Source organism: Rhipicephalus microplus, unplaced genomic scaffold (assembly GCF_043290135.1).
Source record: "Rhipicephalus microplus isolate Deutch F79 unplaced genomic scaffold, USDA_Rmic scaffold_14, whole genome shotgun sequence".
Taxonomy (NCBI): domain Eukaryota; kingdom Metazoa; phylum Arthropoda; class Arachnida; order Ixodida; family Ixodidae; genus Rhipicephalus; species Rhipicephalus microplus.
Genome location: NW_027464587.1, coordinates 24,372,403 through 25,525,835, shown reverse-complemented (window position 1 = coordinate 25,525,835; position 1,153,433 = coordinate 24,372,403). Strand labels below are relative to the sequence as shown.

The 1,153,433-nt window shown below is 46.9% G+C and overlaps 3 protein-coding genes and 2 long non-coding RNA genes across 13 annotated transcripts; 4 read left to right on the top strand and 1 right to left on the bottom strand.

Annotated features, from left to right (window-relative positions):
• Positions 1 to 405,359: 405,359 nt before the first annotated feature.
• Positions 405,360 to 416,868, top strand: LOC142784519 (uncharacterized). Of its 2 annotated transcripts, none has more exons than XM_075882937.1 (5): positions 405,360 to 405,821; positions 410,797 to 410,851; positions 413,007 to 413,095; positions 416,263 to 416,422; positions 416,520 to 416,868. In XM_075882937.1, the coding sequence occupies exons 1-5, from the start codon at positions 405,675 to 405,677 to the stop codon at positions 416,780 to 416,782; spliced, it is 714 nt and encodes a 237-aa protein (XP_075739052.1). In that variant the 5' UTR covers positions 405,360 to 405,674; the 3' UTR covers positions 416,783 to 416,868. The 2 variants fall into 2 exon arrangements, with proteins under 2 accessions (XP_075739052.1, XP_075739053.1); XM_075882938.1 differs by having other exon boundaries at positions 405,683 to 405,821; positions 410,789 to 410,851.
• Positions 416,869 to 589,085: 172,217 nt separating this feature from the next.
• LOC119170832 (uncharacterized) lies at positions 589,086 to 590,068 on the bottom strand. The gene is made up of 2 exons (XR_012888662.1): positions 589,929 to 590,068; positions 589,086 to 589,162 (listed from the first exon to the last, which is right to left on the bottom strand). It is a non-coding gene; the product is annotated as an uncharacterized LOC119170832 (long non-coding RNA).
• A 62,784-nt stretch (positions 590,069 to 652,852) lies between these two features.
• On the top strand, positions 652,853 to 1,143,703 carry LOC119180745 (latrophilin Cirl). 8 transcript variants are annotated; one of them, XM_037431878.2, is made up of 24 exons: positions 652,853 to 653,250; positions 739,144 to 739,197; positions 805,881 to 805,938; positions 828,795 to 828,908; positions 992,023 to 992,218; positions 1,015,214 to 1,015,320; positions 1,022,259 to 1,022,519; positions 1,023,571 to 1,023,747; positions 1,037,208 to 1,037,354; positions 1,042,949 to 1,043,055; positions 1,043,957 to 1,044,148; positions 1,074,172 to 1,074,355; positions 1,089,035 to 1,089,178; positions 1,089,968 to 1,090,149; positions 1,090,509 to 1,090,558; positions 1,091,228 to 1,091,339; positions 1,092,297 to 1,092,397; positions 1,093,536 to 1,093,778; positions 1,098,227 to 1,098,395; positions 1,099,187 to 1,099,290; positions 1,099,719 to 1,099,887; positions 1,101,151 to 1,101,300; positions 1,131,561 to 1,131,642; positions 1,139,367 to 1,143,703. In XM_037431878.2, exons 1-24 carry the CDS (start codon positions 653,248 to 653,250, stop codon positions 1,140,005 to 1,140,007), a joined length of 3,747 nt encoding a protein of 1,248 aa, XP_037287775.2. In that variant the 5' UTR covers positions 652,853 to 653,247; the 3' UTR covers positions 1,140,008 to 1,143,703. The 8 variants fall into 8 exon arrangements, with proteins under 8 accessions (XP_037287775.2, XP_037287776.2, XP_075739046.1 ...); XM_037431879.2 differs by having other exon boundaries at positions 1,101,151 to 1,101,334; positions 1,139,367 to 1,139,559; XM_075882931.1 differs by lacking the exon at positions 739,144 to 739,197.
• On the top strand, positions 707,932 to 711,391 carry LOC142784426 (uncharacterized). Its single transcript, XM_075882796.1, has 3 exons — positions 707,932 to 708,314; positions 710,458 to 710,642; positions 711,032 to 711,391. The coding sequence occupies exons 1-3, from the start codon at positions 707,999 to 708,001 to the stop codon at positions 711,353 to 711,355; spliced, it is 825 nt and encodes a 274-aa protein (XP_075738911.1). The 5' UTR covers positions 707,932 to 707,998; the 3' UTR covers positions 711,356 to 711,391.
• On the top strand, positions 750,647 to 752,524 carry LOC142784518 (uncharacterized). The gene is made up of 2 exons (XR_012888661.1): positions 750,647 to 752,083; positions 752,231 to 752,524. It is a non-coding gene; the product is annotated as an uncharacterized LOC142784518 (long non-coding RNA).
• Positions 1,143,704 to 1,153,433: the final 9,730 nt, after the last annotated feature.

Here is a 1,153,433-nt window from a genome sequence, read left to right as displayed (position 1 = left end):
GTTACTTCGCTGTGTCTGAAAAGTGCACCCTTTTGTGCGCCCTTTGTGCGCCCGGTAAATACCACAGAATCGTTCCGGCGAAACCCAAAGGCTAGCCAAGACGTACGGTTCTCCCCACTGCAAGATGAGGGCGCGTGATCGAGCGTACACCCCATTATTCTATACGTGGGCCAAAGTCAGAGATGAGAGCCGGCTCGTGCTCACTGCACCATCTTCCTGATAACGCTGAGAACACAATTATTTCCCCCTTCTGAGGTGCCCGCCAACAGCGGTAAGTGGTAGCTATGAATATATTGCCGTTTGAACGTTGAAGGATGTACCTCGGTGGCTTAGTGGCTAACGCCTTGCACTCACGACGCGGAGGTGCCAAGTTCAATTCCGTGCACCGGAATCTGTTTTTCTGAGATTTTGTTTCTTTCTTGCGTTTTCATATATACATATACGGTTCATGATATTGAAGCCGACGCTAACGCCGACGCCTGCGCCGCAATACAGCCGAGAGTGTCCATATAATTGCTATCGCAATAAGAACAGAAGGATGTCTGGAGTGCGACCCTACTGGTGACCACCTGCCACTAATGAATGCACCTCCTCACCAGAGCACCACTGGCGACCCTGATGCAGTACTTGGCCACTACCTCCCATGACTACAGCAACTAACCCTAGGCCCTCAGTCCCAAGCAGCTGCGAAGCAACTGTCCAAGGTGGCAGTCAGAACTGGGACGCAGCGGAGGGTGTTAGGAATGCCTGGGTCTGGTCAAGTCACCAATGAAATCTGAACTTGGCTACTTTCAGCACTAGAACGCTATCTGGTAAGGCCAGTGTAGCTGCTCTATTCGAGGAATTAGAGTGTGTTCACTGTGATGTAATAAGGCTCCGCGAAGTTCGGAGGACCTGCGAGGCTTATATTGTGCTGAAGAACGGACACGTCCTAAGCTACCGTGGATTAGTTGACAGAAAAGAACTATGGCTAGGGTTTTTATACGGAAAAGTATGGCTGGCAATGTAAAGGAATACTATTCGCGACTCCAGCAATTCATGCGGCACTTAGCGGCAGTATAGAAAATCTGCGTACTCAGGTCCAAGCAGCCCAAGCGCAAGTCGTATACGGTAGGAGTACGGTAGGATAACGCCGTCCGTAAAAAACTTGAACGGCCAAGCAGATTTCTTCTTTCTAGGTGAGGAACCAGTGTTAACTTGCTAACTCCCACCTAATAAATGTTTTTTGTATGCAGTAACTACATGTCACTGCGGCGCCCTAAGTATGTAACCGAATTCCGCAGAGACACGGCGCGCCATTTGCATTACACGCGCAACGCGACCACTTCAAGAACGCTGCTCGCGCTTGCGAGGTCACTGGTACCGACTAAAATGAGGTGCTCCACGTCAACAACCCGCTCTCCTACAAAGCAGCGTGAACTGCAACCACACTGCAGAAAACTCAATATTTGTGTTAGCGACAACATACGCGGTGACCTCCGTGAATCCGCTATGCTGCAACTCCGCAGCGTCCTCTCATGTTCATTTGAGTTGCGAATAGCATTACTGGGAGTGTGGTATGTATCATAACTATGTTTAACAAAAGGTACAACATGAAGGTGGCACAGGCCTACTTGCCTAAATTGAGCTATGACGATTATTTAGTTGAGAATATGTATGATCAGCCATTCATAAAGTCACAGTACACTATTCTGTTGGGCGACCTTAATGCCGAAGTAGGGAAGAAACAGGCAGGATACCATGCAGGCGGAAGATGGCATCGGCTCTAGAAATGCCAGAGGGGAGTTATTACTAGAGTTCGCAGAGTGTAATATTTCATGGATCTTGAACAGCTTCTTAAGAAAATGGGCTAGCCGTAAGTTGGCGTAGCGAAGTCCTGATGGCGAAACTAAAAATGAGATAGAGTTAATTCTTTGTGCACACCCAAGTGTTGTACGTGATATGGGAGTAGTTGGCAAGATCTGATGCAGGGACTATAGAATTGTAAAAGCTTGTACTCACCTATATTTAAAAAAGCCAAAACAAAAACTGATACGCAAAGAGCCAATTAATTATTTAGCGGTGAGAGCGAAAGAAGAGGAATCCAGAGTTTTGCTTTAAAATATATTCAAGGCACTAAACGTTGTAACTGACGATAGCGTTGACACAATAGGCGATAATCTTACTAGTATCATCAAAGAATGTGCACTGTGATGTGCCGGTTCGGTCACTGGACAGCACGCTACAAAACTATCTCAGGAGACGAAAAATCTTTTTGAATAACAACAAACCATGAAAGCCTCAACTGCAACCTAGAAAATAGAGCTGGTAGAGCTTTCGAAGTTAATCTATAGACTTAAGGTAGCCGACGTCAGAGGGTATAACATGAACAGAATTGAGCAGTCTGCAAAAGGCGGCAGAAGCCTAAAAGCTGTGAATGCGAACTTCTGTATAGACTGGTTCGGTGTTTGTAAACAAACTGGTTCGTGCCGATTGGCCTACCCCAGTAGACTTCCGGTGCGGCACTTCCAGAAAGGCTTTTTAAATGGTCCCGGTGGTGTTTTCCTGTTGTGTTTGAATTTGCTGCTCTATTATTTCTGACGCATCCCTTATGTTGTGTTTGGAGCAACGTCTAGCAGCTACATGGGGGGGGGGGAGCTTGAAGCAAACGGGAGGTACAGGCGCAGCCACTGCTTCAGGTAACACGGCTCGCGTGGCTGACGGGTGCCACGCAAAATATGCGTCCTGGCGTTCCGGTGAGCGTGGCCCCCTGCTCCGTATTACCTCTGAGAGTGGCCGCACCTATACAAACAGAAAATGCATAAACTGCAAGAGAAGTCTGTCAGCCAACCTAATTGGGCCAGTTGGTTCTGCATGTTGACGATTTAAATACGTTTCGAGGACGCTGACCGGGAATTGACAGCGCGCACCTGACTTTTCCCATGTTTGCGTATTGAACGCGCACCCACATCTTCAACATGGGCAAGAAGAGTTTCCCGATCCTCAGTAAGGTTTTTCAATTAAACTTTTCGACTATAACTGAAAGCCTAACTTCTGTCGAGCCGCGATCCTATATTTGTTTTCGTATAAGCACACAACCATGGTATTAAACCCTTTTTCCTGCGTCTGCGCCATACCGATCACTTTTTATGGAGATCAGCGACAATCGCAATCGCTCGCAATTCTAAATGTTCTTGTGACAGAGAAATTATATTGCCACAGAGACTGTTTACAATATATGACATTAGGAAGAATCAGCGTCCACAGTCTTGTGCGCACTCCTGCTTGTAGCCGCACAATTCATGCCTCTCGTTCGCGGGCACGAATCTGTGTGGGTTGGAGCTGCGAAGAAGAAGAAGACAGAGACTCGGCAACGGGTATGACACCGCCCTTTTCATGCGTGCCGCAAACGCATCCGGCTGTCCTGCTGCGCCTCCAGCAAATCACGGGACCACCGACGTCATCGTCGTATCACCGCTGTCATCAACCAGTTCAACGACAACAGCTGTAAATTGTTAGCAACCACCCGTCAAGCTTTGTGGGCTCTGTGACTGTGTCATCGCACAGTCCACTAACCCTTTCGTCTTCGCAATGCAGGCGCTCACCCCTATTATCGCCCAGTTGCTGGCTCCTGCTCCGCTGGCTGCCTCATCGGATGTTCCATCGTGTCGAGAGAGACTCGTCACTGGGTATGACACCGTCCTTCTCATGCGTACCGCAAATGCATCCGGCTGTCCTGCTGCGCCGCCAGCAAATCACGGGACCAGCGACGTCATCATCGTATCACCACCGTCATCAACAAGTTCAACGACAACAGCTATAAATTGTCAGCAACCACCCTTTAAGCTTTGTGGGCTCTGTGGCTGTGCCATCGCACGGTCCACTAACCCTTTCGTCTTCGCAATGCAGGCGCTCGCCCCTATCATCGCCCAGTTGCTGGCTCCTGCTCTGCTGGCTGCCTCATCGGAGGTTCCATCGTGTCGAGAGAGACTCGTCACTGGGTATGACACCGTCCTTCTCATGCGTGCCGCAAACGCATCCGGCTGTCCTGCTGCGCCGCCAGCAAATCACGGGACCACCTACGTCATCATCGTATCACCACCGTCATCAACCAGTTCAACGACAACAGCTATAAATTGTCAGCAATCACCCGTCAAGCTTTGTGGGCTCTGTGGTTGTCCCTTTCGTCTTCGCAACGCAGGCTAGTGTACCATATTGTTACGTGATTTCGTCTGACTGAAAGAGGGCATAGTGGGGCATACCCAAGTAAGGTGCCTCGGACTGAGAGTAAAGAAGTGGACGTTGTGAGTGAGCTGCGTTGTGGCTGCGGACCGACAACTGTTATTTTCCACGTAACATTTTTGTGGAAGTGCTGGGTGCTCTTCTGACAACGGAGCTACGCAGTGGACGCCTCCTTAAGTCTGCTACCATGGCTCCGGGTGAGGATACGGCTTCGCCACCTACCTTAGCAACGACAGCAACCCGGTACGTCGCCCTAACGCAACCCCGTGATCCCGGTACCTTTACTGGAGAGGACAACGTGAATGTGGACAAGTGGCTTAGCATGTACGAGCGCATCAGCAAGCAATATGGCTGGGACCCAACCGTTATGCTTGCGAATGTCATTTTCTATCTGGACAAGACCCCTCGCACCTGGTTTGAGACCCACGAGCACGAAATCACAAGCTGGGAAATGTTTAAACAACAGCTCCGCGACCTTTTTGGCAACCCGTTTGGTCAACAACTTGATGCCCGAAAGCAAATGGCTGTCCGTACACAGACGTCCACTGAGCCCTACTTGACTTATATTCAAGACGTCTTAGCGTTGTGTCAAAGGGCCGATCCCAACATGACTGAGGCCGACAAGATTTCGCACGTGTTAAAAGGAATCGCCGACGATGCGTTCAGTCTGCTTGTATTGACCAACGTAACGACCATGGACGCCATGATCAAAGAGTGCCGCCGTCTCGAGCAGGCGAAGAGTCGACGCATTTTGCAGCAGTTTCAGCGCCTACCCAACACCGCGGCAACGTCGTCTTGCGAAGCCACTCCTTGTCATCCGTCTACAACCGAAGACGTGACGCGCATCATCCGACGTGAACTCGAGGCCGCTTACCCGGCTGCCAACAAACCGATGTTGCCCGACGCCTCAACGCCAGCTGTCGCCTTGATCCAGGCTGTTGTCCGCCAGGAATTTGCTAACATTGGTATCCTGTCCACTGCATCCACACTGGATAATACTGGCCCCTCGATAGCTTCTGTGGACATGAGACGTCGCCGTCCGTACTCTATTCGAACCAGGAACCCGTCTGAATGGCGAACAGCTGATGATAAGCCAATTTGCTTCCGCTAAGGTCGCGCAGGACACATCGCTCGTTACTGCCGCAGCCAATGGCCATCTATGTCTTCTGGCTCGAACTCCGCTTACAGTAACTCATTCCGTTCACCAAACCACCGTTATCCGACCCGCACCGAGTCTACAGCATTTACTGCCCCTGAGGACTACGGCCACCGTGCCCCGTCGTCGCCACCGCCTCAAAGCCGCCCTTCTCGTTCAAACACGCGTCGCCGCTCTCCCTCGCCATCGTTCAACCACCGCGCGTCCCCGGAAAACTAAGCTGCGCAGCTTCTGGAGGTAAAGCTGCCCTGTCGACCTTACCCAAAAATCCTCTGTTGCCCTTACGTTTGAACCGGAACACCCTAGAAGTATATGTTGATGGTACACCTGTTGAAGCTTTGATAGATACGGGCGCTCACGTCTGTATTATGAGTTCGCGTTTTCGTCGTCGCATGAAGAAGGTCCTCACGCCCCCCTTGACCAGTGTCGTCCAAGTTGCAGATGGTGCAAAAGTCCCTGTCGTCGGTATGTGCACAGCTCAACTTACCATAGCCGGTCATCAAGTGGTCGTCCTTTTTACCGTGCTTGAAACATGTCCCCACGACCTCATACTAGGCCTCGATTTTCTTGCCGCCAATTCTGCTCTGATTCATTGCTCCGCTGGTGTGCTCCGCCTTGAACTGCCACAAATCGGTGCTGCCCCGTACCAACCTACATGCCGATTACAATGCAGCGATTTTGTTCGCCTGCCCTCGAAAACTGTGACGTACGTCGATTTTCTGTGCTCACCAGCTGTGCCCGACGGTGACTATTACGCTACGCCTCTCACCGACGTACTCCTTGCGCACAATGTTGCAGTGCCCTATACGGTGCTCAGCATCACAGATAACAAAACTTGTCTACCTCTTGTCAATTTCGGCTACATGAATCATGTGCTTCCACAAGGCATTTCTGTGGCCCACCTGTGTCCGTTGCTCGATTCACAAATTGAAGTGCTTGCCTTAGACACACTTGCTTCACCGCAGCGCACATCACTCGCAACACATTCGGGCAGCCGTCAAATTGTAGACATGATCGCCACTGATCTTCCGCCTCCGCAAGTTGAAGCCCTACAACATCTTCTCGAGGCCTACCAGGATATTTTCGATTTTGGTGACCGACCTCTTGGGCAGAAGTCCTTTGTCCAGCATCGCATACACACAGGTGATGCCAACCCTGTTCACCGCCGTCCCTACAGAGTGTCTGCTTTAGAGCGGAGCATAATTCAGAAGGAGGTGAACAAGATGCTAGCGAAGGACATTATTGAACCATCTTCCAGTCCCTGGGCATCCCCGGTGGTATTAGTTAAAAAGAAGGACGGATTGTGGCGATTTTGTGTGGACTATCGCCACCTTAACAACATCACCAAGAAAGACGCATACCCTCTGCCCCGCATTGATGACGCCCTTGATTGCCTCCATGGTGCCGCCTACTTTTCTTCCATCGATCTTCGTTCTGGTTATTGGCAGATTGCCGTGGACCCCATGGACCGAGAGAAGACGGCTTTTGTAACACCCGATGGCCTCTACCAATTCAAAGTCATGCCTTTCGGCTTATGTAATGCCCTCGCCACCTTTGAACGAATGATGGACTCCCTGCTCCATGGATTCAAGTGGTCTACGTGTCTTTGTTATCTGGATGACGTGATTGTGTTTGCTCCCACTTTTGAAGCGCACATTGAGAGACTGTCAAAAATTCTTGATGTATTCCGTCTCGCCGGCCTTCAGCTGACTTCACCTAAGTGCCGGTTTGGTCGCCGTCGCATTACAATACTTGGACATATTATTGACGCTTACGGTGTACAGCCTGACCCAGAAAAAGTTCGAGCTGTGAAGGACTTTCCTGTGCCGAAAACCGCCAAAGATGTCCGCAGCTTTGTGGGGCTCTGCTCCTATTTTCGGCGGTTCATCAAGAACTTCGCGGAAATCGCTCGACCCCTAACAGATTCACTGAAACCGGATGAGACGTTTACCTGGGGTCCCTCGCAAGCAGCAGCATTTTCCGACCTGACCACTTGGCTCACTTCTTCTCCTGTGCTGGCTCACTTCGACCCTACGGCACCGACGGAAGTGCGCACCGATGCCAGCGATTACGGAATAGGCGCTGTGTTGGCTCAGCGACAACGTGGGCAGCATCGCGTGATAGCTTATGCCAGCAGGCTGCTGTCCACCTCGGAGCGTAATTGTTCCATCACAGAGCGCGAATGCCAAGTGCTGGTGTGGGCAGTCGCGAAATTTCGCCCTTACTTATACGGCCGACCATTTATAGTTCTTACCTACCACCACGCTCTCTGCTGGCTCGCCTCCCTCAAAGATCCCACAGGTCGTCTCGCCCGCTGGGCACTCCGCCTCCAGGAGTATTCTTACACCGTAGTGTACAAATCAGGAAAACTGCACAAAGATGTGGATTGTCTGTCACGCTACCCTGTGGCCGACTGCGATCCTACGAGCACTGATTCTGTGGGCTGCGTCCTTTCCATCTCCCAGCTGCTTCATCTCGGGGACGAGCAGCGTCGCGATCTGGATATCAGCCGCCTTATACAACAGCTCGAATCTTCACCGCAAGACGCTTCCGTTCGCATGTTTACCTTATAGGACCACACCTTATATCGGCGTAATTTATCGCGCCATGGTGACGACCTACTTCTGGTCATACCAAAGCACCTGCGTTCTACAGTCCTACGCGAGCTCCATGACGCGCCAACCGCGGATCACCTTGGTGTCTCTCGCACATATGACCGTGTGCGCCGCCGCTTCTACTGGCCTGGCCTTTCACGTTCTGTACGTCGCTATGTCAACGCTTGTGAAATTTGCCAGCGTCGCAAAAAGCCGTCGAGACTACCTTCCGGATATCTTCAGCCCATCGACATCCCATCGGAGCCATTCTTCCGTGTTGGTTTGGACTTTCTCGGTCCCTTCCCAACATCCGCCTCCGGAAACAAGTGGGTCGTGGTGGCTACGGATTACGCGACCCGTTATGCAGTTACGCGAGCCATGCCAACAAGCTGCGCTACAGACGTCGCTGATTTTCTACTACGCGATCTCATTTTAGTGTATGGAGCCCCTCGTCAACTGCTGACAGACCGAGGCCGTACGTTCCTTTCGAAAGTGGTTGACGATATTCTGCGTTCCTGCTGTACCCAACATAAGCTCACGACATCGTACCACCCCCAGACAAACGGGCTTACAGAACGTTTAAACCGCACCTTGACAGACATGCTATCGAAATACGTCTCGGCCGACCATCGTGATTGGGACCTTGCACTACCCTACGTGACGTTCGCATACAATTCCTCCCGGCATGACACTGCCGGGTTTTCGCCATTTTACCTTCTGTTTGGACGCGAACCAACATTGCCGTTGGATACCTTCCTGCCAGCCGCTGCGCAGTATACTTCTGAATATGCACGCGACGCTATTACCCGAGCTAACCATGCTCGTCAGCTTGCCCGCAGTAGATTAATGGCGTCCCAAGACTCGCAGAAGCATCGTTACAATGAGCGGCATCGCAACGAACACTTTCCAACAGGCTCCCTCGTTCTTCTTTGGTCCCCTACGCGACATGCAGGCCTTTCAGAAAAACTTCTCTCTCGTTTCACGGGCCCATACCGCGTGCTTAGACGAGTGACCGACACTACATATGAAATTGTCCCTGATAGTCCATCAACCACTTCCGCTCTGCTGTCAAAGGACATCGTCCACGTATCAAGGCTCAAGCGTTACCACACTGCTCCTGCTGTGGCCCCGTAAACTCGCCGGGTCGGCGCTTTTGCCGCCGGGGGTCGTGTTACGTGATTTCGTCTGACTGAAAGAGGGCATAGTGGGGCATACCCAAGTAAGGTGCCTCGGACTGAGAGTAAAGAAGTGGACGTTGTGAGTGAGCTGCGTTGTGGCTGCGGACAGACAACTGTTATTTTCCACGTAACAATATGACCCGTTCACTAAACGAAATAGCAATTAGTTTTTGGTACAGCTACCGAGCCCACATTGCTGTTGTGCCCTTGCCATTCAATGCGTGAATGTCGCTCGTGCTCTCTTCTGTCTGGGGACGTGGAATCCAATCCTGGCCCAAACTCTCTCCCTAAGGACCGTTGACTTAAAGACCCCCTCCCAGCAAGCCCTATTCTTTCCGAGTTGCAAAAGTTATCTACGGGTCTCTACGAAATATCTAAACTGCTCGAAGAAGTCCAGGGAATTAAATCTGCGCTACTAACAACAAACAAAGCCATGGCTGATCTAACTAAACGTATTACGGAGCTTGAAGTTCACTACCAAGGTCTTGTGACAGTTAAGAAGGATGTCGAAACAAATAATGGTAACACCGCAATAATGGACCGTCAAATCTGCGACATGAAGGCGCGGGTTGATGACGCCGAAAATCGTTCGAGAAGAAATAACCTCATCTTTTACGGCCTCCCTGATCCAAACCCGCCCGTAAAATTTTCAGACTCCGAAGAAATACTTAATAACCACTGTCGCGACCACCTAAACTTAACTCTTGACCCTAAACTTAATGAACGTGCTCACCGCCTTGGTCGGCACCGGCATGATCACAAGCGGCCTATAATAGCCAAATTAACTTTTTTAAAACCAAAGAGAAAATTCTCTCGAATGGACGCAAACTAAAACGTAATTTTTACAGTATTGGGGAAGATTTCTCCAAATCCGTTCGAAAAGCCGAAAAGCATCTTGTTGAATCTGCCCGTACGAAATCTGAGCCCTTCTTTGTGCGGTACAATACTTTGTTTCTTGGTAAAAAGAGATACGTTTTCAACGAAAATTCCTAAACTGCAAACGAAATTTTCTAGCAATCGCCCCGTCGTCCAAAAAACAAACAAAACGGGTTAATGTTACAACACCTAAAACAAGCCTTTCCTTCTCTGTAATCTTCACTAATATACGCAGCTTCATTTCAAAATGCGACGCAGTATCAAACCTTGTATCAACATCGAACAGCAACATACTGGTTCTCACAGAAACATGGTTGAAGGATGACGTCACAGATAGTGAGGTTCTTGCCGAATTGCCAGAGTTTGTTGTTTTCCGGAAAGACAGGAAACAAACACGTGGCGGTGGCGTACTTATCGCTGTCAATAAGCACTTATCCTGTTCACTGATAAATGTCCCTTGCAAGCTGGAAATTCTGTGGTTATTCTGCCGCGCTGTACCGGAGACAATTCTGCTAGGTGTGTGCTATCGGCCACCAGACAATGACCTAAATTTCGCACAAGATTTAAACGATATACTCAACCAGCTAACTACTAAATATCCTACCGCGCATATCCTACTTTTTGGTGACTTTAACTTTCCTGACATCGATTGGGAAGACGCCAACCAATTAATAACAGGCCACTCTAGAACAAAAGAATTCATTAACGTCTGCTTAAATTTTAACCTAACACAGCTAACACAGCCTTGTGCTATGGAACCTCCTTCTGTATATACTACCTCATTGCGTGTATATTTTTTGCGACAAATAAAAATAAATAAATAAAATAAATAAATAAACAGAACCTACACGTATTGCTCGTGAAACTTCTAATATTCTGGATCTAATACTGACAACTAAACCCGAAAGCTTGTCACATATTACACATCTTCCTGAGATTAGCGACCACAAAGTTATTTATGCTGTTTTTGAATTCGTCCCTAAACTACGCAAATCATGCAGTAAAACTATACGTCTGTACGACAAGGGAGATTACAACGCAATAAACGCCGAACTCGGAGCCTTCCTACCTCATTTTGAAACAACATTAGGTGAACGATCAGTGAACGATAACTGGTTAATTTTCGAAGATAAAATTAAGGTGCTAACAAACAAGTTTATTCCCTGTACCACCTTGCTTTCTAATCAACAAAATACATGGTTTTATAAACATTTAAAGCGACTTGAAAATAAGAAAAAACGACTTTTTCATGCAGCTAAACACACAGCTACCGCCAGTGCATGGGATAGGTATAAAGAAGGTGAAACCTTTTATTATAATGCCATTCGAACCGCAAAAGGGAAATTTTTTCATACTGATCTTCCGAAGATCTTGGTAAATAACCCTAGGAATTTGTGGGAGGTAATTAATCCTAAAAGAATTCCAGGTATTATTTTGAATAATTCTTTAGGCGAAGAAGTTAGTGATTCTGAATGCGCAGAAGTATTTAACTCAATTAACTCAGCATTCGCTTCCGTGTTAACAAACGAAACTAACAGTCCCCTTCCAATTTTTCCGTCTAGCATCATCTCTGTAATGCTCAGTATTGATTTCGTCGCTTCCAGAATAATAGCGTTATTAGACAAACTCAATCTCTCTTCTTCAGCGGGATCGGACGATATCACCTCATTATTTCTGAAAAATACCAACCACATGTCTGCCATATACTTATCACTATTCTTCTGTCAGTCATTATCCACAGGTAACCTACTAATAAACTGGAAAAGAGGAATGGTCATTCCTGTCTTCAAATCCCACGATATATCATGTCCTGTCAATTATCGCCCCATTTCATTAACAAGCGTGCCTTGCAACCTCACGGAGCACGTCATTTACACCAAAATCATGCACTTCTTGGACTCTAATAACTTTTTTCATTCCGCACAGCATAGATTTCGAAAAAATTTTTCCTGTGAAACCCAACTTGCCCTTTTCGTTCATGATCTGCACACTAACCTGGACAATAACATACAGACTGACGCTATCTTTCTTGACTTTGCAAAGGCATTTGACAAAGTACCCCACAACCACCTGATGTTAAAACTTTCGAAATTGAACTTAGACCCTAAAATTATAACCTGGATTCTTGAATTTTCGACTAATCATTACCAATTCGTTACCGTTGATGGACATAACTGATACCCTCTTGCAGTAACATCAGGCGTCCCGCAAGGATCTGTTCTTGAACCCCTCTTATTCCTAATATACTATAATGATCTACCTTTCAATGTATCCAGCGATATTCGTATGTTTGCTGACGATTGCGTTATATACCGTACTATTACTAACACATCAGCCCAAGTTGCATTACAAGATGAAATTAACCATGTGCTTAACTAGTGCAATTGTTGGATAATGACACTAAACCCTAATAAATGCAAGTCCCTCTCGTTTCATCGTCGGTGCAGCCCCCTCACCTATTCTTATCAAATCGGTAAAGTTGCATTGGAAAATGTCATCACATACAAGTACTTGGGTGTCACCTTGAGTAACGATTCATCATGGCGCGTCCACATTACCAATATCATATCATCTAACAGATCGCTTGGGTTCTTGCAGCGGCACTTACGTCATGCTCCCCCTCCTGTAAAACTTCAAGCTTATAAATCTTTAATTCGCACAACTTGAATACGCGTCGCAAATAGGGAGCCCTCATCAAGCATACTTAACCGACGTACTAGAATCACTCCAGAATAGAGCAGCTAGATTCATTCAGCCCTCGTATTCATATAACGTGAGTGTTTCATCTCTAAAACAAGAATCTAATCTTTCAAACCTTAACATTCGTCACCGAGTTTCCAGCCTCATTTTGTTTCACAAGCTCTATCACAGTCAACTCGGCCACCCGCCCTATATCTTGCCTCCTGCCCGCACATCTCACCACACCACTCATTCCTTCCATGTCGGCCGGCCACGCGCCCATACCACGACATTTTTCGCCTCCTTCTTTTTTCATGCAGTTTCCGACTGGAATGGCCTTTTCACTGATCTCGCCACCATAATCTGCCACTCAACATTTACAGAAAATGCCACTCGTTTCTTTTCAATTTGAATACATTACATTGTTCCTTTTTGTGCCACTGGTTCTCACTTTATTTTATTTTTTTGGCAAAGTGTTACGCCTGTTAATATGTATACTGTTCCTGCACATGTATTATTTTACTTCTGTATTGGTTACCCCTGTTCATACTTGTACCCATCCTGCATATGCATTACATTTGCTGTTTGTTTCCAACCCTTTATGTAATACCCCCTCTAGGGAGTCTTTAAGGTAATAAGGTGAAGTGAAGTGAAGAAGGTGCGTTGGCAGATGAACAGTTTTTGTTTTGGTACGCTCTAGCGGACTTTTTCATCTTTTCGCGCAAAATTTTCAGGGCACAAGTTCGCCCATAATAAACTAGTTTTTGACGTTTCTTCTCTTGCACTCGTTACATTCTGGTGGACGGTGCTGGGTATGATTGGAATCCCCCTTGGCGTACGAGAGCGAAGCCTCGATCCTCAACGAGTGAAACCTGGCGAACTGACTCCGGTACACCAGCGTTCAAGCCACCGCCTCCGAGGAGAGCCACCTAAATTCGCACCGCTCCCCAGTGCTCCAGCAACACAAGCAGCGTCCACAGAAAACGGAACGATGGCTTACCAGATGACATCATCGGAACTTATTCTGTCCCCACCATGCTTGCCTGAGCCCTTCCACGGCGACACGTTCGAGGATGTGGAGGATTGGTTAGAACACTTCGAGCGGGTTGCGAAAATCAACGGATGGGATGAAGCAAGGAAACTGCGTCGCGTGTACTTTGCATTGGAAGATGCAGCGAGGACATGGTATAAAAACGACGAAGCATTCAGACCGACATGGGAAGAATTCCGACGACAAATAGTAGTTGCATATGCCAGCACCGATCATCGGGAGAAGGCGGAGAACGCTCTACAGTCCAGAAACCAGCGCACGAACGAAAGCGTTGGCATGTATATTGAGGATATGTCCCGCCTTTTCAAACGCGCTGACCCGAACATGAACAAAGAGAAAAAGCTGCGTCACTTGATGCGAGGTGTCAAACAGGACTTATTTGCCGGTTTGGTACGCAACCCACCTCGTACAGTTGCTGAATTCCGCAACGAAGCCACCTCCATAGAGCGGGCTTTGCAGCAGCGCTCCCGTCGCTACAATCATGACACGAGTAGTGTTCCTGCGGATGTCCTCTCAAAAAACCTGGGAAGCAACAGCGAAGCATTGAGGGAAATCGTGTGATCCCTTGTGAAGGAAGAGCTCCAGAAGCTGCTGCCCCGACAAGTCACAACGCCAGTTTCGTCTCTGACTACCCTGATCAGAGATGAAGTTCGCCACGCCATTCTTCAAGCTGAACCCGAGGCGCGACCTGTTCGACATGAACGGCGATTGCAGGAACACCCCGTACCGACTTACGCAGATGCCGTACGCCAGCCCGCCGTGCATACTGCCTCGTTTGCAGCTCCCAGTGGCTACCAACCGGCTTCGCGTGGCCCAAACTATCCAGCTAACTCGAGGCCACGAAAAAGCGACGTGTGGCACACACCCGACAGGACGCCTCTCTGCTTTCACTGCGGCGAAGCTGGGCACCTGTACAGAATGTGCCCATATCGACAAGTTGGTCTCCGTGGGGTTTCTATAAACGCGCCATGTCCCCGAAATGGCAAAAGACCCGTTGAAATTGAAGATTACTTGTCCGACCATCTGTTTCCCACTGCCGGTTTTCAGCATCAGCCTAGATCTCCAGTGCCTGCTCGCTATCGATTGCCAAGCCCTCGATGATTTAGTTCACCTTCTCCACCTTCAACCTCAACACACCGTCGTTCAAGCAGTCCCCATCAGGAAAACTGAAGCCAGTGACCTATGGGGGCAAGGCCGCTGATGTCCGACCAACTGAAGGTCCTCCGTCAAGGTCCCAGAGCAGCGACGACGAGCGGAACACTGCAACTAGGTTAGGTAACGACAAACTTTCTTCAGACTTACGCGTTACCGTAGACGTGTAGACGGGTGTGAATGTACAGTTTTAGTTGACACAGGTGCTGATTATTTGGTTGTCAGTCACGCTGCCGCCAAGGATTTAAAGAAAGTCCTGACGCCTTGGAGTGGACCCAAGATACGCACGGCTGGGGGTCATCTCATCACACCTCTGGGAAGGTGTACCGCACGAATCGGAATTCAAGGCGCTACTTACGTTGCTGACTTTGTCGTACTTCCGGAACGCTCTAGAGATTTATTACTCTGAATGGATTTCCTGCTAGCAAACGGAGCTATAATCGACCTGCAGAATTCTAGTGTCTCTTTTTCGACCAAACTGGCCATAGACACAAATGCGCCAGAATACACTGCATTACGTGTTTTTACGTGGACCTGGGTCCGTGATTGTGATGTTACCATGCCGCCATGATGCAGCGTAATAGTAGTTGTAAGAAATGAAGCATTCGTTGATTCTGAAGGTATAGCGGTTGCAAACATCAAACTACTGCTCAAGAAAGGCATTTGTGTAGCTCGAGGCATTAATCAATTACGTGGTGGATGTGCCGATGTACTGCTCACGAATTTCGGAAACGAAATTCAGCACGTTGCAAAGGACACTGCTATCGCTTTCCTGCGCGGGTTTCAAACAGTGACAGACTTATGTGGTCTGGTGTCAGGGCCACCTACTTCGAAACCTGCACCCGATGTCGTGGCAAGAGTTGCAATCAGCCAAACTCTATCCCCAGCCGAAAAGAAATTCATTCAAGACCCCTAAGAGACTTCACCGGATGTTTCTCTACCTCGTCAAAAGTACGGCGGACCCAGGTTGTTAAACAGCGGATAATAACAGATGAGGCTACAAGGCCGGTACACCAAAATCTGTACAGAGTATCACCGAAGGAACGTGAGATCATAAAGAGCCAAGTGAAAGAGATGCTAGAGGATGATGTCATACAACCATCCAATAGTCCTTGGACGTCGCCTGTAGTCCTTGTGAGGAAAAAGGACAACACGCTGAGATTCTGCGTTGATTACAGAAAGCTCAACAGCGTGACCAAGCGGAATGTCTACTCTTTGCCGCGTATTGATGATACGTTGGATTGGCTACAGCACGCAAGGTATTTCTCTTCATGTGATTTAAAAAGCGGTTATTGGCAAACTGAAGTGGACGAAAGGGACCGTGAAAAGACTGCTTTCGTAACCCCGGATGTCTATTTGAGTTTAAAGCACTCCCATTCGGCCTCTGTTGTGCGCCTGCAACATTCCAGAGCATGATGGACAGCGTCCTTTCAAACCTCAAATGACAGTCGTGCTTAGTCTACCTGGACGACGTTGTGGTGTTTTCAGCAACGTTTTAACAGCATCTAGAGCGACTACGTTTGGTACTTCAGGCTATCCAGTCAGCCAGCTTGACGAATAAACCGGAAAAATGCCAGTTTGGATTCGAGAAGCCTCGTTTCCTCGGTCATGTAGTCAGCGCTCAAGGTGTTGGCCTGGACCCGGAGAAGACTGTGGCCGTGGGGCTGTTTCCGAAGCCAAAAGACAAGAAGGAGGTACGCCGATTTTTGGGTTTATGGGCATATTATAGGCGGTTCGGGAAAAATTTCGCGAAAAGTGCCGAACCTCTAACAAGACTCACAAAAGAGGACGTGCCATTTATTTGGTGAACCGAACAAGACAGTGCATTCAACGAACTAAAGAAACATTTGCAAGCCCCACCTATTCTGGCCCACTTTGACGAAACCGCAGGTACGGAAGTTCATACAGATGGCAGCAATCTTGGCCTAGGTGCGGTCCTGGTGCAATGGCAAAATAGAGAAGAGAAAGTGATAGCATATGCTAGCCGCACCCTCTCAAAAGCGGAAAGTAACTACCCTGCAACCGAAAAAGAGTGCTTCGCAGTCATATGGGCGATCAGTAAGTTCAGGCAATACCTCTACGGCAGGCCGTTCCGTGCCGTCAGCGACCGCCACTCACTTTGTTGGCTGGCGAGCTTTAAAGACCCGGCAGGATGGCTTGCGACATGGAGTCTCAGGCTCCAAGAGTATGACATTACGGTCGTATATAGGTCTGGCAGAAAGCATGATGATGCTGACAGCTTATCACGTCCACCAGTTCACTCGTCTCTCTCAGAAGAAGAGGATTTACCACTCCTTTGTGTGATAAAAACCTCAGAAATCGCCGAACATCAACTGGCTGACATAGAACTGCTCCCATTAATAAAGCATCTCGAAGGGCATGACGAACAAGTTCCTCGCGTATTTAAGAGAGGGTTTTCCACATTCTGCCTCCGAGATAATGCACTTTACAAGAGGAATTTTGAACACAACAAGAAGAATTTCTTACTCGTTGTACCATTAGCCATGAGGAATGGAGTCTTAGAAGCCTGTCATGATAAACCGTCTGCGAATCACTTGGGCGCGAGTCGAACTTTCGCCAAATTTCATCAAAAATACTACTGGCCCAAGTTACTAGCGTCCGTGAAGCATTACGTCAAGACATGTGGCGAGTGTCGTAGGCGAAAAACACCATCCCTCAAGACGGCCGGTCTTCTCAAGCCTATAGAGTCACCTGCGACTCCATTTCAACATGTTGGAATGGACCTCCTCAGACTGTTTCCAATGTCAGCATCAGAAAAAGGTGGATAATAGTTGCGACTGACTATTTGACACGATACGCTGAAACCGGCTGCCTTGAGCGAGGAACGGCAACAGAAGTCGCGAAGTTTTTCTTTCAGAATATTGTTCTTCGCCATGGAGCCCCACTCGTCGTGATTACCGATCGAGGAGCAGCGTTCACGGCTGATTTGATGCAGTCCTTAATGACAATGACTAACACCAGCCATAGGAAGACCACTGCATACCATCCCAAAACCAACGGGTTGACAGAACACCTGAACCGCACCATCGCTGACATGCTGTCGATGTACGTTGACATTCAGCATAAATTGTGGGACGAAATCTCGCCATACGCAACTTTCGCCTATAATACGGCCGTGCAGGAGACCATCCGCGTCAAACCAATTCAGCTCGTTATGGTCGCACTGTCACTACGACACTCGATGCCATGTTGCCAGTAGACAATGACCATTACGAGCCATCTGAACTTGACGGCTTTCTGCAAAGGGCTGAAGAAGTATGCCAGTTGGCACTACATCGAATACATCAACAGCAAAACAAGGACGCAAGCCACTACAACCTGCGCCGCAGAAACCCAGGCGAGCGAGTGTGGGTATGGACACCACTCCGACGCCGCGGCCTATTAGAAAAGCTTCTTTGTTGATACTTTGGCTCTCCAACGAATTAGTGACCTAAACTACGAAGTCATCGCCGATGAACACATCTGTTAATAGCGGTAAAACAGCGCAAAAGTCGCACACGTCGTTCGTTTGAAGCCCTATTATGAGAGGGAATGAAAACGCTCCCTTTTTCTGTTTGCCTCCCTCCATCGCGCATCGAGACGATGCGTATTTTGAAGGGGAACTAGTGCCACAGAGACTATTTACAATATCCGACATTAAGAAGAATCAGCGTCTACAGTCTTGTGTGCACTCCTGCTTGTAGCTTCCCACGCTGACGTTCTGAAGACCTACACCCGCTTGCGTCAAAAGTATTATTGGCGCGGAATGTGTTCATTTGTGTGCAAGTATATCCGTGCTTGTATTGCCTGTCAGCGACAAACCCCCTCAACGAACGGCCGGCACACTTCAACCTCTACTGTGTCCGGCACGTACAATTGACCGCGTCGGCATTGATTTGTACGGTCCGCATCCCTCGACCACTTCTTGAAATAGATCGATCATCGTCAGCGTAGACCACCTTACGCGTTATGCAGTAACGGCAGCATTGCCCACAGCAACTGCCAGATAAGTTGCGTTGTACATTCTACGTAACTTCGTTCTACGCCACGGCGCACTCCGCGAACTTCTGAGCGACAGACGAGGTGTTTTTCTATCCGAAGCTGTCGAATCATTGCTCGTTCAGTGTAACATCGTTCACCGAAAGACAACCACATACCATCCGCAAACAAATGGCTCAACCGAATGATTTAACCACACTCTCGGTGATATATTGACGATATATACTGCATCCAACTAGGCAAACTAGAACGCCCTCCTTCCTTTTGTCGCATAAGCGTAAAAAACTGCAACGCAAGCGACCACGGGATTTTCACCGTTCTTCTTTCATACGGACTCAAGTCATTATGTATGCTAGACACCATGCTTCAATAAATCACGTCAAAGTAACATAGGTCATGTTAGACACCATGTATGCTAGACACCAGCGTCAATAAATCACGTCAAAGTAACATAAGTCAAGTAGTAGAGAAATGCATGGAATACAACCAACCCCTATACATAGGCTCCATAGATTACGAGAAGGCGTTTGACTCAAGAGCGAAATAAGCAGTAATGCAGGTACTACGGATTCAGGCCATCGAAAAACTCTACATAATCATGCAGGAAGAAATATACAGCTACAGTAGAACTACCGCCACCATAGTTCTTCATGAAGAAAGCACAGAATCACAACAAGGAAGGGTGTGAAGCAGGGAAACACCTTCTCTTCAGTGGTATTCATCGCGTGTTTACAGAGGTATTCCGAACCCTCGACTGAGAAGAGTTAGGGATAAGAGTAAATGGAGAGTACCTCAGTAACCTGCGATTCACTGATGACATTGCCTTGATGAGTAACTCAGGGGACGAGCTACAGCTCATGATTCCACAGCTGCACATGGAAAACAGTGAAGTAGGTCTAAAAATGAATACGCACAAAATTAGTGTTATGTGTAACAGTCTCGGCAGACAACATTGCTTTGCTATAGGTGAAAATACGCTGGAAGTTGTAAAGAAATATGTGTACTTAGGACAAATCGTAACCATGAACTATGAGAGTCAAATAACTAGAAAAATAAAGATGCGGTGGATCATACTGGGCAAGCATTCTCAAAAAATGAGTGATAATCTGCCACTAACCCGCGAGAGAAGGTATACCACAGCTGCATCTTGGAGGCTAACATCTCGAGGCTAACACCTGGAGGCTAACAAAACTGGTTCAGTTTATATTGAGGACGATGCAGAGAGTGATCGAAAGGAAATGAATGGGTTGAACCTTAAGAGACTAGAAGAGAACAGAGTGGGTCATGAAACGTACCGGGGTTAATAATAAAATAGTTGAAATCAAGAAGAAGAAATGGGCATGGGCCGGGCACGTAGCGCGTAGCCAGGATACCTGCTGGTCAATAAGTGTAATTGACAGGATTCCCAGAGAAGGCAAACGCACGAAGGGGACATAAAGGTAGATGCGCTGATGAGATTTAAAAGTTTGCAGATACAACGGGTTAACAGAAAGCACAGGACCGGATAGATTGGCGGAATATGTGAGAGGCCTTTGCCCTGCTGCAGGCGTAGCCAGGCTGATGATGATTGTAGGCATAAATGACGAATGGGAAAACAAGATCCCATTTAGAGTAATCAGGTATCACGTACATAGCAAGCATGTCACAGAGAGTTTTATTAAAGCAATCGGTAGAACCTTGTTTGGGGGTTGGTAAGTGCTGCATGTGCGATGTAAACTAAACTAGTACGTTCAGTGAGCAGTTCTTCAACGACCTCTGATAAGAACGCGTGGACCATAGTTCACGAGAACGAGCGTCTGCTGCACGCTCGATGCCGCTGCCGCTACGCTGGAGCACTTCTTCATTACAACATACATATATATATATATATATATATATATATATATATTGTAAAGGGGGTTTATTGAAGGACTGAGCAAGCGGGTGGTAGCTCTGAAAGGAACGCAGGCGAACCCAGATGACGGTGCTTGATCGCCGATCTCGTGCCTTCTTCTTGTGCTGATGATAGCTCACCTGATGGTATCAACGTCTTTCTTCTTCACTACAATTACCCCCGGCGAAAAAGTTGAAGCCATCCTGGCGATCTAACACGTGGGGACAAGCGGGTCAAAGTACGGCTTCAGACGGTTTACGTGAACGATATCACGTCCACGCCGACGACGGTCGCTCGGTGGCGTGAGGGGTTCAATGGCGTAGTTCACGGGTGAAGTACGCTCGACCACGCGGTAGGGACCATGATAATTGGAGAGTAGCTTGGGTGATACACCAGGGGCGCAGGGCGGTACATGAAGCCATACAAGTGCTCCAGGAACGAACGTTGGTGCAGAACGATGGTCGTCGTCACGGATCTCCTTCTGGCGCTGTTGGTCGGATGTAGTAAGCCGCTTGGCTAGCTTGCGGCACTCTTCTGCGTAACGAGCGGCTTCCGAGACAGGCTTGTATTCGGAGGGATCTGGCGAGTATGGTAGTAAAGTGTCGATGGTGTGTGATGGTTCGCGACCGTACAGGAGAAAAAATGGGGAAAACCCTGTAGTGACTTGCGTAGCGGTGTTATACGCGTATGTCACAAATGGGAGAACGAGGTCCCAGTTTGTTTGATCAGAAGCGACATGCGTAGCGAGCATGTCCCCCAGAGTACGATTAAACCGCTCAGTCAAGCCGTTCGTCTGTGGGTGGTAGGCTGTACTCTTCCGGTGAACCGTATGGCACTGTTGAAGAAGTGCTTGTATTACATCGGAGAGGAAAACACGCCCTCGGTCACTGAGGAGTTCTCGAGGAGGACCATGACGAAGCACAAAACGATTGAGTATGAAAGTTGCGACGTCTTGTGCTGCAGCTGTGGGGAGAGCAGCAGTTTCAGCGTACCGTGTTAGATGATCCACTGCCACGATAGCCCATCGGTTGCCTGCCGTTGTTAATGGGAGTGGTCCGTAGAGGTCAATTCCTACACGGTCGAATGGGCGGTCTGGGCATGGAAGTGGCTGCAATGAACCTGTTGCAGGATGTGGCGGGCTTTTCCGCCGCTGACATTCGTGGCAGCCGCGAATGAACTGGCGGACGAAGGTAAACATTCCGCGCCAGTAATACCTTTTTCGTAAGCGCTCGTAGGTCTTGAAAACACCGGCGTGAGCACATTGCGGGTCGGAATGAAACGACGCGCAGATGGTAGAGCGCAGCGTTCGGGGAATGACTAGTAGCCATTTCCTACCATCTGCTGAATAGTTGCGCCGGTACAAAAGGCCATCCCGAATACTGAAGTGCGGAGCCTGGCGGCGCAGGGTTCGAGTGGTTGGAAGTGTCGGTGCCTCGGATAACGCGTCAAGAAGCGAAGCGATCCATGGGTCATTGCGTTGTGCAGAAGAGATGGTGTCCTCGTCAAGCGCTGACAACGTGTTGTCCGAGGAAACAGATGCGATGTCTGGGGATAGGGGAGATCGTGACAGTGCATCAGCATCGGCATGCTTGTGGCCGGAACGATATACCACGCGAATGTCATATTCTTGAAGCCGAAGAGCCCAACGGGCAAGACGACCTGATGGGTCCTTAAGCGACGATAACCAGCATAATGCGTGGTGGTCCGTTACTACATCAAAAGCACGGCCATAAAGGTATGGGCGGAACTTGACAAGCGCCCAAACGATCGCCAAGCATTCCTTCTCGGTGACGCTGTAGTTTGATTCAGCCTTGGTAAGAGTTCTGCTGGCGTAGGCGACGACATACTCGGGGAATCCAGGCTTGCGTTGCGCGAGAACCGCACCGAGGCCGACACCACTGGCGTCGGTGTGGACCTCAGTTGCTGCCGTAGGATCGTAGTGGCGCAGTATTGGTGGCGAAGTGAGGAGACGACGAAGGGTACAGAAGGCTTGGTCACACTCAGAAGACCATGCCGAAATATCAGTGGTGCTGCCTATAAGTTTGGTCAAAGGCGCAATGATAGAGGCGAAGTTGCGCACGAACCGGCGAAAGTAGGAGCATAACCCCACGAAGCTCCGTAACTGCTTCATAGTCGTTGGTTTGGGGAAGTCGGCGACAGCACGTAACTTAGCCGGGTCTGGAAGTATACCGTCCTTTGATACGACGTGCCCGAGAATCGTAAGTTGGCGAGCAGCGAAGTGACACTTCTTGAGGTTGAGTTGGAGCTGAGCATTCTTCAGGCACGTGAGAACGTGTTTGAGGCGCTCGAGATGTGTTCTAAAGTCTGGCGCAAAGACGACTATATCGTCGAGATAGCAGAGACAGATGTGCCATTTCAAACCCCGAAGAACCGAGTCCATCATACGCTCGAAGGTGGCAGGCGCATTGCAGAGGCCGAAGGGCATGACATTAAACTCATACAGACCGTCCGGTGTCACGAAGGCTGTTTTTGGTCGATCGGCATCGGCAAGGGGGACCTGCCAATACCCTGAGCGCAAATCTAATGATGAAAAAAACTCGGCACCTTGTAAAGTATCAAGGGCATCGTCAATCCTGGGTAAAGGATACACGTCTCTTCGAGTGATCTTATTTAGGCGCCGGTAATCCACGCAGAAGCGAACGGAACCATCCTTTTTTTTAACGAGCACTACAGGTGAGGCCCATAGACTTTGGGAAGGTTGAATGACGCCACGTTGCAGCATATCGTTCACCTGTTCGGTAATAACTTGGCGTTCCGTCACGGAAACACGATATGGTCGCTGTCGTATTGGCGCATGGGAGCCGGTATCGATGTAATGTAGAGTGGTAGAAGTGCGGCCAAGTGAAGGTTGAACAACATCGAAAGATTCGCGGTACTGGTACAGCAGTTGGAGGAGTTCAGATCGTTCAGATGGTGACAGTCCGTCTGCGATCGCCGAATCGAACACTTTTGAAGCCTGTAGATGAGAGTGGTTAAGAGCACTGAGGGCGGCGAGGTCACTTTGGGATGATTCTTGCGGCACGGTAAAAATTTGTCCGTTATCAATGGGCTGTACGCATCCAAGAGACTCGCCTTTAAACAGTTTGATGGTATGCGGAAAGGGATTGGTAAGGCAGAGAGCACTGGCTCCATTAGAAATTGAGAGGGCTGAATAAGGGAGCAGAAGTGGTTTCCGACTTAGAAAGAGGCGTGATGGCTCGAAAAATGCTACTTCATCACGCATGCCGTCGGAGACCACAGGGAGCAAAACAGCTGTTGTCGGTGGAATGTCAGTGTCTTCTTTGACAACTAGCTTGTGCGCGGCTTGATTAGTGTGGTCGTAGGGCTGCTCGAAGAACGGAAGCAGTTCAAGTTCGGAACGGGCACAATCTATAACGGCACGATTACGGGATAGGAAATCCCAGCCAAGTATGATGTCATGAGAGCACGAGGAAAGGACGATAAACTCAACAATGTAGTGGTCCTCCGCAATTTTGAGTCGGGCAGTGCAGGCGGCTATAGGTCTAACAGGTTCTCCATTTGCTGCACGTAAGAACATATCAAGCGGCGTGGTCACCTTTCGGAGCTTGCGGCAAAGTTTGGCGTCTATAACAGACACAGCGGCACCGGTATCCACAAGAGCGTATGCATGGGCGCCGTCCACAAAAACTTCGACGATATTTGACGGCAAGGTGCGAGGACTTGAACATTTCGATAGCGCAGTTCTTGCCCCTTGAACTGCGACGGCTAGTTTCCCTCATTTTGAGGGGCTGGTCGTGGACGCATGGGTGACAAGGAGCGTCGATTGGGTGAAGGTGAGCGACGAGACGAAGTTGCCGGATAGTCACGGGAAGGCATGTTTGACTGACGATCCGAACTTTCATAGCCAAAAGGTGGTCGGTCCATGTAATTGCTTCGTGGTCGGACGTCTGTGTAGGCGGGCACGCGACGACGGCAGTATCGGGAGATATGGCCAGGTCCGCCGCACGCAAAACAAATCGGCCGGTTATCGCGCGTTCGCCAGGCATTTGCAGCAAGGGGCGCCGCCCACGCGGCATACGGCTGAGTCGAGACTGTGGTAGCGAGGGGAGGAGCCCATGCGACGGAAGACTGAGTAGGAGAGGTGACATGCGGCAGTCCGTTGAACGGCGAGGGCTGGTGTGGCTGCTGCCTCTTTACTGCGTCAGCATAAGTAAGGGGCGCGGCGACAACTTGCTGCTGAAAGGGCACTGGCATAGCCTCGGCAATCTGGTCCTGAAGTGCATGTCGGAGCATGGGAGCTAACGGTGTCGGTCGTTGCTCTTGCTGCTGCTGCGGGAGCTCTTGGCGCTGACAAAACGGCAGGAGGGAAAGCTGACGTGCGACCTCCTCACGCACAAAGTCTTTCATTTGTGCTAGAAGGCGGGAGTGGTCAGGTACGACGTCCAGGGCAGCGAGTGGTTGGTTAGGCTGAAATGGACGACGGGTGAGAGCTCGTTGCCGTCGCATTTCGTCGTAGTTCTGGCACAGAGTTACCACTTCAGACACCGTGCAAGGAGACTTCGCCAGGAGCATTTGAAAGACGTCGTCATCAACACCTTTCATAATGTGCTGGATCTTGGCACTTTCGCTCATTGCGGCATCGACGCGCTTGCAGAGATCGAGTATATCTTCAATATAGGCGGTAAACGTTTCGCCAGGTTCTTGTGCCCGTGAGCGCAGGCGTTGTTCGGCGCGCAACTTCCGCACGGCAGGGCGACCGAAAACCGAGGATATTGCCTGCTTGAAAGTGGCCCAGTTCTCGAACTCGGATTCGTGGTTTGTATACCACAGTTTCGCCACATTAGCCAAGTAAAAGTTGACGGTGCTCAACTTAGCAGCGTCATCCCACCTGTTTGGTCCACTGACTTTTTCGTAGGACGACAGCCAGTCCTCGACGTCCTGGTCTTCGGCGCCCGAAAAGATCGGGGGGTCTCGCTGGTGAACCGGGCCGGGGCAAGTAGGAGCCGCGAGAGGTGCTGTCTGTTGGGCAACGTCAACTTGCATGGTCGACGGCAGCGTGCGGGATCGGAGTTCCAGGGTGTAGGTGATGCAGTTACCCAGCACGATCCACCAAATGTAAAGGGGGTTTATTGAAGGACTGAGCAAGCGGGTGGTAGCTCTGAAAGGAACGCAGGCGAACCCAGATGACGGTGCTTGATCGCCGATCTCGTGCCTTCTTCTTGTGCTGATGATAGCTCACCTGATGGTATCAACGTCTTTCTTCTTCACTACAATATATATATATATATTTATATATATATTTATACATATATATATATGTGTGTGTGTGTGTGACGTATGCAGCCGTGGTAGTAGACACCAAGGAAGAAGAGGTGACAATTGAATAAACATGGCGTATGAGACAGGCCCCGTCTGCCGTTCATCATAGCGTCACACAAGTCGACAGGATGAAGAGCTGCCAGCCTCTTCATCAGTCACTCCTCCATGACTGAGTTCCCCATAAGACGCCCTTACCGTACATTGACTACAGAATCATCCCCTTGTAGTACACAGCGACCAGCACCATGACGGAACCATCAGCTGACCTTCACTTCCCCAAGTACACCGGATCAGCGGACGACAAAAAGGTACAGGACTGGTTCAACCTATTTAAGCTCCACGCTGCCACTGCATTCTGGTTGGAACAGGAGATGGTTACAATCTTCAGCGACTACGTGACTGTGAGGCATTCAAATTTTACCTTACCCACATATTCGATAACGATGAATCGTGGAGATAGATCAGAGGAGAGATAATTGCCCGTTTTAATGACTGCGACTAGGACTTTCTCATTACCCAACGTCTGGAGACAATCACACTCGGCCGACACAGTCCATTACCTTTACTCAAGGGACATAGCTTTTCATCAGGTTTCTCAATCCGAAAGCCGGTATTTTCAAAGTAGTCGCTCGAGCTTACGACACAAGACGTTTCTCACCCACCTGATGCCCTTCATTTTTTGTATGGCATACGTTGTCCACCACCCGGTTTTTCACGACGCTTCTCTTCAAGCGCTCCTTACGATCACGGGGTGCCTCATAAGAACGCCGTGTTTACAATGGACGAGCTGACGCATCGGGAAACTACCCTGTCGAGCCATGCTACTTGCACACGGTCTCATGCATCACCGTCCGGTGCATACACACTCGACAGTAGAAGCAAAACAGAAGGCTCAGACGCATCGAACATCGCACGCTGCTAGGCGCAAGAGCCCCTCGTAGTGAACAGCGTAGAAGAAGTTTCTGAAGAGCTTTCTGTCAACTGTCAAGCATTATCGGCATGGCAACTGCTTCTGCATTAACTGCATGACAACAGCCCACAGACTACCAGCTGCAGTTTGGACACTACATCAAGTTGTCATGAAAGCCAGCCTGGTGTTCAAGAAGGGCTCCCACCGCAGCACGTTGGACAGCAACATCAGCAATGCCAGCAAAAGTGCGTCGAAGACTATAATGAAGATTAAATTACAACCAGTCATATTGATGCATCCGAATACAGTAATCGCAGTCACAGGCAGCCTTCACACATTCGAGCACAGAGCCGAAGTCTACGTTCGCCATCAGGCGAAGTCAGCCATCTGCTCATGGAAAATGTTTCCCGGCCGTTTGTCTACGAGGCCCAACCTTCCACCTGGTTCCCATCAGCACAAATATCGCTATGGCTAACCTCTTTCATACAATACACAAATGAAGACATTATTCAAGAACCCAATGTACTTGACTCTTCGTCTTGTTTACGTAAGCCACCACCTGGCATTGCGTCAAGTGGCTCTTCTGGCGCTCATCACTCTCATCGAGCGCCTCAGAATATCGTTATAAATGCAACACGCCACCTGCATTAGCCGCTTAATACCTTGTTAAGACCATGCCATTCCGAAAGCGGTTGTACTACAGGAACGCTTAGCTCAATTCTTTCACAAAAAAAAACAAACATACCGAATCGGAACCACGTCATGTCATGTTTTGGCGCTGTCATCCTCGTTAACTGGACCAACCAAAAGTCGAAACAGTTCGGAGTCACAATTGAATCGTCTCACTGATCAAAAAACGGCAACGTATCCACGAAGTGAATGATGGAGAGTGGGGCGAAGCATTCGTCCGTCCGTTCGTCCTTGCGTCCATCCGTCAATGCGTCCGTCTGTGTGACCGTCCATGCGTCCATCCGCCCGTTCATGCATGCGTTCGTTCGTGCGTCTGTCCCTGTATTCGTCCATGCATCCACCCCTGCGTCCATTCATGCTTCCATCCATGCATCTGTCTGTGTGTCCGTTCGTCCAACTATTCAACACTCCAAGTACTACCATCTCGCATCTTTTCATCATATATTTCCCATACAGAAGCACAGCCATTCAGCAGACATTCCAAGGACTAAACGAGCGGTGGCACACGCACACTTTCTTGCGGCTTGCGCTTCGGGTGTACTTCCCGCCTTTAACCCCCACGAGTTCATGTTATATACTAGTTCACTGTATTGATGGCACTGCGGCCCGACGCTCACTAAACCTTTCTAAAACTAAGGAGGTTACATCCGGCGAGTATAACGTAGCAACCCTTTCTTTTAGGTAGTGCTCAATGTACATGACAATGGCTGCTAATGGAGATCACAGCGTGCGCGTTAATTAAAAGCCGAATGCTTCTGTCTCTCATTCCCCATTAGCAGCCATCGGCATGTACATTGAGCACTATTTTTATTGTTCAACAACGCACAGAAGAAATCTCTCACCAGCAACACCTTAGAGATCAAAATGTTATACTTGTTACATACTACAACGGCTCCGAGGACGAACGGGTGCCGCTATAAGGAGCTTCGCCCCTAAAACGAAAAGGTATCTACTGATTTCCTTGCCCCAATCATGCTTACATCCCACTCGTAAATAACACTGGAAATACCGACAGCGCCTGCTGATTCAAAGACAATGACCACCCGCAATTTTAACAGTGCCATCACCATACCGAAAAAAAGCATCGACGAACGCGAAATTAAATAGAAGCGCGTTCACTAATTGAAGAACTCCGAAATAATTATCTCCCATCCAAAGACCATTTCAAGACGTCCGACACTTTCGGACGAAGAAACGTCGCCAGAGACACTCCCTGCACCTGCTATAACACCGTCTGCCACACAACAAAAAACGGCGAGAAAGACGTGGAAGCACTGCTTGCAAACCGCAAGCACTCAAGCACTCCGTCACAGTCTGTAGAGAAGCACGCAACCAAGACGCATCAAGATTGCACCATTCACGGCGAAAAATACGACCCCGACGACATCCGAGCAGCCGATGCAACAAGGCGTTCTAACCTTGCTCAGCCCAAACAAGAGTTCTAGCAGTACTGTCAGTATTTACGTGTAGACCACTTAGTCCAGAACGTGACAGTCAGCCTCGTCCACCAGAGTGGTTACAGAATTCACCGGACTGCTCCCTCGGTCTTGAAGATTCAAAGGGACTGAACAACTTCGCCTGAACGTGAAACTGCGAATTCAGACAAGATTTTGTTTATAGCCTTCTTCAATTTGTTGTAGGTTATAATCTCTGCCATCTCCCGGGGGGAGGGCGAATCATGTACATATGAAGCCATGGTAGTAGATGAGTCGAGAAAGAAGAGGTCACACTGAAATAAACATGGCGTATGAACCAGGCCACGTCTTCTGGCATTCATCATAGCGTTATATATATATATGTATATATATAAAAAGGAGTAATTCACACACAACGAACGTTTCAGCACAGTGTGTGAATTACTCCTTTTTCTACATCAGAGCCTGCGTGATACTTCCTATAATCCCTTCTATGTATATATATATATATATAATGCGCTTCCTTCCTCGCAACGTCTATATATATATATATATATATATATATATATATATTTATATATATATATATATTTATATATATAAATATATATATATATATATATATTGTAGTGGGGAAGAGGGAGAGAGACAGTATTTAGTTGGAGCACCTGAAACACGACTACGAGGAAGAACTGAGCTTGTGACAGTGACTGACGCCTCTTGAACCAGGCAGTTGGTTTTATTCAATAAACCCCCTTATAATCTGGTGGAAGTGCTGAGTAGTCTTCGAAGCTGGAACTACGAAGTCGCACCTTACCTGCCGTGCCATCAAATCCGGAAGAACCCTCCACCCAAGGTACCTCGCAAGTTCCCGCCTCTACAGGTCCCGGCGTGTGGCCACTGCGTCATCCACCGATCTTCAGCGGCACTGACGGCCGAGACGTTGAGGAGTGGCTGGCTACTTACCACAAGGTGAGCGCAGCGAACAAGTGGGACGATGCGGCTAAGCTGACCTATGTAAGCTTTTACTTGTCCGGCGTCGCTAGTCTCTGGTTGCGCAATCACGAAGCCGACATTGCCAGCTGAGATTCATTCAAGGCCTCCTTTTCACAAGTCTTCGACCGCCCTGCTGTGCGAAAACTCCGCGCAGAACAACGGCTTCGTGAGCGCGCTCAACAGCCAGGAGAGACCTTTACCAGCTACATTGAAGACGTTGTTGACTTGTGCAAGCGGGTAAACCCAGCGATGCTCGACGCCGACAAAATCAAAGAAATCCTCAAAGGCATATGTGATGACGCATTTTAAATGTTGTTAGCCAAGGACCCACAAACCATTGCCGAACTCGTCAGCTTGTGCCAGAGCTTTGACGAATTGCGCAAGAACGCACCCAAACACGGCGCTCTCTGGAACAACGTGATTCGATCGCGGCCTTGACTCTCGGGGACCAGAACGACATGTTGGCTCGCATAAAGCAGTTCGTGCGTGAGAAGGTCGCTCGGCAGCTCTCCATTTTATTAAGCGCACCCGAGCCAGCACAAACGCATCCTTTGGCCTCTGATCATCTGGCCCCGGCCATAAGGCACGTCATACAAGATGAGGAAGCGGACGCTTTGCCTTTCGCTCGTTCACCACCTCTGGAGGCTGCACCCTTGACGTATGCGCAAGTCGATGCAGCCAGAGCCCCTCTACAGCCCACTTATGCTACCTCAGTGATCTCTATTCGGTCATTGCCAGTTCCGTTCAGTCGGCTGATTGCAGTGTTTCCGATTCCGTGGCACACCGCAGACAACCACCCGATTTGTTATTCTTGCGGTTACGCAGGACATGTGGCTCGCTTGTTCCGCCGCCGCCCTCTCGTTCCGAGCGACAACATGCAAAGATCGCCACACGACTCTCGGCGCTTTAACAACACGGCAGGTCAACAAGGATCCTCTTCACCCGACCGCCCTCCCTTAGTCGGTCACCAATCTCCATCTCCCCGACGTCGCTCCCTGTCACCTATGCGCCGTCGACCCTGCCCTTCAGACGCGGAAAACTAGATGCCGCAGTTCCGGAGGCACGAACTGCGCCGTCATCGAAAGGATCAAGTCCTCGCATTTCTCCGACAAACCTCATCGACGTTTTTGTGGATGGTTACCGTACCTTTGCGCTTGTGGACACTGGTGCTGCCGTTTCAGTGATTGATTGAAAACTTTGCCGCCTGCTTCGGAAGGTCACCACGACGCCCAAAGGGGTTGTCCCTACGTACTGCCAGTGCTCACCATATTCGAACATCAGCTGCCTGTACCGCCCGCGTCTCATCCAAGATGTTTTGTATACCGTTGAATTTCTTGTGCTACAGGCGTGTCCTCATGATGCGATCCTCGGCTAGGATTTTCTGTCTCGTAATCATGCGGTTATCGACTGTTCTCGTGCTGAAGTGGCCTTCTCTGCGTTGTGTGCCTCGTCTCCGGAATTTTCGTTGAATAAGCTGTTTGTCGCTGACGACATCGACATACCACCGACTAGCGCAGCCTTTGTTCCCGTATCTTGTGCTGAGGTGTCTAAGCCTGCAGTGTTGTTTACGCCTTCCCAAACATTCCAAAGTCCCAAGAGCCTCGCGTTGCCGTTTGCAGTTCTAGATATTTCGGTGGACGCTACCAATTGGTTTGTCACAAATCCCTTGCCGTCTCCCACAACCTTGCGTCGCGGAGAATGTATTGGAACATTCCAAGACTTAGACGTCTCCTCCATTTTCGACCTGGGCGGTGAAAGTGATTTGCAGCTTGATACATTGACGCCATCTGCCCATTCAATTGTCCACGAAAATAATTTATTTGGCCCCTAAATTGATGGCGAACTTGAAGAACCACACCACGACAAGCTTCTGGAACTTCTTCACCAGTTTCGCGGCTCATTTGATTGCAAGCAGACGTCCTTAGGCCGAACGCACACCATTGTGCTTCAGGTTAACACCGTCTCCCAAGCGCCTCTGCGACAGCGTCCCTACCGTGTATCTCCTGTGAAGCGTCGTGTAATCACCAAGCAAGTGGCCGACATGCTTAAACGTGGCGTCATTCGGCCGTCCAGCAGTCCCTTGTATTCACATGTGGTACTTGTGAGGAAAAAAGACGGCTCGATTCGCTTTTGCGTCGATTACCGCCGTTCAAACAAAGTCACGATAAAAGACGTATACCCTTTGCCGCGCATCGATGTTGCCCTGGACTGCTTGCAAGGCACTGAATTCTTCTCATCACTAGACCTACGGTCCGCTTATTGGCAGGTCCCCATGGCACCATCACATCGTCCAAAAACTGCTTTTGTGACGCCCGATGGGCTATACGAATTTAATGTAATGCCCTTCGGCCTTAGCAATGCGCCAGCCACATTCGAAAGGATGATGGATAGCGTCTTGCGTGGGCTAAAATGGAAGACATGGCTATGCTACTTGGATGATGTCGTTGTTTTCTCCCTTGATTTCGACAGCCATCTCCAACGTCTCAGAGAAGTCTTGAGCTGCCCCACGAGCGCAGGCCTTCAACTAAACATCAAGAAGTGCCACTTTAGAGCTCGAAAGCTCACAATACTTAGTCACGTCGTCTCAAAACAGGGCGTCCTCCCAGACCCAGAGAAGCTTCGCGCTGTCGCTGAGTTCCCGAAGCCTACGACTGTGAAAGCGCTTCACAGCTTTGTCGGACTATGCTCTTACTTTCGCCGCTTTGTGAAGAACTTTGCTTCGATAATCGCACCACTGACACAGCTGATCTCTGGCGATGGACACCTCTCTGATTGGTCGCCAGCATGCGATGATGCTTTTGCAACATTACGCCATCTCCTTACTTCACCACCTATTTTACGCCACTTCGACCTTACTGCTCCAACCGAGGTGCATATGGATAACAGTGGCATAGGACTTGGCGCTGTCCTTGCTTAACGCAAACCTGGCTTCTCGGAGTATGTAGTTTCGTATTCGAGTCGCACCCTAACCAAGGCAGAGCACGAATAATCGGTTTCCGAAAAGGAATGTTTGGCCATCGTTTGGGCATTACAAAAATTTCGTCCTTACTTACATGCACGCCCATTCGATGTAGTTACAGATCACCATTCACTCTGTTGGCTCGCTTCATTGAAGGATCCTTCGGGCCGGCTTGGACGTTGTGCGCTACGCTTACAGGAATTTGATATTCACGTCATTTACCGCTGAGGCCGCAAGCACACCAACGCAGATGCTCTTTCTGGTTCGCCCCTTCCTTCAGCCGTTGCACCTGTTTCCTTCGCCGAAGCTACCATCGGCAGCATCGATACCGCTGACATGCCTTCGGAACAACGCAAGGGCCCTTTGATAGCCTCGCTCATCAACGTTCTCTCCTCGTCTTCGGTGACACCACGCCAGCGTCTACCTCGTGCACTACGTCGGCAAATTCCCTATTATGCAATACGGGATGCCATGTTGTACCATCGCAAGTATCAGCTGGATGGTAGGAAATGGCTTTTTGTTATACCTCGCCATTTGTGCTCCAACATGTGCGCGTACTTCCACGCAGACCCTCAAAATGCGCAAGCTGGCGTTTTGAAAACATACGACCGGCTTCCTCAGCAATTTTTCTGGCGTGGAATGTACTCGTACGTTCGCAAGTACATACGCTCCTGCACTGAGTGTCAGCAACGGAAAACAACTTGTCATGCCTCTGGTGAACTACAACCATTGCCGTGTCCAGCTCGGCCGTTTGATAGAATCGGCATCGACCTCCACGGCCCACTACCTTGTACTCCTGCGGGAAATCGCTGGATTATTGTGGCCGTTGACCACCTAACCCGTTACGCTGAAACCACCGCTTTGCCAGCCGCTGCTGCTCGTGATGTCACCTTGTTCACTTGCGTAGCTTTGTCCTTCGCCATGGCGCGCCACGTGAGCTGCTTAGCGACCGTGGGCGTGCGTTTCTATCGCAAGTTTTCCAGGAGCTTCTCAGTGAGTGCAATATTATTCATCGCACCACTAGAAGCCATCACCCACAGACAAACAGTTTGACAGAGCGCTTTAACCGCACGCTCGGTGATATGCTTTCTATGTACATATCCTCCGACCATTCTAATTGGGACTTGGTGCTCCCTTTCGTGACGTATGCGTATAATACGGCATGCAAGCAACTATGGGTTTTCACCTTTTTTTCTACTGTACGGACGTGAGCCCTCTTCTACGCTTGACACGATACTTACTTACCGCCCAGATGCTTCAGAATACTGCCCAACCTCAGAACTTGTTCAGTGTGCCGAAGAGTGCCACCAATTAGCGCGTTCATTTACGTCCGTCGCACAAGGTCTCCAAAAAGAACGACTCTACCAAGACAAGCCTGCTCACAGCTTCCCCGTAGGCTCATTTGTATGGCTTTCGGTTCCATTCCAGTCCCCCGGCCTCTCCCGAAAGTTTGCACCCAAGTGCAATGGTCCGTACCGCATCGTTCAATGCACGTCACCGGTCAACTACGTCGTCGAACCAGTGACACCTGCCGAGGACAGACGATGCCGTGGTCGTGAGACAGTCAACATCAGCCGCTTAAAACCTTACTATGATCCCCTTGTGCTTGCTTTGCCGTGAGTCGCCAGGATGGCTCCTCTTCACCACCGGGGAAATGTAGTGGGGAAGAGGGAGAGAGACAGAATCTAGTTGGAGCACCTGAAATACGAATACGACGAAGAGCTGATCTCGTGACAGTTACTGACACCTCTTGAACCAGGACGTTGGTTTTATTCAATAAACCCCCTTATAATATGTTTAAAGAAGTGTAATTCACACAACGAACGTTTGAGCACACTTTAGCCCAACGTTACGGCCGTGGGACTGGCCTTCGTCTTGGAATACAGAGCATAGAAATTACGTACCTCTATATGTCAATAATAGGACCCCCCACACACACAAACAAAGAAACAAACCGAACGTCCTTTAGTATAACGAATAAGACTTTTCTGTATCAGCACAGAAACGTTTTTCAGTGATAAGAACTATATCTACATAGCACTGTGTGATGTCACCCTGTATCAGTCATTGGCAAGTTATACGGCTTTACGGGATACACGTGTAAATCGCGGCATTACAAATGACATAGTTTTCTTACAAAGATAGTTGGTATGTAAAATTTAGGCGTTGGAGATCACAAGTAACAACAGTATATATAAATAGATCGCTTTTTATTTGTATACATTCTGAGCAGAGTGCACTCTCGAAGGAAGAGAGTGTGCTATGCTGAGAAAGTTTACAAATAAAAAAAGCGATCTGTGTATATATATTGTTATTACTTGTCATCTGCAACGCGTATTTTTACATACCAACAATCTTTGTAAGAAAACTATGCCATTTGTAATGCCGCGATTTACACGTGTATCCCGTAAAACCGTATCACTTGCCTATGACTGACACAGGAAGACATCACACAGTCAGTCACAGTGCTATGTAGATATAGTTTTTATCACTGAAAACCGTTTGTGTGCTGATACAAAATAGCCTTGTTCGTTATACTAGAGGAAGTTCGTCTTTTTTTCTTTTTTTGTGGGGGGAGGTTAATATTGTCATATATAACGACGTGATTTCTATGCTCTGTATTCCCAGACGAAGGCCGGTCCCATGGCCGAAACGTTGATCTCAAGTGTACTGAAACGTTTGTTGTGGGAATTACGCTTCTTTTTACACTATCAGAGCCAGCGTGATACTTTTTATAGCTCATATATATATATATATATATATATATATATATATATATATATATATATATATATATATATATATATATATATATTGGTGAAGCCTTCAAGCCTTCGAACAGTGGGTCGTTCTCTCCAGCGCCTTCTAGTGGGTTGCCCTTTTTAGCAAAAAGAAGAGCAGCTTGTGCAGAGAGTCGGTACCCCCATTGACTGTCGCTGTCAAGCATCGTCGACAAGTGTCCGCCAATAAACGTCTCAACAATTTGGTGGAGAGTGCTGTGCCCTTCTAACACCTTCAGTTAGCATTTGATGCCCCTGGAGCTTCGATCCCGCACCGTGCCTTCTACCATGCACCAAGAGGCCGCACAGCAAACGCTTCTTCCTGCGCCGACGCCATGTTCCGGTGTTCCCTGCATCCGCGACCCTCCTGTCTTCACCGGCGCGGATGGCACCGACGTTGAGGACTGGCTTGCTATGTACGAACGCGTCAGCGTCCCCAATCATTGGGACGAGGCAGGTAAACTCGGCAACCTGGTTTTCTACCTCGCGGGTGTGGCCGGCATGTGGTACAACAACCACGCATTCGATTTCCCCACTTGGTCCACTTTTAAAACCGCCGTCGTCGACGTGTTCGGCCGTCCTGCCATTCGTAAGCTCCAAGCCGAACAGCGGTTACGTGAATGAGCACAGCAGACCGGTGAGTCCTTCACAAGCTACATAGAGGAAATCCTTGACTTGTGCAAGAAAGTGGACGCGAGCATCTCAGAGGCCGACAGAATTACCCATGTTCTAAAAGGCATCGCCGATGATGCCTTCACCATGCTCCTTGCCAAGAACCCTTGCACTGTGGCAGAGATCATTACACTTTGCTAAAGTTACGAGGAGCTACGACGGCAGCGCTCGATGACTCGTCGACCACCCTCACGTGACGCTGATCTCTCGGCCTTGTCTGTCAACACTTCCTGACCACACCGCCTTGCTTGCTGAAATCAAGTCATTCGTGCGTGAGGAAGTTGCCCACCAGGTCTCTTTACTGGCCTTTGCTTCCCCGCAACGTGCTGAATAGTCGTCAAGCACACTTCTGCCTCCCCTCCGCCGAGCCATTCAGCAGGAAATCGCGGAGGTCGTTCCAGAATATCACCAGCCGCCTTCAGTATCTACACCACTCAGTTACGCCCAAGTTGTCGCCAGGCAACCCCCACCGATTCCTGTGACTGGCCCCCTTGGTTACACCGAAACCATCGCCAGACCCCAGGCCTTCGGAGAAACTGTGCCGCCTACATAAACCGACGTCATCCACGTGCCCCGTGTGCCGCCCACTATGCAGTTATATTAGCAGCCGGCTCGCCCATCGCGTTTTTCGACATGGATGAGATCCGCGAACCGATGGCGCACTGCGGACAATCGCCCCATCTGCTTTGCTTGCGGTTGCGTCGGTCACGTAGCATGCTACTGCAATCGTGTGCAGCGACCGCAGGTCGCCTCCAATTTTCCCAGCCAATCGAGCCGCTTTTATGACCAACCGCCACCTACGTCACCGTCGTCCCGCCCCGCACCATCTACCCGCCGTTCACATTCTCCGCGACGTCGCTCACTGTCGCCGATGCGGCCACGTCCACTAGAGGGCGACCAGATAAACTAGTCGTCGCAGTCCACGAGGCAAGGGCTGCGACGCTGTCGAACTGCGGAAGCCCTCAGGAAAGACCATCGAACGTGATAGACGTGCTTGTGGATGGTGTTCGTGCATCTGCCCTTGTAGATACTGGAGCCACCGTATCCGTCATGGACGCAAAGCTTAGCCGATTACTGCACAAAGTGACCAGGCCACTTTCCGGGCTCTCCCTCCGTACAGCCAGCGCCCAAAGCATTCACCCTACAGTGATGTGTACAGCTCGCCTCATGATTCAGGACGTGATGTATGCCGTCGAATTCATCATAATTCCTTCATGCTTTCACGACGTCATCCTAGGATGGGATTTTCTCTCCCGCCACGACGCCGTCATTCATTGCACACCAGCAGAAATAGACTGACACCATTCTCTTCTTTGACGCCGGCCGACAGTCCATCTGCTGCAAGCAAGTTACCCGTCAGGGACGACACGCAAGTGCCTGCAAACTCGTCCGCGGCAGTGTCGGTCTAGTGTGCAAGTCTTTCCGACACCGCTGCACTCCTCTCACCATCTCATCAAGTTTTCACGAGAAAAGGTTTGCTGGTTCTTTTCGCGACCATGCAAGTAACTTGCGGCAGCACCACTATTTTTGTTCTGAACTCATCCCCGTACAGTGTTACGTTGGTGCGAGGGGAATGTCTCGGCAGCGTGGAACCCATCGAAGACGCACAATCATGGAACAACCTGATGACACGCACTGCTGAAGTTCCAATACGCATAGTGCTGTTTCTACATCTGTTTCATCATCCGCTGATGTATTCGGTCCTTCCATTGCCGACAACCTTACGCCGGTCCAGCGCTCCCAGCTTCTGGCCCTGTTGGAAGAATTCCGCTCTTCTTTCGATGTCGCTCAACCTTCTCTCGGCCGCACATGCACTGTTACGCATCGCAGTGACACAGGCGCACAACCACCACTACGGCAACGTCCATATCGCGTATCTCCCACAGAACGCCGTGTAATCAACGAGCAAGTGGACGACATGCTACGCCGCAATGTTAATGGACCCTCTAACAGCCCCTGGGCGTCTCCTGTCGTTCTCCTCGCGAAGAAGGACGGTTCTGTGCGGTTCTGTGTGGAATACCGACGTCTCAACAAGATCACTCGTAAGGACGTGTACCCACTACCGCGTGTGGACGACGCGATTGACAGCCTGCAAGGAGCCAAACTCTTTTCATCTCTTGATTTGCGCTCAGGGTACTGGCAAGTACCTATGGCTGAGGACGCTCGACCGAAGACCACTTTCGTCACTCCCGACGGCTTGTACGAAGTCAACGTCATGCCGTTTGGGCTGTGCTATGCGCCCGCCACCTTTGAGCGTATGATGGATACCGTTCTGCGTGACCTGAAATGGCAAACGTGCCTGTGCTACCTCGATGACGTCGTCGTTTTCGCTCCGGACTTCTCCACGCACCTTCAACACCTGCGGCATGTTTTAACGCGTCTGAGTGACGCCAGTCTGCAACTGAACCTAAAGAAGCGCCGATTTGCAGCTCGGCAGTTGACAATACTCGGCTACGTCGTGTCCAAGGACGGAATTCTCCCCGATCCAGCCAAGCTTCGGGCCGTGACCGAGTTCCCCAAGCCGACATCCGTCAAGGAACTGCGCAGTTTCATAGGACTGTGTTCCTACTTTAGGTGCTTCATCCTAAACTTTGCATCTATCGTATCGCCGCTGACAAAGCTTCTCGGTAGTAACGGGCCTCTCCATTCGTGGTCATCACAGTGTGACGACGCATTCACAACTTTCCGTCGTTTGTTGACGTCGCCTCCCATACTCCGCCACTACGACCCTACTGCCCCTACGAGGTACACACGGACGCCAGTGGTGTCGGTCTCGGCGCTGTCCTTGCGCAGCGCAAACCAGGGTTCCCGAAATATGTCGTGGCGTATGCAAGCCGTACGCTTACAAAAGCCGAGACTAATTACAACGTCACTGAGAAAGAATGTCTGGCAATCGTCTGGGCCCTTACCAAGTTCCGACCTTATTTATATGGTCGCCCATTTGATGTAGTCACCGACCATCACGCACTATGCTGGTTGTCATCATTGAAAGATCCCTCAGGCCGTCTCGCCCGGTGGGCACTTCGCCTGCAAGGCTACGACATCCGCGTGCTGTACCGCAACGGAAGGCAACATGCTGATGCCGACGCCCTGTCGCGCTCTCCCTTGCCTGACGACTATGCCCACGACTCGGCGTCTCACCTTGCCGTTTCTTCCATTAGCATTCATGCCGTTGCTACTGAACAGCACAAGGATCAATGGATTTCCTCACTGATAGACTTGCTGACTGATCCATTCACTCCATCCACTCGCGCGTTGCGTCGTCAAGCCCACCATTTTGCCGTTCGCGACGACCTTCTCCACCGACGCAATTACAACGATGACGGCCGCCAGTGGCTACTAGTCATACCCCACAGTCTGCGCTCTGACATATGCGAATTCTTTCATACTGATCCGTGATGTGCGCACTCCGGGGTATCGAAGACTTACCAGCGCATTCACCAACGGTACTTTTGGCGCGGCATGCACCGCTATGTGCCGAAATTCGTTCGCTTCTGCATAGAATGTCAGCGCCGCTAAACTTCAACGCACCTGTCGCCGGTAGGTCTGCAACCTCTACCTTGCCCTGCCAGGCCGTTTGGGCGCGTTGGCATCAATTTGTATGGGCCACTTCCACTAACGTCGGCTAGTAACCGCTGGGCCATTGTTGCTGTGGACCACCTCTGCAATACGCCGAAACTGCCGCTCTCCCCGCGGCTACAGCGAGCGATGTGGCCTCCTTCCTGCTCCAACGATTCATGCTGCGACACGGTCCACCTCAGGAACTGCTCAGTGATCGAGGCCGCGTCTTCCTGTCTGAAGTAGTCGAAGCCATTCTCAAAGAGTGCAACGTTGTTCACCACAAAACTGCTGCTTACCACCCGCAAACGAATGGCCTCACTGAACGCTTCAACCGTACGCTCGGCGACATGCTCTCCAAGTACGTCGCCGCCGATCACACAAATTGGGATTCTATTCTACCCTTCGTCACCTACGCATATAACACCGCCCCTCAGAGCACTACTGGCTTTTCACCTTTCTTTTTATTATATGGAAGGCACCCGTCGCACACCATCAACACTATACTTCCGTACAAGCCAGATCCGTCAGAGTGGGCGCCTATTTCTGCTACAGCCAAGCTTGCTGAAGAGTGTCGAGAGCTTGCAAGGACCTCTACAGCGCGTGATCAAGAGCGGAAAAAAGGCATTCGCGCTGACACCAGCACTACTGCGCCCACGTTCCTCCTGGAGCGCTCGTCTGGCTCTCGATCCCTACCACTTCAACTGGCCTATCTTCAAAACTATTGCCCAAATACGAAAGCCCCTACCGTGTCGTCGAACGCACTTCCCCTGTAAATTACTTGATCGAACCCATCGAGCCATCTTCGGACATGCGCCGTCGAGGGCGCGACATTGTAAACGTGGAGCGTCTCAAAGCTTACCACGACCCGCTCATAGTAACCAGCTCTTAGGTCGCCAGGCGGCTCGCTCTTCGTACCCGGGTTAGTTGTGGTGAAGCCTTCGAACAGTGGGTCGTTCTCTCCAGCGCCTTCTAGTGGGTTGCCCTTTTTAGCAAAAAGAAGAGCAGCTCGTGCAGAGAGTCGGTACCTGCATTGACTGTCGCTGTCAAGCATCGTCGACTAGTGTCCGCCAATAAACGTCTCAACAATATATATATATTGTTTCGGTGAGATGTTGAGATGTCTTTATTTACAGGACATTAGGAATGCGAGAACGCAGGGATCAGACGATTACCACCTGTGCCAACTTATTTCTTCTTTTCATTCACACACCCCTGTGATCCTGTGATGTGAATGTGCGCGTTTGAAAGTACGCGACGCCATCAACCTGAACCAAAAAGGACGACGAAGATGACGCAGGATTCCGAACCATGTTGACGTGAACATTTGAAGCATATAGCGTGCCTCCATAGAGATCTAGTACAGCCATGGGAAAAGAACAGCGAAGCCAGACAGACGTGGCTGAGTCCGGAACGAGTGAAGAAGGTGGCCAAGGCGCGGAGGTGGCGAGCAGCAAAGCTCCTGCATCAAGGTCGCTGCGGGCTCCCACCTGGACACAGAGTTTTTTCTCGTCATCTGGCGCGGGCCAGGCATGTTGTGGCATCCTGGTGTTGGCCATGAAACGTCTCCAGCTTTGTGTGCGAGCTGCAACTGCCGAACGCGGAAGGTCACTGGCCTCAACTAGCCTGACGCTTCTTTCCCTACCAGTCAGCGTTGTGGGCGTCTTAACTGCCTCACCACCATCCCAATTTGCGTGGGAGTGTCTATACCTCGGTAGAATAGCTTCCGCTGCAAGCAGCACATCCTGCTATGTGGGGACATGGGTTTTTTTCTTCTGAAGATCAATTACCTTGCACCGTTCGTGTGTTTAGCTATTTGTTATTCCTGCAAACCTGTTTCTAGTTTTGCACGCTCTGTTCTTTGCCTTTATTTGCTATCTTTTGGCAGTTTTGTAGATAGATTCAGTGTTGGCGATTTGTTGGGAACAAATGGTCTTATCGGCCCATTTCTCAATGACGATGATGTCGTCGGTTTTTTGTTTACACAATCCTACGCGACAGCTTGCCCAATAAATAGCTTCGTGGCAATTGGGGTTTGCGACTGATGAGATCATTTTACCACATACTCCTCTACACTCAAACAGGAACATGAGTAGGGCAGCCCTAGAAGTGTTAGCAAGAAGCATGTGTCTAGAAGGCGAAGAAGTTGGGGCTTGGTGTGAGGAACGCGCGACGCGCATACGCGAAGAGAGGGATACGAAAATCTAGCTTGAAAGGCTACTGAGAAAAAAGGGAATTAAAGTGAGAAGCTAAGGCAAAAGACGTTTCAGTTGCGGCTAAAACTGGCGGTGGCGGAAACGAGGGGACTAGAAGGTAAATGCTGGCAAGAGAAATTTTCGTATCTGAGCTGTAAACAGCGGATAATTGAAGTGTGCTGCGATGGTAGGGCCTTCGTGAGTAATGCAGTCTCTCTTTTTGGTGGCAGACTTGAGAACACCTGTAATGAAACTTTAGGTGAAAATTCTCTACAAGTGGACAGCAGAGTCAAAGGGAAGAGCGAGGGCGAGACCAGTCGAGCTTTCGTGACCGTAATCAATATGACTTAGCAGGAAGTTTCAGAAAAGGAATTGTCGAGTTCTTTGCATAGCCATGTGGCCATGCGAACTGATGCAATAAAATGTAAATTATTGCAAAGGTATGGAGTCCTCCAGACAGCCCTGACGAAAGGGTGATTGATGTTCAGATAATGTGAACATCCGAACACCAAGTGGCAGTCTCTAGAAAAGATGCCGAGTCTTCCGGTGTACGAAGTTAAACAAGTGGCATAGCAAGGAGCGTATGTCTTGTAGACGACTCTAAGGCGGTAGCCGTAGAGTCATCCTGCGTAACACCGGCAGATGTAAGCAGTGGCATAGGTATGGTCGAAGAACATGCAGTTAGCTCGCCTCAACGTGCCGCAATGATTACATCGTATCATTGTAGAAAGTGAAGCGTTCCGTGCGAAGGGCAGGAAACGACAACGAAATAATTCAGTTCAGAAACAAAAGTAATTACATTAAGGAGCATGTGAGTTGTGTTCAAGCCAAGTGGAAAACTCAGAGGGGGCTTCAACAGTGTCTGCGTGCAGCCAGCTGTAGTAAGAGATGCTGTTGACCTGGCTGATGACCTTGTGGATAATTACCTTGTGAACAGACAGAACTTCATATTTGGTACGGATAAAATTTATTTAATTGAACCAACAAATAAGGCAGGAACAACTGCCCAAGTGTGCATGGCAGTGTCACAAGTGCAGCCAGTCACAAATGATGAAGTTGAATGCCACGAAGACCTAAACATAAAGGTTGACTGTAATCATAGTAAAACGGCTATCCTTGTAGGAAGTGCACAAAGATACAGCAAGCACGTTTCACTGCAAATCTCTTTGAGCGATAAGGAAGCTCAGATACCTTTCGTGGAGTCAGCTGATCAGGAGGTCGTTTGCGTTACAATCTTTGATGTTTCAAAAACGTCGGGGTGTAGATGAGGCGATTACGGGACTAAAAAGGGCAGTGGAGCGGTGCAGACCGCTAGCACTTGTAGGTTACGACTACTCGTGTTGTCCAAGCTATGCCGCATAAAGACAGCCAACTTGTCGGACTGTCAGACTATCCTAATGCAGAACAACAGGCAGGTGTCTGATGGGCAACACTACAAGGCTTTCGTTTTACATCCAGGGGAAAGAAACAAATATGCTGTTCGTCTAGTGTGCAACGCTATAACCGGAGAGTCGAGTTCAAATTACTGGTCTCTGCATCTGAATTTAAACTATATGGACAAGGACTTACATCGTTTGCATATATACTCTAGGTAGAAAACTACATTTTTGCAGGAAGTGTGATTTTCTTAGTTTTGGGCAGAACGCTGCGGCTCAGCTGTAAAATATGTAATGGACTTTCAGCAGATTTTGTGTATACGTGCAAAGTACGATAGGTGGATTTATTGTGAGATTGTAGTGAATGTTGGGCAGGATGTGTGTTGTGTGTGGTGAAACGCACATCTATCTGTAGTTTTTTTTTTCATGGCAGAAAAAGACTTTCCTAAAGGAGGAAAGCATCCTTAGTATCGCCAGCGCCACCTAGTTTTTCTGAAAGGCTGTGGTATTGCAGAGTTGTAACGATTCTGTCTTTTCAGACGACGCCCACTGCAGGAGTCAGTCTTTGTTGCGATGATGCGAGCGTTCAAGACAGGCAACAAGGATGACGTTGGTATTGCTTGAGTGGCGGCCAGTTTGACGACAGCTGATATATCACGTACGTGACATCGCTGAGACGTTTCAGGACAACCAGCATACCAGTGTAGTTAGCCATAAACTTCTGGCAGAAGCCACGCTTCCAAAGCGGCATCCAAAGCCACACAATCCCCAATCTCGCACAATACGTGCCGGTGACCCGTGATAGCGGTTCTTCGAGTGTTTTTGTGAAACGAAAGTTTCAAGACAGGCGATGCGTCGGGCATGTTCCGTGGTTTCGAACGGGGTAAGTTGGTCGCTTTCAGAAAACGAAACTATTGTATCAAGAGCAGTGCGGGGTTCGCGTTTGTAGAGACGACAAATTGGGCTGTAATCAGCTGTTTTATCGCTGTGAAGCGCTGTAGGCAAATGTTTTTAATGGCGAGATGGTGTCTCAAGCTATGTGTTTGGAATCAACATACAAAAATGTCATGTCGACGAGGACTTATTCCCTCAGTCGGTTATACGTTTTTCCTAAAGGTGATGTAGGGCAGTGGGACAAAAATGACACGAAGCAACATGAAGCATGTCTTCCACTACATCGGCAACGAACTGCCTCCCGCGATCAGTGATGTTGACACGTGGAGAATCATGGCGGAGTATATTGCGCTATAGCGTGAACTGGGAAATTTGAGTGACTATTGTCGCAAGAATCACCGCCGTTTGGCGTGGCGTTTGGGGTGGCTAACGCCTACAATAGTGCAAAGGTTGCCATTTTTTTATCGCGGAGCAAGTCACCACCGACAACATGAAATGGTGAACCCTGGGTTCTTATGGGACGAAATAGACTGGCTGACGGGGTTGCCGAGCGCTTGTAGTGTTGACATTGCTCACAGCGTATGCTGTCAAATTGTTGCGCATTTTCGGCAAAAAGTACCAATCTTGTGTGGGATGAAATGTCCCTTAACAAGTCATATGTTCAGATCTGGAATTGGATTTTGCATTGCTCGAAGTACGTCGATATATATATATATATAAATATAAATATATATATATATATATATATATATATATATATATATATATATATATATATATATATATATATATATGAGATATAACAGACAATAACGCCAAGGAATGTATAGGGGAAGTTATTAGACCCAATTTAACATAAACTCCATAGGCTCTAATAACTTTGCCTATAGGTTCCTTGGCATTATTGTCTGTTAGATGTCATTAATATTGTGTCAAAACACGGAAACATGAGCCCTTAAGTATACACTTCTTCCCCCCTTTTTCATTGACGCGGGTCTTGTACTGGCAGACTTGGTGCCGTTAGGTTGTATACGAGGGACTATTGGTCAGAGGCCCGCTCTTAACGCGTTCACCTGCTACGTGACGCCACACAGGCTCATTAAAGGGTGTTCCACACTCGCCGCCATGGCTACAGACGGCGCTGACTGACACTGCCACGCTTATATTCACATATAAACGCAGTAAAGGGGCTGGGAGGATAGCCACCGTGGTAGCTCAGTGGTTACATCATCGAACGCATTATTCGAAGGGTGTAGGTTCGATTCCTGCTCACGGCAAGTTATTTTTTCACCCAGTTTTCTTTGTTCTTATCTATTTTACATTGGTTGTAATAACTTTCCCTATACAATCCTTGGCATTATTGTCTGCTGGATCTCATTATTATAATGTCAGAACACGGAAAACTGAGCCCTTAGGTATACACCTCTTTTTCTTATTCATTATTGAGGGTCTCGTACTGGCAGACTTGGGGCTTTGAGGTTGTATACGAGGAACTATTGGTCATCTGCCCGCTCGTAGTAAGTTCACCTGCTACGTGACGCCACACAGGCTCATTAAAGGGTGTTCCACACTCGCCGCCATGGCTACAGACGGCGCTGACTGACACTGCCACGCTTATATTCACATATAAACGCAGTAAAGGGGCTGGGAGGATAGCCACCATGGTACCTCAGTGGTTACATCATCGAACGCGTTATAAGAAGGGCGTAGGTTCGATTCCTGCTCACGGCAAGATATTTTTTCACCCAGTTTTCTTTGTTTCTATCTAAATTACATTGGTTGTAATAACTTTCCCTATACAATCCTTGGCATTATTGTCTGTTACATCTCATTATTATTGTGTCAAAACACGAAAAAACGAGCCCTTAGGTGTACAGTTCTTCCCCTTCTATGTATATATATATATATATATATATATATATAGGCAGGCATGGTGGTTGAGTGACCGTAGCGTTGCATATATATATATATATATATATATATATATATATATATATATATAATAGCTCTGTGTGTGTGTGTAACTCTTCATTACTCCTTCACGCGCTACCAGCCCGGCGTGGGTACTTTTATCTTGCCTTATTCGTATTAGATCTATTAAAAAGCTATTTGTGCGATAACTTTAATTAATCTCTCATACGCATTTATTCTTGCTTTCTTGCTTGTATTATAGCCTTATAATTGGAACTATTCATTGCAACATCAAAACTCGCAAATAATTTATCCCAGGACCTGTAAGAAATTCAGCCTCCTTTTGGTTAATGTTGTCGCAATCAAAGACAACTCAAGGTTTCCTTTACTCAAGCCAAACGTCATCACTTTGACATTCAACTAACTTGGAATTCAACTAACGATTTGGAGCCAGCACGCTCACCGACACGCCGCTAATTCCTATGTTGGTGTTACAGGTTCTTGCCACTCTCAGAGTAGCATTGGAATTTAGCGCGATCGATGAAGGGGTGATGATCCCTCCGTTTGCAAAGGCATTTCCGATACGCCATCATGTCTTTTGGCTGCAGGGGACCACTTAGACGAACCGCCAAGCATATTCAACGGCCAGAACGCCAGTGATAGCATCTGTCTCAAAACAGGTGAGGCAAAAACGTTCGAGTATGAGAGACCATGTGACCATGTGCAACCTCACTCAAACACATGTCAACATGCCTTTGTGGAATTCGGTACCGGCACGATAGCCGACATAGAGTTAATTTCTCTGTTCGTGTTACAGGTTCTTGCCGCTCTCCGAGTAGCGTTGGAATTCGACGCGATAGACGAAGGGAGGTGATGCTTTTGTTGCCCAAGTCATTTGTGGATACGCTATCGTGTCACTTGGCTGCAGAGGACCGCCTCGACGAACTGCCCCGCCAAGTGCATTCATCAGCAAGAACGCCCCTGATACCATCAGTCTCAAAACAGATATGGTAAAGACTTTCAAGTATGAGAGTCCACGTGACCATGTGCAACCTTACTTAAGCGCACGTTTACATGTCTTCGTGAGATTTTGGGCTGCCACGCTGACTGACATGGAGCTAATTCTTCGGTTAGTGTTTCAGGTCAATAGCGTTGGAATTGAACTCGAACGGTGAAGGGGCAGGGATCTCTCCATTTTCGAAGGCACTTGAGGAGACGCCATCCTGTCACTTGGGTGTAGGGGACTGCCTCAACGAACCTCCAAGCAGCTTCATTGGTAGGAAGGCCAGTGATAGCATCAGCCTGAAAACAGATATATCAAAAACTTTAGGGTATGAGGAGCCACGTGACCATGTGCAACCTCACTAAAGTGCACCTCTACAAGGAGCCGGCACGCTGCCCGCCATGCAGCTAATTCCTGTGTTGTGTGGCAGGTTACCGAATACTGCCCTTTACATGTACGCAGAAAATTTTATGCGTGGCCTGCTCCTCCCACGACGACATGCTCTGTTTGTTGTTGTTGTAGCAATTAAACGCGTGATGGTACAAGCTCACCATAAGATTGATTGATATGTGGGGTTTAACGTCCCAAAACCACTATATGATTATGAGAGACGCCGTAGTGGAGGGCTCCGGAAATTTAGACCACCTGGGGTTCTTTAACGTGCACCCAAATCTGAGCACACGGGCCTACAACATTTCCGCCTCCATCGGAAATGCAGCCGCCACAGCCGGGATTCGAACCCGCGCCCTGCGGGTCAGCAGCCGAGTACCTTAGCCACTAGACCACCGCGGCGGGGCAAGCTCACCATAAGAATCTTCGTTAATTTGCTGATCGGTTACTGTATTTGATCCTGCTACCGCTCCTATCCGGTGATGTGGACATGAATATACTGGTCCTCACGGTAAAAGTGAACTAGAATGACTAACGAATTTGCATGATGAAGATGATGAATGCTATCCAGGAAAAACTAACGTAACGTGAAGGAATTCTTTCTAAAACACACTATAAATTTGGTAAACTTGAAGGTCACATTGAAATCTTTCACAAGACAGTAGAACGACGTGTAACTGTGGTCGAACAGCTTGAAAAGGACGTTCAGAAACTGTAAATGCAGAATACCGATCTTGAAAATAGAAGTCAAAAAGTGAACTGGGTATTTTACGGGGTTACAGACGATAAGGCAAGAACGTGGGTTCTGCCTAAAGAACTTATTTAGAATACCTGTGTAACTCATTTTCCAATCCAGCAGGCATCAGTTCACAGAGAACACCGCATTTGTCAATGTAACAAACCATACAACTTGCCAATTCTCTTTAATTTTGCCTCCAACAAATAAAAAAATTGGATCTTTTCAAAAACACTGAAAAATTCGAAGGGTCTGATCACAGTGGGATGAGGACTACACACCACAAACATGGCAGATCTGAATACGACTGTGAACTTATAAAAACAGAACTAGCCGACCACAGCAGCAGTAAGAATAAGCTAGGTTTTTAGAAGCCTATTGTGGACGGTTAGGTTCGACAAGTGGGACAAAATCAAATAAAAGATAGTTTCGGCTCAAAATAAGTGGCACCCTACTTGTATGACTGTCTCATTTTCACGCAACCTAGCAACTGTTGTTGTAAATTGTAAGTGTCTTGAGAATGAAATCGATCAATTCACTGGCCTAATTAAATTGACGAAAGCGGATATAGTGTTTGGGAGCGGATAATAGCTTATACCGTCAATCAGTGATCGTGAGGTGTTTCCTGGCCACTATAACGTTTACTGAAATGATAGGGCAAGGACAGGTGGAGAGTGTTTCTGTTGGTTCACTTCGCTCACCCAAACTTGGTAAGGATCACAGTGTACGAGAGAGATTCTACATCATCATTGCTGATATCAACAATATAAAATTTATTGTCAAAAAATTTAGAGACCACCAAATTCTGACCCAGCCGTGTTGCAATAATTGTGCGACATATTTTTGAAAACATCGGTTCAGTTTATTCCTGCTGGTGATTCTATTCTTCCGACTTTTAAATGGTGTAAAGGAACCTGTATCGCCTTGACTTGTCGTGAAAAAATTAACCTGAAGGACATCGTTGACAGGTTCGGTCTAATTCATTATATAGGTGTGATCACAAGAAACAGTATCATTTATGATTTGCTTTCTTTCAGCTCCTCGAATATGGTGGACTCTGTTACTTGTAGTCCCAGTATTAGCGATCATCTCGCAGTTGTAGCAACAATAGAAAATGAGTTCAAAAGACCAAAGTCTCACAAATTTGCAAAGGTGTCTTTTTTTCACAAGGGTGATTACTCTGCCATTTCACAGGACCTATTTTCCCATTTATCTGTTTTTTTATTGTCGTTACGAGAACGTCAAGGTTTTACAGCTGTGGTCTCTATTTAAAGCAAACATTATGGAAGTAACGGAGAAGTAACTGCCAAGTACAAACACCGCCTAATTGAAAGAGTGCAAGAAGCTATGCGTGTCGTCTTTAGAATAATAAGAAAACGGCGAGTATACAAAGTATTTAAATGAAGCCAAAGTAAACATCAGTACAATAGGTTAGTGGAGGTAACTAATAAATACAAATTTAAAGTACGTAGTGCAAAGGATGAGCAAGTCAGTCGATTGAATGATCCCATAAAAAGTAACCCCAAGCTTTCTTAGAGATACTTAAGGAACTGTGGCGCTGATTCAACTGGAGTGGACGAAATTGTTTCCGACAATAATAACTTGTCCAGCGACATTCATAAGGCAACATGTCTCAATGAAACTTTGCACTTTGTATTTACCCGTGAATGATACTGTGAAATTATCCCCGCTGGTTGAGCCTCATTTTGCAACTAAATCATTATTGCCACCAGTTGAACTTTGTGTGAATGGTATCGAATCCCTGCTAAAGAAAGTAACAGCTTTTTCGCAAAGGCGAAGCAATGAATGCGAGACAACAAATTGGAAGATCACGTGCAGAATGACAAGCAGATCGAAACTTGTCCCGCATTTCTTACGCACCAATAACGCGCGCAACGTACTCACAGGTACAGATCAACGTGAGTAAGCGCATGAGTTGTTGTTTCGCTGTGTCTAAAAAGCACACTATTTTTGCAAACGAAGACTGCGGATCGATTGCCGTGACCTTTTGACACCGGTAACTACAACAGAATCGTTCCGGCGAAACTCAAAGGCTAGCCAAAACGTACAAACCTCCCCACTGATAGATAACGGCGCGCATGGAAGCACTGTTCCTGGCCGATTGCTTCATATTATTTCTAATATACGAAAACCTCTCGTTACTGGAACTCTGCTTGAGCACTGAAAAATCGCCTATGTGGCTCCTATTTATAAAGGCGGTTCCAAGAAAAAGGCAAACAATTATAGGCCCGTTTCTGTGTCATCGATTCCCTGCAAGATATTGGAGACCACATTGCCACGATACTGAGGAGACCCGTGGTAGAAAAGGAGAACGAAGTTGGCATGTGCGCTCACCTGCCAGATTCCTGGGCTCTCGCATTCATTATCTCCGGTAAATAACGGCATCTGACCGTAACAAAATGGGTGGAAGGCGCAGCGTACAGCGGAGCGATCCAAGGCGAACGATCACGGAAGCGCTACCTCAAGAACTACGCCGAAGTTGCAAGCTGGCCGGTCTACAAGCAATCTCTATGAATCTGATTGCTGCCGGCGACACCACGCACTCTTCTTCTGACGCTACGTGGCCCCGACACACAGTACGACGAAGCTTCTCTGGGAAGGTCGGAGAAGATGTCGACGAATGCCTGAAGAACTTCAATCGTCTGAGTAAATACGATTGTTGGGATGCGGCCTTCCGGTCGACCAACGTCGGGTTGTTTCTTCAAGAGACGGGGTTGGTGTGGTTTGAGAACAACGAAGAAACACTAATGACCTGGGAAGCGTTTGAGAGAGAAATGGCGAGCAGCTTCGGGGACCCATTGATTAAGAAGTGCGCTAAACAAACTTTGATGCAGTGTGCTCAAGTCCCCGGAAAACATGCACAACTTTTATTGAAGAGATTCTCAAATTGTGCAAGTCTGTAGACTCGACATGGAAGAAAATGATAAGGTTGGGCATAATCTTGAAGGGATTGCTGAGGACGTCTATAATTTCCTAATAGGCACGGACACCTTGGCATCTGTAGCGGGCGTAATCTAACACTTCCATATGTTTGAGGCACTGAAGGCGAGGCACATCACTCTAAAATTTGGTAGACTTGCCAACGTCACCACCGTTGCAAATGTCCACGTCGCTCGAACATCATTCTGTGATTTTGCCTCAGTAATCAGGCAAGTTGTACGCGAAGAACTTGGACGACGTGCTGCTGTGACCTCGCCGAGGGCACATGCTTGCGGTGCCTCCTCGCCATACGGCACAATGTGTGCTGCCGTTGCTGCCACGCTATATGATGTGCCCTTACCAAGAGCACCAGAGCCTCCAACCAACAACCTACATCTCCTTTGTTTTTATCAGACTATTCGCTGCTAAAGTTTCTTTGGAAGAACAAGTGGTGTTCATCAAGAAAGGAGGAAATAGGTAATACAACGCTGTGCTGTCGAGTTCCTTCACTGAACTTTTACCTTCACAGGTCGGATCTGGTACACTCGTCTTTATGCCTTCAATGTATTGAGAGTGAATCTTTGGAGCACTTCTTTTTGTCATGTAGAAGATTCAAAAGACAAAGGAAAAGACTACTAGAAGAACCCCTACGAAAGGTGGACTTAAACTCGTCACTTCCGGTGATTCTTTCATTTGGCGCAATCGCATTTGATTTTGGCCACTGGAGCGTTTTTATCACTTTTAAAATTTTTTTACGAGAGTCTAAATGAATGGAATGCTAAACATAGCTAAACTCTGTTGTTTTATGCATAGACGTATTTTTGTCTTTTTGTGTGTTTATTATGTCATTCTTTTCAAAATTGTTTTTGGTTTTGAAATCCTGCCATTTTAAATTATTGCCTCTTATACCTAATGAATTCAACCCTTTCCTTCAAGAAGTGAATTAGTTCAAAAAGCAAGGAACCGTCTGATTCATTCTCTATTCTCCTAGTTGGGTTACGCCAAATTGTTGAGGAATCAACGAACCAATCAACCGATGCACTTGGTAAGAGCCCTGTTGCTTAAGCCTCAATAGATCTTCTCTAGACCCCTGGAGCGACGTGATAAAATGTTGTCGCGTGGCAGATGCTGGATGTGTGTTCATCCTCGCGAAAAAACAGAGCAAACCTAAATAAGGTGGCGTAAATTCGCTCGGCATAAATATTGGCAATGCAGCCATCAAAAGGAAGCTTTTCCAATTGCTTGTCTGGCTCCAAGCCATTTGGCAGAGCATTTATGAATTATGTTCGCGCAAAACATAAAACCGAAAGTAAACAACGGCTAAGCTCACAAACTACATCAGCACCTCTGTTGAGTGACAAGTGTGCACTCAATTACTCGCCAGCAAGAAATATTTCTATACAAGATTATGGCAAATGCAGCATATATGCAACATGGATGGAATGAAACCAGCATATTCTTTAACGAAAATAGGGTCGTGTAGGCCGCCCATCTTGGTCAAAATGGTAGCCCGCCATTCTCGATCTTCACAAAGAGTGGAAGTCCAAGAGCATGATTGTATCATAAAGGCACCCAACCCTGTCCTCAGTGGCAACAACATTGGGAAACCGGATTCCGTGTGGGTCCAATGGAAAGGCATTTTTTGATCGCTCTTTCAAAACTTTGTAGAAATACACCCTCTACCAACAGTGCGAAAAAAACGTGATATAATGTTTCGGGAGACTTACAATTTATCGAGTGAATCAAATTATTCCTTCCATCAAAAGACAAAATTTGCATTGGAAATATGCTTGATTGCACATTAAATAAAGATGTCTCAGTCCCCGGCTGCAAGTGCATTTTTTTACCCTTTTTAAAACATTGCTGGCGCCACGCTCCTCCAGTGTATAAATCTCGAGGAGCCGCACTACAAGAAGACTGTCACACAATGCAACTTAAGTTTTTTTTTGTACTTTTGACATTACACAAGAGAATCTTTGAACACCTTAAAGAAAGAAACATTATGCTAGACACCATTTCTATACAAAACTCACAAATCACAAATCCCTCCTGCACACTGCAGTCCTTTGTAGTCACAACATATTCGGGGAGTCATCTGCCTAAGCACAATAGGCAACCGGTAATATGGGCAATCGCAGGAAACTGCGGGATACGACAGCTTCCTCTTCAATGCATCACGTGAGTTAGCAGTGGCACGCGCGCATTTTTGTACCGCTCCGTTGAAAAAAGCACCTCTGCGTGCAATGTCAGTGTTTTAGGAAATAGTTTCTTTTGTTTTTTGCTAACCGTGACTGTGACGAATACAAGCTACGAAAGCCATGAATGGTAAGGACACTTTTTTATCGCACTAAAATGATCTGCAATGTTTTCGTGTTGCTCGGTGGTATTGTCAGTTTCGCTAGCAGATCCAGTCGATACAGAAGACTTTTATTGAATGATACGTTACTGCAGAGGAAAATTCATCATTTTAAAGGTCTCAGGGGATGGAGCTGACTGTAGCAGAGTGCTAAGAGTTCATTTCGGGATCGCTTCTTCGGCCGACATCGTCTGTCGGCACGAAGTGCCGCAATTATTCGTGGCGTTGAGATATCATTTTTTTAGGGGCGAATCATCTTATAGTGGCACTCGTTCGTCCCTCGTAGTCGTAGTAGAAGTCGTAGTGTGTAACCAGTCTTACATTTCGACCTCCAAGGTAGTGCAGGAGAGAGATTTCTTTTCTGTGTTGTTGAACAATAAAAAGTTCGCAGCGTGCGCGTTGACGAAAAGCCGAATTCTGCTGTCTCTCCATCCCCCTTAGAAGCCATTGGCATGTACATTGAGCACTATGTGACAAGAAAGTGTTGCTACGTTATACTTGCTGGGCATAAACTCCTTGGTTTTAGAAAGGTTTAGCGAGCGTTTGGCCGCAGTGCATGAATACAGTGAACTAGTTTCTAATACGAACTCGAGGTTGTTAAAGGTGGTGTGAAGAGGTTTATTGGTCATTAACGACAACGACAAGACAGCGTGATGAACCGTCCAGCAGAGACCGGCACAGCAGCGAACTGAAGCACGAGCCAAGAGAGCCGGGTGTTGGCGATGCTGCTCGCTGCAGGCACATCTTCAAAATCACCCCCGCTTAAAAAGGAACCATCCTTGCGACTTAAGAAGTTTCAGGCAGACTCATGGTACGGTTTCAGTCGGGAAACAAGGTTGATGTCACGTGCACGCCGGCGCATGTCGTCCGATCGGGAAACTGGTTCAATTAAGAAATTAACCGGAGAGGTTTTCTCCAAAATGGTGTAAGGCCCCTCGTACCGGGAGACAAGTTTCCAGGAGAGTCTCGGAGTTTGGTATGGGATGGCAAGCCACAAAAGAGACCCTGGGGCATAGCTGGGATCCGGAAAAGAGATTCTACGTTTTTTTTTTTTTGGCGTTGTTGCTCTTCCGAAGTGAACGCACGGGCGAGCTGGCGGCACTCTTCGGCTTGTCGAGCCGCATCGGAGATAGGTGGACACTCGGAAGCATCAGGACGGTGGGGAAGTAGGTTATCAATTGTATGGGAAGGCTCACGTCCGTAAAGAAGAAAGGCGAGAATACCGTGGTGGTTTGTATTGCGGTGTTATAGGCGAACGTGACGTATAGAAGAACATGGTCCCAGTTGCTATGATCAGATGCCAAGTACATTGAGAGCATATTATCCAGCGTGCGGTTTAACCGTTCCATTAGCCCATTAGTCTGCGGATGGTATGCTGTCGTTTTCCGATGAAGACGTGGCATTCCGAAAGCAGAGCTTCGACAACCTCGGAGAGGAAAGCGCAGCCTCTATCACTAAGGAGCTCCCGAGGTGCACCATGTCGAAGGATGAAGCGTTGTAAAAAGAAAGTGGCGACATCTTCAGCTGTAGCGCTCGGCAAAGCGATTGTTTTTCCGTAGCGTGTCAGGTGGTCCACCGCCACTATAATCCACCGATAACCATCTGGTGTCAATGGAAGGGGGCCGTAGAGGTCAACGCCGACACGATCAAATGGCTTGGCAGGGCATGGAAGTGGCTGCAATGCACCAGTCGCACGTGGCGGTGATGATTTGCGTCGCTGGCAGTCAGGACACCACTGCACGAATTTGCGCACAAAATTGTACATGCTGGGCCAGTAATAGCGATGGCGAAGGCGTTCATATGTTTTGAACAGCCCGGCGTGGCCACATTGCGAATTGTCATGAATAGAGGCACATACTTGCGATTGTGAAGTGCGTGGAATAACCAGTAGCCACAGGCAGCCATCGGGAGCGTAGTTGCGTCGATGAGGAAGTTGATCGCGGATGGCGAAATGGAAAGCTTGACGTCGGAGGGATCGAGATACTTGAAGGTTGGGCGTGCCAGATAAATATTCGGTAAGACAGGCGATCCACGGGTCACGACGTTGTTTTGTGGCAATCGAGTCGAGATTTAGCGATGACAAGGCCTGGAGGCATGTGTTTCCGCACGTCGAATCTGGCGGTAAAGATGAGTGGGACAGGGCATCAGCGTCAGATTGATTGCGTCCGCAGCGGTATACGACGCGAATGTCGTACTCGTGGATGCGAAGTGCCCATCGCGCAAGGCAGCCAGAAGGCTCTTACAACGTGAAGAGCCAGCAAAGTGCGTGGTGATCAGTTACTAGATGGAACGGGCGGCCGTATAGATACGGCCGGAACTTTCCAAGCGCCCACTTTTTCGCTACAAAACTATGAAGTTCTTTCAAGGTCGTCGGCTTGGGAATTTCTGCGACTGCTCGAAGTTTTGCTCGCTCAGGTAAGACGGCATGATTGGACACGTCGTGGCCTAGGATTACGAGCTCGCGTGCAGCGAAGTGGCATTTTCTCAGGTTAAGCTTCAGGCCAGCGTTCGTCAGAGAAGTCTAAACGTCCCTGAGTCGAAGGAGGTGCGTAGGAAAGTCATGGGAAGAAACCACTACATCGTCGAAGTAACAGAGGCACATATTCTGTTTGAGGCCACGTAGCATATTATCCATAAGACGTTCAAACTTGGCAGGCGCGTTACAAAGCCCGAAGGGCATGACATTAAACTCGTATAGTCCGTCTGGTATAATAAATGCCGTTTTTCGGCGATCGGCTTCAGCCATTGGGACCTGCCAGTAGCCAGACCCCAAATCTAGTGACGAGAAGAAGTCCGCTCCGTGAAGGGTGTGAATGGCGTCATCAATTCGCAGCAAAGGGTAGACGTTCTTGTGGGTTATCTTATTCAAACAACGGTAGTCCACGCAAAATCAAACAGTTCCGTCTTTCTTACGAACCAGGACGACAGGAGACGCCCAGGGACTGTGAGATGGTCGAATGACGTCTCTTCAAAGCATATCTTCGACTTGATCGTTGATGACGTGGCGCTCTTCACTGGAGATAGGGTATGGTCTATGACGCAGTGGCTGGTGTAGGCCGGTGTCAACATGATGTTTGACTTGTGACGTGCGGCCCAATTGAGGTTGCGACACATCGAAAGAACTCCTGAACTCGTGCAAAAGATCCAGCAGGTCGGCATCTTTAGTGGGAGTGAGAGTGTTGGCGATGGCGCTGAAAAACCTATCATTGGACGACTCCCCGACGGCTGACAGTGCTTTTGGACGGTAGCAGTAGTCATCCGGGACATCAACCAAAGACGAAGGATCGAGATCTTGCACGCGGTCGAGACATTATCCCGAAAGCAAAGTGACAATTGTGGAAAGCGGATTGCTTACGAACATGTTGCTTCTTCCGGTGGCAAGGTCAATTATTGCGAAAGGCAGCGGCAAAGGTCAACGACATTTGAAGATATCACAAGACATAAAAAGAACTGTAGCGTCAGCGTAGGCGCTGCATGAAACGGTAAGAAGTGCGAAATTTCCAGGCGGAATATCGGTATCTTCATGAAGGACCAACTTCGGCGGCTGATGAAGAGCGTCCAGTAATGGGACATCACACAAGGGTGAAAACTCAACTTCGGCGCGTGCGCTGTCTATGACGGCATTATGGCGAGATAGGAAGTCCCACCCGAGGATGACGTCTTGCGAACAGACAGCAAAAACAATAAACTCCCCGATGTAAAGAATGCCTTCGATGGACACTCTTGCAGTGCAGGCTGCGAGAGGCGTTACTTGCTGTGCGCTTGCGGTGTGAAGCGACAGTCCCGAAAGCGGCGTTGTGACATTGCGCAATAAACGGCAGAGATTAGCGGCAATAACAGAAACAGCGGCACCGGTGTCCACAAGGGCGAAAATACAATAACCTTCAACAGTTACTGCGACCACGTTAGCAAGAGAGGACTGAGGGTTAGACAGTTCGTGAAGGAGGGGAGGAAGCAACCAGAGGGAGAAGGCAGGGAGGTTAACCAGAAAGACATCCGGTTGGCTACCCAACACTGGGAGATTAGGGAAGGGGATGAGAAAAAAGGAAGAGAGGGCAAAGAAAAAAAAAGGTGGGGGACAGACTCACAGTATTTTCACTGCAGCGCGTAGAACTCTACCACATGTCAGAGGCGTTCACACAAGCCTGTCTTTCTCAGGAAACACAGCAGGACTTTCACTGCTTTGTGGGCTGTCGAGGCATGTAGACGTTGCTGTAATAGCACCTGCACAGAAAGAGGCCGATCATCAAGTCGCCGCATTGCGTTGGCAAGTACTTGTCTATCTGAGGCAAAACCAGGACAATGGCACAACAGGCGTTCGACATTTTCGTCGGTGCCAGAAACATCGCACGCTGCACTGTCAGTAAGTCCAATTAACGTGGTATAAGCTTTCGTGAAAGCAACTCCCAGCCAAAGGCGATAGAGAAGCGAAGCTGCATGTCGATGTAGGCCGGGTGGAGGCCGTTGTTGTAGAGAAGGGTCGAGCTCGTGCAGTCTTGTACGTCGTATGCTTGGTGTTTTCCACTCAGTCAGTGTAATACTATGGGCTAGGTGACAAATTTGCCTCACCACATCCAATCTTGAAAGCGGAATCGGAACGCTGTTCGCTTTTTCTGTGACGTGCGAGCAGCTAGATCTGCAGAATCATTGCCGCCTACACCACAATGCCCAGGTAACCACTGAAAGATGATGTCGTGGCCTTTTTGTATTAAAAGGTGGTGAAGCTTCACGGTTTGGTAGGTCAACTGGTCATAGCATCTGCGTTGGAGAACTGATATCAGGCACTGTAACGCTGGTTTTGTGTCAGAAAACACAGCCCATTTACCTGGTCTTCATTCTGAATTGATGAGTTCCAGTGCATTGCCCCGCCGCAGTGGTCTAGTGGCTAAGGTACTCGGCTGCTGACCCGCCGGTCGCGGGATCGAATCAAGGCTGCGGCGGCTGCATTTCCGATGGAGGCGGAAGTGTTGTAGGCCCGGGTGCTCAGATTTGGGTGCACGTTAAAGAACCCCAGGTGGTCGAAATTTCCGGAGCCCTCCACTACGGCGTCTCTCATAATCATAGCGTGGTTTTGGGACGTTAAACACCACAAATCATCATCCAGTGCATTGCGCAGAGCTTTGAGTTCTGCCGTCGTTGACGTCCTCACATGTGAAGTCTTAAAACACCGAGTTACCCATTGTGATGGTTTAACCACTGCTCCTCCTGAACTAGACGGCGTAGTAGAGCCATCCGTGTAAATGTGCACGCGGTTACTGTAGTTTGGTTCAAGTAGAAATAGACTCAGTTGTTTCAGGGCATGTGTTGGTAAGTCCAGTTTTCTCCTCATTCCTGGAATCATTATGTGAACTCGCGGCCGGTTTAAGCTCCAAGGAGGAAGCAGTGGCTTTGATGCAGGTGCGTACGTCTCAGTGAACGATGAACAATATTTGTAGACAGTAGGGCCGTATGTCGTGCGGAGCCTTTCAGCAGCTAGGCTCGCCAGATGGTGAGAAGGGGTCCTGGCATAATGCCTGAGGTACATGCGCATTGTCTCAGTAATAATATGCGTCTTTATCGAGTGATTTTGAGCAATGGCAATGGTTTCAGCGGTTGAAGAACAGAGGGGTAATCCAAGGCATATCTTAAGTGCTTAGGCTTGAATGCTCTGAATTGCGGGAAGGTTGGTCTTGTCGGTGTTAGATATTGCAGGTAAGCTGTACCGTAATACTCCGATAAACAGCACTCTGTAAAGTTGCAGCATGGATGGTACGTGCACTCCCCAATAATTTCCTGCAAGGAATTTGAACATGTGGCATATTGCGATCAGCCGCTTCTTCACATAGTTCACGCGTGGAGTCCACAACAGGTTTCTGTCTATTATGACCCCCAAGAACCTGTGGCTTCTGCTCAACGATATGCATTCTTCATTAATCGATATGCTGTAAGCCGAAATTGGTTTTCGCGTTAACGCTACCACTGCACATTTTCCGCAGGACACCTCGAGGCCTTGTTTACGAAGGTAGCATGACGTCGTTTTAGCAGCCTTCTGAAGGCGGGCGCGAAGCTGAGGTCTTGTCACACCTGATGCCCAAATGCAGATGTCATCAGCGTTGACAGAAAGTTCTGCAGTGCTAGGTAGCTGCTCGACTAGACCATTGAGAGTTAGGTTGAAAAGCGTAGAGCTTAGCACTCCTCCCTGAGGAACTCCTCGGCTGCTGTAATATTCAGGTATTGGGTGATTCGCTGTCATCACGTAAAATGATCTCAGCTGTAAGTAGCTGTACACCCACATATATATCTTGCCACCAATACCTACTGTTTCCAAAGCACTAAAGATGGCTTCATGGGTGACTTTGTCGTAAGCCCCCTTAACGTAACCCTGGTGGGCACGGCGGACCCGGCGCGACCATGGTTTTTACGTCTATGTTCTGCCTCATGCAGGTTAGTTCCAACGTGGGTTCGTTTCGTAGTGATTATCGCTGTATTTTCGTCTTGCCGTGCTCTCGGCGTTGTCGGAATATAGCATATGAGTGTTTTCGTGCTTGTCGGTTGGTTTTATGCGAAGACGTGAAAACAAACCCTGGCCCCACCCAGAAAAAACTATATGAAGAAGTGCTCAACGGCCAAGCAAAAAATCACGATGATGTGCTTGAACTAAAGAAACAGTTGATTGAATTGAAAAGTATGGTACGTGGCTTCATTACGGCAAAAAAGAATTCCCAAGAACGTAGCATTGCCAGTGAAAAGGTGGTAAATACGTTACAATCACTGGAACGTATTGTATGCTTTGAAAACAAAAAGCTTACCGACCTCGAAGAACGTTCCAGACGGTCGAATTTGATTAATAAAGGTATTCCCGAGTGCCCTAATGAATCTGAACAACCCTGAGGGAAAAAGTGGTTCAAGAAATATTCACAGAAAAGCTTGCTGTGAATTGTGATTCCATCAGACGCATAGACCGACTAGGAAAACAAACTGGTAAAAGGCCTATCATCCTCCACGTTCAAAATTTTAATGAAAAGAAAGTAATATCAGAAAATGCCAAAATACTGAAAGAATCGAGGGTATCTATTCAAAATGATTATTCGCAGTTGACACTTAAGAAATGAGAAATGCTGTGGGACAGGGCTAAGAACAACAAACGACAAGGAAAAAAGTATTATTAGTACACGACAGGCTTATAGTAGATAAAGATACATTTTATTGGGATGAATTGCAAAACAGGCGAGTAAAAGCAGGAGACCGTCAATCTTCCAAGCCGCACTCGTGACCTATTCCAGTACTATGTAGCAAACAGTTAAGGCTACTAAATATTAATACCCCAAGCATTGTGAATAAAACTGAAGCGTTCGAAGCGCTTCTGCTGGAACATGATCCACATATTACGGTTGTTACCCAGACTTGGCTACACGAGCATTTGCTTAATGACTACGTGTTCCCCCCATCCTATAGAGTTTTTCGTAAAGACAAACGCACTAGGGGAGGAGAGGTGGCTATATTGGTAAAACAGTGTATCGTTGCTGTTTTGTTGGATGATCTTGTTGACATAGAATGCTTATGTATTAGGGCTATATGCTGGGGTCATTGTCTCGTTGTAATTGGGTTTTACAGGCCCCCAGACGTTACTCCGCAATACCTTAGCACACTGAAAAATTATATGACCCAATTTGAGAGTAAAAAGTTCTTACTGATTGGTGACCTGAACCTACCTGTTAACATAGTGTTTGACATTAAGGGTTTACATGACATATTGCAGGTAGTTCAGAACGTCCATACAGAAGGATTCGACGTAAATATTAGATGTTGTGTTTCTGAACCGCAATTTCTCTGAATATGCAGTAGAGGTAGGGCAAGGTCTTTGTGATCATAGCTATGTCTTCACTTCCTTTCCTCTTGTTACACTAACTGGCCATAAAAACCCGGCATTTCGCTGCTTTAAAGACTTTTCCAGGGCTAATGATGCAGATATAATTGAACACCTAAAAAAACGTCCTAAAAAGTTTGATGACGTCAATGTTAGCGTGCTTTGGACACGATTCAAACAAATGTGTCATTTTTGTTTAGATAATTTTGTGCCTTCAAAGCACAAAAATGTTAACAAACAAATACCATGGATAAATCGCAACGTCATTCATATGAAGCGCAAAGTTAAGTGACTAAAAAAAAAGCCGAGCAACGGCTGATTTGACATGACGCGCACAATAGTATCGCTCAAACTGTCCACAGCTCTGGGAAGTATTACTTTAAAACCTCAATACCTAACTTCATTGCAAATGACCCCAGTAATTTCTGGAGTTTTATCAGTGAAAAGAAAAGACCTGTATCCCAAATATCAATTGATGGAACCAACGTCATCGATCAGAAAGACATTCCCAGGCATTTTAATCAATATTTCCAGAGTGTGTTCAACACTTCTGATTTCAAGTGTATATCTAATGCTATAGCCTTTCCTTATGCTGAATCACTGTTTATTCCTTAACGAGGCGTGGTGTCTATGTTGCTAAACTTAAAAACTAATGCATCCTGTGGTCCACATAACATACCGAACGTATTTCTACGAGGTTATGCTTTATCTCTAGCGAAGTTTTTGGTTATTATTTTTTGCTGTTCTTTGTTGTCCTCACGGCTGCCTATTGACTGGAGGACAGCCCGCGTTGTACCCGTCTTTAAAAAGGGGGACCGCTTGGCACTAGGAAATTACCGTCCAATCTCACTAACTGCACAATGTTGTAAAATTATTGAACACATCATGGCTACTAGTATAAACAAGTATAATAAAGAACACTCTATATTAATCATTTATCAACATGGTTTTCGGAAACGATTATCTACCGTAACTCAACTCGTCACACTGTTTCACTCTCTTGCAATAAACATCGATAGACACGGTAGGACAAATTTGCTCTTCTTAGATTTGTGCAAAGACTTTGATAAAGTTCCCCATAGTAAACTCATTTCTAAACTTAGAACAATAGGTATACCCGAAATATTCATCTGTTAGATTTCTGCGTATTTAAACATTCGCGAACAGTATATTGATGTAGGGGGCCAATATTCGGACTGTCTTCCGGTCACATGGGGCGCACCACAGGGCAGTGTGTTAGGCCCTTTGCTTTTTCTATTGTATATCAATTATATTGTCGATGTTATTCACCCTAGTGTAGAAATAAGATTTTTTGCAGACGATTGTGTTTTGTTCAAAGAAATACGTTCCACAAACGATTTCAACAATGTGAGCACTAGTCTTTGCAATATACCTAAATGGTGCAACAAATGGGGATTGTTTCTCAACGCGAACAAATGTTTGTGCCTTCCAGTGACTCGCCAAAAGAATCCACGATCGTATACATACATATTAGGGTCTTCACCACTGCAACAAGTAAACTCCTACAAATACCCTGGTGTTACACTCACTTCCAACTTATCTTGGAATCTCCATATTGATATTCTTTGTTCATCTGCCTTTCGTAAACTATGTCTTTTTAAACATAAACTTCAAAGTGCTCCCACGAATGTTAATCTACTTTGTTACACAGCCCTCGTGCGGCCAGAACTAGAGTACGCTAGCATAGTATGGGATCCTTATACAAAACGTAATGTACACACTCTTGAGCGTATTCAAAAAGAGCTGTTAGATTCAAAGTTAACAAGTACTTTAAGTTAGACTCACCCTCATATTTAATGCTAGCCAACAACATTTCCTTACTGCAGATGCAAAGACAAAAACCTCGAGTAGAATTGTTTCATCAAACTTTGAACAAATAATAGCTCTAGACCCATCCCTGTATTTGACACCTCTTAGTAGCCGGCCCACTCGACACCACCACCCAAAGGCCTTGATCCCATATTTTGCTCGCACAGACCTACTGAAGTATTCGTACTTCCCAAGAACCATGTGTGAATGGAACTATCTTACTAATACATGTGATCAATGAACTAACCTAGCAAACAACCTTCTTTGCCCTTTATTGTTTCGTTTCGCAATTATTTTACTTGTTTGTGTATTACCACCCTGCTTGGACCTCGAGTCTGCAGTATGGAATAAATAAATAAATAAACGTCTAGAAACAGGGCAGCGCACAGTCTCTTACAGGCTTTCTGGTGTTGAACATATGTCACCAGATCAACAACGTTGTCGATTGACGAATGGCCGCACCTGAATCCGGTCGTGGTTACTGAATAGATTTCGTTGTGCTCTAAATACCACTTCATTCGTGTTAAAATCATTCGTTCCATCATTTATCTCACACAAATGGCAAGTGCGATAGGACGGCATGAGGCAATCTCCAAACGAGATTCACCAGCGTTTAGAAGTGGAATGAGGCAATTTGACTTCTATGCCTAGGGAACCGTACCAGTCTGCCAGGAGTCGTTGTATAGGCGTAAGGGTGCCTTCCGAGCTTCTTCTCCAAGATTACAAAGGGCATGATAGGTAATGACATCAGATCCGGGTGCTGAAGAACGTCTGCACAGGGCTAGTGCCGCCTCTAGCTCATCCAGAGAAAACTGGCATTCCATACGGGGATCCCGTGAAGGCGGTGGGTTGTCAAATATTCCCGTTATTGATACTGTGAAATCGGAATCACCGGCGATTCTTCGGCAGAAAAATTCTGCGACGTCAATCTCTCTGCATCGAAGGTGAAGTGCCAGAGATTCGAACGGGTGTCACTGACCCAAGGTTGTGCTAAGACTCCGGACAGTTCACCATATCAGTGATAAGAGCTTTCGTGGATCCAACGACTCGCAAAAGGCTATACAACGTCGCCTAGCCAGTTTATTCTTGTGCCGCAGCATTTTCTTTTGAATGCGTCTAGCCAGCTTCAAACATCCATGCACTTTGTCCGTTGGTACCTTCGTTCTGCACGACGGCGTATTGCGCGAACTTTCTGGAGCTCGAGGTCAAAACCGGTGTGCTTGTGACTAGTCAACAGTGAAAGCGTGGTATTCTGCAGGACATCCTTTATCGAGTCCACTAGGTTATATGATGAACCGTCGGTACAGCAGTCTTTCATTACCATTTTGAATTTCCGCCAATTGGTGTATTTGAGACCTCTTGAAGACTTGGAGCTAGTGAAACCTTCTATACACAGGTAAGTTGGTATATGGTCGCTGCGCCGCGTTTCCAGATCCGAAAACCAGATCACTTTCCTGGTAAGTGAGCGAGAAACCAGTGTAAGGTCCAGGCAGCTGCTATAGGCTAATCCGCGTAATTATGTAAGGCTTCCATCGTTACAAACGCACGCAGAGTTCGTACTTTGAGGCAAGGACACCAATTTTCTTCCTCTAGAGTTCACCCTAGAGTTTCTATATAAGAAATGGTGGGCATTGAAGTCGCCAGTGATCAGCCTTGGCCTTAGAGTCGATGTCAGAATACCGCGTAATCGCTCGCAGTCAAGGTGGCTTGATGGAGATAAGTAAGTTCCAATAATCGTGAAAGCAACCTTATCCTTCTTCACAGTAGGGCACACATACTGATTCCGTTCATCAGGCGAGACTCTGTGGTGAACGTAAGTGAAGTCATGGCGCATGAATACAATAACTTCGCTGCATTCTCTGTGAGTGGAGGAGATAAAGCACTCATATCCTGACAGCTATATTGAAGCAGATGGGTTGGGCTCACAAATCACGAAAATGGGGAAGCGGTTCACAAATACAAACTGTCTAAAATGAGACACTCGCGACTTCAGTCCTCTGGCGTTCCACTGAAGGACAGATGCATTCTTGACTTCCGCTCGAAACGACGGTGCCTCGCAGGCCATGGTTTTACCTAAGAGCTGCAAGCACCGGACTCAGGGTGTCCAGCACATGCAGTGCGGTCTGCGCAGCCGAAGTCTTCATATAACTCAGTAGGACACGCATGGTACTCATCAGCGATTGCAGCAAGCGAATCACTTGATCTTCATTCATCGCATCACTGGTTCGAGGGGTCGTCGAGGGCGGCAGGATTTGATGCAGCTCCGAAGTTGGTTGACTTCGTGGAAGTGAGCGCCACTGTTCGGAAGGTGCGACTGCTGTCCCTTTCTTTTTTTTGGCAGTATCTGTCTTCAGTGAGCTCGGTGTTATTGGGTCAGCGTCTTTGATAGAGGATGACATCGCTCTATCGGTAGAGCAGTTTTTACGAGATGGTCTTCGCCCACGACGCCGTCGTCGGCGTAGTGTAGCGGCAGCTTTTCTGTGCCTTGAATTTTACCGCACCATACGTCGGAGTACCGCGTGCTCGTTTCGCACCCACGGGCAATCTTTGAGTGAGGCCTCATGTGCGCCGGGGCAGTTTGGACATCGTAAAACGGCGGCACCGTAGGCATGTTTTCGGTGAGACTCAGTGCACCGTGGACTCACAACTTTGTTCACACAGAGACCTTTTACGTGTCCCATCTTGAAGCACTTGTAGCATTGCATTGGCTTCGGTATGCATGGACGCACTGAGTGGCGAACATGGCAAACTTTGACATACGAGGGAATGCTGTCTCCCTCGAACACCAGCCTCAAGCAGCGTGAGTTGCCGAGTCTTGTAATGTGCGTGATGCGGGTGCCTTCTGTTACTGGCTTTATTAGTATTGGCAGGTCATTAACTGGGATGGAATGATCCACATCATAAAAGACGCCTACAGTGCTATTACAACCTGTAGCGACCATTGGCCGAACTTTCACGTTGCCGATATCTGTTATGCGCCGAAGGCTTTGCAGTGCGCTACGGTGCATAACGTCTACAGCAAGGACAATCTTCCGTGGATTTATCCTCACGTCTTTGATCTCATTCAGCGCGGTTTTCTCGAGAAGCACAGAAAGAACTTGCCTGTTGAGGAGTCGCAAGTTAGAAGCAGGGTCTTCGGGCATAAACAGCATGGTGTACGGCCACCGCAGTGGTGCAGTCTTAACGGTGGAAACACTTGCCGACGATGCAGTCAGCAGCAGTCTTCGTTTTGTAGATCAATTCATGACGACCATGAAGTCACCATCCGATGACTCAAAGTCGTCCGAGTACAAATCGGTTGCCTCTCTGTCCGTGTCGCTCGACGCTTTGCTACGCTTCCTGGATGACGAAGCCCGGCGCGACGGTTACACACCTAGAACTTTCTCAGCTGTGTCCTGATGCACCACCGCAAAGGAGGGAGCCGCAGCTCAAAGGATTTCCAGGAAAACAAATTGAATATACTGAGACACGGGCACAAGCGTTCTGTGAGAGAATCACTTCGTCGTTATGTCCCTATACAGTTCGAAAATGGCACAGTTATTGCCTCTTGAACTAGGGTGCTTAGTTTTCCTGGTCTGAGGGTCCGGGCCGGCGACGCATGGGCGGTAGCGAGGTGACGAGACCGGCCCGTATTGGGCGAAGGGTTGGCTGCCGGGTTGCGACGACCAGGCATAGTTGCGGAACGTCTGAGGTCGACGGCGGCAGTAGCAGGCAACGTGGTCGGGAGTGAAGCAGGCGTAGCAAATCGGTCGGTTATCGGGCGTCCTCCAAGGATTGGCGACTGGTACTGCCGCCCAAGGTGCAGTGTAAGCAGCCGGCTGTGCGGGCTGTAAGCGCGTGGTATAGGGTGGTTGCGGAAGCCTACGTACAGTATCTGCATATGTGAGCGGTGCAGCTACGAGCTGCATCTCTTGCGAAATGGAGATAGGAGGAGCCACAGGTTGCGCTGCATAGGTTAGAGGCGCGGCCACCGGCTAAACGGCTGGCGGATAGGCGACAGGAGCGATTACCGGCTGTGCGACACCCGGGCAGTGAACACGGCTAGATAGAGGTGGCTCGTAGTGCGCAAGGGGAACAGCTTGTGCAACCTCTTCCGATATAGCAGTGCGAAGCGGAGCAGGTAGAGAGGTGGTGGTCTCGTGAGTAAACGGCACCGGCACCAGGGAAAGTTCTTGGGCGACTTCTTCACGGACGAAGGCTCGGACTTGCTGAAGCAACGGTGAATTTTCAGGCATGGTCTCGAAACTGGACAGCGACTCACCACCACACTGAGGCTGCTGAGTCAGAGTGCGTTGCTTCTATCAACTCGTCGTAGCTCTGACACAAGCTGACACCTTCAGAAACTGTGCTTGGATTCCTAGCCAAGAGCATTTGAAATGCGCCATCGTCGATGCCCTTGAGAATGTTTTTGACGGTGTCCGACTCGGGCATGGTGTCATTCGCGCGTCGACAAAGGTCGACGACATCCCCAATATTGCTGGTATAATTTTCTCCAGTCTGCTGAGAGCGGACGCGCAAGCGCTGTTCTGCCCGCTGCTTGCGGACAGCCGGCCGACCAAACACTTCGGCACATGACGTCTTGAAGACGCTCCAGGTAGGAATGTTGTGTTTGTGGTTTTTAAACCACAATTCTGCGATGCCAGTGAGATAAAAGATGACGTGGCCCAGCTTGTCGGCTTCATCCCACTTGTTATTGGCGCTAACCAGCTCGTAGTGCTCAAGCCAGTCCTCCACGTTGGCCCCAGCCACACCGCTGAAGACCTTATGTTCCCGTAGCCTAGGATGGCCGGGACAGTTGAACTGGGGCGACGAAGCCAATGGGTTGGCGTTTTCAGTCGTGACGGGTGGTAGTGTGCGGCTTTGCAGCTCCAGGGTGTAGCGACGGGGATAAACAGCACCCTCCACCAAATGTGAAGAGGTTTATTGGTAGTTAACGACAACGGCAAGACAGCGTGATGAACCGTCCAACAGAGACCGGCACAGCACCGAACCGAAGCACGAGCCAAAAGAGCCGGGCGTTGGCGATGATTCTCGCTGCAGGCTTATCTTCTTCACAGTGGGAAGTAGACCTGAAGCGCAGGTTGTAAGAAAGTGTGCGTGTGCCACCTCTCGTTTAGTTCTTGGAATGTCCGCTGGATTGCGGTGCTTCTATATGGGGAATATATGATGAAAAGATGCGAAATGGTGGTACTTGGAGTGTTGAATAGATGGACGAACGGACGCACTGACAGATGCATGGATGGACGCCTAAACGGACGCAGGGGCGGATGCATGGACGAACGCAGGGACGGACGCACGAACAGACACATGCATGTACGGGCGGATGGACGCATGGACGGTCACACGGATGGACGCATGGACGGACGAATGCTTCGCCCCACTCTCCATTATTCACTCAGTGGATATGCTGCCATTTTTTTAGTTGTGAGCAAGGGGGATCACAGCTGATAATGTAAGCGCGCAGGAAGCGTTCTTTGAAAGCGTGCTGAAAAGGGCACTGACACTTTAGCGTGTCACTGTGTTCAGAGAGCGTTTCATTTTCTTAGTATCCCTGGCGGTCGGTACCAACATTGCTGAGGCGGGCCAGAAAGCTTCGTGGCACCTTCCGGTGCACTGGCGGGTGCCTATGGCGTGAACTATATATCTTGACTCAAATGTAAGACTACTTTACTACCATTAGATATTACTGGGTTTCTTATGTGCTACTGAACTTTAAATTGATACCATCGTTGGCTGCCATTTTTAGGGTTCCTTAAGATCGAGGGTTTTTCGTTGGCGTTGTTGTGCGCCACAAGGCACCCACTCTACGCCATGACAGAAAATGTCACGAATCTCGCAGATGGTCGAGAGCCTGCTGGCGTTGGACACGTGGATTGACTGAGGCGTCCACAAAGAGAGATCCACGCGCACACAGACAAAATCGCGGAAGGAAGGCTGAGGGGAACAGACCTCGTATTTGCCTTGACTGGACTTGAAGACTTAGCGTAGAGTCAAGCAAGTACAGTCGGGCATGCTTGAAGTGTGGTTGATTCCATTGTGATATGGTTTGCTGGCGAGCAATCCTGCGGAGCTTTCGTGCAGCATGCGTCCTAGAAAGTGGAAGTCGTAGTTTATGATTTCTGTGTGGGCTGAACGGGCAGCTTGATCGGCCTGTTCATTGCCGATGATTTCGCAGTGACTGGGCAACCACTGAAATGTAATTTGGTGCCCTTTCTCAGTCAGGTGGTGTATAACCTCTGCTATCTCTAGTGCCAGCTGCTCGTGTGGTCCCCGGCGTAAGGCTGATAGTAGAGACTGCAGTGCCGCCTTAGAGTCGCAGAAAATAGTCCACTTGCGTGTCGGTTGATCAACTACAAATTGCGACGCGGCACGAAGTGCTGCCAATTCTTCTGCCGTTGATGTTGTTGCGTGAGATGTCTTAAATTTAATTGTCGTGGCCAACCTTGGTATCACTACTGCTCCTGTAGAGCTGTTCGGCTGAACCAATCCGTCAGTGTATATATATGTAGAGTCCTGGTATTTCTCATACAAGAGAAGTAGTGTGAGCTGTTTAAGAGTCGGTGACGACAAATTGGCCTTTTATGGACGCCAGGTATGTTACCATTATTCATTAATTGAGCGAGCCACCATGGCAGAGTCACAGCTAGGTCTAGCGGCAAGAGAGAATGAAGTTGGGATCGACTCACCATGTGCGGTCACTGTTTTGCAGTAAGATGTGCATGGTCGGACCACTGGTAGAGAGGCTAGGTGATATCGAGGAGTTCGAGCAAGGTGTCGTATACGTGTCCTCAGCACTTCAACATTATGTGGGTCCTGATGAGGTGGTCCCTTGTGATGGCGATAGTTGCCGCTGTTTATGCACTTTGGGGCAAGCCTAAACATATCCGGAGTGCCTGAGCCTGGACACTTTGAAGCATTCGTATGCTTGTTTTACTTGCGTTGGTTAACACAGGTAGGCTGTACCGAAGGAATCCAAAGAAAATAATCCTGTATTGTCGCAACATAGCAGCTGTGGACATTCCCCAGTTCTTTCCAGCGAAGAACTTGAACAAATGACAGATGCCTTTCAATCGCCTTTTCATGTATGATACATGTGGGCTCCATGAGAGGTCTCTGTCAATTATAACACCTAGGAACTTGTATGATCGGAGGTGACGTATCTTTTCGCTGTTATCGTAACGCTGCAGTTTTGCATTGGTTTGCGCGTAAATGCCACAAGTGCACATTTCACAGAGGACATTTCCAGACCTCATTGACGGAGGTAAATAGCAACTTGAGTGGCAGCTCTCTAAAATCGCGCTCGCAGCTGTAGACGTGTTGCTGCCAACGTCCAAACGCAAATGTCGTCCACGTACATTTACAATATGACAGTACTTGGCAGATGCTAACTGAGAGCTATTAATTGATTGATTTGTGGGGTCTAACGTCCCAAAATTACCATAGGATTATGAGAGACGCCGTAGTGGAAGACTCCGGACTTTTTGACCACCTGGGGTTCTTTAATTGAGAGCTATTAGCGTCAGTTTGAATATTATAGGGCTAAGTATGCCATCCTGTGGAACACCACAACGACTGTAATGTAGCAAAGTTTCACCATCCTCGGTTCTCACGAAAAAGGATCACTGAGAGAGATAACTGCGTAGCCACTGAAACATCCGACCACCCACTCGTACCTTCTTGAGAGCGGTGAGGACAGCTTCATGTGTGACGTTATCGTACGCCCCTTTAACATCAAGAAATAAAGAAGCGCCGAGACGCTTAAGGCCTTTTTCGTGTTTCACGTAGCTGACCAGGTCTATGACGCTATCAATTGATGACCGGCCACGGCGAAATCCTATCATAGCGTCCGGGTAGATGTTGTGATGCTCGAAGAACCATTCTAGCCGTCCTAGTACCATCTTCTTCATCACTTTGCACAAGCAACTAGCCAGTGCGATCGGGCGGTATGATGTGAACGCCAATGGTGACTTGCCAGGCTTCAGTAATGTAACCAAACGGCTGGTCTTCCAGTTAACTGGGAGGGTACGCTCTCGCCACGAATCATTGTATATCTCGAGGTGAGCACTCCTCGCCCACTCACCAAGGTGACACAGTGCTCTGTATGATATTCCATCAGGCCCGCGTACTGATGTCCGTCTACACAAAACCAGCGCTGCTTTGGGCTCACGAATAGAAAAAAATTGGTTCATGTGGTGATCGCGTGATGTCATGCCACCACGTGAAAGCGTGGAGATGTTGGGATCTGCAAGCTGACCACATACGTTGGCACAGAACTCTTCTGCCACGTCGAGCTCCGATCTCTGTTGAGAGAGAGCTCGAGCCTTGAGTGGAGACCGCTGAACGGGAGCTGTCCGGAGGCCTCTTAATGTCCTCCACATGTGTGATAAACACTTGCGGCGATCTAACGACGCGCAGAAGGCTGTCCAACGTTGTGACTCTAGCTTGTATATACGGCTTGTATCTTCTTCTGAAGACGTCTAGCGATTCGTAAATCGTCGATTGCTTCCGTGCATCGGTACTTTGGTTCCGCACGCCGTCGGAGAGCCCGAAGTCGTTCTAATTTCACATCATATTCGGTTACTCTCGGAGAGCATTCGAGGGTGCACAATGTGCCTTGCACTGTGGACTTGATCACCTCTTCTAAGTCAAATGAGGTGTTCTCTTGACAGCGTTCTTCCATGAGAGATTCAAACTTGGTACAGTCCACTCTTTGGATAGTTTCGCGTACCTTGCAAGGTGATAATCCTCTGATCTTGACATATGTAGGAATGTGGTCACTCTCATGTATTTCTATGTCCGCAAACCATCCGGCACATCTAACGAGACCTCGAGATACAAAAGCCAAGTCAAGGCAACTGCTGTATACAGGGCCACGTAAAAATGTTGGGCTGCCATCATTTAACAAGCAGAGCTTGTTGTCTGAAGCAAACGTTATCATAATTCTACCCTTTGCGCTGATCTTCGGGCTCCCCCATAGCGTATGGTGGGCGTTGAAGTCTCCGATGATCACCCATGGGCCAGGAGTGGATGATAGGATGTGTCTTGGTCTTCTTTGGTCAAATCTACTTGATGACGACAGGTATGCACCGACAACACTGACAATAAGACTCTTTTTCTTCACTGTTAAGCATATATATATTGGTCATCGTTGTCAGATGGTACAGACCGAAGAATGTAAGTCAGGTCACGGCAAATAAACAGCAGCACCTTGCTGTTTTCACTATAACAAGCCGACATAAATGATTCGTATCCGGGGAGCCTGATAGTGCTCGATAACTTTGGCTCGCAGATGACGATGATGGGAAACATATTGGTGGAAACGAACCAATGGAAATCTGCAATGCATGATTTCAGTCCCCGTGCATTCGACTGAAAAATTGTTGCTTTTTTACATCATCCCTGAAAGACAGTCGCTGGTGGGCCATTATCTACTCAAGAGCCGCCAGTAGTGGACTCAAATCGTCCAGTACTTGAAGTGCACTCCTGGCTGACGTTGTGCGCATGTTGTTTAACACCGTGCGAATAGCATTATTTTGGGTCATAGGAGAGCAATCACTTGCTTATCTAAGTTCTACTGCTCCTTTGTTGTCGCAGCTTGCTCTGATGAAGGCGGCTTCTGATGTGGTTCTTCCACAATTTGCGTGCGCGTAAGTGGCGGCCACTCTTCAGTAGAGAGAGATCTACTTGCTTTCTCTCTTTCGTCGTCTGCATTCGCCGCGGTGTACCCTGCAGTGGGCGCCATTCCCAGATACGGCGACTTACTTCTTGTAGTTAACTGCGTTCTTCGCGAAGATCTTCGACGGTGACGTCGTCATCTTCGCCGGAATTTTCCCGCGGCGTCTTTGTGGTTAGAGCTGTCTCGCACCATTTGTCTAAGAATAGTAAACTCCTTCTTTAGGCGTGGAAAGACTTTGGAAGATGCACTGTAGACACCTTGCAATTATGGCACTTTAGTATGGTTGCGCTGCATTTGTCCTCGGTGTGTTGTTCTTATCATAATCTTCATTACTTCATTAACGCTATCTTCATTTGCCGGTTTTATCAACACTGAGAGATACGAGTTTCGAATTTCAGTGGCGATGTCATAAATGACTCCTGTTGAAGTGCTGCTATCAGCTGGTATTATAGACTTGACATTGATGTTACCCAGTTGCGTTACTTTCTGAAGCGCGTTTAGTGCACGTGGGTTCAGCACATCGATTTCCAAGATGTTCCTTCTTGAATTTATACGTAATTCTTTGATCTGATTTGGCGTAATATTCTCGAGATACACAGAGAACGCTTGCCTGTTCAGCCCGCGTAGACTGTAGGTAGCCTTCAGCGGCACAAACAGGATAGAGTGAGGCCATCGCTGAGGGGCAGTTTTCACGGTGGTCGTGCTTGATGCCGAAGATTCATTGACGATCCGTCGTTTAGTCTTGCGGTACAGGACGGGTTGGAAGCTTTCGTGCGAGGACTCGTCGCTTGATGCGAAGTACAGCTCAGTGTCCTCACACTCACTGGACGCGTTTCCTCGCTTCCTCAAAGCAGTCCCCGCGGTCGAAGCGGACTCGGGTGGTGCCCCGTGAGGTTGAACATCCATCACCACGATGTATGGGGCGATAGACCCCACAACTGCAGTGAGAAACCCAGAAAAGCACACAGACGAGCAAGTTGTGTTCCGTAAACGAATCACTACGTCTTCCTCTGCTCGCGTATAAATTACTGTTTATTATTATGGGGTAACACCACAAACCCAAACAAAGAATGTGTTTATAAACCACAGAAAAGAATAGTTCGGATAATTGAAAGGGTTCAACCTAGAACACATTGCACTCCCCTTTTTAACAAACACGACGTATTAAAGTTTGAAAACATCCTAATTAAAAAAATACCCATGATCATATCGGATAAATGGAAATCTGACCAAGACGCTTTTACTAATGCATATTCGCAAAGACAACATACATACAGCTTTAGACGCATAACATACTGCAGCGAAAGAATGAGGACTAACTACGGCTCACAAAAGCTAGCTCATGTGATCCACAAACTAATAAATGCACAACCTGCCATTGCCACCATAGCGCAAGATAGCCGCTTAATAATTGCATTAAAAAAAAGATGCACACATATCTAGTAGGGCTCCAAGAATAATTATTCCTCTTTCTGCGGTATTACACAGGTTGTATTTAAAAATGAAGTGTATACACTAGTGAAATTTTCATTATTGAGTTCTAATAAACTGGTTTTTTATTCGATTAATTTGGGTTTCTGCACTTAGTCCTTGCTTTGTTTGGTAGAAACTCAGTCTTGCACACAGGTGTGTACTTAATAAAACGTTCATCTAACGTTTTTTTATAAGTTCTTTTAAAAACATTGTAAATGCGGCTGCTTCTTTGTTAAAACATTTAAATTATGTGCACAATACTGCTTTTTTGCGCTTTATAGTCTGGGATGGGTTACGGCACCTTGTCAGGCAATAATTTGTCTTTTTGCCAACCCTGCCCCTTACTTTGTCTGCTGTACTATGTGTACTGTACTTTGTATAATTGTACTATAATAATAAAGTTTGCAAGAGTGCTCAATTATTGATGGAAACTACATCAATGGGACCATTTTCATTGAGAGATTGTGTAAAATCATAGGTGGTTTCTACTAGCCTAGTATTTGTTGATCAATTCTGCCGAAAACAATGCTGGCTAGGGGCCAGAATATTTGAATCCTCAGGGTACTTGTACGGGCATTTTGACTTGACATGTTCGAGTATTTTATAGCATGTACATGTAATTAAGATTGGTCTGTAATTGTCAATGCTGCATTTTGCTCCAGACTTATGAACAGGGACTGCCTTGGCAGTTAACCAGTCACTTGGTAATGCATTTTGCTCTAGGAATGCTTTGAAAACAACCGATAGGTATTTCGCAACCCACTCTGCGTAACGATTCAAGAATTCAGTCGGCATACAATCAGGGCCAATAGCTTTTTGTATGGATCTTGAGAAGAATTGAACTCGAACGCGCATAGCGTTTTCAATGCGCATGCGCATACGCGATTCTGAATGCGCACGCGCATACTTGTTTTGGAAAGCGCACGCGCATACTCGTTTTCGAACGCGAACGCGCATACTCGTTTTTGAACGCGCACGTGCATACTCGTTTTTGAATGCGCACGCGCATACGCGTTTTGAAATATGACCGCACATACGCGTTTTGCAGTGCGCACGCGCATACGCGTTATGGAACGCGCACGCGCTTACGCGTTATCGAATGTTCACGCCCGTATTCGTTTTTAAATGTGCACGTGCATTCTCGTTTCTGAATGCGCACGCGCATAAGCGTTTTTGAATGCTCACGCGCATACTCGTCTTGGAATGCACACGTTCATGCGCATTTTTGCATGCGCACGCGTGTACTCGTTTTTGAATGCCCACGCGCATACGCGTTTTGAATGGGCACGTGGGTAGGCGTTTTTGAATGCGCACGCGCATACGCGTTTTGGAATGCGCACGCGCGTACTCGTTTTTGAATTGGCACGCGCATACTCGTTTTTGAATGCGAACGCGCATACTCATTTTTGAATGCGCACTCGCATACGCGCTTTGAAATTTATTTATTTATTTGTTTATTTATTTATTTATTTATTATTTATTTATTGATGCTGTTAGCCCAATCGGGGCCGTTACAGGGTGGAACACAAAAAAAGAAATAACACTAACAAAACTTCTCAGCCCGATACAAAGACGCAATTTTATAGACAAATCCAAGAGCGAATTTGAGCACAGATACCATTTGCACAAAGTTGAAAGCTATAGCGACTACAAAGACAAGCAGCACGTGTTCAACAACCGAGGTCTCATCGGCCATGCACAGGAAGTGCAAGTGCAGGAAATGCAAACGCAGGAAATGCAAGAACACACGAATAAAACATTACAGCAGCTAATAATCACTTATAGGTGAGTAATGACGAAGCAAGGACAACTCAAACTGAATAACTGCAACTGCGAAAATTGCGGCCTGTAGAAGGGCATTCCAGTCTTCTATTGTTTTCGGTAGGAAGGAATACTTAAAACTGTCTACCCTGGCATTAAATGCGAGAAACTGCCCGCATGGCTACCTCTGACGTTGCGAGTGCTCCTTGGTTTTAAATACGAACTAGTGTCTAAGTTTAGGGAATTGTTTTTAGCAAGAAAAGAAACTTCAACTTAGCTATTCTTTGTCGTTCTGAAAGGCGAGGTAGTTTAAGATGGCTTAGCATGTCACTAACCGAATCAGTGCTTCTAAATCACCACAGAATAAACCTTGATGTTCGAGTTTGTATTTTTTCAATCTTATCAATCGGGTATCTCCTTTACGGATCTTATATAATAGTCGCATATTCTAGCGTAGGCCGCACAAGCGTCAAATATGCTGTAAGCTTTGCTTTGGTTGATGCCAGTTTCAATTTTCTTCTAAAAACCACAGCTTGTTTTCTGCAACGCTGCACAAGTGCGTATTGTGAGTTTTCACACTAAAGTCTTGAGATAGGATGACACCCAAGTATTCAAAATGCGCTACTCACTCTAACTCATGCCCGTCTAATAGGTAGAAAAGTGCCAACACATTTTTTTACGTTTTCTTGTGACTGTCATATATGAGGTTTTGCTATAGTTAACTTTCATTTTTTTCTTTCTTGCACCAGTCGCCTATATTATCCAGTGCAGCGTTTAAAGCGAGTTGGTCGTTACGATGATTTATTCACGAATATATGAGGCAATTATCTGCGAACAGGCGAAACTTAATACTAGGTGAAACTTTTTCAGCAATGTCGTTGATTTAGCACAAGAAGAGCACCGGGCCGAGCACGGAGCCCTGGGGGACACCAGAAGTCACACCTGAAGTACGGGATTTCACACCATTAATTTCAACAAATTGTGTCCTGTCAGACATGTACGCTTTAAGCCGCTCTAACTTCTTATTTACGCCAAGACGTACCAATTTCTCTATCGGCAGCGCGTGGGGAACACGATCAAAAGCCTTTGACATTTTGTGCACTCTGCAGCAGTAGAGACAACATCGAGGCAACGCAGAGAACTTTTAAAGCGTACCTTGTGCTTGGCAGCTAACTGCGGTATCACAATCGACGCCTGTTGGAGCACGCGTCGAAGAACGGGAAAAGCGATTGGCAAAACGGAGGCCCAAAGATAGTCGCCTGGTGAACAAGCACTATTGCTTCCATAAAAAAAGTCTGCTGCACTGTTATACGGCATTTGCGCACTCGGAAGCAGTAGAGATATCATTGAGGCAACGCAGCGAACTTTAAAAGCGTACCTTGTGCATTGCAAGTTGGTTGCTTTTGCTCCTTCTAGCATCTTATACGAACCTATTAGTTATTGGTTGCTTCTGCTGCTGAGTGCGTAGAGTGCTTTTCACTTGAGTGTCAACATGGGTGACACGTGTAGCAATTGTATCGACAAGATAAGCGACAGTGATTTGTGGCTAATGTGCTCTGAATGCGGATGTTATTACAATGTAGGTGCATTCTCTGGGGTAACAGAAAATGCCTACAAAAAGAAATCGGCAGCGGGAAAAAAATCTTGGGCATGCGCGCTGTGCCAATCGATGGCTCATACAGAAAGTCGTTCAGAGGGTCAAATTTGTGAATCAAAAACGAGTTTTGCTACTGTGTTAGCTGAACTCCACCGCAAATAAATGAAGTGCTAACAATCAAATCAAAAGTTGATATTTTTCAAAAAATTTAAACAACTGTTGAGAACATCGAAGATTCGGTAAAGGTTATGTCGAATAAATATGATGAAGCAATGGCGAAACTGAAGCACCAGTCGAATGACCTCTCGGACCTCAAAAAACGAGTCGGAAAAATCGAGACTGAGGCTAAAGGAAAAAACTGGTTAACCTCAAACACGAAACCAACGAGTTAGATTAGTATAGCAGACGCCTTAACCTACAAGTGCACGGAGTGTCCCAACACACCAATGAAATTCTTCTAGAAAAGCTAAACAAATTAGCAAGTGATATTGAGCTTCCATCACTTACTCGGAGTCAAGTCGAAACTGTGCATCGTATGTCATCGAAAAAAGACAAAAAAGTTATAAACCTGATATTGTGATAGTCAGGTTCTCGTCTCACCTTATGAAAGAAAGATGGCTTATAAAAAAAGAGCGACTTAGAAGAAGCAAAGTTAAACATTTTTATTAATGAAAACCTCACAGTGTACAACTAAGCACTTTTCTGGAAAATGACATCGAGGGCAACTGAATTAGAATACCAGTTCACATGACACCGAAACGAAAAGCTTTTTGTGCGCCGCACCCAACGTGACCAATTAATTAGCATCGTATCAAAGCAAGATCTCAAAAAAATTCGCTAAACTAAAGATGTCAGCCCACACCAGTTCAGCTAATCACTACGGCGCATGAAAAGAGATGCCCTTACTACGACGCATATTCCTTTCAGCAACTAAACTTTTTCCTGATAAAGACCAGTTATCGTTACTTCATCTGAATTCACATAGCTTACGAAATAAAAAAGATGGCGTTGACATACTGCTCGACCTCTTATAGCATAAATTTCATTTCTTAGCTTTTACTGAGAGTTGGTTCACGAGCTGCGAAGACGCTGTATCCTTTACAGGCTACTTCTGCGTCGTATCCTGTAGAAAGAACAAGTGAGGTGGTGGTGTGGCAATTTATATCCACGATAGCCTTAAATTTTTGTCATCAAAGAATATACAGTTTCAGCTTGTGATTTCGAATCAGTGATGGTGAGGTCGGCATATTTGTTCCTAGTAGTAATATAAAGGCCTCCCTCCGGAACGGATGCTCTCACAGAACGCTTGTGCCCGTGTCTCAGTATTTTAAAGTTGTTTTCCTGGAAATCCTAGGAGTTTCCGCCCCCTCATTTGCGGTGATGCTTCAAGACTCGCCTGAGAATGTTCCAGGCGTGCAACCGTCGCGCCGGGCTTCGTCGTCCAGGAATCGTAGCAACGCGTCAAGCGACAAGGACAGCGAGGCAACCGAGTTGTACTCGAACGGCTATGAGTCTTGAGATGATGACTTCACGGTCATCAAGAATCAAACTACAAAACGAAGACTGCGGCGGACGGCATGGTCGGCCAGTGTTTCTACCGCTATAACGGCACCAGAGCGGTGGCCGCACACCATGCTGTTCATGCCTGAAGACCCTGCATCTAACAGGCGACTCCTCAACAGGCAAGTTCTTTCTGTGCTTCTCGAAGGAAGCGCGCCGACTGAGATCAAAGACGTGAGGATCAATGTACGGAAGAATGCCCTTGCTGTAGACGTTATGCACCGTAGCGCACTGCAAAGCCTTCGGCACATAACAGACATCGCCAACGTGAAAGTTCAGGCAATGGTCGCTACAGAATGTATTGGCACTGTAGGTGCCATTTATGATGTGAATCTTTCCATCCCAGCTAATGACCTGCCCATACTAATAAAGCCAGCGACAGAAGGCACCCATATTACGCACATTACCAGACTCAGCAACTCACACTGCTTGAGGCTTGTGTTCGAGATTGACAGCATTCCCTCTTATGTCAAAGTCGGCCATGCTCGCCACTCATTGCGTTCATTCGTACCGAAGCCACTGCAATCTACAAGTGCTTCAAGATGGGACACGTAAAAGGTGTCTGTAAGAACAAAGTGTCCATAGTGTGCTGAATCTCACTCAAAAGACGCCTGCGGTGCCACCGCGTTACGATGTCTAAACTGCCACGCTGATCATGAGGCCTCATCCAAAAATTGCCCGCGGGTGCGAAACGAGCACGCGGTACTCAGTCGTATGGTGCGGGACAATTTAACGCACAGGGAAGCTGCCGCTACACTACGCCGACGACGGCGTCGTGGGCGAAGTCCATCACGGAAAAACTGCTCTACCGATAGAGAGATGTCATCCTCTATGAAAGTGGCTGACCCACAAACACCGAGCTCACAGGAAATGAATACTGCCAAACAGAAGAAAGGGACAGCGATCGCACCTTCCGAACAGTGGTCCTGTGTTCCACGAAGTCAACCGATTTCAGAGCTGCATCAAATTCCGCCGCCCTCGACGACCCTTCAAACCAGTGATGCGATTAATGAAGTTCAAGTGATAAGCTTGCTGTGATTCCTGTCGAGTACCATGCGTGTCCTACTGAGTAATATGAAGCATTCGGCTGCGCAGACCACACTGCTTGTGCTGGACACCCTGAGTCCGGCGCTTGCAGTTCTAAGGTAAAACCATGGCCAGCGAGGCACCGTCGTTTCGAGCGGAAGTCAAGAATGCATCTGTCTTTCAGTGGAACGCCAGAGGACTGAAGTCGCGCATGTTTGACTTTAGACAGTTGGTATTTGTGAACCGCTTCCCCATTATAGTGATTTGTGAACCCAACCTGTCTGCTTCAATCAAACTGTCAGGATATGAGTGCTTTATGTCCTCCACTCACAAAGACTGCAGCAAAGTTAGTGTATTCATGCGCCATGCCCTCACTTACGTTCACCACGGAGTCTCACCTGATGAAGGAAATCAGTATGTGTGCCTTATTGTGAAGAAGGATAAAACTGCTTTCATGATTATCGGAGCTTACTTATCTCCATCAAGCCGTCTTGACTGCGAGCGCTTACGCGGTATTCTGACATCGACTCCAATGCCATGGGTTAACACTGGCGTTTTCAATGCCCACCACTTCTTATGAAGAAGCGCCATGGTCAACACTAGAGGAAAAAAATCGGTGTCCTTAGCCTCGGAATACGAACTCTGCATTTGTAACAATGGAAGCCCTACATATTTACGTGAATCAACCTATAGCAGCCGCCTGGACATTACATTGGTTTTTCGCTCACTTACCAGGAAAGTGCACTGGTTTTCGGATCTGGAGACGTGGGGCAGCGACCATATACCAACTTACCTGTGTAAAGAAGGTTTCACCAGCTCCAACTCCTCAAGGGGCCTCAAATACACCAATCGGCCGAAATTCAAATTGTTTATGAAAGACTGCTATACCGACGGCTGATCATATAACCTAAAGGACTCCATAAAGGATGTCCTGCAGAATACCACGCATTCACTGTTGACTAGTCACAAGCGCACCGGTTTCGACATCGAGCTTGAGAAACTTCACGCAATACGCCGTCGTGCAGAACGAAAGTACCGACGGACAAAGTGAGTGGATGATTTGAGGCTGGCTAGACGCATTCACAAGAAAATGCAGTGGCACATGAATAAACTGCCTAGACTAGGTTTGACATTCTTTTGCGAGTCGTTGGATCCACGAAAACCCCTATTACTGATATGGCGAACTGTCCTGGGTCTTAGCACAACCTTGTGTCAGCGACACCCGTTTACAACTCTGGCATTTCACCTTCAATGTAGAGAGATTTACGTCGCAGAATGTTTCTGTAGAAGAATCGCCGGTGACTGCGATTTCACAGTATCAAGAATAGGAAAATTTGACAACCTACCACCCTCACGTGATCCCCGTATGGAATGCCAGTTTTCTATGGATGAGCTAGAGGCGGCACTGGCACTGTGCAGACGTTCTTCAGCAACCGGACCTTATGGCATTACCTATCTTGCCCTTTGTAATCTTGGAGACGAAACTCGAAAGGCGCTCTTACGCTATACAACGACTCCTGTCAGACTGGTACGGTTCCCTAGGCATAGAAGTCAAATTGCCTCATTACACTTCTAAAGGCTGGTGAATCTCGTTTGAAGATTGCCTCATACCGTCCTATCGCACTTGCCAGTTGCGTGAGAAAAATGATGAAACGAATACTTCTAACACAACTGGAGTGGTATTTAGAGCACTACGAAATCTATCCAGTATCCATGACCGGATTCAGGTGCGGCCATTCGTCAATCGACAACGTTGTTGGTCTGGTGACATATGTTCAACACCAGAAAACCTGTAAGAGACTGTGCGCCACTCTGTTTCTAGACGATCAGCGGGCTTACGACAATGTCACCCATGAAGCCATCTTTAGTGCTTTGGAAACAGTAGGACTTGGTGGCAAAATATATATGTGGGTGTACAGCTACTTACAGCTGCACTCAACCCTCATAAGTCTTTATCGCAGATATGGAGGACGGTAAGAAGTTTGCGGTCATCTCCCATTCAGAAGTCACCATTCAAGGCCTTAGCCCTTCACTAAAATCGACCAGATGTTGACGTTGCTGAAGAGTTCTGTGCCGGATTATAAGGATAAACTACAGCACTTAGCAGCTCACCACTTTCAACAAGTTGTCCGCCACCACGTGATTCCTGTATGGAAATCCCGTTCATCATTCAGGAGCTCAAGGCAGCACTCGCTTCATGCAAACGTACGTCCGCACCAGGACCTGACGGAATCTCCTACAGAGCGCTGTGTCATCTGGATTAGCATGCGAGAATAGCTCTACTACAGCTATATAATGATTGTTGGCTAGAGGAAACTGCCCCCTTAAGTTGGAAAACTAGTCGTCTAGTACCACTGCTGAAACCTGGCAAATCACCATTGGAACTATCCTCCTATCACCGGATCGCACTGGCTAGTTGCGTGGGTAAAGTGATAGAGAGAATGATTCTCGGCCGACTGAAGTGGTACTTGGAGTATCATGAGATCTACCCAAATGTCATGGCTGGCTTTCGAGGTGGTCGATCATCGATCGATAGCGTCATCGACGTAATCACATACGTTGAACACGAGAAAGGCCAAAAGCATCTTTGCGCCTCTCTTTTCCTTGACGTCAAAGGAGCCTATGATATTGTTACACATGAAGTCGTCTTTACCGCACTAGAAGAGATTGGAGTGGGTTTGCCGAATTTTTTAGTGGATACGCAGTTATCTCCATATGCGATCCTAGTTTGTGAGTACAGAGACCGGGAACACGTTTGCACGTTTCAGTTGTCGTGGCGTCCCTCAGGGTGGTGTACTGAGCCCCGTGCTATTCAATATAACACTAATCGCTACACACCTACCAAACAATATTTAACTATCAACATACGCTGATGACATCTGCATCTAAACATCTGCGGTAAATCGCCAGCAGTTACGAGCGAGAATACAGAGAGCTGCTACTGCAACTGCTTTGTATCTACGCAATCGAGGCCTGAAAATTTCTTCCGGAAAGTGCGCAATTCTGGCATTTACGCAAAAACCCATGTCAAAATACATGGTGTCATTTAACGGTCAAAATATACCATATCGTCAATCTCACAAATTTCGGGGTGTCATAGTGGACAGAGACATATCATGGAGCCCTCATGTGTCGTAATTGAAGAAGTGATTGACAGACCTATGTCATCTTTTCATGTTTCTCGCTGAAAAGACTTGGGGAATGCAGCCTAATAATATGGTATGACGGTACAGGGTGCTTTTCCTTGGCTTTTTACAATACAGTCTGCTAGCATTATCAAACGCCAGAAACACAAGTCAACGCATGATACCAAGCATTCAGGCAAAGGCGCCTTTGAATATGTCGAGGTCTGCCTCAGGGTGCCTGAACAATGGTAGAGACTATAGCTATAGCCAAAGACCACCTAGTGCAGATTCGTATTGAAATGAAGCTTTGAGGTCACACATAAGGCACGTGGCCCGGACTCCCCATCACCACCTAGCCTATCTATCAGCGGATAGACATCATCCTCCCTTTCGTCGAAAAATAACTACACATGGTGGCTCCCTACCAACTGATCTTACGCCCGCGGCGAGACCTTCAACTCCTCCATGGTGCCTCAAACACCCAGTCATCAACCTGACAATACCAGGCATCCAGAAAAAACGAGATTTCTCAATACCAGCCCTCAAGCAGATCGCCTTCTGCTGTACGAGAAATACCAAGACTGCGGCCATGTGTTCACCGACGGCTCCATCTTGCCAAGCAGCTCAACTGCGGCGGTCGTTACTCCAACGCACGCCACAACCATCAAATTTAGGACAGCTCATGCAACCACAAGAACGGCAGCAGAGCTTGCAGCGCTTTGCGCTGCGCTGCGTTTCATTAACGACCAAAGCACACAACGGTGGACGATTTTCTGCGACTTCAAGGTGGCACTGCAGTCACTTCTGTCAAATCTGCGCCGTGGTCCGCACGAGCAGTTCCTATTTGAAACAGCAGAAATGCTACACCATATAACAGAAAAAGAGCATCACGTTATATTTCAGTGGTTGCGAAGCCACTGTAGAATTATCGGTAACGAACGAGCTGATCAAGCTGCCCGTTCAGCCCATACAGAAGACAACAACCAGTCAATACCTCTCTCAAGGACGGACGCTGCTAGAAGGCTCCGCATGCTTGCTCGCCAACGCTCCATGGCTCTTTCGAATGAGCCTTCCGTTACGCATGCAAGATTACAATCCCTTGATTCAACGTTAAGCATAGAGCTTCCAACAAAAATTCGACGAGGCGACGCTACTTCTCTTTGCAGACTATGGTTGGAAGTCGCGTTTAATTGTGCGTACGCGTTCCGCATAAGTATGGCCAAAACCGCCGACTGTGCACACTGCGGAGATCAAGAAACAATTTGACATATCCTTTGTGACTGCCCGAAATACAACCCAGAAAGACAACACCTTTCTAATAACCTTAACAGGTTAGATGACCAGCCGCTGTCAGAAGAAAGTATAGTGCGCCATCGTCAAGCCTCATCGTCCCAGAAGAAAGCCTTGCAAGCGCTACTGGGCTTCTTGCGAACTACTGGCCTGTCGGAACGCCTCTGAGTGCACTGACGTTGCGTGTGCGTGTGTGTCGGTGTTTTTCTCCTATTTCTTTTTTAACTCTCCCTTTCTCTTTCAACACCTTATTCCCCAACTCCAGTGTAGGGTCGCATACCGGATACTAGCATCTGGTCAACCTCCCTGCCTTCCATTTTTCTCGTTTCTCTCTTTCTCTAGTTACAGCTAAGATCATTTTACGTGATGACAGCGAATGACCCAACACCTGATTATTACAACAGCCCAGGAGTTCATCAGGAAGGAGTGTTAAGCCCTACACTTTTCAACCTAACTCTCATTGGTCTAGTCGAGCAGCCACCTAGCACTGTGGAACTTTCTGTCTAAGCTGATGGCATCTGCTTTTGGGCATCAGGTGTGACAAGACCTCGGCTTCGCGCCCGCCTTCAGAAGGCTGCTACAACGACGTCATGCTACCTTCGTAAACAAGGCCTCGAGGTGTCCTGCGGAAAATGTGCCGTGGTAGCGTTCACGCGGAAACCAATATCTACTCACAGCATATCGATCAATGAAGAATACATATCGTTCAGCAGAAGCTACAGGTTCTTGGGAGTCATAATAGACAGAAACCTGTCGTGGACCACACGTGAACTATGTGAAGAAACGGCTGATTGCAAGAAGCTACATATTCAAATTCCTTGGAGGAAAAAATTTGGGAGTGCCCATACCATCCATGCTTTAACTGTACAGAAAGCTGTTTGTCGGATTATTACGGTACACCTTACCTGCAATACTTAATACCGGCAAGACCAACCTGTGCGCAATTCAGAGCATTCAAGCCCAAGCACTTAAGATATGCCTTGAATTACCACGCAGTGCTTCAACGGCTGAAACCATTGGCATCGTTCAAGAACACTCGATAAAGACGCATATTACTACCGAGACAATGCGCATGCACCTCAGGCATTATGCCAAAACCCCTTCTCACCACCTGGCGAGCCTAGCTGCTGAAAGGCCCCGCACGACATACGGCACTACTGTCTACAAGCATCATCGTTTACTGAGGCGTACGCACCTGCATCAAAGCCAGTGCTTTCTCCTTGGAGCTTGAGCCGGCCGCGAGTTCACATAATGATTCCAGGAATGAAAAGAAAATCGGACTTACCGACACATGCCCTGAAACATTCGAGTCTATTCCTACTGAAACAAAACTACAGTAACCACGTGCACATTTACACGGATGGCTCTACTACGCCATCTAATTCAGGGGGAGCAGTGGTTATACCATCCCAAAGGGTAACTCGGTGCTTTCAGACTTCACTTAGGACAACGTCAACGGCAGCAGAACTCGAGGCTCTTCGCAATGCACTCCAACTGATCAAATCAAAAGAAGGACCAAGTATATTGGCTGTGTGTTCTGACTCAAAACCAGCGTTACGATGCTTGATATCCGTTCTCCGACGCGGATGCCACCACCAGTTGACCTACCAAACCGCGAAACTTGACCACGTTTTAGTACAAAAAGGCCACGACATCGTCTTTCAGTGGTTACCTGGACATTGTGGTATATGCTGCAATGATTTTGCAGATCATGCTGCTCGCACATCGCATGAAGAAGCGAACAGCGTAACGACTCCACTTTCAATAGCGGATGCGGCGAGGCAGATTCGTCAACTGGCCCGCAGTCTCACACTATCTGAGTGGAACACACCAAGCATACGACGTACAAGATTGCACGAGCTGAACCCTTATTTACAACTCCGGCCTCCACCCGGCCTACATCGACGTGCAGCTTCACTTCTCTAACGCCTTTGTCTTGGAGTTGCTTTCACGAAAGCCTATACCACGTTAGTCGGAATTACTGGTAGGGCGGCGTGCGATGTTTGCGGCACCGACGAAGGTATCGAACACCTGCTGTGCCATTGTCTTCGATATGACTCAGATAGACAAGTACTTGTCAACGCAATGCGGCGTCTAGATGATCGGCCTCTTTCTGTGCAGGTGCTGATACAGCAACGTTTACATGCCTCAACACCCCACAAGGCAGTGAAAGCCCTGCTGTGTTTCCTGAGAAAGACAGGCTTGTGTGCGCCTCTTACATGCGGTAAAATTCTACACGCTGCAGTGAAATGTCTGTCAGTCTCTCCCCCACCTTTTAGGGGCGAAGCTCCTTATAGCGGCGCCTGTTCGTCCCGTGTAGTATGTAACCAGTCTTACGCTTTGACCTGAAAAGTTTTTGACCTCCAAGGTGGTGACCGTGAGAGATTCCTTCTGTGCGTTGTTGAACAACAAAAATAGTGCTCAATGTAAATGCCAATAGTGGATAATGGGGCATGACAGACAGGAGCATTCGGCTTTTAGTTAACGTGCACGCTGCGATTCCCATTAAAAGCCATTGCATGTACATTGAGCACTATCTGAAGGAAAAGGGTTGCTACGTTATACCCGCTGGGTGTAACCACCTTAGTTTTAGGAAGGTTTAGCGAGCGTTGAGCCGCAGTGCCATGAATACAATGAACTAGTATATACCAAGAACAAACTCGAGGTAGTTAAAGGTGGGAAGTAGGTACGAAGTGCAAGCCGTAAGAAAGTAAAAGCCGAATTCTCGTGTCTCTCATTTCCCATGCAGCCATTGGCATGTACATTGAGCTCTATCTGCCAGGAAAAGGTTGCTACGTTATACTCGCTGGGCGTAACCTCCTTGGTTTTAGAAAGGTTTAGCGAGTGTTGGGCCGCAGTACCATGAATACAGTGAACTAGTATATACCATGAACTCGAGGTGGTTAAAGGTGGGAAGAAGACCCGAAGCGCAAGCTGTTAGAAAGTGTGTGTGTGCCTATTCTATTCTTCCGACTTTTAAATGGTGTAATAGAACCTGTATCGCCTTGACTTGTTGTCTTGAAAAAACTAACCTGAAGGACATCGTTGACACGTTCGGTCTAACTAAATATATAATTGTGATCACAAGAAACAATATCATTTATGATTTGCTTTCTTTCAACTCCCCAAATATAGTGGACTCTGTTACTTGTAGTCCAAGTATAAGCGATCATCTCGCAGTTGTAGCAACAATCAAAAATGAGTTCAAAAGACCAAAGTCTCACAAATTTGCAAAGGTGTCTTTTTTTCACAAGGTTGATTACTCTGCTATTTCACAGGACCTATTTTCCCATTTGTCTGTTTTTTTATTGTCGTACAAGAACGTCAAGGTTTTGCAGCTGTGGTCTCTATTTAAAGCAAACAATATGGAAGTAACGGAGAAGTAACTGCCAAGTACAAACGCTGCCTAATTGAAAGAGTGCAAGAAGCTATGCGTGTCGTCTTTAGAATAATAAGAAAACGGCGAGTATACAAAGCATTTAAATGAAGCCAAAGTAAATATCAGTACAATAGGTTAGTGGAGGTAACTAATAAATACAAATTTAAAGTACATAGTGCAAAGAATGAGCACGTCAGTCGACTGAATGATACCATAAAAACTAACCCAAGCTTTTTTAGAGATACTTAACGAACTGCGGCGCTTATTCAACTGGAGGGGACGAAATTGTTTCCGACAATAATAACTTGTCGAGCGACTTTCATAAGGCAACATGTCTTAATGAACTTTTGCACTTTGTATTTACCTGTGAATGATACTGTGAAATTATCCCCGCTGGTTGAGCCTCATTTTGCAACTGAATCAATAATGCCACCAGTTGAAGTTTGTGTGAATGGTATCGAATCCCTGCTAAAAAAAGTAACAGCTTTTCCGCAAAGGCGAAGCAATGAATGCGAGACAACAAATTGGAAGATCACGTGCAGAATGACACGCAGATCGAAACTTGTCCCGCATTTCTTACGCACCAATAACGCGCGCAACGTACTCACAGGTACAGATGAACGTGAGTAAGCGCATGAGTTGTTGCTTCGCTGTGTCTAAAAAGCACACCCTTTTTGCAAACGGAGACTGTGGATCAATTGCCGTGACCTTTTTCCACCGGTGACTACAACAGAATCGTTCCGGCGAAACTCAAACGCTAGCCAAAACGTACGAACCTCCCCAATGACAGATAACGGCGCGCATGGAAGCGCTGTTCCTGGCTGATTGCTTCATATTATTTCTAATATACGAAAACCTCTCGTTACTGGAACTATGCCTGAACACTGAAAAATTGCCCATGTGGCTCCCATTTATAAAGGCGGTTCCAAAAAAATGGCAAAAAATTATAGGCCCGTTTTTCTGTCATCGATTCCCTGCAAGATATTGGAGACCACATTGCTACAATACTGAGGAGACCCGTGGTAGAAAAGGAGAATGAAGTTGGCATGTGCGCTGACCTGCCAGATTCCTGGGTGTGATGAGTGAAGAAAACGACGATGGAAGTGCGGGGAAAGGCGCGTGTAATGTGCGCGTGAGTGTCAGCGAATCAGCTGATGACCAGTGGTGACTTATAGAGGTGGTGTGCCACGATTGGGCCACGTGTGACCATTACGTGGCAGTAAGCTTTGTGGCTGGGGACGAGCCGAAGCAGCGGCAGACGGGAGACAGCGGGCCGAAGCGTCGGACGCAGGCGATCCAGGTTCCGGCCAGGGAACGCGCCCGTCCACGCTGCTGCCGTCCAACCACCAGCTGGGGCGGCATTGCCGGCACGAGTACTGCATCTCGGGGCGCGGCCTGGCCTGCTGTTCTCTCCCTTGCCGAGGGCATCGCGGATCTCGCGAGGCGTCTCCACGGTCAGCCGTTCGACAATCGCAGGCAATCGCAGGAAACTGCGGGATACAACAGCTTCCTCTTCAATGCATCACGTGGGTTAGCAGTGGCACGCGCGCATTTTTGTACCGCTCCGTTGAAAAAAGCACTTCTGCGTGCAATGTCAGTGTTTTAGGATATAGTTTCTTTTGTTTTTTGCTAACCGTGACTGTGACGAATACAAGCTACGAAAGCCATGAATGGTAAGGACACTTTTTTATCGCACTAAAATGATCTGCAATGTTTTCGTGTTGCTCGGTGGTATTGTCAGTTTCGCTAGCAGATCCAGTCGATACAGAAGACTTTCATTGAATGATACGTTACTGCAGAGGAAAATTCACCATTTTAAAGGTCTCAGGGGTAAAGCTGACTGTAGCAGAGTGCTAAGAGTTCATTTCGGGATCGCTGCTTCGGCCAACATTGTCTGTCGGCACGAAGTGGCGCAATTATTCAGGGCGTTGACATGTCATTTCTTTAGGGGCGAAGCTTCTTATAGTGGCACTCGTTCGTCCCTCGTAGTCATAGTAGAAGTCGTAGTGTGTAACCAGTCTTACATTTCGACCTCCAAGGTAGTGCCGGTGAGAGATTTCTTCTCTGTGTTGTTAAACAATAAAGAGTTCGCAGCGTGCGCGTTTACTAAAAGCCGAATTCTGCTGTCTCTCAATCCCTTTTAGAAGCCATTGGCATGTACATTGAGCACTATGTGACAAGAAAGGGTTGCTACGTTATACTTGCTGGGCATAAGCTCCTTGGTTTTAGAAAGGTTTAGTGAGCGTTGGGCCGCAGTGCATGAATACAGTGAACTAGTTTCTAATACGAACTCGAGGTGGTTAAAGGTGGTGTGAAGAGGTTTATTGGTCGTTAACGACAACGACAAGACAGCGTGATGAACCGTCCAGCAGAGACCGGCACAGCAGCGAACTGAAGCACGTGCCAAGTTAGCCGGGCGTTGACGATGCTGCTCGCTGCAGGCACATCTTCTTGAAAATCGCCCCCGCTTAAAAAGGAACCATCCTTGCGGCTTAAAAAGTTTCAGGCAGGCTCATGGTACGGTTTCAGTCGGGAAACAAGGATGATGTCGAGTGCACGCCTGCGCATGTCGTCCGATCTAGAAACTTGTTCAATTAAGAAATTAACCGCAGAGGTTTTCTTCAAAACGGTGTAAGGCCCCTCGTACCGAGAGACAAGTTTCGAGGAGAGTCTCGGAGTTTGGTATGTGATGGCAAGCCACACGAAAGACCCTGGGGCGTAGCTGGGTTCCAAAAAAAAAGAGATTCTACGATTTTCTTTCAGGCGTTGTTGCTCTTCCGAGGTCAACGCACGTGCGAGCTGGCGGCACTCTTCGGCTTGTCGAGCAGCATCGGAGATAGGTGGACACTCGGAAGCATCAGGACGGTGGGGAAGTAGGTTATCAATTGTATGGGAAGGCTCACGTCCGTAAAGAAGAAAGGTGAGAATACCGTGGTGGTTTGTATTGCGGTGGTATATGCGAACGTGACGTATGGGAGAACATGGTCCCAGTTGCTATGATCAGATGCCACGAACATTGAGAGCATATCATCCAGCGTGCGGTTTAATCGTTCCATTAGCTCATTAGTCTGTGGATGGTATGCTGTCGTTTTCCGATGAAGACGTGGCATTCCGAAAGCAGAGCTTCGACAACCTCGGAGAGGAAAGCGCAGCCTCTGTCACTAAGGAGCTCCCGAGGAGCGCCATTTCGAAGGATGAAGCGTTGTAAAATGAAAGAGGCGACATCTTGAGCTGTATCGCTCGGCAAAGCGGTTGTTTTGGCGTAGCGTGTCAGGTGGTCCACCGCCACTATAATCCACCGATTACCATCTGGTGTCAATGGAAGGGGGCCGTAGAGGTCGACGCCGATGCGATCAAATGGCCTGGCAGGGCATGGAAGTGGCTGCAATGCACCAGTCGCACGTGGCGGTGATGATTTGCGTCGCTGGCAGTCAGGACAGCACTGCACGAATTTGCGCACAAAATTGTACATGCTGCGCCGGTAATAGCGATGGCGAAGGCGTTCATATGTTTTGAACAGCCTGGTGTGGCCGAATTGCGAATCGTCGTGAAGAGAGGCACATACTTGCGATTGTGAAGTGCGTGGAAACACCAGTAGCCACCGGCAGCCATCGGGAGCGTTGTTGCGTCGATGAAAAAGTTGATCGCGGATTGCGAAATGGAAAGCATGACGTCGGAGGGATCGATATACTTGAAGGTTGGGCGTGCCAGAAAAGTATTCGATAAGAGAGGCGATTCACGGGTCACTACGTTGTTTTGTGGCAATCGAGTCTAGATTTAGCGATGACAAGGTCTGGAGGCATGTGTTTCCGCACGTTGGATCTGGTGGTAAAGATGAGCGGGACAGGGCATCAGCGTCAGAGTGATTGCGTCCGCAGCGGTATACGACGCAAATGTTGTACTCGTGGATGCGAATTGCCCATCGTGCAAGGCAGCCAGAAAGGACAGTGCCTTAGCGAGGACAGTGCCTAGCCCGACGCCGCTGGCGTCGGTGTGCACTTTGGTAGGAGTCGTCGGGTTGAAGTGACAAATAATAGATGGGGAGTTGAGCAGATGGTGCAGAGTAGTGAAGGGCACATCACATGCAGGGGACCAAGAGGAGAGGTGCACGTCAGTGCGAGGAAGCTGGGTTAATGTTGACATGATAGTTGCAAAATTGCGAACAAAGCGCCGGAAATAGAAGCATAGGCCTACAAAACTATGAAGTTCTTTCATGGTCGTCGGCTTGGGAAATTCTGCGACTGCTCGGTGATTTGCTCGCTCATGTAATACGCCGTACACGGACACGACGTGGCCTAGGATGACAAGCTCGCGTGCAGCGAAGTGGCATTTTTTCAGGTTAAGCGTCCGGCCAGCGTTCGTCAGACAAGTCAAAACGTGCCTGAGTCGAAGGAGGTGCGTAGGAAAGTCTTGGGAGAAAACCACTACATCGTCGAGGTAACAGAGGAGCGTATTCCATTTGAGGCCACGTAGCATATTATCCATAAGACGTTCAAACTTGGCAGGCGCGTTACAAAGCTCGAAGGGCATGACGTTAAACTCGTATAGTCCGTCTGGTGTAATAAATGCCGTTTTTTGGCGATCGGCTTCAGCCATCGGGAACTGCCAGTAGCCAGACCGCAAATCTAGTGACGAGAAGAATTCCGCTCCGTGAAGGGTGTGAATGGCGTCATCAATTCGCAGCAAAGGGTAGACGTTCTTGCGGGTTATCTTATTCAAACGACGGTAGTCCACGCAAAATCAAACAGTTCCATCTTTCTTACGAACCGGGACGACAGGAGACGCCCAGGCACTGTGAGATGGTCGAATGACGTCTCTTCAAATCATATCTTAGACTTGATCGTTGATGGCGCGGCGCTCTTCACCGGAGATAGGGTATGGTCTATGACGCAATGGCTGGTGTAGGCCGGTGTCAACATGATGTTTGACTTGTGACGTGCGGCCCAATTGAGGTTGCGACACATCGAAAGAACTCCTGAACTCGTGCAAAAGATCCAGCAGGACGGCATCTTTGGTGGGAGTGAGAGTGTCGGCGATGGCGCTGGAAAACGTATCATTGGACGACTCCCCGACTACTGACAGTGCTTTTGGGTGGTCGCAGTAGTCATCCGGGACATCAACCAAAGACGACGGATCGAGATCCTGCACGCGGTCGAGGCATTATTCCGAAAGCAAAGTGACAAATATGGAAAGCGGATCGCTTACGAACATGTTGCTTCTTCCGGTGGCAAGGTCAATTATTGCAAAAGACAGCGGCAAATCTCGACGGCATTTGAAGATATCACAAGGCATAAAAAGGACTGTAGCGTCAGTGTAGGCGCTGCATGAAATGGTAAGAAGTGCGAAATTTCCAGGCGGAATATTGGTATCTTCATGAACGAGCAACTTCGGCGGCTGATGAAGAGCGTCCAGTAATGGGACATCACACAAGGGTGAAAACTCAACTTCGGCGCGTGCGCTGTCTATGACGGCATTATGGCGAGATAGGAAGTCCCACCCGAGGATGACGTCTTGCGAACAGACAGCAAAAACAATAAACTCCCCGATGTAAAGAATGCCTTCGATGGACACTCTTTCAGTGCAGGCTGCGAGAGGCGTTACTTGCTGTGCGCTTGCGGTGTGAAGCGACAGTCCCGAAAGCGGCGTTGTGACCTTGCGCAATGAACGGCAGAGATTAGAGGCAATAACAGAAACAGCGGTGCCGGTGTCCACAAGGGCGAAAATACAATAACCTTCAACAGTTACTGCGACCACGTTAGCAGAAGAGGACCGAGGGTTGGACAGTTCGAGGAGGAGGGGAGGAAGCAACAAAAGGGAGAAGGCAGGGCGGTTAACCAGAAAAACATCCGGTTGGCTACCCAACACTGGGAGATTAGGGAAGGAGACGAGAAAGAGGGAACAGAGGGCAAAGAAAAAAAAGGTGGGGAAGAGACTCACAGTATTTTCACTGCAGCGCATAGAACTCTACCACATGTCAGAGGCGTTCACACAAGCCTGACTTTCTCAGAAAACACGGCTGGGCTTTCACTGCCTTGTGGGCTGTCGAGGCATGTGGACGTTGCTGTAATGGCACCTGCACAGAAAGAGGCCGATCATCAAGTCGCCGCATCGCGTTGGCAAGTACTTGTCTATCTGAGGCAAAACCAGGACAATGGCACAACAGGCGTTCGACATTTTCGTCGGTGCCAGAAACATCGCACCCTGCACTGTCAGTAAGTCCAATTAACGTGGTATAAGCTTTCGTGAAAGCAACTCCCAGAGAAAGGCGTTAGAGAAGCGAAGCTACACGTCGATGTAGGCCGGGTGGAGGCCGGAGTTGTAGTGAAGGGTTGAGCTCGTGCAGTCTTGTACGTCGTATGCTTGGTGTGTTCCATTCGGATAGTGTGAGACTGTGGGCCAGTTGACGAATCTGCCTCGCCGCACCCGCTCTTGAAAGTGGAGTCGTTACGCTGTTCGCTTCTTCATGCGACGTGCGAGCAGCTTGATCTGCAGAATCATTGCCGCCTATACCACAATGTCCAGGTAACCACTGAAAGACGATGTCGTGGCCTTTTTGTATTAAAAGGTGGTGAAGCTTCACGGTTTGGTAGGCCAACTGGTCATAGAATCCGCGTCGGAGAACTGATATCAGGCACTGTAACGCTGGTTTCGAGTCAGAAAACACGGCCCATTTACCTGGACTTCATTCTGAATTGATGAGTTCCAGTGCATTGCGCAGAGCTTTGAGTTCTTCCGTCGTTGACGTCGTCACATGTGAAGTCTTAAAACACCGAGTTACCCATTGTGATGGTGTAACCACTGCTCCACCTGAACTAGACGGCGTAGTAGATCCATCCACGTAAATGTGCACGCGGTTACTGTAGTTTTCTTCAAGTAGAAATAGACTCAGTTGTTTCAGGGCATGTGTCGGTAAGTCCGATTTTCTCCTCATTCCTGGACTCATTAGGTGAACTCGCGGCCGGTTCAAGCTCCAAGGAGGAAGCAGTGGCTTTGATGCAGGTGCGTACGTCTCAATAAACGATGAACGATACTTGTAGACAGTAGTGCCGTATGTCGTGCTGAGCCTTTCAGCAGCTGGGCTCACCAGGTGGTGAGAAGGGGTCCTGGCATAATGCCTGAGGTACATGCGCATCATCTCGGTAATAATATGCGTCTTTATCGAGTGATCTTGAGCGATGGCAATGGTTTCAGCCGTTGAAGAACAGAGGGGTAATCCAAGGCATATCTTAAGTGCTTGGGCTTGAATGCTCTGAATTGCGCGCAGGTTTGTCTTGCCGGTGTTAGATATTGCAGGTAAGCTGTACCGTAATAATCCGATAAACAGCACTCTGTACAGTTGTAGCCTGGATGGTACGGGCACTCCCCAATACTTTCCTGCAAGGAATTTGAACATGTGGCATATTGCGATCAGCCGCTTCTTCACATAGTTCACGTGTGGATTCCACGACAGGTTTCTGTCTATTATGACTCCCAAGAACCTGTGGCTTCTGCTCAACGATATGCATTCTTCATTAATCGATACGCAGTGAGCAGACATTGGTTTTCGCGTGAACGCTACCACTGCACATTTTCCGCAGGACACCTCGAGGCCTTGTTTACGAAGGTAGCATGACGTCGTTGTAGCAGCCTTCTGAAGGCGGGCGCGAAGCTGAGGTCTTGTCACACCTGATGCCCAAAAGCAGATGTCATCAGCGTAGACAGAAAGCTCTACAGTGCTAGGTAGCTGCTCGACTAGACCATTGAGAGTTAGGTTGAAAAGCGTAAGGCTTAGCACTCCTCCCTTAGGAACTCCTCGGCTGCTGTAATATTCAGGTATTGGGTGATTCGCTGTCATCACGTAAAATGATCTCAGCTGTAAGTAGCTGTACACCCACATACATATCTTGCCACCAATACCTACTGTTTCCAAAGCACTAAGGATGGCTTCATGGGTGACATTGTCGTAAGCCCCCTTAACGTAACCCTCGTGGGCACGCTGGACCCGGCGCGACCATGGCACTTACGTCTATGTTCTGCCTCATGCAGGTTAGTTCAAACGTGGGTTCGTTTCGTAGTGATTATCGCTCTGTTTTCGTCTTGCCGTGCCCTCGGCGTTGTCGGAATATAGCATATGAGTGTTTTCGTGCTTGTAGGTTGGCTTTATGCGGTGACGTGGAAACAAATCCTGGCCCCACCCAGAAAGAACTATATGAAGAAGTGCTCAACGGCCAAGCAAAAATTCACGATGATGTGCTTGAACTAAAGAAACAGTTGATTGAATTGAAAAAATATGGTACATGATTTCTATACGGCACAAAAGAATTCCCAATAACGTGGCATTCCTAGTGAAAAGGTGGGAAATATGTTACAATCACTGGAACGTATTGTAAGCTTTCAAAACAAAAAGCTTACCGACCTCGAAGAACGTTCCAGACGGTCAAATTTGATTATTCACGGTATTCCCGAGCGCCCTAATGAAATTGATGCAACCCTCAGGGACAAAAGTGGTTCAGAAAATATTCACAGAAAAGCTTGCTGTGAACTGTGATTTTATCAGACGCATACACCGACTACGAAAACAAACTGGTAAAAGGCCTATCATCCTCCACGTTCAAAAATATAATGAAAAGAAAGTATTATTAGAAAATGCCAAAATTCTGAAAGGATCGAGGGTATCTATTCAGAATGATTATTCGCAGTTGACCCTTAAGAAACGAAAAATGCTGTGGGACAGTGCTAAGAACGACAAACGACAAGAAAAAAAGTATTCTTAGTACACGACAGGCTTATAGTAGAGAAAGATACATTTTATTGGGATGAATTGCAAAACACGCGAGTAAAAGCAGCAGACCGTCAATCTTCCAAGCTGCACTCGTGACCTATTCCATCACTATGTAGCAAACAGTTAAGGCTACTAAATAATAATACCCCAAGCATTGTGAATAAAACGCAAGCGTTCGAAGTGCTTCTGCTGCAACATGATCCACATATTACGGTTGTTACCGAGACTTGGTCACGAGCATTTGCCTAATGACGACCTGTTCCCCCCCATCCTATACAGTTTTTTGTAAAGACAAACGCAATAGGGGAGGAGGGGTGGCTATATTGGTCAAAAAGTGTATCGATGCTGTTTTGTTGGATGATCTTGTTAACATAGATTGCATATGTATTAGGGCTACATGCTGGTGTCATTGTTTCGTTGTAATTGGGTTGTACAGACCCCCAGACGTTACTCCGGAATACATTAGCACACTGAAAAATACTATTGCCCAATTTCAGAGTAAAAAGGTCTTACTGATTGGTGACCCGATCCTACCTGGAGTAGACTGGGAGCACCTTAACGCCGGCATCAACACTTCAAAACATGTTAACACAGTGTTTGACATCATGGTTATACATGACCTATTGCAGGTAGTTCAGGTACCTACGTCCGTACAGAAGGATTCGACCTCAATATTAGATCTTGTGTTTCTGAACCGCAATTTCTCCGAATATACAGTAGAGGTAGGGCAAGGTCTTTGTGATCATAGCTATGTCTTTACTTCCTTTCCTCTTGTTCCACTAACTGGCCATAAAAACCCGGTATTTCGCTGCTTTAAAGACTTTTCCAGGTCTAATGATGCAGATATATTTGAACACCTAGAAACACCTCTTACAAATTTCGATGACGTCAATGTTAGCGTGCTTTGGACACGATTCAAACAAATGTGTCATTTTTGTTTAGATAATTTTGTGCCTTCCAAGCACAAAAATGTTAACAAACAAAAACCATGGATAAATCGCAACATCATTCATATGAAGCGCAAAGTTAAGTGACTAAAAAAAAGGCGGGCATCGGCTGATTTGACATGATGCGCACAACAGTCTCGCTCAAACTGTCCGCAGCTCTGGGAAGTATTACTTTAACACCTCATTACCTAACTTTATTGCAAATGACCCTAGTAAATTCTTAAGTTTTATTAGTGAAAAGAAAAGACCTGTATCCCAAATATTAATTGATGGAACCGATGTCATCGATCAGAAAGACATTGCCAGGCATTTTAATCAATATTTCCAGAGTGTGTTCAACACTTCTGATTTCAAGTGTATATCTAATGCTATAGCCTTTCCTTATGCTGAATCACTGTTTATTTCTTATTGAGGCGTGGTGTCTATGTTGCTAAACTTAAAAACTAATGCATCCTGTGGTCCTCATAACATACTTAACGTATTTCTACGACAATATTCTTTATCTCACGCAAAGTTTTTGGTTATTATTTCTTGCTGTTCTTTGTTGTCTTCACGGCTGCCCACTGACTGGAGGACAGCCCACGTTGTACCCATAATTAAAAAGGGGGACCGCTTAGCACTAGGAAATTACTGTTCAATCTCACTAACTGCACAATGTTGTAAAATTATTGAACACATCATACCTACTAGTATATACAAGTATATTAACGAACACTCTATAATAACCATTTATCAACATGGTCTTCGGAAACGATTATCCACCGCAATTCAACTCGTCACAGCGTTCCACTCTCTTGCAATAAACATCGATAGACACGGTAGGACAAATTTGCTCTTCTTGAATTTCTGCTAAGCCTTCGATAAAGTTCCCCATAGTAAAATCATTCCCAAACATAGAACAATAGGTATACCCGAAATATTCATCTGTTAGATTTCTGCGTATTTAAATATTCGCGAACAGTATATTGATGTAGGGGGCCAATATTCGGACTGTCTTCCGGTCACATGGGGCGCACCACAGGGCAGTGTGTTAGGCCCTTTGCTTTTTCAATTTATATCAATTATATCGTTAATGTTATTCACCCTAGTGTAAAAATAAGATTGTTTGCAGACGATTGTGTTTTATTCAAAGAAATACGTTCCACTTACGATTTCAGCAATGTGAGCACTAGTCTTTGCAATATATATGAATGGTGCAACAAATGGGGAATGTGTCTCAACGTGAACAAATGTTTGTGCCTTCCAGTGACTCGCCAAAAAAATCCACGATCGTATACATACATATTAGGGTCTTCATCACTGCAACAAGTAAACTCCTACAAATACCTTGGTGTGACACTCACTTCCAACTTATCTTGGAATCTCCATATTGATATTCTTTGTTCATTTGCCTTTCGTAAACTATGCCTTCTTAATTATAAACTTCAAAGTGCTCCGACGAATGTTAATCTACAGCCCTCGTGGGGCCAAAACTAGAGTACGGTAGCATAGTATGGGATCCTTATACAAAACGTAATATACACACTCTTGAGCGTATTCAAAGAAAAGCTGTTAGATTCATATTCAATAAGTACTCCAAGTTAGACTCACCCTATTATTTATTGCTACCCAACAACATTCCCTTACTGCAGGTGCAAAGACAAAAAGCTCGTTTGAATTCCTTGATCAACTTTAGAACAAAAAATAGCTCTAGACCCATCCCCGTATTTGACACCCCTTAGTAGCCGGCCCACCCGACACCACTACCCAAAGGCCTTGATCCCATATTTTGCTTACACAGACCTACTGAAGTATTCATACTTTCCAAGAACCTTATGTGAATGGAACTGTCTTACTAATACAAGTGATGAATGAACTAACCTAGCAAACAACCTTCTTCGCCCTTTATTGTTTCGTTTCGCAATTATTTCATTTGTATGTGTATTACCATCCTGCTTGGACCTCGAGTCTGCAGTATGGAATTAATAAATATATAAATAAACGTCTAGAAATAGGGCAGCGCACCGTCTCTTACAGGCTTTCTGGTGTTGAACATATGTCACCAGATCAACAACGTTGTCGATTGACAAATGGCTGCACCTGAATCCGGTCGTGGATACTGGATAGATTTCGTTGTGCTCTAAATACCACTTCATTCGTGTTAAAATCATTCGTTCCATCATTTTTCTCACACAACTGGCAAGTGCAATAGAACGGTATGAGGCAATATCCAAAGGAGATGTACCAACCTTTAGAAGTGGAGTGAGGCGAATTGACTTCCATGCCTGGGGAACCGTACCAGTCAGCCAGGAGTCGTTGTATAGGCGTAAGGGTGCCTTCCGAGCTTCGTCTCCAAGATTACACAGGGCATGATAGGCAATGCCATCAGATCCGAGTGCTGAAGAACGTCTGCACAGCGCTAGTGCCGCCTCTAGCTGATCCATAGAAAACTGGCATTCCATATGGGGATAACGTGAGGGCGGTGGGTTGTCAAATATTCCCGTTCTTGATACTTTAAAATCGGAATCACTGGCAATTCTTCTGCAGAAAAATTTTGCGACGTCAATCTCTCTGCATCGAAGGTGAAGTGCCAGAGATGTCAAGAGGCGTCACTGACACAAGGTTGTGCTAAAACTCCGTACAGTTCACCATATCAGTGATAAGGGCTTTCATGGATCCAACAACTCGCAAAAGGCTGTTAAACGTCACCTAGCCAGTTTATTCATGTGCCGCAGCATTTCCTTTTGAATGCGTCTAGCCAGCTTCAAATCATCCATGCACTTTGTCCGTCGGTACCTTCGTTCTGCACGACGGCGTATTGCGCGAATTTTCTCAAGCTCGATGTCGAAACCGGTGTGCTTGTGACTAGTCAACAGTGAATGCGTGGTATTCTGCAGGACATCCTTTATCGAGTCCTCTAGGTTATATTGCCACATTAAATAAGCAGCGCCAAGAGAACAACGAAGAACACGCGCAGCGGGAGAAGAAGACGAGGTTCTCTTCCGATCAGTTTGCCAGTGTTCTGGTACAATTAAAGTCAGTTTCCTGGATTCTACTGCTGCTGTTTCTGCATTGTGACACCGGTGGAGGCGCTGGGTACATGTTCGGCACGCCTGACAACAGCCCCGCATCTGGTCAAGAAATACTTCCGCGCATCGACACCCCTGTTCACCGCAGCAGCCGGCGCCTGTTAGGCCTCAGCCCGGAGTTCGGTCCATTGCCGGAAAGCGTGACTGTGCCAGAAAGCATGACGGCGCCTGGAAGCACTGGCCCCAACATGTCCAGCCCCAGCACGACACAGGTGACTGTTTTGAACCCTCGACTTCCGGTTGACTTCCACGGAAACGCATATGAAGATGCACATGACTGGCTCGAGGAATTCGAGCACACAGCGAATGTTAACGGTTGGAACACCACACAGAAATTGGGCTACGTTTATTTTCTGCTTCAAGACGGAGCCCGAACGTGGTTCACGAATCGCGTGTGGTCGTCTTGGGACGAGTTCCGTCAGAAGTTTCTCGACACGTTCGCGAGCACTGAAAGACGAGAAATTGCACAGCGTCTCCTCGAGTCACAGATTTAGAAACCAAATGAATCTGTTACGATGTTTGTTGAGGACATGGCGCGGCTATTTCGTCGAGCAGATCCTAATATGCCCGAAGCCAAAAAGGTTAGGCACCTCATGCGGGGCATTAAGGAACAGCTGTTCGCTGGCCTCGTACGAAACCCGCCTACAAGTGTGGATGAACTCTCCAAGGAGGCGACATCTATCGAACGCGCACTGCATCTACGTTATCGCCAGTATGACCGCCCAACCCACAGTGCACCGATCAGCGTGGCAGCCACTACCACAGCAACAACACCCGACGAAGGTTCTTTGCGCCAACTAATACGAGAAATCGTACAAGAAGAGGTCAAGAAACTCGTCGCCAAACCGAACGACTGCGCGATCGCCTCAGTAACGGAAGTTGTACGCCAGGAGATCAGGCAAGCACTCTCGCTTCCTGAGCCGAAGACGAGCACTCCCAGGGCAAGCTATGCAGACGTAGTCCGCCGACAGCCAGCGAACGTGCCGACACCACATCAGTACCACCAGCAACATCCACCGACAACGCCTTGGTATTACAGAGAAACTTCGATGCCGAGGCGGCCACCACTTCGCAAAACAGACATCTGGCGTACCCCTGATCATAGGCCCCTGTGCTTTCACTGTGGGGAAGCAGGCCACATCGTTCGGTATTGCCCGTATCGCGTCGCAGGGTACCAAGGGTTTCCTTCTACGGTTCCTCGGCGCCATTTCAACGGAACACCTGACGTCGACACGAATGTCATGACCCCGCGGGATGTTCCTCCTGGGTTTCGGTCACGCTCACCCTCTCCTGGGCGTTATTCTCCATCTTCTAGACGGAGCACCACTGACATTCCAAGAGGGAGATCTCCTAGTCCACGCCGGGGAAACTAAAAGCAGCGACCTTGGGGGGGAAGGTTGCGAATCGTCGAAGTGCTGAAAATCCCCCATTACTGCCGAGCGAAGAGAGACACATTTTCAATGAATCAACGAAGGATGGGGTTGTTACTGCCGAAGTTGCAATTACGATTGACGGACATGACGTCATGGCATTGATCGACACTGGCGCGGACTTCTCAATAATGAGTGAGAGTCTGGCAGACACGCTCAGGAAGGTTAGAATGGAATGGACAGGACCGCAGATTAGAGGAGCTGGAGGGCAGCTACTCACACCTACCGGAAAGTGCACCGCAAGAATGAAGATAGGGGATGCATCCTTCGTCGCAACTTTTGTTATCCTTTCTGAGTGTTGCAAACAGGCAATCTTGGGGATGGATTTCTTGCGGGAATATGGTGCCATCATAAATATTCCGGACGGTGTACTGACCTTTTCAGCAGATCAAAGCGCAGCGCTACACTGAAAATCCCTACGAGTCATTGACGATGTGACCGTACCTCCGTTATTGTGCCGCCTTGTTTCAGTCACGTGCAGCGAGCAGAATACTGGAGAAGGAATCGCTGAACAAGTATTGACGCTCCTACTCTCTCGTGGTGTTGCAATTGCCAGAAGTATCGTCAATGTTGTGTGCGGTGAAGCAGAGGTTCTGTTGACGAATTTACCAGCGAGCGACGACACATTACACAAGGCACTACAGTTGCCTACTTCGACGAGATCACCGAAATCCGCGAGTGCTGTGTAGTACAACAGGACGAGCCGCAAGCCACGTCAGCCCCACCACCTATTGACGTAAGCTCGGATTTGTCACCAGCGCAGAGACAGCGTCTATTAGATCTTCTGCACCAGTTCAAAGACTGTTTTTCATCGACCTCGAGGGTCAGTCAAACGCCACTGACGAAACATCGGATAATAACGGAGGAGACGGCAAGGCCAATACGACAGAATCCATACCGCGTAGAACCGAAAGAGCGTGAAGCAATCCAAGAACAAGTGAAGAAAATGCTCGATGATGACGTCATCCAGCCGTCAAGAAGTCCTTGGGCGTCGCCGGTAGTGCTGGTTAAAAATAAAGACGGAAGCTTGCGATTTTGTGTCGACTACCGCAAGCTGAACCATGTGACAAAGAAAGACGTATACCCATTACCGCGCATCGATGATTCACTCGACAGGCTGAGGTAAGCACGCTACTTTTCGTCAATGGACCTCAAAAGTGGGTATTGGCAAATTGAGGTCGACGAGCGAGATAGAGAAAAAACGGCTTTTGTAACGCCTGACGGGCTTTATAAATTTAAAGTCTTGCCATTTGGATTGTGCTCAGCCCCCGCAACAATTCAGAGACTGATGAATACCGTTCTGTCAGGCCTTAAATGGCAGACATGTCTGGTCTATCTGGACGACGTCATTGTTTTTTCAAAAACATTTGAGGAACACCTGAGCAGGCTGCTATCGGTATTCAGGGCAATAAGATCTGCCGGCCTGACACTGAAACCCGAGAAGTGTCACTTCGGTTTCAAGGAGCTTCAATTTTTAGGTCATGTGGTGAGCCATGAAGGTGTTCGACCTGATCCCGATAAGATTGCGGCCGTCAGAAAATTTCCAGTACCAAAAGACAAGAAAGCAGTCAGGCGTTTCCTTGGCCTATGCGCATACTACCGAAGGTTTATTGCCAATTTCTCCCACATAGCCTCGCCGTTAACACGACTCACAAGAGAAGACGTTTCGTTCACATGGGGCGACGATCAACAGGTGGCATTTGACGATCTCCGACAACGCCTGCAGACTCTCCCTGTGCTTGCTCACTTTGATGAGGATGCTCCTACCATGGTCCATACAGATGCCAGCAACGTGGGTTTAGGCGCTGTACTCGTCCAGTGGCAAGACTCAGCCAAGCGTGTGATCGCATATGCTAGTAGGACGCTTTCCCGCGCCGAGTCCAACTACTCTACAACGAAAAAAGAGTGTCTTGCTGTCGTAGGGGCGGTTATGAAGTTTCGTCCGTACCTCTATGGTCGTTCCTTCCACGTAGTCAGCGACCATCATTCCCTCTGCTGGCTGACCAACTTGAAAGACCCGTCTGGTCGGCTCGCACGGTGGAGCTTACGCCTTCAAGAGTTTGATATGACGGTCGTGTATAAGTCCGGACGACAGCACGCCGACGCCGATTGCTTATCAAGGTCACCGATAAAGCGCGATGATGACACAGACGATGAGAGCATGGCGTTTGTAGGAGTCGTTGACACCACTACGATTTCGTGCAAGCAGAAAGAAGACAGTGAGTTGCTTCCTCTTATTGAATTTTTGAATGGCCGGACAACAACCGTCCCTAGAAGATTTGCAAGGAGCCTGCCGTCATTCTGCTTACGTAGTGGTGTTCTCTATAAGAACTTTTCCCCCAGAGGAAGCACCCACCCACTTGTCGTTCCGACGTCACTTCGTGAGGAGATACTTTGTGCTTGCCACGATGAGCCAACGTCTGGTCATCTCGGATACACACGCACATTGGCAAGAATCCAACAGAAATACTACTGGCCAAGACTTCCAGCTATTGTGAAGCATTACGTGCGCACGTGGCTTGATTGGCAACGACAAAAATCGCCACCGTTAAAACCAGCTGGACTATTCCAACCAATTCAAGTGTCCACGGTACCTTTTGCCCAAATTGGAATGGATCTCCTTGGACCATATCCGACTTCCCATGCTGGCAACAAGTGGGTAATAGTCGCCACTGATAATCTTACGCGCTATGCGGAAACAAAGGCTTTGTCAAGTGGCACCGCCGTTGAAACCGCACGATTCTTCGTAGAAAATATCGTCCTGAGGCACGGTGCTCCAACAATCATAATAACGGATCGAGGTGCCGCTTTCACGGCCGCGCTCCTGAAGACAGTGCTTGAGCTCAGTGGAACAGCCCATCGGAAAACCACTTCCTATCATCCACAAACCAACGGCTTAACAGAACGCCTCAACAAGACTCTTGCGGACATGTTGAGTATGTACGTGGACGTGGATCACAAGAACTGGGACGACATTCTACCGTACATCACGTTCGCCTATAATACAGCGCAGCAAGAAACTACACGAAGAACGCCGTTCAGTCTCCTTCATGGCCGTGAAGTGACGACGATGCTTGACGCCATGTTACTGCACGACTGCAATGACATCGATTTGGACGCTGCATCTTTTACCCAGCGAGCAGAAAAAGCGAGGCAGCTTGCGCGCGTCCGAATCACCCAGCAGCGAAATTATGACGCCTAACGTTATAATCTGCGACACCGACATGTCGTCTATCGGGCCGGCGACAAAGTCTGGGTATGGAGTCCTATCCGCCGCCGGGGACTGTCCGAAAAATTGCTGAAGAAGTATTTTGGCCCCTACAGAGTTTTACAACGCCTGAGCGACGTTAATTACGTGGTCGTTCCGGACAACCCCTCGACAACTCGCCAGCAAAAACCAGAAATCGTGCACGTTGTGCGAATGAAGCCCTACTTTTCGGACTGATTTACACCATGCATCTACTCCACCGTCTTTTGTAGAAGAGCATCGGGACGCTGCTCTCTGGAGGAGGAGCAAATGCCACATTAAATAAGCAGCGCCAAGAGAACAACGAAGAACACGCGCAGCGGGAGAAGAAGACGAGGTTCTCTTCCGATCAGTTTGCCAGTGTTCTGGTACAATTAAAGTGAGTTTTCTGGATTCGACTGCTGCTGTTTCTGCATTGTGACAATATGATGAACCGTCGGTACAGAAGTCTTTTATTAACATTTTGAATTTCCGCCAATCGGTGTATTTGAGACCTCTTGAAGAATTGGAGCTGGTGAAAACTTCTATACACAGGTAAGTTGGTATATGGTCGCTGCCCCGCGTTTCCAGATCCAAAAAAGTGAACGAGAAACCAATGTAAGGTCCAGGCAGCTGCTATAGACAAATCCGCGTAAATATGTAGGGCTTCCATTGTTACAAACCCACGCAAAGTTCGTACTCCGAGGCCAAGGACACCAATTTTCTTCCTCTAGAGTTCACCCTGAAGTTTCCCCATAAGAAATGGTGGGCATTGAAGTCGCCAGTGATCACCCTTGGCCTTGGAGTCGATGTCAGATTACCGGGTAAACGCTCGCAGTCAAGGTGGCTTGATGGAGATAAGTAAGTTCCAATAATCGTGAAAGCAACCTTATCCTTCTTCACAGTAAGGCACACATACTGATTGCCTTCATCAGGCGAGACTATGTGGTGAACCTAAGTGAGGTCATGGCGCATGAATACAATAACTTTGCTGCAGTCTCTGTGAGTGGAGGAGATAAAGCACTCATATCCTGACAGCTTGATTGAAGCAGACGGGTTGGGCTCACAAATCACGATAATGGGGAAGCGGTTCACAAATACAAACTGTCTAAAATGAGACATGCGCGACTTCAGTCCTCTGGCGTTCCACTGAAAGACAGATGCATTCTTGACTTCCGCTCGAAATGATGGTGCCTCGCAGACCATAGTTTTACCTAAGAGCTGCAAGCACCGGACTCAGGGTGTCCAGCACATGCAGTGCGGTCTGCGCAGCCGAAGTCTTCATATTACTCAGTAGGACACGCATGGTACTCATTAGCGATTGCAGCAAGCTAATCACTTGATTTTCATTCATCGCATCACTTGTTCGAGGGGTCGTCGAGGGCGGCAGGATTTGATGCAGCTCCGAAGTTGGATGACTTCGTGGAAGTGAGCGCCACTGTTCGGAAGGTGCGACTGCGGTCCCTTTCTTCTTTTTGGCAGTATCCGTCTTCAGTGAACTCGGTGTTATTGTGTCAGCGTCTTTGATAGATGATGACATCTCTCTATCGGTAGAGCAGTTTTTACGAGATGGGCTTCGTCCACGACGCCGTCGTCGGCGTACTGTAGCGGCAGCTTTCCTGTGCGTTGAATTTTACCGCACCATACGCCAGAGTATCGCGTGCTCGTTTCGTACCCACGGGCAATCTTTGGATGAGGCGTCATGTGCGCCGTGGCAGTTTGGACATCGTAAAACGGTGGCATCGTAGGCGTCTTTTCGGTGAGACTCAGCGCACCGCGGCCACACAGCTTTGTTCGCACAGAGACCTTTTACGTGTCCCATCTTGAAGCACTTGTAGCATTGCAGTGGCTTCGGTATGTATGGACGCACTGAGTGGCGAACATGGCTAACTTTGACATATGAGGGAATGCTGTCTCCCTCGAACACAAGCCTCAAGCAGCGTGAGTTGCCGAGCCTGGTAATGTGCGTGATGCGGCTACCTTCTGTTCCTGGCCTTATTAGTATCGGCAGGTCATTAGCTGGGATGGAAAGTTCCACATCATAAAAGTCGCCTACAGTGCTATTACAACCTGTAGCGACCATTGGCCGAACTTTCACGTTGCCGATATCTGTTATGTGCCGAAGGCTTTGCAGTGCGCTACGGTACATAATGTCTACTGCAAGGACAATCTTCCGTGGATTCATCCTCACGTCTTTGATCTCATTCGGCGCGGTTTCCTCGAGAAGCAGAGAAAGAACTTGCCTGTTGAGGAGTCGCAAGTTAGATGCAGGGTCTTCGGGCATAAACAGCATGGTGCACGGCCACCGCTGTGGTGCAGTCTTAACGGTGGAAACACTTGCCGACGATGCCGCCCGCAGCAGTCTTCGTTTTGTAGATCAATTCATGACGACCATGAAGTCATCATCCGATGACTTGAAGTCGTCCGAGTACAAATCAGTTGCCTCGCTGTCTGTGTCGCTCGACGCGTTGCTACGCTTCCTGGACGACGAAGCCGGCGCGACAGTTGCACGCCTGGAACCTTCTCAGGTGTGTCCTGAAGCACCATCGCGAAGGAGGGAGCGGCAGCTCACAGGATTTTCAGGAAAACAAATTGAAAATACTGAGACACGGGCACAAGCGTTCTGTGAGAGAATCACTTCGTTGTCGTGTCCCTATACAGTTCGAAAATGGCACAGTTATTGCCTCTTGAACTGGGGTGCTTAGTTTTCCTGGTCGAAGGGTTTGGGCCGGCGACGCTTGGCGGGGGCGAGGTGACGAGACCGGCCCGTATTGGGCGAAGGGTTGGCTGCCGGGTTGCGATGACCAGGCATAGTTGCGGAACGTCTGAGGTCGACGGCGGCAGTAGTGGGCAACGTGTTCGGGAGTGAAGCAGGCGTAGCAAATCAGTCGGTTATCAGGCGTCCTCCAAGGATTGGCGACTGGTACGGCCGCCCAAGGTGCAGTGTAAACAGCCGGGTGTGCGGGCTGTGAGCGCGTGGTATAGGGTGGTTGCGGAAGCCTACGTACAGCATCTGCATATGTGAGCGGTGCAGCTACGGGCTGCATCTCCTGCGAAATGGTGATAGGAGGAGCCACAGGCTGCGCTGCATAGGTTAGGGGCGCGGCCACAGGCTGAACGGCTGGCGGATAGGCGACAGGAGCGATTACCGGCTGTGCGACACCCGGGCAGTGAACACGGCTAGATAGAGGTGGCTCGAAGTTCGCAAGGGGAACAGCTTGTGCAACCTCTTCCGATATAGCAGTGCGAAGTGGGGCAGGTAGAGAGGTGGTGGTCTCGTGAGTAAACGGCACCAGGGAAAGTTCATGCGCGACTTCTTCACGGACGAAGGCTCAGACTTGCTGAAGCAACGGTGAATTTTCAGGCATGGTCTCGAAACTGGACAGCAACTCACCACCACGCTGAGGCTGCTGAGTCAGAGTGCGTTCTTTCCTGAATTCTTCGTAGCTCTGACACAAGCTGACGACTTCAGAAACTGTGCTTGGATTCCTAGCCAAGAGCATTTGAAATGCGCCATCGTCGATGCCCTTCAGGATGTGTTTGACGTTGTCCGACTCGGGCATGGTGTCATTCGCGCGTCGACAAAGGTCGACGACATCCTCAATATAGCTGGTAAAATTTTCTCCAGTCTGCTGAGAGCGGACGCGCAAGCACTGTTCTGCCCGCTGCTTGCGGACAGCCGGCCGTCCGAACACTTCGGCACATGACGTCTTGAAGACGCTCCAGGTGGGAATGTTGTGTTTGTGGTTTTTAAACCACAATTCTGCGATGCCAGTGAGATAAAAGTTGACGTGGCCCAGCTTGTCGGCTTCATCCCATTTGTTATTGGCGCTCACCAGCTCGTAGTGCTCAAGCCAGTATTCCACGTTGGCCGCAGCCACATCGCTTAAGACCTTCGGGTCCCGTAGCCTAGGATGGCCGGGACAGTTGAACTGGGGCGACGAAGCCGATTGGTTGGCGTTTTCAGTCATGACGGGTGGTAGCGTGCGGCTTCGCAGCTCCAGGGTGTAGCGATGGGGATCAACAGCACCCTCCACCAAATGTGAAGAGGTTTATTGGTAGTTAACGACAACGGCAAGACAGCGTGATGAACCGTTCAGCAGAGACCGGCACAGCAGCGAACCGAAGCACGAGCCAAAAGAGCCGGGCTTTGGCGATGATTCTCGCTGCAGGCACATCTTCTTCACAGTGGGAAGTAGACCCGAAGCACAGGTCGTAAGAAAGTGTGCGTGTGCCACCTCTCGTTTAGTTCTTGGAATGTCCGCTGGATTGCGGTGCTTATATATGGGGAATATATGATGAAAAGATGCGAAGTGTTGGTTCTTGGAGTGTTGAATAGATGGACGAACGGACACACTGACATGTGCATGGATGGACGCATGAACGGGCGCAGGGGCGGATGCATGGACGAACGCAGGGACGGACGCACGAACAGACGCATGCATGTACGGGCGGATGGACTCATGGATGGTCACACGGACGGACGCATGGACGGACGGAAGCGAGAACGAATGGACGGACGAATGCTTCGCCCCACTCTCCATTATTCACTCCGTGGATATGCTCCCATTTTTTTAGTTGTGAGCAAGGGCGATCACATCTGATAATGTAAGCGCGCAGGAAGCGTTCTTTGAAAACGTGCTAAAAAGGGCACTGACACTTCAGCTTGTCACTGTGTTCAGCGAGCGTTTTATTTTCTTAGTATCCCTGGCGGTTGGTACCAACATCTCTAAAGCGGCCCAGAAAGCTTCGTGGCACCATCTGGTGCACTGTCGGGTGCCTATGGCGTGAACTATATATCTTGACTCAAATGTAAGACTACTTGTTACCATTATATATTACTGGGTTTCTTATGTGCTACTGAATTTTATATTGATACCATCGTTGGCCGCCATTTTTAGGGTTCCTTAAGGTCGAGGGTTTTTTGTTGGCGTTGTTGTGCGCCGCAACCACCCATTCTACGCCATGACAGAAAATGCCACGGATCTCGCAGATGGTCGAGAGCCTGCTGGCGTTGGACACGCGGATCGACTGAGGCATCCGCAAACAAAGATCCACGCGCACACCGACAAAATCGCGGAAGGAAGGCTGAGGGGAATAGACCTCGTAATTGCCTCGACGGGACTTGAAGACTTAGCGTAGAGTCAAGCAAGCACAGTCGGGCATGCTTGAAGTGTGGCTGATTCCATTGTGATGTGGTTTGGTGGCGAGCAATCCTGCGGAGCTTACGTGCAGCATGCGTCCTAGAAAGTGGAAGTCGTAGTTTATGATCTTCTGTGTGGGCTGAGCGGGCAGCTTGATCAGCCTGTTCATTGCCGATGATTTCGCAGTGACTGGGCAACCACTGAAATATAATTTGGTGCCTTTTATTAGTAAGGTGGTGCATTACCTCTGCTATCTCTAGTACCAGCTGCTCGTGTAGTGCACGGCGTAAGGCTGATAGTAGAGACTGCAGTGCCGCCTTCGAGTCGCAGAAAATAGTCCACTTGCGTGTCGGTTGATCAACTACAAATTGCAACGTGGCACGAAGTGCTGCCAATTCTGCTGCCGTTGATGTAGTTGGGTGAGATGCCTTAAATTTAATTGTCGTGGCCAACCTTGGTATCACTACTGCTGCTGTAGAGCTGTCCGGCTGAACCGATCCGTCAGTGTATGTATATGTAGAGTACTGGTATTTCTCATACCAGAGAAGTAGTGTGAGCTGTTTAAGAGTCGGTGACGACAATTTGGCCTTTTTCTGGACGCCAGGTATGTTATCATTATTCATTGGTTGGACGAGACACCATTGCAGAGTCACAGCTAGGTCTAGCGGCAGGCGAGAACGAAGTTGGGATCGACTCACCATGTGCGGTCACTCTTTTGCAGTAAGATGTGCATGGTCGGACCACTGGTAGAGAGGCTAGGTGATGTCGAGGAGTTCGAGCAAGGTGTCGTATATGTGTCCTCAGCACTTCAACATTAATGTGGGTCTTGATGAGGTGGTCCCTTGTGATGGCGATAGTTGCCGCTGTTTATGCACTTTGGGGCAAGCCTAAACATATCCAAAGTGCCTGAGCCTGGACACTTTGAAGCATTCGTATGCTTCTTTTACTTGCGTTGGTTAACACAGGTAGGCTGTACCGAAGGAATCCAAGGAAAAGAATCCTGTATAGTCTCAACATAGCAGCTCTGGACATTCCCCAGTTCTTTCTAGCGAAGAACTTGAACAAATGACTCAATCGCCTTTTCATGTATGATACATGTGGGCTCCATGAGAAGTCTCTGTCAATCATAACACCTAGGAACTTGTATGATCGGAGGTGATGTATCTTTTCGCTGTTATCAGAACGCTGTAGTTTTGCATTGGTTTGCGCGTAAATGCCACAAGTGCACATCTCTCAGAGGACATTTCCAGACTTCGTTGACGGAGGTAAATAGCACCTTGAGTTGCAGCTCTCTAAAATCGCGCTCGCAGCTGTAGACGTGTTACTGCAGACGTCCAAATGCAAATGTCGTCCGCGTACATTGAAAATCTGACAGTACTTGGCAGATGCTAATTGAGACACGAGCGCTCGTGTCTTTCGTGTCCATCTTGTCTCTGTGTCGTCATTTTGTTCTCGCGCTATAACTATCGTCATCGTAGTGGAGGACTCCGGAAATTTTGACCACCTGGAGTTCTTAAATAGAGGGCTATTAGCGTCAGGTTGAATATTATAGGGCTAAGTATGCCACCCTGGGGAGCACCACAGTGACTGTAATGTAGCGAAGTGTCACCATCCTCGGTTCTCAAGAAAAAGGATCACTGAGAGAGATAACTGCGTAGCCACTGAAACATCTTACCGCCCACTCCTACCTCCTTGAGAGCGGTGAGGACAGCTCCATGTGTGACGTTATTGTACGCCCCTTTAACATCAAGAAATAAAGAAGCGCAGAGACTCTTAAGGCCTTTTTCGCGTTGCACATTGCTGACCAGGTTCATGACGCTATCAATTGATGTCCGGCCACGGCGAAATCCCGTCATAGCGTCCGGGTAGATGTTGTGATGCTCTAAAAACCATTCTAGCCGTCCTAGTGCCATCTTCTCCATAACTTTGCACAAGCAACTAGCAAGTGCAATCGGGCGGTATGATGTGAGCACCAACGGTGACTTGCCAGGCTTCAGTAATGGAACCAAACGGCTGGTCTTCCAGTTAACTTGGAGGGTGCCCTCTCGCCGCGACTCGTTGTATATCTCGAGGAGGGCACTCCTCACCCACTCACCAAGGTGACACAGTGCTCTGTATGATATTCCATCAGGCCCGCGTCCTGATGTCCGTCTACACAAAACCAGCGCTGCTTTAAGCTTATGAATAGAAAAAAAATTGGTTCATGTGGTGATCGCGTGATGTCATGCCACCACGTGAGAGCGTGGAGATTTTGGGATCTGCGAGTTGACCACATAAGTTGGCACAGAACTCTTCTGCCACGTCGAGCTCCGATCTCTGTTGAGAGAGAGCTAGAGCATTGAATGAATCCCGCTGAATGGGAGCTGTCCGGAGGCCTTTTATTGTCCTTAACAAGTGTGATAAAGACTTGCGGGGATCTAACGATGCGCAGAAGGCTGCCCAACGTTGTGACTCTAGCGTGTATATGCGGCGTTGTATCTTCTTCTGAAAACGTCTTGCGATTCGTAAATCGTCGATTGCTTCCATGCGTCGGTATTTTCGTTCCGCACGCCGTCGGAGCGCCCGAAGTCGTTCAAATTCTACATCGAATTCGGTTACTCTCGGAGAGCATGCGAGGGTGCAACTGTGTCTTGTATTGCGGACTTGATCACCGCTTCTAAGTCAAATGAGGTGTTCTCTTGACAGCGTTCTTCCATGAGAGATTCAAACTTGGTCCAGTTCACTCTTTGGATAGTTTCGCGTACCTTGCAAGGTGATAATCCTCTGATCTTGACGTATGTGGGAATGTGGTCCCTCTCATGTGTTTCTATGTCCGCAAACGATCCGGCACATCTGGCGAGACCTCGAGAAACAAAAGCCAAGTCAAGGCAACTGCTGTATCCAGGGCCACGTAAAAAAGTTGGGCTGCCATCACTTAACAAGCACAGCTTGTTGTCTGAAGCAAACGTTATCAGACTTCTACCCTTTTCGCTGATCTTCGGGCTTCCCCATAGCGTATGGTGGGCGTTGAAGTCTTCGATGATCACCCATGGGCCAGGAGTGGATGATAGGATGTGTCTTGGTCTTCTGTGGTCAAATCTACTTGATGACGACAGGTATGCACCGACAACACTGACAATAAGACTCTTTTTCTTCACTGTTAAGCATATATATATTGGTCATCGTTGACAGATGGTACAGACCGAAGAATGTAAGTCAGGTCACGGCAAATAAACAGCAGCACCTTGCTGTTTTCACTATAACAAGCCGACATAAATGATTCGTATCCGGGGAGCCTGATAGCGCTCGATAAATTTGGCTCGCAGATGACGATGATGGAAAACATATTGGTGGAAACGAACCGATGGAAATCTGCAATGCAATTTCAGTCCCCGTGCATTCGACTGCAAAATTATTGCTTTTTTACTTCTTCCCTGAAAGACAGTCGCTGGTGGGCCATTATCTACTCAGGCGCCGCCAGTACTGGACTCAGATCGTCCAGTACTTGAAGTGCACTTCTGGCTGACGTGGTGATGTGCACGCGCATTCTCGTTTCTGGCTGACGTTGTGCGCATGTTGTTTAACACCGTGCAAATGGCATTATTTTGGGTCGTAGAAGAGCAATCACGTGCTTATCCAAGTTCCGCTGCTCCTCTGTTGTCGCAGCTTGCTCTGATGAAGGCGGCTTCTGATGCGGTTCTTCCACAATTTGCGTGCGCGTAAGTGGCGGCCACTCTTCAGTAGAGAGAGATGTGCTTGCTTTCTCTCTTTCGTCGTCTGCATTCGCCGAAGGTGTACCCTGCAGTGGGCGCCATTCCCAGATGCGGCGACTTACTTCTTGTAGTTGACTGCGTTCTTCGCAAAGATCTTCAACGGTGACGTCAGCGTCTTCGCCAGAATTTTTCCGCGGCGTCTTTGTTGGTAGAGCTGTCTCGCACAATTTGTCTAAAAATAGTAAACTTCTTATTTAGTCGTGGAAAGTCTTTCGAAGCTGCACTGTGGGCACCTTGACAATTAGGGCACTTTAGTCTGGTTGCGCTGCATTTGTCCTCGGTGTGTGCTTCTTAGCATCGGGGGCACACTTCAGAGTTCCTGCACGCTCCCTGCACATGGCCGAACTTCTGGCACTTATGACATCGCATAGGTTTTGGAATAAAAGGTTGGACCTGGTGACGAAAGTGGCCAACCTTCACATGGGAGGGGAGACAGTCCCCTTTGAACGTAATTCTCACACAATGTGTGTTACCAAGGCGACTGACATTCACAATGACGTTGTCTTCATTTGCCTGTTTTATCAGCACTGACAGATACGAGTTTCGAATGTTAGTGGCGATGTCATAAATGACTCCTGTTTAAGTGCTGCTATCAGCTGGTAATATAGACTTGACATTGATGTTACCCAGTTGCGTTACTTTCTGAAGCACGTTTAACGCTCGTGGGTTCAGCACATCGATTTCCAAGATGTTCCTTCTTGAATTTATACGTACTTCTTTGATCTGATTTGGCGTAATATTCTCGAGATAAACAGAGAACGCTTGCCTGTTCAGCCCGCGTAGACTATCGGTAGCCTTCAGCGGCACAAACAGCATAGAGTGAGGCCATCGCTGAGGGGCAGTTATCATGGTGGTCGTGCTTGATGGCGAAGATGCATTGACGATCCATCGTTTAGCCTTGCGGTACAGGACGGGTTGGAAGCCTTCGTGCGAGAACTCGTCGCTTGATGCGGAGTACAGCTCAGTGTCCTCACTCTCACTAGACGCGTTTCCTCGCTTCCTCAAAGCAGTCCCCGCGGTGGAAGCGGACTCGGATTGTGCCCCGTGAGGTTGAACACCCATCACCGCGATGTATGGGGTGATAGACCCCACAACTGCAGTGAGAAATCCAGAAAAGCACACAGACGAGCAAGTTGTGTTCTGTAAACGAATCACTTCGTCTTCCTCTGCTCGCGTATAAATTACTGTTTATTATTAGGGGGTAACAGCACAAACCCATACAAAGAATGTGTTTATAAACCACAGAAAAGATTAGTTCGGATAATTGAAAGGGTTCAACCTAGAACACATTGCACTCCCCTTTTCAACAAACACGACATATTAAAGTTTGAAAACATCCTAACTAAAAAAATAGCAATGATCATATCGGATAAATGGAAATCTGACCAAGACGCTTTTACTGATGCATATTCGCAAAGACAACATACATACAGCTTTAGACGCATAACATACTGCAACGAAAGAATGAGGGCTAACTAGGGCTCGCAAAAGCTAGCTCATGTGATCCACAAACTAATAAATGCACAACCTGCAATTGCCGCCATAGTGCAAGAGAGCCGCTCATTAATTGCATTTAAAAAAAGATACACACATATCTAGTGGGGCTCCAAGAATAATTATTCCTCTTTCTGCGGTATCACACATGTTGTATTTAAAATTGAAGTGTATACACTCGTGAAATTTTCATTATTGAGTTCTAATAAACTGGCCTTTTATTCGATATATTTGGGTTTCTTCACCAAGTCTTTGCTTTGTTTGGTAAAAACTCAGTCTTGCAGACAGCTCTGTACTTAACAAAATGTTCATCTAAAGTTTTTTTATAATTTATTTTAAGAAAATTGTAAATGCGGCTGCTTCTTTGTTAAAACATTTAAATTATGTGTACAGTACTGCTTTTTTGCGCTTTATAGTCTGAGATGGGTTACGGCACCTTGCCAGGGAATAATTTGCCATTTTGCCAACCCTGCCCCTTACTTTGTCTACTGTATTTTGTGTACTGTACTTTGTATAATTGTACTATAATAATAAACTTGTAAAGAGTGCTCAATTATCGAGGCAAACTGCATCAAGTGGACCCTTTTCATTGAGAGATTGTGCGAAATTGTAGGTGGCTTCTACTAGCTCAGTAACAGTTTATAAATTCCGTCGAAAACCATGTTGGCTAGGGACCAGAATATTCAAGTCCTTGAGGTACTTGTACGGGCCTTTTGACACGCCATGTTCCAGTATTTTACAGCACGTACATGTAATTAAGATTGCTCTGTAATTGTCAATGCTGCATTTTGCTCCAGACTTATGAACAGGGACTGCCTTGGCATTTAACCAGTCACTTGGTAATGCATTTTGCTCTAGGGATGCTTTGAAAATAACCGATAGGTAGTTCGCACCCCAGTCTGCGTAACGATTCAAGAATTCACTCGGTATACAATCGGGGCCAATAGATTTTTTGTATCGATCTCGAGAAAAATTGAACTCGAACGCGCAAAGCGTTTTCATTGCGCATGCGCATACGCGATTCTGAATGCGCACGCGCATACGCGTTTTGGAAAGCGCACGCGCATACTCGTCTTCGAACGCGAACGCGCATACTCGTTTTTGAACGCGCACGTGCATACTCGTTTTTGAATGCGCACGCGCATACGCATTTTGAAATATGCCCGCGCATACGCGTTTCGTAGTGCGAACGCACACACGCGTTATGAAACTCGCACACGCTTACGCGTTGTAGAATGTGCACGCCCGTATTCGTTTTTAAATGTGTACGTGCATTCTCGTTTATGGATGCGCACGCGCATAAGCGTTCTCGTTCTCACGCGTATACTCGTCTTGGAATGCGCGCGGGCATGCGCATTTTTGCATGCGCACGCGTATACTCGTTTTTTATGCCCACGCGCATACGCGTTTTTAAATTCGAACGCACATACGCGTTTTGAATGGGCACGAGGGGTAGGCGTTTTTGAATGCGCACGTGGATACGCGTTTTGGAATACGCACGCGCGAACTCGTTTTTGAATGCGCACGCGCATACGTGTTTTGGAATTTATTTATTTATTTATTTATTTAATTATTTATTTATTTACTTATTTATTGATACTGTTAGTCCAAGTGGGGCCGTTAGAGGATGGTAGATAACGAAAGAAATAATACTAACAAAACTTCTCAGCCCGATACAAAGACGCATTTTAATAGACAAATCCAAGAGCAAATTTGAGCACCGATTCCATTTGTACAAAGTGGAAAGCTATAGTGACAACAAAGACAAGCAGCACGTGTTCAACAACCGACGTCTCATCGGCTATGCACAGGAAATGCAAATGCAAGAAATGCAAACGCAGGAAATGCAAGAACCCACGAATAAAACGTTAAAGCAGCTAATAATCACTTATAGGTGAGTAATGACGAAGCAAGGACAACTCAAACTGAATAACTGCAACTGCGAAAATTGCAGCCTGTGGAAGGGCATTCCAGTCTTCTATTGTTTTCGGTAGGAAGGAATACTTGAAACTGTCTACCCTGGCAATAAATGCGAGAAATTGCCCGCATGGCTACTTCTGACGTTGCGAGTGTTCGTTGGTTTTAAATACGAACTAGTGTCTAAGTTTAGGGAATTGTTTTTAGCAAGAAAAGAAACTTCAACTTAGCTATTCTCCGTCGTTCTGAAAGGCGAGGTAGTTTAAGATGGCTTAGCATGTCACTAACCGAATCAGTGCTTCTAAATCTCCACAAAATAAACCTAGATGTTCGCGTTTGCAGTTTTTTTGATCTTATCAATCTGGTATCTCCTTTACGGATCCCATATAATACTCGCATATTCTAGCGTAGGCCGCACAAGCGTCAAATATGCCGTAATCTTTGCTTTGGTTGACGCCAGTTTTAATTTTCTTCTTAAAAACCACAGCTTGTTTTCTGCAACGCTGCACAAGTGGGTAATGTGAGTTTTCACACAAAAGTCTTCACATAGGGTGACACCCAAGTATTTAAAATGCGTTACTCCCTCTAACTCATGCCCGTCTGATAGGTAGGAAAACGCCAACACATTTTTTACGATATTTGTGACTGTCATGTATGAGGTTTTGCTATAGTTAACTTTCATTTTCCCTTTCTTGCACCAGTCGCCTATATTATCCTGTGCAGCGTTTAAAGCGAGCTGGTCGTTACGGTGATTTATTCTCGAATATATGAGGCAATCATCTTCGAACAGGCGAAACTTAATACTAGGTGAAACTGTTTCTGCAATGTCGTTGATTTAGCACAAGAAGAGCACAGGGCCGAGCACGGAGCCCTGGGGGACACCAGAAGTCACACCTGAAGTACGGGATTTCACACCGTTAAATTCAACAAATTGTGTCCTGTCAGAAATGTACGCTTTAAGCCGCTCTAACTTCCTATTTAAGCCAAGACGTACCAGTTTCTCTATCGGCTGCGTGTGGGCACACGATGAAAAGCCTTTGACATTTTGCGCACTCAGCAGCAGTAGAGACATCATCGAGGCAACGCAGAGAACTTTAAAAGCGTACCTTGTACTTGGCAGCAAACTGCGGTATCACAATCGACGCCTGTTGGAGCACGCGTCGAAGAACGGGAACAAGTGATTGGCGAAACGGAGGCCCAAAGATAGTCGCCTGGTGAACAAGCACTATTGCTTCCATAAAAAAAGTCTGCTGCACTGTTATACGGCATTTGCGCACTTGGAAGCAGTAGAGACATAATTGAGGCAACGCAGCGAACTTTAAAAGCGTACCTTGTGCATTGCAAGTTGGTTGCTTTTGCTCCTTCTAGCATCTTATACGAACCTTATAGTTATTGGTTGCTTCTGCTGCTGAGTGCATAGAGTGCTTTTCGCTTGAGTGTCAACATGGGTGACACGTGTTGCAATTGTATCGACAAGATAAGCGACAGTGATTTGTGGCTAATGTGCTCTGAATGCGGATGTTATTACAATGTAGGTACATTCTCTGGGGTAACAAATGCCTACAAAAAGAAATCGGCAGCGGAAAAAAAAAATCTTGGGCATGCGCGCCGTGCCAATCGATGGCTCATACAGAAAGTCGTTCAGAGGGTCAAATTTGTGAATCAGAAACGAGTTCTGCTACTGTGTTAGCTGAACTCCACCGCAAATAAATGAAGTGCTAACAATCAAATCAAAAGTTGATGCTTTTCAAAAAATTTAAACAACTGTTGAGAACATCGAAGATTCGGTAAAGGTTATGTCGAATAAATATGATGAAGCAATGGCGAAACTGAAGCACCAGTCGAATGACCTCTCGGACCTCAAAAAAACGACTCGGGAAAATCGAGACTGAGGCTAAAGGAAAAAACTGGATAAGCTCAAACACGAAACCAACGAGTTAGATAAGTATAGCAGACGCCTTAACCTACAAGTGCACGGACTGTCCCAACACACCAATGAAATTCTTCTAGAAAAGCTAAACAAATTAGCAAGTGATATTGAGCCCAATCACTTACTTAGAGTCAAGTCGAAACTGTGCATCATATGCCATCGAAAAAAGACAAAAAATTTATAAACCTGATATTGTGATAGTCAGGTTCTCGTCTCACCTTATGGAAGAAAGATAGCTTATAAAAAAAGAGCGACTTAGAAGAAGCAAAGTTAAACATTTTTATTAATGAAAACCTCACAGTGTACAACTAAGCACTTTTCTGAAAAATGACATCGAGGGCAACTGAATTAGAATACCAGTTCTCATGACACCGAAACGGAAAGCTTTTTATGCGCCGCACCCAACGTGACCAATTAATTAGCATCGTATCAAAGCAAGATCTCAAAACAAATTCGCTAAACTAAATGATGTCAGCCCACACCAGTTCAGCTGATCACTACGGCGCATGGAAAGAAATGCCTTTACTACGACGCATATTCCTTTCAGCAACTAAACTTTTTCCTGATAAAGACCAGTTATCGTTACTTCATCTGAATTCACATCGCTTACGAAATAAAAAGATGACGTTGACATACTGCTCGACCTCTTATAGCATAAATTTCATTTCTTAGCTTTTACTGAGAGTTGGTTCACGAGCTGCGAAGACGCCGTATCCTTTACAGGCTACTTCTGCGTCGTATCCTGTAGAAATAACAAGCGAGGTGGTGGTGTGGCAATTTATATCCACGATAGCCTTAAATTTTTGTCATCAAAGAATATACATTTTCAACTTGTGATTTTGAATCAGTGATGGTGAGGTCGGCCAATTTGTTCCTAGTAGTAATATATAGGCCTCCCTCCGGAACGGATGCTCTCACAGAACGCTTGTGCCCGTGTCTCAGTATTTTAAAGTTGTTTTGCTGGAAATCCTGGGAGTTTCCGCCCCCTCATTTGCGGTGATGCTTCAAGACTCGCCTGAGAATGTTCCAGGCGTGCAACCGTCGCGCCGGGCTTCGTCGTCCAGGAATCGTAGCAACGCGTCAAGCGACAAGGACAGCGAGGCAACCGAGTTGTACTCGAACGGCTATGAGTCTTGAGATGATGACTTCACGGTCATCAAGAATCAAACTACAAAACGAAGACTGCGGCGGACGGCATGGTCGGCCAGTGTTTCTACCGCAATAACTGCACCAGAGCGGTGGCCGCACACCATGCTGTTCATGCCTGAAGACCCTGCATCTAACAGGCGACTCCTCAACAGGCAATTTCTTTCTGTGCTTCTCGAAGAAAGCGCGCCGACTGAGATCAAAGACGTGAGGATCAATGTACGGAAGAGTGCCCTTGCTGTAGACGTTATGCACCGTAGCGCACTGCAAAGCCTTCGGCACATAACAGACATCGCCAACGTGAAAGTTCAGGCAATGGTCGCTACAGAATGTAATGGCACTGTAGGTGCCATTCATGAGTTGAATCTTTCCATCCCAGCTAATGACCTGCCCATACTAATAAAGCCAGCGACAGAAGGCACCCATATCACGCACATTACCAGACTCAGCAACTCACACTGCTTGAGGCTTGTGTTCGAGATAGACAGCATTCCCTCTTATGTCAAAGTCGCCCATGCTCGCCACTCATTGCGTCCATTCGTACCGAAGCCACTGCAATCTACAAGTGCTTTAAGATGGGACACGTAAAAGGTGTCTGTGAGAACAAAGTGTCCATATTGCGCTGAATCTCACTCAAAAGACGCCTGCGGTGCCACCGCGTTACGATGTCTAAACTGGCACCGTGCTCATGAGGCCTCATCCAAAAATGGCCCGCGGGTGCGAAACGAGCACGCGGTACTCAGTCGTATGGTGGGGGACAATTTAACGCACAGGGAAGCTGCCGCTACACTACGCCGACGACGGCGTCGTGGGCGAAGTCCATCACGGAAAAACTGCTCTACCGATAGAGAGATGTCATCCTCTATGAAAGTGGCTGACCCACAAACACCAAGCTCACTGGAAATGAATACTGCCAAACAGAAGAAAGGGACAGCGGTCGCACCTTCCGAACAGTGGCCCTGTGTTCCACGAAGTCAACCTAATTCAGAGCTGCATCGAATTCCGCCGCCCTCGACGACCCTTCAAACCAGTGATGCGATTAATGAAGTTCAAGTGATAAGCTTGCTGTGATTCCTGTCGAGTACCATGCGTGTCCTACTGAGTAATATGAAGCATTCGGCTGCGCAGACTACACTGCATGTGCTGGACACCCTAATCCAGTGCTTGCAGCTCTAAGGTAAAACCATGGCCAGCGAAGTACCGCTGTTTTGAGCGGAAGTCAAGAATGCATCTGTTTTTCAGTGGAACGCGAGAGGACTGAAGTCTCGCATGTCTGACTTTAGACAGCTGGTATTTGTGAACAGCTTCCCCATTATCTTGATTTGTGAACCCAACTTGTCTGCTTCAATCAAGATGTCAGCATATGAGTGCTTTATGTCCTCTACTCACAGAGACTGCAGCAAAGTTAGTGTATTCATGCGCCATGACCTCACTTACGCTCACCACAGAGTCTCGCCTGATGAAGGAAATCAGTATGTGTACCTTACTGTGAAGAAGGGTAAGGTTGCTTTCATGATTATCGGAGCTTACTTATCTCCATCAAGCCGTCTTGACTACGAGCGCTTACGCGGTATTCTGACATCCACTCCAAGGCCATGGGTGAACACTGGCGACTTCAATGCCCACCACTTCCTATGAGGAAGTTCCATGGTCAACACTAGAGGAAGAAAATTGGTGTCCTTAGCCTCGGAATACGAACTGTGCATTTGTAACAATGGAAGCCCTACATATTTACGCGAATCAACCTATAGCAGCCGCCTGGACATAACATTGGTTTCTCGCTCACTTACCAAGAAAGTGCACTGGTTTTCGGATCTGGAGACGTGGGGCAGCGACCATAAACCAACTTACCTGTGTAAATAAGGTTTCACCAACTCCTCAAGGGGCCTCAAATACACCAATTGGCCGAAATTCAAATTGATAATGAAAGACTGCTATACCGACGGCTGATCATATAACCTAGATGACTCCATAAAGGATGTCCTGCAGAATACCACGCATTCACTGTTGACTAGTTACAAGCGCACCGGTTTCGACATCGAGCTTGAGAAACTTCACGCAATACGCCGTCGTGCAGAACGAAGGTACCGACGGACAAAGTGAGTGGATGATTTGAGGCTGGCTAGACCCATTCACAAGAAAATGCAGTAGCACATGAATAAACTGGCTAGACAAGGTTGGACATTCTTTTGCGAGTCGTTGGATCCACGAAAGCACTTATCACTGATATGGCGAACTGTCCGAGGTCTTAGCACTACCTTGGGTCAGCGACACCCGTTTACAACTCTTGCAATTCACCTTTAATGCAGAGAGATTTACGTCGCAGAATGTTTCTGTAGAAAAATCGCCGGTGATTCCAATTTCACAGTATCAAGAATGGGAACATTTGACAACCCACCACCCTCGCGTGATCCCCATATCGCATGCCAGTTTTCTATGGATGAGGAAGAGGCGGCACTGGCACTGTGCAGACGTTCTTCAGCAACTGGACCTTATGACATTACCTATCTTGCCCTTTGTAATCTTAGATACGAAGCTCGAAAGGCGCTCTTACGCCTATACAACGACTCCTGACAGACTGGTACGGTTCCCTAGGCATAGAAGTCCAATTGTCTCATTCCACTTCTAAAGGCTGGTGAATCTCGTTTGGAGATTGCCTCATATGGTCCTATCGCACTTGCCAGTTGTGTGAGAAAAATGATGAAACGAATAATTCTAACACAACTGGAGTGTTATTTAGAGCACTAGGAACTCTATCCAGTACCCATTACCGGATTCAGGTGTGGCCATTCGTCAATCGACAACGTTGTTGATCTGCTGACATATGTTCAACACCAGAAAGCCTGTGAGATACTGTGCGCCGCCCTGTTTCTAGACGTTAAGGGGGCTTACGACAATGTCACCCATGAAGCCATCCTTAGTGCTTCGGAAACAGTAGGTCTTGGTGGCAAGATATATATGTGGGTGTACAGCTACTTATAGCTGCACTCAACCCTCGTAAACCTTTATCGCAGATATGGAGGACGGTAAGAAGTTTGCGGTCATCTCCCATTAAGAAGTCACCATTCAAGGCCTTAGCCCTTCCCCAAAATTGACCAGATGTGGACGTTGCTGAAAAGCTCTGTGCCGGATTATCAGGGCAAACTACAGCACTTAGAAGCTCCCCACTTTCGACAAGTTGTCCGCCACCACGTAATTTCTGTATGGAATTCCCGTTCACCATTCAGGAGCTCAAGGCAGCAATCGCTTCATGCAAACGTACGTCCGCACAAGGACCTGACAGAATCTTCTACAGAGCACTGTGTCATCTTGGTTAGCATGCGAGAATAGCTCTACTACAGCTATATAATGAATGTTGGCTAGAGGACATTGCCCTCTTCAGTTGGAAAACTAGTCGTCTAGTACCACTGCTAAAACCTGGCAAATCACCTTTGGAACTCTCCTCCTATCGCCGGATCGCACTGGCTAGTTTCGTGGGTAAAGTGATAGAGAGAATGATTCTCGGCCGACTCAAGTGGTACTTGGATTATCATGAGATATACCCAAATTTCATGGCTGGCTTTCGATGTGGTCGATCGCCGATCGATAGCGTCATCGACCTAATCACATACGTTGAACACAAGAAAGGCCAAAAGCGTCTTTGCGCCTCTCTTTTCCTTGAAGTCAAAGGAACCTATGATATTGCCACACATGAAGTCGTCCTTACCACAATAGAAGAGATTGGAGTGGGTTTGCAGAATTTTTTAGTGGATACGCAGTTATCTCCAAATGCGATCCTATTTTGTTAGTACAGAGACCGGGAACACGTTTGCACGTTTCAGTTGTCGTGGCGTTCCTCAGAATGGTGTACTGAGCCCCGTGCTATTCAATATAACACTAATCACTTTCCTTACGCACCTACCAAACAGTATTTATCCATCAACATACGATGACATCTGCATCTAGACATCTGCGGTAACTCGCCAGCAGTTACGAGCGAAAATACAGAGAGCTGCTACTGCAACTGCTTTGTATGTACGCAATCGAGGCCTGGAAATTTCTTCCGGAAAGTGCACGATTCTGGCATTTACGCGCAAACCCATGTAGAAATACAGAGTGTCAATTAACGGTGAAAATATACCATATCGTCAATCTCACAAATTTCGGGGTGTCATAGTCGACAGAGACATATCATGGAGCCCTCATCTGTCGTAATTGAAGAAGTGATTGACAGGCATATGTCATCTTTTCAAGTTTCTCGATGGAAAGGCTAGGGAAATGCAGCGTAATGATCTGGCATGATGGTACAGGGTGCTTTTTTGGCTTTTTACGATACAGTCTGCAAGCACTATCAAACGCCAGAAACACAAGTCAACGCATGGTACCAAGCATTCAGGCAAAGGCGCTTCGAATATGTCTAGGTCTGCCTCAGGGTGCCTCAACAATGGCGATGGCGACTATATCTATAGCCAAAGACCACCTCGTGCAGATCCATATTGAAATTGAAGCTTTGAGGTCAAACATAAGGCATGTGGGCCGGACTCCCCATCACCACCTAGCCTATCTACCAGCGGATAGACCTCATACTCCGTTTTCTCGAACAATAACTACACATGGTGGCTCCCTACCAAGTGATCTTACGCCCGCGGCGAGACCTTCAGCTCCTCCAAGGTGCCTCAAACACCGAGTCATCAACCTGACAATACCAGGCATTCAGAAAAAACGAGATTTCTCAATACCAGCCCTCAAGCAGATCGCCTTCTGCTGTACGAGAATTACCAAGACTGCACCTATGTCGACACCAACGGCTCCGTCTTGCCAAGCAGCTCAACTGCGGCGGTCGTTATTCCAATGCACGCCCCAACCTACAAATTTAGGACAGCTCATGAAACCCCAACGACGGCAGCAGAGCTTGCAGCGCTTCGCGCTGCGCTGCGTTTCATTAACGACCAAAGCACACAACGGTGGTCGATTTTCTGCGACTACAAGGTGGCACTGCAGTCACGTCTGTTAAATCTGCGCCGTGGTCCACAAGAGCAGTTCCTATTTGAAACAACAGAAATGCTACCCCATATAACAGAAAAAGGGCATCACGTTATATTTCAGTGGTTGCCAAGCCACTGTGGAATTATCGGTAACGAATGAGCTTATCAAGCTGCCCGTTCAGCCCATACAGAAGACAACAACCATTCAATACCTCTCTCAAGGACGGACGCTGATAGGAGGCTCCGCATGCTTGCTCGCCAACGCTCCATGGCTCTTTCGATTGAGCCTCTCTTTACGCAAAAGGCTAGGACATCATCTTTCAGTGGTTACCTGGACATTGTGGTATATGCGGCAATGATTCTGCAGATCATGCTGCTCGCACGTCGCATGAAGAAGCGAACAGCGTAACGACTCCACTTTCAAGAGCGGATGCGGCGAGGCAGATTCGTCAACTGGCCCGCAGTCTCACACTATCTGAGTGGAACACACCAAGCCTACGACGTACAAGACTGCACGAGCTCAACCCTTCACTACACCTCCGGCCCCCACCCGGCCTACATCGACGTGCAGCTTCGCTTCTCTAACGCCTTTGTCTGGGAGTTGCTTTCACGAATGCTTATACCACGTTAATCGAAATTACTGACAGGGCGGCGTGCGATGTTTCCGGCACTCACGAAGGTATCGAACACCTGCTGTGCCATTGTCCTCGATATGACTCAGATAGACAAGTACTTGTCAACGCAATGCGGCGTCTAGATGATCGGCCTCTTTCTGTGCAGGTGCTAATACAGCAACGTCCACATGCCTCGACAGCCCACAAGGCAGTGAAAGCCCTGCTGTGTTTTCTGAGAAAGACAGGCTTGTGTGAACGCATCTGACATGCGGTGGAATTCTACACGCTGCAGTGAAATGACTGTCAGTCTCTCCCCCACCTTTTAGGGGCGAAGCTCCTTATAGCGGCACCTGTTCGTCCCGTGTGGTATGTAACCAGTCTTACGCTTTGACCTGGAACCATTTTACCTCCAAGGTGGTGCCCGTGAGAGATTCCTTCTGTGCGTTGTTAAACAACAAAAAATAGTGCTCAATGTACATGCCAATAGCTGATAATGGGCTATGAGAAACAGGAGCATTCGGCTTTTAATTAACGTGCACGCTGCGATCCCCATTAGAAGCCATGTCATGTACAATGAGCGCTATCTGAAGGGAAAGAGTTGCTACGCTATACCCGCTGGGTGTAACCACCTTAGTTTTAGAAAGGTTTAGCGAGCGATGAGCCGCAGGGCCATGGATACAATGAACTAGTATTTAACATGAATGAACTCGAGGTAGCTAAAGGTGGGAAGTAGGTACGAAGTGCAAGCCGAAAGAAAGTAAAAGCCGAATTCTCCTGTCTCTCATTTTCCATGCAGCCATTGGCATGTACATTGAGCTCTAGCTGCCAGGAAAAGGTTGCTACGTTATACTCACTGGGCGTAACCTCCTTGGTTTTAGAAAGGTTTAGCGAGTGTTGGGCCGCAATGTCATTCATGCAGTGAGTTAGTATATACCATGAACTCGAAGTGGTTAAAGGTGGGAAGTAGACGCGAAGCACAAGCTGTTAGAAAGTGTGCGTGTGCCACATCTCGTTTAGTTCTTGGAATGTCCGCTGGATGGCGGTCTTTCTTTATAGTGAATATATAATGAAAAGATGCGAGATGGTGATACTAGGAGTGTTGAATAGATAGACGAACGGACACACAGACAGATGCATGAATGGACGCATGAACGGACGCAGGGGCGGATGCATGGACGAACGCAAGAATGTACGCACGCATGGACGGGCGGATGGACGCATGGACGGTCGCACAGACGGAAGGAAGCAAGAACGAATGGACGAACGAATGCTTCGCCCCACTCTCCATCATTCACTCCGTGGATACGCTGCCAATTTTTTTTCTTTTCCCTCTCTTCCCTCTTTCTCGTCTTTCTTGTCCCCTTTCCTTATCCCCCCGTGTAGGGTAGCCCACCGGATGTCTTTCTGGTTAACCTCCCTGTCTTCTCAGTTTTGTTGCTTCCTCCTCCTCCTCCCTTCCGGAACTGTCTCAGCCTTTTTATACTTTGTTCGGGAGTTATTAAAGTTTTGTGAACGACAAAATGCACGAGCGATTGTAAAGGATGATTTCATCATTGAAATGTTGGCTACCTCTGCTAACAAGCCAAACCTTCTTGACACAATGCTCTGTTTTGGCTATGAGAACGAAATTCTTGTGCCTACTCGGATGACAGAAGTATCTTAAACCCTTCTTGGCTTGTGCTTCACCGACTTTAAAAATGAATATGTGCTGGAGTTCTTATATCTAGTGTTAGTGACCACTTTCCGATTTTTGCATTCATAAAGATGCATAAAACAAAGCGTAGGAAAATCAACCCTACCTAATACAGAAAAATTACCACAAAGAAAATTCAAACCTTTCAAAGATAAGTTGCTGCGACAGATTTCAGTGAAGTATTACAAATCACACAACCGGTACGAGCTTACGAAACACTTGAGTTGAAACTAACACAGCTCTATGAACAGGCATTTCCTGTATAACTGCTCAAAACGAACAAAAAAGCTAGGAAACCACGGATAGATGCGTCACTTCTGAAGAGAATAAAAGAAAAAGATAAACTATTTCAGACTTTCAATAAAACAATGCAAATCGACTACTTACGGCAGTTTAAACAGTTTAGAAATAAATTAGGGTCTGATATAAAGCGGGTACGCGTACAATATTAAGAACGTAAGCTTTCTGCTATTGCAAATTACCAGAAGGCAGTTTGGAATACCATGAATGGTATTTAATCTTCATCAAGTAAAAAAACCATCGCCGAGCTTATGATAGAAGGCAAGCCTTGTTCCGGTACATCACTCGCTGATAAGTTGAACCATCATTTTTTGAAATCGGGTGCTTGTGAAACCTCCGCTAATAACGAAGTGGGCTGTGAAACGAGAACGTACATTACACAATGTCTTACAAAATCACTTTCTTTGGCCACCACTGATGAACCTGGAGTACACTATTTCATTACGGGAGTTGTTGACGCTATAAAAGCAGGGTCATTATTAGCAGTCTCACAGTGTATTAGTCTGCTCCTCTCGCACATATGTAATTTGATTTTAAGCACCTGAATATTTCCTGATAAGCTAAATATAGCCAAAGTCAATTATTCACAAAGGTGGTAATGAAAATGATATAAATAATTTTAGACCCATATTTTCAAAAATTATAGAACAAGATTTATACTTTCAAATCTCAAATTTTTGTAACTCTGAAAACATAATAACTGGAGGAGGTAGCAACAAAAGGTAGAAGCAGGGAGATTAACCAAAAAGACATCCGGTTGGCTACCCTACACTTGGGGATTAGGGTAGGGGACTAGAAAGACGACAAAGAGGGAAGAAAGGGAAAAGAAAAAAAATGAGTGGGGGAGAGACTGACAGTAATTTCACTGCAGCGTGTAGAACTATACCGCATGTCAGAGGCGTTCACACAAGCGTTCACACATAATAACAAAACAGCAGTACGGTTTTCAGAAGAAAAAAAGTACAGAGGGGGCTTTGCTGTCTATCAAGGACAATATAATCGATAATTTTGAGCAGACATCTTATACTCTTGAAATATTTCTTGATTTCGAAAAGGCACACGGTTTGATCAAACATGAAATACTCCTGGTGAAATTAAACCAATACGGCATAATGGGTGTTTCACTCAAATCAATAGACAGTTACTTGAGAAATCGATTTCAGTAGTGTGATACGCATAATGCAGTAGATAAAATGAATAAAATTAAGTACGGCGTTCCTCAGGGATCTATATTAGGCCCACTGCTTTTCCTCTTATATATCAATGATATTGTTATATACCACTAACCCCGGACATAGTTCTATATGCAGATGACAAGAACGTTTTTTTCTTCTCTGGCAAAGACATAAACAGCTTAGAGCAGCAAGCAAACATATGGCTTAAGCACTTATCAATATGCTTGATAGCAAATAAGATTGAGCTAAACACCAAAAAAATATGATATTTTTCGCCTAAAAATAAAACTATACCCCGTGACATCCAAGTGAAGTTTCGAGGGGAATCAATTGAGCGAATCACATCCCAAGTATTTCTCGGTATCATATTTCATGAAACACACGACTGGACATATGACATAAACAAAGTTCGCACCGATCTTTTGGGCAAAATTGGTGTAATTGGGAAAATCATAAGTTTTTGCAAATTTGGATAACGAAGCAACTGTACTAGTCTTTAGTTTAGAATAGTACAGTTTAGAATAGTACAAGAGAGAGAGAGAAACGAGAAAAAAGGTAGGCAGGGAGGTTAACCAGATGCTAGTATCCAGTATACTACCCTACACTGGGGTTGGGAAATAGGGTTTGAAAGGGAAAGGGAAAGTTCAAAAATAAATAAGAGAAAAACACCGACACACACGCACACACAAAATCAGTCCACTCAGCGGCGTTCCGACAGGCCAGTAGTTTGCAAGTAACCCAGTAGCGCTTGCACGGCTTTCTTCTGTGACGATGAGTCAAGATGATGGCGCAGTATACTTTCTTCTGACAGCGGCTGGTCATCTAACCCGTTTAGTTGACTAGAAAAGTGTTGTCTGTCTAGGTTTTATAGACCACTAGACCACCCCGCCATGGTCTAGTGGCTAAGGTACTCGGCTGCAGACCCGCAGGTCGCGGGTTCGATTCCCGGCTGCGGCGGCGGCATTTCCGGTGGAGGTGGAAATGTTGTAGGCCCGTGTGCTCAGATTTGGGTGCACGTTAAAGAACCCCAGGTGGTCAAAATTTCCGGAGCCCTCCACTATGGCGTCTCTCATAATCATATGGTGGTTTTGGGAAGTTAAACCCCACAAATCAATCAATCAATCAATAAATCAATCTTCATCTCCGCAGTGTGCACAGTCGGCGGTGTCGGCCATCCCTATGCGGAACGCGTACGCACGGGTAAACGTGACTCCCAACCATAGTCTGCACAAAGCAGTAGCGTTGCCTCATCGAATTTTTGTTGGAAGCTGTAAGCTTAACGTTGGATCAAGGGATCGTAATCTTGCATGCGTAAAGAGAGGCTCATTCCAAAGAGCCATGGAGCGTTGGCGAGCAAGCATGCGGAGCCTCCTAGCAACGTCCGTCCTTAAGAGAGGCATTGACTGGTTGTTGTCTTCTATATGGGCTGAACGGGCAGCTTGATCAGCTCGTTCGTTACCGATAATTCGACGGTGGCTTGGCAACCACTGAAATATAACCTGGTGCCCTTTCTCTGTTTATGGTGTAGCATTTCTTCTTTTTCAAATACCAACTGCTCGTGTGAACCATGGCGTATATTTGACAGAAATTGCTGCAGAGCCGCCTTGCAGTCGCAGAAAATCGTCCGACGTTGCGTGCTTTGGTCCTTAATGAAACACAGCGCAGCGCGAAGCGCTGCAAGCTCTGCTGCCGCTGTTGTAGTTGCTTGAGCTGTCCTGAATTGATGGTTGTGGCGTGCGTTGGAATAATGACAGCCACAGTTGAGCTGTTTGACAGGAGGGAGCCGTCGGTGTAGACGTGGGTGTAGACGTGGGTGTAGACTTGGGTGTAGACGTGGGTGTAGACTTGGTACTTCTCGTACAGCAGAAGTAACGCGAGCTAGTTGAGGGCTAGTATCGAGCGATCTCGTTTTCTCTGGATGCCTGGTATTGTCAGGTTGATGACTGGCTGTTTGAGGCACCATGGAGGAATTGAAGGTCTCTCCGCGGGCGTAACACCAGTTGGTAGGGAGTCACCATGTGTAGTTATTGTTCGACAAAAGGAAGTATGAGGTCTATCCGCTGGTAGAAAGGCTAGGTGGTGATGGGGAGTCCGGCCCACATGCCTTATGTGTGTCCTCAAAGCTTCAATTTCAATATGGGTCTGCACGAGGTGGTCTTTGGCTATAGCTATAGTCTTCATTGTAGAAGCACCCTGAGGCAGACCCAGACATATTCGAAGCATCTGTGACTGAACGCTTTGTATCGAGCTTCGAGTTGTTTTGCTGGCGTTTGATAATTCAGGCAGACTGTATCGTAAAAAGCCGAAGAAAAGCCCCCTGTACAGTCATACCATATTATTAGGCTGTATTCTCCAAGTCTTTCCAGCGAGAAACTTGAAAAGATGACATATGCCTGTCAATCACTTTTTCAAATACGACACATGAGGGCTCCGTGATAAGTCTTTGTCAACTATGACACCCTGAAAGTTGTGAGATCAACGATATGGTATATTTTGACCATTATTTGACAATCTTTATTCCGACATACGTTTGCGCGTAATTGCCAGAAGAGCGCACTTTCCGGAGGGAATTCCCCGGCCTCAATTGCGTAGATAGAAAACAGTTGCAGTAGCAGCTCTCTGTATTCTCGCTCGTAACTGCAGGCGAGTTACCACAGATGTCCAGATGCAGATGTCATCAGCGTATGAGGATAGATGAATATTGTTTGGTAGGTGCGTACGGTGCACGATCAATGTTATATTGAATAGTACCGGGCTCAGTAAACCACCCTAAGAGACGCCACGACAACTGAAATGTGCAGACGTGTTCCCGGCCTCCAAACTCACAAAAAAGGATCGCATTTGGATATAACTGCACATACACTTAAACATTCGACCACCCACTCCAATCTCTTCTAGTGCGGTAAGGACGGCTTCATGTGTAACGTTATCATAGGCTCCTTTGACGTCAAGGAACAGAGAGGCGCGAAGACGCATATGGTCTTTCTCGTGTTCTACATACGTGATTAGGTCAATGACGCTATCAATCGATGATGGACCACGTCGAAAGCCAGCCATGGCATTTGGGTAGATCTCATGATACTCCTAGTAAAACTAGAGTCGGCCGAGAAGCATTCTCTCCATCACTTTACCCACACAACTAGCCAATGCGATCGGGCGATAAGAGGAGAGTTCCAATGGTGATTGGCCAGGTTTTAGCAGTGGTTCTAGAAGACTAGTTTTCCAACTTAAGGGTACAGTGCCCTCTAGCCAACAATCACTATATAGCTAAAATGGAGCTATTGTCGCGCACTCACCGAGATGACACAGGCCTATGTGGGAGATTCCGTCAGATCTTGGTGCGAAGCATTGGTTGCATGAAGCAAGTGCTGCCTTGAGCTCCTGAATGGTGAACGGGAAGTCCATACAGGAATCACGTGGTGGCGGACAACTGATTAAAAGTGGTGAGCTGCGAAGTGCTGTAGTTTGCCCTGATAATCCGGCAGAGAACTCTTCAGCAACGTCCACATCTGGTCAATTTTGGTAAATGGCTAAGGCTTTGAATGGTGACTTTTGAATGGATGATCGCAAACCTCTTACCGTCCTCAATATCTGCAATAATGGCTTTCGAGGGTCGAGTGACTCGCAGAAAGTAATCCAGCGTTGGAATTCCAGCTTGTGCAACCGAGGTTAATCTTCTTCTGCATACGTTCTGCATGTGTTCTTCCATACGAGACTGAAATTTTTTCGAATCCACTATTTTAACCTTGTCGCGCACTTTACGAGGCGATAATCCTCTGATCTTGACTTATGCTGGAATGTGATCACCCCCATGCGATTCTATATCCGTGAACCATTCAGTATGTTTCCCTAGGCTTCGTGAAACAAAAGCCAAGTCGAGACAGCTACTGTATGTGGAGCCACGAAAAAATGTAGGACTGCTATCGTTCAGTAACCAAAGTTTGTTGTCGGAGGCAGAAGACACCAAGTTTCTGCCCTTCATGTTGGTATTCTGAATTCCCCATAATGTATGATGAGCGGTAAAATCCCCAATGATAACACACGGGTCAGGAGTTAACGCTATGATGTCTCGTAGTCTTTTTTGATCGAACCGGCTTGATGATGATAGCTATGTGCCAACCACAGTGATCTTGAGCTTCCTCTTTCTCACTCTTAAGCATACGTATTGGTTTCAGTCATGAGGTGGTACAGGTTGAAGAATGTAAGTGAGGTCTCGGCGAATGAACACCGGAACCTTGCTGCTTTCAGTAGCAGTAGACGACATAAAAGGTTCGCATCCCGAAAGTCGTGTTGCACTCGACAAGTTCGGCTCACAGATGACGATTACGGGAAACATATTGACGTGCACAAATCGACGAAAGTCACCAATGCACGATCTCAGTCCCCTGGCATTCCACTGCAGTATTGCTGCTTTACGAACCTCATCCATGAAAGACAAAGGTGGGTTAGCCATGGTCTACTCTAGGGCTGATAGCACTGGACTAAGCGCGTCCAGTACTTGAAAACACTTTTGGCTGACGGCGTATTCATGTCGCTTGACAACACGTGAATGGTGTCCACTAATGATCTTAGCATCACCATCACGCGATGATCTGGCTTCCCGGCCGTTGCAGCATCTTGTGCCTGTTCTTGAGGCGGCTTCTGTCGAGGCTCAACAGGTCGTGTAGGCGGCTTATGTTGAGGCTCAACAGATCGTCTAGGCTGAAGGGGTGGCCATTCCTTTGGTGAGAGAGATCTCCCAGCACCTTCTCTTTCAGCGCAGATGTTTGCGATGCTAGGAGCCGCGCCTGTCGATTTCACTTGAGTTTCTGACTTTCTCGTCACTTTTTGCACTGTCCTTCGTGAGGACCATTGACGATTACGGCGCCTTCGCCTTACTTTTTGCGCAGCTTCTCTGTGAGTCGAGTTGTCTCGCCCAATTTGCCTCAGAATTTAAATCTCTTCCTTAAACTGAGGACAGTCTTTGGAGAAAGCACTGTGAGCTCCGTGGCAGTTGGGGCATTTTAAAGTAGTTGCACTACAGTCGTCTTCTGAGTGGTGTTCAGTGCATCAGGGGCACACTGCGGAATTCCTGCAAACGCGCTTCACGTGGCCAATCTTCTGGCACAGGAAACACTGCATACGTTTCGGAATAAATAAGCGAACCTGGTGACGGAAATGACCAACCTTCCCGTAAGAGGGCAGACAGTCACCCGTGAATGTTATGTGCACACAACGAGAGTTGCCTAGGCGACCAGCATGCACAAAAACGTTGTTTTCACTCATTCGTTTTATCAGTACAGGAAAATCTTCATTGGCAATTTCAGTGTCTATATCATTGATAACTCCTGTTACGGTGCCACCATTCGCTAGTATGATGGATCGGACTTTCATGTTTCCCAGCTCCGACACATGCTGTAGCGTGTTTAGTGCACTCGGGTTCTTCACGTCGATGGCCAAAATATTCTTCCTCGTGTTTATCCTGATGACCTTAATCTCTTTAGGCACAATGTTTTTAAGGTACAAGGACAGTCTTGCCTGTTGAGAATGCGTAGATTAGCAGTAGTAGTCTGCGGCACAAACAGAATGGAGTGAGGCCATTGCCGAGGCACTGTCTTCTCAGTGGCTGTACTTGATGCCGATGATGCGTTCATGATTCTTCGTTTGGCCTTGCGGTAGAGCACAGGTTCGAAGCCGTCTTCCGAGGACTCGTCGTCTAATGCAGAGTACAGCTCAGTGTCCTCGCTCTCACTAGATGCATTACCACGCTTTCTTGATGCAATGCCCGTGGGTGAACTGGTACTGGGCGGGATCTCCGGGGATCGTACATCCATCACCACGATGTAGGGGACTGGAGACCCCGCTGTTGCGCTGTGGAACGCAGAAAATACAGCACAGAACACAAGATGTGTTCCACAAGAGAACACTCGCGTATAAATTACTGTTTAATTTTATGGGGTAACACTACAAACAAAAACAAATAATGTGTTTATAAGCTACAGAAAAGAATGGTTCGGATAATTGAAGGGGTTCGACCTAGAACACATTGCACTCCAATTTTCAACAAACTCGACATATTAAAGTTTGAAAACATCCTAAATAACAAATAGCCATGATCATATGGGATAAATTGAAATCTGACCTAGTCGCTTTTCATGATGCATATTCACAAAGACAACATACATGCAGCTTTAGACGCATAACATACTGCAGCGAAAGAATAAGGACTAACTACGGCTCACAAAAGCTAGCGCATATAATCCCTAAACTAAGCAGGCACTGCGCCGTGCTTCTGACCGGGTTGCAGAAATTAGGTGCCTTTTCTCATCTTCTAACCACTACCATCACCACGACTATTAAATGCAGATCCCGCGATTGCCACCATAGTGCAAAAGAGCCGCTAAATAGTTCCATTTAAAACAGAGATACACACATATCTAGTAGGGCTCCAAGAATAAATATTCCTCTTTCTGCGGTGTCAAACAGGTTGTAATTATAATTGAAGTGTATACAATCGTGATATTTGCACTATTGACTTCTAAAAAATTGGTTTGTTATTCGATAAATTTGGGTTTCTTCACATACTCTTTGCTTTGTTTGCTATAAACTCAGTCTTTCAGACAGGTCTAAACCCAATAAAATGGTTATCTAACGTTTCTTTATCAGTTCTCATAACACATTTGTAACTGTGGTTGCTTCTTTGTTAAAACATTTGAATTTTGTGTACATTACTCCTTCTTTGCGCTTTATATTCGGGGATGGCTTACGGCACCTTGCCAGGCACTATTTGGCCTTTTTGCCAACCCTGCCTCTTACTTGTGTCTACTGTACTTTGTGTACTGTACTTTGTATACATGTATATTAATAATAAAGCTTCAAAGAGTGCTCAAACGTCGAAGCAAACTGGATCGATTTGACCCTTTTCATTTAGGGATTGTGCGAAATCGTAGGTGGTTTCTACTAGCTCAGTAACAGTTGATAAATTCCGTCGAAAACCATGTTGGCTAGGGACCAGAATATTCGAATCATCGAGGTACTTGTACAGGCATTTTGACACGACATGTTCCAGTATTTTACAGATATGCATGTAAATAACATTGGTCTGTAAATGTCAACGTTACATTTTGCTCCTGACATATGAACAGGAAATGCCTTGGCAGTCAACCAGTCACTTGGTAATGCATTTTGCTCAAGGGATGCTTTGAAAATAAGCGATAGGTATTTCGCAACCCACTCTGCATGACGATTCAAGAATTCACTCGGTATACAATCGGGGCGGTAGATTTTTTGTATCGATCTCGAGAAGAATCGATTGCGCACGCGCACACTCCTTTTCAATGCGCATGCGCATACGCGATTTCGAACGCGTCGTGCATACTCGTTTTTGAATGCGCACGTGCATACGCGCTCTGGAATGCGCCCGCGCATAGGCGTTCGGGAATGCGCACGCGCATACGCGTTTTGGAATGCGCACACGCATACTCGTTTTTGATTGCGCACGCCTATACACGCTTCCGATTGCGCACGCGCATACACGTTTACGAATGTGCACGGCCGTACGCGTTTTGGAATGCGCACGCGCATGCTCGTTTTAGAATGCGCACGCGCATACGCATTTTTGAATCCGCACTTGCATACGCATTTTCGAATGCGCACGCACGTACGCGTTTTGGAATGCGCACGCGCGTACTTGTTTTGGAATGCGCACGCGCATATGCGTTTCGAAATGCGCACGCGCGTACTTGTTCTAGAATGCGCACGTGCAAACTCGTTTTGGAATGCGCACGCGCAAACTCGTTTTGAAATACGCCCGCGTATACGTGTTTTCAAATGCGCCGAGCAGGCGTTTCGGAATGCACATGCGCATACTCGTTTTGGAATGCGCTCACGCATACTCGCTTTTGAATGCGCACGCCCATACACGTTTCCAATGGCGCACGCGCATACACGTTATCGAATGTGCACGCGCGTACGCGTTTTGGAATGCACACGTGCATAGGCGTTCTGAAATGCGCACGCGCATACTCATTTTGTAATGCGCACGCGCATACGCGTTTTAGAATGCGCACGCACATGCGCGTTTTGGTATGCGCACGCGCATACTCGTTTCCAAACCCTCCGGCTAGTGTCCAAACAGGTGCTGCAGGTGATGTAGAAACTGTGTGGTACGATGGTCCCCGAGCTCTTCATTGCAGATAAGTTGCTGAATGCGCCGATGCTTACGCAGAACCAGTCGGTGAAGAAGAGCCTGTTTGACTGTCGTATATATGGTGTCACCAGGCCGGCCCACGAGGATGTCGCGTGTTTCGGCCATTGCCTGCGGCGGCAACGCTTCAACGAGGAGCGCATGCTTGCGAACTTCTGACGTGATGCGATGAATGCGGAACTTGTTCTCGATTTGAATGAACCTTAAGGAGGGACCGGCAAGCCGCAGCTGTAGTAGCGTCATGGTTGTAGTACCTCCAAGAACAGCGGAAGAGGGTACATGGCCGGGTGCAGTGGCAGCGGTACCAGGGCTGAGGCTATCGAGATGCTCACGCTGCTCCATGGAAGGTCGCGTTAGCAATTCGGGTCACCAATAAATATAGCACTCTCAAACGTGGTCCCGAAAACACAGCGCGGTTTAATAATGCACATCCGCCATTGTTCCAACTACTTCTTCTTTTTCCTCAGCAGACTACCCACTACTAGCTTATGTCCCAAATGTGTCGTGCCAGAAGAAGAAGAAAAGTATGCCGCACGCGTTTTGAAATACGCACGCGTATACACGTTTTGAAATGCGCACGCGCATGCGCTTTTTTCAATGCGCATGCGCATAGGCGTTATGAAATACACACGCGCTTACGCGTTTTCGAATGTGCACGCGCATACTCGTTTTCAAATGCGCACGCGTATACTCGTTTTCGAATGCACGCACGCATACGCGTTTTGGAAGGTACACGCGCATACGCGTTTTGGAATGCGCACGTGCATACTCGTTTTCAACTGTGAACGTGCGTACTCGTTTTGAAATGCGCAGGCGCATACGCGTTTTGGAATGCACACGCGCAAACGCGTACTGGAATGCGCACGCGTATAAGCGTTTTCGAATGCACACACGCATACTAGATATGGAATGCGCACGCGCATACTCGTTTTGGAATGTGCACGGGCATACGTATTTTTGAATGCGCACGCGCACACTCGTTTTTGAATGCGCACGCGCATACGCGTTCTGAATGCGCACGCGGGTACGCGTTTTTGAATTCGCACGCGCATAGTTCTTTTGTAATGCGCACGCGCATGCGCGTTTTGGAAAGTGGACGCGCATACGCAATTCGGAATGCGCACGCGCATACTCGTTTTGAAATGCGCACGCGCATTGTCATTTCCGAATGTGCACACGTGTACTCGTTTTGGAATGCGCCGGCGTTTGGAATGCGCACGCGTTTGGAATACTCGTTTGGAATACGCAGGCATACGCGTTTTGGAATACACACGCGCATACTCGTTTTTGATGCGCATGCTCATACGCGTACTTGAATGCACACGCGGATAAGCTTTTTCGAATGCGCACGCGCATACGCGTTTTGACTGTGCATGCGGGTACGCGTTTTTGATTGCGCACGCGTATACTTCTTTTGTAAAGCGCACACGCATACGCGTTTTGGAATGCGCACGCGCATACTCGTCTTTGAATGGGCACGCGCATACTCATTTTTGAATGCGCACGCGCATGCTCGTTTTTGAATAGGCACGCGCATTTTTGTTTTTGAGTGTGCACTCGCATATTCGTTTTTGAATGCGCAAGCGCATACGCGGTTCGGAATTTATTTCTTTATTTATTTATCTATTGATACTGTTAGCCCAAGTGGGGCCATTAGATGGTGGTAGACAACAAAATAAATAACACTAACAAAACTTCTCAGCCTGATACAAAGACGCAATTTCGTAGACAAATCCAAGAGCAAATTTGAGCACAGATACCATTTGCAAAAAGTGGCAAGCTATAGCGACAACAAAGCCAAGCAGCACGTGTTCCACAACCGAGGTGTGATGTTACGTTGGGTTCAGGATTCGCTCCAGAAAGAATAACGCAGCACGCAGGTGAACAAACACGTGTAAGACACTTTTACAGACACGACAGGACTCAACGAATAGAAAAAAAATATTAAAATTTGACATGAGGGCTGTTACGCGAAATAGTCAAGCAGTAGCGTACAGTTTCTTGTCGGAGCCGACGAAGTTGCCGAGTTAAAGGCATCGTGCGTAGTTGCCGAGTTAAAGGCATCGTGCGTCCAAACACCGATGCCGTAGCTCGGTGTTTGGACTGGCCGCGTGAAGTCAAGGTCCACTGTGTGGTCGTTGATGCCGGGACTCTGCTCTCAAGAGACCCGCTCCACGGTGGACGCCCTCGACCTGTGCGTGCTCGTGGGCCGAACCCTGAGTGTGCCCGTCTGCCCACAGCGTGAACACCTTGGCCCGGCTTCACGCACGTTTCTTTCCCGATCTCCTCATAGCTGAACCGGCGGGAGTGCTCGAAGTCGATGTAGCAGGAGGTAGGGGTCCGGGTTCTCCCATGGACCGGACGCCCAGCGAAGGAGAGCCCAGTCTTGCAATTCCGACTGTCGTGCACGGCCGACGCTGTCTGGAGACACGCCGCTCAAACGATCACCGTCCTCTTCGCGACTGCACGGCGCGTACGCAATTCGCCCACGCACGGCGCACACAATCAAAAGGCCACACAATTCACCACCGCATGGCACATACGCGAATCGCTCCGCACGGCGCACATATTCAAAAGGCCACACAAGTCGCCACCGCATGAGGTCTCATCGGCAACGCACAACATCGCCGCATAGAAGTGGCGCAGCAAGTGTTCTGCAATGGAATGCGCAGGAACTGCACCAAGAAACACGTGTACAGCGCGTGCGCAAGACAGGAGCATAAGGAAATGCAAGAACACACGAATAAAACGTTACAGCAGCTATTAACCACTTATAAGTGAAGATAGACGAAGCAAGGACGACTCAAACTGATTAACCGTGACTGCGAAAATTGCAGCCTGTGGAAGGGCATTCCAGTCTTCTATTGTTTTCGTTATCAACAAATATTTGTAACTGTCTACCCTGGCATTCATTGCGAGAAACTGGCCCGCATGGCTCCCCTGACGGTGCGAGTGTTCCTTGGTATTAAATACGAACTAGTGTCAAAGTATAGGGAATTGTTTTTTTTTTGCATGAAAAGAAACTTCAACCTAGCTATTTTCCGTCGGTCTGAAAGGCGAGGTAGTTAAAGATGGCTTAGCACGTCACTAACCGAATCAGCGCTTCTAAATCTCGACAGAATAAACATAGCTGCTCGCCTTTGTAATTTATCGATCTTATGAATAGTATCTTCTATACGGATCCCATATAATACTCGCATAATCTAGCGTAGGCCACACAAGCGTCAAATATGCCGTAAACTTCGCTTTGGTTGATGCCAGTTTCAGTTTTCTTCTTAAAAACCACACCTTCTTTCTGCAACGCTGCACAAGTGGTCAATGTGAGTTTTCACACTAAAGTGTTCAGATAGGATGACACCCAAATATTTAAAATGTGTTGCTCGCTCTAACTCATGCTCGTCTATTAGGTAGGAAAACGCTAACACATTTTTTATGTTTTTTGTGACTATCATGTACGAGGTTTTGCTATAGTCAACTTTCATTTTCTATTTCCTGCACGAGTCACCTATATTTGTATACTCGTTTTGTAATGCGCATGTTCATGCGCGATTTGGAATGCACACACGCATACTAATTTTTGAATGGCCATACGCATACTCGTTTTGGAATATGCACGAACATACTTGTTTTTGAATGTGCACGCGCATACTCGTTTTGGAATGCGCACGCGCATACTCGTTTTTGAATAGGCACGCGCATACTCGTTTTTGAATAGGCACGCGCATACTCGTTTTTGATTGCGTACCCTATACTCGTTTTTGAATGCACACGCGCATACTCGTTTTCGAATAGGCACGCGCATACTTGTTTTTGAATGCGCACACGCATACTAGTTTTTGAATGCACATGCGCATACTCGTTTTGGAATAGGCACGCGCATACTCGTTTCGGAATGCGCACGCACATACTCGTTTTTGAAACTGCAAGTGCGTACTCGTTTTTTAATGCGCACGCGCATACTCGTTTTGGAATATGCACGAGCATACTTATTTTTGAATGCGCTCGCGCACACTCGTTTTGGATTGCGCACACGCATACTCGTTTTTGAATAGGCACACGCATACTCGTTTTTGATTGCGCACACGTATACTCGTTTTTGAATGCACACGCGCATACTCGTTTTCGAATAGGCACGCGCATACTTGTTTATGAATGCACACGCGCATACTCTTTTCGAAATAGGCACGCGCATACTCGTTTTGGAATGCGCACGCACATACTCGTTTTGGAATAGGCACGCGCGTACTCGTTTTTGAATGCGCACACGCTTACTTGTTTTTCAATTCACACGCGCATACTCGTTTTAGAATAGACACGTGCGTACTCGTTTTTGAGTGCGCACGCGCATACTCGTTTTGATTAGGCACGCACGTACTCGTTTTTGAATGCGCACGCGCATACTCGTTTTTGATTGCACACGCGCATACGCGTTTTTGAACAGGCACACGCGTACTCCTTTTTGAATGCGCACGCGTATACTCGTTTTGAATGCGCACACGCATACTCGTTTTTGAATGCGCACGCGCATACTCGTTTCGGAATACGCACGCGCATACTCGTTTTGGAATGCGCATTCGCATACTCGTTTTGGAATAGGCACGCGCATACTCGTTTTTGAATGCGCACACGCTTACTTGTTTTTCAATGCACAGGCGCATACTCGTTTTAGAATAGGCACGTGCGTACTCGTTTTTGAGTGCGCACGCGCATACTCGTTTTGATTAGGCACGCACGTACTCGTTTTTGAATGCGCACGCGCATACTCGTTTTTGATTGCACACGCGCGTTCTCGTTTTAGAATAGGCACGCGAATACTGGTTTTTGAAATACGCACACGCATACTCGTATTTGAATGCACACGCGCATACTCGTTTCGAAATAGGCACGCGCGTACTCGTTTTTGAATGCGCACACGCATACGCGTTTTTGAACATGCACACACGTACTCGTTTTGGAATAGGCACGTGCATACTCGTTTTGGAATGCGCACGCACATACTCGTTTTTGAAACTGCAAGTGCGTACTCGTTTTTTAATGCGCACGCGCATACTCGTTTTGGAATATGCACGAGCATACTTGTTTTTGAATGCGCACGCGCATACTCGTTTTTGAATAGGCACGAGCATACTCGTTTTTGATTGCACACGCGCATACTCGTTTTTGAATGCGCACACGCATACTCGTTTTTGAATGCACACGCGCATACTCGTTTTGGAATAGGCACGTGCGTACTCGTTTTCGAATGCGCACGCGCGTACTCGTTTTTGAATAGGCACGCGCGTACTCGTTTTTGAATGCGCACGCGCATACTCGTTTTTGAATGCACACGTGCGTACTCGTTTTGGAATGCGCACGCGCATACTCGTTTTTGAATCGGCGCGCGCGTACTCGTTTTTGAATGCGCACGCGCATACGCGTTTTTGAACATGCACACGCGCATACTCGTTTTTGAATAGGCACAAGCATGCTCGTTTTTGATTGCACACGTGTGTGCTCGTTTTTGAATGCACACGCGCATACTCGTTTTCGAATAGGTACGCGCATACTCGTTTTTAAATGCACACGCGCATACTCAATTCGAAATAGGCACGCGCATACTCGTTTTGGAATGCGCACGCGCATACTCGTTTTGGAATGCGCACGCGCATACTCGTTTTTGAATAGGCACGCGCGTACTCGTTTTTAAATGCGCACGCGCATACTCGTTTTTGAATGCACACGCACATACTCGTTTTGGAATAGGCACGTGCATACTCGTTTTTGAATGTGCACGCGCATACTCGTTTTTGAATGCACACGCGCATACTCGATTCGGAATACGCTCGTTTCGGAATATACTCGTACTTGATTGCACACGCGCATACTCGTTTTTGAATGCGCACGTGCATACTCGTTTTTGAATGCACACGAGCATACTCGTTTTGGAATAGGCACGCGCATACTCGTTTTTGAAGGCGCACACGCATACTCGTATTTGAATGCACACGCGCATACTAGTTTTGGAATAGGCACGTGCATACTTGTTTTTGAATGCGCACGCGCATACTCGTTTTTGAATGCGCACACGCGTACTCGTACCTGAATGCACATGCGCATACTCGTTTTCGGATAGGCACGTGCATACTCGTTTTTGAATGCGCACGCGCATACGCGTTTTTGAACAGGCACACGTGTACTCGTTTTTGAATGCGCACGCGTATACTCGTTTTGAATGCGCACGCGCATACTCGTTTTCGGAAGCACACGCGCATACTCGTTTTGGAATAGGCACGCGCATACTCGTTTTTGAATGCGCACGTGCATACTCGTTTTTGAATGCGCCCGCGCATACTCGTTTTGGAATAGGCACGTGCGTACTCGTTTTTGAATGCGCACGCGCATACTCGTTTTTGAATAGGCACGCGCGTACTCGTTTTTGAATGCGCACGCGCATACTCGTTTTCGAATGCACACGCGCTTACTCGTTTTTGAATAGGCACGCGCGTACTCGTTTTCGAATGCGCACGCGTATACGCGTTTTTGAACATGCACACGCGTACTCGTTTTTGAATGCGCACGCGTATACTCGTTTTGAATGCACACGCGCATACCCGTTTTCGAAAAGGCACGCGCGTACTCGTTTTTGAATGCGCACGCGCATACTCATTTTTGAATGCATACACGCGTACTCCTTTTGGAATAGGCACGCGCATACTCGTTTTTGAATGCGCACACGCATACTCGTATTTGAATGCACACGCGCATACTCGTTTTGGAATAGGCACGTGCGTACTCGTTTTTGAATCCGCTCGCGCATACGCGTTTTTGAACAGGCACACGCGTACTCATTTTTGATTGCGTACGCGTATGCTCGTTTTGAATGCACTCGCGCATACTCGTTTCGGAATACGCACGCGCATACTCGTTTTGGAATGCACACGCGCATTCTCGTTTTGGAATAGACACGTGCGTCCTCGTTTTTGAATTCGCACACGCATACGCGTTTTTGAACATGCACCCGCGTACTCGTTTTTGAATAGGCACGCGCATACTCGTTTTTGAATGCGCACACGCATACTCGTTTTTGAATGCACACGCGCATACTCGTTTCGGAATAGGCACGTGCATACTCCTTTTGGAATGCGCACGCACATACTCGTTTTTGAAACTGCAAGTGCGTACTCGTTTTTTAATGCGCACGCGCATACTCGTTTTGGAATATGCACGAGCATACTTGTTTTTGAATGCGCACGCGCATACTCGTTTTGGAATGCGCACGCGCATACTCGTTTTTGAATAGGCACGAGCATACTCGTTTTTGATTGCACACGTGCATACTCGTTTTTGAATGCGCCCGCGCATACTCGTTTTGGAATAGGCACGTGCGTACTCGTTTTTGAATGCGCACGCGCCTACTCGTTTTTGAATAGGCACGCGCGTACTCGTTTTTGAATGCGCACGCGCTTACTCGTTTTTGAATAGGCACGCGCGTACTCGTTTTTGAATGCGCACGCGTATACGCGTTTTTGAACATGCACACGCGTACTCGTTTTTGAATGCGCACGCGTATACTCGTTTTGAATGCACACGCGCATACCCGTTTTCGAAAAGGCACGCGCGTACTCGTTTTTGAATGCGCACGCGCATACTCATTTTTGAATGCATACACGCGTACTCCTTTTGGAATAGGCACGCGCATACTCGTTTTTGAATGCGCACACGCATACTCGTATTTGAATGCACACGCGCATACTCGTTTTGGAATAGGCACGTGCGTACTCGTTTTTGAATGCGCACGTGCATACGCGTTTTTGAACATGCACAGGCGTACTCGATTTTGAATGCACACGCACATACTCGTTTTAGAATAGGCACGTGCGTACTCGTTTTTGAATGCACACGCGCATACGCGTTTTTAGAATAGGCACGTGCGTACTCGTTTTTGAATGCACACGCGCATACGCGTTTTTGAACAGGCACACGCGTACTCCTTTTTGAATGCGCACGCGTATACTCGTTTTGAATGCGCACGCGCATACTCGTTTTTGAATGCGCACGCGCATACTCGTTTCGAAATACGCACGCGCATACTCGTTTTGGAATGCGCATGCGCATACTCGTTTTGGAATAGGCACGCGCATACTCGTTTTTGAATGCGCACACGCTTACTTGTTTTTCAATGCACACGCGCATACTCGTTTTAGAATAGGCACGTGCGTACTCGTTTTTGAGTGCGCACGCGCATACTCGTTTTGATTAGGCACGCACGTACTCGTTTTTGAATGCGCACGCGCATACTCGTTTTTGATTGCACACGCGCGTACTCGTTTTAGAATAGGCACGCGCATACTGGTTTTTGAAATGCGCACACGCCTACTCGTATTTGAATGCACACGCGCCTTCTCGTTTTGGAATAGACACGTGCGTACTCGTTTTTGAATGCGCACACGCATACGCGTTTTTGAACATGCACACGCGTACTCGTTTTTGAATAGGCACGCGCATACTCGTTTTTGAATGCGCACACGCATACTCGTTTTTGAATGCACACGCGCATACTCGTTTTAGAATAGGCGCGTGCATACTCGTTTTGCAATGCGCACGCACATACTCGTTTTTGAAACTGCAAGTGCGTACTCGTTTTTTAATGCGCACGCGCGTACTCGTTTTGGAATATGCACGAGCATACTTGTTTTTGAATGCGCACGCGCATACTCGTATTTGAATAGGCACGAGCATACTCGTTTTTGATTGCACACGCGCATACTCGTTTTTGAATGCACACGCGCATAGTCGTTTCGAAATAGGCACGCGCGTACTCGTTTTTGAATGCGCACGCGCATACTCGTTTTGGAATAGGCTCGTGCGTACTCGTTTTTGAATGCGCACGCGCATACTCGTTTTTGAATAGGCACGCGCGTACTCGTTTTTGAATGCGCATGCGCATACTCGTTTTTGAATGCACACGCGCGTACTCGTTTTTGAATAGGCACGCGCGTACTCGTTTTTGAATGCGCACGCGCATACGCGTTTTTGGACATGCACACGCGTATTCGTTTTTGAATGCGCACGCGTATACTCGTTTTGAATGCACACGCGCATACTCGTTTTCGAATATGCACGCGCATACTCGTTTTTGAATGCGCACACGCATACTCGTTTTTGAATGCACACGCGCATACTCGTTTTGGAATGCGCACGTGCGTACTCGTTTTCGAATGCGCACGCGCATACTCGTTTTTGAATAGGCACGCGCGTACTCGTTTTTGAATGCGCACAGGCATACTCGATTTTGAATGCACACGCGGATACTCGTTTTAGAATAGGCACGTGCGTACTCGTTTTTGAATGCACACGCGCATACGCGTTTTTGAACAGGCACACGCGTACTCCTTTTTGAATGCGCACGCGTATACTCGTTTTGAATGCGCACGCGCATACTCGTTTTTGAATGCGCACGCGCATACTCGTTTCGGAATACGCACGCGCATACTCGTCTTGGAATGCGCATGCGCATACTCGTTTTGGAATAGGCACGCGCATACTCGTTTTTGAATGCGCACACGCTTACTTGTTTTTCAATGCACACGCGCATACTCGTTTTAGAATAGGCACGTGCGTACTCGTTTTTGAGTGCGCACGCGCATACTCGTTTTGATTAGGCACGCGCGTACTCGTTTTTGAATGCGCACGCGCATACTCGTTTTTGATTGCACACGCGCGTACTCATTTTAGAGTAGGCACGCGCATACTGGTTTTTGAAATGCGCACACGCATACTCGTATTTGAATGCGCACGCGCCTTCTCGTTTTGGAATAGACACGTGCGTACTCGTTTTTGAATGCGCACACGCATACGTGTTTTTGAACATGCACACGCGTACTCGTTTTTAAATAGGCACGCGCATACTCGTTTTTGAATGCGCACACGCATACTCGTTTTTGAATGCACACGCGCACACTCGTTTTGGAATAGGCACGTGCATACTCGTTTTGGAATGCGCACGCACATACTCGTTTTTGAAACTGCAAGTGCGTACTCGTTTTTTAATGCACACGCGCATACTCGTTTTGGAATATGCACGAGCATACTTGTTTTTGAATGCGCACGCGCATACTCGTTTTTGAATAGGCACGAGCATACTCGTTTTTGATTGCACACGCGCATACTCGTTTTTGAATGCACACGCGCATACTCGTTTCGAAATAGGCACGCGCGTACTCGTTTTTGAATGCGCACGCGCATACTCGTTTTGGAATAGGCACGTGCGTACTCGTTTTTGAATGCGCACGCGCATACTCGTTTTTGAATAGGCACGCGCGTACTCGTTTTTGAATGCGCATGCGCATACTCGTTTTTGAATGCACACGCGCGTACTCGTTTTTGAATAGGCACGCGCGTACTCGTTTTTGAATGCGCACGCGCATACGTGTTTTTGAACATGCACACGCGTACTCTTTTTTGATTGCGCACGCGTATACTCGTTTTGAATGCCCACGCGCATACTCGTTTTTGAATAGGCACGCGCATACTCGTTTTTGAATGCGCACACGCATACTCGTATTTGAATGCACACGCGCATACTCGTTTTGGAATAGGCACGTGCGTACTCGTTTTTGAATGCGCACGTGCATACGCGTTTTTGAACATGCACAGGCGTACTCGATTTTGAATGCACACGCACATACTCGTTTTAGAATAGGCACGTGCGTACTCGTTTTTGAATGCACACGCGCATACGCGTTTTTAGAATAGGCACGTGCGTACTCGTTTTTGAATGCACACGCGCATACGCGTTTTTGAACAGGCACACGCGTACTCCTTTTTGAATGCGCACGCGTATACTCGTTTTGAATGCGCACGCGCATACTCGTTTTTGAATGCACACGCGCATACTCGTTTCGGAATACGCACGCGCATACTCGTTTTGTAATGCGCATGCGCATACTCGTTTTGGAATAGGCACGCGCATACTCGTTTTTGAATGCGCCCACGCTTACTTGTTTTTCAATGCACACGCGCATACTCGTTTTAGAATAGGCACGTGCGTACTCGTTTTTGAGTGCGCACGCGCATACTCGTTTTGAATAGGCACGCACGTACTCGTTTTTGAATGCGCACGCGCATACTCGTTTTTGATTGCACACGCGCGTACTCGTTTTAGAATAGGCACGCGCATACTGGTTTTTGAAATGCGCACACGCATACTCGTATTTGAATGCACACGCGCCTTCTCGTTTTGGAATAGACACGTGCGTACTCGTTTTTGAATGCGCACACGCATACGCGTTTTTGAACATGCACACGCGTACTCGTTTTCGAATAGGCACGCGCATACTCGTTTTTGAATGCGCACACGCATACTCGTTTTTGAATGCACACGCGCATACTCGTTTTAGAATAGGCGCGTGCATACTCGTTTTGCAATGCGCACGCACATACTCGTTTTTGAAACTGCAAGTGCGTACTCGTTTTTTAATGCGCACGCGCATACTCGTTTTGGAATATGCACGAGCATACTTGTTTTTGAATGCGCACGCGCATACTCGTTTTTGAATAGGCACGAGCATACTCGTTTTTGATTGCACACGCGCATACTCGTTTTTGAATGCACACGCGCATAGTCGTTTCGAAATAGGCACGCGCGTACTCGTTTTTGAATGCGCACGCGCATACTCGTTTTGGAATAGGCTCGTGCGTACTCGTTTTTGAATGCACACGCGCATACGCGTTTTTGAACAGGCACACGCGTACTCCTTTTTGAATGCGCACGCGTATACTCGTTTTGAATGCGCACGCGCATACTCGTTTTTGAATGCACACGCGCATACTCGTTTCGGAATACGCACGCGCATACTCGTTTTGTAATGCGCATGCGCATACTCGTTTTGGAATAGGCACGCGCATACTCGTTTTTGAATGCGCCCACGCTTACTTGTTTTTCAATGCACACGCGCATACTCGTTTTAGAATAGGCACGTGCGTACTCGTTTTTGAGTGCGCACGCGCATACTCGTTTTGAATAGGCACGCACGTACTCGTTTTTGAATGCGCACGCGCATACTCGTTTTTGATTGCACACGCGCGTACTCGTTTTAGAATAGGCACGCGCATACTGGTTTTTGAAATGCGCACACGCATACTCGTATTTGAATGCACACGCGCCTTCTCGTTTTGGAATAGACACGTGCGTACTCGTTTTTGAATGCGCACACGCATACGCGTTTTTGAACATGCACACGCGTACTCGTTTTCGAATAGGCACGCGCATACTCGTTTTTGAATGCGCACACGCATACTCGTTTTTGAATGCACACGCGCATACTCGTTTTAGAATAGGCGCGTGCATACTCGTTTTGCAATGCGCACGCACATACTCGTTTTTGAAACTGCAAGTGCGTACTCGTTTTTTAATGCGCACGCGCATACTCGTTTTGGAATATGCACGAGCATACTTGTTTTTGAATGCGCACGCGCATACTCGTTTTTGAATAGGCACGAGCATACTCGTTTTTGATTGCACACGCGCATACTCGTTTTTGAATGCACACGCGCATAGTCGTTTCGAAATAGGCACGCGCGTACTCGTTTTTGAATGCGCACGCGCATACTCGTTTTGGAATAGGCTCGTGCGTACTCGTTTTTGAATGCGCACGCGCATACTCGTTTTTGAATAGGCACGCGCGTACTCGTTTTTGAATGCGCATGCGCATACTCGTTTTTGAATGCACACGCGCGTACTCGTTTTTGAATAGGCACGCGCGTACTCGTTTTTGAATGCGCACGCGCATACGCGTTTTTGGACATGCACACGCGTACTCGTTTTTGAATGCGCACACGTATACTCGTTTTGAATGCACACGCGCATACTCGTTTTCGAATATGCACGCGCATACTCGTTTTTGAATGCGCACACGCATACTCGTTTTTGAATGCACACGCGCATACTCGTTTTGGAATGCGCACGTGCTACTCGTTTTCGAATGCGCACGCGCATACTCGTTTTTGAATAGGCACGCGCGTACTCGTTTTTGAATGCGCACAGGCATACTCGATTTTGAATGCACACGCGGATACTCGTTTTAGAATAGGCACGTGCGTACTCGTTTTTGAATGCACACGCGCATACGCGTTTTTGAACAGGCACACGCGTACTCCTTTTTGAATGCGCCCGCGTATACTCGTTTTGAATGCGCACGCGCATACTCGTTTTTGAATGCGCACGCGCATACTCGTTTCGGAATACGCACGCGCATACTCGTCTTGGAATGCGCATGCGCATACTCGTTTTGGAATAGGCACGCGCATACTCGTTTTTGAATGCGCACACGCTTACTTGTTTTTCAATGCACACGCGCATACTCGTTTTAGAATAGGCACGTGCGTACTCGTTTTTGAGTGCGCACGCGCATACTCGTTTTGATTAGGCACGCGCGTACTCGTTTTTGAATGCGCACGCGCATACTCGTTTTTGATTGCACACGCGCGTACTCATTTTAGAGTAGGCACGCGCATACTGGTTTTTTAAATGCGCACACGCATACTCGTATTTGAATGCACACGCGCCTTCTCGTTTTGGAATAGACACGTGCGTACTCGTTTTTGAATGCGCACACGCATACGCGTTTTTGAACATGCACACGCGTACTCGTTTTTAAATAGGCACGCGCATACTCGTTTTTGAATGCGCACACGCATACTCGTTTTTGAATGCACACGCGCACACTCGTTTTGGAATTGGCACGTGCATACTCGTTTTGGAATGCGCACGCACATACTACGTTTTTGAAACTGCAAGTGCGTACTCGTTTTTTAATGCACACGCGCATACTCGTTTTGGAATATGCACGAGCATACTTGTTTTTGAATGCGCACGCGCATACTCGTTTTTGAATAGGCACGAGCATACTCGTTTTTGATTGCACACGCGCATACTCGTTTTTGAATGCACACGCGCATACTCGTTTCGAAATAGGCACGCGCGTACTCGTTTTTGAATGCGCACGCGCATACTCGTTTTGGAATAGGCACGTGCGTACTCGTTTTTGAATGCGCACGCGCATACTCGTTTTTGAATAGGCACGCGCGTACTCGTTTTTGAATGCGCATGCGCATACTCGTTTTTGAATGCACACGCGCGTACTCGTTTTTGAATAGGCACGCGCGTACTCGTTTTTGAATGCGCACGCGCATACTCGTTTTTGAATGCACACGCGCGTACTCGTTTTCGAAAATGCACACGCGTACTCGTTTTTGAATGCGCACGCGTATAGTTGTTTTGGAATGCGCACGCGCATACTCGTTTTTGAATAGGCACAAGCATACTCGTTTTTGATTGCACACGTGTGTACTCGTTTTTGAATGCACACGCGCATACTCGTTTTCGAATAGGCACGCGCATACTCGTTTTTAAATGCACACGCGCATACTCAATTCGAAATAGGCACGCGCATACTCGTTTTGGAATGCGCACGCGCATACTCGTTTTTGAATAGGCACGCGCGTACTCGTTTTTAAATGCGCACGCGCATACTCGTTTTTGAATGCACACGCGCATACTCGTTTTGGAATAGGCACGCGCATACTCGTTTTTGAAGGCGCACACGCATACTCGTATTTGAATGCACACGCTCCTACTAGTTTTGGAATAGGCACGTGCATACTCGTTTTTGAATGCGCACGCACATACTCGTTTTTGAATGCGCGCACGCGTACTCGTACTTGAATGCACACGCGCATACTTGTTTTCGGATAGGCACGGGCATACTCGTTTTTGAATGCGCACGCGAATACGCGTTTTTGAACAGGCACGCGTGTACTCGTTTTTGAATGCGCACGCGTATACTCGTTTTGAATGCGCACGCGCATACTCGTTTTCGAAAGCACACGCGCATACTCGTTTTGGAATAGGCACGCGCATACTCGTTTTTGAATGCGCACACGCATACTCGTATTTGAATGCACACGCGCATACTCGCTTTGGAATAGGCACGTGCGTACTCGTTTTTGAATCCGCTCGCGCATACGCGTTTTTGAACAGGCACACGCGTACTCGTTTTTGAATGCGTACGCGTATACTCGTTTTGAATGCACACGCGCATACTCGTTTCGGAATACGCACGCGCATACTCGTTTTCGAATGCGCACACGCATACGCGTTTTTGAACATGCACACGCGTACTCGTTTTTGAATAGGCACGCGCATACTCGTTTTTCAATGCGCACACGCATACTCGTTTTTGAATGCACACGCGCATACTCGTTTCGGAATAGGCACGTGCATACTCGTTTTGGAATGCGCACGCACATACTCGTTTTTGAAACTGCAAGTGCTTACTCGTTTTTTAATGCGCACGCGCATACTCGTTTTGGAATATGCACGAGCATACTTGTTTTTGAATGCGCACGCGCATACTCGTTTTTGAATGCGCACGCGCATACTCGTTTTTGAATAGGCACGCGCGTACTCGTTTTTGAATGCGCACGCGCATACTCGTTTTTGAATGCACACGCGCGTACTTGTTTTTGAATAGGCACACGCGTACTCGTTTTTGAATGCGCACGCGCATACGCGTTTTTGAACATGCACACGCGTACTCGTTTTTGAATGCGCACGCGTATACTCGTTTTGAATGCACACGCGCATACTCGTTTTCGAATAGGCACGCGCATACTCGTTTTTGAATGCGCACACGCATACTCGTTTTTGAATGCACACGCGCATACTCGTTTTGGAATAGGCACGTGCGTACTCGTTTTGGAATGCGCACGCGCATACTCGTTTTTGAATAGGCACGCGCGTACTCGTTTTTGAATGCGCACGCGCATACTCGTTTTTTAATGCACACGCGCGTACTCGTTTTGGAATAGGCACGCGCATACTCGTTTTTGAATAGGCACGCGCGTATTCGTTTTTGAAAGCGCACGCGTATACTCGTTTTGGAATGCGCACGCGCATACTCGTTTTTGAGTAGGCACAAGCATACTCGTTTTTGATTGCACACGTGTGTACTCGTTTTTGAATGCACACGCGCATACTCGTTTTCGAATAGGCACGCGCATACTCGTTTTTAAAAGCACACGCGCATACTCGATTCGAAATAGGCACGCGCATACTAGTTTTGGAATGCGCACGCCCATACTCGTTTTTGATTAGGCACGCGCGTACTTGTTTTTGAATGCGCACGCGCATACTCGTTTTTGATTGCACACGCGCGTACTCGTTTTAGAATAGGCACGCGCATACTGGTTTTTGAAATGCGCACACGCATACTCGTATTTGAATGCACACGCACCTTCTCGTTTTGGAATAGACGCGTGCGTACTCGTTTTTGAATGCGCACACGCATACGCGTTTTTGAACATGCACACGCGTACTCGTTTTTAAATAGGCACGCGCATACTCGTTTTTGAATGCGCACACGCATACTCGTTTTTGAATGCACACGCGCACACTCGTTTTGGAATAGGCACGTGCATACTCGTTTTGGAATGCGCACGCACATACTCGTTTTTGAAACTGCAAGTGCGTACTCGTTTTTTAATGCACACGCGCATACTCGTTTTGGAATATGCACGAGCATACTTGTTTTTGAATGCGCACGCGCATACTCGTTTTTGAATAGGAACGAGCATACTCGTTTTTGATTGCACACGCGCATACTCGTTTTTGAATGCACACGCGCATACTCGTTTCGAAATAGGCACGCGCGTACTCGTTTTTGAATGCGCACGCGCATACTCGTTTTGGAATAGGCACGTGCGTACTCGTTTTTGAATGCGCACGCGCATACTCGTTTTTGAATAGGCACGCGCGTACTCGTTTTTGAATGCGCATGCGCATACTCGTTTTTGAATGCACACGCGCGTACTCGTTTTTGAATAGGCACGCGCGTACTCGTTTTTGAATGCGCACGCGCATACGTGTTTTTGAACATGCACACGCGTACTCGTTTTTGATTGTGCACGCGTATACTCGTTTTGAATGCACACGCGCATACTCGTTTTCAAATATGCACGCGCATACTCGTTTTTGAATGCGCACACGCATACTCGTTTTTGAATGCACACGCGTATACTCGTTTTGAAATAGGCACGTGCGTACTCGTTTTGGAATGCGCACGCGCATACTCGTTTTTGAATAGGCACGCCCGTACTCGTTTTTGAATGCACACGCGCGTACTCGTTTTGGAATAGGCACGGGTATACTCGTTTTTGAATAGGCACGCGCGTACTCGTTTTGGAATGCGCACGCGCATACTCGTTTTTGAATAGGCACAAGCATACTCGTTTTTGATTGCACACGTGTGTACTCGTTTTTGAATGCACACGCGCATACTCGTTTTCGAATAGGCACGCGCATACTCGTTTTTAAATGCACACGCGCATACTCAATTCGAAATAGGCACGCGCATACTCGTTTTGGAATGCGCACGCGCATACTCGTTTTTGAATAGGCACGCGCGTACTCATTTTTAAATGCGCACGCGCATACTCGTTTTTGAATGCACACGCGCATACTCGTTTTGGAATAGGCACGTGCATACTCGTTTTTGAATGTGCACGCGCATACTCGTTTTTGAATGCACACGCGCATACTCGTTTCGGAATACGCTCGTTTCGTAATATACTCGTATTTGAATGCACACGCGCATACTCGTTTTTGGATAGGCACGTGCATACTCGTTTCGGAATGCGCAAGCACATACTCGTTTTTGAATGCGCACGCGCGTACTCGTTTTTGAATGCGCACGCGCATACTCGTTTTTGAATGCACACGAGCATACTCGTTTTGGAATAGGCACGCGCATACTCGTTTTTGAAGGCGCACACGCATACTCGTATTTGAATGCACACGCGCATACTAAATTTGGAATAGGCACGTGCATACTCGTTTTTGAATGCGCACGCACATACTCGTTTTTGAATGCGCACACGCGTACTCGTAATTGAATGCACACGCGCATACTTGTTTTCGGATAGGCACGGGCATACTCGTTTTTGAATGCGCACGCGCATACGCGTTTTTGAACATGCACGCGTGTACTCGTTTTTGAATGCGCACGCGTATACTCGTTTTGAATGCGCACGCGCATACTCGTTTTCGAAAGCACACGCGCATACTCGTTTTGGAATAGGCACGAGCATACTCGTTTTTGAATGCGCACGCGCATACTCGTTTTGGAATAGGCACGTGCGTACTCGTTTTTGAATCCGCTCGCGCATACGCGTTTTGGAACAGGCACACGCGTACTCGTTTTTGAATGCGTACGCGTATACTCGTTTTGAATGCACACGCGCATACTCGTTTCGGAATACGCACGCGCATACTCGTTTTGGAATGCGCACACGCATACTCGTTTTGGAATGCACACGCGCATTCTCGTTTTGGAATAGACACGTGCGTACTCGTTTTTGAATGCGCACTCGCATACGCGTTTTTGAACATGCACACGCGTACTCGTTTTTGAATAGGCACGCGCATACTCGTTTTTCAATGCGCACACGCATACTCGTTTTTGAATGCACACGCGCATACTCGTTTCGGAATAGGCACGTGCATACTCGTTTTGGAATGCGCACGCACATACTCGTTTTTGAAACTGCAAGTGCGTACTCGTTTTTTAATGCGCACGCGCATACTCGTTTTGGAATATGCACGAGCATACTTGTTTTTGAATGCGCACGCGCATACTCGTTTTGGAATGCGCACGCGCATACTCGTTTTTGAATAGGCACGAGCATACTCGTTTTTGATTGCACACGTGCATACTCGTTTTTGAATGCACACGCGCATACTCGCTTCGAAATAGGCACGCGCGTACTCGTTTTTGAATGCGCCCGCGCATACTCGTTTTGGAATAGGCACGTGCGTACTCGTTTTTGAATGCGCACGCGCATACTCGTTTTTGAATAGGCACGCGCGTACTCGTTTTTGAATGCGCACGCGCATACTCGTTTTTGAATGCACACGCGCGTACTTGTTTTTGAATAGGCACGCGCGTACTCGTTTTTGAATGCGCACGCGCATACGCGTTTTTGAACATGCACACGTGTACTCGTTTTTGAATGCGCACGCATATACTCGTTTTGAATGCACACGCGCATACTCGTTTTCGAATAGGCACGCGCATACTCGTTTTTGAATGCGCACACGCATACTCGTTTTTGAATGCACACGCGCATACTCGTTTTGGAATAGGCACGTGCGTACTCGTTTTGGAATGCGCACGCGCATACTCGTTTTTGAATAGGCACGCGCGTACTCGTTTTTGAATGCGCACGCGCATACTCGTTTTTTAATGCACACGCGCGTACTCGTTTTGGAATAGGCACGCGCATACTCGTTTTTGAATAGGCACGCGCGTATTCGTTTTTGAATGCGCACGCGTATACTCGTTTTGGAATGCGCACGCGCATACTCGTTTTTGAGTAGGCACAAGCATACTCGTTTTTGATTGCACACGTGTGTACTCGTTTTTGAATGCACACGCGCATACTCGTTTTCGAATAGGCACGCGCATACTCGTTTTTAAATGCACACGCGCATACTCGATTCGAAATAGGCACGCGCATACTAGTTTTGGAATGCGCACGCGCATACTCGTTTTTGAATAGGCACGCGCGTACTCGTTTTTGAATGCGCACGCGCATACTCGTTTTTGAATGCGCACGCGCATACTCGTTTTTGAATGCACACGCGCATACTCGTTTCGGAATACGCTCGCGCATACTCGTTTCGGAATGCGCAAGCGCATACTCGTTTTTGAATGCGCACGCACGTACCCGTTTTTGAATGCGCACGCGCATACTCGTTTTTGAATGCGCACACGCATACTCGTTTTTGAATGCACACGCGTATACTCGTTTTGAAATAGGCACGTGCGTACTCGTTTTGGAATACGCACGCGCATACTCGTTTTTGAATAGGCACGCGCGTACTCGTTTTTGAATGCACACGCGCGTACTCGTTTTGGAATAGGCACGGGTATACTCGTTTTTGAATAGGCACGCGCGTACTCGTTTTTGAATGCGCACGCGCATACGCGTTTTTGAACATGCACACGCGTACTCGTTTTTGAATGCGCACGCGTATAGTCGTTTTGGAATGCGCACGCGCATACTCGTTTTTGAATAGGCACAAGCATACTCGTTTTTGATTGCACACGTGTGTACTCGTTTTTGAATGCACACGCGCATACTCGTTTTCGAATAGGCACGCGCATACTCGTTTTTAAATGCACACGCGCATACTCAATTCGAAATAGGCACGCGCATACTCGTTTTGGAATGCGCACGCGCATACTCGTTTTTGAATAGGCACGCGCGTACTCATTTTTAAATGCGCACGCGCATACTCGTTTTTGAATGCACACGCGCATACTCGTTTTGGAATAGGCACGTGCATACTCGTTTTTGAATGTGCACGCGCATACTCGTTTTTGAATGCACACGCGCATACTCGTTTCGGAATACGCTCGTTTCGTAATATACTCGTACTTGAATGCACACGCGCATACTCGTTTTTGGATAGGCACGTGCATACTCGTTTCGGAATGCGCAAGCACATACTCGTTTTTGAATGCGCACGCGCGTACTCGTTTTTGAATGCGCACGCGCATACTCGTTTTTGAATGCACACGAGCATACTCGTTTTGGAATAGGCACGCGCATACTCGTTTTTGAAGGCGCACACGCATACTCGTAATTGAATGCACACGCGCATACTAAATTTGGAATAGGCACGTGCATACTCGTTTTTGAATGCGCACGCACATACTCGTTTTTGAATGCGCACACGCGTACTCGTAATTGAATGCACACGCGCATACTTGTTTTCGGATAGGCACGGGCATACTCGTTTTTGAATGCGCACGCGCATACGCGTTTTTGAACAGGCACGCGTGTACTCGTTTTTGAATGCGCACGCGTATACTCGTTTTCAATGCGCACGCGCATACTCGTTTTCGAAAGCACACGCGCATACTCGTTTTGGAATAGGCACGAGCATACTCGTTTTTGAATGCGCACACGCATACTCGTATTTGAATGCACACGCGCATACTCGTTTTGGAATAGGCACGTGCGTACTCGTTTTTGAATCCGCTCGCGCATACGCGTTTTGGAACAGGCACACGCGTACTCGTTTTTGAATGCGTACGCGTATACTCGTTTTGAATGCACACGCGCATACTCGTTTCGGAATACGCACGCGCATACTCGTTTTGGAATGCGCACACGCATACTCGTTTTGGAATGCACACGCGCATTCTCGTTTTGGAATAGACACGTGCGTACTCGTTTTTGAATGCGCACGCGCATACTCGTTTTTGAATGCACACGTGCATACTCGTTTTTGAATAGGCACGCGCATACTCGTTTTTGAATAGGCACGCGCGTACTCGTTTCTGAATGCGCACGCGCATACGCATTTTTGAACATGCACACGCGTACTCGTTTTTGAATGCGCACGTGCATACTCGTTTTTGAATGCGCACGCGCATACTCGTATTTGAATGCACACGCGCATACTCGTTTTTGAACGCACACGCGCATACTCGTTTTCGAATTGGCACATGCGTACTCGTTTTTGAATGCGCACGCGCATACTCGTTTTTGAATAGGCACGCGCGTACTCGTTTTTGAATGCGCACGCGCATACTCGTTTTTGAATGCACACGCGCATACTCGTTTCGGAATAGGCACGTGCATACTCCTTTTGGAATGCGCACGCACATACTCGTTTTTGAAACTGCAAGTGCGTACTCGTTTTTTAATGCGCACGCGCATACTCGTTTTGGAATATGTACGAGCATACTTGTTTTTGAATGCGCACGCGCATACTCGTTTTGGAATGCGCACGCGCATACTCGTTTTTGAATAGGCACGAGCATACTCGTTTTTGATTGCACACGTGCATACTCGTTTTTGAATGCGCCCGCGCATACTCGTTTTGGAATAGGCACGTGCGTACTCGTTTTTGAATGCGCACGCGCATACTCGTTTTTGAATAGGCACGCGCGTACTCGTTTTTGAATGCGCACGCGCATACTCGTTTTTGAATGCACACGCGCGTACTCGTTTTTGAATACGCACGCGCGTACTCGTTTTTGAATGCGCACGGGCATACGCGTTTTTGAACATGCACACGCGCATACTCGTTTTAGAATAGGCACATGCGTACTCGTTTTTGAGTGCGCACGCGTATACTCGTTTTGGAATGCGCACGCTCATACTCGTTTTTGAGTAGGCACAAGCATACTCGTTTTTGATTGCACACGTGTGTACTCGTTTTTGAATGCACACGCGCATACTCGTTTTCGAATAGGCACGCGCATACTCGTTTTTAAATGCACACGCGCATACTCGATTCGAAATAGGCACGCGCATACTAGTTTTGGAATGCGCACGCGCATACTCGTTTTTGAATGCACACGCACATACTCGTTTTGGAATAGGCACGTGCATACTCGTTTTTGAATGCACACGCGCATACTTGTTTTCGAATGCACACGCGCATACTCGTTTCGGAATACGCTCGCGCATACTCGTTTCGGAATGCGCAAGCGCATACTCGTTTTTGAATGCGCACGCACGTACCCGTTTTTGAATGCGCACGCGCATACTCGTTTTTGAATGCACACGTGCATACTCGTTTTTGAATAGGCATGCGCATACTCGTTTTTGAATAGGCACGCGCGTACTCGTTTCTGAATGCGCACGCGCATACGCATTTTTGAACATGCACACGCGTACTCGTTTTTGAATGCGCACGTGCATACTCGTTTTTGAATGCGCACGCGCATACTCGTATTTGAATGCACACGCGCATACTCGTTTTTGAACGCACACGGGCATACTCGTTTTGGAATTGGCACATGCGTACTCGTTTTTGAATGCGCACGCGCATACTCGTTTTTGAATGCACACGTGCATACTCGTTTTTGAATAGGCACGCGCGTACTCGTTTCTGAATGCGCACGCGCATACGCATTTTTCAACATGCACACGCGTACTCGTTTTTGAATGCGCGCGTGCATACTCGTTTTTGAATGCGCACGCGCATACTCGTATTTGAATGCACACGCGCGCACTCGTTTCTGAATGCGCACGCGCATACGCATTTTTGAACATGCACACGCGTACTCGTTTTTGAATGCGCACGTGCATACTCGTTTATGAATGCGCACGCGCATACTCGTATTTGAATGCACACGCGCATACTCGTTTTTGAACGCACACGCGCATACTCGTTTTGGAATTGGCACACGCGTACTCGTTTTTGAATGCGCACGTGCATACTCGTTTTTGAATGCGCACGCGCGTACTCGTTTTTGAATGCGCACGCGCATACGCGTTTTTGAACATGCACACGCGCATACTCGTTTTAGAATAGGCACGTGCGTACTCGTTTTTGAGTGCGCATGCGCATACTCGTTTTGATTAGGCACGCACGTACTCGTTTTTGAATGCGCACGCGCATACTCGTTTTTGATTGCACACGCGCGTACTCGTTTTAGAATAGGCACGCGCATACTGGTTTTTGAAATGCGCACACGCATACTCGTATTTGAATGCACACGCGCCTTCTCGTTTTGGAATAGACACGTGCGAACTCGTTTTTGAATGCGCACACGCATACGCGTTTTTGAACATGCACACGCGAACTCGTTTTTGAATAGGCACGCGCATACTCGTTTTTGAATGCGCACACGCATACTCGTTTTTGAATGCACACGCGCATACTCGTTTTGGAATAGGCACGTGCATACTCGTTTTGGAATGCGCACGCACATACTCGTTTTTGAAACTGCAAGTGCGTACTCGTTTTTTAATGCGCACGCTCATACTCGTTTTGGAATATGCACGAGCATACTTGTTTTTGAATGCGCACGCGCATACTCATTTTTGAATAGGCACGAGCATACTCGTTTTTGATTGCACACGCGCATACTCGTTTTTGAATGCACACGCGCATACTCGTTTCGAAATAGGCACGCGCGTACTCGTTTTTGAATGCGCACGCGCATACTCGTTTTGGAATAGGCACGTGCGTACTCGTTTTTGAATGCGCACGCGCATACTCGTTTTTGAATAGGCACGCGCGTACTGGTTTTTGAATGCGCATGCGCATACTCGTTTTTGAATGCACACGCGCGTACTCGTTTTTGAATAGGCACGCGCGTACTCGTTTTTGAATGCGCACGCGCATACGCGTTTTTGAACATGCACACGCGTACTCGTTTTTGAATGCGCACGCGTATACTCGTTTTGAATGCACACGCGCATACTCGTTTTCGAATATGCACGCGCATACTCGTTTTTGAATGCGCACACGCATACTCGTTTTTGAATGCACACGCTCATACTCGTTTTGGAATAGGCACGTGCGTACTCGTTTTCGAATGCGCACGCGCATACTCGTTTTTGAATAGGCACGCGCGTACTCGTTTTTGAATGCCCACGCGCATACTTGTTTTTGAATGCACACGTGCGTACTCGTTTTGGAATGCGCACGCGCATACTCGTTTCGGAATATGCTCGTTTCGGAATATGCTCGTACTTGAATGCGCACGCGCATACTCGTTTTTGAATGCACACGAGCATACTCGTTTTGGAATAGGCACGCGCATACTCGTTTTTGAAGGCGTACACGCATACTCGTATTTGAATGCACACGCGCATACTAGTTTTTGAATACGCACGTGCATACTCGTTTTTGAATGCGCACGCGCATACTCGTTTTTGAATGCGCACACGCGTACTCGTACTTGAATGCACACGCGCATACTCGTTTTCAGATAGGCACGTGCATACTCGTTTTTGAATGCGCACGCGCATACGCGTTTTTGAACAGGCACACGTGTACTCGTTTTTGAATGCGCACGCGTATACTCGTTTTGAATGCGCACGCGCATACTCGTTTTCGAAAGCACACGCGCATACTCGTTTTGGAATAGGCACGCGAATACTCGTTTTTGAATGCGCACACGCATACTCGTATTTGAATGCACACGCGCATACTCGTTTTGGAATAGGCACGTGCGTACTCGTTTTTGAATCCGCTCGCGCATACGCGTTTTTGAACAGGCACACGCGTACTCGTTTTTGAATGCGTACGCGTATACTCGTTTTGAATGCACACGCGCATACTCGTTTCGGAATACGCACGCGCATACTCGTTTTGGAATGCGCACACGCATACTCGTTTTGGAATGCACACGCGCATTCTCGTTTTGGAATAGACACGTGCGTACTCGTTTTTGAATGCGCACACGCATACGCGTTTTTGAACATGCACACGCGTACTCGTTTTTGAATAGGCACGCGCATACTCGTTTTTGAATGCGCACACCCATACTCGTTTTTGAATGCACACGCGCATACTCGTTTCGGAATAGGCACGTGCATACTCCTTTTGGAATGCGCACGCACATACTCGTTTTTGAAACTGCAAGTGCGTACTCGTTTTTTAATGCGCACGCGCATACTGGTTTTGGAATATGCACGAGCATACTTGTTTTTGAATGCGCACGCGCATACTCGTTTTGGAATGCGCACGCGCATACTCGTTTTTGAATAGGCACGAGCATACTCGTTTTTGATTGCACACGTGCATACTCGTTTTTGAATGCACACGCGCATACTCGTTTCGAAATAGGCACGCGCGTACTCGTTTTTGAATGCGCCCGCGCATACTCGTTTTGGAATAGGCACGTGCGTACCCGTTTTTGAATGCGCACGCGCATACTCGTTTTTGAATAGGCACGCGCGTACTCGTTTTTGAATGCGCACGCGCATACTCGTTTTTGAATGCACACGCGCGTAGTCGTTTTTGAATAGGCACGCGCGTACTCGTTTTTGAATGCGCACGCGCATACGCGTTTTTGAACATGCACACGCGTACTCGTTTTTGAATCCGCACGCGTATACTCGTTTTGAATGCACACGCGCATACTCGTTTTCGAAAAGGCACGCGCGTACTCGTTTTTGAATGCGCACGCGCATACTCATTTTTGAATGCATACACGCGTACTCCTTTTGGAATAGGCACGCGCATACTCGTTTTTGAATGCCCACACGCATACTCGTATTTGAATGCACACGCGCATACTCGTTTTGGAATAGGCACGTGCGTACTCGTTTTTGAATGCGCACGCGCATACGCGTTTTTGAACATGCACACGCGTACTCGTTTTTGAATGCGCACGCGCATACTGGTTTTGGAATATGCACGAGCATACTTGTTTTTGAATGCGCACGCGCATACTCGTTTTGGAATGCGCACGCGCATACTCGTTTTTGAATAGGCACGAGCATACTCGTTTTTGATTGCACACGTGCATACTCGTTTTTGAATGCACACGCGCATACTCGTTTCGAAATAGGCACGCGCGTACTCGTTTTTGAATGCGCCCGCGCATACTCGTTTTGGAATAGGCACGTGCGTACTCGTTTTTGAATGCGCACGCGCATACTCGTTTTTGAATAGGCACGCGCGTACTCGTTTTTGAATGCGCACGCGCATACTCGTTTTTGAATGCACACGCGCGTAGTCGTTTTTGAATAGGCACGCGCGTACTCGTTTTTGAATGCGCACGCGCATACGCGTTTTTTAACATGCACACGCTTACTCGTTTTTGAATGCGCACATGCATACTCGTATTTGAATGCACACGCGCATACTCGTTTTGGAATAGGCACGTGCGTACTCGTTTTTGAATGCGCACGCGCATACGCGTTTTTGAACATGCACACGCGTACTCGTTTTTGAATGCGCACGCGTATACTTGTTTTGAAGACGCACGCGCATACTCGTTTTCGAATAGGCACGCGCGTACTCGTTTTTGAATGCGCACGCGCATAAACGTTTTTGAACATGCACAGGCGTACTCGTTTTTGAATGAGCACGCGTATACTCGTTTTGAATGCACACGCGCATACTCGTTTTTGAATAGGCACGCGCGTACTCGTTTTTGAATGCGCACGCGTATACTCGTTTCGGAATGCGCACGCGCATACTCGTTTTCGAATAGGCACGCGCACACTCGTTTTGGAATAGGCACGTGCATACTCGTTTTGGAATGCGCACGCACATACTCGTTTTTGAAACTGCAAGTGCGTACTCGTTTTTTAATGCACACGCGCATACTCGTTTTGGAATATGCACGAGCATACTTGTTTTTGAATGCGCACGCACATACTCGTTTTTGAATAGGCACGAGCACACTCGTTTTTGATTGCACACGCGCATACTCGTTTTTGAATGCACACGCGCATACTCGTTTCGAAATAGGCACGCGCGTACTCGTTTTTGAATGCGCACGCGCGTACTCGTTTTGGAATAGGCACGTGTGTACTCGTTTTTGAATGCACACGCGCATACTCGTTTTTGAATAGGCACGCGCGTACTCGTTTTTGAATGCGCATGCGCATACTCGTTTTTGAATGCACACGCGCGTACTCGTTTTTGAATAGGCACGCGCGTACTCGTTTTTGAATGCGCACGCGCATACGTGTTTTTGAACATGCACACGCGTACTCGTTTTTGATTGCGCACGCGTATACTCGTTTTGAATGCACACGCGCATACTCGTTTTCGAATATGCAGGCGCATACTCGTTTTTGCATGCGCACACGCATACTCGTTTTTGAATGCACACGCGCATACTCGTTTTGAAATAGGCACGTGCGTACTCGTTTTGGAATGCGCACGCGCATACTCGTTTTTGAATAGGCACGCGCGAACTCGTTTTTGAATGCGCACGCGCATACTCGTTTTTGAATGCACACGCGCGTACTCGTTTTGGAATAGGCACGCGTATACTCGTTTTTTAATAGGCACGCGCGTACTCGTTTCTGAATGCGCACGCGCATACGCGTTTTTGAACATGCACACGCGTACTCGTTTTTGAATGCGAACGCGTATAGTCGTTTTGGAATGCGCACGCGCATACTCGTTTTTGAATAGGCACAAGCATACTCGTTTTTGATTGCACAAGTGTGTACTCGTTTTTGAATGCACACGCGCATACTCGTTTTCGAATAGCCACGCGGATACTCGTTTTTAAATGCACACGCGCATACTCAATTTGAAATAGGCACGCGCATACTCGTTTTGGAATGCGCACGCGCATACTCGTTTTTGAATAGGCACGCGCGTACTCGTTTTTAAATGCGCACGCGCATACTCGTTTTTGAATGCACACGCGCATACTCGTTTTGGAATAGGCACGTGCATACTCGTTTTTGAATGTGCACGCGCATACTCGTTTTTGAATGCACACGCGCATACTCGTTTCGGAATACGCTCGTTTCGGAATATACTCGTACTTGAATGCACACGCGCATATTCGTTTTTGGATAGGCACGTGCATACTCGTTTCGGAATGCGCAAGCGCATACTCGTTTTTGAATGCGCACGCGCGTACTCGTTTTTGAATGCGCACGCGCATACTCGTTTTTGAATGCACACGAGCATACTCGTTTTGGAATAGGCACGCGCATACTCGTTTTTGAAGGCGCACACGCATACTCGTATTTGAATGCACACGCGCATACTAGTTTTGGAATAGGCACGTGCATACTCGTTTTTGAATGCGCACGCGCATACTCGTTTTTGAATGCGCACACGCGTACTCGTACTTGAATGCACACGCGCATACTTGTTTTCGGATAGGCACGGGCATACTCGTTTTTGAATGCGCACGCACATACGCGTTTTTGAACAGGCACCCATGTACTCGTTTTTGAATGCGCACGCGTATACTCGTTTTAAATGCGCACGCGCATACTCGTTTTCGAAAGCACACGCGCATACTCGTTTTGGAATAGGCACGCGCATACTCGTTTTTGAATGCGCACACGCATACTCGTATTTGAATGCACACGCGCATACTCGTTTTGGAATAGGCACGTGCGTACTCGTTTTTGAATCCGCTCGCGCATACGCGTTTTTGAACAGGCACACGCGTACTGGTTTTTGAATGCGTACGCGTATACTCGTTTTGAATGCACACGCGCATACTCGTTTCGGAATACGCACGCACATACTCGTTTTGGAATGCGCACACGCATACTCGTTTTGGAATGCACACGCGCATTCTCGTTTTGGAATAGACACGTGCGTACTCGTTTTTGAATGCGCACACGCATACGCGTTTTTGAACATGCACACGCGTACTCGTTTTTGAATAGGCACGCGCATACTCGTTTTTGAATGCGCACACGCATACTCGTTTTTGAATGCACACGCGCATACTCGTTTCGGACTAGGCACGTGCATACTCGTTTTGGAATGCGCACGCACATACTCGTTTTTGAAACTGCAAGTGCGTACTCGTTTTTTAATGCGCACGCGCATACTCGTTTTGGAATATGCACGAGCATACTTGTTTTTGAATGCGCACGCGCATACTCGTTTTGGAATGCGCACGCGCATACTCGTTTTTGAATAGGCACGAGCATACTCGTTTTTGATTGCACACGTGCATACTCGTTTTTGAATGCACACGCGCATACTCGTTTCGAAATAGGCACGCGCGTACTCGTTTTTGAATGCGCCCGCGCATACTCGTTTTGGAATAGGCACGTGCGTACTCGTTTTTGAATGCGCACGCGCATACTCGTTTTTGAATAGGCACGCGCGTACTCGTTTTTGAATGCGCACGCGCATACTCGTTTTTGAATGCACACGCGCGTACTCGTTTTTGAATAGGCACGCGCGTACTCGTTTTTGAATGCGCACGCGCATACGCGTTTTTGAACATGCACACGCGTACTCGTTTTTGAATGCGCACGCGTATACTCGTTTTGAATGCGCACGCGCATACTCGCTTTTGAATAGGCACGCGCGTACTCGTTTTTGAATGCGCACGCGCATACTCGTTTTTTAATGCACACGCGCGTACTCGTTTTGGAATAGGCACGCGCATACTCGTTTTTGAATAGGCACGCGCGTATTCGTTTTTGAATGCGCACGCGTATACTCGTTTTGGAATGCGCACGCGCATACTCGTTTTTGAGTAGGCACAAGCATACTCGTTTTTGATTGCACACGTGTGTACTCGTTTTTGAATGCACACGCGCATACTCGTTTTCGAATGGGCACGCGCATACTCGTTTTTAAATGCACACGCGCATACTAGATTCGAAATAGGCACGCGCATACTAGTTTTGGAATGCGCACGCACATACTCGTTTTTGAATAGGCACGCGCGTACTCGTTTTTGAATGCGCACGCGCATACTCGTTTTTGAATGCACACGCACATACTTGTTTTGGAATAGGCACGTGCATACTCGTTTTTGAATGCGCACGCGCATACTCGTTTTTGAATGCACACGCGCATACTCGTTTCGGAATACGCTCGCGCATACTCGTTTCGGAATGCGCAAGCGCATACTCGTTTTTGAATGCGCACGCACGTACTCGTTTTTGAATGCGCACGCGCATACTCGTTTTTGAATGCACACGCGCATACTCGTTTTGGAATAGGCACGCGCATACTCGTTTTTGAATAGGCACGCGCGTACTCGTTTCTGAATGCGCACGCGCATACGCATTTTTGAACATGCACACGCGTACTCGTTTTTGAATGCGCACGTGCATACTCGTTTTTGAATGCGCACGCGCATACTCGTATTCGAATGCACACGCGCATACTCGTTTTTGAACGCACACGCGCATACTCGTTTTGGAATTGGCACATGCGTCCTCGTTTTTGAATGCGCACGCGCATACTCGTTTTTGAATAGGCACGCGCGTACTCGTTTTTGAATGCGCACGCGCATACTCGTTTTTGAATGCACACGCGCATACTCGTTTCGGAATAGGCACGTGCATACTCCTTTTGGAATGCGCACGCACATACTCGTTTTTGAAACTGCAAGTGCGTACTCGTTTTTTAATGCGCACGCGCATACTCGTTTTGGAATATGCACGAGCATACTTGTTTTTGAATGCGCACGCGCATACTCGTTTTGGAATGCGCACGCGCATACTCGTTTTTGAATAGGAGCGAGCATACTCGTTTTTGATTGCACACGTGCATACTCGTTTTTGAATGCGCCCGCGCATACTCGTTTTGGAATAGGCACGTGCGTACTCGTTTTTGAATGCGCACGCGCATACTCGTTTTTGAATAGGCACGCGCGTACTCGTTTTTGAATGCGCACGCGCATACTCGTTTTTGAATGCACACGCGCGTACTCGTTTTTGAATAGGCAAGCGCGTACTCGTTTTTGAATGCGCACGCGCATACTCAATTCGAAATAGGCACGCGCATACTCGTTTTGGAATGCGCACGCGCATACTCGTTTTTGAATAGGCACGCGCGTACTCGTTTTTAAATGCGCACGCGCATACTCGTTTTTGAATGCACACGCGCATACTCGTTTTGGAATAGGCACGTTCATACTCGTTTTTGAATGTGCACGCGCATACTCGTTTTTGTATGCACACGCGCATACTCGTTTCGGAATACGCTCGTTTCGGAATATACTCGTACTTGAATGCACACGCGCATACTCGTTTTTGGATAGGCACGTGCATACTCGTTTCGGAATGCGCAAGCGCATACTCGTTTTTGAATGCGCACGCGTGTACTCGTTTTTGAATGCGCACGCGCATACTCGTTTTTGAATGCACACGAGCATACTCGTTTTGGAATAGGCACGCGCATACTCGTTTTTGAAGGCGCACACGCATACTCGTATTTGAATGCACACGCGCATACTAGTTTTGGAATAGGCACGTGCATACTCGTTTTTGAATGCGCACGCGCATACTCGTTTTTGAATGCGCACACGCGTACTCGTACTTGAATGCACACGCGCATACTCGTTTTCGGATAGGCACGTGCATACTCGTTTTTGAATGCGCACGCGCATACGCGTTTTTGAACAGGCACGCGTGTACTCGTTTTTGAATGCGCACGCGTATACTCGTTTTGAATGCGCACGCGCATACTCGTTTTCGAAAGCACACGCGCATACTCGTTTTGGAATAGGCACGCGCATACTCGTTTTTGAATGCGCGCACGCATACTCGTATTTGAATGCACACGCGCATACTCGTTTTGGAATAGGCACGTGCGTACTCGTTTTTGAATCCGCTCGCGCATACGCGTTTTTGAACAGGCACACGCGTACTCGTTTTTGAATGCGTACGCGTATACTCGTTTTGAATGCACACGCGCATACTCGTTTCGGAATACGCACGCGCATACTCGTTTTGGAATGCGCAAACGCATACTCGTTTTGGAATGCACACGCGCATTCTCGTTTTGGAATAGACACGTGCGTACTCGTTTTTGAATGCGCACACGCATACGCGTTTTTGAACATGAACACGCGTACTCGTTTTTGAATAGGCACGCGCATACTCGTTTTTGAATGCGCACACGCATACTCGTTTTTGAATGCACACGCGCATACTCGTTTCGGAATAGGCACGTGCATACTCGTTTTGGAATGCGCACGCACATACTCGTTTTTGAAACTGCTAGTGCGTACTCGTTTTTTAATGCGCACGCGCATACTCGTTTTGGAATGCGCACGCGCATACTCGTTTTTGAATAGGCACGAGCATACTCGTTTTTGATTGCACACGTGCATACTCGTTTTTGAATCCACACGCGCATACTCGTTTCGAAATAGGCACGTGCGTACTCGTTTTTGAATGCGCCCGCGCATACTCGTTTTGGAATAGGCACGTGCGTACTCGTTTTTGAATGCGCACGCGCATACTCGTTTTGGAATAGGCACGTGCGTACTCGTTTTTGAATGCGCACGCGCATACGCGTTTTTGAACATGCACACGCGTACTCGTTTTTGAATGCGCACGCGTATACTTGCTTTGAAGACGCACGCGCATACTCGTTTTCGAATAGGCACGCGCGTACTCGTTTTTGAATGCGCACGCGCATAAACGTTTTTGAACATGCACAGGCGTACTCGTTTTTGAATGAGCACGCGTATACTCGTTTTGAATGCACACGCGCATACTCGTTTTTGAATAGGCACGCGCGTCTTCGTTTTTGAATGCGCACGCATATACTCGTTTCGGAATGCGCACGCGCATACTCGTTTTCGAATAGGCACGCGCACACTCGTTTTGGAATAGGCACGTGCATACTCGTTTTGGAATGCGCACGCACATACACGTTTTTGAAACTGCAAGTGCGTACTCGTTTTTTAATGCACACGCGCATACTCGTTTTGGAATATGCACGAGCATACTTGTTTTTGAATGCGCACCGCATACTCGTTTTTGAATAGGCACGAGCATACTCGTTTTTGATTGCACACGCGCATACTCGTTTTTGAATGCACACGTGCATACTCGTTTCGAAATAGGCACGCGCGTACTCGTTTTTGAATGCGCACGCGCATACTCGTTTTGGAATAGGCACGTGCGTACTCGTTTTTGAATGCGCACGCACATACTCGTTTTTGAATAGGCACGCGCGTACTCGTTTTCGAATGCGCATGCGCATACTCGTTTTCGAATGCACACGCGCGTACTCGTTTTTAAATAGGCACGCGCGTACTCGTTTTTGAATGCGCACGCGCATTCGTGTTTTTGAACATGCACACGCGTACTCGTTTTTGATTGCGCACGCGTATACTCGTTTTTGAATAGGAACGAGCATACTCGTTTTTGATTGCACACGTGCATACTCGTTTTTGAATGCACACGCGCATACTCGTTTCGAAATAGGCACGCGCGTACTCGTTTTTGAATGCGCCCGCGCATACTCGTTTTGGAATAGGCACGTGCGTACTCGTTTTTGAATGCGCACGCGCATAGTCGTTTTGGAATAGGCACGTGCGTACTCGTTTTTGAATGCGCACGCGCATACGCGTTTTTGAACATGCACACGCGTACTCGTTTTTGAATGCGCACGCGTATACTTGTTTTGAAGACGCACGCGCATACTCGTTTTCGAATAGGCACGCGCGTACTCGTTTTTGAATGCGCACGCGCATAAACGTTTTTGAACATGCACAGGCGTACTCGTTTTTGAATGCGCACGCGCATACTCGTTTTCGAATAGGCACGCGCACACTCGTCTTGGAATAGGCACGTGCATACTCGTTTTGGAATGCGCACGCACATACACGTTTTTGAAACTGCAAGTGCGTACTCGTTTTTTAATGCACACGCGCATACTCGTTTTGGAATATGCACGAGCATACTTGTTTTTGAATGCGCACCGCATACTCGTTTTTGAATAGGCACGAGCATACTCGTTTTTGATTGCACACGCGCATACTCGTTTTTGAATGCACACGCGCATACTCGTTTTGAAATAGGCACGTGCGTACTCGTTTTGGAATGCGCACGTGCATACTCGTTTTTGAATAGGCACGCGCGTACTCGTTTTTGAATGCGCACGCGCATACTCGTTTTTGAATGCACACGTGCGTACTCGCTTTGGTATTGGCACGCGTATACTCATTTTTGAATACGCACGCGCGTACTCGTTTTTGAATGCGCACGCGCATACGCGTTTTTGAACATGCACACGCGTACTCGTTTTTGAATGCGCACGCGTATAGTCGTTTTGGAATGCGCACGCGCATACTCGTTTTTGAATAGGCACAAGCATACTCGTTTTTGATTGCACACGTGTGTACTCGTTTTTGAATGCACACGCGCATACTCGTTTTCGAATAGCCACGCGCATACTCGTTTTTAAATGCACACGCGCATACTCAATTCGAAATAGGCACGCGCATACTCGTTTTGGAATGCGCACGCGCATACTCGTTTTTGAATAGGCACGCGCGTACTCGTTTTTAAATGCGCACGCGCATACTCGTTTTTGAATGCACACGCACATACTCGTTTTGGAATAAGCACGTGCATACTCGTTTTTGAATGTGCACGCGCATACTCGTTTTTGAATGCACACGCGCATACTCGTTTCGGAATACGCTCGTTTCGGAATATACTCGTACTTGAATGCACACGCGCATACTCGTTTTTGGATAGGCACGTGCATACTCGTTTCGGAATGCGCAAGCGCATACTCGTTTTTGAATGCGCACGCGCGTATTCGTTTTTGAATGTGCACGCGCATACTCGTTTTTGAATGCACACGAGCATACTCGTTTTGGAATAGGCACGCGCATACTCGTTTTTGAAGGCGCACACGCATACTCGTATTTGAATGCACACGCGCATACTAGTTTTGGAATAGACACGTGCATGCTCGTTTTTGAATGCGCACGCGCATACTCGTTTTTGAATGCGCACACGCGTACTCGTACTTGAATGCACACGCGCATACTTTTTTCGGATAGGCACGGGCATACTCGTTTTTGAATGCGCACGCGTATACGCGTTTTTGAACAGGCACGCATGTACTCATTTTTGAATGGGCACGCGTATACTCGTTTTAAATGCGCACGCGCATACTCGTTTTCGAAAGCACACGCGCATACTCGTTTTCGAATAGGCACGCGCATACTCGTTTTTGAATGCGCACACGCATACTCGTATTTGAATGCACACGCGCATACTCGTTTTGGAATAGGCACGTGCGTACTCGTTTTTGAATCCGCTCGCGCATACGCGTTTTTGAACAGGCACACGCGTACTCGTTTTTGAATGCGTACGCGTATACTCGTTTTGAATGCACACGCGCATACTCGTTTCGGAATACGCACGCGCATACTCGTTTTGGAATGCGCACACGCATACTCGTTTTGGAATGCACACGCGCATTCTCGTTTTGGAATAGACACGTGCGTACTCGTTTTTGAATGCGCACGCACATACTCGTTTTTGAAACTGCAAGTGCGTACTCGTTTTTTAGAGCGCACGCGCATACTCGTTTTGGAATATGCACGAGCATACTTGTTTTTGAATGCGCACGCGCATACGCGTTTTTGAACAGGCACACGCGTACTCGTTTTTGAATGCGTACGCGTATACTCGTTTTGAATGCACACGCGCATACTCGTTTCGGAATACGCACGCGCATACTCGTTTTGGAATGCGCACACGCATACTCGTTTTGGAATGCACACGCGCATTCTCGTTTTGGAATAGACACGTGCGTACTCGTTTTTGAATGCGCACACGCATACCCGTTTTTGAACATGAACACGCGTACTCGTTTTTGAATAGGCACGCGCATACTCGTTTTTGAATGCGCACACGCATACTCGTTTTTGAATGCACACGCGCAGACTCGTTTCGGAATAGGCACGTGCATACTCGTTTTGGAATGCGCACGCACATACTCGTTTTTGAAACTGCAAGTGCGTACTCGTTTTTTAATGCGCACGCGCATACTCGTTTTGGAATATGCACGAGCATACTTGTTTTTGAATGCGCACGCGCATACTCGTTTTGGAATGCGCACGCGCATACTCGTTTTTGAATAGGCACGAGCATACTCGTTTTTGATTGCACACGTGCATACTCGTTTTTGAATGCACACGCGCGTACTCGTTTTTGAATAGGCACGCGCATACTCGTTTTGGAATAGGCACGTGCGTACTCGTTTTTGAATGCGCACGCGCATACTCGTTTTTGAATAGGCACGCGCGTACTCGTTTTTGAATGCGCACGCGCATACTCGTTTTTAAATGCACACGCGCGTACTCGTTTTTGAATGCACACGCGCATACTCGTTTCGGAATACGCTCGTTTCGGAATATACTCGTACTTGAATGCACACGCGCATACTCGTTTTTGGATAGGCACGTGCATACTCGTTTCGGAATGCGCAAGCGCATACTCGTTTTTGAATGCGCACGCGTGTACTCGTTTTTGAATGCGCACGCGCATACTCGTTTTTGAATGCACACGAGCATACTCGTTTTGGAATAGGCACGCGCATACTCGTTTTTGAAGGCGCACACGCATACTCGTATTTGAATGCACACGCGCATACTAGTTTTGGAATAGGCACGTGCATATTCGTTTTTGAATGCGCACGCGCATACTCGTTTTTGAATGCGCACACGCGTACTCGTACTTGAATGCACACGCGCATACTCGTTTTCGGATAGGCCCGTGCATACTCGTTTTTGAATGGCACGCGCATACGCGTTTTTGAACAGGCACGCGTCTACTTGTTTTTGAATGCGCACGCGTATACTCGTTTTGAATGCGCACGCGCATACTCGTTTTCGAAAGCACACGCGCATACTCGTTTTGGAATAGGCACGCGCATACTCGTTTTTGAATGCGCACACGCATACTCGTATTTGAATGCACACGCGCAATACGCGACATGCTTCGAATGGTAATTTCAATCTGCCCAAATGTTTTAATGTTTACGGAGAAAGACTGATACAGTTTAGTGGAACAAAAATATGGAACACGGTCCCCCTAGAGATTAAAACGGCACGTAATTTCAGCATGGCATGTAAATCATTTTTTCTGTGGAGTCAAGACATGTAAGCATGTGTGTGTGATTCGATTTTCATTGTATTTTTTAAATAAGTGCCTATGTATAGAAACTAGCTGCAAGCTAATAAGTATGCATATCTGCAAGAAAAAATGTATTACTGTGTTATCTGTATCACATGATTGTTTTTTTTATGTTGTTACCTCAGAGCTGACCTGTACACTTTTTTATGTTGCACATTGTATTGGACCGTCCACTAGCCACTTTAGGCTATCGGTCCAAATAATCCCTGTAATTGCATATATCTATTTATGAAAATAAAGCTTCATTGATTGATTGATTGATTGATACTCGTTTTGGAATAGGCACGTGCGTACTCGTTTTTGAATCCGCTCGCGCATACGCGTTTTTGAACAGGCACACGCGTACTCGTTTTTGAATGCGTACGCGTATACTCGTTTTGAATGCACACGCGCATACTCGTTTCGGAATACGCACGCGCATACTCGTTTTGGAATGCGCACACGCATACTCGTTTTGGAATGCACACGCGCATTCTCGTTTTGGAATAGACACGTGCGTACTCGTTTTTGAATGCGCACACGCATACCCGTTTTTGAACATGAACACGCGTACTCGTTTTTGAATAGGCACGCGCATGCTCGTTTTTGAATGCGCACACGCATACTCGTTTTTGAATGCACATGCGCAGACTCGTTTCGGAATAGGCACGTGCATACTCGTTTTGGAATGCGCACGCACATACTCGTTTTTTAAACTGCAAGTGCGTACTCGTTTTTTGATGCGCACGCGCATACTCGTTTTGGAATATGCACGAGCATACTTGTTTTTGAATGCGCACGCGCATACTCGTTTTGGAATGCGCACGCGCATACTCGTTTTTGAATAGGCACGAGCATACTCGTTTTTGATTGCACACGTGCATACTCGTTTTTGAATGCACACGCGCGTACTCGTTTTTGAATAGCACGCGCATACTCGTTTTGGAATAGGCACGTGCGTACTCGTTTTTGAATGCGCACGCGCATACTCGTTTTTGAATAGGCACGCGCGTACTCGTTTTTGAATGCGCACGCGCATACTCGTTTTTAAATGCACACGCGCGTACTCGTTTTTGAATGCACACGCGCATACTCGTTTCGGAATACGCTCGTTTCGGAATATACTCGTACTTGAATGCACACGCGCATACTCGTTTTTGGATAGGCGCGTGCATACTCGTTTCGGAATGCGCAAGCGCATACTCGTTTTTGAATGCGCACGCGTGTACTCGTTTTTGAATGCGCACGCGCATACTCGTTTTTGAATGCACACGAGCATACTCGTTTTGGAATAGGCACGCGCATACTCGTTTTTGAAGGCGCACACGCATACTCGTATTTGAATGCACACGCGCATACTAGTTTTGGAATAGGCACGTGCATATTCGTTTTTGAATGTGCACGCGCATACTCGTTTTTGAATGCGCACACGCGTACTCGTACTTGAATGCACACGCGCATACTCGTTTTCGGATAGGCACGTGCATACTCGTTTTTGAATGCGCACGCGCATACGCGTTTTTGAACAGGCACGCGTCTACTTGTTTTTGAATGCACACGCGTATACTCGTTTTGAATGCGCACGCGCATACTCGTTTTCGAAAGCACACGCGCATACTCGTTTTGGAATAGGCACGCGCATACTCGTTTTTGAATGCGCACACGCATACTCGTATTTGAATGCACACGCGCATACTCGTTTTGGAATAGGCACGTGCGTACTCATTTTTGAATCCGCTCGCGCATACGCGTTTTTGAACAGGCACACGCGTACTCGTTTTTGAATGCGTACGCGTATACTCGTTTTGAATGCACACGCGCATACTCGTTTCGGAATACGCACGCGCATACTCGTTTTGGAATGCGCACACGCATACTCGTTTTGGAATGCACACGCGCATTCTCGTTTTGGAATAGACACGTGCGTACTCGTTTTTGAATGCGCACACGCATACGCGTTTTTGAACATGAACACGCGTACTCGTTTTTGAATAGGCACGCGCATACTCGTTTTTGAATGCGCACACGCATACTCGTTTTTGAATGCACACGCGCAGACTCGTTTCGGAATAGGCACGTGCGTACTCGTTTTTTAATGCGCACGCGCATACTCGTTTTGGAATATGCACGAGCATACTTGTTTTTGAATGCGCACGCGCATACTCGTTTTGGAATGCGCACGCGCATACTCGTTTTTGAATAGGCACGAGCATACTCGTTTTTGATTGCACACGTGCATACTCGTTTTTGAATGCACACGCGCGTACTCGTTTTTGAATAGGCACGCGCATACTCGTTTTGGAATAGGCACGTGCGTACTCGTTTTTGAATGCGCACGCGCATACTCGTTTTTGAATAGGCACGCGCGTACTCGTTCTTGAATGCGCACGCGCATACTCGTTTTTAAATGCACACGCGCGTACTCGTTTTTGAATAGGCACGCGCGTACTCGTTTTTGAATGCGCACGCGCATACGCGTTTTTGAACATGCACACGCGTACTCGTTTTTGAATGCGCACGCGTATACTCGTTTTGAATGCACACGCGCATACTCGTTTTCGAATAGGCACGCGCATACTCGTTTTTGAATGCGCACACGCATACTCGTTTTTGAATGCACACGCGCATACTCGTTTTGGAATAGGCACGTGCGTACTCGTTTTGGAATGCGCACGCGCATACTCGTTTTTTAATAGGCACGCGCGTACTCGTTTTTGAATGCGCACGCGCATACTCGTTTTTTAATGCACACGCGCGTACTCGTTTTGGAATAGGCACGCGCATACTCGTTTTTGAAGGCGCACACGCATACTCATATTTGAATGCACACGTGCATACTCGTTTTGGAATAGGCACGCGCATACTCGTTTTTGAATAGGCCCGCCCGTACTCGTTTTTGAATGCGCACGCGCATACGCATTTTTGAACATGCACACGCGTACTCGTTTTTGAATGCGCACGTGCATACTCGTTTTTGAATGCGCACGCGCGTATTCGTTTTTGAATGCGCACGCGCATACTCGTTTTTGAATGCACACGCGCATACTCGTTTTGGAATAGGCACACGTATACTCGTTTTCGAATGCGCACACGCGTACTCGTATTTGAATGCACAGGCGCATACTCGTTTTCGAATAGGCACGTGCATACTCGTTTTTGAATGCGCACGCGCATACGCGTTTTTGAACAGGCACACGCGTACTCGTTTTTGAATGCGTACGCGTATACTCGTTTTGAATGCACACGCGCATACTCGTTTCGGAATACGCACGCGCATACTCATTTTGGAATGCGCACGCGCATACTCGTTTTTTAATGCGCACGCGCGTGCTCGTTTTTGAATAGGCACGCGCATACTCGTTTTTGAATGCGCACACGCATACTCGTTTTTGAATGCACACGCGTGTACTCGTTTTGGAATAGGCACGCGCATACTCGTTTTTGAATAGACACGCGCGTACTCGTTTTTGAATGCGTACGCGCATACGAGTTTTTGAACATGCACACGCGTACTCGTTTTTGAATGCGCACGCGTATACTCGTTTTGAATGCACACGCACATACTCGTTTTGGAATAGGCACGTGCGTACTCGTTTTGGAATGCGCACGCGCATACTCGTTTTTGAATAGTCACGCGCGTACTCGTTTTTGAATGCGCACGCGCATACTCTTTTTTGAATGCACACGCGCGTACTCGTTTTGGAATAGGCAGGCGCCTACTTGTTTTTGAATAGGCACGCGCGTACTCATTTTTGAATGCGCACGGCCATACGCGTTTTTGAACATGCACACGCGTACTCGTTTTTGAATGCGCACGCGCGTACTCGTTTTTGAATAGGCACAAGCATACTCGTTTTTTATTGCACACGTGTATACTCGTTTTTAAATGCACACGCGCATACTCGTTTCGAAATAGGCACGCGCATACTCGATTTGGAATGCGCACGCGCATACTCGTTTTTGTATAGGCACGCGCGTACTCGTTTTTGAATGCGCACGCGCATACTCGTTTTTGAATGCACACGCGCATACTCGTATTGGAATAGGCACGTGCATACTCGTTTTGGAATACGCACGCGCATACTCGTTTTTGAATGCACACGCGCATACTCGTTTCGGAATACGCTCGCGCATACTCGTTTCGGAATGCGCACGCGCATACTCGTTTTTGAATGCGCACGCGCGTACTAGTTTTTGAATGCGCACGCGCATACTCTTTATGGAATAGGCACGTGTGTACTCATTTTTGAATAGGCATGCGCGTACTCGTTTTTGAATGCGCACGCGCATACTTGTTTTTGAATGCACACGCGCCTACTCGTTTTGGATTAGGCACGCGCATACTCGTTTTTTAAGGCGCACACGCATACTCGTACTTGAATGCACACGCACATACTCGTTTTTGATTGCGCACGCGCATACTCGTTTTTCAATGCACACGCGCATACTCGTTTTGGAATAGGCACACGCATACTCGTTTTTGAATGCGCACACGCGTACTCGTATTTGAATGCACACGCGCCTTTTGCACACGCGCATTTTTGAATAGGCACGCGCGTACTCATTTTTGAATGCGCACGGTCATACGCGTTTTTGAACATGCACACGCGTACTCGTTTTTGAATACGCACGCGTATACTCGTTTTGGAATGTGCACGCGCATACTCGTTTTGGAATAGGCACAAGCATACTCGTTTTTATTGCACACGTGTATACTCGTTTTTGAATTCACACGCGCATACTCGTTTCGAAATAGGCATGCGCATACTCGTTTTGGAATGCGAACGCGCATACTCGTTTTTTAATAGGCACGCGCGTACTCGTTTTTGAATGCGAACGCGCATACTCGTTTTTTAATGCACACGCGCGTACTCGTTTTGGAATAGGCACGCGCATACTCGTTTTTGAAGGCGCACACGCATACTCGTATTTGAATGCACACGTGCATACTCGTTTTGGAATAGGCACGCGCATTCTCGTTTTTGAATAGGCCCGCCCGTACTCGTTTTTGAATGCGCACGCGCATACGCATTTTTGAACATGCACACGCGTACTCGTTTTTGAATGCGCACGTGCATACTCGTTTTTGAATGCGAACGCGCGTACTCGTTTTTGAATGCGCACGCGCATACTCGTTTTTGAATGCACACGCGCATACTCGTTTAGGAATAGGCACACGTATACTCGTTTTCGAATGCGCACACGCGTACTCGTATTTGAATGCACACGCGCATACTCGTTTTCGAATAGGCACGTGCATACTCGTTTTTGAATGCGCACGCGCATACGCGTTTTTGAACAGGCACACGCGTACTCGTTTTTGAATGCGTACGCGTATACTCGTTTTGAATGCACACGCGCATACTCGTTTCGGAATACGCACGCGCATACTCGTTTTGGAATGCGCACACGCATACTCGTTTTTGAATGCGCACGCGCGTACTCGTTTTTGAATAGGCACGCGCATACTCGTTTTTGAATGCGCACACGCATACTCGTTTTTGAATGCACACGCGTGTACTCGTTTTGGAATAGGCACGCGCATACTCGTTTTTGAATAGACACGCGCGTACTCGTTTTTGAATGCGCACGCGCATACGAGTTTTTGAACATGCACACGCGTACTCGTTTTTGAATGCGCACGCGTATACTCGTTTTGAATGCACACGCGCATACTCGTTTTTCAATAGGCGCGCGCGTACTCGTTTTTGAATGCGCACGCGTATACTCGTTTCGGAATGCGCACGCGCATACTCGTTTCGGAATGCGCACGCGCATACTCGTTTTCGAATAGGCACGCGCATACTCGTTTTTGAATGCGCACACGCATACTCGTTTTTGAATGCACACGCACATACTCGTTTTGGAATAGGCACGTGCGTACTCGTTTTGGAATGCGCACGCGCATACTCGTTTTTGAATAGTCACGCGCGTACTCGTTTTTGAATGCGCACGCGCCTACTCTTTTTTGAATGCACACGCGCGTACTCGTTTTGGAATAGGCAGGCGCCTACTTGTTTTTGAATAGGCACGCGCGTACTCATTTTTGAATGCGCACGGCCATACGCGTTTTTGAACATGCACACGCGTACTCGTTTTTGAATGCGCACGCGCGTACTCGTTTTTGAATAGGCACAAGCATACTCGTTTTTTATTGCACACGTGTATACTCGTTTTTACATGCACACGCGCATACTCGTTTCGAAATAGGCACGCGCATACTCGATTTGGAATGCGCACGCGCATACTCGTTTTTGAATAGGCACGCGCGTACTCGTTTTGAATGCGCACGCGCATACTCGTTTTTGAATGCACACGCGCATACTCGTTTTGGAATAGGCACGTGCATACTCGTTTTGAATGCACACGCGCATACTCGTTTTTCAATAGGCGCGCGCGTACTCGTTTTTGAATGCGCACGCGTATACTCGTTTCGGAATGCGCACGCGCATACTCGTTTCGGAATGCGCACGCGCATACTCGTTTTCGAATAGGCACGCGCATACTCGTTTTTGAATGCGCACGCGCGTACTCGTTTTTGAATGCGCACGCGCACACTCTTTATGGAATAGGCACGTGTGTACTCATTTTCGAATAGGCATGCGCGTACTCGTTTTTGAATGCGCACGCGCATACTCGTTTTTGAATGCACACGCGCATACTCGTTTTGGATTAGGCACGCGCATACTCGTTTTTTAAGGCGCACACGCATACTCGTACTTGAATGCACACGCACATACTCGTTTTTGATTGCGCACGCGCATACTCGTTTTTCAATGCACACGCGCATACTCGTTTTGGAATAGGCACACGCATACTCGTTTTGGAATGCGCACACGCGTACTCGTATTTGAATGCACACGCGCCTTTTGCACACGCGCATTTTTGAATAGGCACGCGCGTACTCATTTTTGAATGCGCACGGCCATACGCGTTTTTGAACATGCACACGCGTACTCGTTTTTGAATGCGCACGCGCGTACTCGTTTTTGAATAGGCACAAGCATACTCGTTTTTTATTGCACACGTGTATACTCGTTTTTAAATGCACACGCGCATACTCGTTTCGAAATAGGCACGCGCATACTCGATTTGGAATGCGCACGCGCATACTCGTTTTTGTATAGGCACGCGCGTACTCGTTTTTGATTGCGCACGCGCATACTCGTTTTTCAATGCACACGCGCATACTCGTTTTGGAATAGGCACACGCATACTCGTTTTTGAATGCGCACACGCGTACTCGTATTTGAATGCACACGCGCCTTTTGCACACGCGCATTTTTGAATAGGCACGCGCGTACTCATTTTTGAATGCGCACGGTCATACGCGTTTTTGAACATGCACACGCGTACTCGTTTTTGAATACGCACGCGTATACTCGTTTTGGAATGTGCACGCGCATACTCGTTTTGGAATAGGCACAAGCATACTCGTTTTTATTGCACACGTGTATACTCGTTTTTGAATTCACACGCGCATACTCGTTTCGAAATAGGCATGCGCATACTCGTTTTGGAATGCGAACGCGCATACTCGTTTTTTAATAGGCACGCGCGTACTCGTTTTTGAATGCGAACGCGCATACTCGTTTTTTAATGCACACGCGCGTACTCGTTTTGGAATAGGCACGCGCATACTCGTTTTTGAAGGCGCACACGCATACTCGTATTTGAATGCACACGTGCATACTCGTTTTGGAATAGGCACGCGCATTCTCGTTTTTGAATAGGCCCGCCCGTACTCGTTTTTGAATGCGCACGCGCATACGCATTTTTGAACATGCACACGCGTACTCGTTTTTGAATGCGCACGTGCATACTCGTTTTTGAATGCGAACGCGCGTACTCGTTTTTGAATGCGCACGCGCATACTCGTTTTTGAATGCACACGCGCATACTCGTTTAGGAATAGGCACACGTATACTCGTTTTCGAATGCGCACACGCGTACTCGTATTTGAATGCACACGCGCATACTCGTTTTCGAATAGGCACGTGCATACTCGTTTTTGAATGCGCACGCGCATACGCGTTTTTGAACAGGCACACGCGTACTCGTTTTTGAATGCGTACGCGTATACTCGTTTTGAATGCACACGCGCATACTCGTTTCGGAATACGCACGCGCATACTCGTTTTGGAATGCGCACACGCATACTCGTTTTTGAATGCGCACGCGCGTACTCGTTTTTGAATAGGCACGCGCATACTCGTTTTTGAATGCGCACACGCATACTCGTTTTTGAATGCACACGCGTGTACTCGTTTTGGAATAGGCACGCGCATACTCGTTTTTGAATAGACACGCGCGTACTCGTTTTTGAATGCGCACGCGCATACGAGTTTTTGAACATGCACACGCGTACTCGTTTTTGAATGCGCACGCGTATACTCGTTTTGAATGCACACGCGCATACTCGTTTTTCAATAGGCGCGCGCGTACTCGTTTTTGAATGCGCACGCGTATACTCGTTTCGGAATGCGCACGCGCATACTCGTTTCGGAATGCGCACGCGCATACTCGTTTTCGAATAGGCACGCGCATACTCGTTTTTGAATGCGCACACGCATACTCGTTTTTGAATGCACACGCACATACTCGTTTTGGAATAGGCACGTGCGTACTCGTTTTGGAATGCGCACGCGCATACTCGTTTTTGAATAGTCACGCGCGTACTCGTTTTTGAATGCGCACGCGCCTACTCTTTTTTGAATGCACACGCGCGTACTCGTTTTGGAATAGGCAGGCGCCTACTTGTTTTTGAATAGGCACGCGCGTACTCATTTTTGAATGCGCACGGCCATACGCGTTTTTGAACATGCACACGCGTACTCGTTTTTGAATGCGCACGCGCGTACTCGTTTTTGAATAGGCACAAGCATACTCGTTTTTTATTGCACACGTGTATACTCGTTTTTACATGCACACGCGCATACTCGTTTCGAAATAGGCACGCGCATACTCGATTTGGAATGCGCACGCGCATACTCGTTTTTGAATAGGCACGCGCGTACTCGTTTTGAATGCGCACGCGCATACTCGTTTTTGAATGCACACGCGCATACTCGTTTTGGAATAGGCACGTGCATACTCGTTTTGAATGCACACGCGCATACTCGTTTTTCAATAGGCGCGCGCGTACTCGTTTTTGAATGCGCACGCGTATACTCGTTTCGGAATGCGCACGCGCATACTCGTTTCGGAATGCGCACGCGCATACTCGTTTTCGAATAGGCACGCGCATACTCGTTTTTGAATGCGCACGCGCGTACTCGTTTTTGAATGCGCACGCGCACACTCTTTATGGAATAGGCACGTGTGTACTCATTTTCGAATAGGCATGCGCGTACTCGTTTTTGAATGCGCACGCGCATACTCGTTTTTGAATGCACACGCGCATACTCGTTTTGGATTAGGCACGCGCATACTCGTTTTTTAAGGCGCACACGCATACTCGTACTTGAATGCACACGCACATACTCGTTTTTGATTGCGCACGCGCATACTCGTTTTTCAATGCACACGCGCATACTCGTTTTGGAATAGGCACACGCATACTCGTTTTGGAATGCGCACACGCGTACTCGTATTTGAATGCACACGCGCCTTTTGCACACGCGCATTTTTGAATAGGCACGCGCGTACTCATTTTTGAATGCGCACGGTCATACGCGTTTTTGAACATGCACACGCGTACTCGTTTTTGAATACGCACGCGTATACTCGTTTTGGAATGCGCACGCGCATACTCGTTTTGGAATAGGCACAAGCATACTCGTTTTTATTGCACACGTGCATACTCGTTTTTGAATTCACACGCGCATACTCGTTTCGAAATAGGCATGCGCATACTCGTTTTGGAATTCGCACGCGCATACTCATTTTTGAATAGGCACGCGCGTACTCGTTTTTGAATGCGCACGCGCATACTCGTTTTTGAATGCACACGCGCATACTCGTTTTCGAATGCGCACGCGCATACGCGTTTTTGAACAGGCACACGCATACTCGTTTTTGAATGCGCACGCGTATACTCGTTTTGAATGCGCACGCGCATACTCGTTTTTGAATAAACACGCGCATACTCGTTTTGGAATAGGCACGCGCATACTCGTTTTGGAATAGGCACGTGCGTATTCGTTTTTGAATGCGCACGCGCATACTCGTTTTTGCATAGGCACGCGCGTACTTGTTTTTGAATGCGCACGCGCATACTCGTTTTTTAATGCACACGCGCGTACTCGTTTTGGAATAGGCACGCGCATACTCGTTTTTGAATAGGCACGCGTGTACTCGTTTTTGAATGCGCACGCGCATACGCGTTTTTGAACATGCACACGCGTAGTCGTTTTTGAATGCGCACGCGTATACTCGTTTTGAATGCACACGCGCGTACTCGTTTTGGAATAGGCACGCGCATACTCGTTTTTGAATAGGCACGCGCGTACTCGTTTTCGAATGCGCACGCGTATACTCGTTTCGGAATGCGCAAGCGCATAATCGTTTTGGAATTCGCACGCGCATACTAGTTTTTGAATGCGCACGCGCGTACTCGTTTTTGAATGCGCACGCGCATACTCGTTTTTGAATAGGCACGCGCGTACTCGTTTTTGAATGTGCACGCGCATACTCGTTTTTGAATGCACACGCGCGTACTCGTTTCGAAATAGGCACGCGAACTCGTTTTGGAATGCGCACGCGCATACTCGTTTTTGAATAGGCACGCGCGTACTCGTTTTTGAATGCGCACGCGCATACTCGTTTTTGAATGCACACGCGCATACTCGTTTTGGAATAGGCACGTGCATACTCGTTATTGAATGCGCACGCGCATACTCGTTTTTGAAAGCACACGCGCATACTCGTTTCGGAATACGCTCGCGCATACTCGTTTTGGAATGCGCACGCGCATACTCGTTTTTGAATGCGCACGCGCGTACTCGTTTTTGAATGCGCACGCGCATACTCGTTTAAGAATAGGCACGTGTGTACTCGTTTTTGAATAGGCACGCGCGTACTTGTTTTTGAATGCGCACGCGCATACTCGTTTTTGCATGCACACGCGCATACTCGTTTTGGAATAGTCACGCGCATACTCGTTTTTGAAGGCGCACACGCACACTCGTATTTGAATGCACACGCGCATACTCGTTTTGGAATAGGCACGTGCATACTCGTTTTTGAATGCGCACGCGCATATGCGTTTTTGAGCAGGCACACGCGTACTCGTTTTTGAATGCGCACGCGAATACTCGTTTTTGAACGCCCACACGCATACTCGTATTTGAATGCGCACGTGCATACTCGTTTTTGAATAGGCACGCGCGTACTCGTTTTTGAATGCGCACGCGCATACTCGTTTTTGAATGCACACCCGCATACTCGTTTTGGAATAGGCACGTGCATACTCGTTTTTGAATGCGCACGCGCGTGCTCGTTTTTGAATGCGCACGCATATACTCGTTTTGGAATGCGCACGCGCATACTCGTTTTTGAATAGGCACAAGCATACTCGTTTTTGATTGCACACGTGTATACTCGTTTTTGAATGCACACGCGCATACTCATTTTCGAATAGGCAAGTGCGTACTCGTTTTAGAATGCGCACGCGCATACTCGTTTTTGAATAGGCACGCGCGTACTCGTTTTTGAATGCGCACGCGCATACGCGTTTTTGAACATGCACACGCGTACTCGTTTTTGAATGCGCACGCGTATACTCGTTTTTGAATACGCACGCGCATACTTGTTTTTGAATGCACACGCGCATACTCGTTTCGGAATACGCACGCGCATACTCATTTTGGAATTCGCACGCGCATACTAGTTTTTGAATGCGCACGCGCGTACTCGTTTTTGAATGTGCACGCGCATACTCGTTTTTGAATAGGCACGCGCGTACTCGTTTTGAATGTGCACGCGCATACTCGTTTTTGAATGCACACGCGCGTACTCGTTTTGTAATAGGCACGCGCATACTCGTTTTTGAATAGGCACGCGCGTACTCATTTTTAAATGCGAACGTGCATACGCGTACTCGTTTTTGAATGCGCACGCGTATACTCGTTTTGAATGCACACGCGCATTCTCGTTTTTGAATAGGCGCGCGCGTACTCGTTTTTGAATGCGCACGCGTATACTCGTTTCGGAATGCGCACGCGCATACTCGTTTTAGAATAGGCCCGCGCATACTCGTTTTTGAATGCGCACACGCATACTCGTTTTTGAATGCACACGCGCACACTCGTTTTGGAATAGGCAAGTGCGTACTCGTTTTAGAATGCGCACGCGCATACTCGTTTTTGAATAGGCACGCGCGTACTCGTTTTTGAATGCGCACGCGCATACGCGTTTTTGAACATGCATACGCGTACTCGTTTTTGAATGCGCACGCGTATACTCGTTTTTGAATACGCACACGCATACTCGTTTTTGAATAGGCACAAGCATACTCGTTTTTGATTGCACACGTGTATACTCGTTTTTGAATGCACATGCACATACTCGTTTGCGAATAGGCACGTGCATACTCGTTTTTAAACGCACACGCGCATACTCGTTTCGAAATAGGCACGCGCATACTCGTTTTGGAATGCGCACGCGCATACTCGTTTTTGAATAGGCAAGCGCGTACTCGTTTTTGAATGCGCACGCGCATACTCGTTTTTGAATGCACACGCGCATACTCATTTCGGAATATGCTCGCGCATACTCGTTTTGGAATGCGCACGCGCATACTCGTTTTTGAATGCGCACGCACGTACTCGTTTTTGAATGCGCACGCGCATACTCGTTTAGGAAAAGGCACGTGTGTACTCGTTTTTGAATAGGCACGCGTGTACTCGTTTTTGAATGCGCACGCGCATACTCGTTTTTGAATGCACACGCGCGTACTCGTTTTGGAATAGTCACGCGCATACTCGTTTTTGAAGGCGCACACGCACACTCGTATTTGAATGCACTCGCGCATACTCGTTTTGGAATAGGCACGTGCATACTCGTTTTTGAATGCGCTCGCGCATATGCGTTTTTGAGCAGGCACACGTGTACTCGTTTTTGAATGCGCACGCGAATACTCGTTTTTGAACGCCCACACGCATACTCGTATTTGAATTGGCACATGCGTACTCGTTTTTGACTGCGCACGCGCATACTCGTTTTTGAATAGGCACGAGCGTACTCGTTTTTGAATGCGCACGCGCATGCTCGTTTTTGAATGCACACGCGCATACTCGTTTTGGAATAGGCACACGTATACTCGTTTTCGAATGCGCACACGCGTACTCGTATTTGAATGCACACGCGCATACTCGTTTTCGAATAGGCACGTGCATACTCGTTTTTGAATGCACACGCGCATACGCGTTTTTGAACAGGCACACGCGTACTCGTTTTTGAATGCGTACGCGTATACTCGTTTTGAATGCACACGCGCATACTCGTTTCGGAATACGCACGCGCATACTCGTTTTGGAATGCGCAAGCGCATACTCGTTTTTGAATGCGCACACGCGTACTCGTTTTTGAATAGGCACGCGCATACTCGTTTTTGAATGCGCACACGCATACTCGTTTTTGAATGCACACGCGTGTACTCGTTTTGGAATAGGCACGCACATACTCGTTTTTGAATAGACACGCGCGTACTGGTTTTTGAATGCGCACGCGCAAACGAGTTTTTGAACATGCACACGCGTACTCGTTTTTGAATGCGCACGCGTATACTCGTTTTGAATGCACACGCGCATACTCGTTTTTCAATAGGCGCGCGCGTACTCGTTTTTGAATGCGCACGCGTATACTCGTTTCGGAATGCGCACGCGCATACTCGTTTTCGAATAGGCACGCGCATACTCGTTTTTGAATGCGCACACGCATACTCGTTTTTGAATGCACACGCGCATACTCGTTTTGGAATAGTCACGCGCGTACTCGTTTTTGAATGCGCACGCGCATACTCGTTTTTGAATGCACACGCGCGTACTCGTTTTGGAATAGGCACGCGCCTACTTGTTTTTGAATAGGCACGCGCGTACTCATTTTTGAATGCGCACGGCCATACGCGTTTTTGAACATACACACGCGTACTCGTTTTTGAATGCGCACGCGCATACTCGTTTTTGAATAGGCACAGGCATACTCGTTTTTTATTGCACACGTGTATACTCGTTTTTAAATGCACACGCGCATACTCGTTTCGAAATAGGCACGCGCATACTCGATTTGGAATGCGCACGCGCATACTCGTTTTTGAATAGGCACGCGCGTACTCGTTTTTGAATGCGCACGCGCATACTCGTTTTTGAATGCACACGCGCATACTCATTTTGGAATAGGCACGTGCATACTCGTTTTGGAATACGCATGCGCATACTCGTTTCGGAATGCGCACGCGCATACTCGTTTTTGAATGCGCACGCGCGTACTCCTTTTTGAATGCGCACGCGCATACTCTTTATGGAATAGGCACGTGTGTACTCATTTTTGTATAGGCATGCGCGTACTCGTTTTTGAATGCGCACGCGCATACTCGTTTTTGAATGCACACGCGCATACTCGTTTTGGATTAGGCACGCGCATACTCGTTTTTTAAGGCGCACACGCATACTCGTATTTGAATGCACACGCGCATACTCGTTTTTGATTGCGCACGCGCATACTCGTTTTTCAATGCACACGCGCATACTCGTTTTGGAATAGGTACACGCATACTCGTTTTTGAATGCGCACACGCGTACTCGTATTTGAATGCACACGCGCCTACTTGTTTTTGAATAGGCACGCGCGTACTCATTTTTGAATGCGCATGGCCATACGCGTTTTTGAACATGCACACGCGTACTCGTTTTTGAATACGCAGGCGTATACTCGTTTTGGAATGCGCACGCGCTACTCGTTTTGGAATAGGCACAAGCATACTCGTTTTTATTGCACACGTGTATACTCGTTTTTGAATTCACACGCGCATACTCGTTTCGAAATAGGCACGCGCATACTCGTTTTGGAATGCGCACGCGCATACTCGTTTTTGAATAGGCACGCGCGTACTCGTTTTTGAATGCGCACGCGCATACTCGTTTTTGAATGCACACGCGCATACTCGTTTTTGAATGCGCACGCGCATACGCGTTTTTGAACAGGCACACGCATACTCGTTTTTGAATGCGCACGCGTATACTCGTTTTGAATGCGCACGCGCATACTCGTTTTTGAATAAACACGCGCATACTCGTTTTGGAATAGGCACGCGCATACTCGTTTTGGAATAGGCACGTGCGTATTCGTTTTTGAATGCGCACGCGCATACTCGTTTTTGAATGCGCACGCGCATACTCGTTTTGGAATAGGCACGTGCGTATTCGTTTTTGAATGCGCACGCGCATACTCGTTTTTGAATGCGCACGCGCATACTCGTTTTTGAATAGGCACGCGCGTACTCGTTTTTGAATGTGCACGCGCATACTCGTTTTTGAATGCACACGCGCGTACTCGTTTCGAAATAGGCACGCGCATACTCGTTTTGGAATGCGCACGCGCATACTCGTTTTTGAATAGGCACGCGCGTACTCGTTTTTGAATGCGCACGCGTATACTCGTTTTTGAATGCACACGCGCATACTCGTTTTGGAATAGGCACGTGCATACTCGTTTTTGAATGCGCACGCGCATACTCGTTTTTGAATGCACACGCGCATACTCGTTTCGGAATACGCTCGCGCATACTCGTTTTGGAATGCGCACGCGCATACTCGTTTTTGAATGCGCACGCGCGTACTCGTTTTTGAATGCGCACGCGCATACTCGTTTAAGAATAGGCACGTGTGTACTCGTTTTTGAATAGGCACGCGCGTACCCGTTTTTGAATGCGCACGCGCATACTCGTTTTTGCATGCACCCGCGCATACTCGTTTTGGAATAGTCACGCGCATACTCGTTTTTGAAGGCGCACACGCACACTCGTATTTGAATGCACACGCGCATACTCGTTTTGGAATAGGCACGTGCATACTCGTTTTTGAATGCGCACGCGCATATGCGTTTTTGAGCAGGCACACGCGTACTCGTTTTTGAATGCGCACGCGAATACTCGTTTTTGAACGCCCACACGCATACTCGTATTTGAATGCGCACGCGCATACTCGTTTTTGAATAGGCACGCGCGTACTCGTTTTTGAATGCGCACGCGCATACTCGTTTTTGAATGCACACCCGCATACTCGTTTTGGAATAGTCACGCGCATACTCGTTTTTGAATGCGCACACGCGTACTCGTATTTGAATGCACACGCGCCTACTTGTTTTTGAATAGGCACGCGCGTACTCATTTTTGAATGCGCACGGCCATACGCGTTTTTGAACATGCACACGCGTACTCGTTTTTGAATACGCACGCGTATACTCGTTTTGGAATGCGCACGCGCTACTCGTTTTGGAATAGGCACAAGCATACTCGTTTTTATTGCACACGTGTATACTCGTTTTTGAATTCACACGCGCATACTCGTTTCTAAATAGGCACGCGCATACTCGTTTTGGAATGCGCACGCGCATACTCGTTTTTGAATAGGCACGCGCGTACTCGTTTTTGAATGCGCACGCGCATACTCGTTTTTGAATGCACACGCGCATACTCGTTTTGGAATAGGCACGTGCATACTCGTTTTTGAATGCGCACGCGCATACTCGTTTTTGAATGCACACGCGCATACTCGTTTCGGAATACGCTCGCGCATACTCGTTTTGGAATGCGCACGCGCATACTCGTTTTTGAATGCGCACGCGCGTACTCGTTTTTGAATGCGCACGCGCATACTCGTTTAAGAATAGGCACGTGTGTACTCGTTTTTGAATAGGCACGCGCGTACCCGTTTTTGAATGCGCACGCGCATACTCGTTTTTGCATGCACCCGCGCATACTCGTTTTGGAATAGTCACGCGCATACTCGTTTTTGAAGGCGCACACGCACACTCGTATTTGAATGCACACGCCCATACTCGTTTTGGAATAGGCACGTGCATACTCGTTTTTGAATGCGCACGCGCATATGCGTTTTTGAGCAGGCACACGCGTACTCGTTTTTGAATGCGCACGCGAATACTCGTTTTTGAACGCCCACACGCATACTCGTATTTGAATGCGCACGCGCATACTCGTTTTTGAATAGGCACGCGCGTACTCGTTTTTGAATGCGCACGCGCATACTCGTTTTTGAATGCACACCCGCATACTCGTTTTGGAATAGGCACGTGCATACTCGTTTTTGAATGCGCACGCGCGTACTCGTTTTTGAATGCGCACGCGCATACTCGTTTTTGAATAGGCACGCGCGTACTCGTTTAGAATGTGCACGCGCATACTCGTTTTTGAATGCAAACGCGCGTACTCGTTTTGTAATGGGCACGCGCATACTCGTTTTTGAATAGGCACGCGCGTACTCATTTTTAAATGCGAACGTGCATACGCGTACTCGTTTTTGAATGCGCACGCGTATACTCGTTTTGAATGCACACGCGCATTCTCGTTTTTGAATAGGCGCGCGCGTACTCGTTTTTGAATGCGCACGCGTATACTCGTTTCGGAATGCGCACGCGCATACTCGTTTTAGAATAGGCACGCGCATACTCGTTTTTGAATGCGCACACGCATACTCGTTTTTTAATGCACACGCGCACACTCGTTTTGGAATAGGCAAGTGCGTACTCGTTTTAGAATGCGCACGCGCATATTCGTTTTTGAAGAGGCACGCGCGTACTCGTTTTTGAATGCGCACGCGCATACGCGTTTTTGAACATGCATACGCGTACTCGTTTTTGAATGCGCACGCGTATACTCGTTTTTGAATACGCACACGCATACTCGTTTTTGAATAGGCACAAGCATACTCGTTTTTGATTGCACACGTGTATACTCGTTTTTGAATGCACATGCACATACTCGTTTTCGAATAGGCACGTGCATACTCGCTTTTAAATGCACACGCGCATACTCGTTTCGAAATAGGCACGCGCATACTCGTTTTGGAATGCGCACGCGCATACTCGTTTTTGAATAGGCACGCGCGTACTCGTTTTTGAATGCGCACGCGCATACTCGTTTTTGAATGCACACGCGCATACTCATTTCGGAATATGCTCGCGCATACTCGTTTTGGAATGCGCACGCGCATACTCGTTTTTGAATGCGCACGCACGTACTCGTTTTTGAATGCGCACGCGCATACTCGTTTAGGAATAGGCACGTGTGTACTCGTTTTTGAATAGGCACGCGCGAACTCGTTTTTGAATGCGCACGCGCATACTCGTTTTTGAATGCACACGCGCATACTCGTTTTGGAATAGTCACGCGCATACTCGTTTTTGAAGGCGCACACGCACACTCGTATTTGAATGCACACGCGCATACTCGTTTTGGAATAGGCACGTGCATACTCGTTTTTGAATGCGCTCGCGCATATGCGTTTTTGAGCAGGCACACGTGTACTCGTTTTTGAATGCGCACGCGAATACTCGTTTTTGAACGCCCACACGCATACTCGTATTTGAATTGGCACATGGGTACTCGTTTTTGACTGCGCACGCGCATACTCGTTTTTGAATAGGCACGCGCGTACTCGTTTTTGAATGCGCACGCGCATGCTCGTTTTTGAATGCACACGCGCATACTCGTTTTGGAATAGGCACACGTATACTCGTTTTCGAATGCGCACACGCGTACTCGCATTTGAATGCACACACGCATACTCGTTTTCGAATAGGTACGTGCATACTCGTTTTTGAATGCGCACGCGCATACGCGTTTTTGAACAGGCACGCGCATACTCGTTTTTGAATGCGCACACGCATACTCGTTTTTGAATGCACACGCGTGTACTCGTTTTGGAATAGGCACGCGCATACTCGTTTTGGAATAGACACGCGCGTACTCGTTTTTGAATGCGCACGCGCATACGAGTTTTTGAACATGCACACGCGTACTCGTTTTTGAATGCGAACGCGTATACTCGTTTTGAATGCACACGCGCATACTCGTTTTTCAATAGGCGCGCGCGTACTCGTTTTTGAATGCGCACGCGTATACTCGTTTCGGAATGCGCACGTGCATACTCGTTTTCGAATAGGCACGCGCATACTCGTTTTTGAATGCGCACACGCATACTCGTTTTTGAATGCACACGCGCATACTCGTTTTGGAATAGGCACGTGCGTACTCGTTTTGGAATGCGCACGCGCATACTCGTTTTTGAATAGTCACGCGCGTACTCGTTTTTGAATGCGCACGCGCATACTCGTTTTTGAATGCACATGCGCGTACTCGTTTTGGAATAGGCACGCGCCTACTTGTTTTTGAATAGGCACGCGCGTACTCATTTTTGAATGCGCACGGCCATACGCGTTTTTGAACATGCACACGCGTACTCGTTTTTGAATGCGCACGCGCATACTCGTTTTTGAATAGGCACAGGCATACTCGTTTTTTATTGCACACGTGTATACTCGTTTTTAAATGCACATGCGCATACTCGTTTCGAAATAGGCACGCGCATACTCGATTTGGAATGCGCACGCGCATACTCGTTTTTGAATAGGCACGCGCGTACTCGTTTTTGAATGCGCACGCGCATACTCGTTTTTGAATGCACACGCGCATACTCGTTTTGGAATAGGCACGTGCATACTCGTTTTGGAATACGCACGCGCATACTCGTTTTTGAATGCACACGCGCATACTCGTTTCGGAATACGCTCGCGCATTCTCGTTTTGGAATGCGCACGCGCATACTCGTTTTTGAATGCGCACGCGCGTACTCGTTTTTGAATGCGCACGCGCATACTCTTTATGGAATAGGCACGTGTGTACTCATTTTTGAATAGGCATGCGCGTACTCGTTTTTGAATGCGCACGCGCATACTCGTTTTTGAATGCACACGCGCATACTCGTTTTGGATTAGGCACGCGCATACTCGTTTTTTAAGGCGCACACGCATACTCGTATTTGAATGCACACGCGCATACTCGTTTTTGATTGCGCACGCGCATACTCGTTTTTCAATGCACACGCGCATACTCGTTTTGGAATAGGCACACGCATACTCGTTTTTGAATGCGCACACGCGTACTCGTATTTGAATGGACACGCGCCTACTTGTTTTTGAATAGGCACGCGCGTACTCATTTTTGAATGCGCACGGCCATACGCGTTTTTGAACATGCACACGCGTACTCGTTTTTGAATACGCACGCGTATACTCGTTTTGGAATGCGCACGCGCTACTCGTTTTGGAATAGGCACAAGCATACTCGTTTTTATTGCACACGTGTATACTCGTTTTTGAATTCACACGCGCATACTCGTTTCGAAATAGGCACGCGCATACTCGTTTTGGAATGCGCATGCGCATACTCGTTTTTGAATAGGCACGCGCGTACTCGTTTTTGAATGCGCACGCGCATACTCGTTTTTGAATGCACACGCGCATACTCGTTTTTGAATGCGCACGCGCATACGCGTTTTTGAACAGGCACACGCATACTCGTTTTTGAATGCGCACGCGTATACTCGTTTTGAATGCGCACGTGCATACTCGTTTTTGAATAAACACGCGCATACTCGTTTTGGAATAGGCACGCGCATACTCGTTTTGGAATAGGCACGTGCGTATTCGTTTTTGAATGCGCACGCCCATACTCGTTTTTGAATGCACACGCGCGTACTCATTCTGGAATAGGCACGCGCATACTCGTTTTAGAATTGGCACATGTCGTTTTTGAATGCGCACGCGCATACTCGTTTTTGAATAGGCACGCGCGTACTCGTTTTTGAATGCGCACGCGCATACTCGTTTTTGAATGCACACGCGCATACTCGTTTTGGAATAGGCACACGCTTACTCGTTTTTCAATGCGCACACGCATACTCGTATTTGAATGCACACGCGCCTACTTGTTTTTGAATAGGCACGCGCGTACTCATTTTTGAATGCGCATGGCCATACGCGTTTTTGAACATGCACACGCGTACTCGTTTTTGAATGCGCACGCGTATACTCGTTTTGGAATGCGCACGCGCATACTCGTTTTTGAATATGCACAAGCATACTCGTTTTTTATTGCACACGTGTATACTCGTTTTTGAATGCACACGCGCATACTCGTTTCGAAATTGGCACGCGCATACTCGTTTTGGAATGCGCACGCACATACTCGTTTTTGAACAGGCACGCGCGTACTCGTTTTTGAATGCGCACGCGCATACTCGTTTTTGAATGCGCACGCGTATACTCGTTTTGAATGCGCACGCGCATACTCGTTTTCGAATAGGCACGTGCATACTCGCTTTTAAATGCACACGCGCATACTCGTTTCGAAATAGGCACGCGCATACTCGTTTTGGAATGCGCACGCGCATACTCGTTTTTGAATAGGCACGCGCGTACTCGTTTTTGAATGCGCACGCGCATACTCGTTTTTGAATGCACACGCGCATACTCATTTCGGAATATGCTCGCGCATACTCGTTTTGGAATGCGCACGCGCATACTCGTTTTTGAATGCGCACGCACGTACTCGTTTTTGAATGCGCACGCGCATACTCGTTTAGGAATAGGCACGTGTGTACTCGTTTTTGAATAGGCACGCGCGAACTCGTTTTTGAATGCGCACGCGCATACTCGTTTTTGAATGCACACGCGCATACTCGTTTTGGAATAGTCACGCGCATACTCGTTTTTGAAGGCGCACACGCACACTCGTATTTGAATGCACACGCGCATACTCGTTTTGGAATAGGCACGTGCATACTCGTTTTTGAATGCGCTCGCGCATATGCGTTTTTGAGCAGGCACACGTGTACTCGTTTTTGAATGCGCACGCGAATACTCGTTTTTGAACGCCCACACGCATACTCGTATTTGAATTGGCACATGGGTACTCGTTTTTGACTGCGCACGCGCATACTCGTTTTTGAATAGGCACGCGCGTACTCGTTTTTGAATGCGCACGCGCATGCTCGTTTTTGAATGCACACGCGCATACTCGTTTTGGAATAGGCACACGTATACTCGTTTTCGAATGCGCACACGCGTACTCGCATTTGAATGCACACGCGCATACTCGTTTTCGAATAGGTACGTGCATACTCGTTTTTGAATGCGCACGCGCATACGCGTTTTTGAACAGGCACGCGCATACTCGTTTTTGAATGCGCACACGCATACTCGTTTTTGAATGCACACGCGTGTACTCGTTTTGGAATAGGCACGCGCATACTCGTTTTGGAATAGACACGCGCGTACTCGTTTTTGAATGCGCACGCGCATACGAGTTTTTGAACATGCACACGCGTACTCGTTTTTGAATGCGAACGCGTATACTCGTTTTGAATGCACACGCGCATACTCGTTTTTCAATAGGCGCGCGCGTACTCGTTTTTGAATGCGCACGCGTATACTCGTTTCGGAATGCGCACGTGCATACTCGTTTTCGAATAGGCACGCGCATACTCGTTTTTGAATGCGCACACGCATACTCGTTTTTGAATGCACACGCGCATACTCGTTTTGGAATAGGCACGTGCGTACTCGTTTCGGAATGCGCACGCGCATACTCGTTTTTGAATAGTCACGCGCGTACTCGTTTTTGAATGCGCACGCGCATACTCATTTTTGAATGCCCATGCGCGTACTCGTTTTGGAATAGGCACGCGCCTACTTGTTTTTGAATAGGCACGCGCGTACTCATTTTTGAATGCGCACGGCCATACGCGTTTTTGAACATGCACACGCGTACTCGTTTTTGAATGCGCACGCGCATACTCATTTTTGAATAGGCACAGGCATACTCGTTTTTTATTGCACACGTGTATACTCGTTTTTAAATGCACATGCGCATACTCGTTTCGAAATAGGCACGCGCATACTCGATTTGGAATGCGCACGCGCATACTCGTTTTTGAATAGGCACGCGCGTACTCGTTTTTGAATGCGCACGCGCATACTCGTTTTTGAATGCACACGCGCATACTCGTTTTGGAATAGGCACGTGCATACTCGTTTTGGAATACGCACGCGCATACTCGTTTTTGAATGCACACGCGCATACTCGTTTCGGAATACGCTCGCGCATTCTCGTTTTGGAATGCGCACGCGCATACTCGTTTTTGAATGCGCACGCGCGTACTCGTTTTTGAATGCGCACGCGCATACTCTTTATGGAATAGGCACGTGTGTACTCATTTTTGAATAGGCATGCGCGTACTCGTTTTTGAATGCGCACGCGCATACTCGTTTTTGAATGCACACGCGCATACTCGTTTTGGATTAGGCACGCGCATACTCGTTTTTTAAGGCGCACACGCATACTCGTATTTGAATGCACACGCGCATACTCGTTTTTGATTGCGCACGCGCATACTCGTTTTTCAATGCACACGCGCATACTCGTTTTGGAATAGGCACACGCATACTCGTTTTTGAATGCGCACACGCGTACTCGTATTTGAATGCACACGCGCCTACTTGTTTTTGAATAGGCACGCGCGTACTCATTTTTGAATGCGCACGGCCATACGCGTTTTTGAACATGCACACGCGTACTCGTTTTTGAATACGCACGCGTATACTCGTTTTGGAATGCGCACGCGCTACTCGTTTTGGAATAGGCACAAGCATACTCGTTTTTATTGCACACGTGTATACTCGTTTTTGAATTCACACGCGCATACTCGTTTCGAAATAGGCACGCGCATACTCGTTTTGGAATGCGCACGCGCATACTCGTTTTTGAATAGGCACGCGCGTACTCGTTTTTGAATGCGCACGCGCATACTCGTTTTTGAATGCACCCGCGCATACTCGTTTTTGAATGCGCACGCGCATACGCGTTTTTGAACAGGCACACGCATACTCGTTTTTGAATGCGCACGCGTATACTCGTTTTGAATGCGCACGTGCATACTCGTTTTTGAATAAACACGCGCATACTCGTTTTGGAATAGGCACGCGCATACTCGTTTTGGAATAGGCACGTGCGTATTCGTTTTTGAATGCGCACGCGCATACTCGTTTTTGAATGCACACGCGCGTACTCATTCTGGAATAGGCACGCGCATACTCGTTTTAGAATTGGCACATGTCGTTTTTGAATGCGCACGCGCATACTCGTTTTGAATAGGCACGCGCGTACTCGTTTTTGAATGCGCACGCGCATACTCGTTTTTGAATGCACACGCGCATACTCGTTTTGGAATAGGCACACGCTTACTCGTTTTTCAATGCGCACACGCATACTCGTATTTGAATGCACACGCGCCTACTTGTTTTTGAATAGGCACGCGCGTACTCATTTTTGAATGCGCATGGCCATACGCGTTTTTGAACATGCACACGCGTACTCGTTTTTGAATGCGCACGCGTATACTCGTTTTGGAATGCGCACGCGCATACTCGTTTTTGAATATGCACAAGCATACTCGTTTTTTATTGCACACGTGTATACTCGTTTTTGAATGCACACGCGCATACTCGTTTTGAAATAGGCACGCGCATACTCGTTTTGGAATGCGCACGCACATACTCGTTTTTGAACAGGCACGCGCGTACTCGTTTTTGAATGCGCACGCGCATACTCGTTTTTGAATGCGCACGCGTATACTCGTTTTGAATGCGCACGCGCATACTCGTTCTTGAATGCACACGCGCATACTCGTTTTGAAATAGGCACGCGCATACTCGTTTTGGAATAGGCACGTGCGTATTCGTTTTTGATTGCGCACGCGCATACTCGTTTTTGAATAGGCACGCGCGTACTTGTTTTTGAATGCGCACGCGCATACTCGTTTTTGAATGCACACGCGCGTACTCATTTTGGAATAGGCACGCGCATACTCGTTTTTGAATAGGCACGCGCGTACTCTTTTTTGAATGCGCACGCGCATACTCGTTTTTGAATAGGTTAGCGCGTACTCGTTCTTGAATGCGCACGCGCATACGCGTTTTTGAACATGCACACGCGTACTCGTTTTTGAATGCGCACGCGTATACTCGTTTTGGAATACGCACGCGCATACTCGTTTTTGAATAGGCACAAACATACTCGTTTCTGATTGCACACGTGTATACTCGTTTTGGAATAGGCACGTGCATACTCGTTTTTAAATGCGCACGCGCATACTCGTTTTTGAATGCACACGCGCATACTCGTTTTTGAATGCGCACGCGCATACTCGTTTTTGAATGCACACGCGCATACTCGTTTTTGAATGCACACGCGCATACTCGTTTTTGAATGCGCACGCGCATACTCGTTTTTGAATGCACACGCGCATACTCGTTTTGGAATAGTCACGCGCATACTCTTTTTTGAGGGCGCACACGCACACTCGTATTTGAATGCACACGCGCATACTCGTTTTGGAATAGGGACGTGCATACTCGTTTTTGAATGCGCACGCGCATATGCGTTTTTGAGCAGGCACACGCGTACTCGTTTTTGAATGCGCACGCGAATACTCGTTTTTGAACGCCCACACGCATACTCGTATTTGAATGCACACAGGCATACTCGTTTTGGAATAGGCACCTGTGTACTCGTTTTTGAATAGGCACGCGCGTACTGGTTTTTGAATGCGCACGCGCATACTCGTTTTTGAATGCACACGCGCATACTCGTTTTGGATTAGGCACGCGCATACTCGTTTTTGAAGGCGCACACGCATACTCGTATTTGAATGCACACGCGCATACTCGTTTTGGAATAGGCACGTGCATACTCGTTTTTAAATGCGCACGCGCATACTCGTTTTTGAATGCACACGCGCATACTCGTTTCGAAGTACGCTCGCGCATACTCGTTTTGGAATGCGCACGCACATACTCGTTTTGGAATGCGCACGCGCATACTCGTTCTTGAATGCACACGCGCATACTCGTTTTTGAATGCGCACGCGCATACTCGTTTTTGAATGCACACGCGCATACTCGTTTTGGAATAGTCACGCGCATACTCGTTTTTGAAGGCGCACACGCACACTCGTATTTGAATGCACACGCGCATACTCGTTTTGGAATAGGCACGTGCATACTCGTTTTTGAATGCGCACGCGCATATGCGTTTTTGAGCAGGCACACGCGTACTCGTTTTTGAATGCGCACGTGTATACTCGTTTTGGAATGCGCACGCGCATACTCGTTTTTGAATATGCACAAGCATACTCGTTTTTTATTGCACAGGTGTATACTCGTTTTTGAATGCACACGCGCATACTCATTTCGAAATAGGCACGCGCATACTCGTTTTGGAATGTGCACGCGCATACTCGTTTTTGAATAGGCACGCGCGTACTCGTTTTTGAATGCGCACGCGCATACTCGTTTTTGAATGCGCACGCATATACTCGTTTTGAATGCGCACGCGCATACTCGTTTTTGAATGCACACGCGCATACTCGTTTTGGAATAGGCACGCGCATACTCGTTTTGGAATAGGCACGTGCGTATTCGTTTTTGATTGCGCACGTGCATACTCGTTTTTGAATAGGCACGCGCGTACTTGTTTTTTAATGCGCACGCGCATTCTCGTTTTTGAATGCACACGCGTGTACTCATTTTGGAATAGGCACGCGCATACTCGTTTTTCAATAGGCACGCGCGTACTCTTTTTTGAATGCACACGCGCATACTCGTTTTTGAATAGGCACGCGCGTACTCGTTTTTGAATGCGCATGCGCATACGCGTTTTTGAACATGCACACGCGTACTCGTTTTTGAATGCGCACGCGTATACTCGTTTTGGAATACGCACGCGCATACTCGTTTTTGAATAGGCACAAGCATACTCGTTTTTGATTGCACACGTGTATACTCGTTTTTGAATGCACACGCACATACTCGTTTTCGAATAGGCACGTGCATACTCGTTTTTAAATGCACACGCGCATACTCGTTTCGAAATAGGCACGCGCATACTCGTTTTGGAATGCGCACGCGCATACTCGTTTTTGAATAGGCACGCGCGTACTCGTTTTTGAATGCGCCCGCGCATACTCGTTTTTGAATGCACATGCGCATACTCGTTTTGGAATAGGCACGTGCATACTCGTTTTTAAATGCGCACGCGCATACTCGTTTTTGAATGCACACGCGCATACTCGTTTTTGAATGCGCACGCACATACTCGTTTTTGAATGCACACGCGCATACTCGTTTTGGAATAGTCACGCGCATACTCGTTTTTGAAGGCGCACACGCACACTCGTATTTGAATGCACACGCGCATACTCGTTTTGGAATAGGGACGTGCATACTCGTTTTTGAATGCGCACGCGCATATGCGTTTTTGAGCAGGCACACGCGTACTCGTTTTTGAATGCGCACGCCAATACTCGTTTTTGAACGCCCACACGCATACTCGTATTTGAATGCACACAGGCATACTCGTTTTGGAATAGGCACGTGCGTACTCGTTTTTGAATGCGCACGCGCATACGCGTTTTTGAACAGGCACACACGTACTCGTTTTTGACTGCGTACGCGTATACTCGTTTTGAATGCGCACGCGCGTACTTGTTTTTGAATGTACACGCGCATACTCGTTTCGGAATACGCACGCGCATACTCGTTTTGGAATTCGCACGCGCATACTAGTTTTTGAATGCGCAGGCGCATACTCGTTTTTGATTGCGCACGCGCATACTCGTTTTTGAATAGGCACGCGCGCACTCGTTTTTGAATGCGCACGCGTATACTCGTTTTGAATGCACACGCGCATACTCGTTTCGGAATGCGCACGCGCATACTCGTTTTCGAATAGGCACGCGCATACTCGTTTTTGAATGCGCACACGCATACTCGTTTTTGAATGCACACGCGCACACTCGTTTTGGAATATGCACATGCGTACTCGTTTTGGAATGCGCACGCGCATACTCGTTTTTGAATAGGCACGCGCGTACTCGTTTTTGAATGTGCACGCGCATACTCGTTTTTGAATGCACACGCGCGTACTCGTTTTGGAATTGGCACGCGCATACTCGTTTCGGAATACGCTCGCGCATACTCGTTTCGAAATGCGCACGCGCATATCGTTTTTGAATGCGCACGCGCGTACTCGTTTTTGAATGCGCACGCGCATACTCGTTTTGGAATAGGCACGTGTGTACTCGTTTTTGAATAGGCACGTGCGTACTCGTTTTGGAATGCGCACGCGCATACTCGTTTTTGAATAGGCACGCGCGTACTCGTTTTTGAATGTGCACGCGCATACTCGTTTTGGAATTGGCACGCGCATACTCGTTTCGGAATACGCTCGCGCATACTCGTTTCGGAATGCGCACGCGCATACTCGATTTGAATGCGCACGCGCGTACTCGTTTTTGAATGCGCACGCACATACTCGTTTTGGAATAGGCACGTGTGTACTCGTTTTTGAATAGGCACGCGCGTACTCGTTTTTGAATGCGCACGCGCATACTCGTTTTTGAATGCACACGCGCATACTCGTTTTGGAATAGGCACACGCTTACTCGTTTTTCAATGCGCACACGCTTACTCGTATTTGAATGCACACGCGCCTACTTGTTTTTGAATAGGCACGCGCGTACTCATTTTTGAATGCGCACGGCCATACGCGTTTTTGAACATGCACACGCGTACTCGTTTTTGAATGCGCACGCGTATACTCGTTTTGGAATGCGCACGCGCATACTCTTTTTTGAATATGCACAAGCATACTCGTTTTTTATTGCACACGTGTATACTCGTTTTTGAATGCACACGCGCATACTCGTTTCGAAATAGGCACGCGCATACTCGTTTTGGAATGCGCACGCGCATACTCGTTTTTGAATAGGCACGCGCGTACTCGTTTTTGAATGCGCACGCGCATACTCGTTTTTGAATGCGCACGCATATACTCGTTTTGAATGCACACGCGCATAATCGTTTTTGAATGCACACGCGCATACTCGTTTTGGAATAGGCACGCGCATACTCGTTTTGGAATAGGTACGTGCGTATTCGTTTTTGATTGCGCACGTGCATACTCGTTTTTGAATAGGCACGCGCGTACTTTTTTTGAATGCGCACGCGCATACTCGTTTTTGAATGCACACGCGCGTACTCATTTTGGAATAGGCACGCGCATACTCGTTTTTGAATAGGCACGCGCGTACTCTTTTTTGAATGCGCACGCGCATACTCGTTTTTGAATAGGCACGCGCGTACTCGTTTTTGAATGCGCACGCGCATACGCGTTTTTGAACATGCACACGCGTACTCGTTTTTGAATGCGCACGCGTATACTCGTTTTGGAATACGCACGCGCATACTCGTTTTTGAATAGGCACAAGCATACTCGTTTTTGATTGCACACGTGTATACCCGTTTTTGAATGCACACGCTCATACTCGTTTTCGAATAGGCACGTGCATACTCGTTTTTAAATGCACACGCGCATACTCGTTTCGAAATAGGCACGCGCATACTCGTTTTGGAATGCGCACGCGCATACTCGTTTTTGAATAGGCACGCGCGTACTCGTTTTTGAATGCGCCCGCGCATACTCGTTTTTGAATGCACACGCGCATACTCGTTTTGGAATAGGCACGTGCATACTCGTTTTTAAATGCGCATGCGCATACTCGTTTTTGAATGCACACGCGCATACTCGTTTCGAAATACGCTCGCGCATACTCGTTTTGGAATGCGCACGCACATACTCGTTTTTGAATGCGCACGCGCATACTCGTTTTTGAATGCACACGCGCATACTCGTTTTTGAATGCGCACGCGCATACTCGTTATTGAATGCAGACGCGCATACTCGTTTTGGAATAGTCACGCGCATACTCGTTTTTGAAGGCGCACACGCACACTCGTATTTCAATGCACACGCGCATACTCGTTTTGGAATAGGCACGTGCATACTCGTTTTTGAATGCGCACGCGCATATGCGTTTTTCAGCAGGCACACGCGTACTCGTTTTTGAATGCGCACGCGTATACTCGTTTTGGAATGCGCACGCGCATACTCGTTTTTGAATATGCACAAGCATACTCGTTTTTTATTGCACACGTGTATACTCGTTTTTGAATGCACACGCTCATACTCGTTTCGAAATAGGCACGCGCATACTCGTTTTGGAATGCGCACGCGCATACTCGTTTTTGAATAGGCACGCGCGTACTCGTTTTTGAATGCGCACGCGCATACTCGTTTTTGAATGCGCACGCATATACTCGTTTTGAATGCGCACGCGCATACTCGTTTTTGAATGCACACGCGCATACTCGTTATGGAATAGGCACGCGCATACTCGTTTTGGAATAGGCACGTGCGTATTCGTTTTTGATTGCGCACGTGTATACTCGTTTTTGAATAGGCACGCGCGTACTTGTTTTTTAATGCGCACGCGCATTCTCGTTTTTGAATGCACACGCGCGTACTCATTTTGGAATAGGCACGCGCATACTCGTTTTTCAATAGGCACGCGCGTACTCTTTTTTGAATGCGCACGCGCATACTCGTTTTTGAATGGGCACGCGCGTACTCGTTTTTGAATGCGCACGCGCATACGCGTTTTTGATTATGCACACGCGTACTCGTTTTTGAATGCGCACGCGTATACTCGTTTTGGAATACGCACGCGCATACTCGTTTTTGAATAGGCACAAGCATACTCGTTTTTGATTGCACACGTGTATACTCGTTTTTGAATGCACACGCACATACTCGTTTTTGAACAGGCACACGCGTACTCGTTTTTGACTGCGTACGCGTATACTCGTTTTGAATGCGCACGCGCGTACTTGTTTTTGAATGCACACGGGCATACTCGTTTCGGAATACGCACGCGCATACTCGTTTTGGAATTCGCACGCGCATACTAGTTTTTGAATGCGCAGGCGCGTACTCGTTTTTGAATGCGCACGCGCATACTCGTTTTTGAATGCACACGCGCGTACTCGTTTTGGAATTGGCACGCGCATACTCGTTTCGGAATACGCTCGCGCATACTCGTTTCGGAATGCGCACGCGCATATCGTTTTTGAATGCGCACGCGCGTACTCGTTTTTGAATGCGCACGCGCATACTCGTTTTGGAATAGGCACGTGTGTACTCGTTTTTGAATAGACACGTGCGTACTCGTTTTGGAATGCGCACGCGCATACTCGTTTTTGAATAGGCACGCGCGTACTCGTTTTTGAATGTGCACGCGCATACTCGTTTTGGAATTGGCACGCGCATACTCGTTTCGGAATACGCTCGCGCATACTCGTTTCGGAATGCGCACGCGCATACTCGATTTGAATGCGCACGCGCGTACTCGTTTTTGAATGCGCACGCGCATACTCGTTTTGGAATAGGCACGTGTGTACTCGTTTTTGAATAGGCACGCGCGTACTCGTTTTTGAATGCGCACGCGCATACTCGTTTTTGAATGCACACGCGCAAACTCGTTTTGGAATAGCCACACGCTTACTCGTTTTTCAATGCGCACACGCGTACTCGTATTTGAATGCACACGCGCCTACTTGTTTTTGAATAGGCACGCGCGTACTCATTTTTGAATGCGCACGGCCATACGCGTTTTTGAACATGCACACGCGTACTCGTTTTTGAATGCGCACGCGTATACTCGTTTTGGAATGCGCACGCGCATACTCGTTTTTGAATATGCACAAGCATACTCGTTTTTTATTGCACACGTGTATACTCGTTTTTGAATGCACACGCGCATACTCGTTTCGAAATAGGCACGCGCATACTCGTTTTGGAATGCGCACGCGCATACTCGTTTTTGAATAGGCACGCGCGTACTCGTTTTTGAATGCGCACGCGCATACTCGTTTTTAAATGCGCACGCATATACTTGTTTTGAATGCACACGCGCATAATCGTTTTTGAATGCACACGCGCATATCGTTTTGGAATAGGCACGCGCATACTCGTTTTGGAATAGGTACGTGCGTATTCGTTTTTGATTGCGCACGTGCATACTCGTTTTTGAATAGGCACGCGCGTACTTTTTTTGAATGCGCACGCGCATACTCGTTTTTGAATGCACACGCGCGTACTCATTTTGGAATAGGCACGCGCATACTCGTTTTTGAATAGGCACGCGCGTACTCTTTTTTGAATGCGCACGCGCAAATTCGTTTTTGAATAGGCACGCGCGTACTCGTTTTTGAATGCGCACGCGCATACGCGTTTTTGAACATGCACACGCGTACTCGTTTTTGAATGCGCACGCGTATACTCGTTTTGGAATACGCACACGCATACTCGTTTTTGAATAGGCACAAGCATACTCGTTTTTGATTGCACACGTGTATACTCGTTTTTGAATGCACACGCACATACTCGTTTTCGAATAGGCACGTGCATACTCGTTTTTAAATGCACACGCGCATACTCGTTTCGAAATAGGCACGCGCATACTCGTTTTAGAATGCGCACGCGCATACTCGTTTTTGAATAGGCACGCGCGTACTCGTTTTTGAATGCGCCCGCGCATACTCGTTTTTGAATGCACACGCGCATACTCGTTTTGGAATCGGCACGTGTGTACTCGTTTTTGAATAGGCACGTGCGTACTCGTTTTGGAATGCGCACGCGCATACTCGTTTTTGAATAGGCACGCGCGTACTCGTTTTTGAATGTGCACGCGCATACTCGTTTTGGAATTGGCACGCGCATACTCGTTTTTGAAGGCGCACACGCACACTCGTATTTGAATGCACACGCACATACTCGTTTTGGAATAGGGACGTGCATACTCGTTTTTGAATGCGCACGCGCATATGCGTTTTTGAGCAGGCACACGCGTACTCGTTTTTGAATGCGCACGCGAATACTCGTTTTTGAACGCCCACACGCATACTCGTATTTGAATGCACACAGGCATACTCGTTTTCGAATAGGCACGTGCGCACTCGTTTTTGAATGCGCACGCGCATACGCGTTTTTGAACAGGCACACGCGTACTCGTTTTTGACTGCGTACGCGTATACTCGTTTTGAATGCGCACGCGCGTACTTGTTTTTGAATGCACACGCGCATACTCGTTTCGGAATACGCACGCGCATACTCGTTTTGGAATTCGCACGCGCATACTAGTTTTTGAATGCGCAGGCGCATACTCGTTTTTGATTGCGCACGCGCATACTCGTTTTTGAATAGGCACGCGCGCACTCGTTTTTGAATGCGCACGCGTATACTCGTTTTGAATGCACACGCGCATACTCGTTTCGGAATGCGCACGCGCATACTCGTTTTCGAATAGGCACGCGCATACTCGTTTTTGAATGCGCACACGCATACTCGTTTTTGAATGCACACGCGCACACTCGTTTTGGAATAGGCACGTGCGTACTCGTTTTGGAATGCGCACGCGCATACTCGTTTTTCAATAGGCACGCGCGTACTCGTTTTTGAATGTGCACGCGCATACTCGTTTTTGAATGCACACGCGCGTACTCGTTTTGGAATTGGCACGCGCATACTCGTTTCGGAATACGCTCGCGCATACTCGTTTCGGAATGCGCACACGCATATCGTTTTTGAATGCGCACGCGCGTACTCGTTTTTGAATGCACACGCGTATACTCGTTTTTGAATAGGCACGCGCGTACTCGTTTTTGAATGTGCACGCGCATACTCGTTTTTGAATGCACACGCGCGTACTCGTTTTGGAATTGGCACGCGCATACTCGTTTTTGAATAGGCACGCGCGTACTCATTTTTGAATGCGCACGGCCATACGTGTTTTTGAACATGCACACGCGTACTCGTTTTTTATTGCACACGTGTATACTAGTTTTTTAATGCACACGCGCATACTCGTTTCGAAATAGGCACGCGCATACTCGTTTTGGAATGCGCGCGCGCATACTCGTTTTTGAATTGGCACGCGCGTACTCGTTTTTGAATGCGCACGCGCATACTCGTTTTTGAATGCACACGCGCATACTCGTTTTGGAATAGGGACATGCATACTCGTTTTTGAATGCGCACGCGCATACTCGTTTTTGAATGCACACGCGCATACTCGTTTCATAATACGCTCGCGCATACTCGTTTCGGAATGCGCACGCGCATACTCGTTTTTGATTGCGCACGCGCGTACTCGTTTTTGAATGCGCACGCGCATACTCGTTTTTCAATGCACACGCGCATACTCGTTTTGGATTAGGCACGCGCATACTCGTTTTTGAAGGCGCACACGCATACTCGTATTTGAATGCACACGCGCATACTCGTTTTGGAATAGGCACGTGCATTCTCGTTTTTGAATGCGCACGCGCATATGCGTTTTTGAACAGGCACACGCGTACTCGTTTTTGAATGCGCACGCGCATACTCGTTTTAGAATTGGCACATGTCGTTTTTGAATGCGCACGCGCATACTCGTTTTTGAATAGGCACGCGCGTACTCGTTTTTGAATGCGCACGCGCATACTCGTTTTTGAATGCACACGCGCATACTCGTTTTGGAATAGGCACACGCTTACTCGTTTTTGAATGCGCACACGCGTACTCATATTTGAATGCACACGCGCCTACTTGTTTTTGAATAGGCACGCGCGTACTCATTTTTGAATGGGCACGGCCATACGCGTTTTTGAACATGCACACGCGTACTCGTTTTTGAATGCGCACGCGTATACTCGTTTTGGAATGCGCACGCGCATACTAGTTTTATAATAGTCACAAGCATACTCGTTTTTTATTGCACACGTGTATACTCGTTTTTGAATGCACACGCGCATACTCGTTTCGAAATAGGCACGCGCATACTCGTTTTGGAATGCGCACGCGCATACTCGTTTTTGAATAGGCACGCGCGTACTCGTTTTTGAATGCGCACGTGCATACTCGTTTTTGAATGCACACGCGCATACTCGTTTTTCAATGCGCACGCGCATACGCGTTTTTGAACAGGCACACGCATACTCGTTTTTGAATGCGCACGCGTATACTCGTTTTGAATGCGCACGCGCATACTCGTTTTTTGAATGCACACGCGCATACTCGTTTTGGAATAGGCACGCGCATACTCGTTTTGGAATAGGCACGCGCGTACTTGTTTTTGAATGCGCACGCGCATATTCGTTTTTGAATGCACACACGCGTACTCGTTTTGGAATAGGCACGCGCATACTCGTTTTTGAATAGGCACGCGCGTACTCTTTTTTGAATGCGCACGCGCATACGCGTTTTTGAACCTGCACGCGGGTACTCGTTTTTGAATGCGCACGCGTATACTCTTTTTGAATGCAAACGCGCATACTCGTTTTGGAATAGGCACGCGCGTACTCGTTTTTGAATGCGCACACGCATACTCATTTTTGAATGCACACGCGCATACTCGTTTTGGAATAGGCACGTACGTACTCGTTTTGGAATGCGCACGCGCATACTCGTTTTTGAATAGGCACGCACGTACTCGTTTTTGAATGCGCACGCGCATAGTCGTTTTTGAATGCACACGCGCGTACTCGTTTTCGAATAGGCACGCGCATACTCGTTTTTGAAATGCGCACACGCATACTCGTTTTGAATGCACACGCGCATACTCGTTTTGGAATAGGCACGTTCGTACTCATTTTGGAATGCGCACGCGCATACTCGTTTTTCAATAGGCACGCGCGTACTCGTTTTTGAATGCGCACGCGTATACGCGTTTTTGAACATGCACACGCGTACTCGTTTTTGAATGCGCACGCGTATACTCGTTTTGGAATACGCACGCGCATACTCGTTTTTGAATAGGCACAAGCATACTCGTTTTTGATTGCACACGTGTATACTCGTTTTTGAATGCACACGCACATACTCGTTTTCGAATAGGCACGCGCATACTCGTTTTTAAATGCACACGCGCATACTTGTTTTTGAATGGGCACGCGCGTACTCGTTTTTGAATGCGCACGCGCATACTCGTTTTTGAATGCACACGCGCATACTCGTTTTGGAATAGGCACGTGCATACTCGTTTTTGAATGCGCACGCGCATACTCGTTTTTGAATGCACACGCGCATACTCGTTTCGGAATACGCTCGCGCATACTCGTTTCGGAATGCGCACGCGAATACTCGTTTTTGAATGCGCACGTGCGTACTCGTTTTTGAATGCGCACGCGCATACTCGTTTTGGAATAGGCACGTGTGTACTCGTTTTTGAATAGGCACACGCGTACTCGTTTTTGAATGCGCACGCGCATACTCGTTTTTGAATGCACACGCGCATACTCGTTTTGGATTAGGCACGCGCATACTCGTTTTTGAAGGCGCACACGCATACTCGTATTTGAATGCACACGCGCATACTCGTTTTGGAATAGGCACGTGCATACTCGCTTTTGAATGCGCACGCGCATATGCGTTTTTGAACAGGCACGCGCGTACTCGTTTTTGAATGCGCACGCGCATACTCGTTTTTGAATGCACACGCGCATACTCGTTTTGGAATAGGCACACGCTTACTCGTTTTTGAATGCGCGCACGCGTACTCGTATTTGAATGCACACGCGCCTACTTGTTTTTGAATAGGCACGCGCGTACTCATTTTTGAATGCGCACGGCCATACGCGTTTTTGTACATGCACACGCGTACTTCTTTTTGAATGCGCACGCGTATACTCGTTTTGGAATGCGCACGCGCATACTCGTTTTTGAATAGGCACAAGCATACTCGTTTTTTATTGCACACGTGTATACTCGTTTTTGAATGCACACGTGCATACTCGTCTCGAAATAGGCACGCGCATACTCGTTTTCGAATGCGCACGCGCATACTCGTTTTTGAATAGGCACGCGCGTACTCGTTTTTGAATGCGCACGCGCATACTCGTTTTTTAATGCACACGCGCATACTCGTTTTTTAATGCGCACACGCATACTCGTTTTTGAAATGCGCACACGCATACTCGTTTTGAATGCACACGCGCATACTCGTTTTGGAATAGGCACGTTCGTACTCATTTTGGAATGCGCACGCGCGTACTCGTTTTTGAATGCGCACGCGCATACTCGTTTTTTGAATGCACACGCGCATACTCGTTTTGGAATAGGCACGTGCATACTCGTTTTTGAATGCGCACGCGCATACTCGTTTTTGAATGCACACACGCATACTCGTTTTGAATGCACACGCGCATACTCGTTTTGGAATAGGCACGTTCGTACTCGTTTTTGAATGCGCACGCGCGTACTCGTTTTTGAATGCGCACGCGCATACTCGTTTTGGAATAGGCACGTGTGTACTCGTTTTTGAATAGGCACACGCGTACTCGTTTTTGAATGCGCACGCGCATACTCGTTTTTGAATGCACACGCGCATACTCGTTTTGGATTAGGCACGCGCATACTCGTTTTTGAAGGCGCACACGCATACTCGTATTTGAATGCACACGCGCATACTCGTTTTGGAATAGGCACGTGTATACTCGTTTTTGAATGCGCACGCGCATATGCGTTTTTTAACAGGCACGCGCGTACTCGTTTTTGAATGCGCACGCGCATACTCGTTTTTGAATGCACACGCTTACTCGTTTTTGAATGCGCACACGCGATCTCGTATTTGAATGCACACGCGCCTACTTGTTTTTGAATAGGCACGCGTGTACTCATTTTTGAATGCGCACGGCCATACGCGTTTTTGAACATGCACACGCGTACTCGTTTTTGAATGCGCACGCGTATACTCGTTTTGGAATGCGCACGCGCATACTCGTTTTTGAATAGGCACAAGCATACTCGTTTTTTATTGCACACGTGTATACTCGTTTTTGAATGCACACGTGCATACTCGTTTCGAAATAGGCACGCGCATACTCGTTTTCGAATGCGCACGCGCATACTCGTTTTTGAATAGGCACGCGCGTACTCGTTTTTGAATGCGCACGCGCATACTCGTTTTTTAATGCACACGCGCATACTCGTTTTTGAATGCGCACACGCATACGCGTTTTTGAACAGGCACACGCATACTCGTTTTTGAATGCGCACGCGTATACTCGTTTTGAATGCGCACGCGCATACTCGTTTTTGAATAATGCACACGCGCATACTAGTTTTGGAATAGGCGCGCGCATACTTGTTTTGGAATAGGCACGTGCGTATTCGTTTTTGAATGCGCACGCACATACTCGTTTTTGAATACGCACGCGCGTACTTGTTTTTGAATGCGCACGCGCATACTCATTTTTGAATGCACACGCGCGTACTCGTTTTGGAATAGGCACGCGCATACTCGTTTTTGAATAGGCACGCGCGTACTCTTTTTTGAATGCGCACGCGCATACGCGTTTTTGAACATGCGCACGCGTACTCGTTTTTGAATGCGCACGCGTATACTCGTTTTGAATGCACACGCGCATACTGGTTTTCGAATAGGCACGCGCGTACTCGTTTTTGAATGCGCACACGCATACTCATTTTTGAATAGGCACGCGCGTACTCGTTTTTGAATGCGCACGCGTATACTCGTTTTGAATGCACACGCGCATACTCGTTTTGGAATGGGCACGTGCGTACTCGTTTTGGAATGCGCACGCGCATACTCGTTTTTCAATAGGCACGCGCGTACTCGATTTTGAATGCGCACGCGCATACTCGTTTTTGAATGCACACGCGCATACTCGTTTTGGATTAGGCACGCGCATACTCGTTTTTGAAGGCGCACACGCATACTCGTATTTGAATGCACACGCGCATACTCGTTTTGGAATAGGCACGTGCATACTCGTTTTTGAATGCGCACGCGCATATGCGTTTTTGAACAGGCACGCGCGTACTCGTTTTTGAATGCGCACGCGCATACTCGTTTTTGAATGCACACGCGCATACTCGTTTTGAAATAAGCACACGCTTACTCGTTTTTGAATGCGCACACGCGTACTCGTATTTGAATGCACACGCGCCTACTTGTTTTTGAATAGGCACGCGCGTACTCATCTTTGAATGCGCACGGCCATACGCGTTTTTGAACATGCACACGCGTACTCGTTTTTGAATGCGCACGCGTATACTCGTTTTGGAATGCGCACGCGCATACTCGTTTTTGAATAGGCACAAGCATACTCGTTTTTTATTGCACACGTGTATACTCGTTTTTGAATGCACACGTGCATACTCGTTTCGAAATAGGCACGCGCATACTCGTTTTGGAATGCGCACGCGCATACTCGTTTTTGAATAGGCACGCACGTACTCGTTTTTGAATGCGCACGCGCATACTCGTTTTTGAATGCACACGCGCGTACTCGTTTTCGAATTGGCACGCGCATACTCGTTTTTGAAATGCGCACACGCATACTCGTTTTGAATGCACACGCGCATACTCGTTTTGGAATAGGCACGTTCGTACTCATTTTGGAATGCGCACGCGCGTACTCGTTTTTGAATGCGCACGCGCATACTCGTTTTTTGAATGCACACGCGCATACTCGTTTTGGAATAGGCACGTGCATACTCCTTTTTGAATGCGCACGCGCATACTCGTTTTTTGAATGCACACGCGCATACTCGTTTTGGAATAGGCACGTGCATACTCGTTTTTGAATGCGCACGCGCATACTCGTTTTTGAATGCACACACGCATACTCGTTTTGAATGCACACGCGCATACTCGTTTTGGAATAGGCACGTTCGTACTCGTTTTTGAATGCGCACGCGCGTACTCGTTTTTGAATGCGCACGCGCATACTCGTTTTGGAATAGGCACGTGTGTACTCGTTTTTGAATAGGCACACGCGTACTCGTTTTTGAATGCGCACGCGCATACTCGTTTTTGAATGCACACGCGCATACTCGTTTTGGATTAGGCACGCGCATACTCGTTTTTGAAGGCGCACACGCATACTCGTATTTGAATGCACACGCGCATACTCGTTTTGGAATAGGCACGTGCATACTCGTTTTTGAATGCGCACGCGCATATGCGTTTTTGAACAGGCACGCGCGTACTCGTTTTTGAATGCGCACGCGCATACTCGTTTTTGAATGCACACGCGCATACTCGTTTTGGAATAGGCACACGCTTACTCGTTTTTGAATGCGCACACGCGTACTCGTATTTGAATGCACACGCGCCTACTTGTTTTTGAATAGGCACGCGCGTACTCATTTTTGAATGCGCACGGCCATACGCGTTTTTGAACATGCACACGCGTACTCGTTTTTGAATGCGCACGCGTATACTCGTTTTGGAATGCGCACGCGCATACTCGTTTTTGCATAGGCAAAAGCATACTCGTTTTTTATTGCACACGTGTATACTCGTTTTTGAATGCACACGTGCATACTCGTTTCGAAATAGGCACGCGCATACTCGTTTTCGAATGCGCACGCGCATACTCGTTTTTGAATAGGCACGCGCGTACTCGTTTTTGAATGCGCACGCGCATACTCGTTTTTTAATGCACACGCGCATACTCGTTTTTGAATGCGCACACGCATACGCGTTTTTGAACAGGCACACGCATACTCGTTTTTGAATGCGCACGCGTATACTCGTTTTGAATGCGCACGCGCATACTCGTTTTTGAATAATGCACACGCGCATACTCGTTTTGGAATAGGCACGCGCATACTTGTTTTGGAATAGGCACGTGCGTATTCGTTTTTGAATGCGCACGCACATACTCGTTTTTGAATAGGCACGCGCGTACTTGTTTTTGAATGCGCACGCGCATACTCATTTTTGAATGCACACGCGCGTACTCGTTTTGGAATAGGCACGCGCATACTCGTTTTTGAATAGGCACGCGCGTACTCTTTTTTGAATGCGCACGCGCATACGCGTTTTTGAACATGCGCACGCGTACTCGTTTTTGAATGCGCACGCGTATACTCGTTTTGAATGCACACGCGCATACTGGTTTTCGAATAGGCACGCGCGTACTCGTTTTTGAATGCGCACACGCATACTCATTTTTGAATAGGCACGCGCGTACTCGTTTTTGAATGCGCACGCGTATACTCGTTTTGAATGCACACGCGCATACTCGTTTTGGAATGGGCACGTGCGTACTCGTTTTGGAATGCGCACGCGCATACTCGTTTTTCAATAGGCACGCGCGTACTCGTTTTTGAATGCGCACGCGCATACTCGTTTTTGAATGCACACGCGCATACTCGTTTTGGATTAGGCACGCGCATACTGGTTTTTGAAGGTGCACACGCATACTCGTATTTGAATGCACACGCGCATACTCGTTTTGGAATAGGCACGTGCATACTCGTTTTTGAATGCGCACGCGCATATGCGTTTTTGAACAGGCACGCGCGTACTCGTTTTTGAATGCGCACGCGCATACCCGTTTTTGAATGCACACGCGCATACTCGTTTTGGAATAGGCACACGCTTACTCGTTTTTGAATGCGCACACGCGTACTCGTATTTGAATGCACACGCGCCTACTTGTTTTTGAATAGGCACGCGCGTACTCATTTTTGAATGCGCACGGCCATACGCGTTTTTGAACATGCACACGCGTACTCGTTTTTGAATGCGCACGCGTATACTCGTTTTGGAATGCGCACACGCATACTCGTTTTTGAATAGGCACAAGCATACTCGTTTTTTATTGCACACGTGTATACTCGTTTTTGAATGCACACGTGCATACTCGTTTCGAAATAGGCACGCGCATACTCGTTTTGGAATGCGCACGCGCATACTCGTTTTTGAATAGGCACGCACGTACTCGTTTTTGAATGCGCACACGCATACTCGTTTTTGAATGCGGACGCACGTACTCGTTTTCGAATAGGCACGCGCATACTCGTTTTTGAAATGCGCACACGCATACTCGTTTTGAATGCACACGCGCATACTCGTTTTGGAATAGGCACGTTCGTACTCATTTTGGAATGCGCACGCGCGTACTCGTTTTTGAATGCGCACGCGCATACTTGTTTTTTGAATGCACACGCGCATACTCGTTTTGGAATAGGCACGTGCATACTCGTTTTTGAATGCGCACGCGCATACTCGTTTTTGAATGCACACACGCATAATCGTTTTGAATGCACACGCGCATACTCGTTTTGGAATAGGCACGTTCGTACTCGTTTTTGAATGCGCACGCGCGTACTCGTTTTTGAATGCGCACGCGCATACTCGTTTTGGATTAGGCACGCGCATACTCGTTTTTGAAGGCGCACACGCATACTCGTATTAGAATGCACACGCGCATACTCGTTTTGGAATAGGCACGTGCATACTCGTTTTTGAATGCGCACGCGCATATGCGTTTTTGAACAGGCACGCGCGTACTCGTTTTTGAATGCGCACGCGCATACTCGTTTTTGAATGCACACGCGCATACTCGTTTTGGATTAGGCACGCGCATACTCGTTTTTGAAGGCGCACACGCATACTCTTATTTGAATGCACACGCGCATACTCCTTTTGGAATAGGCACGTGCATACTCGTTTTTGAATGCGCACGCGCATATGCGTTTTTGAACAGGCACGCGCGTACTCGTTTTTGAATGCGCACGCGCATACTCGTTTTTGAATGCACACGCGCATACTCGTTTTGGAATAGGCACACGCTTACTCGTTTTTGAATGCGCACACGCGTACTCGTATTTGAATGCACACGCGCCTCCTTGTTTTTGAATAGGCACGCGCGTACTCATTTTTGAATGCGCACGGCCATACGCGTTTTTGAACATGCACACGCGTACTCGTTTTTGAATGCGCACGCGTATACTCGTTTTGGAATGCGCACGCGCATACTCGTTTTTGAATAGGCACAAGCATACTCGTTTTTTATTGCACACGTGTATACTCGTTTTTGAATGCACACGTGCATACTCGTTTCGAAATAGGCACGCGCATACTCGTTTTCGAATGCGCACGCGCATACTCGTTTTTGAATAGGCACGCGCGTACTCGTTTTTGAATGCGCACGCGCATACTCGTTTTTCAATGCACACGCGCATACTCGTTTTTGAATGCGCACACGCATACGCGTTTTTGAACAGGCACACGCATACTCGTTTTTGAATGCACACGCGCATACTCGTTTTGGAATAGGCACGTTCGTACTCATTTTGGAATGCGCACGCGCGTACTCGTTTTTGAATGCGCACGCGCATACTCGTTTTTTGAATGCACACGCGCATACTCGTTTTGGAATAGGCACGTGCATACTCGTTTTTGAATGCGCACGCGCATACTCGTTTTTGAATGCACACACGCATACTCGTTTTGAATGCACACGCGCATACTCGTTTTGGAATAGGCACGTTCGTACTCGTTTTTGATTGCGCACGCGCGTACTCGTTTTTGAATGCGCACGCGCATACTCGTTTTGGAATAGGCACGTGTGTACTCGTTTTTGAATAGGCACACGCGTACTCGTTTTTGAATGCGCACGCGCATACTCGTTTTTGAATGCACACGCGCATACTCGTTTTGGATTAGGCACGCGCATACTCGTTTTTGAAGGCGCACACGCATACTCGTATTTGAATGCACACGCGCATACTCGTTTTGGAATAGGCACGTGCATACTCGTTTTTGAATGCGCACGCGCATATGCGTTTTTGAACAGGCACGCGCGTACTCGTTTTTGAATGCGCACGCGCATACTCGTTTTTGAATGCACACGCTTACTCGTTTTTGAATGCGCACACGCGATCTCGTATTTGAATGCACACGCGCCTACTTGTTTTTGAATAGGCACGCGCGTACTCATTTTTGAATGCGCACGGCCATACGCGTTTTTGAACATGCACACGCGTACTCGTTTTTGAATGCGCACGCGTATACTCGTTTTGGAATGCGCACGCGCATACTCGTTTTTGAATAGGCACAAGCATACTCGTTTTTTATTGCACACGTGTATACTCGTTTTTGAATGCACACGTGCATACTCGTTTCGAAATAGGCACGCGCATACTCGTTTTCGAATGCGCACGCGCATACTCGTTTTTGAATAGGCACGCGCGTACTCGTTTTTGAATGCGCACGCGCATACTCGTTTTTGAATAGGCACGCGCGCACTCTTTTTTGAATGCGCACGCGCATACGCGTTTTTGAACATGCGCACGCGTACTCGTTTTTGAATGCGCACGCGTATACTCGTTTTGAATGCACACGCGCATACTGGTTTTCGAATAGGCACGCGCGTACTCGTTTTTGAATGCGCACACGCATACTCATTTTTGAATAGGCACGCGCGTACTCGTTTTTGAACGCCCACACGCATGCTCGTTTTTGAATGCACACGCGCATACTCGTTTTGGAATTGGCACGTGCGTACTCGTTTTTGAATGCGCACGCGCATACTCGTTTTTGAATGCACACGCGCATACTCGTTTTGGAATAGGCACGCGCATACTCGTTTGTGAAGGTGCACGCGCATACTCGTTTTGGAATAGGCACGTGCATACTCGTTTTTCAATGCGCACGCGCGTACTCGTTTTTGAATGCGCACGCGCATACTCGTTTTCGGATAGGCACGTGTGTACTCGTTTTTTAATAGGCACGCGCGTACTTGTTTTTGAATGCGCACGCGTATACTCGTTTTTGAATGCACACGCGCATACTCGTTTTGGAATAGGCAAGCGCATACTCGTTTTTGAAGGTGCACACGCATACTCGTATTTGAATGCACACGCGCATACTCGTTTTTGAATAGGCACGCGCGTACTCGTTTTTGAATGCGCACGCGCATACTCGTTTTTTAATGCACACGCGCATACTCGTTTTTGAATGCGCACACGCATACGCGTTTTTGAACAGGCACACGCATACTCGTTTTTGAATGCGCACGCGTATACTCGTTTTGAATGCGCACGCGCATACTCGTTTTTGAATAATGCACACGCGCATACTAGTTTTGGAATAGGCACGTGCGTATTCGTTTTTGAATGCGCACGCACATACTCGTTTTTGAATAGGCACGCGCGTACTTGTTTTTGAATGCGCACGCGCATACTCATTTTTGAATGCACACGCGCGTACTCGTTTTGGAATAGGCACGCGCATACTCGTTTTTGAATAGGCACGCGCGTACTCTTTTTTGAATGCGCACGCGCATACGCGTTTTTGAACATGCGCACGCGTACTCGTTTTTGAATGCGCACGCGTATACTCGTTTTGAATGCACACGCGCATACTGGTTTTCGAATAGGCACGCGCGTACTCGTTTTTGAATGCGCACACGCATACTCATTTTTGAATAGGCACGCGCGTACTCGTTTTTGAATGCGCACGCGTATACTCGTTTTGAATGCACACGCGCATACTCGTTTTGGAATGGGCACGTGCGTACTCGTTTTGGAATGCGCACGCGCATACTCGTTTTTCAATAGGCACGCGCGTACTCGATTTTGAATGCGCACGCGCATACTCGTTTTTGAATGCACACGCGCATACTCGTTTTGGATTAGGCACGCGCATACTCGTTTTTGAAGGCGCACACGCATACTCGTATTTGAATGCACACGCGCATACTCGTTTTGGAATAGGCACGTGCATACTCGTTTTTGAATGCGCACGCGCATATGCGTTTTTGAACAGGCACGCGCGTACTCGTTTTTGAATGCGCACGCGCATACTCGTTTTTGAATGCACACGCGCATACTCGTTTTGGAATAAGCACACGCTTACTCGTTTTTGAATGCGCACACGCGTACTCGTATTTGAATGCACACGCGCCTACTTGTTTTTGAATAGGCACGCGCGTACTCATTTTTGAATGCGCACGGCCATACGCGTTTTTGAACATGCACACGCGTACTCGTTTTTGAATGCGCACGCGTATACTCGTTTTGGAATGCGCACGCGCATACTCGTTTTTGAATAGGCACAAGCATACTCGTTTTTTATTGCACACGTGTATACTCGTTTTTGAATGCACACGTGCATACTCGTTTCGAAATAGGCACGCGCATACTCGTTTTGGAATGCGCACGCGCATACTCGTTTTTGAATAGGCACGCACGTACTCGTTTTTGAATGCGCACGCGCATACTCGTTTTTGAATGCACACGCGCGTATTCGTTTTCGAATTGGCACGCGCATACTCGTTTTTGAAATGCGCACACGCATACTCGTTTTGAATGCACACGCGCATACTCGTTTTGGAATAGGCACGTTCGTACTCATTTTGGAATGCGCACGCGCGTACTCGTTTTTGAATGCGCACGCGCATACTCGTTTTTTGAATGCACACGCGCATACTCGTTTTGGAATAGGCACGTGCATACTCGTTTTTGAATGCGCACGCGCATACTCGTTTTTTGAATGCACACGCGCATACTCGTTTCGGAATAGGCACGTGCATACTCGTTTTTGAATGCGCACGCGCATACTCGTTTTTGAATGCACACACGCATACTCGTTTTGAATGCACACGCGCATACTCGTTTTGGAATAGGCACGTTCGTACTCGTTTTTGAATGCGCACGCGCGTACTCGTTTTTGAATGCGCACGCGCATACTCGTTTTCGAATAGGCACGTGTGTACTCGTTTTTGAATAGGCACACGCGTACTCGTTTTTGAATGCGCACGCGCATACTCGTTTTTGAATGCACACGCGCATACTCGTTTTGGATTAGGCACGCGCATACTCGTTTTTGAAGGCGCACACGCATACTCGTATTTGAATGCACACGCGCATACTCGTTTTGGAATAGGCACGTGCATACTCGTTTTTGAATGCGCACGCGCATATGCGTTTTTGAACAGGCACGCGCGTACTCGTTTTTGAATGCGCACGCGCATACTCGTTTTTGAATGCACACGCGCATACTCGTTTTGGAATAGGCACACGCTTACTCGTTTTTGAATGCGCACACGCGTACTCGTATTTGAATGCACACGCGCCTACTTGTTTTTGAATAGGCACGCGCGTACTCATTTTTGAATGCGCACGGCCATACGCGTTTTTGAACATGCACACGCGTACTCGTTTTTGAATGCGCACGCGTATACTCGTTTTGGAATGCGCACGCGCATACTCGTTTTTGAATAGGCAAAAGCATACTCGTTTTTTATTGCACACGTGTATACTCGTTTTTGAATGCACACGTGCATACTCGTTTCGAAATAGGCACGCGCATACTCGTTTTCGAATGCGCACACGCGTACTCGTATTTGAATGCACACGCGCCTACTTGTTTTTGAATAGGCACGCGCGTACTCATTTTTGAATGCGCACGGCCATACGCGTTTTTGAACATGCACACGCGTACTCGTTTTTGAATGCGCACGCGTATACTCGTTTTGGAATGCGCACGCGCATACTCGTTTTTGAATAGGCAAAAGCATACTCGTTTTTTATTGCACACGTGTATACTCGTTTTTGAATGCACACGTGCATACTCGTTTCGAAATAGGCACGCGCATACTCGTTTTCGAATGCGCACGCGCATACTCGTTTTTGAATAGGCACGCGCGTACTCGTTTTTGAATGCGCACGCGCATACTCGTTTTTTAATGCACACGCGCATACTCGTTTTTGAATGCGCACACGCATACGCGTTTTTGAACAGGCACACGCATACTCGTTTTTGAATGCGCACACGCATACGCGTTTTTGAACAGGCACACGCATACTCGTTTTTGAATGCGCACGCGTATACTCGTTTTGAATGCGCACGCGAATACTCGTTTTTGAATAATGCACACGCGCATACTCGTTTTGGAATAGGCACGCGCATACTTGTTTTGGAATAGGCACGTGCGTATTCGTTTTTGAATGCGCACGCACATACTCGTTTTTGAATAGGCACGCGCGTACTTGTTTTTGAATGCGCACGCGCATACTCATTTTTGAATGCACACGCGCGTACTCGTTTTGGAATAGGCACGCGCATACTCGTTTTTGAATAGGCACGCGCGTACTCTTTTTTGAATGCGCACGCGCATACGCGTTTTTGAACATGCGCACGCGTACTCGTTTTTGAATGCGCACGCGTATACTCGTTTTGAATGCACACGCGCATACTGGTTTTCGAATAGGCACGCGCGTACTCGTTTTTGAATGCGCACACGCATACGCGTTTTTGAACAGGCACACGCATACTCGTTTTTGAATGCACACGCGCATACTCGTTTTGGAATAGGCACGTTCGTACTCATTTTGGAATGCGCACGCGCGTACTCGTTTTTGAATGCACACGCGCATACTCGTTTTGGAATAGGCACGTGCATACTCGTTTTTGAATGCGCACGCGCATACTCGTTTTTGAATGCACACAAGCATACTCGTTTTGAATGCACACGCGCATACTCGTTTTGGAATAGGCACGTTCGTACTCGTTTTTGAATGCGCACGCGCGTACTCGTTTTTGAATGCGCACGCGCATACTCGTTTTGGAATAGGCACGTGTGTACTCGTTTTTGAATAGGCACACGCGTACTCGTTTTTGAATGCGCACGCGCATACTCGTTTTTGAATGCACACGCGCATACTCGTTTTGGATTAGGCACGCGCATACTCGTTTTTGAAGGCGCACACGCATACTCGTATTTGAATGCACACGCGCATACTCGTTTTGGAATAGGCACGTGCATACTCGTTTTTGAATGCGCACGCGCATATGCGTTTTTGAACAGGCACGCGCGTACTCGTTTTTGAATGCGCACGCGCATACTCGTTTTTGAATGCACACGCTTACTCGTTTTTGAATGCGCACACGCGATCTCGTATTTGAATGCACACGCGCCTACTTGTTTTTGAATAGGCACGCGCGTACTCATTTTTGAATGCGCACGGCCATACGCGTTTTTGAACATGCACACGCGTACTCGTTTTTGAATGCGCACGCGTATACTCGTTTTGGAATGCGCACGCGCATACTCGTTTTTGAATAGGCACAAGCATACTCGTTTTTTATTGCACACGTGTATACTCGTTTTTGAATGCACACGTGCATACTCGTTTCGAAATAGGCACGCGCATACTCGTTTTCGAATGCGCACGCGCATACTCGTTTTTGAATAGGCACGCGCGTACTCGTTTTTGAATGCGCACGCGCATACTCGTTTTTTAATGCACACGCGCATACTCGTTTTTGAATGCGCACACGCATACGCGTTTTTGAACAGGCACACGCATACTCGTTTTTGAATGCGCACGCGTATACTCGTTTTGAATGCGCACGCGCATACTCGTTTTTGAATAATGCACACGCGCATACTAGTTTTGGAATAGGCGCGCGCATACTTGTTTTGGAATAGGCACGTGCGTATTCGTTTTTGAATGCGCACGCACATACTCGTTTTTGAATAGGCACGCGCGTACTTGTTTTTGAATGCGCACGCGCATACTCATTTTTGAATGCACACGCGCGTACTCGTTTTGGAATAGGCACGCGCATACTCGTTTTTGAATAGGCACGCGCGTACTCTTTTTTGAATGCGCACGCGCATACGCGTTTTTGAACATGCGCACGCGTACTCGTTTTTGAATGCGCACGCGTATACTCGTTTTGAATGCACACGCGCATACTGGTTTTCGAATAGGCACGCGCGTACTCGTTTTTGAATGCGCACACGCATACTCATTTTTGAATAGGCACGCGCGTACTCGTTTTTGAATGCGCACGCGTATACTCGTTTTGAATGCACACGCGCATACTCGTTTTGGAATGGGCACGTGCGTACTCGTTTTGGAATGCGCACGCGCATACTCGTTTTTCAATAGGCACGCGCGTACTCGATTTTGAATGCGCACGCGCATACTCGTTTTTGAATGCACACGCGCATACTCGTTTTGGATTAGGCACGCGCATACTCGTTTTTGAAGGCGCACACGCATACTCGTATTTGAATGCACACGCGCATACTCGTTTTGGAATAGGCACGTGCATACTCGTGTTTGAATGCGCACGCGCATATGCGTTTTTGAACAGGCACGCGCGTACTCGTTTTTGAATGCGCACGCGCATACTCGTTTTTGAATGCACACGCGCATACTCGTTTTGGAATAAGCACACGCTTACTCGTTTTTGAATGCGCACACGCGTACTCGTATTTGAATGCACACGCGCCTACTTGTTTTTGAATAGGCACGCGCGTACTCATTTTTGAATGCGCACGGCCATACGCGTTTTTGAACATGCACACGCGTACTCGTTTTTGAATGCGCACGCGTATACTCGTTTTGGAATGCGCACGCGCATACTCGTTTTTGAATAGGCACAAGCATACTCGTTTTTTATTGCACACGTGTATACTCGTTTTTGAATGCACACGTGCATACTCGTTTCGAAATAGGCACGCGCATACTCGTTTTGGAATGCGCACGCGCATACTCGTTTTTGAATAGGCACGCACGTACTCGTTTTTGAATGCGCACGCGCATACTCGTTTTTGAATGCACACGCGCGTACTCGTTTTCGAATTGGCACGCGCATACTCGTTTTTGAAATGCGCACACGCATACTCGTTTTGAATGCACACGCGCATACTCGTTTTGGAATAGGCACGTTCGTACTCATTTTGGAATGCGCACGCGCGTACTCGTTTTTGAATGCGCACGCGCATACTCGTTTTTTGAATGCACACGCGCATACTCGTTTTGGAATAGGCACGTGCATACTCGTTTTTGAATGCGCACGCGCATACTCGTTTTTTGAATGCACACGCGCATACTCGTTTTGGAATAGGCACGTGCATACTCGTTTTTGAATGCGCACGCGCATACTCGTTTTTGAATGCACACACGCATACTCGTTTTGAATGCACACGCGCATACTCGTTTTGGAATAGGCACGTTCGTACTCGTTTTTGAATGCGCACGCGCGTACTCGTTTTTGAATGCGCACGCGCATACTCGTTTTCGAATAGGCACGTGTGTACTCGTTTTTGAATAGGCACACGCGTACTCGTTTTTGAATGCGCACGCGCATACTCGTTTTTGAATGCACACGCGCATACTCGTTTTGGATTAGGCACGCGCATACTCGTTTTTGAAGGCGCACACGCATACTCGTATTTGAATGCACACGCGCATACTCGTTTTGGAATAGGCACGTGCATACTCGTTTTTGAATGCGCACGCGCATATGCGTTTTTGAACAGGCACGCGCGTACTCGTTTTTGAATGCGCACGCGCATACTCGTTTTTGAATGCACACGCGCATACTCGTTTTGGAATAGGCACACGCTTACTCGTTTTTGAATGCGCACACGCGTACTCGTATTTGAATGCACACGCGCCTACTTGTTTTTGAATAGGCACGCGCGTACTCATTTTTGAATGCGCACGGCCATACGCGTTTTTGAACATGCACACGCGTACTCGTTTTTGAATGCGCACGCGTATACTCGTTTTGGAAGCGCACGCGCATACTCGTTTTTGAATAGGCAAAAGCATACTCGTTTTTTATTGCACACGTGTATACTCGTTTTTGAATGCACACGTGCATACTCGTTTCGAAATAGGCACGCGCATACTCGTTTTCGAATGCGCACACGCGTACTCGTATTTGAATGCACACGCGCCTACTTGTTTTTGAATAGGCACGCGCGTACTCATTTTTGAATGCGCACGGCCATACGCGTTTTTGAACATGCACACGCGTACTCGTTTTTGAATGCGCACGCGTATACTCGTTTTGGAATGCGCACGCGCATACTCGTTTTTGAATAGGCAAAAGCATACTCGTTTTTTATTGCACACGTGTATACTCGTTTTTGAATGCACACGTGCATACTCGTTTCGAAATAGGCACGCGCATACTCGTTTTCGAATGCGCACGCGCATACTCGTTTTTGAATAGGCACGCGCGTACTCGTTTTTGAATGCGCACGCGCATACTCGTTTTTTAATGCACACGCGCATACTCGTTTTTGAATGCGCACACGCATACGCGTTTTTGAACAGGCACACGCATACTCGTTTTTGAATGCGCACGCGTATACTCGTTTTGAATGCGCACGCGCATACTCGTTTTTGAATAATGCACACGCGCATACTCGTTTTGGAATAGGCACGCGCATACTTGTTTTGGAATAGGCACGTGCGTATTCGTTTTTGAATGCGCACGCACATACTCGTTTTTGAATAGGCACGCGCGTACTTGTTTTTGAATGCGCACGCGCATACTCATTTTTGAATGCACACGCGCGTACTCGTTTTGGAATAGGCACGTTCGTACTCGTTTTTGAATGCGCACGCGCGTACTCGTTTTTGAATGCGCACGCGCATACTCGTTTTGGAATAGGCACGTGTGTACTCGTTTTTGAATAGGCACACGCGTACTCGTTTTTGAATGCGCACGCGCATACTCGTTTTTGAATGCACACGCGCATACTCGTTTTGGATTAGGCACGCGCATACTCGTTTTTGAAGGCGCACACGCATACTCGTATTTGAATGCACACGCGCATACTCGTTTTGGAATAGGCACGTGCATACTCGTTTTTGAATGCGCACGCGCATATGCGTTTTTGAACAGGCACGCGCGTACTCGTTTTTGAATGCGCACGCGCATACTCGTTTTTGAATGCACACGCTTACTCGTTTTTGAATGCGCACACGCGATCTCGTATTTGAATGCACACGCGCCTACTTGTTTTTGAATAGGCACGCGCGTACTCATTTTTGAATGCGCACGGCCATACGCGTTTTTGAACATGCACACGCGTACTCGTTTTTGAATGCGCACGCGTATACTCGTTTTGGAATGCGCACGCGCATACTCGTTTTTGAATAGGCACAAGCATACTCGTTTTTTATTGCACACGTGTATACTCGTTTTTGAATGCACACGTGCATACTCGTTTCGAAATAGGCACGCGCATACTCGTTTTCGAATGCGCACGCGCATACTCGTTTTTGAATAGGCACGCGCGCACTCGTTTTTGAATGCGCACGCGCATACTCGTTTTTTAATGCACACGCGCATACTCGTTTTTGAATGCGCACACGCATACGCGTTTTTGAACAGGCACACGCATACTCGTTTTTGAATGCGCACGCGTATACTCGTTTTGAATGCGCACGCGCATACTCGTTTTTGAATAATGCACACGCGCATACTAGTTTTGGAATAGGCGCGCGCATACTTGTTTTGGAATAGGCACGTGCGTATTCGTTTTTGAATGCGCACGCACATACTCGTTTTTGAATAGGCACGCGCGTACTTGTTTTTGAATGCGCACGCGCATACTCATTTTTGAATGCACACGCGCGTACTCGTTTTGGAATAGGCACGCGCATACTCGTTTTTGAATAGGCACGCGCGTACTCTTTTTTGAATGCGCACGCGCATACGCGTTTTTGAACATGCGCACGCGTACTCGTTTTTGAATGCGCACGCGTATACTCGTTTTGAATGCACACGCGCATACTGGTTTTCGAATAGGCACGCGCGTACTCGTTTTTGAATGCGCACACGCATACTCATTTTTGAATAGGCACGCGCGTACTCGTTTTTGAATGCGCACGCGTATACTCGTTTTGAATGCACACGCGCATACTCGTTTTGGAATGGGCACGTGCGTACTCGTTTTGGAATGCGCACGCGCATACTCGTTTTTCAATAGGCACGCGCGTACTCGATTTTGAATGCGCACGCGCATACTCGTTTTTGAATGCACACGCGCATACTCGTTTTGGATTAGGCACGCGCATACTCGTTTTTGAAGGCGCACACGCATACTCGTATTTGAATGCACACGCGCATACTCGTTTTGGAATAGGCACGTGCATACTCGTGTTTGAATGCGCACGCGCATATGCGTTTTTGAACAGGCACGCGCGTACTCGTTTTTGAATGCGCACGCGCATACTCGTTTTTGAATGCACACGCGCATACTCGTTTTGGAATAAGCACACGCTTACTCGTTTTTGAATGCGCACACGCGTACTCGTATTTGAATGCACACGCGCCTACTTGTTTTTGAATAGGCACGCGCGTACTCATTTTTGAATGCGCACGGCCATACGCGTTTTTGAACATGCACACGCGTACTCGTTTTTGAATGCGCACGCGTATACTCGTTTTGGAATGCGCACGCGCATACTCGTTTTTGAATAGGCACAAGCATACTCGTTTTTTATTGCACACGTGTATACTCGTTTTTGAATGCACACGTGCATACTCGTTTCGAAATAGGCACGCGCATACTCGTTTTGGAATGCGCACGCGCATACTCGTTTTTGAATAGGCACGCACGTACTCGTTTTTGAATGCGCACGCGCATACTCGTTTTTGAATGCACACGCGCGTACTCGTTTTCGAATTGGCACGCGCATACTCGTTTTTGAAATGCGCACACGCATACTCGTTTTGAATGCACACGCGCATACTCGTTTTGGAATAGGCACGTTCGTACTCATTTTGGAATGCGCACGCGCGTACTCGTTTTTGAATGCGCACGCGCATACTCGTTTTTTGAATGCACACGCGCATACTCGTTTTGGAATAGGCACGTGCATACTCGTTTTTGAATGCGCACGCGCATACTCGTTTTTTGAATGCACACGCGCATACTCGTTTTGGAATAGGCACGTGCATACTCGTTTTTGAATGCGCACGCGCATACTCGTTTTTGAATGCACACACGCATACTCGTTTTGAATGCACACGCGCATACTCGTTTTGGAATAGGCACGTTCGTACTCGTTTTTGAATGCGCACGCGCGTACTCGTTTTTGAATGCGCACGCGCATACTCGTTTTCGAATAGGCACGTGTGTACTCGTTTTTGAATAGGCACACGCGTACTCGTTTTTGAATGCGCACGCGCATACTCGTTTTTGAATGCACACGCGCATACTCGTTTTGGATTAGGCACGCGCATACTCGTTTTTGAAGGCGCACACGCATACTCGTATTTGAATGCACACGCGCATACTCGTTTTGGAATAGGCACGTGCATACTCGTTTTTGAATGCGCACGCGCATATGCGTTTTTGAACAGGCACGCGCGTACTCGTTTTTGAATGCGCACGCGCATACTCGTTTTTGAATGCACACGCGCATACTCGTTTTGGAATAGGCACACGCTTACTCGTTTTTGAATGCGCACACGCGTACTCGTATTTGAATGCACACGCGCCTACTTGTTTTTGAATAGGCACGCGCGTACTCATTTTTGAATGCGCACGGCCATACGCGTTTTTGAACATGCACATGCGTACTCGTTTTTGAATGCGCACGCGTATACTCGTTTTGGAATGCGCACGCGCATACTCGTTTTTGAATAGGCAAAAGCATACTCGTTTTTTATTGCACACGTGTATACTCGTTTTTGAATGCACACGTGCATACTCGTTTCGAAATAGGCACGCGCATACTCGTTTTCGAATGCGCACGCGCATACTCGTTTTTGAATAGGCACGCGCGTACTCGTTTTTGAATGCGCACGCGCATACTCGTTTTTTAATGCACACGCGCATACTCGTTTTTGAATGCGCACACGCATACGCGTTTTTGAACAGGCACACGCATACTCGTTTTTGAATGCGCACGCGTATACTCGTTTTGAATGCGCACGCGCATACTCGTTTTTGAATAATGCACACGCGCATACTCGTTTTGGAATAGGCACGCGCATACTTGTTTTGGAATAGGCACGTGCGTATTCGTTTTTGAATGCGCACGCACATACTCGTTTTTGAATAGGCACGCGCGTACTTGTTTTTGAATGCGCACGCGCATACTCATTTTTGAATGCACACGCGCGTACTCGTTTTGGAATAGGCACGCGCATACTCGTTTTTGAATAGGCACGCGCGTACTCTTTTTTGAATGCGCACGCGCATACGCGTTTTTGAACATGCGCACGCGTACTCGTTTTTGAATGCGCACGCGTATACTCGTTTTGAATGCACACGCGCATACTGGTTTTCGAATAGGCACGCGCGTACTCGTTTTTGAATGCGCACACGCATACTCATTTTTGAATAGGCACGCGCGTACTCGTTTTTGAACGCCCACACGCATGCTCGTTTTTGAATGCACACGCGCATACTCGTTTTGGAATTGGCACGTGCGTACTCGTTTTTGAATGCGCACGCGCATACTCGTTTTTGAATGCACACGCGCATACTCGTTTTGGAATAGGCACGCGCATACTCGTTTGTGAAGGTGCACGCGCATACTCGTATTTGAATGCACACGCGCATACTCGTTTTGGAATAGGCACGTGCATACTCGTTTTTCAATGCGCACGCGCGTACTCGTTTTTGAATGCGCACGCGCATACTCGTTTTCGGATAGGCACGTGTGTACTCGTTTTTTAATAGGCACGCGCGTACTTGTTTTTGAATGCGCACGCGTATACTCGTTTTTGAATGCACACGCGCATACTCGTTTTGGAATAGGCAAGCGCATACTCGTTTTTGAAGGTGCACACGCATACTCGTATTTGAATGCACACGCGCATACTCGTTTTGGAATAGGCACGCGCATACTCGTTTTTCAATGCGCACGCACGTACTCGTTTTTGAATGCGCACGCGCATACTCGTTTTCGGATAGGCACGTGTGTACTCGTTTTTTAATAGGCACGCGCGTACTTGTTTTTGAATGCGCACGCGTATACTCGTTTTTGAATGCACACGCGCATACTCGTTTTGGAATAGGCACGCGCATACTCGTTTTTGAAGGTGCACACGCATACTCGCATTTGAATGCACACGCGCATACTCGTTTTGGAATAGGCACGTGCATACTCGTTTTTGAATGCGCACGCGCATATGCGTTTTTGAACAGGCACACGCGTACTCGTTTTTGAATGCGCACGCGCATACTCGTTTTTGAACGCCCACACGCATACTCGTTTTTGAATGCACACGCGCATACTCGTTTTTGAATTGGCACGTGCGTACTCGTTTTTGAATGCGCACGCGCGTACTCGTTTTTGAATGCGCACGCGCATACCCGTTTCGCAATAGGCACGTGCGTACTCGTTTTCGAATGCATACGCGCATACTCATTTTTGAATACGCACGAGGTACTCGTTTTTGAATGCGCACGCGCATACTCGTTCTTGAATGCACACGCGCGTACTCGTTTTAGAATAGGCCCGCGCATACTCGTTTTTGAATAGGCACGCGCGTACTTGTTTTTGACTGCGCACGCGCATACGCGTTTTTGAACATGCACACGCGTACTCGTTTTTGAATGCGCACGCGTATACTCGTTTTGAATGAACACGGGCATACTCGTTTTTGAATAGGCGCGCGCGTACTCGTTTTTGAATGCGCACGCGTATACTCGTTTTTGAATGCACACGCACATACTCGTTTTGGAATAGGCACGTGCATACTCGTTTTTTAACGCGCACGCGCATACGCGTTTTTGAACATGCACACGCGTACTCGTTTTTGAATGCGCACGCGTATACTCGTTTTGAATGAACACGCGCATACTCGTTTTTGAATAGACGCGCGCTTACTCGTTTTTGAATGCGCACGCGTATACTCGTTTCGGAATGCGCACGCGCATACTCGTTTTCGAATAGGCACGCGCATACTCGTTTTTGAATGCGCACACGCATACTCGTTTTTGAATGCACACGCGCATACTCGTTTTGGAATTGGCACGTGCGTACTCGTTTTTGAATGCGCACGCGCATACTCGTTTTTGAATAGGCACGAGCGTATTTGTTTTTGAATGCGCACGCGCATACTTGTTTTTGAATGCACACGCGCATACTCGTTTCAGAATACGCTCGCGCATACTCGTTTTTGAATGCACACGCGCATACTCGTTTTGGAATAGGCACGTGCATACTCGTTTTTGAATGCGCACGCGCATACGCGTTTTTGAACATGCACACGCGTACTCGTTTTTGAATGCGCACGCGTATACTCGTTTTGAATGAACACGCGCATACTCGTTTTTGAATAGGCGCGCGCTTACTCGTTTTTGAATGCGCACGCGAGTACTCGGTTCGGAATGCGCCCGCGCATACTCGTTTTCGAAAAGGAACGCGCATACTCGTTTTTGAACATGCACACGCGTACTCGTTTTTGAATGCACACGCGTATACTCGTTTTGAATGAACACGCGCATACTCGTTTTTGAATAGGCGGGCGCTTACTCGTTTTTGAATGCGCACGTGCGTAATCGTTTTGGAATGCGCACGCGTATACTCGTTTTTGAATAGGCACGCGCGTACTCGTTTTTGAATGCGCACGCGCATACTCGTTTTTGAATGCACACGTGCGTACTCGTTTTGGAATTGGCACGCGCATACTCGTTTTTGAATAGGCACGCGCATACTCGTTTTTGAATGGGCACGCGCATACGCGTTTGTGAACATGCACACGCGTACTCGTTTTTGAATGCGCACGCGTATACTCGTTTTGGAATGCGCACGCGCATACTCGTTTTTGAATAGGCACAAGCATACTCGTTTTTGATTGCACACGTGTATACTCGTTTTTGAATGCACACGCGCATACTCGTTTTCGAATAGGCACGCGCATACTCGTTTTTAAATGCACACGCGCATACTGGTTTCGAACTAGGCACGCGCATACTCGTTTTGGAATGCGCACACGCATACTCGTTTTTGAATAGGCACGCGCGTACTCGTTTTTGAATGCGCACGCGCATACTCGTTTTTGAATGCACACGCGCATACTCGTTTTGGAATAGGCACGTGCATACTCGTTTTTGAATGCGCACGCGCATACCCGTTTTTGAATGCACACGCGCATACTCGTTTCGGAATACGCTCGCGCATACTCGTTTTTGAATGCGCACGCGCGTACTCGTTTTTGAATGCGCACGCGCATACTCGTTTTCGAATAGGCACGTGTGTACTCGTTTTTTAATAGGCACGCGCGTACTCGTTTTTGAATGCGCACGCGTATACTCGTTTTTGAATGCACACGCGCATACTCGTTTTGGAATAGGCACGCGCATACTCGTTTTTGAAGGCGCACACGCATACTCGTATTTGACTGCACACGCGCATACTCGTTTTGGAATAGGCACGTGCATACTCGTTTTTGAATGCGCACGCGCATATGCGTTTTTGAACAGGCACACGCGTACTCGTTTTTGAATGCGCACGCGCATACTCGTTTTTGAACGCCCACACGCATACTCGTTTTTGAATGCACACGCGCATACTCGTTTTGGAATTGGCGCGTGCGTACTCGTTTTTGAATGCGCACGCGCATACTCGTTTTTGAATAGGCACGCGCGTACTCGTTTTTGAATGCGCACGCGCATACGCGTTTTTGAACAGGCACTCGCGTACTCGTTTTTGACTGCGTACGCGTATAGTCGTTTTGAATGCGCATGCGCATACTTGTTTTTGAATGCGCACGCGCGTACTCGTTTCTGAATGCGCACGCGCTTACCCGTTTCGCAATAGGCACGTGCGTACTCGTTTTTGAATGCATACGCGCATACTCGTTTTTGAATACGCACGAGCGTACTCGTTTTTGAAATGCGCACGCGCATACTCGTTTTTGAATGCACACGCGCGTACTCGTTTTGGAATAGGCACGCGCATACTCGTTTTTGAATAGGCACGCGCGTACTCGTTTTTGACTGCGCACGCGCATACGCGTTTTTGAACATGCACACGCGTACTCGTTTTTGAATGCGCACGCGTATACTCGTTTTGAATGAACACGGGCATACTCGTTTTTGAATAGGCGCGCGCGTACTCGTTTTTGAATGCGCACGCGTATACTTGTTTCGGAATGCGCACGCGCATACTCGTTTTCGAAAAGGCACGCGCATACTCGTTTTTAAATGCGCACACGCATACTCGTTTTTGAATGCACACGCACACACTCGTTTTGGAATAGGCACGTGCGTACTCGTTTTGGAATGCGCACGCGCATACTCGTTTTTGATTAGGCACGCGCGTACTCGTTTTTGAATGCGCACGCGCATACTCGTTTTTGAATGCACACGCGCGTACTCGTTTTGGAATTGGCACGCGCATACTCGTTTTTGAATAGGCACGCGCATACGCCTTTGTGAACATGCACACGCGTACTCGTTTTTGAATGCGCACGCGTATACTCGTTTTGAAATGCGCACGCGCATACTCGTTTTTGAATAGGCACAAGCATACTCGTTTTTGTTTTCACACGTGTATACTCGTTTTTGAATGCAAACGCGCATACTCGTTTTCGAATAGGCACGCGCATACTCGTTTTTAAATGCACACGCGCATACTCGTTTCGAAATAGGCACGCGCATACTCGTTTTGGAATGCGCACACGCATACTCGTTTTTAAATAGGCACGCGCGTACTCGTTTTTGAATGCGCACGCGCACACTCGTTTTTGAATGCACACGCGCATACTCGTTTTGGAATAGGCACGTGCATACTCGTTGTTGAATGCGCACGCGCATACGCGTTTTTGAACTTGCACACGCGTACTCGTTTTTGAATGCGCACGCGTATACTCGTTTTGAATGAACACGCGCATACTCGTTTTTGAACATGCACACGCGTACTCGTTTTTGAATGCGCACGCGTATACTCGTTTTGAATGAACACGCGCATACTCGTTTTTGAATAGGCGGGCGCTTACTCGTTTTTGAATGCGCACGTGCGTAATCGTTTTGGAATGCGCACGCGTAGACTCGTTTTTGAATAGGCACGCGCGTACTCGTTTTTGAATGCGCACGCGCATACTCGTTTTTGAATGCACACGTGCGTACTCGTTTTTGAATAGGCACGCGCGTACTCGTTTTTGAATGCGCACGCGCATACTCGTTTTTGAATGCACACGCGCATACTCGTTTTGGAATAGGCACGTGCATACTCGTTTTTGAATGCGCACGCGCATCTCGTTTTTGAATGCACACGCGCATACTCGTTTCGGAATACGCTCGCGCATACTCGTTTTTGAATGCGCACGCGCGTACTCGTTTTTGAATGCGCACGCGCATACTCGTTTTCGAATAGGCACGTGTGTACTCGTTTTTTAATAGGCACGCGCGTACTCGTTTTTGAATGCGCACGCGTATACTCGTTTTTGAATGCACACGCGCATACTCGTTTTCGAAAAGGCACGCACATACTCGTTTTTAAATGCGCACACGCATACTCGTTTTTGAATGCACACGCACACACTCGTTTTGGAATAGGCACGTGCGTACTCGTTTTGGAATGCGCACGCGCATACTCGTTTTTGATTAGGCACGCGCGTACTCGTTTTTGAATGCGCACGCGCATACTCGTTTTTGAATGCACACGCGCGTACTCGTTTTGGAATTGGCACGCGCATACTCGTTTTTGAATAGGCACGTGCATACGCCTTTGTGAACATGCACACGCGTACTCGTTTTTGAATGCGCACGCGTATACTCGTTTTGAAATGCGCACGCGCATACTCGTTTTTGAATAGGCACAAGCATACTCGTTTTTGTTTTCACACGTGTATACTCGTTTTTGAATGCAAACGCGCATACTCGTTTTCGAATAGGCACGCGCATACTCGTTTTTAAATGCACACGCGCATACTCGTTTCGAAATAGGCACGCGCATACTCGTTTTGGAATGCGCACGCGCATACTCGTTTTTGAATGCACACGCGCATACTCGTTTTGGAATAGGCACGTGCATACTCGTTTTTGAATGCGCACGTGCATACGCGTTTTTGAACTTGCACACGCGTACTCGTTTTTGAATGCGCACGCGTATACTCGTTTTGAATGAACACGCGCATACTCGTTTTTGAATAGGCACAAGCATACTCGTTTTTGATTGCACACGTGTATACTCGTTTTTGAATGCACACACGCATACTCGTTTTCGAAAAGGCACGCGCATACTCGTTTTTGAACATGCACACGCGTACTCGTTTTTGAATGCGCACGCGTATACTCGTTTTGAATGAACACGCGCATACTCGTTTTTGAATAGGCGGGCGCTTACTCGTTTTTGAATGCGCACGTGCGTAATCGTTTTGGAATGCGCACGCGTATACTCGTTTTTGAATAGGCACGCGCGTACTCGTTTTTGAATGCGCACGCGCATACTCGTTTTTGAATGCACACGTGCGTACTCGTTTTGGAATTGGCACGCGCATACTCGTTTTTGAATAGGCACGCGCATACTCGTTTTTGAATGGGCACGCGCATACGCGTTTGTGAACATGCACACGCGTACTCGTTTTTGAATGCGCACGCGTATACTCGTTTTGGAATGCGCACGCGCATACTCGTTTTTGAATAGGCACAAGCATACTCGTTTTTGATTGCACACGTGTATACTCGTTTTTGAAAGCACACGCGCATACTCGTTTTCGAATAGGCACGCGCATACTCGTTTTTAAATGCACCCGCGCATACTGGTTTCGAAATAGGCACGCGCATACTCGTTTTGGAATGCGCACACGCATACTCGTTTTTGAATAGGCACGCGCGTACTCGTTTTTTAATGCGCACGCGCATACTCGTTTTTGAATGCACACGCGCATACTCGTTTTGGAATAGGCACGTGCATACTCGTTTTTGAATGCGCACGCGCATACTCGTTTTTGAATGCACACGCGCATACTCGTTTCGGAATACGCTCGCGCATACTCGTTTTTGAATGCGCACGCGCGTACTCGTTTTTGAATGCGCACGCGCATACTCGTTTTCGAATAGGCACGTGTGTACTCGTTTTTTAATAGGCACGCGCGTACTCGTTTTTGAATGCGCACGCGTATACTCGTTTTTGAATGCACACGCGCATACTCGTTTTGGAATAGGCACGCGCATACTCGTTTTTGAAGGCGCACACGCATACTCGTATTTGAATGCACACGCGCATACTCGTTTTGGAATAGGCACGTGCATACTCGTTTTTGAATGCGCACGCGCATATGCGTTTTTTAACAGGCACACGCGTACTCGTTTTTGAATGCGCACGCGCATACTCGTTTTTGAACGCCCACACGCATACTCGTTTTTGAATGCACACGCGCATACTCGTTTTGGAATTGGCGCGTGCGTACTCGTTTTTGAATGCGCACGCGCATACTCGTTTTTGAATGCACACGCGCGTACTCGTTTTGGAATAGGCACGCGCATACTCGTTTTTGAATAGGCACGCGCGTACTCGTTTTTGACTGCGCACGCGCATACGCGTTTTCGAACATGCACACGCGTACTCGTTTTTGATTGCGCACGCGTATACTCGTTTTGAATGAACACGCGCATACTCGTTTTTGAATAGACGCGCGCTTACTCGTTTTTGAATGCGCACGCGTATACTCGTTTCGGAATGCGCACGCGCATACTCGTTTTCGAAAAGGCACGCGCATACTCGTTTTTGAATGCGCACACGCATACTCGTTTTTGAATGCACAGGCGCATACTCGTTTTGGAATTGGCACGTGCGTACTCGTTTTTGAATGCGCTCGCGCATACTCGTTTTTGAATAGGCACGAGCGTATTCGTTTTTGAATGCGCACGCGCATACTTGTTTTTGAATGCACACACGCATACTCGTTTCAGAATACGCTCGCGCATACTCGTATTTGAATGCACACGCGCATACTCGTTTTGGAATAGGCACGTGCATACTCGTTTTTGAATGCGCACCCGCATATGCGTTTTTGAACAGGCACACACGTACTCGTTTTTGAATGCGCACGCGAATACTCGTTTTTGAACGCCCACACGCATACTCGTATTTGAATGCACACACGCATACTCGTTTTGGAATAGCTACGTGCGTACTCGTTTTTGAATGCGCACGCGCATATGCGTTTTTGAACAGGCACACGCGTACTCGTTTTTGAATGCGCACGCGCATACTCGTTTTTGAATGCGCACACGCATACTCGTTTTTGAATGCACAGGCGCATACTCGTTTTGGAATTGGCACGTGCGTACTCGTTTTTGAATGCGCTCGCGCATACTCGTTTTTGAATAGGCACGAGCGTATTCGTTTTTGAATGCGCACGCGCATACTTGTTTTTGAATGCACACGCGCATACTCGTTTCAGAATACGCTCGCGCATACTCGTATTCGAATGCACACGCGCATACTCGTTTTGGAATAGGCACGTGCATACTCGTTTTTGAATGCGCACCCGCATATGCGTTTTTGAACAGGCACACGCGTACTCGTTTTTGAATGCGCACGCGAATACTCGTTTTTGAACGCCCACACGCATACTCGTATTTGAATGCACACACGCATACTCGTTTTGGAATAGCTACGTGCGTACTCGTTTTTGAATGCGCACGCGCATATGCGTTTTTGAACAGGCACACGCGTACTCGTTTTTGAATGCGCACGCGCATACTCGTTTTTGAACGCCCACACGCATACTCGTTTTTGAAAGCACACGCGCATACTCGTTTTGGAATTGGCACGTGCGTACTCGTTTTTGAATGCGCACGCGCATACTCGTTTTTGAATAGGCACGCGCGAACTCGTTTTTGAATGCGCACGCGCATACGCGTTTTTGAACAGGCACTCGCGTACTCGTTTTTGACTGCGTACGCGTATACTCGTTTTGAATGCGCATGCACATACTTGTTTTTGAATGCGCACGCGCGTACTCGTTTTTGAATGCGCACGCGCATACCCGTTTCGGAATAGGCACGTGCGTACTCGTTTTTGAATGCGCACGCGCGTACTCGTTTTTGAATGCACACGCGCATACTCGTTTTTGAATGCACACGCGCGTACTCGTTTTGGAATAGGCACGCGCATACTCGTTTTTGAATAGGCACGCGCGTACTCGTTTTTGACTGCGCACGCGCATACGCGTTTTTGAACATGCACACGCGTACTCGGTTTTGAATGCGCACGCGTATACTCGATTTGAATGAACACGCGCATACTCGTTTACGAATAGGCGCGCGCGTACTCGTTTTTGAATGCGCACGCGTATACTCGTTTCGGAATGCGCACGCGCATACTCGTTTTTGAATAGGCACAAGCATACTCGTTTTTGTTTGCACACGTGTATACTCGTTTTTGAATGCACACGCGCATACTCGTTTTCGAATAGGCACGCGCATACTCGTTTTTAAATGCACACGCGCATACTCGTTTCAAAATAGGCACGCGCATACTCGTTTTGGAATGCGCACACGCATACTCGTTTTTAAATGGGCACTCGCGTACTCGTTTTTGAATGCGCACGCGCATACTCGTTTTTGAATGCACACGCGCATACTCGTTTTGGAATAGGCGCGCGCATACTCGTTTATGAATGCGCACACGCATACTCGTTTTTGAATGCACACGCGCACACTCGTTTTGGAATAGGCACGTGCGTACTCGTTTTGGAATGCGCACGCGTATACTCGTTTTTGAATAGGCACGCGCGTACTCGTTTTTGAATGCGCACGCGCATACTCGTTTTTGAATGCACACGTGCGTACTCGTTTTGGAATTGGCACGCGCATACTCGTTTTTTTAATAGGCACGCGCGTACTCGTTTTTCAATGCGCACGTGCATACGCGTTTTTGAACATGCACACGCGTACCCGTTTTCAAATGCGCACGCGTATGCTCGTTTTGGAATGCGCACGCACATACTCGTTTTTGAATAGGCACAAGCATACTCGTTTTTGATTGCACACGTGTATACTCGTTTTTGAATGCACACGCGCATACTCGTTTTCGAATAGGCACGAGCATACTCGTTTTTAAATGCACACACGCATACTGGTTTCGAAATAGGCACGCGCATACTCGTTTTGGAATGCGCACACGCATACTCGTTTTTGAATAGGCACGCGCGTACTCGTTTTTGAATGCGCACGCGCATACTCGTTTTTTAATGCACACGCGCATACTCGTTTTGGAATAGGCACGTGCATACTCGTTTTTTAACGCGCACGCGCATACGTGTTTTTGAACATGCACACGCGTACTCGTTTTTGAATGCGCACGCGTATACTCGTTTTGAATGAACACGCGCATACTCGTTTTTGAATAGACGCGCGCTTACTCGTTTTTGAATGCGCACGCGCATACTCGTTTTCAAATAGGCACGCGCATACTCGTTTTTGAATGCCCACACGCATACTCGTTTTTGAATGCACACGCGCATACTCGTTTTGGAATTGGCACGTGCGTAATCGTTTTTGAATGCGCACGCGCATACTCGTTTTGGAATAGGCACGTGCATACTCGTTTTTGAATGCGCACGCGCATACGCGTTTTTGAACATGCACACGCGTACTCGTTTTTGAATGCGCACGCGTATACTCGTTTTGAATGAACACGCGCATACTCGTTTTTGAATAGGCGCGCGCTTACTCGTTTTTGACTGCGCACGCGTATACTCGGTTCGGAATGCGCACGCGCATACTCGTTCTCGAAAAGGAGCGCGCATACTCGTTTTTTAACATGCACACGCGTACTCGTTTTTGAATGCGCACGCGTATACTCGTTTTGAATGAACACGCGCATACTCGTTTTTGAATAGGCGCGCGCTTACTCGTTTTTGAATGCGCACGTGCGTACTCGTTTTGGAATGCGCACGCGTATACTCGTTTTTGAATAGGCACGCGCGTACTCGTTTTTGAATGCGCACGCGCATACTCGTTTTTGAATGCACACGTGCGTACTCGTTTTGGAATTGGCACGCGCATACTCGTTTTTGAATAGGCACGCGCATACTCGTTTTTGAATGGGCACGCGCATACTCGTTTTTGAATGGGCACGCGCATACGCGTTTGTGAACATGCACACGCGTACTCGTTTTTGAATGCGCACGCGTATACTCGTTTTGGAATGTGCACGCGGATACTCGTTTTTGAATAGGCACAAGCATACTCGTTTTTGATTGCACACGTGTATACTCGTTTTTGAATGCACACGCGCATACTCGTTTTCGAATAGGCACGCGCATACTCGTTTTTAAATGCACACGCGCATACTGGTTTCGAAATAGGCACGCGCATACTCGTTTTGGAATGCGCACACACATACTCGTTTTTGAATAGGCACGCGCGTACTCGTTTTTGAATGCGCACGCGCATACTCGTTTTTGAATGCACACGCGCATACTCGTTTTGGAATAGGCACGTGCATACTCGTTTTTGAATGCGCACGCGCATACTCGTTTTTGAATGCACACGCGCATACTCGTTTCGGAATAGGCACGTGCATACTCGTTTTTGAATGCGCACGCGCATATGCGTTTTTGAACAGGCACACGCGTACTCGTTTTTGAATGCGCACGCGCATACTCGTTTTTGAACGCCCACACGCATACTCGTTTTTGAATGCACACGCGCATACTCGTTTTGGAATTGGCACGTGCGTACTCGTTTTTGAATGCGCACGCGCATACTAGTTTTTGAATAGGCACGCGCGTACTCGTTTTTTAATGCGCACGCGCATACGCGTTTTTGAACAGGCACTCGCGTACTCGTTTTTGACTGCGTACGCGTATACTCGTTTTGAATGCGCACGCGCATACTCGTTTTTGAATGCGCACGCGCGTACTCGTTTTTGAATGCGCACGCGCATACCCGTTTCGCAATAGGCACGTGCGTACTCGTTTTTGAATGCATACGCGCATACTCGTTTTTGAATACGCACGAGCGTACTCGTTTTTGAATGCGCACGCGCATACTCGTTCTTGAATGCACACGCGCGTACTCGTTTTAGAATAGGCACGCGCATACTCGTTTTTGAATAGGCACGCGCGTACTCGTTTTTGACTGCGCACGCGCATACGCGTTTTTGAACATGCACACGCGTACTCGTTTTTGAATGCGCACGCGTATACTCGTTGTGAATGAACACGGGCATACTCGTTTTTGAATGGGCGCGCGCGTACTCGTTTTTGAATGCGCACGCGTATACTCGTTTTTGAATGCACACGCACATACTCGTTTTGGAATAGGCACGTGCATACTCGTTTTTGAATGGGCACGCGCATACGCGTTTGTGAACATGCACACGCGTACTCGTTTTTGAATGCGCACGCGTATACTCGTTTTGGAATGCGCACGCGCATACTCGTTTTTGAATAGGCACAAGCATACACGTTTTTGATTGCACACGTGTATACTCGTTTTTGAATGCACACGCGCATACTCGTTTTCGAATAGGCACGCGCATACTCGTTTTTAAATGCACACGCGCATACTGGTTTTGAACTAGGCACGCGCATACTCGTTTTGGAATGCGCACACGCATACTCGTTTTTGAATAGGCACGCGCGTACTCGTTTTTGAATGCGCACGCGCATACTCGTTTTTGAATGCACACGCGCATACTCGTTTTGGAATAGGCACGTGCATACTCGTTTTTGAATGCGCACGCCAATACTCGTTTTTGAATGCACACGCGCATACTCGTTTCGGAATACGCTCGCGCATACTCGTTTTTGAATGCGCACGCGCGTACTCGTTTTTGAATGCGCACGCGCATACTCGTTTTCGAATAGGCACGTGTGTACTCGTTTTTTAATAGGCACGCGCGTACTCGTTTTTGAATGCGCACGCGTATACTCGTTTTTGAATGCACACGCGCATACTCGTTTTGGAATAGGCACGCGCATACTCGTTTTTGAAGGCGCACACGCATACTCGTATTTGAATGCACACGCGCATACTCGTTTTGGAATAGGCACGTGCATACTCGTTTTTGAATGCGCACGCGCATATGCGTTTTTGAACAGGCACACGCGTACTCGTTTTTGAATGCGCACGCGCATACTCGTTTTTGAACGCCCACACGCATACTCGTTTTTGAATGCACACGCGCATACTCGTTTTGGAATTGGCGCGTGCGTACTCGTTTTTGAATGCGCACGCGCATACTCGTTTTTGAATAGGCACGCGCGTACTCGTTTTTGAATGCGCACGCGCATACGCGTTTTTGAACAGGCACTCGCGTACTCGTTTTTGACTGCGTACGCGTATAGTCGTTTTGAATGCGCATGCGCATACTTGTTTTTGAATGCGCACGCGCGTACTCGTTTCTGAATGCGCACGCGCATACTCGTTTTTGAATACGCACGCGCGTACTCGTTTTGGAATAGGCACGCGCATACTCGTTTTTGAATAGGCACGCGCGTACTCGTTTTTGACTGCGCACGCGCATACGCGTTTTTGAACATGCACACGCGTACTCGTTTTTGAATGCGCACGCGTATACTCGTTTTGAATGAACACGGGCATACTCGTTTTTGAATAGGCGCGCGCGTACTCGTTTTTGAATGCGCACGCGTATACTTGTTTCGGAATGCGCACGCGCATACTCGTTTTCGAAAAGGCACGCGCATACTCGTTTTTAAATGCGCACACGCATACTCGTTTTTGAATGCACACGCACACACTCGTTTTGGAATAGGCACGTGCGTACTCGTTTTGGAATGCGCACGCGCATACTCGTTTTTGATTAGGCACGCGCGTACTCGTTTTTGAATGCGCACGCGCATACTCGTTTTTGAATGCACACGCGCGTACTCGTTTTGGAATTGGCACGCGCATACTCGTTTTTGAATAGGCACGCGCATACGCCTTTGTGAACATGCACACGCGTACTCGTTTTTGAATGCGCACGCGTATACTCGTTTTGAAATGCGCACGCGCATACTCGTTTTTGAATAGGCACAAGCATACTCGTTTTTGTTTTCACACGTGTATACTCGTTTTTGAATGCAAACGCGCATACTCGTTTTCGAATAGGCACGCGCATACTCGTTTTTGAATGCGCACGCGCATACTCGTTTTTCAATGCACACGCGCATACTCGTTTTGGAATAGGCACGTGCATACTCGTTTTTGAATGCGCACGCGCATACGCGTTTTTGAACTTGCACACGCGTACTCGTTTTTGAATGCGCACGCGTATACTCGTTTTGAATGAACACGCGCATACTCGTTTTTGAATAGGCACAAGCATACTCGTTTTTAATTGCACACGTGTATACTCGTTTTTGAATGCACACACGCATACTCGTTTTCGAAAAGGCACGCGCATACTCGTTTTTGAACATGCACACGCGTACTCGTTTTTGAATGCGCACGCGTATACTCGTTTTGAATGAACACGCGCATACTCGTTTTTGAATAGGCGGGCGCTTACTCGTTTTTGAATGCGCACGTGCGTAATCGTTTTGGAATGCGCACGCGTATACTCGTTTTTGAATAGGCACGCGCGTACTCGTTTTTTAATGCGCACGCGCATACTCGTTTTTGAATGCACACGTGCGTACTCGTTTTTGAATAGGCACGCGCGTACTCGTTTTTGAATGCACACGCGCATACTCGTTTTTGAATGCACACGCGCATACTCGTTTTGGAATAGGCACGTGCATACTCGTTTTTGAATGCGCACGCGCATACTCGTTTTTGAATGCACACGCGCATACTCGTTTCGGAATACGCTCGCGCATACTCGTTTTTGAATGCGCACGCGCGTACTCGTTTTTGAATGCGCACGCGCATACTCGTTTTCGAATAGGCACGTGTGTACTCGTTTTTTAATAGGCACGCGCGTGCTCGTTTTTGAATGCACACGCGCCTACTCGTTTTCGAAAAGGCACGCGCATACTCGTTTTTAAATGCGCACACGCATACTCGTTTTTGAATGCACACGCACACACTCGTTTTGGAATAGGCACGTGCGTACTCGTTTTGGAATGCGCACGCGCATACTCGTTTTTGATTAGGCACGCGCGTACTCGTTTTTGAATGCGCACGCGTATACTCGTTTTGAATGAACACGCGCATACTCGTTTTTGAATAGGCGGGCGCTTACTCGTTTTTGAATGCGCACGTGCGTAATCGTTTTGGAATGCGCACGCGTATACTCGTTTTTGAATAGGCACGCGCGTACTCGTTTTTGAATGCGCACGCACATACTCGTTTTTGAATGCACACGTGCGTACTCGTTTTGGAATTGGCACGCGCATACTCGTTTTTGAATAGGCACGCGCATACTCGTTTTTGAATGGGCACGCGCATACGCGTTTGTGAACATGCACACGCGTACTCGTTTTTGAATGCGCACGCGTATACTCGTTTTGGAATGCGCACGCGCATACTCGTTTTTGAATAGGCACAAGCATACTCGTTTTTGATTGCACACGTGTATACTCGTTTTTGAATGCACACGCGCATACTCGTTTTCGAATAGGCACGCGCATACTCGTTTTTAAATGCACACGCGCATACTGGTTTCGAAATAGGCACGCGCATACTCGTTTTGGAATGCGCACACGCATACTCGTTTTTGAATAGGCACGCGCGTACTCGTTTTTGAATGCGCACGCGCATACTCGTTTTTGAATGCGCACGCGCATACTCGTTTTTGAATGCACACGCGCATACTCGTTTCGGAATACGCTCGCGCATACTCGTTTTTGAATGCGCACGCGCGTACTCGTTTTTGAATGCGCACGCGCATACTCGTTTTCGAATAGGCACGTGTGTACTCGTTTTTTAATAGGCACGCGCGTACTCGTTTTTGAATGCACACGCGCATACTCGTTTTGGAATAGGCACGCGCATACTCGTTTTTGAAGGCGCACACGCATACTCGTATTTGAATGCACACGCGCATACTCGTTTTGGAATAGGCACGTGCATACTCGTTTTTGAATGCGCACGCGCATATGCGTTTTTTAACAGGCACACGCGTACTCGTTTTTGAATGCGCACGCGCATACTCGTTTTTGAACGCCCACACGCATACTCGTTTTTGAATGCACACGCGCATACTCGTTTTGGAATTGGCGCGTGCGTACTCGTTTTTGAATGCGCACGCGCATACTCGTTTTTGAATAGGCACGCGCGTACTCGTTTTTGAATGCGCACGCGCATACGCGTTTTTGAACAGGCACTCGCGTACTCGTTTTTGACTGCGTACGCGTATAGTCGTTTTGAATGCGCATGCGCATACTTGTTTTTAATGCGCACGCGCGTACTCGTTTCTGAATGCGCACGCGCTTACCCGTTTCGCAATAGGCACGTGCGTACTCGTTTTTGAATGCATACGCGCATACTCGTTTTTGAATACGCACGAGCGTACTCGTTTTTGAATGCGCACGCGCATACTCGTTTTTGAATGCACACGCGCGTACTCGTTTTGGAATAGGCACGCGCATACTCGTTTTTGAATAGGCACGCGCGTACTCGTTTTTGACTGCGCACGCCCATACGCGTTTTCGAACATGCACACGCGTACTCGTTTTTGAATGCGCACGCGTATACTCGTTTTGAATGAACACGGGCATACTCGTTTTTGAATAGGCGCGCGCGTACTCGTTTTTGAATGCGCACGCGTATACTTGTTTCGGAATGCGCACGCGCATACTCGTTTTCGAAAAGGCACGCGCATACTCGTTTTTAAATGCGCACACGCATACTCGTTTTTCAATGCACACGCACACACTCGTTTTGGAATAGGCACGTGCGTACTCGTTTTGGAATGCGCACGCGCATACTCGTTTTTGATTAGGCACGCGCGTACTCGTTTTTGAATGCGCACGCGCATACTCGTTTTTGAATGCACACGCGCGTACTCGTTTTGGAATTGGCACGCGCATACTCGTTTTTGAATAGGCACGCGCATACGCCTTTGTGAACATGCACACGCGTACTCGTTTTTGAATGCGCACGCGTATACTCGTTTTGAAATGCGCACGCGCATACTCATTTTGAATGCGCACGCGTATACTCGTTTTGAAATGCGCACGCGCATACTCATTTTGAATAGGCACAAGCATACTCGTTTTTGTTTTCACACGTGTATACTCGTTTTTGAATGCAAACGCGCATACTCGTTTTCGAATAGGCACGCGCATGCTCGTTTTTAAATGCACACGCGTAACTCGTTTCGAAATAGGCACGCGCATACTCGTTTTGGAATGCGCACACGCATACTCGTTTTTAAATAGGCACGCGCGTACTCGTTTTTGAATGCGCACGCGCATACTCGTTTTTCAATGCACACGCGCATACTCGTTTTGGAATAGGCACGTGCATACTCGTTTTTGAATGCGCACGCGCATACGCGTTTTTGAACTTGCACACGCGTACTCGTTTTTGAATGCGCACGCGTATACTCGTTTTGAATGAACACGCGCATACTCGTTTTTGAATAGGCGCGCGCTTACTCGTTTTTGAATGCGCACGCGTATACTCGTTTCGGAATGCGCACGCGCATACTCGTTTTTGAATGCGCACACGCATACTCGTTTTTGAATGCACACGCGCATACTCGTTTTGGAATTGGCCCGTGCGTACTCATTTTTGAATGCACACGCGCATACTCTTTTTTGAATAGGCACGCACGCACTCGTTTTTGAATGCGCACGCGCATACTTGTTTCTGAATGTACACGCGCATACTCGTTTCGGAATACGCTCGCGCATACTCGTTTTTGAATGCACATGCGCATACTCGTTTTGGAATAGGCACGTGCATACTCGTTTTTGAATGCGCACGCGCATACGCGTTTTTGAACATGCACACGCGTACTCGTTTTTGAATGCGCACGCGTATACTCGTTTTGAATGAACACGCGCATACTCGTTTTTGAATAGGCGCGCGCTTACTCGTTTTTGAATGCGCACGCGTATACTCGGTTCGGAATGCACACGTGCATACTCGTTTTGGAATAGGCACGTGCATACTCGTTTTTGAATAGGCACGCGCGTACTCGTTTTTGACTGCGCACGCGCATACGCGTTTTTGAACATGCACACGCGTACTCGTTTTTGAATGCGCACGCGTATACTCGTTTTGAATGAACACGCGCATACTCGTTTTTGAATAGGCGCGCGCGTACTCGTTTTTGAATGCGCACGCGTATACTCGTTTCGGAATGCGCACGCGCATACTCGTTTTCGAATAGGCACGCGCATACTCGTTTTTAAATGCGCACACGCATACTCGTTTTTGAATGCACACGCGCACACTCGTTTTGGAATAGGCACGTGCGTACTTGTTTTGGAATGCGCACGCGCATACTCGTTTTTGATTAGGCACGCGCGTACTCGTTTTTGAATGCACACGCGTGTACTCGTTTTGGAATAGGCACGCCCATACTCGTTTTTGAATGGACACGCGCATACGCGTTTGTGAACATGCACACGCGTACTCGTTTTTGAATGCGTACGCGTATACTCGTTTTGGAATGCGCACGCGCATACTCGTTTTTGAATAGGCACAAGCATACTCGTTTTTGATTGCACACGTGTATACTCGTTTTTGAATGCACACACGCATACTCGTTTTCGAATAGGCACGCGCATACTCGTTTTTAAATGCACACGCGCATACTCGTTTCGAAATAGGCACGCGCATACTCGTTTTGGAATGCGCACACGCATACTCGTTTTTAAATAGGCACGCGCGTACTCGTTTTTGAATGCGCACGTGCGTACTTGTTTTGGAATGCGCACGCGTATACTCGTTTTTCAATAGGCACGCGCGTACTCCTTTTTGAATGCGCACGCGCATACTCGTTTTTGAATGCACACGCGCGTACTCGTTTTGGAATTGGCACGCGCATACTCGTTTTCGAATAGGCATGCGCATACTTGTTTTTGAATGCGCACACGCATACTCGTTTTTGAATGCACACGCGCACACTCGTTTTGAAATAGGCACGTGCGTACTCGTTTTGGAATGCGCACGCGTATTCTCGTTTTTGAATAGGCACGCGCGTACTCGTTTTTGAATGCGCACGCGCATACTCGTTTTTGAATGCACACGCGCGTACTCGTTTTGGAATTGGCACGCGCATACTCGTTTTTGAATAGGCACGCGCGTACTCGTTTTTGAATGCGCACGCGTATACTCGTTTTTGAATGCACACGCGCATACGCGTTTTTGAACATGCACACGCGTACTCGTTTTTGAATGCGCACGCGTATACTCGTTTTCAATGAACACGCGCATACTCGTTTTTGAATTGGCGCGCGCTTACTCGTTTTTGAATGCGCACGCGTATACTCGTTTCGGAATGCGCACGCGCATACTCGTTTTCGAATAGGCACGTGCATACTCGTTTTTGAATGCGCACACGCATACTCGTTTTTGAATGCACACGCGCACAGTCGTTTTGGAATAGGCACGTGCGTACTCGTTTTGGAATGCGCACGCGTATACTAGTGTTTGAATAGGCACGCGCGTACTCGTTTTGGAATGCGCACACGCATACTCGTTTTTGAATAGGCACGGGCGTACTCGTTTTCGAATGCGCACGCGCATACTCGTTTTTGAATGCACACGCGCATACTCGTTTTGGAATAGGCACGTGCATACTCGTTTTTGAATGCGCACGCGCATACTCGTTTTTGCTTGCACACGCGCATACTCGTTTCGGAATACGCTCGCGCATACTCGTTTTTGAATGCGCACGCGCGTACTCGTTTTTGAATGCGCACGCGCATACTCGTTTCGGAATAGGCACGTGTGTACTCGTTTTTGAATAGGCACGCGCGTACTCGTTTTTGAATGCGCACACGTATACTCGTTTTTGAATGCACACGCACGCGCATACTCGTTTTGGAATAGGCACGCGCATACTCGTTTTTGAAAGCGCACACGCATACTCGTATTTGAATGCACACGCGCATACACTTTTGGAATGGGCACGTGCGTACTCGTTTTTGAATGCGCACGCGCATACTCGTTCTTGAATAGGCACGCGCGTACTCGTTTTTGAATGCGCACGCGCATACTTCTTTTTGAATGCACACGCGCATACTCGTTTTGGATTAGGCACACGCATACTAGTTTTTGAATGCGCACACGCTTACTCGTATTTGAATGCACACGCGCATACGCGTTTTGGAATAGGCACGTGCATGCTCATTTTTGAATGCGCACGCGCATACGCGTTTTTGAACAGGCACACGCCTACTCGTTTTTGAATGCGCACGCGTATACTCGTTTTGAATGCGCACGCGCATACTCGTTTTTGAATGCACACGCGCATACTCGTTTTGGAATAGGCACGCGCATACTCGTTTTGGAATGCGCACGCGCATACTCGTTTTTGAATGCACACGCGCATACTCGTATTTGAATGCACACGCGTATACTCGTTTCGGAATGCGCACGCGAATACTCGTTTTTGAATAGGCACGCGCATACTCGTTTTTGAATGCGCACACGCATACTCGTTTTTGATTGCACACGCCCACACTCGTTTTGGAATGCGCACGCGAATACTCGTTTTTGAATAGGCACGCGCATACTCGTTTTTGAATGCGCACACGCATACTCGTTTTTGATTGCACACGCGCACACTCGTTTTGGAATGCGCACACGCATACTCGTTTTTGAATGCACACGCGCATACTCGTTTTGGAATAGGCACGTGCATACTCGTTTTCGAATAGGCACGCGCATACTCGTTTTTAAATGCACACGCGCATACTCGTTTTGGAATACGCTCGCACATACTTGTTTTTGAATGCGCACGCGCGTACTCGTTTTTGAATGCGCACGCGCGTACTCGTTTTTGAATGCGCACGCGCATACTCGTTTTGGATTAGGCACGTGTGTACTCGTTTTTGAATAGGCACGCGCGTACTCGTTTTTGAATGCGCACGCGCATACTCGTTTTTGAATGCACACGCGAATACTCGTTTTTGAAGGCGCACACGCATACTCGTATTTGAATGCACACGCGCATACTCGTTTTGGAATAGGCACGTGGATACTCGTTTTGAATGCGCACGCGCATATGCGTTTTTGAACAGGCACACGCGTACTCGTTTTTGAATGCGCACGCGCATACTCGTTTTTGAACGCCCACACGCATACTCGTTTTTGAATGCACACGCGCATACTCGTTTTGGAATTGGCACGTGCGTACTCGTTTTTGAATGCGCACGCGCATACTCGTTTTTGAATAGGCACGCGCGTACTCGTTTTTGAATGCGCACGCGCATACTTGTTTTTGAATGCACACGCGCATACTCGTTTTGGAATAGGCACACGCATACTAGTTTTTGAATGCGCACACGCATACTCGTATTTGAATGCACACGCGCATACTCGTTTTGGAATAGGCACGTGCATACTTATTTTCGAATGCGCACGCGCATACGCGTTTTTGAACAGGCACGCGCATACTCGTTTCTGAATAGGCACGCGCATACTCGTTTTTGAATGCGCACACGCATACTCGTTTTTGAATGCACACGCGCACACTCGATTTGGAATAGGCACGTGCGTACTCGTTTTGGAATGCGCACGTGTATTCTCGTTTTTGAATAGGCACGCGCGTACTCGTTTTAGAATGCGCACGCGCATACTCGTTTTTGAATGCACACGCGCGTACTCGTTTTGGAATTGGCACGCGCATACTCGTTTTTGAATAGGCACGCGCGTACTCGTTTTTGAATGCGCACGCGTATACTCGTTTTTGAATGCACACGCGCATACGCGTTTTTGAACATGCACACGCGTAACCGTTTTTGAATGCGCACGCGTATACTCGTTTTCAATGAACACGCGCATACTCGTTTTTGAATAGGCGCGCGCTTACTCGTTTTTGAATGCGCACGCGTATACTCGTTTCGGAATGCGCACGCGCATACTCGTTTTCGAATAGGCACGTGCATACTCGTTTTTGAATGCGCACACGCATACTCGTTTTTTAATGCACATGCGCACACTCGTTTTGGAATAGGCACGTGCGTTCTCGTTTTTGAATGCGCACGCGCATACACGTTTTTGAACATGCACACGCGTACCGTTTTCGAATGCGCACGCGTATACTGGTTTTGGAATGCGCACGCACATACTCGTTTTTGAATAGGCACAAGCATACTCGTTTTTGATTGCACACGTGTATACTCGTTTTTGAATGCACACGCGCATACTCGTTTCCGAATAGGCACGCGCATACTCTTTTTAAATGCACACGCGCATACTGGTTTCGAAATAGGCACGCGCATACTCGTTTTGGAATGCGCACACGCATACTCGTTTTTGAATAGGCACGCGCGTACTCGTTTTTGAATGCGCACGCGCATACTCGTTTTTGAATGCACACGCGCATACTCGTTTTGGAATAGGCACGTGCATACTCGTTTTTGATTGCGCACGCGCATACTCGTTTTTGCATGCACACGCGCATACTCGTTTCGGAATACGCTCGCGCATACTCGTTTTTGAATGCGCACGCGCGTACTCGTTTTTGAATGCGCACGCGCATACTCGTTTTTGAATAGGCACGTGTGTACTCGTTTTTTAATAGGCACGCGCGTACTCGTTTTTGAATGCACACGCGCATACTCGTTTTCGAAAAGGCACGCGCATACTCGTTTTTAAATGCGCACACGCATACTCATTTTTGAATGCACACGCACACACTCGTTTTGGAATAGGCACGTGCGTACTCGTTTTGGAATGCGCACGCGCATACTCGTTTTTGATTAGGCACGCGCCTACTCGTTTTTGAATGCACACGCGCGTACTCGTTTTGGAATTGGCACGCGCATACTCGTTTTTGAATAGGCACGCGCATACGCCTTTGTGAACATGCACACACGTACTCGTTTTTGAATGCGCACGCGTATACTCGTTTTGAAATGCGCACGCGCATACTCGTTTTTGAATAGGCACAAGCATACTCGTTTTTGTTTTCACACGTGTATACTCGTTTTTGAATGCAAACGCGCATACTCGTTTTCGAATAGGCACGCGCATACTCGTTTTTAAATGCACACGCGCATACTCGTTTCGAAATAGGCACGCGCATACTCGTTTTGGAATGCGCACACGCATACTCGTTTTTAAATAGGCACGCGCGTACTCCTTTTTGAATGCGCACGCGCATACTCGTTTTTGAATGCACACGCGCATACTCGTTTTGGAATAGGCACGTGCATACTCGTTTTTGAGTGCGCACGCGCATACGCGTTTTTGAACTTGCACACGCGTACTCGTTTTTGAATGCGCACGCGTATACTCGTTTTGAATGAACACGCGCATACTCGTTTTTGAATAGGCACAAGCATACTCGTTTTTGATTGCACACGTGTATACTCGTTTTTGAATGCACACACGCATACTCGTTTTCGAAAAGGCACGCGCATACTCGTTTTTGAACATGCACACGCGTACTCGTTTTTGAATGCGCACGCGTATACTCGTTTTGAATGAACACGCGCATACTCGTTTTTGAATAGGCGGGCGCTTACTCGTTTTTGAATGCGCACGTGCGTAATCGTTTTGGAATGCGCACGCGTATACTCGTTTTTGAATAGGCACGCGCGTACTCGTTTTTGAATGCGCACGCACATACTCGTTTTTGAATGCACACGTGCGTACTCGTTTTGGAATTGGCACGCGCATACTCGTTTTTGAATAGGCACGCGCATACTCGTTTTTGAATGGGCACGCGCATACGCGTTTGTGAACATGCACACGCGTACTCGTTTTTGAATGCGCACGCGTATACTCGTTTTGGAATGCGCACGCGCATACTCGTTTTTGAATAGGCACAAGCATACTCGTTTTTGATTGCACACGTGTATACTCGTTTTTGAATGCACACGCGCATACTCGTTTTCGAATAGGCACGCGCATACTCGTTTTTAAATGCACACGCGCATACTGGTTTCGAAATAGGCACGCGCATACTCGTTTTGGAATGCGCACACGCATACTCGTTTTTGAATAGGCACGCGCGTACTCGTTTTTGAATGCGCACGCGCATACTCGTTTTTGAATGCACACGCGCATACTCGTTTTGGAATAGGCACGTGCATACTCGTTTTTGAATGCGCACGCGCATACTCGTTTTTGAATGCACCCGCGCATACTCGTTTCGGAATACGCTCGCGCATACTCGTTTTTGAATGCTCACGCGCGTACTCGTTTTTGAATGCGCACGCGCATACTCGTTTTCGAATAGGCACGTGTGTACTCGTTTTTTAATAGGCACGCGCGTACTCGTTTTTGAATGCACACGCGCATACTCGTTTTGGAATAGGCACGCGCATACTCGTTTTTGAAGGCGCACACGCATACTCGTATTTGAATGCACACGCGCATACTCGTTTTGGAATAGGCACGTGCATACTCGTTTTTGAATGCGCACGCGCATATGCGTTTTTTAACAGGCACACGCGTACTCTTTTTTGAATGCGCACGCGCATACTCGTTTTTGAACGCCCACACGCATACTCGTTTTTGAATGCACACGCGCGTACTCGTTTTGGAATTGGCGCGTGCGTACTCGTTTTTGAATGCGCACGCGCGTACTCGTTTTTGAATAGGCACGCGCGTACTCGTTTTTGAATGCGCACGCGCATACGCGTTTTTGAACAGGCACTCGCGTACTCGTTTTTGACTGCGTACGCGTATAGTCGTTTTGAATGCGCATGCGCATACTTGTTTTTAATGCGCACGCGCGTACTCGTTTCTGATTGCGCACGCGCTTACCCGTTTCGCAATAGGCACGTGCGTACTCGTTTTTGAATGCATACGCGCATACTCGTTTTTGAATACGCACGAGCGTACTCGTTTTTGAATGCGCACGCGCATACTCGTTTTTGAATGCACACGCGCGTACTCGTTTTGGAATAGGCACGCGCATACTCGTTTTTGAATAGGCACGCGCGTACTCGTTTTTGACTGCGCACGCCCATACGCGTTTTCGAACATGCACACGCGTACTCGTTTTTGAATGCGCACGCGTATACTCGTTTTGAATGAACACGGGCATACTCGTTTTTGAATAGGCGCGCGCGTACTCGTTTTTGAATGCGCACGCGTATACTTGTTTCGGAATGCGCACGCGCATACTCGTTTTCGAAAAGGCACGCGCATACTCGTTTTTAAATGCGCACACGCATACTCGTTTTTCAATGCACACGCACACACTCGTTTTGGAATAGGCACGTGCGTACTCGTTTTGGAATGCGCACGCGCATACTCGTTTTTGATTAGGCACGCGCGTACTCGTTTTTGAATGCGCACGCGCATACTCGTTTTTGAATGCACACGCGCGTACTCGTTTTGGAATTGGCACGCGCATACTCGTTTTTGAATAGGCACGCGCATACGCCTTTGTGAACATGCACACGCGTACTCGTTTTTGAATGCGCACGCGTATACTCGTTTTGAAATGCGCACGCGCATACTCGTTTTTGAATAGGCACAAGCATACTCGTTTTTGTTTTCACACGTGTATACTCGTTTTTGAATGCAAACGCGCATACTCGTTTTCGAATAGGCACGCGCATACTCGTTTTTAAATGCACACGCGTAACTCGTTTCGAAATAGGCACGCGCATACTCGTTTTGGAATGCGCACACGCATACTCGTTTTTAAATAGGCACGCGCTTACTCGTTTTTGAATGCGCACGCGCATACTCGTTTTTCAATGCACACGCGCATACTCGTTTTGGAATAGGCACGTGCATACTCGTTTTTGAATGCGCACGCGCATACGCGTTTTTGAACTTGCACACGCGTACTCGTTTTTGAATGCGCACGCGTATACTCGTTTTGAATGAACACGCGCATACTCGTTTTTGAATAGGCGCGCGCTTACTCGTTTTTGAATGCGCACGCGTATACTCGTTTCGGAATGCGCACGCGCATACTCGTTTTTGAATGCGCACACGCATACTCGTTTTTGAATGCACACGCGCATACTCGTTTTGGAATTGGCCCGTGCGTACTCATTTTTGAATGCGCACGCGCATACTCTTTTTTGAATAGGCACGCACGCACTCGTTTTTGAATGCGCACGCGCATACTTGTTTCTGAATGTACACGCGCATACTCGTTTCGGAATACGCTCGCGCATACTCGTTTTTGAATGCACATGCGCATAGTCGTTTTGGAATAGGCACGTGCATACTCGTTTTTGAATGCGCACGCGCATACGCGTTTTTGAACAGGCACACGCGTACTCGTTTTTGAATGCGCACGCGTATACTCGTTTTGAATGAACACGCGCATACTCGTTTTTGAATAGGCGCGCGCTTACTCGTTTTTGAATGCGCACGCGTATACTCGGTTCGGAATGCACACGTGCATACTCGTTTTGGAATAGGCACGTGCATACTCGTTTTTGAATAGGCACGCGCGTACTCGTTTCTGACTGCGCACGCGCATACGCGTTTTTGAACATGCACACGCGTACTCGTTTTTGAATGCGCACGCGTATACTCGTTTTGAATGAACACGCGCATACTCGTTTTTGAATAGGCGCGCGCGTACTCGTTTTTGAATGCGCACGCGTATACTCGTTTCGGAATGCGCACACGCATACTCGTTTTCGAATAGGCACGCGCATACTCGTTTTTAAATGCGCACACGCATACTCATTTTTGAATGCACACGCGCACACTCGTTTTGGAATAGGCACGTGCGTACTTGTTTTGGAATGCGCACGCGCATACTCGTTTTTGATTAGGCACGCGCGTACTCGTTTTTGAATGCGCACGCGCATACTCGTTTTTGAATGCACACGCGTGTACTCGTTTTGGAATAGGCACGCGCATACTCGTTTTTGAATGGACACGCGCATACGCGTTTGTGAACATGCACACGCGTACTCGTTTTTGAATGCGTACGCGTATACTCGTTTTGGAATGCGCACGCGCATACTCGTTTTTGAATAGGCACAAGCATACTCGTTTTTGATTGCACACGTGTATACTCGTTTTTGAATGCACACACGCATACTCGTTTTTGAATAGGCACGCGCATACTCGTTTTTAAATGCACACGCGCATACTCGTTTCGAAATAGGCACGCGCATACTCGTTTTGGAATGCGCACACGCATACTCGTTTTTAAATAGGCACGCGCGTACTCGTTTTTGAATGCGCACGTGCGTACTTGTTTTGGAATGCGCACGCGTATACTCGTTTTTCAATAGGCACGCGCGTACTCCTTTTTGAATGCGCACGCGCATACTCGTTTTTGAATGCACACGCGCGTACTCGTTTTGGAATTGGCACGCGCATACTCGTTTTCGAATAGGCATGCGCATACTCGTTTTTGAATGCGCACACGCATACTCGTTTTTGAATGCACACGCGCACACTCGTTTTGAAATAGGCACGTGCGTACTCGTTTTGGAATGCGCACGCGTATTCTCGTTTTTGAATAGGCATGCGCGTACTCGTTTTTGAATGCGCACGCGCATACTCGTTTTTGAATGCACGCGCGCGTACTCGTTTTGGAATTGGCACGCGCATACTCGTTTTTGAATAGGCACGCGCGTACTCGTTTTTGAATGCGCACGCGTATACTCGTTTTTGAATGCACACGCGCATACGCGTTTTTGAACATGCACACGCGTACTCGTTTTTGAATGCGCACGCGTATACTCGTTTTCAATGAACACGCGCATACTCGTTTTTGAATTGGCGCGCGCTTACTCGTTTTTGAATGCGCACGCGTATACTCGTTTCGGAATGCGCACGCGCATACTCGTTTTCGAATAGGCACGTGCATACTCGTTTTTGAATGCGCACACGCATACTCGTTTTTGAATGCACACGCGCACAGTCGTTTTGGAATAGGCACGTGCGTACTCTTTTTGGAATGCGCACGCGTATACTAGTGTTTGAATAGGCACGCGCGTACTCGTTTTGGAATGCGCACACGCATACTCGTTTTTGAATAGGCACGCGCGTACTCGTTTTCGAATGCGCACGCGCATACTCGTTTTTGAATGCACACGCGCATACTCGTTTTGGAATAGGCACGTGCATACTCGTTTTCGAATGCGCACGCGCATACTCGTTTTTGCTTGCACACGCGCATACTCGTTTCGGAATACGCTCGCGCATACTCGTTTTTGAATGCGCACGCGCGTACTCGTTTTTGAATGCGCACGCGCATACTCGTTTTGGAATAGGCACGTGTGTACTCGTTTTTGAATAGGCACGCGCGTACTCGTTTTTGAATGCGCACACGTATACTCGTTTTTGAATGCACACGCACGCGCATACTCGTTTTGGAATAGGCACGCGCATACTCGTTTTTGAAAGCGCACACGCATACTCGTATTTGAATGCACACGCGCATACTCGTTTTGGAATGGGCACGTGCGTACTCGTTTTTTAATGCGCACGCGCATACTCGTTCTTGAATAGGCACGCGCGTACTCGTTTTTGAATGCGCACGCGCATACTTCTTTTTGAATGCACACGCGCATACTCGTTTTGGATTAGGCACACGCATACTAGTTTTTGAATGCGCACACGCTTACTCGTATTTGAATGCACACGCGCATACGCGTTTTGGAATAGGCACGTGCATGCTCATTTTTGAATGCGCACGCGCATACGCGTTTTTGAACAGGCACACGCGTACTCGTTTTTGAATGCGCACGCGTATACTCGTTTTGAATGCGCACGCGCATACTCGTTTTTGAATGCACACGCGCATACTCGTTTTGGAATAGGCACGCGCATACTCGTTTTGGAATGCGCACGCGCATACTCGTTTTTGAATGCACACGCGCATACTCGTATTTGAATGCACACGCGTATACTCGTTTCGGAATGCGCACGCGAATACTCGTTTTTGAATAGGCACACGCATACTCGTTTTTGAATGCGCACACGCATACTCGTTTTTGATTGCACACGCCCACACTCGTTTTGGAATGCGCACGCGAATACTCGTTTTTGAATAGGCACGCGCATACTCGTTTTTGAATGCGCACACGCATACTCGTTTTTGATTGCACACGCGCACACTCGTTTTGGAATGCGCACGCGCATACTCGTTTTTGAATGCACACGCGCATACTCGTTTTGGAATAGGCACGTGCATACTCGTTTTCGAATAGGCACGCGCATACTCGTTTTTAAATGCACACGCGCATACTCGTTTTGGAATAGGCACCTGCATACTCGTTTTTGAAAGCGCACGCGCATACTTGTTTTTGAATGCACATGCGCATACTCGTTTTGGAATACGCTCGCACATATTTGTTTTTGAATGCGCACGCGCGTACTCGTTTTTGAATGCGCACGCGCGTACTCGTTTTTGAATGCGCACGCGCATACTCGTTTTGGATTAGGCACGTGTGTACTCGTTTTTGAATAGGCACGCGCGTACTCGTTTTTGAATGCACACGCGAATACTCGTTTTTGAAGGCGCACACGCATACTCGTATTTGAATGCACACGCGCATACTCGTTTTGGAATAGGCACGTGCATACTCGTTTTGAATGCGCACGCGCATATGCGTTTTTGAACAGGCACACGCGTACTCGTTTTTGAATGCGCACGCGCATACTCGTTTTTGAACGCCCACACGCATACTCGTTTTTGAATGCACACGCGCATACTCGTTTTGGAATTGGCACGTGCGTACTCGTTTTTGAATGCGCACGCGCATACTCGTTTTTGAATTGGCACGCGCGTACTCGTTTTTGAATGCGCACGCGCATACTTGTTTTTGAATGCACACGCGCATACTCGTTTTGGAATAGGCACACGCATACTAGTTTTTGAATGCGCACACGCATACTCGTATTTGAATGCACACGCGCATACTCGTTTTGGAATAGGCACGTGCATACTTATTTTCGAATGCGCACGCGCATACGCGTTTTTGAACAGGCACGCGCATACTCGTTTCCGAATAGGCACGCGCATACTCGTTTTTGAATGCGCACACGCATATTCGTTTCTGAATGCACACGCGCACACTCGTTTTGGAATAGGCACGTGCGTACTCGTTTTGGAATGCGCACGTGTATTCTCGTTTTTGAATAGGCACGCGCGTACTCGTTTTTGAATGCGCACGCGCATACTCGTTTTTGAATGCACACGCGCGTACTCGTTTTGGAATTGGCACGCGCATACTCGTTTTTGAATAGGCACGCGCGTACTCGTTTTTGAATGCGCACGCGTATACTCGTTTTTGAATGCACACGCGCATACGCGTTTTTGAACATGCACACGCGTAACCGTTTTTGAATGCGCACGCGTATACTCGTTTTCAATGAACACGCACATACTCGTTTTTGAATAGGCACGCGCGTACTCGTTTTTGAATGCGCACGCGCATACTCGTTTTTGAATGCACACGCGCATACTCGTTTTGGAATAGGCACGTGCATACTCGTTTTTGATTGCGCACGCGCATACTCGTTTTTGCATGCACACGCGCATACGCGTTTCGGAATACGCTCGCGCATACTCGTTTTTGAATGCACACGCGCATACTCGTATTTGAATGCACACGCGCATACTCGTTTTGGAATAGGCACGTGCGTACTCGTTTTTGAATGCACACGCGTACTCGTGTTTGAATGCGCACGCGCATACGCGTTTTCGAACATGCACACGCGTACTCGTTTTTGAATGCGCACGCGTATACTCGTTTTGAATGCACACGCGCATACTCGTTTTCGAATAGGCGCGCGCGTACTCGTTTTTGAATGCGCTCGCGTATACTCGTTTCGGAATGCGCACGCGCATACTCGTTTTTGAATAGGCACGCGCATACTCGTTTTTGAATGCACACACGCATACTCGTTTTTGAATGCACACGCGCACACTCGTTTTGGAATGCGCACGCGCATACTCGTTTTTGAATGCACACGCGCATACTCGTTTTGGAATAGGCACGTGTACTCTCGTTTTCGAATAGGCGCGCGCATACTCGTTTTTAAATGCACACGCGCATACTCGTTTCGAAATAGGCACGTGAATACTCGTTTTGGAATGCGCACACCCATACTCGTTTTGGAATAGGCACGCGCGTACTGGTTTTTGAATGCGCACGCGCATACTCGTTTTTGAATGCACACGCGCATACTCGTTTTGGAATAGGCACGTGCATACTCGTTTTTGAAAGCGCACGCGCATACTCGTTTTTGAATGCACACGCGCTTACTCATTTTGGAATACGCTCGCACATACTCGTTTTTGAATGCACACGCGCGTACTCGTTTTTGAATGCGCACGCGCGTACTCGTTTTTGAATGCGCACGTGCATACTCGTTTTGGATTAGGCACGTGTGTACTCGTTTTTGAATAGGCACGCGCGTACTCGTTTTTGAATGCGCACGTGCATACTCGTTTTTGAATGCACACGCGCATACTCGTTTTTGAAGGCGCACACGCATACTCGTATTTGACTGCACACGCGCATACTCGTTTTGGAAAAGGCATGTGCATTTTCGTTTTTGAATCCGCACGCGCATATGCGTTTTTGAACAGGCACACGCGTACTCGTTTTTGAATGCGCACGCGCATACTCGTTTTTGAATGCACACGCGCATACTCGTTTTGGAATAGGCACACGCATACTAGTTTTAGAATGCGCACACGCATACTCGTATTTGAAAGCACACGCGCATACTCGTTTTGGAATAGGCACGTGCATACTCATTTTCGAATGCGCACGCGCATACGCGCTTTTGAACAGGCACACGCGTACTCGTTTTTGAATGCGCACGCGTATACTCGTTTTGAATGCGCACGCGCATACTCGTTTTTGAATGCACACGCGCATACTCGTTTTGGAATAGGCACGCGCATACTCGTTTTTGAATGCGCACACGCATACTCGTTTTTGAATGCACACGCGCATACTCGTATTTGAATGCACACGCGCATACTCGTTTTGGAATAGGCACGTGCGTACTCGTTTTTGAATGCACACGCGCATACTCGTTTTGGAATACGCTCGCGCATACTCGTTTTGGAATGCGCACGCGCATACTCGTTTTTGAATAGGCACGCGCGTACTCGTTTTTGAATGCGCACGCGCATACTCGTTTTTGAATGCACACGCGCATACTCGTTTTGGAATGCGCACGCGCATACTCGTTTTTGAATAGGCACGCGCATACTCGTTTTTGAATGCACAGGCGCATACTCGTTTTGGAATAGGCACGTGCATACTCGTTTTCGAAAGCGCACGCGCATACTTGTTTTTGAATGCACACGCGCATACTCGTTTTGGAATACGCTCGCACATACTCGTTTTTGAATGCTCACGCGCATACTCGTTTTGGAATAGGCAAACGCATACTAGTTTTTGAATGCGCACACGCATACTCGTATTTGAATGCACACGCGCATACTCGTTTTGGAATAGGCACGTGCATACTTATTTTCGAATGCGCACGCGCATACGCGTTTTTGAATAGGCACGCGCATACTCGTTTCCGAATAGGCACGCGCATACTCGTTTTTGAATGCGCACACGCATACTCGTTTTTGAATGCACACGCGCACACTCGTTTTGGAATAGGCACGTGCGTACTCGTTTTGGAATGCGCACGTGTATTCTCGTTTTTGAATAGGCACGTGCGTACTCGTTTTTGAATGCGCACGCGCATACTCGTTTTTGAATGCACACGCGCGTACTCCTTTTGGAATTGGCACGCGCATACTCGTTTTTGAATAGGCACGCGCGTACTCGTTTTTGAATGCGCACGCGTATACTCGTTTTTGAATGCACACGCGCATACGCGTTTTTGAACATGCACACGCGTAACCGTTTTTGAATGCGCACGCGTATACTCGTTTTCAATGAACACGCGCATACTCGTTTTTGAATAGGCGCGCGCTTACTCGTTTTTGAATGCGCACGCGTATACTCGTTTCGGAATGCGCACGCGCATACTCGTTTTCGAATAGGCACGTGCATACTCGTTTTTGAATGCGCACACGCATACTCGTTTTTTAATGCACACGCGCACACTCGTTTTGGAATAGGCACGTGCGTACTCGTTTTTGAATGCGCACGCGCATACACGTTTTTGAACATGCACACGCGTACCGTTTTTGAATGCGCACGCGTATACTGGTTTTGGAATGCGCACGCACATACTCGTTTTTGAATAGGCACAAGCATACTCGTTTTTGATTGCACACGTGTATACTCGTTTTTGAATGCACACGCGCATACTCGTTTTCGAATAGGCACGCGTATACTCTTTTTCAATGCACACGCGCATACTGGTTTCGAAATAGGCACGCGCATACTCGTTTTGGAATGCGCACACGCATACTCGTTTTTGAATAGGCACGCACGTACTCGTTTATGAATGCGCACGCGCATACTCGTTTTTGAATGCACACGCGCATACTCGTTTTGGAATAGGCACGTGCATACTCGTTTTTGATTGCGCACACGCATACTCGTTTTTGCATGCACACGCGCATACGCGTTTCGGAATACGCTCGCGCATACTCGTTTTTGAATGCACACGCGCATACTCGTATTTGAATGCACACGCGCATACTCGTTTTGGAATAGGCACGTGCGTACTCGTTTTTGAATGCGCACGCGCTTACGCGTTTTTGAACAGGCACACGCGTACTCGTGTTTGAATGCGCACGCGCATACGCGTTTTTGAACATGCACACGCGTACTCGTTTTTGAATGCGCACGCGTATACTCGCTTTGAATGCACACGCGCATACTCGTTTTTGAATAGGCGCGCGCGTACTCGTTTTTGAATGCGCTCGCGTATACTCGTTTCGGAATGCGCACGCGCATACTCGTTTTTGAATACGCTCGCACATACTCGTTTTTGAATGCGCACGCGCGTACTCGTTTTTGAATGCGCACGCGCATACTCGTTTTGGATTAGGCACGTGTGTACTCGTTTTTAAATAGGCACGCGCGTACTCGTTTTTGAATGCGCACGCGCATACTCGTTTTTGAATGCACACGCGCATACTCGTTTTTGAAGGCGCACACGCATACTCGTATTTGAATGCACACGCGCATACTCGTTTTGGAAAAGGCACGTGCATTCTCGTTTTTGAATCCGCACGCGCATATGCGTTTTTGAACAGGCACACGCGTACTCGTTTTTGAATGCGCACGCGCATACTCGTTTTTGAATGCACACGCGCATACTCGTTTTGGAATAGGCACACGCATACTAGTTTTAGAATGCGCACACGCATACTCGTATTTGAAAGCACACGCGCATACTCGTTTTGGAATAGGCACATGCATACTCATTTTCGAATGCGCACGCGCATACGCGTTTTTGAACAGGCACACGCGTACTCGTTTTTGAATGCGCACGCGTATACTCGTTTTGAATGCGCACGCGCATACTCGTTTTTGAATGCACACGCGCATACTCGTTTTGGAATAGGCACGCGCATACTCGTTTTTGAATGCGCACACGCATACTCGTTTTTGAATGCACACGCACATACTCGTATTTGAATGCACACGCGCATACTCGTTTTGGAATAGGCACGTGCGTACTCGTTTTTGAATGCACACGCGCATACTCGTTTTGGAATACGCTCGCGCATACTCGTTTTGGAATGCGCACACCCATACTCGTTTTGGAATAGGCACGCGCGTACTGGTTTTTGAATGCGCACGCGCATACTCGTTTTTGAATGCACACGCGCATACTCGTTTTGGAATAGGCACGTGCATACTCGTTTTTGAAAGCGCACGCGCATACTCATTTTTGAATGCACACGCGCTTACTCATTTTGGAATACGCTCGCACATACTCGTTTTTGAATGCGCACGCGCGTACTCGTTTTTGAATGCGCACGCGCATACTCGTTTTGGAATAGGCACGTGTGTACTCGTTTTTGAATAGGCACGCGCGTACTCGTTTTTGAATGCGCACGCGCATACTCGTTTTTGAATGCACACGCGCATACTCGTTTTTGAAGGCGCACACGCATACTCGTTTTTGAATGCACACGCGCATACTCGTTTTGGAATAGGCACGTGCATACTCGTTTTTGAATGCGCACGCGCATATGCGTTTTTGAACAGGCGCAGGCGTACTCGTTTTTGAATGCACACGCGCATACTCGTTTTGGAATTGGCACGTGCGTATTCGTTTTTGAATGCGCACGCGCATACTCGTTTTTGAATAGGCACGCGCGTACTCGTTTTTGAATGCGCACGCGCATACTTGTTTTTGAACGCCCACACGCATACTCGTTTTTGAATGCACACGCGCATACTCGTTTTGGAATTGGCACGTGCGTACTCGTTTTTGAATGCGCACGCGCATACTCGTTTTTGAATAGGCACGCGCGTACTCGTTTTTGAATGCGCACGCGCATACGCGTTTTTGAACAGGCACACGCGTAGTCGTTTTTGATAGCGCACGCGTATACTCATTTTGAATGCGCACGCGCATACTCGTTTTTGAATGCACACGCGCATACTCGTTTTGGAATAGGCACGCGCATACTCGTTTTTGAATGCGCACGCGCATACTCGTTTTTGCATGCACACGCGCATACTCGTTTTGGAATAGGCACGTGCATACTCGTTTTTGAATGCGCACGCGCATATGCGTTTTTGAACAGGCGCAGGCGTACTCGTTTTTGAATGCACACGCGCATACTCGTTTTGGAATTGGCACGTGCGTATTCGTTTTTGAATGCGCACGCGCATACTCGTTTTTGAATAGGCACGCGCGTACTCGTTTTTGAATGCGCACGCGCATACTTGTTATTGAACGCCCACACGCATACTCGTTTTTGAATGCACACGCGCATACTCGTTTTGGAATTGGCACGTGCGTATTCGTTTTTGAATGCGCACGCGCATACTCGTTTTTGAATAGGCACGCGCGTACTCGCTTTTGAATGCGCACGCGCATACGCGTTTTTGAACAGGCACACGCGTAGTCGTTTTTGAATGCGCACGCGTATACTCATTTTGAATGCGCACGCGCATACTCGTTTTTGAATGCACACGCGCATACTCGTTTTGGAATAGGCACGTGCGTACTCGTTTTTGAATGCGCACGCGCATACTCGTTCTTGAATGCGCACGCGCATACTCGTTTTGGAATAGGCACGTGCATTCTCGTTTTTGAAAGCGCACGCGCATACTCGTTTTTGAATGCACACGCGCATACTCGTTTTGGAATACGCTCCCACATACTCGTTTTTGAATGCGCACGCGCGTACTCGTTTTTGAATGCGAACGCGCGTACTCGTTTTTGAATGCGCACGCGCATACTCGTTTTGGAATTGGCACGTGCGTACTCGTTTTTGAATGCGCACGCGCATACTCGTTTTTGAATAGGCACGCGCGTACTCGTTTTTGAATGCGCACGCGCATACGCGTTTTTGAACAGGCACACGCGTAGTCGTTTTTGAATGCGCACGCGTATACTCATTTTGAATGCGCACGCGCATACTCGTTTTTGAATGCACACGCGCATACTCGTTTTGGAATAGGCACGTGCATACTCGTTTTTGAATGCGCACGCGCATACTCGTTTTTGAATGCACACGCGCATACTCGTATTTGAATGCACACGCGCATACTCGTTTTGGAATAGGCACGTGCATACTCGTTTTTGAAAGCGCACACGCATACTCGTTTTTGAATGCACACGCGCATACTCGTTTTGGAATACGCTCGCACATACTCGTTTTTGAATGCGCACGCGCGTACTCGTTTTTGAATGCGCACGCGCGTACTCGTTTTTGAATGCGCACGTGCATGCTCGTTTTGGAATAGGCACGTGTGTACTCGTTTTTGAATAGGCACGCGCGTACTCGTTTTTGAATGCACACGCGCATACTCGTTTTTGAAGGCGCACACGCATACTCGTATTTGAATGCACACCCGCATACTTGTTTTGGAATTGGCACGTGCGTACTCGTTTTTGAATGCGCACGCGCATACTCGTTTTTGAATAGGCACGCGCGTACTCGTTTTTGAATGCGCACGCGCATACTCGTTTTTGAATGCACACGCGCATACTCGTTTTTGAAGGCGCACACGCATACTCGTATTTGAATGCACACGCGCATACTCGTTTTGGAATTGGCACGTGCGTACTCGTTTTTGAAGGCGCACGCGCATACTCGTTTTTGAATAGGCACGCGCGTACTCGTTTTTGAATGCGCACGCGCATACTTGTTTTTGAATGCACACGCGGATACTCGTTTTGGAATAGGCACACGCATACTAGTTTTAGAATGCGCACACGCATACTCGTGTTTGAATGCACACGCGCATACTCGTTTTGGAATAGGCACGTGCATACTCATTTTCGAATGCGCACGCGCATACGCGTTTTGGAACAGGCACACGCGTACTCGTTTTTGAATGCGCACGCGTATACTCGTTTTGAATGCGCACGCGCATACTCGTTTTTGAATGCACACGCGCATACTCGTTTTGGAATAGGCACGCGCATACTCGTTTTTGAATGCGCACACGCATACTCGTTTTTGAATGCACACGCGCATACTCGTACTTGAATGCACACGCGCATACTCGTTTTGGAATAGGCACGTGCGTACTCGTTTTTGAATGCACACGCGCATACTCGTTTCGGAATACGCTCGCGCATACTCGTTTTGGAATGCGCACGCGCATACTCGTTTTTGAATAGGCACGCGCGTACTCGTTTTTGAATGCGCACGCGCATACTCGTTTTTGAATGCACACGCGCGTACTCGTTTTGGAATGCGCCGCGCATACTCGTTTTTGAATAGGCACGCGCATACTCGTTTTTGAATGCACAGGCGCATACTCGTTTTGGAATAGGCACGTGCATACTCGTTTTCGAAAGCACACGCGCATACTTGTTTTTGAATGCACACGCGCATACTCGTTTTGGAATACGCTCGCACATACTCGTTTTTGAATGCTCACGCGCGTACTCGCTTTTGAATGCGCACGCGCATACTCGTTTTGGAATAGGCACGTGTGTACTCGTTTTTGAATAGGCACGCGCGTACTCGTTTTTGAATGCGCACGCGCATACTCGTTTTTGAATGCACACGCGGATACTCGTTTTTGAAGGCGCACACGCATACTCGTATTTGAATGCACACGTGCATACTCGTTTTGGAATAGGCACGTGCATACTCGTTTTTGAATGCGCACGCGCATATGCGTTTTTGAACAGGCGCAGGCGTACTCGTTTTTGAATGCACACGCGCATACTCGTTTTGGAATTGGCACGTGCGTATTCGTTTTTGAATGCGCACGCGCATACTCGTTTTTGAATAGGCACGCGCGTACTCGTTTTTGAATGCGCACGCGCATACTTGTTTTTGAACGCCCACACGCATACTCGTTTTTGAATGCACACGCGCATACTCGTTTTGGAATTGGCACGTGCGTACTCGTTTTTGAATGCGCACGCGCATACTCGTTTGTAAATAGGCACGCGCGTACTCGTTTTTGAATGCGCACGCGCATACGCGTTTTTGAACAGGCACACGCGTACTCGTTTTTGAATGCGCACGCGTATACTCGTTTTGAATGCGCACGCGCATACTCGTTTTTGAATGCACACGCGCATACTCGTATTTGAATGCACACGCGCATACTCGTTTTGGAATAGGCACGTGCGTACTCGTTTTTGAATGCGCACGCGCATACGCGTTTTTGAACAGGCACACGCGCATACTCGTATTTGAATGCACACGCGCATACTCGTTTTGGGATAGGCACGTGCGTACTCGTTTTTGAATGCGCACGCGCATACGCGTTTTTGAACAGGCACACGCGTACTCGTTTTTGACTGCGTACGCATATACTCGTTTTGAATGCGCACGCGCATACTTGTTTTTGAATGCACACGCACATACTCGTTTCGGAATACGCACGCGCATGCTCGTTCTGGAATTCGCACGCGCAGACTAGTTTTTGAATGCGCACGCGCGTACTCGTTTTTGAATGCGCACGCGCATACCCTTTTAAAATAGGCACGTGCGTACTCGTTTTTGAATGCGCACGCGCATACTCGTTTTTGAATAGGCACGCGCGTACTTGTTTTTGAATGCGCACGCTCATACTCGTTTTTGAATGCACACGCGCGTACTCGTTTTGGAATAGGCATGCGCATACTCTTTTTTGAATAGGCACGCGCGTACTCGTTTTTGAATGCGCACGCGCATACGCGTTTTTGAATATGCACACGCGTACTCGTTTTGGAATGCACACGCGCATACTCGTTTTGGAATAGGCACGTGCATACTCGTTTTCGAATAGGCACGCGCATACTCTTTTTTAAATGCACACGCGCATACTCGTTTCCAAATAGGCACGCGAATACTCGTTTTGGAATGCGCACACCCATACTCGTTTTTGAATAGGCACGCGCGTACTGGTTTTTGAATGCGTACGCGCATACTCGTTTTTGAAAACACACGCGCATACTCGTTTTGGAATAGGCACGTGCATACTCGTTTTTGAAAGCGCACGCGCATACTCGTTTTTGAATGCACACGCGCATACTCGTTTTGGAATACGCTCGCACATACTCGTTTTTGAATGCGCACGCGCGTACTCGTTTTTGAATGCGCACGCGCGTACTCGTTTTTGAATGCGCACGCGCATGCTCGTTTTGGAATAGGCACGTGTGTACTCGTTTTTGAATAGGCACGCGCGTACTCGTTTTTGAATGCGCACGCGCATACTCGTTTTTGAATGCACACGCGCATACTCGTATTTGAAGGCGCACACGCATACTCGTATTTGAATGCACACGTGCATACTCGTTTTGGAATAGGCACGTGCATACTCGTTTTTGAATGCGCACGCGCATATGCGTTTTTGAACAGGCGCAGGCGTACTCGTTTTTGAATGCACACGCGCATACTCGTTTTGGAATTGGCACGTGCGTATTCGTTTTTGAATGCGCACGCGCATACTCGTTTTTGAATAGGCACGCGCGTACTCGTTTTTGAATGCGCACGCGCATACTTGTTTTTGAACGCCCACACGCATACTCGTTTTTGAATGCACACGCGCATACTCGTTTTGGAATTGGCACGTGCGTACTCGTTTTTGAATGCGCACGCGCATACTCGTTTGTAAATAGGCACGCGCGTACTCGTTTTTGAATGCGCACGCGCATACGCGTTTTTGAACAGGCACACGCGTACTCGTTTTTGAATGCGCACGCGTATACTCGTTTTGAATGCGCACGCGCATACTCGTTTTGGAATGCACACGCGCATACTCGTTTTGGAATAGGCACGCGCATACTCGTTTTTGAATGCGCACGCGCATACGCGTTTTTGAATGCACACGCGGATACTCGTTTTGGAATAGGCACGTGCGTACTCGTTTTTGAATGCGCACGCGCATACGCGTTTTTGAACAGGCACACGCGTACTCGTTTTTGACTGCGTACGCGTATACTCGTTTTGAATGCGCACGCGCATACTTGTTTTTGAATGCACACGCACATACTCGTTTCGGAATACGCACGCGCATGCTCGTTCTGGAATTCGCACGCGCATACTAGTTTTTGAATGCGCACGCGCGTACTCGTTTTTGAATGCGCGCGCGCATACCCTTTTAAAATAGGCACGTGCGTACTCGTTTTTGAATAGGCACGCGCGTACTTGTTTTTGAATGCGCACGCTCATACTCGTTTTTGAATGCACACGCGCGTACTCGTTTTGGAATAGGCATGCGCATACTCTTTTTTGAATAGGCACGCGCGTACTCGTTTTTGAATGCGCACGCGCATACACGTTTTTGAACATGCACACGCGTACTCGTTTTGGAATGCACACGCGCATACTCGTTTTGGAATAGGCACGTGCATACTCGTTTTTGAATAGGCACGCGCATACTCTTTTTTAAATGCACACGCGCATACTCGTTTCCAAATAGGCACGCGAATACTCGTTTTGGAATGCGCACACCCATACTCGTTTTTGAATAGGCACGCGCGTACTGGTTTTTGAATGCGCACGCGCATACTCGTTTTTGAAAACACACGCGCATACTCGTTTTGGAATAGGCACGTGCATACTCGTTTTTGAAAGCGCACGCGCATACTCGTCTTTGAATGAACACGCGCATACTCGTTTTGGAATACGCTCGCACATACTCGTTTTTGAATGCGCACGCGCGTACTCGTTTTTGAATGCGCACGCGCGTACTCGTTTTTGAATGCGCACGCGCATGCTCGTTTTGGAATAGGCACGTGTGTACTCGTTTTTGAATAGGCACGCGCGTACTAGTTTTTGAATGCACACGCGCGTACTCGTTTTTGAATGCGCACGCGCATACTCGTTTTGGAATAGGCACGTGTGTACTCGTTTTTGAATAGGCACGCGCGTACTCGTTTTTGAATGCGCACGCGTATACTCATTTTTGAATGCACACGCGCATACTCGTTTTGGAATAGGCCCGCGCATACTCGTTTTTGAAGGCGCACACGCATACTCGTATTTGAATGCACACGCGCATACTCGTTTTGGAATAGGCACGTGCATACTCGTTTTTGAATGCGCACGCGCATATGCGTTTTTGAACAGGCACACGCATACTCGTTTTTGAATGCACACGCGCATACTCGTCTTGGAATTGGCACGTGCGTATTCGTTTTTGAATGCGCACGCGCATACTCTTTTTTGAATAGGCACGCGCGTACTCGTTTTTGAATGCGCACGCGCATACTTTTTTTGAATGCACACGCGCATACTCGTTTTGGATTAGGCACACGCATACTAGTTTTTGAATGCGCACACGCATACTCGTATTTGAATGCACACGCGCATACGCGTTTTGGAATAGGCACGTGCATGCTCATTTTTGAATGGGCACGCGCATACGCGTTTTGAACAGGCACACGCGCACTCGTTTTTGAATGCGCACGCGTATACTCGTTTTGAATGCGCACGCGCATACTCGTTTTTGAATGCACACGCGCATACTCGGTTTTGAAGGCGCACACGCATACTCGTATTTGAATGCACACGCGCATACTCGTTTTGGAATAGGCACGTGCGTACTCGTTTTTGAATGCGCACGCGCATACTCGTTTTTGAATGCGCACGCGTATACTTGTTTTGAATGCACACGCGCATACTCGTTTTTGAATAGGCGCGCGCGTACTCGTTTTTGAATGCGCACGCGTATACTCTTTTCGGAATGCGCACGCGCATACTCGTTTTTGAATAGGCACGTGCATACTCGTTTTTGAATGCGCACACGCATACTCGTTTTTGAATGCACACGCGCACACACGTTTTTGAATAGGCACGCGCATACTCGTTTTGAATGCGCACGCGCATACTCGTTTTTGAATGCACACGCGCATACTCGGTTTTGAAGGCGCACACGCATACTCGTATTTGAATGCGCACGCGCATATGCGTTTTTGAACAGGCACCCGCGTACTCGTTTTTGAATGCACACGCGCATACTCGTTTTTGAACGCCCACACGCATACTCGTTTTTGAATGCACACGCGCATACTCGTTTTGGAATTGGCACGTGCGTACTCGTTTTTGAATGCGCACGCGCATACTCGTTTTTGAATGCGCACGCGTATACTTGTTTTGAATGCACACGCGCATACTCGTTTTTGAATAGGCGCGCGCGTACTCGTTTTTGAATGCGCACGCGTATACTCTTTTCGGAATGCGCACGCGCATACTCGTTTTTGAATAGGCACGTGCATACTCGTTTTTGAATGCGCACACGCATACTCGTTTTTGAATGCACACGCGCACACACGTTTTTGAATAGGCACGCGCATACTCGTTTTTGAATGCGCACACGCATACTCGTTTTTGAATGCACACGCGCACACACGTTTTTGAATGCGCACGCGCGTACTCGTTTTTGAATGCACACGCGCGTACTCGTTTTTGAATGCACACGCGCATACTCGTTTTGGAATAGGCACGTGTGTACTCGTTTTTGAATAGGCACGCGCGTAATCGTTTCGAAATAGGCACGCGCATACTCGTTTTGGAATGCGCACACCCATACTCGTTTTTGAATAGGCACGCGCGTACTGGTTTTTGAATGCGCACGCACGTACTGGTTTTTGAATGCACACGCGCATACTCGTTTTGGAATAGGCACGTGCATACTCGTTTTTGAAAGCGCACGCGCATACTCGTTTTTGAATGCACACGCGCATACTCGTTTTGGAATACGCTCGCACATACTCGTTTTGGAATGCGCACGCGCGTACTCGTTTTTGAATGCGCACGCGCGTACTCGTTTTTGAATGCGCACGCGCATACTCGTTTTGGAATAGGCACGTGTGTACTCGTTTTTGAATAGGCACGCGCGTACTCGTTTTTGAATGCGCACGCGCATACTCGTTTTTGAATGCACACGCGCATACTCGTTTTTGAAGGCTCACACGCATACTCGTATTTCAATGCACACGCGCATACTCGTTTTGGAATAGGCACGTGCATACTCGTTTTTGAATGCGCACGCGCATATGCGTTTTTGAACAGGCACACGCGTACTCGTTTTTGAATGCGCACACGCATACTCGTATTTGAATGCACACGCGCATACGCGTTTTGGAATAGGCACGTGCATGCTCATTTTTGAATGCGCACGCGCATACGCGTTTTTGAACAGGCACACGCGCACTCGTTTTTGAATGCGCACGCGTATACTCGTTTTGAATGCGCACGCGCATACTCGTTTTTCAATGCACACGCGCATACTCGTTTTTGAAGGCGCACACGCATACTCGTATTTGAATGCACACGCGCATACTCGTTTTGGAATAGGCACGTGCATACTGGTTTTTGAATGCGCACGCGCATATGCGTTTTTGAACAGGCACCCGCGTACTCGTTTTTGAATGCGCACGCGCATACTCGTTTTTGAACGCCCACACGCATACTCGTTTTTGAATGCACACGCGCATACTCGTTTTGGAATTGGCACGTGCGTACTCGTTTTTGAATGCGCACGCGCATACTCGTTTTTGAATAGGCACGCGCGTACTCGTTTTTGAATGCGCACGCGCATACTTGTTTTTGAATGCACACGCGCATACTCGTTTTGGATTAGTACACGCATACTAGTTTTTGAATGCGCACACGCATACTTGTATTTGAATGCCAACGCCCATACGCGTTTTGGAATAGGCACGTGCATGCTCATTTTTGAATGCGCACGCGCATACGCGTTTTTGAACAGGCACACGCGTACTCGTTTTTGACTGCGCACGCGCATACTTGTTTTTGAATGCACACGCGCATACTCGTTTCGGAATACGCACGCGCTTTCTCGTTTTGGAATTCGCACGCGCATACTAGTTTTTGAATGCGCACGCGCGTACTCGTTTTTGAATGCGCACGCGCATACCCGTTTTAGAATAGGCACGTGCGTACTCGTTTTTGAATGCGCACGCGCATACTCGTTTTTGAATAGGCACGCGCGTACTTGTTTTTGAATGCGCACGCTCATACTCGTTTTTGAATGCACACGCGCGTACTCGTTTTGGAATAGGCACGCGCATACTCGTTTTTGAATAAGCACGCGCCTACTCGTTTTTGAATGCGCACGCGCCTACGCGTTTTTGAACATGCACACGCGTACTCGATTATGAATGCGCACGCGTATACTCGTTTTGAATGCGCACGCGCATACTCGTTTTTGAATAGGCACGCGAATACTCGTTTTTGAATGCGCACACGCATACTCGTTTTTGAATGCACACACGCACACACGTTTTTGAATGCGCACGCGCGTACTCGTTTTTGAATGCGCACGCGCGTACTCGTTTTTGAATGCGCACGCGCATACTCGTTTTGGAATAGGCACGTGTGTACTCGTTTTTGAATAGGCACGCGCGTACTCGTTTCGAAATAGGCACGCGCATACTTGTTCTGGAATGCGCACACCCATACTCGTTTTTGAATAGGCACGCGCGTTCTGGTTTTTGAATGCGCACGCGCGTACTGGTTTTTGAATGCACACGCGCATACTCGTTTTGGAATAGGCACGTGCATACTCGTTTTTGAAAGCGCACGCGCATACTCGTTTTTGAATGCACACGCGCATACTCGTTTTGGAATACGCTCGCACATACTCGTTTTTGAATGCGCACGCACGTACTCGTTTTTGAATGCGCATGCGCGTACTCGTTTTTGAATGCGCACGCGCATACTCGTTTTGGAATAGGCACGTGTGTACTCGTTTTTGAATAGGCACGCGCGTACTCGTTTTTGAATGCGCACGCGCATACTCCTTTTTGAATGCACACGCGCATACTCGTTTTTGAAGGCGCAAACGCATACTCGTATTTGAATGCACACGCGCATACTCGTTTTGGAATAGGCGCGTGCATACTCGTTTTTGAATGCGCACGCGCATATGCGTTTTTGAACAGGCACACGCGTACTCGTTTTTGAATGCGCACGCGCATACTCGTTTTTGAACGCCCACACGCATACTCGTTTTTGAATGCACACGCGCATACTCGTTTTGGAATTGGCACGTGCGTACTCGTTTTTGAATGCGCACGCGCATACTCGTTTTTGAATAGGCACGCGCGTACTCGTTTTTGAATGCGCACGCGCATACTTGTTTTTGAATGCACACGCACATACTCGTTTTGGAATAGGCACACGCATACTAGTTTTTGAATGCGCACACGCATACTCGTATTTGAATGCACACGCGCATACTGGTTTTGGAATAGGCACGTGCATACTCATTTTCGAATGCGCACGCGCATACGCGTTTTTGAACAGGCACACGCGTACTCGTTTTTGAATGCGCACGCGCATACTCGTTTTTGAATGCACACGCGCATACTCGTTTTGGAATAGGCACGCGCATACTCGTTTTTGAATGCGCACACGCATATCGTTTCTGAATGCACACGCGCATACTCGTATTTGAATGCACACGCGCATACTCGTTTTGGAATAGGCACGTGCGTACTCGTTTTTGAATGCACACGCGCATGCTCGTTTCGGAATACGCTCGCGCAAACTCGTTTTGGAATGCGCACGCGCATACTCGTTTTTTAATAGGCACGCGCGTACTCGTTTTTGAATGCACACGCGCGTACTCGTTTTGGAATGCGCACGCGCATACTCGTTTTTGAATAGGCACGCGCATACTCGTTTTTAATTGCACACGTGTATACTCGTTTTTGAATGCACACGCGCATACTCGTTTTCGAATAGGCACGCGCATACTCGTTTTTGAAAAGGCACGCGCGTACTCGTTTTTGAATGCGCACGCGCATACTTGTTTTTGAATGCACACGCGCATACTCGTTTCGGAATACGCATGCGCATACTCGTTTTGGAATTCGCACGCGCATACTAGTTTTTGAATGCTCACGCGCGTACTCATTTTTGAATGCGCACGCGCATACCCGTTTTGGAATAGGCACGTGCGTACTCGTTTCTGAATGCGCACGCGCATACTCGTTTTTGAATAGGCACGCGCGTACTCGTTTTTGAATGCGCACGCGCATACTCGTTTTTGAATGCACACGCGCGTACTCGTTTTGGAATAGGCACGCGCATACTCGTTTTTGAATAGGGACGCGCGTACTCGTTTTTGAATTCGCACGCGCATACGCGTTTTCGAACATGCACACGCGTACTCGTTTTTGAATGCGCACGCGTATACTCGTTTTGAATGCACACGCGCATACTCGTTTTTGAATAGGCGCGCGCGTACTCGTTTTTGAATGTGCACGCGTATACTCGTTTCGGAATGCGCACGCGCATACTCGTTTTCGAATAGGCACGCGCATACTCGTTTTTGAATGCGCACACGCATACTTGTTTTTGAATCCACACGCGCACACTCGTTTTGGAATGCGCACGGGCATACTCGTTTTTGAATAGGCACGCGCGTACTCGTTTTTGAATGCGCACGCGCATACTCGTTTTTGAATGCACACGCGTATACTCGTTTTGGAATAGGCACGTGCATACTCGTTTTTGTATGCGCACGCGCATACTCGTTTTTCAATGCACACGCGCATACTCGTTTTGGAATACGCTCGCGCATACTCGTTTTGGAATGCGCACGCGAATACTCGTTTTTGAATAGGCACGCGCGTACTTGTTTTTGAATGCGCACGCGCATACTCGTTTTTGAATGCACACGCGTGTACTCGTTTTGGAATTGGCACGCGCATACTCGTTTTTGAATAGGCACGCGCGTACTCGTTTTTGAATGCGCACGCGCTACGCGTTTTTGAACATGCACACGCGTACTCGTTTTTGAATGCGCACGCGTATACTCGTTTTGGAATGCGCACGCGCATACTCATTTTTGAATAGGCACAAGCATACTCGTTTTTGATTGCACACGTGTATACTCGTTTTTGAATGCACGCGCGCATACTCGTTTTCGAATAGGCAGGCGCATACTCGTTTTTAATTCCACACGCGCAAACTCGTTTTTGAATGCGCATGCGCATACTCATTTTGGAATAGGCACGTGTGTACTCGTTTTTAATAGGCACGCGCGTACTCGTTTTTGAATGCGCACGCGCATACTCGTTTTTGAATGCACACGCGCATACTCGTTTTGGAATAGGCACGCGCATACTCGTTTTTGAAGGCGCACACGCATACTCGTATTTGAATGCACACGCGCATACTCGTTTTAGAATAGGCATGTGCATACTCGTTTTTGAATGCGCACGCGCATATGCGTTTTTGAACAGGCACACGCGTACTCGTTTTTGAATGCGCACGCGCATACTCGTTTTTGAACGCCCACACGCATACTCGTTTTTGAATAGGCACGCGCGTACTCGTTTTTGAATGCTCACGCGCATACGCGTTTTTGAACAGGCACACGCGTACCCGTTTTTGACTGGGTACGCGTATACTCATTTTGAATGCGCACGCGCATACTTGTTTTTGAATGCACACGCGCATACTCGTTTCGGAATACGCACGCGCATACTCGTTTTGGAATAGGCACGCGCATACTCGTTTTTAAATAGGCACGCGCGTATTCGTTTTTGAATTCCCACACGCATACGCGTTTTTGAACATGCACACGCGTACTCGTTTTTGAATGCGCACGCGTATACTCGTTTTGAATGCACACGCGCATACTCGTTTTTGAATAGGCGCGCGCGTACTCGTTTTTGAATGCGCACGCGTATACTCGTTTCGGAATGCGCACGCGCATACTCGTTTTCGAATAGGCACGCGCATACTCGTTTTTGAATGCGCACACGCATACTCGTTTTTGAATCCACACGCGCGCACTCGTTTTGAAATGCGCACGGACATACTCGTTTTTGAATAGGCACGTGCGTACTCGTTTTTGAATGCGCACGCGCATACTCGTTTTTGAATGCACACGCGCATACTCGTTTTTAAATGCGCACGCGCATACTCGTTTTTGAATGCACACGCGCGTACTCATTTTGGAATAGGCACGCGCATACTCGTTTTTGAATAGGGACGCGCGTACTCGTTTTTGAAGTCGCACGCGCATACGCGTTTTTGAACATGCACACGCGTACTCGTTTTTGAATGCGCACGCGTATACTCGTTTTGAATGCACACGCGCATACTCGTTTTTGAATAGGCGCGCGCGTACTCGTTTTTGAATGTGCACGCGTATACTCGTTTCGGAATGCGCACGCGCATACTCGTTTACGAATAGGCACGCGCATACTCGTTTTTGAATGCGCACACGCATACTCGTTTTTGAATCCACACGCGCACACTCGTTTTAGAATGCGCACGGGCATACTCGTTTTTGAATAGGCACGCGCGTACTCGTTTTTGAATGCGCACGCGCATACTCGTTTTTGAATAGGCACGCGCATACTCGTTTTTAAGTGCACACGCGCATACTCGTTTCGAAATATGCACGCGCATACTCGTTATGGAATGCGCACGCGCATACTCGTTTTTGAATAGGCACGCGCGTACTCGTTTTTGAATGCGCACGCGCATACTCGTTTTTGAATGCACACGCGCATACTCGTTTTGGAATAGGCACGTGCATACTCGTTTTTGAATGCGCACGCGCATACTCGTTTTTGAATGCACACGCGCATACTCGTTTCAGGATACGCTCGCGCATATTCGTTTTGGAATGCGCACGCGCATACTCGTTTTTGAATGCGCACGCGCGTATTCGTTTTTGAATGTGCACGCGCATACTCGTTTTGGAATAGGCACGTGTGTACTCGTTTTTGAATAGGCACGCGCGTACTCGTTTTTGAATGCGCACGCGCATACTCGTTTTTGAATGCACACGCGCATACTCGTTTTGGAATAGGCACACGCGTACTAGTTTTTAAATGCGCACGCGCATACGCGTTTTTGAACAGGCACACGCGTACTCGTTTTTGAATGCGCACGCGTATACTCGTTTCGAATGCGCACGCGCATACTCGTTTTTGAATGCACACGCGAATACTCGTTTTGGAATAGGCACGCGCATACTCGTTTTTGAATGCGCGCACGCATACTCGTTTTTTAATGCACACGCGCATACTCGTATTTGAATGCGCACGCGCATACCCGTTTTGGAATAAGCACGTGCGTATTCGTTTTTGAATGCGCACGCGCATACTCGTTTTTGAATAGGCACGCGCGTACTCGTTTTTGAATGCGCATGCGCATACTCGTTTTTGAATGCACACGCGCGTACTCGTTTTGGAATAGGCACGCGCATACTCGTTTTTGAATAGGCACGCGCGTACTCGTTTTTGAATTCGCACGCGCATACGCGTTTTTGAACATGCACACGCGTACTCGTTTTTGAATGCGCACGCGCATACTCGTTTTTGAATGCACACGCGAATACTCGTTTTGGAATAGGCACGCGCATACTCGTTTTTGAATGCACACACGCATACTCGTTTTTGAATGCACACGCGCATACTCGTATTTGAATGCGCACGCGCATACTCGTTTTGGAATAGGCACGTGTGTGCTCGTTTTTGAATAGGCACGCGCGTACTCGTTTTTGAATGCGCACGCGCATACTCGTTTTGGAATGCAGACGCGCATACTCGTTTTGGAATAGGCACACGCATACTAGTTTTTGAATGCGCACGCACATACTCGTTTTTCAATGCACACGCGCATACTCGTTTTGGAATACGCTCGCGCATACTCGTTTTGGAATGCGCACGCGCATACTCGTTTTTGAATAGGCACGCGCGTACTCGTTTTTAAATGCGCACGCGCATACTCGTTTTTGAATGCACACGCGTGTACTCGTTTTGGAATTGGCACGCGCATACTCGTTTTTGAATAGGCACGCGCGTACTCGTTTTTGAATGCGCACGCGCTACGCGTTTTCGAACATGCACACGCGTACTCCTTTTTGAATGCGCACGCGTATACTCGTTTTGGAATGCGCACGCGCATACTCATTTTTGAATAGGCACAAGCATACTCGTTTTTGATTGCACACGTGTATACTCGTTTTTGAATGCACGCGCGCATACTCGTTTTCGAATAGGCAGGCGCATACTCGTTTTTAATTTCACACGCGCAAACTCGTTTTTGAATGCGCATGCGCATACTCATTTTGGAATAGGCACGTGTGTACTCGTTTTTGAATAGGCACGCGCGTACTCGTTTTTGGATGCGCACGCGCACACTCGTTTTGGAATGCGCACGGGCATACTCGTTTTTGAATAGGCACGCGCGTACTCGTTTTTGAATGCGCACGCGCATACTCGTTTTTGAATAGGCACGCGCATACTCGTTTTTAAGTGCACACGCGCATACTCGTTTCGAAATATGCACGCGCATACTCGTTATGGAATGCGCACGCGCATACTCGTTTTTGAATAGGCACGCGCGTACTCGTTTTTGAATGCGCACGCGCATACTCGTTTTTGAATGCACACGCGCATACTCGTTTTGGAATAGGCACGTGCATACTCGTTTTTGAATGCGCACGCGCATACTCGTTTTTGAATGCACACGCGCATACTCGTTTCAGAATACGCTCGCGCATATTCGTTTTGGAATGCGCACGCGCATACTCGTTTTTGAATGCGCACGCGCGTATTCGTTTTTGAATGTGCACGCGCATACTCGTTTTGGAATAGGCACGTGTGTACTCGTTTTTGAATAGGCACGCGCGTACTCGTTTTTGAATGCGCACGCGCATACTCGTTTTTGAATGCACACGCGCATACTCGTTTTGGAATAGGCACACGCGTACTAGTTTTTAAATGCGCACACGCATACGCGTTTTTGAACAGGCACACGCGTACTCGTTTTTGAATGCGCACGCGTATACTCGTTTCGAATGCGCACGCGCATACTCGTTTTTGAATGCACACGCGAATACTCGTTTTGGAATAGGCACGCGCATACTCGTTTTTGAATGCGCGCACGCATACTCGTTTTTGAATGCACACGCGCATACTCGTATTTGAATGCGCACGCGCATACTTGTTTTGGAATAAGCACGTGCGTATTCGTTTTTGAATGCGCACGCGCATACTCGTTTTTGAATAGGCACGCGCGTACTCGTTTTTGAATGCGCATGCGCATACTCGTTTTTGAATGCACACGCGCGTACTCGTTTTGGAATAGGCACGCGCATACTCGTTTTTGAATAGGCACGCGCGTACTCGTTTTTGAATTCGCACGCGCATACGCGTTTTTGAACATGCACACGCGTACTCGTTTTTGAATGCGCACGCGCATACTCGTTTTTGAATGCACACGCGAATACTCGTTTTGGAATAGGCACGCGCATACTCGTTTTTGAATGCGCACACGCATACTCGTTTTTGAATGCACACGCGCATACTCGTATTTGAATGCGCACGCGCATACTCGTTTTGGAATAGGCACGTGTGTGCTCGTTTTTGAATAGGCACGCGCGTACTCGTTTTTGAATGCGCACGCGCATACTCGTTTTGGAATGCAGACGCGCATACTCGTTTTGGAATAGGCACACGCATACTAGTTTTTGAATGCGCACGCACATACTCGTTTTTCAATGCACACGCGCATACTCGTTTTGGAATATGCTCGCGCATACTCGTTTTGGAATGCGCACGCGCATACTCGTTTTTGAATAGGCACGCGCGTACTCGTTTTTGAATGCGCACGCGCATACTCGTTTTTGAATGCACACGCGTGTACTCGTTTTGGAATTAGCACGCGCATACTCGTTTTTGAATAGGCACGCGCGTACTCGTTTTTGAATGCGCACGCGCTACGCGTTTTTGAACATGCACACGCGTACTCGTTTTTGAATGCGCACGCGTATACTCGTTTTGGAATGCGCACGCGCATACTCATTTTTGAATAGGCACAAGCATACTCGTTTTTGATTGCACACGTGTATACTCGTTTTTGAATGCACGCGCGCATACTCGTTTTCGAATAGGCAGGCGCATACTCGTTTTTAATTGCACACGCGCAAACTCGTTTTTGAATGCGCATGCGCATACTCATTTTGGAATAGGCACGTGTGTACTCGTTTTTGAATAGGCACGCGCGTACTCGTTTTTGAATGCGCACGCGCATACTCGTTTTTGAATGCACACGCGCATACTCGTTTTGGAATAGGCACGCGCATACTCGTTTTTGAAGGCGCACACGCATACTCGTATTTGAATGCACACGCGCATACTCGTTTTAGAATAGGCATGTGCATACTCGTTTTTGAATGCGCACGCGCATATGCGTTTTTGAACAGGCACACGCGTACTCGTTTTTGAATGCGCACGCGCATACTCGTTTTTGAACGCCCACACGCATACTCGTTTTTGAATGCACATGTGCATACTCGTTTTGGAATAGGCACGCGCGTACTCGTTTTTGAATGCTCACGCGCATACGCGTTTTTGAACAGGCACACGCGTACTCGTTTTTGACTGGGTACGCGTATACTCATTTTGAATGCGCACGCGCATACTTGTTTTTGAATGCACACGCGCATACTCGTTTCGGAATACGCACGCGCATACTCGTTTTGGAATAGGCACGCGCGTACTCGTTTTTGAATGCGCACGCGCATACTCGTTTTTGAATGCACACGCGCGTACTCGTTTTGGAATAGGCACGCGCATACTCGTTTTTACATAGGCACGCGCGTATTCGTTTTTTAATTCCCACACGCATACGCGTTTTTGAACATGCACACGCGTACTCGTTTTTGAATGCGCACGCGTATACTCGTTTTGAATGCACACGCGCATACTCGTTTTTGAATAGGCGCGCGCGTACTCGTTTTTGAATGCGCACGCGTATACTCGTTTCGGAATGCGCACGCGCATACTCGTTTTCGAATAGGCACGCGCATACTCGTTTTTGAATGCGCACACGCATACTCGTTTTTGAATCCACACGCGCGCACTCGTTTTGAAATGCGCACGGACATACTCGTTTTTGAATAGGCACGTGCGTACTCGTTTTTGAATGCGCACGCGCATACTCGTTTTTGAATGCACACGCGCATACTCGTTTTTGAATGCGCACGCGCATACTCGTTTTTGAATGCACACGCGCGTACTCGTTTTGGAATAGGCACGCGCATACTCGTTTTTGAATAGGGACGCGCGTACTCGTTTTTGAATTCGCACGCGCATACGCGTTTTTGAACATGCACACGCGTACTCGTTTTTGAATGCGCACGCGTATACTCGTTTTGAATGCACACGCGCATACTCGTTTTTGAATAGGCGCGCGCGTACTCGTTTTTGAATGTGCACGCGTATACTCGTTTCGGAATGCGCACGCGCATACTCGTTTTCGAATAGGCACGCGCATACTCGTTTTTGAATGCGCACACGCATACTCGTTTTTGAATCCACACGCGCACACTCGTTTTGGAATGCGCACGGGCATACTCGTTTTTGAATAGGCACGCGCGTACTCGTTTTTGAATGCGCACGCGCATACTCGTTTTTGAATAGGCACGCGCATACTCGTTTTTAAGTGCACACGCGCATACTCGTTTCGAAATATGCACGCGCATACTCGTTATGGAATGCGCACGCGCATACTCGTTTTTGAATAAACACGCGCGTACTCGTTTTTGAATGCGCACGCGAATACTCGTTTTTGAATGCACACGCGCATACTCGTTTTGGAATAGGCACGTGCATACTTGTTTTTGAATGCGCACGCGCATACTCGTTTTTGAATGCACACGCGCATACTCGTTTCAGAATACGCTCGCGCATATTCGTTTTGGAATGCGCACGCGCATACTCGTTTTTGAATGCGCACGCGCGTATTCGTTTTTGAATGCGCACGCGCATACTCGTTTTGGAATAGGCACGTGTGTACTCGTTTTTGAATAGGCACGCGCGTACTCGTTTTTGAATGCGCACGCGCATACTCGTTTTGGAATAGGCACACGCATACTAGTTTTTAAATGCGCACGCGCATACGCGTTTTTGAACAGGCACACGCGTACTCGTTTTTGAATGCGCACGCGTATACTCGTTTCGAATGCGCACGCGCATACTCGTTTTTGAATGCACACGCGAATACTCGTTTTGGAATAGGCACGCGCATACTCGTTTTTGAATGCGCGCACGCATACTCGTTTTTGAATGCACACGCGCATACTCGTATTTGAATGCGCACGCGCATACCCGTTTTGGAATAAGCACGTGCGTATTCGTTTTTGAATGCGCACGCGCATACTCGTTTTTGAATAGGCACGCGCGTACTCGTTTTTGAATGCGCATGCGCATACTCGTTTTTGAATGCACACGCGCGTACTCGTTTTGGAATAGGCACGCGCGTACTCGTTTTTGAATTCGCACGCGCATACGCGTTTTTGAACATGCACACGCGTACTCGTTTTTGAATGCGCACGCGTATACTCGTTTCGAATGCGAACGCGCATACTCGTTTTTGAATGCACACGCGAATACTCGTTTTGGAATAGGCACGCGCATACTCGTTTTTGAATGCGCACACGCATACTCGTTTTTGAATGCGCACGCGCGTACTCGTTTTTGAATGCGCATGCGCATACTCGTTTTTGAATGCACACGCGCATACTCGTATTTGAATGCGCACGCGCATACTCGTTTTGGAATAGGCACGTGTGTACTCGTTTTTGAATAGGCACGCGCGTACTCGGTTTTGAATGCGCACGCGCATACTCGTTTTTGAATACACACGCGCATACTCGTTTTGGAATAGGCACACGCATACGCGTTTTTGAACAGGCACACGCATATTCGTTTTTGAATGCGCACGCGTATACTCGTTTCGAATGCGCACGCGCATACTCGTTTTTGAATGCACACGCGAATACTCGTTTTGGAATAGGCACGAGTATACTCGTTTTTGAATGCGCACACGCATACTCGTTTCGGAATACGCTCGCACATACTCGTTTTTGAATGCGCACGCGCGTACTCGTTTTTGAATGCGCATGCGCATACTCGTTTTGGAATAGGCACGTGTGTACTCGTTTTTGAATAGGCACGCGCGTACTCGTTTTTGAATGCGCACGCGCATACTTGTTTTTGAATGCACACGCGCATACTCGTTTTGGAATAGGCACGCGCATACTCGTTTTTGAATGCGCACGCGCGTATTCGTTTTTGAATGCGCACGCACATACTCGTTTTGGAATAGGTACGTGTGTACTCGTTTTTGAATAGGCACGCGCGTACTCGTTGTTGAATGCGCACGTGCATACTCGTTTTTGAATGCACACGCGCATACTCGTTTTGGAATAGGCACACGCATACTAGTTTTTGAATGCACACGCGCATACGCGTTTTTGAAGAGGCACACGCGTACTCGTTTTTGAATGCGCACGCGTATACTCGTTTCGAATGCGCACGCGCATACTCGTTTTTGAATGCACACGCGAATACTCGTTTTGGAATAGGCACGCGCATACTCGTTTTTGAATGCGCACACGCATACTCGTTTTTGAATGCACACGCGCATACTCGTATTTGAATGCGCACGCGCATACCCGTTTTGGAATAGGCACGTGCGTATTCGTTTTTGAATGCGCACGCGCATACTTGTTTTTGAATAGGCACGCGCGTACTCGTTTTTGAATGCGCCCGCGCATACTCGTTTTTGAATGCACACGCGCGTACTCGTTTTGGAATAGGCACGCGCATACTCGTTTTTGAATAGGCACGCGCGTACTCGTTTTTGAATTCGCACGCGCATACGCGTTTTTGAACATGCACACGCGTACTCGTTTTTGAATGCGCACGCGCATACTCGTTTTTGAATGCACACGCGAATACTCGTTTTGGAATAGGCACGCGCATACTCGTTTTTGAATGCGCACACGCATACTCGTTTTTGAATGCACACGCGCATACTCGTATTTGAATGCGCCCGCGCATACTCGTTTTGGAATAGGCACGTGTGTGCTCGTTTTTGAATAGGCACGCGCGTACTCGTTTTTGAATGCGCACGCGCATACTCGTTTTTGAATGCAGACGCGCATACTCGTTTTGGAATAGGCACACGCATACTAGTTTTTGAATGCGCACGTGCATACGCGTTTTTGAACAGGCACACGCGTACTCGTTTTTGAATGCGCACGCGTATACTCGTTTCGAATGCGCACGCGCATACTCGTTTTGGAATAGGCACGTGTGTACTCGTTTTTGAATAGGCACGCGCGTACTCGTTTTTGAATGCGCACGCGCATACTCGTTTTTGAATGCACACGCGCATACTCGTTTTGGAATAGGCACACGCATACTAGTTTTTGAATGCGCACGTGCATACGCGTTTTTGAACAGGCACACGCGTACTCGTTTTTGAATGCGCACGCGTATACTCGTTTCGAATGCGCACGCGCATACTCGTTTTTGAATGCACACGCGAATACTCGTTTTGGAATAGGCACGCGCATACTCGTTTTTGAATGCGCACACCCATACTCGTTTCGGAGTACGCTCGCACATACTCGTTTTTGAATGCGCACGCGCGTACTCGTTTTTGAATGCGCATGCGCATACTCGTTTTGGAATAGGCACGTGTGTACTCGTTTTTGAATAGGCACGCGCCTACTCGTTTTTGAATGCGCACGCGCATACTCGTTTTGGAATAGGCACGCGCATACTCGTTTTTGAATGCGCACGCGAGTATTCGTTTTTGAATGCGCACGCGCATACTCGTTTTGGAATAGGCACGTGTGTACTCGTTTTTGAATAGGCACGCGCGTACTCGTTTTTGAATGCGCACGCGCATACTCGTTTTTGAATGCACACGCGCATACTCGTTTTGGAATAGGCACACGCATACTAGTTTTTGAATGCGCACGCGCATACGCGTTTTTGAACAGGCACACGCGTACTCGTTTTTGAATGCGCACGCGTATACTCGTTTCGAATGCGCACGCGCATACTCGTTTTTGAATGCACACGCGAATACTCGTTTTGGAATAGGCACGCGCATACTCGTTTTTGAATGCGCACACGCATACTCGTTTTTGAATGCACACGCGCATACTCGTATTTGAATGCGCACGCGCATACCCGTTTAGGAATAGGCACGTGCGTATTCGTTTTTGAATGCGCACGCGCATACTCGTTTTTGAATAGGCACGCGCGTACTCGTTTTTGAATGCGCACGCGCATACTCGTTTTTGAATGCGCACGCGCGTACTCGTTTTGGAATAGGCACGCGCATACTCGTTTTTGAATAGGCACGCGCATCTCGTTTTTGAATGCGCACGCGTATACTCGTTTCGAATGCGCACGCGCATACTCGTTTTTGAATGCACACGCGAATACTCGTTTTGGAATAGGCACGCGCATACTCGTTTTTGAATGCGCACACGCATACTCGTTTCGGAATACACTCACACATACTCGTTTTTGAATGCGCACGCGCGTACTCGTTTTTGAATCCGCATGCGCATACTCGTTTTGGAATAGGCACGTGTGTACTCGTTTTTGAATAGGCACGCGCGTACTCGTTTTTGAATGCGCACGCGCATACTCGTTTTTGAATGCACACGCGCGTACTCGTTTTGGAATAGGCACGCACATACTCGTTTTTGAATAGGGACGCGCGTACTCGTTTTTGAATTCGCACGCGCATACGCGTTTTTGAACATGCACACGCGTACTCGTTTTTGAATGCGCACGCGTATACTCGTTTTGAATGCACACGCGCATACTCGTTTTTTAATTGGCGCGCGCGTACTCGTTTTTGAATGTGCACGCGTATACTCATTTCGGAATGCGCACGCGCATACTCGTTTTCGAATAGGCACGCGCATACTCGTTTTTGAATGCGCACACGCATACTCGTTTTTGAATCCACACGCGCACACTCGTTTTGGAATGCGCACGGGCATACTCGTTTTTGAATAGGCACGCGCGTACTCGTTTTTGAATGCGCACGCGCATACTCGTTTTTGAATGCACACGCGTATACTCGTTTTGGAATAGGCACGTGCATACTCGTTTTTGTATGCGCACGCGCATACTCGTTTTTCAATGCACACGCGCATACTCGTTTTGGAATACGCTCGCGCATACTCGTTTTGGAATGCCCACGCGCATACTGGTTGTTGAATAGACACGCGCGTACTCGTTTTTGAATGCGCACGCGCATACTCGCTTTTGAATGCACACGCGTGTACTCGTTTTGGAATTGGCACGCGCATACTCGTTTTTGAATAGGCACGCGCGTACTCGTTTTTGAATGCGCACGCGCTACGCGTTTTTGAACATGCACACGCGTACTCGTTTTTGAATGCGCACGCGTATACTCGTTTTGGAATGCGCACGCGCATACTCATTTTTGAATAGGCACAAGCATACTCGTTTTTGCTTGCACACGTGTATACTCGTTTTTGAATGCACGCGCGCATACTCGTTTTCGAATAGGCAGGCGCATACTCGTTTTTAATTGCACACGCGCAAACTCGTTTTTGAATGCGCATGCGCATACTCGTTTTGGAATAGGCACGCGCGTACTCGTTTTTGAATGCGCACGCGCATACTCGTTTTGAAATGGGCACGCGCATACTCGTTTTTGAAGGCGCACACGCATACTCGTATTTGAATGCACACGCGCATACTCGTTTTAGAATAGGCATGTGCATACTCGTTTTTGAATGCGCACGCGCATATGCGTTTTTGAACAGGCACACGCGTACTCGTTTTTGAATGCGCACGCGCATACTCGTTTTTGAACGCCCACACCTATACTCGTTTTTGAATGCACATGTGCATACTCGTTTTGGAATAGGCACGCGCGTACTCGTTTTTGAATGCTCACGCGCATACGCGTTTTTGAACAGGCACACGCGTACTCGTTTTTGACTGGGTACGCGTATACTCATTTTGAGTGCGCACGCGCATACTTGTTTTTGAATGCACACGCGCATACTCGTTTCGGAATACCCACGCGCATACTCGTTTTGGAATAGGCACGCGCGTACTCGTTTTTGAATGCGCACGCGCATACTCGTTTTTGAATGCACACGCGCGTACTCGTTTTGGAATAGGCACGCGCATACTCGTTTTTAAATAGGCACGCGCGTATTCGTTTTTGAATTCCCACACGCATACGCGTTTTTGAACATGCACACGCGTACTCGTTTTCGAATGCGCACGCGTATACTCGTTTTGAATGCACACGCGCATACTCGTTTTTGAATAGGCGCGCGCGTACTCGTTTTTGAATGCGCACGCGTATACTCGTTTCGGAATGCGCACGCGCATACTCGTTTTCGAATAGGCACGCGCATACTCGTTTTTGAATGCGCACACGCATACTCGTTTTTGAATCCACACGCGCACACTCGTTTTGAAATGCGCACGGACATACTCGTTTTTGAATAGGCACGCGCGTACTCGTTTTTGAATGCGCACGCGCATACTCGTTTTTGAATGCACACGCGCGTACTCGTTTTGGAATAGGCACGCGCATACTCGTTTTTGAATAGGCACGCGCGTACTCGTTTTTGAATTCGCACGCGCATACGCGTTTTTGAACATGCACACGCGTACTCGTTTTTGAATGCACACGCGTATACTCGTTTTGAATGCACACGCGCATACTCGTTTTTGAATAGGCGCGCGCGTACTCGTTTTTGAATGTGCACGCGTATACTCGTTTCGGAATGCGCACGCGCATACTCCTTTTCGAATAGGCACGCGCATACTCGTTTTTGAATGCGCACACGCATACTCGTTTTTGAATCCACACGCGCGTACTCGTTTTTGAATGCGCACGCGCATACTCGTTTTTGAATGCACACGCGTATACTCGTTTTGGAATAGGCACGTGCATACTCGTTTTTGTATGCGCACGCGCATACTCGTTTTTCAATGCACACGCGCATACTCGTTTTGGAATACGCTCGCGCATACTCGTTTTGGAATGCGCACGCGCATACTCGTTTTTGAATAGGCACGCGCGTACTCGTTTTTGAATGCGCACGCGCATACTCGTTTTTGAATGCACACGCGTGTACTCGTTTTGGAATTGGCACGCGCATACTCGTTTTTGAATAGGCACGCGCGTACTCGTTTTTGAATGCGCACGCGCTACGCGTTTTTGAACATGCACACGCGTACTCGTTTTTGAATACGCACGCGTATACTCGTTTTGGAATGCGCACGCGCATACTCATTTTTGAATAGGCACAAGCATACTCGTTTTTGATTGCACACGTGTATACTCGTTTTTGAATGCACACGCGCATACTCGTTTTCGAATAGGCAGGCGCATACTCGTTTTTAAATGCACACGCGCAAACTCGTTTCGAAATAGGCACGCGCATACTCGTTTTGGAATGCACACACCCATACTCGTTTTTGAATAGGCACGGTGGTGGTGAAAAACATTTATTTACAAAAGAGAGGTGTAGGACCTCTGTAGAGGCCCCTACAGACTAGGTGGAGTCTCTATTCCGGGACCCCATTGGTTAAAGCCGCCGTCTTGGCTCTCTGGACCAAGGCCTGCTGGGCTTGAATAGGCACGCGCGTACTCGTTTTTGAATGCGCACGCGCATACTCGTTTTTGAATGCACAGGCGCATACTCGTTTTGGAATAGGCACGTGCATACTCGTTTTTGAATGCGCACGCGCAAACTCGTTTTTGAATGCACACGCGCGTACTCGTTTTGGAATAGGCACGCGCATACTCGTTTTTGAATGCGCACGCGCGTATTCGTTTTTGAATGCGCACGCGTACTCGTTTTTGAATGCGCACGCGTATACTCGTTTCGAATGCGCACGCGCATACTCGTTTTTGAATGCACACGCGAATACTCGTTTTGGAATAGGCACGCGCATACTCGTTTTTGAATGCGCACACGCATACTCGTTTTTGAATGCACACGCGCATACTCGTATTTGAATGCGCACGCGCATACCCGTTTTGGAATAGGCACGTGCGTATTCGTTTTTGAATGCGCACGCGCATACTCGTTTTTGAATAGGCACGCGCGTACTCGTTTTTGAATGCGCACGCGCATACTCGTTTTTGAATGCACACGCGCGTACTCGTTTTGGAATAGGCACGCGCATACTCGTTTTGGAATAGGCACGCGCATACTCGTTTTTGAATGCGCACACGCATACTCGTTTCGGAATACGCTCGCACATACTCGTTTTTGAATGCGCACGCGCGTACTCGTTTTTGAATGCGCATGCGCATACTCGTTTTGGAACAGGCACGTGTGTACTCGTTTTTGAATAGGCACGCGCGTACTCGTTTTTGAATGCGCACGCGCATACTCGTTTTTGAATGCACACGCGCGTACTCGTTTTGGAATAGGCACGCGCATACTCGTTTTTGAATAGGGACGCGCGTACTCGTTTTTGAATTCGCACGCGCATACGGGTTTTTGAACATGCACACGCGTACTCGTTTTTGTATGCGCACGCGTATACTCGTTTTGAATGCACACGCGCATACTCGTTTTTGAATAGGCGCGCGCGTACTCGTTTTTGAATGTGCACGCGTATACTCGTTTCGGAATGCGCACGCGCATACTCGTTTTCGAATAGGCACGCGCATACTCGTTTTTGAATGCGCACACGCATACTCGTTTTTGAATCCACACGCGCACACTCGTTTTGGAATGCGCACGGGCATACTCGTTTTTGAATCCACACGCGCACACTCGTTTTGGAATGCGCACGGGCATACTGTTTTTGAATAGGCACGCGCGTACTCGTTTTTGAATGCGCACGCGCATACTCGTTTTTGAATGCACACGCGTATACTCGTTTTGGAATAGGCACGTGCATACTCGTTTTTGTATGCGCACGCGCATACTCGTTTTTCAATGCACACGCGCATACTCGTTTTGGAATACGCTCGCGCATACTCGTTTTGGAATGCGCACGCGCATACTCGTTTTTGAATAGACACGCGCGTACTCGTTTTTGAATGCGCACGCGCATACTCGTTTTTGAATGCACACGCGTGTACTCGTTTTGGAATTGGCACGCGCATACTCGTTTTTGAATAGGCACGCGCGTACTCGTTTTTGAATGCGCACGCGCTACGCGTTTTTGAAGATGCACGCGCGTACTCGTTTTTGAATGCGCACGCGTATACTCGTTTTGGAATGCGCACGCGCATACTCATTTTTGAATAGGCACAAGCATACTCGTTTTTGATTGCACACGTGTATACTCGTTTTTGAATGCACGCGCGCATACTCGTTTTCGAATAGGCAGGCGCATACTCGTTTTTAATTGCACACGCGCAAACTCGTTTTTGAATGCGCATGCGCATACTCGTTTTGGAATAGGCACGTGTGTACTCGTTTTTGAATAGGCACGCGCGTACTCGTTTTTGAATGCGCACGCGCATACTCGTTTTTGAATGCACACGCGCATACTCGTTTTTGAATGGGCACGCGCATACTCGTTTTTGAAGGCGCACACGCATACTCGTATTTGAATGCACACGCGCATACTCGTTTTAGAATAGGCATGTGCATACACGTTTTTGAATGCGCACGCGCATATGCGTTTTTGAACAGGCACACGCGTACTCGTTTTTGAATGCGCACGCGCATACTCGTTTTTGAACGCCCACACGCATACTCGTTTTTGAATGCACATGTGCATACTCGTTTTGGAATAGGCACGCGCGTACTCGTTTTTGAATGCTCACGCGCATACGCGTTTTTGAACAGGCACACGCGTACTCGTTTTTGACTGGGTACGCGTATACTCATTTTGAATGCGCACGCGCATACTTGTTTTTGAATGCACACGCGCATACTCGTTTCGGAATACGCACGCGCATACTAGTTTTGGAATAGGCACGCGCGTACTCGTTTTTGAATGCGCACGCGCATACTCGTTTTTGAATGCACACGCGCGTACTCGTTTTGGAATAGGCACGCGCATACTCGTTTTTAAATAGGCACGTGCGTATTCGTTTTTGAATTCCCACACGCATACGCGTTTTTGAACATGCACACGCGTACTCGTTTTCGAATGCGCACGCGTATACTCGTTTTGAATGCACACGCGCATACTCGTTTTTGAATAGGCGCGCGCGTACTCGTTTTTGAATGCGCACGCGTATACTCGTTTCGGAATGCGCACGCGCATACTCGTTTTCGAATAGGCACGCGCATACTCGTTTTTGAATGCGCACACGCATACTCGTTTTTGAATCCACACGCGCACACTCGTTTTGAAATGCGCACGGACATACTCGTTTTTGAATAGGCACGCGCGTACTCGTTTTTCAATGCGCACGCGCATACTTGTTTTTGAATGCACACGCGCGTACTCGTTTTGGAATAGGCACGCGCATACTCGTTTTTGAATAGGGACGCGCGTACTCGTTTTTGAATTTGCACGCGCATACGCGTTTTTGAACATGCACACGCGTACTCGTTTTTGAATGCGCACGCGTATACTCGTTTTGAATGCACACGCGCATACTCGTTTTTGAATAGGCGCGCGCGTACTCGTTTTTGAATGTGCACGCGTATACTCGTTTCGGAATGCGCACGCGCATACTCGTTTTCGAATAGGCACGCGCATACTCGTTTTTGAATGCGCACACGCATACTCGTTTTTGAATCCACACGCGCACACTCGTTTTGGAATGCGCACGGGCATACTCGTTTTTGAATGCACACGCGTATACTCGTTTTGGAATAGGCACGTGCATACTCGTTTTTGTATGCGCACGCGCATACTCGTTTTTCAATGCACACGCGCATACTCGTTTTGGAATAGGCTCGCGCATACTCGTTTTGGAATGCGCACGCGCATACTCGTTTTTGAATAGGCACGCGCGTACTCGTTTTTGAATGCGCACGCGCATACTCGTTTTTCAATGCACACGCGTGTACTCGTTTTGGAATTTGCACGCGCATTCTCGTTTTTGAATAGGCACGCGCGTACTCGTTTTTGAATGCGCACGCGCGACGCGTTTTTTAACATGCACACGCGTACTCGTTTTTGAATACGCACGCGTATACTCGTTTTGGAATGCGCACGCGCATACTCATTTTTGAATAGGCACAAGCATACTCGTTTTTGATTGCACACGTGTATACTCGTTTTTGAATGCACACGCGCATACTCGTTTTCGAATAGGCACGCGCATACTCGTTTTTAAATGCACACGCGCAAACTCGTTTCGAAATAGGCACACGCTTACTCGTTTTTGAATCCACGCGCGCACACTCGTTTTGGAATGCGCACGGGCATACTCGTTTTTGAATAGGCACGCGCGTACTCGTTTTTGAATGCGCATGCGCATACTCGTTTTTGAATGCACACGCGTATACTCGTTTTGGAATAGGCACGTGCATACTCGTTTTTGTATGCGCACACCCATACTCGTTTTTGAATAGGCACGCGCGTACTCGTTTTTGAATGCGCACGCGCATACTCGTTTTTGAATGCACAGGCGCATACTCGTTTTGGAATAGGCAAGTGCATACTCGTTTTTGAATGCGCACGCGCAAACTCGTTTTTGAATGCACACGCGCATACTCGTTTCGGAATACGCTCGCACATACTCGTTTTTGAATGCGCACGCGCGTACTCGTTTTTGAATGCGCATGCGCATACTCGTTTTGGAATAGGCACGTGTGTACTCGTTTTTGAATAGGCACGCGCGTACTCGTTTTTGAATGCGCACGCGCATACTCATTTTTGAATGCACACGCGCATACTCGTTTTGGAATAGGCACGCGCATACTCGTTTTTGAAGGCGCACACGCATACTCGTATATGAATGCACACGCGCATACTCGTTTTAGAATAGGCACGTGCATACTCTTTTTTGAATGTGCACGCGCATATGCGTTTTTGAACAGGCACACGCGTACTCGTTTTTGAATGCGCACGCGCATACTCGTTTTTGAACGCCCACACGCATACTCGTTTTTGAATGCACATGCGCATACTCGTTTTGGAATAGGCACGCGCATACTCGTTTTGGAATAGGCACGCGCGTACTCGTTTTTGAATGCGCACGCGCATACTCGTTTTTGAATGCACACGCGCGTACTCGTTTTGGAATAGGCACGCGCATACTCGTTTTTAAATAGGCACGCGCGTATTCGTTTTTGAATTCCCACACGCATACGCGTTTTTGAACATGCACACGCGTACTCGTTTTTGAATGCGCACGCGTATACTCGTTTTGAATGCACACGCGCATACTCGTTTTTGAATAGGCGCGCGCGTACTCGTTTTTGAATGCGCACGCGTATACTCGTTTCGGAATGCGCACGCGCATACTCGTTTTCGAATAGGCACGCGCATACTCGTTTTTGAATGCGCACACGCATACTCGTTTTTGAATCCACACGCGCACACTCGTTTTGAAATGCGCACGGACATACTCGTTTTCGAATAGGCACGCGCGTACTCGTTTTTGAGTGCGCACGCGCATACTAGTTTTTGAATGCACACGCGCATACTCGTTTTGGAATAGGCACGTGCATACTCGTTTTTGAATGCGCACGCACATACTCGTTTTTGAATGCACACGCGCATACTCGTTTTAGAATACGCTCGCGCATACTCCTTTTGGAATGCGCACGCGCATACTCGTTTTTGAATAGGCACGCGCGTACTCGTTTTTGAATGCGCACGCGCATACTCGTGTTTGAATGCACACGCGCGTACTCGTTTTGGAATTGGCACGCGCTTACTCGTTTTTGAATAGGCACGCGCGTACTCGTTTTTGAATGCGCACGCGCATACGCGTTTTTGAACATGCACACGCGTACTCGTTTTTGAATGCGCACGCGTATACTCGTTTTGGAATGCGCACGCGCATACTCGTTTTTGAATAGGCACAAGCATACTCGTTTTTGATTGCACACGTGTATACTCGTTTTTGAATGCACACGCGCATACTCGTTTTCGAATAGGCACGCGCATACTCGTTTTTAAATGCACACGCGCATACTCGTTTCGAAATATGCACGCGCATACTCGTTTTGGAATGCGCACGCGCATACTCGTTTTTCAATAGGCACGCGCGTACTCGTTTTTGAATGCGCACGCGCATACTCGTTTTTGAATGCACACGCGCATACTCGTTTTGGAATAGGCACGTGCATACTCGTTTTTCAATGCGCACGCGCATACTCGTTTTTGAATGCACACGCGCATACTCGTTTCGGAATACGCTCGCGCGTATTCGTTTTTGAATGCTCACGCGCATACTCGTTTTGGAATAGGCACGTGTGTACTCGTTTTTGAATAGGCACGCGCGTACTCGTTTTCGAATGCGCACGCGCATACTCGTTTTTGAATGCACACGCGCATACTCGTTTTGGAATAGGCACACGCATACTAGTTTTTAAATGCGCACGCGCATACGCGTTTTTGAACAGGCACACGCGTACTCGTTTTTGAATGCGCACGCGTATACTCGTTTCGAATGCGCACGCGCATACTCGTTTTTGAATGCACACGCGAATACTCGTTTTGGAATAGGCACGCGCATACTCGTTTTTGAATGCGCACACGCATACTCGTTTTTGAATGCACACGCGCATACTCGTATTTGAATGCGCACGCGCATACCCGTTTTGGAATAGGCACGTGCGTATTCGTTTTTGAATGCGTGCGCGCATACTCGTTTTTGAATAGGCACGCGCGTACTCGTTTTTGAATGCGCACGCGCATACTCGTTTTTGAATGCACACGCGCGTACTCGTTTTGGAATAGGCACGCGCATACTCGTTTTTGAATAGGCACGCGCGTACTCGTTTTTGAATTCGCACGCGCATACGCGTTTTTGAACATGCACACGCGCATACTCGTTTTAGAATAGGCACGTGCATACTCTTTTTTGAATGCGCACGCGCATATGCGTTTTTGAACAGGCACACGCGTACTCGTTTTTGAATGCGCACGCGCATACTCGTTTTTGAACGCCCACACGCATACTCGTTTTTGAATGCACATGCGCATACTCATTTTGGAATAGGCACGCGCGTACTCGTTTTTGAATGCTCACGCGCATACGCGTTTTTGAACAGGCACACGCGTACTCGTTTTTGACTGGGTACGCGTATACTCATTTTGAATGCACACGCGCATACTTGTTTTTGAATGCACACGCGAATACTCGTTTCGGAATACGCACGCGCATACTCGTTTTGGAATAGGCACGCGCGTACTCGTTTTTGAATGCGCACGCGCATACTCGTTTTTGAATGCACACGCGCGTACTCGTTTTGGAATAGGCACGCGCATACTCGTTTTTAAATAGGCACGCGCGTATTCGTTTTTGAATTCCCACACGCATACGCGTTTTTGAACATGCACACGCGTACTCGTTTTTGAATGCGCACGCGTATACTCGTTTTGAATGCACACGCGCATACTCGTTTTTGAATAGGCGCGCGCGTACTCGTTTTTGAATGCGCACGCGTATACTCGTTTCGGAATGCGCACGCGCATACTCGTTTTCGAGTAGGCACGCGCATACTCGTTTTTGAATGCGCACACGCATACTCGTTTTTGAATCCACACGCGCACACTCGTTTTGAAATGCGCACGGACATACTCGTTTTCGAATAGGCACGCGCGTACTCGTTTTTGAGTGCGCACGCGCATACTAGTTTTTGAATGCACACGCGCATACTCGTTTTGGAATAGGCACGTGCATACTCGTTTTTGAATGCGCACGCACATACTCGTTTTTGAATGCACACGCGCATACTCGTTTTAGAATACGCTCGCGCATACTCCTTTTGGAATGCGCACGCGCATACTCGTTTTTGAATAGGCACGCGCGTACTCGTTTTTGAATGCGCACGCGCATACTCGTTTTTGAATGCACACGCGCGTACTCGTTTTGGAATTGGCACGCGCTTACTCGTTTTTGAATAGGCACGCGCGTACTCGTTTTTGAATGCGCACGCGCATACGCGTTTTTGAACATGCACACGCGTACTCGTTTTTGAATGCGCACGCGTATACTCGTTTTGGAATGCGCATGCGCATACTCGTTTTTGAATAGGCACAAGCATACTCGTTTTTGATTGCACACGTGTATACTCGTTTTTGAATGCACACGCGCATACTCGTTTTCGAATAGGCACGCGCATACTCGTTTTTAAATGCACACGCGCATACTCGTTTCGAAATATGCACGCGCATACTCGTTTTGGAATGCGCACGCGCATACTCGTTTTTCAATAGGCACGCGCGTACTCGTTTTTGAATGCGCACGCGCATACTCGTTTTTGAATGCACACGCGCATACTCGTTTTGGAATAGGCACGTGCATACTCGTTTTTCAATGCGCACGCGCATACTCGTTTTTGAATGCACACGCGCATACTCGTTTCGGAATACGCTCGCGCGTATTCGTTTTTGAATGCTCACGCGCATACTCGTTTTGGAATAGGCACGTGTGTACTCGTTTTTGAATAGGCACGCGCGTACTCGTTTTCGAATGCGCACGCGCATACTCGTTTTTGAATGCACACGCGCATACTCGTTTTGGAATAGGCACACGCATACTAGTTTTTAAATGCGCACGCGCATACGCGTTTTTGAACAGGCACACGCGTACTCGTTTTTGAATGCGCACGCGTATACTCGTTTCGAATGCGCACGCGCATACTCGTTTTTGAATGCACACGCGAATACTCGTTTTGGAATAGGCACGCGCATACTCGTTTTTGAATGCGCACACGCATACTCGTTTTTGAATGCACACGCGCATACTCGTATTTGAATGCGCACGCGCATACCCGTTTTGGAATAGGCACGTGCGTATTCGTTTTTGAATGCGTGCGCGCATACTCGTTTTTGAATAGGCACGCGCGTACTCGTTTTTGAATGCGCACGCGCATACTCGTTTTTGAATGCACACGCGCGTACTCGTTTTGGAATAGGCACGCGCATACTCGTTTTTGAATAGGCACGCGCGTACTCGTTTTTGAATTCGCACGCGCATACGCGTTTTTGAACATGCACACGCGCATACTCGTTTTAGAATAGGCACGTGCATACTCTTTTTTGAATGCGCACGCGCATATGCGTTTTTGAACAGGCACACGCGTACTCGTTTTTGAATGCGCACGCGCATACTCGTTTTTGAACGCCCACACGCATACTCGTTTTTGAATGCACATGCGCATACTCATTTTGGAATAGGCACGCGCGTACTCGTTTTTGAATGCTCACGCGCATACGCGTTTTTGAACAGGCACACGCGTACTCGTTTTTGACTGGGTACGCGTATACTCATTTTGAATGCACACGCGCATACTTGTTTTTGAATGCACACGCGAATACTCGTTTCGGAATACGCACGCGCATACTCGTTTTGGAATAGGCACGCGCGTACTCGTTTTTGAATGCGCACGCGCATACTCGTTTTTGAATGCACACGCGCGTACTCGTTTTGGAATAGGCACGCGCATACTCGTTTTTAAATAGGCACGCGCGTATTCGTTTTTGAATTCCCACACGCATACGCGTTTTTGAACATGCACACGCGTACTCGTTTTTGAATGCGCACGCGTATACTCGTTTTGAATGCACACGCGCATACTCGTTTTTGAATAGGCGCGCGCGTACTCGTTTTTGAATGCGCACGCGTATACTCGTTTCGGAATGCGCACGCGCATACTCGTTTTCGAATAGGCACGCGCATACTCGTTTTTGAATGCGCACACGCATACTCGTTTTTGAATCCACACGCGCACACTCGTTTTGAAATGCGCACGGACATACTCGTTTTCGAATAGGCACGCGCGTACTCGTTTTTGAGTGCGCACGCGCATACTAGTTTTTGAATGCACACGCGCATACTCGTTTTGGAATAGGCACGTGCATACTCGTTTTTGAATGCGCACGCACATACTCGTTTTTGAATGCACACGCGCATACTCGTTTTAGAATACGCTCGCGCATACTCCTTTTGGAATGCGCACGCACATACTCGTTTTTGAATAGGCACGCGCGTACTCGTTTTTGAATGCGCACGCGCATACTCGTTTTTGAATGCACACGTGCGTACTCGTTTTGGAATTGGCACGCGCTTACTCGTTTTTGAATAGGCACGCGCGTACTCGTTTTTGAATGCGCACGCGCATACGCGTTTTTGAACATGCACACGCGTACTCGTTTTTGAATGCGCACGCGTATACTCGTTTTGGAATGCGCATGCGCATACTCGTTTTTGAATAGGCACAAGCATACTCGTTTTTGATTGCACACGTGTATACTCGTTTTTGAATGCACACGCGCATACTCGTTTTCGAATAGGCACGCGCATACTCGTTTTTAAATGCACACGCGCATACTCGTTTCGAAATATGCACGCGCATACTCGTTTTGGAATGCGCACGCGCATACTCGTTTTTGAATAGGCACGCGCGTACTCGTTTTTGAATGCGCACGCGCATACTCGTTTTTGAATGCACACGCGCATACTCGTTTTGGAATAGGCACGTGCATACTCGTTTTTGAATGCGCACGCGCATACTCGTTTTTGAATGCACACGTGCATACTCGTTTCGGAATACGCTCGCGCATATTCGTTTTGGAATGCGCACGCGCATACTCATTTTTGAATGCGCACGCGCGTATTCGTTTTTGAATGCGCACGCGCATACTCGTTTTGGAATAGGCACGTGTGTACTCGTTTTTGAATAGGCACGCGCGTACTCGTTTTCGAATGCGCACGCACATACTCGTTTTTGAATGCACACGCGCATACTCGTTTTTGAATGCGCACGCGTATACTCGTTTCGAATGCGCACGCGCATACTCGTTTTTGAATGCACACGCGAATACTCGTTTTGGAATAGGCACGCGCATACTCGTTTTTGAATGCGCACACGCATACTCGTTTTTGAATGCACACGCGCATACTCGTATTTGAATGCGCACGCGCATACCCGTTTTGGAATAGGCACGTGCGTATTCGTTTTTGAATGCGCGCGCGCATACTCGTTTTTGAATAGGCACGCGCGTACTCGTTTTTGAATGCGCACGCGCATACTCGTTTTTGAATGCACACGCGCGTACTCGTTTTGGAATAGGCACGCGCATACTCGTTTTTGAATAGGCACGCGCGTACTCCTTTTTGAATTCGCACGCGCATACGCGTTTTTGAACATGCACACGCGCATACTCGTTTTAGAATAGGCACGTGCATACTCTTTTTTGAATGCGCACGCGCATATGCGTTTTTGAACAGGCACACGCGTACTCGTTTGTGAATGCGCACGCGCATACCCGTTTTTGAACGCCCACACGCATACTCGTTTTTGAATGCACATGCGCATACTCGTTTTGGAATAGGCACGCGCGTACTCGTTTTTGAATGCTCACGCGCATACGCGTTTTTGAACAGGCACACGCGTACTCGTTTTTGACTGGGTACGCGTATACTCATTTTGAATGCGCAAGCGCATACTTGTTTTTGAATGCACACGCGCATACTCGTTTCGGAATACGCACGCGCATACTCGTTTTGGAATAGGCACGCGCGTACTCGTTTTTGAATGCGCACGCGCATACTCGTTTTTGAATGCACACGCGCGTACTCGTTTTGGAATACGCACGCGCATACTGGTTTTTGAATGCGCACGCGCATACTCGTTTTTGAATGCACACGCGCATACTCGTTTTGGAATAGGCACGTGCATACTCGTTTTTGAATGCGCACGCGCATACTCGTTTTTGAATGCACACGCGCATACTCGTTTCGGAATACGCTCGCGCATATTCGTTTTGGAATGCGCACGCGCATACTCGTTTTTGAATGCCCACGCGCGTATTCGTTTTTGAATGCGCACGCGCATACTCGTTTTGGAATAGGCACATGTGTACTCATTTTTGAATAGGCACGCGCGTACTCGTTTTCGAATGCGCACGCGCATACTCGTTTTTGAATGCACACGCGCATACTCGTTTTGGAATAGGCACACGCATACTAGTTTTTAAGTGCGCACGCGCATACGCGTTTTTGAACAGGCACACGCGTACTCGTTTTTGAATGCGCATGCGTATACTCGTTTCGAATGCGCACGCGCATACTCGTTTTTGAATGCCCACGCGAATACTCGTTTTGGAATAGGCACGCGCATACTCGTTTTTGAATGCGCACACGCATACTCGTTTTTGAATGCACACGCGCATACTCGTATTTGAATGCGCACGCGCATACCCGTTTTGGAATAGGCACGTGCGTATTCGTTTTTGAATGCGCGCGCGCATACTCGTTTTTGAATAGGCACGTGCGTACTCGTTTTTGAATGCGCACGCGCATACTCGTTTTTGAATGCACACGCGCGTACTCGTTTTGGAATAGGCACGCGCATACTCGTTTTTGAATAGGCAGGCGCGTACTCGTTTTTGAATTCGCACGCGCATACGCGTTTTTGAACATGCACACGCGTACTCGTTTTTGAATGCGCACGCGCATACTCGTTTTTGATGCACACGCGAATACTCGTTTTGGAATAGGCACGCGCATACTCGTTTTTGAATGCGCACACGCATACTCATTTTTGAATGCGCACGCGCATACTCGTTTTTGAATACACACGCGCATACTCGTTTTGGAATAGGCACACGCATACTAGTTTTTGAATGCGCACGTGTATACGCGTTTTTGAACAGGCACACGCGTACTCGTTTTTGAATGCGCACGCGTATACTCGTTTCGAATGCGCACGCGCATACTCGTTTTTGAATGCACACGCGAATACTCGTTTTGGAATAGGCACGCGCATACTCGTTTTTGAATGCGCACACGCATACTCGTTTCGGAATACGCTCGCACATACTCGTTTTTGAATGCGCACGCGCATACTCGTTTTTGAATGCACACGCGTATACTCGTTTTGGAATAGGCACGTGCATACTCGTTTTTGTATGCGCACGCGCATACTCGTTTTTCAATGCACACGCGCATACTCGTTTTGGAATACGCTCGCGCATACTCGTTTTGGAATGCGCACGCGCATACTCGTTTTTGAATAGGCACGCGCGTACTCGTTTTTGAATGCGCACGCGCATACTCGTTTTTGAATGCACACGCGTGTACTCGTTTTGGAATTGGCACGCGCATACTCGTTTTTGAATAGGCACGCGCGTACTCGTTTTTGAATGCGCACGCGCTACGCGTTTTTGAACATGCACACGCGTACTCGTTTTTGAATACGCACGCGTATACTCGTTTTGGAATGCGCACGCGCATACTCATTTTTGAATAGGCACAAGCATACTCGTTTTTGATTGCACACGTGTATACTCGTTTTTGAATGCACACGCGCATACTCGTTTTCGAATAGGCAGGCGCATACTCGTTTTTAAATGCACACGCGCAAACTCGTTTCGAAATAGGCACGCGCATACTCGTTTTGGAATGCACACACCCATACTCGTTTTTGAATAGGCACGCGCGTACTCGTTTTTGAATGCGCACGCGCATACTCGTTTTTGAATGCACAGGCGCATACTCGTTTTGGAATAGGCACGTGCATACTCGTTTTTGAATGCGCACGCGCAAACTCGTTTTTGAATGCACACGCGCGTACTCGTTTTGGAATAGGCACGCGCATACTCGTTTTTGAATGCGCACGCGCGTATTCGTTTTTGAATGCGCACGCGTACTCGTTTTTGAATGCGCACGCGTATACTCGTTTCGAATGCGCACGCGCATACTCGTTTTTGAATGCACACGCGAATACTCGTTTTGGAATAGGCACGCGCATACTCGTTTTTGAATGCGCACACGCATACTCGTTTTTGAATGCACACGCGCATACTCGTATTTGAATGCGCACGCGCATACTCGTTTTGGAATAGGCACACGCATACTAGTTTTTGAATGCGCACGCGCATACGCGTTTTTGAACAGGCACACGCGTACTCGTTTTTGAATGCGCACACGTATACTCGTTTCGAATGCGCACGCGCATACTCGTTTTTGAATGCACACGCGAATACTCGTTTTGGAATAGGCACGCGCATACTCGTTTTTGAATGCGCACACGCATACTCGTTTTTGAATGCACACGCGCATACTCGTATTTGAATGCGCACGCGCATACCCGTTTTGGAATAGGCACGTGCGTATTCGTTTTTGAATGCGCACGCGCATACTCGTTTTTGAATAGGCACGCGCGTACTCGTTTTTGAATGCGCACGCGCATACTCGTTTTTGAATGCACACGCGCGTACTCGTTTTGGAATAGGCACGCGCATACTCGTTTTGGAATAGGCACGCGCATACTCGTTTTTGAATGCGCACACGCATACTCGTTTCGGAATACGCTCGCACATACTCGTTTTTGAATGCGCACGCGCGTACTCGTTTTTGAATGCGCATGCGCATACTCGTTTTGGAACAGGCACGTGTGTACTCGTTTTTGAATAGGCACGCGCGTACTCGTTTTTGAATGCGCACGCGCATACTCGTTTTTGAATGCACACGCGCGTACTCGTTTTGGAATAGGCACGCGCATACTCGTTTTTGAATAGGGACGCGCGTACTCGTTTTTGAATTCGCACGCGCATACGGGTTTTTGAACATGCACACGCGTACTCGTTTTTGTATGCGCACGCGTATACTCGTTTTGAATGCACACGCGCATACTCGTTTTTGAATAGGCGCGCGCGTACTCGTTTTTGAATGTGCACGCGTATACTCGTTTCGGAATGCGCACGCGCATACTCGTTTTCGAATAGGCACGCGCATACTCGTTTTTGAATGCGCACACGCATACTCGTTTTTGAATCCACACGCGCACACTCGTTTTGGAATGCGCACGGGCATACTCGTTTTTGAATCCACACGCGCACACTCGTTTTGGAATGCGCACGGGCATACTGTTTTTGAATAGGCACGCGCGTACTCGTTTTTGAATGCGCACGCGCATACTCGTTTTTGAATGCACACGCGTATACTCGTTTTGGAATAGGCACGTGCATACTCGTTTTTGTATGCGCACGCGCATACTCGTTTTTCAATGCACACGCGCGTACTCGTTTTTGAATGCGCACGCGCATACTCGTTTTTGAATGCACACGCGCATACTCGTTTTGGAATGGGCACGCGCATACTCGTTTTTGAAGGCGCACACGCATACTCGTATTTGAATGCACACGCGCATACTCGTTTTAGAATAGGCATGTGCATACACGTTTTTGAATGCGCACGCGCATATGCGTTTTTGAACAGGCACACGCGTACTCGTTTTTGAATGCGCACGCGCATACTCGTTTTTGAACGCCCACACGCATACTCGTTTTTGAATGCACATGTGCATACTCGTTTTGGAATAGGCACGCGCGTACTCGTTTTTGAATGCTCACGCGCATACGCGTTTTTGAACAGGCACACGCGTACTCGTTTTTGACTGGGTACGCGTATACTCATTTTGATTGCGCACGCGCATACTTGTTTTTGAATGCACACGCGCATACTCGTTTCGGAATACGCACGCGCATACTCGTTTTGGAATAGGCACGCGCGTACTCGTTTTTGAATGCGCACGCGCATACTCGTTTTTGAATGCACACGCGCGTACTCGTTTTGGAATAGGCACGCGCATACTCGTTTTTAAATAGGCACGTGCGTATTCGTTTTTGAATTCCCACACGCATACGCGTTTTTGAACATGCACACGCGTACTCGTTTTCGAATGCGCACGCGTATACTCGTTTTGAATGCACACGCGCATACTCGTTTTTGAATAGGCGCGCGCGTACTCGTTTTTGAATGCGCACGCGTATACTCGTTTCGGAATGCGCACGCGCATACTCGTTTTCGAATAGGCACGCGCATACTCGTTTTTGAATGCGCACACGCATACTCGTTTTTGAATCCACACGCGCACACTCGTTTTGAAATGCGCACGGACATACTCGTTTTTGAATAGGCACGCGCGTACTCGTTTTTGAATGCGCACGCGCATACTTGTTTTTGAATGCACACGCGCGTACTCGTTTTGGAATAGGCACGCGCATACTCGTTTTTGAATAGGGACGCGCGTACTCGTTTTTGAATTTGCACGCGCATACGCGTTTTTGAACATGCACACGCGTACTCGTTTTTGAATGCGCACGCGTATACTCGTTTTGAATGCACACGCGCATACTCGTTTTTGAATAGGCGCGCGCGTATTCGTTTTTGAATGTGCACGCGTATACTCGTTTCGGAATGCGCACGCGCATACTCGTTTTCGAATAGGCACGCGCATACTCGTTTTCGAATGCGCACACGCATACTCGTTTTTGAATCCACACGCGCACACTCGTTTTGGAATGCGCACGGGCATACTCGTTTTTGAATAGGCACGCGCGTACTCGTTTTTGAATGCGCACGCGCATACTCGTTTTTGAATGCACACGCGTATACTCGTTTTGGAATAGGCACGTGCATACTCGTTTTTGTATGCGCACGCGCATACTCGTTTTTCAATGCACACGCGCATACTCGTTTTGGAATACGCTCGCGCATACTCGTTTTGGAATGCGCACGCGCATACTCGTTTTTGAATAGGCACGCGCGTACTCGTTTTTGAATGCGCACGCGCATACTCGTTTTTCAATGCACACGCGTGTACTCGTTTTGGAATTGGCACGCGCATACTCGTTTTTGAATAGGCACGCGCGTACTCGTTTTTGAATGCGCACGCGCGACGCGTTTTTTAACATGCACACGCGTACTCGTTTTTGAATACGCACGCGTATACTCGTTTTGGAATGCGCACGCGCATACTCATTTTTGAATAGGCACAAGCATACTCGTTTTTGATTGCACACGTGTATACTCGTTTTTGAATGCACACGCGCATACTCGTTTTCGAATAGGCACGCGCATACTCGTTTTTAAATGCACACGCGCAAACTCGTTTCGAAATAGGCACACGCATACTCGTTTTTGAATCCACGCGCGCACACTCGTTTTGGAATGCGCACGGGCATACTCGTTTTTGAATAGGCACGCGCGTACTCGTTTTTGAATGCGCACGCGCATACTCGTTTTTGAATGCACACGCGTATACTCGTTTTGGAATAGGCACGTGCATACTCGTTTTTGTATGCGCACACCCATACTCGTTTTTGAATAGGCACGCGCGTACTCGTTTTTGAATGCGCACGCGCATACTCGTTTTTGAATGCACAGGCGCATACTCGTTTTGGAATAGGCAAGTGCATACTCGTTTTTGAATGCGCACGCGCAAACTCGTTTTTGAATGCACACGCGCATACTCGTTTCGGAATACGCTCGCACATACTCGTTTTTGAATGCGCACGCGCGTACTCGTTTTTGAATGCGCATGCGCATACTCGTTTTGGAATAGGCACGTGTGTACTCGTTTTTGAATAGGCACGCGCGTACTCGTTTTTGAATGCGCACGCGCATACTCATTTTTGAATGCACACGCGCATACTCGTTTTGGAATAGGCACGCGCATACTCGTTTTTGAAGGCGCACACGCATACTCGTATATGAATGCACACGCGCATACTCGTTTTAGAATAGGCACGTGCATACTCTTTTTTGAATGTGCACGCGCATATGCGTTTTTGAACAGGCACACGCGTACTCGTTTTTGAATGCGCACGCGCATACTCGTTTTTGAACGCCCACACGCATACTCGTTTTTGAATGCACATGCGCATACTCGTTTTGGAATAGGCACGCGCATACTCGTTTTGGAATAGGCACGCGCGTACTCGTTTTTGAATGCGCACGCGCATACTCGTTTTTGAATGCACACGCGCGTACTCGTTTTGGAATAGGCACGCGCATACTCGTTTTTAAATAGGCACGCGCGTATTCGTTTTTGAATTCCCACACGCATACGCGTTTTTGAACATGCACACGCGTACTCGTTTTTGAATGCGCACGCGTATACTCGTTTTGAATGCACACGCGCATACTCGTTTTTGAATAGGCGCGCGCGTACTCGTTTTTGAATGCGCACGCGTATACTCGTTTCGGAATGCGCACGCGCATACTCGTTTTCGAATAGGCACGCGCATACTCGTTTTTGAATGCGCACACGCATACTCGTTTTTGAATCCACACGCGCACACTCGTTTTGAAATGCGCACGGACATACTCGTTTTCGAATAGACACGCGCGTACTCGTTTTTGAGTGCGCACGCGCATACTAGTTTTTGAATGCACACGCGCATACTCGTTTTGGAATAGGCACGTGCATACTCGTTTTTGAATGCGCACGCACATACTCGTTTTTGAATGCACACGCGCATACTCGTTTTAGAATACGCTCGCGCATACTCCTTTTGGAATGCGCACGCGCATACTCGTTTTTGAATAGGCACGCGCGTACTCGTTTTTGAATGCGCACGCGCATACTCGTGTTTGAATGCACACGCGCGTACTCGTTTTGGAATTGGCACGCGCTTACTCGTTTTTGAATAGGCACGCGCGTACTCGTTTTTGAATGCGCACGCGCATACGCGTTTTTGAACATGCACACGCGTACTCGTTTTTGAATGCGCACGCGTATACTCGTTTTGGAATGCGCACGCGCATACTCGTTTTTGAATAGGCACAAGCATACTCGTTTTTGATTGCACACGTGTATACTCGTTTTTGAATGCACACGCGCATACTCGTTTTCGAATAGGCACGCGCATACTCGTTTTTAAATGCACACGCGCATACTCGTTTCGAAATATGCACGCGCATACTCGTTTTGGAATGCGCACGCGCATACTCGTTTTTGAATAGGCACGCGCGTACTCGTTTTTGAATGCGCACGCGCATACTCGTTTTTGAATGCACACGCGCATACTCGTTTTGGAATAGGCACGTGCATACTCGTTTTTCAATGCGCACGCGCATACTCGTTTTTGAATGCACACGCGCATACTCGTTTCGGAATACGCTCGCGCGTATTCGTTTTTGAATGCTCACGCGCATACTCGTTTTGGAATAGGCACGTGTGTACTCGTTTTTGAATAGGCACGCGCGTACTCGTTTTCGAATGCGCACGCGCATACTCGTTTTTGAATGCACACGCGCATACTCGTTTTGGAATAGGCACACGCATACTAGTTTTTAAATGCGCACGCGCATACGCGTTTTTGAACAGGCACACGCGTACTCGTTTTTGAATGCGCACGCGTATACTCGTTTCGAATGCGCACGCGCATACTCGTTTTTGAATGCACACGCGAATACTCGTTTTGGAATAGGCACGCGCATACTCGTTTTTGAATGCGCACACGCATACTCGTTTTTGAATGCACACGCGCATACTCGTATTCGAATGCGCACGCGCATACCCGTTTTGGAATAGGCACGTGCGTATTCGTTTTTGAATGCGTGCGCGCATACTCGTTTTTGAATAGGCACGCGCGTACTCGTTTTTGAATGCGCACGCGCATACTCGTTTTTGAATGCACACGCGCGTACTCGTTTTGGAATAGGCACGCGCATACTCGTTTTTGAATAGGCACGCGCGTACTCGTTTTTGAATTCGCACGCGCATACGCGTTTTTGAACATGCACACGCGCATACTCGTTTTAGAATAGGCACGTGCATACTCTTTTTTGAATGCGCACGCGCATATGCGTTTTTGAACAGGCACACGCGTACTCGTTTTTGAATGCGCACGCGCATACTCGTTTTTGAACGCCCACACGCATACTCGTTTTTGAATGCACATGCGCATACTCATTTTGGAATAGGCACGCGCGTACTCGTTTTTGAATGCTCACGCGCATACGCGTTTTTGAACAGGCACACGCGTACTCGTTTTTGACTGGGTACGCGTATACTCATTTTGAATGCACACGCGCATACTTGTTTTTGAATGCACACGCGCATACTCGTTTCGGAATACGCACGCGCATACTCGTTTTGGAATAGGCACGCGCATACTCGTTTTTAAATAGGCACGCGCGTATTCGTTTTTGAATTCCCACACGCATACGCGTTTTTGAACATGCACACGCGTACTCGTTTTTGAATGCGCACGCGTATACTCGTTTTGAATGCACACGCGCATACTCGTTTTTGAATAGGCGCGCGCGTACTCGTTTTTGAATGCGCACGCGTATACTCGTTTCGGAATGCGCACGCGCATACTCGTTTTCGAATAGGCACGCGCATACTCGTTTTTGAATGCGCACACGCATACTCGTTTTTTAATCCACACGCGCACACTCGTTTTGAAATGCGCACGGACATACTCGTTTTCGAATAGGCACGCGCGTACTCGTTTTTGAGTGCGCACGCGCATACTAGTTTTTGAATGCACACGCGCATACTCGTTTTGGAATAGGCACGTGCATACTCGTTTTTGAATGCGCACGCACATACTCGTTTTTGAATGCACACGCGCATACTCGTTTTAGAATACGCTCGCGCATACTCCTTTTGGAATGCGCACGCACATACTCGTTCTTGAATAGGCACGCGCGTACTCGTTTTTGAATGCGCACGCGCATACTCGTTTTTGAATGCACACGTGCGTACTCGTTTTGGAATTGGCACGCGCTTACTCGTTTTTGAATAGGCACGCGCGTACTCGTTTTTGAATGCGCACGCGCATACGCGTTTTTGAACATGCACACGCGTACTCGTTTTTGAATGCGCACGCGTATACTCGTTTTGGAATGCGCATGCGCATACTCGTTTTTGAATAGGCACAAGCATACTCGTTTTTGATTGCACACGTGTATACTCGTTTTTGAATGCACACGCGCATACTCGTTTTCGAATAGGCACGCGCATACTCGTTTTTAAATGCACACGCGCATACTCGTTTCGAAATATGCACGCGCATACTCGTTTTGGAATGCGCACGCGCATACTCGTTTTTGAATAGGCACGCGCGTACTCGTTTTTGAATGCGCACGCGCATACTCGTTTTTGAATGCACACGCGCATACTCGTTTTGGAATAGGCACGTGCATACTCGTTTTTGAATGCGCACGCGCATACTCGTTTTTGAATGCACACGTGCATACTCGTTTCGGAATACGCTCGCGCATATTCGTTTTGGAATGCGCACGCGCATACTCATTTTTGAATGCGCACGCGCGTATTCGTTTTTGAATGCGCACGCGCATACTCGTTTTGGAATAGGCACGTGTGTACTCGTTTTTGAATAGGAACGCGCGTACTCGTTTTCGAATGCGCACGCACATACTCGTTTTTGAATGCACACGCGCATACTCGTTTTGGAATAGGCACACGCATACTAGTTTTTAAATGCGCACGCGCATACGCGTTTTTGAACAGGCACACGCATACTCGTTTTTGAATGCACACGCGAATACTCGTTTTGGAATAGGCACGCGCATACTCGTTTTTGAATGCGCACACGCATACTCGTTTTTGAATGCACACGCGCATACTCGTATTTGAATGCGCACGCGCATACCCGTTTTGGAATAGGCACGTGCGTATTCGTTTTTGAATGCGCGCGCGCATACTCGTTTTTGAATAGGCACGCGCGTACTCGTTTTTGAATGCGCACGCGCATACTCGTTTTTGAATGCACACGCGCGTACTCGTTTTGGAATAGGCACGCGCATACTCGTTTTTGAATAGGCACGCGCGTACTCCTTTTTGAATTCGCACGCGCATACGCGTTTTTGAACATGCACACGCGCATACTCGTTTTAGAATAGGCACGTGCATACTCTTTTTTGAATGCGCACGCGCATATGCGTTTTTGAACAGGCACACGCGTACTCGTTTTTGAATGCGCACGCGTATACTCGTTTTGGAATGCGCACGCGCATACTCGTTTTTGAATAGGCACAAGCATACTCGTTTTTGATTGCACACGTGTATACTCGTTTTTGAATGCACACGCGCATACTCGTTTTCGAATAGGCACGCGCATACTCGTTTTTAAATGCACACGCGCATACTCGTTTCGAAATATGCACGCGCATACTCGTTTTGGAATGCGCACGCGCATACTCGTTTTTGAATAGGCACGCGCGTACTCGTTTTTGAATGCGCACGCGCATACTCGTTTTTGAATGCACACGCGCATACTCGTTTTGGAATAGGCACGTGCATACTCGTTTTTCAATGCGCACGCGCATACTCGTTTTTGAATGCACACGCGCATACTCGTTTCGGAATACGCTCGCGCGTATTCGTTTTTGAATGCTCACGCGCATACTCGTTTTGGAATAGGCACGTGTGTACTCGTTTTTGAATAGGCACGCGCGTACTCGTTTTCGAATGCGCACGCGCATACTCGTTTTTGAATGCACACGCGCATACTCGTTTTGGAATAGGCACACGCATACTAGTTTTTAAATGCGCACGCGCATACGCGTTTTTGAACAGGCACACGCGTACTCGTTTTTGAATGCGCACGCGTATACTCGTTTCGAATGCGCACGCGCATACTCGTTTTTGAATGCACACGCGAATACTCGTTTTGGAATAGGCACGCGCATACTCGTTTTTGAATGCGCACACGCATACTCGTTTTTGAATGCACACGCGCATACTCGTATTTGAATGCGCACGCGCATACCCGTTTTGGAATAGGCACGTGCGTATTCGTTTTTGAATGCGTGCGCGCATACTCGTTTTTGAATAGGCACGCGCGTACTCGTTTTTGAATGCGCACGCGCATACTCGTTTTTGAATGCACACGCGCGTACTCGTTTTGGAATAGGCACGCGCATACTCGTTTTTGAATAGGCACGCGCGTACTCGTTTTTGAATTCGCACGCGCATACGCGTTTTTGAACATGCACACGCGCATACTCGTTTTAGAATAGGCACGTGCATACTCTTTTTTGAATGCGCACGCGCATATGCGTTTTTGAACAGGCACACGCGTACTCGTTTTTGAATGCGCACGCGCATACTCGTTTTTGAACGCCCACACGCATACTCGTTTTTGAATGCACATGCGCATACTCATTTTGGAATAGGCACGCGCGTACTCGTTTTTGAATGCTCACGCGCATACGCGTTTTTGAACAGGCACACGCGTACTCGTTTTTGACTGGGTACGCGTATACTCATTTTGAATGCACACGCGCATACTTGTTTTTGAATGCACACGCGCATACTCGTTTCGGAATACGCACGCGCATACTCGTTTTGGAATAGGCACGCGCATACTCGTTTTTAAATAGGCACGCGCGTATTCGTTTTTGAATTCCCACACGCATACGCGTTTTTGAACATGCACACGCGTACTCGTTTTTGAATGCGCACGCGTATACTCGTTTTGAATGCACACGCGCATACTCGTTTTTGAATAGGCGCGCGCGTACTCGTTTTTGAATGCGCACGCGTATACTCGTTTCGGAATGCGCACGCGCATACTCGTTTTCGAATAGGCACGCGCATACTCGTTTTTGAATGCGCACACGCATACTCGTTTTTTAATCCACACGCGCACACTCGTTTTGAAATGCGCACGGACATACTCGTTTTCGAATAGGCACGCGCGTACTCGTTTTTGAGTGCGCACGCGCATACTAGTTTTTGAATGCACACGCGCATACTCGTTTTGGAATAGGCACGTGCATACTCGTTTTTGAATGCGCACGCACATACTCGTTTTTGAATGCACACGCGCATACTCGTTTTAGAATACGCTCGCGCATACTCCTTTTGGAATGCGCACGCACATACTCGTTCTTGAATAGGCACGCGCGTACTCGTTTTTGAATGCGCACGCGCATACTCGTTTTTGAATGCACACGTGCGTACTCGTTTTGGAATTGGCACGCGCTTACTCGTTTTTGAATAGGCACGCGCGTACTCGTTTTTGAATGCGCACGCGCATACGCGTTTTTGAACATGCACACGCGTACTCGTTTTTGAATGCGCACGCGTATACTCGTTTTGGAATGCGCATGCGCATACTCGTTTTTGAATAGGCACAAGCATACTCGTTTTTGATTGCACACGTGTATACTCGTTTTTGAATGCACACGCGCATACTCGTTTTCGAATAGGCACGCGCATACTCGTTTTTAAATGCACACGCGCATACTCGTTTCGAAATATGCACGCGCATACTCGTTTTGGAATGCGCACGCGCATACTCGTTTTTGAATAGGCACGCGCGTACTCGTTTTTGAATGCGCACGCGCATACTCGTTTTTGAATGCACACGCGCATACTCGTTTTGGAATAGGCACGTGCATACTCGTTTTTGAATGCGCACGCGCATACTCGTTTTTGAATGCACACGTGCATACTCGTTTCGGAATACGCTCGCGCATATTCGTTTTGGAATGCGCACGCGCATACTCATTTTTGAATGCGCACGCGCGTATTCGTTTTTGAATGCGCACGCGCATACTCGTTTTGGAATAGGCACGTGTGTACTCGTTTTTGAATAGGCACGCGCGTACTCGTTTTCGAATGCGCACGCACATACTCGTTTTTGAATGCCCACGCGCATACTCGTTTTGGAATAGGCACACGCATACTAGTTTTTAAATGCGCACGCGCATACGCGTTTTTGAACAGGCACACGCATACTCGTTTTTGAATGCACACGCGAATACTCGTTTTGGAATAGGCACGCGCATACTCGTTTTTGAATGCGCACACGCATACTCGTTTTTGAATGCACACGCGCATACTCGTATTTGAATGCGCACGCGCATACCCGTTTTGGAATAGGCACGTGCGTATTCGTTTTTGAATGCGCGCGCGCATACTCGTTTTTGGATAGGCACGCGCGTACTCGTTTTTGAATGCGCACGCGCATACTCGTTTTTGAATGCACACGCGCGTACTCGTTTTGGAATAGGCACGCGCATACTCGTTTTTGAATAGGCACGCGCGTACTCCTTTTTGAATTCGCACGCGCATACGCGTTTTTGAACATGCACACGCGCATACTCGTTTTAGAATAGGCACGTGCATACTCTTTTTTGAATGCGCACGCGCATATGCGTTTTTGAACAGGCACACGCGTACTCGTTTTTGAATGCGCACGCGTATACTCGTTTTGGAATGCGCACGCGCATACTCGTTTTTGAATAGGCACAAGCATACTCGTTTTTGATTGCACACGTGTATACTCGTTTTTGAATGCACACGCGCATACTCGTTTTCGAATAGGCACGCGCATACTCGTTTTTAAATGCACACGCGCATACTCGTTTCGAAATATGCACGCGCATACTCGTTTTGGAATGCGCACGCGCATACTCGTTTTTGAATAGGCACGCGCGTACTCGTTTTTGAATGCGCACGCGCATACTCGTTTTTGAATGCACACGCGCATACTCGTTTTGGAATAGGCACGTGCATACTCGTTTTTCAATGCGCACGCGCATACTCGTTTTTGAATGCACACGCGCATACTCGTTTCGGAATACGCTCGCGCGTATTCGTTTTTGAATGCTCACGCGCATACTCGTTTTGGAATAGGCACGTGTGTACTCGTTTTTGAATAGGCACGCGCGTACTCGTTTTCGAATGCGCACGCGCATACTCGTTTTTGAATGCACACGCGCATACTCGTTTTGGAATAGGCACACGCATACTAGTTTTTAAATGCGCACGAGCATACGCGTTTTTGAACAGGCACACGCGTACTCGTTTTTGAATGCGCACGCGTATACTCGTTTCGAATGCGCACGCGCATACTCGTTTTTGAATGCACACGCGAATACTCGTTTTGGAATAGGCACGCGCATACTCGTTTTTGAATGCGCACACGCATACTCGTTTTTGAATGCACACGCGCATACTCGTATTTGAATGCGCACGCGCATACCCGTTTTGGAATAGGCACGTGCGTATTCGTTTTTGAATGCGTGCGCGCATACTCGTTTTTGAATAGGCACGCGCGTACTCGTTTTTGAATGCGCACGCGCATACTCGTTTTTGAATGCACACGCGCGTACTCGTTTTGGAATAGGCACGCGCATACTCGTTTTTGAATAGGCACGCGCGTACTCGTTTTTGAATTCGCACGCGCATACGCGTTTTTGAACATGCACACGCGCATACTCGTTTTAGAATAGGCACGTGCATACTCTTTTTTGAATGCGCACGCGCATATGCGTTTTTGAACAGGCACATGCGTACTCGTTTTTGAATGCGCACGCGCATACTCGTTTTTGAACGGCCACACGCATACTCGTTTTTGAATGCACATGCGCATACTCATTTTGGAATAGGCACGCGCGTACTCGTTTTTGAATGCTCACGCGCATACGCGTTTTTGAACAGGCACACGCGTACTCGTTTTTGACTGGGTACGCGTATACTCATTTTGAATGCACACGCGCATACTTGTTTTTGAATGCACACGCGCATACTCGTTTCGGAATACGCACGCGCATACTCGTTTTGGAATAGGCACGCGCATACTCGTTTTTAAATAGGCACGCGCGTATTCGTTTTTGAATTCCCACACGCATACGCGTTTTCGAACATGCACACGCGTACTCGTTTTTGAATGCGCACGCGTATACTCGTTTTGAATGCACACGCGCATACTCGTTTTTGAATAGGCGCGCGCGTACTCGTTTTTGAATGCGCACGCGTATACTCGTTTCGGAATGCGCACGCGCATACTCGTTTTCGAATAGGCACGCGCATACTCGTTTTTGAATGCGCACACGCATACTCGTTTTTTAATCCACACGCGCACACTCGTTTTGAAATGCGCACGGACATACTCGTTTTCGAATAGGCACGCGCGTACTCGTTTTTGAGTGCGCACGCGCATACTAGTTTTTGAATGCACACGCGCATACTCGTTTTGGAATAGGCACGTGCATACTCGTTTTTGAATGCGCACGCACATACTCGTTTTTGAATGCACACGCGCATACTCGTTTTAGAATACGCTCGCGCATACTCCTTTTGGAATGCGCACGCACATACTCGTTCTTGAATAGGCACGCGCGTACTCGTTTTTGAATGCGCACGCGCATACTCGTTTTTGAATGCACACGTGCGTACTCGTTTTGGAATTGGCACGCGCTTACTCGTTTTTGAATAGGCACGCGCGTACTCGTTTTTGAATGCGCACGCGCATACGCGTTTTTGAACATGCACACGCGTACTCGTTTTTGAATGCGCACGCGTATACTCGTTTTGGAATGCGCATGCGCATACTCGTTTTTGAATAGGCACAAGCATACTCGTTTTTGATTGCACACGTGTATACTCGTTTTTGAATGCACACGCGCATACTCGTTTTCGAATAGGCACGCGCATACTCGTTTTTAAATGCACACGCGCATACTCGTTTCGAAATATGCACGCGCATACTCGTTTTGGAATGCGCACGCGCATACTCGTTTTTGAATAGGCACGCGCGTACTCGTTTTTGAATGCGCACGCGCATACTCGTTTTTGAATGCACACGCGCATACTCGTTTTGGAATAGGCACGTGCATACTCGTTTTTGAATGCGCACGCGCATACTCGTTTTTGAATGCACACGTGCATACTCGTTTCGGAATACGCTCGCGCATATTCGTTTTGGAATGCGCACGCGCATACTCATTTTTGAATGCGCACGCGCGTATTCGTTTTTGAATGCGCACGCGCATACTCGTTTTGGAATAGGCACGTGTGTACTCGTTTTTGAATAGGCACGCGCGTACTCGTTTTCGAATGCGCACGCACATACTCGTTTTTGAATGCACACGCGCATACTCGTTTTGGAATAGGCACACGCATACTAGTTTTTAAATGCGCACGCGCATACGCGTTTTTGAACAGGCACACGCATACTCGTTTTTGAATGCACACGCGAATACTCGTTTTGGAATAGGCACGCGCATACTCGTTTTTGAATGCGCACACGCATACTCGTTTTTGAATGCACACGCGCATACTCGTATTTGAATGCGCACGCGCATACCCGTTTTGGAATAGGCACGTGCGTATTCGTTTTTGAATGCGCGCGCGCATACTCGTTTTTGAATAGGCACGCGCGTACTCGTTTTTGAATGCGCACGCGCATACTCGTTTTTGAATGCACACGCGCGTACTCGTTTTGGAATAGGCACGCGCATACTCGTTTTTGAATAGGCACGCGCGTACTCCTTTTTGAATTCGCACGCGCATACGCGTTTTTGAACATGCACACGCGCATACTCGTTTTAGAATAGGCACGTGCATACTCTTTTTTGAATGCGCACGCGCATATGCGTTTTTGAACAGGCACACGCGTACTCGTTTGTGAATGCGCACGCGCATACTCGTTTTTGAACGCCCACACGCATACTCGTTTTTGAATGCACATGCGCATACTCGTTTTGGAATAGGCACGCGCGTACTCGTTTTTGAATGCTCACGCGCATACGCGTTTTTGAACAGGCACACGCGTACTCGTTTTTGACTGGGTACGCGTATACTCATTTTGAATGCGCAAGCGCATACTTGTTTTTGAATGCACACGCGCATACTCGTTTCGGAATACGCACGCGCATACTCGTTTTGGAATAGGCACGCGCGTACTCGTTTTTGAATGCGCACGCGCATACTCGTTTTTGAATGCACACGCGCGTACTCGTTTTCGAATAGGCACGCGCGTACTCGTTTTTGAGTGCGCACGCGCATACTAGTTTTTGAATGCACACGCGCATACTCGTTTTGGAATAGGCACGTGCATACTCGTTTTTGAATGCGCACGCACATACTCGTTTTTGAATGCACACGCGCATACTCGTTTTAGAATACGCTCGCGCATACTCCTTTTGGAATGCGCACGCACATACTCGTTCTTGAATAGGCACGCGCGTACTCGTTTTTGAATGCGCACGCGCATACTCGTTTTTGAATGCACACGTGCGTACTCGTTTTGGAATTGGCACGCGCTTACTCGTTTTTGAATAGGCACGCGCGTACTCGTTTTTGAATGCGCACGCGCATACGCGTTTTTGAACATGCACACGCGTACTCGTTTTTGAATGCGCACGCGTATACTCGTTTTGGAATGCGCATGCGCATACTCGTTTTTGAATAGGCACAAGCATACTCGTTTTTGATTGCACACGTGTATACTCGTTTTTGAATGCACACGCGCATACTCGTTTTCGAATAGGCACGCGCATACTCGTTTTTAAATGCACACGCGCATACTCGTTTCGAAATATGCACGCGCATACTCGTTTTGGAATGCGCACGCGCATACTCGTTTTTGAATAGGCACGCGCGTACTCGTTTTTGAATGCGCACGCGCATACTCGTTTTTGAATGCACACGCGCATACTCGTTTTGGAATAGGCACGTGCATACTCGTTTTTGAATGCGCACGCGCATACTCGTTTTTGAATGCACACGTGCATACTCGTTTCGGAATACGCTCGCGCATATTCGTTTTGGAATGCGCACGCGCATACTCATTTTTGAATGCGCACGCGCGTATTCGTTTTTGAATGCGCACGCGCATACTCGTTTTGGAATAGGCACGTGTGTACTCGTTTTTGAATAGGCACGCGCGTACTCGTTTTCGAATGCGCACGCACATACTCGTTTTTGAATGCACACGCGCATACTCGTTTTGGAATAGGCACACGCATACTAGTTTTTAAATGCGCACGCGCATACGCGTTTTTGAACAGGCACACGCATACTCGTTTTTGAATGCACACGCGAATACTCGTTTTGGAATAGGCACGCGCATACTCGTTTTTGAATGCGCACACGCATACTCGTTTTTGAATGCACACGCGCATACTCGTATTTGAATGCGCACGCGCATACCCGTTTTGGAATAGGCACGTGCGTATTCGTTTTTGAATGCGCGCGCGCATACTCGTTTTTGGATAGGCACGCGCGTACTCGTTTTTGAATGCGCACGCGCATACTCGTTTTTGAATGCACACGCGCGTACTCGTTTTGGAATAGGCACGCGCATACTCGTTTTTGAATAGGCACGCGCGTACTCCTTTTTGAATTCGCACGCGCATACGCGTTTTTGAACATGCACACGCGCATACTCGTTTTAGAATAGGCACGTGCATACTCTTTTTTGAATGCGCACGCGCATATGCGTTTTTGAACAGGCACACGCGTACTCGTTTTTGAATGCGCACGCGTATACTCGTTTTGGAATGCGCACGCGCATACTCGTTTTTGAATAGGCACAAGCATACTCGTTTTTGATTGCACACGTGTATACTCGTTTTTGAATGCACACGCGCATACTCGTTTTCGAATAGGCACGCGCATACTCGTTTTTAAATGCACACGCGCATACTCGTTTCGAAATATGCACGCGCATACTCGTTTTGGAATGCGCACGCGCATACTCGTTTTTGAATAGGCACGCGCGTACTCGTTTTTGAATGCGCACGCGCATACTCGTTTTTGAATGCACACGCGCATACTCGTTTTGGAATAGGCACGTGCATACTCGTTTTTCAATGCGCACGCGCATACTCGTTTTTGAATGCACACGCGCATACTCGTTTCGGAATACGCTCGCGCGTATTCGTTTTTGAATGCTCACGCGCATACTCGTTTTGGAATAGGCACGTGTGTACTCGTTTTTGAATAGGCACGCGCGTACTCGTTTTCGAATGCGCACGCGCATACTCGTTTTTGAATGCACACGCGCATACTCGTTTTGGAATAGGCACACGCATACTAGTTTTTAAATGCGCACGAGCATACGCGTTTTTGAACAGGCACACGCGTACTCGTTTTTGAATGCGCACGCGTATACTCGTTTCGAATGCGCACGCGCATACTCGTTTTTGAATGCACACGCGAATACTCGTTTTGGAATAGGCACGCGCATACTCGTTTTTGAATGCGCACACGCATACTCGTTTTTGAATGCACACGCGCATACTCGTATTTGAATGCGCACGCGCATACCCGTTTTGGAATAGGCACGTGCGTATTCGTTTTTGAATGCGTGCGCGCATACTCGTTTTTGAATAGGCACGCGCGTACTCGTTTTTGAATGCGCACGCGCATACTCGTTTTTGAATGCACACGCGCGTACTCGTTTTGGAATAGGCACGCGCATACTCGTTTTTGAATAGGCACGCGCGTACTCGTTTTTGAATTCGCACGCGCATACGCGTTTTTGAACATGCACACGCGCATACTCGTTTTAGAATAGGCACGTGCATACTCTTTTTTGAATGCGCACGCGCATATGCGTTTTTGAACAGGCACATGCGTACTCGTTTTTGAATGCGCACGCGCATACTCGTTTTTGAACGGCCACACGCATACTCGTTTTTGAATGCACATGCGCATACTCATTTTGGAATAGGCACGCGCGTACTCGTTTTTGAATGCTCACGCGCATACGCGTTTTTGAACAGGCACACGCGTACTCGTTTTTGACTGGGTACGCGTATACTCATTTTGAATGCACACGCGCATACTTGTTTTTGAATGCACACGCGCATACTCGTTTCGGAATACGCACGCGCATACTCGTTTTGGAATAGGCACGCGCATACTCGTTTTTAAATAGGCACGCGCGTATTCGTTTTTGAATTCCCACACGCATACGCGTTTTCGAACATGCACACGCGTACTCGTTTTTGAATGCGCACGCGTATACTCGTTTTGAATGCACACGCGCATACTCGTTTTTGAATAGGCGCGCGCGTACTCGTTTTTGAATGCGCACGCGTATACTCGTTTCGGAATGCGCACGCGCATACTCGTTTTCGAATAGGCACGCGCATACTCGTTTTTGAATGCGCACACGCATACTCGTTTTTTAATCCACACGCGCACACTCGTTTTGAAATGCGCACGGACATACTCGTTTTCGAATAGGCACGCGCGTACTCGTTTTTGAGTGCGCACGCGCATACTAGTTTTTGAATGCACACGCGCATACTCGTTTTGGAATAGGCACGTGCATACTCGTTTTTGAATGCGCACGCACATACTCGTTTTTGAATGCACACGCGCATACTCGTTTTAGAATACGCTCGCGCATACTCCTTTTGGAATGCGCACGCACATACTCGTTCTTGAATAGGCACGCGCGTACTCGTTTTTGAATGCGCACGCGCATACTCGTTTTTGAATGCACACGTGCGTACTCGTTTTGGAATTGGCACGCGCTTACTCGTTTTTGAATAGGCACGCGCGTACTCGTTTTTGAATGCGCACGCGCATACGCGTTTTTGAACATGCACACGCGTACTCGTTTTTGAATGCGCACGCGTATACTCGTTTTGGAATGCGCATGCGCATACTCGTTTTTGAATAGGCACAAGCATACTCGTTTTTGATTGCACACGTGTATACTCGTTTTTGAATGCACACGCGCATACTCGTTTTCGAATAGGCACGCGCATACTCGTTTTTAAATGCACACGCGCATACTCGTTTCGAAATATGCACGCGCATACTCGTTTTGGAATGCGCACGCGCATACTCGTTTTTGAATAGGCACGCGCGTACTCGTTTTTGAATGCGCACGCGCATACTCGTTTTTGAATGCACACGCGCATACTCGTTTTGGAATAGGCACGTGCATACTCGTTTTTGAATGCGCACGCGCATACTCGTTTTTGAATGCACACGTGCATACTCGTTTCGGAATACGCTCGCGCATATTCGTTTTGGAATGCGCACGCGCATACTCATTTTTGAATGCGCACGCGCGTATTCGTTTTTGAATGCGCACGCGCATACTCGTTTTGGAATAGGCACGTGTGTACTCGTTTTTGAATAGGCACGCGCGTACTCGTTTTCGAATGCGCACGCACATACTCGTTTTTGAATGCAGACGCGCATACTCGTTTTGGAATAGGCACACGCATACTAGTTTTTAAATGCGCACGCGCATACGCGTTTTTGAACAGGCACACGCATACTCGTTTTTGAATGCACACGCGAATACTCGTTTTGGAATAGGCACGCGCATACTCGTTTTTGAATGCGCACACGCATACTCGTTTTTGAATGCACACGCGCATACTCGTATTTGAATGCGCACGCGCATACCCGTTTTGGAATAGGCACGTGCGTATTCGTTTTTGAATGCGCGCGCGCATACTCGTTTTTGAATAGGCACGCGCGTACTCGTTTTTGAATGCGCACGCGCATACTCGTTTTTGAATGCACACGCGCGTACTCGTTTTGGAATAGGCACGCGCATACTCGTTTTTGAATAGGCACGCGCGTACTCCTTTTTGAATTCGCACGCGCATACGCGTTTTTGAACATGCACACGCGCATACTCGTTTTAGAATAGGCACGTGCATACTCTTTTTTGAATGCGCACGCGCATATGCGTTTTTGAACAGGCACACGCGTACTCGTTTGTGAATGCGCACGCGCATACTCGTTTTTGAACGCCCACACGCATACTCGTTTTTGAATGCACATGCGCATACTCGTTTTGGAATAGGCACGCGCGTACTCGTTTTTGAATGCTCACGCGCATACGCGTTTTTGAACAGGCACACGCGTACTCGTTTTTGACTGGGTACGCGTATACTCATTTTGAATGCGCAAGCGCATACTTGTTTTTGAATGCACACGCGCATACTCGTTTCGGAATACGCACGCGCATACTCGTTTTGGAATAGGCACGCGCGTACTCGTTTTTGAATGCGCACGCGCATACTCGTTTTTGAATGCACACGCGCGTACTCGTTTTGGAATAGGCACGCGCATACTCGTTTTTGAATGCGCACGCGCACACTCGTTTTTGAATGCACACGCGCATACTCGTTTTGGAATAGGCACGTGCATACTCGTTTTTGAATGCGCACGCGCATACTCGTTTTTGAATGCACACGCGCATACTCGTTTCGGAATACGCTCGCGCATATTCGTTTTGGAATGCGCACGCGCATACTCGTTTTTGAATGCCCACGCGCGTATTCGTTTTTGAATGCGCACGCGCATACTCGTTTTGGAATAGGCACGTGTGTACTCGTTTTTGAATAGGCACGCGCGTACTCGTTTTCGAATGCGCACGCGCATACTCGTTTTTGAATGCACACGCGCATACTCGTTTTGGAATAGGCACACGCATACTAGTTTTTAAGTGCGCACGCGCATACGCGTTTTTGAACAGGCACACGCGTACTCGTTTTTGAATGCGCATGCGTATACTCGTTTCGAATGCGCACGCGCATACTCGTTTTTGAATGCCCACGCGAATACTCGTTTTGGAATAGGCACGCGCATACTCGTTTTTGAATGCGCACACGCATACTCGTTTTTGAATGCACACGCGCATACTCGTATTTGAATGCGCACGCGCATACCCGTTTTGGAATAGGCACGTGCGTATTCGTTTTTGAATGCGCGCGCGCATACTCGTTTTTGAATAGGCACGTGCGTACTCGTTTTTGAATGCGCACGCGCATACTCGTTTTTGAATGCACACGCGCGTACTCGTTTTGGAATAGGCACGCGCATACTCGTTTTTGAATAGGCAGGCGCGTACTCGTTTTTGAATTCGCACGCGCATACGCGTTTTTGAACATGCACACGCGTACTCGTTTTTGAATGCGCACGCGCATACTCGTTTTTGATGCACACGCGAATACTCGTTTTGGAATAGGCACGCGCATACTCGTTTTTGAATGCGCACACGCATACTCATTTTTGAATGCGCACGCGCATACTCGTTTTTGAATACACACGCGCATACTCGTTTTGGAATAGGCACACGCATACTAGTTTTTGAATGCGCACGTGCATACGCGTTTTTGAACAGGCACACGCGTACTCGTTTTTGAATGCGCACGCGTATACTCGTTTCGAATGCGCACGCGCATACTCGTTTTTGAATGCACACGCGAATACTCGTTTTGGAATAGGCACGCGCATACTCGTTTTTGAATGCGCACACGCATACTCGTTTCGGAATACGCTCGCACATACTCGTTTTTGAATGCGCACGCGCGTACTCGTTTTTGAATGCGCATGCGCATACTCGTTTTGGAATAGGCACGTGTGTACTCGTTTTGGAATAGGCACGCGCGTACTCGTTTTTGTATGCGCACGCGCATACTCGTTTTTGAATGCACACGCGCATACTCGTTTTGGAATAGGCACGCGCATACTCGTTTTTGGATGCGCACGCGCGTATTCGTTTTTGAATGCGCACGCGCATACTCGTTTTGGAATAGGCACGTGTGTACTCGTTTTTGAATAGGCACGCGCGTACTCGTTTTTGAATGCGCACGCGCATACTCGTATTTGAATGCGCACGCGCATACCCGTTTTGGAATAGGCACGTGCGTATTCGTTTTTGAATGCACACGCGCATACTCGTTTTTGAATAGGCACGCACCTACTCGTTTTTGAATGCGCACGCGCATACTCGTTTTTGAATGCAAACGCGCGTACTCGTTTTGGAATAGGCACGCGCATACTCGTTTTTGAATAGGCACGCGCGTATTCGTTTTTGAATTCCCACACGCATACGCGTTTTTGAACATGCACACGCGTACTCGTTTTTGAATGCGCACGCGTATACTCGTTTTGAATGCACACGCGCATACTCGTTTTTGAATAGGCGCGCGCGTACTCGTTTTTGAATGCGCACGCGCATACTCGTTTTTGAATGCACACGCGCATACTCGTTTTGGAATAGGCACGTGCATACTCGTTTTTGAATGCGCACGCGCATACTCGTTTTTGAATGCACACGCGCATACTCGTTTCGGAATACGCTCGCGCATATTCGTTTTGGAATGCGCACGCGCATACTCGTTTTTGAATGCCCACGCGCGTATTCGTTTTTGAATGCGCACGCGCATACTCGTTTTGAAATAGGCACGTGTGTACTCGTTTTTGAATAGGCACGCGCGTACTCGTTTTCGAATGCGCACGCGCATACTCGTTTTTGAATGCACACGCGCATACTCGTATTTGAATGCGCACGCGCATACCCGTTTTGGAATAGGCACGTGCGTATTCGTTTTTGAATGCGCGCGCGCATACTCGTTTTTGAATAGGCACGCGCGTACTCGTTTTTGAATGCGCACGCGCATACTCGTTTTTGAATGCACACGCGCGTACTCGTTTTGGAATAGGCACGCGCATACTCGTTTTTGAATAGGCAGGCGCGTACTCGTTTTTGAATTCGCACGCGCATACGCTTTTTTGAACATGCACACGCGTACTCGTTTTTGAATGCGCACGCGCATACTCGTTTTTGATGCACACGCGAATACTCGTTTTGGAATAGGCACGCGCATACTCGTTTTTGAATGCGCACACGCATACTCATTTTTGAATGCACACGCGCATACTCGTATTTGAATGCGCACGCGCATACTCGTTTTGGAATAGGCACGTGTGTACTTGTTTTTGAATAGGCACGCGCGTACTCGATTTTGAATGCGCACGCGCATACTCGTTTTTGAATACACACGCGCATACTCGTTTCGGAATAGGCACACGCATACTAGTTTTTGAATGCGCACGTGCATACGCGTTTTTGAACAGGCACACGCGTACTCGTTTTTGAATGCGCACGCGTATACTCGTTTCGAATGCGCACGCGCATACTCGTTTTCGAATGCACACGCGAATACTCGTTTTGGAATAGGCACGCGCATACTCGTTTTTGAATGCGCACACGCATACTCGTTTCGGAATACGCTCGCACATACTCGTTTTTGAATGCGCACGCGCGTACTCGTTTTTGAATGCGCATGCGCATACTCGTTTTGGAATAGGCACGTGTGTACTCGTTTTGGAATAGGCACGCGCGTACTCGTTTTTGAATGCTCACGCGCATACGCGTTTTTGAACAGGCACACGCGTACTCGTTTTTGACTGGGTACGCGTATACTCATTTTGAATGCGCAAGCGCATACTTGTTTTTGAATGCACACGCGCATACTCGTTTCGGAATACGCACGCGCACACTCGTTTTGGAATAGGCACGCGCGTACTCGTTTTTGAATGCGCACGCGCATACTCGTTTTTGAATGCACACGCGCGTACTCGTTTTGGAATAGGCACGCGCATACTCGTTTTTAAATAGGCACGCGCGTATTCGTTTTTGAATTCCCACACGCATACGCGTTTTTGAACATGCACACGCGTACTCGTTTTTGAATGCGCACGCGTATACTCGTTTTGAATGCACACGCGCATACTCGTTTTTGAATAGGCGCGCGCGTACTCGTTTTTGAATGCACACGCGTATACTCGTTTCGGAATGCGCACGCGCATACTCGTTTTCGAATAGGCACGCGCATACTCGTTTTTGAATGCGCACACGCATACTCGTTTTTGAATCCACACGCGCACACTCGTTTTGAAATGCGCACGGACATACTCGTTTTCGAATAGGCACGCGCGTACTCGTTTTTGAGTGCGCACGCGCATACTAGTTTTTGAATGCACACGCGCATACTCGTTTTGGAATAGGCACGTGCATACTCGTTTTTGAATGCGCACGCACATACTCGTTTCTGAATGCACACGCGCATACTCGTTTTAGAATACGCTCGCGCATACTCCTTTTGGAATGCGCACGCGCATACTCGTTTTTGAATAGGCACGCGCGTACTCGTTTTTGAATGCGCACGCGCATACTCGTTTTTGAATGCACACGTGCGTACTCGTTTTGGAATTGGCACGCGCTTACTCGTTTTTGAATAGGCACGCGCGTACTCGTTTTTGAATGCGCACGCGCATACGCGTTTTTGAACATGCACACGCGTACTCGTTTTTGAATGCGCACGCGTATACTCGTTTTGGAATGCGCATGCGCATACTCGTTTTTGAATAGGCACAAGCATACTCGTTTTTGATTGCACACGTGTATACTCGTTTTTGAATGCACACGCGCATACTTGTTTTCGAATAGGCACGCGCATACTCGTTTTTAAATGCACACGCGCATACTCGTTTCGAAATATGCACGCGCATACTCGTTTTGGAATGCGCAGGCGCATACTCGTTTTTGAATAGGCACGCGCGTACTCGTTTTTGAATGCGCACGCGCATACTCGTTTTTGAATGCACACGCGCATACTCGTTTTGGAATAGGCACGTGCATACTCGTTTTTGAATGCGCACGCGCATACTCGTTTTTGAATGCACACGCGCATACTCGTTTCGGAATACGCTCGCGCATATTCGTTTTGGAATGCGCACGCGCATACTCGTTTTTGAATGCCCACGCGCGTATTCGTTTTTGAATGCGCACGCGCATACTCGTTTTGAAATAGGCACGTGTGTACTCGTTTTTGAATAGGCACGCGCGTACTCGTTTTCGAATGCGCACGCGCATACTCGTTTTTGAATGCACACGCGCATACTCGTATTTGAATGCGCACGCGCATACCCGTTTTGGAATAGGCACGTGCGTATTCGTTTTTGAATGCGCGCGCGCATACTCGTTTTTGAATAGGCACGCGCGTACTCGTTTTTGAATGCGCACGCGCATACTCGTTTTTGAATGCACACGCGCATACTCGTATTTGAATGCGCACGCGCATACCCGTTTTGGAATAGGCACGTGCGTATTCGTTTTTGAATGCGCGCGCGCATACTCGTTTTTGAATAGGCACGCGCGTACTCGTTTTTGAATGCGCACGCGCATACTCGTTTTTGAATGCACACGCGCGTACTCGTTTTGGAATAGGCACGCGCATACTCGTTTTTGAATAGGCAGGCGCGTACTCGTTTTTGAATTCGCACGCGCATACGCTTTTTTGAACATGCACACGCGTACTCGTTTTTGAATGCGCACGCGCATACTCGTTTTTGATGCACACGCGAATACTCGTTTTGGAATAGGCACGCGCATACTCGTTTTTGAATGCGCACACGCATACTCATTTTTGAATGCACACGCGCATACTCGTATTTGAATGCGCACGCGCATACTCGTTTTGGAATAGGCACGTGTGTACTTGTTTTTGAATAGGCACGCGCGTACTCGATTTTGAATGCGCACGCGCATACTCGTTTTTGAATACACACGCGCATACTCGTTTCGGAATAGGCACACGCATACTAGTTTTTGAATGCGCACGTGCATACGCGTTTTTGAACAGGCACACGCGTACTCGTTTTTGAATGCGCACGCGTATACTCGTTTCGAATGCGCACGCGCATACTCGTTTTCGAATGCACACGCGAATACTCGTTTTGGAATAGGCACGCGCATACTCGTTTTTGAATGCGCACACGCATACTCGTTTCGGAATACGCTCGCACATACTCGTTTTTGAATGCGCACGCGCGTACTCGTTTTTGAATGCGCATGCGCATACTCGTTTTGGAATAGGCACGTGTGTACTCGTTTTGGAATAGGCACGCGCGTACTCGTTTTTGAATGCTCACGCGCATACGCGTTTTTGAACAGGCACACGCGTACTCGTTTTTGACTGGGTACGCGTATACTCATTTTGAATGCGCAAGCGCATACTTGTTTTTGAATGCACACGCGCATACTCGTTTCGGAATACGCACGCGCACACTCGTTTTGGAATAGGCACGCGCGTACTCGTTTTTGAATGCGCACGCGCATACTCGTTTTTGAATGCACACGCGCGTACTCGTTTTGGAATAGGCACGCGCATACTCGTTTTTAAATAGGCACGCGCGTATTCGTTTTTGAATTCCCACACGCATACGCGTTTTTGAACATGCACACGCGTACTCGTTTTTGAATGCGCACGCGTATACTCGTTTTGAATGCACACGCGCATACTCGTTTTTGAATAGGCGCGCGCGTACTCGTTTTTGAATGCACACGCGTATACTCGTTTCGGAATGCGCACGCGCATACTCGTTTTCGAATAGGCACGCGCATACTCGTTTTTGAATGCGCACACGCATACTCGTTTTTGAATCCACACGCGCACACTCGTTTTGAAATGCGCACGGACATACTCGTTTTCGAATAGGCACGCGCGTACTCGTTTTTGAGTGCGCACGCGCATACTAGTTTTTGAATGCACACGCGCATACTCGTTTTGGAATAGGCACGTGCATACTCGTTTTTGAATGCGCACGCACATACTCGTTTCTGAATGCACACGCGCATACTCGTTTTAGAATACGCTCGCGCATACTCCTTTTGGAATGCGCACGCGCATACTCGTTTTTGAATAGGCACGCGCGTACTCGTTTTTGAATGCGCACGCGCATACTCGTTTTTGAATGCACACGTGCGTACTCGTTTTGGAATTGGCACGCGCTTACTCGTTTTTGAATAGGCACGCGCGTACTCGTTTTTGAATGCGCACGCGCATACGCGTTTTTGAACATGCACACGCGTACTCGTTTTTGAATGCGCACGCGTATACTCGTTTTGGAATGCGCATGCGCATACTCGTTTTTGAATAGGCACAAGCATACTCGTTTTTGATTGCACACGTGTATACTCGTTTTTGAATGCACACGCGCATACTTGTTTTCGAATAGGCACGCGCATACTCGTTTTTAAATGCACACGCGCATACTCGTTTCGAAATATGCACGCGCATACTCGTTTTGGAATGCGCAGGCGCATACTCGTTTTTGAATAGGCACGCGCGTACTCGTTTTTGAATGCGCACGCGCATACTCGTTTTTGAATGCACACGCGCATACTCGTTTTGGAATAGGCACGTGCATACTCGTTTTTGAATGCGCACGCGCATACTCGTTTTTGAATGCACACGCGCATACTCGTTTCGGAATACGCTCGCGCATATTCGTTTTGGAATGCGCACGCGCATACTCGTTTTTGAATGCCCACGCGCGTATTCGTTTTTGAATGCGCACGCGCATACTCGTTTTGAAATAGGCACGTGTGTACTCGTTTTTGAATAGGCACGCGCGTACTCGTTTTCGAATGCGCACGCGCATACTCGTTTTTGAATGCACACGCGCATACTCGTATTTGAATGCGCACGCGCATACCCGTTTTGGAATAGGCACGTGCGTATTCGTTTTTGAATGCGCGCGCGCATACTCGTTTTTGAATAGGCACGCGCGTACTCGTTTTTGAATGCGCACGCGCATACTCGTTTTTGAATGCACACGCGCGTACTCGTTTTGGAATAGGCACGCGCATACTCGTTTTTGAATAGGCAGGCGCGTACTCGTTTTTGAATTCGCACGCGCATACGCGTTTTTTAACATGCACACGCGTACTCGTTTTTGAATGCGCACGCGCATACTCGTTTTTGATGCACACGCGAATACTCGTTTTGGAATAGGCACGCGCATACTCGTTTTTTAATGCGCACACGCATACTCATTTTTGAATGCACACGCGCATACTCGTATTTGAATGCGCACGCGCATACTCGTTTTGGAATAGGCACGTGTGTACTTGTTTTTGAATAGGCACGCGCGTACTCGTTTTTGAATGCGCACGCGCATACTCGTTTTTGAATACACACGCGCATACTCGTTTTGGAATAGGCACACGCATACTAGTTTTTGAATGCGCACGTGCATACGCGTTTTTGAACAGGCACACGCGTACTCGTTTTTGAATGCGCACGCGTATACTCGTTTCGAATGCGCACGCGCATACTCGTTTTCGAATGCACACGCGAATACTCGTTTTGGAATAGGCACGCGCTTACTCGTTTTTGAATGCGCACGCGCATACTCGTTTTGGAATAGGCACGCGCATACTCGTTTTTGGATGCGCACGCGCGTATTCGTTTTTGAATGCGCACGCGCATACTCGTTTTGGAATAGGCACGTGTGTACTCGTTTTTGAATAGGCACGCGCGTACTCGTTTTTGAATGCGCACGCGCATACTCGTATTTGAATGCGCACGCGCATACCCGTTTTGGAATAGGCACGTGCGTATTCGTTTTTGAATGCGCACGCGCATACTCGTTTTTGGATAGGCACGCGCGTACTCGTTTTTGAATGCGCACGCGCATACTCGTTTTTGAATGCGAACGCGCGTACTCGTTTTGGAATAGGCACGCGCATACTCGTTTTTGAATAGGCACGCGCGTACTCGTTTTTGAATTCGCACGCGCATACGCGTTTTCGAACATGCACACGCGTACTCGTTTTTGAATGCGCACGCACATACTCGTTTTTGAATGCACACGCGAATACTCGTTTTGGAATAGGCACGCGCATACTCGTTTTTGAATGCGCACACGCATACTCGTTTTTGAATGCGCACGCGCATACTCGTATTTGAATGCGCACGCGCATACTCGTTTTGGAATAGGCACGTGTGTACTCGTTTTTGAATAGGCACGCGCGTACTCGTTTTTGAATGCGCACGCGCATACTCGTTTTTGAATGCACACGCGCATACTCGTTTTGGAATAGGCACACGCATACTAGTTTTTGAATGCGCACGTGCATACGCGTTTTTGAACAGGCACACGCGTACTCGTTTTTGAATGCGCACGCGTATACTCGTTTCGAATGCGCACGCGCATACTCGTTTTTGAATGCACACGCGAATACTCGTTTTGGAATAGGCACGCGCATACTCGTTTTTAAATGCGAACACGCATACTCGTTTCGGAATACGCTCCACATACTCGTTTTTGAATGCGCACGCGCGTACTCGTTTTTGAATGCGCATGCGCATACTCGTTTTGGAATAGGCACGTGTGTACTCGTTTTTGAATAGGCACGCGCGTACTCGTTTTTGAATGCGCACGCGCATACTCGTTTTGGAATAGGCACGCGCATACTCGTTTTGGAATAGGCACGCGCATACTCGTTTTTGAATGCACACGCGCATACTCGTTTCGGAATACGCACGCGCATACTCGTTTTGGAATTCGCACGCGCATACTAGTTTTTGAATGCGCACGCGCGTACTCGTTTCTGACTGCGCACGCGCATACCCATTTTGAAATAGGCACGCGCGTACTCGTTTTTGAATGCGCACGCGCATACTCGTTTTTGAATACACACGCGCGTACTCGTTTTGGAATAGGCACGCGCATACTCGTTTTTAAATAGGCACGCGCGTATTCGTTTTTGAATTCGCACACACATACGCGTTTTTGAACATGCACACGCGTACTCGTTTTTGAATGCGCACGCGTATACTCGTTTTGAATGCACACGCGCATACTCGTTTTTGAATAGGCGCGCGCGTACTCTTTTTTGAATGCGCACGCGTATACTCGTTTCGGAATGCGCACGCGCATACTCGTTTTCGAATAGGCACGCGCATACTCGTTTTTGAATGCGCACACGCATACTCGTTTTTGAATCCACACGCGCACACTCGTTTTGAAATGCGCACGGACATACTCGTTTTTATATGCGCACGCGCGTACTCGTTTTTATATGCGCACGCGCATAACGTTTTTGAATGCACACGCGCATACACGTTTTAGAATACGCTCGCGCATACTCCTTTTGGAATGCGCACGCGCATACTCGTTTTTGAATAGGCACGCGCGTACTCGTTTTTCAATGCGCACGCGCATACTCGTTTTTGAATGCACACGCGCGTACTCGTTTTGGAATTGGCACGCGTTTACTCGTTTTTGAATAGGCACGCGCGTACTCGTTTTGGAATGCGCACGCGCATACTTGTTTTTGAATGCGCACGCGCGTATTCGTTTTTGAATGCGCACGCGCATACTCGTTTTAGAATGCGGTCGCGCATACTCCTTTTGGAATGCGCACGCGCATACTCGTTTTTGAAAAGGCACACGCGTACTCGTTTTTGAATGCGCACGCGCATACTCGTTTTTGAATGCACACGCGCGTACTCGTTTTGGAATTGGCACGCGCTTACTCGTTTTGGAATAGGCACGCGCATACTCGTTTTTGAATGCGCACGCGCGTATTCGTTTTTGAATGCGCACGCGCATACTCGTTTTGGAATAGGCACGTGTGTACTCGTTTTTGAATAGGCACGCGCGTACTCGTTTTTGAATGCGCACGCGCATACTCGTTTTTGAATGCACACGCGCGTACTCGTTTTGGAATTGGCACGCGCTTACTCGTTTTGGAATAGGCACGTGTGTACTCGTTTTTGAATAGTCACGCGCGTACTCGTTTTTGAATGCGCACGCGCAGACTCGTTTTTGAATGCACACGTGCATACTCGTTTTGGAATAGGCACGCGCATACTCGTTTTTGAATGCGCACGCGCGTATTCGTTTTTGAATGCGCACGCGCATACTCGTTTTGGAATAGGCACGTGTGTACTCGTTTTTGAATAGGCACGCGCGTACTCGTTTTTGAATGCGCACGCGCATACTCGTATTTGAATGCGCACGCGCATACCCGTTTTGGAATAGGCACGTGCGTATTCGTTTCTGAATGCGCACGCGCATACTCGTTTTTGAATAGGCACGCGCGTACTCGTTTTTGAATGCGCACGCGCATACTCGTTTTTGAATGCACACGCGCGTACTCGTTTTGGAATAGGCACGCGCATACTCGTTTTTGAATAGGCACGCGCGTACTCGTTTTTGAATTCGCACACGCATACGCGTTTTCGAACATGCACACGCGTACTCGTTTTTGAATGCGCACGCGCATACTCGTTTTTGAATGCGCACGCGCATACCCGTTTTGGAATAGGCACGTGCGTATTCGTTTCTGAATGCGCATGCGCATACTCGTTTTTGAATAGGCACGCGCGTACTCGTTTTTGAATGCGCACGCGCATACTCGTTTTTGAATGCACACGCGCGTACTCGTTTTGGAATAGGCACGCGCATACTCGTTTTTGAATAGGCACGCGCGTACTCGTTTTTGAATTCGCACACGCATACGCGTACTCGTTTTTGAATGCGCACGCGCATACTCGTTTTTGAATGCACACGCGAATACTCGTTTTGGAATAGGCACGCGCATACTCGTTTTTGAATAGGCACGCGCGTACTCGTTTTTGAATGCGCACGCGCATACTCGTTTTTGAATGCACACGCGCATACTCGTTTTGGAATAGGCACACGCATACTAGTTTTTGAATGCGCACGTGCATACGTGTTTTTGAACAGGCACACGCGTACTCGTTTTTGAATGCGCACGCGTATACTCGTTTTTGAATGCGCACACGCATACTCGTTTCGGAATACCCTCGCACATACTCGTTTTTGAATGCGCACGCGCGCACTCGTTTTTGAATGCGCATGCGCATACTCGTTTTGGAATAGGCACGTGTGTACTCGTTTTTGAATAGGCACGCGCGTACTCGTTTTTGAATGCGCACGCGCATACTCGTTTTGGAATAGGCACGCGCATACTCGTTTTTGAATGCGCACGCGCATACTCGTTTTGGAATAGGCACGCGCATACACGTTTTTGAATGCACACGCGCATACTCGTTTCGGAATACGCACGCGCATACTCGTTTTGGAATTCGCACGCGCATACTAGTTTTTGAATGCGAACGCGCGTACTCGTTTCTGACTGCGCACGCGCATACCCGTTTTGGAATAGGCACGCGCGTACTCGTTTTTGAATGCGCACGCGCATACTCGTTTTTGAATGCACACGCGCGTACTCGTTTTGGAATAGGCACGCGCATACTCGTTTTTAAATAGGCACGCGCGTATTCGTTATTTTGAATTCGCACACACATACGCGTTTTTGAACATGCACACGCGTACTCGTTTTTGAATGCGCACGCGTATACTCGTTTTGAATGCACACGCGCATACTCGTTTTTGAATAGGCGCGCGCGTACTCGTTTTTGAATGCGCACGCGTATACTCGTTTCGGAATGCGCAGGCGCATACTCGTTTTCGAATAGGCACGCGCATACTCGTTTTTGAATGCGCACACGCATACTCGTTTTTGAATCCACACGCGCACACTCGTTTTGAAATGCGCACGGACATACTCGTTTTTGAATAGGCACGCGCGTACTCGTTTTTATATGCGCACGCGCATACTCGTTTTTGAATGCACACGCGCATACACGTTTTGGAATAGGCACGTGCATACTCGTTTTTGAATGCGCACGCGCATACTCGTTTTTGAATGCACACGCGCATACTCGTTTTAGAATACGCTCGCGCATACTCCTTTTGGAATGCGCACGCGCATACTCGTTCTTGAATAGGCACGCGCGTACTCGTTTTTGAATGCGCACGCGCATACTCGTTTTTGAATGCACACGCGCGTACTCGTTTTGGAATTGGCACGCGCTTACTCGTTTTTGAATAGGCACGCGCGTACTCGTTTTTGAATGCGCACGCGCATACTCGTTTTTGAATGCACACGCGCATACTCGTTTCGGAATACGCTCGCGCATATTCGTTTTGGAATGCGCACGCGCATACTTGTTTTTGAATGCGCACGCGCGTATTCGTTTTTGAATGCGCACGCGCATACTCGTTTTAGAATACGCTCGCGCATACTCCTTTTGGAATGCGCACGCGCATACTCGTTTTTGAATAGGCACGCGCGTACTCGTTTTTGAATGCGCGCGCGCATACTCGTTTTTGAATGCACACGCGCGTACTCGTTTTGGAATTGGCACGCGCTTACTCGTTTTTGAATAGGCACGCGCGTACTCGTTTTTGAATGCGCACGCGCATATTCGTTTTTGAATGCACACGCGCATACTCGTTTCGGAATACGCTCGCGCATATTCGTTTTGGAATGCGCACGCGCATACTTGTTTTTGAATGCGCACGCGCGTATTCGTTTTTGAATGCGCACGCGCATACTCGTTTTTGAATAGGCACGCGCGTACTCGCTTTTGAATGCGCACGTGCATACGCGTTTTTCAATGCGCACACGCATACTCGTTTTTGAATCCACACGCGCACACTCGTTTTGAAATGCGCACGGACATACTCGTTTTCGAATAGGCACGCGCGTACTCGTTTTTGAGTGCGCACGCGCATACTAGTTTTTGAATGCACACGCGCATACTCGTTTTGGAATAGGCACGTGCATACTCGTTTTTGAATGCGCACGCACATACTCGTTTCTGAATGCACACGCGCATACTCGTTTTAGAATACGCTCGCGCATACTCCTTTTGGAATGCGCACGCGCATACTCGTTTTTGAATAGGCACGCGCGTACTCGTTTTTGAATGCGCACGCGCATACTCGTTTTTGAATGCACACGTGCGTACTCGTTTTGGAATTGGCACGCGCTTACTCGTTTTTGAATAGGCACGCGCGTACTCGTTTTTGAATGCGCACGCGCATACGCGTTTTTGAACATGCACACGCGTACTCGTTTTTGAATGCGCACGCGTATACTCGTTTTGGAATGCGCATGCGCATACTCGTTTTTGAATAGGCACAAGCATACTCGTTTTTGATTGCACACGTGTATACTCGTTTTTGAATGCACACGCGCATACTCGTTTTCGAATAGGCACGCGCATACTCGTTTTTAAATGCACACGCGCATACTCGTTTCGAAATATGCACGCGCATACTCGTTTTGGAATGCGCAGGCGCATACTCGTTTTTGAATAGGCACGCGCGTACTCGTTTTTGAATGCGCACGCGCATACTCGTTTTTGAATGCACACGCGCATACTCGTTTTGGAATAGGCACGTGCATACTCGTTTTTGAATGCGCACGCGCATACTCGTTTTTGAATGCACACGCGCATACTCGTTTCGGAATACGCTCGCGCATATTCGTTTTGGAATGCGCACGCGCATACTCGTTTTTGAATGCCCACGCGCGTATTCGTTTTTGAATGCGCACGCGCATACTCGTTTTGAAATAGGCACCTGTGTACTCGTTTTTGAATAGGCACGCGCGTACTCGTTTTCGAATGCGCACGCGCATACTCGTTTTTGAATGCACACGCGCATACTCGTATTTGAATGCGCACGCGCATACCCGTTTTGGAATAGGCACGTGCGTATTCGTTTTTGAATGCGCGCGCGCATACTCGTTTTTGAATAGGCACGCGCGTACTCGTTTTTGAATGCGCACGCGCATACTCGTTTTTGAATGCACACGCGCGTACTCGTTTTGGAATAGGCACGCGCATACTCGTTTTTGAATAGGCAGGCGCGTACTCGTTTTTGAATTCGCACGCGCATACGCGTTTTTGAACATGCACACGCGTACTCGTTTTTGAATGCGCACGCGCATACTCGTTTTTGATGCACACGCGAATACTCGTTTTGGAATAGGCACGCGCATACTCGTTTTTTAATGCGCACATGCATACTCATTTTTGAATGCACACGCGCATACTCGTATTTGAATGCGCACGCGCATACTCGTTTTGGAATAGGCACGTGTGTACTTGTTTTTGAATAGGCACGCGCGTACTCGTTTTTGAATGCGCACGTGCATACTCGTTTTTGAATACACACGCGCATACTCGTTTTGGAATAGGCACACGCATACTAGTTTTTGAATGCGCACGTGCATACGCGTTTTTGAACAGGCACACGCGTACTCGTTTTTGAATGCGCACGCGTATACTCTTTTCGAATGCGCACGCGCATACTCGTTTTCGAATGCACACGCGAATACTCGTTTTGGAATAGGCACGCGCTTACTCGTTTTTGAATGCGCACACGCATACTCGTTTCGGAATACGCTCGCACATACTCGTTTTTGAATGCGCACGCGCGTACTCGTTTTTGAATGCGCATGCGCATACTCGTTTTGGAATAGGCACGTGTGTACTCGTTTTGGAATAGGCACGCGCGTACTCGTTTTTGAATGCGCACGCGCATACTCGTTTTTGAATGCACACGCGCATACTCGTTTTGGAATAGGCACGCGCATACTCGTTTTTGGATGCGCACGCGCGTATTCGTTTTTGAATGCGCACGCGCATACTCGTTTTGGAATAGGCACGTGTGTACTCGTTTTTGAATAGGCACGCGCGTACTCGTTTTTGAATGCGCACGCGCATACTCGTATTTGAATGCGCACGCGCATACCCGTTTTGGAATAGGCACGTGCGTATTCGTTTTTGAATGCGCACGCGCATACTCGTTTTTGGATAGGCACGCGCGTACTCGTTTTTGAATGCGCACGCGCATACTCGTTTTTGAATGCGAACGCGCGTACTCGTTTTGGAATAGGCACGCGCATACTCGTTTTTGAATAGGCACGCGCGTACTCGTTTTTGAATTCGCACGCGCATACGCGTTTTCGAACATGCACACGCGTACTCGTTTTTGAATGCGCACGCACATACTCGTTTTTGAATGCACACGCGAATACTCGTTTTGGAATAGGCACGCGCATACTCGTTTTTGAATGCGCACACGCATACTCGTTTTTGAATGCGCACGCGCATACTCGTATTTGAATGCGCACGCGCATACTCGTTTTGGAATAGGCACGTGTGTACTCGTTTTTGAATAGGCACGCGCGTACTCGTTTTTGAATGCGCACGCGCATACTCGTTTTTGAATGCACACGCGCATACTCGTTTTGGAATAGGCACACGCATACTAGTTTTTGAATGCGCACGTGCATACGCGTTTTTGAACAGGCACACGCGTACTCGTTTTTGAATGCGCACGCGTATACTCGTTTCGAATGCGCACGCGCATACTCGTTTTTGAATGCACACGCGAATACTCGTTTTGGAATAGGCACACGCATACTCCTTTTAAAATGCGAACACGCATACTCGTTTCGGAATACGCTCCACATACTCGTTTTTGAATGCGCACGCGCGTACTCGTTTTTGAATGCGCATGCGCATACTCGTTTTGGAATAGGCACGTGTGTACTCGTTTTTGAATAGGCACGCGCGTACTCGTTTTTGAATGCGCACGCGCATACTCGTTTTGGAATAGGCACGCGCATACTCCTTTTTGAATGCGCACGCGCATACTCGTTTTGGAATAGGCACGCGCATACTCGTTTTTGAATGCACACGCGCATACTCGTTTCGGAATACGCACGCGCATACTCGTTTTGGAATTCGCACGCGCATACTAGTTTTTGAATGCGCACGCGCGTACTCGTTTCTGACTGCGCACGCGCATACCCGTTTTGGAATAGGCACGCGCGTACTCGTTTTTGAATGCGCACGCGCATACTCGTTTTTGAATGCACACGCGCGTACTCGTTTTGGAATAGGCACGCGCATACTCGTTTTTAAATAGGCACGCGCGTATTCGTTTTTGAATTCGCACACACATACGCGTTTTTGAACATGCACACGCGTACTCGTTTTTGAATGCGCACGCGTATACTCGTTTTGAATGCACACGCGCATACTCGTTTTTGAATAGGCGCGCGCGTACTCTTTTTTGAATGCGCACGCGTATACTCGTTTCGGAATGCGCACGCGCATACTCGTTTTCGAATTGGCACGCGCATACTCGTTTTTGAATGCGCACACGCATACTCGTTTTTGAATCCACACGCGCACACTCGTTTTGAAATGCGCACGGACATACTCGTTTTTGAATAGGCACGCGCGTACTCGTTTTTATATGCGCACGCGCATAACGTTTTTGAATGCACACGCGCATACACGTTTTGGAATAGGCACGTGCATACTCGTTTTTGAATGCGCACGCGCATACTCGTTTTTGAATGCACACGCGCATACTCGTTTTAGAATACGCTCGCGCATACTCCTTTTGGAATGCGCACGCGCATACTCGTTTTTGAATAGGCACACGCGTACTCGTTTTTCAATGCGCACGCGCATACTCGTTTTTGAATGCACACGCGCGTACTCGTTTTGGAATTGGCACGCGTTTACTCGTTTTTGAATAGGCACGCGCGTACTCGTTTTGGAATGCGCACGCGCATACTTGTTTTTGAATGCGCACGCGCGTATTCGTTTTTGAATGCGCACGCGCATACTCGTTTTAGAATGCGGTCGCGCATACTCCTTTTGGAATGCGCACGCGCATACTCGTTTTTGAAAAGGCACGCGCGTACTCGTTTTTGAATGCGCACGCGCATACTCGTTTTTGAATGCACACGCGCGTACTCGTTTTGGAATTGGCACGCGCTTACTCGTTTTGGAATAGGCACGCGCATACTCGTTTTTGAATGCGCACGCGCGTATTCGTTTTTGAATGCGCACGCGCATACTCGTTTTGGAATAGGCACGTGTGTACTCGTTTTTGAATAGGCACGCGCGTACTCGTTTTTGAATGCGCACGCGCATACTCGTTTTTGAATGCACACGCGCGTACTCGTTTTGGAATTGGCACGCGCTTACTCGTTTTGGAATAGGCACGTGTGTACTCGTTTTTGAATAGGCACGCGCGTACTCGTTTTTGAATACGCACGCGCAGACTCGTTTTTGAATGCACACGTGCATACTCGTTTTGGAATAGGCACGCGCATACTCGTTTTTGAATGCGCACGCGCGTATTCGTTTTTGAATGCGCACGCGCATACTCGTTTTGGAATAGGCACGTGTGTACTCGTTTTTGAATAGGCACGCGCGTACACGTTTTTGAATGCGCACGCGCATACTCGTATTTGAATGCGCACGCGCATACCCGTTTTGGAATAGGCACGTGCGTATTCGTTTCTGAATGCGCACGCGCATACTCGTTTTTGAATAGGCACGCGCGTACTCGTTTTTGAATGCGCACGCGCATACTCGTTTTTGAATGCACACGCGCGTACTCGTTTTGGAATAGGCACGCGCATACTCGTTTTTGAATAGGCACGCGCGTACTCGTTTTTGAATTCGCACACGCATACGCGTTTTCGAACATGCACACGCGTACTCGTTTTTGAATGCGCACGCGCATACTCGTTTTTGAATGCGCACGCGCATACCCGTTTTGGAATAGGCACGTGCGTATTCGTTTCTGAATGCGCATGCGCATACTCGTTTTTGAATAGGCACGCGCGTACTCGTTTTGAATGCGCACGCGCATACTCGTTTTTGAATGCACACGCGCGTACTCGTTTTGGAATAGGCACGCGCATACTCGTTTTTGAATAGGCACGCGCGTACTCGTTTTTGAATTCGCACACGCATACGCGTACTCGTTTTTGAATGCGCACGCGCATACTCGTTTTTGAATGCACACGCGAATACTCGTTTTGGAATAGGCACGAGCATACTCGTTTTTGAATAGGCACGCGCGTACTCGTTTTTGAATGCGCACGCGCATACTCGTTTTTGAATGCACACGCGCATACTCGTTTTGGAATAGGCACACGCATACTAGTTTTTGAATGCGCACGTGCATACGTGTTTTTGAACAGGCACACGCGTACTCGTTTTTGAATGCGCACGCGTATACTCGTTTTTGAATGCGCACACGCATACTCGTTTCGGAATACGCTCGCACATACTCGTTTTTGAATGCGCACGCGCGTACTCGTTTTTGAATGCGCATGCGCATACTCGTTTTGGAATAGGCACGTGTGTACTCGTTTTTGAATAGGCACGCGCGTACTCGTTTTTGAATGCGCACGCGCATACTCGTTTTGGAATAGGCACGCGCATACTCGTTTTGGAATAGGCACGCGCATACACGTTTTTGAATGCACACGCGCATACTCGTTTCGGAATACGCACGCGCATACTCGTTTTGGAATTCGCACGCGCATACTAGTTTTTGAATGCGCACGCGCGTACTCGTTTCTGACTGCGCACGCGCATACCCGTTTTGGAATAGGCACGCGCGTACTCGTTTTTGAATGCGCACGCGCATACTCGTTTTTGAATGCACACGCGCGTACTCGTTTTGGAATAGGCACGCGCATACTCGTTTTGAAATAGGCACGCGCGTATTCGTTTTTGAATTCGCACACACATACGCGTTTTTGAACATGCACACGCGTACTCGTTTTTGAATGCGCACGCGTATACTCGTTTTGAATGCACACGCGCATACTCGTTTTTGAATAGGCGCGCGCGTACTCGTTTTTGAATGCGCACGCGTATACTCGTTTCGGAATGCGCACGCGCATACTCGTTTTCGAATAGGCACGCGCATACTCGTTTTTGAATGCGCACACGCATACTCGTTTTTGAATCCACACGCGCACACTCGTTTTGAAATGCGCACGGACATACTCGTTTTTGAATAGGCACGCGCGTACTCGTTTTTATATGCGCACGCGCATACTCGTTTTTGAATGCACACGCGCATACACGTTTTGGAATAGGCACGTGCATACTCGTTTTTGAATGCGCACGCGCATACTCGTTTTTGAATACACACGCGCATACTCGTTTTAGAATACGCTCGCGCATACTCCTTTTGGAATGCGCACGCGCATACTCGTTCTTGAATAGGCACGCGCGTACTCGTTTTTGAATGCGCACGCGCATACTCGTTTTTGAATGCACACGCGCGTACTCGTTTTGGAATTGGCACGCGCTTACTCGTTTTTGAATAGGCACGCGCGTACTCGTTTTTGAATGCGCACGCGCATACTCGTTTTTGAATGCACACGCGCATACTCGTTTCGGAATACGCTCGCGCATATTCGTTTTGGAATGCGCACGCGCATACTTGTTTTTGAATGCGCACGCGCGTATTCGTTTTTGAATGCGCACGCGCATACTCGTTTTAGAATACGCTCGCGCATACTCCTGTTGGAATGCGCACGCGCATACTCGTTTTTGAATAGGCACGCGCGTACTCGTTTTTGAATGCGCGCACGCATACTCGTTTTTGAATGCACACGCGCGTACTCGTTTTGGAATTGGCACGCGCTTACTCGTTTTTGAATAGGCACGCGCGTACTCGTTTTTGAATGCGCACGCGCATACTCGTTTTTGAATGCACACGCGCATACTCGTTTCGGAATACGCTCGCGCATATTCGTTTTGGAATGCGCACGCGCATACTTGTTTTTGAATGCGCACGCGCGTATTCGTTTTTGAATGCGCACGCGCATACTCGTTTTTGAATAGGCACGCGCGTACTCGCTTTTGAATGCGCACGTGCATACGCGTTTTTGAACAGGCACACGCGTACTCGTTTTTGATTGCGCACGCGTATACTCGTTTCGAATGCGCACGCGCATACTCGTTTTTGAATGCACACGCGAATACTCGTTTTGGAATAGGCACGCGCATACTCGTTTTTGAATGCGCACACGCATACTCGTTTCGGAATTCGCTCGCACATACTCGTTTTTGAATGCGCACGCGCGTACTCGTTTTTGAATGCGCATGCGCATACTCGTTTTGGAATAGGCACGTGTGTACTCGTTTTTGAATAGGCACGCGCGTACTCGTTTTTGAATGCGCACGCGCAGACTCGTTTTTGAATGCACACGCGCATACTCCTTTTGGAATAGGCACGCGCATACTCGTTTTTGAATGCGCACGCGCATACTCGTTTTGGAATAGGCACGTGTGTACTCGTTTTTGAATAGGCACGCGCGTACTCGTTTTTGAATGCGCACGCGCATACTCGTATTTGAATGCGCACGCGCATACCCGTTTTGGAATAGGCACGTGCGTATTCGTTTCTGAATGCGCACGCGCATACTCGTTTTTGATTAGGCACGCGCGTACTCGTTTTTGAATGCGCACGCGCATACTCGTTTTTGAATGCACACGCGCGTACTCGTTTTGGAATAGGCACGCGCATACTCGTTTTTGAATAGGCACGCGCGTACTCGTTTTTGAATTCGCACACGCATACGCGTTTTCGAACATGCACACGCGTACTCGTTTTTGAATGCGCACGCGCATACTCGTTTTTGAATGCACACGCGAATACTCGTTTTGGAATAGGCACGCGCATACTCGTTTTTGAATGCGCACACGCATACTCGTTTTTGAATGCACACGCGCATACTCGTATTTTAATGCGCACGCGCATACTCGTTTTAGAATAGGCACGTGTGTACTCGTTTTTGAATAGGTACGCGCGTACTCGTTTTTGAATGCGCACGCGCGTACTCGTTTTTGAATGCACACGCGCATACTCGTCTTGGAATAGGCACACGCATACTAGTTTTTGAATGCGCACGTGCATACGCGTTTTTGAACAGGCACACGCGTACTCGTTTTTGAATGCGCACGCGTATACTCGTTTCGAATGCGCACGCGCATACTCGTTTTTGAATGCACACGCGAATACTCGTTTTGGAATATGCACGCGCATACTCGTTTTTGAATGCGCACACGCATACTCGTTTCGGAATACGCTCGCACATGCTCGTTTTTGAATGCACACGCGCGTACTCGTTTTTGAATGCGCATGCGCATACTCGTTTTGGAATAGGCACGTATGTACTCGTTTTTGAATAGGCACGCGCGTACTCGTTTTTGAATGCGCACGCGCATACTCGTTTTTGAATGCACACGCGCATACTCGTTTTGGAATAGGCACGCGCATACTCGTTTTTGAAGGCGAACACGCATACTCGTATTTGAATGCACACGCGCATACTCGTTTTAGAATAGACACGTGCATACTCGTTTTTGAATGCGCACGCGCATATGCGTTTTTGAACAGGCACACGCGTACTCGTTTTTGAATGCGCACGCGCATACTCGTTTTTGAATGCACACGCGCGTATGCGTTTTGGAATAGGCACGCGCATACTCGTTTTTGAATAGGCACGCGCGTACTCGTTTTTGAATTCGCACACGCATACGCGTTTTCGAAGATGCACACGCGTACTCGTTTTTGAATGCGCACGCGCATACTCGTTTTTGAATGCACACGCGAATACTCGTTTTGGAATAGGCACGCGCATACTCGTTTTTGAATGCGCACACGCATACTCGTTTCGGAATACGCTCGCACATGCTCGTTTTTGAATGCGCACGCGCGTACTCGTTTTTGAATGCGCATGCGCATACTCGTTTTGGAATAGGCACGTGTGTACTCGTTTTTGAATAGGCACGCGCGTACTCGTTTTTGAATGCGCACGCGCATACTCGTTTTTGAAGGCGAACACGCATACTCGTATTTGAATGCACACGCGCATACTCGTTTTAGAATAGACACGTGCATACTCGTTTCTGAATGCGCACGCGCATATGCGTTTTTGAACAGGCACACGCGCACTCGTTTTTGAATGCGCACTCGCATACTCGTTTTTGAATAGGCACGCGCGTACTCGTTTTTGAATGCACATGCGCATACTCGTTTTGGAATAGGCACGCGCGTACTCGTTTTTGAATGCTCACGCGCATACGCGTTTTTGAACAGGCACACGCGTACTCGTTTTTGACTGGGTACGCGTATACTCATTTTGAATGCGCACGCGCATACTTGTTTTTGAATGCACACGCGCATACTCGTTTCGGAATACGCACGCGCATACTCGTTTTGGAATTCGCACGCGCATACTACATTGTGAATGCGCACGCGCGTACTCGTTTCTGACTGCGCACGCGCATACCCGTTTTGGAATAGGCACGCGCGTACTCGTTTTTGAATGCGCACGCGCATACTCGTTTTTGAATGCACACGCGCGTACTCGTTTTGGAATAGGCACGCGCATACTCGTTTTTAAATAGGCACGCGCGTATTCGTTTTTGAATTCGCACACACATACGCGTTTTTGAACATGCACACGCGTACTCGTTTTTGAATGCGCACGCGTATACTCGTTTTGAATGCACACGCGCATACTCGTTTTTGAATAGGCGCGCGCGTACTCGTTTTTGAATGCGCACGCGTATACTCGTTTCGGAATGCGCACGCGCATACTCGTTTTCGAATAGGCACGCGCATACTCGTTTTTGAATGCGCACACGCATACTCGTTTTTGAATCCCCACGCGCACACTCGTTTTGAAATGCGCACGGACATACTCGTTTTTGAATAGGCACGTGCGTACTCGTTTTTGAATGCACACGCGCATACACGTTTTGGAATAGGCACGTGCATACTCGTTTTTGAATGCGCACGCGCATACTCGTTTTTGAATGCACACGCGCAAACTCGTTTTAGAATACGCTCGTGCATACTCCTTTTGGAATGCGCACGCGCATACTCGTTTTTGAATAGGCACGCGCGTACTCGTTTTTGAATGCGCACGCGCATACTCGTTTTTGAATGCACACGCGCGTACTCGTTTTGGAATTGGCACGCGCTTACTCGTTTTTGAATAGGCACGCGCGTACTCGTTTTTGAATGCGCACGCGCATACTCGTTTTTGAATGCACACGTGCATACTCGTTTCGGAATACGCTCGCGCATATTCGTTTTGGAATGCGCACGCGCATACTTGATTTTGAATGCGCACGCGCGTATTCGTTTTTGAATGCGCACGCGCATACTCGTTTTTGAATAGGCAGGCGCGTACTCGCTTTTGAATGCGCACGTGCATACGCGTTTTTGAACAGGCACACGCGTACTCGTTTTTGAACGCGCACGCGTATACTCGTTTCGAATGCGCACGCGCATACTCGTTTTTGAATGCACACGCGAATACTCGTTTTGGAATAGGCACGCGCATACTCGTTTTTGAATGCGCACACGCATACTCGTTTTTGAATGCACACGCGCATACTCGTATTTGAATGCGCACGCGCGTACTCGTTTTAGAATAGGCACGTGTGTACTCGTTTTTAAATAGGCACGCGCGTACTCGTTTTTGAATGCGCACGCGCATACTCGTTTTTGAATGCACACGCGCATACTCGTTTTGGAATAGGCACACGCATACTAGTTTTTGAATGCGCACGTGCATACGCGTTTTTGAACAGGCACACGCGTACTCGTTTTTGAATGCACACGCGTATACTCGTTTCGAATGCGCAAGCGCATACTCGTTTTTGAATGCACACGCGAATACTCGTTTTGGAATAGGCACGCGCATACTCGTTTTTGAATGCGCACACGCATACTCGTTTCGGAATACGCTCGCACATACTCGTTTTTGAATGCGCACGCGCGTACTCGTTTTTGAATGCGCATGCGCATACTCGTTTTGGAATAGGCACGTGTGTACTCGTTTTTGAATAGGCACGCGCGTACTCGTTTTTGAATGCGCACGCGCATACTCGTTTTTGAATGCACACGCGCATACTCGTTTTGGAATAGGCACGCGCATACTCGTTTTTGAAGGCGAACACGCATACTCGTATTTGAATGCACACGCGCATACTCGTTTTAGAATAGGCACGTGCATACTCGTTTTTTAATGCGCACGCGCATATGCGTTTTTGAACAGGCACACGCGTACTCGTTTTTGAATGCGCACGCGCATACTCGTTTTTGAATAGGCACGCGCGTACTCGTTTTTGAATGCGCACGCGCATACTCGTTTTTGAATGCACATGCGCATACTCGTTTTGGAATACGCACGCGCGTACTCGTTTTTGAATGCTCACGCGCATACTCGTTTTTGAATGCACACGCGCGTACTCGTTTTCGAATTGGCACGCGCTTACTCGTTTTTGAATAGGCACGCGCGTACTCGTTTTTGAATGCGCACGCGCATACTCGTTTTTGAATGCACACGCGCATACTCGTTTCGGAATACGCTCGCGCATATTCGTTTTGGAATGCGCACGCGCATACTTGATTTTGAATGCGCACGCGCGTATTTGTTTTTGAATGCGCACGCGCATACTCGTTTTTGAATAGGCAGGCGCGTACTCGCTTTTGAATGCGCACGTGCATACGCGTTTTTGAACAGGCACACGCGTACTCGTTTTTGAATGCGCACGCGTATACTCGTTTCGAATGCGCACGCGCATACTCGATTTTGAATGCACACGCGAATACTCGTTTTGGAATAGGCACGCGCATACTCGTTTTTGAATGCGCACACGCATACTCGTTTTTGAATGCACACGCGCATACTCGTATTTGAATGCGCACGCGCATACTCGTTTTGGAATAGGCACGTGTGTACTCGTTTTTGAATAGGCACGCGCGTACTCGTTTTTGAATGCGCACGCGCATACTCGTTTTTGAATGCACACGCGCATACTCGTTTTGGAATAGGCACACGCATACTAGTTTTTGAATGCGCACGTGCATACGCGTTTTTGAACAGGCACACGCGTACTCGTTTTTGAATGCGCACGCGTATACTCGTTTCGAATGCGCAAGCGCATACTCGTTTTTGAATGCACACGCGAATACTCGTTTTGGAATAGGCACGCGCATACTCGTTTTTGAATGCGCACACGCATACTCGTTTCGGAATACGCTCGCACATACTCGTTTTTGAATGCGCACGCGCGTACTCGTTTTTGAATGCACACGCGAATACTCGTTTTGGAATAGGCACGCGCATACTCGTTTTTGAATGCGCACACGCATACTCGTTTCGGAATACGCTCGCACATACTCGTTTTTGAATGCGCACGCGCGTACTCGTTTTTGAATGCGCATGCGCATACTCGTTTTGGAATAGGCACGTGTGTACTCGTTTTTGAATAGGCACGCGCGTACTCGTTTTTGAATGCGCACGCGCATACTCGTTTTTGAATGCACACGCGCATACTCGTTTTGGAATAGGCACGCGCATACTCGTTTTTGAAGGCGAACACACATACTCGTATTTGAATGCACACGCGCATACTCGTTTTAGAATAGGCACGTGCATACTCGTTTTTTAATGCGCACGCGCATATGCGTTTTTGAACAGGCACACGCGTACTCGTTTTTGAATGCGCACGCGCATACTCGTTTTTGAATAGGCACGCGCGTACTCGTTTTTGAATGCGCACGCGCATACTCGTTTTTGAATGCACATGCGCATACTCGTTTTGGAATACGCACGCGCGTACTCGTTTTTGAATGCTCACGCGCATACTCGTTTTTGAATGCACACGCGCGTACTCGTTTTGGAATTGGCACGCGCTTACTCGTTTTTGAATAGGCACGCGCGTACTCGTTTTTGAATGCGCACGCGCATACTCGTTTTTGAATGCACACGCGCATACTCGTTTCGGAATACGCTCGCGCATATTCGTTTTGGAATGCGCACGCGCATACTTGATTTTGAATGCGCACGCGCGTATTTGTTTTTGAATGCGCACGCGCATACTCGTTTTTGAATAGGCAGGCGCGTACTCGCTTTTGAATGCGCACGTGCATACGCGTTTTTGAACAGGCACACGCGTACTCGTTTTTGAATGCGCACGCGTATACTCGTTTCGAATGCGCACGCGCATACTCGTTTTTGAATGCACACGCGAATACTCGTTTTGGATTAGGCACGCGCATACTCGTTTTTGAATGCGCACACGCATACTCGTTTTTGAATGCACACGCGCATACTCGTATTTGAATGCGCACGCGCATACTCGTTTTGGAATAGGCACGTGTGTACTCGTTTTTGAATAGGCACGCGCGTACTCGTTTTTGAATGCGCACGCGCATACTCGTTTTTGAATGCACACGCGCATACTCGTTTTGGAATAGGCACACGCATACTAGTTTTTGAATGCGCACGTGCATACGCGTTTTTGAACAGGCACACGCGTACTCGTTTTTGAATGCGCACGCGTATACTCGTTTCGAATGCGCAAGCGCATACTCGTTTTTGAATGCACACGCGAATACTCGTTTTGGAATAGGCACGCGCATACTCGTTTTTGAATGCGCACACGCATACTCGTTTCGGAATACGCTCGCACATACTCGTTTTTGAATGCGCACGCGCGTACTCGTTTTTGAATGCGCATGCGCATACTCGTTTTGGAATAGGCACGCGCATACTCGTTTTTGAAGGCGAACACGCATACTCGTATTAGAATGCACACGCGCATACTCGTTTTTGAACAGGCACACGCGTACTCGTTTTTGACTGGGTACGCGTATACTCATTTTGAATGCGCACGCGTATACTCGTTTCGAATGCGCACGCGCATAGTCGTTTTTGAATGCACACGCGAATACTCGTTTTGGATTAGGCACGCGCATACTCGTTTTTGAATGCGCACACGCATACTCGTTTTTGAATGCGCACGCGCATATGCGTTTTTGAACAGGCACACGCGTACTCGTTTTTGAATGCGCACGCGCATACTCGTTTTTGAATAGGCACGCGCGTACTCGTTTTTGAATGCGCACGCGCATACTCGTTTTTGAATGCACATGCACATACTCGTTTTGGAATAGGCACACGCGTACTCGTTTTTGAATGCTCACGCGCATACGCGTTTTTGAACAGGCACACGCGTACTCGTTTTTGACTGGGTACGCGTATACTCATTTTGAATGCGCACGCGCATACTTGTTTTTGAATGCACACGCGCATACTCGTTTCGGAATACGCACGCGCATACTCGTTTTGGAATTCGCACGCGCATACTAGTTTTTGAATGCGCACGCGCGTACTCGTTTCTGACTGCGCACGCGCATACCCGTTTTGGAATAGGCACGCGCGTACTCGTTTTTGAATGCGCACGCGCATACTCGTTTTTGAATGCACACGCGCGTACTCGTTTTGGAATAGGCACGCGCATACTCGTTTTTAAATAGGCACGCGCGTATTCGTTTTTGAATTCGCACACACATACGCGTTTTTGAACATGCACACGCGTACTCGTTTTTGATTGCGCACGCGTATACTCGTTTTGAATGCACACGCGCATACTCGTTTTTGAATAGGCGCGCGCGTACTCGTTTTTGAATGCGCACGTGTATACTCGTTTCGGAATGCGCACGCGCATACTCGTTTTCGAATAGGCACGCGCATACTCGTTTTTGAATGCGCACACGCATACTCGTTTTTGAATCCACACGCGCACACTCGTTTTGAAATGCGCACGGACATACTCGTTTTTGAATAGGCACGCGCGTACTCGTTTTTATATGCGCACGCGCATACTCGTTTTTGAATGCACACGCGCATACACGTTTTGGAATAGGCACGTGCATACTCGTTTTTGAATGCGCACGCGCATACTCGTTTTTGAATGCACACGCGCATACTCGTTTTAGAATACGCTCTCGCATACTCCTTTTGGAATGCGCACGCGCATACTCGTTTTTGAATAGGCACGCGCGTACTCGTTTTGACTGCGCACGCGCATACTCGTTTTTGAATGCACACGCGCGTACTCGTTTTGGAATTGGCACGCGCTTACTCGTTTTTGAATAGGCACGCGCGTACTCGTTTTTGAATGCGCACGCGCATACTCGTTTTTGACTGCACACGCGCATACTCGTTTCGGAATACGCTCGCGCATATTCGTTTTGGAATGCGCACGCGCATACTTGTTTTTGAATGCGCACGCGCGTATTCGTTTTTGAATGCGCACGCACATACTCGTTTTTGAATAGGCACGCGCGTACTCGCTTTTGAATGCGCACGTGCATACGCGTTTTTGAACAGGCACACGCGTACTCGTTTTTGAATGCGCACGCGTATACTCGTTTCGAATGCGCACGCGCATACTCGTTTTTGAATGCACACGCGAATACTCGTTTTGGAATAGGCACGCGCATACTCGTTTTTGAATGCGCACACGCATACTCGTTTCGGAATTCGCTCGCACATACTCGTTTTTGAATGCGCACGCGCGTATTCGTTTTTGAATGCGCACGCGCATACTCGTTTTGGAATAGGCACGTGTGTACTCGTTTTTGAATAGGCACGCGCGTACTCGTTTTTGAATGCGCACACGCATACTCGTATTTGAATGCGCACGCGCATACCCGTTTTGGAATAGGCACGTGCGTATTCGTTTTTGAATGCGCACGCGCATACTCGTTTTTGAATAGGCACGCGCGTACTTGTTTTTGAATGCGCACGCGCATACTCGTTTTTGAATGCACACGCGCGTACTCGTTTTGGAATAGGCACGCGTATACTCGTTTTTGAATAGGCACGCGCGTACTCGTTTTTGAATTCGCACGCGCATACGCGTTTTCGAACATGCACACGCGTACTCGTTTTTGAATGCGCACGCGCATACTCGTTTTTGAATGCACACGGGAATACTCGTTTTGGAATAGGCACGCGCATACTCGTTTTTGAATGCACACGCGCATACACGTTTTGGAATAGGCACGTGCATACTCGTTTTTGAATGCGCACGCGCATACTCGTTTTTGAATGCACACGCGCATACTCGTTTTAGAATACGCTCGCGCATACTCCTTTTGGAATGCGCACGCGCATACTCGTTTTTGAATAGGCACGCGCGTACTCGTTTTTGAATGCGCACGCGCATACTCGTTTTTGAATGCACACGCGCGTACTCGTTTTGGAATTGGCACGCGCTTACTCGTTTTTGAATAGGCACGCGCGTACTCGTTTTTGAATGCGCACGCGCATACTCGTTTTTGAATGCACACGCGCATACTCGTTTCGGAATACGCTCGCGCATATTCGTTTTGGAATGCGCACGCGCATACTCGTTTTTGAATGCGCACGCGCGTATTCGTTTTTGAATGCGCACGTGCATACTCGTTTTTGAATAGGCACGCGCGTACTCGTTTTTGAATGCGCACGTGCATACTCGTTTTTGAATGCACACGCGCGTACTCGTTTTGGAATAGGCACGCGCATACTCGTTTTTGAATAGGCACGCGCGTACTCGTTTTTGAATTCGCACGCGCATACGCGTTTTTGAACATGCACACGCGTACTCGTTTTTGAATGCGCACGCGCATACTCTTTTTTGAATGCACACGCAAATACTCGTTTTGGAATGGGCACGCGCATACTCGTTTTTGAATGCGCACACGCATACTCGTTTTTGAATGCACACGCGCATACTCGTATTTGAATGCACACGCGCATACTCGTTTTGGAATAGGCACGTGTGTACTCGTTTTTGAATAGGCACGCGCGTACTCGTTTTTGAATGCGCACACGCATACTCGTATTTGAATGCGCACGCGCATACCCGTTTTGGAATAGGCACGTGCGTATTCGTTTTTGAATGCGCACGCGCATACTCGTTTTTGAATAGGCACGCGCGTACTTGTTTTTGAATGCGCACGCGCATACTCGTTTTTGAATGCACACGCGCGTACTCGTTTTGGAATAGGCACGCGTATACTCGTTTTTGAATAGGCACGCGCGTACTCGTTTTTGAATTCGCACGCGCATACGCGTTTTCGAACATGCACACGCGTACTCGTTTTTGAATGCGCACGCGCATACTCGTTTTTGAATGCACACGGGAATACTCGTTTTGGAATAGGCACGCGCATACTCGTTTTTGAATGCACACGCGCATACACGTTTTGGAATAGGCACGTGCATACTCGTTTTTGAATGCGCACGCGCATACTCGTTTTTGAATGCACACGCGCATACTCGTTTTAGAATACGCTCGCGCATACTCCTTTTGGAATGCGCACGCGCATACTCGTTTTTGAATAGGCACGCGCGTACTCGTTTTTGAATGCGCACGCGCATACTCGTTTTTGAATGCACACGCGCGTACTCGTTTTGGAATTGGCACGCGCTTACTCGTTTTTGAATAGGCACGCGCGTACTCGTTTTTGAATGCGCACGCGCATACTCGTTTTTGAATGCACACGCGCATACTCGTTTCGGAATACGCTCGCGCATATTCGTTTTGGAATGCGCACGCGCATACTCGTTTTTGAATGCGCACGCGCGTATTCGTTTTTGAATGCGCACGTGCATACTCGTTTTTGAATAGGCACGCGCGTACTCGTTTTTGAATGCGCACGTGCATACTCGTTTTTGAATGCACACGCGCGTACTCGTTTTGGAATAGGCACGCGCATACTCGTTTTTGAATAGGCACGCGCGTACTCGTTTTTGAATTCGCACGCGCATACGCGTTTTTGAACATGCACACGCGTACTCGTTTTTGAATGCGCACGCGCATACTCTTTTTTGAATGCACACGCAAATACTCGTTTTGGAATGGGCACGCGCATACTCGTTTTTGAATGCGCACACGCATACTCGTTTTTGAATGCACACGCGCATACTCGTATTTGAATGCACACGCGCATACTCGTTTTGGAATAGGCACGTGTGTACTCGTTTTTGAATAGGCACGCGCGTACTCGTTTTTGAATGCGCACGCGCATACTCGTTTTTGAATGCACACGCGCATACTCGTTTTGGAATAGGCACACGCATACTAGTTTTTGAATGCGCACGTGCATACGCGTTTTTGAACAGGCACACGCGTACTCGTTTTTGAATGCGCACGCGCATACTCGTTTTTGAATGCACACGCGCATACTCGTCTTGGAATAGGAACGTGCATACTCGTTTTTGAATGCGCACGCGCATACTCGTTTTTGAATGCAAACGCGCATACTCGTTTTTGAATGTGCCTCGCATACTCGTATTTGAATGCACACGCGCATACTCCTTTTGGAATAGGCACGTGCATACTCAATTTTGAATGCGCACGCGCATACGCGTTTTTGAACAGGCACACGCGTACTCGTTTTTGAATGCGCACGCATATACTCGTTTCGGAATACGCACGCGCATACTCGTTTTTGAATGCGCACGCGCGTACTTGTTTTTAAATGCGCACGCGCATACTCGTTTTTGAATGCGCACGCGCGTACTCGTTTTTAAATGCGCACGCGCATACTCGTTTTTGAATGCACACGCGCCAACTCGTTTTGGAATATGCACGTGCATACTCGTTTTTGAATGCACACGCGCATACTCGTTTTGGAATACGCTCGCGGATACTCGTTTTGGAATGCGCACGCACATACTCGTTTTTGAACAGGCACACGCGTACTCGTTTTTGAATGCGCACGCGTATACTCGTTTCGAATGCGCACGCGCATACTCGTTTTTGAATGCACACGCGAATACTCGTTTTGGAATAGGCACGCGCATACTCGTTTTTGAATGCGCACACGCATACTCGTTTTTGAATGCACACGCGCATACTCGTATTTGAATGCGCACGCGCATACCCGTTTTGGAATAGGCACGTGCGTATTCGTTTTTGAATGCGCACGCGCATACTCGTTTTTGAATAGGCACGCGCGTACTCGTTTTTGAACGCGCACGCGCATACTCGTTTTTGAATGCACACGCGCGTACTCGTTTTGGAATAGGCACGCGCATACTCGTTTTTGAATAGGCACGCGCGTACTCGTTTTTGAATTCGCACGCGCATACGCGTTTTCGAACATGCACACGCGTACTCGTTTTTGAATGCGCACGCGCATACTCGTTTTTGAATGCACACGCGCATACTCGTTTTGGAATAGGCACGCGCATACTCGTTTTTGAAGGCGAACACGCATACTCGTATTTGAATGCACACGCGCATACTCGTTTTAGAATAGACACGTGCATACTCGTTTTTGAATGCGCACGCGCATATGCGTTTTTGAACAGGCACACGCGTACTCGTTTTTGAATGCGCACGCGCATACTCGTTTTTGAATGCACACGCGCGTACTCGTTTTGGAATAGGCACGCGCATACTCGTTTTTGAATAGGCACGCGCGTACTCGTTTTTGAATTCGCACACGCATACGCGTTTTCGAACATGCACACGCGTACTCGTTTTTGAATGCGCACGCGCATACTCGTTTTTGAATGCACACGCGAATACTCGTTTTGGAATAGGCACGCGCATACTCGTTTTTGAATGCGCACACGCATACTCGTTTTTGAATGCACACGCGCATACTCGTATTTGAATGCACACGCGCATACTCGTTTTGGAATAGGCACGTGTGTACTCGTTTTTGAATAGGCACGCGCGTACTCGTTTTTGAATGCGCACGCGCATACTCGTTTTTGAATGCACACGCGCATACTCGTTTTTGAATAGGCACGCGCGTACTCGCTTTTGAATGCGCACGTGCATACGCGTTTTTGAACAGGCACACGCGTACTCGTTTTTGAATGCGCACGCGTATACTCGTTTCGAATGCGCACGCGCATACTCGTTTTTGAATGCACACGCGAATACTCGTTTTGGAATAGGCACGCGCATACTCGTTTTTGAATGCGCACACGCATACTCGTTTCGGAATTCGCTCGCACATACTCGTTTTTGAATGCGCACGCGCGTATTCGTTTTTGAATGCGCACGCGCATACTCGTTTTGGAATAGGCACGTGTGTACTCGTTTTTGAATAGGCACGCGCGTACTCGTTTTTGAATGCGCACACGCATACTCGTATTTGAATGCGCACGCGGATACCCGTTTTGGAATAGGCACGTGCGTATTCGTTTTTGAATGCGCACGCGCATACTCGTTTTTGAATAGGCACGCGCGTACTTGTTTTTGAATGCGCACGCGCATACTCGTTTTTGAATGCACACGCGCGTACTCGTTTTGGAATAGGCACGCGCATACTCGTTTTTGAATAGGCACGCGCGTACTCGTTTTTGAATTCGCACGCGCATACGCGTTTTCGAACATGCACACGCGTACTCGTTTTTGAATGCGCACGCGCATACTCGTTTTTGAATGCACACGCGAATACTCGTTTTGGAATAGGCACGCGCATACTCGTTTTTGAATGCACACGCGCATACACGTTTTGGAATAGGCACGTGCATACTCGTTTTTGAATGCGCACGCGCATACTCGTTTTTGAATGCACACGCGCATACTCGTTTTAGAATACGCTCGCGCATACTCCTTTTGGAATGCGCACGCGCATACTCGTTTTTGAATAGGCACGCGCGTACTCGTTTTTGAATGCGCACGCGCATACTCGTTTTTGAATGCACACGCGCGTACTCGTTTTGGAATTGGCACGCGCTTACTCGTTTTTGAATAGGCACGCGCGTACTCGTTTTTGAATGCGCACGCGCATACTCGTTTTTGAATGCACACGCGCATACTCGTTTCGGAATACGCTCGCGCATATTCGTTTTGGAATGCGCACGCGCATACTCGTTTTTGAATGCGCACGCGCGTATTCGTTTTTGAATGCGCACGTGCATACTCGTTTTTGAATAGGCACGCGCGTACTCGTTTTTGAATGCGCACGTGCATACTCGTTTTTGAATGCACACGCGCGTACTCGTTTTGGAATAGGCACGCGCATACTCGTTTTTGAATAGGCACGCGCGTACTCGTTTTTGAATTCGCACGCGCATACGCGTTTTTGAACATGCACACGCGTACTCGTTTTTGAATGCGCACGCGCATACTCTTTTTTGAATGCACACGCAAATACTCGTTTTGGAATGGGCACGCGCATACTCGTTTTTGAATGCGCACACGCATACTCGTTTTTGAATGCACACGCGCATACTCGTATTTGAATGCACACGCGCATACTCGTTTTGGAATAGGCACGTGTGTACTCGTTTTTGAATAGGCACGCGCGTACTCGTTTTTGAATGCGCACGCGCATACTCGTTTTTGAATGCACACGCGCATACTCGTTTTGGAATAGGCACACGCATACTAGTTTTTGAATGCGCACGTGCATACGCGTTTTTGAACAGGCACACGCGTACTCGTTTTTGAATGCGCACGCGCATACTCGTTTTTGAATGCACACGCGCATACTCGTCTTGGAATAGGAACGTGCATACTCGTTTTTGAATGCGCACGCGCATACTCGTTTTTGAATGCAAACGCGCATACTCGTTTTTGAATGTGCCTCGCATACTCGTATTTGAATGCACACGCGCATACTCCTTTTGGAATAGGCACGTGCATACTCAATTTTGAATGCGCACGCGCATACGCGTTTTTGAACAGGCACACGCGTACTCGTTTTTGAATGCGCACGCATATACTCGTTTCGGAATACGCACGCGCATACTCGTTTTTGAATGCGCACGCGCGTACTTGTTTTTAAATGCGCACGCGCATACTCGTTTTTGAATGCGCACGCGCGTACTCGTTTTTAAATGCGCACGCGCATACTCGTTTTTGAATGCACACGCGCCAACTCGTTTTGGAATATGCACGTGCATACTCGTTTTTGAATGCACACGCGCATACTCGTTTTGGAATACGCTCGCGGATACTCGTTTTGGAATGCGCACGCACATACTCGTTTTTGAACAGGCACACGCGTACTCGTTTTTGAATGCGCACGCGTATACTCGTTTCGAATGCGCACGCGCATACTCGTTTTTGAATGCACACGCGAATACTCGTTTTGGAATAGGCACGCGCATACTCGTTTTTGAATGCGCACACGCATACTCGTTTTTGAATGCACACGCGCATACTCGTATTTGAATGCGCACGCGCATACCCGTTTTGGAATAGGCACGTGCGTATTCGTTTTTGAATGCGCACGCGCATACTCGTTTTTGAATAGGCACGCGCGTACTCGTTTTTGAACGCGCACGCGCATACTCGTTTTTGAATGCACACGCGCGTACTCGTTTTGGAATAGGCACGCGCATACTCGTTTTTGAATAGGCACGCGCGTACTCGTTTTTGAATTCGCACGCGCATACGCGTTTTCGAACATGCACACGCGTACTCGTTTTTGAATGCGCACGCGCATACTCGTTTTTGAATGCACACGCGCATACTCGTTTTGGAATAGGCACGCGCATACTCGTTTTTGAAGGCGAACACGCATACTCGTATTTGAATGCACACGCGCATACTCGTTTTAGAATAGACACGTGCATACTCGTTTTTGAATGCGCACGCGCATATGCGTTTTTGAACAGGCACACGCGTACTCGTTTTTGAATGCGCACGCGCATACTCGTTTTTGAATGCACACGCGCGTACTCGTTTTGGAATAGGCACGCGCATACTCGTTTTTGAATTCGCACACGCATACGCGTTTTCGAACATGCACACGCGTACTCGTTTTTGAATGCGCACGCGCATACTCGTTTTTGAATGCACACGCGAATACTCGTTTTGGAATAGGCACGCGCATACTCGTTTTTGAATGCGCACACGCATACTCGTTTTTGAATGCACACGCGCATACTCGTATTTGAATGCACACGCGCATACTCGTTTTGGAATAGGCACGTGTGTACTCGTTTTTGAATAGGCACGCGCGTACTCGTTTTTGAATGCGCACGCGCATACTCGTTTTTGAATGCACACGCGCATACTCGTTTTGGAATAGGCACACGCATACTAGTTTTTGAATGCGCACGTGCATACGCGTTTTTGAACAGGCACACGCGTACTCGTTTTTGAATGCGCACGCGCATACTCGTTTTTGAATGCACACGCGCATACTCGTCTTGGAATAGGAACGTGCATACTCGTTTTTGAATGCGCACGCGCATACTCGTTTTTGAATGCAAACGCGCATACTCGTTTTTGAATGTGCCTCGCATACTCGTATTTGAATGCACACGCGCATACTCCTTTTGGAATAGGCACGTGCATACTCAATTTTGAATGCGCACGCGCATACGCGTTTTTGAACAGGCACACGCGTACTCGTTTTTGAATGCGCACGCATATACTCGTTTTGGAATACGCACGCGCATACTCGTTTTTGAATGCGCACGCGCGTACTCGTTTTTAAATGCGCACGCGCATACTCGTTTTTGAATGCGCACGCGCGTACTCGTTTTTAAATGCGCACGCGCATACTCGTTTTTGAATGCACACGCGCCAACTCGTTTTGGAATATGCACGTGCATACTCGTTTTTGAATGCACACGCGCATACTCGTTTTGGAATACGCTCGCGATACTCGTTTTGGAATGCGCACGCACATACTCGTTTTTGAACAGGCACACGCGTACTCGTTTTTGAATGCGCACGCGTATACTCGTATCGAATGCGCACGCGCATACTCGTTTTTGAATGCACACGCGAATACTCGTTTTGGAATAGGCACGCGCATACTCGTTTTTGAATGCGCACACGCATACTCGTTTTTGAATGCACACGCGCATACTCGTATTTGAATGCGCACGCGCATACCCGTTTTGGAATAGGCACGTGCGTAATCGTTTTTGAATGCGCACGCGCATACTCGTTTTTGAATAGGCACGCGCGTACTCGTTTTTGAACGCGCACGCGCATACTCGTTTTTGAATGCACACGCGCGTACTCGTTTTGGAATAGGCACGCGCATACTCGTTTTTGAATAGGCACGCGCGTACTCGTTTTTGAATTCGCACGCGCATACGCGTTTTCGAACATGCACACGCGTACTCGTTTTTGAATGCGCACGCGCATACTCGTTTTTGAATGCACACGCGCATACTCGTTTTGGAATAGGCACGCGCATACTCGTTTTTGAAGGCGAACACGCATACTCGTATTTGAATGCACACGCGCATACTCGTTTTAGAATAGACACGTGCATACTCGTTTTTGAATGCGCACGCGCATATGCGTTTTTGAACAGGCACACGCGTACTCGTTTTTGAATGCGCACGCGCATACTCGTTTTTGAATGCACACGCGCGTACTCGTTTTGGAATAGGCACGCGCATACTCGTTTTTGAATAGGCACGCGCGTACTCGTTTTTGAATTCGCACACGCATACGCGTTTTCGAACATGCACACGCGTACTCGTTTTTGAATGCGCACGCGCATACTCGTTTTTGAATGCACACGCGAATACTCGTTTTGGAATAGGCACGCGCATACTCGTTTTTGAATGCGCACACGCATACTCGTTTTTGAATGCACACGCGCATACTCGTATTTGATTGCGCACGCGCATACTCGTTTTAGAATAGGCACGTGTGTACTCGTTTTTGAATAGGCACGCGCGTACTCGTTTTTGAATGCGCACGCGCATACTCGTTTTTGAATGCACACGCGCATACTCGTTTTGGAATAGGCACACGCATACTAGTTTTTGAATGCGCACGTGCATACGCGTTTTTGAACAGGCACACGCGTACTCGTTTTTGAATGCGCACGCGTATACTCGTTTCGAATGCGCACGCGCATACTCGTTTTGGAATAGGCACGTGTGTACTCGTTTTTGAATAGGCACGCGCGTACTCGTTTTTGAATGCGCACGCGCATACTCGTTTTTGAATGCACACGCGCATACTCGTTTTGGAATAGGCACGCGCATACTCGTTTTTGAAGGCGAACACGCATACTCGTAATTGAATGCACACGCGCATACTCGTTTTAGAATAGACACGTGCATACTCGTTTTTGAATGCGCACGCGCATATGCGTTTTTGAACAGGCACACGCGTACTCGTTTTTGAATAGGCACGCGCCTACTCGTTTTTGAATGCGCACGCGCATACTCGTTTTTGAATGCACATGCACATACTCGTTTTTGACTGGGTACGCATATACTCATTTTGAATGCGCACGCGCATACTTGTTTTTGAATGCACACGCGCATACTCGTTTCGGAATACGCACGCGCATACTCGTTTTGGAATTCGCACGCGCATACTAGTTTTTGAATGCGCACGCGCGTACTCGTTTCTGACTGCGCACGCGCATACCCGTTTTGGAATAGGCACGCGCGTACTCGTTTTTGAATGCGCACGCGCATACTCGTTTTTGAATGCACACGCGCGTACTCGTTTTGGAATAGGCACGCGCATACTCGTTTTTAAATAGGCACGCGCGTATTCGTTTTTGAATTCGCACACACATACGCGTTTTTGAACATGCACACGCGTACTCGTTTTTGATTGCGCACGCGTATACTCGTTTTGAATGCACACGCGCATACTCGTTTTTGAATAGGCGCGCGCGTACTCGTTTTTGAATGCGCACGTGTATACTCGTTTCGGAATGCGCACGCGCATACTCGTTTTCGAATAGGCACGCGCATACTCGTTTTTGAATGCGCACACGCATACTCGTTTTTGAATCCACACGCGCACACTCGTTTTGAAATGCGCACGGACATACTCGTTTTTGAATAGGCACGCGCGTACTCGTTTTTATATGCGCACGCGCATACTCGTTTTTGAATGCACACGCGCATACACGTTTTGGAATAGGCACGTGCATACTCGTTTTTGAATGCGCACGCGCATACTCGTTTTTGAATGCACACGCGCATACTCGTTTTAGAATACGCTCGCGCATACTCCTTTTGGAATGCGCACGCGCATACTTGTTTTTGAATAGGCACGCGCGTACTCGTTTTGAATGCGCACGCGCATACTCGTTTTTGAATGCACACGCGCGTACTCGTTTTGGAATTGGCACGCGCTTACTCGTTTTTGAATAGGCACGCGCGTACTCGTTTTTGAATGCGCACGCGCATACTCGTTTTTGAATGCACACGCGCATACTCGTTTCGGAATACGCTCGCGCATATTCGTTTTGGAATGCGCACGCGCATACTTGTTTTTGAATGCGCACGCGCGTATTCGTTTTTGAATGCGCACGCACATACTCGTTTTTGAATAGGCACGCGCGTACTCGCTTTTGAATGCGCACGTGCATACGCGTTTTTGAACAGGCACACGCGTACTCGTTTTTGAATGCGCACGCGTATACTCGTTTCGAATGCGCACGCGCATACTCGTTTTTGAATGCACACGCGAATACTCGTTTTGGAATAGGCACGCGCATACTCGTTTTTGAATGCGCACACGCATACTCGTTTCGGAATTCGCTCGCACATACTCGTTTTTGAATGCGCACGCGCGTATTCGTTTTTGAATGCGCACGCGCATACTCGTTTTGGAATAGGCACGCGCATACTCGTTTTTGAATAGGCACGCGCGTACTCGTTTTTGAATGCGCACACGCATACTCGTATTTGAATGCGCACGCGCATACCCGTTTTGGAATAGGCACGTGCGTATTCGTTTTTGAATGCGCACGCGCATACTCGTTTTTGAATAGGCACGCGCGTACTTGTTTTTGAATGCGCACGCGCATACTCGTTTTTGAATGCACACGCGCGTACTCGTTTTGGAATAGGCACGCGCATACTCGTTTTTGAATAGGCACGCGCGTACTCGTTTTTGAATTCGCACGCGCATACGCGTTTTCGAACATGCACACGCGTACTCGTTTCTGAATGCGCACGCGCATACTCGTTTTTGAATGCACACGCGAATACTCGTTTTGGAATAGGCACGCGCATACTCGTTTTTGAATGCACACACGCATACACGTTTTGGAATAGGCACGTGCATACTCGTTTTTGAATGCGCACGCGCATACTCGTTTTTGAATGCACACGCGCATACTCGTTTTAGAATACGCTCGCGCATACTCCTTTTGGAATGCGCACGCGCAAACTCGTTTTTGAATAGGCACGCGCGTACTCGTTTTTGAATGCGCACGCGCATACTCGTTTTTGAATGCACACGCGCGTACTCGTTTTGGAATTCGCACGCGCTTACTCGTTTTTGAATAGGCACGCGCGTACTCGTTTTTGAATGCGCACGCGCATACTCGTTTTTGAATGCACACGCGCATACTCGTTTCGGAATACGCTCGCGCATATTCGTTTTGGAATGCGCACGCGCATACTCGTTTTTGAATGCGCACGCGCGTATTCGTTTTTGAATGCGCACGTGCATACTCGTTTTTGAATAGGCACGCGCGTACTCGTTTTTGAATGCGCACGTGCATACTCGTTTTTGAATGCACACGCGCGTACTCGTTTTGGAATAGGCACGCGCATACTCGTTTTTGAATAGGCACGCGCGTACTCGTTTTTGAATTCGCACGCGCATACGCGTTTTTGAACATGCACACGCGTACTCGTTTTTGAATGCGCACGCGCATACTCGTTTTTGAATGCACACGCAAATACTCGTTTTGGAATGGGCACGCGCATACTCGTTTTTGAATGCGCACACGCATACTCGTTTTTGAATGCACACGCGCATACTCGTATTTGAATGCACACGCGCATACTCGTTTTGGAATAGGCACGTGTGTACTCGTTTTTGAATAGGCACGCGCGTACTCGTTTTTGAATGCGCACGCGCATACTCGTTTTTGAATGCACACGCGCATACTCGTTTTGGAATAGGCACACGCATACTAGTTTTTGAATGCGCACGTGCATACGCGTGTTTGAACAGGCACACGCGTACTCGTTTTTGAATGCGCACGCGCATACTCGTTTTTGAATGCACACGCGCATACTCGTCTTTGAATGTGCCTCGCATACTCGTATTTGAATGCACACGCGCATACTCCTTTTGGAATAGGCACGTGCATACTCAATTTTGAATGCGCACGCGCATACGCGTTTTTGAACAGGCACACGCGTACTCGTTTTTGAATGCGCACGCATATACTCGTTTCGGAATACGCACGCGCATACTCGTTTTTGAATGCGCACGCGCGTACTCGTTTTTAAATGCGCACGCGCATACTCGTTTTTGAATGCGCACGCGCGTACTCGTTTTTGAATGCGCACGCGCATACTCGTTTTTGAATAGGCACGCGCGTACTTGTTTTTGAATGCGCACGCGCATACTCGTTTTTGAATGCACACGCGCGTACTCGTTTTGGAATAGGCACGCGCATACTCGTTTTTGAATGCACACGCACATACACGTTTTGGAATAGGCACGTGCATACTCGTTTTTGAATGCGCACGCGCATACTCGTTTTTGAATGCACATGCGCATACTCGTTTTGGAATAGGCACGCGCGTACTCGTTTTTGAATGCTCACGCGCATACGCGTTTTTGAACAGGCACACGCGTACTCGTTTTTGACTGGGTACGCGTATACTCATTTTGAATGCGCACGCGCATACTTGTTTTTGAATGCACACGCGCATACTCGTTTCGGAATACGCACGCGCATACTCGTTTTGGAATTCGCACGCGCATACTAGTTTTTGAATGCGCACGCGCGTACTCGTTTCTGACTGCGCACGCGCATACCCGTTTTGGAATAGGCACGCGCGTACTCGTTTTTGAATGCGCACGCGCATACTCGTTTTTGAATGCACACGCGCGTACTCGTTTTGGACTAGGCACGCGCATACTCGTTTTTAAATAGGCACGCGCGTATTCGTTTTTGAATTCGCACACACATACGCGTTTTTGAACATGCACACGCGTACTCGTTTTTGAATGCGCACGCGTATACTCGTTTTGAATGCACACGCGCATACTCGTTTTTGAATAGGCGCGCGCGTACTCGTTTTTGAATGCGCACGCGTATACTCGTTTCGGAATGCGCACGCGCATACTCGTTTTCGAATAGGCACGCGCATACTCGTTTTTGAATGCGCACACGCATACTCGTTTTTGAATCCACACGCGCACACTCGTTTTGAAATGCGCACGGACATACTCGTTTTTGAATAGGCACGCGCGTACTCGTTTTTAAATGCGCACGCGCATACTCGTTTTTGAATGCACACGCGCATACTCGTTTTGGATTAGGCACGTGCATACTCGTTTTTGAATGCGCACGCGCATACTCGTTTTTGAATGCACACGCGCATACTCGTTTTAGAATACGCTCGCGCATACTCCTTTTGGAATGCGCACGCGCATACTCGTTTTTGAATAGGCACGCGCGTACTCGTTTTTGAATGCACACGCGCATACTCGTTTTTGAATGCACACGCGCGTACTCGTTTTGGAATTGGCACGCGCTTACTCGTTTTTGAATAGGCACGCGCGTACTCGTTTTTGAATGCGCACGCGCATACTCGTTTTTGAATGCACACGTGCATACTCGTTTTGGAATACGCTCGCGCATATTCGTTTTGGAATGCGCACGCGCATACTCGTTTTTGAATGCGCACGCGCGTATTCGTTTTTGAATGCGCACGTGCATACTCGTTTTGGAATAGGCACGTGTGTACTCGTTTGATGCGGCGATGGCGTAGTGGTTAGAGCATCCGCCTCGCATGCAAGAGGTCCGTGGTTCAAATCCCGATACCGCGCAGTTCCCAACCGGATTAAAAAAACAAAAAAAAATCCGCGTGTTGATGAAACTGCATTAAGACGCCTGGGGTGCGGCCTCACCGGCAAACACCGCCGAGAACGCACTCCCTCACCAGAGAAGGATTGGCCACCCTGGTGCAGTATCTGGCCACTACCTCCCACATGCTTACGTCAAATAACTCACGGCCCTCAGTCCCCAGCAGCTGCGAAGCAGCTGACCACGGCGGCGGTCAGATCTGCAACGCAGCAGAGGGTGCTAAGAATCTCTGGATCCGGACAAGCCGCCATTGGAACCAGAACTTGGCAACGTTTAACGCTAGAACCTTATCTAGTGAGGGAAGTCTAGCTGTACTATTCGAGGAGCTAGGGGGTGTTAAATGGGATATAATAGGGCTCAGTGAGGTTAGGAGGACAGATGAGGCCTATACGGTGCTACAGAATGGGCATGTCCTTTGCTACAGGGGCTTGGCAGACAGAAGAGAACTGGGAGTGGGGTTCCTAATTCACAGAAACATAGCTGGCAACATAGAGGAATACTATAGCATTAATTAAAGGGTGGTAGGTATCGTAATTAAACTGAATAAAAGATACAAAATGAAGGTAGTACAGGCTTACGCGCCTACATCCAGCCATGATGACGCTTCAGTTGAAAGCTTCTATGAAGACGTGGAATCGGCAATGAGTAAGGTAAAAACTCAGTATACTATAGTGATGGGCGACTTTAATGCAAAGGTAGGGAAGAAGCAGGCTGGAGACCAGGCAGTAGGAGATTATGGCATCGGTAATAGAAACGCCAGAGGAGAGCTACTAGTAGAATTCGCAGAACGCAATAATTTACGGATTTTGAATACCTTCTACCGAAAACGAGAAAACCGCAAGTGGACATGGAGGAGCCCTAATGGGGAAAATAAGAACGAAATAGACTTTATAATGAGTGCACACCCTGGAATCGTGCAGGATGTGGAAGTGATTGGCAAGGTACGATGCAGTGACCATAGAATGGTACGGTCTCGAATTCGCCTAGACTTGAAGAAGGAACGACAGAAACTGATACGCAAGAAGCCAATCAATGAGCTAGCACTGAGAGGGAAAGTACAGGAATTCAGAGTGTCGCTGCAGAACAGGTACTTGGCTCTTAGTGAGGAAACCAACCTTAGTGCAGATACAATGAATGATAATCTGACGAGTATCATTACGGAGTGTGCAGTGGAAGTTGGAGGCAGGATAGTTAGACAGGACACTGGCAAGCTTTCCCAGGAAACAAAGAACCTAATTAAGAAGCGTCAAATCATGAAAGTGTCAAGTACAACAGACAAAATAGAACTGGCAGAGCTTTCGAAGTTGATTAATAGACGTAAGGTATGCGATGTAAGAAGGTATAACATGGAGAGAATTGAACACGCTCTGAAAAACGGAGGAAGTGTCAAAGCATTGAAGGGGAAACTTGGGATAGGCAAAAGTCGGATGTATGCACTAAGGGACAAAGAAGGCAAAATTACTACGAATATTGATAGGATAGTTAAAATAGCGGAGGAGTTTTACAAAGATCTGTACAGTAGCCGAGACAACCACGACCTTAATACTATAAGAACTAGCAGTAACCCAGATTACATTCCACCAGTAATGATAGAAGAAATCAGAAAAGCTTTGGAGAGCATGCAAAGGGGCAAAGCTGCTGGAGAGGATCAGGTAACATCAGATCTGCTGAAAGATGGAGGACAGATTGTGTTAGAAAAACTAGCCAACCTGTTTACGAGGTGTCTCCTGACGGGAAGAGTACCAGAGTCTTGGAAGAACGCTAACATCATCTTAATACATAAGAAAGGAGATGACAAGGACTTGAAGAATTACAGGCCGATCAGCTTGCTCTCTGTAGTATACAAGCTATTTACAAAGGTAATTGCTAACAGAGTAAAGAAAACATTAGAATTCAATCAACCAAAGGAACAAGCAGGATTTCGAACAGGCTACTCAACAATTGACCACATTCATACTATCAATCAGGTAAGAGAGAAATGATCAGAGTATAACCAACCACTATACATAGCCTTCATAGATTACGAGAAGGCGTTTGATTCAGTAGAAATATCAGCCGTCATGCAAACACTGCGGAATCAGGGCGTAGATGAAGTATTTATAAAAATTCTGGAAGAAATCTACAGGGGATCAACTGCTACCATAGTGCTTCATAAAGAAAGCAATAAAATACCAATCAAGAAGGGTGTAAGGCAGGGGGACACAATTTCCCCAATGCTATTTACCGCGTGCTTACAGGAGGTTTTCAGAAGCCTAGAATGGGAACAGTTAGGGATAAGAGTCAGTGGAGAATACCTTAGTAACCTGCGCTTCGCCGATGACATTGCATTGCTGAGTAACTCGGGGGACGAATTGCAACACATGATTACGGAGTTAGACAAGGAGAGCAGAAAGGTGGGTCTTAAAATTAATCTGCAGAAAACGAAAGTAATGTACAACAACCTCGGCAAGGAGCAGCGCTTCGAGGTAGGTAATAGCGCACTTGAAGTTGTAAAAGACTATGTCTACTTAGGGCAGGTAATAACCGCAGAGCCGAACCACGAGATTGAAGCAACTAGAAGAATAAGAAAGGGGTGGAGCACATTCGGCAAGCACTCTCAAATTATGACAGGTAGATTGCCACTATCCCTCAACAGGAAGGTATATAACAGCTGTATCTTGCCGGTACTTAGCTACGGAGCAGAAACCTGGAGACTTACAAAGAGGGCTCAGCTTAAAATGAGGACGACGCAGCGAGCAATGGAAAGAAAAATGGTAGGTGTAACGTTATAAGACAAGAAGAGAGCAGAGTGGATTAGGGAACAAACGGGGGTTAAGGATATCATAGCTGAAATCAAGAAGAAGAAATGGACATGGGCAGGGCATGTAGCGCGTAGACAGGATAACCGCTGGTCATTAAGGGTAACTGACTGGATTCCCAGAGAAGGGAAGCGGGTTAGGGGGAGACAGAAGGTTAGGTGGGCAGATGAGATTAAGAAGTTTGCGGGTAAAAATTGGCAGCAGCAAGCACAGGACCTGGTTAACTGGCGGAACATGGGAGAGGCCTTTGTCCTGCAGTGGACGTAGTCAGGCTGATGATGATGATGATGTACTCGTTTTTGAATAGGCACGCGCGTACTCGTTTTTGAATGCGCACGCGCATACTCGTTTTTGAATGCACACGCGCATACTCGTTTTGGAATAGGCACATGCATAATAGTTTTTGAATGCGCACGCGCATACGCGTTTTTGAATGCACACGGGCATACTCGTATTTGAATGCGCACGCGCATACCCGTTTTGGAATAGGCACGTGCGTATTCGTTTTTGAATGCGCACGCGCAAACTCGTTTTTGAATAGGCACGCGCGTACTCGTTTTTGAATGCGCACGCGCATACTCGTTTTTGAATGCACACGCGCGTACTCGTTTTGGAATAGGCACGCGCATACTCGTTTTTGAATAGGCACGCGCGTACTCGTTTTTGAATTCGCACGCGCATACGCGTTTTTGAACATGCACACGCGTACTCGTTTTTGAATGCGCACTCGTATACTCGTTTTGAATGCGCACGCGCATACTCGTTTTTGAATGCACACGCGCATACTCGTTTTGGATTAGGCACGCGCATACTCGTTTTTAAATGTGCACACGCATACTCGTTCTGAATCCACACGCGCACACTCGTTTTGGAATGCGCACGGGCATACTCGTTTTTGAATAGGCACGCGTGTACTCGTTTTTGAATTCACACGCGCATACTCGTTTTGGAAAAGGCACGTGCATACTCGTTTTTGAATGCGCACGCGCATACTCATTTTGGAATACGCTCGCGCATACTCGTTTTGGAATGCGCACGCGCATACTCGTTTTTAAATAGGCACGCGCGTACTCGTTTTTGAATGCGCACGCGCATACTCGTTTTTGAATGCACACGCGCGTACTCGTTTTGGAGTTGGCACGCGCATACTCGTTTTTGAATGGGCACGCGCGTACTCGTTTTTGAATGCGCACGCGCATACGCGTTTTTGAACATGCACACGCGTACTCGTTTTTGAATGCGCACGCGTATACTCGTTTTGGAATGCGCACGCGCATACTCGTTTTTGAATAGGCACAAGCATACTCGTTTTTGATTGCACACGTGTACACTCGTTTTTGAATGCACACGCGCATACTCGTTTTCGAATAGGCACGCGCATACCCGTTTTTAAATGCACACGCGCATACTCGTTTCGAAATATGCACGCGCATACTCGTTTTGGAATGCGCACGCGCATACTCGTTTTTGAATAGGCACGCGCGTACTCGTTTTTGAATGCGCACGCGCATACTCGTTTTTGAATGCACACGCGCATACTCGTTTTGGAATAGGAACGTGCATACTCGTTTTTGAATGCGCACGCGCATACTCGTTTTTGAATGCACACGCGCATACTCGTTTTTGAATGTGCCTCGCATACTCGTATTTGAATGCACACGCGCATACTCCTTTTGGAATAGGCACGTGCATACTCAATTTTGAATGCGCACGCGCATACGCGTTTTTGAACAGGCACACGCGTACTCGTTTTGGAATGCGCACGCGTATACTCGTTTCGGAATACGCACGCGCATACTCGTTTTGGAATGCGCACGCGCATACTCGTTTTTGAATGCGCACGCGCGTACTCGTTTTTAAATGCGCACGCGCATACTCGTTTTTGAATGCACACGCGCCTACTCGTTTTGGAATATGCACGTGCATACTCGTTTTGGAATGCACACGCGCATACTCGTTTTGGAATACGCTCGCGCATACTCGTTTTGGAATGCGCACGCGCATACTCGTTTTTGAATAGGCACGCGCGTACTCGTTTTTGAATGCGCACGCGCATACTCGTTTTTGAATACACACGCGGGTACTCGTTTTGGAGTTGGCACGCGCATACTCGTTTTTGAATAGGCACGCGCGTACTCGTTTTTGAATGCGCACGTGCATACGCGTTTTTGAACATGCACACGCGTACTCGTTTTTGAATGCGCATGCGTATACTCGTTCTGGAGTGCGCACGCGCATACTCGTTTTTGAATAGGCACAAGCATACTCGTTTTTGATTGCACACGTGTATACTCGTTTTTGAATGCACACGCGCATACTCGTTTTCGAATAGGCACGCGCATACTCGTTTTTAAATGCACACGCGCATACTCGTTTCGAAATATGCACGCGCATACTCGTTTTGGAATGCGCACGCGCATACTCGTTTTTGAATAGGCACGCGCGTACTCGTTTTTGAATGCGCACGCGCATACTCGTTTTTGAATGCACACGCGCATACTCGTCTTGGAATAGGAACGTGCATACTCGTTTTTGAATGCGCACGCGCATACTCGTTTTTGAATGCACACGCGCATACTCGTTTTTGAATGTGCCTCGCATACTCGTATTTGAATGCACACGCGCATACTCCTTTTGGAATAGGCACGTGCATACTCAATTTTGAATGCGCACGCGCATACGCGTTTTTGAACAGGCACACGCGTACTCGTTTTTGAATGCGCACACATATACTCGTTTCGGAATACGCACGCGCATACTCGTTTTTGAATGCGCACGCGCGTACTCGTTTTTAAATGCGCACGCGCATACTCGTTTTTGAATGCGCACGCGCGTACTCGTTTTTAAATGCGCACGCGCATACTCGTTTTTGAATGCACACGCGCCAACTCGTTTTGGAATATGCACGTGCATACTCGTTTTTGAATGCACACGCGCATACTCGTTTTGGAATACGCTCGCGGATACTCGTTTTGGAATGCGCACGCACATACTCGTTTTTGAATAGGCACGCGCGTACTCGTTTTTGAATGCGCACGCGCATACTCGTTTTTGAATGCACACGTGCGTACTCGTTTTATAATTGGCACGCGCATACTCGTTTTTGAAAAGGCACGCGCGTACTTGTTTTTGAATGCGCACGCGCATACGCGTTTTTGAACATGCACACGCGTACTCGTTTTTGAATGCGCACGCGTATACTCGTTCTGGAATGCGCACGCGCATACTCGTTTTTGAATAGGCACAAGCATACTCGTTTTTGATTGCACACGTGTATACTCGTTTTTGAATGCACACGCGCATACTCGTTTTCGAATAGGCACGCGCATACTCGTTTTTAAATGAACACGCACATACTCGTTTCGGAATACGCTCGCGCATATTCGTTTTTGAATGCGCACGCGCATACTCGTTTTTGAATGCGCACGCGCGTATTCGTTTTTGAATGCGCAAGCGCATACTCGTTTTGGAATAGGCACGTGTGTACTCGTTTTTGAATAGGCACGCGCATACTCGTTTTTGAATGCGCACGCGCATACTCGTTTTTGAATGCACACGCGCATACTCGTTTTGGAATAGGCACACGCATACTAGTTTTTGAATGCGCACACGCATACTCGTATTTGAATGCACACGCGCATACTCGTTTTGGAATAGGCACGTGCATACTCATTTTTGAATGCGCACGCGCATACGCGTTTTTGAACAGGCACACGCGTACTCGTTTTTGAATGCGCACGCGTATACTCGTTTCGAATGCGCACGCGCATACTCGTTTTTGAATGCGCACGCGCATACCCGTTTTGGAATAGGCACGTGCGTATTCGTTTTTGAATGCGCACGCGCCTACTCGTTTTTGAATAGGCACGCGCGTACTCGTTTTTGAATGCGCACGCGCATACTCGTTTTTGAATGCACACGCGCGTACTCGTTTTGAAATAGGCACGCGCATACTCGTTTTTGAATAGGCACGCGCGTACTCGTTTTTGAATTCGCACGCGCATACGCGTTTTTGAACATGCACACGCGTACTCGTTTTTGAATGCGCACGCGCATATGCGTTTTTGAACAGGCACACGCATACTCGTATTTGAATGCACACGCGCATACTCGTTTTGGAATAGGCACGTGCATACTCATTTTTGAATGCGCACGCGCACACGCGTTTTTGAACAGGCACACGCGTACTCGTTTTTGAATGCGCACGCGCATACTCGTTTTTGAATGCACACACGCATACTCGTTTTTGAATGCACACGCGCATACTCGTATTTGAATGCGCACGCGCATACTCGTTGTGGAATACGCTCGCGCATACTCGTTTTGGAATGCGCACGCGCATACTCGTTTTTGAATAGGCACGCGCGTACTCGTTTTTGAATGCGCACGCGCATACTCGTTTTTGAATGCACACGCGCGTACTCGTTTTGGAGTTGGCACGTGCATACTCGTTTTTGAATGCGCACGCGCATACTCGTTTTTGAATGTGCCTCGCATACTCGTATTTGAATGCACACGCGCATACTCCTTTTGGAATAGGCACGTGAGTACTCAATTTTGAATGCGCACGCGCATACGCGTTTTTGAACAGGCACACGCGTACTCGTTTTTGAATGCGCACGCGCATACTCGTTTCGGAATACGCACGCGCATACTCGTTTTGGAATGCGCACGCGCATACTCGTTTTTGAATGCGCACGCGCGTACTCGTTTCTAAATGCGCACGCGCATACTCGTTTTTCAATGCACACGCGCCTACTCGTTTTGGAATATGCACGTGCATACTCTTTTTTGAATGCACACGCGCATACTCGTTTTGGAATACGCTCGCGCATACTCGTTTTGGAATGCGCACGCGCATACTCGTTTTTGAATAGGCACGCGCGTACTCGTTTTTGAATGCGCACGCGCATACTCGTTTTTGAATGCACACGTGCGTACTCGTTTTATAATTGGCACGCGCATACTCGTTTTTGAATAGGCACGCGCGTACTCGTTTTTGAATGCGCACGCGCATACGCGTTTTTGAACATGCAAACGCGTACTCGTTTTCGAATGCGCACGCGTATACTCGTTTTGGAATGCGCACGCGCATACTCGTTTTTGAATAGGCACAATATACTCGTTTTTGATTGCACACGTGTATACTCGTTTTTGAATGCACACGCGCATACTCGTTTTCGAATAGGCACGCGCATACTCGTTTTTAAATGCACACGCGCATACTCCTTTCGAAATATGCACGCGCATACTCGTTTTGGAATGCGCACGCGCATACTCGTTTTTGAATAGGCACGCGCGTACTCGTTTTTGATTGCGCACGTGCATACTCGTTTTTGAATGCACACGCGCATACTCGTTTTGGAATAGGCACGTGCATACTCGTTTTTGAATGCGCACGCACATACTCGTTTTTGAATGCACACGCGCATACGCGTTTCCGAATACGCTCGCGCATACTCGTTTTGGAATGCGCACGCGCATACTCGTTTTTGAATGCGCACACGCGTACTCGTTTTTGAAGGCGCGCGCGCATACTCGTTTTGGAATAGGCACGTGTGTACTCGTTTTTGAATAGGCACGCGCGTACTCGTTTTTGAATGCGCACGCGCATACTCGTTTTTGAATGCACACGCGCATACTCTTTTTGGAATAGGCACGCGCATACTCGTTTTTGAAGGCGCACACACATACTCGTATTTGAATGCACACGCGCATACTCGTTTTGGAATAGGCACGTGCATACTCGTTTTCGAATGCGCACGCGCATATGCGTTTTTGAACAGGCACAAGCGTACTCGTTTTTGAATGCGCACGCGTATACTCGTTTTGAATGCACACGCGCATACTCGTTTTGGAATGCGCACGCGCATACTCGTTTTTGAATGCGCACGCGCGTACTCGTTTTTAAATGCGCACGCGCATACTCGTTTTTGAATGCACACGCGCCAACTCGTTTTGGAATATGCACGTGCATACTCGATTTTGAATGCACACACGCATACTCGTTTTGGAATACGCTCGCGCATACTCGTTTTGGAATGCGCACGCGCATACTCGTTTTTGAATAGGCACGCGCGTACTCGTTTTTGAATGCGCACGCGCATACTCGTTTTTGAATTCACACGTGCGTACTCGTTTTATAATTGGCACGCGCATACTCGTTTTTGAATAGGCACGCGCGTACTCGTTTTTGAATGCGCACGCGCATACGCGTTTTTGAACATGCACACGCGTACTCGTTTTTGAATGCGCACGCGTATACTCGTTTTGGAATGCGCACGCGCATACTCGTTTTTGAATAGGCACAAGCATACTCGTTTTTGATTGCACACGTGTATACTCGTTTTTGAATGCACACGCGCATACTCGTTTTCGAATAGGCACGCGCATACTCGTTTTTAAATGCACACGCGCATACTCGTTTCGAAATATGCACGCACATACTCGTTTTGGAATGCGCACGCGCATACTCGTTTTTGAATAGGCACGCGCGTACTCGTTTTTGATTGCGCACGTGCATACTCGTTTTTGAATGCACACGCGCATACTCGTTTTGGAATAGGCACGTGCATACTCGTTTTTGAATGCGCACGCGCATACTCGTTTTTGAATGCACACGCGCATACGCGTTTCCGAATACGCTCGCGCATACTCGTTTTGGAATGCGCACGCGCATACTCGTTTTTGAATGCGCACACGCGTACTCGTTTTTGAAGGCGCGCGCGCATACTCGTTTTGGAATAGGCACGTGTGTACTCGTTTTTGAATAGGCACGCGCGTACTCGTTTTTGAATGCGCACGCGCATACTCGTTTTTGAATGCACACGCGTATACTCTTTTTGGAATAGGCACGCGCATACTCGTTTTTGAAGGCGCACACGCATACTCGTATTTGAATGCACACGCGCATACTCGTTTTGGAATAGGCACGTGCATACTCGTTTTCGAATGCGCACGCGCATATGCGTTTTTGAACAGGCACAAGCGTACTCGTTTTTGAATGCGCACGCGTATACTCGTTTTGAATGCGCACGCGCATACTCGTTTTGGAATGCGCACGCGCATACTCGTTTTTGAATGCGCACGCGCGTACTCGTTTTTAAATGCGCACGCGCATACTCGTTTTTGAATGCACACGCGCCAACTCGTTTTGGAATATGCACGTGCATACTCGATTTTGAATGCACACACGCATACTCGTTTTGGAATACGCTCGCGCATACTCGTTTTGGAATGCGCACGCGCATACTCGTTTTTGAATAGGCACGCACGTACTCGTTTTTGAATGCGCACGCGCATACTCGTTTTTGAATGCACACGTGCGTACTCGTTTTATAATTGGCACGCGCATACTCGTTTTTGAATAGGCACGCGCGTACTCGTTTTTGAATGCGCACGCGCATACGCGTTTTTGAACATGCACACGCGTACTCGTTTTTGAATGCGCACGCGTATACTCGTTTTGGAATGCGCACGCGCATACTCGTTTTTGAATAGGCACAAGCATACTCGTTTTTGATTGCACACGTGTATACTCGTTTTTGAATGCACACGCGCATACTCGTTTTCGAATAGGCACGCGCATACTCGTTTTTAAATGCACACACGCATACTCGTTTTGGAATACGCTCGCGCATACTCGTTTTGGAATGCGCACGCGCATACTCGTTTTTGAATAGGCACGCGCGTACTCGTTTTTGAATGCGCACGCCCATACTCGTTTTTGAACATGCACACGCGTACTCGTTTTTGAATGCGCACGCGTATACTCGTTTTGGAATGCGCACGCGCATACTCGTTTTTGAATAGGCACAAGCATACTCGTTTTTGATTGCACACGTGTATACTCGTTTTTGAATGCACACGCGCATACTCGTTTTCGAATAGGCACGCGCATACTCGTTTTTAAATGCACACGCGCATACTCGTTTCGAAATATGCACGCGCATACTCGTTTTGGAATGCGCACGCGCATACTCGTTTTTTGAATAGGCACGCGCGTACTCGTTTTTGAATGCGCACGCGCATACTCGTTTTTGAATGCACACGCACATACTCGTTTCGGAATACGCTCGCGCATATTCGTTTTTGAATGCGCACGCGCATACTCGTTTTTGAATGCGCACGCGCGTATTCGTTTTTGAATGCGCAAGCGCATACTCGTTTTGGAATAGGCACGTGTGTACTCGTTTTTGAATAGGCACGCCCATACTCGTTTTTGAATGCGCACGCGCATACTCGTTTTTGAATGCACACGCGCCTACTCGTTTTGGAATAGGCACACGCATACTAGTTTTTGAATGCGCACACGCATACTCGTATTTGAATGCACACGCGCATACTCGTTTTGGAATAGGCACGTGCATACTCATTTTTGAATGCGCACGCGCATACGCGTTTTTGAACAGGCACACGCGTATCGTTTTTGAATGCGCACGCATATACTCGTTTCAAATGCGCACGCGCATACTCGTTTTTGAATGCACAGGCGAATACTCGTTTTGGAATAGGCACGCGCATACTCGTTTTTGAATGCGCACACGCATACTCGTTTTTGAATGCACACGCGCATACTCGTATTTGAATGCGCACGCGCATACCCGTTTTGCAATTGGCACGTGCGTATTCGTTTTTGAATGCGCACGCGCCTACTCGTTTTTGAATAGGCACGCGCGTACTCGTTTTTGAATGCGCACGCGCATACTCGTTTTTGAATGCACACGCGCGTACTCGTTTTGGAATAGGCACGCGCATACTCGTTTTTGAATAGGCACGCGCGTGCTCGTTTTTGAATTCGCACGCGCATACGCGTTTTTGAACATGCACACGCGTACTCGTTTTTGAATGCGCACGCGCATATGCGTTTTTGAACAGGCACACGCATACTCGTATTTGAATGCACACGCGCATACTCGTTTTGGAATAGGCACGTGCATACTCATTTTTGAATGCGCACGCGCACACGCGTTTTTGAACAGGCACACGCGTACTCGTTTTTGAATGCGCACGCGTATACTCGTTTCGAATGCGCACGCCCATACTCGTTTTTGAATGCACACGCGAATACTCGTTTTGGAATAGGCACGCGCATACTCGTTTTTGAATGCACACGCGCATACTCGTTTTTGAATGCACACGCGCATACTCGTTTTGGAATAGGCACGTGCATACTCGTTTTTGAATGCGCACGCGCATACTCGTTTTTGAATGCGCACGCGCATACTCGTTTTTGAATGCACACGCGCATACTCGTTTTGGAATATGCACGTGCATACTCGTTTTTGAATGCACACACGCATACTCGTTTTGGAATACGCTCGCGCATACTCGTTTTGGAATAGGCACGTGTGTACTCGTTTTTGAATAGGCACGCGCGTACTCGTTTTTGAATGCGCACGCGCATACTCGTTTTTGAATGCACACGCGCATACTCTTTTTGGAATAGGCACGTGCATACTCGTTTTTGAAGGCGCACACGCATACTCGTATTTGAATGCACACGCGCATACTCGTTTTGGAATAGGCACATGCATACTCGTTTTCGAATGCGCACGCGCATATGCGTTTTTGAATGCACACGCGCATACTCGTATTTGAATGCGCACGCGCATACTCGTTTTGAAATACGCTCGCGCATACTCGTTTTGGAATGCGCACGCGCATACTCGTTTTTGAATAGGCACGCGCGTACTCGTTTTTGAATGCGCACGCGCATACTCGTTTTTGAATGCACATGCGCGTACTCGTTTTGGAGTTGGCACGTGCATACTCGTTTTTGAATGCGCACGCGCATACTCGTTTTTGAATGTGCCTCGCATACTCGTATTTGAATGCACACGCGCATACTCCTTTTGGAATAGGCACGTGCATACTCAATTTTGAATGCGCACGCGCATACGCGTTTTTGAACAGGCACACGCGCACTCGTTTTTGAATGCGCACGCGCATACTCGTTTCGGAATACGCACGCGCATACTCGTTTTGGAATGCGCACGCACATACTCGTTTTTGAATGCGCACGCGCGTACTCGTTTCTAAATGCGCACGCACATACTCGTTTTTGAATGCACACGCGCCTACTCGTTTTGGAATATGCACGTGCATACTCGTTTTTGAATGCACACGCGCATACTCGTTTTGGAATACGCTCGCGCATACTCGTTTTGGAATGCGCACGCGCATACTCGTTTTTGAGTAGGCACGCGCGTACTCGTTTTTGAATGCGCACGCGCATACTCGTTTTTGAATGCACACGTGCGTACTCGTTTTACAATTGGCACGCGCATACTCGTTTTTGAATAGGCACGCGCGTACTGGTTTTTGAATGCGCACGCGCATACGCGTTTTTGAACATGCACACGCGTACTCGTTTTTGAATGCGCACGCGTATACTCGTTTTGGAATGCGCACGCGCATACTCGTTTTTGAATAGGCACAATATACTCGTTTTTGATTGCACACGTGTATACTCGTTTTTGAATGCACACGCGCATACTCGTTTTCGAATAGGCACGCGCATACTCGTTTTTAAATGCACACGCGCATACTCCTTTCGAAATATGTCCGCGCATACTCGTTTTGGAATGCGCACGCACATACTCGTTTTTGAATAGGCACGCGCGTACTCGTTTTTGATTGCGCACGCGCATACTCGTTTTTGAATGCACACTCGCATACTCGTTTTGGAATAGGCACGTGCATACTCGTTTTTGAATGCGCACGCGCATACTCGTTTTTGAATGCACACGCGCATACGCGTTTCCGAATACGCTCGCGCATACTCGTTTTGGAATGCGCACGCGCATACTCGTTTTTGAATGCGCACACGCGTACTCGTTTTTGAAGGCGCGCGCGCATACTCGTTTTGGAATAGGCACGTGTGTACTCGTTTTTGAATAGGCACGCGCGTACTCGTTTTTGAATGCGCACGCGCATACTCGTTTTTGAATGCACACGCGCATACTCTTTTTGGAATAGGCACGCGCATACTCGTTTTTGAAGGCGCACACGCATACTCGTATTTGAATGCACACGCGCATACTCGTTTTGGAATAGGCACGTGCATACTCGTTTTCGAATGCGCACGCGCATATGCGTTTTTGAACAGGCACAAGCGTACTCGTTTTTGAATGCGCACGCGTATACTCGTTTTGAATGCGCACGCGCATACTCGTTTTTGAATGCACACGCGCATACTCGTTTTTGAATGCACACGCGCATACTCGTTTTTGAATGTGCCTCGCATACTCGTATTTGAATGCACACGCGCATACTCCTTTTGGGATAGGCACGTGCATACTCAATTTTGAATGCGCACGCGCATACGCGTTTTTGAACAGGCACACGCGTACTCGTTTTTGAATGCGCACGCGTATACTCGTTTCGGAATACGCAGCGCATACTCGTTTTGGAATGCGCACACGCATACTCGTTTTTGAATGCGCACGCGCGTACTCGTTTTTAAATGCGCACGCGCATACTCGTTTTTGAATGCACACGCGCCGACTCGTTTTGGAATATGCACGTGCATACTCGTTTTGGAATGCACACGCGCATACTCGTTTTGGAATACGCTCGCGCATACTCGTTTTGGAATGCGCACGCGCATACTCGTTTTTGAATAGGCACGCGCGTACTCGTTTTTGAATGCGCACGCGCATACTCGTTTTTGAATGCACACGCGCGTACTCGTTTTGGAGTTGGCACGCGCATACTCGTTTTTGAATAGGCACGCGCGTACTCGTTTTTGAATGCGCACGCGCATACTCGTTTTTGAATGCGCACGCGCATACTCGTTTTGGAATAGGAACGAGGATACTCGTTTTTGGATGCGCACGCACATACTCGTTTTTGAATGCACACGCGCATACTCGTTTCGAAATATGCACGCGCATACTCGTTTTGGAATGCGCACGCGCATACTCGTTTTTGAATAGGCACGCGCGTACTCGTTTTTGAATGCACACGCGCAGACTCGTTTTGGAATAGGAACGTGCATACTCGTTTTTGAATGCGCACGCGCATACTCGTTTTTGAATGCACACGCGCATACTCGTTTTTGAATGTGCCTCGCATACTCGTATTTGATTGCACACGCGCATACTCCTTTTGGAATAGGCACGTGCATACTCAATTTTGAATGCGCACGCGCATACGCGTTTTTGAACAGGCACACGCGTACTCGTTTTTGAATGCGCACGCGTATACTCGTTTCGGAATACGCACGCGCATACTCGTTTTGGAAAGCGCACGCGCATACTCGTTTTTGAATGCGCACGCGCGTACTCGTTTTTAAATGCGCACGCGCATACTCGTTTTTGAATGCACACGCGCCAACTCGTTTTTGAATAGGCACGCGCGTACTCGTTTTTGAATGCGCACGCGCATACTCGTTTTTGAATGCACACGTGCGTACTCGTTTTATAATTGGCACGCGCATACTCGTTTTTGAATAGGCACGCGCGTACTCGTTTTTGAATGCGCACGCGCATACGCGTTTTTGAACATGCACACGCGTACTCGTTTTTGAATGCGCACGCGTATACTCGTTTTGGAATGCGCACGCGCATACTCGTTTTTGAATAGGCAAAGCATACTCGTTTTTGATTGCACACGTGTATACTCGTTTTTGAATGCACACGCGCATACTCGTTTTCGAATAGGCACGCGCATACTTGTTTTTAAATGCACACGCGCATACTCGTTTTTGCATACACACGCGCATACTCGTTTTGGAATACGCTCGCGCATATTCGTTTTGGAATGCGCACGCGCATACTCGTTTTTGAATGCGCACGCGCGTATTCGTTTTTGAATGCGCAAGCGCATACACGTTTTGGAATAGGCACGTGAATACTCGTTCTTGAATAGGCACGCGCGTACTCGTTTTTGAATGCGCACGCGCATACTCGTTTTTGAATGCACACGCGCATACTCATTTTGGAATAGACACGCGCATACTCGTTTTCGAAGGCGCACACACATACTCGTTTCGGAATACGCACGCGCATACTCGTTTTGGAATGCACACGCGCATACTCGTTTTTGAATGCGCACGCGCATACTCGTTTTTGAATGCACACGCGCATACTCGTTTTAAAATAGGCACATGCAGACTCGTTTTTGAATGCGCACACGCATACTCGTATTCGAATGCACACGCGTACTCGTTTGTGAATGCGCACGCACATACTCGTTTTTGAATGCACACGCGCGTACTCGTTTTGGAATGGGCACGCGCATACTCGTTTTTGAATGCACACGCGCATACTCGTTTTTTAATGCGCACACGCATACTCGTTTTTGAATAGGCACGCGCGTACTCGTTTTTGAATGCGCACGCGCATACGCGTTTTTGAACATGCACACGCGTACTCGTTTTTGAATGCGCACGCGTATACTCGTTTTGAATGCGCACGCGCATACTCGTTTTTGAATAGGCACGCGCGTACTCGTTTTTGAATGCGCACGCGCATACTCGTTTTTGAATGCACACGCGCGTACTCGTTTTGGAGTTGGCACGCGCATACTCGTTTTTGAATAGGCACGCGCGTACTCGTTTTTGAATGCGCACGCGCATACTCGTTTTTGAATGCGCACGCGCATACTCGTTTTGGAATAGGAACGAGGATACTCGTTTTTGGATGCGCACGCACATACTCGTTTTTGAATGCACACGCGCATACTCGTTTCGAAATATGCACGCGCATACTCGTTTTGGAATGCGCACGCGCATACTCGTTTTTGAATAGGCACGCGCGTACTCGTTTTTGAATGCACACGCGCAGACTCGTTTTGGAATAGGAACGTGCATACTCGTTTTTGAATGCGCACGCGCATACTCGTTTTTGAATGCACACGCGCATACTCGTTTTTGAATGTGCCTCGCATACTCGTATTTGATTGCACACGCGCATACTCCTTTTGGAATAGGCACGTGCATACTCAATTTTGAATGCGCACGCGCATACGCGTTTTTGAACAGGCACACGCGTACTCGTTTTTGAATGCGCACGCGTATACTCGTTTCGGAATACGCACGCGCATACTCGTTTTGGAAAGCGCACGCGCATACTCGTTTTTGAATGCGCACGCGCGTACTCGTTTTTAAATGCGCACGCGCATACTCGTTTTTGAATGCACACGCGCCAACTCGTTTTTGAATAGGCACGCGCGTACTCGTTTTTGAATGCGCACGCGCATACTCGTTTTTGAATGCACACGTGCGTACTCGTTTTATAATTGGCACGCGCATACTCGTTTTTGAATAGGCACGCGCGTACTCGTTTTTGAATGCGCACGCGCATACGCGTTTTTGAACATGCACACGCGTACTCGTTTTTGAATGCGCACGCGTATACTCGTTTTGGAATGCGCACGCGCATACTCGTTTTTGAATAGGCAAAGCATACTCGTTTTTGATTGCACACGTGTATACTCGTTTTTGAATGCACACGCGCATACTCGTTTTCGAATAGGCACGCGCATACTTGTTTTTAAATGCACACGCGCATACTCGTTTTTGCATACACACGCGCATACTCGTTTTGGAATACGCTCGCGCATATTCGTTTTGGAATGCGCACGCGCATACTCGTTTTTGAATGCGCACGCGCGTATTCGTTTTTGAATGCGCAAGCGCATACACGTTTTGGAATAGGCACGTGAATACTCGTTCTTGAATAGGCACGCGCGTACTCGTTTTTGAATGCGCACGCGCATACTCGTTTTTGAATGCACACGCGCATACTCATTTTGGAATAGACACGCGCATACTCGTTTTCGAAGGCGCACACACATACTCGTTTCGGAATACGCACGCGCATACTCGTTTTGGAATGCACACGCGCATACTCGTTTTTGAATGCGCACGCGCATACTCGTTTTTGAATGCACACGCGCATACTCGTTTTAAAATAGGCACATGCAGACTCGTTTTTGAATGCGCACACGCATACTCGTATTCGAATGCACACGCGTACTCGTTTGTGAATGCGCACGCACATACTCGTTTTTGAATGCACACGCGCGTACTCGTTTTGGAATGGGCACGCGCATACTCGTTTTTGAATGCACACGCGCATACTCGTTTTTTAATGCGCACACGCATACTCGTTTTTGAATAGGCACGCGCGTACTCGTTTTTGAATGCGCACGCGCATACGCGTTTTTGAACATGCACACGCGTACTCGTTTTTGAATGCGCACGCGTATACTCGTTTTGAATGCACACGCGCATACTCGTTTTTGAATTGGCGCGCGCGTACTCGTTTTTGAATGCGCACGCGTATACTCGTTTCGGAATGCGCACGCACATACTCGTTTTCGAATAGGCACGCGCATACTCGTTTTTGAATGCGCACACGCATACTCGTTTTTGAATGCACACGCGCTTACTCGTTTCGGAATACGCTCGCGCATACTCGTTCTGGAATGCGCACGCGCATACTCGTTTCGGAATACGCACGCGCATACTCGTTTTGGAATTCGCACGCGCATACTAGTTTTTGAATGCGCACGCGCGTACTCGTTTTGGAATAGACACGCGCATACTCGTTTTCGAAGGCGCACACGCATACTCGTATTTGAATGCACACGCGCATACTCGTTTTGGAATAAGCACGTGCATACTCGTTTTTGAATGTGCACGAGCATACGCGTTTTTGAACAGGCACACGCGTACTCGTTTTTGAATTCGCACGCGTATACTCGTTTCGGAATACGCACGCGCATACTCGTTTTGGAATGCACACGCGCATACTCGTTTTTGAATGCGCACGCGCATACTCGTTTTTGAATGCACACGCGCATACTCGTTTTAAAATAGGCACATGCATACTCGTTTTTGAATGCGCTTACGCATACTCGTATTTGAATGCACACGCGTACTCGTTTTTGAATGCGCACGCACATACTCGTTTTTGAATGCACACGCGCGTACTCGTTTTGGAATGGGCACGCGCATACTCGTTTTTGAATGCACACGCGCATACTCGTTTTTGAATGCGCACACGCATACTCGTTTTTGAATGCACACGCACATACTCGTTTCGGAATAGGCACGTGCATACCCGTTTTGGAATGCGCACGCACATACTCGTTTTTGAAACTGCAAGTGCGTACTCGTTTTTTATTGCGCACGCGCATACTCGTTTTGGAATATGCACGAGCATACTTGTTTTTGAATGCGCACGCGCATACTCGTTTTGAAATAGGCACGCGCATACTCGTTTTTGAATGCGCACACGCATACTTGTATTTGAATGCACACGCGCATACTCGTTTTTGAATGCGCACGCGCATACTCGTTTTTGAATGCACACGCGCATACTCGTTTTAAAATAGGCACATGCATACTCGTTTTTGAATGCGCACACGCATACTCGTATTTGAATGCACACGCGCATACTCGTTTTGGAATAGGCACGTGCATACTCGTTTTGAATGCGCACGCGCATACGCGTTTTTGAACAGGCACAAGCGTACTCGTTTTTTAATGCGCACGCGTGTACTCGTTTTGAATGCGCACGCGCATACTCGTTTTTGAATGCACACGCACATACTCGTTTTGGAATAGGCACGCGCATACTCGTTTTTGAATGCGCACACGCACACGCATACTCGTATTTGAATGCACACGCGCATACTCACTTTGGAATAGGCACGTGCGTACTCGTTTTTGAATGCGCACGCGCATACGCGTTTTTTAACAGCCACACGCGTACTCGTTTTTGACTGCGTACGCGTATACTCGTTTTGAATGCGCACGTGCATACTTGTTTTTGAATGCACAGGCGCATACTAGTTTCGGAATACGCACGCGCATACTCGTTTTGGAATTCGCACGCGCATACTCGTTTTAGAAAAGGCACGCGCATACTCGTTTTTGAATGCAAGAACGCATACTCGTTTTTGAATGCGCACGCGCATACTCGTTTTAAAATGCACACGCGCATACTCACTTTGGAATAGGCACGTGCGTACTCGTTTTTGAACGCGCACGCGCATACGCGTTTTTGAACAGGCACACGCGTACTCGTTTCTGAATGCGCACGCGTATATTCGTTTTGAATGCGCACGCGCATACTTGTTTTTGAATGCACACGCGCATACTCGTTTCGGAATACGCTCGCGCTTACTCGTTTTTGAATACGCAGGCGCGTACTCGTTTTTGAATGCGCGTACTCGTTTTTGAATGCGCACGCGCATACTCGTTTTTGAATGCACATGCGCATACTCGTTTTGGAATAAGCACGCGCATACTCGTTTTTGAACGCGCACACGCATACTCGTTTTTGAATGCACACGCGCATACTTGTTTTGGAATAGGCACGTGCGTACTCATTTTTGAATGCGCACGCGCATAACGTTTTTGAATGCACACGTGCATACTCGTTTTGGAATAGGCACGCACATACTCGTTTTTGAATGCGCACACGCATACTCGTATTTGAATGCACACGCGCATACTCGTTTTGGAATAGGCATGTGCATACTCGTTTTTGAATGCGCACGCGCATACGCGTTTTTGAACAGGCACACGCGTACACGTTTTTGAATCCGCACGCGTATACTCATTTCGGAATACGCACGCGCATACTCGTTTTTTAATGCGCACGCGCATACTGGTTTTGGAATAGGCACGTGCGTACTCGTTTTTGAATGCGCACGCGCATACTCGTTTTTGAATAGGCACGCGCGTACTCGTTTTTGAATGCGCACGCGCATACTCGTTTTTGAATGCACACGCGCGTACTCGTTTAGGAATAGGCGCGCGCATACTCGTTTTTGAATAGGCACACGCGTACTCGTTTTTGAATGGGCACGCGCATACGCGCTTTCGAACATGCACACGCGCGTACTTGTTTCGGAATAGGCACGCGCATACTCGTTTTTGAATAGGCACGCGCGTACTCGTTTTTGATTGGGCACGCGCATACGCGTTTTCGAACATGCACACGCGTACTCGTTTTTGAATGCGCACGCCTATATTAATTTTGAAAGCACACCCGCATACTCGTTTTTGAATAGGCACGCGCGTACTCGTTTTTGAATGCACACGCGAATACTCGTTTTCGAATAGGCACGTGCGTACTCGTTTTTGAATGCGGAGGCGCATACGCGTTTTTGAACAGGCACACGAGTACTCGTTTTTGAATGCGCACGCGTATACTCGTTTTGAATGTGCACGCGCATACTCGTTTTTGAATGCACGCGCGCATACTCGTTTGGGAATACGCACGCGCATACTCGTTTTGGAATGCGAACACGCATACTCGTTTTTGAATGCGCACGCGCATACTCGTTTTGGAATAGGCACGTGCGTACTCGTTTTTGAATGCGCACGCACATACTCGTTTTTGATTTGGCACGCGCGTACTCGTTTTTGAATGCGCACGCGCACACTCATTTTGGAATAGGCACGTGCGTACTCATTTTTGAATGCGCACGCGCATACTCGTTTTTGAATGCACACGCGCATACTCGTTTTGGAAGAGGCACGCGCATACTCGTTTTCGAATGCGCACACGCATACTCGTATTTGAATGCACACGCGCATACTCGTTTTGGAATAGGCACGTGCATACTCGTTTTTGAATGCGCACACGCATACTCGTTTTTTAATGCACACGCGCATACTCGTTTTGGAATAGGCACGCGCATACTCGTTTTTGAATGCGCACGCGCATACTCGTATTTGAATGCACACGCGCATACTCGTTTTGGAATAGGCACGTGCATACTCGTTTTGAATGCACACGCGCAAACGCGTTTTGGAATAGGCACGTGCGTACTCGTTTTTGAATGCGCACGCACATACTCGTTTTTGATTTGGCACGCGCGTACTCGTTTTTGAATGCGCACGCGCATACTCATTTTGGAATAGGCACGTGCGTACTCATTTTTGAATGCGCACGCGCATACTCGTTTTTGAATGCACACGCGCATACTCGTTTTGGAATAGGCACGCGCATACTCGTTTTCGAATGCGCACACGCATACTCGTATTTGAATGCACACGCGCATACTCATTTTGGAATAGGCACGTGCGTACTCATTTTTGAATGCGCACGCGCATACTCGTTTTTGAATGCACACGCGCATACTTGTTTTGGAATAGGCACGCGCATACTCGTTTTTGAATGCGCACACGCATACTCGTATTTGAATGCACACGCGCATACTCGTTTTGGAATAGGCACGTGCATACTCGTTTTGAATGCGCACGCGCATACGCGTTTTTGAACAGGCACAAGCGTACTCGTTTTTTAATGCGCACGCGCATACTCGTTTTGGAATAGGCACGCGCATACTCGTTTTTGAATGCGCACACGCACACGCATACTCGTATTTCAATGCACACGCGCATACTCACTTTGGAATAGGCACGTGCGTACTCGTTTTTGAATGCGCACGCGCATACGCGTTTTTTAACAGCCACACGCGTACTCGTTTTTGACTGCGTACGCGTATACTCGTTTTGAATGCGCACGTGCATACTTGTTTTTGAATGCACAGGCGCATACTCGTTTCGGAATACGCACGCGCATACTCGTTTTGGAATTCGCACGCGCATACTCGTTTTAGAAAAGGCACGCGCATACTCGTTTTGGAATGCGAACACGCATACTCGTTTTTGAATGCGCACGCGCATACTCGTTTTGGAATAGGCACGTGCGTACTCGTTTTTGAATGCGCACGCACATACTCGTTTTTGATTTGGCACGCGCGTACTCGTTTTTGAATTCGCACGCGCATACTCATTTTGGAATAGGCACGTGCGTACTCAATTTTGAATGCGCACGCGCATACTCGTTTTTGAATGCACACGCGCATACTCGTTTTGGAATAGGCACGCGCATACTCGTTTTCGAATGCGCACACGCATACTCGTATTTGAATGCACACGCGCATACTCGTTTTGGAATAGGCACGTGCATACTCGTTTTTGAATGCGCACACGCATACTCGTATTTAAATGCACACGCGCATACTCGTTTTGGAATAGGCATGTGCATACTCGTTTTTGAATGCGCACGCGCATACGCGTTTTTGAAGAGGCAAACGCGCACTCGTTTTTGAATGCGCACGCACTTGTTTTTGAATGCGCACGCGAATACTCATTTTTGAATGCACATGCGCATACTCGTTTTGGAATAAGCACGCGCATACTCGCTTTTGAATGCACACGCACATACTCGTTTTGGAATAGCCACGCGCATACTCGTTTTTGAATGCGCACACGCATACTCGTATTTGAATGCACACGCGCAAACGCGTTTTGGAATAGGCACGTGCGTACTCGTTTTTGAATGCGTACGCGTATACTCGTTTTGAATGCGCACGCGTATACTCGTTTTTGAATGCGCACGCGCATACGCGTTTTTGAACATGCACACGCGTACTCGTTTCTGATTGCGCACGCGTATACTCGTTTTGAATGCACACGCGCATACTCGTTTTTGAATAGGCACGCGCGTACTCGTTTTTGAATGCGAACACGCATACTCGTTTTTGAATGCGCACGCGCATACTCGTTTTGAAATAGGCACTTGCGTACTCGTTTTTGAATGCGCACGCGCATACTCGTTTTGGAATAGGCACGTGCGTACTCGTTTTTGAATGCGCACGCGTATACTCGTTTTGATTGCGCACGCGCATACTCGTTTTCGAATAGGCACGCGCATACTCGTTTTCGAATGCGCACACGCATACTCGTTTTTGAATGCACACGCGCATACTCGTTTCGGAATACGCACGCGCATCTTCGTTTTGGAATGCGCACACGCATACTCGTTTTTGAATAGGCACGCGCGTACTCGTTTCGGAATACGCACGCGCATACTCGTTTTGGAATGCGCACGCGCATACTCGTTTTGGAATAGGCACGTGCGTACTCGTTTTTGAATGCGCACGCGTATACTCGTTTTGATTGCGCACGCGCATACTCGTTTTCGAATAGGCACGCGCATACTCGTTTTCGAATGCGCACACGCATACTCGTTTTTGAATGCACACGCGCATACTCGTTTCGGAATACGCACGCGCATCTTCGTTTTGGAATGCGAACGCGCATACGCGTTTTTGAACATGCACACACGTACTCGTTTTTGAATGCGCACAGGTATACTCGTTTTGAATGCACACGCGCATACTCGTTTTCGAATAGGCACGCGCATACTCGTTTTTGAATGCGGACACGCATACTCCTTTTTGAATGCGCACGCGCATACTCGTTTTTGAATAGGCATGCGCACACTCGTTTTTTAATGCGCACGCGTATACTCGTTTTGGAATGCGCACGCGCATACTCGTTTTTGAATGCGCACGCGCATACTCGTTTTTTAATGCACACGCGCATGCTCCTTTCGGAATACGCACGCGCATACTCGATTTGGAATGCGCAGCCGCATACTCGTTTTTGATTCGGCACGCGCATACTCTTTTTTGAATGCGCACGCGCATACTCGTTTATGATTGCACACGCGCGTACTCGTTTTGGAATAGGCACGCGCGTACTCGTTTTTGAATGCGCACACGCATACGCGTTTTTGAACATGCACACGCGTACTCGTTTTTGAATGCGCACGCGTATACTCGTTTCGAATGCACACGTGCATACTCGTTTTTGAATAGGCACGCGCGTACTCGTTTTTGAATGCGCACGCGTATACTCGTTTGGGAATGCGCACGCGCATACTCGTTTTTGAATAGGCACGCGCATACTCGTTTTTGAATGCGCACACGCATACTCGTTTTTGAATGCACACGCGCATACTCGTTTCGGAATACGCACGCGCGTAATCGTTTTGGAATGCGCACGCGCATACTCGTTTTGGAATAGGCACGTGCGTACTCGTTTTCGAATGCGAACGCGCATACGCGTTTTTGAACGTGCACATGCGTACTCGTTTTTTAATGCGACGGGTATACTCGTTTTGAATGCACACGCGCATACTCGTTTTTGAATAGGCACGCGCATGCTCGTTTTTGAACGCGCACGCGTATACTCGTTCTGGAATGCGCACGCGCATACTCGTTTTTGAATGCGCACACGCATACTCGTTTTTGAATGCACACGCGCATACTTGTTTCGGAATAGGCACGCGCATACTCGTTTTGGAATGCGCACGCACATACTCGTTTTCGAATAGGCACACCCATACTCGTTTTTGATTGCGCACGCGTATACTCGTTATTGAATGCACACGCGCATACTCGTTTTCGAATAGGCACGCGCATACTCGTTTTTGAATGCACACGCGTACTCGTTTTTGAATGCGCACGCGTATACTCGTTTTGAATGCGCTCGTCATACTCGTTTTTGAATGCACACGCCCATGCTCGTTTCGGAGTACGCACGCGAATACTCGTTTTGGAATGCGCACGCGCATACTCGTTTTTGATTGCGCACGCGTATAGTCGTTATTGAATGCGAACACGCATACTCGTTTTTGAATGCGCACGCACATACGTGTTTTTGAACATGCACACGCGTACTCGTTTTTGAATGCGCACGGGTATACTCGTTTTGAATGCACACGTGCATACTCGTTTTCGAATAAGAAAGCGCATACTCGTTTTTGAATGCGGACACGCATACTCGTTTTTGAATGCGCACGCGCATACTCTTTTTTGAATAGGCATGCGCACACTCGTCTTTGATTGCGCACGCGCATACTCGTTTGGGAATGCGCACGCGCATACTCGTTTTTGAATGCCCACACGCATACTCGTTTTTGAATGCACACGCGCATGCTCGTTTCGGAATACGCACGCGCATACTCGTTTTGGAATGCGCACGCGCATTTTCGTTTTTGAAACTGCAAGTGCGTACTCGTTTTTTAATGCGCACGCGCATACTCGTTTTGGAATATTCACGAGCATACTTGTTTTTGAATGCGCACGCGCATACTCGTTTTGGAATGCGCACGTGCATACTCGTTTTTGAATAGGCACACGCATACTCGTTTTTGATTAGGCACGCGCATACTCGTTTTTGAATGCGCACGCGCATACTGGTTTATGATTGCACACGCGCGTACTCGTTTTGGAATAGGCACGCGCATACTCGTTTTTGAATGCGCACACGCATACTCGTTTTTGAATGCACACGCGCATACTCGTTTTCGAATGCGAACGCGCATACGCGTTTTTGAACATGCACACGCGTACTCGTTTTTTAATGCGCAAGCGTATACTCGTTTTGAATGCACACGCGCATACTCGTTTTTGAATAGGCACGCGCATGCTCGTTTTTGAACGCGCACGCGTATACTCGTTTTGGAATGTGCACGCGCATACTCGTTTTTGAATAGGCACGCGCGTACTCGTTTTTGAATGCGCACGCGCATACTCGTTTTTGAATAGGCACGCGCACACTTGTTTTTCAATGCGCACACGCGTACTCGTTTTTGAATGCACACGCGCATACTCGTTTCGGAATAGGCACGCGCATACTCGTTTTGGAATGCGCACGCACATACTCGCTTTTGAATAGGCACACGCATGCTCGTTTTTGATTGCACACGCGTATACTCGTTATTGAATGCACACGCGCATACTCGTTTCGGAATACGCACGCGCATATTCCTTTTGGAATGCGCACGCGCATACTCGTTTTGAATAGGCACACGCATACTCGTTTTTGATTGCGCACGCGTATACTCGTTTTGAATGCGCTCGCGCATACTCGTTTTTGAATGCACACGCGCATGCTCGTTTCGGAATACGCACGCGCACACTCGTTTTGGAATGCGCACGCGCATACTCGTTTTTGAAACTGCAAGTGCGTACTCGTTTTTCAATGCGCACGCGCATACTCATTTTGGAATATTCACGAGCATACTTGTTTTTGAATGCGCATGCGCATACTCCTTTTGGAATGCGCACGCGCATACTCGTTTTGGAATGCGCACGCGCATACTTGTATTTGAATAGGCACACGCATACTCGTTTTTGATTGCGCACGCGTATATTCGTTATTGAATGCGAACACGCATACTCGTTTTTGAATGCGCACGCACATACGTGTTTTTGAACATGCACACGCGTACTCGTTTTTGAATGCGCACGCGTGTACTCGTTTTTAATGCGCACGCGCAAACTCGTTTTCGAATAGGCACGCGCATACTTGTTTTTGAATGCACACACGCATACTCGTTTCGGAATACGCACGCGCATACACGTTTTGGAATGCGCACGCGCATACTCGTTTTTGAATAGGCACGCACGTACTCGTTTTTGAGTGCGCATGCGCATATGCGTTTTTAAACATGCACACGCGTAGTCGTTTTTGAATGCACACGCGTATTCTCGTTTTGAATGCACACGCGCATACTCGTTTTCGAATAGGCACGCGCATACTCGTTTTTGAATGCGCACACGCATACTCGTTTTTGAATGCACACGCGCATACTCGTTTCGGAATACGCACGCGCATATTTCTTTTGGAATGCGCACGCGCATACTCGTTTTGGAATAGGCACACGCATACTCGTTTTTGATTGCGCACGCGTATACTCGTATTTGAATGCACACGCGCATACTCGTTTTTGAATGCGAACACGCCCAGGCAGCACAGAAGGTTGGCCCAATATTGGGGATAGATCGGCATTGCCTGGCCCATGAACGGCCCAGTTTTCCCAACGTACCGCCAAGATTGGCTATGCCAGCCAAATAGAACGGCGACGTTGGACCAGCGTTGACAACGTACCCCCAATATTGGTTCTGCCAGCCGAATAGAACGGCTATGTTGGACCAGCATTAACAACATTCCGCCAATGATGGCTGTGCCAGTCTATTAGATTGGTTATATTGGGCCAGCTTTCAGAACTTTCCGCCCATATAGGCTGTGCCGGCCTATTAGAACGGACACATCGGGCCAGGTTGTACAAGTAGCAGCCAATATGGGCGGAGCCATCCAATAAGACCGGCATTATTGGCCCGCCGTTTGAACGTTATTGCCGGCGTCAGCTGAAAAGTCAACATCACGATGTCATAATATTAGAATATGAGCCAATTTCTGCGTGTGCTGCTTTTTGGTGCTGCTCTGGCCCCAATTCACGCGCCGATTTTTCAAGTTAGAGAGTAATATATGTGCCGGGCACAATATTAGAACTATCTTTTCGTCATTAAACCATGCCCCGACGCGGCGGTCTAGTGGCTAAGGTACTCGGCTGCTGACCCGCAGGTCGCGGGTTCGAATCCCAGCTGCGGCGGCTGCATTTCCGATGGAGGCGGAAATGTTGTAGGCCCGTGTGCTCAGATTTGAGTGCACGTTAAAGAACCCCAGGTGGTCGAAATTTCCGGAGTCCTCCACTACGGCGTCTCTCATAATCATATGGTGGTTTTGGGACGTTAAACCCCACATATCAATCAATCAATCAATCAATAAACCATGCACAGCTCGTTGAAATGCATAATCGTTGGTTGAAGTTGTGCAAGGTAGACTTTTTAAGTGAGAAAAAATTACCGATCAAGTTTCTCTGTCAGACGTGACGTCCGATGCGGTGCTATCCGTACGTATGACGAAGCTGCTGCGGATACCGCTGTCTTACGCGTGCATGTAGACGTCGAATATCTGACGCAAATCTTATCGTATCATGTGTCGGGCTAGCTATCTACGCGACCTATTCGAATCTGTTTTGCGTTCACAGCACAGTACGGTTAACGGCACTTGCTGCTGCTTGACGTATGGGAAGAGCGGGGGTCGTCAGTTGCGTTATGGTGACTGAATCATACAACATATCCAGTTGCCATGATCTAAGACACAGACGCGCGTGCGCACGCACGCGCTATATTCATGCAACGACCACACGAATTCCCAACAACATCGCAGCGAACGGTTGGTAAGGTGTTGCGGAGTGTGTGGGCGTCGTAGGGCACCCTGTCGGTGCCCAGCTCGTTGCGAACGCGAATTTCGGCGTGGAACGCATCTTTTTTATGTACTTTTTTTACGTGTGCCCAAAACGGTAGGCTGCGCGATACGAGCAGTACGACACACAAAAAAAGAAGAAACGTGAATCCATAGGGCAAATCGTTAATAAAAAAAAAATACGCACGCTCACGCCACTGCAGTGGCGTGAGCGTGCATGTTTTTTTGTTATTAACGAAGCACATGTACTTCCATAAAACATGACAGCCAAGAATGATGAAGTATTCATTTACATACAAATTACTATGAGTTGCTGAAACTCACGCAAAAGAACATAATTTTCTTCCTTGGATATTGATCGAGTGCCTTGGAATTATGCTATGTGAATTTGACACATCAACAATGCATTATGATTCCCACCATAAGGGGCCACAATCTTGGCAAGTAATAGAAGTACTCTTCCCACCTGATGTGCACCTAACGTAAAGAGGCCTTGTTTCTCAAGTTAGCAATATAGATTATATATATATATATATATATATATATATATATATATATATATATATATATATAACCACTGGAAAAATATACCAGGTGTGACCAGAAAAAGGTGCACCTGCAGTTTTAAAGTTTAAAATAAGCAATGACATGCCAACCATCCAAAATAGAACGCCCAAGAAAGGAGCATCAATCAGTATTACAGCAGCTAAAAGCCTTCTAACAGCTGAAGGTAGTCATGCTGCTCTTCCATTCAAGTATAGTGTACACTGAGAAAAGATACTGAAGATACACCATCAGCAAATGACAAAAGCAATACAGACAGAGCTTTCTCTTATAATACAAAAAGTCTTTAGCTGAGGAGGCAAATAAGTCATTGGCACACAATAAGTGCACAAAAAAAAAGCTGTCGCACGAGGCTGTCAGCACTTAGACAACACAGGCAAAAATACAGTAGACTGAAGAAGGGAAAACCCATAGCAAAAGTTACCATACTCCTGAGTTCTTGCTTTGCGTGCAAATGAAGCTAGCGTGAAGTTGAACACTAGATTAAAGCACCACAATCAAAATCTGGAAGTCAATGCTTTAGGAATAATACAAAGTACTGAAGAAGCATGCAAAGAGCATTCCTGTGAAGGCAAATATAAAAAAAGACTGAAAGCTCTGTGGCCCTGAACAAGACAACACCACAACCAATCGAAGAGCCGTTCGGACACACCAGCAGTTCTGGCCAACACTAAAAAGTTACAAAAACATACCTTTAATGCCTTTTTTACAAGAGAACTTCAAAAGAAATGTGCATACACCAATGCCAGAAGTATCGATGGAAGCTATTACTCATATTCAGCTCTTCATTGAAACACTGACAGAAGATACTTGTACCTGGATGCTTAATTACTTTGGTACAACTCAAGAGCGTCGACGCCAAGTGGCAAAAAAATTATGATGGAAGACTACAATGTGATCAAATGCACACGTCAACCACCAACCAAGGTCCTATGCTAGAGTGAATATCGCAAAAAGTCTTGAACGCCTAATGTCACTGGCTCATTCTCAGCGTTCTCAATCAAAGTCTTGACCTCCCACACAGCATATTATTTCAACAACCTGCCACCTCTCACCATGTCATGAAACAAGCTCGAGTATACACAAACCCTCCTCACCGTTAGGTAGTTAGATAGCTCCACTAGTGCTTCATTCTCGGAACACATAGACCAGGGCCGTAACTAGACGGGTAGTGAGGAGGTTCTGAGCCCCTGAAGTATTTTCATGCTCTGACTTTTCGTCAACAATAGCTTAATCTGGGCAAGTTGGTTCATCGTGGTTGTGTTCTAGTAACAGTGAGAGAATTTCAGGAAGAGACAAAAAGGACAGGAAAGAGCGCTGACTGCCAACTAAATTTTATTGAAAGTACTACGCCCACTTTTTTACAGAGTACAAGAACAGTGCTCATGCACAACGACACATGTGAGACCATGATAATATAATCTTAACTGAGAAAATAATACTCTCTCTCCAAATGGATGAGTGAAGGTATACTGATGCACTGATCCATGGCCTTCCTGACAAGAAAATGCTTTCACAGTCTCTCTTTCATTTCTTGTTCTTGCTTTTTTCAAAAACAGTGTTTTATGAAACATAGAACTGCACTTATATTCTTTACAGTGTATGGCCATGCGACTACCATAGCCATTCTTAACATTTTAAGCATGCTGTCTTGCTCAAACATTGGGGCATTGCCCAGTTTGTCTTATGTTTACGTTTCCACGTGTCAATAGTATCTCATACACAACATTATATTGGCATTCAGTATACCTATTCTCGTGACGAATGATGAAATAATGGCTATTCCTGTTGCTTTTTAGTACACACACTTTTGAAAACTTGCAAGGGATGGCAAATAACAAGATAAAATCATATCGGCTCGCTATTTTCTTTATATTGTGAAACACCTTATGTACGTACGGTATAGCATGCAAAGTTCTTTGGTCATTCTGTTTTTATTTTGGTCCTGTTTTGTTTAACTTGACTTTCTGCAGGAGGGTTTAGCACACGGGTGTGATGGTGCTGTTGGGATATCCAGCATCCTTTAGTCTTTTAATCTGGTTTTTAAGGCTTACCTCATCCTTGTGCTCACACGACTTCTCAATGCACGTGGTGGCAATTCCTCTGTGTAAATTGTGTAAATGTGTAATTATGTGTTATGATGTACTAAAAAAGATGTCCCAAGAATCAGAATAAGTGACAGTAGTCAAAGTTTTTGTCACTGCCTTTATACAAATACCAGTTTATTTGTTGCCTCCTGCAGTATTTTAGGGCCTCTTATATAGATAGGATGTTTTCTCACTTTTATTACATTTTTGTATTGATGATGCCATATGCTCAGGAGTTAGAATGTCGTTATGTTCTTTCTGATAACTTCTAGCTTCTGAGCAAAGATAATGTTTCAGAAAAATGAAAAAAGGCTAGCATAATATTAAGACATGGGAAGAAAGCAGAGTTTATCAAAAATGAATGCATTCGTTGGGAATGAGAAAAAAAGATGGATGACAGGTCAGTAATGTCAATTAATTTATATTAGGACACATGAAATGTAGCAGAGGGTGGCAGGTGATTAGTTCCAATGAGATCGAGAAATTATCAGCCATAATATGAAATTGGCTCATACAGGACAGGGAACATTGATTGGGCTTCCACCCTACAGTGGACATAATATAGGCTTAACGCTAACAATGAGCAAAGCTTGTGAAATTAATGCTCCATGAAATGAGCAGTACTGCACAGATTGCTGTGCTAGACTTCCCATTTTGCATGTTTTTACCAGCTTATCCTGCTCGCTGTTCAGACACAAAGATTCACCAGAAAGACAATGTTATACTGGGTGAGGATAATGCCAGTGAATCCAGTGTTTTATCTACACCTTTCCTTGCTTAAGTCCTCCTCCAAACTATACGATTTTTCTTGGAAATGTTCTGCTTACAGCACACCAACCGATCAAGTGAAACAACTTTATTGGGGTCCTGCAGGACGCGCCCTAGTATGCAATCACCATTTCACTTCACGTTACAACATACTGGTGGTAAAAATATTCTCTGGCAGGGTACAGAAGTGCATGCACTGAGCTAGCTTGTGCAGCGCAGTCTATTCCAGAAAGCTGAACCTATGTTTGGTACAGAATTTTGTAACCACACGATGCTTGCACAGATTAAATGTGGCCACACATAGCAACTTCTGAGCTTTTTTATGAAATGATCTCACAGTATCTGAAAACATTTGTTTTTTTGTTTACTTCATAGTTCCCAGTGAAATATTTCTCTTGTTCCTCTCATTGAATAATGGCATTTGGTGTGACTAAGGTGTTCCTAATGCCTCACTATGAGATCAGAAAAACGATTCTCCTTGAAATTGCTTCACAAGCATTTCCTAAGATATTGAATGACACTGCTTGCACATGTACAAACATTTGCTAGTTTTATTGAGGGTTGATGATAAAGGGAATCAGTTGGTGCATCCAAGCCGGACAGAGATTGACTGGCCCTGAAAAGGGCCGTTTAGTTATATATCTTGCAGCTTGTTCCAGGTAGACAGGGCTTCATTCTGTAGAAATGGTAACTCATCACACTGGTTCCCCAGCATGAAGAACATAACTTGATGCTAACACTGACTCAGATGTTCTGAAATGTCATAGAGGGTACATGAAGGCTGGGTACATGAAGGTTGCAGTTATACTAACTGTACAGTCAGCATGCTTGTGTGATATGTGCATAGCTGCATCAAAGCCACGTGTGAGAATTGCGTGAACAGCTGAAAATCTCAATGGCAGCATAGCTTAAGAAGTCTGTCATCCCTTTTTTGCCAGTTTCCAATATCATCCTTCCCTTTTCATGCATCTTCTTTCAATATATCTGGGGTTTTAATTCCCAAAACCACGATATATTATTGAGAAGCAAATTTTGAACATCTGGTGTTCTTTAACATATTCACTTGTTTGCAGCGCAACACCAGAAACACAGGACAGGGAAGGAGCAAAAGAGAAAGAAAAGACGGCGCCGACTTGGAAAAAGACAGCACTGACATCATGACACGCACATGTCGTGATGTAAGCTGCCCAAAGAGTTGCCTCCCGTGAGAATAGTGAAGAATTGGGAATAGGATCTACCAGTAAGGGCTTTGTGTGCAATTCACAAACAGTGAAAAAGATGCACCAGGGGTGAACCACAGGTACATGGTGCACTCTGGTTGAGAGAAAGCAGAGTAAAACAGATGTGCCAGACAGGAGATTATAAATGGTTTTGTCTGGAGCTGGTGCCAGACCGAGCTCTGATTAAGCGTAAGGGAGTATTGAGCGCCAGGCCAATCTGATCCCATTCCTGTGATGGGGTGCAATGTGATGACAGGTGCGAATTCCATTTTCTTTTTTGTTCATGGGTTTAGGGAAATAATTTTTCAGGGATCAGATGAAAATATCTCCGACATACATAATAACATGCTTATTCTTGGGCGTAGTCATGCCTAGCCACCAGATTGGGAGAAAAAGGAATGTTTCCCGAAATGTGCGATAAAGTGTTTGGTGCTACGCCTTGACGGAAGTATTGATAGGTGCTTTGAAAATCGGTGTGCCATTTCTGTAATCGTTAAATATGCAACTGCATGTGCCACTGCTAGGGATAGCGTGACACTCTCAGCCATTTCGGGGTAAGCCGTTTTAATCTACATGAAGATGTTAATGAGCCCGTTCTCCATCACAGCAGTAGCTGTGGCCATTCCTTCAACTAGGCCTACTGCAGCGCCAACTAAACGTCTGCATGAATTTAGCGCTAGTACCGTACATAATAATCAACACGTGCCTTGGGTTCACTTCGATGGTATTGTAAATTCATCTTGCGTGACAATGGTTTAAGTTGCATGCGTGCCTTAATCATTATTGCAATAGGAGACCATGATTTATCGTCACGCATGGTGTTGCTTAGCTCGGTCCTCAGTGTTCGAAGCAGGTTCCACCTTGTGAGTGCATGAGAGAGGCACAAGAGTTGATTTCTGCTCTGTGTTTCTATAATTTCCTAGCCTGTATTATACAGGAAGCGGATAGTGCTGGTGTGCGTCAGCTGCCTCGGTGCGCTCTCAACCGCCTGCCTGGTAAGACTGATAGCTCATTCTATCAGCGCCTTGTCGTACTCCCTCCTCACACTGCGACATGTCCTCCACTTGGAGGACATGATGATGGAACAAGATGATACGAAGCCCAAAACCGCAATGTTTGCAAGCCACAACCCGAGCAAACAATTCAATGGTGAGGCCAGAAAATCTACCTGACTAGGCCTGGAGCAACAAGCCAGAGAGCATATTCTTGGCTGGATAGATGGATGGATGTGGCCGTACCCTTTAGATCGGGCGGCGGCTAACGTCACCTAGCCGTAATGCTTAGTGAACTAACCACTAGATTTTTTTTTCCCCTTTAAATAGTAAAGTTGGACGGGTACTTTGAAGTGAAGAGTTTAATTTTCAATCGTTCCTTGACTTTAGCCACCAATCAGATAACCTCCTTCTAGTTAAGTCTACCCGCTTAAAGTCTATTTCGCCCTCCCTGTCCCTAAACACCAGTGCTTTGAAAAACTCTGCGCCATCATCTTGAACTATAAGGTGAAGCCCTTTACAGAGCATTGTCAAGTGTTCGGCAGTTTTTTCTTTCTCTTCGCACGCACTGCATATTGTGTCTACCTCTTCATATTTGGCCCGATATGTCTTGGTTCGCAATACTCCCGTCCTGGCCTCAAACAGTAGAGAACTACCCTGAGTATTATCATAGATTCTTTCTTTGGCAATTTCCTGCTTAAAAGTTCGATAGATCTCTAGTGCGGACTTCTTAATCATGCCAATTCTCCACATGTCAGTCTCCGTTTCCTGCAGTTCCTTTTTAACCGATAGTTCTTTCTGGTTTGGCCACCTGCTGTTTTCTAAGTATTTACCAGTCAATTTCCTGGTTCGCTTCCTCCATTTTGTATTGACATTCTTCATGTACAAGTAGCTGAAAACCTTCCTAGCCCAACGCTCTTCCCCCATTTCTCTCAATCGCTTCTCAAATTTTATCTTGCTGCTAGCTTCCCTGCCATCAAATGATGTCCATCCCATATCACCTTGTACTCCCTGGTTTGGTGTATTCCCGTGAGCTCCTAAAGCAAGCCCACATATTTCACGTTGCCTAATTTCTAATCTTGCTTGAACTTCTGACCTCATGCACAAGACCGCGTTGCAGAACGTCAGCCCAGGAACCATGACCCCTTTCCATATTCCTCTCACAACATTATACCTATTGTAATTCTACAGTGCCCTATTTTTCATCACTGCTGCATTCCTGTTATCTTTATACGTCACGCATATTTCGTGTTCCCTCAGGTACTCGGTCCCATTGCTTATCCATACGCCCAGTTATTTGTATTTATCTGTTATCTCTAGCGTGACTTCCTGTATTCTAAGCTCACTACCTTTGTTATCATTAATAATCATGACTACTGATTTTTTCCTAACTGAATCTAAAATCTAACCTATCTCCCTCATTACCGCAGATGTCCATCAACCTCTGCAAATCTTCCTCGTTGTCGGCCATTAGCACTATATCATCTGCGTAGATTAATGCTGGTAGTGCCTGATCAATGAGTTTTCCTTGTTTGACTAAAGAGAGGTTGAAGCCAAGTCCCCTTGCCTCTAATTTGGCCTCTAATCCTTGTAGGTACATCATGAATAAGAAGGGTAACAGTGGGCACGCCTGCCTAAGTCCACGTTTCACCACTGTGGGCTTGGATACCTGTTTTTCCCACTTTTTAACTACCTTGTTAGTTTTATAGATTTCCTTTAAACGATTAGTGACTCCATCTTTTACAACCAGTGTGTCTAGTATTCCCCACAAGTCCTCTTGAACCACGCTATTGTACGCTCCCTTGAATTTCTGCAGGCCGGTAGGAAGCTTCACAGCGCAGCGCCTGATCTTGTGAAACGGCGCAGCCATGCAGACAGGGCATTCAATTCCCTCCCTATTTTTTGTATACTACTATCCTTGTGTACATCGTAGAACACATAACAGTAATGATAGCAAACAGATCATTGATTCGGGTAGGCTTGGTGTTTTTATTTAAAATGGAACAACGAGGAAGCTGCTGAAGCTCGTGACTGTATACAGCTGCTTTATATGGAGATGAAACTTTAACGAAAAAAAAAATGTAATGATAAACAGTAGGCTCATAGCAAACAACATTTCTCTGAGGGTGCATGGAATATATGTCCAATGCAAGGCTATGCATTGCAGTCCTTACTGCATTAATTATGTACACGTACTGCAGGGCATGCAAGTGTATGCAGACACACGCTGACGAAATGACATTTTTTGCTACATACAAACGTGCACCGCACCAAATAAGACGCACGTGTTTGTATAGTCAGGGAACACTCGTGAATATTGACGAAATCACACAGCTCGCTTACAGTGTAAAACAAACACAATTGCGAACAATAAAATGCGACGCTGTTTAAAGAGGCGGACCCAGGTTACGAGGAGAATTATCAGTATGGCATACACACCACGTGTCAAGCTTTTGCAACATCTAAAGAGAGTAAATATGGAAAGTTGGCTTTTTAAGTTAACATGACAGTACCAAATGGAGAAGCCACACGAGAGAACAATTCATCGTGGGCTAAAGAATGTGTTTTAAATATTATACAAAGCTTTGCAAGATAATATCGACGAGTTTTACTCGTCTAGGTGTGGGAGGTGTAGGCCTGATAAAATGCGATGTTGCTTCAGAGCCTTTCTTTCGTAATATTGCGATTTTATTCAACTCTTTCAAACGCGGCACCGTAAATTTCTACTGGGTGCTCGAACACGGCAAGCAGGTCGCGGGGCAAAATCTTTGTATTGTAACATTTTATTACCGAAACAGCAATACTAGCAATGCTTGAGCTGCACTTGCTGTTTTCTAAATTGTAACCTCCTCAATCTCATCACTGTGATCAGGAAACAGAGAGGAAAAGTACAGCAGTAGTACGTAGAGAAATATTCAATTTCAAGCCCTTTAGCAATATCATCTAAACAAATTGCCAGTTCACTGTTGAATTCTCGATGAAAACAAACAGCTGATCAGGGACGCAAGCTTGGCTTGGCACTGGCTTGGCCGTTCATACAGAGCCAAAAGCCGTTGCAGGAAACTGGATTGCGGATCGTATTGAGACAAAATATTTTATACATTTTTGTTTTCTTTGTTTCATTTCTCTAATTGCTCTTGTGATGGCGTGGACCGCGCTTCGTGATCTCATGTACCGGCGCACTGTTTTTAAGTTTAGTATGGCGCACGATAATACATGATTGCGTGCTTTAATTTAAAAAGGTTCGCGAGTATGGCAGCAACACTGCAATGTCGGGAAGAGGCACGGGGAAGAGGATAGTAGTAGAACCAGTAGCAGCTGCATGCCCGGGTGGAGCGACTGATGCCCAGATGGAGGAATGTCAACCCGATGCCTTTTGTGTTGGCCGTTCTGGCAGTTCCGCCGACTTTATAGAAAGAGACGACCCCGTCGCTTGTCCTCTTGTCTTTTCCTTCGGGCATCAGCGACAACATTGACGGACGGCGTGTTCGACTTCACCGTGCACGTGAGTATAGGTTGGTTTTTCATTCGAGTGAATTCTTGTTCAGATTTGCAACTTGTCGACTTCATCCTGATCACCTGTCACCGGCAATAAGTCACATACGTGTGATATTTAGGTGAAATGAATGATAATGCACATTTTCTGCTCCATTTGCGTGACTTAGCTACACCAGGACATGAGGTAAGGCCTTTGTCGCCTAGCCACTAGCAGGCAAGATCGATCACTCGCATCCTTCAGTTCACGAATCAACGCGCCTGCCTTAAAATTAGTAAGCTGCTCGCAAAGAAATCTTACTGAGGCAATTTTGTTTTCTGTGAACAATGCACCGTAGATTTGTCTTGAATAACAAAAAAAAAACTTGAAAAATAAATGTCGCGACCTTTTAGAAAACGCCGTGTCTAAGAGCTAGACGCGGCATTTTGTAAAAGGCTCATTAAATTCAGTATGTTTTCGTAGTTTCTGCTTGAAATTATTATTGTCTATGAATTTCATGGCCCAATCTTTTGCTTTGGCTGAAAATCTCGGCGGCAAAAACTTTGTTCAGTGTCCCTTTAAGGGCAGGTGTAGATGCCATCATTTCAGTCGCAAATCTTTTTGCTAGTCGGTCGGCTGGTTAACAATAAGGGTACTAACTAGAGTTCCAGATTTCATCAGCAACACATCGTCATGGCTTCATCAGATGCTGCATTATATACATTCTATCCTCGTTTTTAAAAAGGTGTACCGTATGGTCCACTGTTACAGGAAACAAGCGAGCTCATGGACAGTGAGCCATGTGGTGCTAACTGGCAGCGAGGCTTGTGAATGGGACGCATGCGCATAGAATCGGGGTGCGCCCAGTTTTGTCTGCCATTTCTCCGCCTGTAAGCATGACAGCATTGGAAAGCGCATCCGTATTTTAGCTGCGCAATTTATCTAGCCCAGTGCCTCCTGCTTCAGGGATTTCCTGTGAGCACAAAAAATGCATGATTTTAATCGTTGCTGCAGTGTTTTGCAAGTTGTCACTGTAAAGCACATCATATTTTTCGCATAATGCTCGCTGCAACTAGCAAGTTTCGATGACTCAAAATGCTGTTCAGGTCTGATGTAGCAAACATTTTAAGCTCGTCCTCGTGACCATGAAATATTGGTTTATTAAATAATGGAAGGCAGAGTTGGTATCAGTTGATTTACAGTGTGAAAATGAAAAGTGCGAAGGACCGTGCCTCGCAAGTAAGCCCCGAGAGCATGAGCAGAGAAGTAGCAGATGAGGATGCTCATGCGCTGCATTTCCAAATCTCACCAGCACTATGCTTGACGGACTGCTGGCCACGCACTAGCGTGTTCTTTCTGAAACAGGACTTTGGCCCTGTAAGCAAGTTCTTGAAGGGCATAAGTAAAACGTAGAATGGGCCCCCTAAATGCACCCATCCTTGAACCATTGGGCTTATGAATTAGTGCCCTTTTCAAAATACAACTATTCTGAGCTATAAATTGTGACAGAACAGTGCACGAAGTTTAAAAATGGGAAAAAAGTCTTTAAATGTCCCCTTTATACATAGTGTTCTTGTGATGTCACTTCTGCCGTTGTCGCCCTCTCCCGCCATGCCCGGGTAACTCCCTGGGTACCTACGGCAGTTCACGTGCTGCAGTGCGGTTTGTTGGGGGCTCGTCATCTGTTGCTGTGAACGATGTGGAAGCATTGTGGTTTTTTGTTGTCTTACTTTAACGAGCTCATTGGATTAGGAAGGCCTCGCTCGTTCACTCGATACAAGACCAGATAATCAAGATGTGCGACACATATACCAGCCACGGCGTACACCGGCTGCCCGCCACAACCTATGAGGGCCTATTATCTTGCTTTCACTACAAATTGCCTGGCCCAAAAACAAGTGAAAGCTCAAAATCTCTCGAGCCGCAATTATAAGAGTGGATGTGCGAAGCGCAGCTGCTCCCATCGAAAACTAGTCATGCAGAGCTAGGCAAGTTTACAAGAGATATAATATTATGAATATATTGTCACGGCCTACGCCACCAAAGTAGCAATGCCCCCCCCCCCCAAGTGTTTTAAACAGTGCTGATGTTGAGCTTGAGCCTCTTTGATTGCAATTTGTGGAAATAGTCGAGGAAAATATTATACAAGGCAGATAGCGACTTTGCGTGGTGTGTGCCGCGGTAATGCCAGTCATCACTTTATTTTTCGCATATGCTTTAACACACTTTTCACTTTGTATTTTGCTTTTGTTGTACGCTGATGTACAGTGGAGTCACTGAACATGATAGAGACCGTGTATAGAATTAATTGACTAATTAAAAAAAATCCTGACGCCCAACTTGAACCGATCGGCTATACTTCAAAGTGAACTAATATTGTTTCCCATTCTTTATAGTTTATTTCAATGCAATACCAAATCTCCGCGATCGCCATCACAATTTTAACCACCTTCCACGTCATCATGATTTTAACTGCGGACAAGTTTGTATGTACAGTATCTTGGTAAGCTATATCTGTTTGCAGGTAAATACTTGGCTATGGCACTTACCCGTAATGAAGTTGCACCTGAAGATGCAAATATTGCAAAGTTTCTTCAAGTAGCTTTTGTTAATCTGCACCAGCCAAATACGCTGGTACTTTTAGGAAAATCGGAATGTGCGTTCTCAATTTCAGGTTATAACTTTCAGCGAAGAAACACCCTAAGCTCTGCTCCCTCTGCATGGACTACTAAATCAACTTGCCTCACCAGCAGCTCATAATTTCTCAAACTTGCATCGTGAGGCAAAACTAAACGGGTGCAAGCACGAGGAGACAACATGGCAGTTGTAGGCGATAGATTCGGTTGGTGCCCGGGCATGTTGGTGGCGCATTTCGGAAGTGACGAAAAGACGCTGCGAGATGCACGTGCACACTTTGTATAGTTGCTGTATTGGACAGCAAACTTTTTTTCTTATCTGAGCAGTTTTACCAAAGGAAGCTTCGTCATATGGCGTGATAAATGAAGCGAATCCACAGGTTGAACCACATCATAGCCTCGCTGTGCTTTTGTACTTTTTTTAGCTCGCAAAATTTATTTGTACATATAAGTGACAACTTGCCAGTAATAAGGCAGCACTTGTTTCTTTACCATATGATCATCTCCGGTGTGCTGCTGCCTCAATATTTCAAATTCTAAGCATTTACACCATTGTATGCTAACTTTTCCTTCAAAGTGAGACAAGCCACATGTGTATCGTAGATCAAGAAGCATGCCAGTTTTACGTAGTTGCAAGGTAAACATCAGAAATGAACAGTTGATCAAAAATACTAGTTTAATGGTGCATCTACATAGCAGAGCACCTGTGGCACCTCGGGAACAAGATAATGCCACATATGTTACAAGAGATAATTAAAAAGACAGGGGACGTTCCGTGAACAAATAGAAACAAAAATGAAATGGCACGTGGCAGCGAGCGAAGGCGGCAAGGGGGGGGGGGGGGGGGGAGCCCGTGGGACTTCAGCGGATGAACGTAAGGTGTGTGTTTAATATGTGGAAAAAAAAATTGAAAATTTTGGCGACTGAAATGAGGGTGACTTAGTGAGTGCGCTCATGACGAGAGTAAACACGGTTATTATTATATATTTTTTTTCAAATCTCTTTTGAAAGCCACAAAAAATCTGTATGTGGTGCAGCCTAACAGAAGGTCCGTGAAGGCAAATTATGAATTCGTCGTTGTACAAAGGCCTATTTTTTTTTTTTTCATGCGCACCATCCCCGCCGCGGTGGTCTAGTGGCTAAGGTACTCGGCTGCTGACCCGCAGGGCGCGGGTTCGAATCCCGGCTGCATTTCTGATGGAGGCGGGAATGTTGTAGGCCCGTGTGCTCAGATTTAGGTGCACGTTAAAGAACCCCAGGTGGTCTAAATTTCCGGAGCCCTCCACTACGGCGTCTATCATAATCATATAGTGGTTTTGGGACGTTAAACCCCACATATCAATCAATCAATCATGCACACCATAAATAGAGCTCAAAATTTAATTGCATATATTGTTTTCATCCTCGCTGTATTTCGTGCTGTTTATGATGTAAAAAAAAAAAAGTTGCACGCTGAAGTGGTGTTGCTTTTGGGCAACAGTTGAAAATGGCGGGGTGCATGAATGCGGAATACTGCCGCTTACACTCAAATCACTCTTGTGGTCACCTCCCACTGTTTGCAGCATGTGTTGTGTATACACAGCTGCATGTTTCCTAGCTAGAAAAATTTGATTTTAGGTGTTTCACGCCATTTTTCATGTAACTATTCCACAATTGCACACACTGATCAGCAGGCTTTCATTTGCGCTGAAGGACACAGGTGCCATAAAATTCATAGTCGATTCTTTCAAGAAACCGTATGTAAAGGCTGAAGCTTCATGCGTACATACACACACACATACCATATTGTTTTTTGTACTTTATGAAAGCTGCGAAGGTCTCATGTGCCTCCAAGCGTAACCTGTCTTATTTATTCTCCATCACCGCAAAAGTTTTGTGAGTTTCAAATAAAAGTACTTTGCGCATGGCCACTTTTGGGTAATTTTTTTGTGTAGGTGTTATTTGAGCAGCCTATAGTGTTTACTTTATAAGCCTGTATGTATATGTTGCATTATAAGGATGCAGAATGTGTGTAGCTGTACAATATAGATGAAGTGTAAAAATTAAGTGTGTCTATTGTAGTGTTCTTGCAACCAATCTTACCCCCGTATTCTAGAACGTCCCTCCACTCAACGCTTCACCTTCACTTGAGATGGCTGATGGGAGCGCCGTCTCTAAGCAGAGAAAATTGCTTCATGTCAGCAATAATCTGCTGTGATTCTCGAGTAGCGCAGCGTCGCTTTCAAACGAGCAGCGGCACAGTGCTCAACTCTGTCAAGTGAAGGGTGAAAGTCGAGTCGGGGAGCGTTTATGAATATGGGGGTTAGTTTTGTTGTCTTGTTAACCTGCCATTAACACTGGATTGATGCTACTTTGCTCTAGCTGTACAGTGCTCTCCAAGGCTCAAGGAGGCACCGCACGGGGAAGGCTCGGAGCAAACCATGCGTGAGTTTCCTTTCATTGTTACACTATGCGCGTATTAAGTGATAGACTTTAATGTATGCTATTTGTATTGTGCAAGTTTTTGGGGACGTACAACTTCCAACACTTATATGTTCTGACGAAAATCACGCAAGAATGAGAGAAGCTTGTGCAAAAATCATGCAAGAGTGTAAGAAGCTTTTGCAGAAGTCTGTGAAATGAAGTTTTGAAAATTTGCTGCAATGTGTCATTGTACAGTGGTCAACAGTCTTGCTCAGTATGCTTGACTGCAGGGCTCCCGGCTGCACAGGCGCATCTACGGAGTGCCTGATGCATGATGGGCCAAATGTCAGCCTGCACACTGGTGCCTCTTATCCCCGTTTGTCTGTTACATCAGTGTCTCTTGTAAAGGGGATCAACTGTGCTACCTTTTTTTTTTTTTAATGTAATGAGTTCTTTTTCCAGATTATTGTTGTTTTAAGGTAGAGCCTCACATTTCTATCAAATACTGAAGATTCTATTTTTCCTTCTAGATGCTATGAAGTCACTCCTTGTGTTACAATAGAGTGAACACTGTTATGAGAAAAGCTACTTTATGGAGTTAACTCACTCCATATTGACTTAACACACAGAATTGGTGAAAACTACACTCCATTCCAGCTGCAATAGGAATAATGTTCATTTGCATACTTCTGTTTCTCTTGTTTGTTTGTTGGCTGGAGGTTTGGAGTATAGGGTGGCCAGAGGGCACTGTGTAGTCTTTCTTCATCTTCCCAATTTTGTGAACATCAATTGATAGCCGTATGGGAAGCAGCCAGCATGCTGAAACAGCGGTGCAAGCATGCAAGATGTTCACCATTGCATGCAGTCAGTTGCTGTGAGCAACCTACTGCATACAATTAACTGCGAGTGGTGAACTAACGCTGCACTATGTGTGCCTCCTGGAAAGCTGCAATGGTAAAGTGCCACAATCGTATAGTAACATGGATAACATCGCAATTTGTTTGTTGAATAATTTTGCAACAGAATCAATGGAGTTTTGGATAAATTTGTGTATCTGCCTGGTTCATCAAAGCTACAGAGTCAAATGCGGTATATACTCGCGTATTATGTGTACTTTTTTTGTCAATCCGGTCATGTGCGAAGCTAGTAGGAATCGCTGGCCTAAAAGCTCAACTGGGAATATATGTTGCAGGCGCTGTCACAGCTGTCTCAAAGCGGATTGTCATTTGTTTGCTAAGCCTGTTCAAATGCCCCCATTTTCTTGAAGTTCTTCCGAACAGTGCTCACAAAAACCAGTTCCCACGACAGGGTTATACCAGAGAACATAAGTACTCTCCAATAATTGTCGGGAACCCAACGTAAAGTAAGATGCAGACAAGGAAGCGCGATGCCAACACAGTGCTGTGTGTGTCGCCCTTCATGTGTGTGTGTGTCCATTCCTTGTCCCAGTCTTCTATTGCGTTGTGTTCCCTCCGATATCTAACCAACACACCCAAGCTTCTATGCTAAGTCTTATTCAACGCACTCTTCTGCTGGCTCCCATACTGAATATTGCATGTCGAAGAACTCCACGCTGATGTGCTTAGCGGTAGCACGGTTTCAGTTTTCTTCGGTAAGCTTTATAACAGCAATCTGCCTCGTATATAATTATTGTAGCCTATCACAAGGAACGGTAAAAACGCAATGGCCAGATGGCGAAACCGAAAAAAAAAAAAATGAGTGCGAAAACCTGCCTCATCTAGTTGATGTGACAGGTCCTTGCACGCGTTCAACATCTGTGCTGTGTCTCGGGAATACATTCTTGCCGTGGAAGAGGTGGGAAGATAGGAGGCAAACCTTTAGGCATTTCGGACTACACATAAACAGGTTTCAGTTTTCAAGTTTGATATTCTAGGGAAAGCATAAAAGTTCATGGAAGAAGGGACCTTGCACTCAGTCCATTTTGTGTAAGACTGCACTCGCCTGCTCGACAAGAGATGTGCCTGACCAGAGCATCATGAAATCAAATGTGTCTGTGTGTGTGCTGGCAAGGTGGCTCGGGCTGGTTGGGGAGGGCAAAGTATGCGAGCAAAAAGTTTCTTGTAGTAAAGCAGGCTGGCTAATTATACTGCTGAGCAAATTATGTGAGGATGCAAATTGTGCGAGTAAATATGGTACGTACTCTTGTATGTTTCAGCTCTATTGCTACGGATTCTGCGGATCCAACTTGGCATCCGGCAGCAACAAAGAGAGGTTCTGCAGGAGGTGCGACAGCTGAAGCACAAGGTACGGCTCTTGTCCGTGCCTCAGCACGCCCAGCCAGCACAGCGCCCCTCTGACCTTCCCCGGCTGCCTGCTGGTACAATTGGAGAAGTGGAGGCAGCAGAGGCAGCTGTGCAGAGTAAAGCTGTGGCTGCGGCTTTGGTGTATATTTCTTGATTTTTAATATGCCTATGTAACATGCAGAAATTTAGTACTGCTTTAAGATACTGTGTTTCGGGAAACAAACTAGTCAGGTTATCTCATGAACCACTGTACTACAGTCGAATATGAATAATTTGTACTCAAAGAGGCCAGAAAATTTGTTCAAATTAAAAGAAGTTCAAAATAATGAAAGTTACCGTAATTACTTGAATCTAACACGCACCTTTTTTCCGGTTAAGAGAGTTCATAAATCGCATGTGCGTTAAAATCGAATACGAAAAAAAAATGAATATGGTCATTCTATTGCCATCGCCACTTACAAAATGGCCGCCCCCTACGTGCGTCGGCATGGCGCGTCGGTCATTTCTGCCTATGTGTTTCCCATGCGCGGCACTTCATACGTGTGCTGAGGAGTTCGTCATCTTGTAGTACATTAGCATCGACGGCATGGTAGGGCCGACTCCAAAAACTCGACGAGTGCACCACAATGCTGCTTCTAAAAGAAAAGTCGTCGCGTGTGCCGGAACGGACAGAAATCGGGCCGCATCGCGGTCATTCGGAGTTCCCGAAACGTGCGTGCGGGACTGCCGGAAACAAAAGCAGAATATTGTCGACAGCAAAGATTCACGCAAAGGCTTCAGTGGACCACAGCAGGGTCGGTTTCCACAAATTGAAGAGCTGCTCGGCGAGTATGTGATTAAGCAGTGAGCGGCACAGCGGCCCGTGACGGCAGAACTGCTCCAAGTGCAGGCTATGCAGTTAGCCTTAGAAAAAGGGCTAATGCAGAGCCATTTTAAAGCGAGCAGGTGCTGGCTAACGAACTTTATGAAGAGAAAAGGCTTTTCCCTCTGAAGGCGAACGGGCATATGCCGGAAGTTGCCGGAGGAGTACGAAGAAAAGCTTCAGAGTCTTCAGAGGTTCTTCCTAAACTTGCGGCACAACGGCTACCTGCTTGGGCAAATCGGGAATGCCGATCACACGCCTCTTTACTTCGACATGCCTGGCACCACAACGGTCTAGGAGAAGGGGGCGAAGCAAGTTTGTGTACTGACATCGGGCCACGGTAAAACTAGAGTGACAGCAATGCTCTGTTGCACGTCAGATAGGCATAAGCTTCCCCCGTACTTCATATTTAAACGAAAGACGCTCTCAAAAATAGTCGTTTTCGCGAGTGGTGTGATCAAGCGGGCCAACGAGAAAAAAGGGTGCGCGTTGCAACCAATGTCATGTTCATTTTTTTTTTTTTTGTCGTGGAAACCGGACGCGCGTTACAATCGAGGGCGCGGTAGAATAGAGTAAATACGGTAAACGAGCGGAGGGCTCACCTTGCAGTGATGCATGTGCATGGAGAAGTTTTATTCACAAATTACAGGACATCCGTCATTAATTAAAGTAGTCAATACATGTCTGTATACGTTGGCCTTGCAACGAGTCAACAAGTTTTGCGTGCAGTTTGCAAAGCATTTGTACTTCGGCTTCAGTATTCTCCTGGCAAAAGAAGTTGCGCGCGGCAATGTCCAGTGCTGACACTCTTCGAAGACAACTGTGTTTCCACTGTTACCATCTGCGCTGCAGCCGGAGCGTGGCCAGCACATGATGAGAATGGAGGAGCGTCTCTACCTGGAGAAAAGCAGATCGGCATTCGAGAGAGAAACACTCCGCGGCAGCTTTTTTTTTTTTCTCTCTTCATGCGCGGTGTTGAAAGGAGAAGAGTCTCTACATAGCAGGAACGAAAAACAGGGAAGCGTGACACCGGCGCGTTGCAAATCGGCATGAGAGAGCCAACTCTCTGCGACAGCTTTTTTTCCCCTCTTTCTCTTCATGCGCAGTGTTAAGAGGAGAAGGGTCTCTACGTGGCAGGGACGGAAAAAGCCGAAGCGGGGCACAGGAATGTCGCAGATTGGCATTTGGCAAACATTCCACCGCAGTCTTTTCTTTCCTTTTCTTCATTTTCTTCTTCAAGCACAGCGATGAGGTGTCTGAAGTGCCACCGCAGGATTGGGCGGGGTGCTGAGAGCATTTTCGGAGCGCGGTATAGCTTTGATAGGACCACAGCGTCAGTTCGAATTAAGTGTGTTGGAACTAATGAGATTCGACTGTATTTACTATATAGTCTGTGAAGTCCGAGTGAACTGTCTTAAGCTAGCAGACGATGTAGGCGGCATCGTGTGTTTGATGGGCAGTGACTAGCAATAGCCTGCTTAAAACAGACATTCAGTAATTTTGTTCATTTATCACCCTATTTCGTGTCCGCTGCGGCTCTCTCTACTTTGAGCTACAGTTCACCCTGCCTTGTGTTAGCCGATTTCTTACTTTTTTAAAAATCTAACATGCACCCAATTTCGCAGTGTGAAGAAAAATGCACCTTTGTTTATTGTGATGAGATTTCTATAGCGACATGCCTCTTTGTTGGCTATCACAGAAAAATATAAACAGCAAATGGTGCGACCATCTAGTGCGACCTTTATTTTTCTATCAGTTTCATCTATGACCAAGATTTGGTCGCTCTAAGGTTGCCTCTTAGTACGCCTTGATCATGTTCATTTATCTTGTTGTGCTCTGCTTACAATGCATTGATTAAAAACATGCCCAAGCTTCTTTTTGAATTCCACATATTTTATCGTTTTTCACCTGTAGAAGCTACTCCTGGTCAACATTCAGACAAAGACATTGTAACCTCGAAGAAACGTGTATTGGAATTTGAGCACTGTACAAAGTAATTATACTATTTCATAGCTAGAATCAATATTTATTAAGGGTTATAACAGTGTTGTATTTGATTTCATAACAGCGAAACTGCATTCAGAGAAGGACTCTGAAAGGTTCTCACACTGAGTGTGAGAGGGCTGATGTGGAAACCATTTTAGGTCAAGTGAGTTGAAGTTAGCGTAAAAAAACAATGAAATGTTGTGATGCCCAAAAATTCAAGTTGTTGTTTTCAGTGTCCTCTTCTTGCAGATTTTTATCATGAAAACATTTCGATGTGCTGTTGCGTTTACCCCATCTATGCTTCTTGCATTTTTTTACAGCGCAAGTACCTCCTGCAGATTGGGGGACGTGGCCTCCGAGAAATTGGTGTGAATGCCATGAAGGCTGTATTGGCACATGACGTGCAAGTGCTGTACAGCCTTCATGGCAGAAAAGGGAAAAGGGCCTTTTTGAACCTGAGGCTCTGTAGATTAGTGACAGGTTAGACTTGTTCATTGTTTTATGTGTGTGTACCCTTGTGTATTCTCTGTACTGCAGTGCTTCATGTGTACTATGGTATTTCTGTTCTTGTATGCAGATGTCATCTGCCAAAAAGCAGGGTGCGACCAGGCGGAGGCCCTCAACTTTATTAAGAGGTGGCTGCCAGGGTCTGGTGATCGCTGTGGGGGCAGGAAGCGGCGCTTCAGAGAAGCATTTGTTGTGGAGCAGCCCGATGATCCCCACTCTCAAAGTGCAGATTATCGGTTGCTCGCGGCAGCTGGCTTCCTGCCCAGCCACAGCAGCCAGGGCCTTGACAGCACCACTGTCACTGTGCCCCCAACGCAACCTGACCTGCAGTAGAGCGGGCCTTTTTTAGTTGTGTATATATATTTTTCAATGTATACATTTTTTGTTGTACCAAATAAATAAAAAAAACAAAGAATAAATAGTCTGCAGACTGTCGGTGGTGCACTGTTCGGCTAGCTTATGCTGATTCGGAAGCACCATCACCATGTTTTAGTTACAAAAAAATGCTCTAAACTATGAATATTCTCGATTACCATGTGGGGGACATATGTGGGGATTGCAAGTGGGCGACATACACTTTCAACATTTACTTCCTAACAACTTTTTTCGATCTGCTGTACCAAATACCAGTACCAAATAAAGCACTCGCTATTGCAAAAGATAACTTGGTAAAAAAATAAACTACACTTCTAGTGTTAGCAAAGGGAATGAGGTATAAAAGATGAAATAGATCGAGTAACTGCTTTCAGTTCTCAGCATTCAATTTTCTGTTGCCCCAAGTATACAGGGCTGCAAAGCTACAAGAGTGGGTCATCGAGGCATATTGTTTAAATCTTCCGGTAAGAAAAATTCCCTACTAATAATGGTTACATAATGGCAAGCCAATCAGTAGCCAATATTCGTCGTGCAGGAAACATCGGTGTAATAACGGCATTTGATTGGCTGCAATGTGGCCCTGGATTGGTCCAATGTCGGTCGTACATCCGTAGCCAATATTCGTTGTGCAGCAAACATCGGCGTAAAAATGGCATGTGATTGGCTGAAATATGGCCCAATGTTGGCCGAACATTGGCAGCTTTGTCGGCAATACGATGGGCCTTCGTCGGCCGAATGTTGGTTGCATACTGGCTAAAACATCGGCAAAACGTCGGCCCATCATTGGCTTGAACGTCGGCCCGACATTGGAAGAAGTTGCACTTCCGACGTCGGCCCGACGTTGGTGCCGATGTTAGCCGATGTTGGTCCAAGATTGGTCCAACGGCGGCGTGCTGCCTGGGCGCATACTCGTTTTTGAACGCGCACGCGTATACTCGTTTTGGAATGCGCACGCGCATACTCGTTTTTGGATAGCACGCGCGTACTCGTTTTTGAATGCGCACGCGTATACTCGTTTTGAATGCGCACGCGCATACTCGTTTTTGAATAGGCACGCGCACACTCGTTTTTGAATGCGCACACGCATACTCGTATTTGAATGCACACGCGCATACTCGTTTTGGAATAGGCACGTGCATACTCGTTTTTGAATGCGCACACGCATACTCGTATTTAAATGCACACGCGCATACTCGTTTTGGAATAGGCATGTGCATACTCGTTTTTGAATGCGCACGCGCATACGCGTTTTTGAAGAGGCAAACGCGCACTCGTTTTTGAATGCGCACGCACTTGTTTTTGAATGCGCACGTGAATACTCATTTTTGAATGCACATGCGCATACTCGTTTTGGAATAAGCACGCGCATACTCGTTTTTGAATGCACACGCGCATACTCGTTTTGGAATAGCCACGCGCATACTCGTTTTTGAATGCGCACACGCATACTCGTATTTGAATGCACACGCGCAAACGCGTTTTGGAAAAGGCACGTGCGTACTCGTTTTTGAATGCGTACGCGTATACTCGTTTTAATGCGCACGCGTATACTCGTTTTTGAATGCGCACGCGCATACGCGTTTTTGAACATGCACACGCGTACTCGTTTCTGATTGCGCACGCGTATACTCGTTTTGAATGCACACGCGCATACTCGTTTTTGAATAGGCACGCGCGTACTCGTTTTTGAATGCGAACACGCATACTCGTTTTTGAATGCGCACGCGCATACTTGTTTTGGAATAGGCACTTGCGTACTCGTTTTTGAATGCGCACTCGCATACTCGTTTTGGAATAGGCACGTGCGTACTCGTTTTTGAATGCGCACGCGTATACTCGTTTTGAATGCGCACGCGCATACTCGTTTTCGAATAGGCACGCGCATACTCGTTTTCGAATGCGCACACGCATACTCGTTTTTGAATGCACACGCGCATACTCGTTTCGGAATACGCACGCGCATCTTCGTTTTGGAATGCGCACACGCATACTCGTTTTTGAATAGGCACGCGCGTACTCGTTTTTAAATGCGCACGCGAATACGCGTTTTTGAACATGCACACGCGCATACTTGTTTCGGAATAGGCACGCGCATTCTCGTTTTGGAATGCGCACGCACATACTCGTTTTCGAATAGGCTCACCCATACTCGTTTTTGATTGCGCACGCGTATACTCGTTATTGAATGCACACGCGCATACTCGTTTTCGAATAGGCACGCGCATACTCGTTTTTGAATGCACACGCGTACTCGTTTTTGAATGCGCACGCGTATACTCGTTTTGAATGCGCTCGTCATACTCGTTTTTGAATGCACACGCCCATGCTCGTTTCGGAGTACGCACGCGAATACTCGTTTTGGAATGCGCACGCGCATACTCGTTTTTGATTGCGCACGCGTATAGTCGATATTGAATGCGAACACGCATACTCGTTTTTGAATGCGCACGCACATACGTGTTTTTGAACATGCACACGCGTACTCGTTTTTGAATGCGCACGGGTATACTCGTTTTGAATGCACACGCGCATACTCGTTTTCGAATAAGCACGCGCATACTCGTTTTTGAATGCGAACACGCATACTCGTTTTTGAATGCGCACGCGCATACTCTTTTTTGAATAGGCATGCGCACACTCGTCTTTGATTGCGCACGCGTATACTCGTTTGGGAATGCGCACGCGCATACTCGTTTTTGAATGCCCACACGCATACTCGTTTTTGAATGCACACGCGCATGCTCGTTTCGGAATACGCACGCGCATACTCGTTTTGGAATGCGCACGCGCATTTTCGTTTTTGAAACTGCAAGTGCGTACTCGTTTTTTAAAGCGCACGCGCATACTCGTTTTGGAATATTCACGAGCATACTTGTTTTTGAATGCGCCCGCGCATACTCGTTTTGGAATGCGCACGTGCATACTGGTTTTTGAATAGGCACACGCATACTCGTTTTTGATTAGGCACGCGCATACTCGTTTTTGAATGCGCACGCGCATACTGGTTTATGATTGCACACGCGCGTACTCGTTTTGGAATAGGCACGCGCATACTCGTTTTTGAATGCGCACACACATACTCGTTTTTGAATGCACACGCGCATACTTGTTTTCGAATGCGAACGCGCATACGCGTTTTTGAACATGCACACGCGTACTCGTTTTTTAATGCGCAAGCGTATACTCGTTTTGAATGCACACGCGCATACTCGTTTTTGAATAGGCACGCGCATGCTCGTTTTTGAACGCGCACGCGTATACTCGTTTTGGAATGTGCACCCGCATACTCGTTTTTGAATAGGCACGCGCGTACTCGTTTTTGAATGCGCACGCACATACTCGTTTTTGAATAGGCACGCGCACACTTGTTTTTGAATGCGCACACGCGTACTCGTTTTTGAATGCACACGCGCATACTCGTTTCGGAATAGGCACGCGCATACGCGTTTTGGAATGCGCACGCACATACTCTTTTTTGAATAGGCACACGCATGCTCGTTTTTGATTGCACACGCGTATACTCGTTATTGAATGCACACGCGCATACTCGTTTCGGAATACGCACGCGCATATTCCTTTTGGAATGCGCACGCGCATACTCGTTTGGAATAGGCACACGCATACTCGTTTTTGATTGCGCACGCGTATACTCGTTTTGAATGCGCTCGCGCATACTCGTTTTTGAATGCACACGCGCATGCTCGTTTCGGAATACGCACGCGCACACTCGTTTTGGAATGCGCACGCGCATACTCGTTTTTGAAACTGCAAGTGCGTACTCGTTTTTCAATGCGCACGCGCATACTCATTTTGGAATATTCACGAGCATACTTGTTTTTGAATGCGCACGCGCATACTCGTTTTGGAATGCGCACGCGCATACTCGTTTTGGAATGCGCACGCGCATACTTGTATTTGAATAGGCACACGCATACTCGTTTTTGATTGCGCACGCGTATAGTCGTTATTGAATGCGAACACGCATACTCGTTTTTGAATGCGCACGCACATACGTGTTTTTGAACATGCACACGCGTACTCGTTTTTGAATGCGCACGCGTGTACTCGTTTTTAATGCGCACGCGCATACTCGTTTTCGAATAGGCACGCGCATACTTGTTTTTGAATGCACATACGCATACTCGTTTCGGAATACGCACGCGCATACTCGTTTTGGAATGCGCACGCGCATACTCGTTTTTGAATAGGCACGCGCGTACTCGTTTTTGAGTGCGCACGCGCATATGCGTTTTTGAACATGCACACGCGTACTCGTTTTTGAATGCACACGCGTATTCTCGTTTTGAATGCACACGCGCATACTCGTTTTCGAATAGGCACGCGCATACTCGTTTTTGAATGCGCACACGCATACTCGTTTTTGAATGCACACGCGCATACTCGTTTCGGAATACGCACGCGCATATTTCTTTTGGAATGCGCACGCGCATACTCGTTTTGGAATAGACACACGCATACTCGTTTTTGATTGCGCACGCGTATACTCGTATTTGAATGCACACGCGCATACTCGTTTTTGAATGCGAACACGCATACTCGTTTTTGAACGCGCACGCGTATACTCGTTTTGGAATGCGCACGCGCATACTCGTTTTTGGATAGGCACGCGCGTACTCGTTTTTGAATGCGCACGCGTATACTCGTTTTGAATGCGCACGCGCATACTCATTTTTGAATAGGCACGCGCACACTCGTTTTTGATGGCGCACGCGTATACTCGTTATCGAATGCACACGCGCATACTCGTTTCGGAATACGCACGCGCATATTCCTTTTGGAATGCGCACGCGCATACTCGTTTTGGAATAGGCACACGCGCATGCTCGTTTTTGAAACTGCAAGTGCGTATTCTTTTTTAATGCGCATGCGCATACTCATTTTGGAATATTCACGAGCATACTTGTTTTTGAATGCGCACGCGCATACTCGTTTTGGAATGTGCACGCGCATACTCGTTTTGGAATGCGCACGCACATACTCGTTTTTGAATAGGCACACGCATACTCGTTTTTGATTGCGCACGTGTATAGTCGTTATTGAATGCGAACACGCATACTCGTTTTTGAATGCGCACGCACATACGCGTTTTTGAACATGCACACGCGTACTCGTTTTTGAATGCGCACGCGTATACTCGTTTTGAATGCGCACGCGCATACTCGTTTTTGAATAGGCACGCGCGTACTCGTTTTTGAATGCGCACGCGTATACTCGTTTCGGAATGCGCAGGCACATACTCCTTTTCGAATAGGCACGCGCATACTCGTTTTTGAATGCGCACATGCATACTCGTTTTTGAATGCACACGCGCATACTCGTTTCGGAATACGCACGCGCATATTCTTTTTGGAATGCGCACGCGCATACTCGTTTTGGAATAGGCACACGCATACTCGTTTTTGATTGCGCACGCGTATACTCGTATTTTAATGCACACGCGCATACTCGTTTTTGAATGCGAACACGCATACTCGTTTTTGAATGCGCACGCGCGTACTCGTTTTGGAATAGGCACGTGCGTACTCGTTTTTGAATGCGCACGCGCATACTCGTTTTTGATTAGGCACACGCGTACTCGTTTTTGAATGCGCACGCGCGTACTCGTTTTGGAATAGGCACGCGCGTACTCGTTTTTGAATGCGCACGCGTATACTCGTTTTGAATGCGCACGCGCATACTCGTTTTTGAATAGGCACGCGCGTACTCGTTTTTGAATGCGCACGCGTATACTCGTTTCGGAATGCGCAGGCACATACTCGTTTTCGAATAGGCACGCGCATACTCGTTTTTGAATGCGCACATGCATACTTGTATTTGAATGCACACGCGCATACTCGTTTTTGGATAGGCACGCGCGTACTCGTTTTTGAATGCGCACGCGTATACTCGTTTCGGAATGCGCACGCGCATACTCGTTTTCGAATAAGCACGCGCATACTCGTTTTTGAATGCACACGCGCATACTCGTTTCGGAATACGCACGTGCGTACTCGTTTTCGAATGCGAACGCGCATACGCGTTTTTGAACATGCACACGCGTACTCGTTTATTAATGCGCACGGGTATACTCGTTTTGAATGCACACGCGCATACTCGTTTTTGAATAGGCACGCGCATGCTCGTTTTTGAACGCGCACGCATATACTCGTTTTGGAATGCGCACGCGCATACTCGTTTTTGAATCGGCACGCGCGTACTCGTTTTTGAATGCGCACGCGCATACTCGTTTTTGAATGCACACGCGCATACTCGTTTTGGAATAGCCACGCGCATACTCGTTTTTGAATGCGCACACGCATACTCGTATTTGAATGCACACGCGCAAACGCGTTTTGGAAAAGGCACGTGCGTACTCGTTTTTGAATGCGTACGCGTATACTCGTTTTGAATGCGCACGCGTATACTCGTTTTTGAATGCGCACGCGCATACGCGTTTTTGAACATGCACACGCGTACTCGTTTCTGATTGCGCACGCGTATACTCGTTTTGAATGCACACGCGCATACTCGTTTTTGAATAGGCACGCGCGTACTCGTTTTTGAATGCGAACACGCATACTCGTTTTTGAATGCGCACGCGCATACTTGTTTTGGAATAGGCACTTGCGTACTCGTTTTTGAATGCGCACTCGCATACTCGTTTTGGAATAGGCACGTGCGTACTCGTTTTTGAATGCGCACGCGTATACTCGTTTTGAATGAGCACGCGCATACTCGTTTTCGAATAGGCACGCGCATACTCGTTTTCGAATGCGCACACGCATACTCGTTTTTGAATGCACACGCGCATACTCGTTTCGGAATACGCACGCGCATCTTCGTTTTGGAATGCGCACACGCATACTCGTTTTTGAATAGGCACGCGCGTACTCGTTTTTAAATGCGCACGCGAATACGCGTTTTTGAACATGCACACGCGCATACTTGTTTCGGAATAGGCACGCGCATTCTCGTTTTGGAATGCGCACGCACATACTCGTTTTCGAATAGGCTCACCCATACTCGTTTTTGATTGCGCACGCGTATACTCGTTATTGAATGCACACGCGCATACTCGTTTTCGAATAGGCACGCGCATACTCGTTTTTGAATGCACACGCGTACTCGTTTTTGAATGCGCACGCGTATACTCGTTTTGAATGCGCTCGTCATACTCGTTTTTGAATGCACACGCCCATGCTCGTTTCGGAGTACGCACGCGAATACTCGTTTTGGAATGCGCACGCGCATACTCGTTTTTGATTGCGCACGCGTATAGTCGTTATTGAATGCGAACACGCATACTCGTTTTTGAATGCGCACGCACATACGTGTTTTTGAACATGCACACGCGTACTCGTTTTTGAATGCGCACGGGTATACTCGTTTTGAATGCACACGCGCATACTCGTTTTCGAATAAGCACGCGCATACTCGTTTTTGAATGCGAACACGCATACTCGTTTTTGAATGCGCACGCGCATACTCTTTTTTGAATAGGCATGCGCACACTCGTCTTTGATTGCGCACGCGTATACTCGTTTGGGAATGCGCACGCGCATACTCGTTTTTGAATGCCCACACGCATACTCGTTTTTGAATGCACACGCGCATGCTCGTTTCGGAATACGCACGCGCATACTCGTTTTGGAATGCGCACGCGCATTTTCGTTTTTGAAACTGCAAGTGCGTACTCGTTTTTTAAAGCGCACGCGCATACTCGTTTTGGAATATTCACGAGCATACTTGTTTTTGAATGCGCCCGCGCATACTCGTTTTGGAATGCGCACGTGCATACTGGTTTTTGAATAGGCACACGCATACTCGTTTTTGATTAGGCACGCGCATACTCGTTTTTGAATGCGCACGCGCATACTGGTTTATGATTGCACACGCGCGTACTCGTTTTGGAATAGGCACGCGCATACTCGTTTTTGAATGCGCACACACATACTCGTTTTTGAATGCACACGCGCATACTTGTTTTCGAATGCGAACGCGCATACGCGTTTTTGAACATGCACACGCGTACTCGTTTTTTAATGCGCAAGCGTATACTCGTTTTGAATGCACACGCGCATACTCGTTTTTGAATAGGCACGCGCATGCTCGTTTTTGAACGCGCACGCGTATACTCGTTTTGGAATGTGCACCCGCATACTCGTTTTTGAATAGGCACGCGCGTACTCGTTTTTGAATGCGCACGCACATACTCGTTTTTGAATAGGCACGCGCACACTTGTTTTTGAATGCGCACACGCGTACTCGTTTTTGAATGCACACGCGCATACTCGTTTCGGAATAGGCACGCGCATACTCGTTTTGGAATGCGCACGCACATACTCTTTTTTGAATAGGCACACGCATGCTCGTTTTTGAATGCACACGCGCATACTCGTTTTTGAATAGGCACGCGCGTACTCGTTTTTGAATGCGAACACGCATACTCGTTTTTGAATGCGCACGCGCATACTTGTTTTGGAATAGGCACTTGCGTACTCGTTTTTGAATGCGCACTCGCATACTCGTTTTGGAATAGGCACGTGCGTACTCGTTTTTGAATGCGCACGCGTATACTCGTTTTGAATGCGCACGCGCATACTCGTTTTCGAATAGGCACGCGCATACTCGTTTTCGAATGCGCACACGCATACTCGTTTTTGAATGCACACGCGCATACTCGTTTCGGAATACGCACGCGCATCTTCGTTTTGGAATGCGCACACGCATACTCGTTTTTGAATAGGCACGCGCGTACTCGTTTTTAAATGCGCACACGAATACGCGTTTTTGAACATGCACACGCGCATACTTGTTTCGGAATAGGCACGCGCATTCTCGTTTTGGAATGCGCACGCACATACTCGTTTTCGAATAGGCTCACCCATACTCGTTTTTGATTGCGCACGCGTATACTCGTTATTGAATGCACACGCGCATACTCGTTTTCGAATAGGCACGCGCATACTCGTTTTTGAATGCACACGCGTACTCGTTTTTGAATGCGCACGCGTATACTCGTTTTGAATGCGCTCGTCATACTCGTTTTTGAATGCACACGCCCATGCTCGTTTCGGAGTACGCACGCGAATACTCGTTTTGGAATGCGCACGCGCATACTCGTTTTTGATTGCGCACGCGTATAGTCGTTATTGAATGCGAACACGCATACTCGTTTTTGAATGCGCACGCACATACGTGTTTTTGAACATGCACACGCGTACTCGTTTTTGAATGCGCACGGGTATACTCGTTTTGAATGCACACGCGCATACTCGTTTTCGAATAAGCACGCGCATACTCGTTTTTGAATGCGAACACGCATACTCGTTTTTGAATGCGCACGCGCATACTCTTTTTTGAATAGGCATGCGCACACTCGTCTTTGATTGCGCACGCGTATACTCGTTTGGGAATGCGCACGCGCATACTCGTTTTTGAATGCCCACACGCATACTCGTTTTTGAATGCACACGCGCATGCTCGTTTCGGAATACGCACGCGCATACTCGTTTTGGAATGCGCACGCGCATTTTCGTTTTTGAAACTGCAAGTGCGTACTCGTTTTTTAAAGCGCACGCGCATACTCGTTTTGGAATATTCACGAGCATACTTGTTTTTGAATGCGCCCGCGCATACTCGTTTTGGAATGCGCACGTGCATACTGGTTTTTGAATAGGCACACGCATACTCGTTTTTGATTAGGCACGCGCATACTCGTTTTTGAATGCGCACGCGCATACTGGTTTATGATTGCACACGCGCGTACTCGTTTTGGAATAGGCACGCGCATACTCGTTTTTGAATGCGCACACACATACTCGTTTTTGAATGCACACGCGCATACTTGTTTTCGAATGCGAACGCGCATACGCGTTTTTGAACATGCACACGCGTACTCGTTTTTTAATGCGCAAGCGTATACTCGTTTTGAATGCACACGCGCATACTCGTTTTTGAATAGGCACGCGCATGCTCGTTTTTGAACGCGCACGCGTATACTCGTTTTGGAATGTGCACCCGCATACTCGTTTTTGAATAGGCACGCGCGTACTCGTTTTTGAATGCGCACGCACATACTCGTTTTTGAATAGGCACGCGCACACTTGTTTTTGAATGCGCACACGCGTACTCGTTTTTGAATGCACACGCGCATACTCGTTTCGGAATAGGCACGCGCATACTCGTTTTGGAATGCGCACGCACATACTCTTTTTTGAATAGGCACACGCATGCTCGTTTTTGATTGCACACGCGTATACTCGTTATTGAATGCACACGCGCATACTCGTTTCGGAATACGCACGCGCATATTCCTTTTGGAATGCGCACGCGCATACTCGTTTGGAATAGGCACACGCATACTCGTTTTTGATTGCGCACGCGTATACTCGTTTTGAATGCGCTCGCGCATACTCGTTTTTGAATGCACACGCGCATGCTCGTTTCGGAATACGCACGCGCACACTCGTTTTGGAATGCGCACGCGCATACTCGTTTTTGAAACTGCAAGTGCGTACTCGTTTTTCAATGCGCACGCGCATACTCATTTTGGAATATTCACGAGCATACTTGTTTTTGAATGCGCACGCGCATACTCGTTTTGGAATGCGCACGCGCATACTCGTTTTGGAATGCGCACGCGCATACTTGTATTTGAATAGGCACACGCATACTCGTTTTTGATTGCGCACGCGTATAGTCGTTATTGAATGCGAACACGCATACTCGTTTTTGAATGCGCACGCACATACGTGTTTTTGAACATGCACACGCGTACTCGTTTTTGAATGCGCACGCGTGTACTCGTTTTTAATGCGCACGCGCATACTCGTTTTCGAATAGGCACGCGCATACTTGTTTTTGAATGCACATACGCATACTCGTTTCGGAATACGCACGCGCATACTCGTTTTGGAATGCGCACGCGCATACTCGTTTTTGAATAGGCACGCGCGTACTCGTTTTTGAGTGCGCACGCGCATATGCGTTTTTGAACATGCACACGCGTACTCGTTTTTGAATGCACACGCGTATTCTCGTTTTGAATGCACACGCGCATACTCGTTTTCGAATAGGCACGCGCATACTCGTTTTTGAATGCGCACACGCATACTCGTTTTTGAATGCACACGCGCATACTCGTTTCGGAATACGCACGCGCATATTTCTTTTGGAATGCGCACGCGCATACTCGTTTTGGAATAGACACACGCATACTCGTTTTTGATTGCGCACGCGTATACTCGTATTTGAATGCACACGCGCATACTCGTTTTTGAATGCGAACACGCATACTCGTTTTTGAACGCGCACGCGTATACTCGTTTTGGAATGCGCACGCGCATACTCGTTTTTGGATAGGCACGCGCGTACTCGTTTTTGAATGCGCACGCGTATACTCGTTTTGAATGCGCACGCGCATACTCATTTTTGAATAGGCACGCGCACACTCGTTTTTGATGGCGCACGCGTATACTCCTTATCGAATGCACACGCGCATACTCGTTTCGGAATACGCACGCGCATATTCCTTTTGGAATGCGCACGCGCATACTCGTTTTGGAATAGGCACACGCGCATGCTCGTTTTTGAAACTGCAAGTGCGTATTCTTTTTTAATGCGCATGCGCATACTCATTTTGGAATATTCACGAGCATACTTGTTTTTGAATGCGCACGCGCATACTCGTTTTGGAATGTGCACGCGCATACTCGTTTTGGAATGCGCACGCACATACTCGTTTTTGAATAGGCACACGCATACTCGTTTTTGATTGCGCACGCGTATAGTCGTTATTGAATGCGAACACGCATACTCGTTTTTGAATGCGCACGCACATACGCGTTTTTGAACATGCACACGCGTACTCGTTTTTGAATGCGCACGCGTATACTCGTTTTGAATGCACACGCGCATACTCGTTTTTGAATAGGCACGCGCGTACTCGTTTTTGAATGCGCACGCGTATACTCGTTTCGGAATGCGCAGGCACATACTCCTTTTCGAATAGGCACGCGCATACTTGTTTTTGAATGCGCACATGCATACTCGTTTTTGAATGCACACGCGCATACTCGTTTCGGAATACGCACGCGCATATTCTTTTTGGAATGCGCACGCGCATACTCGTTTTGGAATAGGCACACGCATACTCGTTTTTGATTGCGCACGCGTATACTCGTATTTTAATGCACACGCGCATACTCGTTTTTGAATGCGAACACGCATACTCGTTTTTGAATGCGCACGCGCGTACTCGTTTTGGAATAGGCACGTGCGTACTCGTTTTTGAATGCGCACGCGCATACTCGTTTTTGATTAGGCACGCGCGTACTCGTTTTTGAATGCGCACGCGCGTACTCGTTTTGGAATAGGCACGCGCGTACTCGTTTTTGAATGCGCACGCGTATACTCGTTTTGAATGCGCACGCGCATACTCGTTTTTGAATAGGCACGCGCGTACTCGTTTTTGAATGCGCACGCGTATACTCGTTTCGAAATGCGCAGGCACATACTCGTTTTCGAATAGGCACGCGCATACTCGTTTTTGAATGCGCACATGCATACTTGTATTTGAATGCACACGCGCATACTCGTTTTTGGATAGGCACGCGCGTACTCGTTTTTGAATGCGCACGCGTATACTCGTTTCGGAATGCGCACGCGCATACTCGTTTTCGAATAAGCACGCGCATACTCGTTTTTGAATGCGCACACGCATACTCGTTTTTGAATGCACACGCGCATACTCGTTTCGGAATACGCACGTGCGTACTCGTTTTCGAATGCGAACGCGCATACGCGTTTTTGAACATGCACACGCGTACTCGTTTATTAATGCGCACGGGTATACTCATTTTGAATGCACACGCGCATACTCGTTTTTGAATAGGCACGCGCATGCTCGTTTTTGAACGCGCACGCATATACTCGTTTTGGAATGCGCACGCGCATACTCGTTTATGAATAGGCACGCGCGTACTCGTTTTTGAATGCGCACGCGTATACTCGTTTTGAATGCGCACGCGCATACTCGTTTTTGAATAGGCACGCGCACACTCGTTTTTGAATGCCCACACGCATACTCGTTTTTGAATGCACACGCACATACTCGTTTCGGAATAGGCACGCGCATACTCGTTTTGGAATGCGCACGCACATACTCGTTTTTGAATAGGCACACGCATACTCGTTTTTGATTGCGCACGCGTATACTCGTTATTAAATGCACACGCGCATACTTGTTTTCGAATAGGCACGCGCATACTCGTTTTTGAATGCACACGCGTACTCGTTTTTGAATGCGCACGCGTATACTCGTTTTGAATGCGCTCGCGCATACTCGTTTTTGAATGCACACGCGCATGCTCGTTTCGCAGTACGTAAGCGCATACTCGTTTTGGAATGCGCACGCGCATACTCGTTTTTGAAACTGCAAGTGTGTACTCGTTTTTTAATGCGCACGCGCATACTCATTTTGGAATATTCACGAGCATATGTGCGTTATGGAATGCGCTCGCGCATACCCATTCAGGAATGCGCACGCGCATACGCGTTTCTGATTGCGCACGCGTATACTAGATTTGGAATGAGCACGCGCATACTCTTTTTAGAATGCGCGCGCGCATACGCATTTCTGAATGCACATGCGCCTTTACAGTATTTTCTAGAGCGACAAACTACACACCTGTTCATGAAGTCACAAATATCGGTCAATATATTGGAAGTGAACCCTGTATGAAATACTTCTGGGCGTTGTCTTTATTCAAAGTATTCTCTGAAACGACAAACCACACCCAACCGTTCATGAATTCACAGATATCGGTCATATTATTGGAACTGAACACTGTATAGAAGACTGTCCGACGTTGTCCTTAGTCAAAGTATTCTATAAAGCGACAAACCGCACTCTGCTCGACGCCATGCTCTTGAAGTCACAGATATTGGTCACAATATTGTAACTGAACGCTATATGGAATACTTCTGGACGTTGTCTTTACTCAAAGTATTTTTTAGAGTGACAAACCGCACCCAACTGTTCATGAAGTCACAAATATCGGTCATCATATTGGAACTGAACCCTGTATGGAAGACTTCTGGACGTTGTCTTTAGTCAAATTATTCTCTAAAGCGACAAACCATACCCAACTGTTCCTGAAGTTACAGATATCGGTCATAATATTAGAACTGAACCCCTTATAGAAGGTTTTTGAACGTTGTCTGCAGCCGAAATATTCTTCAATGCAACTACCCACACCCTACTCTTCATGATGTGACTCATTTAGGTAATGAGGCTGTAATTGTTCCATGTGCGGAAGGCTTTCGAATAAAAAGCGTATTGGGAATATCCTCTAGTGCAAGAAACCGCACCTGGCTCTTAATGATACAACAGATACTGGTCATATGAGTCCAACCAAGCACTACGTAGAATGCCTTTGGGCATTTTTAGTCAAAAAATGCTCTAACGCAACTAACTGGGCCTGAAACTTTGATGATAATACAGATATCGGCCATTGCACTGCACCTAAACCCTGTATGGAAGACTTTTAGACGTTGTCTGTAGTTAAAGTAGTCTCTAAAATGACAAACCGCACCAAACTCTTCATGAAGTCACAGATATTGGTCATAATACTGGAACTTAACACTGTATGGAAGGCAGCCAAAATGTTCTTCATTGCAATAAAACACACCCGGCACTTCATGATGCAACAGATATTAGTGATCAGATTGGAACCGAGCACAGCGTGGAACACTTTCGGATGGAATATTTATTAATTTACAAATACGGCAGCCCAATGCGAGGCTACTGCTGGAGTGGTGTACATATATACAGAATAAAATCATTTAAACAGTAATATCACAATAATTCTGCCAACGTCAACAAATATCACTACCTCCTTAGTGCACCCCGGTAAGAAATGAGTGAAATAGAACTTTATTATGATACAAGTGCCTCCAAAAAGTCAGACACACTGGTATCACAAACCAAACCAAGTAGATCCTTCCTGTGTTTGATAACTTTATGTGAACGTGTTAAAGAGCACTACAAATGTCTTATAAGCTCGATTGTGATTGCAGATCAGTGCTGTGTTGAAAGTTTCTTCACTTTGTTGCTAGTTCAAATATCCTTTACCATCTACAAAATGCATCTGACACTTCTTGATGAGACAGACTTTGCTTTTGAGATTGCAGAAAAGCACTATGTAGAAGACTTTCACACGTCATCAATAGTGCCATGTTCCATTCCTCAAGTTTTGTTATTGCCCCAATACACTACACAATTCTCAGCGCAAACTGCGCCTGATATTAGGCCGTGGCGTCGGGTCACGGCTTCGTCGGCTTGTTCCGATGCTTCTATGTCGCCTCATCAGGTCCCCTTCGGTGAGTGAGGTTTCTTCGTCAAGACAGCCTGGTTGGCGTTGTGTTCGGAAAGCTCCGTCGTGGCATCGTCGTCGTTGGAGGATCTCAGGTAGTTAGTCACACAGCAACCGCACCTCCATCGGTTGCTGGCCTTAGTTTCCCAGATACGGGCTAGGAGACCGGGTACACGTTGGGCCAGAGTACTGGTGGTGGTGCGGTGACATGCGGCGGCTGGGCGACGGCGAACGGGAAGGACTTCGTGGTGTCAACTGAGTTCCTGTCAGCTAGTCGGCGATTTCACGTGGCCGTTCCCCTGGCTGCGGACGTGGTGCATTGACGGCGAGGCCACGCAGTCCCATCTGTCAGTACTCGCAACGGCGGTAGGTTTGCCCGGCCTCGCCGCAGTGGTAGCAGAGCGGGCGGTTGTCAGGTGCACGCCAAACGTCGGTTTTCCCCGGCGCACTGCGCTGGCCCACTGGCGAACAGTAGGACGTTGATGGGGGTGGTGGCGGCGTTGGCGTCTGGCGACGGAAGTGCGATGGGGTGGCGTTTTGGCGTGGACGGGGACGAGCGTTGTGGCGCACTGCAGTGGCATAGCTCATAGCTTCATTTAACCATATGGTGTAGTAGCGCAAATTCACGGGGACGAAGAGGACAAGAAATCACGACACTCGCTAGCGAGTGTCATGTTTTCTTGTCCTCTTTGTCCCCGTGAATTTGCGCTACTACACCATATGTTTAAATGATGTCTCACCAACTAGCCCAGCTCTCAACCATACTGAAGCTCATAGCTACCGGCTCAGGCAGTGGTGCTGGGGGAATTCGAAGCGATTGCCGAGCTTTTTCTCGCGCAAGGTCGGCGATCGTATGCACTTGAGGCTGCACCGAAGAAGTCAAAATACCCTATACCTGACAATACCTTGCCAATATTCAAAATACCCTATAATGCAATAAAGCGTGCCCAAAATTTTTGATGGGACAGATACCGGTCATAGTATTGCACCGTTACACCGTACAGACGTTTTGGCAAGTTTTCTGACATAGCTAAACTAAATATCTTGATGTTTTGAATATGCTTAAGTGCATGCATATAAGGTCCAAGTTCATGCGTATACTAGAAAACTGAACAGAAATGAAGCAGTCCTTGGAAGCACATACAAAGATTCAATGTTCGAAACCATCTAATAATAGCTTCAGCTCATTGCAGTCTGGAAGAACAGATAAATGCATGTACAATTCTGAAAGTCTCATCAGTCGCATGAGGTACCTTTTGCATTTCTTCTATACAAAGTGCAGTACAGCCTTAATGCACCTTCATTCATTCTGTGCATACATGTGGCGACTTTCACTTCCTACTATCGTGTCATCGTGTAGCTGATTTCGAATCAGGTGCTTCTCACGAGGTTTTAAGTTCTCTGTCCAGCTGTAAACAAATCGCGTGTTATAATATAGTAAACTTTAAAACGACGGCGAAGCGCCATTGTATGGCTATAGCTATGAGCATCAGAATGAACTATAAATGAAGACTGTGAGTTTTAGAATGCCTCCAAACAACGTATGTGCTACTGAGCGTGGCAGAGAAGCTGAACGAGCACAAAGAGGCAATACCAGCAGCACTTGATCATGCAACTTTCTTTTTCGATCACCACAGCAACGTACGCTCGAGTTTCTATCTTGTAGTACGTGAATTGAAATGAGACAGCTGACAGCTGAATGTGTCAGCGTCGGTGGTACTTGACACGAAGCCACATCACACTGCTACAAACCAGCGCATGCTTGTTATTAGCTTGGTAACACACGAAAACGATTTGCACCAAAGCCAACGAACTTTTCAGCGTCGTAAAATCTGTGAATACACTTCTATAAGTACGAACGTTTTCACATCACCGAAATGTGTTGCCTAGCGCAAGGTTCGCTTTCAGCGATGATGAATACCGATATTGAAAACAGAGTACACATAAAAACACCTTTGTATGCACTACGCGATGTTTCGGGCGTCGTATATGGTTCTATGTCGCGACGGAAACTACCGTAGATTTTTTCAGCCGACATTCCTCGCTTGTGCTGGTTCATACAAACTAGATGGTAGAGGCTTACGCTGGATGCAGATGAGACCACTCTGAATTGCCTCCGCTGTAAGCGAGGGCTCACGCTCAAAGCTTCGAACCTCCGAAGTCTGTTTACATTCGTTTTTAGCACAGAAAATCACAGATCGAAGCACAAGAACACCGACGTGCTCCAGTAGTCTCTGCGATGTTTTCGCTCGGCCGTCGATCGCACTCGGAAACGGTGCAAGCGTAGCCAGCCGGCATTCGCTGGTTTTGTCGGCGTCGCTCGAACTCGGCACGAAACCGCGTCACGCTGGTAGAACTCAAAGTCGTTTGTTGTGTCGTTATCGTTCTAGATTACGAAGCGGTCATTCAGGAACGTTTGGAGTAGTTTCCGTGCTTGTTTCAAGCACTCGGCCGAGCCTTCGAAGCGGTGGCCATTAGGCATAACATTCGGGGGCATCGCGGCCTCTGGTTGGTTGGCGCGAGGCCCCTGGTTGGTTAGCGCCGCTGTATGCCTGGTGACGTAGCGGACGCGTGGAAAAATATCAAGCCTGGCTTGATCCCTCACGCCTCCTCGCGTATGCCTCTCAGATGCCGACGCGGAGAGGCGCTTTTGGCGCGTAGACGCGAGCATACGCGTGCCAGTGGTTGACAATTAAAAGTTCGTCTATGGAAGGAAGCCGACAACGAGGCTCGACGCCGTGCTGCCAAAAGTCGCTTATGAAGAAAACTTCGACGTCACCGTCTACCTTCAGCGCGCGGAAGAAGCTTTTCAACTCATTCGCCTGTGCATCACCAGGTGGCCGACAGCTGCCGTTTCAGTCTTCGACGTAGCTTCGTGGATTACCAGCCTGGTGTTCATGTCTGCGTATGGACGCCGATACGCCGATGTTGACTCAGTGAAAAACTTCTACTATGGTACTTTTGACCGTACAGAGTGGTTCGACGTCTCGGTCCACTCCACTACGGGGTTGATCCTGATGACATTACAAACTCTCAACGGTGCCGTGCTCAACCTGAAATCGTCCGTGTTGTGCATCTTAAACTATTTCATACGTGAACCTGAGGACTTTTTTTGTTGTTGACGATTTGCTTCATTGCTTGTACTTATTGTTTATTGTCTTTATTACTGTGCCTTCGTCTTATGTTAGAGCATCGGCATGACGTCTTTTTCAGATAAAGGCAATGCCCCATTCTTTTCCTCGAGTTTTGTTATCACCCTGTTACACTACGTTCAGCGTGAACCGTGCCTACGATGTTCGAAAAGCTTCTAGGCTGTAGCAGATTCTTTTTTTAAGACTACGCTTACTTTGTGAACATTTCAGATTATACGGCACCGCTAGCGAAAACGCTAGAACATTCGATGGCAAGCGCATGAATGCCGACGCGACAAATGGCGACTTGTCGGTGTATCGACGGCGATGCTGCATTCGACGCTATCAGTGCAAGCCTGCTACTGTGATCCGACTTCTCATTTACCAGGCACATGTTCGTCCAAATAAACTGTTTCATCTTCAACGTACTGTCTGCTCCTTCGCCGACATCACGGTTCCGTGATAATATTCTTTTGTTATTTGACATCCAGATTATTCTACCTTTTTCTTTACAAAACCTAGACATAGTGCGAAACCAAAATGAGATGTAGATATGCAAATACCATAATTAACCCACACAGCTAAAAAGTAAGAATAAAGCAGGAAATGTCCTTTAACTTCACGTTACAAAAACACATAGGAGTGAATCAAACGCATAAAAACAAAAAAAATATTTCAATCTCTTTCAACCAAGTTGTGAATAAACAACGGACTGAACAATTTAGCAGGGAGAAGAAAATTCAGTACACCGATATATCTTATGATGCGTGTAATGCTTGCTCTATTATACATTCATGGCATGGTCCCAGGTGGTGGGATGCGATGGTTGCTAGAATCTCATTAGCATATAAGTCAATATTGTCCTATTCAAATCAAACACACATAAAAGAGACTTCTGAAATGGTGACTGTATCAAAACCGTGACATGCGAAGCAACATCATTTTCGAATCTTTCACTTTTTGTAGCAATACCCCTCGCGAGACGAAATATCATAATCAGGCTATAGAGTTTCCGAGAGAGATTCCACTCGTAAGGGGGTACTCAGCTATGTACAGTGTCTAAGAGGAAGTTTCATAACATTAAGATAAGAAAAAGAAAATATGGAGAAAATGAAACGTTGGCGGCTGGTAGATTTTGGCGCCCTTCTCTTTGTAGAGATCGACCAACCACGTCACTCTGCTTCATCGATAGAGACACGCGCAACTCATCGTCTACCCTCATTGCCATGAAAGACTAGGTTAAACAAAAAGAATGCCACTGCCTTCCGTTTTAATAAGGTGGCTTTGTGGCAGCAGTATACCAGCCTAAAAAACCCTTCAGCAACCGTTTACTGATTCGCACGGTGTTGTTTCAATAGCAGTATCTCAAGATACACGATACATAAACGAATGCACCAAAAATGCAGATACAGAAGGACTTGTTTTTTGGCTAGTTAGTGCATACATGCTGCAGACGACTGAGGCGCAAAAAACATATCGGGAAGCAGGAAGAGCAGAAGAGAAGAAAGAACAGCGCTGTTCTTTCTTCTTTTCTGCTCTTCCTGCTTCACGATATGTTTTTGCACCTCAGTCTTCTGCACCAAATACAGATACAGATGCTCGTCTTGCAAGGCGTATTGCGATAAGAAACAAGATAGCCAAAGCTTGTCTAAGATAGTGTCTAAGACACTAAGTACCTTCGAAAACGCCTAGATCTGCTGTAACGTCACATGACCATCGACCCTTTCAGGTCAAACTAGGTGACAGTGAGCAAAATGGTAGGCTCTGTACTGCAAAGCAGGGGGCCAGTGAGTGCGATGGTGAACCGAACATAACGCGACGTAGAAAGTGTCACGCAGATAGTTGGATCAGCCAAGCTCTTTCATGCGCGACCACCTTCCGGTAGCGGTGTACCTGCAGCGTAGCTTTTTGTGGTGAGGGTTGGCTCATTATCCATTCACACCTGCCCTCTGGCGTCCGAACCCCTTATTACTGTCGCCGCACCAAGCAGCTTGCTTCCCGTGAAACCGGATTTGAGCTGATGTGTGGCGGCCGCAGCAGTGGTCTCTCAGTTCCGCTCTCGGCTCACCTTTTGGCCGACTGCTCCGCGCTCCCCGCCGCCACGCATTCTTTCACGTGCGTCTCCTCTGCTCGTTATAAATACTTTTTTGTTCACTCTCTTTTGCACGGTACACGCATTCCGCTAATGACGGAAGGCTGAAAAAAACGGAAGTCATAAATTACTTTTTCACTTCTGTGGGCAGCTGTCTCGCTTCACTGCCCAATGGCTGTGAAAGAGTAACATCGAGAACGCTACTACGTCTCGCTGCTATACTATGTTCGTTCCAAAGTAGGAGAAACCGTGCACTAGATCACCCATAAAGCCATAATACCAACTATCCCAAGCTGCCACACTTCTGACTCACTATAAGCTTTAGCTCGCTTGAAGTTCACCAAAAAATCTTGAGCAAGCACTTTCCTTCTTTTTTCACAAGATTTGAAGCATGTGTTAAAGACCGAACATGTCCCCACCCCACACCACCTTCCCCACCTCCGCTCTCACCATATTCAGTGTATCATACACTTTTTCGTTTGCCCGACTAAGGTGAGTACTGATACTGAATGCATGCGCACTCAAAATATTTCACACAAGCATGTGCAGCTGTTCTAACTCCATCTTGAATTTAGTCGGTGACAAAGCAAGGTCTCCCATTTTATTCTTGTCCGCTTATCTTTTGCTGCAGAGTGGGGGCTTACTCGCGAATTCATAACACTTTAACACAAAAGTGTTTTATGCCGTGGTCCACCATGGCTCCGCTGACATACTTCCGTCACGGAAGTATTGTTGAAATAATTGTACCTATAGATTACAAAGAAAAACACCAAAAGGCAAACATCTGCCGCATGGACTCTAACCAGCAACCTGCCCACTCCTGGCGCGCGGCGCTATCCACTACGCCTCAGAGCGTGCGTTGTTTGGGATGCTAACGACAAGCCATTTATATACGCCATAAACCGTTTGGCAGTCCTCAGAGTTTTCAAAGTTCAGTGCGTTTTCAATATCAGCGGCGAGGTGGCGGGACAGGCTAGCGTTGAGCGTGCTCTGAGCGTCGTCGCATCCACGAAGCGCCGCCTCTACGAAGCGTGATCTCTCCTGCGGCGCGCTTAGCCAACTGGTAATTCGGGAGAGGGCTTCGCACGCTACGATGGCCGCGTTTACGAAACGAGGGCGTTTCGGACAAACGACGCAAGAAGAATGGATGGTTTGCAATAATCTGCAAGGCGGTTTTCCTGTAAGGCTTCTTTTCAAACCGAAAAATCTCGTTCACAGACTGCATTTCTCGTTCATTATGCCTTTACCTCTCCGAATTCCAGCGAAGGCACGCGAGCAAGTGAGTACAAAACAATGAGTAGAACACTTGTCCTCTAGCGCACTATCCTTTCTCGATTTTTTTTACCATCTACTAGCCGAAGGAAAAGCTCACTTTCTTTCTAACCGGGTTTTCTGAACGCAGGAAAGGTAGTATTATTTTATCCCACTGCGGTTTTTGAGCTAGTATAGAAAGAGTAAATTTTTACTGCCTTCACAAGATTTCGAGGTGATTTTTGGGAGTTATTTAGGTGGTAAAAAATAGAAGTTCACTGGTGTATTCACCCAAAGAGTCGACAAGTTTAACAAATATCAAATGATGGCAGAAATGATGACACTTGATTGAGATACTGACAAACACACATACACCACACATGCAGACTGAAACAATATACTTGAACAGACTAACATGTTACTCGTCTTAATTTCGACAATATGGTATATATCTCAACGCAACTTTTTGACCTGCCGTGTAGTACTGGCAGGAGAGCTATTTTTCGCATTGATTAACAATAATTACTAAATGTGCAGGCGTATATTTAAGGTGGGCTGCAGGTCGCTAAAAGTCACACCAACCTTCTAATATAAACTCACCCGATCTTACCTTTTTGATTATCCAATATTTAGATGGAACACCGGCCTGTTGGCCCAACCCGTGTCAGCACTGCTGATGCACAAGTCCATAAAATATACCTAAGTACACACAAACCACGGCAGCCTAATTATTTTTATTGATCGGCGGTGCACAAACACAGCAGCAGCACGTATTCAGGATAGCGGGTGTAGAAGAGTGCAGCACGCCTGCATACGAACAAGCTTCTTACCGACGGCGTACTAGGCCTTCTCGAGGAGCACGGATATTCGATGAAAGACAGCAGGTGATCACAAAATGCATCTCCTGTGCGAAGCTCGTCGTCATTTCAGACTAAAATGAATTCGTGTGCGCTATCTGTGGAGCCTTACGGGGACGGGGCGATGCATGTACTTTCAACGAACGAGACGGACCACCGTCAGTGTTTTCTTCGGGCTCACCGGCAGCCGCTTGTAGGTTCTGTCTGCCTCGTATGAGCTTTCGCCTTCGCGCTACATGCTTGACAACCGTTGGCGAATGGAGCAGATGATTCGGGCTGCACTTTACTACAGCAGACAACGTCTTCTCTGGAACAAAATATATGCGATGCTTTTTTCACCTGCTCCGGCGATGCGCTCACACTGGCAATTGGCCGGCTCGGTACGGACGACATAGTGAAGCGTTTTGCTTATCACTTCTGTATCACTTATGTATACTTATTGCTTATCATTTCTGATAAGCAATAAGCGTTTTGCTTATTGATAAGCGTTTTGCTTATCACTTCTGTATCACTTATGTATACATACACGTGTGAACACGTGTATGTATACAGAACACGTGTATACAGTAACTTGCATGTTTGTAAAACATGCAAGTTATATTCGCTGCATTTCCAAATTGAGGAAGTTATTTTCACTTTATTATCAAGCAGACGCGGGACCTGCTTGCCGCGCGTATAACTGCGGTTCAGTCCTCACTCAGACCTAAAGTTTCTTTATTAGTTTTTTAATTGCCATCTTTCTGAATTCCTTGGCCATGCACAAGATGATTAATGCTCGCTTACAACCGATGACACCCTTAGTTTTCCAAACATTGGCTAGGTGAACGGCACCAGGTCGGGCCAGTGTACGGCCGGCGTTGAGGTGACATGTAGCGACCGGGTGAAGGTGAATACCAAAATTCTCGGAGGTCCACTATGTTTCTGCGAGTTAGTCGGTCATGTCTCGTGGTCTTTTACCCCGCTGTGTACGCGGCGCATTGATGGTGAAACCACGCAATCCCATCTGGTGGTACTGGCAATGGCGAGTGTGGCCGTTTCTCCGCAGCAGAGAGATCGAAGGGACGCCACACGTTGGTTTTCCTCGGAGCGGTGCGCTGGCCGGCGGGTGAATGGTACCCCTACTGAAACGTTCCGTATAAAATCTTATGGAAAATATATGGACTCCGTAACATTTCCTTATGGTACATACGGAAAAAATATGGAGTTTTATGGAAATTTACGGAAGTTGTATGGCATTTACGGAAAGCTTCTTATGGAGTATAAGGAAGGATAAGGAAATTGTATGGTGTATACGAAACGCTTTTTATAGAGTATACGGAAAGATAACGAAAATGTATGGCATATATGGAAAGCTTTTTATGGAGTATATGGAAGGATAAGGAAAGATAAGGAAACTTATGGAGCATACGGAGAGTTCATGATGGGAGATATGGGAGATAAGGAAAGTGTATGGAGTGTACAGAAGCTTTCATAAGGAAAATGCAGAATGTAAGGTCTTACGGAAATATACAGATTTTGTAAGGTGCTTACGAAAATGTGCAATAGTGTATGAAAGGCATTTGGATTGTTGCAAAAATGTGGAAACTCTACAGTTGTTGTCACATTTTCAGCAGGAAATCCGAGCTCTATAAAGTTATAAATGAATGCACAGTGACATGTATACTACAAAAGAATAACGCAGGCTAGTCTGTTTTGTCAGTCACCGCTGTTCGCCCTTTTCCAGAATGAATACAACTTCTGCAGATGACCAGGTGCTAAAGTCTGTCACACGGAAAATTTGTCATTCACAAGGAATGACAATAACTGTCATTTTACTTGCATGCTGTCACATGAAAACAAATCAAGCAAAAAAACATAACTTCAAGGGCTCGTTTTTTGGTAGAAACAATAATAATGAGAACTAAATTCAATGTGAATGAACTTGTCAATATTAATGAAATTGTTCTCATTAACATTGGCAAAGAGAAATGTCATTTTAAAATATCGACCATGAGCTTAGCTCTCCTGAGCACCGACAAAAGAAATGAAAATATATGAAAACTAATTGCATGTAGCCTAAAATAATTTTTTATTGATAGTATGCGCTTCTACAATATAAATACAGCTATACACAACTTGCCACAGCTTCACGACAGAAACGAGGTAGGGGCAGAGGGAGTGGTCAGAAAAATAATTAAGTATGAGAGCACAACTGATATGTACAAACACAGAATGGTGCTTATCATTGATGCACGGATGGTCGTGTATAGAGCTGGGTCGTTTTGAGATTTTCAAAAGCATTGTTTCAGACCACCATGCAGATTACGCTTCAATTGTAGTGCTACATAAGACACAACCTATGGGCCAGCTTTATTGAATAAGAAGATTATAGGTTAAACAAATGCTTTAAAATATATCATATCATGGCTGCATGGACGCATACAAGCTATGTGAAGAGCAATAAAGTGAGGACGCATGAGCTTCTCTTGATGCTTCAGTTCTACATAGATGCTTCAACTGTGCTGCAAAGAAATTTAAGCAATGTCTGTATGTGCAACATTGTCCATTTTAAACTATCTATATGTATATATAAAATTCCTACTGTGAGTTAAGCTACGTAGCACTCCATAACTCTTCCTTTTATTAAGGGCAATTTTTCAAACAATCAACATTATTCATTTTCTGTCTCACTTCGTGCCTGCAATTCTTGGTTTGGCTCGATCACAATTGTGCAGCCCTTATTTTGGAGGAATCAAAAAACATCCACCAAAATATATTTCGGAACTGCTTCTCGGTGATATTGCCTTCCCTCAACTGCCACAGCTTGAGATGAGTCATATAGCAAGTCTCGCGCATTCCTAGGGCCTACCCTTGAAGAAACTGGTCCGGCTGTGAAATGCTCAGTTTTTTCTCAAATAAATTTTTTGGTTGAAGTTTTCTCACTTCTCGAGTCCCTTCACAATCAAGCAGACCCTATGTTCCCCTTAGTCCTTAATTATGTTATATTATGAAATAAATAAAAAAAATTAATAATGAAAATAAGAATACTAATAGCTGTTGCGCAAAAAACACAGTCCCACATACGTACTCGAACGCAATATTGCTTTTATTTTGTTTTAGAACCTAAGGCATTAGAAAAGATAGCAGTACAATAAAAATGTTGAAAAAAAAACAAAAAAAATAAACTTGGCGAGACTCGAACCTGCGCCGCTCAATTGTGCTCGCGTACGTGAACTGAGTGCGTTAGCTTGCTAAGCTATTCACGCTGAAGAGTGCACGTGAGTTTAAGTTATGTATATAAATTTGTTTTTTACACGCTATGTGTTGGCATATTTATGTACGATATGCGATTGTATCTATTGTTGTGTGCATATGTTTTGGGATTGTATATACGTCACATGCTTTTCGCATGTCTTTCAACTATAGATTGCAGCCCCGCCGCGGATGAAAACAAGTATTTTTACACCCACACACAAGCTTGAGGAGTTGAAGGTTGTTTCCGGGGGCTCTCTGAACTGAGTGCGTTAGCTTGCTAAGCTATTCACGCTGAAGGTAGCACGTGAGTTTAAGTTATGTATATAAATTTGTTTTTTACATGCTATGTGTTTGCATATTTACGTACGATATGCGATCATATCTATTGTTGTGTGCATATGTTTTGGGGTTGTATATACGTCACATGCTTTTCGCATGTCTTTCAACTATAGATTGCTGCCCCGCCGCGGATGAAAACAAGTATTTTTACACCCACACACAAGCTTGAGGAGTTGAAGGTTGTTTCCGGGAGCTCTCTGAACTGAGTGCGTTAGCTTGCTAAGCTATTCACGCTGAAGGTAGCACGTGAGTTTAAGTTATGTATATAAATTTGTTTTTTACACGCTATTTGTTGGCATATTTATGTACGATATGCGATCGTATCTATTGTTGTGTGCATATGTTTTGGGATTGTATATACGTCACATGCTTTTCACATGTCTTTCAACTATAGATTGCTGCCCCGCCGCGGATGAAAACAAGTATTTTTACACCCACACACAAGCTTGAGCAGTTGAAGGTTGTTTCCGGGGGCTCTCTTGCGATTGAGTCGGCCACCACAGGGAATTAATGTGATACGCCATTAATCCCTGCATCTAGCTGTATTCCACTTAGTAGCTCTATCGCTTGATGACCAACCGAGCACGGGGCGCGACGCTATTGCGCACGACCATGCCTCGCGTAGCGGCGACATCAGCTGATTGCGCCGGCCGGCCTGCTTCGATTTGCTTCAGAGCAAAGAAATGTCATACCTTGAAAGATTGCGTACTGCACTATGTCAAATTGTTACTGCTTTGTAGCCATCCTATGATTCATAGAGAATTGATAACTCTGATATCACTGCTGTAGAGCTTTGCGTCGGTGACCCGCACCGAACGTGAAACCGCACTACGTCTGTCGTAGAAGCAGTAGGAGGCTGTCGTCTGCTAGAACAAAAACAAAACAAAGACCTGCGAAAATATTCATAAGTTGTAACTTGTTTTTTGAATAACCGTTTATCACTTTTAAAGTTATTTTGCCAGATAACATACATTTTTTTCAGTTTATAGCAGCGACAGATGTTTTTTTTTATTTTTCTCACACAGCTATCCAAGTCAAATCCATTCACAGCTAAAGCCACATGTTGTTTGTCTTCTTTGTTTCGGTGGGCATGCCGTTTGGGTGCGTCTCTCATGTGTTCGCGCTGCTACACACGAGAGCACGAAATGTTAAATTTACGCAAGGAAGCGCCATTCCTCGTTCGTGTGATGTGCTAAGATTGCGCCCTATTCCCGCGGTTGTTCGAGTGCGGATCAAGTGCGAGCCGTCCAAGGAATCGGCGGGTTGGGCGGGCGCTCAAAGGACTCCGAGGTGACGGCTGACGCCTGTGGTCGCTTCCCTCAGGACAGTGTGAAAGAAACTAAAAGTAAGGGGGACACTTTTTTATGTAGACCAAGTATGCCACTCAGTGCAAGTGTGTGTTGCTGCACTCGAACGAGGCGTCGTGAAACGGGAACCTTACGCGCCTTTGCGAGTGCGGTTGCCGATTCGCTTTGACAACGCTAACGCCAGCAGAGCCATGGCGCATCGGCGCGGCCTTACTGGAGCTAATTCGAGACAACTGCGGCAACATGCATGTGTATGGTGATCGATTTTTTCATATGTGCAATGTAGTGAGGAAGACGCACACGGCGCTTGCTACGTTGTTGATTAAACGAAGCCTGCAGTGCCATTTGATGCAAAGCAGCATTTTGTTTACGTTCGCGGGCGATACAATTTGTAACTTGGCTCGATTCACCTAGCCAACCGCCTAAGTGGGTTGATTAGCATACGTTCACGGTAGAGCGTTATTATGCCCCTAAACAGTGGCGTGTGCTTGTTGAAAGATATAATGTGTGTGCCTAGTGTAGAGAGAGAGAGAGGTGTTCGTGCAATCTGCATGTGTATCTGCAAGACGCCTTTGCTTGTAACTAATAATGTACCGGCCAGCACCTACATTGTACGCCTGACTTTGAAGAAAACTTGCATGCACAATGTGAGATTTTGTAATCTGCCAGAGTTGCTTTTTATAAAATAACACACTGCCAGCATGTTCAAAATATGTATCGCTGCTGTGTGGCAGGGGTGCGGTTATCACGCTGTTGTGTAGTTGCTGATGCAAGCCCTTATAGTTTTGATGCGTTAATATTTCTCATCTAACTCATCAGGTGTTTGGCTGTTTCAGCACAAACAAGGCAAAGAGAGAAGGAAGACGGGTAATGACAGGACCAGTGACAACTTTTGTTTGCAGGAGAATACCCATGTTGGTGTATTTATTGTTACAGCCTTTCTGTGTTGCTTTTTTGCCCAATTTATGCAACAACACAGTTGTCAGCAATATGAGAGAGAACACTGAAATTAGCTTTTAAAGATCATGGTGACTAAATGCCTAGTAACTCACAGCACAAAGTAACAACAAAAGACATCAGTAAGATCAATGTGGGACGAGTACAGTCTTGCACCTAAAAAATGTATTGTGCAAAATGTTGCCTAAGTAAAAAACCTCTCTATATTTGAAAATAGTGTGACGTCACTTCGAGCACCGTGCCAGCCATTCCCTCCCTCTGTGCAAGGGCTGGTTGGCAAGGAAGTTGTTGGTGACATTTCTAATAGACCACTGATATGTATGCGATTCTAAACCTGTAGCCTAATATATACGTATTCTTTCGCGCAGTTACATCGCTGTATCTGACACCTACAACTTATTTGCATATTTACATTGCTCCCTTAGGACCTAACACACAAACTTGTAGTGTGCATTGTCACTTCATGAATATCGAGCGGTAAAGGTACTGAGTATATGTGAAACAAGAATCTCTGCTTATTACATGAAGACATATGAGGCCTTCGATAAAATGAGTTATACCTTTATTGGGCTTGTGTACTCATCGAGGCGATTCATACATGCAGCTTCAGCAAATGGTATCTTCCAGCCCGGTGACCATGCAATTTTTTTCTGCACACAGCGCGAACACTGAGCTGTACCCACTCGCAGATGGTCGCGTCAAGTGCATATTTGCCTTGACTAAACTGTCCAATCAAGTTTTTTCAACGACCGGTCCCTGCCACGAGTGCTAACGTCTTCACAAACAAGACACATTGTTATTGACACTGCACACACCACACACAGTATTCTCAGTTGAACCGATATTCTCAATACCTTTCAATGCACACTACAAGCCGCAATCAACAGTGCACATTTTTAAAGACTATGCCGCTGTTGCTCGCACAGGCCACCACGTGTGTTCACTTCTTCAAGATAAACAGACAGCGTGGCAAATATTTTACCACACAGTTTACCACACAGCTGGATGTTTGCTGACACATACTACAGCTAATGTCGACATTGTAACCTGAAGTGTAAGCTTTGAAAAATTAAAACTTGCCCCAAACACCGCACGACTGTACCGGGCTGAGCCACCAGCGGGAGTGTTTTTCCAGCCACACCTTTTACATGTGCCAGTGACATCATGCTGTGACGTACCTCAGTAGGCGCCTATCGCTGCATACTTTATGTGAATGAGGGTCCTGTTAGTGAAAGCAGGCATTGTTGATTTCGTAACTTGTTCATGCCCAACTGAACCTTCATTTGCACAAGTTGTCTGACTGATATTCAGGCGAACTTTGGCAGTGTGTGCTTGCCCCATACTGTTGTTACTGGTGTTTCTTGTTGTTACTTTGCACTGCTCATTACTACTCACCTACAGAAACTAGCCTATCTTGCCGCTGTTTTGGACAAGATGCAGCTGGCAAGTGCGATAGTGTTCATTACTCTAAATTCTCGAGCAAAAATTATTGTTTCATATTCAGTTAGTTGCATTCATATCAGTACATTATAAGAAATCATTGATTAAACATTAATCCGTGTTCCTTTACATAATGCTCACAACTTTTATATCAAATTGAATGGTGTTTATAAAAAAACATGGGTTTTAGCTAAACTTCATGCTCTTTTCTCGAAGAGCTGACAAAGCGCTATTGCATGCTTACTTGCCATAAATTGGACTGTGTTCGAAATACATTGCAATTCTTCACCGGACTGCCAGTACACTTCACATTGGGGGAACATTTATTAACCATGGATTGATTAATTAAGAACGGAAAGAAAGAAGCGGCAGGCCGGGATACTTGATATTGGCGTCCGTTTTGCTACCCAGCGCATTATCATGCAAACTTCCTATAGAGTGGTTATGCGTCTTGCATGTGTGTCTGTAAACCAAGAACTTTGGGTAGAACTATATTTATCTTACAAATGGTTGCAGGACTGTAGAGGCTGTAGGGCTGCTTAGGAATGGTGGAATCCCTGGACATGTGTTCAACCTTGCTGCATCAGCTCCTTGGTGTTTTCGCGGCATCTTTACAGATGTGTTGGGTGAGTAAAGCAAGCAGGTTTCAACACAAGGAAAAGTATAATATGGCAGCACCTCTTGTGCGTGCCTTACATCCCAAGTATATCAAATATTTATCTTGCCTTGTGGCCTGTAATTTTTAAAGAGACACTTCTTTTTGCTTTATATTTGAGTCTTGATGCTTCGACAGCAATGTATTTGTGTTTGACAGCAAGTGTTCTTGAACAAATAACTGATCTCAATAATGACAAAACACCCTTCATACTTGGTCCTCAGCATAAGCTAGCACTTATCTGTAGGAGATTCAATTATTCATTTTTTGCTGGGATGATAATGGGCAAGTAGCAAAGGCAAGTTCAGATTGGAGTGGTCGGTGACGTCTGTTTAGGCTCTGCCATATTGCTTTGCAACCAGAGTTACTTGTGGCCACATATACAATGAAGCCACATGACGTGCATTCTAAATGAGATTACCATATCACATTTCACTGCATCTTAGTATGTGCCAAACAAGTGCAGATATTATTAGCTTGCCACTATAAAGGGATCCTAAACCAACACAAGGTTGAAATTTAGTCGTGGTGTTGCAGCTGTGTATGACTCTACAATGGATGCATAGCCGTGATAATTTGTCTATATGTTGTCGCAATAGTAATGTTACACACATTGTACGATACAAAAGAGGTCCTATCTTATTTCGCTTTTTTTCGCTATGCTTCTTTCTTGTCTCTTCTTGCCATGTGCTCCTCCTCACTGTACAAGGAGCAAGAGCAGTGGGCACACAAACACGTATTTAAAAAAAATGTTGTAAGGTGAGCACTGAGAAGCTGAACACTTCCAAAAGGCTCAAAGAGGTAAAGGTATTGTTTCTAGCTACTTTTTGGGCACCCATAGCTAGTTGTGCTGCTGCAGTTAAAAAATAAGTTAAATGTTAAAAATTAATTGGAGATGGTTTGGCACCCATAATTGCAGTTACATACAGAACTAGGTTTCAATGCGTAAGCAAAATCTGTTCACTCTAAATCAATCCTAATGATATCTTAAATTCAGGAAATATTCACAGAAAAGCTCAGGAAAAGGCTAAGTGGTTGCCCCTTCAATGTGAAGGAGATACCCTTCTTCTAAAAGGTCAATAGACAGTCTAGTAGTCTCGATATTACATGCACTATAAAATATTCTGGTGTGGTGCTTTTCATGCATGTTATAATGAGAGGGGTTTTTAATAGAACTGTTGTCACTTTGCCCTGCATTGCTGAAATTGTTCACATAGTTATAATACATGAGTCACTTTATGCCTTTTGATTTTATGCAAATGGTTTGCTTACCCAGTCGGTTTAACTTGATTTGGATAAAATCATAAATGCTCTAAAATTTTTTTTTCCTATACAGCAGGTTTATTTTTAAAATACGCGACCATTGATGTGAACGCAGTTGGTGGCGTGCTTGATTAATCCTTCACTATCACCACTCTAACTACACCTGCTACAGTGCATAGTGTGACAAAAGTAATGGTACTTAACATTACTGGCAGCATACATTTTTATGTCTCAAAATAGGTTAAAAAGCCTGGTAAAAATGTGTGTACATTTTTTTCCGCTCCAACTAAATATTCTGGTCTACTCAAAGTAGCTTCCGCTCTTTTAAGTTCCTCAAACTTTTAGGTGTTCAAAAGAAGTATCAATGCCATATACTTTCTCTGTCAGCCTACTCACCACTCTAATAATGAGAATTACCCGACAACATTACCCAGTAAAATAAAGGGATGTTATAAAAAGTAATGTCAATTCGATTGTCAAAAAACGTTGCCAAGTTACGTTTTTGTTCACTTTTCTTTTCACAATTTTGTTAAAGTTACTTTTGATAACATCCCCTATAGTTTGTTTGGCATCATTTTCTGCTAGTTCTCTTTATAATGTGTTCAACAAGGACAACAAACCCTTAAATTTATAGTTCTTTCCTTTACTCATGAATCTGAAACAGTGAATCTCAGTAATCTTAGCGGTGGTTGACTTGTTTTTTTTTTTTTGATCAGTTGTGCATGTGTTCAAGTACATGCATTTAGGTGGGAGGGCAAACTATTGCCTCCTCCTGTGACTAGCCGATTTTTTGAGAACTGACAGATGCATAATGCTGCCAAAGAAGTATAGGGATATTGGAAGTAATCGTAACGTAACTGCAATCGTAATGTAATATCCAGTAGGCAAAAAAAAGGTGTCCCACACTCGCCATAATGGTAACAGGCAGCGCTGACTGACTCTTCCATGTATAAATGCACATATATACCGTACAAAATGGAAGAGGGATAGCCGCCATGGTAGCTCAGTTGATAGAGCATCGGACATGTTATTCGAAGTTCGCAGGCACTGTCCCTGTACAGGGTAGGTTATCTTTTTTTTCTTCTACTTTTCTTTCTTCACAATTACAATACTTCTATTCTTCTTGAAGATTTTCTGGTGTAAAAAAGGTACCTTATAATCTGAAGAGGCAAACAGAATGTGCCAGTGTACGAGTTAGCTCTTGTAGTGGTTACAAGTAAGATATGTTTTGAAGAATAAATCATTCTGCCTCTTGCCTAAAGAATGGCTACAGGACATGGCGCTGGATGCACTTTGTTATTTTCGAATCAAGCTATCTTGTATTCTATTTTTATAAATTACATGGGATACACATGACGGTATCACACACTTTTGCGCCACAAAGATTATGCAGCGAACAATGTTATAAATGCGAAATTGCATAAGGATAAGGTGAAAACTGCACCCTCAACGAGAATGTACAGAAAGCACAGGGTGCAGGCGTCATTCCTTCTGACCGTGCTTTTCAAGTGCGAGCTGTTTTCACCTCGTTCTGACCAACTAACTAGATTGAGATGTGTTGTTATAGTGCAAGAGGATGCTCCACGGGAAACTAGGTTTGTCTCAAACTCTGTGTGTGTCTTTCAACCTATATGGTGCCCGGTTCAAGAGTTCATGCATACCAGATCGTGTAAAACAGGACCGTGTAAAATGGACCGTGTAAATAAAATAAAATGGACCATGTAAATAAACAGGATCGTGTAAAATGTCGTTTTCTTGTGCAACTGTAGTTGTGGTTGTGCTGAATGACCTTTCTTTTTATACACTACATAACAAACTTGCTCCTTTAGAGTCGAGCGCATCTTCGGATCGATTGTAAATGTTTGCATATGCGAGGCCTTAAGTTTTATAAGAAATTCCTCAGTATGCCACGAGGAAATGTGTGTTCAGCGAAAATATGTATATCATTATATACAACTCTTAAAGCCTCGTCTACAACTTTATGCAGGTTGACTTTGAGCAGAAAACGAGGAGCGGCAGCAGCCCCCAGAAAAGAGCAAGCACCCTCCAAGCTCCCGAAGCTCTCTTCGACAGGAACAGCAAGGTCACTGTGTGGCATTGAAAACTAGTGCAAGGAGTGCCTTATCAGTACACTGTGCTGCTCTTTCATCGCAGAAGACGAAGTTGACCACTCCAGAGGAACTTCACGCTGTGTATAAAATATCATTATCAAACGCCGGAAGAAGAAGAAAGAAGACTGCTACCTGCAGCGAGCGCGCGCTACTTCACTTCTTCCAATAAACCGTATTCGTTCGAAGCAGTCCCTGGTCTCGATCGTCTTAATAATGGTGCCGTGACCAGGATACTACCTCCTCGCCGGCAAGAAAGGTCAACCTGCCACGGAGCAGCAGAGAAGAAAACGGCGTAGGAGCAGAGGATCGACCTGGATCGAGCGACGAGACCACGGTGGACAGTACGAGCATCAGAACGAACGATTGACAAGTAAGGAGTCATTGTTAACCGCCTCAATATGAGCAAAGAAGTGATAACGAAGAAAAGGAAAGCGCTTCGCTCCCAGATCACGTGACCGATTAACGCAGCCGAGCAGCAAATTAATGATGGAGCTAACCGGGAGCAGCTGCTTACAACGCAAGCGCAGATTAAAGCAATAAGCGACAGTCTCAAGAGCGCGAACGAGCAAATGGAAAAGTTTCTAACAGAAGACAACGCCGAAGCTGAATTCGAAAGCGTCATAGACTACGACATGACATTAACGACGATCTTATCTGCAATAGAAGTGAGACTTCGACCGCCTGAACAATCGGATTCAACCGATAGGACAAGGCAGGTGACGCCCTCAAGTACGGGACAAGAAGCAACGGAACTAGTTAAGCTACCAAAGCTCGAAATGATAAAGTTTGGGGGAAAAACTTTGGAGTGGAACCGTTTTTGGTCTCAGTACGAGTCGGCAGTTCACCTGAGACCAAACATGAGCAAGGGACAGAAGTTCAATTACTTGTTAGCATCACTAATCGGAAAAGCTGCGGCTGCTATTGAAGGACTTCAGTACTCGGCAGAGGAAAATTATGATAACGCAATCAAAATACTGCAAAAAACGTTCGGCAATCGAGAACATTCCATTGAAATGCACATGAATGAGCTATTGAGTTTGGAGAAAGTGAGGTCTGTTCAAGATACCGATGACTTAAATAGGCTAGTACAGAGAGTGCAAGTTAACATATTGGCACTCAAGTCACTAAAAGTGGAAACCGAGAGCTATGCGCCGATGTTATTACCGGTATTGAAAAAAGCAATTCCACCAGAATTATCAGTGCAGTTCAAGTCAAAAGAGGCTATGAGAAACAGCTCAGCTTCAGAAAACGGCGAGCAAAACAACGCAACAGGAAAGGCGTGTGAGGAAAAGCTGGACAGGCTTATGTTATTCTTAAGAGAGCAAGCGGCTTTTCGTGAAGAAACACAACGTGAACAAGAAAGGATAACTGCAAAACCAAGAGAGAACCGCGGACAGATGCGCACAACTTCAAGCTTCTATAGCTCAGCGGACAGAATATGCTTATTCTGCAAGCATAAATCCCACGCAACCGAAAACGGTCGTAGGAGCATTCCAATGGATGAAAAGAAAGCTATGCTTACCGAAAATAGAGCATGCTTCAGATGCACGCGACCAAACCACACTGCACGCATTTGCAAGGCCCAAGTAAAATGCAAGCAATGCAAGGGACGACATGCCACGTCAGTATGTAGAACGGTGATGCAGAAAACAAGGGCAGAGCTGGTCTCAACAGCGCAAGCCGAAGCGACGACGTCTACGCTACAAGCAACCGAAAATATCAAGCATAAGTTTGTGCTTTTGCAGACGGCTGTAGCGTGCGTAGAAGGAGAAACATGTGGCCGACATTGCCGTTTGTTATTAGACAGCGGAAGTCAACGTTCATTTATTGAAGCGAGATTAGCGAAAGAAATAGGTGCGAAGGTGTTGCGACAGGAAAGGCTGACGATTGGTTCATTTGGAGGAGACAAAAAGGTCAAACTAATGAACGTGGTGCAAGTGACTGTAGGATCACGAGAAACGAGCACGACAACAGTGATTGAAGCGTTACAAGTCGACGTTATCTCGCACAGTTGTATACCCACTCCAACTAAGAAACTCAGCGAGAAAATGAAACAGCTAAATATGCAAGTGGCTGATCACAGGACCAAGACGACTGCAACAAATTCTGTACAACTACTGATCGGCTCAGACTATTATTGGGAATTCTTTACTGGTAGAACTCAAAGAATCGAGGACAGACTGATGGCTGTAGAAACTATACTGGGATGGGTACTGCAAGGGCCGTCAGAACAAAGCAAGACAAAACTAACACATAATCAAGCAGTCATGGTTCTGAAGGTCGCAGCTTTTAGACAGGACTCCAGCAAGAGCAACAGAAGTTCTGGAGCCTGGAGTCAACGGGGATCACAATGAATAGTTCGAATAACACCGGAAACGAAGTGGTCGAAGAATTCGAGCGCAAGATTGTACAACAAAACGGTCACTATCAAGTCAGCTTGCCATGGAAACAGGACGTAAACTTGGAAAGCAACAAGGAAAATGCGATAAAAAGACTACAGCAACTGACTAAAAGGCTGCAGACAAATGAAGACATGCTGTATCGCTACGACAAAGCTATATCTGAGTATATGACATTAGGAGTCGCAGAGGAGGTCCAAGAGCCATCAGAAAAGTCAAATGCACTTTGCTACTACATGTCACAGCATGCGATCATTAGAGAGAACCGAGCCACAACAAAGATTCGAGTAGTGTTTGACGCCTCATCAAATTCTCGAAAAGGCATGTCTTTAAACGAGAACCTAGAGGCAGGACTCAATTTGAATGAGGACATGCTATCGCTGCTCATTAATTTCCGAAAAGGAAAGGTGGCGTTAGTTGGAGATGTTGAAAAGGCATTTCCACAAATCTCTATACATGAAGAGGATAGAAATGCAATGAGATTTCTGTGGTGGAAGCATGACGCTGAAGGAAGGTTAATGAATGAAGTGCAAACATGGCGCATGACAAGAGTAACGTTCGGAACAACACCAAGCACGTTTATACTGGCAGCTACAATTAAACACCATTTGAAACAAGTGGAAGACCAGTTTCCTGATACGACAAGGACACTGCAGAAAGCGATCTACGTGGATGATGTCATTTTGGGAGCAGCAACGCTTGATGAAGCAGTTAAGTTGTACAAAGAGGCAAAGCAAGTGTTCAGAGAGGCAGCGATGAATTTGAGAAAATGGACATCCAATGAAAAGCGATTAAACAAAATAATTGATGAAAACGAAAGAGACGATTCTCACATAGATATTCGATCTAGAGGATTTACAATGCTTCTGGGCTGGATACAGAAAGGACGATTGCAGTGCAGACAAGAATTCAACAAACCCGTAATAGTAATTCCAAAGGATGAGCGTTTCACGGAACTGCTGATACGTCACGTGCATAAAATGGTATCACACGGAGGAGTTCAAGTGACGCTAGCGCAACTTCGAACTATGTTCTGGATATTGCAGGGTAGACAAGCAGTGAAAAGAGTTCTAAACAAAGGTGTCGTCTGCAAGAGGCATAACTCCAGACCGGCAACTCAAGACATACCTCCACTTCCGGCAGACAGAGTCACTGAAGCAGAGCCATTCAAAGTTACGGGAGTTGACTTCACAGGACCTCTTTACGCAAAGGACAAGTACCAGATTGTGAAGCAATATGTACTGATATTCACCTGCGCGGTAACAAGAGGAGTACACTTGGAAGTTACCAACGATTTGTCATCGTCGAGTTTTCTACAAGCATTCCGACGATTTACAGCTCGACGGGGAATACCAGCCGTAATATACTCGGACAACGCCAAAACATTTATAAAAGCTGGAAAGGAAATCAACAGTATGCTCGAAACAATCAACAACGAGGTCTTAAAGAATTACTGCAGTGGCCAACAAATTAAATGGAAAACAATAGCCGAGTGCGCGCCATGGTGGGGAGGATTTTACGAGCGCCTCATAAGAAGCTTGAAGACGTCGATGCGAAAAATAATATCGAAAAGCACAGCTTCGGTAGAGGAGCTACGCACTATTGTAGCAGAAGTTGAAGGAACACTCAACAATCGACCATTGACTTACGTATATGGAGAGCCTGACGAGCCAATGCCACTAACGCCGGCAGACATCATAGGTGGACGGCGACAGCTTCAAGGCGGACAAAAGGGACTATACAACGGTGACATTGAAGACGCATGGCGACGCAGATGCAAACTCGTGCGCACTTGGTGGAAAAGATGGCATCAAGAATATATCAAGGAAATAGGAGCTACGGTCAAAGCCAAGACACGGCAAGCAAAACCACTCTCACAGGGTGACATAGGGTTGGTTGAGGACAAGGCTCCAAGAACATTTTGGAAAATGTGCCGGATTGAAAAGCTCTACCCTGGGCGAGACGGAATAACAAGAGCTTGTCTCCTTCGCACAGGCAAAAAAGAGCTTCTAAGAAGATCGGTGAACCACATATACCCAATGGAAGGTTGTTTCAAAGAGCCCGCGAGAGCTTATCACATTTCAACTTGGGCGGGCGGGAACCTATAAAATATCATTATCAAACGCCGGAAGAAGAAGAAAGAAGACTGCTGCCTGCAGCGAGCGCGCGCTACTTCACTTCTTCTAATAAACCGTATTCGTTCGAAGCAGTCCCTGGTCTCGATCGTCTTAATACTGTGTATTGTGAGTGCTTCAGTGGTTTTGTTTTTGTCCAGCCAGCAGTTAAGAAATCATGTGTCAGATTCAGCCAGGATGGCTAGCCAGGATGGCTAGAGGGAGTCGGGCAGGCATGTTTGGACATTTGTCTAGCCAAGTAGTGCCAATTTTTGCACTGGTCCTGTTGGAGTTACTGCCACAATCACAGAAGCTACGTCATCTCTCTAAATGTACAGATGTGTCGGGGAAGATTAGCTGCATTAGGTTTTTCTATAACTGATAGCTGCCAACATTCTTCATCATACAGGAGTTTTGTTCCTCACTTATGGGTGTAAAGCCCTCTACAGAAAAAATGCAACACGTCTACTTCCAGAAGACTCCAAGGCCCTACTTGTAGGTTTTTTCGGTTTGTATTATAAGCACCTTGTTTGGGGTACATGAACATTTTATAAACATGTACAGCGACAATTTTGGGTGGCTGGTCGTTTTGTCGTTATCTTGTTCCTCGCAGTATTCTTAAGCATGTTGTGCATTATGTTGTCAATCTGGTTCATGTGCATAGAAGACATTACGAAGTTTCAGGCTACAGTATAAAAAGCCTGGAAGCAAGCTATCAATAATTTTTCAACAGAGTTGCTTAATCTGATACATGATACATCACTAAACTTTCATGCATATTCATCAATGTAAGCTCGTCTTAGTGTTATCCAAAATGAAGATGTGAGTCGACAGATGGAAACATCTAGTGGGGTAATCAGGGTGAACAGTAGAAGTGCTTCAGACAGGCTGGCCGATGTTGCGATAGGAGGACCTATTTTTTTGAAGTCACCTTGTCATCCTTGGCGTGTTAGTTTAAATGGGGTCAGTAATGACATCATCTTTTGGTGTAGGCGTGTGTGCCTGTTGGAAATGTTTGTCTGAAAAAAAAAACCTATAACGCAGAAGAGTGCAGCCCTTGCTTCTTTTCAAGTTAGGTTGCACTGATACAAAGTGTTCTCCTGTTGGAAGTTGGGGGTAAGGGAAGCAAAAAAAAGATAAATGATAGAAAAGAAGAAAAAAAAGAAAAGGGGAATGCAAAGTAAAAGTAGTGCTACACTGCTCCTACTTTGCATCCCCCTTTTTCTTCTTTTTTTTCCCTTGTTTTCTTTTTTCACCTTTTTTGTTACATTTGCATTGTCCCATATAGTGCATGAATCAATGACACATGGCTTTGCTATAGCAAAGATGCCTATGTGGTGTTGGATTGAACAGTGCATTGTACCTCTTTTAGTTAATTACAGACTGATCAGTCTTGCAATAAGTGCTTCCTGTCTATCACCACACATGTTCAAATGAGAACCTTGTGCTTGGCTCTTAGTATGCTGGTATATAGCTTGCGTCTTGGACTACTCAAAATGAATGTTATTTTGCTGCTGTTTGTGGTAATGAATTTATCCAACATGAAAATATCTTGCCTTGTGAACTTTGTCGGACCTGCCTTTATTTTTCTTTCCTATGCAGGCATTGTATGTGAGGGAGGCAGTAACAGAGAGGTGATAGCTTGAGCTTCGGAAGAATAAATGCTGGCAGTGAGGCAATTACGCATCAAACATCCCAGCCATTTTGCCAACCGTCCTAAATGTGTTTTGAAAAAAAAATACTGTGCTCGTTTACTGTATTTTTCTGAAAACAGCAAAATGGTAAAGTATATCGCAGAGAACAAAATATTAGGCCACGTTGGTGCCTTCTGGACTTCCCAGGATGTCGTCTGGGTGTTGTTTGTAAAAAGTAAAAAGTGCTTCAAAAATAATGCCTCTTCTACACCAAATTCGGTCTAGGTATTAAGTAAGGGTGATTGTGTGTAGTGCATGAAGCTCAGTAATATTAGTGCAATTTTTTCGCCACATCAAAAGCAAGGAAGCAGTTCTCTTTATATGGCAAGTTATAAGATTACACTTTGTCTTAAAGTAGAAATGAATTTTTGAAGTTTTCTTATGATGGCTGTTTTCTGCATTTGATATACGACAGCTTCCGTTCCGAAGTTCCCTATGGCCCTCAATAGGAGACTTCAAAAATCATTTTCCTCATTTAAACAAAAATTGTAATGATAACACTTGCCATGTAACAAGAACTGTTTATTTGCTTTCAACTTACACATAAAAGTAATTTTCAATTAGACAAACACACAGCTCAAATTGCATCTCAATGTGTGGACAAAAACGGTTATATAGTGATATTTGTAATCTGAACCTAACAATATTTTTTTTGTGAAATATAACTTCTGTGCAGTGAGTATTTGTGGCTCAAATATTCATACAAAATGCAGTATTGCCATACAAGAAATGCAAACGATAAACAGTTTGGCCGAATTCTTCAAAGCCTATGTAGCGGAAAAATTACACTAATGTTACTTGGCTTCAAATACTTTAAGAAGCATCTTTACTTAATATGTAGATCAAATTTGATATGGCAAGAAAAAGCGGTACTTTGAAATTTTTCTCACAAATAACACCCGCACGACATTCTGCGAAATTCTGAAGGTACCCACGTGACCACTACTTTTTTCTCTTCAAAACATTTCTGCAAATAACTATTTTCAGAAGAGTAAACTATCATCATTTTTTAAACTATACATCTGTGATGGTCGCCAGGCAGTATGATTTGTATGTTTGGTGTAGAATAGCCCAGTGCGAAAAACAACAAATGGCTGAGCATCCTTTGACGCTCGGGCAATTTCGAAAGCATTTGTTTGTTAGCAGCAATTCAGTTAAGCCCTTGTCTTTATGCTTAGGCTCAGAAACAAAACAAAAGTAACCAAAGTAGTCCTAAGAGTAATGTAGTCTCGCTGTTCCAAGGCTTGTGGAGCCTAATTTAATGCAAGCTTCACCATTTTTTAAAAATTCACATTCAACCAACAGGTTTTGGAGGCGCAGTGCATCTTCAGCTAACTTGTTTCACACCAGTTACTTAGATAAAAAGCGGAAAGTAGAGGTAAAAATACCATTTTAAAGGCATTGTAGGTAATAACAAAAAGGACTGCTTTCTTTTTTTTGTGTGGTGCTTTGCCTGAACGCTGTGCTTTTTGTGGTATAGTTCATTGTCTAGTGAACATAGGCCTTAAAAACTAACATTAGCCATGTTGAGGTCGATTTCTTGGTTATAGTCATAGTAGCCATATTAAAAATTATGACTTCAAACTTGATTGTTCTTTTGAAGATTTTATCTTGCATAATGATATTTCAGAGTTTTAGTCAATTTTGTTATAAGAAAACGTGATGTCATAATAGGGTCACTTTTCGTAGAGTCGTTCAGTTCTACCTTAGCTTTTACATTCCTAATAGAGCAGTTATTTTCAATATCGGTATTTAAAATGAAATGAGCATGCTGCATGTAGTAAGGTGTAAGCACTTACAGATAGCACATGCACCCAACTTTTCTGTTGGCAGTTTATTTCTGTTATTCTTGATTTATATGTGGGGTTTCACGTCCGAAAACCACTATATGATTATGAAAGACGCCTTAGTGGAGGGCACTGGAAACTTCGACCACTTGGGGTTCTTTAACGTACACCCAAATCTGAGCACACGTGCCTACAGCATTTCTGCCTCCATCGGAAACGGAGCCGGGGTTTGATACCGCGACATGCGGTTCAGCAGCCGAATTTCTGTTACTCTTGCTCCCCTATATGTGTGCAGTTCGGTTATAGTTATCTGGCTTCCACAGATTTTTAATGGCACCTGCCTGGTCCTGCTTGCTTTCATGGTGGTTTTAACCTTCATAAGTTGCATAGGTTTAACTCTCAAAATTGTTCAAGATGCCAATTTTGTGCACAAACTGTATAGTATAAAGGCAGCAGATGTACATGCACACACTATTAAATGTACATTGAGAGCGTTCACTTGCAGTTCCTAAAGTTTTACTGTGCAGGAAGCATTTAAATCATAATTTCATAAGGACATATTAATCGAGTATCTCTACCATTGAAAATCGTGACAACCTAGTTATTTTCAATGTGATAAGCATGCTGTTTTTTTATGTGGCAGAACTAATTTATACACTCATTCCTTCTATTATTCACATATGCATAACATGAAGGATTGTGTGCCTTACATTTTCAGTTTCATTCTGTGTGTTATATTTCTTGTGCATGTAAACTATTGTGCTAACATGTGTCTCTGACATTATTTGTGCCAATTATTTTCATTTCCAGGTGCCTATGAAGGACACATAAGTTCTATGGCAGTGACCTTCGAAATTTACAGTGGTGCCGGAGCCTCAAGCAGCATTTCGCCGATCTCCACAAGGCATTCATGAGATAAACACAGCGCCACACTTTCACAGTGCTATGATTATTATTTATGTTTAAACATTTTGTTCTAAAATTGCTGTTACATTGTTCCACCATCCTGTGGCTTAGGTGGAGCTCGTGAAATTACGGTGCAGTCGCCTCATTTGTGTACGATCAACACTGCAATGTCACTATTCACAGCTGGAGCATACAGACAAATAAAAAAATATATTGATTGTAGCATGGCTGATGTGTATAATAATGATTCTCTATTGATAATAATAACTTTATAAGTTCTTTAAGTCTTGCATAGAACAATGCATTAATGTGTTGCATTGTAACCACCATTTATGATCGCCAGCACGTTTACTTAGTAGTTTTGTAAAGTATTTTATTTAAAAGGTAATTTTGCTTCAGCATTATGACAAAGATGCCGATGATTCAATCCCTCATCATGCACATTTAAGAAATATTGTGATTTGTACACAATGTATTGCATGTACTCAAGATGTGGACGTCTATTCAATTTACACATTATATTGCTTTGCACTAGATTCAGACGGAACATGCACACATTTCAGTAATTTCCGCATGATACGTCTTTCCATAAGATGCGGAGTCTGCACCATACGTCTTATGCGGAGTCCGCATCATACGTCTTCCATATTCCAATAATTCCGTACTTGAGGTCTCCGCATCTTACGAACCGTTTCAGTAGGGACGGCAGCGCAACTGCGAATTCTCTTGAAGTGGGCGTGAAGGGAGATCGCAGCGTCGCATTGCATCACAGGGCTCTGATTACTGAGGAACGGTCGGGGAGATATCATGGTGCATGACTTCAGCCATGGAATTCACTTGAGGCGGAGACGCAAGCAGGAATTTCGCAGCTCTTCCTGCAGGATCGTTCCGATTGTTCCACGCAGGTCGGCGAGGCAGAGCCCTTGGTATCGGCAAATTGTCGTGTCGATTAGTGGTTATACTGGTGGTTGCACATGTCCAGGGCCTTCTCAACAGTGGCTGCTTCTGAGACTTATTCTTTTACACTGTTCGGGGGGTTTCGCATCAGTCCCGCGAAAAGTTCAAGTTTGCCTCCTCGCATGAGGACGCGTACTTTCTTGTCTTGCGGCATTTATGGGTCTACGTGGCGGAAAAGTCTGTTGATGAAGAGCATGGCGCTTTCGTTGGGTAGGTGGACGTGTGTTTTAAGCAGAAATTCATCCATCTATTTGTGCATGACACTGCAAAAGTGGCCAAGAGAATAGCCGTAGCTTGTCGTCGTTGCTCAAGGCGTTGAAGATGGCCACATAGTCGTACGCTTCGAGCCAGCTTTCCGACTCTTTGAGTGCTGAACCATGGAAGGTAGGTGGTTTCGTTGTTTGCCGGAGCCGGAGGAGTGTAGGCGGAAAGAGGCTGTCATCGTCACTGAGGTCAAGATCAGAGTTTTAGTCTTCCGGGTTGGGTCAGGCGAAGGCCGATACTCTGAAGGGAGTCCTTGCTGCCGGCAACTGGCTCACTGCTAAGCGTTGGCATCAATGTTTCCTTGACGCCGTGCGCTCTGCTCATTGCTAGAGGGGTCGTTGGGTACATGGGCTGGATGTCGCGGGATGGTGACGAAGTGAGCAGACTGTAGGTTCAAGAAGAAACTGTTTATTACGCCGAAATAGTGGCTCGTGAAAGGACAGTCAGACTACAGCGATACACACTGGCACTGATGGCGGTGAACAGAGCGTCGGCCGTCCATCAACTGAGAAGTGGTGAAGCGCGTCGGCATTTATACACTTGGCATCGAATATTCTTGCGTTATCACTAGCGGACACGTAGGTTGCATAATAATATGTAATGTTCGCTTTGTAGGCGCAATCTTCACAAAATGATCGAAAACAGTCCTGAAGCTTCTCGAACACTGCAGACGTGATATGCGCAGAGAAATACTTACATTGTAATGGGGAGATAGCAAAATTTCAGGAAGGTATGTAGCAATATTTGAAAGGAAACTAAAGGCCAATAACAATTTACGTCAAGTACAACGATTGCAGTGACCTTTGCGCGCCCGTTAACTACAACAGAATCTTTCCGACGAAACCTAAAGGTGAGCGAAGACGTACGATTCTCCCCACTGCAAGCTAAAGGCTAGCCAAGACGTACGATTCTCCCTACTGCAAGATAAGGGAATGCGATCGAGCGTACATCTTCTTATTCTCTACGCGGGTCAAAGTACGCGTGAGAGATGAGAGCCGCGGCATGCTCACTGCACCATCTTGCTGATAATGCTGAAAACACGACACCCCCCCCCCCCCCGAGATACCCACTAACAGGGGTCAGTGGTAGATATGGATAGCTTTCCGTTTGAACGTTGAAGGAGGTACACTTCGGTGGCTCAGCTGTTAACGCCTCACATTCACGACGTGAAGGTCCCACGTTGGATTCCGCGGACAGAGGCTTTTTCTGGGATTTTTTTCTCTTTCTGGCGTTTTCATATATACAGATACGTATACATATACGGTGCATGATATCGACGCTGACACGCCAGCAGCGAAACCCAGCCGAGAAAGTTCATAATATTTGCTATCGCAAGAAAAGTTTAATATTTCGGTACGTCAAAAGGAAAACAATATGAACTGCAGTGCTATAGTAATCGAGAAATTGGGGTAAATTCGCGCGACCATCCACAACTTGTGATCTAAAGCTGCTTTACCTCACAGGAATGTGTGAACAATACAAAAATATATACAACTACACCGCAGTGTGAATTTCTCGTCAATAAAATAGACGTCTAGGCTTGAACGTGAGTGTCCTCGTTATATCAGTCTGTAAGCTACCCTCTAGGCATTACAGTAAAGTCATCATGCCTATTTGGGTTAGGTGATAAAGCTGACTTTTCCAAACACTACGACACCTACCAATGGGGTCAAGTGCCAGTGACCCGTACACAGGTGACACGGAAATGTGTCCGTTCTCTATGCAACACGCACCAATTAGGCCAGAAAAAAAGTTTGCTTGAATGCGGCAGCTCGTCATCGATTGTTCTGGGTGACTTTGTATCTTCCCAATTTTCACGAGTAGTGTTCAAATTATCTCAAAGAAATGGTTTAAAAATTACTGCAGAGCGTGCACTGACGACGCTAAAAAGGAGAGATAAACAGCACACAAGCACAAGGTTTCATTTATTTATTTATTTATTTATTTACTTACTTATTTATTCATTTATTTATTTATTTATTCAAGCTATCTCACAGCAACTTGTGGAAGGGAAGTATAAAAAGAATAGTTACATGGATTTGCACAACCTACATACAAACAATACCATAAACAATATCTTGATGGTTATACAACTTATAGGAGCGGTCATGCTCAAAAACAAAAAAGTGATTCGATAATGTTACAACAATAATGAAAGCGCAAGATTATAATTAATAAATATTGATGTAAAACAAGCTATAAAATAAACACAATTTGTAAAAAAACTTTCCATTATTCGAAGGGAAACATTGCTTCAGATTACACAACATAATGGAATGACATGTTCGCATTCAAACCTCCTACATTTTTTTATATAAAAGACAATAGCACAAAATACCAGCAGTCATTACACGCGTAGGAGCAGAATTTGATATAAGTAACCCGAGCAGTTAATATTGGAAATGAGCTATTATAAGTTGCCGGAATAGTTCTCAATTTCTTTCATCTACAATTTCATTCTGGAAGGTTGTTCCATCTGCGAATAGCGTGAAGGTGTGCAGATGAGCTTAAAATGTACGTTTTACCGTAGATGCGTGCGAATAAAAGATGATTATGCAGTCTGTTTGATGCGAATGCAGATGCTTGCAATGTTATAAGTAATGGCCTTGATTCATGCACGTACTTCCGAAATAATGAAAGGAGGTTTATATCAAGACGGCTGCTCAAGCCGTCTAAGTTCCTTTTTGTTTGTGTTATGCTTGCGCTAAGATAACAGTTTTTGGAGATCAATGCAGCAGCTCTATTCTGGATCGACTTCAGCACGTTAGCTAAATAGGTGTAACAAGGGAACCGAACTGCAGAAGCGCATTCCACCAGAGGGCGTTCAAATGATACTTATGCTATGACACGTATATTTGTGGGTGTCTTAGGTGGGTGACGGTGTAAGTAGCCACCCACGTGGAGGCATTGCTGCTAATGTTGGTGATGTGGGAAGTCCAGGAAAAGTTAGACAATAAGGCTACACCTAAATATTTGAAAGCGTTAACACTAGATACGCGATTGCCAATAAGAAAGTATGAAAACTCAGAATTGGGATGCATGTTTACAAAAAGGACATTACGTTTACTTGTATTAAGGGACATAAGCCAACAATCACACCAATGGCTAATGAGGTCGAGGTCTTTTTGAATTAATACATGATTACCAGTGCTAGTTATTGCTAGGTACATTATACAGTTGTCAGCAAAAATGCGCACTTGAAAGGACATTGATTGATTTGTGGAGTTTAACGTCCCAAAGCCACCATATGATTATGAGAGACGTCGTAGTGGAGGGCTCCGGAAATTTCGACTACCCGGGATTCTTTAACGTGCACCAAAATCTGAGTACACGGGCCTACAACATTTCCGCTTCTGTCGTAAATGCAGCTGCCACAGCCGGCATTTGATCGCGCGACCTGCGAGTCAGCAGCAGAGTACCTTAGCCACTAGACCACCTTGGCGGGGTGCACTTGTAAGGACAAACTACACGATAAGTCATTTATATAACCATGAACAAGTAGCGAACCGAGAACACTGCCTTTCAGCAAACCAAAACAAACGTATGAAAGTGAGAAGGAAACATCAATAAAAATGGTGAACTGCTGCCCATTACCAAGACAGTTCTTTATCTAAGACAGAGTTAAGCTATCTAGGCAGTAAGAGAGTTTAGAGATTAGGCGAAAGTGAGAAATGCAACAATAATCGTCATCCCACAACAATAATCGTCATCTATATTGTGTTCTATCCTTGCGCTATCGCCCCGCGCCCGGTACATTCCGGTAACGATCGACATGCGCATTATCAGGCTTAGAGGGCATTTTCAATAGGAAAGTGGCCAGCGCCGAGTTTTCAAGAAAGGAAGCGCACGCAAGCCTGATGACGATTATTATTGTAAAACAAAAAGACACCCTTTTTACTCCATATTTTTAGAGTGTAGTACGATCGCTCTTGTTCCGCGATTTTCTATCATGGGGCACAGTCAAATCAGAGATGGGACTGGAAAGTCTTTCAAAAAACCATGAAGTCTTGCAAAAGGAACGTTTATAAGTATTCTTTTCGGCCAAGACACATAAAGTCATGTGTCCCCTACGAGCCCTCTGTCACTTAAAAGGAATGTTGGCAGCATTTCGTGAGCTCCTACCTGCAACGACACTTGAACCTATTGACTCCTGATGGCCTTTTTAAACTGAAGTGTTTGGACGTACTGGTGAAAGACCAGTTGTCAGACATGTACGGTGCTAGTTATGGTTTTTCAGTTGATGTCGAATAATTTTTTTATTCTGTCCCGCACGACGAACTGTTTATAGCTACACGGGAGGCAATTGACTCTTTTAAGGTAGTAAACTTTCAAAACAATGCACTAGTTAATGTAGATAATTTCATGGAGCTACTTCAGTGCTACCTGTGTGCAACCGCTGTGAAGTTTGATGATGTGACAGTTGTCCAAAGGAAGGGCATATGCATTGGGTCCTGTGTGGCCCCTGTGCTTTGTGAAATATTCTTAGCAAAATTTGACCGGAAGCTACAACATGAGCTCATGGGACAACCTGTAGTTAATGTCTACAGATATGTTGATGACTTCCTAGTGATGTTTAACGTAAAGGATAACTGTTCACCAACTTCAGCAATAACCAAAATTTGGATTGTTTTAAACAATGCACAAGTTCATTGTCATTCACACAAGAACAACCAGCCAGAGACGCTTTGCAGTTTTTAGATCTTAACATTAATTTAGTGCAGTTGGTCACGTTTGCTGGAAGTTTTCCCCGCGGTCAAAAAGGGCCTGTTGCCCTCTGACTCTTCTCACAGCAAGCTAGTGAAAAGGGTGATAGCTAATTCCTGCCTTAGTTCGTCACTCAGCAAATCATGTCCACATAAAATAGAATGCAGTTTCCGGAATCAAGTAAGACGCCTACTCAGTGCGGGTTACCCGGACTGCTTGCTTGTGGCAGCAGGCATTACCATGTTAAAGAAATTGAAGAGGGTAAGTACCACCAACACGGGGGAAGCAAGGCCACCAAATAGGAATGTTGCTATGCCCTATGTGCACAAAATTTCGCACGCTTTGATGAAGATTGGGCGCAAGCGCGGAATACACGTTGTTCTCACGGCTCCCTGCAATCTCGCAAAACTCTGCCCCATCATAGGAAATCGTGGAAGAGTGAACAAGAGTGGTTTCACTAAAAAAAACATGCCACGCTGTTTGTACTGTGTATTTAAGGGGTAGTGTACCTAGAGCTGCGGAAAAGTGTTCAATGGCCAGACGGGTCATTGTTTAAATAATCGACTCCTACAACATGCGAAGTCTTTGAAGGTTCTCGCAAGTTGCACGCACTTGTCAATGCACTGCAGGGATTGTGGGTGCAATCCGCAGTTTGGCAGCACGAGAATTCTGGGCAAATCAAAACACAGACTGACCAGAGAAATCATGGAAGCAGAACAGATTAGGGCGTACGCAAGCACGTGTATCAGTGTTCCTTCAGTAGCAATGAGTCAAAAAGATGTGTCTTTTTTGAGCTGTTGAAGTACACGAACGTGCACCTTCTTTTATTTTGGGGGAGGGGGGATGTGACACCTTGAAGTGATAGTTGGTTGCGCCTGCGCGTTTGTGTTCTTGCGCAATAAATGTTTTATAATAAAAGTTCAGTTGTAAGTGAGCGTCTTTCCTGTCAAGTGCTTTTCCTTCTACCTTGTGCGCTCATACATTTCCACATTATGCTGTACCAACTGGCCCAGCGTTCCACTTTATTCTACGTTGAGGACGTCTGTATGATCTTCAAATATGTAAATTGATGTGAAGAGAGTACTGAAATCTTTGCGACAGTCTTGATCTGGAATGGGAATCGGTCGTCATTGTGCAATCTGATGATTTTATCCTGACGTTCTGGGCACACTTGTTTCCAAAACTTTTGTTTGTTAGTGGTGAGCAGTGATGGTACATCATGTGGAAAATGTTTATCGCGCGTGGGGTGTATCGTGGAGCGCTAGTTATACAAAAAGCCTCTGTACCTTTGCCACGACGCAACAGTTTGCGCACGTTTGTTTATCATTTGTTATTGTGATTCAAAGATTATGTTCACTAACTAATGAAGCTAACTTGTTTTTAGGAGTGTCCAGTTGTCTTGTACGGAGCGATTATGAAAGCAGGGAAAAGTACACTCTTAAAGAATGTACATAGTTCATCATTTAGAGCCATGTGATTATCTCTATTATAATTGAGAATCTTTTTTGTTGTAGCTCTAGTAATACGAAATGGACGTTAAGAATCCTTAACATTAACCGTTGGTCACTGAAGTAAACTTAGTATATTTGCTATATTATTCGGTGCCGTTCTTAATACCAAGTCCAGTATATTTGAGTCCCGAGTGGGTTGGCTTATGATCTAGGTTTGGTTAAAATGTAATATTAAAGCAATAAACGCAGTGGAGACACAGAAATGTGTTGATAGCAGCTTCCAGTTTATTCGGGAGAAATTAAAGTCACCAATTGAATAAACGAGCTCAGTTGGACACATCTTAACAGCATAAGTTATCCTGCTTCCCAAGTCGCTTAGAAATTATAGGTCAGTGTCTTTAGGATGATAGCAGCAGCCTATCAATAATCTCTCAAATGGAGTCATGCAGGCAACCCATACAAGCTCTATTTTGTGAAAGACGCGATTATATAATGGTTTATTGCCTTTTAATGCCAATAATTACACCTCCACCTCTCCCGTTAAAGCGATCACAACAGTATACATTACAGGTATTTCGTAGGGGACTAGTTTATTTATCTTAAGTATCAGCATGAAGCCACGTTTCAGTGAAGATGATTATTAAGAACATGTATCATCAAGGAAGGAACAGACCTTGAGGAGCTTTTACAGAAGGCTGCTAATATTAGTGACTGATATGGTGAGAGACGAGGAATTTCAAGGCTCAGGCGCCTGCTTGAATTCATGGGCACGGGTACCATGGCTTAGCTATCTGTATAGTAGCCCTATCGTGCTTGTCACATGGTCAATTACGCATGTTACATCTTGCATGCGCATTATGTAAACAGATAGCTTAAGCGATTTCATTTTGACTTGGCGAATTCGATAAGCTTTCTTCTTGCTTCTCTCGTGGCAGAAGGGAAGTCTTTCCAAATAAAAAACTAAGACCCTTTAAGCTTCCCTGCAGCGGACAAGATGCGCTCTTCATCTTTATAGGTGATTTTCGCCTCTTTCTGCTGTCAGCATGTTTGCGTAGCCTGCGTACCCTTTCGAAATTTGGGCTAGATGAGTTAATATCAAGCTTTTATAACAGATTCCAATTTTTTTGGTTTTTACATTGCCAAGTCTTCTTTTTGATCACTCGCAATATTTTAAAAAAAGCAAGATCGAGCACCGCATTCTGTTCTCAGTGTCTTCGACTCGAGAAAAGATAGTGGCCAAACAATCAGATGCACTGCGAAGGGCGTTAGCATTAGCTTAGGCATCACTCGAGCTGCTTCCAGGCGTGGAGTGAATTGACAGTGATGCAATCTTTGCGTTCAACAACCTTATTTCGCCTTCGACAGCTTCCCGTTTTTTTTTTTGAAATATTAAGCTCTGCGATAAGTTTTTTCTGCCTATCTTCAATCTTATCGATGCTCTTCCGTGCAGAAGCATGGCCAGCTTTTGCACTAGTTAGGTGGGAAAGCAATCCTGCATGTGCTTGTCCGAATTTTTAATTGTGTCTAGAGCAGCAGAGCATGCCTGTTCTTAAGCTTTCGTCATTGGTCCTGGATTAGGCTCAACATCGCCAGCCAACTAAAGGGTTAGGACAAACAAGGCATAACACAATTTCGATGCAAAAGCTAAAAATCTATTAAACACATCTTCAAGTTCTCGCGGGCACAACCACCAAGAAACTGTAATTGCTGAATATAACAAAAGTAGCAACTTTCAGGAAACTCACCTGGAAAGGCAATAAACGTGAGCTTTCCATCCTGAAATTGGGGTTGGGTCCGGAAAAAGCAGCTGTTGACTGACAAATATGAAGGGCGCCAGCAGCGTCTAATACAGTTGTACTGTGTCCATGTTTTCAAGTGATCCACCAGGCTGGCTCCCATCTTGGCATCCTTTGCAATCATTGCGGCTGTCCTGGGGAAGAATCTTCTGGAGCTACGTGGCATAAACCGAGCAGTCCAGGTTAGATGATGCAGGTAAAAGCAATGGACCTGAGCTTTCAATCCTGACAATGGTGTCGTGCCTGGAAAAATCGGCTGCTGACTGACGAAAATGAAGGGCGTCAGCAGCGTCCGATGTAGTTGTGCTGTGTCCATGTTGACAGATGAGCCGCCCGGTCTGCTCCAATCTTGGTATCCTGTCCAACCATTGCGGCTGTCCTGAAGGGGAATCTTCTGGAGCTATGTCACACAAACCGAGCAGTCCGGATTAAATGATCCAGGCAAAGGAAACCTGGAAAGGCAACGGACGTGAGCTTTCCATCTTGAAAATGATGTCGTGCCCAGAAGAAGCGGCAGCTCACAGAAGAACATGAAGGGCGTCAGCAGCGTCCAATGAACTTCACCCTTGTGAATGTGTACTTGGCACTCCTGTTGCATAGATGATGTAACACGAAATAAAAACAAATGCAGTGTTACAGTCTGTCTCTGCGAAACAGCTGTTTTTCTTTAAACAATTGTTTTTTCATTGCTAGTATACCATACGCACAGACGAAGACAGGTTGGCTTGTTTGCCATTCGGAATTTCGTAGACATAACACAGAAACCCGGAGGAGTGTAGCAAATAGACACAAAACTGTAAAATCTTACTCAATCTAGCGCTGTGTCATCACCTCCATATTTTGTTAAACTTTACTTATGCAACGTGCCACTTCAATGATGCTACGATTCATAAAGCACCCACTAATGTATGCATGAACACAGGGAAAATCTCTGCCTGTTTGTCTGTCACCTATTATACTTCCACAATACTTCTGAAGAGTAAAACATCTGCTCTACTTGCTTGGTAATAAAAGCACAAGTCATAACATTGAGTCAGCAGCCATTTCAGCAATTCCTATTGCATACCTCAAATCTTTAAAGATACAGTGTTCGAAATATTTTACTCGAACCATAACAGCATCAGTTCTCATGTCAGTGTAAGCATACGTATATTTAAATACTTGCATACAGTACCTATCCTTAAAACAAAACACTAGGAACATACATATCACGGCCCAAGCACCATATATTATTAACCGCAGTATAGCAAGATGAAACTAGAGCGAAAAATAACACACACTAACATGTGCACTTCAAAGTGCACAATCCAAAGAATATAAGCACAATTCAAAGAAATGGGATGCACAAGAAACTTGGTGTCCGTCTACACATAAAGGTTAGCAAATTAGTGGAATAAGGCTAGCATTACTTTTATGAAATATGCAACCATCCAGGTAGGCATGTTGTTTTTTATAGCATTAGCTTGACCTATGGCATAAAAACTTATGTGATATGATCATATGTTCAGTTTTTGCATGAAAGTCCAAATGAGACCCGTTGAGTTTGCTGTACATCTACTTACGAAAATTTGTAAATGGGTTCATTCATAAGGGCCAGAGTAGGGGATAGTTGGTTGTACATGGTTGACACTCGAAACGTGCTGGAATTGAACACTAAAAGACACACTGAAGCGTCGCGAATGCGTGCATGTTTGACAGCTGCCAAAAGTCGTGTGACCACAGGGTAGCACAAAGTTTGATGAAGCAAGTTGGTAGACTCGGGGACAGCGATTCCCCAGATGCCTTGATCACTGCTTTGGCCGAGGGGCTCTTGAGAACTATCGGCAACACGTATAAAACAAACGTAGGATAAAAAGAGAAGTGAAAAGAGAGGCCGATTGTAATGCCCTACGTCCGCGGAATTTCGCACGGAGTGAAAAAAAATTGCAAGTAGGCATGGCATACCCGTGACCTTCACAGCACTTCACAAATCAATTTCACTTTGTCACCAAGTAAACGGCAAGAACCAGAATAACAGCTATACATGTTCTGTTAAGCATGTCAACAAGTTTGTACAATGGAAAAAAATGTTGTTGTGGTACTCCTTTGCCATGCTGAAATCGGTACGTTGGGCCAACTGGTAAGTGTCTTGATTCACGTTTACGCGAGCATGATTACAACTTCAAGCACATTTGTCACCACGGTAACTTAGCTACCCATTGCATGAAGTGTCATTGTAAGCTAAATTTCGAAAACACCACTATTTTATCAAGACCCAATGACACAAAGGAAAGAGAAATCATGGAAGCTTTCATGATGCGCAGGCTTGGTGAAGACAGGTGTGTTAGTGCACGATCTATTCATTTGTCTAAGGTTGGATATACTTTTTTACGTGGGTATTTTACATAGTTGACAAGGTTAAATTTGATGTCGCACAGATGGTTGCTTTTTTGTGGTGGGCAGTGTGCAGGTTTATGCTCTTTCTCTTTTTCTTTCCATTTCACCCTATATATGTTTGTTATATTCCCATCGAATAAACAGTAGTTAGATCACGCTCGTGTGTGTCCTACCTGTGCTTCAGTGTGTCTTTTTGTGTTGAATTCTAGGGCGTCGTGAGTGTCAACCATGTTCACTCATGCCAACGCAATAACATTGCATTATTACAGGGCTTCACAAGTTTACTCGCACGTATCTCAGAAATAACAGAAATTCTGCAATTACCTATGCTTGTCGGCAATGTCACACAGCTGCAATACGCCGACGCTTTATTTCTACATAATTAGTACAGAACTGTTTACAATATTTTCATGCCAACCAATGTCATCTGCAACCTAAGTTCTTCACCTTTAATTCCTCACTTCATGGCTTATGCATAATTACTGCATTAAAATTATTCCAGGTTCCTGGGCTACATAGAACTTGAAGTTAGGCAATCACAGGCCTAAAATATAAAACTTGCTATATATAGCTGATGGTGATTAGCATATTGTGTTCTAGAGCTTGGTATGCCATGAAGTTGAAACTAATTTTATTATAATTGTATACAGAGTATAAAGGTGCTAGGACTTCAGTTCATAGTTTAAAAAAAGTGTGATAACAAACTAACATAGAAATAGAAATGAAGAGAACAGGGCAACGCCAAAGTTCACCGCATGTATGGTTATTTTAGCCACAGTCGTACTCATTCTGCGACTGCTTAATACTTACATCTTGTGATTTTTTTGTACTATATGTGTGTATCTTCTTGTGGTTGGCATCACACTTCCCTTGTCCTGTGCGATTCACTCTCATTTCACTATGAAATGGGCTTCTTTTCCACTCACTGTTTAACTCTTATTACTCATAAACTCGCCCAACTGTCCATCTTAAGAATAAGTTTGCTGTGTACCGAGTGCCGTGTTTAACAATGCGAGATTCTCGAACGGGCTTGCCATTGGACAGGTTCCATGCAGTATCATGCATAACACTCTGTGTTTATAACAAAACACAGTGAGAGTATTATCCCAAGTGTTTTAAGATGTACAAAATCTTCGAGCTAGTGTACAGTGAGGCACAGGGGAGTGTTCCCACAATACACTGTCTTGTACACAAACAGGTGGGTGAGCAACTCCTGCTGCTTTCCCAAAAATGTTTTCCTGAAAAGAATACAAAAAAGTCGATTAAGCTTTGTATATTGATGAAAATGAATGTCTTACCACTAACCCACACTTGACAGAACCATTGCAGACTTTCTAACAAAACATAAAACAAGTACGAAATCGAGCTGCCCTTAAGTAGTTCCATGTAAATTTTTCACTTAAAGTACAGAGGGTGGAGAATACATGGTGGCGAAGAAATTCAATACAACTTCACAAGTGAACTCTTGTCTTGTTTGCAACTACTCCAACAGTTTTTGATCTCAGTCAAATTAGCAATGTAGTGTAAAGGGATGCAAATGTGGGTAAGATTCATGTTTTCATTAAACCTACTCTCGATGAAGAAAACATGCTTGAGGCCCTTGTCATTAGACTATGTGCCCATTATTGAGCTTCGGGTGATTGAAATTTCTGTACGCCCCCACTACAGTGTCACTGATGATCTTATGTTGATTTTTAGACGTTAAACAGCAACAATTACACCCCTTTGCAATAAAGCATGTGGAACACTAGATTATTGAACAACCCCAGCTATTCTGTCTAGGTCTCTGATTGGGTGACTTGTTATTATTTCTTGGCAAAAAATACAGAATACTTGCAATTATGACAAAAAAGAGCCAGACACAATACCAGCGGTTTCTACCTTGCCAGGAATTGTCTCAATAGGCAGAATACTCTGCATTGATCACAAACACTATGGCAACAAAACGTAAAACAAAACAACCAAAAAGAAGGATCAAGGTGAATAAAACACAAGGTTCAACAGATTCAACTGACTGATATCAATGCAATTAGATTAGCCTTGTATAAGTGACACATCTCTTAAATGCTATAAATATTCACATGTAATCATGGCAAGTTCAAGTGCTGATATGTGACTAATGAAGTGACAATACCATAAAATTCACGTGCTTCCTCAAAAACACCGTGTCACAAACCACACGTCTGCGACACCATATGGTCATGATTAGGTGTCTTTAACATAATTTATTTTTCAAGCTAAATCAGTACAATCTTATAATACCACTGTACCTTGCTATGCAAGTAATGTTTTTCTCTACGAAGCACTCCATGTACACAATTCAAAATATTTATCGTAAAGTCTTCTTACTAGCTCATATTATGGGCATACAAAGAGAATAAATGGGGAAAAAATGTGTTCTAAATGCACACTTCATCACATGGCAGCACAATAAGAGTAGTTGTTTGTTTGTTTGTTTTTGCTTCAGTGTGCACTCTCTGAAAGCACTGCTTCATTGGTACTTTATTGCAACCAAAGAAATTGTGTCGCACAAACGTGCCTTTCATAAGGTGCACTCGCTCTAATTGGCTGGCTGCGCAAAGCTGGTGAGATATTCACAGGAGTTTCAAAACATGCACCACCTATTATTTTGTGAGCTTACTATGTTTTATCCTTTTCATTGCTCTTTTCACGCAACGCAAGGTGCGAAATGTCTCCTACTGCTGCTCAAGTGACAATGAGAATTCGCAGACAGAGCAAACAAAAGTATTACCTACTACTTTTGTTCCTGATTGTGCCGCGAACGCGGCGTGCCCATAAGCTGCTTGGTTATACACAGCGGTATACTGGCATACTCGTTTTAGCCACAGGGCCATTGCCACACCATAGAACTGGCACTTCGGCATGTTGCATTGTTGACAAACCACACATTTCACGTCCAGCGACGATAACACAGTAACACTGTCGCACAAAACACGCGCACAACACCGCGATACATAGCCGTGCAGCTCAAATGCGTCGCTCAGACGGTGAACGTTATCTCGTGATGGCTTCGCTTCGCTATCGCTGCCGCACGTCGCTGGGGTAGTCTCCTAATCTCCGCTGGCATTTCGGAACTTGAAGGGCTTTTTTGCGCGTTTTTTTTTTTATTTCTCCACGCGCGTCACTTCCCCTCTCGCGCGCTGACGTCGCTGTTCAAAGGTCGGAGCAGAGATCGGTCGAAGGGCATATTTTCTCGCTTTGTAGCGGCCGCTTATAAAGACTTCCCTGCATTTGTTTTTTTTTTAGACCATAGTCTTTCTTGGGGAGTTTCTGCGCAAAACTTTTGGTCTGTCTGTCTGTCTGTCTGTCTGTCTGTACATTTGTCTGTTTCTCTACTCCTAACGGCACCAGCTACTTGAAACTGCCGACCCCATCCACAGCGGCCACCAATGTTGCTCAAGCTTCAGCGTTCATACTCGTGCAATCGCCAATTAAAAAGCAATGATTGCGCATGTCAGGGGCACCATAACAACACGCATATATTCTGCATGTGCGTCTTTTACTATAAAAAAGCATACATTAGTAATTTTAAGGACCGTAGCACTTATCACGCTGCGCTGGTCATGCAACGCTTGCACGAAAAGGCGAGTGTTTCCAAAGCTTTGCTAAGATGAGATTGTGGTGGCACCCAACCGTCGCCTTGCGTTCTACACCTTATCACCTCTGAGACGGGCGCGCACACCTGTCTCAGAGCCACGCACTTCGTTCTCAAGAACTGCCAGATGGCGCTCATGTCTCACGTGTGACGTGACTTGATGCGCTCGTTCGCCTCCGCTGCACGCTTGAGGCAATCTAACGCAGCGCCTCCAGAATACCATTCACCGATTTTCTCGTGCAGAACAACTTGCGCAGAATGTTTTGTTCACTCTCTCCACACGCAAGACTATCATCTTTCGACGACATTTGCAGATTACGATGCAGATACAGGGCCTTTTTTTGCGGGTCTCCTCAACACCTGGTTTTATTCCGTGTGTTGATGCACACCACGCCTGCGTCCCAATCCACGTTATTCAAAATGGTAAACTGAGTGTGCATGCGGTGCCAATGATGGGCCGCATCGAAGGTCTGCAGGTTGTTCCTTTAGCAATATATCGATTTGATGGTAAAACAACATAACCCAAGTTATCCTGTGGTCGCAGTGCTGGTTGAAACCGAGCCCAACTGTCTAAAGAGTGCCCTCTGCATCATTCCGTACAACGGATATCATTCAGTGATATGTAGAAATAAATATTTGATGAGCGCGTTGTGAATTTGTTAAGAATCCTGATAAATTTGTGCTCTCATGTGACGATTAGCATCAGAAGTGTCATTGCGAGTAAGTATGCAGGAGGAGGTACCAAGGTAGTAAACCACAGGCGGGACCTCCTATGTTATTAAATGAAAAAGCTAAAATATGACTAACGAAAGAGCAAGTCACGGAACACTTCGAACTTTTTTTTCTACAAACAAAGAAAGATATCAAAACTTATCAAAATCTAGCAGTTATACGTTTAATAGACACTTTTTTCAATTTCCTGCTAAAAACATAAATGTGCATTAAGTCTTTGACATCATGTGATAAAGAATTCCACAATGAAATTGATGAAAAAATAATGCTCATTTTTCTATCATTAGTGCGAACTTTAGGTAATAACAGGTTATGGGCAACCGCGAATCTAGTATTAGAGGAATTATCCAACAAGGTAATAGGAAATATATCGATAGTGAGGATACGGTGGAAAATTTTGAAAAACAAAACACACACATTATAAACGTACATTTGGGAGATCGGTAATACGTCAAGCTGGCGAAAAATCTCATGTGATGGCGCTTGACGTGAAGCAAAAGTTATGAGTCAAATGGCTTGTTTATGCAATACCTTTAACGGCGAAATGTGCCCCGAATATGAATTACCCCATGATGTAATGCAATAACTGAGATGACTGTGTATGAATGCATAATACAATGCCTTCAGAGTTTTGATGTTAAAACACATTCATGACTTGACCAATGCCATGATACCATACGAAATCTTCTTACAAACAGAATTGATATGTTGCTGAAATTTCAGATGTGTGTCCATTATAACTCCTAAAAATGACGTATGATCACTTAAAGTAATAACTACCGAGTTCACATGAAGGTAAAAAATAAAATCAAGTTTTTTGTTTGGTGAATAAAAAAGCATAAAACAGGTTTTTGAAGGATTAATCAACAATCTATTAGAGTTGCACAGTCAACAAGACAATTAAGGTCAGCTTGAAGTCTTGACACGAGAGTCGCTAAATCCAAGTGATGAGGAAAGAGAGTCGTGTCATCAGCGTAAAGTAAACAAGAAGAATAATCAAGGCAACGTGGTAAATCGTTTATGAATATTAAAAATAATAACGGACCCAAAATTGAACCTTGCGGAACACCTCTTGTAATGGGGTTGGGAATGGATGGAAAATTTTCGGCCGAGACCACCTGAAACCTATCAAGAAGAAAGCTCTGACATAGCGTTAATGCGGGACCAGTTATGCCATAGTACTGGAGTTTGCGAAATAGGATGAAATGATCAATACTGTGAAATGCTTTAGTATTTGACGATCGGTATAAGATTTTACCGATCGATCACATACACAGTTTCAACCTTATTATGAAATACAAACAAAGCTTGCTATCAAACAACGCTTGTTTTCTTAAACTGTGTAACCTCAGGAAAAATACACAATCCTATTATGACATTCGGAAAAGGCCTTCCTACTTTGTTCCTTATTCACGAACTAATCACGGTTTGAGAAGACTTGAACACTGTATTCCAGCTTGTTTTAACATGTTTGAAAATAAAAACATCGACATCTTTAATATACATAAAAAACAACTTAAGAACCTTCCCATCCAAAATGGCGGCGTGTAGTTTAGCATCTTCTAGTTGTCCGGCTACAGTACTATATGTAAAAGAAACACCCTATAATAGTGCTTGTGTAACATGGCATCCTATAATGTTTGCTTTCTTTGACATTTTTTTTCGTTGCTTTTTTTACGAGTAAAACATACAACATTTCACTCGTCAGTGTTTCCCTTGTGCATTAAAACTCGTGCTTTTCGCATACCCAGTGTTGTAAACGTTGTATAATCATTTTGTAATACTTTGGTAGCCGTTTAGCAACGTGTGCATTGTTTCATGATTGACCGCACGCTGTTTTCTTTTGTTTTTTGTTGTTTTTCTCTCTATGTGGTTTGCTTATTTTATGTAAACCTGTAACTGATGTAATTTTGATGCATTTTCTTTTTATTTCCTAATTTATTGAAGTTTTGAAAATCGACGTCAAATTGTTTTTTTCATGTTTTGTGCTCTGCTGATTTTGTAATGCCAAGTGAAAAGGGGTAGGAGCCTCGTCAAGCTGCTAATATAGCAGCTTTTTGCTCCTATCCTTGCGTTTTCTTTTTCGCAACTCTGTGAAGAAAATGCTCAATAAAACTGAAACTGAAACCGAAACTAAAGTCGACGAAGACAGATCCTGTAATGTTACCATTGTAGAGAGGAAGAAGAATATGTGCCGCAGTGGGTCACGCCTTTAGCAAGAGGAGCCAAGCGCGAGCATTTGCCCCGATTGCTGTGATTCCTGAGTCCGTTGCCGCCGCCCGCTTTCCGCATCAATAGACCTACTGTGCAAGTGCTACCTGTGCCAATAAACCCCGTTTCAGAGTGGTGGAGGTGCTGGGTACTTCAACCTGGAACTCCGCAACAGGAAACTACCTGCCATCCCGGAAATGGCTGAAGAAACCACCCAGCAAAGTACGACCCAGCCTCCGATGGTCATCGTGCCCACTTCGCTACGCGTGCGCGATCCAGCTTTTTTCGGCGGTACCGATGAGCAAGACGTAGAAGATTGGCTGTCGACATTTGAAAAGGTAGGCGCAAGCAACAAGTGGGACGACCCGTCGAAGCTTCAATATGTACCCTTCTACGTGAAAGAGGTGGCGAGTCTCTGGTTTAACAACCACCACTCGGAATTCGCCAATTGGGGTGCCTTTAAGCTACGCATTACCGATGTGTTCGGTCGCCCCGAGGTACGCAAGCTCCGTGCCGAACAGCGCCTACGGGGACGGGCACAGCTTCAGGGGGAACGCTTCACAAGCTACATCGAGGATGTGCTCGACTTGCGCAAGCGCCTTGACCCTTCAATGATCGAGGCAGACAAGATCAAACACATCTTGAAGGGGATAGACGACGACGCCTTCCAGATGCTGCTGGCCAAGGGCCCCCGTACCGTGTCTGAACTCGCCACGCTTTGCCAGAGCTTCGAGGAATTGCGCAAGCAACGGGTCATGACATGGCGGCCAGTGACTACCGATATCGCGGCATTGACCCTAGGTGGAGACAACAACACCATCATGTCGGAAATCAAACGCTATGTGCGCGAGAAGGTGGCCCGACAACTTTCGTGTCTGTCGTATCCACCGGCAACGGAACCCTCTTCTGAGCGTCTCGTGCCTGCCATCAGACAGGTAATACAGGCGCAGGTCTCTGAGGCACTGCCGCCCGTCTCTCAGACAACACCTGTCACTGCGCCTTTGACTTACGCTGCTGTGGCTGCTACTCCACCACGACCTCCACTTCGGCATACTCCCCAGCCTCTACGAGTACCAACGACGCCAGTTCCAGCAACACAACAGTGCTATCACGGAAACCCTTGGCGCACAGTTGACAATCGTCCAATCTGTTATGCATGAGGATATCCAGGTCACGTGGCGCGCTTCTGTCGCCGGCGCTTCGCAACGGGCCCGGCTGCAGCTCCGAGGTACTCTGACGACTCTTTCCCGGCCCCGTACAACGCGCAACGAGAAATGCCCCGTCAATACGACCGACAATCAGTGCAACGCGACCCGTCCCCATCCGAAATAGACCACCAACCTGCTGCCGACTACCGACCATTCGGTCCCCGTCGCTCATCCTCACCACGCAGCTACCGTTCTCCGTCCCCGCTGCGTCGCCGACCGAACCCCACAGAGACGGAAAACTGACTGCCGCAGCTCCGGAGGCACGAGCTGCGAAATCGTCGCATTGTAGAAGTCCTCGCCCGTCCCCCACAAACGTTCTGGAACTGTTTTATTGAAGGTCTACGAACTCTTGCACTTGTTGACACGGATGCCGCCGCATCTGTGATGAGTCAAAAACTCTGCCGTTCGATACGAAAAGTAACGACGACGCCTCCCGACGTATTGCTGAATACCGCGAGCACGCAACCTATTCGACCAGTCGGAGCATGTACAGCGAGAGTGATCATTCAGGACGTCCTGTACCACATCGAGTTTCTCGTGTTGACCACTTGTGCCCACGACTTGATACTAGGATGGGAATTTTTGTCACGGCACCACGCCGTAATTGACTGCGCTCGTGCGCAGGTGGAATTATCTGTGTTTTCAGACGCGCCATCTACCGACAATGAGCGCACTCACCAGGGCAAGCTTCTTGTTGCTTCCGACGTTGATGTTCCTCCTCTTAGTGCCATCGTTGTTTCCGTCAATCGCACTGAATTGTACGGCTCTACCGTTGTGTTCTCCCCATCTGACGTTTTCAGTCGCCGCCACGGTACGTCTCTGCCATACGCCGTTCTGCCACCTCACCAAGATACTTCCGGAATTGTCGTTTGCAATCCTAGCTCATGCCCTCTCACCTTAAGGGCTCACGAAACACTGGGCTATGTTCATCCTGTTGATGACAACGTTATTGTGCCTATTGAGTCCCACGAACCTGGCCAGCAACTTCAACTGAACGCTGTTACTCCTCTTTTTACGCGGGATGACTACTCCTCGGATATCTTCAATCGTTCCATCGACAGCAAGCTTCCTTCGGATCAACGGGACCAGCTAATAGCCCTTCTGCATGAATTTCGAGATTCATTTGACCTTCCTCAAAAGGCACTGAGTCAAACTAACACCGTCGCTCACACAATCTACACCGAAACGCACCCTCCTTTGCGGCAACGCCCCTACCGCGTATCACCCAAGGAACGAAGTGTAATTGCAGAGCAGGGGGATGATATGCAGCAGCGCGGTGTCATCAAACCATCTTCTAGCCCCTGGTCTTCACCTGTTGTGCTAGTGAAGAAAAAAGATGGTTCGATTAGATTTTGTGTCGACTACCGGCGACTGAACAAAATTACACGGAAAGATGTATACCCTCTTCCCCGCATCGACGACGCTATCGATTGCCTACAAGGTGCCGAATTCTTTTCTTCGCTGGACTTACGTTCAGGTTACTGGCAGGTTCCGATGGCAGAGTGTGACCGTCCCAAAACAGCGTTCGTTACGCCGGATGGCCTATACGAATTCATGGTTATGCCATTCGGTCTGTGCAATGCACCTGCAACGTTTGAGCGAATGATCGACAGCATTTTACGCGGCCTTAAATGGCAGATATGCTTATGTTACCTCGATGATGTTATCGTATTTTCGCCTGATTTCCCTACACACATCGACCGTCTGCGCACCATTCTTCAGTGTCTTACCAAGGCAAACCTCCAGCTTAACCTAAAGAAGTGCCGCTTTGGGGCTCGCCAACTTACTATACTTGGTCACGTTGTGTCAAAGGATGGAATTTGCCCCGACCCAGACAAACTTCGAGCCGTAGCCGACTTTCCGAAGCCGACTTCACTCAAAGAACTCAGGAGCTTCATCGGCTTGTGCTCGTATTTTCGTCGTTTCGTCCACAACTTTGCAACAATAATAGCCCCACTTACACAACTACTGAACGGTCCAGCTAATCTTTCTAACTGGACCCCGGCATGCGACGAAGCTTTCCTTACACTGCGCCGCCTACTTACTTCCCCACCGATTCTACGCCATTACGACCCAAGTGCCCCCACTGAAGTGCACACAGATGCCAGTGACGTTGGTCTGGGAGCAGTACTCGCGCAACGAAAGCCCGGTATTCCAGAGTACGTCGTCGCATACGCAAGCCGCGCACTCACAAAAGCGGAGATGAACTACTCCGTAACTGAAAAAGAATGCCTCGCAATCGTTTGGGCGTTAAGCAAGTTTCATCCTTACTTGTACGGACTGAGTTTCGACGTTGTGACCGATCACCACGCACATTGTTGGTTGGCGTCGCTAAAAGATCCTTCAGGTCGCCTTGGACGTTGGGCTCTTCGCCTACAAGAATTTGACATTCGTGTCGTCTACCGCTCAGGACGAAAACACTCTGATGCGGACGCCCTATCACGATCACCAGTGAGATCCACCGCAGACCTGCATTCGGACACCCACTTCTCCATCGCTCCCATTTCCGTCACAAGCATGTCGTCTGAACAGCGGAAAGACCCATGGATAACATCTCTCCTTAACATTCTTTCCGACTCTTCAACGTCTGCATACCCACGCGCTCTTCGCCGCCAAGCCACACATTTTGTGATACGGGACGCGCAACTATACCGCAGAAACTACCACGCGGATGGTCGTAAATGGCTCTTGGTTATACCACACCACATGCGATCTGATGTCTGTGCGTATTTCCATGCCGACCCACAACATGCTCACGCTGGTGTGTTAAAAACATATCAGCGGATCCGCCAGCGTTACTACTGGCGTGGTATGTACACTTTTGTACGAAAATACATTCGGTCTTGTTCATTATGCCAGCGACGAAAGACAGCTGCCCATTCACCCGGATTATTACAGCCTCTACCGTGTCCGGCGCGCCCTTTCGACCGCATTGGTATCGATCTATATGGTCCCCTTCCTCACACTGCCACTGGAAATCGATGGATCATTGTTGCCGTCGACCATCTGACGACGTATACTGAAACAGCTCCACTACCTACGGCAGGTGCACGTGACATAGCCAATTTCATTTTGCGATGCTTCGTACTGCGTCACGGGGCACCACGTGAACTACTAAGTGATCGAGGGCGCGTCTTTTTATCCGAAGTTGTACAACAATTCCTTCAGGCATGCCGCACGGTGCACCGCACCTCTACAGCCTACCACCCGCAGACCAACGGTCTAACTGAGCGCTTCAACCGAACGCTAGGAGACATGCTCGCCATGTATGTCAATTCCGACCAATCAAACTGGGATGTCATTCTCCCATTTGTGACTTATGCGTACAACACCGCGACGCAGTCAACCACAGGCTTCTCGCCTTTTTTTCTTGTATATGGGCGTGAGCCATGCTCCACCCTTGACACCATTTTGCCGTATCGTCCCGACGTCTCAGAACTCAGCCCTCTTTCTGAAATTTTGCACCACGCTGAAGAGTGTCGTCAGTTGGCCCGATCATTCACCTCGGACAAGCAAGCATTCGAAAAAGACCGCCACGACCGCGACCAGCAAGTCGAGACTTTCGCCGTGGGCTCGCTTGTCTGGCTCCGACTGCCCTTCCACTCCTCAGGTCTGTCCGCTAAGTTTGCCCCCAAGTTTCACGGTCCTTATCGCGTCGTCGAACGTCGATCTCCTGTCACATACGTGATCGAGCCGATCACGCCATCTACAGACAGGTGATGCCTTGGTCGTGAGACTGTCCACGTGAGTCGTCCCAAGCCATATCACGACCCACTTCTAATCTCGTCACCTTGACTTGCCAGGATAGCTCGTCTTCGTCGCCGGGGTATTGTAGAGAGGAAGAAGAATATGTGCCGCAGTGGGTCACGCCTTTAGCAAGAGGAGCCAAGCGCGAGCATTTGCCCCGATTGCTGCGATTCCTGAGTCCGTTGCCGCCGCCCGCTTTCCGCATCAATAGACCTACTGTGCAAGTGCTACCTGTGCCAATAAACCCCGTTTCACCATTATCAATGAAAGATCTGAGTTTGTCAGTGAAACAAGCCATTGCAGTATCAGTGGAAAGACCAGCCCTAGAACCAAACTGACAAGGAGAAAGTATGTTAAATTTGCCTAAATATTTAGATATTCTTATTTCAATTTGTTTTTCCACAACTTTATCCAGGAAGGGAAGGACAGATATGGGCCTGTAATTGCACATGCTGAGGGTATCACCTTTTTTAAATACTGGCACTACCTTCGCAACTTTTAATTTGTCCGGGAAAACACCGTTCTTCAAACAGCGGTTAAAAACGTGGCTTAATTTAGGCGCTACAAGAGATCTTACAAGTTTAATGTGCTTTGAATGGATGTTGTCTAACCCAGCTCCGGTAGCTTTTAATCAAGAAATAATTGAGGAAATTTCAGAAGCACATGTAGGAAAAAGAAACATTGACTGAGGACTGTGAGAAAACGGAGGTACGGGGGACGGAGGTCTGAGGAGAAGGGGACTGCAAGGCTAGTGGAAAAGTGTACATTAAAGGCGTTGGCCACGTCACTGGCCGCAGTGAGGGTGACGTTGTCGACATGAATAGAGGTCACTTTTCTGCGCGACTGAGTGGAATTTGAAAATTTTTTTAAAAGCTGCCATTTTTTCCCTAAGTTATGTCCACAATTCTGTAGTTTCCGCTCATAATAACTTTGTTTAACCTTTCTGAAAAGTGTAGCTAATGTGCTGGAGTAAGTTTTATAGCGTGATTTCAAGCGTGAATTAAAAGGCTGCCGTTTCGTCTTTTTATATAGGTTCTCTTTTTTGCGAAGAGATCGTTTCAGTGATTGTGATAACCAAGGGCACCGTGGGGCGAAGTAGCGTCTGTTAGATGATTGCAATGTAGTTGAACGCTCAACTGCTGAGTAAATAGCGTCGTAGAACCTGGTCAAGGCCTCTTCAAGATCATTCGCGGCATATACACTGGACCAATCTTCATCGACAATGAGCATGCAGTACTTGTCTGAATCAAGGCGATACTTTTGACGTATTCTGTTGCTACGAGTGATGACCTGTTCAAAATATAGGAATATAGAAATACAGGAAAGTGATCTGTGATGTCACTCTCAATGACACCAGCGTGACTGACGTCATCAATGTTTGTGAGGATGTGATCGATTGATGACCGGGAGTCGTTATCAGAATAGCGTGTTGGTACAGATATTAGCGATTTAAACCCAAAACTATGAAAACAAGTCTTATACTCGAGAGCAGAATGGTTAGAGGAATCTAGTAAATCAAAGTTGATATCGTCCATAATTATTATATTCTTGCGCTCAGCAGTCAGTTTATCAAGCAAGTGGCGAAGCGCATTACAAAAAGCAGAGGGGTCACTGGAAGGGGATCGATAGACAGTAGCAAGAATAGTTTTTCGTTGATTCTGACAAAAACCCGGCAGATCGATTTCCAACCAAAGAGATTCACATTTCGCCACATTTAGATTTAAATCATTGCGCCTTTTATACAAAATGTTGTTTGATATAAAAATGGCGGAGCCACCATGACGATCATCAGTTCGGTGGGCATATTCGCTTACATATCCGGGGAAGCCATACAAGTCCCCATGACCAGGCGATAACCAAGTTTCGGAGCAACAGATAGCCGAGAACTGACGATTAAGGGAAGCTAGTAGAGCGGTAATACTGTCATAATTTTTAGAAAGGCTACGAGCAATGAAATGAATCGAAAAAAAAAACCCAGTTCTGCGAAGAAATGTTATTAAAGTCACCCGGAAGAAAATAAGTCATTATGTTTTCTTTTTTTTCAAGCTTACGTTATTTCACACCTATGAGTTGAACACATGTAGATCGACATCAGTGACAATTCTGTGCACCACACTATCGAGAGTTTGTCTTGCCTTAATAACACAATTGTCAGTCCACAGAAAAGCACACTTCATTTGTTTCTCTAGTGCAAGTGCTTTAGAAAACAGCCGCTTATTATCAGACGTCAGGTGCTCATTAACGTATATTGGCTTTTCCTGCGCTGCCGAAAAACCGAGTAAGTCTGTTTTTGGGTGGAACTTCCGAGCCTTCTTCAGAAACTCTATGCGCATGTCGCGTGACCAGAAGCGCGAAATGATGTTTTTGTTATTTATGTCGCGCGTTGGTACTCTGTGTACAGTATCGATGTCCTCAGGTTTGATAGGACAACCGACCTTTTCGCCGAGAAGCTCGACAATGTTTCGCCTTGCGTTGTTGGAACACCTCTTATTTCCAAATTATTGAGGCGAGAGTACTGTTCCAAGTGTCTAATCTTTTGCAGCAGCATCTGATTATTTTTTTAGGTGCTTATTGTCAGATATGAGGCCGCTGTTTTCCGACTTCGCAGCCTCAAACTTACTGCTCATGAAATCCACGGCCTTTTTGATGTCATCGACCTCAGATTGCAGTTTGTTCACACTTTCAGGATGACACACAGTCACTGCAGATTTTACAGATTCCAACGTGCTATGAACGGTAGCTAATTTTCTTTCAATTGACACCTTAAAGTCTTGATACTCTTTGGAAAGCGATGCAACGGTAGGAGCTATGACAAAACGAGCGATCAGACAACGCACTTCTTACCCCTGCACAGCAGAATGCATGCCGACCAGCACCTAAGGTAAATTGCAGAGAGCTCCGAGTATAAATGAAAAAAAAAACATGTGAGAGGAGGTCAAATGGGAGTTTTCTGGTGGTCTCGTTCAAGATGAATGGCGTCAGACTGTGAATTTACCTCCTTTATTCGCTCGTTTATTTACGATATTTCCTAAGGAAATAAAATTAGGGGTGCAGAACCATAATACTGTTTTTTTGTTACACCCTAAGGTTGCAGAAGTGTGACTAAAGATAATATCACACCCTTAAGCCACTCATTTCGGGTTGTTTGTATTTACAGTGTAGGCTCATAAATAAAAATATGGTGGTCATGAACCTGAAGAAGCAGCGTAATAGATATTTGGTGTTTAACATCCTAATCCACCATATCATTATGAGAGACGCTGTAGTGGAGGGCTCCAGAAATTTCGACCACCTGGGGTCCTTTTATGAGCACCGAATCTGAGCACATGGGCCTACAACATTTCCGCCTCTACCGGAAATGCAGCCGCCGCAGCTGGGATTCGATCCCGCGACCTGCAGGTTAGCAGCCGAGTACCTTAGCCACTAGACCACCACGGCGGGGCCTAAAGGAATGCAGTGTGGGCAGTTGTAGTTGGCACAAGCTTCATTGTTCGGCACTGTCACAAACAGCGCAAGAATAAAGAACATACCTGAAAAAATATAAGACAAATTATGTATATTGATTCGCTTCATCTGCTCATTTCTTTACACTGAAATGCCTGGAAGGGCACACCGAGCAATTTCTGCAACTATATGGCGCACGACATGAAATGCACCGAATGGAGAAATATGAGTGGGCGTGTTATGACGTAAGAGTGCGAGCAATATATATGGTAACCATAATGTTTTACAACAAATGAAAAACTCTGTGCAAGCAATGTCTCACGTCGGAAACAGACACATAACATAGCGGAATATGGTTGTTCATGTTTTTCAATTGACACAAAGATTATTATTCTCCGCAGCATATGTCACATTATATGTCCCATATGTTACACAAAATTTACGCGAATAGTCACATACAAATTCAAGTTGTTTCATTCCCGTTCACACCTTTTTTATCAGCTAAATACGTCTGCAAGTGGAGGGTGCCACTGAAAAGCAAGGAGTAGGCGACGAGAGAGAACGGAATCACTCTACCATGCTGTCGATGTGATTTTCAGCAATATGCCTCATGCAACTGAACTTGCTTCCTTACAGCTGAACGAAAAGTAGTGCATACTGATTTTACCAAAACTGTCATTTTTACTACCCGCCAGGGTGGTCCAGTGGTTATGGTGCTCTATTGCTGACCCGCGAGTAGCGGGATCGAATGCCTGTCGTATTTCTGATGTAAGTGAAAATGCTTGAGGCCCGTGCACTTTGATTTAGGTGCGTGTTAAAGAAGCAAAGTGGTAAAATTTCCGGCGCACCCCACTACGGCGTCTCTGGTTATATCCTTGCTTTTGGACGTTAAGCCCCAGCAATTTATCAATAACAACTATGTTTTTACTGTTGTTCAAAACATGTCAATCCAAGAATAGCTTCAGCTAACTTTATGCCTTCATTGAGCGGGCGCCTATGGTTGATATTACACAGACATTCAGCTGAAGCCGTTCCTTGTTCCTGTTAAAGAACAGAGAAAATGTCTTCCAGGCGGACTTGTATTTCATGGTGGATATTCAAAGAGCAACGCCAAACAACTTTTCATTAGTAGTTGTAGCTCTCAGGTACAACTTTAGGCGTCTCAGCGATAAAAAAAAGCATTTTGCTTCAGCTGTGCTCACCGGTAGAGTTGCCGGAATCTTTATAAGATGGTGCACGTTTGGCAAGAATACTTCTGGGCAATTAGCAACCGCTTGCATCGCAGATATGCTCAGCGTTTCTTGCTTCTCTCACTTTCATTTCGCAGCCTATACGGCTAACTCCCCCTGCCATACTGAAGTTGCAATAATGTTCAAGTACACGTCCGTAAACTTGACGGCTGTGGGAAGAGTGGCAGGTTCGGGAATACTCTGTGGCAGAAGCGAAGAAAGCATCTTTAAGGTGTTCCTGTGCATTTTAAAGCACTCATTGAAGTAGTCTACTAAATAGACCAGAAATGGCAAGAAATACTGAAAGCCTAAAGTGCTCTTCCACGCCAGCCACTGGCACGTTACTTCGATGTAGCTGCCTTTCTGTGACAAGTGGCATTCTCATTTTCCTTTGTGCATTGGGAGCAGCGTCGGCCTTTCGGAAAATATTCATCAAGCGTTATACCGTACAGCGTTTCCGCGTGACCATAGAGTCTTATAGAAGGGCGCTGATGGACCCAAGACACGAACTACCAAGCAATATGTGTAGGCAGCGTACTTCTTGGGGGTGACTTCGCAGTGCTAGGAAGCAACTAGCTCAACAATGCGCGCGCACTGACCCTGAATGCGAGAAACAAGAACTTTGGCCATGATACATGTCAGCCGGTAAAGTTCCGCCTTAAACACTAGCGCTCGTTTTTGATCTGGCGGGAAGGTTCGTTGGCACACATTTCCTACGCTTTCCTTCAGGTGCCGATAAGGTCGCGGTCGCGCTGTATCTTACTTTGAGCACGAGATGTCTCACGTTTGTTATTGCGCACATACGGAAGACCGGTAGATTCTGTCGCGTTGTGATGAAATACCACAAACGTGAATGAACGCGTAGGAGGTGATGGCAGTAGTGAAATTCCAGCGCCTCGCATCAGAACGACCGAAACAGACAGCCCACAGGCATGGACGGTGCACAGTAAAGCGTAAGTAAACTCGTGTTGCACGCGCTGGCAGTTCTCGTCAGAGTTCACACGCTCTAAGAAATGCATTATGGTGCACTATGCTCTGAGCAACTCCAGAGTTCATTCCTTCATCACTGGTGAACCAGTCACTGAAGATTTTGTGTGGTTCGAGGCTGCTCCTATTCCCGCTGGTGTAAGTGCTGGTAACATGAATGCACGTATGTTGTGTGGTGAAATATTCTGTAAAGTTCTGAATCTTTTTAGGTAAAGGGGAAACTCGGCTGCACGCTTTCATAGAACGTTAGAACATTTCCCGCTACGCTTTCGTTTCAGGGAGCTGAGTGAACAAAGCTACCGCATTTTTTGCGCGTATTTAAGTGTTTTAGCGCATATAAAGAGCAACCAAACTAATTTTCTTTGAGTATACATCGTCTGGTAATACGTTAACTTTTTATAGACACCAAGTGAACATTTTTCATCAATGATTACCTTGCCCTCACAGATTGCACGATAAATCCGCTACTGTTAGAGTTTTTCATTGCTATCAATAGTCACAGTGCAACTGAAAGTCTGTCCGAAAAATAGCGTGTGCAAACTGGTGTTGCGAACGTGCAGCACAAAAAACCCTACTTATTGCGTATCGCAAGCATGCTTGGATGCACGCAGTAAAATAAAACAAATGTTGATTAAAATCTACCACTGCATCAGAGTGGCTTAACATATAGAGATTAAAATAGGAATGAATCTAATAGACATGCAGTCCAGACGTCGATAGTAATATATGTATATCAAAACGTTTATTTGAAAAAAAGCAACAAAAAAAGTAGATACGGGGAGCTTGTGGGTGGGGCCCCTACTCCAGGGCTCCACTGGCTTTAGCGGCCCGTTGCGCCTGGTCGAGGAGCGCTAGTTGCACTCCCAGATCCTCGCTGGCGAGCAAAGTCTCCAACTGCTCCCTTGCGGAAAATTTGCCGGCTATTTGCGGCGAGTTAATTTCGGTTGGCCTTTTCCGACAATCCCACGTTGTGTGGGCGAGAGTGGGCCTGCCTCCGCACCACGGACAACTATCGCTGCACATCGCAGGGTGAACGGCGTGCTTCAACAAAATATTTGTATATGTGTTTGTACACGGCGCCAGTCATAAAAGTTCCGGCCGGGTAAAGCTGTGTGTGGTACACTGTACCTTCGTTGCTCAAGCCCTTGGTTTACAAGGATATCTCGCGGTGAAAAGGGGCTGTCGTCGGAGTGATAAGCCGCTCGGTTGGTTAAAGCACGCGCTGCGCCGTCCGCTCTCTCATTGCCATCGAGTCCTGCGTGACCCGGGCACCAGATGATAGCATGGTCCTGCGTTAGGTCCGGTCCTAATAGGCGAATGGTGTTGTGTGTTAGTCTTCCCGTGAGAAAGAGTCTACATGCGACTATGTAATCGGTCAGAACAAGGAAAGATAGTCCCAGAATATCCTTAGCTTTAATAGCAAGCGCGATAGCTAAAGCCTCAGCGTTATTCACGGACGCTGCTCGTGCCGTGGCGCAAGTCAAAAGGCCTTGACCCGGACTCGCTCCTACGACTGCGAGTACGTACTTGTTCGTGCCGCATAGGGCGACATCTGTGTACACCGTGTCCAGATTGTTCCCGAATTGCCACTGTAACTTGCGAGCTCGTGCCCTTCTACGACCTTTGTGATATTGGGGGCTCATGTTTTTGGGGATAGAGGATACTAGAATCTTTTCACGTAGCTTTTTAGCCATGGACTGCAGTTCATCTCCCGCATACTGAGGACGAGCTGGGTAACCTACAAGGCGTAGCAATTTTCTCCCAGTAGTGGTTAAGTTAAGCCTCTCCCGTTGAGAAATGAGCACCGTTGCACGTAACTCCTCATAATGATTGTGTATACCGAGGGCTTCGAGACGTTCTGTGGACGTTCCATATGGTAAGAAGAGAGCCGCCTTGTACGATGCTCGTATCAACGCATCTAGGGCCTTTAAATCAGTTTTAATTATCTCTTGGAAAGGAAGACTATATGTTAGCCGACTGAGGACAACAGCCTGAACCAACCGGAGCGTCTCAGCTTCCTTGAAACCTTTTCGGTGATAAGTGACTCAATAAATCATACGGGAGATCTGCTTCACTGTTGTTCTGAGGGTTTTTATTGTGTGGTCCACTCGCTTGTTGCTTTGTAGCCACACTCTGAGGAATTGCATTTTCTGTACCTCTTTTATCTTGTGGTCTCCTAGAAAGAGGTTGACCGGCTCATGAATGCGGCGGCCTCTGCCTCGGATTCTAATAAATTCACATTAATCGGGAGCACAACTCATTCCGCTCTGATAAGCGAAGTCGTCAACAGCGGTCACTGCGTCTCGTAGGATTTGCTCTTTTTGTCCCAAAGAGTCACTGTTGGCCCATAGGGTAATATTGCCACGTTCCATTTCACAAGTTTTTGTTATCGTTCCAAAACACCACACGATTCTCGGCGCAAACCGCGCCTGCAGGTTTCGAGAAGGTTCCGGACTGTAGTAGATCATTTCAATAATATAACGCCCACTGTGCGAACGGTACAGATTGTTCTGGGACCTACGCCACCGCCAGCGATAACGCTAGAACATTCGACGGCAAGGGTATAAATGCCGACGCGCTTCGCCGCTTGTCAGTTGTTGATCGAAGGCCGACGCTGCGTTCGCCGCTGTCAGTCCGAGACTGCTATCTGTGCAAGACTGCTGCTGTAATTAGACTTTCCCTTTACCGGGCACAGGTCCGCCCAAATAAACAGTTAAATCCCAACACGAAGTTTTCTGTCTTTGGCCACGTCACGACCCCGTGACATCTGGTGGAGGTGCTGCTTCGTTCATGTACCGGACGCCCTCGTCAAGCCGTGAACCCAGCCCCCTTCGCGGAGAAGACACCGACTCCAACCAAGAGCAGCGAACGAGCCGCCGACAGCAAGGTCTCCCACCGGAGTACGGCCTGCTACAAGACAAGGCGCGGAAGACCAAGACCATGACCTCGACTGCAGCGACAATGACAACCGGAGCATCCCAGCCCGCGATCGTCATTCATCAACCCAGGGAACCACCAACGTTCCATGGCTCATCCTTTGAAGACCCGGAAACCTGGCTAGAAACATACGACCGTGTGGCCGCCCTCAACCACTGGGACAATGAAGAAAAGCTCCGTCGTGTGTACTTCTACCTGGAAGACACCGCAAGGACCTGGCTAGAGAATCGGGAGTCCACGCTCCGAACGTGGGATGTCTTCTGCGGCGCATTTCTTCAAACGTTCGCAAGCATCGCTCGCAAAGAGAGGGCCGCTGCTCTACTCGAGACCCGGGTTCAGCTACCAAATGAAAAGGTTGGAATTTTCACAGAGGAGATGACCCGCCTATCCCGTCACGCTGACCCAGACATGCCTGAGGAAAAGAAAGTTCGTTTCCTCATGCGAGGGGTCAAACAGGAGCTCTTCGCGGGACTAATAAGAAATCCACCGAACACCGTCCAAGAATTTGTATCTGAGGCGACCACCATCGAAAAAACGCTGGACATGCGCACCAGACAGTATAATCGTCGCCTGACTCCAGAATGCGCTGCTACTCAAGCCAGTGACTCCGACGACCTGCGTGAAACGATCCGAGCGATCGTGCGGGAAGAGCTGCGCAAACTGTTGCATTCGGCGCAGCCTCAAGTGGATTCTATCGCCGACATTGTGCGAGAAGAAGTCCGGCAATCGCTCCGAATTCCCGAAACACCGCCGCCCAAGCCAGAAACTATGAGCTACGCCGCCGCAGTGCGCCACAACGCTCCTCCCCGTCCACGCCAAAGCGCCGCCCCATCACACTTCCGTCGCCAGACGCCACCGCCGCCACTACCCCAACCGACGTCCTACCGTTCCCCAGCGGGCCAGCGCAGTGCACCGAGGAAAACGGACGTTTGGCGTGCACCTGACAACCGCCCGCTCTGCTACCACTGCGGCGAGGCCGGGCACACATACCGCCGTTGCGAGTACCGACAGATGGGACTGCGTGGCTTCGCCGTCAATGCACCGCGTCCGCAGCCAGGAGATCGGCCACGTGACATCGCCGACTACCTGGCAGGAACTCAATGGACACCACGAAGTCCTTCCCGTTCGCCGTCGCCCAGCCGCCGCATGTCACCGCACCCCCGGCAGTACTCTGGCCCAACGCGGGGCCGGTCTCCTAGCCCGTATCCGGGAAACTAAGGGCAGCAACCGATGGAGGTGCGGTTGCTGTGCGACGAACTACCGAAGATCCTCCGACGACGACGCCGACGCGACGGAGCTTTTTGAACACAACCCCAACCAGGCAAAGCCCTGAAGGCAAAAGCTCACTTACCGAAGGTGGCTGGACGACGCAACATGGAAGCAGCGGAACAAGCCGACGCAGCCGTGACCCGACGCCACGCCCTAACTGTAATGCGAGACGGCGAACTAGCGACCTCGACGTTCTTATCGACGGCCACAGTGTGACTGCTCCGTCGATACTGGAGCCGACTATTCTGTCATCAGTGGGTCGTTCGCCGCGAAGTTAAAGAAAGTTAGGACAGCTTGGAAAGGCCCTGAAATCCGCACAGCCGGAGGTCATCTCGTAACGCCTGCAGGAATCTGCACAGCGAGAGTCACCATTAACGGCCGTATTTATCCTACAGACTTCGTAGTCCTACAGCGTTGCTCGAGAGATGTCATCCTAAGCATGGACTTGTTATGCCTCCATGGTGCTGTCATCAACCTAAAAACAAGGTCGATAACGTTATCCACAGAAGAAGCACTACCGCCGCGCACACCGTCAGGACACCATGCCTTGAATGTGCTGGAAGAACAAGTCACCATTCCGCCTCGCTCAAGCGTCATTATTTCAGTCGGCGCTCCTAAATCACCTGACTTGGAAGGCGTCGTTGAAGGCAGTCAGCCTCTGTTGGTCACCCGAAATATTTGCGTCGCAAGAGGAATTGCAGAGCTGCGTGGAGGCAAAGCAACGGTTATGCTCACGAATTTCAGCAATGAGTACAAACATGTGAACAAAGGAACAACGGTCGCATACATCGAAGAAATTGTCGAAGCCACCAGTGCTTTCGCCCTCGCCGATTCTGCGGAACCTGCTCAGAGGAACCAAGCCCCTCCCATAGCTTTCGACGTCAATCCCAGACTTCCGAACGATAAGCAAGAACAGCTCAAGGCCCTGCTCCTGCAATACGAAGATTGCTTTTCGTCGTCATCAAAAATTCGGCAGACCCCAATCACGAAACATCGAATCATAACCGAAGAAAATGCCAGACCACTCCATCAGAGTCCGTACAGGGTTTCGACGCGAGAACGTGAGGCAATGAAGAGACAAGTTGATGAAATGCTGCGAGATGACATTATCCAGCCGTCCAAGAGTCCGTGGGCATCCCCCGTGGTGTTAGTGAAGAAAAAGGATGGGACCCTACGTTTCTGCGTCGATTATCGCCGCCTGAGCAAAATCACAAGAAAGGACGTGTATCCTCTCCCACGAATAGACGACGCCCTTGATCGGCTCCATAACGCCAAGTACTTCTCGTCAATGGACCTCAAGACTGGCTATTGGCAAATCGAAGTCAATGAAAGAGACCGAGAGAAGACGGCGTTTGTAACACCGGACGGCCTCTTCGAGTTTAAGGTGATGCCCTTCGGCCTTTGCTCAGCGCCTGCAACTTTTCAACGCGTTATGGATACAGTACTGGCAGCATTGAAGTGGCAGACTTGCCTTGTGTACTTGGACGACGTCGTCGTGTTTTCCTCGAGTTTCGACGAGCATCTTCGGCGCCTTGAAGCGGTACTTCAAGCCATCAAGACGTCCGGACTCGCACTGAAGCCAGAAAAGTGCAGATTTACGTATGAGGAGCTCTTGTTTCTGGGGCACGTTATCAGCAAGTCTGGAGTTCGTCCCGATCCACGGAAAACAGCCGCTATCGCCGACTTCCCGCCGCCCACTGACAAGAAAGCCGTGCGCCGATTTCTGGGCCTGTGTGCCTATTATAGGCGGATCGTGAAAAACTTCGCCCGCATCGCCGATCCTCTCACTAACCTTACCAAGGCCGACGTGGAGTTTAGGTGGGAAACGCCGCAGGAACACGCTTTCCAGGAGCTTAAACATCGCCTCCAGACATCTCCATTACTTGCCCATTTCGACGAATTCGCCGAGACAGAAATACATACTGACGCAAGCAGCGTAGGTCTTGGCACCGTTCTTGTGCAGAGCGCTGACGGACTTGAAAGGGTTATTAGTTACGCCAGCCGATCGCTATCCAAAGCAGAAGCAAATTATTCCACAACAGAAAAGGAGTGCCTCACCATCATCTGGGCTACGTCAAAATTTCCCCCCTACCTCTACAGCAGGCCCTTCAAAGTTGGGAGCGACCACCACGCCTTGTGTTGGCTAGCCACCTTGAAGGACCCTTCAGGTCGCCTCGCACGATGGAGCCTGAGACTTCAAGAATATGACATTACTGTCATTTACAAGTCCGGCAAAAAACACTCCGACGCTGACTGTCTCTCTCGTGCGCCTGTCGACCAACCGCTACCCGACGACTCGGATGACGACAACTTCTTGGGAACGATAACTGCCGACGACTTCGCTGAACGACAGCGGGCCGACCCGGAACTTAAAGCCCTAATAGAATACCTCGAAGGCAGGACCGCCGAAGTCCTGAAAGTATTCAAGCGTGCACTTGCGTCGTTCTTTCTACGAAACGGTCTTCTACAAAAGAAAAACTTTTCACCGCTTCGAGCTAAGTACCTCCTTGTGGTGCCTTCAGCTCTGCGACCAGAACTCCTGCAGGCCCTGCACGACGATCCGACGGCAGGGCACCTCGGTGTTTCCCGCACGCTCGCGAGGATGCAAGAAAGGTACTACTGGCCACGTCTTACCACCGACGTCACTCGTTATGTGAGGACATGCCGGGACTGTCAGCGACGCAAGACACCGCCGACAAGGCCAGCGGGACATCTGCAGCCAATTGATCCACCTTGCCAACCTTTCCAGCAGATTGGCATGGACCTACTGGGGCCATTCCCGACGTCGGCTTTCGGAAACAAGTGGATCGTGGTAGCTACCGACTACCTCACCCGCTACGCCGAGACAAAAGCCCTGCCAAAAGGCAGTCCATCCGAGGTAGCTAAGTTCTTCGTCGAAAATATCATCCTACGTCACGGCGCCCTGGAGGTCCTTATCACCGACAGAGGAACGGCATTCACTGCCGACTTAACTCAAGCGATCTTGGCATACAGCCAAACAAACCACCGCCGGACGACAGCGTACCACCCACAGACCAACGGTCTCACCGAGCGGCTTAACAAAACGATCGCCGACATGCTCTCAATGTACGTCGATGTCGAACACAAGACGTGGGACGCCATTCTTCCGTATGTGACTTTCGCATACAACACGGCGATGCAGGAGACGACGCAGATATTTCCATACAAATTGGTCTACGGAAGGAGCCCGGCAACGACGCTCGATGCCATGTTACCCAACGTCACCGACGAAGAAAACCTCGATGTGAGCGAGTACCTTCAACGCGCCGAAGAAGCCCGACAACTTGCGTGTCTTCGTATCAAGAATCAACAGACGACCGACGGCCACCGTTACAACCTTCGACGACGCTTCGTGGAATACCAGCCGGGTGAACGTGTTTGGGTGTGGACGCCGATACGCCGACGTGGACTAAGTGAAAAGCTTCTGCGACGGTACTTCGGACCGTACAAGGTGGTTCGACGTCTCGGCCCACTTGATTACGAGGTTGTCCCCGACAGCATCACGAACTCTCAACGACGCCGATCGCGACCTGAAGTCGTCCATGTCGCGCGCCTCAAGCCGTTTCATGCACGTTAACAAACTGAAACAGTGTTTTTGTATTATTGTTGTATTGTAATTTATTCATTGTACTTTCTTGCATTATTATTGTACCTTCATCTTTAGTTAAAGCATCGGGGCGATGCCTTTTTTCAGAGGGGGGCAATGCCACGTTCCATTTCCCAAGTTTTTGTTATCGTTCCGAAACACCACACGATTCTCGGCGCAAACCGCGCCTGCAGGTTTCGAGAAGGTTCCGGACTGTAGTAGATCATTTCGATAAGATCACGCCCACTGTGCGCACGGTACAGATTGTTCTAGGACCTACGCCACCGCCAGCGATAACGCTAGAACATTCGACGGCAAGGGTATAAATGCCGACGCGCTTCGCCGCTTGACAGTTGTTGATCGAAGGCCGACGCTGCGTTCGCCGCTGTCAGTCCGAGACTGCTATCTGTGCAAGACTGCTGCTGTAATTAGACTTTCCCTTTACCGGGCACAGGTCCGCCCAAATAAAGTTAAATCCCAACACGAAGTTTTCTGTCTTTGGCCACGTCACGACCCCGTGACAATATCATCCACATAGAACGCGTACCCTAGCCCTAAAACGCTGTCTAGTCTTCTTGCTAAGCGTCTCATGCCGATGTTGAAGAGAAGAGGAGATAGTATCGCCCCTTGTGGTGTGCCTCTATTTGGCATAGGAAGCGGATCTGAGCGTGTATTGCCTAGGCCTATTGTAGCAGTGTGAGAGGTTAGATATTAGCGAACGTAGTCTATATCTTTTGCCCACAACCGATGTCATTTAGCTCAGATAACATGAGCTCATGGGACACAGTGTCAAATGCACTTTTCAAATCAAGAGCTACGACGAGATGTTCTGCACCAATCGTGGTATTGCAGAGTACCTCTTCCCAAAGTAAAAGGAAGATGTCCTTCGTTGACAAATGTTGGCGAAATCCAAACGTGCTTGTTGGGAAAAGGTTCCGATCTTCAATGTAAGTCGTGAGACGTGTGTGAATCACCTTTTCGAATAATTTGCTAAGACAAGATCTTAATAATATTGGTTTTAGATTTTGTATGTCGGTTGTTTTTCCTGGCTTCGGAATAAGAATAATTTTGGCTTCCTTCCAATGTTGAGGAACTACGCCCTTCTCCCATACCTGTTCATTAAAATACCGAGTAAGTTGTTGCAGGTGTTCATCGCTCAGATTCCAAATCATCGCGCTTGTTAGCTGGTCAGGTCCGGGAGCAGTATTGCGCTTTGCTGCTTGCGCGGCCGCGAATAGTTTTGCCTTGGTAATCGGTGCGTGGAGCACTGCGTTTTCCTGGCCTTGGTATGCTAAAGTGCACGGGGGAGTTGTGAACGCGCCTATTTACTTGTCTCGGAGCTTAGCGAGGAGGGCGTCATCTGTTCCTGGGAATTCTCCAGCGAGCTTCTTAAGAGTTCGGTTTGCTGCCGTTTTGGTTTTACCAGGTTCTATTATGCTGCGCAGTATTGCCCATGTCTTGGAGGTGTGTAAGGCTCCTCGGATTGAGTCGCAAAAATTCGCCAAGCTCGCCGTCTCCAACTGCTGCGCGTAAGCGTTCGCCCGCTCAGATATCTCAGCAATTTAATGGCGCAATTTTCTATTGAGTCACTGTTGTTTCCATCGCTTGGTCAACCCTCTCCTGGATTCCCACATATTTCTCAGATGGCTATCGACTACCGGGGTTTCCGCTGTGAACGCAACCCGCTTAGAAGTTGCTTTGTGAGCCTCTCGTATGTGCGTTGCCCCACCTTCAACGCTATCCGGTAAAATTTTGTGCAGTGGGACTCTACGATAAGTTACCCAATCTGTTAATACAACGTGGCCATGAGACTGCCGAATTTCGGCGGAGGCAATCGACACGCTCAAAATATATTGGTCACTGCCGAGATTCTCTTCTAGGTTGCTCCAGAACACCTCGTCCACGTTATTTATGAATGCAAGATCAGGAAATGTGTCTGCGCTGACGCTGTTATCCAATCTTGTCGGGTGTTGCGGGAGTACGAGTAGTTGGAGCCCATGCGCATCAACAACTCGCTCGAGTTCGCGGCCTTTCGGGGTATCTTTTCGGTACTCCCAGGTAGTGTGAGGGGCATTAAAGTCCCCGAAAAGTACTAGTCGATCCTGGATGCTGGAATTACTATTGGCATACCGATTGAGTGCGTCAAAATCGGCCCTCTTTTCCTTAGGGGAGCTATAGACGTTCGTAATTATGGTTTTGGCTTTGCTACGCTTGTGCGGTATTGCACTCATGATTGGGTGGTGAATGCTGCTAGTTACCAGTTAATTTATACTAGTCGCTATTTCCTTAAGAACCAACGTGGCGACTTCAGGGTAGTCTGGATTTGATTTCGTGTAGTAGCCACTCAACTTGAATGGCTTAGTGCCAACCTCTTGGAGACAAATGACATCAGGTTTGACTGGCGCCGTATTAAAAAATTGTTGTAGAGTGGCTGCACGTTTGTGGAAGGCGCGGCGATTCCATTGCGAAATTTCGAGATATTCGGTGTGCGCTCGTGTTTTACTCGCCATGGATAGTGCTATTGCTGTCCGAGGTTGGGAGTTACTTCGGACGACGGATAGATGGAGCACCCGGGCTGCTTTTAGGCCGTTTAAGAACAGTGGCCCTTGTGCTGGCAATAGATTCGTCGACATAACTTTTTAGGTTCTGAAATTCGGCAAACATTTGCTGCTGAAAGCTTTGCATGCTTTGCAGTTGCTGCGTTACTTGTTTTAATGTACCTTCTATAGAATTAGACTCGATTGTAACTTGGTCAGATGTGCCGGTTGCTTTAGAAAGTGTTTTTGGCTCGATTCCATACCATGGTTAGCTTTGAGGGAGGCCAACTCTCGTTTTATTTCTGCCAAGCTCTCATGGAGGAGTTTAATCTCGCTAATAATTTTTTGATATTCTGGATTAGCCGTTATAGGAGCAGTGGGAGAAGCAACTTGTGCATAGCTCACCTAGCCATGTTCGGGCGCTTGCTTGATCGCTGAACGTGGAGCCCCGGATTTAGGTGACTTGTGTGAGTGAAATTGGGGTGGGGTCTTGTGAGGAGTCCTTCCGGGTCCTGGACCTCGATCTAGATCTGTATCTAGAGCCGAACCTTGGGCGAGTCTCTGGCGACTCCGGACAGTGGTCTAGGGCAGATTGTTCATCATCAGAACTGAACTAGCGGGGGCGTTGAGGTGGCTTTGGTGAGGTGTCATTCAGAGTAGCCTGGTGCACACTAGCCCTTGAGGTTCTTTTCTGCGGAGATTTGAGTCGTTCTTCGCAACTTCGGTCGCCGGTCAAATGACCCTCGCTACAAGCTGCAAACTTCGGAGAGCACTCATGTCCGGTTGCAGGGTCCCGTTGTCCACAAACGTGACACACTTAAGTGTCCGGCTGGGGGCAAACGTCCGAACGGTAACCAACCTGATCGCACGCCTTGCACACCTGCGTGGTAACCTTGTAGGGGTAGCAAGCAAGTTCTCCGCCATTGTAATAGACGTACTGAGGTGTTCTCTCTCCGATAAATATTATAACGGCCGTCTTGGTGTTTTTAAACATCCGTGCTTGCGGAATTTCGACACCTTGGGTGCGTATGCGGAGATTGGCTTTTAGCGCTTCAAGCATCGTGTGGGGGTCTAAGCCGTGAATGACACCCTCAGTTGTCCCTTCGCTTGTCGCTACGTAGGCATTGACTGAGTGTGGCCAGCCGTTGATCTTTAGGGTGGTAATACGCCTCACGTGGCCCGCCACTCTCTGGTGCTACGTGGAAACAATGATGTTAGAACCTTGCTTGATTCTGAGCAAAAATTGCTCACCAGATATTTTTCCATTGCAAGCTTTTATCACGGCGTCTGCCAGTAGCAGACTAGTCAGGGTCTTGACCGGTAGCTCTTGGTGTGGTCGAACCACTATATTGAAGTCGTCTTTGGGCAAGGGGAGAAGCCACTTGTGGGCAGGCCTATATTTAGACTTTCTGGTTGCTTCAGCAGGGGATACTTGTTGGTGGTACGACGTCGTCGAAAAATCCATGCACTTGGCCTTCTTTTCTTTCGCAAGAGCCTTCTTCTGCCGCAGAGTGAGCACCGTTTCCCAGGCCCCATCCACTAGGTTTTGGCTGTCGGTCTTGACGTTCTGACCGTTCGTTTCATTTGGCGTTGAGAGGCTCTTAGCTGTAGAGTCTTGAAAATCCATATTTTCAAGCTCTTGGCGCCGCGTGTACGTCATCCGCGAGGGTCCGGGACGCGAAATAGCGTCTGAGGGTTCATTCGCGAGAGCCATCGTGTACGCGCGCAACGCGCACGGTAGCGTTCCTGCAGCCGCCTACATGGCGGCGATGACGTTGTCGAGCTCGCACGATGGGCAAGTGCGTTTGGGCCTCTCAAATAAAAAGTTCCGGTCACTTACAGCTGTGGTTGGTGTCAGTCGATGCGGCACAACTTCACGAAGCCATGGCAATAGTCGAAATTGGCCGCACACATAAATTTCCACAATGAAGCCGGAAAATTCACGAAGCACTTGCGGACACGGCATTTCTTGTCGGCGCCACCTAGCGTCCCCGCAAAAAAATCTCGACAGTAAGAAATTCGCTCAGCAAGGTAATCAAAACCAAAATTTGAATATGGATGTGCACAAAAATTCTGCGTATACCTCTCATTTCTCGTTTTAAGCGGAACTGTTCTTGACCTGTCAAACGCACTTCGCACCGACGAGGACTACGCCATCTACGATTAACGATTAACGATGTCTCCTTCAATCGGGTGGGTCATCGCGATAATGCGTTTTCGAAGAATATAGTCCATTCATTGGTGCGGCGAAAGGCCGTTGCTCCAAACTGTCACTGTACCTGTCGTGTACTGTATTTAGAGTACTTCTTACAGTACTGCCCCGTCGTCGTGGTCTAGTGGCTAAGGTACTCGGGTGCTCACCAGCAGGTCTCGGGAACAAATCCCGGCTGCAGCGGCTGCATTTTCTACGAAGCCGAAAATGCTGTAGACCCATGTGCTTAGATTTTAGTGCCCGTTAAAGAACCCCAGGTGGTCTAAATTTCTGGAGCCCCTCACTACGGCGTCTGGTTTCGGGACGTTAACCCCATGCATCAATCAATCATTCTTACAGTACTTTTATTTACTCTCTTCATAACCATAAGCTGGAGCGGAAGAATCTCATGACTTCGTATACATGTGCACCATCTCTTTTAACTACCGCCAACGTCACAATGAACAGCTGATGCCTGTGCCCCCCTCTGTTGTGTTAGTGTGAACCTCACTCCCCCCCCCCCTTCCGAAAAAAATTTCTGGCTAATTCCCTGGGCCAGTATCAGCGACGCATTATCAACGATGATGATGATGATGATATTTGGTGTTTCTTAGTGCAAGAGCCATATTGTCGCAGTACAACGCGAACAAAGCACAAGTACGCCTTGAGGCAGCGAGAGCAGCGTGTTTTCAACAGCTAAGCCGCAAGATTGTCTTCTTTGTTGTTGAGTCAAGCCAGAGGCCCACTACTTGGTGTCTGCTAAATCCCCACATCATCGTTGTCGTTCACACACAGACACGGGTCATTTGCCTCCCTCTCAAAGAGCATCGACCCAATGCGAAGTCAATAATGCAGTTTTTTTTAAAAAAGAAAAGTCTCACGCAATCACTCGCTGACGTAAGGCTTCATGCGCACTACGTGAACGAGTTCAGGATGGTGCTGGCGACGATTGGTACTACACGAACTGTCGGGAACAACTTCGTAAGTAACCTCACTCAGTTGTCGCAGCACTCGGTAAGGCCCAAAGTATCTTCTTAAAAGCTTTTCGGAAAGTCCTCGTTTCCGTACGGGTGTCCAAACCCATACTTTGTCGCCAGTTTGATAGACGACTGTTCTGCGGTGAGAATTGTAGCAGCCTGCATCGTACTCTTGTTGCTGGTGGATCCGTAAACGTGCAAGCTGCCTAGCTTCTTCCGCGCGTTCCGTAAACGTGTTGGCGTATGGGTCGATGCCGTCACCTTCGTGCGGTAGCATCGCATCTAACATAGTTCGTACTTCTCGTCCATGAACGAGGCTGAACGGGGTCAGGCGCGTCGTTTCTTGCTTTGCCGTATTGTACGCAAACGTTATGTACGGCAAGATTTCATCCCAATTTTTGTGTTCAACGTCTACGTACATCGAAAGCATGTCTTCAATGGTTTTGTTTAGACGCTCTGTCAGCCCGTTCGTTTGTGGGTGGTAGGCGGTGGTCTTACGATGCGCTGTTCCACTCAGCATGAGGACGTGATCCAAAAGAGCTGCCATAAATGCGGCTCCTCTGTCTGTGATCACGACGGATGGTGCATCATGCCTCAGTACAATGTTCTCGATGAAAAATGTTGCCACCTCTGCTGCTGTACCTCTTTGGATAGCCTTTGTCTCGGCATAACGGGTCAGATAATCCGTCGCGACGATAACCCAGCGGTTCCCTGCAGTAGAAGTAGGTAGTGGGCCCAAAATGTCCATGCCGATCTAGTAGAATGGAGCTGTTGGGACCTGCACGGGTTGCAGGAAGCCAGCTGGTTTAGTCGGTGGTGACTTGCGTCGCTGGCAGTCGAGAAAGGCACGGACGTGGTGCTTCACGGCTGTGGTTAGTCTTGGCCAGTAATACTTTTGCTGTATTCTGGCCAACGTTCTCGTGTAACCCAAATGGCCAGAGCTCACCTCGTTGTGGCATGCTTGGAGTATTTCGGTACGAAGGGCTGCTGGGATGACGAGCAGATAGGCAGATCCCGTCGGCGAAAAGTTTCTTTTGTAGAGTACTCCGTCCCGTAAACAAAATGATGACAACACTCTTGCGAAAACTCTTGGCGCCTTCTGAGATCTGCCATCCAAGTAGTTAATTAGGCCAAGCAACTCAGCGTCATCACGTTGTTGCTGCGCAATGGCGGTCGTGTCGAGGACACCGAGAAATGCCATTTCCTCCTCTTCAGGTAGGGTTGCCGACTCAATGGGTGAACGGGACAGACAGTCGGCGTCCATATGTCGCTTGCCTGACTTGTGTACGACTACAATATCGAATTCTTGCAGCCTGAGACTCCAACGCCCTAATCGCCCGGTAGGGTCTTTTAGACTTGTTAACCAGCACAATGAGTGGTGGTCGCTAATTACTTTGAAGGGGCGGCCATATAAATACGGGCGAAATTTTAAAACCACCCATACCACGGCGAGACATTCCTTCTCAGTTGTAGAGTAATTAGCCTCAGCACGTGTTAACGTTCTGCTTGCGTAAGCGATTACCCTTTCTGTGCCCTCTTGCTGCTGCACAAGCACAGCTCCCAGACCAACATTGCTCGCGTCTGTGTGAAGCATCGTCGGGGCTTCTTCATCGAAGTGGGCAAGCACTGGGGGCGTTTGAAGACGTTCACGCAGGTCATTAAAGGCAGCCTCCTGTTCTTCGTTCCACTCAAAGGCAACGTCGTCTCTTGTGAGACGAGTTAGTGGCGACGCGATGCGGGCAAAGTCTGCGATAAATCGGCGATAATAGGCACATAGGCCCAGGAAGCGTCTGACAGCCTTCTTATTGGAGAGTACTGGGAACCGTGCGACAGCGGCAATTTTTCCAGGATCGGGTCGGATGCCTACGTTACTGATGACGTGACCGAGAAACTGAAGTTCGTGGAAACAGAAATGACACTTTTACGGTTTCAATGTTAGGCCCGCAGACCGTATGGCACGTAAAACAACTTCCAGCCTTTGGAGATGCTCGTCAAAAGTCGCTGAAGATACTACAACGTCGTCCAGATAGACTAGGCACGTCTTCCACTTCAATCCCGAAAGTACCGTGTCCGTAGGCCTTTCAAATGTCGCGGGTGCGGAGCACAAACCGAAAGGCAAGACTTTAAACTCGTATAAACCATTTGGCGTCACAAAAGCGGTTTTCTCTCGGTCTCTTGGGTCTACCTCGATCTGCCAGTATCCACTCCTCAAGTCCATGGAAGAAAAGTAGCGAGCGTGCCGAAGTCTGTCAAGGGAGTCATCAATACGTGGGAGCGGGTACACATCTTTTTTGGTCACTCGATTCAGCTTCCTGTAGTCCACGCAAAAACGCAGTGTGCCGTCCTTTTTCTTTACTAGCACTACAGGCGATGCCCAGGGGCTCTGTGACGGTTGAATTACATCATCTTCAAGCATTTTCTCGACTTGTTGTTGTATGGCTTCGCGTTCCTTTAAAGCTACACGATAAGGGTTCTGGTGAATAGGTCTCGCCGTGTCCTCGGTGATTATTCGATGCTTTGTCAAAGGTGTTCGACCAACTCGTGAGGTCGATGAAAAGCAGTCGTGGAATTCGGCTAGTAGCTGAAGAAGTCTCTGTCGGTCATCCTCTGACAGAGTGGGACTAACATCAAGAATGGGTTCTGGTTCTTGATTAGGCGCTTCGTCTAATACCGATAAACATAAACTGCCTCGCATGTCTACGATATTGTCGTAAAAAGCGATAGCTGTGCCCTTCGGAAGGTGCCGGCGCTCAGTACTGAAGTTGGTCAAAAGTAAATTCGTGCGCCCACCAGTGAGACGGACGATACCTCGTGCGACCGAAATGCCATGGCTAAATAGCAGCGAGCCAATTTGGTCGGCAATGCCTTCGCCATCAAACGCTTCGTGCCCTTCCACCGAAACAAGAGTGCATGACCGTGGCGGGACGACCACATCATCATCAAGTATACGTAAAGTGTTACGTATTGCGTCTGAACAGTCAAACGAACCAGGGCTGTTGCGGAACGTAATTGAACGGTCCGGGATGCTGATGACGGCACCATATTCTCTTAAGAAGTCCATCCCTATGATCAGGTCCTTGCAACATGAGGTGAGGATGACAAACGTCGCCACGAAAGAAGAGCTGCCGATGCCGAGTCTCGCTGTACACCTTCCGACAGGCATCAACAGCTGGCCGCCTGCTGTCCTTAGGTGAGGTCCCGTTCACGTAGTCTTCACTTTTTTTAGGCGCACGGCAAGGTTTTCACTTATGATAGAAAAGTCGGCACCGGTGTCAACTAAGGCTGTTACTTGCTGTCCGTCTACAAAAACGGTAAGATCTGTGGTCACAGTTTCGTCAACGTTACAACTAGTCGGCTTTACGGCTTCCTGTGGCAAGAGTAACGGGGGCCTTTTTTCGTCACCTTGGCGGCCTGCAACCTTACCCCCGGAGGTTGCCGCCTTCAGTTTTCCCGGCGTGGACTTGGTGACCTCCTTCCGCTGGCGTCGGCTGTAGTGCGGTGGCGCGACGAAGGCGAATATGCCAGAGACGGAGAACGTGGTCGACGTCCCAAACCTGGCTGGTAATTAGGCTCACCGTCGTCATTGTTAGCTCGGCGGTTGTCAAAATGGAACCGAGACAAGGAAGGTCGTTGAGAATCAGCGTCCCGGCGTGGTGGGTAGTCATCGTTGGGGCGTCGATCGTCAGACCATTGCCGAACAGGTCGAAACGTGTCGACGCGGTGCCAGCAATGACGAATAATGTGGCCGACACCTCCGCAGGTAAAACAAAGCGGACGTCTATCCACGGTGCGTCAGACGTCTGTTTTACGGAGCTGTGGACGCCTCAACGGCTCATAATGTTGTAAATGCCGTGTCTCGTTGGGAGACGGCTCTTCGTACGGCAGCATTTCATACGGTGGCACGACGGAAGGGCGCCGCGGTGTCTGTTCTTGCGGTGGCGACCAAGGAACGGCTGTCGATGGCTGGCGGTACGACGGCGGAACGGGCGGCGGGCGGCGAAGCGCGGCTGCGTAGCTCATGGGTCGCTTATCGTGAGTAGGATCAGCTGCCGAAAACGCTTGGCGTAATTCTTCGCGGACGACTTCAGCGACAGACGCCGTGGGTGGTTCCGTGACCAGAGTCCGCAGCTTCAGCAGCTCTTCGCGAACAATCTCTCGTATTAAATCGCGTAACGAGCTGTGATTATCAGATGTCGTAGCGGCGAGTTGAGTGTGGGTGCTGCTGGACAAGCGATCGTATTGTCGGCATCGTAGTTGAAGCGCCCGCTCGATAGCCGTAGCTTCTTTGATGAAGTCTGTCATGGTGCTTGGCGGGTTCCGCAAAAGTCCGGCGAACAATTGCTCTTTAACGCCACGCATGAGGTAGCGTAACTTTTTGTCGTCGGTCATGTGCGGGTCAGCTTTACGGAAGAGACGGGCCATGTCCTCAGCGTACATTGCGACCGTTTCATTGGGTTTCTGAACCCGTAGCTCGAGTATATGTTGCGCACGTTCGCGCCGGTCAACATCGGCAAATGTGTCAATCATCCCTCTTTTAAAGTCACTCCATGTTGACAAACTGCCTTCTCTGTTCTCTTACCAAGTACGAGCACTGTCGTCGAGATAGAAAGAAGCGCGGGAAAGCCTTTGTTCAAGAGACCACTGGTTGGTGTTGGCGACACGTTCATAGTGATCAAGCCAATCTTCGACGTCTTCATGTGCTCCACCACCAAAGCGATCAGGCACCAGCGGTGAAAAAAAGGTTACCTGAGATGGGGTTGGTGGAGTGCTGTCTCGTAGTAACTGTTGTGGACTGGCGGTGGCCATTGGGAGATGTGAGCGCTGCCTTGTAGAGTGTTCCTGCGAGGGGGTGAACTCTGGAGGGAGGCTTCACAAGCGACGACTGAAGCGATGCACGGGAGTGTCGACATGTGCTTCTGGACTGGATGAACTGCTCCCCGTGGGAGTGTGGAGCATCAGGTGGTGTCGCGGGCCAGCACCTCCACCAGTGTCGCAGTACAACGCGAACGAAGCACAAGTACGCCTTGAGGCAGCGAGAGCAGCGCGTTTTCAACAGCTAAGCCGTTGTTGTTGTTGTTGTTGTTGCCCCTTCGCACTGGCACATACCCACTATGGGGGATTGGCCATGAAATCTAGAAGTATCCTAAATGAGATATATTAACAGTTTTATCCTTAATGAAAAAACTAATGATGTAATAGAAAATAATAATTAACTAAAAAGGAATATTAAACTAAACAAATAAATGAAGATTGAATCAAGAAGAGAAAAGGTGAGGTAATACTACAGTGGAAGACAGAAATTTTGAGTAGACCAGACAATCGAGCTTATCTCACCCGGTCACAATCAAATGAATATGCAAATTTCATTCAAAATTAGACGAGTGTCGTCAGAAATATATTTAAACAGGCATTATTATGACATGCGCTTTGATTCTCGAATGAAATTGCATACAGCATCGAATACGCTCCTGTGGCAATGTCCCAAGCTAAAGGCACCGAAACTTAGAACATTATCTGCAGTTAAATTTAAACCTACTGCTTGAAAAGGAACAATTAAAAGTCTTTTCCTAATTAATGAATAGTTTTTACATGTTATAAAGTAATGCTCTATTGTTTCCGTTTCTTCACAGAATGGACACAGGGGGGATATCGCCAGACCAGCTCTGTGCAAGTAAAAGTTTAATGGAGGGACACGGCATCGAAATTTGGTTAAAATAACTTCTAACTTTTTAGATTGACTCCACTGAGGTTTCCAGGGGTATGTTAGGTGCTGATAGTCCGTATATTTAGTAATATTTTCCATAATATCCGTATAAATAGCCCATTTTCTATATCTGATCGACACTATGTGTTCCGATTCTGGTAGTACCGAGATCACAGGGCCATCAAGTGTGGCTCGAGATAGTGAATCGGCTATTTCATTCAACCGTATGCCACAGTGTCCCGGGACCCAGACTAACTTCAGGAACTTCACATGAGGTGGAACTAATGTTTGTAATGTCGCTAGAGCTCTTGATTGTTCTGAAGCTGTGAGAGTAGTACACAGCGAAAGAGAATCAGTAATTATCATTGCACTCTCTTCGTTTGAAGGAAGTTTTCGTAGCGCTAAAATAATAGCCAGGAGCTCAGCTTCGAAAACCGGAGTGAAGTCTGGTAGTCTTACCGAGAATGACCAACCGAGGTAATCTGAGACGATTCCTACTGCTGCCTTTTCTTTATTCACAGAAGCGTCTGTGGCTATTATGTTCTTTATTTCCGCATGAGCTATGTAGTCTTCTAACCTGTCATTTAAGTAACTCGAAGATTGAAACTTAGATAGTGGGGGAAAAATTTCATCACATTCTATCGTAATATTGTGATTTAATGCTTTGGTTCCAATTACCGATCTGATATCCACCTTTATGCTTTCAAGTTTCTTTTGTACAAAAATAATCTGGGGAGTACGAAAGCGTGGCCAGTGAGCGAGGAAGAAGGCGTCGGGGTCACTGATAAAGGCATATGCAGACCGTCTCGCTGATAAGCCATAAAATTTCAAGTATGTTTGTACTGTTAAGATACGGAATCGGCAAAGAATAGTTGGTATGCGAGCTTCCTGATATAGTACATTAATAGCGACATACCTGGGGAGTCGCAAACACAACCGTAACGCTTCTCGCTCTAATAGAACTAACGGTTTAATTTTGTACGTAGGGCCACCCGAAAATAATATACACCCAAATTCGAGTATTGGGCGCATGTACATTTTATATATCATTAATAAGGTGTGTCTACGTAACCCATATTTTCTGTTGCTCAACCTTCGCAATAAGCCTGAAGCTCGTTGTGCCTTTGCCACGATATAGTCTATGTGAGGGCTCCAGTTAAGTTTCTCGTTATAAATAATGCCCAAATATTTGATAGACTCTACTTGTGGAATCGGTTCCTGATTATAAAGTACTGAAATTTGAATAGAATCTGCTATAGGGAACACCAGGAGCGCACTTTTACTGATGTTTAGAGACAATGAAATTGAATGCAGCCAAATTTCAAGAGAATACATGTACTTTTGCAATTTTTGATGCAAAGAATAAATGTCACTGTCTGCAACGAAAAATGCAATGTCGTCTGCATAAATGTAGACAGTGATATCTCGTTCAATGGGAATTGAGCTCATCAACACATTGAATAACAGCGGAGATAGGACCGCCCCTTGAGGTACTCCACGTTGCTGTTTGAATTTAGATGAGTGACATCCATCCTTTGCACAATAAAATTCTCTCGATTTTAGAAACTCTGCTACCCAATCAACAATATATCGCGGAAAGTCACATTCGTGTAAAGAATTCAATAAAATTGAGTGCTCAACGCTATCATAAGCTTTAGCTATGTCTAGTGTTACTAGTACCGCGTATTGTCGTCTTTTTCGGGCAAGCTGTATTCGGCTCTCTAAGTCGGCATGAGCACACCAAATTGAGCATTCGCTACGAAAACCTATTTGAAATGGTTTCAATATTAGCTTGTCAGCCATCCAAACTTTTAATCTATTATTGAGAACTCTCTCTATAATTTTGATCAGGTGAGATGTTAGAGAGATTGGTCTGATGTTGTCAATGTTAAAACTAAGCTAGCCGCAAGATTGTCTTCTTTGTTGTTGAGTCAAGCCAGAGGCCCACTACTTGGTGTCTGCTGAATCCCCACATCATCGTTGTCGTTCACACGCAGACACGGGTCAATATGATGGCCAAAGAGTGCCAGAACATGAGACAAAAGATGTGAACAATGGGTATGTTCATTGGCTGTATATGGGCCTCAAATTCTTCGTGCTGAAAGCGGGTAAAACATAAAGGTATTGAAATCATGAGAGTGTCATAACATGTGTAGTGTGGAAACTGGCATGTAACGATTCTAATATGAAATTGTGGAAAATTGATAGAGCACGAACGTCCATGCAACGCCCTTGTTTGCAAGGGCCGCGAGACAGGTGCTTTGTAGTGTATTAACCCCGGGTGCACCCTCTCTTCAGAAGTCGAGCTGCAGGTTACCACGATAGATAACACAAAATTTATGAACATCTTTTAAGAACGCGAGCAGTGACTGATGATTGAAGAGTGGATTGCTACCGATAAACCTGGATTGATGCAGCGGTATTTGCTTTTGGTAGTCTGATGGGAAGTGCTTTTTTAGTAACGTGAGTAATTCCTTGCATTGGAATAAAATGTGGATAACGGTGAGTGACTCACCATATTTCTCGCATAAGGGTGAATCACCACCAGACAGAAGATATGAATGTGTACTGTGCGTGTCCTAATCTTAGCCTTGTAAGTGTTACGTGTGTGGGCGTGGCTTTGATACCGGTCGCCAGTTACCAAAGTGCGGCTTGGTAACATGTAGTTTATTTTCTATTCGGCTATCCCATGTGCATGGCAAATAAGCTCTGAGTTGTTGCTTGAGAAACGGTTTTAGGTCAAGTGCGGGGATTGCTATAGATGTGTTTTCATTAGAGTTTTCGTGAACAGAAGTGGCAAGCTGGTCCGCCATTACGTTAACTTGGATCTCACGATGCCCTGGCACCCAAAACACTATGACATGTTGTATGAGTGAATAGACTGTTCATAATAATGAGGAAAGCGAAACGTGTTTGAGAGTTTTCAGAGTTTTTACTGCGCTTAATAAATCTGTGTAAATTACTGTCTTTGGTAGTTTTTATTGTTTTATATGCTTAACGGCCACAAGTATCGCGTAAGCTTCTGCGGTGAAGATGCTTGTATCAGAATGCAGTAAGCCAGCTTCTGAAAAAATTAGGCCAACTGCTGCACACGACACAGAAGTGAAAATCTTCGAGGCATCTGTAAAAAAGTCTGGACATTCGTATTTGTGTTGAAGCTCCAGGAAGTACGTGTGCAGATGTGTACTACAGGTGCGTGTTTCAACACTTCCACGAAAGACACACCACATTCTATGACCTACCATTGCGACGATGGCAGATACGCAGCAGGAGCCATCAGACACTGATCAAGAAGTGGCACTCCTGTTTCCTCAGCGAGGCCTCTCACACGAAGCGAGAAGGGCTGTCGAACTGAAGGACGATAATCAAATAGTGAGGAACTGGACAAGTCACTGATTGTGGAATGTGAGGGATGCTTCTTGTCTGCGTTCACCTTGAGGTAATACACAAAAGACATGCAAGTTCTCTGCGGCTGCTGCGACCACTCGTTGAATTCTACGTAAAGGCTTTCTACGGGAGTAGTACTAAAAGCACCAGTGGAAAGACGGATGCCCAAATCATGAACTGGGTCAAGCATTTTCAGAGCGCTTGGTGCCACCGACTGGTAAATCATTGCCCTGTAATCTAGACGCACGCGTATAAGACTGTTATAAAGCTTGTTCAGGTATTTTCTATCTCTGCCCGATGATGTCCACAAGACCTTCAGTATAATCATAGCTTTGAGGTACATGTTAAGATTTTTCATGGGAGGTAAAAATGTCAATTTCATGTCCAAAATTATACTTAAAAATTTGTGTTCACTTTTCACAGTCGCTGTCCTTGCAGGTGAATTATCGGATCAGGATGGAGATCTCTCTTTTTTGAAAAAAAAGTATGTGCGTTTTTGCGGGCTAAGAATAAAGTCATTCTCGTCTGCTCATTTATCAACTTTAATACGCTCATACGTTTCGAAATTGCAGGGTTTAAAACCGATCTGCGTGTCATCAACATATGTACAATAAAACATATAGCGTGGAATGTATGAATGCAAGGCAATAACATTTATAACAGCCCCGCCACGATATTTTAGTGGCTAAGCTACTCGGCTGCTGACCCGCAGGTTACAGGATCCACTCCCGGCGGCGGTGGGTGCATTTCCGATGGAGACGGAAATGTTATAGGCCCGTGTGCTCAGATTTGGGTGCCCGTTACAGAACCCCAGGCGGTTAAAATTTCCGGAGCCCTCCACTACGGTGTCTCTCATCATCATATGGTGGTTTTGGGACGTTAAATCCCTCATATCAATCAATCAACTTTTATAACAAAAAGTGTGCAACTCAAGACACCACTTTGCGGCACTCCAGTCTCCTGGACAAATGTTTGTCACAAAAAATTCCTCACCCGGACAAGAAAAGTACAGTTGTGTATCGTATCGCGCCTGACTCGTGCGCTAGGCACGATATGCTCAAGGGGCTTCGCCCGATCTTGATGCTATCGCGTGTGGATCAAAGGGGCGTTGCCCAGAGTGTATTATAAATGTGACGGACTGAAAAAACGGAGCATACTAGCTGCCTGACGCACGCACCTGCTGTCACGCTGATCTCTGGTCCCATACATGGTGCCAGAAGCATCTAGGCCGTACCCCCAGCCGCCCATCCAAGGAATACCAGCATGGAGTTAGTGAAGCCTCCAGAGCCGCTGCGGTTGGAAGGTGATATAGGCAAGCGATGGGTACTTTTCAAGCAACGCTTCGAGCTCTTTTTGACAGCGACCGAGCCTACAAAAGCACGACGTGCTCCGACGACAACTGCGCTACTGTTGAGCATCGCTAGAGAAGAAGCCATAGAGGTGTACAACACCTTCAGTTTCACTGAAGACCAGGACAAGAATGACTACGACGTGGTAATCAAAAAGTTTGACGGCTATTGTGCGTCTCAAGTCAATGAGGTACATTAGCGTTATCTGTTCCGTGCCCGAAAGCAAGAAGCAGGTGAGCCTTTTGAACATTTTTTACGAGACTTGAAGACGAAGGCAGGAGCGTCCAATTTTGGAGAGCAAGCAGATTCAATGATAAGAGACCAAATTGTTTTTGGCACAAACGAAGCTAAGATTCGAGAGAAGCTTTCGTCCGACAACAAGTTAACGTTACAAAAGGCCGCAGAAGTATGGAAGGCAGCCGAGATAACGACAGCAAACCAAGAAATCTGGACACGAGAGCAGAAACCAGTAGATACCGTGCACAAGTCAAGTGGCAGTTCACAGGCTAAGCAGCAGAAGAGCGGTAAATGCCGAAAGTGTGGTCGGGCGCACGCACCGCGCAAATGCCCAGCGTACGGACAGACATGCCGCGCGTGTCATAAGAAAAATCACTTTGCCGTATGCTGCAAAACAAAGCCGCAAGTAGGTGAACTGCATGGAAGCGATGATGATTTTGAAATTCTCACAATTGGTAGTAAGAGTAGTCGATCAGACTGGATAGTCACGGCAAAAGTGGGAGGAAAGCTTGTTGCTTTCAAAGTGGACACTGGGTCTCAGGCTAACTTGCTCCCAGCTGCGTTGTACGCAAGCATGAACCCCAAGCCACTGTTAAAGCCCATCAGTGTCGTCTTACGCTCCTACAGTGGAAACGAGATCAAACATATGGGTATCGTGAGGCAAGAAGTGACATTGCATGACCGTACTTCTGTTCAGGACTTCGTCATTGTCCGCAAGGGAACTCAAGCGATTCCCGGTCTGCAGGCATGCGAGACGCTCGGAATAATCGCGCGACAGGTGGACACCGTTTCGCAAACCAGTTCCGAAGCAGTAGTGAAAGACTTTTGCCATCTTTTTTTCTGGCACAGGTTGTCTCCAACGCCACTACCGCATGGTCCTACGCGAAGGAGCGCTCCCAGTCGTCCAGAAAGCCCGTCGAGTACCGCTGGCCTTGAGGGAGCCGCTTCGAAAGGAGCTGGATCACATGTAGCGGGAAGGCCTAATTGTGAAGGTCACGGAACCTACAGAATGGGTGAGCCCTCTCGTTATAATGCGCAAGAAGGATTGGAAACTGCGCGTGTGCATGGATCCGCGTAAAATTAACGAGGCCATCAAGTGGGAACACTTCGAAATGCCAAGTAGAGACGATATCGAGTCGGAGCTCGCGGCGGCTAAGGTGTTCACGCGACTAGACGCCAATTCAGAATTCTACCAAATTTCACTGCATGACGAAACGTCGAACATCTGCACTGTCGCGACGTCTTTCGGTCGTTACCTTTTTTTTGCGATTGCCTTTTGGCATACCAGCAGCCTCTGAGGTATTTCAGAAAGCCCTTATTGATATCTTTGAGGCTTTGCCTGGAACTAAAGTCTAGGTTGATGACATACTTATCTGGAGATCACCAGGCAAGAGCATGACCAACGACTGAGACAGGTGCTAAAGGCGGCAGAAAAAGCAGGACTAACGTTTAACCCAGCTAAATGCATCGTTGGTGTCAATCAGATAAGCTTCCCAGGCGACTTAATTTCTGCGGAAGGCATCAGGCCGAATCCTTCACTTATTCAGGCAATGCTGCAGATTTCTAGGCCACGCGACAAGCAAGCAGCACAACGAATGCTAGGGGTTGTGAACTACTTCGGCAAATTTATTCCCACGATAGCTGAGAGAACGAAGCTACTGCTCAGCATAATTAAGAAAGATGCGGTGCTTGAATGGACTCCCAATCACGCACAGGAATGGCGTCAAATACGCCACAGCTTCAGAAGCCAACCGTTGCTGGCGGTGTTCGGCCCGGCAAGAGAAACGAAGATTTCATGTGACGCGTCACGCAGCGGTGTAGGTGCCGCGCTGTTGCAGAACTACAACGGCTCGTGGAAGCCTGTGGCATACGGGTCAAGAATGCTGCCCGAAGCAGAAACACGCTATTCCCAAATAAAAAAGGAAGCTCTTGCCATTGCATACGGTTGCGAGAAGTTTGACCATTTTGTGTACGGCCGAACAGTCATCATTGAAACGGACTACCACCCTTTGATTGCCATATCAAAGAAAGCGATCGGCGACATGCCACCCGAGACTGCAACGTTTTTTCATGCGATTGCTTAGATATATCTTTGAACTGCATTTCGTTCCAGGGAACCAGCTCATACTCGCAGATATGCAGTCGAGAGCCCCCAGCAGTGAAGTCAGGGATGACGTCAGCACGGATGATGCAGAAGTGCATGCCGTAATTACGGTATGTATCCTCGTTTATCAGCGAGGGAACGTGGAAGCGTCTGGCCGAGGAAACTGCCAAAGACAGCTATCTGAAAGTAGTGCTGCAGAAGTTGACCACGGGTGAATCAATAGAGGGCCCACTGAAGCCTTTTCAACCCGAGCTCTCTTCCATTAAAGGAGTCTTGTTTAAGGGGCTCAAAGTCGTAATTCCGAACAGCATGGAAAGTGAGACGTTGCATAGGATCCATGAAGGGCACTTGGGAATCGCCAAATGTAAAGCTAGGGCGCCTCGTTTTCTGGCCTGGCATGAACTCTGAAATTAAAGTATTCGCCGAGAGGTGTGCAACATGCAACAAATACGCGTACAGCCAGCCGAAGGAACCACTTCTGATGCGGTCCGTGCCTGACCAACCCTGGTATCGCGTAGGCATAGACCTCTTTTGCTATGGCGGGAAGTCCTAATTGTGTATCTACGACGCATTATAAAACTTCCCGGAAGTCGAATGCCTCCGAGACACCACTGCGAGGACCGTCGTCAACGCCACTAGTGCTATTTTTGCACGTTATGGCATACCTATGGAGGTGCTATGAGACAATGGCCCTCAATTTTTGAGCAGTGAATTCGCTTCATTTGCGCGCACTTACGATTTCAAGCACATTACCTCAATTCCAGGGTTCCCGCGTTCTAATGAACTATCTCAAAAGGGGGTGCAGGTAGGGAAGAGACTTCTTAAGAAGGCTACCAAAGCTAAACAGGATTTTTGGTAACTCGCTACAGAGGATGGATCCTTGCCATTTTTCAGAATTGGAATTACAATGGCCTCTTTGCGAGAAACAGGGGCCTCACCGGAAGACCATATGACATTATACAGGGAGAGTAAAATTTTTCGAGTATCGGTAGGTAAGTTCTTCAACATTCTCGTAAACCACGCGATCAGAACCAGTAGCCAAATCACTGCAGCCGCCCAGCGATGTCTGTAGCTTAGCCAAGCTAAAAAGCTGGTTTGAAGCCTCATGTTTTGTACATTTGCGTTCTAGTTTCTGCTTTCCAGTTCATGCTTTGTATGGTAACTCATTGAATGACGTGACCCAAGCTTTCAAGTGCGCATGTGCGCTATCTCGAAGTGCGCAATCTTTCACCCCCTTCCATATGCCTCTACAGCATTCATTATCAACGATCAAACTTGCACTGATCCTGTCGCCATTTCTGAAGGCTTCAATAGATACTTTCACTCTGTCTTCAGCCAAGATGATGATTGTCATCCTCCTTTTAAACTCAACTCGGAACAACTGGCGTTGCCGGGTCTCGAGGTAACTCACGCTGGGGTTCTTAACCTGTTGCTAAAAGTTGACATGACTAAAAGCGCGGGACCTGATGCCATACCCAACATGTTTTTGAAGAGATACTCAGAATGGAATGCGCATCATTTTACAGTGATCTTCAATAAATCTCTGGACACTTCAACTGTTCCCAAAGCTTGGAAAATTGCCAGCGTTGTTCCAGTATTGAAATCTGGTGACAAGCAGCATATAGTAAATTAGAGACCAATATCTCTTATTTCGACTTGCTGTAAGCTTCTTGAGCACATTATTCACAAGCATATTGTACAGCATATAACTTCCCACAATCTTCTCTCACAAAGCCAGCACGGCTTTCGCTCTGGTTTCTCTACCGTCACGCAACTCATTGAGTTTACACACAATATAGCTTCTACACTCAATATTCACGATCAACTATACGCCATTTTCATTGATTATTCGAAAGCTTTTGACATGGTCTGCCAAGAAAACCTTCTATGTAAACTGCTAGCAATATTAGAAAGGTATAAATTCATAGACTAGATCACTGACTATCTACAATTAAGATCTCAGTTCATTACTTTTAATCGCACGCATTCTTCATCAGTAACAGTCATATCTGGAGTACCTCAGGGCTCAGTGCTCGGACCCCGGTTATATGTCAATTTCAATATTGATGTAGTAAGTGTTATTAATAACACCAACGTCAAGTTGCGCCTATATGCAGACGACTGTGTCCTCTACCGCTCTGTTTCCTGATGCTAGTGATCTACAAGAATCAAACAAGGTATTTTTAATGTTCTGCAAATGGAGTGAGAGGTGGCAAATGAAAATAAATTTTACCAGAACAGTTGCCATGACTTCAAGAAGCCGCTGAAATACTCTTACAATGCCAATTGTAGCTACTTGTCCCAAGTTAGTCATTTCAAATATCTGGGTGTCATTTTTTCACATAACCTGAAATGGCATGCCCATATCGACCATATCTCTGCAAAGGAGCTTCAAAAACTTGGTTACATAAAGTGAACTTTAAAAAATGCAACGTTGAAATGTAAGCTGACTGCCTACAAATCACTAGTTCGTCCTATACTAGATTACGCTTCAACTGTATGATCTCCTCACCTCACGTGTAACATAATGCAGCTAGAATCAATCCCGAAAAAAGCTATCACATTCATCTTCGGTCGTTATGATGGCAGCTTCTCACCTTCATCACATGCTCGCATCCTATTGTTGCAGACTTTGGAGCACAGGCGCAATTCTGCTGCACAAGATCGATAATTCTGCTGCACAAGATCGTCGTCCACACCCCATCCGGTAATCAGGCACCCTTCTTTTTTGTACCCGCTAATACACATGTCACTAGAAAAACGCACAGATTGAACATTTAACAATTCAGGACACATATTGACTGTTTTAAATTTTTGTTTTTTCCGTTCAATATTGAAACCTGGAACAACTTGAATGGTTCGCTTCGCACATTGTCTCATGGTGAGTTCGTTGAGAAACTACGAATACCCATCTTGTTTTAATTTGCTTGCATTTTCTTAGCGGTTGCCTTTTTTCTGTATTTCCATCAACATTTGTACTCGCATCTATGTAAGCACATCATATATTCATCTGTTTGTATAATTTTAGGGTTCATTTCTTTTGTTGTTTGTACTAAAGTTGTGCCCACTCCTGCTATGTCTCGAAATTGAGACAGCAGTATGTATAAATAAATAAAAAAGAAATGAAACCTCTTTTACTTTTCTTTAAAGTCACGAGAACTAGCGGCTTTTCTCTTGGCATGATCCCACCGTCTCATTTACTGGTGGAGCGGCATTGCCTCTATCCATCTCACAGTGGCGACGAGAATAACCACTGATCCACCTAAGCAGGGTGCCTGCTGCGAGACCGAGACGAATACATCCAATAGCCCGCCCGCAACTATGGCCTCAAGCTTCCAGACTTAGCAGAGGGGACAGATAAGTGGCAAATATATCTTGTCAAGATTGATGCCTACTTTGAAGCAAATGAGGTCACTGAAGACGCGAAGAAACTGGCCTTGTTGGTGGCAGCGTTAGGACCGAGGACCTTTGAAATTTTTTGTGGCAGAATCGCACCCCGAGCACCGAGCTCGCTGAGCTATGAAGAAGTTGTTTCAACCTTGCCCGAGCTATATTATCTGTCCCCGAACGAGATATCAGAAAGGTTCAAGTTCTTTCGCAGAAACCAACAAGGGGAGTGCATGCAGGCGTTTATCGCCGAGATTCGCGAGCTAGCTCATTACTGCAACTTCTCTTCGATGTTGGAGCGAATGCTGAGGGATCGCCACGTTTGTGGAGTGCGGTCGAAAACCCTCCTGTGAAAACTAGCCAAAAAGCCAAAACTACTAGCCAAAAAGGACTTGATGCTGGTAGAAGCGAAAGCATTAGCTTTAGCAGCCGAAAGTGTGGGCTTAGGGTCTCAACAAATAAGTGGGCAAGGTGACAGCATCGGGGTGTTCAGCGTGAAGCCTAACAGGCACCCCAAAATCAGCCGAAGAGGACCGAGCAGCTCATCGCAGCACTGCAGCTGCTGTGGCAAACAGGGTCATCAAGCCAGAGAATGCACATTACGACGGCGCAGGTGCTACAAATGCGGGAGTCAAGGTCACTTGACACGAGTATGCACACAGACGGCCATCACCAACAGAACCTTCGCAATGACAAAGTGTTCAGCGGAAAATGAAGATAATGTCTGTAATGCACTACAAATATGGTCTGTGAAAAATGAGGGAAGCCTCGTTCCGCTCCTACACAAACAGGTTTCATGGAACGAAGTGCCACTGAATATGATAATCGACAAAGGCTAACCTGTGTGCGTAGTGCCTAAAGCGATGCACGTAGAACATCGTTATAAGTGGCCACTGCTTTCTATAGCTGCAATAACTCTGTCAGTCATGCTATCTTGAGAAGGTACCAGTGCAGGGTGTTGTCAAAATGCAAGCTTCATACAAGTCTACAACAGTTGACTGCGATCTCGTTTTGTTAGACTTCGAAGGCTCTAGCCTTTGCGGCATTGACATGTTACAGCTGCTCGAGGCCAGAAGAGCGCCCCTCCTTTACATCGCGTCGCTCTTATCTGACAGGAAGCTGAAGAGTCTGGCAGCTGCACCTGTGATGCAACAGTACACACACCTTTTTGGGGAGTACCTGGGAGCAATCAAGGTACCACCAACAAACGTTCACTTAAAAGACGGAGCGACCCCAAAGGTTCTGTAAGGCAAGGAAAATTCTTTTCTCCTTTGCTATACAAAGTGTCCGCTGAGCTAAAGTGACTCATGACCAAAAGCATTATTTTGTCAGTTTCTTATTCAGAATGCTCAAGCCCGGTTGTGCCAGTGCTGAAACGTCACGGAACAGTCGGCATCTGCGGTGATTTCCAAATTACTCTTAACCAAGTGTATGAAATCGAGAGTTATTTCTGCCCGTAGTGGACGTTTTCACTACGCTTCACGGAAGGCAGCAGGTCAGCATTTTGGGTCTACACGACGCTTACAACCGAATTCTTCTAGACGAAGAGTCGCGCAAAGTAGCAGTTATGAGCACTCACAGGGGCTTCTTTTCTTATAATAGGCGAGCGCTTGGGATAGCCTCGGCTTCAGCGATTTTTCAAAGAACCATTGAGCATGTTCTGTGAGGTCTTTCAGAGGTTCAAGCGTACATAAATGACATTGTGATAGCAGATGCAAACGGTAGGTCAACTGCGAACCTTGAAGCAGCCTTGCTACGGTTCAGGGAATATGGCGTCAAGCTTCGCTCGGACAAGTGCCGAATAGGGGAGCAGTCAGTTACGTATCTAGGGCACAGAATTGACGTGGCAGGGTTGCATCCCATAGAGAAGAACATTGAAGCAATTAAGCTAGCACCAACTCCTCGCAATGTCATGGAGCTACGATCTTTTCCAGGCCTGCTAACTTTCTACAGTAAATGCTTGTCTAATGTGTCCACGCCCCTGAATCCTCGATACCGTCCTGCTAGAAAAGAAATTGAAATGGTCATGGGATGAGCGCGAAAACGATGCCTTCCGAAAAGAAAAGAAATGACTCAGTGCTCCGCTCCGGTGCTTACCCACTTCGATCCCGCACAAGAGCTATTTCTGGAGTGCGATGCGTCACCACACAGTGTTGGAGCGGCCCTATTTCAGCGAATGGAAGGACAGTATCATCCCCTCGTCTTTAGATCTAGAGCACTGACTACCTCAGAAAAAAAGTATTCACAGATGGAACGTGAGGCTTTCGATCTGGTTTTTGGCGTCACACGATTCCGAGATTATCTTCTGGGCGGACAGTTCACGCTTATCACTGAACATCAACCATTGCTGGGTCTCCTAAGAGCCGATTCTCGGACGACTACTATGGCCGCTGCCCCTATTCAGCATTCGGCCATGATACTTGGAGCCTACCGATATCGACTGCAACATCGACGTGGTAAACTTATGTGCAATGCCGATGCTATGGGCCGTCTACCCCAACCGTTACAGGAAGACGAGGAGAAGGATGAAGAAGCCCAAGTTCTGGCCCTGGACCAGTAGGATCAGCCGGCCCTGCCGTTGAAAGAGCTCTTGGCACTCTCCGTCCTGGATGAGGCACTGTTCCAGGTTTGCAAGTACACATGGGAAGTTTAGCCACATAAGCTTGACATAGAAACTAAAGAAATCGGCGAGTTGTACAAAAAGAGCAATGAGCTGTCCGTTCGTGCAGAACTTCTTTACTAGGGTCATTGCTTGGTAGTACCAACAGCAGTGCATGGGAAGTTGCTAAGGCTACCGCATGAGGCCCACCAAGGAGTTTCAGTTGTGAAGGCAAAGGCCAGATCGTTATTTTGGTGGACAGGTTTGTTTAGAGCGAGACATGAGCGCATTGCAGCGACGCGCCAAAACTGTGTGCAAGCGTTGCCAATGCCTCCTGCGAAAGAACCAGTGAATTGTCCCGAGACGCGCGAAAGGTGGTCGCGTTTGCATGTGGACTATGCGTGACCAATAAAAGGGAAAATGTTACTCATTGCCGTCGACGCTCATACGAAGTGTGTTGAGGCACTTCCAGAGTCGCAGGCAAACTTGCATAGCGCAGTCGAGACCCTTAGGACGATATTTAGCACTTTAAGAATATAAGGCATGGTGGTTTCCTACAACGGACCGCCATTAACAGCACGAGAGTTCAAGCAGTTCATGCAGCGCAATGGCATCGCGCATATTCTAACCTGTCCTTATCACCCCCAGAATATTAGGCTAGCAGAGCGAGCCGTGCGCACGATCAAAGACGGCTTGAAGAAGACAGGAGGCACTTGCCTGATCACATCAATGGCACGCGTATTGTGCTATTATCGAAACACACCACACCAAGACGGTCCCTCTCCTTCAGAGAGGCTATTAGGACACTGTCTTCGCAAAAGACTGGGCATGTCTTTTCCTTCGAGAGTCTACCCTGCCAAAGCTGCAAGTGACACAGGCTGGAATTTTACCCCGGAAGAGTGCGTGTGCGTGCTAAATTATGGCGACAAGTGGTCTGCGGACCTCATGATAGCTGCGCGGGGCACTCGCCTCCTGGATGTAAGGACTGAACATGGGCCTGTCCACCGCCACGTGGATCGGGTTCCGAAGCGGAGCACACCAGCCAAAGACATGTCGAGGCCTCCTACAGCCGGCTCCCCGGAGCCGGTACGACAAGAAACAGCGGCGCCTGCTACCTACCAGAGTGCCCCAGAGGCGCAACCCCACGAACTACGTCGCTCTACACGAGTCAAGAAACTGGTCGTGCGTTTTGGCTTCTGAAGGAAATAAATGCGGTAACTCATTGAATGACGTGACCCAAACTTTCGGGTGCGCATGTGCGATATCTTCAAGTGCGCAATGTTTCACTCCTTTTTACTTTCCTGTATATTCACAAGTGTAAATAAAACTAGTGGCTTTTCTTCTGGCATGCTCTGACCGTCTTGTTCACTGCTGGAGCGGCTTTGCCGCCATCCACGTAACACTTTGTATCTTTGAAAGGCTTCACTATTTAGTGATGAGCTGGACACTTGTTCGAAGTGTGCGCCGAGGAATTGGCTTTATCTTCCAAGCTGTCACCTTATGCGTTTACGAGAGGAAGTGAATGTACTTGTATTCCTACTATTCTCCTAACAATGCTCCAGGCTTTAGCCTAGATGAATTGATGCCTGATATAAAGTTGTGCCAACTTTCTCTTCTCTCCTGTCGGCCCGTCCTCTTGCCTTGAGACTTTATGCTTTTAAAATTCCTAAAATTCTCCGCTGTCGAAGAGCCCTGAAGCAGCCTCCATGCCTTATTTTGTTTTCTACGTGCATTCCGACACTCACTATTCCACCAAGAGACGCGTCGTCTGGCGGACAGTCCAGATTGTGGGATACGCTTTGTTGCAGCATCAATAAGAAGTGCTGCCAAAATGTCTACAGCTGCATTTATACTAAATTCACATATGTCCAACCAACTGAACCGAGTAGCTTCTCCGAACTTTTCCCAGCCGGCTTTGTCTCTCTGCCATCTGGGAAGCTGAGCAGGACCTTTGTCTATCGATGTGCTTAGAATGATCGGAAAGTGGTCACTTTCGAAAAGATTGTTGATCACTTTTCATTGAAGCAGGGGTAAGACCGATGGGGACACAATGATGAGATATATCCATGAGTACGTTTTGTTGGCGAGGCTAAAGTAAAGTATGTTAGCTCTTTCCTACTCAACAGACAAGCACCCGAAGAAAAGAGAAACTGTTCAATTAGGCGACCTCGTGCATCGCAGTGAGGGTCGCCCCATAGACTATTATGTGCAGTTAGGTCCCCATGGACCACTTAATTTTCCGGTAGTTCATGTATCAGGGACAAGAATTCATGTTTTTTGAGAGCGTACTGTGGAGTTATGTAAAGAGAGCAGATGGTGACAAGTTTGTTCAAAAGAACTGCTCCAACAGCCACTGCCTCAGGGAATGTTTGTTGTGGTAGATCTGTACTTGCTATGCCCTGATCAACTATAATGACCACGCCACCACATGATGCTACTGCGTCATTGCGGTCATTTACTAATGTTACATAACGACGTAGAAAATTGGTGTTCCTGGACGTTAAGTGTGTCTTTTTGTACACACAGCACTTTTGGTGAATGTTCGTGTAAGAGCTCCTCGATATCGTCGAGGTTTCTAAGCAGTCCTCCGACGTTTCATTGTGTGATTTGTGTATCCATTATGAGTGTAAATGAGTGCTGTGTGTACTAAAAGAAGTATTGCATTAAGTCAGGAGCCCTTGTTAGGCCCCATGATAATAGTATTTGGCTTTCTACTCTCAAAAAAAAGAAAGCGAGAGTGGAGAAACGGGCTCCGTCCATCCTTCGGCGCAGCCACTTCCTTCTTTTCGGGCGCTTTACCCTTCGCGCCCTCTCGCGGCAAGGACCAAAAGAGCAACGTTCTTCCTTCAGAGGTCAAGTTTCTCCTCAATCACGGGGCTCTTCCGCGCGCGCATGCGCACGCCAAGCCTAGCCGGCCGTGGCCAGTCACGAGCGATTGCTTTCACCTAAGATTAACGCAAGTAATCCAAAAGTGACGTTTTTTGCTTTATTGGTGTACTGTAAAAGCCTCTCTTTTTTTATTGCCAGGCACTCGCACGATGCTCCGCACACTTTCGTGTGGCTCGTGTAGACTACCAATGTGTCACGAATACAAGGAGCTCTGCATCCCAAGCAGTGTCGCTTTATCGATTACCTTAGACTGTGAACAAATAATGAAGTTTTTTCGGTGTCGACATATTGGTAAGCCCACGCAATTTTAGTTTCGCACGGCACCAACAGGACTCATGAATTCAACTAGGCGCATAAAAATGATCACACTCAATTTTTCAACATTCTAAGAAACCTGATACCACTGTACAGTCAATGCGTGAAAGCACGATCATATACAGTTGATAGAGTTATACATGCCACTACAGCCTAATGGATGTTCTTTGCAGTTTACCCCATTGGAATACGGCCCCAGTGACCGGAGGTCGAATCTGTGTCCTCCAACATTGTCACACGACACTTAATAAGGCTATGCTATCACGGTAGGTGAAAGCACAAAGGGTAACAAGCTGCGAAGTTTCACTGAGCGTTGTACAAAAAAAGCAATTCGCCAGACTGGGTTACAACCATCATAAACGCTTTAAACATTATCGTAACTACACTTTTGTGAAATAAAAACCAATGATTTCTGTCAGTTGAACCGAATTCTCAATCGCATGCGTTTTGAATTGTCCATGCCAGCTCTGAGAGGTACGACGGAATTATGCACGCGTGCCGTATGCCTTTCTCGTTCATGATTCTCTTTTGTCGTAAGAAACTTAACACTAAATGCAGTTCTAGTAACAGCTGTGCACAGCAGGTAAGTACTAACACTCAGTCACCGTTGTGAAAAGAGTATTCCGCATCCAGAGTAACAGTAACCACCACAGCCACAGCGCTAACAACAAAATCATGGCACGCACTATGACTTCAAGTTGACACGTGAGACAAATTTCGAGAGGCATCTGAAGCAGAAACGTATGTAGGCACAACACGCTATAACGTTATAGTAAATTTGTGCGCTGCTGCAGTATTTCCTCCACTCATGTATTAGAGGTGCCGTGACGCGAAAAGCCACTAGCATGGCTCATGAAAAAATACCGTCGGATGCGAGGTCATCGCTTATTTCTCTCGCAAGACCCGCGTTATAACCTATGTATACACTGCTACAACGGTCGTTACCGCATCAAAAACATTGTCAATGGAGGGCTAGTGGTGTACTGTATCCATGGCTAACTGTCACACTTGTGGTAAGCAAGTGAAAAGAATATAAGGAAACGTTAACACGAAACAACTAAACGGTGTCGACGTGACCACAGAACACCTACCACGACGGAGACTAGCTCCTATATTCTAGAACTCCCCTTCACTGAACGCTTCTACTTCACTTGAGAAAGCCGATGGGAGCGTCATCTCTAGGCACGACAAGTCACGGCATATCAGCGATAGTTTGCTGCGATTCTTGAGTAGCGCAGCGTCATTTTCAGCCAAGTGGTGGCGCAGTGCTCACCTCTGTCATGTGAAGGGTGACAGTCGAGTGGAGGAGCGTTTGTGAATACGGGGGTAACCCCCATTATCTAGAACGTCCCTTCACTCAACGCTTTACCTTCGCTTGAGAAAGCCGATGGAAGCGCCCTTCCTAGGCACGGCAAGTCACTGCATATCAGCGATATTGTGGTGCGATTCTCGAGCAGCGTAGCGTCATTTTCAGCCGAGCGGTGGCGACATGCTCAACTCGCTCAAGTGAAAGGTGGAAGTCGAGTCGAGGAGCATTTGTGAATACGGGGGTAAGACTAGTCTGCATGCTGCGCCCTCTCCGAGTAACAAGTAGAAGAATAAAAACAGACGTGACCTCCTATATGGCTAGCGCCCGGCAAGTGTTTGCGTTCTCGGAAGCTTCAAGAAAAAAATAACTCTGGCAGAGATCGAGAGATGGCGCAGCGTTCAGAATGCCATGGGCATTCTATGCATGGCTTGGGGGTGATTGTTTTCGCAAAAACCAGCTAAGCTCTAGTAAGTATTCCATTCATTATTGTGCAATCGTCAATAAACTTCCGTTTGTCTAAGCATCAGATAAAACATACTTACGTCTGCGCTTGCTGTGGTATTGCCACGAAACGTGAAAAAAAGTGTACGAAAACTTACTTATAACTTGTGCCACTATGGTCAGTCGAAATTCATTGCTATATAAGCTTGCGCGCTTCCGTAGTGGGGTGTGAGTAAACACGTCTAAGCCATTCTTTCGCCGGCACTCGCACGCGTCGGACGCAGGAGTCATGGGCTCCCGTGGAGCAGCAAAGGCGGTTCTTGTTTGCCGCGGAAGCAGGATTACAGACGAAAGTGGCAAGCATTTTGAGATCATCTTGCCAAATCTACCAACAGGACGTGTTGTTTTAAACACAGTGTTTTTGCACGGTAATACTCGAGTGAGGCCTTTCAAGGTCGAAGTTTTCTGGGATACCCTGGACAAGGAACGACTGCTTCCCGACGTAATTGCAATGGGCACCTACCAGATCAGCCATGTGTGGGCCCTCGCCTTTAACAGTCAGGAGGCGACGAAAAGGTTGAGTGAACTGAAAGAACTCCAGGTCAAGGAACGTCGCTGCCTCGTTATCAACCCTCAGGAGCAGCAGGTGAGTGAGGCTGCGGCTTCACTGGCTGTTACACGGCGTTTCGGATGAAGATGTCAGCACGGCGTTGGCGGCGTTCGGGAAAGTTACAAAAGTGGCCCGGAAATGCTGGCTTGTATAAGGAGTAAATGAGAAGAATTCGACGACCCGCAAGGTTTTCATTAAGCTCAAAAGCGGTATGAAAGTTGAGGACCTGCCTCATCAGATACGAGTCGCTGGTGAATCAGCCCTAGTGGTAGCCCCAGGCTGGCCTATGCAATGCCTGTGTTGCAGCAGAACAGGGCATGTGCGTGGCTAGTGTAAGGTGCCATGGCGCTCACGCTGCCAGCATTTCAGGCACGGGGACGCGGAATGCGTCGGTCGTACGCCGCAGTAACCACGTCAACGGAGGCCGAGGATGCGTCGGAACACATTATGGACGTGACAGAAGTGGAGGACGCGGCTGAAGGTTTCGGAGATCAAGTCGCAGCAAATTTGAACTGCACATCTGCAACATCAGTAGACGAATCTACATTGACACCTGTGGACACTCGACCAGGTTCTGCAGCTGTATCGCCCGAGACAGCTGACAATACAGTGACGGACGCAGGCTGTGAAGTAATCAGAGCGTCTACCCATGCGTTGGAACAAGGCCAAGTAGTCGATGGTGCCTCTCACGGTGGCAGTTTTGACATGAAGATGGACGGAAACACGTGCAAAGCCAGCTGCGTCTCTTGGTGTAGCGGGGCTGTTCAAGCCATTAAAAGACCATTGGGAGAACCTGTGAAGACTGGAGAGAAGAACAGTGCAAGAAGCGTGGAAGAACCACCGGCAAATATGCTGACTGGAAGACGCACCAGCATTAGAACAAGAGCTGGTGGCACCATGGAAAAGAAAGCTGTGAACAAATCAATTCTACTGTGCAGTGAAACCGGGCGGTCGGCTGGTCCTGGAGGCGTCTAGCGTAGCGCTAGACGTAAAAGGTAAGTGCCATGCTCCGGGCCTAACTCCTCCACTTGGCTGAAATGGCGCCCCAAGTATCATTTAGCTTCGCCACGCTGAATGTTAGAGGCTTGGCTTCAAAGAAGCAAAGCCAAGTCTATCGGTTGTTGGAAGGAAATCTGGATGTACTTGCAGTGCAGGAGATGAAAGTTGAAGTCGAGGAGGAGACTAGAAGCATGGTGCTTAAGTTTACATCATGGTACTTTGCCGCTGTGAGCCAGGCTATAGGCACATCTGGGGGATGTGTCCTTTTTGTTAGAAAACTGCCAGGATTATTCATAGAAAATGTGTCCTTTTGTTCGTCAGGCCGAGTAGTATAGTGTGATATCGTTTAATTTGACTGTGAATGGCGCATTATATGTGTTTATGCTCCAACTATGGGCCAGGAAAGATCGGGGTTTTTTTTTCAATTTACGACAACATATGTGTACTGGTAACATATGTGTACTAAATGAATGCCTCGGGAATGCAGGCCCAAGCCTCGAACATTCACGAGCGTAGCATCGCTAGCGACGCCATTTTAAACCGTCTGGCAGGAGTCACTTCAGGTCCTCCGGACCGCATCCACTCCACGTACAGGCGCTTGACATGGTCCTTAAATGGCTTATTAAGGCACACATCAAGCGCTGCAGCTGGGATGTCATCCTGGTGATGTTGACTAGCGTGGTGTGGGTAGTCGTGCAGTGGTCACTTTACTGAATTAGTCAGGTGACACCGATACTCGTTGAGCACAAGCATCAAAGGAAGCCCAAGCTGTGCTCCGGACCATCAACACCACACGTATTTTATCCAGTCAAGCACTAGTGACTCGTCCATCCACCCTTTGTCCTCGCAGTGGACGACGACATTTTTTTGGAAACTTCTCTCTCTTCGGCAGCTTCTTTTGCTTGAACGCCAAGCAGGGTGGTAGCTTGTGGCCGTCTTCAGTGCTGGACAACATTGCAGTGATTCACGTTTTTTTTTATTCTCAGTCGATAGTACGATAACTTGCCCAGAGTCTTTGTCAGCGCCAAGGGCACATTCAGGTAGACCGGCGTTTAATCCCTGTTCCCGATCTGGTCTGGCTGAAAGGGGATATTCTTCCGCAACGCAATTACATACTTTTGAAACTTCACAAGGTCCTCTTCGTAGCTTTTTAATAGCTTCTGCGAGATTGACGTACACCAACGTAGGAAGAACCCAGCACGGCGCGAAGAGAGACACCCAATGCTTGCTCACTTTGAAATCCTCCGGATTAATGTCTTTGTCTCAGGTGATCTCCCTTGCCTTCGCTTGTACCAGCTAGCTGTTAACAGTGAGATGTGCAGCTCGCTGCTCGCGCACAATGTCTGCGAGATCTCGTTCCACGCCAGGAAACGCTCTATTTTTGGTCCGCGGAAACTTTTTCGCTGGCCGCTGCAAGCAAAAAGGGCGTCCTTCTGCTTCCGCTGCTCATTGACTTGGAAATGTTGCTCCACGGTGCAGTTGCCTATGGTTTTGACAGCAGCGATAACTTTCTTTTTAAAAGCAACCGAGTACTGCCTGTGTGGTCTGACATGGCAGAAGATCACAGGAGCAAAATCGTGGCCGTCCTTATGGGCGCCAAGTTGCAGGAAAAGCCACAAAACTAACGCCTGCTACCGCCAATAACAATACCTAGCACCTAGTGCAGAAGCGCGCAAACACCTGATGATAATTATGATAGCACAACGCTATGCCAAAACCAAAACTGAATTTAGGCCTAAAGTTTTTAAGAACTGCAATAGGAAGGGACCGAAATTTTGTAACCAAAAATTTAGAAAAAACCCGGGCTCTATGCTGGTTTTCACGGTACCTGCCGAGAATGGCGACATAACTACGCACCTAACGTGCTCTACATTGGTCACCAGCTTCAAATTTGCATCTCCTGGCATGCACTATCGCCGCCTGAGTACAAAGAATTAAATATGGGCTTTTTCAAATAGTGAGTTTTAGGGTTAGAGGGAAATCGAAGCAAAATGTGACTTCGGTCGAATAATTTGGATTTGTATTTGAATACTGTTTTATATATGATATAGTAAAATTGTCAGATTTCTCATGACCTAACTAACCTGCCCAATATATATAATATATATATATATAAATATATATATATATATAATTGAAACAACGCCTGTGCACGTGCCATTTTTTTGTTTGGGGGAGGTGGAAACAAGTTTGAATTGTAGCAGGATCTTATTTATGGCCGAATGCGAGTGATAGCCTGCAAAATGTGTTACGTTTTAATATTTATAATACTCGGAGCACATAAGCTGGTAACAATCTTTTAAGCGTCAAGAATGACCAATCAATGTGATAGATATATGTTTACTTAACCGTGAAGTGGGGCTTTGCGGCAGTCCAGATTTTCAATGTAAAGGTGTTTTCATGCCTTAGCACCTGAAACTAGCTTTACAGAAAGTTGCATGCGAACATGAGCAGCAATGGCGTAGTGGTTAGATCATCCGCCTCGCATGCAAAAGGTCTGTGGTTCAAATCCCCGTGCCGCGCAGTTCCCAACCGGATAAAAAAAACGCGTGCTGATGGAACTGCATTACGAGGGCTGGGGTGCGGCCTCACCGGCAACCACCGCCGGGAACGCACTCCCTCACAAGAGAAGGAGTGGCCACCCTGGTGCGCTATCTGGCCACTACCTCCCACATGCATACGCCAAATACCTCACGGCCCTCAGCTGCGAAGCAAATGACCACGGCGGCGGGCAGATCTGCAACGCAGCAGAGGGTGCTAAGAATCTTTAGATCCGGACAGGCCGCCATTGGAACCTGAACTTGGCAACGTCTAACGCTAGAACCTTATCTAGTTAGGGAAGTCTAGCTGTACTATTTGAGGAGCTAGAGGATGTTAAATGGGATATAATAGGGCTCAGTGAAGTTAGGAGGACAGATGAGGCCTATACGGTGCGACAAAATGATCACGTCCCTTGCTATCGGGGCTTGGCTGACAAAAGAGAACTGGGAGTGGGGTTCGTACTTCAAAGACACATAGCTGGCAACATAGAAGAATACTGTAGCATCAATGAAAGGCTGGTAGGTGTCGTAATTATACTGAATAAGAGATACACGATGAAGGTGGTACAGGCTTACGCACCTAGATCCAGCCATGATGACGCTTCAGTTGAAAGCTTCTATGAAGACGTGGAATTGGCAATGAGTAAGGTAAAAATAAAGTATACAATACTGATGTGAGACTTTAATGCAAAGGTAGGGAAGAAGCTGGATGGAGACCAGGCAGTAGGAGAATATGGCATCGCTACTAGAAATGCCAGAGGAGAGCTACTAGTAGAATTTGTGAACTCAATAATTTACGGATTTTGAATACCTTCTACCGAAAATGAGGAAACCGCAAGTGGACATGGAGGAGCCCTAATGGCAAAACTAATAACGAAATATACTTTATAATGAGTGCACACCTAGGCATCGTGCAGAATGTGGAAGTAGTTAGCAAGGTACGATGCAGTGATCTTAGAATGGCATGGTCTCGAATTCGCCTAGACTTAAGGAAGGAACGACAGAAACTGATATGCAAGAAGCTAATCAATGAGCTAGCACTGAGAGAGAAAGTAAAGGAATTCAGAGTCTTGCTTCAGAACAGGCACTCGGCTCTTGGTGAGGGAACCAACCTTAGCAGAGACACAATGAATGATAATCTGACGAGTATCATTACGGAGTGTGCAGTGGTAGTTGGAAGCAGGGTAGTTAGACAGCACATTGACAAGCTTTCCCAGGAAACGAAGAATCTCATTAAGAAGCGTCAAATCATAAAATTCTCAAGTACAACAGACAAAATAGAACTGGCAGAGCTTTCGAGGTTGATTATTAGGCGTAAGGTATCCGATATAAGAAGGTATAACATGGAGAGAATTGAACACGCTCTGAAAAACGAAGGAAGCATCAAAGCAGTGAAGAGGAAACTTGGGATAGGCAAAAATCGCATGTATGCACCAAGGGACAAAGAAGGCAATGTAACTACCAATATGACTGGGATAGTTAAATAGCACAGGAGTTTTACAGAGATCTGTACAGTAGCCGAGACAACCACGACATTAATACAATAAGAACTAGCAGTAACCCAGATAACACCGCACCAGTAATGATAGAAGAAGTCAGAAAAGCTTTGCAGAGCATGCAAAGAGGCAAAGATGCTGGGGAGGATCAGGTAACATCAAAACTGCTCAAAGGTGGAGGACATATTGTGTTAGAAAAACTGGCCACCCTGCTTACGAGGTGTCTCCTGACGGGAAGGGTACCAGAGTCTTTGAAGAACGCTAACATCATCTTAATACATAAGAAAGGAGATGACAAGGATTTGACAAATTACAGGGCGATTAGCTTGCTCTCTGTAGTATACAAGCTATTTACAAAGGTAATTCCTAGCAGAGTAAAGAAAACATTAGAATTCAACCAACCAATGGAACAAGCAGGATGTCGAACAGGCTACTCAACAATCGACCACATTCATACTATCAATCAGCTAATAGAGAAATCCTGAGAATATTACCAACCACTTTACATAGCCTTCATATATTAGGAGAAGGCTTTTGATTCAGTAGAAATATCAGCCGCCATGCAGACACAGTGGAATCAGGGCGTCGATGAAGTATTTATAAACATCCTGGAAGAAATCTACAGGGGATCAACTGCTACCATGGGGCTTCATAAAGAAAACAACAGAATGCCCATCCAGAATGGTGTAAGGCAGGGGGACACAATCTTCCCAATACTGTTTACCGCGTGCTTACAGGAGGTTTTCAGAAGCTTAGAATGGGAACAGTAAGAGATAAGAGTTAATGGAGAGTACCTTAGCAACCTGCGTTTCGCCGATAACATTGCATCGCTGAGTAACTCAGCGGATGAATCGCAGCTCATGATCACGGAGTTAGACAAGGAGAGCGGAAAGGTGGGTCTTAAAATGAATCTGCAGAAAACGAAAGTAATGTAAAACAGCCTCGGAAAAGAGCAGCACTTTGATATAGGTAATAGTGCACTTCAAGTTGTAAAAGACTATGTCTACTTAGGGCAGGTAATAACCGTGGAGCCGAACCACGAGATTAAAGTAACTAGAAGAATAAGAATGGGGTGGAGCAACTTTGGCAAGCACTCTCAAATTATGACAGGTAAATTGCCACTATCCGTCAAGAGGAAGGTATACAACAGCTGTATCTTGCCAGTAATTAGCTACGGAGCAGGAACCTGGAGACTTATAAAGAGGGTTCAGATTAAATTGAGGACGACGCAGCGATCAATGGAAAGAAAAATGGTAGGTGTAACCTTAAGAGACAAGAAGAGAGCAGAGTGGATTAGGGAACAAACGGGGGTTAAGGATATCACAGCTGAAATCAAGAAGAAGAAATTAACATGGGCTGGGCATGTAGCGCGTAGACAGGATAACCGCTGGTCGTTAAGGGTAACTAACTGGATTCCCAGAGAAGGCAAGCGGGTTTGGGGGAGACAGAAGGTTAGGTGGGCAGATGAGATTAAGAAGTTTGCGGGTATAAATTGGCAGCAGCAAGCACAGGACCGGATTAACTGGCGGAACATGGGAGAGGCCTTTGTCCTGCAGTGGACGTAGTCAGGCTGATGATGATGATGGTGTGTACTGGTAGAAAACTCTTATTGGTGGGTGATTTCAACTTTGTCTTGAATGAAAGTCATAGATCAAGCAGTCGCAACGCTAAAGACAGAAGCAGTGATGTCCTGGCACAGGTGAATATTGAGCACGAATTAGTAGATGTAGTGGAGTGTCTGTGTAGCTCGCGAGATGTGAAGTATACCCACTTTCAGGGCCCAAGTAATGCCCGATTGTATCGACTTTACCTTACTGCAGATGCGATGGCCCAGTGTGGCGGTTATAATGTTGTCCCTGTTTCGTTTTCTGATCACTGTCTTGTAAAATGCAATATCGGTTCAAAACAGGAAAGGAATGCCTTTTCTTGAGAGCAGTGGAAAATGAACTCTAACCCCTTAAGGAATGCGTCATTTAGCGCAAAAGGTATTAAAGAAATTATCAATATTAACATATAGTGTATGGACAAAACAATGGAAGAATGGAGGCTATTCAAGCAGCGAATCAAAATAAAAGCAATAGAGAAATCTAGCGTTTTATCTTTTGAATATACAGAGAATGAGAAAGAGCTTACACTAACACATGAGAGGCTAACAGCTCTTGAATGTGTAAAACCTGGAGTATATGGTGACGATTTGCGGAGTATCAAACAGAGCATAGAGGTATACAAGGAGGAACGCTATTGCGGAGCGCTAGTGCAAGCCAGGGCAACATCAGTGACTGCGGATGATCGCCCCACGAAGCGAGCGCTCGGATTACAAAAGAGTCATGCCAGACGAAATTCTATAGATGCCATTGAAGTGAACGGTATAGAAGTTTCAGACAATGAGAGCATAGAACGAGCATTTGGCAAACACTACAAAGCACTCTTCACTGCCACTCTCATTGATTCAGAGGCATTTAAGCAAGAAATCCTTAGCAGAATGTCGAAGTTGTCAGATGACACCAAATCAGCTTTAGAGCTATCTATAACGCCAACGGAAGTAGAAAGGGCTATAGATAACACGAATCCTGGTAAATCTCCGGGGCCGGACGGGCGTTGTGCTTCGTTTTATAAGGAGTTTCAAAATGAATTATCCCAAGTACTCGCAGATATCTTCAATCAAGCTTATAAACTTAATGGCCTCCCTAGGTCTTTTAGTGAAGCACATACAGTTTTGATACCTAAGACAGAACACTCGGAGAAGTTAAGATTATTTTCTTCATATAGACCTATACCACTAATTGTGATTACAAAATTTTAATGAAAGTACTAGCACGGCGACTTCAATGGGTAATCAAACAATCGGTAGGGCCACACCAAACATGCGGGATTATGGGACGCTCCATTGTGACCAATATACACAAGTTGCGCTGCGTGCTCGAGTGTAGCGATGCCAATCAAGTAGGGGTAGCCATTCTACAGATTTATCGCGAGAAAGCTTTTGATTGTGTTTCCCACAACCTTCTGTTTGCCATTCTTGACCATGTCCACGTTGGTTCTGTAATCAGAGATGGGATATTCATGGCATACCGGAACTGCATGACCCGACTGGTAATCAATAGGACACTAGAAGATAAGGGTTCGAATCCCGGCTGCGGCGGCTGCATTTTCGATGGAGGCGGAAATGTTGTAGGCCCATGTGCTCAGATTTGGGTGCACGTTAAAGAACCCCAGGTAGTCAAAATTTCCGGAGCCCTCCACTACGGCGTCTTTCATAATCATATGGTGGTTTTGGGACGTTAAACCCCACAAATCAATCAATCAATCGACAATAGAAGATACAATTACCATAAAGCGTTCTGTCCGTCAGGGCTGCCCGCTGAGTCCCCTACTTTTCAATTTATATATAGAATCGTTGTGCTTAGCAATAACTCAAAATAGTTGCATTCGTGGCTTTGGATTACAAGAATTCGAAGTTAAAATTTTGGCATATGCCGACGATGTGGCTCCTTGTTGTATCGATCAAGATAGTGTTACCCCTACCATCAGTGTGGGTAAAAGGTTCGGCAATGCAACTGGCAGTCTAGTAAACTGGGGAAAGTGTCAGGGTTTCTGGCATGGAGAGTGGTTGTCAAGACCAGACTATTTTACCAATGTTAAATGGGTGACCACACCTGTCAAGCACCTTGGGATGCCACTGGAATTTTATAAAGATAATGAGATATGCTGGCAAGAACAAGCGAAAGAAATGCGGACGAAAGCCAATAGATGCAACGGTAATCATCTGTCAGTGTTTTCGAGGGCGACTGTCTGTAATCTTTCTTTGCCTCGGAACTTTGGTATGTGATGCAAGCATTGCATTGTTCAAGGGCAAACATACGTAAGCTTCATCGCATCTTCGCAGTGTTCCTGTGGGCTTCGAAGTGGGAGAGATGCATTCGAACTAATATGTCCCGAAAAGTGAAACACGGAGGGCTGGGTTTAACACATCTTTTCATACGCCAATTCGTAAATAGGTTCTTTTTTTGCTACACAAGGGACCCTTTCTTACGTACAGTGTGTCAAATGAGACTGATGCGGGCTTTACCTGGATATGTGGTTAGCACGAATGACATGACCGGTGCTGTCCGCGGGTATCTTAAGGAGGGTATTCTAAGTGTACGGTTTTTTTATCTGTTAGATTTCTTAAGGAATATTTGTTTTCAGTGACTCGCAAGAACTTGTAGAAAGATGTGTGATGTTGTTTTACCTGAACCCCTGTACCATGCCATGAACACTGGAGGTCAAGGGAAAGATGTGCTTAAATGAGTTAAGAGAACCAAGTGCCTCCTGCCGCGAAGTCTTTCTTTTTCAAGCTGCACACAGGTACATTATCTGTCAGGACATTTGAAGCCGACCGTGGTTTTTATTCACCTTGGGGAACAAATTGCCTTATCTGTGAAAAACCGGAAACTATAGACCATGTTTTATTACATTGTTGGAAGGGAGTATACTTTTGGGATGTACTTCAAAGGACATCGAAGAAAAAATTACCTTTAAATTCATATGGTATAAATTTCTGCCAATAGTGGACGAAGAGGGAATGCCTTTTGATTTGATTATGCTATGTAGACTTCACTGCTTATGCCGGGCCCGTATGGCGGGTTTCTATCGCGATCAGGATGCACGGCCTCCACGATTGTATTTCCATGGATGTATGGCGAAGTTTCTTGAACTGCAGAAAACTCAGGAGATTTTACCTGAGTGGTTGTCGAGGGTGGAGCTGTTGGCAACACTTAGGGAATTTTAATTTCTGTCGGGCTGTTACTGCTTGTTTTTGTTCTGCTTGTGGTTTGATGTACGCGCCTATTAACAGGCAATAAACCAAAAAAAGTAATAATAAACACGTCTAATTGTGTGCCACTGTGGAGAATGGTGGATTGTGCTCTTGTTGATTGAGTTCACCCTATATGTGTACTATGTGTAGTTTCTGTCTTTGTGTGCATGTTTAGCTATATGCATCGCATCTGCATATATTAGGCGTCTGGTGACAGTGAGTACTCATGAATGGGCTGAGTCGTAAACTATCCGCAAGGGAGCGGATAGTGGGCATGACAACGTACAACGGTGTGTATGACAACGTACGGCACCACAGGCGATCTTTTTTTAGTATCGTTCAGTTCCTCCGGATGGCGCCAGCTACCACCTACTTCAAGGCTATGACGCTCTCACACCTACAGCTCACACATTATAAACCGTTGAACATCTATCTACCAAAGCTGCGCTACTGAGTTGGAATGGTTTCGCTGCGATCGAGTCTATGGTTTGGAGGCACCTCTCGTGGCCTGCGGCCACGTAAACGCATAGATAACGTCGCTACACTATGTAAATCTACGAGAAATAAATAAAGCAATCCTAGCATGCACTCTTCAGGTGAGGACTCTGCAGTATCCGTGTCTTTCAGAGTGAACGTCACCTTGCTGGCCGAACGAAACCTACTTGCTCCGTCGTTTTCTTTCGCGATATTTCCATCACCACAGGTTTGTCTGCTTGTTTTTATAGTCATTTCGCTCAATATCAAGCTCAGTGGGACCGTTTCTTTTTGTAACTTTCAGTGCCTTGTACTCCTTAACAGTCAAGAATTGATGCATTTGCTAAGCCTACTCACTTCGCTAACCTGGGGTCAGCCATGTTGATTTTCATAGAGAGGAACGTGTTTCTCCGTGGCAAAGGGAGCAACGTTTCTCTATTTAAAGACGAACATTGGGGACATCGCCGTACTCCCTAAATGGAGAGAACGTCACTTTATTTTTTAAGACTGTAGCACGCTCCAAAGAGCCGCGCCTGTCCTTCGGCGTCGAAGAAACCGTTGGACTTGCTGTTGTGTCAATCACCTCGGACGAGGTGCTGGAAGCCCGCTCGCGATTCACGCGTGTGGGTACGGAAGTCTTAGGGCTATCTATCAAAACAGTAGGCCCTGCGGCTCCAGGTCCGGACGCCTGCAAACCTTTTGGTAGCCTAAGAGCCTGTACTACTTCTGCTTAGCGGGTGAATGGCACTGCCACCCGTCCACACTCTGTGGTACTTGGGGGCGCCGCGGATTTTGGCGGCACTGCCCCTTTCGTGCCTCCTACGCGAACGAAGGACCCTACAAATATAGACGCTTGCGGGCCTCCCTAAACGAAACGTTTTCCTTTACTTTGAGTGAAAGTACTTCTTTTTCATGTTTTTAGGTAGGACGTGCCACAGTAAGCGGGGTGCCCATCGTTGCAGTTTGTGCAGTGGGGATTTTCTCCACAGTTGTCTGTAGCGTGTTCGTGCGAACAACACTTTGCACGGGTTTGACGACCACGGCTGCTCTGAAAGCCGTGACCGAAACACTGGTACTTAAAAAAAACGTCAGGGGTTGGGGATGAAGGGTTGAACCTTTAATTTCAAGTAGCCTGTTTTGATATATTCTGGAAGTGTGCTTGTGCAGAATGTAAGAATGAGGTGCTTTGTCGGTGTTTCTTTGTTGTCACGCCTGATCCTAATTCTCTGAACATGCGTACGTGCTCTTCGTTCCAGCCCTCAAGGAGCTCACTCTCTGTCAGGTCGATTATGTCTTGATCAGACACTACGCCTCGGGAAATGTTAAGAGAACGTTGCGGTGTGACAGATACAGTGGTTGTTCCGAAAGAGGTGAGTTTTGACAGATTTTCGTGTTCGGCCTTGCTTTGTACTTCGAAAAGAATGTCCCCACTAGCCATGTGTGTAGCCTGATAACATGGACCAAGGGTGTTGGTGAGGCATTTTGATACGAGAAATGAAGAGATTGTTCTTGCGTTCTTTTGTGTTTTACAGTGAATCACATGGAAACGCAGAAAGATTTCTTTCGGTTTTAGGAAGGCATTCAGCGCTCCTTCGGTGCGCTTTCTCTTAGAGAGAGGACAATCAGACAGTTTGGGGAATAGAAAAGAGGCCATCAAGTATATTTAAATTTGGCAGGCATGCTAGCTGCCTACCACAGAGCTCAACATGGGGACGCAGCAGCACATTTGTAAAAAGGCATGCCAGTGCAAGCTGTACAAAGCCAGTATAACCTAATATTGTGGGACTAATAGAGCGCACATACACAAGGTTAACCCTTACCGCCTGGAAGATAGAAGTAAACATAAATGAAGAGGGTACAGGAAAGATTGAAAGAGAGAAAAGATTAAAATCAGGAGAGAGAGAGAGAGAGGAAAATGCGACTACTGACTACTGATTTCCCCTGGCTGGGTCAGCCCAGGGGTGCCATCTACGTGAAGTTGGGGCCAAAGGGGTATGTTGCGTCTGCCGGGGGGCTTTAAAGGTCCAAACACCCCGCGTTGGCTCAACCCCCAGGATCCCCTTTTTCAAGGACACGGCTAAGCCTCACATGGCGAGGCGTGAGAGCGAGTCGAACACCCCCCCCCCCCCCTTGTTGGCTCGGGTCGGTGGAGTTGCCCCACACCAAACGCCTGCTTCCGCAGATGCCCCTGCGGGAGTGTTAGGAACAGGCGTACACTGAGAAAGTACGCGGAGAGCCAATGAGCCTAGTCGGCTTCTATATTCAGAGAGGTGGCTTTCTTGCTTAACATAGGTGCGCCGGCGGGCAAGATGGCGGATCTATACGCAACTCTGCTACCTACGGTAGCATATACAGTAACTCTACGCTCCCTCTTCACGCAGCGCCATCTCTTCGGTGCACTCAGCAGTCCCATGCGCTACCCCAGGCTTGGGAGATGGCGAGCGGGTGGTGGGTTTCTCTCCGACTGTCCCAATCGCACGAATAGAGCGTGTTTCGAGAGATGGGCATGACCCGCTCTTTTCTCCGCAGAGCGGTGCTCCTTCGTAGGGTCGAAAGGGCTGCGGCGCTGTTGGCGAAGCTTGCATGTGCCGAGAAAAAAATGGTTTCGCGCTTTTATTAAACTTAGCGCTCATTTGGGAATGTCAGGCCAAGATTTACGACAGGCAAAGTCAATGATTGGGCGTATATACTCTCATATGGACTTTTTCGCTGAAGATTTCTACCACACGGAAAAGTGCGACGCCTGTACAAAAGATCCGCATGTGCTGTAATCTTATTAAACATCGAAATTTGTGGGCTGTATATAATAGGGGGCACTAGCGAAGAAGAGAAAATTACAGCCTGATCCGCAAGCGAAGTCAGAAGAGTGCCGCGTTCTACGCTCACGGATTACACTCGATCGATTCAATTGTTTTGTTTCTTTCTTTTCATTGAATTAGCGTTGCTTTTCATTGTAATGTCATGTCAAGAATTCTTGCAACGTGCTAATTTAATTGGAGTCGTGCAGTGGTTACAGTGCAAAAGGTCGCCCATTCGTGCTGCGAGTTTTACGGTGTTTAGTGGATATAGTGGGCAATGTCAGAACGAACATCGAGATTTCTGCTTGTTCCAGAATAACGCAGCATGCGTTCAGAGTTTGCGGCATTGATTATGAAACACTGAGCGTTCAAAATCTGTGACAATTTACACTTTTTTCTTTCTTCACTAGTCTATTCATCATAGACTACCTTCCCGAATACGTACTTTCAGAAAGACGCCGTTCTGCCGCATGTGCGGCCTTTTGATTTGGATGCAGTCGATAGTACAGTAAATAAGCTTGATACTGATTTTACCATTGCGCTACCAGAACGTAATCAAAATACAGATGACGAACAAACAGCTGATAAAAACTTAGGCGTTTTTGATGTTTTGTGTGAACACTTCGAATTGGTGTGATTACTTGTGTTTTTATAAACACTGTGTAGTGAGTACACATTTATATGTAGTGTGGACACATTTCTGTGTGGTGTGGACATTTAGTATTGAAAACTGTGGACTCATTGTGTAAGCGTAGTGCTATGTACGTATTTATAGCCTTGTGTTTGCTACAAAATATGCGATGTCGACTTTAGTGCAAGAGAAGAGGAGTAGCCGGCGCCACGCTTTGGCACCAGATACTTCTCTCCTACCCCTCTTTATATACATTTATTTAAAAAACGGGGGAGGGGGGGGGGGGTAAATCTAGGTCGGTAGATGGAAGCGTTCCGCAATATTGCAGCAAAATTACTTATCAGATTATTTCACTTATACGACCTGGGCGCTAATACATATCAGCGTAATTGTGCTTTAGGTGACCACCTCTTAAGTATCCGTACGCAATAAAATACAAAAACGACGTTTCATAATATGAGGGCAATATTCTCACGTAGCCAGGAACGACACAGAATTCTCCGGAAGACCAGTGTTATTAGGACTAACTTGAGCTCGGCAATAAGGGCAATCAAATTGGGGGACCTTTAAGCTTCGCCTTTAAGAGTTGAACGCGATAGCGAAACCATGCCCCTCGAGCACCCTTCACCTGTTAAGTGCCTACTTATTCATATGGTTTGTTACATACACACGCACACTCACAAACTAGCACACAGTATATTAGACCAGCATGCGCTATTATCGCCTAATGGGCTCGTTTTCTTCGTGACACCTGTCGAACAAAATGCCGTAAGGGGCCCTGAAACACTTCTTCAAGTAACCATGAAATGAATTCACTAGAAGAGCTTATTGCCTCATGATTTGTAGATTGCTGCAATTGCATTATCTCTTCTCTCGTCCCGACGAAAGCGCTTGAAGAGAGAGAGAGAGAAATACTTTGTTGGGCAATCCTGCGTGGGGAGGGTGGGAGCACCGCGCAGGGTTATGCACCCTCCGGTCTATCTAGACCTCAACGACCGCAGGCCCAGCGCGAGCTGCCAGGAGTTTGCTCCGTTTGCTTTTGCCGATCTAAGACCGCGTCAAGCCACTGACTGGCAGCGCTGGAAGATAATCAGGGAGGGGTGGCAGGGCAAAGAAACTACCGCGCCTTGTGACCTTGACTACTTTTTACAGCGAAAGCTCTTATGAGCCGTTGTATGTCACGCGCCGTTGTATGTTATCCGCCGCCACCACAGCTATAGCTGTCCGTAACCACATCATGCAAAATTAGAAAAACAATCCTTGCACCAATGACACAGTGGGGCTCTAACCCAGTTCCGCTGGGCGCCAACCTAATATTCAACCACTGAGTTACGCCGGTGCTTGTAACTTGCCTTAGGCAGGCATGACCTAGCACCAATGGCACAGTGGGGCGCGAACCCAGGTCCGCTGGGTGCCAGCCCTCTATTCTACCACTGAGCTACACCGGGGCTTATGACTTGCCTGGCTAAGGCTGTCAAACTTGCCTTAGGCAGGGTTGATGTCGGGAAAGCAATCGCGCTAATAAAACTTATAAAGGTTTTAAAACAGCGAAAAAACAACCAATCGTCGCACAATGTGATTAGCATAATGAGTGGACCGTCCAATGCTCCAACCCAATACAAAAGCTTGTTCTTGTCTCCCTATTAACTTTGGCGCATACTCACTACAGCCATATTTCCTCATCGTCGTCAGCCACTGCATGGACAATTGGCACGAAATCCCTTGTAAGTCTTGAGTGGATACAACGCTTCTCAGACGAATGACAAAAAATAGCAAAGCGAATGACGTCCTACTACCCAAAAAATTAATATTAATGCCCTAGTGGCTACCACGCAAGTGTGCTTGCAGTAGTTACCCAATGAATGTTTGAAAAGGCTCTGAAAAGCCGCTTTTCTAGCTTTCGCTGTGACTGTGCTGCGCCTACCGCTCAGGCCTGGCATTTGTTTTTCTACGAACGCGTAGTTTTTTCAGTGTGTTCGTGCGCGCATGGATGGACGAATGTATATGGCTGTACCCTTTAGATCGGGTGGTGGCTAGCGCCACCAAGCCGTAATACCTAATGAACCAAAAACTATATTGATTTTTTTCCTTAAAAAGTGAGTTTGAGGAGTCGTACTTTGCAGTGAAGAGTTTAATTTTCACTCGTGCCTTGACTTTAGCCGCCAATCGGATAACCTCCTTCTAGTTAAGTCTACCCGCTTAAAGTTTATTTTTCCCTCACGGTCCATAAACCCCAGTGCTTTGAAAAACTCTGCGCCATCATCCAGAACTATAGGGTGAAGCCCTTTACAGAACAATATCAAGTGTTCGGCAGTTTCTTCTTCCTCTCCACACGCACTGCATACTGTGTCTACCCCTTCGTATTTGGCCCGATATGTCTTGGTTCGCAGTACTCCCGTCCTGGCCTCAAACAGTAGAGAACTACCCCGAGTATTATCATAGATCCTTTCCTTGGCAATTTTCTGCTTAAAAGTTCGATAGATCTCTAGTGCGGACTTCTTAATCACGTCCATTCTCCACATGTAAGTCTCCATTTTCTTCACTTTCTTCTTAACCGATAGTTCTTTTTGGTTTGGCCACCTGCTGTTTTCTAAGTATTTACCAGTCAACTTCCTGCTTCGCTTCCTCCATTTTGTATCGACATTCTTCATGTATAAGTAGCTGAAAACCTTCCTAGCCCAACGCTCTTCCCCCATTTCTCTCAATCGCTTCTCAAATTTTATCTTGCTGCTAGCTTCCCTGCCCTCAAATGATGTCCATCCCATATCACCTTGTACTCCCGTATTTGGTGTATTCCCGTGAGCTCCCAAAGCAAGCCTACCTATTCCACGTTGCTTAATTTCTAATCTTGCTTGAACTTCTGATCTCATGCACAAGACCGCATTGCCGAACGTCAGCTCTGGATCCATGACCCCTTTCCATATTCCTCTCACAACATCATACCTATTGTAATTCCACAGTGCCCTATTTTTCATGACTGCTGCATTCCTGTTACCTTTAGTCGTCACGTATATTTCGTGTTCCCTCAGATACTCGGTCCCATTGCTTATCAATACGCCCAGATATTTGTATTTATCTGTTATCTCTAGCGTGACCTCCTGTATTCTAAGCTCACTACCTTCGTTGTCATTGAAAACAATGACTGCTGATTTTTCCTTACTGAATCTAAAATCTAAGCTATCTCCCTCATTACCGCAGATGTCCATCAATCTCTCCAAATCTTCCTTGTTGTGTGCCATTAGCACTATACCATCTGCGTACATTAATGCTGGTAGTGCCTGATCAATGAGTTTTCCTTGTTTGACTAAAGAAAGGTTGAAGCCCAGTCCACTTCCCTCTAATTTTGCCTCTAGTCCTTGTAGCTACATCATGAATAATAAGAGGGACAGGGGGCACCCTTGCCTAAGCCCCCGTTTTACCTCTGCAGGCTTGGATACCTGTTTTTCCCACTTTATAACTACCTGGTTACCTTTATAGATACCCTTTAAAAGATTAGTGACTACATGTTCCACGCCTAGTATGTCCAGTATTCCCCACAATTCCTCTTGAACCACGCTATCGTACGCTCCCTTTATATCGAAAAATGCTAGCCACAGGGGCCTGTGTTCTTTTTCTGCTATTTCGATGCACTGCGTCAGTGAGAACAGATTGTCATCCAACCTCCTGTGAATCCAAAACCCATTTTGCAGTTCCCCCAACAACCCCTCATTCTCTATCCACGCCTGCAGTCTTTCCTCTATAATCTGCATCGCCAGCCTGTATACCACTGATGTCACTGTTATAAGACGGTAGTTGTTTGTGTCAGCTTTGTCCTCCTTTTTCCATCCATCGGGAACTTCCCATTTCCATCCATCGTTTCCATCCATCGGGAACTTCACCACCGATTATTATTGTGCTCACTGCCTCTCTCAAAGCCTGCTTAGACTTCGGACCTAATGTCTTTATAAGCCTAATTGGAATGCCATCTGGGCCTGTTGATGTACTACTAGGAATCCTTTTCTCAGCCCTTTCCCACTCTTGTTGCGAAAATGGACCCATTGCACCACTTGATTCGTCCTTGTCTATTGTGGTGCATAAAGTATTTCTTTGTTGAAATTTTTCTGTCACCCTTGTTCTTATATATTCAATAGCTTCGTCCCCTTCTAGCACGTTGGGCTGTAGTTATAAAACTCTGCTCTAGGTTCCTCTCATTTCTTAGGAAGTTTAGATGGTTCCAAAATTTCGCAGCTGGTTTTCTATGTCTTTCATGTACTTCTGCCAGCCACTGAGCTCCCTTCCTTCTAATCTTTTCATTGATCAGAAGTGATGCATCCCTTCTGCAGCTATGAAAGGTTGCCCGTTTTCTTTCAACATCATCTGTCGGTTCACCCCGCTGCTTAGCATGTCTGTGTTCCCTAGAGGCTTCCTGACGTTTTGCCATGCCTCTTCAACTTCCTCATCTCACCAACTTTTTGGTTTGTGTCTTCTTTTCCGGGGTGACTTGTCACGCATATTAGCAAGCTCTAGCTCAAAGAGTCTAATTAGATTCGTGTATGTCCACACTGTCTTATTATCCTCCGTGATTACTTTCTCAATTTGTTTAGTGGCTATTTCACTTTGCCTTTCTGGATAAACATTTTCCTGTAGTTGCTCATCTTGTCTCCTTCCCACTTTCACTGCTCTTCCAAAACTTAGCTTGATACGTTTGTGATCGCTACCCAGACTTCTGGAGCCACCTTCATCTATGCGCATTCCCCTGAGCTTATCATACATCCTATGTGACATCAGTGCATAATCTATCGTCGACTGAAGTCTTCCTACCTCCCATGTTATTTGCCCTTCACACTTCTCGGTACTGTTGCAAATGATCAAATCAAGCCTTTCACACATATCTATGATCATTTTGCCTGTCGGGTCAGTATACCCATCTATATCTTCTATGTGCGCATTCATGTCTCCTAGTATAATTATCTCGCACTCTCTTCCTAACTCCTGAATGTCCTTTGATATACACTCTACCATTGCCTGGTTTTCCTCTCTGGCCTTTGCTCCCTTCCACAAGTACACGAAACCAAGGAGTGTCATCTGACCTGCCACTTTCCCTTTTAGCCATAAATATTCCTTGCACTCCTGCTTGACCCTTTGCCCTCTGTACTTTTATGAATGAATGCCCCAATATTACCCCCCTTTCTGCTGCTTTTTGTTCTATTACAATATTCCTACGCGTAGTCCGGATTGTTCAGAGGTTGTTCCATGTTCTGGAGGTGTGTTTCTACAAAACCGTATACCATCGGCCTCTCTTCCCTTAGCTGTTCTTCTATCTCTTCCCACTTCAGCCTGTTCCTACCACCCTGCATGCTAATATACCCTATGTCTGAATTGACTCGGCGCTCGTGGCTACGTCTATTTATGCCCCGGACTCTACCTATCTTAGATATTGGTGCCACTTTAGAATCGTATCTGTCCATACCACCTGTTGAAGAGTCTCCCTGGTTGTTTTCCTCGTTACTAGCTATCCTGCACCCCGAAGGGCTCGCTTGCCCCCAAAAAAAGCTACTGCGCGTCCTGCAAGTCGCCAACCCACCTCATGACCTAGCTGCCCATCGAAGTGAATTCTGTCTCGTTGAAAGCCCCCCACCTATGCACCTCTCTGTTTATTTCCACCACTTCAAAGCCCTTTTCTCGACTCATACGCCATATCTCTTGGTTTGCGTTTACCACCGCTCTTTGCAGGTTGCTATCACGCACCGGTACCTCCGGTATCGTGCATATCACTACCTGTACCTTAGGAGAAGTGACGCGCATGTCATCGACGCCTTTCGCCAGTGTGGCTGCTAGTCCTGCTGCATCTTCATTTAGGACATCGTTTAAACCGCCTAAAATTATCACGAGGTTTCGTCTATCAGCTGTCGTTTTGGGCTTTGCGCTCGCTTGCCTCATGACTGCTTCCAGCTTGCGTCCTGGGAACGCCCCTACTGCAGCCCTCTTGTCACCTCTTACCCTCTCTTTGATGGCTTCTGTGCATCGATTTAAATTCGAGTCCCCGGCGATTATCACATGCTGTGACTTTTCAACTGGAGCGTTCTGCACCTGGGGGCTACTTGCACCTGTGACGCCGGCTGCTTTGTTCCCTCCCTGCCCCGTCACTACCTCACTGAAGATGGCCTTCCGATAGTTGAACCGGCTAAACCTGTTTTTTCCAAACTTGCTTGCTTTTCCTTCTCCACCAATCTGCTTGCCAATTCCCTACTGTTCTCTCGGTAGGTCGCTTCTTTGTTCAGCTTCGCTAGCGCTTCCTCGGCGGACTTCAGTCTTTCTCCCATTGCCCTCGTTTTCTCTTGCTCTGTCGCCAACGCAGTCTCGAGCTCGGCGATTCTCATCAGCAGTTCACTCTGGGCAACCATCTGTTTCTCCATTATTTCTCGACCTCACATTGCCTACACTTCGCGTCAGCCTCTTCTCCATCCGCTTCTACCCTTGGGTCCACTTTCAAACCCACTCCACATCCTGAACCCTTTACAGTCTTTTTAACCATGCCTTTCTGACACCAATTGTCCCTATACTCGATAATTACTAAACTCGAGCCCTGCACTACAAAAAAAAGAAAGTCTAAGCTCTACTACAAAACTTTGCGTGTTCAATGTACGCGCACCTCCCCCACGGGGTGGCAAAAGAAAAAAACAACAAAAAAACTCAAACACACACACACCCGCACTAATAAATACCTGGTGATTGGCCCCCGAAAAAGCCGTACCATAAGATAAGTGCTACGAAGACTTCAACCGCTGCCTTATAATTATAAAGACAAGCTCAAAACATGCAAAAACACTTTTCTGCGCAGTCGATGCGGAGCGCTCAAAAAACACGTCCATCCACGTTGACAGCCCGAACTGAGCCTCATGGATGGATGGATGGATGCTATGAGCGTCCCCTTTATAACGGGGTGGTGACAAGTATGCCACCAGGCTCGACAAAAAAAAAACCTTTTTTCTTTTTTTTTATGTTGGCCTAATGCCTCTACTTCGATAAATTCTATCTTAATGGAAAAAAAGGTAAATTTTCAGCTTAAGTTCTCTGCCATTTACGGCACACTGTCCATATTTTATTTTTCCAATATTTATTTTTGTCCTTTCTCTCTAATTTTCTGCCACCAATACTCTAACCGTCTCTTACTTATTTCAATCGCGGGTGTGTTCAGCTTTCCATTGTTGTCCCTAAAACCCAAGGCTTCCTGTAGGCTCGTGCCCAAACGTACACCTGGGTGGATATCTCCACATTCAATCAGAACATGCTCCGCCGTTTCCTTATCTTTCCCGCAGCATGTGCATTGTTCTTCTTCTTTACTGAATCTTGCTTTATAACTACGCGTTCTAAGGCAACCCGATCTCGCTTCCAACAGTAAAGCGCTTCCCCTTGAATTATCGTAAAATGCCTCCCTCCTTATTTCATTTTTGCCCTTTCGGTAGTTACTCAAAGCCGGTTTTTTCTCCATAGCTGCCATCCAGTAAATCCTCTCCGCCTCCCTGACTTTTCCCCTAACGCTCTTTGTTGACATATGGCTTACAATACCAGCCGTATACTTACTAGTGAGTCTTCTTGTTCTTTTTCTCCACTGTGTGTCCACGCTCTTCCTATACAAATAACGGAACACCTTCTCTGCCCATCTACTCTCCTTCATATTTCTTAGCCTTTCTTCGAACCTTATTTTGCTCTGCGCTTCCCTCGCCTCAAAACCTGCCCACCCCATATCGCCCTTTACAGCCTCGTTTGTCGTCTTCCCGTGAGCACCCAACGCGAGGCGTCCCACAGTCCTTTGATTTACATCCATTCCCGATTGCACCTCTGCCCTCATGCACACCACTGAGTTCCCAAAAGTAAGCCCTGGAACCATTACACCCTTCCACAGACCTCGAAGCACCTCCTACCTATTGTATCCCCACAACGCTCTGTGCTTCATTATTGCCGCATTCCTCTTTCCTTTTGCTGCCGAGGCTTTTTCCTGTACCTCCATGTATCTATCACTCTCATTTACCCATACTCCAAGGTACTTGTATTCACTTACCCTCGGTATTTCTTGGCCTTGTATGGACACCGTCTGATCACAGGGATCATTGAATACCATCAATCCACACTTCGTGACACTGAGTCCTAGTCCAAGAGCTTCACCTTCCCTTCCGCATATATTCGCCAGCTGCTGTATATCATCTCGACTGTCCGCAAATAAGACGATATCGTCCGCATAAAATAAACCTGGAAGCTTCTGCTCAATCATCATGCCGCCCTGTTTGTGTGACAGATTAAAACCAATGTTGCTACCTTCTAGCGCTTTTTCCATACTCACCATGTACAGCATGAATAACAGCGGGGACAAAGGACATCCCTGTCTCAGACCCCTGCTAACCTCAACGTTCTCTTTGCTACGCATTCCTTCCCACTCTATGCAAACTGTATTTTCTTGGTATATCTCCCTCAAAAGCTGTATACAGTCGTCGCCCATGCCCATTCCTTTCAATATATCCCACAAAATTTCCTGATTAACGTTGTCGTAGGCCCCAGTGATGTCTAGAAAAGCCACGTACAAGGGCCTATTCTCTATTTCAGATATTTCTATACACTGAGTGAGAACAAACAGGTTATCGTCTAACCGCCTGTCGACTCGAAATCCGTTCTGAAGTTCTCCCAAAATATCGTTATGTTCGGCCCATGTTTCTACTTTCATTTTTACTGCTTGCATCGCCATCCTGTATAGTACCGATGTAATGGTTAGTGGTCTATACGAGCGAATCTTGTCCTTTTCTCCCTTGCCTTTATAGATTAAGTTCATTCTACTTTGTCGCCAACTGTCCGGTATTTGTCCGTCCTTTAAGCTTTTTTCTACTGCTTTTAACAATGCTTCTTTAGTGTTATGTCCTAGTTCGTTAATGAGGCTAACGGGAATCCTATCTAAACCCGCGGCAGTGCGCTTTGGAATTTTTCCTTCGGCCTTTTTCCAGTTGAAATTATCAAGTACTAGCTCTTCCTCTGTTGCTTTCTCCGCCACACGTTTACTCACCGGGGAGATCCCCTGGACGCTCTTTTGAAACGAATCGGCTGTTACCTTTTGGATGTAACCTAGCGCTTCGTACCCTTCCAATTGATTTCCTCCTTCATCTAGAATATGTTGTTGCGTTGTGACAGACTTCCTACCTAGCGCCTTTATGTGGCTCCAAAAAATCCTAGGCGCGGCCTCCTTTTTTTCGTGTATCTCTGTCATCCAGCGTTCACTTTCACCTTTAATTTTTGCCTCTACCAATTTCTGTACAAGTGATTTTTTCTCTAAATATATTTCCCATATTTTTTTGACTTCGTCCTGCGGCCGCTTCTCCTTTTTTGCCTTTCTATGCTCCCATGATGCTTCGCGTCGCTTCTCGATCGCCTCCCGGATTTCCTTGTTCCACCAACTTTTTGGCTTCCTTTTTCCTTTCCAGCAAACAGTTTTCTTCTCTTTCCCTATCTCCTTCGTCATCAGATGTAACAGCTCACTATACTCCCAGTCCTTGCCTGGTATTTCGCCTACTTCTTCCTCGACTCTTGCGGCTATATTTATTATTTGTTTGTCATTTAAATACGAGCTGCGAGACTTTGATTCCATGCTCATATTTTCAGTTTCGTATCCCATTTGTAATGTTATTCGTTTATGATCACTACCCAAGCTGTTGATGCCTTCCTCGTCTATCCTCATTTCTGTCAGTTTGTGAAGTGAAGTGAAGTGAAGTGAAGTTTATTTTCCTTTCACACAAAGGGGGTAGCCGGGGCTAAAGGCTGGAGTGCCTGACAGAGGCCTCGGCTCCCTTGTACAGTCTGACATAAATAAACGAAAACACATAATTGCAGTGTTAGCTGCATTTGCCAGTGTAACACAATGCTGCCAAGCATGCAGCGTAGACAAAATACAAAGCATTATAAATATACAGAATATAAACTTAATACAAGCTTATACAAAGCACAAATCAGATTCGAGTAAATATTTCTTTGTTTGTTTTTTGAATAATTTCAATGCAACATCAAAATCAACATCCGTCAACATTTTATTAATCACCACAGTGACCTGATAATTTAATTTTTGTTTGCCATAGTTTGTGCGCGTTTTGGGGACCCGGTGGATTTGTTTTCGAAAGTGATATGCATCGTTAGACAGAGTAAAGTCTTGAGTGTGCAGTTGATTGCTCTTAATATATTGCAACAGTCGAAAGAGGTAGACTTGGTTCGCTTTAAGCAGATCGTAAGTACGGAACAATGGCAACGTGGAAAAGTCTTTGGGTCTGCCACGGTACCCATGAATGCACCGCAAGGCTCTCTTTTGGAGTACTAGTAGTTTTTGATAGTTAGTAGGCGTAGTTGTTCCCCATACGAGAATACAATAGGTTAACTTAGAATACACAAGCGCATAATACATCTGCAGTCTCAACCACACGGGTACCAGACAAGCTACTTTGTAGAGACAGCCAACACTTTTACTTATTTCAGATGCTAATTTTGACACATGTGTGTTCCATGAAAGGTTCTGGTGGAACCAGACACCAAGAAATTTAATGCAGTCGACCTCATGTATTCTTACCCGACCAAATTGAATATTGGCCTTATATGAATCAGCAGTATTAATTGGCCTAAAAATAATGTAGCTAGTTTTGGATAAATTTAAGGAAAACATGTTGCGTTGTAGCCATGACTGCAAGTTTCCTAAGTACCAGTTTACCGTAGCTTCCGCTTGTACAAGAGATTTGGTTGTAAAAAATATGTTCGTATCATCCGCATACATAATCATGTCATGAGAGCCTGGTAGTTTAGTAATATCATTAATATATATTAAAAACAATAGAGGTCCTAATATAGAGCCCTGAGGGACTCCACAAGTGACAGTTAGTCGGTTAGATGCAACATCATTCACCCGTACGTACTGCATCCTATGACGTAAATAATCCTGCACTAAGTTATGTGTGACACCACGTACACCATAGTAATTCAACTTTTCTAAAAGGATATTGTGCTGTACGCAGTCAAACGCCTTTCGAAAATCTAAAAAGAGACCAAGAGTGTAGTGTTTGTGTTCTATATTTTCAAGTATTTTGTCTTTAATAACGAGTAGCGCCTGCTCTGCGGATTTTTTCTTCAGAAAACCGTACTGGCAAGCAGATATCAGGTTGTGTTTAGTGAAAAAACATTCGAGCCTGCAATTGATAACTCCTTCAAATAATTTGGAAAATACTGGTAACACAGAAATTGGTCGGTAGTTTGACATTTCCATTCGATTGCCACTTTTGTATATCGGACAAACCTTGGCGATTTTTAGGTCATCAGGAAACACACCAGTAGTAAACATTAGGTTTACAAGATAAGACAATACGTCAGATATCAAAGGCGCAACGCGCTTAATGGGGACAGATTTTATATCGTCATGACCTGCAGATACATCATTTTTTAACTTGTTGATTAAAATCACTATTTCTTGAGAGGAACTGGGTGAAAAAAACACAGACTTCGATAAAGAAGTAATATTGTTAATCAATACATTATCAGGTTCAGGTGTATCACCGAGCGGTTTACCAACATTGACAAAGTACTTATTAAAAGCACAAGCTAAATCAAAACCACACAAATTTCCGTCCGGCGTACTTATCTCGTTCAGCGCATTATTATCTTTCCCTTTCGTTAGATTAGCTACTTCTCTCCATACTTTACCACTGTCGTTTTGGATTCTCGTAAAACGCTCAATAAAATAATTTGTTTTTGCTGTCTTTAATTCTTTACTCAGTTGATTTCGATACTTTTTATACTCTTTTAGAATGTTGGGATCCCGATTCTGAATAAAGGAGTGGTACATTTTGTTCTTAGTGCAGATTTTTTCATGCAAATGTTTGGTTATCCACGGCTTTCTGAACTTCTTCCTATTTACTCTTCTTCTAATTAGAGGAAAAGCGTCATTATAGGCATTTAAAAACTTCTTAATAAATTCTGAGTACGCCCTGTTTACGTCATCAATACTGTATATGTTATGCCAGTTTATATTCCGAATGAGGCATTGAAACTTGTTTAAATTTTTATCATTTATTTGCCGCGTCATATATCTATCAACTGTAACCTTGCGTTCGCGCACTCTGTTGATAAAACAAAAAATTGGAATATGGTCGCTAATGTCCGAACTCAGTAATCCAGATTCAATATTACGCGGTTCAATGTTTGTAACACAAACATCTAAAAGGGTGGCTGTGTCAAGAGTAATTCTAGTAGGCAAAGTAATGTGATTGTAACATGCGAAAGATGAAATAACACCGTTGAAATCGGCAGTGCACGGGTCGTCATGCAATAGATTTATATTAATGTCGCCCATGAGTACAAATGGAAGAGTGCTAGAATTCAAATTTTCAAGCATTTTTTCAAGGAAATCTAGAAACTCTCGCTTATTTCCAGTCGGTGGCCTATAAATTGCTACGACAATTACATTGGGCAGTGATACCGCTAAACATTCAACACTGGGGCTCATTATTGAGTAGTCCTCAAGAACAGAGTGCGGGTAGCAGCATTTAGCATATATAGCAAGGCCTCCACCTCTTCCATTGGGACGTAGGAGACCGTTATAAGCGTAGTTATTGAAATGAAGGCGGTCATCATGTGTGAGCAACCATGTCTCAGAAAATACTAATACATCAAATTCTGTTGTTAGTAAGGTAAAAAGGTGATCGAGGCGGTCGCCTTTGTTTTTGAGGCTTCTTATGTTAAAGTGAATAACAGACAGTTCCTGGCGTCGGTTATGGAACTTAGCGTTGAAAGATTCAGAGTTGTATAAAGAACAAGTCGGTATTTGGAACATAGCCATGATTCCTCAAGCGAGAAATAATACAGCTATTGTGATATTTTGCACAAATCGCTCTCACCGGCAATCCTGACGGCATTGGAAGATTCATTCCGTCTGGCGAAAATCTTGCCCCCGCTTGTCCAAACGAATTTCCAAGACATTTCTTTCTTGCGGGCAATTGTGGCTCCCAGTAGTTGCTTATTAGCACGGGTTAAATGTTCGTTAACGTACACCCTATCGGATCCAGGAAGCCCTAGCATTTGATTTGTGATCTGTCGTTTCCTAGCTTTCGCAAGAACGGCCTGTCGCTTGTCTCGGCGCACGAAGCGAACGATAATGTTGCTCTCGCCCGTTACTCGTGTTGCTATCTTGTGACATGTGTCAATGTCAGCAGCACAAACTGGTTCGTCAATAACTTCGCCAAGTTTTCGTATGACATCATTAGCATTGTCTGCTGCCTTCACGCCCTTAAGCTCTAGATTATTCAAACGGCTATATTGTTCGAGCTCATCAACTCGTTGCGCTAGCTGCTTGTTTTCTTTCTTGAGATCTTCGTTACTTTTGAGCAGGACGCTCAGTTCCTGCCTCAAAGCTTTCAGTTCGGAGTTAATCGCCTTGGTTTCATCGCAAGTGTCGCTACAAAACTTCACACTTTCTTTAACAGAGCGCATTTCAAGTCTCATTTCACGCTTGAAATCATCGAGAGCTTTCACAAAATCCTTCGTCATTGCTATGAACAGAACAATGCAGGCCTGGCAGCAGTGCTAAGAAACTTATAACGTGAATACACGAATGTCCCAATAACACAAAAAGCAGCAGCAGCAGCGGTGGTGGTTGCGGTATAAGACAAAACGTAATACCAAAGCTTGAGGAAAACCAACTGACCTGTAGAACGTAGGAACAGCAATTAGTCAAGTGCTCGCATCCGCAACCACCACTGCTTTGGTGCGGGCGGGCCACCGGTCACTGCTTTTGATGCGTAGACCGGAGATCCGCGCAGGCGCAGGTCCACGACAAGAATGCGGTGCTGCAGTCACTATCGGAATGTATCGTAGTCCGTCAAGGAAGGGCACCGCTTCCCGATACGTAGACTGGAGATCCGCGCAGGCGCAGGTCTATGTCAAGAATGCGGTGCTGCAGTCACTGTCGGAATGTATCCTAGTCCGTCGAGGAAGGGCACCTGTAGAACGTAGGAACAGCAATTAGTCAAGTGCTCGCATCCGCAACCACCACTGCTTTGGTGTGGTAAATTCCTTCAGTCATGAGACAATAATCAATACTTGATTGCTTGTTTCCGACTTCCCATGTGATCTGGCCGTCACATTTAGGCCCCGTGTTAACTATCTCCAGACTATGTTCCTATGATCCGCGGGAGGCCTCACGCGTGGACACGCAGCGGCCTCCCGCGGATATTTTGGTAACTTGATTTTTTGTTCACAGATGCACAGACAATTTTTCGCTCACAACCAACAGGGCCTACGCTGGCGGCGGGTTTTCTGCAACGCGAGCTATTTAACGCTATCGCGCTACGACGAGAAACAACACGTATGGCGATGAAACGGCCCACTGATTGACGTTGGCGAAAAAACAAATCTCGCAGCGCTTCTAGTGTGAGCACTGTAGACTTCGCCGTAGCCCTCTCTACCAACATCGATTTACACCGATAACGCTAGTCTAAAGGTGAAAGAGTAAAACACTGTCCCTATCAAATGATATAGTCCGAAGGGGGGGAGGAAACATGCATTTTGCGTACAGCGCAGTATGAGTATGGTCCACAACAGATAGCTCGATCGGGCGCAGCCAGATGTTAGCTACGAAACACAAACGAGAAGGGATAGTTCACGGCAATATGCTTCAACGACGATAATTAGCCCAGTCTCTCCACTGTGCGTCTCCAGAAAACAGAAATGCTAAAATGCCTCGATAGCTGTAAACTTGAGGTTCCTAGCACCGATATAAAATCGTTTTGCAAAGAAAGTAATACTGCCAAAAACGAATTTATAGCTCCTTACATTAGTATATATCAGGAAAATTCGGCAGTTGCCGTGCTTTTCTTTGTGAATTCGACCGAAATAAAGACCGTAACAGAAAAAACTCTTTCCTCTCAGTGCAGCCATAAGCTTCTGGCTGTTATTATTACTCGCACGCAAAAAAAAAACAACACGCACTCTGTAATCCCATGCACTCTGCTCTCTACCGTGGTGTCCGCTGGATGGATGGATGAATGGATGGATGGATGGATGAATGGATGGATGGATAGATGGATGGATGGATGGATGGATGGATGGATGGATGGATGGATGGATGGATGGATGGATGGATGGATGGATGGATGGATGGATGGATGGATGGATGGATGGATGGATGGATGGATGGATGGATGGATGGATGGTTGGATGGATGGATGGATGGATGGGTTGATATGGCTGTACCCTTTAGATCACGCGGTGGCTAGCGCCACCAAGCCGTAATAATTAATGAACCAAAACTTAGTTTTTTCCCTTTAAATAGTGAGGTTGAGCGTTCGTACTTTGCAGTGAAGGGTTTAATTTTCACTCGTGCCTTGACTTTAGCACCAATCAGAAAACCTCCTTCTAGTTCATTCTACCCGCCTAAAGTCTACTTTGCCCTCCCTGACCCTAAACCTCTGTGCTTTGAAAAACTCTGCGCCATAATGCTGAATCTTACGCCATCATGCTGGGTGAAGCCATTTACAGAACATTATCAAGTGTTCGGCAGTTTCTTCTTCCTCTCCACACGCACTGCATACCATGTCTACCCCTTCGTATTTGGCCCGAGATGTCTTGGTTTGCAATACTCCCGTCCTGGCCTCAAAAAGTAGAGAACTACCCCGAGTATTATCATAGATCCTTTCCTTGGCGATTTCCTGCTTAAACGTTCGATAGGTCTGTAGTGCGGACTTCGTAATCATGCCGATTCTCCACATACCAGTCTCAGCTTCCTTCACCTTCTTCGTAACCGATAATTCTTTTTGGTTTGCACCCTGCTGTTTTCCAAGTACTTACCAGTCAATTTTATGGTTTGCTTCCTCCATTTTGTATCGACATTCTTCATGTACAAGAAGCTGAATACCTTCCTAGCCTAACGCCCCTCCCCCATTTCTCTCGATCGCTTCACAAATTTTATCTTGCTGCTTGCTTCCCTGCCCTCAAATGATGTCCATCCCATATCAACTTGTACTCCCTGATTTCGTGTATTCCCGTGGGCTCCTAAGGCAAGCCTACCTATTCCACGTTGCTTAATTTTTAATCTTGCTTGAACTTCTCATCTCATGCACAAGACCGCATTGCCGAACGTCAGACTAGGAACCATGACCCCCTTTTATATTCCTCTCACAATACCATACCGATTGTACTTCCACAGTGCCCTATTTTTTATCACTGCTGCATTCCTGTTGCCTTTAGTCGTTACGTATACTTCGTGTTCCCTTAGGTAATCGGTCCAATTGCTTATCCATACGCCTAGATATTTGTAATTATCTGTGATTTCTAGCGTGACCTTCTGTATCTTAAGCACACTACCTTCATTATCTATAAAAATCATGACAGCTGATTTTTTCTTACAGAATCTGAAATCTAACCTATCTCCCTCATTACCGAAGATGTCCATCAATGTCTGAATCTTCTTTGTTGTCGGCGATTAACACTATATTATCTGCGTACATCAATGCAGGTAGTGCCTCTTCAATGAGTTTTCCTTGTTTGACGAAAGAGAGGTTGAAGCCCAGTCCACTTCCCTCTAATTTGGCCTCTAATCCTTGTAGGTACATCATGAATAATAAGGGTGACAGGAGACACCCCTGCCTAAGTCCATGTTTTACTTCTGCAGGCTTGGATACCTGTTTTTCCCACTTTATAATTACCTTGTTATCTTCATAGATATCCTTTAAAATATTATTGACTACATCTTCCATGCCTAGTGCGTCCAGTATTCCCCACAATTCCTCTTGAACCACGCTATCGTACGCCCCCTTGATATCCAAAAATGCTAGCCACAGGGGCCTGTGTTCCTTGTCTGCTATTTCGATGCACTGCGTCAGTGAGGACATATTGTCTTCCAGCCTCCTGTGTTTCCGAAACCTATTCTGCAGTTCCTTTAGCAACCCCTCATCCTCTATCCATGTCTGCAGTCTTTCCTTTATGATCTGCATCGCCAGTCACCACTGATGTCACTGTTATAGGACGGTAGTTGTTTATGTCAGTTTTGTCCCCCTTTCCTTTATAGATCATGCTCATCCTGCTAAATTTCCATCCATCAGGAACTTCACCATCCATTATTATATTGCCCACTGCCTCTCTCAAGGCCTGCTTAGACTTCGGACCTAATGTCTTTATCAGTCTAATTTGAATGCCATCTGGACCTGTTGATGTACTACTAGGAACCCTTTTCTCAGCCTTTTCCCAGTCTCGTTGTGAAAATGGAGCCATTGCGCCACTTGATTCGTCCTTGTCTATTGTGGTGCATAAAGTACTTCTTTGTTGAAATTTTTCTGTCACCCTTGCTCTTATATATTCAAAAGCTTCGTCCCCTTCTAGCCTGGCACCTTGGGCTGTAGTTATAAAACAATGCTCTGGGCTCGTCTCATTTCATAGGGAGTTTAGATGGTTCCAAAATTTTGCAGCTGCCTTTCTATCTTTTTTATGTATTTCTGCCAGCCACTGAGCTCCCTTTCTTCTAATCTTTTCATTGATCAGAAGGGATGCAGTCCTTCTACAGCTTAGAAAGGTTTCCCATTTTCTTTCAACATCATCTGTTGGTTCACCCTGCTGCTTAGCATGTCTATGTTCCCTAGAGGCTTCCTGACGTTTGGATATGGCTCTCTTAACTTCCTCATCCCAACAACTTTTGGGTTTGTGTCTTCTTTTCCGGGGTGACTTGTCACGTGCCTTAGCAAGCTCTAGCTCAAACAGTCTAATTAGATTCGTGTATATCCACACTTTTTGTTATCCTCAGTGATTACTTTCTCAAATTCTTTAGTGGCTATATCAATTTGCCTTTCTGAATAAAAGTTTTCCTGTAATTGCTCATCTTGTCTCCTTCCCACTTTCACTGCTCTTCCAAAATTTTAGCTTAGCTGCCACCGCCGAAATTCGCGCCCTCTCGCGGTAGCCGTTCGGCCAGATGTGCTAGCGACACTCGTTCGTTTTGCTGGGGATTGCTGCGATTGGGACGGCTGGAGAAAAAACATCCTATGCGCTCGCCATTTCAAAGGCCTTGCACTACCACTGCTTCTCCAGCGTACTGTTGTAAAGGCCATAGTTTCTTATCTCTAAATTGGTTCCTTATCTTAAGGGGCCCTTCCAGCATATCTCGCCGCCACCGAATCGGATTCGGGTGCTTTCGGTGGCCGGAATGCTCAGAGTGAACGAGCCATAACTGCGTTCAAATGTTCATGGCGACGCAGATTGAGATAGCTCCGCGCCTGGCCCCTGTAAACGGCCACAAGAAATGGTTAGTCAGTCTTAATTCCCTTAATTCAGTATTTTAACGCTCGAAAAGAAGGAAGTGGTGTCTAGCGTAGGCCTACTCGCGAGCATCATCGTCATTCGAGAGCATTGTGTACCTCCGAGCTACGTGCCATAGCGGGGCGGCTTCAACGTCAAGGAACCGGCAAAGAAACAATGTACGCACGCAGCGGGCTTGGCTTTTTCACGGTCCGGTGCGGAGAATGAAAACCGGGCTGGTGATGCTCCGCTGCTTCTGACGCCGGCGACGCTTTGCTGCTCTGCTATCCTCCCTTTGTGGAATTCGCCATCTGCAGGACGCGATGCGCACCCGGATCCCGCCGTGACGTGGGGCGTTCGCACCCAGGCGTGGCGTAGGGAGGACAAACTGGTAGGCCGCGACAGACGTCCAGGTGCACTTGACCCATCACGCCACACCTCCGGGGTTAGCAGCCGAAACCGAAGTGGCAATCGTAGGCCTGCTACATGGTTTCGTCGTTGGAGTGCGAGTCGCATCAGAGAGTTTTAGTTTAGCGCACGCAAGGGTACGAGCGCAATGGCTAGCGTGCTACGTTCGTTACAGCTGAGGGTGCTTCCTGCAGTATTAGTTTAGCATACACGACAATGGACACATGGACTGCGCCTAAGGGTCAAAACGTTCGTCTGGATGGATGGATGGATGGATGGATGGATGGATGGATGGATGGATGGATGGATGGATGGATGGATGGATGGATGGATGGATGGATGGATGGATGGATGGATGGATGGAAGGATGGATGGATGGATGGACGAATGGATGGATGGACGGATGGATGGACGGATGGATGGATGGACGGATGGATGGATGGATGGATGGATGGATGGATGGATGGATGGATGGATGGATGGATGGATGGATGGATGGATGGATGGATGGATGGATGGATGGATGGATGGACGGACGGACGCGGCTGTTCAGGTTAGATCGGGCGATGGCTCACGCCACCTAGCCATAAAGAATTTCTTTCGCACCTCAATTGTAGCCACCAATCCGTTAGCCTCCTCCTGGTTATTTTTACCAGTTTAAGGTATATTTTGCCTTCACTGTCCCTGAACGACGATGCTTTGAAAAATTCAGCGCCATTATCTTCGTCTATAGGGCGAAGCCCTTCATAGAACATTATGAAATGTTCAACCGTTTCCTGCTTCTCTTCACACGCAATACCTGCCGTGTCTGTGCCTTCGTTTTTCGCTCTGTACGCCTTGAACCGCAATACTCCCGTTCTAGCCTCGAAGAGCAGAGAACTACCCCGAGAATTATCGTAGATCTTTTTCATTGCAATCTCCTGCTTAAAAGTTCGCTGTGTCTTCAATGAGGATTTCATAAGCATTCCCATCTTCCACGTGTCCCTCTTTGTTTCCCTCACTTTCTCTTAACCGATGTTTTCTGTTGGCTTGGTATTCTGCTGTTGTCTAAATACTTGCTTGACAATTTTCGACTTCGCTTCCTCCATTTAGTATCAATATTTTTCATATAAAAGTAGCTGAAAACTTTCCTACTCCAAGGCTCCTCTCCCAGTTTTCACAATCGCTCCTCAAACTCTATCTTGCTGCTAGCTTCCCTGTACTCAAACGATGTCCATCCCATGTCACCTTGTACACCCTGATTTGGGGTATTCCCGTGTGCCCCCAAAGCACGTCTACCTATGTCACATTGTTTAAGTTCCAATCTTGCTTGAGCTTCTGATGAAATCAGAAGCTCACCGCATTGCCGAACGTCAAACGCAGGACCATGACATTTTTCCAAATCCCACTGACAACGTCACACCTGTTGTAATTCCACAGTGCCCTATTTTTCATTATCGCTGCATTCCTGGTGCTCTTAGTCATTACATATCTTGCGTGCTCCCTTGGATACTCAGCGCAATTATACATAATAATAACCACCATCGTCATCATCATCGTCATCAGCCTGCCTACGTCCACTGCAGGACAAAGGCCTCTCCCAAGTTCTGCCAGTTAACTCGGTCCTGTGCTTGCTGCTGCCAATTTATTCCCGCAAACTTCTTAATCTCATCGGCCCACCTAACCTTTTGTCTTCCCCTAACCAGCTTGCCTTCTCTGGGAATGCAGTTAGTTACCCTTAATGACCAGCAGTTATCCTGTCTACGTGCTACATGCCCGGCCCATGTCCATTTCCTCTTCTTGATTTCAACTATGATATCCTTAACCCCCGTTTGTTTTCCAATCCACTCTGCTCTCTTTTTGTCTCTTAAGGCTACACCTACCATTTTTTTTATTGCTCGCTGTGTCAACCTCACTTTAAGCTGAACCCTTTTTGTAAGTCTCCGGGTTTCTGCTCCGTGGCTAAGTACTGGCAAAAGACAGCTGTTATATACCTTCCTCTTCAGAGATAGTGGCAATCTGCCTGTCATAATTTGAGAGTGATTGCCAAATGTGCTGCACCCCATTGTTATTCTTCTAGTTACTTCAATCTCATGGTTCTGCTCCACGGTTATTACCTGCCCTAAGCAGACATATTCTTTAACAACTTGAAGTGCACTGTTAGCTATCTCGAAGCGCTGCTCTCTTCCGAGGTTGTTGTACTTTACTTTTGTTTTTTGAAGATTAATTTTAAGACCCACCTTTCTGCTCTCCTTGTCTAACTACCTAATCATGAGTTGAAATTCGTCCCCTGAGTTACTCATCAATGTAATGTCATCGGTGAAGCGCAGGTTACTAAGGTACTCTCCATTAACTCTTATCTCTAACTGTTCCCATTCTAGGCTTCTGAAAACCTCCTGTAAGCACGCGGTAAACAGTATTGGTGAGATTGTGTCCCCGTGCATCACACCCTTTTTGATTGGTACTCTGTTGCTTTCCTTATGAAGCACTATGGTAGAAGTTGGTCTCCTGTAGATTTCTTCTAGGATGTTTATATAAGCTTCATCGACGCCCTGATTCCGCATTGTCTGCATGATGGCTGATATTTCTACCGAGTCAAACGCCTTCTCGTAATCTATGAAGGCTATGTATAGTGGTTGGTTATATTCTGAGCATTTCTCTATTACCTGATTGATAGTATGAATGTGGTCGATTGTTGAGTAGCCTGTTCGAGATCCTGCTTGCTCCTTTGGTTAAATGAATTCTTATGTTTTCTTTACTCTGTCAGCAATTACCTTTGTTAATAGCTTGTATACTACAGAGAGCAAGCCAATCAGCCTGTAATTCTTCAAGTTTTTGTCATCTCCTTTCTTATGTTTTAAGATGATGTTAGCATTCTTCCAAGACTCAACAGGGTGGCTAGTTTTTCTAACACAATCTGTCCTCCATCTTTCAGCAGATCTGATGTTACCTGATCATCACCAGCAGCTTTGCCTCTTTGCATGCTCTCCAAAGCTTTTCTGACTTATTCTATCATTACTGGTGGGGTTTCATCTGGGTTACTGCTAGTTCTAATAGTAATAAGGTGGTGGTTGTCCGGGCTACTGTACAGATCTCTCTACACCTCCTCCGCTATTGCAACTATCCTATGCATACTGGTAGTTATTTTGCCTTCTTTGTCCCTTGGTGCATACATCCGATTTTTGCCTATCGCAAGTTTCCTCTCTATTGCTTTGACGCTTCCTGCGTTTTTCGGAGCATGTTCAATTCTCTCTATGTTACACCTTCTTACATCGCATACCTTACGCCTATTAATCAACTTCGCAAGCTCTGACAGTCCTATTTGGTCTGTTGTACTTGACACTTTTATGATTTGAAGCTTCTTAATGAGGTTCTTCGTTTTTTGGGAAAGCTTGCCAGTGTCCTCTCTAACTACCCTACCTTTAACTTCCACTGCACACTCCGTAATGATACTCGTCAGGTTATCATTCATTGTATCTTGGCTAAGGTTCATTTCCTCACTAAGAGCCGAGTACCTGATTTGAAGTGAGACTATGAATGCTTGTACTTTCCCTCTCAGTGCTAACTCATTGACTAGCTTTTTGCAATTATTTATGCATGCGCCCAAATATTGTATTTATCCACTATTTCTATCGTGACTTTCTGTATTTTATGCTCACTGCCTTTGTTATCTTTAAAAATTATGATTGTCGCTTTTTCCCCGCTGAACTTCTAATTTAAGTTATCTCCCTCATTACCAAAAATATCAACCCCTGCAGATCTTTCTTGCTTTCGGCAATATTACTGTATCATTTGCATACATCAATGCTGCTAAATGATGTTCAATGACTGTTCAAAGTATTTTCTTTGCCCCGCAAAAGAGAGGCTGAGGCCGAGTCGACTCCCCTCTAATTTGGCTTCTAGACCCTGTAGATAAAGCATAAATAACAAAGGTTACAAAAGAAATCTCTGTCGAAGCCCGTCTTCTAACTCAATGGGTTCAGATACCTGTTCTTCCCATTTCATAACTACCTTGTTACTTTTATAGATATCCTGTAGAAGATTAGTTATTCCATCTTCCAGATCTAGTGCGTCCAGTATTCCCCACAAGTCTTTTTGAATCACACTGTCGCGAGAGAGGAAGACGCGAAGGCACCCAACGTGGTCGTGTCGCTCTCTGGCCAATTTACTGTCCAAGGTGATTTGCCGAAGCGGAGCGGCGGCAGATGCAGCGTCCAAACCACCAGGCCAGAAGCTCGTTCTAATGCACGCGCAGCTCGAGCTAGTATCAGCTGCGTGAGAGGCGCGGCGCAGTGATCAAGAATAGATGATGATGACGATGACGCTGCAGAGCTCTCCTTCCCCCCCCAAGCGCTTTGCGCGGTTTGAAGGCATATGAAAAAAAAAGAAAGCGCGACAAATGCTATATACATGAATGAATTTCCATAAAGTGTTCATTTGGGAAGTCCAGGTTGTCAACGCTGATGGGCCATCGGTAAATAGCGGATCTCCGGTTGGCGACCCTGCGAGAAGCGCAAGGGACGAAGAAGCAAGCGCCGGGTCGCTGCGGTCATAAACACGTGCGTCCCACGATGACTTCGCGGGATCACTCAAGAGCGCACCCGGTGCTTCCAGCGTGCACGGCTGACAAAGGTACCCACAGGTGGAGCCGTCGGAGGGCGCCAAAAAAGCCGAGCTGGTGATAGTGGCGAGATGGTGCTATGCATTGAAGCGGAACCAGGACCCAGCGCAGCAGTGTCTCGGAAAGCGCACAGGGTGCCGAGCATGCTGTCGACAACAAGTTGCGGGGCAGTCGTGCTGGTGCGGACGTCTGTGCCGATGGAACGCCGCTATCCGCGTAGCACTGCGACCGGCATGCTGGAGCGGGTGGCCCAGTTGACGGATGCGGAAACGCCGTGCATTGCGGTTAGTCATGTGCCCGGCAAGTGGTTGGCCATTGCATCGGGCAAACCTCATAGGTGCTTGCGCCGTCTTGAATGCCAAGGCTGCAACACATGGCTGTTCAGCAGGAAGCTTGAAAAAGGGCCACTCTGTATTATGCCGAACGTGATGATTTTGTCGGCATACTGTGAAGGGCGGCAGATATGCAGTTGGACCGCACGTCGTCATTGTTGTTACCAACGAGCCTGCGTGGTGGACTGCGTCCGGCGTCAAATGCTCTGGGGAATGGTTATGAAGCTCAGAAAACGTGATCTTTGCTGGAGGATCCGGTAGCACAACTGCACGCGTTGAACGACCATTGGTTGTCCGCGCATGAGGATTGGCGTGCACGTCTGCATGATTGATGACAACCTCGACAGCATGCGTGGCATATGTGGTCTGCTCTGCCATGGGCGCACCAGGTGCGTCGTCCTCAGCTGCGTCAGTCATAGTCACAGCGTCTCGGAAGTTTGGCTATGGTTGACGGCTTGTGACTTTAATTTCGGCTGCAGGAGACTGTGAGGGCGATGATGGTCGCTGCTAGGAGGACGCACATAGCGTCGAGGTGGGTGGGGAGGCGCCTTCGGACATAGTCGACGCTGAAGTCTCCACGACTGAAAGGAGAAGAGCGGGTAATATGTCCGTAGTCATGGTAGAATCCGGGCATGCGGCAAAGTAGCCGTTGTGGAGCCTGATACGTCAGAGGTAATAAGGGCCGTGGAGGTTGGCCAATCCGAGCGGGTGGCGAGCATGCCTACAGTATCGTCGGCCGAGGACGTTGAAAATTCGCACCTCATGGCTGACTGGTCGCATGCAGCACTATGTCTTGAACCTCGTCGGACGGGCAGTCGGACGCGGGACTTGCGTCGCTAATGACCGGACGAGAGGTTGCCAGAGACATAGTCGGGGAACATAGGTCCCGGTCAGTGGAGACTTTCGGGCCGGAGGGTACCCGCACGCTGCGACGCAAGAGAAACCTGGAAGTCGCGGGTGAACAGAAGCGGGCGGTAGGTGAGGCCGTAGGAGGCCAGCACCGCAGAGCAGAGGTCATGGTAAGGCTGCTGGCTGGAAGTTGACGTGGCAGAGAGATGACGTAGCTTTACCGGAAGGGCGTCGTGAAGAATGGTGTTCATCACTGGCCTGTCCGTGACGCCATTCACCGTAAGAACAGCATCGAGCTGCATAAGTAGGTCAATTGTAACGGCGGCACTGGTGGACAGAGTCGCAGGAACATGGCAGCCGATGGCTCGTAGAAGGGCGCGTTCTCCGCGTCACCATATGTCGCGAGAGAGAAAGACGGGACGGCGCCCAACGTGGTCGTGTTGTTCTCTCACCACTTTATTGTCCAAGGCGATTTGCCGAAGCGGAGCGGCGGCAGCTGCTGCGTCCAAACCGCCAGGCTAGAAGCTCGTTCTAATCCTCGCGCAGCTCGAGCTAACATCAGCTGGGCGAGAGACGCGGCGCAGTGATCAATAAATTATGATGGTGATGATGGCACTACAATACTATCGTAAGCTTTATTATTATCTAGAAATGCCAGCCACAGGGGCCTGTGTTCTTTTCCCGCTATTTGAATACACTGCATCAATGAAAACAGATTCTCCTCCAACCTCCTTCATTTACGGAACCTAATTTGTAGTTTATCAGCACTCTCTCACTCTCCACCTATGTCTGTATTCGTTCCTTTACTGTCTGTATCACCAGCCTGCAAATTACTTATGTCACTGTTATAGAACAGTAGTTGTTAATATCGGATTTGTCCCCCTTTTCTTCCTTTATATATCATGCTCATCCTGCTTAGTTTCTACCCATTCGGAGCTTCACCATCCAGTATTGCTTTCCTCGCTGCCTCTCTTGATGTTTGCTTAGTTTTGTCCTGGTTTCTTTATCAGCATGATTGGGATGCCGTCAGTGCCTGTGATGTGCTACTAGGAACCATTTTTCAGCCATTTCCCACTCTTGTTGTCCCAGTGGATCTATTGAGCTAATTGGTCCGTCCTCACCTGGTACGATGCATGCAGTGCTTTCTTGGTGTTTAAATTTTTCTGTCGTCATCGTTTTTATATATTCCATTGCCTCATCTTCTGCTAGTCTCACCTTATGAACTGTAGTTAAAAAACTGTATTTGATGCTTGTCTTGTTACTCAGAGGATTGAGATGATTCCAGAACTTTACAGCTGCCTTTCTATCTTTTTTGTTTATTTCCGCCATCCTTTGGGCTCTCTTTTTCTAATCTCTTCACTGATCAAATTGGACGCTCCTTTCTGCAGCTCAAAAGTTATCCCATTTTCTTTTGACGTCCTCTTCCGGTTCACCCCGCTGTTCAGCTTACCTGTGTTCCCTGCAGGCTTCCTGGCGTCTTACTATGCCTCTCTCAACTTCCTCATCCCACCAGCTTTTGGGTGTGTGTCTGCTTTTCCCGGTTGATTCGGCTCGTACCTTAGCAAGCTCTAACTCAAACAATCGAGTTGGATTTGTGTACGCCAACTCTGTCCTAGCATCCTCGGTGATTATTTTCACATTCTCTTTAGTTGCTATTTCTATTCACCTCTCTGAATAAAGATTACCATGTGGTTGCTCGTATTGCTGCCTTTCTAACTTCATTTCCAAAACTCAACTTGATACGTTTGTGATCACAACCTAAGCTTCTGGGCCCATATTCATCTATGTTCATCACGCTTAGCCAATAATACATCCTATGTGACATTATTGCGCAATCTATCGTCGACTGCAGCCTTCCCATCTCCGATGTTAGCGGTTGCAAATGATTAAACATGCCTTTTACACATATCCATTAGGATTCTGTGTGTTGGTTCAGTATATCCATCCATATTTTCTATGTGCGAATTCATATCTCCTAATATATTTACCTTGCACTCTTCTCCTAGTTCGTCAATGTCATTTTCTATGCACTGCACAATTTTTGGTTTTTCTCTCTGGCTTTTGCCCCTGTTCACAAGTAGACAAAACCCAGGAGCTTAATTTGCCCTGCCGCTTTGCAGGTTGCCATCACTTCTTTGCAGGTTGCCGTCACGCACCAATACCTCCAGTATCGTGCATATCACTACTTGTGCATGAGAGGAAATAGCTCACATGTCATCGACCCCTTTCACCAATGTTGTTGCTAGTCCTGCCGTATCTCCATTTAGGACATCGTTTAAACTGCCTGCAATTATCATGAGGTTTCATCCGTCAGCTGTTGTTTTGAGTTTTGCACTAGCTTGCCTCATGACTGCTTTTAGTTTGCGTCCTGGTAACGTTCCTACTGCAGCCCTCTTGTCACCTATTACCCTCTCTTTGATTGCTTGTCCGCATCGATTTAAATGCGAATCCCCGGTGATTATAACGTGCTGTGACTTTTCAGCTGAAGCGTCTCGTACCGGGGGGTTACTTGCACCTGTGACGCCAGCTGCTTTGCCCCTTCCCAACCCCAACCCTATTTCGCTGAAGCTGGGCCTTGCAACCAATGAACCGGCTGAACCTGTTTATTTTTTTTTTCGAACTTGCTTGCTCTTTCTTTTCCGCTGTTCTGGTTGCGGATGCCCTACCATTCTTTCCGTCGGCCGCTCCTATGTTCACCTTCGCTAGTGCCTCGTCGGCGGGCCTGAGCCTTTCTCCCATGGCCCTCATTTTTTTTGCGCTGTCGCCAACGCATTCTCCAGCTCGGTGATCCTCATCAACAGTTCACTCTGGGCAACCATCATTTTCCTCATTCTTTCCTCGACCTCACATTGCCTACACTTGGAGTCAGCCTCGTCTGTTTTCGCGTCCGTACTTGCGTCCATTTTCAGACTCGCCCCGCATCCTAACATTTTATAGCCTTTTCAATCATGTCTTATTGACACGAACTATCCTTATAAATCGTCCAACTAGATAATTGCAAAACAGGGTGTACGACAAACCCTGCTTTAAGGAAAAAGTCTAAGCTCTACTACAAAAATTTGCGTGTTCGGTGTACGCGCACCTTCCTCACGGGGTTGCAATAGAAAAAACACAAACACACACATACACACCCAGACAAGTAAATACCTGGTGACTTACCCCCCAAAAGCTGCACAATATAGGTGCTTTAGAGGTTTGAACTGATGCCTTAATAATAATAAAAGCAAGCTAGAAACATGCAAAAACACTTATCTGTGCAGTCGTTTGGGAGCGCTCGAAAAACACGCCCATTCACCGTGCCAGTCCGAGAGTGAGTTCTACTTTGTACCACCTAGTGGCTATTCGATAAACTACAATAGCGAACGATAGTTGACAAAACTCAATACATCAGACAAGCCAAAATTTTACGAGCAGCTCAATCTGCTGTGGCCATTCCGGGCGTTAAAAGGTGCCCCCGCCTGCTTCTGTACTTTCACAGTGACAACTGTCCATTGCACAGGGTCCGCGAATGGATTTAAGTTTATTGTACGCAAGGCTGTGCGCACGCAACGTACTGCGGGCTGCGTATGCTACGTTTAAGGCTGCGTCCTACAGCATTAGTTCACCGTGCGTAACATTCGAAACGGGTACTGCACCTGACGTCAACAGGCCTGCCTATGAGTAGAGTTACTGTCTATCTACCTTTAAAGGTAGCATATACAGTAACTCTACCTTTGAGTGTTGCTTCACGCCATCTCGTGCAGGGGAAAGAAGTTGTAATAACCGATATTCGTCGACACAACACACAAGTCAATGCATGAGACGAGGCATATTATTTGAGGACGAGTGCTGGTTTGGGGCGTTGAGGCTATAGGTCAACTAGCGACATGAAGGACAGGGACGGCGAAGACAATCGCTTACTGCCAATTTAACATTTATTGTTTGCTTCAGACGTTTTCTCAGATCACGAGAAAAAAAAACAAAGTAGGAATGATCTACGCTAAATTCGAAGATGCCCCGGTTGGTGACGGCGTCTTCATATGTCATTCTTCACATGCCTTGAAAGTTGCTTTAACAATGATGAGAGCATCGTGCGCGAGAAAAATCACTTGAGCTTCGTAGAACACGTACGCGCACCCACAAGCACGCTAAATGCGTGACCAGAACAAAGCTTTACTTTCTAACACTTGGGATGCTTTTTCAGGTGATCATTCAGACAATTTTCGGTTAGACACACATAGCAACCACTACAGTTCAAAGAATCACACACATGGCGCCACGTATACACAACCCACAAATCTGTCGCGGTGCTTCGCGTCACCATCGCGTTCCTGCTTTTTCTAAATGACATTGTCCAATCGTCCCAATCCAGCTTAGCAGAGGTTCCAATCCACTGCACCTGTTCACTTATTTGGTTACTTATTTAAGTTACATATGCATCAAAATTCACACGGACTTCGCAACCACGGCTACCGTAGTGTTGATGGTCGCAGCCATCTTGTCTGTTTTGGCCTCAGCTGTTCGAGATCTCGCGAGACTGCTGAAGCACCCAACGGTTGTATGGATCGATGGGTAGATTGATATGACTGTACCCTATAGATTTGTCGCAGGCTATTGCCACTAGCCATAATACTTAGTGAACCAAAAACTAGATTTCTTTTTTTTTCAGTAGTGAAGTTGAGAACGGATACTTTACAGTGAAGGGTTTGACTTTCACTCGAGCCTTGACTTTAGCCACCAATCAGACAACCTCCTTCTAGCTAATTTTACCCGCTTAAAGTATATTTTGCCCTCCCTGTCCCTAAACCCCAATGCTTTGAACAACTCTGAGCCATCATCCTGTACTATAGAGCGAACACCTTTACAGAACATTATCAAGTGTTCGGCAGTTTCCTCCTCCTTTCAACACGCACTGCATACCGTGTCTACCCCATCGTATTAGGCCCGATATGTCTTCGTTCGCAATACCCCCGTCCTGGCCTCAAACACTAAAGAACTACCCCGAGTATTATCGTAGGTTCGTACCTTGGCAGTTTCTTCCTTAAAAGTTCGATAGATTTCTACTCCAGACTTCTTTATCATACCAATTCTTCACATATCGGTCTCCGTTCATTCACCTTCTTCTTAACAGATAGTTCTTTTTAGTTTGGCCCGCTGCTGCTTTCTAGGTATTTACCAGTCAATTTTCTGATTCGCTACCTCCATTTTGTATCGAAATTCTTCATGTACAAGTAGCTTAAAACCTTCCTAGCCCAACGCTTCTCCCCATTTCTCTCAATCGCTTCTCAAATTTTATCTCGCTGCTAGCTTCCCTGCCCTCAAATTATGTGCATCCCATATCACCTTGTACTCCCTGATTTGGTGTATCCCCGTGAGCTCCTTAAGCAAGCCTACCTATTTCACGTTGCTTAATTTTTATTCTTGCTTGAACTTCTGATCTCTTGCCCAAGACCGCATTGCCGAACGTCAGACCAGGAACCATGCCCTCTATCCATATTCCTCTCACAATACCATACCTATTGTACTTCCACTGTGCCCTATTTTTTATCACTGCTGCATTCCTGTTGCCTTTAGTCGTTACGTCTATTTCGTGTTCCCTTAGGTAATCGGTCCAATTGCTTATCCATAAGCCTAGATATTTCTAATTATCTGTGATTTCTAGCGTGACCTTCTGTATATTAAGCACACTACCTTCATTATCTTTAAAAATCATGAAAGCTGATTTTTTCTTACAGAATCTGAAATCTAACCTATCTCCCTCATTACCGAAGATGTCCATCAATCTCTGAATCTTCCTTGTTGTCGGCGATTAGCACTATATTATCTGCGTACATCAATGCAGGTAGTGCCTGTTCAATGAGTTTTCCTTATTTGACGAAAAATAGGTTCAAGCCAAGTCAACTTCCCTCCAATTTGGCCTCTAATTCTTGTAGGTACATCATGAATAACAAGGGTTACAGAGGACACCCCAGCCTAAGCCCTCGTTTTACCTCTGTGGGCTTGGATACCTGTTTTTTTCCACTTTATAACTGCCTTGTTCCTGTTATAGATATCCTTTAAAAGATTACTGAATCTATCTTCCACACCTCGTGTGTCCAGTATTCCCCCCAAGTCCTCTTGAACCATGCTATTGTATGCTCCCTTGATATCCAAAAATGCTAGCCACAGGGTCCTGTGTTTCTTTTCTGCTAATTCGAAGCACTGCGTCAGTGAGAACAGATTGTCTTTCAAGCTCTGTTTCCGAAACCAATTCTGCAGTTCCCCCAGCATCCCCTCATTCTCTGCCTGAAGTCTTTCCTTTAAAATCTGCATCGCCAGCCTGTAGACTACTGACGTCACTGTTATAGGACGGTAGTTGTTTATGTCAGCTTTGTCCCCATTTCCTTTAGAGATCACGCTCATCCTGCTAAGCTTCCATCCATCGGGTACTGCACTATCGAATATTTTTTTCGTCACTGTCTCTCTCAAAGTCTGCTTAAACTTTGGACCCAATGTCTTTAATAGCATACTTGGAATGCCATCTGGGCCAGTTGATGTACTACTGGGAACCCTCTTCTCAGCCCATTCCCACTCTCGTTGTTAAAATGAAGCCACTTCGCCACTTGATCCATCCTTCTCTGATGTGGTGCATAAGGCACTTCTTTGTTGAAATTTTGCTGTGACCCTTGTTCTTATAAAATTATTAGCTTCGTCCCCTTCTAGCCTTGCACCTAGAGTTGTAGTTACAAACCTCTGGTCTAGGTTTGTGACATTTCTTACGGTGTTTATATGGTTCAAAATTTTCTCAGCTGCCTTTCTATTTTTTATGTACTTCTGCCAGCCACTGATCACCCTTTCTTCTAATCTTTTCGTTGATCAGAAGGAATGCTTCCTTTCTACAGCTTAGAAAGATGTTCCATTTTCTTTCAACATCGTCTGTCGGTTCACTCCGCTGCTTAACATGTCTGTGTTCCCTAGAGGCTTGCGGACGTTTTGCTATGGCTCTCGTAACTTCCTCATCTCACCATTTCTTGGGTTTGTGTATTCTTTTCCAGAGTGCCTTGTTACGTGCTTTAGCAAGCTCTAGCTCCAACAGTCTAATTAGAGTCGTTGTTGTCCACACTGTTTTATTATTCTCAGTGATTACTTTATAATTTGTTTAGTACCTACTTCTATTTGCCTTTCTGAATAAAAATTTTCCTGTAGTTGCTCATCTTGTCTCCTTCCTACTTTCACTGCTCTTCCAAAACTTAGTTTGATACGTTTGTGATCACTACCCAGACTTCTGGAGCCACCTTCATCTGTGTGCAATCCCCTGAGCCTATCATACATCCTATTTGGCACCAGTGCATAATCTATCGTCGACTGCAGCCTCCATACCTCCCATGTTATTTGCCCTTCACACTTCTCAGTACTGTTGCAATCATGCCTTTCACATGTATCATGATCATTTTGCCTGTTAAGTCAGTATACCGATCTTTATCTTCTCTGTGCACATTCATATCTCTTAGTATAATTATCTCGCATTTTTCTCCTAATTCCCCAAAGTCCCTTGATGTACACTCCAGCATTACTTGGCTTTCCTCTCTGGCTTTTGCTCCCACCCACAAGTATGCCAAACCAAGGAGTGTCATCTGCCCAGCTACTTCCCCTCTTAGCCATAAATTTTCCATGCATCTCTGCTTGACTCTTTGCCAACCCATACTTTTATGTATAAGTGCACCAAATCTACTCCACTTTTTGCTGACTTCTGTTCTATTGCAATATTCGCATACGTAGTCTGGATTGCAAGGTGGTTGCTCTATGTCCCGAAGATGTGTCTCCGCAACTCCATATACCATCAGCTCCTTCTGCCTTAAGTGTTCTTCTATTTTTTCGCACTTTAACCAATTCCTGCCACCCTGCATGTTAATACAGCCTATGTCTGACTTAGCTTGGCCCTTGGGTTTACGTCGGTTTCTTCTCCCACAGACCCCGTGTGGCTTGAATAGTTGTGCCCCTTTAGAACCGCCTTTGGCTACACTGTTGGCCTCAAGGATTTTGGTCCCACTAAAGAAGCTGTGGCTTGACGACCCATCCTATTCCCAACCCTCCTGCCCGTCGCACCACTGTAATGAATGCCATTCTGTGTAAAGGGGCGAGCGCTGGTCTCATACACGTCTTGGTTCACCTCCATTACGCTGTATTGAAGCTGCTGGCTTATACCATTGATCACACAGTTGGCCTCAACCACCCTACTTTCAATCCCACGAGACTGCCCCCAGACCTCTGGGACTGTGTATATGGTCACATTCATTCTCCCAAAGGCGTTTCTTTGCTTACGCATCCTATTTTCTTCCTGTCTTTCAAGGTTCTGATCTTTGCCCTTCAACCCATCAATGAGACCACCACAAATACGAGATTTTTGCCCTCCATTCTGTCCTCTACAACCACCTAAGCTCTGGCCAGTGCATCCACCATGCTCTTCCCTGACTGGGCCTCCACGCTCACTCTTCCATCTTCCTTCACTGTCGTGAAGACGTCATCCCCAACCCTGGTCACGTTAGAGTGCCCCACCACTAGGACCCTTCTACGCTCTAATCGCTGGCTTTCTGTTAGTGATGGCGCCCCTGTTTGCTTCACCTGACTTCAACTGTTTCTCTCTATGCCGTCTGTCCTGTCTTCCTGCTCTGCTGGAGTGGTTCTTAATAAAGGGAAAGGAAGAGAAAAGTGAGCCCCGTTATTGTCTGCTTCAGTGAATGACACCGCCACAGGGCTCACAAGGGAGGGGGGTAAGGAGAGATGAAAAGGGTAGAAGTAAAGGTATAGAAAAGAGGAAGAAGAAGCAACAACAAACTGAGGGGATAGGAAAGACAGGAATGATGGAAGCACGGTCACTGGAGTCCGAGGACGGGGAACACTTGCGAGAGATGTTGTCGGCGTCTGTAGATGGCGTAGAGCAGGTCCAGTAAGTCAGAGCTTCACTGTCGTCGAAGACCGTCGGCGGCAGGAGGTGACGTAGGGCGAGCCCAGTCGGCCAGAGCTAGGGTGATGCCAAAGGTCGCAAGCGCGCGGAGCGCGCGGGCGCACAACCGGTCGGCACGAAATCCAGCGAGCCTTCCTGCTCTGCTCGAAAACTGGCGCACCACCGAGCTATATGTTCTCGGAGCCTCCGTGCAGTGGCCAGCCACTGCAGTCCCCTGACCTCCCTTTTCGCCTGTTCCTTCCCACCCGTCGCCTTCTCCGCTACCCACGCCTTTCGTCTCACACCACTCGGGGCCACGCAAAGCACCATTAGCTCCTTTTACCCGCTGCCCGAGCTTGGTCCGCTCTTCCCTTTCTTTTCGAAGGTCGCCCTTCATAGGCTCTAATCAGCTGGCGGTAGCCTCCTTCCGCTCACGCGACGCTCCGAGCTGTTTTTGAAATTCTATCCTCTGCTCCCGTTTCACCCTACGCTTTCCCTTAAGCCCCTCGATGCTAGCCTTCATGCGCTGCACGGCCACCTTCAATGTCTCGCACAGCCTGCACACGAAGCTCGCCTTCTGCGCGTCCGGCAAACTCATGAATGCTGTCTCGTCCAACTCAACTAGCACAAACACCTGCATTCTTCGCACTGCATCAGCTCACTCTCGCCCGTGGTTTTCCTAGCCTCCTCAGCCATCGCCCACCCGACAGCGCTAAGTTCAACCCTAATACCGCTATCCAACCACCTCCACTAACTCTTCTTTTTCAACAACTGTTTGAAGCTGCCGCCTACACCACACACAGACGTGTTCAATTTCGCTAGTAGCCTGTCACTAGGTCCACTTCGTGTTCGGTTCCAGCTGTTTAACAGCTAACCACGTGCACCGAACTTCTTCAAAACAGCTGCCTACCTAGTTCACCTGGTCAACGTCACTGCACCGTTGCCCGTGTTCCACACTCTTAGTACTGTTTTGCCACAGACATGTTCCTCGTTCGGGAGCACGTCTCACGAGATCGAGCCCTGTTCTGACGAATTGTCTCCCCCCTTCCCAGCACCGCCTTCCGTGCAGAAGAACCGTGCAGTTCCGCGGGTAACGTCGCTTCCTCCGCCGAACCACTTTGCAGTTCCGGGTAGGGCTGCGTCTCCTCAGCCGAGCCACTGTGCCGTTCCGGGGAACTGGTCTCGCAGAAGAGTCCCAAAACGCTATTTAAGGCCGTGCTGGCCCCATGTTAGAAGGATTTTGCCCCAGCCGACGTTGTCGTGCTGGCCGGCTCTGTACAAACGCAACCTGCTACATTAAACGCTACTTTTGTTGCTGTTTTCAAAACGGATTGCCTCCCTGTTTCGCCTTCTGGCTAAGGCTTCAGCGAAGTCCGCTCGACGGCTCGCCGCTCTTCGCCACCGCTACCATCGCGACAGAGCAAAATTCATAACAGTGGTTGGCAGCTTCGGGATACGATATCCTACGTTTGGCACGCCGGATCAGACCCCTGTCCTCAACGTTTTGCTGCTCTGGGACCCGCTACCCCGATCTCAACGGCTGAAAAGTTGGATTGGATCTCCGAGCACGAGGACGACCGCCGTGATAGCGCTTGGCTACGCTGCGATACGCTACCCTGTTCTTATCGTTCGGCAAGCTGGGACAAGCAACCCCGGATCTCAACATTGGCAAGTTGGACCGGATTCCTGAAGGCCTGATACTGTTCGACGGCAGCCATGAGTTGGACCATCGTCGGCTACTTTGGTTGGGTGAGTGCCCAACGTTTACTGTTCATTTCGCCAGACCTCTCTAGCACAGGCAGATGTTAGGAGAGCGTTTTGTGTTTTGTTGGTTGTAATTTATTATTCACGTGCTCTAGACCATGAGATTAGCTTTAGAGTACGGTGAATATCAATAGCAGAGCATCACGAGAAACGAGATCGCGATGAATCAGTACCTTGTGGAGGACCTCCTCGAAATTTGTCGAGCCATAGGGATTTCCACCGGGTCCGCTAAAACAAAGGAAGCGATTCTCGAGGTGATGCGGGCAGAGAATGTGACGGCCGAGGAAGCTGACGAGTTTTGGGAGCTCATCTGTGAGGAAAAGCAGAAGGCCGAAGAGCGAGAGGATAGAAGCCACGAACAATGGAAGGCCGAGAAAAGCCGCGAAGAGCTCGAAGCTCAAAGGCACGAACAATGGAAGGCCGAGGAGTGTCGAAAAAAGAGAGAGCATGCTCTCAGAATGAAAGAGCTTGATCGTAAAATTCAAGCACTTGAATGGGAGTGAGCTAAACACCAGCTCCACAACTTTCAGACAGGCGAGAACATCGCGCATTTTCTTGAGGATTTTGAAGTTGTCTGTTGTAATGTTGGTGTTAGCCGCGACCTTTGGGTGGAGAAGCTCGCCACGTTGTTGCCGCGCAAGATCGCGCATGTATTGAATTGTTTGCCTTCCGAGGAAGCAGGAGATTTTAGTCATGCTAGATATGCTTTGATTAAATATTTTTTCATTTCAAGTCCTGCTGGAAGTCAGAGCGATAGTAACAGCGCTGAAGCAGGTGGTAAAGCGCTAAAGGTAGACGCCCACCGAAAATAGCGAGAGGATGAGGCACGTCGTAAAGCGCTGGAGGACGACGCGCGCAATAAAGCGATGGAGGCCTGTCGCGCAGCGCTTCAGGATGAGGAAAATCGCGAGGCATCTGACGTTGAGGCCCGTCACAAGGTGCAAGACACCGAAGTGCGTCAGAGAGATCCGGGCACTGAGGAGCCTCACGAAGAGTCAGGAGCGGAGGCCCATCGGAAACCTCGGGACGCAGAGGTGCATCGTAAAGCGATAAAGATGGGGCCGCTTGGGCGAACACGTGACCAGGATGAATCGCGTCAAAGGGAGCATGAGGCCGACTATGAAGGCCTGGGAACAAGAGCTATCTTTGAAAGGGAGAGACCCTTACAAACTGATTAAGAACTTTCGGGCGAGATGGTTAACTTTAAAAGCATCGGGACTCCCATTCTGTCACAGGCAGAGACAGCTAGCATCGGGCCCGGGGAAAAGCTAGATAACCAATCTGGAGCTTTGTCTCCACAAAGTGAAGGCAGCGTACTTCATAGTATGAATGCCAGTGGCATGAGCACGGTGATAGGTTCCGTTGAAAAGAGTCACCGTCGCAAATATAAGGCGAAGTCGAAAAACGCCAAGCGCGCGAAAGTGGCTAAACGACATGGCTCTCAAGATGCCATACTCAATGTTAGGGCTGAGGTCGGGACAAAGCTCAATAAACAAAGTTGAAGTTCAAGCCGCTGCTGAGATCTAGATCAAACGCGAAGTGCGTCGCGAAGAAAGGAATTTCAATAAAATTCCGAAGCCAAAATCTCCGTTTCCTCTCATCTCCAGAGCAGACACCTAAGAATGACCACAATGATAAGTTGGTTCAGTCACATACAGTTTTGGCAGAACCTGTCGAAGGCAGCGAACTTGTTAATAAGTGCGTCGGGGCTTCCAGCGTTCCTAGCCGTTCGAAAATGAAAAGGCCTCGGCAAAAGCGTTGCGCGAAAGAGACGAGAAGCGTCAAACATGTTAAAGCAGTTGTCAAGGGCCGTGACGTCTTCATTCTAGACACCAGGTTCAGGGCTACGTGTAGGATCGCGAAAGGGCTCTATAGGAAATGTTTAAGGCTCATACCTTCACTGAGATCGAAATTAGGCGGGAAGCACGTGAAGAAAGACCAAATTTCAGGGAAATTCGAACGCCGAGATCCCCGCCTGGTCTTATTCTTTTCACTGCCACGTAGATGCAAGCAAGTGGGGAAACGTTGGGAGCCCTTGAGCGGTAACACGAGCGGTTGTTCTCCACCATGGCGAAAGGGTCACTGGTCGAACCGGAGGGGTAAACGACGCAGTGCAGATGCCCCTTTCTTCGAGTTAAGTGCGTGATTCAGAATTGCTTGGTATACTAAATTGTAGTTTCAGTGCTAAATTGAGCGATTCTCAGAAGCTTCGATCGTCCAGTCTCTGCCTAAATCACAATTGAGAATCGCTTGAAAACAAAAAAATTCTCTTTGGTTTAGCAGTGTCATGCACTGACACTTAGCTAAAGGTGTGTCCGCATTGTGTATTTCTCCCGAGATTCGTTGCTCGTGATGCTATTTTTTTAGCTCAGCTAAATCTCGAGGAAACATTTCGTTTCTGCTGGTCTGGCGATTTGATCAGCATTTGGAGGGTGCTTGCTTTGGCCAGAGTGGTTCGGCTTTGTGTTCGACTCCGTCGTTCCAGTGAACCTCTGCAGGCCTAAGGAAGTCTCAACGGGCGGAGAGAGCGGAACGGCTACCGACGGTCAACCAGCATCCCTCCTTCCGAGCCGCGCTGACGGCTCAAAACTCCGGATGCATTGTCTGGCGGCGGGGGTGCTGTTGTGCCACAGACATGTTCCTCGTTCGGGAGCAGGTCTCACGAGATCGAGCCCTGTTTCGACGAATTGTCTCCCCCCCCCCCTTCCAGCGCCGCCTTCCGTGCACAAGAACCGTGCAGTTCCGGAAATAACGTCGCTTCCTCCGCCAAACCACTTTGCAGTTCCGGGTAGGGCTGCGTCTCCTCAGCCGTTCCGGGGAACTGGTCTCGCAGAAGAGTCCCGAAACGCTATTTAAGGCCGTGCCGGCCTTATGTTAGAGGGATTTCGCCCCAGCCGACGTTGTCGTGCTGGCCGGCTCTGTACAAACGCAACCTGCTACAGTAAACGCTACTTTTGTTGCTGTTTTCAAAACGGGTTGCCTCCCTGTTTCGCCTTCGGGCTAAGGCTTCAGCGAAGTCCGCTCGACGGCTCGCCGCTCTTCGCCACCGCTACCATCGCGACAGAGCAAAATTCATAACAGTACTCACAACGCAAGTTATTGATTAGGAGAAACAAAGTTGGCCCCTGTTGTGCCACAGACATGTTCCTCGTTCGGGAGCACGTCTCACGAGATCGAGCGCTGTTCCGACGAGCTGTCTCCCCCCTCCCAGCGCCGCCTTCCGTGCAGTTCCGGGGATAACGTCCCTTCCTCCGCCGAACCACCCTGCAGTTCCGGGTATGGCTACGTCTCCCCTCCAAGCCACCGTGCTGTTCCGAAGAACTGGTCTCGCAGAAGAGTCCAAAAACGCTATTTAAGGCCGTGCCGGCCCCATGTTAGAAGATTTTGCCCCAGCCGACGTTGTCGCGCTGGCCGGCTCTGTACAAACGACAACCTGCTACAGTAAACGCTCCTTTTTGTTGTTGTTTTCAAAACGGATTGCCTCCCTATTTCGCCTTCGGCTAAGGCTTCAGCGAAGTCCGCTCGATGGCTCGCCGCTCTTCGCCACCGCTACCATCGCGACAGAGAAAATTCATAACAGTGGTTGGCAGCTTCGGGATACGATAGTTGGCAAGTCTGATCGGATCTCTGAGCACGAGGACGGCCGCCGTATTAGCGTTTGAATACGCTGGTATACGCTACCCTGTTCTCAACGTTCGGCAAGCTGGGACAAGCAATCCCGGATCTCAACATTGACAAGTTGGTCCGGATCCCTGAAGGCCTGATACTGTTCGACGGCAGCCACGGGTTGGACCATCGTCGGCTACTTTGGTTGGGTGAGTGCCCAACGTTTACTGTTCATTTCGCCAGACCTCTCTAGCACAGGCAAATGTTAGGAGAGCGTTTTGTGTTTTGTTGGTTGTGATTTATCATTCACGTCCTCTAGACCATGAGATTAGCTTTAGAGTACGGTGAATATCAATAGCAGAGCATCACGAGAAACGAGATTGCGATGGAGCAGTACCTTGTGGAGGACCTCCTCAAAATTTGTCGAGCCATGGGGATTTCCACCGGGTCCGCTAAAACAAGGGAAGCGATTCCCGAGGTGATGCGGGCAGAGAATGTGACTGCCGAGGAAGCTGACGAGTTTTGGGAGCTCATCTGTAAGGAAAAGCAGAAGGCTGAAGAGCGAGAGGATAGAAGCCACGAACAATGGAAGGCCGAGAAAAGCCGCGAAGAGCTCGAAGCTCAAAGGCACGAACAATGGAAGGCCGAGGAGTGTCGAAAAAGGAGAGAGCATGCTCTCAGAATGAAAGAGCTTGATCTTAGATTTCAAGCACTTAAATGGGAGCGAGCTAAACACCAGCTCCACAACTTTCAGACAGGCGAGAACATCGCGCATTTTCTTGAGGATTTTGAAGTTGTCTGCTGTGATGTTGGCGTTAGCCGCGACCTTTGGGTGTAGAAGCTCGCCACGTTGTTGCCGCGCAAGATAGCGCATGTTTTGGATTGCTTAACCTTCGAGGAAGCAGGAGACTTCAGTCATGTTAGATATGCCTTGATAAGATATTTTTTTCTTTCGAGTCATGCTGCCGAGGAAAGTCGGAGCGATGAAGACAAGGCTGAAGCGCCACGAAGGGCGCTAAAGGATGACGCCCGCCGAAAAGAGCGTGAGGATGAGGCGCGCCGTAAAGCGATGGAGGCTGAGGTCCGTCGCGTAGCGCTTGATGATGACGCTCGCCGGAAAGTGTTAGATCATGAAGACAGAAGGAAAGAGCAAGATGCGGAGGCCCATCGCAAAGCGCGGGACGCCGATGTGCGTCAGAGAGAGCGAGATGAGGCGCGACGTAAGGTGGTCGAGGTGGAAGCGCGTGAAAATGAGGCTCACCGAAGAGCGCTAGAAGTAGAAGCGCGTCGAGAAGCGCTTAAAAAAAGGCATGCCGAAAAGCTATGGAAGCTGAGGCTCGTCGCGAAGCACAAGCCGCAGAAGTGTGCCAGAGAGAGCGAGACGCCGAGGTGCATCGCAAGGAGTTTGGGGCCGAGGCCCATCGCACGGCTAAGGACGCCGAGGCGCATCGCGAAGCGCTAGAGACGGAGCCGCTTCACAGCACACATGATTCGGATGCATCGCATCAAAAGAGCTTGACGACAAGTCGAGTCGTAAGGCATTACAGGTTGACGCCTGTCGACAAAAGCTTGAGCAGGATGCGCGACATAAAGCGCTACAGAGTAAAGCTCGAAAAAGAGAGCATGAGGCCGACTTCGAAGGCCAGAGAAAAAGGGCTATCCACGACAGCGTTAGACCCCCACCGATTGAAAGCTCTGTAAGCGCCTTTGTTAGCCTTAAATTAATCGGGCCTCCCGTTATGCCACAGGCAGAGACCGCTAGCACCGGGCGCCAGGAAACGCTAGCCAACAAATCGGGAACTTCGACTCCCCACAAAGATAAGTTGGTTCAGCCGCATAGAGTTTTGCCAGAGCTTGTCGAAGGCAGTGCGCTTGTGAATAAGTGTGTCGGGGCTTCCACCATTCCTAGCCATTCGAAGAAAAAAAAGCGTCGGCAAAAGCGTAGCGCGGAAGAGACGAGAGGCATCAAACATGTTAAAGCAGCTGTTAAGTGCTGTGACGTCTTCATTCGATACGCCAGGTTCATGGCTAGGCGTAGGATCGCGAAAGGGCCCTGCAGGAAATGTTTGAAGCTCAGACCATCACTGAGATGGAGATTAGGCGGGAAGCACGTCAACAAAGACCAAAATTCAAGGAAATTGGAACGCCGAAATCACCGCCTGGTCTCATCCTTTTCTCTGCCTTGTAGATGCAAGCAAGTGGGGAAACGTTGCGAGCGCTTGAGCTGTAACACAAGCGGTTGTTCCCCACCGTGGCGAACGGGTCACTGGTCGAACGGGCGGCGTAAACGATGCAGGGCAGATGCCCCTTTCTTCGAGTTCAGCGGCTGCGGGTCAAAAGTCGCTGCTACTGAGTTCGGCGAACAGGTTGATTCGTCGTCCTTTTGTCCAGACCGCAACCCTCAGAAGCTGTGGAGTGCGCGACTCCCCAGAGTTCGTCTGAGAGGGGCCCCGTCTTGCCATTACTATGAATGGACAATGTAATCAGCTTTAAAAATTGTTTTCTAGTTTGTCGTAAGCCATTCATTAACCAATGTGTTTGAATTTTTGTGTTTTACTTTCCTTCTCCTTGGAGAAGCAGGCATTGGTATGTTTGTTTAATTATTTTGTTTTCATATTTTTCGAAAGGTAACAGTTAGTGTGTTTTATTTTCCGTAGAACGTTGCGTAAAAGCCCATGATTAACATACCATCTGCGTTTGGCATTACGTGTTAGTGCGCACGTCAGTGTAGGTTAACTTTGTTTTGTAAAACGCACGCAAGTTTCATTCTTTCGTTCTTATTTCATTCTTACTTCATAATTTTAACTCTTATTGTCTTACTTTTCAAGCGTGTTTTATCTTGTTTTGATCATATTGGCTGCGCGCATTGAAAAGAGAGCTTGTAGGAGGACGAACTTTGTTAAGTTGACAATATGACACTTGCAGGCGACGCCAATGTGCGTGGTTCAGGATTGCTCGGTGTACTAAATTGTAGTTTCGGTGCTAAATTGAACAATCCTCAGAAGCTTCGATCATCCAGATTCTGCCTAAATTACAATTGAGAATCGCTTGCAAAAAATTCTGTTTCGTTTAGCGGTGTCATGCACTGACACTTAGCTAAAGGTGTGTTAGCATTGTGTATTCCTCCCGAGATTCGTTGCTCGTGATGCTATATATTTGTTAGCCTAGCGTAATCTCGAGAAAATATTTGGTTTCTGCTGGTCTGGCGATTTGATCAGCATTTGAAGGGTGCTTGCTTTGGCCAGAGTGGTTCGGCTTTGTGTTCGACTCCGTCGTTCCAGTTAACCTGTGCAGGCCTATAGAAGTCTCAACGGGCGGAAAGAGCTGAACGGCTACCGACGGTCATCCAGCATCCTTCCTTCCGAGCCGCGCTGACAGCTCAAAACTCCGGATGCATTGTCTGGTGGCGGGGGTGCTGTTGTGCCACAGACATGTTCCTCGTTCGGGAGAACGTCTCACAAGATCGAGCGCTGTTCCAACGAGCTGTCTCCCCCCTCGCAGCGCCGCCTTCCGTGCAGTTCCGGAGATAACGTCCCTTCCTCCACCGAACCACCTTGCAGTTCCGGGTATGGCTACGTCTCCCCTCCGAGCCACTGTGCCGTTCCGAAGAACTGGTCTCGCAGAAGAGTCAAAAAACGCTATTTAAGGCCGTGCCGGCCCCATGTTAGAAGATTTTGCCCCAGCCGACGTTGTCGTGCTGGCCGGCTCTGTACAAACGACAACCTGCTAGAGTAAACGCTCCTTTTTGTTGCTGTTTTCAAAACGGATTGCCTCCCTATTTCGCCTTCGGACTAAGGCTTCAGCGAAGTCCGCTCGACGGCTCGCCACTCTTCGACACAGCTACCATCGCGACAGAGAAAAGTCATAACACCCCATATCTGCTTTTAATCTGCAAATGTCGTCGAAAGACGATAGTTTTGCGCGTAAAGAGAGTAAACAAAACATTTATTTGATGTTCGGCTCAAGAAAATCGGGGAATGGTATTCTGGAGGCGCTGCGTTAGAGTGCCTCGAGCGTGCAGCGGAGGCGAACGAGCGCATCAAGTCACGTCACACGTGAGACATGACCGCCATCTGGCAGTTTTTTTTTTTTTCAAAACAAAGCGCGTGGCTTTGAGACGGATGTGCACGGTGATAAGGTGGAGAATGCAAGGCGACGGGTAGGTGCCACCACCGTCTGGTTTGAGCAAAACGTTGGAAACACTCGCCTTTCCGTGCAAGCGTTTGTGTGTCAGCGCAGCGTGATAAGCGCTACGGTCCTTAGTAATACTTATGTATGCCTTTTCTAGTAAAAGACGAACATTCAGAATATATACGTGTTGTTATGGTGCCTCAGATATCCGCAATGATTGCTTTTTACTTGACAATGGCGCATGTATGAATGCTGATTCTTGAGCAACATTTGTGGTCGCTGCGAATGGGGTTGGCCATTCAGAGTATCGGCTGGTGTAGTTTAGAGTACCCAGTTCGCAGTAACGGTGGACAAACAGACAAAAGTACAGACAGACAGACAGACAGATCAAAGTTTTTACGTCGAAGGTCCCCAAGAAAGACTGTCGTCTTTAAAAAAAAGCAATGGTGTTACAAACACAAGCAAATAAAAGAAACTTTTCTCTTGTTGCGCGTTGCTCCTGCACCTGCTCCAACCTGCTCGACCTTCTGTAGCGCGCGAAATCAGCGCCTCCTATATTTTTTGTGCCTGCCGCATGAGTGCCGCTGCTCCCGCCGAGCCCTCTCTCTTTATTCTCTCGACTCTGCCCCTCGACGCCGCTTAGTGGCTCAGCGCCATTACCCTCTAGCAGACGATGCTCGCCGCCACTCACGCGCCGGTTTTCAGCGTTTTTTTTGTCATCTGCTTAGAATAATCGCGAACCTTGCTCAGAGTTGTTACCATCAAAATAAAGAAGTAGTATCCACTCGTAATAATTAATAAATATGAAAGAAACTATCAATATGCCTGTTATCGGAGCAATAATTCGCGTCCCAGTCACCTTGCAGACGACCATTTTCCCCTGTCGTTTGGTCTTAGTGGTACTTGTAGGTCCATCTGTTTAGTCTACCAAAAGACGCATGCTAAAGCCAGACGGGGTGCCGAGCGTCTTTCCGCATTACCCATCCTACATGAGGAAGGAGCCACCAAAGGTGAGAAGCTGCAGCAGCACTAAGAAAAGAAAGTGCGATTCCTCAACGGACACGTTGGCAAGTCTGTCAAGTCAGGAAATCGATTCGCGCCCTGCACCGGCGCCAGAAGTTCACGCAAACACGCTTGACGAAGCCACTGAGCCCAGTAGTCACCAACAACCAGAAAGTGTATCTCCAAGCGACATTCAAGACTTGCATTTTGTAGGAGCAGCTAGTTACTACTGTCATTCCGCAAACTTTCTTGAACCAACTGATGCAAAGCCAGCGGAAGAGTGTGCGGGTGCGCATGCGTTGAGGACCTTTGGTGTTCAAGCCGACAGCAGAAGCTCCGCAACGGCCTTCTTGGAGCGGGAAAAATTGAGCCACAAAGAAAGGGCGTGGAAGCAACAAAATGAAAGGCTGCAGGCAACAGTAAATGCCTGCAAGAAAGAGCTGCGTAAAATCAAGGAAGAGTGCAACGTAAGCAAATTTCTTCAAGTAGCCAGAGACTGCGATTTGGGCTGCACTAAAGCCATAGTGATAATAGACCAAGTCCTAAACTACAAGGTGAAAAAACCAAAGTGGTGTGAAACCACTTTACGGCAGTGCGTGATTCTGAGAAGCTTTTCAACAAAGTGATACGAGTACATCAGGACCGAGCTCCTCGCACTCCCGTGCAGAACTACGCTACAAAGATACATGGGAACAACTGCCTGATAACTAGGCTTCAGTGAGCTAGTGAAGCAGGTGCTCAACACTGAAATCAAGTTCCTCGAACGGAGCAAGCCAAAGTTTGCCTCATCATAGACGAAATGAGAATAAAGCAATGGCTTGAATACCGCAAACAATAAGACGCCTTCTTGGGAGACATAGACATGGGCGCTCTCAACCAAGTGTTGTCAGACTCGAAAAAAAAGCGAACTTGCGAACTCGATTTTTTGCTTTGACATTTCTTAGCGAACTTCGCTGACTTTTAGCGCGTCTATCTATCTATCTATCTATCTATCTATCTATCTATCTATCTATCTATCTATCTATCTATCCATGTATCTGTCTATCTAGCCACCTACGACCTTTAGCTCACCTGGCCGTTTCGATAATGATATCGCTACCAAACTTTGTATGGCGTAACATGACTGTATGTAAAACATATCTGACTAGTCATAACATTATAATCATGACACGTATATCCTGAATGTCATGATATACCTTTCATGGTTCTGCAGCTCTTGCAGTAGTTTCGTTCTCTTGACATTTTGAGAAACTGGTATGGTACAGCGCGATTGTATGGCGAACACAAGCGACAGACTCTAACATGAAAATCACGACATGCGTGTCATGTAACAACATGACTACATTCCACGCTCACGATGCGCTCCCGCCCGTTTCGCTAGCGTCACATATACCAAATATGGGATTACATTACGAGAATGGATGACGAAGGTATGATACTGGTGTAAACATAATATACATAAGATGCGTGTCATGTAACAACATGACTTCATGCTACGCTCATGCTGTGCTAGCGGCTGTTTCGTTAGCTTCACATATGCCAAATTTGGTATTACGTGACGCCAATGAATGACGAAGGTATGTGACGGGTGCAAACATGATAATCTTGAGGTGCGTGTCATGTGGCAACATGACTACATGCCACAGTCAAGGTGCCAATACTTTTTGACGTGACGTGGTGCGCGTGCTCGCCGGCGTTCATTTCGTCGCGTCATGCCGGCGTTGCCATGCCAGGTGCCGGTCCTGCCATATACCAACACCACCTAGAAAACTCAAGGCCCCCACACGGCGCCGTGACGTCACGCAAGTAGGATCGTTCTGGAAGTTGGCTTCACCTCACCCGTTCGCTCCGCAAAGCGGCAGGTTGCGACAAAAGTAAAATTCGCTCGCGTTACGCACAGAAGCTAACTAGAATGCCGCGTCCACAATTACGCACGCAGCTTGAGCGGGAAAAATCGCTACAGATGGTAGCCTCGCTTCTTAAGGAGGCATTCTGCTAATTTGATTATACATGAGTTTTCTAAATGATTGGAAGAGACTTACCTAAATTTCAATCGTCAATGCAGATATCAGGTAATAACTTTCAACCCTGCTGTGGTTCCAATAATACATTTAATACATCCGGATGTTACTTCCTAGAGTTTCAAAAGCTCTAACAGGTATGCTGGAAAAATGGCAAAATTTGACGTTACATGAAAACAAAGTGTCAGCAGCTGAAAGTGGAAGAAACATGTTCGTGTTCAAAGAGAAAATGACTCATTTCTGCTCAGTAGTAATATTTGTTTATTATATGCAGCATAACAGTCAGCATAAAAGTGCATGTGTGGCTCAGCGTCTGGAAGTTGCTGTAGTAACTTTTCTGGAAATGCACTTTATGCTTTGGCACGAATTGCTGCTTCAAGCATGCGGAACACATATGTGCACAATTTCCGTACAGAACAGAAAGAACAAGATTGACAAGATTGGCAGCCTTCTCACAAATGGTAGGATGCAGATCATTTCACTTGACAACGATAAATAAAAAAGCAGTTCATTTACAAAGAATACTGTTGAAACAAAAGTGCATAAGGACACTTCAATTTTTAACAGTTTCAAGTTTTCGCTTTGCCTTTGTTGCAGGCAACTTGTCATTTGATGTTTTTGCCTTTGTGGCAGACATCTTGTCGTTAGCCGTTTTGCACAAGTTGTTTAGGAGGGTGTTTGCTGCTGCACTTAAAATGTAATGCATGACCTGTTGAGGAGCATGCCCATCAACACAAACATCCAGGTCATCATTATCACTGAGGATGTCATACACAAGGGCCACTAACACTTCTTTCTGTTTAGGAAGAGCAAAGAACTGAGTTGCAAAGCGTGGACTCCTAAGCTTATCGAGCACTATTTCCATGGTAAGCACAGCATTTATAACAAGTTCACGTGGGAACTTCAGCCCACCCCTTGTCATGCTCATAATGAGGACATTTTTAGCAGTGTCTATCTCTGCAACATCCATTACTAGGTTTTCTTTGCATGATTGGCACAACAGTTTCTTTAGAGCTGCGTGAGCACAGTAACCTGCAACATATGTCACAGCGGGCAGCCTTGTCACTTTGTTCTCAATATCACTGTCATTAACTGTGATGTCAAACTGGCTTAGCAGTGAGCTGGCACTAATGACAGGAATATCGCACACCATGTCAACGTCTGGCAGCTCGAGCACTTTCTGTAACCGCAGCTTTGTCTCAGACTCATATATCTGTCTAATTGACACATGATAGTTGGCCCCAGACAACTGACGGTAACGACCAAAGCGATCCTCGAGACAATCTGTTTGAAACTTGCCTAGCAAAACATATTGCATACCAAGCTCTTTGAGGCAGTAAATAGTAATCTCGTGGAGCGCGTGTGTTGTATGACAGAAAGCTGAGTGCGTTTCCCTCGTCAAATGTCCTGCATCGTGCTTCAAACTTTCCCAGTAGTCTAGCCACTGCATTGTTTTCTCCAAATGCTGTAACTGGAGGCAAGATGTTGAGGTTATAGGCTTTTGCAGGTCATCTGAAAGCCTCTGGCCCTTTCGTGGTGTCTTTACATTAACAATATTCCACCATGTTAGCAGCGTGTTTATGTACAAAGCTGTACTGTCAGCGTGCTGAAGGTTGCTATTGTGAAGTGCTGCCACAGTTGATGAATTAAAGATTCTCAATGCCAACTTTACATCTTGTCTCTCCATGTTAGAAGGATTTAATGCCTTTAATGACAATGTCGGAGCCATCTTCAAGAGCTCACTTTGTTCAGACTCATGCAGCTCACATAAAGTCTTGAACGATGCGGTTAAAATCTTGGGTTTGGCTTCTGTACTCTTTGGATCTGGGAAATACATGCACCTTCCTGCATTGCGCTGATTTAACCAGTTATTTCTGATACATTTCAATAAGTGGACAGGGTCCACGACAAAAAACAAAGGTCGCGATTGGTCAGCTGGATGTTTATAAACTATCTGTAGTCTTGGAGGGCTTGAAAACAACGACATTGTTTTCCTGTTGATAGAATTGTTGTCAGAGATGATAGCAATCACTTTAAACCCATTATGCTCGAGCTTTAAAACTAGCATTCGCAAAAAATCATGCAAGCATTTTGCATCAATTGTAGCGACTGGCAAAATATGCACAACATCTTTGTGATTAGAAAGCAGACTCTGGGTCATAAAGACATATGCTGTTTTAGCCGGGCTTGCAGTGTTGGCTGCTGCACCTGTTATTGACCCAGCTTTGAAATCAAAGTATGACTGAATGTGAATTTCATCCATCATTAAAGTTACTATCTTTTCATGTTCTTTCATTGTAGTAGCAACCTTTTTAGCATATGACAAAAAATAAGAGTCTTGCTGCTCCATGGCTGGGCTTATTTGTTGAGTGGTGCAGAGACGTCTTATTGTTTCAGGATGAGGCAACTTTACCTTCAGTGAACCTATAAGGAATCTGTATGCATGCGGCGAAATGGTGTAGAGGAGACTTGCAAATACTAACAGGTCTGGCGGGTAGCGCGCTGCATTATTAAGGATGAGCTGCACTTGGGATTTTATAAACTTCACAATTTCCAGGGGCCATCCATGAAGCTTATGTTGCTGATCATTGCATATGAGCTCCTCCAACAGTGCCATCACAGTCGCAAGTAGTTGACGAGCCCACTGAAAATTGTTGGAAGAATGAGGAGTGCGCAGACACTCAACATGATGAAGGATGTCACTTAGTTGCCGCAAGTCCTGTAACTGAGCAGGCACACTTACACCATCAAGCACCACTACGCGCGTTTCACCAAAGTACACTTCCACACACATGCTGTCTTGAACTATCACCGATGAACGCACAGAGGCACCCCGATCAACAGTCAAATCCAGGAATAGAACCTTTGAGTCCATGCTGACCACAGACCAAAACGGTGAGGTGTTAAAGCTTGGCAGAGCACGAAGAAATTCTGAAAAGCTTGTAACTTTGTTCTGCTTGTCTTGTTGTTGCTTTTCTTCCAGAGATTTTTCAATGGCAATGCGGAGTGATTCGTCCTCAAAACGTTTTCGTTTCTCCTCTGGTGCCTCCCGAGTACACGCATTTTGACGAGAGAGGTATTGAGGACAATTCGGGAACACACTTGGTACCGCATCAGGCTTCAGCCGGAAGACTTTCAGTGGCACTTCAATAGTCTTCCCCGTCTTCACATCAGTGTACTTTGACGTTTTCACGTAGTCGCTGGACACGAAATGCTTCTCGCAGAGCTGAAAAGACAAAAAAAAAAAAGGATTATGTGGGACCACGTTTTATACACTGTCGAAAGCGAGACGGTTCTTTTCGACTTTTGATGAAACCAAAATATGAGCACGTTTCAGGCTCCGACCATTCAGCCAGGCCGATTAGGCTGGTGATCGATACGCTCAGCCGCTAAAACGCGCATTGCGTAAAAGTTTTTTTAGCTTCTCCATGGTGGATGGATGCTATGAGCGTCCCCTGTGTAACGGGGCGGTGACATGTGCGCCACCAGGCTCATAAAAAAAATTAAGAACTTTTCATTTTTTTCCCTCTCTTTAAGTTGTCCTCATGCCTTTTAAATCTACTTCAATTAAATCGATTATGGCAGAAACGTAAATTCACAGCCCAGTCTGCCCCTTATGGGAGAAAGTCGTTATTTTTCCCTATAATTATTATTACGGTATACCTTGGACATCTTGCGACGCTTCGTGCAACCACAATTATAGACACGTTTGTTTGTTTTCGCGTGGTTTCCTTCAGGAAAAAGATATAAAGGTCAGCTCAATCGATAATAGGCGGCCGCCGCGAATTTACCCGTTAGGGAAATGGAATGCAGTAGATTGCTGCAAAAACAATGCTAAGCTTGCCTGGTTCATCTTGACCCCGCTAGATGACCACACATATTTAACATTCCACGTTTAGGGCCATGGTACCCGGTATAACGCTAATGCAAAGCAGTTTGCGGAGACACTCTCTAATGACAAGCACTGTATCGAATTATAAGCCGTATCTTACCACTGTGTTCTTTGTAGGCGCAAAATCCTTTCGGGGAACCGCTCTTGTCCATGCCGCCCGCCGCACCGGGTCGTTTGGAAACACGTGCACGCGCACGTTTGGCTGTCCTGCGTAGTTCGACCTGCAGTTCGGAGCGCTACAGCAGCCGGGCATTTCTGCACTTCGTTCACACGCACAACCACAGCGAGGAATCGGAAATATACATCTTGCAGGAGTAAACAAAGCACATGCACGCGCGCAAGCCAACCAACGACATCCGAATGCAAGCGAGAGGACGACCCCAACTGCTCCAACGAGCAACTTGGATCATTGTGGTCAGCATAGGTGAAACGAAATTCGACGGAGACGCATGGTAATGCGGCTGCTTAATAATGTTTTACCAATTCGGCGTGCCATTTTTTCAGAATACAGTTGGCTAATTGAAACAGAGTAGTTAAATTCTGCAACTTTTGGCAATGTTTGAGCCCGAATCACTGCAAAAACTAAAAAAAGAATGAGTTATTTTGGTTCTAGTCAGTCACTGCGGATGTCACTACGAGCCATCTGTAGCTGTTCTTGTCCGGACTTGTCAGCCTGCTTGTTCACGTGACGCAGACGTTGGCGAGGCTGACCACTAGGTGGTGTTGGGCTGACTGGGCTGTCGCGCCGTCGGTCCCAGCCAACAGGTGGCGTTGCCCCAGCCATCCGAGCGATGATCTGAGCTTGGTGACGTAGGCGCTTGGGCGAGGAGGCGGCGAGGGGGCCTTAAGTCTTCTAGGTGGTGTTGCATATACTCGCAGGCGCGCGCCGGACTGCGTTGCTTTGACGCATGCGCGTTACAGCGCGTCCGGCATCGCTCCGTCACGAAAAGAGGGAGACACAGTGTTGTATGGATAACGCATTGGTGCGAAATGCAGCATGTTGTATTTCGCGCCAGTTGCTGACGGAAGCTGGTCGCGCCTGGCGTCAGACATTTTAGTGCTCGCGTTTTGCTAACGCAGCTTCACTGTGCGCAGCGTGCGCGCGTCAACGATACATTGGAGTATATTGGGTCCTTCATGATGCGTTCGCGGCCGTTTTGCTAGCTACACAATTACCAAATTTGATGTTACGGGACGTCGATAAATGGCGAAATATATGACGGGTGCAAATATCATAATGCTGACACGCGTGTCATGCAAGAACATGACAACATACCACGTTCATAGCGTCCTCGCGGCCGTTTCGCTATAGCTTCACATATACTAAATTTGGTATCACATCACGTGAATAGATGACGAAGGTAAACGACACATTCAAATATGATAATGACGTGGAAGTCACATACGGCATCATTTACCTCCACTTCGTAACGTTTTGCTGCTTTTAAAGTGACAAATCAACATTTCTCATTCCTGCTTCGCATATCATCGATTTCCACCGTACGTGGGATCTGCCATTTGTTTTATCTGTGGGCTTCACGCTAGGTTTCGGATCCCAATGAGATACTTCTTTACCCGATCATGCACTGGCGAACAACTTGCAGAAACGACCAAGGATGTCATCAAGAAAACTGACGAAATGTCATTCCAGATAGATCAAGTTGTGACGGACAACCACAAAATTAACGTCGCTGCAATGGAAATATTGTCGCGAAGGCAATGTCTCGCGGAAGGCTTTTTTTTTCTTTCAGCTACACCTGGAGTTCGTTCTTTGTCATATGCTCTTGTCAGAGGCCCTATTAAACGACTTGTCTTGAGGAGGGTGCCTCGAGGAAGAATGAGAGTCTTAACAGAAAAAGCTGCATCTTGTCGGTCTCTGTGCGCTTCGTGCCTAACCAGGCATTGCGCCGACCAGGCTGCAGAAATTAAGTGCCTTTCTTCTCTGGTTTAACCACTACCACCACCACCTAAAATGAGCGAGCCGCTGCTTGCGTCCTCTGGGGCAATCGGGGGCCGACATTTGAGCGCTTGTGGGCGCGTCAAGGCAGTTTCAGAGAATGTGCCCGTTTCAAAAGCTGCTACACTTTTGTTGCGAAGCAGGCTTCAAGCGGGCATGAAAACTCGTGTTGGGATTGGTTATCCTAGGCTTGCCTAATTGGTCCGCGCACCCGTGGATGCTGGAAAACTCCGTTTAAACAGCGACTCGGGCCCTTTTTTGGGGTGAGCAGACTCGGCGTTAACAGCGCATCTCACCACCGGAGACCAGTCATGCAAGCCGAGGTGTATGCCATCATTTTCCATGTTTTGTCTTTGTGACTCAGTGCATTGTGTAAATTTAAGTTGGATTAGATAAATAAACCACCTATGAGTGCATCCCGAAATCATCGTGTCGACTTGTCATCGCTTGCCTGTGTGGAATTTCTCCCACACTTTTTCGTCTGGATGGTCATGAGATGTGTGGAGCTTAAACAACACCGAAGTTTCTCTACAATAATATCAGGTGGGCAACCGAAAACCCCAGTGCCTGATCCCGCCGACCCAAGCCGCAGTTTGTTTCTGGCGTTCGATCGGAGTCACATCCTCAAAATTGTCCGATCGCAATTTCTAGCACGAGAATGGGGAAGAAATGCCGAAATTTCTTCAACCTACATAAAGAACCTCTACAAGATGCAGTGGGGCTCAATTATCAAGCCGGTCCATTTTCTCTCGAGGAAACACGTCTATCTGTCTAATATAGAAAAATGGGAGTCAAGCCTGCCTTGCAGTTGGTTTCACCAACCATGGCAGTGGCTTTGTCCTTCATGAAAGATCACGCCGGGCACACGTGCGACGCAAAGTTCGCCAGCGTCGGCCCAACTGTTGAGCTCATCAATAATGTGAGCAGATGGTTTACTCTCATCGACGTCAGCAACAGCCAGCAGCATATTGACCAGAACGATCCGGACACCAGGCAGCTTGATGATCCTGAGGACTTCAGACTTCATTGGCTAGAAATTGTTTTTTAGAATACATTCAAGAGCTGAAGATGGCAAGCGCACCAATAAACTTTAGAAACTCACCATGCACTGGTATTCGCCAAAGTCGCCAACGTCCAGTGTATCAGATTTCTATTAAGTAGATGGTTCAAATTTCTGTTGACTACTGTTACGACCGAGGTTTGCTGGCACCGGAGGCTCGGGATGAAGTTGTCGAGGCAGGAGGAAGAAAGACTTGAAGAGGGTTTATTTACATTACATGCAAGGTGAGGTGAGCTCTCGTACATGGCGAGCTCTCGAATCTGGCGTTCCTCTACATGGCGCTCCTTCGAATGAGCCGGATGGCTCTTTATAAAGGGTACGTGTTCCCCAGATCCCTAAATCAGGGAACACATGTAGATGATACTGTCCAAACACAGATCACACACAACTGGCGAGGAGGACGAGCATGCACGGCCCACGTGAACGTCAAATATTGAAGCGTGACTCTGCAGTCCAAGGTGATGCCAGCTGCGCTCTTCCTCGTCGTGCGTGTGCCACTGGTCGATGAATCCCAAGCTCATGACAGCATACTTCAAAGGGTCCACCGAACTGCTTGCTTAATTAGCGGGGCGATTACCGGCGGCTTCCATGGTCTCTTCTAAGATTCTGTAATTGTTGTCCTCTCTCGAACGTCTTACGGCGGCGTGGCGACACGACGTTTCACCCTCCGGCTAGAAGGGGCAATGCCTGGCGGTCACAGGTAGCCAGCTGGTCAGCTACTTATTTGACGATCCAAAAAGCGCCACTCCCTCGTCAGCTCTGGTGCCAGTCACATCTCGTCTGCCAGCGGGAGATACGACCTTAGGGTGACCAGCCGCACAGGTTGCGCGAAGTGTCGTAGTGAGGTACCGTCTTCCAGGCCACTGCCGATGACGCCCAGCCAAGGAGTCTTTCCCGCTCGTTCCTTGGGGCTATCTTCAGGGAAAAGCATTCATACACACCACCACATCACAGGAGAGCACCTTGCCCGTACTGAGACACATCGAGTCCTAACAATAGACCTCTACGGCCTGCATCACTCACGTGGTGTGACGTCAGTCATGTGACGTGACCACTCAGCGCACGTGAGAAAGGGCTGGTTGGCAAAACATTGCTTCTTCCATGCGTGCTCAATGTGGCTAGTGGTATCACTAGGACGACACATTCACAGTGTTCGTTTAGACACGTTGAGCTATGGGTGTCAGCTGCTGCGCTGTTGGGTGCGCTAAGCGTGCCACGAAAGACCGCGGCATCGTTTTTTTTCAGTTTCCGAAGAAAATCAGCTGACGGAAAGTGTCGGTGCAAGCTGTGCGCCGGTAAAAGTGGCAACCGTGCGACAGCACGAAGATTTGTGGCCATCACTTCATCACCAGTAAATAAATCCTGTTTCCTCGGCATTTAAGGTGGATTATTCTTTCTTTGGCATCATTTGTAAGTGATTATGCTTTATTGACTCAGGCGCTCCTTCTCCTTTTGCCGGCCATTTGGACTGGGTGCCTAATGTGTTCGCGTTCAGAAAGGCGGACGCTGCAGCGCTGACGAGGAAGTGCAACCGTTTCGAGCGTAGCGTGAAATGGAAGTGCTCTTCAGGTAAGCTTTTGGTGTTGAGCAGATTTTAGTTTTGCGATCCCCAGCGGATATTTTCGTCTAGCTGCCGCTAACAACGAAATCACGAATTTTCCTTCTAACGCGTGGCAGCGAATCTCCCCTGCCTCGTTTAGAGTTTTACATCGCGTATTGCTTTCTACTCTGCCTTGTTTGTTCGCAAGAAAAGCTGAATGACACATGGTGTTTATAAAGCCTCCGTTCTCGTAACCGTGGAATGAAATTGCTTGTCGCGACAATCAAACGGCCTTACCGTTCAGTGATGACCATTAAACTCTGTGACATATTAAGTGGTCTTAACGACGACACGTATTAGTTATTGCTTGGTAGTGTCACTTTTGCGCTAAGATGTCACTGACAGTCTAAAATAGACTCTTCAATCGGAGGGGGAGCTGTCATTTTTTTCAGTCTTGGCTCTGTGATGATGTTTGTGTAAGATGCCATCTAATCATTGAGTATTGGTGTAATCTTATTGCAGGTAACTGCCCTGCCTCCTCAAGTCTTGATCCAGCAGTTGATGTAGAATGCTCTGCTGTGGCTGGTTCTAGCATGGAACTCGGCACTGATGCAGAGGTTAGTTCTCGCGTGGAACCAGACACTGATGCTGCAGCAGGCAAGTTTTTACTTCTGGTTCGTGTTATGCACTTGTGAGATTTGGGGACGTTTTTATCTTACATGTGGTGCCGTGCTTATATGCAGTACAAAGTCTGACAGAAGCCTGTCTGGTAGGAATGAAACATGAAGAAAGAAAATATGCCGACCAAATAAAAGTTCTGAAGTAAGTTCATTTATGGCTTTCATACGGAAGCCTTATTTACAATAAGCCTTGTTCGCCACTCCACTGGAAGACTTTCTTATATAGACTTCAGCATGTCATGCAAGCTCTGTGCACGGCACATGGGAATGTTTCCATTATTACGATTAAGTTTGGGCCTTCTAGACTGTATGGCGAGGTACTCAAGATACAAGCGGACTTTTCCAATCATTTCGTTCCTGATGATGCTAGCATTCATCCAGTGAATGGCACGATAAGTCAGCCGCATGCTGTGCTGGTGCATCAGACTCCACTTTCTTTTTTTCCACATCGTTCTGACATTGGGCAGGTCCTGTCAAAAGTTTCCAGCTTCCTGGATGTTAACACTTTCCCAATCTGCACAGATGATCTTGCACACAACACCAATGCTACAACGCACACACTTAAATTGTAACGATGGAACGCTTCCCTCTCCCTGCACACGAAGCTGTCACCATGTGCTGACGCTTATGAGAAATCACTACTCGATTGGTCTCATTGTAAACAAGGCCTGCGTGTGGAACCTGCAACATATTTTAAACTTTTATTTGGTCGGTATACTATTTATCTTTTTGTGCTGATATGCAGTGCACAAAACGTATGCTAGCTTTTTTTGAAGTGTCATAAACTATTATGGCATGTTTCTTTATTTGGTATCAGAAGCAGACGGAGAATCTGCGGTGATGGTGCTGCAGTTGAGCGAGATAGATATTACTGGTGAGTCCACATGTTTTACTCCAGTTAACAATAAGCCCTGGTAAGTACTGTGCAGAGTTTACGTTACCTTTTTTTACTTTGTGTATGATTTGTTGTGCACTTAATTGCGAAATTGTGCCGACTGAAAAATAGACAGCTAAGAAAATGAATATCCTTAAGATTGATTCTTATATTCTTTTGTGTTGATGTACTGTATTATAAAAAAATTTTACAATGGTTTTCAGGGTGAAACATCAACCAAGCATCATTTTATTATGCCTAGACTGAGTTACCAGTTTTCCCAAGGTTAATCTAATTTTTGCCTTAAGCACTGTATGTTTAACTCTAGGAGCATGTTTTAATTGCTGATGCACTGCCAAAACAGGTTGTTCTTCGGAATGGCTTATCTAAGATTTCACAAAAAAAGCCCAAGAACCTTAGGTGAGCAGAGACACTCATAGTCGAGTCACTCAAACCGAGATTGAGCTGCGAGTACAAGTCTGTGTGAGTAATATTTTGGCGATTTCAAATGCAGTTGAGAAAACATTTTGCGAGTCTTAGTCCGAGTGAGTCTTAAACACAAAGTATAATTCTTTGGTAAGGAGTGAGCTCCACTTTCACCATGGTTCTGCTTAGTCAATTTCAGCATTACTGTCAGCCTGCTGTCAGCTCACTACTATTTCCACGGCTACTCACACATAGTTTCCAGCTCAATATTTATTGTTGAGAGTCATGAAATTTAAGAGGGGGTGATGCTTTGACCTTCTCTTTCCTACTTACAAACTGTTTAAAAAGGGCAGCACGAAGGCACAACGACTTAGCAGTGTAGACGTCATGGGCGCTTACTAACAACTCGTCTGCTCTGTTTTTTTGTCATTCTGTCCTTGCAATACCCTATCTAGACAACAATCATGTACCAACTAGCCCAAGCCAAACCATAGTAGACTCTCATTAAACAGAAAGTGAAGGGACCAGGAACATGTGTACCATCTAACAGGAGTGTGTGTGCACAGAATACAAACTTGAAACCAATTATACAGGAGGCAGTTGTTTTGTTTCTGCAATAGTTCCATTCAAGAGATTTCCGCTTACTGAGAGGCTACTGAAACACTCTTCCAAAAGAAGGTAATATTAAAAATATCTCGTGTGAGTCGTGCCTTTCAATGAACAATGCCGTGATGCCGGATGGCAAACATTGATAGCTCGTATATTGAAAGTACGAGATCATAAGTCACCAGTTATGCGAGATCAGGATGAAGACCATTGACACCATGGTCAAGAAAGCTAATAGGTCAAAAAAACTAGTAGAAAGCAAATAACACAAAAAGCATAGCTGATCCCTCCGTTATAGGAATTGGTATAACATGAAAGTGAAACGTGTTTTCACAGATGGAGTTGACTGTTTATAATGCATTGATATAAGAGAGCTTGTGAAAAGTTGTTTGGCATAGCACCACTTGATGTGGACACCCACACGTTGAGCTTATAGCGGCGCAACTCTTTCCTGGAGACTAACACACAAAGTAATGATTTTAATCTTGCGGTAGCTAAAGTTGTTAATGCACCACATATGCGGAATTCTGTGCAAAGACGACAGCAAGAAGCACATACTGCGTGCTGGTACTTAGTATGCACTTCTTCAATGCATTGTGAAATGCAGAGAAGTGCCACCCACGTCGTGTCTTCTATCTAGCACCCCTGCGATTTCTCACAAGGCGGGCGGAAAACACAGTGCGACCACCTTGCGAGCGTCACAGAACTATTCTTTAATAATATGGATGACTGTTATCAATAAGGCTTGGGTTAAAGCCACCACCTCACGTTGTGTTGAAGCAATTCAATTTCTCCTCTTGAAAACGCGCTGAATGGGATGGTCGTAGCAGCGGCGCGCTGCTGGAACGAGTCGCGTAAGTTATGCACTATGTAACGAGGGCAGTGGGCATGGAGCTCGAATATAGAAAAGGAAGAAGACTTGCTGTGATCGCAGGCTTGCGTTCAGTTAGCCCTTGCGCTCAATAAAGCTTTCGTTCGCCAAGTCAACTCCTGCTGGTTCAACACCCCGTTTCAAGTGGTGGAAGTGCTGGGATACATCTGGTCCTCACCCTGGAGCTTCGTAGCCGCACACTCCAACCACCTTCTGCGATGACTGATCCGGGACCGTCTCAGGCCGCCACTCCAGCTCTCGCACCCATACCTGTCTTCTGCGCTGGCGCTCTTCGGCAGCACGACCCCCCCATATTTGGTGGCACAGATGACCAAGATGTGGACAACTGGATTGCCGAGTATGAACTGGTGAGCGCGTACAATAAGTGGAACGCAGCCGATAAGCTCACAAATGTGAATTTTTACCTGACCGACGTGGCGAAACTATGGTACAGAAATCATCGAATTGATTTCAGTACGTGGTCGGAATTGGCAAAAACCCTCTCGGAAGTCTTTGGACGTCCTGCTGTCCGCCGCCTTCGTGCTGAACAGCGCTTGCGTGGCAGAGTACAGAGAACAGATGAGACTTTCACGAGCTACATCGAAGATGTGCTCTTCCTCTGCCAGCTCATCAACCCGACTCTGGATGAGGCAGGCAAGATAAAAAAACATAATGAAAGGAATCGGCGATGGTGCGTTCCAAATGCTTGCTGCGAGGTGTCCCCAGACAGTCGTCGAGGTGATTCAGCTCTGCCAAAGTTATGATGAGCTGCGTAGGCAACGTGCTTCCACACGTTGCGCTGCTCAAGACACCGCGGACCTTTCATCCCTCGACTATCGCCATGACACTGCCGACCACTCTGCTTAATGCCACTCATAAAGCAATTCATACGCGAGGAGGTCGCCAGGCAGCTATCTATAATCACCAGAACTACCGAGCCGATGGCACCCTTATCGCCTTCGCTTCGTCAGGTCATTGAATCGCAAGTTGCCGAAGCATTGCCGCCAGCTCCGGCTCCACCATCTGTTACCGCACCACTAACATATGCAGCCCCTGTTGCTCGGCCACGCGCTCCATCGTCTCCGGCTATCTACGAAGCAACTCGCCACGTTTATTCGTCGACGCCACCTGCCCACCCGTTGACTGTCCCGTCTCCGGCTGTATACGAAACAACTCGGAACGTTTATATGAAGCCGCCGCCTGCACGACCGTTTCCGGTACCTTATTCGGAGACAAGTGCCCCTACCGTCAGCCAATGGCGCACTCCGGATAATCGGCCAATATGTTTTTCATGTGGCATCCCAGGCCACATAGCTCGTCACTGCCGCCGTCGCAGCTTCCCTTCTCATGACATTGCAGGGGCCTCACACTACATGCCCATTCAGCCGCGATATCCCGTTCCTGCTGATCCACCTCTAGACGTACGTACCGGTCGCCGCCCATCCGGCTCAAGCCGTTCGCCTTCTCCTCGTCGCAGATCCATTTCTCCAATGTTACGTCGCAACAGCCCACCGCGAGGGGAAAACTGACGGGCGCAGTTCCGGAGGCAAGAACTGCGTTGGCAGCGAAAATTTCAAGACCTAATTGCTGTCCCCCGAACGAAATCGAACTCTATATTGATGGCATAAAGGTGCACGGACTTGTTGACACTGGAGCTGCCGTATCTGTAATTAGCGAGAAACTGTGCCGAAACTTGAAGAAAGTGACCACGCAACTTACCGACCTATCTTTGCAGACAGCTACGTCCCATCATATTCAGCCTTGAGCTGTGTGCACTGCACGAGTCGTCATTCAAGGTGCGATGTACGTCGTCTCATTTGTAGTTTTATTCCGTTCTTCGCATGACGTTATCCTTGGATGAGACTTTCTTTCGTCAAATTCTGCGTTGGTCGACTGTGCTCGTTCCGAACTCGCATTATCTGTGCCGTGCTATGACCCCGACGATGGCGCTTCGTGTAGAGTGTTTGCTGCTTCTGACGTTGACATTGCGCCTTTCTCAGCTGTTGTTGTCTCGGTGTCGTGTGCCTCCCCCCCCGAAATCGCCTGTGTTGTTTATGCCATCGGTCCCATCTGCGTGCCGTCGAAATATCATGCTTCCGTTTGCCGTCGTCATTTTTCGCAATGGTCACGCTGCCATTTATGTGTGCAATCCCTCGGACAGCCCGTCATCCTTACTACGTGGAGAATGCCTGGGAAGCTACGAACCTTGCGAGTGCATTCTTCCGGCTACTATACCCGATTCAACGGTTTCGCTCCCAATTTGTGCTGTCACTCCTACCAACGCGCCTAATGATGCTCTGGACGTATTCTCGGATGCCATCGACTCTGAGCTCACACCAACTCAGCGCGAAGAGATTATAAATCTTCTTCTCCGCTTTCGTTCTTCATTCGATCGTGACCAGTCAGGCTTAAGCCGAACCTCTTCGGTCGTTCACCATATTGACACCGGTCAACAAGCCCCACTAAGGCAGCGTCCGTACCGTGTGTCATCTGCTGAACGCCGTGTCATCGACGAACAAGTGGACGACATGTTGAAACGTGGCATCATCAAGCCCTCCAACAGTCCCTGGGCTTCACCGGTTGTCCTCGTCAAGAAAAAAGACGGATCCATCCGGTTCTGCGTTGACTACTGCCGACTCAACAAGATAACGCGCAAAGACGTATACCCTCTGCCACGCATCGATGATGCTTTGGACTGCCTACAAGGAGCATAGTTCTTTTCTTCGTTAGATTTACGCTCCGGCTACTGGCAAATGCCCATGGCAGAGGGTGACCGCCCGAAGACAGCCTTTGGAACACCGGATGGACTATATGAATTTACCGTTATGCCCTTTGGCCTCTGCAATGCGCCTGCCACTTTCGAAAGAATGATGGATACCGTCTTGCGAGGTATGAAATGGAAAACGTGCCTCTGTTATTTGGACGACATTGTGGTATTTTCTAGCGACTTTGCGACCCACCTCAGCCGCCTCGAGCAAGTTCTTACGTGCCTTTCAACGGTGAGACTTCAACTTAACTTGAAGAAATGCCACTTCGGCGCTCGCAAGCTTGTAATTCTCGGCCATGTGGTTTCTAAGGACGGCATTCTCCCGGACCCTACGAAACTTAATGCAGTCGCGGCGTTCCCAAAGCCAACCACCGTCAAAGAGCTTCGAAGCTTCATCGGCCTATGTTCTTACTTCCGGCGCTACGTCCGCAATTTCGCCTCCATTATCGCCCCCTTTACCAATCTTCTTGCCGGAAGGTCTGATTTGTCAGCGTGGTCGCAGGCGTGTGATGATGCATTTCAGGAACTCCGACGGCTACTCACCACGCCTCCCATACTCCGACATTTCGATCCATCTGCTCCAACGGAGCTTCATACAGACGCTAGTGGTGTCGGGCTAGGGGCCATACTGGCCCAACGCAAGGATGGCTTTGACGAGTACGTCGTTGCCTATGCCAGCCGCACCCTCAGTAAAGCCGAGAAAAATTACAGTGTAACTGAAAAGGAGTGCCTTGCCATTATTTTGGGCAATTGGAAAATTTCGGCCTTATTTATATGGACGTCCGTTTGATATTGTGACAGACCACTATGCGCTTTGCTGGTTATCTTCACTAAAAGATCCTAATGGTCGGCTCGCTCGTTGGGCATTGCGGTTACAGGAGTTCGATATCCGTGTTGTCTACCGTTCTGGCCGTAAGCATTCCGACGCCGATGCCCTGTCACGTTCGCCATTGGCTTCAGAACCTGTCGGCTCGCCTATTTCCACCAGTGCTGCCTTGGCCATCAGCATTTCGGACATACCTTCCGAGCAACGCAAAGATGCTTGGATTTCTTCTCTTTTGGACTTGCTCTCAAACCGGACGCCCGCTCCAGTTTCCAGGACGCTTCGCCGTCAAGCAGGACACTTCGCTATTCGGGATAACCTGCTTTACCGCCGAAACTACAGTTCGATGGGTCGTAAGTGGTTGCTCGTCATTCCCCGACATCTGCGCTCTGACATCTGTGCCACGTTCCACGATGATCCGCAATGTGGCCACGCTGGTGTGTTAAAAACATACACTCGCTTGCAGCTGCGGTACTACTGGCGCGGTATGTACCGTTTCGTTCGCCGTTACGTAAGGTCTTGCCTTACCTGCCAGCGACGCAAAATGCCCACTCAGCATGCCACAGGTCCCTTGCAGCCGTTGCCATGCCCAGCACGAGCTTTCGATCGTGTCGGAATCGACCTTTACGGTCCGCTTCCCTATACTTCGAGTAGCAACCGCTGGGTCATTGTCGCTATCGACCACCTAACGCGGTACGCTGAAACAGCTGCGTTACCTTCTGCTACCGCAAAAGACGTTGCGTGTTTTATACTGCAAAACCTGGTTTTAAGGCATGGAGCACCTCGAGAGTTACTAAGCGACCGCGGCCGCGTTTTTCTCTCCGATGCTATCAAAGCGTTGTTGAGCGAGTGTCGCATCATACACCGCACTACCACAGCCTATCATCCGCAAACTAATGGGATGACAGAGCGTTTTAATCGTACACTTGGGGATATGCTGGCCAAGTACGCTTCATCCGACCAGTCAAATTGGGATAGCATACTGCCTTTTGTGACATATGCTTACAACACTGCAACGCAAAGCACCACTGGATTTTCGCCTTTCTTTCTTCTTTATGGACGCGAGCCATCATCAACAATGGATACTATTCTTCCTTATCGACCGGACCCTTCAGAGATGACTACCGTTTCTCGAGCAGCAGCACACGCTGAAGAATGTCGAAAGCTTGCTCGTGCGTTCACGTCACATGACCAGACGCGCCAAAAACATCGCCACGACGCATCAGCCACGCCTATGAGCTTTGCACCGAACTCACTGGTGTGGTTATGGATTCCTTCTACTCCTTCAGGACTCTCCCACAAGCTTTCGTCCAGGTACCATGGCCCTAATCGAGTTATACGCCAAACATCCCCTGTCAACTACCTGGTCGAGCCACTGGATGCATCTCCGGACAAGCACCGTCGGGGACAAGAAATTGTACACATTTCTCGGCTCAAGCCATACCATGACCCTTCTGTGTACACCTGTCCTTAGGTCGCCAGGATGGCTCCCTCATCGCCCGGGGGTGATTGTAACGAGGGCAGTGAGCATGGAGCTCGAATATAGAAAAGGAAGAAGACTTGCTGTGATCGCAGGCTTGCGTTCAATTAGCCCTTGCGCTCACTAAAGCTTTCGTTCGCCGAGTCAACTCCTGCTGGTTCAACACCCCGTTTCAACTACAACACTATTTTAATACCAGGCACTGACACCGGTCCACTAACAAGAGCACTACGAGAGGAAAGTGGTAGATTGTAAAGGTGAATTCATACAGCTTCCTTCATAAAAAAAGCAACCTATGGTGGTGGTGCAGTCGATTAAGCCCCCGCCAGCCTTCGTCATGGACTAAGAGGTTGTGGGTTCAACCCCCCGCTGTGGAACATCTTGCTTCACGTTTTTTTTTTTGTCATGTGCTCACATTTATTTTGCTGATGTACTTCCGTGACTGAAATATGTAATGGAAATATTGGTGGACCCTAGCATAAAACACCTTCGTGTTAAAAAACTGACCCTCAGAAAAGATTTTAGGCTACAGTGCCTGTCTGCATTAATTTCCTCTTTTGAGAGTCCGTGCTGCCACACGAACATTGTTTCGTATGCCTTCACTTTCTCCATGTTGCACCTAGCAGTCACAGTGTTATTGTTCACGTAAAGAGACGGAGACGAGAGGCTGTAGAAAGTGTATTTTCAGTAGAGTATTTGGGTGCTATGTTTTAAGGTACGAGATCAAAAGGTACCAAGTAAAGCACCAATTGTGCAAGATAATGGTTTTCAAGAGCATTGACACCATGGTAAAAAAGCGTTTTGCACACAAACAGACTCATGAGTTGACTCACTCAGACTAAGATCGAGTTGCGAGTCTCCGTAATATTTTGACGAGCTTGAGTTCGAGCGAGTCCGGTTGAGGAAAGTTTTGGTGACTAAGTGAGCCGTATGAACAAAATATATGAGTGAACTCCCCACTTTTTGCTTACCTATGCCACGAACATGCATAATCAGCCCCATTAGCAAAGCTTTAGGGCTTTTCTAGCCTTTAGAATATGCAGTGTACATAGATACTGGTACATCATAATTGTTTTAAAATGTGAGCCTTTGGTGACTTTTTTATAAAGCACTACTTGAAATTATCATACATATATTTTTCTCATCAGCATCAGACGACGAAGCCGTAGATGCACTATTGCAGTTGGGAAGCACTGAGCCGGATCCAACTCCAATAGGTAGGCGATCCTTAGTGTATATCTCACTTGTGTATTATGCCTGGCCTTGGTAGACTGCATACAGGGTTGATATGGCCGATCTGCTTTCTCTGTGAAAGTGCGTGCATTGTACAAGTACAAAATTGCACATTGATGCAAAGAAAGGCAAGATATTCTGGGATGCGGAATGCTGTCTGCTGTGTTCACGTCTTACTGCAGTAAAAATATTCTGCAAGGCTAAGAAAGAAGGCAGGCAAGTGTGGTAGGTAAGCCAAGAACAAATTCTATGTTTTCCTAGCATTGCGCTGCATATTATGCAAACCACTGCATATCTTGGCTCTAGTACTCGAAGTTTTCAGCTACAATTTCAACGACGCAATGGTGGTTAGTGACATTGCAGCAGCAACCATTCCTGCCGAATGTACTGTCTCGCTCAGTATGAGCTACACCGTGGGAGTGCATGTCCAAGCACATTGTATGGTTTTACAGTGGCACCGATCTGGACATGATTTGCAGTTACAAGTTATAGTTTGGATGTTCCTTCTAATGCTCATCGCCGCCACTTTCTCAAGCACTTGACGCATTTTCTTCACATTTTTCTCCAGTACAGCTAATTAAATGGCAAAATGCTTCTTCAAATGAGGCTGAAGGTGAAAGCAAGCAATCGGCAGTAATGCATGCGAATAGGAACAGCCAAGCTCTCTCCGGATTACTTGAAAGTATGCCAAGATCGGCATCGCTGCACAACTGTTCATTGCACTGAACCACGCACTCGCAGTGTAGCTTATATCGAGCACAATAGCACACTCAGTTCCACTGCCAACACAGGTTATGCAAAGGGAGCTTTCGAGGAGTTGGCAAATAAATTTTGATAACCCGCCACGTTATCGGATTCCCCTGAATCGATTTGGAATATGTGTCTATGTGGTTCAAGTTGTCAATAAATTCGGCTTTGCCCTGCCACTTGCTAGCTTTCTGGACTGCCCCCAGGAAGGTGTTGTTTTGAGACTTGATCCCCAGACCAGGACACGTTTTTCGGCCATTAAGCTTTCTTTCGGAAAATTGCATGGGAATATAGTGGCTAGAGGGAGTGGTGTCAGCATTGGCGGGGGTTGGCCATGCCATGCAGTGCAGCACTTTTTAATGATGCCGAAAAGTGGCGCGTTGTCTCCTCTGTGATCGTTAAGCGCACATTGCCGTAGAAACCGGTGCTTGGCGGGAAATCCGAATTCTTGAATTGCATAATCAGCAAGCGCTGTTAGTGCACACTGTCCACACAGATGGGGATCACGCAGATGAGAATTGCATGTCACGTTTTCCGTGACCGATTAACATACGTCGCGTTTTTTGTGAGCGAGAGACGTGTGTAGAGATTTCCGTGACTGATACACTTATGTCTCATTCTTAGCGAGCGATAAATGCATGTCACATTTCTTCGGGAACAAAATGCACTGTCATAACCATTAGTGGCGAGCCCCGACGTTGTTGCTGATGTTGCCAGACAGATGCACTGTTGCCGACACCTCCCCCTCTATCCACCATAGTAGGGATTTCCTTGTGGCTTCGGGCTACAAACGGGTGGCTGTCAATTCGCCCTTCTTCTAAAGGTTTTCTGAAATTGTTTCTTACTTTTTTTTCAGAAGCAGATGAAGAAGTCGCAGCTCCATTGTTGCAATGGAACATTGAAGCAAATTCAGATGGTGAGGTATGCTTTTATTATATTTTTCACAAAGGAAAATAAATGTTAAGGGCTTGTTCTCACTTGTTAGACACAAATTATTTATAACTAGCAGACCAGAAACCTAAGAAAGGTAGAGGAGATTATTTTTCTTTTTTTATTTATTACATACCGTAGACCCTTAGGTCCAAGCAGGTGGGCATTTTTAAGAGGACATAGTTGATACAATAAGTGGTATAAAAATTGTGTAGGGTGAGTGTTTCATACACTCACAGTGAACACAAGGAGCGACATAGAAAATTACTTCGTAATAACGCATGTACGGGACAAACTAGAAAAAAAGGACACCAAGAATCCATACTTAATGTGTTGTGCAATTAAACAAAAAATAAATATATAATAAATGCAGAATAATAAACACAATAATATTTACTGTTCAAACCAAGAAAGTGATTAATACATGTGTATACACTAAGATCTTTGACGTTTGTATTATGGCGTGAGATCAGAAGAAAGTAAAGTGAACGAAAAGACAACTTGCTGCCAACATGGTCTTTTTTATTTAACTGCTAGTTTAATATCTGTAATCAAGATACAAACCTCTCGCAGGGCTCACTTGGCCGCTCGTAATTAAAAATTGTTCAGGTGGAGGAAAGTATAAAAACTGGCGTTATTTTCATTCATTCATAGACATTGTAACGCAGAATGATAGTTTTGCCTGTAACTTTACGCATTGCAACTGCATAAAGCTGTGAAGCAAGAAGACAATTAACCTTGTCACCTTTTATTCAATCATGAACATTTCCAGACCAACAAAATGAGGTTATGCTGGCAGACAGCATAGTGTGACTGAGGCTAGACACTGACACACCAACACGTGTTTAGTGCTCATAAACCACAGTTAATGATAGTTAGCTTTAGTTGTTTGTGATGTGGTCATGTGTTCTTTGTGTCTTGTCACAGTTGCACTGCGGCTTTTTATGAGAGATCAACCAACGTGATGAATACATGTTTTGCATCAACGTATTATTTCAGTAAATGTGTTTATTTTATTTATTCAGGAAACAATATATTGCAGGCCCGCTGAAAGGTAATGAGTAAGGGAGGTATCAGTAACATCACAAAAAAACAAGCACAAGTCCAAAGAAAAACAAAACAAATGTTAGAAATACTACAGTGCGACATCATTAAACAATATAACAAGCAATGTACCACTAATATTTTCACAATGAGATGTAGAGAAGGTGATGTTGATGACTTAAGTGCCTGTTCTGACCATCAATTTATATGAAACTGAATGTTTGTGAAAGTGTGAAGATGTTTCAACAGCAGCATAAAGTGGCAAATAGTTTAGGTTGTCACCATCATTGTACCTACAATTTAGTAATAGTAGTAGTAGTAGTATTTTTATTTACAGTAAGCCGGATACAGAGCTCACTGCAGGGGCAAAGGGCTAAAGGCGAATAGCCTGACAAAGGCCCTTGTCCCTCCGCAGTCCGTGACAGTGCAAAGCTTAGGCATCAGCACTGACAAACAATATATATATTCAATACATTGGTTTCAAGCAACCTGAAATTGTAAACACAAAATTCAAACATAAATAGCATAAGAAGTTTACATATCACATTTTAAGAATTAGAGGTCACTCTCGTTAAAATTCACAACTAAGCAATATCAATGAAACAACTCAAAAACATACACAAAATGCATGCGGATACAATGAATTCCGCTGTATACACTCGTATAATTGACATAGAAGTTTATGAACAATTTAAGCATTTGCAGAGGCATGAGACTCCATTACGTAGTTTCGATAGTGTAGACCGGTGGTTATAAATAAGTTCTTTATTTGTTTCTTGAAAGTCTCACTACTAGCCCTAAAGTTCAATTGATCTGCAAGGGTATTTAAAACCTGAGGTACCTGGTAAGCAATACTTTGTTTTCCATATTGGGTTCTTGTTCTAGGAGCTCGTTTCTTTTGTTCTCGCAGACTGTAGTGTGGTCTTCCGGTGCACCTTTCTTCATATAGCTTAGTCTTTTGTATTAACTGAAGTAATTTAAAATGATATAATTGATCAATTCTGATTGTGGAATGTTTAATGAATAGTGGAGCAGTGCGCAAGTCTTGTAGACTCCCCCTGTAATTTTCAAAGTAGCGCAATATTTTCTTTTGTATAGTTATTAACTTATGGTAATTCCCTTGTGATGTCGTTCCCCAGACTAACATCCCATAACTGACTTTAGAATGGAAGAATGCATAGTACATACTTATTTTTAACCTCAATGGGATTAAGTGCATTTAGACATAAAAACGTGGTCAGTGATCTTGCAGTGACATTAAGCGCTAGGTTATGTTTACTATTCTAGTAGATGATTCAGCTGTACAGGTGATTCATGCATATTAAAAAGATTCATGGACCTATGACACGCCTTTAGGGCACCAAATGTCGCGAAGGTTAGAAGATATGTCGTTTACTACATGAAGAGAAGTTATGTCACAGAGATAGCAATATTGAATCTACACAAAGAGCAAATAGCCTAGAAGTGGCATGGCAGTGAGGTACAGTATCGAATGTTTTAGTGAAGTCAAGACAAAAATGAAGCCGGCAATCGATGAAAAAATGTCACTCTCGCATTGAGCAGGGGGCGGCTTTAGACTATACACCAAGAATTTTGAGATCCTTTGGCATACCTTTGCAAAGAGAGTTATTTAAACTTTCAACCTTCATACCATTGCTGCTCAATCATTTCCATACAGCAAACTTTGGCAGGAACCAGTTGCTGGTAATATGTTGCAGGTAATTTATTGGCAACCTATGTTTACCTTGCTCCATTTAAGTTAAACTGAAACAGGTAATACTGTTATGGTTGCTTCCTGCCACTGCTACTTAGAATACCATGCGACAGCGGTGCATCTCAAATGTAAGCATTTGGTTGAGATAATGCAAATGTTGCGAAAGATGTCTGATTGAATGAATGTGCTTTTCGCAGAAAAGTGAATACGTGCTGTGTCGCACAGCAGATATCTTCTAAGCTGTCATGTGCACCAACATAACCTGCACATTGAACAGACCTTTAGTGAGCATTGAACTGTCTTTACGGCTTACACATGGCTTGGGGCCCCATATTCAATTTTAGGTGGCTGTAACCTCGCCTAACTGAGTGTTTCACAGCTGCAATGACAGTAAGGTATGATGTGTTGCTGATTATGTATTGCGCTACTTGACCTTCAATGAAAGTTGTTGGAAACGGAACACCTGACTTGTAGCTAGTGATCACATATTTTGCCTGTTTCAGACAATGTGGTGCCATGTATTGTCCCAGAGGACGTGCTGACCTCACCACCAGCCTCACCAAGACAACATCGCATTGGAGAATTTCCTGTCAACCTACACCTGCACATGCAGGAGAAATATCGGAAGAAGTGCCTTGAATACAATGCGCTGCAGGATAAAGTGGCAGCCTTAGAGAAGGAACTTGAAGAGAATTGGGCGAGAGAAAGTGTTGGACGTGAAGACATTGCTCCGTGGGGGTATTCGAAGATAACGGGCAACTCAGACCGGGTGGCATATTTTACAGGCCGACCAAATGAGAAAAAAAACAAGTAGGTTGTCTCCCAAATGAGAAAAAATCAAGTAGGTTGTCTCCCTGTACAAACAATCCTGCTGCTCTGCAGATACCATAAGCCACGAAGACCAGGTACTTCTCGTTTTAATGAGACTGCGACTTGACATCCGCTTTTGTTTCTTGGCGGACCTCTTTAAAATATCGAGGAATCATGCTTCTACAATACTTCGGAGTTTCCTAACCACACTAGAGACAGAGTTGAAGGGACTTGTTGTGTGGCCAGACGATGAGGCTTATCATGCCTGGCAACCAAAGATATTCAAGTGCAGATGGTTTCGCCGTGTCCATGCAATCTTCGACAGCACAGAAATTTGACTAGAAAAAGCAAGTGCTTCAACAGCACAAAGTGCATGGTCATCGTACAAGAATTCCAACACTGTAAAAGTGCTGGTAGGGATCACACCGAATGGGCTTATCTCTTATATTTCAGAGTGTTGAGGTGACGAGATTAGCGACAAGCAGCTGGTCGTCCTAACAGACTTCACTAAGAAGCTGCAATGTGGTGATGATGTGAGGGCTTCAATGTTACAAAAGAGCTGGCAGTACTCGGAGTAAGACTGATTATACTTGCCTTCACTAAGGTGAAGAACCAGCTTTCACAAGCGGAAGTAGGAGAGTCACGAGAGATTTTTTGTCGGCGCATCCGAGTTGAACAGGTGATTGGACGGATGAAGCGCTTCCGCATTCTAAAGAACACCATGCCATACTTTATGAACGATTACCTAGATGACATTGTGTTGTTGATTGCTGCGCTCACCAATCGGTTGCCACATTTTAAATAGTCTACAGTTCTCTTGCTGACATGCCAACAGTCTCATGAAAATCATCAGCCCAAGTCCCCTGCCGGACAGAGCCCTCGAGGTCTTCCAACTTGCCCTGTCCTGCACTAACTGGTTGCGTTTAATGAGTGCAAATTTTTTTAGGTGCAAAGGATTTTAGGGGGCTAGCTTTTCATGTGTCGTCATTGTTTGGCGTAACGCTCCTTAGCACCTTTGATCTGGCTCATACCGACTATGAGGTGAACGCGTGATTGCGACAAAGAGAAGTCTTCTGCAACGACGGTAGCGAAGTCTGCGAAGGCGTGAGCAGAGCTAGCCCTTCAGCGTGCCCCGTTATGGGACACGAACACCTGGCTGTACACAGGAGTAAGTGCCGAGGAAGGCACTTAATGCGTTGATAAGCACTCTTCCGTGTCATGGACAATGCGCAGCTCGCTGATGTTGACAGAAGACGGGAATAGAAAAGATGTGTCTAGAGTGATTGATTCGGAGAAATGCATGAGGCACTGTAAAGGGTGTATTTAGCTAGTAATGAACAGTTCTTACTGCGATTTGATGACCGCTCTGCACTTCCTACACCTTTCGCATTGATCAAATCTACACTCTCTGCCGTACATGGCGTTTTTTTTTTCGCCTCTCTTGGTATTCACTCCATCATTCAAGCCGACCATCAGTCGTTTGCCCTTCTCATTAAATAAGCTCCTCATGTCCACTTCGTCTAAGATATCAATATTTCTCTTCTGTAATGTGATCTACTTTGCTATATTTCTGTTTCATAATTGCTATAGGAACTGTAATGATTTGAAAGAGGCGGCCTATCGTGTGTATCATGGTCACAAAACAGAAAACGACTCAGATGAATGGGGACTTCACCAGACAATCGGCCATGCCACCAGGCGAAACTGACTGGGCAGGACCAACACTCCTATTGAGTTTGCGGCTGGGTCCTGTATTCACTTTGCTTCAGTGTGTTAAGGTGTGACCGAGTTGTGTCCTGGACCTATACTGTGCTGGGCGAAATCACCGACCATTCTAAGGCCAGGCCTTCGTCCCAATGCATGCCTGGACCTACAGTGACAGCATCGTCAAGCAGCATGATGCGGGGCGAGTGTACTACCTTTGCTCTGATAGACATTCACTGCAAAATGACATGTTCATGACCAGCTATAAACAATAGACTGGAAGCTGTTCAAGTTTGTGTATATGTAACGCGTCTGTCAGTTCATTCTCACGTTTAGATCAAAGCCTCTGTGTTGCCGTTGGGCCATCCTAGTGATTAAGAGACCCGAGCTGACATAATCATCACAGTAATTTATTGCCTATCATTTTTCTTCCACTCGGCTGCTATATTGATTTAAGCTCAATATAGGTTCATTAGTTATTCTAATTTCTGGCCGATAGTCACTGTACTCTTTTTGCTTTAAGGGTCAGTGGCAACTACTAGTCACAAATGTACCATATGCGCACCAAGTCAACTGTTTTCTTGGTTGAACATCTTCGACATAATTGGGCTCAATTGTTTATAGTTTACCCATGTATATACATGTACTGTTTAAATAGACTCTCGTTTAGAATCTTGAACTCTTCATCTATTGTGCGCCACCCATTATTGTCATTTTTTGTATATTCATTCTTAATCCTACTTAAGTATTTTCACCGTTGAAATCCTCCCTCATGTTTGGCAGTTCGTCGCTACGATTGCTGAAGAGCATGGTGAAAGGAAAAACTTGTTGTGATTTTCTCCATTAATCCGCATTCCCATTTTGTCCCGGTCTAGCTTTTTAAATGCCTCTTCCAAACAAACAAGCAATGAACAAAATTGCTAAGATTGCTCCTCCACACCGAACCCCCTTTTCTACCTGGATTTTCCTGACTTTATTGTGCAGGAGTAGGGTGACTGTGGAATTTTTCCAGATGCTTGTTAAAGCATCTACGTATGCTTACGGTATACACTGACGGCGTAATGCATCCAGAACTGTAGGCATCCATTGAGTCGATATCCTTCTCGTAGCCGGCGAAGGCGATATGTTTCGTTTTCTTTCGCGGGTATTTCAATTTTGTAGTTGAAACGTGAAGGTGGTACAATGCAAGTATCCTTTCCTGAACCCAACTCTCTCTGTTGGTTGATTAAAGTCCATTGTGGCTATTAGCCTATTTGAACCTTTATGAACATACTGCAAAAAGCTCTTCAGTGAGAGTTCAAGTACTTGAAAATTTCTTTTGAATGCTATAATAAAATATTGTCTGTGGAGATGACTCCACACCTCTGTTCCGTAGATGCCGTGGCGAGTCTCTGATGCTACATTTTTGAAATATTTTATGTATGTAATGTTGCTTGTTTTATTTTGGCATTATTGCAGTTGATGGCATTTGCCACACTTATTTCTAAGAATCAGCTGGTGAGCTTGTGTTTATGCAAAAGGCGTTAATGAATGACTGCTTGTTGTTCCACGGTGCGTACTGTGCCTGCGCCGGAAGGCACTTTGTGAGACCAAACAATGTTTAGAACCACATTGCACACAATTCATATTTGTATTTTCGCAATGCTTGCGATTTCATTTGAAGAAGTGTTGCATAGTGACTTTACGATGCAACTGCTTTGTAAAGTGTTTAATACAGCTGCACTACTACCGTGTCGCAATTGCCATGGGGAGATAATGTCTTCATCTAGTGTAAAAAAAGCACCTTTAACAGCCTTCCTCAGTATGCAGTATATGCCATAAAGGAAAACAAAACTTCTTGTTTAAAAACAATGTAATTTATTCATTCTAATGTGTTTAAGAGAGTTTGCTGCTTTCCTGTCTTTGCTTTTCCTCAGACTTCAACTGCTGCTTTGAAATTGTCTGGTTGAGTTTCCGTTCATATAATCTACGTCATTGTCTTCATCTCTTAAAGCCTCGTACTTGTTCGCAAATGCAATTCTACATTTTCTTTCTTTTCACTCCGACAGCTTCGAGATTGAGCAGCTTCTTTGCATATAAGTTGTACTGCTTTTTACATTAAGGTAAAGTTTCACTTCCTATGGTAGCCTCTAAATCACTAAACAGAACCTTGCCAACTAATTCCATCTCATGTACTGTGCCTGTGTCCCTACACGGCATGCAGTTGTTTCATTTTCGGTTCCTCCATCAGGACTTTCCGTGTCCACTTTTTTTATGCATTCTGAAAAATCCATGTTCTATTCTTCGTTTATTAAAAATCATCAAACATTCATGGCAAAAGTACGTTTCACTACACAAATACACAGCAGATACTACTAATAACCACATATACAAGCACCATCCTCACAAACAAAATGTGCCGCATAAAACAGTTAGCATATATAACATGCAAATAAAACGACCAAATTTAAACGTTTTGTCAAGCGACTCGAGTACTTGCTAGAAGCTTGGCAGTAATTTGCATATCACACCACACAGAGTGATACTATATCATGCTGCATGCTGATACACAAGTAAACACAGTTTTTCAGACACCTTGCAAAGCATTTTGCGCAAGTCTGCACCACCATCCTCCAATTACATGCAGTTTAATGTCAGAGACTACTGAACAGGTGGCACCAATCATGCACTAATTTTGCAGTTTCATTGCTGATACATCGCCACAGATATAACCACTACTTTGACAACCAAAGAGCTGTCATTGGTGTAGTGCCACATAAAACTAAATGCCAGGCAGAAGACTCAGGGACAACAGACTTGCTTGACACATGACGCAATCTTCGCTGCTAGATTATTAGTTCATAGTAAAACAAGGATAATCTCGCAGTATAACAGATCGAGCCCGATAATTTCATGCTGTGTTTCACACCAATCGCTGATGGTGCATACTATCAATAAAGCGGCTTTATAAGCCATATTAATTCGATTGCTTTCCTGACATCAAGCCTACATGAGGCAAGTTTGCCAACAACTCACAAGCACCGGCGTAGCTCAGTGGTAGAATACTGGGCTGGCACCCAGCTGACCCGGGTTTTAAGCCCCACTATGTCTTTGGTGCTAGGTTTTTTTTTTCTTTTTGATTTCGTGAGATGTGGTTACCAATAACTGCGCAAGACCAGAGTTCGGATCTCATAACAGCTTTCGCTGTAAAAGTAATTACAGCACGTTTTTACAATTTAGTTTCAGTTCCTACTGTACCCTGAGCACTATGTGGCATGCGCCTTTTCATCACGTCTTCGCGCCACATATGGTGACGTTTCCATGGCAGCTCCACATAACGGCTCCATTGGCGGCGCACAAGCGGCCATTTTTAATATTTTGGTGATGCAGAAGGGGCCATCTTGGAGGCTTTAGTACCTGAAGTCATCACAACTGGCCAGACTATTGCGTGAAATCATTGAATTTAGTACTGCAGCCTGACGTCAAGCTAGTGTTGATGTCAGTAGGCTCTCCAAAAATAATTCACTTTAATGTTGAAATAAAATATCAGCATTTGCTGAGCTTTAGACCAGCACAGGGCCGTCTCCATGTGAAGGATATTTGTATGGCAGAGTAAACTCTCCTTTGAAAAAAGGTGTCAGTACACCTTTAAGTTACTTTAGCTGCGGTGTTCTAGTGTGATGAGGAAAAGCGTGCAAAGATTAGAAGGGTCTACCGGCTGTTATGGGTCACCTGGTTCATTAATTACACATGCACGCAAAGGCCGTATATTCAAGAGAGATAGCATAGTCGTCGACTTCTAAGAACTTCACTGGCAATCATTTAGAGCTGTTCGTGACTTTGCTGTGGCCCTGAAAAAGAAGAAATGAAAACACGTCCATTTTTTTTATCTCGCATGACAATTTTCCACATTTTCTGGTGATACAAATTTGGAATGATACGAATATCTATGGGTATACCCCGGGATACTCATATCAGTGAGGTTTTACTGTAAATATCTGCCAAAGAGCTCAGGAGCTATATTTCTGTACACCGGGGATGGCCTTTCTAGAAAGGAGAGGTGGAAGCAACGAATACATTAAAAACGTTTTCAGCGCTGACATGTGCTTCTCCATAAAGTCTGGATCTCTTGTAACACGCACAACAACAAAAGATTTCTGGATCCAGCACAAAAAATCACAATAATTCACTTCAGCAGCAGTCATTTCTGCCTGAACCTAGAACATATATTCATGATTTTCCTTTAAACAATGATTCTCGTCAGGATAAAAGACTTTGTCATTGATGTCATCAACTTGCATATCTCTATACTTACAAGGACACTTAATTTCAGCCACCCCACGGCCGCAGCAACTAAATTCAATGATGCCATCTGGACTGGCAGCGACATACGAAAACTTCTCGTATATAAACAAACCAGCATGTCTACACTGAAAGTTAGTGTGCTGTAACTTCTGATGTTGAACATACTGCCTCCTTGCCACCTCCTCATGCTCTGTCCCACACCTCACAGCAGCCATCCTCCTGTGCCGACTCTCAAAGAGCACCAGAGGAGACTCTGCGATTTCGGTCGAGAGTCGCTCAGCAGCACTTGTGCTCTTGCACTTCACAACTTTGCTGATCATCGATCCTGTGATGCGGGCACATCTTTGCTGAAACCAAGGAAGACATTTTCCTTGCATTCTTGTCTTTTCCTTGATTATTATTACTTCGATATGGCTCAGGTTCCACATCAGTAATGAATCTATTTTTTTTCTTGGTCACTTGCGCTTAGCTGTTCCACGTGCTGTCAAAGATTTCATGAATACTCTTTGGCAACAAAGCAAAGCCCTCACATTCATCAGCGCTGTCCGTGTCTTCATTCATTGCGGCAAACCTTGCATAAGCTGTAAACATTGCTGCATTGGGCAGCGTATCCAACAAAGGTTCAAGCGCATCAGGGAACTTTGCCCGTGGAGCTTGGGCTAAACTGCCCTTCCTTTTGAATCCTTTTGACACTTTCCCATGCTGGTGCTTTGTGATCTGCAGGTCCTTGATCCTTGCAGGCTACACCTACATATTTTACGAGAAATTACTCATTGATGGCACTGCAGCACAGGTGAAGTACCAGTAGAAGCATTAACAAAAACAAGCATTCCCACAAAAGAAACAGCAACCATCACGAACACTGGGAGGAACTTTCAGGATATATCTGGGAATTATAAAATATAACTGTGAAGCCGCAAAACTTATGTACTTCTTGTGCAGGCACAAAAATGGTCTTAGACTTGACAATAATTTTTGTCGAATGCATGGGTAATTTCTGTAAATATAGTGATCCTGAAATCTAAGGGCCTGGTGGAGAAACCATGCTGTCTTCTATATAAGAAAGTAGCTCATATTTTGCAAGTTACTAACAAAATGAAGCCCCGCCGCGGTGGTCTAGTGGCTAAGGTACTCGGCTGCTGACCCGCAGGTCGTGGGTTCAAATCCCGGCTGCGGCGGCTGCATTTCCGATGGAGGCGGAAATGTCGTAGGCCCGTGTGCTCAGATTTGGGTGCACGTTAAAGAACCCCAGGTGGTCAAAATTTCCGGAGCCCTCCACTACGGCGTCTCTCATAATCATATGGTGGTTTTAGGACGTTAAACCCCACAAATCAATCACTAACAAAATGAAAATAGTACGATTTGCTTTCGGAGAAACGCTTGCTGTGTTCGTATCCCATGTCATTTCATGGCGGAAAAATTTGATTCATTGTACATGCAAGATATTTTGCTCACTGTAGGCAAGCCTCGACAAGAATGCTATAAAAAAGAACACGCTTTACATTGCACATTCTTTTGTCTTTTTACAAATTCATGCAGTGCACAATTGTTTGAGAAATCAAGCCAATAGTTACTCATTCCGGGACAGCAATTACCAGCAGACAAGACAAAGCTGAGTAGTTGATTAGTCCAGTTAAGTTTACTTATCTTTTCCAAAGAAACAGTTGCAAGCACAAAGCGTGGCCTGAGCACCGTGTCTTTGCCACAACATATTTAATGCAAGCACAAAGAGTATAGATTGGAGAACCAGAGATGAGAGAATGTTTACCACTGACAAGGTTTACTATTCACAGAGCAAACAATATACTTATTCTATCTGAAGTCACACGAAATGATTCTAAAGCGTATGCATCGGCGCATTATATACAGCTCTGTGTGCTGAAAGTGCAAAACGTCAGGTTAAGAAATTGAACTCAATGAGAACACCATTCTGGGAAAGTTGGTAATCCATCACTTTTATTTATTTATTTATTTAGAAATACTGTTAACCCTCTATTGAGGGTCATTACAGGAAAGGTACGACACACTGTACAAACAAATTGGGGATATAACTATACATCTCCCAATGATAAACCAGGTATACATATATACAAATACGTGAAAGCTCTTCATTTCAAACGAAAAACACACACCCTGATTCACAATGCAACAAATAACAATCGCAATAATATTTACAATAAATCACATAAATGTGAATCAAGGAAATGCACAAATATATTAACATCACCCGCATTGACTATGTTACTCGGTAGCCCATTCCAATCTTTAACGACATCGGGGAAAAAAGTATGACGGTACGCCTTCGTTCGTGCAAAATAAGGGTGCAGTACTCGTGTATGGTTTGCCCTCTCGCTTCGTTTCCCAGGTCGTTCTATGTAGTCATTTCTGTTAATTTTAAACTCACCTTCTAATAATTGAAAGAGAAACTTTAATCTATTTTTGCGTCTGCGCTTGTGGAGCGTCTCCAGATGACATAGTTGTAGCATTTCTGTGACTGAGTCGTTCTGCTTATATCTCGATCATATAAAGCGAGCTGCAAGCCGTTGTATGCGTTCAAGTTTATTTATAAGCACTTTTTGGTGGGTACTCCAGGCAATACTGGGATATTCCAGTATCGGCCGTATGAAAGTTTTAAAAGCAAGAAGTTTTACGTCCATACTAGCACCCTGAAGTTTTTCTTCATATGTACAATTTTCGTGAGGCCCTAGAGCAAACATAATCAATATGTGTGTGCCACTTTAGGTTATGCGTTATTGTGAGACCTAGATACTTAAATGCATTAACTCTCAACAAGGTGTAATTCCCGATACAGTATTCAAATGGAATTATCGTTTTTTTCTAAGAAATGAGGGTGATGGTAGATTTCAAATAATTGATTTCCATTCCCGAAGCTACACACCATGAGTGTAATTTTTTTAGACATTTGGCAATGTTCAATTGGACCTTCCTACCAGTCACTCGCGTGTAAATTAAACAATCATCAGCAAACTGTTTGAGCTTAACATGGGGTTTTTAAATATTTGCGATATCATCAACATATATCAGAAACAATAAGGGCCCAAGAACCGAGCCTTGTGGAACCCCAGAAAACACTTCTAGTGAGCTAGACATAGAGATATCAATTGCTTCTTGTCATTTAGGTAGGCTTTATTGCAATTAAGTAAAAGTTGACTTAGTTCAGCGCAGTGAAGCTTATACAGTAATCTGTCATGAGGTACCTTATCGAAGGCCTTAGCGAAATCTATGCACATGACATCAATTTGTTCACTCATATCTAAAGATGTCGCAAAGTCATGAACAGTTTCGATAAGCTGTGTTGTAGTCGATACTTTACTCCTAAAGCCATGCTGATAAGAATAAAAGTAATTTTTATTTTCTAGGAATGTGTTGACATGCTTGACAATGTCATGTTCCAATATTTTGCAGCAGATAGATGTGAGCAATACGGGACGGTATTTATTGGCGGACAACCAATCACCACTCTCAAACACAGGGACAACTACAGCTGTGCGCCAGTCCGATGGCACTGAACTAGTATAAATAGATATTAGAAAAATAACTTCTAAAGAGTAAGATATATATATATGTATATATGTATATGTGTGTATGTATGTGTATATATATGTGTCTGTATATGCATCTCCATATGTGTGTGTATATTTATGTGTATGTGTGTACACGCAATTTCTATGCATAGCATTGTTGTCATATATATAGTATTCTGTATTCCGTCATATTTTGCATTGTACTTCGGAATTTGTGCCGAACTACTTACGCATATTAGTCTCTGTATATAGCATTACTGTACGTGCATCTTCCGACTTGTACTGCGCTAAACATCTCATGGCTTATGTTCGTTGCCTATATGTTCATGGCTTATGTTTCTTTACTCATGTCCACGTTGCTTGCCATGTATTAGGGAGGCTCGGGTTCTCCTCAAGTGACAAAACGTCACTTTTCTCCCGAGCCTGCCCTCATCCTTGGGATGAAATAAAATTGAATTGAATTGAATTGAATTGAGATATCCACTCCGCATAACGCTGCAAAAAAGGGGTGGGTATTTCATCAGGTCCGCATGCTTTTTTGGAATCAAGAGACAATAGACTATTCAATACTCCTTCTCGACTGATAGTAATCTCACCCATCGGCTCAGATAAGTGGCGTATTACATCCTCTGTTTCAGTGTCACATCTGCGCCTTGTAAAAACTGACTGAAAAAAAATGTAAAGACTATCTGCAATATCAGCATTCTTCGTCACGATTTCATTTCCACGTTTCAGCTGGTCAATTTTATCGCACCGATCAGACATATAAAGGGTATGACTTAGCAAGAAAAAGTACTGCCGACGCAAAAGAAGTTGCATCAAGTGTAAACTTCACGTTGATTGATTTGTGGGGTTTAACGTCCCAAAACCACCTTATGATTATGAAAGACGCCGTAGTCGAGGAAGGAAATTTTGACCACCTGGGATTCTTTAACGTGCACCCAAGTATGAGCACACGGGCCTACAACATTTCCGCCTCCATCGGGAATGCAGCCGCCGCAGCCGGGATTCGATCCCGCGACCTGCGGGTCAGCAGCCGAGTACCTTAGCCACTAGACCACCGCGGCGGAGCTGTAAACTTCACGTTAAACTTTTATGAGACTACAGATGCTGCAGTCATTACAAATTGAAGGCGTTTTTTTTTTTAACTCACAGTTTTCACAATGCTACAGCTGCCTCCTTAACTGAAGGTGGGGAATACGACTGCATTCTGCTTAACGGATAACAGACGCGAATGTAGTGTTTGCTTAAATTGTTCTTGCAGATACAGCGTTCAACACTAATTCTTACACGCTTTTGGTGGCGACACTCATATTTTGATAAAAGGTTTATCTGGTTCATTATATTTTAGCAGTATTTGTGGCTTTCGGTTCAACCGTATTAGTTTTTGCGACTCAGTTTTATGCCAAAGCAGGCGACAAGGTCTCACCTTGATTACTGTAGTCACAGCCATATTTCAACCTAGTTACAAAATACTGCCAAGGCTCTGGCAAGGGCGTGGCCGGAGGGAGGGGTCAAATCCTCTGAAAGATTTCAGTTTTGCATGTGTATATACAAACGCATACCTATCCAAACCTTTATTTGCAACATGCCATTCACCCCACAATGTACAGCAGTAGCTGTCCGTGGTGTGGAGGCAGGCTCACTCGCCCACATAACGTGAGATTGTCAAAACAGGCCACCCGAAATTAACTCACCGCAAATAGTTGGCAAACTTTCCTGAAGGGAGCACTGGGAGACTGCTCACTAATGAGGATTGAGGGTGCAACTAGCGCTTCTCGAACAAGCGCAGAACGCCACTGAAACCAGCGGAGGCCTGAAATAGGGGCCCCACCCACACGCTCCCCTGGACACCCGCTCCCCTGGACACCCCCAGTTTTTTACATAGTTGTATATTCATGTAATATGGGTGGCACAAGTACGTACACTGTATAAAACAACAGTAAGAGATGAATGGTGCTGTCACCACGAAGAAAAGTTCTTCGTTGGTGAGAGCCAGTGAAGGTGAACTAACACACGTGTCACCCAGTCACACTGGCTGTCAAGGAAAAAAAACTTGTCTTCTTGGCGGAGACATCTCCCAACTCTTATATGCTATTTTATCAAATGTACACACATGTGCCATTTATATTGCATCTATATATAGGCAGATTCAGTAGCACAATAAGTTTAGTTGAAAGTGGGTTTGTCTTTGTTTCCCTCCCTTTTGTTCGGCACAGTCATATTGAATACATTGAGTTTAACTTTACTTGTATGATGCGAATTATGTAGTGAACGGTGTAACATACACATGCAACTTCATCCTGTGCTTTCGCTTTCCGACATTCCTATGGTCACTTACAGTAATACAACAATGCAGTACATTGTTGAAAATTGCATTTGCGGTTAAGCACATTCAGCATTGCCTGAAAGGAATTTATAGTTGGCTCAGTTATAATTTTTTAGTTCAAATTAATGTGAGAACTGTATACAGAAACTGCAGTTTCTCGAATCAAGAAATTCACGAAAATTTATGCTCACGCTCTCTTGAAATTGGTTGTTCCATTCGCAAAGTTGCGATGTTGTGGACCTCGCAAACCCAGACGACACCACCAGCTCCACATTGAACGGCAATGTGACCACATGTGTACACACCTCTCCTAATCTGCAAGAAAACGCAAATTATGCGATGCAAGTCTTGCCAAAACTATCATTTGTTGAAAATAAACTTTCAACAGTGCTGCCAGCAGGCTTCAAAGAAAAAACGGCAAGGGCCCTACCGTCGTTAAGGTACTGAAGCTCACATCATAGATATAGTATCAGTTTCATAGTATGGGTTCCATAAAACACCGTGCAGTTTTTTTTAGAACGGAAATAAAGAAACACAGCTTCGCGTAACCAACATGCACACAATGGAGAGAGCGCACACGTATTTGCGTAAAGCAATGCGAACGTCGCCAGTTCGCGTTTCACTGTGTATACATTCCGCTAAAAATACGAAGCTTCAAGAAACCCGACACAGTTGTTAGCGATCACATAGCAAAAGAACATGACAATCGTTCATCGTGAATCTAAAATGTCCGAGTGGTGCTGTGACGACTATGAAATATTTAGCATTAGATAGCGCGAGTTGCGGCAGCGAGGCACACGCTGTACGCTTACATTGCAAAGACTGGTTTGCAAGCCTGCATGCACAAGCTTCACAAGGTGGTAGGAAAATACATTTATGTCTGAACGCAAAAAACAAAAACAATAGAAATGGAGGCTACGATAACTTACCCAGCCATGCAACTGCAGTGCGGCGTGCTGACGCTGCCGTCCCCTTGAACGAACACCCAGGCATCGTAGGGCTTGACTGTAGTTCTTTGCGATGGCGTCACATTTGCTTTGAGGAAGCAGCAGTTCATGCTGCTAGTCATGCCGGAAATGAGCACTTCCCACACATGCCCTTCCGTAGCGAGACCGTAAGTGATTATATATCTGTAACATTTCATGTTCTCCACATTTACAGCCCACGTGTGTTGACGAGATATACATAAATGACGCCAAAGCGAACGTTGGGTCATCGCTTCGAATCATTTATCCACGCCGAAATGGAGTAGGGATCAGGGTACTGTTCACCGTTAGCACGTATTTTCTCAACGTATCGCTGGCGCGCATTTTTATGGAGAGACTCCACGTACTCGGAAAGCTCCATCGCGTTTCCCTACAGATGCCTTACTGAAATGGCAGCTTTTTGCCAACCAGCGCAAAACAACCAAACGAGCTCAGCGCATTGTCGATGCCAACGCACTTCGTGACGTCACAATGTGTACGAACAGGGAGAGGTCTATTCTCCAAAACAAGCTTCATTAGGTAGTATTACCAAGCACAAAGCAGGAATTAGAACGTTTCTCTGAACTTTCGCTAAAATTCCCAATCCCGATTCAAAAAATTATTTTCCCATTAACTCCATGCTTTGAAAAAAAAAAACTAACTGCCAAGTGATGCGCTCCTCATGGCATACCTGTGTGCTAGCGTGAGTAATCCACTGTAACCTACCAGGCCTCATACTCATAAAATAAAGCCTTTTGCTTCATGCTATCTTTTAGGTCCCAAAATTTTGTGCCGCCAAAGCTAGTCGTCAGTTTCCTCAGAGCTGACGAAGAGACAACTGTCATGCTGCACCTGCATCAGGAACATCCACATTATTCATCATAAATGCACGTGCTTCTACGTGGATAAATTACAAATTTACTTTCCCTTGTGGTCACTACTCTTAGAAAGCATGCACATAAACCTACGAAATAGCTTTTTTTCCACACCGGAAACATGCGAATAAATCATTGAATGAACAAAAGAAACTTTCGCAAGATCGCTGAAAAAACTCGCAAGAAATATCTCTGCGTCGCTGCGCTCAGTCGTACTTAGCTCATAACGTCCCCCCTAATCATTTACATCTGTCTACCATGACGCAGGCTCCTATGTGTGTCGTTTATGCAATCGCACAACGCTTACCTTAGAGAAACGTTAACGCCCAAAGAAATTACCGAAACTGAAAATGGGTTACCTAAACACTATCTACTAGCTGACATACCTAGAGAAAAAAATTTAAAACCCAAAAAAAAACTGAAACCGTCAAAAACAAACTTCAAAACAAAACAAATTCATTAGTGACCATCGTCAAAAGCGTATGCGGCTGTCTACTCCCTTTTTATGACAAAGGCGCGGTGTCGCGTCGTGTGGGTATTTCTTGGCGAACGGGAAATAGAACAATGGCGAAACCCAATCGCTTCGCCTCCGAGCCCCGCAAAGCTCCTCGCTGGCAACCAGAGTTCTTACTCTCACTTAGAGACAAGTAGCGAGCCACGGATCTCGCAATTCCGCGGCCCATCAAACATGTTGTCAATATAGCGACAAAAGGCTGACCGTCCCCTTCCTTCCAAGGAGCTCATCTCTCAAGCCGTGCGACTCGCTCAAATGCGTGTCACTATCCTTACGATAGATATATATACAACGCATATAGGCCACCAAAACGATAAAGCGCTAACGAAAACAAAGTTCAACTTAGTTATTTACAAAATCACTAAAGTAAACAAACAATACATTCCGTTCTACAGTCCTGCGTCAACATTTTTGATAAACTAACAGCTGTTCTCAACAACTTTGAGTCGAACTCGTGGTGGTCGCGCCCGGAAGGCGTTTCTCGTCAAGCGGGGTGTAGAGCACGAGTAGAGGTAAATCCCTTTGTTAGCGAACCCCGCGACGTTCTTTGAAACAGACATGCTGTCGTTCCTTCCCGCCACTTCGCGAAAACCACCGACCTCTGCGTTGCGCACCCAGTCCGATGCGCCGCGAAAACCACAGAAGGTTCCCTTGCACTCCCATCGCTTACGCGCACAATGCTTTTCTCTTTTCTGTGCTCTCTAGCTGTTCGGACGCTTGTGATACGGCAACTTTCTCGCAATATTGCTCCGCCATCTGAATACATTCCTCAAACGCGTCGCTATTTGCGCCTGCCTGTTTTTAGGACGCTTTCTTCATTTTGCACGCTTCTTGGTGTCGTCTACGGAGCCTTTCGCCCACCTCTGATGCTCATCAGCACCCACAAGCTTGTTAGCTCTTTCATGTGCACTGTCCAGATGATTGCCTAGCAATTTATCATTCGAACACTGCCGCGTACGATGCGCTTTTCTTTTCCGGCGGCTCGGACGCATACAGTACAGACCCGTCAGAGATTACAACGACACTTTTCTCGCGATTTCACTCCTACGTTTGAAGCCCTTACTCAAACGCGTTGAGCTCATCGCGAGCCTTGCCTTACTGTTGCCCTTCAGACGCTTTCTCTCATGTGCACGCTTCTTTGCACAGACCTGGGAGCCTTTCGTTCTTCATCATTGATATGCTCCTCTGTCTCGCGCACAGTCCGGATGATTGCCTATCAGTTCATCGTTAGACCGCGACCGCTTAGATTGCGCTTTTTTTTTCCTTACTCTCTGGTTGCTCAGACGCATGCGATTCAAGCCAGTCAGAGCAGACAACGGGCCTTTTCTCACGAATCCACCACGCCGTTTGAAGTTACTCGCCAAACGCGCCGCGCTGATCGCGAGCTTTGCCGCGCTTCGGTTTTTCGGACGCTTTCTCCGTTTGGAACACTCCTTGGTGCCAACTTTGGAGCATTTCGGCCGCCTCTGACGCTCATCAATATCGTCTACAGGACTGCAAGGCTCAATCCTTGTAGAGCACTCTGTTAATCTTAACTTCATTTCCACAACCACGGAACCCTTACACCCTGCTTCGACCGCGAGCTCTTTTTCTTCGGATCGGGTTCGAATCTCAACCATGTCCTTACAGGTACTAGCCTTCTCTTCGGCCTCGAATGGCATGGCCGCTACATCGCACCATTCGTGTGCTACATCTGCAAATGTGTGGCCTGAAGCCTTCTCTTCGGCTTTAAACGGTACCGCCACTACATCACACTGTTCGTGCGTTACCTCTAAGGATGTCTGGCCTCTTTGCTGCAATGCCCCCACTTTACGATGTATTCTTTCTATTTCGATCTTCATCCGACTCCTGCATCTTCTTCCTATATTCTTTATTCATGTGCTCAATTTCCTCTTTGTTCCGCCTGCGCTTCTCTTCCTCTTCGTGATCCATGAATACATATTCCTGAACTTCTCGATTTCCACCTTTTCAACTTTACTTTCAAGAATTACTTCACGGAGTTCAGATGCTGGCATATTGTCGTCAAAATTTAGGTCAAGATTCCAACACAAGTTCAGCAGGTTCTCTCTCGTCAGTTTCCTGAGGTCCATGACCACTACCTTGCTTTTGTTCAGCTGTGATGAAACACAAACCCACCAGCGTTTCAATTCTGGGTCTGGAGAAATCGAAGCCTGGCAAATCTAACAGCGGAGACCACAAGCTTAAGCACACAAGTGGCACTACGAGGCCAACCGCCCTCTCTAACCTCTTTCCTGTTTCATTCTCACTCTACTGATTTTTACAACATGCCAAATTTTTCCGCAACGTACCCTTAAAACTCCCGCAAAATTTAACACTTGTTCCTAACGAATTACCTAAGCTTCTTGCTCAGATAAACATCCAGTGCTGCTTTGTGCCGAGATAACAACCACAGTGACAAGGCAGTTGTTGGTTATATCTATCTTTCAACAGTCCAAGGCTAAAAGACTCGATACATCTCAAGCACAAAGCCAGGCACTCACCTCATTACATGCGGTTGTGGTACGCTGCGTCGATCCCGCCGAATTCCAGGGCTTTCGGCTGACTTGTGGTCCATGTCATTCTTCGTCGCTGAGTCGTATACCAACGCGGCCAACCATTTGTTGCGACCGGGGTTCGCAGGTCCCGGAGGTCCGGGATGAAGTTGCCGAGGCAGGAGGAAGAGAGACTTGAAGAGGGTTTATTCACATTATATACAGGGTATGTGCTCCCCAGATCTCTAGATCAGGGAACACGTGTAGATGGTACTGTCCAATCGCATATCACACACAACTGGCGAGGGGGACGAGCATGCACGGGCCACGTGAACGTCAAATATTGAGGCGTGACTCTGCAGTCCAATGTGGTGCCAGTGCACTCTAAGGCAAAAGAGTGTTAAAAGGGTGTGTGGTTCGTCCTTTTGGGAACTAATGGGGCTGCCACAATCATTAAACCATTTAAGGACTAATGGCAGCGGGTATAACAGTTAGTCCACACAGACAAACTCAAGAGACTAACATTTAGTCATCACATTTACATCTTAGTGAGTAACCATTTGTCCCACAATTCACCTCAAAGCTCTAACATTTAGTCCTCACAATTGCACCCTATATAGCAACTATTAATCCCCACATTTACACCTTACCAGGCAACCGTTAGTCCAAACAGTTGCGCCTTGCCGGAAAAATGGTTGATCCACTCAAATATTCTGATCGGATGGACTTTTTGTCCCCAGTTCACGCATTGTTTTTGTTTATTTTCCGCTAGGCCTAATACTTTTTTCACCTGTTTTTCTGCGCAGTGAGAAACAAAGTGCGCAGAAAAGAACACCCGAAAAAGTAGTCAGCCACCTATGTGTAACTGCTTTTGCAGTCTCGGCAACAACGAAAAACAAAAGTGAGACATCGAAATCTTTTATTTTTGTACATACACGTGACGTTTCTCCACACTTTTAAGTGAATTCATGGGGAAGTGTACAAGTCCAGTCTTGTTGTCAAATCTTGTTCACTCCTTGGGGAGCTCCTCCGACGAAAGCGATAGATGACAGGTATTGCAGACGCCAGCGCACGCAGCTTTCTGCCTGTTGTGTTCCCGCGGCTGCACGTACAATAATATAGTAAAAATAGTAAGACACACGTGACAGAAAATGAAGATGCACGCATATGACAAGTACGTGCACGTTAATATAAAATTAAGCGTTAAAATATGACACACAAATAACTTTACCTTCACATCTCACACAGTCCTTCTGAAGCTGCTCTGACGAAGAGATGGATGACAGGCATCGCAGACGCGAGCGACACAGTCTTCAGCACGGTGTATGCCCACAGCTGCACAATAACTATGTAAAAGAGTGAGTCACGCGTGACAGGGGATGAATACAAATGCATATGAGCAATACGCGCAAGGTGAAATGAAAACATAGGTGAGATATGACATGCTAATAATTTCACCGTGATGTCACACATCGTCAAAGACTCATTTCGATCCCCGTAGCGCAACAGCTTAGGAGTGGCGGCCGAAGACACAACTCCGCGAACCACCGTGCCGCCAACAAGTCGGCGAGTCCTAAGCGAGCGATGTCGTTCAGCTCGAGCAAGCGAACGCGAGACCAAGCACGGCGCTGCACGCGGAGTGTCTGCCGCTAGCGAACTTCGCAGAGGAGAGCGAGCGTACGCTTTACCGCCGCCACGAAGAGCGCCGAGTTCGTTTGGAGCTAGCGCCGAAGAAATCGACGGTAATGCGGCCCTTTTCCACAAACTCGAGCGAGTGCAGCGCGCAAATGCGAGTCCGCCGCCGCGGCCAACGGATCGCGCCGAGCTGCTTGCGGCCGACTGACGGGAAAGCCAACTGTAATGGCGACCAGTTTTCAGTGAGTTCCGACGCTAGCGAAAGCCCCGCATGCCCGTGTTAGTGGACTTACAGCGCGCAACATCACACCAAGCTCTTTACAAGAACCCTCAACGTGTTTTTGACAACTCCCAACACAGCGACGAGGTCTCAGCCCAATATCGTCAGCCCGGCGCTCATCGCGGCGGCGAAGACAGGCGAGCACTCGACGAGCGAGCGTACGGGAGGCTGACGGCAATGGCGGCCAATTTCCAGGCGTTCGCAAAGCACAGGCGAGCTGCAGACGCCGAAGCTGACCTTCATGATGCATTTCGTGCGTGCGATATACAACACGACCGAGCCCGTTGCCGGCAAACGCGATCTGTATCGCACACGCGACAAGTAGAGTAGAATGAAGAATGATAACCTATTTGCCTAAATATCCAGCCCTGTTTTCTATCCTGAGTCGGACTGAAGTATATATCCGATAGGCCTGTTGTTTTCTCGGCCGCCATATTGGCCTTCGCTACTGTTGCTGTCGTGTGTTGGTTGTGACTATCTTGAAGCCAGAGCCATACAGCGCAGCGTGGTTACGTGTCGAGACTTGCTCCAGACTTCATGGGTTCAGCGAAACGCAAAAGCAGCTGCTCACGCTCATTCAAGCGTACACACAAGCACCACGTCGTAATTCTTAGATCGTCGAATTCAGGCGGCCGTGGTCAAGCATACCGAGCGCGACGCAACGCGAACAGAGCTCAGCTTCGTTCGCCTCCTCGGGGAGTATTATTAGGAGCGGTGAATCAAGCAGCACATCAACAACAAGCGCGGTCGCAGCATTCACTGCTGCAACCGGCCAAGCACCTACTGCAGGAACTCTGCACTTCGACGAAGCCATTTATGCCCACGCCAGATACAGCAGTAGTTTCTCTCATCACAGGATACATATCTCGCGTCGTGAAAAGACTGACTGCGAGCGCTGTGTGTCGTTAGTCTTGAAAGCAAATAGGAGGAGCAACAGTGCTACGGACGGCTTGATTTCCCACCAGGACAGAGGTGGCTTGTGCTACTCCACTGCGGAGCTCGTGTGTGTGCTGCATGCCCTGAAAAGATTTGTGGACGTGATGCTTCTGCATAGCCTCTACAGACGTGCATCGTGAAGAGTGCGCATGTAATTGTTGGCCTGCCAGTACTGCTGTGTGACCGAATCTAAAGGCGCAAATTAATAGAACTTGTGTGCAGAAGTTCATGAAGACGCTGTTCACAAACTATGCTGTCGACTTCAGCGATAAAAAATCCGTGGCTATGCTTTATAAAAGGAAGCCGTTGTCACACAAGTTTTTGAAGCTTTAAAAAACTTCCACGACAGGCTTGCATGTCATTCAAGCGCACCTTGATCGCTGGACTGACAAGTGGTTTCAGTTCAACCGGTTGTTTCTTAACTTGTACTGACTCATTTCTTATTAGTTTTGTCTTTTGAGCATATAAAGTTGTTATGTCTTGTTTCATTACTCCAGCCTCTGAATTCCACTTATATTTTGATCGGGATCGATACTTGGCAGAGCACGACTTCGAGCGCTTGGATTGGATTGGATAAACTTTATTTGCACCAACTTTATTTGCACAAACTTTATTTGGATGTGTCGACCCTTCAAGCGCTTGCACTCAAAGAATAAGACACCTTACGGCGCATTTTTTTTTTGTAATACGTTACCAAAACAAACGCACGAATGCGAAATGACCGAATACGAAGGAAAGTAATCGCATAAAACAGGAAAAAGCCAGTGGCTGTGCCGCATCCACCCTTTGCAGGCAAACAAAGAAAGGCCACGCGAAAGGATATTAACCGACGCCACTACGCGGTCACTCGGAGAAATAAAGCGCCAATCATAGAGCAATGGGAAGGGGCGCGACGCAACAGGTACAGAAAAAATAGAGGAGGCACTGGCGTAACGTAAAAGCCGAGATCTATGATGTACGCATCCCTCGCATGCGGAAACCCACGGGTGAGACTGTTTTCACAACAAATTCATTCAGGGCAGGGCCTCGCCTCGATGACGTAAAACACCAACGGGTGGCGCCTTGCCTCAATGACGTAGCACCATTTCATTTATTTATTTTTTCTTTCTTGCGGCGTTGTGGCTGCGGTCCGCTTTTTTGCTTCGTTTTTTGACTGCCTCTATTGCTGGCGGCACAAGAGCCGTTCTTTTGCAACGTTCATTGTGCTGTTTCCCTTCTGGCCGGAGTTGCGATAAGACGAAGCTCGAGCCTTCTGACCGGAAGAATGTGACCGGGTATATGCCACGGACAACAGGTGAACAAGAACAAGTACCTCCAAGGGTTCCATCATCATGAAGAGTGTTACTCCCATGGCTACCTGAAATCAGATGATGAGAGAGACAGAGAGAGAAAAAACTTTATTGGACGCAATGGGCCGGCAATTTGGTCTCGGTGGCTTTAGGTGGTGGCGCGTAGTCCCTGGACGCGGGCGGCATCCTCAGCCTGCCAGACGGCCCAGAGTTGGTCGTTCAGCTCTGGGCTTTGGAGGGCCGCCTCCCAGCGGGGGCGTCGCCGACGAAGAAGGTCCCCCGTGGCTCCCGCAGCCGAGGTGGCGGCAGGAACGAGTGAGCTCGAGGCTTCCTGTGATTTGGTATTGACGGCCGCTATAGGCACATCGCGATTGGTGGCGTTTTCACGACTGTCGTCGCCGGCACATTGCCAGAGCATGTGGCTTAGCGTTGCTCTGTGCCCGCATGCTTTACATATATCGGTGGGGTATATATTTGGGTAGAGGTGGCGTAGAACGACCGGGTTAGGGTAGGAATGGGTTTGGAGTAAGCGAAAGCTTACGGCATCTCGCCTGTTTAATTTCTCGTGTGGTGGCGGGAACCTACGCCTTTCGAGCCTGTAGTGTTGGGTGATGTCACGGAACGTTGTAAGACGATCACCCCATGACCATTCTGAATCTTGTTGCTGCGTGCCTATCAAAGTGCCTTGATCAAGCAGATGCATCGCCCCGCTCTCGGAGTCAGAGGCAGCGGCCACATAGTGAGCCGTGGCTCGGCGAGTGAGACCTCGAGCCGCGGCGTGGGCCGCCTCGTTCACCGCGAGCGGAACGCTGGTGTGTGCCGGGGTCCATAGGAGAAAAACCATGGGAATTTGGGGTTGTGAGCGCGACGTCGAGTCGCCATCTCCACACATGTGAAGGTTGCGTGCCGCTTCCCGCGAGACACGGCTGCGCGCGAAACTGTGGACTGCCGCCTGCGAGTCGCTTTTCACAATCTCTGCATGCGGTGCTGCGGCGAGTGCTAAGGTTATCGCGGCTTCTTCGGCCGCCTCTGTGTGTCCCGTCGTCACCGTGGCGCTCGCGAGGCATTTGCCCTGATGGTCAACGACCACAGTTGCGTGGGCTCTTCTCCCTTCTCCATATCTCGCGGCGTCTACGTATACCACGTCCGTACTGTTACCAAACTTCTTTTGAAGCTGTCTAGCACGCTCGTTACGCCATCCGATGTGGTGCGTCGGGTGCATATTCCTAGGAATCAGCGGAACAATCAAGCGGTCATGGACTGACGTAGGGACCTCCACCTTTTATCCTTGCTGAGCGTGATATCTGATGTCCAGCGACTCAAGGGTGTGTCAACCCGTCTTTGATTTCGTTAGGCGTTCGTATTGCGCAACGTCATGGGCCTAAATTAACTCGTCGAGTGAGTTGTGAAGTCTGAGCTCTAGAAATCTTTCGGTACTCGCCTTGATCTGGAGGCCGATAGCTCTCTTAAAAGCCTTTCGTATCATGCAGTTGATTTTGTTTTTTTCTGAGCCTATCCACTTGAGGTATGGGGCAACGTATGTTATTCTGCTTATCGCGTAGGCCTGCACGAGAAGGATTGCGCACTGTTCGCGCAGACCATTACGTCTATTCATGATACGACGCAAAAGTCTGATTGTGTCGTCTACTGAACGACGGAGTCGGCGCACAGTCTCACAATTATGGCCATTTGCCTGTATGTGTAAACCCAGAATTCGAATTTTGTCTACGTGTGGTATGGGAGTGCCGTCTGCCAACAGAACACGTATTTTGAAAAATTCCCTTTCCTCGCCACATTGGGTTTTGCGGCCTCTGCTTGTGGGATTGTAGATTGAAAGTTCGTACTTGGTTGCTGAGCACTCGAGGGCCGTTCCTTGCAAGCACTCCTGAACTTTGTCTACTCCCGCCTGTAGCGTTCTCTCGACGTGACCGTCACAACCTCCTCCGGAAACCCAGAGGGTGATGTCGTCCGCGTATATACTGTGATACAGTTCAGGTATTTCCATTATTTTCTCGGGTAGCCCCAATAGCACTAAATTAAAAAGTAATGGTGATATTACGGAGCCTTGTGGCGTGCCCGTCGAGCCCATTTTAAAATATTGTGACTCTTGGTCGGTGATCACGACACTTGCGCGCCTGCTTGCAAAAAAATCACGTATATAATTGTACATTGTTCGACCTAGACCTAATGCCTCAACTTGTTTCAGTATCGATTGGTGTTTGACGGTATCAAGTGCCTTTTTAATATCCAGGCCAAGAATCGCCTTGGTGGAGCTCGTACTGTCGTCAACAATGCGGTGCTTTAGCTGAAGTAGGGCATCCTGTGCGGAGAGATTGCGGCGGAATCCCAGCATGGTGTGCGGGAATGCGTCACGGTCATCGAGAAAGTCGGTTACCCTAATGAGAACTGCGTGCTCCATGACTTTTCCTACACAGGACGTAAGCGAAATCGGTCTCAGATTATCGAGCGCAATTTGCTTGCTTGGTTTAGGTATCATGACAATTCGAGCTCTTTTCCATGCTACGGGAAGGGAGCCGTCTCTCCAGCACTCGTTGACGTAAGTTACCAATCGGGAGATTGACTCATCATCTAAGTTTCGGAGAGCCTTGTTGGTAACCCTGTCTGGTGCTGGCGCCGACCGGGAGTTCAGTTTGAAAAGGACTGCCCGAATTTCTGCCTCACTAAAGTCTGCGTCTAATTTATCATTAGCAACTCCATCGTAATCAGGGTGGTGGATGCTGTCTTCCGTCTTGAAGTAACGGTCTCGTATTGTGGCGAGGATATTCACACCTTCATAATCTTTAACAAGTCTCCGAATTTTGTGGCCTTCGGTGACCCGAGTCTCCTCCGGATCCAACAAATGCCGAAAGAGACGCCAAGCACCCGCCCCACGCATCTGCTTCTCCAAGCCATTATACATGTCTTCCCACTGTGCCATACATACTCTGAACGCGTGTTCCTCGATCTGCCTGTCTAACTGTGCCATGCGTTTTCGCAATGCGCTGTTGTGTCTTTGGCGTTTCCACCTTTTAAGTAGGGCTTGCTTTGCTTCCCACGTATGTAGCAGCCAGCTGTCGATTACTTCAAGCTTCGCCTCGGGCGGAATGTCACACGTCGCCGCATCTACGTCCCTATTGAGCGTCGCAGTCTATTCGTCTATATTCGTGACCGGCTCGTCGCCGCGCCCTCCTTCTTCTCGTTTCTTCCGGAACGCGTCCCACTTTACTAGTTTAAGTTCACGGCCGTTGCCTTGTGAGCATGCTCCACGATCAATCGGGCCCGTGTCAATTATAATCTCTATAAGCGAGTGGTCACTCCCCAAGTCCTCTTGCATGTTTTGCCAAGACGCTGCGGTTACATTCGATACGAACGCAAGATCTGGCAGCGTGTCTGCACTCACGCTATGGACCCTGCGTGTTGGATTGGCGGGGTTCGCGACGAGTTCAAGCCGTAGGTCTTGCGAGTCTTCCCAAGGGTGTTTGCCTTTAGGCATTTCACGCATGTATCCCCAGTCCCCGTGCGGCTCATTAAAATCACCCGCGACTAGCAGAGGTTCCCCGTTGGTGGCCGTTCTAGCCATCCGGAGCAGCTCCCCAATGGGTGCTGCAACGTGGGTTTACTGTATACGTTAAGGACAAACAGTCCTCGCCCACGCCTAGGAATTAATTCTACGAAAACGTGTGGTACATTTGCACACTCACGTTTACGATGCGCCACTGTGACGTTACGTCTAACAAGTACGGCGACGGCCAGTGCCGGAGGCGGCGAGCGCGATGGTCGCGACTGCAGGCGCACCGACGACGTGATCGGAACGCCCCGCCGCCGGTGTCCCGCGGCCACCCCCGGAGACCCGCCATGTGCCGAGCCGGATGTCACCCGTTGTTTTCTCTGTCTGCTGTCAGTCGCTGCCGCGTTTATGGCTTTGTAACCAGCAAGTTTTGCCGGATAGTTTGTCTCCTGTAAAATGATAACATCAGGTTTCGTTGCGCGGCCGCGAATATATTGCTCTAGATTGCCCCACTTCCTCCTATAACCCCGGCAGTTCCACTGCCAGATCTTATACTGTTGTTGGCTAGTGTTAATGCGATTATGTGCGTGTCTAGCCATGGTGACAGTCACATTTAATTTAACCCATCACCGTCAACCGACTTGGGTTCGGCTAAATTGGTGTCTCTGCGTCGGTCAGCGTGTTTTGCTGTTGTTGACTCGGTTGCTGTCTAGCGTACGGCTTGTTTATCGTTCTAATCGGTCTGCCCTCAGCTAGCGGCAGTCGAGCTTCTATGTTTTCTATGTGTGCCACATGCGCGGTGAGCATTTGAGTCATTTGCTCAGACAGTTTAGTTATCGCACTGTTTAACATGTCATTCACCTGCGCCACATGGTTTGCAAAACGCTCATCAAGGCTGTTTTGTATAATATCGATGCGTTTTTGTAGTTGCTCATAACTTTCACTTTGCCGGGGGGGGGGCTCGGGTCTTGCAGGATCTAGTGCAATTCTTTTCGCGGTACATGGGCGGTCGTCGCGGCCGTCTGCCTCTTCCCCCGAACCGCTCTCATCGTTCGTGTCCATCTCCGCCGCCTCGGGTTGCGTGGAAGTCGAGGACCTAAGCGACGAAGGTGGCAGCGGCGTCACCTGTTGCTGCGAAGGTTGCGATTGGGGAGCCTCGTCTTTTAACATGGAATTTTCCGCTTTGAGAATAGCGTTTTCGCGTTTAAGCTCAGAAATTATTGATTGTAACGGTCCTAGGCGTTGTTCTAGCGCTCGCTCCCACCACCGCCACCGACGGCGGGACCAACACTCTAAGCCAAAAGGGAGCAACAGAGGTATATGGGTTGCTTCTTTCAGGGAGCAATTGCATTGCCACTCCCATTACTCCCCTAAAAGAGTAACTGCTAGTGGACGAACCGTTGCTCTCCTTTCGGTTCCTCCTTCGGGGGATGAACAGTTACTCCCTCCAGTTCCTCCCTGCGGACAAACAGTTACTCCTACCAGTTGCTCCACTGCGGACCAACCATTACTCCCCCCAGTTGCTCTTCTAAGAGCAACAGTTACTCTTTACCGTTCCTCCCACGACTTCACAGTTACTCTCTGAAAACCAACTGCACATACTTCCAGTTACTCCTTGGGGAAATGGCTATCTCGAGTATGCTGGTCACACGCTTAACACATGGCGAGAGCTCCTTGGAAGATCACTGCTTGGGCGCTTCTAACACAAAAAGTGGACAATATTGAAAGGAAAATAAATGCTTTATTGTTCTTTTTATGAGGCGACGTGTGAGCACACGTAAAAGTAGACTTCACCACACCACAGCCAGCACTAAACAAGCACCATAATACATCCTAAGTTTTCTGCGTCATCCGTGGAAAAACAATCTTGAATTTCTAGCATAGGGCAGTCTGTGTCATAATTGGTGAGAGAAGGGCAACTTCTCCAATTCTGAAGAACTCAAGTTTCGCAGCTGGTGTTTCCATCAGGCTAGCGCAGCGGAATGTCACTGCAGGCATATGCGAAGCATCTCATTGCTGCAAGAAAAAAAAAATACAAGTGTGAGGTTAAACATGCCAGAATCAATACATAACGATGAGTCACACACACTGCAGCAGCGCTTACATTCTAGGATGTCTACTGCAAAACGAAATGTGAAAAAAAAAGGAAGGTTCGGCCAAACGTTACTTGGCAAGCCATATAAATGCTGATGTGGTAGACGCTCTTCACATGATGTCTCAGATAGCAATATTCTGGAAGAAAATGTGCAGCACCTCAACAAGGCATATTTGTAGCAGTTAAAGATACCCTTAGGTTCAGTTAACTTGTTTCCTATACACAGCTGAGTGACATTTCTATGAGCTCATTCACCAATGGGCATTCTAAGTGAGATCATGTGTGTGGCAAATAACACGTACCGTCCGCTCATGTTAAAATACTTATTTAGCTCGTGCACATAGTTGCTCTCGATTCGACTGTTCTATCATACGCTGCTGCGTCTTGAATTGTGCAATACCTGTAGGCACAAGCCAAGCATGCAAAGCCTGCTTGAAAGCAACCATTCACAGAGGCTACATGATAATCTTCAGTATATTTCTTTGTACCTGATGCAAACGGCTGGACATAGTTATAGACAAATAAATGTAGACCGTGATACCTTCAAAAAATGCTTTAAATTTAGTAAACTAGGGTGCATTTGTTCACTCGGTTGACGAGTCACAGCCACGAGATATGTGAACGAAGCAATATATCTTAAGGCATGCACAGGTATTCTGATTCTTTGTTTGACAGTGTCACAGATAGCTTGCCAATACATATATATCTGAGAGCAACAAGATGTGAAGCTTTTATTAGTTCAACGTCTTGTTGGTTCACAGCCAAACAGGTTACTGTTTTCTTAGACAAATTGGAATAAGCGCACCGTGGTTTCCAAAAAAAAAGCATTATTCGAAGTTAGCTCCCGGTGTGAATGTCTGCCTATTTATTTTGTACTGCCTTCTACATGTGCCACAAAGACATTTGTTGAGGATGTGCTACCAGTCAAGCCAAGATCGCATACTTGGTCAATGTGATGGAAATACAAACATTAGAAACACTGCCACCTCTAGTAAGAGCATAACACTTCAGGATCTTGGAACAGCAAGGAGGTGCACAAGAAAGTTAAGCCCACTCTTGCAGAACTTTGGACGCGAATTTTTCAGAGTGGGGGAGGTCAACATGCTGTGGCACTTTTAAACCCACGAAACATCTGCAGAAAACAGGGTAAAGGCAAGTCAAAAAACGATGTTATGAAGGCCTGCGCATGGACAGCTTTGTGAATCTAGGCCTAAGTGTTATGCTTTGTGCAAGCCAAAATCCATATAAATAGGGAAAGCATACTTTTAGGAGCACCAGCGTAAACAAATCTTCGCAGTTGGCTTTCTAGTACAAACAGCAATCCCTGCAATGAAAACATAAACATTTTATCTTAACGGTAACAGTGTGAGCACACACACACGGGCCAGCGGAGCCATGTCAAATTGTCAGTGCCAGTTTAACCATGTGGCATGATGACCAACATATGCACAGTTGGCCCCTAAAAAGCGATGCTTTCATATACGTAGTACAAAAAGTCTGCACTTACCAAAATTCACTTGCTTTCTGTACTTTAGCATCGTTGGGAGCATTTTTATCTGCAGTATAACCAAATTTGTGTCATATCACTGAAAAAAAGTAGTAAAAGACATGCATCAAATATTGTTTCATTTGGTAGCAGTGAAGTCAGGTTAAGAACAGTCAAGTGGGAATCAGCCTAATTATGTGCATGCGGCAAATCCCAAACGGCGTTATTGAGGTTGTCGAAATTTTCGTCGATTGGTATTAACGTCGATATGCGACTTTAACGGCATACAAGTTTTCACAGCGCATAAAGATTTCATGATGCAGAATAATGACAACGCTAACGAGAACATACAGCGCTTATGATTGTCTTTTACAATATTCAGTTTTGCGAAGGTTTTGCATCACTAAAAAAATCTCAAAGATTTGGGTCATTCCTCCTCCAATTGTTCTGTCCATATGTAAACTGCTCGCTTGATGGTGCGCTTATAAAATAGTACGTTCAGCGCAGAGGTGAAGCAAGTGACGCAGTGATGTGGGCATATTTTTTTTTTTTTTTTGAGGCGTGCGGGGAGGGGGGTCCGCTTATCTGAATTGGACGCCGGGCAAGCGAATATGGTCGTCATTATGGGCTCCCTACGCCCGGCCTGAAAAAATTCTGTGCGCAACCACCTGGCTATGCCAGTGAAGTGATGCGACAATGATTTGTTCACTTACTGATTTACATACACTTCACAGCTCTAAAAACTGCGGCCCAAGACCCCAACACTCAGCCGTTAATGTTACATAAAGCCAATGGTAGAAAAGTGCCAGTATGAAGGCAGCTACAACCCCACCCCAATGTTTTTTTCAAGCGAGGTAGTGTTGCGGAAATGAACTTTTAACTGCAAAAGTACACTGGCACTGCAGTGGTGACAGGGGAAGCAAGAGGGTATGCAGGCGGTAATAATACAGGTAATTTAGTCCGATATGGCTAGCAATGGATACGGTAAATAAGAAAGAGCCAATCATTCCTCTCTTAATATCGCAACCACTCAACAATGTATTGTAAGAGCATTAAATGTTGCTGGAAATGCCACTCACCTGCACGTTGATGCATGCACGGTCCTTTGTCCGACGAGCGAACAGGCTTGCAGATAGCTGAAGACGTGTTTACGATGTGTTTGTTGCACCCAGCAGCAAAATCCACAACAACTTCGCGCTCCATAAAGATAAATATACACTAATTTTCATCACGAATAAGTAGAAACGCAAATCTGCGACACACACACACGATCAAAACAAAGCTCACAAGCTCGCATGTCCATGTACTCGCCGACCACAGACCCTATGAATATGAGTAGTGCGAACGCGAACCTAGTAGTGCCGAAAAAAAAAACGTCGAGCAGTGGCAGCACAGGCGTCAGCGCAATGCTTTCAGTGTGTTCTCTTAATACACTTATAAAATAAAACTGAGGTACACTAAAACTCATAACTAAATATAAAAAACTGAGTGTAATTTTTATTTAGTGCTAGTAAACATAAACACTGAATAAAAATTCCTTTGTAAATTACATCGCTTGCTACACTAGCGCCACACTTTTCATGCGGGCGCAGATGGCGCAGATTTGTCATTCTGCCCTTAAACTACACGGTGAAGCGTGCTACTAAGTGTACGGCTGATGAAAAGCGCGTCTGGGTCCGCTTTTTTTTTCTTCTGCGATATATCGGGGGGGGGGCTCCTTATGCACGTGTTTCGGTGCTTGATCGACTTTGACGCCCTTCCTTCGCGGATGAACGGCGTGTCTAGGCTTTTTTTTATCGTTGTTTTGCACGTGTTTCGGCGTTCGGTCCGCTTTTACGTGCCAACTCTCCATTCTGCTGCTTCGTGTGTTAGGTACTTGCCGTATAGCTGTATTCTCAAGCCTTCTGTGTTCAGCCAGCGCTGCTATTATATTATCTGCGGATGCTAAAATAAATAACTGTTTTGGTTTGGTGAAGTTTGGCACACAGAACAAACAATAATCTGGCCTATGAATATCAATGTGGGCGGCATGCATATTTGTGTGCGGTGTCCTGGCGGGGAGTAACAGTCGCGTGACGAGAGCATTTACAGCGGTTCCTCCTTCCGTTGCTCCCTTACAAACTTAAGATGAATACATTTGCTCCCCCCTTCTCGAACAAGTCGGCCATCTTGTTCCGCTTGGTCTTTTCGGAGAGTAACAGTCGGTCTAAAGGAGTAAAAACAGCCGTTGCTCCCATTTCGGCCGTTTTTGGCTTAGAGTGAAGAGAACGACCCGCGGAAGCGAAGCCACTGGCGAGAAAAGCGGCGACATCCGCCCATCTCACCTGTTGCCCAGTGCTCATGTGTCCTTGTTGCGGCTGAAGCCGCGTCCGGTGCTGCAGACTTTGTGTCCCTTGGCTAAAAGCTGCAGTGCCTTGATCGGCACCACCACGCGTCTTCGACGTGCTTCTCGGCGCCGGTGTCCAGCTGCGAGAACGGGACTGGCGTTTCCCCCTGCCACCTCTTGCGTATCGGCTAGTCGAACGTCTTGTTGGGCTGGCGTTGCATGATTTATTGTCAAACGATGGATAATGACCGTAGTGACCTGCGTTGTCTCCTGTGCCGATGCTACTGTTGTATGTGCTGCCGCACACCTCGGCCACTTCCTCTTCTTCTCGTCGTCTTCGCTCTAGTTGGCGGCGCTTGACTATGTACGGAGTCTTGTATCTCGCTTTGCAGCTGCGGTCTCCTGTGAGGTGGCCATTGCCACACAGTTGACACCGCGGCTCACATCGATGGTCAGACGGCGGGTTGTTGCTGCCACAGCCCCGGCATATCTTGTCCTGCGGGTCGGGGCACACGTCAGAGCGATGTCCCAGCCTGCCACACTCATAGCACACGTCGATGTGCTTCCTGTACAGGGAGCATCTGACAAGCATATGTCCATAGTAAACGTGTCTGGGTACGTGGAAGCCGTCAAACAATATGATTATGTTGTCCGTGGTACCCATGCGCTTAGCGTGCTGCACTCCGGGGTTGCGTTGCGTCACTAAGTTATTAAATATGTCCGCCGGGCTCTCATCCTTGGAAATGTTCCTAATCAGGCCTTTGGAAGTGTTTTCCGGGGCGGCTTGATAAGCATTAGCAGCGAACTCTTTGCCACTGATGCAAAGCTTGCTGATGGCTCCGTAGCGTGTGGCTCTGTCTGCTGACGGTGTGCTGAGTACAAGGACGTTTTGCATCACATTGAGGCAGATGCTATCTTTTCTAGCTGATTCTCTGCCCATACCCGCCACGTTACGTAGGCTGCAAGAAAGGCGATCCATTCCATATTCGGCCCCGTTGAAGCCACCTCTAGGGCGTACGATTATCTTGAAATCATCGGGTGGTAGCTCTGGTATTCGACTCGCCTTAGCGAGGTGCCGCAATTTACGGGCCCACCTTTTCTTGTAATACGCAGCCGTGACCGCATCTGGGGCTATTCCTGTAGTCGACGCGGCTGCCGTCGCTTGCTGCGTCTTCGCCTGCTGCTTTTGCGCCGACTTAGACGCGCCATCGACCTGTTTTGTTTTCCGGACGCTGCACCATCCTGTTCCCTCGCCGAAATCTTCCGGCCGTATCTCTTCTCCATCTACCACGACGACATCCATTTATCGCTTGGAAAAGCCTGGTGCGTTTTCGTCGGAAATATGGAGCTCCGAGGAGGTCCGGTGACACTTCAGGCTGGCTAGCCCTACCGCCGCAGCGGCCGGGCTATGGCACAGTACGTAGAGACGCTGGACTTGGCGTTCGTGCCAGCGTAGCGGAGGAAAAGGCTCCGATAAGCGGCCAAAAAGTGAGCGGCAAACTTGGTGTTAGAGGAGTCCTTGAAACTTCCGCTGATCGATGGCGAGAATGGTTTCCACGATGAGTTAGACAAACCACCAAAAACATACAAAAGTTATGGAGCCGACGCGAAACATGTCTGCACTCCATGCATCCCCCTAGCGGTGTCCCTTCCAGATGATGAGCTTAAGTTTTTTTAAAAGTCATTGGCTGCCGTCAACGAGGGGTATGCTGTGCGGACCTCAAGAGACCTTACCAAGCCTTGCAAATTTAAGGATATAACGATTGCTTCTGAATGTGTCACTATGTGCTTTGATTCAGCATTGCAAAGCGCAGTAGTAATTTCAACCTGGCACAAGTTTTTAGTTAAGGTTAGTACAACATTATAGAAATATTTTGGCGTTTCGGAAGATTGGGTTGTCGTTGTTCTGGTTACGAGTTCATAAGTTTTCTGGCACCTATTTATTTTTGTTTTAGTGGATCGTTGTTCGGGTTACCGGGTCATCACCTTAAGTTCAAAAATTATAGTAAACATAATTGGAACTTGGCTGTTAGTTTTCGATTTCATTAATCGTTAGATGAACGCATACACGCTAATGGAGACTTCAAAGAAACTAACGAGTCTACCCCTGTGATCTTTACATAAATGCTTTGAATTCTGCGAAGTGGAGTCGTTTGTTTTGTATATGCACCTGTGCGTTTTTTTCTTTGTACATTGAAAAAGCAATCGAGCGAGACATGACACACTATGTGCAGTTGGGCTGTGCTTCATATCGGGACATGACCGTGTGTTCCATCCATCGTCCTCCTAGAAGTGTGAATGAGGCGTCGAGAGCGAGGCATAGGCCTGATGACTGCATATGAGATCCTGATGTACGTGTCACCGGGAAGCTTTTTGTCGTATTATTATTTTAAAGTTCAAAGGCCCAGCCAAACTGTAACTTGTTAGTGCTGCTCTCAAGATCTTCCGTCATAAAACCACACGAAAAAGTCTGCATGATTTGTAAATATAATCACAATTATTTTCTTTGAGGAAAGCCACACTTTCTTGGCGGAGGCAGGGCATCTTTAGGTTGTTTCTTTTGGCTGCCATTGGAGAACAACTAGATTTCACATTGCCATTTGCCATGCATAAAACTAAGCACCGTCATTGAAATGGTATGTATTGTTTTTTTTTCAGCCATTGTCTTCTGCATGATTCACTCCAGCTGTAGAATCTCTCTGGACAATGTGCCGTTTCGAGTTGTGAAGGAAACCGTCAAAGCCTGCATATTTGGAACGGATTGCTATAGGAAGACTCTAGAGAAAAAAAAAGGATCCGATATATCACATGGTTATGCGCTTGCAAACGTTGCAGTCTCATGCAGATATCCCGCACCCTTACAATTCAAAGATAGTGTATAGAAGTATGCTACTTCTTTTTTGTACTTGCCAAAGCCGCATTGTGTTGCAGAAGACCTGTGTGTGTTTTTGGAGTGTATGTGAAACGAGCAGTAATAATTTTTTATAGTTAGTTTAGAAGTCTCAAGCACCACTAACTGGCCGAAGGAGGCATACGAGAATTCAAGATGAGGATTCAAGATACGAGATTCAAGTGCCACTAACTGGCCGAAGTATGACCACAAGAAAAAAAGTATATGAACCTACTAGGCACAAAGAAGAGAGCTCACAAGACTTTCCTTTTTACTATGGAACGGCTACGTAGTGTACAGCATACTCACGACTGATACCACCACACCTTGGATATTTCGATAACATAACGGGTAAAAACTAGGCAGCTCAGCCTTGCTGTTTAACGATACTGAAAGGGCATGTTGGAGACCTTACTTAGAAAATATGAGCTAATGGATAATGTGTTGATACCATCGCTTTTTTTACTTGTGCCTGCCTGTTCAATATGCAACCCCATTTTATATCCCGATATCATAGGGTGCCATTAAAAAAAAAGATTTTAGTGTGAATAATTAAACAGCTCCCCCAATTTGGTAGTATCGGTATGTATACCTAAAGCATTTCATTAAATAGGGTTGTTTATGAACTGTTTTCGAAAATGGTCAGTTTGCTGAGCCTCTAGTACCAGTCACAGCTGTTGAAGTAGTCCTGATAAAAGTGTTGTACTGTGTAGGTAACCATACTTCACTTTTTCAAACAAGCTCTTAATGCACCCTACACATTTTCTCAAATGTGGTTTATTTATAGTCAATGCATATTACAAACACACTACTAAATGCATCTTTGGGGTAACCAGCAGACAAAAATGTAACAGCATTTTTCAAGGACTGCTTGCTATATTGAAATGCTAAAAAAGTACAAATGCAAGCACTTCCATAAAAGTACTGAAAGGATGAAACTTTCCATACAGTTTTATACGCATACCCTGAAAACTGAACGCTAAAACATGTTTTTTATACAATATATGAATTGAAAATGCAACCAACACCATAAGTTAAGGCATATCTCTACACACGCAGCTGTTTACAATTTTGGAAATATAAGACCATAATGACGACTAGTATAAAAGTGACATTGATTTCGGAGCAGAAAAGTGTTGCTTTTTGGAAAAAATGGCAAAACATTTCATACTTCTTGAAATTAAAGCATCATTTAAACACTTATAGATAATAATATCTATTATTGAGCATATTGTTTATGCAACCACTACCTCGAATCACGAAAGAGAGAGAGAGAGAGAATTACTTTAATAAAGGTCCTCAAGGGGCCTGGGCACCCCTTACGGGGGCCAGCCCGGTGGCTCCGCCCATGTGGGGACTGGGAGTCGGAGCTCGCCAGCCACCTTTTGGGCCTTCTCGACGGCCTGGTGTTGAAGGGCCCTGTCGGGGCTCCTGAGGTGGTTGAACCAGTCGTCCTCGGTGGCAGGGGACCCGAAGCTAGCGTTTAGCACTGGACACTGCCACAGCATGTGACTTAAATCGCACCTTGAATTTTGGCATTTGGGGCATTCTGGCCTTATATCTGGTAGGTATTTGCTGCAGATATAGGGGCTGGGGTAACTGTGCGTTTGCAGCAGTCGAAGCGTTAATTGTTGTGCTTTATTTAGTGCTGAGTGAGGTGAGGGGAATTCCTTTCTAAATAACTTATAGTGCGAGCAAATTTCATGATATGATAGGAGCGGCTCCCGGTGCGTGTTGGTGTCCCCGGCCAGTGAGCCGGACCGCGACCCCCCGCGGCACGTAAGATCACGCGTGAGGTTATGGGCCAGCTCATTACCGTTGGGGACCCCTGGTTGAACGTTGATCCCTTCATGACCAGTGAACCAGCGGATATGCTTGTCTACAGTTATCTGAACAGATGTTAGAACTGTTAATGCCGACTGCCAAAGTGTGCCGCGGCGGTATGCCAGTGCAGCGGGTTTAGAGTCGGTAAATATTGTGTCGCGCTGAGGGAGTGCTAGAGCAAGGGCAATGGCCACTTGTTCAGCCTCGCAGGCTTTCTGAGTTTTTACGGTAAGAGCATTAAGAGCTTTTCCGTCTGGGGCGACCGCTACAGCTGCAAAGTAGGGTTTGTCCACGTATTTAGCGGCGTCTACGAAAACCACGTCTGTCGCGTGTAGGTTGGCCGCTTTTAGTAAGGATTGAGCTCGTGCCCTTCTTCGAGCCTGATTGTGCACCGGGTGCATGTTCCTGGGGAAGGGTAGCACTGTGATTTTAGCGTGAAGGTGTTGCGGTAATGATTCTGCTTCGTTCACTTGAGTTGGGATAGGAAGACCTATTTGTGAGAGGAGTTCCTGACCCGCAGCTGTCGAAGACAGGCGCATGAGTTGGGACATTCTTTGTGCTTCGATGATTTCTTGGAACGTGTTATGTACCCCAAGGGATAGCAGGCGCTGCATGCTTGTGGACATGGGTAGATCAAGTACTCGTTTAGTGCATTTTCGGATGAGGTTGTCTACTTTAGTTTCATCGCCTTTGCTCCACGGGTGAGCGCAGGCAACGTAGTGAACGTGGCACATTAAGAACGCATGAAAGATGCGTAGTAAGCTTTCTTCTGTGAGTCCTGCGTGTCTATTAGCGACGCGTCGGACGAGGTGCATGACTGCCTCAGCTTTTTTGGTGAGATGTGTGATGGTTAAGTCGTTTTTGCCATTCTCCTGTAGGGTAACGCCCAGAATTCAAACCGACAACACTATCGGGATAACCGAGCCATCCATTGTGGAGAGGTGTATGGTAGGTTCGGCTTTGGTGCGGCCGTACTGTGGTGGCAGAAGCAGCAACTCGGACTTAGATGCCGATAGTCTGAGGCCCGTGGGCTTTAAAAATGTTTGTACTGCAGTGACTGCTTCCTGAAGGCTCGCTTCGATTTGTCCATCGCTCCCTCCAGTACGCCAAATAGTAATATCGTCGGCGTAGAGCGCGTGTTCTACACCTTCGATGTGTCGAAGCTTTTGCGAAAGTTGCCTGAGGACTAAATTGAAAAGAAACGGTGAGAGCACCGACCCTTGCGGGGTGCCGCGCGGGCCTAGGTTGTAGGTGTGTGACTTGAGATCCCCAACTTTAAGTGTGGCCGTTCTGGCTCATAGGAAAGAGCCGACGTATTCGTAGAAACGGCGGCCTAAGCCTGCCTCCTGAATCTCGTGTAGTATATGAGCGTGGCTTATGGTATCAAAAGCTTTCTCTAAGTCAAGAGCTAGGATTGCTCGGAGGTCTTTGCTCCTTACTTTAAGTAACGTCTCTTGCAGCATGAGAAGTACATCCTGCGTGGCCATAGCCGGCCTGAACCCTACTTGATTGAATGGGAAGAGGTGTTTTCGCTCTGAATATTGTGTGACTCGACGGAGAATGACGTGCTCCATGACCTTACCCACACAGGATGTGAGGGAGATGGGTCGTAGAGAGTCGAGTTCCAGGGGTTTGTTCGGCTTGGGAATGAGTATGACGGTCGCGGCCCTCCATTCTGGCGGGACGCTCCCTTGCTCCCAAACCTCATTCATGTGGGTGGCTAGTGATTCAATGTCATGGTCAGCCAGGTTGTGGAGTAGCTTGTTGGTGACTCCGTCAGGACCCGGGGCTGACTTAGTATTGAGCTCTGCTATTACCGCGCGTATTTCAGCGCTAGATATAGCATGCTCAAATGGGTCGTCTGCAGCCCCCGCGTATAGGTGGATAGTCTTCATGTGAGGTAGGTTCGGTGCATAGATACCGGGCTGCTGTAGTATCTAAAATCTGCGCGTCGGTAAGTTGCTGTCCTCGCGCTTTGTGTAACAGTCTATCTAGAGTTAGTCATTGCTCTGACTTGGTGGGCTTGTCGCCGAGCAGATGCCTGAGAAGGTCCCATTTTAGACCCTTTCTCATGCGTGCGTCAAGCGAATTACACACCTCATTCCACTGATTGCGTGCTAGTGTGTGACTGTACTCTTCGATTTGTCGGTTGAGCAATGCAATTCTTTTTCGTAGCCTACGATTGAGTTTATGCATTCTCCATCTTTCTTGAAGACTTTTGTGAGCCTCCAGGAGATGTGCGAGGTGGCTGTCCATGTGGTCTATGTTGCGTGTTGTAGAAATATTTTTGGTAGCTTGTTTTACGTCCCGCTGTAGCCTCGCAAAGAGTTCAGAGAGTGAAGAGTAATGGTTGGTGTCTTGTTTGCGTATTTGTCTAAAAAAGTTCCAGTCTACTACTTTAAAGTCTCTGGGCTCGAGGCTGCCTATATTGACTGTTGTGCTACAGATAAAGTGATCGCTACCGAGGTTAGCTTGCAGATTAACCCATGTGGGGTTCGAAACGTTGCGTACTAGGGTCAGGTCAGGGGATGAGTCCCGTGACACTGAGTTACCTATGTGTGTGGGGGTAGAGAGGTCGTTAAGTAACATGAGATTGTGTTGAGTGATGTGTGTTTGTAAGTGGCGTCCTTTCTGTGTTGTGCGATTGTAACCCCATTGTACATGGGGGGCGTTGAAGTCCCCCGCGATGATGAGGGGATGGTTGCCTGCTATCTGCGTCGCTTTAGTTAGTAGTGTGGTGAATGTTTCTGTGCTGTGTGAAGGTGAACTATACACGTTAAGGATAAATACCGATTGCTTAATCTGAGCGCTGGGGATAATCCCTATCATCTGATGCTCTATTTTGAGGTCTGGGCGTACTGCATGTGTCGTGTAAGCATAAGGCTTAGCCACACAAGTGGCTATTCCTCGAGCTTTGTTCCCACAGACGGCCTCGACTCTGTATCCGCGAAGAGCGAATCGGTCGATACGCGTTTCCTGCAGGGGAATGACGGCCGGTCGTTGGGTCATAGAGCCAATGAATTGTTGTAACGTTTCTCTCCGCGTACGGAGGCTACTTGCGTTCCATTGCCAAATTGTGAATGATTGTGACGACGCCATTTTAGGGTCTAGGTATTTGCCCAGCACGCTTACTGCGTGCCAGGTCCTCCTCCAACACCTTAGTCCTCGCGTCTATTTGTGCTGGCCATGTAGCCAACTCGATAAGTTGTTTCTGCATGCTCTCTAGTTTAGAGTTGAAAGCGCTATACTCGGCCATGGTCTCTGCGCGGTACTGCTCTAGTGTCGCGTATATATTGGCTGTAAACCGGTCAAAATCGGATTGCTCTTCGGCCTGGAGCGTCGGGCTTGCCCGTTTCTTAGCGCCGCGTATCGAGACGGGGCCGCTGATAATGCTACCCTCGCGCGATTCGGGGGCCTGTTGTTTTGCTAGCTCTTCTTTAAGCGATTGGATTTCTTTAGCCTGCTCCGCATTCATGCGTTTTAACTGTGCTAGTTCTGGGTCAGGTTGCTGTGGCGAGTGTCCCTGACGCTGCGCTGCGTGGGCCTCACCTTTGCATGCCACCTTGGTGGCCCAGGTAGGCTGTTCAGTGGGAGTAAGATTTCGTGGGCCTAGAGGAGGTCCTTGCGGTTTGGTGGTCTTGGCAGCAACCGGGCTGGTTGCTGGGGTGGGTGCTTGCTGCTGGGCTTGCTTTCGTCGGCGACGGCACTGACGACGACGGCGCACCAGGTAAGGCAGCTGGTAGCGATGTCGGCATTCGCGGTCGCCCGTGAAGTGTGCTTCACCACATAAGGCACACACTGGCTGGTTGCACACGTGTGGATTGTCCGTTGGTAAGTGACCGCAGTGGTCGCAGACCTTGGTTGAAGGAGTGGGGCACACGTCTTGGCGATGGCCCACTTGGCTGCAGGTACGGCAGGTGTCTATTTGGCGCTTATACAACGTGCAGCGGTAGATGACCTGGCCGCAGTAGACGTAGTTGGGCACTTTGAGCCCGTTGAAGATCAGAATCACAGTTCCAGTGTTCTTGATGCGACGCGCTCCCAGTAGGCTTGAGTTGCGCTGTTGGATTAGCATGCGGTTGAGTGCTGCGTCGTCAAAGTCAGTGTCGACGCCGCGAATCACGCCTCGGCTCGTGATACCGGCAGGTGAGAGGTAGGCCGTAACCGGGTGTCTCTGGTCGGTGAGGATGATCTCTGTTACTCGGCTGTACGCTGCTGCATTAGTAGCGCTGGGCGTACTGACGACAAAAATGTTTTGCATCGAGTTGGGACAAATAATGTCCTCCTCCGTTACCGACGACGCTAGCTGAGCTGCCATGGTTAGTGCGGCGAGAATCCTGTGCGGGCTGCAGGCTTGCACGTTGAGGCCGCCTCCCGGTCGCACGATGACTCGATTGTGACTACGTGGCATCGCCGGCAGTCGGCTCGCAGCTGCGACGCGTCGTAGAGTAGCATTCGGCGTCGCTGTCGCGCCTCGTTGCGTTCCAGACTGGCGGGCTGCGTGTGACTTCGCTCGCGATTCTTGCCGTCTTTTTAGAACGGAGAACCATCCGTTTCCTTGTAATTCCTCAGGGGTGACGTCGTCCCCTTCCATGGCAATCTGCTGCGGCATATCGCAGCTGACGTGCGAGCGCCGTAGGCGGGGAGGCTGGCCTAACCTCGCCTAGGCTTAGCTCGCTGGTGCAGCGAAAAGGCCTCTAAAATGATGAAAAACAAGCCCACCTTGGTGAACTAGGTGTCGAAATGTTCAGGTGAACTTCGCGGAAGAGGGTCCGTGCAGCTCAGGAAGATTCGAGGCCGTTGACCGGTCAGAATCGGCATTAGCAGCGGAGCGCGATAGGTGTGCGTCCGCACACCAGTCTGAGAGACGCTAGCTCCTCTGTGTGAAGGAAGTTCAGAAAGGATGTGTACGCAGGCGAAGGGCGTTTGAACGAAGTGACGCCACTTGAAGTGGAGCACTGTGTTTTAACCACTTTCTCACGGTCGCGTAAGCACGTTCTTTGCTGTCCGCCACAGTGGTGTACCGGTGCTGGGCCCCTGGCCCGAAGGTCGCGAGTTCGATGCCAGGGGGATAATGAAAAAAAGAATGCAAGTTTAAGATTTTAAAGCAAACTGTATTAAAAGGAAAGATTACATGTCGTCTTCTGCTGCCTCGCGATCCGTCCCAGTTTGTGCCTCGAAGCTAACTGCCTTGCCAGGCGGCTTCGGCCTCACTCCACGGTCGAGAGGGGGCTTTCTTCACCCCATGGGGGGCCACACCACTACCACGAAAGAGAAGTAATTTAACAGGTGAATTGCAATTCAGCACAAATATTGACAACATATATTTGAAGTACCACAACTTATGGCAGTCGTGGTATAAAAGCAATTAAGTTGAGTGAGCCATCTAGACATGTTCTTAGATGACACGTGTCTCACGATTATCGTGTTTGCACCAGTCAAATACTTTCTTCATGCATTCACGTCCAGTAATACTAAATTCTTTATATGTGAACCTAACAAAACGGCCACAAGTGCACCATTAGCGTGACGTGTAGTCATGACTTACATGACGTGCGTGTGATATTTTGCACTTTAGGGTTTTTCACTTATGCTCGCCATGTATTCATGTCATACCATACTAGTTTTGCAATATTTCATGTGAATGAAACCAACACAACAGCAGTAAGAGCATGAAATGTAAATCATGACATTTATGAGATACGTATAACGATTTTCATATTATGACTAGTCCATTATGCTCGTCATGCAGTCATGTTACGCCATACCAATTTTGGTATTGATACCACTATGGAAACGGCCAGGAGAGCTAAAAGTTGTAGGCAGATAGATAGATAGATAGATAGATAGATAGATAGATAGATAGATAGATAGATAGATAGATAGATAGATAGATAGATAGATAGATAGATAGATAGGATAGATAGATAGATAGATAGATAGATAGATAGATAGATAGATAGATAGATAGATAGATAGATAGATAGATAGATAACGACCGCAACAACAAAGAAAAACACATACACAAGACGGATGCTCACTTGCAACTGTGTATTCATTGATGAAATAAGTAATATAAACCCACTTCTCGTCAACTCTATCGCAACGTGCTCGGGCCACTGTTTACCTAAAAACGCTATAGGACACATGTACTCCATAGATATCTTGCCTCCGACTAGTACGGGATGAGCAGGGATGCCACTGACTTTCGGGTGAAATTTGCCAAAAGACAACTTGATGCCAAGCGTCACCATTTTTCTTCAGATTTCGGCAAAGAGTCGTCACTGTTTGATATGTGTGTCCTGCCTATAAAGTGATAAAAATTATGTACTATGCAGTGTTCCTGCATATTTAAAGAACTTTGCTGCAGTGGTGCGACAATCGAAGAATATAATTACAAAGCAACAGAAATGCATTCGAAAGTACTGCGTAACCGGCCCGCACATCGCTTTGTGTGTGGTCATGCTTACGCTATGCATTTGCCTCACTGTAGTTTCTGTATGCTGCCCTTAAAACCCCGACCTCTTGTCCCACACGAAAAGTATGTTAATAAAAAATTTAAACTCAAGATACCAAATTAGGGGTACTATAGTACTGCAAAAGTCGACAAGCTATTCACGACTATTGGAGCTGCGCGAGAAACACGTGGCCTGACTGCCACTTGGCCATTTCAAACACGATGCCTAAAGCTTTTTTTTTTTTTAAGCACCCAAACGTAGTATACCACCAATGCTTCGTGACATGCGAAGCAGTCCACGGACCCCTATTGCTCGTAAGTTGCTGGCGGACTCACCGACGTGCCTGGGCCTCCAACATCTAACTGAATTAGAAGATGGATGCCAGAAACAGCGCAGACGTACTGAATTGTGCGTAAAGAGCGCCTTGTACGGTGGGTGTAAAACCGAGAAATATAGAAAAAAAATGATCTCGCACATTTGCTTTGGAGACACTGAATACACAGTGCATAACTCCGTCAATTCATGAGCTGAAAATCGCCAAAAACTAGCGATGTCACCATTCATAATGTTAGGTCGCCAAGGGCCTCTCAAATTCACCAATCCAGCGAAAAGTATAGCCACCACAGGCAACCGTAAGGATAAAGGAAATTTTGCTAACGCAAAAGGCCTCCAAAATTTCTCGTGCTACGTTGCTTTAACCCAATGAGCTGCAGCTGCACGAACGAGGGGGGGGGGGGGGGTATCGGTTGCAGAATTTTTGTGGTCATATTGAAGGTCGTGCGTAATGCTACAACGAGAAGCCCGAATAGAATAGCGGCCAAGCTATCATAGTGCTGAGCTCAATTTCCGGCTACGGTGGCCTCATTCAGATGGGACGAAGCATTAGAAAAAGCCATGTACTTTAATGTACGTTTGGAATTTTTTGGTCGTGTTGGTAAATGGAACACGAAAACATAATCAGCGCCAGCAGACAAGGACGTAAGAGAGCCGACACCACGATGCATTGTTTGGTGTGTGGTTTCGCACCGTTGTACGGTTCTTGCGCGGTTCTGGCGAAGCACACAGGTAAAGACGTGAACGATATTAAAGCCCAAGCTATCTCTCGCAATAGTGGCATTTGTGTGAGCGTTCCATAAAGTGACCTTTTAGGCAGAGATAACTTTTCTGGTTGGCTAGTATGTGGACTGGTAGCGCCACTGCGCGGATAAGTAGTCTGTTGTTTTCTGGAAATACAATTGTGGACTTTCTGTTACGGCCCTGTTTGCTGGCGCTGAATAAGTTTTCGACTTCTATGTAGGTCCACTTTAACGAACTCTAGCTGTTGAAACTAATCTGGAGCTTTCCACGACAGCGCATCGCATAATCACGCCATCGCTGCGGCTTTTCAAACGCCAGATTTTTTTTTTCTACAGACAGATTGACTTGTCACTTGTTACTACAAGAAACGTTTACAAAGAGATCGGTGAGAACCAGTTAGTTCTCATTTAGAACGGAGGATTTAACCACAGGGTTAAGACAAGTGCCCCAAGAAACAAATATTGAATAAAAAGCTTACGTTCCTAAGTTTTGTTTGCAAAGAGAAGCACGGGCATCCGGAGGATGATGCAAAGGGAGAGGGACGGGGGTGATTAAGCCTTCTTAAAATTTGTAATAACGCTTTCTCTATGAAGTAGCAATCTAATAAAAAAGCTTTGTTAGCCCACGCCTCATATCCACGTGAAAAGGCCCTCAGTATTGCCAGCCAACTTTGCTCGTTACACTCTATTGACTGGTCTTGCCGATTCAGGTCCAGGCAGTGAAAGACAGGCTTCCTCTTCAGGCTCCCCCACCCGGTGAATGGTTCTGCGCACTCACCTGAGGACAAAATATATACAGTGAACACCCGACAACCGTGAAAGCTCCACTCGCACTCGATAGATGGCGCCCCATGTAGTGGTGCCAGCCCCCTGGCGAGGGTAAAAGGCGGCAACGCGTTCGGCCAATGGGCGACGGTCTCCTGGGCCGCGCTCCTTTCAGACGCTCAGGAATGCGGTTGGCGGTGCACAAGCGCTCCGGCTTGGTTGCAACGCGCACGTTAGTGCGTATCTGCGTGCGTCTGTCAACGACCCGGGCCTCCGTGCTACTGTCGGGGATGTGACCTCAAACGGCGCCTAACGACTGTGCAACTGGTTGTCGCTATACGACGCGCCTGTGATCTCAGCCGCCGTTGTGTGTGTGTGTGTGCGCGCGTGCGTGTATGTGTGCAAATTTCGCCCTTGTGTGAAGCGGTGACTCGTGAGAACCTGTGTGCCGGGGCTCGGGAGGATTACGCCTTTCGTGAAGAACGGTCGGTGTGCACACGCGGCCCGCGCAATGCTTTCTGTGCAGATTTGCGGCCCATGACAGTGCTGTGGACTACGCGCAGAGGGGCAGCCTCCTTCATATGGTGAGTCTGGAATACGCGTTGGTACTGAGTTTGCTAATGCTACGCGAGACCTCCCGGGACCATTGAAGACACATCGCGGACGGCGACATGGCCAGTTTTCCTGAAAAAAAAAAACAAAGACACGCTAGGTGATGAGCACTTGAACGTAAGTTTTGACAGCAGCAGGAAAACATAGTGGCCAAAAAGTTATTCATTTTAAGCATGTCGACAGCTTTTGCATATCGTCTCGATCGTCATCGTGGAAGCCGCACGCAATATCGCTCAATTCATCCCCGCGGCCTCTCAACGATTGGAAAATTGGCATCACCCGGCCGCACGTGGTTTTCAAAAAGCTAGTCTCTACGGTATCCACATTTTTTACATGGACATTTGCTCAGACACTTTCGAAAAGTTGCTGCCTCGTGGCCGGCGAGTAAAAATGTTGTGTGCTCGGAGTATACTATTTTTCATTTATTTATTTATGCCATACCCACAGCGCCACATGGCATGACAGTGGAGGGGGAGCAAAGAAAAATTCAAAGCTTACTGTTGGTAGCAATCGCTAGCAGCATCACGGAAACAAATAAATACACATACAAGAAGATCATGAGTGTACACTAATGGGCGCCATAGTGAATCATTGTGCAAACAAACTAAAAAAAAACAAGATTGCAAGTAAACAAGAATGCAATAATTAACTTAACAATGAAGTGTGTTATAGTAATAAAAGCATATTTACATGAACAAGAATGCACAATAAAGGAAAATACAATTACAAGCATACAGCAGTCATCACTAGCAGTAACATGGGTGAACAGCAACTCTAATACAAGAAGAATTATTTTAGCAGTGCAAAAAATACGTCATTGGACGATATAGTTGCAACAGACTTGTCTAATTGATTCCAGCCCCGTATTGTTCTAGGAAAACAAGACTTGCTAAAGGAATGTGTTTTGCAGGGAAATTCCATAACCTTATTCTCATGGTCAACCCTATGGGAATAGTATTTGGAATAGTATTTAGGTGCCTTTATGTAAAGATGCCTATCAATGCCATCTTTTGAATAAAAGATGTTGTGAAAAAACTTCAAGCGAAGTCTGCGTCTTCGCCAATCTAATGTATCCCATTGCAATAATTCTTTCGCGAGCGTAGGACTGAACTCTCTGTCGTAACGTCCATAAACAAATCGAGGGGCCAAGTTCTGCACCCTTTCAAGTTTTTCTGTGTCACACACCGTAGAGCGGTCCCAAACGACACACGCATATTCAAGAACGGAACGCACATGTGTTTTATAAAGCAATTCCTTAGTCGACATATTAAAGTTCTTCGCGTTACGGCGAAGGAATCCAAGCGCTCTCCCGGCCTCGCCTGTTACGTAGTCAACATGTCGCTGCCGATTTAAGTTAGACGATAAGTTCACTCCTAAGTATTTGTATTCATTGACCTTACTTATAATGACATTTTTTATTGTGTAAGATGTCTGAGACGGTAATTTCTTACGAGTGAACTCCATATAAACTGTCTTATTCAAGTTCAACTGCATGTGCCATCGTGTACACCAATCACTGAGTTTGGCCAAGTCTGTGTGAATGAACGCTCTGTCCCACGAATCCGTAATTTCCCTATACAAAACACAGTCGTCTGTGAACAGCCGTATGTGGGATTCTACGCCCTCAGTTATGTCGTTGACGTAAATCAGAAATAAAAGTGATCCCAGTACCAACCCTTGGGGACGTCCAATGATACCTGCGATGCGCACGAACTGGCACCATTACCGATTACAGTCTGCTGGCGTAATGTCACATAATCAGCGACCCATGCGACGACTTGTGAATTAATGCCGTACATAGTCCTTTTCTCAAGAAGTAAACAGTGTGGGACAGTATCAAAGTCCTTCTTGAAGTCTAAAAAAATGCAGTCAATTGTTTTTCTTTTGTCTATCGCGTATGCTATGTCGTGCGTAAATTCTGTCAATTCGGTAGTACAAGAAAAACCTCTTCGAAACTCTTGTTGCTGTGGCGTAAATAGTGAATACTTATTCATGTGTTCAACAATGGAGGTATATATTAGGTGTTCAAGAATTTGACATGCCATACTAGTCAGCGATATTGGTCGGTAATCAGAAACGTCACTCCGTGAACCAGACTTATGTATTGGGACAATCAATGCTTTTTTCTTATCTGAAGGAAGGTTGGCATCTGGAAGTGATTTATCAAATAGCACCTTTAAAAACTGTGCTAGTGTTGGCGCACAAAACTTAAGAAACGCGTTTGTGAGGCCATCTGGACCGCATCCTTTTGAGCTGTCTAATCTTTGCAAGAACACTTGATTGCCGTGCCTGCTGATGTAAATATCCTCCATATTATCAGTTCGTATTTGATTTGAGTGGTGATCACCATCTCCGGTTGCCATCAGCGGCATAAAAACAGAACTGAAATAATGATTGAGGGATTCAGCTTTATCAATGTCGTCATGGAACACGTCATGACCAGAAATAAGCTTTGGTATCGAATCATCGTCTTTACCATTTCTTTTGACATGTTTCCATAACTCTTTTGGTTTACCTTTGAGAAGGGATTGCAAAGATTCAGTGTATTCACGTTTTGCTTTAAAGGTGCACGTCTAAACTTCAAGTGCTACATTTTTCAGTCGTGACTTATTGATATCGGTCGGGGTATCAGAAAAAGTAAGGTAACATCTCAACCGTTTTTCTGTAAGTCTGCGCAGTTATTTCGTGAACCACGGCTTACTTTTCGCTTTCCTAGCCGTTAAGTGCCACCTTGGAACGAACGCATCACGTAATTCAGTTATTTTGTTTTTCAAAAGAATCCACAACTCACTGACGTGCAGTTGTTCCGCAAGGGTCCCAAATACAACAAAGTAATTATCCAGAGACTCATTTATTTTTTCAACATTAGCTTTAGAATAATTGTATACGCGCCTTTGGTCGCACACTGATGCTTTAACGTAATGTACATTCATTTCACATAGCACGGCATCGTGATCACTAATCCCGGGCAGGACGTGAGTAGCAGTTACGAAGCTGAGTTGGTATGTAAAAATTAAATCAAGGATATTATTTTCCCGTGCGGGCTGTAGTACCATTTGGTGTAGTGCATGCAGATTTACGATATTAATCATCTCTTGAGCAGATGCCCCAGATGGCGATATTGTGGTTGAGTGCTCATGCCAGTGAACGTTTGACAAATTAAAATCCTCTCCCCCCCCCCCCCTGATACTCAAGAAGTCCGAATGCACCTCATCAACGGCACTTGCAAGCTGTGATATCACCTCTGTGGGAGAATCGAGTGCACGATAACAACTACAAACAGTTAATAGCTTCTTATTTGCCAGCTCGAGTTGACACCAGACAGCTTCAAATGTTCCGACGGCAACGTCAAGATTGGAAGGCACTATGTCACTTTTAACTAAAATAAATACACCATCACCATGGCCATTCCTATCGCTGCGGTTGCGCGTATAGTCTACCGGAAACACCTCGTCATCACGTGTTTCATCATCTATAGATTCAGTTCCAAGCACCACAGACGGCTCGGACATCCGAAGAAATGCACAAAATTCATCCACTTTGTTTTAATGCTTCTGCAGTTAATTACCAGGAAGGAAAGTTTCACTCCTCCAGATTGACGAGGTCATTGCAGTGCTAGAACTTGCTGTTTCTCTGTGTCGTAACCATATTTTTTTTACCATTCAGTATCAGTGTCATATTTCAGTAAGACCTTTTCACCTTTCTTTTTGTGCGTTTTTGCGTAATCACTCAGTATTTTTCTTTTCTGACGTACCTGCTCAAAAAAATCTTCAGAGACAGTAATTGTCGAGCCTTTCAGTTTACTAACGTTATGGAGAACGTCTTGCTTTCGCTTAAAATGCAAAAGCTTGGCTATTAACGGTCTATTTCTGCCAGCTTGGAATTTACCGAGTCGGCGCGCACGTTCTATAGTTAAGAGAATGAATGCCCAACTTGGAGCTACATATCTGGGTTATATGCTTCTCCGATTCTTTACTTGTTTCGTTAGCTTCGTTATCTTTTACACCATTATTAGCTGAATACCTCGCATGAGTGCGCCCATTGAATACATGCATGTGGTAGGCCCGATGCTATAGTGCTGTCCGCAGCACGCGTATCTCACGTTCCGTGTAACCCAATCAGATACCGAGTCATTACAAATGCGGAAATGAGGCGACAGGAAAATGCGCTACTATTTATTGTAGACGCGCCAGTCGACATGCATACACCCAGTCGCACATGTCACGAATAATGATATGTGGGGTTTGAAATACCAAAGCTACGATGTGAGTAGGAGAGGTGCCGGTAATGCGACCATCTGGTGTTCTTTAGCGTGCACTCTGTACACGGGTATTTTCGCCTCCATTTAAAATGCTTGCGGGATCGAACTCACGACCTTTGGTCGAGCACCGTAACCACTGATAGATCGTGACACATCACGTAAACTTCGCCGAAATCCACGTTGCATACTTCAGATGCGCTCTGCATGAAATCATATTCACGACAACGCTGGCGTTGCCAATCCCTTGCGGATGTGAAGTTCTTAGGCGTAATACTAGACAAGCATTTGAAATATAACTATCATGTACTCTCAATATTAAAGAAAGCTTCTTTTGGCATTCATGTTCTCATTAAAGCCCGCCCTTATTTTCAGTCACGCATTATTTTATCATTATACTATGCATATATTCAGAGCCATCTTTCCTATTGCATTTCATCCTGGGGTAATACATATGCCAGTCACCTGGAGCCCCTTGTACATCTTCAGAAACGGGCACTACGTCTCATCGCCTTTGCTCCATTTCAATCGCCTTCTACGCCACTCTTTATTTATTTTTCCGTGCTTCCAATTAATCTTTTATACACTCTAAAGTTAGTTATATTAATGTACCACCTCATTTATCATGGTCTATGTGTTTCAGGGCTATTTACACAACATCTTGTCAATACTAATAACACCAGGTTTTCAGCCTGTCACAATTTCCTTCTCCCTAAAGTGCGTAGCAATTATGGAAAACTAACTCTTAAATTTACAGGTGTATCCGTATGGAACAACATACCACTTGAAATAAAGTTATGTCCCACATTCTATTCGTTTCGAAAAATGTTAAAAGAGTACCTAATCACAAAACGTGTTTTCTAAACTCTGCCTTCGGGCCTTACTCCTAATTTTAGTATTTCTTTTACTCACTATACCGCTTGCTGTTACACAGAACTTTTCTTGCCTTGTTGTTATGAAATTTTAACCATTCTTTGTTTAATTCGTACAAAGTGTTTTTCACTGCTTGCTGCATTGTTATCGCACTTGACTTATTCTCTAACGGAGGTCCCCCCGACAGTTTTCTAACTTCGGGACCTCCTCTGTAATGTAGAATTTTATTCATGTAAATGTATGCATTCCTGAAATAAAGTTTGATTTGATTTGAAGTTTGATTTGATTTGAAAGCGCAATTAGCCAACACGAAGATGCGCTCGAATTCGCGTGAGGCACTTGTCGGTGACGTTTTTGATGAAGGGGTCTTCGAAGGCCAATCTAGCAGAGAACTCTTACTACGTCTTGAAATCTTCGTGACCTGGGTGGCTCACAACCGTACGCAGCCAAATGGGTGCGCTCCGTCAACATGATATCTTGCAGATCATTTTTTATCCGAGGAATCTTTTAATACTGCGGGCCATGGCGGCGCATGCGCGATACAGCGTACTATCAACACCAAAAGTTTGCGGGACGGGATGTACGTGACCGATGAAGCTGAATTCCCGCTTTGCCCGGAAATGTAATTTGCAAAGTAAATGTTCGCGTCCATACTGCACTTGACACTTCATGCCGGCCGCCCTCTACAAGAGTCACACACACTGCGTATTTCCGTAAGATCATGCAGTGGGTGTGCATAGTAAGTTCGAAAAGATTCCACATGTATTACAGGTCCTGGTTTAAAGCTTACTACCCATTACACAGAATGCGGAAATATATATCAAAAACCACTTTCAACTTAACTGATTACATTGTAGTAATGAACGATTAGCGTCATACAATAACATCACACACTTAAAAGTATGCACTATATACGAACAGGATATCGCGTTGAACTCATAATGGCGAAGCTTAAGGCCAACACCGACTATAGACAAGAGGGTGTTGCTAAGGGCCTCCAATTTCTTGTTCATGTTTTCAGTAGCACATACATAGTGATTGTAAAACAACTTTTTGGGGGACTATAAGTTCATCTTTGGTGTTCTTATCTTAGTGTTCGCATTCAATGGAGCGGTGTGTGTATTTATCAACAGTCGTTGCGTGTATCCTCAATTTTACAGCGAAAGCTGTCACGAGATCACAACTCGGGTCTCGCGCAGCGCCGTAGTTTTCAGCTGGCGCCGCCGCCTGTGTCCGTAACCACATCGCGCGAAATTTTGAAAAGAACAAGAACCTAGTAACCAATGACACGGTGGGGCCAAAACCCAGATCTGCTGGATGCCTGCCCAGTATTCTATCACTGAGCTTCACCGGCGCTTGAGACTTGTTGGCAAACTTGCCTTAGGCAGGCTTCGTGTCGGAAAAGCAATCGCGTTAATACGACTGAAAAAGCGTTTCAAAGCAGCGAAAGAACAGCCAGTCGTCGCACAATGCGAATATCGTAACGATTGGGTCGTCTAATGCTCCAACCCATTACAAAAGCTTTTGCTTCTTCCCCTACTAACTTAAGGCATAATTCTTTATCGTCGTCCGCCACTGCGTGAACAATTGGGACAAAATTCCTCGAAATAGTTTAGCAGATACCACGGTTCTCAGATGAATGGCTAAAAATAGCATAGCGAATGCCGGCCTACTACCCTAAAATTTGTATTATTAACGCCATAGTGGGCATGAAGCAGGTTTGCTTGCAGCACTTACGCAATCAGTGTTTAGAGAAGGCTCTGAAAGGCCGCTCTTCAAGCTGTCTGTGCTGCGCCGTCCACGCAGGCCCGGTGTTTTTAGTTCACTGATCAATACCATTTAAACAGGACCACTGCACCCAGTAGTTCTGTTGTTTGCGTACATCATGTACTGGTTATTTGTATTGCAAACGCGCGAATTTTCTTTCCATATCCTTGGTCGCGGGGAACCGCATGAAGGGAATTGGGACAAGGAATACATGCGTTGAAGCGCAGGCCAGCAGTTGTAGGTTCGTCGAAGGAAACGCAGCTGTAAAGAAGGAGATGTGAAACCTCGTAGTCGTGGATTATCAAATCACCCAGAGATGAATACTCCTGAATGATATCCTTGGCCTTGAAGTTTTGTACAGCGTATCTGTTTATGCCAAACTGCGGTTGTGATTCGTCCCCAGAAAGTCCCTCAACAGCTTGGCCCAGTCCACTCCAGTGCCATCAATCAGACGGTGCTTCGCTCATTGAACTAATTCACTTCTTCATGAAAAAGGTTCAATTCATTAGGCATTACAGCTGGTAATTCAACCTTGTAGGATATCAGTAACATATATAAAAAAACATATGAAAACGCACAAAAACCACCTGTGCGTAAAACAACTCGAATTAGCAACATTTAACATTACGTTCCTTTAGACCCTCGTAAAAATGTTTAACAGCGTTTAATACGCTCATCATAAAACGACCCAGCAGTCATCTGCTTCGACATGATCCGGCGCACGATTCGGATAACTCTGGTGCCTCAGTGAATGAGTGCAGAGAGTAACGAAAAGAGATAGAATAAAACAGGGAGGGACGCATTCGTGGCGGAAAAACTTTTTGACGAAGTGGGGTGTGAAGCCGCGATTCGAAGGCGAGCGCTGTGACCACAGCTACCAAGGCACGCAATCGGGAAACAGATTGATTGATGTGTGGGCTTTCAAAACCACCATATGATGATGAGAGACGCCGTAGTAGTAGAGAGCTCCGGAAATTTCGACCGCCTGGGGTTCTTTAGCGTGCACCCAAATCTGAGCACACGGGCCTACAACATTTCCGCCTCCATCGGAAATGCAGCCGCCGCTGAATCGGGAAACAGAACCCTGTATTATAGTGTGACGGGGTCGTGACGCAGGCGAAGGGATGGTCAGATGAAACTGTTTATTTGGCCGAATGTGCGGCCTCGCAGAGGCAAAGTCAAATTACAGCACTACACCGGCACTGATAGCGATGAACAGAGCGTCGACTGTCGATCAACTGACAAACGGTGAAGCGTGTCGGCATTTATACACGTGCCATCGTATATTCTAGTGTTATCGCTAGCGGCCGCATAGGTTCCGGAATGACCTTTCTTGTTCGCGAAGTGGGCTTAATCTTAACAAAACGATCTACGACAGTCCTGAAGCTTCTTCAACACTACAGGCGCAGTTAGCACGGGCGATTACAAAACTTAAGGAAGGAAAGTGGCAATAGCATAGGAAGCAGCAGGCTGAAAAGGGAACTGAGGGCGAGGTTGAGAGATTAGGCCTATCATCGAAAGAAAAAAAGACAGACATCGAGAGAGAGAGGGAACAAAGGGAGATAAAGATATAGATACAGAATATGCAAAGGAGATCGAAATAAAAATTATTAGCAACAAATGAGGCTGCGGCACCCATGCAGTTCCTTCAAGCGACTGGCGCCGCTGGCGCGAAGCTGCGTTTACTTTTCAGTGGTGCAGCCAGGGGACTGGTGCTGGCTTCGGGAGTTCAACCCCGAGATTAATTTTTTTTTTCAAATTTACATGCATATTCACGCACACATAAAAACACGGGCAGACTGTGTACTTAAAGCGTACTACAACTCCCCACCACCATCCCATCCGAAAAAAAAAATCTGGCTTCGTTAGTGGAATTACCTCTTGTACATATTGTTCACATAGAATCCTGTGATGTACCTGGATAACAAAAGGAACATGTAGCCATTCACTGTTTCAGGAAGGAGTTTTTGTCATTGCTCTTCATGAAGGCACAGTGGCTTCATGGCGCTGCTTCACTTGTGCTACCGCAAACAGTCGCCCAATCATTAAGGGTTCCGCAGCGCTCTCAAACCTCGCTCTCGTCGCCACAACCACACAACGCTCGATCTTTCTCTTAGGTCGCGTCCACGCGATCAGTTTGTTGTTCTTTACCGTATGCATTTTTTATCCGTCTAGTACTGAGGATATCTGCAGTTTTATGTCCCACAACCAAGGTATGATTATGGGACATGCCGTATCGGAGGGCTACGCGAATTTCGGTCATCTGGTGTTCTTAGACGTCCACTGACGTCGCGCAAGGACAGAGTGCTCTAGCATTTCGTTTTCGCCGACATGCGGCCGCCGCGCAAGTGATCGAACGTGTGACCTTGGGGTCAGCTGTTGAGCACGATAATAAGGGCTGCTGCGCAGCAAACGTTTTTATCCGTTTGGCCCGGCCTTACTGAGTCATACGATGACAGCGTTCTCTCGGTAAAATATGTGAAAGCGTTGTTCGTCTCCTCCCAGTGTTATGGCAAGGATTACGCGTCGAAGTGGCTGCAGGCATTCACTGAGCATGGCTTCACCGTCAGTGAAGGCATCGCGCAACTAGAACGTTGGTGCAAAAGTCGATGTACTGCTCTTTTGCCGCGTACTCTTGGTGTATAATGAACTAAACACTTCATTAGGTGTCTTACTGGGCCAGTGCACTCAGCAGTATGCGGGATAGGCATGTGAATAAATGGCTCAAGTCACATAGTTGAGGGCTTCTATGAACTTTAAAAAAAGAAAATGAAAACTAAAAAGGATGTTTTAGCTCTTTGCAACTCCATACAACGCTTCGTGTTTTGGAAACACTGTTTGAAAGAACAAAGATGGCTGCGCTTAACGAGGTTTTGCTTGGGGCTGTGCTGAAGTTTCTTGATTATGGCGTCGGATCGCGTTGCTTTGCCAAAGGGGAAAAGTTGCTGGCCGCGGACCGCTTCATTCTTATCGGCATAAATGATTTCACTGGAGAAACAGCGGGAACAGTTGCCAGTGCGCGCAAACATTGAGCTTGTTCGGCGAACAGTAGCTTTACTTCATGTTGAAGAACCTGTCTAGCGAACATGAACACCGGGGCTCTTCGAGAGGTGCTACCACTTTTGCGCTGCGCCGCTGCTCTGCTACAGGCAAGGTTAGAACAGCTTTAGTGGTATCTACGCTGCGATTTGTGCTACCGATTGCATCTATCCCATCGATTTCCATTCTCCCATCAGAAGCCGAATAAGTATGCCGAATAAGAATGCGTGGGCCAGGGAATCTTGAAATAAAGCAAACCATAGCTAAGATTGTAATAACAGTGCTCCTTTCGTTCTGTTTGCCGATTCATGTTGTTAGGTTTCTCATAAATAAGGTCGTGTGCTTGCGAACAGTCGCTTGTTCGTGTTGGCAGTAGTAGTTAATCAAAGCTATTCAAAGCAGATATATATGCGCACGCTACGAATTCACGGACATGATGTATATTTACACATACATACATGCACGCTCCGCTTGTGTGTGCGTGTATATGCATACATAAAAAAATATCCGGGGAGATTGATTACTGCAGCTTAATTCGACAACTAGGACTAGGACTTGCACTCAAAACAAGCATGTGCAAAAAATACAGTCACGCACGTAACGCAACGAATTTCCTGAAGCGCTTGCTTGTATAGATGCGCTTAGTGAAGCCCGAATATTTATAAGAATGCACACAAGCTGAATAATCGTGTACTCAGGAGAATTAAGTCGTCGCGAGTGAATTGATCAGAACAAATTACCGTAGTATCCGTCACCTTCTTTCCCATGCGTACGTTTCTGATCTGCGGCGTTCTCCGTCGCGCGTCGTCTGCATCCTTTGGGAAGTGATAGAACGATACGTTGTCATCCTTTCACTGCGATGCCACACAGTGCGGTGCACTGCTCTCTGGACGTCGCTTTCTTCTTTTGGGGGCTCGCGCGTGCGGCATGGCGAAATATGCGGCAAATTTATCAAAATTTTTCGTTATAATATTTCGTATGTCATTGTTATTGTCAGAATTACCCAGTGATGGGAGAACAGCCCCCATTACACCAATTCATAAGAAGGGAGATTGTCTTCCTGTTGAAAATTACCGTCCTATTTCTTTAACTTCGTCTTGCTGCAGGCTTATTGAACACATATTTGCAAACATCATAACTCCATATTTAGAAAAGCATTATGCTTTATCTAATTGTCAGCATGCGTTTTGGAGGGGGCATACGGCTTTCACATAGCTGATCAGTGTTGTTGCCCCGCCGCGGTGGTCTAGCGGCTAAGGTACTCGGCTGCTGATCCGCAGGTCGCGGGTTCGAATCCCGGCTGCGGCGGCTGCATTTCCGATGGAGGCGGAAATGTTGTAGGCCCGTGTGCTCAGATTTGGGTGCACGTTAAAGAACCCCAGGTGCTCTCAATTTCCGGAGCCCTCCACTACGGCGTCTCTCATAATCATATGGTGGTTTTGGGACGTTAAACCCCACAAATCAACCAATCAATCCAGTCACATCAGGTGTGCCGCAAGGTGGTGTCCTCGGCCGTGTCCTTTTTGTTATATCTATTAACAACATTGTTACCATGGTCAAAGTTGGTGTCCAGATTTTATTATTTACTGATAATTTCGTGCTTATATAATTGAATTTTATTTGGAATGCAAGTGATACATTGCATATGTTGTATACAAATACAGAAGGAGGTCTCAACGTCACAAAACTGTGCGTGAGGCCTCCTAAAAAATTATTCATTAGAGATACAATGTAATAGTAAACAGTGGTAAGGATACAAAAATAATGAAACATAAAATCTTTACATAAGCACGAAATAGCGTATATGGGTTTTAAGAAATGTGCGGATAAGCACAAAAAACTGACACAACAATACAGTAACACTCACTCAGTATAATACCAAGCATTGTGACGGTAAAGAAAAAAATGAGGTATACAAGATATAGATAAGGGTTATACTGGAACTATAAGTTATACACATTGAATATCAGCAAAAAGACACACAAACTGCAATAACACGCCTTGTATAGTATTGAGCACTGTCAAATAATAACACTTAAGTGCTAACGTAAGCGGTTTTAAACATATCGAGGGATATATTTTTGATATCCAAAGGTAAGGAATTCCACTAGGATATAGACTACAATTTTATGGTAACTCTGTGATAATTAGTTTGGGTAAAAGTAAGCCTTAGCAAAATGAGTAGATGACACCCGAGGAAACTCACTTGGTTATAGTAAAGGAATTGGTGATTTTCTATTCACACATTCGTAGATAAGAATGCCGAGATTATATTTTACCAGATTCTGAACTGATAGATATCTGTTAGCAGAGTAAGGTTGATGCATTGGACATGAAGCTACTGAAAGATATTATTCTTCATGCCTATTTTTGAAGATGTTGAGTGGCTTATAAATGAGGGGCATACGTATTTCATGATGAAATGCAATGAATTAATTTGCGGTTAAATAAAACGTAGTAAAGTGGCAACAGTATTTCGAAACGAAAAAAAGGGTGAACTTTAAGCAAGATTGGAATGGCATGCGCGGCTTTCCACGTAAGCTGTGATATATGTGAATTAAATTTTAAATGCTCATCAAGTTCGACCCCGAGAAACATTGTACTAGAGGTAGAGTGAATTTGAGTATCGCTTGCTTAGACAGGGGGCTTCCTGTAATAATTCGATAAGGTGACGAAAATACCACAAAGTTTGACTTTTTCGAATTTGTATTTATGTATTCTTTTTGAACCATTTGACAATATTTTTCAGGGTGTTTAGTTTAAACAACGTTGATTCAACCTCTTTATCTGCATTTGTTTAGTGGTATCGTCCGCATAGAGTATGCAGGACCTATTTCTATGAGACAATAATTCTATCAAGCACAAAATTTGCTTACACAGTAATTCAAATAGCATTCTTGAAGGGTACATGCACTGGGGAATGACACCAAACACAGACAAAAACGCACTAATGTGAATGCCACACAAGAAATCGCCTTTGCTTCATACGTATAAATTGATCCCCTGCATGAAGTAACCCAGTACAATTATTTAGGAGTCACTTTAACAGCATGTTAACATGGAACGAAACCATTAGTAATACCGGCACCTCGGCCCTCAGAAAATTATGCCTCCTGGGACACAAACTTTAAAAAAAAATGTACAGCATATTCACGGAGTCAATGACGATGAGTGTGGCCAACCATCCGTCAGTCCATCCGTGCCTCCGTCGGTCCTCCCGTCCGTGCGTCAGACAGACGGCGGACGGACGCGGGCGAGGGATGATTCACGGTTTGCCGATAAAACCCTCCGAAGCTTCGCCCCACTCATCATCATTCACTCCGTGGATATGCTGTACAGCTGTAAGGTGGTTACTACATATATGCATACATATAGTTGACGATCGACCCATGCTTTAAGGAGCTTCGCCCCTAAAGTGCACCATCTGACGTAAAACTGCTACGTACAACACCTTAATCGGAACTAAACTAGAATATGCATGTATCGTTTGAGATCCGTATACTAAAACTAACATCAATTACCTCGAGAAAGGGCAGCAAAAGGTAGATTTACAATTAGCAAATTCTCAAGACAGTATTCACCCACAGAACTTATGAAAGGTAACCACATGGAACCACGCGATATGAAAAGACAGAAGCACAGTATGGAATTTCTTAAACTAGTTTAGACGAACAATTCACCACTACACTCATCTCTATATCTGTCACCCCTATTAATTCGAACCACTCGTCACCGTAGACAAGATGCATTAACACCCTACATCGGAAGTACGAATACATTTAAGAATTTATTTTTGTCTCTCGTACAATAACTGAATGGAATTGTGTAATCGAATCGACACCACAGTGCTGATTATTATTAATTTGTTTGTATAGCGTTTCGCCAAACGTATTGATTCTTTTTCTGTATTAGTGTGCATGTTTCGTTTATTGTTTGTTTTGGTTTTAACATGTTCACTGTTGTACCATTTTATTCGCCCTCTCTGCTTGTACTACGTGTCCACAGTATTTGAAAAGTAAATATATATATATATATATATATATATATATATATATATATATATATATATATATATATATATATATATATATATATATATATATATATATATAAAGGAACAAAAAGGAACAATGTGGCTGCTTTTCATTGTGCGCATTGTGGTAGCATAGCTCCTTTCAAAGTGGACCCTGTTCACGGCCGGGCTAGACTGCACCGTGCTGTGAGGAAGCGAGCGACTGTGTGCGTAATAATGGCCTTTTGAAACTATCCTCGAATGCCTACTGTTGCCTCTTATGCCATGACTCGTCGTTTTTGCGAATAACACACTAGCCATGGAATTCACCGCCACGAAAAAGTGCCGCTGCAAAAAGGTTGTCCTGATTGATGACATGTCTTTTAAACTACCTTGAAGCCTCGGGTGGAAACCTATTAATGTCGAGAGTGAACTAAACGAAGAAACGTCCGCGCAACCGTCTCGACGAGGTCTGCCGGTGAGGCGCGTGTCTTCGTTCGCTGACAGGCCGGCTCCTTCACGAGGGTGGGCTTTTACCCTGATTGAACCGTTGTGGGCCACGCATCTTCAATTATTCGTATCGGCGCCAATCTCTTAAATGACCAAGCGCCGCTCATTCTGAGGTTGGCGTGCAGACCGCGATTGTTTCTTCTGCTCACGACCCAACACTTCTATGAGATAAGCAGTGGACCCGCGAAGTTGGCTCGACTCTTCATTTGGGAGAATCTCGGTCGGCCTTTCATGAAGCCCTCTTGTGACTGCGACCGCCCCTTGGAGAGCTGTGCCAGAAGAAGCCAGCGTCGCGATTGGCTCAAATTTTATGGTTTGGGAAATTGGCCGAGCAAGTCTGTCTTCTCAAAAAGCTGATACGAATGAAAAACTGTCAGGGTTGAAGAGAGCGTATATACGAACAAAAGCTTTGTCAATGGCGACACTTGTTTTCTTAGCACACATGACATTCATTTGGTGTGAAGAGGCCTTCATTTGGTGACTTACACGAGCGATCCAGCTGTATCGACTAGGTTACCCTGCGTTTTCTCTAATGTTTCTGTTTTCCTGGGAGGTTGCGGAATCAGTTCTGTTTTCGAGTGCTCGTGTGTGCGCTTCAGGCGCTCCTGTTGTCCCGTTGGCTGTCCTAATGCAGTCTCATTTTATTCTCGGTCTGCCACGGTGGAGCAATGGTGCCCGGCCGCTGACTTGAAGGTCGTGAGTTCAATCCTGTGCGCGTCGGTTGCACTTCGATGGAGGCGAAATGTGCAGGCCCATATACTGTGTTGTTACGTCAGTGCACTTTGATGAACCCCAGGTGGTCGAAATTTCCGGAGCCCTCCACTACAGCATCTGTCATATCCATATCGCGATTTTAGGACGTAAAACGCCAGATATTGTTGTTATTCTTATTGTTATTTGGGCCTTTTATTTCTTTTTTGCCCTTATTTACCAGTGAAGTCTTGCATCCATCCATCCGTCACCTTATCTATCTTATTTAGAAGTACGAGAGTTGATCTAACAAAGCTTTAGCCCACGGCTGTGCTATAGAACTGCGCCTTTTGCCGAGCAGCTGTAGTGGCGGCATGTATCTCCTTGATAGGCGATATTAGTGTATATGAGCGAGCGAAGCGTTCTCTGGCGGCACTTTCACGCCATACATGTAATATGGTGGGGAAATTTAAGAAAAACGGAAAAGAAAAAGGCCCCAGCCCGTGCCACTAGGTATAACGGGCTTAATCCAATTAAAAGGAAAATGAATAGGGTTAGCACCAAAAGATTTTGTTTTAAATAAAAGAAAAAGAAATAAAGGGGGGAGAAGAAAAAATTGAAAGGAGGGAGGGTAAGGAGGGGAGGGGGAGTCTACTACCCGCGGAGCCAAGCCAGGGGAACGGGGGCAAAACCAGCGGCTTTTATTAAAAACTGGATATTGTAAGATGTTGCGTTGACAGTAAAAGGCTTCTTTCCTCTTGATTAACAAATGTCTTCTCTTGACCTTGTCTTGAGGTGAGGTTCCTTGCCGGATTACGTTGATGATTTGTTCATTCGGATGGACTTCCCGAGTTCCGTTGAACTGAAAAAGAAACTTAAAAAAAAAAAAAAGGTAAGTACAATGTGTGTCTACGTTGGGTATCAGTTTTGGTATGATGCTGATTGCTCCTTCCTTTTCCTCTTATTTCTCTTTTTTTTTCTGCCTTATCCTTTCCTATTTTTCGTTCCTTCCCTTTTCTGTATGCCTTTCTCTTGCTCCCTTTGTCTCTTCCCTTTATCGTAGTCTCTCTTTTCTTCTCTTTCCTATTCTTTTTTTTTCCTTTTTTTTCTTTTTTTTTATTACTATTATTATTGCTCTGTATGGATTAGGATGTGCAAGGGTGTACTGTCTTAATTTGATTTTGGCGCCGCCTAGGGGCGGGGGATTTCCCCACCTCGTTTGGCCATGTAGCCCCGTCGGCGACCAACCAAGTTTCAGTTATTATGTTACGTTTTCGTTTATATGTTTTGCCATTTTTTCAAGAATCTTAGCTGTCTCACTATTCCTAATAATTTCCGGTTTTGATCTCAAAAGGTCCGAATATGTTTTTTGGATTTCTTTGCGGTAAGGTACTGTTTTTGTGCATGTCGTCATATAATGGTCAAAAGAGTTGGAGTCTGCGCCGCACTTGCATCTGCAGTCTTCGGTTATGTTGAATTTTTTAAAATAAAATGGAAATCTCCCGTGTTCAGTAAGTGCTTGCGATAGGTAGTAATTTGTGGGAAAATGTTCAGGTATTTGATGTATGCTTCTAATCCAGTTGTGAAGTACGCTTTTTTCAGGGTCTGCGGTCCATATTTCGTTCCATTTATCGTAGGCTTCTTTTCGTAGTTGGGATTTAATGAAAGCTCTAGTTATAGGGATTGACGTCGGTTGTCCAATTTTCGCTGCCCGTTTTGCTAGTTCGTCTGCCAGTTCATTTCCTGCCAGTCCTGAGTGACCCTTAACGTGAGTTATGTGTATCTCGTGTTTTTCGGAGGTGACTTTGAATAATGTTTTTATTTTCTGAATGAACGGGTTAACATTGTTTGGGTTATTTAGGCCTTTTATACATGACTGGCTATCCGAGTTAACTTGAAACCGTTCATTTCCTGGTAATTTATTAATGTACTCTAAGGCTTTGATTATTGCCAGTGCTTCTGCTTCAAAGTTAGAACTGTAGGGCGGAAGTAGGAATAGTTGTTGATTGATTATCTGATTTAGTTGGTTTAGATGGACGAAAGCTGCCCCAACATTTTTTTCCGATTTAGATCCGTCGGTGAATATTTGGTTGTTTATGGATTTCTGTGCGTTTTTTGTTTCGAGAATTACTATTTTTTCCGCTGGATGAATTAGTTTAATATCAATTTTATTTGCTATTTCATTCTTCGAAAATGCTTTCCCTTCCCAATTAAATTTGTCTCGACCGTGAAGGATGTTGAACATTTTTATTTCTTTTTCGATAGTTAGTTTCACCGGGGGAATTTTTGCTATTATCGGTAAGAGTTTATTGGGAGTAGTTCTAAATGCTTTAGTTATGTGTATAAGTGGGATTCTTTGAATGGCTTGAAGCTTTCGATGTGTGTGTGTGTGGGATCTGTACCATGCAGCGATATACAGGGGGAGTGAATGGTAGAGAGACAGGTGTGTGTCTGCTTTCCTTGTCGCGTGCCGTGTTTGTCCGCGGGGGTCATCGAGGACGGCGCCAACGTAATCAGGGTGTCTACCAACCTGGAAAACCTGGAAAACCTGGAAAAGTCAGGGAATTTGAACACGCCTGGAAAAGTCAGGGAAAAGTCAGGGAATTTCTGAAAAATCCGGCCAGGTCATGGAAACTGACTGTAGTCTTTCAGATCGCCACGAAAATATTCATTAGCATTAATCAAAGCTTTAAAAATCGCTCCTTAAACCACACAGAACAGATAAGCAGAAGCATAGTTAAAAAAAAGCAGTGCATAGCTGGCACTTCTACTTTCCGAGTACAACGTTACTCACGCGCATAAAATTGTGCATGTTTGTCTTGGCCGCGATCTCGGCTCGGCTTGGGGGTTTTCTGGTTAGGCTGGAAGTGCCATCAGCAGAGGGCAAGGTGCACAGAATATGCGAGTCGTAATTATTTTTTTACTGAAATGTGTAGTTTACAGGTGCGTAAATTGGACTGGGATACAAAAACAGTAGTAGAGCAAATATGGTAATCCAGATCGGATCCAATCCACATATCAAGATGCCTGGGCTGCAGCCATATTGCCATTCTTCTTGTGATGCCGTGAGCATGCAGTGAGTTGCTATGCCTCTTGCGAAGAAGTGTTCGTTTAACCCTGATTGGGTGAACGCGGAAATATCCGAGCACGCCTCATGGATTAGAGCAGTGCCGAACGATACAAGTAAGGCTCACTGTGCAGCATGCCAGAAGACTTTCTCGCTTAGCAATATGGGCATCGCTGCTGTCTCCAGTCACGCTGTGAGCAAGAAACACCTAACTGCTGTGAGCATTGTGCAAAGTGCTTCCCAGACAAACATCCGCACGTTTTTCGGTGCTGGACCCAACTTGCCGTGTTCCATGACTGCTACGACTACGAGTGAATGTGTATCGACTGTGTCAAGCACGAGTGCTGAAAGCGTGCCTGCTAAACCGGTGGCCGTCGCGCCTGACGGGAAGGCATCCTTAAATGGGTTTCTGGTCAAAAAATGTGTCACGAAAGCAGAAGTTGTTTGGTGTTTGAGCACTATAGCGACCCATGGATCGTTTCATTCAGCAGCAGCGTCAGCGGCGCTTTTTCTCATCATGTTCCCCACGTGCGACGTCGCGAAGAAGTTGCAACTTGGTAAGGACAAAGTTGGCTATACAATTTGTTACGGTATAGCCCCGTACTTCCGAAACAGGCTGCTATCAAAGCTGCATAGTGTCCCACATGTGGCCGTGGCTTTTGACGAGTCCCTGAACAAAATTGCTCAGAAAGAGCAAATGGACGTTTTGATCAGGTTTTGGGACCCAGCTGACGACGTTGTCAAAACCCGCTACCTGACGTCCTGTTTTTTAGGACACACTCGCGCAGAAGATTTAGCTGCCGCTTTCAAAAAGGCCACTGAGAACATTGAGCCGGCAAAAATACTTCAACTTTCGATGGATGGTCCAAACGTCAATTTGAAGTTGTTGAAGTCGTTGAAGCAAGAGTTTTCTGCGTCTGATGAAAATCAGAATATTGTGGACATTGGAAGCTGCGGACTGCACATTGTGAGTGGTGCATTTAAAACAGGCCACAATGTGACAAAGTGGAACACAGTAGTGTTTCTTAGAAGCTTGTACAACTTGTTCAAAAACGTCCCTGCACGCCGAGCCGACTATGTCAATTTCATAGGGAGCATACTGTTTCCGCTAAAGTTTTGCCCAGTGCGCTGGCTTTAAAATGGCAAGGCTCTTGCTAGGGCACTGCAAGTCCTCCCAAATGTGGTCAAATATGTTGAGCATGTCAAGAAAGAAAAGAAACTTCCAGCGTGTGGCAGCTATGCTCATGTCGAGACGGCTGTGAAAGACGAGATGCTGCCAGTAAAGCTGGCCTTTATGCTTTCAGTTTCAGAAGAATTGGAGCCATTTTTGGCTGAGTTTCAGACAGAAAAGCCGATGCTACCTTTTCTTGCAACAGCACTGGACGGCCTGTTGCGGTCACTGCTGGGACGAATCGTGCTAAAGGAAAAGCTGGATGCTGCAGGCACATTTTCAAAACTGATAAAAATTGATCTGGAGAACCCAAACAACATCATTGGTATAGCTGCCTTTGACATAGGCCTTGCCGCCAAAAGTGAGTTGCGAAAGATCACTAAACCATCTCACACTGCGGTGGTAAGTGTCAAAAAAGAATGCATCTTATTTATTAAGGCCTGTTCAGCAAAGATAATCGAAAGATCACCTCTGAAATACAAGCTGACAAGGGGGGCCAGTTGCTTAAACCCAGCAGTTTGTGCCGCTTCTGTGGAAGCTGGCCAGAAGCAGCTAAACATTGCACTTAAAGTACTTATAGAGCATGGGCGCCTTACAGGCCTACAAGGAGAGAGATCAAGTAGATCATATGTACAAGTGTGCTCGAACAGCACTGCACAAGTGCGTTTGCGAAAATTTTATCGTGCAAGAGAGCGCTTGGAGAAGCTGTGGGTGGAACTCTGTGCAAGTTCTCATGAAGAGCTACTGCTGTTTGTGAAGATTGTGCTGTGCCTTTCACATGGAAATTCTTCCGTGGAGCGGGGATTTTCTGTGAACAAGGAATGTCTTGTGGAAAATATGAAGGAGGAGTCACTTGTAGCACAAAGGTTAGTGTACGATGAGGTGTCTGCAGCAGGTGGTGTTGCAGAAGTTGACGTAACAGACAAGATGATAGACATGGTTCGAAGTTCAAACATCAAATGGAAGGAAGACCTGGAGAGGAAAAAGAAGGAACGGTTGGACGTATTGGATGCTGAAAGGAAAAAGAAGAGGACTGCGGCTCTTGTGAAAGAGCTTGAATCAAAGAAGCAAAAACTGATGGAAGACGCACAGCTTCAGGTCTCCATGCTGCAGCAAGAGATTGAATCCTTGAAACAGTGAAGGCATTGCCGATGCAAGTAAACAAGCTTTTCTGTTTGTCGAGGGACAATTATTGTGTCTTTGAATATTTTATTTATTGTAAAAAATGCTTTCAGACAAGGGAATGCAATAAAGCAGCATGGTTTCCATTTTATATGAGCGCCTCATAATTTCTTTTTACCGCTCAGGAGTTTGTTTTCCAGTGCGCAGTTTCTTCCAAGCAGACGTACCGGTCATGGAATTTGCTTGAAATGGTCGTGGAAAACCTGGAAAAGTCAGGGAATTTGGAAAAATGTAATTGGTAGACACCCTGGTAATGGAATACGCCGCTTATCGAATCAACCGCACTGCTTTTCGTTCGCTTTCGTCGAGGGTCGCGGAGAAAGGAGTCGTCCCAGAAAGCACCTCGCACCGAAAGGTCCTCATGAAACGCGATAAAATTACCATAGGCTTTGCCTCAGACTGCCCACGGGGTCTTCCCTGCATAAAGACTTTTATTGACGCGCTCTCAGCAAAAAACAACCTGGGTTGTTCGCAGCGCACGCAAGCAGTCGCGTAAGCAAGTTGGGTGGAAGAAAAATACATCAGATAGGACCAAATAAAAGATTAACATATGGGTGACCAAAAGCATGTCAAAGATGCAAGTGTACTGTGGTTTACGCGATCAAGAAAAACCCTCTCTTTCGAAGTCAATGTGACCGAACCTCTGCTGACCCTTGGCAATAATTGAGGCCTCATTGGTCACTCTCCTAGGACCATTTCATTTTTTTTTTTGTCTAGACCGCAGTTTGGTTGCCGGGGGCCAAAGGCAGGCCTGTGCATGGGCCAAGCACATAACACAATCATTTTTCGCCTGCGTTGCTGAAGTCATTTTCTTTCGCGCCTGGCGAAAAGAGTGGTAGGGTGCAGCATTGAAACTTGCCCTACATCACGGAGAATGATCCGCACACCTATGCTTTTTACAACTCAGATGGATGCTATAAGCGTCCCCTTTATAACGGAGTGGTGACATGCGTGCCATCAGACTCGCAAGAAAAAATTAAAGGAGAACTTTCTTTTTATGTTAGCCTGTTGTCTTATTTATCCTGAAAAAATCAATGTTACTATATCAAACAGAATTATTTTTGTTCCATATCTGCCTCTTGAGGCGGGGTGATCTCATTTTCCCACTATTTCTCTTGATTTCTACCGTTTTCTGCCGCCAATACTGTAGCCGTCTTTTACTTGCTTCTATCGTGGACGTGTTCAGCTTTTCATGTTTGTCCCTAAAACCCAAAACCTCACGTAGGCTAGTACCCACACGTATACCTGGGTGGACATCGCCGCATTCAATCAGAACATTTTTCATCGTTTTCTTAGCTCCCCCACAGCATGTACATTGTTCTTCCTCTTTGTTCAATCTCGCTTTATGACTATGTGTTCAAAGGCAACCCGACCTCGTTTGGAGCAGTAAAGTGCTTCCCCTTGAATTATCATAAAAACGCTTTCGCCTTATTTCGGTCCTGCCCTTACGGCATAGTTACTGAAAGCCGTCCTCTTGTCCATCGCGGTCATCCAATAAATCCTCTCCGCCTCTCTGAGTTTTCGCTTAATGTCCTTGTTGCCATCTCGCCCACACTGTCAGCCGCATGGTGAGCCTCCTAGTTCTTTTTCTCCACTTAGTATCCACGCTCTTCCCACACAAATACCTGAACTCTTTCTCGGTCCATATATTCCCCTTCATATTTCTAAGCCTCTCTTCTAGTCTCATTTTGCTCTGAGCTTCTCTTACTTCAAAGCCTGTCCATGCCATTTTATTTATTTTATTATTTTTTAATACTGTAAGCCTTTCTCAGGCTCATACAGGGTGGGTGGGTAAATATACATGGTCGCGTACAAACCAGGCAATATCGCACTTAGCGAAGAAACAGAATCACAAGATGCTTGTAAAAACAAAACTTCAACGATGAAAGCAATTGCACAAAATCATAGGCAGGTCACAAAACATCATCGAGGTATCAGCACGTGGTACAGTGATCAGTGTGTTCGGAAGCACTCACAAACATCAAAAAACAAAAGTTGCTTTTACTCTTCATTAGACAGGCTTTCTACATTCCAAACAAATGCATCTGCAGAGGAAAGATTAACGCATTCACGGGGCAGTTTGTTCCACTCTTCCACTGCAGATGGGAAGAATGAATATTTAAAAGTGTCACAGCGTGACATGAATGGTCTGATGCACTTATTATGGATGGTACGAAGGGAGTTACGGTTAGGCGGCTTTATATAGTTGTCTTTATCTATGTTTGAACCGTTGTGATACAAAAAAAAAAAGAAACTTTAAGGAAGAAACATGGCGACGGGCTGCAAGGGTCCGTAAGCACGCCCGCTTGCGCAGCTCAGTGACACTGTCATGCCTCAAATACTAAGAATAGATAAAGCAAATGGCCTTGCGTTGGACGATTTCTAATTTGTTTGAAAGATATTTTTGGTGGGGGTTCCAAACAATTCCGGCGTATTCGAGGATCGACCTTATGAGAGATTTATATGCTGTCAGCTTTACATTAGAAGGCGCCAGTGCAAGTTTTCGACGCACCTAGGAACCCTAGCGGGAGAGAGGCTTTTGTGTATGTGCTATACTTATATGTGCATTCCACTTCAGTTTACTTGTAAACGTGATGCCCAGATATTTAACAGCGTCGTTTTTTGCATTGTTTGTACCGATCGAATTGTAACTAAAATGCTGGATTGTTTTGTTTTCGACACGTTAATTTCCAATCCCCACTCAAGGCACCAACATGCAATATTAGCTAGTGTGGTGTTAAGTCTAAGCTGGTCACCAGTTGCGCGGATAGTGGCGTATATCACGCAGTAGTGGTGTATATCACGCGAATAATCTGATTTTATCGTTAGGCTCAAGTCACATATAGATATCATCAACATATATTAGGAACAAGATATCCCCATTCACAGCCTCCCTCGTCGTCTTCCCGTGAGCGCCCAAGGCGAGACGTCCCACAATCCTTTGATTTATATCCATTCTTGATTGCACCTCTGACTTCATGCGCACCGCTGAGTTCCCAAATGTAAGCCCTGGAACCATAACGCCTTTCCACAGACCTCGAAGGACTTCGTACCTATTGTATCCCTATAACGCTCCGTGCTTCCTTATTGCAGCATTCCTCTTTTCTTATCCTCCCGATGTTTTCTTATCCTGTACCTCCTTATATCTATATTCCTCATTTATATATACTCCGAGGTACTACTCACTTACGCTCGGTATTTCTGGCCCTGTATTGAGACTGCTTGATCTTCGTGATCATTGAATACCATCAATCCACATCTTGTTGCAATAAATCCTAGTCCTAGAGCCTCTCCTTTTCTTCCGCCAGCCGCTGTATATCGTCGTGACTGTCCGCGAATATAGGACAATATCGTCTCCGTAAAATAGACCTGGAAGCTTCTGCTCAACCATCCCGCGAGCCTGTTTGCGTGACAGATTAAACACAATGTTACTACCTTCTAGCACTTTTCTATCATCACCTTGTGCAGCATGAATAGCAGCGGGAACAAATGCCTGCCTCAGCCTCTTGTTAATTTCACCGCTGTCATAGCTGCTTATTCGCTCCCATTCTATGCAAACTGTATTTTGTCGGTATATTTCTCTCAAAAGTTGTATACAGTCGTCATATATTCCCACTTCCTTCAATATATCTCACAAAATTTCCTGAATAACGTTGTCGTACGCCCCAGTGATGTCCAGATAAGCTACGTATGTATAAGAGCCTGTTATCTGCTTTGGATATTTCTATACACTGAGTTAACAAATAGGTTATAGCTAAACCGCCCGTTGATTCGGAATCGATTGTGGAGTTCTCCCAAAATATCATTTTGCTTTGCCCGCGTTTCTATTTTTAAATTTACTGCCTATACATCGCCAATCTGTATAGCATTGATGTAATAGTTAGCGGTGTATACGAGCGAATGTTAACCTTTTCTCTCTTGCTTTTATAAATTAAGTTAATTCTACTTTTCCGCCAAGTGTGTGGTATTTTCTTCTTCTGTAAGAACTTTTTTACTAATTTCAGCAGCGCTTCTTTAGTGCTGTTTTCTTGTTCGTTAATTATGCGGATGGCAACCTCATGTAAGCCCGGAGTAGTGCATGCGGTTAGGAATATTTTTGCCTTCTTCCAATTGAACTTCTCAAGTACTACCTCTTCCTTGGTTGCACTCTTTTTCATACGTTTACTCACCGGGAAAGCCCCTGGGCGACCTTTTTAAACTAATCTGCTGTTACCTTTCGGATATAACCTAGTGCTTCGTACCCTTTCAATTTATTTCCTCCTTAATCTACCATGTGTTGTTGTATTGAGACAGACTTTTTACCTAGTGCTTTTAGGTGGCTCCAAAATATTCTATGTGCGGCCTTTTTTTTTTTTATTTTCGACAACCTCTGTCATCCAGCGTTCACTTTCACCTTTAATTTTTGCCTCGACCAATTTATAAAGAGTGTTTTTTTGTTATCTAAGTATATTTCCCATATTTGGTTGACTTCATCATGTGGCCGCTTCTCCCGTTTTTCCTGTCTGTGCTCCCGTGATACCTCACGTCGCTTCTCGATCGCTTCCCGGATTTCTTTGTTCCACCAACATTTATGCTTTCTTTTTCAAGCAAATCTTCTTCTCTTCATCCATCTTCCTCGCCATTACATGTAACAGCTCAATATACTCCCAGTGTTTGCCCGGTAGTTTTCCTACATCGTACTCGACTCTTGCGGCTATATTTGTTATTTTTGTGTCACTTCAATACGAGCTTTCCAACTTTCATTCTATGTTGTGATTTTCAGTTTTACATACCATTTGTAATGTTATCCGTTTATGGTCGCCGCCCAAGCTGTTAATGCCTCCCTCGTCTGTTCTCATCCCTCGAAGTTTCCCATACATTCCCTCTGTCATGAGACAATAATCAATGCTCGATTGCGCGAGTCCGACTTCTCACGTAATCGGCCCCTTACACTTAGGGCCCGAATTAAATATCTCAAGACTATGTTGCTCGCACAGATCTAGCAATAACCTGCCACTGGTGTCTAAATATCCGTCAAGGTCCTGTAAGTGGGATTTCATGTTCCCTAGAAAAATTATTTAGGCCCCCCACCCAAATTCTCTGATATCAGTGGGTATGCAATTCACTATCTCCAAATTCTTTTACTCATTCTTCGTCCACAAGTATGCTACACCTAGCCATGTTAACTTTCCTCCTACCGCGCCCGAAACCCAGAGGTACTCTGAAGACGTTTGCTTCGCTCTATTCGACGAGAAGTCGCCCTCTGTCGGGCACGCCTCGCTTGCCTGCTGTATACGTGAGGTGAACTGCATCTGAACTGAGATTTAGTCAAAGTTGGTGTCAGTGATTGGTGCACATAAAGTGAACTCCAGTGAAGAACGACAGGCGCAACGTTGACTTTTTTTTTTTCCCCCTGTCTGCAAGGATGCCCGAAGGCGTGCCAACAGAGAGACTCGTTGCAAGAGGGCTCCTCCTCGCTGCGCAGCTACCGGAACACCCTCGCGGGGAGCCTGTTGTTAATCAAGTTCCCCTTCTCGAAAGTTCAACGGAAGGAGGGGCAGCTCTTTCTTTTCTTCCAGGCGGCGCTGCGCAGGGCGGTGCGCAAAAAGAGAGTTTTGGTTTTATTTCTTCACGGTGACAAGTGGAATGCGGGTTCTCTCGCTCGCCGATTCGTTCCGCCGAGCCTGCGTGCGCGTGTACGCGATCTCCGCACGCAGAGCCCGACAGGTCTGCCGACTCTGTCGGTTCGCCCTACGTCACCGCGTTTGTCCATCTTTAGGCATTGATGCTCGAACAGAGAGGAGCTCCGATTTGGGTGCTGCCGTGGACGACCATTGAACCTCAGCATCGTTCCTTGGGAGTCGATCAAAAAAAAAAAAAAAATATCATCATCATGAAAGCGCATGTGCCACAATATAATAGTGAGTCCTCACAACTGGTCCACCAAGAATGAAGAGGCAACCGTGGTGGTCGAAGACCCCGAGTACGTATGAGAGAGCACTAAAAAACGGGAAAGACAAACGACGGCTGTGAGGAGGCCTCGAAGCAAATGACGAACGACGTACCCGTAGACCTGCGAGAAATGCGAACGCTCGCTTTAAGCGCGAGTATCTTGTCTCTGGATTTGTGTCGTGTTTGTGACTGCCTATGGCCTCATTCGACCCTCTCTGCGGCAGTGTTGCGCAGTTGCTACTCCGAAATTCGAATGACTCCGGAATCATTTCACATTTCGCTACCCCGGAATGGGATGGGGACAACGCGTGGAGGAATGGAATGAGAACGGAACTAAGCGCTTTTGCATGCAAATGGGAATGTAATTGTTTTTTTTTCTTGAGAAGAGAGCAGGTTTTTCTCTTTATGCTGTTTTTCAAATTTCAAGCATGATTAAGTCAAACCCTCGAATTTAACAGTGAAGCAGCGTTTTTGAAATGGCTTGGCTGAATACAAGCATGGTACCTTACAACCACGCGCCTTCTAGAATACTGTCCTTATATACACTGAGTTGCTCTGAAGTTTGTCTCTATTCTTCGCGTAACCACAGTTTTATACCACTGTTGTTTCTCGTGTGGAACTACGGCGGCGAAATATTGCCCCTTACGCCTTGTGATTTATTTGCCCTGATCGTCGCCACAGCCGCCTGCTGTCTATACGCGCCCTTCACATCTTTGTTTTTGCTTCTGTCGCTGTCGACGACTTGAACGCAAACTCAAAAAAGTGCTTCTCTAAGTTACGAGGCGTGCTGATGCTGGCGCGATGCTTCTGTTCACTGCAAGCTTTCGTGTACCAGCTTGCGCGCCGTCTTACCTCATACTCCCCCACTCCTCACCTACGGTTTAGATGCCTGGGTGCCTTTGCCCGAAATTTTCTCGTCGAAGATCCGTACGTCAGCGCAGCACACAGTCGCACGCTGTGAACTGCGTGTCCTACCGCTCAGGCACAGAGAGGGAGAGACAGCTTTTGGAAGCATTAGTTCGGGAAGCCAGCCGAAGCAGAAGAGCCCACCTAACCACGGCCACGTTAACGCCTCTCCGAATACCGACACGCGGAAACCAATGTTCACTCTGTTCAAGAGTGATGAGAGGCCGGAGTGGTGCCGCCGCCTGTGGGCGGCTAGAAAAGCACTACTGCCATAATGCCCTACCACACTGCCTCCTACGTCAAGCGGCTCACGCACGCTGGAATTCTGCCAAAATGCTACATTGGAGACAATATTTAGATGTGAAGCAGCTTTTGCGTGGAGCGGTATCCGTCCTTTCCTCGTCGTCCACCCTCCTACTGGTCATGCGCGTCCCCAACACTGTCACCTCCTACGCCCCGCCCCCCTCTATCTCCTACTAAGTCGGCGGCGAAGGTAACGAAATGCTTCCCCACTAACACGATTACTTCGTTGCTGTTGATCGTCGGTATTGCGCGTTCTACGTTTCCGTGGGACAAAGCACGTCTGCTTTGGCACATGATCACGTTCGATGTCTCTGGCGTCTGCGCTGAGGGACCAGTTGTTTAGCAGTGCTATATTCATGCTCGCCGGCGGCGTTGGTCACCAGCAGCGTTCACGACAGGGGTAACCGGCGGCCGTCAAGCGATGGTCACCGGCAGCGTTAACCAGGTAGAGGTTCCGAATGCTCCTGCTCCTGCTTAAGGCAACGTAGATAAGTTCCTGTGGGGGCCGTTCACCATCTCCCTGCTGCTTCACATTGACACTTATTTCCCTTTAGCGCAAATGGTGTAATTTTTTTAATTACCCACGAAGAAACCAAAGAAGCTTCACAATGCAATCGTCGCTCCAAAACTATGCATAATGTAGTGGAAGTTTTAAGTAATTCCTTTCGGCCACCTTTAGTTAAGCAGACTAAGCAGAGTCAAAAGTAGGCGTTGTGTAAAAGTGAATGATCTGCCGATTTTAATAGAGGAATGGATTCAATAATTCAGCAGATACTCAAGAGAGAAACGATGTATCGCCACGCTATGGTTCGCTCTGGTACTCGCGCACGAAAGCGGTGAATACAGTATATACAGCCTGCTCTTTATCTTACCAGCAGTTTTGTACCTGCCACACGTAAATAATTTTTGCCACAAAGAAGAAATACATTGCATTACACCTGCGCGCAGGCCTACGCAGAAAGTTCTCCTTCATTCATGCTTGCGAGACGCGCATGAAGCGCTGACAGGCAGTGCGACCAAATGATCCCTATTCGACACAAATGCACAAGGTACACGGTTCCAACTAATACTAGCAGCAGTTTGGTTCCCCAATAAACAAATCTTAGTATTTTTCATATTCGCGACAGCTCCAGACTTGTAGCAAAACTGCTTAGTCTTCCTAAACATTACTTATATCAGCATGAAAATACGCTGTCAACATTTTAGAATTAACACATCAGAAATTAAGCTACAATAAAACATCACAATTTGTTGACGCACGCTGACCATGCACATATTAGAGATAGTGGAGACCTGCCCCTATTGGAATTCTATTGGTTCTACTGCACCAGATGTGTCATCTAGCTACCAAACTTCGACCTCGGCAACGTGTCTCGCATTTTTTTTTTTTTTTGCACTATAGAACAAGTTGATGAGGGCTAGTTGCTTCATACTAAGAGCAAAGAAAGTAACGGCGCAAAATCATCAAAGATGACAAAGAAGTAATTCTGCAGTTCTTAGTGCAACTGGTGGCATGAACTTTATGAAGTGTTCATTCTTAACTTGATAAAACTATCAAGATGTATTTCCTCCCGTGAGGAATAACAGAAATGGAATTGAACTGTCCTTGCCATTCCAGTAGTGGGAATGGGCTAAGTATATATATATATATATATATATATATATATATATATATATATATATATATTTCATTCCGAAGAAATAAAAGGAATGGAATCGCGGCAAGTTGTAATTCTCCGAATAGAATAGGACTCGAGGTGCCCATTCCGCAACACTGCTCTGCGCTGACAATCAACGCAGAAAGAACCTAGCGTTCCGTATTGAACGCCAGCCAGCGACCTATAAAGTACTTTTCATCACCTAACCGAGGCCTAGAAAGAACATTAGGAGCATTAGTCTTCAGAGTTGTCCAGTTTTCGTGTTTCAAGGCTTGTGCGGCTCAGCGCAAGCCTCACCAGTTTTTTTTTTTTTTAATTAATGCCACCGCGAACGCAACGCGATGGTTGGGCACGAACAAGCACTGCCGCGGACGGTGGTCAGATATACGATGAAATCAGAAAGTTGGGACAGGTGGAAGTGATTGAGAGTTTGTTGAGTGCGCAGAAATTGTTGCGAATCGTTGGAACGCCGCTCCGAGGACGGGCAGGATCCTCAGCCGGAGCTGAACGTGAGCCGATCGATAAAAAGTGCGTGATGCTGGAGGAAATTGAGTCTCCGTGCCAAGAACAATAAATGTGACAATGTTTAGACAGCTATCTCATGCAGGCCGCTTTATGAGTCGCGGACTGTTTTGTCTTGGGTTTTCACCGTGTTTTCTCGATGTCGTGTCTCTGCGCAAGCTCAAAAAAAAAAAAAAATTGTTGGCGCTGGTGTTCCCGCTTTTCTTTTTTTTATAGACAGCATCACCCGTGCTTGTCACTAATAGTTGCACTGCATCAATGTTATTTACCGGGTTGCCAAGGGTATGCCGCCACCCTTTTTCTGTCGACGCTGTCCCCAAACTACTGGATCTGCACTGGCTGCCGCGTGTAGTTTTGCAGATTCTGCGATATGCATGAATTTCGTGATGGGCTCGTGTCAGCGCCCCTGTGTGCGTGTGCGACGCGTTGGCTTTTGCATGCACGAACCAGTACGTCATTTTACCGTAATGTTAAGCGGCGCACTTTTTAGCATGGACACGACACTCGTAACAAAATTTATCTCACAAAAACACTTCATTGATATGCACCCACGCTGACCCCGAGTGAGAGAGAAATGAAATAACAGACACTGAAAACTTATTCGATATCAAATTTTAAGCACTTACCAATAAAGTAATCGCAGCACATGTAGAAATAAGCTTAACAATTCGTGCTTTCTTATCCACGAAACACAATATGCGCAAACTCAAGCGATAAAACACGGAGCATGTACAGCACTTCAAAGAAACGAAAACGTAAACCTAAAAAATGTAAAAAATGTAAAGTTCGGGGTAATTTTCAGGACATTCAATAGAACTCGCACATGCCGAACACGGAAGTCGGCAACAAGAACCACTTTTACAAATGTAATCCTAGGCACTTTCAATTGAAGCCCTTTCTGGAAGGCAGCTTCCTGATGACTTGATGAAGCAGTCTTTAGTTAATGTGAAACCAGCTATTTCCCTGGTAAGTTGGTTTCCGTGATGAAAAACCCCTGCGTGTGGTGTCATCAAATAGTGGCAAGTAGCAACACTATTTCTTAAGGCGGGAATAATTATTTTTTGCTAAAGATCCCTTATGTTCTACCAGCCTGGTGTTCAGACACCGACAAATCTGGCCAAAGTAAACTTTCCCACACGATCGGGGTAAACAATATATAACGCACAGTTTGTATCTAGCAAACCTTGTTCTGTGGTTTATTGTAAGATTTTTTTCGTCACCGAAGTTTTACGGTCCAATTTTGCGCGTACTTTACGAAGCTTGTAAGTTGCCGAACAAGCTACTTTTGGTCAAACGTACGTTTTTTGTTGTTGTTGTTGTTGTTGTTGTTGTTGTTGTTGTTGTTGTTTTAACTGTTTTGCTGTGGAGAGGTTGAGGAGCCTATTGCCTCGGCTACTCCATATCACAGAGTTCTGCAGCGAAAAATAAAATAATAATACAGAACGGTACCCAAAAATTAACAATACGGAAAAGGAGAAAAAAAAACATAATAGCACACTGAAACCAGTTCAAATAACCTGTCAATACACAGTTTTCTTCACGCAGTTCACTCAGTCATAAACTACTTTCACGCACACCTTAGTACTATAATGCCAGTATATACATGACCACACTTTACATAATACTCATTTCTGGCTGTCAGTCATAGGCGCTTGTCCAGTCCGGTCTCCACTAAAAAGTCTGTCAGGAAGATTATTGCCTTTTTCTGAAGATGCATCTCAGGCCATGGTCCAAGTAGTTTCTTTATTGTGAGGGGCCGTCTGTCCAAACTTGCTAATTTGTTCTTTAATTTTTCTCTTTCTTTCGCGTATTTAATGCACTCCAAAAGAATATGGCGAACATTTTCTTCTGCATGACCACAATGGCATTCCGGTGAGTTGGATCGATGTATCTTGTGCAGGAAGCTGTTTGTGTATGCTACTTCCAATCTAAGTCGGTGGATCAATGTCTCTAGGTGTCGTGGAAGGTCTGTCGCTATGGAAAATTTTCTGTGTGGATCAACTTCATAAAGTACCGTTTCCTTTGATTTAGGGCTCTCAAACCACTTCTCCATCGAACAATGGTTAGCCCCTTGCGATATAAAATGTCGAATATCCGTCCCAGATATAGGGATTGTGCAATCCCGTCCTTCCTTCAATGCTTTCTTCGCGAGACTATCAGCATCTTCATTGTTGTTGTTGTTGTTGCGTGCTATCTTGTGTGCATATGGTACAGAGACTATCTTTTTTTCTGTCGTCAGTTGTTGCTGTCATTGCGTTACTACGATAACCTCGTACGTACCAAATCAGCCTGTTTGCTAATCGGCTCAGCACGCGTTTTTCATGCCCTGGATTTATTAGTAGGCTGATTTGTTGGCTGAAGCTTTCGTTGACTTTTCTGGGCACGACTTGGACAGATCTGCTCTCAAACATGAGAGACGTGCAGCATTGGTTCACTTTTTTCTGGATCTAATTGACTATATATATATATATATATATATATATATATATATATATATATATATATATATATACCTCGGCAAGCTATCTTTTTGTCCACTTTTCTTCATTGCATTTATATTGCAATTACTCCTAATAATTCCTTATGATTTGCTAGGCACATTTGTTACTTCTCATTCATATTGTGTCTATCAAAGAAAACGAGCCTATATATGTACACTTCTTTACTTTATTTTAGTAGCAAGCTTATTACGTGGGACACACAATTGTCCCGTCATATCTGCATTTGTCATTGTGCTGCTGCGCTGCTGTTTTTAAGACGAATAGGTTTTTTCTTGTGTATTCTGGGCTAAGCCTTATCGGGGCAGTATTATGATAAATTGGCATAACACCACTGTCGATTCTAATCGGGTGATACGATTCTAATCGCCTGATATGAGTGGGATTTTTCGATCGTGATTGTGCCCTTCACGCAAGCTATATAAGAAAGAGCCAATCACTGTTGAATTTGATCGGCATCGGGTTGAACCGATTTCAGCGGTAGACCGTGTGACGCATAGGCTGCGCACACACCCGTTACTTCAATTATTCATCAATAAAGTAAAATCAAACTTTATTTCGTCCACAAGTTTGTGTGTTGAGGAAGGCGAGGGCTCGATAAAACATGGATTTGTCCACTTCAGAATCCTCGAGCCCCGTTTTACATGGTATACAGCAAAAGCCTGAAGTACATATATACGGTATTTATACAATACCTACACTAATGCAATCTCACAATACGATAGTTACAAGAAATTCTGCTCAATATGATATTTCTACCTTGCGTCATAATTGTTTATTCTCGTCAATATAACAACAAAACTAGCGTTCCTTTAGGAAAGGCCACGAAAATTCGTAAATTAGTTAAACATAATTTGCAACAATGAAATTAATCAATGTTTCGTGACTAAAATGCTTCGATTGCCCAGTTGGAAGTTGTTTCTAAATGAATACTGCATTGATCGAGTTCATTTACTCATTTTTGCAGTTTAGGAACCGTGTGACAAAGCATTTGTTTTGTTAGTGTAATGCTTCGAATTGGTATCTTTCAGGTGACATCTTTGCGTGGCCTTGTTAGCTGTGTCAATTCGGATATTCCGCAAACGTCTTTTCGGTCATTCCATTGACGCAGGCAGCGCCATGTAGCTGTGCTCACAAGCTGTCACACAATGATAAAACTGCGACGCAGTTCGGTCTCTCAGTAGTCATGAACCAATGAACTCGTGTTCACGCTCTGCGACGTTGACGTAAACGCTCGCGACATCGCCGTTTCGTCCGCCATTTCGACCTTCCGCTGCGCCGCCTATAGCCGCTGGAATGATCGAATCAACTGAGAAGCACCAGCCGGGTTGCCCAGAAGATGGGCAACCAGTATTCCTGGAACCGCTTATACGTGTCTGCCTTGTACGTGCCCCGTATTCTTGTCGTTGTGGCAAAAGCAGGGGGTCACCCGGCCCCAAGTAAATTGTTACTTACAAGACACTTCTGCCGCCTCAGACTCAGCTTTACGTATCGGAATTTCCGCAAGCGTGGTAAGTTGGTTACACATGCCTGAATGGACCGAACAGAAACCCACAGGAGGTGCACAGCGTGCACTGCATGCCCTCCTCGGAATAAAAAATTGGCCCGAATTTACATGTTACACTGTAAATGTCATCGAAAGACGATAGTCTTGCGTCTGGAGAGCGTGAACAAAACGTTTATTTGATGTTTTGCGCAAGAAAATCGGCGAATGGTATTCTGCAGGCGCTGCTGCGTTAGAGTGCCTCGAGTGTGTAGCGGAGGCGAACGAGCGCATCTAGGCACGTTAGACAGAAGTGCCATCTGGCAGTTATCTTCGAAAATGAAATCGTGCAGCCCTCGGAGAAAAATGCGCGCCAGTCTCAGAGGTGATAAGGTGTAGAACGCAAAGAGATGGGCAGGTGCCACCACCGTGACATCGTAGCAAAGCGTTGGAAACACCTTTTTGAGCATCGCGTTGCACTGTCAGCGCACTGCGATTAAACGCTACATTCCTTAGAGTTACTTGTGTGTGCCTCTTCTAGTATAAAGGCGGACATAGAAAACATTGAAGCGCTGTTGTGGCGCCCCATATATGCGCAATAATTGCTTTTTAATTGACAATCACACAACTATGAACGCTAAACCTTGAGCAATATTGGTGGGCGCTGCGGATGGGGTTAGCCGTTTGGTGCCGTTTGAGGTTAGGGTAGACAAACAGGCAAATGTACAGACAGACAGACCAAAATTTTTCCGTCGATGGTCCCCAAGAAAGACTATGGTCTCTAATACTGTATCCACCACCGGCAGCGATAGGGCGTAGTGAAACTACTGAGTTAGCTCCACCCTGACGGCTCGGAAGACCGTTCCGATAGTCGTTCTGACTCTTGTGAGGAGGCGTCACGCGACGAACCACTCTGCCAACTGTCTCACCCTCTGGCGGCACGGAGGGCGTTCTGGGGCTTCGAGCATCTTTCCGCGCTTCCTCGACAGTACCATGTGCGGCAGCAATGAGACGAGAGCCAGCCACACTCGGTGTCTACGAGCTGTACCGTAGTTGCGTGCACCACGCGGAAACTGGAGCTCCAGCGCGCCTTCCGGGGAGAGTTTAGGTTTCCAGTTCTCCTCTGCTTGCTCGTTAACCGTTCGTCCCCACGATGATGAGGATGCCTCATCGTTCTCCGTAGTGCTCTGAAATAGCGAGGGAGATTAAAATATCGTGCGGCACGTTGCCAAAAGGCCTCCTCTAAAAAGCGGACAGAATTGTCCTGCTTGCTCAGCTGTCGTGTGGTCCAGACAAGGATTGTGAAAGAAGAAAAAAATGTTCTATTCTTAGTAGAAAATTCGGGGTCAATATAAAGGCCAATGGTAAATGCCAGACTATTTATTAAGTAAGATGCATCTGTTGAGGGCGAAAGTAGCGTAAATCTAAAAAAACAAAAAAAACTTTTAGGCTTATTCAGAAAACCAAACGAGGACAACGGACATTGAAGTCAAAACAGGCATAGGACACAATATTTACAACACTTTACTGTAGTGTATTAATTGTAACGGATTAAGGCGGACGAATCAAGAAACAGCTTAGCCGCCACTATACGGACCGAACTCACGATCGTTCATCGCCGCCGGCCGTTCGCTCGGTGCGCTTGTCCCCATCATTCCCTTGGCATTCTTGTACCTCTTGCAGTTCATCTTCAACTATATGGAATGCCCATGAAGCCGCTTCTACAATTTGCGACACTTGACCGTTTGGAGCATACTTTCATTTCGACCATACGTCTGACGGTGGCAGTACTGAGATCACGAACCCAGTCACGCATTTAAATAGGCTCGTTGAGTAGTATCTGTCCGTAACTGTCTTAGCCTCGTAAGACATATATGTGAAAGACCCGCCGTGTCTCTTTCGCTGTAAGCTGACGTTTTGACGTGCCCATGGATCCACTTTTGAAAAACCACTGCCGCGTTTTGTTTTTTCTCTTTTTTTTAGCCTCCAGTCTTTAGCCGATATTTGGCCTCACCCAGCGAGTATAGTGCCTAGAAAAATGCCGTGACTTTGGTGGCGATAGCTGGGCCTTTTAGGACCCTTGCCAGATCCGCGAGAAGAGCGTTCCCGCAATAATGCTTTTCGGCGCTTGCCTGTCGGGCTGCCAGTGCCCTCTTCTAGGCGCGCTAAGAAGGGTGCTGTCGCGGGACGACGACACAGTGGCGGCCGAAGGCATGCTAATGAGCATCCGCTTCTTTTCCGTTTATTTCAGCCCGCATGCCTTCTTGGTGACACTATATGGACGTATACCTTCCAAATATCTGACGGGGTCACTACTGAGAACAGAAACTAGTGTTTCCACCATGAGTACAACCTAAACGAGAAAACGTTCCCGTTGTTCGGTAATTGTTTTGCGCTGCCCTATTCAGGGTGCCGCTGCTCTCAAATGGCGCGGCTGCTCCGGAAGTTGTGCTTGTTGGTCGGTGAATTCAGACGCGCAATAATATCGCGAGTCACTCCATGAGTCGTTAACTCCAATCCTCGCCGCCTGACTGCGCTGGTTGAACGTGTGAAGCGAGCACGTTGAGCAATTTATCGCAAGCGTCGTAAACGGTGATCTGTACCAATTGTGGTACAATTCGTATGAGCGTTGCAGCACTTCTTCCTTCTCGCCAGCAATTCATTTCGCCCCCGCGGTGTACCAGTCGTGGTGGCGCTTGGCTGCTGACCGCGGATTCGATCCGGGCCGTGGCGGCCGCATATCCGTGGTGACGAAATGGCAGGGACCACTGTGCCATAGATGGTCGATGAGATGGCCAAATTTCTGGATCGCGCCACTACGGCGTCTCCCAAAATCATACTATGGTTTTGGCAAGTAAAACACTAGATATCATTATTAGCCATTTTTTAAAATACAGATAAAAAGGACACAGCGGCAACTTGCAGTCGTTTCGCTCACTTTCTCGTAGTCACCACGGGGAAAGCGGCTGCTCGTTATCGAGCAGACGCCGCCGCATCGGAGCAGACGACAGCTCCACGCATGCAGACGACGCAGGTGCAGATTCCGAGGCACGGGCTTATAGTTTACAACACTGGCTCCGTTGAACGTAGCCCATGTTTAGACAGGGCGGGCCGTTTCACTGCGCCCCCTCGGGGAAGCCAGCTAGCCGATTGGCTCGTTTCCTGCTGTCTTGCTGCCGACATCTGCGCGTCGCGGTGGCGTCTCTCTCTTCCTCCTGCCGCCGCGGCTTGTTTTGACTCGGGGGCGGAAATAACTTGGTGAGCTTTCGGAGGGTTCTCCTGAGAGGTCGCTCGCCAACTGAACCGTAATACGGCCTTGGCCTTGCAGATCGAAAACGCCATATGGCCCCTCCTCAGAACACGCACCCGTATGTTAACTATCGGTCTGTGAATTTATGGCAGAGTTCTTTCTCGGACGTGCACATTAAACGTGATGCCTACACTAAGACAGTCATGGTGGTGGAAAGCAGAAAGTTGAACTACGCCGTATGTCAGCTGGGCTCTTCAGAAAAAAATATATGTTCACTATCGGCCTTTTTACTGAAGGCTCCCTGATTGCTGCCATAAGACCCTCTGGGCTCTTGTCGACATGCGTGACGCCCCAAAAAAGGAAGGGCCGAAGCTGTGACGTCAGCTTTTGTACATCCGTGCAACAGCCCAGAAAGGAGGGGACCCTCCTCGCTGGTGAAAATGTTGATTTGTCGCGGCAAGCATTGGAGGTAATCTCACTAGTTTTGCTTTTATGGTGTGTCTACTACCGCTAGGCTGGCTCGTTGCTCAATTGGCATGGTTTGTTGCCTAGTGCTACACATGCATTCAGCAGTTCATGAAATTCTCATAGCGTTTCATTGTTTTCTTTGTTTCTTTCACTTTAGTTTTAATGAAGCACTTTTGAGCACATGTAGGCGTGGTTCCGTGGTGTAACGCCTGCTTGCCCCGCACAATGCCTTAGTTTGATTCTAACATCGCTTAAAGGGCCACTAACCAGGCCCCATACCGAATTTTAGTCAGACAGTAGAAATTGTTGGGTGTCCAATGAGGAGCATTTTGTCACAAAACTTTTTCGAATCGGTTCATCACGAGCGGAAAAAAACAGGTTTTTTGATTCGGCGCTAAACGAGGATGAGAGGAGGCGAGCTCAAAACCAAAGAATCCCTTGCCGCTCCTCCGCGTAGCCTTCGCAAGCCAAATCTTTTCCCCGCCCTTTGCAGCAACCGACCATGAGGTGACGTGCGCATGACGTATGCATGACGTGCCCAAACAATTCCAACCTCCGAGCACGCGAGCAGCGTTACTTTGTTGACCAGCGTTATATTGTGGTCATCTGCCTGTTTTTGCGGGATAGTTTGGAAACGCTGGCTTAGACTCGGTAGAGTAGATGAGCACAATGAGTGTGCAAACGCGTGGGAGCATTCCGCGACGGTCGTGCGCTCGATGCGTTGACCGCGGGGACACGAACGCATGCGAAACGCTGGCACATTAGCCCCGCATCTCGTAGCATTTCACGGGGAGAAATGAAAGAAAAACTCACACAATTTTTTCATTGCGTCTCAATATTTATTTCAAGTTTTATTATACTCTTAAAGCAACAAATACATAAACTACGCATGTTGTAGTAAATAATTTTTGCCATGTCACGTGGTATACTGTTGACAACGTCAGAGCGGAGTCGTCTACGTAGAGGACCAATGGCATTGCATTGCCGTGTACGTAGGGCCATTCATATGCCCACGTCGTGCCCTCATTCTCTAGGCGTGCGCCGGCAGAGTGGAGGGGGAGCAGCGTCCATCTTGAAATTTGACCCATTTCCGCGGTGCGTAGCGTTGCAAATTTTGGCAGACGTGATCATGAACGCCTCGTCTACGCATTGCGCTAGTCAGCTCAAAATTGTCAAACCCGGTGAGTGGCCCTTTAAGTATTTTAAAATAATTTATTCGTTGTGGCATATATTCTCAATTTTCTCTCGCAGACAACGCTGAATTTTCTCTCACAAGCAACGATGCCAACGCTGAAATTTATGTCAAGTTAGCTCTTAAAAGTTGTGATGTGTTAAAATATTGCTCTGCAGTTGGAGAGCCGGCCAGCCTTTCTTGAAGGGGAAAATATTCATTGGTGGTAGCTCAAGGCAACAGGAGCTTAAAAAATGAAAAAAAAAAGCAGCGTTACTAGAAGCATTGTGCTTGTCTTTCTTTACTGCGGACGACTCGCAACAAGATATACGTATATGTACAATACGCAATGCTGTAGCTCGCTTGAAGTGACGACGGTGGTCTTGCTATATATATATATATATGCGTTCTGTCAAGAGAGATCAAATGAACGAATGGGCTGAAAAAAAAGAAAGAAAACGCAAAGACAGCCTTACTGCTAGAGCATCCCTATTGGTGGGACTCTAATTGGGAAGCCGACAAGTCTTGGCTTGGACGGCGGCCGCCGTTTAGCCAGTCCGCTACTCTCCCTGGCCGCAACGGCCCCATCTGATCGAGTCGTGAAACTTTTATGGGTGTTCTTCGGAGAAGCCTGGGCAAATGGCGGCTCCTACGCGCTCGCTCCGCCGTATGCTTCACGGTCTCGAAGGAAGCGTGGCAGGGCACCTTTTGCGAATGCAGTTTTGGCCACTTTCGAGTTATGCACAGCCTTCCAGCACTTGCAGTACTACTCCTTCCGGGTGCTTTAAAATGGCAGAACACGTTTTTTTTTCCTCTTTCGTAGAAAACTCGGGACGGATGAGAACACGCACACAATCGCGTGCCCTGCGAGAAAGAAAGAAGAAATAAGATACAAAGTAGTGGGATGAAACAGAACCGTACCATGTGATCACATCATTGCAGTCTGCCGAATTTTACCGTTACCGTGAGTGCCGTATATCTTTTACTTGCTCACTCCGTGGTCTTACACTGTCGTCGCGGTCTGTCAGGCTGCCTTTTTTAAATCCGGCAGATGCGCAGTAGTCTCTTTGCGGGTGCATCAACTGAGTTTATTTTCAGTCAACTTAACTCGATATTGAAGCATTGTTTAAACCAGGAGGAGAACAGGGAAGGGAGCCCGTTGGTCGCTGCTGTCCGCTCACAGTTGCTGACATTATTCTCGGCTGAATGCGCATGCAGCATCCCTGCATTTTTATATACGTATCTTTTTTTTCTTCATTGAAGTGTGTGAGCACGAGCTTATTCCGTCGGTTTCCTCTTCCGTCTTGTTCCGTCGCTACCTGCATCACCCGCCGCGGCCATACACTTCTTCGGTGGTTATGGATGTCAGTAATACGAGGGCCTTTGTCCGTGACATTATTTGTGTGTGTCAATGCATTGCGGCACTTATTTGAAACCAATGTGTCCTGTCGAAAATGAGCTTTTTAGACAAACTGCATGCTGTCAACTTTCGGCGCACTCGGCATTCGTGTAATACTGAGTTACTACCTACGTTCTGCGTTAATCCTTTCGAGCACAATTGATTGTGAAGACTTATGTGTGTGTGTGTGTTACAGAAGTAAGAGTGCGCATGCTGCTTCTACATATTGAGAAGTGCAAGACGCGTTCGACATCAAGCACCGAGTAAGGCACACACGTGGGACAGTATATTCTCGAGTGACCACGTTATGTGCTCTCCATGCGCTGTCATCGACCATCGAAGCTGCTGGTAATTGTTCATGTATTTCGTTATCACAGAAAAACTTGTACTACTTGAATTCGCCAAGTCCCATTATTGATCGGTGGCCGCGAGTGGTGGCGTATAAATAATGCGGTCTTTTCTGAACTAGCTTTGTTGGAAGTGGAGCCCCGTGTTTGCATCGGATCGCTCTATTGGTCTGCTTTGGCTTCGAAAAATAAACTACTTGTTGACTTTTCTGTAGCGTTCATCACTTCTATAGTGTGCGTGGTGGTTATACAACAGTATAGTAGTAAAATTAGCTTCCCATTGCATGTGCACACAATTTGGAGTCGTGTACTGAGCTCAGGTGCGGCATTCATTGAAGTAAGGGTCTTGAATATTGACGTATTCTTCCTCATCTGTGGAAAATCCTCATTCCGTAGTAGTGAACTGATGTGCCCGGGCGAGTCCAAAGATGCCTGTTATCTTTGGCAGCGCACAAGATTAACACTGGACACGCTGGTCCTGCGATTCGCTGCCCAAGAATCAAGCCTGACTTCTGACCCAGAAGTGATGAAATGTCTGCAAAAATAATGTTTCCCAGCCGACACATTTATTTGTAAGAACTTCGTTGAAAGACCTCAACCATTTGTGGAAGGTTTCGCTTCGATTTTGTTTCTCTGGCACGAGTATAATTTAAAAAAAAATGCGTAATGAGTTTTTGTTCCCTTAACGGTATATACTAGGGTGTTGTTTCGCAAGAAATGTTGCTCAACGGCTTCGCTAGGAATGGGGTAATAATAATAATAATAATAATAATAATAATAATAATAATAATAATAATAATAATAATAATAATAATAATATGTGGTTCACGTCCCAATATTGAGAATTTATTGATTACGACCATCTGGCGTTCTTTCCGTGCACAGACATCACACTGTGGAATTTCGCCTCCAGGGAAGTGCGACTGCAGCCGCAAGGATCTAACCCGCGGCCTTCGGATCAGCAGCCGAGCACCTGCACTAACCACTGTTCTACCGAAGGGGTCTCGCAGTGGATATATACATACATCGCTCCATGTGCGGCAGCTGAGGCGCACATCCGGAAAGCGGAGGCTAACGGGAGGGGCGCGCCAGTGGCCGGCGATATCCCGGCTTCACGCGGCGGCTTCGACCAAGCAGCGGCAGTTGGGCGGCGGCCGCGCACTGCGGTGATGGCGAGCGATTCGAAGTCGCCGCTGATCGCCCACTTCCGGCTTCTGTGACGGCAAGCAGTGCTTTATAGCTGGTCATTCTCAAAACACGCCGGCTGAATATGGTCCGCTGACCTCTCACAAGCACATAGCTGGCTTCGTCCCATGCTATTCTTTTTTTAGGAAGCGAAGCTCCTCTTAGTTTACCCTTGTCCTGCGTGTGGCGTAACTGAGAGAAGAGACGAGAAAAAAAGACAGACAGTATCACTCGAACACTATAATGGACGGCGCTGTCTCATAGAAGTACATCGAAACTGAAGTTGAGTGAGGATATTCTAGACGGCGCTGTAAGGCTACTCTCCGATTGGCTGCCGCGTGGGTTTTGCTTGGGTGCGCGAGGAACGGATGCCCCTCAGTCTCCTGAATAGTCGCCAAATGCGGCGGACGTTGGTGGGGCATGGACGAAGCAGAGGAGCGGGTGCGTTGAGGACGCTTGCGCTCGGCTTCCTTGGCTCGCATCTCGTCGGTGTTACCCGCACGCCGTCTGCATTCTCGAACGCGATCGGATGTATGCATGGATGGAGGGACGGACATGGGTGGAGGCACGGACAGACAGGCAGACATATGGACGGACGCACAGATAGACGGACGTATGCACGAACTGACACATGGATGGATGCATCGACCAACACAAGGACCGACGGATGCATGGCCGGACGGATGAACGGAAGCACTATGGATATATGGACGCTTCGCCTCACTCATCATCATTCACTCCGTGGATATGCTGTGATTTTTTTTTCAGTTTTATATTAAGTTTGGGCGTTTATTTTCCTGAGCCACATCATGCGTCTATGATGTGCCCAAACGTAACCGTGGAGCAAAACGAAAACTGCCGACAGTGGACATTGGTGTGTTTCGCGAATTGTAACGGTATGTAATTAAGTGTACTTGAGATACGAGGCACGTATGAGGGACGGGAAAGCCCTTCTTAGCAATGTTGTAGGCCCGTGTGGTTACATTTGGGCGCACGTTAAGAACCACAGGTAGTCAAAATTTCCGGAGCCCTCCACTACGGCGTCTCTCATAATCATATGGTGGTTTTGGGACGTTAAACCCCACATATCAATCAATTAATCAATCAATCTATCCTTCGTATTAATGGCCACGTTTCTTTTTTTTTTTTTGCTCAAGCTCAGCTCCATGCCTCCTGGAATAAGTTTCTTCGCTGCCCCGGTCTTTGTGGGACTAAATTTCGCTAGTTTGGCCCGTTAGGTGAGATGAGCTTAAGGTCGCTGTTGAACAGGGACCATCTCTGCGCAAACATTGGCTCTCTAGGAGAACACGTGCCGGCGTTCGCTCTGGTTTCCATTCAACCAGCGCTGCCGCCGCTCACAACGAATCTCGGCATGTGTGCACCCAATTCCTCAAGTGGCAACTCTGCCCGCCAATCATGAAGGCATTGTTTTTAGCAGGCGGCCAATGACACTTCAGCGGTTTACACAAGATAAAGCGATCCGAGCCCGCTGTTTGCGTATTGTTCGTGCTCGTCAGAATGAATGAGTGGGGTTTTCAAGATCATCAAAAGTGAGCTCCCCCTCCTACCTCACCCCCCCCCCCCCCCGCCATGAGAGAAAAAAAAAAAGAAACGTTCCGGGCTGCGGGCGACGTCGCCCATCGTTCTTCCGGACTGTGCGCAGCAGTTCGCTAAATCACGAAAATGGTAGTCATCTGTGGCGAGGAATACGAAAATTCTCCCCTGTTGCCGTGCGAGTTCTCCCTATCCCCGTGAAATCTGGCTGCGGAGTGGTCAGAATCATATGGTGGAGGGAAATATGAAGCACCCGTGCTGTCTGTGTGTTTGTTTCCGCATCTGCGTGGTTGTGCATTTGGCGCGAAGTTGACTATTTATTCTAGCCATGCACGAAATAGCCCAACAGGCTAGCCTACTAGGTCTAAAGAAAAATACACTTATACAAATCATAATTGCGACACACAACAATAAACAACACAGAGAAGCACACACGCTTGATACTGGTCAGTGACTTCAACCCTGAACCATGATGTAGATACGTGATGTTCGTATTATTATTATTATTATTATTATTATTATTATTATTATTATTATTATTATTATTAGCAGCAGCAGAACAGCTGGTAAACAAGGTTGACAGTGCAGTGCTTCTGCATCAGGGGCAGCAATGTGACAGTAGGTGCCCAAATATGTCGGTTGACGAGAATGTGCAGCAGCGGCGGCGACGGCAGCCGGTGAAAGCGTCCGGGAGTCACCCGCTTCTACCAATGGGCGGTATCCGGTTTTCCTCTTTGATGGAGCGAAACGAAACATGGGCGGCTGACCCGAATGCGTGCAGCCTGGCCTTGTTCCGTGCACAACATTCCCGCACACCGGCTCAGCATAGCTGTAGTACAGAAAGCCGTGCTAGTTGGCACTGCATCGCAAAAGAAACACGTGGATTCAACGGACATTAATTTATTCTGAAAAAAAAAAACAGATTTCCGTGAAACATCTGGACACCGCGGTCTTGGGCTCTGACGCTAACACTATTTCCTTAAGGCACCAACCAAACTTTTTCATGTGTACGCCTCTACAACACTGTTCGTTAAGTTGCTAAAGATGCGAAACACAGGACAATAAGGCGCCACTGAAACGCATCAGCAGAATTGTCTACCTAAAAACAACTCGTCATGGACGGAGTCATTGCGCATGACCACCGGTTCATGCATATATGTTTTCTTTCGAAAAAATAAACGTCAGTTGAAAGCTATAACGTCCGTGTTGTCTTCTTGCTGGGTTCTCGTGTGTGTGTGTGTGTGTGTGTGTGTTTTGAGCTATATTTTACAGAAGCAGAATCGCGAGTTGTTCATCGTACACTCTAAGCCAAAAATGGCCAAAATGGGAGCAACGGCTGTTTTTACTCCTTCAGACCGACTGTTACTCTCCGAAAAGACCAAGCGGAACAAGATGGCCGACTTGTTCGAGAATGGGGGAGCAACTGTATTCATCTTAAGTTTGTAAGGGAGCAACGGAAGGAGGAACCGCTGTAAATGCTCTCGTCACGCAACGGTTACTCCCCGGCAGGACACCGCACACAAATATGCATGCCGCCCACATTGATATTTATGGGCCAGATTATTGTTTGTTCTGTGTGCCAAACTTCACCAAGCCAAAACAGTGATTTATTTTAGCATCCGTAGATAATAAGATAGCAGCGCTGGCTGAACACAGAAGGCCTGAGAATACAGTACGGCAAATACCTAACACACGCAGCAGCAGAATGGAGAGTTGGCACGTCAAAGCGGACCGAATGCCGAAACACGTGCAAAACAACGATAAAAAAAGCCTAGACACGCCGTTCGTCCGCGAAGTAAGGGCGTCAAAGTCGATCAAGCACCGAAACACGTGCATAAGGAGCCCCCCCCCCCCCCCCCGGCCCAGATATAGCGGAGAAGAAAAAAAAAAAAAAAAGCGGACCCAGACGCGCTTCTCATCAGCCATACACTTAGTAGCACGCTTCACCTTGTAGTTTGAGGGCAGAATGACAAATCTGCGCCATCTGCGCCCGCTCGACAAAAGTGGCGCTGGTGTAGCAAACGATGTAAGTTACAAAGTAATTTTTATTCAGTGTTTATGTTGACTAGCACTAAATAAAAATTACACTCAACTTTTTATATTTATTTATGAGTTTTAGTGTACCTCAGTTTTTTTTTTATAATTGTATTAGGAGAACACACTGAAATTATTGCGCTGACGCCTGTGCTGCCACTGCTGGACGTTTTTTTTTTTTTCGGCGCAACTAGGTTCCCGTTCGCACTACTTACTCATTTTCATATGGTCTGTGGTTGGCGAGCACATGGACGGGCGAGCTTGTGAGTTATGTTTTGATCGTGTGTGTGTGCCGCAGATTTGCGTTTCTGCTTATTGGTGATGAAGGTTAGTGTATATTTATCTTTATGGAGCGCGAAGTAGTTGTGGATTTTGCTGCTGGGTGGAACAAACACATCGTAAACACGTCTTCAGCTATCTGCAAGCCTGTTCGCTCGTAGGACAAAGGACCGAGCATGCATCAGCGTGCAGGTGAGTGGCATTTCCAGCAACATTTAATGCTCTTACAATACATTGTTGAGTGGTAGCGCTATTGAAAGAGAAATGATTTGCTCTTATTCACCGTATCCATTGCTAGCCGTATCGGACTTAAATTACCTCTATTACCGCCTGCATACCCTCTTGCTTCCCCTGTCACCACTGCAGTGCCAGTGTACTTTTGCAGTTAAAAGTTCATTTCCGCAACACTACCTCGCTTGAAAAAACATTGGGGCGGGGTTGTAGCTGCATTCATACTGGCACTTTTCTACCATTGGCTTTATGTAATGTTAACGGCTGAGTGTTGGGGCCTTGGGCCGCATTTTTTAGAGATGTAAAGTGTATGTAAATCAGTAAGTGAACAAATCATTGTCGCATCACTTCACTGGCATAGCCAGGCGGTTGCGCACAGAATTTTTTTAGGCCGGGCGTAGGGAGCCCAAATTGACGACCATATTCGCTTGCCCGGCCTATTCAGATAAGCGGACCCCCCCCCCCCCCCTCCCCGCACGCCTAAAAAAAAAAAAAATCTGCCCACATCACTGCGTCACTTGCTTCACCTCTGCGCTGAACGTACTATTTTATAAGCGCACCATCAAGCGAGCAGTTTACATATTGACAGAACAATTGGAGGAGGAATGACCCAAATCTTTCAGATTTCTTTAGTGATGTAAAACCTTAGCAAAACTGAATATTGTAAAAGACAATCATAAATGCTGTATGTTCTCGTTAGCGCTGTCATTATTCTGCATCATGAAATCTTTATGCGCTGTGAAAACTTGGCATGCCGTTGAAGTCACATATCTACGTTAATACCAATCGACGAAAATTTCGACAACCTCAATAACGTCGTTTGGGATTTGCCGCATGCACATAATTTGGCTGATTCCCACTTGGCTGTTCTTAACCTGACTTCACTGCTACCAAATGAAACAATATTTGATGCATGTCTTTTACTTTTTTTTCAGGGATATGACACAAATTTGGTTATACTGCAGATAAAGATGCTCCCAACGATGCTAAAGTACAGAAAGCAAGTGAATTTTGGTAAGTGCAGACTTTTTGTACTACGTATATGAAAGCATCGCTTTTTAGGGGCAAACTGTGCATGTGTTGGCCAGAGAATAGTTCATTATGCCACATGGTTACACTGGCACTGACAATTCGACATGGCTCCGCTGGCCCGTGTGTGTGCTCACACTGTTACCGTTAAGATAAAATGTTTATGTTTTCATTGCAGGGATTGCTGTTTGTACTAAAAAGCCAACTGCCAAGATTTGTTTACGCTGGTACTCCTAAAAGTATGCTTTCCCTATTTACATGGATTTTGGCTTGCACAAAGCATAACACTTGGGCCTAGATTCACAAAGCTGTCCATCCGCAGGCCTTCATAACAGCGTTTCTTGACTTGCCTTTACCCTGTTTTCTGCAGATGTTTCGTGGTTTTAAAAGTGCCACAGCATGTTGACCTCCCCCACTCTGAAATATTCGCGTTCAAAGTTCCGCAAGAGTGGGCTTAACTTTCTTGTGCACCTCTTTGCTAGTCCAAGATACTGAAGTGTTATGCTCTTACTAGAGGTGGCAGTGTTTCTAATGTTTGTATTTCCATCACATTGACCAAGTATGCGATCTTGGCTTGACTGGTAGCACATCCTCAACAAATGTCTTTGTGGCACATGTAGAAGGCAGTACAAAATAAATAGGCAGACATTCACACCAGGAGCTAACTTCTAATAATGCTTTTTTTTGGAAACCATGGTGTGCTTATTCCAATTTGTCTAACAAGCAGTAACCTGTTTGGCTGTGAACCAACAAGACGTTGAACTAATAAAAGCTTCACATCTTGTTGCTCTCAAATATATATGTATTGGCAAGCTATCTGTGACACTGTCAAACAAAGAATCAGAATATCTGTGCATGCCTTAAAATATATTGCTTCGTTTACATATCTCGTGGCTGTGACTCGTCAACCGAGTGAACAAATGCACCCAAGTTTTCTAAATTTAAAGCATTTTTTGAAGGTAGCACGGTTTACATTTATTTGTCTATAGTTTTGTCCAGCCGTTTGCGTCAGGTACAAAGAAATATACTGAAGATTATCATGTAGCCTCTGCAAATGGTTGCTTTCAAGCAGGCTTTGCATGCTTGGCTTGTGCCTACAGGTATTGCACAATTCAAGACGCAGCAGCGTATGATAGAACAGTAGAATCGAGAGCAACTATGTGCACGAGCTAAATAAGTATTTTAACATGAGCGGACAGTACGTGTTATTTGCCACACACATGACCTCATTTAGAATGCCCATTGGTGACTGGGCTCATAGAAATGTAACTCAGCTGTGTATAGGAAACAAGTTAACTGAACCTAAGGGTATCTTTAACTGCTACAAATATGCCTTGTTGAGGTGCTGCACATTTTCTTCCAGAATATTGCTGTCCGAGACATCATGTGAAGAGCGTCTACCACATCAGCATTTATATGGCTTGCCAAGTAACGTTTGGCCGAACCTTCCTTTTTTTCACATTTCGTTTTGCAGTAGACATCCTAGAATGTAAGCGCTGCTTCAGTGTGTGTGACTCATTGTTATGAATTGATTCTGGCAAGTTTAACCTCACACTTCTATTTTTTTTCTTGCAGCAATGAGATGCTTCACATATGCCTGCGGTGACGTTCTGCTGCGCTAGCCTGATGGAAACACCAGCTGCGAAACTTGAGTTCTTCAGAATTGGAGAAGTTGCCCTTCTCTCACCAATGATGACACAGACTGCCCTATGCTAAAATTCAAGATTGTTTTTCCACGGATGACGCAGAAAACCTTTGATGTATTATGGTGTTTGTTTAGTGCTGGCTGTGGTGAGCGAAGTCTACTTTTACGTGTGGTCACACGTCGCCTCATAAAAAGAACAATAAAGCATTTATTTTCCTTTCAATATTGTCCACTTTTTGTGTTAGAAGCACCCAAGCAGTGCTCTTCCAAGGAGCTCTCGCCATGTGTTAAGCGTGTGACAAGCATACTCGAGATAAATACTCATTTCCCGAAGGAGTAACTGGAAGCATGTGCAGTTGGTTTTCAGAGAGTAACTGCAAACACGTGGGAGGAACGGTAAAGAGTAACTGTTGCTCTTAGAAGAGCAACTGGTGGGAGTAAGGGTTGGTCGGCAGGGAGCAACTGGTGGGAGTAACTGTTGGTCTGCAGGGAGGAACTGGAGGGAGTAACTGTTCATCCCCCGAAGGAGGAACTGAAAGGAGAGCAACGGTTCCTCCCTCTGCAGTTACTCCTTTTAGGAGAGTAATGGGAGTGGCAATGCAATTGCTCCCTGAAAGGAGCAACCCCTATACCCCTGTTGCTCCGTTTTGGCTTAGAGTGTAGAATAATTTACAGCGCAACGGGTTTGATACGGACAGAGAATGGACACAGCGCTGAACTCTCAACTGAAATTTATTTTGAAAAAGAAAGGACATATATCGGAGACAATGAGTTATCAAAACTTTGCGCATGGGCACATGTGTTACAGCACTACTCGCTTCATGTCATGTCTAACAGGAAGTTATATTCTTTATCTTGGAGAGTGATAGATGGATGACTTATGCACTTGTTAATGAAATTAATGAAAAAAGCTTCGGCTATCTCACGCGTGCGCTGATACACATGTCTGTATTTGATGGAAGTTTTCGGCAAGTAGGGCACACATCCGCATGATCTACAATGCGCTGCGAAACGATGAGCTACAGTTCCTCGACTTAAGGCTGGCTTTCGTTAAGGATCACATTTGTTGGCAATACCAACCTAGATCCATTAAGCCGATCTTGAATTTTAATTCTTGTCATTCAAAAATTGTAAAGAAAGGCATTGCGTCAACTGCTTGGTGCCGCTCTTCACAAGTCATGCGAACACCTTATGTCGCAAGCTGTTGATACACAGATTGCCCGCCTTGGAAATTTCGGCTTTCCGAGTGACGTGATTTGCTCCGTATCGGAAAAGCTTATATCAGAGATCAAGAAGTTTCATCGCCGTGACTCTAGTGCCCCAGAGGTTAGCAAGAAAAAGAGGCATGCAGTTATTCCTTACACACACATAACCGCGCTTGGTTTGAAAAACATTGGTGCTCATTGTGGCGTAAACGTGTTGTTCTCAGCACGCAATAAAGTGGGTAGTGTGTGTGCCTTGGTGAATAGAGCGTTGTGTCAGCAGCCAGGGAAAGGGAAAAAATGTGTCTCTAATCATGTTCACGATTATGTGTTTTGTGCTACTGGTGTAGTTTATGCCTGCCCACTATCTTGCGGCTGCAAATACGTAGGCCGAACAGGCCGGTGCGTTAACGTGCGCTTACGAGAGCATCAGCTGACTCTGTCAGTTGCCACAATCACGTCTCATTTGGCAGCGCATTGTAGATCATACGAATGTGGGCCCTACTTGGCGGGGGGAGGGAAGTGTTTATGTTATAAGAAGGAAAAGAAAAGAAAAGTGAGCCCCGTAACTGTCTGCTTCAGGGAGCGACACCTCAACAGTAGCTCACATGGGATGAGGGTGACGAGGGAATAAAAGGATATGAATAAAGGTAGAGAGAGAGAGAAAGACAGATGGGGTAAGCCATCGAGCGACGACATATCGAGGGGATAGGAGAGATAGGAAAGATGAAAACACGGTCACACACTCGAAAAAAAGAGCGAGTAAAATGGTTGTCTTTTTGCCCCGCAACAATAATCGTCATCTCTATTGCGTTCCATCCTTGCGCTATCGCCCCGCGCCCGGTACATTCCGGTCACGATCGGCATGTACATTATCAGGGTTACATTGTATTCTCGATAGAAAAGTGGCCAGCGCCGAGTTTTCAAGAAAGGAAGCGCACGCAAACCTGATGACGGTTATTGATGTGGGACAAAAAGACACCCTTTTTACTCGTTATGTTTTCAGAGTGCAGGAGTCCGACGACGGGGAACCACTTGCGAGTGCTCTTGTCAGCGTCAGGAGATGGCGTAGAGCAAGTCCAGTCGGTCAGAGCTACGCTGTCGTCGGTGGTCGGCGTCAGGAGAGGACGTAGGGCGAGCCCAGTCGGCCAGAGCTACGCTGACGTCGGAGATCGCGAGGGCACAACTGGTCGGCACGGAATCCAGCGAGCGAGTCCGTGCCCTACTTGCAGAAAACTTCCATCAAATATAGACATGTGTATCAGCGCACGCGTGAGATAGCCGAAGCTTTTTTCATTAAATTCATTAACAAGTGCATAAGTCATCCATCTATCACTCTCCAAGATGAAGAATATTACTTCCTGTTAGACAACACATGAAGCGTGTTGTGCTGTAACACATGTGCCCGTGCGCACAATTTCGATGAGTCATTGTCTCCTATATATGTCTTTTCTTTTTCAAAATAAATTTCAGTTGAGAGTTCAGCGCTGTGTCCCTTCTTAGTCCGTCCTGACCCGTTGCGCTTTAAAATATTCTACTATGTTTTACAATTCAGCGTAGCTTTCTCGGTCTTTTCTGAGGCAATGTTGCTATATTATTTCTTAAGTTTGCACTTGCTCTGTCTACCTAATATTATTTGTGCATTTGGCTTGGTTCTATCGTCGTGAGTAAGCTTTTTTTTTCTATTCTGTAGCGCGGAGACATGATTGCTTGATGCGCCAGGAGCCCCAATGAGTACCTTTTTGAGGGAAATTTGTATAACATTTCGGGGGCACGTAATGGTATACTATGAAATGAGAAATATTTCATCGGCACCTTCAAACGCGCATTTACTATTTTTATTTTCGTTTTTTTACGTCATGCAGTGGAAATGGTTGTTCCTTTTTCTCTCGTTCTCCTTTAGTCTACTTTAAGAAGTTTTCTCTTGTCCACTGACGCGATTTTGTGTCACTTTGTTGAACACTCCTACATCATGAGCCGGCTGCGTATGCTTGCATTTGCTTTCATGTTGGAAGCATGAAACTTCAATGAGGTGTGACCAGAAGAATGTCCATCGAAGTGCTCTTGTTTCGCGTGAGTCACTTCCCTGCATGTCGTGCGGAAACGTATGCCCGACGATCGGTAAGGAAGATTTGACACAGTGCAGAAAGCGGGCGTGGACAGCTCCGAGTCGCTCCGTTCTGCCTGGAATGCTTCCGCGTTCCGGTCGGTGGCGCGCGTGGGTGGCCAGGGGACGCCGTGATCTCAACGTCGTGGTGGAAGGAGTCGTGTGTCCGCGTATGGATCGCCCCCTCTGAGCGACGTTCATCGCGGTGTCCCTCGGCAATCCCTGACCCGACAGCGTTCGTTCGCGCTGGGAAACGAAAGAGGGCACATAGTGATGGTACCCAACTTACATTGAACGTATATTGCAGGTAAGAACTCTTTCATGCTAGCCTCTCTCTGCTGTAATGTAAAAAACAAATGATTAAAATGCTGACGAGAAAAAAAAAAACAGCTGAGGATAATCGCATTTCTTCCCGCACCAAAAAATATGTTACTCACAACAAGAACTAAACCAACATGAAGCACGCTCGAAACATGAAAAGTTTTGGTGTTGCAAATCGGAAGCGATCTCCACAAATACGCTAAGATATTCTTGATGATTCGTCGTCGAAGCTACTTGAAAGCAAGCGAAGCCATTTTACACTATCGTTTTGCTACGACCGCATGCAGTCAATCCGTCCACAACAGTTGGTAGCGGGCGTCCAACACTCCCGCCAAGAATTATGTGCACTACGTTAACCACGCAAAAACACTTACACTAAATCTGAAGAACAGCTTGTGTGTGGTAAACGCTACGGGTTGTGTAGCGTACTGCGCTAAATCCGTTAAGCTATAACTGTCTATTAACCGAGCGTATGACCTGACCGCGAATGGAAAGCATCTATGCTGGAACTTGGGCGTTGGCCAGCTTCTTTTCAACTCGCAGTCCCTCGATAGGCGGAAGGAAGAACGCAGTGATCGAGACGTTGCTTCTAGTACACTGTACAGACGTAGAAGCGCAAGTTCCACGGCCGCTGTGTTACAAGTTGGCCAGTGTCGGTCGAAAGGGCAAATGCCATTGCATGCCTCGCGAGCCGGCTCGCCAGAAGTCGCTTCCGGCGATCTTTTTTTTTTCTTTGAGCACCCCTCCGTGCTGCCATGTGTCTTCATGAGCGCATAGTCGTTATGTTCATGCATAGAGTTTCCTAATATACAATAGAAGTAACTCTTGCGCAAGTGTCTATGGGATCTGCAACGAGTGGCGCTTCAGCGAGCATGGCAATGATGGGTATGCACACATTTGTCTAATCCTCGTACTTCCGGCCTGCTTGTGGCTCCGTGTGTGTTCGTGTGGCTTGGAGCTGTTTTCTCACGAAACAAGAATCAGCAAATAATCAGCCATTGTGCTTCACCACCTTATTTTTTAGGGTTACCTTTTCAAATCGGCTCACGAAGTTCAAAAAGGTTCGTTCTTTCCTTCGAAACAAAACCTAAACACAGCAATAAACGAAGCCACAAGTGTGATTCGCCGCCCGCAAGTACGAAGACTAGGCAAATTTGTGTACCACCCATTATCCCTATGGCCGCTGAACGATCGCAGCGCGAGAGTCCCCTCTAGTTAATTTTAGGAAAATATATGTGTTCATCGCCCTTTCCGACTCCTTCGTTTGTCTCTTCACTCGGAAAGCACTTGTCTTCGCCTGCGCTACGTCGCACGACGGGCCAACCGGAGAAATTAAGGCGCCTTATCGTACTTGCATCTGTAAAGCATAGAGATTTAACCCTTTGAAGGCCCCAACCGAAGCACACGTGATAAAATTCCGGCTATGTGAGAACCGGAAAAAAAAAAGATGTTCAGTGTACCCACGGAGTTTGTTTGTTTGTTTGTAGCCTAGAATCCATGGCTCATACCCACTCTGGGGGATTGGCCAAGAGAACATATGGTCTCATATGGACGATAATTGCACTATTGCTTACCAAAAAAAAGGGGGGGGGGTAAATGGTGATGAGTGGGGTGAAGCGTCTGTCTGTCTGTCTGTCTGTCTGTCTGTCTGTCTGTCTGTCTGTCTGTCTGTCTGTCTGTCTGTCTGTCTGTCTGTCTGTCTGTCTGTCTGTCTGTCTGTCTGTCTGTCTGTTGTGCTGGCTACGCAGGAAGGATGGACTGCCCTAGACCATAAGAAACTTCGCACCTGAAAGAAAAAGAAAACGAAATTTTAATAATTTTGGAGTCAAGATGACTTAGTAAGTGAATTCTCTAGTGGTTACATTATTCTCCCTTTTTTGTGTTGTTCTCCATCCTCCTTATCACCCATTCTTTCATTTCTTGCTTTCTTTCAAGAATGGTCACTTTCCCACTGGCATCCTAGCTTTCATTGTAGGCTCAAAGGTAAATCGAGATCAGGGGATGAGTAATAAAATTTTTGACGTAATATTGGAGAGAAAAAAAAAAGGTGTTTCATACTGTTGTAGCTTTATTCTCAACTGCTCTGATCACTAAAGCGCGGCCTCCTCGACGCGGTCACGCAGTATTTTCAGTCATTTTTTATATACTGACGCAACCGCAAAGGCTACCTTTTTGAGCCGCGATCGCCCACACGGTGAGGTGACAACACCGAGCAGCATGTTTCCACAAGCGATGAAGAAGACCACTCATGAACATGCATGGGAAATGAAGATATGTTCAATGAACGACCTTAGGGTTTCTCCCCATTCGTGTCCGCATCCTGAAGCGAAGAAGAACGCCTTCTGAAATGCGAGATACGCGACCTCTCTTTGCTGCCTGGTGGTCCGTTAGAAAAACAGGTAACGCGGCATAATTGATAGGTGTGGTCTCCAAGGCAGTGTAAGGGCCAATGACGCGGAATGAAAAGTTACCGCACAAGCCCTGCACAATTGTGTGCAGCGCAGCACTTCACGGTGTACTTCCATATAGTCTAGAGATGTCCAGTGCCGTAGAGGGTACGAGCCACCATGACCACCACCATCGTGTTCATCATCATCGCAACATTGGGGCGTCGAACAAGCTTGCTTGATGTATCCGATGAGGTCCGTTCTCACGGTGGTCGTGCTGGTACAGCTGGAAAGCTGGTCGGGTCACGTGGAGCTGCTGCAGGCCAACGCCACGGTGGGCTCGACCGAGCCGCCGCTGCAAGTGGTGCTGTGGCGGCTGCGCAGCTTCTCCAAGTCGTGTGCCGACAGGCACCGGGTGGCCGTGGCCAACCGCAGCGTGGCCATCGCGCGCGACAACGCGCCCCTGATGTTCAGGCGCCTACCCCAGGGCTTCTACTGCTTCTCCGCCAGGGCCAACCGCGGAGCCATGGTGCTCTCTCCGGTCGCCGTTCTCACAGGTGCTCTCCTTGCTCCACGGTGGGCGAAGGCGGGAATTTCGACGGCCCTATCTAGAGGAGCAGCGACGCGTTGGCATGCGTGAGATCGTAGGGCCCGCACGTTGGTGCATCATAAACTTAAAAGAGCAGCGAATACTCAGAAACAAGTACGCAAGAAGACGTGACTACACACGGACGAACGTTGATATGGTTGAAAGTCAGTTATTAAAAAAAGACAGCTGAAAGTAGAACGTTTGTCCATGTGCAACGCCTTTTTGCCTACACTTCTTTTTGTGTGTTCGCTGGTGCACCGTTATCTAGTTCATCTGCGTGACACGAGGCATTTCGGTAGCATGAGGAGGAGAAAAAGCGGTTTGTGATACGCCACGAGCACAAGAAATAGACAGTGGTGCTTAGAAGATTCACAGAGCAAAGATAGCAGAGAAGAACAGGAACAATCGTACTCTTTCGGTCTCCCCTTTTTCATGGGTGTGGAGATGAATCGTGACTGAGTACCAAATCGCCAGTCTGTCAGTTTGTTGGCCAGCTGATTACCCGCCACGATGTTCTAGTGGTTTTAATGCTCGACTGCTGACCCAGAGGTCGCGCGATCCAATTCCGGCGGCAACGGTGTCCTGCTCGTAGATGGAAGCAAAATTCTGCAGGGCCTTGAGCTTAGGAGTGTCAGTCGAGACGCCGAAAATACGAATAGCGACGTATTGGGATGCCGAAATTTAGAACACTGAAAATTCAGAAAGCCGAAGATTTACAATAGATGGTTGGTCCCTCCGTTATAGAAACCGGTATAAAACACGAAAGTAAAACGTCTTCCTACCAAAATATTGTATTCACTGTACGCTGATATGGGGAGCTTGTACAAAGTGTGCTGCTGTGCGACAGTTGAAACACCGTTTTTCGTCAATAAAATCACGTTGACGCTTAGTGATACATCTCCAACCCGACGAGTAGCGTCCATGATTATTGGTGATTATTTGTTAAACATGCCCCTTCGGCCATGCATGCCTCTGGTAGCTGTAGTATTAACGGTGAGAGCGGAGCTTAAGAAAGGAGCGTACAGCCAAAAGAGCATGACTCATTGTTTATGCCAAATTTAGGCTAAGGGTGCGTACTCGCAGCATGTTAAAAATATTGAGCGCCACTGCCCAATTAGAGAGAAACGCAACGTGCGTTGCATGTGTCTTCTCAGAGGTTGGCCACGACTTTTCGCGTGGCGAACGTAAGCGTGGGAACGATGAGTTACTAAATCCAGGTAAAGCAGGCGCGGAGCTCTATGCGTTGCAGGAATATTTTGTGTGTGGATGGATGCTATGGGTCAAACGACGCCTTGAGTAAGTGTGTTAAGGTGTTGAGAAAATTGAACTTCTATTGAAAACTCGCCGAAAATGACGGACGCGTAGGAAGAACGCATTGAAGGAACCATTTGCAGATTTTATGGTCATGATATATTATTACGCTTTACCAAGAGGATTGTGAGCGAACAGTGGTAGATATAAAAGGCGTGCTTTTAAAGGTTTACTTACGTGACCGTGGCGCAATGGATAGCGTCCCTGCAGCAGCTATATATATGCATTCGACACCGAAGAAATTCATTATTTGTGTACAGTCTGAGGTACTGTTTGAGGAAGCAGAGCTCCTTGTATTCGTGACAAATTGGTAGTATAAAACAACACGAGACGCACACGAAAGTGGGCGGAGCATTGTGTGAGTCCCTGACGATAAAAAAAGAAGGCTTTTACTCTACACCAAAAGAACAAAAGTATAAACGTAACTATTGCATTGCTTGCATGAATCGTAGGTAAAAGTAATCGCACGCGACTGGCCGCAGCCGGCTATGCTCTGCGTGCGCATGCGCGCGTGTAAGACCCCGTGGTTGAGGAGGAACTAGAACACCGAAGAAGAAATGCTGCTCCTTTGGTGTTTGCTGCGAGAGGGCGCGATGGGTAAGGCGCCCGAAAAGGAGAAAAACGCTGCGCCGAAGGAGTAAGCCCGTTTCTCCACTCTCGCTCTTTTTACATTATGTGTAGACTCCAGCTCTTCTACACAAGTACACGGAATTAGTTTTCCGCCTTCCTGATTGAGAATATCTGCGCGTTGGGAACAATGTGCGCACTAACGGCACCTTTGGTTGCTCGCCGCGACGAAGGCCAGGCTCCTCGCGACCGCTGCTGCGAGCGGGCGCCTGGGCAGGGCCTGCTGTGGAACGTGTCTCCCGACGGAACGCTCAGCGCATCGGTGAGCGTGGAGAGCAATGAGCCACCGTGCCAGCAGTTCGTGGCACGGCTTGACGAAGGCGCCTGCGTCGGAGACAGACTCGTCGTGCAGTATCAGGTACAACTAGTGCTTTCAGGCAACTCCAATAAACGGGTGAGCCGGAATATCGGGAATTCCAGATCGACGCACGTTCGCATGAAACACAGGATGCGCACAACGCAAGCGCTGTCTGTCAACTGCAAGGTTAATGTACTGACTGAAAATTTAATCACTCTTTCACCTAATAGAGCTTGTGTCGTGTACTTCCTTGTGGTATGTGTGTTGTGACGGGTGAACGTCGTGAATGTGTTAGACCAATTTGCTACATGACGAAATCAGCGTCGAAAATTCGGGAAAAAAAGCTAATTGAGGGGGCTCTTCGAAACCATGATTAGGGTGCGGCCTTAATTTGCCCCTACCGCGCCCAACCAAAGACGGGAGTAAAGACGACAGTGCCGTCCGCGCAGGTGGTCCGCAACGTAGCGTTCCACGTGCACGGCTTGAAGCCCGAGCTCCGCTACTGCCTCACCGTGGCGGCCGGCTGCTTCAACTGCCCCGTCACGTGCTCTGCTCTCGAGAGCAAGACGGTGGGTGTGCGCGTCGAGCGAGCCGCCGACGACGCGCTGGTGCGCGGCGAGGGCGCCGTTGTCGTCGCAGAGCCCGCCTCGCTGGATCCCGTGCTCGCCGTGCTCGGAGTGGGCAGCGTGCTGTTTCTGCTCGCCTGGTCCTTCCACCTCTACCAGAGGCTGCCCGCGAGGACGAAGAGGCGGGCTCACTTGTCACCCGTTTAACCCGTATGCGCAGAATAAATCGTGCATCGGGGGTTTTTCGAGGGCTCGTTGCTTTTGCTGATGCAATCTTGATGAAAGAAAAAAAAACAACGAGGAGATTATCAAGCCGGCGAAGGCACAAGGAGCGGTAATTTTACTTTTTTAAGTGCATTGTAATGTTTGTGGCATAGTTGTGAGAAAGTAAGCTGGACAAAAAAAAAAAAAAAAAAAAACGGGCCGCTGGCAGGAACCGATGCCGCAACCAGAACAGTTTCTACAACGCTAAACAATGCAGTTAAGGCTACCTTCACTGGCTTCATTATGTGATGATTAAGGATGAAACAGAGTTCTTTTTTTTGTGATTATGAAGCGTCGTGGCGCATGCCAAAGAAAGTCGCATGTAAAACATTCGTTCCAGCTTTATTTGTGAGTGTGTCATTACGAGTGAACACAAGGTGAGGAAATAGAGCAGTAATTCGGCACACATTCTTTTCTAAAGTCTTGTCAGTGGGGCCCTGTTGTCACGAAGCCACGACTTTAGCTAAAATATCAACGACATCACAGTCGCACGACAACAAACGCCTCCCGCCAGCTTACAACACCCATCATACATGGGACATCATACATGGGACAACTTTTCGTCTCTTTATTTAGAAGGTGTACGCGTGCAAACTTGTGTAATGGCCAGCGCTTGTATCCGTGACACCTTCTTTTATCAGGAACTTACCGCTTCAAACGCACATGGCTATATGCAGTGAATGTTAAAAATTTGTCATACCCCAAAGAGCGCCGCATGTGACTGTGAACTATATGTTGCTGGTTTCATTTAGTTGAGCTTAACGAATATTATTTCTTATGCGATACACGTTGAATATGGAAATTTCGTGGATCATGTTTGTAGAAAATTAGTCGGGGTAAGTATACGACCGTGGTAGGGAATACATGCGGCCACTGAGGGCGTTAAGGAATGGCTTCAGGCTTCGGGAATCGCCTTTCAGACATTTTTGTTATTTTCATTGTTGGCACGACTGGAACGCTCGGTGCACTTAGCATGAACGAAATTCGAGCTGCGTTCCACGCCGGACGTGGACGACATGAAGAAAAGACAGCGCGTGCCTTACGAACCGACTCGGTGCGCGCAGTGGCCCGATTTTGGTCGGAGAAGCGCGCTGCCTTGAGTCGACCGAGTCAGTGTCTCATATGTGGTCGCACGCGATGTGCACAAAGAAGGAGCGTTCTTGGGCGCCCTCCCAGTTTGGCGCCTCCGCGATGGCGGGGCTTCGTAACTCGAGCGTGTTGGACACGCTTCCGAACAGCAGGTGGATTGCGCAGGGGGAGAGGAAATGACCCCTCGGGTGCAAGAGAAGCCTTCAACCTGCAAATTACCTGCTGGCATCCTCAGCTCAGTAGCCTGGCTATTCGGCCTCGCTCCCTTTCTTTTTTTTCCTTTTTGCGCCAGTTTTGCTATCGCTTGCTGCCTGTTCGACGTCGTCTGCTCCTTTTCGAACGGTCGTCTGCTTCTTTGTTGCTTGCGTACTCTTCCGATCGGAGGGGCGCTTCGTCGTCGTCCGATAATTACGTTTTGTTGTTTATCGCTACCGTGGACGTTCTCCCCCCTGAGGGCCCATCTTTCGGGTCGAATCGCAGCCACGAACAAGGCCTGGCTGACGCGGCTCGCGCTCCCGGACCTGGGAGTGGCGTTCTTCCCCTCTCCGGTCGGACGTGGCGCCGTCTAATACGCCGTTTTCAGAGGAAGCCATGCATCCCTGAGTTGGGCCCCGAAGTGGTTTAGGGGGAGGGGGAGAATCGCGAACAACAAAAGACTGGGCAAGACGATGAAACAGAAGCGGGAAGGAAGCGTGTGATCTTGATCAGGGATGCATCTTGCGAAATAAATTGCTCATCTGTCCTGCCTGCGAACATATGGGTTCATGAATTTATTAGCCTTCTACAATCGTACCAGTAACGCTCGCATCGGCCGCGAAGACCGCTTTTCGTGCCTCTATATGCAGCCGCTGTTAGGTTCGCCGTAAGACAGCGACAACACAACGAAAGGGGTATCGGGGCATCTAGGTAATCTTTCTACGAATATTGTGGTCGCGCACCTCAATACGAAAACACTGGGGTTATGTCCAAATCGATAATATGATTGATATGTGGGGCTTACCGTCCCAAAAACACCATATGATTATGAGAGACGCCGTAGTGAAGGGCTGCGGAAATTTCGACCACCTGGGGTTGTTTAACGTGCACCCATATCTGAGCACACGGGCCTACAGCTTTTTCGCCTCCATCAAAAATGCAGCCGCTGCAGCCGGGATTCGATCCCGCGACCTGCGGGTTTATGTAAGTCCATATATAGGATTTTTGTAAGGGTCAGCAGCTGATTACCTTTGCCACATGACCACTGCGGTGGGGTGGTTCTGTCCAAATCAGCTGAAAGATTAACAAGGAGGTTGTTGGAGCCCCCCTATAGACGTCAAAAAGAAAGATGCTAGGGGAATCTCGTTTTTGCAACATGTCACCTGCTACGCTCTTTGAGAAGGACGTCAGATTTCTTTCTTACAGTAACCGTGTCGCACACGCAGTATGGGAGCGACCGCGTGATGCTCTGGCGTGATTCTTCGTAATTTTATCTTTGTTGATTTACAGCCATTCTTTATTCTGCTCAACTAAAACATTTCAGGTGTTTTTGCGGCTTGCGTGCGTCTCCTTCGTCCTCGTCTGGTATGTTAGCTGACGCCGTTTTTCGGCAACTATGAACCAAGTAGCCAGAAATACACCTACCCGACAAGGGGCGCTTGCACCTGACGCCTACTTCTGTGCGGCCTTCCGTGCGTCGTACCTTGCTCCGTCCAACTGTCTTGTGCGGTATTTATTGTCAGTCGTTGCCCTGCTTTTATCTTACTTCAACGTTCTCGCGTTGTTTTCCCTTGGTCCGTAATTACAGAGAAACAAGCTCTTTATCATGAAGATACTAAGCGTTTCCCATGAACACTTCGCAAGCTGAATGCTTTCGTTGATATATAAAGCACCATCATCATCATCATCATCAATGTTGGGCATAGCAGCACTGTGACTGTGTGCGTATCCCCTTTCACTCTATGTTCAGCCCGCCAACTAGCCAAGATGCGAACTGCAGCCCTGTTATTGGTCTGTTTTTTTTTCTTATATATATACGTGCGAGTGATTGGGTTTTATTCAGATTTCCTTGCAGGTGTCTGTATATCAGTTGGAGTCAGTGCATACGAACGGAGGAAGCGGGAATAAAAGGGAAAAAAAGAAGGGGCAGCACGAAGTTCTCACGAAACCTTGACGAACAAAGAGATACAAGCTTTTTATACATACAAGATATATAAAAAGTGTGGCGAACGAGTTATTGCAATATTTAGCGTAGTCTGCTCTAAAAACACAGCGGAGCTGATGGGCTGAATCAAAGAAGTAAATAAACCTTTATTCCAGCTAAGAGCAAACAACTAATATGTAGGAAATCGGGCTAAAGGTGTGTAATATATATAGACGTATACTAGGCTTTGAAAAGTGTTCTGCTGGCGTTCCTCGATCCAATCACAGCGCATGGTCTTAGGTTCCTCCCTTTTAAAAAGAGCCTCACCGGTAATTCTTCATATGACCTGTTTATGTGGTTGGGACTGTATTCATTACGCAAAAGTCGCATAATTGATAGACACGACGAGCCACCACGGTCGACGAGATCAGTCTTTGGAGAAGCAGCTGCTCAAGTGCACAGTGTTGAGACCCCGTTCCGGAGTGCGCTTCCCCTTCTGGACGCTCGTGTGTGCTTGCCTGACTTCTGATGAAGTGTGTTGTGCGTAGTTCACAATTACTGGTGATGATTTCATGCATTAAAGAAAAAACAGTTCCTGATAGCCCAGTTTTCGAATTAAAGGTGCGCGGGTTCGTATCGCGCATCACGAAAAACAAAACCACAGCATATCCAAGGACTGAATGATCATGAGTGGGGCGAAGTGTCTGTCAGTCCGTCTGCGTGACCGTCCGTGCGTTCGTTCGTGCGTCCATCCTTCTGTGCGGCCTTCCGTGCATCTGTCCGTGTGTCCACCCCTACGTCCGTCCATCTGTTAGTCTGTCCGTCCGTCCGTCCATCTAGTAAACACTCCAAGTACCGCCATCTCGCATCTGTTTATAACATCTGTTTAATCCCCCAATAACTATCACCTAGCGGCGGGTCATGGAACGAGGTGGCTACGTAGTACATATATAGGGGACGACCGGTCCATGCCTCAAGGATGTCCACCCCTAAAATTTCTTCGATGCATTGAGAATTTATATTTGTTTATTTCTGTCACTATCTAATTTTCTCTCACCCACCAGGGCTAATCGGCGCACGCACGCGTTCTGGGCCTGAAGCGGACTTCGAGTGAACAGGCTATAGAGCCGCGCTTTTTCAGCCGTGCGTTCTCTTTTCTTTCCTTGATTGCGCACAACAGTCGTTCTAGGCTAAGCGAGGTCGTGGTTCGAGGAAGAGAAGAATGCGTGGCGAAGGTAAAGTGGCCCGAAACGAACACTGAAATCTGCGCGGACAACTAAGAGGTCGCCGCTGCGTGGGATATGCATATATAGCGCCGGGATATGCGCGCTTCCGTTCTGCACTCGGCATCGGAGTTTAATGGGCGGATACGAAGCACGCTTGGCCGCTTGTCTTTCTGCAGTTGTCATGCACCAGCAGTTGCATATATAGACGCAAGGCTTTGGAGCGCCGGTTTTAAAACTGTCAGATCCAGCCCAGTTTATGTATGTGTATGTATGTATGTATGTATGTATGTATGTATGTATGTATGTATGTATGTATGTATGTATGTATGTATGTATGTATGTATGTATGTATGTATGTATGTATGTATGTATGTATGTATGTATGTATATGTACTTAGCGCAGCGCATATAAATGGAAGAATATAGAAGAACATGATTGTTATGAATTCTCTTGTTTTTGACTTCCTCGAGTCGAGGCCATCGCGTGGAAGTCGGGCCGCGAAACTCAAACAAGCCGGCTAGGTTTAAAGAGGGAATATGTGCGCGTGCTTGTGGCGATGGCTTCAAAAGTAAACATTCAGGGGCAAAGTGAAGCTGTGATGTAAAGAAGACGAGATTCTCCGGGCTAGGGTCAAAGGGGGAAAAAAAGACGAGCGCCAGAGAGAAATAGAAGAGCTGGCCTGACGTGGAGTTTGAGATGCAAATTGTCGCTGATTTGCAAGTCAGTTCGGCCCTCGAGCGCATCACCGGGTGCGTGTCATGCGATGCGGTTCTGCGGGCGCCCTCTTTATTTTCGTCTGCGCCCTTCGGTTTGGGCTGTGAGCGTGTATGGGGAGACCTTGGAACGGGCCACTCCCGTCTTCGCACAAAACGGCCTGAGGTCCTTGTGTCCAGAAGAAAGCGGGTCACGTATACCCTTCACAGAGGCAAGCCGTGATTTGATTTTGTCCCCTCTCTACGCAGGGATAGCGCGCTATGTGATCATCATCTGATGATGGCGGCCGGCGCATGCTTAATCTTCGGACTCGCGCTAGTGCGCTCTCGTTTCGGTGGTTTTTATTCATGAGGAAGCGAAAGGGCAACGTGCACCCAGTGACGCTCGATAATCTTGCAACTATGAACAGCCGTAGTTTTGCAGTGACGTTGCATTCGCACACGCTCGGTGCGTTGTGCGTGGATTCGGAGGGCACCGCGTACCACGTGCATTGTTCGCTTTCCGAGACAAGGGCGATTAATCTGGTTATCTCGGCTCGACCGTGCGGCGGTGGAGAACTGGTTTAGGGTTAAACGGCCTCCCGCGTAACCGTCGTCAGGGGGTGTTGCGAGTGACTCCTCCCCGGGGCGCCGTTGCTTTCCTCGCCGTGGAAGTGACTGTGCATGTTTTGCCTTGTTAATTACTGGTGGACGTTGGTTAGAGCCAGCAAGATTGATGACGCTCATTGGAGCGCGACTTGTATCATTTGCGGCATCCGGTGGTTTTGTTCGCTCGAAGTTTTCCTGCGCGCTTCCCTTTCCGCCGCCGACTGTGAGGCGCCGCTTTCTGAATATATCTCGGTTCCCTTTATTCACTGATTCTTATCAACGCGCATTAGTCGGGCAAACTGAACTTAATCTGTGTTTCACGAGTCGTTCTCAAAAAAGAAAAATAGCATAACATCACGTTCTTCTCGAGTACAGAGTGTGTGGCAATCCAAATATCGTGTTAAGGCACTGCGCCGTGTCGCCTGTAGGCAGACAGAAATCAGGTGCCTTCTTCCTTTTCCTCATGAACCACTAACAAGAACATATCGTGTTGGCGAAAACGGTAAAGGGGAACTCCAGTCCATTTTCGACCATACTGCGATAATTCTGTTTTAAATAGCGTTGACAGTGTGGAAAAAGGCAGGTTGGTTTATTATGTCGAGACAATCCTTATTATTTATATTTAAGCTATGAACGATCAGTCAAAACAGAAACCGAAACAGGCAGCTGTTCCGTCCTCCATGATGGGCATCGAATGACGTATAAGAAAATCCATCTCCGAAGAAGTCACGAGATTCGCTACATCCCGCTACCGGCTGGCCAGGGTGTAAACATAGCTCACGTGCTTTCTGACTCACGAAAAGCTAATTGGCGAAGTCATCCTACGCGGAATCAAACTTCGTGTTAACATATCATTGACAAGTTCAGTGATGATTGCCGCTCTCCGAGCTCGGAAGCATTGCTTTTTTATTTCGACCCGCCGGCGCGAAAAGCTTTGGGCAAGGTCTAATAGGTCGCGAAGACTCGGGCGAAAAGCGCTTCAGAAGCTATTGCTAATGACATCGGCATGGCGAGTTATGGGAGCTGTCATTTAGGCGATGTATGTGTCGAGGGAACAAACACTAATAGTGAAAAACCAAGTTTGCTTCAATGTCAAAGCAATCAATAAGTTCTACAAATGAGATTTATTTTCCACAACAGTATTATCTATGTTTGACGAGCGAAAAGTTTATGACGGTTTTATTATTACGAAAAAACTTTTTTCTAGCGCCCTCGGCCCACGGGTATACTCAGTGCAGCTCTTGGCCTACATCGGTACACATGGCAAGGCCCCCTCGTGACATTCGTCTGTAAGACGCACCCCTCACGTTTTTTTTTTTTTTTTTTTTTAGTGTTCTGCGCTTGCTTGCGTTCTCTGTTGTGCACAAAATTGTTAGGTGCGTTTTATCGTTGGTGAACGCCTTCAGTGCAGTGTCCAATGGGCAGCGGAACGATGACAATGACATTTAAGGCCAATTGCTTTCGTCGGTATGATTTACGGTTGTATAATTTGGCACATATCACCATGGTACCGACGAGAACACATGTCCAAAGTTTTATTGAAATAGGTGAATATTAAAAAAACGCCGGAGTATTTCTTCAAGCGCTGGACGTAATGTAGCGGTGGCAGCGCAATCGCTGGCGTCGCGTAAGGCCATTCAAGCGTGAAAGAAGTGTTGATAATGGCAAACGGTGAAACGCAGAACGCAGAAAAAGAAAGAGTGGAACAATTCGTTCCATCGTCACTTGCTCCTAGTTGTTGTTTTTTTCTTTTTTGTGCGCTCCAAGTTTCACCACTTAGGCGTGAATTTTTAAGATTTACGCGATTTCTTGGCTTGGTAGGTTCGAAGATGCGACACCTACGAGGGACGTCAATGTCTAGATGGCCGGCCGGCCACACCAATGCCGGCGAAAAGAGATAGATGAAGGTATGGCACAAGATAGCGAACTCGCGGCCACAACTTGCCTTGACATTAGAGCGTAGGCGGGGCTTCCGCACAGCGCCCCTGACGAGTTTAAACGGGGTCCATTGCAATATAGCGACGTCTGGTGGTGCTGTATTGAGGATGTAACGTGTGTGGATCAGCGCTGCCAGCACCCGGAACTGATGCTATACCCTACGTGTTTCTTGTTGGATATGGGATATGGCGCACAGTATATATCTAACACATATTATCAGAATCATTGTCTAGTGGGGAAGTCTTCAGTGAATGGAAATGAGCAAAAATATTTCATATACTCAATTCCGAAAACAAGTTACGAGCCTATTTCGTTGTAGTGTGCATGTGTACTTGAACGCAGTAAATAAGCACACCTCGGCCTTCCTTGAGGCTAATACCATCAGTGACCCATGGCAGCACGGTTTCCGGAAAGGGCTCTCTACTATAAACGACACAACTGCTTGAGACAATTCATGACCTCGCAGGTGCTCTAGATAACCGTAATCAAATTGACAATATTCCTCGACTTTCAAAAAAAAAAGCACTAGATCGCGTTTCTCATCAGAAGTTGCTTATAAATCAAAACATGATTCTTTACTAGCACGCATTCGAGTATACCTTTCCCATGCTTACGAAAGTGTTTCTGTATGTAACGTAAGCTTCACCCTAACATCAATGGACTCCTGGATACCGCAAGGCTTCTTCCTAGGCCCATTTTTGTTTTTGGTACTTAATAATGATGTAGCCTACATACCCAATAAAAAAATTCGGCACACCCCATTCGGTAGCTAGGGATTCGGTACCTGGGAATCGACCTTATGCGAAGCATGCGCAGGGAAAGTGACCGTGCTGCAATTTTTCTTTATTTAGCGGCACATCATGAAATGACGCTAAATATATGTACAAATGTTGCGCGCACTGTGGTAACTCGGGGTGCTGAGTCGTATCCCACCGCTTGCAACCAGTTGTCGGGAATCCTACCTCTGATCACCAGTTGTTGCGGCTCGGGGTGCTGAGTCGTATCCCACCGATGCCAACCAGTTGTTGTGATCCCGGGGTGCTGTGGTAGCGTGGTGTAGCTTCGGGTTGAGGAAACGACCGCTTACAAGATGGGGATACGAAAAACAAACAAGGTTTATGGCACTATTTACAAATATTTACAGCATGAGGTTAAGAGTTCACAAACCACGAGCGTGGTGGTTAAACCTTTACTTGGTCCAGAGCCTTCACACACTACGAACGTGGTGGTTGAACCTTTAGTTGGTTCAGAGCGACGTCCTGCACTCTGCGGCGCCGTTATAAGCCCTGTCGGGCTCCTCCTTTTTCAGTCGAACACCAATCACATACACACAACAGGTGAGGGGTACGAGCAGGCACGGCGCACGTGAACAGCCAATTTCGAGTCAAGATCACTGCACTTAAAGGTGGCGCCAGAGGGGCTCTTGCTCGTCGTGTGTGTCACTGGTCGAGGGATCCCAAGCTTCGGACAGCAGAGATCAAACGGTCCGCCAACCTCTCTGCTCAATTAGCAGGGCATTCTGTGGCGGCGGTCGCCGTTTCTACAAAGGAAGACGCTGTCTTTGTTGTCCCCTCTGGAACGGCTTACCGCTTCGTGGCGACGTGACGTCCCATCCGCCGGCTAACAGTGACAATACCTGGCGGGCATAAGCATTCGGCGAGTCGGCTACTTGTTTGAGGGTCAAAAGAGCGCCGCTCCCCCGTCAGATCTCGACGCTGGTTCCAAGAAAACCTGGGTTCCAGGCGTGGGAACGCGGCCCGGCTACGCTTCTCAGCGACAGCATGGCGCCTACCGATGGCGGTCGTAACAGCTTCCCCCTCGCCAGATGAGTCACGGAGGGCAGCGGTCAACACTGCTGCTCGCAGGGACGACGAAAGGGTCAGTAGTTGAATGCCAGGAACTGGCCTTCGCTTGTGGCATGGTCCGGGTGATTGCCGAATCTTCGACAGCATCTCTGATACTCGACCACCTGTACAAGCAAGCACTCAGCCCCCTTCGATCAAACCAAGCCAAAAGAGGGATGGAAACCAATTTTCATTTCCTAGCTTTAACAAAAGCTCACACTCAAAACTCTCAGGACTCACTTGAGCTGAAAAACCGGACGTGCTACCTTACAAATTTACATAAGATGCACGAAAAAAACTAAAATATCAATTTTGATACAGGAAGAGCACCCCAGAATGGCTTAGAAAGAGCGGCTGAGCGCGTCAGCGTTTCCATTCAGTTTGCCCTTTTTTTACCTAATGTCAAAATGATATTTTTTTTTCCCTTTAAGAATCAAGCTCTGCCTCACAAGGCGACTGTTCTTTTATGTCACGGTTTGCAGCCAAGTAAGGGGAAAATGGTCTGTCCCTACTTTAAATTTAGCACCTCTGAGATAACCTGCAACTGATGAATGGCCTACACAAGGCAAGCGCATTCATTTCCTGAAGCGCAGTACGTTATCCCACGAGAGCCCAAATTCTGGTGCAAGCAAAGCGCAGCTTTGCTTGATACCATTGTCGTCCTGATATAAAACTGCAGGCTCTTTTTCATCGCTGACTACTTTCATCGGTTCTGTCCCGCTGAGAGCATCAGTCAGGAACTCGGATTCAGTGAGCGCTACTTTTGTCCGAACGTCCGTCTTTGTTTACGGCCGCCCATAATTGTCTACCACTGAGACATAAAGCTCACCAGCCTCCCGAAAGGTTAACCGAAACTGTGACCTAACGGTCTACATCAATGGTTCGGGAAAGCCCGATGATCTGTTCATGGTCACTCGATCAATCATTCATTAAAGAAAACACCAACAAAACTGAGGAGATTACACTGCTTTCTAGAAGGTTCATTTGGTTAAAGTTACCTGCTTATGCAAACGCTTCTGAGTAAAAAAAACCACTGAGCTCTCCTGAGCGATCAATTACTCTAATTTCTACAGCATTGCAAGGTGCACGGCACTACTAACCAAAACGCTTAATCCATCACAGTTTGTTTAAATTCTTTCAAACGTTACGTTGTAACACAACGTGTACAACACAAAAGTAATTCTAGGTAAAAACACCTAAGAAGCAATTGCAGAGGTTTTATGCCAAAAACCGTGCAATAAGACTCTCAAAGCGCGCAACGGAAACTCTACCGTGTCGCGCCAAACTTAATCATTTTACGAATCACTTGGTCTGTGTTAACATCTTCCTTTAAATGCTCGTTCACTCCAAATCCACTTGACAGTGAAGGCATACGATATAACACTAAACCTTAAAAATACTCGAAAATAACACTTTTTCTCGGTTTTTACCTTACGAAAATTTTCGCATTCGTGGTTAAACTAATTCGATGCTGACTTTCAGCCCTTGGCTCGGCGGTTGTCCTTCTGAAAATTTTCCACCGCATCACGTAACTTACCAAATTTAAAGTGGCTCAAATCTGCATTCCCAATGCAACACTGAGTAACAATATTTGACACGCCCGTGCAAAAGTTACTCGAACTGACCGTTCCCCCTTTTCTCGTGGTTCCTTTAATCGTACACGATGGGGTCGCGGTCCCGGCGGTTTTCGAGCACGCCAGAAGCTACAAAATGCACAAACTCTAAGCAGTGCACTGCCGTCATACCTCATTTTCCACTTCTTCCTGTTCCCCTCAGGAATGTGAAAAGGACGCCAGAAACAGGGTGGAGACAGGAAACATTGTCTCTTTGTGCTCGCCCCTACGCGGTTTTTAGCCACTCTGTGCTTTCGACTTTGATCCTTCAGGCAAGGCCGCTTTCCCGAAGTTGTCGAACGCAACCGCGCTTTTCGTTGGGGTAACGCACCTCGTTTCCCCCCTCTACACCTGGCTTGCCGCTTGTACCTCTCGGAACGCCACCATGGACGTTTCCTGGAACGGATTAACGGCCTACCCTCTCGTCTTTCTTGCGACTGAGTGGGGCCTGACCTAGGCTTGCACAGTGACGAACGCTTCTGCTTCTTTCTTTTTCGGCGATGTTTTCTTGCCTCCTTTCTCTCGATGCCATCATCATGTCGCGTCGGGAGCTGAGTGGTTGGGAAGCTTGTTGGAGCTAGTGCTACATTTTCCCCCACGCTCAAACATTTTATACTCGGTGTCACGACGGACTGCCGGGCCAAATTATCTTTGTTAATGCTGATGAAATCATTAACTGGGCCCTCTCCGATGGCATCGCTGCACTCCTGAAGCTTCGCGTTCTTGCAATCATTAGCCACTGCACTAACCATATCTACATGTGAAAATTTCGAGACGTCCTCTCGAGGCATGGGGATGGTTTCCAGCTCCTTACTGAGCCCATTAGGGCTGCTGGCACACACCTCATCCCCGCAAGGACCGTCTTTTGATACTGTCTCTACCTCGAGACTGGCCAAGGGCTCGTTCTCGACATGCTCTAGATTGACGCCTTCGAGAATTCGCGGGCCCTTTTCTGCCGCAATCTGTGTTTCTAGCGCTTCATGACGCGCCACAACTTCCAGCGCTTTGTGACGCGCCTCACTTTCAGACTCCGGTCTGATTCTTTCTTTATTTTGGCTAACAGAAGTTCCGAATCTTCTGATTAGCTCTGATTTAACAACTTCGTAGTTGTTCGCGTGCTGCTCACTGAGTCGCGCAACAACGTCCGCTGCCTCGCAGGGCAGAACCGTGCGTAGCTTCTGAGACCAGGTGTCTCGCTCACACTTCAGTTGCCTACACTTTCGTTCAAACAGTCTTAGATACAGGCCCATATCCCATGATACCTCATATGGATGCATGTACCTAGACATCTCGAACTCTGCCTCCTTTTCGAGAAGTACTCCTCGCTGGGGTCCCATTCTCATACGCAACTCATAGTCTTGTTCGAAAAACTTTCTCTTGAGGCCTTTTCTTTCGTGTTCACTCTTTCCTTCCATCTGAGCTGCTCTTAGTTTTCTTTCGATGATGAGGTCCCATTCTTCACTTAGTTCCTCATCATCAGCCCCCAAATCATTAATCGCTTGAATGATTATGGGTTTTCGTGCCAAACCCTTTGTATCGATCCCCAATTCCTCACACAACAGCAACAAGTCTGACTTCTGCAGCTCCCGTAAGTCCATGATCGTACTGAGTGCTCGCTACTTCCAAAATAACTTTCCGAAACGGCGAAACTGAGTCTTTCGGCAAAGTTAACTACCAGTTCTAAAATTTAACCCTCTTTTAGAACCTGGTTCACTCAAAGGAAAAGCCAAGCACTCACCCATACGTGATCCATGTCTCGAGCCAGCTGCTTCTCCTGGGCCGACTGTTGTTGTCACTTGTAGCTTCGAATCCCACCGCTGCCACCAGTTGTTGCGACTCGGGGTGCTGAGTCGTATCCCACCGATGCCAACCAGTTGTCGTGATCCCACCGCTGCCACCAGTTGTGGTAACTCGGGGTGCTGAGTCGTATCCCACCGCTTGCAACCAGTTGTCGGGAATCCTACCTCTGATCACCAGTTGTTGCGGCTCGGGGTGCTGAGTCGTATCCCACCGATGCCAACCAGTTGTTGTGATCCCGGGGTGCTGTGGTAGCGTGGTGTAGCTTCGGGTTGAGGAAACGACCGCTTACAAGATGGGGATACGAAAAACAAACAAGGTTTATGGCACTATTTACAAATATTTACAGCATGAGGTTAAGAGTTCACAAACCACGAGCGTGGTGGTTAAACCTTTACTTGGTCCAGAGCCTTCACACACTACGAACGTGGTGGTTGAACCTTTAGTTGGTTCAGAGCGACGTCCTGCACTCTGCGGCGCCGTTATAAGCCCTGTCGGGCTCCTCCTTTTTCAGTCGAACACCAATCACATACACACAACAGGTGAGGGGTACGAGCAGGCACGGCGCACGTGAACAGCCAATTTCGAGTCAAGATCACTGCACTTAAAGGTGGCGCCAGAGGGGCTCTTGCTCGTCGTGTGTGTCACTGGTCGAGGGATCCCAAGCTTCGGACAGCAGAGATCAAACGGTCCGCCAACCTCTCTGCTCAATTAGCAGGGCATTCTGTGGCGGCGGTCGCCGTTTCTACAAAGGAAGACGCTGTCTTTGTTGTCCCCTCTGGAACGGCTTACCGCTTCGTGGCGACGTGACGTCCCATCCGCCGGCTAACAGTGACAATACCTGGCGGGCATAAGCATTCGGCGAGTCGGCTACTTGTTTGAGGGTCAAAAGAGCGCCGCTCCCCCGTCAGATCTCGACGCTGGTTCCAAGAAAACCTGGGTTCCAGGCGTGGGAACGCGGCCCGGCTACGCTTCTCAGCGACAGCATGGCGCCTACCGATGGCGGTCGTAACAGCACAGACATATGTTGAAGAGTTAAAGACGTTTATGTAACCATTCGTTTGCACTTGCGCAACGATGCCAACTGCAACATGCGTATTAGCAGCACCAGAAGGTGATATGAAGCGCTAATGCTTGCAAGGATGCTCGTTACATAAATTAACTTCAGCTCAAGGCAACTAACCATAATTGACGTTAACCCGACGTGAAGGTTGTATCAAAGGAGTACATGCGTAGTGTTTATAAAATTGGTTAGGCAGCGCTGCAACCACTATTGGCGTTTCACGAAAATTAGTGTCTATTTGAAAAGTATAGTTCCGTGGCCTGTCATAGCTCTGTAGTAAAATGCTTCATTGCTTGAGTTTGATTCCAGCTGGGACCCTGACGTTCATTGTTTGCGTTTGTCGGGTGGACGCTACCGATGTCAGGTATTTTTGACGCTCGCGCGTTGAAATTACCCATGTGTGTTCTCGCCGTTCCTGGGTAGATACTAAGTGTCAATCACCTGTGGCGCATACCCACATACCAGTGGCACATGCCCACCCGTGGGTATGTGCCGCTGTCGGGCAGGAAGTGTTTGGCAACGTACACGACAGGATTGTGACATTTTTCATGTCTTGACCAGCCCGTCATATTCGTTAAACCATCTTACCCTCTTTTGCTAATTTTGGTTCACGTCAAATTAAGAGGGTGACCACGAGAGCACCCAAACGTAAGCGGCTAGCTAGCTAGCTTAGCTAGCTAGCTAGCTAGCTAGATAGATGGATAGATAGATAGATAGATAGATAGATCTTCATCATCAACATCATCATCATTTATTGAACCCTTAAAGGCCCCTTGCTTTGTATTACATAAGGGGGAGGCAAAAACACAATTCAACAGAAGGGAATATATATATATATATACATATATATATACATATGTATATATATATATATATATATATATATATATATATATATATATATATATATATATATATATATATATATATATATATATAAACGTGGAAGAAAACGGCAACAATTGTAAATTACCTAACATATCATGTGATTTGTGATTAGCTGTTTAAATTTTAAGGGGTTTTGTTCGTGCACTATGGATTCAGGCAGGTTATTCCAGTCTTCTATGGCAGTAGGTAAATACGCTCAAAGTCGCCAAAGTACGCTGAAAAATGTTTCGCATTTAATAAGACTTTGCAGATGACTGCATCCTTCACCATGTCATCAATAACCCTAATGACCAGACAACCTTAAACAAATCCCTGGATACGATACACTCCCGGTGTTCCACTTGGCAGAGGGGCATTAATGCATAAATAAAAAACTATCGCAATGATAATCACACGTATGAAATGTCCCTTGCCGTTCACCTATTGCATTACCGATATAACTCTCGTTAAACGTTATAAATACTTCAACGTTATAAATACCTCCGACTTAAGGTGGATTGAACGCATAGAATATACACGAAAAATGGCAATGAAAACGCTCGGGTACTTACGAAGAACCATTGGCAAGAACACTAAAGAAATTAAGTTATAGGCGTAGAAAACTTACGTGTGACCCACTCTGGAATACGCGTCTGCTTTATGGGACCCCCATACGTTAAATTATATAAAGAAACAAAGAAAATCCGTAAAGCTTATTGATTGATCTGTGGGGTTTAACGTCCTAAAACCACCAAAGCTACTAAGATGCTTACCTGCAGGTAGCGGGATTGAATCTCGGATGCGGCGGCTGCATTTTCGATGGAGGCGAAAATGCTGTAGGCATGTGCGCTCAGATTTGGGTGTACGTTAAAGAATCCCTGGTGGTCGAAATTTCCAGAGCCTTCTACTACGGCATCTCTCATAATCATACTGTGGTTTTGGGACGTTAAACACTACATATCAATCAATCAATCAATGAATCAATCAATCAATCAATCAATCAATCAATCAATCAAAATCATTCTTTCCTCGTACAGTATGTGGTTGAAACGCGCTGCCCGATGAAGCTGTATCATCCTCAAGCGTTTCTTCATTCGTGAATGCGACACCGAATCTGGCAGCCATGACTTGATTGATTTGTAGTCGTTAATATTAAAATCATTGCAATTGCATCCTATTTCTTAGGCGCGTCTGAGTTATATTGCTTTGCTATGTTGAGCGCTTGCTCGTTTGTGTGTTGCTTTGTGCGCATTTATTTTGGTCAATGTGTCGATCCTCGTGCCTTTTTTTTTGAGCAAAACTTGGTCAGTCTGTGGAAGAAGGGAAAAACGTGTTACGCTGAATCCATTTTCAATGTTTCTAAGTGCACCGTTAGATTTTTTTCCCGACGCATTTTTCTTAATATAAGTCATTTCTGTTGTATTCTTTCATTGGAAACTGTAATATACAATGTATATATATGCAACCCACTCCTGCCTACGACTTCGCATAAAAGTTGGCACTGTTGCCCAAGTGAATGAATAAATAAATAAATAAATAAATAAATAAATAAATAAATAAATAGATAAATAAATAAATTAATTATTTTTGGCCTTCAACTCGGAGACAATCAGCGCGGAGTGACTGAATGCTCCTTCAGCACTTCACTGGCCGCCGTTCCTCATCCGCAGACCTTTCGTCAAAGTACGATCGTTTTTATTATTCCACACTCCTCCGCGATAATCCGAAAACTTAACGCCGTTCCTTCTGTACCGACCGAGTCGTCCGCTTGCGTGATTTCGACGGGCGTCCATGGAGAGCGGTCGTCGTCGTCGTTGACAGACTCCTGTTTTCCCCCGAAACATCTTGTGCCACATCATGAAAGTATGTACAGGCCGTTTCTCCATCGCGTCGCCACCGTATACGCTTTCCGAAGCGTTTCGAGCGTCTATGCCCTGTTTCAAAAAACAAAAAAAAAACACAATTGCGTAAAACTGCTCCGAACGGAGCTCTTTGATGGTCTCGCGTTCAAAATGCGTTTTTTTTTTTTGATCAGGGTGCAGTAGATACATCTGCGCAATGGCATGATGCACCTCAACAAGTGCCCGCATCCAACTGAAAGAGGACTTGGTGTCAAGTTTATATTCACCACTATTCGGTTGTAAGTCGAACGCTTGTCCCGTGTAGTTGTTCTGCTGTGCTGTCTTCGGTGGTTTTTCTTTAGTTTCATCTTCCGACAACCCGCTAACTTCTGCACATGAGCACCGCTATACGCCAGACAGCATTGACGACTGCCGGATGTAAATCTGGAAACTTTCGGGACAGACCCTTTACACGAAAAATGGGAATGGCGAAGCCAGTTTTAGTGTTCGGTGTATATTTTAGCGTTTTTAAGAGTATATATTCTTTGCAGAGCTAAACAGCGTGCTTGCAGCCGCACACCGACCGATTCCGTGTTGTACGACATGTTCATTTTGAAAAACGGGCGTGCCGGAAAGGTGGTGCTGTCTAAGAAACGAAAAGTAAAGGAAGGCATTCTTGTAAGGCGACCAATAACCGCATTTCATGAACGACCTCCTCCAACTGTTTGGGTCTCTTGATAAATACAGCGGCATTAATTGCATTTTGAGAAATCGGGAAGTGATGAGTAAACTTAAATATCATATTCTCTGGCGTCATAGCAGGCATGTGATGTTGTCATGGAGTTTACACAGTACTGCTATAGTACTTAGAATATATTATACTGGAAGCGCTATAGTACCGCCGAAAAAGGAGTTGTTGCTGGGCGTATATAGCTGATGACTGTTGATGAGGGAGAGGCGCTTGGAAGACGCGAGCAACAGCGAAATATGGGCAAGAGCATTTGCCTCAATTGTCCTCGTCTTCAAAGTGACATTTCATAATGAAACGACGCGTTCAACCGCAATCGCTGTGTACCATACGTGCGAAAACGGAATGCGCCAGTGTGTGAATTTCGTCGAAAATGGTGGCTTCGCAGTGTGATCTCTTGAAGAGAGTGTACGTATGCTTTGTCGAATGATGATTCCTAGAACCTTCCTGCCCTGCCGCCGACTTGAACAGGAGTGGGCAGTCGTCCTTCGTGCCACCACAATGTAACCGGCTGAAACCGCAAGACACACATCACAGTGGCAATGAGCTCGCGGACATGCTTCTTTTTGACCCATGCATGGTGCCTGCCGCGCAGATTTATGGCGGCAGACCTGACATATGGGAAAGTGGGTACACAGGCACTAACCAGCGTGGTGTGTCACCAGGCCGTTACTAGTGACCGCCGCTGTTGTGGTCTCCTAGCCAGCGTGGGGTTGTCATACCCGGACGTTTGATCAGCTCTTCGCGCACTTTTTTTTCACAAGGCGCGAGGAATGCGATCTCCAGACGCGATACCGGTTGTCTTCGCAGCGGGACTTCCAGCCCTAATGAGTCAAACTGGGTTGGAATGAACAAACTTCACCGAGTGGAAGCGTCCACTCTAGGCGGGGACGTGGTTATTGATGGGCGCACACGTTAGTGGCTCGCACCACAAAAGCAGACATGCTTCTGTTCACGCACGTGACGATCAGGAAAACGGAATCGCCAAAGGGGACTCGTCTGTTTGGCCGAAATTTCTGAGTTTTGTCACCGAGTCACCATCGCAGCCGAATTCAAGTTTCTTTTGAATCGACGAAGAAAGCAACATGATAGAGCTGCATTAAGTAATATCCGCGGGCTGCCTTCAGCATCGACGGGTGGATTCCAAGAGCGTCCCCTTTATAACGGGGCGGTCACATGTGCGGCACAACAACAACAACAACAACAACAACAACAACAACAACAACAACAATAATAATAATAATAATAATAATAATAATAATAATAATAATAATAATAATAATAATAATAATAATAATAATAATAATGAAATCAACGTTGGCGTAGTTTTTTGTCTACTTTCTACTTAGATAAAATCTCTCGGCAACAAAAAATGAAAAAAAAAAACTTAAATTTGCGCCGCGGTTTTGCGCCCCTTTCTCCTTCTATTTATTTGTTTTGTCTTTCTTTCTAGTTTACTGCCACCAGCACTTTAACCGTTCCTTTCTAGTTTATATTGCGGTCGTGTTAACCTTTCCATTGTTGCTCCTGAAACCCAAGGCTTCAGGTAGGCATGTGTCCAAACGTACACCTGGGTGGATATTCCCGTATTCAATCGTTTACTCACCTTCGTCACAGCATGCCCATTCTTCTTCGCTGAATCTTGCTTTATAACTCAGCTCTCTAAGGCAACCTGATCTCGCAAATTTCCTCGCAAAGCGCCCCCTGCGTTTTTTCGCGCGCCATCTTTGCGTCACACCTTGCCCGGTACTCACGTGGCCATCGCGACTTCCAGAGAGAGGTAAGGTCGTTGTGCCCGCTGACGTGCGTGTCTTGTGGCCGCTGCTTCTTCTTCTTTCCGCGTCTGCGCAGGAGGTTTGCGCGTTTTCCTGAAAAGTTCATCGCTTCATGTGTTCGCACTGTCGCGTCCTGGTACGCGCCAATAAAGAATCGATATTCAGGCGATACTTGGTCAGTCTTCAAACGAGCTTTTTTTGAGCATTCCGTGCAAGAGAGAGAAACAAGTGCAGCCCGAAACGGGGTTTCCAAAGCACATTCAACATGGCCGAAAACTTGTGACACACACATGTATATGTACACAGTGCTTTATATGTGTGTTATTTGTCAGTGAATGCTGCGGATCACCAACGAGCCCGCTGAGCCGAAACAGGCAGTCGGATGACAGAAACGTCCACGTTGGACAATGTTTGAATCACGACCGGCTTTATAAATAGCGACCTGCGCATCCGCCACCAGCGCCGTGTCCGTGATTTTTTTTTGCTTGGTGTGTTATTTATAGTTTCCGCGAGCGCCGCTGCAAGCCGTGGCGCTGCTTTTAATCCTCACGTCCATACAAGGCCAAGAAATACCGAGGGTAAGTGAATACAAGTACCTTGGAGTATGGGTAAATGAGAGTGATAGATACATGGAGGTACAGGAAAAAGCCTCGGCAGCAAAAGGAAAGAGGAATGCGGCAATAATGAAGCACAGAGCGTTGTGGGGATACAATAGGTATGAGGTGCTTCGAGGTCTGTGGAAGGGTGTAATGGTTCCAGGGCTTACTTTTGGGAACTCAGTGGTGTGCATGAGGACAGAGGTGCAATCGGGAATGGATGTAAATCAAAGGACTGTGGGACGCCTCGCGTTGGGTGCTCACGGGAAGACGACAAACGAGGCTGTAAAGGGCGATATGGGGTGGGCAGGTTTTGAGGCGAGGGAAGCGCAGAGCAAAATAAGGTTCGAAGAAAGGCTAAGAAATATGAAGGAGAGTAGATGGGCAGAGAAGGTGTTCCGTTATTTGTATAGGAAGAGCGTGGACACACAGTGGAGAAAAAGAACTAGAAGACTCACTAGTAAATATACGGCTGGTATTGTAAGCCATATGTCAACAAAGAGCGTTAAGGGAAAAGTCAGGGAGGCGGAGAGGATTTACTGGATGGCAGCTATGGAGAAAAAACCGGCTTTGAGTAACTACCGAAAGGGCAAAAATGAAATAAGGAGGGAGGCATTTTACGATAATTCAAGGGGAAGCGCTTTACTGTTTGAAGCGAGATCGGGTTGCCTTAGAACGCGTAGTTATAAAGCAAGATTCAGTAAAGAAGAAGAACAATGCACATGCTGCGGGAAAGATAAGGAAACGGCGGAGCATGTTCTGATTGAATGTGGAGATATCCACCCAGGTGTACGTTTGGGCACGAGCCTACAGGAAGCCTTGGGTTTTAGGGACAACAATGGAAAGCTGAACACACCCGCGATTGAAATAAGTAAGAGACGGTTAGAGTATTGGTGGCAGAAAATTAGAGAGAAAGGACAAAAATCAATATTGGAAAAATAAAATATGGACAGTGTGCCGTAAATGGCAGAGAACTTAAGCTGAAAATTTACCTTTTTTTCCATTAAGATAGAATTTATCGAAGTAGAGGCATTAGGCCAACATAAAAAAAGAAAAAAGGTTTTTTTTTTTTGTCGAGCCTGGTGGCATACTTGTCACCACCCCGTTATAAAGGGGACGCTCATAGCATCCATCCATCCACGTCTCCCATCCTCGCGACTGCGTATGCTGCCGGGCGAGGGTGATCGGCGCGTTTGCTTGTGCATTTGCATGCACGTCTCTTGGTATTACCCACGACCGGTCGTGGTATTACCTCAACTATTAGCTATGGTTGAAAGAAGTTGGGCGAAGTAGTTACACGGTGCAACTTGCGCAATGGTTTATTGCTGCGTACCGCTCTGCAAATCAAGCGGGCGCACGGCCGCATCACGAGGAATATCGTTCCACGAGTTCCCGATCACGGATGTGCGGAACCTGTGGCTGAAGAACATTCATCTTGCTCTTAATGTGATGCAGTCTGTTGAAGATGCTGGCTTTCGAGTGGTTCGTCTTGTTGGAGACAATCACAAGTCGAACACGAAGTTTTTTTCAAGCTTGTCAGGGGGGCAGATACAGCCTGTTGTAGAGTAAGTGCAGGGATCTTATGAAGTCACATCTGATTGGGTGAAGTGCCAGCCTTGCCTGTCGAGCCTGTCAAGCAAGCTGCTACTGGCACGGACATCCGGAAGCTCCTGCTGCCTCACCTAGCTACACTGGAACGCTACCCATGTATGTGCACAATCATTATGCAGCTTGAACTGAAACATAAGATTAAGTGAACAGTTACAGATAGAAAAAAGACAACACAAGAAAACAAAGCGACACCGTGATATAATTGTTTTCTAAACTGCTGTGCTGGAGGGAGCACAGCAGTTTACGAAACCGTAAAACGAAACCCACCTCGCGAAAGGTGCTGAAGGTCTAATTCTGAAGGCCAGACTGTCTCTAAATGTGCTCGTGATTCAGTGTGTCATTTAACGAATAAAACATTTGGCAAGTTGTGATCTATTGTTGCTCTAAGCTTGAATGCATGGATTAGATGAGTTGGGTGTGTCCTCATTTCGTCACACGTTCAAGTTTCTTTGAACTGATTCCGTAGTCCTTACGGTGCGCCTCGAAGCCCAAATGCAAGCACAGCGCGTAAAACCCAGAAAAAAAAAGCGTGTAATATTTGTTGGCGCTCCCGTCACCTGCATAAAACGCGATAAATCTGACGAGACGGCCAATGCAGGTACAACTACCGTAATACAGTTTAAAAGTTAGCGAGCTCATTGCACCAATCTGTGTGACCTGCGTATCAAACAAGCCACAATTGAAGGTGAAGTTGCGCAAGAACTCTCGAAAGGATAAAGTGACAAGTACGTACGCGCACAAAATGTAACAGCCGACCTAGCCTACTTGTTTTCCTGCACTTCGGAGTGCACCTCGCGGACCTGCTAAATATACCTCATTAGACAGAACCAGCATGGCACTGCATAACATTCTTTGACAATGTTGTCTAGGCTGCCAGGAAAAGCTAGCCCAGGTTGCGGGCCCGTGCAACAAGCCACCGTTACGAGTGCTGACGTTTCTACGTTTCCTCGAAGTTGGTTGGTTGGAAGTTGGTATATACTGCCTTGTTTCACGTCATGGTAGGCAGAACAAAAAACAAAACAGCTGATGTTTGCAAAGGCACGGGGTTTACACGATCTCGCGCGTTCCGCTGTCGTAGTAGCTGTAGCAGCCGACACGAAGTTGAGGATTAAACCCAGTGCCCCCTGGTGAGACGCGCCGTCAACATCGCGGCTTTTCTTGGACCGCGTAGCCCCGTAGGAGAAGGGCGCGTGCGCAGGTCGCTATTTATAAAGCCGGTCGTGGTTTGAATGCTGTCAACGAGCGCGAACTTCGGTGGGATTAATGTAGCGCCCGCCTTTGCTTTGTCGTCTTCTGAATCGTCTTGATTTTGCACTCAGAATTTTTCCACGAAGTCAGACGGACGCCCGTCTGGTCGAGGTGGTACGCAGGGAAAGTGTAGAAAATCCGAGGCGCCGCATCCTTTCATGCGCGTCTTTTAAATTTTCACTTCGTTCGGCGCACTGCCTCGGGCTTTGTACCTTCACCGTCTATATTGAAGATTGGCTCACTCTGGGAGACGAGGAAAGCGACGTCACAAGGGGAAGCTCGCGCGGAGCACTCCACCTGTAGACTTTGGTAGAAATTGCGCGCGACAAATGAGGGGCCTTATTGGTGTCTGCCTCCCCTGGCAGTGGCTTCAAACCGATTGATGAGCCGCATTTGGCAGCGGGCTTTGAGGTTTATTCCCTGTTCCGAAGTGCGGTCGTCGGTGGTGGCAGAACTCGCGAATCTCATCAATCTCGCCTAGTCGGCTAAACGATCCTCCGCTCGATAGTCGCCAATTCTACAGCTTGGCCGAGGTGTTCTCTAATGGGCCCGTCTCCTTCTCTCTTTCTCGCTGGAACGCAAGTTCTGTTTTCCGTCTACAAATGTGGTCGTGCAAGTCTGGAAGACGAGCGATATTCTGTGCGAGCACTTTTTTTTTTCTGGGATTATGTTGCGAAGTCCTGGCTGCTCAGATTGTGCAATAATTAAGAAGCGCGTTAATGTTGCCTAACGTGCAATTTCACTAAAATTCGCTCATGAGGAGCGCTGAATACAGTCAAACCTCGTTCATAAGTTCTTGAATCTAAGAACAGAAAGAAAAAAAAAGGAAACAAACAAAGACGGGAGAAACGTACTCTCAGAGAAAACTTACCGCCCTGATTCACCAAAGAATTTCGCAGTTTCGCCTGATAGCAATAACGTGAAGGTCGGCATCGGGAAATTGTACGAAACCGGTGCGTATCAACGAGGTTCTGCTGATAGGGAGCTGTTTTCTCCGCGGCTTAACAGACCGGCATCATCGCTGCAGAGGACAAAAAAGAACCGCTCCAAGAGGGAATGCCAAAAGAAATGACAGCTGCGGTTTGTAATAGAGCAAGCGAGAGGATGGATGAGAAATCTCGTGCGCCGGCGTGAAGGATTTAAAAGGTGCAATGCAGCGCAAAGCTCTCGCATCCCCTGCACTCGAAGAGATACTTTTCTCGGCTGATTTCCCGCGAGGATTGCCGAAAATGGGGTCACTTAGTGTTTCCGTCGACTTTTGTCTCACCGCTTCTTGTCTGTTACTTCGGACGAAAGGGCTTCCCCTCCGCTCTACCCTTCGGGCATTAGCGGAAATCCGTGAGCTCTCAAATCTTGTCCGCCGACGCTCCCCCCTCCTCTTTTTTTTTTTTTTCATGTCCTAGGACTACAGGCCACCTTAAAACATAAATGCTGAAAAGTAATGACCAAACAGTTCTAGTTTGGATTGCCACTTTATACGTTGTATATCTTTTTTTTTTCAAGTCAGCGTGCTGATGACGTAATACACATGCTTTGATGAAATAAACATTCGGCAAAGCTCTAGCCACGTTGACTTAGCGTCTCCAAGCTCAAGCCAAAGAAAGAAAAAAAGAAACGCGATAAAGTGCTTTTACGAAAAAACAAAAAAAAAAACAAAGTGTGGCGATCCTAATTTTTTTCTTGTTCACCCTTCCGTGTTTGTAAGCTGCTGGAGCACTCGCAGTAGCGGGATGCTTTATTATTGTTAATATTTTATATCATCTGAACGGCCGATCAATGCTTTTGATAAGCAGCTCTCTCGCTCATTCTGAGATATTGTTTCCGGGTAATGCAGTTTTACTTCGAGAAGCAGCCGTCTGTTCAGATCCACGGTGCGAATTGAGCCTTTTGTTGCTGCTTATAATTAACTGCGATGAATTTTTTTTTTTTTTTTGCTCAGGCAGTGTACTCTTCTTTTTTCTTCCGGTGGTTGATGACTGATTTCAGTTTTCGCAGCAAATATGTGTCAGCGCAGAGTTATTTTTTAACTTGATTCGTGCCGGGCGCGTCCGATTTCTATGTTTATCTATTGTTGCATGCGATGCCCCACCCTTTCCCCAATAAGCAAGTTGAAAGTAGCGCTGTGTGTGTCACGTCTCATCTCTGTCCGCATTTTCACAGCGCATCTCAATTGTGCACATGTAGAGCCACCTAGCCCAACATTTAGTGCGATGATAAGGAAAACGGCTGCTCTACTGTGAGACACGACCTTACCTATTTATTTATTTATTTATTTATTTATTTATTTATTTATTTATTTATTTATTTGAAAATACCGGCAGCGCCCGAGGGCATTATTGCAGGGGGAAATACACAGCATAACGTACGCTTACATAAAAAGAACTATTCAATACCAAGATGAACACAAAAACAGATCATAACAAAAATGCCGCTTTACATAACAAAAAGCACCTTTCAGCAATATATCGCTGAAAGGTGCTTCAGTGCGGCAGTCTCCTGCGGAAGCCGAATCCACTGGGAGATTGTGAGCGGAAAAGATGAGGACTGGTAAATGTTTGTTCTGCGAAAAATGTTTCCTAATTTTAGAGGGTGGTCAGTTCTCATAGATAAAAAGACCGCTATAGGCCTGAAAGACCGCTTTTATGCTTCACTGATTGTGATCGACTTGCCATAGTTTTTCGAAGCGTTCATGTGCTCTGCGTATATACACTGTTATGTACACGCACACGTCGGCCACTAACATTAGGGGCTTTTAGCTTGTACGTATACTTCCTTACGTTAACCTGCTACCGGATACCGGTTAGCGTTCACCATTTTACCGGAACGCATGTTTTTTCAACGTTTTAGCTGCTTGTACGTAAACGTATACGTACCTAAACGCGTGTACCTTACTTTATCGCAAATCATAAATGATACTAACTACATTTAAACTGCACTTATTTTGAATGAAATCTAGCAGAATTATCACTAGACTTTTTTTTTCCATTTTTTTTATTGCGTACTGTATTCTCGTATGAGCATAGAGAAAAAAAAAAACAAGGTTACTGCAACGATGGCGTCAACATCTTGTTACACTTCGTGCAACCACAGTCATGAACACGTTGGTTCACAGGTAATGTTTTTGAGGTGAAAATTATTAAAAATGTAACCCATTCGTAATACCGCCGTTGCGCAGTCTTTACGCCAAACTTTTAATGCACGATGTTTCTGCAGTAACAATTTTGTGATTACCTAATTAATTAGGGTACCCAGCCGGTCGAGGGCTTGCACGTTTATGGCGTCGACGGTCGACGTTCTAGGCTATTCTAGTTTTGGTAAACCGGCTGAAGCAGTGTCATCGCTATTGGCGCTCGCAATTTGGCTTATTTTGACTCGATGGCTCGAGTCTCCGCAATGCGGATACCGCGGCTTCCTACGAACAAAGATGGATTTTTGAGATAGCGCCGCAAACGTAAAGCCTATCCGGCGGGTAGTTTACGTTCCGTAAAGACCCACGCATGCACATATTTTATCCGGTATCCGGAAACACGGTAGCGTAAAGAAGTATACGTACAACCTAAAAGCCCCTATTGAGCGTTGGCCAACGTGGTGCTGGACAGGTCGATGTTTCCCGGTGCGAGGAACACGGACGACATAAGTGACACACCGCTCGTGTGTGTCGAGTACGTTTTGAAAAACGCCAGGAAGGAAAGAGCGAAACTTCAGAAAAAAAATCCGTAAAAAAGAGTTGCTTCCTCAAGGTTGTATATTTATAGTTAATATAAGGCATGGAAGTTATGAGAGAAAGTGTGCAGTCATTGTTATGTATAATAAAGGTTACAAGTATATGAAACAAGATTTGTTGAAATTTCACAATTACTTTTGGATGTGCAGTATGATGCATTCCAGACAATACAAGAAACAATAATGAGTGTTCGTTTAAAAGCCCGTCTTGCCTCCAAGCAAAACAGATTATTGTAATAATATACGGCAGTCACTAATTCATTCTTTTAACAAGTATGGCACCAAATTTGCTGATTAGGATAGGGCCAGCAATTATTTGATGCCAAATTATGTTGCTGTCCCTACTTGTCATTCTCAACAGTGAACAGCTAAATGCACCGATTGTAAAATGCTGACATAATGCAACAAATTAACCATGGGAAGCGCTCAATAAGCTAGTTTGCATGAAAAATAAATGTCTAAAAAGGTGTTAAAAGATCTAGCAAAAGTATTTTTAGAATCTTGGCAAGAAGCTTGCCAGGCTTCTATTAATATAAGTATAGTAAACATTTACAAAGGTTCTTTAAAGAATATAGAAAGACGTTTTTTTCTTTAGAATTCTTGCTAGAAGTTTTCTAGCCGTACAATAACGTGGTGTCATCACAGCTACAGGAGGTTTCCAAGCTGCTTAGGTTTAAATCACATGTCGACTAGGCTTCTCATATACTTTTGGGCTATCCTTTTTGGACATTTACTAGAAGTGTTCTAGCTTTTCTTGTGTTTCGTGGGACCCTTGATGGTAGGGTCAAGCCAACAGCCCATTTTTTACGAATTTCTTCAACATATTTTGAGTGCGATAAATGAAAAGTCGTCAGCAAACTTAACACGAACGCTCCGCAGGGTGTGCTGAAAGGGTCTGATATAAGCTAGCGGCGCGCAGCTTCAGGTTCCGCATGCCGACCTACCATGCACACCGAGGTATTTCTCGACAATCGCGCTGAGTGCTTCGCGGCTGCCACCAAAGCAGTTCAAATCACGCGTGGGGGCGTTCGTGTTAGGCTTGACGGCATACGTACACGCATTTGTGCAGCGGAGGTTTTGTCACTTGAGTGTCTCACCGGCGCACGCTGTATGTTTTGCTACTTAGCGCGATTTGACGGACGAGAGTGACATAACTTTCGCGTCGATTTCAGACGTCCATTCCGGTGTGACTGAAATGAGTCACTTGTTGGCGTGGAATCGGGCGCAGCATTTCGCCAAGTGCCGTCTTGACTTATGACAAGGGATGTTCTTGTACACCTTATGATGGGAGTGTCGGCTCAACGTGGCTGTTCTTATTTCTTTCGGCGCAGATCGACGACCCATGCTGGTCGCGAGGCGATGCCAGCAGGACTGCCCTGGATGCTGTAAGTACACAGCACGAGTTTTCTGTTGCTTCTACATGCCGTGCACCTCATTAGGAAGACTGAGAGTTTGGCGTCCTTGATTAGCAATTCATGGACGATGGAAATGACGACTCGCGAAATTAACGCGTCGTGAAGCTCACCGTCGAACAATAAACTCGTGCTGCTTCTAGAGAACCGTGTAGTTTCAGCTACGATGTAGCGCTACACAGTAGGATGTGATTGTGCCTGAAGGCTGGGTATCGCTCGACGAGCACTATTTTATATGAGGAAAAAATGAGAAGTGGAGCCCGCAACTACAGCGAAGCGCGACTCCTCAGCAGCGGTTTACAAGGGAATGTATGGATTACAAGAGACTGAAAGTGAAGTAAAGACTGAGAGGAAAGTAACAGATTGTGACCGAAGTGGTCGTCGAAAAGAGGACACCAAGGAGGGGACAACTGTCGGCTACGAAAAAATCCACCGAGCGTCTTGAGTGCTCCGCCGGGAGACCGCCTTCGTCTTGCGTTTCATATGAAATTACGTTGCAGACCCGTGGAAAATTATTGACGGGTGGCTCAATCCGTTTTCTATGGTGCGTCGGCAGAGGCAGCCGCAGCACCAGAACATATGCTGGTTGGTCAGCTGTGTTGTACGAGATGAAATCAGCATTGTCAGCCTGATGTGCTAGTCCAATCAACATTGTCAGCCTGATGTGCTAGTCCACTGCAGGAACAGTGCATGTACCGATGATTCTGCGTGAGCTTCTTGATTCCGCCATTCCATCTGTCTTCCCCGACTGCGTTTCCCATCTCTAACCACCAATTTGTATAGCTCTTACTGTCGAAAGCGTGTTCGTTCTACACAATACGTAGCCAGCCAAAGTGCATTTCTTTTGATTGATGTCAACTATAGGATATCTGCAACTCCCTTACCGACCCATAATTGTTTGTAACATTATATTCTGCGTGTTCAGAGGCTTTGCTGCTTTGTTATAGCTCCCATGTTTCAGCCTCATGCGCTATAACTGGCGTTATGCGTACCTGCTTGCGACGTGTCGCTTTAGTGACACGTCGCAAGCAACTACAAGCCGCAACAAGCGATCAGCACTGCCGCTATATTGTGGCAATCCCCCTATGTGCGTCTCGCCAACTGAGAGAAATTGTAGTAAATGATAGAAAGGAAGCTCGACAAGTCGAAGGATCTTCAAAAGGAATGGCGTCTGAGTCTTTTCACCCTGGTGGAGCACCTCTTGAACGAGCATGCTCGTTAACCGCAGAGCATCTTCCGCACGTGCTTGCTCATCTCGTTTAGATGGAGATGCCATCAGGCAGCCAGTTGGACTCGCGAGCAGCGCGGCAACGAGGCGAGTGATTAGTGGCTCAGGCGTCTTTTTTCGCCCCGCGCCGGTGCTCGCGGGGAGCGACTCCTCCCGTGCGCGCTTGCTTGGAAATTTCGGCGACTGCGGCCAACCGCGACTCGCACCGCAGTGGCCCTCTCGATATGCTTGGCCATTAGCGCGCGTCCCACTGCTGGCAGACTCCCCGTGGCGCATGCTGCTCTTTTTCTCAAAGATAGGGGCCACCCGCAACAAGCCTTGAGCCTGCTCCTAAACGTCTCGCGAGGCGAAGTGTATGCACGCCCTTTCTGCGCAACAGTTGTTCGCCTCGCAGGCTTTCCTTCTGCCAATACCGGCTGTCCCGGCCCCTACCGAGAACTTTAACAAAACGGCAGAGGGCAGCACAGGAAAACAGAAATGGTGGGTTGCGTGTGTTTCGGTATCTGCCACACTTTAGCCACACTGCTACCCGAAAAATACTTCGCGTATCCACCAACATTAGGCGTGAAGTGCACCTCTGATGTACCCATGACGCTTCCTATGGGTATTTCATTGTTTGTTTATATATAAATGTTTGGCAAATTTTGTGTTTTAATTTTTTTTCATCTGTCACTTCGTTTGCCATGTATTTAGTCTCCTGGGCCCTATTCAAATGGTTGGACAGCCCAGGAGACCACGCAGAATGCAATATTTTGCCGATTCTGGAATATAAAGAGAATGAATGAATGAATGATTGAATGAATGAATAAATAAATGAATGGCGCTTGCGCGCCCAGAATACATAGTATCTGAGGCATAGCGCACCCACGACGGGAAGAAACTAAGTCCCATAACACAAATACACTCTTTCGTCCTGGATGCGCTATGCCCCAGATACTATGGAAAACCGACAAGCCCGCCATGCAACCTTAGCGCAATACATGGCTGCGCCGCCGGAAATGGTTGACATCAATCTCGAATCTATCAAGTGGCTTTCGTGAGCTCTGTACCTCGTTAGCTCTGAACTGACGATATTATTTGCTTTATATTCAAGTCCTTATCAAAGTGTTCGTTGTGCCTGAAGTAAAATTTTCCAGTCGCTAAGTGACACACGGGCATACAAAGAGCACGGACTAGCGCTAACTTCGAACTGTTACTTCCAATGAAGAAAACGTTTCTCTAAGCTATATCCGTCGGCGTGCACCGTTTTCATGGGGCCGTATTCAAATGATCGACGCGAGCGGTGGTGGGTGACCCAGAAATCTCGGGGGACGCTCATGACAGGTTTGTTGTTTTTGATCCTCCATAGCCGCTGCCACGTCAAATGGCGGCAACTGACATCATGTGCGATTGCGGAATAGCGGACGGACTAAGCAGCTTTAATGTCTATGTCACTTGGCATTACGAGCAACTGCCGGGCGTTTCTCATGCCTGCAGGCATGCGTGTGCATCCGCTCAGTTGGACGTAACTGTGGAGAGACAGTCCGAGAAATGCTCTGGTTTGGTCCTCGGATCAACGGGAGATCCGCGTGCATGCGCCTGGTAGAAGCGATGATCGCGTCGAATCGACGAAGCCCTTGCCACTTAGAAAACCGTCAGCTGCCTTAATAAAGTTGTCTACTACTACTTCTATATCTGTCGACAAAAAACGCTAATTTATGCAAGGCGCTCGACCTTGCGTGCTGCTTATTTGTCGGCGTTTAAACTAGTGCTGTGTTTTTATCGATGGAGCCTTGCTGAACACTCCCGATTCTGCACCGTTGTGTGGCACGAGCTGGGTTCCGAATTTTGACGAGACTGTCTGTCTCTCTCTCTCTCTCTCTCTCTCTCTCTCTCTCACACACACACACACACACACACACACACGCACACACACACACACACGCACACGCACACACACACACACACACACACACACACACACACACACACACACACACACACACACACACACACACACACACACACATACACACACACAGTGGGTTCTGATTGGTCGGGTCCGCGACTATTGCATGCATGGCTGCTGTTTGTTATACCCTCGTAATCCAAGCGACTGCGTTACCACATATATGCTTATCGGTGTTGTGAATGCTTTGTATAGTTTGTACGAAGGAGCTTTCAATTCATTGTCCTCCTACATTGTTTCCTCTGAGGTATAATAATTTTGTGTTTTGTAAGTTTCCGTTGACAATCTTCCAGCCTTCGTTTGCTGGTCTGTATACATGGCAGAAGCATTTATTTGCTCCATGATGTCTTTTCTATTACAGGCAGCGAGCATTACGTGTGCCAGTGACTACATTTGGCTTATATTTCTACGTTGTAGTGCGCTTATAACTCGGAGTAACGTAGACTTCGCTCTAATAAACTGTCGGAACTGACTGCATAAAAGACAACACGCAAGTTTTATGACGTCATGGGTACTGCAATGTCTTAGATTATTTGAGACGTAAAAGCGAGGCGCACTATCCGAGGTGTGTAGGAAAGTGCATGGCTCTTTAGTGACAAAATTCAAATAAAACGTCCCTGCTTGCTTCTAACCAACGCTACCAGACAACTATTTTTCTGCGCTTCGTTTAGGGGTATTCCTGAAGGCCTCCCGTGCGATCAGGTCGCCAAGCGCGAAGCCATGAGTCAACGGCGCTTGTTCCCTTTCCAGCTTCGGAATTGAAATGAAAGCAGTGATATAAAACTTTTTTTTTGTTAGGACTCGCTGTTTTCCGTAAAATTCCTGCACACCGCTTTGCCACTTTTGCGCACTTTTCCATTGTTGCTGCTGGAATATATTTACCGGCCTTGTCTGGTAGATGGGTTTCAGGGCGACGCAGTTGCTACGCTCGTACATGTTTCGATTATTGCATCAATCCAAATAAAGAAATAATGAACACAATGTAGGGATGACTTCGATGCCCCCAAATTTTTTTCCCTGCCTCTCATCAATGGTGTTTGGCCGTAAAGTGATGAGTTGCATCATTTATTTGCGTACTGCAGTTTTCGTATTCCGTGAATAGTCGTCGCCGTTCCGCTCTGCGCTTTGAAGTGAGGGGGAGCACATTCACGGACGAAGAATTCATTTATAAGCGCAGCTTAAATTCCAACGTAGAGTTCCGCGAGTAGTGCTCACTCGAGCTTTACCCCGCTCAGTCGCGTGCGCAATCGCCATCTAGCGGCCGTTTATTCGGCGTTCCATTTCTGGGCCGGAGTCGTTTTGGGCGCCCAAGCGCGAGCGCTGCTGGCCAATTTCTGCGAGAAACAATTGCCCGCTGCAGGTGCATGTTATGGCGGCCACTTGCGTTTTAGCGCAGCCGTGACTGAAAAAAAAAAAAAACTTCCTCGCAAACCGCGTCTACGTCCATCGCCGTTGCGTCCTCGCGCAGTGCATCCGTCAGCTCGGCGAAATAAAACTGTCGCGGTCTCGCGGGAACTGCAGAGGCGGTTTGCACGTCGGCGGCGCGAATTTATTGCGATGGGCGCTCTTTTAGAGGGCCATTCAACGCGCCCTGCTGGGTCATCTCGCAAGACTCGCATCGCTCTCGCGTCCGGAAGGAGTTGCGCCTCCGAGGTGCGTGTGCTCGGTGTCTGCGCACAAGGAATGAGCGGAAAGACTGCGGCGAGCTAACGCAATTCGGCTACACGACTGCTGACCATAAGACACGCCGAAGGAATTGCCGCCGAAATTTCCGTGTCTACAGCTTTTAGATCGTTATCACTTCATTCTTACAATTATATTGGAAAGTGACAGTGAAAACGCTCACGGCTTTGGGACAACTTACTCTAGAGAAGCTATTCTCGCATTGTCCGATCGTTGGACATGCCCGATTCGCCAGAGTGTTTTGAGTTACGCAAAAAAAAAAAGGGGGGGGGGGTGCGCTTGACCGCGTCGGTGCACGAAACCATCCAGCACATTCCTAGCGTAAAAAGAAAAATAATTGGGTGAAGTGTAGAGTAACAGGACTCTTGAACAAACTTGACAAGTCTGACCGTGCCTACGAATGTGTTGAGACGTTTGAAGAGCGATGCAGGGACCTTTCAGTAGCGTTAGGCGGGTGGTCGCGTTCAGCATAATTCAAGGGCTAACCTGATAAGAGCCTATGCACGGCCTCCGAGATGTGCGTCCAAAAGCGAATCTCTGAGGACAGCACTCGTTCAGCACTGATCTTTACCACTCTTTCTTACGTACATGGTTCGACTTGACATTACAGCATTTAAAAAATTTAGAAACAGACTAAATGCCGAACTAAGACAGGCAAAGGCAATGTACTACCAGGAATTATTCGCAAATATCTCCAGACAACGACCAGAGATCGCATGGCAAACAATTATTTCGGTTCGAGGTCGCCTTAAACAGGTTACGCCCCTAACATCGGTAAAACTAGACCCACGTCAGATAGCCGGCACGGCCCTTGCCGATCACTTCAATCATCATTTCGCAACTGCGCAAAGTGATACCCCTAGTGGCAATGGCAGCGCGCAGGAATTGCGCCGCTGCAATACTATTCTCGAAAGTGCATTCTTTGCTCCTACCGATGAGGGTGAAGTATACAGAGTGTACATGGGATTGAAGAACAGTAGGGCTTCAGATATAAATAACTTGCATATTAAGCCTATAAAATATGTTTCAAGATTTATTGCTCTTCCACTGGTGCACATTTATAACTTAATTTTAGAAACTTCCATTTACACAAGCGCAATGAAATATGCTAAGGTTTAAGTTGTTTATGAAGGTGGTGATCTGAATTCTGCATCAAACTACCGATTGATATCAGTACTCTCAGTTTTTTCGTAGGGTATAGAAAAACTCGTATTTACTCGAATGACAGACTTCTTAAATAAAAGGAGGATTTTTGCCGACTCACAGTATGGCTTCCGAAAAAACATGTTGACAGAAATGGCACTCCTGACACTGAAGGAATACATATTACAGAGCTTTGAACATAACTGCTATACAGCTGGTATATTTATTGATTTTAGTAAAGCTTTCGACAGTCTTCAACACGAGATTCTTATTCACAAACTTTCTCTATGTGGATATTGTGGAAGACCGTTAGAATTACTTCAGTCATATATCTTAAAGAACGAAATCAGTTTGTCTCCATAAATAACCACGAGTCATACAATTTACCTGTTTTATGTGGTGTGCCCCAAGGCAGCATTCCTGGACCCCTTTTGTTTGATGTATTTATTAATGACATTGTAAGTATAGCCGATGATGCGAAATTCATCATGTACGCGGATGATTGCGCAATGTGTTTGTCAGGTTCTGATGCCAACAAACTTGTCGAGAGAAGCTATGAAATGAGGCTCAGTTTGTCGAATTGGACTCAGGCAAACAGGCTTAAGGTAAATTAAAGAAAACACAAAAGTTATCGTGTTTCACGCTAAAAAGGAGCCCTTCGTCACTCATAATGACATTTGCTTTCATATTCTACATATTGAGTTGGTCGAAGAGTTGAACATTCTTGAAGTATATTTTTCTTCAGGCTTACGTTGGGATACCAACATCAATTATCTTTGCGGTAAGCTATCTGCGGTTACCGGTGTTATGGCGCGCTGCCGCGCATTCTTGCCTGTGGGGGCAAAGCTGCAAATTTATTACGGTGTATTCCTGTCATATGTCCACTACTGTTACTTTGTCTGGGCAACAATCTCCAAATGTAACATGCAAAAACTTCTAACCATTCAAAAGAAAATTGTCCGCTATATTGAAAATGTTGATTTACTTTCAGTCACACATGGCATATTTGTCAAACATAAATCACACCGCGTTGGCAGGTTCTATGAAGGTAGATTATTGGAATAAATGTATTTCTCATCCCAAAATGTTAAAAATTACTTTACGTCGCTCGCTAAGTTAGAACCGCACAACAACACGAAACACACACGTAACCCCTGAAGTATGGAAGGTGCCTTGGTCCCGGAACAACTACAGCCTGCAATCACTAGCTCATAATATTCCAATCATACTCAACTGGTACAAACACACAACCGCATTAAATAAAAAACATCTGCGTGACCACTTTTTATCTTTATAATAACGCATTACCCTTCATTCTTGTATGAAGTGTCATTGTTACATTTTATGTGTACGTGTTATTTATGCAGATCTGTACGTATAATTCTTTCGATATGAATTCCATGTAAAACACTTGTTGACATGTGTCATATATGTGCTACTGCCATGTAAGGGACGCTGGGCCTTCGTCAAGCTGCTGCGACAGCTTTTCGCCCGGGTGTCCCTCCAGATTGTTTTGTAGTAAATAAAATTGAATTGAATTGAATCGAATTGAAAGAAGGCTGGACTAGGCGCCATGTGCTGTCTTTTTTCTGGTGGTGCTGTCTCGCCCAAAAGGTCACCGTGCGTTTGTCTGTCGTTCACCTGGGTGTAAATGCCGTATACTGCTGGAGCCTCGTTGGGCGCTTTTCTCCGTCTGGCCCCGCCTCCGAAGGATGACGGGTTCTCTCTCTGTGCGTACAATGGTGCCTTGTTCCCCTTCTTTTTCCTGCGAGACAATTAATTAACGAGACTGTGTGTTGTGTACAGAGCAGCCACGATTAGTCTCATCTAAGGAATAGCCGCCGCGGCTATGCGAAGTTATTCACAGAGCCTGCTGCTTTTGTTCTCTGATAATGGTGAACATTTAGCGGCGCAAATCGACATGAACGAGTATTCAACGCAGGCGGACCAGAAAGGCATTACCTTGTTTTCCCTGGCGTTTACAGAGTGTCGGACCAAGCAACTAAAGGTTCTGTAAAAGTTGCAACCGTATACTGCTTAAGTCTGGCAGCCATTGCGCTGAAATAGAAGGTCGAAGCGTCCAGTAAGGTCTCGTTGCTCGTCGCATTGAGCTCGACGGCTGTCAGCATGAATGACACAGGGCGAGAGAATGTACCGCGTTGTCCTACAATTACCCTGCTCCGTAACACTCTTAAAAGAAAGAAAATGTTTAGCACTTTTCAGGTATTCCCAACGAAAACACTATAATTGTCAAATGCAGTTCACGTGTCTCTCTAAAGAGAGTCACATACGGGGCCAGCCAGAATTATCACAAAAGAGTCAAACGAACCTTACGTTTTATTCCGATGCAGCGATGGAGCCGGCAGCTGGGAGCAGGCCTGTCGTGCTGGCTTCTGTTTGGAAAAGCAGCATGGCCGAAATAAGAGCCGCTGCCTTCGTCGAGCACCGGAAGAAGTAAAACGCGATGGTCGCTGCTTTCAAGCCGCTTGTCCCTTCTGGCGACCTCACTCTGAACTTGTCCTGGCCGCCTTCGCTTTGCCATCAGTATGCGGTTGCGTAACGAATTCTGGAGAAGCTTCCCCACCACGAAAACATGGCGACGTCAACGGCCTTCCTGTGGCTGGGGGAGTCGGCCCTGCAGCGGTTTGGCGAACACGGCCGCCATCTGCTCCGCGTTTTTTATTAAGGAAGGTGGGTGGTGGGGGTGGGGGAGGATAAAAGAAAAGAAAAAAGAGTGCATCATCATTATTGGCAGCATGACACCTACATACGAGGGTTGCCCGGAAACAACGAAGCCACAGAGGAAACATTGAACGTAGCATTTCGTCAATTAGTGTTGCTATAACCGAGTGGGTGCACGAGCCTTGCAGTGGCTCTCGGACGTAGCTGATCTGCATTGCATAGCATGCTACATAGGCGATGCCCGGTTGTATACAGCGCCCGTTCTTGCGCCTTGAAGGGTTCGGCCTCTTGGTCCCCACGCGTGTGAGCGGCCTGCGGCACAGTGATCAGTGTTTGGGAGGACCCAAGAAATGTTCATTTAATCCAGTTGCGGAACGGCGTGTAGTAGAACAGCCTATGCAGTGATTTCAATTGGAGCTCTGCAGTGGTTCCCCGAACCTGTGTGCGCTAAACGGCAGTTTTTCAGGGGCGTAGAGAACTGCACTCTAAGCCAAAAATGGCCAAAATGGGAGCAACGGCTGTTTTTACTCCTTCAGACCGACTGTTACTCTCCGAAAAGACCAAGCGGAACAAGATGGCCGACTTGTTCGAGAATGGGGGAGCAACTGTATTCATCTTAAGTTTGTAAGGGAGCAACGGAAGGAGGAACCGCTGTAAATGCTCTCGTCACGCAACGGTTACTCCCCGGCAGGACACCGCACACAAATATGCATGCCGCCCACATTGATATTCATGGGCCAGATTATTGTTTGTTCTGTGTGCCAAACTTCACCAAACCAAAACAGTGATTTATTTTAGCATCCGTAGATAATAAGATAGCAGCGCTGGCTGAACACAGAAGGCCTGAGAATACAGTACGGCAAATACCTAACACACGCAGCAGCAGAATGGAGAGTTGGCACGTCAAAGCGGACCGAACGCCGAAACACGTGCAAAACAACGATAAAAAAAGCCTAGACACGCCGTTCGTCCGCGAAGTAAGGGCGTCAAAGTCGATCAAGCACCGAAACACGTGCATAAAGAGCCCCCCCCCCCCCCCGCCCAGATATATCGGAGAAGAAAAAAAAAAAAAAAAGCGGACCCAGACGCGCTTCTCATCAGCCATACACTTAGTAGCACGCTTCACCGTGTAGTTTGAGGGCAGAATGACAAATCTGCGCCATCTGCGCCCCACGACAAGTGTGGCGCTAGTGTAGCAAACGATGTAAGTTACAAAGTAATTTTTATTCAGTGTTTATGTTGACTAGCTCTAAATAAAAATTACACTCAACTTTTTATATCTATTTATGAGTTTTAGTGTACCTCAGTTTTTTTTTATAATTGTATTAGGAGAACACACTGAAATTATTGCGCTGACGCTTGTGCTGCCACTGCTCGACGTTTTTTTTTTTTTCGGCGCAACTAGGTTCGCGTTCGCACTACTTACTCATTTTCATATGGTCTGTGGTTGGCGAGCACATGGACGTGCGGGCTTGTGAGCTATGTTTTGATCGTATGTGTGTGTCGCAGATTTGTGTTTCTACTTATTCGTGATGAAGGTTAGTGTATATTTATCTTTATGGAGCGCGAAGTAGTTGTGGATTTTGCTGCTGGGTGGAACAAACACATCGTAAACACGTCTTCAGCTATCTGCAAGCCTGTTCGCTCGTCGGACAAAGGACTGTGCATGCATCAGCGTGCAGGTGAGTGGCATTTCCAGCAACATTTAATGCTCTTACAATACATTGTTGAGTGGTTGCGCTATTGAAAGAGAAATGATTTGCTCTTATTCACCGTATCCATTGCTAGCCGTATCGGACTAAATTACCTCTATTACCGCCTGCATACACTCTTGCTTCCCCTGTCACCACTGCAGTGCTAGTGTACTTTTGCAGTTAAAAGGTCATTTCCGCAACACTACCTCGCTTGAAAAAACATTGGGGCGGGGTTGTAGCTGCATTCATACTGGCACTTTTCTACCATTGGCTTTATGTACTGTTAACGGCTGAGTGTTGGGGCCTTGGGCCGCATTTTTTAGAGATGTAAAGTGTATGTAAATCAGTAAGTGAACAAATCATTGTCGCATCACTTCACTGGCATAGCCAGGCGGTTGCGCACAGAATTTTTTTAGGCCGGGCGTAGGGAGCCAAAATTGACGACCATATTCGCTTGCCCGGCCTATTCAGATAAGCGGACCCCCCCCCCCCCCCCTCCACGCACGCCTAAAAAAAAAAATCTGCCCACATCACTGCGTCACTTGCTTCACCTCTGCGCTGAACGTACTATTTTATAAGCGCACCATCAAGCGAGCAGTTTACATATTGACAGAACAATTGGAGGAGGAATGACCCAAATCTTTCAGATTTCTTTAGTGATGCAAAAACTTAGCAAAACTGAATATTGTAAAAGACAATCATAAATGCTGTATGTTCTCGTTAGCGCTGTCATTATTCTGCATCATGAAATCTTTATGCGCTGTGAAAACTTGGCATGCCGTTGAAGTCACATATCGACGTTAATACCAATCGACGAAAATTTCGACAACCTCAATAACGCCGTTTGGGATTTGCCGCATGCACATAATTAGGCTGATTCCCACTTGGCTGTTCTTAACCTGACTTCACTGCTACCAAATTAAACAATATTTGATGCATGTCTTTTACTTTTTTTTCAGGGATATGACACAAATTTGGTTATACTGCAGATAAAAATGCTCCCAACGATGCTAAAGTACAGAAAGCAAGTGAATTTTGGTAAGTGCAGACTTTTTGTACTACGTATATGAAAGCATCGCTTTTTAGGGGCAAACTGTGCATGTGTTGGCCAGAGAATAGTTCATTATGCCACATGGTTACACTGGCACTGACAATTCGACATGGCTCCGCTGGCCCGTGTGTGTGCTCACACTGTTACCGTTAAGATAAAATGTTTATGTTTTCATTGCAGGGATTGCTGTTTGTACTAAAAAGCCAACTGCCAAGATTTCTTTACGCTGGTACTCCTAAAAGTATGCTTTCCCTATTTACATGGATTTTGGCTTGCACAAAGCATAACACTTGGGCCTAGATTCACAAAGCTGTCCATGCGCAGGCCTTCATAACAGTGTTTCTTGACTTGCCTTTACCCTGTTTTCTGCAGATGTTTCGTGGGTTTAAAAGTGCCACAGCATGTTGACCTCCCCCACTCTGAAATATTCGCGTTCAAAGTTCCGCAAGAGTGGGCTTAACTTTCTTGTGCACCTCTTTGCTAGTCCAAGATACTGAAGTGTTATGCTCTTACTAGAGGTGGCAGTGTTTCTAAAGTTTGTATTTCCATCACATTGACCAAGTATGCGATCTTGGCTTGACTGGTAGCACATCCTCAACAAATGTCTTTGTGGCACATGTAGAAGGCAGTACAAAATAAATAGGCAGACATTCACACCGGAAGCTAACTTCTAATAATGCTTTTTTTTGGAAACCATGGTGTGCTTATTCCAATTTGTCTAACAAGCAGTAACCTGTTTGGCTGTGAACCAACAAGACGTTGAACTAATAAAAGCTTCACATCTTGTTGCTCTCAAATATATATGTATTGGCAAGCTATCTGTGACACTGTCAAACAAAGAATCAGAATATCTGTGCATGCCTTAAAATATATTGCTTCGTTTACATATCTCGTGGCTGTGACTCGTCAACCGAGTGAACAAATGCACCCAAGTTTTCTAAATTTAAAGCATTTTTTGAAGGTAGCACGGTTTACATTTATTTGTCTATAGTTTTGTCCAGCCGTTTGCGTCAGGTACAAAGAAATATACTGAAGATTATCATGTAGCCTCTGCAAATGGTTGCTTTCAAGCAGGCTTTGCATGCTTGGCTTGTGCCTACAGGTATTGCACAATTCAAGACGCAGCAGCGTATGATAGAACAGTAGAATCGAGAGCAACTATGTGCACGAGCTAAATAAGTATTTTAACATGAGCGGACAGTACGTGTTATTTGCCACACACATGACCTCATTTAGAATGCCCATTGGTGACTGGGCTCATAGAAATGTAACTCAGCTGTGTATAGGAAACAAGTTAACTGAACCTAAGGGTATCTTTAACTGCTACAAATATGCCTTGTTGAGGTGCTGCACATTTTCTTCCAGAATATTGCTGTCCGAGACATCATGTGAAGAGCGTCTACCACATCAGCATTTATATGGCTTGCCAAGTAACGTTTGGCCGAACCTTCCTTTTTTTCACATTTCGTTTTGCAGTAGACATCCTAGAATGTAAGCGCTGCTTCAGTGTGTGTGACTCATTGTTATGAATTGATTCTGGCAAGTTTAACCTCACACTTCTATTTTTTTTCTTGCAGCAATGAGATGCTTCACATATGCCTGCGGTGACGTTCTGCTGCGCTAGCCTGATGGAAACACCAGCTGCGAAACTTGAGTTCTTCAGAATTGGAGAAGTTGCCCTTCTCTCACCAATGATGACACAGACTGCCCTATGCTAAAATTCAAGATTGTTTTTCCACGGATGACGCAGAAAACCTTTGATGTATTATGGTGTTTGTTTAGTGCTGGCTGTGGTGTGGCGAAGTCTACTTTTACGTGTGGTCAAACGTCGCCTCATAAAAAGAACAATAAAGCATTTATTTTCCTTTCAATATTGTCCACTTTTTGTGTTAGAAGCACCCAAGCAGTGCTCTTCCAAGGAGCTCTCGCCATGTGTTAAGCGTGTGACAAGCATACTCGAGATAAATACTCATTTCCCCAAGGAGTAACTGGAAGCATGTGCAGTTGGTTTTCAGAGAGTAACTGCGAACACGTGGGAGGAACGGTAAAGAGTAACTGTTGCTCTTAGAAGAGCAACTGGTGGGAGTAATGGTTGGTCGGCAGGGAGCAACTGGTGGGAGTAACTGTTCATCCCCCGAAGGAGGAACTGAAAGGAGAGCAACGGTTCCTCCCTCTGCAGTTACTCCTTTTAGGAGAGTAATGGGAGTGGCAATGCAATTGCTCCCTGAAAGGAGCAACCCCTATACCCCTGTTGCTCCGTTTTGGCTTAGAGTGTGAAATGTGGAACGTCCGTGCACTGTTGTCCGTATGTCGCGGTGGATCAGCGTTTACGGTGCTCGGCTGCTGATCCATAGCCGTGGCGGTCGTGTTTTGGTGTAGGTGAAATTCTATATAGAGGCGAGTGTACTGTGCGACGTCAGTACACGTTGAAGAACACTGAATTGTCGAAATTTCCGGAGCCTTGCACTACGGCGTTTTTCATAAGCATATCGTGGCTTTGGCTAATAAAATAAATGTCCTTTGTTATTTATCCGTGCACTGCCGTTCATCCGCCTCCCTCATAGACCCGATGCAACGTTTCGTGCTCACTGCACTCTAATGGGAGTTGTGGAAGTGCACACGAAGGCAGTTGAAGAGACCCCGAGAGCCGTGGGCGGCATTCTTCGTCGGCGCCACGCACGCGGGGCGGCGCTCACCCATCTGCCGCCGCAGCACCCGATGGCCCGAGAGGCCGCCGGCACACGTGCACACACGGAACAGCATTTATATATACGTGCCATCGCTTTTTAGACCGAGGCAGATCGCAGTGCCAAACATTCCGAGACCGTGGCACGCAGACTGTGCCCAGAGCCGTAGCGACGACAGCCGAACGGATCCCAGCCTCGGAGCCGCTTTATGTTTCTCCGCCTTGGGTTATGTTTGGAAGAGTCCCCGCCTGCTCGCGTCTACGCCGCTGCGGCCACGATCGTTTCAGCATCGCGGGCCCCAACAGCGCATTCCGCTGATGGCGGCTGAGGAGAACGCTGAAATCTTTCGCAGGAGACAGGGGGAAAGAGAACCACGAGAATATGCTTGCTGTCTCATATAGCTGTGCTAGTTATTCTGTATACTTACTTCACTCGGCTCTTGAGAGAATCTCTGGTTTTGCCTTAGTGCCCGGTTGGAGTGCTTCGATAATCACAACTCATTATACGGTTGCACTGCTAGCGGCCCTTCTGTTTCACGCTTCCATTTATTCTCAGTTGTGCGTAGTGTGTATTATCCCTTCCTCGTATATCGTCAGCTAAGAGTGGTCGCCTTAGTTCTCGTACCCGTTTGGAAAGAGCCGCTATCCACAACTGGCCGAGGAGGCGATGACGTGGCGTTTCTGCGCTGTCACAAGAAGTCCCGTAATAAACTACTTCGAGCAACCCTCGTAATGGGCGAATCCAGCGAGCAACTCGTCTCGCAGCCATCGTTCGCGAACCACTAGCGCAAGATGCGCCGTTGGTGACGACGCACCGCCAAGCACCTTTCTTGAGAAAAACAGGCCGCCTGTAAACGACACAAGAGCGACGCGCTCGAACGAAACGACGTCCTCCAACGCGCTCGTTGCCGCTGCAGTGATCAGCCAAGCGAGCCATCGTCACACGCACTTTTAATGCCGCCCGCGGCACTGCTCGACACGTGCGCTCAGGCTGCGCCAAGAGCGCGTGAATTATCCCGCAACGCTGCCGCCGGACAGGAAACACCCGTTGAGCCTCGGCTGAGCGAAGCTACGAGGCGCGTTGCCGTACTAGAAAACGAGCGTACGCATCGCACGTACGCCCACGCAAACACGCACACACAGCAACTATTAAGGGACGCGATTTTTTTCAGAACTGCCTGGATCGAAAGGGTCGCTGCCCGCGTGAAGCCACCTTGAGCACGGCGCCTTCGATGTCATGGAAGTTGGTTTCTCCTTCTCCTGAGCTCGTCTCGGTTGTCACGCGCGTTCGTGAGTCTACAGACCAGGTTTTACTACATCTCTTGTACTAACTCTGTCGCCATCGGCTCGACTCTTCTTGAAAAAAAAAAATTCAGTCCGAAGATCCCCTTCCTGAAAACCAGCTGTAACCATTCATAGCAGCGGGCAGTGCGAAAACGTGCTTCGTTTTCATTTGCGCTCTTCATTACAATGCATCCAGCTATAGCCAAGGTGACTTTGTGTTTCCAATCGTATTTCAGTGCATATCTGCATTTTTCTATGTCTCCCTTATATAATAATAATAATAATAATAATAATAATATCCAAAATATTGCGTCTCAGAACTGCAATTTGAGCATGAGGGACGTCGAGTGCTCCGGAAATTTAGACCATCTGGTGTCCTTCAACGCGCGCTGACATCGCACAGTACACGGGCCTCCATCATTTCGCCTCCATCGCGGCCGGGATCGAACCCACAACATTCGAGTCAGCAGCCGAGCACCCAAGCCACTGCTCCGGCGGACCTATCTCTAGCTCGCTCTCTTTTGTTATATATATATATATATATATATATATATATATATATATATATATATATATATATATATATAAAGTAAAACGTTGGACCCAACCGCATAAGCTGTAATACAGCGCTGCAATATCGAAAGAGACCGGTGAGACAAGCTTATAAAAGCGATGAGGCGATCTCTGTTTCACGTCTTGTCTCTTTCAAATTTACGGCGCCGTATTACAAGCGACCTTGTTCCAACTGTATATGTCAGACGTGTTTTCACCGCCTACGTTAATTAAGCGCATGCAAAACGATGAGCGCGCCAGAAAAGTTGTCAACTATCGGCTCGGCCGATGCGCTCCCACCGCGCTGTCTCCGTTGTGGTCTCTCAGAAAGGAGAGCGGTGCGCAGTCCAGCGACATGCGGGCCAAGTAATAGACTAGACACAGGCTGCGAACTAGAGTATGCACCAGCGAGAAAAAAATCAAACAGAAAAGAAAATAGCGAGTTAGGACAGACATAAAAACTTTATTGGAGCAAGTGTGTTTGGAACCCCTCGGGATCCCACACCACGCCTCTCGCCGCGAAGACATCGGCTGCGCTAGTCACCGCAGCAAGCTGCATTGCCGGGTCCCCAGACGAGAGCAGGACCTCCCTTTCCTCCCAGCTTGAGACGGCAGGCTGTCCCTGCGGGGGAGGATCAGCGGGGCAGCCGAATGGAATACGGGCGATACGTTGCGTCCGACATCACGACGCGCCGTGTTCGCGCGCTGCTCTGCTCCCGGATGCGACTTGAAGCTGGCGACTGGCGTGTGTGACACATCACGGGTTGAGCGATTTCTGATGGGGAACTGGGCTGCTGTGCACGAGGCCTTCACTGACACATTCGCGCGTGAGTTTCTCCGTGCCTTCTTCTGCTGCCAGTTGCGACGTTAGGCCCAGAAATATTTCGGCATCAGCCGAAAAAAAAAAAAAAGGGATAACCTTCGCTTTCGAGTAGTATTAAGTGAACGCAATGGAGACTGCATACGAGTGTTTCACACTCGTATGCAGGGACATCATTCGTGCAGGGACATCTTGACCAACACGTTTCAACGCCACTTTGTGAACACGTGAATCGGCTGTCGGTCGAGCAGTGCTGGTATCGCTCTGCAGAGCGTAGCTGTCGATTGAGCGTGCCACATGTGGTGAACCTGCAGAAAACTACTGGAGGGGGGTAATGGAAGCTTGCAATAAAATAAATTCATAAACAGGGCGTACGTGCTTCAGCACACACAACTTCCTTACGAATGCTTGTTTTCTTCATAAAGCGAATCTTTAGCACGCGATTCGTAAGTGGTAATATAAAGAATTTGGTTTGGTCTCGTTGTTGTTCTTCCTTCCTTTTAACTTAGGATTGCGCGGATCGATTGAATCGTGTTAGAGAAGACGCAGATTGCATCCAGCATTTCAACGTTGGGTCTCATCACTGTGCAGACGTCACGCATCTTCCTATACTGTTGACCTGGGCAGGAGCTCGCTAACACTTGAAGGCACTTGTTTGTATAATAGCGTGCGAGAATTGCCGCAGATTCCTATCTCATTGCAGGCGCTTTCTGTGCGATGCCCAACCGGGAAGCGTTATTGCTTGTGCTGTTTGGTGTGGGACGGCTCTTTGCTGCTCTGAACCAGAGCGCTTTTTGAAGGGAGCATATGCATGGACCATGCATGCCATAGTATACAGTAGTACCTATATCTTGCGGACGGTGTTTGTTTCGTGTCTGCATGTCTTGGAAGTCTCTATTACACCGTGTGTTTGCTATGCACACGGAGAGTAAGGCCTTTCTCCCCGTCCTGGAAAACACACACAACGCGCCCCTGCCTATACAAACTCACGCAGAGTCCAAATATTTGCCCGCCTCTCTCTGACCCCTCGGAGCATATTCCACGATACGGCCACACTGAGCCGCGCAGCCTGGTTGTCGTTAAAAGAAGCCTTTCGTGCGATCTCCGTGGTATTGTGGACACTATCGGGCCGCCGGTGACGTCTCGGGGCGTTGTCTCCCGCTGCGCGACACATTTGCTCCGTTTAATAGCTCCGCTACGTTTTAAACATTCACGAAGGACAAGTGTTGATATAATTGATGCTATTGGGAAAAAGCACAGCACTAATTTAGACGCAGACAAAGACACATCACATGAGGACGTGTTTTGATTCTTCTTGTGCGCGTTTGAAAAACAAGTGTGTTTTTATCGATGGATCCGTACGGACGAGCTCCCAAACACATTTACGACGCCACACTGAAATAGCGCCTTATCATCCGGTAAAATAAAAACACAAGAAGCGAGTTTTTACGCACCTTGTTTTAGGCATGCCTAGACACGATGTCGACATAAGCAATGCCCGATTCTTCTGGCTCTTTACACTTATGAACTTAACGCAAAGCTCGGAGTGTATCCACGCGTCGCCGTGTTCCCGTCGCACTCCACAGGAGACGACTGGTTAAGCCTGTCGCCAATCGACGAAGCGTGTCGCCGATCGTCAGTTGACGTGCCTGGCGTGCTAACGAGCGGCAAAAAAGGAAGAAGCAGCTGCTTTTGCAATGGTGCCACGAGAGTTCAAAAGCATTTTTTAGTCTGTTCCGTAACGCAAAGCTGAAAGGCGTAGCGTAGTGCCAAACAACATGCATGGCCGCTGCCGCATGGTCAAGTGGCGCTACCTATGAAAGATAAGGAACAACTCACAAACACAAAATATAGGTCCTCCGATATTCAAGAATTGCCCCACTAAACCTACAGCATTGTTTATTTCAATGTGACTTTAGATAATTGTGCCGAATCCACGCAAACACTTTGCTGTCCATGCTTAAGGGCATTAATTTAAAGCAAATAAAACACCAGTACGTAGCTCACGAGCTACGAGTACGTAGCTCACGAGTCGGCGCAGCCCCCTCACCTATTCTTATCAAATCAGTAAAGTTGCATTGGGAAATGTCATCACATACAAGTACTTGGGAGTCACCTTGAGTAACGATTTATCATGGCGCGTCCACATTACCAATATCATATCATCAGCTAGCAGATCACTTGGATTCTTAAAGCGGCACTTACGTCATGCTCCCCCTCCTGTAAAACTACAAGCTTATAAATCTTTAATTCGCAGCCAGCTTGAATACGCGTCGCCTATCTGGAGCCCTCATCAAGCGTACTTAACCGACGCACTAGAATCACTCCAGAATGGAGCAGCTAGATTCATTCATTCCTCGTATTCGTATAACGTGAGTGTTTCATCTCTTAAACAAGAATCCAATCTATCAAATCTTAACATTCGTCGCCGAGTTGCCAGCCTCATGTTGTTCAGCAAGCTCTATCACAGTCAACTCGGCCACCTGTCTTGCCTCCTGCCCGCACATCTCACCGCACCACTCATTCCTTTCATGTCGGCCGGCCATGCGCCCGTACCACGACATTTTCCGCCTCCTTCTTATTTCGTGCAGCTTCCGACTGGAATGGCCTTTCCACTGATCTCGCAACCATAATGTGCCACTCAACATTTACACAAAATGTCACTCGTTTTTTTTTCAATTTGAATACATTACATTGTTCCTTTTTGTGCCACTGGTTCTCACTTTGTCTTCTTTTTTTGGCAAGGTGTTACACCTGTTAATATGTATACTGATCCTGCACATGTATTATTTTATTTCTGTATTGGTTACCCCTGTTCATACTTGTACCCATCCTGCATATGTTGTTGTATGTTTCCCACCCCTTATGTAATACCCCCTCTAGGGGGTCTTTAAGGTAATAAAGTGAAGTGAAGCTACACGGTGCATGACGGTCATTTGATAGATTCCAGGTGGACGGCAACCGTTTTCGGTGGTGCAGCCTGTGCAGCAGCTTCTCTACAGTACATGGCTGCTAGCGGCGTTGGAAAGCAAATGCGCTACTGTGCTACCTAAAGGTAGTGTATACAGTGAACCTTGCCGGTGCTGTGGCGACACTCCACCTGGTGGCCGTCTCGCAGTGCGTGCGTCCCTTCCTGACGAGCCTTTTCGTTTGAGCTGCTGGTGTGTCCCGCGTCACTGATCCACACTGGGCGCCGCTTTGTGGTTCAACGTTGGCTCTTGCTTTCTCAAGGACTAATTTATTTTCCGGTCATATTTTGCCCTAAGCTTTCTGAGAAAATTATCTGCGAGTGTCATCCGTTTTTTTTTTCCTTTATGGAGATTGCAAGTTACGTTTCAGTAATCCTTCTCAGTGGTTTTATTTATTCATTTATTTATTGTTTTTAAATTTTGCGCCACAACGGAGGTCTGTTCCAGAAGTAAAGTGCAGAAATACAGAAGGAAATAATTCAAATAGTAATGTCACTGGGGCTTGTAAAGAAAACGTTTATCGGCACCTCCTAGGCGCGTCCAGGTAAAAATATAAGAGAAATATAACAATAATTTGACACAAATGCGTCATAAAAATCAGATACATTGATTTTACGAACTGAGCCAGGTAGGTCGTCTCAGTATTCAATAAGTCTCGGGGAGAAAAAACAGTGTTTGAACTGGTTAGTGCTTGCAAAATATAACCTTAAGTGAATATGGCCTTGTTTTGCTCGCGACAATATTGTGACCACGTCTAGTTGTCAGAGCAGTAGCATGCACGATGTAGTTAGACAGCCATCATGACAAGTTAACAATCAGTTCAGCGTGGGCTTCGAGCAAGCACGCTGTTTATTTTATTATGGGACACTTTTCGGCAAATGCGTATGTGCACATACCGCATTTATCGCAGCCCCTGCCGAGCAGCTGACGGTTTCCTTGGCAACAAGTGAACATCGTGGGTCATCACTGTATGTCGCGACGAGGTCTAACTGCATGGCCACGCACGTTGCGTCGAAGTCAGCGCTCGGCTGCCGTTATGTAGATAATAATCGGCATACGAGGAACCTGTTTGCACATTGATTTCATTGATCGGTTTCAACCTATGATAGACACCTTTAATTGACTAGTCGGTATCTATTTCAGTCCCCGGTGGCTGCTTAAACGAGCGTGCTTGCATTATTCCCTGCTGCGCTGCTGGGAAGGGCCGCAATGCTCGGGTTTGAAGTAGCGTAACCAAATGTACCGCCTTTTGATACAGCGTCCAGAATTCGGTGCCGTTCCTGTCGGGACAGCGCTTTATATGTCCCGCATTTGGCTAGAATCGTTCTGTTTCACTTCCATCGAGCGCCACGATACCGCTTGACACGTATGAAGCAATATTGCTTCGGCTTCAAAGGCCTCAAGTCACATTAACTTCTGCCTGAAATGCTACAACGTTTACGAGCACATTCTCCTGCGATGTTAGCACGCACAGCTAGCTGAAGCGTACCACTTTGAGTTGGCACTGCAATGAAGAAACAATGTTCAGGACTCGAGAAAGTGCAGGGCGCCGCATCTCGAAAGAAATGCTCAACACTGCGGTCATTCTTGAGCAGTGTGGTGGACAGAGAGTGACCGAGCCAGAGTTGCTGCACCCATCAGTCGTCGAGAAAGAGTTGGGAATGGTAATTGTGGAGCGCTGGTCTCCGACTCACGGTGGTTGCTGATGTTTGGCTGCTGCCGTCTGCCGTACTTGTTAATCTGCCGGCAGTCATGAATCTTGAACGCAAGTTGAAATGTAAAAAAAAATTGAAGATTCCATGTACAATGGGAAGCGATGATATGCGAAGCACGAACGAGAAAAGTTGTCATGTCACTTTAAAATCAGTACAACGCTACGAGGTGAGGGTAAAGTATGCCGTAAATGACTTCCGTCTCATGATGCTCATGTTTGGATGTTTCGTTTAGTTTCGTCACCTATTCGCGTCACGTGATGCAGAATTTAGTATATGTGGAGCCAGCGAAACGCCCGCGAGCACGCTATGAGTGTGGTATGTTGTCATGTCCTTACATGGCGCGCGTGTCAGGATTATCATGTTGGCACTAGTCATATATTTCGTCATCCACTCACGTCAAGGAACACAAAATTTGTTATATGTGGAGCTAGCAAAACGGCCGCGAGCGCATCATGAAGGGCCCAAAATACTCCAATTTAGCATTGATGCGTGCGCACGCTGGGCACAACGACGCTACGTTAGCGAAACGCGAGCACTCTACAGTCTGAGGCCAGGTGGACTGGCGTGACCAGCGTTCGTCGGCGCGGCCTGATGGCAACTGGCGCAACATGCCACATGCTGTATTTCGTGCCGATGCGTTACCTAGACAACACTGCGTCTCCCTCATTTCGTGACGGAGGGACGCCGGACGCGCTGAAACGCGCATGCTTCAAAGCAACGCAGCGCCACGCGCCTGCGAATATGTGGCATGACCGCCGCCTGCAGGTGTGGCAACGCCGGCGTGATGCAACAAAATGAACGCCGGCCAGCACGCGCACCTCGTCACGCCCAAATGTATTGGCACCTTCACTGTGGCATGTAGTCATGTTCTCACATGACAGGCATCTCATGATTATCATGTTTGAACAAGTCACATACCTTCGTCATCACTGACGTCACGTAATACCAAATTTGGCATATGGGAAGCTAGCAAAACAGCCGCGAGCGCATCATGAGCGTAGCATGTAGTCATGTTGTTACATGACACGAATCTCGTGTCTATCATGTTTGCACTAGTGTCATACCTTCGTCATCCATTCACGTCCCGTAATACCAAATTTGGTATATGTGACGCTAGCGAAACGGCTGCGAGCGCATCATGAGTGTGGCATGGAGTCATGTTGTTACATGACACACATGTCATAATTTTTATGTTAGGGTCTGTCGCCTGTGTTCTCCATGCAATCATGTCATACCATACCAATTTTGCAACATGCCATGTGACCGAAACCACCGCAAGAGCTGCAGGACTATGAAATCTAAATCATGACATTCATGACATACATGTCATGGTTTTCATGTGATGACTAGTCAAATATGTTTTTCATACAGTCATGTTATGCCATGCCAAGTTTGGTATCTATACCATGATCTGAATGGCCAGGACAGTGAAACGTCGTAGGCGGCTAGATAGATAGATAGATAGAGAGATAGATAGATAGATAGATAGGTAGATAGATAGATAGATAGATAGATAGATAGATAGATAGATAGATAGATAGATAGATAGATAGATAGATAGATAGATAGATACGCTCAATGTCGCCGAAGTTCGCCAAGAAATGCTTCGCATTTAAAAGAAATAACAGGAGCTTCGCGCGAGGTGCCTCTTGGTTTTGTCGCTGACTCTTAAAATTGAAAACTCAGCTAGTCAGCATGAATTCATTTTGTGCAGCGCTCATGAAACGGACAACGCAGAGATGTCGTGTCGTGCATTTCTGTGCCTCGTCCTATTGGCGACTGTTTTCACTCTTTCTTCACTTGTCCCACTTGGTGTGAGGGTCAGCGCACAACGGAGAACACACCGGCCTGTGCTAGCGAACGATAAGCTTCCTTTGTTGAGCCCGGAAAGTATCCATTCGATCAGGCATCATACCGACCCATAGCACTATACTAAGCTGCGTCGGCAAGGTAATGGAAAGAATGCTACTGGAAAGAATGAACATGGCATGAAATGATACCTATAGAACGTTATAACATCTTTCCTGATGCTATGGCCGGCTTTCGACCCGGTCGTTCTTCAATCGAAAGTGTCATTCACTTAGTGACATCTGTTCAGCAGCAGAAAGCTAATAAGTGGTTGTTGGTAGCTTTCTTCCTAAATGTGAAAGGTGCCTATGACAACGTCACCTATGAGGCTGTTCTCAACGCTGTCAAAGCAGATGATCTTGAATGTCGCATCTTTCGATGGGTAAGAAGCTACCTTACAAAGAGATCGATGTTTATCCTAAATGAAGATTGGCCTACGAATAACTCTTTCACAAGTCCTGGGGTGTCAGAAGGTGGCGTTTTGAGTTCGACTCTATTGAATCTGGTTCTGGTGGGGCTCGCCGAAATGATGCCACAGATGGCTTATATGTTTCTTTACGCTGATGATATCTGCATCTGGATATCCAGCGTAACACGGTCTCAAGCGCGCTCAAGAATACAGAAGGCCGCAATAATGACATTGACATACCTTCACCAGCAGTATTTGACTATCGCCAAAGAAAAATGTTTACCGGTGGTTCTACCCATTGTACACCGATGGCCAATAAATTCCATATAGAAGCAGTCATAGATTGTCATCGTAAATGGAGACCTAACCTGGAGTGCACAAGTCGCATACCTGAAGAAAACGCTCATCGGTATTGAGAATGTATTCAAGTTAGTTGCCGGAAATTCATAGGGCCCCTCCATGCACTCAATGCTGCAGCTTTGTACAGCCCCCTTCCATGCGGACTTTTCCGGTGCAGCCTTCCTGCCCTGTCCAACACGTGCAAGACTAACATCCGTGCACTACAGAGCGTACAAGCTCGAACACTTCGGACACGTCTTGGCCTTCCAAGATGCTCATCGACAGTGGTAATTTTTGTTATCGCACAAAAACAGCCGGTCCCAACGTATATCATTGTCGAGATGCTGAGAGAGCACATTCGGCATTCATCACGGCTTCCGTCACATCATTTGGCGTGCGTGACAGCGCGGAGGGCCCGTGCTGCGTTCTGTGGAATTGTGACGAAACACCATGGACACGTTACCGCCTGGCTTCGAACCTGCGATGCGGCTGGCACCTGCGTTATGGAGTCTCCGTCAACCTGACGTGCGCCTATCGGTTCCTGGAATCGTTAAGAAGGCGCGCATGTCGCCGCTGACCCTGAAGCAATTGACTTTGCGTCTGTTGGACGAAACGTATCGCATACACGTTTACACCTATGGCTCCAATATTTCCAACAACTTTGAAAGAGCAGTGGTCGTTCCATCTGGCAATGTATTGCTACAATACAAGTTTTCTCACACCACAACATCGACAGCAGCAGAGTTCGCAGCGCTTCAAGGTGTGGTCTAGTACATTCTTCGGAAACCTAATCAATGGGCGATCTTTTTCTCGTCGAGGTCAGCCTAGCAGATGCTGCGGTTCGCTCTGTTTCATGCATTACACGAGCAATCAGTATATCTGATAAGAAACGACTACCACGAAGCGGTCGAAGAAGTTCATGATATTGTATTTCATTGGTTGCCGAGTCATTGTGGAATTGTCGGCAATGACCGCGGGGATGAAGCGGCTCGATCGGCTCATGACCAAGACCTGCGGACGCCCATACCACTCTTGAGAACGGACGCTGCAACGCGACTGCAATCGACTTGCTCGCCGTATAAGTCGCTGACAATAGAATACGCAGAGTTTCTCCAACGCGCGCTTGTATTCTATCAACCCAAACTTGCAACTTCGTTTGCGACTGGGGCTCCCACGATGCGATTCTTGTCTCCTTGGAATGTCGAGCAGTTCGACATGCAACATTTGCGCCTGAGAGGAGACGCTTGAGCACATTCTATGTCTCTGTTCAGCATACCAGTCTGACTGATGTGCTATAGAAGCCAAGCTCCGTCAGTTGGATACTCGACCACTTACAGAAAAGAAAATCCTGGTACCTTGGCCGATGGTTTCACATATGCGTAGAGCCACGAAAGCTCTCTTGAGCTTTCTAAGGACCACCCGACTTCACGAGCGTTTGTGAAAAAACAGCGTTGGACCGTGCCATGTAGTCTCGAGCTGACTATTTATTCATCTCTTTCTCACGCTTCTTCTTTCCTCTTCTCTTTCCTTTCTATTATTCCCCTTTCTCACACTCCAAGTGTGGGTTAGCCAAGCGAGCCAAGCTTGGTTAACCTCCCTGCCTTTTCTCTCTCTCTCTCTCAACAACAAAGAAAAGGAAAGAGCAGGTTTCGCTCGCATTGCTCTATACGTTGTTTCATGAAAATGCGTGCAAAGGACAGTGCAAGCGACGCCCTCATGAGGCAGCGTGCAATCAACTGAACGAATACAGCCGCTTTGCTGCGAACAACGTTTGGCTGCCAGCCGATTTTTATCGTTTTCTTGGGTGCTGTAGCCCCCAAGAAACGATAAACGTCGGTAAACGCCTTATTGGTGCAGCGACGGACGAACTGACGGTGGGTATCAGGGGTACCTTCTGTGAACTGTCGACGTATACCCAACTGCGGCAAGCACCGCATTTGCGCGGGGAGCGCTACTCGTCGGCTGCGGCTTGCTGCATGGATTTTCGGGGACAAAGCGTAGATGATGCCTCCTGCTCGCGGGAAGCGTCGTCGGGAGTTTGGGGAATGCGTTGTCGCTGCTACTCTCATGCGCGCTGACGCCAAACACGCATGCGGCGCAGGAATGCGCCTCATCACTTCGCTTTGCAAAGATTGTTTTGGCTGCGGCTCCGAACTTGCACTCGTTGTGCACCGAGCTGAGGTATGCATCTCGGACCACGTAAAAAATAAATATTATAAATTACTGGCCGGGCGGAATGCGCCGTTCGTTATGTCATGCACTCACGAAACTATTCCGGCGTTGCTCCGTTGTCTTATTTTTAGTGCCGCAGGTATTTTGTGGGCTGATTTTCATGCGAGTCGGGTGCTGTTGGTACTCGCAGGTACGCCGCAGTAAGTTGGCTTGCAAGAAACATTCGAGTGTTCTCTGTTCAGCTTCGTATGTGCCGGCATTGCACGACCCGCGCTCGATGAGCGTACTCATTGAATAATTCAGACATGTTGTATGCACCGCGTTGGGGCAACATTTTGAAGCAGTTGACGTTTCCAATAAAGACATTTCTTGTATGACCAGCGCCTCTTGCGCGCACATTTTGTGTTGGAGTTCTCCGACTATCACGGTCATTAACCAGACATAAGGGCTCATCCCAGTGCTCACCATAGGCTTTTCTATATATATATATATATATATAGAAAAGAAGGTCGTAGGTTCGATTCCTGCTTACAGTTGGTAATTTTTTCATCCACTTTTCTTTCTTCTTATTTACATTCCATTAATGTTAATAACTTCCCCTGTACATTCCTTGGCATTACTGTCTGTTATATCTCATTATTATTGTGTTAAAAACACGGAAAAACGAGCCCTTAGGTATACACTTCTTTCCCTTATATATATATATATATATATATATATATATATATATATATATATATATATATATATATATATATATATATATATATATATATATATATATGTGTGTGTGTGTGTGTGTGTGTGTGTACATTCCTTGGCATTGCTGTCTGTTAGATCTCATATATATATATATATATATATATATATATATATATATATATATATAGATATAATCAGTATGAACTTACTTTGTGTTTGTAAAACCATAAGTATTTTACTTAAATATCCTGCCGCCCGGTTCTCGGTCGATCCTCCTTTGTGGGTGTGCGCCAGAATAACAAGTATCACCATCATCATCATCCACTCAGTATGAAAAATGCAACAGTTGGCGTAACGAGTGGCTGCGATGCGACGGCGGTGAGCCGAAGACAGCGAGTATACGCACCATGAGAGAATACTTGAACGGAAAAGGCGACGACGAGAAGGGATCGTATACGCTTACGACTACGTGCCCGTGTCGTGAGTGTTTAACCGCTCTTGGCTGAGAATAAACGTATACCACCGACTAAGCATCGCTAAGCGAAAGCATAGCAACGACGTCTATACAAGTATATCCAAGAAACTGCTATGCATCACCTAAAGAACAGAAGCAACCGGAATAGTGCTCAATTTCAAGGCTTAGTGCAAAGTGCGGCTTTTTTGTTTGTTTTCTCGATTGCGCGCTTGCTACTTCGGCAATCTGAGGGCACATTTCAATGTCCGAGGGTGAGCGTCGGTGTGCCACCATAGAAACACGGACTGTAAAGCGCCTAGGTCGCACCGGCTTTGCGCACTGCAGTCGAGCCTTCTTTCGCGCTCTGCAGTACTCACGAAGGCAGAATGCTGGAATAGTAATTACGATGCTCGCCAGCTGACCCGAAGGTCGTGGGTTCGATCCTCGGTGCGGCGGTCGCATTTAGATGGAGGCCCGTTGTACTGTGCGACGCCAGTGCACGTTAAAGAACACTAGATGGTCGAAACTACCGAAGCACTCCACTACGACGTCCCTCATGATAACACCTTGGTTTTGGGAGGTAAAACCCCGCAAATTATTCTTATTCTTTATTATATCGACTTGTACGCGCCATTTCTCGAGGTAGTCACATCAAGTGGCGGCTCATCGGAAAATAACGCAAACGTACCCGTTCAAAATAAAGGACCCGAATAGAAGACAGCAGAAACGAAAGCGTGTGTGTTGCTTATCCCCGAAATATTCAGTTTCAAATCGTGAGTACTGTACTACACCGCGCAGTTGCGTGAAGGAGACGTCGAACGCGGGCACGATTTCCGGTTGGGCCCGTCTGCCGCTACCGGTCATACGCATTTCCGGAGAGCGGCTTCAAATCAGAGCGACGTGCGCAGGCCCGTGTGGTCTGGTGTGGGCCGAGGGAAAGGGCCCTGCAGTCGAGGAGGGCAAGACTTGCTCACGTCGGCCCTGCTACCGAGCCGGGTCGCGGAGGACGGGAGCCGAGCACTGCGCGCGAGCAGTTGCTTTGCGTTGCTTCGCTTTCTTTTCGGGCGAGCAGGCACCCCGTTCCCCGGCTGACCAAGTGTTTTGGGAGGTGCGCGGGGCTCCGACGAGAAAAACAGGTTTTCGGTTGCGAGAGGTGCGCCTCCGAAAAGGCCGCACAGGCGGCCGTCTCTGTCTGCTCCAACGAGATGCGCGCGCGCGCACAGTCGTGCGTGCCATCTACCGCGTTGCCTCCTCTTGGAACCAGCTGTTTTAGGGGCGAAGCTCCTTAAAGCGGTGCCCGTTCGTCCCTCGTAGTAGTCGTAGTCATTGTGTGTAACCACTCTTACGTTTTCAACTGCAAGGTGGTGCCGGTGAGAGATTTCTCCTGTGCGTTCTTGAACAATAAAAGATTTGCAGCGTGCGTGTTAACTAAAAGCCGAATTCTCCTGTCTCTCATTCCCCCTTAGCAGCCATTGGCATGTACATTGAGCACTATCTGACAGGAAGAGGCTTCTACGTTATACTCGCTGGGCGTAACCTCCTGGGTTTTAGGAAGGCTTAACGAGCGTTGAGCCGCAGTGCTATGAATACAGTGCACTAGTATATACCATGAACTCGAGGTGGTTGAAGGTGGGCAGTAGACACGAAGTGCAAGCCTTAAGAAAGTGTGAGTATGTCACCTCTCGTTTAGTCTTAGGAATGTCCGCTGGATGGCGGTGCTTCTATATAGGGAATGTATGATGGAAAGATGCGAGATGTTGGTACCTGGAGTGTTGACAAGATGGACGAACGGACACAGAGACAGATGCATGGACGGACGCATGGATGGCTGCACGGATGGATGGACGCATGGATGGACGCAGGGGCTGATGCAAGAACGAACGCAGGGATGGACGCACAAATGGACGTGTGGACGCACGAACAGCCGCACACATGGACGGTCACACAGACGGACGCACGGACGGACGGAAGCAAGAACGAATGGACGGATGGATGCTTCGCCCCAGTCTCCATCATTCACTCCGTGGATATGATGCCACTTTTTTCAGCGAGCGCTCCGTTTGGGATGAACGTAATGGGGGATTCTCTTCTTTCCCTTCACCATGTACGGCTTCCGAGTGGGACTCGCCACTCAGGATGCCATGCTGCAGCTAAGGAGGATGTGCTGAATCCTACTTTCCCACATATCACTAGAGCCATCCTCGCATTGGACCTGACCAAGGCTTTCGCTGGTGTTTCTCACTTTCATCTGAGAGAGTACATTCCAAAGGAATCCTACAAATAAATGCACGGAGAAAGCGTAGGGAGGACATTTCGAGGACGGTGGATAAGGGAAGTGCGAAAAATTTAGGGTAAATTATGCACAACGCGCACTAAGCATCAGACGGCATCAGCGTTTCAAACGAGGCAAGCGTTCGGAGGAAGTCGGACTGCTATAAAGTTTCGAACTGTCACAACAAATCAATATATTATTGATTTACATTATTACACAGGCATGCTCACAGGCTGCCATCGAATGCGTGAAGACTGCGCTGCAGATAAAGCTAGCAGCTGAAAAAGCAATAAGGTCGTTCAGTGTTGTTTTCATGGAAATCCCTATCGAAATGTGACCGCAACGGCCGGGATCGAACCCGTGACTTCCAGGTGAGCAGCACTGTTCCACCAAAGCGGACTTATAATAAAAGCTTTGGACCCTTGTTAGCAACGTTGACTGAACGTTTATCTGCAAAAGTAAAACATAAAACAATGCCACCCGCATCTTCTCACGGGGGGAACCCAAATGCGTCGCAGGTGAATGTTGCGTAATTTGGTATGGTTTGAAAATGCTTAATTGTCATTTCGTCTTTGTTATTATTCTTATTCATTGAATGAAAGAAAAGCAATGCCTCCAACGAGAGGTGGGACGCCGCTGTGCGATACAGTGTGTATACGTATAAAGCGCGAGACAGACGTGCGATTTTCCGTGCGATGCGGCGTGCGGCGTCGCATGCTGCGGCGTGCCGCATGCGACGTTTCGGGACACACGAGGGCGAAGGAGCTATCAGCGGCAGACTCCGCCCCCATGCGGAGTCTGCCGCTGATCTGCACAACCAGTGAACGGTTGTGCAGATCGAGCAGTCGGTTTTTACTAGCAGACGCTCCTTGCGTCGGCCTTGCGAGGCGAGAAGGGGCGGGGGGTGGGCAAATCGTTTGTACGGGGCTTAAGTATGTGTGGCACGATGCGCGAGCATGCGCAGTGGGGTTGTGAAGAACAACGCCGACGCCCTAAGTGTGACGTCGCTCGACTAAGAAATGCTGCGCATTTAAAAAGCCCAGAAACTCAGAGGGCCCCTTGCGCGAGAGCCATTTTCTCCTCACTTCATTGTCTACTGTATTGAGAATAATAATTGTTGGGCTGCTACGTCCCCAAACTGTGATATCGTTGCGCGGGATGCTGTAGTGGAAGGCTTCGGAAATTTTCGACCACCTGAGATTCTCTAACGGGCCCCTGTACTCTGTCTCACCGCTATGGTTCAGCTCTGTCAAAGCTACGGGGTGCAAGCAAGGCGCGTACTTGCGCTGCATATGAAGCAAGCAGTTGAACAATTAATAAACTAGTTACATATATAGTTACTTGCAACCGGCAAGGTTTAGACAATCAACCTTGTTTATCATCTGCTGATGCGCGTAAATTACTATTATGTTTATTTTTTATCGCACTAATGACGTTTTCTTTAATTATTGTACCAGTAAGCACCGGTAACTGCACGTTTTTAAAAATCAGCATGGCAGTGTCCGTGCAGACTCGACCGGCCGCTTCGATCTGAACTTGGTCTTGACGCGCTCTCAGAATTAAATGAGTGGTGTAATTAGCTATGGTCTTGTGCCTCATGATCAGGACAAAATATCAAGCATGTTATTCCGTTATTGACGAGATAAGCTGTTTCTTTTAACCACGCCTTCCAAGCCTAACGCCCAGCGAATTCGATTGCAGTTAACTGAAGTAGCGCAGTGTAGCCACGAATACATTGCTGCCGAAGCTCCGAGACATAAATTTGAAGCATATACAAGTGTCAGTCTGTAACTTAAGGGCCACAGAGTGACGACGGCGTGATCAGATCGAAGGGCACCCTGCAGGGTCAGTGGGTGCAGCCATGTTCTACTGTTTTTAGACGCTGCCGTCGAACTTGTGTGCGTAAACGCGAGGGGGCGCAGGTGACGTGACGTGAGGTGGCGCCCGATGTCCATTGGCTAAAAGGTCTCGTCCCGTACTCTTCCGGTGCTGAGGGCATTTTTTGAGACAGTATAAAAATAATAGGGACATGGGCCGCATTAATGTGAACGAGCCTCTGTTGTGAGTAAACATGGAGATGCATCGGCATGTTAATGATGCACTATTGTCCGCTCGAGTGAAAGACTGTTGGTCTGAGATCCATCACTTTCAATTGCATTTCGAAAATCATTCCGCCTCAAAATGAGGATGAGAGAGAAATAAAAGAAAAAGACTCACCGGCACCGTCTTGACGAAGCTTAGCTTCTGGTAAGTGGTTCATTTTTCATTTTTTGCTGGGCTGTCTTCTATACGTACCTTTTTCTATTCACAAGAATTCATAATACCTTTAAGGGCCCTCTTACGAATGTATTACATAGGGCGACGGAGGGGAGCGCACTTAAAAAACATGAGGACATTATGAAACGAAATGAATCGATACCATTGCCCGAAATGCAAGTCTGCAACATGAAAGAAAAAAAAAGTGAGGAACACCAGGCGCGGAATCAATACAGAATTAAAGCAGCAATATAAAAATACACGATAAATACGTAAAGCATATACATTTATCGTGATTACAAACTAAAGCATAGTAGCTGTTTGTGAATGTTCTGAAATCACACCGATGCAAAACAGGCAGTAAAACTGTTTTACGTGACAAAGCTTGAGAAAATGATATGTGTCATGCACCGAACCTCAGCCATGTATGCAGACAAGCCTCGGCGCCGGGTGTGCCCTTCTATACACGCTTGCGCCGTCCACGTTGCGCGCGTGTGGCTATTTAGCTTTAGAGCCTGATAATCAAGTAGACTTTTTTCCTTAACATTGGCCAACAATGAGAGCCACGATATGATTTGACGCCATAGTTGAGGGCTTCTGCAGTTTCGACCGCCTGGTGTCCTTTAACGTGTGCCATCATCGCATACTGCGCAGGCCTCTGTAGCATTTCGTCTCTACGAAGCGGACCGCCCCGGCCGGGATCCAACTTCCGACCTTCGGGGCAGGAACTCCACACCACCGCGGCGGATGGAATCATTTTCAGTCGGCTGTCGTCGCGAAGAGAAAAATGATCGAGCTCTTCTCTTTCCTATTTTTTAATTGTGCAGAATGTATACCTTTGCATTTGCGTCTCTTCAAGGCTAACGCAGTTTAATTCGGAGAGAGGCACGTGCAGCGCTCGTGAACCTTCTCTGCTGCTGGCGCCCCCTTGCATGGCCGCACATCACGGCCGCGCCGGGCCACGAGCGGCCTCGGTGCTACCGGCGGCGTGACCGTGGCCCAGCATTCTCTCCCAGTGCGTGACTCTCGTGCGCCAGAGTTGGTTCGGTCGCGCGAGTGCTCCGGTTAACTTCGTTCCTCCATCGGCGGGCATGCTCCATTCTAGCCGTCGATATTGATTTCGTCCGGTCAGCGCGCGCTTAGGCGTCTGATCTCGTTTGCCGGCGTTTCGAGCAGTCATGCACAGCGCTACTTCTTCTTCGCTTATTTTTTCTCCCTTGTGTAATCTCGTCCCTCGCACCCTAATGGCCTGCCCTGAAACCCGCGGGGCCCGAGCAACTCCTGAGTGCCCGTCACTGAAGCCAGACATTGAATAAGCAGCGCTTGGAGCATTTGCTGATCGCTCTCAGCGTCGAAAGCCCGCCTAATGGACGCGTGTCCCGGCCATGTGTACTTTTGAGTGGACCAGTTGAGAAGGGCCGTTATTGAAGGTGACTCCAGTTGACAGCATGGGCTATTGCACAAACCCGCTTACGGCGTAAGAAGAAGATGATGATGAAAGTGTACGCCAGCCACCTCAGGCATGCCCACACACCGCATCCAAGTAGTCGGTAGCACGCATGCCGATGCGTCGGTTTCTTACGGTGGCCAGTCGGGCTGCGGCATCAAATATACATACTTACAATTAGACTGGCGCGTACTAATTTATTTATTCTTTTTTATGCGGTTAAGATTTGGAAGTGTTTTATGCGAAGCATTTCTTAGCGAACTTCAGCGGCATTGAGCGTCTATCTATCTATCTATCTATCTATCTATCTATCTATCTATCTATCTATCTATCTATCTATCTATCTATCTATCTATCTATCTATCTATCCGCTCACGCTTCGGTGCTCATTTGGTCACCCCCTTATCTTGGCATTAGCACGTACGGGCGGGTATGTGCCACTGGTATGCGGGTATATGCCGCACGTGATTAACACTAAGTATCTACCCAGGAACGACGAGAACACACATGGGCAATTTTACCGCGCGAGCGCTAAGCAATACCCGACATCGGTAGCGTCGATCCAACGAAGGCATAGAATAAATGTCAGTGTTAAGAAAAACCTGACATCGGCAGCGTTGACGCCCGTACGGACGAAAATTACAAGTTTCAGGGTCTCAGCAGGAATCGAACCCAAGAATTCTGCGTGGCAGTCAAGCATTCTACTACAGAGCTACGCCAATTCTCGGAACTGATTTTCAAATAGACGCCAATCTTCGCGAAACATCAATGGCGCTTAACGCAATTTTATAAACATTACATATGTACTCCTTTGATACAGCCATCGCGTTGGGCTAACGTGAATTGTGGTTAGATGTTATGCGCTGAAGTTGATTTTTGTAGCAGTGTCCAGAGCCAGCATCCTCGTGAACATCAGCGCTTCATATCAGCTTCTGGTGTTGCTAATACGCATGTTACAGTCCCAATCGTTGCGCAAGTGCAAACAACTGGTTATATCACCATCTGCGATACTTCAACATATGTCTGTGCGTGCTACATTTGTACATGCAATTAGCGCCATTTCATGATGTGTCGCTCAATTAAAAAATGGCAGCATATCCACGGAGTGAATGATGGAGAGTGGGGCGAATTATCCATCCGTCCATTCGTTCTTGCTTTCGTCCGTTCATGCGTGCGTCTGTTCGTGCGTCTGTACGTCCATCTGTGCGTCCATCCCTGCGTTCGTCCATGCATCCGCTCCTGCGTCCGTCCATGCGTCCATCTGTCCGTGCAGCCATCCATGCGTCCGTCCATGCATCTGTCTGTGTGTCCGTTCGTCAACCTATTCAACACTCCAAGTACCACCATCTCGCATCTTTTCATCATATATTCCTCATATAGAAGCACCGCTATCCAGCGGACATTCCAAGGACTGAACGACAGGAGGCACACGCACACTTTTTTACGGCTTGCGCTTCGTGTCTACTTCCCACCTTTAACCACATCGAGTTCATGGTATATACTAGTTCATTGTATTCATGGCACTGCGGCCCAGCGTTCGCTAAACCTTTCTGAAACAAAGCAGGTTATATGCCAAGCGAGTATAATCTAGCAACCCTTTCTTGTCAGATAGTGTTCAATGTACATGCCGATGGCTGCTAAGGGGGAATGAGCGACGGGAGAATTCGGCTTTTAGTTAACGCGCACGCTGCGAATTTTTCATTGTTCAACAACGCAGAGAAGAAATCTCCCGCCGGCACCACCTTGGAGGTCAAAATGTAAGACTGATTACACACTTCTACTACGACTACGAAGGACAAACGGGTGCCACTACAAAGAGCTTCGGCCCTAAAATTTCTCTAAATTAAATTGCAATGTGGTCACCTTCCTTCCGCATGCTTCACATAACGTCGATTCCCAGGTACGTGGGATCTGCCGAATTTTTTCTAGCAAGGATCATTCCAGCATTTCATTGTACGTCTTCATATCCCTCTGTGACTGTAATGGTCGTAAAAGCACGTCTTTAGAACTAAGTGCATCCGCTCATCATGGCAGTTAAGATAGGGTTGGCAGCTCCTTCATCCGCCCCCTCCGCCCTCCCTCCCAAGTAACTTACACCCCTATTGCCACAAAAGGTTTCTTTACTCATGGCATCCGTAATTGCGGGCTGCAGGCCTGTTGGTGCGCCATCTCCGAGGCCGTGCTTTACTGAACGATTCTGCGCTAATGCGCTGAAAGAAAATTGCCATATGCTTGTGGTGAACTCAAGCTGGCTGATATAGCGTGGTTGTACAATCACCACTTAATTATTAAGCTTGATGTGGCAACACAATTGAGAATAATCAAAAAAGCGACGTGTTAACTTGCCCTCTGCAGGACGAGTATAGTGTCACGCTTACGTAAGATGGGGCAAAGTAAAGGACACGAGAGTAAAGGGACCCTTTCATGAAATTCCACAGCCACAGAGAACATTTCAGCAGTTCAGCTTGACAATAGTCTCCATAACACCGGTGCCGATTCACAACAAGAAAACATCGTCCCAATAATATCATTTAACAACACTTCAGATAGAAGTGGTGCAAATTGAGGACCAACGCGATTGCAGTCCCTTTCATTTTTATCAAGTCCTTGCATGTGTGTGAAAACCTGCCTTTAGTATGTGAGGTCAGCTAAAACCTTGGAGGACGTTTTGAGCTTCGCCTTCAAAGACGCGATTGGGGGCATCACCTTTCATTTCAGTTGCCTCGCTTCGGTTCTCGCTGGATTTCCTGTTGAGGGAGCGAATTACTGTGCACGGAACGTTGGCTGTTTCAAAGTATTATTCCTGCTTGTACACTTGCGCAGTGCTCACTACGCCATAATTCTTCCTTTCGCGAATCAATGAAATGGCATCCGTAAGCCAGCAAGGTAAGTGACGCAGCGCAATTTTCGATGGGTCCACCTACTGTCCACATCTACGACATACGTTGAAATATTTGAAAAAAAAAAAAACAGCAGTGTCTCGTGACGTCATGGCGCTCATGATCGACCACATCGACGCACCAAACCCGTCAGCACTAAAATAAGTTTAACGAAATGTGCAGTAACGTAACAGGACGCCTAAATAAGCTTGGTAAGTATGCATTTGCGTATGAATGCGTTCACATGCTTCAGAACGATGCATGGTACATGCACCGATCTTTCAGGTACGTCCGGTGGATGACCGCGTTATGTCTATTCACAGGAATAACGTGATTAGAGCTTATGCGTGGTCTTCGAGATGGGCGTCAAAAAGTGGATCTCTGGGTGCAGCGTTCGTAGCGAACGTACTGCGTTTTTCCCACTTGTGCCGAGAGTTGTGAAAGCACCGTGACGTCGAAACGACGTTGCGGAAGAAAGACCGAGAACAGGGGGCGCGTGGCTCTCTTAGCGCCAGCCAATCAGTAGAGGCTGAAGGGGATATAGATAGCCCCCACTATAGTGGACCCATCCACAATCGTGCCCCAGCTCACTTTATTGATGCTTTTGTTGCTGCTGGTGATGATTACGCATGTCTGAGCGCTTTGTAATAGGTGGGCCTTTAGAATAGCCACTGGTTGCGCAATTCACATGTTTTACCACCTGGGGCAATTCTGTGCTGTAATATTCTGTAATATTACACGCAATAATACATGCATAAAGGAGCTTATACCCGCCTAATTACATTCACGTAGATTGTTTTAGGTGCGAAGCAGCTTATGAACGACCCTTGTGCCTCCTTTGTCCGTCGTGACTCGTAGTACTCGCAGTGGCCGCTAGGGACGCGTGCAGCAGCGTAGCGACGCTACCCGTCTTAGGGCAGCGCGCTTGAAACGCATTTGTGCTGCTTTCGCGAAAACAGCACATTTCTAATGCGTTTGAACCGCATTAAAAGCAGCGGCACGTCAAGTAACGTTTCTGATAGGGGGGTTAGATCCTTGGCTCTGCATTTCATCGGACCTAGTGAAGGGAAAATGCCACCGGCAGCTCAATACCATACAAGCTACATCACCAATGAGAGAACATTCTATATATACTGTACACGCGTCTTGTCCCGAATTTTCGGGCTCGAGTGTCCAATGCACAGGGTTGCACAAATGGTCCCCACTGCTTTCCCCGTTCATTATCATTAGACGAATATAGTATACCCGGCTTAGTGGGAAAGCGGGCTTACCATGATAGCAGGATAGAAGTGCCCAAGTGCAGATACGTACGTTACAGTACGGCTAACCGTAATCGCGCTATTGTTGAGGTTAAACATTACTGTGTTAGCGTGGTGCACGTGAATATGGCGGCGCTTTTGGACGCCCGCTTCGAAGTGATTCTGTTCATGAACTTATTTACCCTCCGATTGGTGGCGCCAACATCCCAGCTGGGGCACGTAAACCACGTTAACGCTACCCTGCTAAACTGTAAGACGTTGTCTGCAACGAACGTTTGCCGCACGTTAACGCAATTCCCTTCACCTGCGCCATCACGCGACTGAAAGTGTATGTTCGCTTCTTGGATATGTGGTGATTTTTTACGAACGATTGGTGCTATTCTATTGTGCAATATCTGCCTACCACCCTCAAAGCCTTGGTTTTATTCTTACACTTGAACGAATGTCTTCATTTATTATTTTATTATTTGTATATTTTGATTTGTCGCTCACATAGAAGGACGCAGTGTCTACGAAACGAGCTCTTTAACTCTTTCGCGTTAAGACGATAGTTGTGCCAATGTAGCGTCGTTCACCGAGAATGCTGAGTGGCAGAGACATTGCTCACTGCGGGGAACGTTACGGTCGGGCATGCAGAGCGAGCGAGTCGCCGGATCGTCAGGCGGAGAAGCCCGTTGGCGCGGCAGTTCAACGAGGAGTTGAAGGCACAGCCGGGACTCGCGGACGAAAAGAGTGGAGCGTGGCCGATCGCCAGCCACGATAAGCTAACGACCGGGCGCGTAGAGTGAACTGCCGCCGCCTTGTTTCTCTTTCTGGCCGGAAACATGTTGGTAGCGAAAGACAGGCAGCGCGCGCGAGTCAGGGGAAATTAAACGCAAAGATAGGGGACGCGACAGAGTCAAGGCACAAGTGGATGCAAACGAAATAACAAAATGTGGGTCCGGTAGTCGCACATAGCTGAACTGTGTGCGGAGAGAGGCACCGGCCCAATGAGCTCTGCGAGCAGTTCCCGGCATTTTTGTTCGCGACGCGTCGTCGTGTAAAAACGCAGCTGACGTCGGCGTGCGCGAAACGAGACGAAGACTTCATAAGAAGGCAACACTGATTGTATGCTGGGCGTAGAAACAGTGCACCCAGACAAAGGAACGAGAACACTAGAAAGTAACGCGACCTGTCTTTCTTATTTTTTTTTTCTTTTTGCAGACTATGGCCGCAGTACGTCGGCTCTTGCGTTTGAATCGAATACCAAAAGAACTACATCTCTCTTTTTTTTCTGGATGCGAGGATAAGTCACCTCTCACGTTGTAACTGTGGTCCCTGTCGTCTTCATCATCATCATCATCATCATCATCATCATCATCATCATCATCATCATCATCCTGACTACGTCCACTGCAGGACAAAGGCCTCTCCCATGTTCCGCTGTTAACCCGGTCCTGTGCTTGCTGCTGCCAATTTATACCCGCAAACTTCTTAATCTCATCTGCCCACCTAACCTTCTGTCTCCCCCTAACCCGCTTCCCTTCTTTGGGAATCCAGTTAGTTACCCTTAATGACCAGAGATTATCCTGTCTACGCGCTACATGTCCGGCCCATGTCCATTTCCTCTTCTTTATTTCAACTATGATATCCTTAACTCCCGTTTGTCCCCTAATCCACTCTGCTCTCTTGTCTCTTAAGGTTACACCTACCATTTTTCTTTCCATTGCTCGCTGCGTCGTCCTCAATTTAAGCTGAACCCTCTTTGTAAGTCTCCAGGTTTCTGCTCCGTAGCTAAGTACCGGCAAGATACAGCTGTTATATACCTTCCTCTTGAGGGATAGTGGCAATCTACCTGTCATAATTTGAGAGTGCTTGCCGAATGTGCTCCACCCCATTCTTATTCTTCTAGTTACTTCAATCTCGTGGTTTGGCTCTGCGGTTATTACCTGCCCTAAGTAGACATAGTCTTTTACAACTTCAAGTCCACTATTGCCTATCTCGAAGCGCTGCTCCTTTCCGAGATTGTTGTACATTACTTTCGTGTTCTGCAGATTAATTTGAAGACCCACCTTTCTGCTCTCCTTGTCTAACTCCGTAATCATGAGTTGCGATTCGTCCCCTGAGTTACTCAGCAATGCAATGTCATCGGCGAAGCGCACGTTACTAAGGTATTCTCCATTAACTCTTATCCCTAACTGTTCCCATTCTAGGCTTCTGAAAACCTCCTGTAAGCAAGCGGTAAATAGCATTGAGGAGATTGTGTCCCCCTGCCTTACACCCTTCTTGATTGGTATTCTGTTGCTTTCTTTATGAAGCACTATGGTAGCAGTTGATCCCCTGTAGCTTTCTTCCAGAATGTTAATATATACTTCATCTACGCCCTGATTCCGCAGTGTCTGCATGACGGCTGATATTTCTACTGAATCAAACGCCTTCTCGTAATCTATGAAGGTTATGTATTGTGGTTGGTTATACTCTGAGCATTTCGCTATTACCTGATTGATAGCATGAATGTGGTCAATTGTTGAATAGCCTGTTTGAAATCCTGCTTGTTCCTTTGGTTGATTGAATTCTAATGTTTTCTGTACTCTGTTAGCAATTACCTTTGTAAATAGCTTGTATACTACAGAGAGCAAGCTGATCGGCCTGTAATTCTTCAAGTCCTTGTCATCTCCTTTCTTATGTATTAAGATGATGTTAGCGTTCTTCCAAGACTCTGGTACTCTTCCCGTCAAGAGACACCTCGTAAACAGGGTGGCTAGTTTTTCTAACACAATCTGTGCTCCATCTTTCAGCAGATCTGATGTTACCTGGTCCTCACCAGCAGCTTTGCCTCTTTGCATGCTCTCCAAAACTTTTCTGACTTCTATCATTACTGGTGGGGTGTCATCTGGGTTACTGCTAGTTCCTATAGTATTAAGGTCGTGGTTGTCTCGGCTACTGAACAGATCTCTGTAAAACTCCTCCGCTATTTTAACTATCCTATCCATATTGGTAGTTATTTTGCCTTCTTTATCCCTTAGTGCATACATCCGACTTTTGCCTATCCCAAGTTTCCTCTTCACTGCTTTGACGCTTCCTCCGTTTTTCAGAGCGTGTTCAATTCTCTCCATGTTATACCGTCTTACATCGCATAATTTACGTCTAATAATCAACTTCGAAAGCTCTGCCAGTTCTATTTCGTCTGTTGTACTTGACACTTTCATGATTTGACGCTTCTTAATTAGGTTCTTCGTTTCCTGGGAGAGCTTGCCAGTGTCCTGTCTAACTACCCTGCCTCCAACTTCCACTGCACACTCCGTTATGATACTCGTCAGATTATCATTCATTGTATCTACGCTAAGGTTGGTTTCCTCACTAAGAGCCGAGTACCTGTTCTGCAGGGACATTCTGAATTCCTGAACTTTCCCTCTCAGTGCGAGCTCATTGATTGGCTTCTTGCGTATCAGTTTCTGTCGTTCCTTTCTCAAGTCTAGGCGAATTCGAGAACGTACCATTCTATGGTCACTGCATCGTACCTTGCCAACCACTTCCACATCCTGCACGATTCCTGGGTGTGCACTCATTATAAAGTCTATTTCGTTCTTATTTTCGCCATTAGGGCTCCTCCATGTCCACTTGCGGTTTTCTCGTTTTCGGTAGAAGGTATTCAAAATCCGTAAATTATTGCGTTCTGCGAATTCTACTAGTAGCTCTCCTCTGGCGTTTCTAGTACCGATGCCGTAATCTCCTACTGCCTTTCTTCCCTACCTTTGCATTAAAGTCACCCATCACTATAGTATACTGTGTTTTTACCTTACTCATTGCCGATTCCATGTCTTCATATAAGCTTTCAACTGAAGCATCATCATGGCTGGATGTAGGCGCGTAAGCCTGCACTACCTTCATGTTGCATCTTTTATTCAGTTTAATTACAATACCTACCACCCTTTCATTAATGCTATAGTATTCCTCTATGTTGTCAGCATTGTTTCCGTGAATTAGGAACCCCACTCCCAGTTCTCTTCTGTCTGCCAAGCCCCGATAGCAAAGGACGTGCCCATTCTGTAGCACCGTATAGGCCTCATCTGTCCTGCTAACCTCACTGAGCCCTATTATATCCCATTTAACACCCTCTAGCTCCTCGAATAGTACAGCTAGACTTCCTTCACTAGATAAGGTTCTAGCGTTAAACGATGCCAAGTTCAGGTTCCAACGGCAGCCTGTCCGGATCCAGAGATTCTTAGCACCCTCTGCTGCGTTGCAGATCTGACCGCCGCCGTGGTCAGTTGCTTCACAGCTGCTGGGGACTGAGGGCTTTAGCAGCTGTCTGGGGCCCTCAGTATCTATCTATCTATCTATCTATCTATCTATCTATCTATCTATCTATCTACCTATCTATCTATCTATCTATCTATCTATCTATCTATCTATCTATCTATCTATCTATCTATCTATCTATCTATCTATCTATCTATCTATCTATCTATATATCTATCTATCTATCTATCTATCTATCTATCTATCTATCTATCTATCTATCTATCTATCTATCTATCTATCTATCTATCTATCTATCTATCTATCTATCTATCTATCTATCTATCTATCTATCTGTCTGTCTGTCTGTCTGTCTGTCTGTCTATCTATCTATCTATCTATCTATCTATCTATCTATCTATCTATCTATCTATCTATCTATCTATCTATCTATCTATCTATCTATCTATCTATCTATCTATCTATCTATCTATCTATCTATCTATCTATCCGCCTACGACTTTTAGCTCTCCTGGCCGTTTCGATAATGGTATAGATAGCAAACTTGGTATGGCATAAGATGACTGTTTGAAGAACATATTTGATTAGAGATAACATGAAAATCATCACATGTATGTCATGAATGTCATGATTTACATGTCATGATCTTGCAGCTCTTGCGGTGGTTTCGTTCACATGGCATGTTTGGAAAACTTGTATGGAATGGCATGACTGCATGGCGAACACAAGCGACAGACACTAACACGAAAATCATCACATGCGTGTCATGCAACAACATGACTACATGCCACGCTCATGTGCCCTCGCGGGCGTTACGCTAGCGTCACTTATACCAACCTTGGTATAACGGGACGTGAATGGATGACGAAGGTATGATAATGGTGCAAACATGATAATCACGAGATGCGTGTCATGAAACACCATGCCACGCTCATGATAAGCTCGTGGCCGTTTTTCTAGCTTTACATATGCCAAATTTGGCATTACGTGACGTCAATGGATGATGAACGTATGTGACTGGTGCAAACATCATAATGATGAGGTGCGTGTCATGTAACAACATGACTACATGCCACAGTCAAGGCGCCAATACATTTCGACGTGACGCGGTGCGCTTGCTCACCGGCGTTGCCACGCCAGACACCGGTCCTGTCATATATTCGCAGGCGCGTGCTGCACTTCGTTGCGCGTCCGGCGTCCCTCCGTCACGAAAAGAGGAAGACGCAGTGCTGTCTGGGTAACGCCATAGAGTTTTCTAGCATACACTAGAGGGTGTCTAAGGGGGCTGCAACGCACGGCGCTTCAGCGAGCATGAGAATGGCGGGTAGTACACACATTTGTATAATCTTCGTACTTCTGGCCTGCTTTCGGCTCCGTGTGTGTTCCTGCGGCTTGGAGCTGTTTTAGGGGCGAAGCTTCTTATAGCGGCACCTGTTCGTCTCCCGTAGTATGTAACAAGTATAACATTTTGACCTCCAAGGTGGTGCCGGTGAGAGACTCCTTCTGTGCGTTGTTGAACAATAAAAAATAGTGCTCAATGAACATGTCAATGGCTGCTAATGGGGAATGAGAGACAGGAGCATTCGGCTTTTAGTTAACGCGCAGGCTGCGATCACCATTAGCAGCCATTGTCATGTACATTGAGCGCTATCTGACAAGAAAGGGTTGCTACGTTATACTCGCTGGGTGTAACCTCTTTAGCTTTAGAAAGGTATAGCGAGCGTTTAGCCGCAGTGCCATGAATACAATGAACTTGTATATACCATGAATGAACTCGAGGTGGTTAAAAATGGAAAGTAGATACGAAGCGCAAGCCGTAAGAAAGTAAAAGCCGAACTCTCCGCCTCTCATTTCCCATTAGCAGCCATTGGCATGTACATTGAGCACTATCTGACTGAAAAAGTTTGCTACGTCATACTCGCTGGGCGTAACCTCCTTGGTTTTCGAAAGGTTTAGCGAACGTTCGGCCGCTGTGCCATGAATACAGTGAACTAGTATATATCATGAACTCGAGGTAGTTAAAGGTGGGAAGTAGACACGAAGCGCAAGCCGTAAAAAAGTGTGCGTGTGCCTCCTGTCCTTCAGTCCTTGGAATGTCCGCTGGATGGCGGTGCTTCTATATGGGGAATATATGATGAAAAGATGCGAGATGGTGGTACTTGGAGTGTTGAATAGATGGACGAACGGACACATAGACAGATACATGGATGGACGCATGAACGGACGCAGGGGCGGCTGCATGGAGGAACGCAGGGATGGACGCACGAAGAGACGCACGCACGGACGGGCTGATGGACGCATGGACGGTCACAGTGACGGACGCATGGACGGACGGAAGCAAGAACGAATGGACGGACGAATTCTTCGCCCCACTCTCCATCATTCACTCCGTGGATATGCTGCCATTTTTTTTCACGAAGCAAACATCATCAAATGTTCAGTAATGGCGCTTCACCCCCTTATTTCTTTAGACTTACCTTTCTAAATCGGGTCACGAAGTTCGAAATGGTTAAATCTTTCTTTCTAAACAAAACCGAAACACAGCAATAAAGGAAGCCGCAATCACGATTCGCCTCCCGCAAGTACGAAGACTAGGCAAATGTGTGTACTACCCGCATGGTCGCTGAACCATTGCAGCGACTGAGTCCTCTCTAGTTAATATTAGGAAAGTCTATGGGTAACGCATGTGTGCGAAATGCAGCATGTCGCATTTCGCGCCGGTTGCCGTCAGGCTACGCTGACGGATGCTCGTCGCGCCGGTCGCGCCTAGCGTCAGACTATAGAGTGCTCGCCCAGCCTGCGCGCGCGTCAACGCTACAATGAAATATATTGGGCCCTTCATGATGCGCTCGCGGCCGTTTTGCTAGCTCCACATATACCGAACTTGGTGTTACGTGACGTCAATGGATGACGAAAGTATATGACAGCATACCACGTTCATAGCGTGCTCGCGGTCGTTTTGCTAACTCTACATATGCTAAACTCTGTATCACGTGACGTGAATAGGTGGCGAAGGTAAACGACACGTTCAAAAATGATATTCATGACAGCGAAGTCATGTACGGCATCATTCACCTCCACAAGACATTACTTTCGACGCAGTTCACGCCCCTGAACAATAAACATTGAAATGGTACATGAACGATACGGCTTCGAAATACTTATGAGTGGTTAATAATAATAATAATAATAATAATAATAATAATAATAATAATAATTAGAATAGTGTTTTATGATTCATCAATAGTTTAATGAAGTATACGCATGAATCCAGGTTAGGGAAGGTGAGTAGATAGGTCGGCGAAAGAAAATGGCATTCTTCCTGAATCAATCATGAAATGGCTTTGGGCTCGCTCGGACTCACCAGAATTTTCTTCAACCGGGCCCACTCGGACTCACAAAAATGCTCATCTGGACTCTCTCAAACTGATGGCTCGATCTGAGCAGAGTCGACTCATAAGTGAGTTTGCCGACCTGTGGTCCAGCTAGATGCCTTACTACGCAATTTTGTAGTTCTGACAGTCTTATGAAAATTTAGAGAAGGTTGAATGTTGCACATCAAGTTTCGTGGGGCGTAAAGGCATACACAAACAGTTGGGTGCGAGACACCGGGCGCAAAACATTCATCATTTATCTAAACCATGTGGCTGCTAAGCGGTGCAATGTGTGCTTTATTCCAAAGTAGCTGCATAAATAGCCGTGAAGCTGCCGTTAGAGACATGGAAAGGGAACCAGAAAGTTGCGTATGTGCGAATTCTTGAAACTCGGTTTGGGCTCATTTCTGATCCGTGCCTCTGTGTGTGACTGGTGATGAGTACTAATTGCGTGCAGTAGTGAGGGATTAGGCTAACTCTATACTGGTGTAGCGTTTCATTTTTATTTATTCTTATATATTCTTTTGTAATGCAACTAACAATAGTATGACAGTGTACACGGCACCCTCTTGTAGGGTAATTACCTGTGTCAGCATGATTAATTAGTTTCAAGTGTGTTTACTAACAATATACTTAACGACCAACTTCTTGAAATGGTGGTATTTATTAGCTATCTAGGTGGCGTATTTCACTAGCCCGAATCTTACTACCTTCACTTACTACGAGTTCAATGCTTTTTGTGACAAGTAAGCGGTTCGAATTTAGTTAAAGGGGTGAGGGGTTGAAGATGCACACCTCTTGTTCGTTAATGTCGGTGGATTCCGAAGCGTTAAATTACTTTCCTTCAGCAATTTGGGTGCATGTTAAAGAACCCCAGGTGGTCGAAATTTCCGGAGCCTTCCACCACGGCGTCTCTCATAATCATACAGTGGTTTTGGGACGTTACACTCTACTTATCAATCAATCCTTACTTTGTTTTAGCAATGGCCAATGAGCTTTTTTTTAAACAGTGTCTTTACCTGACCTGACGGTATGCCATCGGACGCTCGTCTATTAACTCTCGTATCGCTCGAGTGTACGACAAAGCACAGTGACACCTAAACAACGAGCCTATAGGTTGTATTCACGTTACGTCAGGTTTGCGGGTGCGGTAGCGAAGAGAGCACCACCTGTGCTGGCAGCCGCGTGGCCACCATATTGAAGGCCACCTGACCAGTGGTTTCGATAGGTGCACACAAATTACTGCGGGCGCATTGCTCTTGTTTTGATTTTATTTGGCTTTAGAAGGTACGAGATTTATCATTTGTGAAGCTGCTGCAGCCATGAGCGATGCGTGCTTGACTCGCTAGAGCGTGTACGCTGAGACATTGGGCGCCGAGGCTAAACAGCGGTACTCGAAAAAATGGCTCTCTTCGGTGCGCATTGACCAACACATTCTAACGAGCGAGGGAGCCGCATTTACCACCGGACTAGTGGCGAAGGTGGAACTCTGAGGCAAAAAGTGCTACTTGGTGCACAATACAAGCTCTGTGATGCAAGAAGTACTGAAACCCAAGAAATCTTTGTCATGGATGCTTAACTAGTGCGTTTGTCCACGAACCCTCGCTGAAAAGACACGGGGACTGCGTCTCTGTGCGCACAAAGGTGAGATAATCTGAAGGTACATTCCATCTGTAAGCGCCCAAGTCGAACTTACCTACCCATGAATTTGATACCAGTGCGATTTTTTACGAATCTAGTGTAAGCTGCAGGATTAACTTGCACGTAAAAACATCTTCACGGGGCACATTCACTTGTGGCAGAGTGCACACGAGACTGAACTTTTGACATGATTGGCTCACCCACAGTTCCGATCAATTGAATGAAATGTATCTGGAGGGCAAACTTATTTACTAGACCAAGCTTACAAGCCACTTCTGCTTGGATGCAAGTGTACTGAGTCAGGACACTTTAGCGAGAAAAACAAAAGCATGGTGCGCTGCTCATGTAACCTCGCAGTGTACCACGCATGTATATTATAGATAGTACAACGTCGAGTACTCCGCTGTGTTGTGCTTTTGACAGACGTCTCTGCCAGAGCATTGTGCATTTACTGTGTTATTGCGGCTTATTTATTTTCGTGTTTCTTTCGCGCCTGAACTACTCAAAGCTGTCAGAATCCGAACTCAACTGAGTTTCTATTCGCAGGTGAACCACTCACCCCACAGCCTTGTTAAAATTTGCCTGGGGAAAACGGTCACATAACTCGCCACGACGCTTCGCCGCAATCCCCAGTGTGTGGCTACATTGACCGCAAATAACGTTCGGCGATGAATAAAAAATATAACCAGCTTTGCGTTCTCAGGATCTTCACTGTTCCATTTCGTGCGATGGCTGCACACAAATACGGCACAACCAAACGTGATAACGAATGATGGGTGCAAAAAATGGCTCAACTTTAGTATCACGCAGACGCACACACATGTGTAACATAGCCCTATTCGTGGCGGACGAAGTAGTGCCTTCCCCGCAATACCAGCATGCTGTGCGGATATGCTCAGGGATAGGACGCGGGAGCGCAGGGTTGCTCGGAGGTGTATACTACCCGTAGAGGTGTAGCGTGAACCAAGATGCTGCATGGCACGTGGCTGCGCGTCGTTGGGGAAGAGTCTCTTCGCTTTTCTTCGTACGTTTACGGAAGAATAGCGCCTTATTCGGAAGAGAACATTATGTGACCAGGGCAGCCGCCGCCGGAGCAGATGACTACACTGATGATGTCAGCGGAGAATTTTGATCACTCGGCCCGCTGGAAGCGAGAAGCGAAAGTGCGTTTGTTTAACGACGACGCCGGCTGACGCGAGGGAGTGCGGGGTGGTGATAACTGTCGCTGCGATATTGATTGATCGTAGTTTAACGACCCCGACTGTGTCCTCGCCGCCGAGAGTGGTTCGAAAGTGACGGCGAAATGCGGGTGAAGCCCCGAGTTGCTCCGTCTCTGTCGGGGAAATGTGCCTGCGCAGCCGCTTCGTTCGCCACCTGTTGCATTGTGCTTTATATATATATATATATATATATATATATATATATATATATATATATATATATATATATATATATATATATATATATATATATATATATATATATATATATATATTATATATATATATATATATATAGTTTATAGTTTTGTATGACCAAGAATTGTATCCATTGATGATACTTTTAAGTAATTGTTCGGGCTCTATTATGATATTTCTTAATAATTTGTCAAAGTTCCACCTCTTCCTGCCATATTACTTTCCTTTTTTTCTTTTGCACTTGAATAGGAGTGTGATCGGTGCACCGTCATATTAGTCGGTGGGACTGATAGTAGAGGCCAAATTGATTTCAGAACGAACACAATGTTTATTGTCATTGAGAAAGAGACACATTTTGAGTGCTCAGTAACTTGTAATGCGCATGTCTAGTGTCACGTAATTCAGCGTATATGTGACCAATGCCTCCCTTCTTTGTTTCAATGCCATTGCAAACGTGTGCTTTTCAACGGGAGCCGTCGGTCCGCTCCAGTTCATGGAGACGCTGTGATGGGACACCAAATGTTGGCAGGGCTGCTTGCGTGACACGTGCGTACAAGCTCTTTTCCACGAAGATGCAATAGACGTGTTTCCCTCTGCAATAGAGAGTTTTAGTACTGCGGAATGGTGCTACGTACGCATCCCGCAAGCGCCTTGCGTTACGTGGCGTCGTTTGCCACTAATCGGCTTTTAGTACGCCGTAGTACCCGCGTACGTAACGAGCGTGAAGCGTGTTGCGTCATCTGGCATATCAAAATAGAAGTACGTGTTGTTGACAGCCAATGTGAGCCAATCCAAGTGTTATAGCCAGATTATGGCCATATTTTAAGCCACAGAGCCGGTCGGTCCTTGCCTTCCATGCCGCCAATTTGTTCGAGAGCGGCGCGATCACCTCATACGTACGCACGCACGCATCTCATGCGTGCGTACGCAGCGGCTGCGTACGTAACGCGATACGTGGGCGTTGCGGTCTGCGCATGCGCACTACGCAGAACGTGGCGTCCTTACGTACGCAACGCCGCCACGTACGCAGCGTACACAGTACTAAAACTCTCTAATATCATGCGTCTGTCAGATTTGATCCTCCAAGCTCCTTCTCCGAGCATATGCCCCCGAGGCAATGCTGCCGCCGCCCCAAAACGCTCCTAAAGTCGGCGCATGCAACAGCGTCGCAGAGACGCTTGAACGCAGAGCGCAATGAACGGCGACGCGGTATCTTAAAAAACTGTATCTATTGCACAGCCGGCGTGACCGCCAACACTTTTAAACAGGAGGAATGCAACACGCCGCCCCACAGGTCTTTACGCAACTGAACACGCAATTACTTCATGATATCCGTCGTGAGGTACCGCACATGATGGGTTCTCTCCCCTATGACCACAATGCACACGCGAAGGTTAGGTGGTTCATGAGAGCAGAAAAGGGCTAGAGGAGAGGGTGGTTAATGGCTGGTTCGGGGGCACATATATGTTATTGAAAAATAGAGGAGGCGCTGGCTTGACCCGCTCCTTATTTTGCCTAGTGAAGAAGCTGAAAGCAGCACTACCTGTGCTCTATCAGCGTTTCCCCCGTTTTCAAAGCGCATCCACATCTTTGACATACAGAGACATGTAGCCGAACTAAGTACGCTGAGTCAAGCTGCAGGCGAAGAGCAACTGACGCCTGCGCCCTCTTTGCCATCGTGAATGCTGGAAGTCGGCGCTCTGCTGGTGTTCTTGTTGTTTTATAACACATAGCACGTTGCGCGTATACGAAACACAGGAGCGGTTACTAACTTGAGCGCTGGAGAGCTCTACGCAGCAGCATGAACGGACTGAAAGGTGCATGATGTGAGAAAAAAAAAACGTAGACTGGAAATATACGGTGTGGCTACGAGACAAAATGGAGATCGAAACACGTTGATGAGCGCAACCGATGTGTGCGCCAAAGTTTGACTGAGCTTAGTTTCGTGTCGCGCTATATATGCTGTTATTTACTCTTCTATGATGTCTTCTAAACGAACAGCTGTTAGCAGTTTTAGCGTTGCCAAATGAAAATGGATTTGGAGGGCGTTTGAAGTTTGGCTTTCGTTGCGGCATGGTTTAGGTCTCTACCGAAAACCGAAGCTCTGGGAAGGCGATAGTCTGTACGGCATATCGCTATCGTGCTCCACTGAGAAACGCGGGAGACAAATGTTCCCATTTTCGAGCTTATCAACTGCCAAAGAGAGATGAAAGCCAAAGCAATACAAGCATTCAATGACTCTGGCAGTACTGAGGACAAAAACGACTCGCTGCTGCTACTCTAACAGAGTTGTCACCGCTGTCCATGAACCAGGAATTCGGGAAAACGTCCCCTTTTTTTTGCTTAAGACATGGCCATTTTATTTCACGGTGCACCGCCCAAAACACTCGAAAGGCTAACACCGTACTTCATCTAAGCTTGAGGCTTCGTTCGGGTTCAGAGTTCCTTGCGCAGCTCTTCGAGAGTCAAAATATATGAGCCAACCGACCCGCTACAAGCGTTCCCCGCGGCATCTTTCTTTCTTGGGCAGCTCAACCGTGCAGTGATGTCTATGCTATCAAAGTAGCTGAAGGGACACATGCCGTAACGTCCTATCATTCACGAAAACGGTCATGTATTCGACGTATACTACGTGTTCACAAGCATGCCCACGTGCAAGCCGACGTTTCGATGGCAGCGCTAGAAACACCATTCAGGTTCGTGGGCGGGCTACTCTGAAGCAGCAGGGTCTTAATTTTAGATTCCGGACTCCAGTGGAACGCATAGTCCGTAACAACGGTGGCGCGCGTGATTCTTACCTTCCCGTCGGTGCTCGACCTGTTCTTCAGTTCGGCGCGCCATCATGATTTTCCGCGGTGCGTTCTCGGCACGAGCTGGCACGTGCGGCACATCTCACTTCGAGGCCGCGACCGTACTCGCGTTCTTGTTAGTGCCCGTAGTCATAGAGTTTCCTAACTATACTCTTGAGAGAACTCTGGCGCTAGTGTTTTGGGAGCTACAACGCATGGCGCTTCAGCGAGCATAGGAATTTTAGGTAAAACATGGATTGGCCTAGTGTTCAAACTTTACGTTCCTTCTGGCTTCGCGTGACTTGAAGACCTTTTGTCACAAAACAACAATCGACAAATGTTCGGCAGTTAAGCTTCGCAACCTTAATCTTTTAAGCTCAATTACCATTTCAAACCAGCGCACGAAGTTCAAAAAAGGCTCGTTCTTTCCTTTGAAAGAAAACCGAAACACTGCAATAAACGAAGCCACAAGTGTGATTCGAGGCCCTCAAGTGCGAAGCCTATGCGAATCTATGTACTACCCATAATGGGCCTTTTCCGGGTAGGTACTGGGCACATGTGCGCCGGTCTCGAGGAGAGAAGCGTCGTTATATTTGGTGACCAAAACGTAACCGCGCACACCAAACCACACCTGGAGCCACAAACATGCAAATGCCCCCCCCCCCCCCCCCTCCCTCCAAAGAGAGGCATGAGTGCATTACTCCGAGATTCGCCTACCGGTATGTGGCGGGCAATTTCGGAGTCAAAGGGCCACCAGTTTTTATTTCGGCGATCTTCACTTGTGGTTCTATTCGAACTAGGAATAGCCCCATCCCTATGACCGCTGAACAATCGCAGTGGCAGAGTCGCCACTAGTTAAGTTTATGAAGCTCTATGTCTCAACAAACGCGAGTTTTCGCCGTCGGCGTTTCGCGTCCTGTGGCGTCAGAGACGAGGGATGCAAAAATAGTCACGAGATGACGTCACGATAAGATAACCATACTGGTTCCCAGAATTTGTGAAGACATGTAACGTGATGACGTCATCACGTCGCATCATAGCTCGGCCAAATGTGGTCCAATTATGGAGGCCATGCAAAACCAGGTGAGGTGCCTCCGATCTCGGAGGCTGCAGTGCGAAACCACGTGATGAGAAAAAATTTTTGAAGGGTGGTGGTGCAACAGCAACGCATCAACTGAGACAGGAAAATGATTGATTTGTGGGGTTTAACCTTCCAAAACCACCATTCGATTATAAGATACGCCGTAGTAGAGGGTGCCGGAAATTTTGACCACCTGGGATTCTTTAACGTGCACCCAAATCTGAGTACATGGGCCTACAACATTTCCGCCTTCATCGGAAATGCTGCCGCCACAGCCGGAATTTGATCCCGAGACTAGCGGGTCAGCAGCCGAGTACCTTAGCCACTAGACCACTGTGGCGGGGCCTGAGAGGGGAAAAATAATAAAAAAAAGAAAAAAAATCTCGCTTTCGAGTCGTCTTATGTGAGTGCGTAAGGAAACCTGTGAGTTTTGCTCTGCCGCGACAGCCCGCCTTTCAAATCGTCAAGGAAGACGGTGCCATGTGGGCGGTCAGTGGCGTCATTCGCCAGCTGATAGCGGCCGTCGATGTCCCTTTTAAAACTGAGTGCTACACTGGCAGACCCAACCCGTTCTTCGTTGCCCCGAGGGCGTGTGCAGTGTCGCATAGAACGTGATGGACGAAGGGCTTGGCGAAGGTGCATTCTTCAGCCCCCTACCGGAAAAGTTCGTGCTGGGAGTTCCGGTCGGTTCGGTCCCGCTGCGACCGGAAGTGGGCGCACTCTGCATCGCATATACCATTCGCGCGCACTCCGACGCCGATAAGCCGTTCCGCCATTGTGTGTTCAGCGAGGGAGGACGATGCTTCTGAGGACGACGACAGGGAGCGCGCCGAGGAGCTTATGGCCGATGAACTCTCCTGGCAGTCGCGCCATCCTGTGCATTTGGCAAGTCTCCTGCAGTCAACGAGCATCCCCGGCATTTGGGGGACATCTTTACATGGTGCCATCTCTCGGTGGCAGCAACGGAGTCCTGTCATAAGTCACGGTGAAGTGGGCGCGAAAAAAAAAAAGTAGTTATCACAAACAACTCCTGGTCATAGGCAGCGCAGAACATTCAGGCAAAATTTCAGTTTCCCAGTGCAAGTTTTGTGGCTTCGCAGAACAATTCAACACCGTCACATTGGGCCCTATTATAATGAAACCTAACCGACTTCAATAATGCCGAGGAAAGTGTTGGTCCCTGCTGGTGGCAAGTTGTCTTTCCGTGCGCTTGTTATGTCTCGATTGATATTATTTGGGCAAGACTGAATAATGTAACACAAAAAGGTAAAAATGATTACACTGAATATCTACAGTCCCTTCTCGAAAACAAACCAAAACATTGATTGATATGATTGATTGATATGTGGGGTTTAACGTCCCAAAACCACTATATGATTATGAGAGACGCTGTATTGAATGGCTTCAGAAATTTGGACCGTGCACCTGGGGTTTTTTAACGTGCACCCGAATCCGAGCACACGGGCCTACAGCATTTCCGCCTCACTCGGAATTGCAGCCGCTGCTTAGGATTGAAAGTTAATCGTGCTCGTCGGCATCGTTGTCTTTTTACTTATGATATCTCGTGAATGCTTTAGTAGCGTCGTTGTCGTAATATATAGCATTTTGAATTCTTGATGCTTTGTTTCCCTCTATTGTGACAAAGAATATAACAAGCTTCGAGGGCTGCTTAAAACAACCTGACGAAATTTTGGGTAGCAGCTGGCAGCCAGCCAGCTTAGCTCGTCCCTGCTTGCGTGTACAGCCAGTTCACGAGCGGCCGTGTAGAAGCGGTGTTTGTGCAGTGCGCGCGCGCGACTTTTGATTAAAGACTTCCGTCCAGCATCATTTGTTACGGGCGTGCAGTCGCAAGCAAGAGAGGCCACCATTACTCAAAACCCTTCCTTTTCTTCTTGCCGCCCATGGCTGTGTTATCTCTCCTGGTGACTTCACTGACTTGCCGTGGCCCTCCCTACCCTTGTATTCCGGACAGTTTTATTCTTGCGCATAGAACTTTTTATGACTTTAGGGGTGATCACTGACACAGCTTGCCGTGCAGCCTTTGCGATGAAGCGAGAGCATAGGAAATGCTAACAATTCACTTCTCATTAGGTGCGCTTCCGATGGTGTATTTTGAAAATGTTATTCTCGAATGATTTAACCTTATCCTCGCCCTTCGGCAGAGACTTATACATGCGCCGCCGCCGAGTCCATATCACCGCGATATTGTGAAATAGGTATGCATAGTGAAGTGGTCGAACTTTTGACAAAGCGGCGCCAAAGAAACACGCGCACAGGGATGCGCAACAGCACGCTGGGACGAGTGGTCCGTGTGTTTGTCCCAGAAGTTGCACCATGAACCAAGCAAATGTCCTGCTTAGCGAACTGACTCTTTACACGTACGTACGATCCGTAGACACTTCCCTTTCTCAAAGGGACACTAAAGGGAAGTCATATCGGAATTAAAGCTGAGTGTATGACGTCTAAAACGGCAATATCAACAACACAAGTGCCATACGTACCAAGGATTTGAGGTAAGTATGACGTGACATGCACCACAAGCAGGACTTTTCGAAATGATCCCGATGACATGAGACCTCCTGACTACAAATAATCTCTAGTAATCAAACTAGCTGGGATAAATAAAGAAACTTCCGTGCAACATTAACCTAATAAGTTGGTGCTTGTTCGTTTCAGTTTGGTTTATAGGAAAACGAACCGCCTGGCAGTACTACGCGGAAAGACGCGAGTACTTCAACAGTTCAGTTTTTGCTTGGTTAAACTGCACAAGTGGTGCCATCGAGCGGGGTCTAGTTGAAGCAAGCAAACAGAAAATAGTTCAGTCACGGTTGTCGCTGCTGTAGCTCACGCTACTTTCGCTCTGCTGCTAATAGGGTCGGCTGTCATTCGGCAAAGGTGGGCAACGTTGGTTACGGCAACGGTGACGTGAGAAAGGCCGCTTGCAGGCGGGTGATTTGAAGCGCGCTAATAAGATGTTGGCCGCTAGAACATGATTATATTTCAAAATAAGCACTTTCTAGGCACAGAAGTATATGCTTTTGGACCGCTATTTCAAAGAGTCAACGTTGACTTATTATTTGCGTACAGCGTCCTATTAATGTGGATGACAGTTTACGTGTGCTTCGATAGCGAAGCTAGCGGATGAATAAATTATTAAATAAAATACCATCGTGGTTTTTGCGTCCCGAAATCACGATGCAATCATGTGGGGCGCCGTATGCGCGATACCACATAACGTTCCGCATGCTGGCAGCACTAGCTGGAAAAACAAAGATGGCTACTCTTAACAGAGTCAACGCGGCACTTTCTCTTGGCGCTGTGCTCGAGTTTCTTGATTGTGGCGTCGGATCGCGTTGCTTCTTCGAAGGCGAAAGGGCGCTGGCCGTGGACCGCGTCATTCTCATCGCCACAAGGGTGGTTGAACAGCAGAAATAGTGGCGCTGTGCATGCAAACATCGAGGTTCCCTGGCGAACCGCATCAGATTTTCTTCAAAAAGAACGTATACAGGCACATCGAGCCCGAGGTTCAAGCCAACTGCTCAGGTACAGCGGGCCCCCACGAAAGGTGCTAGCAATTCTGCACTGCTAGAGGCAAGGCCTTGACAGATTTTGCTGTAACTCCGCGCTGCGACTCATGCTTATGCAAGGGTTATTTTATCCGGAGTCAAGGCAAGTCGTAGCTTCGCTTGTAGCAGGAGTGCTCTTTTCTTTTCGTTCGTGCATGCATGTTGTTAGGTTTCTGAAAAATGAGGTCGTGTGCTTCTCAACACCCGCTTGTTCGAGCTGGCAGTGTTTGATATTGCTATCGAATATATCCACGCAGGCTATATACTTAGGCGCGAACGTGTATACACGCAGGTGAGAACCGAGGGGCAGAGTTGTTGAACCACACCCCTCCCCCAAAGCACGTCTGCCGCCCGTGTGAAATATGAATAAATTAAAGAAAAACACTCATAACTAAGCCAAGTGAATAATTTTTAATTAACCACTTTAGGTTTCCGTAAATTAGCGATCGCTCATTCAGTGGCATGGTGATAAATGGGTCACTCGAAAAGAAGCTCGTTCCATCATAAGTTGCGCTTTATTTTGTTGGAAAGGCAGCAAGCGACGTGAATCGAATGCTCTAAAAGCGGTCGCTCTTTACAGTTCCTCCCAACTTTTTTGCGAGCTGACGAACCTGTCAGCGCGCCGCGTTTAATGAGCAACGCCTGTAGGCACCGCATAGCCGGGGAAAAAGAGCGAGTGTTTCCGCATATTTCATCTTTCAGTGCTAGTTCCCGCGAAAGAAACGTACAGGGCGGATCAATCGTTTGAGGTGGTAGGGCCTTTTTGCGGAAAAACATGCATTATGCCTAATTACGGCAACGCTTAGATAGACAACGTATCCTTGTCTATTTTTCGACTACGTGGAGATTATTATCGCGCGTTTACCTTGCTATACAGATGCTCTGCGGCTCTCAGAGGCCTGGGCAAGTCAATGTCCTACATACAAAAGCTCTCAAGGCAGTGAATGTGTGTTTTAAAGGTAAACATAACCAACAGAGATCTATCAGGTTTGGTTAAAATTACGTGAATAAAACAAACTCTTCAGCCTTTAGCTTTCGATGTTACAATTAAAAGAACAAACTAAAAGCTGCCATGGCCCGATGTTTCGGGACTGATTCAGTGCCTTACTCAGGGGCGACCAGCCGTCCGTTGTAATTAACGGTTAACCATAATGACCACAAGGATTTGTTTTATCACTATGATGTACGTTAGTTGTCGAGATGGAGATTAATGACTAAGAGTAAACGTGATGCGTGTATGCGTTAAGCGGTGATATATATATATATATAGCTTTCAAAGACCAACAGATATTTCGCAAGCGCTCCTATATCAATGACCAGTAAACAGTAAACTACTTCTGTAAGGCCATGGCGCGTTTCATTTTCGTGCTTTACCGTTCCCATGACGGAGAAATCAGCCTTGTTTGTTTTTTGGTGAGGTAGACCCATGGCAACCATTATGCATATTTGCGTTTGCATTTGTGCGCGTCTATACACGCATGCGAAATCGAAAAAATTGGAAGGGAAAGATTACGGCAGCTTAAACATGGGTATACTTCCTTGATAATGGGTAGCACTTTGACATGCTCAGAAAGCATGCATATGCAAAAAATACACTCACACACGACGCAACTAATTTCCCGAAGTTTGCTGATAGAAACAAAACTATGTTCTGCTTTTTAAGAAGCCCGAATATTGACAAGAACGCGGTCCACTTTTTCATAAGCCCGTATATTGACAACAACGAACACACGCTAAGTAATAGTGTATACTCACCGGGAAGAACGAAGTCGTAGCGTGCGAAGTGGTTCGAACAAACCATCATGGTGTCCGTCACCTTCTTTCTTGGCAATGCGTAAGTTTCTGACCTACGCTGTTCTGCGTCGCGCGTCTGCACTTCTTTCGGGTAGTGATAGAGCGATGCGTCGCCATCTTTACACCATGATGCCACACATGGCGGCACAGGGCAATTGCCTCTGGACGTCGCTTTCTTCTTTTTGGGGCTCGCGCGTGCTGCATGGAGGAACCACGCGGCCGCTTCTCAACGGAAGCACCGTGATATCTCCTCTCAAGGTTTACTCTCTTATTGTAGCCATGGCGTGGCCACTAGGGTTCAGTTGGAATGGCAAATATCCGGAAATTTAGACCGTCTGTTATTGTTCTTCAACGTGCGCTGACTCAAAGCACAGTACACGGGCCACTGGCATGTCACCGAAACTGGTCGTCCGTGGCCGCGATCGAACCCGCGACTTTTGGGTCAGCAGCCGCAACCACTGTTTCCGACTCATTTGAGTTTTGCGTCGCTGCTTCTGCGAGAAGGATGGACTCGGTGCTGCGCGGCCTCCTGCATGCATGCAGTGCACCACCACCACGAGAAGGTCAGAAGAAGACGAGGAGCGTCCTTTTAGCGTCTCTGCAAATGTTTTTTGGGCTGCTTACACCTTCTCACACGTGCTCTACAGAAATAAACCGAACTAGCGCTATTCTGGACGAAGGGCAGCCGACGGCTCTGGCTGAAAAAGCTGAACGGCTGTGAATGGTAGCCGTTGCCGGCCCACGGCAAGGGGGCGCCGCAATCGTGGCCCGCGCGTACCGGAGATGATGCGCAATCAAAAGCTCGTTTCCATTGTTTCAGCGAAGGGAATACGAGTGCGCGATGATGGCCACTTGGCCGGCAGCGGCCCGGATGAATTTTTTTATTGCTCGACGTGGACCGACACGCATCTTTTCCGGCACAATATTCTTTCTTTTTGCTTGCCGTGATTGCGCTTGTGCACATGGTCGTTTGCTTCCTTTTACGCATTTTCTGCAATGTGTCAGCCTTTGTTTCCGCCTGTCTGGGACGCTCCACAATGCGTGCTTTCACTATCGTGGTGCCCTGTTCTTGATATCGCTGCTTGTAGTACCTGTTCGCACTGTGCACAGCTCGGACCCTGCTCTTCGCTTCTGTTACGATTGTGCCTTCTGATCGTCTGTTCTCGTGCACCGTGTGTGTCGGCTGCTAGAAAACACGCACGTTCTCCCTTTGAGTGCGCCGTCTGCTCCTGAAACATTTTCGTTTGCTTGGGCGGCGGCTGCGTCGTCTGCTCTCGTTCATCAGAGACGTCATTATGATGCATGTTCCACGGGGAAGGAAAAAAAAAACTGCTAGAAAGAACGTGCTCTTTGGCAGAATCCTTGGCGCGGTCCAGCGATGGGCGGCAGGAATCGCGCTGGAATACACGACTTAACAGGTCTGCGTGCACTGTAAGAAACGAGGAGAACGCGTCAGTGTTTTGTATCACGTTCTCCAAGACTTGAGCCGTATATCTTCTTCGTTCGCATTGGTACGTGCTCGTATAGTGCCAACGGCCGAGAAAGGTTTGGTCGTTTGGCGGCCAGCCGTGGGTCGTTCACATTTCGATACAGGCGTGGACGAAGACAATACGGGCGCTCGAATACGCTATTTTAATCGTAAAAATATGGTAGAGCCGGTGCTGTAAAAGACACGTTTAAATAGGAAATTCGCGGCCTGTAGAATGTTTGCCATGGTAGCTCAACAAACTTTTGGGAGGGCATTTTCAGCACAAACAGCATAGTGCTCCGAATGTTGCTTTAAAACATGTGCCAAATCATCTTTTGGCCGTTCGCTTGCCCCCTTTGCGGATTGTATGTTCTGCACAATCATGGGGCGAGACTTTCTCTCGCGAAGAGTCCTATCGAAAGAAGTCATTGTAAATACGCGCTGTTAACTTTAGGAGCTCTATAACTTTCACTTTTAATGATGACGGAAAGGGGGCGTGGACTTGGAAGAATTTGTTCTCGAAATTTATTTTCGGCAGTTGTACGCATCCGACGTGGGAAGGGAGAAAATGTGAAGTAGTCAAGAAAATGACCCATCTCGAGCTTTAATCATTCGCGAACCGTGAAAGCGCGCGATGTTCCCTGTACACCCAGCGACGTTTCCTGTCATGCGATGTGACGGCATCCGCCCAAAGTATCTGAAGATTCTGCGCGAAAGGCCATCAGTGGCTCGTTGCCACGTGCGCCTGGAACCCGTCAGCTCTCATATCGTTTGCCATGCTGTGCGTCCTGTAGCCTGACATGTCGATGCGTGTGACGTTCCAAGAAGAATATGTTGGTCTCTTGATATTTCGCAACGGAGAACCCACGAGCTCATTTACGGTGGCGTTTTTCGAGTTCTGCCTTCTATTTGCCCGAGGAATTTGTGATGACGATGATGGGATGTTTTGTAATTTGCGCAAGCTTTATTTATTGCGGAAGAGCGCCACGACATCGTACCGTACGCAAATAATGGTTGGGTTAAGTGTCTCTATGAGGGCATAAAATTCTGCGCCCTAGCGGTGCGTAAAACATATAATAGTGACATGAAATATGTGCATTGTAAACGAATGGCGAGACGTAGCAATAAAACTGTGCCGACCTGGTGCGCATGCCTCGGCGGTGCCCTTGAGTCCAACGACCAAGACGCAGGAGCCTTCTTCAAGTACAACTTCCGGAACGGCCGCCGGACGTGTTTCAGAACACCGTAACGGTATGGCGAATACTTAGTTATACACCAAGAAAAAAAAAAGTATGCTCCGCTGTATGCACTCTGCAAAAGTCGTTTGAACATCAAGTGAACTAGATATGCGAGCTGTTCGAATGACAATGCAAGGAACACAGCGCTTCTGGCACGCATCGGCGGCAGCAAAAGGACCCGGCGTGTAATTTCAAGCGCGCTTCGGGACCGAGCCCCTGCGGCAGCAGCGCATGCATAAACCTAAAAGCGCTGGGGCTGCCTTTATGCAGGGGAGCAACAGCGGCTTTTGTTCACGATGTCGCCTGATATCGACTGCTGGGCGACCCATTGTTGTTGGCCGAGCATCTTCGGTTTCCTGGGGCCGACCGTGGTTGCGGCTGCGACCACGCCGGGAAGTGTGCACCTTTATCGCCGCCGAAAGGAGTGACGAAGCACGCACCTGTGCCGGCACTGCGGTGGACGCCGCGCGGGGCTCAATGAAACGAACGTGGATCAATGAAGTCGCAGCGGACAAATGCGAAAAAAATATTTATGAACGGCCCGTATCGCGTGGGCTGATGTACACAGAAGAACGGCCGGGCGCGCATCGTTGTTGCCTTGCAGCAGACAAAGTGACGCGCGTCCTTGCTCCCAGACAAATCGACGGTTCTTTAGCTCGAGACAGGCTTAGTCGAGAATCTTCCCGCATGTCAAGAAGCATGTCTATACCACCTGCTTAGTAGTGGTTGTAGTAGCAGCAGCAGCCGCATTCAAGCGGCTGTGAAAGGCGGTAAAACAAGCGATTTGCATGTTTTGCCGCCTGGTGTAATATTACCTACGATTTTGCCACATAATATTGCACACGCCGAAAATACCCTCCCGCTACATCCCATTGTATACCATCCTCTTTACTGGTTTGTATCGCAACGAAAAGTCTGTATGTGGGACCTTGCTATGGTTTCTCTGGAAAGGGAGTGGAAATTTTGAAAAGAAATTTTTTTCGATCTGTTATCCCCGTATTCGAACTGTTATCCCCGTATTCTAGAATGCCCCTTCACTCAACGTTGCACCTTCACTTGAGAAAGCCGATGGGAGCGCCATCTCTAGGCGCGGAAAGTTACTGCATATCAGCGATAATTTGCTGCTTTTGTTGAGTTGCGCAGTGTCATTTTAAGCCGAGCAGCGGTGCAGTGCGCAACTCTGTCAAGTGAAGGGTGAAAGTCGAGTCAAGGAGCGTTTGTGAATACGGGGGTAGACGCTTTTTTCATAGAAAAAATTAAGGATCAACGTGTAAGCGCCCATCTCTGTTCCCGCGTGAAACCAGGTTTATCGGTTGTAGGCTGTGAAATGATAATCAATGTCTGGAGAATGTATGTTGTAGGCTTTCTTTGATGTTATTGCGCGCATTTGTCCCTTGTATATATTTAAGCATTAGTGCTGTGAATAAATCAGTTGGAAGCGAGCGTTTTGCGTGTTTGATGCCTGGGTGTGTGTGCGTATAAATGTGTAGCGTGTTCGCGCTCAAATTAATTTTTTCGCTACTCTCTAAGCGTGTGTATGCACAGTCCTCACAAAGGAGCTGCTGCACAATCAAACATAGAAGGCTATTCATAGCATGGGTGATTGCTGTCGTTTGCTTGATCCCTTTGTCGGCAAAATGTATGTTGGGCAAACGGGCAGGTGTCATAATGAGCGTTTAAAGGAGCATCATTACCATGTATACTCAGCTGTTCAAGGCCATCTGGGTATTCATTGTAGAGATTGTGGTTGCAGACAGGAATTGGAAAAGGGCACAGTTGTCGCAAAACATTGTCAGCAGCTAACAGGAGAAATTATTGAGGCAAATCAAATGTAAATGCTGGGTGATATATGTATCAGCATGCCTTCACTTGCTCTGACTACTATAGAAACCGAGTATCTGGCTTTGACGCAATATATTGTGAGGTTATGCTGCGGTATGGCATGCCAACATAATGAGATAATGATTGTCTGGCTGGGACGCAATAGGTTGCGCGATTGTGGGGTGATGTGCTGATATCTGTCACGAGTGTGTAAATCCAGCGTTTGCATTAACAAAATTTAGGTTGAAGTCAGCACTGCTTTCTGTCCTTGTAACTTCTTCCGTAGTTACGCCGTAACTATACTCGTAGTCTTGCGTTGTGCAAATATGTTGGTAGCTCAAGCAGGCATGGCGGGTAGTTTTGGTCCAGTAACCAATGTGTCGACAAAGGAAACCGGGAAACGCACTTATGGTACACGTGGTGTATTTGCGCTCCGGCATGGTTGCCGATGTTGGATATGAGCGGATGTGAAGGGTGTTGCGTGACTTGTTGAAAGACGGGCCGACAGGTCTCAACATTTCTAATTGCTATAAAGTTGGCTTCTCTTTCATCAGCCAGTGTCATAGAACTTGATGTTGCCTGTGGAACCCCCAGACATGCGCGTAAGCTTCGTGCTTCTGAAAGCTGATTGATTGATTGATTGATATGTTCGGTTTAACGTCCCAAAAACCACCATATGATTATGAGAGACGCCGTAGTGGAGGGCTCCGGAAATTTCGACCTCCTGGGGTTTCTATACGTGCACCCAAATTTGAGCACACGGGCCTACAACATTTCCGCCTTCATCGGAAATGCAGCCGCCGCAGCTGGAATTCGATCCCGCGACCTGCGGGTCGGCAGCCGAGTACCTTAGCCACTAGACTACCGCGGCGGGGCGCTTCTAACAGCTAAAGTCAGTGTAGAGACGTCTGAGAGATGTTGTGGAGAACTGGCGCGGAGTAGGCAATTTTCTGTCGAATTAGTGCACAATGCACGTGCACGAGTATAGAGACGCTGATTGACTGCCCCATTTGGTTCCCGTCATGCGTCGAATAACATTTATGGTGCATGCACGTTCACTTGATTTTCTAGATCGACAATGTGCGGACTCCATCTGAGTTGGCCGTCTAAGGTAACACTAAGGAAGTGATGTGTTCGTGCGATTTCAATTCTCTGGCCATGCAGAAAACGTTTCAAGTTTTTTACTGTATTTCTCGTAAACGGCAGAACTACTGATTTGGCATGAGAAATGTGCATGCCTCGCTCTTTAAGGTACTAATCGCTTATTGCGTTTAGTCCTAGTTGAAGCCGATGTTTCAACACTTACAGTGATTTGTGAGACGTCCATAAGCATATGTCGTCTGCGTACATGGACATGTCCAAGGTTTCGGGCAGCACTTCTGGAAGACCTGCCATTGCAGCATTGATAAGTGGCTTAGAACGCTTCCTTGGGGTACACCTCTGCTCATGTTGAAGCGATCGCTGTCTCTGTTATTGGTAGATTGAGTGAATCGTTACCTGGTGACGATAGCGGCCATCTTTTGTGAACTTTCAACATCAAATTCATAATATAATTATTTTTTTTTATGGGACAAAGTCATGCTCGTTGCCGCCGTTGTGCTGAACGGTCTTCTCATTTTTGCCACAATCACAAAAAATGTTTCTGAGTGGTAGAAAGTGTCTTTAAGCTATCGTTTTATTTTTTTTTTTAACTCAACAGTGTAAATCACTTGACTGGAACCGTGGTGGAACAATTGCTTGCCACGCTGAAGGCCTGGGCTCCATTGGAACTCAGACAAGGTTTTCATATTTTTTGTTACTAGACGAGAGTTGCAATGTGGGCTTGTTGATGATACATTTGAAATATGTTTGTAGCTCAGGGCTAAATTCGGAAACAGCAAATGAACAGAACAGGTCCTGTCCATTTGTGCCTTCCTGTTGCCTTATTTCTCCTCGTGCTACATAAGTTTTTTTTTCAAATGTTCTTTAATTACATCTACGTCCAATTCGGCTCACTGACGGCATTGATTTTTTATTCTTAAAGCCAGACACACCGACACCATAATTTCTGCAAAACGAGCTCTGTAATGCTATCACACGAAAAATAAATCATTCACTTATTTGCACTAACGGATTTTTCACATTTGTAACTCCTCGAGGGAAATTAAACTTTTTTTATGTTTGGCATAGTGTTAAGTTTGGCCGAGTTGGGCTCCCAGCTGGCAGAGGAAGACAACGAGGAAAGGAACAGTGTATTTTTTAATGAGGTATGCTTGCCGAGAGAAGGTTTACAAAAGAGATCCGTTCAAATTCTTAGACAGCAAGTAGGCAGTCTACGCAGACAGCTTAGAAGACAGCAACGAGCTGAAGCTATCCGAAAAGTGGAACATGTCTGGATGACTTTTACGCGACAAGGCGCCACCCCGCGTCGAGAAAAGAAAGCCAAAATAAACAAACGTGACAGTTGTATTTTCTCGTTTATTGAATGCGAAGCATTTCTTAGCTAACTTCGGCGACATTTAGCTTATCTAACTATCTATCTGGCCGCTTAAGTTTGGATGCTCTCGTGGTCAACCCCCTTAACTTGGCGTGAACCAAAATTAGCATGGGAGGGAAAGATGGATTGACGAATATGTCGTGCTGGTCAAGACATAAATAATGTCACAATCCCGTTGCATACGTCGTGAGACACTTCCCGCCAGACAATGGGACATACCCATGGGCGAGTAGGTGCCGATCGTATGTAGGTATGTGCCACAGTATGTAGGTATGTGCTAATTTTATAAACATTACATATGCAACCCTTCGATACAGCCTCCACGTCGGGTTAACGTCATTTGTGGTTAGTTGCCGTGCGCTGTAGTTTATTTATGTAGCAGTGTCCAGGGCCAGCATCCTTGCGAGCACAAGCGCTTGATACCAGCTTCTGGTGTTGCTAATACGCATGTTCCAGTTCGCATCATCGCGCAAGTGCACACAACTGGTTATATAAGCATCTGCAACTCTTCAACATATGTCTGTGCGTGCAACATTTGGACATATATTTATCGTCATTCCATGACGTGTCGCTCAATAAAAATATTGCAACACAGTCACCTTCCCTCCACATGCTTCGCATAACGTTGATGCGCAGGTACGTAGGATCTGTCGAATTTTCTTTTTCTTATTGAAACCTAAAAAATTAAACGTGACTTACATTGAGCTACTGGAGAAGCGTCTGCTTGTGTGCAGACGACCATTCCAGCGAGGTCTGATCTATCTGAGCGATTCGGTGAGCTGCCATCTTGTTTAGACAGCATAGTAGCGTGCATCGTATTTGTCTACGATGCGGTCTTCTCGGAGCGGTCTGTTTTGCCGGTTACGTGAGAATTGGAATGATACTTAAGATGGCCGCTGTTCATTTAGCTATTCTTTTAGCCGTCTACAGTGAGTATCAGAACACACTGAAGGATAGGCCCCCGGCGTGGTCCGCAGTCCTTTATCGAGGCACGCCGTGAACAAAAAGGGGAGAAAAAAATGGGCCGAATCTACATGTTACACTGTAAATGTCGTCGAAAGACGATAGTCTTACGTCTGGAGAGAGTGAACAAAACGCTTATGTGATGTTCTGCGCAAGAAAATCGGTGAATGGTATTCTTAAGGCGCTGCGTTAGTGTGCCTTGAGTGTGTAACGGAGACGAACAAGCGCATCTAGGCACGTTAAACACGAGCGCCATCTGGCAGTTATCTTCGAAAATGAAGGCATGCGCGACCGCGGAGAAAGATGCGCGCCAGTCACGGAGGTGATAAGGCGTAGAATGGAAAGCGACGGGCAGGTGCCACCACCGTGCCGTCGTAGCAAAGCGTTGGAAACAGCTTCTTGAGCATCGCGTTGCACTGTGAGCGCTGCGCGCTAAACGCTACAATCCTTGGAGTGTTTTGTGTGTGTACTCTTCTAGTATAAAGGCAGACATACAAAGCATAAGCATGTTGTTATGGTGCCTCAGATATGCGCAATATTTGCTTTTTTATTTGACAATTGCACAACTATGAACGCTGAACCTTGAGCATTATTGGTGGGTGCGGCGGATGGGATTGACCGTTTGGTGCCGTTTGAGGTATCGTTAGGGTAAACAAGCAGACAAATGTACAGACAGACAGACAGACAGACAGACAGACAAACCAAATTTTTACCGTCGAAGGTCTCCGAAAAAGGCTATCGTCTTTAAAAAACATATGAAGGCACATGCGCGAGAACAGATTATCGTCCGGTGCAGATGAGCCAGTCTTTGGCGCTGGCTGATAAGCGGCGAGCGATGCGCAAACGCAACAGTAGGCTATTCCGCCTTCGCATAGATGGTGTGTAGAATACCTTGTGCCCAGAATTGCATTCTTTGCTATACGCACCACGATGTTATACCTATATACTTTACCATTTTATGTCAGAGTGCGTCAGGGTGGTGACGGCGCTCGGCTGCTGACCCCAAAATAGCGGGTTCGCATTTTGACGGAGCTGAAATGGTGCACCGTGCAGTGTGAATCGTCAGTGCACAATAAAGAAGACCAGACGGTCGCAACTTTTTGAGCATTATCTATGGCGTCTCTCATAATCATATCGAGGTTTTGGAAGCCCAGGTATTATTATTCTCTATGTTATAGGGTTGACAGCGTTCAGGCTCGATTCAGTGCAGCACTTATGAGTGGTACTTAGAAAATCACAACCACTGAGCAATGCTTTGTGCACGTCTCTCTGACGTCCGTCTCTTTTTTGCAGAACACGATATGGTCAGGACCCCCGTTTCGTAGGACTGCGGCTGTTGGTCTCGCAACAGGTCGGTGCTTTTTTTTTCTACGATTCGAGAGGGATACCTGTGCGAGTCACTATAAGTAGAAACTGCAGCTGTGAGACTTGTGGGTGACTTACTCTATAGTCTGGCTTGTATTTTATTTATTAGTTTTTTTTAAAGCCCACTGGTCCAAAGCCATTAGAACGGTCAAGGTGGTGATGCGGTCTAGTTGGTCTGGGTCACTTGTCTTCATATTAGTAGCGCAAAAAAGGAATAAGGCGGAGAAGGAACACGCAAACAGGACGGGCGCGTTGTGGAGCAAGCGGATTCCTTTCTACCGATGTCATTGGCAGAATAGATTGCAAAGGATTAGTGCGTACTTATCGCGCCTGATCTAAGCTAAATGAAGCATACTAAATAGAATTCGTCACGAAGCTGTGCATGATGAATGATGGCGTCAAAGATTGCTAATCAAAATTTCTTACGACGAAATACAAGTGGAGATTAAGCGAGGCTTGATTTTGTGCAAGATGTGTAATGATAGGAAATAATGAAGCGTGTTGACTTACATTAAATCACAACTATAAAAATTATTCATTCATTCACTATAGTGAATGAATGAATTTTCAGAGGCTTTGCTCCCAGATTGAGGCATCATACGTGCTAATTTTCGGCGAATCAGTTTTTATACATGTTTATTTCAAGAATGAAAGCGCTTTGTAATGGCGAAAGTAGTTAGTGTACGCTCACTTGCTTATTAACGCAAACGTACAGCGTGTTGAAGCATGGGCGGATACGTTCTTACCCAAACATCGAAGTCTAGCCAAGCGCTGCTAAGTCGCTCGAACGATTCCGTCAGGGATTTTATTTATTTATTTATTTTTTATTACAAGTACCTACATCGCCCATTGGGCATTGTTGTAGGGGGGTTACAGTAGAAAATAGAATACAAAACAGCAAAATTAAAAGCAAATAAATCGTGCATTACAGTATACCGGAGAAATCAACACTTGTAGTACAGCATTAGAACAAAAGTACAAAACGCAGGATTATACAACGAAAGCAGTAATTATACATATAAAAAATCAACAACCAAGAGAAGTACAAAGCCAACGTTAAATATATGGGTTATTTCAGCAGCTCAAAATGCTGTTTCAGTGGCTGTTAGGAAATTAGAATCAGAGAATATTAGTATTTTTACCAATATTCTGAAATTTTTACCAAATTCTGGAAGAAGCCTCTTACAAGGTCATTGTAATTACGTTACAACTGATAACGTATGTGCTTCGATAATGAGAGCGAAAGTTATGGAACAAAAACGTGGAACATCGTTGTGAACTGAATTCGCCGTGGAATGAAGAGCGTGCACGGTATCGGTATACACCAGATCGTACGCAGATCATCTCTTAACTCAAATGTAACCGTATTTATTGCTCTAAATGCCACTGTAGACCTAATCTTCCAGTATTTCTATTTAAAGTAGAGCAGATGTCACGTTTTCTCTCTTTTTTGTGCGTGTGTGGTTTTGCGTTTACACACGGCGTATTAAGTCGTATATCGGAAGGCTGCTACTGAACTGCCTCAGTGGAGCTCTCCATGGCAGCGTAATTCCCGTGAAAATCGATTCAGTTTGGAAGGTGCGCCGATGGCCGCGATATTGGAAGGGTTCATTTCCGCCAAGCTGTTCCGATATGCTTTGCCGCGGCGCTCGTTTACAGTTCAGCATCTTTAAAAACGAGATGCGCGGCAAGCTTCAATGGAAGGGGCGCCTTTCCGGGTTTTGATAAGCGTTGCTAAGAGAGCGGGAAGAGAAAGAAGAGACCGCGATGTGTCGGGAGGCACCCACGTGATCGGGCTGGCGCGTCAGATTACGTCCGGCCGGATTATCTCTCCCAGTCTAGCGTATTATCGCGCTTGACGGCTCCGTGGCAAGTTCGCTGGCCGCGCCGCACCTCCGATCACGTGGTACGCATGTAACGGCCCGTCTCTGGCGTTCGCAAATCGAATTATTGCCCGACAGTTCGTGCCCCACGGTGAGCGCTCGCAATTGCGTGAAGGGGGGGGGGGGGGAAATGAAGCGCAGCGCTCACATAAGCGAGACGAGAAGCAAACACTGGCGAGTGTGTTTGGCCGAGATTGGTGGGAGCGTTGATTTAGCGGCCGTGTGAGCGTTAACACTTGCCAGAGCACAGGCGACGCTGGGCGCGTAATCCGAGAAGCGCGATAGCGTCGCTCGCCTGATCGCTGCGCGGGTTGTTTTTGTGTTTGTCCGTCGAGCGGATGCGTTCTGTCATCGTGCAACGGGATCTGCTGGGCGTGTTTGTCGTCGCGCGGACGACGATGACGCGGTGAGGAAAAAGACGTTACGTCGGTGTGCACTGTGAGCGTCGAGCCCGGGCCAGCGTGCTGTCGTCTCTCCTATGGACGTCAGTCCTCGTGCGTGGTGCCAATGTCGAGAACGGCTTCTTTGGAATTGTTTAAATTCACCCTGACTCTCGTTCTTGTTCTTGAGCACACGGGCATTTGGCCTCCATCGAAAGGCGAACGCCGGGATCGAGCACGCGACCTTCGGGTCAATACACACCAGGCCACCGTGTCGCGCTGTCTAATTTTTGTGCTCTCATTCAAGCAATAGTAGCGCTTATCTTCCTACACTTACGTGACAGTTCGTTTGAGTGAGCGTTGTGTGCTGAAGTCATCGTTTGTCTGGCTCTTCATTGGGCTGTTGGTGAGGCTGCTTCCGACTGTGATTCTCGTGGCGTGGCGCTACTATGTTTAGTGTTATTGTTATTTTGTTATTGTATTTCCTGCTGATAATTATACACTGAAATCTAAATGATTGCGACCTACAAAAGAGTCCAATGTTTGGACATCTTAGAACAAAATGAATGATACACGCACAAGCGCGAACTCGCAATCTTATTTCACACACTACACCTACAAGTACATTCTGCATAAACCATCACCACGCATGTGCGTTTCAAAAAAGTCACTGCCAAAAAGAAAAAAACAACAACGCATCTTCACGAAGTGAATGATTAATGAAGCTGCCTACTATAGTATAGAAGATGAAAGGACAGCGCAGGGGATAACGTATTGGACTGTCGTGTACTTTATTGATGTACACTTAAAGTTGGTTTTTGACACAGCTGTTTTCATTTTTCGTAGTGCAGAAGTTCAATTTTGGTTTTACGGACCATGAGAGAGAACAAGGCTCGACAAGAGCTTTGGCCCTGAAGGCTTAAAAATCCGAATACGTCATCTTAACAAACCTCATGAATAAACCTCATTTCGATGCTATGGAAAAAAAAAAATCTTCATTCAGTCACGCTTCAATTGCCTTCTTCCTGATTATGTAGGCTTATGTATGATTATGTATGAATATGTAGGCTTCGCAAGGTTTTCTTTGCTCTATTATGGTGCCAGCGTCTAAATTATAACATCTCTCAGCATCGCTTGACATTTACACTTAAGTAGATAGCTGCCCACTTGAATTGTTTTTTTTTACTGAAGAATAAAGGCGTTACAGAAAAGAAAAGAAAAGTTCAGGACATCGCAGCGCGTTCTGTGCCCTGGGGAGAGATCAGGGCAACCGGTGCGGTCAGGGGACGCCGCGATCGATCCCAGCACCTGTGTTGCTTCCCCGCAGGAGACACTTCCGCTTTTTCTGCCGCATGTTCCGCCTGGATATCTTGACAAGGACGCTTCGAAGGCACCCCTTCACCTCGCGACTAGCGAGGAATGCAGCTGCAACGAATGCAACAACGTCGCTTATGTCTGAATGAACGTAAGGAGTAAGCATAGACAAAATGAACAGTGGAAGAAAAATTGTCTGATGCCACATGAAGCGAGATTCCGGGAGTCATACGAAATGTGAAGTTATGTAGTCATCACGACACTGTGCACCACAGGCATTCGTGACGGTGTCCTGAGGAAAAAAGGTGATGCTCACAGCGCTTTGTGCAAGTACTGGACGGCGAGAGACTAGTGTAATCCTGGCAATCACTGTATTTGGGTAAGTGAATTCTGCTACAGAAGTACGGCGTGTATACATACAAACCCACCTTCGATTGTGGAGATGCGATGCTGGCTTGTTGGTATAGCTCGTGTTCAGTAAGTTTTCTTTGTAGCACACGTAAAAGACGGGAAAAAATGAATGCACATGTAGAAAGACAGAGCGCTAACTTCCAACAGAGTTTATTCTCGAAAACCAGTGTGCACTTGTCTGACGAGTCACACTCATGTGAGCACGTGAGAAAAGACCAACACAAATATGAATATACATACACTGATATTCTCATTGCTTGCTCAGATACGTGACGGCTGACACACGTCTCCTAGGGCAGCAATCTGTGCTATCATGAGAGGAGGCATTTCACAATTGCCCCGTCATGGTGGTCTAGTGGTTAAGGTACTCGGCTGCTGACCCGCAGGTTGCTAGTTAAAATCCCGGCTTCGGCGGCTGCATTTCCGATGCAGGCGGAAATGTTGTGGGCCCGTGTACTCAGATATGGGTGCACGTTAAAATACCCCAGGTGGTCGAAATTTCCGGGACCGTCCACTACGGCGTCTCTCATAATCATATATGGTGGTTTTGGGACGTTAAACCTCACAAATGCATCAATCATTTTTCATTCAAGAAACAATGACACGTGAGGGAGCAAGTTTGTTGTTACCGTTTATCGCTGTCGCTATAGGAACTGGCGTGCATGCGGTTATGTTTGGTCCTTCCTAACTTTTACGTGACATATACAAAAGAGCGGCCGGTACTGAGTACGCATTTTACGCGCGGAGAGTGGTATATTCTGAGAACTTTTTATGCCCAAATAATCACCGGCTACATAGAGCTTTAGAATATAGGGCTCGCAAAACTTCGCTCTAGCATTTGTCGCCACTGCACATGCGTCGTTAACTACCCGCTTGCGCTTTCCGTTATACGCATTATACGCAAAATAGCTCGCGTGTGGTACGTACGCTATGTTTGCGTGCCCTATTCTAAAACTGCTGTATGAGTTCGTGCTTCGTCACGTATTGCGCATGCGAAGCTAAACAAACGGCCGAGAACAATGACAGCGCGGCGTGGGATCGGCTGACTGGGCAAACTGCGAAGGATGTTTTTTTTTCTTTCTTTCTTTGTTTCTTTTTTTTTTTTGCTTATATCCTTTATATGGTGCTCTATGTTCGTTTAGCTCACTTGTCCTAAAACCTTTAGGCCGTCCGAAAGAGGCACTGCGTTGGCAATGACAAGATCTGGGGATTTGACATACCGAAACCAAGATACCATTATGGGGGACGCCGTAGTGGAGGGCTCCGGCGATTTCGACAATGTGGTGTTCAGTATGCGTGGGTCTCAATTTCCATAGCGGTAGCACTTCGGCTCTGTCGAAGTGCGACTGACATGGCCGGGATCGGACCAGCAACTTTCGGGTCAGTAGCCGAGCACTGTTAAGCGTGAAACATATGCAGCGTTTCTGCCAGCGTTTTCCCGGCGCTGATTCCCTCGGCGTCATCGCGCCAAGGCCAGCGCGAAGGCCAGCGTCAGTTCAGCGTCGCACAGTGTGTCCAAGAGGATGGACCCGACACTTTGCAAAGTAGTGTGCAGGGTGCGTCAATACAGCAACAAAACATATTCCTCAAAATCGGTTTCGGGCCTTATTTTCAGTTCTGAGGTGAGAAAAGCAAATCATAATACTACGTATAAGTTTTTTTTTTACTTCTGGCGCTAGCTGTTGAGAATAAGAAGAACCAGAAACTCGATATGTACGTCTCCTGAGCTTGGAAGTTGTTGTACATCTTTGAGGCCACGTATTTAGCCATTACACTCAGGTTTGCTTACCCTGCTGATGGACTTTGGTAGGGTCAATGCCTCCTAAAAAATTATGCCGTGAGCGTGAGCCGCAAGCGTGCTGCCCTACCCTCTGATTTTACCCTCCCCCTCTGGCGCGAAGGTGAACGCCTCTGGCGGCCGCTCCCTGCGAACACAGCTATGCTCTCACAGTTGCCCCAGAGCAGCTGTGGTGTCACGTGACAGAGCGGTATGGTTATGTCACGTGATTTGTCGATACGTAGGCGAGCGTTCGCACGCGGTGGATGGTCGCAACCAACTTCCTTGGTCGCAACACGTGGCAGGAGGCATGGCCTCCGAAATTGCGTGCTGGCAGGAAGGTCCCAATTGAAAAGAGAACGACGTTCCGGACACACTTTTTCTAGGAGGCGTTCGTATGGCGCTCGAAAACGGTTCGAAGGAATCCTGATTGATTGATTGATTTGTGGAGTTTAACGTCCCAAAACCACCATATGATTATGAGAGACGCCGGAGTGGAGGCCTCCGGAAATTTTGACCACCTGGGGTTCTTTAACGTGCACCCAAATCTGAGTACACGGGCCTACAACATTTCCGCCTCCATCGGAAATGCAGCCGCCGCAGCCGGGATTTGAACCCGCCACCTGCGGGTCAGCAGCCGAGTACCTTAGCCACTAGACGACCGTGGCGGGGCTCGAAGGAATCCTGACCGCTTTCCGTCAAAGCTTCTGAGAATCAAGCATCAGTTGAAAATTTTTTGGGGTCACACGGAGCACGGTGGTGAATTAACAGAACCCAGGCGGGCGGCAGCCATTTCGGCAGCGACAACGATGTTTTTACGTAGCGGAAGTCGCTGGTAGCCATGCGCTCATTGGTTCTCCATCCATCGACTCACTTCCGGCGTCGGCGCCGACGCTGTAGATACCTGAATCGTCCAGAAGTGGACGTTTCGGCCACCGTCGCCGGCAGCGCCGAGTGATGCCGGCGTACGAAATGCCAGGAAAACGCTGGAAAAACGCTGCGTATGTTTCGGGCTTAACCGCCACACAACCGCGGCGGACATGCAGTGGCTTGCGATACGAAGTGCCCGATAAAATGTAAAGACTGATGCGTAGGATGGCATCAAAGCTTCGTCAGGAAGGCGAAGGCGCCTTGAAAACGGAACATGTTCTCTGAATGCTAAAAGCCGTGTGGATGCAGATTTCGTGCACGTATTAAGTATAAGACAGCTTTCTTTTGTGAGTCTTAAAGGGAAAAGAAGAGAAAAGTGAGCCCCGTAGCTGTCTGCATCGGAGTGCGACACCTCAACAGTAGCTCACAAGGGATGGGGGGTAAGGAGGGATTAAAAGGGTAGGAATAAAGGTATATATATATATATATATATATATATATATATATATATATATATATATATATATATATATATATATATATATATATATATATATATATATATATATATATAGTGAAGAATAAAGGAGCTCTCTCTCTCTCTCTCTCTCTCTCTCTATATATATATATATATATATATATATATATAGAGAGAGAGAGAGAGAGAGAGAGAGAGAGAGAGAGATGCGCTGGGACAGTGAGCGACGACAGAAGAGATAGGAAAATGAAACACGGTCACAGGAGTCCGAGGACGGCGCACCACTTGCGAGAGCTCTTGTCGGCGAGAGGAGTTGGCGTAGGGCAAATCCAGTCGGGCAGAGCTGCGCTGTCGTCGGAGATCGCGAGGGCACAACCGGTCGGCACGGAATCCAGCGAGGGAGTCCTATAAGACAGCGCGCGGCCACGCTTTTGTGTATTGCCGCAAGCTTCTCATTCTTTGTGGTTGCATTAATAATGTAAGCGGGCCTACGGTTTCTTAGCACTATGTATACACGCACGCACTCCGTTGATGGAAATGTCATCGACGTGGTCGTGTCTCTAATTGTGTCCGCGTGTCCATTTGCGCCTCGTAATCTTGACAAACATCGGCAGCGGGGGAAATGTGCCTCGTCTAGAACGTAAAGAAGGAGCTCCTGGAAAACGGCCACCTCGATCAGTAAGGCCGGTTGTCTTGCGGAATGAGCCGGTAAAGGGTGTTTTGAGACATTTTTAGAAAATTTCCGGATGGAGCATGCGAGTGTAAGCGACTTGCAAGAATGTCTATAATGTATTTTTTTTTAAATGTCGTTCCAGTGGTCGTTGCACCGCCGTAAAACTGAGCTTAGAGGGCGCTTACGTAATCACGCTTGTACTGTCCTTGCTGGGGAGATAGCGCGACTGGTACAGGTCATCGGGAGTTTTGTCACGTGGACACCATTACTACTTGTCGTGAAGAAAGAAACTCGGGCTTGCTGAGGCATTACAGCGAGCAAAAGAAATGAATGGCGAAAGAAAGAAAATGAAATGGTGAATTTATTCTTTTCGTGGACACTTATGCGTTCCCTTCGTCATGCTATCACGCTGCTTTTCTGTGTAATCTGTAAAATATCCCTGCTCTTTATTAAACGAAAAAAGGAAATGGAAATTTGGGAGCACATTTGTCTATGTTGGACAATGTATAATGAGAACTAACAGACAGTTATGTCAATTAAAGTATAAGGGGATGATAATATTATGAATCTTAATTTAAATGTAAAGAAAGAAAATTGGGCGAAAAAAAAATCTTGCCGGCAGGGACCGAACCTGCGACCTTCCGATAACTTGTCCGGTGCTCTACCACTGAGCTACGGCGGCGGTCATCCTTCCGCCCATTTGATAAGGTGTACATTTATAGCGTCGGTCAGCGCTGCCAGTATCCGTGATGGCTTGTGTGGTGCACTCTTTTGCTGTCTTTTCGGCGTCACGCATGTGATCGTGTTACGAGTTGGCAGGTAACCAATGATCCCTCGTCGCAGACCACCCAAAGGCATCAAGTCTACCAGCACGAGACCCTCGGTATGAATGAAAGAAGAAATTTGAAGGGTTCGCTTTTCTCCGTCAGGCACGCATTGAACCGCGACTCGTAAAACACTTTGTTCAGCTTTGAGGTGGAGCCAGTAACAGCTTTTATGACCGCAAATAATTGCGTGACAATGCTGTGGTTCTGCTGCCGCCATTTGTTGATTGATTGATTGATTGATTGATTGATTGATTGATTGACAAGTGGGGTTTAACCTACCCAAACAAGCATATCATCATGAGAGTTGCCGTAGTGGAGAGCTCCGGAAGCTTTGACCACCCGGGGTTCTATAGCGTGTACTAAAATCTGAGCAGAATTTTTCGCCTCAATCGGAAATGCAGCTGCCGCAGCCGGGATTGGATCCCGCAGCCCACGGGTCAGCAGCCAACTATCTAGCCACTTGACTACCGCGGTGTGCCATTTGTTGGTCGAACTGTTGCCTTATGCCTTTTTAGTGGAAGTCGTGTGTAATAGGATTTATCCAACACAAATACATACTTTTGATGGTTCTATAGCTTTGTGACAGGCCGCACCGATTGGTGCGGCACAGAGCCGTTTACTTGGCTAACCGTGGCCTTCATCATAGGCCACTTGTGAGTGTTCGGATTTACCCATAACATTTCCTAAAATTACCTACATAAAGGGGAATCGGGCGCTGCGATCATTCGGTGATCAAGGGAATGATGGGTAGTACACGGACTTGACTGGTCTTCGTACTTGCAGGGGGTGAATCGCACTTGTGGCTCGTTTATTGCTGTGTTTCGGTTTTGTTTTGAAAGAAACAACGAACCCTTTTGAACTTCCTGACCCAATTTTGAAATGGTAAGCCTAAAATAATAAGGTGGTGATGCGCAACCGCTGAACATTTGCTGATTTTCGTTTCGTAGAAAACAGCTCCAAGCCACACGAACACATACGGAGCCAGAAGTATGAAGATTAGACAAATCCGTGTACCAGGAATCATTCGCGTGCTCGCTGAAGCGCCGCGCGTTGCAGCTCCCATGGGGACTAGCGCGAGAGTTCTCTTTAGTGTATATTTAGGAAACTCTGTGGATTTACGCAACGCCAGTGCATTCATTTACAATTCCCACCAGGGTTACAATGTATCCCGGACATGAATGGCCCGACCAAAAACAGATTCGCTGTAAAGGCCTTTGAGGTGGCCAGTGAAGCTGTGCTATCGCTACAGACCCGGCATGTACCAATCGCCCCTCGAACTGCACGAAATGACTGGCAGGAAGACAACCGCACACGTACTATACCGAAACTTTGGCATACGAAAGTGTAGTGACGCTATTTCTTGCTTGGTATGCCCCAGTTGCCGCCTCACGACTGTCGTAACTTATTTAGCCATGCAGTAGACGCTGCTCCGCATCGCGTGGTTTTATTTATTGATTTATGTATAAAAATAAATATCGTCAGCTCCGTTTTGCGAGCCTCCGTAAACACACAGGGAAAGAAAGGCAATTAATCAGCTGTATTACTCACCAACACAAATTACGTGAGTATCAAGCAGTTCACCAAGCCTGCAAGGCGGTCGAGGAGCTCGGCATCTCAGTCCCCACGTGGGAGCGGCCCGCGGCACAGTGATCTGTGTTTTGGAGGACCCAATAAAAGTCTATCCAATCCAATCCAGCAGTGGCGCGTTGATAAGCGTGCCAATTTGTGTGTCGTCTTAATTGCGTTGACGCTTGTGCTCCTCACGTCGCAATCAGTGCTTGCGCGAAACTGCATAACTGAATTGTCAGTATGTAAGCTCCTGTAGCGGTTTCCTCGTGGCCGGTCATTGCAGACGTTGTCCGAGCGACTCTGTACAATGATCTGTGTGGTGCCACTTCGTGCTTGCCTCCCTCGGCCCCGGTCCCGCCTCTGGGCTTGCATCCGAAATACTTGGCGATCTCCGTGCCGCGTGGCTCACCCGTGCATACACACACAGGCCGAGCCCGGTTTGCGGTCGCGTACGAAGTGCGCGCGGTGTGGAGGAGTGGTGCTTCCGCTCGGCTGCACGTCACTGCATAAGTTAGTAGATGCATACGTTTGCTGCACATCTTGTTTCTGGCGCAGTGCATGCGCGGGGAAGAGAGACAGCTGGCTATCGGCTTCAGCTGAGGTATACGCGGACCGGAGTTATCCTCTTTTTTGATGGAAAGCTTTCGTGATTACACGTCGAACGCCACTCTTTGACAAATCTGTGCATGCTCGAACGTTTTCTTGGTTGGTGTATCAATACACATTCGGTCGTTGGCGCTCATCTGCCCTGCGCTTCCCTTTGCATTCTTCATGTTCAAAAAAAAAAAAAAGTGGCGCCGGATGTAACATGTTTACCAACGTTGCTCAAGCAGCCGCACGGCCGGGGGCTGCACGCAACTGCCGCATCTGCCGGAGCCGTCACGGCCAGGAATCGTCGTGGCGTGCACGCCCCTGCCGGCAGGGGGTTGGGTGACGCGATCTTGGGCGGCGTTGGCGACGCGTTGAGCTGGTAATCCCCGCGCACTGGGGATTATCGATGGGCCGCGCGAGGCATGCTCGTCGATCGTGAAAGTCTTTAGCCGGCTCCCCGCGGCGAGGACGCGTCGGCTCCGATCGGGTTTGGCCGAGCGGATCGGACGCGTATATTACGTGCCGTGAGACGAGAATTTAGTGCGCCTTTGCGCATCGATTACCGGAGGAGGAGAAATACCGAATGGCGGCACCGAAAACGCCACTCCGTCTGAACTTACCCGCAGTTCGCTCGGAACGTCATGCGGGGTCTACCTACAGCGCGCGCGCTAACTTCATTGCACGCACGCTACATTCCTCGCGCAGGTTGTTCGTGCTGACTAAGGCATCATTTTTAGTGCATTTTAACTACGGACCGTCTTCCACCTCTTCTCCCCTGTCTAGTTATTACCTTTTTTCGGCACTTCGCAAGACCTGAATGAACCATTTGTGCACCACTTTGCCCGTAATCTTTGTCTCGTATACACGTCCCGTAATACCAAGCGCTGCAACTCGTAAGCATGTATATAAAAACGTATACTTGAAGGACACGGGAGAATAGAGTTTCCTGTAGCTCTGCATTGTGTGCGCGGACCTGTTGCAAATGAATGCGCGATCAGCGCGCCGACATGATCGACGCCTTTCCTGACGGCAGAAACTGGTGCGAAAGCGCAAGACGTGCCGCCGCTTGTTCCTGATACGCCCCAGTCGTGCGACGCGAAATCGTTGCTGGTTTACGCCCGTCGCCGTTACGGTGGGCCACGTGGGAATGGCGAGCTGGCGCTCTTGTTCCCTCGATTGGAGAGTCCGCGGCGGCCGCCTACGGAAGCAGGACTGCTCGGGGCCCGTGTACTTAGGTGTCGGTGCACTTTCACGAAGCCTGCAAGTACACTTAATTTCCAGACGACTAGGGCGTCTCTCATTAGTATGTTGTGGCTTTAGACCTTGCTCGAAGCAAAGTGCATGAGGGCCTTGAAGTCATGCGGGTCATGCATGGATCTTCTTGATTGGTAGTAAGAAGGCAGTTTGGGTGATTGTGTGTTGCTGACATGTGTCTTATATATAATGCGGGTCATCTGCGTATTGACAGCTCGCACGTAACGACAGGAAGACACAACATGGCGGCTTGGATGACGTTAAGGCTGCAGCATAACGACATGGTCATAAAGATGCTTCATTGTGATAGCGATGTCGCTGAGACGTCATTGGTACTCTGTGCGTGATTAGCTAAGGAAGCGACATGTGATGTATTCTCACAGCACCTGTGTGACACCGCGTGCAAAGTTTGCGTTCTTTCGTGTTAATGCTTAAATGTGGCTGTTGCAGCGGTGTCAGTGCAAGCCCAGAACTGCATTAACGCATGCAGAGACTCGAAATAGGGAACGGTATGCGATCTTTGCTAGGTTAGCGTCATGGCCACATGGTGCGTGATGACAGCACAGTGATCACGTAATCATGAAAGAGCTGTTACGCACAAACACGAAATAGTAGTCCATTAACTGTCGTTGAAAGTCAAAGCCATTTTATTATTCCCCGGATTCGTACCGTATACCACAAAATTTTTTTGTATAACCCTTTATATGCATTTGCTAGCGATAATCACGTCATGTCGAGACGAATCTTGCCTCTCCTAATAATGTTGCTCTGATATACGTATTTGAGCAGGAATTACGCTGATATGGCCTAAAGAAATACTGTGCAACAATTAGAAAAAAACTGATTAAAACATTGAAATTCGACTTCGAAGATGCCACTGTTCCGATTAACAAAGTTTATCTCGTGCATTTTTGCACAGGTAACCGTGTTTTTGGTGCACTGTCGGCGCGCGGCGGCTGCCCATGAGCTTCAGCCGTGACGTCACATCCTCCTAGGTGCATACAGGGTGCGTGAGTGCCTGTCCTCCTCCTGCTTTTCTCAACAACTTCTTTCATCCCGCTCTCTCCCATTTTCACAAAAGCGCTTATGCGTTTTACCCCAGCGGGGAGCATTGTTCGCTGCCAGTGCTGATAATAGTAGTTCTGCAAACCGTGGGGCGGCTGAGCGAGTTGATAGACGCGGGTGACGGCGTACATTGTTAGTATGGTTAGCATGACGCCTGTTTCCGGCGAGTGTAACGTCACCCACAGCCGGACTAGGGAAGCGCCACCCACCACAACCGGGCTATAGAGTGCGCGCAGTTTACGGCGCGGCAGCTGCACGAGGAGTTTTGAGAAATGATCTTGAAATACATTGTTTTCCTCTGGTATCTGCCTGAAATGAACGTTTTCTTTATCGATTTCAACTCGTATAATCTTTCAGTGTGGCGAAAAATCTTCGCGACGAAAATTTTTTTCAGTATCCCTTTAAACCGACGATGGGGAAAACAAAGGTATGTGGATTACGTAGATCTGATTTGTCCTGTTTCACTCCGTGAGTTGAAACGGGGAAATTGTGTACAGGCATTTCCACTTTGGAAACGCCGGCAGCGCTAGTGTGGCGCCTGACGATACACCTCGCCTCGAGCGGCGTTGCAGTGAGTGCGGCACTGTAGTCAGAGAGAATATATTTATTCATATCAGGGCTATGGGAGGTGCCCCTCTTCCACGACCCCACTGGCTACAGTGGCTCGCCAGGCTTGGTCATAGAGCGCGCCTATCTGGCATGTTATATATACAAAAGTGGAGGGTAATTGAGCGCACGCCACAAGTTCCAATCCGCCCGTTTCGTGTTCCAAATAGTGACTGCTGACTATGTGAAGTGTGATGTGTTGCATGCATGCTTGATATTGATATGGCCTACTTAAACATCTCATGTATCTTGCCTGTTGTGTATTTAAGCTATTGCAAAATACAGAGACAGAAATACCGCTCACATATACCATCTAATAATGGTGTCGCTTAAAACAACGACAATTTTTTAATGTTATCTAATAAAGAACTGATTCTATGAGATACTGAATACTAATACTGTTTTAACCTTATATGAAGACGACCCTACGTTTTCAAGAAGAATTTATATTTTGTGCGGGCCTCCGTATAGACATCGCGGATTGCTGCAGTGGCTGCCGGCTGTGTGCGGCTGCTCGAGAATGGCACACAGAACAGCGTCGTCGTGGATACCATCCTCAATGATGTACGACAGCGCCCGTGCTGAACGTAATAATAATATACGTCTGTTGTACAAACATAGCTTTAAAACAGGTGAGACTATGGCGACAACGTGGTGCTTGCTCCTAACTGAATCAGACGAAGCGGCTTTGGTCGAAGAGGCACGTCTTTTTTTTATAGTTGAGAATTAATGTTGAACTTGTTGTGTCCTACATTGTAAGCAAAAATTTGCCGCGATGGGAGTTTCTCCAGCATATGAGCCCTCAAAACTCGCCTGCCCCAATTATATACTCCCCGGTACGGAGTGAACTCAGCACATGTCGTAAAACGCCCCCTGTTTAATGACGTAGTTTATGAACGACAAGACCATGTTAGACTCCCAACGGAGTTCCAGGTCACATGGTTGAAACTGCCTATGAGAGTTTTAAAAAGCCTTTTTGGACGTGACGTGCGTATGTATGTGTGTCTGTTTTTGTGAACGGGCATATGTTTGCACGTCGGTGTGAAGCGCCAGTGTTTTGTGTGGCTGACCGTGTGAGCATCTGTGTGAGCATTTGTGTGCTGACCGTGTGAACAGGCAACAAAATTATGAGTGCAGCGAAGATTTGCAACTACCGGTTGGTGTTAAGTGCGAACATTTCAAGATATTTCGCACCGTTGAACCACGCTGGACATCATTTCGATTCCTCAACAAAACGCCGCGAATGCCGTGCTTCAAAAGACCGAGTTGCAAAAGATTTCGAAGAATAATTTAACGGTAAGATAAGTAAGCTGTTACGATCGTCAGCGACTGCTCCTGGAGTTTTACCGTCTAAGACTTCGAAGTGGACCGAAGTAGGCTTCGCTCGACCACGGCAGGCTGGCCAGCAACCGGTGTGAGAGTTGCGCCGGCGACGCACTCGCGCCGAATCTGCCGATGGTGGCTTCTTGCAGTGTCACCCGTATTTCACCGGCTGCAAAATCTAAGCGGTAAGGAGGGCTCCCTATGCTGTCGGTATCAAGTCGGCGTCGTAGCGAACTCGCACTGCGCGCCGGCCACCAGCGAGGCAAAGATTGTGTTTCACAACAGATATATAAAGGCTGCTGGCATGAATAACAGTCTTCTGCGCCGTGCGACCGCAGCTGTCAAATGGCTAGCTCGAAGGCTAGCGCCGAACGAGGCGGAGACACACAGAAACAGCGTGCCGCATGCATGCCCATGCAATGCATGCGAGAAACAGGAATCGCGACTGTGAACTGTCTCATTCGTTTAAGTCAATTGCTCCGTAGCTTAAACTGCGCGGACACCTATTTCTGTGCGTGGTAAAAATAACGAGCGGAAAACTGCTAAGCAGCAAGAATTTTGTGATCGACAGCTCTCATTCATCGTGTAACCGTGCCGTACTGCTGAGTGAGGCCTAGTCGTCGAACGTTGTAGCGGCGGTGTATCTCGGATTCTTGGTTCATCGCTGAAGTTGCTGAATTTGCGTCGTTAAATTGTTCATGCACAGACGTTCGGGCTTTGCGTACGATTCATTGCACTTTACGGGTTCGCACACTGCTAATGCAAATGCAGCCTGTACGACCAAACACCAACTGACAAAGAACTTTTGCTATAGTTAAAAACTAAATATATATTAGATGGGTTTAAGATAAAAGGCATGTGTGTTCAAGTGCTAGCATCGGGCCATCGCAACCATATATTTACGCTGTGCATGTATATTGCTTAATTATTTATAAAAGGAGGGTCCCTTCAGAGCTACATGTGAGGTCAGAATATGGTGCTTATATACCCGGTGATTGAAGTGTGGGTGTGAAGCGCGAGCGTGAAGTGTTTGTGTTGTGTGTAAGTGCTGTAATAGTACGTGAGCATTGTGTGCATGTTTGTGTATTGTGATAAATATTGTGTGCTTCGAAGGTAACTGAGTTAAAGTTACGTCGCACATAATACGGCTGCGGAAGTGATTTTCTTTTCTTTTTATTTTCTCAGTGGATGTAAAAATTTACTCCCATACTGACCTGAAAAAGATCCCCGATGGTTGTGAAACAAAAACTCCCCTAGAGCCATCGAAAAAACCCCTCATGTTGTGGAGTAATACTCCCTCTGGGCGGTGTTTATAAAACTACCATCGGGGCATGCGCTAGAGGACAAGTCGTTTACTCCCATCTCGGCTTATTTTTGTTTACAGTGTACGGCAGGGATCTCGCAGCTCAAACTATTCTCACTGGACTACCCATTGCACCACAATGATAACGATGCTGTTATTGGCATATATACTCACTTGCCATGCGCTGAATTCGGCGACACCTATACTACTTGTTTCCATATTTCTGTGCCAGAGGGACGCTCTGAAATATTATGTGGTGAAGCTGCAGTTTCGCACTACAAATTGTGTGGCTTCTCAGGACAGTTGAACGCAGCCCGTTAGAATCACTTGGGGGTAACACGTGATTTGCATTGCGACACTGCAGTTTTACAGGGGGTCTCCATTGAGTGAAACATGGAGTCCTTTTTTGGTGACGAGCATTGTTCTGCCGGTATGATAATCTTTTTCCCGCCTGTTTCCCATTGCCGATGACGGCGCCATGTGCGCATGTCCCACTGCATACACCGCCTTTAGGTAGCACAGTTTTGTGCCTGTCTTCCGAATGCTTTTAGCAACCATGCGTTACGGTGAAGCTGATCCTCGGGCTAATGTTTGCATATTTCGACAAGGTCGCCTCAGTGAACTGGATGGACGCTATTCGCCGATAGTAACGTTGATGTTCGACACGCCCAACAGGTTGATCGGCGATGTGGCACGCATGTCGCCTGCAGAAACTGTGGGCAGCTTCACCGCATAGCTGAGGTTGCTAACCAGATGTGCGCGCAACTCTGCTACCTAGAGATGTGCAATGCACAGTATACTCTGATGTCCCTCAATCTTAGTCGTGAAGCTGGACTCCTCCATTTGATCTGCATCCGCTGGCAGTGTGCACATAGCGCAGTTAATGAACGAAGCCACGCTGCTTTTCGGAGAGTGCTCGCTAATAGGCGTAGCTTACACGCTCTGCCCGTCTAAATGGCGTCTATCTGCGGCTCTCTGATACCCCTGCCACACGGCCACCACCGAACTCTGTTAAATTCTGTCAACGTAAAGCTCCGCTAGGTCGTTCGACGGAGATGGAGTTGTATCAGGGTCACATGGCAATAACAAGGTTTAAATAGTTGCCGCGAGTGGGTCGGCCAGCAATGTTTGAGTTTCACAGAAGTATCTCAATTTCATCTACAGGTGTTTTTTTGTGAATCTTCATTATGCGGTTTTTACGAGAACACAATATTAAGTACGTCTGAATGCAACAAAGCATTAGAAATCATTTCAAATGGAATCACATTTGCTAATTGTAGCAGTACTGTCAGCGACGCTGGCCGCCTTGTGCCTAACGCTATGTTTGTTTGCTCGGCGACTAGTAGGTTTTGTAGCCCGTGTACCAAAGTTCTTGCGTTTCCTAGTTTGCTGAGCGCATCCCAAGTCACCCCTGAATTAGGTCTGGGCCCATTACCCATTCCTGCAGCCGTCGATGCAGGTGACAATGATTCAGCGTTGTCAGTCAATCCTCTCCCGGTCCACGCAAACACGGCGACGACAATAACCGGACGCATGGACGATGCCCTCTTCACCGCGCCAAAGAAACACACGTCATGAATGAGTACTGCAACAAAAGAACGTTTGATATTGCCAAAATGTATTTATTGTTGTCACTGTGGCAATTTACTGCTTGATTTTTTTTTCTGACTTGCCGATACTTGGAGCGAGAGTACTTCGTCCCGCTGCAAAGGGAGATCGTCGAATGTCCTTTGCGAAATGCTCCGTTTACCTTCGTTTGCGTAAGGGTTGCCGTGTGACACGCACCGCATTCCTCTTGTCGTAAGGACGAAAGAGCTAAACGGTGTTCGCGGGTGCCCGTGTGACAAGCTTCCGCCGGATGACACCCTCGAGTCGCTCCGGTTCTGGCGCACGCAGCGCACTTGATCCGGCCTAATGGTGCCCGTGAACAGCTCGGGGATTACGTCGGATTTGCTGCCTCCGATCCGCCACTCGGGGGCCGTAGTAGATTTGGCGGCCGTGCGAGCTCCTTGGCTTGCCTGTTCGGCACATGTAGGCCGAAGTGGGAATGTATTCAACGGATCTTAGTTGGTCCTTTTCTCTTCGCTTGCGCGATTTCACACCAATATTCTAGACAGAATTAATGACAATTGTTCTTGCACTGAGTAAACTCCCATCACACATCTCTTCAGTAGTGGTGTTAACAGATTCCTTGACCAAGTGCACTGCGCTAGTAGCATCTCACTTGATCAGCTACCTCGCAGAACTTTATTCGTACATGCCAAATCATGTGCGGAACATCCGTCTGGTTTGGGTACCAGGCCACACTGGATTAGAGTTGAATGAAGAGGCGGACGCCTTAGCAGCAGAATTTGCTAAAGGAGCTGTCCTAAATATTCTAACCCCATCCCGCAATAACACGCTCGCATAATTCAGAAAATATTGTCTGCGCGAGAAGCATACCAAAACTTCTGTGCATAGCGATACAAGTTTCCAGCACCTTAGGTATCCGCGATTTAGCTCATGGTGCAGCACGAGAATTGGAAGTTACAGTAACAAAATCGCGATGCAGAATAGCGTCATTGAATTTCTACTTACACAGGCCTTGATTCGATCCGTCAATCCATTGTATATTCTGTAATGAAGCAGAAATAATCGAGCACTTCTTCTTGGAGTGTCGAAGACAATAGAACCCAAGGCAAAGGTTTTTAAAACCAGCTATTCAAAAAAAGCGGCCTTGAGCTTTCTACATCGGCATTTCTCACCCTGGGCTCGTCGGCACTAGAGCACTGACAGGATAATTTACAAAGCTATGTTTATTTATTTGAAAAAATCAAAGCAAATGCCAGGTTAAATGTATCAAAGCATCTAGATCACTATGATTCATCTATGCTGTCGCCTTAATTATATCAAATATTTAGTTTGTATCTTTAGCTTTAGGAAGCATTGCATTAAAAGACACCAAAATTATTACCAATATTTTTGTTCCTATTTAGGTGATCTTTTTTTACGCACATTCTGCCCCCTCTTTTTTCTACTTTTAATAATAAATTACAGTCTATTTTATTTCGTTTCACAAATTCTATTGCCGCACGCCTCATGACCGATCCCTCGTGGTGGGTAGTGCCATTCTTCTGAGAGTCATCATCATCATCGGGCGCAAAATCGCTGGGCTTCCTCTTGCAAAAGTTGTCCGCCTGTTTAATGTATACCCATGCCTCGTAAAAAGGCGCTATAATAAGTCTAAGCGGTTGGTGCAAGTTCACCTTTCCCGAACAACTGTTCCGTACGGCTTTAGTATATTGCCATCTATACGTGCACTAATGAACTGTGCTCTTCGAACACGGAGCCTCGAAGGTTCTCTACCATTGCTTGTATTACTGTTGTGTATGTGTAATAAAAAATTAATCCAAGAAGTGCCACAAGTATTTGCGTCAGATGGAAGGCAGGCTCGGTAGGTGCTTTAAAGCAATAATAATGATTTACTTGGAAATATTTCAAATCTGTACACTTTTTTCTTACAACCTGCTGCTCGTTTCTCGAAAGTCATTCCAAAACATTTTACACGTTTCCGATTCCATGCGCCTATGTACTATTCTATACGAGTTGGATGCAAGCTGGAGAATTGAGTACGTGCCCTCCCTCCATGTCGAACGCGCGCACAGACCGAGAATCGTGCTGTCGAAGCTGCCTGTGTGTGTGTCTGCAATAAATTATGTAGCTGCAAAGTAAGAAGGCTATGCGCGAGTGCGCCCGCAGTTACGCGTTCTGTTTGTGACCACCACAGCGTTCTGCTGGGCCGCTGAGCACGTTTCCGCAGCTGGAGGTTCCCACAGTGCTGAGGCCAGGTCGGGGTGGAGAGTATATGCGAGTAAAGAGGTGGATGCTTCGTTTGGGAATGTATGAGGGGGAGATTAAATCAGTACTTGAACTAGATGAAGTATATCATGTTAATTTAGAGCAAATTAGCATTAGGATGACAAAGGAGGACTTCGAACAAAATAGTTTATTGCAGCAAAAGCAGATATATATATATATATATATATATATATATATATATATATATATATATATATATATATATATATATATATATATATATATATATATATATATATATATATAAAGGATACATCGGCAAACTGAGCCATGACTCAGACTAAGATGTTGCCGTGAGCCCGAGTTGAGCTGAGAAAGATATTGGTGAGTCTTAGTCTGAGTGATACATCTGGATGAGCTGAACGTTTATATTTCCTTTTGTTGAACTCAAATACGCAGCGTCAATACTCGCACGCTGCTGCCAGATGGCATGCGATGAAATGTGCATTTTACTATCACTGCATTCGTTTCAAAGATATGTGACTTGGATTACTGACTGATGCCCTTTTCAAAAATGCAATCCCTCAGGGACAAGGACGGCGTGCTTAACAGTCGCTACTGAACTTTACGCAATGATGAGTCACCCCTCGCGTTAAAATCATGTATATACGGTATGCCATTTCGCGCTGTTCGATTTCTTTATAAATAGAAACCAACCAGTCTCATCGTCCCTTTCAGCCATCAGATGATTCGTTCATCAGTTCTTCGAGTGTCGTGATCATGACGTGCTTGGCGGCAGGGAGATCGCGTTTGCAAAAATAAGAAACGCCCGCAGTCTATCGGCGGGTATCACGTGACTCGACCAGCGTGATCCCCTTGGCATTGCATATCACTGTGGCCTGGGCAGCAGCAGCAGAAGAGACGGGATTTGGTGGGACCGCCATGATGGACGGCTCGTTTTTCAATTTATCAACCGTCTGCGTGCTGGATTCCAGCTCTGACCTTACGTGACCCTCAACTCCTCGCATCCGTTCCTCCTCTTCCACCGCGGCGATTTATGACGTTTTGGGTTCTCCCTCTTCCTCCCGTGGAGCTCGACGCATAAAAGGGACGCGCCGAGTGTTGTAGGACAGACTCCAGCAAATGAAAACGCGCCGGCGCCGAGCAGAAAAACGTATTCGCGTGCACCAAACTGTCCGTAGGCCGCTATTGGTCGCGATTATAAATGGTTCACGTCACCTTTTTTCGCTGACATAAACCTCCAGTTACGTCGGCGTGCAATGGTGCGATAAACGTCGCTTCTCCTTGGACGCTATTACAAGAAGCCGCGCCCGTTCAACGATGGGCAGCCTCGGCCATCTGCAAAAGCAGAACGGGAACAGCGAGCTCCCGCGTGGAGTCCGTGAAAAAGCCAGGTGTCTCGGTTACGCGCTTCACTTACAGGCTCGAAAGGGTGCCTAATAATAATAATAATAATAATAATAATAATAATAATAATAATAATAATAATAATAATAATAATACGATTTTTTCTAAAACGACGATATGAGAGACGCCGCAGTTGAGGATCTCCGAAAATTTCGACCATCTGGTGATTTTTGACGTAAAACGACATCGCAAAGTACACGGGCCTCAATCATTTTCGCTTCCATCGAAAATGCGACCGCCTTGGATAGCATTCGAAGGCGTGCTCAACTGGCTGCTTTGTTTTGTGATTTCGCTGAAGAATGGTGCTCTCAGAATACAGTTTTTGCTGAAGATGAAATATTTAGATCACCGTATACATGTACGTTGAAATATTCTGTATTGGACAGCTTGGGACTGATAATAAAAGAAAATTTAAGAAAACGTGTCTTCTGTTGATCCTGTGTTGTTAGTTGTATCATGCCATTCTTATCGTTATTAGTTCTATTAGTATATTATTCGTATCATTCCATTCAAAAAATTGCACAAACGCTCGCGAAACACCTCAATGCATGTTAAGGTGAGAGTGCATGTACACGGTGATGTTTCTTGTATATGCCTTCTGAAGAAGTGCTAAAACAGGCACTCGTCTGTCGAAGTGTCGAAATTCGTAAACAGGACAACGATTTCATAAAGTGACGACGACAAAAAAAAAGCGCGAAATACCAACAGTATAGTTTATTTCCTTCGATAAACAGTTCTTATAAAACCTCGGGAGTGCCACCTCACGTGTACTAATGAGGAATCAACTTTTCAGGAAGGCAAGCTCTTCGCTAAGAAGTTTATTGTTGATTTCTAAAATTGGAGGAGAAAATGCTGTAGGCCCGTGTGCTCAGATTTGGGTGCATTTCAAAGAACCCCAAGTGGTCGAAATTTTCGGAGCCCTCCACTATGGCGGCTCTCACAATCATATGGTGGTTTTGGGACGTTAAACATTATACGTCAACAAATTGCCGGAGCCGTCCACTACAGCGTCTTTCATAATCATATAGTGGTTTTGGGACGTTAAACCCCACATATCAATCAATCAACCCTATATATCAATCAATGAATTGTTGAAGAGATTGATTGTTAGTGCTTGTGTGGTGGCACTTCTCCGGTTGTATAAAAAATGCGTGCTCGAAGAAGTAAACATTTATCGGGAATTTGGGTGTCCTCGTCTCTTGCTTGAGTGCCTGCCTTGTTTGCGCGATTGAACACTCTGGATCGCGAAGCAACATGCCCAGTCGTCTTCAACCATTCTCTCGTTTCTGCAGGTGCCATGAGGCTGTGCGTTCGCACAGCGACGGACAGTGTCCGCGGGACGGCGCTGACGCTACTCTGCATCGTCACCTCTTTTCTGCCGATGCCAGCTGGTGCACGACGAGGCGGTGAGTGTCGTTGCACGCGCATGCGCAATCATATCTGCCGCGAAACTGTAATTAGATGCTCAGACGGATATTTCAGTGACAGACAAAATCACTTGTCTAGAGCGCCGAGCCGGCTGCTGTAGCTACTGTTTTCTGTCAAAATATATACGCCAAGAGCGTCGTCGTAAGGATGCCCGGTGTAATCGTACTGCATGCTATAGGTCTCTCTGTGTTGTTATTTCGGCGTGAGCGGTAAAGATTGTACTTAACGTGAAGTAGCACCGGCGTACAACAAAAGCGCCCACATTTACGCGCTCCCTCTTTTCTGTGCAAGACACAGCTTGCGCATTGGTTCACGATCGATGTTTGAATGTTGTAAGCCGCACACTTCACGGAAACGAACACCCATGGCTAAACCGACCTCTCTGTATGACGTACTAAAGTATTAAAGAAAAATGAAGAGAAACTTGGGGATGACTGAACAGAATACGCCTCCAAGAAATTAGTTTGCTCGTACGTAATGGATGCTTCACAAACATACCCTGCCACCCGCTCTGTGTGATTAGCTTTAGATTTCCTCTAGCCTGAGATTAGCCTGAGATTAGCCTCTTTCGTGCTGGCGTCTCTCCAAAACCTGCGTCATCACGCGGATAAGTGCGATGCCAAATTAAACTGATAATGTTCATGCAGAGCTCTGCTTTTGCTCCAACCTTCAACGTGTCTGCACCCCATTTCTCCGTTTTAAACATAAAATACCGCTAAAGAAAATTTCCCTAAAGAAGCTAAAAATAAGTTATTGGTTAGTGACTGGCAGAAAGGACCAAGGAACTTGATCGACTAAAAAGCAGGCGTGCATGGCCGCCCGCGAGTTCCATTTATTCTCAGAGCGAAACGAACCGATCAATGGCTGTATATGCTGCTTCGTGTACAGTCTTCTGCGAGCTCGAGCGCTCTGCAGCGTGGTCTAGACTGCTTTGATTGATGGCAGCTGCCAAGTACTGGAGCTGTAGCCGAGATAAAACCACGGCATGCTTGAATACTACTTGCAACATCTCGACAGCAAAACCCAAATCTTCGTGGCGCTGGCGTCAATGAAATCGTTTCAGTCCACGCTGCGTAGCGTTCTATAGTTATGCTTCCTGACTATACTGTATGTGGGCACTTTTAGTCCTATCCGTTCACCCAGCCATCCTCCACAGAACGCACATTAGCGCGTTGTGTCGTGGAAGCAATGCAGCAGATCTCTGTCCCTTGGCTTTCTTCTTTCACTCGCGTGTTCGTATCGGCTGCAGTCACGCACTGCACGCAGCGCGATCCTCGTGGAAACGTTATACGGGAACACCAACAGGAGCGGCGCGAGAGAATTGCGACATCCCTACTCCCTCGGGTTGCCGGGATAACGCAACACGAAACCTTTTGGGGTTGACAGGGAACTCGGCTCGCCGATTTGACGGCCCGTCAGTCAGCGCGCCGCCGCTGGGACGCGTAACTCGAGACATCGCTCCCACGCTCCTCTCGTCGGTTTGTCGCGGTTCGTGCTCTGCCCCCTCCCCCCTTATTTTTCGGGTGGTCAATGCGGTTCGACCCGAAAGTGTGGCTTCTTTCTCTCTGGATCACGGCCCCGTGTCTCGTGGTATAACCGAGATTTGTGGATTACCGAGGAAAAACAGTGGTGGCGGCGCGGGAAAGTGCTCGCCGAGGATGTCTTCGGTAGTGTGGCGGAAAATGTGCGCCCTTTGTTGTGGCGTGGATGCTTTTTTCTCTCGTTTCAAAGGGCCCCTAACCACGCACCGAATGTACGTAGACGATGCAGTTGTTTCTTTCTCTATAGCCACGGAAAAAGAAACATCTCCTCGTCTTCGCTGCTCTCCACTTTCCCGCTTATTTCTTCAAAGCACACGCATGCAACGTCAGCACTGAGCGTTCAGCCCTCCATGATTTCTCGCTGGTCGGTGCTACGCGCACTCGCGGCGTCGGAAACGCGCAAAATGAAATGTAATCCGTTCATAGCGCGCGAAAGTTATGCGACTCTAGGAAAAACGGGTGGGAGAGAGATATAAATGTGTATTGTGGCAGAAGTGTTGAGTCCTCTACCTGATTACATTTTCTGGTCCGGAACGGGTGGGCAGCATCATGGTAAAGTAATGCAGTAGACAACTCTCAGCTGACACTTCTGAAGTATCGACCATTCGACAGTATTTACCTCAATTACGTCACGTGAATCACCTTTCTTACGTCACAGAGTGCACCCGAAAAACGAAAAACGGAAAAACAGAACAACGCGCTCGCCTTTTGCGTTTTCGGAGGCTTGTGAAGGGACACCGAGCTGAATACTTGTTTTCCTTGTGGTTGCAAATCGCCCTGCTACAGTGCGAATGACTCTACTTTAGCGCAAGAAGGCTCTGTACAAGTCATGAAAAGCGAAGAGACTTAGACTGGCGGAGAACGCCATTTGAGAGTTTCTGCCCCACCTCTTCGTTACGTCCAATGCCTCCCATATTTTACCAATGCCCGCCAGATGTGCCCAAATCAGCCGTTTACCATGCTCTCCTCTAGCCCTTTCCTGTCTCGCCCATTCCTTAGGTTTCGTGTGTGCTTTGCCGTCGTGGGGGAGACAACCCCTCATTCAGTGGCTCACGAAGGAAGTCATATGAAGTATTTTTTTTCTTTTTGTTCAGTTGTGTACGGATTCTTGGGGCGGCGTTTTGCATTCCTCCTGTTTACAGTGGCGGTGGTCACGCTGGATCTGTAAAAAAAAAACAAAAAAACGTTCTTTTGACATAGTAACATATTTGCACAGCGCAAGACTACGAGTATATAGTTACGACGTAACGACAGAAGAAGAGACAAAAACAGAAAGAGTGCTACAGCACTCTTTCTGTCCTTGTCTATTCTTCTGTAGTTACGTCGTAACTACTCGTAGTCTTGCGCTGTGCAAATATGTTGATTCCAAATCACCAACTAGCCCAAGCATCTGTCTTGACATAGCATGTCGCCGTTCGGGGCGCTATGCGGGCAAACAAAGGGGACGTGCCACTGCAGCGCTGCGTGCCATGTGCTGTGTTGTGGCAGAAGCATTGCTTCAAGCTACAAAGAAGGAACCCGAAGCAACAAATGTGACAGACGCATGATATTGGAGTGGGAAACACGTCTACCGCATTTTCGGATCAAAGCGCTTGCACGAAGGTGTGACGCGAGCAGTTCTACCCATCTTGCCCATCTTGTAGCGCCGCATCACAACCCCACCAGGAAGGGGAGGTCCCTGCTACTTCGCTTACGCATCGGCTGCTCCTGGCCTGCGGCCCGGCGTCATCAGCTTGGCAGAACCTCGTCCCTGCGTGCACTGCGTGTGAGGCAGATGAAACCACGAGCACCTGTTGTGTGTTTGCCCAGAGCTTCGCACACAACTCGGCATCTTGCTCGCCGCACTACGTCGCCATGGTCTGCCCGCAGCTACACAGAGGGACCTGCGGGCACCACACCTAGGTCTTCAAGGTGGTTCTTCGCTTTCTTGATGACACTGGACTATATGACAACCGGCTATAGAAGCCGCCCGCCACGTCCTTGGTCATGGACGCCATTTCTCTTATTCTTCTCTCTTCACATCTCTAATGCCCTCTTCCCCCCTCCCCGCCTTAAGGCGCTGAGCCGTGCTCCCAATTAGGGCTGCAGAAGTTGCGTTTTTTTCCTTCCTGAAACTCTCTCTCTCTCACGACCGCTCCCTGAACCAAGGCGGACCGTTGAGAAGCGCACATTTGCACTCGCATTGAAAGAAACAAAGGAGGCGGTGCTACGTCATACGCGGCGCCTGCTTGGGTCTAACTACACAGTTAGCTCTGTAGGTGGAGTTACGTAATGATTCCTAAAATAGCCTGAAAACTGCGCTCGACGAGTTGTAGGTAGTTCAGTTAATCCGGCTAAAATACTCGAGAATGCATTAAAATCCTTTGCGTGGATGAGCAGGGAAGTCAGTGTACTTCTCATGTACAAACACCAATATTTAGAGGTGACTGTAGTGTTTTCTCAACATTCGTATTTTCGCCCCGCCGCGGTGGTCTAGTGGCTAAGGTACTCGGCTGCTGACCCGCAGGTCGCGGGTTCAAATCCCGGCTGCGGCGGCTGCATTTCCGATGGAGGCGGAAATGTCGAGGCCCGTGTGCTCAGATTTGGGTGCACGTTAAAGAACCCCAGGTGGTCAAAATTTCCGGAGCCCTCCACTACGGCGTCTCTCATAATCATATGGTGGTTTTGGGACGTTAAACACCACAAATCAATCAACATTCGTATTTTCTTCTCGTACGTACAGAAAAGGAAACTCAGAGCCTCTCTAATCTTGCCGACAGTTTTGAGGAATAATGACAAACCTGTTTTCCAATAATAATTTGAAGCAACGTGCCATTTTTTTCTGCGATGACTGTGCATTATGATTCGTGGGCTCGCGGTCTTATCTATCGAGCATGCGCAGGTGTGTACTGCGGAACCTGGTCGCTATGTATGTGTCTACTTTTTTACGCCTACGGTCAAACTTTTGCAATAAAACTGAGTGAATGTTTCTGTTTATACCTTGCCTATTGGCTACAAATGTAAACTGGCCTTGCTGCAACGTGCTCCTGAGTTCAGTGTTTCAATTTAACGCATCGTCACGATCACATCGTGCTAGCGGGTCAGGCCAGCTATATATAGAGCGATGTTGCGTTTTTCTAGTGCACAGTGCCGTCACATTTCCTGCTGCTAAATTCAACAATACTTGTAATAGAGTAAATTGGTGTTGTCAGCCAAGAGTAGACCTCTCTGATACAGAACTTTCGTTTGGTTTTTTCCTTGAGCTCTTAGGCTGCCATTGGGCAGCCTAAGAGCTCAAGAGTTCGTTTAAACTTGCAAGCGTCTCTTGCGAGAGCTAGTTCCCGTGTTTCTCTGCATGAATGTGACCACAATACCATCAACTGCTCGTCGCCTTAGCAACTTATCGCTGATGGTAACGCCCAGGAAACGAACACTCGTTGCGCGACGAATGGAATGGCTTCTGGTATTCAGCGAAAGGTGCGTTGACTTCCGCCGCACCCCCGGAAAGAGCATGAAAATTGAAGAGCATGAAGGTATACGCTGGGGCAAGAATCCTTTGTCGATGGTTAAGCTGAATGCTGCGCTCATAAGAAGCTGCATTCTTCAGCTGCCGCTGATGTCGCCATCACCGAGCCAGTTAGAACGCTTAGAGACAGTGCACAGAAAGAGTCTTCGATATGCGATGGGAGTCCCTAGGCGGCGTCAAACCAGAAGGTCAGCAATGAAGCCGAGTCTCTGCCACTCCTCCTAATGGCGTCTCAGGCTTTGTTGACGCAGCTAGCAAGACTGGGCTATAGTCATCCACAGGCATGGCCTTTATCCGACGGCTAAAAATCAAGACCTGACTCACATTTTCTTGCGGCGCTGAAAACATTTTGACATTTAGGCTTGAAATCGCCTCAACGGAGCCCCATCGACCCACCATGGTGCTTTGTGGACGTTGCATGTAACTTCAGGGTCCCTAAACTGCCGACGAAGCGCACTGTTCCAGCTGAAGAAGCAAAGTTTCTAGTGTTGGACCTTTTGAGCACCATGTACCGTGGTCACTCACAAGTTTACACTGATGGATCGGTGTGCACACAGACGGATAGCTGCGCAGCGGCTTTCTGCATACCTTTCCTGGGCGTGTCATGGTCGGGCCAGCTGGATGGTGTTGTGTCGTCTACAACAGTGGAAAGCACAGCAACCACCGCGGCTTAGCGAAAATCGCAAGGGCTTTCTGCACGATTTGTGGTTGTGCTGACTGAGTCACAGTTGGCGTTGCAGCGACTGCATCGAGGGCTACCTCAAGAAAATTTCACAAGACAATCTCTGGCGCTCATCAAACACCTGATCGGCAAGAGCTTCAATGTGAAATTTCAGTCTACTTCATCCCACGTTGGAATAGAAGGCAATGAAAAAGCCCATACTCTTGCACGCAAAGCGCGAACATGCGTTCTGAAAATAAGAGCTCCTAAAACATACCAGAACAACAAAAATGTAATACGCAATCACTTCAGGGTGATCCACAAGTTTCCGCTTCAGTCATGCGTAGTACACGGACTTCCCAGAGAACAAGCGACGCTGCTTCACCCTATAAGAACAGACTCTGACACGCTGGCTTGGTCATTGAAGACTGGGCGGGGCGCTTCCCCGGTTTATGCCGTTTGTGGTGACATCGGTGACATCGAACATTTCATTTGGCTGTGCCCGCAGTTTGACAAAGAAAGAACAGAGATGATACACAGCTTGCAGAAAGATTGTCACAAGCACGGGACATAGGAAGATGTTCTTTTTTCCTGGGGGAAACACGATGATGAGGAGGAGCGTGCAACAGATCTTGATGACTTTCCTGCGAGACACTGGACTGAGTTACATTTGGTGACTGACTCCTATAATTTAAGAGATACTCAAGCGGAACGATTGCCGGCTTTTTAGGCCAGGCTAACCCCACCTTTGCATCATCGCAACCACCACCACCACCACCACCACCACCTGGCTCCCGAGCACGGGAAGGGAGCCATTCTTCAGTAATGTGGGCTAGTTGGTACAAGTTGAGCACAGGTTGGGACACTGCTCACAAGAAGGAAGCCAGAGGCATTGGCGTTGTTTTCTTACCTCTCGTGAGTGGGCTGTCCGGGCAGCTCCAAATTTGCCCAACACACATAGGCCTTCGCAAAAATATTTGTGTAATAAACAATCTCTCTCTTTTTCGTGGACCTTTCTTTTCAGCATAAGCACCTCTTCAACGACGCTTCCATGCCAAATTCGAAGGCGGTTTGTGTCGGAGTCTGTGGTGTTCAAATAAAAGCGCACAGGCAAAAAGAAAAAAAAAAGGAAAGAGAGAAACTCTGGGTGGATGTGAGAAACGAACATAAAGAAGCCAACCAGCTTGGTTATAGAGTGAGACCGAGTACGTTGAATCGGCCTGGGAAGAGTCGATCACGAAGCGGGTGTCGCGCGGTCGTCATAGCCAATAGCACGGTGACCTGTCAAAGCGCTCGTTTTTTTTTTTTTTCCTCCTTTGCGTCGCTCGAAAATGCTCCTGCGTGTGGAGCTGCGGAAACGAGACGCGCGGAACGTGTTTAGGCGAGCGCATGTCTGGCGGCTGCGCACCATCGACGGGCTCGGTTCGTCACGAATGCGCATTCTCAGTGGACAACCTCGGCGTGTTCTTCATTCCACCGATTAAGTTATCCTGCACGTGAAACGAGGCGTCACTGCTGTTCCTGTCTGGAAGCGCCTTCGTGATTCTCTCCTGGAAAGACACTGTTGCGCTTTGACCCATCGCTCCTGGTGGACGGGCGTCATTTGCGTACCGGAAGTAGCCGTTCACCACACGTACGCCGCCGTGCAATCACGTCGGCCGGGCTTGACGCGAGGTCAGACCGGCCTCGGCCGCGAAATTTTGACGCGTCGCTCTGCTGCCGCCCTGCTTCGACCTACTTCCGTTCGCTGCCCGAGAGCAGCCGGAGTGTCAGTCTAATACAAGCGCCGCCTCTTCCGCTGATTTGGGTGCCGCCATTATAGCTGACATGCGCTGATGGACCGCGCCGTTCCTGCTTCGTCTACCGAGTTTCAAAAGGTACTTAAAGAAGCATGACAACCCGTTTCTGGCACATCTCGCTCTCCGCGCGCAACGAATATTTGCACACGAGGGAGATAATCCTTGACAGTTTACTGCGCCTGCCCTGTGCTGCAAATGCCGCTTTTCGCCTTTTCCGGCGCAAAAATTACGCCAACTAACGCGGCCTGCTAGTGAACACGTATACATAAATGTCGACTTGTCGTGGTTGTTTGAGAGGAAAATTATGCCTCGTGCACTGAGCGTCAAAGTGCGCTTGAGTCCTAACAGGGCAGACAGCTCAAAGGCAGTATGACGTATACTTCTTGGCATATGTCGCACGGCCTCCACCGAACTCCGTTAAACACTATCACGGAGTTCGACAGAGCTGGGGTTGTGGCCATGCTACGCGGCAACAGTTTGCGAGCTTTGGACAAAAGACGCTAGAGCTTCATTAGGCGCTTTTGCCGTCATACAAGGTTTTGCGTCCAATCATGCTGAAAATATCCTCAATGATACGTATGATAAACTATTTACACGATCGAGCAACACACACACACACACACACACTCTCTCTCTCTCTCTTACAGAGGTGTCCTGCGGGAAGTGGAAGTCTTCCATTTACGCCCTTGCCGTCTTGTCGTATAACGTTTTACCGCGTCCGTGATTTATGAGACTTATTGCTATTTTAGGGGATTCGGCTGTCTGCGCGACATTGTTTTTCATACTCCAATTATTTTAACACTAAAGTGTTTGGTGGCGGGACTCACCAATACTTCACTGACGCATTTCTGTCAGGAAAATGACGTCGAAAAAATATGCACGATCAGACAAAGAAAAACGTTCCATCAACGGGAGCCGAACCCATGATTCCAGGGCTCGCGACAACACATGCTGGGTACGCTATCCACTGGACTGGGCCATGTACTTTTTTTATTTTTCACTTGGCCACGATGACAGACTTGCTTTGAGCTATGAAATATACGCATTTTATATCTACTACTGTCATCTCACAGCGTCTTTGGTAAAGTGTAGCAATGCATCATGACCGTGACATCCACGATTAGTTTCTTGATTGATATGGGGGGTTTAACGTCCCAAAACCACCATATAATTATGAGAGACGCCGTTGTGGAGGGCTCCGGAAATTTCCACCGGGGCCGCCTGGGGTTCTTTAACGTGGGCTGCAGATGTACAACAGCTGCGCATGGCTTCTGTTTCTTATGGAAAGGGAACTTCACTGAGCCACCTGGTTGCTTTTTTCAAGTAGCTCGCATACTCAAGATGTTCAAAATTAAGCCCCCCCCCTTTTTTTTTTCTTTGAAGAAGTCGGTGCTGTAAGTTATGTGTGTGTGTGTAAAAGCCACCTTTGCAGATAGCTATGTGTTCAGGGGGACACAATGTGCAACAATACTTATTACTGTCAGCCGTGCCGTTGTATAAGATGCAATATTGGACTTATTAAAGACTGCAGCTGGCTCCTATGAATAGATTAAAAATTTGAGCCAGTCACATTTCTGCATAGATCCAAAAAAAGTTTGCATGCCTGTGCTTAGATATCCTGCAAGTAAGTTTAGTTGCGGCTGGCATCATTATGCATGCAGGACAGTGAGCACTAGCACACAGCTACTACTCCTTGATAGGCCGCATATAATCTGACCATGGGTCGAAGCCATAGGCAAACATTATAATGGTTACCCTTTTACTACCGGCTAATGATAGCTTGCAGTTACTGCTCGTACCACCAGGGGGTAATAGTTTCCTGATCCTCACTGCCTTGCATGCGTAATCATGAAAAGCACAATTGAACTTCGGAACTGGATATCTCGTAGCATAGACATGCTCGAAGAATTTTTTCAAGCGAGACTGTGTAGAAACACAACTGCCACAAACTTTTCTGTGCAAGCATACCCACTTATTATTGTAGCCACCAAAATTTTGTTATTCTTAGTTTATTAGGTAGCGGATAACATTATTGTCTTACTTGAAGTCCCCCTGAACACATCACTGATTTAAGAAGGCGGTTTTATATTCTTAGGGCCGAATTTTATTGCAAGTACAAAGCTCATCTCTGAATGTGTCAGCGCTGTTTCGTTTTTTACAGCATATATATATATATATATATATATATATATATATATATATATATATATATATATATATATATAAGGGAAAGAAGTGTATACCTAAGGGCTCGTTTTTCCGTGTTTTAACACAATATTAATGAGATATAACAGACAGTAATGCCAAGGAATGTACAGGGGAAGTTATTAAAACCAATGGAATGTAAATAGGAAGAAAGAAAAGTGGATGAAAAAATTACCAACTCTGAGCAGGAATCGAACCTACGACCTTCGAATTACGCGTTCGATGCTCTAACCACTGAGCTATCACAGCGGCCCTCCCTCCATCCACTTTTTCGGGTTTAGCTTAGTTAGTAGACTAAATAATATATATATATATATATATATATATATATATATATATATATATATATATATATATATATATATATATATATATATATTATTTAATCTACTAACTAAGCTGCCGTCAAGACTTGTGCGTCATGTTTGAATTTTTGTGTCTTGTGCAATTAGTCACTTTTAAAATTGAACTTTTTGCTTTGCGATGAGGCTGTAGTATATCAATGATAATATTTTCATTCTAAAATTGGCTAAATATTTCAGTTTATTGTGTTTTTGTAACATTAGTTCATTGTCTTCTGGAATTGAATGTCGTAAGTGCAATCAAGTGATTTCCTACAGTCATGCTTAATCATACCTAACTTTGCCGATATCTAACTATGTGTGATATGTTAGTGATACTTAACCATGTTTGACTTTAATGATAACTGACAGAAGGCATTCTGGAATATTGTAACTTACGTGCATAGATTAAAAGGGTAATGGTGACATTTTTTAAACTACATACTGATATTTGCTTGCCTCATTTTGCGTAATATTTAATACGAATTCTAATTACTGGGTTTGACGTGTTCAAAACCACTATATATGATTATCAGGTGTGTCATAGTGAAAGACTTCAGAAATTTTAACCGCCTGGGAAGTGCACCTATTGCTTTCTCCAGCCCTTCTTTTTCGATGAAAAATTTTCGACTCAAGCCTATCTTTATCTATGAAAATTGCGGCCACCACAGCCGGGGTTCGATTTCGTGTCCTTCAGTTCAACAGCCAAGGGTTACAATAAGTGTACTGCTGGTTGTGAGCTGTAGTGTTGCTTTCAATGATGGATGCTAAGTACTGCAGTTTGGTGCCAACCAGCTATCTCCTAGTGCACTGATGGTATTTGTCACATTCGTAATTTACTGTTATATCACATTCCTAATTTACTGCCATATTTATTGATTGCCACGCGAGTGTGTTCTGACGTTTTGATTGTTCTGTGTTTTATGCTTTGTAAGGCTGCATATATTTGTGATTAGGCTATAAAGCCGAACAAATCACTGTGATATACTTTACGTAATATTATACAACAGATGACTAATTTGGGTGTGAAAAGCTTATCTAAGTATACTCTCCATAATGTTTCGAATGCCTTGAAAAGAGCCTTCTGGTCAGAAGTAACCGTTGCGATGACTTCTTTTCGTGAAACATTTGTTTTTGTTTATGAGAAATAATTGTACTCTCAATTACCTAGAAAGATGCTGAAAAAGTAAAAACTTTTAAAACGACAATGATATGTTCAAGCTTCATTAGGCTAAGGCTGGTCTGTTAATCTTATTTGTCTTCAACCGCCCGCTGATGTGCGTTACCTCTGGAATATTGTCTGTAAAATGCTTTAAACTATACAGTGTAAATGAAAATAAATAAATAATTTCGCAGTTTCACATGCTTGTTGATATACATTCCACTTATAGCAGCCCCCATTATGCAACACCGTACAGGCAATCAACTGGCCTAACTTCTGGTCTGCATAAAGGTAGGCTACTTCTAGGACGCATACAATACACACACTTTAGTAGACATAAACATGGTAGCAAAACTATGACAGTTGGAAGACCCACCAGACGGGTACATATCAAATACATACGGGACGGTAACAGATGGAACACATACATGACGGATGCTATGAGGAGACACAAAGTCGGCGGCCAAATCGTTACATCTTGGAGACATACAGTTTGCGTCTTCATGCTGCTTCGGGTAAATGTGATGGCATAAGTCATGACACTTTTCAATTAATAGCAGTTGAAATATAGCAGTTTGCAATGCACATAAACATGTTTTTTGTACGAATATATAAATGTGAAAACGTGCGGCATGATGCAAGTCTCACTATTGTTAATAAGCTCTCATTCTTAGAAGTGGTGTGCAAACTCCACCAGATATCCATTGGGTAAATCACCGACCATTATTGGACACATAGTTGGACGTTCATTTTTATTTATAATGCTTGATTGGTGCCGCTGGTCATATAAATAGAACCCCAAGCGCCGGCGTCCCTCATAGCATCTATCCATACAAAAAATAGCACTCTGTGCAAGAAAGATTAAAAAATTGACGCCCATCGGCTCTGTTTTAATTCCGCGTTCCCTACATAGGCTCGCCCCGCAATCGCGCCCGCGGCCATGGTTACGTTAGGACTTCTGCAGGTGCGGTCGTACCCCAATTCGGTTGTCATGAATAAAATTAACCCGGACTGCGGGGTTTCGATGTATTGTAGTAAGTGTGGGGGCTTGCTCAATTTCGAACACATGCTCTGGCGTTGCTCGGCATTGGCTGGTGCGGCTTCTCACGGGAACAGTGGTGGCAGCGAATGCTGCACAGTGACGCGCTGGCGGACCAACTAAGGGCTGTCCAGAGGACCTGTGTGGCGGCAGAAGGGCTTGGTCTCTCTGTCCCGACGTGGGAGCAGCCAACATCAGTCCTAGATTCTCAGAACTTTAATGAAGTTCTCCATACCATACCATACACGACGCACGATGCGTTTTGCTCTGGTGGGGCTGTGGTGTCTAATAACTCCGACATGCTGCAAAATCTGAGCCCAAGTTCAGCGTCCAAGAAGTCATGCACTTTTGGTGGTCACATCGCTTTCTCTGGATCCGCTTTCACCGTTAACTGCTATACAGAAACAGCTATGACCACAAGGTTGTTTTTTTTTTCATTAATGATGGACGTCGTCGGGACGGAGCACTATGACTAAGCATCAGCATGAATACATCCGCGTGGAGCGGTGCTATAACACCGATAGACACTGCGCAAGCTCACCTATGTCACTGTGAACACTGACCTTCACAAATGTTTTATGTCCGTGTTTTACCGATTCCCGTGACGGAAGAACCAAGTTGAGCCAACCATATTTTTGTGAAAGTTTTCGTGCATCATTGCGCATACTTGAATGGTTGAAATGTCTGACATAGCACAATGAAACATTGAAATTTGTGTAAGCAACAACTCCCTACAACAGGCGATCGCAGTGCTTGCATTCAGATCGTGTTTGGCTGCGAAGACGAGGAGAAAAAATGCACGACGATGATACGCAATGAAAGGGACGTGGATTCGGCGAGAAAAGGTAAAAAGAAAATGAGATGAGAGAGTAACTGAAATAGAGTATTCAAAGAAATGCAAACCATGTTGGATAACAGAGGATGAAGTGGATTCAGCGACTCGTCGAATAGAGACGTCGACTATCGCCGCCGCTTGCTTCTAAAGAAATGAAAACGGAGGAAATGAATAAACAACAAAGAACTTCGATTGTCTGCTCGACAGTTTGCATATACGTTCACGACGGCCGGCACTTGACTTGCAGCGGCGAACAATAAAAGATTTCTTGTCGGCGCGCGATCTCACGTACGCGGGCTCGGCCGGGAACATATGCGCCGAAAAGCAGCGACGATACGACAAGGTGCCAAAAATTAAAACCGCCGGAGACCAGTTCAATTTACAGTTGGCGTAATAGTATCCGCTCTCGCATTGTCGACGTGTCTCTCTCTCTCTTTTTATTTGTTCATACGATTTTTGCCCCTGCGAAGGCGTTCGCCACTCAGCCTTCGCGAAAGGAGGCCTCGCACTCGTAGACAAAATCCAATATTGAAATCTTCGTCGACGGTATCTGGTGGAAACAGAGCTTGCAGAAAGAGGGCGGAAGGGAGAGGGATCAAGACCGTTTGTTATTTGAAGAGCAGTCGTCGAAAGAGGAGGGCGATCAGGATACAAACAAATACAGTCGTCAACGGGTCGAGGACGGAAGAGACAGCGCCTCACGTTTGCTCGCGATCTGGTGCTCGCCTGCGGAATGAAACTGTCGGCCGAAAAGAAAATAGACGGAAGTGGTAGGTTGCCCACTGAAAAGAAAACTCTGCGTCTGCGAACAAAAGAAACGAGGTTGGCAAACAGAGAGAGAAAAGCGTCTCATGTGTGCGCATGCAGAGGGGAACAATGTCGGACTGGAAAGGATACAAAAAAGAAGAGTAAAAAAAAAAACTGATGGTTAAAGAGAGACAAAGGAACACGGGTGAAAAAAGGCGAATGAGAGAACTTGGAGTCGAGTGTTCCTTCTGTGCTGCGAATGAAACAAAGGTTTCTTGAATTCAAAGGAGTCGTCCTTGGGACTTCTTTCTTTATTTTTGCTTTGTCGCAAATATTGTGATTGGCGTTTGCTTGATTCCTTTTGTTGCCTCGTTGAAGTTGGCGACTTTTTGTGAAGTTCTTCTGCTTTATGGAGGCAAGAGGAAGGGGTTCTTTATTCAATCACCTCTACGTTGAGCGATATCCCTGGCTCATGCAGTTTCGGAAGGTGCTGTCGATGGGCTGCCAATGCGTCGTCTCTTCGCTCTATTTGGAGGCCTGAAAAGAGTACAACTTGAGGCACCCCAAAAAGGGACATCTTTCGTCACCACGATGTACACTATTGATGCTCGCCACACACCACACAGCACCTATAAGATACATTACTTTGCTGTTGCATTTTCCGCCGCCCAGCATCTGCAAGCCCGCAGTGGTGATTTTCGCGACAAGTCGACGCTATTCGCCGCTGGGCTTGCGAACTTCGCCTCTTGCATGCAGTCTGAATTGCAGAAGTCGCCTTCGGAGTCGCTGGGCGACAATTCACTCGTAGTTGTTTTCGTGAACAGCGTGTGAATGACGGAACGCGGGCAGCTCTTGCTCGTATGTCGCGAGTTGCAGTCTTCCCGTGATGTCAGATTTGCGTTGACACGCCACTGCGAAGCCCCCCCCCCCCCCCCCCAGTACCGAAACCGTTGGTTTAAAGTGGCGATATTAAGCAGATATTGAATACATTCCGAAGCACTACGACAGTCATTTTTTTTTTTTTTGCCCCGCCGCGGTGGTCTAGTGGCTAAAGGTACACGGCTGCTGACCCGCAGGTCGTGGGATCAAATCCCGGCTGTGGCGGCTGCGTTTCCGATGGAGGCGGAAACGTTGTAGGTCCGTGTGCTCAGATTCGGGTGCACGTTAAAAAAACCCAGGTGGTCGAAATTTCCGGAGCCCTTTACTATACGGCGTCTCTCATAATTGTATGGTGGTTTTGGGACGTTAAACTTCACATACCGATCAATCAACGACAGTCATTTTTTTAAATTTTCTGGACACGCGTTTTTTTATTCAGAGTGACAAGCTGAGAATGCTCCAAGTTCGTGTCGGTACTTTAAAGCGCAGAGTGCGCCTTGCGACTGTGTTCATGATTTACCCACCATCGCGCCATCATGAACGCAGTCCGTAATCTGTGTGAATATTTCAGTCCCTGTCCACGTTTCCTTTGCAGCCACTTTCTGAATTCAATTCTGTGTCGTTATATACAGACGCAACTTTTCTGGCAGGTCGAAAGAGTAGATAAGCCAAGATCGGTGTGAGTTCTCAGCAATAGGTGACCAGTAAAAGAGTAAGGGATTGTGGGATGCATACCGGCTTCCGGTTCGAGAAGAGTAGACGACGGCGAACCACTTCGCCGCAAGCCTCAGATTATTCAGGATTCGCGCGCGCGGTCGCCCGTTTATCTTCGTCCTGATAAATCATGGTCGGTTGTTCAACCGTTGGCTGCTTCAACTCGAGCGTGCAAGGCCAACGGAGGTATTAAATGCCATGTAATAAAGACAGAAAAACGAGCCGGGCTGCTACTGTGCAGATAGCCACAGCGACAGGTAGCCTTTGAGTACGGAACTTTGAAGCCAGAGTGTGCGAAAACCATTTTATCACAGGTCCGTGTGTATCACTTGCTGTCTAAGCCATCCTTCACGTTCGCAAGCTGAATCCTAAGCTTGTTGAGCGGTATGTGCGAAACGTGAAGGTCATATCTTGAGAAGATATGGTTTAGTGCTTCGCTGACCCCAGGAAGATATATGGAACGCCGGCGCACCTTCGAAACGAGCTACTCCGGGATGGCTTGGGGTGGAGGACATGATCTTCAGCATCATTAATAATGTTGAAAATAGTGTCTTCTGTCCCTCCCTGCTTATATTTCACTGCTTTAGCCGGGACGAGAGAAGAGAGAACGCGATTGCATCGTGGGACAAATCTTAGCAACTCTGCTCAAGCTGCACAGATTCTGAAAAGTTTTATGGTGGCGAATCGCTGAAGCAATGGGCTTCTTTAGTCCATCCATTTCATGGCTACTTGAAAAAGTGTGGTAGGGCTTCTTTAAATTGGTGGTGAACACTCCACGGCTCTTCCCTCGAGTGGTTATGGGAAGTGAGAGATATTTGCCTGTCATCGCGCCTTGGCTTTAGAACCGAGCTTAGATATGTTATGTCCTTTGATTCCGGGATTTCGCGCCGGGGAAGCCGCGGCCGAGTAACTTGATCGCTGTCGAGGCGAGAGAGCCTCATCGAAGCAACGAGGAGTATCCTAAACTACTTGTATCCTAAACATGCTGGGACCTTTTGTTTATGGTCGCGTAGACCCTTCAATAACGCTCGACGAGTCCAAAGTTTGACACTTTCTCAACAAAGGTTACTGGGCGAGGGGGTCAGCATTATTTATTTATTATTTATTTGTTTGTTTTATATTAATAGTGCAACCTACATCGCAATTGGCATTATTGTAGGGGGTGAAAAACAAACACAGTTGGCACCTTGTTGCACTTCGTGCAATCACAGTCATGGACGCGTTTGTTTTTGCCTAATGTTTTTGAGGTGAAAACGATTGAAAAGTCACTGTTTTACCGCAAGGGCGAAGCAATGATTGCGATAGCAACAACTTTAAATAAAACGCTGAGAACGGGAAACAGATGGAAACGTGCAGCGCGCTCCTTGCGCACAAATCACGCATGAAAACAACTCACACAGGACCAGAGCTAACCACGTTTGCAGCTCGACTCTGAACGTGCCGTTCAAAGAAAGAAGACGCACAAAACGTAATTGCAGGTACAGATACGAGTGCCAAATAACAAGTGTTCCAGTTGCTACTTCGCTGTTTTTGAAAAGCGCGCTCTTTTCGCAAATTGGGTCTGTCCAGCGAGGGAAGTGAACTTTGTGCGCCCGGCAACTAAACGCAATCATTCCGGTGAAAGCCTAAGGCGCACGATTCTCCCCAACCACTGGATAAGCGCGCGGATAAGGCCCCTTCCCCATGCGGAGCACAGCACGCGTGGGAAATGAGCACGCATCGCGACAAGCGGGGCGCCTATCTTTCCGAGCGCGCTCATTGTTCCATCTCGCCGGCAATGCTCAAAACACGCTATTTATCCTGAGATTCGCGCCGCCTGTGCTAAGTGGTGGTATAAATAGCCAGCCGTTTCAATGGTGAAGAAGGTGCTCTTTGGTGGCTCAGTGGCCAACGCTGCGCGCTCACGAACGAATGACGCTTGATTCCGTGCGCGTAGTATTTTTCTGGATTCTTTTTATTTATTGCGTTTTCATACATATAGATACGGTGAATGATGGCGTACGCCCACGCCGGCGGCGAAATACATCCGAGAGTGTCCATATAATTGCTTGTCGCAATAAAAAGTAACTCATTTGTAATAACGGTGCTGTGAGGCATTTACGTAAGAAAGCGAATGCACGATGCTTCTGCAATAACAGTTTTGTAGTTGTCTGGTTCATGCTGGTCCTGCTAGGTGCTGCCACCGGTCGAGTCCGTCGGGAGGCTCCAGTGCTCACACGATTACGGCTCCGGTGTTCTAGGCCACTCTAGGTTTCGTAATCTGGTTGAAATGGTCGCTATCGGCGTTCGCACTTGTTTTGTCTTGATGTCTAGAGTCTCCGCAACGTGTATTTCGGAGTACCCATGAACGGAAGTAGATTTGCGAGATAGAGCCAAAAACGCAAAGCTTATCCGCCGGGCAGTTTACGTCAAATATTTACGTTCCGCAAAGGCCCGTGCATGCACAGATTTGTTCCGGTATCCGGTAAAACGGTAACATGAAGTGCACGTGCAAGCTGAAAGCCCCTAATACTGGAACAACATGCGCCAACATCGGGCAGTAGACGGGCATCTAGCATTACGCCTTCATCGAAATGCGACCGCTGCAAACGGGATCAACTTTTCGCAGGGTGAACTTCGAAGTAGGGGTGTAGAAAGAAGTTTTTTCTTTTTTTTCTTTTGAGGTGTTTTTTTTTGGGGGGGGGGCGCACTTTTTACCTGAAATGGGGGCTAGGAAGGCAAAAGCTCATCTTGCTCTTTGTATGCCATGGTAAAAAAAAAAAAAAACATCCGGGTACGGGAGGGGGGGGGGATAACTACAGGCCCGGTGTTGTGCCACCCATTGGCTACGCCACTGGTTGGAAGCTCCAGCCCATCTGCTGAGTGCTGACCCGTTCCGAAAAAAAAAAAAACAATGGGAAGTGGCGTGGCTGCATTTCAAGCTTCAAAAGTCCACCATCCGTAGAGCGGGGATGCATTCTTCAAAGACGATAGTCTCTTTTGGGGTACTTTGACGCAAAATTCTTGGTCTGTCAGTCTGTCTTTCTGTCTGTCCGTACATTTGTGTGTTTGTCCTTCGTAACGATACCACAAACGGCTTCAAATAATACCCTAAATGGTCAAACCCATCCGCAGCACCCAGCAATATTGCTCGAGTTCCAGCATTCATACTTGTCTGATTGTCAATTAAAAAGCATATATGACGCATAAGTGAGGCACCATAACAGCACGTCAATATTTGTATGTGTGTTTTTATAACAGAGAAGGCATACATAAGTAATCCTAAGGACCGTAGCGTATATCACGCTGCGCTTACAATACAACGTGATGCTCACAAAGAGAAGTGCTTCCAACGCTTTGCTAGGACAACACGGTCGTGGCACCGGCCCGTCACTTGGCGTTTTTACAACTTATCACTTCGGAAAGAGGCGCGCACGCCTTCATTCATTTTCGAAGATAACTGCCAGATAGCGCCCATTTCTAACATGCCTCAATGCGCTCATTCGCCTTCGCCGCACGGATCGGAACTCTCTAACGCAGCGCCTCCGGAATACAATTCACCGATTTTCTCGCGCAGAACATCAAATAAACGTTTTGTTCAATCTCTCCAGCCGCAAGACTATCGTCTTTCGACGACATTTCCAGTGAAACATGCAGATACGGGGCCATTCCCCCCCCCCCCCCCCTCTTGCTTGAGCACCCGAAGCACAAGAATGGACTGGCACGTGCACAGATTGTGCCGCGACAGATGGTGGCGCCATCATGCGGCAGCAGCTGCAATGTTCAACAGCAGTGGCTGTTGGGTCTTCCCACGCTAGATTTGTAGGGTTTCACCATATATATATATATATATATATATATATATATATATATATATATATATATATATATATATATATATATATATATATATATATATATATATGAGAGACGCCGTAGTGAAGGGCTCCGGATATTTCGACTACCTGGTGTCAACGTGCACCCAAATCTGAGCACACAGGCCTAAAGCATTTTCGGCTCCGCAAATGCAGCTGCCGTAGCCGGGATTTGATCCCGCCACCAGCGGGTCAGCAGCCGAATACCTTAGCCACTAGACCATCGCGGAGTGATCACGCGGAGTGGTCACGCGACGGTCGTACTATATACCCGTACATTAGTGTATCCGCTAGTGCACGATTAGTGTGGTTGTGAACCTGCATGTTTTTTTGCCCCCTCAAAGAGTGGTGGCATGGACAGTGTACTTTCGCAGCGTTTGCCCTCTGCCAGTGCGGCGCAAGAGATTGAGCTGTGCAGAGGCCAGCACAGGTTGCGCTTTCGTGCAGTGACGAGGATTAGGCACGAATAACGGATTGTTGTAACTTTGGTTGCGTTGCTTTTTGTCCGAATCGGCCCAGGGATCAAACGCGAGAACACTTGTGTATATGCTTCGATTTACGTGCGCGTCAATGAATCGCAGGTGCTCAAAGTCGGCCCGGAGTTCTGGATTACGTTTACCTCATATCGTAATTATGCGCTAGTTCAGACTCGTGAAATTGCAGGAAATATTGTTATCGTTGTTGCTTCGATTCTTGTTCTAGTTTTCGACAATCTCCTAGTGTTGTGGCCGGCACTGGGGAGAGAAAAGGCTGAGGGTTAAATCAATCCCCGGCTTTTTAAAGTACAGTGCATGTGTGTACTCCGCTGCGAGCATCGTGCACGCTGGCGGAAACTTTCGGAAGACGGAACTGAGAGTCGATTTGTCTCATGAAATTGCGGCCAAGGAATTCGTCATTTTGCACGTATACCGTAGCGGAACGCACGTGGTTCCCTCGTACGCGGGCGACCTTGCTTCTTGCTCGTCTCTCCACGGAGCGGGCCATCTGAAGTGTCTAAAACCGCGCATGCGGCCGCTCGGACAATCCATCGCGGTGATTCCGAGGGCTCTCTCAATTAGGTCTGTTCCGAATGGCACGTGCACTCCTGGTGCAGGAACCCGAAATCGTGGCCGGCGGCCGACCGTTACTGCGCCGCAGGCGTTGACCGCTAGGCGGCGCTGGCCGCGTCGTGGGCTCCCGAGAGGATGTCATTAGAGCGTCGTTAGACGATTCGCTCTAGCGAGCCGTAATGATGACGAAAACACTCCCGCTTCCCCTCAGGATCTGGGAACAAAGAAAGGGCCAGGTATATTTAGACACCCTCTGGTGAAACGCCATGCCGTGCGCGCGGCCTGCTCGTGGGAATGGGAACCATAGACACGCTGTTCCGGGATCCGCTCGAGCAGGAACAGATCGCTCGAGGTGCGGCAACTGGCGCTGTATGCTTCAGTAGAATGTTGGCACCTCAGTACAGCAGAAGCTTGGTATTGCGTCCCCCGTACATAAGCCAGATCGGAAATAGGACGTATTCTTTGGCCCGACACCATTAGTATTGTTTAGTGGCACCAAGTTCTCGCTGGTTCTGTTGTGTTTGGCCGCAATTCATGCAATTCGGACGACGCTCGGAGCACCCCAAGCATGAGGCACCGCAAAGGAATGACGAAACAGCGTTCGCGAGCAAAGAGGCGCAGGCCTTGAGAAAGGTTCACGGTCCAACAGGCTTGGCACAATCGCGTTTTTATCGACCTAGCGTTCAGCGGCTGCCACAGCCTTGTTTCATTTTCCATTTGGTTTAATGTCTTCAGCCGCGTTCCACTGTGCGCGAAGCGGTGAATGACAAAAATATTGGCTTTTATGCAAATTCAGTACGGCGTTTAAGCATTTAACAATAAAATAAAAATACAATAACAGGCATTTCTTCGTTGTTCTTAATATACTTTCGATAATGCGGCATTCCGTTAATTCGGACATCTTTACTCGTACTGTGAAATCCGATTTAGCGAGCTTTTATTTCACGAGAGTTCGAATCGGTTGCATGACTACGATGCTCTGTTATACGTCGATGCTTCGTTGAGCCACTCGTAACGTGAGGATCACTTCAGATGGTCTTGTCTTCGTAAAATGGGCCGAGTTAACCGATATTGAAACTGACAACGCCCGCTCTTTGTGATCCTATACAGATGTGTCACCTTTGTTCACACTGGGGACTTTCGGCCTCACTATACACACTGAATCCAGGAAGGGATCGGCGATGGTCGTTGCTTTATGTAGCTTTCACCGCCCTCCGTGGTCTCCAAGTGCAGGAACAGCAGGCGGCTAACTGTTGCTATTTTAATTTCAGCTTGTGTGGTTGCGAAAAGTACCAGTGTATATAGGGAAATATGCCTTCGTGTATTGCTGGATTATTTGTCAATGTTCCCGGTGTGGCAGATTGCTTGATGGCTGTAGAGCAACATCTCACTTGCATTGTGTAACTTCACGAAAGCAGGTTTGTGCTGTGCAAGCTTTAATGTTTGTTCAGTATTGATATGTTGATACCAACGCAGCGCTTAGTATAGGTTAGTTCGATGCGCGGGTCATATTGTGAGAGACGTTTCGGCGACTATGTCACATCGCATAGAAGTCGAATCTTGTGTGTCTTGCGGCTGCAGTGAACCAATCATTCTGGCTCACTTTTTTTGGACCTGTCGGTTAGAATTGAAAGCGCCATTGTGACGATAACTGTGAATGCAGTGCTCGAGCTTAGCTCGAGTCAGGAGTGATCTGGCGCAGTCTTCAGGTTGACAGCTCAAGGAAGACGCCTACAGTTTAATAATGTGTGGACATGCATGAAACCGTGATATGATCATGAGACTTGTCGTATTGGAGGGCTTCGCAAATATCGATCGGCAGCTGATGTTCTTTAGCGTGCGCCGACATCGGACAGCACACGGGCGCCTCACATTTCGCCTGCCTCGAAGTGCGACCGCCCGGATCTAACCCGCCACCTTCGGGTCAGTAGCCGAGCACCAAGTCACTTCTGCACCGCGGCGGAAAGGAGGTGGGATCAGAAGGAGCACTTTCTACTGCTCATTTCGGTCGAAATCTATCAAGAGTTGTATAGCCGACATGGGCCGCCAGTCAATGATAAACCGCTGCGAACTCAAGCCAGCGATCGTTGGGGGATGGCCTTGCTATCAATGATAGCAAGGGATGGACAGTATACGTTAGATGCCGTATAATCGGGGATCCCGGGAGAGCCCCTCGCGATGCCCTCTCGCGTGTGGGCCGTGCAAGGTTTACGACCGCTGGGCTCGGCCTTAGATGGCCGTTTCAATCGCGCTCTGTGTAACTCCTTCGCATCTGCGACCGCCGCGTGGTGTCCATGCCCGGAGGCAGCCATTTATCCGATACTTTTTTTACTTTCTCCGCCTTACAACTTTCGAGCTCGAGTGTGGAATCCAGAACCACGCGAATGCACATGCTCCAACCAGAAGGCGCTCAGCGAGGTTAATGCTTCGGACCGTAGCGATAAAGTAGGCCCGGTCGGCGTCAAGTATAGTAATGGCCCGTCGCGTCGTATAAGACCAGCTTTCTTCGTGTTTTCGTCGCCACGTAATTTCGTCGTGACCGCATCGGCCGCTTGGGACTATAGCCGTGCCTTCGCGGTGGCCATTAAGACCAGTTGTACGTCAAACCGTTCTATTGCCCGGCTAAGTAATAATCTGCCCTAGGACGAAGAGAAAAAGGGCACAACGAAAATGTGAGCGGTTTTCACCGCGCGAAGGGAGCGGGGCACCCAGATTACGCGCATGCCGCTGTTGTCGGTTGTGTGTGTGTGTGCGTGTGTGTGCAGCGTCGCGATAATGGCGGCCCGAGAACAATCATAATAATTAAGGTTTTTGGCTGACGAGGAAGCAGCCTTGCGCGCGATTTTATTCCTCGTGATGATAACGCGCTCGCCGAGATTGAAGAGTATGCGTGCGGCGAGCGGGAATGTAGAACAGCGCGCGCTGAGATCGCGCAGTGTGTGCTGGCATCCTCTTCGTCGGCCCAAATTGCGGGACGCGCACCTGCAGGAGGCTTTTGTTTTATGGCTGCACTGTTTACTCGCTTCTGATGCGAGGGTGCTGCTTGGCACGGGCCCTCAGCTCCGTCCGCCGCAGTAACGCAGGGTGACCTCTCCTATAGTCCTGGTTTCCTCATCGTTGGCGACATCCACTGCGACTGGAAGTGCGATTATGTGCGCTTCCATTTTAACAACGATATACCACCTATTCAATGCGCATTCGACGTCTTAGTGCCAGCCCGTGCGCTGCTGTGGCATTAAAGCACGTGAGAATGTCAGACGTTCTTGTTTGTGCAAGCCTTCTTAAGGAGCCTCAAGTACGCTGCGTTGAATAGTGCCATTTTCATGTGGGCACTTTTGATCGCCACCAGGCCCGATCCGGATTGGGTTTGATCCGGATCAAGTGCTGCTGCACGTGTAATCTTCACGAGCAATAGATGAGGACCACAATGATCGCGATTAAGGCGACGTATGCACCACTTTCGATCCAGACTAGGCTGGACGGCGTAGCAGTGGCTAAGTTGGTGTTGGAAAGTGTGAGCCCTCTTGCGGTGAGCGAAATGCGTGGCATTGAAAGTGGCCCGCTTTATTGCGTGCATCTCCTCTAGATGGACGCACAGCCTGCCCGGTATACTTAAATGCGTCTCTGTAGCCGTGCTGGCGTGTGTGCTGCATTCAAATTTGGTGGTCTTTACGTTGCGTGGGGAAAAAAAAGATCAGAAAAACGCAAGGCGCAGAAGAGCGCACACAACGGGTTGGAAGAGAGGACACAGCGCTGGCTTCTTTATGGGAAAGGAAGAGAATGTATGCACGCAGGTGAAAATTTGGTATGACTATCAATTTGGATAAGGGGTAACTATAGATGCAACAAAAGCACATACCTTGGCAACGTAAAGAAGATAAACAAAAATGAATAAAAGGAATGGTGACATGGCGTGCGGAATACGAAACTGATTAAAACATCTCAAAGCGGACATTAAAAATCGTCAGAAACTGAAATCTAGAGCCTAATAGAAGGTAAAAAAAAATCCACAAAAGTTAATAGTCCTTCTTAGGAACCCTTTCACAGAGCCTGAAACAGGCTAACTTTGTTTGGCGTTAAACTCTCGCGAAACTCACTCACTCATCGTTCACTTCAGCGCATGCTATGCTGTCCCGTTCACTAAAAGATTAGGCACTCAAAAACGACCAACTAGGGGAAAAAAAAGCGCACAGTGGACCTTTGGAGGGATGCACTTTGGTTGCCGCGCATGTTGTACCTGGACGATCGATCGATATGTGGTGTTTAACATCCCAAACACACCATATGATTATGAGAGACGCCGCATAGTGGAGGGCTCCGGAAATTTCTACCACCTGGGGCTTTTTACGTGCACCAAAATCTGAGCACAAGGCCTACAGAATTTTCTTCTCCGTCGCGAAAATGCAGCCGCCGCAGCCGGGCTTCGAAGCCGCGACCTGCGGGTCAGCAGCCGAGTACCTTGGCCACTAGACCACCGCGGCGGGGCAGTGGTGTACCTTGTTGAAGTTGCTATTTGCACTGTAAAAGAATGATCAAAATCGATGCTAAACGACCGTGTCTGATGAGAAGGGTAGGCTTATCGTGTAGTATAAAACACCATCGGCGCTAGCAACCGTGGGCCCCACGGTGGCGAGTGTGAGAGCGCCAGGTCAATGCCTCGTTGCTATAACGACGCCATTAAAGAGGGCCGTTTGTCGGGTTGGTCGTGCGTGTCCGTTATATAAAGTCGTAGTCTGCAACGACTCGCCGGAGCGCGTCTGATGTCGCCGGTGAAACGATCAGCGATGTGGATACATAAACATCGCTCGTTATTGTTTTAATTTGTTTTTAGCCGTTTAATCGCGACGCTTCCACGTGGTGTGGGCTCTGCCACGTTGCGAGGTGTCCTATTTATTTTGTGTCTCTTTCTTTTCTTGCCTCATCCCCGACCGCCCTCCACGGTGTTGTTGCTTTGGTACTATACATGCAGGAGGGAGCACCTCTTCCTTTGTCGTAGTCATTTTTTCGCGCTTCTTTCCGTTTATTATTTTTTATATGAGGGTTGTTGCTAACTTGTGGCACAAATGAGGGTATGAAAGTTTACCGAAAACAGTTTTATGTGAAGTGCTTACTGCAGAAAAGCGCTTTCTGACATCGCGCACTGTCCGCTCCAAGATGCACGTTCGCATTTCCTCATCGCGGACTTTTCTCGCTTCCTCCTGGGCGTCAAGCACAACGGGTGGTGTGACCTCTGGTTGCCGTGTATATATATAAATAAATAAATATATATATATATATATACATATATATATAAAATAGGTTGCTCGGACGACAGCTAAATAGCAGCTCGCCCTCTAGTTGACGTCCAAGTTGACTCAACAGAATCTTCCGCGCCGCTGAAGCTCCGCCATGCACTCCGCCATGCCGTCGGTTTCCGTCCAACAAACTGGGTCTAAGCGATGGTGCTTGATCAAAAACGCGGTGAGAGGTTCAGTGTGAACCACTGCATCGTCGCGGTCAGTCGAAACAGTGCAACGTCACCTGTCATAAGTGAAATTGACAAGCAGCTCTTGGGAGTTCACTAGACCATTTTCGCAGTGAGGTCGTTATTGACGCGTTTTAACGGCAATCGTACTACCTTGTCTATGCGGTGAAGTAAGGTGCTGTATACGTATGGTTTAGCAAACTGTTTTCTTGCTGAGTTGTTTCATGACCTGGACAGAGCTTTGCTAAGGCGTATTTCTCATACATAATGGATGTTTTTGTCAAAACGAGCCAAAAATGGCAGGACCATTAAACTTCTGGATCTCATTTCTGTCGTTCATACCAATCACGGCCTCTTGCTTTCTGTTTTAAATGGAATACCTTGTTTTAAATGGAATACCTCCAATGGCTGCAAACAAAACTTTTTACAGGTATGTGTACGTGTAAGACGTACGACTGACTAATGGGGGTTGATGTGAAGGCGTGTTAATTCGTGTGTGTCAGTCGAAACGTGGCGAAAATATTCGAGGCGTTTCAGAAACCCCAGCACTATAGCCGAGCAGCTCCGTGTACTTTGTCTGTGCGTTGCTTTGCGCTTCAGTTTTTGTTTTGCTTCGGAGTTACTGCGTGTGCCGTATTTGGACAAGCGATGTAACTTCGCCGTAGCAGTGGGGCGTCTCCTCCTGTCAAAATGTCTGATTAGGCGAGTTGATGATTCACGACGCTGTGCCAGCGTGTTAACAGGGACTTAGGAACGGGAACGTGGTTGCACGTGTTCTTGTTTTTCTAAATTCCTGCTTTAGATTACGTGCTCGTACTTCTCTCAGTATTATGGAAATGCGGACGTGACAGGCAATAACGAAATACTGGAAAATGAAATTGTGAAGAACTATTGTGCGACGTCATGGGATACTGGACATGCACTGTGGCATCGGCAATAAACTCTGATTCAAGAGGGTGTGCCTCCTTTTCTTAATTTAAATGAGTGACATTGAATGGACCACCCGATCGCGTTGCCTGTCTGGCTCCATTTCCGGTGGAACCATGCTACCGACGCACCACTCCGTCTTCCTCCTTTTCCGTTCAAGCAGTGCCGACTTGCCGGATGCTACTGCTCGGTAATTCTCGCTGTCGAGAGTTAATTACCCTCCTGCTTATTTTGCCCAAGTTTTTTTTTTCACCCTCGCTTCTATTTGTTGCGCGACGTCTTCTTGAGATTGGTGCTCCTGCTGGGCCTTAATTGGTTCCCTGATAATTCGTCTCTCTACGCCCCTGAACTACCATTTTATTTGTATTTTAATGCGTCGTTCTTTACATGCTCGCTGAGGGGACCGACTACGTTCTAAAGAATTTTCCCTTCTAGTTTTTATCTTTTCAAGGTAATAACAGCGGTCGCTCCTTTCGAGTTGATGACAATACGCAGCAAAGTGGGAGTCGGGTGTCCCGAAAAAATTGCTGCCTGCTTTGCGAATTCGCTTGACACCGTGGTTAAAATAGTCGGAGAGAATAAACTTAGCCTGAAAAGTCAGCCAGAGCTGCACAGAGTGGAGTTACGGAGAGCGGCGAAAATGAATTAATATAAAATGGAGCTGTACGATTAACTCGTGCCACATTGCTCAACGAAAAAGATCTCGCTTGGAAAAATTGTGATAACAATGAGAGAAGCTTTCCATGAAGGAATCTGCCAAAAAACGGCACTGTCTACTGCGTCACAAGTTCACACGTCTTTTTCAACTCATGTCGTTGTGAAACGGTCTTTGATCGCGGTCTCATACGCATCGCATTTCTTGATTATTTGAAAATTTAAGTAGAGCGCAAAAATAAAACGAGAAAAAAAATACGAGACACAGGAAAGAAGTAGACAGCAACGGCTGCTGTACTTGTCACATGTGCCTCATTTTTTTTTACGTTCTAATTTTATTTTTAGGCAATGCACCAGCTCAGCCAGGAACGCATTCTTTTAGGCTATATTTCTCGGTTATGATTGGCTTCCTTACGCAAGCTGCTGAATGGAGCCAATCGCTGTTGAGCAATTTGATCAAGGTCGGGCTTAAACGCGGTCAGCAGTATATAGCGTATGACACCGGCGTTGCGCTATAAGGCGCCCGTGAGCCTGAGTCGTGCTCATTTCCAGAGGGAACTTGCATGTTCACTTGACGCCGCCTTATTGCTGTGTTGTGGTTTAATTTTTTTAGGTTGGCCGTTTTTTCTGGCGCTAGGCTGCCCAGCTCATTACGTGTTTATGGATTATTTCGGACAGCTTTGTATAAAGGAGTGCTAACAGTCACTCTTTTTTTTCTGTTTTATTGTTAGATATATTGCAAACTTAGTACTATTGGTTAATATTAATAACATTATTAATAATTATATAACTATTGTTATCATTAACGCTATTAATATTTGGCCCTGAAGGCGTGGTAGTCGTGGTCTCACGCATATACTAACGTACACCTAAAACTCAATATACCGAAAGGAGGACCACGCTTGATGTGTTTCGTGGAATCGGCAAGTTCGTATCCAAAAAGAGATTTTTTTCGTCGCGCAAGCCGGATGTAACACCTGTTTTCGTAAAATGTTGGAGGAAATGATAGCTTTATTAATAATCGTGCTCATGATTGCATTTCATTCTAAAAGTACCTGCCGGAGAAGGGAAATTTTTTTTGTTAGATTAAGAAATTCGTAAAGCCGGATTTGATTCTGTTTTAACTTTATATACAGTTAGTAGCGCGAAGTATAGAGCTCGTGAGAAGTGGTGCGACAAAAAATCACCTTTAATCGCATAGTGCACCGAACATACTGTATTTTTTCGTCTTTGTGGAAAATGATTCTTGGAACAATGTTCCGTGCTGAAGTTGACCACACATGCGCTGGGCCAGCGCTTTAAGTGATACGATGTATGTATGTATGTATGTATGTATGTATGTATGTATGTATGTATGTATGTATGTATGTATGTATGTATGTATGTATGTATGTATGTATGTATGTATGTATGTATGTATGTATGTATGTATGTATGTATGTATGTATGTATGTATGTATGTATGTATGTATGTATGTATGTATGTATGTATGTATGTATGTATGTACGCATGTATGTATGTATGTATAAAAAGTGTGCATCAAGTCTATAGAGTCGCGGCATAGTGGAATCGTTCTTTAAAGGAATTATTAGCTTCAACAGGTTTCATCGTACGGGACCCATATTGGGGTTGATGCAATTACACTTTGCTACTGTGTCGTGTGCTAATGCAGCACGCACCGCTCGCCTCGTTAAACATTCAAGCGCGAATGCGAACTGGATGAGTCGCAGTAAACGAATTATTATGCGTGCGACGCCCCGGCTTAATTCGATTTTCGCGATTCGCCGTAAAACCTCGAAGCTTCGTGAACGCTCTTAGGGGCCGGGAATCAGGTCGGCAGCCCCTAAGCTCGGCATCGCTCGGATTTCGGGGCGGGAGTTGGGCGTAACTGGAAAAGCATTCTGTGACGTGTGCGGTGGCCGCGCGTTTCGGCAGTACGTGCTTACGCTTTCGGCCTGAGGGGAGATGCAACTGCTGGCGCGGCGTGACAGATGTTCGGCACATCGCTCAAACAGATACGTGAGCAACTGTTGCAACGTATCTCTACATGGAACACCCGCAAAACCTCATCGTACAGCGGGAACGCTCAAGTATGTGTCTGTTCGACATTACGCAGTGGCTTCTCTTCAATTTGTTAACATCGCCGTATATGCACGTATATGTGATTGTTGAATGTTTCGAAATATCTTGTCCTAACTGTTATGCCAAATTGTATACTGCATGTTGTGCCGACTTTGTTATAGGACACTTCCAAGGGATGAGGAGTAGCCGGCGCCGTATTGGTGCGCCAACATCTCCTTACATCACATCAATAAAAAAAAAAACGCATAAGTGCTGTGGAACTCCCTTTAAAAGAAATAATAAAGTACCTCTTTGGGATTGAAATTGGATGGCATATATACGCTGCAGATCCCTCGCGTTTGACGAATCAACTCCTAGCGAAGGTATAGATTATGCTTCTTACCTGGTACTTCAGTTTCAATTTAACAACAATTGAACTTACAACGTATACAAACAAATATGCACACAAAGATCCCGAGCTCAATGACTGCAGATGCTATCCCCTGTTGAAGCAAGGGGAAGGTGTACAGCCCAGACAAACAGAAAATTAAAGTGCAAGTGCAATTATCTGAATCTTATACAAATCTTTGGACTTGTGTTTTATATTATTTTGTCCTGTTTTGTGACTTTTGTGGCTCGTATTTATATTTTACTGTGTAGCCAGGCACACAACATGGAACAAAATTTGTATTTTTATTCAGTGATATGTATTCAAACCTAAAGATTTGTCTTTGATACAAATCTTTCAATAGAAATTCAAATCTGTTGTCTTATGAGCCCCGGTCAAATAAGTCGCATCATGTACAAGAAGTTGCGAGGGGACACTCGTGTGAAAAAAGAAAAAGCACGTAGTTCAAGTGGTGGCGTCACGATCAAATCTGGAAAAGGCATGTGTCCATTTTATTGGACACGCCCTGTCGGACAGAATGCCGAACGAGAGCTCTTTTGGAGCCTGTCACACGTTGGTTATTTGGACTGTTGCACGGCTGCATCAGCCGCTTATCTCGGAAACGCGCCCACCGTTATCGCGACAGGCATCTTGTATGCGTCGTGAACGATCCACGCTTGGCTCGCTGTCGCGCGCACCGACGTTCTGGGAGCCTCTGCGCGTGGTTCCGACGTACTGAGGGCGCCCACGCTCACTCTTTGCGTCTCCGTGCGGCTGTAATTATTAACGATAGCAGTACTCACAGATTGAATCGAGAAAATGCAGGCACAAGTAACACGCGTACTTTTGTTTGCACCGTTTTTTTTTTTTTTTCAGTCATATCGGCCTATTCTCAACTCAAAGTCAGCGTTACTTTTAGAGACCAGATTCATCACTACATGACCTGGGGTAGCTCGAGCAATCGCGCGTATGACTCAAATAATGTCGCGTTTGAATCTGTGCTGTGAGTACTGGACATGCCGACCACACAGTCAATTCAGGAAACAACAAATGTGTCATTCGAAACTTTTTCCACACATGGGAGAGAAACGCGGTAATACATTGTATGTTAACGTGTACGAGGAGAGCGTATACGGTACGCGTGTCTCACAGTCGCGCTACTTGGCATCCTGTAATGGCAAACCAACGGGCCCGAATGACGACTGCGTAAAACGCGGTGGATCTTCAAGTGACTGCGCCGTGTTTTACTACGCGTGGCAGCCGCAATCGTTGACAGGGGTGCTGCTATCCTCACCGCGCATTTCCATCGGGTAGAATCGGCGTCCTGCAGTCTTCACCGAATCGGAGAACGGTAGTCGCACCTGCCCCACGGATTGTCACTCGATGGCCTCACCACCGTTCACTCGATCGGTGCATACACGATCGGCCGGAGGTTCGTGTTCGACGAACTGTGCAATATCCGTTCTTAGAGGCGTATATATACTCGTGCGAAAGTTCCTTATTGTTGACATTGTGAGCCAAGTTCGCCTTGCTTTTTTGTTCTTGTGTTCACGTCGTTTAGTAGCAATGAAGCGCGTTTGTGATCGGCATATAGATTAGTACGAACATCGCTGAAAAGAATACAGAGTGGTATAATAAGTCTGTCTCGCAATGGCGGCAACTTCCAAAACTCACATTTTCCTCTAACTTCGCGAATATGTGGTCGCAGCCTGAGATGGCAGAGTGTGGTGGCAGAAGTCTCCACTATGCGTGCAAACTGCACCGTGCTAGAACGCTATAGCGTTTTCATTCAAGATACTGACCGCCTGTCAGGCTTGACGGAGTCCTCGTCAGTTTCAATTAGCGTCATGTAACAATATTCGCTGTATAGGCTACGGTGGTCTAGTGGTTATGGTACATGACTGCTGATTCGAGGGTTGCGGTATCGAATCCCATCCGCGGCGGCCCCATTTTCGATTGACGTCAAAATTCTTATGACTCGTATACTTAGGTTTAGCCTAAGTTAAACAACCTTAGGTGGCCAAAAGTTTCGGGGTTTTGGGATATGTCGTCTGTCATAGATCATATTGTGGCTTTAGATGATACACCCTTACAATTAATATTATCGTTATATAGTCCTTCATCGCAGGCAAATGAAGCTATTTGATGGTCCTTATGAGGAGAATTTCTGGCCCCATGCTATACGCTCAACGAAAATCAATTGGGGGAGCGTCACCAGCAAGCCTCCTCGGTGAGCGGCGTCGGTGCAGGACAGCTTATGGCGGCCACGCTATCGGCGGGCCCAGCCGACACTCGAGCATCGCTCACACACCCGCTGCTTAATCCTTCCAAGCCCCGCGAACTCGAGGTGGTCAATAGGGGGTGCTCTCTCGTTCGCTTAGCATCAAAAGCGCAGCCTGCCAAGAAGCTGCATGCATTGATGTACGCGCCGAATTTGCATAAACTGTGTCCCTTCACGGAGCGCCTCTATGCGAGCGCTGCAAAACGCACCGCGGGAAGCCAGCAGCGGGAAGACTCGACTTTGTGACTGCGCGGAGTCCGTTGCTAGAAAAAAGGCGAAGAAAAAAAGGAAATGTGCTGTATTATAGTTATGGCCTTGCTATAACGGCCTCCATGGAGTCATATTGGACCAATTATAAAACTTGTGGCAAGGTGATTTGGTTCGTACTTAGAATGACTCTGTGTTCTCCGTGTGCTTGTGATCCAAGTGCGCAAACATAGTTACTTACCGAGCCACATTGGCTCGTTTCGGGGCGAAGGCGTCGTTTCCCTGCTCTGAACAAATGATAGAAGCTGAATTGATATTCAAGTCAAACATTTCCAGCAGTAACCAAGATGCGAAAAATGTTTTTGATTCGTCTGCGACATGTTTCGAAATGCGATGGTGACGCTCGTCATTGACACTGCGACGTGACCACGGTGGTAGCAGTGCATATGGTTAAGACAGGAAAGGTTCGATCCCGGCTGCAGCAGTCACATTTCGATGGAGGCGAAGGGTCAGAGGCACTTTGCGATATCAGTAGGTTGACTCTAAAGAACATCAGATTGTCGATATTTCCGGATCCGTCACCTACGTCGTCCCTCGCGACATTGTTTTTTTTTATTGATAAACCCCGCATACTCATATTAGGGGCTTTGAGCTTGTAAGTATTCTTGTTTACGTTATTGTGTTGCCCGATATCGGATATAATCTGCGCATGTGCTCGTCTTAACGAAACGTAAACCTTTACGTATACGTAAGCTACCTGCCGGATAGACTTTATGTTTGCGGCCCTATCTCGCAAATCCAGCTTCGTTCGTTGAAACTCGCAATATCCGTGCTGCGCAGACTCCGGCTTTGGAGTCAACATAAACCGAAGTGCGAGTGCCAAAAGTGATTACATTGTTTCAGCCGGATTACCAAAGCAAGACTGGCCTATAGAACATTGAAGCCTTAAACTTGTGAGCCCCTGAAAGTTAGATAGGTGGCGCCATATAGCAGGACTAGAACGAACCAGGCAATCACACAAATATTTTTGCAGAAACATTGTGCACTGTACGTCTGGCGTAAAAACCGGGCTGCTGTGTTATTATGATTGAGTTACCTTTTTAGTCAATTTCACCTTAAAAGCATTTACGCGTAATCCAACATGTTCATGACGGTGGTTGCATGAAGTGTTACAAGTCGATACCGTCGTGGCAGTAACTGTGTTTGTTCACCCTTTTGCGCAGATGAGGATACTGTACACTATAAAAGAAGTCTTGTGATTTCGCCGCAGTGATGATGCAATCCCATCTCAGTCAAACATAGATAGCTTCAAGGGGCCCTGCAAAACGTTTCGAGCATGGTGAGAAAACGCTGCCGATCGGTAGTAGATGCTGCCGAGAACACGCGAGCCAAATGTTATAGCGCTGTGCGCAGCCTGGAATTCACAATAAATTATCAAGTTCGTCTGAAAATTGCTTTTTCTTCTCTCGAGAAATGACGGAAGAAGTTTGAAAATCGCGCGCAGAAGGCCATCTATCAGCCATTGACTTATTTGGAGACGGCGCGCTTGGTCGTCACAGGGATCGTCGCGGGAGGCCGCGACTTTCCACGTGGCCGCGCGCAATCACAATGAAAAAGCCGCGTATTCGTTGAAAAAAAGAAAGAGTGCTCAAGGTCACAAGGTGCGCGTGACGTATTTTCTTTGCCCCTGCCAACCCTTTCTGCTTAGCCTTGGGTGCTTTCACCTGGACAACAGAAAGGAGAACGCCGTTGCACCGTGCGACAATTCTTTGCCACTCCGCTCGTACTCGACGGATTCCTAATATTTTTGTTACGTCGAATTCGTGAGGCAATAAGCTCTTTTAGTGAGTCCGTTACATGGTTACTTGAAAAAGTGATTCAGGGCCCCTGAAGCACAATTAGGTGTAGGCATCATCGTTTATGGTTTGCGAAAACGTAAATGTATACGTGCGTATATGTATACGTAAACATTTACATATGGTGAGCTAAAACGTTCAAAAATATGCGTTATGGTAAGACGGTAAACGTGAACCGTTATCTGGTAACACGTTAGCGTGAATAAGTATACGTACAAGCTAAAAGTTCCTATTCTGCATCGCGACAACAAGGTTTTAATGTATTTTTTTGTTGTCTCCAATACTGGGGCACAAAGACGGGCACTGTGAGAACAGGTTTTGATGCAATTTACTATTCCTGAGAGAGTGTTAGTACTCCTAGTGTGTTTCTGACATCTGACGTTACGAGACAACCCTTTGGCAAACAGATCAAAAGGCATCTGCGTGCCTACTTACACGCGCGACACCATAAGAGCTGGCCATTCCGAAAAGGGCACTCTCGCTGGCGAGCACTTACGTCGCGCACCAGGTGTTTGCTTCTGCAGGGGGGCAACCTCGCGTGGTCCTCGCCACTCTTTGTAGTGCTCCTTTCAGGGCGGTGATGGACGAGCTCCACTCTCCCCTGCCACCGCAGAGTAGCGGACTAAAAAACGATTTCCCTTCAAAAGAAGAGCGCGCGATATGTGTTGTAGAGAGCGGCGCCTTCGCGGAAGCAACATTAGAAGAGGAAGATTCATCGGAAGCAGGCGGTGCATGGCTTTTACCTTTTGCACCAGTCGATTGCTGCGCGCGAAGAAAAACAACCTTTTGATTCCTTGAGGAACTCAGCGCGCGGTATTCGTCGGGAGCTGCTCCGCACTCTGACAGTAGTCGTCGAGATTGAGGGTTCAGCTGGAAAACATTATAGTTGGCAAGTTCTTCATTCGCAACTTCTTCAGCTGAGGCATTTCTAACTGGCACTGCGTTGAATGCTGAGAAACGAAAAAAAAAAATTGTAAAGAAACTGCACAACTATTTTTTTTATTTCTCAAAGCTTTTGGTGCTAGCTCTTCATGGTTCGTAAAACGTGTGTGCTATTCACCCACAGCCTGTCACCTTTGACGGAGGCGTTCGTTTGTCGATTGCCTCGCCTTAAAAAAAGTGATTGCTCTTTTTGTCTACATTTTTTGGCCAAAAGATCTCGTAACTCAGGAGGCGCATTCGCACATGGTCACGAAAAGCTCTTTGTTAACAGCCAATCTTTTAAAAGTTGTTCCTTATTGGTCATTACAAAAGCTCTAAGCGGCATGCGCTACGTAAATTCGTTAAATTTGCCACTGGTCCGATCGAAGTAAAGAAGACAACAGTGTGTCCAACAAAGGGAAGGCGGCGAACCAAAGAGCGCGGGCATATACGGCGAGATAATAGGTCCAATCGATTCACCTGCACCAGTCAGAACCAGTTCACGGCTGTGCGCGTGAAGTACAGAAATTGTGCAGCGTGAGTTCAGCGGTGCAGGCCCAGCACGACACCCGAAACGAATGACGATGTGCCGACAAGGTGCAGGCCTTATTTCTTTTCGCTTAATTTACATCGTTCTGCTAACACTAAACGATGGTAAACCGCACATGTGGACAGTTTATGCGGTGCAAACATCTTGGCAAAGCACACCGCGTTAGTAAAGGCGGGTACGGCGCCTACGCCTAAGCGCTGCGTCGTCTGTTCAGCTGCACGCGCGGCTGCACCAAGCCGGCACCATCAGCGTAGGAGGTGCAAGAAAATCGTGAACCGGTGCTACACCTCTTCTGTACCTTTCGAAACGAATGGCAGGGTTCAGAGGCTGTCATTGCTACACCGCTGAAACGAATGGCAAGGTGCAGCACCTCGTGAACTGGTTCACGTGGTGCAGGCGAATCGAATGGACCCAATACGAGAGAGCGGAAAAGGCAACGACGTCTGCTAGAAGACCCTAGGTGATGCAAGGCCTACGCCAAAGAAGACGCGCCCGTAGATCTACGAGAGGTGCGAACGCATGATGTTAGCGTGATTTTCGGTCTCGGGAATTTGGACAACCATGTCGTGCCGGTGACGGGCACTTTTCTGCGTTCAGAATTAATCACTGTAGCAACAACTTAGCATCACGTATACCTAGAAGCAGCCTTGAACCTGCCTGTCCTAGCTAAGGCCTATAACCAACCTAGATGCAACCAGATAAATCTTCGGAATCGCGCAGTTTCGCTGCTTCAGGCATTGCGCGTTGAAGTGCGCGCTTCTCTAATAATTTGTTTTGTATTATTTTTCTTTGGTCGTTTACACGACATGGTTAACGTCAGAGAAACGTAGCTGACAACAGTCGTTGCACCTTCACTTCAACTTCAAACCCAGGTGTGCTCTCGAGTGCGGGTGCACAAATGCGTGAACTCAAACGAGCTAGGATGCACTGGTGCGTTTGAGAAAGCGGCGCCCCTCGGCGGGAAGAGAAGAAAGCTTCACCGGGATCCCTTCTGGCGGGCATTGCTCAGTCCACTCTCTCTCTCTCTCTGCTGGCAGGATATTTTTTTATTTTTTTTTCCTTCGAAAGGCGCCAGTGTACGTTGGTCCCCTGCGAAGGAGGGCTGAGGCGCTACGGCTCGTTGATTCCGGGGGTCGTGGCTCAATGAGCGAGCATCGATTGAGGCCGTGTTTTCTTTCCTTCTGTCGGGGCCACGGCTTTTCCGAGGCCTAGGCGATCCTGTTGCCCCACAGTGAGTTGTCGGGGCTGGATATGAAGAAGCCGAACAGTGTTAGATGAAGGCCCCACCTGATGCCGCATGTCTGTCTCCTCGCCTGCCACATGCGAAAGAGTCGGTCGAGACGAGGACACCTCCTGGAACATGCATGCGCCAGCTGTTCCGTGTGACATTCTGATAAAAACGCGCATTTCATTACGTAATACACGTATTTCACTTCGCCTGTGTTTCTGTAAGAACCTTACGGAGAGATATGGAATCATTGGAACATAGTTCCAGAAAAGACAGCTGGTATTTACGTACCTAAATTAGGCACGTTTAACTGAGTACTCCTGGACAACTATTCTTGGCAAGGAAGCGACAGCTGCGGGGGTGGAGCTTCTGCATATGTATCCCTCTGCGAAGTAGTACAGTATCTTGTGCGTTCCATACTGCTGTGGAAAGGAATGGCCGTGCGCGAGGAGCGTTTCACATCGACGTAGACGCCGCTTAGCGTCCGCACTACGCGTAAAAGACGCGGCTTTCTCACTCGTTTTAAAGGGCCACTCACCAGGTTTGACAATTTCGAGCTGACTAGCGCAATGCGTAGACGAGGCGTTCAATATCACATCTGCCTAAATTCGCAACTTTACGCGCTGCGGAAATGGGTTGAATTTCAAGATGAACGCTGCTCCCCCTCCCCTCTGCCGGCGCACGCCTAGAGAATGAGGGCATGGCATAGGCGTAGGAATGGCCCTACGTACACGGCAATGCAATGACGTTGGTCCTCTACGTAGATGAGTCTGCTCTGACGTTGTCAGCAGTATAACACGCGACATGGCAAAAATTATTTACCACAAGATGCTCAGTTTATGTATTTGTTGCTTTTAGAGATTAATAAAACTTGAAATAAGTATTGAGACGCAATAAAAATTGTGCGCGTTTTTTTTTTTCTTTTTTTCTTTGAAACGCTACGAGATGCGGGGCTAATAGGTAGTTTTAGTGCTGGGTACGCATTCTCTTGGGGCGTTGCGGGCTTGGGAGCGTGCGGCGTTGCGTGCCCAGCCCATACCCAACCGGAATGCCTTTTAGTTGGCGCCACGGTGGCACGCGCGCAAACGCAAGCCGCACGAAGTTCACACGCGCTCGCAGAGCCATAGCGTCTTGCCGCGTAACTATTATTTTGATCTTTTCATGATTTAAAATGTTGAATTAAACATACATAGTGATCAGGACACTTTTTTTGATTGTGTACAGTAATCTGGTATACGCAAAAAAAAAGTGAAAAAGACAAGGTTACTGTAACGACAGTGTCGACATCTTGTGACACTTCGTGCAACCGCAGTCATGAACATGTTAGCTTATGCGTAATGTTCTTGAAGTGAAAATGAATAAAAAGGTTACTCATTTGTAATATTGTCGCTGTGCAGTTTTTGCACCAGATGTACAATGCACAATGTTTCTGCAATAACAAAGTTGTGGTTGTCTGTTTCACTATGACCGCGCTAGATGCCGCCACCTATTCAGCTGGTCGAGGGCTGGCATATGTTTTCTAGTTTCTATGTTCCAGGCCATTCTAGCTTTGAAAATCTGGCTGAAACCGTGTAATCGCCATAAGTGCTCGCACTTTGGCGTATTTTAACTCGACGGCTAGAGTGTCCGCAGTGCGGATACCGTGAGTTCTTGCGAAGGTGGACCTCGTGGACGCATGGACTCATCGCCCCAGCGATCTTGCGATGCATCTGTTTGGAGTTTCGCGCATGCGCAATACCGCCGCCCCAACGTCCTGCGTACGCAAGCTGCTTGGGTACCCAGCACTAAAACTCCCTAATGTGCCACCGTTTCGCATGCGTTCGTGTCCCCGTGGTCAGCGCATTGAGCAGAAGACCGCCTTGGAACGCTCCTACGCGTTCGTGCACTCATTGTGCTCATCTACTCTTCCGCGTCTAAGCCAGCGTTTCCAAACCATCCCGCTGAAACAGGCAGAAGACCACAAAATAATGCTGGTCAACAAAGTAACGCTGCTCGCTTGCTCGGAGGTTGGAATTGTTTGGGCACGTCGTGCGCACTTCATGCGCACGTCACCTCATGGTCAGTTGCTGGAAAGGGTGGGGAAAAGATTTGGCTTGCGAAGTCTACGCGGAGCAGTGGCAAGGGTTTCTTTGTTTTCGTGCTCGCCTCCTCTCATCCTCGTTTAGCGCCGCTTCAAAAAACCTGTTTTCTCCGCTGATGACGAACTGATTCGAACAATTTTTGTGACAAAATGCCCCTCATCGGACATCCCACAGTTTCTACTGTCTGACTAAAATTCGGTATGGGGCCTGGTGAGTGGCCCGACAGACCCACGGCCAACCTGCAGCGTGCCGCACACTCACGCAAGCAGCAAGACGCGCATCGCGTTTCATTGAAAGCTTTCGCCGAACATACTTTGCAATATCTAAGCGTCCTTCGGTTTCTGTCGCCGTTCGCAGGTGACGGGAAGATGCCGTGATGACGCGGCTCCGTGTACATACGTTGTCGTCTGCGATGTTCGCTATTGGAACCCGACAGTGGACCAGAGGGCGCGACGAAGCTCTTTGCGCCGCCTCAGCAATGCTGGTACCGACCGCCAGGGATACTAAGAAAATGGAACGCTCGCTGAACACAGTGACACGCTGAAGTGTCAGGGCCCTTTTTTGGCACGTTTTCAAAGAACGCTTCCTGGACGCTTACATAATCAGCCGTGACCGCCTTGCTCACAACTAAAAAAGAAAATGATATGAACGTGCAAGTTTAGTTTTGCTGCGTCTACTCGCTAGGCTGTGTGTTCCGGCGCTACCATCAGATCTCGTATACTGCATTGCCGGGTGCCTATAGTTGAAGTGGCAAGGCTGCCTATTCAGCTGGTGCCATTTGTTAGGTTATCTAGCCACATTGCACACGCCGGCAATGTTTTTAGGTGAAGGCAATGTGTGACAAACAGCGTGCACTCGCCGCCTCCCATGTGCGTGCCTGCTTCCCCGCGTCACAGAAAAACGTCATCATTATCATCACCGCCACGGCGGTGACTATATTCACCTTTTCATAAACGCCTCCCTGGGCGCCGCCATAGCCCTCCTTGGGCTGTGCAAATTGGCGCGTCCCCACGAAAATGCACTGGCAACGCTGCGCCCTTAGCCTTAGTACTCCCGCGCACAGCCCATCATGGCGGTGTTTTTTTCCTTCTTGTGAATAGGTGTATAGGTTGCGTGGTTGGACGCTGATATACCGCAGAGACGCTATAAATGCACAAAGCAGCAGCGCTCAGTGAACGCCTTCCGCGAGAATTTCTGTCCCACAAGAGCCTCATCGGCTCGAACGAATAGTCTTCGCTAAATTCACTGGAGGACCGCCCGTCGCGTGTTTGCGGGACAATCATTTGCATTCTGTTTGTTTCGGCTACGAGGAGACACGGCACCCGCGTATGTCATTTCTCAATCCCACACGAGGCCGTACGTTTGTAAAAACAAATGGGGGAATCGGCGGGATCGAATTGTAGAAATCTATACCGCCAAGTGCACACTTCGTGATAACCGCTTGTGTCAATTTGTTCCGCATGGATTTCTAATTATTTTTCGATGACTCCGCGACGACGACGGTGTCGCCAGAGCTCTCGGGCGCTGTTCACGAACGCGTGCGCGAGCGGCGCTCACAGCGGGCGGGCGACCTTGGGGTGTTGGCGGGAGGCGCAAGTGATCGGCAACGACGATGGCACGCCGCAAGGAAATGGTCGTTTTCGGTGCCAATAAGTTTCGGGTAATGCCGAAGGTCTTGGCGCCTCTTCGTTATTACGGCCATGTGTCGGCAGCTACACCCTGAAAAACACCGTCGCGATTTTATGCATGAGAGTTGAACGCAAAAGAAAATGCGCATACAGTATACCATCGCCGTCAGTATGAGCAGCGCGTGGAGTACAGGAGAACAAAATTTCGCGCGATATGTGCAGAACATTACCGTCGCTTTGTCAATCGAACCACTAGAGATATTCTTTGGGCAAAAGGTATAATATGTGGAAGGCGCCCTACACAGAAAGAACTCGACACTGAAAAGTGCTGTTTATCAGTTGCTTCATTCCTTCGGATGTAAGTGCATATGAAATACCGAGGCAGCCGTAAAACAGTATTTCTGAACGAAAGTGAAAAAAAAAAGAACAACAATGTAATCCGTGTGTTAGATATATACGTGAAGACAAGAACTCGTATTCAGACGAGTGCAGGGACAAAGATGTATTGCTGATACACGGATCGGCTGTGGTTGCGCTCTTTTCATAACGTGGTATTCCAAAGTCTGCCGTGGCTAGGCCGACTGAAGGAATGAAGTACTCGATTGTCACGGCTTGTGTGTGTCGTGCCTTTGCTGTCTGGAGTACCTTGTGTGGTTTGCTGCGATACTGTTACCTCAGGTTCGCGTACCAGCCATAGACTCAAACGAAGTTTTATTAGGTGCCTCATACCGCGGCTGAGCCCCACGTCGCGTTGCTATTTGAAGAAAATGTAGGAACCATCGTGACCTTTGTGCGTGCTCTAATCCCAGCGTGCCACGCATTAACCGGGCGTACTTTCTATGATGTTTATTCTAGCACCTCTGGGTCGCTTTTTTTTCGTTGAGCTCCATAAATCAATAGCAGAGTATTACAGTAATCAATAGCAGAGTATGTTAGCAGAGTATGACATTGTATCTTTTAATCTTATCAGACACAAAGAACACTTCAGATCCGGTGACATCGATTGGTTACGTCTATAGCGGCACTGACAACTATTTCCTTATTTTTTTTACCCGATCTGATGTTTTCGATGAACACGAACAGACTGTAGGAACGAACGCGTGAAAGAGTACCTCGAAAGGGTGCGAGACGTGGCCATTGTGTGGCCCAGCCACGGAAAAGTCGCGTGCTTTTGCCTCGCATGCACACAGACACCGTTCTGGGGCCTCGTGGGCACGCGCCAAATAAAAATAGAGAGAAACCTGGTGGCGAGAATGGTTCGCCGATGGCGCTCTCGTGCAACACCGACGTTTCACCTTTCAGCGACTGCGTCCGTAGTTCACGTGTGACGTCTTCATGAAGGAACACAATGCAGGCCGCGCAGGACCCGGGTTCACGGGAACACCTCTCCGCCGAACGATGGCCGTGTCGGTCGGCCATTGTTGCGCTCTAAATGAACGCTGACAGGAGGGCGGGTCGAACGTGAATAAGTGGCGCGGAGTGGAGCCAGCTTTCGGACGCCATTGTGCGCGCTGTTCGGCTCCTTTTTTGCTCGTTTGATTCACAATCTGAGAGAAAAAGAAAGCAGTGATCTGGCCGTGCTTGGCAGCGCATCGGTCTTTCGTGAGATTCACGTACGTGGTCGGCGAAGGCATCCTCCTGAAGACTTCGAGTATTGCCAGTTAGACGCGTGTGCGTTGTCAATTCCGGTCGCGTTGTCTCTGACTGCTGCTTCTCGAGTTGCGCTCGACAACACGGTTTCTTCAGGTAATTGACACGACTGCTTTTGGGGTCTGTATACAATCAAACGAATAAAAACGCGATTAACCGGACGTAGCATCACCCCGAGATATACCTGAATGAGCATTTTGTCCCACCTGACACCAATAACGACTCCCTGTTGCACCCTCTTCCTTGTGAACAAAAGACACGTAGAAGTCCCGAACTGTAATTATGTGTTTGTTTGTCTTTGAATCAAGGCGAGTGCCTGTTTTATGCTTTCAATGCATCACCCTCGCCTTACGAGTTTTTGTAGAATCGTGGGTCTAGCTAATAGTAGTAAGCAGTCACTAAAAATTGCCGGCTCGGGCTCACGTTGCTGCTTTTCACATCTAAGGATCTCATCTAAACTCGCACACGTTCACTGCAGCGGAAGCTCTGAGGCTCAGTCCCTGAGAGGTCGGCACGGATGCGCAAATCCTGCGCCAAGGAAACAAACGAACGAATCGAAGGGCACACTGCCGGTCACACAGAACATTCCAGAAACGCAGAGCAAAACTACGGTATTCAATGCTTCCAAAGACTCGCGACGCTCAGAGTGCCTTTTACGGCACCTGGTGCAAAGCATCGTCCATCGGCCGAGCGTACACTCGACCCGGGTGCCGTTTGTAGGGAGCGCCGAATCTCTTTGTCGAATTCGGCACCGAAGCGACGCCCCGGAAAGCACACGGGGCCTTGCTTCGAGGGACGCGCAAAGGAAGCGATGGTGCGGAATTGCTTCTCCTGCCGCTCGAACCCGGGAGCTTATTTATAGCGGCGCACAAAGGAAAAGAAAGGCGGGATGATGATGCCAGCCGAGGTTCGGAATGGGCGGACACACTCGCTATGAGAGAGAGAGAGAAAGCAAAATGTTTTGACACGTGTTTAAAGAACGTTTGCTGCTTCTTTCTCACTCCGTATTACGCATAAATGAATTCCGCGAGGGAACTTGAGATTCCCCCATCTTTCTGATTTTAAGTGTGAATGTGAACAGAAGCTGGGTGAAAGCATGCCACGCCGCCTTGTGGGGCACAATGATTGCTATATACTCTTGTCAAGTGCTGCTTCTGAGGTTGTGTCGAGGAAACAGCGCGGCGCTTTTGCTTACTACCTTTTTGGTTTCGCAGGGCCCGCTGCGCATTGCCTAATAGGTAGCTGAATTAACGGAGGGTCGGCGTGCCCTCAAAGCGCCAAAAAAAGTAGACGCGAACACACTTTTCAGAGATGTGTCCGTCTGTGGAATTCATGCATCAACATTTGGGTGACTTTTGCAGCTTCCATATGACGTAGCCCTTACATGGAAATTTCCTTCCAGTTTGCCGCCGAGGTCTCGTTTCCTTAATTTCTGACTGTGTGCGTACATGAAGGACCTACAGTCTTTGATCTGACATACTGCAAGAAAAAAACACAAAAAACACAGGGTCTCTTGTTTAGTTCAGACGACCCGAAGGCGAAATCCACCTTCCTTTTATCTGCTTCGAAATCTTGCTCCACCCAACATGATGTTTGCGCTGCCTCCAAAATTGGGCGCACTGCATGCCTGGCTCTGCATGGCCTCTGTAATAATACCACCCTCCATGCATGTTACGATGTCATATGATGACACGTATCTTCTGTCGCTATTCTTTCTCTGTGCCGTATATGCGCACAACTGTCGATTACAGTATACGTCCGGCTCCAATCGCGATGCTTGCGTTATTACACGTGTGTCATTCTCAACTCACGTGCGACTATAAGAAATAGAATGGTCTCAAGTGAGTCTTCACAAATATTTCTACCTATAATAGTGATGCAAATTAACGTTCGGTGAGGGACAAAAACCGCGTAACAGTTTTTTTTTTTGCAAAGACGCATTCCGGGAATAAAAAATGGCAACATATCCACGGAGTGAATGATGGAGAGGGGGGCGAAGCACCCGTCCGTCCATTCGTTCTTGCTTTCGTCCATCCGTGCGTGCGTCTGTGTGGCCGCCCGTGCGTCCATCCGCTCGCCCGTGCGTGCGTCTGTTCGTGCGTCCGCACTTCCATCTGTGCGTACGTCCCTGCGTTCGTCCATGCATCCGCTCCTGCGTCCGTTTATGCGTCCATCCGACAGGGCAGTCATCCGTGCGTCCGTCTATGCATCTCTCTGTGTGTCCGTTCGTCCACCTATTCAACACTCCAAACACTACCATTTCACATCTCTTCATCATATATTCCCCATATAGAAGCACCGCGATCCAGCGGACATTTCAAGGACTGAACGAGAGGAGGCACATGCACACTTTCTTACGGCTTACGCTTCGTGTCTACTTCCCACCTTTAACCACCTCGGATTCAAGGTATATACTAGTTCACTGTATTCATGCCACTGCGGCCCAACGCTCGCTAAACCTTTCTAAAACCAAGGAGGTTACACCCAGCGAGTATAACGTAGCAACCCTTTTTTCTCAGATAGTGTTTAATGTACATGCCAATGGCTGCTAAGGGGTAATGAGAGACAGAATTCGGCTTTTAATTAACGCGCACGCTGCGATTTTTTTTATTGTTCAGCAACGCACTGAAGAAATCTCCCACCGGCACCACCTTTGGGGTCAAAATCTAAGATTGGTTACAAACTATGACTACTACTACGACTACGAGGGACGAACGGGTGCCGCTATATGAGCTTCGCCCCTAAAACACCCTACCCTCTAGTTCACGTGGCGTCCTAAGATTGCACAATTAACCTTTACGGCGCACAACAGCAGTGCGATTGATGGCCCTCGACGGTAAAGGTCTCCGGAGGCTTGTTTCCAATCTCACCGACGCCCAGGCATCGATACATGCATGACGCGGTATAGCGGAGAAGTCGGCAGGGTGCCTAAGACAACGCCCAGTCCTCGAACAAAAGATCACTAAGACCAACGATGACGGCGATCACGGCGTCCGTTCAGTGGCCATCTGCTTTGGTCCCCAACTAGCGCTCCATTTAACTTGGGGAAACCCAAAACCAACCAGGCAGCCCAATAAAGCGCTAGCTCTGAATCACTTACATCACAACGGCGGAGATAAATCCTGCGGCCTGCCCCGCATCTCGGCAGGGCTTCGGTATCAATTGCTTCCCCCACTGTAGGTGAAACCCCGACAGTGTGCCATGGTGGAAACGACTGCGATTGTCTCGTCTCTGGCCTGCTGACGTCGCCCTTCGGACCGATCACAGCGTTGGCCCACGGAACCCATGGGGCTTCCCCGCTCGGGGTCTATTGATAATGTCTCTTCTGGGACGCAGCCCCAGCTAGACCGGCGCCGGCATTCTCGTTTGTCTCTGCAAGCGTAAATGCTCGGCCAACTCGCATCACTAAAAGAAAGCGGTGTAGACATCCTAAGGACGCACTACGAGTTTCGCTGAAGAGGTTTCTTACAACGAGATTCGCAAGTTTCATCGCCTATAGGGGGCGCGCAGGTTGGTTCAATATGGCGCCCACAGAGATTATCTGTCAAGGTCGGAGTTGGTGAGCACACATGTGGCCTGCACTGTTTTTTTTTTCGCTTTGCGATGGCTTTACCATTCTTGCAGTCACATATTATGCGCGACTTAGACGATTCATAAACTTGGACACGATGCCTCGAAGAGGTCCTGAATTCCAAACACATCACTTGTTGTGGCGTGAAGGTCCGTAGCCGATATTTTTGACGCATTTTTGAGAAACGTCACAGCTCTGCTGCAGAGGTGAAGCAATGAACGCGATAGCAACCAATCGAAAGGTCAGTGCTGAAAGGCAAACATATCAAAACGTGCCCCGCGTTTCCCAAGCAACCCTACTGAAACGTTCCGTAAGATGCGGAGACCTCACATACGGAATTATTGGAATATGGAAGACGTATGATGCGGACTCCGCATAAGACGTATGATGCGGGCTCCGCATAAGACGTATGATGCGGACTCCGCATCTTATGGAAAGACGTATCATGCGGAAATTACTGAAATGTGTGCATGTTACGTCTGAATCTAGTGCAAAGCAATATAATGTGTAAATTGAATAGACGTCCACATCTTGAGTACATGCAATACTGTGTACAAATCACAATATTTCTTAAATGTGCATGATGAGGGATTGAATCATCGGCATCTAGCTTACTAATTGTTGTGATGCAGAAGCAAAATTACCTTTTAAATAAAATACATTACAAAACTACTAAATTAACATGCTAGCGACCATAAATGGTGGTTACATTGCAACACATTAATGCAGTGTTCTATGCAAGACTTAAAGAACTTATAAAGTTATTATTATCAATAGAGAAGCATTAATATACACATCAGCCCTGCTACAATCAATATGTTTTTTTATTTGTCTGTATGCTCCAGCTGTGAATAGTGACATTGCAGTTTGATCGTACACAAATGAGGTGACTGCACCGCAATTTCACGAGCTCCACCTAAGCCACAAGATGGTGGCACAATGTAACAGCAATTTTAGAACGAAATGTTTAAACATAAATAATGATCATAGCACTGTGAAAGTGTGGCGCTGTGTTTATCTCATGAATGCCTTGTGGAGATCGGCGAAATGCTGCTTGAGGCTCCGGCACCACTGTAAATTTCGAAGGTCACTGCGATAGAACTTATGTGTCCTTCATAGGCACCTGGAAATGAAAATAATTGGCACAAATAATGTCAGAGACACATGTTAGCACAATAGTTTACATGCACAAGAAATATAACACACAGAATGAAACTGAAAATTTAAGGCACACAATCCTTCATGTTATGCATATGTGAATAATAGAAGGAATGAGTGTATAAATTAGTTCTGCCACATCAAAAAAAACAGCATGCTTATCACAGTGAAAATAACTAGGTTGTCACGATTAGATAATCGATTATCATGTCTTTATGAAATTATGATTTAAACGCTTCCTGCACAGTAAAACTTTAGGAACTGCAAGTGAAAGCTCTCAGTGTTCATTTAATAGTGTGTGCATGTACATCTGCTGCCTTTATACTATACAGTTTGTGCACAAAATTGGCATCTTGAACAATTTTGAGAGTTAAACCTAAGCAACTTATGAAGGTTAAAATCAACATGAAAGCAAGCAGGACCAGGCAGGTGCCATTAAAAATCTGTGCAAGCCAGATAACTATAACCGAACTGCACACATATAGGGGAGCAAGAGTAACAGTAATTCGGCTGCTGACCCGCATGTCGCGGTATCAAACCCCGGCTCCATTTCCGATGGAGGCAGAAATGCTGTAGGCACGTGTGCTTAGATTTGGGTGTACGTTAAAGAACCCCAAGTGGTCGAAGTTTCCAGTGCCCTCTACTACGGTGTCTCTCATAATCATATAGTGGTTTTCGGACGTGAAACCCCACATATAAATCAAGAATAACAGAAATAAACTGCCAACAGAAAAGTTGGTTGCATGTGCTATCTGTAAGTGCTTACACCTTACTACATACAGCATGCTCATTCCATTTTAAATACCGATATTGAAAATAACTGCTCTATTAGGAATATAAAAGGTAAGGTAGAACTGAACGACTCCTCAAAAAGTGACCCTATTATGACATCACGTTTTCTTATAACAAAATTGACTAAGACTCTCAAATATCATTATGCAAGGAAAAAATCTTCAAAAGAACAAACAAGTTTGAAGTCATAATTATTTATATGTCTCCTATGACTATAACCAAGAAATCGACCTCAACATGGCTAATGTTAGTTTTTAAAGCCTATGTTCACTAGACAATGAACTATACCACAAAAAGCACAGCATTCAGGCAAAGCACCACACAAAAAAAGAAAGCAGTCCTTTTTGTTATTACCTACAATGCCTTTAAAATGGTATTTTTACCTCTACTTTCCGCTTTTTATCTAAGTAACTGGTGTGAAACAAGTTAGCTGAAAATGCACTCTGCCTCCAAAACCTGTTGGTTGAATCTGAATTTTAAAAAAATGGTGAAGCTTGCACTAAATTAGGCTCCACAAGCCTTGGAACAGTGAGACTACATGACTCTTAGGACTACTTTAGTTACTTGTGTTTTGTTTCTGGGCCTAAGCATAAAGACAAGGGCTTAACTGAATTGCTGCTAACAAACAAATGCTTTCGAAATTGCCCGAGCGTCAAAGGATGCTCAGCCATTTGTTGTTTTTTGCACTGGGCTATTCTACACCAAACATACAAACCATACTGCCTGGCGACTATCACAGATGTATAGTTTAAAAAATGATGGTAATTTACTCTTCTGAAAATAGTTATTTGCAGAAATGTTTTGAAGAGAAAAGAGTAGTGGTCACGTGGGTACCTTCAGAATTTCGCAGAATGTCGTGCGGGTGTTATTTGTGAGAAAAATTTCAAAGTACCGCTTTTTCTTGCCACATCAAATTTGATCTACATATTAAGTAAAGATGCTTCTTAAAGTATTTGAAGTCAAGTAACATTAGTGCAATTTTTCTGCTACATAGGCTTTGAAGAATTCCGCCAAACTGTTTATCGTTTGCATTTCTTGTATGGCAATACTGCATTTTGTATGAATATTTGAGCCACAAATACTCACTGCACAGAAGTTATATTTTACGAAAAAAAATAATGTTAGGTCCAGATTACAAATATCACTATATAATCGTTTTTGTCCACATTGAGATGCAATTTGAGCTGTGTGTTTGTCTAATTGAAAATTACTTTTATATGTAAGTTGAAAGCAAATAAACAGTTCTTGTTACATGGCAAGTGTTATCATTACAAATTTTGTTTAAATGAGGAAAATGATTTTTGAAGTCTCCTATTGAGGGTCATGGGGAACTTCGGAACGGAAGCTGTCGTACATCAAATGCAGAAAACAGCCATCATAAGAAAACTTCAAAAATTCATTTCTACTTTAAGACAAAGTGTAATCATATAACTTGCCATATAAAGAAAACTACTTCCTTGCTTTTGATGTGGCGAAAAAATTGCACTAATATTACTGAGCTTCATGCACTACACACAAGCACCTTTACTAAATACCAAGACCGAATTTGGTGTAGAAGAGGCAGTATTTTTGAAACACTTTACTTTTTACAAACAACACCCAGACGACATCCTGGGAAGTCCAGAAGGCACCAACGTGGCCTAATATTTTGTTCTCTGCGATATACTTTAGCATTTTGCTGTTTTCAGAAAAATACAGTAAACGAGCACAATATTTTATTTTTTTTTTTTCAAAACACATTTAGGACGGTTGGCAAAATGGCTGGGATGTCTGATGCGTAATTGCCTCACTGCCAGCATTTATTCTTCCGAAGCTCAAGCTATCACCTCTCTGTTACTGCCTCCCTCACATACAATGCCTGCATAGGAAAGAAAAAGAAAGGCAGGTCCGACAAAGTTCACAAGGCAAGATATTTTCATGTTGGATAAATTCATTACCATAAACAGCAGCAAAATAACATTGATTTTGAGTAGTCCAAGACACAAGCTATATACCAGCATACTAAGAGCCAAGCACAAACTTTTCAATTGAACATGTGTGGTGATAGACAGGAAGCACTTAATGCAAGACTGATCAGTCTGTAATTAACTAAATGAAGTACAATGCACTGTTCAATCCAACACCACATAGGCATCTTTGCTATAGCAAAGCCATGTGTCATTGATTCATGCACTAGATGGGACAATGCAAATGTAACAAAAAAGGTGAAAAAATAAAACAAGGGAAAAAAAAGATGAAAAGGGGGGATGCAAAGTAGGAGCAGTGTAGCACTACTTTTACTTTGCATTCCCCTTTTCTTTCTTCTTTTCTATCATTTATCTTTTTTTTGCTTCCCTTACCCCCAACCTCCAACAGGAGAACACTTTGTATCAGCGCAACCTAACTTGAAAAGAAGCAAGGGCTGCACTCTTCTGCGTTATAGGTTTTTTTTTTTTTCAGACAAACATTTCCAACAGGCACACACGCCTATACCAATAGATGATGTCATTACTGACCCCATTTAAACTAACACGCCAAGAATGACAAGGTGACTTCTAAAAATAGGTCCTCCTATCGCAACATCGGCCAGCCTGTCTGAAGCACTTCTACTGTTCACCCTGATTACCCCACTAGATGTTTCCATCTGTCGACTCACATCTTCATTTTGGATAACACTAAGACGAGCTTACATTGATGAATACGCACGAAAGTTTAGTGATGTATCATGTATCAGATTAAGCCACTGTTAAAAAATTATTGATAGCTTGCTTCCAGGCTTTTTATACTGCAGCCTGAAACTTCGTAATGTCTTCTATGCACATGAACCAGATTGACAACGTAATGCACAACATGCTTAAGAATACTGCGAGGAACAAGATAACGACAAAACGACCAGCCACCCAAAATTTTCGCTGTACATGTTTATAAAATGTTCATGTACCCCAAACGAGGTGCTTATGATACAAGCCGAAAAAACCTACAAGTAGGGCCTTGGAGTCTTCTGGAAGTAGACGTGTTGCATTTTTTCTGTAGAGGGCTTTACACCCATAAGTGAGGAACAAAACTCCTGTATAATGAAGAATGTTGGCAGCTATCAGTTATAGAAAAACCTAATGCAGCTAATCTTCCCCGACACATCTGTACATTTAGAGAGGTGACGTAGCTTCTGTGATTCTGGCAGTAACTCCAACAGGACCAGTGCGAAAATTGGCACTACTTGGCTAGACAAATGTCCAAACATGCCTGCCCGACTCCCTCTAGCCATCCTGGCTGAATCTGACACATGATTTCTTAACTGCTGGCTGGACAAAAACAAAACCACTGAAGCACTCACAATACACAGCGTGAAGTTCCTCTGGAGTGGTCAACTTCGTCTTCTGCGATGAAAGAGCAGCACAGTGTACTGATAAGGCACTCCTTGCAATGGTTTTCAATGCCACACAGTGACCTTGCTGTTCCTGTCGAAGAGAGCTTCGGGAGCTTGGAGGGTGCTTGCTCTTTTCTGGGGGCTGCTGCCGCTCCTCGTTTTCTGCTCAAGGTCAACCTGCATAAAGTTGTAGACGAGGCTTTAAGAGTTGTATATAATGATATACAAATTTTCGCTGAACACACATTTCCTCGTGGCACACTGAGGAATTTCTTATAAAACTTAAGGCCTCGCATATGCAAACATTTACAATCGATCAGAAGATGCACTCGACTCTAAAGAAGCAAGTTTGTTATGTAGTGTATATAAAGAAAGGTCATTCAGCACAACCACAACTACAGTTGCACACGAAAAGGACATTTTACACGATCCTGTTTATTTACATGGTCCATTTTATTTTATTTACACGGTCCATTTTACACGGTCCTGTTTTACACGATCTGGTCTGCATGAACTCTTGAACCGGGCACCATATAGGTTGAAAAACACACACAGACTTTGAGACAAACCCAGCTTCCCGTGGAGCATCCTCTTGCACTATAACAACACATCTCAATCTAGTTAGTTGGTCAGAACGAGGTGAAAACAGCTCGCACTTGAAAAGCACGGGCAGAAGGAATGACGCCTGCACCCTGTGCTTTCTGTACATTCTCGTTGAGGGTGCAGTTTTCACCTTATCCTTATGCAATTTCGCATTTATAACATTGTTCACTGTATAATCTTTGTGGCGTTAAAGTGTGTGATACCGTCATGTGTATCCCATGTAATTTATAAAAATAGAATACAAGATAGCTTGATTCAAAAATAAAGTGCATCCAGCGCCATGTCCTGTAGCCATTCTTTAGGCAAGTGGCAGAATGATTTATTCTTCAAAACATATCTTACTTGTAACCACTACAAGAGCTAACTCGTACACTGGCACATTCTGTTTGCCTCTTCAGATTATAAGGTACCTTTTTTACACCAGAAAATCTTCAAGAAGAATAGAAGTGTTGTAATTGTGAAGAAAGAAAAGTAGAAGGAAAAAAAGATATTGATTGATTTGTGGGGTTTAACGTCCCAAAACCACCATATGATTATGAGAGACGCCGTAGTGGAGGGCTCCGGAAATTTTGACCACCTGGGGTTCTTTAACGTGCACCCAAATCTGAGTACACGGGCCTACAACATTTCCGCCTCCATCGGAAATGCAGCCGCCACAGCCGGGATTCGAACCCACAACCTGCGGGTCAGCAGCCGAGTACCTTAGCCACTAGACCACCGTGGCGGGGCAGGAAAAAAAAAAAGATAACCTGCCCTGTACAGGGACCGAGCCTGCGAACTTCGAATAACATGTCCGATGCTCTATCAACTGAGCTACCATGGCGGCTATCCCTCTTCCATTTTGTACGGTATATATGTGCATTTATTCATGGAAGAGTCAGTCAGCGCTGCCTGTTACCATTATGGCAAGTGTGGGACACCTTTTTTTGCCTACTGGCAATTACATTACGATTGCAATTACGTTACGATTACTTCCAATATCCCTATACTTCTTTGGCAGCATTATGCATCTGTCCGTTCTCAGAAAATCTGCTAGTCACAGGAGGAGGCAATAGTTCGCCCTCCCACCTAAATGCATGTACTTGAATACATGCACAACTGATCAAAAAAAAAAAAAAAAAACAAGTCACACACCGCTAAGATTACCGAGATTCACTGTTTCAGATTCACGAGTAAAGGAAAGAACTATAAATTTAAGGGTTTGTTGTCTTTGTTGAACACATTATAATGAGAACTAGCAGACAATGATGCCAAACAAACTATAGGTGATGTTATCAAAAATAACTTTCACAAAATTGTGAAAAGAAAAGTGAACGAAAACGTAACTTGGCGGCAAGTTACTAATGGGTTGACATTTTTTGACAATTGAATTGACATTACTTTTTATAACATCCCTATATTTTCCTGAGTAATGTTGTCGGGTAATTCTCATTATTAGAGTGGTGAGTAGGCTGACAAAGAAAGTATATGGCATTGATACTTCTTTTGAACACCTAAAAGTTTGAGGAACTTAAAAGAGTGGAAGCTACTTTGAGTAGACCCGAATATCTAGTTGGAGCGGAAAAAAAAACGTACACACATTTTTACCAGGCTTTTTAACCTATTTTGAGACATAAAAGTGTATGCTGCCAGTAATGTTAAGTACCATTACTTTTGTCACACTATGCACTGTAGCAGGTGTAGTTAGAGTGGTGACAGTGAAGGATTAATCAAGCGCGCCACCAACTGCGTTCACATCAATGGTCGCGTATTTTAAAAATAAACCTGCTGTATAGTAAAAAAAATTTTAGAGCATATATGATTTTATCCAGATCAAGTTAAACCGACTGGGTAAGCAAACCATTTGCATAAAATCAAAAGGCATAAAGTGATTCATGTATTATAACTATGTGAACAATTTCAGCAATGCAGGGCAAAGTGACAACAGTTCTATTAAAAACCCCTCTCATTATAACATGCATGAAAAGCACCACACCAGAATATTTTATAGTGCATGTAATATCGAGACTACTAGACTGTCTATTGACCTTTTAGAAGAAGGGTATCTCCTACACATTCAAGGGGCAACCACTTAGCCTTTTCCTGAGCTTTTCTGTGAATATTTCCTGAATTTCAGATATCATTAGGATTGATTTAGAGTAAACAGATTTTGCTTTTGATTTTGAAACCTAGTTCTGTATGTAACTGCAATTATGGGTGCCAAACCATCTCCAATTAATTTTTAACATTTCACTTATTTTTTAACTGCAGCAGCACAACTAGCTATGGGTGCCCAAAAAGTAGCAAGAAACAATACCTTTACCTCTTTGAGCCTTTCGGAAGTGTTCAGCTTCTCAGTGCTCACCTTACAACATTTTTTTTTAAATACGTGTTTGTATGCCCACTGCTCTTGCTCCTTGTACAGTGAGGAGGAGCACATGGCAAGAAGAGACAAGAAAGAAGCATAGCGAAAAAAAGCGAAATAGCGAGGACCTCTTTTATATCGTACAATGTGTGTAACATTACTATTGCGACCACATATAGACAAAATATCACGGCTATGTATCCAGTGTAGAGTCATGCACAGCTGCAACACCACGACTAAATTTCAACCTTGTGTTGGTTTAGGATTCCTTTATAGTGGCAAGCTAATGATATCTGCATCTGTTTGGCACATACTAAGATGCAGTGAAATGTGATATGGTAATCTCATTTAGAATGCACGTCATGTGGCTTCATTGTATATGTGGCCACAAGTAACTCTGGTTGCAAAGCAATATGGCAGAGCCTAAACAGACGTCACCGACCACTCCAATCTGAACTTGCCTTTGCTACTTGCCCATTATCATCCCAGCAAAAAATGAATAATTGAATCTGCTACAGATAAGTGCTAGCTTATGCTAAGGACCAAGTATGAAGGGTGTTTTGTCATTATTGAGATCAGTTATTTGTTCAAGAACACTTGCTGTCAAACACAAATACATTGCTGTCGAAGCATCAAGACTCAAATATAAAGCAAAAAGAAGTGTCTCTTTAAAAATTACAGGCCACAAGGCAAGATAAATATTTGATATACTTGGGATGTAAGGCACGCACAAGAGGTGCTGCCATATTATACTTTTCCTTGTGTTGAAACCTGCTTGCTTTACTCACCCAACACATCTGTAAAGATGCCGTGAAAACACCAAGGAGCTGATGCAGCAAGGTTGAACACATGTCCAGGGATTCCACCATTCCTAAGCAGCCCTACAGCCTCCACAGTCCTGCAACCATTTGTAAGATAAATATAGTTCTACCCAAAGTTCTTGGTTTACAGACACACATGCAAGACGCATAACCACTCTATAGGAAGTTTGCATGATAATGCGCTGGGTAGCAAAACGGATGCCAATATCAAGTATCCCGGCCTGCCGCTTCTTTCTTTCCGTTCTTAATTAATCAATTTATGGTTATTAAATGTTCCCCCAATGTGAAGTGTGCTGGCAGTCCGGTGAAGAATTGCAATGTATTTAGAACACAGTCCAATTCATGGCAAGTAAGCATGCAATAGCGTTTTGTCAGCTCTTCGAGAAAAGAGCATGAAGTTTAGCTAAAACCCATGTTTTTTATAAACACCATTCAATTTGATATAAAAGTTGTGAGCATTATGTAAAGGAACACGGATTCATGTTTAATCAATGATTTCTTATAATGTACTGATATGAATGCAACTAACTGAATATGAAACGATCAATTTTGCTCGAGAATTTAGAGTTATGAACACTATCGCACTTGCCTGCTGCATCTTGTCCAAAACAGCGGCAAGATAGGCTAGTTTGTGTAGGTGAGTAGTAATGAGCAGTGCAAAGTAACAACAAGAAACACCAGTAACAACAGTATGCGGCAAGCACAGACTGCCAACTGTATACATTATTACACAAAAGTTCGCCTGAATATCAGTCAGACAACTTGTGCAAATGAAGGTCCAGTTGGGCATGAACAAGTTACGAAATCTACAATGCCTGCTTTCACTAACAGGACCCTCATTCACATAAAGTATGCAGCGATAGGCCCCTACGGAGGTACATCACAGCATGATGTCACTGGCACATGTAAAAGGTGTGACTGGAAAAACACTCCCGCTGGTGGCTCAGCCCGGTACAGTCGTGCGGTGTTTGGGGCAAGTTTTAATTTTTCAAAGCTTACACTTCACGTTACAATGTCGACATTAGCTGTAGTATGTGTCAGTAAACATCCAGCTGTGTGGTAAACTGTGTGGTTAAATATTTGCCACGCTGTCTGTTTATCTTGAAGAAGTGAACACACGTGGTGGCCTGTGCGAGCAACAGCGGCATAGTCTTCAAAAATGTGCACTGTTGATTGCGGCATGTAGTGTGCATTGAAAGGTATTGAGAATATCGGTTCAACTGAGAATACTGAGTGTGGTGTGTGCAGTGTCAATAACAATGTGTCTTGTTTACGAAGACTAGCACTCATGGCAGGGACCGGTCGATGAAAAAACTTGATTCGACATTTTAGTCAAGGTAAATATGCACTTGACGTGACCATCTGCGAGTGGGTACATCTCGGTGTTTGCGCTGTGTGCAGAAAAAAATTGCAAGGTCACCGGGCTGGAAGATACCATTTGCTGAAGCTGCATGTATGAATCGCCCCGACGAGTACGCAAGCTCAATAAAGGTATAACTCGTTTTATCGAAGGCCTCATATTTCTTCATGTAATAAGCAGAGATTCTTCTTTCACATATACTCAGTACCTTTACCGCTCGATATTCATGAAGTGACAATGCAAACAACAAGTTTGTGTGTTAGGTCCTAAGGGAGCAATGTAAATATGCAAATAAGTTGTAGGTGTCAGATGCAGCGATGTAACTGCACAAAAGATTACGTATATATTAGGCTACAGGTTTAGAATCGCATACACCTCGGTGGTCTATCAGGAACGTCACAAACAACTTCCTTGCCAACCAGCCCTTGCACAGAGGGAGGGAATGGCTGGCACGGTGCTCGAAGTGACGTCACACTATTTGCAAACATAGAGAGGTTTCTTACTTAGGCAACATTTTGCACAATATATTTTTTAGATGCAAGACTGTACTCATCCACATTGATCATACTGATGTCTTTTGTTGTTACTTTGTGCTGTGAGTTACTAGGCATTTAGTCACCATGATCTTTAAAAGCTAATTTCAGTGTTCTCTCTCATATTGCTGACAACTTTGTTGTTGCATAAATTGGGCAAAAAAGCAACACAGAAAGGCTGTCACAATAAATACACCAACATGGGTATTCTCCTGCAAACAAAAGTCGGCACTGGTCCTGTCATTACCCGTCTTCCTTCTCTCTTTGCCTTGTTTGTGCTGAAACAGCCAAACACCTGATGAGTTAGATGAGAAATATTAACGCATCAAAACTATAAGTGCTTGCATCAGCAACTACACAACAGCGTGATAACCGCACCCCTGCCACACAGCAGTGAAACATATTTTGAACATGCTGGCAGTGTATTATTTTATAAAAAGCAACTCTGGCAGATTACAAAATCTCACATTGTGCATGCAAGTTTTCTTCAAAGTCAGGCGTACAATGTAGGTGCTGGCCGGTACATTATTAGTTACAAGCAAAGGCGTCTTGCAGGTACACATGCAGATTGCACGAACATCTCTCTCTCTCTACACTAGGCACACACATTATATCTTTCAACAAGCACACGCCACTGTTTAGGGGCATAATAACGCTCTACCGTGAACGTATGCTAATCAACCCACTTAGGCGGTTGGCTAGGTGAATCGAGCCAAGTTACAAATTGTATCGCCCGCGAACGTAAACAAAATGCTGCTTTGCATGAAATGGCACTGCAGGCTTCGTTTAATCAACAACGTAGCAAGCGCCGTGTGCGTCTTCCTCACTACATTGCACATATGAAAAAATCGATCACCATACACATGCACGTTGCCGCAGTTGTCTCAAATTAGCTCCAGTGAGGCCGCGCCGACGCGCCATGGCTCTGCTGGCGTTAGCGTTGTCAAAGCGAATCGGCAACCGCACTCGCAAAGGCGCGTAAGGTTGCCGTTTCGCGACGCCTGGTTCGAGTGCAGCAACACACACTTGCACTGAGTGGCATACTTGGTCTACATAAAAAAGTATCCCCCTTACCTTTAGTTTCTTTCACACTGTCCTGAGGGAAGCGACCACAGGCGTCAGCCGTCACCTCGGAGTCCTTCGAGCGCCCGCCCAACCCGCCGATTCCTTGGACGACTCGCACTTGATCCGCACTCGCACAACCGCGGGAATAGGGCGCAATCTTAGCACATCACACGAACGAGGAACGGCGCTTCCTTGCGTAAATTTAACATTTCGTGCTCTCGTGTGTAGCAGCGCGAACACATGAGACACGCAACGAAACGGCATGCTCACAGAAACAAAGAAGACAAACAACATGTGGCTTTAGCTGTGAATGGATTTGACTTGGATATCTGTGTGAGAAAAATAAAAAAAAAACATCTGTCGCTGCTATAAACTGAAAAAAAATGTATGTTATCTGGCAAAATAACTTTAAAAGTGATAAACGGTTATTCAAAAAACAAGTTACAACTTATGAATATTTTCGCAGGTCTTTGTTTTGTTTTTGTTCTAGCAGACGACAGCCTCCTACTACTTCTACGACAGACGTAGTGCGGTTTCACGTTCGGTGCGTGTCGCCGACGCAAAGCTCTACAGTAGTGATATCAGAGTTATCAATTCTCAATGAATCATAGGATGGCTACAAAGCAGTAACATTTTGACATAGTGCAGTACGCAATCTTTCAAGGTATGACATTTCTTTGCTCTGAAGCAAATCGAAGCAAGCGGGCCGGCGCAATCAGCTGATGTCACCACTACGCGAGGCATGGTCGTGCGCAATAGTGTCGCGCCCCGAGCTCGATTTGTCATCAAGCGATAGAGCTACTAAGTGGAATACAGCTAGATGCAGGGATTAATGGCGTATCACTCTAATTCCCTGTGGTGGCCGACTCAATCGCAAGAGAGTCCCGGGAAACAACCTTCAACTGCTCAAGCTTGTGTGTGGGTGTAAAAATACTTGTTTTCATCCGCGGCGGTGCAGCAATCTATAGTTGAAAGACATGCGAAAAGCATGTGACGTATATACAATCCCAAAACATATGCACACAACATAAGATACGATCGCATATCGTACATTAATATACCAACACATAGCGTGTAAAAAGCAAATTTATATACATAACTTAAACACCAAGTTCCCTTCAGCGCGAATAGCTTAGCAAGCTAACGCACTCAGTTCACGTACGCGAGCACAACTAAGTGGCGCAGGTTCGAGTCCCGCGAAGTTTAATTTTTTTTGTTTTTTTTTCAACGTTTTTATTGTACTGCTATCTTTTCTAATGCCTTAGGTTCTAAAACAAAATAAAAGCAATATTGCGTTCAAGTACGTATGTGGGACTGTGTTTTTTGCGCAACAGTTATTATGATTTTTATTTTCATTATTATTTTTTTATTTATTTCATAATATAACAAAATTAAGGACTAAGGGGAACAATGGGTCTGATTGATTGTGAAGGGACTCGAGAAGTGAGAAAACTCAAACCAAAAAATTTATTTGAGAAAAAACTGAGCATTTCACAGCCGGACCAGTTTCTTCAAGGGTAGGCCCTAGGTATGCGCGAGACTTGCTATATGACTCATCTCAAGCTGTGGCAGTTGAGGGAAGGCAATATCACCGAGAAGCAGTTCCAAAATATATTTTGGTTGATGTTTTTTGATTCCTCCAAAATAAGGGCTGCACAATTGTGATCGAGCCAAACCAAGAATTGCGGGCACGAAGTCATCAGACAGAAAATGAATAATGTTGATTGTTTGAAAAATTGCCCTTAATAAAAGGAAGAGTTATGGAGTGCTACGTAGCTTAACTCGCAGTAGGAATTTTATGTATACATATAGATAGTTTAAAATGGACAATGTTGCACACACAGACATTGGTTAAATTTCTTTGCAGCACAGTTGAAGCATCTATGTAGAACTGAAGCATCAAGAGAAGCTCATGCGTCCTCACTTTATTGCGCTTTACATAGCTTGTATGCGTCCATGCAGCCATGATATGATATATATTAAAGCATTTGTTTAACCTATAATCTTCTTATTCATTAAAGCTGGCCCATAAGTTGCGTCTTATGTAGCACTACAATTGAAGCGTAATCTGCATGGTGGTCTGAAACAATGCTTTTGACAATCTCAAAATGATCCAGCTCTATACACGACCATCCGTGCATCAGTGATAAGCACCATTATGTGTTTGTACATATCAGTTGTGCTCTCATACTTAATTATTTTTCTGACCACTTCCTCTGCCCCAACCTCGTTTCTGTCGTGAAGCTGTGGCAAGTTGTGTATAGCTGTATTTATATTGTAGGAGCATATACTATCAATAAAAAATTATTTTTAGGCTACATGCAGTTAGTTTTCATAGATTTTGATTTCTTTTGTCGGTGCTCAGGAGAGCTAAGCTCATGGCCGATATTTTAAAATGACATTTCTCTTTGCCAATGTTAATGAAAACAGTTTTATTATTATTGACAAGTTCATTCACATTGAATTTAGTTCTCATTATTATTGTTTCTACCAAAAAACGAGCCCTTAAAGTTATGCTTTTTTGCTTGATTTGTTTTCGTGTGACAGCATGCAAGTAAAATGACAGTTATTGTCATTCCTTGTGAATCACGCATTTTCCGTGTGACAGACTTTAGCACCTGGTCATCTACAGAAGTGTTATTCATTCTGGAAAAGGGCGAACAGCGGTTACTGACAACACAGACTAGGCTGCGTTATTCTTTTGTACTATATATGTCACTGTGCATTCATTTATAACTTTATAGAGCTCGGATTTCCTGCTTAAAATGTGACAACAACTGTAGAGTTTCCACATTTTTGCAACAATCCACATGCCTTTCATACACTATTGCACATTTTCGTAAGCACCTTAGAAAATCTGTATATTTCCGTAAGACCTTACATTCTGCATTTTCCTTATGAAAGCTTCTGTACACTCCATACACTTTCCTTATCCTTTCATCATGAACTCTCCGTATGCTCCATAAGTTTCCTTATCTTTCCTTATCCTTCCATATACTCCATAAAAAGCTTTCCATATATGCCATACATTTTCCTTATCTTTCCGTATACTCCATAAAAAGCTTTCCGTATACGCCATACAATTTCCTTATCCTTCCTTATACTCCATAAGAAGCTTTCCGTAAATGCCATACAACTTCCGTATATTTCCATAAAACTCCATATTTTTTCCGTATGTAGCATAAGGAAATGTTACGGAGTCCATATATTTTCCGTAAGATTTCATACGGAACGTTTCAGTAGGGAATATGAGACATGAAACGTACTCACTGGTACAGATGAACGCGAATATACGTCTCAGTTGTAACTTCTTTGTGTCTAAAAAACGCACCCTTTTCACAAACGAAGACTGTGCAATGACTGCAGTGATCGTTGTGCTTCCAGTAGCTACAACAGAAATGCTCCAGTGAAAGTCCAACGCCAGCCAAGACGAACATGCACATGCTATGAACGCTGCTGCCCCACTTCTACTCCAATACTCTTTGAAAAAATTACGCTGGCGGCCACGGAGCGGCGTGACAGTCTACGGAACTTGCGAATAGCTTCGGCGTAACTTGAGCGTTGCGCCGGACCGTGCTACTTTGGACGTCGTGCTGTTTTTGCGTTCGTTCTTCTACATAAAAATCCGTTCTCATTCCACGTAGGCATCTCATCATTCTTGATCTGAGCTGATACGGTCAACATATACTGAACCCGTGTTTTCTGTGCACTGTCGTGGTATTCTGTAAGAGCCTGTTCAGTAAACAGACTGGGTCACTGCTCTGTGATTGTTTTAAGGACTTCAAGTACTCGCCCCATCCAACCATATCCTATCAACACGCGCTGAAGAAAAAAAAACACTCCACAGTAACGACTTTCACAGGATACAATCTCTAGGCCCGACCCTGTGATTCCACAGACTGAAGCAAGCTTATGTGGCTGCCAGGCACCGTTAGGCTTCTTCAGTGTAAGCTGTGGATGGGTGCCAAGACTGCTTCATATTGAACTACCGTGCTATGTTGGACTGATAAGGGGCAGACGCGGCGTCAAATGTCCAAGCATCTGCGTGGCTTTTTTTCTAAGAGAGTCCACGTGCAACTTGCTGGATCTCGTGTTGGCCTAAACAGAAACGTCTCGTATGACGTCAAGTGGTACAGCGCCCCGTCGCTGTAGACGCTGGCACTAGTGAAGTTGGCGAAATATTGACAACTGCTCTGTTGAGCAGCGCATGCCTCTCGCTCTCAACGGAAACGCGTGGCAACAATTGATACTGGCTATCCATTCAAGTGGTGCAGTGACATAATGCAGAGGCGTTTCTGTTGAGACCACGTGACTGGAAGCTATTTGTGTGCAATAAAGAACACGTGCTTGTACCACACTGAGCTGCAGCTGACTGCAGGCGCGAGCTGAAGGCGATTGTAGGCCCCTTCAGTCGACGCACCCGCAACCGCCATGAAACGCCCAAGAGCGTTGGCGCTTTGATTACCGACTATCCCAGTCGTGCCACGAAGAATTGTGGCGTATCTTATTCACAGGCATGTCAGGCACTGAATCCACCCAATAGCCTGTCGGACGAAAGAGCGACTCTGCTGTTCGCACAGCACTCAGCGATTTCGTTACCGAAGGGTTCTCTCGTTTCGCCGGCTGCTGCTTCCCCGTGTGGCTTCCTCCCACCCTCAGGGGAGACGAACCTGTGGCCGACAACGAGTCGTGGGGTTCGCACCCCGGCTCGCCCCTCTGTTACCTCTAAATCACGTGACTCAGAGGAGGCTGCCATGCACGTGCCCAGAGGTATGCTGCACGGAGGGAGCTATAAGAAAAAAAAGGAGGGAAGCTGCAGAGTCGGCGATATTGAGCACGCAGCCTGCTGCCGGCGGCGGACAGGCGACGAAGTGTGCGGGGTGTGATCAGCTGCTCAGAGAAGCGAAGGACCGCTAAAAATGTTGAAAATATATATATAAATCAACGGGAATAAGCAAGCCTGTAAGCGCAGCCTCCATGTTAGGAGCACGTGCACGTATTCTTCCGGCTGTATTTCTTTCTGTCGGAGTAAACTTACGTTTATTTTTGTTTTCCCCCGTACTTGTGGCGTTTGTGATGGAGAAATCGGCAATCGTGTTGCAACGAGGGAAGATTAGTGCACCAGACGCTGAAAAAGACGCATATTGACTCGCTTCAGTATGTTATAACGGCGTGCGCATACAATGGGGAGACGGACCGGTGGCTTGGTGTTTGGTGTATGAGAAACATCAAAACATTTTTTCTTAAGGGCCAGATCGCATTACATAAGTAGGCGTGTGGAGCTATCTAAATCTTCCAGGTAGGCAGAGGACGAAACCAACATAATGAATTCGCCGACCTTATGAGAGTAATGCAAAGTACCAGAAGAAGCAAACGAAGAAAAGTAGCAGATGCGACTTAGATGCGGAGAGGTTGCTGCTGGCAGGGACCGAACTTGGGACGTTGGAACCTGCGATCCGGAGGTCGCACGTGTGGTCCCCTGTCAGCAGAAAGTAATTTTTTGTCCAGTTTACTGTCGTGACTTTCATATCACAAATATTAGAGCACTTTTGCAACAGTATATTAACGTCCCCTGTATACCTTCCTTGGCCTCATTGTCTGCTGGCATCCATAAAGATTGTGTAGAACACAGAAATGAGCCTTCTGAAGTTCACTTCCTCTATTCATTTAGTGGTATAGAGAGCAGTCTGTCTATATGGCTGGACACTTGGGCTATCGAAAACACTCTCAAGGCGAAATGAAAGAGAAAAAGTGTCTCGATGAGAGTGTGTCCCCCGACCGGGGGGGATGAGAATGGATTCTCCGCGCAGCCGCAGGGGCTGTTCCCGGTTGGCGGGGCTGTTCGGCCACGTGCGATGCTCATCATCGATTGGGGAGAACGTCGCCTGTCTGATGGACAGTGATTGGGGAAAACAAGAAGGGAGCCTCTTTTCCCTGGCGTCAAAACGTCTGGCTTGGCTCGGTACGATTACACGGCGTCTCGGTTGTTAGCCACGTGATCTGTTTCGCGGCCGCTGCGGCCGAGCTCTGCTTGTCTGACGCTCGCAGGGGCGCATCGCGTTTCGAATATTCCGCTCGCGCTAAACTGCCGTGTGCAGTGCACGTCTCACACTGATGCTTAGCGAGTCTTGCTGCCTTAGAGTTTTATACAGCTATACTTCGAGACGAGTCTGGCGCTGCGATCGTTGTGCGCCCATAGGAATGATGCGAAAAACAGGCTTCGGATTGGATAGCGTCAGTTAGCGAACTGTCTAAAAATCGTTTTCTACAGTTTCAGTTTCGTTCTTCCCTCAGCTGGGTGTGGTGAAAAGAACTAAAGCAGTTACTGTTGTTTAAAGAGACTGAAGACCACTGTTTCTTGATTCGCTCTGACGTGGGAGCTTTAGAAGTTTATTTGACAGAAAGCGAAGCGTATACTCAACTCACCGCTGTACATAGATGTATGCCGTCCCATGCCAGTGCAGTATATTGCATCGAGCTCACGTTTCTTTCATTATCGCGTCTTGTGAAAACTTGTTCAAGTCCACTGCAAAACGAAGATGAAGCTGTCTAGACCCACCGTCACGCTCCTATGACTCGACTCCACAAACAAAAGCAGAGGTGCGTCGGGGGCAGCCCACTTAGCAAGACACACCTGTCATCGCAGCAGACGATATGTTAGGTGCTTCTCACTTTATACTTTACTGTTATATTCATAAAGAAATTATGTGTACTTTCGAGGAAACACCAAGTGCGTTTGCTTTCAAGGGTTGGAAAAAAAATAATTCATTATGTTTTCATGTCAAATCTGGAGCGCAATAGCAGAGCACTGCTTACCCTCGTGGGTAAATCACTCCAAGTTTCACTTCTACCACACGGTCACGAAACGTTTTTGCACTAAGGTTTACGTAACGAAGAAGGAAGCAAGTTTGGATTGATCATAAGTGTTTTACACTAGGCATACAAGTGTCACGAATCTCGAAAACGTAGTTCATTCAAAGCATATCTGAGCCCAGTACTTCCCGTAATTTTAAATGCGAAGCATTTCTTAGAGAACTTTCGCGACTTACGGCGTATCTATCTATCTATCTATCTATCTATCTATCTATCTATCTATCTATCTATCTATCTATCTATCTATCTATCTATCTATCTATCTATCTATCTATCTATCGCTAGCTAGCCAGCTAGCTAGCTAGCTAACTAACTAACTAGCTAGCTAGCTAGTTAGTTAGTTACTAGCTAACTCGTCACTAACTAATTACTAACTAGCTAGTTACTAACTAGCTAGCTAGTTAGTTTCTAACTAGCTAGCTAGCTAGTTAGTTAGTTTGCTAGCTAGTTAGCTAGTTAGCTAGCTAGTTCGCTAGTTAGCTAGTTAGTTAGCTATCTAGTTTGCTAGTTAGCTAGTTAGCTTGTTTGCTAGCTAGCTAGCTAGCAGCTAACAGTGTCGCTCACAATCATAGCGTGGTTTTGGGACGTACAAACACTTGTGGTGGTTTCCTTGACATCGCATGTTGCAAAACTGGTATGGTATGGCATGATTGCATGGCAAACACAAGCGACAGACCCTAACATGAAAATCATGACATTCGTTTCATGTAACAACATGAATACATGCGACGCTCATGATGCGCTCGCGGCCACTTCGCTAGCTTCACATCTACCAAACTCGGTATTGTGCGACGCGAACAGACGACATAGGTAAATGACACATTAAAACATGATAATCACGACATGCATGTGTTGTAGCAACATGACTACATGGGTCACAGGTGATACGCTCACGGCCGTTTCGCTAGCTTCACATATGCCAAATTTGGTACTACGTGACGGCAATAGGTATGTGACTGGTGCAAACATGATAATCTTGAGATGCGTGTCATGTGAGAACATAACTATATGCCACAGTCAAGGCGCCAATACATTTCGACGTGACGTGGTGCGCGTGCTCGCCGGATCGCACCGCCTTCATTCGCCTTAATTCTACCGAACACGGCCCGTACTTATTAGGCACGCGTGGTACACCTCAAGGGGCAGTCCTGTCTCCTCTGCTTTTTAACCTGGCGATGATGAACCTCCCCTCTCTTCTAAGCGAGGTCGAGGGAATACAACACGCACTATATGCGGACGATATCACAATCTGGACCAACACCGGCTCCTTAGCGCAAATCGAAGAACGCCTGCAAAAGGCTGCCCTTCTAGTGGACACCTACGCAGGTTCATGCGGCCTGGAGTGCTCTCCAGCTAAATCGGCTCTTCTTTCAGTCTCTCCGCTACCGCCGCCTCAAATTTTTCTTCCGTCCGGGCCTGTCCCGTCAGTGCAAAATATTCGGGTTCTTGGCCTTCACCTCAAATCGTCCTTGGATCCAAAGGGCACAATAGCAGGCCTCAGACGCACCAGCGAACAGGTGAGCCGCCTGATACGGCGAGTTTCTACTAAGCGCGGCGGCCTCCGCGGGTCTCAGTCCCTCCGATTGGCCCACGCGTTTGTGACCAGTCGCGTCCTCTACGCCTTGCCTTACCTTCGCCTGCGTCGTCGACACGAGCACCAGCTGGACGTCCTTCTTCGTTCAGTATACAAACGCGCTCTGGACTATTGCAACTTCCAACAGCCGATTCACGGCTCTGGGGGTACACAACACCTTTGCAGAGATGCGCGAAGCTCATCGCGTTAACCAAATCAATCGACTGTCGCAGACGCCTTCAGGGCGCCGTCTTCTACACAGACTTGGCCTTAACCCGATATCTGACCAAGACCCTCTGCAGCCGGTACCAGAGCTCTGGCGTCAAAAGCTATGGGTGGAACCTCTACCCCGTAATATGAACCCTGACCTCCATCCTGGCCGTAGACTAGCACGCGCCGCGGCCCTTCATACGCGACACTCCGATCGTCCTGGTGTTTTCTACGTGGACGTCTCGGGTCCCTCCCCCTCGGGTCACTTCACGGCTGCCGTGATTACAGAGGGCAAACACATAGATGGCCTCTCCTTTCGAGCAGACACAGTAACGCACGCTGAAGAGGTTGCCATAGCTTTGGCCGCCTCTCACCCTGCCTCACGCACCATCCTGACGGACTCGCGCTCGGCCTGTTCTCAGTACCTTCAGGGTTCCATTGCTCCGCTGGCGGCTAGCCTACTACAGGCAGCCTCTTGGCGCTTTAACCCTCATCCCATTCGTATAGTGTGGACCCCAGGCCACTCGGGCCTGCCCGGCAACGAGGCGGCAAATGCCGCTGCCCGCGCTTCTCCTGTCCGGGCCGTTGCCCCTCCATGTCCCGAGACGGAATCTGGCAATACCAACCTGACGCGCTTTCGCGAAATTTTGGCTTTTTACCGGGCTTCGCGCCGCCTCTACCCGGACCCCGCACGCGGTTTGGAGAAAGCGGACGAACGACTGCTACGCCGCCTGCAGACGAACACCTTTATCAGTCCGGCGGTCGCCAGGCACTTTTTGCCGGAAATCAATGGCACCTGCTCGACCTGTCATGTGCTCGCCGACACATATCACGTCGTAGCGTCGTGCCCAGTTAATCCCGTCCCTTTCTCATCCCCTTTTCCTATCCCAACTAGAGAGGCTTGGGAGGAGCACCTGCTCGGCTGCTCTACCTTGGCTGCACAACGCTCCTTGGTGGAGCGCGCACGGGCAGCTTCCAGCTCCACTGGCGTCCCGGAATAGGGTCTTGCCACTCTAGCACGCCGATGGGCCACGTCGGCACTCTCTAGTAAACTTTTTCTGAAATAAATGTTTTTTACCTACCTACCTGCTCGCCGGCGTTCATTTCGTCGCGTCACGCCAGCGTTGCATGCCCAGACGCCGTTCCTTTCATATACTCACAGGCGCACGCGGCGTTGCGTCGCTTTGACGCATGCGCGTTGCAGCGCGTCCGGCTTCCCTCCGTCACGAAAAGTGAGAGGGGCAGTGTTGTCTGGGTAACGCGCCGGCGCCAAATGCAGCTTGTTGCCTTTCGCGGTGGTCGGGCCGCGCCGACGGACGCTGGTCGCGCCTGGCGTCAGACTATAGAGTGCAGGCGTTTTGCTAACGTAGCGTCACTGCTGGCAGCGTGCGCGCGTTAACGCTATATTGGAGTATAAAAGATCCGTCATGGTGTGCTCGCGGCCATTTTGCTAGCTCCACATACACCAATTTCGGTGTTACCTGACGTCAAGGGATGGCGAAATATATGACTGGTGCAAACATGATAATCCTGACACGCGTGTCTTGTTAGAACACGACAACATACCACGCTCATAGTGTGCTCGTGGCCGTTTCACTAGCTCCACATATACTATATTCGGTATTCCGCGACGTGAATAGAATATGAATGTAAACGACACATCCAAACATGATAATCATGACGCGGAACTCCTGTACGGTATCATGCACCTCCACCTCGTAAGATTGTGCTGATTTTAATTTGACATATCAATATTTCTCATTTGTGCTTCGCACATCATTGATGCCCACTGTACGTGGGATCTGCCAATTTTTTGCCCACGTTCCGCCAACCATAAATAAAGAAAGGGAGCCCGTGTAGACAATATAGCGCCAGATTCCCCTCTAGGTATTATTGTATGAAAGTCTATATATGAAACTCAATGCTTGCTGCTAACGGTGATCCATACCTCTAGTTGCTACTGCGCAGATATATGATGGCTGGTTCCGAAAGCATACAACAACAACAACAACAACAACAACAACAACAACAACAACAACAACAACAACAACAACAACAACAACAAAATAATAATAATAATAATAATAATAATAATAATAATAATAATAATAATAATAATAGTAATAATAATAATAATCTGTGTTTGTACGTCCCAAAACCACGCTATGATTGTGAGCGACACTGTACAGAAGGGCTGCGAAATATTTTGATAATGGGAGTTCTTGATGGTGCGCATACATCACACAATATCTCCAGCATTTCGGATGCATCGAAATGCCACAGCCGAGATCGAATTCACAACTTTCGGCTCAGCAGTCGAGCAGCAATGATCGAAACCGCTACACCGCCGCCGCGAACAGTTCGAAACATTTGCCACAGTATATAATGAGTCGTGGAATTCAAGCAGACGTGGAATTCAAGCAACTGATAACTGAAGCTTTATTTTGGAAACGGAGCAGAATATAAAGAAAAAAATGACACGTGGGTAAAAGATTGCGAACCACTTTTTGCAAAAAAAAACAAAAAGAAAAAAAGAGAAAAACAGGGAAAAAAGGCAGGTGTAGGCGTTCTACCTTATTTGTGTTCTACCTTCGTAATTTGGAATGAAAATGCTTTCCTACAAAAAACGGGTATTTCTATTGGCGCGTGTACTGCTCAAGCCCTTACCAACGTGCTCATGGCGGAATGTGGTAAGAATATTTTTAGCATGCAATTTCTTTTTGCTTGTGTATATTTTGTCATGTAGATGATTTCTTGGTGTTTTGTGAATGTTATGAGAAGGTTTTTGACAAAAGTGTCTGTGATATTTTAGACATTTTCCTAAAATGCCCGAATATCTTGGACAATACGAATGAAAAACCTGAAGATCCCTAGGGAACATGCGATTTCGCTATATTGCTCTGCATCGCCGTAGTAATCATGTCTGCTGGAGGTAAGAACCGCGTGCTCGGAAGCCACTTTTGCGTTGCCAGTCGGCACATTCGAAACTTTTGAAAAGGGGCATTGTTAAGACTTGCATAAAATATGCTCTCGAGAAGTCATGCGTGCATGCACTTCAAGAAACGTTTACGCAGCAGGTTGTCCGCGTGAGAAAATATCACTGCGTACCCATGCAGTCGATGATAAAGAGTGGGGCGAAGCTTCGATGGGCTTTATCCATATACCGTGAATCCTCCGTCCGTCCCTCCATTCCTCCCTCTGTCTGTCTGTCTGTCTGTTAGTGTCTGTCTGTCTGTCTGTCTGTCTGTCTGTCTGTCTGTCTGTGAGTGTCTGTCTGTCTGTCTGTTAGTGTCTGTCTGTCTGTCTGTCTGTCTGTTAGTGTCTGTCTGTCTGTCTGTCTGTCTGTCTGTCTGTCTGTCTGTTAGTGTCTGTCTGTCTGTCTGTCTGTTTGTCTGTCTGTCTGTCTGTTTGCCTGTCTGTTTGTCTGTCTGTCTGTCTGTAAAGTTGAACTGTTGAACATTTATATGCTGAACTTTGTTTTGCGACAGAGTGGCTTCAGGCCGCATGCACGGAGCCAAAGAGAGCCGAAAGAACGAAGTTTTTTCAAACGCCCATCATTCCCAAGCTGGCTGAAGCGCCAAGCGTCAGCCCCCATGTACACACTAGCGTTTGGTTCTTTCTAGTGCAATATTGGGAAACCATGGCTTATAGAGAGGCGGCGAATGAAGAAATTGGGCTACCGCTGAGGCAACTTGCTGAAAAGAAACGACCGCAAAATGTCGTACATCTCTTCAAACACCTGATGGCTCTGTGCGGGGCGTGCACGTTTTCGATTCCCAATAATTGTGGCTGAGATAAGCGGGGGGTGCACGCCAACTTGCCGCATCACCCACAAAAGGGGGATCTCGTGATATCTCACGCGCGCACACCCGACGCTCTCTCGGCGCACGTCCCACGCAGGCGGCGCAACAAAACCGCTGCTCCGCCTGTCGCACTCGGTCCTCGTAATTGTGTAATGCCGCGGAAACGCCTCGTGTCACGTGACTTGAACGAGAGCGCCGTGCCATCACGAAGCGAAGCGCACAGATATATGGCTGCCTGCGTGGCATCATGCAGTGCTTGACGAGATTGTGTGCGTGTAGTGCATGCGCTTGTCTGTTTCGTGTTTGGTTATGTGCCGTAACCTGTGTCAGTGCTGCCAGCTGTCCTTCGCGTCCTCCCGCGGCAAACTCCGTGCGCGCTCATGATTAAACACGCACATTATATACCCCACTAGTCGTGAGAGGCGCGAATTTTGAGGCAGGCCTTCGTAATCCTACTGGCAACCCTAGACCAAGCCCGGCGAACAGCTCAAGCCAGTCGAACTCTGAACAAAGGACTCCGCTCATTTTAGTTGCCGAGATGTTTTGCTATTAAACATCTCTCTTTATGTCATGTACCATATGTAAGCCATTGCTGCTGCTAAATTTGCGTGGATTCGCAGCACCCCAGAAATACGCAGCGCGTGTTGTATTCTGAAGGATTTGTAGGAGCCGTGTCGTCTGCAAGGTATTCAAGCAAAGGTTGTTCAAGCTGCCAGAGAATCGCGCCAATCACTGTCGACGCCAGACTGTAGCATCGCCATAATGCTTTGCGACGTTTACGCGCACATATGTACCAGCGAACTACACACCTTAGAATATTTTAAAGGAAAAGCGGCAGAAAATGAAACCAGAGAGTGTACCGGGGGGCATTAGTTTTATACTGTTTTTACTAATACTTGCAATACAAATACGAAGAAAGTAAAGTGTACGAAAAGACGACTTGAAGGTCGCAGGCTCGGTCCCTGTCGGCAGAAGGCAGATCTGATAGAAAACGCATAACTAATGAAGTAAATGGGAGGTATTAGGTAACAACGGCCACACTGCCTTCGCTGCTGATTGCACTGAGGTGAAAGAAGGGGTTCTTGTGTTGCACCCTGGCTGATTCCACCCATCGGTAACATTCGGTGATGTCGCTCAGGACCCTTTGACGGCCTTGTTGGCACATTGGCCCTTTGCGTGTGTGAGCCCCACAAGTGGAGAGCCAGCGCGCAGGTGTGCCGCACGAACCTATTCGTGGTTAGCAGGGTAGCCATCGCCTTGCGGCAACGCGTCGATCGCGAATGCCATTAGCGCCTCTCCTCCAGTCGAGCCTCGAGTAGGTAGGTGCACGGGGTGTCGACGCGGCACCCAAGCCTCCGCTCGACGGGAGGCCGTTTATCCCGCGGCCATCGCAACGTCGTCGCAGCAGGGTGCATCTGAGTTGGCGAGAGAAAGCAAAATGAGCCTTCGTCGAAAAACGCCGGTGCTCTCTCGAGAAAGGAAACGGCGAGGGCAAAGATGACGTGCCAGCCAGCCGGTCAGCGCCAGTCGCCGACCAGCGCTGCGAGCGCGTTGTACGAAGCCGTGGTAATCATTTAGCGAAGGCGGTTCTGTGACTCACGCCAACGCGTGTGAGTCCTTCTCTCTCTTCTTTTACGCAGACACTGCTTCTGCGAATCGCTTCTGATCACAGGGTGTCGGGCCCACCAAGGACGAAGTCGTCGTTAGGATGCCAATTAGCTTGACACCCCTTTTGTAAACAGCGGTGTTTAAGGGCGCCGATTAGGCATACCACACACGATGACCGTCCCGGGTGGTACGGGGAAAAAAGAAAGCGCTGTGTTCAAGGGGAGGGTGCTGCCCGTCGACGCGTTTCTCCGCATGGTCTGTCGATGACTGAATGCACGAGAGCACAGGAACCCAGAGGCCCTGCTGACGCTATGGCTTTCATGTCGCCGCTGCGCGATTCGCCGTGGTTGCAACGTTTGGCCCGTAGTGTTGAGAATCGCCCGTTGCTTAACGATTGAAATGGGACAACCACTGCTCAGTTGCACGCCTCGCTTCGCATATGGAGCAGGAACAAGCCCATGCGCTGGACCTTCTAGCAATGACGTCAGTGAAGTGCCCACGTTGCAGCACCAGTGTGGTGGGACGCGCGCAGTCTGTTATATCACCTAAGTATTACCAGTACATAGCGTGCTAGTTTGTTCGTCATTCGTGCACAGTGGCCCAATGACGTTCCTTGGTGTCGTCATCGCACTGAGGCGGGTTAATCGTCCCATTAATATGCTGCCTTCACGTCATCTAAACCGCCGTGTAGTACGTCCGTGACGTCACCTGGAAACTATCAATATTTTTCATAAACTATATAGTTCACTATTTTAGTGGTTGCAAACGAGGTTCCATGCTGGGAATGATTAATATGTAGCGAAACGAGCGCAGGACGGAATAAAGGGGCTTGGTTATTGCAAAATATCACTGGGTATCGTATCAGAGCCTTGGTGTGTGGGATTCTTGTGTCGCTTTATAGCCTCTGCGCTGAATTTTAATTTCGATTAGGTGTCGTCGCACCGTCGGCTAAACAGTTTACCGGACGCGTGGCATGTCTATAGCCGGAGCAAGCCCAGTCATGTAGATTTAACGTTGCACGCACGCACGGCCGCCTTTGCATCAGCTCTCGATCATCACCGAATGGATCCGTTACTGGTCTGCCTGCAAAGCAAGATGAATGCTGCCGTAGTAAGATTAATGCTGCGAAGCGGCCGCCTCGGACCGATGATCCCTTGCGCGGGGATTACCACGCTGGGCGCTCGTTGAACGCGTCGAGGGTGCGCTTAAGTGACGTCACTATGCAAGTCTTCTTCGATTCTCGTTTGCGCGTCCGCTTCCCAGCGGGGTCACGTGGCTGAAACGAGTGGGCGTTGTTGGCGCCGGCTTCGAGGAGGACGTTCGTGACGTGGGCCACGTGCCGAATTCAATTTCTTTTCAAAGCGCACGTGCACAGGCCGTTATCGGGTGCGGGGCTCGCATCGTGGTTTCACGCATGCGCACATGCGGCGCTTTTGTTCAGAGCAGCCAAGGTTCTCGGCCGGCGGTGCTTTCCCAAATTGACTAGCGATGGGTAACGAGTGTCGCGCGCCGGTACGCTTTCTCCACATCCATGCAGTTTGATTTGCATGGACTGGCCAAACATAAGCCTATAGTTGTGCTTGATTGATTTTTGTGGGGTTTAACGTCCCAAAACCACCATATGATTATGAGAGACGCCGTAGTGGAGGGCTCCGGAAATTTTGACCACCTGGGGTTCTTTAACGTGCACCCAAATCTGAGCACGCTGGCCTACAACATTTCCGCCTCCATTGGAAACGCAGCCGCCGCAGCCGGGATTGGAACCCGCGACCTGCGTGTCAGCAGCCGAGTACCTTAGCCACTAGACCACCGCGGCGGGGCACCTCTAAATGCTTTCGCGATGAAATGTAAAGATGGAATATTTGTTAGTGCGCCTTCGGTGAATCTAACAGACGAAGAGTTTAGCTATCTCTAAAGCTGATCAATGATGAGGCGACAAAGGAATAATGTATCGCTGTATGCAGACGCTGCGATGAGATTTGATATGATCGCCTTCCCTGTGTTTTCAGTTTCGATCTATTTGGAGCCCGTGTTCACAGACAAAACGGGAATCTAGTTTTCTCAGACATTTCAGATTCTGCAAACTTTTGAATGGAGAGGGTGGGGTAGACGAGTCGCTGTCATCCTTGCGGTTAACTCACGCATGTGCTTTTTATCGCCACGTCTCTGATCGCGTACCTGTAGGAACAGATGGATCAGGCGCTGCCTTTCGTATCTAGTGCCGTTGTAGGCCACGGTGTGCGTGCCCGCTAGGAGAATCCCGGCGAGTTCCTCGAACGCCCTGTTCCCTGGCGCTCTTTTCCTCCCACTTACCACTCGGCGAGCCAGTGACCTTTATTGCAACAGTGCCCATGGACAGCGTGCGCACCGGCACATCGGTAGCACGGGCGAAGGGAAAACGAGGATCTAGCTTAGGGTGTCATGATTGTAGATTAAGAAAAGTGAAGAAAAAATAAAACAACGAGAGAACAAAGGAAGAAACAGAAAAGAATGCGTATTGTCGTAGCACGTAACCGCACGTCAAAGCGTGCCCGCACGGCGACAGTGACTTTATGAGCGGCAAAGAAGCAGCGGCATAGCAGCCGCACGAACGTATAGGCCACACATTCTTTGCGTACCGCCGAACCTCGCTTGTGCAGTAATCAAGTACGTACTAGACGTAATCCCATGACATACAAGTAGCATTTCATTTTTTTTCTTTTTTAAATGCAAAGAAGCATTTCTTAGCAAACTTTGAGGACCTTGAGCGTATCTATCTATCTATCTATCTATCTATCTATCTATCTATCTATCTATCTATCTATCTATCTATCTATCTATCTATCTATCTATCTATCTATCTATCTATCTATCTATCTATCTATCTATCTATCTATCTATCTATCTATCTATCTATCTATCTATCTATCTATCTATCTATCTATCTATCTATCTATCGATCTATCGATCCGACTACGACTTTTAGCTCTCCTGTCCGTTTCGATAATGGTATCGATACCAAACTTGGTATGGCTGAACATGACTGTATGAACATATTTGGCTAGTCACTACATAAAGATCATGTTATGAATGTCATGAATGTCATGATTCACATGTCATGGCCCTGCAGCTCTTGCGGTGGTTTCGTTCACATGGCATATTGCAAAACTGTTATGGTATAACATGATTGCATGGCGAACACAAGCGACAGACCCTAACATGAAAATAATGACATGTTTGTCATGTAAAAAGACCCAATCTACGCTCATGATGCGCAGGCGGCCGTTTCGCTAGCGTCACATATACCAAATTTGGTATTATGGTACGTGAATAGATGACGAAGGTACGCGACTGGTGAAAACATGATAATCATGTGTTGCCTGTCATGTGAAAACATGACTACATGCCACGCTCGTGGTGCGCCAGCGGCCGTTTCAGTAGCTCGACTGATACCAAATTTGGTATTACGGGACGTGAATAGATGACGAACGTATGCTACTAGTGGAAAGATGATAAACATGAGATTCGTGTCATGTAACAACATGGCTCCATGCTAGGCTCATGATGCGCTCGCGGCTGTTTCGCTAGCTTCACATGTACCAAACTCGCTATTAAGCTATTCGAACAGACGACATAGGTAAATGACACATTCAAACAAGATAATCACAACATGCGTGTCATGTAACAACATGACTACATGCCACACTGATTATGCGCTCACGGCTGTTTCGCTAGCTTCACATATGTCGAATTTGGTATTACGTGACGCCAATGGATTATAAAAGTATGTGACAGGTTCAAACATGATAATCTTGAGATGCGTGTCATGTGAGAACATGATTATATGCCACAGTCAAGGCGCCAATACATTTCGACGTGACGTGGTGCGCGTGCTCGCCGGCGTTCATTTCGTCGCGTCACGCCAGCGTTGCATGCCCAGACGCCGTTCCTTTCATATACTCACAGGCGCACGCGGCGTTGCGTCGCTTTGACGCATGCGCGTTGCAGCGCGTCCGGCTTCCCTCCGTCACGAAAAGTGAGAGGGGCAGTGTTGTCTGGGTAACGCGTCGGCGCCAAATGCAGCATGTTGCCTTTCGCGGTGGTCGGGCCGCGCCGACGGACGCTGGTCGCGCCTGGCGTCAGACTACAGAGTGCAGGCGTTTTGCTAACGTAGTGTCACTGCGCCCAGCGTGCGCGCGCGTCAACGCCACATTGGAGTATATCGGGCCCTTCATGATGCGCTCGCAACTGTTTTGCTAGCTACACATATACCAATTTTGGTGTTACGGGACGTCAATGAATGACGAAAGATATGACTGGTGCAAACGTGATAATCCTGACCCGCGTGTCTTGTTAGAACACGACATCATACCACGCTCAAAGCGTGCGCACGGCCGTTTTGCTAGCTTCACATATACTACTAACACTGGTATAATGTGATGTGAATAGATGACGAAAGTAAATGACACATGCAAACGTGATAATCATGACAAAGAAGTAATGTACGGCATCATTTACCTCCACCCTGTAACGTTGTGCTCGTTGTAAACTGACATATCAACATTTCTCATTCATGTTTCGCATATCATCGATTCCCACTGTACGTGGGATGTGCCATTTTTTTTTTTTCGGAAGCGGTCACCGTGAATGAGCCGTGGGTGAGGAGATTTTGTCAGTATAAAGGTCGCCGCTTCCATCTCGCGCGCTATGCTCGAGGCGACGAGTTATGAATCCTCGGTTGTAATTTTCGTGTTGGTCCGCAAGGCACTGTGGTGTCGCATCCAACTACGATGCTGTTAAAGAGCACGGTACGGCCAGGTTAGCTGCAGAGAAGCTAAAGGGAGAAGCATGAAACACATATTCCCTCGTTTACCATTTCTGGTGCAACATCAACCGCGCACAGCTCGACGCCACAGCGCGGGTGTAAGTTCCAATCGACGCCACCTGGACCGCTTCGGATATAGCCCACCTATCGTGCGTACGGCGGCACCATTTCCTGGAAGTGTCCATATCGTCCCGCGGGCAGCTGCGAACGTCGGCTCTCGCGACGTGCAACCGCGTTCGACCCCCTGCGGCGTCCGTCTCTCTGCGAACACCCCCGCTGGGCCGGAGCGTTCCCACTCGAAGGCCGCTCTTTATTTATTGTATTTTTTGCCTCGTCCTCTTTATTTCACTCGCATCGGTACCGCATCGGCAATTTTGATTTCCAGCTTGCGGTCGACTTGGCCGCCACACGGCTTCGATGTCGTGCGCTTATCGAACTGCTCGTTAAGCTGACTCGTGACTCTCGGTAAATTCACCGTGCACACCTCTCCGCTCGACTCGCATATTCCTCCGATATTTGCTACCAAGTATAGGCAGCTGTAATGAGTTCCGGCTTCGCGTGGTTATTTCTTCTTCTTCCCCAGATTTTTTAGCTCCCGAGCGTAAATTTTCTGCTTTTACGCCCGTGCACCTGATCGGCGTCGTTCGAGTCCCGTAATAGGGCGACTCTCGAGGACCCCCGGCGAAATTGAATTCTCTTGGTGCAGGCTTTTTCGTGCTGCGCTGTCTCCACCTCACGCTCCACTAAACTCAACCGTTTGATGGCCTTTTGCGAGCCTGTCGTATTAAGTGCGTATTCTTTTTTTTTTATTCTCGTTTAGTCCGGCAGACTGGAATAACGCGTGTGCCGGAAGTACGACATCCACCAGCCGTTGAACTTTTGCCGTGAGTGTTGTGCGACGGCTTTTTTTTTTAATTTCCTTCCGCTGCCCCAACGTTTTTTTTTTTTTTTTACCAAGCTCAACCTAATAGTATATTGGCGCTCTGTCGATTACCGTACTGTTTCTTCACACTGTTACTCTTGTTCGAAAACTAACAAGATTGAAAAAGGTTGAAAAGCAGAGCGCTCTCATTTTTACAGTAATATTTATTATTACTGTCGCTGCTTGTACCGTGCTTGTCACGCAGTAGACTGGTGGATACGCATAAAGGGGTTTTACCATCTCTACAACTGGCACCCTTTCACACCCTGTAAAAGTGGCATTTTCGGGAATTCAAATACCCTCATCGTTGTGGGTTTCCAATTCTCTGAACGTCTTTATCACTGGAAAAGGGCGACTAGAAGATATTAAATAAGGAACGTCCAACTACAAACAACATAGGATGCGCACGCACTCGCCCAACTATATGCAAATTATAGCATGTTGTGCAATACCTCACGTACGGACGCACACCGACCATTTGGTATGCAGCCGCGGTGTATCTATATAGTCGCCGTTCAGTGGCGGTGGGGATATTCCTGTTCCGTTTAAACGATCTATGCACGGACTACGCTTGTTTGTATGGTGTGCTTGTAGAAGACCACAAACGAGGCAGATCTCTTCCTCTACGCTCGCTTATAGTGTTTATTGCCTTTCTAATCAGCGAGTTCCAATTATCAGCTGGCACTCTGACGCATGGGTCGCATTTTCTACAACCAATAACATTTATAGCCCCTATAGTGTCGAGCGATTACCCATACGCAAACCAAAAGACTACATATACTTCCAAATCAAAACAACCTTACTCCTCCATTTGTACAAATTCTTTAGTTCGGCAAAGTTGCTTGGTTCGCCTGAAGTCGCTTAAAAGTGGAAAGTGGTGTACAAGGATCATTTACGTCGCGTGTTTCTTTCTCATGTCGGAGTCTTCATCAATATTTTCGTTCTTTGAAATCTTTTCTTACCCCCGCCGCGGTGGTCTAGCGGCTAAGGTACTCGGCTGCTGACCCGCAGGTCACGGGTTCGAATCCCGGTTTCGGCGGCTGCATTTCCGATAAAGGTGGAAATTTTGCAGGCCCGTGTGCTCTGATTTGGGTGCACATTAAAGAAACCCAGGTGGTCGAAATTTCCAGAGTCCTTTACTATGGCGTCTCTCTTAATCCTATGGTGGTTCAGGAACCACACACATCAATCAATCAAATCCTTTCGCACGCCGTCGCGTTACTTGACCGGCCTTCCGTATAACCGCTGATGTTTTCGAACGGGCGTCAGTGGCCTCCAAGAGCCGAGAGTTGTGCGGTTCGAACCGAATATAACTGAATATACGAACAGCGCTACTTAAAAGTAGTTAAAGTGTAACTACGGGAGCAAAGATATAAGAATAGAAAATAGCGCTGAATTTCAACCCTTCAGGAAGCTTATACCGGCACAAGTGGTGTCGTCACAGCCAAAGACCCGCATAGGATAGTGTCTCGTGGTGGTGACGTTGACGAAGGCAGCATTCGGCTTGTTTAAGAGGAAACTCTTTGTTTAGGTTGACCTGTGCCCTGGAAACTATACATATACGCAATACACACACTGATAGCGGCGAACGGAGCGTCGGTCGTCGATTATCCGCTCTGCGGGGAGGTGCGCTGCACTTATATGTGTGATGTCGAGCATTCGAGTTACATTGCAAGAATTCAGCGCAACCTTGACTCTCGCAAACACTCACAAATCCACCCGTGTAACTCACACGACACGCAGCGCTCACTAGCAAACAAGTTTTACTGAGCATTCGAGACTCATCACTGGTGCTCGCGCAAGCTATAGCTCTCGTATAAATCGTCCGCCGCGGCGGAGAGTGCTCGGCTGCCCATCCGAAGGCGGCGGGTTCGATCCCTGCTGCGGTGGTCGCATTTCGGCGGGGGCCAAATGGTAGAGGCACAGTGCGTTTTCTGTGCACGTGAAAGAACACCAAACGGTCCTACTTTCAGAAGCACTCCACTACGGTGCCTCTTGTAATCGTATCTTGGTTTCGGTACGTAAAGCCCAGATATTATCATGAAAACTTGCTATTCGCGTCCTGCAAGTAACCTTATTACAACGATCCCGAATAATCTCGAAGCTTTGAAAACATTGCGGCGCGTTCTGCGCCCAGCGTTGCTTAAAATTTTTTTTCGCTGAAACGCAATCACACCTAAGGAAAGCTCTAAACACGTGAAGCAGTATACTCGCAGTTGGGCCACAGTGCACCATGGCGGCCGAAGTGGACCATACTCGTGAAGCCAACCGGTGTGCGTCCGAGCCAACGGAGAAACGAACCCGTGGAATGTCTCATCGGCCCCGGCGGGTCGTTATTCGCAACCGAGGGTCAGCAGCGGTCGGCGTCGGACCAGTCGGTGTCAGCGGGTGGCTTTCCGGCGCCGCGTGAGAGCCTTCCATCCCTCTGGGCGGCGGCGAGAGGCGTGCGGGCTACAAACCCGCGCGCTGTGGTAATGAGGCCGCCTTTGCCTGGACTACATGAGCTCTAGTGCAGTGCACCAACTGGCTCTCTGGACTCCACCTTCTACAAACATCGGAATACGCACTAAGAATGGTAGAAAACAATGTGCAAGTGAAATACCGAAGTGGGCCGCTTATTCCTTGCGTTTATTGTTTTGGGCTCAACTTGTTCTATCGCGTGTTACCCCAAAAAAGCCGCAAAGTTTCTTCTTTATTTTTTTTGTGTGTTCACTAAACACTATAGGGGCGACAAATTTGGCGTTTCTTCTCGCAGACAAGCGAAACAGTTGTTTGCGTTTAAGAAGAAACAGACGAGCGTTAACCGTCAAACGCAGATAAATGTTGGTGCAGTTGTGCATTTGAGACGGCTTGCCATGTTTCATGACCAAATTTAGCTACAATGCGCTTCTTTCTTTTTCCAAAGACCGCGACGTGGTAAAGCGTCTTTGACCGAGGTCTTGATGAGTTTTGCTGTACGATGTCTGGAATCGCGTTTGATTCCCGGGATTTAAAAAAAAAGAAAAATATTCCATAAATTATCACGTCCTGCAACATTTCCTGTACATTTGGGTGGTTCCTTGTACACAGCCACCCTCAAGTTAGTCGCTACAAAGTGGTTAACAGGTTATTGTTAATTACTTTTTGTAACTTTAGCTACGGTAAATTATTTCCGCCTGGACGTAGAGTTCGTTCGACGAGAAGGCGAGAGGTGTCTGCTTTTCATAGCATGTTTATTGAAAACTCGAGTTTTGCGCGGACACACACGCACGCCCGCGCACACAGGCACACGCACCCACCTATCTAAAGTTGGTTACAATGCAAGACCCCCCCCCATACAACCATTACTCTCGCTCTCCAAGAGAACTTGGCTTCCAATTACATTTTATTGTTGGTTTAGCCAGGCACATGTAGTGAGAGTGTTTGTTGTTCGGGTTGGGAACGTACACAGCCCGACAGAGATACAGTGAAATCTTATGGCGTGGACATCACACAGATATGGATTTGTTTTTGCAGGTGTTACTTATGACGCTTAAACATGTCGATCAATTTATCAATTATTTAAAAATCAGCACACTGTCCGAGATTAATTTCTTGACAGTACAGCTGGTATTGGAATGTTGAACATGTAGCAAAAACAGCATATATTGTCATACCAGCTTACTATATCATATTGAGGTGAACATAGATAATCAGGATTCACCGAGGATAAAACTCTTGTTGAAATGTTCTTTCAACGCTGGAATTGGGTTTCGAACTCATATAGTGAGTCACAAAGCTTCTGAACGACTTTGGCTCGTATTAGGCAGAACACCTAGGGCTACAGGAGTTCGTACGAAAAATTGTGTCCAATCCTGATGCAAAACGATTCGGACGTACTCGAGGAGCGTGTCGGGGGGTCGTACGGTAAGATGGGCACGCAAACTGCGATTGCAACGAAACATCACATTTGAAGTAGTCATGCAGGACGAACACAATCCGTTTTGTCTAATTCCATCCATGGTGTGGCGCCCCGATCACAGCTCGAGTTTAAACAACGATCTCGATGCGAATTCAGATGCACAAAAGCGGTGGGTTGACGCACTTACGAGGTGAAACCTGTGTGAATTGTGCTCCTTGTTTGTGGGCATCGTGAAAGCATCGCCTTTGTACCCGAATGTCGCACAGACAGAGAAAGCCTTGCTACACGTCAACGTGTTTTGCCGCTCTCTGAGCGTCTTGCCACTGTCCCACACTTCTGTCGTTATTTCGCGTATATTTCGTTTCGGTCCCATGTTTGGGGCGTGGCGGCTGCATTGGTCAGCGTGGTTGTCCTTGCGCACTAATCGCCAGCTGTGAGCGGGAAACTGCACCAAGCGGCCCTCAAGCGCAGCTCATTAACTTATCTGCATTCACCCATCTCTCATCCTGGAAGACCATTCGCTGGATCGCCATAATGGGGAATAACGAAGCAGCGGGAAAAGACAGAGCAAACGTTGTTTCACTTGCAGGCACGGGAAAGTAAACGAGTGTGCTCGGGAACAGCCTTCTTGTCGAAAGCAAGGCGGCAGAAGCGCAGTGTTTAAAGAATGACCCCTCGCATCGAGATATCTTTCGGTGTCCGAGAGTCCAGTTTCTCTGTCGAGAAAAGCCCACGCGAGGCCTCGCAGCGGGCGTCGTTGGGCGAGTAAGCGTTTGCATTCGCGAAGACCGCGGTGTATCCGAATCCTTCTTCGCTCGTGGTCCGAAAGACGTTTAGTGTGGCTGTACGGGTTCGCCTTTTAACTTCCTTCGACGGGGGTTATTCCACCCACGCCCAGAACCTGTTGAAAGACCCTGTGATTTCTCCTTTGAAGTAATTGTTTCACTTCCGTAGAACAGGGAACTGGTGTACATTATTGTAGTAGTAAAAGTTGGGCGATTTTATTTAATGACATTCTTGAAAACATTTCGGGGAGCGCACAAATACTTGGTGAATAATTGGCGGATATCACGTACAGTGGAAATTGATAATATGCGAAGCACGAACAAGAAGGTGACATGTCACTTTAAGTAGAAATGTGCGCCCTCACGTTTCTATATAAAATGCAAGTATGCAAGTTTTTTATAGTAGCATAACGATGGCATCACTAACCTTTGCAATACCGCCACTAGCAGTGGTATGCATGTAAATTATGCCGTACATCACTTCCATGTCATGATTATCATGTTTGCGCCTGACATTTGTCTTCCATTCACGTCACGTAATACCAAATTTGCTATATGTGAAGCTAGTGAAACGGCCGTGAGCACATTGGGAGCGTGGTATGTAGTCTTGTTCTAACATGACACGCATGTCGTGATTATTACGTTTGCAATAGTCATATGCCTTCGATACCCATTCTCGTCATATAATACCAAATTTTGTGTATGTAAAGCTAGCAAAAAAACCACGAGCGCACCATGAGCGTGGCGTGTAGTCATGACCAGAGACTGGATTACAGACAAACGCCTCTGTTCTTTTTTGCGTTCTTATCTTGCCACTTTGATGTATAAGCATGCATTAGAGGTGAAGAAGAGCTTTTAAACTTTTGCGCTGTAATCGGCGTCGCAGTACGATAATAAATATCGTTGGACTCAGGACTCCACCTTGAAGCACGCACTATATACACGATAGGCGGGATGCTTGGTTGTCACAGTGGGTAGTAGAATTGAATACTGTTGTTCATTCTTTAAAACTATCCGCTGACGCATGCGGGGTATCTATAGAAACAGCTGAGGCTTGTATTAAAACAAAATGAAATGGGGAACGAAGAAAGGAAATGGCGCGTTTCTTTTCGCTTTTCCCTCTCATAATTGATTGCACCTCAAGAAGAAGCTGTTCAATGTGCCGTTCTTCATATGGAGTACATGCGAATGAATGCAAATTCGGATGTAGTGCTATTTAAAGTGTGTCAAAACATTATGTGTGTGTGTGGGGGGCGGGGGGGGGTAGGAGGATGGCGGGCAGCATGATTACAGATCAGGGTCATTGCTAAGAATACACACTCTTTAACACACACACAAAAAAACAAAAAACATGGTTTTGGCAAAGCGCAGAAAAGTGGCCGAGAACTCGAGAGGTGAAGTCGACAAAATTGTAATAAGAACAAGAATAAAGTACTGCTGTGTCTGCATAAAAACAACAAAAAGACAAGGCTCTTGCGTGATGTATATATAACCTATAGCGAACCGCGCCACTCTACAGGCTTTCATACCCCTCTGCGGCTTCGATGCGAAGCAGATAGGACGGGGCTGTTAAACTATTTGCTAGAAGTGAGCGGTTCTTTTTCTTTCACGACCGGATGATGCATCAGGGTTGCTCTGCTCTGTCTGCTCCCACGATCATTATTCATCGGCGTTTCTGCCAACAGCTCGAAAGCTGTTACAGACGACGCGGCCCGGTGCAGAGTCGTCTGCTTTCGCTTTGTGCGCTGTCATCTGCAGAGCAGACGATCTTCGCGGGCACCGCATGGCTGCGCTTCGGCACTCCCAATTTTTACAGGCGTGCTTCTTCGGGGCATCCCTCGCGGAGCACCGCCGCGTCTATTTCTCTCGCTTGTTTGCTTCCGTCGTCGGAACAGATACCTTGGGCGGGAGAATGAATACTCGGCGACAACTTTTCTTGGCAGCACTGTGAAAGCTACATGAACCTAAACGCATACCTACTTCCGCGCCAAAAAATAATTGTAAAGTTTACTGATAGCTTTCTCAGTTCCTTATTGAAATAAATGTTGCTTTATGCTATTATGACACTAACACAGTTACGAGTAGTCCTAGGTAAGATGCACTTATCGCTCACTTTGCAGGAATGCCTTCGTTTTTGTCTCTGTTTCCTAGACAGCAATACCTTGTCAGCACGGCAGTTTTTCTATGTAAACATGGCGGCCGTGACGAAGGTGGGTCAGTGTGCGGCCGCAAATACGCTGTTTAGTTCTCCAAGAAAAATACACTCGTAGTGTGGCTCTAAAATTTAAACTGAACAATCGAAATGTCTTTCCTATTCACATTTTTCACGTTAGTGATTCACTCAGGCCTAATCTGTACTCACCGATGGAGGCGGAAATGTTGTAGGCCCGTGTGCTCAGATTTGGGTGCACGTTAAAGAACCCCAGGTGGTCGAAATTTCCGGAGCCCTTCACTACGGCGTCTCTCATAATCATATGGTGGTTTTCGGACGTTAAACCCCACATATCAATCAATTATTCTGTACTCACCAAAACATGTTTTGTAGAAATCTATGCTTGTATGAGCATATTGTGTCCATTTTTGTACTGACTTCTGATGACCTATAACGCACTCTTGCCCAGTGTCTCAAATCCAGACGGGCAGAGTTCTCACAAATAAGATAAAATAAGATAAAACTGTTTTTCAATGCGCGTTCACGATGTCGCCTAGCAAAGCCGATATCAGCCATGATCGAGCAACCGCGTGTTCTTTCGGAGCAACACGTATGCCAGGTCAATCTAAATAAGTCGCGAAGGTCGGAACGAGAAGTGGTTTGAAACCCATTGCAAGAGACATCAACAACTGCGTGACAATTGAAGCACGACTAGGTGAGGGGGGGGGGGGGGGAGGACACGTAGCGAAAACAAAAAAAAATTTAACGTTTATTTTCAACTGTTTTGTTTTATTTGTTACTGAGCAACAGTTGATTACTTTGTTAAAGCTTTGCCCTTTGGTATGTAGTTGAGCGCCCATTTTTTCTCATTTGGTGTCAGAAAAACAGGCCACATGCAGGCAGTCTGGTAACACGGGCCAACGGATTAGGGGGCGTATCCAGGCAATATGCTATCAGAGATTGTGTCGGCATGTTCTTTGGTTCGGCGCAATACCAGGTCGACGAGGCATCGATCACTTTTCTGTGGTGGTTTCGTGCGTACCTACAGAAGTTAACTTATTTTTTATGTGCATTTCATAGCTCAACTAACTCAATGAATGTGTAGATAGCCGCTCCTGTGACTGCCCACTGCTTTCTCTGGCGCACGGCTGGCGTGCCGTCGCCTTTGGGGACCGTGAACGCGACAAGCTAAGCAACAAGAAGCTATATTTTCAAAACTGATGCATCGGTGCTGTGGTTTTTGACGATTTAGCAACGTGAGTTTTTGAACTATCATGCCTTTCGGCTGATTGAGTGATTAAATTGATTTGTGGGGTTTAACGTCCCAAACCCACCATTTGATTATGAGAGACGCCGTAGTGGAGGGCTCCGGAAATTTCGACCACGTGGGGTTCTTTAACGTGCACCCAAATCTGAGCACACGGGCCTACAACGTTTCCGCCTCCATCGGAAATGCAGCCGCCGCAGCCGGGGTTCGAACCCGCGCCCTGCGGGTCAGCAGCCGAGTACCTTAGCCACTAGACCACTGCGGCGGGGCACATGCCTTTGGGCTCGTGAACAGTAGTCTCACAATTGCCTCTGCGAAGTTTCTTGCGCATATTGCAAGTATTTCATTTGGCTAATAAAACAATTTAGCTTCCTCAATCTTTGTAACTAACTTTTGTGTATTTTTTTCTATTGCATGCAATCACCGAGACGCAATTAGGGTGCAATAAGATTCCGTAATAATAAAGGCCAGGTAGCAGGTCAGCAAATAATAAAATTTTAAATTTTGCTCCATGTAGGGCAAATGAGTAACGTTGCTACCGATTTTGGTTGTGGCGTCATATTTTATTTCTTATTTTTGTTTATTTTTGCTATTAGTTGCCCCCTCCTCACGTCGATGGCGACTGTGGAAACGACCCGCCGACTAATGGATCCATGGGTTTCTATGGAAGTTACGCTACCAGTTTACATATACATTGACGTATGTACGGAAGCCCTGCTTTCGTAGCCTGCCAAGATAAGTTGTCGCCGAGTGTGTGTAGGCGACAGAGTTGTCTTGCTTTTCATTATGTCGATCTTTGCTGCTTTCGAGGCTGTAGGTTGAGCGAACACAGAAGGCTTCTAGCAGCTGCTTTCACTTCGGCTTGGTGCCGGCTTCAAGAGAAGGCGAAACTTTGTGATGGACGTGTATTGGCGCTATCTCCACACCGAGGCACACAGTAGCCCGGCCATGTTTCCAGTCTGCGTCAGAGCACCTGATGGACGACATTTCTCGCCACGACTTGTCTACCTCCTCTTCGCTAAAGTATTATCATGAGGCGATGGTCTGCAAAGTAGCATGATGGACGTGTATCGGAAGAAGGAGAGAAAATGAAAGAAAAATAGAAATGGCCCTCTTCACTAAGCATCAGTTTGCGCTGAGGGAGAGTACGAATGGAGAAACGGGCTCGATTGGCAGAGCATCGGACACGTTACCTAAATTTATATGGCTGGCCCCGCCGCGGTGGCACTCAGTTGCTCACCAGCAGATGGAGGGATCGAATTCCGGCTGCGGCGGCTGCAGTTTCGATGGAGGCGGAAATGTTGTAGGCCCGTGTGCTCAGAATTAGGCGCACGTTAAAGAACCACAGGGGGTCGAAGTTTCAGGAGCCCTTGCATCTCTCATAATGCTATGCTGGTTTTGGGACGTTAAACCCCACATATCTATCAAATCTCAATTATATAGTTGGTCGGGTCCCTGCTTATAACAAGGGCTTGTTTTTCGTGGTTTTAATGTCGAATTGCTGCATTTCAAAAACTACACAAAAGGCAGGAATAATGTCCCCAATGCCCTATTTGTCTTTATCGTCGGTTTGGTTTATTGATTCGTATGGAATGGAATAGGAACAAGTTATTTCTTGATTGGGTTGTATTTGACGAGGAAAACGAGCCCCTATTTCGGTGGTAATAGTTTTCTCCACGCAACAGTGTGTACAATATTTTAGTTTATTGCCGGGGGCGAATATATTCATTGCAATTTATGTTGCTTACTTGTGTTCAAAGGACTTCTGTGCCATCTGCATGAATCACAGGCGCGATCACGAAGTGTATAAATAGCGAAAAATAATCGTCAGCGCTCTCGGTCGAGGCGAGATGAAATGGCGCCTGGCGCATGGCTCATTCTTGCGGCTGGCCCAATTTGATTCCTTCGCGTGTGGTTATTGTGCGGCCGCCTCATTAGTGAGGCCGCACACACACTTTTGCTAAACGACCTGGCAGGCGCGAAACACAAGGACCCGTGAGGCTGGCGCAAAGAACAGAGTGTGGACCCGCTTTTCACCGAGTCATTTGTGACACCGCGGCCGCCGCCATCTTCTTTTCATCGTGGTCGGCGGCATGCGTTCTTTGAAAGACCTTTTGAGCCAAAGGCGCGCTTATTAACGACCGGCCCGACAGAGACAATCACCGGGCGACGCCTTCATCCCACGGGCGTTCGATGCAGTACCGCGCAGCAGCCGCAGGGCCCGTGGCAGCACGCATTTATGGTGAGCTCTACCAACACTGGCGAGCATTTTCGGAAGTTGTACATTCTTTGGGCGGCACGTTTTTCCGGGGCCTTGAATTTTGCTGTATCGAAAAGTACGGGTGATTCTCGGATTACAGGCGGCCGATCGTACGGCTGCCTGTATGATGAGGCAAGCTGCTGCCTTTTTACCTCGGCACTCAATTGCACCGAACCAAGGAGGCGAGCGTCGACTTTTGGTGCGCCTTGCGTTTAGCGAGAACCGATGCGGCGATGCACTCAAGCGGCGCGGGACCGTCGTCTCCTCAGTTCTCGGCAAGTCTTGCGGCGGCGTCGGCCGTGGTGTTGTCGGTCGCGATCGACGTCTTGCTTAACGAGCTGTGGTTTAGCGTAAACGTGGTTATTCCACCCTTTATCTTACGTGCCAACGTGATGGTCGCCCCTATACGCCCAAACGCTTTTACGTACACATGGCAAGCCTCGCGTATTTCCCGTTGGAGGCGGCAGGAGTTTCAACAAAATATGAGCTAACCTTGCAATTTGAGATGCGTTGCCAATGTTCCATATACGGGTCGTTCCTGATAGGGGTTAGTGTGGAGCTTTTACGGTAAACTCTGCAATGTATACATATAGTGTGAAATGCGAACCGTTTCTTCAGGCATTTTAGCTTTATCTATCTATCTATCTATATCTATCTATCTATCTATCTATCTATCTATCTATCTATCTATCTATCTATCTATCTATCTATCTATCTATCTATGTAGTGTGTGTATGTATGTATGTATGTATGTATGTATGTATGTATGTATGTATGTATGTATGTATGTATGTATGTATGTATGTATGTATGTATGTATGTATGTATGTATGTATGTATGTATGCGTGCTTGCTTGCTCCCGTGATCACTCCCTTAACTTGGTGTGGCCCAAAATTAGTATGGGTGAATAAGATGGTTCGACGAATAGGGCTCGCTGGTCATGACACGAAGAATGTGACGATCCCGTCGTCAAACTATTTCTGCCAGACAAGTGTGGCACAAACATACCCGCATACCACGGCGGGTATGTACCGCAGGTGATAGGTAGTTAACGTTGAAAAAAAAAAGAAACGGCGACAACAAACTCTAGTAATATTAACGCGAGAACATTAATGGGTACTGACAGAAAAGCTTTGGCCTCGCGATTGGGGCCTGTTTGTCATAACACGACACATGGTTTGCTGGAGCACGTGACAGACAAATAACTACAGGCCCCTCATTATCGCCCAGTTTAAGTTTCAGTTTTATGTAGCTCTAAAAACGAGAAGCCGCCGCGTGCAACTATCGCCACCTGGCGTGTGCAGCTTTCGACACGTCAGCAAATGAAACGGTGACGCATTTCCTCACAGTCCGCATTAACAATTGCTTTCGAATAGGAAACGGGAATGCAGTGTCGCTAAACACAAAACTTTCAAAGCGTGCGCGACGGCCTCGCACACGCGACGAGTCGCCGAGAAGTATGGACTGCGGGAACAAACGCGTCAAAAGAGGCTATGACGTCATCATAACTTGTTTTACTGACTGCAGCATGGCGACAGGAGGGAAGTAGGGGATCGGCAGAGTCCCCTTTGAAGTTGTCAATGGCAAGATGGAGCCGAGTGCTCAAGCAAGCTTCAAAATAATTTAAAATGTCTTCCAATCCATGTTCACCGTTGATATTTTGCAAATGATATACGAACGTTCACGAGAATCGAATCCGCCGGCTATCTCGGGTGCGAAATTTTGTGTCAGTACTCGTTTAAGAAAGAAAGTTGAGATCGGCAGCGTTGACCCGACGAATGCAATGAATGAATGTCAGGGTCCCAGCAGGAATCGAACCCCGGCATTCTGCGTGGCAACCACGTATTCTACCACAGAGCCACGCTAGGTCTCGATGCTGCTTTGGAAAGACGCTATTCAATCGTCATGTTGGTGAAGCGTGAATTGTTGGAAGGCTGGCCATCCGCTTTTATAAACATGACATATGCACTCCTGTCTAACAGCCGTTACGTTGGGTTAGCGACAATTCCGGTCAAGTGCCATCCACTGAAGCTGATTTCTGCAGCAGTGTTCGGGCCTACCGTCCTCGCGAGCACAAGCGTTACATGACAAATTACCCCTTTCCCTGTTGCTAACACTCATGTTACTGTGGGCATTGCTGGCTATATAAAACATAGACTACTGGTTACATAAAACATAGAAGACTGTTGAAAAGATCTCATTGCGTACAACATTTCTACATATCGTCAGCGCCATTTTCTAACGTATTGCTCATTAAAAAATTACGGCAGAGTCACCTTCCCTCCGCATGATTCGCATAACGTCAATTTTCAAGGTACGTAGAATCTGCCAAATTTTTCGTCCATGGTTAGGTTTTTGGTGACCACATAGGGGGGGGGGGGGGGGGGGGTATGTGAAGAAAAGTATGCTTGAGACCAGTCACGTCCGTGCTAATAGCTCATAAGCATAGTTATGAAGAAAAATAAAATGTCTGTAGAATGAAGACAACCTTCGGCTAGCCGGGCCACGTGTGTCAGAGCCTTGTTGTAGATGTATACTGCTCTTAGTTTAATGATATATGTATATATGCAGTGCTACGGAAAAGTAGGTGACGCCCGCATAGCTTTGTGAGGCATAAGAACCTTTCTAAGGTTTGTTGTGCAGTTGACGAATTGTTCGGCAGCCTCAGTATGGCGGCTGCACTCATTTCCGTGCGAACGTGCGAAGTGATGGAAGCGTGGAGGAAGCACCGGCGCTGCCAGCAGACGTTCGCCGTGTTGGCGGTGCAGGTGCACGATATGGCCTGAAGTTGTGTTCTCGTCTTGAGAGCGACGCCATTACCAAGCACGGGGGGCAGCGGAGGTGTCTCATCAGCGACACGTGGCGCCGACTGAACCGTGGTCGAAGCCATTCTGGAGCCGGGGGAACATCGTCCGTGCGCTGCATGCGCAACAAAGCAGCCTCCTCACTCAAAGGTCTGCGCTGATTTGCTCCGCGAAAGGGCGCGCAGACAGGAGAAAACTCCGATAGGTATTGCGCCAGCGTTCAGGGGCCATCCGCCTGTTGGGGATCGTGGCTTCATGAGCAGGCTGCTTTTTTTTTTTACGATCCTCTTAAATGTTTGTGACCCAAACCTTGCGGTCGTTGCAGAGACCGTTCGAGACACTCGTTTCGCTCATCTGTAATCTCTTCGCATTGCACAGATGACGTCGTAGACCGGGAGGACATGGGGTCGTGATTGCGAACGTTGCCGTCTCTTGGCACTCTATATCCGATTTATTTGTCTACCCATCTACATGTCTTGTTGAAGGTTATGGTGTTTTCCCCTCATACAGGAACAGCAGCAAGGGCAGGAGGCCATGTTCACTGGCTTTTGGTCCTTTGCGCATTCAGCATGCGTGTATACGTATGATTTCAATGCAAGCGTGACAATTCAGAAGCCTAATAAATAAACGGGCGTGCACATGATTTCCACTGCGAAATGAGAAAGTACAGATAGACATTACACGAGCGCTTCATGAATATATGCATTGATTTATGAACTTTGATATCGTATCGGGCGTATTGAGGAACGTAAAAAAATAATTTTGTTCGAAGAAACATGCATGCAAGCGAAGAGCCTGGCGCACGTATTAAGGCAAAAAGACCTGAGGCTCCGATAAAAAGTAAAAAGAAAACAGAGTGAAAGGGGGCCGTCCCCATTCATCGGTCCGGGAGAGAGCTCGGCGCTAAGCTCGGTGGTCGCAGCTGCGTCGGGAACTCGATTCCCCCATACGGTCGACTCCCTGCCGCATTAAGGTCTCTGCTCATGCACGTGCTCCCGAAAGCAGGGTGCCCCTGTACTGCCGTCGGGCTCGCAGTCCTTCGAGAACAATGCAGCACTGTGAAAGCAGCTAGGCGGTTCAGTCAGTTTTTCTTCCTTGGGGAAACTTAGAGAAACGCTGAAATATTGCCATTACTCTCAGCCGTGTGCATGCTTGGTAAAATATAGATGCTACTGTAGTGCAATCTTCAGAGACGTGGGACGAAGGATGACGTCACTGTGGTTTGTTACCTTGAGACTTCTTTCTGAATATTTAAGTGCAATGTGTTACCTTTAAGCCGTGACTGATTAGGAATAGTTGGTTGATAAAAGTACCAGCGACAACTTACAAAGTGATTTTTTTATCATTGAGACACATACGTGTAATGGCAACTTGTAATCTATGTTTATCTGTTTAGGTAACTTGCGAGATCGTGTTTATCTTGGAAGATCCCTGTTATCAATTTTGGGGCCAGCAGGGTGGGATGCAACGAGTGTTCGATGCGCGTTTCAGCTTTCACCGCACTGCATGAGTGTTGCACGTCCTTCTTCTCTTCCTGCCTCGCACTGGCACCGTGGGAGAACTTGAACAGAGTTAGCTTTACGCTCAGCCGGGAAGGAAGGGACAAACCTATTGGAATCGCGACCGAGCTTCAATGAAAGCATGCCCGTCGTCCAGCGACAGGAATGCGCAGGGATCATCGGGAAGCGACGAATGGAGAGGCGACAACATCGGTTTCCATGGCTACGACACCGTGCACAGAGCCACCCGAAGTGCCGATGACGAAATGCCGCAGAGAAAGACACTCGGGAACTCCTTTATCTGCTGGGGAGTGTCAGGCTAGCAAATGTATAAAAGTGGTGATTGCAAATACCGCGGTGGGCGAGACGTGGAGTTCTCTCAGCTTGTGACCTCAAATGGGGCATTTTTTTTTTGAGTGAATGCTTGCGAAGCGATAAAGCACGGACGTGATCTGCTGCTCCCCGCGTTAATTCGGCGATGGCGTTGCATTTGCTGACGAATCCGGACGGAGAGTACGGCTAGCATTCTACTGAAGGTGATCTGCTGGCAGCTGGATTAGCTAGTATGTAGAGAGCATCATTATTGCCTCAAATTCTCTGCTATGAACAATCCCGGTGTTAGATATTTTTGTCAGTCAAGGATGTAAATCAACGAGTCTTTCAGTTAGTAAGTTGCTTTTGTCATCGGCCTATAGTAGCTTCGTTACAGCTCGTATGTGCAGCTTAAGCATTGGGTGAACTATTACGAGCTGCTATTGCGTGGTCAAGGCTATCTAGGGTATTTTTATCTTGCTGTCCTTTTTAATTACCGCTTGTTTGATGTTCATTGCTTACGCAAGAGATCGACAGAGACTGGGTAGTCATCGAGTCTACAAATACTTGAGCGAGTAGGTTTCGAGATATTCGATATGACAGGCTGTTTGCGAGTGGAGTCATTTACTCGCTGATTGGCTCGAGCCACGGAAGCCGGTGACATCGCGACCATCCGAAACAGAAGTGCTGGCTTATCACTATACGTGTACGTTTGTGAAGTGGAGGCTGCCTTAAAGACCGTATACAGTGTACCGCAGGAGGCTGCTCGTCGAAACGTATAGAATGGCAAGCTTCTCAGCGAATCATGTACCAGAGTAATACGCAACATACGCGAACAGTAGAATCCACCAGCCGGGCTGGATACATCTCGTGTACTGCATGGTCGATGTGAAAAGCAAGAAAGTTTGTAGACTGCATCGAGGAATATCATTGTGATATCCGCTAAATATGGCACCTCTGTGAAACACTCTCATCATTATCATAGTTTAGCTCCTCACCGTACATTATACTGTCCGGTTCGGCTAGCCTTGTGTAATTTGGGTAATAACTACAGCTTATCAAGTCGACATTTGTGCATGTACACTCGGGAAGAACAAAAGTTCAAATTGCTTCGTACGAAGGGGTGCCAAATCTAAGTGGCCTCCCTTGCTACAGCTTTTCTTTTCTCTTTCTTTCTGTTTTTCTTTCTCTCTGTTTTTCTATTTATGTGTATTGTCACACAGCCGTGATGATGATGGGACGTGCACGACAAGATGAAGAGCGAGTGGCAAGAATCGCTCTCTTCATTGGGCCGACCGGTGCCCGCAAAGCACGAGTGAACCAAAGTGAAGATGGCGAAAAATTAACCGTGGTGTCCGCGGCAGTGCCCACTTTGACGGCAAGCTGCGTTTGCGATGAGACGCGCTGCTAAGATGAGCTGACGGATCACGCATTCATGATGGAGCGCTGATAAATTATATATTTACACTTGTCACAATCAAAGCGACAAGGCTGATCGCGACACTGCTGCTTTCTTTCGATTTCATTGTTTCTTTTGCCCCGTTTCTTCCCTTTATCTCTCTTTCAATACTTTGTTTTTCGCCCTTCAGAGTTATTGCATCCGACGCCACACTGATCAACGTTCTGGCAGCCAGCACGAGGACGAAAAAAAGAAAGAAGAGAACGAAGAGAGCGAGTGGTGGTTGATGATGTTGACGACGATAAATTATCTGTCGGCTCTACACGGGCTACCGAAAAGCTTGACAGCTCTGCCGTTCATCGACGAGTGTTGTGGAAATGAATCCTGCTTAAAAACTAGCGCACAGGAACTGTGCTTTTTTATTTGCTGGAAATTGTTGTGGTTTCCATTCGCGGTAAGTGTGCCTTTGACGTTTGTATTTCAATGAATACACTCTCGGCAGACTGTACGCCGCCATCACTCGGTATGCGAAAATGCGTGCGGTTCAACGAGGAAACTGCGTGCGCGACTACAGGAGCGTGTCTATAGCCGCCTTGTCCTTGCATGCACGCGGGGCGGAAAGAAGCGCCTCCGAGAGCGGTGCTCTCAGAGCATGAGCCACGCGCGGGAGAGTGAACCCAGGGCGTGTGCTCGGTGTGCAGCTCTCCGCGGCTGATGAACAGTAGGCTTATGTTCTGCTTCGGAGCATCTCTTCACCCTGCTTCGGATTTCTTTTCTTCTTTTTTTTCTGAACGGTGGATCTGGCACGCCCTTCGTGTTTGTGGTACTTTACTCCCCCTCAGCTCGTCCTGAGCCAGGGAAGTTGGGAAATGAAGGTCACTATTACTGCGCGGCGAGCTGGTGGACATAAATTTTACGTACCCAGCAGTGCGCGAGAAGTGCGTCCCCAGAGTGCGTGGCTAAGGTGATAACGAGGAAGCTTGCGTTAAACAAAAGAAAAAAAGTTTGAAGGTAGTGGGTGCAGAAAAGGCTCAGGGGAAAACTGGGAATGCTTTATAACAAACGACGCTGGAAGAGGCCGAGGCTTCATCTCGGAGAGCGCCGTTTCTCGGTTCGTCCCACGATGCCCATTCACGCTGTCAGAGAGAAAGGGTGAAATCGTATGAAGCACCGATGCAAGGGCAGCCCACGCGATTCGGCACGGCGTTATGCTACTACGCGCGTCGACCTATTTATTTACTTTTCCATTTAGTTATTTTTTGCTTAAATACCGTCAGTGCCGGTTGCAGCGATACAGGGAGGGGTGGTATTACAAGTTTGAAACGTCAGTCTTGAACGATGCCATTGTGTAGAAACTCTCGACCACGTCCTGTGTCACTGTCCAGACTTTGAAGAAGATCGCTGGACTCTCCAGTGTGCCCTAATAAGGCTGGATGATCGAGGCTATGGATGGAGAAGACCTTGGGAGCATGGCCTTCAAGTACTTCAGCCCAGAAAGCCATTCGAGCCCTTCTACAATTCTTGAAGGCAACATCACTGTGCGACCGTTTATGAAACCTTAATGGGTGTGCAGTGTGTGTGTGTGTTATGTGCAATGTGTATCTCCTCCTCTCTATCTCTTTTTCTCCCGCATTCCCCTCTCCCCCGTGTAGGGTAGCAAACTGGACTTAGTCTAGTTATTGTCTTATATCTTTTTTTCACTCTCTCTCTCCTTTACACCACACCCAAAAGACAAGAAGAAAGAAAGGAAGAAAGAAACAAAGAAAGAAAGAAAGGAAGAAAGAAACAAAGAAAGAACGAAAGAAAGAGAAAGAAAGAGAGAGAAAAGGCAGAGAGGTGAACCATGCTTGGCTTGGCTGGCTATTGTACGCTTGGTGGAGCGGGAAAAGGGGGAATAATAGAAAGGAAAGTGATAGCCAGGAAAGAAGAAGAGTAAGAAAGCGATAGATAAATAGTCAGCTCGAAATTGCACAACGCGGTCTCACGCTCTTATGGAGTCAGGGAGGCGATTCTATTACCTATGAGTATGAGGTATTAGGCACGTATAGAATATCTCAGTAAGGCGCAATCGCTGTTGAAAATTCAAGTTGTAGTCGACGCTGGATGAAGACCATGGAGAGAAAAAATGCACGTTTTATTTCATGATTCATAAGGAACTGCTTGCGGATGCATTGTGGAGCTTGAAGTCCTTACGAAGTGCTGCGGCTACGATGTCAGAGCTATGCAGGTTGACTCCTAAGGACGGTATGCAGTGTCATTTATCTGTTCCCTATGTAACGTTCACCGCCTGCACCGCGAACGTAGGCAGCTGCAGTGTGGTTAAAGGAGCACTGACATCAGATATATTCTTGTCAAGATTCAGGTTCGCGTTAAAAAACCCTGCGCAGTCCAAGTTACAGGAGCCTTGTACATCTTCTCTCATAATCATATCTTGGTTTTGGGACGTTATTGAACACCAACAACTGTTATTTATTTACCATTGTCCTACACGATCTCGTTGTGGTGCTTCCATCTACAGGGCCGCATTTGTCAATCACTTGTGCGCACCCTTCAAATGAAATGCGAAGCGAGTGAGCGAAAAACATAAATGTATTGATATAGAGAGAGGAGGGCATACACGACAAAATGTGCAGGTCTAGACTGTATACAACACTAACAGCATTAGAAAAGTCATGCATTCGATCTCGTTGTGGTGCTTCCATCTACAGGGCCGCATTTGTCATTCACATGTGCACACCCTTCAAATGAAATGCGAAGCGAGTGAGCGAAAAACATAAATGAATTGATATAGAGAGAGGAGGGCATACACGACAAAATGTGCAGGTCTAGACTGTATACAACACTAACAGCATTAGAAAAGTCATGCATTCGATCTCGTTGTGGTGCTTCCATCTACAGGGCCGCATTTGTCATTCACATGTGCACACCCTTCAAATGAAATGCGAAGCGACTGAGCGAAAAACATAAATGTATTGATATAGAGAGAGGAGGGCATACACGACAAAATGTGCAGGTCTAGACTGTATACAACACTAACAGCATTAGAAAAGTCATGCATTCGATCTCGTTGTAATGCTTCCATCTACAGGGCCGCATTTGTCATTCACATGTGCACACCCTTCAAATGAAATGCGAAGCGACTGAGCGAAAAAGATAAATGTATTGATATAGAGAGAGGAGGGCATACACGACAAAATGTGCAGGTCTAGACTGTATACAACACTAACAGCATTAGAAAAGTCATGCATTCGATCTCGTTGTGGTGCTTCCATCTACAGGGCCGCATTTGTCATTCACATGTGCACACCCTTCAAATGAAATGCGAAGCGACTGAGCGAAAAACATAAATGTATTGATATAGAGAGAGGAGGGCATACACGACAAAATGTGCAGGTCTAGACTGTATACAACACTAACAGCATTAGAAAAGTCATGCATTCGATCTCGTTGTGGTGCTTCCATCTACAGGGCCGCATTTGTCATTCACACGCGCACACCCTTCAAATGAAATGCGAAGCGAGTGAGCGAGAAACATAAATGAATTGATATAGAGAGAGGAGGGCATACACGACAAAATGTGCAGGTCTAGACTGTATACAACACTAACAGCATTAGAAAAGTCATGCATTCGATCTCGTTGTGGTGCTTCCATCTACAGGGCCGCATTTGTCATTCACATGTGCACACCCTTCAAATGAAATGCGAAGCGAGTGAGCGAAAAACATAAATGAATTGATATGGAGAGAGGAGGGCATACACGACAAAATGTGCAGGTCTAGACTGTATACAACACTAACAGCATTAGAAAAGTCGTGCATTCTCACGTGCCTATGATGACTCCAATGTCATAGCAGAGCATCGGACGCATTCTTCGAAGAACGCAGGCTCGGTCCCTGCCGGCAGCATGTCATGTTTCCGTCCAGATTTTTTTCTTCACATTACCACCAATGATATCCCATATACGTTCTTCAGAATCATTGTTCGTTGTCATTATTATTGCGTCTAACAAGACAAGAAGAAGAAAAAACGAGCCCTCAAATGTCTAGCCGTGTTTTCGTTTCTTCTGGGATGTTTGTCCCAGTACCCAAATTCTTGTGCGCCCGTGGGTCATGGTATACTATTACAATGGCTCCGAAAGTGGAGGCAGCTTTCTGCGTCATGCTGAATTAGTGATCTTCATCGATTTACACGGCGCGGACGGCTCCGGACGGCACCGAATGCCGGCGCCGCATTCGTTTTTCTCGAGGATCAACTGGAAGCTCCGCCCACTGGTCCGGGATCACTCGAACGCATGTTCGTTTTTCGCGTGCCTGGCGGCCTGCGGGCGGCCCGGGACCGCCCGAACAATTTCTTTCGGGCCGCTGGCAGACGACAGAGTGGTGCGCATGCTGTGCGGTCATCTTAAGTTAGACACGGGAAGTTTTCGAAGCGCTCCTGCTCTCCCTTTGCTTTTTTGTCCGCTTCTCGCATGTTTCTGGATTTCGCATTGTTAGCGCACCCAGTTCTTGTCATCGGTGTTCTGAGCCACGTCGAGCGTGTGCGTATTCCTGAAGGTCGGGCAAACACGCGTTATGCTCGCTAAGAGAAACAGCGGTGGAACGACCGCGACGGTCTACGATGGACACGCGCTCGAGTAGTTCACTTACAGTAAGTTGCATCAAAACAGAAATAGGTATAATTAACAACCTAACTGATGTTTAGGTTGCAAACGGGTCAGCGTTGTGGCCTGTGTCACAGCTATGGAGCGAGCAGACGGCATAGCCTGGCATAGCAGACGCCACAGCGGATGCAGTCAGCATCAAGCGCGCAGGTGGCCCGAGGCCGCTCGGGTTGGCTACCTTTAGATCACGTGCGTGTGACGTAGCCACCCGTGAGCCGAGGCGTCCGCGGGCCGTCCGCGAGTGATCCGGGACTACGTAAATCGATGAAGCCCAGGGTTAGGCTAGAGAGAACTCTGGCGCTGTCATTGTTCAGTCAACATGGGAAAGGTCAACACGGATTGGCATTATACGTTCTTGTTTGTGGGCTTCGAACAATGTTGTGTTGTTTTACTACGCTGTATTTAATTTATTTCGAATGAAGGAACAGATTGTTGTGAACTTAGTGAGGCGATTTGAATCGGCGAGCCCAAAAAGTCGAGGTGGTGAAGTGTAACTGTTCACGTTCATCTTGCGACAAGACAGATTCAGGCTACACGGAGCTGAAGGAAGCGAGCTTAGAGAAACCCGTCAGCTGCTCATCACTCGCATGCTCACTTGAGTGCCGTGCGTTTCAGCTCCCACAGACACTAGGGCCAGGGTTCCCTCTCTAGTGTATCATTACGAAGTGTATAATAATGTTCCGCCCGTCACAGCCTATACAGCGTCTCAGACATCCGCCCACGCGACATGATGTGATAAGGGGATGATATTAAGCATCACTCCTATCGTTGCGGACTGGTGACTTTTTGCACCTAAAGAGGCGTTTAAGGCCTTAATGAAAAGCCGCAACGACTGATAGGGATTGATTGATTGATTTGTGGGGTTTAACGTCCCAAAACCACCATATGATTATGAGAGACGCCGTAGTGGAGGGCTCCGGAAATTTTGACCACCTGGGGTTCTTTAACGTGCACCCAAATCTGAGTACACGGGCCTACAACATTTCCGCCTGCGACTGATAGGGATATCGAAACAAACTGCGCTTTTTTTTTTTTTTTCCTGGTGGTTTCGGCCGTGAAGGTGAAGAAGCTATAGCGCTCGTGTAGACAGTATGAAAACGAAAACGTTTTTCCAGGTTATTGCTACCTAATGTCAGTTCTCGCGTTACAGTGAAATACCAGAATAATTTCATTTTTTTTTTTCTTTGACCCAATAGAAGGTCATCCCTCGCGTTACAATCGAGTAAATGCGGTAGCCTTGTTGCGGACTCTGTCTGGCTTAGACGTGTCCCTCTTAGTTGCACACGTCAGTTTTTTTTTTTTTTTTTAGGGACGAAGCTTTTTACAGTGGCAACCGTTCGTCCTTCGTCGTAGTCGTAGGGCGTAACCAGTCTCACGCTTTGACCTGCAAGGTGGTGCCGGTGGGAGATTTCTCCTGTGCGTTCTTGAACAGTAAAAAAATTGCAGCGAGTCCGTTAACTAAAAGCCGAATTTTCCTGTCTCTCATTCCCAATTAGCAGCCATTGGCATGTACATTAAGCACTATCTGACAAGAAAGGGTTGCTAGGTTATACTCGCTGGGCGTAACCTCCTTGGTTTGAGAAACGTTTAGCGAGCGTTAGGCCGCAGTGCCATAAACACAGCGAACTAGTATATACTATGAACTCGAGGTTGTTAAAGGTGGGAAGTAGACCCGAAGCGCAAGCTGTAAGAAAGCGTGCGTGTGCCTTCTCTAGTTCAGTCCTTGGAATGTCCGCTGGATGGCGGCGCCTCTATATGAGGAATATATGATGAAAAGATGCGAGATGGCAATACTTGGAGTGTTGAATAGATGGACGAACGGACACACAGACAGATACATGTATGAACGCCTGGACGGATGCAGGAGCGGATGCATGGATGAATGCAGAAACGGACGCACGAACAGACGCCCGCACGTACGGGCGGATGGCCGCACGGACGGTCACTCAGACGGACGCATGGACGGACGGAAGCAAGAACGAATGGACGGACGGATGCTTTGCCCCACTCTCCATCATTCACCCCGTGGATATGCTGTCATTTTTTTTCATTTCTTCTTTTCTTTTGCTATTTGTTAGATCGAGGATCAAGAACTTACCCTCATGTCTTACGTGCATTTGTATTTTACGTGCTCACAATCTAAAGTACTGACAAGGAACTCCACTGCATTGAGCGCTGCGGTAGAGCGCGAGAAGGGAAGATCTTCGCAGGCGACTTTACGCGCGCTTCCGCCTTCCTCGTTCTCTCTTGCTAAGGGGGCCAGCTCGGAGAGCCTCGTAAAACTTCTCTTAACTTCTGAGCGTATCTCTTATCTCTGCTCAGCTTTCTCTTCTTCCACAGAACTTGTGCTTTACTACTGACCTGAAACAGACAGGCGTGACAGTTATATGCCCGGTCTCGGCGCGATATCTTCGCACTCTTACGATCGGCCCTCGATTCATCTCAAAGCGGTTGCCATGGTCGAGAAGGTTACATTTCTTGTGGGTCCTAGACGCGTTCCTCTCCAACACAAACTAGGCCTAACAAAGGCTGTTCAGTCACTACGAGTATAAAAAAAAAATTAATAATTGTGTATTGAGGCTGACATTGCCACAGTAAGAGAGGCAGAATTACCGTGTTTACTCGAATGTTACTGGAGTTTGCTTTCTCCCCCCACAGATTGTAGATGCTCAAAGCTGGCCCTGGTGTTACAACCTAATACCGAAATTCTTTGTTCTCCCTGGATGCAATCAGAAGTCACCCCTGGCGTTAAAATCGGCATGCGTTACAATCGAGTAAATGCGGCCCGTGAGGACGCTGGCGTTGCCGGGGGCTTTTTCGCTGTCAAAACGCCCCCGAAATTTTTCGACCTTCCTCGGCCTTTTCCTTTTATTTTTATAATGTTTTCCCCACGTTATATATACCCCAAACCGACAAACTACAATGTAGGAAGGAAGAAGGAAGAGTCGGCATGATTGTTCACTAACTGCCATTTAGAAGCTTTCCGTCGACTACCGCGATCTTCGGGTGAATGTGTAGATGGGATACTCCTGAGCTGCTTTTCGCGCCTTACGAAGCGGTGTACATGTAAGTAATGTTCAACTTGGGCAGAAACTCGCAGAATTCCCACGTATTTTGGCCACAATATTTTAATTCATATATGCCCTATGTTCTACATGTAGGACGCTAAAAGTTTTCAGTGTAACTCGAGTGTTTTTTCTTTTCGGTATAAAAGGTAGTGCCATCAAAGGTGTGTTTATGATGCCCTGTCCTCGTCATATGCACGTCTAGGTGATCGCTAGGCTAGAAAAAGCCACGTGCTTGCAGTCACAAAACAGCTATTTCACGTGCGTGTAGCTGAGCGGCATGCCTCGAGAAAAACACATAAGTAAAATAGAGTCAAATTGTTCTGAATGCTGCTGATATTTTTGTCGATTGTTCTTCAGTTATTTGGTGTGCAGCAACTTTTATATGACAGTGATAAGCGCTAATGTTGTTTGTTCGGGGTGTGTTACACATTGGTGTCCTACATATAGGATGGGCCCAAAACCACTGCCCGAAAGAGTTTTTTTTAATTAAAAGCCTTATCGGAATTTCTGTGGTCGAAGAAGCAGTCATTTTGGTGAAATTAACTACTTTTGTTAATTTTCCTACGTTGGGGCATATATGGGTTAATATAGCAACTTTTTCTCTCTGGCCTGACAGTTTCGTGGTTAATTTCGAAACAGTCAATGATGTGGCGTTTCAGTAATTACTCAGGAATGTTCTGGTAGGGTGTCGTTTATTTAATAAGGGACTCAGCCCTGTGGTCACGGCGAAACGAGCACCAAGTCTACGCTGTAAATCTGGCAAGTGCGAATGTGGTTACAGTAAAACCACTAGTCGAAACAGTGTTTGCTTCTACGACGTTGTGTACAGTGTTGACTGCATTTTCGCCATGTTCCAAGTCGTGTTGGACAGGACTGTGCATCTGCTTACTCTCCCTTTCTCTCTCTCACTTCACTGCATCTTTAATAATATTTTTATATGAGAGCGTAACTGTTCAATATGAATGAAATTCTCGCGGACGCAAAGTAGTATGTTTATTAAAGTGAAGGAAACACGGTCAACGGCTTTAATAACACGAAAATATGACCAAAATGTCTATAAGCGCAGGCTCGCTTTATTTCGTTTTTCTTTAGCAACGGCGTATAAGAAGTGCGCCTCGAAGAATATTTTTGGCTTGCACCACTGCGTGAAGATATTTTCCGAGGTGGGCGAGGCTGATTGGCGCACGCAGAGCAGTGCCTTCGCCTTCTACGATGCGGAGACAAAAAAGAAAAAAAGTAAGCAGCGAAGTGTTGCAGTTACTGCTCAAGGTGAACAAAACCAACTCGCAGAAGAAAGAGGAAGGGAGCGTAACACGCACTACGGGGTCGAAATTTTTGGCGACGCGTCCCAAAGTTTTATTCTAAGCACGCACTAACCAAACGTTGGCGGAGGTCGCTTGGCGCCGCTGCGCGCGCGTACTCGTCTGCAACGCACGGGAAAGCGCGTTGCAAGGAAGAGCGCGTGCTGGGGGCGAACGTCTGCACGCAGAGCACGGCCGCACAGTTGAGCGTGTAATGAGAGAGCAGCGGCTCCGCATGCGCAGTCACGCCACGGGTGCGCTCACTTTGAACGAAATAAGGCGCCGATATGTGGCGCTCGAAAATGGAGCTGTCGCCTTCGCGTCCTTCCGGAGCTGCGGTCGAGTGCGGAACCGTGTGCGAGCGTGGTTCGCCCAGGGTCTCGGGAAAAAAAAAAAAAGAAAAGAAAAACACCTCGGCCACCGCGAACTTTCGCGGGGGAAGGAAGTGTCCATCGGAGTGCATGGAATAAGCTGATTAAAAAAGTAAGAAAAAGGAAAATATATTTTGCATAAGGGAGAACGTGATGGGATTCGATATGCCCGAAAACGGAGAACAGGAATTGAAATGGCGAGAGCGAGACGCGCTCTTCTCAATCGTCGTGCCTCTTTTGCCCACTGCTATTTTGTGCACGTCTCGTGGCTGTTGCTCTGCCACTGGATCGGTCGCACCTCTTCTTCTTTTGTTCTGTTTAATGATCCCGAGAAGAGGTCGTTGAAACCGAGCTCCATTTGAATGGCTGGCAACTCGAAGCGCACGCGTCACTCCGGCGGATATGCAACGAGGTCGTTCTGCGCAGGAAGGTCAGCTAGGTTTTCTACGGGAGCCGCAGCCTCTTCTTGAGGAACGGCCTGGTTGCCAGAGCGCCGTGCGCGAGAAAATCGAGGTATTGGCGTGTGCGAGATTCAACAAATGCGACTCAGATTGTTTACAAGGGAACTGCTAAGCATCTTAACTGACACGCATATATATATATATATATATATATATATATATATATATATATATATATATAATCCAACAAAGGACGACATAGATAGAACGAGTGAAAAAACGACATAAGCACGATCGAACGACTGGTTATGGTATGACGAAATATGTGCACACAAAGAAGGGGACTCATACAGCACAAATGTTGAAATACACAAAGCTCACATATGCGGTTGAGTCAACGAATTTTCGCCGCGCTTCGACTGTGAGGGCGACTTGTTGACTTCGTTGGGCGCCTGCCTCCCAGACAAGAATCGTCTTCGCAGCTGCTTCAGATTCTGACAATGCGGATTTATGAGGCGAGCCCCGGTAATCTCTTACCGCCGGGAGGCGAAAGAAGAGACCTTTATTACGAGTCCATTCCGTTTTCCTAAGTCCCGCTTTTGTCGCGGCCACTACGTCGACTGATGTGATTCGCTCTTCGCGACCGCAAACTTTTCAGCGCTTCCCACCTTGCGTGTCGGTAATCCGGTTAACCGCCGAAAGGTGGCAGGCACCCGCGGAGACAAAGTGACCCTGACGTCGTAGGTGCTTGTCGTCTGCTTTTTTTTCCCCTCTGGTGTCGCAGACTTCTTATCTGGTCGTCTGGCCAAGCGGCAGCAGCAGACGGCTCTTTCCCGCGCCGACTGCGGTGGTGGCTGCAGAGCAGGGGTGACACGTAGTATACAGCATCCGGCACCGCTGAGAAATATGTGTGGCAGCGGGGAAGATAGCTCACTCTGCAAAGAGAGGCACAGTTCCGCGTGACAGGCACAAAACGGTGCGACTCAGTTTGGACAAAGCGGAGGGGAGGTCTGCCCCGGCTCGGGGATAAGAAAGCCGTCCCTTATGCCCCATTGAATTCGCCCGGATGCTTGTGTTCGTTTTTTCGCCGTTCCAGCTTTCGGACGCCGCTTCTCCGGTTGTGCCGGCGGCTTCACTAAGTTCTCGCTTCAGATTGCATCGCGAAATAAAAATGTACATTTCGTGAGGGTGGGATTCGAATGTGCGGGCTTCCAGATCCCGAAAGAGGACGGGGCACTTGGTCGAACAAAAGATGGCGACGTGCGCTGTGGCGCCCCCTGTAGCTGCCTCGCGGGCGTTTCCGGATTGAGACCTTCGACCGCGCAGCCGCGTGACAGATGACGTCCGAGCGTTTAGTCGCCACTGTTCGCGCACTGAATAGCCGAAATGGGGAAGCCGAAAAGAGCCGAATGAAGGGAGAGCGCGCTTCGGTGAGGCGGCGCCTTCACAACGCGGGCTTCTTGAATGCTCGAGCAAAACGCGTGGGTCCTTCCGAAAGACGCTTGATTGCGCGTTCGGAACTGCTCCGCGCCTTCTACCCCTTCTTTTTAGAACGGTCCTGAGATGAGCGACTTATCAGCGTTCTTTCACACTCTCCGCTGAATGTAATTTTACTCGAACGCGAGATGATACCTATGCGTTCGCACGAAAAATGTAAACGTCCGTGCACAACCGTGTGCATGGTTTCTCTTCGGAAGCTCATCGCATCCTTCCACCCCTCAAAAGCACGCCTATGTAAATGTCCCGTGATGCCCGATATCGGTAGCGTTTGTTGCACGACTCGCTAGGCAAGTGGCAATTCATTGCCTTACTGGAACTTACTTATACATAGGGTGATTGTGAGCCTGAAATCTGTCGATTCTTTTTCACCTGAGCCACATAGCATGAAGCGCTCATGAACAAAGCAATGTCTTTTTCTCTAAACATCTTTGTTGGATATAATGATGTTTTGCCAAATATCTTTATTTTTGATACCGTTCGCGACTCAATTTCAGCGCCTACTTCCGCCGCCTATGCACCATGTCAATACGAGGTGTCAGGTGGTAAGTCCTCTCAGTATTGGACTCACTCCGTGCTGTCTCTTTATGTCAGCAATATTTCTGTCCGCTTTCTATTGTAGTTATCGGTTCTTGCGCCTCTTTTAGGTGTACTAATACACCTTGGACGTACTCTCGCTTCGAAAAATTGTAACGAATGGGGGGGGGGGGGGGGTTAAGGGGGCGCCTCTCTATCACTTGACACACGCTGCTGGCATGGGCGGACAACCATGTTTACAGGGTCAAAAACGGGTCTCAGCAAACTTCGAGCAACTCCTATACGTCGGCATCTAGGTGAACCGCACGATCGTTAGCCCTTCTGCGATTTTTCATATAGCCGCGCGGGCACAAACTTGCCGAGTGGCGCTGGCATCTGATGAACGAGTTTGGCGGTGTTTTGGCTCATCGGCGTGCATAACAGGCCGACAAACGGCTGCGCACAACTGGAGCGCGCCCTGCTGGATGGGCCTCCCGCAGTTACAACTTGAAACCAATTACACGGGACCGGGTCCTCTCGCCGACGGCGCTGCTGCGCCCACGCCAAGATGTATGCCTTTACAATTACCGCTGCGGCGGCGCGTGCGCACGTGGGAGTTCTGCCGTGTCGATCGACTCGCGCACCGCGGGGTGTGCGTCGGACAGCGGCGCCATTTGCAAAACCGCGGTCGCCGCTGTTCTGGCCACGCAAAGCGGAACGGCCAGGCCGTGTCTGTACGCATTCCGAAAGAACACCGCGGCGTGGGTGCGGCGACGACCTCTGGCGGACTCCCCACGAGGAACTGGGTGGCTCGGCGTGCACGCTGCGTACGCACCATTTGCTTCCAGCTATTTATGGCGCCACGGTTTCCCATTTTTTTCTGCTGCGGCTGATATTAGCGTTATGTAATACGTTGATATATGCATGACAATTGAGTTATGTAGTATTAATAATAATAATAATAATAATAATAATAATAATAATAATAATAATATCTGGTACATTTTCTCTCAAAAGCACGATATTGTCATAAGAGACGCAGTATTGAAAGACTCCTAAAATAGCGACCATCATGTCTCCTTTACCGTGACATGGCACATGCGTACCTCTGGTATTTCGCCTCCGTCGTAATGCTACCGCCACGAGAGGGATCGAAGCCGCAATCTTTGAGTCACCAGCTGAGCACCAAAACCACTGCTCTACCGCGGCGTATAAGGAAGGGGGGGCGGGGAGTCTAGTGTTGACGACACTTCTCATATAATTAAGTGCCCTGCTTAAAGAAGTGCTGTATAAATTCTGAAGATTACTTGTAGAAAAATGCAAACTCGTAGGTCCCTGTCGGTGGCAGGTTATTTTTTCCTCGGTTGCAGCAGGTTAGACACTCGCCGGCGACACACTTTGCTTTGATCACATTTGTACCGTTATTACTGCCAATTACATCCCCTGAACTTTCCCTGCCATGGTTGTCGAATAGCTCTCAATAATGCCGTGTCGATAAGGAGTCCACAATTTCTGCAACTAAACGGAAAGGCCCGTCACTGGTACGCTCGCTGGAGATGAGTTTTCGCTCACATCAGGGAGTCGCGGCCCACATCAGTGAACCGCTTTATTGTATACAGCATGGTGCGCTTCTCAGTTCGGCTCCGAAGGCGGGGTTAGAGAGTGCCAGTCGTTTACCGTTTCACAACGCTCGAACGAAAGTACAGCAACAGAGCACCCCCGCTCCCCCACTCATCAGCTCCGTTCCCCGCAAAATGGATGCCCAACGCGGGGCGCCGCACCAAATGAAATGTTCGATTGCAAACGGCCTCTCTCTGGCGCGCTATGTCTCCCCGACGTAACGGTAGGCGAGGCTTGTCTCAAAAAATAACGAGCCGACTGGCAGCCGATGTAAATTCGTTCAATAGCCAAGCAGAAAGCGGTTATTTTTCTTTGAGCCCGGAGCAAAGCGCGCGGGATCGATTTGCACGCGTTTGCGACAACGGACGATGTCCTTGGAGTCGATATCTTTCAGATGAGCATGGCGGGGATTTGGTCATTGCCCGAGTTTAATTGATGATACTCGCATGCACTTTCCGACCATCACAGCACACGAAATGTCAGTGGTGCGTTATTTTTCCTGTATACATGTATACGTTGCTTGTGGCCAACGGAAGCAGCGGACGCTCCTTCCTGAATTCATTCTTCTAAATAGGGACAACCTGACTCGATCTACGTGGCTGTCAGCGAATATGTCCCGCGCAATATTTGTTGGGCGTATGAAGCGAGCGCATTCCAGCTATCGGGCCTCCTTTACATGTGCCTTATACGTTGGGTGGCCGATGTCGCCAGCAAGCAAGTTAAAATGGCGTCAATCGCGTATAAAGGCGCCCAAGGCTGAAATTTTTGAAGACAACATAGAGAGATACCGAGACTGTTTATTAGAAAAAGTCACATTTTTTGGCGGCCTCTATATATGCTACTCTGTATATGGAGATGGGGGATGGTAAGACAGCATACTTGCACCGGCGCTTGTAGATTATTTGAGACTGCGAGAAGGGTGACTTTGTTCTCCCCTATCACATCTTTCTCTCTTCTACCTCTATACTTCCACGTGCCGCTTCCCTTTTCCCATTGTCCAAAAGAGCTTCTCGGTTCATGACTGCCACCCCTCCTCCTTTTTTTTCTGTCCTTGCTGTTCCCTTTCGTGTCAGAGAGCTCGCATGAAAGTTGTGCATACAGAGCAAGTACCACTCATTCCAAGCAGCGTCGAAACTCGCCATATTGCCAACCCCTCACATCTTGTACCGTTAGTGGCACACCAATCAAACTTGGGCACCTTGGCATGTTGCCGTTCTCGAGATGTTTATGGCGTATATATATATATATATATATATATATATATATATATATATATATATATATATATATATATCACGTGTGGTCGCTTTATCGTGTCTTCTGGGCCTAATAAAAGTTGCCTTCACCGTTGCATCACAAGTGGTGGAGTGTGCTCTGCAATCTTCCGTCCTCTCCCAGCCTGCTATACCTCCTGGAGCTCCGCTCAGGTCGTCATTTGTGCCAGGTGTCCGGTAACATGCCTCAGGACGAGCCAACCAGCGCTTCTTCGTCTACCTCCACGGCCCCGGCTACCACGGCCTATATTCATCGTGGATTATCACCGCGCGCCAGTGTGACCCGCCCACGTTCGCCGTACTTCGAGGTGAAGATGTGGAGGATTGGTTGGACCAGTTCAATTGAGCGAGTTCCACTAACAACTGGGATGATCCTGCCAAACTTCGCCGCTTTTCTTTCTATCTGACAGGCGTAGCGAAAACATGGTTTTTCAATCATGAAACAGACATCACGGAATGGATACATTTCAAGTTACAGGTTCACCAAATCTTCGGTACCCCGGCTGTTCGTTCAGCGAGGGCGAAGAAGACATAGGACGCTCGCAAGCAACAATGCGGAGAGTCTTACACCTCGAACATAGAGGACGTGCTTGCTCTCTGTCACCGTTTCAGCACGTCCATGTCCGACTCATAAAGGGTTCGCCGTCTATTGAGAGGGATCGGTAAGGTCGCGTTCAATGCCTTGGTCATACAAAACCTGACCGCAGTCGGGACTTTGTTGCCACGTGCCCACGCCTATAGGAACTTGAGTACCAACGGTTACCGCCGGACAGCCCTGAAAACACCAGCACCAGTGATGCCTCATTGCGTGCTATGATCCGGGCGATTACACGGGAAGAGCTTCAATCTTTCGGCCTCTCAGTGACACCGAGTCCACCTCCCCCCTCTTACACTCTTTGCCATGACGTTACCAAAGAGGAGTTGGCATCCATGACCGGGCCAGCGTATGTAGACTCTCCGGTATCTCGACTCCAGCCGACGTATGCGCAAGTCCTCGCTGGTTCACCACCCGTCGTACAACCGATGCCTGCACACTCGACGCCTGTTCCCTTGGTTTCGATGACTCCGAGTGCGCATCGCCAGCCCTTTCACCCACCATGGTGGCTACCTAGTCTGACCTGTTATTACTGCGGCTATCGGGACCACATTGCACGCTTCTGTCGGAAGCGTCAGCAGGACGAGCGTCGTGGATTGGACCCTTAAGGAGGAGAGGTTGGGACTGTTGGGTCCGCTTTCCAACGTCGTCTTTATAATCCGCCGCTATGTCGCTCACCGTCGCCAACTGCGACATCTGAGCCAACCTTTCCTTACCGCTCTACTAGACGCCGCTCACCATTACCCCTCCACCGCTCCGCATCTCCATTGCGACCTGTCTCGCAAATCACCAACCAACGCCCGGAAATCTGACCTCTGCAGCTTTTGGAGGAAAAGCTGCATTGGACGAAAAGACAGAAATTCCTCCCGTGCGTCCATATAATACGATATCTGTTTAATAGAAGGTTCGTGGAAGCTTTATAGACAATAGTGATTGTTTGTCTGTGGTTGATCGTTCCTTCTTCTCACGTCTGCAAAAAGTCACCACCCCTTATGATGGACCTACACTGCTCGCGGCTCGAGGGGACGCCATTAGACCTGCCACTATGTGCACCGCTTGTTTTTTCATTGCTGGTCTCCTCCATTTTGTACAATTTGCTGTGCTGAGTTCGTGTGCCCACCTGCTTATATTAGGCTGGCACTTTAAACGGCGAATGCTTACATCTGCTGTCGAGAAATTGTTGTTCATATGATGGAAACTGACTGTGCCCTTTATGTGAATGACAAGCCCGTTTGCTTGCTCGCTGTGGAAGATACCGAGTTACCACCTGGTCATCAGTGAATAGTTACCATCGCTTCTAACGTGATCGACTCTAGTGTCGTGTTTGCCCAACCGTCTCCTCGTTATCTCACACGAAGTATGAATAGCCCTTGCTTCAGGTCTACTGCGTTTCCACAATGGCTCCGGGCTTCTCTACGCTACAAAACAGACGTCTGAGAAAATTCTTACTCCTAAAGGCACCACAATGGTTTGCGTTACCGAATCCCAGCCTGTCTCTGTTGTATACCGCTTATGCCAGCATGTTCTGACCTTCCTTCTATTAGACGTTCATCATGCGTTTCTGTTTTTTCTGCGACTATAAGTCCACAGCTGACCTCGTCACAGACAGATGAGTTGCTTGCCTTGTTGACAAAAGCATAGAAGCTTATTTGATGTCCATTCCTCATCTCTGGGACAGACGTCCATTATCACGCATCGTATCCAGACCGATGGCACTTCTATCGTACGCCGTCGACAATATCGCGTCTCTTCATCCGAGCGTGAAGTAAATATTAAACAAATGTAGCCGATATGCTGCAACGGAACATCATACGTCGCTCAGCGAATCCTCGGTCATCCGCTGTTGTTTTAGTAAGAAAAAAGAATGGCTCCGTGTGGTTTTGCGTAGACTACACGGCACCTAATAAGATTACCCGCAAGGATGTTTACCCCCTGTCGCGCATAGACGATGCTTTGGATTCACTGCAGGGTGCCGAGCACTTCTCAAGCCTAGACCTGCGTTTGGGTTACTGGCACCAATGCACGAGAACTACAAAGAAAAGGCAGTGTTTTCGACACCAGGTGGTTTGTACGAATTCAACGTCATGCCATTCGGCCTTTCCAATGCTCCAGCAACATTCGAGCGGATGATCGACACAGTTTTACCAGTTTAGAAATGGAAGACTTGCTTGTGCTACTTACATGAAATTGTTATTGTTTCGTCAACCTTTCCTCAGCACCTGCAACGACTGGACGAAGTTGTCACGTGCCTTGCAAATGCAGGCCTTTAGCTGAACACCAATAAGTGCTGTTTTGCGAGCAAGACAATTAAAGTGTTAGGCCACATCGTAAGCAAGGACGGTATTCGTCCAGACCCAGAAAAAGATTTCCGCTGTCCAACACTTCCCGCATCCTGAAAAAGCCAGAAATTGCACAGTTTCCTCGGCCTCGCTTCTTATTTTAGCCGGTTCATTCGAGACTTCACCTCATAGCTTCACCATTAAACAAGTTGCTCGGATCAGGCGTCGCTTTTGTGTGGTCTCCTGAATGTGAATCGGTGGTGGTACAATTGAGGTATGCACTCACATCCGAACCAGTCCCCTGTCATTTTGACGAAACCGTGCCTACGCTCCTGCATACAGACGCTAGTGGTCAGGACATTGGCGGTATTCTCCTACAGCGAGACAAATCTTCACGTGAGAAGGTCGTCGCATACGCGAGCCGTGCACTAACCCCTGCCGAAAAAAATTAGCGGTCGTATGGTCTATAAAAAAGTTTCAACCTTATCTCCACGGCCACTACTTTATTGCGGTTACGGACCATCATGCCTTGTGCGGCCTCTCGACGCTCAAGAACTTATGCAGCCGCCTTGGTCATTGGATTCTTCGCTTACAAGAATATGACCCCACTAATACATTCAAGTCGGGAAAGAAACATCAAGACGCCAACGCACTTTCGCGTTGCCCGCTTCCTTCGGAGTTACATAACAATCCCATCACTGCCGCACTCGAGGAGGTGTCGGCCGTCCCTTCCCCACATGTTTCGTCCTTAGCTACTCTGGACCCAAATTCTCCAAACGAGCGTGGTTTGTTTTTATCCCATCAACGTGCTGATCCTTACTGTCGCCGCATCATGGACCGTCTTAATGGGGCTAGCCCCCGAACGCCCGTCTTGCCTACAGCTGACGCAATTCAAGCTCGACAACCGCGTCCTGTACCGTCATGTGTACTTCACACAATGAATACAGACAGAGCTCGCTGCTGTGTTTCTCCTAGCAGATCAGTCGATCCCCTACCACCCTGATGGTCAACGCTGGGTGCCCGTTCTACCTTGCTCTCTTCAGGCTCAAGTTCTCAAGACATATCAGGACGACATGTCTGCTGGACACATGGGCTTCCACAATTCGTACGACCGCATAAGATGGCACTACTACTGGCCGGGCTTGTCCACCCGTGTCGCGAAGTACGTTGCTTCTTGCGCCCTTTGTCAGCGTCGCAAACTACCTACATCAACTCGAAGTGGACAATTACAACCGCTCCCGTGTCCCCTGCAACCATTTGAGGTAGTTGGCGTTGACCTTGATGATCCGCTTCCTATGTTTGTCACGGGCAATCGATGGATAGTTACAGCTGTCGACCACCTCACCCGCTACGCCGAAACAGCTCCCGTGCATTCTGCGTCTGCTGCTTCAGAAGTGGCTGACTTCAACCTACAAGCAATAATCCTTCGTCACGAAGCTCCTCGTGTAATCTCGAGCGACCGTGGAAGAGTATTTCTTTCAGAACTTGTCGAAGAAGTTCTCAAGGCATCTGGAACTACACACAAAACAAGCTCCAGTTACCATCCTCAGACGAACGGGCTGACTGAGCGCTTTCATCGAACACTGTAAGATATGATAGCCATGTATCTCGAACCGGACTGCCGAAAAGGGGACACCATTTTGCCATTTGTCACTTTTGCCTATAATACCTCTGTACAGAGCACAACCGGTTACTCGCCGTTCTACCTCGTCCATGGTCGCTTCCCTTTTTGTTTTCTCGATGTTTCCTTCTCTGCACCTGTTAAACCATGTTCATCCTCAAATGAAGATTACGTGGCTTATGTACTTCATTGTCGCCAGCTGGCCCGCGTCAACACTGAAGCTAAGCGATAGGATCGCAAGCTTGAATATGATGCCTCTCATGGTGACGTGTCCTTCACACCTGGCGAATAAGTCCTCCTTTTACACCCATTCGCACTCCTGGCCTGTGCGAAAAGTTTCAATTATAGTACGCTTCACTGGCCCCTACACTGTCTTGGAGCAAACGTCTCCTGTCAATTATCGCGTGGCGCCCGTTCCTTTTCAATGAACCGCCGCTGCGAGGCAGCAGAAATAGTCCACGTATCCCGCATGAAGTCTTTCACGTGGCGTTCCTCTTCGCTTTGAACTGCGGCAAAGAACTGCGGTCAGGGTGACCGCTTTCACCAAAGGGGGGGGGGGGGGGGGGCGTTAGTGTGGGCATTTATTAAGCACGTCTACTTTCTTCACACATGTTTATCATCATGAGTGGTCGTCATCTTCATCTGTTGTGGGAAGTTGGCTTACCTGGACCTGGTCTCTGTGCTTCGGGTGTGGTCGCTTCATCGTGTCTTCTGGGCCTTATAAAAACTGAATATATATATATATATATATATATATATATATATATATATATATATATATATATATATATATATATATATATATATATAATGTGTGTGTGTGTGTGTTCAAGCGCCAATTTTGAGGTTGAACTTGACACAACGCTATTGCGTTTACGAGGCCGGAGGGGGGGGGGGAAGAGGGGGTGAACCCTGCTGTACGTACGACGTTTACGACGGCGGACAACGACAAGTGCTTACTTGCAACTCGCCTCGTGGATTTGTTGTCAAACAAAAATAAAGGACACAGTGTGCATTCATGTTGTGCTTGCTGATCTCCTATTCATGCAGTGAAACCGACCTAGGCCATCTAGCTCGTAGAGCGGATTCATCGCAACTCCTCACTATAGTGTTGACAATTACGCTACTCTAAATGGTAGTACACGTACGGAAACTTTAATGGTAGAATGCTTGATTACGCGGCATTGTGAGATTTAAATTTCGATATATCTTTTTATTTACCGTGCCATTCACACAAAGAATACGTCGAGGCTAATGCGCCTCGAAAAGAAAACGTTCATCGTCCGGGTCAGCGTAAAAATTCGATGTGCCTAGAGACCTTGTTTGTACTTTCTTTTTATCTTGCATTGTTTTTCATCACTATACACGTCCTGCGAGATGAGCGCTGCCTGCTTTGTATGGGATCTCGAGAACAGCCTGTGCGTTCAGTAATCCGCGCTTCTTCTTCGTCTACGAGGGCCGCTTATACGTCGAATTCTTCGGCCATCCACTGCGCTTTTTTCGGCCGGTCTTAGAAAAAATTTCATATTCGGGCATGCTTTCCATTCTCGCGTCGTTTATCTCCCCTTATCCCCTGCACTCCGGGGCCCATTTTTTTTCTTTCGTGCTGTTATAACGCGCAAGAACAACGAGCGCGCATGCCTCTTTCGCGTTCATTTCCTTTTTTTGTGTGTGTTAATATTGCAATATGGTCTTAAGCAAAATAAAAAGTGCGTGAAAGCTTTGGTATACCGACCATTTCTCGGCACTTATCCGGGCTCGCCGGGCCATCTTTTGTTATTTTTCCTTTTCTCTCCTGACGAGATTGCTTTTAATAAAGAGGTCATTTATATTCATTTCACAAGTGAAGAAGTATTACTGAATTTAAATCTACGCACAACTGCAAGGAGGGGCTCCGCCTCGACTCCACATAGGAGAGCGCCTAAAAATGACAAAAGGATAATATTCGTTTATTATAATATCCCCATCGCATGTTACCGAATGAAAACTGATCTTGTTATAATTGTGGCATGGCTGTGCGTTGGCGGCCACGTGTCTGCCAGAAATAATGAAAAGCCGAAACTTTCGATCTCAATAACGATGAACATATCGTAATATTCTATTTTTTTATTTTCTCGACAGGATCTTTGTTTCGCGGCTTCGCCTCTTAATCAATCAACGTCGGCTTGAACAACTTGCGCATAATTATTTCGGAGATGAATTTTTTCTTGGCTTGACGAAGGCATGTCTGTGCGTCTTTGGTAGTGAGATCAGAATACAACTCCCTTTGTATTTGACTGATTTTCCCGGTACCTTGATACTTCCAGGTGTATTCTGTCGCTCAAGTCCTAAAATACTTGGTGTTAACGCTTTCGCTACCTGAATTGCTGAAACTTCGCATTTGCGTCATCCAGTGACCTTGAATTGAGTGGTCTTTAACGAGCCACGCTGGTTAGCGGGTACTTTTTTGTGAGTAGAGCTAGATAACTATCATCATCAAAATGGGTATGCACCACAGAAATTGCCTGGGACCCAGTACTGAATGAATGAACCAATTAGCTAGGACACAGAATCAATGTATAAACGACGTAGCGTCACCGAGGTAATATGTCTGGCGATGACCTGAAAAGCAACGTAGAACTTTGTCACCGTCGAATCGTTTCTATTAGCCGTCTCCCACGGGCGCAGTCGTCACTTAAAACGTTATATCGAATGATGCTAATTAGGTGGCAATGGGGGCTAGTTGGTACGTCTTCATGCTTCTGATGCGCTGCACGGAAAGGAAAACAAATCACAGCATACCCACAGAGTGAATGGTGATGAGGGGGACGAAGCGCTCGTCAGTCCGTCCGCGCTTCCATCCATAAGTGCGTCCGTCCGTCCTTTTGTCAGTCCATCCGTCTGTCCGTCCGTGCGTTCGTCCGTGCGTCCATTCGTGTGTTCATCCGCCCGTCCGTCTGTCCATGCATCCGTGCGTGCGTCAAACAAACTGACAGACGGACGGACGAATGGATGGATGGACAAGGCCAGTGAATGATCCATAATTTGCCGATAAAACCCTCTGAGTCCAATGTCGCTGCGCTTTGAGGCGAAAGCATTGGATACCTCATCAAAAGTGACCACCCGCGTGGGTGACCAAGTGATGCAAACGCGTATAATCGCGAGGTGATGTGTTCGCATGGAAGTCACGATAACATCGTCAAACATTGTGACGTGAAGATTGTTTAACATTGTTACGTTTTTATGACACCACGATGGCGCCACGATGGCGCCATCACACCCGACCGTAGCTTGCTCCGATCACGCAGGAAATGCATAACCAGGTGAGGTGCTTGTCATCTTGGAGGAGGAGGAGGAATAAGATATATAGTTTTGTAAGCTATGTAGATGGAGGGTAAGGAGCGGCACTTAAAGGGCCGCCCCGTACAAACACTAGGTGGGCACCCCTTTACGGGAGCTCGTTGGCGTCGGCCGCTGCCCGGGCACGCTTCACCAAGGCCCGTTGCTCCGTCAGGTCAGAGCAGCCGAGCACAGCTGCCTCCCAGTCCTCCCGGGAAAGGTTTTGTAGAGGAGTGAGGTTGGGTGTTTTCTGGCAGGTCCGTACCATGTGGAAAATATCACACGAATTTTTCGTCACAGTGCGGGCACTTCCCCGTGCAAGGGAGATTGAAGTGTTTCAGAATTGCCGGGCAAAATAAAGTTTTGGTGTAACAGCGACGGAGGGTCCGCTGCACCGCCTTTGTGAGGCCTTTCTTTACATGGTTTGGAATAGCTTTGATGGTCGAACTGATAAAATTGTGTGATCTCCTGAACTATTGAGATCGGGTTTGAGGTCTGTCTCGTAAAGGAACGAGGATTGTGCCCGGAGAGTGAGCGCGCGGAGAGCGGCATCCGCCGACTCATTACCATAGAGGCCCGTGTGACTATGAGATGGAGACCACATGACCGTTCGGTGCATGGAGGCACCTAAGTACGGGCTGTTTTTTTTTTTCAAAATTTTGTGTGTGAAGTTCGGAAAATAGGCAGTGCGAAAATCACGTGAAATGCAGAAATGTTACGAAGGATGGCAAAGCAGCATCGATATATCGGCCAACTTGAAATAAAAAAAAGCCACTTTCTCCTTTGAGTCGTTTTAAGGGAGAAACAACGACTTGGTTTAGTGAATGCACGGCGGGGACTATGTGTTTCCTTGTTTTTTTCCCATGATTTGCTCGATGTATTGCGTGCTTTTGTAATATATTCCTTTGTTCGTCCCGTCCATTTGCACGCCCTCTAATTTTCGCATGACTTCAAAGCCACCCGCTATGAGCGCCGAATTGCATAAATTTGAGCGTGTTCCACAATCGGGGCTTCGTCCATTTCAATGCAGCTTCGCGCTATAGAAGAGCGTTGCTTGCTGATCGCCCAAACTGCATTATTTGGCGGCCTTTCCTCCGCCGTTCCGCTTAGTGCCAATCAGGGCTTTTCATCTTCGGCGCCCTTTCAGCGCAGCGGCGCAAACACCCGGAGGCCACTTAGGCGTGCCGTCTCGCACAATACGGGTGGCCGCTAAGAGCGCCATCTGCTTGACGCCGCCGCTCAGGAGCCCGGCGTCGCTTATTCGGTGGCGCATGAATGGACGGTGGGTCGGCGCTTTGTCTCCTCAGTCCGACGCACCTGATCGCCACAGCAGAACGGACCCCGTGAACTCTGGCCATCGCCATAGCGACCATGGCCGTCGCGTTGTGCATCCGTCGCCTCTCGTCGCACCGGAAGTCTATGAGGGATTCATTCGACTTCTTCCGTGGCCGGTTGGAGTGCCGCCACATTTAGCGCCATTTCCACGCCTGCTTCTTACCTACGCTCCTCGTTTCATTCTCCTCTATTAAAGGATGCAAATGAAACGTTCTAATAGCGGTAAACTTTTTTTCTGCCTCCGTTTTACATTCAGTTTTATTCAAGCGCAGGTGATACTCAAATGGAGACCTAAGGATTGGGCATTAGAGTGGCCCCATCCCCCCCCCCCCCATATATGTATATATACATATATATATATATATATATATATATATATATATATATATATATATATATATATATATATATATATATATATATATATACCGACGTGCTGCACGCTGTGCACGTTAAAGTCATCAAAATAGTCAGAAAGAATCCCTCCAATACGGGGTATCATCGTCATATATTAGCCTCCGCATTGCGAAGCCCGGATGTAAAGTGTTCGCGTGTTGTAGTGGGACACAGCCGAGTAACACACGTGCTTGCCTTTTTGTTGACTTCAGTTCCGTCACGTGGGTAAACTTTCGGTTCGACCACTTCAAGGGACACTAAATATTTCGGGTTGGCAAAATACGCTTGCACACTACCGCAATCACCTCGCCTGCTTCGAGAAGACGCGGCCAGAAAACGTCGCGCAAAGAAAATGTGGGTGGTGACGCCACCTTTAAGTTTCCGCTATAGAGGCCGAGCAGCCATAGATTTTGCTCGAATCTACTGGTACATGCGTAGTTCTTAATCCTTAAATATGAAATATATTGTCATATGACGGAGCCACATTCTTAGCATATCAAGTTGAAGGAAATTTGCTTGAAGCAATGTGACCAAAATACGACAAAACTTCAAAGCCCTGACGTCACCCTTGGATATTTCGGCGGGAAATTTAAACGGCAAGGCTCTGACATCTATTCTCTCATCTATTATTAAACTTATAGTGGTGAGATTAACGACAGCATAGGGTTTTGCAGAGTATAATTGTTCAGTTTGAACTAATTTACTGTATCACTTTAGCGTTCCTTGAGGCCCGCCGTGGTGGCCTAGTGGCTAAGTCACTCGGCTGCTGACCCGCAGGTCGCGGGATCGAATTGCGGCTGCGGCGGCTGCATTTCCGATGGAGGCGGAAATGTTGTATGCCCGTGTGTTCAGATTTGGATGCACGTTAAAGAACCCCAGGTGGTCGAAATTGCCGGAGCCCTTCACTACGGCGTCTCTCATAATCATGTGGTGGTTTTGGGATGTTAAACCCCACATCAATCAACTAGTGTTTCTTGAACATGAAAATGAAGATCGCCTTTAGCAGCCACATTGCTGGCAGAAGCGATCTGTGGAATGGATGTTCAATGCATCGAGTGTGGCTGGTCTCGGAACCTCATCAGCAGCGTAGTGGGAACGAGAGGAGAAATAAGCGGCGGGGCCTCTCGGGAACGTTGTGTGCTCGGCGAAGAACAGGCGAAAATAAACGCAGCAGCACAAACTCGATTGGCTGCGGCCAACCTGCTGTGTGGTCGGCTGCAGTCCGAGGCCGGCCGATGAAGCTGCTGCGAACGCGATTACGGCACACGTGTCTCGGTGATGGTGGCTCATCTTTCTGCGTCGCGAGAATGCACAACTGTGGTCAAAAGCGCTCCGGCACACTTGCGTAAGCTGTTCTGTCCGAGGCATCACGCTTGGCTCGCTTTGCATTTCGAGCTTGCGATTTTACTGTGCCTTTGATAGAGCACGAAAGCGACTTTTATCGAGTAGTCCACTATTTGGTCGTGCTTTCTATGGAAGACTTATGCGTCATTCGCGTGTACGGCGTAGTACACGGTATAATTGGCTTTTACGGTGTTAATGGATATCTGAACAAATCTGCGAATGCGCGAGCCTATTCGGAATGACGATAGTTATAGCGCGAGAACAAAACGACGACACAGAGACAAGATGGTTACGAAGGACTCTCTGTGTCGTCGTTTTGTTCTCGCGCTATAACTATCGTCATGCCATATCAACTAGCCCAAACTGCCACACTCCTTTTCGGAACGTCGGCTTTTTACGGAACGCTAACTACTCGCTGGATAGGCCTACGGCTGTGTCTCGTGAATTCACTGTTGGTCGTGGCTGGCCGCTTTGCGGAGACTCCAGCCGGTCAGTGAAAATGACACGAAATACGTGCGAGTGCGAATTTCTGCCCTCTTGTTTGAGCCGGCTTACCGACGCCAGACTGACCTGTAACATCATGGCTGTAAATGTGCGAGACCTGAAGCCCACTTCAAGCTCGATGAGTGGCGCCATCTAATAGAACAAGATGAACCATGCAAGCACAAAATTATTAATACAAAACCATCGCGCATTCGAATTTTTGTGTATATTGCGTGCAGCGGCCTAATTACGGATTAGTTGCCTTTGTAATCATTTTCCCCTCGTAAACTTTAGGCGACAACAAACGTGTTCGTGAATGTGGTTGCACGAAACGCCCAAGATTTCGACACCATGTTCTGCTAACTAGTATTTTCACACCTCTTTGCACTGATGCCGACCATAGGAATTCATTCCTATAGATCTAGGGATGTTCAATCGTTTTTAGGGATTTAAGGTATTTTTGTTGAGTATAGGGTTTTTTGTATTGGGCTAGAAATGTGACATAAACGCAGCCTGAATAAAGACATTACTTAGTAATCACGCTTTCTTTACTATATAGAAGGACTAAAATATTTTAATTTAGACTGTTTCATGTTTTTTTTTTTCTATTTAAGACAGTATTGGCGTTCTCATGGGCCGCGTTAAGAGAATAGCATAACGCGAAATTGTTATATAGTCTGAATATTGTAGAGAAATAGGATGTGTAGTAGTAAGAGTTGAGCCGTCGCATATCACGAGCTCGCTGAGTGATTGCTGCACTGCGAAACAGATAATCTTGGTCTTGTAATGAACGCGTGTCAAGATTACGCTCACTGCGTCCCTTCGCCGAGCAGTGTCTCCATTTGAAATAACCAGGAATATCATAGAATAGCAGAGTGAAAGTAGGACTGGAGATTTTTAGTAAAGTGGTAGGGGTTTAATATCGCGGAAACGGTGTGATGAAACGAGACAAGAAGACTGTTCGGGTGTTTCAGTCTTTCCGTCATGCCCTTTATATGAGAGCAAAAACGTTACGAATAGATTTGGTCTAACGGGGAGCTCATCGAGAGTACAGGGGAAAGGCGTAGCTATCAGCCAGTAATAGAGCGCCCACTTACGTCTACAGAAAATATTGTAACAATGATTACAAGTAAGGCAAATTAAGAATAGACTACCAGCTGGCAACCTGCAAGTACAAAGGCGCTACAAACTTGCCGTTGACCCGAATGATCACGTCTATGTATTCAATGCGTGTGCAAAGTGAATTGGACATGTAAATGTGTCTCAGTGGCAACAGGTGCTATTCGCAAGCACTTTAGAGCAACTCAACAGGACGTGTAGAAGAAAAACCTGGAAAGATGTTTAATGGTGATTTTTACTGTTAACAAGATTGAGAACAACTTGGCCACAGAGCTCACTGTCCTACTACTTTGGTAAAAGTCAACTAGCCTCAATAATGGCAATAAAATATAATCTAGGAGTTTTGCTTGCTTTCTAGAAATTTTTCGAAGGTCAATTTAGGAAGAAAACGTCTCCTTGGGTTGGCATCACTGCCTAATTGCGTTTAACTGGATACTGTACACCATAAAAATCGTTCTTAGGATTTACGCAGCGATGATTCAATCTTATCTAAGTCAAGTATAGTTTAAACGTAATTATCACCACTATTTCGTGGTTTGCGAACGTAAAGTTATGCGTTTAGGTACGTACGTGGACGTTTACCAATTGGGAGCTAAAGCTCTGATAAAACTTCAGTTCTGGTAACACGGTGAACGCAGTCTGGTTTCCCGGTAACACGGTGGGGTTCAAAAGTATACGTACAAGCTGTATGTCTTTTTTGCGTGTCAGTGTGGTATAGTGATATAGTGTACGGTATACTGCGTGTGTGCTGCGTAATATACGTTCATTGGCTGTTCGATGGGTGACGTTACGCTTTAAGATGACGACGTGCTATCTATATAAGTGTGCTGGTTAATAATACCTAAATTTGCAGATGGAAAGCACGCGGCCTAGAAAGGGAAATATTTTGCCCATCTGGTTTACCTTATAGCTGCCTCCGCACCCGTCCTTGCTCAGGTCGGTGCGCATGAAGGCTGCGTGTTCAACGGATCGGGCTGAGAGCGTAGTGCAAGTTGGACCATATATATATATATATGGGCTTCTTTTACATGCGGTGTTATTATTGCTATTCGTATTAAAACATTAATCGATACTTTTTTGGGGGTCCGTTGGTTATGGGGCAAGGAAGGACCAGCGTGAATACACTCTCAGGAGAACGCACGTTTAAGCGCTGACTGACAACTGGATTGATTGGTAAAGTGACACACACTACATATGCCAGAGTGCAGCATGAAAAAAAATTGGGGGAGGGGGAGTTGAATAGCTCTGCCAGTCAGGATAAGATCACAAAATGGAGTCTTTATTATCAATATTATTATTATCATTAATATTGTTATTTATGTTATTATTGGTTTTCGGATATGTGACATGAAAGCCGCATCCCGAAGACGAAACTCCATCTTCAAAAAGAGCACGAGAAGGGGAGCTTCTTAAAACGTGCGATGGGCACTCAGGTAAAAGTGGCGGACATCGCATATCTCGCGAGGCTGTACGAGGCACATTGGCGTGTGTATACATATGTATAGAAGAACGTATGCATAATCAGCTTGACAACGGCTACTCAAATTGAGCATCACCAGGTGGCTCCGTCGTGCAACCAATCATGGCGCTGTGTCAACGCCATTCGCCGCCAAACATTTATGCAACAAACTCGATTCTTCCTTAAACCCTGCTTAATCAGAAGGCTTTCATTAAAAATAGACAACGCCTTGTGTAAAATGTGAGCTTAAGGCTTAAAATTCAGATACATTACGTGCTCCAATTGTCTATTTATTACCTGTGCTTGCATTAGTCTGTGTAACTAATTATATGAATACAACCATATTGGTTTGGTATGAGTGTGTGGGTGTTGTATAGTTAAGCTTTCAGAAGTAGGCTTACATGTTTCAAATTTATATTTACCTTTGCCTGCCTATTCTAGAAAGTGGTTCTGGTGTATTGTGTGATGTTTCTTTTCTTCTTGTTTTCACTTTGACACACTTATTGTTTGTGCCGTTCCTGGGAAAATGTGAAATAACATTGAATGTATGTGTTATTATGTAACTAGCTAAACAAATAAGCAAACAGATGGGTAAATAAACGTGTCGCATCTAGCGAAGGATGCTCTTTTCCAGCGCATCTTGTATTGTCGAATTTGCATTTTCTCAGACCAGTGAAATTGTTTACGGCTATTTACGCTTCGTTCGACTGCTCTGCTTCTGATTAGGACGATTCACACCTTGCACGAAACCAAAGCTGGTCATGGATGTACTCGCTCGCCAACGATGAGGATTGGCCGGTGGCTTTATAAAGCCTCTTCCAACAGCCTTTTTGTGTCCCGTCGTGTGTGTGTGTGTGGGGGGGGGGGTGCTTTTGTGCTGTTTGTATCCGCGTTGCATTGGTGTTCATGGACGGCCCATCGCTGCGCGGATGATGGCCGTAACGTGTGATGGCTTTCTGCACGCCGCGTCGATACATTGTCCGCGTTTTCTCTACTTGTGCGCTGCCCGCCCGTGGCATGGGCGAACATTTATATAACGGCTCGTCAGCGAGGCCAATAAATGAGCGAATGGGCTTTGGCTCCAAAGATGTAAGCCCACTGGAGCAAACATACGGGTACTTAGAACTGATGCAACATTTCGAGCGATATAGTTAGCTGGAATGTGTAGAGCTTCATGGAATGACAGATTTGATTGATATGTGAGGTTTAACGTCCCAAAACCACTATATGATTATGAGAGTTGCCGTAGTGGAGGGCTCCGGAAATTTAGACCACCTGGGGTTCTTTAACATGCACCCAAATCTGAGCACACGGGCCTCAACATTTCCGCCTCCACCGGAAATGCAGCCGCCGCAGCGGGATTCGAACCCGCGCCCTGCGGGTCAGCAGCCGAGTACCTTAGCCACTAGACCACCGCGGTGGGGCTTCATGGAATGACAGAGAGCTGCGCTAGTTGGCATGTATTCATTCTAAAAGACGAGACGAGCTACCACGGACACAAGGCACAAGTGAAAACACCACGAACGGCGAGTTTAAAGACGCACAACGGCGGAGAAAAAAGAAGGCAGGAGAATTTGTGTGCGCACGTCCAGCCAATATGCGAAGTTATCGTATCGGCACGTTTATAGTGGGAATACGTGAAAGATGATGCTAATGTGTTTGTTTTCACCTTTATGCAATAAGCGACGGTTCACTCATGCGTATACCGCTGTTCTATAGTAATTCCAAACGGCACAGAAATTAGACACTGATGGGACCACGCAGCACAGGCGTTGATATTGATCGTTATCTCATGACGATATCGATAGTAGTGGTAACGCAGGCGTGAGTCCATCGTCGATTAACGTGTATAAAGAAAAAAAAAAACCATCCGGCAGATCCCACATATCTGGGAATCGACGTTATGCCAAGCATACGGAGGGAAGGTGACCGTGTCGCATATTTTTTATGAAGCGACACGTCATCAAATGGCGCTAAATATATGTACAGATCTTGAACGCACAGACAATGTTGAAGAGTTGCAGATGTTTATCTAACCAGTCGTTTGCACTTGCGTAACGATGCCAACTGGGACGCGCGTATTAACAACACCAGGAGCTGATATGAAGCGCTGGTGCTCGCGAAAATGCTGGCTCTGGACACTGCTACAAAAATCAACCTCAGCGCATGGCATGTAACCACAATTGACGTTAACCCGACGCGATGGCCGTATCAAAGGAGTACATATGTAATGTTTATGAAATTGCGTAGGCAGCACTGCAACCACCATTAACGTTTCACGAAGGTTGGTGTCCATTTGAAAAGTGGTTCCGAAACCTGAAGTAGCTGTCTGGTAAAAGGCTTCATTGCCCCGCAGAATGCTCGGGTTCGATTCCGGCTTGGACCCTGACATTTATTCTTTGCATTCGTTGGGTCGACGCTACCGATGTCGGGTATTTCTTTAACCGCTCGCGCGTTGAAATGGTCCATGTGTGTTCTCGTCGTTTCTGGGTAGATACTATAGTGTCAATCACCTGTCGCACATACCCACCTACCAGCGGCACACACCCGCCCGTGGGTATGTGCCACTGTTTGTTGGAAGGTGTTTGACGACGTACGTGACGGAATTGTGACGTTAATCACGTGTTGATGAGCACGTCATATTCGTCAGACCATCTTACCCTCCCATGCTACTTTTGGTTCACGCCAAGTTGAGGAGTTGACCACGAGAGACCTCAAATTATAGCGGATAGATAGATAGATAGATAGATAGATAGATAGATAGATAGATAGATAGATAGATAGATAGATAGATAGATACTCAAAGTCTCTGAAGTTGGCTAAGAAATGCTTCGCATTTAAAACTAAGTGCTTTAGCAGATATCTGTCGCGTAGACCCCTTCGCGTGCCGGATCGATGACATATAGCATTGCAAGCGCGCTGAAGATTTTCGTGTTTTCCTCCGCCGTTGTAAGCAGTTGTTGATAGTCGGCGTTTGTGGTGTTCACTCCGTGTTTCCACGCTCCGTCTATTTAGTATGAATAGAGGTGACTGCTCCTTCAAAGAAAAATACGAACGTGTAGTTCTCTTGCGTTATTGGCTGTCACGAATCTCGCACGCGCAGGGCTGCGTATACAGTGACCGCAGCATCAGCTGTCTTTTTATAAAAAGTGATAAAATTAGTAATTCCCACTGCGAATAGAACTTTTATGTCAGAAAGACATTACTGAAACCGTAGCAAACGTGCCCTAATGGTATATGTATAGAAATCACTTCGAACAGACTCGAGGGGTGTTCCGCGTAGATTTAATTCCCGCTTAAAGGCCGGCCCAATCGACGCTTGCGTTGCGGAAATGAAAATGGTCGATGTCGCGTCGTAAGTCACAACTACACCTGGAACAACTGGACACGCCCGTCTGTGTCAGCCGTAAACAACGTTTCATTATTAGTGCTACCAGACGTGTCGACACCGCCCTTTGGCCAGCGTCGAAGGCCGACAGGCAAGCGCCAAGTCCACGTATCGCGTTTGATGTGCCGTTTAGGATGTAGACTGCAGTGGAGGTTAAGATAACAGCGTTGCCGTACCTTAGAAAACCTGAAAGTGTTGTAGGTCGGTGTCCTCAGACTTGGGTGCACGTTAAAGAACCCCAGGTGGTCGAAATTTCCGGAACCCTCCACTACAGTGCCTCTCACAATCATATGGTGGTTTTGGGACGTTAAACCCAACATATCAATCAATCTATTAGGAAACTTGAAAAAATAATCAGTGCACTCGTCTTAATTTCCGAACGTGGTAATGTTGCTGTTTTTTCTCTTATATTGAAAGCAAATAGTTATGAGTCGCGCACGAATATTGAAAATGTTTATGCTGCGGATTTCTTAGCATCGTCATTGTTTAGGGCGTGTTGGTAAACAGATCTTTAGGACATATTCATCGCTAGCAAAAAAAGGGCGTCATGGTGGTGTCGATCGTCTCTCCTACGTCCTTGTTTGCCATCGCTGATTGTCTCCTCAAGCACTTTTGTGTATAGCAGTTTTATAGTTCGGCCCATGGAAGTTCGAAATAACAAGCGATCTGGAAAAGTATTTGCCAAGTTATCCGTGATACTCGGGCGGTCGTCGATTACCTCAAGGCGAGCGCAGTAATTTTACCCAGTCTTTTCTTACAAAAAAAGTAGATCCGTCCCCATCAACGCTGAGTTTAGTTCGAAGCGGGCGTCCAAAACTGCCGCCATGCTTTAGTACACTATACGTTAACCGCGCAACTGCGGTAACGTTAAATCTGAAGAATAGCGTGCGTGCGGTGAATGCTATAAGGATCATTTACCGTACTGCGCACGCGCATTTAGATTCTGCTGTTCAGCTAATGCTTGCGATTCTGCTAAGTTCGCTGAACTGTGAATGGCTAGTAATCTAGCCAAAGACGGTTACTCCTGGAGGCTGCGCAACGGCCAAACTCCACTGTATTCGCTGGAGAACAACCAGCTCTATGTATACGCGGCGGGCGTTGTTACATTATGCCAGCCCTATAGACCGAAGAAAGCCCCGAATCGTACGGGATCCGTATACGCTAGTGAATGTCGCATCTTACGCGGTGCATGCAGGGAAGACAAGTACGCATTACGTACTGCACCGCGCTCTTAATTATTTGCGTTCACCGTTTCCATCCTCGTATACACAGCAGCTGCCTCCGCCTTGATTCTATCAGAGCGCCACGGAAAACGGTGCTTTTAACGCCCTTGTATTCTGCGCCATTGTTGAAGCGTCCGTTAATCTCTGTCGCTGCTGTGGCAGGTGCGTCTGTGTTTCTCTTTATCGTATGCTTCTTCATAGTCTGCTTCTCACTGGCCGTATATATTTTCCCCCCTCACCAGTATATACCTACCACCTGTCGACTAGGCCCTCGAGAAGAAGTCTTTGTACGTACTTTGATTCTTTCACTTCGTGGCGCCCGTGTTTCGGTGGCGGGAGCCTTGGCGTGACTCTATCAAGACACGTGCGACTTTTATGCTCATCGTTTGCTTTTCTGTTTTTCTTCGCTGGCTCTTTTTTCTCCGTGAGGCTGCATGCCTTTTTAAAACGTCGCCTGCTATTGGAAGAAAGAACTACGATTCTCTCCCCTACCATAAACAATCCGTTTGGTTGTTTGCTTCCAGAGATCCCGAGTTCGGCTTTCAGGCCTCTCCTGCTGTGACGTAACATAATTTGTTGCCGAAGTCTCGCTGATTTGTGGGACTGTTGGGACCGACGCCGTATATGCGCGCACCTCGCGAGGATAAACTTGCCGCTATCCCAGCAACGTACGCCATTCAGCCGAATGTGCACATGTCGCCAAGATCTTGCGCGACATTGTTACGAAACTCACTACATCGCTTCGATCCATGTTGTGATGGATGAAAAACATTGTAGAAATGGGGCTGCAGTGCGCATTATTCAGTTTGGTTCCGTTTGTAACTTGAAACATGCCCGTTGCCCCAAGTTGCGAATAGAAGGGATTATTCTTTGAAGAACTAAGGAACTGTGAAGACTCCATTTGCAAAAAAGAATCAGCGCATTATTCTCTCACTTCTGGTAGCTTTTCTCAACCGCGTTCCATAACCTTTCACGAGGCAGGCCGCTTCATTGGATCTGTTACTCATAGACATCAAAAGCGTCCATTTAACGTGCAGCTCTTCGACGACAAATCGACTATTATTCCAGTGAAAATGACGAAGAGCGCGCTTTTATTTAGAGGCCTCTTACATGCCTCGGGGTGAAAAGTTTTCTTCCTCGCGGTGCTCTACCAGACAAGTCTCCGCCTGTTGGGCCTTTCTTTTCAAGCAAAGCCAGGCGACCGACGCAGCACTATACTTGGCCTGACGGAGAAGCGAATGTTACGGGAGACAGCTCTCACATTATTGTGCTAGAGAGCAGACGACGTGCCCGGTGCGCTGCCGACGACGTTTTTCTTTCTTTCATGTCGTGTCGTGTTCACTGTCAGTTGCACGTCACAAGACAGTCCGTGCGTGCCTTTCAAGCTTGTGTGCCTTTTGCTCGCTTAAGAAGGGCACAGACGCGCTATCGCACCACTTATCGCTCGCTTTATGCGCGCAGACAGCGCTGTCAGGCTTCCGATAAAGGCCATCCGAATTGCATATGAAGACACCGTGATGTCCTCTTCGGCATGCGTCACTTATTGGCGCATGCGCCAAGCTTCCTCTAGCTGTCATAGTGCTCTGGAGTTCGTGCTTTGGCAACTTAAACGGAGCCCCCCGCTAGAAGTGTGCGTATGGTTGGGAATGAAGCGTCGCAGACGATGCAGTCATTAGCACACACGCACAAAAGAAATAGGTAAGATGGAGCCTGCATCTGTCCGATCCAAACTTTCATTGTGGCTCTTTCACAATCAGGAATCATTAGCCTCCGAGCCACTTGCGCCGCCGCAAGACCTGATAGGTCCAGCTAGCACAGGCCGGCACAGGAGCTGATAGGTTCTGTGCCGGCAAAAAATTAGGCGCGTCCCTTGAATACGCCGGATTTAGTGGTGGAAACGCTATCATTGAGACCGAGAACGAAATCACAGCATATCCACGGAGGGAATGCTGATGAGTGGGGTGGAGCGTCCGACCGCCCATTCATATGTGCGTGCTCCGTCCGCGCGTGCTTCCACCTGTCCGTGCATGCGTCCGTCTGTGCGTGCGTTTGTATTTTTCTATGTTAGTCTGTCTCTAAGACAGTTTGTCTGTCTGTCTGTATGTCCATCTGTCCGTCCGTCTGTCCACCTGTCTGTCCGTCCGTCTGTATGTCTGTCTGTCTGTCCGTCCGTCTGTATGTATGTATGTATGTATGTATGTATGTATGTATGTATGTATGTATGTATGTATGTATGTATGTATGTATGTATGTATGTATGTATGTATGTATGTATGTATGTATGTATGTATGTTTGCCGACGAGCACGAGCCGACGCGGCCCAGCGTTACGCTTCGCCCATGCCCAACCAACGATCCGATACATACAGTGACGATTCAGAAGACTGAGAGAGGCACTCGTTCTCTTTGCATCCTGGCACAGCCCGTGCAGCAGCAAATCGTAGAGTAGCGGTAGAGCGCCATCTAGAATAGGCTCATTCAACTACAGTTTGCATATACTTCTATCAGACAGCGTCATCTATTACTGTTACTGCCGGGAGACACTGCTGCTGTTCGGAGACACGTACTACCTGACGTGGGACAAGGTTAGACTAAGAGGAGCTTCGCCCCTAAAAGAACAGCAGTAGCTGTTGGGAACTACGGCAGAGCATCGTAGCGCAGAACGAGGGTTCGATAGATTGGTCATTGCCACTAAAATTACCATCAGTTTATTTTTACGTTCCAAAATTTACATATGCAAAGACTATTCGGAACGATAGCTGAATTAGTGTCTGGTACAGTTCAATATGCGATGATGTATGTATTTGTCAACTAAGAAGATAAAACAAGTGAGAAAAAACAAAGAAACTCCAGACGCACGTAGTACATGCGTATACACGTGAACGATCCTTCAAGAGCGCCTGCGGAGACCAGGCCTTAAACAGCGAAAGATTCAGTTGGCTTGGCAGAGCTGGTGGGGCGGCGTAACGCCTAATTTCCATTTTACCGTGAATGAGCACACGAGGAGGTAAGCATGTATGGAACGACAGAGTGAAGTATTGCGCAACATCGACGCCTATCGCGAAGCAGGGCAATGCCAAACTAAGGCGCTTCTTTCGAGTGCTTTTGTCGCTTGAGAGCTTGCGACCTTCTGGCGTTTCTTCCCCCGAGTTGAGATTCACCATGTTCTCTTGGTCTTTTCAACACAAGAAAGAATATCTGAAAACGAAGATGGCCATGTGAGAAATGAACGCTCTATTCGCGTCCGCGACAGAGAAGATTTCTTCAATCCTCATAACTTCTTGTATTCTAGCAGCTCGCGAGATGGCGTGGTCACGCGACGCAGTTTGGAGGAGAGAGACGAGGCCCATATCTTTGCATTACAAAAGGTCATCGACGGTGGCGAAGCGGTTGCAGGGAAGAGAGGCTCATGCAGAAAGCACTCGGCGTTAGAAGGCGAAAGGAGCGAGGCCGTAAGCTTTCGCAAGCCATGCCGTCTCCTCTGAAAGATGCCCACTTTCCGGGCGAAAATGCCGCTCGGCAAAACTGTGGAGCTGACTTCTGGAATATCGCCGCAGCAAAAGGTGCCAAGGCGTCCGGCGAATAGTTATCAGGCGCGTCTACCTTTCAGCAGCTTTCAGTGGTGGTCCCCTCTTAGCGCACCTCGTTTCGCCTTCACTCCGTGCTGTCGCTTTATCGGAGACGCCCATCGGCGAATATTCGTTTTGTTGATGGAGATGGCGTCTTCGGCCAAGACGAGAGCTGCGCCAATCTGTCCCGCTTGTTTGCTGTCCACCTTTTTTTCCCTTTGCTTGCTGACTACATGGGCGCTTTTTTTTCTTTTCGGTTAGTTGAGCACTGTTGATGCTTTTTATCCCGCTTCTATTTATTGCCTCCAGTGGTCTTGAGTCTGCTAAGCGACCCGACCCTCTCGAGAGCCGGTATTTAGGCAGATAACGAGCGCACCTTGATGGAAGACGCACTTCGTGACGAACGCGGCGCTCCTTTTTGCCTCGTGATTCAGTGGCAATATTGTCGTAGATGAACACCACGCATCCCATAAATCTCGAGTTTGAGTTTCTGGAGCTTCACCAGAATTGCGCGCGATAATTGAGAGTTGACAAAACGATTGAACCACGCAAGCATGGAATCCATGAGGCATCTGTGAATTCGTTTGCGCATAATTGAGTCGCTACTCAAAATATTTCGATCGCATTGCATATACCTTGAAAAGCTCGTTATACCAACCGGTCCGGTGCTGACGTGCTGGTTGTAAATCTCGCTAATCTTTCCGAGCGCCACGTTTCGAGTGCAACATTCTAGCACTCTGCAAGCTCAACGCCAGAGTAGTCGCTCAGGGGCGCGTCTTAAATTTCGTAATGAGTCAAGAATGGTGATAGCGCACTAAAAACGAAGACAAAAATACGGCACATGCACACACACATGCAGAACACAGAGCGGGACCTCAGCAATCGCCCCGTCTGCCTTTCACTTAACGGTGTTCGGTAACAGCACCATCTCCTCCCCCGTCCCTGGCTGCTTGTCGTGCCAGGTTGCATTTTTCGGTAAAATAACGTCTTTTTTTATTCGGAACCGGGTTACCGTGGAGACATAGACATTGTAGGCACTCCAACAGAGAGAGAGAGAGAAGAAAATTGGCGAAACTGCGTCGCGCAAGGCCTAATGAAACAACCGAACGAGACTATTCTGAAGACTGATCTGATTACTTCTGTGCTTATTTCTGCGTTCATTCTCAGCGCAGGGAGGTTCGCGCTATGAGAGTGATGACTGCTGCCATAGTGTGGATGCGAGGAAACGCGTTCATGATTTTCCTCACGTCCCTGCAGCGTCGGAACGCCGTCTCGAGGCTAGCATGGTTCCGGGTGCAGCTGCACACACGTGTCCCATCGGGCATTTTGAAGCAACACGAGGAAGACACCGCGAACTTGCAATTCTCTCTTGCTTTCACGTCCGGTATTTTGTAAGCGAAATACTACCTACTATATATATGGCTCGGGTTTCTGTCATGCAGGTTTCGCACAGTGCACTACCAATCATGACCAAGCTTCTCAATAGGGATTGGCTCTTTTGTGCAGCTTGTGTATCGGGCCTAATCACAATCATGTATTTTATCATCCGCATCCTGCCCGATCGAGAAAGTGACGCCGGCATGGTTCTAAGTTACCTAGTTAGCTTGTTTTGTATTTTTCTCTCATATTCTTAGTCGCTTATTCTCGAAACCTCGCTCCCTGAAATCATGAGTCTGATTACACTTGTCGTCGGGGGATCGACCTGCGGCTTGATTCATCCACCAGGGTATTCAGCGTTGAATGTTCTCCGGCGTCGAGTGAATCATTCCGAGTCATTAGTCCTCACGTGGCAGTCGTCCAGCGTTTTCGTTCATTCACTTTCTCGTTCTTTTCTCTTCAATCAGAGACTGCCGAACGGGCTGTCCTGTAACGAGGCCATGGATGCGCAAGCCTCCGTCGATCCCCTTAATGCCTTCATCTGCTTATCGCACCCGCTTTATCTTTCGCTGGCCCCAAAATTAATGGCGTACTTTCTTTTGCCTTCTTAATTACGCTCTATATGGCGGCGGCGCTTTCTTTAATGACGCAAGGGGACATCCGATATTTTCTCCGCCTTCCCCCTGGTCGGTTCTTACGTTCTTTTTTTTTTATTTTGCCTTTCGACTTCTCTTCTCCGTGACTTTTCTTCCTTCTTTCTTATTTTCGAGGTTATCCCGCAGTAAAGTATTTTTGACTGGTTAGGGCAGGTTTTTTCTTCCGACCGAACAACCTTATGAACAGCTCTTCCGAGTGCCCTGCTATAACGCTTAGTTGAGAAAAGCCGCCACGTGCTAGGTTTTCTTTCTTCCTTCTGTCCACACCGGCAGCGGAATGCTATGCTTGCATCGCCTTGCTTCCGAACGTCACCGCTCTGAGCTCACCTCAAAGATTCCCTTCCTCCGTTCTTGCTGCCTGGAAATATCGATGGTCGCTGACTAAACCATCTGGCGTTGGGCTCGTTCAACCGATTTCTTTTTTTCTCCTTCCTCTTTCGCGCACAGCTTCTCTTCCGGCGAAGCATGTTTAATTACTTTTCTGCGACAGTCTTCTGTCCTGGCCGTGCGAAGCGCACTATAGCGCTCCTTCATTGTTCCCGGCCCGGCACGGTGGCAATGGGCCTTCTCAGCAAAAGCCATCCATGTTTTAGGGGCGAAGCTCCTTATAGCGGCACCAGTTCGTCACTCGTAGCCGTTGTAGGATGTAACAACTATAACATTTTGACCTCCAAGGTGGTGCCGGTGTGATATTTCTTCTGTGCGTTGTTGAACAATAAAAAATGGTGCTCATTGTACATGCCAATGGCTGCTAATGCGGAATGAGAGACATGAGCATTCGGCTTTCAGTTAACGCGCACGCTGTGATCATCATTAGCAGCCATTGGTATGTACATTGAGCACTATCTGACAAGAAAGGGTTGCTACGTTATAGCGATAGTTGAGCCGCAGTGCCATGAATGCAGTGAACTAGTATATACCATGAATGAACTCGAGGTGGTTAAAGGTGGGAAGTAGACCCGAAGCGCAAGCCATAAGAAAGTGTGCGTGTGCCACCTCTCGTTTAGTCCTTGGAATGTCCTCTGGATGGCGGTGCTTCTTTATGGGGAATATATGATGAAAACATGCGAGATGGTGGTCTTTCGAGTGTTGAATAGATGGACGAACGGACACACAGACAGATGCATGGATGGACGCTTGAACGGACGCCGGGGGGGATGCATGGACGAACGCAGGGACGGACGCACGTATAGATGCACGTACGGACGGGCGGATGGACGCATGAACGGTCACACAGACGGGTGCATGAACGGACGCAAGCAAGAACGAATAAACGGACGAATGCTTCGCCCCACTCTCCGTCATTCACTCCTTGGATATGCTGCTAATTTTTTTTTTCACGCACTGCGAACGCTCACCGTCGGCGTAAATGCGAGACGCGCCGACGAGTATCCGCGACCACTCGCGATGACGTCGTCTTTGACACATCGGCGACATTCGTGGTCAGCATCTTGATTCCATGATTGAGTGACACTGATGCCTTACCAAGGGGAAGTGCCACACGACGCAAGAAGAATAACCCTTCAGGGCTGGGCACACAGTGAACAAGAAGGTGGTGGATGGTCGTTTCAGGGGAATGATAGTTACTGCACTGAAGGCCGAGGGGTTAGTTGGTGTCATCGTGTCGAATGAAGTGGCCAATACGGCAGTAGCACACCACCTTATGATTGGTGTGGGTATGGCACCTAGTGCGCATGAAATATACTAGCTGGTCCTCAAATGTAACAGACGGGATTCGAAGAGAACGCAAACACTCTAGGGGGAAGCGGAAAGCTATGATGAAGAAGGTGGCCTCAACTAACACGTACAGAACCGGGTTGGTTGGCGAAGCACGGGTGAGTCACTTGCCATGCAATGGGCGCAGTCAGGCCGATGATGATTGTGATTCAGCTATTGGTCCTGCAGCTAAACTTGTAAAATGACTCATTATGGCACATTTGCTCTGCGAAAGCCAATCATCTTTAGCACCCCTACATGCACCTTCAATGTTTAGCGGAAGGGGCCTTTTCTCCGCGAAACAGTGCGCTTGCTCTAATGACGTTCAAGAAGAGCTGAGGTCACGTATTTTTAGTCACTCTTATCACTCGCGTATCTTTAGTCACTCTTTCTCTTAATCACAGGGATGCATAGAGTTACTGAGTGGTACTAATTTTACTACTCTAAATGAAGGTGTCGTCAGGCCGTAGCTCACGGCTACAAATTCTAGGCCATAATTTTATGCCTATTTGTAATTAATTATTCTAACAATTTGCAGGCTTTAAAACGTCTAGGCAGGAGGGGAAAAATAAAAAGGAAAGAAAAGGTACATCACATGTGGGGAATCTAAGCCCAATATACGAAGAGGATCTATGCAGACTGAATGTATGAACTACACAAAACACTGAAAAGTGAAATACAGTGAAGCGAACGCTTTTCTGTGGCCGCAGTGTCGGTTTAGCTTCGAGAAGTGTGAGGGACGTTCGTGACGTCATCCTTTGCAGGGGCATCGCGTCGAGAACGAGAGTTTGAGCCTTTCCACAAACGACCGGCAAACTCCTGCGGCCACAAAACGCGTGCTGGGCGGTGTTCTTCTTTCACAATTGTTGCCACTTCAAAAAAGGTTCTTGGGAAATTTGTCAACACGCTGGAACCCTCGTTTAGACAATCAGATTCGTCTTATTCAAGGCCATAATGTTTTCTACCGTGTTTACTAGAGAGAACTGTAGCGGGCTGTGATCGTTGAGCCGACATGGGAACCCTAACACGGTTTTGCATGTATGTTGGTGTTAACCATTTCAAACGCACCTGTGGCTCTGATTATTGCGGTGCTTTAGCGTCTGTTTTGATTAAAAGAAGGTATCGTTGTGAACTTGGCGATCTGATTTGAATTGGTGCAATTAACAGGTTGAGGAAGGGAACTGAAAGCGTAGTTAAGCTTCGTCTTGCTACAAATCGGCTCCATGCCACATGGAGCCACACGGAACCAAAAAAACGAAGCTCAAACACATCATTTCAGTGCTGACTGCAGCGCCATGCGTTGCATCTTCCATGGACGCCATAGTTCCCTCGGTGTTCAAGGGTGCAAAAGTGTAGAATTTTGTCTATTCCTTGCCGACTTGGTCATGCCAGCAGAAGGGAGGCGATGCGAAGGGTAGCACCCACACTGTGTGCCGCATAACACGATCTTCCTCACTGGTTAACGGAGGTTCGGAAAAGTTTACGAAACTGGGTAATCGTCATCCGTCGCGAACTTGAGTTCACCATATTTCTCTTCGTCTGATGCACACTCGTGAGCGGAAGTAGATATGTATTCAGAACCACGAGGAGCGCGTATAGCGAAATTTCCGCCCGCGCCTTCTATAGTGGCACAAGTGGCATCCATTATGAATGAATGAACAACTTTATTTATCCCTTGTTAAAGGGAAGGGGGCAACAGGAAAGGGTGTGGTGGGGATGAACTACTTGAAGTAGTCCTCCTCTACCCTCTCAGCCCACTCCAGGATGGCCTCCTGGATAGCGGGCCTCGAGCTGCGCAAGGCAGCCTCCCACTGCTCCTCACTAGAAATTAGGCGTTTCAGGAATGGGGGAAGAGGGTGCTTAGGGCAGCGCCACATGATGTGGTTCAAGTCTGCTGTGGAGGAGGCACAAAATTTACATGAGGGGGAAGGATAACAGGATGGATGAATGCGGTGTAGGAGGTAAGGCGAAAGAAAGGTGCGAGTCTGCAGCTGTCGCCACAGAATTTCGCACCTGCGTGAAGATTTGCGCGTGAGTGGCGGGAAGGTTAATCGCTCTAAACGGTAGTGTGTGCAAATATCGTGGAATGAAATAAGGCGATCCCGCGCTGTAAATGGCGCCTCATTCGTAGCGAATTGCGACACATCGGATGCGTGTGCCCGGACTGTGAATCCTCGGGCACTCGCATGAGCCGCCTCGTTTCCGGTAAGGCCCGCATGCGCGGGAGTCCAGATTAGTGCTACAAGTCGATCAAGGGGATGATGCAAAAGTAGGGAAAGGGCTGGCTTAGAAACCCTGCCCGCTCCGAAATTATATATAGCTGTTTTGGAGTCACTGATTATAACGGATGAACTAGGTATTGTCAGGGCCAGGGCTATGGCCGCCTCTTCCGCTTCCTCCGAAGAAGAAGCAAGAACGGAGGCGGCCGCAGCGACCTGGCCGTGAGAGTTGATTACCGATATTGCATAATGATGCCTGTTTCCGTAATCGGCGGCGTCAACATAGAGCACATCATTGGAGGAGGAGAATTGTTTTTTGAGGGCCCTCGCGCGCTGCATCCTGCGCTGTTTCTGGTGCTCAGGGTGCATGTTTTTTGGAAGTGGTGGAATGTATAGGTTCTCGTGTATGTGGTGTGGAATGGTGTACTTGACCTTAGTGATGGATGCCGGAGTGACAGAAAGGGTTTGTAGAATGTGTCGGCCTGTCACGGTGTTAGAAAGTCTGTTATACTGAGATGCAATATGGGCTTCTCCTAGTTCAGCAAGGGTGTTGAAGGTGCCAGTACGCATAAGCCTTTCAGTGGAGGTCCGTATAGGCACCCCTAAAGCGAACTTATACGCTTTGCGTAAAAGGATGTCTATCTGGTCGGATTCTGATTTAAGAAAGTGTAGGTAAGGCGTTGTAAAAGTTATTTTACTGATAACGAAGGCTTGGACCAAGCGGAGGAGTTCGGCCTCCTTTAGTCCGCCATGTTTATTACTGACCCGACCCAAAAGTCGCAAGGTATGATCAACGGTGGTGTGAAGTGTCTTTAGTGTGTATGTGTTGAGCCGATTGCTTTGAATGTGTAAACCGAGCACGCGGATCCTATCCACTCGAGTAACTGGTACGTCATCTAGAATTACCTGTATATTGGATATGTGTTTTTCGCCCCCTCTGTGAGATGGTAGGAGAAGTAGCTGAGATTTCTGTGGGGAACATGAAAGATTCATAGACCCTGTAAGTGCCACAACCGTATTTGCCGCAGCTTGCAGGGTGTCTTGAATCTCTCCATCGGAGCCGCCAGTCATCCAAAGAGTGATGTCGTCGGCGTAGAGTGAAAACTTGAGGTCAGGGATAGATCTCAATGCTTGCGCCAACGGCATCATAGAGACATTAAAAAGAAACGGTGACAGCACAGACCCTTGGGGCGTGCCGTAACTTCCCAAAGCGTAAGACTGAGATTGATCTGCGCCTATGTGTATGGTTGCGGTACGGTTGGCTAAAAAAGTAGCTATATAGTTATATGTCTTTGCGCCAACCCCTATGAGATTAAGCTCGCGGAGGATGGCGGAATGAGCAACGTTGTTGAAAGCTCCATGGATGTCCAGACTCAAGATTGCTTGCGTATCTAGGCTGCTGTTGGGTGTAATGATATCATGCTTCAGTCGAAGCATGACATCTTGACATGACAGAGATTTTCGAAAACCCACCATTTCTGGTGGATAAACATTGTTGTCTTCCATGTATTTATTCAGACGGTTGAGTATAACGTGTTCAAGCGTTTTACCAAGACAAGAAGTTAGTGAAATAGGCCTGAGATTGGAAGTGTTCACTGGTTTGTTTTGCTTTGGAATGAAAATTACCCTGGCATCCTTCCAGGAACTTGGAAGGGTGCCAGTGTCAAAGCAGTGATTGAAATAATCTGTGATTGCCGTGACGGAGTTGTCGTCCAGATTGCGAAGTACTTTGTTGTTAATGTGGTCTGGGCCTGGTGCTGACGTTGTGCGCAGAGTGGCCATAGCATGCCGAACCTCTGCTTCCGTGATAGCGGCGCTCAATAACTCGTTGGGCTTTCCAGTGTACTTTGGTGTGTTATACTTCTGAGCAGGAGGCAGATGTTTATCGCGGAGGTCGTCGAAGAGTCCGTTTAGATCGTTTTTGTGAGCATATACAAGTTTCTTTATGCTCTGGTTTTGATGTGTGCGTGATGTGGTAGGGTCTAAGAGGTGGCGCAGTAGTTGCCATGTGCGTTTGCTGTCAAGGTTTCCTTGCATGCTGTCACACACCTGGCCCCATTGCTGGCAGGCCAGTTGTGTGGCGTACTCCTGGATCTGCAGGTCAAGCTTGGCTATTCGGAGTTTTAGCTTTCGGTTGTGCCGTCCTTTTTTCCATCTCTTCAAGAGAGACTGTTTGGCTTCCCACATATGTAAAAGCTTGGCATCAACCGTGGTGAGGGGGGTTTCGGGGGGCAAAGTTGTAGTATGCACCCCAGCATCTGAGTGAAGTTGCTTCACCCATTCTGAGATGTCTTGGATGTTTCTGGGAGCTGATATCTGGCGGGCCTCTCGAAATTTGTCCCAATTGGTGTGACTGATTGGCTTAGGTGCGAAGGGTTTGTGCTTGAAATGTACTGTAGTAGTAATGATGTAGTGATCACTACCGAGATTAACTTGCAAGTTGCTCCATGTAACGTGCTGAATTCTGCGTGTAAGGGTAAGATCGGGAGAGGTATCTCTCGATACGCTGTTTCCTAGCCTGGTTGGTGCATCGACGTCATTATGTAGCGTGAGTCTGTGGTCTTGTATGTGTATCCACAGGGCTCTGCCCTTAGGAGTAGAAACAGTGTGACCCCACAACGGGTTGGGTGCATTGAAATCACCAAGAATTAAAAGGGGATGGTCTTTGGCAGCGGAAATGGCTTGAGTAAAAAGGGAGTCAAAGCGGTGATGTTTGTCTCGAGGGCGGCTGTAGACATTCAGAAGGTAAAGAGCAGATGTGTTATTCTTATGAGGAATAATCTCCAAAAAATCATGCTCTATATCGACGCCGTCGAAGTGGGAGTGATTTGCAGTGAGGTGTTTTTGAGTAAGAATTGCCGTATCAGGCCGGGACAGCTTTTTAGTTTGGTGGACATTATAACCTGGGAAGCTGACTGGCCCGTGAGTTTCTTGGAGGGCAATGACTTCGGGTAGATTAGAACGGGAGGCAAGGAACTGTTGCAGATGTGCTTTCTTTTTTCGGAACCCCCTACAGTTCCATTGCCAAACCTGAAGCTCGGAGCGAGTCGGGTTATTGGCCATTGTTAAGCGAAGCTGGTGCTGAGGTGGAAAGTGGTGCTATGCTAGGATTTTTGGCACTAACTTCAGCTATCCAACTTGTAGTTTGTTGGATATGAGCTTGCACAAGGTCCATAAATTTGGCGAGTGCTTCATGTTTGGCTGCGTAATCTGCACTGAGTTTTTCAACTGCGGTGAGTATATTATGAAATTTAGTTTCTAATGCGGTTATTCTGTCATTATAATTTAAAACTGTCTCCTCCAGGGATTCTTCTGATCGTGGAGTGCTCGGAGTTTTACGTTTGCTGGGGGGAGGGAGAAGTGGTTCGCGTTGAGCACAGGGGCTAGTGTCCATGGGCAAATGTGCAGAGGGTTCAGGTGGGGCTGATGAATGGCACATGGAAGAGGCGGAATGAGAGGGAGGGGCTTGGGTGGTTGATGCGGAAGGAGGACGAGAATCAATTTGAGTGGTAGTAGCGGATAAGTGAAAAGACTCGAGTTGTAATTTAAGCCTCTGAATTTCAGCTTTTAGGGTTGCATTTTCTTTAAAGAGGGTGGAGTCGTTGTTACTGGTGTGATTTGAGGAGCAGCTAGAAGAGGCTGACTTAGCCCAGCCTACCTGGTGTGAGTTGACCGAAGAGTTGTTGAGAGCAGGGCTTGGTGATAGGCCTGGCCAGGCGTCGTCTTGCGTCGTTGAATCGGAGCGACGACCGCGATCTTTACTTTTGCTGGCACTGGAGCGTCGCCCGCGTTCCTTGCTTTTGCTTCGACTTTTCCGCCCGCGTTCCTTGCTTTTGCTTCGACTTTTCCGCTGGCTTGAACCGTGAGTTTGTTCGCGACTAGGAGATCGGTGGATGGGTGGGTCTTGCTTTTCCATGGACCGTGTAGGGCGCGGCTTAAATCGTTGTCTACACAGCGATGAACCTGTTTCATGGTTTCCATTGCACACAACACAAACATGGTCACACTCGTGGTCCATAGGTGCATCTTTTAGTCCACATTTGGGACAAAGTGTGTCACTGGTGTTGGTGCAGACGTCTTGGCGATGACCAATCTGACGGCACCGTGTGCAGGCTTCAACCTTTTGCCTGAAGGGACGACATCGAAGTGCACAGCCGTCGTAGTGGACGTAGTAAGGAACGATTTTGCCTTGGAATATGATTAGAATGGTTTCAGTGCTGCCCAGGCGTCGTGCACCTCCGATAGTCAGCTTTGGGTTGCATCGGCGGAGGGTCGAGATGATTTCGTCTTCCGAGTAATCGGAAGGCAGGAGAACGGTTCCTCTGCAGGTATCGACGGGATCAGCGACATGGGTGGCGACTTCATGAGGGGTGCCGTTGAAGTTCAAGAGCCGTATGCCATGGTAGAGGTCGGCACGATCCAGGTCTGGTGTGCTAATCAGAACGGTATGGTTGATGGAGTTGACGCGTATTTGGTCAGAACTGGTGCGGTCAGAGATTGGGAGACCCGCCGCCTTGAGGATTATTTGTCTGAGGACGCATGGATGTATCACAGCACAGTTTAAACCTCCACGGACTCTTAATATGATTTTGTAATCACTGCGCGGCAGTGGTGGGGGCTTCGGTGCTGCTCTTGATTGGCGCTCCTGAGCCACTGCATGGCTTGGTGGTGACGAAGGATGCTGGCGTTGTCTTGAGAGGCTCTCGTGGATCGCGCGCCAGGAACGCGCACCATCGACGCCGGCTGCGTCGCGCCCTGTTCCAGCGCTCATGCTAGGGAGAGGTAGGCCTAGCAGCGATACTGCTAGCCGACAGCCCTAAAAGGGCTGCGGCTTGCGTAAAAAACGTCTTAGTATTGAAAAAGTATCACAGGAAGCGTCGGTAACACTCACATATAGGTCCAGTCAAGTATTCGGGGCGTTTGGAGTGATCAGTTAGCCACAAGAGGAAAATTTGCAGGAGCCAAAGTCACATGCGACCGCTCACCTCCGCGCGCGTCCCAAATCACCTCCATTATGAACTTTACGTGCCATCGAGGGCGCCGCTCTGGCGAATGAATGCACGGTCAGAGCAACTCTCGATGGCTTGCCACTAGAACGCGCAGATGGCACCTGTTTTCGCTCACGGGCGCACGTCACTTCCATGGCGTCGCGTCAGTTATACACGAACTTCTGGCCAACATCTTTAACAAGCGTTTCTTAGGCCAACAACTTAGTTACTGCCACTTGGTTTACACTTGCGCGCTTTATTTTTAGGCTCGTGCTCTAGCCCTTTTGCGTGTTTCCCGGGTTGTTTCGATTGAGCGTTTCCTCTTGTTTTTTTTTTTAACATTGTATACACGTGTGGTCCGTGGCGTGGCTCTTTTATCTCGGCCCACTGTAGCTGCGCCGGGGTTTTATCATATGCAAAACAATGCCTCGACGCCTGGCTGCCGCTCATAAGCCGCTGCAAGTCGATCTCGGTGACAAAGGAATGGAACAAAAAATTCTTGGCGCGAAAAGAAGGCCGTGGAGAGTTGACTGCGCGGGGTTAATGGCGTCCGCTGCTGGTGTCTTTAGCGCGACTCATAATTCAGTCGCGCATCGCTGCTCTTTCTGGCAACCAAAAGCCGCGCCGTGAAACTTGTTTCGGCCCCATCTGCTGCTTCAGCAAAAGCGCCGGTCTGGCTTCTCTGAGCAGACGATACCGACGCGTCGTCTGCTTTTCCGGCATGTTTTATTCAAATTTACTCCCGGTCTCTTGACACTTCTTCTGCGCTGTATTTAATACCGCGCGGAGTTGATTTCAGTGGTCGTGTGTGCGCCTTCTCCGGTCCGCGATCAGTTCTCTTTGACGTGTTTTTGCTCGCTGGCGCGTGAGTTTTTGAAACGTGCATCTTTTAAAACATATCTCTATAGTCTCTCGGCGTTGACTTGTTCTTTGCGCCGCGATTCTGAGCGCTTGCGAAACGCGTGTAGCTGATCACATGTTTTCGTGCAGCAGTCTAGCCTTTGATTGATATGTGGGGTTTAACGTGCAGTCTAGCCTTTGCACTGGTACTACGGGATTTTCTTTTCATGGGTCGCAGTTATGCCATTACGCACACATTGCCACTGGAGCATTCTGAACTCTATCGCTACGTTAGGGGTGAAAGATACGTCCTGGCGCCGGCAGCCAACCGCGCTAGAAGTTGGCATGCAGAGAACAAAGTAAAAGCGAAATTTTTTTTTGCTGACCATACGCCGGAAGCCGCAGTCTCCGAACATCTCTGATAGTAGTGTTCTTGCTGACATGTGGTGGCCCTGTTTATTACGTTATTATTTTTTTACGTACAACGCATTCTTGTTGCGCGCTCGCTATTGTGCAACTGAGTGTGAACATACACACAAATACAAAAGAAATGTTCTTAGGGGAAAACGGCCACGATTAGACTGGACGAGCAAGACAGCATTGATTGATTGATTAGTGGGGTTTAACGTCCCAAAACCACCATATGATTATGAGAGACGCCGTAGTGGAGGGCTCCGGAAATTTTGACCACCTGGGGTTCTTTAACGTGCACCCAAATCTGAGCACGCTGGCCTACAACATTTCCGCCTCCATCGGAAACGCAGCCGCCGCAGCCGGGATTGGAACCCGCGACCTGCGTGTCAGCAGCCGAGTACCTTAGCCACTAGACCACCGCGGCGGGGCCGAGCAAGACAGCATCTAGGAGGGCATTTAGCAGCGCTCGCACACGCAAGGGTCTGTCGTTTCAACGATGCTCTTGAACGTCGTGATGATTGGAATAGCTGTAACATTAGAGCGAATATAAGGTAATAATCACATAGTTTATGCAGACGATATTACGGTTTGGACCACGAAAAACACCAGTCAGGGTGAGATGGAGAATGGACGTCAAGTAGTTGTGGAGGCAGTCGGGATTCATCTGGGGGCACCTGATTGGAGTGCTCGCTGGGTAAATCCGAAGTGCTACACTACCACCTCAAGAGACTAGGTATACATTGCAGAGGCCTAGCAGGATTACACGAAAGAAGAATCAGGATAACCACTAAAAATGGCACGCATATACCCTTGGTTGAGAAGAGCGGAGTCCTGGGTTTCTGAGTCGAAGCCAGGGGAAGAAATACGGAAGCCGTGATGTGCCTGGGTAACAAAGTCATGGCGGCCGTTATGCTAATACAGGGAGTATTCTACAAAAGAAGGGGCATCAAAGAAAGAATCGTTGTACGGCTAGGGTAGTCCCTCGCAATCAGCCACATCGCGTCTATACGTCGCGGCGTTCGTCCATTGGAACAAGGCCGAGAAATACAAGGTGTCGACGCGCTGATTAGAAAAGCGTACAGAGCTGCGCTTAGTCTACCGGAATACACAAAGAACGAAAGGCTGCTACAACTCGGAGTACATAACACGCTGGACGACATTGCTGGAGCACAGAAAATAGCGCAACTCGAATGATTGCCTGGAACCATGGCGGATAGAGACATTATGGAAAAGTTCTACATTAATTACCATGGAATGAAAGGTCCCAAGACGCAGAGTCACCGGTACAGACAGTCCGCAATAATTACGAAAAACATGCTGAAGAATATGCACCCCGTACACAACGTCGAGAGACGAAAGTGCCACCCGAAAGGGATCCTGAAGTGCGGTAGGGGGTGCTTTTTGTAGACGCCGCACGGTATCGCAGAAATATATGGACATAAGTAATAGGGTTGTGAGCGGCTTCATAGACACGAAATGTAAGACCGTGACAGCGGGCCCCGTAAGGACCAGATGGTCGGAGGGAGTGGGAGAGATGGCCATTGCGCTGGCCTTAAGGGGTGGCTGAGAACAAGACAGACTAATAATGAGTGACTTCAAGACGGTTATTAGGAATTTCACTGGGGGATTGCAGTGCACACGCGATGCGGACGATGGAGGTGGTGCCAGTGGCGAATATGCGATACAAGACGACCGAGAAAAAAAGGTCACGTACCACATTATACTGGTACACTATAAGCAACGACGAGTAGAATGTCGCGTGGTTGCACCCAAGGGCGAGTGACGTTGCCGCGCATTGCGTAAGACTCGCCAGACTGGAAGGCGCCGATTGCTTCATCGGGCTCGTGGGCAGTTCCTTGCGCATTGCGTAAGACAGAGCGGCGCCGCCGCGTGATGACGTCGTTGAGTTTATCGTGTCAGGCGGGCTCGATCGATGGCTTTGACACAGATTGCCTTTGAAGAGGCATTGACGTTCGGTGTGGACTCCCAGGCGTAAAAGCCCACGCATAAAGTATTGTATTTTTCACGAACGCTGATCCTTTCCGTGCATGGTACGTGTATGCTGGACTGTTCATGCCAAGACGCGACTCCGTCAAACAGGGAAGTAGAGCAAAACGCCAGCTTCCGCGTCACATTGGGCCCGGGCACGACAAACATTCATGGAGACTTACGCCTAAGGTCGAGACTTGGACGGAAGCCCGGATGGTCGGCCAAAGAAATGAATACAAGTAGAACGTAGACAGACCAGCGAATTTCACCTGTAATACTAATAACACGGCGAGATGCGAATAACGTGATGCAAGGCTCCATGGGGTCATGTGTCGCCGCTAAATAATAAATTTGATGCACACCGAAGTGACTGAACGGTTGCTCAACTTCCTTTTTATGATGGGTGACGTCATCATATTGATGTCTTGATGAGTAACGTCGTCAAGTAGAGGGCAAGATGGAAGTTTGAAGCGTCGAAAAATCCTCTGTACAGGGCTGTTGCAGCAGGGGCCGACATTATCTCAAGCGGACTTGTCATTTTTTTTTCAAGGCTGCTACCTTGAAGAGGACAAGTATGTTCGTCGAAACTTGTAAGCCCGAAGGAGGACACAGCTGCCTTAACCGAATGTTGCAAATGGCAAGTTCTCTTTTCATCCATGTATTTATTTCATCACACTGCAGGGGGCCCGAAGTTGCGCCGGCCAAGACCAGAAACTAGGGCCGAAAGTATACCGTCAAATCGCATCTACATCATTATTATTACAATTGAGTTAACGCTCCTTATTTCTTCTAGAGTTCATTATGAGCTGGTTTTCATTGAGGTTGTTTCAAACGAAAAAAAAAACGGGTCGTACAAGTTTGTTCGTTTAGGTTATAAGATAATCTTGGCTAATTGGTGGTGGATACTGATTCGTCAGTGCTCGTCATGTCGCTTCCGAGGCTACAGAGGGTGTGTTTGGCGACCATGTTTCACTCCGGGCGCTCTGCTACTCCGTGTAATAAACGCGGCGTGGGAACGCTGGTATTCTTTCCTTTTTCCAACCTTGCGTACGTTTCACTCTCGTAGCGTACATACACTCTCAGCTGCTGAGAGCGCAGCAGGCATGCTTTGCCTAATGAATCGGTGGCTATACAGTTCGCTTGCATCTTCACTTCTCATCGCTTCTGCACACTGGTGCACGAGCGGCATGCCAATAGTTGTTTCCGTCCGCGTATGTATCGCTTTACCGGTGCAGCGCCGTGCTTTTGTATTCTGCGTGTGCGTGTGCCGTGGGAAACGGGCCTTTCGTGAATCCTAATTGGTCTCAATGCCATGTCTGTCGATGTGTACGCGTTTTGAAGGAAATCGTGCATAACAAACTGTGCGTGACTTCCATTCGAAAGCAATCAAAGCTGACGCCCCTCTGTCCAGGTGGCGCGCACGCAATGCCTGGCGTCATATTTAAATTTTTGTCGCCCGTGTAACGTGATAAATCAGTGCAGGCAGTAGTGGGCCGTGCTTCATTTGTAATGCGCTCCAAGTGTGTGCGTTGTTCTCAGATACCAATACATTCCGCAGCAAAGAAAAACCGGCGGCGCCTTCGTCCGCTCCCCTTTTGTGCCGTGCGTCGTCTGCTAAAGCTGAGCCTCAAAAAGAAAACAAAAAGTAGGCGGTGCAATTGAGACCGCGTCGTTGAGAAAAAGAATCTATCTTTCGAAAGCGATACGGAATTTCCGAAATGCCTTCCAGTCTAGGTTGCGGTGCGGCCGTGATTAATGACGCGAGCCTCAGTTCCTCGTGGGAAGAGAGCGAGAGAGAAAAAAAATTAAGTACATGGCTGAGTCGCGGCGCTGCTTTTATCCCGAGTTAAGTATTTTAGACAGGAATGCTGTGTTGGACTCCCTGCGATCTATTTCGCCTAGTGTGTTTTTACGCTTACCGGCAGTAAAACAGGAACTGTGAAAGCGCTTTTTTAGAAATAATCAAATTCGTCAGCACAGCCCGGTGTGCGCACGAGTGAACAATAAAATAGAAAATAAAGAAAGGAAAGAAAACGGATGCGCCCCGCACTAACGCAGTAGTTGCTCTTTTTTACCGACATGCGTGCATCTTGTTTCTGTGCTGAGCGTGCCTGTGGAAGTCTCTTATTCCTCTGAGAGTTCGCTCCTTTCTCTGTTACCAGTCGAGTGACAACACAAAGAGGCGTGAAGAGAGAGTGTTATGCATCTTAAAGGAGTTCCGCGCTCCGCTAGTTATAGGCGTTGTCGTCTCCGATTCCGGCTGCCTTGGGCTGTCCTCCCCCTGAGGTATGCATTCTTCGCCCTTGTTCCTCAGCATCACAGAACATGACTGGAAGGTCAGCGCCAGTGCTTCCAACCAATGTTATCGGGGCCGCCAACAAATAACAGAAGTGCTGGCATCCACATAATGCAGTTTTTCCCAGCCACAATGAGGATGTGTGCTTTATCGCTGAAGTAATTATAATAATTGCTTGGCTTTGACGTCCCAAAACTATACCATGAATATGAGAGGCGCCGTTGGGCAGGGCTCTCGAAATTTCCACCACCTAAGAGATTCTTTATTTTCCACCTAAAACTAAGCACACAGGCCACGAGCATTTCGTCCTCCATCAAAAATGCGGCCACCGCGGTCGGGATTCGATCCCGAGACTTGTGATTCAGTAGCCGAATGCTTTAGCCACTAGATCACCATAGCGGGGTTTTATCGCTGAAGTCGTTCGCGTAAAGGCACCGGCTAAAGGAGGAAAAAAAAATCACTTCGTTTTATTTTATTGTGACATGGGCTTGCCTTTAAGGCATACTATGTTTTTTGCGTGCATGTCTATTAAATGTGCGCCGTTAAGCCGGTGTTGTGTATAAGTGAAATGTTGTTTGTGAAATCTGTTGTCATTTATGCAGCGGTTGTAACTGGTTGTGGCGCTGTAGCGAAGGCCGGCTTGAAGGAGGTGACGGGAGCGTTCCGGCAGTAGCCCTTGACATGTCCATATAAGGTGGCATACATATGCTTGCATCGCTGGAGTGGGACAATACGGACACGTATCACCAACTTGTAAATGCGACCAGTTACATAATAATATAAAGGATGGTGTAAAGACCACCCCTGCCCGAATCTTCCTAAGCACAACTTCCTTCGCTCTAATAAGGTGAGGGGAGAGAGAGCAGACAAATGCTCAACGTCGTGCTCCTGCCGGATAACATTTTTACGGCTATGGAATGTGTTTAGGGGCTGAGGTTGAAGGCGAATAACTGGAAGGTCTATGCCTGATGGGCAGTGTGCCTGCTGGTCAGCAGCAATGCGGTGTAGGTTCGCAGCATGGCCTTGAATTCAATGTATTCTTACGCAAATAGCTGTATTGTGGTTAATTTTAAGAATCGCCTCGGAGATTTTCATCGCCCTGTGAACTTTCTTGAGCTCTTTATTGGCTCCTTAGGAATCAGTGAATACGCCAATTCGCTTAATTGTAGGCAGCTTCTGAACACTGTTTTTCGGAGTTACATGGGTTGATACCTCGGTGACACTGAAAAGCACTCTAACTATAACATGAGAATAGGTATGTTTGTTCTGCTTACGGGAACCTAGAGCTGCATCATTTTTTTAGTGGAAGTTACTCAAGTAGATAAGATCATAAACAATTCGCGACACCAAGCATTCTCCTTGCAATTTCATGAGTCAATTTACGAAAAACGCTAAAAAATGACAATACACGAAGAACGGCAGAAGAAACAACAGGGAAACGCAAGACTAGTGAAATAAGACTACGAAAAGAACATCGCAAGTTCCACGAAAAACGAAACGTCGAGGGGAGAGGCAGAACCGTTTCGCGGGCGTGTCTTTTTCACGCTATCACTTGTTTGCGTCGCCATTTATTTCTCCTGGACATCCGGTGAAGATCAGCAAACGGATGGCACGCCGATCCTTCCTATCTGTGGGCGCCATCTTGGGAGGACTTAATACAGAGAGTCCACGCACTGCGGCTTTCTTCGTTTCGGCACCGTCGGTGTCTTTTCCCCTGGTGGTGGGGAAGACGGCCGGGTTTCATTGCTGCATAAATGGCGGCGGTCACGCGACGCGCCGAAGCAGAGGGCGTGCACCGAGCGCTTAAGTCGAAGCTTCGAGCGTATACGACAATGACGACACGGACCTCGGCGCTCGAGGGCGGTGCTCGACGTCATTAACCAGGGAAGTCAAACGGGAGCAGCCGCCTACGCCGCTCATTTTTGTTGTCCCCCCAGGAGGAAGTTATGGTCGCGTGTGCTTGGGTGCTTCGGTGGGGCTGCGTTATACTATAGATAGGTTTTCGCACGGGACATTTCGTAGCCTTTCTCGCCTCGTTTCTCGTGTCCTCTTTCTTTTTTTTTCGTTTTGACAAGGAGAGAGCATACGTGGAAGGAACATTCTATTCTATTTCTTTCGTTATTTGGACGCTGACCAAGCGGAGATGCGTAATAGCCCGTCAGAAACGTTATTTTGCGTGTTACTCAGCCGATCCTCTAGAGGTCGCTTTGAAAGCTGAGCAGAAACTATGGCGCTCGTCTTCACTACCTAATGGCAACAACGCTGAATAGGGTAGACAGAAAGAAAATTTTTGTGTTCTCCCTTCGAGCAAAACCCTACTTGATGTGTTTGTAAAAAGAAGGGTGGGTGCTGGAGCCGACGTACTTCGACAAGTGAACTTTGGGTTCTCAACGCGGTCTAGTCGGCCTGTCGGAACTCCGGCTCCAGCAGCGATTCTGTTTGCGAATATCCCATCACAAGCTTCCGTATTCTCTTTCTTTTTTATCTGTTTGAGTAATTTTTATGAAAACGCTGGTATTTGTATAAATAACCATAGTGGGAAATCGCCTTTGTAAGAAGTCGTACGTTTTGGAGTTGTAGGATGCAGTGCAAGCACACGTATTTGTGAACTACGTGAACTTCAGTATTATCTACCTTGTGTGTATTATACCAGCTACGAAACAAATCATTCTGTATCTGCTGCTGAAAGAGTGGCCACAGGTGCCTGAAAAAAGCTTCCTGAAAGCAGCTTTTTTCTGTGGCCTCCCACTTTTTATTGTAAGATGTTTTTGATTATAGCGAAATTTAATGCTGAATGATTGATTAATTGAGTGAACGCTAATTTGCCGTTGTCAATCAGTTGCTTCCGATATCATGAAAATGTATGATGAACCGAAATTGCATCTAGCTTTTGTTATTGCAATTCTTTACCTTCACGACTTAAGTGCACGAGTGCCGAGCCGTTGTTTTATTAGTGTTGTCTCCGTTCAAGCTTGTTCGTACGACCATTTCTGTAAGGCTTCGCCCGCCATACTTATTCATTGGGCACTCATCTCGACAGGCTAGTCGAGGTGACCACCATCAGCTGGGGTAACATGCCAAGGGATGGCCGTATAGCACGTTCGATCACGTTGAGAAAAAATAAAAGGCCATTGTTGCACTGACAGTGCTTATTTGCGTCGCACTTGTCATCTGATGTAAACTATGTTTTTTTCAAATAGCGCGCTAGGCGCTGTCGCCATACTGAAGTGCTTGTGGAGACGTCACCTCGCGCATAGAGTTTTCTAAATCTAACTAGAGGAAAGACTTGGGCTGCGATCGTTCAGCGACCATGGGAATGATGGGTATAGTGCACAGATTCGCCTAGTCTTCGCACTTGTGGCTTCGTCTATTGCTGTGTTTTCCTTTTGTTATAACGAAAGAACAAACTGTCTTAAACTTCGTGGCTTAATTTGAAATCCTGAGTCTAAAAGGTGAAGAGGCAGGTGAAGTGCGTCGAAGAGCCTCCGGCATGAATTATACATACCACCGTAGATAATACGAAAGACCATAATAATACTGAGTGAAGTACATGCTAGCAGCTAGCCATCAATCTGCTCTTACCAAAACGCTTGTCATAGTTTTCCTTTCGAAGTCAGATGGCTCCCTGCGCATATTAGGTGTTTCAAGGTGCTCGAAATCCTCACAAAATCTGGAAAATGCGACATTTGCTTGCTGTCCTGCCAATTGATTTTTTTTTTGTAATGACAGACATCTAAAAAATTGGCTACAGACATACTCCGGGACATTAGTTGAGAATGCTAAATTAATTAGCTTTAATAATTACTCAATTTAGGTAGTTATATCAAATGACAGATCTCAATTTATTCATGCGAAGAGCCCATCGCACCTTTAAATAGATAGTACAAACGGCTTCTAGCAGTTATTGTGGCACGATGAAATTTAACCTAATTCAATGATGACAGCCGTTTAATATGTTGAATTTTATAAATTTCTACTTATTACTAAAGGCCGCTTTTTTTGAAATCGCAAAGCTGGCATGGCGTCTTTGCATTAATAACTTCAATTCAACCTAAGACTAAAACTAATGTTTCAACAAGTTTACAACATCATAAAAATAGATACTTCAAGGTATCTATCTTTTTTTTTACGGCAGACCAACCCGTCATAATCATTCCCATACTCTTGTATAATATTCTTTTAACACTAATTGCTTTAAATACTTATTTTTTATCCTCTAACAATTCAAGATTGGAACTCGCTGAAACTCACTTTAAGCACTGAATCATCCATGAACTTGTTTACAGCTGCGATTGAAAGTGAACTGCTTGCCTCGCAAATCGCACTAACGACATCACATCATAAATAAACCAAATAAACGATGAGTTAGTGTCTTATTGTTAATGCAAATGTTTTGTTCTTTATGATTGTTATATTTCAAGTTACAAGTTTTTCGCTTAGTTTATTGTTTATGAAAGTATCTCAATAAGTTGTTCAATAAAAATGCCTACTTGTTGTCCCTACCCCATACTATGCATGCATTATCTTTTCGCGGTCATATTTAACTATAACCTAGATCATGATTTTGCTATTACTAAAATTGTTTGACTGCGTATTCTTCAATGGCAATGTATATTCTATGATTTGCATGTCATTTTGTACTGTCGGCTTTTTTCGTGTTCTATCATTATGAATCTGTGTAAACAAATATTTGTTTTCATATGCCTTCCCTGCTATATTCTCTAATGAGATTGGCAGTATTGTTAAATAAATAAATAAGTAAATAATAAATAAATAAATAAATAAATAAGTACATTATTCCACTTGACATAACTGGGTGGCTTCACTTTTTTAAAAAGACAATTTACTTAATTTTCTTCACAACAGTCCGAAATGATGTCTAACGATTTTTGTCATAACTGAATGTAGGAACAGCGCCACCTAGGAGTAGTTACTTCGTAACTACGTTAGCGAAAAAACAAGGACAGAAAACAGCGCTTACTTTAAACAACCACTCAAAAAAAAAAACAGTTCTAAGGCAGGGAGTAAATTTCGCATTTTCCTGATTTGTAGAGCATTTTGGGGGCATTTTCTAAAACGCCGAAGTGATTCTTACACTCCGTGAATCACGACACTCTTCCCTGGCAAAACAATGAGCGGGGCAGTCAAGAGGGACGGTGCTTAGACAAGTAAATAAGGCGCCAGAGAATGCGGCCCAGTTAAGCTGAGATTGAGGGCGCTGCTTTCTCTCTTTTAGTTCCCGTCGGCATGGAAGAAGTAGGGCCCACCACTGGGCGAGCTAATCAAAGCCCCGCAACAACACAGCCAACAAACGCGGCCAAGAAGACAATGGCGTCCTCCGAGCGCCGTTAGGGCGTCCGGTCTTTAGACGTTTGCGCGAAAGCCGCCGAGTAGCGCTCGTGATGCTGTTTCTCTGCGGCCGTTTGCGTGTCGTTTGTTTCTCGGCGAGTCTTGTTCAATATCTGTCTCCTTTCTTCGAAGAGGCAGAAGTAGCGGACCTTGGCGGGGAACCATGGATGGTTTGGCGCGTGAGAAATTACGCTCGCTTCCTCGCGAAATCCAAATGGTTCCGAGAGTCGGGCCACCAGGTTTAGCCTTCTTTTCGCTTCCCTTCTGGCGGTCGTCCGAGTTCTCGCCTATGCTGTGCGCTTTCTCCATGACAACCTCTGCTGCCAAACTTGGCTCAGTTTCACTCCCCCCCCCCTTCTTTCCTTTAGCATTTTTTCGGGAGCCTTGGAACCTGGCGCACGTTTTGGCTAAGTTTAAGGTTCACTCGCTTCACTGCCCCCATTTGCCATTCCCGTCGCGGGAAGCCTTCCCCGCCATTAAGAGTGTTGCTGAGGCCCTCGCACTAGTGACCGTCTTGATAGACGACGCACCCTGTCCTGGGTAGAAGCCGCACACTTAGCCTGGCTTTTTGGAGATCATGCAGTAACGGTCGCCACGTTTTGACTGTCAGTTCATTCCAAGTTCTTTATTATTATTATTATTATTATTATTATTATTATTATTATTATTATTATTATTATTATTATTATTATTATTATACCAGCCTCAACAAATTTTTTTTCAGGCGCTCTTATACTCGGACTCAAAATTATCAAAATGTCGCCCACTCAGGTTGAGGGTTCGATCTGAGTCTGAGTCGACTCATGATTGAGTTTGCCCACCTGTGACTGTGAGATCTGTCGGCAGAAATTTGGCAGCACATGTTGGGTTATGCTTGATGTGCGGCGAAAAACTCGCAGCGTGGTCATAGTCCTGTCATTCTCCCATGTGTTCGTTCTTTTTAGCGCTGATATGACAAGATTCCATGGAGTCTCACCCAACGAGAACTTCATACTATTTTTTATGTTTGCTTTACGGGACGACACTTGTACCTTTATTGTGCGACTGCTAGGCAAAAAATATCGGCAAACTTTGTTCTGTTCAATTCAGGGTAACGGGTCGTTTGTGTCAGAAATGTTTGGAACTATTCTAAATATACTCAGTACCAGACGAAATGTATTTAGTGGAAAATTATTGTTGCATATTGCTTTTATCTGTTTGGCGGTATATAAATTAGGTTATGATGCTTAACTTCCCAGACAGCGCTCAAGGATGTGAAGGATGCTCGTATGAAAGGCCTTGATCACATGCTGCAAATGTTTTTAAGGCGAAAACCTCAAATCGACATCAAACGCGAAATCTGACCATCGGCGGTGGAGTGTGACTGGTGCGAAAATATCACCAGATGACGTCGTCATATGACATCTCGCGATGGTGATGTCAGCACACCAATCGCTAAAATTTGTAATGTTACGTCATCTCACGGCATCGTGTATTGGTCAGATGGTGGTCCGATCACGGAGACAATGCGAAACCAGGCGAGCAGCAGGAAGTTTTGGAAGCATCGGTCGAGTGGCTTTCTGTCGTCTTCCAGTCGTCCGAAATGAATGTGCTTTGCTTCCTTCGCAGAACCACAGTCCTGGTACCGTATTTACTCATCTGCAGCCTAGAGTTTCCTAAAATTACCTACAGGTTGCATTGGCGCTCCGATCATTGAGCGACCATGGTACTTATGAGTATAAAGGAGTCTTCGTATGTTTGTGGGTGGCGAAGCGCACTTGTGGCTTCGTTTATTGCTGCGTCTTGCTGTAAGTTTAAGAAAAAAACAAAGTGTTTTGAACTTCGTGACCCGATTTGAAATGGTAAGCCTAAAAGGTGAAGATGGTGAAACATAACTGCCGGACATTTCCCGATTGTTCTTTCGTGGCAAAGCAGCTTCAAGACAAGCGAAGCGAAAAGGAACGTAAACTACATAGACCACCCATAATTTCCATGCTCGCTGAAGCGCCATACATCACAGCTCCAATAGACACTATAGCGCCAAAGTTCCCTCTGGTGTTTATATAGAAAACTACGGCATGTTTTCCAAACAGTCCCGTAAATCATGTGGCTGCTGTCTCTAATTCATTTCGTTAATCGTATTCACCGAAAAGATTTAAAAGGGAGGTAATTATGCATACTCCGTCAGCTACCCACTTTAATTGCGCAACGTTCAAGTATAGCTGGCCCATTTTACGTGCCAGCGCTCTGTATGTGTACTTCTTCGTCTGCAGTCTCTCGTTTTTCGCGATGTTTGCTTTTTCACTTTGTCGTACCAACACGCCCAAGCAACCACTTTAGCTACTTTTTTTCATTGCAACGTTGAAGTAGCTGGCCCATTTAACGTGCCACCTCCTCCTCTTTGCGGCGGAAGCATCGTGAGGCAGTGACGTCGCAGCTGCTGCAGTCTCAGTGGCTCGGGAACGGCGTCGCTCATAAGGATATCAGCGTTTTCGGACGTAAAACTTTAGACGTCATTGTTATTAGCGGCAGATATATACGACGACAGTCCACTTTAGCAGTCGTAATATGCAACTTTGGGCAGAAATGTGAGCGTAAAACGCATGAACATGAATTTTCTTCCAAAGGAAGTAGGCTGGGAAATGCGTATTTGGCCGACAAACGTATTATGAAGAATCGTATCAACGAGGCCCTGCTGTGTACTAACGCCTGGCACTCGCTTCGCTGCTTCTAACTCTCGCGCACAGTGTAAGATTTTAGGTGGGGACACTTCTCGGCTTTCTTACGGGACGCGATCGACCTGATGAAGCAACAGAGACGCGCGTCCGTCGAACCGCGCTGCCGACAGCTCACCTATCGGCAAGCCAGCGCAACTTAAAAATAGGGGAAAAAAATTCACGAACTGTTGTTGTAGCAACCGGTCAGGCTGGCGGCAACACCTGCGTTCCGAAAGCGTCGCGTTTTTCACTCGCAAAAAATGTAGTCTTTCTGCCGCTTCAGTCGCTATAGCGTGCCATTGGCGCTATTGGGCGCGGTCAGTAATAAGGGACGTTTCATCATTCCCGTTTGCGAAATGAACATGTCATGTGGTGTATAGCCATAAATGAAATCAGCCAAAAGAAGACGTCCACACAGTGAGTGAATATGGAAAGAAAGTGCTTCGTTAGGGGTCGCCGGTCAGGTTACACCAGGTGCCAAGAAAACGTAATATTATCCAATGTTCCTTCTGATCCCGAACGCCTAAAAAAATGTGCTTTCCTGGAAAGACAAAGCATGCAGTCTGCGGCAAACGTTTCACACATAAAAAAAAAGATGATTCGCTGTGAATGTGAATGAATAAATTTTGCTGCACGACCACTTCTTTAAAATCCGAAGCATTTCTTAGCAAACTTCGGCGCCTTTGAGCGTATCTATCTATCTATCTATCTATCTATCTATCTATCTATCTATCTATCTATCTATCTATCTATCTATCTATCTATCTATCTATCTATCTATCTATCTATCTATCTATCTATCTATCTATCTATCTATCTATCTATCTATCTATCTATCTATCTATCTATCTATCTATCTATCTATCTATCTATCTATCTATCTATCTATCTATCTATCTATCTATCTATCTATCTATCTATCTATCTAGCCGCCTACGACTTTTAGCTCTCCTGGCCGTTTCCATAACGGTATCGATACCAAATTTGGTATGCCATGACATGACTATATGAAGAACATATTTGATTATTCATAACATGAAAATCATGACATGTATGTCTTGAATGTCATGATTTACATTCGGACGGCTCGTTACGCCGTCCGATGTGGTGCGTCGGATGCATATTCCGAACGGTATTTATGTAATGCACGTCAACAAATCGGTCAAGGTATCTGAGTGGTTGCTTCTATTTTTACGAGCAGTCACGTGGTCTTATTCAAGTTCTGCTTGGCCCGTAATCAAGAGCATGTGCGTCCACCCACGCCGTTCACGCGCTTCGCAGATCTAGCTTACCGGTACAAGCGTCTCACCTACCACCAGCGAGTGCACGAAAATTAGCGCATTTAAATAAAGAACCGCTTGATACAGAATTTGGGAAAGCATGTCAGTTATGTGCATATCTGATACGCTGCAAGCAGTATTAGGTTCACAGGAGGTGCGAGAACCACTTCAAATATTGGCGTGCGTTTTATAGAGAGGCATGCAAATCGTGCTCTCTACGTGACTCAAGAACCCGTCATGCTTGCAGACAACACTAATCCAATTCTCACTCTTTGTCACGAACAACGCCCCTGTGCCATTTAATTCAAATTTCCCCCGAAGGACCGGTTGTTAAAGCAACGCTTCTTTCTGTCTTCAAGTGTCGTCTACTCGCCGACAGGCACGCTGCTGGCAGTGATCCGACGGACGTGCGTCGCTGTTACTTTGTCTGGTCGATCGCCTCACCCCACTTAAAGTGCTTGTATCTTACACCGTGCTCTCGCGTCCGTACTGCACTGTCGTGTTGAGTCGCGTCCACTGCGAGACAAGTGGACGGAAGGTACTTCCACACCGTCGCCGGCAAGCTCGACTCGTTACCTTATTTGTCCGCTACTCGGAGCTCTCACGCTGTTTGCGGAGGAAGGATGCGTCCTACTCAGTGCCACCACGAATGACACTAACACACAAACAAAAATTATAATGCAATGGAAGTGAGACCAAGCCGAAACCGAAGTAGATCTGGCGATGAGAGACGAGCGAACGACGATGAGCCGCCTCTTCCGGCGTGGTGCGGCTTCTGGGTTGCCCTAATCCAGAGAGCTTCCTGCTCTGCCGCGCCACTCATTGGCAACGGTTTCGCTGACGCTATCGAAGTGTGCTGGATGACTCGTCGAACGCCGTCTGGGGCCTCACCCTCCCCCTCTTTTTTTTCATTGCCAAGCACTTCTTGGCGAACTTCGGCGACTTAGAGCGTATCTATCTATCTATCTATCTATCCGCCTTCGACATTTAGCTCTCCTGGCCGTTTCGATAATGGCATCGATACCAAACTTGGTATGGCATAACATGACTGCATGAAGAAGATATTTGACTAGTCATAACATGAAAATCATGATATCTGTCAAGAATGTCATGATTTACATATCGAGGTCCTGCAGCTCTCGGGGTGGTTTCGTTTACATGACATCTTGAAAAACTGGTATGGTATGGCATGATTGCAAGGCGAACACAAGCGACAGACCCTCACATGAAAATCATGACGTGCGTGTCATGTAAGAACATGACTACATGCCACGCTCATGATGCGCTTGCGGCCATTTCGCTAGCGTCACACATACCAAATTAGGTATTACAATACGTGAATTGCTGACAAAGGTATGTAACTGGTGCATACATGATAATCATGAGATGCGTGTCATCTAACAACATGACTACATACCACGCTCATCATGCGCTCGCGGCTGTTTCGCTAGCTTCACATGTTCCAAACTCAATATTACGTGACGCGAACGGACGACATAGGTAAATGACACATTCAAACATGATAATCATGATATACGTGTCATGTAAGAACATGACTACATGTCACACTACTGATGAACTCGCGGCCGTTTCACTAGCTTCACATATGCCAAAATTTGTATTACGTTACGCCAGTGCATGACGAAGGTGTGTGACTGGTGCAAACATAATAATCATGAGATGCGTGTCATGTGAGAACATGACTACGTGCCACAGTCAAGGCGCCAATACATTTCGACGTGATGCGGTACGCGTGCTCGCCGGCGTTTATTTAGTCGCATCACGCCATATACTCGCAGGCGCGTGCTGCGCTGCGTTGCTTTGACGCATGCGCGTTTGAGAGCGTCCGGCGTCCCTCCGTCACGAAAAGAGGGAGACGCAGTGTTGTCTGGGTAACGCATCGGCGCGAAACGCAGTATGTCGCATTTCGCACCGGTTGCCGTCAGGTCACGCTGACGTACGCTGGTCGCGTTTGGCGTCAGACTACAGCGTGCTCGCGTTTTGCTAACGTAGCGTCACTGTGACCAGCGCGCGCGTGCGTCGACGCTACATTGGAGTATATTGGGCCCTTCATGATGCGCTCTCGGAAGTTGTGCTACCAACTTTTGGTGTTACGTGACGTCAATGAATGACGAAATATATGACTGGTGCAAACATGATAATCCTGACACCCGTGCTATGTATGAACATTAAAACAAACCACGCTCAAGGCGTGCTCGCAGCCCTTTCGATAGCTCTGCTTATACTAAATTTATTATCACGTGACGTGAATATACGACGAAGGTAAACGACACATTCAAACATGATAATCGTGACAGGGAAGTCATGCACGGCATTTTTTACCTCCACCTCGTAACATTGTGCTCATTTTAAAGTGACATATCAACATTTCTCATTCGTGCTTCGCATATCATTCATTTCCACTGTACGTGGGATCTGCCAATTTTTGTTTTACTTTCTTCTGTGACAGTTTATATCCTCCTAAAACATGGACTCGCTTATAGGCTTCCAGGTGGCGCTAAGCCTTCCGCCAAGTCGGATCCCCTAATGACTTTGGTGCAGCTCGTATATGGTCGTCGTCAGCATCAGTTTTGCCTCGCATTCGCAGAGCCTTCGGAGACGCACGTAATTAGCGAGTGATCCGCGAGATTGGGTGAATTGAGCTTGCGTCCGTGTTCTTCGCAATTCAAACTGAAATCAATCAGTAAATCACTCAGTCAATGGAACTACTTTATTTTTTCTAGCAGAAAAATTGAACATGCAACGCTTATTTGGACCCATCGATAGCCTAAAGAGGCTGGTCCAATAAAATGTGCATTCTATCTTGATACACATACATTCCCTCTTGATATACATGCATGCTTAATATCTTTTAACTGATAGCATGGATGCATACACGGATCAACTCTTTCCCTCGCAAGAGTTGAGTTGCGTTATTAGCCGGCGCCTGACGAGAGAGAACAGACCAAGGTGGCGGATGAAAAATGAAGTCGGTGAATGAAACGCTTGCGTATGCAGCCAAGTCAGGCTGGTCATTGTTGTTGACCGGAGCCGATGGTGGCGCAGCCGATTTGGGGCTTCCTCAATGATTGGATCCGCGCCGGGGAGTAAGATCCGCGGTAATCGAGCGCTGCATGCATCACGGCCGCGCCAGGGGATTTCGGCGTCGCTTTCAGGATGGTCGCCGGACGCGTTTTGTTATCTCCCCCGGACACCTGGCGTCCCTTTCTGGGCCCACCCGCTGGCGAGTTGCAGCTAATGCAGTCACCAATTCACTTACGTTGTGGAAATGTCGTGCCTAATATGGCAGCGCATATCGGGGGTGATCTCAATGGTGCGAAAAATTGGCAGATCCCACGCACAGTGGGAATCACTGATATGCGAAGCACGTATGAGAAAGGTTGATATGTCACTTTAATTCAGCACAACGTTACGAGGTGGAGGTAAATGACGAATTACATCATGATTACCATGCTTGAATTTGTCGTTTACCTTCGTCGTTCATTCACGTCTCGTGATACCAAAATTAGTATATGCGGAGCTAGCGAAACGGCCGCCAGCGCGCTATAAGCGTGGTATGTTGTCATGTTCTTATATGACACGCGTGTCAGGATTATCATTTTTGCACCATACAGTCATATATTTCATCATCCATTGACGTCACTTAACACCAATTTTTTCGCATACGTGGAGCTAGCAAAACGGCCGCGAGCTCATCATGAAGGGCCCAATATATCCCACTGTAGCGTTGATGCGTGCGCCCGCTGGGTACAGTGACGCTACGTTAGGAAAACGCGAGCCCTCTATAGTCTGACGCCAGGCGCGACCGGTGTGACCAGCGTCCGTCGGCGCGGCCCTACTGCCACCGGCGCAAATTTCGACATGCGGCATTTCGCACCGATGCATTGCCCACATAACACAGCGTCTCCCTCTTTCCGTGACGGAGGGACGGTGGACGCGCTGAAATGCCCAAGCGTCAAAGCAACGCAGTGCGGCGCCCGCCTGCGAGTATATAGCAGGACCGGTGACTGGCGTGACAGCGCCGGCGAGCACGTGCACCGCGTCACGTCGAATGTATTGGCGCCTTGACTGGGGCAAGTAGTCATGTTCCCACAAGACACGCATCTCATGATTATCATGTTTGCACCAGTAACATACCTTCGTCATCCATTGACATCACGTAATACCAAATTTCGTATATGCGAAGTTAGCGAAACGGCCATGAGCGCATCATGAGTGTGGCATGTAGTCATGTTGTTACATGTCACGCATGTCGTGATTATCATGTTTGAATGTGTCATTTATCTATGTCGTCCATTCGCGTAGCGTGATACCGAGTTTTGTACATGTGAAGCTAGCGAAACGGCCACGAGCGCTTGATGGTCGTGGCATGTAGTCATGTTGTTACTTGACACGCATCTCATGATTATTATGTTTGCACCAGTCACATACATTTGTCAACCATTCACGTACCGTAATACCAAATTTGGTGTATGTGACGCTAGCGAAACGGTGGCGAGCGCATCATGAGCGTGGCATGTATTCATGTTGTTGCTTGACACGCATGCCAAGATTTTCATGTTATGGTCGGTCGCTTGTGTTCGCCGTGCAATCATGTCATACCATACCAGTTTTGCAACATGCCATGTGAACGCAACCGCCACAAGAGCTGCAGGACCATGAAATGTAAATCATGAGATCCATGGCATACATGTCATGATTTTCATGTTATGACTAGTCAAATATGTTCTTCATACAGTCATGTTACGCCATATCAAGTTTGGTATTGATATCATTATCGAAACGACTAGGAGAGTTAAAAGTCGTAGGCCGCTAGATAGATAGATAGATAGATAGATAGATAGATAGATAGATAGATAGATAGATAGATAGATAGATAGATAGATAGATAGATAGATAGATAGATAGATAGATAGATAGATAGATAGATATACAGATGGATGGATAGATAGATAGATAGATAGATAGATAGATAGATAGATAGATAGATAGATAGATAGATAGATAGATAGATAGATAGATAGATAGATAGATAGATAGATAGATAGATAGATAGATACGCTGAAAGGCGCCGGAGTTCGCTAAGGAATGCTTCGCATTTAATAACTGTGTTTGGACGCATTCCTAGTAGTTTAATATATGAGTTATTTAAGAATTCCGCTGTTGCTGATTGAGCAGCTGTCTGGTTTCCCATAGAACACCGAAACACGCCAAGTTCATCGTCATGATGCCTGTAGGCGGTGTTATTGGTCAAGGTAATATAGACACTACGCACCCTAACAGCTCAGTTGATTTCTCCGGTTTTCATGCCACTCGGGGCAACAGGCCGTGTACCATGTTGCCCGAAGCTCTTTCGTCGTAAACGCCAGAAGTCTGTACAGAAGTGGTTCACCTCTTTATATTAGTCGCAAAAGAGCGAGCTACCTTATATGCACGTAAGGAACAATATCTTTTCATGGTTCGCATTAGTTGGCTTTAAAAACTGTCATGGCTGCTGTATCGAACTGCATTTAGCACTTCCGCAACTGCGCGAATCTTTTGTTAGTAGTGTGTGCGAAGTGGCAGTGCTCCGATAGGATAGTGAAGTCTAAGACTGTACTGTTTCTTTGTACTGCTTTTATGTACCGTTTTGCTGTTTTTTACCGAGGTGCCTCACGAAGAATGGGCTTAGTGAACTGACGATCTCTCCTTTTGCCCCCATCGTTTGCATTCTTGTGAAGAATGCCGAAATAGAATAAAATAAATAAAAAATAAAAATACAAGCTCAGTGGACACAGCTCGCGTTCCCTGTTTACCGATGCGCGCATTTCTTGAGAGCAAAGTCGTGTAAAGTAAGCAGGGAGCTCGGGAGATTTTTTAGCATATATGAACGCCCGTCTTGTGTCGTGATTCCATGCGCTTCCTTCATCTGGGCACGATTTGCGGTGAAGTTCTGTGTTTTATGTGTTATAGGTGTAGCCAAATGGACACTGCAGGAAGACGCTGGAGCGTTAAAAAGAAAAAAAAACTACAAATAAATAAGCAGCATTCAACTTCACAAATGGCGCCATTTTCTTATGGACGGAGCGAAAATGTTCACTTTATCCCCGTGTGTGATTATGACACGTACTCGTTTAATATACTTGCCAATATTATTGCTTTTGCGATTCTCGATACCCTGCAGATGTTGGCTGACAGGTCACAGACACGTGTTCATGATGAACAAGACGTTCAGTGTGATGACGTGACTGTGGCTATTGCACCACGTGTTTCTCCGTGCTGTCTCTTATATGCCGGAATGAATAGACCAGAGGTGAGCTTCACTCTAGAGGCGTCCCGACCGCCTTCTTGTGTCTGTTTAAGAATAAGGTGTGCTACACCAACGAGCCCGCATTACGTCAGCCATGTCGCGTGTGCCGTGGCGTAGGCGTATGGTATACAAGTGCCCTGTCTGTGTGTGCAGGTGGCGGCTCTCTCTACAAGACGGCGTACGCTTGCGAGGGCAGCCAGCTGGGCTTTGCCTGTCCCGAGGGTCAGCTCATATCGCTGATACGGGCAAACTACGGCCGCTTCTCCATCTCTATCTGCAACGAGCATGGGACGCTGGACTGGAGCGTCGACTGCAAGTCCAACCGCTCCTACAACGTTATCCGAGACAGGTGATGCCTTTCATTCGCTTGCATAATGTCGGCCGCATCCGGAGCCGTTCTTGTCTTTCACGTGACCAAAGTTTATAGACATATTCCATGTTTGTAAGCGGCGGTATTGGCGTCGTCGACATACAGAGACGCTTCTGGCTCATTCCCGACGCACTGTGTTCGGAGGCAGCTTTGCAGTTCTTGGGCCTGTTATCACGTGATTGTAGAAAGCGGTGGTGAGAATCGCCGACCTCCATTAAAAAGGCTGGACGACGCATCTCCTCTCTCCCAAGCGGGTGCTTGTCATGCCACCGCAAGGTTCCTTCGTTGTCCCGGAAGCTCGCCTCTTCTGGGCGTTTTAGGCGTGTAATTGAAATATTATCTGGTGTAATGTTGTTGTGATCGTATTTTTTCGTTTTTTTATATAATATGACATTCTCGCGGTCATCCCGCGCTACACGGAGAATAACAGACGCCGTAGCGACGCTGTCCAATTATGGCGGGAGCTGTAATATACAACTAGTGTATGCAACCAACCCTACAATTAGGCATCACTTGGAACATCGACTAACGCTACACGAAAAATGACAGACGGCGTAGCGACGCCGCCCAAATACAGTGCAGTGCTGTTACGTACAACGTTACAATTACTGACTAGTTAGGTGACAGAGAAAAAATTGTCACGGCATTGTTTTACAAAAAAACAAATGAGTGCAATAGTAGCCAGAAGCGCGAATGTTTGTCTTTTGCGAGTGATCCGGGAAAGAAAACAACGTTGGGATGACATCGTTTCGAAGACGAGTTTTCGGAACCGACAAGTCCAAACATGACTGAAAAATCGTCAGCGCAGCAGTTGCTTACTGGAGACGGCGTCCAGTTTTTCCTCTTTAAGTTAATGACCCACATCTCGTATATTTGAGGGCTCGAGCTTGGGAAAATAAATGCCAAAAAGCTAAACACCTTCAATACGCCTCGTTAAAAAATATGTGGTCAAATACCACAATTTCTTCGCAGAATGCGTAAAAAGGAATATAATTTTTGGGATACTTATGTATGAAATGTCTGCGCGATGACATTTCAGGTCGATTGGTACAGTTTACTGCGCTGCAGGCTGGCATGTTTCATTAAAAAAAGAAAAAAGCCCCAGCGCAGGCATCAGGCGACTGTTCATGGTTGTGGCTTCCGGGACACCAATGGCGTCTTCCTATGGCTTCAACCAGGCGCGCTCGAAGCACCACCCAGCTCCCCCTTGTAGAGATCGGTGGAAGGAAGTGGCCGCAGCCCGAGCACTGTGACGTCCCTACAAACGCCTCAGTGTGTCGCCTGCTCTTTAAAAACTGGCTCTATATCCTCGTGTTTCGCTGCAAATGTCATCAAAAGACGATAGTCTTCTGCCTGGAAGTGCCGAGTGATATATAGACGCCATCCGGGACTGTATTGTCGGCAAACAGAAGTAGTGTAGAATGAGAGCCACTGGTAGGTGGCAGCACCGTGTCGTCTTAGCGAACCGTTGGAAAGACCCGCTTTTGCGTTCATAGCGTCGCATTGTCAGCATATATACTGTAAGAAACCCTGCGGTCTTTCCAATTACGTATCAATGAGTTTTTCATTAAAAAGCACACTACCTATTACTTGCGTATTGGTGTTGCGCCTCATATGGGCGTAATATTTTCTTTCTGATCTGCAATGCTCGCAAGTATGAACGCAACCACCAGATCAAGATGGCTGGGCGTTGAGAAATGGCGTAAGCTATCGCTGGGTGGTCGAATCGTTTGACAGAAAGACAGATAAACAGGCAGATAGACCAAAGTTTCTGCTTCGAAGTATCCCAAGAAAGACCATTGTCTTTGATAAAAAAAAACGACTTTCTACAGCACGCCTACGACTACTATACCGCCAGCGAATGGCAGTTAGCGCGCAACTCCAACGTAATGAGGTCCCTTTTCTTCATGCCTTATTGACCTGGACAGGAATTTGCTGTTAGCTTTCGAGATGCAGATGACTGAACAAACATTCGTCATGGAGATATCATTCCGGCATAAATGGAACAAGCTTATGCGCGGCTCGAGGCCATTTGCCACGCGCTCGTGTGAGCCCTTTCAATGGAATGGCGACTGTATACAGTTTATCCCTTACGGCTGACATGCCAAATGAGTGGGACAAGTGCGTCAGTTGAAAACAGAATAAAACGCGAAAAGTTTCTAGCTGCTAAAGAATAGAGTGGCGCCGCCCTTGAGGCTGAATGCAATTTTGTTAGAGTTTTGGAGTAGTAAATGAAACTCTGGTAAATAGATATAGTTGTAGTCTCGAGGTATATACCAGATGCATCTTTCTGGTACTTACCTACGGAGCAGAAACCTGGAGGCTTACAAAGAGGGTTCAGCCTAAATCGAGGACGACGCAGCCAGCGATGAAAAGAAAATGATAGGTGTAACCTTAAGAAAGAAGAAAAGAGCAGTGTCGGTCAGGGAACAAACCCGGGTTAAGGATATCAAAGTGGCAATCAAGGAGAAGAAATTGATGTGGGCCGGGCACGTAGGCAGGATAACCGCTGGTCATTAAGGGTAACTAACTGGATTCCCAGAGAAGGCAAGAGGGTTAGGGGGAGACAGGAGGTTAGGTGGGCAGATGAGATTAAGAAGTTTGTGGGTATAAATTGGCAGCACAAGCACAGACCGAGTTAACTGGCGGAACATGGGGGAGGCCTTTGTCCTGCAGTGGACGTAGTCAGGCTGATGATGATGATGAACTTTCTCAAGGGCAGAAGTATCATAATGGTTTTCGTAATGTTCCTCACTATTAATCCACTGGGATCTTTTTTTTTTCTACAATTTCTTGTCTTGCTGGTTGTTTCAATATCATGTTTTTCCAGTTGTTATATACTGTTTCGTTTCGAAAAATCAAAGTTCGAAAAAGCAGGAACCGAACCTTCGACCTTTGGTTCGGTTCCTGCTCACGGCAAGTTATCTTTTCATCCTCTTTTCTTTCTTCACATTTACTATACACTTCGGTCAAATAATTTCCCCTATACTTACCTTAGCATGATTGTTTGTTAGCTGTCATTAATATGGTGTGAAAACACAAAAAAAACGAGGCTTTAAGCACAGACTTATTTCCTTTATTCATTAACGAGGGTCTCGTATTGGCAGACTTGGTGTCTTTAGGTTGTATACGAGGGACTGGCCATCTCTTTAGGTTGTATACGAGGTCAGCTACCATCTCGTAATAAGTTCACGTGCTACGTGATGCCAAACAGGCCCATAAGGAGTGTGCCACACTCGCCGCTATGGCTACTGGTGGTGCTGACTGACACTCCCACGTCTAAATTTACATATATACCCAATGAAGTGGCTGGGTGGATAGCCGCCATGATAGCTCGGTGTTATAGCATCGAACGCGTTATTGGAAGGTCGCAGGTTCGGTTTCTATTCACGGCAAGTTATCTTCTTTTCACCCACTTTTCTTTCTTCACATTTACTTTACAATGCGGTCTAAAAATTTCCCCTGTATTTTCCGTGGCATGATATCTTGTTAGATGTCATTATATATATATATATATATATATATATATATATATATATATATTATAAGGGCAAGTGGCGTTTCCATGTGGAAATCTCGCGCTAGCAAGCTACATATTTCACCTAAAGTGGAGTCTTAGTAACCGTGCGCTCCTTTCTCCGCTTTCCTTTGCGCCTTTATGTATACTGCGCACACATATATGAGATACGGTCCTTTATTATTCGATATAAGCGCTGACGATAATTTTCGAAGTAACGAAAGTGAGTTATATGATGTGCATTACGAATAATTTCCTTTGTTAAATTGCCGAAAAGGGCGAACGAGAGGTGTTACGGCGAGATGCTGTTGGATCAATCAATCATTCGAAAATATAATCAAAATAACTTCCATTTCTTTACATTGGAAAAAAGGCGCTAAGATTGAAAGCTAAGGGAGCATGACGGGAATTAGGCGCCGTTTTATAAACGATGGCATGGAATTTCAAAGACGTAAGGAATAAACGCGATGCTTAAAACATTTCGTGATCGTTTGTAAGCGATACCATCAGGAGGATCAGGCATGCACCGCTCCTGCGAATCTGCCCCTCGCTCGTTGTGGTACACTCCTCGAAACACGCCTGGCTCAAGACAGAAATAAATACACCTCTTCTTCATACTTCTTTCTTGTTTCTCTCCTACACATGCCTGGGCCGAGCAGCGGAGGGAGATAGAACTGCCCAAGTTCTGAGTCTGACGTATATCGTTATGGACCAAACAGCCAGCAATATCGCCTCTCAAATTGCTCCGATGCGTGACGTCGGGTCGATATTGGCCTATGCCGCTGTTATTTCTCGGCGGTCGCGCCACTCGGGTCTTTCATTTTATCCTGCCCACTCGGGCTGTGGTTATTTTGTGGCGCTGTTCATTTCACGAAATGGAGCATCGTGGCGAGCTCTTGGTCCGCGCCGTAAGGCGACTCGCTGAAAATCGATTTGGCGAATAGGATGTGTCTTCATTTATAGGAGACACTGCAAAAAGGAAGACGAAAAAAAAACAATTAGGAGAAATAGGGGATGGCACATTTAGAAAAAACAATGGGGTGACCAGGCATTGTCGAAAGAAGAATGTGAGCAAGGTAGGAATAATAATAAAACAAACGGCGGAGCTTGTGCTGAGTCACGCAAGGCTTTATACAGAGTGAAGCTGGTCGGACAATTTGGAAGCCTAATCTGATTGCTGCTAGGTGCGTCTAGGTCGTTGCTATAGACTTTAGCTTCGTGGTGCTAGGTTGCTTCTGCGTTAACTCCGGCAGAGAAGTTTGAGTCAAAGCACAGAGACGACATGGTTCTTCGAACTCCGGAGACGGAAATTTGCCCCGAAATCAAGCGTTCGCACCTCTCACGTCATCGTTGGCGTAGCCCTTTCGTTGCTTCGGTGCCTTCTCGCAGCCACAGTTGCCTTTCCCGCTCGTATTCTCTGGTTGTATGCGTTCGGGATCTTCGGCTCCCTGCCGTCCCTTCGCAACCATTCGTTTCTTTGTTGCCCAAAAGAACCTGGCTCATACTAAGAAAAGGGATTCGCCACACTGTATCTTATAAGAGCATTATCCACATGTAAGAGCTTCATTTTCACGTACTGCGAACTACGTAAGCTCTATAGTAAACGCCATCGAAGTTTCTGACGTCTTGTCGACTTGTGCGAGACCGTCTCACCAGTCGCGTTTCTTTTTCCAGGTATCTAAGGAGCGAGCCCGAGATACCCATAAAATTTTTTTAGGAAATTATTGGAGGCATCGCCTCCACTCGTGTGACACGCTCGGCACCATCCTTCTGTGAAAAAAGTCTCGGGAGTCGAACGCTATCGCTTCGTGTCCCTTTCCTTTTGCCTTTTCCAGGGAGGCCCCCTTTTGAAAAATCACCCGTGGTCGAGTGGGGGCGATGATCTTTCATCCTCGCCAGACAGATGATGGCTGTGTCGTGTCTTCATCGGAAGCTTTCGTAGCGGACGACGCTCACGCTCAAGGCCCATTCATTCCTTCTTCTGAAACGCGGTTACAGTTCAATATAACGAAATTAACTTACGAAACAGCTAGCGTAGGACCTGCTCTCGTTGGGCACCGAGTGAAATGATCTATCAATGATAAACATTCAGTTTGGCTGGGATGTCGCTAAGGCAGCTATAAAAAGAAAAAGCGAGATGTTTTTTTTTTTTTTCTCTGGGATCAGTGCGTGTATTTGGATGATAAATCGCTTGCTCCTTGGTTTCAAGCACATCGCAAAAACGTGCTGTCGAAAACCTTCGTAACATTCCCGGAGGAACTTCCCGCTGATTAGGAAGAAATTTCTGAAATCAACGCCTTCACGGGCGGACACGATAGCGTAGACAGGATTCACTGCATAGGCGGTTCTTTCGTAGGGAGGCCTCAACTGCTGCCAATCTGGAGAGGCTTCCGTCAGCCGCGACAACGGCACCACGGAGATAGCCGTCTCGGGCCCCTCCCATGCTGGAGTCCTGCTGACACGCGGCTTCGTTGGATCCATTTTTCAAGGAGGCCCGCACCTCCGGCCATCTCGGAAGACGCCCGCGCGATAAGCATCTCTGCCAACAAACAGATCGCCGTGGTTGCTCTGCAGAGGCCTTGCTGCTGCTTGCCTTCCGGCATACACGGCGCCTCAAACGGTGGTCTGCTGCTGGTGGTGGTCTCAGCTCCACGGTCTGCTCTCGCGCACTGCGCACTGCGCACTTTGGCTGGCGTTGCTTGGCGAGACGCTGCACCTTTACTTCTTCATGGCGGCTTTGTCCTTCAACATTGGCTTCTCGCATGTTTGACGCTTTTTAATGGGACACTGAAGTGAAACATTCAACGAAGCTTAGGAGATAAATTGGCGCTTGAGAAATATATGAGCGCCCCGACGCGGTGGTCTAGTAGCTAAGGTACTCGGCCGCTGACCCGCAGGTCGCGGTATCGAATCCAGGCTGCGGCGGCTGCATTTTCGATGAAGGCGGAAATGCTGTTGACCCGTGTGCTCAGATTTGGGTGCACGTTAAAGAACCCCAAATGGTCGAAATTTCCGGAGCCCTCCACTACGCTGTCTCTCATAATCATAGGTGCATGTTTAAGGGATGTTATACCGCACACACCAATCAATCGAATATATGAGCAGCAATCGCTTTGTGATAGTCAAATCGTTGGAGGAATCACAACGGCAAGCTGGGCTTGCTGGTAATTGATCATGTTTTTGCTATGCAGGCAGCATGACATGGATGGAGGGCTGAGAAGAATGAAGGCACACAAAGCGCTGACTGAGAACTATTTTGTGTATCAGTGTGTGTGTGTGTGTGTGTGTGTGTGTGTGTGTGTGTGTGTGTGTGTGTGTGTGTGTGTGTGTGTGTGTGTGTGTGTGTGTGTGTGTGTGTGTGTGTGTGTGTGTTGGAAGAAATAAAACTAACAGACAGCGCTTCTGTGTGTCCGTTATTTTTGGTCCTCTGTCCGGGTCGCGCTGCCTGCATAAAAACAGTATGTTTGTTATAACAATATGCCAAAGTGAACATTCGCTTTGCATTTTTTTTTCTCAAACTTCAGCACCAGTACGTCACTGTGACGCCACTATTTCGCATTCTTTTTTATGGGCGAAGCTCCTTATGGCTTGGCTTGTACGTCCCGTTGTCATAGTACGTAACCTGTGGTACATATTTGTGGTACATATCCGCATACCAGTGGCACATACCAGCCCTTGAGTACATATCCGCATGTCCACGTGTTACGAAAAACGTAGCACGGTGTCGTTGTCACGCTCTCGGTGTTAACAAAGCGCTGACAGCGGAAATGTGGTATATACTCTCGTTTAGTCCTTGGATTGTCCGCTGGATGGCGGTACTTGTATATGATGAATATATGATAAAAGAAAGCGAGATGGCGCTACTTGAACTGTTCACTAGTGGATGGACGGACAGACAGACAAGCAGGCGGACAGACAGGCACACGGATGGACGGATAGACGAACGAACGGACGCACGAACGGGGGGCTTGGACAAACGGACGCATGGATGGAAGCACGGACGGACTGTCATCATCAATCATTCTGTGGATATGCTGTAATATGTATTCACATTGGGGTCAGTGGTCCCATAGAACATTCCGACGTTACAACTATGTTAAGTCCTTGGATCTGACGTAACACAACTACTCAGGCACTTGGTACACGCTGTCACAATGTGTGACTACAACGCCAGCTGGTGCGGGAAGGGGGCGTCTCCATTCGCCATTCCTTCGCGTGTGTTTTGTCGCTCACCGAGCGTTAAGAATGGCTTTTTTTCCCCTGAAAACGTGGTTTAATATTTCGAGAGAAATGGTTTTGCTCTCTGGTGTCTCTTCGACGTGAGCGTCATGTATTCCAATACTTACTAATATGCTTTTGTGACTCCATTATTCATGGAGTCAAGTAAGACATGAAACTTTCTGGTATAACGAATAGTATTCGCTATTGCCCGAGGTAACCTTGTAACGTCGTGATGAATCTGTTCTCTCAAAGTAATGTTTATATTTTAATATACGAACAAATACATTCTATATGTTATTCATTATACTATTGCACGCACAATGCAACGATTAGCAAGCATCATTGAGACAAATTGAACTGGACGTCACATTTGAGCTTGTAGCTTAAATAGCAGATGTTAGCTGCAAATGAATACCAAAACGCTTCACCTACTGCGGTATTGGTGAAGTTATTCTAATAAGTTGAGTATGGGAAAAAAAATACATGAATAATTTTTTTCACTTTTGTGCGGAATGGCATAGCAATAATTTATTCCGCTGTCTTGCAGCATGCTCGGAGGAAGAGGCTAGTATATGAGAATAATGTAAGGTTTATTTACAAGTACATGTAAGAATTTTAGTCGGAAACCAACATTGGTTCCGATGTAAGCATTCAAGTTGAAACGACATGACCCGTACCGAAGACGGCGGAAACGCAAGTATGTGCGTTGCTTAGCCCTAAATTGTCCCGTTTCAATCCGCGAGTAGCTCACATTCGGCCGTGGACGATCCGAGTCGCAGTGTAGAAAGAGCGTAGCCCGACAGACGGTCCGTGGTTGCAGCGCACTTCAGCAGCGCACTGCGCTAGAAAAACGAAGGCTGTCAGGAAGGAGCCGTTCCGCCTTTTTTTTTTCTTGGTCGCTGGTGCCATTTCCGGAAAACATTCGCTTCAATTTCCGCCAAACCGCGTTCGCTCATACGCGTGCACACGGAAGAGGGAAGGAGGAGAAGAAGAAAAAAAGCTTTCGCGCCCGCGACCGAAGCCGGCGACAGCGTCCCGTCTTCCGGTCTCGCCCTTCACGGTGTGTTGTCGCAAAGCCGACCCGATTGGACGGCTGACATTCGTGTAGCGTCTTCGGCGCCCCACTCTTGCCCTTTGTACGTATCTTTCTTTTTTCATCATATGGACACGCCTGTCAGCTGGGTGAGATTTCTCCCCCGTGTTGCCCTGGTGCAGTTGCCCCGGTGAAGCGAGAAAGGTCAGGCCCCTGATGCGCATCACGACCGTTTGTGTTGCCTTTTCGGTTATGGCGACAGCTACGTTCATAAAAGCCGTGTCGGCGTTGTTTCCCTCTCTTTCGTTTAGTTTTCTTCCGCTAATTGACAGCCTCATGCGCGCCATTTTATCTTCTTCGGTGAACCACGTCCAAAGCGAACGAGCCGTCCGGGTATGCAAGGTGCGCAGTCCCGCGGTCGCAGGTTCGGTCCCTGCCAGCAGCAGGTTCGTTGGCTTTAGTTTCTTTACGTCTATATCGTGATTATTACGATTAAAAGAGCACAGTTCACGTTCCCTAAACCTTGCTTGGCTTCATCATCGGCTACTTTTCACGAGAACTGCTGTCTGAAAAAAAAAAAGAAAAAAGGAGCCCTCGAGAATTATCTCACTTCATTTATCTATTTTCCTGGAAAGGAAGTTCATCCACCCCAGCCCTGAATTATTACGTTTTCTACGGATTATACGCGCACACGAACAAACGCATGCACATACGTAAGAGGGTTCCCCAGAAAATTTCGGTTAGTGCCCCTGGAATGTACAAACCCAACCCCGGTGGACAGCTAATTAGTAATAAATCCAATAAAAGTAGAACACGAGAAAAGTGCATGTTATATGACGTGTAATCATGGCGTATAATGAAAGCCTTTGAGGTTTAGGGTCCCAAAACTACGATGTGATTATCAGAAAAACTGTAGCCCCAGAAATTTCGACTACCATGAGTTCTTTACCGCGCGAATCTAAGCACATGGCCCTCGAGCATTTTTGCCTCCATCGAAAATGCGGCAGTCGCAGCAGGAAATCGATCCCGCGATCTGCGCATCAGCATCCGACTGCTTTATCCACTATAGACAACATCGGTGGACACAGTCATGCTGTCGATAAGCATGGTAAGCATATTCCAAATTATTCAATGTTCATTAGCTTCTACGAGGTTTTGAATGCAACTGAAGTGTTCACCTCAATTGGTGGAAGATCCTGTAGTGTTCTAGCGTTGATCTTTCACACGACGTTCTACGTCACGAAGTATTCCTTAAATGAATGGAGCTGGTGGAAACATCGTCGATTTATTTTAAATCTGTAGAGTGGAGTTAATCGTTGGCAAGAAGTATATACCTTCTCCTTCGTGAGATGTCATCCGTAACGACCAATGACAAACTTTGCAAAGCGCCGTCCACAATCACTGCCGAGAAATTTCTGCTGACCGTCCTCGAAAGAACATGTGTGTGTGCACTTACTCTATCCGAGATAGATGGTGTTTTCATTAGACGCCGTCTGGCGGCTACTAATAAGCAACCCATGTTAATGAAAAACCAAGTATAGGAAATATAATGATTTGCTCGAGTTAATTGCACCATGAATGCAGTCAAGGTCCTTGTTCGTGGTGTGAAAAAGCAACAGCAGTGAATCAGCAGCGCGTGCGATGTATTCATGGAGTTCTCGGGAGGAGTCGAGCGTCAACATGAAGACACGAAAAGTGAAGCAACGAATAGGTTTAGATTGAGAAATCGCGCTCGGATATGTTACTTCACTATCACGTGTTTGCCATGAAGGATAAAATCGACTTGTTTCATTTTGAAATTTCGAGCAGAAATCTGTGGGTTTGACGTTACGCATTTCAAAGTGGACTTTTTGTATTTCGGCGGCATTTTTTCAGCGAAATTACCTGCAACTCGGTGTGCCAAGTATATGGCCCAATCAGCGGACAATGACTTCGTCTTTAACGTTTAAGAGCCGCGAATGTGTCAGTAGACGTCGTCGAACTTATGACTTGAGATGAAATTTTGAGTTGGCGTCGCAGCCCGCAATTTCTTCTAGTTTGTTTTCTTCGCTTACCAAGCGTCTACTCGTGGTAATGTATTTTGTATTGTGAAGTTGTAATTTACTAATACGTGCAAAATTGGTTTCCCCCTTCAGCACAACTGTCATGCATTCGGACAAAACTTCTGAATGTGTTGCACCTTTTCCCCCGCATTCCAAACCACACGTACCTCTGTTGTGACTTCCCCCCCCAAAAAAAAGTTAACGTGTAAACTTCGTAGTGAAAAAACTTCAAACTTCAAAATGGGCGTTGTGCATTATAAAGCTTGTCACTTTCAGTTCTGGTGAACTTGCAGTTGGAATTTGTTGGTGCGAATTTCCCACATTTCAAGAGCGAGAGAGAGACTAAGCGAGATGTTCTGAAACATTTCTTTTTTTGGGTGGTCAGAATTCGGTCAATTTATTGTGGTTTTATGAATGTCCATGGACAATGTAGCGTTTTTTGTGTCTCCAACATGCACCCCCCCTCCCCTCCCTTACGAAAGTGAGTGAGTGGACTAGCCGGAAGCGCGGTTACAAAAGTATAATTTCATGTTATCTGTAATTAGCGCTGTGTGAAATTACTCATTTATGTCATTCGTTTGCTGCTGTTCATACCTGCGTGAGTCCGATAATGAAGATTAACGGTTCAATTCTTCTGAGAAACAATACCACTCGAAAAGCAATTCTTTTAAGTTTTCACGCTAGTCCAACTTCCCTGATGAACACTTTATGAAGCCCCGAACTGGTGGCTCCCATTCTTTGTCACTAACAGAGCTTCATATCGCTCGAATCTATCAAAATTCATGGTTCGCACACATTGCCCTCGGACATTCGAGAATTTAAACTTAGTGTGTATCTTCGTCTATAGTTTATCATTGCTCACACCTTCTTTTTTCTCTTCCCTCTGACGAAGACCGTGTCCCGAAAAGAAATTGCTTTATGCAAGTTGTTCCGGCAACAATCATGACCTGTCGTCACGGTGCACATTCCACAAGAGATTAGGTTCTTTGTATGAAACGAGTGCTGTGGGAAGAAGTGCAATTTGACTCTCTTTTTTACTTGAGCGAGTCACTCGTTGAACACTCTCTTTCGAGAGGCGAACGCTTCTTGTGGAAGAAAGCATGACTTTCCAAAAAGAGAGTCCATGTGTCTCTATATGTAGCGTTGGACGTGGTATTGGAAGGTTGGTGCCTGCCCCACGGCAACTTACCTTTTCGTCTACTTTAACTTGTTGACATGTGCACTACAATTGCTTCTAATAGTATTTTCCATACTTCCCTTGGTAGTATTGAGGTTGTGTCTAACAAAGAAAAAGCTAGCCCTTGAATTTCCATTTGATTCGTTTTCTGAAGGGAATGCTATACGCGTGTGGCTTTCACGTGTGCGAAAGGAGAGCCCAATGGCGCGTTTTTTAGAGTGTAACAATGGCGCATAAACAGTTGACACAATGGGCAGCGAGCACTCCGAGTATTCAAATAAAGGTGTGCCCTTTATCCCACCGATGTCAGCCTCGCCGCGGTTGTCTAGTGGCTAAGGTACTCGTCTGCTGACCCGCAGGTCGTGGAATCGAATCCCGGCTGCGGCGGCTGCATTTTTTATGGAGGTGGAAATGCTGTGAGCCTGTGTCTCTAGATTTGGGTTCACGTTAAAAAACCCCAGGTGGTCGACATTTCCGGAGCCCTCCACTACGGCGTCTCTCATAATCATAGCGTGGTTTCGGGACGTTGAACCCCACATATCAATCAATTTACAGATGTCATCTCAACAATAGCTGTCGCGTTCTAGGGGACAGCCTGACCTTCGGTGACAACTGCCCTGGCACCTATAAGTGCCCTGAAAAGCAGTACCACTGCCTCATAGGTTGGTTCACCACTGCTGTCCGTCCTTGCCTCTCCTCCAGTTGGGCCGATTTCCTGGCAGCCCAACATTAACGTCTTTTCGTGCCAGCCTTACTAACCACGCATTTCACGTCGTTCTTCAGTCCATGCAGCTTATTGGAGCTTTCTAAGCACCGCATTCGTTTAAATCGCGAATGAGAAGACATAGAACGACAGAGCGAATAGCTTGTTGGTATAAGCATTCATGTTAGGCGACTGTGGTTCAGGAAATAGGCACAATGATATTCAACCATGAATGGTTATCCGACGAGGCGCAGCAGTGCGAACATTCCTTTTGTTTGTGCATGGCGCTTCCCATACTCTATAGGAATCCGTGGTGGTCGAGCCTTATGAAAGAGGAATGCTTGGATTCAGGGCTATTTGCCCCGACAACCAATATATATATATATATATATATATATATATATATATATATATATATCACGGACGTAGAAATCCCTAAAGAGGGTGTCATAGTGCTTAGGATTGCGTACCGCTGCCTCTTAAAGCAGTGATTTAGAATTCGGTGTGTATGGGGTGGTTTAGCAGCGACGTGTCAACATGAGTCCGACGACAGAGGAAGACTGCAACTCACGACATACTGGCAATAGGTGTCACTTTGCTGTCAGTCACACATGGTTCACGTGAACCACAATGAGGAAATTGTCGTTCAGCGACTCTGCTAGTGATTTGTGCTCTATATTTGGGCCGTATGCTGACTTGGCGAACCCCGTGAACAGTTTTTGTGGTGAGGTTGGCTGGCAGATGGTGGTTGCCGAAAACTTCGAAGTAAAACATCGTATGCGTGTTTCCTGGTTCCTAAGCGTGTGGATAGCGTTGATAGTGCACACCACGAAAAGTAAAGATGTCCCTTATAGGGTGCCTCAAAAATCGTGTTAGCACTCCTACAATGTACAAGCCATTCGGCCGGACAGTTGCAGCCATCACCATGCACGGCCTGTGGAGGTCGAAAGGGTTGGTTTAGACAACTTGACAAAAAAGCAAAAAAAAAGTTGGTGCTACGGAAACAGATGCGTGAACACCGTGGTCGTTGATGGGACGCAGTGAGGGGCTTACGTCAGTGAAAGGCTTGGCAAGGCACTATTGTTCCACGCGTGTGATGACCCGAATTCTTACTCCCTCCTCGTCTCCGTCCGAGCTCGCGGCCAACCGTCGAGCGTTTTGTGGCGCCCATCGGTGACCCTCCATATCGAGCCACCTCCGCCCGTTGTCACCCTCGTTAGCTCGTTGAGCGCTTCGGCGAGTGCGCCTTCATTAAACTTAACGGCGGCCTTCTAATTCCTTTCGGCCCTGCAATAAGCCCTCCTGAACCTCGTTCCCTAACCTGGGTCAGTTACAAACTACCACGCAACGCCGGGCGGCTGGCTTGGGCGCGGTGTTGGCGACTGTACGCGATTAAAGCGCGCCGATAAGCTGCTGGCGATGTTTCACCGAGCTACAGCGCCGACGAGAGTTCCCGGATTAGCGTCTTTGACAGGGCAGCAATCGTTTCGGCCAAGAGTTCGCGCAGCCGTACGCGGCCGTCGGTTACAAGTTCCGCGGAGCGCCCGGTACGCACATTCTCTCGTGGCTACTGGAAACAAATGATGACTGAACTTCGCCCTGTACTGCCTTAGAATAGCAAGTCTCCATGAGTGCGACACGCTATAGGTGAGTGGAAAGCCTTTTGCCCGCTTGTGTACGGGATCAGCAGCACATTTTTCTGTGAGAGCATGTCGGGCACACATGCGGGAAATTCCGCCAGTCGTTTCTTATGCTTAGCAGTAAAATCCGATAAATCCTGAATCACTGGGCGCCTTATCACGTCCTACAAAGGTGGTGCACCGTATCGGCAGTCTACTCGACAATTCGGCGCCGTATATGGTCTCCGCTAGTAAAGGTATGGAGGCACAAAAGCAGGTCGCACGCACACCAAGGCGAAACGTAACGCCATTCTGTTTTGTTTTGGCATGGGCCTTCGAACTGATTTCGTAACAGAGTAGTGATGTATCGCTGCTGATCGAACGCACTCACCCATAAAACATGCCTGTGAATGAGGTATGCGCAAATGTAGACGTAGAAATAGCAGCTTAGAAATCGACCTTTCTCATCGACGAAAAATAAAGGTTCCCATACGTCCACTGTGCGCAAAGGGAACATTTGCTACGCTTATATGGGAAGTGAAATACACTTTTCGCCCGTGCATTCGCCTTATTTCTCAGAAATTTCCAAATGTAGTGCGTGTCTTATTATGCACGGTATGTACATAAATGCGTGATGTGGCTGTGCGCTCGTTTTGACGAGGATTTCGTATGCAACACGAGACATGCCCCGCGACAGTTCATATTCCTCGCGATACAAACACCTTTCATCTTCTTGTAGAACGCCCAATTGCAGTACGGGATTGTGTTTATTGGTTTTGTATCGGCGATTCAGTGAATTGAACAGGGTCATGAAAGAATGCACGAACAAGAGCGCCAGATAACAGACAAGGGGGCAGATTTTGCTGTATGTGTTTTTACTACCACGATTATATCCGCACCAATAACAAACGGGCGCGTACCCTTGTATAGACGGTTTCGGTGTTTGTAAACAAAGTGGCTCTCATCGAAAGGCCTACCCCAGCAGACTTCCGGTGCGGCACTTCCGGCAATGCTTTTTCAAGGTCCCAGTGGTGTTTTCGTGGTGTGTTTGAATTTGCTTCTCTTATATTTCTCGCGCATTTTTTGGGATGTGTTTGGTGCAACGTCTCGCGGCTACATGAAGGGGCTCGAATAGCGCACAGCTCGCGTGGCCGACAGGCGCCTTGCAAAATATGCGTCGTGGCGTTCCGATGGGCGCGGCCCCCTGCTCCGTGTGGCCTGCTCTGAGAGTGGTTGCCCCTATTCAAACAGAAAATGCATAAATTGTAGGAGACGTTTATCAGCGAACTTAATTGAGCAATTTGGTTCTGCATGCATGCCGACGATGTGGATGCACTTTGAAGGCGCAGCCCGGGAATTGACAGTGCACGCCTGTCTTTTTCCTGTCCGCGTCTTCAAAGCGCAGCCACACCGTCGCCATGCAGGAGAAGAGTTGCTCGATTCATAGTGAATTTGTTCAATTCAGCTTTTTGACTAGAACTTTAAACCTTCCTCCTGTTGAACCCCGAACATAATTCTGTTTTCGCTTGAGCACGCAACCTCAGCATAAAACGCTTCTTTCTACGTCTGTGTCACACCGCACTTTTTAAAACGATAAGCGGCGATCAGAATCACTCGTAATCGGACGTGTTAAGGTGACTGAGAAATTATAAAATGTACTGACGTGATAAGTCAACTGCGGCTACAGGATCACACGAGCTATCATGGTTTACTCGCGAGTAAGCTACTCATGCATCAAACTTTCAAGTCGAACCTACCTAAATATACAGTCTAGGTTCGTACACAAAATATAAATTAGCTTGAATGCGGCAATGTTCATTAGCGATAGAAAGACAGGCGATGAGTCATGTTTGCTCGCACAGATGAAAGCCCACTGGACGGCATCAGTTAAAAAAAATTGAATGCAATGACAACGAAACGTGGACACCACGACGCACATGTTGTGCGGCGATTCAGGTTAAGCACGGCTACGTTGTGTCCCGGGTCAAGTGGAACAGTACACATCATTGTTATCGCTCAAACTATAAAATGAACAGCTTTGCAATGACTTTTTAGTGTTAGCTTTCACGTTTCGCTACCTATTTCAGGCCTCAGTACACTTGTTTGCCACTGGTGGAAGAGAACAGCGACCGGTGTGTTCCCGGTGACCGGGGGCCTTCGACTAGTCTAACGTCTGAGTATCGCCTGTGTGCCATTAGTCTGCGCTGAGCTTTACATTGTCTTTGATGAAATGGGCAGAACAGACCTACGCGCTCTTAGCGAAAATTCAGTTTTTTTTTTCGCGTGTTCGCTGCAATGCAGGCCCTCTTTCTATCGTCATCTCTCAGAAAACAACGTGTTGATTAGCACACAAAATTAATTCAGGCAGACTTCATCCTGACTTGACACAGCTGTTCTCGAGTTGCCATCGCTTCACCGGAACAATTGTATCTGCATAAAGCATCGGAACACAAGCTGCCACGGCCAACAACAGACATTGGAACCACGCATGAACAAGCTAAACCGGAAGTTTTCAGGGGTGGTTTTCCGATGAACACACAATGCTGCTAGAGATCGGCAGGCTCTGGCGAAACTATCTATAGAAGCATGCACAGCTGCAATTGTGCTGTGCGGCTTTCTCTGGGTGATTGTGGGGATCACTGAAGGAGCGCGCAAACGAATGCGCTCATAAAATATTGAAAACACGATCGCTGCTCTGCCACTGGTGATTTAGTGCATAGAAAGACCTTCCTCATTCAAGATAACACGCACGTGCGCACTGGCAGCAGTGAACATGATCAAAACTACACGCCCCCACCCCCGAAACACACACACACACACACACACACACACACACACACACACACACACACACACACACACACACACACACACACACACACACACACACACACACACACACACACACACACACACACACACACACACACACACACACACACACACACACACACACACACACACACACACACACACACACACACACACACACACACACACACACACACACACACACACACACACACACACACACACACACACACACACACACACACACACACACACACACACACACACACACACACACACACACACACACACACACACACACACACACACACACACACACACACACACACACACACACACACACACACACACACACACACACACACACACACACACACACACACACACACACACACTAACAAGTGCGATTTGGTTCGTACTTTAAAGCAATCTGGTGAGCGCCAATAAAGAAATAAGGACACAGACAGACCGGACTGGCACAGGCGCAACGAAGACAAGGCGTTATTGTTTTTATTTGCGCACACCATGGGGTTTACCTTAAAATATGACGTGTTTCGGATATAAATTGCTAGCAATGTATGATTATGTACAGTGCGTGCTTTTAGAGAATGATACCGAAAGGCAACGCATACATTTATTTTCGCACTTGGTGATTTCCATTGCCAATAGGACGCGTGTATTCACTTCTAAGACAAGCGTGGCGCTGCACCGTTTTGATGCCTGCTCGGTACTAGCCGGCAATATATACAGCCTTTGCCAAGCAAAGTGTAGGCGGCGCAGTTTAAAGAAGGCCCATCCGGCTGACCGTAAAAAGCGTCGAGCGTCCCGCAATCGTGGGATGAGCAATCCTCTGAGGGGCAATCTTCAGGAGACGAAGGGACAGCGTAGGCTGTAGTGGGGAGAGTATACCAAGGATGGGTTAATTTTGTGACCGTCGTGTCACTTACATCGCGGTTCTTGCTTTAAGCACCGCCTTGTGCACTTGAATAGATGACAAGTATATATATATATATACATCATCAGTGGCAGTGCGATTTCCACTGGAGTTGCACGAGGCCTTGTTCGGCTACAGAAGAGACGCTCGCAAGTTCTTCTGACCAGCATGAGTTACGAATTTCATCACGTCCATCAAGGCAGTGCTGTCGCCATTTCGCAGCAATATCGCCAATTCCTCCAACATTTGCACAGCGGAAGTGGCTTCACCGGATGCAACAACTCGTGCTAACAGCCGCATTTGCGTTATTGCTCACTTTCAAGAGGCACAAAAGGAGCGGCTGCTAGAGCTTGTGGTTGAATTCTCAGGTGGTACCTCCACAGCATCGCAGGTCCAATGTACTTCCGTTACAAAACACCGTATTGTTACGGAGGAGTCGGCGCGACTTCTTTGCCAAAATCCATACAGCGTGTCCCCCCCCCCCCCCCCCCAAAAAAAAAGAGGCGATTAAGCGTCAAGTTCAGGAAGCGCTGCGTAATGACGTCATCCATCCTTCGACAAATCTGTGGGTGACGCCTGTGGTATATATATTAGTAAAGACGAATGGCTGACACCAAAGGCAAGCACCGCGATTACCTTTGTTGTTCTCCTTCAAGAGGCTGGCCACCACTGTTGCCAGACTACCTTTCAAAGCGAGAAAACTGTCTATCCACTTTCGCAGTCAGTTCAAAGTACTCGTGGATTAAAACGTGATATCAAAGACTTTTCAAAGTATTACAACTGGTATATGCGCAGTTGCTCGAGACAACCGCGTTATGACGGGACCAATCGGATTTCTAAGGATAAAGTTGGCTCTATTACACGTGTTTAGGTCAAAATACGCTATTCTGACTTGAAGAAAGGACGACACAAAGCAAATTGCTGCGTTACTTGGACCTGTAAACAGCATATTTTCAATCCGTGAGCGCTCTGTACGCGCATGCGGCATTCCAGAAACTTTTTTCAATTTCAAAATTTATAATATTGTTTTCTTGTACAAAAAAACAATAAAACATTTTATGTTAAAAAAGTAAAATCTGCATAGGAACTGCACAGCAGCGCAATCACGGGGAATCCGAGCGGGCTCGGGCGCATTCCGGCTCGTTTGGCTGCCACTTGTGCCGACTAGCTTAATTTGCCGATAACGGGGGTAGCTTTTACGCGAGGCGAGTGGCTGTCTCGGAATCCGTCAGTGGTGGCGCGTTGTCGGGCTTTTCGGTTGACACGCCGTGTAGGCGAGTGAAAGGAGAGCTCTGACACTCCGCCACGTAAGGCTCACCCTGGGGTTCCGCAAGTGTCGGGAGAAAGCCGCTTTCAACGGGTTGGGGGGAGGGGGGAGGATTTCGCGCCCAGATCCGGGTTAGATTTGCGCGCGGCGCTTTGTCTACACGAGGAGACCACTTGTGGCGGGATTGGGCTAGGTACAATTGCGGGCAGTGCTCCTTCTTTATCCAGCCGTCCGCTCTCTAACCGTGCTGGATAAATCGCGTAGGCTATATATATATATATATATATATATATATATATATATATATATATATATATATATATATATATATATATATATATATATATATATATATATATATATATATATATATATATATATATATATATATTCCTTATTCTTTCCCTTATTCATTACGAAGGGTCTCGTACTGGCAGGCTTGGTGCCGTTAGGTTGTATACAAGGGACGATTGGTCAGCTGCCCGCTCGTAATAAGTTCACGTGCTACGTGACGCCACACAGGCTCATAAAAGGGTGTTCCACACTCGTCGCTGGGGCTACAGATGGCGGTGACGGACACTCTCACGTTTAAATTCACATATAAACCCAAGAAAGGCCGGGGGGGGGGGGATAGCCGCCGTAATAGCTCAGTAATAATAGCGTCATAGCTCAGCTCAGCCGCCGTAATAGCTCAGATACGTTTCTTTCTTTTTATTTACATGACATTGGTTTTAATAACTTCCCCTATACATTCCTTGGCATTATTGTCTGTTAGATCTCATTAATAATGTGTCAGAACACGGAAGAACGAGCCCTTAGGTATACGCTTCTTTTCGTTATATATATATATATATATATATATATATATATATATATATATATATATATATATATATATATATATATATATATATATATATATATATATATATGCGTGTGTGTGTGTGTGCGAGTGCGGCGAGAAAAGTTATGCATGGCAACAGCCAGCTGATGATGTGTTGCCGAGGCGCTTTTTTTGCTTGTCGTAGTCGTAGTCGAGTTCGCGCGTACCTTCCAAGGTTCAGCAGCGGCCAGTATAAATCTGGACTCGCGTTCGCAAAGAGAGAGAGAGAGAGAGGAAAAACTTCATTTTCGCGTTAACAGAAAACGTCTTGCGGTAAAAATGTGCTCAGTGAATACTTCAACCAGTGTTGATACAGTAAATTGCTGCAGTAACAACCGGATGCCAAAATCTCCTGTTGGTCTCACGTCGGAACATTATCAGTGTAGATTTGGACAGTCTACCAGTTACTGCCGTAAGTGACTCTCGCGCGCAGGTGTTAGGAATGCTGTTTTTGGAAACCGTCAGTAGGAAGTTGCCTATCCTGCCCCGACTCTCCGGAGGTGGCGAACTGCCAATGGTGGAACACATACAGCGATAGGTGTGCGTTCAACACGTGTGAGCGTCGCCAGACAGCAAACACAATTTGTTACGGCACAGTACAACTATGAAGCCGGTGGAGGGAATAATTGCCAGATTCATAGTGCTGCCCTTCATGGTCTTGCATGATGAGCGTCCAAATGAAAGGGTCTCTGCTGTACTTTTCAGCGAAATATCACAGTCTAAGCTCGTAGCCTGTTTTGTCATACCTATATGAGTTTTGCCTATTGCAGCACCCTCTTCGTGTAATAAACTCCTGATGAATTCACACACTGCCGAAATACAGCAACTATGCTATCGTGAGATTCCTTCATAAGATATGAAAGTACTACCATTGATAATGTTGGTTTGGTCGCGACTGAAGGTTCTGTTTGTGAAGGGACCAAGTGGAGGAGACTTACATTTTCTCATGAAGGTACTTTTGCATTTGTTGAGCGTTTCGCGATCAAGAATTTTAATGCAGATCTACACTGATCACCATGAAAGTGGCTGTGTGACATTATTGCTTTGCAACGTGAATCCACCGCTGACACAAGTGAAATAAAAAATCAAGATGGGAGCGTGTGCATGAAGTCGGGCTGGAATGGTCAGAGGTATTCTCTCTGACGATATACATATATATGTATATACAGTAGGAGCTCGTTAATTTGCATTTCACGGGCCAGGTGAAACAATGCCAATGTAACAAAATGCTGTATTGTTGTAGGTATAAAGAAAACACCATGCTAATGTCTTTTACAACACTTCATTTTCGTGACGAATTCGTAAATTTCGTAAATTCGAAATATTGCGCTTGAGAGCCCAGTAAAAGCCGCGGTTTTCGTCTTTTCACAAAGTGAACGCAGCTAAAGACAACCGTATTTTCGTCTGAAACGTCCTCTAAACCTTATTCGCACAAAAAACGCGCTTGTGGATGGTGACCACGGCCATGCGCGGCCTTTTCGTGAACGCTGTTCTCGCTCCTTTGCGTCGCACATTTGCGGCGGTTCGCGCTCGGCTCGCTTAGAAGACCGTTCAAATTAACCAGGTGGCGGCCAAATATGACCCAAATAATGAGAATTTGATGCAGTCATACGACTATCATGCTGTCCGGAATCAGAGAACATGTCCGAACTATGCGATTTTCTGAATTAACGAGTGTTCAACCAAGCAGCTTTCGCTGTGCATGCATTCAAGCTGTGACGAAATTACTGAATGCTTGGCTCGCTGATTTCAATTTTGCTTCAGGAACACTTATCATTTGGTACACGAGCGCTTAGCGTTTGCACTTCTGCCTTGTTTTGTTTTCACCAGCTGCTTTTGCACGAGTGCGGTATAACAGAGACCCAGTTCGTAAACCTTTATAGTTCACTCTTCGCCATGAGCTAGTTGGATTGATGAGCCCAAGATCGGTATTGGCCTAGACTTCCTCTTGAAAACTTCTATGGCGTAAACCATTTTCGTAAATTAGCACGCTGAGTGCTATTAGTTCTCTGTCGTAACGGAAATCGTTGAATTTCGTGGACACATGCCATACGTCGTCACTTATGTAAGCACGTGGTCTCTACCCGAGTTTGACGTCGACTTTCTTATTTGGGTGGGATAACCATTATGTAGGCGCACTTTGGGTTGTAGATTACTTTATTTTTTAAGGAAATTTCTGCTTTGCAGCTCTTTCACCTCAAACTATAGGTATAGTAGACCTCGATAACAATATTTTAACAAGTTCTGTTCACCTTGAGTACTTCGCTACATCCACCTGCTGTAATTTCACTCAATGGTTGTTTCCAGAACGAGGCAGCGGACACTTGCTTCCGGGACACACTAGTATTCAGAAAAAAACGTTTAATAATGTGAAGAATGAAAAAGAAGAGCAAAGATGCAGTTCGAAATGCCAAGAACTTCAAATGCGTTAAAACATATTATGGGATGCACAGATTTGTACAGCAAATGAAAAATGAAAAATGTGAAAATGCAACATAAACTTCAGAACACTTTAAGACACCGATACTAGAGTATAGCCGTGTTTTAATTGTTAGGTTAATGATTCTTTTATTGGCTTGTTAGTAGTGTTGTACTGATGGCGTGTTTGTGTGTACGGTAATCAGGGGGAGTTGTCCTCCATACGAGGCTTAGTGGCAGCAATAACGCCATGTTCGTGGCAGTGCTTATTGTGAAACAAGTTGTGTGCGTTTGCTTGAAAGTTGTTTTTCTTCCCGTTTTCTATTCCCCCTGTCGTTCGTCCTGGAAGCTGCGGGATGAGGAGGAAGTGCAGCCTTCCGGCTTCCACCGACGTGTTTGGTGACCCCTGCCCCGGTACCTACAAGTACCTCGAAGCGCACTACCAGTGCATCGCAGGTACTATGGCGGCAGCATTATTCTACTTGCGAGCTCTGCGCCTTTACTACTAGCTGCATGCTTGCACTCTTCTCCTGTCTGCACCGCATTCCTCGCGTAGACGCATGCTTCATTCACTGTTAGTCTGATCGAAATGTTGAAGGACTGATAAAAAGAGTCCCTTGGTTTCTTCTTGCGCTGTGTAAGCAAGTTTATTATGCAACGCATGCTAGCCCGAACAGAAACCCTGCTTTAGTTGATTGTATCGACCGGAGAGGCAGGGTATACCGGTGGGTGTTTGTGTGTTTGTGTGTGCAAAATATGAACAGATACGAAGACTTATGCAGGCTTATCCCCGCTGCAAGAAGTGGTCTTTTGCGGCTCGCTCTTTATCCTGAAAAGTTTTTACTAGACTTGATAGTCCGTTCTTGTCGCCACATTTTCGAGATCGCTTCATCTTACGTTTCATGTGTATCAGGTTACGATTCATTGACGGGTACTTCCTGTTGATAAGTTTATATAGTCAATATTGTAATGTAACCACAATGACAGTCGTTTTGGATATAGTTGAAAAAGGTACAACAATATTAAAAAGAATAAACGCCTAGAAAATTAGAACACCTATAAGAAACACTACGTAACTGAATACGGTCTTCATTTTAAGAAGTCATTACCCCTTTCGACTCTCCTCTTTAGGAAAATACTGGGAAGTACGACTATCCTACTCGTGTTACATGCTTAAAAAAGGAGTTCTTACAGTATAATGTAATAATAAGTTCTGTAAAGTTACGCGTTTAGTTCAGAGCCCCGTGTACCGCTCTTGAGGAGCGGCTTGGGTGTGTACTTGTCACTTGCACGTTGGTCACCTTGGCGGCTATCTCACGTTGTGTAGGTGATGGTCGGGCGCGTCAAGGTAGCGCGCTCTGAACCCCCAAAAAACACACTCGAACGCGGTCAAGTGCGACGCCGTCGGAGTTAAGCTTAACGGCGGGGCGATTTTCGCTGACTGCGAAAGCGTTACATGGCGCGTGTTATATATATATATATATATATATATATATATATATATATATATATATATATATATATATATATATATATATATATGTGTGTGTGTGTGTGTGTGTGTGTGTATAGAGAGAGAGAGAGAGAGAGCATCGAACGCGTTATTTGAAGGTCGTAGGTTCGATTCCTGCTCACGGCTGGTTATTTTTTCATCCACTTTTCTTTCTTCTTATTTACATTCCATTGATTCTAATAACTTCCCCTGTACATTCCTTGGCATTACTGTCTGTTAGATCTCATTAACATCGTGTTAAAACACGGAAAAACGAGCACTTAGGTATACACTTCTTTCCCTTATATATATATATATATATAGTTTCAACTGTTCAGTTAAACCAACCAATACTGCACCTTTTGGAAGTACTGCTTGCTCAGGAGACTGTCTAGAGTCTTGCTCAATATGCAGAATGCAGACAGCGGTAGCATTAATGCGATTCACAGCATTGCGCGCCTTCATACAAGGCACTTTGTGCTTACATTAACAAGCAAGTCGGGTAGTGTTTTCATTTTGTTTTTGCATACATTACATCGCTGCTCGGAGCCTTTGTCAACGGCGGCTTCTTGCTGTTTCACAGCGTGTCCGTTAAAATTCTCGCTCAGACGCAACACTGCGATTCGTAGAAATGTAAATTCTTCGTTTCCAGGTGCCGCCCTAACAAAATTCAAATTTCAGCCGCAGGTGTTTTCACTTACGGATGCAGCATTTGCGGCTCCTCTTTGTCACTTCTGCGTAAGAGACTCCAGCAATGTTTCACTACATATGTCGCTGCCTTGGACATCTATTACTCCTTACCAGGCTGTTTTTGCTTGGCAGATCTTTTGTCATTGCCCGTAGTTCACGTCTTCTGTGCCGTCTTATTTCTTTTATCTATCAACCACGCTTTCTTTATGTCTGCTGCAAAGTTAATCTCGATTCAATTCAGTTTATTTGGGCACCACAGAGGTTATTAAAAAAGTCAAAGCAGTGATGCTTTAGGTCGGGAGCAAGGAGCCGCTGATACCCGTGCCACGCGGGCAGAGAAAATGGCATTTACCTCCTAATGCCTTCAGATTTAATGTCATTCGCGCGTAGCCACACGAATGAACGAAATGGCACTCGTCCAAATTCCATTCGTCACCTATAGTGCCATCGCCAGAACTCATTCGACGGAGAAATGCGTACTCTCGACGCCACAGCTGATTAAGTAATTGCACAAAACGACATTTGATTCGACTGGAAGAAAATCTTTCACCTAATTTATTTACACTAATCACTTAAACAAGTGCTTAACAACTTATCTTCAGCTGGTAGACGCTGTAAAATAAATGCGACAGGCGCCATTTCATTTTTACGCTGTGAATCGTACTAGCATTGGCTTAAGTTGCTGCATGGCCGGTTGCAACATCGTGAAACATAGTAACGAACGAAATCTAACGGCAGCGTAATATGCTTATTTATACACTTATTTATTATCTGATGTGTATGAAGCTTGTGAACGCTTGTTTATTTTTTATTGCTACTCACCCAATGCTCACCACTAAGGTGCTGCGATCGACATCATCAAGTCAAATGTCATTCGCTTTGGACGTGTAGCAGCGCCGCCGAAAAAAAAGTCATTCGGGAATTAGCTGAATGCCTTCGCTACCGAATGCCATTTTCTATGCCCGTGTGGTACGGGTTAAAAGCTAGACGAAGACTTTCGCACCAGTTGGAAAACATGACAACAGCAGCATGGGGTCACTATAGTCTTGACACAATATCAAAAGAATGTACGGATTTCCATTGTAAAACATGCAGAAAATGTTTTCAAGGAGAAAGAGCACAGATTATTTATTGTAGGAAACTCTTTACAATAAGTGGTAGTAAGTAGCCGATCATTTAGAGACCATGTTTAGAACGCATGTAAATGGTTTTCCATTCATCAGCGGCTCGAGGGCTATAAGGTCGGTTTGGTTGGCCTTTTTGAACGTTCGAGTTCATTGCGCCATTCGAGTATTTAGCATAGAAATAAGCCTGCCGACCTACAGACTACTTTGCACAGCGACTCAGACACAATTTTATTTTTTTTTATTCGAGAGAGTTGCGATCTCGCCTTTTTTATTTTTTTTCGAGTCCCCAGTTTTGAGTATGGTGACATTAAATTGAGCAGCTCATGAAGCGCAAAGAACATGCGCACAACAGCGCCCCAGCTTATCGTCGTTTGTTCGGTGTGTTACCCTTACACTGTGGTGTTAGGGAACGGGAACATAAACATGAGAGGAGGGAAAAAAAAACAAGGAGAAAACTAACAGGAAAAAAATAAAGCTTGCGTCCAATGAATCTGTTTTGCCGAAAACACGGAGACCAATGAAGAGAGAGCAAAACGTGGGCTGCATGTTTCAGAAATGAAAATCATTTGTCAGCATGACAGTGCGGCGAGAAGGTAGCTCAGCTGAGACGAGCGAACAGAAATGTGAAAACACACACACAAACGACTTCCTTCGTCGCGGTAACCGAGCTTGTGCCAGATCCCAAGTGCCGCGCTTGATTCCTTACATTATATATATATATATATATATATATATATATATATATATATATATATATATATATATATATATTTAATAATGAAGAATTCGGAACAATATTCTCTGCGCGCGAACGCCTGGGTATGCTAGCCACTTACGTTTTTATGTTGGCGAATGTTTCTGAGGAAGAATAGTATATTAGGGTTTTTACTTGTGCCACCAGACAGCGTGACGATAGTCACTGGCTCTCAGAACGCTGCAGATAGATAGCTTGGTTCTTATCGGTAAGAGATATGTTTTATGACATTGCACACCTTTAACTCTCTTCATTTGCGATCATAATTTTCTAATTTCTGCATCCCACATAAGTTACTACGAGAAGATCGCTGCGACGGATTTGATGCTCGAATGGTTCACAATTGTTGTTTCCAAACTACAGCTTGATAGGTTTTGCAATTCTTCCCTTTACGTTGAACTGTGGTGCCCTAGTTTGGCTACTGTTAAACTTTAGACAAGTTTTCTATGGCAGGTTGTGGGTGCGTTTCTGAGGCTTGATTGAGCGAGCGAAGTTAACTTCGGTCCCGTGAAAGCGCTGTGAAAGCTGCGAGCCACCTAGTCTTGTAGCTGTACAACGTCCGTAGCGACCAAAATTGACAAAGCGCCTAAAATGCTGTCTTGCGGTGCGCCTGATTTCACGTAATGGGCACCGTACAGAGCAATATTGTTTTCAATGATTTGCTAATCAATATTATTTGGAAATCCTCCGTACACAATTGTACTTTATTTTACTGACTGCTAAGTTAGGACTGAATAAATCAAGACCTTTCAAGGAGTCATTGCAAACTTTGAGTGCTAGAGGCGTTTCTTCACAGGCGTATAAAAAGATAAGTGATGGTTAAATGATACAGGGTGCTTGTTTGAGAAATCGGTTATTCTTGAGTATATAACAGGCCTTCCCAGGCATGGATGCTTGGGGCATCCCCTGCTGACGAGTGGAAGTGACGAGGGACTACTTGCAGGTCAACAAATTTTTTCTTCTTTATTTAGAAATACTGCCAGTCTCAAACGAGATCAAGGTAACAAAAAAATGGGGGGGGGGGGGGGGGGAGGCACAGCAGTATAGAGAAAAAGCAGTAAACATAATATACCTAGTTGTACAACAATGCACTAAAAATACATAAATGCGAACATAAGCTAACTACAAGTTACGGAATAGAAACATTGTTCCACTAATAAGAAACAAAAAAGGGGGTGTCATAAATTAATACAGCAGTCAGCGCGAAATAGGCGCCTTTTACTATTTCTCTCCCTGCAAACGAATGATTGAAGTGCATCACCAATTCGATCTCAACAGCTTTAGATTAAGTTGTGCGGCATGCAGCCGCATTTTCCCCCTTTCTCGCTATGTTGGCTCTTCAGGCATACAAGCATAGAAACAACATGCTGGCGTTGCATATATCGCAGGCATCCGCAACATAAAGCTTTACAGCCGTATCTTGAAAAAGGGGAAACATAAGTGAGCTCTGCCGCATTGCACTGTCGTTATGCGGCGAAGCACTGAAAATTCAGATGAGGCAGCTGCCATAGGACATAGGGTGCCTCTCCGAAAAGCGTGTTAATGCGGCAGCGTTAAAGAGCTCGTTTCGCAGAAATCCTGGCGTCGGTATTGTTGGCTATGAGTTAAAAATATTTTTGTGTGACTGAAAAATTGAGAAAGATTCGAATAAAAGAAATGATAAAATAATCTCGGTCTGAATGTGGATCGAACCCGGGTCGCATGTGTGGTTTTGCGGTTATTCTGCGACACAGCCATGACTCTGCTTGTGAATACAGTGAAAATAACTTCCTATGTTTGGAAATGCAGTGGGAGTAACTTTGATGCTTTACAAACACACGTGTCCTGTGTACATGCTTTCCAGTACCACGTGAAATATCTCCTTCCTTCATAATGCATGTTACAAATGTGCATTTCCATCGGGCGAGAGAACTTGGGATTATAATAATGGCTTCGTCGTTTAAAGCGAGTCACCCACTGCAAGAACCACACACGCTGCTGGACCGTTAAGGTCACGAGTTGGGTGCATAGCAAGTTGGAAAAGATTTCATAAACTAAGGGTTTGAAGTACGCATTAGGAACAGAATATATCGCTATAGCGTTCGACTCTTAAAATCGTAAGGGTTCCTCAATTTTTTATTGTTGTTTTTGCTCCAGGGGTTCTCAGATTCTTATTTCAGAACCATGGCTTCTCAAGCAGCCGCTAAAATGGCAATTGGTCTACAATATAACTGGTCAAACTTCTCGGTCCCTTTGTGCATCACGATAACCTTCACAGTTTGAATCTCCCTAAGAACGTTTGGGACGTCAAACCACTTATATTATTATTATTATTATTAATATTAATATTATTATTTGCTCAGAAAGATGCAAATAGCCATTAGCGTTGCAGGGCGAATAACGAACACTCCATGACTTGAAGAGGGTTTATCTTGGCTAACAGCGCAACACGAAAGGAAAAATAACAACGCATCGCCGTGTTGTTCCTTCCTTGTTGTGTCTGTGTTTTCTAGTGCTAACCAAGTTCACGATGAGTCCGAACCAACTGGCCCAACGGGCCGTCTTTTTGGGGAGAAATCAGCTAGACGGTCGTTCGTGCCATTTGCTCTACCACGCCGAAAGCTGAAGTAAAGGGCTCAAATGGCGTAGTTCGCTGTTTGAGTAATGTGTTTCGTTGCGTCATAATACACTGTACGAATGGCAGAGTTTGCTGTAGGGGGGAACTCATTCCGATTAATGGCACAATGTGCATGCGCCTGATGTGGTACTTGATCGTTTCCAACTCTCGTGCATGTACTCTGCATGACTGCTCTTTTCTTGCACACATTCATCATCGTCACCATTCACTTGAATGTGCCGCGTGACTCTGCAATTGATGCCCGCGCGATGCATGCGCCAGACGCGCGTTGAAGCCTCAGTGTGCGAATGTGCTCTTCTGCTGATAAATGACGAAAGCTGAGAGAAATCGCAACTGCGCATCTTAGCGATGCTACGCCGATCTTTTTTTCATTCAACTTAGATTCATCGCTACTTGGTTTACGTGCATGGCGTAAATATGGCACATTCTATAATGCTAAAAGAAGCATATATTACAATGAATAAAATGAAGTAGTCTTTATGGAACGACAAGAGCCTCTTTTGGTTCGTTGTTTTATGTCAAATTGAAAAAGAAAGACAAGAGCCAACCATTATAGCTGCTGAGCTCCTTCTTCAATGAGGCCCGAGTTTTATATATCTAGCGACTTCGGGTTGAATAGCAGTAAAATATGGTTGCATGCAAGCGTGTGACATTCCTTTTGCAACGCACCAACCTCACTCCTCGTGTGGCACATTTTTCCGCTGCCCTCGCCAGAGTCACCGACGACGCCGTCGAGTACGACGTCTTCAACGACGCCTACCACGACAACGACAACGCGACCGCTTATCATCATACCAGCGACCCAGTTCCAGAGGCCTCCTCCTCCTCCGCTGTTGCCGTCTTCTCTGGCTCCCCCGGGAGAGCCGTCCACGGAACCCTCTCGCCACCATCGGACCTCGACCGCGAGACCAACGCTGTCCTCGGCTAGCGAAGCGCGCACCGTGGCCAGGCCATCGGCGAAGCCCCAGGTCCCCGGTACGTAGCTTCTTCTACGCCCAATCGTATAGCCCCTTCTGGTGCTCTTTTCACGAAGTATTAGAGTTGGCTCTTGCGGCCAGCTATTAGGAGAGCTCTACTGCTTTTTTCGCAATGATTGTTTGATTAGACGAAAAACAACAAAGACAGGTGCAGTTGTGCAAGCATGACTCGCTGCCGTTGACCAAGAAGAAGATGGCCGTCTTGGAGGGGGCACCAGATTTTGATGATCAGTTAGTTGATGCATTGTGGTACGGTGCGCAGCTATCTGCGTGTGCGTCCGTGTCACCATGATGGTAGATCCAGTTGATTGTAGCGCCTCCCTTGATCGAAATTTCCACGAAATAAGCAGGGTGCCATGGAGTAGAGCTCACTTCTAATTAGAAGAGGTTCGCAATCTGTTGAGGCGTTCTTCGACCTGGACTCTGACATGTGACGGAATTGTAAAGGGACGATAAATAGATGGCCTCTGTCGGTGTGTTATTGCAACATGCATGGAACAGTTTGCTCGCTTCAGCTTTAGAGAACAGCATTTTATGAGGCCATGATTTCATCTCATGTACCCTGTCAGGAATTCCTCTTGTCGTATTTCGAGTTTTAAGCGAATGTGTGGCTGTCTCACGAAGCCGTTTCCAGTTCGGCCTCGATTGGAGGTAACGATGCGTGCTGGAAACGTGCCGATAAACGTTTGTGCGAGTTGCTAGGCTGTTGGTTCGAATATTTATTTATTAGTTTAAACGAATGCCAGACAGTGTCATCAAATGGCATTGAGTAAAGGGGCATCAGTATGTACAGAACTACGAAAGATAAACTAAAAGCAAGTGAAAAAAAGAATCAAAAGAAGGCTGACAAGCACCAAGCTGTAGCAACGTTGTAAGTAATTAAAATGCAACGAGGTCAGGTCTCGCAGAAACTTTCGCGATCAAAGATGGGGTGAAGTTTGATCCGGAAGAGCGTTGAAACGGGCAGTGGCGCTATGGGCGAGCCTGCATGTAAACATGAGTGTGGCAGGAGGTCTTGCTTGATGATTATGTGTACACCCGTGCCGCAGGCTCTGACGAGTTGACGACGACCACGGCTGCGAGCCCTCATTGGACGACTATGGCAACGTCGACGCTGTATCGGGCCTCTCCAAGCAGCGAGCTCAGCGACGGCTACGACATCTGGGGCGGAAATTGGGCATCCACCACCGAGGGCAGCACCTTTGACTCGCCCCACCTGGGAAGAGGTATATGCCCCGAACGACATCGTGACGGGGCGTGCAAAGGCGGACACAAGAGTGACATCAAGACATCGCAAACTGCGAAAGCGCACAATGTAGGAAAAGAAGAAGGCTTGGCAACTTATATACATGCCCGTGCAATACGCTACCTATCAATACGACACCCGGGTGGTCTAGTGGAGAGATAACCATTCAGACATATGATTTGTCTTTGCCCACTTTACTTAAAGTTGGGTGGACGCATGTGCTACCGCCGTTATATATATGCAGGCACAAGCAAGAAAATGAAGTTTTTAAATAGCCATCTCCCACGTAAACCCCGAACTTGCAGGAGTGATAGGTTCTCTTATTGCATGGGCATGCGGATAAGTTCTCGTGCCTCGGTTTGTTGTGCGCCTTGTTAGTCAACGTTTGTGATGTCTTCACTCCTGTGTCCGTCTTTGCGTGCCCTGTTTCTTGAATCTCATATACATTCCATCTGGCTCAGCTCTCTGACATTGTAAGCGTATGGTGCATCTGTAGCGGATGAAGAAATCGCGCAACAGCGGCGTGTAGTTTAGAGTACGACGTCTTTAGCCGTGTTTCAATCGAGAAGAGGAGGGGGAGAGGAAGTGCTCGTCCAGGGCCTCTAGAGCACGATTGTAGTTACGAGTCGGGTGACCTGTGTCACGACACTACATACCTGAAGAACTGCCTCAGGGTAACAAAGGAAATCTCGTAAGGAACGGAAGACACAGTCATATCGTCGAAGTTCGCTAGAACCTTGGTACAGAAGAGAGCCATCAGATTTGTACTCCATAAATACAAGAGACTAGATTCACCTACCTAACTTCCGAGACCTCATAACGTCGCCGCCTTGGCTGTCCGCAGAAAAATTGCTCGACCGAAATCCTTGCGCAATATTTTCAATATAAAGCTTGGTATTTCTGCTTCTTCATATTTCTTCATATCTGTCGCAGACAAACCCTACGACAGACATTGCCGGAACGGAGACATTCAAACGGAGTTTTCTTCCCCGCGCTGTTTCTGATTTCAGCAGTCTACCCGAATTCATTTGTAAGGCAGACAATATCGACAAAGTCTTGGAGCAGCATTTGTCCTATCGAATCAGTGAAAATATTATATTACTTGTGGTATGATTGTTGTTGGTGGTGCTGTTTTTGTTTCATTCATTTGTTAAATATCGTCCTATAGTAACACTGGCGTATTGCTTGTGATACCTTCCAGGGCTGTTATCAGTTATTTCTTCAGGCGTACGTCACTATCTTTTCTTTCTTTTTTTCTAATTTCACTCCTACCTTGGCCTTGCTGGTATGGAGTACTGTGAAAAAAATATGAACTGACGGCGGAACATCTGTCAGAATGTTCATGAATTAAGCGATGGCCAACACTGGTTTGCGCAGCCCAACTTGGTACGAGGCAAGAGACGAGTACGTCGCTGCACTAGCCCCTGAATCTTTATTTCTGTGTGCGTAGGCCCCGCCGCGGTGGTCTAGTGGCTAAGGTACTCGGCTGCTGACCCGCAGGTCGCGGGATCGAATCCTGGTTGCGGCGGCTGCATTTGCGGAAATGCTATAGGCCCGCGTGCTCAGATCCGGGTGCACGTTAAATAACCCCAGGTGGTCGAAATTTCCGGAGTGCTTCACTACGGCGTCTCACATAATCATGTGGTGGTTTTGGGATGTTAAACCCCACATATCAATCAATCAATCGATCAATCAATCAATCAATCAATTCTGCGTGCGTGGCTATATTTAACATCCAGGAGAGATATGAAAGTTTTTGTCAAACCCACTCATGCAGCACTGACGCTCGTTGTATATACTTGTTTCTCGGCCACTTTTATCGACCACTCAAGTTTATCGCCTCCATGTGCCATGACTGCTCGAGATATGCCTGGCATGCGCAGTCCGTGCAGCGAGCTGTCCGCAAAGTCTTCATTGAAGCAGCGTCCTTCCTTTCGAGTCGTGACTTACGACGGTTCCTTACACAATGTGTAGGTGCGTCGCGTTGCCGTAGTAGTGCATATTCTGAACGCACGTGTTTTAGGAAAGCTCAACTGTAAAAGCTCGCGTATAGAAAGTATTCGCACAGCTGCGATTAATGAGAATGACTCTGCCGTTGCCTGCAGCTACACATAAATACACAGAAAAACGCCGAAAATAGGAAAATTGCTGAACCTGCGTAAGCTGCGCTTTTCTGAAGGCAGCGCCATCTGTCAGGGAACCCTTGGCTTTGATATACTAGCTCGGCGCATGTGGTCTTCAAGCGGCGCAACCTGAGAAGTGCCACGTTCCCGCTTGAACGCCACCTAGTACTGACATCTTCACTGCTTTTTCACTTTTTTTTTTCTTTTTGCTCGAGAAGTGTCTTGAACGGCGAGAAAGCTGCAGAAGTTGATTTTTTTCTTTTGGGAAAAGGCGCCGAGATAAAATAAAAATGGCGATGTGGACAAGCGCACGACGCGCGTTAACGAGCTGTTGCTTCCATTTTGTGAAGTGCTCGGTGAAGACATGTCTCCGTATAGAAACGCGAATTTTTCACTGCCGCCGAAAGTCAGTCGGGTGCTCCTTCACGTGGTGGCGTTTCGACTCAGATGTTATTTTCTCCCCCTTGATGCACTTGGCAAGCAGCAGTAGGGTAGTGTGTCGTTCCTCTTCATTCTTAGTTACCTCCTCTGCTCGTCAGTCACCCTTTCATTCACACACTCATCATCAAGGGTGCGCATACTCCGTATGAATAATAATAATAATAATAATAATAATAATAATAATAATAATAATAATAATATTCGGCGTCCTCGACGATGCGAGACGCTGACGGTGTAGTTCCACGTTTGATGAAGCATCTTTCGCCTAAATACAGGAACATAGAGTTTCGTACATTTAGCGAAAAGGAAAACGGGCGCTGTAGTAAGTCGGATGCATGGGAATTCCGGAATATCTGATCCTAGAACGTGACGCGTATTTGTATCATTCACGTAGAGGCCGGACACCTCGAAGATCGTCTGTTCGCAACGCCCTCCTTGCGTCAATATGTCTGATTTTTCACTGAAAGAGCACACAGTGAGCTATTTATTATATGCGATGCAGCTCTTTGACTTACCCGTGTAACGCTGTCCGTCCGCCTCTCCGTGCCAACGTGCCGCACCGCATTACTCCCGCCGCAGTCGTTGAAACGATGCCAAGTTGTTCAAGTCGCAGCTGCGCGAGTAGGTCAAGTCACTCTCTCTCTCCCTCGCACCAGTTGCCGGCGCCTCCCAACACACCTAGGCGGTGTTGCTGCTCCGCCTGCGCGCAGCACACTTCTCTCTCGCTTAACCCCCCATCGCCCGCAATGCTCGACCGCCAGTCGAATGGAAACACTCATCCGGCTCGTTTCTCTGCGATGAAACCTACACGAAACCCAACCTGCCTGCCATGTCTTTGCGCAATTAATGCTTACTCGAGCAAAGGATACACTGAGTTTCGCTTGAAACCGTTCTTTCAGCTACCACGTCTACGCCCGTTTCAGCCGGGTCAACGGTGTGCGCACCGCTGCTGCTTCGCATCCCACCATTGTTCCATTTGGAGAGGTGGTCCATAATAATTAGGGGCGAAGCTCCTTTTAGTGTGGCGTAATCTCCTGCGTGTGGCGTAATCGAGAGAATATCAGACGGGAAACCGAGAGAAGAGACGAGAAAAATAGGAAGGCAATATCTCTAGAGCAGTATAATAGATGGCGCTGTCTCATAGAAATACATACAAACTGCAGTTGAGTGAGGATATTCTAGATTGCGCTACCCAATTGGCTGCTGCGCAGGTTTTGCTTGGTTGTACGAGGAAAAAGTGCCTCCCTCAGTCTCCTGGATAGTCGCCTTACGTGGCGGATCGGTCGGTGGGACATGGACGAAGCAGAGTGGTGGGTGCGTTGAAGACGCTTGTGCTCGGCTTTCTTGGCTCGCTTATCGTCGGTGTTACCCATGCGCCGTCTGCATTCTCGAACGCGTTCGGACGCATGGATGCATGCAGGGATGGACGCACACGGACGAATGGATGGACGGACGCATGGACAGACGGACGGACAGACAGACATACATGGACGGATGGACGCACTATCAGACAGATGGATGGGTGGACATAAGGACAGAAGAACGCATGGACATGCGGACAAATGCATGGACGGACGGGTGGACGCATGAACGGACGCATGGAAGGACACGGATGGACGGACTGCAGAAGCACGGATGGACGTACGGGTGCTTCGCTCCACTCATCATCATTCATTCCATAGATATGCTCTTATTTCTTTATCATTGCACAGAAACGACTTTTATTTAACGTGGAAACTTATGCGTTGATGTACAATTTTACGAAGCGTAAAAAGCAACAAATATTTGCTTAGCTTGCTAGGCTAGTCGTTTGTATCTCTCTCTTTTTTCTGATCATCATTCATTCCATGGATATGCTCTTATTTCTTTATGATTGCACAGAAACGACTTTTATTTAACGTGGAAACTTATGCGTTGATGTACAATTTTACGAAGCCTAAAAAGCAACAAATATTTGCTTAGCTTGCTAGGCTAGTCGTTTGTATCTCTCTCTTTTTTTTTAATCGTCTGGTTATGCCATCGAGGTGAGTGGACTTTTATTTTAGAATATAATACGCGTAAATGAGAACCACTTATAAATTTTTGTTTCACAGAAGCAATATTTGCGCAGTCGTATCCGCTTTTGAGCCGAAGCCTCACTCAACGCCAATCAACACTAGCCTTACAGACACACATTCTCAGCGCACCAACGGCGCTCGTTCAGAAATATGCATAGACGGTGGCGCCATAATTCACTCCACCTATATAAAATAGTGGGAAACTATTTCTACAAGACAGAATACGGCGAACGCAAACTACAGACTGGTTCAGTGACTGCGACAAAAACGAAAAAAAAATGTGGCCCCTGAGAAGTAACTCACGTGGTTGTTCACTGGTGACGCATTGTGTCCTGTATTTTATTGGCCCTGTTCCGGACCTGATTAGGAGCACGTTGTCACAAACGAGTGGACAAAAAAGTTCGCACCTCTGAATTCTAGCAACGGCGACAACACCAGGCGCCGCTTGGACGCACCAGAAGCCACCATAAAAGAAGAAAGGAAGCATCGAAGGACTCCTCGGGCGCGATCCTCTCTTCCTCGAAAAGCGTCATCGCTATACGCTGACCAACCTCCTCGCACCTGTCGCCGAGCGAACACCAGAAGCTTCGATAAGAATTAAGCTTGAGTCACTCACTCCTTGGTTGCGTCACGGGTCGGGGAGAGTTCTCGGAAAGCCTCGCCCCTTCCACAGTTTAGGCTTTACAGTGCGCCGACCACTGAGGCGCCGACGAGCCTTCAAGAACCGAGAGCGAACGTATATGAGCGAGCAGCGGATGGTGGTAAGTAGGAGATGAAGAGAGTTCTTCCGCCGTCTGGCGAAGGTTGTGTCTACAGTTGCCAAGTAGGAGATGAAAATTTTGCGCCAGCGTGCGTAGAGCAGATGAGAGTTCTTCTGCCGTCGGGCGAAAACTTATGTCTTCAGTCACAAAGAAGGAGATGAAGGGTCCGACGGCGTGCGGACTCTTTTGCTGCAAGCACAAGAAAAAGTGTTTCTTTTACCGCCAGCGGGTGAAGACGTGTTCTGCAGTCGCAGCGCGTGAGTGGCCGACACGTTACTGGCGAACATGTTTTGTTATTGAAGTGCAGACATTAGACGAGGTGAGATTTCCTGAAAGAGAAACTTCGGGAGCAGCGGAACAACAGCGCCGGACTTTGAGTGAGTGTTTCCTTGAAGAAAAGCAGTCAAGCTTTATTCCAAGAACTTTGGACTGAATATGTTTGACGAACTTTAGGTCCATTGGTTAGTTAATGCATAAAATTGCATTTTAGCGTGTGTCGTTGATTTGAGTGTATCTTATTGTGTTGTAAAACATGTTGTATCGAGTATGTGACTGGTGACGCATTGTATTGGAATATTGTCGAGTGTTCATATTTATGTGTTGTTATTTTTGCCGTATTTGGGAATATATTTTTGTTTTGTTAGCTACTCTCGGCTCTGACTCGTTCTCTGAACCACAGCCGGCGTTCGCTGGTGCGCCACACAGGACTAAATTAAAATGGCCCGTGCTTTCGGAATGCAGTTCGGGGGGCTGATAAGTTGGCCCGCCGATTGCCTCTCCGAATAACGGGACTAGTGACACACGTTTAAAGACGAATGAGCACCGAAGAGCCGTCCTTGTGGATGACTCTCCTCCCCACACACACACAACCACTCAGCCGTTGCTCATTGCGTCAGCAGCACTACTCTGAAGGGGTAGTGTCACGCGCAGTTTTAAAACTTGAAGAGCCAGTCACCGGCCCTACCCTCCAGCAATATATATATATATATATATATATATATATATATATATATAGAGAGAGAGAGAGAGAGAGAGAGAGAGAGAGTGAGTGTTTTGAAAATGTAAACCTTTTTGTTGAGGCACTTTTCTGTATTCCACGTGTGAAATCCTTAGCCTTTCGTAAGATTTACCATCTGAGCAGTAGTCTATTGTCGCCCCTGATTCAGTCCCCAAATCGTCGTAATGCTAATCTCTGTTTTGTCCTGTTTTGTTATACATCGCTGTCTATGGAAAAGATGGGAATGGTTTACGTAACCTCGGCTACTCAATTTTTATTCGATCAACAGTTTTAAAAAATTATTGTTTCCGACTTTATCGGTGGCTGGGCGCAAATAAAACGGCTGGTAAATGAAATATTTAGATGGGTGCGAAATGAGGACAAAAAAAAGAAAAAGAAATAACACTCGTGCACCTACTTCGTGCGCCTACAGAATTCAAAGCCACGTGATGGTAGACATCGCTAACATACGTTTTCTGAGCATTTCGTAGTTCTGGCACATAATTTCAAAACTCTCCTTACTTAATATTGACTAAAGAAAAATAAACAGCACTACGCGCTATACATAATGAAGGCTTGGTTATCGACAAATCTTGGACTTGGAAGCATTGGGTGGATATGATCTTTTTTTATTTTCTTTCGTCGTGAACATTGCTGCTTCTTTCTAGACAACTGGCCCCGAGGCGGCTCCTCAGCATTCATGTTCGCGTACCGACACACGATGCTTCGTTATTTGCCGATCGCGCTCAGTTGTGTTGCTGAGAAGCGCGCTACGCCTAAAAGAAGCTCGAATCATTGTAGGGATTTATCGTCCCAAAACTACAATATTTAAATCCGAAAATTCTAAAGAACACTGTTTGTCATTGAAGCACCACTCTTTATCATATTTTTCGTCAGTCACTCACAACAGGAGAAATTCCAGCGGACTGGCAAATCGGCAAAATCATCCCCATTTTCAGATCAGGTGACAAAACTGGCGCACGCAATTATCGACCCACATCATTGACATCAGTGCCATGCAAGATCCTCGAACACATAATTGCGTCAAACGTTGCGCAGCATCTCGACACTCACGAGTTCCTTTTCACTAACCAGCATTCTTTTAGGAAAAGTTTTTCGTGCGAAACACAATTACTAGAACTCACTAACGATCTGCTGCAGAATATGGACGAAAACGTTCAGACAGATTACGTGTTTTTAGACTTTTCAAAGGCATTCGATCTCGTCGATTATTCACGTTTAATAGCTAAAATCACTTCCCTTAATCTAGACTCACTAAAACATCACGGTTAAAAAACTTTTTGTAATGTCGGAAACAATTCACAGTTGCTTACGATCACTAATCTCCATTAAGCAATGTACTATCTGGCGTACCACAAGGTAGCGTCCTAAGCCCCTTGTTGTTGCTCATTTACATTATTGACCTTCCGTCTAACATTTCATCAAACATGTTCGCAGATGACTACATGAGCTCTTGCAAAATCCGCTCACCCGCAGACCACCTAGAACCTCAAAGAGATCTAGACGAAGTAACCGCTTGATGCAAACTATGGCAAATGTCACTTAACACAGATGAGCGCAAGTTAATCACAACCAGCTGCAAAAAGACCAACTCCTCCTTCAATGTCCCCTGCCTGTTCCTACAAATACCTCGGTGTTCATTTCTTCAATAATCTCTGCTGGTCCAATGATATACAACAGCTAAAGCATCACGCACGTTAGGTTATCTTAAACGGGATCTCCATGGACCTCCTACAACTGCACGTAAACTCGCATATCAAACATTCGTTCGTCCACAGTTAGAGTATACGCAACACCCATTTGGTCAGCCCATCAGGCTTGCTTAATTAATTCCCTCGAAGCTATTCAAAATCGCACCGCACGTTTCATTTTCAGGAACTGCAACCATCACTCCAGCGTAACATGCATTAAATCATCACTCTCTCTTGCTACCTTGCAATCACGCCGACTAATTGAATTGCTTTGCTTATTCCATAAGATCGTATATAGTGCGCATCAGTCATCACTGCTTCTGGTAAAACCTTTCCGCACCTCACGTCGTTTGAATAACCCATTAGGTTACCAACGCATTTCAGGTAGAATCATCGCATTTAATTCGTCCGCCTTGCCACAACCAATTACTTATTGGAATGGTCTTCCAGAGCACATCGTTAACATTCGAAATGCAACCAAACTCAGGGCCGAGGTAACGGCATTATCTTCTACTTGATGTATTATTTACTTATTGTATAAGGAAGTTTTTTGTTTCCATTTTTTCTTTTTCTTTTTTTTTCAGTGTTCTGTACTACGTCAATAAACATTGTATGAAGTTCACATGCTCCAGTTATTGTTACCCCTACTTATGTAACCCCCCCCCCCCTCACACAATACTCTGATGTAGGAGCCTGTGAGGTAATTTGAATAAAGGCGCCAGGGTTCCGGAAATGTCTACCACGGTAGTTTCTACAGCTAAGTATCGGTACACGGGCCTCAAAGCATTCCTGCCTTCGTCGAAAATGCGGCCGCTGCGGCGATATTCAGCGGTCGAGTATCATAACCACTGACGTGGAATGAGGACAATTGAGCTGAACGCTCAGTGTTAGGAGCTTCGGAGAAACGTCAACTTCTCGGGAAGGTGGTGTCGGCCATCTTTTCACTTGGCGCATCTTTACGGGGGTCGCCAGCCTAGGGGCGCCGAGCGAGGAGAGTAAAACAATGTTCGAGAGGTGGCGGCGACGATATTTCAGGTTCTCCGGTCATTTCCATACCGCCGCAGCTGGACTCCGCCGCCCCTAGTCGGCTCCGCTCACGGCGGCGGACTCCGTGCCAAAACAACCCGCGGCGGCTCTATCGCCTTCTTCCACGCGGCAGTTGGCGAACCGAGGCCCTAGTAAGTGCAGCGTTGCAACTGCTGCAGAGCGGTCGCTGGGGCTGCATTCCCGTGTAACGCAAAGGGGTGGGTGACGTAGGCAACGCACGAAGATTCGGCGCACCGCCTCTCGGTCGGTTTTGTCCTAACCAGGTGACCGCAGAACACGGGAAGCACTCGGCCGACAAAAGTGAAGATTTAAACACACACACACAAAATGACGTTTCTGTTCACAGTGAAGTCCTGATCACACGTGAAATGCGCCATTTCTTTTGATTTGTGATATTTGTGATTCACTTGATCACAAGTGAAACGTATTTTACTTGCGAACAAAGCTCCCTCCCTTCATCTTCCGCGTGTGTTTTAAATACCGTAGCTGTGGTGCCTCGCGTTTCTTACGTTCACCGCGTGTCGTCCCGACCAGAGGATCTTGAAACAAGTTCGCATCACCATTGGCTAGCGTTTGCGAGCAGTTCTCGAGTTGTGCCATGTGCCGGGCAACCCCGCTGTCGCCAGAGGGTGCTTCGAAGTGAGCCTTCCGCTCGAGCCGTTTCGCGCGAGTAGCAGCGAGCCAACCGGCTGCTGTGAGGCGGAGGGCGCCCAGCTGCCGTCCATCGGAGCAGCGCACGCAACAGCCTCTCCCCGTGCCGAGCACTGGGCGCTTCCAAGTATGCCTCGCAAAAAGCCGCGCCATGTGCCGCACTTTCACCCTCCTCGCACCAGCACCCATCGCTGCCTTCCCCGGTAATTGGCTCTAATTGGCGATCAGCGCTGATGAGCTCGGACCACCGCCGTCGATGTTTGTGAGATGCCTGCCAAAGCTATTAGAGGCGCGCGTCCCCTGTGTGCGTCGCCCGACGGCTCGTTGGTGCTACCCCGCCCACCTGGTGCGAGCGTGCCGGCCCGCGTTGGAACCGCGCCCCGAGGGAGAAAACGCGCAATGCACGCAAACGAACGAGGACCGCCTGCTGCTTGTGTCGCGGGTTGTTGTGTGGCAGCTCTCGTCGCGTGACTGCTGCCGGCCCAGCCTCGTTTGCATGCGTCTTTCCAGGGGCTCGCTATGTGATGCGAGCGGGTGTGCCCCTCTTTATTTTATATAATTGCGCGTATGATTCTCTTAATGTAGATGACGGTCTCGTTATGGCGAGAGTGTCCGATTGAAAAACATCGCCTGGCACGGCTGTTTGCAGTGATTGAGTGGTTCGTTCGCAAATGACTTACGTGCGCAAAAATGTGACATTTTTGACCACTGCATTTCGTATATCCGACTGTGCATAACACGCTAGCTGCCGTGGCCAAGATGCTATCTATCGTGCTTCACCGATGACAACCAAACTCTGGTCACGGCGGCGGTATTTTTTTATGGAAGGGAAAATGCTTCTTACCCGTGTTCTTATTGCACGCTAAAGAGCACCAGGTGGTCGAAGTTGTCGGTGCTCTCCGCTACGGCGCCTCTCGTTATGAATTCTTGGTCTTGAGACGATAAAGCCCGTCACCCGTTAGCGCGACAGCCTTCTCCATTCAATGTATTTGTTCATGCAAACTGGTGCAGTTTTCCCTCCTTTTGGACGACAACCGTTATTTGTCCCTTGGTCTTGTTAGAACACTTTTGTTCGAGTTAATGCCTTCTCAAGTGTGCTTATTTCGGTTAATCAATTCCACCAGCGAGAATCGGTTACAACTTCGCACCACCTGTTCGTATAGCGTGTCGACGGACACGCCATGTCGAGTGTAAATCCGCTTGCAGGTTTGGGCTTTTTTTTTTTTCAGTTTGTCCTGTGCGATCTACGATTCAATCAATATGCGCCTGCACCTTTTTAATAACTCAGTTATTTTGTGTGTATAAGCAGTGCCGCTGGGTTGACAGACGATAACAAATGACTCCTGTTACAATAGAGAACAAGCAATAAAGCTCGTCTCGGGTTCCTTGCGTTAACGTTACACCTTGAGCGCATACCAAGGCGTACCGCGAAGACTAGACGAAACAAGCACAGGCGCTGACTAACAACGTCTTTGTTATTCTTGCAATAACACACGAAAATGCCACAAAAAAAAAAGCTTGCATGTGCAAGCGTAACAATAATATTGCATACGCGAGGAGGATACGCGTTGCCTATTGAACGCCTCTGTGGATGGTTGACCACAGTGACACGAGAGAAAAATATTTTTGTCTTCTCACTCAAGCCTTCTCGGAGCCGAGCAGTGAAGAGTATGAACAAGCGCTAGGTGGCGTACCTATGCTCTCTTCTAGTGCTTAGTCAATAGATGTAATATCCACCTTAGGAGGACCATGAGACTTAAGTTTGGCATTAAAACTATTACAAAACCTTTACTGATTTCAGAAATTCGTGCTGACTCTATACATCGTGTCTGTTGAAGTCGTTTAATGTGCTGCCACAAAAATTAGTGAAGTCTGAATAGAAAGTGTTATCTTTCTGCATTTTTTAAACAAAGGGTGCACATTCATGCGGTGAACATGTACCGTACATTTATTCCCTTTGCGGAAGCATGGGTGTGCAGCCCAGTGGTAAGGCCTCGCTTTCGGAGCTTGAGGGTACGGGTTGAAATCCCGGCATCGGAAAGAAAAAAAAAAGTCCTTTTTTTTTTTTTTAAGGCCGAAAACATCATTGGTCTCACCATACGCTCTTGGTGCTGAACAGTAGCCCGCCCTACGAGAGTGTCCGCTCTTCACGTAAGTATGTTTCTCTATATGGGGACACCCCAAGAGCGCCTCTAGAAAGCGCGAGCACATGGCCGACGAGCGCTTGGCGGCCGCCGAGAGGGAGCGCTGCGTAGATCGGGCGTCGTTATGTGTCGTTGCCTCCGCGTTCACCCGCGAAATTTATTGTGGGTGACCCAGTAATTACTTTCGAATGGGGCGTGAACCGATGCGCCGAAGCAGGTACCAGGTTCTCGTCCCCTTTCCCGCTGTGACTGCGAGCTGATCTTCGGGCGGTGCCGTTCCCCACAGTAGATCCGTGGCAGGGGGCGCAAGGGGCGCTTTCCTTGACAGCGATACCCCTGGCTTTCGCTTTCGAACAGGTCCGTCGTTTCGGTGTTCGGCTTGTGACTAGCAGGTCGTGGATTCGATCCCCATGGAGGCGGTCACATTTTGATGGAGGCGAAATGCTAGACGCCCCTGGACTGTGCGATAACATTGTCGAAATTTCCGGCTTACTGTGCTACGGCGTCCCTCACAATTGTCCAAAGCCAAATATATTCGTTTTCAAACAATTATAAATGGCTCGCGCATGTGCGGCATCCCGAGATGCGTAACGAAGCAGCAACTTGTCGCAGTAACTTCTCGTGTAACTTGTCGCATTAACTTGACGCGTGCCTGAACCTTTATTGCCGTTCTTACTGAAATGTAACACAAATTTTATTCGTGGTTCTTGCTATGTAAATTGGACTGTCGCGTTAGAATTGAATACCAAAATACTGTTTTCCCCCTCTGGATGCAATCAACAGTCACCCCTCGCGCTAGAAGCGTGATCGCGCTGGAATCGAGTAAATACGGTAAATGTGGTGAATGATTGCGTCCCAAGCTGTCGTCTCCTGTGATCTCGTGTAGCTTGCATGCAGCAGGCATACAAAGCCGTAGACAGAATAGGCATGCATATAGCAAGGGGCGGTAAATGAGAGGGAGGAGGGATTTGAATTGAAATTTATTTCAGCAAAGAGTAAGGACAAGGGGACCAGCGAAAATGCAAAAAGCCTCACGAGGCACCTGGCCCCTGTAACAAACCCAAAGTCCCACCATGTGAGGAGAAAGGAAAGGGTAAAACCTAGCACGGCGAAGTGTAGTGTGCTGTAGCAAGGATTGAGAAACCAAGTAACAGCGAGGAGGCAGTAAAAAAGGGAGAGGGTGCCACTGCATCACACACCAAGACTTCCTGTGCCGCTGTTGAACCCGAGTGGGCGGCGTCGCCGAGCGGCGGGCCGATCACTGGGCAGTGCTCCCGGCAGCTTTCACGTCGAACACATGCATGTAGCTGAATACATGTTTACTGGTTCGTTTGATTTCGTCCCCAACAAGAAAAAAATTGATTCTGTGCTTCTGCTTGTTTGGACACTGGCATGCAAATCGCGCCTTTGATGTTGGCAAGCTTTTCCGCGCGTTGCATGCAACAGGTACTACATGGGGCGGTCCTATGGCAGGTGCTGACAACCGACGCGGTTGTGTGTATCACAGGGAAATTCCAGGACCCGGACCGGGAAAGTGGCGTGCCGTCCTACCTGCACCAAGGCTTCTGTCCGCCCATGCAGTCGCGCAGCAGCTTCTGGAACTGGACACGCCCCGGTGACACCGCCGTCCAGCGATGCCCTGGAGGCGCCATCGGTGAGGCCACTTTCTTCGTTCGCTATGTTAAGGCCTTAGCTGCCTCATTGAACTGACCGACGGCGTCTCGCGTTGATGCAGCGTCGGCGACGAGTGCTATAAGGTATATGATGAGATATTGACGTAATCTTGCGAGGACAGAAGAACTACCAAGTTTGTACCGTCATCGTTACGTCACTGCCAATTCACATCACGTCACGAAGTCATCAAATAGCATCGTAGATTGTTCGAAGGTGGTCCGATTGCGGACGCAACGCAAAACAAGATGATATTTGAGGTTTAAAGTCTCAAAACCACCATATGATTATGAGAGACGCCGTAGCGGAGGGCTCCGGAAACTTTGACCGCCTGGAATTCTTTAACATGCACCCAAATCTGAGTTTACGGGCCTGCAGCATTTTCGCCTATATCGAAAATGCAGCCGCCGCAGCCGTGATTCGATCCCGTGAGCTGCGGGTCAGCAACCCAGTGCCTTAGCCAGTAGACCACCGTGGCGGGGCAACGCAAAATACGACGAGGATCGTGAGTTCCCTTCGGTATTGAAGGCAGCCCAGAACCACGTTTCAAATGGTGCTCAGGCAGCATCAACACATTGGCTCAGAGGAGTAAAGCACATAGTTTTCGCCTTCGCCCGTTCGTGACAACTTGGTAGTAAGATGAGATGAAAATGAGGATGTATTTAACGAGCCGGACTCCCCTTTATTACGTGTGAGTGTCACAAGTGTAGCACCCTTTTAGAGAGAGGCACGCTGACTCATCATGCGGGAAGCACGACTTTCCAGAGAAGAGTCACTGCACTATACTCTCCAAACGAGAGTCAAACGGCTCCTCTACATACGTGCGACTCTCACTTTTAGTTGTACGAGATTCGAACGGCCCGTTAATTTTTCTTTCTCAGAGTATACCGTACCGTACTTACCCGGTTGCAACGCGCACTCTGTATCGGAAAAAATAGGCCTTAAAATCCCATCTTTTCGGTCTTTGCGTGGTGTGACCGCTAATGTGTTGCGGCAACCATTGTAGTACGTCTGCTTGTCACATTTTGTATCGCTGGAGCCATCTGAAATGGGGCCCTTATCTTTACTAGGTGTCCTTGTGGTCTATCAACCATTTCTTCCCAATAATTGGGTGTAAATTGGCCGTTATTTTGCCCGTTGTAATCAGAGGTGCGTTGGAATTGGATAAATACGGTAGCTCTTACAACTCGATACGCGTCATCGCCATCTTTGACTGGGAACGTTTTGTATAATAATAATAATAATAATAATAATAATAATAATAATAATAATAATAATAATAATGTTTATTTTTCATCAATAGTTTGATGAAGAACAGCTGCAGGTTAAAGCTGCTCTCCAAAAGATGCAGCTTGACAAAGGCGCACAGCTACCTTTTAGCACGACAGCAGTAGCAAACAATCAGCAATGTGAAGTCAACAACAATAATAAAAACACCAAATAGATAAATAAATAAAAAAATAAATAAAGATATAAAAATCAAGTCCAAATTCCAAAAATAAAAATAGCAACCATGATAATACAGAAACTGCAAAGAAATCTTAAAAACTAAACATGTGTATATCGCGCAATTGAATCTGTGTACAATGTAAAAAATCTATGCCAGCTTTCACATATTTATTCGGTAAATATTCGGAACCGCAGAAGCACAGCTCTTTTTGGACGGCTACTTGTTTCCTCTCCTTAAATGAAAACCCTAAGCGGGGTTGTTAGCTTATCCGACGCGAACTTGTCTAAGCCTATACGCGGCCGTTTCCAAAGGACGCGCGCCATTAATTAGTGGTGCGTGAGAGGTGATAAGAAAGAATCATAATAGTAATGAAAAGTTCGATATAACAGAGGCAGAAAGCACTGCCCGCGTCAAAAAGAAAAAAAAAGTCTCCAATCAAGTGTTCTTATTCGTCGGGAAGGGGCGGTCGCGCGGAAGCGTTAATCCTCTTTTTTTCTTTTTCCAACCGAAGCTTATTAGCTTTTAAGATAACGTGGGGGCTTTTAAAAGCAATGATGTCGATAAATGCGTCGGCCGCTGAGAGTCACGTTCTTGGCGGAATAGGAGGCTGCCTAAAAGCGCCCAGATAGGAGTGACCTGTCGCGTCCGATTGACCCCAGTCGGTCTGCGTGCGCAGGTGCCCCTCATTGTTCTTGTTTCGTTTAGTTTTCCTCTGTGTGTTCTGGTTTTTTGTCGCACTGTGACAGGGTCATTATACGGCTTTTTTTTTTTTTGTACGCCACTTTGTCGCCTTCGGCCTCTTCGTGCTTGTGTCTGTTCGCCAATCGGAGGCCTGTGCCCCAGGCGGCTCATGAAGTGTCGGATTTTTGTTTGAACTGTGGGTCCCAAATGCGGCCTCCGACGATACCAGGCCGCCATTTTCCTCACTTTAGAGGCGCAATTAGTGACCTACATTTCGGACGACTTATCTGGTGTGGTCGCCACATGTGGACAGCACCTGCAACCAGATTGCCCCCTCCTCTCGCTTCGCTGGACCTAAATATTGTCGCTGTATTGACGCAGCGCGATTGTGCCTTAGCGTCGACACCTGCGCTGTGGCTTTTGCATCTTGAGAAAATTTCTTAGCAGAATGATCAATAATAATAATATTATGAGCACGCGTGGACTCGTAACGCTAAAAAATAATTTTTCTCTTGTTTTTCACCCGCTCTAACCCGCGGGTAGAACATCGCGGAGCGTTAGGGATGTTTCGAACTTGGACTTTACACGGAACATGACGGCCATGGCAGAATCCGTCGGGAGTGGCCTGAAATTTCTATCGCAAAAGAAAAGAAAACCTTTCCGCACCATCGCCTAGCAGCGTTGCGCTGAGCGTATTGCTCATGTATGTTTCCGTGGCGGTTCTCGATCATCTTCGCTGTGACGTATTCATGACTGGAACATCTTTAATTCTTCTTTATTGTTTTATGGCCCCGCCGCGGTGGTCTAGTGGCTAAGGTACTCGGCTGCTGACCTGCAGGTCGCGGGTTCAGATCCCGGCTGCGGCGGCTGCATTTCCGATGGAGGCGGAAATGTTGTAGGCCCGTGTGCTCAGATTTGGGCGCACGTTAAAGAACCCCAGGTGGTCGAAATTTCCGGAGCCCTCCACTACGGCGTCTCTCATAATCATATGGTGGTTTTGGGACGTTAAACCCCACATATCAATCAATTATTGTTTTATTGTGTCATATATACTCGAGCTACTGCGCTTTCTGCTGTGATGTATAAATGCCTAGAACACACACACACACACACACACACACACACACACACACACACACACACACACACACACACACACACACACACACACACACACACACATATATATATATATATATATATATATATATATATATATATATATATATATATATATATATATATATATATATGTTTGCCAGACAAAAAATTTTAATTGACCGTGATGGGAGATCTTAGGAATCTCGCTCCAAAATTAAAGAGCTACCGACTACTGACACGAAATTTTTTACTTTTTTTGCTTCAAATTGTAGGTCAAGCACCCACGAGCGCACGAAACGTAGTGGTAAGCGTCAATGTGCCGGGAAAAATGATTTACAGCCTGCTTTTAAAAGCTAGTTTCGGTTACTACTGCATGTACCATCACATCAAGACATGGTATGAGCAGCGCCACCAGGTGGTAATATGCGTATGCGGAAGTTTTCGCGACGTATCCTCGTGAGCACGTCGCTTCTTCGACTGTCTGCTTCCTATGCGGCGCACTGATCGTGTGGGGCTCAACGTTTGGTTGGCATCACTTTAGTGCTGGACACATGGTGAGAATACGCATGTGATTTGCCGTACGGCTGTTCATGCCAACAGTCGCATCCGTGCGGGACAGAGGGTGGGCGCCCGTCGCAGGTTTGTTCCTCGCCACCCATATAGCCCCGATCGTAGTGGTATTTGTGCATATCAGCGTTGTCGTTGGCATGAAAAACATTGGATAAGCTGTTGATGGCGTGAAATAACTCATTATTAAATAAAGCGACGCTTGAAGTGTGCTATTTCTGCAAGGCAACATCTGTTTCCGAACCAATAACGAGATATCAAGCAGTGATGGCAGGCCATTTCACAGGTAACCAAACAGTGGCACCGACCGTATGGTTGAACCGGCCCGCTTCGTTCACACCTTCGCTCTATACATCGAGGTTGTCGAGAAAACCAGTTGCACGAGTGAGAGCGCATATATGTAAAAAAGTATTTATCATTTTGGCAAAAAGCGCACAAAAATGAGCTCACATTGGAATGCAAGCGACGCTACCGAGAGCGTCGGCGTCGCAAGGCCTACGAGAATGACTGCGGGCTCTGGCGATGTTTGTCGCTCGAGAAGGCGTAGCTTTGTTGGCAATGTTACCAGACAACCAAGCATGACTATTTGAGGCTCTTTATTCTGTGGATAAGACGTCCTCCGAGCGTGCCAGCTGAGGTGCCGTACATGGGCGGAGACCGAGCGCTGACGGCTCGTACGTTCTCCCCATGTGTCGTGAATCGTCGTACGCCGAATCGAATGCCGAATCATACCATGTGTCCAACGCTTTTTCAGGCGCAGGTTCTTCGTCAGCAAGTCGGTCAGCAACTGCATGTTGTGCGTGTATGCCTCCGGAGCGAACAGAGTGAACTTCGCTTGGTTGGCGTCCAGTCTCCACCTCCGCCGCGGTGCACGAGGTCGACTCACGCTCGCCTCAGGAGCGGATTGGACTGCAATTGGTGCAACTTGCATCTGCTGTCTCCCGTTTCACTGGCACGATTGAAGCCAATTCACAGGGCAAAGTATTGGCGGAATGATAGAATTGGAAGTCCGATAAGTCCTTTGACCTTTGATAAGCGTATATATTGTGTTCGCGTGCAGGCACGTTATATTCCAGACTCCGCTAGCTCGCTTCTCTGGTACAATGGTTGATAGGGGCCGCACGGCGCGAGCAGATGATCAAGAGGGTGACGCGCAAGTGCCATCTTTGTGTTTTGGTGCTTGACGTCATTACAAACGTGCCAAATTGCTGCGCGAAGTCACTGGCATTCGTACTGTAGCCGGACGTGAAGCTAGTGTTAATGTTGGTAATTGCGCCGCGAAAATTACGACTTTAAATATCAAAATAGAATGTGTTATCGACATTTGCTAACCGTCACACTTGTTCAGAGCCGTCTCTGCATACAGGTGATTTGTATGGCAGAGTAAACTCTCCTCCGAAGAAAGGTGTCAGTATCCCTTTAACTTGCAATGTTTCAAAATACACGAGTTCGTGCTCCAACGCTGCTCTGAAACTCCCGTTTTTAATTCTGCAAAGCTGCGTCAAAACTGCTCCTTGAGCTGCTCTAAAGCAACGAAGCCCGTTCCACCCCTTGAACTTGAATGAAGCTTTGAGCTTGGTTTTCTCGTCTACTATAGCACGCCTATAATAGTCAAATTACTGGCATCCCTGTTTCAACTAGTGTGTAAACATTTATATAAACTGGTTTACTGTCCTGACGCACGTTCGTTTTACGCACCGTCGCCTTGGGCCGTGGCGTGTGCGTAATGGGGCCGTAGCTGTCACTGCTGAAAAAGGTGATGTGCTTTCTCGTTACAGGTCACGCCAGATGGCGCTGTCTGCCGGGTAGCCCGCCGTACTGGGAACACGACACTCCCAACCTAAGTGCCTGTTACTCCGCCTGGATGGAGAACCTCAAGTCGAGGGTGCGCTGCCTTTCCTTTTTCTTGCCTCTGCGTAGCATGCTGAGCCGATGTGTATATACAGGAAAGTAGTACTTAAGGGCTTTTTTTTTCGTGGTTTTGACACAATATAATGAGATCTAACAGACAATAATGCCAAGCAATGTATAGGGGAAGTTAGTAGACGCAAACGTATTGTAAATGTGAAGATATATATATATATATATATATATATATATATATATATATATATATATATATATATATATATATATATATATATATATATACTCTTGCTAGTGCATTGTAATAATTGTGCCATAGATGGCAAGAAATAAACGCGGACAATGGACAGCTTGCTGCTAGCAGTTAAAATTACCCTCCCATTACCTTCCTTGGCTTCATTGTCTGCTGGTTCTCAAGAAGATGGTTTTTAGCAAAGAAACGAGCCCTCGAAGACTTTCCTTCAATGAAAAGCTGATCGCCACGTTCGAGGGTGTTCCAAATATCAAGGTACAGCAAACGAACGAGTATCACCACCACAGAACTCAAGGTGGCTAGTATTGCGTAATAAGTGATGGAAATTTATACTCGTGTGCACGTAGTCATCGCGTGCAAAATGTGCGTTCAGCCTGTTCTTGCCAAGGTTACGCAAACAGGTGACCAAGCGCCCGGGAAGAAGTCCTTCGCCTAGTCACGTGCTAGCGCAGCGGTGGGGCTCCGGTGGAGCCGTCGTATCTTTGACGCCTGTCTGCGGAAGCATCACGTTGCGTGACGTGGAGCGAAGGGGCGGCTCCAGGTTTTCCCAACCTGCACTGAGTCATAACTTCTACTCCAAGGAATTACTTTGTTGAACTGGCTATAACCCCGTGGCGCTGTTTGGTAGTTGAGCTCGAGTGAGTGTCGTTGTTGATGTAACTCACAGGCCGATGAGGACGACTCGGTGGTCAACCTGGCAGTGGAGCTGGAGGTGATTACTCGCACGAAGACGCTGCTGGGTGGTGACATCGCTCAGACGGCGGGCGTCATACAAAGGCTACTGGCCCGGATGACTCGCCGACTGGACGACTTCCCGGACGAGAGGCGCCGCTTCCAGGTCGTCAAGGAGCTGCTGCAGGTAAGCTTTTTTCCGTACGGCTAAGAATAAGGCGAGAACAGCGCCTCGCTTCTTAGAGGCCTCATCGGACGCGAGATTTGACTGTAGGCGCCCCACGGCGTCGCTGATGAGTGAAGGAAAATAAAATGACCGCGAGATGACTCCACCATGTGGCGTCACGATGACCTCAGGAATGTGGAATATTTGTTACGTCACAACGACGCCACGTGAAGTAACGTCGCATGATGCTGTCATGACTCCGCGTGGTCGGTGGTGTTCTGATTACTGTAGGCCATGCGAAACCAGGTGTGGGGCCTCCTATGTTTGAGGGTGCAGTGCAGAGCAACATTAGGTGCATAATGCTAGGGCAGAACAGCAGCATAGTACATGCGCTGAGAGAGAGAAGGACACGACGCGCTGATTGGAGCAGTTGGTGGGGTTCCGTGATAAAAATATAAAGCATATCCGTGTGCTTCACTTCCGGCCTTCATGCTGTGTCTAAGCACTCTTATATATTATTTTATGCCAGGGAAAAGACGGCTTTGTGCCTTGGAGTCGTCAAAAGTGGTTGCATAAGGGTTCCTCACAGGTTTTTTTTCTTTTTTATTGCATTTTGGGGGGAAGGGAGAGGGGGGGCATGCTGCGCAAGATGCGATCCATTGGTTTGTTTTCTAACGGCTATGTCGCGCTGCCACTGCGATGCTCGATCTGGACGTGCGACGCGCCAAACGTCTGTCTTATTACATATGGCGTCTCTTACTCCACTTCCCACCGACAATTTCTTAGAGGTAATCGAGCATTATGGGCAGTAACAGCGCACAAACTCACGGTACGAAGAGAAGAGACACAAACAAGCATTGTTTGTGTCTCTCCTCATAATGTATCATAATGTATCACCAACTAGCCCAACTACCAGTCCTGAATCGAGCAATCGGTTTTGACCCGTAGCCATCGACGTTTCTATCGCCGCTGTGGGTCGGTCGAATTATAGCCGTCCTTTATACGTGCGTACGAGTGGCCCTTTCCTTCCTGAGGGACGGCTCGAGTTTCGGCTGGGCATAAATTAGATTTCCTGGCCGTGAGCTTGTTTTGCTGCTTCGTTCTCCATGTATGGCAAGGCCGAGCTCGGCGTGGGTCGAAGGTCGGCCAAAGCGCCTCTTGTCTACGTCATTTGTGCAATCGATCTCTTCTACTGTGGATACTTGGCACTGCGCGCTTCGTCGAGTGCGTCATCGTGCAGAGTAGTATCGTCTCGAGCCACTGTTTGCTAACCGGCTAGGGGAACTGAGTCTGCATTTCACCGATTTTTTTTTTCGAGGAACTCGTCATCAGCCTTCGAAATTAAAAAAAAACAGCAAAAAGGAAAACCGATGGCGTGTTATTTTCTCTTAACATTTCTAGTCTTTCAGGTGCACTTCGTAATATGTATATCTAGTGCACACACTGCGTCAGGAGCGGAGCCAGATTCTTTTTTTTTTTTGAGGGGGGGGGGCACATTTTCGATTTTTGAGCGGGTACTTCATTGAGAAGGCAATTTTTCGCTCCCTATTCTAATGGGAAAATATGTTTCGGGGGACGGACCTGGTGTGCCACCCCTTGGCTACGCCGCTGCTCCGCTTTCGTCTACATGTGCGAAAAGTCAGATGTGAATTGCGCCTTGCACTGCTTTGCCACGAAGCCGCCCATCCGTTCTTGCTTGTCTCGCATGATTATTCATGCGCGATCAAGCAATTTCGCTCCTGTTAGTGCGTTTCCGACGACGCAGGTGGAGATAGCGGCACGTAGCCGACAAGCGCATTGGCTGGACGCTTAGTGCTGACATTGTGCGCGTGCTTTCCAGAAGTAAGTGGCGCGGTGGAGATATCGCCCGTACAGCAAGAGTAGCCAAGGTGAGCACGAAACCCTCTTCGTCCTCGAACGCGGGGCTGGATGAGGGGCCGTTGAGGCGAAAGCATTAAATGCCCCAGAAAACTTCAAGGCGGAATGTCGGCACCTTGTGGCTTCGGGCACGAGCAATGCGAAAATTCATCGCAGGATGACGTCAGAGATGGCAAAATTTGTGGCATTGTGACGTAATTGTGACATTATAGTGACGTCACATCACATCCTGACGTCATCGCGCTACACCGTAGCTGGGTCAGATGTGATGCGATCATGAAGGCAGTTCCAGACCAGGTTGGGTGCAGAAAAGCTTTCGAAGGGTAGCGGGCAGCATTGGTACATGAACGGGGGGAAAAAGAAGATGGCTTTGGACTTTGAATCTGCATAAGCGAAGGTAGAAAAGACCCTCTTGCGTGCGCGCATACGTGTGTCTGCATGTGTGTGTGTGTTTGTGTACATGTGTGTCTGTGTGTGTGGTAACAAAGCGGACTCCGATCTCGCTCGCGTACTTCGTCTCTGGTCGATGTTTCGACTTCAGCCTTCCTAGAATACAAGGAACTCAACCGGTCTCTCCGCACTCCTTTGTCATGGCCCGTGCTAGATACCCACCTAGTGGGTATCAAGCACGAGCGGTGTCCTGTGTAGAGCTCGAGAGCGTTGTATCGACTTGCGGCCTCGGAGACCGCGTTTCAGTGTGGACGAACTGCAGAGAACTCCCGTGTGCTTTGATTAAGGCGCTCGTTACACATTCCTAAATGGTTGATATTAATCCGGAGACTCGAGCCTGAGCGTGGGTCGCAGCCATCTCAAGAGGCTGGTGCCAGAAAAAAAAGTATAGCAAACATGTCAGTTGTTATTGTGGCCCGAGTATAACCAGGCATTGATCGAGAGGCGATTCTCGCCAAGCCTTACGTCTTTCTGCAAGTTTTTTTTTTGTGTGTGTGTAGACTACCGTCATCCCCAATGCGTGGTGACGCAGCGCGGTGCCGCCTCTCGGGGGTGGCTATAAACCCGCACCGCCTCCGAGCACAAGTAAGCCTGTCGGAGACAGGAATTAGTCATATGTATACAGTGCCCCGGATGTTCCTTCAGACCGTCGATACTGGACATTATAAACAAAACTTCAGCCTACAAGGTCACGGGTTGTAGCTACAGTGATGATTGATATGTGGGGTTTAACGTCCCAAAACCACTATATGATTATGAGAGACGCCGTAGTGGAGGGCTCCGGAAATTTAGACCACCTGGGGTACTTTAACGTGCACCCAAATCTGAGCACACGGGCCTACAACGTTTCCGCCTCCATCGGAAATGCAACCGCCGCAGCCGGGATTCGAACCCGCGCCCTGCGGGTCAGCAGCCGAGTACCTTAGCCACTAGACCACCGCGGCGGGGCTGTAGCTACAGTGATATTGTGCGCAAACATTAAAGCAGCCCGCCAACGCTTTTTTTTTTTTGAGCCCGGTCAGAAAACTACGCAGAAGAGTTGATGAATCGCGCACACTACAATTAGGCCGATAAAGACAAAGCGGACAAGGCCCAAACCTTATCCTTCATGAAGCACATCAGATGACTTGCGCACTGTTTTAGACTCATCCCAATGAATCGCGAAACCCTTCGTTTGGAAGGCCCGGAAGAAGTGTTTGCGCGCGCGCGGGTTTGTACGAACCCCGGTTCGAGGATTGCGCCCGGACTAGAATGGCTTGGAATATGAAGCGCTTTGTGTCTGCACGAGCGAGCAACGGAGCGCTTCGCACGCCGGCTACCACAAAAGAAACGATGACGCAGAGAACACCCTGTGCGGACGACGGTGTTGGCACCGTGGCAGCTTCTCTTGTTACTGTAGTGCATAGTTTTGTTGACCTTCTAGACCTATAGCATAATCTGAGAAACTATTGCGGCAAAGCTCGCCTCGAATGTCTCGAAACCGGTTTACACTTGTTACGCAGTAGCGCTTTCTCTTGCAATTTTTTCGTCCAACGTCTTCCATTTGATTGTTTCTTCACCTGGTGTTGATGAAATAATAAGTTGGCAAAGCCTAGCGCTAAGCCGCACAAGGCTTGAAACTGTGAGACTGCACGATTCTGAAGACTATTCTGGTTGCTTCTCTCTGGGCTGTTTCTACGTTGATTGCCAATGCAGAAATCATCGAGTTTAACCTCAAAGACATGACACGGTTGTGCAACCTCCAGATACAGAAACTCGCACTTAACTTAAACCAAGTGGTCGCGGGCACATCGTCGTTGGCGCCCCCTCTCGCAGCTGCCGTTGCCGCACCCTATCGTATTCTCTCGTTGTATACGTACTCGGTGTCTTCGGCCGTCTTGCGGCCATTTTTCGGGTTTACTGTCCCGTTCTACATTTTTAGTATAGGCTGCAGTGCAGGTACAACAGCGGTTTAGCCCAATTTATGTGACAAACTCCCGTTTACGATGACGAGAGCCTTCTGGATCCACAAACGAGGAACGATTTGCAAAAAAGCTTCGCCGTGAAAATCGAGTTTGAGTCCTGCTGCTTCAATGCCCTGAATGAATAGCGACAAATCTCCTTGGTCTTTTTATTTATTATCTTGTGCTCTCTATAGCTGTCTTGTGCGTTTATGGTAATATTTTTTTACGAATTACGACAAATGTGTTCCAATACGTGTAACAATATATAACAACAGTAGAACGTGGGGTCTGACGTCCAAAAAGCGCGATATGACTATGACAGACCCGTAGTGGTGGGCTCCGGTAATGTCTACCACATATTAGTCTTTAACGTGCACAGACATCGCACAGTTCTTCTAGAAAAGTAGACGAGAAGATTTTAACCTCGTTCTGGCCAGTACCTGCTACATCTAAAGGTTTGGTTTTTGCCGGCGGCAGGTGATCTTTTTATCCACTTTAGTTTCCTTACATTTGCATTGTAAGTACACCATGCCTCATACTTTTTTGTCCGCTAGTTCTCGGTAATGACTTGCGAGAGGTACTTTCCTAGTTGTAAAACCTATTATAACGAACACTTTTGCGCTGGACTTCTACCTTTTGCCACTCTGGGCTCTTGAAGGGGATTTCAGTGTTTCGTTTCATATTGCTCATGCGTCGATATGCTCCGCGCTTAGCTACCGATGCGCTGGTAACGCGTTTCATCTGTAGACTCGCAGATTCTTGTGTGCATGAAACGAGGCAAAAAAAAAAAAAACTCAAACCAACTTTTGGCGGCTCCATCAACTGCAGCCACAAAGGAGTGGTCGTGCCTTGCAGCGCAAGAGAAACAAAAAATAATAAAACGGGGCATGAATGTCATTTGAAAGACGTTGTGGTTCGCCTTCGAGCGTTGCCAGGCGACCGCTAAAACCTCGGGCACGGTTTTAGAAAGCTCGACGACGACGTGTGTTTCTAGCGAAGGCCTTCGAAGAATCTTAAGAACCCGACGTCAGCGGGAACTGCTAGCTCTAAAAGTCAGACGCTAAAGCGTCACCGCATATGGTCCGCCACTCGCGGAGCCCGGTTGGCTGCAGGCTATTCACGTGCACACTTTGCGCTGCGCCGGCATTTTTTAAGCGCACATACGAGCTTAAAGCCCTTGCTTCTTTGTTTTTTTTTTACTATCCTTGATGCTAAGTTCCCGCTATTTGTTTTCTGCATTAAGCGAGCGAGCGGCAAGTAAATACCAGAAACGATACGTCCGCAAAACAGGGAACATAAATGAATGCGGGACGCAGTCATCCGTCTTTCCGTGTCCACGCACCTTCTTTCTCTTCATTTTGCGCTGACTCACGCTATGTGCGAACACTGCGCTAACCCTTGCGCCGAGCAAAGGTGGCTCCCGTCTTTTGCTGACCCGCGCGTTGCTCGGAATTTAAAACTCTGTCCGTCGTCACTCGAACTCTGGGCGAGGATGGAAGGGGGGTTGAAGACGCCGCTGCTGCACGTACCGCTGCACGACGTTCGGAAGAGAAAGACAAGAAAAAAGAATGCGTTGCGGGGCAAAAAGCAGCGCGGAGTTTGTTATAGTCGTCCCCCGTGGTGTGCGCACAAGTAATCTGGGGGCAGCGTCGTAGGCGACGTGAACTGGTTTCACAATGTCGCTGCTACTATACGGTGTGAGCTTCTCTCTCAAACGCAGAAGAACGCCTTCCTTCGAGATGAACCCGCTCGTTTGCCGTGCACTCACCGCCCTGTGGTAATCACTGATGAACCGAAAAAGAAAAGTCCATTCCGCAAGGTGAGCTTGTCGTCGCAGCGGCAGAGATTGCCGAGCTCCGTGTTTTAGAGCTTTATGTTGTCGATCATACGCAAGTATCGAGGCCTACCTGGCGTTCGCTTTGTCCCCTTCAATAGTGGAGCGCTATCCAGCCGTGACTTGTAACCGCGCGCACCGTACCGATACAAATCATGTAGGAAGCAGGAACTGCTAATGAATCAATGTTTTTATTTTGCAATGAAATTTTTAGCGTTCCAGAAACTGCATCGTACTGCTTGAAACTGCCTGAAGGCCTTCACGTGGCAGCAGTAACAATCACACATATATACGCATGTTCAGCATATACCAGATAAAACACTCAATCTCAATGAAACTAATAAAAATGGAACACATTGAGTGACGCTTACAATCAAACGATGTTTACGAAAATAGATATCTAACTCATTTACTGAGAGGAAATCTCGAAATGCATTCATATACATAACAGACAGTTGTAGCAACACTAAAAAAAAATCACTATAAACGTGGCTGTTATGCGCAATGGTACGGTACAATATTGAAACACTGAGTGTGAAAGAAATATTACAACCACAGCAATAAAAAAGACTGGGAAAATGTAAAAACTCTTTCGTTTGTGTCTTTCTATTCATTAATATTTCCAAAAGTAATCCCTAGTTTCTTCGCGTGTCAAAGTACTTACGGTAAATCTTTCTCTTTTCATTTTAGTTAGTAAATAATGTAGGCTATGTCTCAGTGACTGCATGGGATATAGTGTGTAAGCTTATGTGGTACAGACCACATGTCTCGGCTACAAGTGCGCGAGTCACTTCTATTTGTATTGAAGTCAGGACGTATGTTTTAAGAAGAATTTGATATTGCCAGAACCAAAATAAAATAAATATAGAAATCGTTAGTTGGGAAGACTTGTCGAATGAAACGTATAATGTTTTTGAATAAGTGGCGCAGTGGGATAAAAATGGGGCACATCTGCTATTTCTAAATTTGATGGCCCGAGGCACAGCGTAAAGGAAAACTGGTCATATATTAAAGATCACGCGCAGTGCTAAACCTTACGCTTAGCAGGTTGTGTCAATCGGCCTTTTTTTTTCACGATGCTATGGCGCATGCGCGCTTCATTTAGTGGAAAAGTTGCAAAACGCCCGCTGGTCGTGGATAAAGGTCAGTTGCTTTAGTCGCGGAGACCTTCGTTTCAGCAATACCATAGCTTAATCAAATATTTGTTGCGCAACTTCGACAAAGAAAGAAAAGGAGGAGACAGGATAGGGCGCCAATTCTCGCGGATCCTTCCGAAACAGTGGGCGGCACAGGAAAATGGAAAAGGTGGATTCCTAATACTATCCTGTGCTGTGGTGAATTGGCTGATCTGGATACTAACGAGCTTGCTGTAGAAAAGAGTAACAATAGCTCAAGGCGAAGAACAAGCCAGCAAAATCGGAATATTTGTGAATCACTCGAGTGTCTTTGAAAGAAAATTGCGCAGAGCATGTTGACGGGACGAGCATGGATTGGCTGTCTTCTGTGTCCCAGCTTCACTACTTACCATCTTCGAACACACAGTCGTCGTAGGTCTCACTTGGGGTTGATTATATAATGATACAATGATGAGCACTGTTAGGCTGAACACGTGAGCGTGTGGCCAACAGCACTGTCAGCGCCGCGCACCACTCATCGTCGGAAACATTGCACATGCGCAGCACGTGCTCAGCCATACACTCTTTCTACCGCGCGTACTACGGTATATGGATACGGTTGTTCGTCGTATGCTAACCCCATTTTTGTCTGTTAACCTGATGCATCCTGAACTTTAGCTTATTTCACTCTTTGCAGTTTTCCTTAATAAGCACTTGGAAAGTAAACTGTTCTATATTGATTTTTGTATTAGCACCAAATTCTAATCGAGATGGACCTTGAAATGCAAGATGTATCAGCTCAGCCAACAAAAATGCAGCTGGCAGACGGCGAACAGGCGTATTTATGACGTGGTGCACGCAATAGAAAGAGTGCATCGCAGAGCATATCCTGCGCATGCGCGGTGTTTCCGACAATGGGTGGCACGTGGCGCTGGTAGTGGCGTCAGCCGCGTGCTCGCGTGTTCACCTGGTTCACACCAAAGGCGGTGCGGCAAACTTTTTGAAGCGACGGGAGCGTGCTTCTGTTCATACCGCCCGCCTCGCTTGGATCGCCCTGCGGCAGAGGAGGCGGGCATTTCGCGTCTTCGCGCACGTGTCACTATGACGTGGCAATGTTTCTCCCGATGGATGGATGGATGGATATGGCTGTACCCTTTAGATCGGGCGGTGGCTAGCGCCACCAAGCCGTAATACTTAATGAACTCAAAACTATATTTATTTATTTTTTCCTTAAAAAGTGAGTTTAAGCATTCGTACTTTGCAGTGAAGAGTTTAATTTTCACTCGTGCCTTGACTTTAGCCACCAATCAGATAACCTCCTTCTAGTTAAGTCTACTTGCTTAAAGTCTATTTTGCCCTCCCGGTCCCTAAACCCCAGTGCTTTGAAAAACTCTGCGCCATCATCCTGAACTATAGGGTGAAGCCTTTTACAGAACATTATCAGGTGTTCGGCAGTTTCTTCTTCCTCTCCACACGCACTGCATACGGTGTCTACCCCTTCGTATTTGGCCCGATATGTCTTGGTTCGCAGTACTCCCGTCCTTGCCTCAAACAGTACAGAACTACCCCGAGTATTATCATAGATCCTTTCCTTGGTAATTTCCTGCTTGAAAGTTCGATAGATCTCTAGTGCGGACTTCTTAATCATGCGCATTTTCCACATGTCAGTCTCCGTTTCCTTCACTTTCTTCTTAACCGATAGTTCTTTTTCGTTTGGCCACCTGCTGTTTTCCAAGTATTTACCAGTCAACTTCCTGGTTCGCTTCCTCCATTTTGTATCGACATTCTTCATGTACAAGTAGCTGAATACCTTCCTAGCCCAACGCTCCTCCTTCATTTCTCTCAATCGCTTCTCAAATTTTATCTTGCTGCTACCTTCCCTGCCCTCAAATGATGTCCATACCATATCACCTTGTACTCCCTGATTTGGTGTATTCCCGTGAGCTCCTAAAGCAAGCCTACCTATTCCACGTTGCTTAATTTCTAATCTTGCTTGAACTTCTGATCTCATGCACAAGACCGCATTGCCGAACGTCAGCCCAGGAACCATGACCCCTTTCCATATTCCTCTCACAACATCATACCTATTGTAATTCCATAGTGCCCTATTTTTCATCACTGCTGCATTCCTGTTACCTTTAGTCGTCACGTATATTTCGTGTTCCCTCAGGTACTCGGTCCCATTGCTTATCCATACGCCCAGATATTTGTATTTATCTGTTATCTCTAGCGTGATTTCCTGTATCCTAAGCTCACTACCTTCGTTGTCATTGAAAATCATGACTGCTGATTTTTCCTTACTGAATCTAAAATCTAAGCTATCTCCCTCATTACCGCAGATGTCCATCAATCTCTGCAAATCTTCCTTGTTGTTGGCCATTAGCACTATATCATCTGCGTACATTAATGGTGGTAGTGCCTGATCAATAAGTTTTCCTTGTTTGACTAAAGAGAGGTTGAAGCCCAGCCCACTTCCCTCTAATTTTGCCTCTAATCCTTGTAGGTACATCATGAATAATAAGGGTGACAGGGGGCACCCCTGCCTAAGCCCCCGTTTTACCTTTGCAGGCTTGGATACCTGTTTTTCCCACTTTATAACTACCTTGTTACCTTTATAGATACCATTTAAAAGATTAGTGACTACATGTTCCACGCCTAGTGTGTCCAGTATTTCCCACAATTCCTCTTGAACCACGCTATCGTACGCTCCCTTGATATCCAAGAATGCTAGCCACAGAGGTACACCCGCGCTACCACCGCGCCTCCGGTGCGTGGTGTTCTGAAGGGCTGCGCAAAGCGGTGAGCAGGCGGCGAAAAATGCTCCGAGAGCGATCGCCCTTGCCCCCTCGGTTTATTTTCGCTTTCGCCACTCAGAGAGGGGGTTTTCTGTGCTTTCAGAGAGGGGGTTTTCTGTGCCTAGCCGCTTTGGCCGACTCGCCTAACGAGCCTAAACGAGCCTAAACACTACTCACCACTATATATATTCGACTGGTACTTTTCGGGTGCTGTAGCGCGGCTGCTGATTCAAAAAAGCTGCGGCCTGCTGCGTGCCGCCGAAAGGGCGTCCCGGGCCCAGTTTACCTTGCGCCTGGTTTGGCGCCAACACTCCTGTCAGAAAAACGCTTTCACTGGCATGGCTACGCATGAAAATAGGCCAATAATAACTCGTTTCGTAGTTACGCATCAGAAGTTCAATGCACAATCGTTATTAGAACCTATAACACCTATTATGTGAATAGTTCGCCCTAGAAGAACCAAGCTTTTGGACCTCAATACTCCCCAAGAATGCTGCCCGTTTGACTCACCTGAAAAGAAAAGGGTCCCTGATTCTCTTCATTGGTACGCCATCGCCGGGTAGAAGGGCTGACGTATCGGCCCCTCTGAAACGCACCGCGAAACCAGGCAAAATTTAAATATAGGGTCTTTTAGTGTTCTAGCAATGCCGGTTGTGGTTCAAAGACCGAGTTAAAACTCAAGAGTTCACGACAAAAACAAAAGATGTATTCTCAATCGAGGCACAAACTTGTACATTCCGTAGGTATCCATACAAATGACAAAATCACGGAAAGGGTGTTTAAAATCACGAAAACAAACTTACCGATCTACAAATATAATCTCACATATTACAAGCCTTGCGAGAACACACAGAGGCCTTGAATATTCACCACAAGTGCGTACTCCACAATTCTTCGATTGTTTCCCGAATATTTCTCTCCAAGAAAACGCTGAAACCAACTCCAGCGCCGAGTATTGTCTCGGCGACAACCTTCAAAACAGTGAACCCACGGCGGCATCATTCGATTCATCAATATCGACTGACCGCGCGAACATCACAACTTCTTGGCCGAGTTTACCACTCGACCTACTCTCCGTCACTTCTAGTTTGGATCCTTCCCGGTTTCGTGAGCATTCCAAGTAATTGTACGGCGGGTAGCACGTACCACGGCGGCAGCCAGAGGAAAGGGTTTCGTATCGACGGTTCGTCTGCGAAAACGGTCGCCCCAAAAGAGGCCTCGCTTCTATGTCTCGGTATCTCCTCATCTGTGCTGGTTGGCTGTCCCGTGTGTGAAGGGTAAGAGCCCTGGACGCATTTTGATACTTGATGTCTTGTTTCGTTGCGCACGCCCGTAAATAGAACGGTTGGCACCGTGATTTGGTGTTGTCGTCCGCAGGCAGCGCTCGTTTGTGATTATAGATGTTCGATAACGAATAATATGCTTCTTGAGGCGCTTCTCGACACTGTAGATCGCAGGGGATTGTGTTGTACTTCACAGTAGCGCTTTGTTTTTTTTTTTTTTTTTGCGTTCGGACTGCTCAGCGGCACACAACAGTATCGCGGCGTCGATCACACCTCTAACAAAAATATCGTCTGCAATATACGCGCACACCAAGAACTGGTACTCCAGTGAAAGCAACTTAAGGCAAGGTACCCCAACGCACGATCACATAAAACACGAGAAAGCACATGAGCACGCACAATTCCTCACGCAACCACATTGTAACGCGTAGTGTCGTCCGCTTTGATGGGTGGAGTGTCAGCGCCTTCACCGAAAGAGTGGCCGCAACTGTGAACTCAGCGGAGACGCGCTCGCCGACTGACAGAGACGCGAAGCGACAGGTCGTACTTTCATTTTTTATTCAGTGGTTGTTGCTGTAGTGACGCGCCTCATGGTCGGTTGTTCAAAATCGGGCGCCCTCACTGCGTTCTTTCAGGGCGCTGGGCTCCAGCTGTAAGGCGCTCGCAGTTTGTTTAGAGCGGGACCGATATCTAATCGCGTGACTCCTGCGCCTCGTCTGTTCGCAACTCAAGATGCAACGGCGTGTATCCTCTTCCGGCGTCCGACTGTCCCGTCTGTGCGCCAGCACATTCACTCGGTCTCTGGCTTGGATACACAGCGGGCACGTAATTGTTGCAATCCCAGTCAGTGCGTGGTGACGCTATAGTAACCCTGAGAAGCTGAGTGGCGCCTCCTGGTGGAAGACCTGGGTGACGTCATGGCACGGACTCTCGGATGCCCGCCACCGCGCGCCTACATAATGATGCGCTCGAATCGTGCGATGTTCCGCTGTTTGCTTTCACTTTCCCCTCGTCTAAAGCTGCACATGTATGACGAAAACAGAATCGGTAATGCTCCTGGTAAAACAAATACCGTTTACTTTTGCTTATGCACAATCGCACGTTCGATTGTAGTTGATGTGAAAGGGGTGAAAAGGTCTGTGTCGCGCTGGTATGATAAATTATAATGATAAATTACATTCCTGGTCACTGCAGTCGCATCCCGATGGATGGGCAATGAAAGACACACTTCTGCTCGGATGCACTGACGCATAATCATGTTATTTTGATATTTACATCACTAAGTTGAGGTGTTCACGGATGATTTGTGTAGAAGATATGAGGGTTTTTACCTTCATCTAGGCTTATTTTTATCGGAGCAATTGACGTATCTACGGGCACTGCTTTCGCTGGTGCGCCAAGACCCGCACTCGCATGCATTATCGAGTCTCGCAAAATATCTCGTATGCGCTCGTCCTAAAATACTACCGCCGCAAATGGGTCGGTTTTCCTCGTGTACTTGCTTACTTAACTCGTTGTTCAATTGCATCTTTCTTTCGCAATAATTTCATAAAAATTATCGAGGCTAAGTGCAGTTGAGGCGGAAATTGTCATTGCTGTCAGATTCTATATTCGTTCAGAATACCAACGGTGCTGTCGCACTCGTAACTACCAGTTCAGATACGTACTTCACGCAATCGTCACTTAGTCGGGGATGCCAGGGAAGCGTGTTTATTTGTTTAGAAACCCAACCGGAGCAAGCGCACCCAATGTCGCCGTTTTTTTGTTCGATAATAAATCAACCCAATCAATCAATCGCCTCTGGCTACGAAGAATTTGGGCGCCCCATCTCGACCACCGGCGTCTGTCGGTGCCTCCGACGATTTGAGCTCGCGACGGGCAAAATACGGTGGCCAATTATAAACCGAGCCACGCTGGTCGGGACGCCCAACAAGCCGCCTGCGGAACGTGCGGCGTCGCAAGGCATTTGTCCCAGCTATATTTACGCTGCTCAGTGCAACGCCGTTGCACGTTGACCTCTCGAAACGTATGTCTGATCGTCACGCAAATTTGACTGCTTGGGTTTTAAATGCGAAGCATTTCTTAGCGAACTTCGTCGACTTTGAGCGTATCTATCTATCTATCTATCTATCTATCTATCTATCTATCTATCTATCTATCTATCTATCTATCTATCTATCTATCTATCTATCTATCTATCTATCTATCTATCTATCTATCTATCTATCTATCTATCTATCTATCTATCTATCTATCTATCTATCTATCTATCTATCTATCTATCTATCTATCTATCTATCTATCTATCTATCTATCTATCTATCTATCTATCTATCTATCTATCTATCTATCTATCTATCTATCTATCTATCTATCTATCTATCTATCTATCTATCTATCTATCTATCTATCTATCTATCTATCTAGCCGCCTACGACTTGCAGCTCTCCTGGCCGTTTCGATGATAGTATCAATACCAAGCTTGATATGGCCTATCATGACTGTATGATGATCATATTTGACTAGTCATAACATGAAAATTATGAAATGCATGTCATGAATGTCATGATTTACATGTCATGGTCCTGCTGCTCTTGTGGTGCTTTCCTTCACATGACATGTTGCAAAACTGGTATGGTATGGCATGATTGCATGGCGAAGACAAGCGACAGACCCTAACCTGGAAATCATGACATGCGTGTCATGCAACAACATGACTACATGCCACGCTCATGATGCGCTGGTGGCCGTTTCGCTAGCTTCACTTATACCACATTTGCTATTACGGGACGGGATTGGATGATGAAAGTATGATATCAGTGCAAACATGATAAACAAGAGATGGGTGTGATGTAACAACATGACTATGATGCGACTATACTTTGATGCTACACACATGATGCGCTCGCGGCCGTTTCGCTAGCTTCATATGTACCAAACTTGGCATTACGCGACGCGAACGGACGACATTGGCAAATGACACGTGCAAACATGATAACCACGACAAGCGTGTCATGTAACAACATCACAAGATGCCACAATGATGATGCGCTCGCGGCCGTTTCACTAGATTCACATATGCCAAAATTTGTATTACTTGACGTCAATGCATGACGGAGGTATGTGAGTGGTGCAAACATGATAATCATGAGATGCGTGTCATGTGAGAACATGACTACGTGGCACAGTCAAAGTGCCAATACATTTCGCCGTTACGCGGTGCGCGTGCTCCCCGGCGTTCATTTAGTCGCATCACGCCATATACTCGCAGGCGCGCGCTGCGCTGCGTTGCTTTGACGCATGCTCGTTTCAGCGCGTCCGGCGTCCCTCCGTCACTAAAAGAGGGAGGCGCAGTTTGGTTTGGGTAACACATCGGCGCTATATGCAGCATGTCGCATTGCGTGCCGGTTGCCGTCGGGCCGCGCCGATGGACGGTGGTCGCGCCTGGCGTGAGACTGTTAAGTGCTTGCGTTTTGCTTACGTATATAGCGTCGCTGTGCCCAGTGTGTGCGCGTTAAAGTGACATATGAGTATATTGGGCCTTTCATGATGCGCTCGTGGCCGTTTTGCTAGCTCCACATACGCTAAATTTAGTGTTACGTGACGTCAATGGATGATGAAATATATGACTGGTGCAAACATATTTCGGACACGCGCGTCATGTGAGAACATCACAACATACCACGCTCAGAGCGTGCTCGCGGGCGTTTCACTAACTTCACATATACTAACTTTTTCATTACGTGACGTGAATAGATGACGAAGGTAAACGACACATCCAAACATGATAATCATCACACTTAAGTCATTTTTTTTATTTAAAGATACCCTACATGCCTTTGTTGCAGGGCATTGTGTAAGGGGGGTTACAAAGGGCGAGTGTCGCGACAAAACCGTAAGGAAACATCAAACTTTGAAAGAACTCAACAAAAAATAACGCGTTATATGTCACTAAAGAGAGAATGTACAAAAAGTCATTTGAAGTTTCACATCGGAACATTGCTGGTGAGAGGAGAACAAGTATCCGCAATACACTTACTAAAAAACACCTAGCACACACGTAGCCAAAAATATTTTAGAGCAGCGCGCAGAAAACAAATTGTTCTTGTTTAAGAAATACAGGATAATAAAGGGCGATAACAGAGTTTTTCTCGTGTGTATAAGAACATTATAAATTAGGAAAATGCAGGCGGTCACAAAGTGGGAAGCGATAAGAAAAAAAAGAATAAAGAAAGAAGAGCGCGTGCTCTTTACTGAACGAACATGTATGGCATCATTTACATCCACCTCATAACGTTGGGCTGATTTTAAAGTGACATATCAACATTTCTCATTCGTGCTTTGCATATCATCGACTCCCGCTGTACGTGGGATCTGCCAATTTTGTAGGGGCAAAGCTCATCTTAGTTTAACCTTGTCTTGCGTCACGCGTAACCGAGAGAAGAAACGAGAATGAAAAGGCAGTACCTCCGGAATGGTATAATGAACGTTGCTGTCTCGTAGAAATATATACAAACTGCATTTGAGTGAGGATATTCTGGATGGCGCAGTATCGCTGCTAACACATTGGCCGCTGCGCGGGCTGTGCCTGGGTGCGCGGAGAACTAGTCTTAATCTTCTGGATAGTCGCCGTACGGGGCGGATCGTTGGTGTGGCATGGACGAAGCAGAGCGGCGGGTGCGTTGAAGACGCTTGTGCTCGGCCTTCTTGGCTCACGCCTCGTCGGTGTTACCCGGGTGCCGTCTGCATTCTCATACGCGATCGAACGCATGGAGGCCGGCACAGACGGATGGACACACGGACGGATAGACGGATGGATGCCTCGCCCCACCCATCATCATTCACTCTGTGCATATTCATTGATTTGTTTCGAAAATATTGGACCTACAACTTCAGTGATAATAATAATAATAATAATAATAATAATAATAATAATAATAATAATAATAATAATAATAATAATAATAATAAAAATATTAATAATTACCAGCAGCCGCCTGACTACGCCAACTCCAGGCCGAATGCCTGTCCATATTGCGCCAGTCAAATTGGTCCTGTGCTTGGTGCTGTTACATTATACCCGCAAATTTTCTTATCTCATAAGACCACCTAAATTTCTGTCTCCCCTTCCCCCGCTTGCGTTCTCTTGGAATTCAGCCTATAATCCTTAATAATCAGTGGTTATCTAACATTCGCGCTTCGTGCCCTGCCCATGACCATTTCTTCTTGATTTCGACATTGATGTCCTAACACCAGTTTGTTCCCTGATAAACTAGACTCTCTTCTTGTCCCTCAGGGTTACACTTGTCATTTTCTTTTCCATCAACTTCACTTCTTTCATGCAATTTTTTGTCGATTCTTCATGAAGTACAGGCGTGTTGCGGACAATGCGCATCTTTTTTTGACTAGTAGTGAGTTCCGCGTAACCGACAGTAGCATCTGCAGAAATTGTGAGTGCGGAGCACTTCATAGGGACCCGCGCTGTTGTATGCTGTCTTCGCTTGGCGTAACGCAGACACATAACAATAGCAAAAAATCATGATGCAAGTGAGAAAGAAACGAAAAACTAGAGAGACAATGGGAGAAAACGGAAGAGTTGCGAACTTCCTTGAGGCTTGGCACGGATTGTACAAATCTGCGTTAACGTTTATAAAGGTATCTTGTGACACTATCTGCTTTTTTAGGATGGCTGCGCGGAGTTGCCAATCAGAGGCTGGCGATGTTATAACATATGTTTAGTCTTAAGCTTCGCAACCTTGGCGTGGTGGTGATCTCATTCAGCCCCAAGTTTTCTGTAAACTTTAAACATGAGAGCTTGTGCTGCAATCTGCGCATCTCTGCGGCGAAGCGTGCACCGACGGGGAACACAGGCCGGTCGCGCCTCACTCACCGCCGAGAGGGGCCGACAGTGACGTTTATGGTTTTCGTGAGTGCTCTATCGCGACTACATAACATGCCGACTGGATGAATGATGTGCCCCCTCTTTGCCCCATTCCCGTCCGCTCGCTCTAGATGGATTGGCCCTGGCAGGCTACTTAACAACTCACTCCCGCTCCGGGACTTCTATTTTGGCTTTGCGGGGGAGCGAGTGAGACATTGTCGGCTGATGAGTGTTTGGTTGGTTGCTCGGCTTCTAATGACTGTCTGCGCAGTGCGCACGTCTTTCGCCGGAGAATCGCGGCAGCGCTACTGCAGCGCTCCCGCCGAGCTTGGGCCTGGAATGCAAGCTTTTGCGTGCAGCACGTGTGCTCTATCCCGGGGGAGGGAGGGTCAAGGGGGGTGCGATTCTTTTTCTGTTGCAGGCAAGGTGGAGGATGTGGTCTTGTGACACCCTGTAAGGCTTGTATTTGAAAGGTCATACTTGGATTGCTCGACAGTTATGTAAAGCTCATTCCACAATTTTCAACGTGTGTTTATTCCGTATCGTGTATAAGGAATAAACAGCTATACCACAGCTATAGCTGCGCTATCTTTGTGCTGTGTGATACTTATGAAGTTGTAACCATCGTTCAACTGGTTTAAAAAAAGAAAACTCAATTTAGTTACACGAGCTCGGAACTGAGGTTCGTTTTTTAATCTCATTTCAGAGCACGATTTTAATTTTTATATGAATAAAAATGAAGCCTTTCTTTATGAGAACAAGACTGGTCGCCATGGGAAAATGTGTGTCCCGCAAGTGATTTTTCGTAATTGGCGCCACTGGCACGCACCTTCGAAGTTGTAATCTTGCGTGCTTTCAACGAGCAGATTTTAGCCTGCGCTTTCTTGGTAACAGTTGTCGTTCCTGCGCAGCAAAAGATAACGAGCTCGTAGCCCCAATAAACCAGCTTTGCATGTTTTGGTTACAGATGTTGGAAGAAATCAAGGTGAAGACTTGGCTTGTACATGTTTTGGTTACTGATGTTGGAAGAATTCAAGGTGGATTTGGCTTGTACATGTTTTGGTTACTGATGTTGGAAGAATTCAAGACGGGGACTTGACTTGTACTTGTTTTGGCTACTGATGTTGGAAGAATTCATGTAGGAGAATTGGCTTGAGAGAAAAAAATAAAAATGTATAGTCAGGGGCTCTGGTTGCGAAAGATCGATTAGAGTTTTTAAAGGGGTCATGAAACAGTTTTTCAAGTAATCATGGAATCAAATAACTAAGAGAGCTTATCACCTCACCATTTTCATGTCGCAAACGTTTTAAGAATCCGTCATTTACAAGCGGACTTACAAAGACTTCTCGCACGCTGCAATTGCATTCTCTCTTCTGTCGTCCCGATGGAAGTGCTGGAACCTATAAGCAGGGAGGGATGCCATGGGCAAAGAAGGTAAATTACGTGCGCCTTGTGACCTTGTGCACTTTTTCGTTAGTTTCTTCTTCGAAGATGCGGCTCTTTCAGTGTGATCGCGCGGGAACGCGTGGACAAGTTGCAGCCTCCCACGGCGATCCGGGTTACGACCGAACGCGCCATGCTCAAATCAGCCAATGGCTGATAGATGGCCTTCTACGAGTAATTTTTTTTAGTTTCCTTCGTCATTTGTTGAGATAAGAAAAGCGATTATAGCTGATTTGGATTATTTATTGTGAATCGCAGGTCGTGTGCTGTGTTATAATATTTGGCTCGCGTCTTCTCGGGAGCCTCTGCTATACCGATGTGCAGCGTTTACTGACCATGCTCCAAAATGGTTGCAGGGCCTCTTTAGAGCATAATATATACCGCGGTTCTATCCCATTGTCATAATTCAGGATTGCCTATTGCACGGAGAGGGTGCAGTGTTGGTGCGACTGCCGCATGCCCCTGCTTAGAATTAGTGTGACTTACTACGGAACTCTCCTAAAGCGTAACCGTTCTTCGCCGCCTATACTTCAGTAGAAGCCTATTAAAAATTCATCTTGCAATGATCGGTACACACGAATTTGCTGAGAAAGATACCGAGGTCAGTGAATGCAATTGAGACTGTCGGTTGTAAATTAAAGAGAGACAAGCAGCGAAAATAGAGTTCAAATATAAAATGCATATAAAAAAGATAAGCATCAAACGCATCAAACCGCTATGCGGAAAATTCCTAAAATCATCAAATAAGCAACGTAATCCATTTGAACAACAAAAAATATCAAAAGGCGGATTATAAAAGCTTTAATAAAACATTATTTACAGAAGATAAAAAGGTTTAATTTATGCTTAAATATGTTCAAAAATGTTAGCTGATGTAAGTGCATGATTGGGTGGAAGGTCGTTTCAAATTTCAAGCAATGAAAATAATGGTGCCATTTTTCCATAGTTCGTGTGACGGCGAGCAAGCGAAAATTCAGATTGCGTGCAAACCTAGGGCATTTAGAAGTCGTACGTACTCTACTTCTATTAAGTAAAAAAAAGGAAGGCTATTACGAAGTAAGTTAAAAAGGGAGAGATAGAAAATACCTCAGTGGCATTTAAGCGCACGAAGATATGGTAGGCTAAAGTTATCTTGTGGAAGCGTGAAAGCGTTCGATTGGAATAAACTATTAATGATGATACAAATAGGCAATTTCTGCATATGTTCAACAGATGAAAGATTGACATTGTATTTCCCCATGATGAAATTTCAAAAGTAAGGTGACTGTAAACTTCCTGGAACGTATCTGCAACGCCATAAACAGTGCGTAGAGAATGTCTCATTTTGAGCCGGTGCCATGCGCCCTGATGTCCAGGCCCGCTCGATTCCCAGTGATGGAAGCTATTGGAATACCTTGACCAGCATATCCGTCGGGCAGTAAGTAAATGCGGCCGTTAAATGTGACTAACGCCTTGAACGGTTCATGGGACCGTCGATCGCACGGAGCACGTGACGTTGAAGACACGCGCGCTGCGATTTCCGAGGCTTTTATTCGCACACAAGTATCGCCGAGATTAGGCCTGGTGCTCTCTACCTCTGTGCACTCTATGCGACCCCCTATATGAAAGCGCAGGCTGCCGTGCTTTTATTATATATGCCTGGCATCTCTTTTTCAACGCGGCCTTCTCGTAAAAATGCAAGGAAATCCTCTACCATTATGTGAATACAGTGTTAGAACTCGTGAGAACATTGTGAGGAGTTCGCACTGTATAGTAAAAGATGGACAGCCTGGAGGGCTGGTTGGTCTACCGTCGTTGTTACTACTTTTTGCGCAAAAAAATCAACATGCACGCACGCACAAAACAGACGTGCGCGCTGGCGGAAAAGGTATTTTTCGTCCACTTTAATTCCTTTCACTTCAGCTCAGCTTCATTACACTACAAATAAAACAAACAATGTCTGTCAGGGCCACACAGGAATATTTCTTTATTTCTTTCTTTCTTTCTTTCTTTCTTTCTTTCTTTCTTTCTTTCTTTCTTTTCTTCCTTCCTTCTTTCTTTCTTTCTTTCTTTCTTTCTTTCTTTCTTCAGAAGTACTAAAATTAAGTCCTTTTGCTTATACGACGGTATCTGCAAGTTGTCTGCTGGAAGTGACAAATGCAGTTTAAGGTTTCGTAAAAGGCTGGCTTTTTTCCCAGTTTCTTTACTGGTTGACGGCACTGTCGATACCCTATTCTTCTTAATTCTGTTCTCTGGGCTAGCAATCATCTTTTAACTTGTCGGCGCTACTACATTTCGGGTGCTTCTTTTTACCCCATTGCAATGATCTGCCGTCGTTACTTGTTTCTTTAATGTTCCGCCGGTGGCCCCTAATTTCGTCGTTGTGGCATTCGCAGTGGCCGACTGAGAAGAGGCGCGGCTTCCCACTTCTCATTTAGTGTGCAACTCGTCTGTCATGTCATAACCTCTCCCGCCTTTTCCTCAGTTCGCCTCATCCAAATTTTGAGACGCCGCAATCTTAATTCCCCCCTTTTAAAGGCTTGTGTTGTCATTTGTTATTTTCCGCGTGTTTTTATTCTGTCTCTTTCGAAACCTCCGCGGGTAATTGCACTCTCAGGAAACACGTACTCTCCTGTTATTTTATTTTCGCTACCATTGCAGTACTTTTTGTCGCCCTCTCTAGATGGCCGTGTTTTATATATCATGTTCCTAGTTTTTCAAGCCCACATTAGTCGTCGAAGTGCCCCTTTTTTGCAACACTCTAGCCTTTTCTTCAAAAAAAAAAATTACCTGCAGCTGTACACTGGAAGGAGCCTTCACTCTTTCTCATTTCTTCCTGTTGTCTCACTCTTTATAGTATAGCTTATTAAACTTCCTCTCTCTTTCTGTTTTGATGCATCCTTTTGCCTGAAAGCGGCGACAGCCGATGACAGTGCGGTACCGTAAAGGGATCTACGCTTGAAACGTCTTGCAATTCTGGACCGCTTGCAATCTGTTTCGAACTTTGGAACAGAATTAGTGTACAAGTGCAGGGGCTAAAGTGAAGCTGAGAATCGTTGCATTTTACATGTGGCCTATCGTCCAAGAGCGTGTCTGTAACTGTATTTTGCACCGAACACCGTGCTACCTTCTCGGTTGGCTTTGTGTTCTGTGTAAGCATGCATGTCCGGTAGTCAGAGTGCCCAACTAGGCGCAGTTTCGAGGTGTAGAAAACACCGTATACAAGTTAGAAATACGAAGCTTCCGAAACCACTGTGCTCGTACGTTGCGTCTCGAACACGACTTGGCTTCAAACATCCTTGCCTGCCCAACGACATACACTAAGAGCTCACCGGTAAATGTGTGAACGTAGTCACGCTTGTGCTCTATATGGCAAAGAAGTAAACTTAATCACATAGCGAATAAGCCAGAAGGATTCCGGGTAAACATTGGCCTTCCTCGTTGCAAGCAGTCAGGCATCGTCTGCGTTCCTTCGGGGCAATGTCCTAAACAAAGACTTGACGAGTTTCATTTCGGGGTTGTTACTGTGGACGTTGTCGAATTGCCCTGTGTTGTTAAATTCATCATCTAGTTAACGCCAAGCGACCCGGGATGCCCATACGTCGTCTTTATGGTTGGGTCGCAGTGCCACCATTGCAAAACGTGAGAAAAAATTGGGACATCCTAAATCTTCTCCTTTGATGGTTAAATACGATCACGATATTCTGTTCCTAGTGCATACTTTAAACACTTCGTGCATGAAATATTTTTGGAGTAGCTATGCACCCACTATGCCTAGTAGCGTGTGTGCCTTTTGTAGCGGGTGACTTGCTTGAAATGATGAAGTCATTATACCAATCCCATGTTCTGACAGCCGACGGCAATACACGCGTGTACCACGCATTGTTACGGCAATATTTCATGTTGTTTCGGGAAGCAAGTATACCGGATGCTTGTTTTGTAAATAATGTAAGTTGCACTGCGTTTACAAGCAAAGGAAGTTATTTTCACCGCATTCGCAGGCAGAGGCGTAGCTTCACTCTGAAACATTGGCGGTAAACACATGGTTAAATCTAAAGGGTAGTTTTATTCCGTCGGTTAACTGCCGTCTCTGTGATGTGCCGCAAACGATTGAACATTACTTTGTTAGCTGCAAATACGCTATACTGTTTTGGGATGTCCTTCATCCTTCAGCGAGCACTAAAAAAGCGTTTCGTCATTATTTACACAGAAGCGCTTGATGAAGTGCCGTATGATATGTTTTTCCTCATGAGTATGCACAGCTTGTGGAACACACGAATGCAAGACCGCAATGCAAAGCCCACCTCCTCTTCAAGCACACACTTCATTCAAATGGCTTTCCACCTCAAAAACATTTACGACGAGCTAGACTTTAGACTGAACTGGTGCTTCATTTTAGAGAGCTGTTTGACCTCACCCCTTCCTTGTTTGCATAACACGATGTGAAGAACTCTCGATGTGAATAACTCATGCTGTGTTAGCTATTGAGTGTTTATGTGCAACGCCTGAGCGCTTATCTTCGCCACATGATTGTACTTCTGTTTGCTTGATTTTATTTTGTCTTTATTACAGAAATACTTTATAAATACCATGAAAAAAAAAAGAGACGTGGCTGCATGGTAGAACGCCCGCTTTCCACGCAAACAATTTGGGTTCGATTCTTACACAAACCCAGAACTTTTTATTATTTGTTTTAATTGCATTTCTCTTGATTGTTTGGTCACGCAAAGATAATAATCTTTTGCTCACAACCAACGACACCGGTGCCGACGCCAGTATTTCTGCGGGACTAGCTCTTTGACGCTGTCGCGTAAGTACGCTGCAACTGGGCAGAGACCAGATCTGCACCCGTGATGAACGATGCTGTGTGTTTGTTTCCATGTAACTTGCCATTGACTCGGCTTTCGCACCCAACACAAGGTGGCTTCGCCCATACCTGTGGAACCATGTTTATAACTGGTAAATGCGCACTGAAAACGAAGACACATTGAAGACACACAAATGGGGTCTTCGCTTTCCGTGTGCTCTTACCGTTCATAAACATAGAATGCCAACGTGGCCAAAAGTCTGCCTTTGTGAGACCGGTATATTCGAAATATTGACAAAACGCTTGATAGTATAAGTGCGGGCACTGCAGCCAGAAGCAGGAAAGGTTTATTTGAAGTGAAACACATTTTTTTTACCAGTATACTTGCGAATACCAGCTAAACGTTTATATCTTAATGAGAAACTGAGCCCCACGTGACCTGGTTCTCAGTGTGAAGCTCAGTTGGGCACACAGGGCGAACTTCCGAACCCGTGAGCGAATGGCGCTTCAATTCGAGGTGAACCTGGCGCATTTCATTCGAAGGAGGTGGCGTGCAAAGGATACACCGTCACGCAAGTCATCCCCTGGTGACCCCGCCGAGGGCTCGCCTCTCTCTCACAAAACGGCGCCCGACTCGTTCGAGCTTGCAAATCTGTCCTAGTTGTGGGGAGCGCTCTTATCGGCGAATACAGCCCGCGGCTACCATCACGGTTGCCGCCGACAAATTGATGGAAACTTCATTTGCTGCTTCCAGCGTACGCGCGTGCCCCCAGGTGACGTTGTCCAGCACTCGCCACCGCACCTTTCCGCAGCGCTGCTTGCAGCTTTTACTTCCCTAGCATGCTACGCAAACACGGCGGATTCCGGCTGGCGTTGCTCGAATAATTGCTGTAATACTGCGGTCGAGATTTCTCTGACACAAAGCTGCCGTTGTACAAGAATGGCATTAATTGCATCTTGCGTGAGTCGTACGTTACTGTGCCTACAACGTCGAAGACTCATAAAAATTTTTATCTTTGATTATGAAGCTTTACCAAATAGCATAAGCAATAAAATTATACGAATGGATGCCTGTTTGCGCAGTGTATATTAAGAGCGCGCTATGGTTGGGGCCATAGAAGCATAAATAATAGTGTGGTGGTCTCGCTGCATGAAGGCCCCCCTCTCTTCGGGTAGCGTCCAGAAGAGTGCGCTTTTTCAAGCTTTTAAAAACTGCGCACGGAAGATTAGTTCTAACGATTGTAGATAAAAAAGAAAAAATATTTGCAGGGGCGTAATAATAGGGGCGACTACTGTCACTAAACCTGACCGAGTGGTGCGGGTGAGCTATGGGGCGAGGCAACTTTCTCCGTCAGGACTTCCAGCAAAGACATTTCTACCTCTCGAAAGGTCCGCTCGTGAACACAACGCCTGTTTACCTATTTTTATCGATAGCATAGCCAGTGACGCAACTCCCGTAAAAAAAAAAAAAGACAGGAAGGGGCACATGGAACCTGGATGATGAGAAAATAACTTTATTTAAAAGCCGCTGAATAAAAGGCCCGCAGGCCTGGGGCCGCATAGACGGCCGCTTGGAGCTGGTGCTCTCGCGATAGGGCTCGCTGGATGGCCCAAAGTTGGTCCGTGAGTTCTGAGCTCAGCTGCGCGGCCGACCACCACGGCCGCAGATCTTCTAAAAAAGACCACCATATGATATTGGACATCCCCACTACATTTGTTGAAGGGTGCCTCTAGCAGACTTGCGTAGCTGCATGTGTTGTTCTCGTATATGGCAGGGTAACGTATTTAATTGCACGGAATCGGGGTAGCTACATGTCTGTAATCGCCTCCAAGCAACAGACTCTGCTTTATGGAGTTTAGCGTGAGGTAATGAACAAATGCTCCTCTACATTTGATAGTATTCGGTTATTTCTATAAATGTGGTTAGTCGATTTTTTTTCTCTTATCTTCTCTTCCACGTTTCCCTGACAGATAGACGTCACTACTTGTTCAGCTCGGCGATTAAGACCTCGAGCCTCGCAGTGTACTACCTCATTGGGGTTTACTGCAGGGATGTCTGGAGCTGTATGCGCTAAGAACCAGAGGAATTGCCTGTCAATCTTCTTTACAGTGGAGAACGTCGCTTCGTTTACACTCCCGTTGTTTCAGGCCTCCAGGGAGATCTGGCATTTATATGTAAACTTGTGATGAAAAAAAAATGCGCAAAGAGGGTTTTTGTGCTCGAGCCGGCGTTTCGACAAGTGGACTTAACAAGTCTTCCTGGATTCACGCGGACACTCGAAGAGAGACAGACAGGGGGAAAAACATAATCGCAAAGGCTGTCAGGGCATGCATGCTTGAATTTGGGAGGTACGCAAGAAAAACTGGAAAGGGTTTCCACAAATATCTAAACTAAAACTTTTTCTGAGTTACTGAGTCACGTGGCATTGATTGCTTTCAAGCTGATTTTATTGGGGCTAGTTTGCGTGGCAGTGCAGAATCGCTGCGAAGTGGAGTATGGCGCGAATATTCGGCTTGTGGTCTTCGTAACAAAAGAGTTTCGCAAAACGCAAGTTCATAACCTGGCCTTCCCTTCAATGTTTTAAAAATAAATGCAGCAGGTGGCGGGACGTGTCGGAGGAAACTCTGAAAAAAGCGCCACATCGCGAAATTGTGTCGTTTGTGATTAGGCCATGTCTCGCTCACCCACAGCGCATGAATGAGTGAGATTGCAGGGTTGATTAGCTGCTAAATGGTCGGCTTATTAGTGTCTTTGTCGAAATAAACTCGCAAGTCACCGAATAAAACTTATAGTGGGGTTGGAATTGTGATGAGGAATTTAATAATCCGTACGAAAGGCTTTTGGTGAGATCAAGGACGAGGCGTCCATGAAGCTCTGACGCGCGACCCAGTCGAGACCGGAATGCAGCCGAGCCGGGAGAACAAAGGTTCATCGCCGAAAGCAGCGGACGTGCCAGCCGTGGTGCTTCGCAAATCAGGTCTCGGAGGCAAAGCCGTTCTCCCAGGAAGAGGCGGCTGCCCAGGCAACGGGGCAGATTGACGTTCCCGTGGGAGCCCTGCTCCGGTGTTTGTGCGAAGCGGGTGGCCTGCAGATGCGTGCAGTGGTGCGCCGCCGGCGTGAACCAATTTCTCGATAAGCTGCGCGCACGTTGCAGCTGCAACCGAAGCAGACGACGCAGCGAGCTCGGAAACCATAAAGCGGCTCTACAAAACGCTTTGAGCATCGTCAGAAAACGCTGCCGGCATGTGGTAGACGCTCCCGAAAACACGCGAGCCAAATAATCGAGCGCAGCATGTGTCCTAGAATTCCTAATAAATTATCAAAGTCAGCTAAAAATTTCTTTCTCTTCTCTCGAGAAATGGCTGAAGACGCTCCAGAATCACTCGTAGAAAGTCATATGTCAACCGTTGGCCGATTCGAACATGGCGCGCTCGGTCGCTAAAAAGATCGTCGAAAAAAGCCGCGACTTGTGCACGTGCGCGCGCGCGCACGGGATCACACTGAGAAAGCCGCGCATTCGAAGAAAAGAAAAAAAAAAGCGTTCAAGGTCACGAGGCGCGCGTGATGTCTTTTTTTGCTCGTGCCATCCTTCCCTGCTTAGCTTCCAGTGCTATCGTCGGGACGAGAGAGGAGGAAATGAAATTGCAGCATGCGATAAAATTTTGTAACTCCACTCGCACTGCACAAATTCTTAAAATTTTTGTGGCGTTGAATTCGTAAGACAATAACTCTTTCAGTGAAATAATTCCATGGTTATTTGAAAAAAAGAAAAAGTGTTTCAGGGCCCTTTTAAGCGTCGAAACCTGTACTCTCCAGATTGTTATGTCGTGGCCGAATCGGCACTGCGGGCACCCGACACTCCACGTTTAGATAGGCCGTCAATGAAGGCTCTTCGTGTAAAGAGCCCGAGGTGTTGTATCACGCAAAAAGATTATTCAGTCAGGTTTGATCGCGCAGCGATACGCATTTTCTAAAGAGAGTGGTAGAAAGCGGAAAGTGAAAAACCCGCGATTAAGCAATGATATCTAAGCGCCGACTTGCCCAAGAAGTTCTTTAGGAGGTACATTTAGTCACTACGCCAAATGTGTTAACAAACATTAATATGCTCGTCTAGGCAACGTTTGTCGTGCAACTGGCCGATGATCGGCCGCTGACACCGCCATACGCTTTCACTGTTCGTTAAGATTGGATATACTCACTGTCAAGCAATGCTCCTCTACTTCGTTTCACTAATAAGGGGCAGTGCTCTGGAGGGAGACTTCTTGCGTTAGGTGTGTTTCCAGCAAAAAAAATACAAAAAACACGGTCCCATTATTTTGAACCCCTAAATTTAATTTTTTTTGGCTGTTTTGTGCTGAGTAATAAGTGAGGGCACTTTGTTCGGCAGATACAAAGAAACAACAAGAAAACGTTTTACTGTTGTCGGTGAGTTGTTCTCGACCGCTTGGCATTTCTTTGTTCTCGAATTTTGGTGTTTCGTCCGTCGCGACGCATACGCGCTGGCTCTGCTGGCACGAGCGTTTACGACGAAGCAAGCCGTCTTGCGCACCGAACTTTTTGTATAGCTTTCGCAGCTTTGCATTTGATGTATGAAACGTTGTACAGCTGTGGGTACGCCGACAACGTATACTTGTGCTTGTATATACACCATTCGCGATGAGTGACCTAATATTTTCGGTACTAAACGGTGATTGGTAAGTAACACACAGGATACAATAAATTGTCGCGTCAAACGTTTTCATAAATTGGCGTTTTTCGGTGAATCGTCCGCAGTGGTGGTTGTGGTGCTCGGTCATATTGATCCGAATGTCGCGGATTCGATACCGGCGCTTGCATTTTGGTGGAGGCTAAGTGCGAGGGGATCGCGTACTGTGTCATATAAGTGTACGACCGGATGGTTGAGTGTTCGGAAACCTTCACTATGCCATTTCGCATAATTACATCGGGTGTTAGGGTGTAAATAGGGTGTACTAATATTCAATATCACCGGTTTCTGAAAACCATAGGTGAAGAAGTTATCAAAAAGCAAAGATGTTTGTATGATCAGCCGTTACGTAAACTCCTCAGCCGCAACGAAGCTTTACGTTTATCATGGTGGTTCTACATATCTGAACTTTAATTAGGAAGTGAGAAGGTTAAACATGTCAGAACCCCCATGAGATTACAAGAGACGCCCTAATGGAGCGTTCGGAAAAGTTCCACCTCAAGAGTTTGCTTCGCGCGTACCTAAATATATCTACATGGTCCTCAAGCATTTTCGCCTCACACGAAAATGCAGCCACTGCGGCCGAGATTCCATCCCGAGAGTGAGCAGCCGAGTACCGTAACCAATAGACAACCGTGGCGTTTAGCTCGTGCAGTAGCGCGTGCATGCGTGAGCAGGAAGGGTAACCACAAGGTATCCAGCGTAGTTAATGTGTTCGGACAAGCAGAAACCACCCGCAGAAAGCACGCACGTTGATTTAGAGGGTGCGCAGCAGTTTTCCCGGCAGTGCACGAAACTGGCTGCCGAGGCGCGAGCGCTGTCTGCCTTCGAGTGGTAACTCGAGAGGGGCACTGGCAGAGAACTTTTCGCGAGCTTGTAAATTGTGTCGCGGTTCGTCTCATGTAGTGGCGCGGTTTGTCTCCCTTAACAAATGTTGTCGCTTGCAGGTGCAAGGTGGCGCCACGAAACAAACCTTCCGGGAATGTTCTATCAGGATTGTGCCCTACACGACAGTTTTCCTCCTGCATTTAAACCGAGTGCACCTGTTCTTTTAAAGACGTTCTTCGCGAAGCTGTCTTCGCTTTTTGTACAATCATTGCGCCTGTGCTTCATCTTGATTAAGCGTGTAAATTTATTCGATCTTAAGGTGCGGTGTATTTTCATCGATTCGCGTACAACCGCAGTGCTACTTCATTCAGAACGTGAGATTTCGTGCTGCCCCATAGCGGTGGTGTAGTGCCTAATGTACTCGGCTGCTGACCCGCAGGTTGCGGGATCTAATTCCGGCTGCGGTGGCTGCATTTTCGTTGGAAGCGGAAATGTTGTAGGCCCATGTGCTCAGATTTGGGTGCACGTTAAAGAATTCCAGGTGGTTGAAATTTCCGAAGCCCTCCTCCATACGGCGTCCCTCATAATCATGTGGTGGTTTTGGAACGTTAAACCCCACATATCAATCAAGGTTTCGTGCTGCGATGCTTGAAGTTGTCGATGTAGCTTCCGCCAACGTCGGCAGCACTGCTGTGAAGGCGAAATCGGAAGAACATTGATGCGCTCACATTCAAGTGCAGAACCCCAGGTAAAGAAGTCTCCCGCCATTGCGCGGATGTATCGTGTTTTGGCTTTGAAGAACGAAAACCGAAGTGATACTGGAAGAAGGACGCTCAACTAAGTAGTAGAGATGTAAACGTGACCCATCGACAATGATTGTGCATGCGCTGGAACCAGTGTGCCTCTTACGAAATGTGCTGACTGAAAGCACAAAAGAATGAAAAAAAAATTACGCGTTTTTTTTTCTCTTCAAAGCCAAAGCATGTTTCAGCAACTAACCCGCGCTTCTACGGCATATATCTATATTTATCATGGTTGTTACTCGTGTGCTTGGCGAATTCGTTGTTCGTGCGGCTGACCACGTCCTTGGTTCTCTGTGCAGTCGACGGTGGAGATCAGCAGCAACCTGCTGGAAGACTACCAGCGCGACTCGTGGCTCGAGCTGCCCCCGCGTGAGCGCCGCCACGTGGCCGGTGCCTTGCTGCAGGCGCTGGACAACTCCACTTGGCTGCTGGCCGCCACCAAAAACGCCGCATTTCGATTCTCCCGAGCACACGGCAACGTCCGTGAGTCTCGTTTCCATACCTTGCACATCAGCGGAAACATAACGAGGAAAAAAAAAATGTCTTTGGGCTCTATTTCGGGAGTTCTGGCTTGTCATGACTCTCCTCTTGAAAAAGGAGCGTTTAACTCCCTTGTGGGACACACGACTCTCAGACCCCCCGAAAGAAGTTGAGGTGTCTCCTGAGAGTCACGTGTAGTGGCAAGCCAACGCTCTCACAATAGCGGTCATGGGCTTGTTTTGTGTGTGTGTGTGTGTGTGTGTGTGTGTGTGTGTGTGTGTGTGTGTGTGTGTGTGTGTGTGTGTGTGTGTGTGTGTCTGTCTGTCTGTCTGTCTGTCTGTCTGTCTGTCTGTCTGTCTGTTTGTCTGTCTGTCTGTCTGTCTGTCTCTATTAACACAATTTTTGAGGCGAGATGGCTTGTGATATATACAGTGAACGACGAATACAGCCTGCATTATGTGTAATGGTTGTGTTCTCCTGCTGAGTGGCATCCTAGACCATAGAGTTTCTCACAAATACTTAGAGAAAAGTGTGGCGTCACCGTCTATGTGAATTTCGTAAGGGGTGATGTTGGAGCGCTGGGAATGACGGTATATGTGTCTGCGAGGCTTGTGTTGGCTGGTGTTGAGGAAGGCTTCGGCTCAAAAGCGCATACAACTACGTAAATAAAGCTTCTCTAAAACAAAAATTTTATAAGAAGATCTCATTCACGCATATTGTATTCTAAAATAAAAGTCCACTCACCTTGACGACACAACCAAACGGCAAAGAAAAGAAACAGATGACATAAATGTAGCGAGAAAAACGCTGGCTTTGTCGTCTGCCTGTCAAGTTTAGCGGCCGTTGGTTACTTCTCACGCTTCGTAAAAAAGTGCATAAACGTAGAAGGTTCTAGTGAGGCAGCTCAAGTGAGGCAGCCCATGAGGCAGCTCAAGATTCAGCCCTATCTACAAAAAAGCTCCCGCTTTTATAGCCCGCCGTGACCGCCGTCCGAAGAAGCGGCGATCACTCTTGCCACAAAGCAGGGAACGGAGTCTTTGTGGTCCACCCACCATATCGAACCACTCGGCTGGGCGAAACGGTCCACAGTAACAGGACGTGCTATTGGCGTCAAATGAAACCTGAACAGCGGAGCGCGTGTTTCAAGCATTAAAACAGTATAGTATTAGCCGTCCAGACATCACCATTGACAGGCGTGCACATCCGGTTTGGTCGCACTGCGCGATCCACCTAGAGTGCGTTATCTCCGTTTCTGCTCTAGTTCTCGTAAGGTGACAATGCTGGAAATCGTGGGCGTGCCGAGCGCTTCTGATCTTATCACTGGCAGTTCCTTGCTTTTACTACAGCATCGCAGTGCAATGGGTGTCTTGGCACGTTAAACGAAAAGAGAAATAGAATCGGTTTGTGGTTGATTTTCAAGCGATTGTCGTATCTCGTTCGCCAGCGCTGCTTCACCTACACCCTTCTTTCAGAGAATGACCCAAAAAGGCTTCATTTTAACTGGAAATCTCGAGTGTTTCTTCGGAAGAGAGCGCGCAAATTGTTTCGCTTTACCGGCACAAAGTGAAACAGCGTGAAATTACTAGCATTATGAACTGACCTTTGTCTACTATAGAATTTGCCAGGCATTCCGTGTTGATTGACTACGTGATGGTAAACCGTGCTACAATACTCGCTTGCAGCTGCAGTAGTTTATCCGCTGTATTTTTTTGAAAATTTTGCTCCTTTCAAATACCCTACCTGGAACACAAGCAGAAATATTGCACTATAGAGGGATCGTGCAGTGCTGCCACAGCGGATGTGCTGGCCGGATGCGTCAATAACTGGTGGACGGCGCGCACTATGCCAATAATAAGAATTGTGCACGCGCTCCGCTGTTCACGTTTCATTTTATGCCGATAGTACCACACGAAGACACACCCGGCCCACGTCTTGAAGGCACCGCAGGGCGAGGAGGTAGACTCCGGAGAGGGAAAGTTGAGCTCCTCCGAGGAGATGGCCGCTAACCCGAACGTCAGCAGCGGTCCATGCTGCTTTCAGCTTCAGGCCGTCCAAACGTTTGATCCCGGTGAACGGCTTCGTCGCTGCGTTCCCACACTTTCGGGCTGTTGGTGCGTTGAGATGACCTCGCATAGATGACAAAAGCCGAATCAAGAGGTGGACTTAATTAGACCTGCCACAGTGGCGCCGTTCCCCCGCTGTTCGAGCCCGTTCAACAAAAGGCTTGTTTCGCGAAACTTTCGTTGAGACCTGACTGCTCCCTGGAACGTCTATCGGACAGCGTCTTGCATACTGGATGCTGATGGAGTTGAATGCCTTCCTAGTAGACCGGCTTACGCGCAATGGCGTCTGCCCAGATTAATTGTCGGGCCAAACGTAACAGTACATATATACGTGGAAGGATGCGCTAGTCTCCTCTTTCTGCGGAAGGAACATCGCCTTTCCGGCCGCGGTCGTCTGGGCCCGCGCTTATCTCGTGAGCGAACAAGGGAAGGGGGGGGGGGGGGGGGTGCGCTTATGGTTGACGCTGCCGCGCAATAGCAGCAACGATTAGCGCACGCCTTGTGGCCCCACAGCAGGTGGGAGCTTCTACTGGATGCACTCTCTACTAAAACAAAAACAAAGCCAAGAGTGTACCTGAAGCGGCCGTGTTCTCTTAAAGCAGCGTTTTGTAGAGTTACGTGAGATTGGATCTGGATGAGTTGACTGCCAGCCTCTGTTCGTATATCATTGAGATTTGTTGCTATCACATTCATTGCTTCACCTTTTCGACGAAACTGATTTTGTGCAATCATCCCTGCTACAGTCGCGAACGTCGTGCAGGTTCTGTACCGGTAGGCATGGGTTATTCGCGTTCATCTGTAGCTGTGATTACGTTTCGTGCGTCATTTGTACGTGAGCAACGTGGAACACATGTCGGTCTGCTTGCCTTTCTTCGCATGACCTTCCAGTTGCTATCGCGTTCATATGTTGTCGTTGAATATGGTGCCGGGCAGTGGAAACCTGAAATATGACCTGCTTACAGCAATTCTTGCGTGATGCATGATTGGTTATCACGACTAGTTTTGGCTGTTGAGTGGGCCAGCCCAAAGGCAGTTTAACGCGAAATTTTCGGAAAGAAAAAAAAACAAAAAGTTCAACCTACTGAGGGCCCACTTATAACCCAGTATTGAACACGTTCCTGACGAAAAAAGAGTAACTGTATACGTTACTCGTTACTCAATCAAAAAAGGAACGCGTGACCGCCCTTTGTTACTTGCAAAAAAAAGATGACCCGTTACCGTCACCGTTACTAATAAAAAAATAACGGACGTTACTTCTGTCGTTGCTCCGACATCATAAGCTTTAATGAATGTGTTTTTGTAGCAGGACTTCACCCTAATGACATCTTTTGGCTGCCGGCACCGGTGGCGTTTTCTGTGCACTCGTGCCGTGCTGTACGTTCGTTTGGTCATTACGCATGCGGTGCCGCATGTTCGGCTGGGCCGGCCATGCCACTAGTGCACGCCACGGTGGCACCGTGGAGGTCGACGGTGGAGCTTGGTGCAATACCATAGGCCCGCGCGCGCTGGCAGACGACGTGGTGACGTTCCATCATTGCAGGCGCAAATTACAGCTGGTGCTGCCGCAGAACATGGCTGGACGGCACGGGAAACGTGCGTGAGCTTACATTGTCCGACCGTACTCGTGCAAGGCTACTTTTGCTGCCAGGATTTCACTGGACACCGAAGGCGATGCGAAAGTTACCGTAACCCTCGTCAAGATGGTAGGGAATCGATGCAGCACAACTGCCTGGAGAACAGATGTGCACCCACTGGACACGTAGCGTCTCGCAAGTGACTCTCATTGTTTGACTTTCTGTTGTTTGCTATCTTATTACCAGTACAAACAGAACGCTGGAAATTGTCGTCTGCTAAATAAAGTCTCTCGCATACAGCGCTGCTGTAGCGGATTCCAGTTTTGTGGTTCACACGTTCGGCTGGTCTGTAGCAAGGCGTGAAACTCGGGTGGTGTTTGACGCAACTTCCTTTCCACAGTCGCGGTACCAGTGCACCTCAGCCGAATATGCCATAAGATTTTTTTAGATCTCTGACTTATGCCATGAACAGTTAACTTACGAGGTTGTCAAGCTTCTTCACCACCTCACAGAAATAGGCCACGAGGTCAAGTTTCAGTGGCTTCCTGGTCATTGTGGGATCCGTGGCAATGACTCCGCAGACAACGCAGCATGCACATCGCACAAAGGAGAGCACATCCTTCCGATTCCTTTGTCAAGGACTGACGCTGCAAAGCAACTTCGTCACCTGGCACGTAGTCTGTGTCTGCTGGAGTGGAACACCCCAAGCATAAGACATACGAGACTCTACCAAATAAACCCTCGACTCAAACTTCGACCTCCATCCGGATTTCGTCGACGTGAAGCTTCGCTTCTTTGTCGCCTTTAGTTGGGGGTTGCCTTCACAAAAGCATATACAACCCTCATCGGATTGACCGACAATGTGGAATGTGACGTCTGCTGCACCAAAGAAGACATTGACCATCTGATATGGCATTGCCCTCGATTTGCCTCTGAAAGACAGAAGCTTTCCGACGCTTTGCGACAATTGGACGATCGGCCACTCTCTATGCAGATGCTACTGGAACAGCGTCCTCGCCTTTCGTCGGCTCAAAAAGCAGTCAAAGCTGTCTTGTGCGTTTTGAGGACTACAGGCCTACGTGACCACCTTTAACTTTTGTGCAGTGCCACCACTGCATATGCGCCAGCCCATTGACTGACAATCCTCTTTTTTTCCTTCTCTTCTCTTTCCTCTCTCTCTCTCATCTTCATTCCCCTTCCCATTCCCCCAGCGCAGGGTAGCAAACCGGGCATGGGCCTGGTTAACCTCCCTGCCTTCTCTCTTGTTGTTCATCCCCCACCCCCCTGACTTATGCATGACATAAAACTTCTAACCAAAACAAGGATTCTACCCAAAACGCTCAATTCACTACAATGATTTATGTATGTTTTAATTTACTGGACCTTATCAGTGTTATAGAAAAATGTTGGTACATTAACATGTGATAGCTTCTGACTCTGTGGCTCATGGTGAAGCCATTTTTCCCACTGTGACATACACCATATCAGATTCAATGATCAATTGTACCCGAAACGAAAGCATAATTGAACTCTTACAAAAATTACAGTGATCGGCCTCTACCGGTGTGAACAGCATCTCCAATGGGCAATGCTGAAATCAAGATTAGTGGTCATTGACCTCCGAAACGGTCCCCATGTGCCGGTAGGCAATCTCGACGGAATTGGTGCCTCTTTTTATTTTATTTATGCATTTATGACACCAGATATCCTTTGAGAGAGAAAAAACTTATATATATATATATATATATATATATATATATATATATATATATATATATATATATATATATATATATATATATATATATACAAATTATGTGGGTGGTGGCCCCATGCGAGGCACCACTCACAAACACTAGGTAGGCTCATTACAGAAGCTCGGACCTGGCGAGTGCGAAGGCCGCCTCCCAGTTCTTCTGGGTAGGGTTTAGTCTTAGGATGAGGCGAGGGGTTGACTGGCATGCCCATACCATGTGGAAGATGTCCAAATACTTCTACACACAGTGCTGGCATTTTCCTGTACAGGCAGGATCGAGATATTTAAAAACTGCTGGGCACAGCAGTGTATTGGTGTTAAGGATGTTATGCCTGCGAGTCCACAGCGAACGTCCATGCCTCTGAGAAAGGCAATCTGTCTCAAGGCCAGCACGCGAGCCCGCCTGACGCGAACAACTCAACGGAGTCATCACGCAGCGGTGCCTTTCTGCCGCGCAAGCACAGTGAGTCACCTTAGCCAGCGAGCCCGTCGAAGCCATCGACACCTTCCTGTCTGGCGAGTCTGACGCAATGCGTGGCGACGTCACCCGTCCTTGGCTGCAACCACGCGCAGCGCAGTGGCTCCAGATTCGATGAGAATGACGCGGCCCAGTGGCAACCCCATTGGAGGATTATGACCTCACGACCAGCGGCGCTTCTGGTTGGACATTTGGTTACTCAAAGAATCCACCCGGTGCATATAAAAAAAGCCCTGCGGCGCGTCGCGAGCAGTAGACCTATGTGTTAGAGAGGAGAGCTCGGCTCTTCAGGTCTCTAAGCTGTCGGCCACAGTGCCGAATTTGTAACGCCTCTGTATATATGCTGTACATAAAGTTTGTTTAACTCACCGTCGTCTTGTCCGCTCGTCTATCAGCTCTGCGCAGACGCAGTCGCGAGCTGAGAAACCTACGCTACCTAACGGCTGGTGACCGTGTCGGCGGAGATCGGAGCAATGGCGCCTCCGGGACCGTGTTGGCGTCGCCGTCTTTCGTAACAAGGCGAAGGAGTAAACGCTCCTCCACCTTTGTAAGGCGCTTACAGGATTTAGGACTAATTGAATGGTCGAATCGGTAAAATTCAATAATTTTTATTCAGTAATATGCATGACGAGCATATTTTTCTTCAGGTTTTTTCTTTGCGCCATTTGCACACACACACACACACACACACACACACACACACACACACACACACACACACACACACACACACACACACACACACACACACACATATATATATATATATATATATATATATATATATATCCGGGACATGACGGTTATTGTCAGCCGAGAGTGTTCATTTAATTGCTAACGCCATAAAAAGCAGCTTATAGGGATTGATTGCCGTGTCCCAGAAGCGAGACTTGACGAATTCGATGCGGTGGTCGTTCACCGCTCTGTGCTCGGGGAATGTGCTCCTTTTTTCACTATGACTTGCAGTCGTCATTGTTATCTTCACGCAGTCTCTTGGGGAAGTTTTTCAGTCCACCCTCCCTCCCACAAACGAAGCGTCACAATGAACGCGTGGTGCAGGGTTAACTGCCCTTGCGCTTTCCCTTCGGGCAGCCTGTCTTTTGGGCACGGAAAGGCCAGCAATTTACCTGCTACAATTCGCTTTTACGAAAAGCAAGTACGTGCAGTTTCTCCTGATGGTTTCCGCAAAATTTTCTATTCTTTATGTGGCGATGGCCCAACCTTTCCCGCCGCAGAGAGTCGGCGTGTCTTTAAAAATTTCTACCCGGGATTCCATCCAACAAAACCGATTGCACCCGTGCATTCTTTGTTCATGTATTGCAGGCCAGCGGCTGTCCGATTCGGCGTCAGAAGACTTGTCTGCTGCGAGCTCTGGAAAAATGATACATGATAAAAAAAAGTGCAAGTAATGTTACACCACACTTACCAAAAAATGGTGACGTAAGTACGTTACCCGTTAGAGCTATGAAATTGTGACTAGTACGTTCCTAAGTTACAGAGAAAAAGGCCGTTTTAACCGTGAAATAGTACGTGCATGTAGCATCGAAAGGGCAAAAGCAGGGCGAAGATGAGGAGGAAGATGACGTTGGGACAAAGAGAATAAATGGTGGATAAAATCCGTCGCTCTGTCGCTCAATGTATAATTTAATTACCCTCAGGGAATGCTACAATTTGGTGCAGCCGTCAAGCGAACATGTGAGTGACATTCTTCGTTGACCGGACGTCGTGAACTGGAATAAGCTTCACCAGCTACCAAGTGCAAGGTGATCCAGTGAAGAACCTTACCCGCGATGTTACAACAGCTGACCTTGTCGAATGGGTGTTGCAAGGAGCTTTAATCAGCAGTGAAGAACTTCTCGAGAGGGGAATTTCTCGAGAGAAGCCACTCTGGATTCGCAGCTTGAAGAGCTCGCGGGCTGGGTCTTGGAAGCTTGGCGATTATGCAACTTTACCACGACACTCGAGAATCAGGCGGACATGATGGTTTTTGGCGCACGTACGGCAAGCTTCTGAAATTATTTACTTGGCCAGGTATGGAAGAAGACGTCAGAAACTACATCCGCCCATATCACAATAGTCAAACGACAAAGTCAGGTTCAAGCAGCCCACGGGAATAATGATAACAACAGAGTCCTATTTAACGTTATTTATTTGGACTTCGCAGAGCTTAAAAAGAAAGGGAAAGGGTTCAGAAGGACGCAAGCTTTCCTGCTCGCTTTTGATGAGTGCACGATAATGGTTATAGCCAGAGCTGGAAAGGAAGACGCTAACAGCGTCATTAGTCTACTAAAGGTAGAATGTTTCCGAAATATGAAGACACTGGTGTGCGACAACGGCCCGGCTTTCAAAAGCACAAAGCTTTCAGAATGGGTGAACAATCACGACATGAAAATGAAGTTTTGACCTCGCTGAGCGTGCTATGGTAGGCGTGAAGCAGTACATGAAGATGTACCCAAACTTTCCAGGTGGTGGGAAATGCTGTCTTGAAGCCGCTGGAAGACACCGCAACTATTCCTGCACAAGTCGTCTCAGATGCAGTTCGTTGTTTTCAGCTTCAGGGACTGTACCACTGGTTCCAGCAAAACACGAACTGGGCATTTTGAGAACTTGGTACATTTTGAGAGAAAGAACTGTGAAACAGCAAGAACCCTACAAAAGAACAACGAAGAAAAGTTTTGACAGCACTCGTAGCAGTGAAATACCAGACATACTACCAGAAGACTGCGTTCTAGTATGAAAAGGAGTAGGCTAACCCGATGATAAGTTTTACGGACCCTTTCAAGTTGTCAAGACGGCTTCGCAACATGGCATCTTGAAGACCATCTGGTACCAGGGACTTGCCAGGCAGGCAGACTGCGTCATCATTAGTAATATCTTTAAATATTACACCAGGAGGTGAGAACAATGAAGTCTGGGAGAATGAAGTGCTCCGTGCATGAAGCATCGAAAGGGCAAAGCAGGGCGAAGATGAGGAGGGAGGTGAGGTTGGGACAGGGAGAATAATTGGTGGACGACATTCGGCTCTCTGTCACTCAATGTATGGGTTAATTACCCTCAGAGAACGCTACAACCCGTAACGGCGTTATTTGTGGCGCGTTACCGCCAATAATGCCATACCCTTAACGTCTCCCAGCCAGCCTTTCAATTTGTGTTATTCTTCACCGCAGAGTGATGTAGCATCGTGGCAAAGCTGAGTTTTAAAATGCGCTATACGGCGTGCGAGTGGCCAGGCTTCTGTTTCAGACAAACCTGTTAAGTAAAAAATAGATACTTGGAAATGTTTCGGCGTGCAAATGTTTATCTGATGTCACACATGGGCTCTATAATGTGTGTGGCTGTCTGAGACGCAAGTGAGGAAAATCGGCAACATTGTTATTCTTATCAGTGATGTTTGTTGGTATATCTCATCCGATATTGTGGTATTCTTTTAAGATGTTGCCATCATTTTTAGTGCAACTCGTTTATAGCAATTATCGCTTATTACAATGAAATTTTCATGTAATTTGAGTATCGTTGTAAGTAGGACTTGACTGTATTAGAACACTTTTAATAACTTCATTCGCAGGTCTCGTATTAGTAACAGAACACTCTCCAACCCTGCATTTGCTGTCGAGTGTCAATAATGCTGCGTGTGGTACGCATAGTGATCACGGAGGCAGCTGCTTCTTTTCGCAGTCGTTGCAGCGGCTCAGTTTCCTGTTTCTTGTGTCATCTATTTTCGGTGTGATATCGCTGTCGCTATTCTGCTGCGATATCAGACTCAACGTCATTGCGAGCCGGGGTGATTACTGTACGTATTTCTTTCTCTCGGTGCTAGCTGCAGCCCATCCAGTCGCAGCCTATAGTCGTGATCTTTGATTACTGCACGCTTTTATCGGGAGCGCTTTCTTGCGTAAGCACCCAAATGCTTCGATGCGGGACGCCGTTGCGGAAACGCAATTTCTGTTTTACTTATTCATTAATTTATTTTCCTCTCGTGCTACGTCACGCTCTTGAGAGTGCGCGCAGAATTGTTTGCCGCTCAGCGTGCTGCCATTCCATTTTCACGAGTTGCCTCCCTGTGGAAACGTTATTTCCCGTTTCTCGCCATTCTCTTCTTTTTTCCGCGTTTCCAGTTGATGGGTTTCAGACCATCGGAGATGAAAGGGCCCGGAATCGAACGCGCGTCTGGCCTGCACCTTTTTGTACGTGCTCTTTGTTTGTGTAATTTCTGGTCTAGTTGAAAACGTTGTTTCGAGGAATACTGGGCGAAAAACGAAGAAGGAGGTACTAGGTGGTATTAGACATTTGTGCGCCCGGCTTGTTTGTTCAGGAGTGCCTCGAGTTTCGTTTGTCTGTCCGCTTTGTCCGCACCTTCCTTATACCCTCCATGAAGTACTGCTGCCTATCGATGGTCAGCAGTCTTCTTCTTCTTTTTTTTTCATCTCTCGACCAATTTGGTGCTTTTGTGAGCGGGTAAACAGAAAGACGAGCAAAACACTACTACCAAATGGCATTTGCGCTCGGTCCAGTTCCTAACCCACTGGCTGCTTTTTTTTACTTATTTTGTTTCTGTGGATCGTACCTGTTTGGAAAACGTGAGAGTGTTGATTGAGAAGGAACTTTGCCCATGCGCTGATTTACTTTGCTCCCAATTTATCCCGTTTTGTATATTTTTCTTTTTTGTTCTTGTTTTTTGTTCAAGACTACGCTTCTACATTGTCCATTTACACCACTTTTTAAAATGAAACAACGAATCTGTTTAGATTGATAAATTGCTGCCCCATGATCGAAGCGGCGGGGCTGTCCTGCCGGTCGAGGGATACCGGACTGTGGCGGCCGCATCCTCGGTGGACGCGAAAGTGCTTGCATCCCGTGTGCTCAGATTTAGGTGTGCTTTTAAGAACCCCAGGTGGTCGAATAAACGGAGTGCTTCATTGTGGCGTCTCTCACAACCGTATCGTGATTTTCACGTGGTTTGATAATTTATAATTATTGTCAGCTCATAAATTCACAGGCATACGCTATTTATTACAGGAGAAAAGCAATATCACAGTCTTGTTTTTAAATTTCGCGCCGATCCGCCACGTGAGTTGTCACGAATATCAGACTCTATATTTCATATTTTGGTGCCACGAGCTCAATGAAATTTCCTGAAACTCGCTGCGTTATGTCTATGGCATCCTCGCAATACCGTGTTATTCATATTTACCTATTAGCAACAACGTATGATCTACTACAGAGGCCGTCAAAATCTCTGCAGTCGAGGCGTTTCATGCGGCAACTTGAAGATGGCATCGTCACCCTCACTTTATTCGGTGCAAGCGTCGTGTCGCGGCAAGAATGGTAGTTTCACTATTCTGAATTAGTAATTTTTATAGTAACGCACGAAAAAACTTTTTTTTTTCATTTAGTGGCTCTTTTTAACACGGCTTTTGGTAGCTCTCGCTGCTGGTACAGCCAAGTTGCAAGGACCTTTGTCGTTACGTTAACCGCTGGCATATTTTGGGGGGATTGATGAGAAATTTGCTATTCTTTTGAAAAAGCTGTTTTTAATTTCGGCTCGATTGACAGGCCCTGCTCATTTTAAATCGCGTCCAAGCTGTTGCCCCACGTTTTCCAACAGTAATTTTAATTAAGGCGTGTTGGGGCTCTTGTTCCCCTCTATCCCGCATTAATTTCTTTTATCCCGGCCTTCGACGGGGACACAGTTTGATGATACGGGCCTAAATTTCCGGTGGCAGATAAGCTAATCGCTTCTGCACGCGTCCTCTTTGGAGATTGAGGCGCGAAGTACGGCGTCTTTCCCTCCTCCTTCCTTTCTTGTTATACATTGAGCGTTTGCTGTACTTGCGTTCTCGGCCAACGATGCTGGCTGCAGTGGAAACATGTTCTGGAGCGAGGGAGCACGCGGGCGCTAATGAAAATTCCAGCTCTCTGTAAATTGGATCTCCTCGCTCGCATGACCTCCGGACAGGGTCTTTTGGGAACAGGGCATTCTCCTCACTTCTTTCTCCCATGCCTTCATTTGCCCTTCCTGTTTCTTCTCTGCCTCTGTTCTCACCTCTTGCCTAGTTCAACTGCTGGCCCGGATGTAGTTTGGGCACTGGATGGCCTCTCTAATCGTTCTTTTTATCTCCATATTACCCCAGTACACTCCCCGAGGCACGCTCATTCGGCACTTGCGAAAGAGATTCGCCGTTCGTACAAACTTGAGTGTGTGCCTTCTTTGGGTAATTGTAAACACGGGCAACTCTAGGTAACTATTCGAATGCTTGTACGTAAAGGCAGCCTTAGTTATCTTTGTATGTGAACCTTAGTTAGCACATACCTGGAGGTTACATATACAGTTACATTGTTCTTCAAGTGACATACCCAGCGTGTGGCGTATTGACATGCCGGGTCGGTCAATGAAGTTTAATTGCAATAACCAGGGTCAATCCAGTTCACTGCAGCGGCGGCGGCATGTGCAATTTACCTGAGCATCAGCTTGTCTGCAACGCATGATTGCTAGTGGTGTTTGGAAAACACACGCGCAACTCTGCTATACCTAAAGGAAGAATATATAGAGTAACTCCACGCAGGAGTGGTCCTTCTCGCCATGTATAGGAGTGGAGCAATAAGGCGCAATAGCTGGTGCTAACGAAGACTATAACCGTGTAAAGCTGGGCCGGTTGGCTCACGTTTATATGCGTGAAAAACCAGCGAAAATCAGGACAAGGACCCCGAAGAGGCACACCCATTCATGAAATGTTGCTGGTGTGTCGGTGACGGTTTGTGAATGGGTGTGCCTCTTCAGGGTCATTGTCTTGATTTTCGCTGGCTTTTCCCTTCTTTTTCGCATCTAATGACAACTAGCCGACGAAATTTTGTTAACATATGCGTCGAGGCACACGACAAACCAAACTATTTTCATGACAATGGCAACAAAAAAAAACGCGAATAAACTGGGTGTCATTTTGCCAACAACCACAATAGTGCGTGTATTTCCTTGCCCTATCTTAGTGCGTCCGGCCGATGTCTGGCAGTTACGAATACCAGGACGCGTTATCAGCTTGAGGAGTGGGCTTGTAAAAGATAACGTCGCCGTTCGAATTCAAAAGAAGCCTCTCCCGTATCTCATGTCTGGGTCATCCATATTCCATGTCAGGAATCGAGAAACATCGATACCGATATGCAGCGTAATATTTTGACGCTGGTTCGGAAATATATTGTGCAACAAAGTACGGCAATCTCTCTGCACATGGTGACCACATGCTTTGCTTCAGGGAAATAATACTTGAGACCATTCGTACATCGTGGACGTAGGGCACTCGCTCAGTGAATTTCGTGCTCAACGGTTGTGTCACCCTGACCTCTTAGTGCCGGGCAGCTCTCGCTGCACGGTGCTCCGTTCTCAGACTCATTCCACCGTGTATTTTAAAGACGGTAGTCTTTCTTGAGGTAACTTCAACGCGCAAACTATGGTATATCTGTCTATCTGTCTGTCGAACGAAACGGCTAAATTGGGACCACATTCACAGCGTCCACCTATATTCCCCATGTTTCTGCGTTCGTGCTTGTGCTATTGTGGATAAAAAAGCAAATATTGCGTATATTTGCGGCACAATATCAACACGTCAATATTCTTCGGTGTGTTTCTTATACTTGAACAGGCATACATAAGTAATTCTAAGAACTGTAGCGTTTGTTACGCTGCGCTGACAATGCGACGCTATGCACAAAAAGGCGACTTTTCATCGCTTTGCTATGACGACACGGTGCTGCCACTTACCTTGAAGACTACAAAATATGGCATCCAAGAGTGTGCGCGCACGTTTCGTGCTTGCTATGACGGAGGCTACCCTTCGTTTTCTGAGATTACCGCCAGAAGGCGCTTATGTCTCTGAGATTACCGCCTTACCTTATGTTTCTGAGATTACCGCCAGAAGGCGCTTAAGGCGCTGTTTAACCACAAAAGACGCACGAAACGTAATCAAAGTACAGATATTAGTGTGAACTGACGAGTGTCCCAGATGTTGCTTCTCTGTGTTTGAAAAGCGCGCTCTTTTCGCGACTGGGGCCTGTCCAGCAAGTGAAGTTGACCCTTGTGGCCAAGGCAACTAACGCACTAACTCATTTTGGTGAAGGGCCAAAGCACACGGTTCTCCACACCAAAGGTTAAGTGCGAGTGCACAAGCACCTACCCCTCATCGCCCCCATGCGTGGGGCAAAGTACGCGTGAGAGATAAGCGGCGGTGGCGCATCGCGACGAGCTGGGTGCCGAGCGCGGGCGGCTGTTTTTCTCTCTTGAGCTCTTCTATGTGTAGATACGTATACATATACGGTACATAACAGCAGCGTTGGCAACGGTAAAAACCGGCCCAGTCTGTACGTATAATTGCTATCGCAGTAAAAAGTATTTGTCTCGAATAGACAACTTCATCATACTAATTGAGAATGCATTATTGAAAGTCATTCACTGCATGTCATTATCTACGTGTAATACTTCTAGTAGTGAGATAAATAAAAAAAAGCTACAGACTTCGAGCACGTGTGACCTTCGTGCAGCTTACGTGCATGCGTGCGTGCCGTATATATAAGGCATTTTTCCTGGGTACGCCATGCCACGCGCCCTCGAGCCTACGGGGTCCCAGGAGCTTGCGTACCCATTACTAACTCTCTCTCTTGGCGAAATTTTCGAAACCCGTGTACTGTGTGATTCGAGTGCACGTAAAAAAAAGAAAAAAAAACAGGTGGTCTAAATTATCCGAAGCCGGGCTCATCGGTGTCGTATATGCTGAGTCGTTTGTAGAAGTCATTGCCAAACAACTGAGAAGCTGGCTTGTGCAGTGGTGTCCGTGCGGCTGGTGGAGACATGGGCGGCCTCCGAGATTCGGTTCCCGGTGCACGAGGATGTGCACGGCACCGTTTGGATGCGCATGCAGGACACGCTCGTGTTCCCGCCGCAGGCACTGCTGGGCAGCGCGCGGAATGGTGAGTGCGTCACCCACTTTGCGTCATATTGTCGGTTGTGTGTGTGCGTGTGTGTGAATACCAGAAAAGACCTGTCTCCTAATGAAGCAGACGGCATCTTATCAAATATACCCGCATGTTCCCACACTTTTGCTAATATAGGAGAATGACGTCCAAGCTTTATCGCTTTCATTGCTACGACAGGATACGTATATAGTGGGCTGTCGGCCTTTGTTATGGAGACAGCATGGCTAAAAACATCAACGAAAAAAGATGCGTGATAAACTAACATGGACGTGGACATATCCTCGTCAGAGTTTCTTTCTTTCAATTTTTTCAGCAGTTGTAGCAGTATTGCCCAAACACGCTACCTTAATGAAGCATAATATTTTATGACGTACTGTCTTAATTTCGATTAGAAGGAACTGCATCGGCGGAGCACGCAGTGTTCCCCACTGCGTTTCCACTGCGCCCCGCAGTGCACTACGTCGACTGGCGAGGGAAAGCCGACCCGGTCAAGCTGCCCTGCGTTGGTTATACACGCTAGATGATGTCCTCCCGTCGCAAACTGCCCGAGGGCCTTCTCTGCATGCGCGGGAGTACATTTGATGGGAGTGCGTGTATGCTTCAGCCGTATGACACGTACGCGCGTTATCCTCGCATCGCTGTCAGCCGCTCATTGATCAACACAACTCAAAGGGAGACCGGTCAGGCGCGAAACCCCTAGCAAGACCTGTGTGCCTTCTAAGCGTTTGCCTTGTTCACCGCGTTAGTCGGGTGTTGTGCATTGGTGCGTCCTTTTTTCTCCAGGCGTGGTGAAGCTGGTGTTCATGGCGTACCGAAACATCGAGGACTTCCTGGGCCCCGACGCGGCTTCCTTCGCCGAGGCGCCCGAGCGAATCATCAACTCGCGAGTGATCGCTGCCTCGGTCAACAGCAGGCACCTTATGAAACTGCACCAGCCCGTGCTCATAACTTTCCAGCACCGAGAGGTGAGCCCACGTTGCAAGCCACGTCTGGTGCTCGTATAGGCACGCGTCAAAGGATTTTACGCGCGAGTATTTATTTGGTGAAGCAGTGAGAACGAGACCCATTTGTGCTCTATCTAACATGAACAGTTTTTTTACGGTGACTGCAGTAACTCTGTATAGGATGTTGAAGTCTTTTTTTGTTTGCTTATTTATTTCTGAGCGTGGAGCTGTCGAAGCCGCCGTAATTTGTCTGTCGGAAGAGAAACCGTCATCATCTAGAAACGGGCGGTTGATGATCGTTGTTTTGAACCGCTTAAGCTCCGATCAACTGTTTTTTCTTCCTTCAAATGGCTGCCCATTTCTTCCCTTTTTTCACGTAGGTGGGAAATGTCACGAGTCCAAGGTGCGTCTTCTGGAGCTTTGACGACGAGTGAGTGTCCTGTTCGTGTGTGTCTGCTTTCGAGCTTCACTCGTCTCTCGCCATCATTATTTTCAATCAATCTATGAGTGCTTATTATACGACTAGATAAATATATAAACTTCATTATTTCACAGTACAGTGTACTATCAGCGTCAAATGAAAGCCGAACAGCGGCAAACCTTCGCGATGCTGTAGTGCGCGCTGTCAACTTATCGCTACGAACAGGCACGCACATATGCGGAAAGCTGCCGAACAGGATGCGCGCGCCTGTCAATTGTGATAACTAGACGGCATGCTCTACACTATCGCAAAGGCTTGCTGCTGTTCGGGTTTCATTTGACGTTGATAGTGCAGCTTAAGAATATACAAAAGGAGGTCCCAGTAGGGTAAATTGGTAGCATATGGAACACCCCGTGATCTGTTATTTGATTGGTAGCGACAGTAGCAAAGGTAGTAAGATTACAGAAATATAAAAAATGAGAAACAGTTATGACCGAGTAGTTATGATAATAACATCAAGAATGTCTTAATGGCAATGTGTAAGCTAAGTGCAAATAACATAAACTGCACTTGCGTTACAGCACATTTGTATGTGTGTCGTGTATAGCTTTTTCGTCGTGCTTGTCTCGCTTCAACGCAATGAGCACTGGCATGAACGCTTCTTCCCCTCCCTCGCAGGGAGTGGCTCACCGAGGGCTGCTGGCTCAAGGAGACCAACGAAACGCACAGCGTGTGCGCCTGCAACCACCTGACAAACTTTGCTCTCGCCATGGATCGCAGGCCGCCCGAGGTGGGTGCCCTAAAGCAGATACTGACATGGAAACATTCTCCTCTGCTTACTTCGCGTACGGGTGTCACAGGGCTCGGGATTCGCGTTGAACGCCGCCGCCTTTAAATAAAGCACAATAGAAACCTGGGAACTCGTGAAACGTTAGCACCAGCTCTGGCATTCTCGGTCGATCGCGCGTGATTCACGTGAACAGCGGCAAGTCAACGGTCGTCGTTGTTGACGTCGCAGCTCCGGCCGCAATTTCTGCGATTTAGGCAGCAATTCATCTGGTGCGATTTCTGAGGCATAGCAGGTGCTCGATAGGTTAGGCTTCTGGTTTGCTTTAACGAAGTACTCCAAGCAGCGCTAGGAAAAAAGAAGCTCATGAAGGAGACAGAAAAACTTCTGTACTTCTCGTTCATCCTGTCTTCTCTACCGTTGGTATGCCTTATTTTTTTCGTGATGCTTCTCATATTTATTCAAAGTGAGCTTGAGTTACCGGGACACTAGCATACTTGCAGCTTTTTCACTCAGCTTTCAATATTACAAATGGGTTTTAGTTCTTCGTGACCAAACAGAGGTCAGTGAAGATCCATTTAGCGCGTAGTTACTGTGCGACGGTATAAATAATTTAATCGTTGGCACCGCGATCAGTTGTGACGGCATACCGCTGCTGTGCGTGGGCTGATCGTGAAGGCCACGTTTTTAATGTACAATGAATAACCAACCTCTCGTTACTGGGAGCGTAAGCTACGCTATAGAGTCGAATGTCCCCAGATCGGTCAAGAAATATATTACAGCAAGATTGTAAGTTGGGCCAGTTAAAGCGTTGTTTCAAATTTGGAAAGGTGAGCAGTGAAGAAGCAGAGGCTATAGCCGCCTTCCGCACGCACGCACGCACTAGCACATTGAAAATGAAACGGTCACTGTTGTACACATGAATAACCCCACTTGGTTTTTCATTTCTATATGTTGCAGCCAACGTCGACCGAGCAGAAACTGCAGCTGTTTGTGTACGCCTCGTTTGCGACATGCATGGTCCTGCTTATTGCCGCTGGCTTCACACTGCAAGCTTTCAGGTAAGAAGCGCGGCCTCATATTTTCAGTGGCCCCTCGTAGATCGCGTGGGAATCGAAGTTTAGTTTTGTTCAGCTTCGATTTTTCGGCTGGTGGTAGTTTTCTTGGGTACTAGTTAGAAGAGAGCGGCTTCCCTTCCGGTATTGGGCAGTATAGGGGACATGAGCTGATAAGAAGCGCAAACAATGCTCGCGCGGTATAAGTTTTGATACTGAGTAAAAGTGTCTTATAAAAAAAGGATGCACGCGAGAAACTCGCATCATGGACAAGCTTTCTTAGATAGACACAAAAAAGGAACATGTTTCTTGCTCCTGACAGTGAATTGCAGTTTCGTAATGCCGAAAGCACTGTTCTTACCGCGTGAAGACACTTGATAAGCGAAAAAAAAAACAGCAGGGAGAAGGTCAGGCTTGAAGTCTGGCGCATTAGCTTGATGTACGACGTCGCTTTTTGAGGGCATCGGCTGGCGTCGTCATTGAAGCAGCGTGGTGTAAGTACGCCTCTCGACTCGGTTATTTGGGTCGCCGCACTGGCGTCAACTTCTCCCGAGGCTTCAGTGCCAATATAAAGAGTTCAAGCTTGACAGTCATTTCCTGTAGTAATATTTGTCCTATTAGTGTTGTGGGCAATGAGAGTTTTAAAGGAATAATCTGTTTGTATAAATTGATTTATTGTTTTGCTTTTCCTCTATAGGGGCCCGGCAACACTTTTTTAGCATGGTCGAAAAACGGTGCTGATCCGTAGCCGAGTCTTTCGAGAAGGCGCGAGCCGAACATTAGAGCGTGGCAGCCGGCCGAGAACACGCAGTTAATCCTCAAAGCTAGCTAGAAATCGCTGCCTCTTGTGCCTACATATGATGTTATATGCCCTAATTTCTGCGCTGAATACCCCGGCCAACGGCGGTTGGCTGATTTACTGCGTATACGTACCCTCGCTCTGAAAGTAAGCCTCGCGATCAAAGAAAAGCAAGAAAATAAAGTGCTGACGAAACGCCGTATCTTTTTGTCTGCTCGCTCGCTGGCGGAGAGTGTAAGCGCTTGAAGCGTGCACCCGTGCCCGACGGAGAGAAAAAAAAAATTACGGCATGCAAACTGGCGAATATTCTATTGCAGCAAAGTTTAATGCGAATCCTGTGCGCAGATCGCTGAAGGGCGAGCGTGTGACGATCCACAAGAACGTGTGCGTGTGCCTGCTGCTGACTGAAGCGTTGCTGGCGAGCGGTGTGGGCGGCCACCCGCAGCGGGTGGTGTGCGGCCTGCTGGCTGGTTTCCTGCACTACTTCTGGCTGGCCGCCTACTTCTGGGCGCTGCTCGAGGGCTTCCAGCTGTACACGGTGCTGCTCGACGTGCTCGGCACCGACCCGCCCTCCTCCAGGCTCAGATGGTACGCTCTCCCGGTTTTTAAAGGCGCCGTTGTTCACTATAGAAACGGTTGCCGTGAAAGCTCGCTCAATCGTATTTCACGGGACCGCAGAACTGTCTGAAAAAGCCCGATTCCGAATGATCGAAATTGTCAAGAAAACAAGGAACAAATGTTCATTGCGGTAGTACATATGCATTTTCCTGGTGAATATGTATACTGTGTATTGCGAATGAGTTATGCGGAAAACGGCAAGGGGGTTGCGAGGTTCCGCCGACCTCATTTGTAATACATATGTCCATGTACTTCGAGTAGTGATCAATTCGACCTCGCGCTGTCAAGTGTTAGCCTGCTAGTTAGCTCAATCGGCAGAGCGATGGCCCTAGAAAGGCGTTGGTCCTGGGTGGGAACTCCGGACCAGGACGACTTTTTCAGCAACTAATGCGATTTTCTTTCTGACAAATCCGAATGGATTTCCTTCTGTTCCTTCATGCTACGAAGGGGTGGTTCTCTTCTTTCCCTTTCTGCATACCCTGTACTTACTTTTAGTACGAACAGTTAAAAAATCGCTGTTTTCGGCGCTCATGACCTTGTTCAAAATGTGACCGCGGCTGAAGACCTCCCTCTCCTAATTCACCCGAATCACGCAAATTTGAAATTAACCCGCAGCGCCGTTACCCAAAGCAGTAGGGTACGCCTCGTGCTGATGACGATGGCGATGTACACTGCACCGCCACCACTTCGTTTCGGTTGTATTCGCAGGCCGTTTTCGTTGCTCCGTTGCGTCGCACATTTGCGGCTCTTCGTGCTCGGGGTGCACCGAGAATCGTTCGAATTAACCGAATTGTGGCCGAATATGGCCTAATGAACGAGTAGCATGGCATTTAACAACACATAGGCCTGTCAGTACCTGAGCTCGCGTCTAATTTATTTTATTTTTCCAGTTAAAGGGTGCCTGAATAACGAGCTTTTACTATATCAACAAACTAGCACATTTCTAGCTCCTTGGTATTTTTGGTAAATTAGTTTTCTTTTTGCCGATGCTTTGAATGAATTACATCCATACGTCGAGTGTGGTGGTTGGCTCCTCGTTCTCGTTAGTGGCGTAGCCCTTTGCCACAGAGCACCTGGCCATAATCCCCAACAGGTCAGCATGTAGGTGTTCCGGGACACTGGGCGTGGTTTATTAACTAGGTGAAACTAGCGAAGAAGTTCAACAATACAATATCGACAAAATAAATCCTACTATGGTCAGGTGCAGTTTACCAACTCCGCTCGAAGGCGGATGCAGACACTGCTGCAACAATGCGAGTGCACTCCAGGCTCACATCACTGGTGGGACGGCTACCCCACTTTTGAATAACATTGCGATTGTGAGAGCGTAACTATTTCTCGAGTCGCAGAGGCGATGCCCGTCCGCGTCTCGGTCGTCTCGTGGGGGGGATGGGGGGGGAGGGGGTCTCTGGAATATAGTATGACCATGCCCGACTATGTATCATGACTGTAGTGTAGCGTCTGTTTCACGTTGCGCGTTTTCAACTGATTTTGCCGCTATCGGAACTGATTTCTTGGATTCGTTCTTGATTTGTTTGAAAAAAGAAGGCACGGTGTTTGCGTTGGTGTCTTCCCGTGTATTTGCTGCAGCATGAGACCACATAAACCGAGCACACGGACTGTTGCTACACTTCCGCGACAAGTGCGCGTTAATATATAGAGTGATTCTTTAATCACAAATTCCCGGGCTTTTGTCCAAACGTGTAAACGAAAGTGGGGGGGAGGTAGTTACAGCAGGGGGTGAAAAAATCACCACCTAAGCACCGCGTGCGAATGGTGAGCTATAGCGTAGCTGATACTTGCGGCCACAGGTGGTTGCAGATGTCGCGTTCAAGACCGTTCGAGAAACTCCCGCCGAAAGCGTTTCCGTCATTGCCGCGTCGACCGATACTCGCTGCATTGGCCAGGCGAACACGAATTGTCTCACGGGTCAGCTGTCGGCCGGCGCTGTTGGAAAGTGGTCTGATGTTGGGTGTTCGTATGATCCGCCCCGTTCCCATTGGAAAACTGTAAGTAGAACGTTTCCTGCAATGCCGAGCTGTTTACGGCGTCACGTAACTGTGAGCCCCTCACGTGATGTTTGTTTTCTTCCCTAATTTGCCCGTCATTCTTTCGCAGAAAAATGACGGCATTCTTTCGCAGAAAAATGACGCACGCACGCGTGTGGAAAAGGTGGCCTTGAATTCTTTTCAAGGCGGCAGCCTTAAACGTCTCAAGCTCACGTCTTCCCATCCACGCCTTGGAAGGGTGCCTGGTAGCCTCGCGTCGAACTCCACAGCGATCACGCTCTACTTGCGTTGCGCCGTTGTGTCCACTCATGCAAAGAGGGAGACGCGCGCAGCGCATTCCATTCTGACTTGACCCCGTCGGAATAGACGTTGGCTTACGCCGAACACAATACGGAATTAACAAAGTATCCTTAAAGTTTTTTCTCTATCATCTCTCTTTCCCTGCTCCCCTACATTACTTTCTCTCCCGCTCCCCATTGCTGTGTTGAAGTGACTTCTGTTGTGAGATGGCGCTGCACATTATTACAACTTTTCTCTATTTTAAAGCTTTTATTGCGATAGCGATTATATGGACACTCTAGGCTGGATTTTACCGCCGGCATCGGCGTCGCCATTTGGGTGCACGTTAAAGAACCCCAGGTGGTCTAAATTTCCGGAGCCCTCCACTACGGCGTCTCTCATAATCATATATATATATATATATATATATATATATATATATATATATATATATATATATATATATATAAATGCAAGAAAGAAAATAACCCAAAAAAAGGCATCGGCGCGTGGACTCGAACGTCGGACGTTTCAATTGTGTTCGCGCGGCGTTAGTCACTGAGCCACGAAGAAGCACCTCGTTTAACGTTCAAACGGCAAGCGTTCAAAGGGTATCTGGGGGGGGGGGGGGGGGACTATGGTGTTTCCAGCATCACCAGCAAGATGGCGCAATGAGCGCGCGTCGCCCCATCGTCACGACGCGGCGGTGCGCTCACATCTCTCACACCTACTTTGCCCTGCGGATAGGATGCATTGTGGACGCTCACGCGTGCGCTTGCTCTTTTTGGAGTGGCGACAATAATAGTACGTCTTGGCTGGCCTTGGGCTTTCACCGGAGCAATTCTGTTGTTGTTTCCGGGCGCAAAAGGTCACTACAATCGTTTCACAGTCGTTGTTTGCGAAAAGGGCGCGCTTTTCAGACACAGTGAAGCAATAACTCACACGTTTATTTGCGTTCATCTGTACCTGTGTGTACGTTTCGTGCGTCATTTTTTGCGTGAGAAACGCGGGGCACGTTTCGATCTGCTTGCCATATTGCGCGTGGGTTTCCAATTTGTTGCTATCGCGTTCAATGATTGATATGATTGATATGTGGGGTTTAACGTCCCGAAACCACCATATGATTATGAGAGATGCCGTATTAGAGGGCTCTGGAAATTCGGCCACCTGGGGTTCTTTAACCTGCACCCAAATCCGAGCACATAAACCTACAACGTTTCCGCCTCCATTGAAAATGCAGCTGCCGCAGCCGGGATTCGAACCCGTGACCTGCGGGTCAGCAGCCGAGTACCTTATCCACTAGACCACCGCGGCGGGGCTATCGCGTTCAATGCTTCGCATTTGCGGGAAAGTTGTGACTTCCTTTTTTTGTTGTTGTTGAAACTGCTGCACGCTGCACGGCGGTGTGGTTGCGAAGGGGTGAAAGGCGTTGTGGAAAGGCATTTCCAATGGCTCGCGCCCTAAGCTGCGATGTAGCGAATGGCGCAACTGTTTGAGCAGCTAAGCGTTACTAGTGGCAACGGTTTTTCGTTTCGCCTAGCCATATACAGCTCTCGCTGTAGAAAAGAAAAACATGTCTTCGTTAGTACAGCACAGTTTGTCAGAAGACAATCGACTCCGCTCTATACTAGCAGACTAATTTTCTTGGCAATAAGGGTAACTATATGGGACGGTGCTTCTGCACATGAACTACTATGCACGCCAAGTAGTCTGGTACGTCAAGTGTACAGTATCGCGGTGGAAAATTCTGGCTTGCGCGAACAGCGTTTTACATTCATGTACGTAAAAGGCGCAGCTTTTTTTTACGAGTTCAAAAACGCGAAGTAACAACTAGTAAATTAGTTTGTATATTTAGATATAACAATAAAATATAAAATAAATAAATAAATAAATAGCCAAATTGATGTCAGTTATATTCATATTTCACGCATAAAATCAGGACACAATTGCAGGACTACATTCAATACCAGTGTATATGATACGCGCGATCTAGCTCTGTAGCTTTGCCTGCATAACCTCGATAGGTTGTCCACGATTATAGTGCAGTGTGAATAAACGAAAGAAATCGCATAAAGGTTTGTTCTGGACCGGTATTCTTGAATAGTCGTTTGTGTCTCCAATTGTGCGCAGGTATTACCTACTGGCATACGGCGCGCCTGCGGTGATTGTGTGCGTGTCGGCCGGCATCAGCCCGTCCAGCTACGGAGCGCTGGGGACGTCGTTGCGCAAGGCCTGCTGGATCGACATGGAGGGACACCAGCTGTGGAGCTTCGTCGGCCCCGCCGCATTCTCTGCCCTGGTACGTTCGACGCTTTTAGCGGATGTGGCCTCCGAGATCGCGGTCGTCTATTGCTCATTTGCTTACCAACACGTCGGCCCTAGAGGGCTTCGTTGCGTCAGGCTTACATAGCATAGGCATCGCGCGTTTGTGATTTCGTGCCGGCTTGTTGCAGGCCTTATGGCTGTTGGGCGCCATTGCATCTGTTAACGAAATACTTCTGGTGCAACAGAGCCAGAAAAAAAAAAACGACGGAAGACAGAATGGTTCGCCAGACCTTCAACTAGTCCTGTCTTCTGTCGTTTTTCTTACTGTGTTCCTTGCGCTACAAAGATTTTGGTAAACCATTTCACCAACTCTCCGAGTGTCACACTATCTTTACACTGGCGTGCACGTTTAGTGTAATCCTTATGGACGGGCTGTGCAACAAAATTATACATAGAACAGGAAGTTGCGCTGCTAATAAAGATTGCTTATGTGCCGTTTCTAGACTCGCTCGCCCTCAAATTGCGTAAGCGGCTTCAATGCATGCCGTGGTTTTTACGAATGCTGAAAGAGACTGACCTTTGTTATACGCATCTAATGGAAACACCTTGTCGGAGCATGTAATGACCCTCTTCGACAACAAAACTGTTCACTGTTTTACTGAGGAATGATGGGCAGGTGATTATATGTTGTGCGCTATTGGAAATAGAGGCGATTGTTGGACTCGCGCGATTGTTGGACTATGCTGAACAGTTTATGTCAATTTTGCTACGGGATACGGACGGGGAGAGTGTCGACCTGAAGCGCTCTTTTTGCCTCCCTGGCAGCTGTGCCTGATCTTCCTGGTGATGGTGTTCTACAAAGCACGCCGGCACGTTGACCTGCACGCAACCCTAAAGAGCAAGGAGCAGGAGAGAATAGCCAACACCAGGTGCGTGCCACAGTTTTCCGCCTATAATGGGGCCTTCTTTTCCCGCCGAGTCGGTTGTGAAACGTTCCACTCGCTTCCTGCAGTTTTCGAGTTTATCTGCATTTTCAAAAAAAAAAAAAAATTAACGCAGGGATCCTCACGTTCACCAACATGAGCTTGTTTATGACGTTGAATAGTAGTGTGTTGGAGTCGATCATACATTGCGGATGCGTCAACTAGCATGCAGTGCAAACGTGCATTGCAGTCGAATAAAGACTGCGCTGATCGAAGACAATGTTGGAGAGTGAATATATGTTACCGTTCATATTTGCGCATATTTTATCTGCACAAAATTATTTTGGGTATTTCTTCAACTCCCCTTCATATTCGAGTGATGCTTCTTTGTTGGAATTGTGAGCGCGGCTCGAACAAATTGCGCTTGCGTGCAGGTCCCTGGGCGTGCACACTTTGCTGGTGCTGGTGTGCCTGTGCCTGGCCAGCTCGTTCGCCCAGCTGCACGTGTCGCGTGGCTCGCTCGTGCACACCAGCCTCTTCTCCGTCCTCAACATCCTGCTGGGTCTCGCGGTGCTCGCCTTCCACTGCCTAAGCAATGAAAAGGTGCGGGCTGCCCGCCTTTTATCTCATTATTGCGCCACCTCAGTTTATGTCGACCTTGAGTGAAACACGCGGCTGCTTAGGTGTTGGGACGTAAAACCCCAGCGTAGACTTAGGTGAGTGTCACACCTTGGTCGCCTACAACGGCGGGCTTCATAATCATATCCTGGCGCGTGAAAGCAGTGTGACTCTATAGTCGTTTCTCATGCATTCACGGCACGCAGCTCATCCGTCAGGGCGCCTTCAGAAGGGAACTCTTGTTGTCCCTGTGTTGAGGAGCGCATGTGTGCTTCTCCCGCAATGAAAGTAATTCATTAATATTGTGACGAAACTGCTCGCCCGTCGAAATGTCGCCCTGAACGCAATAATTCTTCGGGGCGTGTGGCATCCAGGACTGCCCGCCCTCAGTGGCACTTATATAGGTCCCCAAAAGCTGACATACCTCAGCGTGCAAAAAATGTATACACTGGATTTTGTTAAGAAGTAATCCGCGAACCGCCGTAGGAACGGAGTCTTGGGGCACAAATGCACGTGGTGGCCTCATTAGCGATGTTTGTTGACTCACCAATCGATCGCTGCAAAATTGTCTCGAAACCGTCGAAAGCGAGCGCAGTTCTAGCGATGAGTCGCACGCCGATTTCTCCATTATGGCGCCGCGACGAGCGCGTCTGATGACCCGTGATCTCGCGGCGATTTTTGTATGCGCGTTAATTGTGTTTCCCGAAACCGTGATACGATTATGTAAGACGCACTAGTGGAGGGCCCGGATATTTGGTGTTCTTCGACGGGTACTGACTTCGCACACCACAAGGCGGAGGCGTGTGCGCGCTATAATCAATGGTGTACTGCGTGATAGCATAGAAAGGTAGGCTAGCTGGTAGTTCATAATCGTTCTGCGAACTCGGAGCGCGGGGGAACAAGAAGCTGTGCTGTGTGCCTCCTTGTGTGTGTTCCCACGCGTTCTCAGTTCGTACCGTGTGATCTTAGCTTACCGGCCGTGGACGGTGGTGGCGGCACGCCATGCTAAGAAGGGTAGATGATCCGAACGCGACTCTTCAATGCAATGCCGGCTATTAGCGGGATCTGGCAGCTTCCGGAGAGAGTGAGCACAGTTATGAAAATAGTTACGAGAATGCCCTCATCGCGGGCTCTGCCTCTGAGCTCTCCTAGCCGCGTACGACCACGAGATTAAGCATTGCTGCGCATAGCTGAAGGGCGTGTTTGTTGACCGAGAAGGGAGTTTGGACGTGGCGTTCTTCATCGCAGGTGAAGCGTGCCGTGTGCCGGCCGTGGTGCCGTCTGCCGGGTTCCCGGTTGGGCGGCGCCAGCCCAGGCGGAGCAGCTGCCTCGGGGGACGCCGTGGGGCCCCACCCGGGCCTCTTCATGCATGCCAACGGCATGCTGGTGCCCTATAGTGTGCGTAACCCAACTCCTACTTCTTTGTCGCCAGGTATTACGCTCGTTCCTTGGTTGTTACTACTCTCTCCCTTCCACACCTCTCTTTCTGGCCTGTCTTTACCGATGGCGGCCATCTTCCAAAACGCCTGCTTCCCTTTTGCTCCTATCACTCGACTTCCACTTATCTGCGGCCGTCTAGAAGACACAGTTGGGGAACTAAATGGCCGGGAGCTGAAGGCCTATTTCTAAGAAATGAGCCCTAAGCTTACCTCGTGAGCTCACCCTTAGAAAAACAAAAGCTTTGACTGTTGTGTTTTGTTTTGTTTAGAGTGCTGTCTTGCACCATGCATGACTCTCTTAAAAGTGACACGTCAACTCTCTTTGGAGATCATTTGATCCTTTTCGGAGAGTCGTGGGTCTCCATTAAGTGACTCATACACGGGAGAAGTATAATAGTAATAAAAAAGAGTCAAAGGATTTGTTTTTATTCTCAGAGCGCTGGTGATATCCGCTCATTTTTTTGGTATTCAATAGCGGAGAACAACTAGCTGCGCAAGCCTGACCATTTGTCGATGGATAGTCTCGGGGATAATGACCAATCGTAGTGCTCCTTATAGTATTGCATGGCTACCTATTTGCGTGTTAATAACTACCCCAAACGGGGTTTTTTATAGCGTCATTCGCTATTACGGGAGGTCTGCGTGGCATTAGCAGTTAAACTTATAAGACTGACAGTTGAACCCTCGATACTGTCCCACGAAATAAAGAGTTGTTTTGCAGAGAACGGCATGAAGTTTTGGCTTGCAGAAAGCGGCAAACTGCAGTATTCGGGAATGTCAGCCGCAATACGTGTCCTCATGCCGGCTGGGCGAACTTTTCCCGCAGCTCTCAGTGTTTCGATTCCCGAGAAGCCATCGCAGTGCATGTCGTGCGGTGTACCTTAATGTTGCGGCGGCAATCGCATTCTTCACCAGGGGAGCTCAGTGCCGAAGTTGTTTCCCATTGCGTATACCAATTCTAGTTATTCGGTTGGCCGCAGCAGCTGGTCGGATAAGTTAAATCAAATACTACCGCGTTCGATGGTGAAGTGGTGAAGAGAATACCTCCACGCGTGAAGTGCATAATTTTGCCTTTGGCTAAAGGGGCACTAGAGGGAACTTATGCATCGTTGAAAATTGGTAAATTTCAATGTGTATAGTCTAATCATGTTAATTTCACCACCATTATTTCAATACAGGAGAAAATCAAGATTGCAATAATATTTTTTAATTTTCGAAAACATGCGCGGGTGACCACACGCATTTCAAAATGCTTATTTCATAATTTAGCGACACTGATCTTACGAAATTTCCTGAAAATGTTAAGTCTGTGGCCCCCTCGTCGTAATATGTGCCCCATTTTCGCCAATTAGGAAAGATGTAGGCCATATTTGACTCCGTGAAAAATCTGTGACGTCACTGTGACTGTTGCGCGGGCTTCAAAGAGGCGTTGCTACACGCTTATTATTTTTACGCGTTTTCTATCTATCCCGTAGGGAGCGTGGGGATTAAATTTTTTTTTGCGAAAGTAATTCACAAATGCGAAAATAATTGGTTTAGTGTCCTTTTAAAGTTCGCGTGAACGTTCGCCGGCGTACAGTGAGGTGCATGTAGAAGTCATCGAGTGGCCTACGTATCTGCCCCATCTTTTCCTCTCCCTTTTCCCCTTTCCCACTCTTTTTTTTTGTTTTCTCGTTCAATCTTTCTTGCTTGCACGTTGCTTTGTGTGTTTCGTGCTCTTTGTTTCTGCCTGACAGAATGTTCTTGCACTCGCTAGCTTACTGAAGGCGCCAAATTATAACTGCTTATTACGTGTGATAACGGCTTCATTTTATTGAGGCATTAACTCGTGCATTATGTCCTCCGTAGTAGTAAGTGAGCAAGAAATTCTTAGATGAAAATAAGATAAAAGTGAGCTTTATAACTGTCTCTCGGGGGGAGGGTACCTCAACAGTAGCTCACAAGGAATGGAATTAAGGAGGGATTAAAAAGATAGGATTAAAAGGTATATAGATAAAGAGGGTGGAAAGAGAAAGGAAGGCGCAGGTACAGCCACATACGGAAGGAGAAGATGGGAAAAATGGATACGGCCGCAGGAGTCCGAGGGCGGGGCATCACTCGGCGAGAGCTCTTGTCGGTGTCTGGAGATGGCGTAGGGCGAGCCAGTCGGCACGAGCCGCGCTGTCATCGGAGATCGCGAAGACACAATTAACCGGTCGGCACGAAATCCAGTGACCGAGTCTGTCCTTCGTATTAAATGCTTCGTCAGGGACTGGCTGTAACGTTGCTCGTTCGCTTTATCGAGTGAATATATATATGTATATATATATATATATATATATATATATATATATATATATATATATATATATATATATATATATATATATATAAATATGAAAGTAGATGCGCTTTCACATAACAACTGTTTATTGTGCCGACGTTTCGACAGGAACCCTGTCTTTTTCAGACAGGGTTCCTGTCGAAACGTCGGCACAATAAACAGTTATGTGAAAGCGCATCTACTTTCATATTTATAACCTTGCGGCAACCGAAGTTATTCTTCTGTATATATATATATATATATATATATATATATATATATATATATATATATATATATATATATATATATTTCTTGAAAGTCTTCCTGGATTCCGGTCGAGTTATAAGTCAAATGTTCGCTTCTGGTGACTTATATATATATATATATATATATATATATATATATATATATATATATATATATCTATCTTTGAGATTCCTTTACTTACAAGAGATGATGAATGCGAGAGTCCAGGGATCCGGCAGATCACCACTCGTGCCATCCTCGTTCTCCTCTTCTTTCACGCGTCCCCTCAGCATCGTAGTGATTATCTCTTTGCAGACGATGCCCACTGAGTGAGTTAGGCTTCGTTACGATGATGGTAGCGTTTTAAACGGGCAACATGAACGACGTTGGTATTACTTGAGCGGCGGCCAGTTGACAACAGCTGAGATATCACGTACGGGACATCGCTGAGACGTTCCAGGACAACAAACGGACCGGTGTAGTTGGCCAGAAACTTTTGGCAGAGGCCGCTCTTGCGAAGCGGTGTCAAAAGCCACACCAAATCCCCTTTCTCAAACAGTACGTGCCGGTGACTTCTGACGTAACGGTTCTTGGACCGTTTTTGGGAGGCGAAAGTTTGAAAACAGGCGATGCGCTGGGTCTCTTATGCGCGGCAAATGGTTTTGGTGAGAGTAGGTTGATCAGTCTCGGAAAAAATGAAGAATAGTGTCAAGAGCTGTGCGGGGTTGGCGTGCGTAGAGCAGATAAAATGGGCTCTATCTCGTTGTTTCGTGCTGTGCAGTGTGTTTTAGGCGAAAGTTATAAATGGCAAGATCGCGTCCCGTGTTTTGTGTCCGGAATCGACATGCATGGAAATCATGTTGATGAGTGTCCTATTAGTTCGTTCTGTCAAACCATTAGTCTTCGGGTGATATGGGGTAGTGTGGCGAAAATGGCACAAAGCAAGACGAAGGAGGACTTCATCTACATCGGCAACAAATTGCCGCCCGCGATTACCGATGATGACACGGGGTATCCATGGCGTAATATGACGTGCGACAGCATGAACTGTAAAACTTTAGGGGCCATGGTGGTGAAAACATTTAATAACCATTAAATGGTTACAGAGAGGTGATTGGGTTGGGGCCTTATTGGCCTCCTACCCTCACAGCACTAGGTGGAACCCCTGTTCCGGGGCTCCATTGGCAAGCAACGCCGCCCGCGCACGTTGAACCAGAGCCTCTTGGGCCTTCAGGTCTTGACAGCCGAGCAGGGCCGCCTCCCAGTCCTCTCTCGTGGGATTGGGGTTGGGGGGGGGGATAGATGGATTAGACTGGCACGCCCAGACGATGTGAAAGGTGTCAGCCACCTCACCACAGAACTGGCACGTGCCATCAAAGGATGAATTGAAATGTTTTAGCACCGCCGGGCACAGTACAGTATTGGTAAACAGTTTTAAAAGGAGGCGCTCGTCAGCGCGATGCAGTCCCTTACAAGGGTCTGGATAGCGCCGGTGCTCCTCCTTGTAGTAATTGGTAATATCTTTGAATGAAAGGGCCGAATTGTCTGATTGCGAGTAGGCTTCCAAAGACAGGGAGATAGCCCGGGAAGAGAGTGCGCGGGCGGCCTGATCGGCCTGTTCGTTACCCCTGAGTCCTTGGTGACCGGGTGCCCAAACCAGATTTCGCGGAGTTGGATTAACGTATCGGCAGCTAGGTTCCAGTATGCGCTGAGCAAGCGGTGAAGCCCACCCTAGCTGATAGTTCCGACAGGCCCCTCGTGAGTCGGTGATGATATGTTTAGAAGAGGGATAGGTGAGAGCCAGAGCGATGGCAACCTCCTCCGCGTGTGTTGCGCTGTAGGCTTTGAAAGTGAGCCCGTTTACGGTGTTTGCGTTGTGTATGACTGCGGCAGTATACCACCCCCCATGGTGCGGGCCGGCAACGTCCACGTAGCACACGTGTTCCTCTTGACCAAAGTGTCGCTGCAACGCTTCCGCGCGCGCCTGGCGGCGACCACTGTGGTTTTCTTTGGACATGTTGCGGGGAAGGGGTCGGACCCGGAGGGCGCGTCTCCAAGGTTCTGGCACTCTCACCCTTTCCTCAATATAGTAATCGTGTTTGATGTGTATTCGGTCCAAGAGGCGGCGACCGGAATGGGTCTGTGCAAGGCGCGTGTATTGGTTAACGAGGTGGGCTTCTCGAAGTTCCCGGTAGGTATTCACCACGCCTAGGGCCAGAAGTCTCTGGTTGGACGTGGTGATAGGGAGGTCGAGAGCCCGCTTGATAACTTTACGGTGGATGACCTCCAGTTGATCATCCTCGTGTTTGCGTAGGTGCAAGTAGGGAGTCGAGTAGAGTATTCTACTCGTTACGAAAGCATGGGCAAGCCGCATTGCATCCCTGCTTCGTAATCCGCCCCGCTTGTTGGAGACCCGGCGGACCATACGGCCCACCTGGTCTCCCACCGTGCGAAGTTTGGCTATTGTGGTGTTGGCCTTGCGTTGGTGGTGTATGAAGAGGCCAAGGACGCGGATCTCCTTGGCCTCACGGATCGGTCCCGAGGGAAGACTGATATGGAGCTGAGTTGTGTCCTGAGGGGAGGGACGTTTGTGCACAAATTCTGACTTAGCCGGGGCACACTGGAGTCCGCAGTAGGTTGCGTAGTCGTCGACTACAGTCGCTGCTGCTTGCAGGCATGACTCCATGTGACCCAGGTTACCTTGCGTGGCCCAGATCGTGATATCATCCGCGTAAAGAGCGTGATGTATCCCTGGTAAAGAAGCCAATTTGGGGGGAAGATGAAGCATGGCTATATTAAATAGGAGAGGAGAGAGGACCGCGCCTTGAGGAGTTCCCCTCGAGCCGATGACGTAAGGCCCATGTTCCTCATCTTGTATGCGTATGTAGGCTCGACGGTCTGTAAGAAACTGTCTAACATAATTGAATGTTTTATAACCACAGTTGGTCTGACTGAGGTGGTCAAGGATTACCTCATGCTTCACGTTGTCGAATGCTCCTTTAAGATCCAAGGCCAGGACTACCTTGTCATTGTGGGGGCATTCAACAGGATCTAATATGTCATGGTGGAGCTGTAGAAGTATATCCTGGGCTGACTTCTGAGGGCGGAATCCAAACATGGTGTCCGCAAAAGTGTGCTGTGTTTCTAGAAACTCGGAGAGTCTGTCGCGCACCATCGTTTCCATCAGCTTGCCGACACAAGACGTGAGGGAGATGGGGCGAAGGTTCTCCACGTCAATAGGTTTACCTGCCTTCGGGATGAAGGTCACGAGAGCTGATTTCCATTCAAGAGGGAGAGGAGTTTCTCCGTCCCAAATGCTATTGATGTATTTGAGGAGCGTGGCGTAGGCTGCGTCGGGAAGATTGGCCAACAGTTTGACCGTAACCTGGTCACGCCCTGGTGCAGTGCCACGCTTCATCTTGCGTAAGGCCGCCTGGAGGTCGTGGAGCTGGAACGGGGTGTCCAACTGCGTGTTCTTTTTGCCTGCGTAGGAGTATGCGGCCGTCCGGGGGTCCTTGGTGGTGCACAGGTATCGGTCCCTGAGCGTGTTTGCCAGCTGTGTTGTCGTTCCTGTAAAGTTGTGCATGATCTTATGTAAGTGACGTTGAGTTTCCGTGCGTGTTTGTGTTGGATCGATGAGAGCGCGAAACAGGCGCCACGTGTTGCGACCAGACATCTGGCGTGCAGCCGTGTTGCACCTGTCCACCCAGTTAGTGTCGGCTAGCTGAGCAGCATATTCCGCAGCTTGCTCCGTGAGTTCTAGGATGCGTTTCTTGAGGCGTCTGTTATGTTTCTGTTTTTTCCATCGTTTGGTGAGGCTGCGGCGGGCCTGCCAAAGATGGAGGAGGTGGTCTACGTCCGTTTGAGTTTCCGTGAGCTGTATCAGCTGTTCGTGTTGTTTCAGTGTAGACGTCAGTGATTTAGACCAGGTGTCGTATCCCGACTGGAGAGGGTCTACAATAGGTAGAGTGGTGCGGAAAGTTGTCCAGTCTGGGATACGAGCTTGTGTAAGTGGGCGTTTTAAGGGACGCATGTACACAGTTGTGTTTAATACACAATGATCACTACCGAGAGTGTCCTGTGTGTTCAGCCAGTCGGCATGGCGTATGTTGCGTGTAATTGTGAGGTCCGGGCAAGTATCTCGTTGAACAGAGTTGCCTACACGTGTTGGGCTGGCGGGATCAGTGTGGAGGGTGAGTCCAAGTGTAGAAAGAAGTTCCGCAAGCTTCCTTCCACGCGTGTCCTCTCGTGGGTAACCCCATAACCTGCTTGGGGCATTGAAGTCGCCGACGATCAGGAGGGGGTCTCGTCCTGCCACCTGCATAGCTTGTGTGAAAGTTTCGCTGAACGTGACGTTCTTAAGCTTTGGGGGACAGTAAATGTTTAAAATATGAACAGGCGGGTCAGATCGCCTTATAGGCAGCACCGACACCATTGTGTATGGGAAAGGCGGTGTTGTGGGGAGTGTGACTTCCTGGGCGGTATATTGCTTGTGAACAAGTATACATGCCTCCGGGTTGTGTTGAAATGTAGTGTAATTTGTGAGTTTGACGTCCGAGCCGGGTTCCTGAAGGGCAACCACGGCAACAAGGAACTCAAAGGTCTCAAGATAGAGGCGGAAATGAGCCCGCTTCTTGTGGTTCTTGAGACCTCTGCAGTTCCACTGTGTTAGTAACAACGGCTGAGTTGCTCTGGCTCGCGACCTAGGGTTGGAGGCCATGTTCGGAGATAGAGGGTGGGGTTGTGTTGTTAAGATTACTCAGTTCACCAGCACCCTGTGCTGACGTACTGGAGTCTTCAGAAAAGTCCGACTCATCTGGAGTCACTCTGTTAAATTTTGAGGGGCGATTAACGTCCCTAATTGGCCCTACGCGCTTGAGGACGCGTGGATTGTCTTGTATCCACTTTTGGATAATGTGAGTTACTGTTTGTGTCACCTGTGCGATGACAGTCTCCATATGACGCGCGATGGTGTCGTGGATAATTTTGGGGAGGTCGGCAAATTGTGTTTCTATGGCATTCACCTGGGTCTCCAGGGCCGCGACGCGACTCTCTACAGTAGTAGGAATCTCCCTGTCTGTTATATTTTCCTCTTCGTCGCTCAACGAGGGTTTAGTAGTGAGATTGGTTTTGAGCGAGTCAAGTTCGCTGGCTAGTTTTTCATTCTGAGATCGCAAAAGGGCGAGCTCATGCCTGAGTTTTTGTGTTTCGGTAGTGCTTGTGGCAGAAGGAGGTGGAGAGGAGAGAGAGGAGGGAGAGGAGCCATTTGCCACAAGAATCGCCGCAGTTTCGGCGTAGCGTGTGAGCTGGTCAACGCGCACAATAATGCATCGGTTGCCGTTCGTTGATTGCGAAAAATGGCCGAGCAGGTCAACGCCGACGACGTCAAATGGTGAACCCAGGGGTTCTATGGGATGAAGTAGTCCGGCTGGCGGAGTTGTAGGACGCTTGTGGCGTTGACATTGCTCACAGCTCGCAACGTATGCAGTCACACTTTAACGCATCTTCGGCCAGAAGAAGCGTTATTGCGTGCGATAAAATGTCCTAGAAAAACCCATATGGCGAGATGGTGGGTCGTCATGCATTGCTCGAAGTACGTGTTGTCGCAGATTTGTTGGCACAACTAGAAGTAGGCGAGGGCCTTCGCCGGAATAATTATTTTTGTAAAGAATGCCATCCTTTACGACGAAACCACGTTGAGCGTTTGTTCCGGAAATAAAGAAAGAAGCGAGACTTTTGTCACCGTGTTGCTCTGCTCGAAACGTTGTTAGGTCAGGAAACGGAGTATCCACTACTGCCAAATATTCATCAAATTTGTCAGCGTCACACTCGGTTGTCGAAAGGGGAAGTCGTGAAATGCAATCGGCGCCGGTATGACGACGACCGCTCTTGCAACAGACTTCAAAGTCGTGTTTTTGCAATCGTAACGCCCAACGAGCAAGACGACTAGATGGGTCCCGTAGTCCAGTGAGCCAACATAAAGATTGGTGGTCCGTGATAATCGAGAATCGGCGTCCTTAGATATAAGGGCGAAACTTGTGCATGGCGAATACGACCGCGAGACATTCCTGCTCTGTGACAGTATAATTTCGCTCCGGTTTACTTCAACAGTGACTGGTATAGGCAACGATGTGTTCAGCAGCTCCATGGCGCTGGACCAAGACGGCGCTGATGCCTACACCACTGGCGTCGGTATGAACTTCTGTGGCAGCAGATCGTTCATAGTGGCGAAGTACGGGCCCGGACGTAAGAACAAATCTGAGTTGCGAAAAAGACGACTCGCATTCCGCTGACCACCGAAAAAGTGCGTTTTGTTGAGTAGGGACGTCACAGGGTGAGCGAGGTCGGCGAACTTGGGCACGAAGTGACGGAAGTACGAGATGATGATGACAAAAGATGATGAATGCGAAAGTCCAGGGATCCGGCACATCACCGCTCGTGCCAACCTCGTTCTCCTCTTCTTCCACGCGTCCCCCCAGTATCGTAGCAATATATATTCGGGCGTTCGTAAGGGTGCAGTTTCTCTGACCTCCTTAAAAAAGGTTGTAGTAGTGGGACTTATTTATTTGTCTTCTCGAAGGTAGTTTGGTTGCGTCTGGCCATAGCAGTGTCCTCGTCATGGCGAAAGGTCGGCGCCTCGCAGCAATTAAGCCTAGGAAGGGCACACTTCCTCTAATCGGCGTAGGAAACCTCGCAAGCCGAATACGCGAGCAACGGAAGTAACAAAGAACTCGTCTTTCTCGGCGTCAGATTGTAAATAAAGTAAAAAGAAAGTCTGCAATGGTCTGTCGGCCATAACTCGGTTGGCAACGCGCGAGGGAGTGCTTCTGGTCGCGCCAGTAGAGGGGGGGGGGGGGGGGGGCTCCGTTGCGGCTCTTACCACCACCGGTCTCTAGGGGCGAATCGCGGCATTGCACACGGCGCCTCGAGGTCGTCCGTAAAATATGGAGCGTCTCTCGGCGAATGGCTTTTCTCGCGTGCACCATGAAAATGGCTCTCACGACATCCGCTGCCTGCTGAGAAGTAAAGTGACGCAAGAAGACTGCGCCGAAAAAAGTTCACTCCATTGAATTAGCAAGTTCGTCGCATAACTTCTTCGCTCCGGGTTTCTTTTCGCCTCTGTCTAACGAAATTGCTGACCCACTACAGCCGCAGCGACAGGGAAGGTAACTCACATATAGGGGTAGCGGTATGATTTTGTGAAGATTTGGGAGCACTCGAATGTGCCAGGGTGTTATAAAAGTCGAATCATCATCAACATCACATTCTTCGCGCTAGCCCTTTTTTTTCTTTTTTTTTTTTTGCCTTAGTGGCGCAGCATGGAGTAGCGCCGCGCGATGGCTCTTATTTTGAAGCGGAATACTTTTGGCTTCCGTGCACACGTAACCTTCAGTGCCTCACGTGCTCTCGAAGCTGTATCAATACAGACTTCCTACTATTCAAAACTACATTTTTCTCTAGCGTGAGCAAGCGTGAGTGTTGTATTTCAAGCCGGAAGCTCAACGAGCAGCTCTACTGTCTTGCTAAGAGTGCCTGAGCATAAACGCGTTGTTATATAAAAAAGGTGGCGATGTCATTCTTCCAGATTTTTTCTCGTAAAGTACGGCGCTCCTATCGAAGCCCGTGTGAGGTTGTTGATTTCGAAGTGTCTCTTCCTATTTTCACAATTTTGGCGTCGATTTCTTTACGCTTTGATATGTTTATCCTTACACGTTGCTGAAAACACATATAGGGGACCGAACCGAAGAAAATAAAAAGGAGGTCAGGGGCTGCAATCGGCTGATATTTATCATTTCTTTCTGAAACTAATAAGCTGAACTTAACTCGATGATTGTCTGCCGCTCACTTGAACGGCCCCGTCCTGTGCATTCGCAGCCGCGGACAGTGTGTTGTCAGTATCGAGCTGGGGCGATGAACTTGCCGCTGTCGGGTCAGAGAAATTGTTCGACGACCTTCGATCGATGAATTTTCATGGAGAGAGCGTGAGCGCCCGCCCGCTCGCGATCGCGTGCGGACGGAAGTTGGCCTCGAGTGCCGTCAGAGCGCTGTGCCTTCACGCACACTTGGCGCGTTCCCTCTCGGACAGGACAAACAACTTTATTTGGTCCTGAGAGGCAAGGCAGCGGGCCAACTATGTAGGTCCCCACCCAGCCGTTGGCTAGTCCCATGTCGGAACAGAGAGGCCCAGGAATGGTGAACAGTTACACGTATTCGACGTGCTTAGCTTTTGCTTTCCCGAATTGTAATTACGTTTACAGGGGCAACTCTAAAAGTCATACACTCTTAGTCAAATCCTGACTAGACTACACGCCCGCAGGCACGAAATCAAGTCAAATTATCGCCGCTTCTACGCGGCTACGTAGCCGTGTTCCAGAGAAACCGACCCGATTTGAAGTGGCCTTCAGAATATCCGGGTCTTTTAGTCAAAATTTTCCTGGCAAGATATGGCCTGTGGTTGGGCGTGACATATCCGTAGGCGGCCCGGCCATGATGCGCTGGCGGAATAAAAGCAATGTGTTACGCTTATAAAGAGCGGTTTCTCGCCGATAATGCAGCGGATAATATGACTACAGGTAATTAGGAAACAACAATCATAATCACCTACATCTTCGAGATTAACATGCAAAGCACACACGGCCCTGGAATCAAACTCGGGACCGCATGCACGTGAAGCAGATGTCTTACCCATTGCACCACAGATCCACCGCACGAAGGCGCGTCTTTTTGAGGAGGTATATATCTATCAATTGGCTTTTTGCAAACCGTCGGTGCAACCTTGAACTGTTTTTGTGCCATTTGACCACCGAATAGTTAGTAGGACTTCATGAACTCTAGACAACCACGGTGAGCACTTTCGGCTCCGACTTCGGTTCATGGTGCGCTGTTTCGCAAGAACGATTAACGTGTGTTTGTGCGTCGTTTTAGTGCTTCCTCGTGAACTGTGGCTGTTACGCTCACCGAAATTCGCGGACGAGGCTGTGTTCGGCTGTCGAAACCTGCGTATGTGTCTCGCACGGGCGTGTGCTGTGAGAAATTTCTCTGATTTGTGTCGGGAGGTACACGCGTGTTAGTGACAGCAGCCTATTCTCGGCTGTTTGAAGACAATGCTCTTTCGCATGTAAACGTTGCATCGGTATTTTAGCGTGCCTACTCTGAAATTAGCATTTTGTACGCGCGAACTGTCGCGAGCTTCACGCTGGGGCAGCAGCAGCAGCTTTCCAGCATTTCAACGATTACTTATTTCTGCAATTAGAATTTAGGCACATTATTTCGCTATATAGAGTGGTTTTCAGTCATTTTAGGTCTTTAACTGATCTTGTTTAGGGGGAGTGGCTATTCTCACCTTTATTCAGCATCACACCGCTGTTCAAGTGAATGCCACAATCCAGTAGCGGCATCTCTATAGAAAGAGATGACCCACAAGATAATTTTGTTAAGAATTATCGCGAAAACCACCCTTGCCTCGACCACCCTTGCTGGGGTGGTCGAGGCACCTTACCCGCCTGTGGCTCACGCCTCTGATTAATTGATATTGAGCTGGCATATCAATTTTACTTTGTTGATTTATGTACGAATATGCGAGAGTATAAACCCGAGCCACTGTTTGGCTCATAATCGTGGAGAAGCTCATTAGTTATCTCTTTAGGTCGGCACACAAATGAGGAGCTTACTGACCTATGAAACAATATTATACCCTTCGAACTCACTTGAACTTACACTCCCCAAAAGTTTCTTCAAGCGGACTCACTCAGCCTCAGACTGATGGCTCGCTCGGAGTCTGAGGGAGTCTGAATGATCAGCTCATGAGTCAGTTTGCCAACAAATGTTGCAGATGACATCTTCAGTATAATCTGTCATAAACGAGGAGTTTACGAGGTGCTAACATTTAAGAGCTCAGTCAAGTATATATAGTTGATTTATTCAGTGCTGTGTCAGCGCGGAGGTGGTTTGTCATCAAAAATAACTTTTGTTTTAGTTTCCACTTTGGCCGTGTTGACAATTTAGGCGCTGCATGTCAATTTCTATGAAGGGCCTCTGATATGTCGACTTTCGAGCGAGTCTTCGTCCTAAATTTTGAGATGTGCGCGCTTGCCATTATCCTACTTAACTCTGAATCACAAGGACGTCACTCCACAGTGTATAGAAGGGCCAATTCGGCAGCCTAGGGTCAGGTAGAAGCACATGCGTTCAGATGTCCTCGAGTCATCGTTTTCATCAGCCTGACTATACGCCCACGGCGGGCCAAATCAGTTTGCGGGCATTGCAGGGCAACTATTCCATGTTTCTCGGAATAGTCCAGTCCTGTACGTACACTTTATCCTTCGTAAATTTTTGGCGACCGTCACCATGAAGCGTTTTCTCCTTCCGTCAAAGTAGCATTGTATTTTTACAATAGTCTTAGGATCTGCCTATTCGCTTCAAAATTGAGCTACAGGTGGCAGCACCCTTACCGCGCCATGTAAGGATAGGCGGCCGGCGGTGCGCTTACAAATGTACGCAGCGGCGCTTTTTTGTCAGCAGTGTTAGTCGACTGTCGGCTAATAAAATGCGCTGATTGCAGCTTACTTCTAATATACATGTCGTTCATTGCTGATTGTATGAATGGAGCTCGCCGAACTTTGCTCTTACTAGTGAGATAACCGCAATCTGTCATTCTAAGAAATATGTTTGCGCTTGGGGACTGTCTGCGTTTTCGCACTATCTAATGTTTCTTGTATTTTTATTTGTAATTTTTGAGCTAATGTTTCGCTTACCACGCATTGTGGTAGTGCGAATAAATTCAACTTTGCGTCATTCATGATGGTCTTGAATACTAAAAAATAAAGAAAAATTCTGTATCATTGGGCAATGAGCTAAGATGATTACGAATACGCGTCCACCATTTATCTTGTTTAGTTACTCGTAAAAAGAACTTTGCATAGCTGACAAGTTTATTTAGGAAAGATACGTGGCTGACAGTGTCTTGGCGTGCTCCTTCTTAATCCAAACACAGCATGAAAAGGCAACAGTTATTCACGCAGCTTTTATAGATTGATTATCTGCTTTACAGTGACGCAGCAAAAGTTCGGTTAATTGGTGTGACAAAGTTTTTTTTTCGGCGAATAATGTTCGTTCCTTCCATCAGTTTATAACAACGCGACAAAAGCGCTACACACTGAATGAAAATAACATGAAATAACCTCAAAACCAGGGTAAACCACTTGTCCTCTAGCGAACCAAAGTTTCTGTTTTTTTTTTACTACATACCAGTTGAAGTAGAAATTTGCTTTCGTGCTGAATTTTTGATTGTAGAAAGGGTAGTAATTATTTGCCCCACTGAGATTTTGAGCGAGTATAGAGAGAGTAAATTTTTACTGCATTCACAAAGTTTTTGAGGTGACTTTTGGGAGTTATTTCACGTGGTTTGAAAAAAAGATATAAAAATTGACGGGTGAAGTTGCTTAAAAAGTTCAGAAAGTTATTGATTGTCAAATGACGGCAGAATTGGTGACACATCGATTAACTCACAGGCAAACACGTGCACACAACAAAAGGAGAATAAAATACCACCTGAACAGACTAAAAGCTTTACTCGACCATACTACGACAATGCGGTATATATAGGCACGACTTTTTGATCAGCCGTGTAGGGCCAGTAGGAGAGCTGTTTTTTGCATAGATTAACAATAACATTTAACGTGCAAGCATAAACTTCAGGTGGACTGCAGGTTGCTAGGTGTCACACCGACCTTTTATTATAAACCCACCCAATCTCACCTTTTTGAATATCCAATAATTAGCTCCCGCACCGGGACCCCACCCGTGTTAACACTATTGATGCACAAGTCCATAAAATATACCTATGTACACACAGACCACGGCAGCTCAATGGTTATCATTGAGCGACAGTGCACAAACACAGTAGCAGCACGTATCCATGACAACGGGCGTAGAAGAGCGGTGCACGTCTGTATACAAGCTTCTTACCGACGGCGTACTAGGCCTTTTCGAGGAGCATAGATATGCGATGAACGACAGCTGGCTATCACCTGTGCGAATTTCGTCGCCATTTCGGGCTGCACAGTTCGGGCTGCACTTTACTCCAGCAGACATCGTCTTCTGTGGAACAAAATATAGGCGATGCTCCTTTTACCTGCCCCGGCGACGCACTCATACTGGGCGGCTTCGTGTCGATGACGTATCGTTTCGCTTATCGCTTCGGTAACTGGTCACTCTTCAGGAAGCAACGACGGACGATGACACCAGCTTGATTTTGTTACCGCTGGCAGCTCTTCGCGAATCAGCACGAAAGCTAGATATTAACGACGTACAGGTTCGGAGGCTCGCGCTGGGAAGTGCACCGTCGCTCGATGATGTAAGACACACGTGAGATTCATCAGCTCAACCAGACAAACATATCCCGAGCTTCTTCCAACGTCGGTCTCCAGGACCTCCGCACAGCAAAGGCCAAAGATTTGCGAAAATATGCAGAACAACTTTCCAGCAGGTTTTTTTTTTTTTTTTTTGGAGTACCCCCCCCCCCCCCCCATCACCTTTTTTTTCTCGTTCTCAGAATGCTTTCCTCACTCGTTGTGCGCATGCTGCTCCCAGTTCTAGTGAAAATGCGTTGACTCGAGGTCAGTCATGAGGTGCGACGATACCGTACCATACTTTGAAAAAAAAAAACATCTTTGGTCTTCGCGTACATTCACGATTCATTCACGATTCAGTTTTAGGCCAAAAGCCGCCGAAGCAGCTGCAGCCTGCAGTCACGTGGTAATAAACTCCGAAACGCACGTTAAAAATCACGTGATAGAAAACTCCCTACGAGGTAAAACTGGATTTTGACATTCTTTTACTACGTACCTCAGAGCTGGTGGTAAAACTATGTCATGTACCACCTTTTACTCCAACACAAGGTAGTAATTTTAAACACGAGAGAGTTTTTAGAGGTCATGAGCCGTGAAAACACGAAACTCGGATAGTTTCTGCTTACAGTGTATGATATTGTAAAATAAAAGTTTTGCGTGAAGATAAACGGCATATATGTCAGGCTTATATTAGTTTTGGCAATGTGGAATCCTTAAAGCGAATCCAAATTTAGAACCACGGCAAATCGCGCTCGGCGACTGAAGTTTAATCACTTCATTTTTGTTCCATAATGTTTATGTTCCATAATGTTTTATGTTCCATAATGTTCCATAATGTTTTATGTTCTTTATAAGGGAAAATGTAGGTACCGAAGTGCCAGAATTTACAAGACAAATATTTTGCTGTGCTGAGACCGGTACCGTACAATGAAAGCTTATCTCAACCAGAGTTAAAGCTCGTCCGGTAAGTAACACCGCGGCAGTTAGACACCCAAGAACAATGCAAAGCTTGGTTTACACTGAGTTGTTCAACACTACATTCACATAACATTTCATACTCCTCATGTTTGGGACGAGTCAAAGAGCTATTTACGATGTGCTTCAACTGGAAATCACCACGTATACACCGACATGATCTTGGCGATAACAGCATTATTGGCAAGGGCCCTAAATGATGGTATTGCAGTATCTATGCAGGCGAGCACGGCCAGATGTGTTTGTAAATCGTGCCAGGTAAACGTACAAGCAGTTAAACCTGCGCTAACAGTAAAATAACTTGTTGTTGGGCTAGTTGGTACAACACTTCTAAAAATTATTTCGAGCGCGAACACACGGCACAATCACTCACATACCCATGCAGCAAACGCGCACAGAGCCTTCTTTATGGCTCGAGCCAGTGTGTGTGTGTGAGTGATTGTGTCGTGTCTTCGCGCTCGAATTATTTTTAGAATTGTGCTAGCAGAACAGCACAAACCAGCCCTTGAGGACGAGTATGACGTGCGCGCACATACTCTTATGTGGCTAGCAGACGACGCAGGGAGCTACCAAGCGCTTCAGTAGCGGCCCCCAAGCGTTGACTCCGCTCCATTTCGGGGTGAATAGTCTGATGTGAAACCGTAGCTACACTTTCATGGGCAGGGTTCCTTTTCGAAGGGGGTGAAGGTTCGTCGCAGCACCCCCCTCCCCTCATCTTTCTTGGGCCGATGTATGGAGCGGAGGAAATAAAATAGGGAACAAATGCTCGGCAGGCTATACATATGAGCTCAGTTCCAGGTCTGGACCTAAAACCTGTTGAACGCGGTGGCTACGTAGCCACTAGCAAGCTAGGGTTCGATGATAGGCTTTATCTAGTAAAAACCGGAACTAAAAAACAAAGCTCATCCCAGAAAAAAAAGCTCAATGGGTTCACTGAAGTCGCCCAAGCACGGCTCAGGGTATGCCACACTTGCGTCAGACGTAAATACCTCCTGGGAAGTGCTAATCCACCGATACCGGGGAAAGTTGAACCCTTTTGCTTGTCGTCATTCAATTCCCCGGGCTTCCCCGAGTGACCAACTTGTGCTGGGCTGGGGAGCTCTATCACTATCGTATCCCAGCTCATCTTTCGTTATCTTAAAGCCTCGAGCCAGTAATTAACCTTAAAAGACTTCAATATGCTTCAAAATGTATTTTTTCACAAATATCAGCATTACGTCTTCTTCACCAGTAAGCGCCTACATGTGAGGTGCAATCTGTCGCAAAAAAAAAAAAAAACAGCGCGTCTTAGCCCTTGCAGTTCTCGCTCAGGCAAAAATTGGGCAGTGAAAGACTTGAACGTTGCCGACTCGTTGACCTTGATTTGAAAGACTGCAGCCAACAAACAGGCGGTCTAGCATTTGTTCAAGTTACCCTGTATATGTGTGTTGTAGGTATTTCCCGCACAGCATTTCTTTTAAATACTGATTTTCGTTTATTAACCTGAAATGATACTCATAGTGGCGCTCTTTGACTTCAGATGCCCTTGCTGCAATAAAATTTATTGCAGTATTTGTGCCACCGAAATGTTCCGTTGTGCGAACTTGGCGCGTGGTCATTGAGTCTTGACTAGTGTAGGTGCGACCGAGGCCGTGTTTGCTTGTAAACATTTCGCTACTGTCTTATAGACGAGGCAAATACGTTCGCTGTAGGCAACCGCAGTGAACTAGAGTGTTCATACAAAATTCTTGTTCATATGTGCCCTACGTGGCTCCACTTGAAGAGATTGCGGCTGCGTCTCGCTGTCTAGGCAATTCAACTGACGCGCGTCTCATTCATTAGGCGCGTTACGGGAAGCGAGCAGCTGCGCGTCCGGTTCCCCCATTAGTGGAGGTGCTCCTTCCTTTCGGGGAGAGAGAAACGGAAGGCTCCTCGTTTTTATTGATATTGCGGCGCTTCAGCCCGCTCCCTGATGGCGCATAGGTCTTGGTGATTTCGCATGCCCGGTCATTCCTTTCACAACTGCAGTTTTTATGCTGTTTTTATGCAGCCTGCGCGAGTTGCGTTCTGCCGTCCACAGTTCGAGAAATACTGCAGGGGCTGGATTTCTTGTCATTGCTCCAATTTTATTTCTCTCTCGCCGTCTTGAAACGAACATTGGTGCAAAGTAGTCTGTTACTTCCGCAGATGCTCTGATCTCTTTCTTAATGGAGAACAATGTGCGGATGACGTTATAAACAAAAAGGCACGGCCAGTTAAGTTGATATTTATATTGAGTCAAGAAAATGGATGAACACAGCAACAGGTCAAGTATACAAGAAGGCGGGCGCACGGTCGACTGTTCATTCAACAGAGTGATGGTCAAATACGTAAAATCACGTGATCACTTGACGGTGTCATAATTGCCTTCACGTCAGTTGAAATACGCAATGCAAAATGAGCAAATTATTTCATATATAATACCTTTTGCAGCCTTAGAAGAGATTACACACAAACACACACACACACGCACGCACGCACGCACGCACACACACACGCCATTTCCCATACCCTCACGAAGACTAACTGGCCCATTGAATTATTACTCCCACTATATATATATATATATATATATATATATATATATATATATATATATATATATATATATATATATATATATATATATATATATATATATATAGTGGGAGTAATAATTCAATGGGCCAGTTAGTCTTCGTGAAGGTATGGGATATGGCACAATGGGAGCGTAACTCATCCCCTGAAGAAGGGAGGACCCCTCCCGAAACTGTTGGGAAATAAATATACGTATCCTTGTTGACAACGCTCCCGTTGTGCCATATCCCATACCTATATATATATATATATATATATATATATACATATATATATATATATATATCTTAGGACAGTTTCTTCTGTTTATACGGTGATAATTAAAAATTGGCTTGAGTGGACAAACGTACGAAAACTTTTATTATTTCCTACGTTTTGGCCAGAGTCCGACCTTCGTCAGGGACGAAAGCCGAACCCCAGCCGAAACGTAGGAATCATTAAATGTTGTTGTACGTTCGTCCAGAACCGAGACAAGCCAAGTTTCCACACCAGATGAAGACGACGACCAATCATGATGATGAATGTGTGTGAATGAAAAAAGCAGATGGGCCTAATGAATGCCCACATTAACTCCCCCACCCCTCCACGTGAAAGCCGTCACCCTGACCGCAGTTCTTGGCCGCAGTTTAAAGCGAAGAGAAACGCCGTGTGAAAGCCTTCATGCTGGATAAGTGGACTATTTCTGCTGCCTGGCAGTGGTGGTCTGTTGTAAGAAGAACGGGTGCCACGCGATAATTGACAGGAGTCGTTTGCTCCAAGATAGGGTAGGGGCCAAGTAAGCGCAATTGAAACTTGTCGCACAGGCCAGGAGTGCGGATTGGTGTAAGAAGATAGGCTTTGTCGCCAGGGCTGAAGGACACGGCATGATGAGAGGCATCGTATTCAAGCCTGCGATCCTGTTGCTTGGCTTCAGTGTTGACGCGTGCCAGCTGGCGGCAATGAAGTAGACGAGACACGTATTCTGCACTTGAGGGTGAACATGGTTCAACAGGTGCAGAGAAGAATGAAACATCGAGGAAAGAAAAGAGGGAGCTACCATGGACGAGGTAGAACGGCGAGTGACCGGTTTGGCGCATTACAGAGGTGCTATAGGCAAAAACGACAAATGGCAAAATGGCGTCCCAGTTTCTGTGTTCCGGTTCTATATACATGGCTATCATATCTGACAGTGTGCTATGAAAGCGCTGCGTCAGCCCGTTCGTCAAAGCATGGTAACTGGAGCTTGTTTTGTGTGTAGTGCCGGATGCCTTGAGCACTTGTTCGACAAGTTCTGAAAGAAATATTCTTATACGGTCGCTCAGCATTACACGAGGAGCACCGTGACGAAGGAATATTGCTCGAAGCATGAAGTCAGCAACTTTTGAAGCGGATGCAGAAAAAACGGGAGTTGTTTCGGTGTAGCGGGTCAGGTGGTCGAGAGCTGTGACTATTGATTGATTGCCCGTGACAGTCATAAGAAGCGGACCATACAGGTCAACGCCAACTACCTCCAATGGCTGCAGGGGACACGGGAGTGGTTGTAATTGCCCGCTTCAAGTTCATGTAGGGAGCTTGCGACGCTGACAAAGGGCGCATGAGGCAACGTACTTCGCGACACTGGAGGACAAGCCTGGCCAGCAGCAGTCAAATCTTATGCGGTGGTACGTTTTCTGGAAGTCCATGTGTCCAGCTGACATGTCGTTGTAATATGTCTTGAGGACTTGAGCCCGAAGAGAGCGAGGTAGATCGGACACTCAGCGTTGACCTTCAGGGTGGCAGTTATGACGTTACAGGACGCGGTTGTTCAGCTTGAATTGCGTCAGCTGTCAGCAAAGACGGGTGTTAGGAGGCCGACAAGTCCCGTCAAGACGGTCCTTGATGTGGCGACAATAAGGGTCAGCACGTTGGTGGGATAACAACAAACCACACTCGTTCGAGGAAGTTGGGTACACAGTAGCTAAAGTCAAAACATGTGGGGAAGGGACGGCCGAGAGCTCCTCGAGTGTGGCAGTGATCGGTTTGTTAGGTGGTTCCGAAGGGAGTGGGCAACGCGATAGCGCGTCGGCGTCGTGATGTTTTTTCCCGGACTTGTATGTAATACTGAAGCCATACTCTTGTAAGTGGCGAATACAGTAACCAAGACGGCCGAACAAGTTCTTGAGTGTCGAGAGCCAGCACAAGGCGTGATGGTCCGTACCAGCAGTAAAGTGGCGGCCGTGGAAATAAGGTCGAAACATTTGTATAGACCATACGACCGCTAGGCACTCCTGTTCGGTGATGATATAATTTTTTTCGGCAGCGGTCAGTGCACGGCTTGTGTATGTTACGACTTTCTTACGTGAAGATTTGTCTCGCTGTAGGAGAATTCCACCAATGCCATGACCACTAGCGTCTGTATGCAGAAGCGTAGGCGCGGTTTCGTCAAAATGACAGAGGACTGGTTCGGATGTGAGTGCACACTTCAGTTGGGCAACCGCCGATTCACATTCAAGAGACCACACAAAGGCGACGCCTTATCCGAGCAACTTGTGCAACGGCGAAGCTTTTGAGGCAAATTCTCGTATCAATCAGCGAAAATAAGAAGCGAGGCCGAGGACTGCGCAAATATCTGGCTTTTTTAGGACGCAGAAAGTGTTGGACAGCGGAAATCTTGTCTGGATCGGGACGAATACCGTCATTGCATACGATGTGGCGTAACATTTTAATTTTCTTGCTCGCAAAACGGCACCTCTTGGTGTTCAGCTGAAGCCCTGCGTTTGCAAGGCAGGTGAGAACTTCGTCCAGTTGTTGCAAGTCCTGAAAAAAAGGTTGAAGAGAAAATACCGATATTGTCTAAACAGCACAAGCAAGTCTTCCATTTCAAGCCTCGTAAAACTGTGTCGATCATCCGCTCGAATGTAGCTAAAGCATTGGAAAGGCCGAATGGCATGACGTTGAATTCCTACAGCCCATCTGGTGCTGAAAGTGCTGTCTTTTCTTTGTCGTCCTCGTGCATGAGTATTTGCGAAAAGCCCGAATGCACGTCTAGGCGACGACGAATACTCATGACGACGACCAATCATGATGATAAACATGTGTGAAGAAAGTATATGTGCCTAATGAATGCCCACAATATATGTATATTGTCACGAGGCTTCAGAAGCTCTGGCCACCGAGTAGCTAGCTCCTAGAATATGCATCCGTCGCGGCTTTCTCTCGAGCAGAGAAGATGCACGAGATCTTTTTTTCTCTCGGGTGAGAGCCGCTGTTTCCCTTGGCCCACTACGTGCGGGTGGCACTATCTCCCCTTCCAAAACGAAAAAAAGTGAAGACATAGCAGCATCCGATGCTACATGGGCACGCGAAAAAAAAAGAAATAGAAAATTCAGATAAAGGGAAAGTAGCAATCGAAGAGCGTGAAAATATACGAAAAGTCAATAACGAAGAAGAAGGTCTCAAAAATAAATAAAAAGCATAAACAAAGAACGGTGAACGGCAAAAGAGTTACGAACAATGTGCAATTAGTAGTTTCTTGCGCACAACATGAACAATGCCCGACCTCGGTCGTGTCCTGATTCGTGCCTTCGCTGTTAAGTCTGGGACCACTTCGTAGTTCACGTCACTGAGCCAGCGTAGCACTTTATATGTGCCGAAATACCGGCTCAGTAACTTTAGTAACTTTTACTGAGGCCACGGCGGCGAACGGGCGTCCACTTCCAAGCTTGGTCTCCGGGGTGTCAAAACAGTTCTCTGGGGCGGGTGTTATAGCGTCGTGCGTCTGCCCACTGTTGCTGACCGATGTGCAGTCGCACAAGCTGTTGAGCTTCCTCAGCACACTCTGCGAATTCTTTGTCCATCAGCTGCGCCGTGAATAAGCTGCGCCATCCATAAGCTTCGCCCTCTGTCCGTTATTATACTAGAGGAAGCACCGTGATGTAACACCACGTGGCGCGAACTGGCGACTCGTCGTCGTCTTGACACATACGGTAGCATAGACACCATCATGATCTGCACTTCGCGGCCGTAGAGAAGCCGAAATGGCGTGAATCGCGTGGTCTCTTGCACGGCGGTACTGTACGCGAAGGTCATGTAGGGCAAGATTTGGTCCCATGTTTTATGCCGTACGTCGATGCATATTGCGATCATGTCTGCGAGGGTCTTATTCAGTCGGTCGGTTAGGCCGTTGGTTTGCGGGTGGTACGTAGTCGTCGTTCGGTGTCAGGTGTTGCTTAGTTTGAAAACTTCATCCATAAGCTGCGCCGTGAGTACCGTCCCTCTGCTCGTTATTACACTGGAGGGAGCACCGTGATGTAACACTACGTGGCGCGTAAAAAATTGCGCCACCTAAGAAGCCGTGGCACGTGGGATTGCCTGCACCTCAGCGTAGCGTGTCCAATAGTTGGTTGTGATGATCACGCATTTATTGCTGTTCGCAGACAAGGGAAATGGCCCGAGACTGTTCATGCCGACTTTGTCGAATGGCGTGCAAGGTGCTTCAATAAGCTTAATAAACCCAGCTGGCTTAACAGATGGTTGTTTTTGGCGCTGGCATTCCCGACAGCCCTTGACGTACTTGGTGACGCTTGCCGATTTTCAGGGCCAATAGTAGCTCTTGCTCACTCTGGCTAGTGTGCGTGAGTAGCCCAGATGACCAGATGAAGGTTCTTTATAGCAAGCAATCTCGCATGTCTCGACGAACCTCCAGGAGGGAAGCACAGTTGTTTGAACGGGCGTTCTTCTTGCACAGCAGACTGTCTCGCAGACAAAATGGCGTCAACGAGCGAGATAAATGACGTAGTATGATTCCGTCTTGACCCTCTGAGTGATCATGATTGAATGAATTTCTGCATCGTATCGCTGCCGTCTGCTCAAGTCTGATGAGCTAATGGCGCCCAGGAAACCTTAATGGTCCTCTGCTTCCTGACTGAATGAAGGGGTGCACGTCAAAGTGTGTCAGCGTCGTCGTGCTTGCGGCCGGGCTTATGAACGATGGTGACGTGAAATTACTGCAGCCGCAAGCTCCACCGTGCTAGTCGTTCTGAAGGGTCGCGCAGGCTTGCAAATCAACAAAGAGCGTGGTGGCCCGTCACTATCTTGAAGGGCGGACCATAAAAGTACTGAAGAAACTTGGTGATTGCCCACACGACTGCGAGACACTCTTTCTCTGTAGTGGAAAAATTCGCCTCAGCACGGGACATCGAGCGGCTGGCGAAGGCTATGACTCTTTCGATGTCATCTTGACGATGAATGAGCACTGCACCGAGACCAATTTTACTAGCGTCGACGCGCACCTCCGTGTCAGCATCATCGTCGAAATGAGCTAGAACGGGCGCTGCTTGCATGTACTGTCGCAGTTCTTCGAAAGCTACTTGTTTCTCGTTTTCCCACACAAATAGCGTGTGGTCCATCGTGAGGAAAGTCAGGGGTCCTGCTATCTCTGAAAAGCCATGAATGAACCGGTGACAGTAGGCGAACAAACCAAGGAAGCGCCGGACGGCTTTCTTATCGACAGGAGCTGGTAATTCGGCAAAATCGGCAAGCTTGTCTTAATAAATACCCAAGAAATTTTATATTCTGATTATCAAAGGGGCAATTCTATGGCTCTATGTAGTGTGAGGTCTGCCACTCCAATAGCATCCAGCACGCTCCGCTAGCGGTGAAGGTGCTGCTCAAACGTGGCAGAAGGGGTCATCAAGGTAGGCACATCATCAAGGTAGACAAGACAAGTCTGCCACTTAAAGCACTATTAAGACAGTGTTCATCATTCGCTGGAAAGTTGCTGGCGCTGAACACAAACCAAAAGGGAGTACGCGAAATCGGTAGAGCCCGTCTGGAGTCACGAAGGCTGTTTTCTCGCGGTCTCGCTGATCTACCTAGATTCGCCAGTACCCGCTTTTCAGATCGAGAAAATAGAAATAATGAGCACAACTAAGTCTATCCAGCAAATTGTCGATACGCGGCAGCGAGTACACGTTCTTTTTGGCCACGTTGTTAAGCTTCCGGTAGTCGGCGCGGAAGCATAGTGAACCGTCTTTCTTTTTTATAAGGACGACTGGAGACGACCACGGGCTGTTTTATAATTCGATAATGCCATCTTGAAGCATCTCGCGGACTTGCGTACGTATCGTTTCATGTTTCTGTTCGTTCATCGTGTACCTACCGTTTCACTCCAGTCAGCGCAGCACATACCGTACAAGGAAGGCACGTACACGCCCCCGTTTGCCCTCGACCCACTGCGTGTGGGTGGCAATATATATATATATATATATATATATATATATATATATATATATATATATATATATATATATATATATATATATATATATATATATATATATTATATATATATTTATTTATCTGATGAAGACCGGACCCACGGCCGAAACGTCAATAAAATAACTTCGTACGTGCGTCTTCTTTCCTATACGAATAATATTTCCCGGACCCAGCATCACTTTTGTTTTTGGTATATATATATATATATATATATATATATATATATATATATGTGTGTGTGTGTGTGTGTGTGCTTATTTATTTATTTATTTATATAATGCGTAATACATCGCAGTCCTTAGATCAAGTTGATCCGTCCCCAAGCGATCCCCCGAGGTAGGCCTCTAGCTCCGCGCGGGTGGCCTCCCAGCCGAGACGGACGGTGGCGATCGCGTAGGCGTCGTCCAAGGCCATCTGCTGCAGCAGCTTCGCGTCGGGAGACGTGAGAAGCTTGTAAGCGGAGTCGATACGGCAGAGGTCGCTGAGCTCCGTCACGACCGGCATCCCGACGGCACCACCAGGGGCGGAACCGTAGATGTAGTTGGTGGCCGCGTTGGTGGGCAGGTAAAGCGTGCGCTTCACCAGCGGCCGAATGGCGTCGTTCAGTCGGCGCCAGTCCGTTGTGTACATAACTCCGCACCGCATCGGAAAGTTGAGCGGCGGGTAGACGAAGATTCGGAGAGCATCGAGACGCTGTCACAGGGCCAACATCGAGGACATGATCCGGCTTGGTCGATGGCGGAGTCGACGACGGAACGGGAACCGGAGGGGATCCGAAAGCCGATGGGTCGTCGCAGGTACCGTTGCGGCTCGAAGTTAAGCAGTACCGAGATGGGGACGCCCGAAACTGCGAACTCCATCGGGCGCCTTCCCGCAGGTGCCAATCCGACCATGTGAAAGGACGCGCACTTTTACGGGTTTAAGGACAGGCCCAGGGACGCGGCGAGGGTCTCGATCCGATTGATTCGCTGTTGTAGTCGGCGTGGAGTCGAGGCCAAGGAAGTCAGGTCGTGTGCGTAGGTGAAAACTTTGTCATCGGAATCACCACCCTGCACTGCGCGGATGACCGGGTCGACCACTAAGTTAAACAGCAAACCGCTGGGTGGGCAATCCTGACGTAGCCCGGCCAGGATCGGGATCGGATCGGTTGTTCCCTCAGCCGCCATGATACAGGTGCTGTTGCCCGTCAAGAGGTCGCCAATTATTTTCGTGAACACGTAGCCGGTGCCAGCACCGCGCAGGGTGTCAATCAAAGCCTAGTGCGGGATCGAGCCAAACGCGTTGTTGAAGTCCAACTGCGCCTCCCGATCGGGCGATGTCGAGCCTGCGCTGTAGAATGTAGTTAAGTTCGAACACGCCGTCCTGCGGAAGGAAGCCCTTCTGGCACTTCGACAGGACGGCGTGTTCTATAATCCAGGCCTGCAGCCCGGCTGCAAGGCACTTGGCATATAGCTTCGATGCCGTGCAGCCGAGGGCTATGGGCCGCCACTTGGAGGGGACTTGCGGATCTCCTCTCTTGAAGATAAGGACGGTCCGCGTCGTCCTACAGGAATGCAACGTTCGGCGGTGGTGTAGACAGGTGTTCAAGAGCTGTCAGTTACAGCTTGTAACTATAGTCCTTAATAAACGGGGAACGTTTCTTCGTGTTTTTAACTAAGCGACTACTAAGCCATCTACGTTTCTAGATCTTTCGTAGATGCCGCATTGCATTTTCGTCGTAATGGTGACATTGTAAACAATATTTAGGCAAGCTTTACTATTATTGACTACCTTGTAATAAAAGTTTCGTGCTACGTAATGGCCCACACGTAAGCAAATAGGAGACATGATACGTAGGAAACAACAACTATCCTATAAATTCTGTCACTGCTAACCAGTACGCGATGTGCGATCCCAAAGCAGAGGTGTATATATTGTGGGCATTTGTAACTTACATTTGTAACTTAGCCTTTAAGCTGCTGCTACAATAGAACTCTGCCATGTCCAAGTCTTGAAAATTTACTTGGGCGTGCGTTTGCTTGCTTGTTCTCGTGACCCGTTCATATGAGTTTTCATACTAATCGCGTAAACGTTAAACGTTGCTGTAGCGACTTTCTTTTAACTTTTGGCTGGTTTCTGTGTCGCGCAAGAGTAGGGTTGTGGTGGTCGCACCGGCTTTGTTGTGCGAGCGTTCGCTTCCTTCCTGTGAAAGGTTGTTTCTCATGAATAGGGTCGCGAGCGGCTTTTCGTGGCGCCGGATAGTCTGCGGGGGAGCTGCCCTGTGGAAGCCTAAACGGCTGTCGTGGTAGTTTCCTGTGTGTGTTTAGTTTAGGACAGCAGTCCTCGAGGTGAAACTTGGCGGAGGCCCCCACGTTTGGATGGGCCTCTTTGAATTTGTTCCACCCAAATTGAATCGTCCGCGGAGATGTTTTTGTGGTGATTTCTGGTTTTGGTCTCCCGACGGGCTCTCGGGATGTTGCCAGAGGAGCCGGTGGGGGGGGGGGGGGGGACTGGCTTTGGGGACGACGAGGGAGCAGGTTGCAGCGTGCGCTGCGCAGAGTTCTCCCAGTTATGTAGCGTACAAGTGTGTACAACGTCAAACAAACCAAATATATCAGTTCAGGAGAAAGTCTATAGAGATGCTGTGTGTACGTGTCGATCCTCTGTTCAGTGGTGACGAAGTAGTGACCAGAAAACTACGCTACAATGTAATAATGCGAGTATGAAGACTCGTATGTGCATATCATATGCTCATATGATAATGAACATCATCATATGAATGCTTATACGTGAATATGATTTGATCAAATAATCATGTGGTCAGTTCACTGTAAGTATGTTGCTGTGATGCGCTCTTACCACAGTGTAGTTACATACATAGCTAGAAGCCATTAATTAATTTACGAGGACCACGTGAATTCGTTTTTCTATCCTATACTTTTGTAATAGAATCATTTTGATATGGTAATGCCAGGGGCGTAGCCAGGGGGTGGCACACCGGACATGCGCCCCCCTCCCAAATTTTTTTTTCGCCATGGCGTAGAGAGCGAAAAAGGGCCATTTTAAGGGGGTGCCCCTCCCGAAACCGAAGTGGTGCCCTCCCCTCTCCCGAAAAAATTTCTGGCAACCCGCCTGGGTAGCGCACACGCACATTTAACAAAATAGGCGTAAACGTCTATTTGCGGGCGTTACTAACACTGCAAAAGGATCAAAATGTGGGCCAGTTGGTAATTCATTTTCTTCGTTCAGCGAACTAGGAGCGCAGAGAAAACACAAAGGACGAAGCGAGGAACCACACAACACGAGCGCTCAACTAACAACTGATTTATTTTCCACATCGGAAGGACATATATAAACACAAAATGCGCATGTCAAAAAAAGATTATGACGAAATCAAGGGCAGCATGCGAAGCGTGTAATCAAGGCACATGTCTAAGGGTTATCTAGGTAGCTGAATTCACAGTCAAGTAGTGAGAGGGAAGGATGACTTATACATTGGTCCGTATTCCTGGAAATGTGATAGGCTTCAGAAATTTCGCGCGTAGTTTGATGAGGATGCCGGAACAGAACAATTGTATTCTCAAACACAGGTTGGCACTTGCACGAAACGCAATGTGACGCTTCTCTCGCGAAACGAGTTACTAACACTTTAGTAATGAACTAGCCACTAGAGTTAGCACTCTTCACATACTAAGTTGGTAGTGAAATTAGCTAACCTGCATTTTACTACCTTCCCTTACGATGAGGCTAGTGCTTTATGTGACAAGTGAATGTTTATTATTTAGTTAGTCAATATGCCGAGCTTTATTTTTAAGAGTGTACGTAATATAAGTAAACAGTGCGACTAAATGCGGGAACATGCAGCGCTGACTAACGTGATAAAGTTAGCACAGCACTAACATAGCATGGCAAACGAACTAGCCTGCAGACGTTCTTCGGCAAGCAGAGAAGTGCCAGTACGCGCAAAAAAATTGTAAATGAGCCCCCTACATAGAAATCGATAACGATAGATGATATGTGGGGTTTAACGTTCTAAAACCACCACATGATTATGAGAGACGCCGTAGTGGAGGGCTCCGGAAATTTTGACCACCTGGGGATCTTCAACGTGCACCCAAATCTGAACACACGGGCCTACAACATTTCCGCCTCCACCGTAAATGCAGCCGCCGCAGCCGGGATTTGATCCCGAGACCTGCGGGTCAGCAGCCAAGTACCTTAGCCACTAGACCACCGCGGCGGGGACTACATAGAAATCGGTATAACACCAAAAAGAAACGTGTCTTTACAGAGGTAGTTGTTGTTTATTGTGCATAGTTTAAGCAACAGCAAGAAATCGCAAAGTCCCATTAGGAACGGCAAGCAGCTTGAATTTCGCAGCGCACACCTCTAGCAGAAAGCACGTGCGAAATTCGAGTACACAGGACGAGAGCCGACTAAAAACTGTCACAGCTCGACACTGAAGCCTTAAGCCGGGAAACTTGAGCTTTGAAGCTCGCAGAGATATTGTAGGTGCATGCCTTAAATAGGTCGTGCGCCCACAATATCGATACTGAAAGCGCGCTGTTCAAACAGAAAGAGGCACGAAACAAGCGCACAAGTTTACGCAAAACAAGCGCGAAGTGTCACAGTTATTCCTGTGCCGTGTTTCAGTAGCGTGCTCCTTTCGTAAACGCAGTTGTGGCAGCGTGCTAAGTCTCCTTCGTTCTCTCGCGAAACGAGTCTGATAAGAGCGCGCGCAGGAGAGACCACGCTCCGTGAAGGCAACTAGCGGGAGCCTGCCGCGCCATGTCCCCATTGATAACGAAAACGCGCTTAAGTTCCGAAGGTCGAAGGACTGCCAAACGATGTATGGTTTGTATAAATAGCTTGCCATTAGCATACCATACAACGTACGCTATGTGGCGTAGTGGTTAGGGCCGCGCGTTGTCATTAAAGAGGTTGCTGGTTTGATCCCGCGCGACAGGTGCTTGCCTTCTGGGTTTTTTCTTTGCAATCGCTTAGTATATATTTTCAACGTCACTTTCGGGACGGAAGTACGTCAGCAGAGCAGTGGGGAACCCGGGCCATGCAGATCACCCGGGTCAGCGCCTCCTCTATTTTTACAGTGCCTGGGTGGATTTCAATTGGAAGCGGTCGTTGGTTGTAGTGCACCATTGCGCCGCGAGGTGCTGCTACTGGAGTAAACATGCCACCGCTTCGTCGCGTGCCCTAACGAATGCTGCGGCTGCATTCGAAACTGCTATACGGTTCGGTGAAACACTTGTTCTAGACAGCCAGCTCAATTTGTATGAGAACATGTCATGTTTAGGTGTGTTGCTTCATCACTATCGTGGCTTACGAACTAGTGTGTCGCCACCTATAGAGTTGTTCAGGCTGTGTGTGCTGTTTAATATTCTGCACAGATGGTGAAGGCGTCTAAGATTTCAGGCGCTTGTCAAGGTTCGTTCCTTTGCAGCTAGTGTATATCGGTGCGTGGTGTTATTAACGTGATTTACGCGTTTGTTCTCTCTCCGTTTTCTCTTGACGTAGTCTACCCCGCAATCATGGAGCTCTCTGAAGGAGCACGAGTCATCCGAGGTCACACAAGACACAAGGAACCATGCCACACAAGGTGAGAGGTCACGCAGACTCCACTTGTGTAGCTGAGCTCATCTTGGCTCACTTCTGCAATGAGAGCATAGACAGAGAGACAGACAAAGAACATTATTGGGTCCTGAGAAACGCTACTGCTTTAGAGCAACGTCGCGGGCCGCTCCCACGTAGGAACGGGGAGGCCTAGCCTCACCGCCGCATCGTGGGCTCTCCGGACAGCCCGTAGCTGTAGTAGCAACTCTGAACTTCGTAAGGCAGAGTCCTAATGTTCTTCTGCGAGCCGACTTGAGCCCCGTAACGACGGGCATAGAACTTCGCGTTGTTTTCGGGGATGTCAAAAGTAGATCATTCTCGTCGTCGTCATTAGCATTTATTTCCCTTGAGCGAACTTTTCAGGGTACTACATGAAAAAGGGGGGGGGGGGTAGGCGAAAGTGCATTTATAGCAATTGAATCACTGATACACAGCAATAAAAAACTGAAAAGTACTGTGTGCATGTGTAAATTTCTAAAGGGAAAAGTAAAGGTGGGGCAACCGGTTCTACAAACTTTATAAACGCATTCAGATGACCCTGGCACACATGAAATAATAGTACAGTTGACAGATTAAGGGAAAAAAAGAACATGAGAGTGGGGGCCAACCTTTATTGAGACCCTATTAATTTACTCTATACTGGGGTGGCGCGTTCCATTGTTACAAACCACTGGTGAAGAAAAATTTGCTGGAGGCTCTAGAGCCTCCGCCTATTACTGACACCTCATTGACTGGACCGCAGTCACTGAACTTAGTCCCGGGACAGTGCACCATCCGGGACTCCCACCATCCATTTATTTACCCTTAAGGGCCCGTCTAGGGTGACTGCATGAGGTGCCTCAAGAAAAATACGCTCTAGTCCACTCGCATCTATGCAACTCATGAACAAAAAAAAAACACGAGGCCTACCAGAGCCTTTTTAAACACTGTTTGTGTAACTGCTATAAACACACTTGCATGATACCCACTGCGCCATAAGTCATATTTTTGTGTAGTAGGGAGACATTCAATTGTTGTTGTTGTTGTTGTTGCCCCTTCGCACTGGCACATACCCACTATGGGGGATTGGCCATGAAATCTAGAAGTATCCTAAATGATATATATTAAAAGGTTTATCCTTAATCAAAAAACTAATGATGTAATAGAAAATAATCATTAACTAAAAAGGAATATTAAACTAAACAAATAATTAAAGATTGAATCAAGAAGAGAAAAGGTGAGGTAATACTACAGTGGAAGACAGAAATTTTGAGTAGACCAGACAATCGAGCTTATCTCACCCGGTCACAATCAAATGAATATGCAAATTTCATTCAAAATTAGACAAGTGTCGTCAGAAATATATTTAAGCAGGCATTATTATGACATGCGCTTTGATTCTCGAATGAAATTGCATACAGCATCGAATACGCTCCTGTGGCAATGTCCCAAGCTAAAGGCACCGAAACTTAGAACATTATCTGCAGTTAAATTTAAACCTACTGCTTGAAAAGGAACAATTAAAAGTCTTTTCCTAATTAATGAATAGTTTTTACATGTTATAAAGTAATGCTCTATTGTTTCCGTTTCTTCACAGAATGGACACAGGGGGGATATCGCCAGACCAGCTCTGTGCAAGTAAAAGTTTAATGGAGGGACACGGCATCGAAATTTGGTTAAAATAACTGCTAACTTTTTAGATTGACTCCACTGAGGTTTCCAGGGGTATGTTAGGTGCTGATAGTCCGTATGTTTAGTAATATTTTCCATAATATCCGTATAAATAGCCCATTTTCTATATCTGATCGACACTATGTGTTCCGATTCTGGTAGTACCGAGATCACAGGGCCATCAAGTGTGGCTCGAGATAGTGAATCGGCTATTTCATTCAACCGTATGCCACAGTGTCCCGGGACCCAGACTAACTTCAGGAACTTCACATGAGGTGGAACTAATGTTTGTAATGTCGCTAGAGCTCTTGATTGTTCTGAAGCTGTGAGAGTAGTACACAGCGAAAGAGAATCAGTAATTATCATTGCACTCTCTTCGTTTGAAGGAAGTTTTCGTAGCGCTAAAATAATAGCCAGGAGCTCAGCTTCGAAAACCGGAGTGAAGTCTGGTAGTCTTACCGAGAATGACCAACCGAGGTAATCTGAGACGATTCCTACTGCTGCCTTTTCTTTATTCACAGAAGCGTCTGTGGCTATTATGTTCTTTATTTCCGCATGAGCTATGTAGTCTTCTAACCTGTCATTTAAGTAACTCGAAGATTGAAACTTAGATAGTGGGGGAAAAATTTCATCACATTCTATCGTAATATTGTGATTTAATGCTTTGGTTCCAATTACCGATCTGATATCCACCTTTATGCTTTCAAGTTTCTTTTGTACAAAAATAATCTGGGGAGTACGAAAGCGTGGCCAGTGAGCGAGGAAGAAGGCGTCGGGGTCACTAATAAAGGCATATGCAGACCGTCTCGCTGATAAGCCATAAAATTTCAAGTATGTTTGTACTGTTAAGATACGGAATCGGCAAAAAATAGTTGGTATGCGAGCTTCCTGATATAGTACATTAATAGCGACATACCTGGGGAGTCGCAAACACAACCGTAACGCTTCTCGCTCTAATAGAACTAACGGTTTAATTTTGTACGTAGGGCCACCCGAAAATAATATACACCCAAATTCGAGTATTGGGCGCATGTACATTTTATATATCATTAATAAGGTGTGTCTACGTAACCCATATTTTCTGTTGCTCAACCTTCGCAATAAACCTGAAGCTCGTTGTGCCTTTGCCACGATATAGTCTATGTGAGGGCTCCAGTTAAGTTTCTCGTTATAAATAATGCCCAAATATTTGATAGACTCTACTTGTGGAATCGGTTCCTGATTATAAAGTACTGAAATTTGAATAGAATCTGCTATAGGGAACACCAGGAGCGCACTTTTACTGATGTTTAGAGACAATGAAATTGAATGCAGCCAAATTTCAAGAGAATACATGTACTTTTGCAATTTTTGATGCAAAGAATAAATGTCACTGTCTGCAACGAAAAATGCAATGTCGTCTGCATAAATGTAGACAGTGATATCTCGTTCAATGGGAATTGAGCTCATCAACACATTGAATAACAGCGGAGATAGGACCGCCCCTTGAGGTACTCCACGTTGCTGTTTGAATTTAGATGAGTGACATCCATCCTTTGCACAATAAAATTCTCTCGATTTTAGAAACTCTGCTACCCAATCAACAATATATCGCGGAAAGTCACATTCGTGTAAAGAATTCAATAAAATTGAGTGCTCAACGCTATCATAAGCTTTAGCTATGTCTAGTGTTACTAGTACCGCGTATTGTCGTCTTTTTCGGGCAAGCTGTATTCGGCTCTCTAAGTCGGCATGAGCACACCAAATTGAGCATTCGCTACGAAAACCTATTTGAAATGGTTTCAATATTAGCTTGTCAGCCATCCAAACTTTTAATCTATTATTGAGAACTCTCTCTATAATTTTGATCAGGTGAGATGTTAGAGAGATTGGTCTGATGTTGTCAATGTTAAAACCTGACCCTTGTTTTTTTAATATGGGAATCACTCTAGCTATTTTCCAGTCATGTGGTATCCAGGCATTGCTTAAGGAATAGTTTATAAGGTTGAGGACGTCGCCGGGTGATATCTGGAATAAAATTTTAATCATAGGAACTGTTATACCGTCAGGACCAGGAGCCGAAGAGGGTAAGTTTCTAATTACGCTTGACATTTCGGACAATGTCACTTTTTCGTAGTCAGTCTTTATAGAGGACTTTTGCCAGTTGATTGTCAAAGTCGACGAAAATCTGTTAGCTAAACCTCTTCCGATTGCCTCTAACGAATTAGTCATTTCTTCCGTCGATAACCTGTCATAATCAGAGTTAGCTAGAGACGGCAGAATTTTGCGCGATCTCATATATCGGAATAACGCTTTCTTATTTCTAGGTTTGGAAAGAAAGTCGAAATGTTTTTTGTCATAGTCTTCTTTAGCTTTAGCCACGGTGCGCTTAAATGTAGCAGCAATAAACTTGTAATCTGCCCAATTTTTGGGGGACTGATTATGAATTAGCTGCTTCCAAGCCGCTTGTCGTCGTCTATGATCACGAGAGCACTCAGAATTCCACCACTGACTACAAGGCTTTCTCGTATCAGACTCAATAGAAAATTCTGCTTTTTTGAACGTTCTTTTAATTACCGCACTTAATTTCATGGCTTTATTTTCATCGTTGTCTTCAGTGGTGGTAGTCAAAGCAACTTCTAGGTCATTTTTAAATTTGGAATAATTGATAAAGGTTCGAGCTTGGGAGTAAGATGGAATAATGGGGCAAGAAATTTCAAACAGTACTGGTAAGTGGTCACTGTTGGTGGCGCAGTCTAGAGTAGTCCAAGATACGCTAGAAATACCCGAGCTTATAAAACTCAAATCTAAGGCAGAGCGGGATCGGTCTCGGATAAATGTGGGAGTTCTAGCGTTGAGGCATGATAAATTATGGTCTATAGACCAGTCCCACAAGCGTTGTCCACATTGATCAGTCCTAAAACCCCAACTAGTGTGGTGAGAATTAAAATCTCCAACCAAAATTTTTTTTGTGCACCACGAATTAACAGCCATGTCTAAACATCGCGTGTCTTGTACACCCAGAGGAAAGTAAAGATTTACCAGAGAGAAGGGAGAGCATCCAGGCAAGGTGATGTCTAAAGCGAAAATTTCACATTCGGGGGATATACTTTTGTACGAAGTTTTGATCTTTGAACTAATTTTATTATTGACAAAGAACGCTAAACCTCCACCTTTGGATGGGCGATCCAGGCGAAAAGACCGGAAATTAGGTAGGTAAAACGAATTATGTGCTGACAGCCACGTTTCTTGCAGTGCAATAATGTCTGGATTGAATTTACAAGATAAATACAATAAATCTGTACTAGCTGAATGAATAGATCGGCAGTTCCAATGAAGAATTTTGATAGAACCTATCATTTTGACAGAATTGTTTCGGCAACTACCTTATCTAAAATGCTGTCTTTAAGAAAATCGCTCTTCGATAGGTTCTCCTTCTGGTATTTTTTGTTTTTTGAATGTTTTGAAGAGCCAGTATTTTTGGAGACAGGGGATCGAGTGCGCTTTAGTGATTTGATGTCCATGTCCATATCATCATAATCCTGACCATCCTCTAGTATGTCTTCACCTATCCTCTGGTTGTCTGTACAAGAGGGCCCTGCAGCCTGTACCCCTGAAGGAGATGACTCTGCGTCTGCTTCACTTGGTGGGAGACATTCAAAATGTCATTCTTCATCATTCTTTTGAAAAGTGTGGTACCCGCAACACACTTGCAAAGAGTTCTGTGTAATTTTTTTTTCATGCTGTGGCTAAGGACAATGAAGAATAATGCATATAGTTCCGCTATATAAATGTTATTACACGAATCAGGGTGGTTTTGACCGCAATAATCTAATTTAGTAAAGTACTTTTTTCTAACCATGTGTATTAAATGGATTATATACAGTTAATATGTGGTCGCTTCTATGCATTATTTGTTTCTTGGCCGATCCCCCATAGTGGGTGTGAGTTATTCATATAGGCCATCATCATCATCATCACCTTCGCCTAAGGCTTTTTCAATGGGTTTCAGCAATTTACGACCCACAAGTTATGCAGTTCGCATTGTGTGACGTCTGGTCGTTCAACTGCGGTTCTTTATGAGACATATTAACGCGATTCCTTTTCCGACATGAAGCATACCTGGTCAACTGGCAGCGGTGTTTCGAGCACCGGCGTGAATCTGGCGGAATGCGGGGCTGGCACACAAGGCACTCGCGTTCGAACTCCATTGTCTCTTGGAGGCTTTTTATTTGCTCAGCTTTTTTCCTTATTTTGTGCGGTGGTGGTTCCGGGCAACGGCGCTGGCGGACAACTACAGTGCCAAAAACGATCCTTGTTGTGACCTCATAACAGCTTTCGCTGTAAACATGTTGGACGAAGACCATCACGTCCGCGGCGAGCTGCCTGCGAAGTGTCCGCGGGCCCCGTGTTTGAAACAGGGTTGTGTACGGGGTCGTGGTCCTACTCAAGCACGTGAAGTCGCGTTTGACCCCGGCTATCAGCATCCCAAATCATGGAATGAATTAAGTTCCAAAGACACCTAGCTGCTCCAGAGCAGTGGTTCACAGCCGTACATGTTTGGGGGACCCCTTGTGGAATGGTTCAAGTGATCAGAAACCCTCTGCATTGAAGGAATAGGGGGGAGGGAGGTGTTGTTCATAGATTAGCATGACATGCATCCTAAAATGGGGGCCGTTTACTATTTCTCTCTTGAAAATAATGACCTAACTAATGTGCCTCGTCAATTCTAACTGACAGCTTGTTAATAAAGTGTTCTGTCTGTACCCACATTTTACTATTTCTAGCTATGTATTCTCGCCATTTTAGGAAGCCTAAAAAATGCACTTGCGTTCATACCTTTTTGAAAACTGCGACAAAAACTCTACATCCATGACGAAGCGGGAAGCAAGAGTCAGTTCCGCGGCATTGTGTGGAGAAGCATATATATATATATATATATATATATATATATATATATATATATATATATATATATATATATATATATATATATATATATATATATATATATATATATAATTATGTTTCATGTACGTAGTCATGACCTGAACCGCACAAAATAAGAACGCTACCTCTTGTCAGGATAACGTTAGCCATGTCGGAACCGTAGGTATGTCTGAATACCTATGGCAGCAATATGTCGTGGGTCATCACGCTATCGGTTTTACAGATATACTTTATATGGATGCCGTGCAGATGTAGCGCACTGATGTTATTGAACAGACGATGTGAGGTGTGGTTGAGAGGAAGTACAATTTTTTCCCTTTCTTAGTATAGCGTTTCCATTTTCACGCAACAAAAGTTAGTGACTTGATGGTGCACTTTGGAAAATGGAGAATGCTAAAATCTCGCGGTGAAGTGTTAGACTAGGTATGTTCAGGGGTGACTCATTGTCTTTAATACCTGGGTTCGAGTCGTCTAGAGGGCCTTGCATGGAAGGTTTTTCAACACACTTGTGCAGATGTGAAGTTCCAGTTCGTCCTTATCTCGTGTAGGCGTTACTAAATTCGGTTGATGGCAAATCAGTTTCATTTTTTTTTGGCAAGGTTCCGTAGGATGGCCGGTATTTTAATCTAGCTCATGTGCCTGTGAATGCGCTTAGTAGTTTTCTGTCTGCACTTTCCTCACCTGCATATAGCGCTCCGTTCTCTCCTGAATCTTTTTGATGGCGTCGCCCTGACTTGCGAATCTACGGTATCAACGAACAGCTTAATTCATTTATATTTGGGGTTTAACGTCCAAAAATCACCGTATGATTATGAAAGATGCCGTAGTGGAGGGCTCCGGAAATTTCGAACACCTGGGGTTCTTTATTGTGCTCCCGAATCTGATAACAGGGGTCTACAGCATTTTCGCCTCCATTTAGTTGGAACAGTTTAACGCCAACAGTAACGTGACTGGCCAACAGATACTTCTGTTTTTATTTCGAAATATGCGCCATCAATTTTTATTGCACTCGATGCGCAGGAGTTCTAGGGGAACTATTGTCTCTCGCAATGTCTGTGGCGTCGAGAGCATGCACACTGCACGGAAGTGACTCCCGTGTGTGGAACAAGCATGTGCTCTTTCTCTGTGCAGGTCTCCCATCTATAGCCACGGTGACGAGCAATTACCCGTGTGAGGAGCACCCTCTCCGTAGCTGGATCTGCAATGCGTGGCATCCCCCGCAGGCAGCGCAGCCCCCGCCCGACTGCCTGCCTTACACTCAGTGGCCGCCGAACAATTTGCGCAGCAGCGACGACGCCTCGTGGAAACCGCCGGACCCCTATTCGCGCAACGACCACGTGTACGAGACCATCGACGAAGACGCGCACCACCATTCGCAGTCGTGTGACGGCTGGCGCACGCAACCGAACCAGGCGGGCCGCTGCAAACAGGGCGGCAGCTACCGGTCTCTCGGCCGCCCAGCTATGCTCAACAACAGCATGGTGGCCCCGGCACCGGACCGGACCATCCTAGGATCTTTGACGGCAGCCCTGGCTTCGTCGCCCAGGGCGCGCCATCTGCCAATTATCGGAGACACCTGCCAGCAGGTTGCCTACTCTGGCATCAAGAGCCCCTCGGACTCCGAGAGGTCTTCGAGTTCGCTCATGGACGAAGACAGGACAGAGTCTTCGGCCACTCTGGCGCTAGAAGACAGGGGCCGTGGTGTCTGGTCCCCGCAAACGTCGCACCGTGGTTCGGATGCGTTCGTGCGCGAAGGAGTTGAACACTTTTAACGAGAGACAGGCGTATTTTCACGTGGCCATCACTGCAAGTTCTGGCTGTTGTCGCGAGGGCGTCCGTCAAATTGCCTTGCGTTCCGGGTACGGAGCTCAGTGTGGGGACTCGGAGCTACGCTTGATCAAAATGCTCCGGAATCCAGCATTCTGTGGCTGACGTTTATGTTTCGGGAGGATGATAGGAAATCTGGCACTCATTACATCAGCACTGTAAGTTGTGATGCACCAGTGGGACCGTGAATCTTATCGAATGGACCATAGAACTACTGTTAGTGTTCGTTTGCGTGGGATATTGAAGAGGAGATCAATGTGTGCTCAAATATTTATTGTAAAAAGTGTAAGGGTTGCGATGCGAGTCATTATGACGTCTAGTTTCATGCTAATAGTGGTCTCTCGTGACTTTGTTCAGTGGCACACTGAAGAGTGGAATGTGTTGTGTTCTCCAGAACTTCGCCAGCGAAGTAAACTTGCATATCAAAACAGTGGCTGCCCTTTTCGTCTAAGCTGTACTGACATGACTGTTTGCAAGTGAACTGTGTGTGGATATCAGTGACGTGTTCCACTTGTAAATGTGCGTCGAGCGCCATCTATTTTTGGTGTCGTGGGTTGTGCTTTTGTGGCTCTGTTGTCATATGTGTGGTTATCTCTAGGTGTCACCTGTCGCCAGGATATCTCGACGCACCTCGAAATCGAGCTTACGCCATGCGCCGCAGGTAACGCAATTACGATGTGCCTCTGTCGGGTACTGTTTTCTCACTACGCGCGAAAATTGCCGAGCTTTGCAAAGATTCCTGCGGAGCATCTTTATATCTCTGGACAGCGCAGGTTTAATGCGACATTGAAGCTGTGTGAGTTCTTGAAAATCTGTACTTTACTAAGGGTGAAAGAGTGCACGCTGTGGGCGTCGCAAATGCATTGTGTTACCTACGGGGCATTGCAGAAATACTGCCCGCCGAGCGGCTTCATACTCATCATATCAAAACTGGCAGTTCATCCTCCTTGCAAGACGTGCTCATCATACCGTTTTGTCGCCGACACCGTCACACGTGTGAGCAAAGTTCGCCCGAGGAGTTTCATTTTTGCATGTGTAATAAGTAGATCTGTGACATTTAACGCCGTGTGCAGGAGTTGACTTATTTGGATGCAACCCCGCGTATACGAATTAGCTGCCTAAATAATTAGTTTGTTTCATTGTGTGTTTTTTTTAAAGAGCTTTGTTTATTTTTAGATATATGAATGTTATCGTGCATTCTCAGGAGGGCGTAGATATTTAATTTGTGTTGCTAAATGCATTTTGCGATTTCATCCCCGGAATTCTAATGTCTGTTGGTGGTGTGAGCGCTGAAGTAAAGACAAGGCAGCTATCGTACATGTTCGGCGTGTGGAACTTGGCCAATGTCGTGCAGATGTGCTCGTAATATAAAGGCATATCACCTATTTCTTTGTGTACGAAATCCTTACAAAATAAATAACTAAATGCAGTTAACGATTTGAACAAGCATAAAATGAAGACACATACGACACAACGCAGCGCTTACATTAACCAACTGCTTCAATAATTCCTGATTCCACTTGTATATATACTATCACACCGTCATACGCCACGTGTGCGTAGCTACCTCGAACTAACTGTGAACTACGCTCGTACATCGGCGCTAGCCTACGCTACCACAAATTGTGAAGCTACACCAACAAGCCCAGATTGCCACTCTCTTGGAAGTTATGGCGATCATTTAGCAGCAAGCCGTTAAGATTCGTTAACGTTATTATATGTTAACTCACCCTAGGAGGAAAAAAAACAGAAACAAGGAATGTACAACAGCAGTATGCCGGTGTCATGCATTTTGGCTTACCTTGAATAGGCGCGAATACTTGTTCAGAGGAAGATTTCGTCGTGCTGCGCCCTCGACAGGCGAGTCTGAAGCTGTGCTCCAAGTCGCTAGTCAAGTCTATGTACGTGTTTTAAAACTTCTGAGTAACATGTTACGACGTTCTTTTTTTCGACCGAACATGAAACGGCGCCGTGGTTTGTATTTTGCGGAGTGTATTGTTCATCAGACGAGTCATTTTTTATTTCGATGAGGCTTTCATGGTTCTTGGTGTCCCACTATACTGCGAGTAAGGAAAGTACATTCAATTTAATTGCCGCCTGCTTGCGTAATACTTAACTCCCTCGAGTCTCGAGCATTTCGAGAAAAGTACTCAAGCGAATCTAGAATATGCTGAACACATTCCCATCGGATGCTTTGTTTATGAAGTTGTCACGCCATTTATAGCCTTAATAGCAATGCTTACATGACTCGTACCTGATTCTTGATTTAGGCTCTCTATTTTTAGCTGATTGACAATAAATCACTAAAATCTATAAATGACGCCTAAAACATCGGTTTAGATGTATATTCGCTGTAAAACTGCAGAAAAAATACGAACTTTTACAAAGCACCGCAATCAATGCGTAATATTGTTATTTTAAGTGCTCACACAATTTGACTGCGAGACAATGTAAGAAATGTCCAATGACCAACATTTTGATCTGACGTAATACGTTCTGCATCGGTCGCAGCCAAATAGGAAAGCAGCTTTTGATAGTGTCCTTCGTACTATCTCAAGTGGCTGGGCGCAGATCACTGAAATTGTTAATTGCACGTGATGCTTGCAGACGCCCCCATTACTCTTCAAGTCAGCTGAGCCGATGCATTTTTTTTCTTCACTGACGTAACGAAGATTGATTGATTGATATGTAGTTTTTAACGTCCTAAAACCACCATATCATTATGAGAGACGCCGTAGTGGACGGCTCCAGAAACTTTGACCACCTAGGGGACGTAACGAAGACGATACTCTAGTGAACAATAGGCCATTAGCGGTTACTCACGTATTTTGTGTGCGAGTCATCGTCGATATGGTTGACAACAATTTTCAGCGAAATTTGAATATATTTTTAAACTGGTCGTGTCCCAGTACAGACCGGCTTCTAAATTCCGGTTTCATTGATCGACACGCAACTTTGACGCTCGGACACCTCTATTAAAAGATTTTTCCAGTGTTTTGTTTCTATAATGTAGAATGTCTAATTCAAATTCTATGACCAGGGCAATAGCAAAAACAGAAAAAAAAAGAAAGGAATTATTTCTTCGCAACTTTGTTGTCAACTTTTCATGCGGGTATTTGTGCTCCGCGCAACTTTTCGCAGCGCACATTTTCTTCAAAATTTCGTTATGACGCTTACGTTACTCATGAAATTCAGTGAGGCTTGTGTTCCTCCAAACATGCGCTATGTTACTTAGGCATATGTTCACGCCAAAAGTGTTTATTAGACGTGGTCTGGTCAAGTAGCAGCGAAGGGCCAAGGCGTCGTCTGCATCGAAGTTTTTACTTTCTAACGTTTCCCGTTCCAATTCAGCAATTCAGGATGGCGGATGGGCTGCGTTTTTAGCATACCTTTTTTTGTCAAGGAACTATACAAATGAACGCCCTTTGTGATCCCTTCCTTGACGTCATATAAGACCTGCAGGCGTTGCCTGCCGTGATTTTTCTACTATGCGTGCGTGTACATCTGTGAGTACGTCTCGTTACGCTGTGTGAGGTGTGTTGTTATTCTCAGTGGTGTGCATTTGTTTTTATTCTCGAATGTTGCGATGAAACTGATCTACAAGCTTAGAGAATGAAGTCAATAAAAGACAAACAAAAATATTCACTTGTGTATTTCTGAGCGCATGTGGTCAGAGTGTTTTTCCTGGCTCTATCGGGCATGATGGTGCAGCTGAAACGGCGCGGAGGCTTTTTCAGGTATGGCTGCGTTAAGGTGGCGGTCCCACGCTGGCGAACACTATTCTGAATTTTACGCATTGTTTGTAGACGCACTGTGCTCGCTGCGTTTGACGAACTAATTTAAATTGTGATAATTCCAAAATTTTATGAACTCCGTTTTCCGATGACATCTGGTGCTAATGCTTGGTTGGGAGCGTTCCCTTAGAGCAATGAAAATAGTGTGAGCAACAAAAAGCATTTTCTTTGTACAAGCCTCCGTCGTACTGCTAGTACGGCGAAACCGTTTGACATCGCAAGGCGAAAGTTACTGTGCCTTTGGACAAAGCGCTATTTAAGGTTTCGATGACGAGATATTAGCTACAAGATATTCAGTAATGTACTTACGCTTCAACAAATTTGAGCAAAGTAATGAAAGTTTGCTAGTGAATATCTTTTTTTTTCTTTTCAAAGCAGAACCATATTATTTAGTGGACTTGCAGACTACTTTACACTAAGCTTCTACGCGAAGTTCACTTGTGCTGTGACAAAAAGTTGACGAATAATTATTGTGTGAATGCGGCAGTTCATGGCTGTACTTGCTCACGCATTACCGATGAAGTGACAAAACTATACAAGCTGATACTCTGAACTGCTTTATTTCGGAGCAGCAGGCCCCTTTCTATGATTCTATGAAGAAAATTTTTTAATATTTTTTAGAGAACCCACAAAACACCATTGAATTCAGGCTTTCTTCCTGCTTTCAAATTCCGTAAAAACTCGCTTTTTTCTTTTTAGACGCTGATTACCAACGACTATTTCATATATTAGGTGTATATTGTGCCTTGTATCTACTTGTGCTTACTAACTTGACAACCCAGTGCTTCAAGGAAAATATTTTTAATGAATGATAAATCTTGCAGGAGTTTTTTGGTAGTAGCGCTATCTATGAAATCAAAAGTCAAGTTGCTTTATCTGGGATCGAGCCAAAAGTGGCACAACTAAGCACAAATAAAGCTAGTAAAGAAAGCATAGAATATTTTTCCTGGCTTCATAGTTTGCCTCACCAGGTAAGTCAGTGGCCGCGCGTAACGAACACCAACCGTGAAAAGAGGAGGGCTTAGTTATACAATTTTCCCACTTGAAAAATGTCAGCATGTGGGGTGGTCTCATCAAGCGGAAAATGGTTACGGTACGCCGGAGGATTGCGCGTTCATCGCGAGTCCAAAGAACCAGCGTTCTCCAGCGCGGCGCCTCTATGTAATATAGTAATGTGCGTCTCTTCGTAGTTCAGCTGCTCGTGTTTTGTGCGTTCGTTTGAGTGTTTTCGAGCCTGAGAGGTTTGAAATTGTGACAGGAGGGATGCTTAAAGGAGGGATGCCGTGAAAATTACATGCATGTAGTGCCGTTTCAAAGGGAACACGGTGGTCAAGGCTCTCAAAGCGTGCAATTGCCAAAAATTTTAAGGTAAGCCTGTGGAGGACCTTGCAGAAAACTTCCACTGACCAATAATGCACACCAGCCGGTAATTACACCGTAGTTGCAACGATGTGACAGAAGTGAGACTTGTCGAAGGTGCAGGACGTTCTGGTCAACCCGGCAGGGTATGCAATGTACGGGACTCCAGAAAAGTTCCTAAATGCAGGGATGCCATCACTACGAATTATACGATCACTGTGTCAGCCACTCATGAGTGCTACGGTGTCGGGAAACAGTTCGACCGGGGAGGACCCCTCTACCTAATGATAACGCTGTTGCTCACAGCTACATTTTCAAAAAGCAGATTGCTGCGCAGCCAGAACTGCTACTAATGCCCGAATAACACCTGTTCGTTACTAAGCACATGGCTGGTCAATGAAGAATAACCTGACTTCGACATCTGTTGGAATGGCCACATGAAAAAAAAATAGTGGTTATTTATACGACGTAGTACTGACGAAAATTTGTTGAACTTTCGTGGCAACCTAAATGGCAAACTTGTCGATGGTGCCTGTAAAACATAATAAAGGAAAGCCAGAACTGTTCAGAACATACAGGTGTATTCCTGCTGATACAGCACAAGCATAAAATAACACGGTATTCTGTAAGTGTTTCGCTGTCAGAAACGGCTTGTGTTCAGGTCTCTTTCGAAATGACGGCATGATGTTGCTTGCTAGAAAAAAGTATCAAAATAAAAAACTTTGCTTATACGCTCGCCGCGTTAGTCTAGTGGCTGAGGTACTCGGCTGCTGACCTGCTGGCCGCGGCTTCGAATCCTAGCTGCCGCGGCTGCATTTTCGATGGACGCGGAAATGTTGTAGGCCCACGTGCTCAGATTTGGGTGCCCGTTAAAGAACTCCAGGTGGTCGAAATTTCCGGAGCCCTCCACTACGGCATCTCTCATAATCATGTGGTGATTCTGGGACGTTAAACCCCACAAATATATCAATCAACCTTTACTTTGGCTGAGAACCTCTCCTCAAGAGCGCCTCATGTACTTACCGGTCCGCCCTCTCCTAAAACGTCATGTCGTTTTTGTAGCACACTACTCTGCAACGAAGCCTTATTTCACATTAAAATCGTATGGCACTGATGGAAGAAAAAAAGACAGACATAATGCAACAGCCAATTTTCAGTACATTGTATTTATTCTTGTTGACAAACGTATACCTACGTGCGTAATAATTAAACTAGCATAATTATGATACACCAACTGGGCGTTTTTTTTTTTGAATCACAGACAGATAGAATAACGATTTGTGTCCTGGGAAGAAGGTTTCTAAGAGCCCATTGAGGGCTGCACCTGCGACGGGGTGGGGCATAGAGTTTCTCACAAACACGTAGATGGAAGTGTGGCGCCACCACATATGCGAACTTCTTAAGGGGCTATGTTGCAGCGCAGAGAATGATGATATATGTGTCTGGGAGGCTTGTGGTGGCTGGTGTTGAGCGAGGCTTCAGCTCAGAAGTAAATACGACTGCGTAAATAAAGCTTTACTAAAACAAAACGTTTATAGGTCGATCTCATTCATGCGTAATATATTTTAAAATAAAAGTCCACTTACCTTAACGGCACAATCAAACGGCGAAAGAAAGAAATGGACGTCATAAAAGAGGCGGAGGGAACGCTCTCTTATCGTCTGCCTGCCAAGTTTAGCGGCCGTTGGTTACTTCTTACGCTTCGTAAAAATGTGCCTAAAGGTAGAACTTTCTAGTGCTAAATAAAACACGTTTTGGTGCAATGACAAAAAATAAATAGCTTGTTACGTGCTCTTTTAGTAAGAAATCCACCATTTTACCGTGAAGCCAGACGCGTCTTCGAGGAATAGAAATTCGAGTCAAGTTCGAAGCTCACGTATCCCGTCATTCCTTTGCATCCAGCAGCTCACTAGCGCCAGATTTCCCTCTAGGTATGACTGTGAGAAACGCTATGGGGGTCGGGGACCAGAGGTTCCCGATCACAGGCTCCCTGCACCACCCGGAGTTGTTTCGCATGGTGTGGACTTATGATACATTCTAAGAAATCCGTATCGTTTACGTGATGCTTCCTTGTTAAAACGCGCATGCGCGGGCACCACTACATCAAATGAGGGAAGGTGGCGAGCTGATCGCATGCCAAGCAGTTAGGGGAATGTCTGTATACAGTGCCATAGCTTTCTTCGAGTGTTCATAGCTTATTCTAAAATCACCCATAGAAGTGTGTTTTTATTTTGCACAGGATGGCAACTGATCTAGCAAAGAAGAAATAAACCTTGTATAGCATGTAAAAATTTAAATATGTTCACAATTTATGCCCATGAACTCGATAACCTATACAAGGAGGTGGAGGGAACAAAATTTAGCAAATAACTATATCTTATGCAGAGACTGATTGTTTAGACCATATATCTTACTTTATAAGCACCCTTGAGTGACCACAGAGTGCTACGTAACTCTCATTCACCCCCTTAGCATCGTCGGTGTCGTCTGGCGGACATACACGTGTGGAGGGCTCCTTTAAAGGGAGGGGAATCAATGGTTAATTGCAATGATTATTCTTTATCAATGAATTCATTCTGTGGGTACAGTGCCTACAGTATTTTAGGCACTATAGCACGCACCAACTCTAACAAAAGTACACAGTAAAAATTTTTACACAAAGAAGGGCGTAAATAAGCTTGTCCCATGGACGACACCCTAAGGGTGTTGATTCAGCACCTACCAAAAAGGGTGATTTTCCATGCACCCTTAGAATAGGGTGTACATGTAAAAAACTGTTGGGTGTTACAAAAACACCTTTAAAGAAGGGTGCCTTCAATGTCCTTCACTTTTTTGGCACCCACTGAGGAGGATGCGAGAAGGGTGCACAAGGGTGTTGAGTGCCCATGGCAGGGGTGCCAGTATTCTTTTAGACTGCACTAATAGATATCAGCATGCAATGATTACACACTACTTGAAGAAAGTGGTCCTGAATATCAATGGTGTGCCTCCTGTCGAGCTCCATTCATTGCGTGTGGGCAAAATTATAAACACGTACAATCGTGTATGAACTTCTGCTGGATCTATATATACTTCACAGTATATGCATAATGCGCGTTACAGAAAACTAAGCCTTGATGCCCTTGCATATTGCATTTATTTAATAGGCAAATAAAACTTATAAACTTTTCTTCAGCCACATAACTTTGTCACCAGATGTGTAACATGTTCACGTATACGTACACTACACACGCAACACCTCAAATGTTTATTGTATTTTTTCAGTTTCACTTTATTGACTTTTCTTTGAAACATACAATTACACTAGTTTCAGTTTAGTATTCTGCTTCAAGTACATAGAAGCTACAAATGAAATACACGCTAATATATCTCTATATTTTTTCAAGTATCCACAATCCCAGTGGTTTGCAGTTTAATACTCCTTCATGTACACAATCGGTTAATAGGAATGAAATACAGGCAAATATATACTTATAATTCTTTCAAATATATACAATCATCATGATTTCACTATATACGCCTTCATGTACACAATCGTTCCCAAGAAGTGATGCACACGAAAATATATACCGATAGTGTTTTCAAATGTATACAATTACAGTGATTTAAGCTTTGTATTCCTGGATGTATAACAATTGGTTATGAGAAATGATGTACATGCAAACATATATGGATTTTTGCACATATGACTTTAGCGAATACTTAAAAACCAATACAATGATCAGAAACAGAATAAGCTAAAAACGAACACAAAACTGAGTCAGGACACACAAAAAATAAAACAGGTAATGCATAATTATGGCTAATGACACAGCCGGGTCATATTATGCCAAATGTCTCCGCCATTTTGGCAACCATCTCAAATGTATGCGAAAAACTCATGCTGCATTGAAAATAGTTAACTTCTGGAATATATAGGAAGTAAAATATTTGGTCACGTGGCTGCCTTCTGAACTTCCTGGAATGCCGTCTAGGTATTGTATGTGAAAAACTTTATTTCAAAAGCACCACTCCTTGTTTTTATAGGAAACTCGATCTACGTGTTACGTAACAAGAGTTTAATTTGGGCGAGTTGGCTCCTCATGGTTGTGTAGTAGTCCCAGCGCGACAACTTCAGGAAGAGACAGAAAGGACAGAAAAGAGCACCGACTGTCAACTGAATTTAATGAATGTGCTACAAGCGCTTTTATATGGAGTACAAGAACCGTGTTCATGCGCGACGACCCGTGTGAGCACTACAAAATAATCTTAACTGTGAAAAGAACACTCCCTTTCGGAAAGGATAAGTGAACGTGTAGTGATGCACTGATCATTGGTTTACCTGATAAAAAATACTTCTACAAACTTTAAATTGGCATTAAGTAAACCTATTCTTGTGACGAATGGTGCAAGATTGACTAATCTTGTTGCTGTTTAGCACACACACTTTTGAAAGCTTGCAAAAAGTGGAAAACAACACGTTGTTATCATATCTGCTGGCTAATCTTTTAATTGTGAGACACGTTATGTGGTATAACATGCAAAGGTTTTGGTCATTGTTTTTTTGTTGGTCCTGTCTTCTTTAACTTTACTTTCTGAAAGACCGTTTCGCAAACGGGTGTGATGATTCTGTTGGGATATCCAGCATCTTTTAGTCTTTTAATCTGATTTTTAAGCCTGACTTCACCCTTCTGCTAACATGACTTCTGAAGGGTGGCCTGAATAATTGTGATGTCAATTCCTCTTTTTACTAATTTTGAATGCCCACTATCAAAAAGCAGAACATTCCTAGCACTCGTGGGCTGATAGCACCAGCCGATACCCCAACAGCATCATCACACTCGTTTGCGAAACCCTCCTGCAAAAAGTAAAGTTAAAGGATACAAGCCCAAAAGAAAAACAGAATGACCAATGACCTTTGCATGTTACACGGTACTACGTACATAAGGTGTCTCAAAATTTTAGGAAAAGAGCCAGCAGATATGACATTGTTGTTTTCCACCCCTTGCAAGCTTTCAAAAGTGCATATACTTACAGCAAACGAAAAAGTCAATCTTGCACCATTCGTCACTAGAATAAGTTTACTGAATGCCAATCTAATGTGTATGAGATACCGCTAACATGTCGAAAAGTAAACATAGGACAAACTGGCCAATGCTCCAATGATCGAGCAAGACAGCATACTTTAAATGTTAAAAGGCTATAATAGTCTCATGGCCGGACACTGTGAAGAATGTAAGCGCAGTCCTAGGTTTCATAAAACACGGTTTTTGAAAAAAAAGCAAGCAGAAAAAATGAGAGATTTTAGAAATTTTTATCAGGAAGGCCAAAGATCAATGCATCAGTACACCTTGACTTATCTTTTCCGAAAAGAGTATTCTTTTCTCGGTTAAAATTATTTTGTCATGGTCACACATGTGTTGTTGCAGATGAGCCCTGTTCCTGTGCTCAGTATAAAAACGCTCGTAGCATCTTCAATAAAATTCAGTTGACAGCGCTCTTTACTGTCCTTTTTGTGATAAGATTTTTATTAGAGAAAGAATTTTATTTTCTTACAATTTAGGTATAATGATTATTTTGTCATGGTCACACATATGTTGTTGCAGATTAGCCCTCTTCCTGTGCTCAGTATAAAAACGCTCGTAGCATCTTCAATAAAATTCAGTTGACAGCGCTCTTTACTGTCCTATTTGTGATAAGAGTTTTATTAGAGAAAGAATTTTATTTTCTTACATTTTAGGTATAATGATGAGTTTTCAATGTATCTCAACATAGAGCAAATTGCATCTCAATACGGACAAAAATCACGATTTTGTGAAATTCGTGATGTTTTCTCGTATATTTCAGCAGCTTGAGAGATCTAAAGATATTTTTTCCTCAAAATATACTTTCTGTAGAGTAAGTATTCACTGCTCAGATGTTCATACAAAGTGAAATATTGCAATAAAATGCAAACATAACACAATTTAGCTTGATTCTTGGAAGCGAAAAAAATTGCACTAATATTGTTGAGCTTCAGATACCTTACACAAGCACATTCACTTAACATGTAGACCGAATTTGCTTTAAAAAATAAGTGGTAGTTTTAAAATAAAATTTTCCAGAAACAGCCTACAGACGGCATTATGCCAGGAAGTTAAGAAGCCAGCCACATGGACAAATTTTTTTTCTCGCTGAAATATTCTAGCAGTTCAATGTTTTCAACGCAGTAAGTCAGCACGTTTTTTTTTTTTTGCAAATACATTTCAGATGGTCGCCAAAGTGACTGAGATGTTTAGCATGGAATGGTCCAGCTATATTTAAGCAAAATAACTTACACAAACAACAATATTTGTTCACCTACCATGACCACACTAGATAACATTTTTCAAGCCTTGTGACACTAAAATTTTCAGCGCCGTACTGCCTGAACAACTACTTTGATAAACTCCAAACTCACACCGAGTGGTTTAACGGTATTTGTTAAAGGCCTTGCGGCCATAACAATGTCGAAAATAAAAAAAAACCCAACTCATCAGTGCTGTCACTCCTTTTTCGACATTATTGACACGGAAGATTTTTCGGTCATCCACGTGGAGGTTCAGGAGCTAGGCTTGCTCTAGGCTGGGGTGAGGGTAGACTACGCAGGGCGTCAGCGGCACCCTCTCGGCCTGTAATAAGAGCAAATATGACTTCTCATAAAATAATGTTCGTGCTGTTCCGGCAGCACCCTATATGAAGAATGTGCAGTGTGTATCCTTTGAAATGGCGTGTAATTGACATTACACTGAACTCGAAGCATGCAACCCATACATTGCAATAATATCGTATGATAAATATAAGATAGTTTTCCAGCATACAGCAAATTCCCGAATTGAGGTGAAGTGTAAGACTGCAGCTCAAAAATGGCACTTACGAAAGCGTGAAGTCACCTAGAAATCAAATTATTTATAGGGTAGTGAGCTGGTGTAAAAAACAATTCTTAAAGTACAACGTTCACAGCATGTAGCACTAATCAAAACGCACAAGAAACTTACCTCTTCATGTACAAACAGTGAAGGCATCTCTGCTTTCTCTTTTATATGAAAACAAATTATCTTGGGCGTGGCACTAGCGAAGAGGTCTGCAAAAAAAGGAAAAGATTTTCTGACTTTTATCACGCCTCGAACAATTTGAGAAATTGTGACATTTTAGCAATCAGTGCGATTCTGACTGCCTCTATAAGGGCATCAAAAATGAACAATTTTCTCGTTCTTTGTACCCTTACAAGAAGCTTCGTCCATGGCATCTAATCCAACTTTGACGCTGTGCTTTTTATTTGTCTGCTTTCTAGACGTAGGACTGCGAACATATATTTTGTGCACCTAATCTAGCACAGAAATTTGTCATCTTTAATTCAATCATCTTATGATTGATATGTGGGGTTTCACGTCCCAAAACCACCTTATGATTATGAGAGACGCCATAGTGGAGGGCTCCGGAAATTTCGACTACCTGGGGTTCTTTAACGTGCGCCCAAATCTGAGCACACGGGCCTACAACGTTTCCGCCTCCATCGAAAACGCAGCCGCCACAGCCGGGATTTGATCCCGCGACCTGCGGGTCAGCAGCCGATTACCTTAGCCACTAGACCACCGCGGTGGGGCAAATCAATCATCTTAATACATTGTAACTTGTTAAAAGATGTGATAGCTCATCCAGTTTTTAAAGAGTTGCGGGCCTGCAATAGGCACTGCTTAGCACGTATGAAAGTATTTCTTAAAAAAAATCTTCAAAGCTTGCTTTCAGAAAAAGCGTCTGGCATATTTCGACAACGAAGCCCATCCTCTGATGTTAATAAGGGGCACGCTATTAGCGTATAATGACCACAGGATTTACAAATGTAACCCGTGCCTAAATACTCAGTTAAACACAATCAAGCAAGTAAGAGCGCTCGAACAACACCAACGCGCGCGTAAACCATCTACGTTGCAGCAGTCATGGCTTATGCTAGAGCTACCGCACGTAGCTCCCACAGTAACGTATACTCTCTCGATTCTTTTATAACGCCGAACGTTATCGCAGATGAAAGCAAAGCACAAAAACAGCAAACAGAAACGAGGGAAAACAACGCACGGCGATGGCCACAACAACGCGCCTTTGGAAGTCTACTAGATATTTCTCTGTTGCTGGTGACACGTGTCCTAAATATTTTAAAAGACCGACGCGCACGTGCTGGGAGCATCGCGGCATATCAGCACCTCAAACAATACCGTCTTTA

What these genes read in the sequence shown, in the direction of transcription:
- LOC142784519 (XM_075882937.1), top strand. Translation starts at nt 405,675, where the DNA reads ATGTCAACCCGATGCCTTTTGTGTTGGCCGTTCTGGCAGTTCCGCCGA. An exon ending in AGGCTCGGAGCAAACCATGC is followed by an intron (nt 410,852 to 413,006) that starts GTGAGTTTCCTT and finishes TGTATGTTTCAG; the next exon opens with CTCTATTGCTACGGATTCTG. An exon ending in TGCGACAGCTGAAGCACAAG is followed by an intron (nt 413,096 to 416,262) that starts GTACGGCTCTTG and finishes ATTTTTTTACAG; the next exon opens with CGCAAGTACCTCCTGCAGAT.
- LOC119180745 (XM_037431878.2), top strand. An exon ending in TGGAGAACCTCAAGTCGAGG is followed by an intron (nt 1,043,056 to 1,043,956) that starts GTGCGCTGCCTT and finishes TGTAACTCACAG; the next exon opens with GCCGATGAGGACGACTCGGT. An exon ending in CCCTCCTCCAGGCTCAGATG is followed by an intron (nt 1,093,779 to 1,098,226) that starts GTACGCTCTCCC and finishes AATTGTGCGCAG; the next exon opens with GTATTACCTACTGGCATACG.
- LOC142784426 (XM_075882796.1), top strand. Translation starts at nt 707,999, where the DNA reads ATGTATCCGATGAGGTCCGTTCTCACGGTGGTCGTGCTGGTACAGCTG. An exon ending in TCCGGTCGCCGTTCTCACAG is followed by an intron (nt 708,315 to 710,457) that starts GTGCTCTCCTTG and finishes GCCGCGACGAAG; the next exon opens with GCCAGGCTCCTCGCGACCGC. An exon ending in GACTCGTCGTGCAGTATCAG is followed by an intron (nt 710,643 to 711,031) that starts GTACAACTAGTG and finishes CCGTCCGCGCAG; the next exon opens with GTGGTCCGCAACGTAGCGTT.